The 1006649-nt window shown below is 36.1% G+C and overlaps 2 protein-coding genes and 1 long non-coding RNA gene across 8 annotated transcripts; 1 reads left to right on the forward strand and 2 right to left on the reverse strand.

Moving 5' to 3' along the window:
- Positions 1 to 231317: 231317 nt before the first annotated feature.
- NBEA (neurobeachin) lies at positions 231318 to 928037 on the forward strand. 6 transcript variants are annotated; one of them, XM_058547999.1, is made up of 58 exons: positions 231318 to 231954; positions 298179 to 298410; positions 301797 to 301897; positions 302139 to 302234; positions 309866 to 309987; positions 312070 to 312196; positions 320014 to 320133; positions 323002 to 323148; positions 355842 to 356039; positions 356700 to 356833; positions 395750 to 395858; positions 406472 to 406624; positions 407722 to 407890; positions 414313 to 414392; positions 415100 to 415162; positions 415263 to 415360; positions 419595 to 419687; positions 440342 to 440450; positions 448475 to 448556; positions 448789 to 448912; positions 450076 to 450268; positions 452068 to 453084; positions 454772 to 454989; positions 457286 to 457439; positions 465769 to 465949; positions 468308 to 468438; positions 472042 to 472149; positions 476358 to 476526; positions 477950 to 478045; positions 497855 to 498293; positions 509706 to 509860; positions 512124 to 512250; positions 531504 to 531631; positions 578678 to 578739; positions 601295 to 601359; positions 634245 to 634353; positions 637800 to 637966; positions 698470 to 698594; positions 715522 to 715665; positions 734587 to 734723; positions 808352 to 808469; positions 808771 to 808873; positions 815576 to 815691; positions 826747 to 826859; positions 846032 to 846172; positions 855685 to 855804; positions 868353 to 868505; positions 884491 to 884658; positions 902888 to 902950; positions 903274 to 903363; positions 905828 to 906020; positions 907954 to 908025; positions 909922 to 910077; positions 910597 to 910767; positions 921187 to 921288; positions 923193 to 923389; positions 924182 to 924333; positions 926215 to 928037. In XM_058547999.1, exons 1-58 carry the CDS (start codon positions 231661 to 231663, stop codon positions 926303 to 926305), a joined length of 8895 nt encoding a protein of 2964 aa, XP_058403982.1. In that variant the 5' UTR covers positions 231318 to 231660; the 3' UTR covers positions 926306 to 928037. The 6 variants fall into 6 exon arrangements, with proteins under 6 accessions (XP_058403982.1, XP_058403983.1, XP_058403984.1 ...); XM_058548000.1 differs by having other exon boundaries at positions 509706 to 509842; XM_058548003.1 differs by lacking the exon at positions 231318 to 231954 and adding an exon at positions 263714 to 264052.
- MAB21L1 (mab-21 like 1) lies at positions 737330 to 738449 on the reverse strand. Its single transcript, XM_058548005.1, has one exon. The coding sequence runs from the start codon at positions 738423 to 738425 to the stop codon at positions 737346 to 737348; it is 1080 nt and encodes a 359-aa protein (XP_058403988.1). The 5' UTR covers positions 738426 to 738449; the 3' UTR covers positions 737330 to 737345.
- Positions 928038 to 953186: 25149 nt separating the features above from the next.
- On the reverse strand, positions 953187 to 953974 carry LOC131409931 (uncharacterized). The gene is made up of 2 exons (XR_009221082.1): positions 953925 to 953974; positions 953187 to 953480 (listed from the first exon to the last, which is right to left on the reverse strand). It is a non-coding gene; the product is annotated as an uncharacterized LOC131409931 (long non-coding RNA).
- Between the last annotated feature and the right edge of the window lie 52675 nt (positions 953975 to 1006649).

Raw genomic sequence — 1006649 nt, forward strand, 5'->3', positions numbered from 1 at the left:
CTTCAAATTATTCCCCTTAACAGCTTTTCATAAGCACTTCAGATCAATAGTTACATGGCTTTGTTTTCCAGATGTCATTTCCTGTGTCTGAATAACTCTACCAGACTTTTATGATTACATCAATTCAGGATAGTGAAGAACAAACACAAAATTTAACTTGGAACAATTTTTAAAAACTCTATATTTGCTTTTCCTCTTAGCTTTTACTATTTACGATTTGGTACAGTAAGTGCAGTGGTGGAGGCTCCATTATAAAGGCAGGAATTTGAAAGACTGGGATGCTCTCTGGGACTGAGTTTGAGAAATACAAACCAAATGGCCCAACCTGAGAGGTGGATTGTAATGATTAGAGAAACAGGATGTATCCACAATCCAATCAGGAATACCAGAATATGGCTGAAATCCAATCAAATTGACTAGAGTAGAGTCTCAGGAAGGCATAAAAATGATTGTGGTCAAAGGAAATCACATCTAATCAATTGTACTATAATTTGTAGGAGGAGAACGTGTCAACAGAACTGGGATGGTCTTCACGAGTCTGGAAAAAGGAAAGCAAAGATTCAGGGATGCAGGTGAGTATTCTAGGCAGTTTCTAGCAACAAATACCTCCAGACATAAGCTAGAGAACGGTCCCATTCCATAAATAAAATGGTCCCCTTCTCTTGGATTAGCAATCCTCAAACATTTTGGTTCTCAGGACCCCTTCACACCTTTAAAAATTATTGAGGACTCCAAAGAGCTTTTCTTAAATGAGTTATACCTATTAATATTTACCATAAGAGAAATTAAAACTGAGAAAAATTTAAAACTGCAGAACACATCATTGCACATTCCATTAGCTGTCAGAATGATGACATCATCAGACATCATATAGACTCTGGAAAATTCCAATGTACACTCATGATTGAGAGTGAAAAAGGCAAATAACGTTTTAACGTTATTATAAAAATCTTTTTGACTTCACAGACCCTTAACAGGGTCTCACAGACTTGGAGCACACCCTGTAGAGCCCTGTCCTGGATGATCACCAGTTAAACAACTGTCTAAGGTGTGTTGACTTGCCATGAGAACTTCCTATAGAAGAGAAAGGAATTTACCTTCTCAGCAGTCTGCTCGTCAGCCATCTTTCTTGCTAGCATTCTGATTTATGTGCCAGACTGGGGTGAGTCTGCTTTGAGAAAGGGATTTTTCTCTCAGTATCCTCAATTCTAGCAAAACCATATCTTGGTTTCTCAAAGTTGATGCATCAGAACATTTTCTCTTGTAAAGTTCAAATTCAATCTCACTCTCAAACCTCTGGTCAGGACTCTAAGAAATACATTAAGCCATATGTTCATAGTAAAGGAGCCACTGAAGAAGCTAGAGGCATGGAGTATATACACTTACTGAGCACTTACATATGCCAAGTTGTAAGTTCTACGTTTGGTACTTTTCATAATAAGCCAACAATTCCCATTACAACCCTGTGAGATAGGCCTTATAATCCTCATTTTAGAAATGGATAAACTGAAGGGTTAAGACATTACACAAGATCATATTGGTATGTGATAAAGCTGGAATTTGAACCTTTTAATCATAATAATTACAATAATAAACAACAATTGATTATAAGTGTCAAGACATTGCTCTAAACACCTATGTGTATTATTTATTTCTCACAGCAATTCTATAAGGTAAATACTATAATTAATTTCCCATTTATATTTGAGGCAGCTGACACACAAATAGATTAAGTGAAATAGGCAGGATCACACAGCACATAATTGGTGGAGTTTGAACTTGATTGAACCCTGGCTGACTGCCTCCAGAATCCATGCTCTTAACCCCTGCCTTCTACTCCTTTTTCTACCAGTTTCGCTTATTCGCAAGCCTATGCTCTTACCCTCCATGTATCGCCTCTCTGGAAGTCTTCAAAGGACAGACTCACGGGAGGCGCTGTCTCCTGGCTGCAGAGTATGTACCAAGGCTGGTCAGTTACAATAAGATCATCTTCCTAATACAAGTATATATGAAAAGTGCAGCAGTAAATGTTTAGGAGTAAGTATACTAAATATCTATATGTTCTAAAGAACAAAACTAATAGAAAAACCACTGGTTAATTTTATAAGTATTAAAGAATAAAAAATAATTATAAAATGAGAGAATCCCAGAACCTTAGAATTATAAAGGATCATAGTTAAAATATAAGCAGAAAGGGTAGTTAGACTATGCACAGAGAGAATGTTCGAACCGATATTGAGCTTCGGTCTCCCTCCACCTTACTAAGCATGAATAATCCAAGGACTCTAGCCCGATAGGAATCATTTCAGGGCACTTTCACACCACCTGTCCCAGAAGTACAGGTGAGGCCATTAGCCAGTTTCTAAATATCCATTTGTTTCCTTGTGTGCTCTATCTACTTCTTATTTTTTAAAAAAGCACACCACTATTAACACAGAATTATGAACTGCTTCTTTAGTAATGAGTTTATGGATGCCAAATTTTTTTGAGTATGACAAATTATTTCTTAAAGATAATACTTAACGTATTACACTTTGTTTTCATCTATATGGGTGTTTATTTACCTGATTGCCAACTCTGAGGATGACTTAGCACTCTGAACTCTTGCTGAATAAACTCCATTTTCATTGATAATAGTTTCACTTAAGTTCTTTTAAAGACATTTGTATATAAAGATGAACTGAGAAGTAATTCCTTTGATATTCTTTGATAATTTCAAAAAGAACAAAATTTGGAATCTGAGTACTTTTCAACTGAAAAAAAAGCGCCAGTCAGAGAACTGGTTAAACCCTTCCTGACCTTCTATGACATTTAAATACTTGCCTTCCAACCTAATTCACTTTGTCCTAACCAGATAGAGACTTGACTTCAAAGCTGACAAAGGGAGTTCATGCTCCACTGTACTGACTGTCGTACTATTCACATGCAGTCATAAGAACAATCTCTCTCTCTCCGTGTCTCTCTCTCTCTCTCTCTCTCTCTCTCTCTCTCTCTCTCTCTCTCTCTCTCTCTCTCTCGATCCTGCCTTCCCTCTCTCTCTCCCTCCCTTGATCTTCTGGATAGTTCAGGTCTTCTGTTCTACTGATCAATTTGCTTACTGGTTATAAAAATATCCTATTGCTATTTAGAGAGAGAAGATAGGAGTAGAATGCTATCTTGGATTCAACTAAGCCTAATTGATCCACGAATTTTCTTATTATAAGCCATGTTATCAAAAATTATTTAATAATGATTTAAACAACTTACACTAATACATTTAAAAACAGTGCATGATAATTCAGGCCACATTTTTTTTTATTGATTCTGTTTTAGGCTGAAACAGATATGGCCAGGGGTGTGGGGAAGGTTTACAAAAAAAAGAAAGACTACAACAAAAGAAAAACTAACATGAACTTCTAAAAACTAATTGACGCATTATGTGTTTGTGTGTGCGTGTGTGTGTGTGTGTGTGTGTGTGTGTGTGTGTCTCAGGCAATAAGTAGCATATAAAACATTCAACAGCATGCACAAGAGAATTCAATATGCAGATCATATAGGGAATGTACATTTCAAAATTTCAAACTGAGTTTGGTTGTATAATTAATTATCCAAATGGCAACAGCTGATAGACCCAGAATAGAAAAGAGTTCAAAAGAACTAGGATAAACATGTAGAGTTTATAAATAACACCCATCTGTTATTAGTTATATCTCATAGATGCAGCAAATCAACACATGCTCCTCATATCAGTTACTGTTTGTCCCAAAATATCTCTCTTGCCACAGCACCTTGGTGCACAGCGATTGAAGATAAAGAGACAGAGAGAGTAGTCTTCAATTTTTAGTTTGCAACATTTCTATATGTTGGTGAGTTTTCTTTTCTTCCTCCCTTTAGGTTTGTTATTTATCTTTATCTGAAACCATAGTGCCCATAACAAAAACTGAAATGGTGGATGTAATGAGTCAGAGTCAAGCATTTTTCAGTCTGTGGCATGCTGCTGCTGAGGGTAACAGGGCTGCAGAGCCTGGAGCACTAGAACTCTGCAGGGCAGGTAAAGGATAGCAGTGCCTGCAATGGCACCAGGGGATTCCGCAGCAGAAGAGGCCATCATCGGACTTCCAGGGAGCTCATGGAATGAAAAGATTTGAAAAACATTGACTTAGTGGATTCTATTCTAAATCAGGGCCTTGCCATCAGCTTCTCCTAAGTTTTAGGCCCATAGTCAAATTATTTTCTTCAATTTGTCCCATTCATATTGAAAGAGAATTAGTAGTGCCAGTTTTTTGCTACCTACCTCACAGAACACTGTTCAGAATAGTTAGTAACTATGAAAAAGTTTAAGCAGGTAGATAAAAATATTTTTCCATCTATTGTTCCATCTTGAATTCAACAGATATGTGTGAGCAGCATCAGGAAGCTAGGAATCTTTCTTCAAGGAGTTTATAGTCTAGCTGGAGAGACCAAGTATGGTATCAGCTATCTAACGCTACATAACAAGTTACCCCAGACTTAGCAGCTTGACATTTATTATTTCACAGTTGCTGTAGGCCAGGGAGCTGAGAGCAGTTTGGCTGGGTGAATCTGGCTCAAGCATCTGAGAAGGTTGCAGTGAAGCTGTCCACTGGGGCTGCAGGCTTATTCACTAAGGGAGGCACTGCTTCACGTAGTTGTTGTCAGGCCTCAGTTTTACCCTGGTTGTTCACTAGAGATGTTTTGGTTCTTTAGCACGTGGCCCTCTCCATAGGTTGTCTGAGTGGTCTCATGACATGGTAGTCAGCTTCCCTCAGGGAGAATGATCTGAGAGAGAGAGTGAGCATGCACCCAAGACAGAAGCCACAGTCTTTTTATAACCTAATATCAGAAGTGACATACTATCACTACTGCCATACACTATTGGTCACACAGATCAACTCTGATAAAATGTGGAAGGAGACTACACAAGTGTGTGAAAACCAGAAAGCGGGGATCATTGGGCGCCATCTTGGAAGCTGGCTACCACAGATACAGCCTCACACAAAGCAGATGTGCAAACTCAGTGAATGATAATTCTGAATGAGTGATTCAGAAAATACATGCCATACAAGAACATCACAGGAGGGCTGGGCTAATGAGGAAGGGGTCATGGTGCTGACAGGGCTGCCAACAAGTCTTGAAGTGTGGTTAGAATTTAAACAGGCAAACAGAAGCGGGAAAACATTCCAGTCAAGTGAAGTAGCAGGACCAAGGAGGAATGACAATTATCTACAATACATGCTGGAGAAGCTAAGAAGGCCGGCTAAGTATTGCTCTGACAGCCTTCCACTTTGGGGGCCGAATAAATTTTTCAAGAGAGTATAATTGAGTTTTCCTGCCTCGACTTCTGATTTGTCATTCTTTGACACCAGAAACTGTGATTCACTGAATCTCATGAAAAATCACAGTACAGACAGATGTGCAGAAGGCACCCCAAGATCATGAGAATCAACATGTAGAGTACCTGTAACACTAAACAGGAAAAACTCTACTTAATGTGTTGAATGCCCCCAAGGCTTTTTATGCAGCATAGCAATATATTAGCAGATGCTAAAAGAGACCATTATTTTTCAAATCAAAAAAATCTTGCTGAAAAATGGGATTAATAAAACATTAATGAATTTTGATGAGCTGTTTTCATGGTGTCTATTATCTAATGATTAATACTCTATCAATGAAATATTTCTCATCTCATTTAGCCTCCTAATTTATTTAGATATGAAATAAACAAAGGACAATGATATATCTATGTTGGAGTTTTTTCCTCTTTGAGATCGATGTTCATTGGTGAAATGAGCTCTCAGAAGCCTCTGCATTGATCCTTCACATTTAAGGCAAGGGAAGTACTTTTGTAATTGGCACCTGGATACAACAGAAGACGTGAAGTAACACCCACCTACAATCTCATTGCATAGACTTTGCTGACTTGTCCTGACTCCAGAGTGATCACCATATTTCAAATTTGATTAGTTCTGACCTTCACTATTTTTTGTGTGGAGGGACTAAAATATACAAAACATAAAATTTACCATTTCAACCATTTTTAAGTGTACATTTCGGTGGCATTAAGTACATTCACATTGTTGTGCAACCGTGACCACAATCCAATTCCAGAACTTTTTCATCATCCCAAAGTGAAACCCTATACCTATTAAACAATAACTCTCCATTTCCCCCTCTCCCAAGACCCTGGAACCACTATTCTACTTTCTGTCTGTGTGAATTTGACTATTGCAGGTATTTCATATAGTGGAATCATACTATAGTTATCTTTGTTGTCTGGCTTATTTCACATAGCATAATGTCTTCAAGGTTCATCCATTGCCCTTTACTGTCTTAAATATACTTTGTCCATGAAGTGGAATTTATTTATATCTATATGTGAGAATATATGTAGTTTCACCTCCTGTCAATATGTAGCATACAAGGATGTCATAGGAGGGATAAGGGCTATATACTTTTACCCCTAAAGTAGGAACAGAGAAAGGGAGCTGGTCAGTTGACATTGCCTCTAAGGATGTGGGCAAGAACTTACTGATGGAATCCAGAAGTAGTAAGCAGGAGCTGGTGGTGAGGGGGGAGAGGCGGACATTTCCCCTGACCCATCTGGCTTGTACCTTCTTTATATGCCCCTGAATGAAGAACAAAATCTAGGCTCCATTTTCTGCTGGAGTATCTCTATTATTACAACCATATAGCATGAACCTTCTATAGTCTTATGCATTTTCTTCCATTGATATGCAATGAGATAAAAGATTTACAAAGTGTTTAACATTCAATATGCTTCATTGCTTGTGAAGATCTATGAATATTTTTGCTATTAATTGGAACCAGAAGTTGTTTTAAATATGTGTCCTAGGCAGCAGTGTTAACTGAATCATTTCATGACCTGAGTATGATATATTTCACAATGTCAAAGTTATACATATATATCACATCACACCAAGATCATTAAACAATTTATATATGTCTGTGTGTGGGTGGATATGTGCCCACATATACAAACAGTGACATAAAACAAGGAAAATGGGGTTTCTAGATGAATATAAAGGACAGTGAGGCTAGTAAATGTCTAAGTAAACGTCTGATGAGTTATGATGGGCAAACTGACCAATCTGGTACTATCCCCTACCTCTGACATGGAAAAGGCAGTCAGAGAGGTATAATCCATACAATGGATATCACCTCATAGTCCGCTGCTGTGAAATATATAAGAATTTAGGAGGAGAGGAAACAAGCTTTTGAGAACTGTGTGAAGAGCTAATCTGGAATCTCTTTAATGATCTTCAAGAGATTCAGATAAAATATAAAAATTCCTTTTGAAATTATTTCAGCTGTTGGACTATATTTTGAATGTGATTCCAAACAGAGATAAGACCATGTGCAGCCCTATCTTTTATTAGGGTTACAAATTATACTTTCACTTTTTGTGTCCATCATTATTAAAAGCATCACCATATGGCCTTAACTGAGCACATTCTCAATTGACCATTGTTTTGTTATTTCGAGTAACTGATACTAGCTTCTACAATAAACAATCTCAAAACCTTAGTGACAACATAAATAAATATTTCTCATGTACATCAATTTCTACGTGGACTTGCCAGACTCTCCATTTAGTGATCCAGGGAGCTAGAGTCCTTCATCTGTGGCACTTCCCTCAAGTCATGTCTTCCAAGGTTGGCATGACAGGGGAAGAGAGGGATGGAGGAGGCACACATCTCTTAACTGCCTTGGCCAGGAAGTGATTTTCATCATTTCTGCTCACAGTCCATTGCCCCAAACTAAATGCAAAGGAGGCTGGGAAATGCAGAAAAGTACATGGATATTAACTGAGTACCAAATATCTCTGCCACAACCATGACACTATCCTTGGAGTTATACAAAAGGAAAAGAGAATGTACTTTCCTTTTGGTACTTATGATCCATACATATAATGAATGTTCTTGTGTCTGAATATACACAGGATAACAGCAAATCCTTGGAAAATACAAAATACTGTAAACGTCTCCACTCTTCATCTGTAATTTCAAACTCCAAAATGCTCTGGAAACCAAAGATTTTCCAATAACTAGTTTGATGGAAAAAAATGACCTGAACTGAAATGAGGACACCTGGATCTAAAGTTTTCATTTAAGGGATTGTAAACCTGGATAAAATGTATACTAATTAGGAGTAAGAATAGGAACTAAATTGAAGTAGCAAAAAAAAAAAAAAAAAAAACCAAGATTGGACACAGTGAAGAGGGAAAGAGGAAGAGTTTCACTTCACCTGTGTCACCCATCCCCAAAGGCGGCACAGCTCAGCTCCTAGAGAGACCTTCTCTGCCTATGCTTTCTACCAAGAGGGAAAGAACGTGTGTGAGGGAGCACATGGCTTCCCTAGCTGTTCAGGATGCCACCAAACATGCCCGTTTCTTTCTCGCCCCATGCAGAATACTGAGTTGTGAACTGCAGACTGGGGGCAATAAGCAGCTGGGACAAGAGCAAACAGGGGTCAGAATGGAATATATCAAGGGGATGTGGATCCTACTAAATGCTTTATGGACTCCATCAGGAAGCCCGCCTATGAGTCACTAGGGATGCCTTACCTGTGGATCCCTCCAACTGGCTCACGGGCAACCCCAATGCTCCAAGCACCCATACACACCCCTACCCCATGGCCAGCTCCCTGTGTGTATTCCTGAGGGCAAGGGTGGAGAGAGTGAGTCTCTGCAGACAGTTAGTGAGCATGTGCAGAAAGTTGACTCAAATCCACAGTATTGGTAGAAAGCACACACACTTGAGCAGTCAGCATCACCCTAAAGAAAGCAAACAAGAAGCTGCCAGAACCCAGCCTGGCTTTGCGAGCTTGGGAGAAGGCATACAATCTTAAGAATTCCCCTCCAAGAGGAAATAAGAAGTATAGAGCATGTATATCTATTGAAAAAGTCTGAGAAAGCCTCAGAATCCCTAACGGGGCTGATGGAAGGTATTTCTCTCCTGCAGCCTGTTGGTAAAGATGGGAGGAGGCGACAGCTTCTACAAATGCAAAGACAGCAACACAAGGCTACAAGGAGCGTGGCAAATCAAGGAAACATGACACCACCAAAGAACAAACAATTTTCTAGTAACCGAACCCAAACAAATGGAAATCTACAATTTGCTTGATAAAGAATTCAAAATAGTTGGTTTAAGGAAGCTCAGGATAAATTCCTAGAAACATACAACCTACCAAAACTGAATCATGAAGAAATAGAAAATCTGAACAGACCAATTACTAGTAAGGAGATTGAATCCGTAATCAAAAACCTCCCAACAAAGAAAAGTCCAGGACCAGATGGCTTCACTGGTAAATTCCACCAAACATTTAAAGAACTATTACCAGTCTTTCTCAAACTCTTACAAAAAAACAGAAGAGGAGGGAATACTTCCAAACTCACTTTCCAAGGCCAGCTATACCCTGATACCAAAGCCAGACAAGGAGACTACAAGAAAAGAAAATTGCAGGTCAATTCCCTGATGAACATCGATGCAAAAATCTTCAACAAAATGCTAGCAAACTGAATTCAACAATATATAAAAAGGTCATACATCATGATCAAGTGGGATTTATTCTAGGGATGCAAGAATGGTTCAACATCCACAAAACAATCAATGTGATACACCACATTAACAAAATTAACATATGATGGTCTCAATAGATACAAAAACAGCATTTGACAAAATACAACATCCTTTCATGATAAGAATTCTCAAGAAACTGGGTATAGAGAGAATGTATCTAAACACAATAAAGGTCATATATGACAAGCCCACATGTAATGTCATACTCAACAGTGAAACAATGAAAGCCTTTCCTGTAAGATCAGGAACAAGACAAGGATGCCCATGCGCACCACTCTTATTCAAGGTAGTACTAGAAGTACTACCCAGAGTAATTGCAAGAAAATGAAATAAAAGGCATCCAAATTGGAAAGGAAGAAATAAAAATTTCTCTGTTTTCAGATAACATGATTTTATATAGAAAACCTTAAAGACTCCACCAAAAAAACTGTTAAAACTAATAAATGAATTCAATAAAGTTGCAAGATACAAAATCAACTTACAAATATCAGTTGTATTTCTATACACTAACAATGAACTATCCAAAAAAGAATTTAAGAAAACAATCCTACTCACAATGGCATCAAAACAACAAAATACTTAGGAATAAATTTAATCAAGGAGGCGAAAAATCTGTAAACTATAAAACATTGATGAAAGGAATTGCAGAAGACACAAATAAATGGAAAGGTATTCCACGTTTATGAACAAGAAAAATTAATATTGTTAAAATGTTCATACTACCCACAGTGATCTACAGATTCAATGCAATTCTTATCAAAATTTCAATGGCATTTTGCAAAGAAATAGAAAAACAATCCTAAAATTCAGTATGGAACCACAAAAGACCTCAAATAGCTAAAACAATCTTGAGCAAGTAGAGCAAAGCTGGAGGCATCAAACTTTCTGATTTCAAAATATATTACAAAGCTATAGTAATCAAAACTGTATGGTATTGGCATAAAAACAGACACATAGACCAAGGGGAACAGAATAGAGAGTCCAGAAATAAACTCATGCTGTATAGTAGACTAATTTTTGACAAGGCATGAAAAATGCTCAATGGGGAAAGGATAGTCTCATCAATAAATGGTATTAGGAAAACTCAGTATCCATATGCAAAAGGATGAAATTGGATCCCTAACTTACAAGATATACAAAAATCAACTTAAAATGGATTAAAGAGTTAAATAAAAGACCTGAAACCATAAAACTCTTGAAAGAAAACAGAGGGGGTAAGCTCCTTGTCATTGGTCTTGGTAGTGATTATTTGGATTTGACACCAAAAGCAAAGGCAGCAAAAGCAAAAATAAGCAAGTGGGTCTATATCACACTAGAAAACTTGTGCAGAGCAAAGGAAACCAACAACAAAATGAAAAGAGTACCTATGGAATGGGAGAAAATATTTGCAAATCATATATCTGACAAGAAGTTAATATCTAAAATATATAAGAAACTCTTACAACTCAATACCAAAAAACAAAAATCTGATTTAAAAAATGGGCAAAGGATCTGAATAGACATTTTTCCTAAGAAGGAATACAAATGGCCAACAGGTGTATGAAAAGACGCTCAATATCACTAATCTTCAGGGAAATTCGAACAAAAACCACAGTGAGATATCATCTTACATCTGTTAGGATGGCTATTATCAAAAAGACAAGAGATCACAAACATTGGCGAGAATGTGAGAAAAGGTAACCCTTATACACTGTTGGTAGGAATGTAAACGGTACAGCCACTATGGAAAACACTATTGAGGTTCCTCAAAAAATTAAAAATAGAATTAGTATATGATCTAGCAATGCTACTTCTTGGGATATATCCAAAGGAAATGAAATCATTATGTCAAAGAGATATATATCTGCACTCCCATGTTCATTGCAGCATTATTCACAATAGGCAAGATATGGAAACAACCTAAGCGTCCATCAACGGATTAAAGGCTAAAGAAATTGTGGTATAAATATATACAATAAAACATTATTCACCCTTAAAAAACAGAAGGAAATCTTTCCATTTGTGAACATGAGTTGACCTTGAGGGCATTGTGCTAAGTGAAATAAGTCAGACAGAAAAAGACCAATACTATAAGGTATCACTTACATCTGGAATATATATATAGAGAGAGAGTAGAATGGTGTTTGCCAGGGGCTGAGGGGTGGGGAAAATTGGGAGAGGTGGTCAGAAGGTACAGACTTTCAGTTATAAGGTGAATAAGTTCTGAGGATCTAATAGATAGCATGACGGCTGTAATTAATAATATTGTATTTGATACTTGAAATTTGCTAAGAAAGTAGATCTTAAGCTTTCTCACCAAACAAAAAATAGGTAACTATGTGAGGTGACGGATGTGTTAGTTGACTTGATTGTGCGAATCATTTCACAACGTTTACATATATCAAATCATCACATTGCATACTTTAAATATATTACAATTTTATTTGTCAATTATACCTCAATAAAGCTGGGGGTTAAAACAAGACTTTCCTGGCTCCCCATGGTACCCTGCACTTCCGCCATCATAACACTTACCTCATAGGTAGTCACCATTTAACAAATGTCTCCTGAGCACAAATTATACATCAGTCACTATTGAAAGTATGGGGATAGGCATTAAACAAAACAGACTAAATTGTTAGGATTGCCTAATACTTGTTTGTGATTTTCCACAGGACTTGAAGTTCCAGGATGGCAGAAATGTAATCTTTCCTATTAGCATCTCAATCTCCAACGTCCGGCATTGGATTTAACACATAGGCTCTTAATAAGTATTTGTTCAATGAATATTGTTGAATGACAAAAACATATCACTTTAGCATATGACAAAAAACTCCCACCTTCAACTGAAAATGTTTTTCTTTAGTTTAAGTCTGCTATTGTCATAAATAAACCAGTGACCACCGAAAACACCTAAATTTTCCTTTATAAGAAAAATCCAAACACCTTTGGTATCTTATGGGTTTGGGTGCTACATCAAAGGAAAAAAGGTATGAGGAATATAGTCAGAGAAAATGCACTTTGTATCTTCCATTCTTCCCCACTTCTGAGAAATAAGCCTTGTAGCAGCCCTCACACAGTTAGATAAGGATACTAAAAACAACAACAACAAAATAACTTTTCTTTGCATATGAATTGCATGGCAATACTTTTCTATATCCAAGTCCACATGACACCAAAGACAGATGTCAACATAGAAAATATGCTTTGGGCCTTGGATGATTCATCCTTCAGGTGGATTTTAGTTGCCAATCTTCCCGTGGTTGTTCCTCCCAGGGATGAAGATGGAAGCTCCCCAGAAGTCACCCAGCAAGAGCCCTGCAATGCAGAGAGCCAGAGGGCACCCTTTTCTGGTAACCAGCATTCTACTTAACCCTCACCAGGTAAGGTCCTTCCCTCTGGGAGCCTATTTCCAAATGCCTTGTAACAAAGATAGCACAGAGAACATGTTACATACATGTCAGCTGGGCACATACAGAGGCTTACTTACCCACACTTTCCTCAGTTTTCACTTTAAATCCAGCTTTCACTTTCTATTTTTCCCTATTTCTCTTCTACCATCCTTGTTTAACGGACCCCCTGTGACCTAGTCATGGAAATTCTTAAAACTAGGAGGAAAATTGATTACTAAGATTTATGAGGTTGTGATGATTCATTCACCTCTCAAGGAAAGAGACAATCCATCACATTTTGAAAGGCTGGACAAGCAAGTTCTGCCTGTATTTATATGATATCATAAAGTTGTTTTCTTGAAGAACGACTAAGCCACCAACTTAAAGATGAGGCTGACTCTTTCTAGGCAGACATTTTGAACAAGAATATTTTAGAAGACAGTGTATTGGTTTGCCACTGAGGACATTTGTATGGGAAAAGAAACCCACAGTGTAATTACTTTGACTCAATGTTACATAACTTCTTAATAAATTTATTTGGGCCAGCATCCTCCCCCAGACTCTACCCTGGGCCAGCCTGGGCCTCACTGAGGAATGAGGAAGGTGGGCAAGGCTGCTGTCACCAGGAGTATTGTCTTTTCTCAGGGTCCTTCCCCCTTCCAACCACACCTTGCTTTGCAGATGGCCCTGAAGACCTCTCAAATCAAGGTGAGAGGCCAGAGGCCAGCCCACCTTTCTTTCTGTTTGCAAAGCCTGAAGTCCTTTTTCTCAGAGCCCCCCTGCCTCTCCTGGCCCTTGTAGCTAGGTTTTTCTGGGCCAGATCCCCAGATTAGAAGGTGGTAGGTGGTGTGGCTGCTGCCAGAGAAACAGAAAGAAGGAATAGTTCCTTCACCTCTTATTCTTAAGTTTGAAGCCAGGGGTGAGGCCCACCTATCCGAGGCATGGGGGCCTACTCAGGAAGAGCCCCTGCTGGCCTCAGGTCCTCTGTCCACTATCCACTTCCCTTGCAACGACAGCTGCCAGCCTTGCCCAAGGTGCAGAGCTTGTGGGAAGAGGGGTAGCCAGGCCCTGCTCCCTACTCAGCTTCTGGTCAGGAAGGCCAAGCTGGACTGAGACGTTTAGCAGAGGAATAAAGTCCTGTTTGTTCACACACACGCACACACACACATGCACACCCCCCCACACAGTTTTTCTTTATTCTATGTTTAGCAGTCTTTCAGGTTACAGACTTACTTGTTATTTATATTTAACTCTTCTTATCAAGTTTGCCTGTTTCCCAAGCTACTTGCTTATTTACTATCTATATTTAAAATATCCTATGAATTTGGCCTCTATCTTACAAGCTACCAGTTTACTATTTATCTATAAATTTCATCCATCCTGTTTGTTTTTCTTGACTTTACAGCAGAATTGAATATTTTCAAAATACATATTACATAAAATACATACAGATACAGAAAATACATATTATACATGGTATATGCCAACAAAAAATACGTAGAATAAAACTGTCTGTGAATACATGGATGATGACTGAATTCTTATCATAGATCTTATCCTATTTCAGATCTACAATTCACAGCATCTAGCAGACATCTAGTTAGTATAGCTTTACTGGACTGCCCAATATTTGCTTCTCAATGATCTGGGTTACTTGAGTTGAATTCTGGGCAGAGTCAACAGCATGATATTCAGCTTTTAATTTTTTTACAAGTTCATCAAACAATTCCTTGTGTTTGCCTTCAGCCAAGATTTGGTCATTTGGTTTAAGAGAATACTTACCAAGGAAATCCTTATCCACTATAGCAGGGATGTCAAGAAGAGGATTTCCAGTCCAAAGAGAATATTTTCACTGAGAGACATAATGGCTTCAACTTCCTGCCCCACACAACAGCACACACATGTGATGCTCTGTGTCCAGACAGGCAGCAGCAGGTACCTCAGCAACTGCTCCTCTGCTCAGGCACTTAGCAGCAGGGAGCATGTCCCCCCACACTCTTCCTTACTCAACGTCCACTACAGGCTCAGTGCTATGCTAGCTATAACATGTTCCCTACCAACCAGAAGCTCACAGAAGCGCACAGTATAGTAGGGAAACAGATAAGTAAATAAATAATTATAACAAAGTGTTATTTACGTACTAAAAGCAAAGTTGAACTCTGCCCAAACCGGGAAGTTCAAAATCTGGCTACGTGAAACCAAAAACATGAGTCATGTCCACTTCTGACTATTGGCCTTAAAGAATTTTCAGTCTTTTCCAGAAAAAAAAGGGGTGGTGTAAGAAAGCCCAAATATGAATAAAAGATCTATTTCAGTACATAAAAGGAAACAGGAAGGTAAGGATAAGACAAAATGTGGGACTGCTGGTCAAGCTTTTCCCTATGCTTTTTTCAAAACTTTCCAGTTGTGTGTACTATTCCATCTCAGCCAACTCTTACAACGGAAAACAATTTGATAAGTGAATCTCTACTGAGATGCTAATGACTTGAAGTCTAAGACATCATCATACTGGAGGATTTGCACACTAATAGGCCATTCTTAGAAATAAAAACCTTAACTCACTGCTATGAATCACTAATTTTAGAATATCAAGCATTTATATGAGTTTTATCTCTAAATCTGAATGTTCTGCCCTGATTTATTCACATCAAATTACTTAGGCATTCATCACCTCTATCCAGATGAAACACTGGTCCAAGCCACATGAATTCAGAAACAAATCATTTAGTAGACTACAGTTTTTAATCTAAACATTTGTGATACAGAAGTCACAATAACGAAAACAGAATGATCACTTTACGTGAAACTACTATTATCAGAAATTATGGTAATCATGGGAAAATGACTCTAGTTATATTTTTTAATGGCCTGGACCATACTTATGTTTGCTGTTTTTCCTTTCCATGAGAAAACTCAGGACTCTGATAAGGAAACTTTTAAAGAAATACCTTAATACAGCCACATCCTTAATGAAGTATAACCCTTGCATGTGGTAAGATTTCAACCTTTAAACAGCAAAATCCCAGACCAGCAGCAAGAAGACAGTCTGTAATTCATGCAGCTGCTGCTAAGAAAAAATTTAATAAATAAATTCAAGAAGAAACTAATGGAGTAAAAAATGTATTTGATTTATAGAGCAGAGTCGTCCAAGTACCACTCAGATTAGAATTTGCACTAGCAGGGGTTTTACTACCAAGGCCAAGGGTTATCTGGAAACCCTCTTCTAGTATAAAGCAGAGAGATGCTGTCTAATTTTACTGCTGGAATAGCCAAAGCCTGGCAATCATACCTGGGCTGGGATTCTGGGAGCTGGGCCCAAGGGTGAGGTGGGTGGGTCAGAGTCCTCAAAACAGGAACTCAGAGAAGACTGCAGATGACTCCCTACCAAAGTCAGAATTTTAAAAGTCTAAATCAAGCATTAGACCAGAGGTTTGGTCACAGAGGTGATGGCCCTCTAAGCACCAAGACGGGACCTGGGAAGATGTGTTGGAGGAAAAATTGAACCTCCCTGACTTGCCTCTTCACAGAGTCCATAACTTCACTGTATGGGGCAAAGAAAGCAAAGACAGAGCAGACTGAAACAGGGGAAGCCCTTCTGAGCAGAAGTTGTACAGCATGCACTTTAAGAAAAAATGTTCCCAAATTAAGATATGGGATAGGGACCAGTGTTCGAAGGTTAGGAAGCCTGAAGAAATAGAATGAATGTTAAATTCCTCTCAACTTTGTTCAGCAGATTTCATTTCCCAAGTGCCAAATTATTTTGGTTTTGCTAAACTTAATCCCAAACACAAAGCTTCAGTTCATTAAAATAGCAACACCTAACACTCTCTGAGGCTAATTCAGAGGGTTTCAAACCTTCAGCAAAACACTTTTAATAGTTTCAATCAAATTACACATCAAAACTGCTATTGGGGCTGCCTAGCAACAAAGCTAATTGCATAACATAAACTCACTGCAAATCCTTAGTAAAGCAGATCTTTATTCAAATATAAAAGTTTCTATGAAAAAAATATTTTTAAAAAATGTGTGATGTGGAAATACCATACAAAATATCTTATTGCAACTATCTTGTCTTGTTTAACACACTTACATATGTGAAAAGTCAGTTTACCACTGGAAACTGCATATTCATCAAAACTAATGCTTTAATATATCTCTTTGTTTACTTTCTCCCATCCCCTGCATGTCACAACATGTTTTCTGATTTGTAAACTGGAGTTGATTTCTTTTGAAACCATGAAGATCACTTTATGACATCATCCATGTGAGCACCTGCCCTGCTGGTTAGCACCATCATCCTATTCATAGCACTGAGTTTAATGAAGGAAGCTTTAAATTAGCCAAGTCAGAATGCATTCTGATGTCTGACCTGTTCTTACAAGGATGAAGACCATAGTCTTATTTATTCTGGAAAAGAATTTGCTTGCATGCTAACAAATCTACAATAAAAATTAAGAGGAATATTCATAGCTAATGAATATTACATGATGAATGTAATAATGAATAACAGAACTATTTTTTAGACAAGAATTAGACAAATCCTAAACTCTCATTAATTTCATTATCACTAATATTAATAGATCATCCTACGGTAGTAACTATGCCCTCACAAAAATCAAACACATTTTAATGGCATGCTCTGCACCATGAAAACAACACTAAAGTAAAAAACAAAAGTTTATTATAGCTTTATATTTTGGATATTTCGACTGTGACTAGCTCTTATGTGGCAACTTTGAGGATTATACGTTTTTCCGTCCAATCTACAAGTTTTTGAGATTTGATAATAAATGATTAATGCCCTTTTTTAGTTACTGTGCTGAGCATTCATTAGTATTAAATAAATACTAATTGATAATAGTTTTTTTCCTCCTCAGTGTATATTAGCATCTAATATTTTTCATTTATTCTTTATCATTCACTTGAAAAAAGAATGATTATAAATAAGTTTATTTTATTCTTTACAGTTTCAAATACATACAAACCATTTTAGTGGAAAACCTACTGCTTTCTTTTTTTTAAAAAAAAAATGTAAGCTTTAGAATTGAATGTATTGGTTTTTATGCAACCTACATGTTGGCCTATGGGATTGTTCACTCTGCCTACAATCATTTAATTATTTGTTTAAACCAGTATGGAAGCTTTATACTATGGTGTTTTAATTTATTGCCTCAATCTGCACTAAAGATTTATAAGACAACCTCATTCTTCCCATTCTGTCGTGACTGATAAAAGCTTTAAATAATCTATTAGGGAAAGGTAATGCTATGCACCTGAGTAATGCTCCACATTTTAGAGCCAATTTTGATATGCAGAATTCAGAAAACAAGCTGTTAATCATCTCTAGACGTTTCAGAAATCCCCAGTAAGTTACAACATTTTCTACTCTGTAAACTGAACAAGACACTTATGAGGCAATTACCAAAAAATTGGCTAGACCGTGAAGGGCCAATCTGACCAAGAATAGACAGACCATCTCTGGTGAAACTCTAGGGAACAGTTTTCAACCGTAACAGTAGGCAAAATAACTGAGCTTAGTGAGAAAGTTAGAATCGGCATATTTCAGAGCCATCCCATTCAGTAGTGCTGATGTGAACACAGTCATAGCATTAAAAGGCAATAGAATTTAAAATTGAAAAGCCAATATAATTATCTCTACCATTCTCTAAGGTTGTGACTAAAGAAAGTGAGAAATACTCTTAAAGTCAGAATAAATATAAGCCTGTTTCCACTTTCAGAATTGTGGTACCATTCACTGGGAATCATCTCAACCTGGCACTTTCTGACACATGCTAAGAGTGGACCACCTTAGGGCTTCCTGTAGCTACTATTGTCCTATCTTATAAGCTTCAAGATCAGCTATGAATTCCAAAATGTCCATAGCTATTCTACAGAGTGCAAGTCCTTTATGAAAATCACTTCTTTCAATCCATTACAAGAAACAAAGTGTGTAATATTGGAAGAAAATTGTGCAATGGTTGTGAAGATTCGCAGCATAACCTGAACAAGCAACTGACTTTGTTAATCCCTTGAAAAATAGTGAGAAAGAGGATTTTTTAAATCAAGAAAGAGTTATTTTGCTTTTCTTTTCAGTCACTGTTGTGTTTCTTCCTGCAATATCCCTGGATGCACGTGATTCAAGGATTGTGAAGTCAGTAGAAGCAGGGTATTATAATATTTAACAGAGAGGGCTCTCGAATCAGATGGTTTAAATTTAAATCCTGCTTTCACCATTTCTTTCTGTAAGATTTTGAGAAAGTGTAGGCTCAAGATCCTCTTCCGTAGAATGGAGATAAATAATAGCACTAATTCATAAGTATGTCATGAAAATTGAGAGAGATCACCTAAAGTTCTTGGCACAGTGGCTGGCACATAGTGTTCCAAAAAATGGTAGCTATGATTACTAATAGCACTTCACACATGTAAATGCCCAATAGATGCTGATTGGATGGTTAAATGGATGCATTGTTGAAATAAAGGGAAACAGTTGGTGCCTACTGGCAAATAGTTCAACTGGTGTAGACATAAGTCTCCTGTTCAACCTGTTCACTATCATTTATCTGTCTAAAAAGACTATGAATACCAGAAATATTGAACTAGAAAAACACCAGCCCAGCAGGCCAATGCAAGAGAATTGGCGTAATCAGGCAGGTCAATTTTTTTCAGTTCTGGGTCTAATTTCCTAAAATTTTCAACTCATATAATGTTTTAAAAAGTTATTTCATAGAAATCCCTCCACTCCTAGGAGTTTCCTCTTAGCCTCTTAGTGTTGGAGATTTAAAACGACCTAAAAATCTAGCAGGCTGATAATAATGATGCGTGTTTCACTTTTACCACGGAGCACTGGCAACTAGTCTCTACTTTATAGATTAAAAACTGAGAGTCCAAAAGTTGTGATAACTTGTCCCAATCATATACCTCGCAAGTAGGAGAGCCAGAACTCAAATTCAGGTCTTATTGCACTTTTGGTGTGATTTGACCATTACTTCAACAAAAAAATGTGTTCAATACCTGCTATGTGTCAGGCCCTGCTTAGGTACTCTGGGTACAAATGTAAATAATATGCTACAACTCCCCTCAAAATGTTTATGGTTCAATATAAAAGACAGAGAAGTATACTCAAAATCCCTCTCCCATGTTCTGAGTAGCTTATGAAAAATGTGGGTCCTACCTCAGAGCTCTAAGTCAGTAAGTCTGGGTTATAGCCCAGAAATTTGCACATTTAGCAAGTCTTTCTGGGGTAATTCTCTTAGATCATACCTGGAGAAAGGTTATAATAGAGGTAGGTCTAGGAACAGAAAGGAAGACTTCCTGCAAAGATGTACCCTAAACTGGGGTTTGAAGGACCAGTGGGAGATCCCTAAGGAGAAAGAGAGGAATAAGAAGAGAACCATTTAGATAGAAAAACAGAATTGACTAAATTTTTGAGAGATGAAACTCATTTGGAAAAAAATGGCAGTTAAATGTAACTAATTAAAAGGGGATAGAGGGGAAACGATTTAGAGGCAATAACTCTAGAGATAGACAGGGCCCAGATCCCTAGAGGCCATGTGAGCGAGGAGGCCCAGAGTTAGAGAACATCCAGAAGGCCAGGGCAGTACCAGGTGGACTTGAAGCAAAAGAGCAAGTGGCATGACCATGGGTTGCTTCCCTCCGACTCCTCAGAATCCCACCTTGTGCTATATAGAGAATTGTGGAAGTTTATTCTTGAATAATTAGATTTCCCTTCAATGGCCTCTTTCAGTTAAAATGTATCTCTAAGGAGGATTTGAGCCAAGCCAGTAGCAGGCTTCAACAAATAAAACATATTTTAAGATGAAATGGTAAATCTTCAAATTACATTTAAGTCAATACAAGTTACAAAGCTAATGAAAGTGCAGCAAAGGCGAGACCCAATTAGTAGCTCTTAATCTTCTGTGCTTTGCCTTACCAAATCTGAAGTTCTTTCCCCCAGGTATGCTGAGCAAGTGTAAAATCATTATTCCAAAGACTTTGTCTGGCTTAGAGCCCTCCTTAATCTAAACCGCTGTCGATGTTCCCCAGGCTCCAAGTATTAAGAGCTGGCCTCTCATACACCTGTCCTCTCCAATTCAGTCACGGGGAACGACATCTGAGCTCCATCAGAAGCTTCTTCAGAAGTTTGAAGAAAGTGGATGTAATGGAATGAACATGTCTAGATGGATAGGAAAAATGACACAAAAACGTGAACTTGTGATGTGGCATAGTTATTGATCATTAGAGAAAGACTGCAGGCTGACCTTGCAAGGCAACGAGTTGGAGTGGCTCAGTTCAAGCAATCTGTGAAGCAAAGAAGCTGCAGGGTGCATCTGCAGCCAAGGTTAGACTGTTCTGTAAGCCAGCCAGGGAGATTCCCTCACATCCCCACCCCCACCAGGAAAGGCTAGGAAAGGAGACTCCAGGCAGAAGAAACCACCTCATGGCTGGCTGCTCCTGTGTCGCATAGCATTTCTCAGGACACTACTGACTTTTATTTTTTTCTGGACAATTCTTCCTTTTGCAAGGCTTTCCCATTTATTCTAAGATGTTTGTCATCACTGACTATTGCACACTAAATGCCTAAAGCAACCTCCAGTCATTATGACAACACAAAGATACCTCCCTCCTGTCTAAACTCTCTCTAATAGGGATGGTATACCCCTTGTGGAGAACCACTAAGTAGAACTTTATATCCCTGGAGAGAACCTTCAAGGCCACGGAGGTTCCACATCGTTACTTTGTAGACAGAAAAAGTGAAATCCGTTCCAGACTTTATAAAGTAGGAATAGGCCCAGAACCCAATTTCGTGACTTTTAGGCAAACACTTATCCCTAAATCTTCACACTGCCAAATTCTAAAAAGAGTCTCCACCCTTCCACTGACATCTCTCATTTATACCTCTAAATAAATGGTATACAATTTATACCCTCTCTTGACCACAAGGCAAATGCAAATCTCTGGCAACTTCTCCCTTTGGCAATGTATGTTGGCCTACTTTTTTCTCAAACTTAAAGTACTGGCTGGTACTGAAGCCAATTGGCAAAAACTAGGCTTCCAGCTAAGGGAAAAATTCGGGCATCCTCAGATGGCAAGTGTGGGCAAGATTAACAGAAAAATAAATAAATACACATCTACACTTATCCTCATGAAATTTCAGAATAGCAAGGATAAAATGAGAACTTAAAAGCTTTCAGAAAGGTGAAAAAAACAAATTTCTTCAAAGGAATAACAATCAGATTGACACCATAATTCTCATAACTCTGATAATTCTCATCAGAAACACTGGATTCTAGAACCAAAAGTACCAGTAAACACTACTACCTAGTAGGTAAAGAAACAAAATATTCAACATTCTGGGAGAAAAAAAATTTTGAAACTAGAATTCTGTATCACTCAAATGAGAAGGTAAAAATGAAACGATTTTTTTTATATATTCGTGCAATTAAAAAGTTTACCTGCAATACAAAAAAATTTACTCCAAGATGTGTTCCACCAAACAAAAATTAAAAATCCATGAAAGATCTTGGTTTGAGATTGTAATGCAACTAACCCAAGAGTTCAATAAAAAGAAATCCAAATCCTGGCATGCCAGCCGTGATGCGCACCTAGGAATCCACTGGCCATGGTACATCAAGGATGTTAGAGAGCTCAGTGCAGGGAAGCCACTCCTGGGGGAGCAGGGAGGGTGGCCCTCTGGCTTTGGCCTCTCATTCACAAAGGGTCCCCTATTCCACCTATAAAGTAGGTTATGAACACGGTCACGGAGTTGCACTGATGAGATTGAACTCTTGAAATTTTTGTTTGAGCTTCCTTCACAGAAAACTTAAGTAACTTTGGCTTAAATAACATAGGGGTTTATTTTTTTCTCATGAAATAAAAAATCCTGAAGTTGGCAACCCCTACAGTTGGCCAGTGCAGCAAGCAGCTTAAGGGGATGTAGGCTGAGAACTCTACGAATATCTAGTTCTCCTCACGGTCATACTTTAGCTCTTCATGCAACATTTCAGGCAAAAAGCAGGGGAAGGAGAGAAGGGTCAAAGGGCAGATGCCAGCTGGGCTTGCCCTCCCTTTAAGGCACTGTGCCCAAATTCCCTCCAAATGACTTCCACTTAAATCTCATTGAGTAGGCCTCTATTTCAAGTCCACCTCATCTGCAACAGAAGCTAGAAAGTGTAGTTTTTTAACTGGGTGTAGCGTCATGCCAACAGAATTATAGTTCTACTAGTAAGTAAAATATGGTGTAAGTAATCCATTTTGGGTAGTTATTCATCTTTTTATAATAGACTTAATTTTTTAGAGCAGTTTTAGGTTCACAGAATAATTGAGCAGAAAGTACAAAGTTCCAAATACCCTTTCCCCGTAACACACACTTACTGTTTCCCCCATTAACATCTTACATTACTGTGGTACACTTGTTACAATTGATGAACTAATACTGATACACTGTTATTAACTAAAGTCCAAAGTTACATTGAGGTTCTCTCTTTGCATTCTATGGTTCTATTGGTTTTGACAAATGCATAATGTGTATCTGCCACATTTTTTGTAAATATATCAGAGCTCTCACAAAAAACAGAAGAGGCCCAGGATTTTCTTGACCTTAATTAGATGCTGCTTAGAAGACCATCTTCAAAAATGAAGTGCTTTTATTTCAACAAGCAATATGATAAGTAAGTTGGACAACCTTTGTGTCATGATGAAAGAAAAATCACAAATAAAATTTTCAGGAAAAATATGTCTCCTAGGCCTTGTAGACTCCTTGCCCCTTCGTGAGGAACAGCTCAGGAGAAGGGCCAGAAGAGCAAGGTCAAGGTATGGGGCCTCTTGCCCCGGACTATGGGGGTACTATCTGCAAAAATGGTCTGGCACCTTTCTTTGGAAGATGGAAATATCCACCACCAAAAGCCCTCAGCTTTGGGTACTCCATCCAACCGAAACAACATGAACGTCTCAGTGATGTTTTAGCCAGATCACTCTGGTTGCTGGGTGGAGAATGGACAGGCAAGAAGAAAGCATGGACGCAGAAAGACCAACCGGGAGGCTACCTTGGTAGTTCAGATAAGACAGGTTAATATTGTAAACAATGTTTATGATTTTCAATGCTTAGGTCAAGGGTTGGCAAACATTTTCAGACAGCAAATATTTTAGGTTTAGCGAGCCTATGTCTCTGTTGCAACTACTCAACTCTGCCATTGTAGCACAAAAGCAGCCATAGACAATACATAAGGGAATGAGTGTGGTTGTATTTCAATAAAACTTTATTTATGGACACTGCAAGTGGATTTTTGTAAGTTTTTAATGTGTCATAAAATATTATTTTTTTGATTGGTTCAATCATCTAAAAACGTAAAAACCATTCTTAGCTCACAGGCTGTACAAAAACAGGCAGTAAGCCAAATTTGGGGCTATAGTTTGCTGACCCCTGACTTAGAAGAAAGTTAAAGACAAAGCATGAAAAATTTAATCATGATTGCAGAATCAAAAGTAAGCTTTATAAACCTTTATGTAAAACTAGTCTAATCATAGTACTCATAGAAATCAAAAAGTTAAGAAGAGGTGGGAGTGAGGGTGGGCAAGAAACTTTTTCTTATGACTTCATAATTACGCAGCATTTGAAATTTCTTCTAGTCTAAGAATAATTATAGTTAGTACTTATTGAGTGTTTTTTAATCCACAGAACATAGAGCTATAAAATCATTGAAGAGTGAATGACCTCAGCATCATGTGATTTGCTGAACTGAGTATGATCAGGTATTACAGAACGCTTGTCAGGAACTTGGGAGATCTTGGCTAACTAAAATGACCAGGAAGACCTTCAGAAGGAGTTAGTATGGGTCAGGAAGGATCCCAAGACATAGACAGCAGATAGCAATAAGAAGAGCATTCCAATGCTGCAATGAGCATGGGAGTGCAGATATCTCTTCAAGATCTTGATTTCATTTCCTTTAGAAAGACACCCAGTAGTGGGATTGCTGGATCACATGGTAGTTCTATTTTTTTAATTTTTTGAGGAACCTCCATACTGTTTTCCATAGTGGCTGCACCAATTTACACTCCCACCAACAGTGCAAAAGGGATCTCTTTTCTCCACATCCTGGCTAATACTTGTTATCTCCTGTCTTTTTGATGACAGTCATTCTAAACAGTGTGAGGGGATATCTCATTGTGGTTTTGAATGGATAAAGAAGATGTGGTGTATATATATGTATGAATATTATGCAGCCATGAGAAAGAAGGAAATCCTGCCATTTGGGGATGGATATGGATGGATCTTAGAGGCATTATACTAAGTGAAATAAGTCAGACAAAGGAAGACAAATACTATATGACCTCAGTTATATTTGGAATCTAAAAAAAGCCAAACTCATAGAAGCAGGGACTAATGGTGGTTGCCAGGGGCTGAGAGTGGGGGAAAAGGGGAGAGGTTGGTCAAAGGGTACAGACTTCCAGTTAGAAGATGAATAAGATTTGGGGATCTAATGTACAGCATGGTGATTACAGTCAACAATACTGTTTTATATACTTGAAAGTTGTTAAGAGATTAGATCTTAGATGTTCCCACTACAAAAAAGAAATGGTCATTATGTCATGTGATTGAGGTATTAACTAATGCTACTGTGGTAATCATTTCACAATATATGTATATCAAATGAACACATTGTACACTTTAAACTGACACAATGTTATATGTCAATTATATCTCAATAAATCAGTTAAGGGGCGGGAGGGACAACATTCCAAGCCAAAGGAATGACATAAGCAGCAGGGGATAGGTAATCAGCCTTAATAAGGGAAGAGTAAAAGTTAGAATAGCAGTTCTCAGCCTGTGGGCTGGGGGCCTGGGGCTAAACTACTATTGAAAGAGGTTTGTTAATCTAGATAAGTATCAGGCTCCTGGCAGATTAAATAGTACCCCTACACATAAATAATACTACTATTTTTCAAATGTATTGAGTTCTATTGCAATTAAGTAAATTCGTATCTATTTAAAAGTACTATTAAATTCATTTACAGTGTCTTATTTTGTATTTGCTCAATTATTAAGTATTAAAATATAACTCTTCCATATCGAGAATTGCAGTTTTTTTAATTGTTAAAATGAGATTCTCATACTTGAAAAGTTAGGAACTACTGTGTTAATAAGTATTGGAGGCGCAGTTCTCTGACCACAGAGTGTTAAATAAAAAGATGAGGGAGGCAGGGTGCATGGAGCAGCCCAGACACACCACAGAAAGTTAAAAACATTCTTCTAAGTAATATTTAGGTTAAAGATAAAATCAAATACAACATTTTGTAAAAATGCACAAGAAAGTTACATATTAAAACTTCTAAACTTACAGAATAATTTAAAGCTTCTTCCAAGAAATACAAACCAAAGTTAATTTAAAAAGAAATAGAAAAACTGAATGGCCTTTAAACATAGACAACACTAAAAAAGTTGATAAGTAGTCACATTTCAAGGGGCTGTCCCTTCAAACAACAGGTAATTTTTTGTCATATTTAAACTGTTCCAGAGAATTGAAAAAGATAGACAGTCTTCTGTCTAATTTTTCAAGACTAGCATAATCCAGATACCCAAACTGGACAGGAACAAATAAAGAAAGAAAATCATAGACCAATATGACTTATGTATACAAGGCAAATATACAATACTTTAAGCATTAAGAAATTAAATTCAATCTTTAATTAAATATTAATACACAATGACTAAATAGAGCTTACTCCAGGATGTTTTAGTATTAGAAAAATGTACATGAAGAGATTAAAGGAGAAAAACCCATAGATCATTTTGAAAGATGACAAAAAAATATTTAATAAATTTCACCTCACTTTCATAAAGGAGGAATTACATATTAATGCTAATTGATTGAGAAAATACAGGATAAGACACTATAAATGAATTCAATAACACTTTTAAATGAATTTGACGTTCCTTAATCATAACAGCTAATTTGATAATAGGTGACAGGCAGAAACCTTCAGCAAACTGCATAGTGAAACATCGAAGGGTTGCTGTTAATTTCAAGAGGAAAAGAAGAAGTTCAGTGGATCCCAGCTTGTGCTGGAGTGAAAGAAATACCCCAAAATCTCAGTTCCTTACAGCAACATAAGTTTATTGCTCACACTTCAGGACCATCACTTATCAAATCTGGCTTTGTCCCATATCATATTTTTGACCCAACAACTCCACTTTCTTGTTCTTTGTTGTACAAATATCCCACACATGTGCAAAGATATTTTTATGAAGATGTTCATTGAACCACTGTTTATAATGACAAACTTCCAGGAACAGCTTAAAATCTATCACTAGGAAAATAGTTTTTAAAATTATGGTAAATCCCTTGAGTATGGCTCAAGGAAGTTTATCTTTATGAATTGAAGAGATCTATGAATGCACAAGAAAAAGTTCTGGAAGGATACATAGGAAACAGAAGTCATCTCTGGGTAGGTTGTAGAAGTGGGAGAGTGTGATGGAGATGTTCTCTTTTCTTACTTTATACTTAAGTATTGTTAAAACTTATTGTACAATAAGCATATATTATATTTTTATTTGAAATAAAAAGTAAAAATTTAAAATATTCTATATCCTTGTATTTTCTTGTCTCTTAATTTGAGATATACACTTCTGTATACTCACTCTGATTGCTATATCAAGTTCTCATGTTTCTAGGATATTTTATTTTGTGTGTTTTTATGCTACATTGTTACATAAAAGTTTAAAATAATAACATCTTTATAGATTATATCCTTTATCATTATATTATAACCCTCTATATCCCACCTAATTCTTTGAGATTTGAATTCCACTTTTTAGAAATTTGTAGTGTCATTCCTGCTTTCATTTTGTTTGCATTTATTGAGTGTGCTTTGCCTCTCACTTCATTTGTACCCTTTTCTGGTTACTTTTGTGTACCAGTTGTACCAAAGTACACCAGTTACTTTGGTGTACCATTTGTACCCTTTTCTGGTTACTTTGGTTTCTCCTGGATGTTATAGAGCCTTGATTTAAAAAGTATAACTGAAACCAGAAACTTTACAGATTTAATGAAATCTTGAAACAATGAAATATTGTTCAAATAGGTTCTTTGAGAAGGTAGTTGGCTTAGCTAACCATTATACCTTATTGGGCAGATAAGGAAAAGTTTAGTGAAATTTTACATAACCTGTTAACCTAAAATTTAAAATAAACATATACATGTTCTTTAACTTGTTACTATAAAGTTAAATTTCTGTGTCAGCCTGTTTGCTCACAAGGGAAAAGAGCTTTCCTAATACTTAAGGGTTTGTTTTAATAGCTCCAAGAACTGTTGATTTGTAACCTTGACACAAGGCAGTGTTCTACAGGAAACTACCTATTTAACCTGTTCATGGTAGAAAATTGTGTGTGTTCTATCACGTGGTAAACCACAGTTGTCATAAGAGGTTAATTTTAACTATCAATTTATATCTCACTATGATCTCACCAAACTAGTGCTCATTAACTCTGCTTCTTTAAGGGACTGTGCAGGTTTTCTGAAAATAAAACATAGTTAAAAATATTTCCATCTTATATAAATTACTTTAAAATAAAACATAAGTGATTCTAACAAATTAAAACACTAAGCAGAACCTCGATTTGCCATGTCAGTAAGACTGGTATGATGAAAGCAATAATTTAGTGAGAATACCTTATGGGTTATTTTAAGAGAAACTGCAAAGGATGAAGGATGGAAATCAGAAAAAAAATCCACAGATAGATCTAGACCTCTTTCACATTGAGACTCACGTCTGCTGCCAGGATAGCTGAGCTGGAAGAAGTTCAAGAACTATCTACCACACTCTACCAAAAATCTTTTCCCCCGAGCCCCCACCAAGTGGAGGCCTTGTTACCATGTCTGAGCCTGTCTGTAAAAGCAAGATAAAATGGGGAGCTAATTCTCCCTCACAGAACAGGTACTGTGAAAGACACTGGAATACGGTGGTGACACATGCGTCAACCCTGCCCTCCTGAGCCTACAGTGTAATGTACTTGCCTATTATTAAGCTCTGCCCTGTCCAATATGGTACCATTAGCCACATGTAACTATTTAAATTTAACAAAATTTACAATTCAGTTTATCGGTGGTGCTAGCCATTTTTAAAGTGCTAAGTAGTCAAATGTGGCTAGTGGCTACCTTATTGGACAGTGCAGATGGAGAACATTTCCATCGCTGCAGAAAGTTCTATTGGGCAGCTCTGCTCTAGATGTCTGGTACTTATGACTTGGACTGGGTTTTGAAAAGGACAGGTCATTATATATGGTGACAAAAGCAGTTACATGATGAAAGGACCTGGTTCCTGAATGAACTGAATGGCCCATAAACCTGGACATTCACCTTGGATTCTTATGTGAAAGAGAAATAAACCTCTCTATTCCTTGAGCCGCTGTATTTTGGGGTCTCTTTGTTGCAACAAGTTTATCTCAGTTCTCATCAGCCCTCTTATTCATATGACCTTTCATTCCTCTTACCTTAAGTGAGGCATCTATGCCCTCATATCTGCCCATCCAGCCATCCCAGAGAACAGTCTTCTGTGAAAGTAATTGACACTATCATGTTAATGACTGAAGTCCAATGACTGGCATGTACTGTGTTAACCTCTCTCAGAATAATTTGATTATAAAAGAGATCCCAGAAAGAAGGGTGGGAAGGAATCTCTGATGGAGAAATTTTAAGCATTAGCAACAAATCAGTGAGAGAGACATGTTGGGGTCTGAAGCTTTCTTATCATTTCTCCGTACACTCATGGATGACTCCTCTACATATAAGGGCAGCATCCAAATTTAGGATTTAGAATAAACATTTTTCCAAAAAAGATATACAAATGGCCAATAGGTACATGAAAATGTGCTCAACATCACTAAGCATAAGAGAAATGCAAATCAAAACCACATCGCGATATCACCTCATAGTTGTCAAAACAGCTGCCGTCAAAAAGACAAGGGATAACAAATGCTGGCAAGGATGCAGAGAAAAAGGAACGAGAAAAGGGAATCCCAAAGTGGGATTGTAAATTGGTGCAACCACTATAGAAAACAATATGGAGGTTCCTCAGAAAATTAAAAATACAACTACCATATGATCCAGCAATTCCACTTCTGGGAATATATCCAAAGGAAATGAAATCACTATCCCAAAGAGTTAACTGCATCCCCATGTTCATAGCGGCATTATTTATGATAGTTGTAAATAATGTTGTTTCCATCAACATTGTCCACCAATGGATAAAGAAGTTGTGGTATATATATACAATAGAATATTATTCAACCATAAAAAAAAAGAAATTCTGCCATTTGCAACAACATGGATGGACAATGAAGCCATTATGCTAAGTGAAATAAGCCAGACAGAGATAGAAATACTGTATGATCTCACTGATATGTAGAATCTAAAAAACAAAACTCATAGAAAAACAGATCAGATTAGTGGTCACCAGAGACAGAGGGTGGGGGGGAACTGGATGAAGGTGGTCAAAAGGTACAAACTTTCAATTGTTAAGATAAATAAATACTAGGGATGTAATGTACAATGTGATGACTACAGTTAACAGTGATGTAAAGTATATTTGGAAGTTGTTAAGAGAGTAGATCCTAAGAGTTCTCATTGCAGGGGAAAAAAATTTTTTTCTTTTCCTTTTTTTTTGTATCTATATTAGATGATGAATGTTAACTAAACTTACTGTGAAAATCATTTCACAATATATGTAAGTCAAATCATTATGCTGTACACCTTAAACTTACACAGTGCTGTAAACTCACACTGTAAACTCACAGAGTGCTCAATAAAACTGGGAAAAAAACAAATTCAGGATTTAATCGCAAAATCTATTTCTGAGGAAAAAGGAAAGATAGAGAAAAATCTATTTCTGTGCTGTCTCTTTGCAAATTCTCAGAGATTTAATACTGAAAGGGGTAATCCACGCTTCTCGAACATCAGCATTCCATGGCTAGAGAGGAAGCCACATCACATTTATACCCTTGTTAGATCCATGCAGGAATTTGGCTCATGCAGGAATTTGAATATTCTAAAAAGCACAATACCTTGCATACAAGAATCACTCAACAAATATTTGTTTGGACAGTCTTCAAGTGGGGCCTTACATCCTTGAGTTAATCCAAGCTGCCAGTAATCTTTTTTGTCTTGAGTCAAGATGGTCTCACTAACCAGCACTTTTCTCTGCAAGCATCTGCCCACCCAAGGCCACAGCTTCGCTCCGTCTTTATTACCACACTTGCTCATACAAAATGAGAAGAAGCCTCCTCTCCTCTGTGTTATACTCAGGTAAGGTGGAGGGGTCCACATAACAGGATTGTTGGGTCCTCTCCACTGACCCATACATCTTGTTACTGATTCAGTCTGGTTATAACAGCCAGACCTTATGGGACAGCTCTCCTACAGGGACTTGGCCATCCCTTCCTGCAACATGACTTCTACTGCTCAGCTCCCATCTTCATCTCCCAGCTCCTATCCTTGGACCCATCCAGTTTGTCTATCACGGATGTGGATTAAGTTTTATTTTTCCCCAGGAGGTTCCTCAGCCCCAATGTAAGTCTCACATTGATTATGTCTTATAATAGCTGTTGGCTAGTCGTGATGTAGCAATGCCTACACAAACTTGGTCAGAGCTGTTCATGTTGTTGTCACCTCGGGCAGAGCTGTTCATGTTGTTGTCACCTCAATTAAGTGATGTGTCCTGTTATATAAACCTACTGAATTGAATTGCCACTTAAAATGTCTTCAGGAAGATTATACTATGATTCAGCATTGATATGAAAAGCTACCGTGTACAAAAAAAGAAATGGAAGCAACAATGGGACATAAATTTTACCTTAGGAAAGCAAAAACTTGTCATTGGAAGAATGACTACAATTCCATATTTTCTTGCAAAAGTAATAACCAAATGTTTGGTAGGAAATCAGAAAGAAAGACACCCACAAATAAAGGAATCTATGTTACATTTTATTACTGAGATACATGGAAAAGAATTGACCATCACACCTAAGCAATGCATATGAAGACAGGAAAAATTGCCAAAACCATCAGAATGGATGAAGGAAATCTCAAAGCAAGGAGAGGCTGATGTGAGTGATTTGTGCATCCAGTGGGACTAGCATTAAGGCATCGAACACTATTTTGTCAACACTCCCTTCTGATTTTGAATAGGAACTACTTAACTTCCAATACAAGTTATTTAATTGAGAAAAACATGAATTGGATTTAGTCAAATCAAAAACCCTAGCATTCTTTGACATGCTTTGAAATTATATTATCAATGCCATGAATTTAGGCAATCAAAATCATGAGTTTTCAGTAACAAAAAGTGGCTTATCCTTGGGATCCTACACAAAATTGCCAATAGCCAAAAGTTTGGCTCTAATTATAAATCACAAAAATCTAAGAATAAGACATCTCCCCCAAAAATATATTACTTTACCTCAAAAAAGATGCATGACAGCTGAGCAGATGGAGGACTGGAAGCTACATTCCATCAGAGAGGACCAGAAGCACTAGGTAACCCATCAAATGTGTTAGTTCCTGACGCTTTTGAGACATGTGTCTAAACAATTCTATCAAGAACAATAAAATGCTAGCGTCTTGTTCCCAGACAAAATAGTGGAGCATTCTTTTAAGAAATACTGTATCATCAAGGCTCTCGATGACATGGGGAATGATACTGTAAAGAAAAACACAGGCATTGAAGGATCTGAGTCAAAAGTCATTTAGAAGAGTCAGATCATGAATGGGAAGCTTTAGGAATATTTTAATCAATCCATTTCATTTATATTTTCCTTCTTAAAGGAAAGAGTGATACATGATTTTAAAAAAAAAACTATGTTAAATAAGTCTAAAAGAGCTCTTCAATATCTTTGAGTATCAGACAAATTTTTGTAAATCAGACAGCAGCATTGTGCCATGGTTTAATCTGAAGTGTTTTATCTTTCTTAGTAGTATATAAGATAATGACGCATCGTACAATCAGTGGCACCTTCAATTTGATGAAATTTAATGTACTTTTTGGCTCATTGCTTTTCTAGTTAGCTGTAACAATTTAGACAGCTATAAGTATGTATAATAAGGGTAGTCATTTTCAGTGGTGAAAATCAAACTCCAAATTCTCAATCCTAACTTTCCTAAAACCATCCAGTTTCTCCAGGAATTGTGGGTGCACACTCTGAAAGGCAGTCATTCTCCTTCAGCACCATACCATGAGCTCTCTATGGGGTTCTCCTTAAGGAATCGGGAAGAATAGGAATATTTGCTGAAAAAATAATGAAATAGCTCTTTACATTTGCCACAAATACACCCAAATAATTGACATTTTTCTGACATTCAACAAGCATTTCAGAGGGTATTTACTACATTCTAGATACTACACTAGCCAGATCTCATTTGAAGGAAACTTACTTTTGGTACGGTCTTACTAATTTTGCCCTTAATTGACCATTACTCAAAATATTAAACCTCAACATGTTTAACTAGAGAGGTATGTTTTCATAGTTTCATAATCTGTGTAAGAAATATAAGCACGTGAAGGCATAGTAAAAGGTTCTTTCACTGAATGCCATGGTACTCACAGAAGCAGCCTGCTGACAAGCGTGATAAGGCTATTTTTAGCACATTACCTTTTTAGAACATTTGCGATTGTTAATTATGACCATTTGGAGCTCACAGATGGTATATGAAATTTTGGTGTTCTGTTTTAGATAATGAGGGTGGTGATATAACAAATAAATCAGTGTGAAATCAAAGGACAAAGTTGGTGCACAGCACGGAGCATTGGTTATTTATTACACACAGTACCTTGGTTGTTAATAGTGCTGTATACTTGATTTCTAGCCACTGTTCCATCTGTCACTCTGGTCTCCCTTTTACACGGCTTCTATCACATTACCTCTATACTTATACCCTCCGGTGTCTCTTTTTTGCTGTCCCATCACTCCTGAGTTCCTCAGCTTTGATTCCAAGGGTCCATGATCAGACACAGCCCTGCCAATTGAAATTATTTTCCACAGTCCCCACCCAATAGGCAATTTTCCTCTGGTTAGTGCATTCTTCACCCTGGTTCACTATGCCTTCTGCTCATTGCCAGTCATGTTCCTGCTGACGACCTCCCCACACATAATGCCTATTTTCTTTCCTTCTGCCTATCAAAACTCTACCATTCCTTCCAGATACAGCTTAGATCCAAGGATCTCCACAAAGCATGTGTTGGCTTCACTAATTGTCATCATCTTCTCTCCCGAATTCCAAGCGCCAACATAATAAGTGCCACATAGTTTTACAGTAATTGTTCCCTAATTATGTCATTGTGTAGGTCTTAGTTCAACAAGATTGAAAGGTTGCAAGCCACAGAAAGCCTGGCATGCTCTTTTGTGGCTTCCCCCACCACACCAAATGAAGATGCAGGTGAGAGGAGGAAGAGTGGGTGGTTAATAAATAACTGATTAATAAAAAAATAATTTCCAACAGAATATACAAAAGATAATGCTTGTAGTTCATTCTCTTAAAGTAGAGGAAGCTGAATCTAGCAACTGATGTAGAATGTTGACTCTGATCATGTGATCAATAATCTCCTAGAAATTTACCATTTTAGAAACTGTCAAGGACTTCTCCAAGCTGCATGTCATGGGAACCTGAGGTTCCACGGCTCGAATCACCAATTTAATAATTGGGGCTTTACAAGGCTGAAGAAGACTGCACAACCAAAGGAAGGTATCTATTTTTTAGGAACCATTAGCTCCTTGTTAAAATATTCAGTGCCCAATTTTATGTTGATTCACATATTTGGCACAGTGTTTCAGTTATTTTTTATTCACTTAACACTTTGGTATTTCTACTACTGAGATGAATAAAAATCACATTCATATAATGAGATATAAAAGTTACTTGGAAGAAAATTATTTGGAAATTTGATCAGCTATAAAATGATTTACATTTGAAACACTTAAATTTAAAAAACAAAAGTTTGCTATGAACTAATATAAATGACAAAAAAAAAAAAGAGAGAAGATAAAGAATCCAAGCTAAAGCAAATTTAGGAAACCCTATCAGTGAGATGGAAGGTCACTTATAAATTAAACACAGCATCATTTGTCACTTTGTGTCTTGATAGGTTATCTGTCTCAATGGCCCTAATTTTGTTGGTGTAGAAAAAACTTGTAGCTCCACAGTCTTTTTTGAGTGTCTGTGCATTCTTAATGTGATGAAGCTGATATTCCTTTTGTGACAGTCTCTTGTTTTGAACCTGAAATAAAAATGTGTACAAAATACTATGATGATAAAAGAGATGAAACCTCACTGGACAGTTTAAATTTGATAGCTGAATTGGAAAGTAAAGTCAGCATAACTTCTGATCGCACAACTCTATTGTCCTAATGATTTTTTTTTTTTTGCCAATCTTCCTGTTTTTTTGCTGAGGAAGATTCGCCCTGAGCTAACAACTGTCACCAATCTTCCTCTATTTTATATGTGAGCCACCGTCACAGCATGGCTGCTGATAGACAAGTGGTGCAGGTCCATGCCCGGAAACCAAACCCAGGCTGCCAAAGTGGAGCACAGCAAACTTAAACAGTAGACCACCAGGGCTGGCTCCTAATGATATTTAACACCTCAAACTAGATTAGTATTGCCAGGGACCTGACTTTCCAGGAAAGCCTTTGGTAAGAGAAGGTAGGGCTATCCAGATGTGCACCCTTCTCCACTGTATATGCGCTTTCCCTTCTCTTGTTTTCTACTTTTACCTGTATTGCTCCTGTTTTCCAAATAGGGTGGGCATCTCAGAATGGAACTATGTTTTCTTTTCTGTGGATACATCCTACATGTCAGCACAGTGCTGAGCAAATCAGAAATATAAAACGCATACTTGGTGCTTGATTGCTTGCTTGAGAGAACTTAATACACTATGTATACGAGAAAAAGAAGAGACAATAATCTGACTATGGGAAATCTAACTACTTATAAACATTCCCAACCCAGAATTCACCCTAAGATACCAATTTATTTGAGAACTTTGAGATTTTCCACCTCAGACACTTCAGATCATGATGGAGATAACATTCAATTTTAGGGAAGGTAGAACTTATTTTATTTTATTTCATTAATCCTCTGCCTCTTCTTTTTTACTCATATTGATTCTCTTTGTAATGATTCATACAAGTTTTGGTTGACTCTTTTCAACAGTCTTACTTTTATCCAGCCTTCAGGAGACACTCGATGAGAACATAAGTTCTAGGCACTGTGCTTGGCACTGAGGATACAAACTGATAAGGCACAAGGTTTCTTGATATACGAAGCAGCATGTGAGAGAGTTCTTGTGCAGTTGATTGAAGTTAGAATTGTTGGTACAGGAAACTGACTCTGTGCAGAAGCATTTGACGAGAACTCAGGACTAGCTAATGTGCTACTATTTCCCATTGTTTCCTGTTTGAACATATACATTTTTCATTTGACGAGAACTCAGGACTAGCTAATGTGCTACTATCTCCCATTGTTTCCTGTTTGAACATATACATTTTTTTCTGTCACTCCGATCATTCTTTAGAAGATAAAGGATTCTATAAATGGAATAACAGGTGTGTGAGCACCATGGGTAATTATGTCCTAATAGAAGTTTCCTTTTCTATAAAATTTCTGATGATTGAGTGCTTGGTGTGTGGTTTGTTTTATAATTACAATCAATCATTTCCTCCTTGAAGTCATTCTGGTAACACATCTCTGCCACTATTTTTAGATCTATGACAAATCAAATATTCTGTCCTAACTCAGAAATATTTTTCATTGAATAGCTCTCATCAAATACTGCTTTAAAGAAGATACAAATAGTTGTGTGATCCCAGGAGTTGGCTCCACTTCAAACAGAAGGGAAATTAATCCTATTAGACCGATTACCCATCAATGAGTGCTGTAGAGAGGGCTAATCCTAGTCCCTGTAAAAAAGTAGTTTGCTGTTATTGGGAATGGACCTACATCCTCACAATGTCTTCCTCATATGATCATTTATTCTCGAATTTCCTTCAACAAAAGATGGTCTTTTATTTCAAAACTGCTGTTAAAATGCAAGTAGTTCTGGGAGAGGTAATACACAGATCTAAATTCACACCAAAGTAAGAATAACTAATATCAACTAATAGCAACTCTTTCCTGAGAAACGTTGTTCTGTGATACAGCTGACTCCAAGAACCTGGAAGAATTCATCATGAAAGGAGGAAAGGGCACAAACATTCAGGAGGTGTTGAGGACAAATTTCTCTTTATTTGCGCATATCAAGGATTGATGCTGACTAGAAGGCCGGCAGAATTTTTCCCCAAAGTTTTCAGTCTTAAACTCCATCCTTCTATCTATCAATTACTTGAGTTCCAGCGAGAAAAGATGGCAACTGATGTCCAAACTACACATATAATCAAGTCTTTATAGAAACTATAGTTTGCTATATTTATACTTATGTTTAAATTAAGTGTTCATGTGAAGTTTCTAAAGTTCAACCCATGATGTAAACTCAATTGTTCTCAATTCAGTTATCTTTTTGATGTGCTGGGAGAGAAGAAATCAAGCCCACCATTTCAGATAGTCTTGGATTCCACTAACACAATCTGGGCTCTCCAAACTATGGAGGCACTGGAATATCTATTGAATGAATGAATGAATGAATAAGTGAAAGAACAAAGAAACCAAAGAACATAAAAAAGAGCAGAAGCAACCTAGTAAGCAAACAATCCAATTATAGTAAAATCATTCTCCATAAGTGACTGCTCAACAGCCATAGGCTTTAAATATAACTAAAAGTTCTTCCTTTGTGTCAGCCCCCTTCACTTGGTAAGACATACCACAAAGTCAGGAATGCCTAGCAGGAGTGATGACAGTTGCATTAAAAAACGGTACTTCTCAAGGCTGGCCCAGTGGCGTAGTAGTTAAATTCACACACTCCACTTGGGCAGCCCGGGGTTCACAGGTTCGGATTGCGGGCGTGGACCTACACACCGTTCATCAAGCTATGCTGTGGCAGCATCCCACATACAAAATAGTGGAAGATTGGCACAGATGTTAGCTCAGAGATAATCTTCCTCAAGCAAAAAGAGGAAGATTGGGAACAAATGCTAGCTCAGGGCCAATCTTCCTCACAAAAAGAAAAATAGTGGTACTTCTCAGCCTCTCTCCACTAATGGTGCAAGTGCACCCATAGCATGACCGCCTGGAATTTCTCAGCCTTCTTGTTCATAGCATTGAGAAGATCTGCCACTGATGGGAATGATTATGTGGTGGTATAAGACATTGCGTGGAAAGCACTTGTGCTTCATTGTGTTTGCTTTTACCTGCTTGTGGAAAGTGAAAGAACTGCCATTATGTGGTACTTGATGGTAAAACCTCTCATTTCACAGAATATACGTGTGAGGGTTTCAATCAGAGGAGTTCCTGCTGTGCAAGTGGTAACTGCTCCATATGACTTGCCCTTGGATTTATCACATGAGGAATCAAGGTCACACTCTCCATATAAAACAAAGCCATTTTTGCCAGCTAGAGTTTATTCTACACAGGAAGAATAAGAGTAAATTTGATAGAATCATAGCCAGAATATTTAAGCAAAACAATTACTCTTGTCTGAATTATTCAGGATAAGGGTTTTCTGTCCTTAAATAATGGCGTTACCAGGGCTATTTAAATAGCCCTATCAGTATTTCTAAGTGAGACCTTATTTTAAGAATAAAGATAAAAGATTTAAAGAAAGAGAGTCAATTTCAAAATTACTGAGGAAATACATAGTTAACTAAAAATAATGAAATAAGATGTTGAAACTCACTTATACAGCAGAAGAAATACTAACTGAAGATATAGATCTTTCAGTACCAAGCAACACAGAATTCTTTTTGATCCTAATTTACCTGAAGAATCTTTTTGCTATGACTTAAAAGACTTTCATGTAGTCAAAATCAATCTCTCACACTCCCTAGCACCATTTTGTTGATTTTTGACATCCCACATATGCAAAATCATTTACTCAAAGTGACTAGAGAAGTGGAAAAATTAGAGTTTCAGGGTTTACGAATTGGAATTTATACAGATTTTATAGCTTGCTTTTAAAGAAAGGAAAACGTTTTCTGCAGTTAAGAAATCACTCCAACAGATGGGCCTATCTCCTCTATTTTTATTTCTAGTTGGCTTACGGGTGAATTATCCTGGACATAGTTATAAATTTGAAATTATAGGAACTGCTGAGGGGTGATATTTTTTTTCTGGCTATAAAATACAATGAGGACACAGCTGCGGCATCTAGAAAGTGAGGGAAGCTAAAACCATAAAAATAATACTGTTTCCTCTTCCTTGTTCTGGATGCAAGCTATGAAACAAGAGTAAGGTTATCTGGTTTCCCATTATTTATAATGATTAATCTAAGGCCACATTCCCAGAAGAGAAATTAGCCAGTCAGTTACTTGAGTAACTTCAGTGTGAATCCAGCATTTCTGATTAAGTGTAACTTTACAATTAGAAGTAGCCAAACCTCCAATCAAGCATAGTATAGGGTATCTCTTTATATTGGTAGGGGAGAGGCAGAAATATGACAGGAATAACTGGTTGATCTAACTCCATTGAAAAGAGATCTTGGGATGATTGTGAATCATATATTGAATATGAGTCAACACTGAAAGTCTATCTACTTATCTTTCCACACATGTGTTGGTTAGGTTTTTATGTGCGTTTTGTCTACTACATGCTCAGCCTGTAACTATCTACTTTGTACATTATCTTTAGCAAGTTTTCCATTGTAAGCTGACTCTTCTGACATTTCACATATTTTAGGGCCACCCCGCCTTCCTCACTGTCTCCCAATCACCTTCCATATACTGTTGTCAGGAGTAGGGCTCTGAATAGCCAATTTCAAAAAAATATTAATCCTCTGCTAAAATCCTTTAAGAACAAGTTCCCCAGAAGCCACAATATCAAGCTGAAGCTCTTTTGCATATTGCACACGAGGCTCTTCTTGGTCTGGATTTTGCCCATCCTTCTAGTGTAATCTCCCTTGCTCCCTTTTTATGCTTTATGTCCCTGCAATACTAAGAGGAATGATAGTAGTAGAAATAGTTGTAGTAATAATAGTGATTATTTATTGAGCATCAATTATGTGAGAGATAAAATATTAAATACTTTATCACATTTAATCCTCAGAATAACACCACAAGGCAGGTATTATAATTCCCATTTTACAGCTAGAAGAAGTGGGGCTCTTAGATATTAAGTAACTTGTTCAAGCACACACAGTGAATAAGTAGCAGACCTGAGGTTCTCTTAATCTCTTTATTATACCTTGAATATGCCACATTATTTCATGCCCTTAGGGTTTTCCCATTTTCTTACATCTTCCTACAGTAACATTCACTGCCTTGTTCACCTTGAAACTCCTGTTCATTCTTTAAGATCTTCTCCATGAAGTCTTCTCTGACCTGCCTCCCAGGCAAAGATAATCGGTCTCCTTCCAGTCTTCCACAGTTCTACCCCAGATGCTTACACATACACCCATTTCTCTACTCATCATGGTGCCTTATAAGAATTTTTCTGTGTATGTAAATATCCATCTCTTTACTAAGCTGTGAAAACCCTGCATTAATCTTGAAACAACAAAAAACTATCAATAAATGTTCACTGAATAAATAGATAAATGAACATATTTCAGAGCAGTAGAGGCACAGCCTTGGTGGTGGGGCCATGGGCCATCAAAAGAGCATCTGCAAAGCAGATGAGCGCTCACATAGCTTTGGCAGGCACGCTCACACGTGATTTCTGGTGTCCCCTGACTTCTTTCTTTATCCATTCCTACCAAGTTGGATCATAGATTTTTTTCTCAGCCCTTGGGTCTTGCTATGATCTCATGCCTTTATCTACAACTCCTTTCTGACACCAGATACCTGGAAAAAATTCACCTGATGGCTCTTCTCCCATTTTACCTGCACCTGGCTCAGGTGATCTCTCTACAACCATTCCAAGCATCTGACCTTAGTTTCAGTCAGCAAAAAGCATTGGGACTGGCCCAGTGGCATGATGGTTAAGTTCACACACTCTGCTTCACAGCCCAGGGTTTGCTGGTTTGGATCCTGGACGCAGACCTATGCACTACTCATCAAGCCGTGTTATTATGGCGTCCCATCTACAAAATAGAGGAGGATGGGCACAGATGTTAGCTCAGGGCCAATCTTCCTCAGCATAAAAGGGAAGATTGGCAATAAGATGTTAGCTCAGGGCCAATCTTCCTCATCAAAAAAAAAATATATATATATATATATTTATTATTTGCATAATATCTGCTAGGGATTGCTGGGATGAAAAAAACAGACAAGGCCTGTGCTTTTATGAAACACAAATTGAAAGTGTTTTTTGAACTTAATGAAAAGGAAAATACATGATATCAAAATTTGTGGGTTGCTACAAAAAAGAAAAACGCATAGCACTAAAACTGTATATTAAAAATGTGGAAAGAGCTCAAATCAATGACCTCAAATTCTACCTTAAGAAACTAGAGGAATAGAAGGGAAAATGAAGCCCAAAGTAAACAGAAGAATGGAAATAATATAAATCAGAGTGAAAATCAATGAAATAGAAAAAACCAAAATCTGTTTTTCGAAATCTATAAAATTAATAAATCTCTAGCAGACCGATTACGAGAAAAAGTGAGAAGACACAATTACCATTGTCAAGGAGAGGTGACATCAATACTGATTTCACAGATGTTAAAGGAAATATTATTAATTGAACAACTTAGATAAAATGGACATCTTTGGAAGACACAGAATACCAAAGCTCACTCAAGAAGAAATAATCTGAATATTCCTGTCTCTATTTTTTTTCAATTTTTTATTGTGGTAAAATACATATAACATAAAATTTACCATCTTAACCTTTTTTCTTTTCTTTTTTTTTTTTTGGTGAGGAAGATCGGCCCTGAGCTAACATCTGCCAATCCTCCTCTTTTTTGCTGAGGAAGACTGGCCCTGGGCTAACATCCATGCCCATCTTCCTCCACTTTAATATGGGATGCCACCACAGCATGGCTTGCCAAGCAGTGCGTCAGTGTGCACCAGGGATCCGAACCGGTGAACCCTGGGCCACCGCAGCAGAGCACGCACACTTAACCACTTGTGCCACCGGGCCGGCCCCTTAACCATTTTTAATTGTACAGTTCAGTGGTATTAAATAGATTCAAAATGCTGTGCAACCATCACCACCATCCATCTTCAGAACTCTCTTCATCTTGCAAAACCAGAACTCTGTACCCATTGAATAATAACTCCCCATTTCTCCTTCCCTCTGGCCCCTGGCAACCACCATTCTTTACTTTCCATCTCTATGATTTTGACTACTTTAAGTATCGCATATCAGTGGAATCACACAGGATTTGTCTTTTTGTGACCAGCTTATTTCATTTAGCATAATGTCCTTAAGTTTTATCCATGTTGCAGCATATGTCAGAAGGTCCATCCTTTTTAAGGCTACATAATGTTCCATTATATGTGTACACTACAGTTTGCTTATCCATTCATCCATCGATGGACACTTGGGTTGCTTACACATTTTACCTATTGTGAATAAGGCTTCTACGAACATGGGTGTACACATAACTCTTCGAGATCCTGCTTCCAATTCTTTTGGGTACACGCCCAAAGTGAAATTACTGGATCACGTGGTAATTCTATTTTTAATGTTTTGAAGAACCAACATACTGTTTTCAACAGCTACTGTATCATTTTCAATTCCCATCAACAATCTCAGTACTGTTAAGAAGTTAATTCTCCCCAAAATGATCTGAAGACTTAATATAATCCCAATCAAAGTCTAGGCAGAATTTTTTGTTGAAATTAACGAGATCATTCTAAAATTCATATGGAAATGCATAGGACATAAAACAACCAAAATAACTTTGAAAAAGAACCAAGTTGAAAGACTAACACTATCTGATTTTAAGACTTATTATAAAGCTAAGGTAATTAAGATAGTATGGTTTTGGTAGAAAGAGAGACAATAGATCAATGAATAGAATAGAGAGTTCATAGACCCATGCATAGAAATGGAAAACCGCTCTCTTTTGACAGAGGAACAAAGGTAATTCAGTGGAGAAAGGATAGTCTTCAAAAAGTGGTGCTGTAACAACTGAAAATCCATATGCAAAAATATGAGCTTCAATCCAAACCGCACATCATATATACCATATACAGAAATTAACTCAAAATGGATCACAGACCTAAAAGTACAACATAAAACTATAAACTTGTGGGAAAAAAAAAACCACAAAAGAAAATCTTTTTTATTTTAGATTAGGCAAAGATTTCTTAAATACAGCACCATAACCATAATTCATGAAATAAAAAATGATAAATTGGACTTTATGAAAATTAAAAATGTATGCTCTTCAAAAGACACTGCTAAGAGAATAAAAAGACAAGCCACCATCTTGGAAAAACTATTTACAAATTCATACATCTGATAAAGGACTTGAATTCAGAATATATATTTAAGACTCTCAAAACTCAATAATGTCAACAAAAGCCCAATTAAAAAATAGCCTGAAGAGTTATACACTTCTCCAAAGAAAATATATGGATAGCAAATATGTTCATTTAAGATGTTCAACACCATTAGTCTTTAGGAATATGTAAATTAAGACCACAATGAGATACAATTATGATAAAATTTAAAGTTTAGGCAATGATGTTGAGGAACTAGAATTCTCATATATTGCTGGTGAGATGTAAAATGGTAAAATCACTGTGGAAAACAATTTGGCAGTTTCTTAAAAAGTTAAACATATACCTAACATATGATCCAGTCATTTCATACCTACGTATTTACTGAAGAAAAATGAAAGCATAAATCTATATAAATGCTTGTATACAAATATCCATAACAGCTTTATCTGCAATAGCCAAAAACTGGAAATAATCCAAATGTCTATCAACAAGTGAATGAATAAACAAATTCTGATACAATGGAATACTTACTACTTGGGAATAAAAAGGAAAAGATATATGCACCCCTATATTCATTACAGCATTATTCACAATAGCCAAGACTTGGAAACAACCTAAGTGACCATCAACAAATGAATGGATAAAGAAGATGTAGTATATATATGTTCAATAGACTACTACTCAGCCATGACAAAGATGAAATCTTGCCATTTGTGACAACATGGATGGACCTTGAGGGTATTATGCTAGGCAAAATAAGTCAGATGGAGAAAGACAAATACCGTATGATTTCACTCATATATGGAAGATAAACAAACAAACACATAGATGCAGAGAACAGATTGGTGGTTACCAGAGGGGAAGGGAGGTGGGGGGCAAGAGGGGTAGAGGGGCACATTTGTACAGTGACAGATGGAAACTAGACTTTTGGTGGTGAACACAATGTAGTCTATACAGAAAGCAAAATATAATGATGTACAATTGAAATTTATGTAATGTTATAAAGAACGTGACCTCAATAAAAATAAATAAATAAAAAGTAATGAACTGCATATGCATGAGACAACATAAACGAATCTCAAAATAATCATGCTGTGTGAAAGAAGCCACATAAAAAGGAGTACATACTGTATGATTCCATTTATATAAAATCCTAGAAAATTCAAACTTATAGCCACATTAAACAGAGGAGTGGTTGATTGACGGAGAAGGACAGAGAGGAAGAAGAGGGAGGAATTACAAAAGAGTGCAAGGAAACTTTTGGGGGAGATAAATATGAATATTACCTTGACCATGGTTATGGTTTCACAGGTGTGTGTATATATATATATATATATATATATATATATATATACACACACACACACACACACACATATATGTCAAAGCTTATTAAATTGCACAATTTAAATATGTGCAGTTTATTGTCAATTATACCTCATCAAAACTGTAAAAAATTAAAGAACTAATTTTAAGAGATAAGCAAGTTACTAAGGATAGTATCTTAATAGTTATTTTTAAATATTTACAATATACATAAAGGTAATCTTTTACTTTGTTTTTTTCAACAGATGACACACTGACACACATTAAGTTACTTTAAATTTACTATATGAGATAAACATGATTTATTAACAAATTTAAGGTAATATATCATGTTCAGGAGATAAATGAAACCCTAAAATGTAGATTGAAGAATACTTAGTTACAGCTCAAAAAATATCAAAACATGTTTTGGTTAAGATATTGGGGATCTTTATATTTGGAAAAGAAAGCAATCACCTGGATTATTTTTACACATACTATGTACTATTTCTAAACACAAATACAAGGGTGACTGAGTGACTGAGTCGTGATCGCTACCATCAGAACATATCCAGAACCTGACAGCTTCTCCCCACCTCCATGGCGCCCACTCTAGTCAAACCACCATCATCTGTCCCCTGGACTATTACCATGTCTTCCACCTGTTCTCCCTCCTTCTCCCCGTGTCCCTTCTACAGCCCATTCTTAACACAGGCCCCCCAGCACCTCATGGCATTCCTTTGCTCGAGACTCTCCCACGCTTCCCCTTAGAGGCCCAAGTTCTTCCTACAATGGCCTTCGAGGCATTACCAGTCCACACTCCAATCACACTGGCCTTCTTCCTCCTACTCGAACAGGCCAGCCACCTTTCTACTTCAGGTCTTTTGACTTGCTCCGCTTGGAACATTTATGCCCCAGACACCCTACAGCTTGCATTTATTTCTTTTTCAGAGATTTACCCAAATGTCATGCACTTCGACTCCTTACCCCATTCTCTGCCTTGTGTTTCCACATAACATTCAACAATATCTGACATACCCTGTATTGTACTTATGTAGTGTGTTGCATTGATTGTACCAGTGACTCTAATTATTGGTCTTCGTGTATTGACACATTTTGCAAAGTGACTTAGCAGCTCCTTCCATCAAGGGGAGGAATCTATCTCCCCACCCCTTGAACCTGTGCTGGCCTTGTCATTTGCTTTGGCCAACAGAAGGCAAAGGAAACGTCAGAGAGTCAGTTTCAAGTCTTCAAGAGGCATTATGCACTTCTCTCTCTCTTGCGCTTCTCTCCTCTGCCTTTGCCATTACACAAGCTTGGCCCTGATCAGATCCAGACACATGAGCGAGCCCAGGTGAAATCAGCAAAGCCCAACCCCACCAACCCTTAGACATATGAGACATAATAGTAAATAGTGGTGGTTTTAAGCTATTGGCTTTGGGATGATTTGTTGTGTAGCATTATTGTAGCAACAGACAGCATGTGTTTTTCTATTGTCTTTCTCTCCCAACTAGAATATAAACTCCATGGGGGCAAGAATTTATCTCTGTTTTGTTCCCTGCTGTATCCTCAGGATCTAGAAGAGTGCCTGGCTCAGAACACTGCTTAATAAATATTCATTGAATGAATGAATGAATTCAATATAACTCAATAGTCAAAGCTACTGCAGGTGCTGAGATGAGGATAAACCAACTGAAGGATGGATTTGTGAGCTTTGCTTCTCTGTTCTTTCCCAACTGCTGGGCCTAATATGCACTATATTAGTTACCTATTGCTGCGTAATGAATTACTTCAAAATTTAGCAGCTAACAACAATAAACATTTATTATCACTTGGTGTCTGTGAGTCAGGAATCTGGGAATGACTTAAGTGGGTGGTTCTGACTCAGGTTCTCTCAAGAGGCTGCAATCAAGGTGTTGACCAAAGATGCTGCCATCTCAAGGCTCAACAGGGGCATGACCCACTCCCAAACTCACTCACATGGGCCTTTTCACAGGGCTGCCTCATGACATGGTAGCCATCTGGCTTCCTCCAGAGTGAGAGATACAAGAAAGAGCTAGAGAGAACACCCAAGATATAAGACACTGTCTTTTTATAAACTAATCTCAGAAGTGTCATCCCATCACACTGTATTCTATTCATTAGAAGTGAATCCATAGAGAGGCGGAGTCAAGATGGCGGCGTAAGCAGACTCTGAACTCACCTCCTCCCGTGGACACAGCCAATTTACAACTACTCGTGGAAAAATTACCCCTGAGACAGAACTGAAAACTGGATGAGAGGAACTCCTGCAACAACGGACAATCCTGACTGAGGTGGAAGAGGCAGAAACTCCCTTCTGGAGAGGAAAAACGCCGCCTTCACAAGCTGCCAGCTTCACGGCCGCCGGGAGCAGCTCACAGGTACGCAGCCCTTCCTGGAGGCGTGGGGTCCTGAGCCGGGGAGTGACCCCGCTGTGGGCATTTTGTGGACCCAGCAAAATCGAGACCAGCGGCAGAATATCTGACTTTGCCTGCTACTAAAGCATTGGGGAGTACCCCCAGAAAACCCGGTTCACAAAGAAACTAAAACCGGCTCTTAAAGGGCCCGCACACAAACTCACCCGTTTCAGAAAGCATCCTAAAATCACCAGAAAGAGAGGTGCACAGTGCTTTGGTGACAAGAGACTCACATAATAGGCCCTGAGTGCATCTCGGTGAGGGGTGAGACCTCTCCAGGGACTGGGACATTGGCGGCGGCCATTGTTGTGGCCTGGTGTGAGCATGCTGACACAGACGCCATTGGAGTGCTCCCTGAGGCCTGCTGGCCCAGGGTCTGCCCCACCCGCTAGAGCACCGATTTAATCCAGCTCAGCCAGGGCAGGTAGCCCACCCTAGAGACTGGCCCCACCCAACAACAAGCCCTCAGGCAACTTGGGGCCTGCATAGATTGGTGACTGGATTCTCTGCAGCCTGGCAACTGAACCGACTTGAGCGGGGCAGGGTGTGCACAAGGAGCAGGTGGAGAGTGTGGGGCGGTGGCGGAGTGTGTGGGGCTCCCGCTGTGGAGAGACTGGGTCCGCTTGGGGAGGTCAGGGCGCTCACACGGGGCAGGACTGTGTTGACTGTGTGTGGACCTGTGGGTGGCAGGGCTTGTCAGCTGCAGAAGACTTGTGCTTCTCAAAGACCCACATAGCAGGTTTGTCCCACCTTCCAAAGCCTGAAACAATTGGGTGCTCCTGTGCCTGAGGCCAGCCCCACCCAGCTACAATCCTCAGAGAGCTGACAAGAGACCTAATAGGCTAGAGGCTTACAGCAATTGTAAGGCCCTGAGCCTAACAACCTGCCACACTGGGGGCCTACTCACTTAAAAGAAATACTGCAACACAAATGTGGTATTAGAACTTGCAGCCAACTGTGCTCGGGTTCCCCACACCTGATAAAGAGACTGAAGGGCCCACAACAACTACAAGCAGCTGAGCATTACAACAGCTGGCCAGGAGCATAACTCAGCCTCCCTGGGCGCCTACAGGGAGAGCAAACAGGCCACAACAGAAGGACACACGTAGCCCACATAGGGGTCAACCCTGGAACATTGAGAACTGAGGGAAGCACACTGGAAGCCTCCTAAGGCATCACTTACATAAGGTCACCTATCCAAGAGCAGGGGACGTAGCTGACCTATCGAATACGTAGACACAAGCACAGGGAAAGAGGCAAAATGAGGAGGCAAAAGAATACATTCCAAGTAAGGGAACAGGACAAAACCCCAGAAAAGGAACTAAGTGAAACAGAAATGAGCAACCTATCTGACAGAGAGTTCAAACTAAGAGTGTTAAGGATGCTCACTGATCTGGGGAGAAGAATAGATGAACTCAGCGAGAATGTCAACAAAGAAATGGAATATATAAAAAAGAACCAATCAGAAATGAAGAATACAATACTGGAAATGAAAAATTCACTAGAGGGACTCAAAAGCAGAGTAGAGGATACAGAAGAACAGATCTGTGAGCTGGACGAAAGACTAGAAGAAATTACCCAAGGTGAACAGGTAAAAGAGAAAAGAATTAAAAAGAGTGAGGACAGTTTAAGGGACCTCTGGGACAACATCAAGCGTACTAACATCCGTGTTATAGGTGTCCCGGAAGGAGAAGAGTGAGACAAGGGGGCAGAGAATCTATTTCAAGAAATAATAGATGAAAACTTCCCTAACCTAAGGAAGGAAACAGACATCCAGGTACAGGAAGCACAGAGAGCCCCAAACAAGATAAACCCAGAGAGGCCCACACCAAGACACATCATAATCAAAATGTCCAGAATTAAAGATAAAGAGAGAATCCTAAAAGCCGCAAGAGAATGTCAAGTTACATACAAAGGAAACCCCATAAGGCTATCAGCTGACTTCTCAGCAGAAACCTTACAGGCTAGAAGAGAATGGCACGATATATTTAAAGTGCTAAAAGGAAAAAACTTACAGCCAAGAATACTCTACCCAGCAAGGTTATCATTCAAAATGGAAGGAGACATCAAAATTTTCCCAGATAAGCAAAAATTAAAGGAGTTTGTCACCAAGAAACCAGTGCTACAAGAAATGTTAAAGGGACTGATTTAAGGGGAAAAGAGAAGACCACAAATAGGAAAAATTATCTATTTCCATGATTAGAACGTAATGGATACAAATGCACAAAAAAGAGGTTAGATATGATATCAAAAACATAAAAGGAGGGAGGAGGGGAGTTAAAGAGTACAGCTTTCAGACAGAGGTCAAACTTAACTGACCATCAATTCTGTATAGAAGAAGAAAGGAACAGAGAAGGACTACTAAAACACTGAGAAAAAAAAAAAAAGTTAAAAAATGGCAGTAAGTACATACTTATCAATAGCTACTTTAAACGTCAATGGACTAAATGCTCCAATTAAAAGGCATAGGGTGGCTGACTGGATAAAAAAACAAGACCCATATATATGCTGCATACAAGAGACACACTTCAGACCTAAAGACACTCACAAACTGAAAGTGAAGGGATGGAAAAAGATACTCCACGCAAATGGCAATGAAAAGAAAGCTGGGGTAGCAATACTCATATCAGACAAAATAGACTTTAAAACAAAAACTGTAAAAAGAGACAAAGAAGGGCATTACATAATGATCAAGGGAACAATCCAACAAGAGGATATAACACTTGTAAATATCTACGCACCCAATGTAGGTGCACCTAAATATATAAAGCAATTATTAACAGACATAAAAACAGAAATAGACAGTAACACAATAATAGTAGGGGACTTTAACACTCCACTTACACCAACGGATAGATCATCCAAACAGAAGATCAATAAGGAAACATTGGCCTTAAACGACACACTAGAACAGATGGACCTAGTAGATATATACAGAGCATTCCATCCAAAAACCGAAGAATACACGTTCTTTTCAAATGCACATGGAACATTCTCCAGGATTGATCACATATTAGGCCACAAAACAAGTCTCCATAAATTTAAGAAGATTGAAATAATACCAAGCATCTTTTCTGACCACAACGGTATGAAACTAGAAATCAACTATAGGAAGAAAATCAGAAAAGCCACAAATACGTGGAGATTAAACAAAATGCTTTTGAACAATGACTGGGTTAACGAAGAAATGAAAAAATACCTGGAGACAAATGAAAATGAAAATACGACATGCCAGAATTTATGGGATACAGCAAAAGCAGTTCTAAGAGGGAAGTTTATAGCGATACAGGCCTATCTCAACAAACAAGAAAAATCTCAAATAAACAATCTAACAATGCACCTAAAGGAACTGGAAAAAGAAGAACAAACAAAGCCCAAAATCAGTAGAAGAAGAGAAATAATAAAAATCAGAGCAGAAATAAATGAAATAGAGACCAAAAAAATAATAGAAAAAATTAATAAAACCAAGACCTGGTTCTTTGAAAAGAACAACAAAATTGACAAACCTTTAGCTAGACTCACCAAGAAAAAAAGAGAGAAGGCACAAATAAGTAAAATCAGAAATGAAAGAGGACAGGTTATAACAGACACGTCAGAAATACAAAAGATTATAAGAGAATACTATGAAAAGCTATATGCCAACCAATTCGACAATCTGGAAGAAATGGATAAATTCTTAGAATAATACAACCTTCCAAAACTGGATCAAGAAGAAGTAGAGAATTTGAATAGACCAAGCACCAGTAAGGAGATCAAAACAGTAATCACAAACCTCCCCAAAAATAAAAGTCCAGGACCAGACGGCTTCCCTGGTGAATTCTACCAAACATTCAAAGAAGACTTAATACCTATCCTTCTGAAACTCTTCCAAAAAATTGAGGAGGGGGGAAGCTCCCTAACTCATTCTACGAAGCCGACATTACCCTGATACCAAAACCAGACAAGGACAACACAAAAAAAAGAAAATTACAGGCCAATATCACTGATGAACATCGATGCAAAAATCCTCAACAAAATACTAGCAAATCGCATACAACAATACGTTAAAAAGATTATACACCATGATCAAGTGGGATTTATTCCAGGGATGCAGGGATGGTTTAACATTCGCAAATCAATCAACGTGATACACCACATTAATAAAATGAAGAATAAAAATCACATGATCATCTCAATAGATGCAGAGAAAGCATTTGACAAGATACAGCATCCATTTATGATAAAAACTCTGAATAAAATGGGTATAGAAGGAAAGTACCTCAACATAATAAAGACCATATATGAGAAACCCACAGCTAATATCATCCTCCATGGTGAAAAACTGAAAGCTATCCCTCTAAGAACAGGAACCAGACAAGGATGCCCACTCTCACCACTCCTATTTAACATAGTACTGGAAGTCCTAGCCAGAGCAATCAGGCAAGAGAAAGAAATAAAAGGGATCCAAATTGGAAAGGAAGAAGTGAAACTGTCACTATTTGCAGATGACATGATTTTATATATAGAAAACCCTAAAGAATCCACCAGAAAACTTTTAGAAGTAATAAACGAATATGGTAAAGTTGCAGGATAGAAAATCAACATACAAAAATCAGTTGCATTTCTGTACACTAACAACGAAGTAGCAGAAAGAGAAATTAAGAATACCATCCCATTTACAATTGCAACAAAAAGAATAAAATACCTAGGACTAAACTTAACCAAAGAGGTGAAAGATCTGTACACCAAAAACTATAAAACATTTCTGAAAGAAATCGAAGAAGACACAAAGAAATGGAAAGATATTCCGTGCTCTTGGATTGGAAGAATTAACATAGTTAAGATGTCCATACTTCCTAAAGCCATCTATAGATTCAATGCAATCCCTATCAAAGTTCCAACAACATTTTTCACAGAAATAGACAAAGAATCCTAAAATTTATATGGAACAACAAAAGACCCCGAATAGCTAAAGGAATCCTGAGAAAAAAGAACAAAGCTGGAGGTATCACACTCCCGGATTTCAAAATATACTACAAAGCTATAGTAACCAAAACAGCATGGTACTGGCACAAAAACAGACACACAGATCAATGGCGTAGAATCGAAAGCCCAGAAATAAACCCACACATCTATGGACAGCTAATCTTTGACAAAGGAGCCAAGAACATACAATGGGGAAAAGAAAGTCTCTTCAACAAATGGTGTTTGGAAAACTGGATAGCCATATGCAAAAAAATGAAAGTAGACCCTTACCTTACACCATACACAAAAATTAACTCCAAATAGATTAAAGACTTGAATGTAAGACCTGAAACTGTGAAACTTCTAGAAGAAAACATAGGCAGTATGCTCTTCGACATTGGTCTTAGCAACATCTTTTCAAACACCACCTCTGACAGGGCAAGAGAAACAATAGAAAAAATAAACAAATGGGACTACATCAAACTAAAAAGCTTCTGCACAGCAAAGGAAACCATCATCAAAACGAAAAGACAACCTAACAATTGGGAGAAGATATTTGCAAAACATTCTTCTGATAAGGGCTTAATCTCCAAAATATATAAAGAACGCATGCATCTCAACAACAAAAAAACTACCAACCCAATTAAAAAATGGGCAAAAGACCTGAACAGACATTTCTCCAAAGAAGATATACAGTTGGCCAACAGACACATGAAAAGATGTTCAAAATCACTATCTATCAGGGAAATGCAAATCAAAACTACAATGAGATATCACCTCACGCCCATCAGAATGGCTATAATTAACAAGACAGGAAACAACAAGCGTTGGAGAGGATGTGGAGAGAAGGGAACTCTCATACACTGCTGGTGGGAGTGCAAACTGGTGCAGCCACCATGGAAAACAGTATGGAGATTCCTCAAAAAATTAAGGATAGAACTACCATATGATCCAGCTATTTCACTGTTGGGTATTTATCCAAAGAACTTGAAAACACCAATTTGTAAAGATACTTGCACCCCTGTGTTCATTGCAGCGTTATTCACAATAGACAAGACTTGGAAGCAACCTAAGTGCCCATCAGGATGAATGGATAAAGAAGCTGTGGTATATATACACAATGGAATACTACTCAGCCATAAGAAACGATGAAATCCAGCCATTTGTGACAACGTGGATGGACATTGAGGGTATAATGCAAAGTGAAATAAGTCAGAGGGAGAAGATCAAATACTGTATGATTTCCTTCATTAAGTAGTAGATAATAACAACAATAAACAAACACATAGGGACAGAGATTGGATTGGTGGTTACCAGAGAGGAAGCGGGGAGGGAGGAGGGTGAAAGGGATAATTCGGTACATGTGTGTGGTGATGGGTTGTAATTAGTATTTTGGTGGTGAACGTGATGTAATCTATGCAGAAATAGAAGTACAATGATGTACACCTGAAATTTTTACAATGTAATAAACCAATGTTACTGCAATAAACAGAAAATTAAAAAAAAAAAAAAAAAAAAGAAGTGAATCCATAAGTCCATCCCATATTCAAGCAGAAATGACTACCCAAGCTCATGAATTCTAGAAGGTGAGAATTTTGGGAGACTATCTTAGAGGCTTCAAATTCCATTTTTAAAAGGACAAGATTTAAATAATTTCTCTGCTTGATTTTTTTAAAAATTAAAGTTGCATCAGATGTTATTATTGCATTTAATAATGTGTCTTCAAAATAATTTTTCAAACTTTAGGGAATTAGAAAACTCTGAACAAAGATTTCCTTCCATGCTCAAGATTTTAGAACAAGTATTTAATTCAGGGGCCATCAGAGCAATGTGATTTAACAATATCGAGTAGAATCTCTTGACAAAATTTTTTATCTGTTATGGTAACTAAACTTTTACCATTAGACATTCATTTCATTTGGTCCAGAAGCTTTGTTTTCAAGAGTCATCTATTTCATCAATTAATAATCCTTAAGTATCTATTAGTCGCTATGTTTAAAGCATTATGAGAGTTAAAAATATGATATCATTCCTGCCCTCAAAAACTTAGAATTTAGTTGTAATAAAATATAAGTAACCCCACGAGGGAGGTGAGACCCCTAAATGATCTTCAGCAAAGCAATCTTTTTTTTGCTTAAGAAAACAGATGAATAGAACAGTTACTAAATATATGTATCTTAAATAATTGAAAAATAAGTCTTCCATATCTCCACTCTTCCTAGACTCACACTTAATTGGATCATGAAAAGACAAGACATTCCTCCAAAATAACATTCCCATTTCCATCGATGCTTTCGGCAGGAGCAGCAGGCTGCCCAACACCACCAGGTTCATGAGCTCACATGAGCCAGCTCACGACTGTTCTACTGTTGCAACCTTCAGTTACACAGAATGCCAAGAGAGTCAGCAACGTCACTAGGATAAACAAGCAAAAAAAATAGAAAAAAGAAAAAGAGAAATGTCTAAATTTCTTTAGATATTTAAAAAATATCTAAAGCCATATTGTCTAAATTAATGCCTGTTAGTGAAAAACAAAAGATGCACATTGCATTTCTTACTGGATAAATGTGAGTCCATTCGTGCATTGTCATATGAATGTATTGTTCTGATCAAATAAGCTGTTTATGATGGAAACATTATGTGCATGTTGGTCAATGCCTTCTAAAAATCATAGAGTATACTGTGGCCACAAGAAAAAAGTCTGCAGTAACCAAGATTTATGATCCCTAACTGTGAGTTCCACTTGAATGGGATGTAGAGTCTTGGCCTGAAAAGGCAGGAACACGAGAGAGTGAGGCAAGAGAGAAGGAAGTTACTATCACTAAAAATGACTTGTTTTACACCCACACGCATACAATATCTTTCTGAAAATCAGAAAAAGGAGAGAAGAATAATCATCTATGTTCTCTGGACATAAAAGGCTTTATTTCTCTTAAGATGGTAAATTCCTTTCAAAGGACTACTCTATTTAAGTTGTATAGAATCATTAAAATCCTGATTGATACAACAAATATTGAGAGCTATGCTCGCTTCCTTCCGTACAACTCTGTAATACACATAAGATTGACATAAGCCCGCTGAAGCACTTATTCTATGATACAATCACACAAGTACCCCCTCTTTAATTGAACCCTAGTATTCTCACCTCAACTGAGTAGTATCTGTGAGATTTTCTCCTTACATTTTTAAAAAATTTATCTTACACTCCAGACAGAATGAATACATTTCTTTTTTTTTTTTTCGTGAGGGAGATCAGCCCTGAGCTAACATCTGATGCCAATCCTCCTCTTTCTTTCTTTCTTTTTTTTTTTTTTGCTGAGGAAGATTGGCCCTGAGCTAACATCCATGCCCATCTTCCTCTACTTTATATGGGACACCACCACAGCATGGCTTGACAAACAGTGAGTTGGTGCGCGCCCGGGATCCGAACCTGCGATCCCCGGGCCGCTGCAGCGGAGCGCGTGCACTTAACTGCTTGTACCACCAGGCTGGCCCCTGAATCCATTTCTTGAGAGTGAGTAAAATAGAGAAGTAAACTCATTATCTGTGTAATTGAAGCAAAATTAAAACAACTTTACATCAATTATCTGACCAGCATAATAACCTTCATTCTCTAGTTGACTTCACACATGTAGTGCATCTGTTTTCCAAGATGTAAAATTTAAAAAATAATAAAGTATTAAAAATGTCTACTTCATAGGAGTTTATAAAAATTAATGGAATTTAAGTTAGAGAGAATATAATTAACTTGCCTTTAATTTGGCTAGTCCAGCTAAATTAACACCACAGCTTTTTCAAAAATGTGCCACGAGGCCCATAATCCTGGGAGCACAATAGCTACTGACAACCTCAAGTACAAATCACCTCAAGAAAAGGTCCTCTCAAGTCAGATGCAATTCCTTGTCTAACACACATGTCCAGTCACCAGTTATAGGCCAGTGGACAGGATGGTCTTCGCCTCATTTACCAAAAATTCCTTCTGCAATAAGTCAGCAAAAATGTACTGAGTGCCTCGTGTGAAGAAAGCCTGACCAAGTGTGCTGGAGGGTCTGCTCACAAGAGGTTTAACATAAACTGTGTTACTGTGAGTAAAAACTCTGACTTGAACTACACGTGCAGAAACTCTTAATATTTAGATCAATCGGAATTCCTAAAAACCTCTGCTCCCTCCAACAGTTTTGTCCTACAAATTAGCACTTTTTATTAACCTACATACTGCAGCATGAGAACTAGCACATTTTTTTTGTAATTATCCCTAGCTGGATTAGTAGAAACATTCCTAAGACTCTCTGAATGTTGTCTTCGGACCTCAAGCTTGGAAATCTTTTCATGCTCCTATAAGTTTAAGGCTGAATTGAGGACTGGCCTCAATTCACCATTTGAAAAGCCTATCGTTGACTCTATAACCAGAGGTTTTTACCCTGGGGTTTTCTAGATATCCATTAACCCTTGACATTTTAAGCAAAACTTGGGAGGTTTTCTGTGAAGAGGGTTGCTGTACAATAAAGAATTCGTCTGGTCTTTGTACTGGGTTCCTGGAATGGAGATTCTAAAACTCAGGATTTCCAAAGTGAGAGCAGTGTCTTTGTTATTCATGAGTCTCTTAGATCAAACCTGCGTTTATACTACCAAGATGACTCAGGATGGGGGGCTGGTCACCAGAAAAAACAGCCACATGATTGGAAGATTGGGGCTTTGAGCCAGCCTGACCCCTGGGGAGAAGAGGAGGGCTAGAGATTGAGTTCAACCATGTGGCCAATGATTTAATCAATCATGCCCATGTAATGAAACACAAATAAAAACTCTGGACACCAAGACTTGTGAGTTTCCTAGTTATGGAACACATTGATACATCAATGTGCAGAGGGTGATGCATTATGACTCCGTGGGGAGAGGATAACGAAAACTCTGTGTCTGAAACCCTCTTAGATCTTGCCCTATCAGTCTCTTCAATTGGCTGCTCCTCATTCGTATCCTTTATAATAAAACTATAGTTGTAAGTATAGCACTTTCCTGAATTCTGTGAGTTATTCTAGTGAATTATCAAAATCCCCAAATCTGTAGCCAGTTAGTCAGAAGTGCAAGTGGCCTAGGGACCCCGAACTTACAATGGTCATCTGATGTGAGGGCAGCCTTATGGGAGATGATGCCCTTAAACCTGTGGAGTCGGACACTAACTCTGGGTGGTTAACATCAGAATTGCACTGCAGTACACTAAGAGTCCATAGATCTTGTCATATTTACAAAGGGCTCTTTGACCCAAACACTAACATTAAGAACCACTTCTCTACAGAGTCCAAAGCAAAGAGTTTCCCAAATGAAAGAAAAGTTCCTAAACTGAGAACTAAGAAAGCCACATTAGCTATGAAGAACAGTCAGGTGGCTTCCACAAACTTACAAAAGACAGCTACTTAAATTATCAGAAATACTTCAGATGCTTAAAAGCCAGAACAAGTCTTAAATTCTCTCCTACTCCGAACATAAAAAACCAAAAAAATAAAAAGTAAAAGCAGAGCACAAAGTTTCCCAAGACAGAAAGTTCAACACCTAACTCCTAATCTTCTTTACCCAACACATCCCTCCCATCCCCGTTCCCCCGATGCCACCCCACCACCTGCTCCCTTCCCAGTCTTCCCGATTTCAGGAAACGGTAACAGCAGTTGTTCAGGCCATCAACCTTGGAGTTATCCTTGCCTACTCTATTTTTCTTATACCCCATATCTCAGACATTGTCGAATCTTTTAAAACACATTCAATAGTAGACAATATCTCATCTTCTACTGCAGTGGTTTTCAAATTGTGGTCCATGAACTCCAAGGAGTCCCCAAGGACTTACAGGGTGTCCACAAGGTGTTCACTAAAAGGACAGTTCAACAAAGTGAGCCTTGTCACTTCAATGAAAAAATTTCATAATACTCAAGTATTATTTGACTTTTTCACCACATTGACACCTGCAGTGATGGTGCAAAAGCAATGGTGGATAAAACTGTTAGTGTCTGAGCACAAATCAAAGCAATGGCACCAAATTGTACTAGTGGTCTTGTATTCCTCACTGCCACACACTCACAGGGGAAGGGAAATTAAGGGAGAGTCAGCTTCACTTAAGAATGTCCTTAATGAAACAGTACCAATTTTTAATTTTAATTTTATTAAATATCAACCTTTAGGTACATGCTTTTATAATACTCTAGGTGATAAAATGGACAATATACATAAAGCACTTCATCACATGCTGAATTACACTTGTGCAATTGTTTGCATTGCGAGCTCAGCTAACTACTTTTTTCATGGAACATCATTTTTACTTAAAAGAACAACTGACAGACAAATTATCATCATTCACATTGGTTACTTGCAGATATTTTCTTGAAAAATGAACAAAGTGAGCCTGTCACTTCAAGGGCAAGAAATCACACAAATTGGTGCCAATGATAAAACTGAAGATTTCATGGGAAAATTAGAATTTTTGAAAACTCATATGCACCACTGTGGGCATGAGAGTTGCCCAATACTTAAAAACTTTTTTGGAGAGATTGGTGGTGATATTAGTGAATGTGTTTTTTTATATTGTACAATAAAATGCATCAACGTTTGGAAAATATACGTAACTCAATATTGAATATTTTCCAAATGACCACTTCACAATGGCATCAAATTAGGCATGGGTAAAGATGTATTCACAGCATGACACAGACCAATGGGTTTTAGTGTAACATAGTACAAAAAGTTCATTGATACAGTTTCAATGAAACTATATCACATATTGCAACTAACCTTGGAGAAGTATTATAAATTTTGGTAGAATACCAAAGAAGAATATCCACTATTATCTGAAAACCCTTCCCTTTTCCAAGAACATATCTCTGTACGAATAGATTTTCTTCAGAGACTTCAACAAAGACAACATATCACAACAAACTGAATGTAGTAGCAAATATAAGAATTCCGACGTCTTCTGTGAAGCCAGACACTAAAGAGATTTGCAAAACTCTAAAGCAATGCCAATTGTCTCACTAAATTTTTTTTTCTTTTGGAGAATATGTTTATTTTTCATAATAATATGTTAATATATTATAGATTTATTATTGCCATTTTTAGGTGAATCAATAAATGTATTTTTAAAGGCCTCAGGTTTGGTTTCTAATATGGTAAATATTGATAGATATAATCCACATAAACAAAAACTTCTTGAGGTCCTCAATAATTCTTAGGAGTATAAACAGGTTCTAAGACAAATGTTTGAGAAATACTTCTTTATTGTTGCCGCTCTGTTCCAAGCCATTATCACCACTCTGAATTTTTGCACTAACCTGTAATAGATCTCGCTGCTCTCATCTTGTTTCTTTGCATAATATTCCCAAACCACATCCAGAGTGATTCTTTCTAAATGTAAATCAGGTCATGTCACTCCTCTAACCAAAATCCTCCAAAGGCTTCCTTCCAAAATCATTTGTAGAAAAAGGTGACGTTCTTATTGGCCTACTAACATGAGGCACACTGTTCACTGTATCCCGCCATCATTCCCTCCTCACTCTGCTCCAGCCACACAGCCTCTTGCTGTTCCCTGCATAAGCTAAGTCTGCTCCCACCCGGCTCTTCCCTCAGCTTAGAGGTCATTTCCCTCAAGTCTCTACACAGATTCTTTGCCTGGTTTAGGTCTTTGTCCGCATTTCACTTCATTAAGGTCTTCCAAGACCACGTGCCTTCTACGTCTGTTTAAAATCACAACTCTCCCAGCCCCTTGTCCTGTTTTATTTTTCTCCATAACATTTATTACCATCTGATATATTATATATTTTACCAGTTTTTTTTTTTTTTCAATTTATTATCTGTTTCCTTCCACTAAAGGATAAGCTCTTTGAAGGCAGGAATTTTGCTTGTTTTCTGCTGTATCCCCTGGCACATACTGTCACCAACTAGGTGCCCCCAGAAACTCAAGGGTGGGTTTGGAAGCATTTAACTGTTTCTCCAAGTTGTTTTCTTCCCTTTTGTTATGTTAAGGTGACACAACCAGGAACCACCCTGAAACTGACCAAGCCTCACCACGCACTATGCCATGACCTTTGTCTTATTTTTAATGCTAAGATCTCTCTAGGAGGAGCTTAGGCCTCATTACTGTAATCCGCAGTGTATGTGGAAGCATGGTTTCCAACTGAGCCTGCACAGGTGAATACCCACCTCTCCTTTTTGAATATTCATTCCCCATCTGAAATAAAGGTCCCTGCTTCCCTTTGTTCAAGGATACCATGACCTTGGAAATGATTCCTCATGGTCTCCTATTTGCTGCTAATACACTTTACTTTGTGAGACAACTTCCACTGGTGTCGAGTCTTATTTAACTCACCCCAGTTGGTTCAGTAACAATACTAAGCACTCAATGTATATTTGTTGAATGAATGAACAGATAAATGAATGAATGAATGGATGAAAAAATGAATGAGATAGCACAAATATAGGGAAAGAAAAACGCCTCCAAAACTTCTGAAGAATTGTAGTCTAATCAAAGAGATTCTTTGATAAAAGAGTAATCTAATCTTTTTCAGTCTCACCCTGAAGCAGGACTAGATAAAATTAGGAAGTGGGCAGTCAGAGGCCTCTCTGAGTCACATATTTGTGCCTTTTAATCTGATAACAGGCCTATCCTCAAGATGCCTTCCCTGCATTCAATTTCCATGAGTTTTGCTCACAGCTTTGTCAATGAATTTTCCAAGCAATGATATGCCACATGTCCATCCCAGCTTTGGCCTGCAGATACACAGTCCTATCCCAGGCTAGACATCAAATGTGGCTTCAGAATCACAAGGTTGGAGATGACAATGAGAGCCATATGTTTTCACCACGCTAGGTCAGTCTCCTAGGTTTCTGATTGCTGGACCTGGCAAGTCTCCAAACCCTGGTGAACAGATTGCTACACCTACAGGTTGTTTATTATTATCCCAATAAACACCTGGACCACCTGGAGGACCTCTTACTCTGTCTTTGCTTGTATAAATACCAGGTCCTTAGCCTTTGTTGGATTAACTAACTTGTATCTCACCCGTCCTTTCCTTTTGGGGCATCTCTTGATTCACACTATTCTATGCTCTATGACTCCTTACGTCAGTCCCTAGAGCAGTGCTGTCCATTAGAACTTTCTGCAGTGATAGACCTGGTCATCTCTGCACTGTCCAATATGATATCTACTAGCCAAATATGTCTATTGAGCACTGGAAATGTGGTGACTACAATGGAATTTTTTATTTAATCTTAATTAATTTAAATCTGAATAGTCACATCTGGCTAGTGGCTACTACACATTGTATCCCTTGAATTATAGACCAGCCTCACTCTTCAGATCCTTCAGAATTTCTAGTCCAGAACCACTCAGGTCTTCCTCTATACGCCTAACTCACCTAAAGCACTAACTCAAAAGGCTTTACAATGCAAACGCCATCTGCATTTAAACAGTGGTCTCTTAAACAAATGCCTTAACTGATTCAGGCACAAAGAGAATAGGAACTTTACAATGAACAAAGCAATAAAATGGACTGTTTCCAAACACACGTGAAGCTAGAATTGTCAGGAAACTAAAACTTTTCACTTCCTCTGTGACTTCCTTTCTCTCTGAATTTGTATTTGCATCAGCTTATTGATCACTATCTACACCAGAAAAAGTCTTTGATTTATTACTTCTAAATTACTCTGCCTTTTTTTGAAGCAGCTGACCCTTTCTCTCTAACATTGATGTTTTAATGGATGAATTATTACCACTTTTCCAAACTTAAAATTGATCCAAACATTTTTAATGTAAAAATCTATGCGTACAACCATTGGACCAGAGAGATGAAATGTCTACACAAATGAAACAATTAAAAATGAATTTATCAGAGGTCATCTAAAACCTTATTTGGCTATTCAGAGTAAATCCAAGGACAAATCTTAAAGAATTTATGTCACATTCTAAAAAGTTGTGGTTTATCTTTAAGATGGGTATATACATATATAATTAAATGGATGAATCTAAATAAAGAATATAAAAATCCTTGATTCTGAATGGTATAAATATAAATAAAAATCATGAGATGAGGAGGCCTGGATATGTTAAAACAAAGAAATCCACATACAATCTGAAGCTGTTACATTAACAGACATAGTGATGACATAGTAAGATAGCATACTATCTTTACCCATTGATTATTGAACTGATCAGTAGTTCAGACATTCCAAAATAATGGGTGATCTGTTATCCAGTCATACTCTGTCCCACTGCTGCCTGGGAGGTTCACTGCTGCTGGAGCTACTACCACCACTCCTCCCACTGGGAGCTCTCTGCTGACCCCAAAAGTCTGTTCCTCTCATCGCCCCTGAAACCACAACTTTGGAGTCAACTTATTAGTCTGCGTGTTCTCTGGAAGCAATAGTCCAGGACAGGGGAGCATATTAGGAAGGAATATAAGGCCAGGGAGCATTTTCAGTTGAGCTGAGACCCGGTAGGATGTTGCTGGCTCTTAGGGGACTTTCCCTGAAGGAGGAATCTTTGAATGTCTCTGCAGCCACACAGCCCTTGTGCATAGCAACCAGATGTGTGTTTACATTTCTCTGTCATTCAGCCACCAGCTTCACTACTTTTTATTGAGCACTTTTACGAAAAAAGAGCTTTACTTACCTAATGTCTTTTGATCCTCACAACTACCTAAAGGAGGTCATAATGGTTGTCCCCATTTTACAGGAAGATATGGAGTCTAAGAAACATGCCTAAAGCCCTGAAGCTAGTAGATGTTGGAGTCAGTTCACAGAGCAAGTCGAGTGACCTGGAAACTTCTTTCCTCCTCTATGCAGATTATCTCACCACACAGATAACATGCATAAGGGTCATTAGGGGTCATCTAAATATCTTGCTTCATTTCCTCCTGTCTCATAGTCTGCCTGAGTGAGGAGAGGGAACAGCTGGGTTAATTCCTAGGCAGCAACACCCAGGAGAGCTTTCAACAGAAGTCTAATTTTATACGAAAATGCTACAAGATCGCTTACAGCAGAGACAGCCCCCAAATGAATCCATCTTAAAGTGAGCACATCAGCAAATTACATTCATATTTGAGGAAAGAGGTCTTGTAAAGACACACCCTAAAATATGCCATTGCATTTCTTTGGAATATGTTCAGGAGGTGAAAATAACTTAAGAAATTGGCCAGCTTTTCTTATCACACAATATTCCTAACCATCTGCTGCATGTGCTTATGAAGATGGTGCTCGGTGCTTAAAATTCTCATCAAAGAAAATGTGAATAACCAGTTTACAACCTGTGAGAAAAAGGGAAAAGGATGCATCCTTTCCCTTGCCACAAGTTCAGATTTACAGTTAACACGTGTGGTTGTGGGTGGCTGTGCTTGTTTCTTAAAAGAAGATAATTGCACACACCACCAAATAACAAAACAAAAGGGGAAAATGTGTGTGGGAGGTAGGAGTGAGATGTTAGAATAATTTAATTACTGTCAGGTGGTTTTCAAGCTGCACTAGGGGAAAACAAACCTCAAACAAGATCTAATACCCAGAAAACAATTTGAGCTTCCATCTTTGCTCATTTTTATCAAATGATCCCAAAAGTTTTCAAGAACTTTAAGTTGATATATGAGTCAGTAGCTATTTGCTCCAAGCACAAAGCTACTGAGGTTAAAGCCTCAACTTCAATTATGGCCTTCAAGGTGAAGAACTTTCACTCTACTCGATGACTGTCTATGACTACTAACTGCATCTTACACACTGGAGAACACTGGGACCACTATTTATAAAACAACTCTCCAGTCTCCTATGAACAGTATGGTGGCCCAGAGTTCAGGCAGAGATTTTGGAAATTAATCACCTATTTGTGTGAGGCCCCATGCTTTTGGAAGAAGGGCAACTCATCTTACATAGGGTAGGAAGGAAAGTGTAAATGGCCACTACCACAGGAAAGAGAGGGTTTTAAAAAAGAGAGAGAGAAAAGACAGTCTCTTTGTAGCCTAGCTAGGAGGTATGGCCTATGCCCTACTTTAGTGGCCTTGGGCTTTGAGGATGGGACTGAAATGTACCGTGGGTAAAGCATGTGGCAGGCTTGGTCTCTGCCCTGCACTGAAGAGGTACAACAGGAAACATGGTACCTGGGGTACCTCGTGAGGCCCACCAAGCTGTGCGAGTTCAGAGGCCAGAAGAGTAGGAACAGTGAGAGGAGAGGTCCCAGTATGTGTAAACACACACAGCTATGAGCCCTGTAACAATAGCATTCCATGTTCTGGCAGTGGCTTGGAGCTGGCATCAGTGTGGACACAGCAGTTCCATGACAGTGATGAAGTTGCAGCAGCAACAATGCTCTGGAGAGCTCAGGAACTGACAGCCCTGGAATAGCAAAGACCTGTCATGGAGAGAGGTGACTGGGTCAGGCCTCAGCTAAGAAAGCATGGTAAGTTGATTCAAATCATCTTTGGAAGGACAGCCATGCAGGCCAGGTGAAACGGTCCTGAATCTGGGAGTACTGTCTTGATGGACTACTCATCTCTCCCCTCACTCCCTCCATTGCCACCTCCAAATCCCACACTCCAGCTTTGCCTCTGAACTTGAAACCAGTTGAAGATTAAATACATACATACTTTGTGAAATGTAATAAATACACCTATCACTGTTAGCTGTCAACATGTTCACAAATGTTGACGTTAACCATCAAAGCATTGAAAGGATATCACAGAACTAGTTAGAATACTGAGGTCTGTGAGTATCTCCAAATCAACAGAAAATTACAACTGTCATCTTGACAAACTACAGGGTTAATTATACACTAATAAAAGTCAACAACTGTTATACTATTACACTTACTGAAATCCAAATGGCGTTTGTTTTTGAATCATTGGATTAAAGATATTAGGGCCAGTGAATTAATCTTTGCATTCCTTCTCTTAGACACAGCACAGCACAGTGCTTGTTTACTTGGCGTGCTCCCTCTTAGCCAGAGGGAAGTGCTTGGGCTGAGCCGAGTACCTTGGTTACAAGTACGTCATCAGCCACACTTAAACCAGGAAATACAGGACTCTCAGGAAGTACACTTGATAATGAAGCACAGTGAGCCAAAATTAGCCAATAATCAGCATTACTCCTCATCCTGAAATGATGCAATCATATTTTACAAGGTAATCAAGTGGTGGAGATTAGCCGGGTGGCCATATGAGATCCCTTTCCCAGCTTTGTCACAAGCCCTTGTGATTTTAAACAACCAGGTCTTAATGGCTTCCCCAGGTTTCAGCTTCTCTTTTTCAAAATCTCAAATGTAGCGACCAGTGGTAGGATTTATACGTTCAGAGGGGTGGCAAATTTACTGTACTGTAAGCTCTTTAATGCTAGAGACAATGTTTTATTCTTCTTTATATCTACTGGGCACAATACTTGGTGTAATAGGTGCTCAATTAATGTCTGCTAAATTATTAACAATAAGAAAACTAAATGATGAATGAGCCCTCTTATTCAGTAGGTGACTGGGCAGGTTTCTTGTTGCCCACGGGCTCTATGAAGCACAGGGATGGGAGTGACTAGCCCAAAATCGCTTACAGAATTACACGGAAAAGCCTGGGGAGCATTCTAGCCCATGGAGCCATGAGCCTGCCTCAAAGGTATATCTCAGTGACACACACTCTCTTCCTACCAACAAAAAGAGAAAAACAGCTTTGTTAGATTTCCAGGATTCTAGGGCCCTCTTATTTCTGGTTACTTGCTTTTGGTAGGCACTGCATAAATACCAAACACTGCTGAAATTGAAGAGATTTTTCATTTCATTCCTAAAAAATTCACAGGAATTATTATGTCTTGCGGTGGATGAGTACAGCTGCAACTCTCTTTGTTCTGGAGAGCATAGAGCAAAAGCACTGAGGCACCATTCCCAGAGAACTGTAGACTCCTGCTTCTATAGTCTAGTGATTTACAATCTAACACCTGAGTGACTCTTTAAAGAAAAAACACGCTTAGCATTAAGAAACTGTTCATGAGCATGTAGGGGTGCATAGGCTCTGGAGTGAAAAGAACTAGGTTTGAGATCTGTCACTCACTAGCTGTGTGACTTGGGCAAATCACTTAACCTCTCCCAGCCTCGGTTATTCTAACTCTTCCCATCTCTCAGCCTTCCTGCAAGACCCAGATGAGACCAGGTATATTCCGAGAGGCTCTGTAAACCACAACACAAATTATACATGTTATTCATTATTGTTTTATAGATTCTTCCTTCTGTATATCTAGAAGATAGAGATCTAAACTACAGGAAAATGCCCAACTTAAAAGTAGTCATTCAGAGAGAAATGACTGCAAATTGGGAGTGAATTTCAGTGTGACAGAGTGACTGGCAATCAAATCCTGGACTTAGCCAGGTGTACAGAGATATCAGTGCACACCAGGAAGGTAGTCAAGTCTTTCTGCACAAGTCTGTTTAGAAAACTAAAGAATCGGCTCTCAGTTCTGGTGCCTCTAATATCAGAGGGATTTTTGACACACAGAAATTATAAGAATCGGCATTTGTTCAATGTTGATCACATTTATTTAATTTTTTTCTTTAAAGATTAACACTATTATCTATCATATAGGCAAGTTGAGCTTTTTATTCAGGCCTAAAAATCTAATGATAAAACTTTCTAAATGTGCTTGTGTGAAAAATATTAATGTTGGTAGAAACAAATAAAAAGGTTGGAATGTCCAAAGTGGGAGACGCTGCACAATCCCAGGCTTTCATCGAGTTTATGCTTGTCTATAAACCTGTGTGTCTTCTCTGTAAAATAAGCAATTTTTCTGACACTTTTTTTAACGGCCCAGTTCCTCTAGTCATTAAGAGACAAAATTTTTATGGATTTTAGAACTTTTCTGTTCGGATTAATTGCATATTTTATGGAGGAATACATACACAGTTACCATATATTTCTCTGGTTTCTAGTTAACAGCCTTTCCCCTGCACAGTTGGACTGCTGGTGTAAGTTTGTTAGAGAACCCTTAATTTTCATGTCTTTCTTATCTTCTGTCCCTCTCTCTCCTTCCCATTTGGGTCCTCCCAACAATTGTGGCTCTCCTGACACTGAAGCAAGGGAAACAGATGACTCCCCAGCTCTCCTCTCAGGGTTTTATCGAGCTGCATCTGCAGAACCACACGGAGGGAGCAATTTTGGTCCCAAACACATTTATGCTCCTCTAAAGATAAGGTAACTTCGCCTCCTTTCTGTACTGCGATCAAAGAGAAGCTGAGTCCACAAGAGTCCAGTGAGGTTCGCGGCTGGATACTGTGCACGGCTCCTCCTTCTGAGCAGTCTGTCTCCATGGAGACAGACGCACAACAGAAGAATCACGATGGGGCCAGGTGGGGACCAGGAACAGCAGTGGAGATGCCAAGAGTCAACAGATGGGGAAAAACAAGAAACACTAAATGGGAGACTCAATTGTTTGCGTGGGAGAATTTACCTTCTAGCTGATTTTTAAAATATTTTATCTCAAAAAAATAGAGAGAAGATAGTCCTTTGATGAATAAAACTAAAGCTTTAGCTGTTAATTGAATTACATATAATTTCCTCAGGGTCAGAATGTTCTGTAATCATTTCAATGTTTATCATTGTAGATCTGTTCGATTTTCATTAAGCAGCAGTGGTGAGAAAGTAGTTGATCATGAAAACCATTGCCTTTACTTGGCAAATAATCGCATCCCCATTTAAAGCCCTCATCAAATTGCACACATGATGTGATCTATTAAGCTCTTGGCTTTCTCTAGCATGTCATTAATTTCAGAGAGTGATTTCTAATGATCACATTTCAGAAACTGTCAGAAACGTTTTTCTCCTTTTGTTGCTTGTCACCAAGCGAGAACAATCCTGTAATGATACCACACGTTTCAACACGCCTTTTCGTAATGAGTCTTTAGGGGGAAATTCAACTTATGAGAATTAAGAAAACAGTCTGCTACTTCCCATAACATCAAAACCATAGGAACATGGTTTTGCATACATAATACCACACGACCATAATGCCTGCGATGGGGCTGGTTATATTCCACATAGTTTATGAGCCATCGCTGCTAGTCAATACAAGTGTAGTGTTACTTGCACTGGCCAATATACACACTTTAAAATCATTGATAACATATAATTTGTTACCATTTCTAATAACTAAGGAATAAAAGGGAAATGTAAAAGATCAAAACACAAAGTCTCAGCTTTGCCTCTGAACAAGTCTATTATATGCCACACATCACAAAAAGCTAATGTGCTCAATAGTACAACTTGAAAAAGCCGGAATACGTTCATTTTGTTACTTTCCACCACCACTCAGGATTAGCCTTAGTCATTAGTATTATTTTCAAAATAAAACAACGAATCAATGCAGGAAAAATAGGCTCGTAAATGAGGCACGTTTATCTAAAACCCTCTGTCCTTAGAGACCAAGAATGACTTACCACTTGGGACTTGAAGAGCAGATGTGACGGCCAATGTCACAGGAGCCAGAAGTGAAGTGAGAGAGATCATCTCAACCACATTCCCAAAGGAATGCTTTTTAAAGAAATACTCTGAGTTGGTGCCAGTGACACAACACCTTTTTTGTGACATTACAGTGTTGTTCTGTAACATGGTCAAGAATCCTCGGATACAGCACAAAACTGTGAAATTTCAAAGAGCCAAATAATTCACTTTACTTATGAAGTACTCTAACAACCAGGACACAAAAATAATCTAATTTTCTGTCCTCAATGTAGAGTTTAGTTCAATTCATGATGATCAAAGTCAGTCCTTCTGTATGATTTAAGTGAACAGATCTGCATGCCCCAAATATGACTCTTCTGCCCACCTGCAGTCCTATTAGAGCCAATCGTAGATTCTGACACTATTTCTAGAAGAACTCTGTTAAAGTGCTTTCATCAAGAATTAATTAAATTATACTAGTAAGACATGCTTAGATGAATGAATGTCTTTGAGGAAATATGACCAGAACAGACAAAATAGGTAGAAATTCAGAGATTGAGATTAAGGGAAAGAGAAGGAGCGAGTTTGGCATTTATTGAATACATACTATGTGCCCCAAGTTGAGCATTTTCAATGCATTATATTTTTTAAACCCTCACAGCAAATTATTATTGCTCTCATATTACATGGTAGGTCACACGGCCAATGAGGAGTAGATCCTGAATTCTAGCTACACTGATGGGAGAATAGGGGTGGTGGGTTGGTGTGGAGAACAGTCTGGAAAAGGTCCACTGCATGAGGACATCCTGGAGCAACCAGGACAGCAGTAGGCTAGGTGTCAGAGGAAGAAGCTCCAAAGGGGAATTCCACTGAAGGGATGGCTCAAATGGACATAAGAGAATCCTAACTTCAGCTCTAAATTACTTCATGATCATGTTTCAAATATTTGAACAGGGAGGATAGTGATTCATGGTGAGGAAACTACCAGTGCCCATCAGTTTTCAGATACTTCGAAAGCAGTAGTAAAATGCTGTTGGGAAGTTATTGTAAAACTTAAGTGGGTAGTGCTGCAAAGGTGAATGTGCGTATAAAAGTGTGACATGTGTGAGTATGTGTATGCATGCATATGGGAATGTAGTATGCATGTGAATGAGTGTGATGTGGCTGTGTGTGTGTGTGTGTGTGGTAAAGCACATTTAACACATTAGTGCTTTATGATCCTCTATTCACTCACCTGCACAAGCAACTAACTCCACTTCAACTATCCACCTACTCTGTGCCTTCCCCTGAGAAAATGAACATAGCTGTGCTAACTGGGCTCTTTTTAAATTTAAAATGGGTACCAAAAAATGCCCAATAAGTCTAATATATTCCCTAGAAGCAAATTTTCCCCTTTCTCCAAGAGGTCCATTTAACACCTTCTCATCTGTTTTCTGACCTCCAGTATTCCCTCTAACCCACTCCAACTTTTAACTATTGACTCCACCTCATATTTCCCTGAGAAGTTAGATATAATCATACAGGAATTCTCTTATCTTCCCAGCATCACCTCTATTTGTATCTTTACCTCTATGCTCTGTCTTTCTTCCTTTCACAATGGAAGAAGTGTTTATTTTCCCATTAAAGGCGAACACATTTGTGCTCAGGATCCCATCTTCTCTCTCCTTCTCAAGGATTTCTGCAACTCTCTCCTGAATTATTAGTGTCTTTCTCTCTCATCTGCATCAGCATACAAACGTGCTGTAGGATCCTCCGTCTTTAACAGGTCTTCCTGTGATCCTGCATCCCTTCCCAAGGGCTTCTCCCATTTTGCTGCTCCACATAACAGCAAACTTATGAGAGTAGTCGTCTAATATTCCTTACCTTTATGTTTTCACTCCAGATAGCTCTCTGACCACTTCAGTAGGGCTTCTGTCTCCCCCTCCAACCCAACAGAACTGCTCATAACCAACATCAATGAATTCCATAATACCAAAGAACATCTTCACCTCTCTGACTTCATTTTACTCTCTCAACAACATTCTATGGAGTTAGCAGTCTCCTTCTTGAAAATTTTTTTTGTGTGTGAGGAAGATCAGCCCTGAGCTAACATCCATGCCAATCCTCCTCTTTTTGCTGAGGAAGACTGGCCCTGGGCTAACATCTGTGCCTATCTTCCTCCACTTTATGTGGGACACCACCACAGCATGGCCCAACAAGCAGTGCGTGCCGGGGATCTGAACCCAGCCCGCCAGCAGCAGAGCGTGCGCACTTAACCACTATGCCATGGGGCCGGCCGCCTCCTTGAAATATTTTTATCTCTTGGTTTCCGTGAAACCAATCCTTTAGGTTTCCTGCTGCCTCATTGCCCATTCTTTCTCATTTCCTTTACTGGCCACACATTGATATGAATAAAAATAAAAACACAATATACCAAAATTTACAGGATGCTGAGAAAACAGTGCCCAGAGAGAAATTTATAGCCACAAACACCTATATTAAAAAAAGAAGAAAGATCTCAAATCAATACCCTAAATTACAGAAATAAAAAGATTACAAAAGTATACTGTGAAAAGTTTTATGTCAACAGTTAGATAACTTAGATGAAATGGACAAATTGCTAGAAAGACATGAACAATGAAAACTTACTCAAGAAGAAAGTGAAAATTTGAACAGACTTATAACAAATAAAGAGACAGAAATAATAATATTAAAACTTACCACAAAGAATGCCTAGCCTAGGTAGCTTCATTGATGAATTCTACCAAACGTTTAAAGATGAATTAATGCCAATCCTTCAAAACTCTCCCAAAAAATACAAGAGAGAACACTGCCCAATTCATTCTCTATGACCAGTATTATATTTTCACCAAAACCAGAAAAAGACATCAAAATACAAGAAAATTACATCCCAATATCTTTTATGAATATGGATGCAAAAATCTCCAACAAAATATTAGCAAACTAAATTCAGCAACATATAAAAGGATTATACACCATAACCAAGTAGGATTTATCCCAGTAACACAAAGTTGGTTCAAAACAGGAAAATCAATCAATGTCATACACTATTTTAATAAAATAAAGGATAAAAATATGATCATTTCAAAAGATGCGGAAAAAGCATTTCACAAAATCCAACACCCTTTCACAATAAAAACACTCAACAAACTGGGAATAGAAGTGAACCTTCTCAAGCTGATAAAGGACATCAATGAAAACCCACAGCTAAAGTCATACTTAATGGTGAAAGACTGGAAATGTTTCTCTCTAAAATCAGAACCATGACAAGGATGTCTGCTTTTGCCTCTTTTATTCCGTGTTGTACTGCAGGTTCTTTCCAGGGCAGTTAGGCAATAAAAATAAATAAAAGGCATCCAGATTAGAAAGGAAGAAATAAAACCACCTCTATTTGCAGATAATATAGTCTTATATAGAGAAAATCCTAACAAATCCTCTAAAGTACTATTAGAACTAGTAAATGACTACAGTAAAGTTGCAGGATACCTGATCAGTATACAAACGTCAATTATTTATATATATGAACAGTGAACAATTTGGAAATGAAATTAAACAATTCCACTTATAATATTATGAAAAAGAATAAAATCCTTAGCACTAAATTGAACAAAAGAAATTCAAGACTTCTACACTGAAAACTACAAAACATTACTGAAATAAATTAGAGAAGACCTAAATAAATGGAAAGACATTCCATATTCATGGACTGTAAGACTCAATATTATTAAAATGTCAGTAATCCAAAATTGGTCTTCAGATTCATTGCAATCCTTAAAATCCCAACTGTCTTTTCTGCAGACATTGTCAAGCTGATCTTAAAATTCACGTGGAAATCCAAGGGACCCAGAATGTCCAATCTTAAAAAAGAAGAACAAAGACAGAAGACTCATACTTCTAAATTTTATAACTTACCACAGAGCTACAGTAATCAAAACAATGTTGCATGGCATAAGAATAGATATACAGAGCAATAGAATAGAATTGAGAGTCCAGAAATAAACTCACATTTTCATGGCCAATTGTATTTCAACCAAGCTGCCAAGATAATTCAAAGGGGGAAGGAATAGTCTTTCAATGGTGCTAGGACGGTTGGATATCCACATGCAAAATAATGAAGCTGGACTGTTTCATATACACAAGTTAACTCAAAATGGATCAAAAATCTAAATGTAAGAGCTAAAACTATAAAACTCTTAGAAGAAAACATAGGAGTAAACCTTCATGTCCTTGGATTAGACAATGATTTCTTAAATACGACAACGAAAATACATGTGAAAGAAAGAAAAAACAGATAAGTCGAACTACTTCAAAGTTAAACCCTTTGTATGCAAGTGATATTATAAAGAAAAGTGAGGGAGAAAATGTTTGTAAATCGTGTATCTAATAAGATGCTTATATCCAGAATATATAAAGAACTCTTACAACTCTTACAATTTTTGAAGTTGTAAAAATATAAATAACAATTTATATATATTTATACACAAAAATATAATAATTTTTAAATAGGCAAAGGATTTGAATAGACATTTTTCCAGTGAAAATATAAAAATGGCCAATAAGCATATAAAAAAATGCTCAAGATCATTGGTCATCAGGGAAATGCAAGTCAAAACCATAATGAGATACCACTTTACACTCACTAGGATGGCTGTAATAATAATAATATTAAAAGAAACAGATGATATCAAGTGTTGGTGAGGATATGGAGAAATTGAAACCCTTATTCTTTGGTGGTAGAAATGTAAAACAGTGCAGTTACTTTGGGAAACAATTTGGCATTCTTCAATTTGTTACAAAGGAATACTACTTGACAATTAAAAGCAATGATATACTGATGCAAGGTACACACCATAGATGAACCTTCAGAACATGATACTAAGTGAAAGAAGCCAGTCAAAAAAAAACACATATATTATGGTTCCATTTATATTTTAAATGTCTAGAATAGGCAACTCTATAGAAACAGAAAGACAAAAAGCTACTGTTTGCCTAGGGCTGGGGAAGTAGTGACTGCTAATGTGTACCAGACCATTTTGGGGAGTGACAAAATATTCTCAAATTATATTTTGGTGATGACTGCACAACTCTGTGAATATATTGAAAACGATTGCATTGTATATTTTGTGTGTGTGTGTGAGATTAGCCCTGAGCTAACACCCGATGCCAATCCTCCTCCTTTTGCTGAGGAAGATTGGCCCCGGGCTAACATCCGTGCCCATCTTCCTCTACTTTATATGGGACGCTGCCACAGCACGGCTTGACGAGCTGTGCATTGGTGCGCGCCCAGGATCCAAACCTGCGAACCCCGGGTCACCAAAGCAGAGCGCGTGCACTTAACCGCTATACCACCAGGCTGGCCCCTGAATTGTATATTTTAAATGAGTAGATTTGGGCTGGCCCCGTGGCTTAGTGGTTAAGTGCTCGTGCTCCGCTACTGGCGGCCCGCGTTCGATCCCGGGCGCACACGGACGCACCGCTTCTCTGGCCATGCTGAGGCCGCATCCCACATACGGCAACTAGAAGGATGTGCAACTATGACATACAGCTGTCTACTGGGGCTTTGGGGGAAAAAATAAATAAAGAGTAGATTTTATGGTATGTGAATTATATTTTAATAAAGACATTAAAAAATAATCTGAGAGCCATATTTGAAGAGGTGAAAGATACAAGGTTTCCAGGATAAGATGCAAAGAGAGAAACATATATCACTTAAAAATATTTCATCTGTTGGCAGCAAGAACTGTTAAGAATATATTAATCTTAATTTGAAATACACTGGTAATTCTCACATAGAAAGTAATTCATATGCTATGTGAGAGAGCTATGTATTCAGTGACCCCCCTTCTTAAAGTATTTGTAGGTAGAATGAAAATAAATTCAAGTTATGGCGGCACTGAAACCTTTCTCCTCAGGCTATGCATTGTGTCCTCAAGAGACATAAACATAACTTCATAATAATGATGATTGTAACAGTCTGAGGGAAGGTCTGGTTGAGAATTACATCTGACTAGGTTTCCTCAAAACAGTGCTTCCAGCTTCCTGCTAAAATATCTATGAGGATATAGTACTACTCCAGGCAAAAGATAGATTTCCTAGTAAGACTTTTTTTTACTTACAAGGAATTTTGTTTGTTTTATCTTTTTGATAGATTTTAGTTTTTAGAGTAGTTTTAGGTTTACAACAAAACTGAACAGAGATACAGAGATTTCCCATATACCCCCTGCCCCTGCACATACGCGCAGCCTTCCCCACCATCAACACCGCACCACAGTGGTACCTCTGTTACAATCAAAGAAACTATATTGGCACATCATTATTACCAAAAGTCCATAGTTTACTCTTGGTGTTGTATATTCTCTGGGTTTGGACAAATGTATAACAACATGTATGCACCATTATAGTATCATAAAGAATAGTTTCACTGCCCTAAAAATCCTTTATGTTCTGCCTATTCATCCCTTCCTCCTCCCTAATCCCCGGCAACCACTGATCTTTTACTGTGTCCACAGCTTTCCCCATAGCATGTAGCCTTTTCAGATTGGTTTCTTCTTTCCCCTAGTAATATGCCTTTAAGTTTCCTTCCTGTCTTTTCATGGCTTGATAACTCATTTCTTTCTAACTGTGAATAATAATCCATTGTCTGGATGTACCACAGTTTATGTATCCATTCACCTACTGAAAGTCATCTTGGCTGCTTCCAAGTTTGGGCAATTATGAATAAAGTAGCTATAAGCATTCGTGCACAGGTTTTTGTACGGACATAAGTTTTCAACTCATTTAGGTAAATACCAAGGAATATGATTGCCAGATCGTATGTTAAAGGTATGTTCTGTTTTTCAGGAAACTGCTGGAATTGTTATATATATATATACATAAAAAAAATTGTAAGATTCCAACAGAAAAATAAGGCTGCCTAAAAAGGAAACATAAGGAAGGCCTAATATACCAACTCTAAATCACACTACCAAATGACAAGGACTCAAATTCTAGAGAGTTTTAAGAGAAGGGCAGTTGTAACTTAAGAGTTTTCCACACGAGTGTGGTTGGTCATTTATGAGAGCGGAAGACAAATATTCTCGGAGATGCAAGGGCTCCGACAATCTGTTACCCAGGTAACGTTCTTTCAAAACTTACTTGAAATGAACTCCAAGTTGGATAAAGCAAATTAAAAGTTCAAGCAAGGAGAAATTATTGTGTAAGAAGACTGGTGGTAAATACTTTTTCCCTGCCCTCCTAATTAGAACATAATCTTGCATTATAAATTCTCTAGGACTGTGTACCTCCGGGACGTCACCTGTCACGTTGCTGGTGTATACATGTTGCCATAATTACTTAATCAGTGTCTGTTGCCCCCAGTACACTGTGTGGCCCTCAAGAGCTGGCGGTGTGTGCTATTGCTCACCTTTTTGGGTATCCCTCCCGACAGCACGATGCCTGGCATCAGAGCAGGCTCTCCCTTCTTTGTGAATGAATGAGCATGAGCAAAAGAACCTGACGCTTCTTCTATTGTTGCACATACCACATCCTCATCTGAATATAATTTATCGGTAACACGTGTCTCCTTTGTTAATTCCTCAAGGACCAGAACTAAGCTGCATTTATCTCTGCACCTTCAGCGTCCCTGCGCAGTTCCCAGGCTAAACAGAGTCACTCAATTAACATTTGCTAAATTATTGAATGCAATCCCCTGCCACACCCTACCCCACTCCTTACACCCCTGCCACACTAAACGACCAAAAGGCCATTCAGGCTTTCACACCTCCACTCCTTTTTACATGCTGTTTTAGCCTCTGATTCTTTGCCCCACCTTCTCTACCTCATGAACTTCCACAGCCTTCCAGCCAGCTCCAGCACCTTCTGCTCTGTCAACACCCAGGCAGAACTCGCTGCTTCCAAAGCAATTGACCACATTATACCGAAATTATTTGCTCATTTGTTTGTATTGCACGTTAAATGGTGGGCTTCTGAGGACTATGCTTTAAAGTATATTTTTCCAATTTTAGGTACCATGTTATCTAACTCATAGTAAATGCTCATTAAATATTTGCCAAATAAATGAACCTACTAAAGGAGCTATATGGGTGTATGAGTAGTTGCTCATCTATTCACAAGGGTTTTGTTCAGAAGGTCAACTTTGAAGTAGCAAAATAAAAGTGAATACCAGGCATCCAAGGAGTGTGTACAAATGATGGCCAGGCATTCTAGAATTTACTGGAGCTGGGTTTCAGCATGGGGGAGGATCCTCCCCCATCTCTGTGTCTCAGCGGATCCAATGCTCTCATCGTTTGATAAAAGAGGCTAAGATCAAGATTTAGCTCATCATAACTGAAATTATTTTCAGATTTGGTTACAGCCATGAAGTTTCACTGCTTTCAAGCTCTTCCCTCAACATTGGAAGATGGAAGGAGGGAAATTCTTCAGTGTCTCTTAAACTTTTAAATCTAATTAATAGTTAAGTCAAGAAACATCCCTTATCAAAATTTCCTTTGGCCTATTGTATTAGACTAATTTTCTCTGTCAAGTAAAAGTGCCATAATTTTTGGTACTTAGAGAACTCAAAATTTTAATGGGAAGATTTAGTTAATGTTTTAAAATCTGGGATTTTTTTGAAGTATACTTTCTTAGGTGTGGATCCTATAGTTAGATTTGCTTGCTCCATAATTGGTCTTTCTTTCTTGAACTTGTTTTTGCTGAGGTTTTCTTTTTCTTTCTCTTGAAAGACTAAGATAATCTGACTGCACCTGCCTATTGATGAGAGTTTTCAAGTGCAGTAGTTGTAAGTAGCACACCAGCTGAGAAATTGTTTGCACATGAGGAGAACTGAAGTGTACAGCCTTGCCTAAGTGAGTATAAGCAATTTTGCATGGACAAAGGGATCTGAATATAATGAGAAGCAACATAACCTGATAGACTCATGGGTCAAAATATACTAAAAAGTATACAAAATTGCTATGATAAATTAATCTGGAAAATATTCTACCAAAGTCAGTACTTGAATCTCATGTAAAGGAATCGTATTGGAATAGGAAATGCCAAGGTATTACAATAACAGCTGCACCATTCTTTATAGCCTAACCAAAATGAGGATGTCCTAGAGAGCAGTCTTCAAACCCTATTTTTCACAATGTCAAATCCATTTTATAAAATTTGAAAAGTTCCAGAAGCAGCCAAACATTGGAGCAAAGATTGTTCAGGATACCATTTCTTTTACATAAGAAAAGGTGCAATATGTTGGTTCTTCCCTACAAATGCAAGAAATAGAAACTTGAGAAATCAAAGTTCTGTTATGAACCAACTTCACTCAATTATTGTCATAATTATTACTAATTTTTAATTAATGTTGTCACTTATTGATTTGACCTTGGCAAAGTGAAAGTATTAGAATAGGAATGGGGGTTCAGGAGTCTGGTTTCAATGCTGTTACTGTCTAGCTGTGTGCCCATAGGGAAGTCCTTTCATCTTTTGGGGCCTCAGCTTCTCTATTTATAAGATTAAGAGGTTGAGGAGCCAGCCCCGTGGCCTAGTGGTTAGGTTCAGTGCACTCTGCTTCCGCAGCCCTGGTTCAGTTTCCAGGCACGGACCTACACCACTCGTCAGCAGCCATGCTGTGGTGGAGACCCACATACAAAATAGAGGAAGATTGGCACAGCTGTTAGCTCAGAGCGAATCTTCCTCAGAAAAAAAACAAAAATTAAGAAGTTAAATAAAATTATTACAATTTTGGGTTTGTGACTAAAGTTAGTTATAAAAATGAGATACAAATTGTGATCTGGAAATAAGAACAAGATAAAAACTTGACAAAAGTTAAGAGAGGAAATTTGACTTAAAAGACAAAAAACAGGGGCCGGCCCGGTGGTGCAAGCAGTTAAGTGCGCGCACTCTGCTGCGGTGGCCCGGGGTTCGCCAGTTCGGATCCCGGGCACACACCGATGCACCACTTGGCAAGCCATGCTATGGCGGCATCCCATATAAAGTGGAGGAAGATGGGCATGGATGTTAGCCCACAGCCAGTATTCCTCAGCAAAAGGAGGAGGATTGGCAGATGTTAGCTCAGGGCCGATCTTCCTCACAAAAAAAAAAAAAGACAAAAAACATTCAATTCATATATTGCCATGTCACCATCTATAGATAAGATTGGTGTCAAAGATACAAAAAGAAGAAAGGTAAAACTTTAAGCCAAGAAAGGCAAATAAATTGCTGATGGCATGCCAGCTCTACCTGATTGGTAGAGGCTGTCTAGAGCAGGATGTAGAGGGTTCTAAGCCCATCTGAGTTCAGTGGGAAAGAATGCTGTGATTTATTAGTAATGTCTACTGTGGGCTCAGAAAGGAAGAGTAGTAGCATATGCAAGATATTTGCCACATAAGTTCTAAAACAATATTCTCACCATGTATAGTACATCCCTGTTATTTGTGTCTAAAAATATGTCTGAAGACTTTGGGACAGCCTTTATTCTCAAATAACACAAGAGCATATAATCTGTCACATGAAATACAGTAAAACATAGCTTTAAAATGTCAGTAACTCCTTTCAGTCCCTTAACTGTTCTAGAAATACAATATTAAAGCAGAAAAGCTAGTTGCAGCTACATGGCCGCCATTTTCGTTCATCTTTTCTGTAGTAGTAGAAGCTCTGGAAATTTATTTGGGCACATGGCTGCCCAGAATATTTCTCTATTTCTCAGCCTCTCTTGCAGATAGATGATGTTATTTGACCAAGTGCTGACCAATGAGATATGAGCAGAAGTGATGTGAGTGATGGAGTTCAGGTCCAGCTGCCCCAAAATACACCTGTTTGGCATATTGATTACTTTGAATTAAAGTTACATAAGAAACAGTCAGTGCAAGAAGGACACTGACCCTCCTTTGTCCCCCCGAAAGCAGGAAATAAATTCCCCATGTGGAAGCTGGCTCCCTGAACCAGGAGGTACAGAGACATCCTTATAGCCAGAGATAGGAAATTTAGGGCAAGAAATCTGTATAAACAAACCTTGTTACTTCTTTACTAATTTACTACCCCAAGCCCAAACTCCTTTATCTTGTCAATTCTTCACAAATTTATTGTTTCTTTGTTTAAAAGGTATAAAAGCTGCCTGCTTTGGTCACTTCTCTGGGTCTCACATTATTATGAGGCTCCATACATATGTAATTAAATTTGCTTTTCTCCTGTTAATCTGTCTTGTGTCAATTTAATTCTTAGAACAGCCAGAAGAACCTAGAAAGGTAGAGGAAAAATTTCTCTTCCCCAACATGAGCAACTTTCAGGCTGTGCTCGTTTCCTCTTCCTGTTGGTTCCAAGGCAGACTGGGTGACAGTGAGCCATGAAGAAGATGAAGAGGAGGTAAAACCTAGAGTTACTATATCAGTCTATACTGCTTATGCACAGAAGGTTATGTGTGACAGAAATAATCCTCCACCTTGCTTAAGCCACTATAATTTCAGGTCTCTGAGCAAACAAATCCATTCCTTATCTAATAAAATGGTTACTTTGGGGTATAGGAATATGCACAAGAAACACATGCATCCTTGTGGGAAATGTGATGTGATTCAGGAGAAGGTTGTTCCCATTGTGTAGATAGTTCCAAGAAATAACAAGAAGTGAAGGTATTGGTGTAGCTACCAAACAGAACTTTCATAAAGGTTTATTTCTTTTATTGGGGTTACATGGGTCAAATCCAGCCAATCACCTGTTTGTAAATAAAGTTTTATTGGAACACAGCCATTTTCATTTGCATATTACCTACGGCTACTTTCTGTGCTACAATAGCAGAGTTGACTAGTTCTGACAAAGACCATACGGTACACAAAGCTTAAAATATTTACCACCTGGACCTTTACAGAAAAAGTTTGTTGGCCCCTGTCTTAAAAGATGGCAGCCTTTGCACTCACAGGAACTCTAACTAACTGAACTGATTTTAGATATTGCTTTTTCTTATTTCCACATGGCAGTTTGTCACATCTATGTATTAATATTCAACATCCTACTTTCAGTTTATCCAAATACAGTATTTTCTGTCAAAGAACTATTTCAAACTTTATAATTTCTCCTCACTTCTCTACCTACTAATTGCATCTGAGTGCCACTTAACCCCAGGGCCATTTTTCACAAAAAGATGTTATCTCAACCCAAGAATTAGAGCCTTACAAAGGCGAGTAGGGAAAACCAGTGGAGTAAGGCACAATCTCCTGGCTGTTGGTGCCACTCACTCACGAGTTCAGTGACTGATTCCCACATCCTGGTCTTACAACCAGTGAAGTCCAAGTTCATTCCCTGATTTCCAATGTCACTTAGAAACAGCGACATTCTGTCACTGTTAAAGAAATTTATCTAAAATATTTAGAGAAAACAAGACTGTTTATGTAAAATCTAAGAATGCTATGGGTCTATTTTAGCACAAGTTTTAGACAATGAGCCGGTGTGAGTCCTCAAAGGTGAATTTGACTTGAACAGAATTTTAAATGAAGGAAAAAGTAAGACCAATGAAGAATATGCTGCATTTATCTCAATAGCAGTCAAATAATCAAACGGAAAAGCAAATGATTGAGTTTCTAAATGTAAATTAAAAATCATACCTGTCAGAAATGAGTAGCTAACTAACAGGGAAAAGTTTATAATGTTGACTCTAAAATTGCTGGGCTCTTGAATTCATTCTTTCAATATATTTTTAAGAAGAAAAATTGAGAAAAGAATCTTAGGCCATTAAGAAGTGATGAAGACTTTGCAAAAAATAGCTATAAATCAAAATTAAGAAAAGACAGAGAAACTCAATTATTATATGTGCATATACCCTAACACGGAAAAGAAGCTGTACTTGTATTTTTTAAATGTATTTTTAAATTAAATTCATTTCATATACCCATCATCCATAACATGCCTGTGTTAGTACCTGTGAAATTTCAGAATCTAATTAAAAACAAAATATTTATGTTCAGAAAACCCAACATTGTTGGAAGTATGAAACGTTTTAAAATTATATACAGTGGTGTGTATATTTAGAATGTGTACTAATTTTATTACACTTACTATCTCTTAGAGCTGTGCCATCTAATACGGTAGCTGCTAACCACATGTGGTTTCAAGTGTTATTGAGCATATGAGATGTGGCTAGTCCAAATTTAGATAGCATAAAATACCCACTGAATATTGAAGACTTGTACGATAAAAAAGAATGTAAATTATCTCCATTTTTTACATTTTGGTTACATATTGAAATGACAATATTTTAGGTACATTGGATTAAATGAAACATACTATTAAAATCAAAGTAGCATTTTTTAGCTTTTTAAATGTAACTACTAGAAGATTTTAAATTACTCTGAGGCTTGCATTGGACATGGCTGCTGGACAGTGCAAGTCTTGAGTATCTCTGACTACTTTCTTCCTCAGAGACAAATACCAGCTTTGGGTTCCGAGAAACCTACCACCACAACACTGGTAATCAATCAATGTAAATTGTGTACTGGATATTTTTATGGGATTAAAAAATCATTCTGTCCTACCTCAAAATATATATTTTACTTTAAATAATCTAATAAGAAATACAGAAATAAAATGTCCAAATTCTATTGTTCGCCTTACTTTTTCATTTTAATTTCATTGATTCCAAAGAGAAGCTTTGGTACTTGTGCAGAGCAAGATGTGGTGTTTGTTGTAAGTTGGGAGGGAAACAGATGACCAAAAATAGCAGAATTAGCAAGAGAATGATGCCCACATGAGATATAACAACCTACTTGGGATGAAATTTGACCAAAACCTCTCTTAAAGAACAAAAATTTAGCAGTTTACATTATTTCTTTAGATGAAAACTTTTTCTAGTGTTGCACTTTCACAATCAGTCTAGGGTAATAGCTTGGTATAGAAATAGATGGAGAAAAGGCTTCTATAGAAAAATACTTATCACTTCCTAAGGTTCTTCATTGATATGCTTTCCACAGATAATCAAGATAATATTGTTTAGGATATGAATTCTAAAACATCATATTACAAAGTACTTTTATTTACTGTAACAGTTCTCAAAAGCTGACAATTTCCTGACCATATAATTTTACCTTAATGAACTATTTTATTCAATGAATCACTATTCTTGTAAACTCTTCTGCATAACGGAACAGAATGTGACAGCTAACAGCTTGTACCGGCTGACAGTGCCAACTCGCCTCCAGCCCTGTTGCTCTGAATGATGTACTCAGGATGGAGAGATTTGACCCTGCAGAACGGCAGGCCTTTGGACTTCCTCCTAAGGCCCACTTGAAAGTTATCTCCCACTGCTCTCTCAATGTCAAGCCTTGCCAAGAAAAAAGAATAAAAGTGCTGTGTCACTCACTCCGTTGGTTCTTTGTCCCTAAGCAGATGAAAAGTCTTTGTTTTCACTTCCAAGATGTCAGGGAACAAAAAGAGAGAAAAGTAATATCGGTGCCCAGAAGTAGAGATGCCCGTGTGATCATTTCCAAACAACACCAGTTGCTACTGAGCTACTGAGGTCAACAGGAGGACAAGAAGTCTGATTCATCTGTTTCTAATTCACAGGTGAGGAAATACTTCACTTCTCAAAGAAAAAAAAAACATACTTTGCTTTTTTTTTTTAATTTAATGAGAGACCAAAGGCAGAAGAAGCTGGGTTAAATGTTCAGAGCACGGTTTTGTCCATTAATAAGGATAATGATCAGCAGAATAACAACCTTACCTCCTGCCTCCAACTTAACCAACCTGCAGCAGGATCTCCCAACTATGTCTAAGGTACAATTGCATGGGGGCTTTTAATATTTGGACTAATGGAGGTGAGAAGTAATATTCATGGGGCTTTTAGTACTTGGACTGATGGAGGTGAGAAGAGTTTGTGCAAGAGACTTGGGGAAAAAGAAAATTGGAAAAGACAAATAAAAGAGAGAGAGAGAGGACAAGATGGCGTCTGTTCCCAGCCTGCCTCTGGGACTAGGTCGAACCTTCCTCAGACAGGGATGGGAATGCCATTTTGACGAGGAAACTTATGAGACTCTGGATACAAGCTTGAGAGTCTAAGGGACAAAATGTGGCTCCACCAGAGTCCAGAGGCATGACCAGGTGCTAAGATGTGGTGAAGCCAGTCAGGGGCAAGCTGGTGTGGTGGTGCTGGGTCCTTCACCTGAGGAAGTGAGCCTACATATGAGAAGCACCACATTTACCTATGTCCTCTATCTCTATGATGGTCCCGCCTTTAATTTCTTCCTCATTTTTCTGCTATCCCAGAAGGCATCAACATGATGCCTTTTAAAGCTGTTCATAGAAACACTTTTGGAGAATGTGATGGATGGGAATCACTGTTTCTGTCACAACGTCTGTGCGGCAATGGCGAACTACAGGATAAGGATGGACACCAGCAAGGAAGTGCTGTGCCCACTGCCCTGGCACAACAAAATTCTCACAATGGGTGCCAGCTGCAAGCACTGTGGCCAGGTGCCTCCCTCAGGTAGATTGCTGGGGTGGCCAGAGAGGAAGAAGATTAGAGGTCTTGATCAAAGGCACAGTGAGACAAAGCTTAGGAGACTTTGAGGAGGGGCTGAGGTCAGCCAACGTGTTCATGTGGCCTCCTCATTCACACTCAGAGCCTGGAGATACCAACATGCATTCAGATCACATGCAACTTTTCTACCAGAAAATGAAGCAGGAGTAAACAGACTATGAAGTCAGAATCCTCAGTCCCAGGAGTGATGTTATTACTTCATATTTGGAATAGGGACAGAGAATAAAACTGGTTCTGTATTTTAGATTGGAATTTTTCATTTGAATATTTGTTTCAATATTTATCTCATATTACTCAGTAGATGTGTTCATGGACATAACAGTAAAATTTTTTGAAAATTGAACTATATTTTAAATTGTTTAGGAAAGATCATATTGAATCTGTAATAACACTCCTCATTAAAACATCACCCTCTAAATGCATCTAATTTGTACGACTGGATTTTTACATCCTATTTTCTTGAAATGAAGTATAATTTATATTAATTTCACCGTATTTTTATCAGATACTTAATGTATGCCATGCTTTGAGCTAGGTCCTAGGGGTTCAATGACGAATAAAACACAGTCCTTGTCCTCAAAAAGGTCAAGGATTGTCAGAGAGGATAGATATGATACCATGTGGAAAAAATCAGCATTAAGGAGGAAGTGACTAATTCAGCACTGGAGGAGAAAAGTCTATAAAGCTGTATGACTTTGGAGCTGGGTATTAAAGGATGGTTAAGAATATGCCAGGTAATTAAGGGAGGAAGGGATACTCCCAACATAAGAAGAACATGTACCTGGAGGAAACTGGATAAAGGATACACAAGACCTCTCTATGTGATTTATGCAACTTCCTGTGAATCTATAATTATTTCAAAATTAAAAAAAAATTAATATGCTAATGCTCCTGTGAATAAATATGCATGGTATTTAGGAAAAATGGCAAGTAATCCTGAATGAGGGATTGGGATGGGAGGATGCTGGACAGGAAATCAGGAATCAGCTTGTATTGCAGAAAAAGAAAGCTGGCAGAAAGTGGAAGAGCGCTGGAACAGTAGAAATGGAGAGAAGAAAAAGGCTTAAGAGGTATTTTTGAGGTAAAAGCAAAAGTCTTTGGCGATTCTGGTAAAGAGAGGGAAGAGGTAAAGAGAATTTTAAGACTGAGGTGGAAATTCATTCCATTAATCATTACAGAATAACCAAGGAAGTTTTTATAGGGAAAGATGATGAGCTCAATTTGCAGCTATTGAAATTGAGTGTCAACACCCATGTGCAACATAGATTTGGAATTCAAGAACAAGGTCTTATAATGTGCATTTCCTATACTGTTTGAGAATATTCAGTTCCGCTATAGAAAACAAGAAAACAAACAGGATGTACTGAACTCACAAGAAATGTTAAGCATAGTAAGTATAAATTATAAGAAATAGGCAAAACTCTTAGGATATGTTGTATCCATAACGAGTAAGCAAATAATTTCTAAGACATAGGTAGAATTCATGTGATATGTTAAATATAGACAGCAAGCTAGTAATCTGTAAGACATGTCAACAATCAATCAATAGAATAAAAAAAAGCATGATGGAACAAACAAGAGCGTCGTTTAGAGATAGAAAGGAAGGAAATGACCAAATCATGCCACCTCTGGGATGATAACTATGTCACCCTCAAATTCAGTCACCCGTTGGTGACATTTAGTACGGTCTCATTCTAGCCTCATGTATACTCTACCCGAGAAATGCACATAAGATCCATGGCTATTTAGCCGGCTAATTGACAAGCTACAGCTGTGTCCAAAAGTTCTTGGGCCAGAGTGTCTCCAGTAGAACAAGTGTGTATCGTTGGCTCAGGACACTTTCTGTCTGTGAACCCTTACCTCAAACCTCACCTATGGTCCTCATAACCACATCATTAGCGGAGAGTACTAAAGTGGCAGAGAGGGACAGAGAGAAAGAGAAAAAGGATATATGAGACTTGTGAATCCCAGGTCTCAGGAGTTGTGGTCCTTCCATCTGCATGTCCTCCAATCCAAGAATGTTAACTCACCCCATCTCTTTACCTTTGCTTGTTGTTGCATGTTTTAAATTGATTTAATAAACCATGTGATTCGAGCATTGTAATTTGGTCTGTGAGCCTTTCTGCTCTGTGACTTCTGAGATAGCGTGTCTCACAGTGGACTTGAGGTAGTCCCCAAGTACTCACGGTAGTTCCCCATATGACAGGTCTGAGCTAAAGGATTATAATCATTGAAATGGTTGAGATAATCCAACTAGACCCCAGTTACCTTGGTTTAACACAGTTTTTTGGTATGTAAGCTTTCAACAAACGTAAAACCCCGCAAGACAAAATCAAGTCTCTGCCCTTGAAAAAGCAGAAGTTACCTCTTTTTATATCTGTTTCTGAAACCTTAATGCAAGCCCTTTGAGGGTAAAAACCATGCCCTATTTCTCTTTGCATCTCCACACCTAGCCTACTGCCAGTAATAGTTCAGATACTTAATGTGTTTTTGCTGACCCGAAGAATAAGCTACAGTGCATTTTCATAACTCAGATATTTACATACTGGTATTTATGTGTTGACTCTGACAAAGCTCATCAGCAGAACCAATAAGCAATTTTGTTAAAAATTGTGTGGATTAGATCATTTATACAGACAGTGACTGTCATGGGAAAATACTGAATTCCTCCAGGGCAGAACCGACAGAATGAAAATGACACAGGGGATCAAGACTCCTGGACCAGTGAACCTCAACTTGATTTTCAACAGATTATGACAAAGATCCCAAATCCTCTATTCGTTGTCAAAGTACATTGGCAAACAGAATTGAAGATTGTGGGAACGTGGATAAGTAAACATATACCATATAGATTGTTTGCTGAGGCACAGGCGAGCAGAGAGTGATGCAAGTGTCAAGACAGCCAAACCCCAACCCATGAAAGGAAAAGGAAGAGAGGGAAAAAATGAAAGTTTTTTCGTTTATTTATCTGGGGTGATTGTTAAATTGAAGACATGTTAGATAAATTATGGTCATTCATACAACAGAATATTTTGCAGCTGTTTAAAAGGAGATGAAAAACCATTTATGAACTGATATAGAACAATCTACCAGATATATTGTTAAGCAAAAAAATCAAGTTGAGGAGCAGTTTGTACAGCATGCTAGTATTTTTCATTTTAAAAAAAATGTAGACAATACTTGTATATGCACAACATTTTATGGAAGGATACATAACACATTGATTATAGTGGTTGACTCTGGGAAGGAGGACTGGGAATTGTGAGATGTAGTAGAAAGCAGGCTTGTTTTTTGTTTTTGTTTTTGAGTGTTTTAAATTTTTGGAATTTTACATGCATTACATTTTCAAAAAATAAAGATGGAGTAAAACGATTAGAAATAAAAAGTTTTAAATTTAATGTCAGATTTTTTCTAAAATGTTCATTCATCAAAGTCAATACAGTAAACAAATATATTTCGACTCATTTTTATATCTACAGTATATAGTGCTCCACTGTGCAGAGGAAGATTTTTCATTTAAGATTTGCTACAACTCCCAAAATAGGATTAAAGACTATGGTTTCTAATTACATTATACATAAAGTTACATATTTAGAGCACTTTTCTTTCAAGTTAATGTCACAAGAAACCATTTAACTCACTAAGCCCTGTTCAACTAAAAGATCCCGTTTAGTTGATTACACAAATTTTACAAATTAAAGAAAACCTTTCTTCACAACAGGAGGTAACACTCAATAGATGGCTCCATTAAGTCCCAAATTGTGAATTAGAGTCTTCAGAAACAAGACCGAGAAGAAAACAAAAGATATGCACCTTGGTTTTCTCATCTATAAAATGGGAACAATAAGAGTAACTAGCCTAATAATACATATAGAACCCACAATAAATAGCTGTAACTAACATAGTTTAAAGGTCAAATGAAGATACACTTTTGATGTTAGTATAGTCCAGTCGATTCAGACTCCCAGTAACCCTGTGTACAGCAGAGTGGAATCCTGCCTTGTCTTTTTGCACCATCCTCTCACCTTCTGGGGCTACATCAGACAATGCTCCATTGCTCTTCATAGGGGTTTCCTGGCCAGTTTTTCCGGCAGTAGTCTATCTAGTCTGGGAGCTCTGCTGAAACCTGTCCACTATGGGTGACCCTGCTGCTATTTGAAATCCCGGTGGCATAGCTTTTAGCATCACTGCAACACACAGCTGCCACAGTATGACTACCAACAAATGATGGTGTGGTTCCCTGACTGGGAAACCAACCCGGGCCCAGGCAGTGAGAGCACCAAATCTTAACTACCAGACTACCAGAAGATATACTGGTTCTGAATAAATATTTATGTCCAGAAAATGTAAGTTTATTATCTTATTTAAGTAAAACTGTAAATGCCTAATGATGCTTGGTGATGGCTATTATCCTCCTATCACAGCTTGGCAAACATCTCTTCCAGATATCTATGGTTACCCATTTGAATTGGAAATGGCTCATCTCCCAGTGTATTCACAATTAGCTGTTTCCAAAGGCTTTGGTAAACACAATAACCAAAATATTGTTCAAATTTCTCACACAGTTGTAAAATTCAATTCAAAATGGCTTTTTAAAATGTAGGCTTGTTAAAAAAAGAAAAAGATGTATACTGTGTATTTACCTTTGAGTGATGAAGAACTTGAATTAAGATCATAAAGACAATAAGAATCCACACTGGGAGGGGGAGAATTAAATCTATCTTCCTAAGGACTGACACAAAGACTAATTTTCAAACAATTCATCCTGATTAGGTTAAATTAACCAGGTTAATTGCCTGTAGCTCATTTTTTACGGCCTTTGTAAACACAGGTGGGACATCATTTATTTTGAGCTTTAGCGAAGAATCATGCTGGTGTCTTAAACATTCTAAAGAGGTTTATATTTAAATGACTAGTCCTTGAGAATAAAGATAAACCAAACTAAATCACCTTTGGGTATACATGCTGTCAACCAGCAATTATCTGATCGATTTTTTAGTTTTACCTGTAACACAAACTAATTACTTTGAAAATGAACAGCCATGGTTGTTTTATGAACATTCAGATCTATTATCCTACCAGGTAGGGAAAACAAATGGATCTAAGAAAGGGTTGAAGATGGACAATTGGACAAGAAGGTAAAATGCAGCCCCAAACACAGCACAGTTAGTCATCAGAGAGCTGCCCTGCAAACCCAAACCTCTTCCAGCCCCTCACTGCTGTTTATCTTTAACCAGGCTCACCACCACGAAGGGAGGGAACTAGCTGTTGCTTCGAGAGGCTGTTCTCTGCCTATCCATGACGTGCCCAGAAGTAAAGTGTGTGTGCGCGTGTATGTATGTGAGACAGAGCAGAGGCAGAACACCTGTGCATGTCTCTGTGCGTCTGTTACATAAAAGGGGTAGGGAAGAGAGGGGAGGATCAAAGAGACACCCCGGAGCCTTGGTGAAGGACCACGTTTGGCAAAAGACCTTTACTCCATGACTCAGATAGGGGAAGAATCAGGATGATTTTCAAATACAATTATTTCTGAGACCCAGCTTATTTCAATCTACTGAATTCCACAGCTGGAGCAAACAAACAGTGCAATCTGTTCAGGTTAACAATGAAATACAGTCATGCACCACATAACCACGTTTCAGTCAATGAGGAACCACATATAGGACAGTGGGCCCATAAGAGTAGTACCTCATGTACTAATAAGCACCTTAGTATCTTATAGCCTAGGTGTGTAGTAGGCTATACCATCCAAGTTTGTGTAAGTACACTCTATGACATGCACACAACGACGAAATCGCCTAACGACGCATTTCTCAGAATGTGCCCCCATCATCAAACAACGCATGACTGTAGTATCACAAACACGTGCTTTAATAAAAAAGAAACAAAAACAAACCCAGAAATCGTGTCAAGGCCCCTGGAGCCTGAAAAGGAATAAGAGAACACGTATGTCTGGAATGAGGAAAATCATACACAACCATTCTTATTTCATCTAACACCCTCCCAAAAAGGGTTATGTTTTATTCCATGTATTCACTTAATCACTCATTTAGTTAATGTTTATCATAGAAGGTGTATATTTAACATGATAAAAGCATTGTTCTATACTGGGGATAGAATAATAAACAAGCAGCTAGGGAACTACGTTCCTTTCTGGATGAAGAGGCTTACCAAAGGCTGCAACAGCAGGGAGCGAGAGTGAAGACACCTGCCTACAAAGTGCAGGGACCTTCGCTCCATCCCACCAAGCAGGCTGGTCACTCTTCCTTCCTGCGAGGAGAGAGTCAGAGCTCAAGATTAAGCTACTTCCCTAATAACATCCCTGAGAAGGTAGAATTGTTGGTAGAAGTCCCTATTTCACAAAAGGAACGTGAAGAGAGGAAGAGCCCTCATGAGCCCTAATTCTAATCAATATGGATCCTTCGTCATCCACATCAATCTCTCACAAACCTGAATCCCTCCCTACAACACACCAGGCACTTTCACACCTTGAGGTTTTCATTCATGCTGTTCCCTTTCCCTGAATTCATTTTCCCCATTCCCACCTGTCTTGTTTTCCTCAATTGTTGAAATCCTATTCATCTTTGAGGTCATCTAGAATATTCTTTCCTTTTAGAATCTCTCCCCAACTCTCCATCCCCACAGGCAAAATCAATTCCTCACACTATCATTTGCTTTGTGACTTTGAACAGTTGAGTCTCACCTTTCCTCATCTATGAAGCAGGAATAACAATACTTAACTCCTCAGGGCAGGTGTAAGGATTAAAGCACACAGTAATACCTGGTTGGTAACTGATGTTTAATGAATGTTAGTTTCCTTTCTCTACTCTGAGACTAAAACTAAATTAATTTCTTGTCTCTTTGTTAAATAATCCCAGGACCAAATATATTTTCCTGTGCCTGTGTTAAAAAATACCAAGGCAAGCAAAAATAACTTAGCTATTTGCTCCAGGAAATATTTGTTCCTGGAAGATACAACTGTGGGCCAAATAAAATAGTTTACACACCAAGACAAAGTTTGCTCATCAAGACTCATTTCGATACCCTTGCCTCACTGTGCTTAACAATCCAAGACTATTACGTCAAACTCTGCACACTGGTAATTTGATTCCATCTAATAAACTTAGCTTTGCTTAATCAACAGATCTTTTTTGGAGAATTGACGGTTGTCATCTCTTTGCCTTAATTGTGATTCAACAGCACTTTGCTTAAACTTCTATTATAGCACTATGCTATAACTATGTTATTGGTAATTGCCTGATTATCTGCCTTCCTTTATAAAATAGCAACCTTTAAAAAAGCAAGATCACATCTTTTCATCTTTGAAATCTCAGTGCTCATCATCACAGTTTGCAATTGGCTGAGCCAGGAAAAAAAAAAAAACAGTTTTCCTTGAATGAATGAATGAATGAACGAATGAATGGTCATCCTTGAGGTCACAATCCCAGTAACCTAGTGGTTTCACTCAGGGGCAATTTGCTCCCCATGGGACACTTGGCAATGTCTGGAAATACTTTTCATTGTCATGACTTTAGGGGGCAGGGAAGCCCTACTGGCCTCTGGTGGGTAGAGGGGATGCTGCTAAACCTCCTATAATGCACAGAACAGCCCCACAACAAAGAATTAGCCAGCCTAAAATGTCAATAGTGCCAAGGGCGAAAAATCCTGCCCTAGACTACTATACAGGAGCTATTGCAGCACCTTCTCCACCCGCTCTGAGTCTCAGGAGGCTCATCTGGAAAGTATCACATCAGCCGAGTCTCTGCCCCCCAGCTTCTGGTCGATTCAGCCAATGGGAAGCACCAGCAAGGGATCAGAGCGCCCTAGGAGAACAGGAACCAGGTATTTGCTTCCCCAGCTCCCTGCCTGCCAGGCTACAGTTGGCAGAGGCTGTTCTATCTTGAGTTCCTCTACTGAAGCCACAGTTCCTCCCCACTACAGCTATAACTCTTTTCAGGTTCTAATAATCGCTCCCTTCACTGTAAGTGCTCCTGCTATTGATAACCTTCCACCATCCTTCATTGGTTTCCCTAATCTTGCTTACACTCTGGTAATTAGCCCCTTCATTAAATGTTCTTCAACAAACTCTATTTGAGTAGGCCATGTGTTTCATGAGGAATCCTGACTGATACACCTACTAGGGATAGACGCCACGTAAAAAGATTGCTGTACACATCTACATGGATGGGGCTGGTACAGTCTCAACACATGAAGAGTGTTAACTCGAACTCCACAACAGAGAGTCAGCACTCCTCAGAAGGGAGGTCCGTGCCTCCGAAAAAACAGTTTTCATTTATGTCTGCTGGGAGCTAACTTGGCCTCTAACCACTGAAACCAAAGGGTGCATTTTAAAGTTGTTTCTGAGGAAAAAAAAAAAAGCTTCACTTCTGAGCCTCAGTAAAGTGGTTTTAGGGCAGTGAAGGCCATTATACTTGAGCAAAAACAACCACATCAAACCATAACACTTGTACTGAGTGGTGAAAACCATTCTAGTCACCTCTGTAGCATATCGGAATTATGAAGAGAAAAATCTGAGAAATAACCTGTTTTACCTCTTTACCTCAATTCAGAAATCACTGAAATCTGTGGCCACATTAGGAGAAAATCAACAGAATAAGTGAATTTTTCTCACTGGCAGAAAGAGCCTGAGATTTACTCTGGTTTTTAATTTAATTTAATATGTATTGCTATACTTATTGAGGCCCTTCTGTATAACTAACATTCAGAAAAAAAGAAGGTATTTGAAAGAATGGCCTAACATTTTTACTGGTATATGGAACTACAAGTCCAGGTATAAATCTTTTCAGTGCTGTCCAGCCTGGAATGGGGAGGATTATATAACGGAATATGCAAGACGAGGGCTGGAGGTCCTTATGCAGATGCAAGTTGATTAAAATTAGCACTTCATGAAATTGCTTTCTTTTTTTTTTAGATGAAAAGTGATTCTAAGTGGGACACAGCTATAAAAGTAAAAAGTCCTCATTTTTCAATCTACGCTAAAGGCTTTTTCCACGTGTGACCTTATTTAGTGCTTTAACCTAAGATTATAACACGCAAAGAACTTTTAAAATTGTTTTTCCTTTTACTTGCTTTGGCTCTTAGGAAAAACTGCCAAGATTATCTGAGGGCAGAGTAACTAGCATGGTAGAAAGAGAATTCAAACCCCAAGCTTAGGACTTACAAGAGCCACACAGTTTTGGACAAACTACTTAACTTTCTGAACCATGGATTTATCCTTAAGATTCAGTCCTAAAGTTGCTGAGAGGATTAGGTAAGAGCACACTTCCAGAGCGCCTCCCACAGTGTCTGGCACCATGCACATGGCACTCACTAGCAGGTACTATTACAATCTGTGTCCAGGAGTAGCATTAAGTTTAGTGGCAGTGCTGTTACTCAATTCAGCAAACTTTGGTTGCACACCTATGATGTGCGGAGTGCCAGGTCCCTGCAACGAATTTCTAATCGTGTCAGTACACAAATAACTTGAGTCAACTTGATTTGAAAAGAGACAGAAGGAGCTAAGGTCAAGCAGGAATTTTAATTAAAGTTGAAATTCCCCTTGGATTGCTGATTCAGGTCCACTACAACAATAACACCACAACTTGGTGCTTCTGAAAACATCATGCTGAAAGATGTAAAGGGTCTGTTTTATGGCTACTTTGTTCCATTAGTATTTCTAAGATAATAGACTCCTCTGAGATATCTTCTTCATATCATCAAGCTAATTGGTGCACTACCCTACCAGCTTTGCCAATTACTCCGAGGATCTTCTGTCATGTGCTCAGGCTGTTGCTATGTAAGGCCTCTCTGTTCTGCTGACTCACCATCACCAGAAGCACATGCCGTCTGTCTCTGACATTTCTCAGAGATGCACAAATTGGACTGAAGCACTGGCAATTAATATTTCCACTCTTCTCTGCACGACATATACAATATTATAAGTGGTACTTTACTTGTGCAGAAATGAAATTAAATTATGGAAAAAGATGGAATTTTTTGAGACCAAAATCAATACAGGTGTACTTTCCTTCCAGACAGGCTTAAAAGGAGAGGAAAAGAATAAGGCATAGTATAGTTTAAGGTACATTTTTTAAAATCACTCCTTTTTTCTCCTAAAATTGCTTAAGGCAGGAGATGGAATACCATCCATGCTATTAAAACATTTTAAAAAATCTCTAAAATAATATAATGATTATTTTATCATTTAAATGTTTTATCATTTGAAGTTAACCAAATACAATTTGTGATTCAAAAATCACATTATTAATGTAATCACAAATCTACCAGTCACAATAAAGCCCAAACCTTATCAAACCTCTTTAACCATATAATGGTTATTATGTATGGCTATCACATTGTATGTAACCACACTATGATTACAATTAATGTAGTAAGTCCAAAGTTCTCAAACGGCATCCGAGCCCATATCTGGCTGTGAACCATGTTCCTCTCCATACCCTTCTCTCCTAAGATTCCAGAACTTAACAGGGGTCTGGAGCGCGAGACAGACTCCTTCCTCTCCCCCTTTCCCACCTTGGCGTCCTCTCTCCTTACCTCCTTCAGACCTTTATTCAAGTGTCAGTCACTTCCATGAGTGGTTTCTTGGTCGCCTTTCCTAAGAATGCTAACACTCCCCAGTCCCCATTCCCACTCGATTCTTCTTAGCTCCTTCCATCATTTAACACACTATAACATGCCTTCAAAAGCCCTTATCTTCATCCAAAATGTAAATACATCTTGCTTATAATCTACTTCCCCTACTAGAATGTAAGGACCATGGGAGATTTTTGTACGTTTTGTCCATTGCTGTACCCCCATGGCCTAGTGCAGTGCCTGGTACATAAGAAGTGTCAACTATTTTTGTTGAGTGAATGAAAGAGACCTTCGCCTCCTGAATTTGGATATCTAGATTTCCTTGCAGTTTCCCTGGGGCCAACTACAAGAGCATCTTGTGTTAAGAAAATTAACAAAAACTTGGATATAAGGGAAAAGGATGGCTGCTTGTCCTGATTCAATGTCATATTGAATCATTGTCTGATAGACCCATGCAGGCATTATTTATTTCTCCAGGGGAATGTATCTTTATTTGTCACACTATTTACTATTGATTAGGGTCCAGACTCTGTGAAGTTACATGGTAACTATCAGATTTTTGTCTGATAGAGATTAAATGATTTCTGTGCAGAATAAAAAATAACCTCAACAGTTATACTTTTATTGCACATAAACTAGTTTTTTATCTAACACAGCAATCTTTTTTTCTTCATTATCTTTAAATACTCTATACCTAAAATGCCTTTCGAACCAGCTTTACCACTCTGCTGATTCCCTCATCAATGAGTTAAATAAATCTTTAATGTAGGCTTGTTCTATCTTAGTATGAGAGTCATGTTTTAACACTTTAAAGATAATATTTTGACAATTTTGGGGGCCATACCACCAAGATGCCCAAATGGATGATGGAGATCAGGTAAGAAGCAGAAAATCAGATTTGTTAGTATTTTTGTTCGTTTCTCAGATTCTCTGTGAGCTCAAGTCAATTTCAAAATGTGCCCACTGGAAAGGGGAACAACTCTTTGAGATCTGGGCCACTTATTTTTTGTGTTTCTGAGTTCACTTTTGACCTATGGCTGATGTTGCAGAACTGAAGCATCAAGCTGTCCAGGTGTTTGTAATTGAGAAAATCCTTTTCCTCTTGTTAAGTGAGTTTAAAATATTTAACTACACCTGAAATGTATTAATAAAATAGATTATAAAGCTTAATAAAGGACCTCTGTTCTGATTGTGTTATAGATAATAAGCCCTTACATAAACCTAATATTACCAGAATTCCTGGAAAATAAACTAAGTTTCTAATAATTTAAATGTGCTATAATCCACCCTCCAGTCCACAAACAAACCACTAACTAGCTCAGAAACTGCTAGCTCAGAAGTATTTTTATATAAAAACCCAAGTTCATGTAATCAAAGTGAATCCTTGGACATATTTGACTTGTTTGCTCACTTTGGTTTAAAAGCAGCTATTTGTCTTCTCCCTGACTTTATGTAAGTAGGGTATAATACAAGAAAACATGTCATAATAGATCTCGATTTGTTTTCTCACGAATAGGCTATCTAACCTGAATTCCCCAAAACTCTGATACTGGCTTACTGATCATACAAGCCAACACATTTCCACATAAAGTTTTGGGTTACAAAAAATATAAAATTATATTTCAATTAAGCTGAGTTATAATTCTGATGAAATTGTTATATCAACAGTTATTGTGTTCTAGGGTGCATCAGCTTACACATAATTTTCAAGATCTTTAGTTAACATTAAGAATTTAAGACATTAAGTTGAGTTAATTAATGAATAATCTTTGGATATTGAGATAATTTCTAATAAGATAGAATACTGTAACATTGGTCAGCAAACATAGTTATATATATATATATAAATATGTATATATAATCTTTTCTCCTTATTATAATACATTGCAACGTGGCTATGCCCTGAGGTCATGTTAAGCAGGGTTTCTCAACAGAGGTACTACTGGCATTTTGGACCAGATAATACTTTGTTACGGAGGGCTGTCCTGTACACTGTAGAATATTTAGCAGCATCCCTGGCCTCTATCCACTAGATGCCATTAGCACTGCCCCTCCCCTCCAAGTCATGACAATCAAAAATGTCTCCCAACATTAACAAATATCCCCTGGAGGAAAAATTGAGAACTACTGTGTTAATGAAGGTTTTCATTTTTGCCATTTTAACAATATGATAAAATTATGCATGTGACTATTGGGAATCATATTAGGTTTACTCTACCAACTTTCTAAAATGCTCAAATTTGACAGACCTACTCCCCATCCCCCACTCTGTTCTCTCTAAAGTAGAAGTTAGTTACTTCAGTTAAAAGCTAAAATGAATATGGGTGATTAAGACTCCAGTAGGAACAAGAGTGGCAGGGAAATATTACTGTGTATAAAAGGTAATGGAGTGTTTATTAAGAAAAAAGGAGAAGATTTTGTCCTAAAATAAAGTACCTTCTTCCAGAATGTGAATGAAAATAGTGTAGTTTCAAACTTGAATCGATATATAAAATTGCAGAAGGAATGAAGAATGTGATTTTGTTGCCTTGGTTTACAATAAACACAAATAATGAACCTAAAAATAAGCAATGACATGTTTTTAAAATTTGGCTCAGTTTTGATGAAATAATCCATGTTTTAAAAAAAAAGAAAGATTCTGTTAATCCTTTACAGCTAAATATCATGTTAATACAAAATTAGAACTTGATCTTCTTTCTGTTAAAATTGATCTTGGAGTGTTTGGTCTTCTCTTAATAGAAGTAGGAAAGGTAATTATTTATCATCCATGTAATCTGCTCAGATAGCAGGGATTCCATATCTCACTAGAATACTTTTCTGTGCTTTGGCTGGGTTAGTAATGTCCTTGGTTATTTTTTTAAAATCCTCACTGAAATAGCTAAAGTCATAATAGCTTCTTCTGCATTTATTTTAATATATTCTGTTGTCACTTTGATTAATAAGTACTGTCCAGCTAAAACTATTCATTTACTCAGGCATCTATGATTCTGTCTTAATAAATGACCAAATTTTCTCTAATTCTTTTGATTTTTGTCTTTTCAAGATCAGATTCTAAAATTGAGAAAAAAACATTTCAAGGTGTCTTTTCTACCTAAACTATCTTTGGGATTTTCCAGAGGGCTCCTGGGAAATCACAAAGATTTGTGGTTTTTTCAACTTATGTATTAATTTCCTATTGTCACTGTAACAAATCACCACCAACTTAGTGGCTTAAAGCAACACAAATGTGTTTCCTTACAATTCTGGAGGTCAGAAATCTAAAATGAGTTTCAGTAGGCTAAAATCACAATGTTGGCAGAGATGTTTCCTTCTGGAGGCTCTGAAGGGAGAATCCATTTCCTTACCTTTTTCATCTTCTAGTGGCCACCTACATTCCTTGGCTTGTGGCCCCTTCCTCCATCTCCAAAGCATCACTCCAATCTCTGCTTCCTTCATCCCATCACATTCTCTTCTTTTATATCTTATAACCCTTATGATTATATTGGGCCCACTTGGATAATCCCGAATAATCTCCCATCTCAAGATCCTTAATTTAATCATGTCTACAAAGTCCTTTTTTTCATATAAGGTAACATATTCATACATTCCAGGGATCATGACATGAAGATCTTAGGTGGGCCCATTATTCAGCCTACCACACCTTATAAAAAAGGGAGTACCAGAAATAATTAGGTTTGCTGGTAAAGTTCACATTTCTTAAGCAGCTCCACATCATTGTAAAAGCTGCAGGGTAAAGTTGTTAAATAAAAGAAGCTCAGCCTTCTTTACGTTAATTTTGTACAATTAAAATATTGTTAATATAAATATATTTCATAGATTGTATACTTTTACAAGGCAGATTGAAAGACTTTGCAGATGTGTCAATGCCCTTGCTATCCATATGTTCTTATGCCCAGAGGAAACACTGGTCAAATCTTTATGAAAAAATTATGGATTATACCCCAACAGAGGATTTTACTCTCCTTCCTTCTGTTCATTGGTTACCGAAATAAATTAGCCACACTAATTCAGTCTTATCATCAACATGTGGTTTCTGCTCTTCCTCTTCTTTGTTTAAAGACTTAAGGAGAGACTCAAGATAGATATTAAGTCTGACAAAAACAGTCTCAGAGCCTTGTGGAAAGAACTAAACCAGGTACTTTTTACTATTGATATTTCAAGACATATCAATGATTACACTCATGGTTACAGTCTTTGGAGCTTAACTCAACGTAACTTAGTCAACCATGAAACTGTACCAGAGAACTGAATCAGGATATCCAGGATGTTTTTCAGTTCGGAAGCAGATGACTTGCATAAAAATCATTCTGCAGATCCAAGATTCAGTAGAACGAGACTTAAATGAAAGTAGGATGTGCTGAACTAATGAGGGAATTTCATGTGGCATTTTGGGGGGAATATCCTTGGAAGTATTCTTAATGCTCTATTTTCTGATACATACATAAGAAAGCCCTTTATCTTTTTAAAATCTATCTCTAATTCTTAAATTATGTTTTGTAAACCGAAATTTAAGATTCTTTAAGTGGAGTCTGGTTCTCAAGATTCTAGATTTTATAATTCTGGTCTTCAGAATTCAGGAACAAATATTTTAATTGAATCTCTTTCCTTTTCATAGCAATGTAGTTATTTGCATAAAGTCAATACAAATCTATCCTCCTTTGTACAAAGAAAAACTTTAACAAATTTTTACAATCAGGCCATACCTAGAGTGTCGCATTTGAGAATAAATCATGTTTAATGAGCTTTGATAAGCCCACCATTAAGGGATGATGGAATAAATGAAAAGCAATAAAACTAATAAGGAAAGTTAATATATGGAGGTATATAAGGAAGCCATTTTGGTTTAAAACTGATTTAACCTTAACTTGTTTTTCCAGAATGGCCTGATATGGTCTATCAAGCTTGCATTGTACATCTGCTTTAAACATTAAAACAGTATCCCAAAGCAAAGAATGCTGCCTTTAAAGATAGGGATGAACGCCTCCCTCCCATATCCGTATTTCTTTAAAGATAGGCATTCCTTAACAATACATAAGTAGACAAGAAGGATGCTGAAGTAGTTACAAATAGATGCAAATTGGCTTCTTTAGGGGAAGGTGGAGGGGAAAAGAATTATCTCCCCACTAGATGGAATTCATTTGCATATTTATAGATAGAGTCATTTGCACTGCTAGTTACCTACAACTAACAGAGTTGTAAATAGCTCAAAGTCAATGAAAAGTAGAGATAACCCTGAAGGGTGGACTAAACAGGATAGTTACTCACCATTTATTTATTTATGTAGTCCATTTCTAAGTCTTTCACAATTTTTTCTGACACTTAACGACGTCCCACTTCCCCCCTCCCCTCTCTCTTTTGGAGAAGGCTTCTAAGCTCATCTCATGAAGTGTGGCTTTATCCTCCCTCTCCCCTAAAAAGACTACTTAAAGCACATCAGTTCTAAGAAATCCCAATATGACTGCTCCTTTCCCACTAATTTCTTCACAGCTGAGTATGCTTTCCCCAGGGATTGCTTCTGCAGCCTCACATACCCTTCCTCTGAGGTTTCAGTTTGCTGGCTCCTTGAAGACTCTGAGCCTCAAAAGGAAATACTGACATGAAGTAACAAGCCCCTTAATCAGGCTTGAAAAGCAGCTCATGTCTCCATTGGTGGAAAAGAATGAAACTCAGTGTTACTTTAATAACTTGATCCCGTCCAAGGAGCTATCCAGTTGAACAAGCACCCTAAGGATTGGGCCCCTCAAAAGTGTCTGGTTTGCAGGCTGTGCAGGGTGGAAGGCCCTGATGCCCAGGAACATGGCCTTTTCTCCAGGCTCTCCCCAGAAAGAGAACCCTTGCTCCTCTGCCATAACTCTTCCCTAAGGCACATCTTTCTGTTCTCCGTGAGCTATTCTAAAAGGTATCTTCTATTTCAGTGATAATAGCCTCTGAAGGCAAGGTTTACAGTCAGCTGAAGTCATTTAGTTGATTCCTTAAAGGCATCACATAGACATATGCAAATATATGCAAATGAGCTACACAGTGGAGTAATTAAAATCAAATCTAGTAGCCTTAAATAGACAACAAATAATTGTCCTAGGAGAGGCAATTAATTCTATTGTTTACAACCACTCCCTTTGTTAGCTGATTTTTTTCCCAAATGAAGAGGCAAATCATTTTCTTTGCTTCTCTGATAGATAAAAAATATTGCATTTATTAACTGCTTCATTGTTGTCTTGAATAGCATAGCCAAACAACATCTATTAACAAGAGGAAAAATAATTCAGAAATGGGGCCACAGCTTGGAAGACTTTCAGAGTCTGGCCACTGCTTACCGCTTCAGCCCCCAAGCCCCTCCCTCAACTCTCAGCTCCTTCTGTACTGAATTTCTGGCAGTCCCACAATCCTACCAGCTCGTAGTCCCCGCCAGGGGTTACATGTGCTGTTCCTTCTGCCAGAAGAAGGAACACAGTCCCTGCCTTCAGGAGTACACAACCCAGTCAGAGAAAGAGACAAATAAACAGGTAATTACATAATCCAGGATGATGAGTGCAATGATGGAAATGTGAACAGGGTATGGTGGGGGCGTGAACAGGAGTACCTATGGGAGGAGGGTAGGGTGGTCAGAGAAGAGCCTGAAAGATGTTGCCCTTGAGCTGAGGACTAAAGGAAGTATAGTCCTAAGGGAAGTATCGTCCATTCTGGTAGAATGGAGACCTAAAATATATGATTTGATAATCTGCATTTGGAAGAACTGCTAGGAGTTATGGGCGTGAAACATGCAGTGTAAGGCCAGAAGGGACGAGAGAACGCGGCTCAAGAGGCAGAGTGGCCAGAGCCTGGAGGACTGGGTTTGTTGTTGTTAAAAGATGAACTGAGGCATATTAAAATTTTAAGAGTTTATCTGAGCAAAAATCAATTCCAAATGGGCAGTGCCAAACCGGAAGTGGTAAGGAGCGCTCCACCAAGAGCTCAGGCAGAGATTTTTCTAGAGAAAAGGCAGAAGAGAAGTAAGGAAATTTTTGACTGGCTCTAGCTTAAAGCCTAGTTGGCTGTTTGTGATTGTGTGTCCTTAGGTTTCGATTTTGTAACCTTGAGGCATTTACAGGCTTAGATTTTGGTTCACTTACATAGGCTGCCAGGGCATTAGAGCCTCCCCAGTCTAGTGGCCTCCTTGTTTAATTAATTTAACACTACGCTAAGGAGCTTGCACTTCATCCGTTGGGGAAAAGGGAGCCACTGAAGAGCTTTTAGTAGGTGAGTGATGGGATAAATCTTTCTTTTTGGGTTGACACTGTCAACACAAGTAACCAATAATTAATCTATAGATTAAAAATGGGGTGAGTTTATTATATGAGCCAGTCTGAGGACTATAGCCCAGGGGAGCAATCTCCACCAGGGAAGAAAGCACTCTGGAGAAGCGAAGTATATAGCATGGTTATATACTACTTTGTAACATACATCAAACATAACAGCAATGCTTCTTTTTCTCTTTTGCTACAGTCACAAGATGTTTTGCTGCATACACAGCAGGTCAATCTGACCCTGGTTTCTGGGAAGGAATGCTTATCTTTAAAGAAATGCTGATATGGGAGAAAGGCATTCATCCCTATCTTTAAAGGCAGCATTCTCTGCTTTGGGATACTGTTTTAATGTTTAAAGCAGATGTACAATGTATGCTTGACAGGCCGTAAGTCAGGCCATTCTGGAAAAAACAAGTTCAGGCCGAATCAGTTTTAAACCAAACTGGCTTCCTCGTATATCTCCATATATTAACTTTCCTTATCAGTTTTGTTGCTTTTCATTTATTCCATCAAGCCCACCTGTCTGCATCTTCACAGAAGGGAAAAGAGGGCAAAGACTAAAGGAAGAGATTCCCAGTTGAGAGGCTGTGATGGTAATACCTGGGAAAGACTACGGTGGCTTTAATTAAGGCAGTTGCGGCATACAAGAATGGGGGACACATTTTAAAGACATTAAGGATGGAGAGAATTAACTGGACTGATCATTGATTAGAATGGAAAAAGGCCTGGGATGAGAAAGTAGGAGTCAAAGTCAACTCCCAGTTTTTGTGCTTGGCAGCTCTGTAGATACTGGTGTTCTGCACTAAGATAGTGGCACAGGAACAGGATTTGGGGTTGGGGGAGGTATTGAGTTACTACTCAGTATATTAAATGTATTGAGAAATAAGTGCTTGATGTCCAGGAGGCAGATGGATATATAGGTTCTGGCACTTGGATGGCCATATGGAGTATGAGTTGAAGGGGACATAGTAGTAGGTGTAAGGAGACCCCATACAAGGCTAGTCGACAGTGCAGGAAAAAAATAGTAATGGCTGAAGTAGGGCAGTGACAGCAGGAATTTAAAAGTGACAGGTTCAAGACATATTTAGGAAGTAAATTGTTTTTTCCCCTTCATTCTCTAACTATTCAAACATTATTCACATGCCTAAGACTATGTTAATTGCTTTTACGGAATGAGTAATCCAAACAAGCTAGAAAATTTTGGCTGGTGAAGACTTCAGCTTGTGGTGGTAATGTTTTTTTCCATTCTGATATCTATAACCTTTCTAAAGTTCATGCAAGAAATATGTCAAAGGAGTACTCCAGCTCTCTCATTTTCTGGAACTAATAGGGTGATTTACCCAAGAGGCATGGCTACTTGGTAGCAGAGCTGGAACTAGAATCCCTTCTGGTTTCTAATACTGTACTCTTTCTACCACTCCATGCTAGTGCTGCTCTCTCAACTTGGCAGTTAATGTAGATATTTAAAACAGCCTTCTAAAGATCCACAGAACATCAGAGAAGCCGCACTTTAAGCAATCCATCCTAATCCCCAAAGGTACATTAGAGCTAAAATCATGAAATTAATAGTTACTTACTTACCCAGAATCAATATATTCCCTGGCTAAGATGAGTGATTGTTTTCGGACAACATGAGAGAAATCCGGAGGAGTGAGTGCAGCTGAGTGTTGCTAACAGATGGAAAAGTAAAGCTGGGGAGGGTGGCGAGCCTGCAGTGGAACACAAGGGACAGAAGCCAGCTTCAGCCAGGCCAATTCTTACAACCTGTGTCATGACTTGTCCCAAGGCAGGGTGGAGATACGAAATTAGTAGCAGAGCCCTTGAGATTAAGAACGTCAAGTTTGGAAACCTTTAGGAAAACCAATTTTCTGGCCTGGGTCCCACATTCTAGGTGTCCTCTGACTTTGGGTCAACATCTTCATCAAACATTTTTTAATTGATTCATCTTATGTCCCAAGCTGGGAGTAGAAATTCACCCAAAAACCTGATATTCTAAAGAAAAATCTATAATCAAAATGGTAATATGGCCCTAGTTTAGGAGTAAAACTACATATTGTATACAGGTTATAAAAATCCCCAAAACAGGTCAGAATTTATTCAAATTATTTTATGATGAAATGAGAAAATCAAACAGCCATACTAATATAACGAATCGAAACTGAAGTGCCATATTCTTTATGAGCCATTTCTACTTTCAAACTATGTCAAGAACAAGTGTTCACTAAATGCACTCGTTTTAGAAGCTGTCTTAATGTGGAGGTGAAATACCATACACTCACTATTTCCATGGTAACTATTTTCTAACTAAATAGAATGAGCATAATCAACATTTAAGACTTTCTATTTCCTGAAATGTTCATCTTATGTAAATGTGGTTTATACAGAAGTTACATGTAGTGTCTTCCCCTTTTATTTTCTTCTTTTAATTAACTAATTTTGTTAAATTTGGTGGCTATGTATAGGAAAAAATGATGTGGTGTATTTGTTGCTCTACTGTTTATAAGATATATTCCTTTAATATTTGAATATTTCTATGTAAAAATTGACATACCTCTTTTCTCATAGTGGTGAGAATTCACACCTTTTAAAAAGATAATTCAGTTAATATATAATATATATCCTACACGTGTTTGGTAAACACTACAAGAAGTGCTTTGTCTGTGTTAAAAGATAATTTTCAGAAAAAGGTAAAATCATGTCTTTTGTACAGATATGAAAATGAAGATGTGTTTAAAAATTTTATTTTACTCATTATGAGAGAACTAGATGACAAAGACTCTCTCTGTGACCCCTGAGCCTTACTCTCAACTAGGCCTCAACCTTGGGCCCCAGGGCTTGATGGGCCTGCTGAGCTCAGTTTTAGTGAGAATCCTGCTAAGACGTTTAAAGAGAGTTCCCTCAGCCTTGATATCTGCCCACACTGGCCTGCCTTCCGCAAGAATTCTGTGAAGTTGGTTTAGCAAGAGTCTCCCTACCCTTCATGTCTCCTCTTAGTAATTTTTCATCCGCTGACCCCCTCACTCGGCTGGTTGGCTATAAATCTCCAGCTATCTTTGCTGTATTTGGAATTGAGCTCCATATTTCTCCCCTATAGCAATAGTCTTGACACCTATCACAATAGTCTTGAATAAAGTCTTCCTTACCATTTTTACAAGTGTCAGAATAATATTTTTCTTTAACATGGGCAGATGTTATAACCAGTTCAAAGGAAAAATCAAAAAGCGCAAATTTATAGAGAGCAAAGGAATTGAATTGTAAATGGGGGCAAAACTGGTTTTTCCACAGGGGACAAGGAAGTCTACTGAACAAGACAGACCTTGCATAACTATCAATTACCTTCAGTTTACAAACTCTTGAAAAATAGCTCAAAGACAACAAACTAGAGTTTGTTGTATGGCTAGAGGAAGACGGCCTAGAAGATGAAGAATACATAGTTTTCCACTGAAGTATAATTTTTGCTTCTAGAATGGTAACCATGGTAACCATACGGAGCATGTCACACTATAAATCCCTTTGATCGTCAGCTTTGCAACCATACCCTCCCAGAACCCAAAGCATGACTTCTTGTAATTCAGGCTCAGAAACAGTTAACTGTGACAAAGTAGGAAAAAAGTTGATATTCAACTCTTGCAGGTCCTCTATACAGTGCAACCTACACACCTTTGAGAAGAACAGTCTAGTCCATGGATAGTCCTTACTTATAAGGCTGATTTAGTAAAGGCCATAAACGATCACCCAATATGGCCAATAAAGATATAAAATAGATTAAAATTCTCATTAGCAAAGAAAATATGTTTTTTGAATTTTAAGAAAAACAGTTTAGAAAGAAAATGGAATCTAGTTAAATTAAAAAAAAAAAACGTGCTAGGGAGATTAACCTAAGTGGTTCTTAATATTACTTCAATGAAATAATTATATAGCTTTTATTGCACTTATTTCATACCGTCTCATATGCATTTTTTTAAAACATATTTTGGACCTACTCCATTCAGCACAGAGACTGTGTCTATATCTCCATGGTCTCTTCCACTGAGCCTAGTACTTTGCACATAGTATATGGTCACTGAGTGATTGAAGATTGAAGGAAACTCAACAGAGGCTTCTCTGTGCAAGTTGAAGTGTTGCTTTCTATTGCCCTATTTTAATTTGAAAAGCTGTTTTTATATAACACTACTATAATTCATTGAACACTGATCATGTGTCACTTAACCTCTATAACATTTAACATCTATAACAACCCTATGAGGTTATTATCCTCATTTTACCAGAGATATAATGGGAGTGTTTTACCATTCTACTGACCTACCCAATTATATACATGTATTTTGTCTTCTGCACCATCACCATCTTTCTAGGTTTAAAACTAGTCCTCCCAACCCCATTTCTAACCCCTATATCTTGAGCCATTAAAGAGAGGGATGTCCATTTACTGACACCTTCCATGTGCCAGACACCACAATAAAGATCACTTATCCTACTTGAGTCTCACAACAATCTCCAGATATGAATTATTACTATCTCTGTTTCATACGTGTGACGATTTAAACTTCTAGCAGTAAGGAAATTGGCTCAAGGTCACACACCTTGTGATCAGAAGATTAGTAATTCACACCCTGTTCTGTCAGACTCCAAAGCCCCTGTTCTTTCTACCGTGTCACACTGTGTCTTAGGCGATGGGTTTGGGACTAATGTGATAAAGCCTAGCCACCCTCTATCCTTGGTTCTAACGAGGGAAAGGGAAAAGAAGTGATTTAGGAAATTGCTCACTGTGTTACATATTCAAGACCGGGTAGTAAAGGGTGAGAACGGACATGGGGGGCCCAGCTAAAATAGCTGAATTGAATAGCGGCAGCAGTGATGGGAAGGATAAATATAAAAGTTATTTGACAAACAAGGCTTAGGGACAGGTTAGACGTAACGGATGAAGGAGGGGGGAGCAATTCAAATTAATCATAATATTTTGGGGGCTGACAGAGTAGAAAAAAAGTGATACCGCCTTGGGAAGAAAAGACAGTTCTGGGAAATAGACTCATGTGGGTGAGGGGAAGAAGATGACAAGCTCAGTTTGGGACACGTTGATTTGGAAATGATAGCTGGAGACATAAAGGGAAATATGCTGAAGGCATCTGAAAATACGAGTCTAGCCAAAGATCAGGCTAAAATATAAAATTGGAAGCCTTCTGCACTGAATAAAGTCATGAGTCCATCAATGGAGGAAGTGTAGAACCAATCCTTGAATCATGCCCACGGTAGGAGACAGAAAGACAAAGAGAATCAAGGAAAGCTGCTACATAGGGAGTAGTTGGAGAAGTAAAAAGAGGACAGAGATGACAGATGATTAGATAGTATATAGATAGATAGACAGATAGATAGACAGATATAGAGAACTTCATTAAGAAGAGACAGTGGGCAGCTGATCAGAAAAACAACTAGCTCCCAATACTGTGAAATGACATAAAGTGTATTAGTTAGGATACTGGCTGAGATTCTGTAACTGAGAAATCAAAAGGGCAGCATTAAATGGTTCAGGGCTGGTATGGTGATTCCACAACCATCAGAGTCCCAGTCTCCTACATTATTGCTCTGCCTCCTTAACACTGTGTACAGTGGACTGTGTGTGTCCCCACCAATTTTTTTTTTTTTTTTTGCTGAGGAAGACTCGCTCTGAGCTAACATCTGTTGCCAATCCTCCTCTTTTTTTTCCTTGAGGAAGATTAGCCCTGAGCTAACATCTGTGCCAATCTTCCTCTATTTTGTAGGTGGGTCACTGTCACAGCGTGGGTGATGAGTGGAGTAAGTCCATGCCTGGGATCCAAACCGACGAACCCAAGCCTCAGAAGCAGAGCATGCAGAACTTTAACCACTACTCCACAGGGCTGGCCCCAGTCACCCCCCGCACCCGCCAAATTTATATGTTGAAATCCTAACCTGCAGTGTGATGGTATTAGGAGGTAGAGACTGTGGGAGGTGATTAGGTAATAGGTAATTAGGGATTGGTGTCCTTATAAAAGGAACCCCAAATAGCTCTCTCATCCTCTTTCCACCATATAAAGATACAACGAGAAGATGGCAGTCTGCAGCCCAGAAGAGGGCTCTCACCAGAACCTGATCATGCTGGCACTGTGATCTCAGACTTAACCTCCACAGCTGTGAGAAATAAATTTCTGTTGTTTATAAAAAACTTCTTTAAAAAGAGGGTGTCCACACTAGCCAGTTTGAATGGGACTCCAAAAAGTCTTGGGATATACTTTCTGCTGTATGTTCCACAGGCAATTATAGGCAACTGTGGAAGGAGAGAGCCTCATGTTCAAGTAAGGGGAAGGACAGCTCACCTGACCCCTCAGCTCAGACAATGTGAAGTGGCCATTCCTACCGCAAGTGGCCTGCAAGCACTGGCCTGTCTTCATGAGAGTAGATGTGTTCCACGTGGTCAGCCAGGTCCTCATCCTTTTAGGCCCACTGATCTCCTCTAAGGACAGGCCACACCCCCACCCTAGCATAACCCAGCATTCTTCTGATTTCCCTGAGGCAAGGCAGGATGAGTCTCTATCTCTGCCTTTTCTAATAAATTGTTACGGCACCAACTTCTCTCCTGATTTGTTGAGTTTTTCTTTTTTGTTCGTTTTTTTTTTCACCCTCAAACAAATTAAGCTCTTAAGAATGAAAAGCCTTTATTTTCAACCCTACTCTTTCTGATATGGGCTTCAGGGATTGTTTTAGAATTCTAAACTGAACACCCTTCTTTCTGTGCATTCGTAAGAGAAGAATTCAAATTCTCCTGATACCATCTGGGGGCCTCTGAGTGAGTTGCAGGGGTGGGCAAACATTTTCTGTAAAGGGCCAAATAATAAATAGTTCAGAGTTTAGGGCCACAGACAGTCTGCATCACATAGTCACCTTTTTTTTAATAACCTTTTAAAAATATAAAAATAATCCTTAGCTCCAGTGCTTTTGTCAGGCCATGGGCTTCGCTTCACTAATCTGAATTAGAAAAAGAAATGAGCTTAAGACATTTCTTTGTCTATTTGTCTGTTTGGAGCTCAAATCAATTATGAGTTTTGTATTTCAGTATTTATATTTGACTCATGGCTGAAATTTCAAAATTCAAGCTATATAAGCTCTTTTTCAAACATAAATATATTTATATGTCTTTTCTATATGTTTATATGTCTATAATTCAGAAAGACTTTTAAGTCTTATGTGACTGTGCAATATTAATAAATTAGATTATAAAATCTCTTCAATTAAAAGAGATCTATTCTGATTGGCTTATAGAGATAAATAAGTACTTGAATACATAAATTCAACATAAATTGAACATTCCTAAAATTTCCAGAAATTAAGAAAATTGAACTTCTAATAATTTCCATGTACTAAAAAAAGATATTTTTAATGCAGCTAACTCAGACGTTTTAGAAATTCAAGTTCATATAATTTAAGTAAATCTTTGCAAATGAGATTAATTTAATATTGTTAGTTTAATAAAAACAGCTATGTCTTCTATAGGTTATCAGCATTAAGTATCATACAAGAGTACATTTTTATTTCACTTGAATATGTTCTTCCTAAACTTACACAATTTTATTTATGGAATAAGCTCACATTACTTCCAATAAATGTTTAAGATTATGAAAAATGAAAACTTGTGTTTAAACAAATTAAATTGTTATTCTAACAACTTTATTTCAACATTAATTTTATTTTTTAATATGTCAGTTTGATGATAGTTTCCAAGATTTTTAGGAAATTTAAAATCTTGGACTGATACTAAATTGAGTAAATTAATGGATATTCATTAAATACCTAAATCATTTCTAAGTAAGATGGAATACTGAAACATTCATTACTAAGCATAATTTTAAGTTTATATGCTTTTATCTCTTATTTTTTAGGGTACAGAGAAGCTACATATGTGGGGTGTTTTAAGGACTGTATTCAATTTTGCTACTTTGAAAACCTGTACTATAAAGAATAGGTAGGATATAGAAAGTTGTAGAGGACTCAAGACAAGGGAATTTTATTTGTCTTGGTCAGAGCTGGCTATGGTTTGATGGTTTTATTTATAAGGTTAGGAAAAAAGAGCTTTATTTATCAAATATTATAGTGACACAAAACTACAATTTAGTTTTCTCTCTCTTAAAATGACAAGATTTTTCTCAGATTATTGGTCAGGTCTTGGTAAGCAGTTAGTTATAAAAGTTTATTCTTTACCTCCTGTGCAACGTGCCTATATAACAAAGATTCTGTGTCTTACAGAATAATTATCACAATTTATGTTTAATTTATTATTTCCTTGATTATTTAAGAAAACAAAGGTTTCTCACTTAGGAAAAGTTTAAGGTTCTTTCCAATCATGTAACTTCCTACGTTTACTTTTAAAATCTTTTATTGTTACTTTGGTAGTTAGGTATCCCATGCTCCTACCTTGATCAAACATCCAAATCTGCTCAATTTTTGATATTTTGCCTTCCCAAAATTAAAACCTAAATGATATTTTTGCACCTTTAAACTATCTTTGAGATTTCCCAGAGGGCCCTGGAAAATCACAAAGGATTTGTTCCTTCATCTTGCAAAAAAGAGGGGTACTAGAAATAATTAGGCTTATTTGAACGTTACTATTGATGAGTTGCATGGGAAGAGCTGTCGAATTAGAAGAGATGCTTAGCCTTCCCTAGGTTAGATTCGTATGGGTAAAAGGTTATGGATACAACTATTTCAGCAATTGTATGCTGTACGGGAAGTTCCTAAAGAATTGTCAATGCCCTTGCTATCTATGATATGTTTCTGTTTATTAGAGTCCTGGTGCTGCTTTCCCTATTATTATACAACAACAATACAGTGTGATTAGTCATAGTTTCAGTTATTTTTAAAATGTTAACTTTGTCACAACTTTACTTCTTTAATTTGAATCTAGCATCTTCTAAGCCAGTAGTTTTCAATTGGCGATTTGCATCTCTTATCCATGGTGTTATATTAACATACATGTGTTTACGACGACCTACTCCAGATTTACTAAAACTCTTACTTGATATTCTTGATATATTCTTGGTGCATTCTTACTATATTCTTAGTATATTCATGGTATATTATGTCAGGATTATTATATATGACAAGATTTTTCTCTGAAGTGATTATGTTCATCCATTTTTATAAAACATTACATTAGATGTTATAAAATGTCATAAAATGTTATAAAAATGTTATAAAAAACATTGCATTAGATGTAATGTTCACTGTATTCTTTGAAAATAAGTCTAATCATTGTGTTTATAGATATTTTGTCTAAAACTTTTTTGGGTTAAATTTATGATCTTGTTTTGCATGCCACAGAGACAAACAAATTTCCTTGTCAGTTGCATTATTCTTATAATGAACTCTCATCAGAACTTTCACTTTTGAAGCTCATCAGTAATAAATTAACCACAGGAATTTTTGTCTCCTGTCATCTACAAATAGTTTTCTGTTTTACTGTTATGCTTCCCTGAAAGCACCCGCATCAGCTGTAGACCAGAGTGCTTCATCTTCAACAAAGAAGGATCATCTGTGAAAAAGATTATACCAGGTACTTCAGGGAACAGGCTTCTGATGGCATCACTCACACAACTTTGAGAACATACCATGAGATGAGTTAGGATTTCTAGAACTGTAGTCCAGAAGCAGATGGATTCAGGAGACTGCTAACCCAAGATCAAGCAGAATGAGAATTAATGACATAAGACTGAAGGAATTGATGAGGGATAACTGTGGGTTTTGTCCAGAATATTGATGCTGTTTTAATTTTTTATTTTCTGGATAAAGAAGTCCTTTTGCTTTCCTCTTAAGCAATTTATAACTCATAACAATTGAGTAGACTCTGCTTTTATAAACTGAAATGAAACATTTGTAAATGATATCTTACTGTCTCTGACTAACTCCTCCAGAATTTGGACTCTCTTACTGAGCATTCTTATTTTTATGGTGACATAGTTATTTCCATAGAATTTGTCCTTTTTTATATCAACTTCATTAAGAATCTGTCTTCACGTAATTGGAAACATTGGTTAAGCAACCAAAGCCTTATTTGAGAAGGTCATATTTGAGAATGATGCTCATTTGATCAAATATGAGCAAACATTTTTAAGGAACTAAGGTTGACATTATGAAGCCAATGCTTGCAAAGCTCTCTTAGGGCTGGCCTGATATCTGGTTCACAGTGTTTTGTCTTTACAGGCAAGTAAAGTAAGTCTTCTTGGCAGACCCAGGAACCCTAGGATATTTTGTGGACCTCCAGAAGAGAGAATTTATAGGTACCATAGGTGAAATTTGACAGCAAGTTCTTGGCTTGGTTTCCTATCCTCAAGAGGCTTTTAAAAGTCTAATCTGAAATTCCTTATGAAAACTTCAAGCAAAGAAACTTATGAAGGCCTATATAGTTAATTACCATTTTTTTGCAATTTTAAAAATAATAAAGCCAAATTTTTATGATCTTATTTTATAATCTCTCTTTGAGATTATCTTTGATCAAAAAGTATGGGACTGGAGGAGTGACTTTTGTGAGACAGAGAAATCTTGTGTTTCTGGAAATCGATGCATTGTCTATAGCGCATCTTTCTGGGTTATCAGATTCTAGACTTTTTCATTGTCTTTGGGCCATGTTGCACCTACTCACACAATTTGTAAATTTGGGGTAACTGATGGATATGTAAACTGTATTGTCTAATGTTTATTTAATTGACTTCTTGCTCTCTGTGGGAAAACTAGTTTTAATATCTACCTGCAAATTGTACGGAACATGTTACTTGCTCAAATTGCCAATCCTCACCAAATTTTCTTCTTTTTTTTAGTTTTTTTCAATATCTGACTCCAACCCTCCAAACTAACTTTTCAATTTTTCTCCCTGCTGCCTGACTTTAGCATCACCGAGAACTAAACCCTGACTGCTCAGATCACTATCAGGACTCCAGGTTGCCTTGCGGCTGGCCCTTGTCCTCTAGGATCTGAAGAAGATAATATTAACTTCAAAGGATTCACCATCGCAGCAGATCATGCATGCTCCAGATTTCTCTTTGGACAAGCTCCTGTCTGAGCCACTAAGGAAATCCTTTGAAAGGCTTGAGTCATTCAAGCTTCCTATACAAGGGGTAACCAAGACTATGGACAAATTTACCAAGAGCACAACATTGTAGCTAGAGAGCTTCAAGAAACTCAACAAGTAGTGCTGCATAATAGAAGGATTTTCCTCCAGTGGTCTTGAAATCCACTGGACTGGTTACTCTCAGGGTTCAACTCTTGGCTCTTTATTTTAATATAACCTTTTATGTTAATTATTTTTTTTACTTTAGGCATCTCTCTTTTTAGGGCCTAATCTCCAAGACCTTAAAACCACTGACCTTTGCCACCACCTCTCAACAGATGGTTCATCTAGTTTTATAGGAACAATGCCAACAAGAATCCTCAAGAGACAGCATTTCTTAGACCCTGCTTTGCCCCATTCAGAAAGTTTATAATCAGCTGTAAGTTTTTCATTGAGGGAAGATATTTATCCTGTTGAACAAAAGGGGAGACAGACAATTTCAAAATTTATCTGAGCCTTGTGCTCCAGAAAGCAAAGAAGATTGAGAAGATTGAGAAATCTCCCCACCCTTTTATATTCCAAGAAACTGCTAACCAGCAAAGGATCACCCTGCTGTCCCATTTTCTGAGATAAGATTCACCTCCACCTTTTCTCAGTGACACAGTGAATACCCATCTCCATCCTACCTCATGATTCCCGTAAGATTCTCTGATGACTCCTTTGTTTAACTGCTTCTATAAAACTCAAGGGCCCTTTCCTTTTATTTGAGAAGTTATTCATTGATAAATAATCTCCCTATTGCAATAGCCTGAATAAAATCATCTTCTAATTGTTCGGGGCATTTTGTCTTTCACATTGAAAACAGATGCGCCATTTCAAACCAAACAGTAGTCCCATGATAGAGAATGGAAGCACTACTCACTGTAAGTCAGATAATATCCTATGATTATGTGTCCGTCTCTAAATATATCCTTTTCTTTTCCATGGAGTTAGTTTTTATTTCTTTCTCTTACTTGGCTATCTTTAAATCTCTCTCTTGGTGTGACTACAGTCTCCAACAACTCTTTAAAATATTTTTCTAGCTAAATTTCCATGTTATTCTTTTCTTAGAGACTTCTCTCCTAAAGCTCTCCATCTTCCAGCTCCAGTCTATGCTGGTTGCCCTCTTGGTGTGCTGTAAAGCTGTCACTGTGGGACTTCCATCTGCCATCTTTATAGGAATTATTTACACCTCTTTTCAAAACTGGAATCTCATTTCCTTTTTTCTTGCTTTATTCCTTTGTTTTCTTAGAGTGCATCCCATAGAATCTTCCTGAGATAGGGTACATGGGAGATACATTTTTTGAGACCATGCACATCTGATAACGTCTGTATTCAACTCTCACACTTGGTTAATGTGAGACAATACAAAATCTATACTGATCTCTGCCCCCAGATCCTGCCACAGAGCTCCTAAAACCCTTGTAATTTTCTAGGTGATAAGAACACTAGAAGCATCGCTTGTTCTAATATTCAGTCTTTGACCTCATGTCTGACACAGGGCTCTTAAGATGCTTATAAATTCCTAAGTAATAAGAGCACTAGGAGCATCTTTTGTTCTATTGAGGTGACTCTGGGGGGCTTCTGGATAGTTCCTGGATGGGGGCTGGTCACCAGAAAGACCAAGCCATGATTAGAAGCTTGGAATTTTCACTCCCACCCGCAACTTCTGTAGAAAGGGGAGAAGGGCTGGAAATGGAGTTAATAATTGATCACACCTACATGATGAAGCCTCAATAAAAATCCCAAAAGTACAGTGTTCAGAGTTTCCAGGTTAGTGAACAGGTGGAGGTGTGGGGAGAGTGCTGCTTCCAGAGAGGGCATGGAAGATCTGTGCCCCTTCCCACATACTTTGCCCTATGCATCTCTTCCATCTGGATGTTCATCTGAATCTTTTACCATATCCTTGCATCTGGATGTTCATCTGTATCCTACCATATCCTTTTATAATAAACTGGTAAACAGTAAGCAAACAGTTTTCCTGAGTTCCGTGAGCCACTCTGGCAAATTACTTGAACCTGAAGAGGGGGTCGTAGGAACCTCAGATTTATAGCCAATGAATCAGAAGCACAGGTGAAAACCTAGACTTGTGATTGGCATCTGAAGAGGGGAGAAGCAGTCTTGTGGGACTGAGCCCTTAACCTGTGGGATCTGATGCTATTTCCAGATAGATAGTGTCAGACTTGAGTTAAATTATGGGACACCCAGCTGGTGTTGTGGAGACTTGCTTGTTGGTGTGGGGAGAAGCCCCCCTACACACATCAGAGTTGGTACCAGGACACTTAGCTGACAATTTGATGGGGTATAAATCTGGGTTAGTGATCATTTTCTTTCATAATTTGGAAGGCTCTCCTCCAATGTCTTCTAGTTCCCAGTGTTGCAGTGGAGCCAATTGTTCCTTCTTGTTTTCTTTGTCTCTTGCAGTCAATTAGGCATCAGCTTTCTCTGCTCTGCAAAGTCAGTTCACTCCTGTTCATCTGCTTTCTGACTCCCAAAATTGGGCTGACATCTTCAGTCAGCAGTCATCCTTCCACTTTCCTGTTCTTTTTGTCCTTGCAGGCTCATTTCTTTATATTCCTTTATTAGCATTCAATGGTGCTTTGAGAAGAAACATAGATAAACGTCTGTATTCAATTCACCATGTTCAAATAGCTTCTTGTTGATTGGTTGGTACTCTTTATATATTTAAGCCTTAATTTTTTTCCTGTCCCACATTTTGCAAATTTAGCCTCAGTTTGATATTTACCTTCTAATATTGAGTGTAGTGTCTCTTGAGGTACAGAACTTTTTTTTTTAATGTAGCAAGACCTATCAATCTTCTTCATAGTAATACTTCAAAAAGACTTCTCTACACCAAAATCAGATAAACATTTACCTAGAGTGATTTCCGGTTTGCTTAAAAGTTGATTGGTTTGTTTTTAACTTCACTAGTGCTATGTTTTGGGTGAGTTATTTCAGGATGATTATTTATTTTTTTGAATTTGCAATGTACTGCAATTTTAAGTTGTTTGATATGACATTTTTATATTTAAAAATCACTTTCAACTTGGATAACACAACCCCCCAAATATGGAACACTTTCCAGGAATGATAGACTGAAGAAACCATGATGCTCACACCCTGTTCTACCCTCACTCTCGTATTCCAAAGAAAATGCCAAACTTTTGCTAAGTATAAAAAATTACAATAAGGTTCTAATTTTTCTTATGATGAATACATTAATGTTTTTCTTTAACATCCGAAGTTGCCAACTAAAGAGTCTTTATGGCCTCAAAGATTACTTTCAGTTCAAAGAGGGAAGAACTGAGTCCCAGATCTAAAATATTTCATAAGCCATTACCAGTGGAGTGGGCAGTTCACAGTTGCCAAAAACAATCTGTCCCCCAATTTTTTAGAAAGGAGTGCCAAAAGAATATGTAGAGTACGTGATGAAATTTTTGTTAGATGATGGTATCCTCCCAATAGCTGATAGGATATAAAGGAAAATTTCTGTTTTCTCTACTCCCAACACTTCTGACACCAAATGTGTGGGTTTTTCTCTCACTTTAAGCAATTCCCCAACTCTCTGGACAGCACCCTGGTGTCCTACAATCCAACTCTGACACTAACTTCCTGGAGTTAATGCAGACCCCACAGGTTAAGGGCTCAGTCCCAAATCATCGGCCATTGGTGATTAAGTCAATCTCCAGCCCCTCTCCCCTTCCTGGAGGTTGGAAGGTGGGACTGAAAGTTCCAACCCTCTAATTACATAGTTGATTCCTCTGGCAACCAGCCCCCATCCTCCCATTGTCACCTCACTAGCATAAACTCAGATATGGTTGGAAGGGGCTTATTTTGAATAAGAAAAGGTGCTCTTCTCACCCTTATCTATCAGGAAATTACAAATGTTTTAGGAACTCTATGCCAGGAACCAGGGACAAGACCAAATATATATCTTTTATCATATCACAATATCACGGGATGTGAAACAAACATTTAGTTGAAACAATTGCAAAAGGTACAATGAAAACATATGCCAGAGACCACTTCAAATAAGGACAGTTGATATTCTTAATAACTCATACATGAATGAAACAAGCCATTCATATCTTTCCTAGAAGAATAATGAGTATAAATAAAAAATAATACTAAGAGCAGGAACAATCTTCAATTAGTCCCTCATTTTTAATGATGTAATTGGGAGCTCTTCAATCATTGAAGATACAGCAAGAAGCATGGTTCACATCTATTTGAAATACCCCAGAGCTACGCATGCACTTTGAAAATTTGATGGACAGTAAAATAAAGGAGAGGAAACACTAGAACAATTTTCTCAAGACAACTGAAAGGGTTGGTGCTTATCAGGAAGTATACCTATAATGGAGTAAAGGAGACAAGTTACCAAAAGGTAGAGAGGAGACACCAATGCTATGATAATGTTCTCCAAAGTCACCTATTTACTCCTTGAACTAAAACCTAGCAATCAAGAAAACTACTAACAGTGAGCAGAAGACCACAGGGATTGACATGCAAATAAGCACTCCAGGCAACCCAGCTGAATTCTGCACCAGGGAGGAATGTTTGTGGTGCTCATTTGAATGCTGGTTACCAGAAAGTTCTTTCAGTTCACAGCCATTTTAAAGCACTCCTTGTCAGAGCCTGGGAACAAACTGAAGTGTCTGAACAAAGGTGACCGGCAATGAGTTTTCTTCTGTAACTCATAGGAAGACAATACGCCTTCTGTTGGCAACACAAATATTCTTTTTAGAGTTTATCATGCAAACAGAGTGGAGCCTACCAACTAGTGTGAATATCTCTTGTTAAAGAAAAGATCTCTGACCATGTTGACCGTTTTCTGCCTTAATCTCTAGATTCTGATGTCATGGAGCTTCCAACTGAGCTCCTCTTCTCAGAAAGAGCAATATCTCACCCTTCTGTTACTGCTTCTGCTTCCTATTTATAAAGAGTGCACTTTGAGAAAAGAAATGTTCTCTATTTAATCCACAGCAATATTTATTGCTTCAGTCTTGTCCAGTCTTGTCCTTTGGCAAGCTCGCAGCTTGCAATTTAAATAGGTAAAGCAAATGCATTTTCTCTCCTTCGTATGAAAAAAGCTGTGTTTAACAGGACTTTGTCGCTGATAAGCATAGCCATTTTAATTATTTTAAAACAAATAAAAAATTAACCATAAAAAGATAAACTTGGCCAGGAATCCACTCTAGAAATTTCTTTCCCACAGATCTTTGTAATCAGCACAATTCAGCTTCCATCATCATTGTTCTTCAAGTGCCTACTATGGGTGAGCTGTTCCAGCTGTGGTTCAGAGTCCCCACTTCTGCCCTCTAGCCACCAGCACTTACCAGAAAAAAAATACTAAGTGGGTCCATACAATAACGTATATTAAATACTTTCTGAATCTCATATAAACAGTATTCTCCTTAAGTACAGAGTACCAGAAGGACTATAGATTGTGTGATGGCAAATGGAGAGGTAATCCAGAATGATGTGCTTAGAAATAGGATGGAACAGGGGCAAGATAACATGTTTTTTCTTTGGACTAGAAAGGGAATGCTTTATAATGATGACCAGATTTTTGCAATGAATATAAATGAACAAGGAAAGCCTCCAACTCTTTCCGTCTCTTTGGTATTGTGGGAGATCAAGATTTGGCCACGCTGAAATATATCTCTTTACCTTGATTGTTTTCTCTGATGGACATTTGACCTCCTCCACTAACTGCCTAAAGAATTTGACATAGAAGATCTGTTCCAGGAACGAGTTATTATCTGATGGCTGTAATATAATGTAAAATAGATGTTACAATAGGAAAGGCACCAACAAGCCCATCTTATCAAAAATTCTGTCTCTCTGGCCACATTCTCTAGATGGCCCTGCAAGGAGTTGCCAGACAAACATTTACATTTATAAGGGAAATCTCCATTTGTAAAGGTATCTCTGTCTCTGTATTGGGAAGAGGGGGGATGACCTCATTTCTAGAAACTTATCAATGTGGAAGATGAGGCCTTAAATCTGCATAATAACCTTACTCCTGTTTACTGTGCTTTAGTGGTAATCTCCTGTAACTGACTCCCCCCACTCCCAACATCCTCCTTTGTCTTTAGCTGAAGATGGTATTTAAGACGAGAATTTCTGCTATTGTGTTGAGAAATGCAGTGTCCCTGGTTTCTGCCACGTATACATGTTATTAAACTTGGTATTATTTTCTCCTGCTAACCTGTCTTGTTAATTATTTGGCCAGCCATAAGAACCTTAAGGGAAAAGGCAGAGGGGCATTCTCCTTCTTCCCCTACAGTTTGTACAAGGCTAGTTCTTCAGATATGTGTTCTTAAGAGTGGGATAGTTATTTTAGACATGCTGGTGTAACGGACTTCCTCGGTCTCAGTGATAAAGCTCATTTCAACATGGATCTATTACCAACTAAACTCAGAGGATCCTCTGGAGTTAAGTTCCAGGCACTTTTACTAGTGACACTCAAAAGGAAACCATGGCCTGATTTCTCAACCTCACAGTCAAGGACTATGCAGAGAAAAATGCATAAAAGTGCTCAATAGGTCACATAATGATTGTTTATGCACAATAAACTGCAAGTAGCTACCTCCTTAGAGAATGCCTAGCTGTGTATCTATTGCTTTTAATCCCACCTAACTCCTTTTGGTATATCGGTTCTGCTTCACATGGGAAGAATAAAACATTTTTTTTTAGCATGCAAACAATAGTAAATCATATCTGTTACCACACAAAAAAGGGGTTCTCACACACATTTATGTGCCCAATGCACATAAAAAGCCAGTTGTTACAACACCAGCTTTTGAGAAAAGAAAAGGCTTTATTGTGAGGTCAACCTGCAAGGCAACAGGAGGCAAGGCTCTCAAATCTGTCTCTCTGATCTAGGGTTTGGGGTGAAATTTAAAGAGGTCAGGGAGAACAGGCTGGTATGCGGAAGCACTAGTGGGGCAGGCTTTGATTGGAGGGCTCTAAACATTTATGGTGAGGTGTGGAAGGGGCTTTAACACCAAATCTTCCTAAACAATGGACCCCTTGCTTCTGATAAGAGTCCAGCTTTCAAGTTCTGGTCGTGCCCAGTCCTTTGGTTCCATAGGGGGAGAATCTTTGGTTCTAGGTGTTATTTAGATCAAGATTTTCTCCTCTGCATCTGCTCTGGCTATATGACTTGAACTTTTTTGGCTCACTGCCCCTGAAAAACAACTCTCAACACTCTGTTGATAAGATGGGGTCAGTTTAAACTGGTCCCATGGTTACATATCTTCCCCTACTTTTACAACTCAATGAAATATTTAACATTTATTTCCTGTTTCTTATTATCAAAGCACCTTCCATCATGTGAGGGAAATAGATTTTAGTTTTACCCACTATATAGAAGAATAAATAGAGATACAAAGAGAAAAATAGCTTTGACTACACATAAGATCTATGACACGGCTGAAATCTGAATTCAAAATTTGTAAGGTACATTCTTCTCACGAACATAAGTGTAGCACATAGAACTCTTGGCCAATGAAAGCCATAGAATGAGTACTGCCTACTTAGTGGAAAGTGTGTACCTTGTAAATGTCTTATCAGTATCTTCCCAGAAATCATTTGTTCCTATATTCTTCACCAAATGGCCTTAACAGAATAATTAATGGCATAATTACTTAAGATCTTTGAAATAGTTGAAGAGAATCTGATGAATGGATTAAGAACTCTGTCCTTTTTATGAATATCATTACTGTAATTTGGCTATATGTAGAGTTTTTATTGAGCACTATTAATTATTCTTAAATGCTAAGAGAGAAAATTTAGATTTTTTTTTAAGTTATCTCTTAATGTTTGCCAGGCCACAAGAGCTACTAAAATATCAGATTTTTAAAATATTGACAGTACTTAGAATAAGTATATATTTGTTCAAAAGAACCAATATTTCCATAAAGCTAATATTTATAATTACTTTAGTAAATATCAATATACTGAGTTATTTGAATCATATTTCTTGGAGGCTAGTTGTTTATCGAGGAGAAAATCCTATTCTAAGACACTGACCATTTAATTTTGGTATGAAATCTCCTCCTTTCTTAAGGCAAAGTCCTGTCCAAAGCCACTGTGATTTCAAATTCTAGAGAAAAATCAATCCCAATTGAAAACAGCACTGCTCTGCACTATCTTATTTTGTAGGGAATACATCTTAAGTTTTATAGGTTAAGCTGAAAACGATGTGTTTACAAAAGACCTGGGATAAATACTAGAAGCAAAAAGAAACAAAAAGATGGGGTTTACTAACCTATATTGAATAAGAGGTGGGCTTTGACTGCCTTGTTTTTTTCTAATTCAAAAATTTAAACACTTTTCAGCTCAACTTTGACTAAAATAACATAATCATTTTTCTCTGCTTTTGTTTTGGTTTTCTATCATTGCCAATATTTCTAGGTGTGACAAGAAACAGGACTTTAGACACAAATTACAAGGCAACAGAAGAAATAAGATGGTTGTGAATCCCAGAGAAAGGATCAGAGTTGAGTAGCATGAAGAGATTGGGTTGGGAGAGAAACAAGATGAACTAAACAAAGGGAAATGTCTTAATCAGAGCACATTTAGAAATGTAATTTACTCAAGGTAGTTTAAATAGAGAGGAATCTCACAGTTCCGGGGAATGAAATCAAAGTACAGCACAGTTCAGGCAGGACCTGGAGTTAGAATGGAAGATGGGCACCAAGATTGCTCTCCATCTCTCAAAGCCACACGGCTTCCCTCGATTCTGCTTCTCTGCTCTGGCCTCTAGTTGTCTAACTTTCCCTTCAAAACCATTGTTTCTTCTTTCTTGAATCATTGACAGGTAGGTGGTTCTGGTTCCCCATGGTACAGATTCCCACCCTAGCTCTGTAAGACTAATTATTTCAATACTCAATGTTGCCTCCATTCTGACTGGCCCAGCACCAAGCCTCCACTCCTTTTCAGTCAGCTCTGGTCAGGGGAAAGAATCATATGGTAATAAGGTTGCCCCTTCTGGACTATGTGTGAGGCAAAATTTCTAAAATGGAGTAGGAAGGCATGAAACAGCCAGCATCTATATACTATGGAATAGAATAAAGCCTGGGAATTTATATAGAAACAGCCACTTGTTTATCAGGCTTAATTGTTATCTTGGAAGGCTGAATTTGAGACCAGACAGTGAAGAATGAAAATAATGAGACTGATGTTACAAAGTAATGATATAAATTTCTGTAAGAAATCAGAAGCAGGAGAGTTTGGAGAATGGCCATAGTGATATAGAACATGTTAACCATAGCTTTGCCTTTTACATATGGTAGAAATGGAAAAGAATGCCAATAGTTATGCCTTCCAAACCGTAATCCCAATATGATATGTTAAAGACATTACTATTTACAAAATACCATAAATAAAATAAATAATAGTATTTCTATTTATAAGTGATTAAATATGGGTCAGAAAGAAGGCATTCATAATGAATATTCATAGATCACAAACCAAACTGTTGTCAGATATAAAAACAGAACTCAAAGTCTGAACCTCTAATCTCTTCTGAGTTACTATATTTAATGTACTTATGAAAATGAGTCAATCCCTCTCACATATTTGATATAGAATCCTTAAATGTAAAAAGAAGTAGAACTCTTTCTAAATAACAAAATTAGCAAATCTTGAGAATTTAAAGCACCTTTATTTAGTATACTAAATATATATTTACCAAACCAAGAGTAACTTTACTTTCTTGTGTTACCCAGCATTCATTCAGAGCCAAAATTTGTTAAATAGTTCTCCATCCCAATAGTTTTGATGGTCTCCAATGTGCTTTAAGCAATAAGAAGAAATTAATTTGGGATAGGTATTTTAATGGAAGATCTGACTGAAGGGGGCTGCTTCTAGAACTCTTTTTCCAGATCTATGGCTTTGGAACTTCTTTGACATTTTACATATTGACCTAGTACATACATAACAAATAAGTTTATACATATATACATATTACATACATATATACAATATTACATATGTATAATATATGCATATACATGAAATGAAAGTTTTACAAAAAATTACTTACTCTTTCTATACAAAATATTCTCTGCTATTTTCACGACTTTTCCTATTCTATTTCCTCTTTTAAAAATGCTGAACACAACCCACAAAATTGATTTCACAAGACACTAATGAGCTGCAATCTATAGTTTGAAAAACACTGTTCTAGACCAATTAAATATGGTACTTTACTTCAAGTTTCTTCAATTAATCTGATACACCTAGAGACAGACTGTGTCATTTATGAAGTGATAGCCAAGACCAATGTATGACTTACATTGGTCTACCAACCTATAAATGTTCTTCCTGGTAACCCATGCAGCCCTTCTCAATAAATTAGTATGGTTGGTGTCACTGTAAATCTGACGGGCATTTCCTTTATCTGCAGAAAGTATCTATTTTCAAATAGAGAAAAGAATCCCCACTGAAAAACAAACTCAATTGTGTAGTAAATCTAACAGAAAGTGATTAATGGGATTGGCTGTCAGCATAGTCCAGCTTCCTTCCCCTAAGACGTGTGAATAGGACCTCAAATTCATCTTCATTAATATGTTACCACTTAGTGTGGTGTTCTAGAGATACATTTGCTAGTTAATAATTAATCAGAAGAGTCTCTACTGATAGTGGCAGAAGGGAGAATGAATGGGTAGACTTGCCCTGCATAGAAAAAGAATTCCAACAATGGCACCCTAGGATAATGCCTTAAAGGCCTTTATGAAATCTGGATAGCATGATAGATTTTTGAAAATACAATCCTCTGTGGAAAAACAAGTTTTAGTCTCCCTACACCAATAATGCTCTCTATGCTACAGAGCCTCCCCCTCTGGCTCATGTATCCCTAAACCTTCCCTATTATGTAATATTCTGGGCTTACCCTTCAGAGTGCTCATCCTGAATGTAATTAATCACTCTATCATTATTTGCTTTATGTTTGCTTTTATGTAACTATGGAATCCACAATGCTTAGCCCAGTAGGTACCACATCAATAGTACTCAATAAATACTTGTTAAATAAATGAGTGAATGGATGGACAAAAGTGAATGGATATATTAGAATACATATTCTTACATTTTTTCTGATTTCAAATAAAGGTAGAGACTAACAGCGCCACTGGCACACTCTCTGAGCGTTTATTAAAAAGCGTGCTTGGTTTCCTCTATTCACCCAAGCCAAGCACTCTTCAGTTATGTTCAACTTTCCCCCGTGGTATCCCATTCAGTTAATGTTTGTTGGGTTCCTGCCACAGGCCAGCAACTACAATATCTCTCTAGTCCATCTGTTCCTCTCCATTTCTTGGGCCACTGCCTCAACATTTCTCCCTTAGATTATTGCAGTAGCCTCTTAAATCTTCCCTGCATCCTGCCTCCAGTAGTGCTCCTCCATCTACTCTACACATGGCTGCCCAAGGAATCTTCCTGAAACATATGCTATTCCCCTGCTCAAAATCTTCAAAGTCAAACTTTTAAGTCTGGCATACAAGGCACATCTGTATTCCAAGATTCACCTCCCTGACATCAATTTATTCCCCCCTTATATAGCAAAACCCTTACACTTTGCTGAATGCCCCACGCTGTTTCATCATGCTATAACTTTGAACATTCTGTTCCCTCTTCTTGAAATATCCTTCCCACTTCCTTCACCTGAGATACTTGTATTCATTCTTAAAGATGCAATGCAAGTCATACCGTTTCTGTGAATCCTTCTGTGGTCCAATGACTCTTCTTGGCCAATTACCCTTCTACACCATTGTTCATTTTTTGTGCTCCTATTTCACTCTGTATTACAAGTCTCTAACAGCATTATTAAATTGTACTGTTATTGTTTATTTACATGCTTATTGTTGTCCCCCTCCACAAGATTGCAAAGCCCTTCAGGATGAACATTACTGAGACTGAGTGAAGAGGTGGGCATAAATCTATTTTTCTGTCTACAGTACCTATCACAGATGCTGTCTGTCAGATTCCATAGTTTCTGGAAACATAATTCAATTCAGCTAGTTTATGCAAAAAGGGAATTATTACGAGGTGTAAGGCAGCTAACAAAACTTCTAGGAGAGGCAGGTTGTGTAGCTTGGATGTTACTCAACCAACAACTCTCAGTCAGTAGAACACTCAGTCCCTTTAAGGGACTGCTCTAGCTGAAACCTCACTCCCACCACCCCAGGCCAATGATATGACCACTAGTTCCTTTATCAAAACTTCCCCAGAAGAACCAAACTTTCACCACCATTCTTTCCAGAAGATTCTCTCTCCCTACATACTTACACCAACCACTCATTACTCACTTCTTCCTTCCAAGTCTTCCTTACAAAAGAGCGATACTCTGCACAACTCCAGAGGGTGCCATCACATCACGCAGAGCCTATAAGCCATACGTTGGGGCAGTCTTCACACAGATTATATATACTTGAGGAAACATAGGTCATGTGTGGAATCCTAGCTGCAAGGGAGTCTGGGAGATGTAGTTTTAACCTTCCTGCCTCAATAGTTCAGGAAGCCATGCTAAAAGGGGTCTGGAGTGGGTGCTAAGTGAGCCACTTTGCAGTTCCTCTCACATAAACGCCTAGTAAGTGTTGAGGAGGGAATGAAGAGATAGAAGAACGAAATACAAAGGTCATAATTACCATCTTAACTCCTCCATATTCTGTTGTTTAAGTAATTTAAATTTAGCTTTTAATTAACAAAATATACCATTATTCCTTCAATAATATTATTTGTATTCTTTTTTTCAGGCAGTTATGCCCTTTGCTCTGTCTTTAGTACATCATCTGCTTCTAAATTTTTCTGATGCTCATACTATTACGTGTTTCTTCCAGTCTAGCTTGTGACTTGAAATATAGTGCATTCCTTTTCATTTGTATAGGAACATGAACCCTCTGATTATAAGACACATTGCCTCTGATTGACAAACAGTAAGAACAAAAGATTTTTTCAGATATGAAACCATAATTCTAAGTTATTTCTGTCAGAACAGATAAACTGAACACCATTTTGATTTCTCCTTCTTACTTGGTACCTTTATAGCACATTAATGACAACAATTAAGCTATTTTAGGTATATTAGGTACAGAACTCTTTTGTAAAAATCCATAAGCCCAAATAAACTCATTTTTTACCTGTGTTTTAGTTTTTGTCTCCCAAAGATCAAGCCCCAAATTAGCAATCTTCTAATATATTTCCAACTCATGGCTTTAATGTACCCAGACTGAGTTTCTAAAGATAAAATTATGCTTAATGATTCAGCCACTGACTTACTGAGAGTTATAGTGAGCTACGGAAGATATAGGACCTGGTTTAAGTACAGCAAATGAATGATAGGAAGTGTTAGTGGTTAGGAGGATAAAACTCTGGGAGACTAGAGCCAAGTGAAGATTTTATAACAATAATAATGTGAATTCCTTTTTATATAATACCTTATAATAGTTTAAAAATTGTTTCTCTTATTAAATGATGTAACAACATTTCTGGGAAGCAATCTGGTATCATCTCCATTTTGAAAACGAGGAAACTGAGTTCAAATCAATAAAACAAAAAGTATTTATTGAGCACCTGCTTCATGCCGGGTACGGTGTTAGGTGCTGTAGTTACCAGTCTAGCGGTAGAGATAGTGAAATTCAAGTGTAATAAGTGCCATGATAGGAAAGCGTGGAGTAGAATAGAGGCACTAAGGTAGAAAAGATGCCCCAAAACAGCTCTTGGCCCAGACTTCCAGAGAAAGTGAGAGTGACATCTAAACCAATGGTTCCCAACCAGGGGCAATTTTTCCCCCACCTCCCACCTTTGGGACATGTCTCAGCGTCTGAAGATATTTTTGATTGTCACAAGTCGGGGGTGGGGGGGTGGTTCACGCAAATGGCCTCTAGTGGGTAGAAGCCAGGGATGCTGCTAAACCTCTTTCTAATCTCACTCACAGGATAGCCCTCTGTAACAAAGAATTATTCAGTCCAGAATCCTAACAGTGCTGCAGTTGAGAAACCTTGATCTAAGCTGAGAGTGGATATATGACTAGGAATCAGGTAAGTGGAGGGATAAGGGGAGGGTATGGCAGGTGTGGAGGAATGACAGAGGATAGTGTTCCAGGGAAAGAGAACCACTTATGTGAAGAATCCCTACACTGATTGATTCACCATTTTTTTTTTGTCATAAAATACACATAATGTAAAATTTACCATTTTAACCACGTTTAAGTGTACAGTTCAGTGGCATTAAGTACTTTAACATTGTTGTGCAATAATCACCACCATCCATCTCTAGAACTTTTTCATCTTCCCAAGCTATAACTCTATATCCATTAAATAACAACTCCCCATACCTCCTTCCCCCTGCCCCTGGCAACCACCATGCTACTTTCTGTTTCTATGAATTTGACTGTTCTAGGAACCTCACATAAGTGGAATCATGCAGTATTTGTTCTTCTGTCTGGCTTATTTCACTTAGCATAAAGTCCTCAAGATTCATCCATGTTGTAGCGTGTGTCAGATTTTCCTTCCTTTTAAGGGTTGAATAATATTCCATTGTATGTATATACCATATTTTGTTTATCTATTCATCCATCAAGGGACACTTGGTTGCTTTCACTTTTTGGCTATTGTGAATAATGTCACTATGAAAATGGGTGTATAAGTATCTGTTTGAGTCCCTGCATTCAGTTCTTTTGGGTATATACCCAGAAGTCATTCACCAGTTATTTCTATGCACCAATTACTTTTCTGGCATTGTTCTAGTACTTGGTATATGGCAAGAACAATACATAAGATCCCTCCTGTCATGAAACACATTCTGGTGAAGGAAAACAAGTACATGAACAAGATCATTTCAGAGAGTCTTATAAAGAAAATAAAGGAGGTGATGTGGAGTTGAAGATGACTGGAACTTAGAGTGCTGGGAAGGGAGTGGTAAGCAGGGGAGGCAGTGGAAGTCTTATAAAGCAGGTAATCCAGATAAGGACTCTATATTTCATTTTATGGGCAATGAAAAGCTCAGAGAAGTTAAACGAATTGCCCAAGGTCACACAGCTAATCCATTCTACAGGCCAGGCTAGAACCCATTAATTGCTGCCTATACTTAGTATTCGGATTGTCTTCAGAGCTGCAAATTTGGATAAGGGTACATATTTATCAAACACAGCAACTTGCACCCTACCTCTCAGACATCTGATCTTTCCCATCTGCTTTCATGATTCTCTCCAGAAGCAACTCTGTGAATGGTAAGTGGACATTTTAATGTTCTACCTACCCTCGTTCATTCTATACACAGCTTTGCTGCTGGTATGCCTCTTTGCTTATCGAAAGAGATTTCCTACAAGTACAAGATAAAATAGTATTGATTCTAAAAAGAGATGTCATATTTTCCCAAAGCCTAGCTTTAAAATAAACAATTTATATTCTGTTGAGGAAAAAATCGCATATGACATAAGTAAGTAATATTTGACAAAATAGAGAAGCGTTCTGTTGAACAATAAGAACTCTGTTTCTTCTAACCTTGCTTTCATTCAAGGTCATGTGCAGCTTACATAAATATTACATGAAACCTGTTTTGCAAGAAATCACTGTCTATGATGATTTATAGAGACAGAAGTCTACTGGCAAAGTCTACCTTTTCAAATATTACAAGCTTTTATTTTCTAGCAAGAGGAAGAAAATGACCCTTTCTCATTAATCAGAGATATTCTTTCATGTAGGATTAAGACCTTAATGCAGTTAATGTGTGCAGCTAAGATTTATCAAAGGTTCTTTATGAAAGAACGTGTCAGGTGACAAGATGTGCTGTAACTCAATTCAAAAATCCAAACCTCACTGGTTGGAAGAGCAAGAATAAGTTATGACGCAAAGTTTATACCAGGAAAAAATATAAGATATTTTTCTTTTTTATTCCCATTTAATGTTTTGCTGTAACGTGAGCTATTGTAGAATTAAATAGTGAGTAGATATTCTTAGCCTTAATAGAGTTTTATAAAAAGAGCCAATTTTGCTGAATATATTGGCTCCATCAACAAATAGTTGCTGAACAACTATTATGTGTAAAGCACTTTAATAGGTGCTATTAAAATTGTTATATGTCATTGTGAAGAGAAGCATTTTCCTACATATATTAGCTGATTGGTCTGGTATAATAAAAAATCCCCTGTGTGAAAAGATTTAACATGTTTTAGAGAAGTTTTACATTATTATTAAAAATCCTGTAATTACTGCCAGGGGATCTCTTATTTTTATCATTTAGAATTGACCTGAGATACAGTACTTTGTAAACACATTACTTAATGTGTTTACTACAAGAAGTAAAAGGACTTTCCATTGCCTTGCTTTTCACAGAATCTCCTTCTACCTCTCTTATATCTCCTCAGCCTCTTTTTTGCTTATTCAACATACAACACATTTTTATTAAGTGTCATGCACTGTGCTTGTCATTGAGAATACAAAGGTGAACAAAGAAGGACAAGATTGCTGTTTTGCAAAGTCAACGGTCTTGTTAGGGACACGCACAAATAACTTGAGGTTTACAGGCACCATGATTGGGAAAGCAGAGGTTACCACTGGGGCTCATAGTAGGAGCACCAAAATCAGCATTGCAAGGGGAGGGATAGAAAGGGGAAACAGCAGAGAAAACAGTCCAGAGGAAGACACACTTATCTCACCCCTCATGAATTTCAAGTCTCATCATCACCAGAGGAAGAACCCAGATTTTGAACCTAGGTGTTGAACCAGTTCTATGTGAATCCTCTAAATCATACTGCTAGGCACCCCATTTTCCCCAACTAGATCATTCTTGAGTTGGTTTCTTCCTTAAATCCGTGACTTGATGAGCCTGAGAAGGGCCCAGAGATTGTGTCTCCCAGGCTGTAATATTATCTCCACCACTCTCAATTTTTTGTTGCCTTGGTTTTAAGAGTAAATTCCAATTTCTAGTGAGACTGGAGCACTCTTCTGAACCCCAACTGATTTGTCCAGGACCTTGATTCTCTGTCTAGCTCTTGTCAAATTCTCCCACTCTCATTCCCACTCTTCCCAGGTCTCAAAATGTCCAGTGCCAGGTAACTTCCATTACAGGATGGGTCCAGAAAACCTATCCAACTGGACCCCCAAAAAACAAACACCATTTAATGAGGAAGGTAGCCACATCCCCATAAACATTGTAATATAGCAGGCACTGTTAGTTTTCCCCTCACTTGGGGTGGGGAAGCCACCCCACAGGTAGCCAACTCACAGGCCATCCCACTTCTCCCCCACCACCCCCACGCCCGCCCTGCAGCCAGCCCCACCACAGAGAGGCCAGTTCCTGGTCACCTCCATGCTGTCCTTTCCAGACCTGACACCAGTGCAGGGGAAATGGTTCAGACAACCGTCTACATGTCCCTCTCCATGAGAATTGTCTTCTGCCCCTCTCAAATCCCAAAACCCCAACCCCAACATCCTCAGAATCTCTGCCATTGTGTTGAGAGACTCTCTTTCCCGAGTTTCTGCCGTGTACACATGTTCTTAAGCTTGGTATTATTTTCTCCAGCTAACCTGTCTTGTTAAGGATTTGGCCTGCCATAAGAACTTTAAGGGAAGGGGTGGAGGGGTTTCTCTCTCTGCCCCTGACAGCCCTGAGCTGGGTCGTTCCCTCAGACCTGGCCAGGGGCAGCCCATCCCCAGGCGCCCTTTCCTGGGGAATCCCAGGAAAGGTTCACCGCCAGCCCCACCGGACTCGCCACTGCTAAGACCATCATCCTCCCTTGGGGACAGGGGCAGGACAGGGAACTGGGTGTGGGAGGCCGCCAGATCTCAGGTCTGGCACACCAGTTGCCAGGCTGCTTCCTCCTCCGATGGGGGCCAGCACACGCCCCAGGTAATATAGCAGGCACTGTTAGTTTTCCCCTCTGTATATCAGTAAGTGTTATTTGGTTGCAAGAAATATAAATCATTTTGAGCTTCTTTAATGGAAGAAAAAAATGGGAAAAAATAAATAAAAATACATTAGGAAGAAGTTGAGTAGCTCACAAAGCTAAATGAAAATCTAAAAACTGAAGTTCAGAAAGACCAGAAACCAGAGCCATTCTGGGCATTGAGGCAGCAGGAATAAAGGACAGTCTCTTCAGGAGGCCACTACTGAGATGACTCTACTTTGAACACATTCCCCAAGACTTCAGTTCTAGGGAGAAAGCATCAAGTTGGCTAAGCTTAGGCCATGTGCTCACCCATTGGCCAGAGGAAGACAAGCACCACTACTGACTAGATCCAACAGAAGAGGAGCGATTCTCCAAAGCACAACTGGGATGTTGTTATCACAAGAAGGGAGAATAGACACTGAGCTGCAAAAATAAAAAAGGCCCCTATAGGACTGAGTTTTGCTGCTTCGTGTGTTCTCAGGGTCCCAGTCTTATGGGCTCCTAGTCAATACCCTTCTCTGCGCTTGCTGGTATAAACTTTCAGCATGCCTTCTAACCGGTTACTCATGGGTTTTAAAGCTCTCAAAATAGGAACACCAGGAGTCTTTGAAGAGATAACTCTCAAATAAGAATTAAGTATAAATCTTGTAAGAGAAACTATCTTTCTCCAGAATGGTAGATTTTTTTATAACTAGCCATGTAAATAACACTGAAAACCCACTAATAAATCCCCCTCTTATCTAAAACAAATTCTGTATGTTCTTATCATTTAGAGCAACTCCTTGAAGAGAACAGTCATGCCCTATGCCTATCCCAGCACTCAATAGTTAATCAAAATATTAACTAATAAACCCTCTTCCTATTGAGCTAAGAATTTTTTTATTGAGGTATAATTGACATACATTATGTTAGTTTCAGGTGTACAACATAATGATTTGATATTTGTATATATTGTGAAATAATTACCACAATAAGTCTAATTAACATTCATCACCATACATAGTTATAGAATTTTTTTTCTTATGATGAGAACTTTTAAGATCTACTCTCTTAGCAACCCTCAAATGCAATACAGTATTATTAACTATAGTCGTCTTGCTGTACATTGTCAAGAATTTTTTGAGCTATTTTCCTACTTGCATCTTTAAGATTCCTCCAAATAAATTGTCATGAGGGAAACACTTAAAATTACATCTTTTCTGTTGAGCTCTCCCCATTAACCACCATGCGAGCATAGACATCTTGAGGTGTCAGTTCATTCTGTCTTCCTATGTATTTCCTGAAAGAATATTCACATAAAGGCAGAAAATACTAAGAGCTTTATCCTTGAGTACCTAAATGTTCATGCTGATGATGATCTTCGGAGTGAATTTTTTCAAGACTCGAATATGGAAGGCCTGATACTTTTCACTATGACAAAGCTCAGTATTGATGATCCTGAAGAAGATGATGAGAAGGCTAATAACAATACTAATAGCCAACATGTATTGAGCCCTTTCTGGGCACAGGCTCTGCCCTAAGCACTTCGCATGCATTATGCTTTCATACTGGTGGGTATGATCTAGGCGAGAGGGATGATTACATGAGAGGGAAGCAGGAGAGAGAAGGGATAATTACTGGAGCCAAGTCCCTGAGTAGATGGAAAGGGATGGGAGAATGGGATCCAGAGCTCAAGTGGAGAAGTTGGCCTTGAATAGGAACAAGGGGACTCCATCCATTACAACATTGCTAAGAGACTGGTTGATTTGGTTTTGAAAAGATGAAGGAGTTCTCTTAGGATGGCTTATCGTTTCTCAGAGAAGTAAGAAGAAAGGAGAAAAGAGTGGATAGTTGTTGGAAGTATGAGGAAAATGGCAGGCAACAGAGCCACTGCTACTAACTTTAACGGAAATAGAAGACTCTGTCACTGTAATCTGGAGAAGAGGGGAAAAGCTGTAAATTCTGTATGGAATAGATGCAAGGCACCCCTGAGGTCGTGCAGAACTCTAAGGGGATAACTGAGTTCTCACAAAGCAGACTGGGGCAGGACAAAGAGAAACAATCTTTTGTGAATATTTTGGCCCTACTTCTAAACTGCACCCCAGTAGATAGACCTTGAGGGAAAGGGGCTCTATAATATTTTTTTCTTCAATCCTACCCAATTCAATAGCTGAGAAAGCAACACTACACACTTCTTAAGATAAGGTGTATCTATCTTGTTCACTGCTGTATCTTCAGTGGTAGGTACAATGCCTGGAATGGAGGAAACACTTGATAAATATTTTATGAAGGAATTGATGAATAGATAGATGGGAGGATGAATAAGGAATTTTTGAAATTTTATATATAATCCACATTCCTGGCTTTTCCTCATAAAACTCTGTGTTGCACGTGTATGGTAGTGTCATACTTGCCTTTTCACCAAGTTCCTACTCAGAAACCAAAGGAAATCTCAGAAGGATGTTTTTACTAGGACAAAAATGAAATAAATATAATATATTTATCTATAAATATTTATAACCATCTAATGTTCCCCATTGTGCTTTAAAAAGTGTCCTTCTTTATCACCTTCTGGCTTAGTATGAGAAATATTTTAACACTAAATTCTTCCTTGAGTCAGAAGTCAGCTGAGTGGTCACTCCAGGACATGTTCTACTCTCCTTGCTCCAAGACGTTACCCCAGTTGAGGTATGAATTCAAGTCACAAGACTACTCATGTTGTTCTCTGTTTACCTGACTCAACATCTTCTACCAAGAGTGTTCTCTTTTGGACCATGAGAGTACCTACTATACCCCTTGGATTGGTCAAACGGGCCCAGATTTCTCTTTTAATTTATCAAAAATCCTATCTGTACAACTAGAGGCCACAGCTGTCCCTATAAGATTTCAGATCAGTGATGTCCTCTACTCATGCCCTAGCTTCTCCCTTTCCAGATAATCTTTGCACACACAGAAACTCATCCTCAGAGGAGAAGCTTGTGTCTTATTTGACATCCTCAGCACTTAGCATGGTGTCTGTTGAAGGAATGGACACGTGATTGACTAATGAATAAATATTGAATTATTCTAACAAAGTGACCACCTTAGTCATTGGAATTCAATCTCTGCTCCATGCTGTCGGAGAGGCAACAACACTGATTCTTTATCTCAATGTCTGCCCTACCTTTTAAATACAGAGATAAGCATTCTTTTCTCCCAAGAATTAACAATACATCACAATTGTCCTTCAAGCCCAATTTACTCCCACTGAGCAGAAAAAAATCAAACCACTTAAGGAATCTCAGTGTCTAGCATTGACCGATTGTTCCCAACTAAGAGAGGGCAAAACACATTCACTGCTTCTCCCATTACTCTACAGTATGTAGAAGGCAGCCACTTTCAATTGTTTTTGGAGCTTTCCCTTAGTAATAACTTAATGGCACCTCCTGTACACGATTCCTCTTTCCAACATTTTCTTCTGTAGCCTACATTAAGATTGAAATGCTTTCCTCTAAGTGCCTGGAGAAGTGGGTGGGTACAAGCCCTGGGAATTGTGTCAAGCACAACTTCCTTGTGATAGTTACAGATTTGTTAAATATCAAAATCAAAATAAACATTACCAAGCCTTAAACTGTAAAATAATTTTAATGATCTACTTTTCTGTTTAGTTCCAACATGGGTCAAATTCAATATTCTCCCTATAGAAGCAAAATACACCAGATTATAAATCAGTGAAGACAGATTCGGTTCTAATACTCAAGTTGCCTTGATTTTGGGAAAAGCACACAACTTATCTCTCTGTTTTTTCCATATTGAAAATAAGGCATTTTCTTCCTAACCAATGAAAAATTGTGGTGATTGGTGAGATGATGGTCATAAGCCCTTGTGGAACTTAATAACATTATCAGTTTACTTAACCGGTAATAGCTTCTTGGCATCTCCTGCACACAATTTCTCTTTCAAACATTTTCTTCTATAGAACCTACATTAAGGCTTTTAACTAAGTGCACAAGGAAGAGAGGCAGCCTTTAAATAATTTACAGAAAGGAATTAATAACAAACATTTTTAAAACATCCATAATTAAAACAATTCATGCTCTAGGAAAAAAAATAACATTCCAATACTCTCCTGGGAGAGAGAGAGGCAATGAGCCAGTTCTGAGCCAATTTCTATGAGCCAGGCCTTCTCCTCAGCTCTGTCCACTGCTCTTTTCATTTGAATTCTCACAACAGCCCTTTGATGTAGTTTTATTAGCCCCACTTTGTATAGAGTAGAGGCTAAATCTTCAAGACACCTAGCATGGTATTTTAATAAAATGCAATTAAATATTCTTAATACCATCATTTTCATATGTAACACAGGTAATATTTCTGGATCTCCTATAGTCAGAAATCTGGCTTCTCTTTCTGAATTCTATCTAATATTGTGGCGCAAAGGCAGGTGGCAGGGTAAGTTCACCTTAAGAAAGAAGAGGCTATGATAGAGGGAAAGTCATTGTTAGAAAGGAAGAGGAGAGGAAGCCCAAGTGGAGTGTGGAAAGGGGAAGAAAGAGATGGAGATGGAGGAAAACAGTCATATATGTGTCAGGGGTTCCCCCCCAACTTTCCACTTGCTTCTCCCTTCCCCCCAGCCTGAGTCAACAACCCAGTGAGATCCTGAGGGGAAAGCCAAAAGCACAGAGATTATTTTCTCAATGCTACATTTGTAGCTTTAGAAAAGAGGCTACATCTCCAGATGCCCTCCCTATCTACCTTCTGGAGGCAGCCCCAGGAGATTGTCATGATCTTGCACCAAAGTTAGGCTGAAAGTATGAGTTAATGCCCCTGAGCTGTGCTTGGCTTCACTGCAGTGTGGAAAAGCCTCAGAAGTCCCTGCATACCTCTAGGTTGTTGAGCAAAGAGGTTGAGAATCAGACCTGGAAACTTTCTAGAGGGAGTTTCTATGCCAAGAACAAAGTCACCAGAGAGGCCAATGAGGCTGTGAGGCTCAGATGGGGCCCTTCAGCAAGGAGGGGCCGCTGAGCCCAGGGAAGATACACACCAGCAGCAGATGCCCCAGGTGGTAGCAGTGGCCAGGGAAACCAGGGACACCATCATGGCACAGGTAAGCAGGGACCCAGAGGGTAACACAACGACCTACACACAGAGCCACCATAAAGATGTTTATCCAGAGGGAAGAAGTCTGAATATTTATCTATAAGATAGTTATAGCCTTTTCAACCATTTATAGAAAGGAATTAATAACAAATGTTTTAAAAATCCATAATTAAAATAACTCATGCTCCACACACAGAGCCACCACCCTATACACAATATTGTGTTAAACCTAAAGACACTGAGAAATCATTCACGGCAAGTTTAAGACTTTCTCTGCAACACAGTAGGGCTCATGATGAAGATTAGATCTGTTTTAGGAAGTAAAGAGTTTAGGAACCACATTACATTTTCTTCGCATATTTCAGTCATAGTGTGAGTAAATATGCAGGACGACTATACATGATTACAAAGACAGCCAATGTTCAGGGCATGACTGTCCATAAAACGAAGAGACCACCTGGAGATTTTCTTCTATCCCCCAAGATTGTTGGCCTCAGACAACTAAGTCAAAGCCAAAAATGAATACATCCTCACTGCTTTCCTGCAGCGTAGCTTTGCGTTATAAAACATTCATTCTCAGTTCTGTGGTCTTAACATTCTTAGAAATGAGACTTTACCATAGAGAATATTTTCTCCAAGATCACATTCTAGACAGCCAACCCTTCACTTGTGTGCCACCAAATTTGTCCATTGTGTAAACTTTATTTTTTTTCTAGTCAAAGTGCTTTATATAAAATAAAATTTGAGTTAGAGGGATTGTGATGCAACAGATGGAACTTCAAAGGTAAAAGTTGCTGTGAACAAAAAGATAATAGTTATCATCCAATCCAAGTAAAGGAAGATTGTGTGTTGACTAGAACAGGCGAGAATTTTTCTGTGAATATATACAGGACAGATAATTGTTCTACTCAAATTGTGACATAGAACTGAAAGGTAAACAGGTCCAAAGACAGAAAACTGTAGAGATGTTTATAAGTCCTAAGAGATGTTGCTCATTCATTTATTCATTCAATAAACATTTATTGAGTCCCTCCAATGTTCCAGGTACTTCCAAAAGCAGTAGCAATGCAGCAGTTTAGATATAGAAAACACCTTCCCTCAAGGAATTTATATTCTAGTTGAGGAGACAAATGATATATAACTAAATAAAATATAGGTCATAGACTGATAAGTACTATGAAGGAAAATCAAAATAAAGCAAAGTAAGAGGAAATAGGGAAGGGGGCAGGAATTTTACATAGAGTGGTCAGAGAAGTCCTCTCTGGTAAGTTAATATTTGAGTAGAGATCTAAATTAAGTGAAGAAGAGATTCTTGTGAAGATCCAGAGGAAAAAGAATGTTCCATGCAGAGGAAATAGTAAGTACAAAGGCTCTGAAGTAGATACGACTTTGGCATGTTCAAAGAAAGCTAATGGGCCAGCATGGTTTGAATGGAATAAATGAAGGGTTGGTAGAAGATGAAGTCAGAAAGTGGCCAAGGATCAGTCCACGAGAGACATAGTAGGCCAAAAAAACACATAGGATTATATTCAAAGTATGATAGGAAGTCATCAGAAAGTTTCGAGCAAGGAAATGACTAGATTTTACTTCTGTTTTTTAAAAAATCACTTTGATTGCTGTGTGGAAAATGGATTATAGGGGGACAAGGTAGAAATAGGGAGACCAGCTAGATGACTATAGCAGTAGTTCAAGAAAAAAAGGATAGTCACTGAGACCAAGGTAGTGGCAAAGGAGGTGACGAGAAGTGGTCAGATCTGTAATATACTGTGAAGATTGAGCCAACAGGACTTGCAAACAGATTTAATGTTGGAAGTGAGAGAAAAAGGAATCCAAACTGACTCCTAGGTTTTGGCCTCAGCAACAGATAAATGATGGTGATATTTACTAAAATGGAGAATACTTGGGAAGGGCCTTATTGTGGGGATAGAGGGAAAAGTGTGTGTTTTGGATTTGTGTAGCTTGAGATATCTATTAGATTCCAAGTAAAGATGTTGAGTTGACTATTGGATAAAAGAGTGTAGAGTTCCAGAGAGATTGGTGCTGGAGCTACAAATGTCAGTTTTCAGTATATGGTGAGGTCACCTGGAGAGTGAGTTCAACTAGAAAGGGAAGATGTTAAAGGACCAAGTACTGGGCCATTCCAAATTGACAGATTAGGGAATGAGAAGGAAGCAGCAAATAAGACTGAGAACAGGCAGCCGGGGATGGAGGAGGAAACTAGGAGAAGATGTTGTTCCAGAAGATAAGTGAAGAAAGTCTTTCAAAAAAAGGGCATGATCATAGTTATCTAATGATTCTGAGAGGTTGAGTAAGCTGAAGATTGAGATTTAACCATTGGATTTGGCAACATGAAGGCATGACTCTGATAAAAACAGTTTCAGTGGGGGCCGGCCCAGTGGCGTAATGGTTGGGTTAGCGCGCTCCACTTCAGCAGCCCGAGGTTTGCGGGTTCGCATCCCGGGCACAGACCTACACACCGCTCATCAAGCCATGCTGTGGTGGAGGCCCATATACAGGGTAGAGGAAGATTGGCACAGCTGTTAGCTCAGGGACCATCTTCCTCAAGCAAAAAAGAGGAAGATTGGCAACAGATATTAGCTCAGCACCAATCTTCCTCACCAAAAAAACAAACAAACAAAAAAAACCAGTTTCAGTAGATAGATGAAACTAAAAGCCTGATTAAATTGAGATTGATACTAGAGGTGTTCATTTTAGCATAAGGATTAGAGAGAGATATAAACCTGTCTTTATTCACAAATGATATAATTGTTTACATAGAAAAACCAAAAGAATATAAGCAAAATATTATAGCAATAAGAGAGATTAGCAATACTGCTCGATATAGGATCAATATACAAAAATCAGTAGAACTACTATACACAAAAACAAACAGAAAGTGAAATTTTTTTAAAAGGCCATTTGCAATAGCAACAAAAATATAATGCATTTAGGAATAAAATTGTAAAACTTTACTGAAAGAAATTAAAGACCTATTTAACTAAAGAGATAAACCATGTACATGTATAGAAAGGATCAGTTTTGTAAAGATGCCCATTTTTCCCATATTTATTGGATACTTTAATGCAATTCCAATCAAATTCTCAACAGGGTTTCTCATGGAACATGACAAGCTGATTTCAGACTTATACGGATATGCAAAAATCAAGAACAGCCAAGACAGTTTTGAAGAAGAAAAACAGATGGCAAGACTCATAAAACTATAATAATTTTTAAAAGTTGTCATGATAGTGCTAGAATGGACAAATAGATCAATAAAACAGAATAAAGAGCTCATAAACAGATCCAAATATGTATGGATACTTGATATATGGCATTACTGATCAACAAGGAAACAACAGACTACTCAACACACGATGCTGGGTCAATTAGTTATTCAAATTGGAAAAAAATGAATTGGATTGTTACCTAATTGTACACAAAAATCAAATCTAGATGCACGGAAATGCTAAATGTGAAAGATGAATTTTAAATCCTCTAGAATAAACTGTGAGAATATATTTATAATCCCAAGATAGAGTAGAATTCCTGAAACTAGGCACATCAAAAGAAAGAAGAGAGAGATTGAGAGAGAAAGAACCATAAAAGAAAAGACTGAAATATTCGACTACATTAAAATTTTAAACTTCTGTGATTCAAAAGATGCAATAAACAAAGTGAAAACACATATCACCACTTGGAATAATATATTTGCAATGAATATAATTGACAAAACATTTATATCCAGAATATATAAAGAATTCCAATGTCAATAAGAAAAACAATCTAGTAAAAAAAAATGAGCAAATGCTTTAAATAGATAGTTCAAAGAAGACTATAGCCAAAGGGTCAATAAGCATATAATAAGGTTCTCTATCCCACCAGCAATCAGGGAAATGCACATTAAAACCATACTAAGATACTTTTTGCCCATCATATTAGCAAAAAACAAAAAAAATCTGACATTATCAAGAGATGACAAGAATATAGAGAAGCAAGAACATCTCCCTCTTTGCTAGCAGGAGTGAAAATTGAAGAAACCACTTTGGAGAGCAATTTGACAACATCTTGTCAAGTCAAAGATGTGAAACACTATGACTCAGCATTTTACTCCTATATATCCCAGAGAAACTCTTGCAGGAGTGTACAATGGAGACAGCTAAAAGAGTGTTGATTGCAACCTTACAGTAGCAAAAAGTTGGAACAACATAGACGTGCATTAACAGAAGAATGAATGAATAAATTATAGTCTAGTAATATAATGTATTAAAATGGCAGGAAAAGTGAATTATGAGCTACATATTTCAACATAGATAAATCTTAAACAAATATCATTGTGCAAAAAGAGTAAGTTACAGGGGCCGGCCCAGTGGCATAGCAGTTAAATTCGCGCTCTGCTTCGCCAGCCGGGGGTTTGCAGGTTCAGATCCCGGGCATGGACCCACTCACCACTTGTCAAGCCATGCTGTGGCAGCGTCCCACATAAAGTAGAGGAAGATGGGAACAGATGTTAGCCCAGGGCCAGTCTTCCTCAGCGAACAGAGGAGGATTGGCAACGGATGTTAGCTCAGGGCTAATCTTCCTCACACACACACAAGAAAAGTAAGTTACAAAAGGCTATGTACAAAGTTTAATAACATAAAACAATTATATATGAATATATAAAAGACAGACAGAAAGGCATGAAAATAATAATCGCCAAAATCAGGATAGTATCTGTGTTACTTTGGTTCTCCAAGAAGCAGACTCCAAGTTGGGATTAGATGGCAAGAAACTTTTTGGGGAACACGGCTGTGAAGGATAAAGGGGAAGAAGCAGGAGTAGGCAGGAAAACTTCACATCACAACACACAGTTGACACCTGTGAAAGGAGACAGGGAAAGGAGAAGGATTGAGTGAGAAGAGAATCAGATCGCAGCAACGTTCTGAGAAAGTTGTGGCCGGGCCGACGTGGAGTCCTTAAGCTGAAGTCTATCAGAGAAGTCCTGCATCAGACAGAAATAATCCTGAACCTGTATCCCCACCATGCTCAGTCACTGCTGGGATCAGCCTGGGGGAAGCAAGTACAGTGGCAAATTCAGAGGAGAATCATCTGGGACAATCATCAACTATGCTTCCTGCAGCAGGGGATCTGAGTGGCCCAGTGCCACTAGCTATCTCTGGGGTAGGGCATAAGGGAGAGGGATGTGATCCAGGAAAGATATAAAAGAGCTCTAAATGTGTTTGCAATATTCGACTTCTGAAGCTGCATAGTGGGGACAGACGTTCACTATATTATTCTCTCAATTTTGGGGGTGGGGGGTTAGGGAGGAAAAATAGAAGCTTAAGAAGTTGACACATTGAATTTAGACAAGGCTTTCCTGGAATTTTGCTATAATGTGGAGCACAGCAACAGGAATAAGGGATAAGAGATATTAAAGCCTTCTTGATGCTGATCCAATTTATGGGGAAATTTGACACATGAAAAAGAGGGAAAGTTCCAGGAACAAAGTCCTTGAGGGCTGAGAGAGGATAAGTGCCGGTACATGAAAGGAAGGCGTTGGCCCTAGATAGGAACAAGGTAAGTTTATCCACCCTTGAAAACAGAAGGCTGAATTTATGGAAAAGATGAAAGCAGAAGAATAGATTTTGTGGTGGGAAGACAAGGAAGTTTTCTAATGACTGTTTTTATTTTCTCATTAAAATGAAAAGCGAGCTGATCAGCTGAGAGTGAATAAGAGGAAAGTGGTTTTGGAGAGTTGAGGCAGTAGAACTGCCAAGGAGTCCCAAGGGCTCACTTGAGGTTTGTGGTCAGAGATTCAGAATGATACCAGTCAGCATGGTTGTGTGCTTTCTCCCAGCCATGAGCAGCTGCTCAGATGTAGGCATGTAGCTGGTGCAGAGGATGGAGAATTGGGTGGACCAAAAGCGGGGTTTTGCCAGCGAAGTACAACGAAGAGAGATAAGGTTGAGGGATTTGAGGGTGCAGGAAAGGCAGTATTATAGTGATAAACTATGGGAAGAGAGGATACAGTATCATTTAACTCCTTTTCCTTTTTCCTGTATTTTCTGTAAGCTGGAAGTTAGAGCTAAAAGTTTGATTAGTTTCAGTTAAGTATTTTTGGCAAGAGGACTTCGTAGGTGATGCTGTGAATTTCATATTGCATCACATCAGGAGGCACATAATGTCTGGTTGTCCCACTAATTTTGAGGTTAAGATTGATCTCCATGAGAATAATAAATAACCGGGGTAATACCTTGCAAATATCCCATTTTGAATATGTAAATCTCTTAACTGTGTCCCCAAAAAAGTCCAGTAGTTGAAAGTAAGATGCAAACACAAAAGGTTGGAGACCTGCTGTTCAGAAGGTTATAGAATTTTTGACATTGAAGGACTCACAAGCCAGAGGGAGTTTTATAGTCATTGTTACAAGTGCAGGACCTCAGTGGGGGAAAACTGTGGAAAATAGGAGGAAGTTATGCACTATTCTATCCCCTTCCATTCTTACTCTAAGTCTGAAACTACATGATGGCTAAAATATAGATCTTTCCAAAAAAAACCCATGGACAAGGCTAAGTAGAGTTTTGTAATACTACTGCATGCTGGCAAACCAACTGGTTCTTGGATTGCATCTTAAAAGTAGCATCGAACGTTGTAGAGGCTCCTGCTGCTTTTTGTAAAAAGCCTGGGAGGGCAAAGGCCAAAGTAAGAAACATAATTAAAATGCACTTTATATAGCATGTCAAGGAGCTCACTGAGAAGTAGCAGTGGTTCCTTAAATACAGAAAGTGATGTCAGCATTCACTTGGCTAGCATAGATGGCAAAAATTAACTTGTATCATGTATTTCCTGTCCCTAGATTTTTGTCATTGGGCAAGCCAAAATTAATTTAATCAACATGGTATAGAGGTGTTCTACCTGCTAATAGTGATTATGTGCTATATTTTGAGCATCTACTTTTAGGAAGCAGAAGTAGGCTTTCTAACCCTAAGAGCTGCCTGATCCTGCCAGCATTGGCACAATTGTCAACTGTCAGGCCAGAGAGACACCCAGAGTCCCTTGCCAGGCTGATGCATGAGAAATGTCTACTGTGTATGCCTAAACCCAAGGGCATATTCTCGGATTGTCAAAATTGTTCATATATAGTTCAGGCTGCTGCTGTTTCTGTTCTATGCTCACTGTATCCTACAATACTATCACAGGCTTTATCTGGGCCAGGAGGAATTACTTCTAAATCCAATGGCGTCTCTGAATCACCAGGGAGTTTATGAAAATTACAAATTCCAAGACCTCATATGAATGTGATTATATTGAAAAATCTAGAAGGTGAAGCCCAGGGCAGAGCCTTCTTTGTTAGTGAAACTTACTAATAGAGAAGATCCCCACAAAAATGGGATAGTTTAACTCTCCTTTGCTTTTCTCACCTCTAGGAACTCTGGTTAATTATCAGTTTGGTTCCTGTACCTTCTGATCAGATTAAGTGCTCAGAATTCCCAAAGATGATTTGGTACCCAGGACTCCTCTCCAAATGGAAATCATGACTGGGGTGTCTTGAAGAGCCATGGGAATTCTGTTAAGCACAAATGGGCAGTCTCTGGTGCACTAAAAGGGCAAGAAGTATTGCACCTTTTTTAAAATATCAGATTTTACATTTGACCCTTCTTTGTCACTTTGATTTAGGTGGGATCTTTAAAAACAACATATAGCTGGATTTACTGTTTATTGCTGTCCATCTTTAGGTAGGTAAATTCAGGTTGTTCATAATTACCTTGAAAAATAATATAGTTCATTTTACTTTCCATCTTCTTTATGTTTTTACTTGTAATTTTTGTGGTTTCCTTTCGTTCACTTTGTTACTTTTGCTGTCTGGGTCAATTTTTTTTTTTATCCCTCCCCTCTTTCTGACAACATTAATTTGGAAATTCTCCTGTGCTTTTCAATTGGCTGATGACATACAAAATGTAATAACTATTACCTCTATCAAGATTTTATTTGCCAACATTCCCCTCAACTCTGGAAATGAAACTCGAGATTGCTTTTACTTCCCAACTGGAGCCCCCTTTCCTTAGTCCTGCCCTCAACTTCTTCCTGGATTTTGCCGAGATTAGAATTTCAGGTCTAGGCTGTCATTTAGTTTTTGCTCATATGTCTCTTCTGTTTTAAGGTTTATTTAGCACTTGCGTTATCATTTTCTAGTAATATTATCATTATCCATTGAGGTAGGTAGGTAGATAGACAGATGATGTGTAGATAGATAGATAGATAGTCAATTGACCTTCTTTTATTCTTGTTGAGAGAAGAAATATTTACCTTCTTCACCATATCGCTAATATCTTCCAGTTTTTCTTAATCACACAGTCTATTGAATGGAATCCATTCCATTTTTCTTTTTGGTAAGTTTCTTTCTCAAGAATTTTCTTCAGATAGTCAATGAGTGATATATCCTCTATTCTCCCTGTTAGATGAGCAATATCTTATCTATGTATCTAAAGCCTAGATCCCAGTCTATCTTTCTCAAAAAAACTGCCTTTCAGCTCTCATTGTCACAAGTGGAAATCTGATCCTCATCGTCCTTCCTTTGTTAGTAACTTTCCTTGAATCTATTAATGTAAAAGATTTTCTGATGATTCTTGGAATTCAGAAATTTCATCGGGATATGTCTAGGTGTGTGAGTTTTTTTTACTCTGCCAGAGCCTTGTAAATCTTTTCAATATACGGTATCAAGTCCTTTTTTCACTGTTGTGTTTTTTTTTTTAAGGCTCAGGGAAATTATCTTCTAGAACTTATTTAATTTTTGCTTCCCTCTCCCACCTATATATTTTCCACCATTTGGAAGTCCTGTTATTCACTAGTTAGGCTCCCTAAACCTATCTTCCAAGTCTGTGTATTTCCCTCCTAATTTCTCTCTCTTTGTGTTTTTTCTCTAGATAGTAAAATATTTCTTTCAATTATCTTCCAGAACTCTCAACAATGGATAGTCTGTCTTTTAGTTCATCTAGTGATTTTTTAATTATGGGGGGGTTTATATCCAGAAAGCGTTTTTCTATGATTTTATTGCATTTCCTTGAGGGTTCTCATTATTTTTTTGGTAAAGTTTTTTTCAGTCTTCTATTAGCTCCTGTCACCTAGTTACTGAGCTTGGACTTCCTCTGTCAGGTCACTGTAGCCTCCTAAGAAGGGTATCATTTTTCTTTGCCTTCCCTACCTCTAAAATATACTCTAAGTACAACCACTTCTCACCATCCCCACTGCTAACACCCTGGTCCAATTTATCATCATGTCTGGCGTGGATTTCAGCCATAGCCTCTGAACGGGTCTCTGGCATCTACATTTGTCCTGCCTCTCCCCATAGCAGTCAGAATGATCCTTTTAAATTTGAAGTCGGATCATGTTACTCCTCTGCTCTTTTTCCTGCAAGGGCTTCCCATTTCTCTCAGAGTAAAAGCCAAAGCCCGTACAGTGGCCTACAAAGCCTTACAAGATCTGGCCTGGGTTATCTCCCCCTCTCCTGTTGCTCTGCCTCGGTCCTTACTGCAACCAGAAGAGATACATCCTTGCTTATCTGAAAGATACTGGCATGCTCTTATGTGAGGGTCTTTGCACCGGTTGTTCCATCTTCCTGGAAAGCTTTTTCATCTTGGTTAACTCCCTCACTGCCGTTAATTCTTTGCGCAAATGGCATCTTCTCAATAATGCCTGCTTGACTATTCTATTTATAACTCCACTTCCATCTTTACCATCCTACATAAATTTCCTATTCACTATGTTTATCATTTATGTATTGTCTGTCTCTCCTGCTAGAATGTAAACTCCATGAAGCAGAGATCATATCTTATTCACTGATGTGTTCCAAGTGCCTACAACAGTGTCTGGAACACATTGTATATTTAATAAACATTTGTTGAATGAATATTGAATAAATGATTTTTTAAATTATTCTTGGTCCCAGATTTGTCTGTCTCCTTCTAGGCCGCTTGACTTTGCTGCTTTTCCTTTGTGCTGTTTGTTTCCTCCAATATCTGGCAGCTGTGAGACATCCCTTCACATTTATGAATGAAGGCAGCTGAGATGATGGCATAATCTCTGCACGTACAAAGGCCTGTTTCCCGTAATGGGAGTGCTCGCTGCAAGCAAGCTCTCGTGGAGGTGGCTGTAGATGGAGCAGACATTTACACTTAGACCATACCCAACACCCACCCCAAACTGCACAGCCTCTCTCATCAGGCTAAAATGATAAGGACTACATCCTGTGTGCCTACACCAATCCTACACCTCAATAGAACAATTAATTTCTTTTAAAAAGTGCAGTTCTCTGAGTTTAGCCTGAGGATATACACATGAGGCCAGGAACTCTGTGTATCGGTGATGGAGGGAAGTAGGTAGGAAAGATAGAGGAAGCAAGACAAGCACATCTGTTCTAAAGATGTCCTTTCGACTAATCATTTCAGTGGATCCCTTCTTACAACATTTTTTCTGTCTGTATACTGTCTCCAAGTCTCTGAGGGAGGAATTGTTCTTCCCCATAAGGAATAATTCTCTACTTCAGACTTTGGTGCATATTTGGGATGAAGGACCCTCCAGTCTAGTTTATTCCTCAGTGCAATCCCATTTACTTTCAATCTTCCAGAAATTCTCTACAAAATTGCCTGGTTTGTTGATGCTCCAGCCTACAATACCTTCTTCTCTGCCTATAATAACTCCATTCTCTTTTATATGCTTTAACTAGCATCTTCATAGAATTTAGTGAGAAATATGAATAAAGAAATGTTTAGTCCTTTATCTTGAACCAGAGCTAGAAAAATCTCTGAGGAAACAGTAGCACTTGTTAGGAAAACGAGAAAACATTTATCTGAAAATTCTTAAGTTTCACTTCAATTTCTTTTTCTTTTTTTAAATTCAAGTAAAATTATACTTAATACATTGAATTTTAATTTAATGCTTTTAAACATCCAAGAAGAAACTTCCTACGTGCATACTGGAGAATGTAGTCACTATGATTCCTAAGCCATTCTAGCACAACAGATCACGGTCATCATCCATACCATTTCAAAATGGTGGATGGAAAGATATGAGAGGTGATTAAAGACATTAGAATAGTTCGACCATTCATCCACAAAACCCCATAGTCACATATCTGTTGAGCATGTCATACAAATTCACATACCTGGTTTATCCCAGAATTCTTTATAAAGATTATATAAATCCTTTACTTTAATATGGTCTTTGTATTTGCAATACCCAAAAGACAATGGCAAAACTTATTTTTATAATAAACTCTGCCAGTTAAAAATACAATATATTTTATCCTTGGTGATACCACAAAATGATAAATTCACAGTTTTTAAATGTATGTCGAATTTCTCTTGTGATCACCAAATTAAAAAATATTTCTAAATGCATTCCCTAGTGATAACTGGCAGTGACTTTGGTATTCTCAAATCTTTGATTCAAATATGTTAGAAATTTAAAGAAATGCACTTCAAAATAAATTTCTTGAAGATGAAAATTTTCTTTTACATTTAATTCACTCTCATAGTTCAACTGCTCCTTGTTTCCCCAAGTTAATTGTAAAATAGAATAAACATGAACGGGATTACATTACGACAAAAGTGATCCAGGAGCCTATGTTGTTATACATGAACAGTTACTGCAGGCATAGTCTCTCTAGAAAAAGCACAGGTTGTTACAATGAAGATAGGAGCTGCTCTTGAAAGAGAATGTAAAGCTCTCCAAGTGATAATTTACAACGTTTCTTCGAGGCATTGGTCTAAATTATACTTACCTTAAAACCAATGAAACAGCAATGTTCATTAACAAAGTAGGTGGCTGCCTACGTGGCTTAATTTGAAGGTTGCCGCAAGCTCTCTCTTTTATTGGAGTGCCGTGGTGCTTGGAATCCACAAAATCTGACCCATTCTTTGAGCCTTTTGGGAGGATCCTAGTAAATATTGAGAAGTTCTTGGGAGAAAAAATGGAGCTTAGAGCTGAGAGAGGTCTTAAAGGTCATGTATGCCTGAGTTTTGCCCCTAATTATTAGCTATATAATCTCCAGCAATAAACTCTCTCTTCCATTTAAGGCTCTTATAAATCAAAAATCACTCAAACTCTCTTAAAAAAGAAAAATAATTTGTTTTAAAGTCAGTAAAGTATCATAGGAAACCAAGAAAAAACACCCAGGCCAAAGCATGGGTAGAATCCAAGATATCCTTGGGGAGCGGTCACTTTCTCATCTCCATTTCTCTCACCACTTCTGTGCACCTTAGAATATTTCTGTCATTTTCCTTTCTGTTGTTCACTTTTTTTATACTTAACTGTCTTAAACATGACCATAAATGGCAGCTCTTCATTAGGGCTATAGATCCTTGAGTTATGACTTACTATTTGATTTTTGGGTTCCATATCCAGAGAGGAAAAAATCAGATTGTGATAGCTCATTTTTTCAGGCCAGACCATCTACTCGAGTCCTGGGTCACTGGCAAGCAATGAGTGGACCAATCCTGAGCCAGGTGTTCACCTGGGCCTGATACCCGTAGCCAGAAGAAGTGTGGTCACATGGCAGGACACAGGTCCTTCGAAGGGTCCAGGCAGCAGTGAGGCAGCCAGAAATGAAAGTTTCTAGTACACCTTCTTCATCTCACTTTCTCATTTGCAAAATACAGACAAGCAATCTGTTTCACAAATTTTCCTTGGGATTGAGGTCCTTTATTGACTTTCTTACTTAAATAAACTTAGAATGGCAAATTGCCCTTCAGTGCTTTTCGCCAAATGCTACCGACTTAATTCATTTAATATGGTTGACATCACTGATGGTGACTGTCTTCATATTTGATTTCATTGCAACCTTAGCATACATAAGAGTTGGCTCCAGAGTACGTCGATATTGTCTGAACTCCTGGAACACCTTATTGAGAATGGAGACCGGTTTATTTAACGGCTTATATTTGTGGAATATTTTTTAGTTTACAGATTGCTCTAGCATTGACACAATCATTTTATGTAACAGTCTTGTTGTGGCCATGTACACTGCACAGGCTTCCCTTCCAAGGCCTCATGTTCCTACTTCTTCTACATCTCCGTTGCCTTGAGGAGGAGCTCTGCTCACCTGCTGGCGCTGCTTCTTGAGGGCAGAAGGCTACCGGACACGTGATATGATTCAATTCTGATTTTTAAAATGATAAAAATAACTCCATAGGTGATCCCGGTGTTTACTTGAAGAAAACAATCAGGACAGGGGCGCTCTAGGAAGTGGGGGGCCTGGAGTAGTAGTGGCCCAATCCTAAAATAAAGGAGAAAACTGAAGAGATCAATATAGGTCAGAAACTGTCTTACAGTTTCGTGCTTACCCAAAGATCAAGAGGTTACCTCTTACGCTTCCTTGTTTCATACATTCTGATACCTTCCACTATTAGTAAAAATCTTGGATAATTATTACCATGTTCGCATCACCTCAGAGATTAAAAAAAAGGTAACCTGCGGTCTCCTTACAACCATCTTAAAGAAGCAGATGTCCTGCACAAAGTGACTGCTCTGAAGACTCGTCCACAGATGATTGCTATCCTCCTCTGTGGGTTCTTCCTATTTAGAAAAGAAACATCACATGTAATTGGACCAGTGAATTGTATCCAGGATTCCCCTTTAAGTCTGAATTTTAGGGAAACAGCATAAAAGCAATCTAATAGCAACTCGTGTTGGATGTGTTTCTTATCAGCTTCTCAGTTTCCAAGCTCATCAAATATTGAAGTTCTTGGAGCAAAAACCAGCCCTCCAGAACCTGAAACATTTATTTGGAACTGCACTCAGAGTATAAAGAGCTAGGACAGGAAAGAAAACAAGTCAATACAACCACAATGTTGTTTCTCCCAGAATGTTGTTCCGAAAGAGAAATAGTGAGAGACAGTCAAATGGAGTCCTGCCTAGTAGTGTCTTTTGTTCTCCGGTTCCTCAGACTGCCCTGCCCTGTGCAAACGGTAGCAAGTGTTAAATTACCACCCACTACAGGGAAAAACCCTCTGTGGAATTAGGACTACAGAGAGAGCCAGATCCAGAACTGCCTCTGCCCCTAAATAATTGTGTGACTTGTGCCTGTCATTTAACCTCTTGATCTACTTACCTTAAAATGGGATCACGTAGTAATAGCTGATCTGCTTACTTCAATAGGCTGTTTAAGGTATAAAATAGGATTGCATACGTGAAACTATTTTGAAAGGCTAAAACTGCTATGTGAAATCATCAGGTAGGATATTTTTGCTCAGAACCCAAAGAGTAATATTGTTTCTGCTCTTAGCCACTGAAGACAAGCCTCAGTCTAATTTTCTTTTCTTGGATATACACAATTTAGGAAAGAATGTTCTTCCTGTGATGTAATCTCTCACCACCATCCCACCCAGCCCCTTGGACTTCTGCTGATATCTTTCCTCAACATGCTTGAGAATTTTACTGACATTTTCCTCAAGGCCTTTTCAGCTTCTCACTGCAGCCCATCCCAAAGCCAATGCCACATGTTTTAGGGTTTTGTTACAGTAGCATCCCATTTCTAGGTACCAAAACCTGTTCCGATTATCCATCACAGCCTTAGTAAACCAGTCCAAAACTTAGTAGCTTAAAACAACAGGAAACATTAATTTTGCTCACAAATTATCAGTTGGGGCAGGAAGTAGAAGAGATAGCTCATTTTTACTTCACAGCATCATTCAGGTTGCTTGACTGGAACCTAGAGGACCCACTTTTAAGATGGCAAGTTGGTGCTGGCCATCAGCCGAGGGCTCATCTGGGGCTGTGGGCCTGTCCATGCAGGCCTCCCTGCAGTTTCCTACTTATCCAGGATGAAGAGTTTACCTCATACCTTTCCTTATTTCAAACTTGTCAATATCTTCTACTACGGGGGAAAATCTTGGATAATTATTACCATATTTGCATCACTTCAGAGGTGAAAAAAATAGCCTGCAGCCTTCCTACAACTATCTTTAAGAAGCAGGTGGTGGGCTTCTGCTTCCTCAAGGCATAGCAGCCGGGTGTCAAGAGTGAACACCCAAGAGATAGGAAAAGGAAGTTGCTAATTAAAGCTTGGGCCTGGAAACTACCATAGCACCCTTTCCACCATATTCTGTCTTTCCCTTGTCTTATTGCATTGGTAGAACCACCCAGAACAATGATGTATAATAATGATGATTGTGAAGATTCTCAGTTTATTCCTGACTTTAACAAGAATGTTTCTGTGTTCCCAATTAAGCATAATGATGGAGTTAGCACTGACATATATTTTATGATGTTAAAGAAGTATCCATCTATTTCTATTTTACTAAGACACTTTATCAAAAATAAAGAGGGGCCAGCCCAGTGGCATAGTGGTTAAGTTCACACGCTCCGCTTTGGCGGCCCTGGGTTTGCAGGTTCGGATCCCAGGCACAGACCCACGCACTGATTATCAAGCCACACTGTGTCGGCATCCCATATAAAGTAGAGGAAGATAGGCACAGATGTTACCCCAGGGCCAGTCTTCCTCAGCAAAAAGAGGAGGATTGGCAACGGATGTTAGCTCAGGGCTAATCTTCTTCACAAAATAAAATAAAATAAAATAAACAAATAAATAAATGTTGAATTTTTATCAAATGCCTTTTCAGCATCAGTGAAGAAGATCATATGATTTTTCTCTTCTGATCTATTAGTCTGGTGAATTACATTAAGAAATTTTCAATTACTGAATCCTCCCTGCATTCCTGGAATAAACTGGCTTGGTAATGCTGACTTATTTCTTAACATTGTGTTATATTTATTTATATTATATTTCATTTTATGTGTCTGTCTTTCCATGTCAAATTAAAAGTTCCTTGAGATCAGAAGACTTTTACTATTTATTACTATTTTCCCCAAGTCAAGTACAGTGACTGGTAGCCAACAGGTACTGAGAAATATTTATTGAATTAATTAAATTAAATATTGAATTAAATAAATTTAATAAATATTTATTGAGTTAAATAAATTACAGGAGTTCAAAAACAATTTACTGAAGTTTTCTCAATCTCATTTCCTGGAAAAACATTGTAACCGTGATTAGCATAGTCTTGATCTATCATTTCCTTCTCTCTGTTGTGTGCATTGCTTGGTCAAGATTAATGTATCTGCAACCACAATGCTGCAAATGGGCAAATAGCCATTTCCTATGGGATCTATTTTTAGAGAATCAAATCATAATATTTGCAATCCATTCCCTACACACACACACACACACATACACACACACACACACACACACACACACACACACACACACCCCTGAACTGGCAAAGGATTATAGTAGCACTTCTTTTCAGATAGCTTATGGGGCCACTTATGGAGATGGTCAGTAGCCCCTAATTATTACTGCTGAACAAGTGATCTTAAATGTTTTCGTTCCTACTGGCTACCTTTCTGATACTAAAGGTTCTGAATCGTGACTCTGTTCTTCATGCCTCAGTAGCCCAGCAGCAAGGAACCAAATTCAAATTTTAAATATATCTACCAGATTTTAGTGCGCTTCTATGGCTAAAGGTATGCTGATAGGCCAAAAAAAGTGGTTTTAATCACAATCACCTTAACTGTTTGGGAAAGACACTACCACAGTTTATATTTTGAAAATTAATATATCTTTCAATATAAATATGGCAAATGAAAGTCAGATAACCAAATTCACGCCCTGATTCCAGGTCTTTATTCATAGACTGACACATAAGTGTTCATTACCACTGTAACTTCCATTGTGAAAAGATTATTTTTAAATGATTAATAAAATTTCAAACACAGAGACTAAGAACCAGAAGTTCAGGAATTGCTAATACAAGTTTGTATAAAAAAGTCTATCTGTTGGGGCCGCCCTGTGGCTTAGTGGTTAAGTGCGCACACTCCGCTACTGGTGGCCTGGGTTCAGATCCTGGGCACGCACAGACGCACCACTTCTCTGGCCATGCTGAGGCCACGTCCCACATACAGCAACTAGAAGGATGTGCAACTATGACATACAACTATCTACTGGGGCTTTGGGGAAAAAAAAAAAAAAAAAAAAAGGAGGAGGATTGGCAATAGATGTTAGCTCAGAGCTAGTCTTCCTCAGCAAAAAGAGGAGGATTAGCACAGATGTTAGCTCAGGGCTGATCTTCCTCACAGAAAAAAAAAAAAAAAGTCTATCTGTAAATCTTAATAGAATTCTTCAAAGAGGTCATTTAAATTATAAGATTTAGAGCGGCTATCCTAACTCTTAAGCAGAATAATCACTAAAGCCTAACTAACTTCAACATCTGGAGAAGTTAGAGCCCCTACAAACATGTGTCTTCTTGATGGCAGACACAATAAACAATCCTAAAATTGGAACGGAATTGGAAGATCCCTTAGGAGTACTAAATGAGATAACTAGGTGAAATGTATGTACAGGAGCCTAACACAGAACCTGGCATGTTGTAGGCCCTAAATAAATATTTGAATTGAATCTATTTCAGTTGTCACTGACTGAAAATAAATATTTTAGATTAAATCTCTGCAACAAGAAGCATTTTCCCCATAATTCAGAGAATACCGATAAGCAAGCACGTACATTAAACATACACTAGTAGCATTGTATAAGTAGATAGAAAGCAGCAGAGGATTTAGAGTCAGAAAAACTAAATTCAAGTCCCAGTTCCACCACTTACCAGCTGTCTGATGTTGGAAACTTCACTCAACTTGTTCAAATACCCCTTTTCTTACTAGTAATAAGGGGAATAATAGCATCTCATCACACATTATGTAGGGTTATTATGAGCACAAAATCAAGTGAGATAATTCATTGGAAAGAACAATATAAATCTAAGACATCACTGTCGTTGCTGTTATTGTTCCAGTATAGTTTTACCCTCGGAACACTCTGGAGAATGGGCTTGGCAAATGACAGATAAATTCATCCATAATATTATAGGAAATTTCAACAGAGATGTGAAATTCCTCATGCTTGTAAAGTAGTTTCCCAAAAGTATAGTGCATTATAAGAATAATAAATCACTACAAATCAGATACGAGAGATAAATTTTTGCACTTAATACAGTGAATATTTCAGAGCCCAAGCAGTTTTCATCAAAGTAGTTCACTTAGGGCATATAACCAAACAGCCCCACAGTAGCAAGTAGAATGGAATATAACAGTGACCTTACAACCACCCAGTGACTAACTAAAGAAGTTCCTCAATTTTGGAACAGTTCTGCAAATATTTTTAAAATAACAGATAAATTGGCTAAGACGTAAAATATAAATCAGCTTTGGGAGGCCGATATAAATAATTTTGAAAAGAAATTAAGTATGTGTCACCTAATCCATCATAAAATAACGTTAAGAAAGACATGCAGAGGTTTTAAACATAAAAGGCTAAATCGCACATCAAGATACCTTTGCAATAATTGGACATTTTCTTTTACACAGTAAAATGCTCAGCTATGAAGCATGGTTTCCTAGTAACAACGGTAATACTAGGTAAATAAAATAGAATTCAGCTTACAGCAATCAGCAGCCATTCAGCTTCCAACGAGAGGTTGAAATCACTTGGTGCTTGCTTTTTCATTTCCATTATCATAAAAATGAAAAAACAAAAGATCTTGCCATTCTAAATGTAGAATTATTTTTTTCAAAATTTGGAGGAGACACTGAAGGGGTGCCCCAATGTTCTCTGGACAATCTGGGCTCTCTCACCAGTGTGTAATTATCCTCAGCAAGGTCATCCTTACCCAGTGAGTGAAGGAGGAGGATTCCAACACGGCATAAATTTTGGAGGGCTGTCATCAACCTCATCTCTATCACTTTTGTCTGAAATTCTACCCTTAGAAGAAGTCTTTGTTTTTCTTTGTTTGGCCTTCTTTGTTTTGCTTGGTTCTTGCCTTTTATAAAAGGTTTTCTGGTCCCAAATTTTAAAAATACAAGTGTTCTAATATGCACCTTTGTGTCCCAAGTATAAACCCTTCAACCAAATTAAATGCTGGACATGTATAAGAATTGTGCTAAGAAAAAGAAATAGAAATGGATAGACAAGAGATAACATGTGTAAATTAATGACTTGGTAACTACTGCTACTAAAAGGCACTGGGCCAGTACTGCTCCATAATACCAGTGGAATTTAACACCAAAATCAGAAAAAATAAAGTTCATAGATATAATTTTTCTACAATACTTAAAAAAAATCTTTGCTAGCCATAGCCAGTCATTTACCACTAATCACTAGCAGAAAACAAAATGCTAAATAATGAAATAATAGTGGAAAAACTCAGAAATATGATCTCAAAAATTTTATATTCATTGCTTTTGACATGTAAAGACAGGCAGAAATATTATATTTTCTACTAGAAAAATTATTGTTCCTGGGAAGTAATGATGTAACATATGTTGTTGTGCAAAACACATCATGTTATATAGGAGGCTCACCATTTGTTCATGTTTGAGAACATGCTATGCCACAAGCATAGCAAGCCCTAGTAGTTATCTACCAAAAGTCCATTCCTCCCCAAACTTCTTCCTTCCTGGAAGATCCCTGTTTTGTTTCATTTCACTTGTCTACCCCACTTCCTGTGGTCAAGCTCTTAGGAAGGATATTCTAATTTCTAGCTGAGGAGTAAATGCTGATTAGTCTATGCCAATAATGGTAACCCCTTGCCAATGGCTAGCTTAGAAATGGGCATATGGTACAATTCTGATCAATGAAACATAAAGTCCACTGCAGAGCCTTCTTCACTGATTTAGAAAGCTAAAAGTCACAGAAAAAGACACCCTCTTATACTAGACAGTGTTTTTTCAGAGTGCAATGCCTGGGACTACAGCAGCTATATTGTGACCAAGAGGAACACTATCTTAAAGATGCTAAGGATGGCAGAGCATGAAAATGGAAAGAATCCAGATCCTTGATGTCATCGGGCTGCTGAATCAACCAAGCCCTGGAGCTGCTTTACCTTTGGACTTATTATTACATAAGATAATACATATTTTTCTGTTTAAGCCAATTGAGTTGGGATTTTCTATTATTTGCAGCCAAAGGCATTCTAACTACTACAGAACTTATGTTTACTGTAGCAAAACATTTGAGAGGTCGCTTGGAATATCACTGTGGATTTGATGGAGAAATGTGGATTGAAGGGTAATTGAATTTGGTAGGTTAAAAGATGGTTAAATCATGGAGGGAAGTCTTTGGTAGTATGTCTTAGAGTTCATTTTGCCTTTAGTTTTTCCCATTGACTATTTTTTTTATCAACAATGGATAAATACATAGAAGACATAAACATGTAGATAACTTAGCAGAGAGGGATAACTAATATGCTAGACGACAGAATCAAAACTCAAAATATTTTTTCCCAAGGAATAATATGAATACCCAATACTTCTATCCTACCTCAACGTTCTCTTCAAGTCTTATCCAACTCAGGAGTCTTGTTGGTGAAGCTTTTCCTTATCCCCCATTCATAGGCACAGTTTAACATACATATCCAATCCCAGTCTTGGCCCTTGTCTTTACAACTATCATAGCTCTCACTACACGTTAACATATATTTGTTTACCTACCTGTATATGTGAGCTCCTGGAAAACAGAAACCATGCCTTATTCATCTTTGTGCCTTCAGCCTCTCATTTGGAGCTGTTGGTAGAATAAATGCAAGTGTGAATAAATGAGTGAATAAATGAACAACTAAATGGATTGATTTAAAGAAAGAGCTTTACTTATTTGAAGCTGAAGGAGAAGAATAAAAGAAACAAAATTGAAAAGTTAATAGAAACTACTGACGACCAGGAAAAATCCGAGTTCAGACCCAACACAACAAATTATTGAGAAACATTTCAGAAGGCTGTTTGCCCTCCTGATTGAGCCTCCCTCTCCTTCATTTTAACTTATTCACATGTGTGTGTGCACATGCACAAACACACAACATAACATTATAAATGGCCATAATTTTTCACACTCCTCGAGACTTTCTTTGCAAATGCACTAAATGGCTTGAGTTATGTTTTAAACAACAATCACTGTGCATTTGCAGTTACTGTAGAAATCACTAGCAGCCTGGACAGAGTAACTTTGTACTTCAGCCCCTCTGAAAAGTCCTGTGTCATGGTGGTGGCAATGTAGAATTAAAATCTAATCCCTATATAATTTCCTCTTCCTTCGACAGACTGTTGAAGATATTTTACTTTCCAATGCCTTCTCCAATGCCACTCCATGTTCCCTTTCACTACTCATGCACATAAACATGTAAACCTGAGATGTAAGATTTACGCTAATTATTAACCCTAACAACCAAATATCTATTACAGTCATGTGTTGCTTAATGATGGGGATACGTTCTAAGAAATGCATCTTAAGGTGATTTTGTCGTTGTGCAAACATCATAGAGTGTACTTACACAAGCCTGGATGGTACAGCCTACTACATCCCTAGGCTCTATGGTACTAATCTTATGGGACCACTGTTGTATAGGTGGCCCATCATTGACTGAAATGTCATCATGTGGCGCATGACTATATATGTTTTCTAGAAAATTTAATTCAAAAGAAAGTGTATCTGCTAAGAATTAAAGAGATATCTCCAGTTAACTTGAGGGGGAAATAGAGACGCATTGTTTTCAGAGAACAGAAAGGAAGCCAAAGGAATGACCCATCAATGCTTTGTTTGAACTCAAAGGCCCATTCACTAAAAATCAAAAACAGGCTAACAAAACCATTGACTAAACAATAAAAACCATAATACTAGAGTTTTATTTCATTATCAAAACAAGTCTCCAGGTTAACTTCTGCACATGGAATGAGCTCATTTAGATTGTGTTGTAAAATTAAACAGAACTGGCACAAAACCAAACGCCTTTAGAGAAAACAAATTTCTTACTTAGAATTTAGGAAATGTGACTATAAAGCACTCGAGTAGTTATTTTTGTCTAACTAGTATAATCCAGTCCACCGGTCACCAGCCTCTATCATCTCAGACTATGGTAACCACTGCCTTCTTCAGCTCTAAGTAAAAAATTATTTATAAGAAATATAGTGTTCAGAGATATCCAGGATAACAGCTTCTCTGTGTCATGTCTTCTATGATTCACAGGAGATGTGTGCTTTGTTATGGTGTGTTAAATACAGACAAGGGGAGAAGGAGTATTATACTAAACTACACGTATGTGTGTGAAAGGATAGAGGGAAAGGTTCAAATATTAAATTTTAAAACTCTATTCAACAATAACTCACTGAGCTCACACTCTATGCGGTGTTATATATTTTATGCTAGTATTGGTTTTTTAAAAGTCACATTTATCAGAGTCCTGCACTCAAAAAAATCTTATCATATCCTCTTAAGGGGAGTATAATTGACTGGTTAAGGGAAGTAGTTCTAAGAGAAGTGGTCTATTTTCAACCACAAAATATTCAACATGAACTAGTCACATCACGTTCCTTTGCGCCTTGGGCCTGAAACTGATGCCAAAGGCAATAAGACTTTTGGGGAGCTTAGAAGTGGATGAGGATATTTTTCATATCGCAGTTGGGCTAAAGGATGGAGGGTAAAATCTGGAGGTTTTAAAATATTGGCTCCAAATTTTTTGACACGTCTCATGTCAAGAAGTGAGGTCTTCATCCCCACCCCATGAATCTGGGCAGGCTTGTGACTGCTTCAATCAACAGGATAGAGTGAAAGTGACACTGAATGACTTCTGAGGCTATGTCAGAAAAGGCCACGCCATTTCCACATGATTCTATTTTGAATTCTTGCTCTTCAGATGTGTCCTTTCAGGAAACTTTAGGACCCCAGGTGCCATGTTGTGAGAAGCCCAAGCCCACGGAGAGACAACACATAGGTTGGTTGAGGGCGCCCAACCAACTCTTCCTTTAGAGTGATCCTAGCTGAGATGGATATATGTGAGAAAAGAAGCCTCTAGATCAGTGGTTCTCAAATTTTATCTTGCATCAGAGTCACCTAAGGGCTTGTTAAAACATAGATTACTGAGTCCCACAGCTCAAGTTTCTGATTCAGCACATCTGGGGTGGGATCAGATAATTGCATTTCTAGGATTCTGGGTGATCTGGAGACCACACTTTGAGAACCACCGCTGCAGACCATTTGAACCACCAACCGTTGGTGAGACCCCAACATCTTGGAGCAGAGACAGGCCATGCCTACTGTGTCCTGTCTGAATTCCCAGCCCACAGAATCTATGAACAGAATTACTCCAACTTTTCCCATTCAAGAAGGTACATTAGAATGAAAATGAGTAAAATGACTTTATAGAACACTTAATTCATTCTAATTGATTTAAAAGTATAGCATTCACAGACTTTCATGCTTTAATGATTAGCTTTAATTACTAATATGATGCAACACAGTTCACAAGTGATTGGAAAACATCACTGCTTACTCGCCACATCTGGGAGCCACCTCTGTTTAAGAGCATGAGCTTTGGGATCAGCTGAGCTGCCTTTGAATCTCACCTCTGCTACTTACGTGTTAACACAGCGGCTGACGGAGGAGGGGGGAAGCAGATGGATTTTGTGTGCCTGGGCTTAAATCCCAGTTCTGCCACATTTTACTGCGTGTGATCTGAAGCAAGATACTTAACCTTTGCAAGCCTCTGTTCCTCCATTCCTAGAATGGCCTGAGAAGATTGCTCAGAATATTAAATGAGACAGTGCTCTTAAAACAGTGCCTGGCACTGAGAAGTAACTTGGTAAATGTCTTATGGAATTCTATGTGTCCTTACATAGGCTTTTTACCACTCTGAGAATTAGAACTTCATCTACAAAACCAGGAAAACAATATCAACAAGGTGATTGTTAGGATTAAACAATAGATAAACAATAAATGCTCAATAAATGGCAGCTATTTATTATTGTTATTATTATTACTGCTATGAAACAGGATACTACCAGGGACAGAAAGCACAAGTGAGCAAGTTTCACTTCAATAAAACAGAGCTTGTGTGTAGGTGTGGGGTGACAGCAGGACACAGTGTCCTGGTCTGGCACTGATCAAACAGTAAAGGAGGTTGTGTTATTAAAAGTTCCATGATAGAATCAAAGGGAATCCTGGAAGTCTGTTCACATATGCTCTGAAGCTGGAGTAAGAACCGCACTAAATCATCATAGATTCTGGCCACTGTCCTGTTAGTGTCAGATCCCGGCCACTGTCCTGTTAGTGTCAGATCCCAGCAGTTGCGAATCAAGCAACATATACCTTTGTTGTTTCCCAACTTTAGCATCTACTCCTCCTTCTCCCCTTGGTACCCAAAGTACAGGTTCCAGGTACATTCCCACTAGACCCTGAGTGAATGGATTATTAGACAGGCAGCATTAATATTTGGCATTAATATTTGGAATATTAATCAGTAATGAATATGTTAGCTAATAACTCTAAGATGATGCCTTCCAGCAGTGAAGAAGGATTTTAAAAAACAAAGAACCTTCAGGGCCCCACAGAATAAACATATAGTCATGTAATGACAGCCAGCCCCGGTGGTCTAGTGGTTAAGATTCGGCGCTCTCACCACCACGGCCAGGGTTCATTTCCCTATCAGAGAACCACACCACCCATCTGTCAGTTGTCATACCGTGGTGGCTGTGTGTTGCTGTGGTGCTGAAAGCTACGCCACCGCTATTTCAAATACCAGCAAGGTCACCCGTGGTGGACAAGTTTCAGTGGAGCTTCCAGACTAGACAGACTAGGAAGAAGGACCTGACCAGCAACTTCTGAAAAAATAGACCATGAAAACCTATGAATAGCAGCGGAGCATTGTCTGATACAGCGCTGGAAAGATAGAGGAGGGCGCAGAAAGACCGGGCAGGGTTCTCCTCTGCTGTACACAGGGTCACTAGGAGTCAGAATCCACTCGATGGCACTAGCAACAAAATGTAATGATGGGTGAGGAAACAGTCATTTTGATCAAGATTTTCTCAGTTCAGTTAAATCACAGCATGTAGAAGGCTACTTTCTCTCAAGGCTGGTCTATTGATTACAAATTTTAAGAGACGTAGACTCAGCTTTCTTTAAAAATTGTCTCATTCATGATGTGTTTCATTCTTCATATAACTAGAAGAACGCTGGATGAAAATTTAGGTAAATATCGTCCTTCTCTCTGGATAGGGAAGAATTTTCTAAACATAAAGAAAACAATCACAAAGTAAAAGATATACAGATTTGAATATATAAAAATCGACACCTTCCATATATTAAAAAACACCATAAGCTAAATTAAAACTGAGAAATAACATCATCCACACAGCATTTATATCCATAATACATAAATAATTCATAAAACTCTACATCTCAATAGAAATATAATCTAAAAATATAAACAGATAATTTACCTTATTAGTAGAAAAAGAATTGCAAATCTAAACTATATCACTTTTTTTCCCTTAGCAAATTAGCAAAGATTTTGAACTATGTTAATATTTTATGTTGGTGAAGGTTCATTAGGATCAAGATTCTTATACCCTCTCATGACAGTGGTCCAATTTTTCTGGAAAGCAATTTGGCTAAATAAATGAGAAATCACAAAAATGTTTTCAACCCTCGATCCAGTGAACCCACTTCTAAAGAAACTTGGAAATTTTCCCTAGGAAATAATCAATGTTTCAGTCAAAATTTGAAGTATAAAGATATCTACCATGGCTTTATTTATAACAGCAAAATTTGTAGAAAAACATGTACAGTAGTTCCTTATTATTCGTGGGGGATACATTCCAAGACCCCCCGGTGGATGCCTGAAACTGCAGTAACAAACCCTATGTATATTATGTTTTTTCTAGACAGTACAGGGTAGATACACTGGACAAAGGGACGATTCACAACCCAAGCGAAACAGAGCGGGCCAGCGGGACATTTCATCACACTATTCAGAATGGCCTACAATTTAAAACTAACGAATTGTTTATTTCTGGAATTTTCCATTTAATATTTTCAGACCGCAGTTGACTGCGGGTAACTGAAACTGTGGAAAGTGAAACTGCAGATAAGGGAGGACTACCGTACTCAACATTATGGATTAAATAGAGTTCTGTGCTTTTTTAGGAATATCATGCAGTCATAAAAATTTCAAATAGTTTTTAACAATTTGAGATAATTCATACCAAAAAATTAGTGGAAAAAAATCAAGATACAAAACAGGATTCACCAGGGATATCTTTTGAAATGTTTTGATACTAGCTGTCTGGAGTGCTGCATTGAAGGATACTGTGAAATAGCATCCGGGCTCAGCAGGAAAGAAGGCTGTGATCAGGAATATGTGCCATGGATATGAAAGCAGCACACACGCACTCTCTCTGCGTCCCTGGTAGTATAAGCAATATGGTCCCAACCATTTATTGGCATGTACGCACGCTCTGTGTGTGTGTGTGTGTAAAATCACTTCATTGTAACCACAATTATCTTTGGATTGTGTTATTAGGGTGATTTGTTTTTTCTAAAAAATATTTTGGTATTTTTCAAATTGTCTACGTTGAGCACATATTGGTTTTGTATTAATTTTTTTTTTAGATCTTCAAACTATTCAAGTGATTTTTTAACAGGATATTACCTTCATTCTGAGGAAGGTGGAGGAGGTGAAGAGATAAAAACATACATTTTAGAGAGATTTTGTAGGTGCTTTCGTTTCTTCTTCCAGGAGGTAAACATATTATGAGAGTTAGGAATATCTTTCCCAGTACAGGTTAGCCCTAAATCTCTTCAAATTTGGTTATGAATAAGAATGTGACCTTTTGTCTCCTACGAAATCCAAGCACTCGAAAGAAGATTTCTGTGAATGAGCAAAAACAAGAATCAATTTTTGTCAGTATGAATAGCCAAAGGGCCTGGAACTAAGAAGACCACATTTGAAAGTTCCAGTCTTATTGTGAGCTTTTAAAATTTCAAAACAATTAATGACATCTCTATTTTTTTACTAGTTTGTATACTGCTGAGTCATCCCCACTCTGGAAGCTGATTTTGATGTTTTCAAAGCTCCGATTTCTTTGCAGAGAGTCATTAGCAGGTGAAGAAGCAAGCAGGTGTGGTTTTGTGGTGAATTTCTCCCACCTTGTGGGGCTGAGTCTCAGAGTTGGAAACCACAACCTTTGGGGAGTCAGAGACAAAGCGTCCCGATGCAGCTCTTTCTTTAATTAGCTCTGTGACATGAGACAAGTCATTTTTTCTGTTCCCTTTCAGAAATTGCCACATTGGCAATATGAAAATACACTGTTACTGTCCTCCAGGGCATGATACGTGAGGATAAATTGAGTAAAAGATGCAAAATGTATAAGCCGACGGGAGGCCATCCTTCCTACTGGGTGTCTCTCCCAGACGACAGTGTACAAATCTCTCCTAAGGTGTTAATTGATAATGAGGATGTTAACCAGCAGCCAAGGAGTCAGTGATATTTCAGTTTCTAAAAGTAAATTAACTGAGATTGTCCCAAATTTCGGAAGTGGACAGTGTCAGCAAGATGTCCAGCACTGACCCCAGGGGATTTTGGGCGAGGATGTGTGGCAGCTTCACCCAGTTCTCTCAAAACTAAAATCCATTAAGACAATCTTACATTGCCTTTCAGTAATTCATATTCGACCGCAGCTGAGTGAATTTGTCACCTTGCTCACAGCTGATGTCTGCATTCCTCTGTTCCTTCAATATGCATTTATGTTCCTGGGAACACCAAGATAAGTGTTAAGGTAAAATTAACCACCAGGGCTAAGAGTAGGAACAGTCTTTGAGAACTAGTTATTGGATAGGGTCTATGTAACTAGTGTCTTCTTGGGGAAAACCTAAATCTGCCAAAGATACCCCCCAATCTAAATCAGGACTCCCATGATATCACCACATGGCCCCCATTATCTTTGCTTCCTTCCTGGTATCTCTATCCCCAGCAGCTTTCACAAATGCTGACTCTGTGCGGGCACTGTGCTACACCTATGTGTTCACAGATGGACCAGAGAGCCACATGACAAGAGTTTTCATGGGCTGCATTGCAGCACTTTTGGAAGTATTTATATTTACAATTGTGACCTTTAGAAAAAAATTATCTAAGCTCAAATACCCCAAAGCATGAAGAGCCTTGCTTTGCACTTATTTAAATTTTTGATGAAATGTATACGCTAGATAATTTTGCTTTATATGTGATATTTTATGTAAAATTAAAGATATTGCTGAAACCTGATTCTATGTCCCAAGGGTATCTATTTCTTTGTGACTAAAGTTTAATAATGTCATTGTGGAACAGTGAAAAGAAAAGCTTACCCAAAGTAAAGAAACTTTTAAAAATATTTAAATGTTAAAAAATGTTGTCTGTGTATGTATGTCTAAAAAGAAAATACTTATTTCCACTAAAATTGATTTAGTAATATTTATATTTTGCTTGACAGAAGTGATATTTTTCCAGTTGTGCAGTCTTCTAACCAGTGGACACCATTCTCCATACAAGGAATAGTAAAACCTGAATTTCCCCTATTCCTTTATTTTTCTCTTAGCTTCTAGGTATTACTATAATTTCCTGGGGGGTGGTGGGGAAACACAAATCTTAAATCATCTTCTTAAGACCAAGTCACAAGTGAGTCTGAAAGTGTTTGATTTACATTGATCACACTGTATTCATCTCTGTGATATGATTCTACAATTGCAGTGGAGTAGATAATCCTGCGTACAGCCAACCAAGCAAGAGGTTAAACCCCTAGTCCGGGTTGCCATGAAACTGCTACCAACAAGGCGCCAATCAAGCTCAATGGAACAGTCGGAAAATGAGCATAATTGGGAGCAGGCTTCTGAGTCTCCAGAAGGTGCAAGGGTACCAACCAGCATCATGGACACAAATGGGATAAGCAGAAGTGGGGCAAGAAGGTGCAGACAGGTGTGAGGCTGAATCTGGGCTTCGGTACATGGATTCCATATGTGAATGGCTTGATCTGGTGGAAGCTTTTGTCCCACCTTGGACTGGCAGCTTCTCAGTTGAAGTGGGATAGTGTGCAAGACCTTGGTATATTGCATAAAGCCACAGCGATAGGCTTTCTTTTCCTACATGGCCAAATGGCCACTTTTTATAACAGGCCTCATTTGTAGTAGACTTGGGCACCAAAAGGCAGATTGAGAGAATTCTCCCCTCCCTCTCCCTCCTCTCTCTGCCCCATTTCCTCCTGTGATCAGACCCAACCTTTCTGGGTGAATATAAACACAGACTTAGGCATCGTTATAAATACTGGGCTAAATTTTAGTTTGACAAATTTGGAGAACATAGTCAATGATTTAGGAAATAGGCTTAATATGAGTCTTTTAGGACAGTGTGGAGAAAAGTCACACATTATTCCTTCATTTGTCATATCTATATATCTATATCTTTATATCTTTTAAAACAAGCATTTATTGAGCATCTACCATGTACCAGGCCCTATCCAAGGCTCAAAGGGCATTTGATTCAGTAGAAGACATAGACATGTTAACAAGACTGTACTTCCACAGTGTGTGATGAGTGCAACATTAGAGGTAATAACAAGATACAAGCAAACACACAAGAAAGGTGTGATCAGATCTAACCAGGAGGTTTGGGAAGGCTCCTCAGAGCGATCTCTGAGTTGAGTCTTTAAGTTGAACAGAGTTTGCTTTGAAGATGAGGGTGGAAGGGAATTCTAGGCAGAGAAAAAGGCATGTTCAAAGGCGCAGATGAATGGACAATAATGATGTGCACAGGGACTCCAAATAGTTCAACATGAAGGTTAGAGAGCAGTGCTGGTAGAAGAGGTGGTGTAGGGTTTTGTTGACCAATCTAAGCCTTTGGACTTCTTTCTGTAAGCAAAGGATAGCTGTTGAAGTATTAAACAAGGACCAAATCTGCAGATTAAAATGAGTATTCTGGAGGCAAAGAGGGGGGATAGATTGGATGAGATGTAGACTGGGAGGCTAGTTGAGCAGGCAATTGTTATAGCTGCTATGGGGGGTGTTGGTGGCCTGAGATGACTTTATGCTATAAAAAGGTAATTTCAAAAAGAAAAGCATTAGATCTTTAGGTTCCAAAATGTGTTGTACTAAAGCTGAGTGCTATATGGGATTCAGAGAAAGAGAGTAATGGACTAGAGGGGGTGGGATGCAGCCTTCATAGGGAGAAAAGAGAAGAGAGAGGTGAGGGTGGGATACATATGCAAAGGCATTTATTGCATTGCATCCAATTGGAAATGATGCCATTTATCTGGAACTAAAACCTATTACCATGGCTTGAACTGGAAAAAATCTGTAGAAATAAATTCCGATGTTGCAGAAAGAGAAACAGAAAGAAAAGAGAAAAACATTTTATATAGGCTAATCTTCTATCACTGGGGCTCAGATCCTCAGATTTAGCAGGATTAAATCTATCTGTTCCCAGATCCTTAGCTGCAAAGGCTCACACTTGGCCAGTCTCAGAGGCAAGGAGGATTCAAACCACCTGTTCAGCTTTCCTATAATTCCTCCAGGGACCAGAATGAGCATCAGATCCTTTTAGAAACATTCTCACGGTCTACCACACCCTTGCCTTCAGGAATCTCAAGTCACTGTGTTCTGATCTTCCCCATTTTGGTTCCAGCCTTATATGGCCAGATAGAAAGAAGTCCTGTGTTAACTCTCTCCATCTGGACCTGAAAGAACCAACTAGGCCTCCACCTGCTTGCTGCACCCCTCTACATCTGTAGTTTAGGAAACTCATTCTGGATACTGAATGGACAATGAATTCAAGAAACAAGAGCAGTAAGCAGGCAATGGTTGCTGAACTAGATGGTGGCTACAGAAATGAAGAGAAAAATATAAATTTGAGAGCTATTTATCAGAATTTCGGGGGCTGATTGAATCAAAGTGGGTGACGGAGAGGGAAGAGTCCAGGAAAACTTCTAGGCTTTTGATCTAAGCAATTGGGTAGGTGGCGGTTCCATTTATTGAGCTAGAGGACATAGGACACAGAAAGTTCAATTGTAGACCTTGTCAAGTTGCACCCATGAGGCTTTTAAGTGGAGCTGTCCAATAGTTTGGACATTCATGTTTGGAGGTCAGGAGAAAAATCTGGACTGGAGAAAATGATTCTGGTATCATCAGCATATAGAGAGCAATGCTAGGATCTCCCTGGGAGAATGAATTGAGCACAGATAACCAGAACCCAGAAAAAGACATGTATTTTAAAAGATTAGAGAAGAAAAGGAGCCTTTGGAGAAGACTAGGAAATTCTATTGGAGAGGGAGGAGACAAATCAGGAGAGTCAAATTCATAGAAATGTACAAGAAGGAGAGTGTTGTTAATACTATGAAATACTGCTGAGAAAAGTAAAATAAGATAACTACTGAAAAGTGTTCATTAGTTTTAGGAACATGGAGATTACTCGGGACCTTAGAGTGAGCAGTTTCTATGAAGCAGGAAAAGCAGAAAACAAATTACAGTGTCTCGTGGAGAAAGAGGGAAAAGAAAAAAGGAGAGACCAAGTATAGAAATTTGTTCCCTGGGTTTGCCTGTGAAGGAGAGGAGGAAGAAAGAGTAGGTGCAGAAGGACATGGAGCCACGATAGGGTGTAAATGAGAAGATGAGATGTAACAAAAATAATCAGAGAGCAATTCTAAGGCAGCTATGCAAACAAGCGTGAACAAATGTAGAACAGACCACCAACCGTGGGGCCCAGAGGACATCAGAGTAAGGGGGCAACTGTTGTGGGCTTGGGGGACGCAAAACAAGTTCCAACATGTCGTGGAAGTCAGGAAAGTTGAGTTCAAATTCTTCTCTGGCACTAATGTTTCCTCATCTGTAAAATGGGGATGATCCTTACTTTTTTGAGATAATCTGTATGTAAGTGTACTTGCCATCTAGTAAAAACTTATCCCACATTAGTTTCTTTTTTTTCTCCTTTTCTAGGCTAAAACAAAGGAACAAGAAGACTTTAATAATATAACATAGATATGTAAAATATAGAAACCTCCCATAAGAAAGAATTTTTGTATTTTCGTACTTAAAATGCACTAAGCTAATGTTCTATGATAATGTCAGCACCTTATATTTTATACCACTTTAAAATTTGTTCTGTTATCTCCTTTTAGTCTCACAACAACTTTGAGGGAAGTAGGACAAGTATTCTTCTAAACCCTTGTTAAAGATAAGAAACTGGGGCATGCTGAGGTTTAGGGAACAGCCCATCCTAGGTTGTGAGCTGTTGAGGCTGGACTAGAACATGTCCCTGGAGATCAGTGCTTTGTTTAGAAGCCCGTAAAAAGCTCACTGCAGTATCGGTGGCACATCTAGAATAATGTTCAGTGGGAAATTATTTGATACTTACTCTTGAGTTTTCAGAAATGAATACATTAGTTCAAGTTTCATTCCACTGAATTTCATGTCATCCGTACAATTAATTCCCTGGCATTGAATCCTCCTTGCCTCTGAGACTAACCAAGTGTTTTCCTTTAAAGCTAAGAAGACCTAGGAGCTGAGAAGGTTAATCCTGGTACCCCACGAGCAGGACCTGAGCCCCAGTAAGTGGGCAAAGAAACCAACATTACCCATCCAAGGGTGACACAGCAACCAGGGAGAGGAAGCTTGGTTAAAACATCCAGAAGAGAGGGTTTCTATCAAAATGAAACTGCAAAAGAAGATACACATCAACCCAAACCAAAATACTACTACTATTAATTCTACTGCCATTTCGATCTATATCTAGTAGTACTACTATCAACAACAATAACAACAGTAATAGTAGGACAAGGGAGCATTCAATTTCACCACATTTCACCCCCCACCCCAATAAAACATTTGGGAACAAAAATCTATGATTTTCAAACTTGAAAAAATGAGACCCAAATGAGTAACCTGGAAGAACAAGTGGAAAAAAATTACAGACTAGAAATTATAAGGAAAAACATGAAAGTCGGTAGACAGATCTAGAAAACATAACAAGAATGACAGAAATTCCAGAAAACAAGATACAGATTGAGGAGAGGCGGTAATTATGCACATAGAAGAAAAACAATGTCCTTGAGTTGATGGAAGAAAATAGATTTGAAGGGCTCTCTGAGTTCTAAGCAGGACACACATTTAGCATCCAAGTAAAATTACTGAACTTAAGAAAAAATTCAAAAACTCTAACAGGAAAGAAAGAACAAGTTAAAAACAAAACATCAGGAAGGCTTGGCTTCTCATCTACACACAACAGAGGAAGCCAGAAAATGACAGAATACTATCAACTGATCTAGAGAGAAAAGGACAGCAACCCAAGAATCCTAAAGCCCTCCAAGATACCACTTAGCAGCCAGGTGAAAGGAAAGATATCTGCAAAAAGCAGGAATTCATGTCACTCCCCTTGAAACAAGTACTCGAGATATACCTACAACCAGGCAGCAAGTCAATAAGAAGAAAGACCTCAAGAAAAAGACAGATGAAGATGAAAGGAAACAGCAGCAAAGGTTTAACCTTGCAACATGCATGTTTAAATTTAAATGGGTAGGGGCCAGCCCTGGTGGCCTAGTGGTTAAGTTTGGTGTGCTCCACCTTGGCAGCCCAGGGTTCAGTTCCCAGGCGCGGACCTACATCACTCGTCTGTCAGTGGCCATGCTGTGGCAGCGGCTCACATGCAAAAAGAGGAAGGTTGGCAATAGATGTTAGCTCAGGTGAATTTTCTTCACCAAAAAAAAAAAAAAAAATCTAAATGGATAATAACTGAGAATGTGTAAAATATATCCTAAATAAAGATTCTTGGAATAAAACAGTTATGCTACAAGTGAAAACCTAATAGTTTGGAAAGTAAAAAAATATCTCAACCAAACCTAGGAAGTGGGGTGCTGGTGAAGGAAAGGGTCAGATAGAAGTTTTCCGGAAGCCCATTTATCGGGGGGAGACTGGAATGAGGAAAGTAAAAATATTCTACGAATGCCTCTTGATGGGTTGGGGTAAAAGTCTTGGGGTAATTGGGGGAAATAGTTTCTCATTGTCATACAATAACATATAAATAGGCAATTAGGAGTGCTGGGAAAAGGATAACTACTAGTTGAATGGAAAAATGCAGGAGGACTTCTATATTAATGCAAGGGGCAGGGCTGAGAACAGAACTAATAGTAACATTATCAAATCACGAAAAATAAGGAAAAGGAAAAAAGAAACCTCAGAATGAAATTAATAGTTACCACAGTAAGATGAAAGAATAAAATATAATGGTATGGCATAAAAAACATGCAGAAAAATATCAAACATTAATTGATATGCAAAAATTCATACTCAAATATTAACAAATCAACTTCAGCATTGCATCAAAAGAAAATAATTCTCTAGGATCAAGTAGCTTATTGTGGGATTTCAAGAATTGTTCAAAATCAGGATATCTGTTAGCATACCTTGCAACATAAATATTTAAATTTAAATGGAGAATAATTGGGAATGTGTAAAATATGCCATAAATAGGGATTCCTAGAATGAAACAGTTAGGCTACAAGTGAAAGACTAACTTCCCTGTGGTATCTTTACACTAACAAAGGAGAAAAAACAGACGATTTTATCAACAGGTGCTGAAAAGCCTCTGATAAATTCAGCAGCTATTCTTAATAAAAACTCTAAGTAAAATAGCAATAAAAGGAAACTACTTGAATATGATAAAAAGTACTTACAAAACTAATTGCAAAATATCATTTCAAAATTATGAAATGATAAAGTCTTTTTCATTAAATTCAGATAGAGATGCTTGATACCACCATTATTTATTCAACACTGTTTTAAGGTCCTAGAAAATGCAAGAAAATTAAAGACAAGAAAATTGAATAATTAGTATAAATTGGAAAAGAAGAGATTAAAAACTTGGCTTATATTTGCTGATGACATTATTGTATACCTAGGGAATCCAAGAGATCCTAGTAAAACATTACTAGAATTTAGTAAGAAATTTAGTAACCAAAGGCAATTGTTTTTTTCCTCTGTTCGCAGTAACTACTAGAAATATTCCATTCACCATGATGATGAAAACTAATAAATAAAACATTTAGAAATAAATTTAACAAGAACATAAGACCTACATGAATAAAACTATAAAATGTTACTGAATGACACAGTTCTAAGTGATTTTATATCCTTGGACAGGACTCACTTATGGAATCTCTTCAAATTAATATATACAGGAAATTTTAAAGGGATGAAGAGTTTGGATAACATAATATTAAAGTCAATATGGATGAATTCATGTCCAAGAATAGAGAAGAAAATTATTTATAAGGGTAATGAAGAGGAGGATTTGCCTAACTGGAAATTAAAATGTATCATAAAGCCACTGTAATTAAGCAGCATAGTATTGACACAGAAATGGACAAATAGATAGTGGAACAGACGAAAAACCCTGAAATATATAGCAATATATAGAAGAATTTAATCTGTTATAAAGATAGCATTTCAAATCTGTGGAAAAGTGTAGTTTAAACAATTAGTAATAAAGAAAGACCCAACCATTTGAGAATAGTTGAACAAATTGCAGTACATCTACAACATGGAATAGTATGCAATTATTAAAAGAATGAATTAGATCTTTACTAGTTGATTTAGAGAGATTTCTAATATGTATAATTAAATGAGAAAAGCATGATGAAACTATGTATAATAGGATATCATGTTCTTAAAATGAAAGTGACTCTCCTAAAACCCTGGTTACTGTATACTTAGTGTGTGTGTGTGTGTGTGTGTGTGTGTGTGTGTGTGTGTGTGTGCGTGTGTGTGTATTTCTTACAGTTCCTCTAGGACTTTGCACATGATGTTCTCTACTTGGAATACTCTTCCCTCCAATTCTCTCCTTTTACCAAGTCCTAATCCTCTTCACATGCCCACCTTCAGGCCACTTTCTTAGGAAGTCTTCCCTAGTCCCCTAGCTGGGGTTAGGTTCCCTTCTTATTTGCTTCCTTATGTCTTCTCCCTCTATCACAGCTCTCCTGACATGTTATAATAATTATTTTAATTGTTTATCTTTCCCACTATTAGACCCAAATGTGTCTAATTTTATTTTCTTTCTTAAATTTGAAATTGGGAAACTGAGAAACTCTGGAGCCAAGAGAACATACAAAATCAGGGCAGGGCAAAGCCAACGACAAGCATACCTCGAGAGAACAGAGGGACCCATGCGTAACAGAGAGAAGCAGACAAATGGAGAGAGCATGCAGGGATGACAGATTATCTAGTACCATGAGAGAGGAAGAGAGAGACAAAGCATCACAAATGTTATGCTGGGGAAAGTTCTGGATGCTATGGGAACATAAAACTGGAGAACTCAACCTGATCTAGCCTTTGGGCAGACTTTCCAGTTCCAACCCCTTTGTGGCCCAGTTTTATCTCATTTCCTGTCCTTTGATACCTGTGAGATTCCTCTTTATTCCTTCATGAATAAGTTCTTTTTTCACTTGAACCAGAGTGCTAGATATCTGATATATTTTGTCTGCTCAGCACCCTTTTGGGTGCTGTTGTTTTAGAAACTATCCCTTTTCTTCCTGGTGGGGGGTTCCACACAACCCACTCTGGGTGACTCAGAATCCTTTTGTGGGGACTAATAGAATTGAGAGTCTTTGCCTTCTGAGATCTCAAGCACAAAGGGCCTTATAAGGTCAGAGCTGTTGAGACCATTCTTGCCACCATTTGGAGAGGGCTTGCCTAGCATGAAGACACCACAGAGGAGGGTAGAGCCAGAGGTTCTGAAAAAGATGAAGATTCCTGATGACATCGTTTTAAGCATCTCTAAGGCTTTCTAGTTACATGAGCCAGTAAATTCATTTTTTTTCTTAAATTAAATGAGTTGCCCTCAGTTACAGCTAAAAGTATCCTCGTTAATACAGCTATCTTAAATAAATTTCTGTTCCATGCACAAGATTAGTGGGGTGGGGGAGTGGGAAGGACAAAATAGACTTGCCCTGTCTTTCCCTTACTCTTGCCCAGGTTATAATAACTCATTTGTAGAATACTTGATGTGACAGTTCCTCACAGTTTCCTACAGCCCTCCTGCCATTTCTGTGAAGTCGGTATTATAACCCCCGTTTTTGCAGTGGTATACCAAGGTTGATTAGCTATGAAGTGACTGATTTGGTACTTGGAATGTCGTTCTGGCACCGATCCACATCTCTGATTCCTGCTTCCCTTGAATCCAGTCCTCCTGTGCCAGCGCCACTATACTCAGCCCCCAGCTCCACCCCTAGTCCCTTGGCGTGCCAACTGGAAAATGCCCTCTGGAAAACTATGAATCTATTTAATTATCTTTTTTGGGGAATTAAAATCATAACAAATTTTATTACCCAGCTACAGTTTAATTTTAATATGCAATTTTTTGATGTTAATAGTATAATCAGATTTTTCAAGAACTATAAATCATGCCAAGTTTTTTTTTTAATGCAGTGAATAAGTTCATATTTTTTTGAAACTTGGCAAAAATATCTAGAAGTAGTTACAGCAATAATCACACATAGATACCCACCAGGTGATAGATAGAGAGATCGTTTTTATCCAGATTCCTTCTTCTCTTAAATATACAGGAGTCTTGAGGTAAAAATAAAACACAGAAAACTCCAACTATTTCTTGCTTATTGAAAAATTGCCTGTACTGCTATGAGATTGGTCCCTAAAGCAGTAGGATTTGGGGGACAGAAATAATTTTTTGGTCCATTACCCTAAAACATTCTGAAGAAATATTAAATTTGGATTGGAACATTTAAAATACTATTTATTTTAAAATTTCACTGATGATTAAATTTATGTTAAAATAAATCACTGCACTTTATTTTTAGTTCCTTAGAATTCCATTTGGATACTATCTTGTTATTTTTGCGTCAGTCTTTGAAGAATGACACCAACAATTATACATTTGCAAGCCCTCCGCTAAGTCACTTGCCAAAATAAGCCAGAGGCCTTACCACTCAATACTTTGATGAGCGACTAATTAAAGCTTTATTTTAAAATATAAATATTGCCATTTGTTACACATAATATAGGCTGAGATCATTTATTAACTCTTCATATTTGTCTCTGTGAACCACAATTTCTTCATTAAAATCATAACCTATTTAGTATATGAAGCAAAAGAAAAAAAATCTAAAACTTCTTTTCCAAGCCCATTCTGGAAACTCTTTTTTGGTTATCATAAGAAAAATCTATTCAAGAATTTTTTTGAACTTATTTCCATCTCGCCTACACAAAGATTAAGCATGCAATCACATAGAGACACAGTAGACTCAATTCTGTGTGCAGTCTAAGTGACGCTGTGTATGCAATATGATTTTGAAGATTTCCAATCTCTCAAAATTGAAATTACTTAATACTGTCTGAGAACAGGGACCTTTGTATCTCCTTGCAGTGTCATTGTCAACCGCTAACACCTTGCCATAGATGAACAAATCAGATTTCCTATTAGAGTGAAAGACTAAAAGAACAGAACAGAGAATCAATGCATTTTGGTAGAAGAGAGGCAGGAAGAAAGCTCCAGATGACTACTTGGAGCTTTGAGCAGCCAGAGAGCATCAGAAATGCCCTGGGCCACAAGACTCCTGTGGGTAGGGAAGGGACTAAAAAAAAGGAAAGTAATGTTAAAGGACCTACAGAGACACCCATGAGAAATGTCACCGACTTCACATTTTAGATAGCACTGATTCTATTTAGTAACATTTTCAAAATGTAATATCGGGATCGTGACATTGAAAACAGACCTTGGAACTAAGGAGGAGAAAAATTGTTACCTCAATTAAGCTCACAGAGATAGTTGGCTGACTTTGGCAATGAAACTTAATTTATTCTTTTTTCCATTCTCTCATATGCACACTCTGCTACACCTTACTGAACAAGCTGGAAATTCAATAAATAAATGCATTCATTAATGATTTGGTATAACCCAAAGGAAAGGAAAGCTGCCAGAGCCACTCCACAGGTCTGCCACTTTGCCAAAAAACGATTACCGTGGTGCAGGCCTGCTGGTGTGAACCCGACAGTGGGGGGCCCGCGATGCTGCTGCGGCTGCTGCTTTTGCAGCTGCTGCTCTTACAACAATACTGAAGTAGCTGCCTCTCTGGCCTCAGAATTTGCACACCCACAGTGACTAAGAAAAGAGAAATGTAAAATATATTCATATTCAGGGTTCTTCCTTCTTCCCCTTAATTATGCACCAAGAGGCACTCTAGTAAAATTCAAGACATCAGCTTAGAATATGTTAATGCTCATAAATTAAATTACTCACAGAAGGTGATCAATTTTTAATGTTTACACTCAAGATGTTCTTTTTAATTAACACTTAGCTACATTTGTACTCTATGTTCACTGCAGAAAATGTCTGAACTTGCAGAGAACTGCGATAAGTTGTAAGACATCAAACTGCAGTAATTTTCAAAGTTGCACCCTTCAGCTAAAGAAAAAGAGCTTAGCTTCAGAGGGTTGACATCATAAAGAGAGCTAAGTTACTTTTAAGAAGTAGTGGGAAGCTACTCTATGCGTGTAGACGTTTTTGGAAAGTTCTTATATTCCTCATATGGAGGTGGAAATTACCCATCCGTAGATGCCTATGATGTATTCTGAGACATACATGGAAAACTAAAAGTGATTTCTAAATTTAATGAGCAAAAGTTCACTAATTTAGAATCCTCTGATTTATAATTAATGTTAATTGATCACTTGTTAGCTATCTAGAACTATAAAAAACAGATTGTTTATTAGCTATGAGACCTTGAGAAAATCACCTACTCCTTTCTCAGTAAAAATGGAAATAATACCCATCCAGTTTCCTACATGGTGGTTTCTTATGACAATTAAACAACATATGCGAAGTGTTTCTCAGTGCCTTGCATGTATTAGATACAAAATAAATATTAGTTTCTTTCATGTGTATATTACTATACTTATTTGTATTATGCTTCTTAAAACTAAAAATGGGATAAGAGTATGTCAGAAAATATATACCTATCTCACTGTGAAGAATGCTCGTTCTGGTACAGTCTGGGGTCCTGCTCCAAGGTAGGGACAGTACAGGGAAGCAGATCCAGGACTTTGAAGTATTCTGCAAAGGAAAAAGCATTATGCACCATTTAAACAAAAACTAGTCTCAGTAGAAAACAGATATTCATGGACCACAATGAGCAGAATGGCTTTCATGGTGGCATTGCCAATTCTATAGAAAATAACAGCAGAAGACTATGAACAGAATATAAAAGAATGATTTTTAAAAATATAATGGATTCTTCTCATCCTAATAGTCTTATAGTCTCTCTATCTGAACTGCATTTTTGTAAGAATCTATAAGAGAATCTCTAACAAAGAGATTCCAAGATTTCCTAGTGTGATGGGAGAGGAAATTTCAGGCTTAGAGAAGATAGTAATGCAGGAAAAGAACTGACACCAAGAAGGCAGGGTGGGGCCAAGACAGATTTTGCAGACTGATGAAAGTGTGATTTTGGCAAAATGGATAGAAATTTTCATCTCTGCATATGCTCAAACTAGCTGTCAGGCTGGTAGAATATTAAATTATAAATGTATGACTTTCACTAGTGGTGCACTAACCTGCCTAGGACGTTCTCAAGATTTAGGATAAGCAACCTAAATTGTGAGTTTCTCCATCTATAAATAACTTCTGCCTATGTGTAATTCCAATAATTCACATAAATCCTACTTTCAGATGTTCATGGAAAATTTTGGCATATGACTTATTAAAGTTATTATTTAAATCCATAAAAAGTCTGTGGTGCACTCAACGGGACAATCCTTGTGATACTTAAAACCAGAGCTCCGAAAGAGCTTCCTGGTCCATGATATCTGGATTATCCATTATAATTTGCCACATGTTGAACTAGAAAAAATGATTTGTCTTCAGCTACCCCAAATTTAATTTTCTTGTATTTTACCCAATTTCCTGAATACTAAGTATTGCAATGTAAACAAAATTTCTAACAGCAGAACAGAATATAGCTATATGTGGTTTTATTTTCTGAAGTAAATGATTCCAGGGTGTTAAAAAAGTAAGGCATAAAACAAGTAAATTTAAGTGGCTTTTTTGTTAGCCTGACAATTGTTTTAAATCTGGAGATCTGTAGAGGAAATGATGATACTTTACCATCAAGAAACTTGGACCAGCAAGAATTCTATTGGTGTGGGACTTTAAGAGCATTCACCCAGTCTGAATTAACACCCAATGTTCCTTGAAATTTTTTATTTTTCATTTTGTTAAGCTATTTCAGATTTACTTTCTATCATATTTAAATCACTATAAGTCAAATTGGATAGTTATATCATCTACCTTCTAGAAGAGCAAATAGCTGAAGTATAAAATAATAACCCTGGGGGCCAGCCCCATGGCGGAGCGGTTAAGTGCGCACACTCTGCTGCTGGCGGCCCGGATTAGGATCACGGCGCGCACTGAGGGACCGCTTGTCAAGCCATGCTGTGGCTGTGTCCCATATAAAGTAGAGGAAGACAGGCACGGATGTTAGCCCAGGGCCAGTCTTCCTCAGCAAAAAAGAGGAGGATTGGCATGGATGTTAGCTCAGGGCTTATCTTCCTCACAAAAAATAAATAAATAAAAAATAATAACCCTGATTAATGCTTCCTAACCTTGCTGCACATGAGGTTCAGCTGAGTAGATTTCAAAAACATACAATACCCACGTCCCACACAAATCATATCCCAGTATTAGTAATTTTAACAACTCTATCCAGTTGATTTTAATGTGCAGACAGGATTAAAAACCACTGCTTCTGATAAATTCTCTTTTTAAATAGGAAAGAGCCCTTTGAAGGGCTAAGTCCATCGCTGTTCCCTGAACATGGAGAGCAGTCAATAAGTGTTAGATCCTTAACCATTTCAATCCATCAGGGGTTGGCAAACATTTTCTGCACTAGGTCAGATAGTAAATATCTCAGGCTTTGCAGGCCATAAGGTCTCTGTCACAACTACTCAACTCTGCTGGTCTCCATCACAACTGCTCAGTCCTGTCATTGTAGTGCAAAGCAGCCAGAGACAACGTGAAACATATGGGCCTGGCTGTGTTCCAACAAAACTTTATTTATGGAAACAGGTGACAGGTTGGATTTGGCACGCTGGTCACTGGCCATACTTTGCCAACCCCTGAGGTATATCACCTCTCAATTCTATTTTATAATTTAAGAATATTATTCATTGCAAAAATATTGCCATGGATTAAATAACCAAGTAGCTATTATACATGATTATTAAAGAAATTGCATAAGTGAATATGACCAAAATAATAACCTCTGCACTTTTGATGAGATTACCATCTCTAATGATGTTGATAATTAGTGAATTTCATTAAACTTTATCTAGGCTAGCTAATATAACTTTATAAACTAGGCTTACTAGGTGTGAAATGATGAAATAGAAATTCCCTAGTGCTACTACTACTAGAAGAGAGAAGCCGTTTAATTGTTTTCATAGAAAGTACCATAGTCAATGGTAGGAAATACTTGAAACATATGCCCCACCCCACCCTTTCCTCTCCAGGAAAGACTGCCAATCAGTTTTAACTGAGCCTAGATGTGGCCTCACACTATTTCTTAATATTGTTCCAGGCAGTCACGACAAATCAGATGTTTTTCCAGCTCACACAACAAGCAGGAAATTATTCTTCTCTCCAAGGGTATAGATGCCCTTCCCATCACCACACTGAAGAGTGTGCAGATCTTCCAGAGGGAATATAGAACCACACATTCATGTTAAAGATGCAGAGAACTGCAGCAAGCCAAAGATTATCCAAAACCGGTAGTCAGCATCTCACAGAGCCTATTTGGAGGAAAGCAAAGATTCTCACAGAAATCAATTGGTAAAAATTCTCTAATTAAAGACTGTAACTTGAGCTTATAAAAAAGGAAATAGTAGGGGCCGGCCCAGTGGCATAGTGATTAGGTTCACACGCTCCACTTCGGTGGCCCGGGGTTCGTGGATTTGGATCCCAGGTGCAGACTTACGCATCACTTATCAAGCCACTCTGTGGCAGGCATCCCACACACAAAGTGGAGGAAGATGGGTATGGATGTTGGCCCAGGGCCAATCTTCCTCAGCAAAATGACGAGGATTAGCAACAGATGTTAGCTCCGGGCTAATCTTTCTCACCAAAGAAAAAACAAAAGGAAATAGAAAATTTGTTTTTACAATTTATGTAAAATAAAGTCTGAAGCAGAGATTTTTGGGTAGCTGGACTGGGACTACAGAAATGTGGGGCACACAAAAGGTGATTCAGATTGGACCTGAAGTTTTTCCTCTGCCACACTCTCATGACTGGTAGTTGGTGCCGGCTGTCACCTGGGCAACCTTGGTTCTCCTCCACATGGCCTCTCATGCTCTAGTATATTAGACTGGTTTCCTTACATGGTGGTCTTGGAAACATTCCAAGAGAGCAAAGACCAATGCTGCAAGGCCTTTGAGGCCTAAGGTCTAGAACTTACACAACATCACTTCATCCACACTTTACAGGTCAAAGCAAGATTCAAAGGGTAGGAAAAGAGACTCTACCTCCTGGTGAGAGGCTCTACAAAATATTGAGGCCATGCTTTTCAATCTGCCACTCCTGCTGGGGTTGTAGTTTTATTTAACATATTCTTTTGTTTCTTCATAAATCCTGAGTTATTCCAATTATTATGTATAGATAGCAGGAACAGACGGCCTCTCTGACACCATCTTAAGATGCTGGTGGCCAGAGTGGCCAAAATGGATAAGAGCTTGGTCTAATAAAATTCTGTCACAATGAAGCTTATTTCTGTCTAAGAATGCTACACCTTACATATTCACCCTCCTTTCATATTTGATTTTGTAGAATCCTAATATTAAAAAGAAGAACCCTAAACATCATTTAATTTCATGGTAAGCAGGATTGCCAATTTAGAAGAAAAATAATAACTTTTATTTCATTAAAATAATAGATTGAGGCCTATGTGGAAAAATTATATTTTCTGCAACTATGCTACCTTCTTTTTTGAATAGTGCAATGCAGTACTTTTTAGTCACTACAGGTTTACTATCTGGCTGTAATTAAGGAGAATCAAAGCTAGGCAGGCAACATGACCAATTCCCTGATTTCCTAGATGAGAAACAGAGACAGGGAAGCTAAAAGTCTTGCTCAAGGTCACAGAGCTAACTAAGGAGTAAACTGATACCATAAGACAAAACTCCCCCCTTCCAAGACAGTGTTCGTCCATTGCTCTACTAGGACAATTCAGAATTTTACGTAGATTCAGGAAAAATATAGTAGTCTTTATCTATAGGCCCTGCTGCTCTGGCAAGATCAGGGATCAGCAAACTTTAAAAAAATTAAAGGACCAGATAATAATTATTTTAGATTTTTCAGGCCATACAGCCTGTTGTCACAACAACTCAGCTCTGCCGCTGTAGCACAAAAACAGACAGAGACAATACATTAAAAAATAAACATGGCTGTGTTCCAATAAAACTTTACTTATAAAAACAGGCAGCAGGCCAGGTTTGGTCCATGGGGCGTAGTTTGCCAACCCCTGGGCTTGATTTAAAGTTTGAACTATTAAGACCCCCATTCTTCACCCTTTCCTGCATCCATACTCTTGTCATGTCTTCATTTTGGGTACAATTTATAACCCTTCTACTTCGAGCTTGAATGTGGATTATGAATTGTTGCCCCCCCCGCCCCCCGCCAACCATAAGTTGAAGTCCTAACCCCCAGTACTTCAGAATGTGACTTTATTTGGAGATAGGGTCTTTACAGAGGTAATAGAGTTAAAATGAGGTCATTAGGGTGGGCCCTAATCCAATATGGTTGATATCCTTATAAAAAGGGGAAATCTGAAGACAGACCTGTGTTTGGGGAGAACGCTATGTGAAAGATGGCCTTCTACAAGCCAAGGAGAGAGGCCTGGAACAGACTCTTCCCTCAGTCTTCAGAAAGAATCAACCCTGCCAATACCTTGATTTTGATTTTGGACTTCTATCCTCCAGAACTGCAGTACTTTGTTACAGCAGCCCTAGCAAACTGATATACATGGGACTTGCTTTGCCCAATCAGTGATGCGTGGCTGGATGCAGCTGTGTGCCAGTCCCCGGCTAAGGCCTTAAGAAACTTCACACTTTGACTTGCCCTCTTATACCTCTTCCTTATACCTCTCACACCTCCTTAATACGAGAAGAATATGCCCTAAAGCCACCCTGCTGGTCTAAGGAGCATGAAAGACACTTGAAGCAGAGTCACTCCAGCCAAGCCCAACCTCCAGCTGACCTGCAGCTACAAGCAACAATAAGTTATTTTTGTAAGTCACTGAGTTGGGATAGATTGTTATATATATACCTTTGAATCAATTACAATAGCTAATTGATTCAAAGGTTAAATTTAACATTAGATAAATTCCTAAAATAGGGCTACTAACATCCAGTACAGGACTATGATTTTTTTTCCTGCCTGTGCTTTGCCAATTCTACTGAAAATTTAAGTCAACTACTAAAAACATTGTTTACCATCTCCACCCCCAAATGTTTCTTTTTTTCCCCAGTGAAAATAGTAATGAATGAGCACTTGAATGGATTAAGAATCTACTTGCCTGTTTTCTTTTAACTCAGGCCAACAAAATTGCTATGTAACTCACTCTTTACATGCAGTTGCAAAAATTTGGACTGCTTTCAGCAGCCTAACTTTATCAGCCAGGCTATTTCTTTTCTTTTTTTTTTTCCAGCTTTGTTGATGTATAGTTGACAAATAAAAATTATATGTATTTAATGTGTACAACGTGATGATTTGATGAAGGCTATTTCTTAAGAGATATCTATAGAGATCTTGTTGTTGTTAACTAAATAATGCAATCCACTTAAAACATAGAATTATAAAATTCTTTTTGAACAGATATACAGTAGATTCTTAATGTCTTTGGTACTCTCAGTCTTCAGAAAGTTGCCTAACCTTTTGGTCTTATTTTTTAATCAGTAAAATATTACACTAATCGGTGTATTAGTTTTCCAGGGCTGTCATAACATAGTATCACAAAATGGGTGGCTTAAAACACCAAAAATTGACTGTCTCATAGTACAGAAGCTTAGAAGTCCAAAATCAAGGTGTCACTAGGACCATGCTCCCTCTGAAACTTGTAGAGGAGATTCCTTCCTTCCTTGCTTCTTCAAGCTTCCGGCATTTGCCAGTATTCCTTGGTGTTCATTGGTTTGCAGCTGCTTCAGTCTCTGCCTCTGTCTTCACATGGCTGTCTTCTCCCTGTGTATCTCTCTCCTCTTCTTATAAGGACACCAGTCATGTTGGATTAAGGACCCACTACACAGTGCCCACTGCAGTATGACCTCGCCCTGACTTTAATTATAGCCACAACAACCCTATTTCCAAATAAGATCTTCAATATAAGGACTTCAATATAATGTTTTTGAGAGGCACAATTAAACACATAACAATTGATTCTCAGTTTTGTTTTGTTTTTTTAAATCCAAGTAACCTCTTCTTTAGATGAGCTTTTACCCAGAAGTGTAAATTAGGAAAATAGTTTAAAACAGAGCTTCTCTGGTTGAAGGAATAGTAGGCAATCCAGAAACCTGCCTAATCACCTTCGTTTACTATGGTTTATTCCCCTTTCCAAACTTACACCTCCAATGGTACCTCGGAAACCTTGAATCAAAGTCTTCAAAACCACTGGTCTATGTGAACTCTGCTTTTGAATGATTTTTCTTACAAATATTCTGAAAGATTATATTTTCTCTCACTTAGTGTGTTGAGTGAAACTTTCCTATTAGAAAATCAAATTTTATGCCCCTCAAAATGGTTACTATGTAAGTAATTAAATTTCTCTAGGAAGCTACATTATCTTAGGTTGCTACTTTTATTTCATCTAGTTTTTACATATACCTGTTAGATTTATTTTAACTGAGCAGTAAAGAGTTAACTTAGCAGGCTTGGGATGTTCAAACCCTGTACCCTCCAAAGAAATGACTGGCCCTTGACCAGCTCCTGGGAGATAACCTCTAAACCCTTGAAATATCCTGCCTGATAAGAACGTCTATATACCTGGGGCCTTGGGACTTGCCAGATAGTTGATCTAACAATGTGATTTATGGCGGGGACCTTGGGCCATTCTGAACCAGTATGACCTCTGGAGAGGCTGGAGATTGAATAACTAAGGTCAGTCACATGGGCGCTCCACGCCTGTGTGAACAACCCCCAGTAAAAACCCTGGACACCAAGGCTTCAGTGAGCCTCCCCGGTTGGCAATACTCTGTGTGTGGTGTCACACATCATTGCACTGTTCATATGACTCCACTGAGAAAGGACAACCGGTTTATTCCTGGTCTTTTCTGGATTCTACTCTAGGAGGCTTTTGACTTTGCTGATATTAATCTGTATCCTTTGGCTGCAATAAACCATAACTGTGAGTATAACAGCTTTTCTGAGTTCCATGAGCCCTTCTAGCAAATCATCAAACCTGAGAGTGGTCTTGGGAAACCCTGAACACATAATTATTTGTGTAAATATACCTGAATGGGATATGTAAGATTGTGATTAATAACCTCTCCATTGAGTATATATGTAATCATTGTACCCTGGTCTGCTGTACAGTACCTTCATTTAGGTGTGATACGTATGTACAAGTCACCCAAACCCAGGTGTAAGTGGGTGAGCCATTAAAACTGGTGAGAGACTGAGTTAGCCCCCGACCGCCCCCTGTCCCCCATTTTAATAAGAGGATATCAGCATTACCATTGGCTCATCCAGTCTTGACAGGGCATGGATCTGTTCTTAATCAGTCACACAGACAACTAGCCCTCCAGACTCTTGCAAGACCAGGGTTCACAATTCCAGCTGAACCATTTGCTAGCTATGAGACTCTGAGCAAATTCCATAAACACTCTGACCCTTAGTTTCTTGCTTGTAAACGGGAAAACAATATCACACAGAATTATTGTGAAGTTTAACAAAGATAACATATGTAGCACTGAATAAAAGTTAACAACAGAGGATGGCTCTTAGCCACTAATCTCCTTGCTAAAGAACATCTTGTTTTTCTATCTCATCTTCTTCCCCTTCTTTGCCTTCCAAGGAGAATTCTGCCTTTGCCAGGTTCATTATTTGGAATTTGATAGTGCAGAATCAGAAAAGAAGAAAGGATAGAAGGAGAAGAAGTACATAGACTAAGGCTGGGGAAGAAGTTTTTCAGGAAGACTTAGATAAGTCTGGCAGCCCCTGCAATAAGGCAGGAAGTAGATGGGAGGTAAAGGGGAGAATTTTAAGAAGTTTTGTATCCTCTTCATAATATTTGGGAATCACAAGTATAGACTTGAGTGACCTCAAACAGTTTGCTGCCTGATTTATACCAAAACCCTAGTTGACAGAAATGACACAGAAGATTGCTTGAAGAATAGTCTTTCTACTTCTCTGGAGATTAGGCCATATCAGATCACAGAAAACTTCAAAGGCTCATACTTGTCTTGCTTCCCAGAAATTCTTTTACTGATTTTCAGTTGAGCTCTATGTCCTTAACTTATACTGAGAGAATAATAGACTCAACAATGTTTTGAACTTGGGGACATTTTTTCAGTGTGATGTCACTCTCAAGAAATTTCACTCAGAACTTAATGCCAGAAAAATTTGTTTCCCTAAAGATCTAATCTTTCTTCCTTCTGTACACTGATACGCATATAATTTTTTCTACCATTAAGATCAAAGTCAAATTTCTAGTTTAACTTTTGTCATGATCTAAATCCTATGTTCCATCCATTTGCATTTCAATTGCCTTCTTCATCCTTTCATGATGACCAAATCTGGCCACTGGGAGTGGAGGAGGAGAAGACGGCCAGAACAGGAAGATCTTGAAGTTGCTTGGGGAAGACAAGGAAGCTAACAGATTTCCTTTACGTGTGTGTGGGAGAGGATGTCAGTGGGAGTAGTCCTGAGGCAAGCAAAAATAAATCAACACAAATTTAGGATCTACAGTAAGCCAACCAGAATAGAGCCGTTTGATGGAGCTTCAAGAGTCAAGACTAACTGAAAGGAGCTTCTTATGAAACTTGACCCAGCTTAGATCTAAGTGATGAAAACAAGCATAGTGTTTTGATTTTAGGATCTATGCAAAGAATTCAGTTATGATCAAGAGGCTGCAAAGCGTACAGTTCTGATTTTTTAAATAGTGGGGGAGTGAACAGAAAAGACTAAATGTGCTTAAGGATTTAGAGATGTTTGACCAGCTGGGTGTGAAAGTTTGCAACTGAAAAATCTACACAGTTATGTTAAGTACTGTGCCATGCAGAGTACTTATAATTTATCTCTGTGATTATAATATCAACTCTAGCCCTTGATTTAAAAGAAGAAAATGCCTGAACTGTTATTGACTCCAGAAGGCAATACAAGGTTTCTTTTTGAGGGTCTTTTTATTGGTTTCATGAACAAAGTCCAGCATGTCTATGTCAGTTCTCCTTAAATAAACTTAAATAAAAATGACCATTTTTATTTGTTTGGTCAAATAAACTAAAGCAAGACACAGAGAATCACACCCAAGAAGAATCTTAGATATCATCTAGCCATACTCCTTCATTTTATAGGTTTAAAACCAAAATTCACAAAGGCCAGAATCGTATGGCTCAGCTAATGACAAACAGCTGAGGCCTTCAAATTTCAGCACAAACTCCCGTTCTGTGAGAAGAGCACCAGTTACTCTGCCCAAAACACTACCAATGAAAGCTATGAAAAGGGATTTGAAACCATTTCTGGCACAAAAACAAAGACTCACAGCTCTGTCATTCCTCATACCATACCACAGATCACAATTGCTTTCTTTCATATGAATTATTTCAACTTCTTTAACTTTCTTAGTTTTCAAATTCCAGTACAATTTGCATATTCCATGAAATTCCCAAGCGACTTGATTAAGCATATGTGTTGACAGTATAGGCAAATTTCTTCCTATGACTTGTTACTACCTGTCTTTTCTCATAAATCTTCTCTGTGTTTTTTTTATGACTCAAGATTTTCTTTTAAATCTCTCTGGACCAATATTTCTATATTTTCACTAAGGTTTGGTTAGCTCTTTTAAATTCAAAAATGTAATCTGCAACTATAAATCTTTTCCCCAGCAGGATAAGCATACTTTGTAGTTCTTTGGCAACTTACTTTTTCCCTTCCGCTTCTTCCATCCCAAGATATTTGCAGAACGTCTTATCAGTCCTTATTTTCATTCCACAATTATCTCTTTTACCTATGGAGCATCCTCAGTCCAAGTTAAGGAAAGATATAGAACAGAATCAAAGGTGTGTAAAAGTATAGCAGATACATTTTTAGGATCATTATTAATCCTTGTTTTGTTTAGAAATTTTGTGCATTTTATTTTTTTAATAACACCATATCTATCATCATTTTAAGAACACATTTTCTGTTTCCTATTGTAATATGACCTATTATTTCTTCTTATTTCTAAAAAATAGAACTTTTGCTGCATCTTATGTAACTGACAGAAATAAATTCACAAAAGATTATAAATATTTTTTGCAATGAAGAGTTCTTCAAAACAGGTAGCTAATTTTCTCAGTCAAACTCTAAAATTATGGGAGACCTTTTGCAAGGATTAAATTCACAATGTCTTAGATGACCTCAAACCTGGAAACTTTCAGCAGATACAGTCAAAGCAGTGAGTAGGCATTCCTCCAAATGGATCTTATCTCTTCCATTTATTAGGTCCTTTCTATGAGATTTAGTATGATAAATGAAGTTAATAGATTCCATTTTGTTTTTCAATTCCCCTCTCTCCAAATTGGTCACCATTTAAGAATTCACCAAAAGCTGAAATTTGGATTATTGCTTTATCACGAAAAAGTTTTAAAATCTGCTGCCACCTATAAAATCCCTTCACAAGCCTGTTCTCCTGGAAAAGATCAAATTTATCATTAGGGTGAATTTCAAGGGTATGATTTTAAGCCATCTCAAGAGATCTTCCTGGAGCATTTCAGGGACATTTGCCTCAGGGCAACGTATTCTGAAGTCCAGCCAGCGTGGCCACAGCCAAAAGAGTCCTGGAGTTATTTTCATGCTCTATGATATTTTCATCCCTCTTCTTTGTCCTCTTTTTTGTAGTATCACTTTCAGGATTATACCTGATACATAAAGAAAGGAATAGAAAACTGCCAAGGAAAAATAAACATTACTAGAGTAGAAATAAAAATGTTGTTAAAGGGTTGTTGTTTACTTATTTTTCTAATCAGAAACTCTCTTTCTATGTCTGTATATAAATATACTTACACATATATGAATATATATAGACATATATGAACTAAAAACCTCTATGAAATTAAACTACATCTTCATGTTGCTGTACGCTTCTGATTATCATTAATCTACACACACATATGCCTTTAAAATAATGAACCTTATTTAATTTGTTTTGCCAATTTAATTATATCTTAAAACTATTACTTTGCATATTAATAGTTAGTGAAGTGTGTACTTTTTTTTTTTGTGAGGAGGACCAGCCCTGAGCTAACATCCAATGTCAATCCTCCTCTTTTTTGCTGAGGAAGACTGGCCCTGGGCTAACATCCGTGCCCATCTTCCTCTACTTTATATGGGACGCCGCCACAGCATGGCCTGACAAGCAGTGCGTTGGTGCGTGCCCGGGATCCAAACCGGCGAACCCCTGGCCGCCCCAGCGGAGCGCGCGCACTTAACCGCTTGCGCCACTGGGCCGGCCCCTGAAGTATGTACTTTTAATGCTCATTTATTGCTTATTTTTTGTGTGTGTCAAAACCAGATGTTCTTCATTCTTTTTTTTTTTTTTGGCTGCACACCATTCACAAACATAGCCCATTTCCTTCAAAATTTTCTCTCACTGCACACAGTGATTTTCAAACTGCAGGAAAGGATGCTTTGCGAATATTTTGAAAAATCTTCTGCGCTAACCTTTCCTTCTCCTCCCATTTTGGGTTTCTGTGTCTTCCCACACACAAAAAGGGAGCATGCCATTACTTTTTGGGAAATTAAGATTCTCAAATTTCTTTCCCTCTTGGCAATTTCTCATTTTTTAATATTTTCTCATTTTAAAATATTTTTTAAGTAATAAGCTTTTATCAGTTATATGAACCACATTTTAAGTTTCTTTTAGTCTTCATTTAATATTTACCTTATTATATTTCAGTAAACATTGCCAAATACCTTTGTATGGTCTTTGATGGTATTTCCAAGAGATCCAGGTACTCTTTTGATGCGATGCTTTTCCAGTTCAAGAAAAAAAGTCCAGTATTCCTTAAGTGAGACTTTTTACATCCTTGAAATTTTGAATTTCCTTGGCTACCTATAACATCTGTAGACTAAATTTCCTTACTTTCTAGGCCTGCCATTTTCTCTTGTGTTGTAATTAGTTGATATGTTTTACCATAATAGGACATATTCTGGTTAGCCTATCTTGGTGGCTTTATTATTGCTCTTCACAGCCTCCAGAAATATGTTTAGTTCCTCCTTAGTGTTAACTGGTTTAGAACTTGTCTTTCATTGTCCTAGCTAATTATTTCTCTGCAATCCTTATTTTCTCTTTTATTACTTCTGAAGAATAATGAATATCAGCTCATTTACACATACAGGTCGGTCTTCAGGAATTATCTCAGGCATCACAGGTTTCTTCTCCAGATTGTTGACTCGCTTTTCCCCTTTGATGTTGCAATACTTGTTCACTGGGCATAGAGTTTTGAACATGCCTAATTGTTTTTAGAACTTAAATTACGGAATTCTCTTATTTTCCCTTTTTAGCTGACCCTTTTTTAAATTGTATATGGAAATAAGGGATAACCTAAGGCTGTGATGTAATTTCCTCCACTGTACTACCTTTCCAGAATGTCATAGGCTTGTACCACCAAATACAGTAATTTCTTTTTATAGTCATGCTTGATTTTTTTTCTTGTTAACCTCTTATGATGATCACTGCACAGTGTATTAAAATAGATGGATAAGTCATTTTAAAAGTATTTTTCAGTCCTCCAACAGGCTCTGCCTAGTGCTTAAGGTTTGGACACTAAATGATAATGACCTGTAATATAAAATAATTCATGTTCATAGACCTCTCCAAGTAAGATCTCCAAGTAAATTAGAGGCAATCATTTTCAACCTAGCAACTTTTCTTAGCTGGAGCGCAGTACAGCTGCCACCTCCTGCCTTGATGCTGGGAGCTGCAGTTACTGAAGTTAGATATATTCCTGAACAAGTTAGAGTTCAGCCCTTATCCTTACCAACGGTGCAGCTTCAATCCCAGCTACCGGTCATGTAAGCGGGAAGGTTAAAATGTCTTTTCTCACTGACTGGCTTTCCTCTCCATTAAAACTACAGAGAACAGTTGGAGTGACTATAAAATATAGACCCTATTCCTGGGTTAAAATGCGCCACTCCCATGTTTTGATTTGTTTTATAATGTTTATTTTGTCTTTCACAAAAGAACCTCTTGCCTCTTTCTCCTTTAAGCAGAGAAAGTGGCAACTCCGCCTTGGACCTTTATGCCTCTCACATTCTCCTCCCCGAAGCAATTTAAGCTCCTTTGACCCACATTTCTATTTCAAGAGGTCTTTTCTTTACATTTGCATGATTTATAGGTGTCTATCTCCATAATAAAGAAACAGTTTGCCTGGAGGCCATATTGGAGTTTCCATCTCCCACCAAATAAAGGCTTCTTGCAGTTTTTAAATAATCAAATTTGAGAGAATGGGGAGATTACACTCTGTCATCCCTGCCCCAGTTGTTTTCAAAATTTATGTGGTCTAGGAAACCTGATACAACTTCTTGTAGTCTGTGAGACCTGGTGCTATGCATTAATGCATCCAAGTAATTTTCACCTCATTCAACAAATATTTGTTGAGTGTTTACTATGTATCTGGCTGTGTCTGGGATACATCAGTGAACAGTGAAGACAAAAACTTCTCATCTAGCTTGTCAAAAGAACACCCACCCTAAACAAAATGAGGAAGCGAAGTACATATATCAGGTAACTACAAGCACTAGCAAGTACAACGAAGGAGGAAAAAGATAGGGAGGTCGGGTGGTGTGGCTCTGAAGCATCATGCAAAGCCCCCAAGGAAGAAGGAGAGTTGTAGGCAAAGGCCTCGAGGCTGAGCATGTTCAGTGTGTGAGAAGAACGAACGGCCAGGGGGCCAAAGATAAGAACCCAGAAACTACAGCACTTAGTTCTCCCATGACTAATATTTTCCTCAAATCAAGAAAAATATAATATAAGATTAAAAGATAAGAGTTCTCATTTTCTTAAGCTTTCTTGACCCTTATTGCATCTGAGAACGCTGAGATGACTTAAGAACTCCACAGCACACAGAGGGCTTTAAAAGCTTCCTTCAATTTTCCTGCAGTTTAGGCCAGCTTATTCTAAGAGCAACCATTTCATATCTGTTTTTTATAAATGTATAGACTATAATAAAACACTTTTTGGATCTATTTTGGTTTTTCTTACCCACCCGCCCCCTGCTGTGTCCCTAATTGCTTAGAGGTGACATCTCATTGACAGCTGCAAGGCTGCAGACCCCATGCCACTCTCACTAAAATGAAATCATTCAGCACCTGAGGGGATCTCTGCCTTCTGGACTCTTCAATTCTGGCTGAGAAATCCATGGCCTACTTTGACAGCTTGAACCATAGAGAAAGAAGATAACTTACAAGAGTTCCTATTGTTCGCATTCCTCACCTCTGAAGCTGCCTTAGCATCACAAAGGGGGCCTACAGATCCTGCCCCCTGTACTTCTGAGCCTGAAAATTCCTTGATATCAAACAGATGAATGGCCCAGGACTAGAGTGACAGTAGAATGGGAGGGGGTGTACATTCAAAGTCCATCATGTCAACGAGCCAAGTTGGACGAGAGGGATCCACAGCAGACTTGTGAGCTTGATATCTTTATGGGATAGCCACTTCCCAGATTCAGCCAGTCATTGCAATGTGGCAATAAAAGTCCAGTGTTGCCAAATCTTTTTAAAGAAAAGACAGATATCCTCGTGTTTGTATGAAGTTTCCTGCTGTTTTAAGGTTGACAACTAGTCATTCAAAAAAATTAACAAAATCACTATTGAATTAGGCCAAACAAAATCTGTCTACAGCCTGGGTTCTGCCTGAGGGCTCCCATTCTGTGATTTCTGGAAGAACAATCTTTGATCCCGTCAGTCATTGCCTATTTCGTGGTGTTCATGGGAGACTGAAATTCAAAAACAAGAGATGGAGCAAGGACGGCAAATAATTTCTCAATTGCACGTCAGCTCTGATTTATTAGTCGTGGCTGCCCTGACCATTGTGTTTAGGATTCTCAGGCTATTTCTGGGTCAGCAGAAAAAGTACTGTGTTGAATTATCAGTGTTGAACAATGGTATGAAGGATATGTATTTGCCGTTTGTCAGCCAGACTATCCCCATGGTGGTTAGTGTGGATGGTGGTAGAATAAATTTTTTCAGTTGCCACTACTTCCTTAACTCTTCAATTTAGGTGTGTTTCTCTCAAGTTCCCCAGAGTCTGGGACAATGGAGTGCTGACTGTCAATGAACATTTATGATGCACAAACCAAGCTAACATATTCAGCACCAAAGGACGAGGGTAATCAATTTGATCCATCAGTCAGACACCTAAGATATAATTTATTCAGAATCTTCGTGACATAAAAATATCAGAACAAATTTCACTACTCTAGATCAATCAGGTGTCAGATCATTAAATATTTTAATCTGTGTTGATATTCTAGCTGATTTTAATTTACCAAAATGAGTTGCACTTTAGAATTAGAATGCTCTTTAATACAAAGTCCAGCTATTTTATTTTAAGGAGAAACAATAAAAACCAACACTGGAAAGCAACCTAAAAGATAATTATTTTTAGTGTTTTAATTCCTGATCGGGAGACCGAAACCAAGAAAGTAATTGAAAAATATTATCCTCCACAAGGATATCTTAGATATAAGGGCATTTGAGTGTTTAGAAATACATTTTTTAACTAACATCCATTTATGTTGAACTCCAGAAGAAATTTCTTTATAGAAAAACAGCAACAAACCTATCAGATATATTCTTATTTGTTAACTCACTGTTTTCCATCTAATAAATCCTTTACCAAAACTACTCAAAGTAGAGTAAGGTCCACAGACTCCCAGTTTCCAATGATTGCTAACTCAGTACTAAAATAAATTCCTTGAGTCAATGAAGTCGGTGGTACATGGCCTGTGTGTGATTTTATACCCTATATAATGAAGGAGCTTGATATGAGAAAACTTCTTCCCACAACCCCCAAATCTCTTTCCCAGCAACATGATGTTATGCCTAAAATTCAGCAGATTCCTTCTGAATATATTTTAACAATTCATTATTAAAATATTATTTAATTTGGAGTATTAAAATTTCAGTTTCTTTGAGACTGTAAGGAAAAATTTGTGTTTCGATAGAAAACTATGCATTGTCCATAGCATGTTCTTCCACTTATTTGATTCTGATTCTATGGGAGATTTTTTTTCCAATTCTGTAAGTTGTAGGGAGCTGACAGCACTGGAAAGTAATTCTTATCTGTAGACATGCAAGTGAACTCTGATGGACTGACCAACCCTCTCACTTACGGAAAAAATAGTTTTGTCTCCATTTGTTCATTCATGTCAATAGTCCTGATCTAGAAATGTATGTGTTATTTTGGATTCTTCTTTGAATTGCTTATAACATCTGCCTAGTTCTCTCACTAATCAATGAGTTAAATAAGATCTTTAACAAGTTTGTTTTACATCTGTATGAGAGTCACGATTTTCTCTTTTTTGAAAATTACCTTTTAACAGTACTTACCTCTTAGATCAATGTAAATGCAATTCTTGATAAGTAATATCAATATTTACCCACATTTACAAAAAAAAATTAAACCTTCGACCCTGCTTAATATTTTTTGGTGATTTTTTTATCCTATCAAAACTTTCATTGAGAAATTTGTTTCCAAAGAGTATATTTAACAACTGAGCAGATTCCCATTCTGTTTTATACTTAAAATCTTATCTCACTTCATGGTTTAGAAAAAGTAACATAGAATAGAAATAATTTGTGAAAAAAATTATTTAACAAATAATTATTGAGCACCAGCTCTGTCTAGTCTTGCTCATTGTTATAGGTTGAATTGTGTCCCCATCACCCGTTCATATATTGAAGTCCCAACATCCAGTACCTCAGAATGTGACCATATTTGGAGTTAAGATCTTTAAAGAGGGATTCAGTTAAATGAGGCCATTACAATGGGGCCCTAATCTGATATGACTGGTGTCATAAGAAGAGCAAAAAACACCAGAGTGCACATGCACAGAGGGATGACCATGTAAAGACGCAGAAAGACAGCATCCATCTGCAAGCCAAGGAGAGAGACCTAGAACAGATCCTTTACTTATGGCCCTCAGAGGAAACCAACCCTGATGGCACCTTGATCCTGGACCTCCAGCCTCCAGAACTGTAGGAAATAAATTTCTATTTTTTATGCCACTGAGTCTGTGGTATTTTGTTATGGGAGCCCCAGCAAACTAACACATTCATATATCAGACCAAGGGCTCCAGTATGTATCTCACTTTTGAAGAGCCCTTTTAAAGGCCATCCAAGAACAAATTCACCTCTCCAGCATCCACCACCCCAGCAAAGAGGCAGTCAAAGCAGATGTTCCAAGTCCCCAAAGGGTTTCTCGAATGTAACATCAACGTTAACAGGGTGAGTGGGCCCATGCCCCAGGCTGCCATGCCTGATGCTTCCTTTGGCAAACTTATCTTCCGATTCAGCTCAACCTTTGGCCCCTTCAACCTCAGCCCTGCTACTAGGACAGCCCCTCACTCAGCTCAGTCCTGCCTTCCAGTGGGAAGAACAATTCCAGATGATGGGGAAGTCCATGGCATAGTAAAAGAGATGAGTTGAAGTGATGTGGGACCGAAATTGGAGATGAAGACTTTCCATTGATTAGCCACAGAGCAATTGAAGTTCCCCGGGATAAAGCAGGACTAGAGGTGGAGCAGAACACCTAGAGTCAGAGGCTAGAATATTCCCATGACTGTGGGAGAGTAACTTGAAGGTTGATATAGGAAATGGAAGAGAGGCTTTTGCATGAGAGTGGAATAGTCTGGAATCAGCAATGGAAGGTGGCATTACTCTCCTGCCCTAAAGGTGTTACAATCACAAGAGGGAGACATATCAGAAAACAGAGAATTAAAATACACTCTGATCTGTACATGATCAGGCCATGCTAAGGGAGCCCATAAGAGGTCTATGGATCCCAGTCTGAGTCGGTGCAGAGCATCAAGAAGGGAAGGGTTAAGGGAGAACTAGGCAGTGTTTATTCAGTATGATCCAGAGAGAAACACCAAATGTGGCCAAGATGAACTTTCCAGTCACTGGAAAAGCATGTCTGTAAGTGGCATAGAGATGATTGATCAGGTCTTGCCACAGACTAATGAAATCTTTCGCCATACTGACTAACAACACTCTGATTATTAGTTTATCTCCCTGAGTACCCTAATTCCAGCAAAGAATACCCCAGCTGGAGAATATAAGCATTCCAGCAACTAGAATTGAATACCTTGCACTGTAAATTTCTTAGCTGTCTTGTGAGAAGATTGCCATGAATCGTCTTTCTTGAGGCTTTTCAGATCTGAGAAATTGACAGGGCTGAGGGCCAGACTGGGGGCCTTGCTAAATTCACCAAAGGTAATGTCACCTGTGAAGCTTCTTGACAGTCTTTTAGCATTCTCCTGGAAGCACCCTAACCTTCTCTATAGCCCCTTTAAAACTTCTAACAATGGGCATGGTGAGTATGAATTGGATGTCACCCATCAGCTCTGTGGAAACATAAAACTCATTTTATTTTTGTGACTACGCATACTTTTCTTTGACAAGCCTAAAAGTCTTTGACAAGACTTTTCTTTTACTGCTCAGTAGCAGAAACACTAAATTTGGTCCAATCAGAAAACTTAGTCCACACCAGTAAATTTTCCAGTTGCTTCTGACTTAAAATGGAGCATCTCTCAGGTAAATATTCAAGAAAATGCAGGTATAGTTATTAACTGTCATTGCCCAGTTCAGTGCTCTCTCTCTGCCTACAATCCTCCCCATCTATAATGGACTGTTTGTGTCCCCCAAAATTCATATGTTGAAATGCTAACCCCCAACGTGATGTTATTAGAAGGGGGAGCCTTTGGAAGGTGATCAGGTCATGAGGGCAGAGCCCTTGAATGGAATTAGTGACCTTATAAAAGAGACCACATAGAGCTCCCTCCCCACTTCAACCATGTGAGGACACAGTGAGAAGATGGCCATCTATGAGCCAGAAAGCAGGTTCTCACCAGACACCAAATCTGCCAGCACCTTGATGTTGGACTTCCCAGCCTCCAGAACTCTAAGAAATAAATTTCTGTTGTTTATAAGCCACCCAATCTGTGGTATTTTGTTATAGCACCCTGAACAGACCAAGATATCCCTTATCTATCTAACTCTCATGAAGCCTCTGAGAGGCCTCTGGCCCTTACATCACCCATGTGGTGTAAGACCCTAAAATTAAGACCATTAATATTACATGCTGCTTTGATATCTGGTACAATTGAGAGGGCCTCAAATAGCCTAATCCCAAATTCTCCTCCCTACTCTGCTTCTTGTATAGCCAAACAACCCTCCTCATCAACGGGACCAGGCACAGTCACTGCTTATCCCTGAGCAGTGGATTTCAGTTGTCTGCCCACCCACAGAATTATTGAAACAAGCCTCCCACATTCAATCGCATCCTCCCACAGGAACCAGGGGTCACCTCACCCTCTTGATACTACAAGGGCTGCCTCTCACCACCCCTGGTTGTTTACTCTGTTCCCATATGCAACCCCGTGTGGCCTTGCATGGTGCACTGTGTCCTCCTCCCCTGAGTTGTGAGTATATGTAACTAATAAGCTGCTGTCATCTCATCTGCCCAGTGTTCAGTGTTCTGTGTTCGGCCATCCCTATAACTCTAAAGCAGGAATCCATTTCTCACCAACAGGGTAAATAAGAGGCTATTAAAACACCCAGCAGCAGCAGAAGGGGAGGCATGGAGATTTCCATTACATGACTGGCTGCATGCTGGGTGTGGGGAGGTTTCTTCAGCTAGATCTGGCTGCTAGAGTCCTTAGTCTGGTCACTGACAATGGTGTTTTATCACTGTTGATTCTTTGGAGTGGTCCTTTAGATGGTCTACAGCAGCCTAGAAAGGCCCTGAGGCAGCTTCCTGGTTGGGGAATCCTATAAGGTGAACCCTTAGCAAGTGGGCTACCCCGTAGGCTTAGTATATGAGGCCTTGTCCCCACTGGGAAGCCTCTTGCTGCAGAGTGGCTGGCAAGCCAGCCAAGTCCTCAGCTACCTTCCCTAGTTGACAAGCCTACAGGAAAAGCCTAAGAATTTTCCCAAGCCGAGGTTGGCTCCACAGGCAGCTGAAGGAGATCTTTGCCTTCTCCCATACATATTGCCATCTCACCGGGGTCCATTGCACTCCAAAGGCAACAGAGGCCTCTGCAGATTCTGTCACTCAGCAAACTCTAGAAATGGTATAACAGCTTCTTACTTATTTGCCTATAACTGCAAAACTAAAAATGATGGTTTAGAATATGGTTCCCCCGTGTAGACATGTGGTCAGAATAAATCTGCACACTCAAATGCCCTCTTTTTCTCCTTTTCATCCCCGCTCCCCGACTTTCCTTCCCTTCCCAGGCACTCTTCACAATGAGTGGTTCTATGCTTACTTTCTTTACTTCCTCTCCTCACATTCACTCTTCATTGCAATCTGACTCCAGTCCCTGAAACTCCTCTCTATAAAGTCATCATTTATCTTCAGATTATCAAATTCAACAACAGTTTATATCCTGGTCTTATTTGACCTGACTGTGGCATTTGACACTGCTGTCCACTCCTTCCTTAAAACTCACCTCAGCATTAGTGACACCACTCTTGCCTAGCCATCCACCTCTTTCTCTGTTCATTTTTCAGTCTCTTGCATGCAGACTTTCCCAATGACCCCTCAATGATGCATCACCACTGCACAGGGCCTGATTCTTTGTCCTGTGCTCCTCTGTCCACATATGTTCTCATTGGTGACCATGTTTAAATCTCTGCTTTCCTTCAATGACCACTAATGACCCAGTGCCTCCAACTCTTTATCTCCAGTTCAGACATCACTTCTGGCTCTGGACCCCCAGAGTCTGCTCTTTCTTTGACATTTCTGCCTGAGAGTCACCTTCCTACTCAACACAAATTAAAATCCTTTATTCCCTCTCTAGTCCCCTAGTTGAAAGCATAATCATTCACCCAATGACCTAGTATTCCAGTCATTCTGGACTCTGCTCCTTCTATCCCCATCTTCTAAGAGTCTGATTTTATTTCCTAAATATATGTTAGGGACCCTTTCTTCTTTTGTCTCACACTGCCATGATCTGAAGCCCTCATTGCTTTTTGCCTGGATTATTGTTCTCTTGGCTTCTAGACTGCAAAACTCTTTCTCCTACCCAATCTTTAGAGCGATTTTTTAAAACTGTAAATCTGCTCTTGTCGGGTCACTTTCCTGCTTAAAACTCTTCAGGCTCCCATCACTTTCAGGATAAAGGTCAAATTCCTCAGCCTAGCACACAAGGATCATTGTGATCCAATGGCAGTGAGGCTAATATTCTGGCATCCTACTTCACTTACTAGCGGTGGGAATGTACACAAGTTACATAACCTTTCTATGCCTTGGTTTCTTCTGTCTGAAAATAGAGATATGAATAGCACTTATCTGATAAGATTGTTGTGAGGATTGAATGAGAGAAAAGATGGAAAGTACTTACTGTAATGTCTAGCACATAGTAAGCAACTCATTTTTGATAGCAGCTATCATTATTGCCATCCTTCTAATCCTTCTCTTCCCTTCCCTTTGGCCATACTAGTCTACTTGACATTTCTAAAAATAGCATGTGGTTTCATTCTTTTGGGCTTTCCTACCATACTGCTCCCATTCTTTAACTAGAACATAACTTATTTTAAAAAATTCTTCTCATGTCACTTCTTCCAGTAAGCCTTCCTTGACCTTTCCAATTCCATCTGATTTAGCTTTCCTCTGCTTTCATAGATCTTTATAGGTACATTTACCCCAGCACTCAATACCCTGTATTAGACTTGATTGTGTCTGTCTCCTATGCAAGACTGTGGGTTTCTTAAAGACCGGATACAATTGTGTCCTCAGTTCCAAGAACAAGGCTTGACACTGCTGAACTAGGGGTTCAATAAATGATTGTTTGGTGAATTAAAAAAAACTAATCATTTCTTTTCATTAGGTTCTCAGAGATTCCAGGCCACCTTTTCTTCAGAAAATCACCTTACTCCAAAATTATCTCATTTCTTCCTCTATTAAAAATCCCAATTTCTAAGCAGCACGATTAGCTTACTCTCAGCAATGAAACTGAGCTAATCAACTGATAATTAATTACAGTTCAAAATACTTCTAAAGGATATGTGTATTTTCAAACAAAGCAATTGTTAAAGATAATGGAATTAATTTTTAGTGATTGAATTTAAACAAGAATATCAGGAGAAGGGGGAGTAGTATGATAAGGTGGCGAAGACAAATTTTACAGGGGAGTTTCTTAGCATTCTCCAAATAACAGTAAGTGGGTGTTCAGCTTCCACAGGGAAGTAAGGCGGGGGGCTACTATAAGGGGATTTGACTGGGGAAGCATCAAAAAACTTTTGATAATTAAGTTGGTTCCTGAGATATTTGAGTAATATCAGCAATAAAAATGCAATACAACCATATCAAGGAATAAAATCCTAACAGATGCTACAACATGCTTAGTGAAAGAAGCCAGATACAAAAACCTGTATATTATATAGCTCTATTTATATGAAATGTCCAGAATAGGCAAATCCATAGAGACGAAAAATAGATTAGTGGTTGCCAGAGACTAGAGGAGTAGGGAGTGACTTCTAATGACTATAGGTTTTTTTTGGGCTGATAAGAATGTTCTGGAATTAGATAATGGTGACAGGTGCACAACCTTTTGAATATACTAAAAGCCACTGAATTGTGTGTTTTGACAGGTCAATTTTATGGTATGTGACTTATATTGCAATAAAAACACATAAGAAAAAAGTGATATACCAAAAAAAATTAGCAATAGAAAAAACAGCATGAGTTACTTGTCTTTGCTGTTAGAGCACAAATAAAATCACATTTTCTAAATATGAAGGAGTATATAGCCAGCCATTTTAACAGCTTATATAAAGCATTTTCACATTTCTTTTCCTCCAGTTTCCCAGAAGTCTTCTGCTGTACTGTAAGCACTCATTCATAGATTCTAAGAACTATAATTGTCAGTTAGTTGGTGTTTCTATTTCTGTTTTAAACTTCAATTTTCTTTAAATAATTTTTATTAATTTATAATGCTCAATTTAGCTCATTCAATAAAAATAAAAACCTATTTTAAGTTAAATTCAAATGTTCCTTTTGACTATTAGTTCCACTTTTAAGATGGACATCTTTGACTATTCACTTTGATGCCACATAGATATGCTGTAATTAATAACATTTTATATTTCTTTGTATTTTTCAGAGTGACATAACTTCTTATTATTGTTCACTATAAATGTCAGTTGTACTGAGGCATAAATTGAAATATTCTTTAGATAACAGAAAAAATATACTGATGATTTCTTTGTAATCTCAAACCTCTTTCTCAAAACTTCTTAGATAATGGCAAGTTGAGAGGTCATTGAATAAATGTTTATTTTTGAATGTCTACTCTCAACTTTCTTGTGTTTGAGAGGGTACATTGAAAACTAGCTATACTGAGCAGCAAATTTGAAGAGCTTAAATGTACCACACAAGTTAGCAATAATTATACTGCAATCCCAGAATATAATGTCTCATAGTGTCTATAAAGGTATACAGTCCTTATCACCTCATACTTGTTAGAAAGGCAGTCATCAAAAAGACAAGAGATAACAACTGTGATGAGGATGTGGAGAAAAGGGAACCCTTGTGCATTCTTAGTGGGAATGTAAATTGGTGCAGCTACTATGGAAAATAATATGGAGGTTTCTCAGAAAATTAAAAATAGAATTAACATATGACCTAGCAATTCCTCTGCTGGGTGTACATCTGAAAGAAACAAAATATCTATCAATGGATAAAGAAGATGTGGTATATGGATACAATGGAATATTATTCAGCCATAAAAAAGAAGGAAATTCTGCCATTTGTGACAACATAGATGGACCTTGAGGCATTATGCTAAGTGAAATAAGTCAGACAGAGAAAGACAAATAGTATATGATCTCATTTATATGTGAAATCAAAAAAAATCAAACTCATAAAAAAATACAGAGAACAGATTGGTGGTTGCACGGTGGGGTGGGAAAAATGGGCGAAGGTGACCACAAGATGTAAACTTCTTGTTATAAGATAAATAAGTCCTAGGGGTATAATGTACAGCATGGTGACCATAGTTAACAATACTGTATTGTATATTTGAAAGTTGTTAACAGAGTAGATCTTAAAAGTTCTCATCACAAGAAAAAAAATTTGTAACTATGTGAGGTGATGAATATTGACTAAACTTATTGTGGTAATCATTTCACAGTATATACATATATCAAGTCATTATGTTGTACACCTAAAACTAATACAATGTTATATGTCAATAAAACTGGGAAAAAAAGTACACAGTCGTCATAGTGTTCAAAAAGACTTTTAATGTCCATATTTCTACCAACATTCTGTTCATGGCAATCTAGGCTTTTTCTAGCATGCACCTCAAAACTCTTCCAGCCTCTACCCACTACCCAGTTCCAAACCTGCTTCCACATTTCTAGGTATTTGTTACACCAGCACCATACTTCTCAGTACCACAATCTGCATACGTCAGGGCTCTTCAGAGAAACAGAACCAACAAGAGTATTGTATCATACATATAATTTGTTATGAGGCATTGGCACACATGATTATGGAAGCTTAGAAGTCCCAAAATCTGTAGTCAGCAAGCCGAAGAGCCAGGAGAGCCGATGGTGTAAGTCCCAATCTGAAAGCCAGCAGGCTCAAGACCCAAGAAGAGCAGACATTTCAGTTGGAGTCCAAAAGCAGGAAAAGACCAATGTCCCAGCTCAAGGCACTCAGGCAGGAAGAGTTCCCTCCTACTCACAGGAAGGCTAGCCTTTTGCTCTGTTCAAGTCTCCATCTGATTTGATAAGGACCACCGACAAGGCAGAGCAATCTGCTTTATTCAGTCTACTGATTCAAATGCTAATTTCATCTAAAAACACCCTCACAGACACATCCAGAATAATGTTTGACCAAATATAGGCACCCAGTCAATTTGACATATAAAATTAACCACCACAGTTTCTCAAATAAAGGAAAGTTAATACAAGCAATTGGTCACAAAAATGTTAGCAGAGCTAAAGGAGCCAAAACGGAAAGATATGTTTAGCCAGGGATGGAAGAATAAAAGGAGACATAGCATTACATAGACTCCATCCACACCCCTATGGTGCTGAGGCTGCTGTGGCCACTGCTGTTGTTGCACCTGTGCTGCTCCTGCCCTGCGGAAAGCCATGCTTCTGCGTTCCCACTGCCACAAGAGGAGCAAGGAGGCTGGGAGATGCCCGTTACTGTTGCCGCTGCTGCTGAAGCCAGAGCCCACAAGTGCTATGCTGCTAACTCTGCTGCTGAAACCACTGCCTGGGCAGGAACCCAGGAGCCTACATTTGCCTGCTTTCTGCTGCTCCTGTCCAGAAGTGCTGCCACAAGTAGGAAAAAATGGCTTCTTCCCTTTTCCATCCTTCCTCTAATCTCCCACCCAATGCCTCCCATGGGCCATGGGCAGGACTTAAGTGCAAGCCCTCAGGCAAAAGAATCCGGGAAATATTGTTTGCAGCCTTTCAACCCCCTGTGGTTCAGAGGAGCTAGGAATGGGGCAGGAGCCAACAGCCACATAACCAGAACAACTCCTAGGATTAGTATCCTTTCTTCATATAATTTGTCCCACATGTGGGATCAGCTCTGCTTTTTTTGTTCTCCAAGCCCTACTAAAAGAAAGGTGTTGCATGTAGCAAACTTTTTGAAGGTTTTATACAATTGAAGATATAATAATGTAGGGGAAAAAATCTGAAAATTAGCTACTAATTATGATTATTCTCACAAACCAAGGAAAAAAATAAACATAAACATTTTGATCAGGGTTCTCTCCCGGTCACATTCTAGGTTCCAGCCTTGCTTGCTTCCCTTGCTCAGGGTCCATTCCCCTCTCCCAGTCCCCTGCAGCCTCATATCTTCTCTTCTCCAAGTTACATCTCACACTCCCCACCCTGGTCCCACAATTCACTTCCCCTGCCTCCTAGAAGATTGCAAATCAGTCTGTTGAAAGAGTAGTCCAATTTTCTCTGTTCTCACTCTTACCCATTAAGGTACTTTTTAAAAGAAAATATCCATCTGCCCCAGAAATGAATTTCATCACTGCTCTACATGGCAAAAACTGTTGCAATCAATTTTTGTCTTAAATGATCGTTTCTTCTTTCAGTTAGTCTTATGTTCTTTCTTTGATGAAATTTTGATAACGTCAAGCTTCCTTCTTATTTGCAGCAAAATTATACCTTGCCCTATACTGTATGGTACCATCCACTCAACTCTGTGTGGCATCTGCAGACATTGCAGTAACAATACTCACCCTTAGTTGTATAGTAAAATAAATTTTACACATTGTTGAAAAGTTGGTGGTATACCTGTGAAGGTTTTCGCACACCGACTGAGAACCTCTGAAGTAGCAGATAATTGCGAGTGTGACAGCAAATACAATGAATAAGACATTAGTCCTTACTTTCAAAGAGTTTCCAATCCATGTCAGGAAAATAAGACTTATACACAAAAACTATAAAATAAAGCAAAATGCTTCAAGGTACATAGGAAACAAAAAAAAGAAGACCACAGGAGTTTGTAAAGGGCTTTTGTAGGAAGTGGTTGCCGGGCTGAACCTTGGAGAATGACTTTGGACAGACAGCGAGAGGGAGGGAAAGAAAAGTGAGGGTGGACGGATGCTGGAGGAGGGGCTATGGCTACAGAAGAGTACAGCCACCTTCAGGAAACTGTGAGTAGTTAATATGAGTGTCTTGAAAGTCTAAATGACCTGAATGATGTTTCCATTCCTACTTTTACATAATTTCTACATAGGGCTAACAATCCCTGCTGGTGATGAGCCACAAATCTAGATGCATTGCTTTATTCTCATCTACCTCCTTCAGATACAGGAGGTGGAGGATAAAAATACAAGCTCATAGGGGAGAGAAACTATTTGCAAATACCTAGGAACCCCCTGGGGGGAAACTAGGGTGCTAAAGCAAATAGAGTTCACCTGTGAATGTGGGTCAGGTTGAAGAGGAAAAGCCCTGGGATACGTAAGATGCTTCACTGCTCTTTTGTGTTAGTAATTAGTTCATCTTATGTTACTCTGTTTGGGTCTATGGATCTTCTCTACCTCCTCTTCACTGACCTCTGATCTTCCTAAAATTGGTTCATTTGACTCTGCTTTCCTCTGTGTTCCTGGCTTGTTTTTCTATTTGAGAATTTGTTTGATTTCAGATCCTGATATCCATTTTTTATCTAAAACACTGTTTCCAAATGTAGCCTAGAAATCTAAAGTAGATTCACGATTGCTTCCCTCCTTTTAGTAGTTCTCAACCCTGGGCTGGTACTACCCCATTGAAGGCATCTGGAAATTGGAAGGAGTAGTGGTTTTTGTTGTCACAATGATTGTGGGGTACCACTAGCATTTAGCAGGAGAGAGGGGGACAAGAATGCTAAATGTTCTACAATTCTTGAAATATTCTGACATAAGAACAACTTTCTTACCTAAAATGCTAATAGCCCTCTTCATTGAGAAATATTGCTTCTTTTGATATCTTTATTTGTAGGCTTATTAACCCAGGCCCAAGCACTTCAGCAGAATGGACTAAAATTATTTCCCCTAACAACCTGGCATCATGCTTTGTATATATATGTGTGTGTATATATATGTGTGTGTGTGTGTGTGTGTGTGTGTGTGTGTATATATACATATATATATTTTAGTGAGAAGTTGAGAGGAACCTGTTGATAAAATAATGGATTTATTGCTGTGGTCCAGGAAGGCAGAAATCCAGACCTAGACCTTTAGATTAACCCCTGCCTGCTCAGCATGCTGTTTTCCTCCACAAGGGCTTCAAAGGCATTTTGCAAATTGCCTTGATCCACCGTCACGTCACCCTGATCCCTCCCTGCCCCCCACCACAAGGTTGTAGAAAGAGTTCTACACAGAAAGAACCATAGCAAAATGAGGACAAAAATGTCACATCGTTAACGGTTGATACATGAAGGAGAGCCTTTATAAAAAGTTTAGATTGGAGACTAAGGTTTACGTGAGGTGGCCTATGCTGAGCTCTCTACTCCTACTCAGCCTACACCTCTGCCTTCATACACACAGAAGCAACTTTCCAAGTGGCCGAATTGAGAAAGAAAGTTAGAAGGGAAGATAGTGGCTACATAGCTAGGATGAGCCTTAATTAAATTTATCACCTTAGTCTAATTTCTCAGCCATAAACAAGTGTAGAAGGAATCAGAAATGGAAACAGAAAGAAATCTGACTGTGCTTGCCTAAAGATGCAGGTATTATCTACTCTACATCCTAGAGAGAGATGCAAGAGACAGAATATACAAGAGGATAAACAAAGCTGAGCTTCTGAGTAAGTAAGCTTCCAAAGGCTGTAGCGATCCTGCTCAGTAGAAAACCGTGATCTAAACAATGACTTTGTCTCTGACACTTCATTTCCTTTCTACCTTCAGAGAGATGGAGAACCAAGAAGAGGGTTGGCAGAAACAGGCCTTGGAAGATGAGTGGAAGAACTCTCATGCCCTACGTCTTAAGCTCTTGTGTGCTTTTTGATCAAAAGTGACCATAAATAGTGCTGTAAGGCTTCTTGAACTGAAATTTGGCTTGGAGGTGTGAGATGCATCCCAGAAAGAAAGATGAATCCGTATGAAAAATTATGAGGGATAGGCATAGGGAAGAAGAGAAAGGTTGACTAGCTGTCTAGGGGTAGAATGGTAATATTTGGTTAAGAAGTGGATGTGGAAACTGGGGAGAGGAGGGAGTCAAGTTGATTACCAGTTTTCAGAGTGAGCCTGTCCACTAAAATGCAGAATATAGGACGAGGAACATGTTCGGGGCAAGAAAATTTCTTTTTGGTACCATGTTAAATCTAGATGAGATAGGATATTCAGATGAAGATGTCCAGGAGGCCATTGCTACATGGGTTAGGTACAAAGTGAAGAAGTCTAGACCATTTATTTCCTTGTCTGACATTAAACTCCTACTTATTCTTCAAGGCTCAACTCAAATGCTTGCTTTTACTCACTCTTACAGGTCAGAATTCCATGTAATTGTTCCCAGCACAATTTATACCACTTCTGATAAAGCATTTATCATATTTTGTTGTTCCTAATTATTTTCATATTACATGAAGTCCTGGATCATGACTAATTCATTTTTACATCCCCAGTACTTTGCACAACCTAAATAATGCTCACTGAAATAAGATCAATAAACATTTTGTTAATGGTTGTTGGCTGTTCTGAGAAATTTGGTAACATGTATGATACTTAAGGCAATTGATAGGTTAGCAACTAGTCAGTACTCTCCAGTAATTGGTCTTCTTTTTGTTCCTTGAAAAAGCCAAACTAACTCCAATTCAAATCTTGGCACTAACTGTTCCCTCTGCCTGGAATGTTGTTACAACAGTTCTTCCTATTGTTATTCCATATTTTCACATGAGCTCCTTAGAGAGACAGTCCAATCTAAAGCGATGCCATCCCATCCAGAACCCTCTATCTCATCAATTTGTTTTGTTGTCCTCATCGCACGTATCACCACCTGATATATTTATGTTTCTTGTCTGTCTGTTCTCACAGAAGGTTAGGTCCACGAGAGTAGAGAACTCGTCTGTTTGATGCATTGCTACAGCCCTAGTGCCTAGAACAAGTGGGCTCTCAATAAACATTTGTTGACTGAAGAAATGAAGCAGGTCATTGCCAACGGACAGAGAAGATGTTACAATGAACATTTGCACAAACCTTTGAATTGACTCTAATTTGGATTTGCACATTGAGAAATATAGAGTAATGTGGTGAATTACCATGTCTTCATGTTTTTTCTCTCTATTTGCAGTTCTCTCACTTTAGTGAATCCCAAGGCAAAGACTCAAGAATCCTGCTGTCCCTTATTTTCACAGCTGAGTTGCTCTGATTACAACTTCAGTGATGATAGACTGGATTCTTTCTAGGATCTCTTTGTTAGAGATTTTATCTTATTTAGTGCTTCTCATGAATATAAACAAAACATAGGTAGGCCATTATCACAGGTTCAAGAATCACTTCTATAATAACAGGAAAATGGATAGAACATCTGAAAGAACCATATGCAGTACAATTGTTGCTGCCTCCAGAAAGATGTGACCAAGACTCTGTAACACCCTGACTGCACAGTTTGTAAATTGCCTAGTTAAGTCTGGACTCAAACTGTGTTTCCCATTTTTAAACTGTGTTAAATTTCTTAATACTCTATCATTGCTAGGGTGAGCCCATTTACTGTGACAAAAGGATTACCTCTAAGATGGTCTTTTACTTTAAGTAAGTAATATTTCTTCTTTAATGATTCTAACAAAAGAGGGCTATGGTTTATTACCTATGGATAAGAAAAAGAGGACGCTGAGGCAGATGGGATTCTAAGCGGACACACCATGGGTTCATGTGCATTGCATCGCATAGCCGATATTGGGAGGCTGCATAAAGAAATCATTAGGATGATGGGGCCTAGAAACGCCAATCTTGGCTCATGAATATATATTTACGAGTAGATTTGAACATTTAATAAAATTAAATTTCAAAATTTGAAAATATTTTCTCCTAATTTACATGTTTAAATATTTACCTTTCTTTAATAATAATAATAATAATTGAAATTATTATTCATCAAATGGTTTGGCAATGATGGCAGTAGCTATTAAAGATTGATTTTTTAAAAATACCAAAAGGATCCTTCTTTTCAAATTGCCTTCATTTATTCATTTACATACTTTGAAAGGTCCTTTAACATTTTTTCTTATTCTTTTTGGCACTAGAGTGTTAACACATATTCTCTTCTGTCTTTTTTTTTTCCTTTTTGTAATATTCCATTCCCACCTTCTTCTGGAAGTTCAGGTCTATGCCAGCTGCAGTTCTCTAAATTTGTCTCCATCTTTCACATTTCATTCTTCAAAGATCTCTTGAGATTTTTGGCATCTATGCTCCACTTAAATTTTGCTTTAGAATCTTTAACTAGTGGTCCAGTCCCAAAAGGCCCATCAAACTTCACTTGTCTTTACTGACAAACAGACATTGGATTCCTTATTGATTTTACTGATCTCTTGGGAGGTGTGCTCCCTGAAGGCAGCACTTTATTTTCACTGAAAAGGGCACAGTTAAGTGATACGGGAAAGACATTTCTGAATTGTAAGACTAGTCCTAAAATTGACATTGGGTCTACTCTTTGTAGAAAAGATTCTACTTTATTTACAAAATGAAATTGTTTTAATTTTTATAAAACATCAGAGACAGGTTTGCTGTTATTTACATTCAGTCTCCTGTCCTAAGCCAAAGAATTAATTCTTGCAGGAGGTGATCTTGGAAATGAACTCATTCTGTACCCTATGGACAGAGACTAGGATTTCTTGAGACTAGGATTTCTTTGGAGACCCTATAATTACTTCTTGGGAGGCCCTTTAGTTATATCTCCCTAAGAACTGCCAGGGAAGACAATAGGCAACTGACTTCAAAATAATTCTGTTCTGTTTTTTGGAAAATTCCAGTCACTTATCCTCTGTATCTCTCATCTAGATACTTCTCTGTGCCTTACTCCTGAATCAAACTTCCTTTCCTCTCAAACCTTTCCATTGTGACTTCTGGAAACCTCATTGTAGGACATTCACTCCATTTCTTTGCTTTAATTAAAATTCAGCTTTCTCTATGTGGACATTGCTTTCATTGAAAAGCACTCAAGTGGAGGCTGGTCATTTTCCCAAATTTAGGATTTAGAAATGGGTTTGCATGCTTTTGGCTCCACATTGCCTATTTCAAATCATTGCTCCTCTACCCTAGTATAAGGAACTTTCCATCCAGCTATATCATCTTCTAACAGCCACCACATTAATTTCCAGAACTTCTTCTCCACTCAAATCCCATCATTGTCTTATTTGGCTTTCCTTCCATGCATAAGTGGTTAACCTATCTATCATCTTAACCTCATAGGTTCTTAATTTCCTCAGCTTTGAGAATCTGTACTTCTCTTGAATTCACCCTCACACCACTTATATCCTAGATGCTTTTTATGGCCTTAACTATTCCATATCAAAAATCATAAGCGTCAGTATCCTTATTCTCTGACTCTTATTTCGATCCTTCAAAATATCTTATCCCTACTTCTATTTTACTTGTTTTCTGACCTCAGAGTGATCTAAACCTCTATCTACTTTCCAAATTTATCACTTGTTCCTGCTTAACTTTCTTATTTGATTAAATCACACGATATATGATACAATACAACATATGATACAACTACATTCAAGTTAATATCTTTAACTTTCTTTAGCATGTGACGTTAGGACTCAGAAAGTCCTAATCCTGCATCAATACTATTGTTGACTTGTCTATTCCTACACTCAAGCTGCTGAATACTGCTGGAGAAAACCTAGCAACCAAGAAGTTGGTGCTACTACAAACGTACAGTCTCTAATTTCAGCAGTAAACTCAGGAATGACAATAATCCTTTCATGTGATACTATTCTGCTTCCTCTCCCATCCCCTATTCACACTTTTAACACTACTCAGGGTTCCTGCTCCCCTACATATTCCTTTATTCTCAGCAGACCACCTCATCTTCCACCTTAGGGTAAAAGTAGAAGATCTCAGAAAAACATGCATACAAACACACAAAACAAAACTTTTAGCTTCTTGCTACCACCCTACAACACATTATCTTCTTCAGCTATTTCTTACTTCTCACATACCTCAGTAGAACTCTAGCCAACCTCCTGTCTGGGGCCAGTCCTTCTCCTGTGCTTTGGATACCATTTCTGCCTGCCACATTTTTTGGTTGCTTCTCCTTTTCTGATACTTTAACCTTATTCTTTCCTCTGGATCCTTCCTTTTAGCATACATAAACGGGCTCAAGTCTCTCTCATTTTAAAAAAAAGTTAATCCACATGTTTACCTCTAACTTTTATCCATTCATTCTTCTTCCTTTCAGTCAAGCTACTGTTAAGCTGCTTGCTCTTTCCATTGATTGTTACCCACTCACTTGTGAATCATTTCTGGCTTTCACACCTTTCACTCTATGGAAGAGATTCCAGCTCCTTTGCTCATTCCAATGCCTTTTTAATGTCATTTATCTGCAGCAGAACAATGTTGGCCATTTCTTAAAACTGTATTCTTTCTTGACTTTGGCAACACCAGTCTCTATTGCATTTTCCTTTCTGAGTCTCTTCCCAAGCTCTTCTTACTCTCTTCACCCAGTGAATGTTGCTTTTCCACAGGATTCCATCCTTAACCCTTTTCTTTCTGTACACTTCCATCGGGATCTCAACTACTCTCTTGGCTTCAATCACTACTAATACTCTGACAACTCCTAGCCTAGTTACTTCTGTTGAGCTCCAGATCTGATGTAGATAATTGCCTACCTACAGTTCCTCTTGGATATTACATAGTCACTTCCAACTTAGCAAATGTAAACATTACCTAACCCCTCAATATAAACCAAATAACCCTCCTAGATTCAATTTCTGGATTTGTTATTGCTTTGAAAGATACTATTAGTCCAAGAAAGAATCTTGGGTGTCATCCTTAACTCCTCCCTCTCCCTGATTTCTTCAATACCTCACCCATCCCCCATATTTAGTGTCATCGTCTTGCTAATTCTATCTCTATCTATGTACATTTGCATTTAAATCTCCATATCAAGTGCTCGCACATGCATTCTACTCTTCCTAATCTCTCATTAGACCTGTTTATAGTCTCTTAAATTATCTGCCTACCTTCAGGCTTGCAACTCCCAATCCAGCTCCTCCCTGCTGTCAGACTGATTTTTCTAAAATGCATATCTGAGAATGCTAATTTCCTGCAAAAACAATTCAATGGTTCTCCATAGTAATCAGGGCAAAATTCATACTCTACCACAAGATATACAGGCTCTTCATAGCCTGATTTCTTCATCCTTCTGCAGCTTCATCTCTCAAGTATCTCCCCTGGCACTCTGTTCTCACACTGCTCTACCTACTTGTAGGTCATCAAACATGCCATGTCCTCTCAAGACAGTGTCTTCACCCAAGTCCTTTCATTACATGGATAATATCTATTCATTCTTCAAGACGTAGTTTACTTATCTTTTCCTTTAAGAAGACTTCCTACCATTCTCCATCTGGGTCTGACTAGGTCTCTTTATTTATGTTCCCATAAGTCTATGCTTACTTCCATCATACTATATCATACTGCTTCTTATCATACACAGGCTTGTAATTATTTATATTCTGTCTCCTCCATAAGACTGTGAATTCCTGATGCTAGGAGCTAGGTTATTCACCTTTGAATCTCCAATCCCTAGCACAGTGTCCTGTATACTTTAAGAGCTCAATGAATATAAAAGAATCAACTAGGAAAAACATCCATGGCCACTGCTTAGAAACCAGTGTTATCATGTAAGGAGTTTAGATAAATCATGATAAAATTTTAAGAAAGCCAGAAATTGTTCAAAACATTATGATCTTTCTCAATTTTCCCTCAAAGGGGAGAACCCTCATTCCTATAAATCTTGGGTCACTCCCAGAAAAAGAATACAAAAATACCCTATGACATGAAAAGGCTATTCCTACATTCTGATTTCTTTATTCCTCAACTTACATGAGATTAAGACTAGGATATTGTCTCTATTTTATCAAACTCAGTAAATGTAAATGTGTATGTATACACATACTTCTGTACAAATAGATATTCCTTTGAAAGAAGTCATTTTTTTAATAGATGAGCTTGTAAACTGGGAGGTAAATGATCATGTGTTCTCAATTTCCTAGTTTTATCCTAAGTCCAGAATAATACGTCCTCCCAAAAAACAATGGGAAGTTTAGTATGAGAGGTCTCTGCTTTGTGATAGCCTTTCCAGTGTCTTCTGTCACTTTTAATAGAATGTTCAATTAAGCCAGTCATATTAGGTAAGATATAACTTTGACTGACATGTTAAATGTCTAAATTAACAGTAAGTTCTCAACATGAAAGTCTGTTTCTTTTTCAGTTTAGTCCAAGGTAGTATTGCGGTTCTGTTCTATAAAGTCATCAGAGGATCAGGCTTCTTATTGTTCCTCTGTGACTAGCATGTTGCCCTCATCTGCATGGCCTGTGATGGCTTGCTACCATACCAGCTAACCAGCGGGACAGGGAAAAGGGGCATACCTTTAAGGCATGTTTTAGAAGTTGAATACCTCACTTCTGGTCACATTTAATTGTCTAGCAGTCTCTTGGCATAGTAATTGTAAGGAGGCCAGGAAGTGCAATCTTTACTCTGAATGGTCAGGAACCCACCTAAAAATTGGGGTTCTATTACTATAAAGAAAAGGGAGAACAGATATTGTCAGACACCTAGCTGTCTGTCGTATCACATCTTTAGCCAGACAGCCATACCTACCCTGCTTCCTAAACAGGATACATTTATGCCCTTCACAGTGATATATAGTCATTGTATAAAGTCCAGAGGTGGCTTTTTATAAATTAAAGGAAAAGGTATCAGCTTTCCCCAATATTGAACTATATATAACAATCATACAGTATGAATAGAATAGCTATAATAACTCCCTTTTGGGAAGGAAAAACTAGGAAACACACACACACTTCTGGCTTTTAATAACTATAAAATCCTCCAACTTCTTGCCCTGGAAATGTAGTAGAGTTCTTTGTTCAGGCTCTGGATCTGTTCTCTGGAGGAACTTGCTTATCTGGTGTCCTCCATGGTCCCTGGTTTTACTTTCAGAGTAAACCAATTACAACGGACTTTCAGAGTCCATTTTCCATTATGGCTATATCTGAATGAGCATAGGCCATAGATCCTTGGGTGAAGGGGGTTGGCTGAGGGGTAAGTGCACAGCTTCTGCAGCTGTCTCCTGATAGTGCAAGTTTGGGGTCCAGGGTTTGCTTTAGGGATCTATCAATATAACTTCAGAAGGCAGGTTTGTCATTTTTTTGGCAATATAATTCTCTCAAAATTGTAGTCGACTCCCAATATATTTGCCTTTGATCAGTTTGTAAGCAAATTGACCCAACCAAAGGTCTTATTTAGGTAAGATTTTTAAGCCTGAGAACTCCCTGACTTTTATTTACTCAGTTTTGGGCTCTGTCCGCCTCCTGCTCCACCTCCCCATTTAATAGCAGCAGCTTGAGGTTAGGTGAAACAATTGTCCTGGGTGTGAAGGCAACTCCCTTAATCTAATTTTTTACCCCTGACTTGGATCTCACTGTTTAGCTGCCATGGCTTGGGGCTAGAATTTTATCTTCTGCTAAGGCTACCTCTTAAGAGCCACCTTTAATAGCTGCTTCAGTGTACAGAAGTGTTAACTGGGTGACTGTGAGGCTCCTCCCAGACTTTCAGTGAACGTAGATGGCAGGCCACGGGCAGAGAGCCATCTTAATGTAATTGTAATCCTTTCCTGCTTGGTTTCAGGTTGGCTAGCTGTGTCCAGAGTTCCTTTCTCTTTCAGAGGCTTTGCTGAAAGTGGCAAGAAGCAGCCAACTTACACCAAAGATCTGAAATGTTTCTATCCACTTTCTTTGGCATTATAGACTCAGATGGCATGTGGTCTGCCTTCTACGATATCACACTGAATAGTTTTACCAAATATTTTTCTATGACCTAGCAAGACTCACCAGTTGTATCATTGTCACCTGCTGGGGAACTCTAAGCTAATGCCATACATTTCAGACTCTGTTCTGTTCATCCCTCTTTCAAGTATCAAGTTTTGTATTAGTTGTGATACAGGTTTGGCAGCTGTGATAAAGGTTCAAAATAAGAGTGATTTAAATGAGAAAAAAAAGACTATTTCCCTGTCATATAATACAAGCAGCTGGTAACATCACAAACTTTATATGGTTGTCCGTACTCGGGCTCCTTCTATTTTGTTTTTATCCCATCACTAGAGTATGACTCCTGTGGTCCAAAAGGGCTCACCACCACATCTGCATGCTAGTCAGAGAACAGAGAAGAAGGACCCACTTCACTGACATTCACACCCCAGTCACCAAACCTGGTCACATGACTACTGAGAAGCTGCAAGGGAGGCTGGGAACACACAATGCATTCTGGGTAGCCATAATTCAGGGGTGGAAAGTAACTACCAGTTAGCCACACTCATCTACTCTGATGTTGAGAATTATACACGATAGCTCTTAATTTTCATTTTAAACATATAATTATGTGTTGGAACATTAAAGAAAAAAATACACAAATAAAGTTACCAAATGTTCTCCATTCCATTCATGTGATCCTAATCTTTGATGGAGTTTCAGCCTGACAGAAATGAGAGGCAGACGTCAGCAGGATAGAAATATCTGGATTTGACTTGATTTCCAAAATACTTTCCTAATAACTGAATAAAAAAAAAAGTTATTTAGTTCTTCCTTTTGTCTCTGAGCAGGCCTGCATTTAAGATATCATGGATAATTGTCATTTAAACACCTTCACGAAAAGCTATTTCACAAATTCCCTCTATTGAATTTAATGCCTCTCAGTTTTCCAGCCAAAACTAATCCCCCAAGCTGTACATTTCCCTTACATAAGATTCGGCAGTCATGATAAGCAAATTATATATGGGACTGACATAATTCTAGAACATAAACTCTTTAAGAACTGAGGTTGTGCATTTTTGTGTTAGATACTTTGTGATTCTTCTTTTAACTTAATGACCTTTTATACTCTTAAAGAGTTACTTGGGTGCATACCTTCTCATCTTCTATTTTTGTCAGTGCATGTGTCTGAGAAAGGATAATGGGACTCTATCAGTAGAAGGGAGCTCAGATTATCAAGTTCAACACTTCACAGCCTGCCTTGGCCCTGCACCCAAATGTTATAAAACTAAAGATGGGATTTTCTGGCCATTTTTAACCTCCTAGGACTGGAGAACAGAGAGAAAAAAATAGAAGAGGATTTCTTTTAACTTAGCACAAGGTTTATAATGGGACTGTAATGGATAGTTTCAGAAAACAGAATAGAAGAATCTTATTAAAGAAACCATGACAGGCAGCTTCATAAGAATTTTACTCCTGAACCCATGCTCTTACTATATACTTACGTGTCGGGCTATTCTGAGGACTTGCTATTCATTTTTCAAATAATTCATAGTTTAGTGTATTTACATAGGTAATTTACATAAAACTATTTTTAGAAATCATGATCAATTTCAACCTGTCACATGATTATCTAGGGTTTAATTCCTGTGAAAAGCAATTAAGTCTGTCTGGGCTCTAGCTATGATGATCTCTAATTTTGTAGACCTCTAAATTGTTCACACATTTAGAATGACCTTCTGTGTCTTTTCACCCATGGCATCTTCTAGTGTTAGATGGTTTGGGTTCAAAGGCCCACCAATACATGGTGCTTGAAATGTATATTAAACAAGTATGAAAAAGGGAGGGTATAAGTTGATACAAGAAGCACTAATACACAGTGTTCTCAAACACTCCACCTAGGTTGCCTTCTTTCACTTCTCCTTTCATATCTCATAATTCAAAATCCTGGGGAGCTGTCCCTGGAGCGTTTCCATTCCTAATCATAAATACTTAGACCCAATGCATCAGGTAATACCATGTATTTTAAAAAATGACACAACAAATAGCCTCAGAAAAGCAGCAGCTTCAACTTATTTGAAGATACATATATATATATTTTTTTCATTCTGACTATAAGACTATAAACGATTTCTTTTAATTACATAATCTTTTAATGTTATACTGGTCTGTGATCACTTGTTTTATTTATATAAAATTTAATCCATACTCAAAGAGATCATTTAGTTACAATTTTTTAATCAGAAGGAAAAAGTTTCAGATAATATGTGAGAAAATGACAAAGTACACCTGGAGTTTCTTGTTTTTTTCTCTTCTCTTTCTTTGTTATTTTTTAATTATACTCATTAGCAGGCCATAAAGTGAACAAAAGGATTCATTTAACAGTGTCCTCAGGTATTAAACATTCAGTTGTTCATTCATTCATTTCACACATTTCACTAGTGCCTACCAGGCACTGCAGAGACAGAGGAAAGAGGCGGCAGCTCTGCAGGCAAGTGAGGAGATGAACAATTACCATTCAGTTCTGAGGGCTTCAGTGGAGGGAGGGTGGTGAGGGAACAAATGAACTCCTGTTATGTACTAGTCATTGTGGTAGAGGTGTCTCACAAAATTAACTCATTTAATCCTTATAAGAACTCCCTGAAAAAGATATTATTAATCCCCAAATAAACTAAAATTCAGAGAGATTAAGTGACTTTCCACAAGTCAGAAAACCAATATGTAACACAGCCATAAATCCAAGTCAGGCCCGTCTCACATCACAATCGCAGTCTATCCACTGCACCCAGTGGCCCCCTTGAGACTTGCAAGGTGCCACAGGCGACAAGACTTTCAGTCCGCCTAAGGAGAGAGAGACATTTTCATGAAAATGGGACAGCTGGAGTCAAGTCATATGGGATAAGCATGAGTCCTACAGGTAGAAATGGTAGTGAAAGGTTTTCCAGACAATGGAGAGAACATATGAAAGACATAGAGGCATGTGAGAAACATCAAGTTTAGGGAACTGTGAGTGCTTTAGCACAGAAAAGCCACTGTAGACTCTAGAGGCAGGCGATGCAGATTCAAATCCCAAGTGCTGTACTTCTCAGATGTGTAATTTGGCAAATCTTTAACCTTTCTTTTCTTACCTATAAAATATAGATAATAATAGGCCCTACCTAGTAAAGTGGTTGAGGATTAAATGACATAATATATGTAAAGTACTTTACACAGTGGCTGGAACCCAGGAAGAGTGCCACGAATATTTATATTATTATTCTGAAATAGCTGGACTATAACGTGCAAGAGGAATAGTGACAGGAGACAAGTTTGGGTTGAAAGGTCAAGGCCAGATCATGAAGTGCCTTCTATTTTATATAATTGGGAACACTACTGAAGGATGTGTATTTATGTGCATATGTGTTTTTTATAAAATTAGTTTCAGTTCATTTAAAAATATCTTTGCGATGCCAGTGTGAAGAAAAGATTAGAAATGAGACCTGAGTCAAGGAGACCGACTCTCTGATTACTGGGATAAATCCAGGAGAGGTATCATAAGGATCTGAACTTGAACTGAGTCAGTGGTGATAGAGAGGAAGGACAGGCTGGAAAATACTTAGGAAGCAGTGTCAGTAGGATCTATTAACATTTAGAGAGCAGAGGTAGGCTAGAGGGGTTGTTGGTCCCAATCACAGAGATAGAGAATATAGGAGGAGAAGCAGGCTTTGAAAAAAGTGCTTATATAGTAGTCATGTCTTGTTAAGTAAAAGAAATTAATTTATTTAGCCACAAAATACAGGTACTATTCTACTTGAAAGAGTTACCCAGAGAATCTTGATTGAAGTTTAAAAATAAAGAAATTTCTTGTTATCAAGTAATTTAATCATAGAAAAACACTTATATTAACATTTTATTGGATAAAACTAATAACTGGTTTAATATCATTCACATTCAACTTTTATATATTACACACAATACTTTTAGGTAAGGCATAAATTCAGAAAAAGAGAACACACACACCAAGGTTAAATTACATTCATGATTTTATTAGTCAACAATGCAAAATTGGGTGGCCACATCAAGCAGGAGCAGATGCTGCACATCCCAGCATAGAGTCCCTTTGTTCCCAAAGTCCCCAAGTGGGCACATAAATGCAGATGACACTGTCAGAACAAGATAGGGTCTCACTAAATCTACGATATTCTATTCTTGCTGTGCCAATGATTGGTATTTACTCTTGCCTTACCTATCTAAGGAGAACTTACACCAACACTTTATATACTTCTGTTTATGGGAATATATAAAAGTATAGCTATCTCCTGGTTTGTGACTCCTGCTGGAGATCAACAAAGCAGCTCTCTTGGAGAAAGCCTATTTCACCATAATTCTAAGTCATTATAAGCATTGAATAAGTACTAACTATCTATAACCAAGTGAGTTATAATACAGTTAGGGAATTCGATTGCAGGTATTTATTTTTAAAACAAATCCTTTAATTATGACACATTAAATCAAATCCTAGTTAACATTAACAGAGTCAGTATTTTGGTGAGTAGTAATATGTTTTGATATCCGGAACATTTATAGACTTCCCAATGTCCTGGGTACTAAAGTTTTTTTGAACTGTTAATTATCCTCTAGAAAAAAATTCCAACAATAAAATAAAGACAGTAAGACTAAGCCAAATATTAAATATTGATTTCATAATCATTAATTAAGATGTTACATATGTGAAGTTTAATATTTCCTTTAAGGTATGAACATTTATCCAAGTCATAAATTCAATGAAAGGGTAAGAGAAACTGTTTCATTCTTCAACCACAAGGACTACACAGAGCAGTTTCAGCACCAGGGATAGTAATCTCCCTGTAATAGTGAATGCCATAAAACAGACGAATAAATGCTGTCTAACTTCAAATTAGTTGCTAGGTTTATATGAGTGAGTATAACATGATAGTTAAGAGCACAGCCACAAGGGAAACATTCAATAAATGTCTTTCTGTCATTGTTCTTGCTACTATTCTAGTTCGTGAAGATGGTACAATACAAAGATAGTTATATTTCTCTACAGTCACAGACACCCATAAAATGTGGAAAATTAATGACCCTAATTAAATATTTCTTGTTTTATTATTATTTGTTTAATATATTATTTTAAAATATACCACAACAATGGACCATCATTTCTGAATATGAGCAAAATACAAGACAGAAAAACATAAAAATCATGAATTAAAGTTCTTTGATCAAACTAAAGTTCATTACCAAATTAAAAAAAAAAGTACAAAAGTTTAAAGGAAAATGATCTTTCCAAACATAGCCATAGGAGTCCTGTGTATTATAATTTTTCATTGAAATTTTCACTGGTGAATTTTTCTTACATGCTTTGAAGAATAAAACAATTAGTGAACTGTTGACCAACTGTAATATATTATTTAATATTATGTGTATTTCTAAATGAGTGTGAAAAAAAGAACACTAAAAGCTCTAGGAAGTTAAACTATATTTAGTAATTTACAGAAATTACCAAAAAGTGTTAATATCCACCCCATGACTGCAAATCCACGCATTAGAATTTCTTTACAGCTCAATTTTTAAAGTATAATTGTTCTGAAAAAGTTGGCCAATTTGGAAAAAAAGCCATTAATATGTAAATAGATATGTAATAATATGTAATTATTACAAATATGTAATATATAAAAGTAATATGTAATACGTAAGTAGATAAATTTGAATTAATACCTATTCTTCATTAGAAACTAGGTAATCTGGGTTCTGCACAATTTTGCATATGACCATTTGTTTATATAACAACAACAAATATAAAAATTTTTTGATGCCACCAATACTCAACATTTTTAATGGGTGGATTCATCTCTATGTTTACGTATCACGGTTATTATACCAATTTGTAGTTAACAGGTATCTAAATGTGATACCGGACCTGGGAAATTAGTACTAAAAAACCTAATTACTAGGAATGCATGGTGGAATGGCCAGAATTCAGGAAATATACAGGTGTTTAAACCAATGGTTTATTAACCCAACAGCCTATAACTGTTTCCATGAACTGAGGAGCACAAAGTTGTTGGGAGAAGAGGTACACAATACCTGCAGGAACAACAATTTGATATTAAGGCCTGACCCCTTAGTGGCATCCACTCCTCCATCCTGGAGAGAATCAATCCTGAGTGAGCCTGGCCTGAGGTTCACCGGTGATCACTACAAATGTCTAGCTAGTGGCACCGGTTGGTCACTATTGAATGTAGAGAGAGAAAGCAGTTACCTGATGTCAGTCATTTGTCCCCATCCACAAGGTTGAGAGTTTTGCCTAGCATTCACACGCACATTGCTATAGTATAATTTATCTATCAACTAACTTTAGCCAGTAAGTTAGTAAACTCAGGACATAGGAAACAAAAGTGGAGTCAGCAATTTCAATCCCAACTGAAACCATACATATTGAGCATCTAATAATGATCACATAAATCACTAATTTACAGGGTTTTTTTCCCTCAAAATGTTTTGTAGTATCGTGAAAACATGATGTAAATCCCAAGAGAAATTTGTCCAGAGAGTTGACAAAGCTTCACCTTGCTGTCCAATTAGAAAATGGACTATAGGAAAGAGTCTTCTAAAAACTGGTGAAGGTATTTATCACCAGAATCTTGTTGAGAGAACTGTTTGGCTCCACCTATATTCCCTTACCTCAACCATGTACTCCTGAGCATCTGTCCCTCAGGCACCGATGCTTTCCTCCAAAGGACCCAAATAAATGCCCTGAAACTCAGGCACAAAAGTTGCCTTAGAGCCTTTTGAGCATCTCAAATTTGGCCTCATGTTTCTCTTTCTTTTTGTTCCCTCACGTTTCCTGGTTCTTGACTGTTTGCTCAACCTTTGATTGCCTTCTTGCTCTGTTCTTAAGGATCTGTGGTTGCCTCGATTCTCCTTTTCAAGTTTGCCCCAACTATGGCTTGTCTCACCAGTTTTGATTCCTTACCGTTTGATTCCCGACTACTAGCTCTGGGCATTGAACCTCCCTATCCTTTTAACAACCCTCCACAGCTTGTCACACATTTTATCAAAACGAGTTTTCTGCCATGAGTCTACAGTCATGACTCACTACCACCTGCATTCCCAGAACTGAGAGAGCAGCACTCAATCTAGATCGTTGCCAGAATTAATGCTATTGTTTTCCCTGGATTACTCAGTACTTTTCAAAGCAATTTATCTTATCTGTGCTTACAACACCCTCATTATATAACAAGAGTTGTTCATTCCCATTTTATTGGTAAGAAAACTGAGCATCAAAGAGGCCAAATAGCTCACTTAATAATGAACAGTGAAGTTTCAATAATTTGCATGCTAGTTTTGAGGAATTCAACCTCCTCAAAATTCATATTTTAAAGAATTTAACAGTCCTTTAGAGGAATGACTATTCTGATTTAAAAAGGTCTTTGTTCTTCTTTCTTTAATAGTTGGGACAAGTAAATGTTGTACCAAATTGTTGAATTTACTGAACTGTTAAAATCTCTGCCTTTTAATTTTTTTCCTCCTTTCCTTCATCCAAACATTTATTGAGTACTTACCATGTATCAGTCAATGATTATAGTACATTGCTGAAGATTTTATTCGTAAGTAGGACATAGTCCCTGCCTTCAAGTAGTTGCCAATCTAGTGAGAAAATAACACACAACAAATGACTACACCACCATATATTTTTTTGTGTGTGTGAGGAAGATCAGCCCTCAGCTAACATCCATGCTAATCCTCCTCTTTTTACTGAGGAAGACCAGCTCTGAGCTAATATCTATTGCCAATCCTCCTCCTTTTTTTTTCCTCAAAGCCCCAGTAGATAGTTGTATGTCATAGCTGCACATCCTTCTAGTTGCTGTATGTGGGACGCTGCCTCAGCATGGCCAGACAAGTGGTGCGTTGGTGTGCACCCGGGATCTGAACCCAGGCCGCCAGCAGCAGAGCACGCACTTAACCGCTAAGCCATGGGGCCGGCCCCCATTTTTTTTTCCATAAAAAAAATACCATATAAAAATATCACCTTCTGAAATCATATTATTTACATAAATTTCACTAATTTATTGTCTGTGTCCTTTATTAGAATGTAAGTGCCACGAGGATAGGGACTCTGTCTTATTTAGTGCTACGTTTCCATGCCTTGGAACTACCCATGGCTTGCAGAATACACTCAACAGATATATGTAGGAAGGAAGATGTTCATTTTCTTTTAGGCTTTTTTAAAAAAGTTAATCATATTATGTATCTAGTGAATGAAGACTACTTACTAGATACATGAATTCAATGTATTTCTCTTAAAGCTCTGGTTCTTTTAAGTTGAACTTCTTTCTTAAGTTTTCTACCCTTATCAAACAAGTCATTTGTGTTATATTATTTAATAGACATACAATATTTTAAATGTAGAATTCCTTTCATTTACTTAAGAACAAATATGTATTGTTAGAAATATATAATGTCTCTTTAAAGTTGTCCTAGTTCATGGTTTCATTATTTAGTATGCTTTCTGATGAATCTATAATGAGCATCAGAGTTGCTACTTGTTTATGGAATAACATTAGAGGAATAAGTTCTTATTATTAGTCTATATGAAATTTCATTTTAGGTTAATGTTTATTGAGTAGACAGTCACAAAGCTCAAAGGATTAATTATATTGACTATTTTATGTTGATAGTTGCTGTGTTCCAAGTTCCATTGCATCTCTGCTCTTACTCTGTTCTGTGTTGTATGTGACTATATTTCCTTTGGCATTTTCCTTACTTAAACATCAAATAGATTACATTTTACAATTCTAGAGTACTGAGACCATGTCTATCTAGTTAGCTTTCAAAATAATTAACAGTATTATTTACATGTGAAAAGTTAACATATGTTTTACTATGATTCAATATAAGACATTTTCAGTTCAAGCATTAGTAGAGGTATTGAGACAATAAAGACATTGTGAATTTTATAAATATTCCAGGTTAGGACAATTCCCAAGAACTAAGAGATAGGAGAAGAAAGTAGAGATACAAAAATATCTGTTGTCAGTTCACATTTTAATAAAAGGAAGCTATACGGATAACCTTAGCAAAGGCTAGGAAGTTTATAGCATACGAATGATGCTATTAGTGCTGTGTTCCTGCTAGTCAATGTCAAAATTAAACACACATACCTAAGAAATAATTTGGAAAAGTTAATCCTATGGAGTCCCACTGTCCCTTTAAAAAATAAAATCGGGGGAAAATTTCTATCTTGGTATGAACTTAGAGTATTGAACTTTATTTACAAAGAAAGCAATAACAAAAAATTTAATGAAAATGAAAAGTAGAGAGAGAGTCAGATATTGAAACAATAGGACAAAAGTCTGGTTTAAACCCTCGATACATTTTGGTAGACTGTTTACTTCTGGGGGCTAGTAAATTATAAAGGATTATTTTGTTATTATTATTTGTTCATTCTTTTGGCTTTTTTATTTTTATAAAATCTCAGAGAAAAATTCCTAGTTAATAATATACCTTCTCTCCCTAAGACTAGTAAAAAACAAACAAAAGATATACTGCTAATTTTGTTTATGTACTTAGAGATAAAACATTTAAGTTTGAGATAGGAAAGGAAATTAAGATTCTTGTAAAATAAACAAATATAGAATATATATTACATAGAATATATAGAGAGAGCTATTTATTTTTTAAAAAAACTAAAGAAGTCAATACTGTTCTATTTGCTCTTTGAAGAAGGGAAAGTCAGATCAATGAATGAAGAGAAAATAAATGGATATTAGTGTACTTAATTATATGATTTGAAAACTCCCAAAATTCTACTAAGTCTTATTTTTGTGTTAATGTATAATCACAGCTTCTGTCTTCTATTGAGTACTTATTACAGGCATTGTTCTAAATGTTTTACATGTTTTATCTCTTTAAATCTTCCAAGCAATACATATGAGGTAGTTGTATTTTACAGGTACAGAAATAGGTTCAAGGGCAATGTGTCTGGATTTGAACCCAATCTATGTGATTTCAAAACCATTCTTTTTGCCACTATCCTATACTTAAAAGGATTATTTGGGATTAGGATGGGAATGGTTACAACAAAAAACAATGCAATGTTTGGGAGAAATGTTTCATTTTATAATGTAACCATGTGGGCTTTCTGTTGTGCTTATGAAAGAAAACATTATGGTATGAATTATGAGGGCAAATCATGTGGCCACCATATTAATAAGTTTCACTGAATGCAAATAGCCCTGAAACATGCTATAGCTTCTTAACACCGCTAAAGAAATCAGGCTGAGCTTGTTTTTAATATGAACAAAGAAACTAGTGATAAAGCTGTGGCCGACACATGACATTCCATCTACTTCTCACGAGCTTAGACTAGCCAAACAGAAATAGTTTTCTATACAACATTCACGTATATTTAACAGATACTCAAACATTAAATGTGATTAAGCATCTTGATCCCTTAAAGGTATCCTTTAACCTTATGATTAGCTGTGCTATTTAAGATTCACTTTCACATTAACAACAAAGAGGCTATATATATAATGTCTACCTCAAAATGTATAGGATTAAATTCTCAGCAGCAGGTGCAGTCCAGATACTCTGTCTACTTTCCCTTTACCTCTCTTTTCTGATCCTGACCCTTCTGCCTGTTAAGTGAAAAGAGATGTACTACAGCCCCAGGAAATCAAAGCATAACCCTCAGATTGTCTCCAGGTACTACCTGCTAATTGATCATCGAGGTAGTTATTTCAAGCCATTCTTCCACAGTTTAATCCATGGCTGCTGGCACCATTAGAGAAAGGATCTCTCTAATCCAAAGCTTTATGCACCAGTACTAAGCTCGGATTGATTGTACGCACTGTTTCTTAGTTGGGTTAAAGTTTGGTAAAGATGCTGTCTCTTACTTTGAAGAGATTCTATTAAGGAGATATCTATTCCAAAGGACCCTTGGACATTTCCTCTAGCATCCTTTTCCTCTTTTACCCAGAGTATGTGCTTTTTATTATAATTATGCAGACATATCATGATAATAGTTTCAACAGGGACTAGGAGATCAATGGTTACACAGACACATAACAAAATCTTTGCCAGAAAAGCATAATAAGGAGCAATATATTAATGGGATTATGAAATTAAATTTTGGTTAATCTTAACGAATATAATTAAAAACAATTTATTTATTCCAAGTAATTTTTGTCTAGAATTAAAATGATTCCCAGGAAACAAAAAGGCTAATGGAGTTTTCTGAACCTTTATAGGCATAGAGATATAAAACAAGATTGACTCTAGAGATCATCTCTTGGTGGGCAGCTTTCACCAAAACATGCAAAAACATGATGACTTTGCTCTTTTTAAATTACCTTTCCCAGTCTCATTATCTTTCATCTGGTAAATTTGGTAGAAATGAAATAATAGCCTCAGTCTAGGTCCCAATTTAGGCCATATGGGATAGTGAATAAACCTGAGGTCTTGGCCAGCCATAACTGAGATCAAATTCTAATTTTGTCATTTACTAAAATACGATCTTGCACAATTGACAACCTCTCTTCATATAGTTTCCTCATTTGAAAAATAGGGACAATAATATCTTACCTGAAGGACTGTAAAAAGGGTTAGAAATAATACGTGTTAAAGTGCATGGAAGATAGGAGATGAACAGTATATTACTGCTATCATGCTTGACAATAATCAACCATAAACTCCATGCGTTAACATACTTTTCTTTCTTTAAAACATGTATACCAAACACATTGGCAACTACAGTGCAATGGATATCATTGTGCAAAACTTACTGGTCTACGTTTGTTAGTATGAAAACAACTATATATATTCTTTTTTTAAAAAATTTTAGTGAAGGAGGTGTAGGTGACCACATATATTGTCATGTAAATTTACTACTCTTGGCAAATGAAGCAGAGAAGATGGGAACTACTAACTTATTCAAGTGAAAATTTGTCAACCTATGCTACCTTAAAAAAAAAAAAAAAAGCCGGAATCATTTTTTTAAATGCTGGAAATCTGTACAAAGTTTCGGATCACTTTCAACTAGGTGGGATCCTGAATGTATTCATGATGGTGGCATTTAAGTTGGCAGGAATTTTAGTACAGGAGATGAGGAAGACAGTGCTATAGAAAGAAGGAAGAACATGAGTAAAGGCACCAAAGTAGAAAAGCACAATGTATTAATCGAGAATAGAGTAATTCAGGCTGGCTAAAGCACAATGTCTTAATTGAGAACAGAGTAAATTCAGGCTGGCTAAAGCATTGTTTCCCAACCTGGGGACCTGAGAATTTTTGAAAGTGACCCAAAAATATTTACATACATCAGGCATTGTTTGTGGACAGAATAAATATCACATTTATGTTGCATGTATTTACATTAATTTCCTAGAGCTGCAGTAACAAAGTACCATAAACTTGGTGGATTAAAACTTTCAGAAATTTATTCTCTCATAGTTCTGGAGTCTGGAAGTCCAAAATCAAGGTATCAACAGGGCCATGCTTTTTCTGAACGCTCTGGAGAAGAATCCTTCCTTGCCTCTTCCTAGCTTCTGTTTGTTGCCAGCAATCCTCAGCTTTCCTAGGCTCACAGCTGCATAACTTCGATCTCTGCCCCTGTCTTCACATGGCCTTTCCCCCTGTGCATCTGTCGTCACGTCATCTTCCCTCTGTGTGCGTGTTTGTCTCTGTATCTCTTTTCCTCTTCTTATAAGAACACCCGTCATGTTCGATTAAGGACCCACCTAATCTGAATAACCTCATCTGCACTTTTACATCTACAAAGACCCTTACTTCCAAACAAGGTCACATTACCAGGAACTAGGGGTATGATGTGAACATATCTCTTTGGGGACACAATTCAACCCACAACAATGTGTGTGTGTGTGTGTGCATGTATGCGTGTGTTTCAAATATATGTAGATGTTGTGATTTTTTAAAAAAGTAACAATTATTTAAATAGCATTATTGAATTGAAAATAGCTTTTCATTACTGTATTTTTCTCAATCAATGGATATTAAAAGAATAAATCTCTCAGGTAGGTGTCTAAGAGTCTGCAATTTTTTTTAATGATAAAAAGAGTTGTACACACTCAAAAAGGTTGGGAGCCATTATTGTAGGGTTCCTGTCAGGAATAGAATGAGGTGAAACTAGAAAGTAAGCTAAAGAAAGTATGAAGGACCTTTGGTACCAAGATAAGGACTCCGGGCTTACTTTGTTAGGCACAGAGAATTACTGGTGATTTTTTGAGCAGATGACATGTATGCATATAGAAGCTACTACGATTAATAAACTAAAAATTCTGAACCACACCAATCTGTCTGTCCATCAAGGTGGAGCTATAGGAAAATTACCCATGTACAGGATGGACTGGAGAAGAGTGAGTGGGGAGACAAGGACACCAGGTATGAAGTGAGCTGGATCTCACTGGAGGATGACAGTGAGAATGAAAAGGATGAGATACATGCTAGACACATTGCCAAGGAAGAATGGGCAGAGCTATGACTAATCTGATGGCGAGTATGTATGTGTGTGTGGTGCATTTGTACATATATTTATGTGGATGTTTGAGGGTATATGTGTACCTTAGGGTGTTTGTATGATGTCTAGTTCTTTTGCAATTCAGGAGTACTTATTATTTCTGTATTATTCACTTGATATTTTTAATGTATTGACCTGCTAATTAACTTTCCATGGGTAAACACAGTATTTTCTAAATGAAAAATTTGAAATCATCCATTTTGACTTGTGTACTTTCTTGCACACAGTAGGCACTCAAAAATTTTTTGGTTAGTAAGCATCAACATTTTAGCCATTCCAAAACTAAGTCAAATTTGTTAACAAATATTGAATTTCTATTTCGTCTCTGTGTTTTCTGTTTAGGAGAAAAAGTAGTGGAGTGAAAAAGGTAGAACCAATAGTAGTTGTAGGAAAATGAAATTTAAATTTGGTGAAGAATTTGTAAACAGGCACCTAGTTAGTCCAAATGATTTCAAGTCCTCAAGGCAGGACAAATTATATCCATTGATCCTGAAAGAATCTGAAAACTGGATCACTGAACAACTCCCAATGGTCTTTGAGGAGTCAGAGAGAAGTAGAAGTGCCAGAGGATTAACGTGCCAAAGGGAAAAGGAGGAGATAAATTCTTGAAAACCCACAGCAAGTAGCTTAATATTACCTCTAGGTGAGATTATAGAACGGTTCATTCACTAGAAAAGGAAGCAGTATGTCATGTCATCAGATTAAACACATTTTCTCGTTTGTGATACAGTTATTGGAAAAATGATAAAAATTCACATCTATATATATTTTTACTTTAAGTTTGCACAGATAGAGAGACAGAGTGTATCCAGACTTCAACTAGCCAGTTGTCAAGGTCCCTTATGATATCTTTTTGGACAAGTTAGAGAAATACGGGCTAGTTGTTAGCACAGATGGTAGCTATTTAATAGTTACAGGATTATATCAACCAGGTGCTTATAAGCAAATTAAATCAGTGGTTTTCAAACTTTTTCACTATGACTTGCAGTAAAAAATACATTTTACATCATTACCTAGTAAGCATATATGTACATATATATGTATACATGTATGTGTGTGTATAATTAAAATAATGGGTGCAGTTTGATATTTTCCATTCTATGTTTTTCTGTTCTATTTCATTTAAGAAACTGCTGGCTGCAACCTATTAAATCTATTTCAGGATTCACTAATGGGTTGAGTGAGACCCACAGTTTGAAAAATGTGAACTGATTTCAATCAAAATGTTTCTAGTGACTATAGAGCCATTTTTATCCTGTTCAATCAAATATTTGGATGAAGATATAGAAGGAATGTTCTGACATTTACAGATAAGAAGAAGAAGAAGACAAATTTTTTGCATTTTATAATCAGGATTAAGAAATTCCTAGATTAAATTTATATAGAAAATTTGAATTAAATAAAGATAAAATTAAATTTAAATAGACATATACAATTCTGCACTTTATATCTTAAAATCTACATGTAAAGCTACACATTGGATATCTGCTGCTGCTTAGCAGCAGCAAGCGTAGAAACAAAACAAAACAGTAACAACAAAACAAAAACCTTGGTGTTTCAGTTGATGATAACTTTACATGAGAGGGGAATGGAACCAAATTTATTTGAGAACCTATTATTTGCCAAACATGAATTATTAGTGCATTACATGAATTATTAGTGTCATGTTGCTGGGAAACCCAAAACCACACCAAACCAACCAAAATTAATTTGATTTAGTGTTACATTAACAGGAGTTATATTTCTAAAGGTTGAGGTTCAGGTAAGAGTTTCCCTCTGTTTTATATCGGTTGGAACCTATCTAGAATTTGAAGTACTCTGTTCAGGTAAAGTTTAGAGGAAAGAACAGGTGAAGGGAATGGGAATATTCAGCCTGGAGAACTGCTGTTTTCATGCATTCATTTTTGAACACATTTATTAAATGTAAATTACAAGACAGGCATGTTAGGTGCTGAAAACACAAAAATAACTACAACATTGTCTTTTCCCACAGCCAGTGAAGGGAAATATTATTCATTGACACGTGCTACTACACTAAGTACCCTAAATGTATTAGCTCCTTTCATCCTTTGATCCTGTGAATCTCTACTTTGCGTTGGGTAAAACAAAGCTTTGAAGAGAAGTCATTTGCCCAAGATCAGTGGGTGGTGGAAATGGAATCCAAACCCAGGTCCCACTGAGTCTGGAGCATGTGTTCTCAACCACTGTGCAATATTGTCTCTTGAAACTCAGGTTCATGGGCTTCTTATCTTGGAAGGATTGTCCTTTGGAAGTAGGGGTATGCACCTATTAAAGTAAAAATGTATACAAAACTAGTATCCACCACATAAAATATTGTTTATATCTGGAGATTTAAACAATGAACATTTTAGGCAGCTTCTATTACTATATAGGTATCCTTTATTTCAAAATATTGTTAATGCAAATGACAATTTATTTGCACATTTGCAGGGAAATAGGCTTCACAGGCTAAAAGGAAACAGACCTGCTGTCTTTTCTAAACTTGATGCTTTTGGTGATAGTATTGAAAACATAAAACTGTGCAATTATAAAGACTTGTATGTGGTTATAATTGTTGTTACATGTGTTTATAGGTCATTCAACACATTGTGCTGTATACTAAGGGTACAAGGACACTTTTGCTATATGCTGGCTGCTGAGTTGAAATTATTTCATTGAGTTCTCACTTCCCTACGGGGTAGGTATTCTCATCCCTCTTAGTGAATGCGGGGACTGAGCTCAATAACTTGAGTAAACTGCACAGGTTGTTACATTGTGAGTGTAATTCAAAAGCCTGTGCATTTTCTACAGTACCACACTGCCTGCGAGGAGCTGACAGTGTACTGGAGAATGCTTTTTAATTGGTAAGCTCTTATAACTATTTCTGATATTAAATTAAGTATATAACAGAAGTGGGATTTTCCTACTTTGAAATAGTGATATTCTCTTTACCCACTCCCTATCTGCACTAAAGGAAAATGAACAAGAAAAACAAAATCAAAATGCACATAATACCGCTTAAGAAACAAAACAGAGAAAATTAAAGTGAAACTATTAAAATGAGGTTAAGCTATTCATTCAGAAAGGAAACAGAAAGTTCAGGTTGTCATTGTCTCTCAAAGCACTCATGCAAGAAGTCTAAAAATAGCAAGAGGTAGAACCTGCTGCCATATATATGCACAATGGGGTGAAAAAAAGCTAGTGTGATAACATTTCAGTCTGGATTTACATATTTAAGATAGATACATCATTTTAAATTTGCAAATGAAAATAGTGCTCAAAAAAAGTGGATGATACTCGCTTGGGACAGATAAAATGTTATATAGGTGGATATTATATGTCACAGGATTTTTCAATTATTGCATATCTAAGTCACACTACTGAGACTTATCAGTTTTGTAAATTTCTCGTACAGTTTCAATCATTCTAGCCCTCTATAATTCAATTACTATTTAATTTAAATGGACTGACCAATTACTTCTTTCAGAAATTTTTGCTTAACTTTTAATAATTCAGTTACTTCAGTGCAAGTTTAAACAAACACACACAGCCAAGAACTAATCCTAAACATTGGTTTTGAGGAAATCTGTTTTACATGACCTATAGTACTTTAGAATTTTACCATGTTCCAATATCTGGGAATTAACTTGACTAGCTGGGCCAATTAAATATGAGCAATAACAAACTGGATAATAATAGATTTGTATATTGACTGTTTTCATTTTAGATGACAATTAAAATGATATGAATATACCTCAAGATACCTTATATTTCTGGTGGCTTGTAATATATCTTTATTGAAAAGGGCATACCTCATGAAATATTAAAGAATATTACATCCTTCATTTCGGGGAAGAAAACAGGAGTCATGCTTGTATAGTTTTAATTCAATACTAGCAGCAAGATTATTGTGTACATTTTAACTTTTTTAAACTAAAAGTATTTTTTTGTTCTATATTTGTGCAGACAGAAATTTACTTTTATCACAGAACAAGGCTAGCAGTGAGAATTACCTATATTTTTAGATAATTTCAAAATCCTCTGAGCTGTACGTGTCTAAGAAAAAGAGAGGCATCATTAATTGGCATCATACCTGAGCATCGTTAGGGATTTTTAAAGCGTGGGATTTGCAGCTCCCACCGAACTACCCCACAGTGTCGCAGAGCGCAGCCTTTTTAGGCTGGGAGGTGAGTTCACCAGCCGTTTGTTGTTCAGAGCTCCATCCAGAGCGGATCGCTGTTTGACAAGTTCTATTTTAAGTCGTGACTGTGTGTGCAGGTGTCAGCCTCTTTCATGGCTGTAGAAAAAGACCCATTACGCTCTATCTGTATCCTTCCCCCGACAATGCAAGATCGTTCCCCACGGTGCGTTTGTTTCCGTTTTGCCAGCCACTTTTTCTTTGGGAAATTCCAGGAGGGGCCAGGCGGGCAGGACTGCGAGGAAGGGCGAAGAGGGGCAGAAACAGGTCGTCTGCCACTCCCCTACCTTACGAGGCACGTGGCACTGCCAGTAGCTGCTGGATGCAACGACGAAGATGATGAACCTCCTCCTAGCAAGAGGCTATTGAGGGAAGGAGGAGGTGGCAGCGAAGGCAAGGCACACGCTCTGTGTCCTTCCCCACAGGGAGAATCCACCCTCAAGGGAAAAACGACGAGGAAGCCACCACCCGCCCCGCCTCTGCCAGCTTGCCCGTGTCTGGCAGCGGTCCCCATGCACCTGCTCACCTGTCTATCCGTTCAGGGTGGTTGGGGGAGGGATGAGGGGTGTCTGGGTGGGTGACTGGAAAAAGAAGGAGGGCAGGGCAAAAGAGGGGGTGCTCTGAGGGCTCCGCCCCCCCGGAGGCTTTGCGCAGGCGCAGTGGCTGCTACCGCAGGCAGGGGGCGGCAACATGGCGGAGTGAGCGGCGGCGTCGGGGCTTCAGAACAACAGTGGCGCCCGTAGCAGCGGCAGCGGTAGCGTCTGGAGCGTCGGCCACAGCCTGAGCTTCAGCACCGGCCAGCGCCGTGGTCAGCTGCTTGCGGCCCAGGGCTTTTGGGAGCGGCGGCAGCATCTCCGCGGGGGGCGGGCCGGGCCGGACGGACCGGGAGGGGGAGAGAGAGGAGGCAGCGGCGGCGGCAGCGGCACAGCTGCTGGGCGGCCACTGCCGCTCGCCGGGCAGCGGTTAGCGGCGCCGCCACCACCGGGAATAAGCCTGAGAATAACCCACCGCCTCTGCCGGGGAGGGCGCCGGAGCGGGCCGGGCTGAGGCGCAGGCGGGGAGCGGGCCCGGCGCCGCGGCGCTGGTGGATGCTGGGGCTCCGAGGCGACGGCCGGGGGGCGGGGGCCGAGGCAGGTATAACGGTACCGGCGGAGGCAGCGCCGCTGCTCTTCCCTTCTCCCCAGGAAGGGAGCAAATGGCGAGCGAGAAGCCGGGCCCGGGCCCGGGGCTCGAGCCTCAGCCCGTGGGGCTCATCGCCGTCGGGGCCGGAGGCGGAGGCGGCGGGGGCAGCGGCGGTGGCGGCAGCGGGGGCAGCGGGATGGGGGAGCTGAGGGGGGCGTCCGGCTCCGGCTCGGTGGTGCTGCCCGCAGGGATGATTAACCCTTCGGTGCCGATCCGCAACATCCGGATGAAATTCGCAGTGTTGATTGGACTCATACAGGTCGGAGAGGTCAGCAACAGGGACATCGTGGAGACGGTGCTCAATCTGGTAAGGGAAAAGGCGTGTTCCCCATCTGCCTCCCAGCCCCCATTGCCTCCCTCCCCGGACGCTCGCTCCCACTCTTCCATCCCCAGGGTCACACGCGCAGCGCGTCCCTGCGAGTACAGAATGTCCAGCCGGTCTTGCCCAGCAGGTGACCTGCCTGCGCGCTGCCGAAGCCACGCCACCTCCCTGCTCTCCTCTGGTCCTCTCCTGCCACCTGAGCGCAGTGCCCAACTTAACACCGCTTATTATCACTTCTGATGACTATGAGTAGTAGTCCTTCCTTGCCGTGCAGGTTTTGGGTCGGCTTGAGAGTTTAGTTAAGGGGAGAGGAGCCCTCCTTTTCTCTGGGGTTCTTTCTCCCACACTCTTAATTGTCCGTGATGTCGCTCTCCGAGGATGAAAGCCTTGCCCCTAGAGCCTCATTTCCCCCGTGCTACTGAAATGTGAGAAGCGTATTAGCTCTAACTTGAGCAGCTGGGGTGTGCTGTTTTCGAATGAGGAGGAAAATGATGCAGTTTTGCATTTGCCTTTAAATGTATTCCGAGGCTATGATGGAGAATGTTGTGGCTGTATCCCCCCCCACCCCCGCCACATTTCTTTTTAGGCAGCCTTCCTTTCTTTGTAATATTGCCCTGAATATGCTGACCTCTCAGTCATTTTTTGTGCACACAAGGTGTTAAAATATGAGGGCATCAAATCATACAGGTTGGTTTCTATGGTTGCCTTCCGAGAGCGTGGCAAATGGATAAAGACTAAAGGAAAGGTGTTAAATGCAGCCCTAGGTTTTGGTTTCTTTCATGATAGGAAAGAGTTACTGCAGAACTGTGTATGACTTAATGTTTTGCGCTATCTTCCGAGAGGCTAAGAAACGTTCAAGATGTCAGGGGAAGAAATGGGAAGAAATAAGAAGAGGAAAATCATAAATTGCGGATAATTAAAACCAGTTCATTTTTAATGCCTTGTAAATGCAGTTTTTGCTGCAGCAAAGCTTTTTAAACAGTTTCCTTTGCAATATCTAGTCTTTGACATGCTGTAAGGTTGGGTTTTAGAAGGCAAGGCTTAAATCAGAAGTAATCAGGTAACTATTGTATTTGGTGTGAAGTCACAGGAATATAAAAATATGCTTGCAAGGAGATTTTATAAGACCCATGCAGTCTGAATTTTCGGCTAAGCAATTATTTTTATTTGGTCTATTGGAAAACTGAAAGAAAGCTGCAGTTACAGCAGTGGTGCCCTGAGACATGGATTAGATAATGTCTACGGTTTATGGACCTCTTAAATTCACAGAAAAGTTAAAGCTGTTTTGTTTTTCTTTTTGCTAGAGTGTCAAGTCAAAGATAGGAGCATATCTGTCTTTGCCTTGTTATGTTTATTACTGTTTAAATTCAAAACACCTCTTTCTACTTCTCTGTACCCTTCAAGTAAATCACTACAAAAGTCAATGTAAGTTTGGGGAAATGTCACCACGTTGATTTAACCAACTTCTTTTTGAAACACTAATAGAAATATTGTTTTCCTGGGATTTTAATTTTAACCAGTTGCAAATAGGAGATCAGTACTTGCCTTTTTTTTTTTTTTTTTTTTTTTAAAGAAAACAGATGAAATCTCAAAATATTTTAGTATGGTAGCAGGTAACTGTATTTCTGTCAATTAAAAGAACACATTTAAAGTTTTTTCCAGTTTTTGCCTAACCAATATCATTTTTACTTTAGATGATGTGATATTAGATTATTTTAATAAGTATTTGTGTGCTTATTTAATACATTCTGATGTGCTAAGAGGCAGTAGAGCTCTCACAAGGAAGCTGATTTGAATGTGTAACCAGTTTGGACTCTGCAGCAGTAGTGATGTATGCTGGATCAGTCCTTAACAGATGGGGTTCTATAGATACACAGTATGTTAAGAAAGGAAGTGAAATATTTCTTTTGAGGTAGAAAAGAAATTTAACTCTCTTTAGTGCAGTGAAAATCTGGCATAAAGTCTCAGTATGCAAACATTATTTTAGAGATTAACTTTACTGTTAAGCTTAATTAGAGTAATCAGAAATAAGGTAATGCTGAAATGGTATGTCCCCAAATCCACTTAAGACCTTGTAACTGCATTGATTTTTGGAATCACAGAAGTTAGATTTAAAATTTCTTTATATGTATTTAAAGAATGCAATAGATCTTTGAATGGAAACTTTTGGGGAAAAGAATAAATGACAAAAGGAGCTATTTACTATTAAGTTGTTAATTATATTGATTGTGGAATAAGAATTGGTCATTTGAAGTATAGTGTTTCTTGAATTGTAGGTTTAGGGCCCTGTCTTTCTAGTATACTCATGATGAAAATGTCATGTGAAAATTTAAGCTGATTCTGAAAATATTTGGAAATCATAGGCATTTAAAAAATAATTATCAAAACTTAATTCTATTTACTTAATAAGTAATTCTGTAAAAATCCATTTAGGGCACTCAATGACTTGTTAGAGATTGGAAGCCTCTAATCTCTCTAAAATGAGTTTTTTCAATTTTCAATCTGGATTGAAAACAATAAATAAAGTAGGTGGGAAGAATGAAATATCTATCACAATGCCCTTTATGACAGAAAAGAAATGAGAGGAACTAATGAAACTTCAAAACAATTTCTATCTTGAACAATACCCTTGTCTCAGCCACCTCTGTCAAAATATTTTTCTATTTTTCTTGTTCTCGTATTCTTTCTCTATAATACGAGAATACTAATACTTGGTTTTTAGGTGCTGTTTCTCACATGCTGTGCCCAAAGAATTAAAAGTTTTGCAGAGTAAAGTTTAAGCATGCAGTGAAATATAGGACTTCTTCAATACAGCAGTGGCCGTAATTTTTATGCTTTTGCTTGCCAAAGATAGAGATCTGTTTCCATTACTCAGGTGAATTGTGGGAGTTTGTTGAAGAATTACCAATGTAATGAGAAATAAAATGAATAATTTCCATTGTAGATGTATGTATTTTGTATAATAATATTACGGTTGACTTAAAACATTCAAATATGGGGTGGTAGCATCAGGAAGATGAGTAAGTTTGTGAATAATGTTACAATGAGAGTGTGGGAAAAAGTCAAGGATTTTGCGTTGTAGCTTTATCAGTGAAAGAAACTGATTTTGGCTTTGGGAAGAATTGTTTAATGTGGCAGTATAAGAGCATTTAACTATAGAAAATGAATTTTGGTGGTTGTTTCAGTTATAAAATAGGTGTACTACTTAATCCATTGCTTCCTTTGTAAACACACTTAACATATGTTTATATAAGGCTTTTCCTTCCTTGAAGTAAATGCTACATAAATGTCATGTGTTCTTTGTTTATGACATGAACATTTCTTTTTATTAAAGATTTTAGTATAAACATGTTTTTAGAAAAGATAAAATAAAAGATTAATATTTACTTAATGAAAGTATTCACAATAGGGTTTTTTTGAATAGCTGTCTTAGGTAGTATAATTCTGTAGCATTTAATTTGTAATGGTGGTTTTTTTTTTTCACGAATTACTGTGCGATATATCAGTGTATCTTTAGTTGTAGAAAATATTTCCTCTGATTTTATTTTTTATACATTTAAGTGGCATGTTATATACCGTATTGAAAGCATAACAAGATACTTTGAGGGGATTTTGTGGGCTAAGTTCTTCTCCTTTCTTGGCATATGGATCATAGTATTTTTGTTAAAGGAAATTTTTAAGTTATTCTTCTGTATTTGAATGTAACAGTAACCTTTCTTAGAGTTTTTTCGTTTGTAGCTTGATAATCAGAATAATTTTCATTTTAAAGATATTTAGAATTTCACAAACAAAGGCTGTTCTGCATTTGAACTGAAGTTATTTTAAAAATATGCAGTTGTATCTTAGAATCATGGGAGTCCTTAATATTAATAAAACCAGATTTATTTATATTAAAAGAAAATTTCCTGCATTTTATGTTGACATGAAAGTTTTCATATTAATTTGAATTATATTTTATTCTTGCTATCGGGTATTGAAAATTAAATTAAGAATGCATATGTAAATATTGGAAGTTTCAATATCTTGAGTTCTGAAGTTTTCCACAGAAATATTAATTTAGTCATATAATGACACTAAAGCAGCAAATATTATGTAGCCAGTCTATGATCAAGTGATATTAATTTTAAATAATTGCTAGTCAGGTTTTGGCAAATACTATGCTGTTAATTAAATATGTCTCAAGGTTCTTTCTTCTTTGGCTGTAGTTTCTCCAAACACAATATGGAGAAATTCCTTGGTTCTAGCAGACTCAGCGCCCACTTTGGATTATTGATGTAGATGTATTACAAAATTCAATTATCCACATTTTGGACTGTTTACTTTAAATATTGTTTTGCATCAGTTTCATAGGTTTTTTCTGTGCTTGCCTGTACTTCTCATATTTTATGCATTGTCAGCATATGTCCTTATACAAAGGTACACCTATAACTCAGTAGTATTGTTGTTATTTATAGGTTTTTTCCCCTTCTATGCTGTGAACTCCATAGGAGCAGGACCGATCTTATGTATATTTATTTTTTCTATTTCTGGTTCTTGGATAAGTTAAGTGTGTTTTGAGTATGTGGGATACCATTATAGGCAGTAGAAGACCAGTTTCTGAAATTCTGTTCAATAGTAGGGTCTAGACCCAAGATCCTGAAATAAATTAGATTCATGTAAAGTTAGTGTATTGTCTGTTCCTATAACTAGAAATGTGTGTTGAATATGCAAGATGTTATCTTTGTAGGCATTACTATGTAAGTAAATGTTATTTTTTAAACTGGCATCTTGGAATAAATAAAAATGTGATAACTTTTCTTTTCAATAAACCTATGTGTATGTCTAATATATAAACACATAACAAAGATCATGTTATTAACAAAGAATATATATAATGCATTGAATAGAAATTAAAAAATTTTGTGAGCATTTGTCGTATTACTAGGAATAGTGGGCATCTCTTGTTTTTGTCTAGCATAGATTTCCTCTTTTGGTAGTGGTACTTCAGTTTCCATTGATGAACTGCTCGTCCCCCATTCTTAGTTCAGCTGGTTTAGGTGGGCTTAGGTGGGCTGGATGTGTAACCCAGGTGTGGCCAGAATCACTGTGATTGGTTCAGAGATGAACATTTAACGCAAGGGGAGCCACAGGGTCAGTCACAGGACTTATGCTGGAACTCGTTTTGTTGAGGATGCTGAACTGGTAGGCTCAGCCTATAGCCGTGGGTGCCTGTATTAGAATTTGACCAAGTGTAAAGTCAAGAGAGAGAAATATATTCTTGATTCTGCTTGAGCACCTGGAGTTCTCTGTGACTGTGGTGATTATCTTCTAACCATTAAATTCTCTTTTAAAATTTTAAAATTTATTATTAAAATTTCTTATTTAAATTTTAAAATTTATTTATTATTATTTTAAAATTTATTATTGTTGTTATTAGCATCAAGTCAGTTTAAATTGGGTTTTTGTCACTTGTAAATGGAAAGAATCCTTACTATCATAGACATTAGTAACTGGAAATGAGACATTGTAAGGAATAGACTTTAACTGTTGAAATAGAGTGCAAGACAGTGAGGACCTTGATTTCCCCTGGCAACTCCTTTTAAGGAACTACAGAGCAGCTGTTGTAAATTGTCACCTGTGTTATCTTTGCCCATGGAACTACTGAGGCTAGAACTTTAGTGATAGTGGAGTGTTTTGGCCACTTCTTGGGGCCTTTGATAATGTCTTATAAGAGAGGAATTAGCTTGGGTCCAAACTGGCATGCTTGAAAGCAGAGAGGGAAGAAAATATTATCTTTCCAAGTAAGAGAGGCCCTTTCTGCCTGTAGCTACCATCCAAGATAGCAGAGAATCAGAATATCAAGACCCTTGAAGGTTGAAACGCCCAATTTTTATTACCCCATGTTAAAGTTGTTAAGAGTTAAAATAGGAGTTTAAATTAGAACCAGATAAAGTTCTGTTTTATAAGCTTCTCCCAAGCACCACATGCGTTATACTCCCAGCGTCCTGACCAAAGTTAACAATCCAGTTACTGAAGAGCTTTAAAAGTGAATGCAGCCAGGGAACAAGTGATAAAATAGCTGTGCCTTCTCACCCAGCTTATTGTTTCACATGGCTTCTAGGAAAATCATTAAGCTGAGGGTTATTTATAAGGGATGAGTACTGTGAAGGCCTATTGCTATGAAACTGAATATTGCTGTGAAACTGAAGAGGTAGAAATCTAGATTGGTATACTGTATCTTGACAAGATCTCTAGCTTTGGTTTCTAATTCATCCAGTTAACTGAAGTAAATTGACCAAAAGCTTACAAAGGTTTTAGGGAAACTACTTCCAAGGTAACCTCAAGCCTGGTAAACAAAGACCTGTGTTCTTTTACTTCTAAGGCAGTTCTAAGCTTCAGTAAGAGGAAGTAGGCTGCTAAAGCAGTACAGCTGCTAGAAGGAAAATCTAAGGCCATGGATAATGGACAAGTGAGGTCTTCTGAGATAGTACTCATAAGTACATCCAAATTGGCTGACCAAGGAACTCCATTGCCAGGATGAGAAATTCTTGCTACTCTGACCAATAGTACATGGTCTGTGCTTTGAATTAGTGACCATGGTTTGTTTTACCTTCTCCACTCTTCTAAGTGCAAGTTTTATTTATTTTCTTTTACCAGTGTATATTAATTATAAGGGGGATAGTTAAATTTATTGTGTAGCTATATAGTATCAGATTATGAGGTTGCACCAAAAAGAATGCACATTTGGACTTAAGAATAATGTTCATAGCACAAAATTTTAGACTTGTAGCTGGTTGCAGTAACTTGACATTGTCTTTGTCTCCCTTCCCCTAATGGTGAGGTGTTAAGTGCATTTTCTGTTGTTGCTAAGATAGTAACATTGTTAAACATGGGTATTTAAAAAGTTATATATATGGAAAAAAGTGAGTATATAAGGTGGACTGGCAGCCAAGGGCTAAAATGTTATATATTTCCTTTGGCTTGGGCTCCATAGCATCCATTCTTTTTGCTACTAACAGTTCTAGATTTTTTGATACTCCTTTGGGGAGTTATCCCTTCTTGATTCTTAGTTTATATGGTTTGAGGTTTCCCTGGACTCCTTTCTGCTTTCCTGGACCAGCAATAGGAACTGGACCTGGCCCATCAATAACAGATAATGCTTAAAAATCTAGCTGTACATCTGAGACAGCTTGATAACTTCTTTTATTCTGCTGGAGGAAGAAAAAGATACTCATCACTGGAGTTGCTGTAGAATGTTAAGTCTAGATTTGACTGGCTATCTGCCATCATGAAGGCAGAGTGTGCTTGAGACTGGAGCTACCACAGAGGCACCTAAAACCAAGAGAGATTACCGATGGTGTCTTTGGAGCCTTTCAAGTCCGTTTTATCCCCAGACTTTTCAATGCATTAAGCTTATACATTTCCTGTTTTGTTTAAGCCAGTTTTGAGTCAGGGTTCTATCTGTTGCACTCCAACGAATCCTAACTAATATTCTAAACTAAATTTTTAAAAAACCTTAGGTATTAAGTATTATAGGACAAATCATAAGAAGAATATTAACTTGGCAAAGGACTTGATATATTTCCAAAAAAAAGGAAATATATATCACTAATTAATAAAAATATTCATCTTCAGTAAATAAGAACATAAGGTAATAGATACCATGAAAAAGAAGTGATTAAAAAGAAATTGCCATTATTTCCTAGGCATGCTAAAATAATCTTAAATAATGTTGTTGAGCATGTAAAATGTTACTGTTGTTCTGAATGACATTTTAACAATATGTATCAAGAAATTTAAAGAGATTCTGTCATTAATCCTTAGTTCTTTAGGCTAAGGAAAAGTTACCCGTGGACAAATATGAGGGTTAAATGTAGTTTTATGATATAAAAAAATTAACAGCAACCTAAATGTTCAACAATAGGAAAAGGGTTAAATAAATTATTTTACATCCATGTTATGGAATATCATCCAGCCATTAAAACTTTATGTGCCTCAGTTTCCTTGTGTGTGAAAGGGGACTTTTACCTCAAGGTTGTGCCGATTAAATGAATTAATATATGTAAAGTACTTGGTACAAAGCTAACTTTATTTAGTACTTACTATTGTTATTTTTATTCTTGAGCCTGAGGATCATCTGATCATAGGAAAAAAATATTGATCTAACTAAAACTGAGGTGTTCGATTTTAGCTTGGAGTACCTGAGCCTGGTGAACCTGTCGGAGAAAGGATCTCAGGTACCCACGGGTCGTAATCTCCCCATGAAACACGGGAGGTCTGTTCTGAATCTTGCGTGGTCTTTAACAGTGCCTGGGGTAGTTTTCCCTAATTTCCTATTTTGAATGAGGTGGGTGGAAAACTGGGGAAAGAACAGGCAGGGGTGACACAAGTTCCTTTGCCTAGAATCCCTTCCATCTCTTCCTTCCCTCACATGGCTGAATTTCACATGTAGATATAGTAGGACATGAATGGTGATCCTAGGGAAATAATACCTCCCTCTGGGATTATTAGCTTAAATATTTAGAAGACTACTTGAGTAACAAGCTTAAGGGGCAGGTTAGAGGATTAAAAACTAATATTGCCCATAGAGGACTCAGGACAAGCTGTTCACAGGAAATAAAAATGAGCGCAGGACAATTTGATGGATTTGCACAGAAAAGTGATTTAGCAGGAACTGTATTGTGAACTATTAATTTTTGAGTTTTGGGAAATAATTGGTTATACAGTATTATAAATGGTAACTAGCTTTGAATTGTATACCTTTTCACTAGGCAAAATGTGGGTACTTTAGATATTACTCTGAACCAGAATACTAGTATGCATTACTTTATTTATTTTATGTAGAAAAAGTAGATTTGTTATATGTTAGCATTAGTTATATGAACCACCACATATACCATATTTGCTTGGATAAAAAAATGAATTATTGAAGGAATTATACTAGAGTCTAGGTAATATAATTTCCAATAATTGTGATTCCTCTCTCAGTTCATGAAAGTAGAGCAAACATTGATTAATAGGAAATTTTATGGAAGTGTAAATGCCTGGGTATATTTCTCTTTAACATCTACTTTCATTTTCTGAGAGAAATAAACTGCATCTGATTTAAAGATGGTATATAAGTATTTCTACTGTTATTTTAAAATTTTTCACGTGTGGGGAGGGAATTGGCATTTATAGATTGGGTTTGGTTTCATAACTTACGTTTTTAATATCCTCTCCTGACCCCTTTGAAGGGGTTTATTTTAATATAATAAGTAAACTATGGCTGACGTTCAGAGGCTTGTGCAAGGTGGCAAAGCAGTTTAGTTGCAGAAGTGAGACTCAAAGCTAGGTGTTCCATTTCCAAGTTTGTTGCTTTTTTGTAATAATGATGATGATGGCAGTGATAGCAGCTTACACTTATTGAATCCTTACATACCAAGCACTATGTTAAGCATATGATATGCGTTGTCTTATTTTATCATCTTGACCTGGAATATAAAAGCTTCAATGAAATAAAAATAGTCATTGTCTTTCTAAGTTAAACTAAGTTTGGTATCTTAAAAGAGAAGTGTTTTCAGCTCTAACTATCTAAGCAATATTTTGTTATAAATGCATAGAATTATTTTACTTGATTTTACTAAATCTCTATAACTTGATTACCCTTTCAAAGTCCTTGAATTTAAATTATTTAAATCTTATTTTTTATTAAATCTTATAAGATTTTTTAAATCTTATGAGATATGAGTCATCAGTAGAAGAATGTTTCTTTTATTATGCTGTATTGACTGTTACTTGCTAAATAATTATTGTATTTCTCAAGTTGTTATTTTCTTCCGTCTTTTGTCTAAAGACCTGCTGCTCATGTTTCAAGAATTGCCTCTTGTCTTCTAGTTGAGTGGTGCCTTCCCAGATCTCCCCCTAAAAACTCTTTCTCCCATCCTGTGCTCTTGCATGGCATTTTGTATATACCTCAGGTTTAGCACCTGCACATTCTATTTTAATTATTTGTTTACTTGTCAGACTACCCTAGAGACTTTGAATCCCTTGAGATCAGAACATTGTCTTATTCACCTTGGTATCATGAATACTTAACATAGAATCTGGAATTTTGTGCTGCTTAGTGAACGTTTTTTTGAAGGAGGATTTTTTTCACATTTAGTATAGTTTGCTTGTTTTGGTCACTTCTGGCTTGAGTACAAATCTTGTATTCCCAGGCTATTCTGGATCTTTTAATTTCTGTGTTTGCCTCTTGCTTTAACATTTCAGGTTTTTTTTTTTTTTTTTTTTTTTTGATGGGGGAAAGATAGAGATATTTAGGTGCGTATTTGTATGGTTTATGTTCAAAAGAAAGTTTCCAGGGGCTGGCTCCATGGCTTAGCCATTAAGTGCGCACGCTCTGCTACTGGCGGCCCAGGTTCAGATCCCGGGCGCGCACTGACGCTCCGCTTCTCCGGCCATGCTGAGGCTGCGTCCCACATACAGCAACTAGAAGGGTGTGCAGCTATGACATACAGCTATCTACTGGGGCTTTGGGGAGAAAAAGGGGAAAAAAAAGGAAGAGGATTGGCAATAGATGTTAGCTCAGGGCCGGTCTTCCTCAGCAAAAAAAGAGGAGGATTGGCATGGATGTTAGCTCAGGGCTGATCTTCCTCACACGCAAAAAAAGAAGGTTTCTGGATATTTGAAATGGGTAGGGAGTCATAGTGTCTTTAGATCTGGTGAATAGCCTGGCTCTATCACTTGCATAGGTGAGGAAAGAACCAGTTACCTTAAGATCCTCAGTCTTTCACAGACTACGAATTATCACCTAGATTTCTTGACTCTTAGTCCAGTGCTTTTTTTCATTTTATCTTGGTGCCTACTTTTGTTTTTCTGCTCAGGCAAGCTCAGAACACTTAAAGTGATGGTTAAATAAATTACTGATTAATCCTAACTTCGTGTTCTGTTGCCAGAGTCAGGATACTCATTCGGCATATAAAAAAGATTTGCATAGTCTCCACCTTCAATAACCGGAGCTTCAGCACAGAAAACAGAAGAATAAGCAGATAAATTACAGTGGTGAAAAGTGGTATTACAAAGATTAAAACAAAATGCTGGGCCGGCCCCATGGCTTAGCGGTTAAGTGCGTGCGCTCCGCTGCTGGCGGCCCGGGTTTGGATCCCGGGTGCGCACTGACGCACCGCTTCTCCGGCCATGCTGAGGCCGCGTCCCACGTACAGCAACTAGAAGGATGTGCAACTATGACAAACAACTATCTACTGGGGCTTTGGGGGAAAAAAAAAAGGAGGAGGATTAGCAATAGATGTTAGCTCAGAGCTGGTCTTCCTCAGCAAAAAAAAAAAGAGGAGGATTAGCACAGATGTTAGCTCAGGGCTGATCTTCCTCACCAAAAAAAACCCCACGAAAACAAACAAACAAACAAACAAAAAAACACAAAATGCTATGGAGACATTAATGGATCCATTAACTTTGCCTGGGGGAGTCTGGGCACATATTATTCGGTAGGTGACTTTAGAACTGGGTCTTGCAGGACAAGTAACTGTTTCCCAGGATAAAAAGGGCAGGAGTGGAAAACCTTTCCACAAAGAGGATAGCTTGCAAAAGGATCCAGGCCACGAGGGAGTCTTTTAATGGTTGTATTCCCTAGTAACTGCAAACTACAATTAGATCAACTTTATTTCTTCTTGTAGAAATCCCCCTTTTTTTATTCCGTGGCTTAAATATATATATATATTTTTTAGCCCTCTCAAGCTTGCTCAGGGGAGGTGGTAAAATTTATTAGGGTCCAATTCAGTGAATTATTTCAGGAGCTCTATTTGTGTAGATATCTCATTTGCATTTACCCAGACTTCTGACATACTGGCTCTTGGATATAAGGGGGTATGTGTTTTCCCGTTTCCCTTTGTTTTGATTGTTGAAAGATATATTGTTATACTATTGCAGAATAATTATGTACACATATTAGGCATTCAATAAATATTAGATGGACAAAGTATAAAAATAAAGGAATGACTCATACTGGCAAAGGATAAAGGAGACTTATTTTGAATGTATCATAACTTAGAAGAGAAAGTTAAGATGAATAGATAAAAATTAACTGATGGCATTTACTTTTAATTTTTGGTACTCTGAAATGAGTGGTTATTGTCTTTTTAAAAGTATTGATGTTTTGCTCCTACTAAAAATTATTTGGATATGAATTTCATATATAATATGTGCATTTGAATAATGTTTGTTATTCTTAATGCTTAGCTTGGCAGGTGTGTCTGTGAATGGTAAGGTACTTGGGCTTTATGAGCAGCTAAGGAGAGTTACACACAAAAAGTAGTTAGTTTTCAGGACCGGCCCGGTGGCACAGTGGTTAAGTACGTGCGCTCCGCTTCAGTGGCCTGGGGTTTGCAGGTTCGGCTCCTGGACGTGGACCTCTGCACCACTTATCAAGCCATGCTGTGGCAGGCATCCCACATATAAAGTAGAGCAAGATTGGTACAGATGTTAGCCCAGGGACAATCTTCCTCAGCAAAAAGAGGAGGATTGGCAATGGATGTTAGCTCAGGGCTAATCTTCCTCACCAAAAAAAAAAAAAAAAAAAGTAGTTTTCAAAATTTCCATTGAGCTCTTGCTAGAAGAAATTGACTTCTCCCTTTAATGCCTTGTATCCATGTGTGTGAGACTAGGATAATAGAGTGGACATAGGATGTGGTGTTCCCAGGTATTTTCTAAAACCCGTTGTTCATGTTGTTTCTGAATTGCTCTGTACCCCTACTCTCCTGATCTCTGAAACAACATAGATAATTTTCAGCAGGCAATACACCATGTAATTTAGTGCAGTTTCTGATGAAGCTGTAACATTTTAAAACGTTATTCTTTACTGTATCCTACCAAGAATGGATTTAAGTGCTATCATTGGGAAGTGAATATCTCCAAATGCATCATTTGATTACTAACATTTAAAAGACTATTATCTATATGCTCTGTTAATTTAGCTACTACATTACCATGTCAGTTGTTTAAAATAATGTCGTATATCCAGCACACTTATTTTCAACAAGTAGGCATGAGTATTTTAATAAAGAATATGTACTTTTAATGTTGATGGTAAATGTGGCTTTAGAAGTCAGTCAGAGTTTTTTTTTCAAATGTCATTACTGCCAGGTTTATTTCCAAGCTAGTCTACTTGTTCAAAGTCTTTGTGTGTTTTTTTGTTGTTGTTGTGGTAAAATGTACATAGCATAAAATTTACCACTTTAACCATTTTTAAATGTACAGTTTAGTGGCACTAAGTACATGCACATTGTTGTGCAACCATCACCACCATCCATTGCCAGAAGTTTTTCATCTTCCCAAACTGGAACTCTGTACACATTAAACAATAACTCCCCATTCTCCCCTCCTCCAGCTCCTGGCAACCACCATTCTACTTTCAATCTCTATGAATTTGAGTACTTTAGGTACCTCAAATACAAACAGTATTTGTCCTTTTGTGTCTGGCTTATTTAACTTGGCATATGTCTTCAAAGAGTAAGAGATTTTGATTCAGACCAGTCTCCATTGGCCACACAGATGAGATGCTCCATGATTGTGTTTGTATGTTACATTTATTAATTCGTGATCCACATGAACCAATCTCTGTGTTGATGGAACCAGAAGAAAACAGTCTCCAATAAGCAAAAGTAATTTCTATATGACTCAGATTCTTTATTCTTATTTCTTGACTATTATGTGGAATAGGGCTATATAGACCATAATAATATTTCTTTAAAAATTTACATTTTTTTCCTCTTATTTGCTTTCTTCCCACAGAGTACCTGCTCTTGATTCTGTTATCCTGGAACTTGACTGAAAAACTCAGTACTCAGCCCTACCCTGTGAATTCCTAGTATTCCTCTTTCCTCTCTCTATATTACAAAGCCTCAAATAATTTCTATTCAGACTGGCAAGACAGTCTCAGAGAATGGAAAAGTAAGGAGACTCAGCAGGCCAAGCCAGAATTCTCTTGGGTAGGCATGGGGAAAGAAAGACCAGGAACAATCACACATGAGTACATTTTGTCTTGTCACCTAAAAGAATTAATTATTTATGGAAGACAGCAGCTAATTTGTTACAGTGATGTCAATTTCTTATGGAATACTCGTAGTGATTTTACCTCACCGCCTCCATTTAAAAAAAAAAAGCTGTAATTCATTTTTACTTAAGAGGTTGTTAATGTGCTTGCATTAAACAATCTGTGTTTTAAAATAACCCCTTTATCTAAATTTTATCTTTCATCTTACCTATCTAGTTATAAGCTTCTAGAGAGCATGCCCACATCTGTTTGAACTCATTTTACATAGTATACAGCTTCTGAAGGTGATAGCTTTACTTTTAACTCCTTATTTTTATATTTTTTAAGATATATAATTATTATCTTTTATACCATTGTAGTTTAGTCTTAGCTTATCTTAACTTATTAAAGATTTATCAATCATGGCTATGTTTATGGCCCTTTTAAGTCTACTGAAAGCTTTACTTGTCTCATTATTGGTTTGTCTTTTTATGTATTTACTATTTATTCTAAAGTTCCACTTCTTTTTATTTGTTTGTAGCTATACTATCCAGTGTAGAAACCACTGCATTTTGCAGCTATTGAACACTTCTTGTAATGTGGCTAGTAAGAATTGAGATGTGCTTTAAGTATAAAATACACACCAAATTTCAAAGACTTAGTTTGAAAAAAAGAATATAAAATATCTCATTAATAATTTTTATATTGGTTACATGTTGGAATGATAATATCTTGGTTATATTGCCTCTTGGGTTATTTTATTATAAATAAAATATATATATTAAAATTAACTTCACCTGTTTCTTTTTACTTCTTTTAATATGGCTGTTAGAAAATTTTAAATTATATATGTGGCTCACATAATATTTCGTTTATTTCTGGCCTACAGCTAACTTAGTTACATATTAGGTCTTGTATTGAAAACTTTGGGAAGCCACTCATATTTTGCATGATTTTATAAACTATCGTGTAGTCACTCCTTATCTTTGGAGAAAGAAAGATTCACTCTTACACTGAAATTAGAGGATGTTCATCAGTAAGAAGAGGATGACATATTCAAACTTTGAAGTTGTGATTGGGGGAAGGAACAATGGAAAGAGATCCCTGATGTCTGGTGGTGGGCCTGAACATAGTAAATACTCAATAGTAATTTTTTAAAAAAGTGTACTTTGAGATTTGAAAAGGTAGTGATGATGGGGTATATGACACCTGTCTTTTATTGAGTAGAGTTGTAGTTGAAGTGCAGGTGTGTACGTTTGGGCTCAGAGGAGAGAAGTGGTGAGTTTGGCTTTCAGTGCCTATCCTCTTACTGCCTGTGAGGATGAGGAGCTAGATCTCTGTGGGCATTTGTGGTTCATGGATAAGAGAAAAGGCGGAGGAAGAAATGAAAGGAAGAGAGCTGAGGGTGTTGGAAATTATTTCTAATTTTGTCAATGTCATAAAATCAGAATGCTAAAAATTGTAACATTTTATCAAAATAGAGTTAATGGTTTTCTAAAATCTAGAAGAAAATTCAAGCTGGTTTGATATAGTTCAGTGTCAGGATCACTATGAATAAGCTTTTTTCCTTCACTGGTCTAGTAATAGTGCTGTTTTGTCCAACTTCTTCCTCTGTAAGGAAGTCCTGTCCCCTCCCATCCCCTAAAGGATACTGGTTTTTCCTTTCTGCAAATCCAATTATAGTTTTTCATTTACCAGCATTAAAAAATTGAAAGAATGTTTCGGAATAAAAATGTTAGAAGCTGGGTCAAATATTATATGTAATAATGCAGCAACTTTTTATAAAGTAGTATATTTACTTTTCATGATTTTTAAAAGTCGGGATTCGATGATTCATCTTTATCGAAGTGTGACTTTTCACATTGTAGGTTTTTTTGGAGTATCTGTTCCGTATGAATAAAATATGCTAAGCCGTGAATTTTGTGTTTTTTTTCCCCTAGGTGTTAATCTGTTCACATGCTTGTTTCCTTGCTATTGTTGTTGAAGTCATCCACCTGGCAGACAGCAGGCCCTAATTGGGTGGGATTGTAGGTGCAGTCTTTTAACCATCGACTATACTAAGGTTAGATTCAGATGGAAAGGGAACCCATTCCTTAGTCGCATTAGTACCACGCAGGGACTGACTGAACTAATTGCTCACAGTTCAGCAAGATTGCCTAAATGGTCATGGGATTGTTTTGAACCATTAACGTTTTCTCATCTGGGCTTTAGGATCAAAAGCATTCATTTTTAGGATGACTGTCTGACTTATTTTAGGGGTGAGTGGAGTAGCTGTGAAAAAGCATTTTTTTCTCTGTGAAAATACTCATTTATAGTGTTTTATAGGAAGCCTGTTGAGCAAATAGATTTCAGTCAGATTTGCTGATTTTTTTTCATTAATCGTATCGGGTTTTTTTTAAATTCTAGAAATAATGTTTAACCTGATTAGTGATCTGCACTCTGAAAGATAAACTAATGTGTTTTAGTTACTGCATGACAAACTGTCATTCAGAATGACAGGTTAACCCAATTACACTGAAAAATTATGCTGCCAAACTCTTGAAATAAATTGAAGATGACCTGTGTAGGAAATATGGGATATAGATATTTACAACAGAGATTTCAGTTCCAGTGAAAGAGTGGTTGGGGTTTTGGATCGATATGATAAAGCATTCTGTATCTTAGAGCCTTAATTTATTATCTTTGTATGTAAAAGGAGTAAAGGTACATTAATGGGGAAATAGTTTATGAGAATAAAATTTAATAATCAGATGTATCACATTTGTGGCGTATATCACATTTGTGACGTATATTATTCGTTGTTAAAGAGGGACTCTATATTTAATGTAGTCAATTCCTGAAGAAAAACCAGAGATCTTAAAAAGTTTTGCTTTATATTATGATAGTCAGATATTAATGTTTAATATGTTATTGAATCATATTATTCTATAGTTAATTATTTTCTAATTGATCTAATTATTTAAGATTGCTATATTTAATTTACAGGTTTTCTAATTCTTTTGTTCATGGCTCCTTCTCCTTTGCCCCCCCCCCCCAAATAAATACCAATCTATTGGGTCTGAATATATATACTCATTTTCAGCCTAACACCATATGTGGCCACATATCCATTTTATTCAACAAATATTTATTGAATACTTACACCATATGTGATCCTAGGCACTGAGAATACAATGATCAAGACAAGGTCCCTGCCTTGGAGTTTATGTAGAGAGTGATACATACAGGCAAAGAAATGTGTAAATTCTATGATAGAAATAAATTAGGGTATAGTTGGCTGCACTGAACGGAGAAATATGCCAAGGGAGTCAAAGAAGGCTTCATAAATGTGCTAATGCTTGAGTTGAGCTTTGAAGGATGGCTAGATCTGTCTAGAGCTCTGCAGTCATATGGTAGCCACTAGCCACATGTGCCTAGTGAGTACTTGAAATGTTCTATAAGCATAAAATGTACACTTGGTTTTGAAGACTTGGTATAAAAAAATGTAAAATATCTCATTAATAGTTTTAAAATATTTATTTCATGTTGAAATTATATTTTAGATATATTGGGTTAAATAAAATATTAATGTCACTTGTTTCCTTTTACATTTTTCTTTTATTGTTGCTAATAGAAAATTTAAAACTACATCTGTGGCTTGGATTATATTTTTATTGGACAGCACTAGTTTAGAGGGGACGTCTCAAAAGTAGGCAAACTACTGGAAATATAGAAAGAAATTAATAGATATTCTAGCATGCTCTCTTTATTCATATGTTATGCATATGTGTGTGCATATATATGTGTGTATATATACATATACAGTATATGCTTATACATACAGACACATATATAATATTTATATTGTTTGAGCTGCTGATATTTTGGGTTTTCCTCTTATATATACAGACACACATATATCTTTATATTGTTTGAGCCACTCATATTTTGGGTTTTCCTCTTATGTGTCAGTAAACCTCATCCTAGCTAATGCATTGACTTAATAGCAACAATTTAAAAACCACATATCATTGGGGAAAAACTTGTTCTCCCTGCTCTGGTAAAAACTGCCTAAATAATTCATGGAAATCAATATGGCAACAAATTAAAATGTATTTTATTGTCAGCAAATACTTTGCAAGGCAAATTGTAGACATCACTACAGAGTCGAAGAAACAATTAGAATAAAATGTAGGAGTTTGTTTTGTGGGAGTTGGATGAAAGTACCGTTATTTCTAATATGTCTTGCTTATATTATTTACTAGAGTGTTCTTAATGAAATAAGCAACTGCTTTTTGTGAGTTACTGTTAAAAAATATATGTGAATATACACTTTCTGGAAATCTGTGTATGCTCTATTTACCAAAACCAGAAATTAAGTAACCTTAACTTTTCCTGGAAAGCAGGATATGTACTTTGTGAAGGTTTACTTTATTTATCAGAATGAGTCCCCTATTGTATTTATATTGCTCATTTTAGTATTAATTATCAGGAGTACCGTATTTTACACAAGACTCTGAATTGAATACTCGAGTTTTGGAATGCTAGTGCTTGATAAGATTTCAAAGATTGTCTGGTTTTCAGATATGGAAACCTAGGCACAGAAAAGTTAGTGATTTAATCTGGGCTACTCAGGTTTTAAGTTGCCATACTGTAGGACTAGATTTCAGGTCTCTGAATTTCTAGTCTAGCAATTATCCCATCTATTATATTAACCTGAGTTTCTTGGGTTTGGCTGGTGTATTAGTTTGCTAGGGCTGCTGTAACAAGTACAACAGACTGAATGGTTTAAACAACAGAAGTTTATTTTCTCACAGTTCTGGTGGCTAGAAGTCCAAGATCAAGGTGTCGGCAGAGTTGGTTTCTTTTTAACGTCTCTCCTTGGCTTTGCAGATGGCCATCAGAAGATGGCTTCATATGGTCTTTCATCTGTGTGTCTGTGTTCTGATTTCCTCTTCTTATAAGGACATGAGTCATATTAGATTAGGGCCACCACATATGACCTCATTTTACCTTAGTTACCTAAAGGTCCTCCGAATACAGTTACGTTCTGAGGTTCTGACGGTTAGGATTTCAACAAAGGAGTTTTGGAGGTACACGATTCAGCCCATAACAATTAGTCTTAAGTGAAAATAAGGATAAAATGAGTGATGGTGATAAAAATATAAGATCTTCTATTTGTAATGTTTTACTTAAATTCCCTTTAAAAATTACACTATTTTCCATTATGCCAGCCCCTTACTTTCTTTCTTTGAATTATTTTTTTCCTTTCCTTTCTTCTACTTTTTCCTTTTTTTCTCCCTCATGTTTTTATTCTCAGATGCCTTCGTCTATACATCCAAAGGCATTACTTATTTACTGGTGTCACTTTAAGCCTAAAAAGTTTTGACTCTTTTCTTCAGCAAATTACACATATAATTTTATATCTGGTGCGTTGTTTGTAGAAAATTGAGGTCTTCACTCTCTTTTAATAATAGCAATAATAATAATAATAATGATAATAACAACAAACCCCTGTTGAGCTTATGTTAAGTACCAGGCGGGCGTTGTGCTAAGTGCTTTACATGTGTTAAATCTCACAACAGCCCTGTGAGGTTAGGTAGTGTTTTACCGATGAGGAAACTAAGGCTTAAAGATAATGTTTCCAAGATTTTATAGGTAATAACTGTTGTTAGGCTTTAAAGAGAGGGAGTACTTGCTATGCTTACTGCCTCTTTTATAGAGTTCTTAAGAATTTAATTTGCTGCTATCTCAAATCCTAACTGTAGACTCATTGAAATTAAGACATGGAAATAGCATCATGTGTTCATAGCTTTTGTGGTAACTATAGCAAGCATTCAGCACACTTAGCTTTAGATGTTTAAATATATTGAAGTTTTGATTCTTAAGCCCTGAAAAATCTGTTTGCATATCCAGGCAAGTCATTCAGTGTCTCCTGTTCACTTAGCACATAAGCACCAGGTTCAGTAGCACTGTATATGTGGCATGTCATGATCTGTCCCTGCCTTTCTTTCTGGGGACGTTTTGTTATTTCTCCATAGGCTCTACACACTATAGTCATAATAAACTACTACTGTTATTTTCTGCAATTTAATATATTCTTATGGCTCCATGGTGTTGCACATATTCTTTGGTTCTGTTCAGGAACTATTTTTTGATCACTTATTGAGGTACTATCCAAGGTATATTTGTTTTTGTCTCTGCGCTATTGAGAGTCATCCTGGGCCCCAAAAGATAAAGCTTAAGGACCAAAAAGGAGATATTCACAAGCAGACGTGGGCTGCCTTGAAGACAATCTATAAATACCTATTTATATTTAGCTAACTGCACTTTAAAGGATGGGAGACAAGAGGACAGAGGCAGGGTTATGAAGGAAGAGCAGGGGAAGAACATTATATAGGTTACAAGATGATTAGTAGGCAGACACTTCATCTCACCTGGGTCAAGTTAGTACTGGAACGGAATTGGGACCAAGAAGTCCTAGAAACAGTGGATTGGGGAAAGGAATGTTTTGCGAAGCTTCTGGGTGCTCCACAGCTGTACCCAGAATAGAGGACCCATCACAGCAGTGTTTTAGGGAATGACTTGCCTAAAAAGCTAGCACTGTACATTTGGATAATTGTCTAGTTTTTGAGAGTTGGTGGTATGTTTTGTGGTCTTCCATTAAAACTTTAGACTATACTTCAGCAACATACTTGGATGATCTTAAACCCTGAAAGATTTCTAAATACCTGGTGGGGAGATGAAGGAGATTAATTTAAACATACTTTTACTTGGTGGTTGGGAGCTGAAGTGCCCATATCTAGGGATAGTATGCTCAGACCTGGGACAGAGTGGGATTGGAAAGATGATTTTTCTTTAAGGACTTCAGTTCTAATAAGAGAGACTGATGTGTAAATTAGAGAATACTAAGTAATGTGATCAGGCCTCTGTGGTTTGACTAATCTGAATGCAGATCCTCTCTCTGCCTTTTCTTTCTCTTGTGATCTTGAGTAAAAATATGTATTAGAATACAATGTCACAGAGGAGAAAGTGATGAATTATTTACAGGAGTCAGGAAAGATTTTAAGGTGGAGGATTCTCTTGAGATTGGCTTTGAAGGGTGAGCAGGAGTTTGCTGAGTGGAGTGAGGGCATTCCAGATCTGGAACTTTGAATCTGCACATTTTATTTAAAGTGGTACCTTCTTTCTATGAGTGTTTTGCTCTACCAGCAAATTCCTGCCAATCCTTTAGGACTTAGCTTAAGCTTCTATCTCCACTGGGGTCCTTCTCTAACTCAAAGAGAGTTTTGAGGCCATTAAGCATTTCCTTTTTCCTGAGGAAGATTCGCCCTGAGCTCACATCTGTTGCCCATCTTTGTCTTTATTTGTTTGAGGAAGATTAGTCCTGAGCTAACATCTGTGCCACTCTTCCTCTATTTTGTACATGGGTCACTGCCACAGCATGGCTGACGAGTGGTGTAGGTCTGCACCCAGGATCCAAATCCATGAACTGGGGCTGCTGAAGCAGAGCACGCCAAACTTGAACCACTTGGCCACAGGGCCAGCCCAAGGCATTTCCATTTTTGCATTCCGTTAGCACCTTGTAAATACAGGAGTCTCTCAACAACCTCAGGAGTCATATTGAAATGTAATGTGGTTGGCAAAACTGCAGTTGGCAAAATCAGGGTCTCTAGACAGCAAGGGGTAGGGAGAGGAGGAGAAAAAAATAATGCATTAAACATGTATATATTTATATATAAGTGCTAAAGAAACATTCTAGGAGGAGCTGTTTCCAAAACAAACCAGAATCATCTATTGCTTGTTTGCACCAAATATAATAAAATAGTAATAGAAGTTACAAGTTTGTGTTAGGTATGCTGTAAGGCTGTTAACTGGTACTGATTTAATAACAGCTCTTGGTGAGGAGGGAAGAAACACTACTATATTAAATGTCAACATCAATTATGAGTTATATGTTGATTTCAGAACTGTTAAAATGTGAAAAATATTTCTTAGAATAAAGGAAATATAGTATTCTCAATTAATACATAACTCCATGACATAGGCATTTCTATTTCCATTTTACACATGAGAAAAGTGAAGCTGGGTGAATTTGAAGCTAAGGACTTTGGGCAATGTGGAACAAGAAGTTTTGGCAAGACAGTGACATGAGCAAAGCAATACATTCATTCCATATAAGTTGATCTGGTTAGATAGACTAGTGTTCTCTTACTCTTTCACTATTTCTTATGTTTCTCTCCCGAAACAACAGGATTGGTCAGAGAGGACAGCCTGTTCAGTGGTGAGGTATATGTAATTAGTGGGTGCTTCTTTCAGCTCCATCTTGTACCTGCTCCTTTTAGGCCTTTTATAACTATGACTGATGTACTTGACTCTCTATATTTAGATTTATGAACTAATGTGTAAATGCTTTATTTGAGTCAAATCTGTTTTTGTATCCTGGTTTTCTATAAAGAGCGTGGCCTTTGTGGTCTGACTAATCCAAATTCAGATCCTGGCTTTGCCTTTTCTTTGCTTTGTGACCTTGAGCCAAGTATTACATCTCTCTGAGCCTCTGTTTCTCTCTCTCTTCATATCTATATATATATATACATATATATGAAAATGAAATAAATGATGTTCTTTTCCTTTTATTCCTCTCAAGTGGGATCTGTGTATATGAAGTGAATTATATATATGACAGATTATTATATTATTAATAGTTTCTGCTACCATACTGAATGTTCATTTAGCACATTGCTATTCAAAATGTGGCCCACAAATCAGGTTTGCATATTTGTGAAATGTTTGTTGGTCTAAGAGGAGATAAGGAGCTTGTGCCAGAATGTAAATCAACTTTGTCAATAAGCACACTGTTTATTTCAAATAATTGTTTTTTTTCCTGTAACAAGACTTTCTTGATGAAGGAAGCAGTATGTTGATTCATGTTCTGATTTGGTCTCCTTCTCGTTGGCTGGGTACTCTGAGTAGCATGAATGGAGAGTACTTTTGGGGTACATTTTCAACAAAGGTTAGTTTTATTAATGGTATTTTTCTTTTCTTTTGTAGTGTTAGAAAGGTTTGCTATTGTTAATCAAAAGAATATTGATTTTGGACTTGGATTCTAATCTTGTCTTTGTTACTAATTAGTTGGGCAAGTCATTTAAGTGTTATAGACATATTTTGCCTGACTGAAACATAAAGATTGGGTTAGATGCTATCAGGCTTTAACATGCTAATAATCTAGGATTTTTAAATAGTATTTTTTCATTTTTTTTAGAACCAGAACATAGGTCTGATATTAAAACAGTAGATAAGATACACTGGGATAGAAACATACTTTAAGAATCTTTTTTGTGTAGTAGATATTTTTATTAAACTTCTGTCAATCGTATGCCAAGAAGTTGGTCCTAAAGATATAATGATTAATGAAACTTTTTTGTTCGTAAGTAGTCATCTCCTAGGGGAGATAGACAAGTAAATATAATGTATATACATGTAAATATATAGATATAATAGGTGTTGTGTTAGTGATATGCACCAAAAATGTTGAAATGAGTCTGTGAGAGACTAATTCTCTAGAATAGGAGTAGGAAAACTTCTTCCACAAAGATCCAGGTATTTTAGACTTTGTGGGCCATATGGTATCCTTGGCAGCTACTCAGCTCTGCAGTTGTAGTGGAAAGGCAACCTCAACCAGTATTTAAATGAAAATACATCATTTTCCAACACTAATTCTCTGGCACCAATTGGCTGTCCTAGAATTCAGTTCAATTCTGACCCTAACTACTGGAGTTAGCACAGTTCCCACAAGTTAAGGGCTCAGTCTTACAAGATGGCCTCTACTTCAGATGCCAGCTGCAAATGGGGCTACCTGTATTCCTGCCTGGCTGACTACAGCCCCACCCTCAGGTTCCATAATTGGCTAGAATGACTCACAGAACTCAGGAAAGCACCATACTTACAATTAGTTTTATTACAAAGGATACAACCCAGCCACAGCCAAATGGAAGAAATGTATAGGGCAAGGTATTGGAGTGGGCACACAGAGCTTCCATGCCCTTTCGGGGCACAGCAGCACATTGATGCGTTCACCAACCCAGAAGCTCCCTGAATCTCGTTGTTCAAGAGTTTTTATGGATCTTCATTATGTAGGCACAATTGATTTAATCATTTGCCACATAATTGAACTCAGTCTCCAGTCTTATAGTCACATGCTTGGTCTTTCATTGGCCAGCCCCTCTCTTGAAACTAAAGACTGACCATGAGTCACCTTGTTAGCATAACCTTAGGTATGATCAAAAGGGGCTAACTGTGAATAACAAAAGACATTCCTGTCACTCATGAAATTCCAAGGATATTTGAAGCTCTGTGCCAGAAACTGGGAGCAAAGACCAAATACATATTTTTAGTTATACCAAAGGCAGCCTTAACCAATATGTTGTAAATGAATGGGCATGGCTGTGTTCCAATAAAACCTTATTTACCATAAGGCAGCAAGCTAGAATTGATCTGCAGGCAGTATAGACCCTTGCTCTAGAAAAATGGGAAAAGCTTCTCTAAGAAGATGACATTTGAACTGTATTTTCTATTTCTTTAAAATTTTTTGTTGATGTTACCCTATTTTATGGAATTTAAAAAATGTTACAATCTTAGTGGTGTAATTTTAGGGGAAATTCCTATAGTTCAGTGGCACTACCCATAGAGAGGTTTTTCCACGCATGTGCCCTGATTACTAATGTGTTTTTAATATCAGTTAAGAAAGACTTAGTTCTTCTCAGACATTAATTCCTCTTAGCTCCTATGATTAAGAGGGCTTGAATATTACCTATCAGATGACAACTTGGTAGGTGTCATTCTGCTGAGTGACCATGATTTTTAGTATGTTCCTTGATTAGTGTATTTTGTCTAATCTATTGCCATTAGAATGCTGTTTTCCTTCTGTCATTTTTATTTTGAGTCCCATTCTTTTGTTTTTTAGTAAAAGGAATTAGAGTCTTGAGTTTGAGTTTTATCCGTTTGACTAAGGGAGCCTGTGCAGGTTCCAGAGCTGTCCAGTGAGAGAATAGAAATTTGGCACTTATTGCTGTGTAATGGAGATAAAGACATGAACATTAAAAAACTTTTGATTTCTGCCTTTTATTTTTTTGCCAGAGTATAAATTGTCTCCTGTTCTTGCCTGGAGGTTTCACAATGGAATGAATAATCATGCTGATAACAATTTATCAATTTGTTAATTTTAGGGCTTAACATATATGAAGTTTCAAGTGTTCATAAAGATGAACATTTGAAAGGCCTCTAAACAAGGAAAATTGGGAATGGGCCAGAACTGTTTATTTTAACAGGGATGGGGAGGGTTTGGGTTCACTATTATCCATGTGCTTAGGTGATGTGATTGCAAGGGAGTGAAGAGAATTGCCCTTACGAGTATATGTAGAAATGATGATGAAAATGAGGATAATGGAAAAATAATCTAATATTTTAGGGATAAATAAAAGCAACATTCAGAAGAACCAAAGTGGAGGTCATTCATTTTTGTCAGTAACCACAAATGAGTTAGTAGTATCATCTTTAAACATAAAGAGCAGTTTCTTAAATATGTTTATATGTGTGGGCCATAGGAATTTTCTGTCAATCAACAACACATGAATACCTTATTCACGTGCTCTTTCAATTGAAGTATTTTTTAAATTGAATACCTATTAAATGTTGTTGGTACCGAGTTAGGCTCATATGGAGATAATAATAGAATAATAATAATAGTAATTTTTACCCAGTAGTTCATGCAGGAGGCTAAGCCTAATAATCTTCACAATAACCTGTGAGATAAAGTCCTGTTATCCACAGTTTACATATGAGGAAAGAAGATTAAGTAACTTATCTTAGGTCATGCAGGTAGAGTTGATCGCCTGATGCCCAGGCCTTTTAGTCGTTTTCTTCCTAGTAGACACACATTTTGTAAATTTTGCAAGAGAAATACAAAGAATTATGGACTTTCTGAGGAGAGGTAGATAACAGCTTGTTTGGGGAGTGGAGCCTCAGGGAAAGCTTCATAAGGGAGAGACAAGTAGGATGAAGTGAAAATACGTGAGGCTTAAGCATGGAGGGCTTTGAATATTAGGTCTTAATAAGGAAGACTTATGTGAGCTAGAAAGCTGATCCGTTTATTGATTGTGGCCTATTCCAAACTATTCCATGCTGCTTTTTTCTCTAGAAAAAATCTTCAGATTTTTGAAGCTTTCTAGTTGTGATATTTTGCTTCTAGACGACTTCTCTAGTACTCTGCTACTCTTCTTGTTTGCATGCGTATGCCTATGTATTTAAGTGTAAATGTAAATGGATGTAGATTGTGCATAATTATCTTAAACAAAATAGATGCTAACGTTAATCAGTACTTTAAAGAAATCTAATCCATCTTGAAAATTGGAGTCATTTTCCTTTCCAGATGCAAGTTCACAAGGTTCAGAATTTTGTTTTCACATTTCTTGTGCCTGTCATACACTATGCGTTCAATCACTGTGGAAGGAGGGAGGGAAGTATAGAAGGATACACGCTTAATTTAAAGTTGTTCTTTAATCAATCTTCTAACCTTTGTAAGCTCTGCTGATCAAAAAGTGAGTAAAAATGAGGTTAGGAAATACTTGGAAAGACTGAATTGGTCATATTTGTTAATGATAAGATTTAGTGATGGCTCACAGGCCTCTGATAATCAATACCTATAGATAGAATTGAAAAAGTTTTACAGTGAACACACACATACTCCCTGCCTAGATTCTTCAGTTTGCATTTTACTAAACTTGCTTTAGCACCTATGTTGTTTTTTTGGATATATTTCAAATGAGGTACTATCCATGCATATTTATTAACTCAAATTCAATATTTGGTTATGGTCTCTCCCTACCTCCCTCCATTTAAAATTACATATGAGGAAAACATCAATCTTAAATATAATATTCAGTGAGGTTTGACAAATACGTGTACCTGTGTAACCCAAACCCCTATCAAGATAGTCACCTCAGAAAATTCCCTCATACCCTTTCCCAGTTAATCCCTACATCATATATCCAGAGGCAACCACTCTTAAGGTTTTTCTCCACTGTATATTAGTATTGGCTATTGTAGAATTTTGCTTAAATGGAATCTGACAATATAAATGAACTCTTGAGTAAAGCTTCTTTCATTTACCGTGGTGCTTTTGCAGATTGTTCATGTTGTGTTTATCAAGTTTGTTACTTTTTATTGCTAAGTAGTAGACTGTCATATCAATATACAGTCATGCGTCGGTTAATAACAGGGATCCATTCTGAGAAATGTGTTGTTAGGCAGTTTCGTCCTTGTGGGAACATCATAGAGTGTACTTACACAAACCTAGATGGTATATAGCCTACTACACTTCTAGGCTATATGGTACTAACCTCATGGGACCACCAGAGTATATTCAGTCATTGACTGAAATGTCCTTATGCTGTGCATGACTGTACCATAGTTTATCCATTCTCCTGTTGATGGAACTCTAGACTGTTTTCAGTCTTTGGCCATTTTGAATAAAGCGTCCTTGAACATTCTTATACAGATCATTTTGGGATATATTTTTCATTTCTTTTGGGTAAATACCTAACAGTGTAATTGCTGGGTCAGAGAGATTGTGTATGTTTGGTTTAATGAGAACCTGCTGGACCTTTTACCAAATGGTTGAATATTTTGCATTTCCAGCAATGTGTGAGAGATCCTGCTCTCACCAGCATTTTATGTGGTCAGTCCTTTTAGCCATTCTGGTGGTTGTATAATATCTTATTGTGGTTTTCATTTGAACTTCTGTGATGGCTAATGATGCGTAGCGCTTTTTCATATCCTTATATGCTGTTTGTAAGTCTCTTGTGAAATACCTGTTCAAATCTTTTGCCAATTAAAATTAAATTATTTAGGAGTTCCTTGTGTGTCCTAGATACCCTTCCTTTGTCAGATATATGTTTTTTGCAAAATTTTTCGGTCTTTAAATTTTCTATTTACCTAAAGCTATCTTTTCATGAGCAAATACTTTTTAATTTTGATTAAATCTAATTTATCAATTTTTTTCTTTTATAGTTATTGCTTTCTGTGTTCTTAAGAAAACGTCTTCACTACAGATTGTTCAGATATTCTTCTGTGTTTTCTTCTAGAAGCTTCATAGTTTCAGTTCTTATGTTTAATCTATAATCTATATAAAATTAATTCTTATGTGTGATTTGAGATAGGGGTTCAGGTTTTATTTTTTCCCCCATATAGATATCCATTTGTTTCATCTTCATTTGTGGAAAAGACTTTCCTTTCTCTCTTGGATTGCTGTGGAACTTTTGTAGAAAATCTAATGTTGCATAAGTGTTCCATGGAACACTTGTTCAATGGAACAATCCTGTTCCACTGATCTATTTGTCATTCTTTTTTTTTTTTGAGAGTCCAAGGAAGCCCTTTAATAGTTACTATGGAACAACATGCCGAAACGGGACCATTCTGGGCAAATTGGTATATACAGTCCCCCGACATGGATCTTGGGTCAATCACTTAACCTTTTTGAGCCTCGGTTTCATCAATTTTTTTTTTTTTTTAATTTTTGGTTTATTGCAGTAACATTGGTTTATAACATTGTATATGTTTCAGGTGTACATCATTATACTTCTATTTCTGCATAGATTACATCCTGTTCACCACCGAAATACTAACTACAACCCATCACCACACACTTGTGCCGAATTATCCCTTTCGCCCTCCTCCCTCCCCGCTTCCCCTCTGGTAACCACCAATCCAATCTCTGGCTCTATGTGTTTGTTGGTTGTTGTTATTATCTACTACTTAATGAGGAAAATCATACGGTATTTGACCTTCTCCCTCTGACTTATTTCACTTTGCATGATACCCTCAGTGTCCATCCATGTTGTCACAAATGGCTGATTTCATCGTTTCTTATGGCTGAGTAGTATTCCATTGTGTATATATACCACATCTTCGTTATCCATTCGTCCCTTGATGGGCACTTAGGTTGCTTCCAAGTCTTGGCTATTGTGAATAACGCTGCAATGAACACAGGGGTGCATGTATCTTTACGCATTGCTGTTTTCAAGTTCTTTGGATAAATACCCAGCAGTGGAATAGCTGGATCATATGGTAGTTCTATCCTTAATTTTTTGAGGAATCTCCATACTGTTTTCCATAGTGCCTGCACCAGTTTGCACTCCCACCAGCAGTGTATGAGAGTTCCCTTCTCTCCACATCCTCTCCAACACATGTTGTTTCCTGTCTTGTTAATTACAGCCATTCTGATGGGCTTGAGGTGATATCTCATTGTAGTTTTGATTTGCATTTCCCTGATGGTTAATGATTTTGAACATCTTTTCATGTGTCTGTTGGCCATCTGTATATCTTGTTTGGAGAAATGTCTGTTCAGGTCTTTTGCCCATTTTTTTAATTGGGTTGTTAGTTTTTTTTTTGTTGAGATGCATGAGTTCTTTATATATTTTGGAGATTAACCCCTTATCTGATGTATGGTTTGCAAATATCTTCTCCCAATTGTTAGGTTGTCTTTTCATTTTATTGATGGTTTCCTTTGCTGTGCAGAAGCTTTTTAGTTTGATGTAGTCCCATTTGTTTATTTTTTCTATTGTTTCTCTTGCCCTGTCAGACATAGTGCTTGAAAATATGTTGCTAAGACCGATGTCAAAGAGTTTTTGTTTTAAAATCTATTTTGTCTGATATTAGTATTGCTACCCCAGCTTTCTTTTCATTGCCATTTGCGTGGAGTATCTTTTTCCATCCCTTCACTTTCAGTTTGTGAGTGTCTTTAGGCCTGAAGTGTGTCTCTTGTATGCAGCATATATATGGGTCTTATTGTTTTATCCAATCAGCCACCCTATGCCTTTTAATTGGAGCATTTAGTCCATTGACGTTTAAAGTAGCTATTGATAAGTATGTACTTAAGGCGATTTTTTAACTTTTTTTTTTTCTCTGTGTTTTAGTAGTCCTTCTCTGTTCCTTTGTCCTTCTATACAGAATTGATGGTGTCTTTAGTTTGACCTCTGTCTGAAAGCTGTACTCTTTAACTCCCCTCCTCCCTCCTTTTATGTTTTTGGTATCATATCTAACCTCTTTTTTGTGCATTTGTATCCATTACCCTCTTATGATGGAAATAGATAACTTTTCCTATTTGCGGTCTTCTTTTTTCCCCTTAAATCAGTCCCTTTAATATTTCTTGTAGCACTGGTTTCTTGTTGATAAACTCCTTTAATTTTTGCTTGTCTGGGAAATTTTTGATCTCTCCTTCCATTTGGAATGATAACCTTGCTGGGTAGAGTATTCTTGGCTGTAAGTTTTTTCCTTTTAGCACTTTAAATATATCGTGCCACTGTCTTCCAGCCTGTAAGGTTTCTGCTGAGAAGTCAGCTGATAGCCTTATGAGGTTTCCTTTGTATGTAACTTGACATTCTCTTGCGGCTTTTAGGATTCTCTCTTTAATTCTGGGCATTTTGATTATGATGTTTCTTGATGTGGGCTTCTTTGGGTTTATCTTGTTTGGGGCTCTCTGTGCTTCCTGTACTTGGATGACTGTTTCCTTCCTTAGATTAGGGAAGTTTTCTTTTATTATTTCTTGAAATAGGTTCTCTGCCCCTTTGTCTTGCTCTTCTCCTTCCGGGACACCTATAGCACGGATGTTATTGCGCTTGATGTTGTCCCAGAGATCCCTTAGACTGTCCTCACTCTTTTTAATTCTTTTCTCTTTTACCTGTTCAGCTTGGGTAATTTCTTCTAGTCTTTCGTCCAGCTCGCAGATCCATTCTTCTGTATCCTCTACTCTGCTTTTGAGTCCCTCTAGGGAATTTTTCATTTCCAGTATTGTATTCTTCATTTCTGATTGGTTCTTTTTTATATCTTCCATTTCTTTGTTGACATTCTCACTGAGTTCATCTATTCTTCTCCCCAGATCAGTGAGCATCCTTAATACTCTTTGTTTGAACTGTCTGTTGGGTAGGTTGCTCATTTCTGTTTCACTTAGTTCCTTTTCTGGGGTTTTCTCCTGTTCCCTTACTTGGAATGTATTCCTTTGCCTCCTCATTTTGCCTCTTTCCCTGTGCTTGTGTCTACGTATTAGGTAGGTCAGCTACGTTTCCTGCTCTTGGATAGGTGACTTTTATATAAGTGATGCCTTAGGAGGCCTACAGTGTCCTTCCCTCAGTTCTCAGTGTTCCAGGGGTGACCCCTATGTTGGCTACGTGTGTCCTTCTGTTGTGGCCTGCTTGCTCTCCCTGTAGGTGCCCAGGGAGGCCGAGTTATGCTCCTGGCCAGCTGTTGTAATGCTCAGCTGCTTGTAGTTGTTGTGGGCCCTTCAGTCTTTTTATCAGGTGTGGGGAGCCCCAGCACAGTTGGCTGCAAGTTCTAATATCACGTTTGTGTTGCAGTATTTCTTTTAAGTGAGTAGGCCCCCAGCATGGCAGGTTGTTAGGCCCAGGGGCTTACAATTGCTATAAGCCTCCAACCTTTAGGTCTCTTGTCAGCTCTTTGAGGATTGCAGCTGTGTGGGGCTGGCCTCAGGCATGGGAGCACCCAGTTGTTTCAGGCTTTGGAAGGTGGGGAAAACCCCCTAATTTGGTCTTTGAGAAGCACAAGTCTTCTGCAGCTGACAAGCCTTGCCACCCCAGGTCCACACACACAGTCAACACAGTCAGTCCTGCCCCCTGTGTGCGCCCCAACCTCCTGAAGTGGACCCAGTCTCTCCACGGCAGGATCCCCACACACTCCACCACCACCCCACATTCTCCACCCACTCCTTGTGCATGCCCTGCCCTACTGAAGTGGGCTGTTGCCAGGCTGCAGAGAATCCAGTCACCAATCTATGCAGGCCCACAAGTTGCCTGAGAGCTTGTTGTTGGGTGGGGCCAGTCTCTAGGGTGGGCTGCCTGCCCTGGCTGAGCTGGATTAAATCTGTGCTCTAGTGGGTGGGGCAGACCTGGGCTAGCAGGCCCCAGGGAGAACTCCAATGGCGTCTGTGTCAGCACGCCCACACCAGGCCACAACAATGGCTGCCGCCAATGTCCCAGTCCCTGGAGAGGTCTCACCTCTCACTGCAATGCACTCAGAGCCTATCAGGTGAGTCTCTTTTCACCAAAGCACTGTGCACCTTTCTTTCTGGGGATTTTTGGTTGCTCACTGAAACGGGTGAGTTTGTGCGTGGGCCCTGTAAGAGTTGGTTTTAATTTCTTTGTGAACCAGCTTTTCTGGGGGTACTCCCCAATGTTTTAGTAGCAGGCAAAGTCAGATGTTATGCCACTTGTCTCGATTGTGCTGGGTCCACAAAATGCCCCCAGTGGGGGCGCTCCCTGGCTCAGGGCCCCGCTCCTCCAGGGAGGGCTGCGTACCTGTGGGCTGCTCCCGGGAGGCCATGAAGCTGGCACCTTGTGAAGGCGGTGTTTTAGGGAGTTTCTGCCTCTTCCACCTCGATTAGGATTGTCCTTTGTTGCAGGAGTTCCTCTTATCCAGTTTTCAGTTCTGTCTCAGGGGTAATTTTTCCACGAGTAGTTGTAAATTGGCTGTGTCTGCAGGAGGAGGCGAGTTCAGAGTCTGCTTACGCCGCCATCTTGACTTCTCTCTCTCTGTCACTCTTTATGTCAGTACTAGGGTATCTTGATTACTGAAGCTTTATGATGAATTTTGAAATAGGGTAATTTGTACTGCCTCCAATTTTTTTCCCCCAAATGGTTTTGAATATTTTAGTTGTTGTTTCTTTTCTTGCAATTGCATAAATATTTTAGAATCCCTTGTCAGTTTCTATGAAGAGGCTTGGTGGGATTATAGATAGATTTGCATGAATGTATAGTTTAGTGGTGGGGAGTTGACTTACAAATACTGAGTCTTCTAATTCATGAACATGATATATCTCTTATTTATGTAAGTCTTTAAAAAGTTTCTCCCGGCATGCTTTATAGTTTATAGTTTATAGGCATAGCATATTTTTGGTTACATCTATTTCTGAGTGTTTTTTTTTGATACTCTTGTAAATGGAATTTTTAAATTTAATTTTCTACTTGTTTGATTCTCATTTTTAAAAATAAAATTGATTTTTATATATTGATCTTGTATTCTCTGACTTCTAAAATCACATATTCATTAAATAATTGTTTTGTAGGTCACTTAATTGTAAACAGTCATGTCTCTACATGTCCCTGTAAATAGACAGTTTTATTTTTCTGACCATTATCCCTTTTTTTTTTGCCTTATTACGTAATCTAGGACCTTCAATACAGTGTTGAACGTAAGTGGTGAGAGTGAGCATCCTTGATTTTTTCAGGATATTAGGAGGAAGGTGTTCATTATTTGACCATTAAGTAGATGTACCATTAATATGTTAGCTGTAGGTTTTTGTAAATACCATTTGTCTGGCTAAGGAAGTTTCTTTTCTTCCTAGCTTGCTAAAGAGTTTTTATCAGGAATGGATGAATTTTGTCAAATGATTTTTCTACGTTGATTGAAATGCTTATGTGGTTTTTCTCATTTGTTATATTAATATGGTGATAAATATTTTTTTAACAGCTTTATTGAGGTATAACTTACATACATGAAATTCATCTGTTTTTAGCATATAAGTCAATGAGTTTTAGTATTTTTCCATAGTCATTCAACTATCATCATAATGTACTTCTAGAAAATTTTCATCATCTCCCAAAGAAAGCTCATGTCCACTTACAGTCGCCCCCTGTTCCCACCTCCAGCTTCAGGCAATCACTAATTTTCTCTCTCTATATTTGCCTTGTCTGGATATTTCATATAAATGGAGTCACACAACATATGGTCTTTTATATCTGACTTCCATCATTTAGCATGTGAACCTCATTTATGTTCCTTTTTGTTGACAAATAGTATTCCATTGTGTGGATATACCACATTTTGATTATCCATTTACCAGTTTATGGACAGTTGAATTGTTTTCAATTTTTATGAATAATGCTGTTATGAACATTTGTGTACAAGTCTGTGTGTACATGTATTTTCATAGATACCTAGGAGTGGAATTGCTGGGTTATCAGGTTAAGTGTGTTTAACTTTTTAAGAAACTGTCAAACTGTTTTCCAGATTGATTGTACCACATTACATTCCCACTGGCAATATTTCATTGATTTTTGAGTTTTAAAATAAACTTGCATTCTTAGGATTACTCTATGGTGTATTTTCTATCTGATATATTGCTGGATTTGGTGTGCTTACAATTTTTAAGTATTTCTGTATCTGTGTTCATGAGAGATTTTGGTCTGTAATTTTATATTCTTGCAATGCCCTTGTTAGGTTTTGATATCAGAGTTATCATAAGTGGATTGGGAAGTGTTCCTTCCTCCTCTGTTTTGTGAATGAGTTTTATAGAATTCACCAATAAAAACATCTGGGCCTGTACTTTTCTTTGTTGGAGGGTTTTTTTGATAATGGATTTAACTTTTTAATAAATATAGGCTATTTGGATTTTCATTCATCTTGTGTCAGTTTGGAAAGTTGTGTTGTGCAAGGGATTTGTACGTTTTATCTGAAGTAATCAAATTTGTGGGCATAATGTTGTTCGTAAACATTTCTGTAATGTCTTTTTATGTCTGTAGGATTTGTAGTGATAATCCATTACAGATATTGATAATGTGTATTTTTTCTTTTTTTCTCTCTCATTCAATTGAACTAGTCATTTATTAATTTTATCAGTTATTTCAAAGAAACAAATTTGGCTTTGTTAATTTTTTCTATTGTTTGTTTTTTATTTCATTGATTACTGTTCTTTATTTCCTCTCTTCTACTTGCTTTATTCTACTTTGTTTAGCTTTGTAAAATTAAACTGTAGGTCAGTGAGAGCGGTTTTGTTTTATAATGCTATGTAATTCTCTCTAAGCACCGCTTTAGCTCATCTCGTAGAATTTGGTAGCAGGTTGGTGTTGTTTTTGGAGGTATTTCTGAAGTTTTTATTGTTATTGATTTCTATTTTAATTCCATTGTGGTCAGAGAACTGAGTGTAATTTCGATACTTTTTTATTCATTAAGACTAGTCTTTTGCCCCATCATATGGTGTGTTTTGGTGACAGTACCATGGACACTTGAAAAGAATGGTATTCTGCAGTTGTTGGTTGTAATGTTTTTCACCTATCAATTGGGTCAAATTAGGGATAGTGTTGTTCAGATATTTTATGGTTTTACTGATTTTTTTTTGTCTAGTTTTATCAGTTATTGAGAGGGGTGTTAAAATCTCAATTATGATTATGGAATTTTCTGTTGCTCTCTTTAATTCTTTCAATTTTGCTTTATGTATTTTGAAACTTTTATCAGTTGTATATACATTTAACATTATTATGTGTTCCTGATGGATTGACCCTTTTATTGTTATGAAATGTTCTTCTTTGTTTTTTTTTAAAAAAATGTGTACCTCAACCATTTGTTATTTAGTTTTTTTTTTTTTTTTAATGTGTGCAGTCTTTTTTTTTTTTAATTTTTTTTTTTTGGTGAGGGAGATCAGCCCTGAGCTAACATCCGTGCTAATCCTCCTCTTTTTTGCTGAGGAAGACTGGCTCTAAGCTAACATCTATTGCCAATCCTCCTCCTTTTTTTCTTCCCCAAAGCCCCAGTAGATAGTTGTATGTCATAGTTGCACATCCTTCTAGTTGCTGTATGTGGGACTTGGTTTCAGCATGGCCGGAAAAGCAGTACATCGGTGCACGCCTGCGATCTGAACCCGGGCCGCCAGTAGTGGAGCACGTACCACTTAACCGCTAAGCCACAGGGCTGGCCCTGTTATTTAGTTATGATTTAAAAAAAATAAGGTTTATAAAAATGAAAGCCTATATGTGAATTTTGCTGTTTTTTTTTTCCTTTTTGGATTGAACATCATGGGTTTGAATTCATTCAACTATTGTCTTTAAACCTCACAACAACACTATGAAATAGACACTATTATTATCCACACTTTACACATGTGGAAGCTGAACACAGATATATGTTTAAATAACTCGCCTAAGGTTATACATCCATGAGCTGTCAGTGTCTAGATTTTAACCCAGGCAGCTATCTCAAAGTCAGACTCTTAACCATTATTTAGTGCTCATATTCACTAGTAATCAGGGCAGTGCAACTTAAACTGTGATGCCTGCCATCCATGGATATGTCTGTATCTATCTTCTTTTTGACCCTCTCTATATATTTACATCTATTTAAAATACCAACACATTATCTGCAGAGGCCTGAGATTCAGATGGATAGCACATTTCTTATCAGCAACATCGGATTCCATAAGACAGTGCACCCATAAAAGGGCTAGGGGAAAATAACTTTGAATCTAGAAATGTCCTATCCAGACAAATTAACATTTTAGAATAAGATAGAAATAAAGACAATTTCAGGCATACAAGGACTCAGAAACTATCCTGTCCATTGATCCTTCCTGAAAGAATTATTATTATTTTTGTGAGGAAGATTAGCCCTGAGCTAACAGTGCCAATCCTCCTCTTTTTGCTGAGGAATATTGGCCCTGGGCTAATATCCTTGCCCATGTTACTCTACTTTATATGGGACACCGCTGCAGCATGGCTTGACAAGTGGTGCGTCAGTCCGCGCTTGGGACCCAAACCAGCGAACCCTGGGCCGCCGAAGCGGAGCGTGCGAACTTGACTGCTGTGCCACTGGGCTGGCCCCTGAAAGAATTATTAATGATGTCCTCTAGCAAGAAGAGCAGTGAACCTAGATAAAGTAGTGGGATACAGGATGTAATGATGAGCAAAGAAAGCAGTAAAACATGTTGTTAAATCTAAATATATTGAAAAAATTACATGGGAGTTAGGAGGGGAAGAAGTGTAGAGGAGAACGAAATAATAAGCTGTGGTTCTGTCCTGTTTGGGAGAAAGATAGATATGCTTGCTAACATTAGATTTGGCTAAGAAAAAATAACTGCTAATAATAATACTATCTGCAATTTACTAAGCATTCAGTATATATTAGATACTTTGTAAACATTTTACATGGATTATAAGATATATCTATATATCTGTATCTCTTGAGTATGAACACACACTTGAGAAGGTATATAAGCCAGCCTTCGTTCGTTTATTTCCTTCAGTTTTAGACAACCAGTTTTTTAATTGTGCATTCAATTCTATATCAAACTGTTACTCTGAGGAGCATATCTCGCTGCCCATTGTTGGACAGTAGGGCTGTAAAGTGTATTTCTTGATCTGAAGAAATGACCATCAGCTGTCCAAATTGGTGCAGTATTGTCTGTTCTAGTTTTTTTATAGCACTCTTAGCATTTGCATCTACCACTGGGAAAGCAAAGCCCAGTCCAGAGTCAGTGTCTGTTCCTGTCAAGACCTGTTTGTAGCCCCCAGGGCTTCTGATTTGCCAGCTGTGAGGAAGGCCTTCCCTCTAGGGAATTTGTCACGTAGCCATCTGCAGTCTCTTCCTCTCTTGGCCAAGAGAACAGTTCTTATCGGCATTTTGTGCCTCAGAGCTTGCAAGAGGAATGTGTCTAGATTCAGCCCATCTCTTCTGCATTGCTGCAATGTCCCCATGTCTACTCATTTCATGGGCCCAAGTGGCCAACTTAAGTGAGCCCATGGGGATATCTGCGTCTTGATTCCGGTCACCTTCTAAATCTGGCAGAGAGTTCTTCTGATGGGCATCAACATATCCTACTCTAAAGCACCCCTCAAATTCCCATAGTGATTTCCATAGGGCCATGCCTCATTTGGGCATCCCTTTAACAGGACAGGTTTCCATTGCCTGACCATAGGGCCAGGCCATTGGCCACTGTCCATGAGTCAGTAAAAACTCAAACATAAGGGCTTACTGTTCAGTTCTTCCATCACTGCTGGTAAAACGGTATGCAGTTCAGCGCATAAGGCTGATCTGTTTTTACCTTCTTCGATCAGAGTGCTGATCTTCCAAACAAGATATTGTCTATTCACCTTGGAACTGCCATTCACAGACCGAGCAGCTCTTTGTCAGTCAGTCAAGAACTGTTTATAGGGCATTGTCCAAGTGACAGTAGAATCCAGCAGCTCTTCACACAGTTCCAGAGTCAGTCCTAGGAGAAAAGAGGTTCCCTACTCCTGAGAATTTCCTCCTTGCATTCCCCAGGCAGCATGATCCTGTATGTAAACTATATCCATTTTATTATGTTGTTCTTCTGGGCACTGCCGTCTCCATTAGAGTGTGTCTCTGACATCATCCTAGATATTATGTCTATTTCAGGTTTCGTGATCATTTTATGTCCTTCAGTCATAGGGCTAGATTCAGTTAATAATGTCTAACAGCAAGGTAGTAAATGCCCCTCAAATGGGAATTCTCTAGTCCAAAGCCCCTGTAGTCATTGCTGGGAGGCACTCAGGCTCTTGCCGTAAGCCCCAGTCTATACTCCACATAGGGCTGTCCCACAGAGCATTTGTCCCTACCAGCACTCCAGCTTGTTCCACCCTGTGTGGGTTCAGGCAGTCTTACTGGTCCCCATTTAGCATGTCTAGTTAATATTGCTTGAAGGGCAGTTTCACATGCCTTCCGTTTTATAATACTAGGTAGGGGAAGTGTTTCCCAGTCAGACACAACAGCCATCCCCATAATACAATCAGATAAAAGAGACACAACCACTTCACATAAAGCCTGTTCAGACATACCGATTGGCCTACAGACCTTTACCCTAATTCTATCAAGTTTACATTCCTAACTGTAGCTTCTATTAGCGCTTCATCCACAGGTTTTGGTTTTATAATACTAGGTTGGGGGAAGTGTTCCCCAGCTCAGACATAATATCCATTTCCGTAGAACATTTGGGTAAAGTTGATACGACTTATTTACATAGTACCTGCTTAAACATTCCAACTTTCATATAGTATTATATCATGCCATCCATTACATTTTTGTATTCTGTCAGTCAAATTTTAGCTCAAGTCAGGGCTTCACCAATGGATTTTGGTATCACAGTTCATGGGACTTCTGTATAAAGGAGTCCTGGAAACTTCTCTTTTCCACTCCCTTAATCATTTACCCACACTTGGGCAAAAGGCTTTTGAGTCCCCAGCGAGGGATTGAGCTAAAGGACCCTGCCCTTTTGTCAACCTTTATTTTGATTAATCTACCTAACCATTATCTCAAGGCATTGTAGGTCAGGTTTGTCGTTGTTATCTTCTATTCTGATTTAAAACACTTCTCCAAACTGAGATAGGGTGTATTTGTTTGGGACCCTTTAATGTTGGGGGACCAGCAAGGGGATCTCTTTGGCCCACCAAACCTTAGGCAGTGCTGTATTAAAACCTCTGTTTTGGGGGCCGGCCCAGTGGCGCAAGCGGTTGAGTGTGCGCACTCCGCTGCGGTGGCCCGCGCACCGACGCACCGCTTGTCAAGCCACGCTGTGGAGGCGTCCCATATAAAGTGGAGGAAGATGGGTATGGATGTTAGCCCAGGGCCAGTCTCCCTCAGCAAAAAAGAGGAGGATTGGCAGATGTTAGCTCAGGGCTGGTCTTCCTCACAAAAAACAAACAAACAAACAAAAAAAACTCCCTCTCTTTTAACCCCATCAGTGTCTGTTTTATTCATTCCGTTTCTTAATAACCATCAAAAGATTTCCATCCTGCTGGGACAAGTCCCCTGACTCTCCCCTTCATGTTTCTTCTTTGTTTCACGCCTATCAATATCTGCTGTATTAACCTTATTTCTTAATAAGCGTTTGAAAATTTCCACCTTGTTGGAAAGAGTCTTTTTTGTTTGTTTATTGCAGTAACATTGGTTTATAACATTGTATAAATTTCAGGTGTACATCATTATACTTCTATTTCTGCATAGATTACATCATGTTCACCACCCAAATACTAATTACAACCCATCACCACACACATGTGCCTAATTATCCCTTTCATCCTCCTCACTACCCCCTTCCCCTCTGGTAACCACCAATCCAATCTCTGTCTGGAAAGAGTCTGACTCTCCCCTCAGCCTCTTCCCATTCTCTAATTAACCAGTGTTTTTATTAGCATCTGTAATACCCATGAGGGGAAGCGGAGTCAGCAAATTCAATAAAACTTGCAGCACTGATTTTCAGTTTTGCAGCAATAAAGTTATATGGGGTGCCTATGTGAAAGGGGCCCCCTTGACCACAGCATTTATCATGACCTGGGTAATGGGCATATTCATCAGGTGAATACCCTGGTCATCATAAAGCTAGTCCAACATGGCTGGCATGGGAAGCATATCAGCTGCTTCATCTGGGGTATTCCACTTGGCATTTGTAGGGCATGATGGCCAGTCCCTATTTTCAGGGTAAACAGATCTTACAGTGGCTTTTATCCAGTGTACCACACTGGCTGTTCCCTCAGGAATAACCTTCTGTGTGTCTGGATTGCAGATGGCCGCCTGTGATTGTTCCATAGTGAGCTGTGGGTCCTGTAGACACGCTCTTCCACGCTGCATCATTCAAAACCAAAGACACTCCTAAATTAGTCCCTCTCATAATCCATTTTAGTAAAGGTTCTTCAGGAAGCTGATGATACTGATTCACAAAATGAAACAACTCCTTCACACTATACCCCTTAGTTTCAATACTTTTCTGGTTTTGTCCTCCCTCCATGTTGACTACCTTCTTAGTGACTAGAGGTCTTAGAGGTACTTTCTGTTGTCTCTGCATAATTTTTCCCTTGGGAAGGGGATTTGAGGCTAGTGGCTTAAGCCTAGACTCACTGAAATCTGAGTTTGATCTATCATCAGGGTCCGACTCAGCAGTCTTAATTTTATTTTAGCTATTACAGATAACACTAACCAAGAGATTGTATATTTTGCGTATATTTTGCCTTTTTCTTATTAGTTTGCATTTCCTGATATATGCAGTTAGCCAGCTCCCAGGAAGTTGGATCCATCTCTAAATTTCTTTGGTAACTTTTACCTTTAGTAACTGATTGCAGTGCGGTGGCTGCTCCATTCCATGGGTGACCATGTGGCCACTCAGGAATCAGAGGTTCTTCATCCTCCCACCCTTTCATCCTTTTTCTTCCCAAACCACATGTTTCTGTGAGCCAGGGCCATTGTAGTAAATCCTGCTTCTCTGTCACCAACTACAATTCTGACACCAGTTTGGATTCTGATGTCAAGTCTGATGTGTGTTTTTTTTCCCCATACCACCAAGCAGTTAACAATTCTGACACTACCTGTCTGGAGATAGTGTCAGATCTCACAGATTAAGGGCTCAGTCCTACAAGCACTGCCCCCCCCCCACCCCAGATGCCAATTGCAAGTCCAGGTTGTCACTTCTGCTATAGATTGGAGGTTCCAACAACCCCCTCTTTGGGTTTGATTAACTTTATAAAGTGGCTCACAGAACTCAGAGAAACATTTTACTTACTAAATTGCCGGTTTATTCTAACAGGATATAACTCAGGAATGGCCAGATGGAAGAGATGCATAGGGCAGGGTATGGGGAAAGGGATGTGGAGCTTCCATGCTCTCTGAGTACATCTCTCCGAATCTCCAGGTGTTCACCAACCCAGAGGTTCTTCGAACCCCTCCCTTTTTGGGTTTTTATGGAGGTTTTGTTGCTGAACATGGTTCGTTTTCTCCCGTTACCCAGAAACCAATGACCAAAATGACGAGACTGCAACAGAGAGAGGGTTTTAGTCGTATGGCAGCCAAGTGAGGAAGCGAGAGAACGAGTCTCAAATCCACCTCCTCTAAAATGGGGACTCAGGGATATTTGTAGGGAAGGGTGGCAAGGTGGTCTTTAGTGAGGAGATAGATGATTGGAGGTGAGGTACTTGATGATCTGCACAAGTGTAGTCAAATTTCATGCATCTTCATAGGACGCATGTTCACAAACTGGTGGCATTAGCATGATCTGAAGGTGGAGTTTTTAGCCTCTTGATGTCAAAAGGTCATTTATCAGCCACCTGCACAGGCCTAGTTGATGAATTGGTGGTCTCAACCGGCCTGAACTGGACAAGGGGTCCTAATGCTTGAAAAACAGCGCAAACATCTGTTACCATGGTGACCCAGGCGCCAGGGAGATGTTATTTTTAGGAACGTAGTGGGAGTTGGATAGTGTATTGCCTAAGCAGCACAGTTAACAATGGGTGGGTGAACAACTAGAAGCTATAATTAGTAATTGCAAAAAAAACTTTAGTTACTGGCTACCTAGTCATCAATGGCTGTTTACTGGTTTCAGCTTTATTACATAAGCATGATTGATGAAATCTCTGGCCATTGGTGATTGAACTCAATCTCCAGCCCCTCTCACCTCCTTGGAGGTGGGGTGAAATGGGGAGGGGAGGGCTGGACTGAAAGTTATAACCCTCTAATCACATGGTTGATTCCCCTGGCAACCAGCCCCCCATGCTTAGGTTACCTAGAGGCTTCCCCAAAGTGACCTTATTAACATGACAAAAGATACGTTATTTTGCTCTCTTTACTTAGGAAATTCCAAAGGTATTAGGAGCTCTGTGCCAGGATTGGGGACAAAGACCAAATATATATTTCGTATCGTAAATCGAAATATCACATCAGGTCAGCTCTTAAAAAGCATAAACTAGTACATTCAAGGAGAAAGAGACACATTAATAATTTGAGACTTGAACATTTTCCTCTCCATCCAAGACAGATCATATTCATGAAAAATTAGCAAGAAATATAGGATACCTTAAAGCATGATCAAGAGTGGATCTTATTTATATCAAACTCTATACCCTGATATAGGGGGACTGTCTTCTTTTTAAGTGCAGGGGGACTATATCTTCTTTTTAAGTGCACAAGGAACGTTAATGAACATCAAACATATCAGAGGTCAACAAAAAAAATCTCAGTGAATTCCGAAGGATAGAAATAATAAAAACAGCATTCTCTGATCACAATGCAATGTATTAAGAATGAACAAACTCAATCCAGAAACAGCAAGAAAGGAGAAAAATGATTAACAGAAAACATTGGATAAATAGTGTCAAATTACGAAACTGAAACAATTTATTAATGAATTTGATGTCCTTTATTCAAGGTTAAACAGTCCATGGAATGTGGGCCTACAGTGCCTTACAAGCAGTGGAGCACTGTTCCCCAGGGATTTTGGGCAAGAGGGATTTTTATAGAGCATTAGTAGTGACAATATGGAAACAGGGCATGATTGGCTGGGGCTGCCTGTCAGACCTTATTTAGAAAGATTAAGAAACAAGGAATTAAGTATAGAGTCCAGAGTAGGCTTGGCATTTGGAGATTGGCCAACTGGATATACTGTTTCTTGCCAAGGGGAGCATATATAGGAACATGAAAGTTCAGTTTGCTGATGTGACACCCCAGGCAGAAGTGGCTCCATCTCAGGCTTAGAAATTTATTTCAACAATAGGAAACACAAAGATGATAGAAGAAATTGATATATTAGTGATCAAAATAAGTGGTAGTGGATTGCACGTAAAAGTACATGACTGAGATTGTGATGTGGGGAAGAAAATAAAATTCAGGTATATGCTATTTACAAGAGATGTGTAAGTAGTAAAAGGATATAAAATGAGTCAGGTAATCAGCAGTCCTCCTCATTCCCCACCCCCAAAAAAAGCTAGGTAACTTAATTAAAAGTACAGTCATGTGCTGTCAACGATGGACTGCATATATGAGGGTGGTCCCAGAAGATTTTAAAGGAGCTGAAACATTCGTATCACCTAGTGATGTGGTAGCTGTTGTAACACTGTATATCACTCACTTGTTTGTAGTGATGCTGGTGTAAACAAGCCTACTGTGCTGTCAGTTGTATAAAAGTATAGCAGGTACAATTATGTACAGTACATAATACTTGATAATAAGTGACAATGTTATTAGTTTATGTATTTACTATTTATTGTTATTTTAGAGTGTACTCTTTCTACTTATTAGAAAAATGTTTGCTGTAAAACAGTATGCTGTGTTACGGCAGCAGCAGCTGCCTCATACATCTCCTGTTTACTGTCTCTTAATTGCATTATTTTCTCTTGTGCTTGATTTAATCTCGCGTTGTTTTGTTCATCATGGCCCCTAAGCTTACAAAAGCCGCTGCTAATGTTGCCAGTAAGAGGCCACCTTGAGTGATTGACCTGGAAACGAAATTAAAAGTGATTAAGGATTACGAAGGTGGAAAATCAGTGATGGTTTTTGCTTCTCAGTCAGGCATGTCCCATTTCACCATAGCTATCATCCTGAAGAACGAGAACGAAGGGATGGAAGCTGTTAAATGATCTGTTTCACCGAAGGCAGTGAGACTAACAAAAATTCTAGAAGGACCTATATGAGACATGAGGAAACTTCTTATGTAGACCAGCCATAGAAGCGTTTTCCTCTCAGCACCGTGATGATCACAGCCAAAGCAAAAAATTTGTTTGCGATGGTGAAAGAAAAGGCTAGACCCAACTATGATGTTGAATATACTGCTAGCTCTGGGTTATTTAGATGATTCAAGAATCGTTATTTGTTACATAACGTGAAAGTGAGTGGTGAGTCTGTGTGTGCTGATGTGAAGGCAGCTGAAGCATTTTTGGAAACTCCAGATAAACTGATTGTGGAGGAAAATTACTTGCCAGAGCAAATATTCAACATGGATGAAATTTCCCTATTCTGGAAATGGATGCCTGAAAGGACTTTCATCCACGAGGAGACGAAGTCAATGCCTGGTTTCAAAGCTTTAAGGGTAGGATAAAAGTTTTGCTTGGAGGCAATGTTGCAGGCTACAAATTGAAACCCTTTGTGATCTGGCACAGTGAGAGCCCCAGGGCCTTCAAGCATATCAGTAGGCACACGCTGCCAGTGTACCACAGGAGCAATAAGAAGTCACGGATGACCCAGCTCCTCTTCCAAGATGCCCTCCTGAATTGCTATGCCAGCAAAATGGAGAAGAACTGTTTGGAGAATAATGTATCTTTTAAGATTTTGCTTTTTGTTGATAATGCTCCCAGATATCCTCCTTTTATTGGTTATCTTCCTCCTAATATCAAAGTGGTGGTTCTTCCTCTAAACACCACTTGTTTGCTCCAACCATTGGAACGTGGAGTGATAGTAGCTTTTAAGGCCTATTACCTGAGGAGGATCTTTGCCCAGGTTATTGCTGCAACTGAGAAGACACTGATGCAATTCTGGAAGGATTACAACATCTATGACTGCATCAAGAACCTTGCTTGGGCTTGGGAGGGTGTCACCAAGGAATGTTTGAATGGTGTCTGGAAGAAGACACTCAAGAGGTTTGTCCGTGACTTCAAAGGACTTGCCAAGGATGAGGAGGTTGCAGAAATCAACAAGGCTGTGGTTGAGATAAGCAACTTGAACCTGGGTGTGGATGAGGATGATGTTGAGGAGCTCCTAGAAGAGGTTCCTGAGGAATTGATTAATGAAGATTTGTTGGAACTGGAACAGGAATGCATAGCTGAAGAAGAGGCAAGAGAAAAAGAAACTGCGAGAGAAGAAATAGAAGAAGAACCTCCAAGAAAAATCAGAGTGAAGGGTTTAGCAGAAGCTTTTGCAGACCTCAGTAAGTTTCTTAAAAAGTTTGAAAACATGAACCCCAACACTGAAAGGTTTTCATTAATAGAGAAGAATGATCATGGTGCATTATCTATTTACAAGCAAATCTATGGTGAAAAACAAAGAAACCAAGCAAACTACCATGGACATATTGCTGAAAGGAGTGACACCTCCTCAAGAAGAGCCTTAGGCAGATCTTTCAGGAGATTCCAGACGAAGGCATTTTTATCATAGGAATTGACAGCTCACGTGTGTTAATGTCCCTGAAGACCTTCCAATGAGACAAGATATGGAGACAGTGATATTGATGATCCTCACCTTGTGTAGGCCTAGGCTAACGTGTGTTTGTGTCTTAGTTTTTAAAGAAAAAGTTTAAAAAGTAAAAAAAAGAAAAAAATTTAAAAGCAGTAAAAAGCATATAGAATAAGGATATAAAGAAAGCAAATATTTTTGTACAGCTGTACATTGTGTTCGTGCTTTAAACTAAGTATTATTACAAAAGTAAATAAATTAAAAAATTAAGAACTTTATAAAGTAAAAAAGTTAGTAAGCTAAGGTTAATTTATTATTGAAGAAAGAAAGAATTTTCTTATAAATTTAGTGTAGCCTTAGTGTATAGTTTATAAAGTCTACAGTAGTGTACAGTAATGTCCTAGGCCTTCACATTCACTCACCACTGATTCACTGACTCACCCGGAGCAGCTTCTAGTCCTGCAAGTTCCATTCATGGTGAGTGCCCTGTACAGGTGTACCATTTTTTATCTTTTATACCATATTTTTACTGTGCCTTTTCTGTGTGTAGATTTGTTTAGATACACAAATACTACCATTGTGTTGCAATTGCCTACAGTATTCAGTAGAGTAACATGCTGTACAGGTTTGTAGCCTAGGAGCAATAAGCTATACCATATAGTCTAGGTGTGTAGTAGGCTATTCCGTCTAGATTTGTGTAAGTACACTCTATGATGTTCCAACAATGATGAAATTGCCTAATGACGCTAACGACACATTCTAGTTGTTAAGCCGGGTGTGACTGTATACAAATTTGACTTTAATATAAAATGGGTAGAGTCACTAAATTATTACATTTTAGTTCACTCATGTGGAAAGAATGTAAGTGATTTTAATTCCACCAAGCATATGATTGTTTGTATGTTCCCACATGGTTCAGGAACATTACACCTTGAAATTTCCATCCATGTACATTTTATTCCTTAACTTGAAATTTGGTCTAACTTAGATATAGTAGGATGCTTTATCTTCTGATCTAGATCATAAGGCTGTTTTCAAGTCTTTTGTGAATTGCAGGATGTTTGAAATAGTTTGCTGTGATGAAAATGGAAATTAAAGGGGAAAAAACAATGGACAACTAGACTTGGGTATGCCACTACCCCTGACAAACTCTGTTATTTCCTCTTGAATAGTTTCTTGTTTCATTAATGCCCTTTAAGACCCTAATGTCCCATTTAGAAAGCAGTCCTTGTGGGTTAGGGATATCGCCAGATTTTTGCCTCTGTAGAAAATGTCAGTGTATTTATTTGATTTACACAATAGCTTATTTGTTTCAGCAAGTCTACTATGGTATTCCCAATGGGTTCATGACCTGATAAAGGTGCTAACTGGTTGAAGATCCAAAATAAAGAGTAGTTAGAATAAACAGTGCTTGCCTAGACATTGGAAATTACTCATCTGAAAAGAGAGTAATGGGATAAACAATGTGAATTTGCAGAAGTTGATGTAATGCAATTATGCATGATAGAAAGAAAATAGAGTTGTCTTCATTTTTAAAAAGCTGAAGAGAATTAAAAAATGAATTAATGTATTATTATGACACTTATTGTCTTTCCAAATTTTTCATTACTTTATTTATTAGATATCTATCATGGATACAGCTAATATTGATTACCATCTTTGTGTCAGGCACTGTGCTGAGTGTTACAGGTAAAATGGTGAACTGTATTTTGGGAGATAATTATTCTTTTTTTTTGGCATATTTTGTATCAGTGTTTGTTGTAGAGTATCTTTTCAAGGATTATGGTATAATAAATAGCCTTTAAAGAGATATTTAGGCATAGGGTAGATTTGTCTCCTAACCATGGTAATAAAGATATCTTTCTCTAAGGCAAAGATTGGTCAGGCTTGCTAGCAGCCCCTTTAAAAGATTGGAGTTTTCTGTGTGTGCATCATCCACTTGGGTTTGCCTCTGCATCAGCCTTGTGGCACTTTGAGGGACAGGGAACCAATGCAAACATAAAGCTCATACAGCCTGCTGTGCTTAAGTAATGAAATCCTTTGACTCTGACCCAGGAGCCTCCTGTCTTTGCCAGCATTTATGAAACTGGCAGGCTAATTTGTTAGCTTGTAAATAGGGGAAAATCTCAGATCCTTCATGGTTCTTGACCCAATAGAGACTGGGTTTTTGATCTTAAAGGATTTGTATTCTGGTGGAGGAGAAACTCCTCCTCCACTAGACTGTTTCACTGTGAAAGAGTTAATTACTGTACACAGAAACAGTTAATTACTGTACATTGTGATAATTGTTATTGTGAAGTACAGTTATTTTGGAAGCACCTAGCAGGAGCACTTAACCCAGTTAACCTAGTTAAGGAGAGTCAAGGAATGTTTTCTGGATGAAGTGACATGATAAGAACTAGAGGATGAGAATAAGTTAGCCAGGCAAAAGACATGGGTAGGAAAGAGGTTATACTTTTTAAGATGTATGTACATAATTGCCTTTGGCTTTTCTTTGTTTTGTGTTTATGAATTACCTTACTATTCACATTTTAAACTCCTGGAAGACAGATACCATTTCATATCCCCCACAGTTCATTCTGTACTGTTTCCTCATGGTTAAGGTATATTTCTTCATTTCTTGTAAGCTGCATATAGTTGAGTTTTTGTTCTTAAAAAAAGTATATCCAGTTTGACAATCTTTGTCCTTAAATTGGAGTTTTTAGTCTCTTTACATGTAATGTAACTATTGGTGGATTTGGCATTGAAGGTACCATATTACCATTAGCTTTCTATTTGTCTTGTCTGTTCATTATGTTTTCCTCACCTTTCTTGACTTCTTTTGGATTTAAATATCTTTCATTATTATTCAATACCACTCTCTATTAACTTTTAGAAATATATTCTTTTGCTGTTCTTTTAGTGGTTACCCTCAATATTATCATGTACATCTTTGATTAATTAAAGGGCGAAATAAATCCATTCTTTTTATCCCTCTTTCAATTTCAGAGCTGTTTTCATTTATTTTAATCTTTTGTGTCTTTTAAACCCTCTTGGCATTGTTGTTATTGATGCATATAGTAAATATTTATTTAGATTTACCCATATATTTACCCTTTTCCTAATTTTTATTTCTTCCTGCTTCTCTAAGCTTCCATCTGGGATTATTACTTTTTACCTGAAAAGTACATTTTAGTATTTTCTTTATTGAAAATCTCTTGGTTACAATCTCTCTCTCTCTCTTTCTGTGTATATGTGTGTGTGTGTGTGTGTGAAAGTGTTTTATTTGCCCTTCATTTTTCAAGGATATATTCCTGGATATAGAATAAAAGTTAGTAGTTTTTTCCTTTCTTCACTTGGAAGATAAAATGACTTCTATTGTTATTTTCTGACTTCTATTATTTCAGTTTTAAAACAATGTTTTGCTCTCTCTTTGAAGGTAATGTGTTTTCTCCACTTTGCTACTTTTGAAGATACTTCTTTGTCTCTATTTTTTTTTAGCACTTTTCCTCTGATGTGCAAAGATATGATTTTTTTTTGTATTAGTGAACTGAATGATAGATCAGAAGTGATTCTTGAATCTATAGCTTAATTTCTTTAAATAGCTTTGAAAATTTCTTTGCCATTATGTGTTCAAATAGGGCCTCTGCTTCAATTTTTCATCTTATCCTTCTGGAGGTCTAATTATACATATGATAGATCTGTTCATTGTATTCCACATCCCTTTTTTCCCTCTATTTTCATCCTTACTTTACTCTGTGCGTATGTCTGAATATTTTCTTTTGATGTGTGTTCTAGTTTACTAATTCTCTCTTCAACTGTGTGTAATCTACTGTTGAACCCATCTTTGAGTTATTAAATTAAGTTGTTTTATTTTTCAGTTCTAGAAAGTACATTTTATACTCTTCAAATTTCCTGTTAGCTGTTGAAATCCTCAATCTTGTTTTTTAATTCTTTGAACATATTAGTTATGATTAGTTTAAATTCTGTGTCTGATAACTCCATGATCTAGTCATCTGTGTTGCTTTAGTATCTAGTTGCCTCTATGTTGTTGTTTTCCTTGACTTTCATTCCTTTGTTTTCTTTTAGTATGACTGGCTATTTTTGATTGAGGCCTGAACAAAGTACATGAAAAGTTGTAGAGGCTTTGGATGCTGTTACCTTCCTCCAGAGAAGATTACTTTTGGTTCAGGCTGGCACCTAGGCTTAAGATCCTAGCAATCTCAGATTGTCATAATCCAAGCAGAAATTGAGATGACTTGAATTTATGCTTGGTCTCTGCAAGGGCTTGTCTCTTTCTTTCTTTTTTAATTGATATAAAATTTACATTACATATAATTTACCATCATAACCATTTTAAAGGGTACAATTCAGTGGTTTTTATTATATTTATAATTTTGTACAACCATTACCACTGTCTAATTACAGAATATTTCTGTCACCTCAAAAAGAAAGTCTGTACTTCCCAGCCCGCATCCCTCCATCCCCTGGCAACCACTAATCTATTTGTCCTTGTGGATTTGCCTATCCTCAACGGAATCATACATTGTGGTCTTTTGTGACTGGCGCCTTTCACTTAGCATGTTTGGGCTATTTTTTTTCCACCTTTACTCCTGGGGAGTAGCTCTTCAGGGTAGCAGGCAAAAAGCCTGGGGTGTTTACAGGAATCTTTGCTTTGTAAGTTTCTGAACCATAGTTTTTGTCTCACTATTCCCATGGATAGGTTAAAATTTATGTTCAGATTCTCAACCTTTCGACTGTTGCTTTTGCAGTGGGCCTTTGCCTTGAGGGGAAAAATAACTCTAATACTGGCTTTACTTCCCTGAGCTTTCTTCCTCTCTCGATCAGGCTTTACAGTTCCTCATTGTCTTGGTAGCTCTCTGATGTCTTCAAATATTGCTTTGTCATATTTTGATCATTTTTTCTAATTCCTGGTGGGAGCACAGTGGGATTGGGCTGCGTAAATTTTGCTGAAGGACTAAATTCATTTATCCAACTAGTATTTATTGAATGGCAAATAAGTGCCAGGTGCTGGAAGTAAAGCAGTGTACAAAGCAAACAAAATTCTCTGCTCGCATGGAGGTGACATTCTAGGGACAGGTGGTATGAAATAAACACCCAGCTAAAATACATAGTGTATTAGAAGGTGAAACTTTCTATGGAGAAAATAATGTGGGAAAGAAGGATAGAGGGGGTCCTGGGGTATTGAGAGCTGTTTAAATAGTTTAGGGAAGGCCTGTCAAAAGGCAGCATCTGAAGAGAGACCTGAAGACTGAGTCATGTCGATGTCAGGGGAAGACCATGGCAGGCAGAGGGAGCAGCAGCAAGTAGGCACAAATGAGTGGACAGTGTCAAAACAACAGTATGGCTGGAGCAGAAGTGAGGCTAATAGATTAGATCTGAGAGGTAGAGGATGGGGCAGATCATGTAGAATGCTGTACGAGTTAGGATTTTATTAGAACTGAGCCGGGAAGCCATTGGAGTGTTTTGAGCAGGAGAGAGACTTGATCTGCTTAACACTCACTTGGATTCTGTTAAAACTGGTGTTGAGAAGAAACTCTAGGTGGTGAGGGTAGATGCAGAGAAACCACTGAGGTTCTTTCAGTAACCCAGACAAAAGATAGATATTGTTTCAGATCACGGTGGTAGCAGTAGAACTAGTAAGAATTGGTCAGATTCTAGATATATTTTGAAGGCACAGCTGATTGGATTTGCTAGCCATTTGGGTGTGGGCATGTGAGAAAGAGAGGAGTCAAGGATGGCTCTGAAACTTTTGGCCAGACTAACTGGAGGGTTGGAGAATTGCCATTGACTGAGACTGGGAAATTTGCTAGAGGATATAATATGTGGGTGGGATGCAGAGAAGATCAGGAGTTTGTTCTTGACCCTGTTAAATTTTAGATGTCTTACCCATATAAGAGGAGATGACAAGAAATCAATTGGATATGTGAGGTTGGAAATGATCTGAGCTGAAGATATACATTTGTGAATTAATGGTATCTAGTTGATATTAAAGGCCATGAGATTTAATTTAATGAAGTCATCTAGGAGTGGATATGGACAGAGAAGAGATGCAAGTAGTGGGACCCAGGGAAATTCTAATTTATAAGTCCTGGGGATGAGGAGGATTCAGTAAAGAGGAGTAGAGAAATAGGCTGTTGACTGAAGGGTGAGGTGGAGTCAATGATTTTTTTTAAGATGAGGTAGATTTTAGTGTGTTTGTATGCTGATGGGAATGATCCAGTAGAGGGAATGAGTCAGCCCCTGATGATGCAGGGACACAGATGTTGGGAACAATTCTTGGAGCTATTTTCTTGAAGGAGGGAAAGGGTATGAAATACGGAAGGCGAAGATGGAAGAGTTGGCTTTATATAGGAGCCTAGATGGTTCATCCATGAGAAGAGAAGGGAAGGCAGATTATATGGGTACACTTGCAGGGTTAATGTGATAGAAGATGACAAAGTTGTTTTCTGATCGCTTCTATTTTGTTAGTGCAAAAGGCAGCTAGCCATTACTAGAGTAAGGGTGGGGCAGGGGATCTTGGAAGTTTAAGCTGAGAAAAGAAGCTGTAAAATAGTCATAACAGAAAGTAAATAGACTAGGGAAATGTAGGGTGGTAGAGGAGTGCTGAGTTAACTTCACTTTCTCTTATATAAATTGAAAGAATTTAATTAGATCCATCTCTAAACTTTTTATTATCTTGTGATATTGTTGGAGAGAAAAACTTTTCCTCTGCCCTCTTAGGTTTAGTGACCTAGACCTAAAGAGAGGTTTTAACAGGAGAGATTAACAGGAGAAGAGGAATACAAATTTATTAGTGTTTTTACATGCATTGTACACGGAAAAGAAGTGAAACTCAAAGAACTTATATGCCCTTCTTAACAAAGGAAACAGAGATTGGGCTCCAAGGGATGATACATGGTGGGGAAGTGACTAGGAAATCCACGAGAGGACTAATGGAAGATAAGGGTTATTTTAGTAGTTTGTTAATGCAGACTCATCTTGTTGCCGGCTCTCCATCTTCAGTGATAAGGGTTGCTCTTCTCATCCTAGCACAGGAGAGATGGGATATTTTGCCACTTTTCACAAGGTAAATATGTCCTGCTTTTAGGCAGATAAAGGGAGGGCAGAGAACTCTTCCTGTATCTGTTGATTCTTAATTGCTTTCAGTTAAAAATAATCCTTATGCCAAAGTGGCATATTTTGGGGTGGCATATCCTGATCCTCTTCAGTATGAATAAGTAATTGACTCCCACACTCTGAATACTATATAGATTATTGCTGTTATTTGTTGCGACTTAGTTTTCAAACAGTAAAAACAACTCTTTGATCTAGATATAATATTAAACTGAATTCTCTGTGAATTATATAGTACATTAGTTGATGTAAATGTGACATAAAAATACAAACTTTATTTCTAATAAAAATTGTTTTGATATTGATTTCTGTTATAGTTTAAGCTATAGATCAAGGAAAACTGAAGTAATTGCCCATAGTTGAGAACTCCTGTATGAACTATGTACTGATCTTAATACTTCTAAGAATTTCTAAGAAATATTTATAGAAGCTGAGTTTAGGTATGTATCTTCATTTCAGGGATTATTCATTTTAGGCTAGATGATGTTTTACTTAGATTTAATCATTAACAGTTATGGTATTGTATTTATAAGAGATTACTAATTTTTATGCCTTGTATATAATGGGTATTTATATTTTCTGAAAAGCAAAACACTTTCTTTGTGATTTTTTTACTATCTGTAAGTTTTTGGTAATTTTGTTTTTTTAAAATAATGTTATTCTGATATTTAGTAATATTAATCACTTGTCATTTAGATCTGTTGATCGGCACATAGCGCTAATGAAGTTCAAGTCATGGATGTTATTTCCATGTGAACCAGTAAGTTTTCCTCCTTATTTTCTTCTGGCTGCCATCTCATACTGGAAAAATAGGGGAAATTAATGTTTATTGAGTACCTACTCTAAGCTGGTCACTGTTAGACATTTTACATGAAGTAGCTTCTTTAATTATCCAACTTCCCTGTGAGATAGGTGGTGTTATATTGCCAAGTCATGAATTTATTAAGTGGCAGAGTTGGGATTTGGTCTCAAGTTGGCCTGACTCCAGAGATTTGTGCTGTGATCAATTGTGGGTCAGTAAAAACCATTTTTTACATAGCATTTAAGAATAAAACAGTGGTTTTTAGCCTTGTGCTAGTGAATTGTTCCTTTTCTTCTTGGTAAGTGTCATCCTTAATCAATATCTTCCTGGATTCTATCACCTTGCTTTAATTAGCTTCTGTTTTATTTTCTGATTAGGAACTTGATAAATTTCCATGTTATGGAAAGAAGAGAAATTGTATAAGGAAAGGACTGCTTAGGATATTATGGAGTGGAACTAGAGGTGGGAAGTTGAATGGCATTAGGTTTGCTTCTGATTCTGTGCCTAAGCGATAGGTTATTTTTGTGGAAGGATTGTCAGGAATTCTTTTATCAAATAGGCTAGAATGGATGATAGTCCCTTTCCAAGAAGTTGAAGTTTTGAGAGGTGTGTTCCGTGTTATATATACGCATTCTGTACTGCTAAAAGACAATTCTTAGGTCATTTAAAACTTTTTTTGTTCTTGCATTTTTTTCTTTTAATTTTTCATCCATAATACAGACTGTTATTCCATGGGAAGGAAATTGTAAAGAAAAGCCTGGGAGAGGTGAGGCCTGTGAAACCTTGAGTAGTTCAAGAAAGTTGTTATATTAGGGGGATTTTAGGTAGTAGCTCACTACCCATAACCCGTGACTTGGATTAACACACTTTAATAACTGTTTAGTTTTGTAAAATGAGCCCAGTAGTACATGTAATTAGTGAATTTTTTACTTCTGAGTTCCAGAATTCCAAGATTATTTAATCATGAAAGACATGAATAACAAAGTGATAATGAAACATAAAATAAAAATAACTACTTCCTACTTCTTTTTATTTAGATGTTTTTGTTTTCCTTCCCAAACTAAAGCTTTATTGCACTTATCTCATATGTGCACAAAATTTACTTTAAAAAGGCAGTTTATTTCTGTGGCATGATTCCAGCTGTTCATGATATATGTTGGTTTCTGTATTTGATCTAAGGAATTCTTTTTTTTTTTTGTGAGGAAGATCAGCCCTGAGCTAATATCTGATGCCAGTCCTCCTCTTTTTGCCGAGGAAGATTGGCCCTGGCTAACATCCGTGCCTACCTTCCTCTACTTTATATGGGATGCCGCCACAGTGTGGCTTGACAAGCGGTGGGTCAGTGCGCACCCGGGATCCAAACCTGTGAACCCTGGGCTGCCAAAGCAGAGTGTGCCACCTAACTGCTGCGCCACCGGGCCAGGCCCTGATCTAAGAAATTCTTAAAAAATAAATACCAAAAGCCAACAAATAATGTATATAACTACTTTTCACTCTTTTGCAATATTAGTTTTCCTTTATGTGAACTAAAGCATTATATTACTCTACATAACTAATGTCATGTTAAATGATAAAACAATGAATGTGGTTTAATTCAAGTCATGTGGCTGGAAAAAACAAAAATTATGAGAAAATAAGCCTTAAGAATGACATTATGAAGATTAAGAATACTTATAATTGCAAAAATATTTTAGAATTTAAATTCTGCATTTTAAAACTTTTCCATATATATGAGTAAGACCCATATTATAAAAATTCTTCTGTGTGCTCTATTAGAGAACTTACATAATAGCCTTTATTTGACTAAGAATATGTATAACAGTGATTTATGTGTGCAGAGTTTATTTATGTGCAGGTATATTTATGACTTAATTTTGAGATTCAGATAAAAGAATGGAATCTAGATTTTAGTTTTTCTTATATAATTGTTGAGTATCTTTTATCATCTATTTAAAAGTCATCATTCATTACCCAGTTACATTTAAATTGAGGCAAATAACTAGAATAAATTTATATTTTTATATCAAAGCAGTCAACTCTTAAAAACCTCAGATATTCAATTATTATTTACAATTAGAATTTAAAAGGTTAGAAATGAAATGCATTGTGCTTTCATATAACTTTTGTGAGTTAGACTTTGATGTGAATGATTCCATATAATTTCTTTGTAAATAGACACTGCTGTATGTGTGTATGTGTATGTGTGTGTATATATATGTATATACACAAACTAAAATATATAATGAAGATTATTTGTGAAGGGATTTTTAAGTTTTATGGTGAAAAATGGAGTTGATTACTTTTTGTTAGAATCTAAGTATTAATATATCTAACTGCAAAATATACTTTGTAGTAATTGATTCGTTAGCTACTTGAATTCCTTGGACCTCTCACATGAAAGTTACAACATTATGTATCAGGCACTGAAGTAGGCACTAGGATCTATAATGGAGAGCAATACTAGGACACTGCCTTCTAGGAGCTTATATTTTTTTTATGGGAGACAAATAATATACACATAAATCAAGTATAGAGTGTAGTTAGTGTTATGAATGAAATAATGTGTTTTGATATAGAACAATGGAGACATACTTTAGGTAGAGTAGCCAGTGAATGTCTCTTTGAAGAAATGGCAACTCTGAGACCTGAAATAGGAGAAAGACCTCGCCATGCAAAGAGCCAGTGAAAGAGCACTGCAGACAAAGGGAACAGTGAGCCAAAGGCCTGGGAGTTGGGGGACACAAGACCTATTGAGGAACTGGTCAAAATCTGAGTGATTGGAGCCTGTAATGAGCAAAGGGGAGAGCAAAGTGAGATGAAATTGATGAGGCAGACATGAAGAGGTATTTAAGTTTTACAGACTATGAGAAAGAGCTTGGATTCTGTTAGAGGAGCAGTGGGAGGTTGTTGAAAGGCTTTCAGCTAGAGGAGTGACATTTATGTTTTAAAAAGATCATCTGGGTGCAGTGGAAAGGGGCAGGGGCAAAAGGAAGTGAAAATCTGGTGTAGTGGTTTGTTCACAGTAGCTACGCAGCTATTTTTTTTTTTTTTTTTTGTGAGGAGATCAGCCCTGAGCTAACATATGATACCAATCCTCCTCTTTTTGTGCTGAGGAAGACTGGCCCTGCGCCAACATCCGTGCCCATCTTCCTCCACTTTATATGGGATGCCACCACAGCATGGCTCAACAAGCGGTGCATTGGTGCGTGCCTGGGATCCGAACCGGGAAGCCCCAGGCCGCCGCAGCAGAGCATGCGCACTTAACTGCTTGCGCCTCTGCGCCGGCCCCTTGCCAGTGTGTCTCTTTCCATCCTTTTGCTTTTAACCAGTTTCTTTATACTTTAATTTGGGATTGGCAAACTATTACCCATATACTAGCAGCCTGATTTTATAAATAGTTTTATTGGAATACAGCCGTACCTTTTCATTTATGTATTGTTTGTGGCTGCTTTCAAGTTACAAATGTAGAGTTGAATAGTTATGATGGAGACCATATGGCCTGGAAGTCTAAAATCTTTACTATATGGCCCTTTAAGAAAAAGTTTGCTGACTTCTACAATTTTTTTTTTATGTATAGACTATAGTTGGATTTTGTTATATATTATACATTCTTATAATCTCTGCCTTTTAAGTGGTGGTTTTAGATTATTTACATTTACTGTAATTATTAATATGGCCACATTTCAGTCTGCTATCTTTGCTATCTTCTATTCATCAAATCTCATTTTTTGTTTTCCTTTTTCATATCTGGTTTTGGATTAGTTGAATATTTGTTGTGATTCCATTTTATGGCTGCTATTGATTTATTAACTATACCTATTTGTTTCTTTAAAATAATTTTTTTAATTAAAACTTTAACTTTTTAAAGTAGTTTTAGGTTCACAGCAAAATTGAGAGAAAGGTACAGAGATTTCCCATATACCTCCTGCTCCCACACTGCATAGCCTCCCCCATTATTAACATCCCCCAACAGTGTGGTGCATTCATTACAACTGATAAACCTACATGGATACATCATAATCACCCAAAGTCCATAGTTTACGTTACGGTTTGCTCTTCGAATCGTACATTTCTATGCATCTGACAAAGTATAATGATATGTATCTGCCATTATAGAATCATACAGGGTATTTTCACTGCCCTAAAAATCCTCTATGCTCTATTTATGCCTCCGTTCACCAACCCCTGGCAACCACTGATCTTATCATCTCTATAGTTTTGCCTTTTGCAGAATGTCGTCTACCTGAAATCACACAGTATATAGCCTTTTCAGATTGGCTTCTTTTCACTTAGTAATATGCAATTAAGGTTCCTCTTTGTCTTTTCATGGCTGCTGGCTCATTTCTTTTTGGGACTGAATAATATTCCGTTGTCTAGATTTATCATAGTTTATACATTCACCTACTGAAGGATGTCTTGGTTAATTCCAAGTTTTGGCAATTATGTATAAAGCTGCTATAAACATCCATATGCAGATTTTTGTGTCGGCATAAGTTTTTAGCTCCTTTGAATAAATACCAAGAAGTGCAATTGCTGGATCGTATGGTAAGAGTATGTTTAGTTTTGTAAGAAACCACCAAACTGTGTTCCAAAATGGCTATACCATTTTGCGTTTCTACCAGCAATGAATGCAAGTTCCTGTTTCTCCACATCCTTGCCAGCATTTGTTGTTGTCAATGTTCTGGATATTCGCCTTACTAATAAGTGTGTAGTGGTGTCTCATTATTGTTTTAATTTGCATTTCTCTGATGACATATGATGCGGAGCATCTTCTCATATGCTTATTTGCTACGCTTATATGCTTATTATATGGTTATTATGTTTGCTTTAGATAGTTATCTTTTAAAGAGTTTTCAAAATGAGAAAAAAAATCCGTATTTAAAAATAGACTTAATTCTGGCACTCTTCAATTTTTTATGTCATTTTAGATTTCCATCTGGTATCATTTTCCTTCTGCTGGAAAAACTTTAACATTTCTTATAGTAAAAAATCTGCGGTCAGTGAATTCTCTCAGCTTTTATTTGTCTGAAAAAATTCTTTGTTTTGCCTTTGTTTATGAAATAGATTAGGGTTTTCAGTGTTTGGCCAGGAGTTAGAATTTAAACGCATATAGTAGTTTGACTATTAACACTTTAATTTTCACTTCGTTTTACTCCTCAGTTGGCTGCCAGCAGCCAGATATACTTATCATATCTGTTTGTTATAGTCATATAAAGCAATTATAAAAGTGGTTATACTGCTTTTGATAAACTGCACGTTTAAAATATATTTTAAAGAAGGCACTTATTGTATGATAGTCATTCCCTTTGTTTTCTCCTTCCTTCCCTAGAGTTTTTATGGTCTGTATTTGTAGCAGCATTTGTTATACTCTTGGGTATAGTTATTTCTATACCATAGAAAGATTGCCAATATGAACTGCTTGCAGAGAGGACTGGTGTGAAAGAAATAGGAAAGAAACAAGTAATTTTCTGTTTTTCTTGCCTTAGTTTGTCAGCTGGCTTTAGGATCATTAACTTTTATTATGTTTATGTCCAAATTATAAAGTATTTTCTTGTTATTTACCAAACACTTATATAAAAATCATTTATTATGCATGCTGATGTTTAACAGCAGATCTTGAAGGTTAGATGACTGGTGGAGGTATATATTTATGTCTTAGGGGTGGTCTGTCTGATATTGATATACTTCTTAATTCTTTATGATATTGACAAGACAAGACAAATTCTGATACTGAGACAAGTTTTGAGACCTTGGGCAGGTTACTTAACTTATGCTAACCTCAATTTTCTTGTTTGAGATACTCATCTCACAGAGTTATGAGAATTAATTGAGGCCATATACATAAATTCTTGAATTAATAATTCAAGAGCTTTATAATTTAGATTATCTTCTTGTAAAAGTAATTTGACTGGCTTATAGTAAAAGACATCTGTATATTAAGAGAAAGAAAAAACATAAGCAGGAAAACAGAATAAAGGAAGGAGATAATCAAGACAAATGTAGTTACCAAGTTTTGAACAGTAATTTTTTCTCATAGATGGGCCATACTTGTTTCTTTGCGTGTCTGATAATTTTTTTTTTTGAAAACTGGACATTTTGAATATTGTAATGTGGAAACTCTGGAAATCAGATTCTTTCCCCACCATCCTTGTGTTGTTGCTGTTGTGGGTGGTGGTGGTTGTTTGCTTAGGGACTTTTCTAAACTGTATTCCTAAGGTCTGTACTCTCTGTGGCATGTAGTCATTGAAGTCTGTGTCCTCTTAGTTTAGTGGTCAGCTGATGTTTTGACAGAGTTACCTTGAATGCCTGGAGCCAAGGAAAGGAAAAAGGAAGAAAAAAATACTCTCCCCATCTTTGCAGATATGATCTACGTTGGGCCACTTCTTCAATGCTTAGTCAGGCTGTTTACAACTCTACCTCAGCTTTTACTTCCAACTTCTGTAGAGCTTCAAGGCCAGCTACAAGTGAAGCTTAGGGTCTTTTCAGGCCTTTTCTGAACACGCAACCTGCCCTGGGCATGCATGTGGCTTTCTTGCTTCCCCACTGGACATGAGAGCTTTTAAAAGACCTTATAGTCACACATACCTCCTTTCCCCACATCTTCCTTCCCAAGCTTCCATGTCTGTCTATTGCTTGTTCCAAGTGTTGTGTCTTGCTCCAGGCTGCTGCAGCTAAGACCTGTGCCCTTAGATGCTTTCAGCAAAAGTATCCCAGCCCCAGGGATGTTCTGATTTTGGTGAAACAAAGACAATTCTTTGTGCCTGTCCTTGAGGGATTTGCCAGACAGGCTGAGACCCACAACCACAATTCTTTGAGAATAAGGTCCTTACTGCTTCCTCTGGAACTAGCAACTGTCACCACGAATGCAGGCTACCATCCTCATGACTGTTGCCAATCTGGGATGGGGGGGATTCTAGTGGGACAATGTTTTTACCACAAAACTGTAGCTGCTTCTTCACTAAGTCTTCCACTCCTTGTCTTATATTTTTGTCTTTGTTCCAGAATTCTTCAGAAGTTGATTCTGACAGTTTTTGCCAGCTCATTAGTGTTTTAGGGAGGTGATAGCCCTGGAGTTGCCCACTCTGCCATTTTTGATGACGTCGCTCTCAACATTCTTTTTCAAAGGAAGATGTTCTAAACTGATTTCACTTAAATAATTAGAAACTGGAAGTGGACATATAGTTAAGCCTGATTTTAATAGCTAAAAATTGTGTGTAGTGTACTTAGTGTCTTACTGAGTCAAGAATATAAGCCTCCTAAATTTTACCTGTGAAACCTTACGTATTTTCCATGTTGAAGTAGAAGAAAAAGTAAGGCAACGGAGGAGTATAAACAGGAATGAGAAAACATCATCTTTGGCTTTGTGTTCATCTCTGGAGCATTAAAAAAGTTATATGGTAACAAGAACAATTCATTGCTTAAGGAGAAAAGTAGAGTACAGTAGAAAGTCAGGCTTACAACTTGATGACTGACCATGAATTAGTGAAGCCTGCCTGCCAGCCTTCTTCCCTCCTTCCTGTCCTCCCATCTTCCCATTTCATGTTAAATAGTGAATTATTGTCATGGGCTTAGCACTGTGCTAGTGGTATAGATATAGTGGATAATTAGATAGAAATGATCCTTACCCTTGCAAAGAATAAAATTACAATAAAGTAATGTGGAGGATAGAAATCTGTAAACATCTTGATATCATGCAGTGATTGCTACGGTGTGCATGGGTTGTAATGGGAGTTCAGAGAAAGGCCATCTTTGTGGGTACTGGGAAGGCTTTCTGGATTAGGTGGTCTCTGAACTTGTATTTGGAGGTTTAATGAAAGTTAACAAATTTAATGGTTGGGAGAAAAGCCGATGTCATGCATAGGGAGTAACATATATGAAAAGTTTTAGGTGAAGTGAGAGATGGCATTGCAGAAACATTCCTTATAACAGTAATTAGAAAATGGCAAGTAGAGGAAGCTGAAGCTGGAGTGTTAAATTGTGGCGTTATAAGCAGTGTTATCTAGTTTAGAGTTTATCCAGAAGAATAAGTTGCAAAGACATCCAGACGGTTAATAATTGTCCACTTGGATCTGATTAATGAAAACTGAATTATCCCATATGATCCTAACTAATATTCTAAGATTTCAAAATAAAGATGTTTAAAAACTATATACTTAAAAAAGAAACAAAAGATACTGAAATTGCTAGTAATTATAAACCTTAGTACTTCCAGAAGACAATATTTTCCCAAGTCAGCATTTTATATTACAGCTTTTTATATAGTAAATTTTGTTTACTTTATGTAAATAAAAGCTATTACATTAAAAAAGCTCAGCTATGATATTTATTTTATATACATTCACTTATGGCCGATTCTTGAGTAGGGAACACATTGTGGATGGACCACTTTTCTTGCAGCAGCAACACTTTTTAGAATTTGAAGGAGAAGGCCTGGAGGAAATGAGCACCCTTAACTGTGCAAATAGGGTGTCACAATGACACATTCAGATTTACAGGAAGTCTCAATTGATTTATAAATCTCTTTTATACTGTGGTAACAGTGATTTTAGCTTTTTTATTGAGCTTTTTTAACTTCGTTGTGTTGCTTTCATTGCTTTTTAAACTGTTTTCCTGTGAGTGTTCTTTTTTAGTATTTATTGCTAATTTTCCTGTAATTGAGCCTTCAATATCATCATCTTTCTTGCTGAAATAACTTTAAATAAATTGGTTGTTTTTCTTTATTGTGATTTACTACCTCTGGATGTTTCATTTTTTACCCACAGAAATCGTTTTGTCTTTCCTCCTTTTACCCTCTACACTGTTCATAAAACACTGATTTCTACATAAAGCTACTATGACACATCCCATCTCTGTTTTCTAAGTCTATACCTCTGACTTCATAGCAGGGTGTTTAGGTGCATTTTCTAGTGTACATTAGAATCTTGGATCTGCCACTTGCGTTGTGTGTGACCTTGGTCATGTTGCTTAATCTCCTTTGTCTTCAGTTTCCATCTGTGAGGAGGACAGTTACACCTTTTCCTCATAGGATTGTTAGAGAATTGTTTAAATAATAAAGGCCGATTGTTTCTGCTTTTTCTTACATAATTTAGTTGATAAATTTGAAGCACTCATTTACAAGTGAGGAATAAATATTTCCTAATCTTGGAATGATAGTTTCATAAGTAATTAGCCTCATTAACACTAATGTATTAAAAGTTATAATAAAGATTAGAAAGACCATCAGAAAACACAGACTCGCTCTACAACATCTACAATAAATGTTTTTATGGCTTCTGGCAAAGAAATCAGAAAGCCGTAACTGTACTTTTTTATAATTGAATGATATATTAAAAGGGGCATTGTTTTTTTAACTGTGATAGATGGAACCTTAGGCTTCACATAACAGAGCCTGATTGTTAGAATTACAGACATTAATTGTTAATTCCTTTAAAAGCAGAGTGTTTTTTCTTCCCACTGTTATTTACACATTTCATAATGGTTGTTGGTTTCACCAGACTCTACTAAAATACTTACAACTCATTTAGGAGATTAGTCTAAAAAATTCTTCATAGTGCTCCCATTTCAGTGTATAATAATTCTTACACAAATTTATTTCAGAGGCTCATAGGCTTAAACCTCGGTATCTACTTCTGTTAGTTCGGTTGGTAAGTGTTCAGATCATTGATTTTCAACCTTGTTTATTTCTCTATGTAGTTCATTTCTAGAGAGCATCTTAGTTACTGATCACTGGTCTTCAAGTTCATTGTAGTGACAGAAGTCAATTGGACGTATAATAATGAATAAGTAAGCAGTTCTTTGGTAAGACCCTGGCATGGTGAAAATGATGTTTGAGTTAGTTTTGATAGATCTGTAAGTAATATCTAAGATAGTACATGATCCACAATAATTTAACGTTTGCTAGAAACATAAGGCTTAAGCTGGCTGTTTCATGGTACTTTAGATGTATGTGATCAAGTGACTATATTTTTTAGCTCAAAGCTGGGGTTGTAAGAGAACCTGATAATAGCTAACTGAATGCTAGCTATATGCCTGACTGTTCCCAAGTGCATATAACCCAATTACTTTATTTAATCCTCACAACAACCCTATTAGGTAGGAACTTTTATTCCCCTATTTAGATGAGGTAACTGAGGCGTAGAGAAGTAGCCTCGTTAAGGTCCCACAGCACGTGAGTGGTACAGCTAAAATCTGAATCCAGGAAGTCTGAATTCAGAGCCTCTCTCTTAACCACACTTGTAGCTATTTTTTAAATAAACCAGAAGTAGTAGGAGGAATTGAAGTTGTTTCATACACAGAAGTAAAACCAGCCTTTAACCAGAGAGAATATCTAGGTCAGTAAAAGGTCACTAGGTAGCATAAGATCTATTTCTTATAAAGTTGAATTTTGGAGCTGTTACAGCAAAAATATATAGAGTATAATATTTTAAAATCTGAGAATATTTTGGTTTTAAATTCTTAAATTTTAGAAGACTTTAAAAATATTCTTAAATGAGATTTTATTGCTTGTATGGACTTGTATGAAGACAAACTTATTAGGTTTCAGTTCTGGGTCCTCTACCTACTAGTTTTATGATCTTTTGCAAGTTACTTAAACTTTCTGTGCCTGTTATTCTGTACCTGTAAAATGAAGATAGTAATAGCTTCTTTCTCATAAGGTGTTGTGAGAGTTAAATTATTTAATATATGTAAAGCACTTAGAATAGTACTAAATGGCATGTAAGGTTAGGTGGTGGTGTTATTATTATTTATCCTATTTATCCCATATCATATGGTCATCCATCCTTATTAATGAACATCTTTCATTGATGGAAAATTAATTCTACTTTTCAAATCTAATTTTTAGTCCTTATCTGTCTGTAATCTTATTTTTCCTTTGCTTCCCCTTTCTCAACTACTCACAATTTATGTCTTCTTTTATGCTTTATGTAACCCTTTTTTGGATTAAGGGAGAGTATATAGATGTGTATACATATTCCTGGAATTTAGCACCTAATTAGTGCATGGGCTTTTTCTTGTCCATGGATCTATCCCTAGTTCCTAGAATAGTAAGTTCTAGTTTTTAATAAATAAAATATTTGTTGAATGAGTGAATGAATAAATGACTTCAAATTTGTCAAGCATTTTGTATATGGCTATTATTTTTTTCCTAAATTTTCCGTTCTCTAGACCAAGAAGATATCCAGTTTGTCAATGTTCTTCTTTAAGAATGGTACTCATAACTGAATATAATAAGTAATATGTGATTTGATCAATAGAGAATAAGAGTATCATTATACTATATCTTTTATTCTATATGTATTTTGCTATCACTATACCTAAAGTAGCATTTTGGAGAGACAGTAGTGCCTTTGACTCATTTGGCATAATGCCACAAGTCAAATATGTTGCCATTAAATCAACTTGCTTTATCAATTTTCGTATTTTTTTTTAAAGTATTACAAGATATTAGATATTTCTTTTCTAAACTTTTTTTTAACATTGATTCTGTCATTTCAGCATTCACTGTAAGTTTACCAAATCAGTTTCATATTTCTTTTTTGTGTGTGTGAGGAAGATCAGCCCTGAGCTAACATCCATGCCAATCCTCCTCTTTTTTTGCTGAAGAAGAGCGGCCCTGAGCTACTGCCAATCCTCCTTTTTTTTCCCCCTTTTTCTCCCCAAAGTCCCAGTAGATAGTTGTATGTCATGGTTGCACATCCTTCTAGTTGCTGTATGTGGGAGGCCGCCTCAGCATGGCCGGACAACGGTGCGTCGATGCGCGCCCGGGATCCGAACCCGGGCTGCCAGTAGCGGAGTGCACGCACTTAACTGCTAAGCCACGAGGCCGGCCCCAGTTCCATATTTCTGTATCTTCTACATGGAGATTAGGCCCAGCTATTCTTTTTCTGTTACATCTCTTTTATTTGTGAGTTTGGTAATATCATAGAAGAAAGTGTATTTCATGTCTTAAAACTTATCCTTAGTGAACTCTGCATCTTCTAGTGATTATCACTTTTAAGAGCCAAACCCTTTTTTACAGGAATTTGTCCTGAATCCCCCCTAGTCGTCATATGCTCTATTTTGCTCCATTCTTCTAGATTTGAAATTGCCTTTTTCATTTTTAAAAAGATTAGATTTCTCTTTGCTAGTTTTTTTTTTTTTTTTTTTTTTGCTGAGGTAGATTAGCCCTGAGCTAACATCTGTTGCCAATCTTCCTCATTTTTTGCTTGAGGAAGATTAGCCATGAGCTAACATCTGTGCCAATCTTCCTCTTCTTTATATGTGAGTCACTGCGACAGCATGGTTGACAAGTGGTGTAGGTCTACACCTGGGATCTGAACCCACGAACCTGGGCCACCGAGGCAGAACACGCCGAACTTAACCACTATGCCATGGGGCCGGCCCCTTTCTTTGGTGGTTTTGATTCTTACAGCACCTTTCACTTATCTGGAGCTTTCAAGTTTTTATCAAAATTAGTTTTAGACTAGAAGACTTGAAATTTTTTGGTGTAGCTGTGCTTTCTTGCTAGTTGAATTTTTGGTATTATTTTATTGTTATAAATAACCTCCAACTTTATCATTAGTTATTGTTTCTGTTTATTTTCAGCTGGTTGGTGGAGAATTTGACTTGGAGATGAACTTTATTATCCAAGATGCTGAGAGTATAACATGCATGACAGAGCTTTTGGAGCACTGTGATGTAACATGTCAAGCAGAAATATGGAGCATGTTTACAGCCATTCTACGAAAAAGTGTTCGGAATTTACAGACTAGCACAGAAGTTGGGCTAATTGAACAAGTATTGCTGAAAATGAGTGCTGTAGATGACATGATAGCAGGTATGAGGTTATCTGACAGGAAAGTATAACTTAAGTGTTTATAAAGATTCATGTTCTTACGTTTATATTCTATAAGTAATATAGATTTGTTGAAACTACCTTGATTTAAAATAGATAAATAGAAATGTATGAAAAATTTGCCTTATATTAAGGGAAAACCTGAAGAATGGAAAGATAACTTCTGTATTAGACAAATGTAATTACTAATTTTGCTTTTCCAGGCTTTAGAAAGTCTCATTAATGTGGAATAAGTACTATGAAATCTATCAGAAAAATAAACAATACTTTTCTATGTAGTATTTATTTAAACCTTTACATAATTAAAATATTAAAATACATATTATAGTTCTGTATAATGAGCACTTTACCAAATTCTCCGAGCTCCATGCTCTTCAATCTGGCATATATGGAACTATGACAGGAGGTACTAAAAGCCTTAGAATGAGCATGTTGTAGTTTTTGGAAGTGTCCATTGATTTTTTTTTGAGAAACTTTGTTTTAAAATAGAGCATAAAATTTATATGAATTTCAAGATAATATTAATATTTGTGCTTATTGTGTTATTTTAAATAACTTTGAAATCTATGATTCATCACTGCAAATCCTTTACCTCCCTGCAAGTTCAGGAGAAATGTTTTGAAAGGTGGTCCCAGAGCAACAGTTATTCCCAGAAAATTAGTTTAGAGTTTGAAATGTCAATTTTCTTAAGCCATGAATCTTCAGCATAAGTTTCTTCTGACATAAAACGGTTTTCATAATTTTAAAAGTGCTAACGTGACTCCTCACAATATCGTATCTGATCCTTAAAAGTAGTTCAGATTCCAGAGAATCCTGTGTAATATTTTGATTTATGCATTTAATTAATTTTAATACTAGTAGAACAAAATATTAAACGAGAAAGAATGGAATGAGTAGGTTAAAGATGAATGGCTTTTAAATTTAAATACAATACTTTGAAAATTGTGTTTTTCTTATAGAGTATATTAAAATATATAGAGGTAGATGTCATCTATCTCTATTTAGAATGTTTTAGCATTCTCTGTATTAGTTACTAAGGGTTGACTTGATGAAAAATGAGATTCAAACTTAAAACATCTCTTTAACGAAGATGGTACTAATTCTGTAAATTCTAGCATTGTTTAACAAGAATCTATTTGTATAAACTTATATGTGCACATGTTATACAGAACGTCACGTGGTCTTTGAATCCTTACATCTGGATTTAAGCCCTTAAATTTTTTTTTTTTTTTGGTAAATAAAGTAGCTACCAGTTTAGGGAGTGCACCTTAGAAAATGAGCCACGATTACATACATGGTAGTTTACTGGCACATAGTTCATGAGCACTGAGATGTAACGTGATAGTAAGCGTGATAGTACCACAGAAGTTCCTATCTTCACATTTTCCATTATATAAAGTTAGTTAATTATTTTTTCTTCTCAATAATAATAATACTGACAACACAAAACTTTCAATTTTTATTTTAAGCATTGAATGTCAGAAAAATATCTCTACTTTGCTTTTTAGTAGAGAAATTAAAATTTACATGAAATACTAGTGAAGCACCAGTAGCCACCAAAAAACACTGCTAAGCTTTCACTCTGAATGTTTTATAGCTTGTTATGTTCAAAGAGGTACTTTTCATTTAATAATGTGAAGATGTTACTAGAAGGTGGTTAAACATTTATAGTAAATTGATAAGAGAATTTCATAATCTTAGTATTTTTTCTCCTCTAAAAATCTTGTATAGAAAAGAAGACCTGTTGTAATAAAAATTAAACTGAGCTTCTTGGTTATAGGTACAATAAATAAAAATTATAATAATTATGTAATTAAATAAAAATTTTATAGATCACTTTTTGTGACATACATAAGAAATGAGGTAAAAGTTTGGAAATGGAAGTTCAATTTTTTAAAGAAGTGTTTGTAGGTAAACCTTTAAGAAATCTTCTATGAAGGTTGCCATTGCAGCTAATTGCTTAAAGCTGCTTCGTATTAACTTAGGGTTTTAAGGTGCTTGATTTTTGTCTAGACTTCTTTCTTAGAAACAGATCTTCTGACTAATATGTGGTAACTATGAACATTTTTGTTACTTGAATGATGAAACATTTTATTTCATTAAAAGATCTCTCTCAAAAATGGCATATCCATGGTCACAATTTTATCATAGGATTGCTTACTTGTTGTGGCATTAAGTAAGAATTAGTCAATTATTTATTAATGAAAATAACCATATTAAATTTCTATTTTTAAATACATACATAATAAATATTTTTAAAGTCTCAAATTCCAGCTATTAATCTGTGATATTGGATAATATATATCAATAACTAATAATTTCAATTTATCCTAACCTAACCTTTTTATTAATTGATGATAAATTGTTTAGAATGTGTATTGTGTCTTGATTGTAATAACTTGTGTAGTATCTTTAATTCTTAGGAAATGCTTTAGAAACTGAGAAAATGAAGTATAAATATTTAGATGCTTAATTTCTTGCTAAGAATGGTTGATAGAGGTAATACAATGCCTACAGATGAGAAAGTAATCAGGGACAAGAGAATAAATGTTCGATTTTTCTTATCATTTTGTGAGCTGATGTGTCTCTTATATGCACATAAACACATTAATGTAATGGATTTCACTCGTAATGTGTTTAAATGATACTTCCATTTAGAGACTATTGGGTAAGAGTGAGGGCTCTGGAGCTGTACTGCCTAGGTTTGAATCCTGATCTACCTCCTACTAGAGTGTGTTCTTGGGCGATGTGATTAAGGTTTCTATGCTTCACTTTCCTCATCTTTAGAAAGGGAATAATAGTACTTACCTCATAGGCTTGTTATGAAGATTTGTGAAGTTAATGCATGTAAACCACCTGGAATAATGCCAGGCAAGGAGTAAGTGCTCAAAATTGTTGGTAATGGGCCAAGGAATATTTCAAGAATATATTTTATTAAGAATAGATAATTCTAAAAGAAAATATGGTCAACTATCACTTTTTCATTTGAAAATAACTAATTAACAATGTTAAATCATTGTACCTTTGCATATTTTTGCCTACCTTTCCCTGCATACAGCAGATTTGTGTGTGTGGGGGTGTGTATTCTGGGAACTCATAAAATCTGTTTTATGTGTTTGCTAAGAAAACTTAATTGGAATGGTAAATCTGATAGGGAAAAAATCTTAAAATTCAAATATTTTTTTGGTTATGTGATGAATTAAAAATTGTTAATTAAAATGGCTTTTCATGAGGACGTTTAGCTATATTAGATATAAATATATATGTAGAAATGACAATTGATAACTTTTGCTCTTTCAAAAAGCATATTACCTTGACAGATGGCAGCTCATGACTAGAGTTCAGAATAACTTTATTTTCCTTTGAAGATCTTCTAGTTGATATGTTGGGGGTTCTTGCCAGCTACAGCATCACTGTCAAGGAGTTGAAGCTTTTGTTCAGCATGCTTCGAGGAGAAAGTGGAATCTGGGTAAGCTGTGGTCAGAGGGAAAAGTATTCAATATCAGTGCATTAATACTTAATGTTCAACAATTTGTCTCTAGAGAGCTATAAACTTGAATTCGTAATGGAAATTGTTCCTCTTAAAGAGTTTAGTAAATGATTTAAAATTAATTTTCTCTCTAGTTAGAAAACAGTCCAGTGGCTAACGTGATATATTAGATATTTTTACTAAATTTGTACAATGACGTTTCTTTTTCTTGTTTCCTCAGCCAAGACATGCAGTAAAATTATTATCAGTTCTTAATCAGATGCCACAAAGACATGGTCCTGATACTTTTTTCAATTTCCCTGGTTGTAGTGCTGCGGTAAGTTTTAAATACATGTGTTTATTTTTAAGTCAGCTCTATTAAGATATAATTTATATACTATGAAATTTACCAATTTAAAACATACAATTTGATGAGTTCTGAATAGTTCTGTAACCACCACCACAATCATGATTTAGAACAAATCCGTCATTACCAAAAAGTGCCTTGTTTCTGTTTGAAGCCAATCCCCTCTACCCAGCCCCTGTTGCTTACAACCTCTGATTTATTTTGTGTTTGTGTAATTTTGCCTTTTCTAGAATTTCATATAAATAAAATCATACAGTGTATAATCTTTTCTGTCAGGCTTCTTTCACTTACCATAATGCTTTTGAGATTATCCATGTGTAGCTTATCAGTAGCTTATTTGATTCCTTTTTATTCTGAGCAGTATTACATTTTGTGGATATACCACAGTTTATTTATCCATTCCCTAGTTGCCGGATGTTTGGGTTTTCAGTTTTTGGCTATTGTGAATAAAACTGCTGTGAACATTTGAACATAAGTCTTCTGCAGGCATGTTTTCTTATCTCTTGAGTAAATACATAAGAGTGAGGTTGCTGGGTTTTATGGTAAATCTGTATTTCATTTCATGAGAAACAGGCAAATTGCTTTCCATAGTGGAAAATTTTGAATTCCCATCAATAATGTATGAGAATCCCAGTTGATTTGCTTGTTGGACATTGTCCGTCTTTTTAATTTGTGGCATTTAAATGATTATATAGTGGTACCTCATTATAGTTTTAATTTTCTATCTACCTTCATGACTGATGATGTTGAGCATTTTTTCATGTACATTTTCTTTTGTGGTGTTTGTGTTCAAATCTTCTGTTCATTTAAAAAAATTTGGTTGTTTGTCTTAAGATCCTAAGAGTTCGTTATATATTTGGGATATAAGTTAATTTGTCAGATATGTATTTGGCAAATATTCTTTCCCAACCTGTGGCTTGTCTTTTTATTTTCTTAACAGTATTTCTTCAAGTACAAAAGATTTTAATTTTGATGAAGTCCAATTAAAATTTTCTTTCTTTTAGGCATATTCTTTCGTAATCTAAGAAATCAGTATAAACCAAGGTCACAACATTTTTTGTCTTACACTTTCTATTAAAAGTTCTGTTGTTTTAGCTCTTCCATTTAGGACTGTGATCCTTCCTTTGTGAATTTTTAAAATATGATGTGAGGGAAGGTTGGAGGTTAAGTTTTATTTGTTTGTTTTGCCTGTGAATATCGAATTTTTTCATAACCATTTGATGAAGTGACAGTCCTTTCACACTGGATTACCTTGGCACCTTTCTTGAAAGCTATCTGGCCGTGTTTGTGGGAATCTATTTCCAACTCTCTATTTGGTTCCTTTGTCCTATATTTCTATTCTCATGCCAATATCACTTTGTCTTGATTATTGTAGCTGTTTAGTAGTTCTTGAAATCAGGTAGAGTATAAGTACTCCAACTTTATTCTTCCTTTAAAAAATAATTTTGGCTATTCTAGATTGTTTGCATTTCCATATATATTCTGAATAAACTCATTAAGTTTTATAAAAAGCCTGCTATGATTTTAATTGTATTATGTTAAATCTATAGAAAAATTTGGAGAGAGTAGATATCTTAACATTATTGAATCTTTGTTCATGAACACAGTATATCTTTCCCATTATTTAGTTTTCTTTGATATTTTCAGTGTTTTGTAGTTTTTAGCATACAAGTCTTAAACATCTTTTGTTAAAATTATGCATAAATATTCCATATTGTATTTGCTAGTATATAGAAATGCAATTGATTTTTTTGTATATTGACCTTATATCCTGAGACCTTGCTAAACTCACTTATTGGTCCTAGCAGTTTTTTAATAGATGCCTTAGAATTATTTACAAAGATGATAATTTTACCTGTAAATAAAGCCAGTCTTATTTATTACTTTACAATTAGTGTGCCTTTTTATTTCATTTTATTGCCTTATTGCACTGGCTAGGACCTCCGGTGCAATATTGATTAACAGTAACATTCTTGATTTATTTTCAATCTTAGGGAAAGCATTAAGTATTTCACCATTAAGTATGCTATTAGCATTAGGTTTTAAGACACCCTTTAACAGGTTGAGGAAATTCTTTTCTATTCCTATTTAATGGGAGTTTTTTAAATCATTAATATGTTGATATCAGTACTGAATTTTTTCAAATGCTTTTTCTGATTTTATTAAAATGATCATATGATGTTTCTTCTTAATCTTTATTAATGTAGTGAATTACAATGATTGGTATTTCAGTGTTAAAGCAACCTTTGTATTCCTGGGATAAAAACTACTTGATCACTGTGTATTAACCTTTTCATCTACAGCTGGATTTGATTTGCCAACATATTGCTAATAAATTTTGCAGTTATTTTTATGAGTGATTTGGGGGTATATTTTTCTTGTAGTATCTTTTTCTGGTTTTGGTCTTAGGATAATTCCTCATAAAATGAATTGAGAAGTATTCATTTCTCTCAATTGAGGAGTTTGTGTAGAAATGATATTACTTATTCTTAATTGTGTGCTAGAATTCACTATTAAAGCCATCTAGGCCTGGAGTTTTGCTTGTGAGAAGGTTTTAAACTATGAACTTAATTTCTATAATAGATATAGAGAAGTTTTCTATTTCATTTTGAGTGAGCTTTGATAGATTATATCTTTCAGTAATTTGTCCAGTTAATCTAATTTGTCAAATATACTGGCATAAAGTTGTTCATCATATCCCCTTATTATCCTTTTAATGTCTGTAGGATATGTAGTGATGTCTCCCCTTTCATTCTGGATACTGGATTTTTTTTTTCCTGATCAATCTAACTGGAAGTTTATCCATTTTGTTGTTCTTTTCAAAGAACTAGTTTTCTCAATCTGCTTGATTTCATCATTTTTGTCTACATGATAGAATTGTAGAAAGTACGTATAATTTTTGGCTAGAAGAACTGGTTTTGATTTCTGGATCCTCTAGTTCATTATTGTGGAGGACTAGTCCCTTAATGTTTCTTGGGTTACTTTCATGTAAAATATTAGTACTTTATCATGGAATAGGGTTATTGTGAGCCTGTAATGAAATAATATACAATTAAGCATTATATAGGTTGTAAAACATCATGTAAATATTTGTGACTCTCTGGTTATTATTAGTACTTAAATGTCCTTGCAATCTGCCGTTTCATCAACCATTCCCCTAATTTTATGTTTTTTCCCTTAATGTTTTTTTTTACTAACTTTTTTTTTTAAGTTCCAGTTTCCCCCAATTGTGAAATGATAATACGAAAGTTAAAAATTACTTTCCAGATGGAAGTTAATCATTTTATATATCAGATTGTTAGGGTAGAACACATATAAAATGTACATTGTGGTACTTAGCAGAGAAAAACTGTCACTGTCCCTAAGACAGAAGGGGTTCCTTTAGATGTAATAATTCTATTTACATACATACATATGTATGTATATTTTAATATATTTTACAAAACTGCCATTGATCTGACATCTGCTAGATAGTCTAATGGATGGGAAAGAAGAGCAAAGTGTTTTGACAGAAATATAAGCAAGATGCTGTCTTATTTATGAATTAACAAAATTTAGCTAAAACAGAGTGAATAACTGTTTTAATAAATTGTCTGGATTGCCTCAGTAAGGTTGTGACTCATCCTGTTTTTGGCCGTTTGACCATCAATTACGTGAAACCTGCAAATATTTTCTATCAATAGGTAACATATTTTACACAAATACACACAATTTTATTTATATGTTGTTAGTAGTTATGTTTGAATTACTTTTGTTCAGGGGATTTTGATGGACTTATACATACTATTTACTTTCCCTTTTCTGGTTTTCCCTAAATCACTCATTTTCATGAAGGGTAGTTTGGATCAAGAATATGTATATTCTGTATAGAGGAAGAAGCAGGGAAGGAACTAGAACTTTTACAACTATTATTTTATTTGAGTCATACGAGCTATATAATATAAATGTTATTATCATTGTTACATCAGTTGAAGAAACTGAGCCTCAACAATGTAACATTTTTCAGGGTCGTAGAGCAGAGTCACAACCTGAAGCTAAATTTGCCTGAACTTAAGTCCAATGTTTTATTTAACAACAGATTGGCTTATTTCCAGGCATGTTACTCCTGCTATTGAACTGCTGAAAAATTGGGATAGAAACTGATTTTTAAAATCCTTACTATTATAGTGTTTTTGATAATCTGCTTCTGGATGAGCATAAACAATGGCATCTTAGTAACTAGAGGGTACGTACTGTTTGGACCACCACTAATAGCAGTGCCTTTGGATGACTAAAATTGTGACACTGCTTACTTTCCCTCCAAAACAACAATATATACTAGGCCTTCTGAATTGTATTTTATATTCTGTAGATGCCTCTCCGTGAGCTATGCTGCCTCCATATGACCAGTTGGTAACATTTACTCATTCAGAGAGTTAGTTGAATTCCATACAGTGATTCATGTAAAGAATGACAAATGTAAGATGGCATTTTATATGCTCTGTGATTATGGATATACTGTTTAGATTTGCCTTTCATGATTATTTTCTATTTCATGAATCTGCTTAATTTATCAAATGGTGCACTTTTCTATTCACTGAAATAGTTTACTGAAAGCACTCTATCTGAACATCAGCATCATTTCTTTTGCAAATTACAATAGATAAGAACATAGATTTTGGAATCAGCTAGACCAGGAGATAGTGAAGGATATGGATGTTGGAGAACTCATTGGATGCAATGAGGGACATTCAATTGTGGGTACCAAAATATTGTAGAAGGCAATATGAAGGAAATGTGAAGGCAGCTTAAATTCAAAATCACAAAAGTAGTCCAAAGGACATGGCATTAAAACCATGGGATTAGAAGGAAATATAAGGAATCTAGGGAATGGATGATGAGATGAGGCACAAATGATTTGGGACTAAACGGACTTGGGTCCAAATCAGGCAGTACTACGTGAAGTTAGCTTTTGTGCATTAAGGGAGGATGTACGCATTAGTTAAAAAGAGTTGAGGGCCGGCCCCGTGGCTTAGCGGTTAAGTGCGTGCGCTCCGCTGCTGGCGGCCGGGGTTTGGATCCCGGGCGCGCACCGACGCACCGCTTTTCCGGCCATGCTGAGGCCGCGTCCCACATACAGCAACTAGAAGGATGTGCAGCTATGACATACAACTATCTACTGGGTCTTTGGAGGGAAAAAATAAATAAATAAAATCTTTAAAAAAAAAAAAGAGTTGAAAAAGGCTAGAGATGCAAGGTACGCTTTATAGAAGGCTTTGGTTGGTACATAAGTAGGAACAGAAGGTTGAGTACCCTCTAGAAATGAGAGATTTCAGGTCCCTACATGATTTATTCTATCTGTTGTACATTAAATTTAAAAGAATGTTCTTGAGTAACGGTAACTATCTTTTTGAAGAGATTGGCCATAGTAAAGATCCTCATTTATCCATGGAATTATTGGAAGTCCACAATGAAACAGAGGAAAATCCTATTTTAGAGCTTTTCAGGTGTTTGGTTCCAGTTGTAGCAAGAACAAAGACTATTATTTCATTATCACTCAAGCTTAGATTTTTCTTTTCTAAGATTTTTCTTTTTTCTTCTATTTTGGTTCACTAGTGTTTGCAACTGTGTGTGATTTAGGGCTTTCTCAGTCCTACCGTGGGCATAATAACAAATGAATCTCTTGGACTACATGTCTTTTTCTTGGTGGAAGAGTAGGTCTGGAAAACTTGAAGGGCAGCTTGTCTGAAATTCTTTCCTGTATCTCTTAGTTTAATGCAGTGTTTAAGTTCTAATTTAGGGCCCAGTAGACTGGATGATGAAACTGATGATACTGAAAGTGCTAGGCCATTGGTTTGGGGTGAGAGATTGCATGGGTCTATGGAGTAATGGGGGAAAAGGGAAAAAAGTAAGCTCTCCTGGATGCTTTTTAACACTCCAATGATAGTGCTGTAATGAGCCCCTGTTGCTGATGTGAAAGTGCACTTGAGTATGCTGGTCTTGGCAAAAGGTTGAAAACCATGAATATAACCCTATGCCAATTGTGTTCCACAGGCGTTAAGAACAAATTAACATATTTATTAAGTAATTTATATAATTCCATAGATTTATTTTACTATTCAATGTCCTCAATAAATATTTCTCCTGTTTACCTTGGTACTGTGAAGCAGCTATAGTAAGTGAAGTCTGAGTTAGTGAAATTTTTAGAGTTATTAATCAGCAATAAACTTGGCAAAAATTGCCTTTTACTAACAAACAGCATCAAAAAAATAAGTAAAATACAATATTTCCTTTTAAAAAGTTAACAAAAGTTATATTCACAATTAAACTGCTTGAACTAATTGCTTAAGCATTCAAATCTGAAAGGACATCGTATGGGAAATTTTTCTTTATTTTTAGGGTTTGATGCTTCATTTGAAAGTGTGTGTGTGTGTGTGTGTGTGTTTGTGTATTTCTGTACACACAGCTTCCGTAGATTTAGGTGCTAAGTTCTATAGAAAAACAGTGAAAAGAGATGGGGTGAAGTCCAGGAAAGCTTCACAGAAGAGGGACATACTAGCCTGGTTTGAGGAATAATTGGGATTTTGCTGGAAGAAGTGTTTTGGACAGAAGCAAAATCACGTACGAAAAAGGGAGCTTTAACAGAACAAATGGAACAGCTTGTATATTTAGGAATGTGGGGTAAGGTAGTAGAATAGAAGATTGAAAGGGTTTGTTGGATCATAGTGTGTGTGAAGAGTCTTGTATAACCTGAAGAAATTGAAACTTTATATGCAGAGGATTTTTAATATGGGAGCTATATGTTATATTTGAGAAAGGTCATTATCAGCAAGATGAAGGCTCTGGGGGAACAGATCAGTTATAAAACATAATGGATAATTATCTTTTATGTGAAGGAATTTAAATATCTCATAGGAAAACAAATATAAATCCACTCAGATATTTCTTGACATCACGTAATCAACCACTTTCTCATTTTTTCCTTCAAATGGCTGAATTTTTTTTGATTACTATTATCAACTGATTTCTGTATTATTCCTTTCCTACTTATGAGTGGATCTGAATCCTTTTTGGTCATAAATTTCAGTGGTTAAGTTTCTGAATAACAAATCTCATGCTTTTCCATTCTTTGTTTCAGTATTATGAGCATTATGAACATCATTTCTTAATGCTTATATTTCTTTAATATTGATTCCATTAACATTCTCTAACACAGTTGTTTTTGGATTTAAAGATTCAAGCTCTTTTAATCAAATGAAATATTACTAAAAACCTAACATAAGCCACAGAAAACTGAAAATTCTGAGGCATGTGTATTAGGGACTGTATATTGGTCAAACTGGAGGAGGACTTCTTGGAATACAGTCTGAAACCTATTGTGTAACTTAGAGATGAAACTTTATTAACTGAGTGGTATTTGAAAACGTAATGCTTCTATAATCAACAAATAATATTTATAGATTATTTTAATACGATAATAGTTTCTATTTTTTATATTTGTCCATGATTTTCTGATATTTATACCTTCACTGTTTCTTAATCTGTAAAAGGCATATTTGACTTTGGTTACTATCACATTTTCTTTAACTGATACTTTTGTATCTTTTTTCATTGCCTTGTAGGCAATTGCATTGCCTCCTATTGCAAAGTGGCCTTATCAGAATGGCTTCACTCTAAACACTTGGTTTCGTATGGATCCATTAAATAACATTAATGTTGATAAGGATAAACCATATCTTTATTGGTAAGTAATAAAATTAACTTTAGTACTTTTGTCTTAAGTATTCCAATTTTGTAAATATGTAGTCATATTTAGCATCAAGGCAACATATTAAATAGAATATATATATGTTAAAACTATGAAGACACAGTAAGTCAATTTATTTCATTTATTTTTTGCTGTTGATTCTAGGCCACTTGGCTCACTATTTTCTTTTTTTTCTAATTATAGTTTAAGAGTCAAGGGTTATAGGCGTTCTGTGTTTAATCTGCCTCAATATAGATCAATTGTGGGGTTCTTAGTGAAGATGCTGCTCCCTGATCAAGGAGAGAATAAATGAAAACTCGCACCAGAGTTCATTCTCTTTGCCTTTTTGCTTAGTTTGTTCTGTGAGCATAATTAAGATATGCTTTAAAAATATTAATAATAATAACCATGTAAGAAATTGTAATCAGGTAGGATTAATTATTTGGTCGATAACTAACAGAATGGGTTGATCAACCCAAAAATAGATTGGCCTATTATAAGGACTGAGAGCTTGATAATTTTAGTTTACCAATAATGCACAGTAATAAGAACATCAAACTTTCATTGATTGCCGTACTATATACGAGGCATTATAAGTGCTTACATGTATAAACTCATTTAATAGTTGCAGTGCTTTGAAATAAGACTGCCTGAGTTTAAGTACTGTCTTCACCACTTACTATTTATTCTGTGCTTTGGTGTCTTCAGCTGTAGAATGAGAATAATAATAGTACCTATCACATAGGATTTAATGGGGGAATAATATTTAAAGTGCTTTTTGTACAATGGCTAAGAAATGTGAGTGCAGAAAATGTGAGCTATTATTAGCTTGTAAGCTCTGTTACAAAAGATTATATATGGATAGTAATGAGAGAGAGTTTTAAACAAACATCGGAACTTCGGGACGTAAATGGGGTTGAACTTTAGATTGGTCATTTTGGGAGATCATACATTTATTTCAATAATACCATCATTTTTCAAAGCATTTATTATTTTTTTATATTGTGATTTAATTCACAGCTAGGAGCAGTGCCCCTCTAGAAGAAATTTTGTATTTTGTAGTTACATCTTTTTTATTTTTGACTAAAAATTTACTGCTTTGCTGGATTACCTACATTACTTACCAAACTTAGCTCTTTTTGTTTTGTAATTTGTAAGCTTTTTCAACGGTATTAGAGAGCAAGTTGTTTTTGAAAACATTAACTGTGTAAGTGATTTCTGTATTTGCTAATTCCAAGTGGTCCTTAAAGGTAAATGAAATATACTTAGTAGGCTTTTGTTGGCCATTAATTTGTTTTTATGTATTTGTGATATTTAAATTGAAATTTTTAAAGGTTCTATAGTCTTCTATTTTCCCAAGTGTAGCTCCTTCTTTTAGTTATTCTAAACCTTTTATGTTTTAGTCTTTATTTGGTACATGTAATAACCCTTCTCCTCTATAGGGGAATAAGTTTTATTTTTTAGTTTTTTTTGTGTGTGTGAGGAAGATCGGCCCTGAGATAACATCTGCCAATCCTCCTCTTTTTGCTAAGGAAGACTGGCTCTGGGCTAACATCCATGCCCATCTTCCTCCACTTTACATGGGACGCCGCCACAGCGTGGCCTGACAAGCGATGCATCGGTACGCGCCCGGGATCCGAACCGGTGAACCCTGGGTTGCTGCAGTGGAGCGCACGCACTTAACCGCTTGTGCCATTGGACCGGCCCCTAGTTTTATTTTTATAATATATATATATATATATATTTTTTTTTTTTGTGAGGAAGATCGGCCCTGAGCTAATATCTGCCAATCTTCCTCTTTTTGCTGAGGAAGACTGGCCCTAGGCTAACATCCATGCCCATCTTCCTCTACTTTATATGGGATGCTGCCACAGCATGGCTTGACAAGTGGTGCATTGGTGTGCGCCTGGGATCCGAACTGGCGAGCCCTGGGCCCCCGCAGCGGAGTGCGCACACTTAACTGCTTGTGCCACTGGGCCGGCCCTTTATAATAATGTTTTATGTTATTTATATAATAATATTTAGATGTAAAGTTCTTTGTATCAGAGGATATTACGCTATTCTCAGTTTTCTTTACAGTTTTCGCACTAGCAAAGGAGTTGGTTACTCTGCTCATTTCGTTGGCAACTGTCTAATAGTCACGTCACTGAAGTCCAAAGGAAAAGGTTTCCAGCACTGTGTAAAATACGATTTTCAACCCCGCAAGGTAGGTCTGAGTAAATTATTTCTATTGAGAATGACACAATTCACTATTCCCACTGTCTTAAAACTCACCTATTAGGACTTCTGTAGTATTCTCTTTTATTGGTTTTCTTATAACTCCTAATGCTTTTCTCTTATCCTTCTCTGCATTTTCTTTCTACTTTTATGTCTAACTTTTGACATAAGATCAGGCTCTTGACCTCTTGCAGTGTCTGTCTCTCTCACTCTCTCATTCTCTCTCTCTCGCTGTGATCTGTTCTGTGGCATTCTTTCAGTAAATACGTCTTGAGTATTCACTGAGTACCAGACAATGTTGTAGGCACTGGAGATATGACAGTAACAAAACAGACAACATCCCTGCTTTTATGGAGCTTTTATTTTTTCGGGAATTTTTATTCAGTTTCATGATCGCTTTCCGCTCTTATTCTTATCTCCAGAGCTCTATTCTTATATTCTTATCTACCTGCGAGGTATTGCCATGTGGATATCTTTCTGGCCCCTCAACCTCAGAACATGTAACCATCTCCAGGCCCAAATCCGCTCATGTTCTTAGGGCCCCTGTTTTCATTAAGAGGCCTACTGTCTTCATAGTAGTGGGGACTTGACTCCACCTTGTTCTTCATTCCCTTTTTGATCTTTATATCCCTTTAGTTTTCAAGTCCTCTACTTTGTATCTCTGTAATATATCTGTCTCCTTTTTAAAAATCTTTAAGTGCTGCTTAAATTCTTCATATTGTTCTCTCTTTTATCTTGGATCCTTTGTTTCTTCCTCTTCCAAACTATTTTACACACTAATATCTGATGTGTATTCCTGATCACATTATTCTACTACTCAAACCAGTTGTTTGCTTCTCACTGACCATGGAACAAATTAAAATTTTTAGCCTAGTCCTTCATGGTTTGGATTTTATTTTCAGCTTTTTACTTATACCCTTTATTTTGGCAAAACTGAGCTAATATACTGTTTTACTTTATCTTTTCCTTTTCAAATGTTCAATCTCTGGCATGAACTACATTTACTTGTCCCCTCGCTCACAGCTCTAGATGTTTAAATCCTATCCCATTATTATGTTCCATTTCATATAACACCATTTCTGTAGATTCTTGCCCAGATTTGCCTTGCTCCCCAGATATAATCTCTCTCATAGCATATTATTTCAGTATTTCTTATGGTAATTATTTCTTTTAAACCTTTATCATTCATTTATATGTGCATTGTTTAGTAACTATTGAGACTAAGATATGCATTGGATTCATCTTTGTATTTCCTTATATGCCTGCCCCATGGTATTGAACTTGGTAGACTGTCAATAATATATATTGGATAAATGAATAAAATATGACTTTAACAACCAAAAATCCCTTTTGTTTCCTAAAGGAGTAAGTTACATTTATCTGGAAAGCTAATTTATACTGAGCAATTTATTTCCCAGTAGTATGAAATAAATGAGGTATTACTATTGAGAAGGTGAGAAAGAAGGCATGGGCTGTGTCGTGGTCAGTGCTTCTTTGTAGATAAGTACGCCAAGAACCGTTTCCATGTGGCAGGAAGAAGAAAGGTAGTCGTGGCAGTAAAGACAAATAATTAGGTTGTTGCTATGTAGTAAGCATTTAAATTCTAAAGCTTACTAGCCTTTTCGGTTGTTGTTGGTCCAGCACAATAATGTATACTGCAAAACTAACTTGATTTTTGGAATTGTAGCGAATTAGGGCATTATCCATGAGCATTAAGAGAGATTTTATCGTTTTTGAGAGAGTGTTTTGCACAGGTTTGATGGAAAACAGGGTGTTACTTAGAATGCCAACAACTGACACATTCAAATATCTTCATTCTGATCTTAAAATTTTTGTATATATTATATATAATTTATTTATAGTATACCATATATGATAATTTATGTATAATATGTAAATTTACTATATATTATATAGAAATTATGTAGTGTCTTTAATCTTCTGCATATCTATGAAAGTAATATTCAAGTATTTTCACAATTATATTGTTAATTCAAAGATTATTCAAAGACAAATGTTTATCTGAACTTTATGTTACTTCAGTTGTAGGTCTGAGGAATTATATTTGAAGAACGTTTGCAGAAATGTTACTTTAATTACAATTCTTTTTCTCTCCGTTTTGTTCCTTTTCCTCCTCCTTCATCTTTCTCTCCTCAGTCCTTTACCTCCTCCTTCTTCTCTATTGTTCATCCTTTTCATCTTTCCCTTCCTTGCCCCTTCTCCTTCTCCTCTTCTCTTTCTTCCTCCTTTCTTGTGCTTTTTCCCCCTTCTTCCTCTAACCTCATTTGGTTTAGATAATAGACCAGTTTTTAGACTGGAGATTCAGACTTCAAAATAGTTTGTGTAGCTGTGTGTATGTCGTGCACTATGGATTTATAGATAATTAACTCTTTTTATAAGTCAAATATTAAACTTCCAGATTTGGTAATCTCTTGAGGGAGATTTAGCTAATCCTAGTAGTCCTGACTGTTGTTTCCTGAGATTGAACTTTTCACTAATTTCTGCTTCGTCACTAATGCTGGCTTCAATTAGAGGGATGTTGTCTCTTGTTAATGTTTTGGCCCATGGAGTATACCTATGCTTAATATCCACTAGAATATGGATATTCAGAGACTAGGTTGAAACATTTTTAAAGTCTGCTTTAGGGGCTGGCCTGGTGGCATAGGGGTTAAGTTCGCACGCTCCACTTCAGTGCCGCGGGGTTCATGGGTTCGGATCACAGGTGCAGACCTACACACTGCTCATCAAGCCATGCTATGGAAGTGTCCCACATACGAAATGGAGGAAGATTGGCACAGATGTTAGCCCAGGGACAATCTTCCTCGAGCAAAAAGAGGAAGATTGGCAGCAGATGTTAGCTCAGGGCCGCTCTCCCTCACCAAAAAAAAAAAATAAATAAATAAATAAAGTCTGCTCTAAAGATGAAGAAAAAGAAGAGAAAATGCAGAAGAATGTGCAGCTATGTAATTAGATTATAAGATGTGATTCACTCATCATCATCTGGAGTTTTCTAGAGAGATGTTCCTGCCTATTTACTGAACTCCATTTTGTGTCAGAGTAACTAACCATTTGAAAGTCCAGAGTCTATAAAAACAAGGGACAGAGTATAGGAGTTCCCATTTACCTATATTTAAGCCTGGTCCCCCATCCAGCTTCAAGGGTCTTTCTTGAAGATATGTGGAACAGTCCACCTTCTTCAGGGCACACTCTACCTCTATTCTACAGGAATGTTTATCCACAGGAACAGCCGTAAGAGATATGATGAGCCTGCATATGGTGGAGGGAATGTCTTCATTCTTTTTTGTTTTCTTGTTTGCTTGTGATCCCATGTGTGTTTTGCCACATACTGAAGAAAATACTATTTTGGATGGGGTTTTCAAATATATATATTTTTATTTTACATGAGTCTAATAAAAAATCTTTGCTTTATGTTTAAGTATTATGTTTATGTTACATTTAAACAATTTATAGTAATAATTGTTTCTATTAAAAATATCAATTTAACAGTCATTCATTAATATATGCTTGGAAAATAGCTTAGAACGCAATGATTCTAAATAAATTCAGACATTAGAGTGAGGGTTCACTTTTTTCTTGGTAAAAATCCCAGTTATTTTCATGTAAATTCCATTGCCTCTCCTCTGAAAATTCTGATGTATTAGATTTGGGATGAGACTCAGGTAGAGTTTGCCAAAAATATGCCAAATTATTTTGAATCTCAGTGGGAACTTCTAAGAAATATCGATTCTTAGACTTATACTTTTCATGTTAGAAATATTTGTTTTTAACAAATGTTGGAGGTGATTTTTTCGCATCAGACAAGTTTAGAAAATAGAGATTTAAAGAGTGTAAATAAGAAAAATTTGAGTGAGGTTAAGAACCAAATAAAATTGTCATTAACCAATAAAAAGCAATTTAACCCATTTGCTCTCTCTCTCTCTTTTTTTGTCTTTACGCTTTCGTTATAAGAAATACATTCCCATTTATAACAGTTCTATATACAGTGATTCTAAGGGGTCTTTGTAGGAGCAGGGCCAGGGAGTGATGTGGATTTTAAAAAGCCATCTATAAAGATTCTCATAAATCTTGAAAATCATTATTATTTGATTTTACTGTTTCATTATTCAAGATAAATTCATTCTCCATTTTTTTTTTCTTTCTTTAGTTTTCCAGGACATGCCCTAGCTAAGTTATTATCCTTCCTAATAAGGAGTTTAACTAGCCTTTCTAAAAGAAATCTTCATATTTTTAGGAAACTTTGCTTTCCTAGCTGTAGTGCCTGATGTTTGCTTTGTGAAAATGGATGTAAACCATTAGCATATTACCTAATATGTAGTAAATGCCCAATACATGTAAGCTACTATTGATATTTGTATAATATCATGTTATATTTTTCTTATGAATTCTTTATACGGGTTTTTTTTTTTTTCTTGTTCTTGTTGATGTCCTTCTTTTATAGATCTGTTTTTGGGTTTAAACTAAATGCAGACCTTAGTATACATGTACAGTATCATATGCATACATAGTCTTCAGGTTTACTTCCATTTCCTTGAGTCAAAAGAAATCAAGTCAAATCAAGGGCTGTTTTGATTGAAAAAGCCACTTGTGTATTATCTGTGATGTACCAAGGAAAGAGAATAGAAAAGTTAGTTTTCCTATTAGTACTCTGACCTTCACTAACATCAGTTCATTCATTCAACTATGCATTCATTTATTCATTCAGTTTCATTCATATATTAGTATTATGACCAAAAGCAAACTCTTTGTAACTCCAAACCTGGTTATGTTGCTAATTAACTGGCTAACTGTATTAATTTTCTTTAGTTAATTGTACCACTACCCATTTAAGTGAAAAATAGGGAACCATCTTAGGCTCCCCTTTTCTATATCAGCACTTCAGTCAGTTCTGTTAATTATCTCCATCCCCTTTTATTTTAATTACCAATGTCTTTGTCTTAGTTTAGACTCTTACGGTTTTCTCATCTGAACCTTTGCAGTAGTTTTCAAGTTTATCTTTATCTACATTTGCCTAACTATCCCGCTTCCTCACTGCTGCCAGTTATTTTCCCAAACGCTGGAGATGATCACTTCACTTTCCTGCTCAGAATTCTTTAGTGATACCACGTTATGTGGTATCACTTACGGTTTTCTTATCTGAACCTTTGCAGTAGTTTTCAAGTTTATCTTTATCTACATTTGCCTAACTATCCCGCTTCCTCACTGCTGCCAGTTATTTTCCCAAATGCTGGAGATGATCAGTTCACTTTCCTGCTCAGAATTCTTTAGTGATACCACGTTATGTGAAAAACAAAAGGCTGATCACTAAAGGTGTCCTATAGATCTCTTTACAATCGGGTCTTTGTTTCTCTTGCTAAACCTAAACACTGAGAAAAGTTTGGTCAAGCCTCGGTGCTGTATGTACCATATTAAGATTTCTCTGCCTGGAATGTTTCTTTCCCCCTGTTTACTTAACAATTCCTATTCATCCTTCAAGCTTAGTCTTAAATTTCATTTTACTCCTTTAGTGAATTCTTCTCTGTTAGCCTTCCTTCTCCATTTGTCTTTCCTTTCCCCTCTATGCTCAGTTAGTCATTACTTCTTTTGCTCCCAGATCTGTATTCTAGATATTCTTCATTGTTTTACAATTGTTTTCATGTTTGTTTCTCTAGTGAAACCTCCTTGAGGCTGTATATATTGTCTTTCTTTATATGCCCAGAATCTAGGGGGTACTTGGCATGAAATAGGCTCTCAGTAAATTTTTTGAATGATTGAATGACTCTGAGGAGTAAATAATCTCAGTTGTAGCAGGAAAAAAACTCATCATGAGGAAATAGTAGATAAAAAAATAAATAGTAATTTAATTAATGATATCTTATTTATGAGTGCCACATATGTATTAGGAACTGTTCTTCGTAGTTTTTATACATTGTCTATTATCTATAATATTCACAATCACTCCACTAAGTAGGCATTATTACTTCTCTTTTTTTAGAGATGGAAATAGGTTCAGAGAGGCTAAGTAATTTGCCAGAAGTCATAGAGCTATTAACCTGGGAACTCAGTTTATGTCTATATGAATTTAAAGTTCATCCTGCCTAGTACACTAAATTATCTGGCACATAGTAGTAAGAACTCAATAAATATTTGTTGAATGAGTGCTTTTCTATATTAGGTATGTAAACAACTATAATAATACATCTAATATTATTTATCTTAAAATTGTCTTTGGGCAGTAGAAAATCCTTTTCTATTTATATCTATTCTACTTAGAAATTTAAAATTTCAAAAAATTTTACTCCAAAATATAAAGATTGTATCTCCTTTGTTACCTAGATGGCATTCTGGTTGAAAATTGTCAAACTGAGTGAGGGTAATATGGGTAAATTTTCATTCTTATACATGTAAAATTCTATAAAATTTTTCTTAAATTTATTTGAAGCTCGGTTTTTATGACTTCTTGATAATTTTATAATATTTAGAAACATGAGCTGTTAAATGACTAACTTTAAAGATTTTCTCTTCTGATTTTAATCAAGACTAGCATATATGTTGCTTTCTGATCAAAGAATAAGTTTGTAATAAAATAGAGTTAAGATTACCTAGAATGAAACAACTTAAAAAAAAGACGTGTGATTTAGGGGTTAAATGGTTTGACCTGACATTTTTTTTTCATTAAGGAACAATGTTGTTTTGTATTACTGTCTCCTATGAGTTGTTCAGTGCGCTATTTTTATTTTCTAAATTGAAACGAATGAAATTGAATTTTGTTTAAAGTATTTCAGACACCTTGAAATAACTAATATTTTAGTGGTTGAGAATTACTATTATAGTTTTATATTTTTCAAAATGTATATGAAATAATTGAATGGTGCTTTTAAGTAATCCAGACAACAAAGTTTATGCTTTATATTTTTATGTTTTCTGGGGAAACTAGTCTAATTTCCTCTCTTTAATCACTGAAGGCATACTTGTTTAAATATTCATAAATCATTTGTATTTTTCTATATTTTAGAAAAAATATTTGTATAATCTCTGCTTTAGTCTATCAACTTTGAAGAGACTAAGGGTTAGATCTACAAATTTTTACAGAACTTAAACCATCCCATATCAAAATAGACACTTTTTGTTGACCCCAGTAATTATAGAAAATGAGAACTCAATATAAACTCATTCCTTGATTCTTAGTGAATATTCATACATTATTAAGTTAAAAATATATAATTATTTCTGGATTTAATAAATCTAAATTTTGGAATTGAAACCACCTAAATCTTATTATAATATTGTTATAAAAATGTTCCTTTGACAGGTCTTTCCTAACCATGCAATCCAAAGTATTCCTTCTCAGTTACACTGTTCCTTTTTCCCCACAGTAATCATCATGATTTGAAATTCTATATTTGTTTCCTTGTCTAATGTATGTCTCCTTCACTACACCATAAATTTCAGTAGACCTACACCTCTGGTCTGTCTTTGCAATGCCTGGTACAATGTAAATGTTATTAAATGAATGAACACAAATATATTTGTATTTCTACAATTTTTGGATCTTGGTATAGTGGAAGGAGTATTATTCTAGAGTTCAAGGGTTTCTACCTCTGTCTCCATCACAAGTTTATTTTTATGAGTCACTTCTTTCATCTGCAAAATGAGAAATGGGAGGGGGAACTTGAGAAAATGGGAGTGGATGATCATTAATATTATTTAAAGCATTTTTTATGGTATGTTATGAATGTTATGATTGCTTTTTAGACAATGATAACTAAACATTGCATATGGATGTCTTTAAATTTTTTTTCATTTAAGTGGTACATGATCAGCATTGTCCACATTTACAATCGATGGAGGAACAGTGAAATTCGGTGTTATGTTAATGGACAGCTGGTATCCTATGGTGATATGGCTTGGCATGTTAACACAAATGATGTAAGTGTTTTTTATTCTGTGTTTTTAATGGATTTGAGTGTATGATATCCCTGTTTAACATACATTGAATAATAAAATAGTTTGGTAGAAACTTAATAGTTTTACTTTAAAAGCTTTTTTCTATTAAGTGAATTTTTAAGTCTTAAATTTAGTATAATTGCTAAATGACATGATTCATGATACAAAAAAGGAAAATTGCTTGGCTAAATTATTAAGTATTAGGTCAAAAACTTCAGTGCAATGTTCTGTTCTTTCCAGAATCTCAAGCATTAAAAAATGTGTCTTACACCTTACTTGGATGTGAAAGGAAGACCTTAAACAGAATGAATAAATAACATGTAGTCACTATTATTTATTAGATAAATGGTGATAAATGCTATGGTGAAAAATTAAGTGGTAACAGGTATAGAAAGCATAAGGTAGGGAAGGGAGAAGCCACATAGTGCAGAGATGATCTTAGTGAGAAGAGTTGAGAGAGCAAGCCATGTAGATATTTGGGGGAAATATCCCATTCAGGGAAAAGAGTCAGTGTAAAGGCTTTGAGGCAGAACTACAAAGTTCATCAAGCAACAAAGCAGCCAGTTTGTCTGGAGCAGAGGGAGGAAGGGACAGAATAATGTTCAGAGAAGAGGTTAGGCAGATAGTAGAGGGTCAAAAAAGAAGGGTCTCGTGCAAACATAAGGCTTGGGCTTTCCCATCTTACCTGGCATAAAAATCTTTGGAAGGTTTTGAGCAGACAAGTGACGTGATGCTGGCTCGTATTTTAAAACCATCAATCAGAGACAGTATTGAGAATATTCTGAAGGGAAACAACGACAGAAGCAGGGAGATGGGTTAAATGACTTGTTGCAATAATAACAAAGAGATAAGAATAGTTGCGACAGCATGTTAGCAGTGGAGGAGTCACACAGTTGGATTCTGGATAGAGGATGTCTAGAGTTAAAACCTCAAGAGCTCTTATTTCTCTATTTTGGACCTTCCCTTGTCTCCATCCTGGCTTGTTAAAGGAAAAGTAAAAGATGTGTTCTAATGCCCAAAGTACCTCCAAACCCAATAATATACAACTATTCCAGCATACCTGGTTTTATAAAAACTTGCCTCTTGTTAACAAAGTTCACTTCTCAGTATTGTCTGCATCTCTCCAGACTTTAATCTCCTCGAGGACAGGAATTGGCTCCTGTTCTGTCTTGTATTCTCTGAAATAGCCCTGTGTGCATAGTCCATGGTTTATTCCGGCGTGAGGGGTTAGAAGACTATATACCCTGTGGGCCAAAGCTCACCCTTGACCTGTTTTTTGTATAACCTAGGAGCTAATAAGAATCTTGGTTTTTACATTTTTAAAGTTGTTTTTTTAAAGACCCAAACAAACAAAAACAAACAAAGCTCAAAGAAGATTATGTGCAAGAAACTGCATTTGGCTTGCAAAGCTTAAAATATTTATCTGTTCCTTTACAAGAAAAATTTGCTTTATCTGCTCTAGAAACTCATAGTTGGGCCAGTCAGTAAATATTTATGAGTATGATTTTGTCAGAATTGGAATACACAGATGAAGTTCTGCTTCATATCTGCCCTCTAGAGGGGACAGTCTTTTTATTCTAGAGTGGGAGAAAACCCAGAGACCTTGTTCACTGTCATTAACTCTACAGTTATATTAAAAAAAAAAAAAAGGAAAGAAAGAACTTAGATTTTTTAATTATTTGCAGTAGTTCTCCAAGAAATGGAGAGGCCTGGACAATAACACATGTACACACATGCATTATGTAGTCAGTTCTTAAGTTCTTATACTTTTAATTAAAGATTGAGTATTTAATGAGGAGTTTCTGTCTTTGTACCTCATTCACAAATTTTTTGTTATTTTGTTGAGGCATCAAAGGGATTTCTTACATATATAATGTCTTGCTTATCAGTGCTAGGGTATGGAATAACCTGTGAGGAGGGGGGAAGGAACCTGGGCAGTGACTGCGCTCACTGGTCTGGATGGGTGGGGCCAAGTGTTAGGTGAGATCTAAGAAGTAGAGTTATGTGTGGCTTCTTTGGTGCTGAACTCTCCAGATGGAGAGCACTGTACCATCTGCTTTAGGCAGCTGACTTTGGTGAGCATTGTTCATTTGATTCTGCATGATGCCTAACACATGTAAGAAAGAAAGTGATTTTCTTTGTGTCCTTGACTTAGTGTGGAGAAATAAAGGGATATATCCATCCTGGATAAATTAGGTAGAATTTTAAAAAGTAGAGTTATGTGTGGCTTCTTTGGTGCTGAACTCTCCAGATGGAGAGCACTGTACCATCTGCTTTAGGCAGCTGACTTTGGTGAGTATTGTTCATTTGATTCTGGATGATGCCTAACACATGTAAGAAAGGAAGTGATTTTCTTTGTGTCCTTGACTTAGTGTGGAGAAATAAAGGGATATATCCATCCTGGATAAATTAGGTAGAATTTTAAAAATTAGACCCTATGTGTTTATGGTTAAAATTTGGAATAGTTATTCTCTGATTCAGATGAATCTCTCTATATATGGACAATTATAAATCATTAGAGTTTTAAAATTAGTTTTACTTTTGTAAATAAATAATTGTAAGCCCTCCTACCTTTAACTATAAAATTTGGAAAGTGATCAAGTGATTATTGAGTAGATGATTCTTGTTTGTTTTGCTTGCCCATAAATATAAAACATTTAACTGATTTATTTTTCCTAAAAATCTTTAGCTGGCTTTTATTATTTAAATACTTCATAAAGTCTTAATTGATGCTTTCTTCTGTTGTAATTGTTATGCATTAAGGTATTCATGACAATGAAGGCAGGTATCCTTATGTATTTTGTCATTACAAAATAATGCATTTGATTTTTTTATGACTTTTAAAAATAGAGCTATGACAAGTGCTTTCTCGGATCTTCAGAAACTGCTGATGCAAACCGAGTATTCTGTGGTCAACTTGGTGCCGTGTATGTATTCAGTGAAGCACTCAACCCTGCACAGATATTTGCAATTCATCAGTTAGGCCCTGGATATAAGGTAGTAATAGCTATCTTATTGTAAATTCTGTGGGAAGTTCTATATGCATTCTGTGCGCAGTGTGATACAATTCTACGTGATAAATTCTGTGTGAAATGTGGTATAATATATAGTGATAGTGTTTCTTCAATGTGGTTTAAAAGTCATCTCTATATTTTGAAACTCAGTTGTTATTATGTGTTTCACTTTGTTTCAAAGGTGCTTTTTCATTTTTTATCTATTTTCCCTTCATGAACTTTTTTTATTCTTTGGAATGTTTTATAATGTTTAAACCATGGCTTTTGTTGACATAATTCTGAAATAATAAATTTTATAAAACTATATTGCTCAATGTAGTATTTGAAATATCAGATTTTGAAGTATATAAATTATATAATGGGGGCCGGCCCGGTGGCGCAAGCGGTTAAGTGCGCGCGCTCCGCTGCGGCGGCCCGGGGTTTGCTGGTTCGGATCCCGGGCGCGCACCGACGCACTGCTTGGTAAGCCATGCTGTGGCGGCGTCCCATATAAAGTGGAGGAAGATAGGCACCGATGTTAGCCTAGGGCCGTCTTCCTCAGCAAAAAAGGAAGAGGATTGGCGGATGTTAGCTCAGGGCTGATCTCCTCACAAAAAAAAAAAAAAAAAAAAAATTATATAATGAACAAATGAAATGACTCTTCCTGTTCAAATTAGAGATGACTTGGAAAGAATAAAGATTTGGAAGGAAAATGGTATAAAATATTACATGTGGCTGAAATTATTCAATTTTAGCTTCTACTTTTGCTTGTCCTTTGCAATAGGTGAGGAAGTGGGTACAACAGTAAGTATCCTAATTTTGCAAAACCAATGATTTAATATGATCTATCATATTCTTCCTGGTTTTTAACTTTCAGAACAAAGGCATATTTAGGCAAGATATTGTATGTACATAAGAATTTGTTTTTAATGTGCAGTATACCTGGCTAGGGAAATATATGTGAGTTTTATTTAAATCACACTGGGAACTGTGACATCCCAAACTGTTGGGAGCTGAGCTAGAATTATACAGTGTAAGTCAAAGTATTTGTAATTGTGCAAGAGTACATGTCTGTTTTTTTTAAACTTAGTGTTTAATCAGTGCGAAGATTATGTTATGGAAAACGGGTACTAAACATTAAAAATATTTCTTCTTTTGCCTTTTTTAAATTAATATTTCTGGTTTTATTTTTATGTTCTATATTGGACATATAAGTGACAATTTGAACTTACTCATATTAAAAGATATTTCTGTTCTTAGTGATTTTAATAATCATAATAATATTGAATGACAATAATGCTGTCATTTTTATTTCGAGGTGACAATACTTGCTACCATCTTTTGTCCCTATCGTATTATTTGTTTTACTGTCCCTAGAAATGAATTTGTGCTTGCACAGCCACTTTTCTTTCATGGGTTTCTTTTGTTGGGTTTGCATCCTAGTTCTGCCACCTGTTGGCTTTGCATGGGAATGTTTTCTGTAATTCAGATTTTTGGATTAATATGCGGCCTGCCTTCCTTTCCATCTTCTTTATCTTATTCTGTAAAATATTTGAAGTGGCTTTCTTCAAGCACTAACAGAATGATATTAAGTAGAGTGGCAATCACACCAATGAAATATAAATAAAGGTAGAAAGTCAAGAAATACAGATATGCAAATTATAAATCCAATATGATTGCTGTAGTGAAATTTCAGAATTGATGGGAGCTTCCTGGCAGCAAAAAGGAAAAAGGGCTAATTATAAACAGTTATGAAATTCTCCCATTCAGAAAGGAGCAAGCCTTGTCCTGAACAACTTTGCAAACTTAGTAATTTCTCATATGGCTCTTTTATTTTGTGAGGAAGATTGGTCCTGAGCTAACACCTGTTGCCAGTCCTCCTCTTTTTGCTTGAGGAAGATTGGCCCTGAGCTAACATCTCTGCCAGTCTTCCTCTATTTTGTATATGGGAGGCAACCATAGCATGGCTTGACAAGTGGTGTGTAGGTCTGTGCCCGGGATCCCAACCCATGAACCCCAGGCCACCGAAGCAGAGCATGCGAACCTAACCACTACAACACCAGGCCAGCCCCCATATGGCTCTTTCTTATCACATTCTTCTATACTGACAGTGAAAATGAGTAGTAACCCTGTGTTACCGTGTTCTAACACAAGCAGTGATGTGATACAGAATGTAATCCTAGCATCCTAAGATGGACGATAGAGTACCCATATCAAAGTCAGAACTTTTAAAAGAAAAGACCTCTAAATTTTGGGTTTACGTGAAAAAGTATTTTATTAAGTTTTGAAAGTTCCCAGGCTATGAGCATAGCCTACTGGGCCCCTTATTTTTAATGGAGGTTGACTGTAAATCCACGGGTGCATGTGTATTTTCTCAATTTGTAAATACTAAAAACAATTACTATTAGGACCAGCATCTGCAAAAATTTTGACATTAAAAAGTTTTTCCTAGAAATTCAGAGACTGAAAGGAAGGAGAAAAGGATGCAAATGAAGATCAGATTGTGTTATGACAGGGAAAAAAGCTGAGGTGGTTTGCACATTATAGTCTCAATTTTCTTGGTAGAGTAGGAGGCAAAGTCATTTCCTGTGAGTGAAGGGGTAGAGGGTTGCAGTGGAATTTTCAAGGTATATAGGGTATAATAATTATTTGGTATTTGGTTTACATCACAAATGAAGCTTAAATTATTAATTATTTTGTAATAACACAGTATTTATATTTGCTGTCTCAAGTTATATGGAGCTTTCTGTAATTGTAATGGGTCAGTCTTCTCTACGATTCTGAGCTTAATATGGATAGTATGTCAACATCTGTGCCTTGAAATAAATAAAATAAATTAATTCCCCCCCTAAATAAGGTTACCAAACTATATATACTATGGAGTCTATCCCAAGTGGTTTTGACCTATTGGTCATCAGAGAGTGCTAGATAATTTTCTTTCTGTGGAATGCCTGGTTTTGAGCAGTGTAGCTTGTCAGTGAATATTCTGTGCTTGGTTATGTTCGGTAAACAGTAAATAAGGGAGGGTATCATTAATCAAATAAATCATTAAGTTTGGAAGTAATTTGTTAAATACAGAATTTCTCACTGAAACTTGGTCAAGTATAGTAAAATTTACTGTGAGTTAAGTTTAGTGTAGAATGTATAACCCCATTTGATTGGGGTTATTGAATGTCTACAAGATTATGAAGTCTTATATATAAAATGGCCTTTTGACATAAGCTTGCAAACAGATTTTAACACAGTTTTGATATTTTATAATTGTTATTGGACATTTCCTAATTGTCATATAACCTCATGTGTCAAGCAGTTTGTCTCTGTTGCTAGATATTTCAATATTTAGCTTTGTGTTCTGTCCTCTGTTTAAGAAAATGATAGCATAATGATTTTTATCAGTTTATTTTATTGTGATAAAGGCCTAGTTGATAAGAGAAGATGTATAAAACAACCTCCAAAATGCAAAATCACTTTCAAGGACTTTTAGTACTTTTTGGAAGGATGAGCTCCTCACCAAGTGATGTTCCCACAAATCACCACTTAAAATCTCTGGACATAATATGAAAAATGTCTACCTGAGGGCTCAGGAGACTGGATATAAGCAGGCAAGTTTCAGAGGGGTGTCAAAACATGGTACAAGTGGTCTGCATGGGCTGAGTTCCCTATTTTTTACTGTGATAGAAAACTTTCTGCTTAGAAAAATTAGGGTAAAAAGCACTGAGGCAACCAGCACTACATGGAGATTAATGGGCAACCCCAGAAAACAGCCAGCCAAAAAAGGGTCTGAATTCTGTGTTTAAAAAAACTCAGCCCACGTCTCTTGCTGACCCCTGAAACCATGTATGATTATGACAAACTGATAATAGATTGTCAATAAGGCTTCAAGAACTGAACTGAGATCTGAAACACCACCCGTACGAGGCATGACACTCTATATTTGTGTTTAAGAAAGTGACCCCCCCCAAACAGAAACATCAGTACTTTTCAGAACAATACAGTCTCCACAGAATAATATTCGCAATGTTTAGCATATAACCTGAAATTACTCATCCTATGAAGAGCCAGGAAAATGTGACTTATTCTTAAAGAAAGAGAAAATTGGCACACTCCACTTCTCAGATAACCCAGAATCATGGAATTATCACACAGGGACTTTTAGGGAGCTATTATAACTAGTGAGGTAAAAAAAAAATTTGCTTGTAATGAATTAAAAGATGGGAATTATCAGCCACAAAATAAAAAAAATCAAATGGAAATTTTAGAACTGAAAAATATATCGAAAGTAAAAAAAAAAATCCACTCTATGGGCTTATTAGCAAATGGACATGCTAGAGAAATAAATGAACTTGAGTATAGCTTGCTAGAAACATTAGAAGAGAGAGAGAAGATTAGGGAGAAAAGAACAAAACCACAGAGATGTATGGGGCAATTTTGAAATCTAATATGCAAAGTATAAGAGAAAGGGCCAGAAAAAATATTTGAAGAAATAATGATAGAAAACTTCCCAAATTTTGTAAATAACTTACATTTATGGATTGAAGGAACTCAGTAAACTCCAAGCAAAATAAATTCAAAGAGAACTCCAGTAGACATATTATAGTAAAACTACAGACAACCAACGAAAGAGAAAATCTTGAAAGCAGGCAGAGAAAAACTAGACATAAATAGGGGAAAGAATTATTTGAATAGCTGCACACTTTTCATCAGAAATCAGAAAAGCCATAGAGCTGGAGCAAAACTTATCAAGCCAGAGTTCTTCTTCCAGTGAAAATATTCTTTTAAGTCTTATAAAGGCAGTTTGTTGGCACCAGATGTACTCTGCAGGCTAAAGAAAGAAACTTGGGTCATTAGGAATGAATAAAGAACGTTAGGAATGATAAACATGGGTAAAATAAAATATCCTTTCTCATATTTTCTTTAAAATATATACAACTGATTAAAGCAAAAATTATTACACTGACTTTTTTTGGTTTATAATGTATATAAATGTAATATATATAGCAACTCTAATAGAAGGTTCTGGGAAGGGGATATAAATGTAAATGGAGAGCAAGTGTAAAGGCCGTTAGCAGGCTCTTACTTCTTAGATTAAAGACCACTGTGATTGTGTTGCACTGTGGCTGGGATTAAGGGAGTGAGGGAGAGGGTGAGATGAATTCAGAGGCTTGCAGGTGATTGTTATGACTTTGGTTTTTACTCTTGAAGGAGAGGGAAAGCCTTTGGAGAATCTTGAGTGGCTTGGTCTGAGATCAGTTTTAAAACGATCACTTAGCTGCTATGTTAAATAGGGGACCAAGGTGAAAACAGGGAGACTAGTTAGGAGGCTATTGCAATTATTCAGGTGAAAGATGATGGTAGTTTAGACAAGGCTGATAGCAGTGGAAAGCAATGGAACTTGGTTGGATTTTTGATAAAGCATACCTAAAATAAAACTCTAAGAGGTTAGCTTTTGGATATATTTTGGAGGTAAAGCTAGTACAATTTTTCTGTCACGGTGGATATGGGGTAAAGGAGCAAGAGAGGATTTAAGGCTGACCCAATGTGTTTTAGCCTGAAAAACTGAATTAATGGACTTGTCATTTGCTGAAATGGGGAAGACTTGGAAGGACTAAGTTTTGGGGAGGAAGGTCAAGAGTTTGCTATGTGATGCCAATTAGACATCTAAATGGAGAAGTGAGGTAAGTCTGGAGTTTAGGGGAGAAGTCTAGATTGGAGATAGACATTTAGCATTGGCAAGGTAGAGACAGGATTCAAAGCCATGAGACTGGATTTAGGTACCAGTGAAGTGAGTTCAGAGATAAAAGATGACTGAGTAATGAGTCCTTGGGAAAGCCAATGTTTGGAGGTTGTGGAGATGAGGAGGACCCAGCAAAGGAACATTAGAAGGAGAGCAAGGGAGTAAGGGGGTAAAACAGGAGAGTACGGTGACCTGGAAGTGTTTAAAAGAAGAGGAAATGATTGATTGTCAAATGCTGCTGACACTTTGAGTAAATTGAGGACTGAGAAATGGCTGTTGGATTTAGCAGCATAGCGGTCATGGGTGATTTTGATTATCACACCTTACAATTAGTTTAAATGGGGGGAAAAATCTGTTATTTAATGAAGATGGTAGTGTCCTTTTAGAATTCAAAGAGAAACACTAAATTATAATTGAAAGTATACTTGTTTAGTTTTGCTTTTATCATTCTAGTACATTTCATACCAAGACATTATCTCTTGCTTTGTAATATTTCTCCACTCCATTTCCATAATTTTTTCTTTTTGAGAAACTGTGTATACATAGTTGGTTTTTTCTGGTCTCCTGATTACTTGCTTTTACTGTGTTATACATTTATGTCTAATGTATTTGTAAATAAAAATTTTATAGAAACAAAAACCTCTGGGTACTGTGTACTTATGTACATATGAAATATGGTTATGTAAACTTGCTCTGCAAAATAAAAATAGTTTATTTTTAAACTATCATACTTTAATGATTTTTCATTTTAGCCCGTATCTTTTGGAAGATATATACATATTCAAAATATGCTAACATTTTTCAAGTTAGTTGCAGTTCTTTTGGAATTGCTTGAAAGGGCAGTTTTTAAGTGACACAAGGAAACAGTTCTTGTTACTTTAGAGCTATGCTATATACATTTTTGTGTGTGTGTGAGGAAGATCAGCCCTGTGCTAACATCTGCCAATCCTCCTCTTTTTTTTTTGTTTTTTGCTGAGGAAGACTGGCCCTGGGCTAACATCCGTGCCCATCTTCCTCCACTTTATATGGGACGCCGCCACAGCATGGCTGCCAAGCGGTGCGTCGGTGCACGCCCGGGATCCGAACCGGCGAACCCCGGGCTGCCGCAGCGGAGTGCACACACTTAACTGCTTGCACCACGGGGCTGGCCCCCTATACTATATTTTTTATGAAAGGTGGTTTTATGACACTTATTAATTTGTCAAGCATGGCCTCACATCATCTTTTTTTAAAAAAAAATTAAATGCATCCCTTGAGGATGACTTCAAAAGTATAATTTAAAATGCTGTACAATTCAATTGGTAGTGGGAGTAGATAGCAGATTCCCGAGAGCCCCAGTCACCATCACTACAACCATGAGCAGCGAGGCTGAGACCTAACTCGGCACCACAGGCAGCAGTGCCCCAGCCGGCCTCCCATCTGCAGTGCCTGAGGGGGACAAGAATGTCATCACAAGGAAGATTTTAGGAACAGTAAAATGGTCCAATGTAAGAAATGGATATGGTTTCATCAACAGAAATGACACCTAGGATGATTTAGTTGTATACCAGACTGCCGTAAAGAATAACCTGAGGAAGTACCTTTGCGGTGCAGAAGATGGAGAGACTGTGGAGTTTGATGTTGAAAAGAGAAAAGAGTGCAGAGGCAGCAAATGGTACAGGCCCTGGTGGAATTCTAGTTTGAGTTGGTAGATATGGCTCAGAGGTAACCATTATAGACGCTGTCCACATCTCAAGGGGTCCTCTACACAATGACCTGCACACTTACCTGAACAGTGAGAATGGGAAAAGGAATGAGGGATCGGAGAGTGCTTCCAAAGGCCAGGCGCAACTGCCCCGGCCCCAGTGCAGGCCACAGTGCCCACCTTAACACATGCAGAGACCCCATGGGCATTGACTGCGGTATTCCAACCCTTTTTATGCAGGGAGAAGTGATGGAGGGTACTGACAACCAAGGTGCAGAAGAGCGAGGTGGACCAGTGAGACAGAACATGTGTTGGGGTTATAGACCACCGCTCTGCAGGAGCCCTCCTCTCCCAAGACGGCCTAGAGGATGGCCTTGAAAAAGATAAGGAAAATCAAGATGAGATCCAGGATCAGCAACCGTCTCAACATCAGTACTGCTGCAAACTTCAAATACCAATGCAATTGCCCAGAAAACCCTAAGCCACAAGATGGCAAAGAGACAAAGCAGCCAATCTACCAGCTGAGAATTTGTCGTCTACTGAGGCTGAGCAGGGCGAGACTGAGTAAATGCTGGCTTACCATCTCTGCCATCATCCGGTTTAGTCACGCAACAAGAAATGACGCTCCAGCAGTAAGAAATGAACAAAAGACTAGAGCTGAAGATCTCAAATGCTTGCTTTTTGGCCCTTGACCAGATAACTAGAACTATCCGCATTTTCTATGCAGCCTGGGGTTTTAATTATCTTTAACTAAAGATGTCTCTTTTTGATAATGACAAACTTTGTTTAAAAAAAGCCTGATTTTTCTCAATACATCTTTAAAGGTTTTTAAATTTTTAGTTTCGTGTTTGGTCAAGTTGATTAAGAACCTCATTTTTAATTTGTAATAAAAATTTATAACTTAATTTTTTCAAAAAAGTCACCAAACTGCAACCATCTGTTAATAAAGGTCTTTAAAAAATGCTGTGGATTCCGAAAATAGTTTTAAAAAATCTTAAATATAAGGAATGTTTTGAGTAATAGGATATACGTGTCAGTAGTTCTGAGGTGACTCTTGCAAAATACACCACTCATTTGATCATATTTATATAGCTATATTTACTTATTAACTTTAAAATATCAGGCTTATTGCTTTATAGCTATACTATACTTTGGATACCAGAATTGTACATTTTTTATGTACTCACGACTTTTTCCTCCACCAGCTCAGACTAATAATTCTACCTAATAGCCATTTAGGGAAAGTAGTATAATGCCATTTCCTCATTATTCAAAGGTTTCCAATTACTATTTTTAAAGTATCCTTATAAACTCATGGATTTAAATATATTTGAGGTGTTTCAATCTGTAGCAGTTATTGTCTTTTTTTTTTAATTTTTTGTTTATTGTAGTAACATTGGTTTATAACATTGTAAAAATTTCAGGTGTACATCATTGAGGGTATAATGCAAAGTGAAATAAGTCAGAGGGAGAAGGTCAAATACCACATGATTTCCTTCATTAAGTAGTAGATAATAACAACAATAAACAAACACATAGGGACAGAGATTGGATTGGTGGTTACCAGAGGAGAAGGGGGGAGGGAGGAGGGTGAAAGGGATAATTCGGTACATGTGTGTGGTGATGGGTTGTAATTAGTATTTTGGTGGTGAACACGATGTAATCTATTGTCCTTTTTAAAGTTCAAATTGTCCTGCTTTTGGGCAATGTCTTCTAATTGGTCCCATAGTCCTTTTGACATGACCCTGTAGCCTTTGATAGCTTCCTTGCTGTTTCCCATGACAGTGTTTCAGACTCATCCTGAACATTTTTTTATCAGAATAAACCTTGAGTTATTTATTCTATATTTTTTCCTTAAGACATATGGTGTACTTTTTTCTTTTTTTTGAGGAAGATTAACCCTGAGCTAACATCCGATGCCAATCCTCCTCTTTTTGCTGAGGAAGATTAGCCCTGGGCTAACATCCGTGCCCATCTTCCTCTACTTTATATGGGGCGCCACCACAGCATGGCTTAACAAGCGGCGCGTCGGTGCGCGCCCGGAATCCAAACCTGCGAACCCCAGACCACCGAAGCTGAATGCGCGCACTTAACTGCTATGCCACCGGACCGGTGCCGATATTGTGTACTTTTATTCCGTAGATACAGATCTTATGTTTCAGCAAGTTTTTTACATATTACATCTCTCTTCTTCAGAGATACCAGTTGTTTGTATGTTAACATCTTCCTTTCTGCCTTATTGGTCATTTTCTCTCTAAACATTTTGAAGTTGTTTATTTTTAAATTTTTAAAAAAATTTTCTCAAACATCTTCCATGATTGTTTTAAATAGCGTTTATACTCCTTTATTGTTTTGTTCATGTGACTAACAATTCTCATATCATTTTCTTTCCTGGGCTCAGCCAGATTGCTTCCCATCACCTGATATAATTTTGTTCGGTTTTTTTAAATTGAAGTATAGTTGACATACAATATTGTATTGGTTTCAGGTGTACAACAAAGTGATTTGACGTTTATTTACGTTACAAAATGATCACCCTGATAAGACTAGTAACCATCTGTCATCATACAAAGTTATTACAATAATGTTGACTATATTCCCTGTGCTGTACATTATATCCCCACGATTGACTTATTTTATGGCTGGAAGTTTGTACCTCTTATCCCCTTCATGGATTTCACCCTCCAGCCCCAGCCCTAGCAACCACCAATTTGTTCTCTGCATCTGTGAGTCTGTTTCTGTTTTGGTTTGTTTGTTCATTTATTTTGTTTTTTAAGATTCCACAGATAAGGGAAATCATATGGTATTCTTCTTTCTTTATCTGGCTTATTTCACTTAGCGTAATGCCAGTTAGATCTATCCATGTTGTCGCAAATGGAAGGATTTCATTTTTTTATGGCTGAGTAATATTCCTATATATATATATATACACACACCACATCTTCTTTATCCATTCATCTACCAATGGACACTTAGGTTGCTTCCATATCTTGGCTAGTGTAAACAGTGCTACAGTGAACATAGGGGTACATATGTCTCTCTGAATTTGTGTCTTTGTTTTCTTTGGATAAATACCCAGAAGTGGTATTTATTGCTGGATCATATGGTAGTTCTATTTTTAATTTTTTGAGGAACCTCCGTACTTTTTTCCGTAGTGGTTACACCTGTTGACATTCCCACCAACAGTGCACAAGGGTTACCTTTTCTCCACGTCCTCACCAACACTTGTTATTTCTTGTCTTTTTGGTAATAGCCATTCTGACTGGTGTGAGGTGATAGCTCACTGTGATTTTGATTTGCATTTCCCTAATGATTAGTGATGCTGAGCACCTTTTCCTGTGCTTCTTGGCTATCTGTATGTCTTCTTTGGAAAAATGTCTATTCAGGTCCTGTTGTCCATTTTTTAATCAGATTGTTTGTTTTTTTTGATATTGAGTTGTATGAATTCTTTATATATTTTGGTATTAACCTCTTATTGGATATATCATTTGCAAATATATTCTCTCATTCAGTAGGCTGCCGTGTTGTTTTGTTGATGGTTTCCTTCACTATGCAAAAGCTATTTCGTTTGATGCAGTCCTTTTATTTTTGCTTTTATTGCCCTTGCCTGAGGAGACATATCCAAAAAAATATTGCTAAGGCCGATGTCAAAGAGTTTACTAATTATATTTCCTTCTAGGAGTTTTATGGTTTTAGGTCTTACATTTAAGTCTTTAATTCATTTTGAGTTTATTTTTGTATATGGTGTACAAAAGTGGTTCGGTTTCATTCTTTTGCATACCTCTTTCCAGTTTTCCCAGTAGCATTTATTGAAGAGACAGTCTTTTCCCCATTACATATTTTTGCCTCCTTTGTCATAGATTAATTGACCATGTAGGCATGGGTTTATTTCTGGGCTGTCTATTCTGTACTGTTGATCTATGTGTCTGTTTTTGTATTAGTACCATACTGTTTTGATTACTGTAGCTTTGCAGTATAGTTTGAAATCAGGGAGTGTGATACCTCCAGCTTTGTTCTTCTTTTTCAAAATTGCTTTGGCTATTCGGGATCTTTTGTGGTTCTGTACAAATTTTAGGATTATTTGTTCTAGTTCTATGAAACATGCCATTGGTATTTATTAGAGATTGCATTGAATCTGTAGATTGCTTTGAGTAGTATGGATAGTTTAACAAGTCTTCCAATCCATGAGCACGGAATATCTTTCCATTTATTTGTATCATCTTCAGATTTCTGTCATCAGTGTCTTATAGTTTTTGGTGTACAGATCTTTCACCTCCTTGGTTAAATTTATTCCTAGATATTTTATTCTTTTTGATGTCATTGTATATGGGATTGTTTTCTTAATTTCTCTTTCTAGTAGTTCATTGTTAGTGTATAGTAACACAACTGTTTACTGTGTATTTATTTTCTTCCTGCACTTTTACTGAATTCACTTATTCTAATATTTTTTTGGTGGAGTCTCTATGGTTTTCTATATATGGTATCATGTCATCTGCAAATAGTGACAGTTTTACTTCTTCCTTTCCAATTTGGATGCCTGTTATTTATATTTCTTGCCTGATTGCTATAACTAGGACTTCTAACACTATGTTAAATAAGAGTGGCCAGAGTGGGCATCCTTGTCTTGTTCCTGATCTTAGAGGAAAAGCTTTCAGCTTTTCACGATTGAGTATGATATCATCTGTGGGTTTGTCATATATGGCCTTTATTATGTTGAGGTATGTTTCCTCTATACCCACTTTATTGAGAGTTTTTGTCATAAATGGATGATGAATTTTGCCAAATGCTTTTTCTGCATCTTTTCAGATGATCATAGTATTTTTATCCTTTGTCTTGTTAATGTGTGTATAACCAATGATTGATTTGCAGACAGTGAACTATCGTTGCATCTCCTGAATAAATCCTATTTGATCATGATTTATGATCCTTTTGATGTGTTGTTGAATTTGGTTTGCTAATATTTTGTTGAGGATTTTTGCATCTAGGGTCATTAGGGATATTGGCATGTAATTTTCATTTTTTGTGATATCTTTGTCTGGTTTTGGTATCAGGGTAATGCTGGCCTTGTAGAATGAGTTTGGGAATGATTCTTCCTATTCAATTTTTTGGAATAGTTTGAGAAGAATAGGTATTAACTCTTCTTTAAATATTTGGTAGAATTCATCTGTGAGGCTGCCTGGTCCTGAACTTCCGTTTGTTGAGAGTTTTTTGATTAGTGATTCAACGTTATTGCTAGTAATTGGTCTGTTCAGATTTTCTATTTCTTCCTGATTCAGTCTTAGAAGATTATATTATTCTAGGAATTTATACATTTCTTCTAGGTTCTTCAGCTTGTTGGCATATAATTGTTTGTGATAGTCTCTTATGATCCTTTGTATTTCTGTGGTGTTGGTAGTAACTTTTGATTTTATTTATTTGAGCCTTCTCTTTTTTTCTTGATGAGTCTGGCTAATTCCTTATCAGTTTTGTTTATCATTTCAAAGAAGCAACTCTTAGTTTCATTGATCCTTTCTATTGATTTTTAGTCTCTATTTCATTTATTTTTGTTCTGGTCTTTATTTTTTCCTTTCTTCTGCTAACTTTGGGCTTTGTTTGTTCTTCTTTTATTGAGTTCCTTTGGGTGTAAAGTTAGATTGTTTATTTGAGATTTTTCTTGTTTTTTTGAGATAGGCCTGTATTGCTATAAACTTTCCTCTTAGAACTGCTTTTGCTGCATTCCCTAGACTTTGGACCATTGTGTTTCTGCTTTCATTTGTCTCAAGGTTTTTTTTAATTTCCTCTTTGATTTCTTTGTTGACCCATTGGTTGGTTAATAGCATGTTGTTTAGCCTCCATGTGTTTGTGTTTTTTTCAGTTTTCTTGTAGATGATTTTCTAGTTTTGTACTGTTATGGGTGGGAAAGATGCTTGATATGATTTCAGTCTTCTTAAATTTATTGAGACTTATTTTGTGGCCTAAGGTGATCTATCCTGCAAGATGTTCCATTTGCATTCAAAAAGAATGTGTATTCTGTAGTTTTTTGATAGAATGTTCTATGTATATCTATTAAATCTATCTAATGTGTCATTTAAAGCCAATGTTTCCTTATATATTTTCTTTCTGAATGATCTATCCATTGATGTAAGTGGGATATTAAAGTCTGCTGCTATTGTTATATTACTGTCTATTTCTCCCTTTATATCCGTTAAAATTTGCTTTATATATTTAGATTCTCCTATGTTGAGCCCATAGATATTTACAAGTGTTATATCCTTTTACTGGATTGTTCCCTTTATCATTATGTAGTGCCCTTCTTTGTCTCTTATTACAGTTTTTGTTTTAACGTCTACTTTGTCTGATGTGAATATTGCTACCCCAACTTTCTTTTTGTTTCCATTTTGTGTGGAATATCTTTTTCCATCTCTTCACTTTCAATCTGTGAATTTCTTTAGATCTGATGTATGTCTCTTGTAGCCAGCATATATATCTTGTTATTCTATCCATTCAGCTACCCTATGTCTTTTGAATGGAGCATTTAGTTCATTTACATTTAAAGTAATTATTAATGAGTATGTACTGATTGCCATTTTATTACTTGTTTTCTGGATGTTTTTGTAGTTCTTCTCTGTTCCTGTGTTCTTCTCTTGCTCTTTTTCCTTGTACTTTGGTGACTTTCTTTAGTAATATGTTTGGATTTCTTTCTCTTTATTTTTGTGTATTTATTATAGGTTTTAGGTTTCTGGTTACCATGAGGTTCATGTATAACAACCTATGTATATAGCAGTTTATATTAAGTTGATAGTCTCTTAAGTTCAAATGCATTCTAAAAGCCCTATATTTTTACTCCTGGTCCTTTTTCATGTTTTATGTTTTTGACATCATATTTTACCTCTTTTAATTTTGTGTATCCCTTAACCTCTTATTGTAGATATAGATGATTTTAGTAGTTTTGTCTTTTAACCTTCATACTAGCTTTATAAGTGGTTGATGTACTACCTTTACTATATATTTGCCTTTACCAATGATAATTTTTTCTTTGATAAATTTCTTATTTCTGTGTGTGGCCTTTTCTTTTCCACTTAAAGAAGTCCCTTTAACATTTCTTGCAAGGCCAGTTTAGTTTTAATGAACTCCTTTAGTTTTTACTTCTCTGGAAAAATTTTTATCTCGCCTTCCATTCTGAATGATAACGTTGCTGGGTAGAATATTCTTGGTTATAGGTTTTTTCCTTTCAGCACTTTGAATACATCATACTGCCTGCTTCTAGCCTGTAAAGTTTCTGCTGTAAAGTCAAATGATAGTCTTATGGGAGTTCCCTTGTATGAAAATGGTTCTTTTTTTTTTTTCTTGCTACTTTTAAGGTTCTCGCTTTATCTTGATTTCTTGAGTTCAAGTTCTTACTGTTTTCATCTGTTCTTTTCTCTAGGTTGGTGAGCATCCTTTTGACCATTATTTTGTACTCTTTATCAGATAGATTGCTTATCTCTGTTTTGTTTAGTTCTTTTTCTGAGAATTTGTCTTGTTCTTTCTTTGGAACATATTTGTCTCCTCTTTTGCCTAATTCTCTGTATCTATTTCTATATATTAGGTACATCAGCTATGCCTCTCAATCTTGGAAAAGCAGCCTTATATAGGAGATGTCATGTGGGGCCCAGCTGCTTGCTCCCCTCTGTTCACTAGAGCCAGATGCACCAGGGGTGTCCCCTGTGTGTGCTGCATGTGCCTTTTTGTGTGGCAGGGCTCTGATTGCTACAGGCACACTGGTAGGCAGGGCTGGCCTTGGGTGGATTGACTGTGAGTCCCAACCATGTGTGGTTGCTGTGGGTATGTTATTGGGTGAGGCTGGGCTCCAGGGTGGTGTCTTTGAGATCTGGTGATGCACGATCATAGTGGACACACTGGTGGACAGGGCAGTCCCTCTGGTGGCCGCAACTGATGCAGGCATGCTGGTGGACAGAGCAGGTGCCTGGTTTGGCTGGTTGTGAGTCTTGGCCACACGCTACTGCCAGTGGCTTGCTGGTTGGTGGGGTAGGCCCCCAGTGCAGGCTGGCTATGTGGCCCAGCGATGCTGGACTGCCTAGGGCACGCTGATGGGTGGGGTTGGCCCCTGGTGCAGGCTGGCTGTGCAGTCCAGCAGTGCACGCTGCCTTCCATGCACTAGTAGGCAGGACAGGACCCTGGTGTAGCTGATTGTGAGGCCTGGTGGTAGTGGTCCCAGTCTGGTGGCACTGGTCCCCGGCATGGGCTGGCTGTGTGGCTTGGCAGTACACGACTGCCCTGGTTACACTAGTGGGTGGGGCAGGTCCCTGCCAGGCTTCAGGGTGGATTCCAAACATCCAGCGCCAGCGCCTGCATCAGTTGTGGCCACCAGAGGTCTGCCAGCGCCAGTATCAGCACAGCTGAATGAGATAATAAAAATGGTTGCCGACAGTGTCTCAATCACTGGGAGGGCCCCAGCTGTCTTCTTCCTCTTTGGGAGGTGCTTCAAGTTTAGTAAGTGGGTCTCTTTTACCTATAGACTATGCATTTTTCTGTTCTGTGTTTTTGCGCTGGTTTCTGGGTTGAGTGATATGTATAAGCCCTTTAAGAGTGAGTTTTCCATTCCCTGTTGTTTTCCTGGGCATGTTCCCCGTTGATTTTCAATGCCAGTATTTTGGGGTCTTATCTTTCCTGTGCTGGATTTAAGGGCTGAAGTGCCTACTGTGGAGCTCGAATTCCTCACTCCTCTGGGATCAGCTCCTGACCATGAAACGCTGCAGCTGGGGTGTGGTTGTTTTCTCACAGGACTGTATCTCTGCCTCTTCCACGCCCTGTGTGTTGTTCCTTGTTGTGGAGGCTCTTTTCATCCAGTTTCCAACTCTCTCAGAGGAAATTATTCCACATGTAGTTGTAGATTTGCTGTATTCATGGGAGGAAGTGAGCTCAGGATCCTCCTATATGCCTCAACTCCTGAACGTTTTGTTGTTTCAGTTCTGGAATCAGTTCTAGTTTCTATTATTGGGAAATTCAGGACTTGCTGTGTTTTAACTTGACCTCCTCTAAGTTAGATCTGTATCTTCCACATTGAGAATACTAGTTGTCAAGTACACGGAGGATGATAGAATTAGAAAAGCCCATAATTACATATGCAACAGTCTCAGAACAACAATACCAATACTACCCTATGGATATAATTACTAAAAACAGTTAATTTGTTTTGTATATGTTCTCTGCATTCTCCTTGCCATTTTTTATAGTTAAGGTATATTATGGACTGAATTGTGTTCCCCCAAAATCCATATGTTGAAGTCCTAACTCCCAGTAGCTCAGAATGTGACTATATTTGGAGATGGAGTCTTTAAAGAAGTAATTAAAGTTAAGTCAGGTCATTAGTGTGGGTTCTAATCTAATAAGAATGGTGTCGTTAGAGGAAGAGGAAATTAGGACCCGGACATGGACAGAGGGAAGACCACGTGAAGATATGGGGAAGAGAATTTGGTCATCTGCATGCAAAGGAGAGAGGCTTCAGAAGGAACTAACCCTGCCGACACCTTGATCTTGGACTTCTAGCCTCCAGAATTGTGAGAAAATAAATTTCTGTTGTTTAAGCCACCCAGACTTTGGTACTTTGTTATGGCAGCCCTAGCAAACCAATACAAGATTATTGTCTACATTGTGAATGCACATAGTTATTGCATACTATTTGTTCTCTATGCTTTTAACTCATGTAGTAGTAGTTCTGTTAGTACCTATATATTTAAGGTTCATCACATTCCTTATATTGATGTATTTTGCCTATCTGAAGCTCATTCTGTAGTATATTCTTCAGGAAGGCTCATGAGAATAGAATTTCTTGAGAACTGCATTTCAATATTAGTTTATCAGGGCCTTTACACTTGAAAGTCTTTTGCTTGGCTATAAAAATCCTTGTCTAACCTTTCTTTGAACATCTTAAATACGTTACTAATTTTCTTCTGACTTAAAGTATTTTTGTTGAGAGTCTGATGACAATCTAAATATCCTTTCTATTTTTTTTCCTTCCTTTTTCTTGGTGAGGAAGAGTGGCCCTGAGCTAACATCTATTGCCAATCTTTCTCTTTTTGCTTGAGGAAGATTGTTCCTGAGCTAATATCTGTGCCGATCTTCCTCTTAATATCCTTTCTATTTTAAGGCACTGGTTCTTTTTGCCTGCATGTTCAAAGGATATTTTAATTTTTTCTTTAAATTCAGTAATTTTGTTAGATATATCTTGGTTGCTGTGAGTTGATATCTCAGGTAAGTGGTGTGTGCTCTCAGTATGTAGTTTTACATCTTTTTATATTTCAAGAAACTTTTTCATACTATTTAGTATTTTTCTATTTCCTTGCTTTGGTTTTCTTCAGAGACTTGACCATACATGTTTGATTTAGTTTGCTTATTTTTAATATTTGTTACTTTCTCTTGAATCTTTGTCTCCTTTATTTCTGTCTCATTTTTTTATTCAAAAAAAATTAAACTTACAGAAAAGTTACAAGCACAGTAGTAAGCAGTTTTTTTCCCTGAACTATTTGAGTGTAAATGCTGACATGATGTCCCATCATCCCTGAATGTTGTGTTCCTACGAACAAGAACGTTCTTTTACATAGTTATTAACACCAATGTATTACTACTGTCTAATGTTTAGACCACATTAAAATTTTGCTAATTGTCACATAATGTCCTTTATAGGAAAAAGGTCCAGTTCATTGCATTTACTTTATAATGTATCTGTAGCCTGTTCAGTGGAACAGTTTCTCAGTCTTTCCTTCATTTTCGTATGGATGCCTTCACCTGAGGCTGGCTTTGGCATCTTTTGCTAGCCGCCTCCCATCCCCTCATGGATGTCCTCTTAGCTCTTCCTCTACTTCAACTCCCCACACTGGGCCAGGCTATCAGGAAGATCCTCCCTGCCCCATCGTTCTTGAGGGCCAGTCTTCTTCACTTGTTGCTGGGCAGTCCACTTGTTTAGATTCCACGCCCCCTCCCTGGAACTCTGTGACACCCCATGTCAGGTAGCCCTTCAGGCAGATGTACTCCCCTTCCTGCCTGTGTTCTGCCAGCCCTTGCCTGGCTGCCTTCCTGTGTCATTGTAGTCCTCACCTTCCTCAGGCTGCAACAACCTATGAACAGTCAGCCTTCCTATGAGTATGCCCTCTTCATCCTGCTCAGGCTCCAGCATGCCGAGCCACACCCTAAATGAATGCTTTCCAAACCCCAATCTACATCCCGCTCCCTACACTGAGCTGCCTTCTTGGGCAGATGCCCTTTTCATCCTGCTCGGGCTCTGACTCCTCACATAGGGAAGCTCTCCTTTGTGAACACTCTCCTTACCTTGCACACACTCAGAAACTTTCCACCGGGCTACAACCACTCCCCCTATCCTTGTCCTTTCAGGTGGGTGCCTTGTCATTTTCTTAGAATTGTGGCATCCTGAACTGGGTAGCTCTCCTAGGGATACATTCCTATCCTGCTGATGCTCTGACATCCTGCTGCAAGTAGCCCCTTCCCTACCGCTTCACCCCCATTCCAGTGTGATTGCTCCTGCCATTCTGCTCATCTCTGACATCTCAGGCTAAGGAGCACTCCTATGTGGATACTTTCTGCTAGGGCTCTATCTTCCCTTTGCAAGGATGCCCTGCCTAACTTGCTTATTCTCTGTCTCCTGTGGCTGGCTAGCCCTGTTGGGTGGACACCCTTCTCACCTCTCTAGGGCTTTGACACCATGTTGCTTCCCTATATGGATATGCTCCCCCCTCCCTTCAGAGCTCTGCCACCCTACTGGCCACTGCAACTCCTTCCCTCTGCCCCTAGTACAGGCTCCTACCTTGCTTAGCCCTACCTGGTAGCTTTATGAACTTTCAGGAAAGGAGGAAGGATAGGAAGAGGAAAAGAGCTTCATTTCTTTGTTTTTTGTTTGTTTAACAGCTTTTTGAGATATATCAATTCATCCATTTAAAGTACACAATCCATTAGTTTTAGTATTTTCACAGATATATACAACTATCAACATAGTGAATTTTAGAATTTTTCATCACCTCAAAAAAGAAACCCTGTGCTCTTTAGCTATTGCCTTTCTGTTCACCTACTCCCTACCCAGGTCCCAAGCAATCACTAGTCTACTTTCTGTCTCTATCGATTTCATGACATTTCATATAAATTTTGAAATTAGGAAACGTGTGTCTTTCAAATTTGTTCTTCTTTTTCAAAAAAATTTTTTTGTGTATGTTGGGTTCCTTTAATTTCCATATGAATTTAAGGATCACCTTGTCAATTTCTGCAAAAAAAAAAACCCAACAACAAAAACCAAGCTGGAATTTTGATAGAGATTATGTTGAATCTATAAGTCAATTTGGGGACTGTTGCCATCTTAACAATATCAAGTTTTCGAATCGATGATCATGGAATGTCTTCACGTTTATTTGGGTCATCATAATTTCTTTCAAAGATGTTTTGTACTTTTTGCCATAAGTCAAATGCCAGAAGTTTTGGACTTCTTTTGTTAAATTTATTTTCCAGTGTTTATTATTTTTGATGCTGTTGTAAATAGAATTGTTTTTCAATTTCATGTTCAGATTTTTTTTTCTAGTGTGTAGAAAATTGTACAGTTGACTTTTGTGTATTGATTCTGTATCCTGAAATCTTGCTGAACTTATTTTCACTAATAGTTTTATGTGGATTCATTAGGATTTTCTATATACAAGATTATGTCATCTGCAGATAGAGATAATTTTACTTCTTACTTTCCAATCTGAATGCTTTTTATTTCTTTTTCTTGCCTAATTGCCTTAGCTAGAACCTCCAGTATAAGATTGAACAGAAGTGAATAGTGCAGGTATCCTTGTCTTTTGCTGATCTGAAATGGAAAGATTTCAGTCTTTTAGCATTAAGTATGCTTTTAGCTGTGGGTTTTTCATGGATGCCTTTTATAAGATTGAGGAAATTCCATTCTGTTCCTACTTTGCTGAATGCTTTTTGTCATAAAAGGGTGTTGGATTTTGTCAAATGCCTTTTCTGTATTTATTAAGTTGATGATCTCTTGAGATGATAATATTAATCTGTTAATCAGTCTAGGTACAGGTTTGTCAATTTTGTTGACCTTTTCAAAGAACCAGCTTTTGGTTTCATTGTGTTTTTTCTGTTGTTTTTCTTATTCTCTATTTCATTAATTTCTCTTATAAGCCTTACTATTTTCTTCCTTCTGATTTTTTTATGTTTCACTGTTTCTTTTGTTATTCAGTGTCATAAGGTGGAAGATTTCATTGTTGATTTGAGGTCATCTTTTTTTAATATAAATATTTACAGTGATAAATTTCCCTCTAAGTGCTGCTTTACCTATTTATGTTTTGGTATTTGTGCCTTTATTTTGATTCAGCTCAAAATATTTTGTAATATTCCTTTTGATTTTTTCTTTGATGTGCTGGTTATTTAGCAATATATCGTTTATTTCTGAAATTATTTTTGAAAATTTTTTCTATTATTGATTTATAATTTCATTCTATTTTGATCAGAGAATATACTTTATATTATATCTATCCTTGTAAATTTATTCAGATTTCTTTTATGGCCTATATCCAGGAGACTGTTTCATTCATGTACTTAAGAATTATGTGTATTCTATTGTTGGGTGGAGTGTTCTAGAGATATCTCTTAGGTTTGATCAGTTTATAGTGTTCAAGATTTCTGTTTCTTTGTTGACTTCTGCCTAGTTGTTCTATCCATTACTGAAAGTTGGATATTGACGTCTCCAACTATTGTTGTTAACTTGTCTATTTCTCCCTTCATTTCTGTCAGGTTCTTGTTCATGTATTTTGGTGCTCTGTTATTAGGGGCACATATGTTTATGATTGTTTTATCTTCCTAATGGATTGACCCTTTTATTATTATAAAATGTCACTCTTTATCTCTAGTAACATATTTTGTTTTAAAGTTTATTTTGTCTGATAGTAGTATAGCTACTCCAGCTTTCTTGTGGATTCTTGATATTTTCCCCCTTCCTTTTACTTTAAGTCTAATTTTGACTTTGAATTGTTTGATCTTGTTTTATTATCTGATCTGATAATCTCTGCCTCTTGTGTGGCTTGTTGATTCCATTCACCTTTAATGTTATTGGAATAGTTGGGTTTACATCTGTGATTTTACATTTAGTTACTATATTTTTCATGTCATATTTATTCCTTCTTTACTGCTTTCTTTTGAGTTAGGTGAATATTTTCTAATGTAACATTGTCATTTCTTTAGTGCTTTTTCACTCTTTTTTTGACTTATTTACTTAATGGCTGCTCTAGGGCTTACCATTTACGTTTTAACTTATCATAATTAACTTCAAATTTAATTAACTTAATTCCAGTGAGATATAGAAATGTTACTCCTATATAGTTCTATTATGTTTTCTTTGCTTTTGTGGTATTGTTATACATATTACATCTATAAATGTTACAAACCCAACATTACATTATTATGATTATTACTGTGTATAATTGTATGTCTTTTTGTTTGTTCAGTTACTACCTGGAGTCATTTTCTTAGCTAAATATAGCTTGCCCACCCACCTCCTTTGTGTTGTTATTAGTAAATACAGTAGGCAAAACTGTACGGTATGTACATTTTACACAATTGCTTTGAAATCAGTTAACAGAGAAAAAAAAGAATGAATATGCATTCATACCATTTTTTATAATCACATAACTACCTTAACTGGTGCTCTTTGTTTTTTGTGTGGATTCAGTTTACTGTTTGGATCCCTCACTTATAGCTTGAAGGACTTCCTTTGTTATTTCTTATAAGGCCGGTCAGCTAGCAACAAATTATCTCAGTTTTTATTTATTTAGAAATGTATTTTATTTTGCTTTCACTTTTGAAAAATAGCTTTGCTGGATATAAATTTTCGGTTGCAAGTTTTTTCTTTGAGCATTTTGAATGTTTTATTCCTCTGGGTTATGGCCTCCATTTTTTCAGATGAGAAGTTGGCTGTTGATCTTATTGGAGTTCCCTTTTAAGTGAAGAATCATTTTTCTCATGCTGCTTTTAAGATTTTCTCCTTGTCTTTGGCTTCCAACATTTTTATTATGGGTTTTCTGTTTGTAGATTTCTTTGCTTTTATCTTTGTTGGAGTTCATGGGCTTCCTGAATGTGTAATGTTTTTCAATAAATTGGGAAGTTATCAGCCATTAAATTTTTGAGTACTTTTTCCCTCTTCTGTCTTTCTTCTCTACTTTTGTTATTTCCATTCTGCATATGTTGGTACACTTAATTGTTTCCTAAATTGCTCTGGGGTTCTGATTATTTTTCTTCACTCTTTTCTGTCTGGTTTTTGGATTGCTTAATCTCTATCAATTTATCTTCATGTTTGCTAATTCTTTCTTCTGCATATTCAAATCTGATGTTGAGTCCCTCTAGAGAATTTTTCAATTCAATTATACTTTTCAACTCCAGAATTTCCATTTGGATTGTTTTTATAGTATCTATCTCTTTATTGATGTTCTCTATTTAATGTGACATTGTCATCATACGTGCACTTCTCTAATTGTGGTTTCCTTTAGTTTTTGATCATATTTTTAATGGCTTCTTTGTAGTCTTTCTCTTTTAAATCTGACATCTGTTTGCTCTCACTGGCAGTTTCTGTTGCCTGCTTTTCCTGCTGTGTATGGGTCGTCTTTTCCTTTTTCTTTTCATGTCTCTCAACATTTGGTTGGAAAGTGGACAGTTTAGGTAATATATTGTCTAATATCTGGATACTACTACTTCCCCTTCCCTCTAGGGCTTATTATTTGTTTTTTGACTGGATGAGATATTTTAGTGTTCTTTTAAAAAATTCTTACTTTTTTCTTCAATATTTGCAAGAACTCACCATTGAAGCTGCAGTCTAGAGTTCTCTGTATGAAAAATTTACATTATAAATACAAATTTTTAAATAGATGTCAAAGAGTTCACATTTTATATTTCTTTCTTTTTTTTTTTTTGAGGAAGACTGGCCCTATTCTAACATCTTTGCCAGTCTTCCTCTTTTTCTTTTTTCTCCCCAAAGCCCCATTACATAGTTGTATATCATAGTTATAGAGTTGTAGCTCTTCTGTTTGGGACACCACCTCAGCGTGGCTTGATGAGTGGTGAGTAGGTCCGCGCCCAGGATCCGAACCAGTGAACTCCCGGCCACTGAAGTGGAACACGCAAACTTAACCGCTACGCCACCGGGCCGGCCCCTATATTTCTCTTTGAATATTTTTTTAAATTTTATTTTTTAAGGAATATATCCATGTCATTTATATGATTTTAATTGTTGGAAATTACACGAATCTTGTCTTATGAACGCAAATATTTGTCTTCTTTGCTAGTTGTTCCATGTGTTCTTGAAGAGAAGGTATATTGTGCACTTGTTACATGTAATGTTCCATATTGAAATGTTATACATTGAGAAGTCTGCCATAAACTACTCCTTTGAGTGTAATTACTACAGAATATGTCTATACCCTCTTCTTTCTATTAAAAAAATTATAGCATCTTTATTGAAGTATAATTTACACATCATCCAATTCACTCATTTTAAGTGTACAAGTAAATTATTCTAAGTACACTTACAGAGTTGTGCAAATATCACCACAGTCCAATTTTAGAACATTTCTATCACCCCAGAAAGATCCCACTTACCTATTGGCAATCACTTCTCATTCTTAGCCCCACCTTACTCATACCATTTTATATAATAATTCTCCTTCTGAAAATCCTTCTTAAAGGAATAATCCAATAAATAAATACTGATATTTATGTACAAATATGCTTATTATGCCTTAATATATAACTTTGAAGACTTGGAAGTAATCTAAATACCACAATTGTGTAAAGATAAGAAAATTATATTTATGTAATGGATTATATATTGGCAGTCATTTAAATGGCATCAGAATTTTTTTTAAATCTGAAAGTGTTAGGTTTAATTAATTATGATGCACATTTTTTTTGCTCCCGGAAAACAAAGGAGAGAATTATGGACTTTGTATCATGGACTGAAAAAATTAAAACCAATGTTTTGCCAAATAAGAATAGATTTTATTAGACATCTTACATTATATTTCCCCAAAAAGATTTTATAACTTCCAAAAGAACTTATTGGAAGTTGTTGAATCTACTGTAAGTGGTATGAACAAAATGAAAGTAAAGATTTTGTTCCAGACAACAGGATGTATATACATTTCAGCAGTGTTAAAATGTGGAGATGGAGGGGCCGGCCCAGTTGTGTAGTGCTTGAGTTTGCACGCTCCGCTTCAGCAGCCAGGGGTTCGTGGGTTTGGATCCCAGGCATGGACTACACACCGCTTATTGAGCCATGCTGTGGCAGGTGTCCCACATGTAAAAGTAGAGGAGGATGGGCATGGATGTTAGCCCAGGGCCAATCTTCCTCAGCAAAAAGAGGAGGATTGGCATCCGATGTTAGCTCAGGGCTAATCTTCCTCACCAGAAAAAAAAAAATTGCAGATATGGAGAAGCTAATTAGTGTTTTACAATACATTTTTCAGTATTTTATTCAATCATTATTTTCAGAAAGCAGATATTCGGAGTTCTTAAGCATCATAGTTATAATACCCCCCATCCAGAAAAAAAAAGGATCAAAAAGAATAGAAGAATCAGTAAACTTATTTAGACTAACTGTTTTTAAAGGCTAGTAACCATAAGCCAAAGAGAGTACTATCTTTTATGTTTTGCAGGACTTTTTTCTTAAATTCGTTGATGATTATAAAAATAAATTAGTAAATATTAGTATAAGACTTTTAGCTCAAAAAAATTTTATTGCTTAGAATTTCAGTCTAGGGCAAAGAATATCAGTGATTTTATATTCATATTTAACAGTTGCTGTGTTTCTCAAAACAACCAACTCTCTTATATATGCAATAAATAAATGAAAAGGGCACAGCCCCTCTGAAAAAAGCCAAAGAACAATATTTAAATAAACAAAAACTGAAAAACAATGGATTTTAGCAGTAGTAGAAAATGAGATTTATGATTGAATTGAATCCAGAAGGAAGACCAAAATCAAGGAAGATGAAATAGTGTGGTATATTTTTAATCTTAAGAGTTAGGAATGGATAACTTTATTCTAAATTTCTGAATTTTCTTTGAATAAGGAAAAGTCATTTAAATGTAGTTTTAAAGTGACTAGAAGAACAACTAAAATCATTCCATTAGGATGAATTTCCTCATACAACTTTACAATTCAGAGAACATTTATTGAAGCATTTCTACGCACAGAGTGCTATTATAGGTATTATGGGAGATGCAAAACTGTATATTACCTTTAAAGAGCTTATAACCAAATAAGGGAGGAAGACAGAAAAAGCTAAAAAGGAAAGTTTATTGAACTTAGGATCGTGATGTAATCTGTGGACACTATGTCCTGTGTGATCATGGAGAAGGATTCTCATTGCAGCAACTGGGAAATGCTTTATAGAAGCTTTAAAACCAATTCAGTCAGGCTCATGAAACTTCTAAGATTAGTTTGAAATTCTTAAAGATTAAGTGATTTTTGTTTCTTTTGGTGGGGAAAAATCGGCTTCCCTCAATTACGTCTTATGGATTCATTGAACTGAAAATGTTATGGTATTTTGTTTTCTTGGGTTTCTTTTTTTTGATCCGTTGGTACTCTTTCACTAGTGTGTTTTTCCTATGAGGATGAAAATTAGAATTTGCCGAAAATCTTTTAAAACGTGTTTTCCAAAACTTTCTTGCTTAATTAATAAATTTTAAAAGCATTCAACCTGATTTCTGATTTTGTCCATGATAGAGTAACTAGTACTGAATGTGCCCTGCCACTGTAAATAACTACAAAAATGGACAAAATATACAAAAACATCTATTTTTAGACATTTGTCAATATACATAGCACAGCCTCAGATCCTTGAGAGTAGGAAAACATTTAAGAGGAGCTTGATATTCACCCCAGCTCTCTGCCTGGGGTCAGTATTTTTGTTGAGGCGCAAGAAGGTGGAGGCCTAGCATAGCAGGGTTGTCCTCCTAAGCTGAGGAGATCAGAATTCAGAACTGCTGAAACAGCTGGAACTTGTGGGATAGGATTCTGAAAAGGAGAAAGCTGTTGGGGTATGGACAGAAGTCTTTGGGAGGGTTCATTGTGGGTCTTTTGCCGAGGGCAGAGCTGCGCATTTATAGTGTGAGACTCCATGAGCCTTAGCAGAAAGCAGGTGTTACCAGTAGCAGAAGAGAGGTTCCAGAGGTCACACAGTTATTTGATACTTTGAAACTTTGTTGGTTCAGTGATCGTGGGTTTATGCCCACATCCTCAGGTGTTCAGTAATTATTGTACAAATAAATGACAGTAGTGGTATAGAAATTGCAGTGTTTTCCTCTACTAGGTTATAATTATTCACACATTTTTCCAGTCAAATCATTTCTATAAAGTATATCTTTTATCATTGTCTCTTTGATATTGGTTTGTATCAGTGATGTGTTTCTCTTGTTTAGTATTTAGAATATTGCAGTGATTATAGTGCTAGTACTTGGCACTTCTACTAATTAGATATATGCCATTGTGGCAACTTTTTAAGATTTGATTTATTTAATCATTTTCCACTACGTTGAAGTACCAACTTCACTTCATGCATTGAAATTTTCTGTGCTAATCCATTTGCCATTTATTGGCATGCATGTGACCATAATCTTTTCTTTCTTCTACACTCTTATTTTTCAGGGGACGGTAATAATGATTGTAGGGCATGCCATTGAATAAAATTCAGCAATATATCAAACATTTATTATATTCAAGGAAGTGTTCTAAACTTTGGGGATTAAAAATGGTTAAGCTTATACTCTGTTTATAAGAATAATTATATACTTAAATGTTTATAATTCAAAGTTGGTATGTGTATCATATAGGGAATATAATGCAAATACTATTAAAGTTTTATGGAAGGGTCATTAATTCCAGCTACAGAGGATTTAGGAACTCTTTGTAGAGAAGGAAGTTTTTTAGGGTTCTTGAAAAATCAGTTTCAGAGGATGAGCAGGACATGATGATGAGAATGTGAGACAGAGGGCAAGGGAGTATAGGATGTGTTTATGGGTTGATCCATAGTCAGGCATGGCTTTATGGTAGAATACACAGTAGGTGGAGTGATTTATGGTGGAATGTGAGGATGATTATAGTGAGTTGAAACCAGGTTATTAAAGGCTTTGAATATCAAAATAGTGAATTTGAGTTTCCAGTCATGTGGAATTCTCAAAAAATTTGCAACAGGAGAATGGATTGATCCTCTTTATGTATTTTCCTAGAGAAGCTTGGAAATGTAGATATTAGAGTATGAATGTTAATTTTTTAAATGAATTCAGGTGGATTATTCATTTTGAAGGGATAATTGTACAGTGTACAGGTGGCAACATTCTCTTAATTATACATCAGGAAATATGATTCATTGAATATTGCAATGTCATTAACATGTTAATATCAACAACACTTGTCACATAGTGATTCTGAGAAGAGCAATAGGTATTGTCATATATGTGTTAGTCTACATAAATTCAGTGGAAAATGGCTATATTCTGGACATTGGTGAAGTTTTCAGAGATTAGTATTAGAAAATAACGTGCCTCTGCTCTTGTAGCAATTAGATGAACTTAGTTTTGTTGAGTGTAGCAGTGCTCTGGCACATTTTCTCATATTTATGTTAAGTAATTTCAGTTTGGGCGATTAGCGTTCTGCTCAATGAGGCTTTGCCTCATTAGCTACTTACCATGTCATAGATATCTGGATGTCTACTGTCATAGGTGCAATATGCCATTCCATAAATTTTATGGTAAATGTTATGAATACTGATTATGAAAAAATTTTAACAGAGAAAAATGTTTGTATAATATTATATAGAAAAGGAGGTAGTAATAATAGCAGCTACCGTTGTGAGTTGCTTTTGAAGAACCAGGTATTGTTCAAAGTACTCTATTTATTTTATGTGTTAGGTGTGTAACAGATGAGAGGTAAATAACTTGTGGATGGATACACATCTACTAGGTGATAGAGTTGAGATTCAAACTCAAGTCTAACTGGTTTTATTTTTTATTTTTATTTTTTCTGGGAAAGATTCTCCCTCAGCTAACATCTTTTGCCAATCTTCTTTTTTTTTTTCTTTCCCAAAGCCCCAGTATATAGTTGTATATTCTAGTTGTATGTCCTTCTATGTGAGCTGCCACCACAGCATGGCTCCTGACAGATGAGTGCTGCTGAAGTGGAGCACACCAAACTTTAACCACTAGGCCATCAGGGCTGGCTGAAAGCTAATGCTTTTAACTACAGATCTTCCTCTACTTGTGATGGGGTTACTTCCTGATAAACCCATTGTAAGTTGAAAATATTGTTAAGTCGAAAATGCATTTAATACACCTACCCTACCAAACCGTATCATGGCTTAGCCTAGCCTACCTTAAAAATGCTCAGAACACTAACATTAAACTACAGTTGGGAAAAGTCATCTAACACAAAGCTTATTTTATAATAAAGTGTTGAAAACCTCATGTTTGAATACTGTACTGCAAGCGAAAAACAGAATGGTTGTATGGGTACAAAATGGTTGTAAGTGAATCAGTTGTTTACTTTCATTATCACGTGGCTGACTGGGAGCTGCCGCTTGCTGCCGCTGCCCAGCATCACAAGAGAGTATTATACTGCATATTTCTAGACCAGGGAAAGATCAAAATTCAGAATTTGAAGTACAGTTTCTACTGAATGTGTGTAGCTTTCACACCATCATAAAGTCGAAAAATCCTAAGTTGAACCATTGTTACGTTGGGGATTGTCTGTATTGTCCTGTACAGAACTGACAATACAATATTTTTTAAAAAAAATTTTAAAGCTTTTTTTCCAGTTTTATTGAGGTATAATTGACACATAACATTGTATTAGTTTAAGGTGTACAACATAAAGGTTTGATATTTTTATATATTGTGAAATGATCACCACAAGAAGTCTAGTTCACATCTAACACCATCTATAGTTACAAAATTTTTTTTCCTGTGATGAGAAATTTTAACATCGACTCTTCTAGCACCTTTCAAATATACAATACAGTATTATTACCTATAGTCACCATGCTGTATATTACATCCCCATGACTTATTTATAACTGGAAGTTTGTACCTTTTGACCCCCTTTACCCATTTTGCTTTCCTCTACCCCCTGCCTCTGGCAACCACCTATCTATTCTCTATATGTGTGAGTTCAGTTTTTTTTTTAGATTTTACATATAACAGAGATCATATGATATTTCTCTTTCTCTTTCTTACTTATTTCACTTAGCATAATGTACTCAAGATCCATGTTGTTGCAAATGACAAGATTTCCTTCTTTTTTATGACTAAGAACATTCCTGTGTGTGTGTGTGTGTGTGTGTACCACCTTTTCTTTATCCATTCATCTGTCTATGGAAACTTAGGTTTCTTCCATATTTTGGGTATTATAATAATGCTGCAGTGAACAAGGGAGTGCAGATATATTTTTGAGTTAGTGTTTTCTTTTTCTTTGAATAAATGTCCAGAAGTTAAATTGCTGAATCGTATGGTAGTTCTATTTTTAATTTTTTGAGGAACCTCCATACTGTTTTCTATAGTGGCTGCACCAATTTACTTTCCCACCAATAGTGCACAAGAATTCCCTCCACATTCTCTCCGGCACTTATCTCTTGTCTTTTTGATAAGAGCCGTTCTAACAAGTATGAGGTGATATTTCATTGTGGTTTTGGTTTGCATTTCCCTGATGACTAGTGATGTTGAGCATCTTTTCATGTACCTGTTGGCCATCTGTATGTCTTCTTCAGAAAAATTTCTATTCAGATCCTCTGCCCATTTTTTAAATCAGATAGTTTTTTTGCTGTTGAGTTTTATGAGTTTTTTATATATTTTGGATATTAATCCCTTATCAGATATATGATCTGCAAATATTTTCTCCTATTCAGTAGGTTGCCTTTTTATTTTGTTGATGGTTTTCTTTGCTGTGCAGAAGCTTTTTAGATTGATGTAGTCCCACTTGTTTATTTTTGCTTTTGTTGCTTTTGCTTTTAGTTTCAAACCCAAAAAATCCTTAATTTAAGGTAGCTCGACTAGCTAGAGCATAATGTTGTGCTTCCTCCAGTTGCTATTCCCATCATTTACACATTGCTTTTCCTAGTATAATATCATCAACATAAGGAGGCAGCACAACTCAACTTGGTTAAACTCCAACTCTACCCTTCGCTCATCCATCTCTTGTAGTCTCTCCTCTTCTGTTTTTGATCTGCTTCTCCAGTGTCTAAATGTCCTGTATACTCTTCCCCAAATTCTCTCAGTTAAATAATTTTACTTCTACTAATTAACTATGCTTTACTCCTCCAAAATAATTAATTCTGCTTTTGATCAGTGTTCCTCAATGTAAGTCAAAATCTAACATGTTTGTGCAATTTTACTTTAAAATGATTGGGTTAGAAACACAAATATTAAACATTTTGAGCATTTATGATCTTACTGAAATACATATTAAAACGTTTCTTTTGCAGTACCAAGGCAACCAGTGAAGAAGGCAGTTAGATGGGTTTCATATTGCCAATATTACTATCTAATATAGTTAACTCATAATTTTATTCAAATATTGATTTTTTTTTAAAAACTCTTTTGTTTCAATTTTCTGTTGTAATTGTCACCTATTCTTTAGTACATTAGGGATAGAAATTGAATCTTTATTTAAACAAGGACATATTTTAAATCTAACTGTTACCTCTGGTTTGAGAAGTGTCTTATCTATGAGTTATAAAAGAGATTAAATTTTGAAACTTTGAGGTGAGAGATAATGATCTGCGTTCTGTTTAATTAAGAAGAGAACAAAGGTCTGATCCAAAATAGTGTGATTTTGTTAACTTATTTCTAATATCAGTAAATATACTTAGGTTTAAAAAATAAAAAGTACCATCCATAGCCGCATATACAAAAACTTTTAATTATCCATGCTGCTCTTGTCTTGGCACATGCCTAATAATTAACGGTTTGCATTCAGGTTCAAGTTAGAAAGGCTGTTTAAATACTAGTCCAGAGTTAGAAAACTGGCTAAATTTGGCCTGACATGTTTGGTCTGCACAATGTTTTAAAATGTTTGGATTAAATTAAAAATTAGGTGATTTTATATGAAAATCCAGATTTCATGTTTCTCTTGAAAAGTATGGAAGAATTGGCAACATGGTACAATGATCACTTGAACTGTGCAGTAGGGACCACTTATAGACAGGACACGCACTCTCTAGTTTTAAGAAGTCCCTACTTGGCCCTTCATGTATACACATATGTATTTGCCTTCTATAAGAACTTGAGTTTGGAACATTTGGTTTAATCTTACTATAACATTAGAGTGAGGAAATTGGAGTCACATTAGTTAAATGATTTTTTTGACTCTAAGTAAGGGTCAAGAGATAATTAATGGCAGAACCTGGATTATAATCCACATCACTTCACTATTAATCCATTAATGTTACCTGTGAGTCAGAAGACTTGGCATTTTGTCATAGCACCATCCCTTCTAGATCTTAATTTCTCTAACATTTGGTTTTCATAGTTGTAAATTAAAAATAATAATAATACTGATATCATGTGATTGTTGGAAAGGTTAAATATTATTGTCATTGTCAGGTTCACATCTGCAGAGAAATTTTAACCGTTCCTATCAATACCTTTCTTATTACAGCTGGTACATCTTTATTTCTTTTCCTTCAGACAAAGTGGTAACATGTTTTAATGAACTTCTCTTCTGGGTTTAGCATGGCTATTGTGATAATTTTATGCAGTAGCATTGACATTTAATATGTTGACATCATTTTTATAGTAAAGACATAGAGATTTGTCTTATTTGTTTATGCATATAAACATTTTTTTATAGTCTCAAATGATAGTCATTTTTCGATATAAGTAATTCATGTGCTAGGCACTATTTACTTATACTTTTGAAAGTGTTAACAAGAAAAATTTATGTTATGAAGTATTAAAGCAAAATCCTATTTACACTTAATATCATCTGGCTTTATATTTTTTCTAATAAAATTATTTTGTAAATAATCAAAAACTTAATAAAGATGAGAATATGAAGATATGAGTGTGTTTATTAACATAATAAAACTTAACTCTCATAGATCAGAAATGATAATAACAAAATAATGTAATACCACTGACAAATGCCTGACACGTGGAAAGGTCACAACAAATTGTTTATTATCTTAAATGTTTCTTTAATTTAAAACTTTAGAGTTTTATTATGTTACATTTAAAAAGAGTGTTTAATTTAGTTTTGTTTTTTCAGAGCACCTTCAAGTTTAAATCTGAGAGTGATATTCATTTGGCAGAACATCATAAACAGGTTCTGTATGATGGGAAACTTGCAAGTAGTATTGCATTTACGTATAACGCTAAGGCAACTGATGCTCAGCTATGCCTGGAATCATCACCAAAGGAAAATGCATCAATTTTTGTGCATTCGCCACATGCTCTAATGCTCCAGGTGGGTGAATAGTAGCTTAGTTTTCATTAGCATTAACAAATATCTGTATTTTACATATTAAACATTGCTCATCTGTAAATCTGCAATTGGTGTTTGTTTTTCTTTTTGGGTTTTCTAGTTTTTTGAATATTTTTGCTTTCTACCTTTGTTTTGGCAATGTATTTTACCTTGGACTTGTCTCCTTAGTAGGAAATTGTCATTTCTATTATCTTGCATGTTCCATATTCTTTGAAATAAAATCAATTGATTAGCTTGACAGATAGTTGTTAGATATAAAAATATACTTTGCTTCAAGAATGTATTAGTATAATTGTCTAACACAAAAATTACCTGTCTTTAAATTTGTTAATAGTATTTCTTATTCTAAAATAGCTTTTGATTTATAGCTTCTTACTTTCAGTGTAAAAATCTCAAGAATTTCAAATTTAAAAGTGATTAGCAAAGTTATTTTAATTTTTATTTTATATGTGTATCAGAAATTATATAATTGAGGGCTTTTAAAATGTCTATGTGTTTTGTTTTATGTGTGTATCAGAAATTATATAATGGAGGGCTTTTAAAATGTCTGTCATTTAACTAATACAAAGTTATTTGGAACAAGGAAATAGTGATAACATTATGCTTTAGAAATTTAATAAGCATTTTTGTTTTTGAACATAGGATGTGAAGGCTATAGTAACACATTCAATTCATAGTGCAATTCATTCAATTGGAGGGATTCAAGTGCTTTTCCCACTGTTTGCCCAATTGGACAATCGGCAGCTGAATGACAGTCAAGTGGAAACAACTGTCTGGTAAGTTTTCTTTGAATGTATAATTTCTGATATTTTTTACACACTTAGATTATGCATGGAATACTCAGTGCTGTGTAAATGTATTATGATATTTGGTTTTTATCCTTCAAGTGCTAATAAGATTTTCTTTAGGACTAAGGCAGTTATATATTCACACAGTATTAAAAAACTTGACTCTTAGATTTTTCGTTACCATAAAGGAGTGACATTGATAGTAAATAAAAAATTATTACCAGATATAGCATAGTGATTATAATATGCAGTTGAGAAAAAATGTTAGTTCTGACCTTATGCTTTGCAAATACTCATGGTTTGGATTGTCCTGTCAGGTTAAAGAAAATTACTAGGGTAAAGTTTATTTGCAAGAATAGTATTTAATAACAGTTATGTAATTTATATCTTAAATACTGGTGTTATTTTGTAATGCTATTATCATAGGAGTAGCACAAGATTAATTAATATTAGCTTTTTTATATTTATAGTTTATATTTGAGAACCCAAATCTAACAAGTGGCATATCCGTGTTTACATGAAAATTAAATACCTTCAAATGAGGTTGATTTCATGTTAAATTTTGTAGCTTCCCTCCTTTTTATTAAAAAATACCTCATACAGCAAACTCTGATTTAATGTTATATCTTAGAATCACATACGTAAGAAGTTAATTGTGAATTTTAACAGCTATTTGATTGTGTACTTTGCTATGTTTGGAGAATTTAAAGGGAAAGTTATATAGGTAAACATTAATTTTTACTCCAAAAGTAATATAGGAATGCTTCATTAGTATATACACATATACATGAGATTCTCCATGTACATGAAATTCTCCATGGGTCATCCAATTTTAAAGTGATAGAAAAACTGGTGAATGAAGCTAAGATGGGCAAAATTTAAAGTCCATTGAAATGTAACATATGATTTTTTCATATTTATTATCTAAATTAGCTATTAAAATTATCTTTTAGAATTTCTAATAGCAATGTCCCTGTATTGAGACCATCTTTATGTCAAGTATAAATGTAAATATAAATGTGACCTGTACGTTTACAATATTCAGTTTCCATGTATGGGTCATGCTTTCTTTTATATCAATGTAGTATAAAAAAGGTTGGAGTTCTGAAGTGAAAAACTTTGAAGCGAGAAGGAATCCAGAGGTCATGCCCTGCTGTGATACAACTTGCTATGAGATCTTACATAATTTCATTGGGAGGCAGATCAGTCTATTGGAAAACTGAAACTTTAAATCCCAGTCCTGGATTTAAATTCAAAATGTTTTGCTCTTTATCATCTAAGTGAATCAGTACACATTAAGATCAATAATTTAAAACCTAATAAGTACTATGAAAAGAAGTTAGAGATAAAAGTAGCCAGTAGAAAACTCCATGTGTAATTTAAATATTCTTTATGAATTAATATTAAATCCATATTTATTTTAACGTGAAATGGAATTTGTTGCTTTGTGAAGAAAAATTAGAAATATTATACACTTTGAAATGCTATAACAAAAATTATCACAATAATTCATATCATTGTGAATAGCTATTATAAAATCTTAGAGCTAAAACCATATTTAACAGGTTATCTGGTCCATTCATCCAAGGCATATGGTTATTTTTCATTGCCTGTCTTCAAAACTCATTTTAGTGTTTATATTATATTTTGGTATTTAAATTGTATTTGTTTCATCATGTAAATAAAAGGCAGTTTGAGGGGTCAGAATTCTGATTTTCATTTTGATTTGTTTTTAGTTCTTTTATATCATTCATCTTAATTTTTCCCTGTAATAAATAACTTCAACTTTTTCAGCAATACATATGTTCTTAGTTTACAGCCAATAGAAAACATAATAAGAAAGATATGACTGTCCTCTTTAAAAATAATGATATATACCCAATTGCAGGCTACCCTGTGATTCAGTTATGTGCTATTTTGATTCTTGTCTAATTCTTTTTCGTTGATTGTTTCAAAGCCCTTGATGTCTGAGGTTGGCTCTTTTGTGGACAATTGTGTATATTAGTAATACAGTCTTCTGTCATTTAAAGTTTTGAAGGGTACCATTATAGACAAATGTGTGCATCAGTGATACAGTCTTTCGGTTTTTAAAATGTTAAAGACACATTGTTAAATGGATTTCTCCCTTTGTTTGGAGAACAAACTATAGCACAAGGGTGCAAGGGTTGGTAGAGTTTTTTTGTTTTACAGCTATATCGTAAATTCGTAGAGACAAATGAGACCTTGTAATAGGATATGTCATCTTATTTTCAGGCAGTATTAAATTGTTCTAGATGATCGAGAATCTATATGAAGTTTTTAAATCTTCCAGAGAAAATTCGATATGCACTTTTTTCTTTTGGTGGGGAAGATTGACCCTGAGCTAATATCTGTTGCTAATCTTCCTCTTTTTGCTTGAGGAAGATCGTCCCTGAGCTAACATCTGTGCTAGTCTTCCTCTAGTTTGGACGCTGCCACAGCATGACTTGATGAGCTGTGTATAGGTCCGCGCCTGGGATCTGAACCCGCGAACCCCAGGCTGCTGAAGTGGAGGGTGCAAACTTAGCCACTACGCCACCCAGGCTGGCCCTCAATATGCACTTTTTTGAAAATTTGTTTGCATAATAAATACATGCCAAAAATTGCAGTGCAGATGGTCCCTGACTTACAATGGTTTGACTTATGATTTTTTGACTTTGCAGTGATGCGAAAGCAATACACATTCACTAGAAACCCTACTTTGAATTTTGATCTTTTCCTGGGCTAGTGATATGCCGTACAATATTCTCTGCCCAAAGAGTGATGCTGGGCAGTTCCCAGTTAGCCATGCATTATGAAGGTAAATAGCCAATACACTTGGAACCGTTCTGTTTTTCACTTTCAGTACAGTATTCAATAAACTGCATGAGATATTCAACACTTTATTATAAAATAGGCTTTGTGTTAGATAATTTTGCCCAACTGCAGTTTAAGTGTTTTGAATACATTTAAGGTAGGCTAGGCTAAGCTATGGTATTTGGTAGATTAGGTATTTTAAATGCGTTTCGACTTAACGATATTTTCAAGTTACAATGGGTTTATTGGGACAGAACCCCATCATAAGTCGAGGAAGATCTGTATTATCTAATTCTTAATTACTTTTTGGAGAGATTGAGCGAAGCTCTAAAATAAGTCATTTCTCTGCCTTCTGTGTTGTAAGCTGAAGCATTTTAGTTTCCATGTACTTTCCTCCACTCAGTAGTCCCTTTTTATGAAACTTTTTACTGTTTCTATAAGCCTTACCTCTGTTGGCACTAATATACCATTGTTATAAACCCTGATGAGTTTTACTCTATATAAGGGGCTTAGTATTGAAATAATTTATTGAGGGAATAATCTTATTTTCTGGAGCCTTTAAAAAAATAGGCTTTATTTGTGCAGGAGAATTTTTGTGGCTTTGTTTGATCATGACGTCTGTGTATTATAGTTGTTATATGTGTGGACTTAAACTTGGGTTCCAATCCCGAGTTTACTATTTATTTTTAGTGCACCTGTGAGTGTTCGTTAACTTTTTTGTGCTTTAGTTTCCACTCTTATAAAACTGGAATAATAATAACTTGTTGGGTTATTTAGATTAAATGCAATAAAATATATAGATCAACGTATTAAACACTCAGTACGTGCTGTTTTTTGTTATGATGATGACAGTGGGCTGGGTGATCAACAAGATTTTCTCTTAATACTATAGTTTTATATTAAAAAATATTGTATATCATCAATCTTAGAGAAATTGTTTGTTATAATAGGGGCCGTATTATTTTCTATTTGAACTTCTTTCTACCAATGATGTTATTTACAATAGAAAATTACTTAAGTAATTAAGTAGGACTTATATTTTGAATTTCAGTTGTAGTGATGAAAATTGGTTTTCAACTATCACCTCATTTTCTAGATACAGTGGATTAAAATTGAGGAATGTGTTAACTCAAGTTTTGAAGCTAACACCAAGTCATAGAAAGCCTAGAAAGGTTTAAGATGATTTTTCTTCAGCTGGGTTTTGGATTTTGTATAGCTACCCCCTTAATATTTAAATCTCCAGGAGTAACACTTTTTATTGCCTTTTCTTTTAATGTGTAGTTAGCTTTTATCATGGCACAAAGAAATTAATCAACAAAAGGAGTAGATCAATATTATTCAACTGAGTTAAGTAGTTTGTGGCAACACATACAGTATTTTTGATGTGATCTGTTTTTGAATAAGTAAATTAGGCCAACTTGTAGTTACTGGTGTGATTTCATCCTATTCATAATTATTTTCAAGCACTATGATCACCTTGAGTAATTCTGCCAAGTGATCAAAGCTATTTGGATGTTTTATCATTTTTCGGGGACTAAAACTATCTTACTATTTTATATTGGACTAGTGGATCCCGCTCAGTCTAGTGAATACTGAGAGCAATAACTAAAGAAATTGCCTTTTACTAGACATTAAATAAATAGTTTATCTAATGACTAGAAGAATGAACAAATGATTAATAAATTATCTTAAGAAGTGTAATTCCAATCTTGAAGTAATCATATCTTTTGTATTTTGTGTCTAAGAGTGACTCAATAAACTAGAAATTTCATTTTTCTTTGATTTGGATGATCATGTAGGTTGACTGCAAATGATGTAGCCTTCTCAAATTTGGCCCACTCCCCTTTTTTTTAAGAACATGTGATAATAAATTCTATATGTGACACAAAACAAAACAAAAATCTTCCTCACTGTGTGACTTAGGAAGAATTTGCTGTGAAAAGATATGTTTTCTGGCACAAGATAAAATAACCTTTTGTATAATCAAACAACTAAAACTGCACTAAGTAGTTCTCCTTAGAGACCGTGATGCAAAGGGCAGGTGTTCTTATGGTGTCAGACAGATTAAGGCTCAAACCGGGGTTCTATTATGTACTATCTGCTCTTAGGTGATGGGGATGTCCATGGGTATGTAGGTAGCACACAGCGTTTACTGAGTACTTACTATGTGCCAGTCACTGTTTGTAATTGTTTTATCTTGTCTAATCCTGTTCTGCTGATGAGGGAGAGAAAAATTGAATAAGTTGCTCAAGGTCACAGAGACTTAAGTGGCGGAACCAGGATTCTATTCCTGGAAAACCTGACTCCAGAGCCCTCACTCTGAACCACTGTGGACAACTCTGAGAATCACTTTTGCCATCTGTGGAGTGATTTTAATGATGCCAGCTTTGCTTGATTGTAACATTAATTAAAATAGGATAGTATATGTAAAGTATTGTAGTGTCTGGTACATAATAGGCATTTAATGATTTTCTCTCTTTCCTCAGTTAATATTAGTCTATTAATGTGATATAATTTTGTGTTACCAAAATTTATTTTTAATGCTATTTTAATTGATAAATTTTATAAACTAAAATCAATTTCAAGTGATAATTAAATGAATTTTTGTAAGTATGTAAATATTTTTCTCATAAAAGTGGGTCTTTTTGTTTTTAATTATTATAAATACAGGTTGTTAGACTGCTTGATGGAATATAAGGTATAAAAAATTTAGGGAATCTCATAAAGCATTTATTTCAATGATCCTGTTATTAAGAATCCTCTTGTAATGTGGATATTTATGACTCGTTAATTTGTTTAGTGAACTTAAATCAAGATTTTTTTCTTAAAAACTAACTTGCTAACCAAAGTTATTCCAGTAATTATACTGAATTTTATTACTCCCTTAATAATTAAGCTGTCATCTTAATAATTAAAAATATCATTGTAAAGTCCTGATTAACACTATTTTCCTATGTAAACCAACAAAATTATCTGGAAATTTCAGTATTTCTGTGTTTAACTACCTAAACCAGATTTCCCTTTACACTTTGAAGTGACATAAAAATCCTTTGTCTGACCATGTTTCCTGATTTTTAGTTCAAGGAAGAGTGCCTATTATATGAATATATTGTTAAAATTTTATTACATACTTTTAAGCCAACTAACATAAAAAATGAAATGTGATTGCTTTCAGTAGGCAAAAGAAGTAAAATCAGTATTTGTTTATAATGATTGTCTCTCTTATGGAAGTTGTTCTTATGTGTAGAATATAGTTATTAATTTGGCTTCCAAAAGTATTTAAATATTTTAAAATATGTATCTATAAAATTATGTTCTCTTTATTTTCTTTATATTTTTCAGAAAGAATGTATGTCTGTCACTTCTTAATATATATGTTTGCTAGTTTGCCTTTTTCTTTTAAGTTTACTAAATTAGTAATGAAAACATTCTTTGTGAAGTAAAACACACACAAAAAGTGTATTTGACGTAGGTATACTGCTACGACAGAAGAAAAACCAAATAATTTGTTTAGTGAGATTTAACTAGAGTAAAATGGAATTTATGTTGAATTCCATTAAATTCAGTACAAATTAATTTGTAAGGAGTAAAAAATAAAATATATTAAATATTCTATCTGAAACATAGGGAAAGTATAATGTAATGTTCAAATAGCCTTGTTTTCTTTGTCAGGTAACTCCTTTTTACTCCATGGAGCTTTTTCAGAGAATATCTAATAAATTTTATAGTAAATCTAGGAATTTAATGAGTATGTCAGCTGTCAACAAGAAAGGACATTTTGCTTTCTTCCAGACTTATGACTTATGATTCATTGAATTTTTAAATGCGCTGTTGTCCTATAGTCCATTTAAAAATGTTTTTCATAATAAGCGATTGCTTTTCTACAATAATTCTTCCATAAAGTTTCCTTTAATTTTAGTGAAATCTATTTTTAATACTATATTACTTGGTGCCGTTTCAGTTTTCAATACATAGTTTCCCCCCGTAAATTTCACTGCCTTAAAGCAAGGCTTCTGCTTTATCTTTGACAAAAAAAAAAAAAAAGACGCCATTTTGGCAAAGGTGAAACGACGAATTATTCCTTACAGAAATTTTGGCAACCATGGACACATCTTGACTGAATTTGTTGCCTTAACTTTCCTCTAGTTTGCGTGTCCACATCCTCTATCCTTCAATATTTCAATCATATCTTGTAACAGAAGGTATTGTTATTTTACTCATGGAATAGCATTCTTTTTTTTAACTCTTCTATGTCTTTACATTCTTTTTAAAAATAAATAAGGTAAATTGCTTCTTCCATTTTGGTTTCATGATAATCACACAGTATAAAACTAGAATAAATATTATTTGCTTTTACAAGAAATATTGCCATATGCTTGAATATTCACAATTCATCCTCGGAAGCCTAGACTATTTCTAATGGAAAGTGGATATAATACTTAGAGTCTCCGGAGGGTTTAGTCTCTCTTCCCTTTCTTCCCCTGGATGTGATGATCATTATGTGCAGTGAGTAGAATCTTTAAGAGAAGAATTAATAAGGTATCGTCAGGAGATTCTAGTTACTTTAGTATTGTAATTTTATTGGTATTGTTTTATTTTGTTTCTAGGTCCATGATCTTATTTACTAGGCTGACAACTGCCAAAACTTTTTCTCTAGCTGCCTTCCAATTAGGCTCATATACCCAAACCATGTGGAAAGTATCTCCACCTCAGCATGCCCCAAATAAAAACTCATCACCCTCTCCTCTGCACAACTTCTATTGCTTTTGACATTATTTTTATTTTCAAAATTTTTAAATTATTTATTTTTGTTAAAGATTTTATATTTTTTAGAGAAATTTTAGATTTACAATAAAATCAAGAAGAAGATACAGAGATTTTCCATATACTCCATTTCTCCACATGTACATACCCTCTCCTATTATCGATATCATTTACCAGAATTGTACATTTTTTACCAAGGATGAACCTAGATTGATACATCATAATCGCACAAAGTCCATGATTTATCTTAGAGTTAACTCTTGTTGTTGTGCATTCTATGGGTTTGGATAAAAGTATAATGACATTAATCATTATAATATCATAAAAAGTATTTTCACTGCCCTAAAAATCCTTTATACTATGCCTGTTCATCTCTCACCCCTTCACCCTTCCTCCCCACTCCAGCAAACACTGATCTTTTTATTGTCTCCATAGTTTTGCCTTTTCTGGAATATCATATAGTTGAAATCATGCAGTATGCAGCCTTTTCAGATTGTCTTCTTTCACTTAGTAATATGCAGTTAAGGTTCCTGCCTGTCTTTTCATGGCTTGATAGCTCGTTTCTTTTTAGCACTGAATAATATATATTCCATTGTGTGGAAGTACTACAGTTTATCTGTTCACCTGCTGAAGGACACCTTGGTTGCTTCCAGGTTTTGGCAATTATATATTAAGGTGCTATAAACATCTGTATGCAGATTTTGTGTGGATATAAGTTCATAACTCTTTTGAGTAGATACCAAGGAGTGTGGTTGCGGGATCATATGGTAAAAATATGTTTAGTTTTGTAAGAAACCTCCAAACTATCTTCCAAAGTGGCTGTACAGTTTTGCATTCCCACCAGCAATGAATGAGAGTTCGAGTTGCTCCACATCCTTACCAGCATTTGGTTTTGTCAGTGTTCTGGATTTTGGCCATTCTAGTAGGCATGTAGTGGTATCTCATTGTTTTAATTTGCATTTCCCTGATGGCATATGGTATGGAGTATCTTTTCATGTGCTTATTTGTCATCTGTATATCTTCTTTGGTGAGGTGTCTGTAAAAGTCTGTTGACCCATTTTTAAATTCAGTGTTTGTTTTCTTATTGTTTAGTTTTAAGAGTTCTTTGTATATTTTGAATAACAATCCTTGATCAGATGTGTGCTTTGCAAATATTTTCTCCCAGTCTTTGGCTTGTCTTTTAATTCTCTTGAGATTGTCTTTCTCAGAGGAGAAGCTTTTAATTTTTTTTCCAGTTTTATTGAGAATAATTGACATACATCATTGAGTTTAAGGCATACAGCATGATGGTTTGATTTACATATATTGTGATATGATTGTCGAAATAGGTTCAGCTAACATCCTTCATCTCATGTAGATACAACAGAAAGAAAAGAGGAAAAGAAAAAAAACAAAAAAATTTTCACCTTGTGATGAGAACTCTTAGGATTTACTCTCTTAACTTTTCTATATATCATACAGCAGTGTTAACTATAGTCATCATGTTGTACATTATATCCTAGTACTTATTTATCTTACAACTGAAAATTTGTACCTTTTGACTACCTTCCTCCATTTCCTCTTCCCCCAGCCTCTGCCTCTGGTTACCACACGTCTGATCTCTTTTTCTATGAGTTTTATTTTTTTTTTTACATTCCACATGTAAGTGAGATCATACATCTTTCTCTGTCTGACTTATTTCACTTAGCATAATGCCTTCAAGCTCCATCCATGTTGTCGCAAATTATATGATTTCCTCATTTTTTATGGTTGAATAATAAATACACCATAACTATATATATATATATATATATATACACCATAACTTCTTTATCCATTCATCTGTCAGTGGACATGTAGTTTTTTTCCATGTTTTGGCTATTGTAAATAATGCTGCTATGAATGTGGGCATACATATATCTTTTCAAGTTATCATTTTTGTTTCTTTTGGATATATTCCCTGAAGTGGAATTGTTGGATCATATTTTTGAGTATCTGCCATACTATTTTCCATAATGGTTATACCAATTTGCAATCCTACAAACAATGCACAAGGGTTCCCTTTTCTCCACATCCACACCAGCATTTGTTACCTTTTGTTTGTTTGATGATGGCCATTCTAATAAGTGTGAAGTGATATCTCATTATGGTTTTAATTTGCATTTCCCTAATGACTAGTGATGTTGAGCATCTTTTCATGTACGTATTGGCCTTTTGTGTATGTTCTTTGGAAAAAAATGTCTATTCCGGTCCTTTGCCCTCTTTTTAATTGGGTTATTTATTTTTTTGCTATTGAGTTGTGTGAGTTCTTGATATATTTTGGATATTAACCCCTTATCAGATATGTGGTTTGCAAACATTTTTTCCCATTCTGTAGGTTGTTTTTCACTTTGTTGATGGTTTCTTTTGCTGTACAAAGCTTTTTAGTTTAATTAGTTCTACTTGCTTATTTTTCATTTTGTTGCTTGTGCTTTAGGTGTCATATCCAAAAAATCATTTCCAAGGCCCATGTCAAGGAGCTTTATTCCTGTGTTTCCTTGTAGGAAGTTCATGGTTTCCAGTCTTACATTTAAGTCTTTAATCCATTTCAAGTTAGTTTTTGTGAGTGGTGTAAGATAGGGGTACAGTTTCATTCTTTTATATTTGAATATCCAATTATCTCAGCACGATTTATTGACGAGACTAACGTTTCTCCATTGAATATTCCTGGCTCGCTTATCAAATATTACTTCATGGTATATGCTTGAGTTTATTTCTGGGCTCTCTATTCTGTTCCATTGGTCTAATTGTCTGTTTTTATTCCAGTACCATACTGTTTTAATTACTATAGCTTTATAGTATAGCTTGAAATCAGGAAGTGTGATGCCTCCTGGTTTGTTCTTCTTTCTCAGGATTTCTTTGGCTATTCAGAGTCTTTTGTGGTTCCATATAAATATAGGAGAGTTTTTTCTACTGTAAAAAATGCTGTTGGAATCCTAATAGGGATTGCATAGAATCTATAGATGGCTTTGGGTAGTATTAACATTTTAACAATATTATTTTTCCAGTCCATGAACATGGTATAGTTTTTCTTTTATTTATGTCTTCTTTGATTTTTTTCTTCTTTTTTTTCCCAGTAACTTTATTGAGATCATAATGGTTTATAACATTGTGTAATTTCGGGTGTACATTATTGTTTATCAATTTCTGAATAGACTTAATTGTGGTCACCCAAAGTAGTCTAATTATCATCTGTCACCATACATATGTGTCCCTTACCCTTTGACCCACCTCCCCCCATCCTCTCTGGTAACCACTAATCTGTTCTCTTTATCCAAGTATTTGTGATATTCCTCCTATGACTGAAATCTAGTGGCAATGAACTCCCTGAGCTTTTGTTTATCTGGGAAAGCTTTTGTTTCTCCATCGTATCTGAAGGGAAGTTTTGTCGAATAGAGTACTCTTGGCTGTAAGTTTTTGTCTTTCAGTATTTTGAATATATCATTCCATTCTCTCCTAGCTTGTAGAATTTCTGCCAAGAAATCTGCTTAAAGCTTGATAGGGGTTCCTTTGTATGTTATTTTCTTTTGTCTAGCTGCCCTTAACATTCTTTCTTTGTCATTGACTTTTGCCAGTTTTACTCTTATATGCCTTGGGGAAGGTCTTTTAGTCTTAATGTAATTAGGCATTCTGTTAGCGTTGTGTATTTGTAAATCCACTTCCTTCCCCAGCTTTCGGAACTTCTCAGCTATTATTTCTTTGCACAAACTCTCTGCTCCTCTCTCTCTCCTCTCCCTCTGGAATACCTATGATCCTTATGTTGCTTTTCCTAATTGAGTCAGATATTTCTCACAGAATTCCTTCATTTTTTTAAAATCTTATTTCTGTCTCCTCCTCCACCTGTAGCATTTCTATATTTTTATCCTCTAAATCACTAATTCTTTCCTCCATAACACTGGCTCTGTTCTTTACGGATTCTATATTATTTTTTATTTCATTGATTATATTTTTCATACCCATAATTTCTGCTTGATTTTTTTTTTGTAGTTTCAATCTCTTGGGTGAAGAGGTTCATTTTATTCCTGACCTCACTGAACTGTTTTTCTGTTTTCTCTTATAACTCATTGACTTTCTTTATAACAGCCATTTTGAATTCCCTGTCATTTGGATTGTGAATTTCTGTGCCTTCAGGGTTGGTTTCTAGAGAATTGTCATTTTCTTTCTGGTCTGAACTGTTGCTGCAGTTTCTTGTGGTGTTTGATGAACTAATCTTTTGTGGGAGCATTTGTGGCAGTATTAGGTTGTAGATTCCATCTGCTACCACAAAGGGGAGCAGGAGCACAGTTTCTGGTCCCACCCTGTCTGCTGGAAGTTGTGAGGGTACTGGGGGCGCTTGCACTGGCCTAGAGAGCATTCAGCCACTTGTGTGGACTGTGCTTGATGGGTATGGCTTCCTCTCGGGGACCCAGCTAGGGCCAGTCCTTGGGGTCGCAGAGGCATGGTGAGCTTCCCCCACCCCTGCTCTGGCGCAGCACTCATGAGTGGGTTGAGGGAGGCTGCGGCCTCTTCTTGTAGTCACCCCAGGGCACACTTCCTCTTTCAGGGCTCAGCAGTACTATGGACGCTCACACAGGCCTGGAGTATGCTTGCTCTGGCACATGTAGTAGTTCTGCTACAGATTCTGCTTGCAGATCTGTAGGTGGGGCTTCTTGTGGGGACCCAGCAAGGGCCACTCCTTGGGGCTGCAGGGGCACAGTTGACACCCCCAGGAGAGCGGTCATGAGTGCGTTAAGAGTGGCAGCCACCTCTTCCTACAGTCACCCCAAGGCATGCTCCCTCTTTCAGGGCTCAGTGGTGCTGTGTGCAGGCCTGGATTGTGCTTGCCCCACTGCACTTATTTCTGGCACAGACTCTGCTTGCAGACCTACAGGCTGCTGTGCTTTTCGGCAGGACTTCTCCTGTGAACCCAGCCAAGGCCACTTCTTGGGGCTGCAGGGACACGGTGGGCTCCCCCCCTTGCCAGGAAAGCGATCACAAGTGGGTAAAGGGTGGCCACCACCTCTTCCTGCAGTTGCCCTGGGTCGCACTCCCTCTTTCAAGGCTCAGCTGTACTATGGGCGCTCATGCAGGCCTGAAGTTTGCTTGCCCCGGCATGCATAGTTCTGCCACAGACTCTGCTTGCAGTCCAGTGGGCTGCTCTACTTGGTGGGCGGGGCTTCTCATGTAGACCCAGCCAGGGCCACTCCTTGGGGCTGCAGGAGCGTGGTGGGCTCCTCCCCTGCCGCAGGGAAAGCTATCACCAGCGGCCTAAGGGCTGCTGCTGCCTCTTCCTACAGTCACCTCAGGGCACGTTCCCACTTTCTGGGTGTTCATGCCAGGCTAGAAAGCAATCCTTTGTGTGCACAGGGCTGTCGGAGGAGGGTAGGGAGTGCTCACCTATTTCCGCCACTTCCCGGAGGGTCAGTCAATCCACCTTCAGATGTATAGCTGTGTGTCTGTCAGGTGTCTTGTGCTGCATAGGCTTCTTCTGTTGGTCAATGAATGTCCATTTGGTTGTTCAAAAGGGAGAGAGACAAAGGGAACAGCTCACTCTGCTGTGTTGTTAACATCACTACCCCTTCTTTGATTTTTTTCATCAATATCTTGTAGTTTTCAAAGTAGAGATCTTTCACTTCCTTGGTTTAATTTATTCCTAAGTAATTCATTTTTGATGCTATTGTAAATGGGATCAATTTCTTTTTCAGAAAATTTATTATTAGTGTATAGAAATGCTATTGATTTTTGTATCTTAATTTTGTATCCTGCAACGTTACTGAATTTGTTGATTAGATCTAACAATTTTCTGGTCAAGTCTTTAGGATTTTCTATATGTAAAATCATGTTATCCTCAAATAGAGACAATTTTACTCCTTTCTTTCTGATTCTGATACCTTTTGTTGCTTTTTCTTGCCTGATTGCTTTAGCTAGGTCTTTCAGTATTATATTGAATAGGGGTGGTGAGAGTGGGCACCCTTGTCTTGCTCCTGATCTAGAAGAAAAGCTTTCAAATTTTCACCATTAAGTATGATGTTAGCTGTGGGCTTGTCATATATGGCCTTTATTGTGTTAATATATGTTCCTTCTGTGCCTAATTTGTTAAGAGTTTTTATCACCAATGGATGTTGAATTTTCTCAACTGCTTTTTCTGCATCTATTGAGATGATTGATTCTTTTCTTTCATCCCATTAATGTGAGATATAACGTGTATTGATTTGCATATGTTGAACTATCATTTTATCCCAGGGATAAATCCCAGTTGATCATGGCGAATGATCCTTTTAATGTGCTGCTCAATTTAGTTTGTTAGTATTTTTGTTGAGAACTTTTGTGTCTATATTCATCAGGGATATTGGCCTGTAGTTTTCTTTTATAGTTTTCTTTTATAGTATTCTCCTTTTCTGGTTTTGGTATCAGGATAATGCTGGTCTCATAAAAAGAGTTTTGGAGTGTTCCCTTCTCTTTGATTTTTTGGAAGAGTTTGAGAAGGATTGGTGTTAATTCTTCTTTAAATGTTTAGTAAAATTCACCAGTGAAGCCATCCAGTTCTGGGCTTTTCTTTGTTGGGAGGTTTTTTGATTACTGAGTCAATCTTCTTCTTAGTAATTGGTCTATTCACATTTTCTATTTCTTTCTGGTTTAGTCTTGGTAAGTTGTATGTTTCTAAGAATTTTTTCATTTTCTCTACGTTTTCCGGTTTGTTGGCGTGTAGTTGTTCCTAGTTGCCTCTGATGATCCTTTGTATTTCTGTGTTGTCACTTGTAGTGTCTCCATTTTCATTTATTATTTTGTTGATCTGGGTCCTTTCCTTTTTCCCTTGGTTAGTCTAGCTAAGAGTTTGTCAATTTTGTTGATCTTTTCAAAGAAGTAACTCTTAGTTTTGTTAATATTTCCTATCATTTTTCTATTCTCTATTTCGTTTATCTTTGCTCTAATCTTAGTGTTTCCTTTCTTCTGCCAACTTTGGTCTTGGTTTGTTCTTCTTTTTCTAGTTCCTTAGGTGTACAGTTAAGTTTTTATTTGGGATCTTTTTTGCTTATTAATGTAGGCATTTATTGCTGTGAAGTTTTCTCTTAGAACTGCTTTTGCTGCATCCCATTAGTGCTGCTATGTTATGTTTCTATTTTCATTTGTCTAAAGAAACTTTTTTTATTTTCCCTTTGATTTATTCTTTGATTCGTTGTTTGTTCAGGAGAGTGTTGTTTAATTTCTATGTGTTTGTGAATTTCCCAGTTTTCTTCTTGTTATTGATTTCTAGTTTCATGTCGTTGTGGTTGCAGAAGATACTTGGTGTGATTTCTGTTTTCTTGAATTTGCTAAGGCTTGGTTTGTGGCCTAATAATGGTCTATCTTAGAAAATATTCCATGTGTGCTTGAGAACAATGTGTATTCTGCTATTGGATAGAATGTTCTGTGTATGTCTGTAGGTCCATTTGGTCTATAGTGTTGTTCAAGTCTTCTGTTTCCTTATTGATTCTCTGTCTGGATGATCTATCCATTGTTGAGTGTGGGGTATCAAACTCCCTAACTATTATTGTGTTACTGTTTATTTCTCATGTTAGCTCTGGTAGTTTTTGCTGTATATATTTAGGTGCTCCAATCTTAGATGAATAAATATTTACAATTGTTATAAATTCTTGATGGATTGACCCCTTTATCATTATATAATAACTTTCTTTGTCTCTTTTTATCATTTTTAGTTTAAAGTCTTTTTTGTCTGATATAAGTATAGCTACCCTTGCTTTTTTTTTTGGTTACCATTTGCTAGAAATGACTTTTTGCATCTATTCACTCTCTGTCTATATGTGTCTTTAAGGCTAAAGTGAGTCTCTTTTAGGCAGCTTATCACTGGATCTTGTTTTTTTATCCATTCAGCCATTCTCTGTCTTTTGATTGCAGAATTTAATCTATTTACATTTAAAGTAATTACTGATAGGTAAGGAGTTACTATTACCATTTTGTTAATTGTTCTCTGGTTGTTTTGTAGATCTGTTGTTTCTTGTTTCTTATCATGCAGTCTTTTTTCATGTTTTGTTGTCTTTTGGTATCAGTATGTTTTGACTTCTTTATCATGCTCCTTTGTGTAGTTGCTACAGATCTTTTCCCTGTGGTTACCACAAAATATCTTAAAGTTATAACCCCTTATTTTAAGCTGATAACTTAAATTAGGTAAAATTACAAAACTTTATACTTTTACTTCTCCTTTCCCTCAGGTCATTGGTGTTAAAATTTACGTATTTTTTATATTGTGTAATTATTAACAGATTATGGTAGTTATGGTTATTTTTACTACATTCATTTTTTTAACCTTTAAACTAGAGTTGTAAGTGATTTGTGCAGCATCGTTACCAAATTACAGAATCTTACTTTGACTATGTGTTTACCATTACTAGTGAGTATTACACTAGCTTTTAAAGTTTTTATGATGTTAGTTAGTGTCCTTTTACTCCCTTTAGCATTTCTTGTAAGGCAGATCTACTGGTAATGATCTCCTTCAGCTTTTATTTGCTCAAGAAAGTCTTTATCTCTTTTTTATTTCTGAAGGACAGCTTCACTGGGTATAGTATTCTTGGTTGACAATTTTTTTTCTTTCAATATTTTGAGTATGTTGTCCCATTCTCTCCTGGTCTAAAATGTTTCTGTTGAGAAATCTGCCTATAGTCTTATGGGGATTCCCTTGGGGTTCCTCAAGCTATTTTCTGGTCAGGCTTACTAGATGATTGGGATTGGGTAATATATTCAGTTGTAGATGAGGCTGTGAATTAGCTTCCCTGCTCTGGCAAGGCAGCAGGATGTGACCCGGAGCCTATACGGCTTGTTGTTTGGCGACCAAAATCAGGCAAGAGAGTACACTAAATTCCCTGGTCAGATGAGACCACTGGTTTTGCTCTGCAGATTGAGAAAGCCATGGGCTAAGCTCTCTGTTCAAGTGCCACAGTAAACAGGGCTTTTGGATGGGCTATGCAGTTTCCCTTGTGCTCTAGTTAGCTTCCCTGGTTGGGCAGGTAGTGTTTCTGGAGGTTGTATTTGGTAATGAGCAGGGCTGTGAATTAGTTTCCTTGCCCAGATACAGTAGCGGATGTAGCTCTAAGGCTGGTAAAGCTCTTTGTTCTCTTAACTCAAGCCGACCCATGCCCCATGTTCCCTGGCCAAACAGGTCCACTAGCTTTGCTCTGTAAACTATGGGCTCTGCTTGCCCTTCTTCTGGCTCAAGTGCTGCTGGACTGCATTTTCCAGGTGTTCTTGCCAGCCCTTCTGATCACATGGGGCTGGGAGCCATAGCAGGTGGTTACAGCTGTGTCTCAGCTTTCTTGTCTGGGTGAGAAGGGGAGGAGCTGCTACAGACACCTCTTAATTTCCCAGTTAGACTCTCTGGTTGAGAGGGGCCAGGAGCTACACTGTGAATTACTCCCTCTACTTGTGCATAGCACAAGAACCCTCCATCTAGAATGGCTTTGCTCTGGGAATGATCAGCTCTGTACACCTGCCTCTCTCGGCTCAAGTGTTGCTGGGCTACGCAGCTTCCAGGTGTTCCCAGCAGCCCTCTGGTGAGATATGGCTGGGAGACCCTCTCCATGGCAGGTGGGGCTGTGACTCAGCTCCTTACCTGGGCGTGGGCAAACCAAGCTCTTGGGCGGGCAAAACTCCTCATTTGAGGATCCAAATCAAGCAGATTGGCACCCCACTGAGTTCCCTGGTCAGAGTGTGCCATGATTTGGTTCTGAGCACAGGTGAGCAAAGCCACTGTTTGTGATGATTACTTGGGTGCTGCAAGTATGAACTTGGTCTGCCAAGTTCTGTGTGCTGGTTCTTTCAAGCCCCTTCTCCCTTCTCTGTCACAGATTCCCAGTGGCTGAGCCCTGGAGATTCCCTTGCAATCCCTGTGATACAAGGTCAAAGTAGTGGCTCCCACAGAGTGACCCACAGTGCTGAAGGGGTGCTGTTTGTTTCCCCTGGGTTCTTTCTCCCACTGGAGGAACTGGAGCGTCAGCAGAGACCTTTCCACATGTTGCTGCACAGGCTTGGGAGGGGCAATGGGGTCAATGTGTAGCTGCTTCTCTTACCCTTCTGATGCAGTCTGTCTTGATCTATGTGGTGCAAGTGGTTGCTTCAGCTTCACCCCTGTGGTCTAGGATTCTCTCAGTGATGTCTTATTCTTGAATAGTTGTTAGTTATTCTTCCTGTGAGGGATAGGGAAGTCAGGAACAACCTATGTTGCCATCTTGGTGACATCACTCCCCAAAGCTTTTAATTTTAATGAAGTCCAGCTTATCAATTATTTGTTTCATGGATTGTGTCTTTGCTGTTGTATCTAAAAAGTCATTGCCATATTCAGGGTCATCTAGGTTTTCTCCTATGTTATCTTCTAGGAATTTTATAGTTTTGTGTTTTACATTTATATTTGTGATCCATTTTGAATAAATCTCTGTGAAGGGTGTGACGTCTGTTTCTAGATTCACTTTTTTATATGTTTGTCCTGTTTCTCCAACACTGCTTGTTGAAGATACTACCTTTGCTCTATTGTAGTACCTTTGCTCCTTTGTCAAAGATCAGGTGACTGTATTTATGGGTGTCTATTTCTGGGCTGTCTGTTCTGTTCCATTGATCTATTTGTTTATTCTTTCACCAGTACCACACTGTCTTGATTACTATAGCTTTATAGTCCTTCTTAATGTTGGTAGCATCAGTCATCCAACTTTGTTTTCTCCTTCAATATTGTGTTGGCTGTTCTGTCTCTTTTGCCTCTCTATATAAACTTTAGAATAAGTTTGTCAGTATCTGTAAAATAACTTACTGGGATTTTGGTTGGTATTGCACTGAATTTATAGATCAAGTTGGGAAGAACTGACATATTGACAATAATGAATCTTTCTATCTATGAACATGAAATATCTCTCCATTTATTTCATTCTTCTTTGATTTTATTCATGAGAGTTTTGTGGTTTTCCTCATATAGATGTTGTATATATTTTGTTAGATTTATACCTAAGTATTTCATTTTTTTAGGTGCTAATGCAAATGATATTGTATTTTTAGTTTCAAATTCCATTTATTCATTGTTGATATATAGGAAACCAGTTGACTTTTTATATTAACCTTGTATCCTCCAACCTTGCTATAATCTCTTATTAGTTCCAGGAAGTTTTTATTGATTCTTTCATATTTTCTACATAGAGAATCATGCCATCTGTGAACAAAGACAGTTCTGTGTCTTCCTTCCCAATCTGTAGAATGTTTATTTTCTTTTCTTGTCTTATTGCATTAGCAAGGACTTCAGTACAATGTTGAAAAGGAGTGGTGAGAGGGGCATCCTAGCCTTGTATCTGATCTTAGTGGGAAAACTTTGAGTTTTTCATCATTTAGTATGATCTTAGCTTAGATTTTTTATAGATACCTTTTAATCAAGTTGGGAAAGTTCCCCAGTATTCCTAGTTTACTGAGTGTTTTTGTCATGAATGTTTTTGGATTGTGTCAAATGCTTTTTCTACATCTATTTATATGAGCATGTGATTTTTGTTTTTTAGCCTGTTCATGTGATGGATTACATTAATTGATTTTCAGATGTTGAACCAGCCTTGCATACCTTGAATAAATCCCATTTGGTTGTGGTGTATGATTCTTTTATACTTTTTTATATTCAATTTGCTAATATTTTGTTGAGAATTGTTACATCTATGTTCATCGGAGATATTGATCTGTAGTTTTCTTTTCTGATTTTGGTTTTAGAGTCATGCTGACCTTGTAGAATGAGTTAGGAAGTAGTTCTTCTGCTTATATCCTCTGAAAGAGATTGTAGAGAATTGGTGTGATTTCTTCTTTTAGTATTTGGTAGAATTCACCAGTGAACTGATCTGGGCCTTGTGCTTTCTCTTTTGGAATACTATCAATTATTGATTTAATCTCTTTAGTAGAAATAAGTCTATTCCAAATGTCTATTTCTTCTTGTGTGTATTTTGGCAGATTATGTCTTTCAAGGAATTGGTCCTTTTCTTCTGCATTATCAATTTTATGGACGTAGAACTGTTCATAGTATTCCTTTATTATTCTTTTAATTTCCACGGAATCTGGAGTTGTTGGTTTGCAACCTTGGGAGTTCCCCAGGTGAAATTTGAAATTGGCTTCTGTACATGTTGAGAAAAGAGAGGCCAAAGAAAGAGGCAGACAAGTCCAGATTGGTAGGTTCCAGTTTTAATAAGCAAGGGAACTTACATATGAGGCTTGTCTTGGGCTGCGACAAGATGAGTAAGTGTCCGCAACCGCCTGCCAGAATCTTAAGAGTTTATATAGAGGCCTTAATGGGATTCAGTCATGTATACAGTCCAGGTCGTCTCAATACCACATTACTCTCTGAAAGCTGTGTCTTTGAAGTAGGTCCTAATGTAAGAATGGTGGGCAGAATGTACATCCCAAAGATAGGGGAAGAGGTAAGGAGCCTCTGATTGTCCAGGTCCAGCTCATGGGTCAACTGGAGGTCACATCCTCTCTGTGACCTCCTCTAACAGTATTTATGTCCCTTCTTTCGTTTCTGATATTAGTATTTTGTGTCCTCTCTTTTTTTCTTAGTTAGCCTGACTGGAGACTTATCAATTAGATTGATCTTTTCAAAGAACCAGCTTTTGGTTCCATTGGTTTGCTCTGATTTCCTCTTTTCAGTTTCTTTGAATTATACTCTAATTTCTTATTGTTTCTTTTTTCTGCTTATTTTGGATTCAATTTAGTCTTCTTTTTCTAGTTTCCTAAGGTGGAAACTTTGATTATTGATATTAGATCTTTGTTCTTTTCTTATATATGCATTACAGCGTTCTGAGACCCCAATTCCAGTGTGAAGGAGGTAGTTTCCCTTTAATACCACCAAGCAATTCTCTGGGACACCAGCTGAGTGTTCCACAGTTATGACACTATCTGGAGATAGCATCAGATCCCACAGGTTAAGGGCTCAGTTCCACAAGACTGCCCCCCTGCCCCCTTCAGATGCCAGTCACAAGCCCAGGTTATCACCTGTGCTTCTGACTGACAGGGTGTAGGTGGGGATTCAAACACCCTCCTCCTTGGACTTCAAATGCCAGTCACAAATCTGGGTTGTTACCTGTACTTCTGGCTATAAATCAGAGGTTCCCATGAACACCTCCTTGGGTTTGATTAATTTGCCAGAGTGGTTCACAGAGCTCAGGGAAGCTTTTTACTTCTTACTTTTTACTTACTTGTTAAATTTTCCTTACTTCGGTGTATTATAAAATGATATGATAAAGGATATAGATGGACGGCCGGCCCGGTGGCTTAGTGGTTAAGTGCGTGTGCTCCGCTACTGGCGGCCCGGGTTCAGATCCCGGGCGCGCACCGACGCACTGCTTCTCCGGCCATACTGAGGCTGCATCCCACATACAGCAACTAGACGGATGTGCATCTATGACATACAACTATCTACTGGGGCTTTGGGGAAAAAAAAAGAAGGAGGATTGGCAATAGATGTTAGCTCAGAGCCAGTCTTCCTCAGCAAAAAGAGGAGGATTAGCACGGATGTTAGCTCAGGGCTGATCTTCCTCACAAAAAAAAAAAAAAAGGATATAGATGGACATCCAGATGGAAGAGATGCATAGGGCAAGGTATGGGGAAAGGGTGCGGAGCTTCTACACCCTGTCCAGGTATACCACTTTCCCACCACCTCTGCGTGTTCACCAACCTGTAAGCTCTACAAACCCTGTCCTTTTGGGTTTTTATGGAGGCTTCATTACATAGGCATGTTTGATTAAATCAGTGGCCATTGGCAATTGAACTCAATCTCCTGCCCGTCTTCCCTCTCTGGAGATTGGAGGTGGGGTGGGACTGAAAGTTCCAACCTTCTAATCACGTGACTGGCTCCACTATTAACTACCTTCATCCTTAGGTGGGTTCCAAAAGTCACCTCGTGAACATATAAAATGACTCTTTTATCGCTCTTATCACTTGGGAAATTCCAAGTGTTTTAGGAGCTCCGTGCCCCAAATGGGGATGGGGGTGAAAACCAAATATATATTTCTTATTGTAAATCTCAATATCACAGCATTCAATGCCATAAATTTCCCTGTAAGTATTGCCTTCACTTCATTCCACAAATTTTGGTAAGTTGTGTTTTCATTTAGTTTAAAATATTTATAATATCTCTTGAGATTTCTTGTTGGACCCATGTATTATTTAGAAGTGTGCTGTTTAATCTCCATGCATTATTGGACTTTTCCACTTATCTTTTTGTTATTGATTTCTTATTAAATCCATTGTGATATGAAAGCAGACTTTGTATAATTTCTATTCTTTTCAATTTTTAAGATATAGTTTATGGCCCAGAATGTGGTCTATTTTAGTGAATGTTCCATGTGAGCTTGAGAGAAATGTGTATTCTGCTGTTGTTAGATGAAGTAGTGTAGAGATGTCAGCTATCTCCAGTTGTTTGTTGGTGTTGTTGAGTTCAACTGTGTCCTAACTGATTTTCTGCCTGGTATATTTTTCCATTTCTGAGACATGGGTGTTGAAGTCTCCAGCTGCGATAGTGGATTCATCTATTAGTCCTTGCAGTTATAGCCATTTTTGCCTCATGTTGTTTGATGCTCTGTTGTTAGGCACATATCCTTTAAGAATTATGTCTTCTTGGAGAATTGACCCCTTTATCATTATGTAATGCCTTTCTTAATCTCTGATAACTTTCTTTGCTTTGAAGTCTACTTGGTTTGAAATTAATATAGCTACTCCTACTTTCTTTTGATTAGTATTAGCATGATATATTTTTCTCCATTTACTTTTCATATATATGTGTGTTTATATTTAAAGTGGGTTTCTTGTAGACAACATATAGTTGTATCTTGTTTTTTGATTCACTCTGACAATCTCTGACTTTTAGTTGGTGCGTTTAGACATTGACATTCAAAGTGATTATTGATATAGCTGGATTAATATCTACCATATTTGTTACTGTTTTCTATTTGTTGCCTTGTTCTTTGTTCCTGTTTTTGTCTTCTACTGTTTTTCTGCCTTTTGTGAATTTAATTGAGCACTTTATATAATTTCATTTTCTCTTCTTTCTTAGCATTTCAGTTATACTTTTTTTTTTTTGGAAGTTTTTATTTTTTTATTGATATTTTAATGGTTTCTAACATTGTGAAATTTTGGGTTGTACATTTTTGTTTGTCCATCACCCCATATATGACTCCCTTCACCCCTTGTGCCCACCCCCCACCCCCACTTCCCAGGTAACCACAGTCCAGTTTTCTCTGTCCATGTGTTGGTTTATATTCCACATATGAGTGAGATAATACAGTGTTTGTCTTTCTCTTTCTGGCTTATTTCACTTAACATAATACGCTCCAGGCCCCTCCATGTTGTTGCAAATGGGACGATTTTGTCTTTTTTTATGGCTGAGTAGTATTCCATTGTATATATATACCACATTTTCTTAATCCAATCGTCAGTCGAGGGACACTTAGGTTGCTTCCACTTCTTGGCTATGGTGAATAATGCTGCAATGAACATAGGGGTGCATAAGCCTCTTTGGATTGTTGATTTCAGGTGCGTTGGATAGATTCCCAGTAGTGGGATGGCTGGATCATAGGGCATCTCTATTTTTAATTCTTTGAGGAATCTCCATACCGTTTTCCATAGAGGCTGCACCAATTTGCATTCCCACCAGCTGTGTATGAGGGTTCCTGTTTCTCCACATCCTCTCCAACATTTGTTGTTTTTTGTCTTGGTGATTATAGCCATTCTAACGGGCGTGAGGTGGTATCTTAGTGTTGTTTTGATTTGCATTTCCCTGATGATTAGTGATGTTGAGCATCTTTTCATGTGCCTATTGGCCATCTGTATATCTTCCTTGGAGAAGTGTCTGTTCATTTCCTCTGCCCATTTTTTGATCAGGTTGTTTGTTTTTTTGTTGTTCAATTGTGTGAGTTCTTTATATATTATGGAGATCAACCCCTTGTCAGATGTATGTTTTGCAAATATTCTCTCCCAGCTGGTTGGTTGGTTGTTCATCTTGATTCTGGTTTCATTTGTCTTATAAAAGCTCTTTAGTCTGATAACGTCCCACTTGTTTATTTTTTCTTTAGTTTCCCTAGTCTGGGTAGGCATGTCATCCGAAAAGATTCCTTTAAACCCAATGTCAAATAGTGTGTTGCCTATATTTTCTTCTATGAGTTTTATAGTTTCAGGTCTCACCTTCAGGTCTTTGATCCATTTTGAGTTAATTTTTGTGAATGGCGATAGCACATGGTCCACTTTCATTCTTTTGCATGTGGCTGTCCAGTTTTCCCAACACCATTTATTGAAGAGACTTTCCTTTCTCCATTGCATGTCCTTAGCACCTTTGTCGAAAATTAGCTGTCCGTATATGTGTGGTTTTATTTCTGGGCTTTCAATTCTGTTCCATTGATCTGTGTGTCTGTTTTTGTACCAGTACCATGCTGTTTTGATTACTATTGCTTTGTAGTATGTTTTGAAGTCAGGAATTGTGATGCCTCCTGCTTTGTTCTTTTTCTTTAGGATTTCTTTAGCTATTCGGGGTCTTTTGTTGCCCCATATAAATTTTAGTATTCTTTTTTCTATTTCTGTGAAGAATGTCATTGGGATTCTGATTGGGATTGCATTGAATCTGTAGATTGCTTTAGGTAATATAGACATTTTAACTATGTTTATTCTTCCAATCCACGTGCATGGGATATCTTTCCATTTCTTTATGTCATCGTAGATTTCCCTCAATAATGTCTTGTAGTTCTCATTGTATAGGTCCTTCACCTCCTTGGTAAGATTTATTCCTAGGTATTTTATTCTTTTTGATGCAATTGTAAATGGTATTATCTTTTTGAGCTCTCTTTCTGTTAGTTCATTATTAGCATATAGAAATGCAACTGATTTTTGTAGATTGATTTTGTACCCTGCAACTTTGCTGTAGTTGTTGATTGTTTCTAACAGTTTTCCAACAGATTCTTTAGGGTTTTCTATATATACAATCATGTCATCTGCAAATAGTGAGAGTTTCACTTCTTCGTTACCTATTTGGATTCCTTTTATTCCTTTTTCTTGCCTAATTGCTCTGGCCAAAACCTCCAGTACTATGTTGAACAGGAGTGGTGAGAGTGGGCAGCCCTGCCTCGTTCCTGTTCTCAGAGGAATGGCTTTCAGTCTTTCCCCGTTGAGTATGATGTTAGCTGTGGGTTTGTCATATATGGCCTTTATTATGTTGAGGTACTTTCCTTCTATTCCCATTTTATTGAGAGTTTTTATCATAAATGGATGTTGTATCTTGTCAAATGCCTTCTCTGCGTCTATTGAGACGATCATGTGGTTTTTATTCTTTGTTTTGTTGATGTGATGTATCACGTTGATTGATTTGCGGATGTTGAACCATCCCTGCGTCTCTGGTATAAATCCCACTTGATCATGGTGTATGATCTTTTTAATATATTGTTGTATTCGGTTTGCCAATATTTTGTTGAGGATTTTTGCATCAATGTTCATCAGCGATATTGGCCTGTAATTTTCTTTCTTTGTATTGTCTTTGTCTGATTTTGGTATCAGGGTGATGTTGGCCTCATAGAATGATTCAGGAAGTGTTCCATCTTCCTCTATTTTTTGGAATAGTTTGAGGAGGATGGGTATTAAATCTTCTTTGAATGTTTGGTAAAATTCACTGGAGAAGCCATCTGGTCCTGGACTTTTATTTTTTGGGAGGTTTTTGATTACTATTTCAATCTCTTTACTTGTGATTGGTCTATTCAGATTCTCCATTTCTTCTTGGTTCAATTTTGGGAGGTTGTATAAGTCTAAGAATGTATCCATTTCTTCTAGATTGTCCAATTTGTTGGCATATAATTTCTCATAGTATTCTCTTATAATCCTCTGTATTTCCGTGGTATCCATTGTAATTTCTCCTCTTTCATTTCTAATTTTATTTACTTGAGCCTTTTCTCTTTTTTTCTTAGTTAGCCTGGCTAAGGGTTTGTCTATTTTGTTTATCTTCTCGAAGAACCAACTCTTTGTTTCATTAATCCTTTCTACTGTTTTTTTGGTCTCAATATCATTTATTTCTGCTCTGATTTTTATTATTTCTCTCCTTCTGCTGGCTTTGGGCTTTGTTTGTTCTTCTTTTTCTAGTTCTGTTAGGTGTAATTTAAGGTTGCCTATTAGGGCTTTTTCTTGTTTGTTAAGGTGGGCTTGTATCGCTATGAGTTTCCCTCTCAGGACCGCTTTTGCTGCGTCCCATATGGTTTGATATGGCATGTTATCATTTTCGTTTGTTTCCAGATAGTTTTTGATTTCTCCTTTAATTTCATCAATGATCCATTGGTTGTTCAGTAGCATGTTGTTTAATCTCCACATTTTTGTCACTTTCCCAGTTTTTTTTTCCTGGTTCATTTCCAGTTTCATAGCCTTATGGTCTGAAAAGATGCTTGTTATGATTTCAATCTTCTTAAATTTATTGAGGCTTGCTTTGTTTCCCAACATATGGTCTATCCTAGAGAATGTTCCATGCGCGCTTGAGAAGAATGTGTAGTCAGCTGTTTTTGGGTGGAGTGCTCTGTATATGTCTACTAGGTCCATCTCGTCCAGTTTTTCATTTAAGTCTAATATTTCTTTATTAACTTTTTGTCTGGATGATCTATCCATTGCTGTAAGTGGGGTGTTAAGATCCCCTACTATTATTGTGTTGTTGTTGATTTCTCCTTTTAGGTTTGTTAATAGTTGTTTTATGTACATTGGTGCTCCTATGTTGGGTGCATATATATTTATAAGTGATATGTCTTCTTGATGGAGTGTCCCTTTTATCATTATATATTTCCCTTCTTTGTCTTTCTTAACCTGTTTTATCTTGAAGTCTACTTTGTCTGATATGAGTATGGCAACACCTGCTTTCTTTTGTTTGCCATTAGCTTGGAGTATTGTCTTCCATCCTTTCACTCTGAGCCTGTGCTTGTCTTTAGTGCTAAGATGTGTTTCCTGAAGGCAGCATATTGTTGGGTCTTGCTTTTTAATCCATCCTGCCACTCTGTATCTTTTGATTGGAGAGTTCAATCCATTTACATTTAGGGTAATTATTGAAATATGAGGGTTGAATGTTGCTGTTTTGTCACTTATTTTCTGGTTCTTTTGCATTTCCTTTGTTTCTTGTCCCATTTGTTTTGGACTGCCAATTCAGTTTGGTTGTTCTGTCTTATGATTCTTCTAGTTTTCTCTTTGTTTATCATATGTGGTTTTAATTTGATTATTTGTTTAGTGGTTACCTTGAGGTTTGGGCGAAAAATCTTCTGTATGAGATAGTCCATTATCTGATAGCCTCCTATTTCCTTATACTAAGTCAATTCAGTCACTTTCCTCTTCCCCTTCTAAGTTGCTCTTGTTATACCTTATTCTATCTTGTGTTGTGGCTGTGTGTTTACAGTGATGAGGTTAAATTTATTTTTGGTGAATTTCTTCCTTTGATCTTTGAGTTTAGTATTTAAGTGGTTGCTAACCTATTCCGGTAAAGATCTACTATTTCTCTGATTTTGTCTACCTACTTTTCTCCTTACTCCAAGCTTTGTGTTCCCTTTCTCTTCTTGTTTTCAGGCCTGAGGGCCTTCTTGAGTATTTCTTGTAGTGGCGGTCTCGTGGCCATGAAATCCCTTAGCTTTTGTTTATCTGGGAGAGTTACTATTTCTCCATCATATTTGAAGGATATTTTTGCTGGATAGAGTATTCTTGGCTGAAAGTTTTTGTCTTTTAGTATTTTGAATATATCATTCCAGTCTCTTCTAGCCTGAAAAGTTTCTGTTGAGAAATCCGCTGAGAGCCTGATGGGAGTTCCTTTGTACGTTATTTTTTGTTTTTGTCTAGCTGCCCTTAATATTGTTTCTTTGTCGTTGACTCTGGCTAGCCTTACCACTAGGTGTCGTGGTGAAGGCCTTTGTCTGTTAATATATATAGGCGTCCTGTTGGCTTCGCTTACTGGTATTTCCTGCTCCTTCCCCAGATTTGGGAAATTTTCAGCTATTATTTCCTTGAATAGGCTCTCTGTTCCTCTTTCCGTCTCCTCTCCCTCAGGAATACCTATAATTCTTATGTTACATTTTCTAATAGAGTCCGATATTTCTCGGAGTCTTTCTTCATTTCTTTTTAGTCTTAGTTCTCTCTCTTCTTCCATCTGGAGTATATCTGTATTCCTATCCTCTAAAGTACTAATTCTTTCCTCCATATTGTCAGCTCTGTTCTTTAAAGATTCCAGATTCTCCTTTATCTCCTCCATTGTGTTCTTCATCTCCATCAGCACTGATAGGTTTTTCTTTATGATTTCAATCTCTTTTGTGAAGAAACTCCTAATCTCATTTAATTGTTTGTCTGTGTTGTCTCGTATTTCGTTGAGTGTTTTTATGATAGCTATTTTGAAATCTCTGTCATTTAGTTTATGGATTTCTGTGTCTTCGGGGTTGATTTCTGGGTGCTTGTCATTTTGTTTCTGGTCTGGTGATTTCATATATTTTTGCATTGTGGTTCCTGTGTTGGTTTTGATTTTCCTCATCCTGGAAGTCTCTGGTTGCAATTTCCACCTGCCGCCACTGTCTGGTGGTAAAGGGCTGTGTAGTCTAAGCCCCCTGCGCTCTGCCCCAGTTTTTCTGCTGCGATCCGCAGTTTTGTTTTGTTTTGTTTTGTTTTTTTTCCCCACTGCGATCCACGGGTCCAGTCCAGTTTATTCAGGTCTGCCTCGGACTGCTAGATCTGGTCGAGCTGCAGACTCTGGGTTGCGGGGAGGGGGGAGCTCTCTCTTTTGCCCTCTGGGTCCCTGACGTGGGAGGCTTCTCGTTTGCCCCTCTTTATCCGCTCTCTGGGTTGCTCAGATGTTGATGGTAGCCCTGTGGCTCCTCTGAGCCCTCTGAGCCCTCTGTGCGGGAATTTCCCACTGGCTGAGAGAGCCCGAAGAGCTACAGTTTCCCGCCGAGGGCCGCCCCTCCCCCCTCTCTGGGAGCCGCGCGGACCGGATCGCTGATCTGATGGGGAGGGAGCGGAGTTCTCCTTACCTCTCCCCACTTCCTCCGGGGGCCCAGCACGTTCCGCTCTCAGATGTGCGGCAGTGTGGATCCCTCCGCTCTAGCTTTTCACTGTCTGGGAATCCGTTTTTGGTCTGTGGCTGTTACTTTTGTTGTATCTTGTGGGGGAAGAATTCACGGGAAAGCTCACTCCGCCATGATGCTGACGTCACTCTCTATACTTTTTTTTTTTTTTTTTTTTTTTTTTTTACTGTTTTTAGTGGTTTCCATAGAGTTTGCAACTAATTCAAGTCCTACTATCAAATAACACTCTACCACTTCATGGGTATTGTGAGTACTTTATAATAAAATAATCTTAATTCTTTCCTCTTGTCCTTGGTATTATTGCTGTCATTTATTTCACTTATATGTAAGCATATAAACCCACACATAAGCCTACATAATGAAATACAGTGTTGCTATTATGTTGAACAAACTGTTATCTATTAGATCAATTTAGAATAAAAAAATAAAAGTTTTTATTTTACCTTCACTATTCCTTCTTCAGTGATCTTCTTTTCTTTATGTAGATCCAAGTTCCTGACCTATATTATTTTGCTTCTCTCTAAAGAACTTCTTTTAATATTTTTTGCATGGCAGGTCTACTGGCAACAAACTCCCTTAATTTTTGTTTGTCTCAGAAAATCTTTATTTCTCCTTCACTTTTTTAAAAAAATTTTTTGTGAGGAAGATTAGCCCTGAGCTAACATCCATTGTCAATCCTCCTATTTTTTGCTGAGGAAGATCAGCCCTGGGCTAACATCCATGTCCATCTTCCTCTACTTTATGTGGATCGCTACCACAGCATGGCTTGACAAGCAGTGCGTCGGTCCACACCCAGGATCCGAACCTGTAAACCCTGGGCCGCCGAAGCGGAGCATGCAAACTTAATTGCTTCGCCACCGGAACGGCCTCTCCTTCACTTTTGAATTTTGCCGAGTACAGAATTTGAGGTTGGTGAGTTTTCTTTCACCCAGTACTTTAAATATTTTATTACGTTCTCTTCTTGCTTATATGGTTTCTGAGGAGAGGTTGGATGTAATTCTTATCTTATTTTTGTTTTATGTATGGTGTTTTTTCTCTCTGGCTTCTTTTAGGAATTTTTCTTTATCTTTGATTTTCTGTAAGGTAAAAATGATATGCCTAGGTACAGGGGGTTTTTTTTGACATTTATCCTGCTTGGTGTTCTCGGAGCTTCCTGGATCTGTAGTTTGGTGTCTGACGTTAATTTGGGGGAAATTCTCAGTCATTACTATTTCAAATATTTCTTCTGTTCCTTTCTATCTTTCTTCTCCTTCTCCTTTCTTCTCCTGGTATTCTCATTAACCATGTGTTACACCTTTTGTAGTTTTGCCATAGTCCTTGGTATTCTGTTCTCTAAAGATTCTATTCTCTTTTTTTATCAGTCTTTGTTTTCTTTGGTTTTAGGTTTTTGAGGATTCTATTAATATAGCCTCTAGCTTAGAGAGTCTTTCCTCAACCATGTCCAGTCTACTAATAAGCCCATCAAAGGCATTCTTCATTTCTGTTACAGTTCTTTTTTTTTAGTTCTATCGTTTCTTTTTGGTTCTTTCTTAAGATTTCCATCTTTCTGCTTATATTGCCCATTTGTCCTTTCATGCTGTCTGTTATTTATTAGAGTCCTAAGCATATTAATCATAGTTGTTTTAAATTTCTGGTCTGATAATTCCAACATCCCAGCCATTTCTGGTTCTTATGCTTGCTTTGTCTTTTCAGATTGTGATTTTTGCCTTTTGATATGCCTTGTAATTTTTTTTTTTTTTTTGATAGTTAGACATGCTGTACCAGATAAAAGGAACTGCTGTGAATAGGCCTTTAGGAATGTGGTGGTGAGATGTGGGGAGAGAGGAAGCATTCTATAGTTCTCTGATTAGGTCTCAGTCTTTTAGTGAACCTTTCCTTCTGGACTGTGAACTTCACACATGTTTCTGTTTTGTTCTCCCTGTTTAGGTAGGCAAGGATGACTAGAGCTGGCTGTAGTTGGATATTTCTCTTCCTCAGGTTAGGTTCTGATAATACCTCAGCAGGTTAGGCTTAGTTAACTAGTTTCTCCTGAGGGCAGGCCTTTTTAAGAACAGAGTCCTCTGGTGTATTTCAGAATGATTCATTTTCCTTTCCCCTACCAGATGCCTGAGGGATTTTTCCTCTGATATTTACTATGGGGACCTGGTTGAGCTCCTGAAGATAAATCTCACAATAAATGTGGGGGCCTCTCTATGACTGGGGGAGTTGTAAGCACTGAGCCTCCAGCAATTCATCAATTACAGTTTAGGTTTTCTTACCTGGGCACTGGTTCCCACGCTAGTTTCCTTGTGCATCTCTGCTTTGGTAACCCAGAACTCCCTGTAGTTACTTGGCTGCGTTTCCAATCTTGGAGGCAGTGGTTTGCCTTGTGTCCTCCCCTCTTTCATTGTATCCTAGAAGATTTGTCAGTTTTTCAGTCTGTTCAGCTTCTTACTTGATAGGATGGAGTGGTGGCTTCCAAACTCCTTACATTCAGAATCAGAAATGTTTCCCTTACTTTGTTTTGTCTCTCTCTCTCTTACTGTTGGTTTTCCCGGGATGTGGGCAGAGTTATAGAAGTGTACAGCAGAGTGAGGAAAATGAAGCCCTAGCTTTTTGACAGCAGAACTGAAAAGAAGAGTTCTAGCATTGGAAATTATCAGGGAGATCACAGAAAGGGAAGAACTTGAGAAAATAACTCTATAAAGTTATGTCTGTGCTCAGCCCTGAGCTTTACATGTGGATCTGATCCAAATCAGAGAGGTACTAGCCATTGCAATAAGGCAAGATGAAGAAAAGTCATACAGGTTGGAAAGGAAAAAATAGAATTATCCCTTTTCACAGATGACATGATTGTCTACATAAAAATTCTTAAGGAATTGACACGCACATGAAATTCTAGCACTAATAAGCAGGTTTGGAAAGTTTTCAAAATACAAATTTCTCACACAAAAATAAGTTATATTTTTCTGTATTAACAATGTAGCTGGCCCTGCTCGTCTAGTGGTTAAAATTCACTGCTCTCACCGCTATGGCCCAGGTTCATTTCCTGGTCAAGGAAGCATACCACCCATCTGTCAGTTGTCATACTGTGGTGGCTGCATGTTGCTGTGGTGCTGAAAGCTATGCTACTGGTATTTCAAATACCAGCAGGGTCACCCATGGTGGACAGGTTTCAGTGGAGCTTCCAGACTAAGACAAACTAAGAAGAATGACCTGGTGACCTACTTCCAATAAAATTGTCCATGAAAACTCTATGAATAGTAGTGGAGCCTTGACTGATATAGCACCAGAAGATGAGAGGATGGTGTAAAAAGACTGGGCAGGGTTTTGCTCTGCTGTACACCGGGTCACTAGGAGTTGGAAATTGACTCGATGGCACTAAAAACAACAAATTAAAAATGTGTAATAGGAAACCCAATTAAAAATACATTTAATAATAGTTTCAAAAATTTAAGTATTTTAAGTATAAATGTCTAAAACATGTGAGGATATATGTGCTGAAATCTACAAATTGCTCATGAAAGAAATCAAAGTCCTAAATAAGTGATGAGATATATCATGTTCATGTATAGGAAGATTCAACATAGTAAAGATGTCATTAAATTATCTACAGATTTAACACAATACCAATTAAAATCTTGGCTGGATTTCTGCGTTGATGTAGACAAGATGATTTTAAAATTTGTATGAAAGACAAAGTAAGTAGGATAGCTAAAATGATATTGAAAAAGAATGAATTTGAAGGAATCATACCTACCTGACTTTAGGACTTACTATAAAGCTATAATAATGAAGACAGTGTGGTATTAGCAGAGTGATAGACACATATATCAGTGGAAGAGCATAGAGTACAGAAATAACCTCAGGTAAATATAGACAATTGATTTTTGACAAAGATGCAAAAGCAATCTCAGCCAGAAAGGATAGTTTTATGCCCAAAAATGAGCCTCAACCTAAACCTCACACCTTATATGAAAATTAACTAAAAAATTAGCTCTAAATGTAAAACATAAAAGTGTAGAACTTTTAGAAGAAAACATAGGAGAAAATCTTTGTGATCTAGACTAGGCAAAGTCCTTTTAGATATGACACTGAAAGCATGATGCATAAAAGAAAAAAATTGATAAATTTGACTGTGACTTCATCAAAGTTCAAACCTTGTACTCTGCAAAAGATGCAATAAAAAAACATGCTACAAACTGGATGAAGATGACATAAAATCACTTATTTGACCAAAGATTTATGGCAAGAATATATAAAAAATTTCTAAACCTCAATACTAAGAAAACATAAAATCCAATTTAAAAAAATATGCAAAAGACTTGAACCAAATAGTATATAAGGATGTCAAAATAGCAAATGAGAAGATGTTCAACATCATTAACTGATAGAGAAATGTTAATTAAAACCACTATGAGATACCACTACACACCTAGTAGAATGGCCAAAATAAAAAGTACTCATGATGCCAAGTGTTGGCAAGGATGAGGAGCAACTGGAACCTATTACTGGTGGGATTGCCAAGTGGTTCTGCCACTCTGGCAGTTTAGCAGTTTATTATAAAGTTAAACGTACACTTGCCATGTAATTCAGCTTTTCTATACCTGGGTTTGTATTTATGAGAAGTGAATGAAAACTGTGTTTACACAAAAACCTTAACGTGAATGTTTATAGTAGTCTTATTCATAATTGTGATAAACTAGATACAACTCAAATGTACACAAACTGTGGTAATCCATTCATGCAATGGAATACTATTCAGTAATTAAATGGAATAAACTCTTGATGTATGCAACTACTTGGATAAATCTCAAAGGCAATATGTTGAGGTCAAGAAGGACATACTCAGAAGATTACATACTATATGATTGCATTTATATGACATTCTTGAAAATTCGAAGCTAAGTGATATGTAAGAGATAAGTAGTTATCCAAGGTTATGGGTTTTGGGAGGGTGTGACTGTAAAGGTGTAAAGGGATAGGATAAATGAGTTTGTTTGGTGTGATGGATGGAATTGGTTTGTATCTTGATTGTAGTAGACTTATACAATCTATATATCTGTTAAAGTTCTCAGAATTGTATACACACAAAAGAAAAGAAGAAATAAAGAAGTCAGTTTTGCAGCATGATCATTTAAAAAATAAAATTATAAAAAGAATAGAAAGTTCTGGGATATATGTAAAGCCTAAGTATCAATTATTTTAGCTTTCTGTGTCGTCAGCTGTTTTAATATTTATTTTCTTCAATTACTAATTTCAGCACTTGTAGGGTATATTTTTAATCCTGCTTCTGTTAAATAGAGTGGGGCCTGGATGAAAGTAGAGTTAACACCAGGATGAAGGGATTGGTTATTTGGCCTCCCTGCTGTGGCATGTTTTGATCTGGAAGGGCATTAGAGTGTGCATATATAGTTAAGATCACCCATGTATCATTATAACCTGTCTCTAGTTTTTCTTTGAAATTGCGAACTTCTTAGGTGTTAGGAAGTTACATCATTAAATTTCTAAAGTATTCCTGTATCCCTGGATTGTGCATACATGATTGCTCTAATGGTACTGCTACATGTAATGTGTACAGGAAGTTTTCATAAAGGGATTAGGACATTTAGAGCACTATAAGTGGTCATTTGTTGGTTGAAGTTAAATTGCAAGGTATTAGGCTTTGAGTTATTTCCTTTCCATTGGAACCGTTTTAGTAAATACCTATTGGCTATTTATGGAGTTATTAATGGAGCTGATCAAAAACCTATTTTGTTCTCAAACTATGTAAGTACTGGTAGGTACTGTATACATATACTAGTATATATAACTATGTCATAGGAGATTTAGAATCAATTCCTTTACATATCCAAATTTTTAAATTTTGTTTCCATCATAAGACAAATTTTGATGCATTTCAATCACAATTTTATAAATTTTGATTTTTTTTGGCTATAATGTATTTTGTTAGAAATAAAATATGCTGATGAAGCATAAAATCAGAATCTGTTACTAGACAAAGGAAGGTATAAATGTGTAGTAGCCTGACTAACTTTTAATAGGGCCTCTGAAGAATTCTCTTAAATAGCCACAGCAATGGTAGCAATTCAGATTGTAAGACTGCGTGTATCCTTATCAGGCTGAAAGAAAAGATAGAAATTACTGAGGAGAGATTTGATGGCTAAGGGCAGGCTTAGTGGTTTCGTGTGCTACCCAGTGTATTCCATCTGTCCTTACATTTTGCTGTGCTGCATTTCACTGTTTTTCTTATTTGACTGCAGATAAACGTATTTTACTTATTTCAGCATGTATCTCCACTTGATGTCTGAGCTGATGAATGTGACAGTTTGTGTATCAGAATTCATTGCATATGTAGGCAGGTAGGCAGTGGTCTTTTGAGATAGCATCTTCAAGAATACATTATCTAGAAGTGACTGCTAAATGTACCTGGAGTTAGAGACTTCTGGTTTAGACCTTTCTAATTTTGAACTGTGAAGGAATTTAACTCTTCTAACTTATTGTGAGATTTTTTTTTGTACCTAGAAGTTAATAGTGTTGAGTGTGAAATTTCTTGAGTTGTACCTGAGTTGATTTCTTTTACAGTTTTATTCCTGCTATGATCACTCTCATCTTGGGAGAGTTTTGTGGTGAAAGAGATAGCATAGAAAATATGGGATTAGTTACTTTATACAATTTTAATCATCTTTTGCAAGATTTCAATGTATCTCAACAGTAAATTAGGCTACCTAACAGATGAAACCTTATGAAAAAGTCAAAAGATTTTCTCCCCTTATTGGTACTTTAAATCTTATTGGAACTTAATCTACTTCCGTATTTTCTCTGACAATTACTTTGCCTGTAGAGTTTATTAGGAGATTAAAAACATCCTTTGAAAAGGGGAGGAAGTGTTGAATCTCAGAAGGAATCTTTAATTTTTACATCATTAATTCCCTTCCTCTTAATATATTTAAACAGCCCATGTAGCTGAGGTGCTTTGCTTGTTTCAGTACAAAGCAAATTGAAAAGCCAGTTTCTATATTCTAAGAATTACCTTTGAACTGAACGTAGGTTATATATTCAGTCTTAGTCATTTCAGTTATAAATCAGGTTTATCTTTATGATATATTGCATCTTTAAATAATAAAATACCTCAAAGGTAATAAAACTTTTGGGATCATTTTATATGAGTTATCTACATTAGTTATTTTTAAAAAATAAAGGATGGAGAAATTGAAATTGATCAAGTTATATTAAAATCAAGTCAAATCTATATTTATATAAATTTTAATGGAACCTCAATGTGTTACATATTTTTCATTAGAAACAAAAATTAGTCATATTCATACATAGTTATTAAATATTCTCAGGTATTTGTGGGCCAAGACTGTTGTGATATTCTTTAATAATATGGACAATAAAACTCTGGAGAGATAATAAATTTGCTACATCAGTAGAGGTATTATTATACTATTTCCTGTATTTTTCTGAAGGTCTAGCCCTTTATAAGTATGATACGTGAAATAAATATTATTTCCTAATTTAATTGAAGCTTATTAAGAATTGAAAGATGGTAATTATTTTTAAGAAATAACCCTATAGATTATTACTGTCATTTTCCTTAAAAGGAGACAGGATTAAGAACCCTTAACCATTCCTGTAGTAGAATTGCTACCTACAGAACATATGTTATGTTATAGTACTGTCTATTGAAAAGTTTAGCAATTTTACTTTATGAGATAAAAATCGGTACCCTTTTTGTCTATCAAGTAAAATATTCCTCTGAAAATCTGTCTCTAGGTATTGCTATACTTTTCAAGAGAATGTTCTATGTTGTGTATACTAGTTTTGGCTGACACACATACTTGCTTTTTGGTTTATCCTATATGTTTAGATCCTCTACAGATGAACTGATGTGTCTAGACAGGAAGTGGTATGTAGGAGATATAGGAATGGGCTGAAGTATCCTTTATATTTGCCTTTGTATCTAGGGGAGTTGGAAATAGGCAAGAATGGAGAGAAATTTTGTATGGCAGTACACAGAATTTTGCAAGTTTATTGTGACCCCTGCAGCAATCCGATGCATTTTAGTTACTGGTAAGTTTGTTAAATTATGTTTGAAAATGTACCTCTTCGAAGATGGCCCTCTATTTACTATTACGTCCAACATGTCAAATATACCTATTTTAAAGATTTTTTGAAAAGATGTGGTATTGCTATTGTATTGGGTTTTAGGTATAAATTAAAAATACTTTTCTTAGTGAATGCATTTGACTTTTCAATTGTTGTCATAGTTAAAATTGAAGTGAAATTAACATTATATGGATAGCATAGTCATGTATTAAGATTTTGGAATAATAAAATGAATATTTCTGACTTTGTAGTGGAACTCCACTGTGTTTAGAAGTCTGAGTTAATTCGTTAGATGTTTGAGAAAGAGTAGTCCTTCTGACATAAAAGAATAAGAAAATCCATGGCATTCTTTATATGGTTCCACATAGGAGGGTGATGTATTGTAAGAAATACTTTTTTGCGTTTTTTCATGGACCATAGGCACCGTAGTGAGGCATTTCTGGTCTTGCTTTTTGGCAGTGCTAATGTTTAGCAATCCTAGTCATCTTTCCCTCTACATCACAAACTCAGGTGTAGCTAAGAATTCCATCAGCAGATTAGGAAATTGTGTAATCTCTGTGCAGTAGTTTTCTTTATTCTTTTCACACATTTAAGACAGAAGTACTATGTGTAACAGTGCTTAAGCAATTATCTGTGAAGTGGCTTTGACTATTGATATAATTTAAAATGGACTGGATTGCTTAATAGCTGTTCTTCTTTACAGAAACATTAAAAAAATCCCAAGGGATTTTTTGGTAGTTGTGTTTTTCTTATAAATATTTATCTTTGACTTTAGGACAAAGTGAAAGAACATCATTGATTTGTAATACTAGTTTACTTTTTTTGTGTGGTTTAAAGATGTGGGACCAGTTAATGTAATTGAATTTTAATTTCCTGTAATGAAGTACTTACTTTATTTCCAGATATACTATATTTTTTCTAGCTGATATCATGTAATCCATTAAAGTATCAATTTTTATAATAATAATCTTGCTTAATTCTTTTCATGAGAATATTTCTGATTTGAACAAGAATAGCCACATTATCAGAGAAACAAGTTGTCAATCCTATTGTAACCGGAAAAGCTAGAATAACTTTAGAGAATAGAATGACTTTAGATTCTTTGGCCTTACTAATTTTCAAGTTTTCCTCATTACCAAATTTTCTTAATTTCTTGTAAGAATGAGTACTTGTACATTTAAAATATATTAAGAAATTTGTGGTTTTACTCTTTCTTGTGAATATAGTCAATTTAGTGTGCCTTATAAAACAATGTAAATAGATATTATTTTAACTGCTGATAAATCTGGCTTAAAGTCATTTATTAAACTACAGTAGGCCTATACAATGAAGGAATATATATTTTTTTAATCAGGAATGCTATCGTGTATCAATGCTCTTGGTTGAAAATTGTTCTACATAACTGTGTGAAGTAATATGTTATCAAAGCTCAATTCAGTGCAATCCTTTATTTTTCTTTTGTTTCTTTTTTCATTCAACAGACATATCCAGTGCTTTATCTTTGTCTGGCACATATCTTTGCGTGCTTTTATGTGTTTGTGTATACATTGTGTAATTAATTACCACTTTTCATTTCAATATCACGTAAATCATTTATTTTCTCTGCTTTCATGAACTTTCCTGAGGGCATATCTGGACATAAGTAACATGTTGCATATTTCTCTGGATATTTTAAAAAATACATAAGTTGTTTTTGAAAAATAGATCTAAATGAAAAGTTTATTTAAAAAATAGATGTATTCTTCGAAAGCAATATTGTGTACATATTTCAAATTCTATAAGGTAGCGTGTTCTTCAAAAGAATGTTATGATAAACTATTATGGTGAAGTGAAGTATTTTTGGGTGTGTTTCTTATGTTAGATTTATTTGAGGCAGGGAATATATATGTGCATAGATAAACTTCGATCTTTTGCCTTGGAATGTAAAAAAACTACACAGTTATATTTTGATATGATATTTCAGTTTAAAGAGATAAAACTAGTTATCTTATGCTTGTGAGAAAATATATTCTTGCTTAATATAAGGTATAACAGTCATTATCAGCAAAGCAGAGATTAAATTTGAAAATGGTAGTTATCTTTTGGCATAATAAAGTACTGAAATGAAACACTGTGTTTGTAATCAACATTTGATGATTACATAATGAAATTATCTGTCCTTTACATGCAGTGCTACTCTTTTGGCATTCCTGGTTGAACTACTTAAAAGTTCAGTAGCCATGCAAGAGCAGATGCTGGGTGGAAAAGGCTTCTTAGTCATTGGCTACTTACTTGAAAAGGTAAGTGATGTGTATTGATGGTTTTATTGTGTAGCCTTCACAGATGGACACCTGACAATCACTAATTATATTTTTTGTATAGTTTCCCTTTCCAGTGACTGTGCAGCAACTATGTTGTTGGCTAATTCACAAACATTTTTATATTGTGTACTTAGACATGTGTAGACAATGAACTAAATTGGGTGTTAGAAATCTACGTACTTAAGAAATTTTTGAGTGAATGTGGAAACTAAAGAAAAATTCTTTCATCTACTTTTATTCAAAGTTACAAGTATTTTCTCTTAATTCTTTTTTCTTTTGTTATCTTTACATTCAAACTAAGTTTCTTAGCAATTTTATCAATTTTAGTTTAAATGGATTTACTTTTTTGTTTTTGCTTTGTGTTTCAATTATAAGGTAAAAAAATCTCTATTTTCTAGCAGCAGAAACATTATTTTGTGCTTTGCCCCTGCTTTTAATATATTTGAATATTTAAAATATTTTTTTCTGATCAAAACATGGTATAAACAATACAAATTAGATGGTTTTAATTTTCCCCGTTTGTGTCATTTATGTCCTGGTTTTGTTTCAGTCACAGCTGTACTATTATGATAATGAGTGCTGAATTTCTGATTATGGTCTCACAAGAGTTTGGTTGTATCATGTGATTTCCTTTAAAAATTAAAGTGGGATTTCGTGAATAAAGGTATTTTTTTCCCGTAAAGAAATATCTATAGCCCTCAGTACCTCTCTCAAATCTCTTCTTATCAGTTAACTCTTTAACATTCAGCTGCTCTAAAAATGGAACTATTTGAGAAATAATATAGGTGAGACCTCAACTAGGAGGAATAAACTTATTTTTCCCCTGGGAAATATAATTGAGAACACTTTTGGAGATCGTTTTTTCAGCTCAGATTCTTCTACATATGAAATCCTTATAACCTGTCTTTTCTTTGAAGCACTCTTTCTTGAAGGATTGGTGATCAAGGAGTGGTAAATTATTAAGTAGATCTATCATTGGCAGCATTTCTTTATTGAGATAATTTTTTCAATAACATTATTAAGGTTTTCATTAAGGATGTTTATTTTATTTATTTCATTTTTAATTTTTTGGTGAGGAAGATTAACCCTGAGCTAACATCTGTGCCCATCTTCCTCTATTTTGTATGTGGCGTGCCACCACAGCATGGCTTGATGAGTGGTGCATATAGGTCCATGCCCGGGGTTCCAAACCTGCGAACCCCAGGCCACTGAAGCGGAGCATGCGAACTTAACCACTATGCCACTGGGCTGCCCCTGGTTTATTTTTTTAATCATGGAGAACTATATTTCCATATGGTAGGGTATTAAGAATTGTTCAGAAGATTTATGTTAAATTAAATTTTACATGAATTAGATATTGTGAAATGCCTTTGTAACATTACTGTGCATGACAAGATCACTATCAGGAACTACCCTTTGAATATACTTTTCATCTATTTACTGAGATTTTATCATCATAGTTCTAAAGTGAATATTCTTTTACAATTAAAACTTAGCTTAAAATTAGAAATATTGTGAAAAGTGGGCCGGCCTGGTGGTGCAAGTGGTTGGGTGTGTGCGCTCCGCTGCGGCAGCCCCGGGTTCGCTGGTTCGGATCCCGGGCATACACCAACACACTGCTTGTCAGGCCATGCTGTGGCGGCATCCGATATAAAGTGGAAGAGGATGGACACAGATGTTGGCCGAGGGCCAGTCTTCCTCAGCAAAAAAAAAAAAAAAAAAAGGATTGGCAGATGTTAGCACAGGGCTGATCTTCCTCAAAAAAAAAAAAAAGGTTGTGAAAGGACTTCAAATCAAATAAAGAGACATAATCAGTTCTTCCTATTTCTCGGAATTAATATCCTTGAAAGTGTTTGTCAGTTTAGTGGGTATAAAATATTATCTCATTATGGTTTTAATTTGCATTTTTTTAAGATTTTTGAACAAGGTTGGACATATTTTCATATACATTTATTGGACGTTGATTTTTTTCTCTTCTGTGAAGTGCTTGTTCATGTCCTTTGCCAATTTTCCCTGTTTCCCACCAAGACCCCTACTCCTAGGTAACCTGTAATCTACTTTTGTCCCTATGATTTTGTGTATTCTATACATTTCATTTAAGTGAAATCATGTAATATTTGTCCTTTTTTATCTGGCTTATTTCATTTAGCATAACGTTAAGAAGATTCGTCCCTGTTGTAGCATCTGTCAGAACTTCATTCCTTTTTATGGGTGAATAATATTCCATTGTATGCATACACCGCATTTTGTTTATTTATTCATCTGTCAATAGACGTTTGTGTTGTTTCCATCTTTTGGCTATTATGAATAATGCTGCTATGGGTGTTCATGTACAAGTTTTTGTGTGGACAAAGGGTAGGGTATCTACCCTTTGTATCTTGGGTAGATACCTATGACTTGGTTTGCTGGGTCCTATTTTAACTCTATGTTTAACCATTTGAGAACCTGCGAGACTGTTTTCCAAAGTGGCTCCACCATTTTATATCCCCATCAGCAGTGTAGGAGGTTTCCAATCTTTTCCCATCCTTGCCAACACTTGTTATTGTCTGCCTTTTTTATTCCAGCCATCCTAAGTGGATGTGAAATGGCATATTGTTTTTTATTTGCATTTCTTTGATGTCTAATGACGTTGAGCATCTTTTCATGTGCTTATTGGCTATTTGTATATTTTCTTTGGAGAAATGTCTATTCAGAACTTAATGGGTAAATTTGTCATTTTATTATGGAGAAAATTTAACCTATATTAAAGTTTTAAAATTATTACAACTGTATGAGTTTTTTATTCTATATACTAATCTTTATTAGCTATATGATGTGCAAAGATTCTGTATATATCCTGGATATAAGTCCTCTCTTGGATATGTGTCACAAGTATTTCTTCCTTTGTGGCTTGCCGTTTCATTCTCTTAATGGTGTTTTTTGATGAATGGAAGTCCTTAATTTTAATATGGGTTAAATTAAGTTTCTTTTATAATTGGCCCATTTTGGATCTTATGTATCCCAAAGCAATGAGACTATTCTGTTTTCTTCTCAAAATTTTTTTTACTTTTCACATTTAGATTTATAACCAATCTAGAATTTAATTTTGTATATGGTGTGAGATATAAGGTTATATATAAGAAATAAGGTTTTTTTTTTTTTTCCTGTGTATGTGTCTAAGCTGGCCCAGTACCATTCATTAAAAAGATGATTTTCCACTTCATTGCAATCTTTGCCATAAATCAGGTGACCGTATACAAACGGGATCATTTCTAGAGTCTTATCTATTGTGAGTTTTTTAAATACCTTTGAGACAGTACAACACTATCTTAATTTGTATACCTTTTTAGTACATCTTGATATATCATAGTGTGTCTTCTAGCTTTATTGTTCTTCAAGATTGCCTTGGCTATTCTTGGGTCATTGGTATTAACATATACATCAGCATGTCAATTTCCACCAAAAAATACTAGGATTTTCATTTTATTATTTTGACATCTTTACATCTTTATATTGAACTTTCCAATTCATACATTTAGTACATCCTTCTATTTATTTAGGTCTCTTTGGTAGTTTTCTGTGTAGGGAACTTTCTGTCTTTTTGCTGGCTTTATTCCTAGATAATTGAGGTTTTTAAAATTTTAATTTTTTTATTTGTCACTGGTACATAGAAATATAATTGGTGTTTATATTGACGTTTTGTATACCAATCTTGCTATTCCTCTATTAATTCTAGTAGTTTGTAGATTTTTCAAAAACTTTTCTTCATAGAAAATCATTCTTTCTGAGAATGACAATTTTATTATTTTATTTCTAATATTTATTTAAAAATTGTTTTTCTTTGTCTTATTGCACTGTTGAAGACTTCCAGTATAGTGTCAAGCAGAAGTTGTGATAGTGGCCATCCCTATTTTATTCCAGATCTCATGGGCAAAGCTTTCAATAGTTAGCCACTAAGTATGATATATGTTGTAGATTACTTTTTGTAGACATTTTAGTCAAATCAAGAAACTGTCTATTTCAAGTTTGCTAAGAGTTTTCTTTATCATAAACAGGTGCTGAATTTTATCAAATGCTTTTTCTGCGTTATTTGAGATAATTATGGTGTTTCTACACGTTTTCTTAGTGAATTATATTAATTGATTTTCTATAAGAATGTTAAACCATTCTTATAGTCCTGAAATCCTATGTAGTTTTAGATCCATTCCCATTCCAATCAGGCTTTTCATCCTTATGCTTCCTTTAAAATGGCTTATCTCAGTGTCACCAATAGCCTTTGTATTCTTAAATCTTGTGGTTCTCAGTCTTCATTTTATTTGACCTGTTAACAACATTTCAGTTTAACATTCTTTCCTTCTTGAAGTGCTTTCTTCAATTGTATTTTGTGACAGCTTTCATTCTTTATTTTCTCCCTACTTCCTTGGCCTCCTTTTATTCTCTCCTAGTAGTTCTTCCTCTTCTTTCTAAATTCTAAAGACTGATGTCCTAATAATGCTTAATTCTGGAAACCTTTTCACTTTTCTGTTTACACTTTAATTGAGCTCACCATTCCCTTAGCTTTCATTATCCTGTAAATACTAATTATTCTCAAATGCGTATCTCTAACCACAAACTCTCCTTTCAACTTTAGTCTCCCATATTCAGCTCCGCTTGGATGTCTAATGAGCTTCACAAATCTAAATTATCCAAATTGTTACTTTTGATTTTTTTCTCAGATCTTTTCAGCCCTCAGTCTTCTCTATCTTAGTTAATAGCATTACCATTCAACAAGTAATTCAGATCAAAAATGTTAATACTTTTTGACTGCTTTTTCACACACTAAATCCATAGTCTCAGCAAATTATGTTGTCTTAGTATCAAAATATATTCAGAATCACTGACTACTTCCTACTTTACTCCTTTCTGTGTCCACTGATATCATCTTAGTTCAAACCATCCTCATCTTTCACCGCTGGTTACCCATAGTCCGTTTTTCACTTTAAGTCAGACTAGTCCTCCTAAAATGTACGAGATCTTACTACCCCATCCTTCTCAGAGTAAATTCATAAGTCTCTTACCTCTGACATCATCTCTTACCCTTCTCCTTCTTGCTTTCTCTCTTGTAGCCACACTGGCCATACAAAGGCCTTTTTACCTTTCCTTTAAAAACTAAAATGGTAAGCATGAACTCATCTCAGAACTTTTGCATTTTCTTTTCCCATTGCTTTGATTATTCTTTCTGTAGATATCCACATGGCATGATTCTACACTTTATTCAGAGTTTTGCTTATGACACCTTATAAGAGAAGTCGTTTCTGGTCACTCTACATAGAATAGTAGCGCTTCCATAACTATCATTGACTATCTCCCTACTCTGCTAATTTTTTACAGCACCATTCTGACATTTTTTTGCTGGTTTATTTTCTGCCTCCTTTCACTAGAATGTAGGCTTCAGTTTCATGAAAGCAGGGGCAATATCTTCTTTTTTCTCATCTTACTGCTGTATCTTCAAGATGTGTCTGCACCTAAAAGAATGTCTGTCTCAATAAATATTTGTTGAATTGAATTGAATAACAGAAAAGCACTTGCATGCTTGTCTGATTACCTAAAAGGAATACTTGTTTCAGCTTTCTCAGATGAATGCTCACACTGTTTTATTTTTAAACAATCAGCTGCCAGGTGAGTAGTATAAATGATAAAGGTTCTATTTCAATTTTATCATCAACTATTAACAAGGTAATGATTAACTGTCTCTTAGCTTTTTCTCCTTATCTTAGAAGGTATAAGTTAGTTATCAAGGAAGGTGGTCTAATGAGAGGCCTTCTTATTCATCACACTGAGACTGTTTCATGAAAAACTTTTAAGGTATTTTTGTTTTGTTTTATTTTGCCAAAATATGAGTTTGAGGAGAACTTAGAGGTTATCTGATGTATTCAATATTTTTGGATATGGTTAATAAAAAATTTGATTCGAAGCAGCTTACACAGTAAGGAAATATGCTTGCTAATGTAACTGGAAGTCTAGTGGTAGGTGGCTTATCAGTCATATTCCTGGCAGGAAACAGGTGCCACACTCAGACTCAGTTACTGAGAAGAGTTTAATGCGAGGATCTTTAAAAAGTTGTGTACATTGTTAAGGGAAATCAGCAAGGTTTGGTGAGATGAAACGAGTGAGCGTTTAGCATAACTCAAAGAGTAAGTTATTGCAGTATAGGAGAATTGTACCTGACTAGTTTGTGGTCTTCAATAAAGAAATGTGGTATATTGACTTGAAGGGGTGAAGCCAGGGAAATAAATACCCCAACTTAATTTTCTTCCTGTCCTTTAATTTCCTGCTGGTTTTTCCAACTAGTCAAACCCAACTGGAAGCCACTAGGCAGGGGAACCTCTCAAGGGAGCATAGAAATAGGATGGGGAATATTGGAGAGTGGATCAGTACAGCTTGCAAAACATATCCAGTAAGTTGGACTTCAGAATTTGGTTATCTGAGTAACAATTATGTCATCAAAGACCCAGGTTTTTCCTGTATCTTTGCTCTACCACCTACAGTGATGATTTTAAGCTATAGCTGCTTTCCTTTGTGGTCATAAGAAGGTTGCCAGGTAGACTTGGTGCTATAGACCCTTACATCTAGGTGGAGAGAGAGAGAGCTCCTTTCTCCTAATTACTGAACAAGATCCTTCCCTCCAATTTGATTGATCAGCTTAGGTCCTGTTTTCTTTGAACCAACTGTTGCCATGAAAATGTTGATGCAGGGTCTCTGAACTAACCATTGTCTGTCCCTGCCCCTCCGCCCCACCAAAACAACAACAACACACAGGTGATTCATATTGGATTAGACTATTTGGAGCTTAATCTTGGTGTCTTGAGAGGAGTGAAATGGATATTGAGGATCAACTACTTTATGATGTACCTATACTAATTAAAATAATTTTCCACAATTTACTTACTATGTAATGCATTTCTGTATATACAGAATGCTTTCTGCAATAAAAATGAACATTTCTGGCAATCCATTCCATTTTGGGCTACTTTAAATGTGGGAAAGACTTCTTTTTACTGAGTAGCAATTTCTCCTTATAACATCCATTGCTCCTGTTTGGTTTAGATACTTCTGGAGTAGATGTTATAATATAATTGTTTTTTCTAGCTTCTCGGATTCTACTTCCAAATACATTTAGTCACATCTCACGTAGTACTTCTTACAAATTATGTATTCAGTCACCACGTAAAAGTAAAAGTAATGTCATATAGTTTAAATTCCAGAGCTTGTATTTTATAGATTTATAACTATGAATTATCCAAGTATAAATCTCTTTGTAAAATGGCTTTACTTGAGAAAATGAAAGCAAATATCAAAATAAAAAAATATTTAAAGCAATCAAAGTAAACACAATAAAACAGAGTTGGATATCTTCTTTCATCCTCTGCTAATCAGTGTTTTGTCTGATCTGTTCTATTCTTATTCTGTTCTTGAATTTGACATGAATTCAGTTAAAAATTTACAGAGGAATTATGGCAGGCACCGGACAGATAAGAGATGAATGACAGTATCCTTTTTTATATCAGGAAAGAAAGATACATGAATAATAACAGTAATACATGGCAGAAGGAATAAGTACTACTTATAGGTAAAGGTAACATATCATTGAAGAGAGCATTCATTTTATGCTTAGTAGAATTTTGAGTGGGCCAATTAAAAAACACAGTTTCAGAAAAATATTTCCTAATGATCAACTTTAGAATTAAAAACTACTACCCAGCAGCATTAACTGCTATGAAAAAACAACTGACACATTTTTTTAGTACTGTGGAAGGCTTCATTTGGTGCTTCTAGCATATCTTTTAATAACGTGGAGCAAGTCAAAAACTTGTTTCCAAATTGTGAATTACTTTCTTAATTGAATATATTCATAATGGTCGATTTGATTTTATATCACTTTAGTGTTCTTTATAAGCAAACGACAATTTTTATAGGATAAAATCTGATCTCTGAGAATGTTTATTTAGGAACAGGATCTGACTGTTCTATTTCAGAGTTTTAGGCATAAGAATAGAATGTATCAGATAATGTTCTTGAAATCAGTATTACTGAATAAAAATAGAATGTATAAGATAAGGTATGTAAAATTATATCTAGTGAAGGAGCTGGCTGAAGCTTTAAATAACCATGATCTCATATTTTAATTATATTCACCTATCCATGAATAAAATATTTTAGAATTTAAGAGTATTGTATTCTTTTTATTAAAGTTTCTTTAAAATGAGTGCCCAATCTTTGCTTTTTTTAAACTCAAATATTTATTTGTTTTTGTCCCCTTCCCTCCACTTTAATAACTCAGGTATTTGTTAGGACCATTTCCTTCATCTTCTTGTAAAATTTTCATGTAAAGTTATGCTCTAAGGCTTGGTTTGAATTTTGCAGGACTGTTGCTTATCTATAGTCAAACCATTGGTGTTTTGTCAAACACCCAAGCCTACTAATACAAATTCATTGCTTTCTTTTCATGCGTCAAACTAATTAAATGCCGTCTTCTTAGTAAAACCTTCTCTTGACCACCCTTCTTAAATTTTTCTATCCACTCCATATTTTTTTCATGCACTTATTAGCATTTAACATATGACATATTTTACCATTTTAATTTTATTTGTTGTATGCCTCTGTCTTCTCTTCCTCCCTTAGAATGTAAATTCTATGAGGGTGGTTTTGTTTTCAGTTTTCTTAACTGCTCTTTCCACAGTGCCAAGGAGAGTGCCTGGCAAATAGTAAGTACTCAGCATGTGTATTTTCTGAATGACTAAATGAAAAGTGTTGAGCTCTACCTTTAAAGTAAAGGAAATGGATGCAAGGGTTTTATAAGTTGAGAGAGTATGATAGAGAAAGCAGGTGAAGCAAGTGATGTGGAGGCGAAATTAGCCCAAAGAAATGTTTTGTTTGGTTCAGTGAAAAGTTTTTTAGTTTGAATTTTATTTCCTTTAGGTACCTTGAGCAGTCTTCACTACTGTATTGTTTCCTACCCTAATTCATACATCGCTGTTAACTACTTGCATATTGTAATCATTTGAGTTTGTGACCCCTTATGTAGAAGTATGAAAATGTGTGGCATGCTTAGGTCAAATTTATTGAGTGGGCCTTGTTATGAACATGATGAATCTAGGTGAATCATATGGGAAGTAAAATTGGTAGGACAATTTAGTCCCTTTTATTCCTTAATTATCCTATACTGATATTTTGGACTTCAATGAGTGGATACTGGAGATTAAGGTGCTATATGACCTGTGATTTAGGGTTGAGTGGTAGGTGATTCTTTACCCCAGGGAGGATGCTGATACTCCAAAAAGAATCACTAGATGAGAAAGAAAAGATTTGTGTAGGAAGATATATTTTCTGACATTTGAGTTTGAATTATTACCTTTTATGAACATTTCATCTATAATACTTTCATCTGAAATTATACTCTAGGGTAGCATTGTCTAATTAAAATACAATGCAAGCCTCATATGCTGTTTAAAATTTTCTAGTAAAAAAGAGTAGGTGAAATTAATTTTAATAATATTTTTTATTTAAACTAGTATATTAAACCAAAATATTATCACTTCAACATATACTCAATTAAAAAAAAAGAATAGATATTTTGCATTATTTTTTCATTCTAAACCTTGAAAATCCAGTGTGTACATACTTACAGCACATATCCCTTAGGACTAGCCACATTTCAAGGGCTCAGTAGCCACATATAGCTAGTGGCCCTGTACTGGACAGTGCAGCTTTAAGGTTTGGTTTGAATTTTGGAAGGTCTGTCCTTTACCATGGTAATAGGTTGTGTATTGGTAGTGGCAGTTGAAAATTCTTTATGAGAGTACTCAGAATAGAAATAATGTTATATGAAGCTGCAGAAGCGTAAAATATCATCCAGGGAGAGTGTATTTATGAAGAGAAGGCCAAAGAAATAATCTTCAGCTATTCTCATTCTTTTAAGCAAAGGACACTGAGGAGTAATCTGAGGGTCATGAAAGCCAAAGGAGGATAGTATTTCCAGGAAAGTGACATCTTCTTTTTCAAATACTGTAGATAGGTCAGAAACGTTTATGCTAAGCAAGATACGTTGCATTTGTCAATGTGCAACTCATTTTTACCTTTTTGAAGAAAAGATTCAGTGGAATGGTGGAGTCAATCTGTTTTCTCTTTGGTTTGAAGCTAGTGAAAGCACTTCTTTTTCCGAATGTGTTGTGTGTGTACATTATCATGATAGTAATTTTACTCCGTTTTAATTTTGTTTGTCTAAGATTTCTTCTTGTTAGTCAATTTCTACAAATATAGAATGAAACCATTCTTATTTATTTTATTTCTTTTGCTTGAGTGTAGTATTATTTAGTCTGAGTTATTTATCTGCAGTTGTCCTGGAAAAGACATTAGGTAACAAACTATCATTTAGAGAATGATCTTAACATTTCTGTGTTTCTAAATATAATAAAATTTTGACTAGCAAGGGAAATAATTAAAATACTATATTTTATATTTAAGGTATTAGGGATGGCATATGGAAAATTCATATGTAGTTATTCTAAGTCAGCAATTTTACAATTTGACAATCTGGATATTTTTAGCTTGAATTTCTGTTTTTTTTTCTTTAGTCATCAAGAGTTCATATAACTAGAGCTGTCCTGGAGCAATTTTTATCCTTTGCAAAATACCTTGATGGTTTATCTCATGGAGCACCTTTGCTGAAGCAGCTTTGTGATCACATTTTATTCAACCCAGCCATCTGGATACATACACCTGCAAAGGTATAAATTTTATTCTCATTTATTTTATTTTAATGTAAATAAAATTTACATTACTCGTTTAATGAATCTAAACTATCCAGAAAACATTTGGATTTTTCAGCTTATTTTATAGTCAATCCGAAGTAGTTGTATTAGGCAGTATCAGAAATCAAAATATTAAATATGTAAATATTAAAATAAATGAAACTATAGTTAAAAACTAAGCTTCCTTATGGGATGATGAGAAAGTTCTGGAACCAGACAATGGTAATGATTGTGGGGAAAAAAAGAGTGTTGAAGCCCTACTTCTTACCCTATACAAAGATGAACCACATTTAGATTTGACTTAAATTTGAAAGGTGAAACTATAAAAGTAACAGGAGAAATTGTTGAAAGATACCTTCACAGTTTGGGGATAGCTAAAGACTTCTTAAATAAGACCTTCAAAACCTCTCTTCTTAAGGAGAAAAATTAATGTGTTTGATGGTGTCAAAATTAAAGATTTTGTTAAAAGGTCTTCACAGATAATGTCAATAAATAGATGATAGATTAAGGTGCTTTTTACAATGTCAAAAATTATTAGGACAAGTGAGAAATGTTGAATATGAACCCTAAGTTAGACATTAGTGTTATATAAATGTTAAATTTATTGAGTGGCAGAATTGTATTATCATCTGTGTAAGAGAATGTCTTCGTTCTTAGGGGATTTACACTGAAATATTTAGTGGGGAAGTGTCTGAATGTCAGCAGCTTACTTTCAAACATTTCACCTAAATTATAAATCTATATCTGTAATATCATATAATATCTTCCACATAACTTCGTTTAAATAATGTTTGTTATAATTTTTATTATGATTTATCATGTTATTGTGCTAAACTCAAATCTGAAGTTTGTTCAGTCTTTAACAAGGTGTTGAAACTTGTCATCTCTTACTTACATGGTTAGATTCTGATACTGTGGCAATAGGTTAAAAAAATTTGAAATTATGTGAACTTTGAGGATATATGACAGCAATATATTTTTTTCCCAAATATGATATGGCTGACTGATGTTAATTCTGTTCCTTTGAGCTGCTGAAGTGTACTTTTTAATTCTCTGTTAATATTTTGTGTTAGGTTCAGCTTTCCCTGTATACTTACTTGTCTGCTGAATTTATTGGAACTGCTACCATTTACACCACCATACGCAGAGTAGGAACAGTATTACAGCTAATGCACACATTAAAATATTACTACTGGGTCGTTAATCCTGCTGACAGTAGTGGCATTACACCTAAAGGATTAGGTAAGTACAACACTACCACTGTGTTACACTGTACTATGATTGTTCAATATCTTGAGTACTATTATGGTGAACAGATGTACATGGCTATGAAATTATCACTGAACTATTATCTTTCTTATTTAGTAGACTGGTATGTTGAGAATTTTTTGTGACAAGGAAGAAGTTTATACCTTTGCAGTTTTAAATTATTTTTGGAATAAAGGCAGGTAAAAATAAATCATATTGTACCTTTTAACCTATATGCTTCTTGTGATTCAGGAATATATATTCATAATTAAAAATACATGAATGATAATTGGTCATGGCTAGTGTGTTCTAATATGGTTGTTTTGAGATTGTTGCTTTTCTTTATATTTTTTCCCCACACTTCACCCTCTGTTCCAAAAGTAGTAGAAACTAATTCTTCACTGCGTTGTGTTGTTTTAAAAATATAGCCAATTTTCCTAATTACATGAAAATACAATCTCATAAAATAAATAATATAGAAGAAAAAAGTTATTCACAACCCAAATGCCATGAATAATTCCTGTTACAAGTGTGGTGTGTGTTCTTCCATCATTTCTCATTGCATACACATGTGAAATATATAACTCTTTTACAGAATTGAGATTTTCTTGATTTTTTTCTTTTGTTTTTTTCTTGGCTCTACATACTAATCTAAGAGGATATATCATTTCCATGTTTCTAAAGTTTTGATCCTATAAATAATGCAGTGATCTATTCCTTTATATATAATCCTTCACCTCCATCTTTGTTTTGTTTAGAATTACTGAGAAGGGGTCTCATGATAAATATTGTCAATTTTTTCAGAAATATTTTACTAGTTTACAATTTCACTGGTAGTATGTTAGGGTGCTTTTTTCCGCATACTCACAGTAGCTTTGAAAATTATCATTTTATGCAAATCTTTTTGATACGGAAAATAACATTTCACTATTTTAATATTGATTTATTAGCTTACTTTTATGTCTTTTATTTTATTGGTGGGACTTTAAAAATTGTGTTGTTTTGCACTCAGATCTATTTTTCTGTCATTTATGGCTTTTTCCATTGCTTTTAAACCTACGATTCCTAAAATTTAATGAATGCTCATCATGAATTGGAATCTGTGCTACACACTCTACATGTTAATTTTGTTTAATCATTTATATGTAATGTAGTTATATAGGCATAGACATATTTACACATATACATAGGACTATATCCATATATAATGTTGTTAATATCACTCCCGTATCATATTAGGAAACTTAAAGTTGGTACAAAGTGACAGAACTAAAATTTGAATCATGTCTATCTGACTAAGAGCCCTTGTTTTTAAACACTACAGTCTGATACCGTTTCCTCTAGACAAATCATACATTTACACATATTAATTTCTGCTTCAAAAAATTAATTTCTAATTTACAGAAAAATTGCAAGAATTGTACAAAGAATTCTCATATACCCCCACCATATTTACCAATATTTTGCATTTTACCACATAGACTTTACCATTCTATTTTTATGTAAATATAAACACACGTACATATACATGTGCATATTTTTCTGAATCAGTTCAGAATAAATTGTAGGTGTGATGCTCTATTACTCCTAGATACTTTTCCTAAAATGTAAGGGTGCTCTCTTAGGTAACCAAGGGAAGCCATTAAAGTAAGGTAATTAACATTAATACAACGCTATCATGAATCCAAAGATCCCATTCAGATTTCACCAATTATCCCAATAGTATCTTTTCTAGGAAAATAAAAAAATCTTTCTTTTTTCTCTGGATCCCAGTTGAGGATCATATATTGCATTTAGTTGCCTTGTTACTTTAATATTCTTCAGTGTAGACTAGTTCTTTTAATATTTCCATGTCTTCCATAGCCTTGGCATTTTTGAAGAATACAGGCAATTTCTTTTTAGAATGTCCCTTAATTTGGATTTGTTTGATATTTACTCATGATGATTCAGGTTTTTCATTTTTGGAAAGCATCATATGAAAGTCATACCAATTTTGTCTCATTGTTTTCATGTTGGGAGGCACACGATGTCTTAGTAGTAGTGATGTTAACTTTAATTATTTGATTAAGGTGGTGTCTGCCAGGTTCTTTATTGTAAAATTTCTACTTTCTTCTTTGTAATAATAAGTATTTGGTGGTGCAATACATTGAGATTACGTAAATATCCTGTTCTTCAATGAACTTTCACCTACTGGTTTTAGTTCATTGATGACTCTTGTCAGAATTGCTCTTTACTTGTAATGGCTGCCACATGGTGATATTTTCTAAGACATTTGTTAGTTTGAATTCTACTTTAAGGAAGAACTTGTTTTTCTCCTCCATCTATTTGTGCATTTTTTTTTATCAGTATAAATTTCTTGTATTTCTTTCTAGTTCAGTGTGTTACATCATCAGTTGGCACAGAGAGTAAATATTTTAGGCTTAGGGAACCATAAGGTCTCTGTTGCAAGTAGTCAGTTCTGCTGTTGTATTGCAAAGGCAGCCATAGACAGTACATAAATGAATGGGTATGATTTGTTCCAGTGAAACTTGAAAAAACAGGTGGCTTGATGGATTTAGCCCACAGGCTATCCCAAGTTTTTATTATTATTTATTTTGATGTTCAAGTTGTCTCAGATTTGGCCACTAGGAGCCCCTTCTCATGAGTTCTTGGGTCTTTATGACAAATGTCCATAATTTTTTGGTACTTCCTTGCTTTCTGGCACAAGATGTTCTTGGTTTATCTTATACTTTCCTTATCCCAGTCCTGGAATCAGCCACTTTTCCAAGGAGCCCTGGTTTGTTTTGGTGGATATGGTTTATAGAAACCAAGATCTGGGTGTTAGATGTTCATCTTGTGTTTATTGCTCGTTGAGTGTCGTTGCTTCTAGGCATCCTTTTTTTTTTTTTTTTAATTTTTTGTTTATTGCAGTAACATTGGTTTATAACGTTGTATAAATTTCAGGTGTACATCATTATACTTCTATTTCTGCATAGATTACATCATGTTCACCACCCAAATACTAATTACAACCCATCACCACACACATGTGCCAAATTATCCCTTTTGCCCTCCTCCCTCCCCCCTTCCCCTCTGGTAACCACCAATCCAATCTCTGTCTCTGTGTGTTTGTTTATTGTTGTTATTATCTACTACTTAATGAAGGAAATCATACGGAATTTGACCTTCTCCCTCTGACTTATTTCACTTTGCATAATACCCTCAATGTCCATCCATGTTGTCACAAATGGCTGGATTTCATCGTTTCTTATGGTCTAGGCATTCTTGTTGGACAGATCTAGGAACTGTAAGTTTATATTTAGATACATATATATGTATATACATACATGTAAACTGATCTATATGCAATCAAGAATAGTGACAGCAGAGTGGAAGACCATTTCTTTTTCTTTTTTTTTCATTGAAACGTACACTTTATTCAAAAAAATTTTTAAACTGTTTCTTTCATTGAGATATAATTGACATATAACATTATCTTAGTTTCATGTATATAACATAATGATTTGATATTTGTATACATTGTGAAATGATCACCATAAGTCTAGTTACCATCCGTCACCATACATAGTTACAAAAATTTTTTTTTCTTGTGACGAGGACTTTTAAGATTTACTCTCTTAGGAACTTTCAAATATGCCATACAGTATTATTAACTATAGTTACCATGCTGTACATTGCATCCCCATGACTTATCATTTCTTTTTTCTATGGTTTAATTTATTCTTTTTAATCTATATTTTTATTAATTTCTTCTTTTTTAACTCATCTTTTTAATCGATCTGAAATTAACTTTGTAATTTAATGGAATGTGAGGTTCTGAAACATAGTTTTCTAGATAGCGATTTTTTTTTGATACCATTTTGAACTCAAATGCTTTCTTTTAAGGACACTCTAAAGATAATTTGTACTACACTAGCTTTTCAAAGAAGTATTATTCATGTATAGGCACTCACCTTGAGAAGTAGTATCTTTTTGCTTTGACTCTGAGTTAACACTTTTGCCTCAATTATTTCAGATGGTTCACTGTAAAAACATTTATTTATATTAAAAATATAGTAATATATGACCTTAGTAGCAAGTGAGATAGTACAAAGGTTTATGAATAAAAAGTTAATACTCTCCCAAAGAGCCAGAATTAAGTCTTATATATTCTTCAAACTCTTTTTCTCTGCTCATACAAAACACAAACTTACACATGCATACACGTAAGTGCTTCAAATTATAGGTATCTCAAAGATTTATTTTGAATACATCACAAACATAAAGTGGTGTTATATATGTAAATATATAATAAACCTTATATAAATGTCACCAAGCTTAAGAAATAGAACATTGCCATAAGCTTGTATGTACCTATGTTTGGTCACATCTTTCTCCCACTCCCATCTGTAGAGATAACCCCATCCACAATTTTATGTTTATTATGCCTTTTCTTTACTTGAGGGCTTATTATTTTTTACCATGCTTTACTACTTTGCTATTTATGTATGTATTCCTAAATAATTGATTGTTTAGCTTCTGTGTTTTACATAATGATATCATTTGTGGTTTGTTTTGTCACTCAATTTTATATTCGTAAGATAAATATATTTGTATTTTATTTTGTAAGATATGGATCCATATCATACACATACAAAACTCACACATATGTATAAATTTCTTTGCAACATGCTCTTTACATTGTGTAGTATACGACAATAGTAATTACAGCTGACATTTACTGAGTGCTTACAATTAAAATGGACCAGGCGCTATTCTAATTCCTTTGCATATGTTAATCCATTTAATCCTCACAAAATATCCTATGACATAAGCACCATTATTATCCTCAGCCTAATAATAAAACAAAAAATCTGCTGCACAAAGATAGTATAAAACTTGTCTAATTTCATTAAGTGGTAGCAAAGTTATAAATAAAAGTAAAGAAATTATTACTAGAATAATGGCCATCTCTACTGGGATGGAGTGGGGGATGTGATCAGGAAGGGGAATGTGGCTCAGAGATGAGGACTGGGTAGGGTGAGAGTGTTAGTATGCTGGAGCAGGCTGGTACCACAGCCAATTATTAAATATTCAGAAATTTTACAAGCTGATTGTTAAACCTTTGGTAGCTTGAACTTGAAATCATTCATGGTGGCAGAATTTACACAACAAATCAGAAATCTGCAAATGATGTAAATCAGGACCTCACACCTCCACTCTGTGCAGTTCCTTTACCTGCACACCAGTGGTTGATGTCAATGTTCAGCTGCTGTCAATGTTCAGCTTTTTGACCTAAAAAGTGGTTATACAGGTGTTTATTTTATAATAATTCATTAAGTTGTACATTTTATCTTCTGTATGTGTACTATATTTCACAATAAAAAAGATTTAAAAAAAAGTAATACCAAGTGTTGGTAAGGAGGGAAAGAGTACTTTGTACACTTGGCAGGAGTGAGGCAAAAAATGTGGAGGGCAGAGTCTGGGAAATGAGAAACAGGTTTCTTTCTCAAGAGTAGATGAAATGGATTGTTTGAGTGATAATTTGCTTTGAGATGTAATAATCTGCATGTAAATATCTGTTGAGTGATGAAGCGGATGTTATAAATTATACATAAAGGGATTGTAGCTTTAAAATTTATAAAGAAGCTATACAAATCCTGGTTGCTTCAAGAAAGTCTTGATGTTTAAAGACTTTCAGGTTCTAGCTACATTTTTAAAGGTGTAATTTCAGTATTGTGTATTACATATATCATTGCATATTCTCATTGTTATTGGTAATTAAATATTTGCAATTAATTACTGTGAAATTTAGATGTTGTGATGGATTTGATATGTATAGACTTTAACTGTTCATTTATTGACTCAGAAGCATTTATTGAGAGTTCACTATAATACGTGTTTGGTATGTACAGGTGACATGGAAGAAAAAAGCTGCAAAACAATTAAAATAGAGTGTCACTTTTCTGTGCTTTGTTATATATAATGTGTGAGGTGGAAATGGAGATGGTCTTTAAATGAAGAAGGGTTTAATATGAGGATGGAAGAAATATTGGGAAAACAGATTTGCGGGGGAAAAGGGAACTATCAAGTTAATAAAAAGGGAAAAGTATCCATGTTAACACTTGATGATTAGACATTTATCAATGGATAGTAACATATTATAGTTTTTAAAAAAGTAATTCTTTCTCCCAAATTTGACATTTACTAAATAATTTGAAATTGCCAAAAATGTGAAAATTAATGTTTAGATTCTTTGAATTATTGCATTAATACTAGCGTTAATACTAGCATTGCATATAACATTAATACTAATAAATATTATAATTAATATGACTTAAAGAATTCCATAGTATCCCAACATAATTGCATTAAACTTATTTAATATCATGAGGCTTTTTCCTATTTTTTTCCTTTTGTTTTCTGTTTTATTCTAGATGGTCCCCGGCCATCACAAAAAGAAATTATATCACTACGGGCATTTATGCTGCTTTTTCTGAAACAGCTCATACTAAAGGTAAGAGACTTAGATAATTCAACATTGCAATATGTTAGGTGAAAAGAAATTTTTGGCGTAGTTTAAAATCATTATTGTAAAATTAGTAGTAACTACCTTTAATTCATGAATTGCTTTCAAAATTCTGTAGATGTTAGTATTAACTTTTGTTGAACTTCACTGTTTATTAAATACTCTTTGAGATCCTCGATACTAAGGGATATAGCAGAAATGGACAAGGAACGTACGCATAAGAATTGAGCATAAAGATTTTATTCTAGAAAATATTCTGTGTTCCTATTTGAGAAGGCTTTACATTACATATTTTATCACAGTAGGATTTTTAAAAGATTAGGATAAAGACAAACGGAAAATGAAGGTAAAATACACAGCAATTGATATTGTAGTTTTGCAGTGTTTTGCATTATTTTAAGAAAAGAATAAATGGTTAGAAAATAGTAATATGAATACATTTAGATGATCAATATATACTAACTTTTGATAGTAAAGATCAATCATATATTAGCAACTGGAACAGAATTTTCTAAATATTTACTTATTTAACTTGAAATAATGTAGTCTATGAATTATGAAGTATCAGATATTTTAATTAAAATGTTACTACTGTTAAGTTGTTCTTATTTTCTTTTAAAATGATCATTTTGATGCCTGTCTTTAATTAAAGCTTTAATTTTAGATTTAAATTAAGTAATTATTTTTAAAATTAGGATCGAGGGGTCAAGGAAGATGAACTTCAGAGTATATTAAATTATCTACTTACAATGCATGAGGTAGGACATGGGTCTGGGGGTCTTCTAATTTTAATTCTTTTATTCAAAGCATTGGAATAAAATCTTAACTAAATAAATATTGGTGATCCTTATTATGCAGGATGAAAATATTCATGATGTGTTACAGTTACTAGTGGCTTTAATGTCAGAACACCCAGCCTCAATGATACCAGCATTTGATCAAAGAAATGGAATAAGGTATGATTATAATATTAGTATTATTAATAGGCTATAATCGAGTACCGTTGTGCTTCCTAGAATAACCCCTATTTTATGAACTTTTGAACATATATATAGCAAAATCTTACACATCAGAAGGGAGTAAATGGAAAAAGCTGCTATTAATCCTCTAATACTCAAGGAAACTAGTATAGTGTATAAAAAATGGGTCTTGGATCTCAAGAAGAGTAATTAAATTGTTGCTATAGTAAAGACATTTCAAGTAGTGGGAAGAGCAAATTTTTTTGCAAGAAGGTGAGAGAGTATGGTATATTTCAGCAAAAGAGAGCACAAGAAAATTATATGAGTTTAGGCTCAAGAGCTAGATAGTGGCCAGATTTGGAAGGTTCATATAATGGTAAGAAGTTTAGATTTTATTCTGTTAGTGATGAAAATTAAAGAATTTTGAATGGGGAACTGATTTGCTCAGATTTCCATTTTATTAGATTTACAGTCAGCAGTGTGGAAAACAAGTTGGAGGGGGACAGTACTGATGCAGTTAGATCAGTAGAGAGATTATTTTATTCATCAGTATTAGGGATGATGAGCTGGGGCATTGGCAGTACAATGGGGATAATAGAAAGATGTTTGGAACAAGAGGCCAAACCAAAGGAATTTGAAAACTAACTTTAGTTATGGTGATTGTAAAGTAATTATGTAGATAAGTGAAACATAGTTTCTTGATTAGTATTCTTATGAACTTAAAACTATAACCTAACCCCTTAGGGATTCTCCCTTTTTATTTTTCTGGAGTCTGAGTTATTGAAATGAACAAGAAATCTAGGTTATGCCATGTGCAACTCAGTGAACTTCCACAGGTTATAAAAAGAGTTTTGAAATAGTATATTAATAACTGTCAAGGGATTTTGTTAGTGTTTCTTTTACTTGGCCATTTATATCAGCAAATAACAACTTTCTAGACTTGAAGGACTCCTTTTCAAATCAGAGAAGCAATCATTTAATTTCTGTATGGATGGGTTGTAATTAGTATTTGGGTGGTGAACATGATGTAATCTATGCAGAGATAGAAGTATAATGATGTACACCTGAAATTTGTACAATGTTATAAACCAATGTTACTGCAATAAACAAAAATAAATAAATAAATAAATAAAAATAAACCAATCAGAAAGTTCCAGAAAAAAAAAATAATTTCTATATGGATATCCTACTTGTGATATCACTATTACATTTGAGTTTACAATCCATGGAGTTGCTCATCTTTTTGAAGAAGAGGATTATGCATTTAGTTATTAACAACTACAAATATTTTTTTACAATGAGATTGAACTGTATGAAACTGCTGATGCTTAACTGATTTTACCAAAAATGACAATTTCATATTGTTCAACCTAATAATATAATACAATTACACTTATTATTCTTAAGTCATGTTTAGATTGAACACTTAGTATGCTTGACCTTAGATCCTAGTACCTGCTTTATTTATTATATTAACTGATTAAGTGAATCAATTGAAAATATCCTTATCACCCTTATGAATGATACCAACCTTAGATTGGTTAATACGATTGAATGCAGAAATAGAATTCTGTGTTATTTTGACACACTGGAAATATGATCTTAGAATGGAGAGTGCTATTTGGTAAGATCTTTAGGGGACTGAAATAGTATTTTAAATGTATAATATGAAAGGATTGATTAGGCACAATGAATACAAAGGCCTGGTTGGTCATGGTTGACAACAGCTGTACATGTCACATTGTTACCAGTATTTTCAAAACAATCACAAAGATGAAAAATATGCTACTTCAATTTTTCCACTTCAAAAAAAAGTGGAGAATGTAGGCTCTCCTTTAAAAAATGGAAAAAATGGGGTTATTAGATAACACTTAAAAGTCTGTATCCTAGAAAATAGGTACTGAAGGGTAACAGATGTATATGAAATGTTTTCCTGGGAAAATTTTGATTAATTATAATTCATACATACTAAGCAATAAACGAATGAACTTAATTTAATTCTCATAATATTTTTTTTTTTTTTTTTTTTTTTTTGTGAGGAGATCAGCCCTGTGCTAACATCCGCCAATCCTCCTCTTTTTTTGCCGAGGAAGACGGCCCTGGGCTAACATCCGTGCCCATCTTCCTCCACTTTATATGGGACGCCGCCACAACATGGCTTGCCAAAGCAGTGTGTCGGTGTGCGCCCGGGATCCGAACCAGCGAACCCCGGGCCGCCGCAGCGGAGCGCACGCACACAACCGCTTGCGCCACCGGGCCGGCCCCCTCATAATATTTTAACTAGACTTAAGAAAGACCTTGTGATAATACAACACTGAACTGAGCAGCTTAAAAATGTGGTATTTTTATATCTGAAAGTCTTTGAAGAAAAGAATAGACCACTACTTGTCTCGCATATTTTCTGGCTCAATATAGTAAGCTTGAGCAGATGAAATAGGATTCACCTAACTGTCTTATTATATTACAAGTAAACATTCATTCACTGATTTGTCAGTAAATTTCCTATTCATACTGTATTGCAATCCTGTGTTTGTATCTTGTTTTATTAGAAACACTTGTCTAATTGTGAGGAAGATCCTATGTAGCATAGAAGTGTGATGGCCCTAGGTGTTTTCATGTTTCAGATGTTGACCATAATTTCTCTTGATCCAGGGTGGATTTTATACCTTTTTTCCCCTCCAACTCAAAGTTATTTCTAGAGAATAGGAATTCTGTGGGAGTTTCTAGTTCCATTTCTGAGTACAGTCACATTTTTAGGCTGTGAGCTTTTACTTTGGTTCTCAAGATTATTTTTGCTGTTGAATGTTCTTTCTTATGATTTCCTGAATATTTATTTTTTGACATGTATAACTTTCCTATTCTTATACTTTCCTATTTCTATACTTGTCTTTTTTCATTACTGATCGTGGTCCTTAAAAGTTCTAAAAATAGATTTCAGTGTAAATAGATATTCATTTAGGAACTTGAGCCTTTTGAAAAAATTCATCTTCCAAGGGAAATAATCACTCTACAGTTTACCTCTTCTCATAGTCTGTTCTTCAGTAGAGTAATGCAAAAAAAGAAGCAATGTCAGCAATTTATTGTTTTCTTTTGCTACTATTAAACATAAAATAGATGTCATTAACTTTATTTGTTCCCCTTTGTTAATGATTTGATATGATATGATCTGATAATTTCATATCACTGAAATGATATGAAAATTATACTGCGTCTTCTGTTATCAGCTTTTTTGTTTAGCCTAGATTACTTCACCTTCAAAATATAAAATGAAATTTTATTAAAAAAGATATTTAATATAATAAAGCACATCTTAATTTTATATTGTCACCACTGCCACCCTTCAAGAACCTTCTTAAATTCTAGAATTAGTTGGCAAAGAATATAGTTATTATTGTCCTCTTCTACCTTATAGAAAAAATATTTGCTTTTTGCAGAAAAAAAAAAGAGGATAAAATTTCCAGAGTTTCTATAGATATTATAATGATTATAACCCTGCTCTTATATATAGTATTTCAAGTGACTGTGTAGGTTAGGTTTGGTTGGGTATTAGAAGAGACTTTTTTGCTACAAGTAGCAGAAAACTTCTCAAACTAATTTAAGTAAAAACAGAATAATGTGTTTGTTATAGAAATCTCTTTCGGGTAGGAACCAGGAATTGGAAAGCTATCAGGAAACAAGTTTGCTTTCTCTACTACATCCTGTATGGCATCTTTATTCTTCCTTCTGTATATAAACTCACCTCTGTGAACAAAACAAGGCTGTCTTATAGTTTCTATTTTGATTAATTTCCTAATTCAAGAGCCCAGTAAAGACTAGATATTGTTTCACAGGCCTCATTCCAAATTCTCAGAAAAGAGAAATAGTTGGGCAGGTATCTACGCATGGTTCAATTAGCCATAATAAAGAATAAAAGGTCATCGAGTACAAATGTTGGAGGCAATTCTAATAGAAGAGGAAATATGGCTTAAGGAAGCATGTATCTTAAAATTGAAAATTTTTGTTCACTGTGCTGGGGAGCAGTACTTATAAACAACCAATCACAGTGCCCTTTTGAGTATATATTTGAAGGCCAAATTTAAAGAAAAATTAATGTGCTAATTTTTAATTATTCCAAAGAATTTAAAATCCTGAGAGGCATTTATATATTTATAATTTATTAGTAAAGTATACAGTGCTTCTATTTTTAATATTTATAAGTGCTTAAAATATCATTTATTTCTATATTTTTTAGAGTAATCTACAAATTATTGGCTTCTAAAAGTGAAAGTATTTGGGTTCAAGCCCTGAAGGTTCTGGGATACTTTCTGAAGCATTTAGGTCACAAGTAAGTTGATGTTTTTCATAATGAATTGTAGAAATATCTACTAAAATTGTATTTTTACTAGTTTTGTATCTAATCTAATGTAACATATGAATAGGAATATAACTGGAATAATCTTACAGTGGGAAATAATAGCTTCCTGTGATAAAAGTTGTAAAAATATTTTATGGAAGAATGTTTTGTTAATAGTAGATTATAAAACAAAATCACATTTAAGTAATATAGTTTATTTCTATTTGCTTGCTGAAAAGAATATTGTTCATTTTAAGAATGTAATAAAATATTTCATCAAATAAAATAAAGCCAGTATGAATATGATTTCAATAAAACTTTCTTGACACAGGGAACACCGTGTATATTGAGGTGTCCCTGAGAGCTGCTCTTTAGCTTACATGCTAAGTCAGTATTTTATTATTTGTTTGTATTCTTTCCTAACATTGAGGCTTATTGATTACTTTTGTGATTTGAAGATCCTAGAATATCTCTTTTTTCCTTAAAGGCGAAAATTTAGATACTTTTTGAAATCACCTGCTGATATATTGGATGTTTTTCATACTGTGTTCTCCACTGCATGAATATTCTTGTTTAAATCCATTTTCTGTACAAATGAGCCCAAGAAAGTAGTACTGTCATGTAGTATTGTTAAGTGGGGTTCCTCTCAGGACCTTACTGTGGCCAGTTCTTTTTGTTGTTTCAGTTTACTAAAAGTTTATTGATAACACTGATGAAAACTGCACAAAATCCAGATAGAACGTCTCTACCATGGTAAATAGTTTAGAAGAATAGATATTATTTTCATTTTAGTACCAAATCATTAATCAAGTAATGGAGAATAGAGATACTATGGATACTGGGAATAGTTCCACAAAGCCAGGATTGTAGAAATGAGTTATGCATATATGAGGAACTGTCTGTGTCCTAGGTGATAGAATACTGGGAAAGAGAAGCATATGTACTTTTAATATCAAGAGATAAGGATCTCTCATGTGACTTTGGTTAAGTAAAATAAATTGTCTAGGAAAAATAATAAAGGATTCGAGCCCTAGATGCAACCTCTTAAAGCTTGTCAAGAAAACACATTTAAAAATATAGAAACATGGAAAAGATAAGCAAAACCAACCAATAGATGAAGAACACTCACTGGAAGAGTATTGCTATGGAGTGCATAATAATTGTGATTAAAAATTTTACCATAAGTTAAAAAAGTAAAAAATAAATGAATTGCTTCTAAGAAAGGACAACTACTAAGCAGAATTTCAGGAAGTTGAAAGAAATGGTAGGATAACACTGAAGTATTGAATCATGAGCCGACAAAACTTTTGAAAAAAATTGGAGGAAAAAAAACTATCACACAAAATAAAAATGAAATTGGTAGAAGCTCAAAGGAAGATAAAAACTCTGTGGATAGTATAGTAAGATACACAGAAGATAAAAATGAAAACAAAGCAAATAATATGTATGGATGAAAATATGAGTTAAGGAGGATTTAAGAGAAAATGATTGATACAGAAGGCACAGAAGTTCCAACAATGGCATAAATGGAGTTTCCAAATAAGAAAAGCAAAACGATTTAACTAAACAAATATTTAAAGCTATAATTCAGTGAGGTCCTAATATAAGATTTTGCCATCCATCTTAAAGGGACATATTGTGTACCAGCGAAAATTTTCCTGATATGGTCAGCATGAAAGTATACTATTGGATTTAAATATCAGTAAAAAATCCATTGCTTAGCAGTGCACAAATCAGGGGGAAAATTGAGTCTGGCCTTAGACTTCTCTACAGCAGCCTTCAGTAGAAAAACTGCAGAGCAACAACCATAAGATATTCAAGTGAAGAAAATGGGAGCCAAAGTATCCTTTAAGTAAAAAGGGTGCTGCCAATTTTTAACCATTCAAGGAACTGCTTTTCTGAATAATTCTTGTGAAAATTGCTGGGGGATGAAGTTTAGCCAATCAGGATTGCCTGGACAAACTACAGCTAAGGACTACTGGTGAACGCTGAATTAATTTAACAGTAAGGGTAAGACTAAAACAAATGTTTGGATTAGAGTAACAGATCAGAATTTACTTTTTATGTGCCCTAATACAGTAGAAACACTACAATTATAATCAGTTGGGAAAGGAATAAGGAAAGAAAGCAGACTAAGTCCAAAGAGTCAAAGGAAATCCATCTAAGCTGACAAATGAAATAGTAGAAATATAGGCCTATTGACGAAAATTTGATGGTATAGGAGAGAGGAAAAATTAAGAGTAAATGTGCTGATTTTATTATTGCTCATAATAAGGAAATACCCTTCTAAACACATAGAAGACACCTTAATCCTTTATAGTTACAAAGATAAGCAGTTCAACAAAATTATGATGCTTGTAAGATAAAGAACTGTGCAATTAAAACTAAGAACAATACATATAATGGAAGTTTTTAAAAAATCTATGAAAATCAGGAAGCATAACATAAAGTATGACATATCTAACACCAAACATATCTGCCATAAAAATAAATGTAAAAGTTTTTGTAAATCACCTATTAAAAGAAAACATCACAATTGATCACAGTAGTAAAATATGCAGTTCTATATGCAACAAACATACTAAAAAACAAAATGATTTAGAAAGGCTGAAAATAAAATGATGAGTCAAGGAATACCACATAAATACAAATGAAAAAAAGCAAGAATCATGATCTTAATATTGAATAAATTAGAATTCAAGCCAAAAAGCAATAAACAATGTAAGAAAGGATACTTTATAATATTAAAGGGTAAAACTGTCATGAAATACAGCTAAAGAATTGCTTAAGGGAATATCCAAAGCTGTAGATCAATAAAAAAGAAATACAGAAAAGGAGAATTAAAATGTAAAAGTTAGAAAAAGAATAACCAAATAAATGGAATTAATTAATAAATAGAAAGTTAGGAGTTAATGATTTAAAAGACAAAAAATGACTTAAAAAGCTGATTTTTAAAAATCATGACAAACTGTATATCATTAAGCAACTCAAGAAAAGGCAAAAATATGAATGTACAAAATAAATGATAATTTCCATAATTAATAGAGAAACTGAGGAAATTAGAGGAATCTTACATGGTAACTTTGTACAACTTTCCCTAGAAATTGAAAAGATAACCCAATAGAAAAATAGGCAAAGGATATGATTGGTCAGCTTATAGAGGAAAATACATGTGGCACATAAACATTTGAAAAGATCTGAATTCTGCTTGTAATAAGGTAAATATAATCTAAAACTAAAGTAAGACACCATTTTTCACATATTAGATTGACAGAATTCTCAAAATTCAATATCCATCTCTGTCAGCAGAGTTGTGGGGACGGGGGGAGCAAGCACTCTCACACATTGCTTCTTGGACTATAAATTGATATAACCTCATGTGGAGTGCCACTTATTAATTTTGATCAATGTCTTTCAAAATTACAAGTACATATACTTTTCAACCCAGCAGTTCATCACTTGTACACATGTGAGATGATGGCTATTTAGAATTATTCATAGTAGTGTTGTTTATAATGGTAAAATTTAGGAGAAATCTTAAATTTCTGTTAATAGGGAATTTGTTAAATAAATTACGGTTCATTCATGAAATAGAATTCTATGCAGTTATACAACAAACTGATGAGATAACTCTCTATATACAGGTATCATAACTATATTGTTAAATGATTAAAACAGTATAGATGGGTATGTATTGGATGTTGTTTTTGTATAAAAAAGAAAATATAAGAGTATACTAATTTATATATTTGCAGTGAGAAAAATCTAGTAGAGTTCATAAGAAATAAGAAATCAAGAACAATGGCTTCTAATGGAGAGTTGGCAGAAATGAAGGTGGATGTGGGTCATTTAAATATTTTAACCCTGTGAATGTTACCTATTGAAATAATTTTTCAACAAAAACATTGTTAAAAAAGCTGCAAATGTTAAAAATAACAAGTAACGTAAAATCTTGAAAGAATTTTCACTAATTGTTATTATTAATGGAGTTGGATTGAATAAAATCAGTGACTGATTAGTTAAAATGAAGAGTTCTCGATTGGAACAATGATTGAGCAGAAGGACTGAGGCTAACACTGACATTAAGAGTTTACTTAACTACACAAAGAATTAAGTCCAAATGATTCCTATCAATGTGATTATGAACGTAAATCTAATATTCAAAAATAACTCTTAAAAGAAAGTGTATATAGCTTGATGGTTATAGAGATAATTGGTTAATAAAATACGTGTAGTTCTTTGCTCTCAAGTTGGACTGCCTGGATTTGGATCCTGACTTAGCCACATATTTTCTAAGTGATGCTGGAAACATCTTTGCGCCTCAGTTTTTACCTTATAAATGAGTATAACCATACTGCTTCCCTGATTAAGTTTTAAGGATAAATGATATAGTAGATGTAAAGTGGTCACGGTATATTGCCATGTGATAATTTGCATAGTTAGCAAAAAGGTAAGAAGTGCAATTTAATATGTAGTTCTGGCAAAATCAGAACATACCTTCAGCATATATGGTTAAATAGCTGTCACCAAATATAAATAGGAAACACTAACAACATTCAGATCAGCCATGAGATAAGTGTTTATACTATAATCTAATCATTACTGGTATTATTCAAGATTTGGAACAGAAATAAAACATACAATTATTAGGAGGAAATAGGTATCATTATTTATAGATGGTTTGATTATGTACCTAAAAACCTAAAAGAATCATCTTTAAAATGTAAAAAAAAAAATAAGATATCACCCTAACTCAACATCTCATTTGTGTATAGAGAAATTGTTGTCTGGTAGTGAATCTGACTTGGGTCCAGGGATGAAGCTAAACTGATGTCTGCGTGGGGTGATCCCTTCCAATACCTAGTTTATAATTTCTTTTAAGTACCTGGAGTATAGGTTGCAAGATAATCCATACACTTTAATTGTCAACTGAACTAGAGATAGGTTTGACACCTATCATCTATCATTAAAATTGAGAAGTCTGTTCCAAATACTATATGAAGCTCCTCCCACCTCCTGAAAATGGAACTTAAATCTCCCCTCTTTGAGTGTGAGATGGACTTACTGGCTTGCTTCCAACGTATAGTGAAACCTGGCAATGTTTTTCACTATTAATTAAGGTTAATATCACCAGTCATATGTCACGTTGATAATATGTACTCCTTGAGATGCGATGAGAAGGGTGCTGTGGTATTCTAAAAAAACAACCTCAGTCTAATTATGAGAAAGCATTGTGCATCCCTAGATTGAGGGACATTCTACAAAATACTTGACCAATACTCTTCAAAACTGTCGAAGGGCATGAAAAACAGGGAATGGGAAACTGCCACAGACCAGAGCAGACTAAGGAGATATGCTGACTAAATGAAATGTGGTGTTCTGGATTGGATTCTAAACAGAAAAAGGACGTTAGGGAAAACTGGTGAAATCTAAAGTCTGTAGTTTAGTTAGTAATATTGTATCTATGTTGATTTCTTAGTTTTGATACATGTGCCATGGTTAGGTAAGATGTTAACATATGGGGAAACTGGGTGAATAGTATGTGGGAACTCACTGTAATATCTTTTCAACTTTTCTGTAAATCTTAAAATTTTCCAAAATAAAAAGATATATAAAATTGAGAAACCTAACTTGCTTGAATAGAAAGCCAAACTGTTCCTTCATGGAAGTGGCCTGGTTACAGTTATCCTCAGAACAGAATTCTAACAAGTGATTCAAACAGATGATGCAAATGCTCTAGTACTATACCGTAATACAGCTATGATAACTTAGCTTATAAAAATTTTAAAGCACTTGTTATTAAATGTTCACTGTGGGAATAAAAATTCTCAACCAAGTATGTTTGTCTGATGTCTTAACTTAAAACAGTGTAAATTCTGGGTGAATTTTCCAAGATAATCACACTATAAAATGTACTTTTGGTAGTTAAATGAATCGACTTGCTGTATATTGTTGTTAGTTGTAGGCCTGGTATATGTTGAGTGTTGTTTAACCTAATGGCTTCTTTGTTTTTTGGACTAGTTGAAATTAGTCCAGTTTTTCTGGCAGAGCTAATTGTCTAGTAACAAAATGTAGTGATGTGGATTCAGGGAGTATGGCAGTTGGAAAGAAGCTTCCTTTCCATCTACTCTCAATTCCAAGCTTTTTGGCTCTCTTTAGCCAAATGTTAGTTGTTATGTGTACCTGGCTACAAATGAGTCTTGGTGTTCTGTTGGGGTACCAGCAGAGAAAACAAGACAACTGATGAGGAGATTTCTCCACCATAGGAATAACAAACAGCTGAAGAACTATGTTAGAGGCCTAAGGTAAAGAATAAAAAGCAGAGCCAGCCCCAGTGGCTTAGTGGTTAAGTTCAGCACACTCTGCTTCAGCAGCTGGGTTCAGTTCCCAGGCATGGACATATACCACTTGTCTGTCAGTGGCCATGCTGCGGAGGCGGCTCACATACGAAAAGAGGAAGATTGGCAACAGATGTTAGCTCAGGCGAATCTTCCTCAGCAAAAAAAAGAAAAAGCAGCAAATCTTGAGAGGTGTTTTTACTCAGAGATCTCTGCCTCCCATTGTCTCTCCTCTCCTCTGCCCTCCCCACTCCGGGGCAATAGTAACATTGGCTTCTATGTAAGTTACCATCCGAAGGCCAAGAGGTACCTGAAATGGTGGGATGAATCTTCCCTGTCCTTGAACTTGTGTGAGTATAGGATATTGGACTGCTGCGATGCTGGCTCCAGGACTTACAGCATGCTGTTTTATACTCCAAGTCAGTGTGCTTAGAGGGACCTTTGCCTTACAAAACCTGCAGGAATCCCATCATGTAAAATTGACAGTAGTGAGATCTGACCACAACTGTGTGAAAATGAAAAATAATGACTCATTGAAGGGGCCTAGCAGCCAGAGACAGAAGATAAGAGAGAATCATTAAACTATGTATTCAGTGTAATAGAACCAGTGGTGGAGGCCGTGGTGGAACTTTTGAATTTTATTTTTAAAAAGAGCATTTGAGGGGCTGGTACCATGGTGTAGTGGTTAAGTTCTGCATGCTCTGCTTTGGCGGCCTGGGGCTTGTGGGTTCGGATCCCAGGCATGGACCTGTGCCACTCATCAGCCATGCTGAGGCAGCAACCCACATACAAAAAAAGAAACAGAGTAAGACTGGCACAGATGTTAGCTCAGGGCGAGTCTTCCTCACCAAAAATAATAAGTAAATAAAAATAAAAAGAGCCTTTGAGATTCAAGTAGCACCAAAGGTGATATTCTGCTACATTAGCTCATGATTTTTTTCCTTATTCACCCAAATTTCTGGACCAGAAGATTTCAAAGCATGGACCCAAAATATAAACTGAGAGAAAAGATAAAGGCATAGAAAATAGGAGACTTAACATGTGACTAATAAGAATTCTTGGAGGAGAAAAATAATGGGTAGAACAAGATGCCCTGAATCACTTTGTACTACTAAAATCTTAGAAATGTTGGATAAAATATAACAGAAATCCTTTCAGTTATACAGCTGGGTACGCAAAAGTAAGGGAAATGCTCATATACCAAAAATAAAAATCAAGCATAATAGAAGACATCATTCTTAAGAAATAAGATAGTATTAAAACAAACCATTCAGCTTAAAAAAAAATAATCAAAAGTAGCTTCTGGAAATGAAAAGGTAGTAACTAAAATTAACAACTCCATAGACATGTTAAACAGATTAGATACAACATAAGAAAGAATTGGTGAACTGGAAGATAGAAATGAAGTCATTACCTAGAATGCAGCACCAAGAGACAAAGATGGCAAAAGAGGTTAAGGATATGGTGAAAGAATGAAAGATTTCATAGAATAAAATACTTAGGAATAAACTCAACCAAGGAGGTGAAAGATCTGTACACTGAAAACTATAGGACATTGATGAAAAAAATTGAAGACGATGCAAATAAATGGAAAGATATTCTGTGCTCATGGATTAGAAGAATTGATACTGTTAAAGTGTCCATACTACCCAAAGCAATCTACAGATTCAGTGCAATCCCTATCAAGGTTCTAAAGGCATTTTTCACAGAAATAGAATAAACAATCCTAAAATTTATATGGAACCACAAAAGATCCTGAATAGCCAAAACAATCTTGAGAAGAACAAAGCTGGAGGCATCATACATCCTGATTTCAAACTATATTATAAAGCTATAGTAATCAAAATAGAATGATATTTGTGTAAAAACAGACTTAGATCAGTGGAACAGAATAGAAAGCCCAGAAATAAACCCACCCATATATGGTCAATAATTTATGAAAAAGGAGCCAAGAATATACAATGAGGAAAGAATAGTCTCTTCAATAAATGGTGTTGGGAAAACTGGACAACCACATGCATAAGAATGAAGCTGAACCTCTGTCTTATACCATGCAAAAAAATTAACTCAAAATGGATTAAAGATTTGAACTAAGACCTGAAAACATAGAGGATAAGCTCCGTGACATCAGTCTTGGCAATAATTTTTTGGATTTGACAGCCAAAGCAAAGGCATCGAAAGCAAAAATAAATAATTGAGACTACATCAAACTAAAAATTTGCTGCACAGCAAAGGAAACTGTCAACAAAATGAAAAAATAACCTACCAAAATGGGAGAAAATATTTGCAAATTATATCTCTGATAAGTATAAATATCTAAAATATATAAAGAATTCATATAATGCATTAGCAAAGCAAAAACAATCCAATTAAAAAATGAATAGAGGATCTGAATAGACGTTTTTCCAAAGAAGACATACAAATGACCAACAAGTACATGAAAAGATGCTCCACATCAGGGAAATGCAAGTGAAAAATACAATGAGATATCACTTCACACCTGTTAGAATGGCTGTTATCAAAAAGACAAGAAATGGTAAGTGTTGGTAAAGATTAGGAGGAAAGGGAATCCTTGTGCACTGTTGGTGTGAATGTAAATTGGTACAACCACTATGGGAAAGAGTATGAAACTTCCTCAGAAAATTAAAAATAAAACTACTACATGATCCAGCCATTCCACTTCTGGGTATATATTTGAAGGAAATGAAATCACTGTATTGAAGAGATGTCTGCACCCCCATGTTCGTTACACCATTATTTACAAATAGCCAAGACGTGGAAACAACCTATGTGTCCGTTGATGAATAAATGGATAAATATAATGTGGACATTTAGGTTATTCCCATGTCTTGGCTATTTGTAAATAATGCTGCAGTAAACATGAGGGTGCAGATCACTCTCTCTGTATGTACTGGAATATTATTCAGCCATAAAAAATAAGGAAATCCTACCATTTGCCACAACATGGATGGACCTTTAGGGCTTTATGCTAAGTGAAATAAGACAGAGAAGGACAAATACTCTATGATCTCACTTATATATATGGAATCTAAGAAAACTGAACTCATAGAAACAGAGAGCAGATTGGTGGTTGCATTAGGCTGGGGGTAGAGGATGGGGGAAATGAGTGAATGTGGTAAAAAGGTACAAGCTTCCAGTTATAAGATAAATAAGTTCTGGGGATGTAATGTACAGCATGGTGACTGTAGTAAACAATACTGTATTGTATATTTGAAAGTTGCTGAGAGTAGATCTTAAAAGTTCTCATCACAAGAAAAAAAATTTTGTGATTATGCGAGGTGATGGATGTTAACTAAACTTATCATGGTAATCATTTTTCAATATATACATATGTCAAATTACTATGTTGTACACCTTAAACTAATGCAATGTTATATGTCAATTATATCTCAATAAAACTGAGGGGGAAAAAACCTGATAGGCAATTGTAACAAATGTACCACTTTGGAGGGGGATGCTGATAGTAGGGGAAGGCTGTGTGTACATAGGACCAGGGCATATGTGAGAACTCTTTGTACTTTTTGCCCAGTTTTGCTGTGTATCTAAAACTGCTCTAAAAAATAAAGTCTGTTTAAAAGTGTTGGGGGCGCAGGGAGCTGATAGGCAAATAAGAAACCGAGAAAAATTTTTACCGGTATTGGTGAGGGGGCTATGAATGAGGGGGAGGGGACGTGAGTTGGGTGTGAAACCTCTCTGTATCTTTTTATGTCATCATTATTTTTTACCCAGGTAAAAGTACTACTTATTTTAGAAACTAAATGATAAAAGCTGGTAGACCAATATTTAAATAAACAAAAATCAACTTTAAGGCAAAAAAGTTAATGAGATTAAAGAGGTGCACCATGTAAGGAAAAAGGTACAATTCACTAGGAAGATAGAACAATTTCAAATTCATATACACTTAACAGCATAGATGAGATATGGAAAGCAAAATTGACTAAATTTGAAAGAGAAATCCAATAATTTAGAGATTTTTAATGTATTCTTCTTTTTAAAAGAGCAATCACAAATGAACAGTATAAATTTGAACAAAAAATCCATTGGCTTGATTAGCATATACATTCTTCCCAAGCACACACAACTGTAAAAATTGTTAAATAAGGCCATAAGATTGGCTCAATAAATTTAAATATTGTCATACAGATGACTTCTCACGTACAGTGCAATTAAACAAGAAATCAGTGATAAAAATCAAACTAAGAAAATGGAAATACACGTATTTTAAATAGTTCATTATAAGCAATCATTGCACAAATTATAAAATACTTAGAATCGAAAGATATGAAAAATTTGTATATTCATACTTATGAGAGTTGGCCTAAGTGGTATTGGAGGCAATTTATAGCCGTATTTATATTAAAAGAAGAAAGATGTTTTGCCTTTTTCCCTCTAGGTTCTCAATATTATGCTGAATATAAGAGTAGTTTAACATCAGGATATCTTTTATACGATCTACTTATTAACAAATTAAAGAATAGCTAAATAATTATAATAATGAATACAAAACTTTTGATAAAATTCAGTACCCATTTATCATAAAAATTCTTAGGAAACCACAAATAAAAAACTGTTTCTTTAATCTGATAACATATATGTACCCAAAACTTACCACAGTCCTATTTAGTAGTGAAATGTTGGAAGCATTCCCTTTCAATAACTAACAATTAACAAAAGCCTGTTTCTACCAGCTGTTCAACATCATATTGAATAATATGTTGACTTTATAGAACATTGCACCTAAAGACAGAAGAATTGTTTTCAAGTGCATTTGTAACATTCTTCAGAATATATTATGGGTTGGGCTGTAAAACATAAAACAAGTCTCAATAAATCTAAAGGAATTGAGATGAAACAAAATATGTTCTTTGACCACAACAGAATTAAATTATAAATCAACAACAGAAAGAGACTTGGGAAATTGTTAGATATTTGCAAAGTAAATAACACACTGCTGAGTAACCCCTGGGTCAAAAAAGAAATCACAAAGAAAAATAGAAAATAAGTTGATTTGAATAAAAGCAAAACCACAACATATAACAATTTATTGAATCCTCATGCATTGGTGATGGGAATGTAAAATGTTCCAACCATCTTCCAAAAGGATTTTCTAATTTCATAAAAAAATGTACCAATTTACCATACAATCTGGCATTTCCACTCATAGGCTTCTGCCCAAGAAAAATGATACCATGTGTTCATACCTAGACTTGTGCATGAATGTTCTTAATACCATTATTCATAATAGCCAAAAAAGGGAGACTATCCAAAATTTCATCAAGTTAGTGAATGAATAAACAAAATATTGTATGGCCATACAGTGGAATACTATTGCACAATTAAAAGGAAACAAACTACTGATGCATGCTATAATATTAATGAGCCCTAAAAACACTATGCTAAGTGAAAGAAGCCAGATGCAAAGGACTATGTATTGTATGATTTTATTTATATGAAGTGTCCAGAATGCATGTTAGTGGTTACATGGAATTAGCGATGGGAGTGGAGATTGACTATAAATGGGCACAAGGAACCTTTTTACGGTGATGAAAATATTCTATAACTGGATAGTGGTGATGAATGCATAACTCTGTAAGGTTTTTAAGAAATCACTGAATTGTACACTTACAAAGTGTGAATGGTATGGTATGTTGTTATATCTCAATAAAGCTTTAAAAGTTTGAAAAGTAAAATTTAATGCTTAGAAAATGTAGGATAATGATGTTATCACCTTGGATTAAGGAGGATTTCTAAAACAATAAATGAACAAGCATAAATCATCCAGGAAAAGTTGATAAATTTCATCATTAAGATAAAAAGTGCTTTAAAAGATACCATAAAAAACGGAAATGACAAGCCACAAAGTGAAAGATGGTATTTATAGTTTATCTGGAATATAATGGATTTGTATCCTTAAAAATCCTGCAAACTAATAAGGAAAAGAAAAACCATTAGGAACATGAAGAATATAAGCAATCAATTCACTGAAGAAGAAACCTGAATTGGCAATAAACATATGGAAAGATACTCAAGTTCAGTAGCAATCAAGAAAATAGAAATAAAAAAAATTACGTTTACTGTCCATTAGGATGATAAGCTTTAAAATTTTTGACAATATCAAGTGTTGGGAAGGATGTGCGTAAGAGAAACTTTGAAATCACTGGTGGATTTATATAATTGATGCAATCACATTGAAGAACAATTTGACAATTTTCAAAAAGATGAAGATGTTGATAACTCTATGACTAAGTAATTCTCGCCTTGAGAGAAGCTCTCATGTATGTGCACAAATATTCAATGCAGCATTGTTGGTAATAAAGAAGAGTTGGAAACAAAAGAACATCAATAGGATAACAGATAAATGAATTGAGATGTATTCATACAATTGAATATATTCACCTTTGAAAATGAATTATCAAGAGTTAACTTTCATAAACCTAATACGAAGCAATAAAGCAAGTTGCAGAAGCATACATAGTAATAGGTATGATTATTTTATTTAAATGATACCATTTATTTAAGTTTTAAAAATATGAGAAAACAAAATTACAAATAGTTTAGGAATAGGTACATACCTAATAAAAGTATAAATACATGTGGTAATGAGAAACATGAAATTCCTGGTATTGTTTACCCCAAAATATAGTGAAAAGGATGGGATCATGGACAGGTATCCAGAAGTGCTTATTTTAATACCTTATTTCTTAAGTTATTTGGTGGCTACGTGAGTATTTATTTAATAGTTTCCTCTCTTTTTTAAAAAATCAGGTTTTAAAAAAATAAATGGATGAGGAAAGGGTTAACAAAAAGAAAGCAGAACTTTGTTAGCATTATAAAAATCAGATGGGATCTGAAAGCACAAAACAGAATTAGTTGAAGTTAAAAATTCAAAACAGAATATAGAAAGACGTTATGTACTGATGAAAGGCACAGTTTAAGGAGATAATGGTCATAATCCTGAAAGCATCAAATATGGCAGTCAAACGTGTAAAGTGCACAACCCATTAGAGATGCTATAAGAACTTGATAAAATACAATTATAGTATAGACAAAATTTTTCCTTCAAAATGGGGCCAATTGAATAGATAATATATAAAGATATAGAGAAATTGAATATATAGTCATAAAACTTAATGGATATATGTTCAATCTTACGTCCTTTGAGAATATACTTTATGACTATAGGACAGTGACTAAAAATAAGTAAATAAATAAATAAATAATTCATGTCTGTGGCCATAAAATAAACAATGTAGCCAAAGTAGAGACTTTACTGGCCACCATTTTCTGACCATAATATAATAAAATTAGAAATCAAAAAAAGAAGCTGAGCAAGAAAATCTCAACTACTTAGAAATTAAGAAACATTCCCAAATATCCCTTAGTGAAGAAAAGGAAAATCAGAAATTACCTATGAAAATCAGAAATTATCTATGCAGGCATATAGCAAAAACTTACTCAGAAGTAAATACATACATTATTGAAGAATAAAGATTAAAATTAGAGGCATGTGTACTCATTACAAAATTAATTAAAGAACAGCAAAGTAAGCTAAGAAGTACAAATTAATAAAGATGAAGGCTAGCATCAAGAAAGTAGAAAATAAAACAAAAACTGCTGAAAGGATCACTAACTTCAAAGGTGATTTTCTTGAAGGAACCAATAAAATGTATAAAACTTTTTCATACCTCATTGAGATAAAATGGAGAGATTTGGAATGAAGAAGGTCTTTAGAATTATAGGATAGGTGATTATAATTATAAGAAAATATGTTACTTTATGGCACTATACAAGAGGTTCACTTCTAGTTCTTGGTAATAACATTATTTTGCTCCAAATAATTTTAAATACTTATTTTTTGAGTTCTCCATACATATTCATACTACTTCATCAAATAAAAGGTGGGAAGAGTAATATCAAGTCATTAATGAACAAGGTAAAAGTATAGGAAGACAGAACATATCCTGTTTTGCTTCACTAGTAATTGTTATCTGATATTTCAGAAGAACCATCCTATGATCCCTTAATTCATAGCTGTGTTTTGATACAGTTTCCCTGTAAACACTGATAGGTGCATGTATTACTAAGTTCCTATAGCTTATTCATTCTTAGCCTCAAAGTAAAAGGCTGAGGAAATGTAGATTAAAACCTCAAATAATCTTATAATTCTCCTGATAGACTGAAGGAGATTGAAAAGTATAATAGTGTCCACTAGTTGAATAACTAATGATTCTTAACTATAGAATAATGTGTAAGAGAGTAGCCTAAAATGTTCTTACTTTCAATTTATTAGAAAGGAAATTGAAATTGTAAATATATTTCCTGAAAACTGTGAAAAAATTTTAATAACTGCAGTAAATCAAGAGCTATTGCATGTACCTTAGTGGAAAAACTCAATTATATAAATGTAGAATCATAATAAGTCAATTAATAAAGAATGCAGTTTTGGTAAAAATTCCAAGGTTTATTTAAAAATTTTCAAAAACTTTTGTAAAGCTAACTGAGATGAACAAATGAGTAAAAATGTCAATGAAAGATTAAAAAATAAGAATAATGAGTGTGTATTGTGATGTCTAATAGACTTTATACAAAGGAGTGAGCTAAAAAAAAAAAAAGTAAATAGAAACCTTAGGAACACGTGCTAATGTATGTATGCTTAGATATTAGGAACATTATTAAAATGTGAGTTATATAATAATCAGCAATGGAAAATTGTTTAATTTCTGAATTGGAGTGAGAGAAGGAGAGAAGAGTCTTAGTCCAAACCATGTCTTCCCTCTCCCTCTTCACCCTTTATCCCAAAAAGCAAGACAAAAATAATATCAGAGAATAAACATTTGCAATTGTGAACTTCCAGGTCAAGTTGATAAAGAGAGATGAAAGAATTTCCTTTATCCAAACCTAATGAAATAAATATTAAATAGTAAAATAGAGACCTTTTCCCTCTAAAATAGAAAAAATTAGATGCAACCAAATAAAGAAAGCATCTCGTAAAGCAACACTCTCAAAATATTGACAGCTAAAGAAACAACCAGAAGATTCTGGAGTGACTTCATGTATGTCATTAACCCCGTCCTGTTCTAGATTTCTCCCACATTGGAATGACAAGAACTTATTCAGTATCTCTATTTTCTTTCTCTTCTGACTTTGGGTAGGTAGATATAATTGCTGGGAGAGGATGGAGAATCAAGAACTAAGGCTGGCATTCTGTGATGAAAGTGAAAGTTCTAGGTCTTGTTGTATTAAATTGGGGGATCAATCCAAAGCCTGAGACAATTTCTCTATGAGAATGAGATATATTCCCTTAAGTAGACTGAACTATAGTAGAGAATATTTTTAAAAATTGTTTCCGAAGATAGAACAGTACTTACTGGTCATCTAATAAAGTGTGTACATAGCCTCAACTGTCCTCTTTCTGTCCCAATTAAAGCCTTTAGGCCTCAGAGAAAAATGGATAGAACATGAAATGCTCAGCCCTGAAAATGTATCTCAGATGACAAAGTAGGCAAATTTCAATGTGAGTAAAGACAGGTGAGCAGGTACCAAAATTTTATGAGAACGAAGAATAAATATAACAAAATACATAAACATAGGCAAGATGAAAAACGATGGCAAAGAAATCACGCTAATGTGATAATGCCAAAGGAGAGAGAAAAGAATTGAGTAAAGGACAGAAGAATTTAGTCCAGAAGAATACATATATTGAGGAAAAGAAGGTAATTTTCTATAATGTTTTGAGTTATACAATTAATTGCAAGAATGTAAATTCAATAAGCTCTGAAGACAAGATAAAGAACAGAATGAGACGAAAAGGAACTTGAAGAGTTAAGGAAACAGATTGATGACCCAAATTATGTAATGATTTTAGGAAATGTGATTAATATAGAGAAAATGAGATACAGAGGACAAAGTATCTTACCTAAAAAAAACTGGTGTCTCTAGACAGGAAAACCAAACAAATGAAACAGAAAGTGCTTCCATGAAACAAAGAAAGAGCTAATCTGTGTCTAGAAAAAGCACACGTTCTAGGACAGTTTGACATGGAATGATCAATACTGAGACATACATTATGGCAATTGAAGTTTAGTGATAAAAAGAATTCCTAAACTAATCTAGGCAAAAAAGAAAGTTACCTTCAACTGGTTAAACATTTGGCTAGCCTCAGACTTCTCCACAGTTAAATTCAATGTGAAAAGAAATAAAGCAAAGCCTGCAAGTTCTGAGAGAAGATGTGACCCGAGAATGTTATACTCTGCCAGATTGTTAAGTATATAGGCATCAAATCAAAATTAAGAAGACAGATTTCTTGATCTCCTCTTGAATGGCATCCATTCCATTGAGAGAAAAGTCAAAAGAAAGAAACCAGAAATGGTGAAAACAAGGTCAAGGGACTGAATTCATTTAAAATAGATCAAGACCTAATAACTAATACATAACAACAGTGTTAAGATGAACATAATCTAAGTGTTTGAAACCTTGATGATATTAAGATAGCAATGTAGATCACAAAAGTTGAGAGGTGATGTGAAGTATGAGTGTGCTAATTATCTGCCTTTAATGTAAAGGAATGAATTAATGCTTTCCAAAACTGAAATGTTTACTTAGAATATATATTGCTTCAGTCTTTTATTCATAATTTCTTTTTTAAATTTCATAGAGACTTTTTCAAAAAGAAATAATATCTCTTGGGGTGAAGAAAGTCACCTGAATCTCATAAGACTTTTTGTTTTTGTTTCATGTCCATTTCTTTCCTTTCTGTTAAATGAGTAAAATTATATATGATACTTTTTATTTAAAATAGCATTTAGTATAATCTCATTTGTATGAGTTTCTCCTATCCTTCCTTCCTCATTTTCTTTCCCTTGCCTTCCCCTTTCTCTCCTTCTCTTCTTTTCCATGAAAAGATTTTTAATATTTATTATTGTTTATTACGTTACTTCTGAGTGGTAGAATTTTAAAACTTTCTACTTTGTATTTTCCTACCCTCCTTGCATTTCTATGCAAGGAGTATCATTTAACAAAAACAAATTAAATAATTGTTAAATGGGTATCATTTAACAAAGCAAATTAAATAATTGTTATTAAAAGTGAGTTAGAATAAAAATTATTTAAATTGTTATAGGAGAAAGAATAAGGAATATTAGCCAATCACTAGATGAAGATGATCTTTCCAACATTAACCCCAAGTGAAGAAATGACAAGGTTAAAGATTGATAGATTTTATTCAAGAAAATTAAAAACCTATTCTGTGTCTCAAAAACCCCCGAAATTCAAAAAGTGGAAAATATTTGTCAATTACTTGATAAAGGGATAATTTTCTTAATATTATTAGAGTTCTTATAGTCAGTAAGAAAAATATGACCACACAGAGAATAAATGGTCAGAGGATGGTATCAGGCAGTTCTCGGTGAATATAAATGGTCAAAGACTTAGGAAAATTTATCAGCATTTCTTGCAAATGAAAATAAGGTCTAATTTTTGCATATCAAATTGACTATTTTTATGATTATTATAATACATAGGATTGGTGAAAACTGCTGGTAAAATGCATTTATACCTTAAAGGTGGAAGTATGAGTGTACATATTTTTGGAGGTCATAAACTGCAAAATCTCATAAAATGAAATTAAATATAAAAGCTTTTAACCCCATAATTTCAGTTACAAGAATTTATTCTAAGGAAATAATCGTGGATATGCCCAAAGATTTATCGAAAAGGATAAAGTTTTTTTATCATAAAAAAATTGGAAATAACATAAATGGCCAACAGTAGTGAATGAATAAATTATGCTACATTCTTATTATCATTTATATTTAATGACAGTGAAAATTCAAAATACAATATATTGTTTATTTATAGGAAACAAGATACAAATTACCTTATATAGAATTATTTCCATTGTATTGATAGCATCTATAGCTATCATATGTATTTACGCACGTTGTAATTAATCTGGAAGAACATAAGTGATATGATTATCTCTGGGTTATGAAATTATTGGTTTTCTTTTTTCTTTTTCTTATTTCAACATATTCTCTGAATTTGTTAGAAAAAGCATTTCTTTGACCATCTTCCCAAAAAGACTTGTCTGTTTTGTGAAGAAGGAAATTGGAGTGTGTTTTCAATGGAATGTTTAGTAAACTAATAAATGTGTAATTTGTATGAGATTAAAAGGTTACTCTTTTTAAAAAATAGATTGCACTCTTAATCCAAGTGGGCAGAAATCCTGTAAAATTCGAAAGGTAAAGCAAACAAGCACTAAAGCCTGAAATCAATTTAGGTCTTAAAGTTAAGCAGCTTCAAGATATTAGTTTCCCCAATGTATGCCCTATGAACTGAACTGAATGCATAGAACTGGGTCTTTCATTAGAGGTCCTGTGGGAAACAAAATGCTGTCATGTACAGGGTCAGCACACCCACTCTGCCTGAGATGGTGGATGACATTTTTGGCTATCTCTTGACTGCTATGCAGCAAAATTTATTGGTAAGCGTTGTTTTAAATCAAACTGCAGGAGAAAGCTGACTCATCTCTTCCCTGGTATATGCACAATATTCTTCAAGCCCCCTGCAAAAGCTAGAATTAAGCTGCTCTATAAACATTTATATTGGAGGAGATATTCAGGAGGGCATGCATTTCTTTAGTAGCTGAAATTGTAGTGGCACAGTTAAGAGATTACTCTAAATTCCAGAGAGCCTAATATAGATAACTTTTACTAGCTCCGTGTATCAGAGAGAGATATCAAGGGATATGCGTTGGCATTTGTTCTTTCCTGATTGGGACAAATGAAAGCTTCAGTCTTCCTTTCTTTGGGTGCGGTTTGAGTTGGAAGAGACTAAAGCCTTCTCCTCCATAATGCCATCATATCCATTAGTTGTGTGTTCTTTTTTTTTTTTTTTTTAATGACCATTTGACCTTTTCCAATTTTATTTAAGAGTCTTGCAAACACAGGCACAAGACAAATGCCTTAGCTTCCTCTTGGATTTAGGTAATTTTGCTGTTTCCCTCCCTGGACTGAGGAGGATTGGGTGAGGGAAAACAGTTGTCCTGTGTCTTTTGTTGTGCAGTGTGTTGGAGGCTGATGTTAGAAGAGAGGATTTCCAGGTGAGTGGTACCCAGATAAATGGTTCATTATTTGATTTCTGTATTAATTAAGGTAACAATAGCTGCTATAACAGACCAACAATAAAATTTTAGTTACTTATCAAACTAGTAGTTTCTTGCTTATTCACTTAAAATCCAATAGGTGTTCCTCAGTAGGCAATTTTCTTGCAAGCTGTGATTTAGAGACCCATGCTACTTCTTCCACCTTGTGCTTCCCCGTCTTCATGGTTGGACTCCTGTGTTGCTGCCTTGGGGAAGGAGCATGGAAGATGTGCATGGGTGCTTTTCCTATGGGCCAGACCTGAAAATGGTCCACAACTTTTGTGCTCACATTGCGTTGGCTAGAGCTCAGCTAAATGGCCACACCTAGCTGTAAGAGAGGCTGCAATTATAGTATAGCTGTGGGCTCAGGAAGAAAGGAACAAGAGTTTGGTGATTACCTGGTCAGCTTATGTCATAGTTGCCAAATCCAAACAGGGTAAATCAATAGAAAATCCAATCCAAACAATAGAAAATCAAGGTAAGAAATGAAATACTAAGAGTTGGGAGCCAAGAAGATCCAGACATTGAATTCTAAGAAAGTGACATGAATGAGAGGCATGTAGTAATTCCCTGAAATAGAGCTAAGTGTTCCAGGAGGCCTTTAATAGAGTCTTCTATCCTAATTATGGATTTGGTCGGGGAACAGTTAAATGAGCCACAAATACAAGCAATAATGAGTCCCCTTTACTTCTGTTGAATTATTTTGCTGTGTAATCCCAATATCAAGCTAGAGTATTCACTTTTAACCATAATTTTAAATTCTTGATAGTGAAATTTTTCATAGACTATTTTATAGACTTTGAATTTGGACAGAAAAGATTTAAAAATTCTATAGTCTCTTAAATAGTTATTAGAAATTTGAAAATAATAGCTGTCAACATTTATACAATATTTTATAATTGGTGTATTTCACATCTTAGTTTGCACAAATATTTTATTTGAGAAGTGTTTAAATAGTAGTGTTGGTACTTTAGAAGATAGCTGTGCTATAAATTGTCTCTTTTTGTAGATGAAAGTTAGTAAAAATAATTACTTATATGATACTGTATCTGCTTATAGATTGTACTTTCTTATCCCAAAGTCATGTGATTAGAAAATCCAATGTGTTTCATAGTATTTTGCTTTTTTTCCCCCTTTTCCTCCAGGAGAAAAGTTGAAATTATGCATACCCACAGTCTTTTCACTCTTCTTGGAGAAAGGCTGATGTTACATACAAACACTGTGACTGTCACCACATACAACACACTTTATGAGGTAAAAATTAAAAAATATGTGATGACAATTTTAAATGTATGCAGTGGAATCCCTCTGTGTGATTGAGATAGTAGTGGTCATTTAATCTAAAAAGCCAATAATCATTAAAAAAAAAAAACACATACTTATATTTTAAAATTTTATTTTAAAACATATCCGTGTACATTTATTTGCCAGTCTTTTTATGTTCAGGGGCTTTTCTGTGAGTATGGATTGGCTGATTGGTTTTGCACAGAGTTTTTCTCACATAAACTACACCCATTACGTATTATATATGAGTTCTCTCCCTCTCCCTTCCTCTGTCTCTCTTTCTGTCTTTAATATGTAGCAACTACCAACATTAACCTAGAGTTGACATTGGGATAAAATATAGGTAAGAATTATTTGTAAAAATGATATCTGGAAAAGCTTTAGGTCTCATCATTTCAATTCAGAAATCCCTTTCTCATCATTTCTAACAGATGGCCATATAGCTTGGATTCAGTATTTTCTGTGAAATGTATGCACTACCTCCCAAAGTAGCTGTTTTTGCTTTTAAATACCAGTAAAATTTTAGTGGTATTCCCTTGTGTTGACCTTAATTCTACTTTCCTACAACTGATCTTCAGTGGTCCTACTTCTTTTCTCTAGTGCAAGGATTAGCAAACTACTGATACCCGTTTTTATATGGCCACGAGCTAAGGATAGTTTTTATATTTTCAATGGTTGAAAATAATTAAAAGAAAAATAATGTATGATGTGTAAAAATTATATGAAATTCAAATTTCAGTGTCCAGAAATAGTTTTGTTGGAACACAGCCACACTCATTCCTTTACATACTGCCTATGGCTGCTTTTGTGATATAGCAGCAGAGTCAAGTAGTGGCAACAGAATATGTTTGTCATGCTCTCATCACTTTGCACTGCTGTTCAGTGCGCACTGCAGATCACAGCAGTGCAATAACTCGACAGTGTTTCACATACCACATATATTGCCGAACCTAACATTTTTTTTAATACCAGTGCGTATTCATCTTGTCAAAACAAGAAGAGAATAGTGGATTTCACATCTCACATTTTAACATACAGCAGAATGTGGATTATTTTTTTATAGATTTAGATAGCAAAGCATTGTGTCTGTTATACAAGAACACTATAGTTGTGCTAAAATAATATATATTGGCATTACTAGATTAAACACTCATAATAATACTCATAACTCAGAAAAACAATGGTTAGAGAATATAAAACAGAATATCTCATCACTGCAGATTTCTTCACAAAAATTAAAAAATGAAGTGAGAGACATTGAGGAGAGCAGATGCTGAGATTCTGAATGGAATTGTATTACAATTTGAAATCAATATGGGACAAATTCAAACTCCTCTAATACAACATTTTTTTCATCTAAGCCACAGGCGAGATATAGCTCAATTCTAGTTTTTGCATGGTCTGCAAGCAGAGGATAGTTTTTATGTTTTTAAATGATGGAAGAAAAAAAAGAATAATATTTTGTGACATACGAAATTTTATGAAATTCAAATTTCAGTGTCTGTAAACAAAGTTTTATTGAAACATAGCCATACTTATTAATTTAAGTATAGTCTATGAGTGACTTTATATTCCAGTGACGGAGTGGTTGTGAGAGAGAGACCATATGACCCACAAATCCTAAAATAATATTTACTATTTATCCTTTGTGTAAAAACTTTGTTACCAAGTTAAAATTCTCTCTCTACTGTGGCACAGAGAGATGTACATGCCCTCTTGTTTTTATTAAAAATTACATTTTAATCTGATATCAGAATTAATATATATTCATTATTGATTTGGAAAATATAGAAAAGCACCAAAATAAGATTTACCTACTGTCTTCATTAATACTTAAGTTAAAAGTATATATAAAATCTTTTCTCAACTCACAAGTGCACACAGACACACATAAACACACACCTCTTATGAAATATCATCTTACACATAGTTTTGTGTCCTGCTTTTTCCACATAGTAATATACTTTTTAAAATTAGTTTTGTAATATTTTTATTATAAAGTGTTCATCTTAGTTGGAAAGGCCAAACTTTTCTGGTAAAGAGCCAGATAATAAATATTTTAGGCTTTGTGGGTATCTTAATCCATTGGGGATACTGTAATAGAATACCATAGACTGGGTGGCTTATAAACAGAAATTTATATCTCACAGTTCTGGAGGCTGGAGAGTTGAAGATCATGGCATTGACAGATTTGGTACCTGGTGGGAACTTGCTTTGTGATTCATAAACCGTCTTTTTCCTGTGTTCTCACATGACAGAAAGGGCAAGGGAGCTCTCTGGGGTGTCTTTTATAAGGGCAATAGTCCCGTTCATGAGGGCTCTGCAGCCCTAATCATTTCCCAAAGGCCCCATCTCTCAATACCATCACATGAGGGTATCAAAATATGAATTTTGGAGGGGACACAAACATTTAGTCTATAGCAGCAGGCCATACCGTATCTGTTGCTACTACTCAACTCTGCAGTTGTAACTCAGAAGCAGCCATAGGCCATATGAACCAAATGGGTGTGGCTACCCAATAAAACTATTTACACAAACAGATGGTAGGCTGGATTTGGCTTACAGGGCACAATTTTTTAACCTGCAGTCTGTAACATTACTTTTAGCTGTAACCTTTCATCTTTTTTTTTTTGTTTTATATTATTAGTAAATTTAAGAGTTGCTGCCCTTTAGAGAAATGAAGAAAACTCTTTTGGCTACATTGTTTTTTTTTTTCATTTCTAAGCTTAATATTCCAACTTTGTGTCAGTCATTCCTCAAACTACATGATTTGTAAACTCTATCCTCCAGAGCACTGCTTTTTTGAATTATAGTAGTTTTTTAGTGTTGCTTCAATATTTTGCCTACAGAACTGGATAAGCACTAGTAGAAAGACGTACCCTATGCAGAGCATCTTGATTCTGATATTATATTTCCCTATAAGAGTAACTACCTTTTTTGGGTACTTCTGTGGCAGTTACCTTGGTAAGTACACTACATATATTATCCCAGATCCTTAATAACATCTCTATGAAACTGGTATTTTTATTGCCTTTTGAAACAGGCAAACTGAGGTTAACACAGGTTAAATTAACACAGGTTAAATAATTTGCTCTATGTCATACCGCTAATAAATGGTCATGAAGTAGGCAGATTCCGTAGTATATGTGCATAAGGCAAAAAATGTCAGACTCTTCCTTCAGTTCGCAGCATTCAAGTCCTCCTATGAATCAAAACCTTTGCTACAATATCAGATTAGGATTCTGAATGCCAGTGTCTAATATTGATTAGCTTGTGTTTGTTTCTTGGTTTTCTTACCCACTAATTAGTCTGGTCAATGATGCCCATGTAGGTTTTTTAATCATTTTCTTGCCTACATGAATTTCTGACCCTCTGCTTGTTTTGACCTGTTGGTGTCAATAGAGTAGAAAGTCTTTGTAGTCAAGGAAACCTTAATATAAGTATAGCATAACAATATAATATGTTGAATTTGAAAAATCATTGTGTGCTCCTAACCTTAAAGTAAGATGTCCTCTGTATGTATACACACATATGTATTTCTATTAGTCTGCCTGAAAAATGGCATAGCAGCATTTTTACCTACCATCTCTCTTCATAGGCACTCTCTTAGTATGTAGATCTTGGTCTCTGATTCCATGTCTTAGATGGAGAAAGTCAGGATAAATTTGGATCTTCTGATGTTGGATGTTGGATGTTGCAGAAGTTCTGAAATGATGAGGGAACTAAGTTACAGGGTTTCTGTCTGACCAATTTTCCAATAATATATGCATTTAAAGTAGAATGATAATCAAGGTTAATTGGAATGAAGGGCTCTGAGTTAATTATGATACTCTAAAAAGAAAATTTAATATAAGTGTACAAAAAGTCAAAAGAGAAAGATGGTAATGATATGATTGGTTAGAAATGTGGATCCCACAAAAAAGTAGAAAGGATCTTCAACATAAGCTTTAATGCTACTAACAAACCCAATTGTAGTACCAGACTGACAGGATGGTGGATGACTAATCCTGGATTACCAAAGTTTAAAGATTACATCATTTTTGAGAGTGGCATCTGGTTGCAAAAAATTAAAACTCATATGATAGGTTTGAACTTGAGTTCTCGTTGATATAGTAAGTGATTTCTAACTAAAAAGAGAAAACTCAGCCTCAAAACCTGCAGCTTGGGTTTGATTCACCTTGTGAACATCACCTGCCTGTACCACTTGCAAGAATCGTTTGCTTAATAATCTATGGTTTGAAGGCTCCTTTTATCTTCCTTTTCTTGTTTGGTTTGGAGAAACTACCTTTACTCCAAGCAATGCATCAAAATAAATATGACTACAACTGTAGGAAGATATAAAATCAAGTACAGAAATAATAGAGAACAGTGTCAAACCTATGGTGTTGATAATGATATTTTAGAATACGTGGTTTTTGCAAAGTGTGTGGAAGTCCAGTTAGGATAAGGGCTATGTCACTGGGATCATTAAAATTCTAAATCTGATAAGATGCCTATAATAGAATAAATAATAAATATTAAAGGACAAAGTAAGTTAGACTTTCGCAGGATATGTCAGACAACATTGTGTAAGTTATGAAGAGGTAGAAATCTATCTTAATTATTCTGAAAACTAAAAACTTATTAAGAAAAAGTCCCTGTCTTTTAGTTTTCTGAGTTGAATTTGTTCTTGTAGCTTATATACTAGAGGTGAGTTGGCTTTAATGGACTCCTCTTTGAAATGACTCAACGCTATTTTTTTATACAAATATTTTTTGAGAATTGCAAATTAGCAAAATTTGAATCTTACATTTCATTTACTTTACTTTTGTTTTGTTACTCCATCTCTAAATTATGGATGGTTATATTTTCTTTTCTTAATGATTTGTGGTACTCTCTAATACACTTAAGAATTATTTGTTAGATTTTAGAATGTGTCTTCTAAAGACAAAACAAATGGATTTTTCTGTTTAATGTATTTGTAGATCTTATCAACACTGTCTGATTAATTACTTTATTAAATATTGTTATATTTCATTTTATAGGTTTGGGTTTACTATGTCTCTTTACTATTCCTATAATTCAGTTAAACACTTAGTATAGACAGACGCAGCCAGATGTGGGATCTTGTCATCTGAAGAGCTCAGTTTCTTATAGAAATAATAAACTGATTTTTTTTTAAATTATTTTTTTAGTTACTTTATCTTTTTCTATAAGGTTATAACAGTTTCTGAGCACAAATTTTTTCAAGGTGGTAGTCAACTTTAAAACTTTTAAGTACCTCATAATAAAACCCTTTTCTCAAAATTATAGAGTGTCAGAGGTGGACAGTATGTTAAATATCATCTTATTCAAACATTCTTTTACAGATAAAGAAACTGAGTCAAAAAAGTAATATAGCTTGACCAAACTGTAAAGATATAAAAATTCTCTGACTCTCAGATACCTACAGTGGCAGTGAAATGTAACAGTGGGGTCAATAGTTTGCCATTTTAAGAAGTGAACTAGGACTCCTACTGTCTCGAAAGTTGAGTCTACTAATTCAAAATGATTTATACGTGATGAGATCAGGGAGTAAGTAGGTCAGAGAAGAAGCTCCAGTAGCTCCTCCTTAAGCCTAAAGTCCTTTTGTGACCCATGAATTGAGAAATAATTCCATTTCTAAAATAAAATTTAAATGTATAATGCTGGGCTCAGATCTATGTCTATAAATAGCATATTTATCAAGTTATCTCCAAATTCATTGTTGTTTCCCAGCCCTGTCCAATATGATAGCCACTAGTCACATATGGCTATTGAACACTTAAAATGTGGCTAGTGCTATGTGTTAAATACACATGGGATTTGTTTGTCTATATCTGGCTCTGAAACCTTTGTACTATTTTGTTTTGATGGATGCAGGGGTTCCTATGCATATCTCTAACCAAGTCCAGTCAAACCTTCATGGCCCATCTTGAGTCCTATCTTTCATTAAAATGTTTATATCTACATTCATCTCACCTTATTTATATCTCATTATTTCCATCCCCCCTTTTAAAACTCACATAGGTTCTTTAATGGCAATCTACCATGTTTTATTACTTAACAAGGGCATAGATTTATGCCTGTCTCCAGAATATTAAGTAATTGATTCTAGAAATATAGTTCCATCTAGTAACTGTGTTTCTCATTCCAAACGTGTAGTGGAGTGTGGGTACAAAACTGGTTCTTAATAAATACGTGCAGAATCGAGTTGCTAAATATATATTTTTGTAATTTAAAAAGACTCTTGTATTTGGATATGTTGTAGTGTCAAAGCACTTTCACATGTAGGTCCTTATTTGATCTTCCTAGGAGCTTTATTAGATAGGCAAGGCAATTATTACCCTCATTGTTAGATGATCAGATAGAGCCTTAAAATGGACAACAATACAAACCTGGAGAGTCTTTGAGATGAATTTTGTTTTCTGTGCAATGAGATTTCTTCTTTTTGAGGCAAAAGTTTTGACTATTCCCTAACATGGAAGAGTATGGCCCAGTCTTTTCCAAGCTTGTCTGCAGTTAGTTTGAATCTCTTCACTTGTAACCAGAATGCTTGGTTGGGGTCTTGTCCACTGGGCTGTAGGCCCACACCAGGGCGTTTTGGGCGGATGGGTGTGAAAACTCCTTGAACAACCGCTGGTTGTTTTTTGGTATATAGTTTTTGCAGAAATTTTTATCCCATAGTTAGCTCCATCTGATTAGGAGTACATTGTCTGGAGTGCATTGTCTGTTCAGAAAATTCTGAGTCACTGTTTAGTCTTAACAACAAAGTGTTTGGTTTTAACAAAAGCATGGGAGTGAAGAGAAGAGGGGTACTAATGCCCTATATTTATCATTTTGTAGGTTAGTTTTTATTTCAAGTCAATACCTTTTGATATACATTCCTAATATACCTAAGTAAATTTCCTGTCTTTTTCTTCTTTTTTAAAAAAAAAAATCTGAGTAGAAAGGTAAGAAAATGCCACTGCTGGCGGTCATGGTCTTTTTCTAATCACAAGGGACCATCCCTGTCTGTTGATTAATTTACTTTCTCCATCCCCAACTTTTATAGTATAGCTCTGTACAACTAGGTGCTCAACTAATCAACTAATGTTTATAGTTTCCCCACAGTTTTTGTACCTTACTTTAGGTTGAACTGTTTTAAAAGGTTCATTCAGAACTTAGCTTGTTAAGCTAAACAGTAAATTAAATCACTAATATATTAAGTCTAGTCTAATTAGATTTTTCGTATGTGCAAGAATAGAGTTAAACTAAACTAGGCTAAAGCCTAAAATACAGTGAACAGTCACATATCCATTATTTGTATATAATTCAGTTATCCATTCATAAATTTAACAAATATTGAGTACTAGTAGTATACTCAGACACTGTACTAATCGCTAGGAATGTAACAGTGAAAGGATGTATAAGAATCCTGCACTCGTAGAGATTGTGTTTTAGTGGAAAAATTAGTACATGTTTTAGAATTCTCTTTCCCTTATTTGGTCAACTTTTGTCATTTTTTGTTACTTGAAAGAAGTTTTTAAAAAAGTCATTAGTAAATGACAATGAACTACATTTTTTATAAAGGTTTTTTCCTTATCACATTTTATTTTGAAGTTGGAACCCAGGCTCAGACATTGTTTTCTTATTTATTTTCTGTTTTTTTTTAATTAATGATGACATAAAAAGTCAATTGTTTACAATTCACAACATAAGTATATTAAGAATGTACAGCGAAAAGGTATTTCAAACAGAATAAATTCTTGGGTTTCCTAATTAATCTTTCCTTCTGCAGATATTGGTCCTGGTTTTGTCTTTATCCATAATAAACAAAATTTGAAAACTACAGAGTTAAAAAAGTTTAAAGTATGTGGAATTCACTAGAAGACCCTTTAGAAGAGATGTTTCTTTTGATTTGAACAGAATTGACATTTTTTGAAGATTTTTTGTATATCTGTATTTTACAGTTATGATTTATTTTCTAAATGAAATTCAAATTCTTCATCTTTCAGATCTTGACAGAGCAAGTATGTACTCAGGTTGTACACAAACCACATCCAGAGCCAGATTCTACAGTGAAAATTCAGAATCCAAGTGAGCAAACATCAATTCTTTATTGTAATGTGGTAGTAACATGGTAACATGTGGGACTAAATCAAAACTTTTCCTAACCACCTAAGTCACTATGGTGTTTGCATAGTTCATGACACTTATAACTTATCTCCTGTAGTGTTAATAACATTTAGTTGAAAATCAGTAAATACTTTTTGAGTGGAAGTTATGGTGCAGTTATAAATGTTTACTATATCTTTTTGTTTGTTTATAGTGATTCTTAAGGTGGTGGCAACTTTGTTAAAAAACTCTACACCAAGTGCAGAACTGATGGAAGTTCGTCGTCTATTTTTATCTGACATGATAAAACTTTTCAGTAACAGCCGTGAAAATAGAAGGTAAGCGATTTGAATACTATAACAAAACTTTATGCCATAATTAATCTTATTTTCTCTCCTTTATTTTCAATCTCTTTTGAAGAAAAAATTTTCAGATCTTTCCCTTATTGCTAAATACTTTTAATCTTTAGAAAAGGCGTTTTATGGGTCTTTGATATAATCTGCATTCGTTATACTTCTCTTTATTTTTACTTAATTATATAGATATTGTATTTTACTTGTATATATGAATATACACATTCACAAACCCTTATTTAAAATGCACTGTTCCTGGGCCGGCCCGGTGGCTTAGCGGTTAAGTGCGCGCGCTCCACTACTGGCGGCCTAGGTTCGGATCCCGGGCGTGCTCGGACACACCGCTTCTCCGGCCATGCTGAGGCCACGTCCCACATACAGCAACTAGAAGGATGTGCAACTATGACATATAACTATCTACTGGGGCTTTGGGGGGGAAAAAAATGGAGGAGGATTGGCAATAGATGTTAGCTCAGAGCTGGTCTTCCTCAGCAAAAAGAGGAGGATTAGCATGGATGTTAACTCAGGGCTGATCTTCCTCACAAAAATAAATAAATAAAATGCACTGTTCCTTTTGGTGATACCTATCTATCACCAACAGTACTTTAAATTGCAGTTGTGTTGGATTTTCTCATATTTGTCTATGCTTTACCCAAGTTTGTCTGATAACTGATTGTTGTCATGCATTTTTAAGCTGGTTAGTTAGGACATGGGGTACAGTCTGAGGCCACGGTTGCTGCCTGAGTCTTTAATTTAACAAATATTGATTGGTGTGTATAAAACATTGTGCTGCACAGGTTGTCTTAATATACAGTCTTAGTACAATTTAGTGGGAATGATAATAATAAAGCAGTGACTAATTTGTAATGTGTTGAGTGCATTGTCAGTGCTACATGTGATGAAGGAGTAGAGAAACAATAACGAAATCTGACTGGGAGAGTTAGGAAAGCAATTTTTAAATGATAATTTGGATTTTTCCTGTTAGAAAAATGGGGGAAAAGTCATTGCAGGTGTAGAATATAGAATATGCAGAATGACTGTGCACCTTGCTTTCCCTAGGTCAGATCATATTTTCACTATTTACCAAATTCAAAATAGTAAATTCTAATATAATGTAGGTATTTTTAATGAGTTTTTTTCCCCACTAGATGCTTACTGCAGTGTTCAGTGTGGCAGGATTGGATGTTTTCTCTTGGCTATATCAATCCTAAAAATTCTGAGGAACAGAAGATTACTGAGATGGTCTACAATATCTTCCGGATTCTTTTGTATCATGCAATAAAATATGAATGGGGAGGCTGGAGAGTCTGGGTGGATACACTCTCAATAGCCCATTCCAAGGTAACAAGGGATTTAACATTTCTATCATCAGGATTTCAGCAGTGGATTAAATGGCTGTAAACACTCATCTGGTGCCATCTTGTGGGCATCTTACATTATGGCCGATTCCTTTATCTCCGTTTTCTTTCTTTTCTGTTATTTTTTCTGTCTGTTCATACACTGTTACAGTTTGCAGTATTTTGTAGATAATTTAATTGAAACTCCAAGTTTATAAATTAGGAATTTTAGACGCCAAAGGTGACTCCACATGTGTTTTGTAGCAGATCTTAGAACTTGAGTCTGAGCCAGTTGCTCTCTTAACTAAAACATAGCTACTGGTTCTTATAAGACTATTTCATGAAATAGACTCTGAAATATACTTTTTAAGACTTTTAAAAAGTAGTCGGAAATTGTTTTACTTCCAAGTGAATCATAAATACATTTAAAGTGTTTAAATTTAGTGGTATTTTAATTGCATTATCTTTATTTTTAATCCCAGGAATCTTTATGTCTATATTTTACATATTATTTGATCTTTGATAAAAGGAAGTAGTGAATTAATATTTACGGTTATGTACACATCAGATTCTGGAAAATCAGAGTTAAGATTTCTCATCAGGTAGTGTCATAGAAAAAGTATGGGTGTCAGAAGTTTGGCTTTTAATCTAGTCTATGCCACAATTTAGTTTTGTGGCTTTAGGAAATCCATTTAATCCTTTTGGGCAGGGGTTAGAAAAATGTTTTTAAAGATACAGACAGTAAATATTTTAGGCTCATTGGCTACACAGCCTCTGAAGCAACTGTTCAACTCTGCCATGTAGTGTGAAAATAGCCATGGACAATATGTAAAGAATGAACGTTGCTGTGTTTTAATAAAACTTTATTTACTAAAACAGGTGATAAGGAGATTTGGCCCATGGCCAACCCCTGCTTTTGGGACTTGATATCCTCTTCTGTAAAATGAAAGGGTTTTTGTATCAAGATAATGTCCAAAGGAAGGTCCCGCTCAACCTAAAATTCTGTCATCCTATCATTTAAGTAGAAATTAATACCATATGTGCCTGTAAGGAAAGATTTTGAACTTTGTTTTTATTTAATTTTAGAAGAGCTTTTATTTCTCTTAAAAACTTACATTTTATAATATATTGGTACTTCGCTTTTATCATTGTATTAACAAATTTGAAAATAGTATTTTATTAAAATTATTAATTAAATTTATTAAAAGACATTGCATTTTTTATGCAAGAAATATATTCCTCATTATTGCTAAACAAGCTTATGTAAAGTAACAAATTAAAGTAGCCTATATAAAGATAAAATTGTGAGGTTTTAACAGTTTATAAATGTATATATTTATACATATGTGTGATTTTTTTAACCTCAGTTTTCGAAATAGGCACACATATGGATGGTGAAAAGTGATAGAGTAATAGTACTTTGGATATTGTATATTATTAGCCAAGTCTCTGTTTTAGCTCAAATAACTCAAATATGTAGGAGTTCAACTGGCATATTTAGTTAAAGTAACATTGAAATACTTAACCTAAAAGAAAAGATCACTTTATTTAAAACTTTAATATTGCTAGTTTACCTGTGTGTCTTAGGACAAGTCACATGATATGTTGTATGTAGCATTTTTGATGACTATTTCCAATTACTTGATGAAACTAAGCACTTGTCTTAGGATTAATATGTGCTATGTTTGAAATCTTAAAATTCTTGGCACCATTTTTGCTATTACTACCATAATTTTCTTTGTATCTTTTTTTTCTTCTTGATATATATAAAATGCCTTAATATTTTCTTTACCTGTTCCTAAGGTCACTTATGAAGCACATAAGGAATACCTAGCCAAAATGTATGAAGAATATCAGAGACAAGAGGAGGAAAACATTAAAAAGGGAAAGAAAGGGAATGTGAGCACCATCTCTGGTCTTTCATCACAGGCAACAGGAGCAAAAGGTGGAATGGAAATTCGAGAGATAGAAGATCTTTCACAAAGCCAGAGCCCAGAAAGTGAGACAGATTACCCTGTCAGCACAGATACCAGAGACTTGCTCATGTCAACAAAAGTGCCAGATGATATTCTTGGAAATTCAGATAGACCAGGAAGTGGTGTACATGTGGAAGTGCATGATCTTTTAGTTGATATAAAAGCAGAGAAAGTGGAAGCAACAGAAGTAAAGCTTGATGATATGGATTTATCACCAGAGACTTTAGTAGGTGGAGAGAATGGTTCCCTTGTGGAGGTTGAATCTTTGTTGGATAATGTTTATAGTGCTGCTGTTGAGAAACTCCAGAATAATGTACATGGAAGTGTTGGTATCATTAAAAAAAATGAAGAAAAGGATAACGGTCCATTGATAACATTAGCAGATGAGAAAGATGAACTTCCCAATAGTAGTACATCATTTCTCTTTGATAAAATACCCAAACAGGAGGAGAAACTCCTTCCTGAACTTTCTAGTAATCACATTATTCCAAATATTCAGGACACACAAGTACATCTTGGTGTTAGTGATGATCTTGGATTGCTTGCGCACATGACTGGTAGTGTAGACTTAACTTGTACATCAAGTATAATAGAAGAAAAAGAGTTCAAAATCCATACAACTTCAGATGGAATGAGCAGTATTTCTGAAAGAGAATTAGCATCATCATCGAAAGGGTTAGAGTATGCTGAAATGACTGCTACAACTCTGGAAACTGAGTCTTCTGGTAGCAAAATTGTACCAAATATTGACGCAGGAAGTATAATTTCAGATACTGAGAGATCTGACGATGGCAAAGAACCAGGAAAGGAAATCCGAAAAATCCAGACCACTACTACAACACAAGTAAGTTATCCTTCAGGAGTTCTAAAAATGCATTGCATATTGACGTGTTAGCACCAAAGTAGAGTAATTTCTTACCAATGACACCACATCTATATTTAATTATGGTATAATAGTAATTTATGGAATTGGGTAGAGTGGTACTATATATGGAAGAAATTTAAACTATCTGAATTATATTTCCAGCTCTGCCACATTCTGTCTATGTAACTTTGCTCAGCTTCTCTGGGCCTGAATTTCCTTACATAGTACAAGAGGTTGTACTACATTAAAATAGGACCTTTAATAAGGGCTCTACGATTCTAACATTTTATGATTCTTTGACTACAGTTACACATTTGGTACTCAAGAACTTCCTTCTGGATACTTGATTAATTTTAACCTTTTAAGCTTCAGGCCCACCCCTGTTCTGTGGATTATACAAAAGAGGACTTGGAGCCCAGATTTAACTGATAAATGAAATGAAGGGGAAGGGAACAGGGAACTGTTATTTATCAGGTGCCTACTATGTTCCAGGTACTGTGCTATATGTTTTCAGATTTAATCCTCACAACAACCCTGTGAGGTAGGTGATATGGCTGAGAAACTTTGGAATTATTAGCAATGGCAATTTTCTTTACAACCACATGGACAGGAATTCGTTATGAGAATATGAAAGGCTGTTAGGCCTGGTAGTGAGGAAGTGTCAGTGCTGCGGTTTGGGACTCCCCTGAATAAGGCTAGACACAGGTGATGTTTTCTGATGTGGATTTCAGGTGTTGAGCTTTGAGTTTTAAGACTACTCTCTTATTTTCTAGGCTAAATAATACCTTATTAAGACTTGAAGAAAACTTTTACCCTTAATGATTTGTTTTTCTGTTGTTCTCATTCTCCTTTTAGTATCATCGAAGAGAAATTTAACATGTTTCTGTTAGGGTTATGTTGTAAAGAGTAAACCACACCTTACCGGTATCTTTATACTCTAATAAGGATCCTTAATGTATTCTGTGTGGGAAAGGTATTTTTATTTTTTCTCTGTTAACTGCCAGTTTCCATTTTTGTTGCACTTGTACTATAGTGATAATTGGCAGGAGATGGGAATATTGAATTAGGTACAGATTTAAAATAAAGGAAAACATGGTGCATTGTTTATTGAATGTAATAATCTCTAGGCTTGCCTGGTTTTCACTCGGAGTTCATAGGCATTTTTCTGTTTTTGTAACTTATCGAATGCATTTGTTTTTCTAAATTGAACTATTGTGAGTGAAATAGACTTTGAAGTTAACTTGAATCTGTTCAAGTAATATTTCTTTTAATCTTGTGTTTCTAATTACAATTAATTGATGACATATATCCAGTATACTTGACTTTGAGTATATGCTCACTTTCATAAGGAAGAAATGTGATCTAATATAAAGACTCCATAAACAGGGGCAAAGAGGATCTGGTTTTCAGTGTGAACTTTGATGTTAAACTTAGGTATTTGATTACCTTGCCTAGTTTCTGAAAAAGCAAAATAAAAATAATAATAGTAGCCTTTTTAGGTCAAAAAGCTTCCTGTGTAGGGAATCACCAGGTGAATAATATATGTAAAATATATGAACCTACTAAAGCCATGTGCAAAAGCTTTACTCACTCACTTTACTGTTTTCATTTTGATTATCAGGTATTTCTTTTGCACTCTATGAAAGTTTGCCTTTTCTTTCTCTAGGCTGTTCAGGGTCGGTCTATCACTCAGCAGGACAGAGATCTCCGAGTTGATTTAGGATTTCGAGGAATGCCAATGACTGAGGAACAGCGGCGCCAGTTCAGCCCAGGTCCACGCACTACAATGTTTCGTATTCCTGAGTTTAAATGGTCTCCAATGCACCAGCGACTTCTCACCGATTTGCTGTTTGCATTAGAAACAGATGTACATGTTTGGAGAAGGTAGAAAGATATCTTTTCTATAAATAAGACTACTTTCACTTAAGAAAATGAATATTTTAAATTACTGGCATCAACTGATTCATAAGTGAATTATATCATTTAATAAATCTCACAAGTAAAATTCGTTAAAAATAATCAAACATTGAAATTTTTTATAGAAACATAAATATTTTCATAAAATTTATAAGGCCTGGGGCTCAAATCAAAAGGTATCCAAGAACTTAGGCTTAAGACAATTAAAAAGCAAAATTTTGCAATCTGGAATTGCCTGTTCTATATAAAAAAGAGATTTAACAAAAAAAAAGTTGTTTTGGTTCAAAGACATTTCCACACTTTTATCTTTTCCTGTTAAAATTATTACCATATACTGAATTTATTCTTGGTAATAAGATTCTAACATATAGTGTTAAAATAAAATTTAAAATCACCTTATGACATCTATTTTTAGAGCCTATACCATTTAAGTAGTTAGTGGGTATCAGTTCAAATATAATCACTTAAAGAAAACAAATTCTACATAAGTTAAATCATTATTTTGCTTCACTTTCAGTTTAGTTTTCTGGTAGCAAATATACAATGAATTAATCTATTATGAGACTGTGTCATTTATATGTGCATGCATATAAATTAGGAAGTGGTGGCCGTGTATAACAGAGTGCCTCACCATCAACGACTTAGATAGTCAGTGGCAAGATATTCTCAGGACTCAAGAGGGCTTCTCTGCTTCTCCTCATTTTCCTTCTAAGACCCAAGGTGGCTGCTTCAGCTTCCTGCATCCGTTCAACATAGGAAACTTGCCCAAACTAGAAGGCAGGGCTCTTCTTCCTCCTTCATCCCCTTTTTCCTTTTCTTCTTTCTTTTTCTTCTCTCCTCCTCCTCCTCTCTCTCCTCTTTCTTCTTCTCCTTTTCTCTTGTTTTTTTTTTTTAAAGAAGCCCCTCAGGAAGTTTCCGCCTAATGTCTCATGTGCCAGCAGGATCATATGCTTTTCTCTAAATCAATCATCAGCAAAAGGGAATGGGATTATAATGACTGGCCTGTATAAAGCAATACTGGTTAATAACCTAATAGCTGGGGTGAAGCCAACCTTTCCTATACCCGATGTCACTCGATAATAGAACAAGGTCTAGACTCTGTTAGCCGGGAAGAAGGAATAACTGTCATGGAAGCAGTCAATGTCTGCCATAGAAAATTTTTACTTCTGATTTTATTTGATCAGTTTGTCCTTAGTCTGCTCATGTGATAGAAACAACAGTCTTTCTGTTGCTAGTGTTGTTATATGCTACATTCTCTAGAGATGGTAAATAAGGAAACTGGAATACCATGAAGTGCATTACTCTTAACATGAATATCAATGTATGGAGATACATAGTGTAATTTACTAGTTATAAATATTAGTACCCCACGAGTGAGTGATACTCAACTTTCCCTCCTTTAACATACTGTGTATTTCTGTTTTCTTTCATGGGTTCTCATAAAATTCCCCAAACAGAATTTTATGTAATTTAAATTTTTTAAAAGATAAGACATTATTTAGGACAGGAGGAAAACATCTTGAGAGCTAAGATATAATAGGTGATATTTTCAATTCTAAAAAGGTGAGAATCATTGACTTAAATTTGATCATAGAGTAATCTCTTTTTTTCCCTGTTAGAAAATAGTTCATATTCTCTAATGACATCATACTAAAGCAATGTATTTCTCTGGGTATCTATATGGCACGTTTTGTATGGGAAAGCTGCACTGTTGAACTTTGAGGTCTTTTTCCTTTTTTTATTCAATAATTCCTTGAATTTTTACTGATTCATTTATACTCCTATCTGTGACTAGCAGTATATATTTTCTGTATGGCTGGTCAGAGGTGGGGCTGAAGCCTAGTGATGCAACAAACTGAAACTGCCCATAAGGTGTAAAACTCTCAGCTCACTGTCCAGTTGTTCTGCCTTTCAACACAAAACCACCAGCTTTGGCAAAAATTAATTTTTTTAGCCAAATTCATTGACCTGGTCATATGTCTTTGAATCTAGTTAATACACTGTATTTTTTAAGCAGAAACAAAATAATGAGTGAATGAATACACTTAGGACACAAAAAAACCCTGCAGAGATGAATGCTAATTTTTTTGGTAATATGATATCTTAATTGTAAATTAATTTCTTTTCCGTTAACTCGATTTTAAATTTACCTAGCTCTTCATTATTTTTCACTTTAAAAATGTTATTATAAATAAAATGCCTAAACTTCTTATTCTTAAGCCAAGGAAATGTTCATTTGTGTTTTATTTTTCTGCGATTTTAGCCATTCCACAAAGTCTGTAATGGATTTTGTCAATAGCAATGAAAATATTATTTTTGTGCATAACACAATTCACCTCATTTCCCAAATGGTAGACAACATCATCATTGCTTGTGGAGGAATCTTACCTTTGCTCTCTGCTGCTACATCACCAACTGTAAGTACTTTGCCTCCATCTAGTGGTTCTGTTTTACAATTACATGACTAGAGCGTGTCAGTGGTGTTCTATACTATATACAAATGGATTTTAACAAGACATGTTCACCTAAGGAAACTTTTTAACCATATAAATTTATATTTATTTATAAATATATATTTATATTCCTGCCTTTTTTATTTGTCAGTGTTGGGTTCCAGCTATGTGTGTTTTTGAAAATTTTTCTCTGGTAATTCTAATGAATACTTCTTACGAAGAGCTATAACTATCAATGATTTAACTTTATTTTCTGTATATTGTTTGTCTCTTCAGATCTATATTATAATAAACTGTTAAAATTCTTGTTCTGTAAATCTTGAAGTTCTAAATACAATTACTTGATTACTGTGTAATAATTAGAGTCACAAATCTAAGTTTAGAAAAAGTCGTCATTAGATATACGGGCTCATGGACTGCTTGAAATATTATTTCTAACCTTAATATTGCCTTAAAATATATATAGGAGTTTTACATTCTTGTTCTTTGGGATTTAATCTAGAAGCCAGTAATTTGCTTCAAAAAGGGAACCAAATTAATGAATTCTTAGAATATTTCTTATTTAAAACTTAGACACCTCAGATAGAAAACGTATAAGTAATATAACATTTTTTATGCTATCTGAAAAAATTCATAATCCTTAAAAAGACCTTAAAAAACTTTATGTTAGTCATATGGCCTCTAAGAGTATTTTCATCTGACTTGGTTTACTGGTTTAACATTTATTTTTAAAAATAAAGCCTTGTCTGTCTTTCTGAATAAAACATTGAAATGTGTTAATATAAGTTTGAAAGGCATTTAATGTTATTTATATATAGAATTTAAAATATAGATAAAAAATTACTTTATATTTTAGTTGTCATTTTAAAAATATCTCTGATTCATATCAAAGAAAAGACTCCATAGCTACTTGCTCAGATGGGAAAGAATATAGAACTGTGCTACCCGTATTACCTGTGTTCTTACTACCATATTGGAAAGTTATCTGTAAGGCCAAAAAGTATACTTTTTCCAGAGAGAAACCTGCTGTTTTGTTAAGATGTCTTTTTCTTGGTGAGGCAGTGTTTCCAAGTTGGTCTCTGGCTTTATTTCGTCATTAACAAGCTTTTCCTACATGACTCTTTCTCACTCTCCTTTTGGCAATGCCACCACCCCCACAGCAGTGCTGAAACTTAAATATTAGCAGCAAAAGATTGTCTCCTCAACACCCCTCCCCCGTTACAGCTTCATCCATGGATTTATTCAAGAAGCCTACAGAGGCCAGAGGCTGGTTCAGGAGGGAGTGCAGCAGAGCAGGTCATCATTAGGGCCTTAATGGAGTTAGCAGCCACCAAGGAAATGGAACCCAGAAGAAAATTAGTTGATAGTGTGTGAGGGGTGCAGGTATCCTGTGAGATTAATGTACTATCTCTTCTCTTTAATCTCGGATTTCCTCTGTGATTTATACCAAATTCTGATAAACTGAGAGTTGTGGATGATTTAAAAAATGCATTCTAATATTGAGGCAGGGAGAGGGTTTTTTTTCTCTTCCATAAATTTACAACTGAATAAATCAGTGTTTTCCTCCTGGCATTTTTCTTCATCATATAAATTTTGTTTTATGTCTTATAAATTATCATTTGTTGTCAAGAAATTTTGAAAAGTTATATTGAAATTCACTATAAAATATAATACTGTTTTAAAATTTTCTGCAGAACAAAAAAATAATCTTTATATAAAATTAGGAGTATTACAATTTGTATAGGTTTGAAATATTCATATTACTAAATAGTCTTCTAAATTTTATAGCTAAAAGATCTCGATCAAGATAGAGAAAATATTAATGAACTAAAGTGTCAATAAACATTATGATTTATATACATTTTCACTACCCAAATTTGCTTATTTTTTATTTTATAATGAATAAAAATAAGGATACTGACATTTTGAGGTTTGACTTCCAAAATTATTACCTGTGAAGTTTTGACCACTGTAGTTTGGAATTTGAAACTACTGATTGCCTAGACTGTTCTCAACAGACTTGGGAATTCATTCAATTGTAGAAACTTTTCTTCAGCTTCTCTATGTATTTCTGTTATTTTGATCCATTAACTGATTGTACCTATACCTCGTTGTACAACATAGCTGATTTTATGATCTTTTAATAAATTGCTTCCTTAAAAGAAACAGTGAGAACCTTTTCTCCCACTTCATGCTGGTAGAATCATGATTCGTGCTGACTGCTGAGTAATGTTTTCTGTTACTTGATTGTATAATATTCTTGCTAAAAACTGTAATGTCGGAGAAGGGAAAAGTTAGGAAGGAGGAGGTTGAATAAAGAAAGAAACTAGAACTGAGGATCTGGAGTTTTTTGACATACATTTAAAATATAAAAAGTCAAAAGAGAATTTTGGATTTAATAATTGAAAAAGGAAACATTGGCAATATACAGATTACCAAAGGTAAACATTGTCATGTAGATGCCATTAGAATTGCAATCCTAGATATATGAAGAGAGATAGAAACATTTGAAACCAATATTTGAATGATCTGATAATTTTGTTTAGACTTGTGGAGTTTTTCAAAATATTTTATACATTATATGTAGATATGCATTTAATGAATAAGTATGAGTAATGATGGGATTGCAGTGGTTGGCAAAGTTTTTCGGTATGGGTCAGACAGTAAATATTTTTGGGTTTGTGGGCTATCCAAACTACTCAACTCTGCTGCTGTTGTGCAGCCATAGACAGTTACATAAAGGAATAGATGTGGATGTGTTTCAATAAAACTTTATTTATAAAAACAGGCAGTGGGGCAGATTTGACTTCTGAGTCCTAGCTTGCTGACCACTGACTTAGAGCATATTCTTCACATAAAATACAAATGTCATAGTATAATGTTTTAGTGTGAAAACTTGAATACTGACCATTGAAAATTCAATGAAGCTTAAGATAAATTCATTCTTTCCTATTACACAAGAACTTGGATTTGACTTACTGAACATTTATTAAAGTTTAATTTTTTTAAACAATTTCACTGAACATTGTGGTCATTATGATCTGTTAGAAGATATGTAACTTTTCACACTCAGCCATACTAATTTTTTTAGCATTTGACATGTCTAATGTTGAAATTGTCTTTCATTTTGAGAGGGTAAGTAGAATGCTAAATATTCTTTACAGTTCCCCACTTTAAAAAACATGACACAAAGCTCAACCCAGGAATATGTCTTCCCCATTTGTCAGTGTAATGTGGATATCAGATAATTGACTCCTTTTCATCAAAAACAAACTAGTTTCCCAATATCAGTGAGACTCAGATACAACCTTTTTGAAGTTATCATTTAATGGAAGGTATATGGATTTTAGCATAAGATAAATCTGTATTTTAACCTGGGTTCTAACACTTACTATCAATCTCAATTTCTTCATTTATTAAAAGGTGTTGATTATACTTATTCCACAAGGATTTTGTGAAAATTGAGTTAAATAATATATGTAAATTACACTAACTGGAGAAGGCTCTTAACGAATGTTTCTTTCCTTTAGTTCCTTTTGGAACTTTTAATTCAGAATTGTATCGTGATAGAATAATCTTCGCATTTATAAAGTAAGCCTGTCGTATTCAGAATTCTGAAATTTAAAATAGGATATTTGAGACAAATTTAGTTATTATGGGTGATCCATTTTGATAGCAAAAGACTAAAATACTGTAATCTTTTTGTCTGCTGTCTCCATGGGATTGGCGTAGTAGTGGTCCGTTTTCTACCCTGGGACCTGATAGGAATACAGTAATCCGTACAAGGATAACATTTGTGTATTGCTGTTGCAGTATTGTTATGTGAGAGAATTTGAGCTGTTTAATCTTATTTGTAAGGCAATATTTTAATGTAAACTTTAAGGAAAAAAAAGAGTATAGTTATATAATATTTATATTATAGTGAACACCTTGAACTTAACATTCATTGAAGAAGCAGGACTTTATCAGTGTTTCAGTTTTGCCTAGATTATTTAAAATCATACGTAGCATAGAAAACAAATTACAAAAATAGTTTCAAGTCTCTAAATTATCCCAATAGTTTTAATTTTAGTAGTCAGGGAAAAATATTTAGACTCTTAGTTTGTAGTGTGACCAGTCTTTGGTTTGGGGAGGAGCATTATTTGTGTTGTTGTTGTTGATTTTTTGGAGTTAACGTTTCCATGACTAGTCAGTTGAATCTTCCATTTATTCCATTGTTTGAGTTGGTCATGAATGAAATCAAGGAATTAGAGGAAATAAATGAAGAAGCAGGTAAATCAACTACAAACTGCATAATCACTTTGTGATTGTAAGTCGACCGTTTTGGTCAACCATCCCAAACACTGCATGTGTAGCATTTAATTCAGTGTCACGTATGGCTTTATTTTCTCTGCTGCAGAAAAATAATAGAGACTATTTATGGCTTTCCTAATAGTTTCTTAATCATAAGAAAGAAGAGTGACTTTTTCCTTCAAAAAATTATGACAAGGTCTTAATTTTAGTTTATATTTTCTTATCATTATCAGAATATGTAGTTAATAGATTTGGAAAAGTTACTAATTTTTTGTTTTATTTATCACATAACACTGATCATACTTTCATATTCTTAGGATGCTTTAAATGTTTTCCTGTACAATGTACCATAAAAATAGTGTATTTTGAAATTTATGCTCACATATATTTGTTGTCAAAATCAGAGAATAGGAACATTTGATTACTTTTTTTTTTTTTTGGTGAGGAAGATTAGCCCTGAACTAACATCTGTCGCCAGTCCTCCTCCTTTTTTTTTTATTTGCTGAGGAAGACTGGCCCTGGGCTAACATCTGTGCCCATCTTCCTCCACTTTATATGGGATGCCGCCACAGCATGGGTTAACAAGGAATGCATCAGTGTGTGCCCTGGATCCGAACCCCGGGTTGCCGCATTGGAGTGCATACACTTAACTGCTACACCACCGGGCAAGCCCCAACATTTGATTATTTTTATTGATCAAATGAAACTTGTATAGAAACTTACTTCTATACAAATTTTTGAATATATTGAATATGATTGTTAATAAGACTCTGAAACTTAGTATAATATTTATGTAATTATCTTAGTTCACATGCAGACCTCATTTAGTCTACCAGTAAGTTCTTTTTTATCAAGGGAAGTGATTTTTAAGTTATAATCACGCAAATATTTTATTCTTTTATTAACTCCTGGAGATTTTGATATATAGGAAGGGCTCCAAATATTTTAGGAACAAATTATAACATGATTCCTCAATGAAAATTCTAGGAGCTTAGTATAAATAGTTAGTAAAATAGTCATTTCTACCTAAACCAGTACTGAGTTAGAGCTTTAACAGAGATATTATATTAGTTTACTTATTAAAATGATTCCTTTAGTCAACTGCTAGGAAAAGATACTTATTTTGTAAAAAAGAGTATGCATAGTTTCTAATATATGAACTATATTTACATATATATCATTTGGACAGAGTTACTTTAATGAAAAAAATAAATAGAAGTCTAAATATTTGATATTAAATCTTAATAATATGTAATTTAGAAAATGACTATCTCTTCTGAGAATTTTTGCTTTTAATAAAATAATCAGATATAATTTTAAATATATTATTTTGTGTTTCAATTTTACATTGTATTTTCATTTAATTTTAATAATTTCCTTTTCTTGTACTTTTTTTGGTCTGTTTTCTGTTTTGTCTAATGCATGTCCAGGGTTCTAAGGTTAGTATTACTTAATTTTCAGGTTTTCAGTTTTAAATTTTATTTTTGCTTATTTATGAAATTTTTGACTTGGTTATATTTTGAGTTTCCATACCATCTTTAACATTAAGCATGTGTTTGGTATATTTAAAAGATCATTAGAAGAATTGTTTTCTCAATGCATTGATGAGTCATTACTATTTTATTATTTATAATAATCTTTAGACTAAACTGCCCTAATGTAATGAAAACAATAATATGTCAGTCGTATGTATAATCAGTTGTTAACTGATTCCAATGCAAGTAAATTAGATGGAATAGATGTTATTTTAAGATTTAATAATAATCACGTGAGTGATCTTTATTTTTAAACATCATTATGATGTCTATATAACATTTCATCAAAATTATAAATTACTGGGGCCGGCTTGGTGGGGCAAGCGGTTAAGTGTGCGTGTTCCGCTGCAGTGGCCTGTGGTTCACCGGTTCGGATCCTGGGCACGCACCGCTTGTCAAGCCATGCTGTGGCGGCATCCCATATAAAGTAGAGGAAGATGAGCAAAAAAAAAAAAAAGTGGAGGATTGCCAGATGTTAGCTGAGGGCCGATCTCCCTCACCAAAAAAAAAAAAATTATAAATTACTTTTATATAGAATATACTAAGAATTCCAATTTAGGTTATTGTTTGCATTAAGAATGCTTTTTATTTTAAAATTTATTTTGTTTAGTAAAAAATAATAGCTTGGCAAATTACATGGACAATTAATAATTGTTTATAATTTCTGTATATAATTCTCTCATTTAAAAATGAAAGCATATTTTTAAGGTGAGCCCTTGTAGACCCCACCAAGACTCAAAAATAAGACCATTAACTAAAAAGTGAGTTAGATTTCAGAATTTTAGTAGTTCAAAATGATGAAGAATTTCTTTGAGAATGCATCTATAGATATCCTAAAATTCTAATATTTTGAAAAATTATTTAGAATATTTGATAGATCTAAGCAATGACCAGATCTTCCATTCTGTTATAACACAATTATATTGATAACTAAGATTTAAAAGAGGTTTTATATAAAGTGAATTTTTTGCTTTTATTATAAACTATTGTGTTGTCACAGATTTTTGATTCATGCTATGGAATGATGCTGTATGTCAGTTAAGTGCTAGGAAATAAGGAATCTGCATTTAAAAAAATCCAAGTAATGAATTAATCATTTCTTTGGACCGTGGATACTGAATTGGCATAATGTTGTAAATCAACAATTGGAAACAAATTTTTGTCTATTTGCAAGCTCATTTTAGATATTTTAACACTATTTTGCTGTTAAATGTAAAGGAGAAAGCTTCTTACATTTTATACTCCACTTAAAAGCGAGTTTAGTTCTATAGTGTTTGCCGTAGTCACCTATCATTTTTATTACCCACCTTGTACACAAGAAGTGTTTGAGTTTTGTTTTTGTTTTTGTTTTTCCAATCAGTGTTTCCTGCTGACATTTCCATGTTAATGTGAGCAGAAATGCATTTAGGTAGAGTGATGGGTGTAAACAATGTCAAAATGGAACATTCAATAGGAGCAGATACCTATAATGTATACCTACCTTGTAGTCGAATTGATCATTTGATGAAGAAGTAAGATTAATCGATATGGCTGGTGTGCCCATTTTTATAAAATTTAGAGAGTAGTATTTTTTATTTGTAAAGCATTCCTTACTTTTCTTTGCTCCTTGAGGCACTGAGAAAATGAGGCCCAGTCATAAGGAACCCAGGTAATTAACATGTTATATAATACACAGTGAAAAATAAAGTACGACGACATGTTGCTATTGCTTATAAGATACAAAGTCACACATCTTAAGAAACAGAATGCTTTGTAACATTCCCTTTGAAAGCAGGAAATTATATTTTATCATAGACAATATTTTAGTGAAACTGCAACTTCAATCTAGAATGCTGCAGATTCTTCCTTCTGCTAGTGTCATAGGTCACAAGTTAATATCTGTAGAGGAATTAATGATCTTGATTATTTTTGCCCTAGATTTTTATTGTATATAGGAGATACCTAGTGGTTTCAGTTTATTCTGAAATGGATAAGTAATTGTTATACGTTCTAATTTGACAGTCATCTCATTTTGATGTCAAAGTGCCATATGTCTTTCCTATTACTCATCATATATTTATAAGAAAGAAATATTGATGCATTTCTTTTTATAAATAAGAGTGAGAAATTTAGGAAAGAAATATCAATTTTATATGTTTGTTAAATAATTTAAAAAAACTAGTTTAAATATATATGTGCAATTATTTCTAAATATCTTTGTGAAGTGATTAACTTTGAAATGTAGTTTTTACAAGTAATAACATTTAAATTCAACAGTGATTTTAAAAATAGACTTTTCGAGGATAATTAATAGGTAAACTAATTAAATTTGATGAGCAGCTCTTGTGATATATTTAATTAGTTTATAACTTATAATTTATTTTGTTTATAAAATATACTAAAACTACTGTCCACCTGCAGTATGTATGTATATGTATTATATTTCCAAATTTTAAACAAGACTTAAATCTTCTACTTTTTTAAAGACGGAATTGGAAAATATTGAAGTGACACAAGGCATGTCAGCTGAGACAGCAGTAACTTTCCTCAGCCGATTGATGGCTATGGTCGATGTGCTTGTCTTTGCCAGCTCTCTAAATTTTAGTGAGATTGAAGCTGAAAAAAACATGTCTTCTGGAGGTTTAATGCGACAGTGCCTAAGGCTAGGTAAGTCTGTTAAGAATAACGGTGCACTTTAAATAATTACCTGCAGATTAGTTTTTTGACACTGTATGGTACCTAAAATATTGATGATATAAATTGATGATTATGTAATGCAGAGATTACTTTGTATGTCTTCAGAATTACTAAATTTAAAAAATTATAGTACTTCACATTGGAGATTTCATAGACTTGATCGTCTTTAATGGATTATAATTTGAAATAAAGTCAAATGTATTTTGAATTGTTTCAAAATCGATAGGACTATAACATTATTCATTTAAGTGATTTTATTGTAAATCCATTTATGAATCCTTTTTTGTAAACTAATACAGAAAGTAGTTGTCCTGGGCCCACAAACATGTAAAGGAACTAAAGACATAGTTTTATATGCATAATGCTCAAGGATAAAATTGGCTATGTCGATCTCACTATTTCTCAGAGTGAACAGTTAACACTAGTAAACATTACTATACCCATGCTGTTCACTCACTATCTTGTGTTGCAAAGAAAATTTAGCACTGGAAACTCTTAAATTTAGACCAGCTCTTTAGGCAGGAACATTCTTACATCTGTTACCTTTCTTAAAGGGAAAATTTATTTTTACTATTTAGCCTTTACAAGGGACCAGAAAGCTACTGTTTTCATACTTGTCTTAGAGCGTGAGCAGGACGTAAGAAAATAAGACATTAGATAGGGAGGAGATTTCTGATGTGTACTCTTTTTACCCATAATTTAAAAAAATATATAAAAATCTAGACATATATAAGTTTCAAGGGAGAAGTTGTTTCTGATCCAAGGAAGTAAAAAGAACTTGCTTTAAGAATGATGGAATGAAACCTACTATTTTTGTTGTTTTGTATTTTTTAAAGATGGGCAGGCTGAGGAGAATCATTTCATATTCATTATAAGGGAGAGAGTGACCACATGGAGATCCCTCTGACAACCAAGAGTTGTGGGATAACTTACTGTGGGCTGCCATGAGCGTATCCATTGGTATTTAATGAGAGCTGGTGGAGTGAACTTTGTGAGAAAGAGAAATGTGTTTTTAAAATGCCTCAATATCATGAAACCAGCATTTATGTAGTTATTCAGAGCTTTTATTTCTGAATATATTGCAAGACTTTACTGCTGATTTCATTTTTATCCTAATAATTTCTAACAGATTTGTTTTTTATCACCTACAGAAAGTTTTATAAGTGAATAATAGTGTCGCAAACAATTAAATATCAATATGTGTTGTTTACTCTTCTAAGTACTTTGCATATATTAATTCAATTAATCCTCACAACCGTCCTCTAAGGGTTAGGATGTTTATACTCATTTTACATATGAGGAAACTGAGGAGCAGATGGTTTAAGCAGCTGGCCCAAGATCACACAGCTCGTATGTGGCAGAGCCAGGATTCAAACTCAGGTGGTCTGATTCCAAAATGTGTACCATTTATTACTATACTTCACTGCTTCTTAAGATACGTAAATAAATAAAAAGGTTGTACTTATTGAATGCTTATTGATAAAGGCCATAGAATGTCTCACCATGAAGAAAGGTGGATGTTGGGACTTGGGAGACCTGACTGTACTGATATATTCTGTTATTGCCTGAAGTAGGGAGTTCTGCTCACTATGATCACCAAGATAGTGAAATTATGAGAAGAAGTCTTATTATTAAAAACAATGTATTAAATATGAATATTAAGTTTTTTTGTGTGTGTGAGGAAGATCAGCCCTGAGCTAACATCTGTGCTAATCCTCCTCTTTTTGCTGAGGAAGACCAGCTCTGAGCTAACATCTGTTGCCAATCCTCCTCTTTTTTTTTTTTCCCCCCTAAGGCCCCAGTGGATAGTTGTATGTCATAGTTGCACATCCTTCTAGTTGCTGTATGTGGGATGTGGCCTCAGCATGGCCGGAGAAGCGGTGCGTTGGTGCACGCCCAGGATCCGAACCCGGGCCACCAGTAGCGGAGCGCACGCACTTAACCGCTAAGCCATGGGGCCGGCCCTGAATATTAAGTTTTTAAAAATTTGTATTGATCCATAAAATTCAGAATTTTGAAGGATAGAAGGGGACAGAATAACGCAGGATATATTTGGAGCTTCAGAGGCCTTAGTAATATTCTATTTCTTCATCTGATTGGTAGTATATGGGTATTTTGTTTTTATTTTTTAAATACAGGTATGTTTTATGTGTACTTTTCATTACTGTATTTCCTAATTTTTAAAAACATTTATTGATCTAATTGATTTTAAGAAGAATAATGTGATGGAGGAAGGAGAAAGAAAGAAAAAAAGAACTTAGCAACTTTTTTCAACATGTCCAAGTCAACAATTTATGTTAATAATATGCTTTTGGTTTTTTTAAATAGTTTGTTGTGTTGCTGTGAGAAACTGTTTAGAATGTCGGCAGAGACAGAGAGACAGGGGGAACAAATCTTCTCATGGAAGCAGTAAACCTCAAGAAGCTCCCCAAAGTATGACTGCCACAGTGGGTTCAAAGGTAATTAAACATTTTCTATGTTAAATATAATTTATCTTAAAAATTTTTTTAAGTTTACAAGAACAAAGTGATGTGGTATTGCTTAATGAAGAGCAAGGGTTTGGTAATCAGACAGCTGTAAGCTCCGGTGCTGGGTTCTCCTCTTCGTAATTGTGTTACCAAGATTATTTAACCTCCCTGAGACTTGCAGTTTTTGGCTATTAAATGAAGATACTAATAATTTCTACTTCATAGGGTTCTTGTAAGGATTATATCAGTACATAGCTCTGCAAAGTTCTTAGTTATTACTATTTTTAATAGTTACATATTTTTTTCACAGAGTTCAATATATGAATAATGCCCTTTTTAAATGGATATATTTGTGGTGATAGACATTCCCATAATATTCAACAAAAATCTATTGAATGCTCAAGAAATGAATGACTAATGTAGAGTATTTTGGAATATATCAATAATTCTCATTCTAAATTAGCTCTCTTTATCATATTTTTAACTGGCCCTTTGCATCACATCCAAAGTTTCATTAACATGACTTTTAAGATCCTGCATGACTTTATATGTTCCCTTTACTTGAAGTGTCCATCCGTGTTTTTCATTCAGTTAAAATCTGTTCTCCTCTTGGCTTTAGCTTAAGTGCTACTCTCTAAGGCAAGTGTTTTCAGATACCCTCACTGCCACCCCGGTCTAGGGTAGCTTCCTCTGTTTGATATTTTCATAAAACCTTGTATGTCTCTTGTTACTACACTTGTAATTAGATGTTTGATATTGACACATGATTTTTTTGCTCAATAAGTGAAAGCGTGAAGTACAAGTTTAACTCATTTAAAAAGTTCTATGGCTTCGGGCCGGCCCCGTGGCTTAGCGGTTAAGTGCGTGCGCTCCGCTGCTGGTGGCCCGGGTTCGGATCCCGGGCGCGCACCGACGCACCGCTTCCCCGGCCATGCTGAGGCCGCGTCCCACATACAGCAACTAGAAGGCTGTGCAACTATGACATACAACTATCTACTGGGGCTTTGGGGGGAAAAAAAAAATTTAAGAAGTTCTATGGCTTCAAAGTTCTGCAGTTTTCAAGCAGAACAACCACATATTTAGTGTATCTTTTTGCAATCTCTTTCTTTTTCACTACAGTCAGAAAAACATTCCTAAAATAATTAAACTATATATTATTTTACTGCTCACATGTCTCCACAGGGCTCTCCATTGCTTAGAAAATTAAATATAAACACATCAGCAATAATGCCTCGTGTTATTAGTGTAGGCATCGTAGACTGTAAGTCACTTGAGGGCATGTCCATGACTTGTACGTCTTTGTAATTCCAGAGCGTATACAGCACTGTGAGTACTTTGTCAAAAGAGCACCAACTCTAGAATCAGACAGTTCTGAGTTTGTGTCTTGACTCTACCACTTAGTGGTTTTGTGACCTAAGACAAATTCCTTAGTCTCCCGTGCCTTAGTTTTCCAGTCTTTAAAATGGGTATAAATCTTAATTTACAGGGTGTTTGTATGAATTAAATAAAAAGCAATAATGTATTGAAGTACTTAGTAATTTCTGATACTCCATGAATATTCAGTTAATACTAATTCCCTTCCTCTCTCTAGCAGTTAGCCACTCAATAGATATACTCATGAAGTGGATAAATAAATTAGTATTTTTCAGAGTTTTGATCTAAAGGTATCTATGCTTAATTCAGTAGATAGTAGGAAGCTTTTCAAGACTGTCAAGACTGTCTATTACTCTGATTATAGAATATGAATAGAAAAGCCCAATGAGAAGGAAATTTGTAGTAATTTTAGTTGAGCTAGTCAGTGTCTCTCTAGCAAGAACCTTAGCAATGAAAAATGAATAATAAGTGAGGGATATAGAAATATTAGGGGAAAAGTTATCTTGGTAAGGAAAACACATTTCAGGCAGAGAAGGAATGGACCTGGTTGGTGAGGGCTGTTTTGTTTTCTCCCTTGTGTTTATGCGTTTATGCGTTTTTAGTAAGTAAACCATAGTTAATTTTGGTGTGGTACTAACCTGTGTGGAATTGCATGAATCATGCATCTTCATTGGGCCTCGTTTTTTATACTTTGTAAAAGCAAGCGATAATACAAGCTTTTCCTATAAAAATGTCTTTAGAAGGATCAAATTAGATTATGGATATAGAAACACTTTGTAAAATGTAAATGGTATATAAGTTAAAATATTTATAAATTTTTTCCTTTATGTTGTAAATTATGTACTTTTCATCTGTGCTGTAAATAATGTATTATTTTCTTCAATAAATATTATTAGCCTATTATTTAGATGGTATAGCTGAGGGTCAGAGAGGTTAAGTATCTCACCTAAGGTCATACGGCTGGTAAGTTTTGGAATTATAGTGGAAACCAAGTAACAACCAACCTTCAAATAGTATACTCTTTTCACTAATACTGTGCTGCAAAGGAATCAAACACCTTAATTTAGGAGTGAAATATCATAATTGAGGTCTATAGAGAATTAGAAGGAGGCCATTTATTTTTAATTAGTTAGAGTAACAACAAGTATTCTATTTGCAAGAATTGTATTTAGTATTTTACATATATTATCTAATTTAATCCACACAATTCTTAACATATTATGTAAGTGAAAAAGTACTAGATTGAGGAAACTTGGCTTTCTCACTAGTTTGCTATGTTAACTTAAATTTTGTGGATTTTTGTGTTTTCAACTATAAAAAGGATTTTTAATGTCTTTCAGCTTTAATATTAAGGCTATGACTGAATTTTTTTTTTCTTCTTTCTTTTGTGAGGAAGATCAGCCCTGAGCTGACATCCATGCCAATCCTCCTCTTTTTGCTGAGGAAGACCGGCCCTAAACTAACATCTATTGCTAATCCTCCTCCTTTTTTTTCCCTTTTTCTCCCCAAAACCCCAGTAGATAGTTGTATGTCATAGTTGCACATCCTAGTTGCTGTATGTGGGACGCCGCCTCAGCATGGCCGGACAAGTGGCGCGTTGGTGTGCGCCCGGGATCTGGACCTGGGCCACCAGTAGCGGAGCATGCACACTTAACCTCTAAGGCATGGGGCCGGCCCCAGACTGAACTTTTTTTTAATTTACCTTTTCTAACTTTTTGTAGATCATGGAATGCTCACACATATGAAATCTCAAATAATAATGTAATATAATAATCTGTAATGTAAAATAATAATTTAATATATTATTAAAGCGTGGTGGATAAATGAATTTAGTGACTCAGAGATTTATTAACCGGAGGTAGAGAAAGTGAGGCTCAGAGAATTTTAGTAAGAAGCCCAAGATCGCACAGCAGAGATTTGAGTCCAAATCTTCTGAAGTCTGAGATCAGTCTTTTTGGTACCACAGTCTTACCCACTTTTCTGAGTCTGAAGTGGTAGGTATGCTGATGAAGAACAAGAACACTGGTAAGTGAGAGTGTGACGAGTAGAAGAGAACAGAAAAAGTGTCTTGTAATAGAGTATTATTGTCAATAAATGTTATTCAATAATGAAAAAGTAAAGAACGTGGCCAGTTTAATGCCTAAGTTAAAGATGTTAGAAATTATGTTACTATATGTTTCGTATTATACTATTTTTTCACAATTCTCTTTCTTTTTTAAGACTCCACTAGAAAATGTACCAGGGAACCTTTCTCCTATTAAGGATCCTGATAGACTTCTTCAGGATGTTGATATCAATCGCCTCCGCGCCGTTGTCTTCCGGGATGTGGTAAGTTATGCCTGCGTGATTTCCCAGAAAAAAACTTTCCACTGTCATTTGCATAAAATAATTTAAAATTTTTAAGAGAGCTGCATATTAAAACTAATTATCGTAATGTCAGGAATTGTAGGTTTAAACGTACTTCTGATTGTAAAATGGTTGAGCCTTACCTTTCTCAGAAAGCTTATTGATATATTTTTTTAATGATGTGAAATTTTGACGATTTGTATGTATACTAAGAATAGGGATAACCTTGAAAAGTTATAATTCACTTTATCTTGAATAACCTACTCCTCTCTTTTAGTATTTCTTGCTCCATCACTAGGAACTGAATATTTTGTTATTATCATTGTTCCTTGTATTATGGATAAAAAGGATTAATTCATTAAGGTGTTACTGGCAATCACTTTTTTGGGGGGATAATTACTTTTGAAAGAAGAATCTGCATTTTAAAAATATAGATATCTATGAGAATTTGAGTTAGAAAGGTAGCCTAATAAATCTTAAGGGAAAGATAGCTTAAGGAGACAGTTTCATGGAACCCTCCAGTTATATAATCACTTACTCAAGGTAAGTAAAAATAGGACTGGCCTTTCCACAGATTGTGTAAAAACATATATAGTATTTCAGAGCAGATTCAATGTTGACAGAACTCCTTAATATAGTTATTATTTATAAGCCACTTTGGATTCTGTTTTTCTTAATTTTAATTGATGATTTATGAAACAGAAGAAATAGTTTATGTTTTAAATTTACATGTAAGAATAAATTGGATGGAGTACTCTGTACTCTAGAAAGTGGTTAAAATGTATTTAAATCATATGGCACAATACTGCATGGTAGGAATATATGATAGGAAAATTGTCACTCTTTAATATATATCAGTTCTTATAAATAACTAGGAAAATTACAAACATGCCAAGAGAAAAATAGACAGTGGACATAAAATATGAAAGATAATTTAAACATATGATAAAAAGTCAGTATTACCAGTAGTCAAGAGAATGAAAATTAAAACAGCAATGAAATATTTTTGCTATTAAATAAACTAAAATGTTAAAATAATAATAGCTAGCATTGCAAAGGTGCGTTGAAATATATTCTGTCATATACCACTGGTAGGAGTATAAATTGGATAAACTTTTTGAATATCTCTTTACTAATATGTGTTAAGACTCTTACAAATGTTGATACCCCATGATCCAGTGGTTCTACTCAAAGTTATTTAATCTCATATGCTCATCATAGATGTCAACAGGGAAATTGGCAACCTTATAAATGTCCAACAGTAGATTTTCAGCTTAATAAATCATAATATGTTCATTCAGTGGGAAACTATGCAGCCATTAAAGTTATATTTTTGAGGGAAATTTAGTGATGTGGGAAAAATACTCATGATAAATTTTAAGGGAAAGCAGCGGTATACAAAAGTCTTGTATTATACAAATATTACATTTGTGTGCCGAGTGTATGTACATGCCATGCACATGTGCATCTTTATTAAAAAAAAGAATAGAAAAATGCTACCAATGATTATCTCTAGGTAAACAGTTTTTATTTTGTGCTTTATCCTTTTATACTTTCTTGTATTTTTCAAGTTTTCTGTAATGAACCTGTATTGTTTTTGTAATTAAATAATAAAAGAATTTTCAAAAAATGGGAGATAAAATACATGATAGTGTAAAAACTCTGATGTAAGAATCTCACCATAATCTGGACTCTAATCTAGACTTCAAAAAAAAAATGACTTACTCAGAATTTAGCCATTTAGAAATGGGAATTACTCATCCTGAAAAAATGTGTTGTGGAAAGAATGTTTAAATGAAGCATGATTAAAACATGGAGCATATCTTCATCTCCAAGAGGCGCATTCAAAAATAACATAGAAGGGGTTTATGTTAAGTGTGACATTGTGTTTAAATTGTTAGTAAATTCTGCAGTAGGTTACTATGGTAGGTTATGATAATTTTTCTAAGATTCGTAGATATTTTGTAAAGATGTTGGATAACCCAGCAGTGGTGCCTAGCTTTCTTCCTGAACGAAGGGAATTAAGTGTACCCTGGTGTACTTTCCAACCATCATCAAGGTCACGTAACTTGTGTTGACTGGGTTTATACTGTGTATCAGACACGTAAAATGTATTATCCTAAGCTTCCAGTTACGGATTAAGAGAAAAAGTTAAGAGTCAGAAACATTAAGATCACAAAGCTAGTATGAGGTACAGTCAGAATTCCAAGGTAGATCTTTCCAAAGCATTCTTTTTTTCATCACTATGTTTCATAGATTCTAAGACAGTTTTTTTTTATTTTTAAATAATCTCTGAAATTTGGAAGTGTTGTACAATTGATATATTTTAGATTTTAGATTCAATTGTAAACATTTAACATGATTTTAGATTCAATTGTAAACATTTAACATGATTTTTGAAATTTTTATGAACCAATAGTCATTTTTAGTTGCCTGAATTTCAAAAACAAATGGGATCAAAAATTTGGTTTTTAAGGAAAGGTATATGTACATTATATATATAATGTGTAATATATATATCTGTGTGTGTATAATATATATGTATTTATATTATATACATATTATAATATATACATACACACACAGATATATCTACCGATTAAATAACTGATAGAATGTAACCTGGGGGTGGAAATCTGTTTCTTTTTCCTCCAGTCTTTCTCAGCTGTGTTACTTTTTAAGTATATAATTTTCTTAGTAAGACTACACACGTACACATGCACACAGACTCTCTGAAATTTAGACATTAATTGTAATGCAAGGAGTATGCATTTCAAATACTTCATAAGAAACTATATCTCTAGAAAAGCTGTCTGTCATTCACAGAGTATGAAATACTAAATTCATAGTATTTCAGAACAAATTTAATTTATTTTGGTCATGTTCTACATTAGCTGTACTAATTCTGTTTCACAATATTAAATCATCAGTAAATATTTCTCATTTGCTTTCTTTTCTGACAAATGCACAAAAATTCTGAATCTTGTTCACATTGTGCCTAAATGAAGTAATGCATATAAAGTGCCCGCTAATGGAGTTTTTAGACTTCAATGCATATTCATTTTCCTTATTTCTATCATACTGTTTTTACCTGTTATCTATGGGCCGCGGTAATTACTTGCAGTTTCGATTTGAAGTATCACCTTTACCTAGCTTTTAGAAAAAAGGCTTTATAACCATTTACATTTGATTCCTTAGACATAGTTTAATTTAGAAGTGGTATTGGAGGTCGTATAAATTTGCCTTATTAACAGTTTTTTCCTGTAAGATGTTTATGTAGGCTTTTTGGATAGAGCTCTCAAGGTTGTATGCAACCCTTTATATTTTTATAAAGCATACATATTATAAAGTTATCTTCTTTACTAGACTGCATTCTCCTTTTTTAAAACTATTATCTCTGTATCCTAATTTGGCCGATCTTTATCAGACCTTTTACCACTTTGCTGCTCTCCTCTGGAAAAACTCAATTTTGTCATTGAGCTTTTGAAATTAGGAGCCTCAAATATTGGCAGTCTTTTAGAAGTCAATTTTCAGTGGAGGATAGTGGGACTGTTACTTCTTTTTATCTCTTTATGCAGTGAAATATTGCATTAACTTTTTCTTGAGCTACCATATCACACTTCTAGTTCATATTGAGCTTGTATAAAATTTATGTATTATGCTCCCCATTGTTTATATCTCCTCTAATTTGTACTCATATAGTTTCCTGCTTAAGTAGTATGTTAGAATTGTGTGTGTATTCCAATTGTAATACATATTTTATTTTATTAACTTTTTTCAGTTGTAACATTTGAAACTCTTGAATTTTTTAATCCAGACATTAAATTGTTCTTTTCAACTTTGTGCCTTCTGCATATTTTATAAATATACATATTCTGTTTTTATGGAAGTAATGGATAATAATGGTGAAAAAGAAAATAAAATTTTGTGGCATATTCAGCAAAATTTTAGCACCTCGTTTTTTTTAAATTTCATTTCAACCTATAACTCAGATGATATATTCCTGGAGTTCTGTATTTATACTTAAATGATACTTAGTAAATAACAATACATACTTAGCAAGTTTTAGTAAAAGTTAAATGTCATATTTTGCCTCCATAAAGAAAATGAAATAGGAATAGTTTCTTGTACTCTAAGAACTTAGACATTAAAAATTTTAACTATCAAAACTGCCTTTTTATTTTATACAGGATGATAGCAAGCAGGCACAGTTCTTAGCTCTAGCTGTTGTTTACTTCATTTCGGTTCTGATGGTTTCCAAGTATCGTGACATATTAGAACCCCAGCGAGAGACTGCAAGAACTGGAAGCCAACCAGGTAGAAACATCAGACAAGAAATAAATTCGCCAACAAGTACAGGTACTTAATATTTTTAAAATTATTTGAATTTCATCATTTATCTCCTTTTTACTTCCCTTTTACGTTAAGATTTAAACTGGTCCTATTCATAATCACCTCAAATAATTATAAATAGGTGGTATATAAATGCTAATTTAATATTCTTTAATTCCACAAAAATGTGTGAATGATATTTCCATGGTAATTGCTATATTCTCATTTTATCAGTGCAGTTTGGTTTTAATGTTTTTCATTTATTAATACAAATCATTTATACTACTATTTAATATGCAAGTAACTCATATATTTCAAATGTATTACTTTTAACCTTTATAAACATGAAAGTAGGAGATCCTTGTAAAGTAGTTCAAGACCAAGAATAAGCCAAAATATAAATATTTATAGCCAAGTCCATAGTATTCCTCTCTCTCTCTCTCTTTCTTTCTTTTGCTGTGTACAGTTGTTTTGGCATCTAAATATTCTATCAGAGATTCATAGTAAGCAAACATACATTTTAAACCTTATACCAAAGTTGCTTCAACTGAAATCAAAGACTTATGGAGAATGAACCATCTTGAGTCATATTGTCTTTCTTATCTAGAGAACATTCTCATGTTGTAGGAGTTCTTGCATTATCAGCTTTGTCTACTCTGCTTGAAAATGATAAGCTCATTTTCTGGCAACTAATATTTTAATATCATGAGGCACTTCTATCAATTGCATTTACTTCCAAGTGTTTATATCAAGGTTGTTTCTCTGTTAGTTGCAATGTAACCTTGGTAACCCAGTGGTTATTTTGTTTACTACTGGATTAATTTGTAGTTGAAATTGTCTCTCCTAAGTGAATGCATATGATATATAAATAAAATGGATATTTTAAAAAGTGAATAGAAATTAGTGGTCAAATCTCTGCATCTTGTCTTCCATGAGCATATTGTATCTCATTTACCTTTCATTGCTGTTGTGGAAACATGGATTGTGTGTTAGCTATAATACTTTGCTGTTGCATGCTGTGTTTACTTTGAACACATAAACATGATATTTCATTATAGTATACTTTTACTTTTAACTTTATTCTTCAAATTAAACATTATCCTACCATTCCAGTTTATGTCTTTTGACCATTTAAAACAGTGACTGTATTTTCATTTTTAATGCATTCATATCAGTCATATATGTATAAAATGAGCAATATTTTATCAAACCTTCCAGCTTTGATTTTCTTGTGTGTTTGTCTCTATGTATGTTGCTAAAATTACTCTACTTAAGTATATTATTTCCTTTCTCTTAATACATAACCTCTTTCCTTCCCCCAGAGATGCAGTCTTTATTGCTAGTACTGTTTGCATGTTGCAGTAATATAGAATTGTCATGGATCTTCAGTGGACCGTGTTGCAGGTTGTTACATGCTGGCTCAAATTTGATTCCATGATTTTCTCCACAGTTGTGGTCATACCATCTATCCCTCATCCAAGTTTGAACCATGGATTCCTTGCCAAGTTAATTCCTGAGCAGAGCTTTGCCCACTCATTTTACAAAGGTAATATTGACCTCATCTCCTGCCCTGTTTGGGTATTCTTATTTCATCAATTGTTATACAATAAATATCCATAATGTAATTATTCATAAACAAGTATACACCTCAGGTTTCATGGGGATATGATATGTTGTATTTATACCTGGATACTGAGAGCAAAATATAAGTTTTGTATTTATATTCCATTACATTTCTTCAAGTATCGTATGCAAATTAAGGGTACCAAATTATATGTGTAATAATATGCGCAGTGGTGGCATCCACTAGAGATTGCAAGAGAGCCACACCTTAGTAGTGGGACTAAATTAGCCCTAAAATGAAGGCTACTCTAGACTCACAAGAAAAAAGCTTAAAAATAAGCCTTGAAAGCGTCAGACTGACCTGTAAGTTACTTAACTTTCTGTCAGAACAAAGTTCCAGCTCTCTTTAAAGGAAAACAAAAAATTCTTCACCAAACGATGTAAAATCAATCCAATGTTAAGCATCCAATAAAAAATTACTAAACATGCAAAGAAGCAGGAAAACGTGATGCATAAGCAAGAGAAAAAATCAGTCAGTAGAAACAGATTCGGAAAGGACGAGGATGATGGAATTATCAGATAAGGACATTCAAACAGCTGTTGTAAGTAGATGTTTTTCAATTTAAAAGAAAAAATGAACATAATGAGGAGAAAAATGGAAGATTTTTTTGAAAGGAACCAATTAGAAGTTTTAGAGATGAAACATAAAGTAGCCGAAATGATGTCTCTGGGTAAGATTAAAATGAGATGAATCGCTGCAGAACAAAGGATTGTGCTAGGCCGAATTCTGCACACACCCCCAAGATTCTTCCGTGTACACACCTTGCATAATTCCTGTGACAGTGAATATGATAGATTTTACTCCTGTGACTAGGTTATGTTATAGCACAATTGCTTTTAAGAAAAGGTGATTATCCAGGTGGCCCTGAGCTACTCACATGAGCCCTGTAAAGGCATAGAGTTTTCTCTTGCTGGTTGCAGAACACGAAGTCAGAGAAACTTGAAGTGTGAGAAGGGTTTGACATGAAGGAAGTTCTGCATCGCTGAAATGGAAGTGACCATAAGACAAAGAGCTGAGATCACCTTGTAGGAGCTGAGAGCACTACCCAGCTGGCAGTCAGCAAGAAAGTGGGGGCCTTTAGCTTACCACAACAAGGAACTGAATTCTGCCGAAAACTGGATGAATTTGGAGAGGACCCTGAGTTTCACATGATGCCATAGTTCAGTGTACTCCATACGCTGGCTAGTGATATGGAAGACCAACTTACAGAACAAATAAAGCAGCAAAGTATTTTTTGTTACAACTTGAATGCACAGATAATTTTAATAAATGTGCAACATTTGACTATCATGATGAAATGAAGGAGAAATTCTTTTCAGCTTTATTGCTTACAAACACATCTAGCTCTAAACTGTATGAACTAAGGATTATTTTAGCTTAGATTAAATGTCATCTAGAGTTTTTTTTTGTGTAGAAGTATGTTCCAAAGGCTTAGCTGTAGTGTCTGGAAAATAGTCTGGAGATTAAGGAGCCTGCATCAGAATATCAATGCACTGCTTTCTTTATCAAGACAGGTTTGTTATGAAAATAATTTTAGCTGAACTGCACAGTTGTTTTAGAGGTATAATAAAATTTTGAATTACTTTAAAGCTGATGTGGTAAATTTGCTATTATTCTCTTTATTATGTGATAAATATGGAAGCTAATCGTAAGTAACTGTCATTGCATGCTGTGATGCAGTGGTTATTGAGAGGAAGAGTTCTGTTGATGATGTCAGAACTACACAGTCAACTCTTAGTGTTTTTACAGGATAGGAAACCAGTTTGATTCCACTCCTTAAAGACAGCTAGGACTGGCTTCTTTGTCAGACATGTAAAATATTTTTAATGAACTCAGTACTTCCAAAAAGGGAAGGATTGCAACATGTTTTTTGAGTGGCAGAAAAGATCAAAGGACAAAAATAAAAGAATCTTTGAAGCACACAGTTTCTATGATATGTTTCATAGTTTAATAATAATTATCACAGAAGTATCTTGATCTTTAAGAATGATCTTAATTTTGTTCATCCTTATAAAGTTATCTCCTGTCATCTTATGTATTTGGTAGAGCGTTTTGTGTTTTATTTTCATTAAAAGAAATTCATGGGGGCTGGCCTGGTGACGTAGTGGTTAAGTTCACGCACTCTGCTTTGGCAGCCCGGGGTCCGTGGTTTCGGATCCCGGGTGTAGACCTACACACCACTTGTTAACCCATGCTGTGGAGGCATCCCACATACAAAAATAAAGGAAGATGGGCACGAATGTTAGCTCAGAGCCAATCTTCCTCGCCTCCCTCCCCCAAAAAGAAATTCATGGAATTGGAATCCATTTCTTTCATTGAAATATAATTTATATTTGATTATAACCATACAGGATAAATTACTGGAACTGGTAATTTGAACATTGAGGGTATATTTTGAAGATAGAGCATTTCTATTTGCATTTTAGATAAAAGTTTAAAATGAATATTCTGAGCCTTCTGAGTTTTCATTCCATCAGCATACCGCTGTGACACTGCTTTCTCCATTCTGCCTGTTATTAAAATAAAACAAAAACAGGTTAGCTATATGTTATTCCTGTGAGTAGCATTATTATCAGTTCAACTTAGATTAGATAAGTTAACAAGCAAAAAGCTTTGTCACAATATAAACCTTAAATGTTTATATTCCCAATGTTTGTTCAAAATGTTTATATAGGCATTTCTTTGGGGAAATCACTCTTTGCTTAAAACTTTTTGTTTGGTTATAATGTGTAGTGAAAAAAAGTCACATGTATAACAGCATTTGTCTATATTGATCACCTATACGCACACTTCAGTAAACATGGACAGTTTTTGTAATTATTTTATTTTTCCCAATGTTATCTTTGTTCTGATTTTATTTATTGAAATTTAATTATATGTCTATGGAGTCAAATAATAAAAATATTTATGCTTATATTTTGTGTACTATTAAAAATTTTTTTCTCAATAACTTATTTTTAATTCATTTTCCAAAGATGTCATTCGATGATGGATTAAAAAGAAAGGGTAAATTTTCACACACAGTTTGAGGAGCGCTGCTCTGGACTGCTCTTCAATTTCTTCACACTTTATTTTCTTCTTTTAGCTCATTATCGAGCCTTTTTAAAAATTCTCGACTAGTACTCTGACCTCTCTCTTCTGTTTTATCTTTGATAGTCCCTTCAATTCAAAGTCTTATCCCTTCTTAGAGTTTCTTCATTGGACTTCTTGTCTCTATTCATTTAGTCTATTTCTGAAGAGAATTTTTAAAATAACATTAATATATAATATAATAGAGTAATATAATGAAATATAATTTACATTTAATATAATACATTCATATAATATTTTATAATATATAACAAATGTAATTTTTCCTTCTAAAAATTTATAAAGGCTTCGTGTAATTTTGGGGACAAAGTTAAAATGTCTTAACTTCCAGTGGCAAGATGACTCTAGTTCTGATTTTCCTGGGTTACTACAGTTGCCTCCAGAGTGATTTCCTCACCTCTTCTCTTACTGACCTTTATTTATTTTTCACAGTTTTGCTGCAGTTTGTTTTAAAAATATGAATGAGTTTATGTCCCTTTTTGACTTAAAATTTTCTAATAGCATTTAGAGTAAAATATCACACGGGCCTGGATAATCTGACTGCTGACCCCCTTTCCAAATTTATCTCATGTTATTCTTCCATTTGCTCACTATGCTACAATCAAACTACCTTTTAGTAGCCAAGTGCTTTTCTGAGTCATAGTCTTTGTGTTTTGTTCCTGGTGTTTGGTTCTCTCTTCTTGCTATTTTTTGCATGACTGGTGCATACTCATCCTTCAGGTGTCTGCTTAAAGGTCATCTCCTCACAGAGGCATTCCTGACTAGTGTAGCTGAGTAGCTTCCTCACCACAACCACCCTATTCTCTATCATAGCATGCTCTTTATTTTCATTCTTGCACTTATACAATTTATTTATTTGTTGTTTATTAGAATGTGTACTTCAAGAGGGTAGTCCCTGACACCTAGTGTGGCACCTGGAAGTAAATACAGTAAATATTTGTTAGGTAAATGAGTAAGCCAGTGAGAAAGCTAAACAGTTTTTTAGAAAGCCAAGTATTGATGGTTGCCATAAAATGTATTTCGTTAATAAACGTGCTAAAGATAGAGACAAGAAACTTTTATTAATAACTTGTCCTAGAAGCTGTAGAAGCTCTATGTTAATTATTTCACTTTAGGTTTAATAAGAAGAAAGTTAATATTTAGGTAAACTTATAAATAAATATGATATATTAGTTTTCTTCAAACAATTTATTATCAGGGAGAAGAATTAACACAAAATAAAATAATTAAGATAATGTAGTACTGGTTCAAGAATAGATATATGGCATAAACAATCTATAAATAGATGAATTTGTATGATCATTTCATATATTATAAATATCACTTTTCTAATCAAATGGAAGAGGAAGTATCATTTTGCAAATGGTATTGGGATTACCAAATGGAATATCCATTTGAGAAAAATTAATTTATATCCTTATATATTATGCCACATAAATTCCACATGTATTAAAATTTAAAGGTGAAAATGAACATAATTCAAGAACATTAAGATTACTATTTTATAACATAAGAAAAGATGTTTTAAATCATAACATCAAAGGCTGAAGTTGTAAAGAAAACGATATGACTAAATTAAAGTTTTATATATCTACATGTCTAAATATATTAACAAAATTAAAAGACAAATGCTAACAGGAAAAAATTTACACTTATATGATAAAAGTTAATAGCCTTAATGAATAAAGAGCTCTTACAGGTCAATTAAAAGAATATACTACAGTAATGGAAAAATTTGGAAAATACCAAACAGATAGCTAAGAAAAGAAAATGTACAGTACAAATAAGGACAATTTACTTAAATCTAGTAATCAAATTTATATTGAAAGAAAGATGTACCATAATTTGGAAATGGGGCAAAATTTTGAAGGATGAGAATGTAAATATGTGCACTTTACATAATAAAGTGTGTAAACTTTTAAGTATGGATAGCATGAAAATATCCATAGCCCTTGATCTAGTAATTTTACTTTTAGAATTGGATCTTAAGGAAACAATTAAGGACATGCCAATAATTTATATACAAATACTTTTACCACTCAGTTTTTATTTATAGCATACTTAGAAATAAAATTAATACTTATTAAATAAGTTTTATCTTCATATAATCAACACTAAGGTTTTCAATATTGCAAATTTGTTATTTTCTCTTGCTTTTGCAATTATTTTTAATGGATCCATAGTAATCCATGATGTGGATGCATTATAATTTATTTTACAAGTACACTGTCATTAATATAATATTTGTAGAATTCTTATTGGCTACTGATGTTGAATATATTATCTATTTCAGTTATTTACAGGTGAAAATCATACCCAGTTATTCCTAACAAACATTTTTTAAAAATTTCAACCCTTTAAAGTAAATGTCTGTTTTCAATGTTCGTAAAGGTACCAACAAAAACCCCCCTCCCTTCTTTTTTTCTTTCTTTCATCTTCTAATTTAACCTTTCTTTCAATTTAGTCTATGATTTCTTCATTATATATTTGCTGAATAAATGAATGGTTTCCTATTACATCCTAAGTACTAGGGATATATAATAGTAAGCAAAAAGTCCCTATCCTTATGCAGCTAACATTTTAGTGAGGAAGATACAGTTTTAGAAACCACACACTTAAATATATAATTGCAAGTTATGTTGCAGTCTAAGAAATAAAATTACAGATTATTATGAGAAATTACAAAAGAAGAAACCTAATTTAATTTGGAGGTTGGCAAAGACCTCTCATCGAAGTGACATTTATGCTGGGAACCAAAGGATGAATTCAGTTAATTTGGGAAAAAGTATGGGGACAGTGGAATCACATTCCTGAAAAGGTAGCCACATGTTCAGAAAAATTATTTGGATTATTTTGGGAACCTATGTAGGTGAAACATAAGAATCAAGAGAAAGAGAATCATTATATGAGTTTAGATATGTAGGCAAGAACCAAATCATGTAGAGCCTGTAAACTATATTAAGGGTAGGGGTTTTAAACTAAGCAGAGGAGTATTGTATTAGTTTTCTACTGCTGCCATAACAAATTACCACAGACTTATTGTCTTAAAACAACACAAATTTATTATCTGACAGTTCTGTAATCAGAAGTCTAGCATGGATTTCACCAGGCTAAAATCAAGGCATCATCAAGGCTGCATTCCTTTCTGGAGGCTCTTCAGGAGAAGTCCTTTTCCTCGCCTTTTCCAGCTTCTAGAGGCCACCCATGTTCCTTGGCTCCTGGCCTTCCTCCTTCTTCCTCCTTCTTTAAAACCAGGAACAGTGCATCTCTCAGATTGTTCTTCTGCAGTCACATCTTCCTCTGAACGCAGCTCAGAAGGGTTTTCTGCTTCTAAGGACTCCTAAGTCAGATTGAGCCCACCTGGATAATCCAGGATAATCTCTTCTCAAAGCCCTTACATTTAATGTTCTTTTTGCCATGTAAGGTAACATTCACAGGTTATGGGAATTAGTATGTGGACATCTTTGGGGGGGCATTCTGCCTACTATAAGTATCATAGTATGGTTTACAATTTTAAAAGACTATTCTGGGTACAGTGAGGGAATAGATTAGAGGGGCATCAAGGGCAACTGGATGAACCAATTGGAGGCTGCTGCTTTCTGGGTAAGAGATGCTATTGCATAGGACTAAGCTGTGGTGGCAGTGGAGATCGAAGAGGAAGATAAATTACAGGCATACTTTGGAGGTAAAATTGACAGGATATGGTAATTGATTGGATGTGGGGCATGAGGGTATGCAAAGTTTTCAAAGATAATACCTGGCTGTCTGGTCTGAGATGATAAAATGGCCATTGATCAAAAACAGGAATGGAGGTAGATAAAGTCAAAGAGAATGATAAAGACTTCCATCTTAGATGTGTTAATTTATTTTTTCTTTTTACCTTTTGACCCTCATCACCCATTTCTTCCACCCTCTAGCCCGTTCCTCTGGCAGTCTGTTCTCTGTATCTACAAGCTTGCTTTCTGTTTTTATTTTATTTTAGATTCCATATATAAGAGAGATCATATAGTACCTGTATTTTCTGTCTGACTTATTTCACTTAGCATAATGTCCTCAAGGACATTATGTCCTTATTGTTACAAATCCATATTGTCACAAATGGCAACATTTCATTCTTTTTTATGGCTGAAGTACATTCCATTGTATATATGTATACACCACCATTTCTTTATCTGTTCATCCATCAGTGGACACTTAAGTTGTTTCCATATCTTTGAATTAGTGTTTTCTTCAGATAAATACCCAGAAGTGGAATTGCTAGATCATATGGTAGTTCTATTTTGAGGAACCTCCATACTGTTTTCCAAAGTGGCAGCACCAATTTACAGTCCTACAAACAGTGCACAAGGGTTCCCTTTTCTTCACATCCTCTCCAACACTTGTTATTTCTTGTCTTTTTGATAATAGCCATTTTAACAGGTGTGAGGTGATATCTCATTGTGGTTTTCATTTACATTTCCCTGATGATTAATGATATTGAGCATCTTTTCATGTACCTGTTGGCCATCTGTATGTCTTCTTTGGAAAAATGTCTACTCAGATCTTATGCTCATTTTTTTTTTTAATTTTTTGTTTATTGCAGTAACATTGGTTTATAACATTGTAAAAATTTCAGGTGTACACCATTATACTTCTATTTCTGCATAGATTACATCATGTTCACCACCAAAATACTAATTACAACCCATCACCACACACGTACCGAATTTTTTAATTGGATTATTTTTTTGCTATTGAGTTGCATGAGTTCTTTATATGTCTTGAATATTAGCCCTTTATCAGATATATGATTTGCAAATATTTTTTCCCACTTACTAGGTTGCCTTCTTATTTTGTTGATGGTTTCCTTAGCTATGGAGAAGCTTTTTACTTTGATGTAGTCCCACTTGTTTATTTTTACTTTCGTTGCTTTTGTTTTTGGTGTCAAATTCAAAGAATCATTACTGGGGCCGGCCCCGTGGCATAGCAGTTAAGTGTACACGCTCTGCTGCTGGCGGCCCGGGTTCAGATCCCGGGCGCGCACCGACGCACTGCTTGTCAGGCAATGCTGTGGCGGCGTCCCACATAAAGCGGAGGAAGATTGGCACAGATATTAGCTCAGGGCCAGTCTTCCGCAGCAAAAAAGAGGAGGATTGGCATGGATGTTAGATCAGAGCTGATCTTCCTCCACACACGCACACACAAATCATTGCCAAGACCTATGTCAAGGAGCTCACTGCTTATATTTTCTTCTAGGAGTTTTATGGTCTCAGGTCTTATGTTCAAGTCTTGAATCCATTTTGAGTTAATTTTTGTTTATGGTACAAGATAGTAGTCAAATTTTATTCTTTTCCATGTGGCTGTCCACTTTTCCCAACAGCATTTATTTAAGATACTGTCCTTTCCCCATTGTATATTCTTGGCTCCTTTGTCATAAATTAATAAACCATATATGTGTGTGTTTATTTCTGGGCTCTCTATGCTGTTCCATTGATCTATGTGTCTGTTTTTATGCCAATACCATACTGTTTTAATTACTATAGCTTTGTAACATGGTTTGAAATCAGGGAGTATGATGCCTCCAGCTTTGTTTTTCTTTCTCAAGTTTACTTTGGCTATTCGGGGTCTTTTGTGGTTTCATATACATTTTAGGATTATTTGTTCTATTTTTGTGAAAAATGCCATTGGAATTTTGATAGAGATTGCATTGAATTTGTAGATTGCTTTAAATAGTATGACGTTTTAACAATATTGATTCTTCCAATCCATGAGCACAGAATATCTTTCCATTTATTTGTGTCTTCAGTTTCTTTCATTAATGTCTTTGAGTTTTCAATCTACAGGTCTTTCACCTCCTTAGTTATATTTGTTGCTAGGTATTTTATTCTTTTTGATGCAATTGTAAGTGAGATTGTTTTCATAATTTCTCTTTCTGACAGTTCCTTATTAATGTATAGAAATGCAACAGATTTTGGTCTATTGATTTTGTATCCTGCGAGTTTACTGAATTTGTTTATTAGTTCTAACCATTTTGATGGAGTCTTTAGGGTTTTTTATATGTAATATCATGTCATCTGCCACGAATGGCAGTTTTACTTCTTCCTTTCCAATTTAGATGCCTTTAATTTTTTTTCTTGCCTAATTGCTCTAGCTAGGACTTCCAATACTATGTTGAATAAAAGGTGCAAGAGTGGGCATCCTTGTCTTGTTCCTGATCTTAGAGGAAAAGCATTCATATTTTCACCATTGAATATGATGTTAGCTGTAGGCTTGTCATATATAGCCTTTGTTATGTTGAAGTACACTGCCTGTGTACCATCTCTGTTGAGAATTTTTATAATAAATGGATGTTGAATTTTTTCACATGCTTTTTCTGCATCTATTGAGATGATCATATGATTTTTTTCCTTCATTTTGTTAATGTGGTGTATCACATTGACTACTTTGCAAATGTTGAACCGTTCTTGCATCCCTAGAGTAAATCCCACTTGATCCTGGTGTATGATCCTTTTAATGTATTGCTGAATTTGATTTGCTAATATTTTGTTGAGGATTTTTGCATCTATCTTCATCAGGGATATTGGCTTGTAATTTTCTTTTCTTGTGATGTCCTTGTCTAGTTTTGGTATGAGGGTAATGCTGGCCTTATTAATTGAGTTTGGAAGAGTTCCCTCCAATTCTGTTTTTCAGAAGAGTTTGAGAAGGATTGGTGTTAATTCTTCTTTGAATGTTTGGTAGAATTCACTAGTGAAGCCATCTGGTCCTGGACTCTTGTTTGTTGGGAGGTTTTTTATTACTGATTTAATCTCCTTACCAGTAATTGATATATTCGGATTTTCTATTTCATCATGATTCAGTCTTGGTAGATTATATGTTTCTAGGAATTTATCCATTTCTTCCAGATCATCCAATTTGTTGGCATGTAATTGTTCATAGTAATCTCTTATTATCATTTGTATTTCTGTGATATCAGTTGTAACATTTCCTCTTTCATTTCTTATTTTATATTTGACTCCTCACTCTTTTTTTCTTGGTGAGTCTAGCTAAAGTCTTGTCAATTTTGTTTATTTTTTCAAAGAACCAGTTCCTAGTTTCATTCATCTTCTCTATTATCTTTTAATCTCTATTTCATTTATTTCTGCTCTGATCTTTGCTCTTTCTTTCCTTCTACTAACTTTGGGCTTTGTTTGTTCTTCTTTTTCTAGTTCCTTGAGGTGTAAAATTAGGTTCTTTATTGGAGACTTTTCTAGTTTCTTAAGGGAGGCATTTATTTATCCCTTATTTCTTAAAGGAGGCTATGAACTTCCCTCTTAGAACTGCTTTTGCTGCATCCCACAAACTTGGTATGTTATATTTCCATTTTCATTTGTTTCAAGATGTTTTTTATTTCTCTTTTGATTTCTCCTTTGACTCATTTGTTGTTCAATAGCATATTGTTTAATTGACACATATTTGTGAATTTTCCACTTTTCTTCATGTAATTAATTTCTAGTTTCATACCATTGTGGTCAGAAAAGACACATGCTATGATTTCAACCCTCTGAAATTTATTAAGACTTGTTTTGTGTCCTAACATATGATCTATCCTGGAAAATGTTCCATATGCACTTGAGAAGAATATGGATTCTGTTGCTTTTGGATGAAGTAGTCTGTATATATCAAGTCCATATGGTCTAGTGTGTCATTTAAGGCTGATGTTTCCATATTGATATATCAAGTCCATCTGGTCTAATATGTTGTTTAAGGCTGATGTTTCCATATTGATTGTCTATATGGATGATCTATCCATTGATGTAAGTTGGGTATTAAAGTCCCCTACTATTATTGTATTGCTATCTATTTCTCCCTTTAGGTCTGTTAGTATTTCCTTTATATATTTAGTGTTCATATGTTTGGTGCATAAATATTTATAAATGCTATATCCTCTTTTTCGATTGACCCCTTTATCATTATGTAATGCCCATCTTTGTCACTTACTACAGTCTTTGTTTTAAAGTCTATTTTGTCTAATATAAGTATAGCTACTCCAGCTTTCTTTTGGTTTCCATTTGCATGGAATATCTTTTTCCATCCCTTCATTTTCAGTCAGTGTGTATCCTCACATCTAAAGTGAGTCTCTTGTAGGTAGCATATAGATGGGTCTTGTTTTTTTATTCATTCAGCCACTCGATATCTTTTGATTGGAGAATTTAGTCCACACACATCTGGTTTCCTGATTTTTGCAGCTGGCACCAGGGGATGCTTCTTCACTGCCTGCCTTTGGTGGCCAGTGGGGCTTATGTTCATGGGTCCCACAGGATTGTAACCAACAGAGAAGGAGTTCTTAAACACAGGGCACAGAAAGAGTCAACAGACACGGGAGTTCTATCTTTCTGTGCAATAGGCCTATTAGGTAATCATCATGGCTGCAGCCTGAGGAGCAGTCTTCTAATTAAACAAGTGTCTGGGGCTGACTGTAATCATTTCTAGAGACCTTAGAGGGTGAGTTCTGTCTTTACGCTCTCTCTGTCATGCTCCAGAGTGCTAGCATCTCCTGGAAGGGAGCTTTATGTGTATCTGGTGCCCTGGTATTTACATCTGCTGCCCTGGTTTTTGCGGTTGCCACCCAAAGGATGCCTCTTGATTGCCCGGCTCTGGGGGCCAGGGGGGCTTGCATACCTGGGTCCCATGGGACTGTGGCAATTGGAGAGATGGTTTTTGGCAGGCTACCATCCCAAGAGCACTGCTCAGACAGCCGATTGAGGCACACCCTCTAGTCTTTCTGTGAAGGAGGCCTCCTTGCTTTACCTGGAGTTTCAGCCTGAGAGGCAGGCTTCAGATTTGGTACACATCTAGTGGCCTATGGTGCTGCTTTCAAGGAATGTAGGCTGTGGGTGCCGTCTTGGCGCTCTCTCACTGACTTGCTCCAGCTCGGTGGTATCTCCCTCAAAAGAGCTTATACACTCATATGGAGGCTCAAATTTGTGACTGCCACCCAAGGGACACCGCCAGATCATCTGCCTCTGGTGGCCAGGGGGTCTTATGCTAGTGGTCCCACAGAACTGTATATATTTGCATACTTTTGAAAGCTGCTGTCTGAGGGTATGGCTTTCAATTAGCCTGAATCTAGGTGGTGAGATCCTTCCCTTAGGGACACTGACAGGTCTTGGCACATCCTTAACTACTTGGAGCTATTAAAACTATAATAGGCTGCTTGGACAAGCACAAAGGTTTGAGACAACAAAGAGCTAGGGCAGGGTTGACCAACAAGGTTCATCTTCTACGTGAGGCCACTCCTTCAAGACTGGGAGAGGTGGTTGTTTCATCTACTGTATGTAAACCAACACAGAGAGTCAAGCAAATTGAAGAAATGAAGGAATATGTTCCAAGTGAAAGAAGAAGCTAAAACCTCAGGAAAAAACCTTAATGAACAGAGATAAGTAATTTATCTGATAAAGAGTCTAAAATAATGGTCATAAAGTTGCTCATTGAACTGGGGAGAAGAATGGATAAACACAGTGAGAACTTCAACAAAGAGATGAAAAATATAAGAAAGTACCAACTAGAAGTCACAGAGCTAAAGAATACAATAACTGAACTGAAAAATACACTGGAGGGGGCCAACAGCAGACTAAATGAAGCAGAAGAAAGGATCAGTCAACTGGAAGACAGGGCAATGGAAATCATCCAATCAGAGCAGCAAAAAGAAAAAAGAATGAAAAAAAGTGAAGATAGCTTAAAGGACAACATCAAACGGACTAACATTCGCATTATAGGGCTCCCAGAAGGAGAAGAGAAAGAGAAAGGGGCAGAAATCTTATTTGAAGAAATAATGATTGAAAACTTCCTTAACCTGGGGGAGGAAACAGGTATCTAAATATATTAATTTTGAGATTCTGTGATCTTCTAAGTCTTTGGAAAGCTCAATCGAGGAAGAACATTACAGGTGGTAGCCTGAGAGGTTTGTTAATCCTCACAACATACTTAAGATCTACATTTGTAAAGTGCAGTTCTTGCAACTTGAAAGCATAACTAATTTGTCCAAGGTAATGTGGAAAACTAGTAAGTTATGAAGCCAGAATTGGAACTTTGATCAATTTGATTACATTCCCATGACCTTTTCATTATGACATATTCCCTTTAGAAAGGAAGGAGAGCTACCCAAAGTAGCTTAAGTTTTAGAGATACAAGGGGAGGTGTGGGTGAGAGGTTGTTCTTTAGGAGTTATTGGTCTACAGAAAAAGGGACCAGAGCTAAGAAGAGAGACAGAAATTGAAGATGAGGAGAGAGAATAACTGATAGAGTGGTTGGGCTGAGTATTTTCTAATAGAATATGATGATGATGATGATGGTGATTATGGTAACAGTACAATTGATAATGACACCAGCAGGTACAAAACTTTATGGTGCTAGGCACTATTCGTGAATTATGTTCTTTCATCATCACAACAGTTCTATAATGTATGTACTATTATTATTACAGATAAGAGGATGAGGCTGAGAAAAGTTAAATGACTCATCCTACATCACAGAGCTAATAAGTGGTAAATAAGTCTTGATTGAAAGTCAAACAGTCTTAATTTCAAAGGCTGAACTCTTAACCATATGTAATGTGCAAATTGTGGCTTATCTAATTGATATTAACAAAGTTATACCATATTTGGTTGTTTTTGTTTTTCTGCAATGTAAGAAGAGTTTTAGGCATATATGTTGGCATTTTATTATTAGTGTTAATGATTTCCTCCATTACATTACAGAAATGCATGATGTATTTCAATAGGAAGAGTGTTTTTTTTCCTTTGAGAAGAAAAAGAGTACAAACGCAAGCTAGGTCAAGAGAAAAGCAAAATATGTATATATGAATATTTTATATTTTATAATTTTATAATTTATAATTGATATTTTATTTAAAATGTACAAATTGGAACTATACTAGAATTTGCATTTTAAACATCACTTAAGAGGGCGGACCTTTGGAAGAATAGAGTAAGGACCTCCAAAAAACTGCTTCTCCAAAAAAGCAATGGAAACACTGACAAAACTTATTGAAATCAAATTTTTCAGTTTTCTGGAAAGTAATCAAAGGCTTGCAACAATCCAAAGAGTGTTAATTCAAGAAAAACTGCAGAATCTTCATGAGAACAGCAAGCTTTGTGGTGATTTAAGTTTCCCTATTGCCATCTACCTCTCCCCAGCTCTGTAGCCTTGAAAACCAGCAGCCAGGCAACTGTGGTAGCTGTGAAAAACAGCAGCCTCGCAGCCACTGGAAGGAGGCCGACTAGCCTTGGAGTTTTTAGAAAGTCCCATCCTAGACCATTGTCGCTGTTTGATCTGTCTGGCAGCTCCCTGGTAAAGCTTCATTCACAGGGCTTGTCATAATTTAACTTGATCAGAGCTTACTTGGTTAGAAAAGCCCTATTTCCAAGATGTTTGTCAAAATAATCAGTAGCATTTTTTTTTAACATTGCAATGGCCTGAGGTGGCAATACTAGTTAGCGCAAACAAGAGCCTTACCAAAAATCTTAAAAGGGAGATCAGAGAGGGAGATATCCATATTCCTGGGACTGTACAGTCCCAGGAAAGACCTGAGAAGTCCCTAATCACTTACCTCTGGCTGACCTTGAAGCCCTGTACAAGCAGAAAAGGAAGGCTAAGGGAGAGTTGTAAATAGCAGGAGGGTTGAAAGCATGCCCCAACATGCACACAGAGGCTCTGGCAAAGAGTGGAAGACTTACTGGTTCCAGACATTTAAGGCAATCTCTGTCCAGTTATTGGCTGACCGCTAGGCTAACTGAGCAGAGACTTCAGTGGCTGCAGGTGATAGGGAATATAGATTTTATAGAACTAGTTCAGGAAAGTCAATAAACAAACAAGCAGAACAACAATGAACCCCATGGGAGGGGTCTGATTTCCAGGATTGCCACATTATATTATTTAAAATGTCTAGTTTTCAACAGAAAAGAAGTATGAAACATGCAAAGAAACAGGAAAGTATGACCAATACATGGGGGAAAAAAGCAGTCAATAAACCTACCCCTGAGGAAGCACTGATGTTGGATTTACTACACAAATGCTTAAACCAGCTATTATACATATGCTCAAATAATTAAAGGAAGTCTTTTATAAAGAATTAAAAGTATAGGGGCCGGCCCCGTGGCTTAGCGGTTAAGTGCGCGTGCCCTGCTACTGGCGGCCGGGGTTCGTATCCTGAGCGCGCACCGTCGCACCGCTTGTCACCCAGCCATATGGACGCTGAGGCAGCGTCCTACATATAGCAACTAGCAGGACGTGCAACTTTGACATATAACTATCTACTGGGGCTTTGGGGAGAAAAAGGGAAGAAAAGGAGGAAGATTGGCAATAGATGTTAGCTCAGGGCTGGTCTTCCTCACACAAAAAAAATAATAATAATAATTAAAAGTATGAGGGGGATGTTTCACCAAAGAGAATATCAGTAAAGAAATATTATAAAAAATAACCACGTAGAAATTCTGGAGTTCAGAATTATAATAACTAAAATGAAAAATTCATTAGAGGGGGTCAACAGAAGATTTAAGCTGACAGAAGAAAGAATCAGCATACCTGAAGATGTCAATTGCGATTATCCTACTCTGAAGAACCGAGTGAATAAAAGAATGAACAAAAGTAAGAGAGCCTCAGAGACCTGTTGAGATACCAACAAGTGAACCAACATACATATGATAGAAGTCCCAGAGGAGAGTTGAGAGAAAGGGGCAGAAAGAATATTTGAAGAAATATTGGCCTGAAAACTTCCCACATTTGATGAAAATCATTAGTATGCACATCCTAAGAGCTCAATGCATATCTAGTTGGATAAACTCAAATAGATATACATATCATAGTCAAAATATGAATTGGAAGTACATTCTTGGTTCTTGTTTCTTCTCAATTTTAATTTTGTATATTATGGGCATATTCTTTGATAATAGTGAATTCCTGAAGTTATATTCTTTTCATACATTTAGTGTAGCAAACAAGAAAATTGAATCATATATAAATAATTGCAAATAATTACTCAATGCATTGCAGTCTTTTGTTGTGTAAAATAAGCTTTACTAATGATTTTAAATCTTTTTATGTATGACATTTTTCCTCTTTGGAGTTCACGTTAATTTTTATGTAACTTAATTTGGCACTTTGGGATTTAATATAAACAATATATGCAAGTTAGTTATATACACGTTTTTATGTTTTAAATTAATGTGGTTTAGTTTGCTTAATATTACCATTTGAAGAGCAGATAATTAATACAATTTTTAGTGCTGTACTAACAAGGAGCTGTATGTTCCATTCATGTTATTCCTTATTTAGATAGTTTGGAAAATGCAATTTGAATAATTTAATAGGTAAGACATATTGAAACACTTTATAAATCACTGTAAAACAAGATTTTTGGAGGAAGGAATGTGACAAATGAGGTCACCATGTAGAAATCATGTCATTCGCTGAACTTAACCCCATATTTTTTGCAAAATGTATTAGATGAACTCATTAGGTTCAATGAAAAACAGTAAGAAAAAGAGGCATCTGGCATCCAACTGCATGTTTCTGACAAGGTTAAGATCACTCAGGCTGGTAATGTTTCTGCTTTGTGTACGGACATGGCCTATTGCTACAGAAACTGATGAGAACTACTGAAAAGTTACAAGACTACTGTCATTGATATAACCTGCACAGATGCAATCATTTATACTTTCTCTGCTGTTCATGCTTAACTTCCTATCAAAGTCACTTGGGTTAAACCCTCAAAGTACTTTAGTGTCAAAAGAAGCATTTTGGAAATATATAAGTTATCTAAGCTGAAGTTTATGTTGTCAACTGAGAGCATGTTCTATAAAAGATGTTAATGCATGATGGGAAATTAAGGTAGGTTTTTTGACTAGTGATCTGTTTTTTATTTATAATTACTACTATAAAATTTTTCATTGGTATTTATTTTCATTTCTATGTAACATGATCACAAAGTATGCTTTACAAAACTTATATTTTGAATAGAATTCTTATTGAAATATCAAAATTACTGCTTCATTTTCTAAATCTTTCTTTTATCAGTCACAGTAAAAATAAAATTATAATTTTATTACTGTGTAAATAGCTTGATGAGTCATTTGAAAATACTCTATTTAATTTTAATAAACTTTTAATTGTTTTATAATTGAGAGGTCAACATTAATATTGGAGTTCCAAGTGTCTAGTTAGTGAGTTATAGATTTTTGTTGTCCATTGACAGTGATTTGAACAGAAAAGCAAAAAATTTTATAGTTAGTAGAAAAACTCTTTTTATGATACCTTGTAGACACTAAATCAAAGATTTTATTTTCCTAGATATTTTGTGTGCTTATATTTCAGACTACTGTAACTTGAAAAGTTTACATTTTTCGTGTAGCTCTTAATGTAAAACACACCACAAGTAAGGATACTGAGACATCATATTAGGGTAAAGCCAAAAATCTAGGCCAAATCTGTAAATCAGCTAAATTCAAACTAAGTACGAGACTTGATTATATGCCTTTTGATAATTAAAGTCTGTAAGAAAAGTTAGCCCATGCTGGTAACCATGCCACGTTGATTTTCTGTTGATGTTAGAGTTCTCATTTTGTTTCTGTGTTTACATTCTCTGTCCTCTTGTCATAGAAATGTCACTACTGCTATTTAATTCTCTCCTGATTTTTCTGCCACAGTTAGTTTCGCCCCCAAAATATGTAATCTATAGATGCGAACATGCATTAAATAAATTCAGTAGTATCTCTAACAGTGGAAATAACTGCCTTAGCCATCTTATCTTCTCATTCTATATCCCTAGGTTATTTCATTAACTTCCAAAGTTTCAATTATCATCTCGGTTTGAATGGTCCCCCAAAATATATGGCTATACTTCTCTTGACCTACAGATAAAAATATCCCAGAGATTCTGCAGATTCAATTGATTCAAAATTTAATTCACTGTTTTCCTGGAAAAACATGCTCCTCTTTCGCTTCCTTCCTCAGTTAGTAGCATATCACCATTCTTTTGTTCCTTAAGCTAGGTATTCCAGAAGCATCTTGATTCTTCCCCTTCATTCTTATTCCTAAAGCTATTATTCTAATTTAAGTCTTAACGTTCCCTCACAAGGTTTTATAAAAAATGCCAAACTGTTATCTTTACTTCTTATATTTTTCCTTCTCTAGTGCTTTGACAGTAGTAGTATTGACATTGTCTGTCTTCTCAAAACTTTCATGTAGTTATTTTAATTTTTATTCTTGGGAACAACAAAGAATAGGTCTATCTACTTTTCATGTTGGTCATCCAGTGTTTGAATCTTATCATCATGTTCTACTAATTAATCTTTTCTTCTTTTACTTCTAACATCCTTGATGAAACAAACAAGCAAAACTAAAACCTATTTAATAAATATGAGGAAAACTGCAATATAATACTGCATTGTGAGAGATATATATTTTAGTTAATTTAAATGAATATTGTATATTAGGAAGATTGAATAATATGAAGGTGTATTTATTTCTAAATTAAGGTGTAGATTTAATATAGTTTGAAACAAAAGAAAAGGAGAATATAGAAAATACCTTTTCTTTCTTTTGAAAACTTGACAAAATTATTCTGAAATTAATTTGGAAAAATTAGAAATTCACATCCTCAGTAAATTTGAATGTTATAAAGTTAATCTAAGTTCAAGAAATTAGCAAAACTGTCTAATAAAGTCTAAGAATTAGCCCTGTGTTACTAAAGAAATTCCTTCACATTATCTTTAATCCTTTAGCATATGTGTATAAAACTTTGAACAAGTTATGATCCCACCCAAGAGTAGTTTCATCAAAACAACATTCTCTGTATTTTCACTAAAGACTACACCAAAGGTTTTGTGAGATGTCTTGCTGAAATCAAGATAGCCTGTCCCCCTGTTGAGCAGTCTCCTGATTTTCTGTCCTAATAGCTTTTCAAAACAAAGAAACAACAACAACAAAACCTAAGGGCAGATTTATAGAACTTACAGATGTTAATTTTGAAGAGATCTTAGAAATAATTTAGTCTGCCCTTCTGGTTTTACAAAAGATAAACTTAAATATGTTAAAGTAATACAAAGCTAACATTTACTAAGTATCTACTTTATGCAGGAACTGCAAATAATTTATATATAATATCTTATTTTCTTCTTCAACATGACTTTAGGGTATTATTATTCCCAGTATACTTACCTTGGATAAATTTTTCAAGGTCATGGTTTAGAAATTGGTAACATTTTTAAAATGTTATACCAAAAAAATATAAACATGGCTTCATATTTTTAAGGACAATATTAGAGATGTATAAGAATTTCTCTTGTATGATTGGTAGCTAACAATGAAAGGATAAAAATGGAGCTTCCTGTAATAATTATTTTTAAGGTGCTATAAGAAATTGTTGTAAGAACTATTTCTCCATGCTTTTAAATGCCAGATGATTTATAAAAGTAACAGAGTTCTATTGATGCTTACTAAACAAAATGACAGACATATATGGATGATATGTTTTAACCCAGTTGTGTCGTTATGCACATCCACTTAGCACATTTTTTGTTTCTTACAGGTTTTATTTTCTTTATTCTAATAAGTGAGAATATTTTTAAATAATACTGGGTTTTCACTTGTGAAGCTTTTTGTTTAAACCAGTTTCTTTCATTACAGAAACACCTGCTGCATTTCCAGACACTATAAAGGAAAAAGAAACACCAACTCCTGGTGAAGATATTCAGCTAGAAAGTTCCATTCCTCATACAGATTCAGGAATTGGAGAGGAGCAAGTGGCTAGCATCCTGAATGGGGCAGAATTAGAGCCCAGCACAGGCCCTGATGCCATGAGTGAACTGTTATCCACTTTGTCATCTGAAGTGAAAAAATCACAGGAAAGCTTAACTGAGAACCCCAGTGAAATGTTGAAGCCTGCACCATCCATATCTAGCATTAGTCAAACCAAAGGCATCAATGTCAAGGAAATATTGAAAAGCCTTGTGGCTGCCCCAGTTGAAATTGCAGAATGTGGCCCTGAACCCATCCCATACCCAGATCCAGCACTGAAGAGAGAAGCACAGGCTATTCTTCCTATGCAGTTCCATTCCTTTGACAGGTAGGTACTGAGCTTCTTATTCACAGTGCTCTATGCACAGAAGGAAAAGACTTGTTAACCTAAAAATATTGAGGGTCTCAAAAACATTATATTTATTAATGTAGATTCTTATGACAAAGAATATCAAAGTGACAGGCCAACCTGATTGATCTCATAGTAAAACATTTTAATAATACATCTCAAAAAAGGGGTTTCAGTATGATATGGAGGATAGCACATTGAATTGGAAATAGGGAAACCCAGATTCTGATTATAATCCATCATCCAGTGACTACACTACATTGGGGAAGTCATTTTATCTTTTCGAACTTAACTGTTTCATGAATAAAATGAGGGAGGGGATAGGCCAAATCTCTCCAAGGTCTAGTCTGGCTCTGAAATTCCATTATAATATTAATGAAAACTGTAATAATTGTTGGAGATTAAATAGTTTGCTTTAAGTAATAAAATTCAAGTTTAAGTTTTAAATGCAAGTATATGGAAAAAATTTAAAAATATACATGGTCATTTTCCTTATGAAATTTCCAGTATCATGTAAAAGTAATATTTTGAGACAAATTATTTGAAAGTAAACATAGCTGAAAGGCATTTTAGGTTTCTGAACTATTTATAAGTGGCCCATATATCTACAAATGTTAAATCATACAAGGAATTTTTAGTTGAGAACAACTAATTCTTTTTTCTGTTCTAATATACATATCATAAAAATGATGGTTCACAGAAGCAGAATAAAATATTTTAGAAGCAAAGAACTTGTGCATGTAGTATATCCTACAATTTAAAAACATGTGCAGCATTAGAAAAATATTTTAGGATAATTACTAATTACTGACAATAGTACTTAACTTTGACACTGGGATTGCCGCATATTCCAAATTATGTTTACGTGTTAATGTATAAACTAAAGAATATGTTTGTTTATTGTCTGAATTAAACCATTATTAATGTTTAAAACACTTTTTTCTACAAAAATATTTATGTATGTGTGTGTGAACAAGCTATTGTTTTTCGTTTTAGAAGGAAAAGATCAAGTTAGGAAATCAATTGTTTCTTAAACTGGAATGTCAAAATAAATATATAGTCAAAATGTAAAATCTATTCCATATTGCTTTCTCTAAAAGAGCCAAATTGCTTTGTTCAAATCAGAGAAATAATTTTTTAGTGTTTAGGGATAGAGATGTGACAGTAAAGCCATTTTCAGTAAGGATGAATGAATCTTTTTCATAAATAAATATAATTTAATCTTTGCCTATAAACATTTTAACCAGTGTCCTACAGATATTTCTTGAAAATCTATTGTGAAAATGTAAATGGCATTAGTCATCATGTTGGATATAAAGATGGATAAAGTTAGTTTTGTCTTCTATGAACTTACAGAGTAGGAAAAGGAGATAAAATGTTTCAAATAATTGTCATATAAGATAAAATGTGTGTCAAAAGTTTTTAAAAACTAAGAAAAAGGAGAGGCTATAAAATATAGGAAAATGTTTCTTTTTTTTAACAGTTTGTGTTAATATTATATCTGGATGATCATTCATATAGTTCCTTGGATGTTCCTTATGCCATTTTATAGCCATGTCCTCTATTTCATCTATTTGGCTTATGTTCCCAGGATATATTTATGTGTGTGTTTATGAGTGTGTATAAACATATGCATGTATCTGTAATTATATATATATATATATAAATCTATATCTATAAATAAATGTTATAATAATTTAATTTAGGGTCATAAAAGTTTTGTGTTCCATTTAATTTTAAATTATATATTAAAATTTTGTTAAAATACAAGACAATAAATACAGAGAATTATTGTGATTTGCATAAGAGAATCCAAGGAAATAAAGATTAAGTAAAAGATTTTTGTTCTAATTTGGATTAGTTAGGACAATTTTTTTTTATTAAAACTTAACAAAGCAATCACCTGAGTGCCCATATTCTTAGCTACTTAAAATTTGTTGTACTTATGAAAATATTGCTTTAAAAAAAATAGAACTTTCCATTTGTTCCGTAGCATTTGTGCAAAATGCAACGGGAGTGGAATCATTATTCTAAATTGCATAAGTAGAAATGAAATCGAGGCGCACAAAGCATATTTCAATTCTTTTTAGGAAAGGGGTCTCTAGTGTAGTTAATATATGCAGTAGCTCAAGTACTATCAAATGTAAATGATGAGGTGATATTGATGAAAGGAGGGGATTGAGGTCTCAGGGGGCGCTGATGACGGATTGAACAGAAGCGGCCTTGCACTGCACGTATCTCAAGTCTGTCGTCTTCACTGCTCAAAGCCATAATGGAAGGTGGCAGTCTGAAATGAGTTGCCACGGCAAAGAGTATTATTTTTGAAATGCTTTCACACAAATCACTAGGCCCTGCATACAACTTAGTTTCATGCTTTAATGTCATCAGGAGGCACAAATTGGTGTGTCTAATTGTTTGCCACCTGCCAGCAAAATGAGCTGCCAGCCAGCCAGACGGGTTTGATTGTCTGTCAGCCATTCAGTAGATTGAGAGTGACAACATCAAAAATTTGACTTCAAACTCTGGAGCTTTGAGCAGCTTTTCAGAGACATCATCCCCACAAGTGCTTCTGGACAACTGCATTTTTCAATTATATTTCCAATATATTGCTACCATTTCCCTTATCTGTCTTAAGGTAGCTATAATTACATTATGAAGTCTATAAACATATTTCTGAAGCACTAAAGTCTGAAATCCAAGTTATGACATGTCTTTTAACATCAGATTGAATTCCTTGAAAATAGGATCCAAGATGACAGCCTTTAGAAGCAAAATCCTGAGTACTACCCAGTTTCAAACAGAATTATCGTGGGTCTTACTCTACCAATAATGTATATTTCATTTTTATCTTTAGTTGAAAAATAGCTATAAACTCAGTTGCTCATTTCTTTGTAACTAAATCATACTTCCTAATAATGTTGTACAAATTTCCACTGTAAATGCCCGTGGAAATCACCTAGGATTTTACTTTTGTTAGCCAATGGTTTATGGTTCTATTGCAAACATGCTAACAATGTATTCTTTATACTTATTCTAGATTGGAAGTTTGGAAATAACTTCCTAAAACAACTGATGTAATTTGAGTTATGTTAACTTATGTTCTACATTGGATGTTTCTCCCTACTTAGGATGGAGCATTGATCAATTTAAGTGTTTTGAAGTTTATAATGTTATTTTCATGAGGTTAATTGCACCATCAAATTTTAGAAACATTTAGACTTAATTAAAATAAACCTTTTTTAGTATTAAATCTTTCATCAGATTTTATTATGAAATATTATATAAATATTCTTATCTACATATACGGAAAGTGCTGATTCTTTTTCTTTCGTTTTCTCCAGTCATCATCTGTGCAGATTTAAGTATATGTCTTTGATTGCAACGAGCGGCCCTGACAAATGTATATTTATGAATTGTAAAGCACTGAAAATGCTAGAGATCCTCTAGTACTGTTCTGTTTGTATAGAGGGAATACAATTGTGAAACTAGGACAGCTTTTCTAACGTTCTGTTACTGTGAAACAAAGAGAAATATTTATCAAGGTTTTATTACTAAAAGAAGTGCTTAATAGTCTCATCATAGAACTCATAAATCAAGTTGCAAAGTTCTCCAACTATACTATCTCTTTGCATAGATTTCTGTGTAGATCTATGGTTTATAAAATATTCTAGCTGAGCTCTATTTTTTATGTATTAACAACTATGTAACTTTGAGGTTGGGGTAATGCTTCTCTCTAAAACCACCAATTAAGCTTTACCCTATCTTTTAAACTAAAATTTTAATCCTATATATCCACATGCTTTTAATCTTTTGAGAATTTGGTGTATATCTGTGATTTAGCTCAGTCTTAATTCCCCAAGGGTTCCTGATATCCCCTTTAGTTTGGAGGAAAGACAAAAAAAAAGCAGAGGATAATATGCTTCTCCACATATTTTAATTGTTAGTATGTTTTAGAAAATTGTTTAAGTCTGGGATATCACAAAAAGCTTATAGTTGTGTTGCTTCTCTGGCTAACAAATGTCGATCTTACATGATTTATACTTCATCTTTTTTGATTTTACAAACCTGCTTATGTTCGAATTACTGGTTTGATATGTTCAAGCAAACTAGTCTGTATTTTTTTCCCCGCAGACTTTTAATATCCTTGCTTCTAAGCATTTCATTCTCTGAAACAGAAAATCTCTAAAATTAAAAAAATATTTTGTAAATATTATGAGACTAAGAAAAGCAATATAGATAGCATTCATATTATTAGCCCTAAGGTATAAGCTTAGGCTAGGTACTTTCTCTTTAGTTTTTTAACATTAGTGCTAAAGATGACTATTTAGGGTAAGTAATGAAGAAATGTTTAAATGATGGAATCCTCCTACAATGATTTTTTTTAAACTTAGAATTAAGTAAGACTATGAAAAATTGTAATTACTGCTCAGAACTTCAATTTCTATTCTTATAGTTTTCAATTTTTTAAAAAAAGTATTTTTGATTATATCACTTAAAGGATAAACAAGTAAATCTAGGCCAAATTGATAAAAAATCTGCCAACCTTTACATTTCCAAGTTTCTGTGATATCTAGCCACTGAAATACCAGCTTTTATTATGCTCCAGTTGTCCTGGGTATAGTATTTTAAGGCCAATTGCCAGAAGATGCAATTTTGACCGAGCATGGTTGTATCCTAATTTGCCCAATGTTGTTGCCTTTGTCTCTTCTGGCATTTACAGAGACAGTTTAGTGAGCTGAAAAAAGTCTCTGTCTTTAAAGGGCAGATTAATGAAATACTCAATTATTTCTTCTACGTGTTTTTTTCTATTGGTATTCTAAATATTTTGCAAAATAGAGACTCAAATGTTAAAACATCATAAGTAACATGATTTCTGATAAGCTGCAATAAATTGTAATGTCACCCTAAAATCAGTAATAAATATTTTTTCTCTGAAGTTTCCGTTTTTTCTTTCAAGATAAATGTTTAACATCTATAAGCCTTGTTAGGGAAAGAGTAACAATCTGGAAATTAGGAGAACTTGCTATTAGTCATGGGTCTCTTTGTAATTAGTGTGTGACCTTTATCTGTTTGCTTTGGCTCTCTGGGACTCAGTTTCCCAACATATAGGATAATGCATTATTTCTAAAAAGTCCCATAAAGTTCCAAAATCCTATGATAAATGAAATGGCCTTGTAATTAGTCTCAAAAAAGTAGCAGATGGCTATTTTTGAACTTGGTTAAAAGACCTGAATCCCAGAAAAGATACAACATGTCAATTCCCAAAGCTATCGCCTCACTTTAGGCCCTTGGTATCTCAAGTGGTTTTCTTCTGTTACCTCCCACTGGCCTCACTATTTCCAGGTGTACCAATGTATCTTCCACATTTATGCCAGAGACATTTTTCTTAAATACAAAACTGGTGCAGATCCTGAAATAATTTCTTGTTATTACACAATGAAGTATGAACTTCTTAGTTTGGAATACAAAGTCCTCACTTTTCACCAGTCGTAAGGATCTGTGCACTTTTCACCAGTCGTAAGTCTTTAATCTACTATGTTTTTTCATATCTCTGTGCCTCACTGAGTGTTTACTATTGAACTTTTCTCCTCTTGGCTAATTCCTATTGATCCTTTTAGACTCAGCTCACTCTTTGCTGATAATGCACATCCTTTGTGTTCCTGAAATGGCCTGTGCATAACTCTGATAAGAGCAATTATTGAAATGTATTGCACAGTTGATTTGTTTGTCTCTTATGTTTTCTTAAGTATCTCTAAGGCGTGGGCTATGTCTTACTTGTCTTGTACTCCCTAAATTTGTCAGTGTGGTTGTATTCCTTTAACCTGTCACAGAAGTGTTACAGAAAAGGGGGGGGGCAGAAAGAACAACGGGATTCTTATAGGGTGTCATGAATAATTATAAAACCCACTTGCCTTAATGAGTCAGTATTTAAAAGCCCTTTCTTATCTTCAGTGTCTTACTTTATGCTTAGGACAAATCTTGAGGTATACAGATAAAGTAGTATCCTTTTTACAAAATTCACAGAGCTGGTTTATGGAGGGCCCCAAGACTGCCCTTGGACCACTTCTGCTATCCATTTGCACTCACTTCTTTGGTGATTTCATCCACTTTCCTGACATTAAGTAGCATATAGACTGATGACTCCCAAATTTATGTCTCAGGCCAAATCTCGCTCCTAAACTAGAGACTCATCTATCCCATTGCTTATTCAGTATTGCTACTTGGATGATTAATAACTTAACAGGTATAAACCTGCTCTAACCATTGTCCTCCCTATCTTAGTTAATGGCAGTTCTGACCTTCCAGTTACTTAGGGCAAAACCTTTGCATCATCTTTGACTTTTCTTTCACACCCACGTTCAGCCTTCTGCAAATCCTGTTTGCTCTGCCTTCGCAATGTAGTCAAAATCTGACCCACTTTTCACCAGTTTCACTTCGCCATTCTGATCCAAACTACCATCATTTCTTGCTTGGATTATTGTAGTATTCCCCTAACCAGTCTCCCCAGAGTTGCCTTTTCCACCTTAAGTCTATCCTTAACATGGCGGTCAGAGTGATCTTGCTATAACCTAAGATCATATTCCTCCCCTGTTCATAAGGTTTTAATAGCTTCTGGTCCCACTCTAAGAAAAAGCCAATGTCTTTACAATGGACTAGAAGCACCTATGTTCTTACTGTATTACTTTTCCCATCACATCTCTTATAATTCTTGATGTCACTCAATCTTCTGGAGGCTCACTAGCCTTCTTCCTTTTCTCTCTGCTTCCCTGACAGTCTTCTCTAGATAGCCTCATGGCTTGTTCCTTCAGATCCTTTAGTGTTTCCTCAAATACCACCTTTTGTGAGTCTTCTCTTGGCCACCCCTCCAGTACTACTTATCCTTGTCCCTGCTGTATTTTTCTCATAGCACTTACCGCCTGATATCCTTACTATATTTGCTCATGTATGTATGTTATTCTATTTTCTGTCTTTCCCTATTGAAATGTAAGTTCTGTGAGGGCAGAGATTTTGTCTGTTCTATATATTGCTATATCTCAGAACTTAAAACAATCCTTCACACATCATAGTACTCAATAAATATTTGTTGAATGAATGAATCTTAGATCACATTGCAAATCTCTGGCTTTGAGATAGGATAAATTCAATGATGAAAGAATTTGCGCTTTTCTGTATTAGGTATCACTCAGTGTATTACAAAACGTATAATCAATCACTCAATGAAACATTTTGTTAAAGCATATTAGATTGAATAATTTCCTGGCTTGTGCTGTTTTGATGATAACCTTTACAACGTTGGAGTGTGTGTAGATTATATGTAGTATAAAGGAATTATCCACTTCTTTATAGTTTTCAGTCTTAAAGGTGTGGGATGGAAGTGTGAAATTGGGAAAACATGGAAAGAATATTCTTAAGATGGAAAAATGCAATTGGTAAAGTGTGTGTAGTGTAAAGGATCTTAAGTATCCATTAGTATGAATGGCAGATCTATAAGAAGAGCAGTATATGTTAATAGTTTAGATTTATGGCTATATTTTTGAAATCCAGATAAAAATTATATGCTAACTCTAGAAAAAATGTATGTACTACAAAAATTTGTGTATATTTTAGGATATTTATGCCCCCTAAATGGGTACCCACAATGGGTACATAGACTCTTAGAGAAGCCTTTTGGTATAGGTGGAATAGGTAACCGAGTGGGAAATGTTGAGTAACATTACTCAACAAATGTTGAGTAATGATAGAAGATTTTGTAAGAGTTAAAAATTTTTACTTTATATAAAAGTAGTTGTAAATACATAATAATATTACAAAAGATAACTAATGTGTTATCAACACATATGCTAAGTGTAAACTTTCAAGATATTTGTAAAATAGATTGCTTAGGACAGAGATGGTTTAAGATGTTAAGGAATGGATAGTTTGAAGAAGTAATATTAAGGACAAGAATGTACAGTCCTCTGATTCTACATAAGCAATTTGGCCATATTAATCAAAAAGGAAATAGTGGTTACAAATGCATAATGTAGTAGATTCAGAAAGAATCTGAGAAATAAGTCAAATCCAGCTTCCCATTTCTCTGTGCAACCCTTGTGACATGGTTGTTCTAGCTGTTTGAACAACATCAGTGGTTGGAAATTGGAGCTCATTAAAAGTTGCTAGAGGGTTCACCCTCCTGTTGGTCCTAATTTGGTATTTGGAGATAGATGGAAGTTTCATCTTGTTTCCTTATCATATACCATCAGATTTTTAAAAATTGGTATAATTTTTCTCACTTTTTTACCATAATTTTCTAGGCTTTCATCCTTGCCTCACACAACTTGTTTTCCAGATCCACTGTCATTGTAGCTCTTATGGACATGATGCTGTTTGTCATTATTCTTGAAATATGGTACCTACAAATACATGCAGGATTTTGTTTATGAGGTCTGACAATTCCTAAGTATATCAAGATTATTGCTTCTTTCAGTCTGGGTACTGTTGCTGATGTAGACTCAGACCACATCAGCACTTTTGGGAGCCATAGCAATACTAGTAATAGCTAAAAGGTATTGACCACTTAAAATATTCCAGGTAACAGAGTGCTAAGCACTTTATATGCATTATATCTTTTTATCTTTAGAATAATCATATGAGGTACAAACTATCATGAATCTCATTTTAATGGTGAGGAGAATAGAGCTTACAGAGATTTGTTTGCCTAATACCACATAGCTAGTAATTGTTGGAGGTAGAATTCTAACTCAGGTCTGTCTGACATTAAAAGCTGGGCTTTGGGCCACTGTACTACTATATTTATATACCGTGTACCATCAGACTACTGAGTTTGCTTCAGTGAAGTGTCTGTAGGCTTTCACATCAATTGCTATTGAATTAGATGCTTTTAGTGTTTGTTTTAGTAGGCATTTAATGTTTTTTGCATGTATTTACAACACTTCATTACAAGTTGTTGAGATTTAAAATATTTTTCTCTCATCCGTATAACTAATTTTCATAATATAACTTATTTGCCCTTGATAAGATGTCTGTACCAGTCTGTTACAGAGTTTTTGCCCAAAGTTGGTAATGATCTGTTAATCAGGAATCTTTGGTATTAGTTTTTCTACCATCTACAAACCCATCTCATAGCACTGTCAATCAACCTGTTTCTTTATTTTATTCATAAGGATTTTAATGAGAAATGTAGGGGGAAAAGTGTTATAGTTTCACTACTGACTTCTTTTCAAATTAAGAATTGATAATTTTTTATTGCTAGATAGCCAGTGAAATAATGCATCTCAACATTAGTTGAGAAATTTAGAGAAGAGTTTTTTTTGTGTGTGTGTGAGGAAGATCAGCCCAGAGCTAACATCCATGCTAATCCTCCTCTTTTTTTTTTGCTGAGGAAGACCGGCTCTGAGCTAACATCTATTGCCAATCCTCCTCCTTTTTTCCCCCAAAGCCCCAGTAGATAGTTATATGTCATAGTTGCATATCCTTCTAGTTGCTGTATGTGGGACGCGGCCTCAGCATGGCCAGAGAAGCGGTGCGTCAGTGTGCGCCCAGGATCCAAACCCAGGCCACCAGTAGCGGAGCACGTGCACTTAACCGCTAAGCCACGGGGCCGGCCCCCAGAGAGAAGAGTTTTGATGGTAAACCAAAATATTAGTTTGTTCTTTTTTTTCTATTGATCTTTATGTAGATCATTATAGCTAGATACCTTATATCTAGCAGAGAATTATTTCACTTTAGACAGTGGTAACAATTATTAACATTTATAAGACATCTCATATTTGACAGTGTCCTTTTAAATACAGTCTCATTTAATCTCTCCATTTATATGCATAGTAAGTGGCATTTCTCTTGCCATTTCTACAGTGAGAAACTGAAATTTAAGATCACCCAGCTTGAGAATGATTTAGTTCTCAAGCCTTAGTCATCTAACTCCATATCTTTTATTCTTTCCATAATGTCACATTGTCTCTCAATGAAATAAATGAAGGCATTAGGTGAGGAATGGCCACTGAAGGGATTGAAAGCATAATGTGAGTTTTTGATAATTTAATGAGATAGTCGAGAGTTCAAGGTTGAATCCAATGAATTTGACTCCATCCCTGAAGAGAAAAGAAGTATCCAGAAAGAAATAATGAAGAAACATTTTTTTGGCACAAAGAAGATTATTTAAGATTATATTACCTTTAGTCACAAAAAAAGTTTTAAGTACTTCAAAAGTTAAGAATAATAATTCTTACAAATTTAGATTTTTGACATTGAAAGTCATTGAATACATTAACAAAAGATTTCTTTGAAAAAATGTTGGTATTAAGGAAGCTTAAGTCATAGACCTGTTTGAAAATGAGCTATTGATATAGTTTCCTTTAAGTAGAGCTTTTTAATGGGAAAATTATAAAATATAGATACATTTAAAAGACCTAGTTTAGATTGGATATTTTTGTACTGTCAGTCACTAGTTTTCAGGTATTACATTTGACCTTAAAATATCTCATACATCTACTTTCTAGATAAATAGGTTCAATGATGGTTGAGTAACACTTGGAAGTATTTGTTAAATGAAGTTGCAGTGCTGTAAACTTTGAGAAGAATGAGGTTTCACTGCAAGGAAATAAAGATATTTATTATGTTAGAAAAATAGTTTCTTTATCTCTTACATTGACTGATATTCACATCCATTTATTACTTAAGGTTAACACAATGTCATTTTCAGAATTTCTTTTTATGAAATTCATTTAAATATGCTAAAGAAAATGGGAAAATATTCAACTCCTGTATTCAAAAAGTAAAGGCTTAAAAGCTAAATAGATGTTTAACCAAATGTCTAGTGTATCATCTCAGTTCTTTTTCGTTATAATAACATTCCTATTATGGAAAAAAAAACACCAATATTGTTCAGATAAATAAAGTATAACCTTATTATGTCATGGGATGTTATTCAGTATTCCTTGGCTTAATTTTCGGCTTTACTGTGAAGAAGCTTGAAAATTTGGCTTTCAAATGTTCTTATGACTATTTTACGTATGGAGAATATAATATAGATAAGATGGACATTTTTTGTATATTTTGCAAAAACCCATATGTGCATATGCAAACTATTCTAACTTGAGCACGTATTTTTCCAGTTTCCCCAGATTCCTGATTATAGCCCACATGCTATCTTAAGCAAGGTTTGCGAACTCCAGATTCTACATAAATGTGTTATTGTAGTCAACATACTTTACAATGTATCATTCATGTCCATATCCTTTTCACAGATGCAGTTGGGCACAGGAGTTTTAAAAAAAAAGGGAAAAAGAAAGAAAAGAAAATTTGATATTGACTATATATGTCTGCCATAGCAGGATTAGAGTTCATCTTAAAGCTTGTATTTGTTATTTTCCGTCATTTCTTTCTTTGCAGGAGTGTCGTGGTGCCTGTTAAGAAGCCACCTCCAGGTAGTTTAGCTGTAACCACTGTGGGAGCCACTGCTGCTGGAAGTGGGCTGCCAACAGGCAGTACCTCTAATATATTTGCTGCTACTGGAGCTACACCAAAAAGTATGATTAATACAACAGGTATTGTCCTTATATATTTTTGTGATACCTCATCTTTTTCTTTCTGTTTTCTATATCTTCATTTTTCTGCTTATTTGATCTTAAAAATTAAAATACCCTGATCCTTTAAGATTATCATAATCCTTAAGAAGGTTCTCCTTTATGTTACTATGTTTCAGAATTTGTCTGTAGTTCTAGGGTGTATTTTTTAGTGTTCATTTTAGAGGACACGATTGGTTTTTGTTTTGAGTCTTCTCAAAACACAGTTCATTTCTCAGAGTGAAATCAAATTGCTGAAAGGTTTTTGGGGAGCAAAACAAAAAGATAATTTGAATACTGATGTTTGATATGTAAATTGTATCAAGAATATCAAGGTGTACTAAATATGTTAGTGACAGAAAATAGATTTCGTGACATTTACTGGTTGAATTCTAATGTATATTTTTTGCTAAATCCTCTAAGAGAAGGCAGAGCTCCCCTAAGAACCTTGACGATGTGCAAGAGCCTCAACTTGATTAGAAAAAAGTGCATGTGAATAAGAACCATTGTTTGACATTGAATTAATTTGTATACTTAGATTACAATTGTATCCAATTCATTGCCCAACATTTTCCTAATGATCTAGGAACAGAAAATTCCAAATCACTACAAATTCTAAAAGCCTGCCTAAAATAACCTTTTCTTTTTTTTTGTAAATTTCCAGAAATGTTCCTGTTGATTATTAGCTAAATAAATCCTTACCCAAATCTTTGTGATTCCATTTTAGGTATTTATACAACGCAAGATGATCCCTGACTTTTCTTCCCTGACTATAGTAGCCTTCTCTTCTCCAAACTGTATAGCCTTGAACTTTTCCATCTATTATCGTTACTTAGATTCTTCCCATTTTTATTAATTTCATAGCTCTTCTTTGTGCTTTCTGTATCTATCTTGTTTATCATACCACCTGAGTCTGACATATCATGAACAACACATTTATGGGGTTGTAGTAAGTAGAACATACTCTATCAAGCATATTTATATTAGCAAATAAGCGTCATTAATAACACTTGTGTTAAAGAACATAACATCTTTGATTTATCTATATTATAAATAAATATTTATATCTTGCTCTACTGAAGACTTTATATAAAGGTTTTCTATCCAGTTTACAATCTTACTCTTTATACCCATTCTGTTTTCTAAAAATAAGAGTAAAAATGTTTTTCTTTTACCAAAATATATACCAAAAAAAGTATTAAGGTTTTTAAAATATACCAATGTAGTAAAAAAAAAAATCTACATTAGGTTTTTATTGAATAAGTGCTTATTTTTCAGGTATAGGTCAATGAAAATTTAATCACCTTTTTTAAATATTTGTATGAAACAAATTATGATACATTCTTCAAATTTCTGTTTTATGAATTAATAATAGATATAGGAAGTGATGATAATAAGAAGTCTAGTGATAGTGTAAAGTATATAATATTACAATGAAAAATAAAATGTAAGTAATAAATATCCTCCTTAGAAATATATATGTACACACATACACACACACACGCATTTTATGGGGGTCAACATCTAAACTGGGCCCATTGTCTAGTTTAGATATTGGCACACAGATGCTGTATAAGTGTTGTAAAAAGAAATCCCAGTAAGCAATTCAGTTTTATGGGAATTAGTGTAAGATAAGATAATATTTAGAAACACTAGGTGTCCCTCAAGTCCACAGCTATTTAATATACTTGCACGTTATATTATAGAAAAATCTGTTCTAAAATGGCGTCTTCATATCGTTGAGGAGAACTCATTATTTTAAAATCAGTTATACTCATTATAGCCCTTCTTAGGCAATCATTTTATCAAAATAAGCATTTGATGCTGCAGTGCCACAAATTTATGCTCAGACAATTCATTGTAAATTATATCTTAGATGATGAAAACTAAAAATATTATAACATGGGAATAAAAACAGATAAAATTTTCACATCTAAATTTGCATTGTTTTATCAGCCTCATTTTATCCAAAATTATTTTCATTTGTTGATGTCTTTTATTTATACCCCATTTGTAATAATGTAGTTTTGATAGATTAATATAAGTAAATCAACTGGATTTTAATGCAACAGTATTATTTATAATTATAAAGAGTTATTAGTGTACTAATGGCCAGATGATTGTTGGTTTCTGTTTTGAAATTCAGATGAGTAATTTTTTCAAAATCAGATAGTAATGATGTAATGAAAATTATTTTTTTAAGTAAATTTATGTTTAAGGCTAAAAATTATTATTTTGGAAACAGGTGCCGTGGATTCAGGATCCTCCTCCTCTTCCTCCTCTTCTAGTTTTGTGAATGGTGCTACCAGCAAAAACCTTCCAGCTGTACAAACTGTTGCTCCAATGCCAGAAGATTCGGCTGAAAACATGAGGTATACATAACTATTTGGTTTTTACTCATTTTACTCTCTAACCCCCGTCAAACATAGTGAAACAGTAGACGATAAATACAGAGGTGTAGTTAAGCATTCTTGAGAATGGTTGGTTACGTATTTTGTGGTTACTTTTTATAATTGCATCATTTTGATATTTCTAGCTAGTTATTCATTATATAAAAATCAATTATATTTGAGTCTAAATTGAGAAATCTTGAATGATTTTCAAGAATTGACTCTGCTGAATTTGTAATCCATTGTCATATAGCACGTTACATTTCCCATAAAATAAAAATATGCACAAATGGTAATGTGATAAAATTGAGTATCTTTGGGGTGGTGATGAAAAGTTTAAAATGTAGACTTTCAAAATAAATCTGCCAAGTTATATATAACGTGTATAATTGGAACTTGAATAATCAAACGTTGTCTTTTCTGTTGTAATTAATAGGTAAAAATGATTTGTAGTGGCATATCAAAGAGTGTTCCTAGAAGAGACTGGCCCCTGGCCCACATTCTTGGAGTTACGTTGCACACACACACACCCCACATGCACACACGTGCTTACATGTATGTATTCACATTTCTAATTGAAGTATCACAGAAATAAAGAGTGTAAAAGCTCAGTGAAAGAATGAAAACACTCGTTACCATCAGCCAAGTCAAAAAATAGAATGATACAAGAACCCGAGGAGCCCCCACCTTGTGCTCTTTTTCCTATCACTATTCTTGCTCCTCTTCAGATTCACTGCCCTGATTTTTAGTACTAAATTAGTTTTGGATTTTTTTAAAATTTCATATAAATGTATTTGCACAGTGTGTATTCTTTTGTCTCTGGCTTCTTTTGTTCAACATAATGTTTATGAGATTCATCCATGTTGCATGTAGCAATAGTTTATTTTTATTTCATTTTTATTCCTTTGTGAGTGTTTACTATAATTAACTAATTTATTTTACTGATGATGGGCATTTGGAATTTTCCAATTTGGGGCTATTACAAATAATGCTGCTTTTTACGTAATAATGCTGCTTGTACATTACTCTTGGGTGTACTACACATTTGTATGCATGTCTGTTGGGTAAGTAACTTGGAGTGGAATTGCTGCTTCATAGTGTCTGTGCATGTTCAATTTCACTTGATAAAGCCAAATGGTTTTCTAAAGTGATTATGCAAGTTTACTAACTCACCAGTCACTTATGAGAGTTCCTATTTCTTCATATCTTTAACAATACTTAGTATTGTCACTCTTACATGTTAGCCGTTTTGGTGGAAGTAGAGTGGTATTCCATTGTATTTTTATTTTGCATTTTCCTGATGACTAATGTGGTTGAGCACCTTCTCATATCTTTATTGGTATTTTGGTTTTTCCTCTTTTGTGATTTGCCTGTTGAAAATTCTTGCCCATATTAAAAAATTGAGTTGTCTGTCTTCTACTTATTAATTTGTGAAGGTTCTTTATGCATTTTGAAAATGAACCTTTTGATGATTATATGTCATATATATCTCCATTCTGTGGCTTTTTTCATCATTATCTGTTTAATCAACAGAAGTTGTAAATTTTAATGAAACTCAATTTATCAAGTTTTTGTTTGTTAGTGCTTTTTGTGTTGTAGTTGCAATCTTTGCCTACATTTTTCCTTATTGTCTGCATTTTCCTACCTTATCTTCTGGCTGCTTTAGTCTTTGCTTTTTATGTTTAGTTGTATAGTCCATCTGGAATTGAGTTTTGGAGTAAAGTGGATGTCAAGATGATCCAGCACCATTTATTTGAAAAACTCTTCTTTCCCCCATGCTCTGCCACTTTTGCCACAAATCAAGTGTCCCTATACACTGGATTCTGGTTTGGCACTCAGTTCTGCCTTATTAGTCTGTTTGTCTATCCTTGTGCCACACTATCATAATTAGCTTTAGGTTTAATAAAGATCAGTATCTGGTTGAGTGCGGTCTTCCCACCTTGTCCTTTTTTTCAAGAAAGTCTGAGCTATTCTTGATGCTTTGTGTTTCCATTGAAATTTTAGAATCAGTTTGTCAATATCCTTGTTAAAAACAACTTGCTGGAGTTTTGGCAAGGAATGGAATTTATAGATCTTTCAATATTGTGACTTCCAAACTATGAACATTGTATATTCCTTCCATTTCTTTAGTTTTTCTTAAATTTTTCCCAGTAATGATATTTAGTTTTCTATGTAGAAGTCTTACATATTTCTTATTTGTTTTATTCTTAGGATTTTGATATTTTGTTTTGTATCTTTTTTCCCTCTAGTTAGTTTTCAAATCAACTTTATTGAGAACATTTGTTTATGTTGTTTGAACTTAATAAAAAATACTCATTTTGTGTGTACATTTGAAGGAATTTTGATCAGTTTATATACCCATATATAGTAGTATCTATGGGTAGTAGTATATATACCCATATAACTACTACCACGGTCAAGATGTAGAATAGGTCCATCACCCCAGATAGTTCTCTTGTGCCTCATTTATTATTCACCCCATCCCTGCCTCAGGCAAACACTTACATGCTTTTTAATATTGTAACTTAGTTTGTCTTTTCTAAGGTTTCATGTAAATGGAATCATACAGAATATACTTTTTTGTGTCTTCCTTCTTTCACTTAACTTTTTAGATTTTGAGATTCATCCTTTTTGTCTATGAGTAGTCCATTCCTTTTTATTCTTGAGTATTATTCCATTATATGGCTATCCCACAATTTATTTATCTATTCATTTATTGATAGACTTCTGGATTTTTCTTCCAGTTTGAGGCTGTTATAAATAAAAATTCTATGGACATTTGAGTACAAGTTTTGTTGTGGACATATGTTCTTGGGTAAATAACTAAGAGTAAAATTGTTGGTTGAATAGTATGTATATGCTTATCTTTATAAGAAACTGCTGAGCTGTTTTGCAAAGTGATTGTATCATTTTATATTTCTGTCAGTAATGTGTAAAGCTTCTGTTTGTTCCACATTGTTATTAACACTTGGTGTGGTCAATCTTTTTAATTCAAGACTTTGCTGGGTAATCATGTCTCATTTGGTTTTATTTTCCATTTTCCTAGTGATTAATGATGACAGGTTTTGTTTTTTTTTCCATTTGTTTATGGACCGTTGAAATCTTTTGCTATTTTTAAAAAATTGAACTGTTAGCATTCCTTATATATTCTGAATATATGTCTTTTGCCAAATAGATTCATTGCAAAATTTGTTTGTTCCATTCTGTGGCTTGTACTTTCATTTTGTTAAAAGTGTTAAGAACAGGAAGTTTCTAACTTTGATAGAGTCCATTGTTTCAAAAAGTCTTTTCTTTTGTGGTTTGCGCCTTTGTGTCCTAAGAAATCTTTACCTATGCCAAAGTCATGAAGACATTCTCCTATATTTTCTTCTAAAAGTTTTGTAGTTTTAGCTTTTATGATTAAGTCTTTGATCCATATTCACTTAATTTTTGTGTGTATGGTGAGGTAAAGGTTGGGGTTTGTTTTTATCCATATGTATATCAACATTTTAGCACCATTGAATTACCTGGGCACATTGGTTTAAAATCAGTTGACACTCTGTATGTGGATCTTTTCTGGACTCCATACTGTTCCATATCTATATGGCTATCCTTATGTCAATACCTCACTGTCTTCATTACTGTAACTTGGTAGTAAGTCTTGAAATCAGGGAGTATAAGTCCTCTAACTCTGTTCTTTTTTACAATTGCTTTGACTTTTCTAGGTTATTTGCATTTTTCTATAAATTTTAGAATTGGCTTGCCAATTTCTGTGGAAAAAAATCCTGCTGAAATTTTAATTAGCATTGAGTTGAACTTTAATTAAATTTAGGGAGAAGCTATCTTAATAATATCGAGTTTTCTAATCTATGAACATTGTCTATATTTTAATATTGAGATCTTTAATTTCTCTCAGCAACTTATTATAGTTTTCATTATAAAAGTCTTGTACCTATTTATGTCTTTTTTATTATTTTTTCTTGTCTTTTATGATATTCTAAATTAAATTTTTTACTTTAAATTTCCAGTTTTGAGTTAGCAGATAAACAAAAAAGAATAAATATGTTTCCATCTATATAAAATTATATAAAATGCAAATTTATCTTGACAGAGAGCAAATTAGTGATTGCTTGTGTCAACTATATATCAATAGAGCTGAAAAAAAGATTTTAATTGTGTTCCTTAGTGTATAGAAAGACGGTTTTTGTATATTGACTTTATATCCTACAACTTTGCTTAATCCACTTAATTTTGGTAGTTTGTTTGGACTTTTCTCAATTCACTTAATAGTTCTAATACCATCTATAGTTTTCTTATTATTTTCTAAGTGTATAAAATAATGTCATTTGTAGCTTTAGTGTTATTTATCCTTAAAGGCTTTGAGAATTCACCAGTCGGGCCTGGAATTTTCTTTCTGGGAAAGTCTTAAATTAGAAATTCAATTTCTTTAATGGATAAGTGACTACTCATGTTTTCTCTTTTCGTTTTGCATCAATTTTGGTCATTTGTGATTTGCAGGAATTTAGCCATTTTATCTAAGTTGTTTCACTTATTGCCATGTAGTTTTTCATAATTTTTTTATTCTATTATTTTAAAATATTTATAGGATCTCTAATGATGTTTCCTCTTGCATTCCTGATTTTGTTCATTTATGTCTTTTCTCATTTTATCATTATTAGAATAGCTATTGATTTTTCAATATTATGATATTTTTTCCCCAGATATTAGCTTTAGATTCATTAGTTTTTATTCTGTTTTCTATTAGATTGAATTCTGCGATTATTATCTCCTTTATTTATTTCAACTTTACTTGCTTTTCTCTTTCTAGATTCTTTGGGTGGAAATTTAGATCAGGAGTCTATAAACTATGGCCCATGGGCCAAATCTGCCATTACCAGTTTTTATAAATAAACTTTTATTGGAATGTAGTCACATCATTTGTTTATATATTGCCTATGACTGCTTTCACATCACAGTGGCAGAGTTAAGTAGTTGCAACAGAGATAGTATGGCCTAAAAGCTTAAAATATTTACTGTCTTACCCTTTACAGAAAATGTTTGCTGACCCCTTGCTTAGATCTTTGATTTTAGGTCTTTCTTCTTTTCCAATATGAGCATTTAAAGCCATAACTTTTCCTCTAAGCACTGTTTTAGCTGTATTTTACAAATTTAGTTATGTTCTTTTAATATTCATTCAATATTTTTTCTGTTTCCCTATGATTTCTTCTTTGACTCATGAGTGTTTCAGAGGTGCATTTGAGATTGACCTTTTCTCACTCACCATAATGCTGCGAGGTCTGTCCAAGTTGTTGCGTGTATTAATATGATATTTGTTTTGTATTTCTGAGTAGTATTTCATGGTATGGATGTATGACAGTTTGTTTAACCATTCACCCACGAAAGGACGTTTAGATTTTTTTTGGTTTTGGGGTATTACGAAAAAAGCTGTATTTATGTGAACATGAGTTTTCATTTCTTAGGGATAAGTACCCAAGAGTGAGATTACTGGGTTTATGTAGAAAATACCCAATTAGTTTTATAAAAAAAAACTCCCACCATCAATATTTGATTACTCTAGTTTCTCCTTATTTTTACCAGCATTTGGTGTTGTCTTTTTTTTTTTTAAGCCATTCTGAAAGGTATGTGATATCTCATTGGTGGTCTTAATTTGATTTTTCCTAATGGATGATTCTGAACATCTTTCCGTGTGCTTATTTACCATCAGTATGTTCTCTTTAGTGAAATGTCTGTTCATGTCTTTTGCCCATTTTATAATTCGATTGATTTTTTACTTTTGAGCTTTGAGAGCTCTTTATACATTCTAGGTACAAATCCTTTTTCAGAAATGTGGTTTGCAGGTATCTTCTCCCAGACTGTAGCTTGTTGTTACATCCTTTTAATAGGGTCTTTGGTGGAGGAAAACTTAGCATTTTCGTTTTAGTCTCACTTTTCATGGTGTCATGTCTAAGAACTCTTCACCTAGCCCTAGGTCCTGAAAATTTTCTCCTATGTTTTCCATAAAGTTTTGTGGTTTCATAAATAGTTTTAGTTTTAAGTCGGTGATCCATTTTGAGTTAATTTTTGTATAAGGTGTGAGGCTTATGTTGAGGTTCATATTTTTGCATATGAATGTCCAGTTGCTCTAGGACAATTTGTTCAAAAGGGTATGACTCCTCATGAGGCATGTTTTTAAGATCTTCTAAGGCAAGTCTAGGATGGCCTTCTTATCCAATATAAGAAGATTCTTGTGTTTATAGTTAACCAAGAGTTGCTAGCATTATGTGTGTTGAATTTTATCTTATGATTTTTTTTTTTTTTGACCTACACTGAGATAACCATGTGGTTTTTCTGTTTTTTCTGCTAACATGGTCTATTATATTTACTTATTTTTTAAATGCTAACCAAACCTTGAATTCCTGGAAGAAATCCAATTTCTTTGTGATATAAAATCTGTTTTATCTCTTGAAGAGTTTATATAAGATGCGTGTTTTTTTGTTTGTTTTTGTTTTTTCTTGAATATTTAGTAGACTTCACAAGCAAAGATATCAATCCTGGATCTCTTCTCTTGGGAAGTTTTTAAACTAAAATTTCAATTTGATAGTTACAGTCTCCCCAGATTTTCTATTTTATCTTGTGTCAGTTTTGGTAGGTTCTATTGGCATAAAGTAGTTTATAACATTCTCTTATTATTCTTTTAACATTCATATAATCTGTTAGAAGTCCTTCCTTTTTATTCCTGATATTCATTATTTGAGTCTGCTTTCTTTCTGCCTGCTGCCTTCCTTCCAAGTTTTGGCAGTGATTAATCAATTTTATTAATATTGCCAAAGAAACCAAAATTCACCAGAGAGAAGTAACAAGAAACTCTTAAGTTGAAGCTTATACATTATTATTTTTTCCTTAGTACATTGATGTTTGAGAACATCAGCGTGCAACAGAGTCACATGGAAGGCTTGTTAAAATACAGATTGCTGGGTTTCACCCCTAGAGTTCTGATTCAGTGGATCTTCAGAGTCTGAGAAGTTCCAAGATCTGCTGTTGGCAAACTAGAGAAAACCGATGTGTAGTTCCAGTGCAAGTCTAAAGGCCTGAGAACCAGGAAAGGATGGTGTAAGTTCTAGTCTGAAAATTGGCAGCCTCAAGACCCAGGAAGAGCCCACGTGTCATTTTGAGTCCAAAGGCAAGAAAAGACCACTGTCACAGCTCCAATTGTCAGGCAGGAGGTTCCTCTTACTCAGCCTTTTTGTTCTATTCACATATTCAAGTGAATGCATGAGACCCATCCCATTCAAATGTTAATCTCATCCAGAAACATCCTAACAGGCGCACGCAGAATAATATTTGACCAAATGTCTGGGTACCCTGTGGTCCAGTCAAGTTAACACATAAAATTAGCCATTACCTCAGTGAACTTGATGCTGCTGGTCCTGAGAACATACTTTGAGAAACAGTGTTTTAAGTGATCATCCTCCAGATTGCAACATTAATTTTTGATTTATCTAAGTCCTCTTCCCAGGAAATGCATGGATCTTACTACAGTTTAACTTCATTTACCCCAAATTTTGCAAACATTCTTGTATATATGTATACATGTATATGTGTGTATGTGCATGTAATTTTTAAACCCCACAATAGAGTATAGTTACCATTTTATTGGTCAACATCTGTTTAGATTTACTCAAAGGTTTATCATTTTTTGTTGTTCATCATTCCTTTCTGAATGTCTGACTTCCATCTGGTATCATTTTCCTTCTTCTTGAAGAACACCCCTTAGTGTTTCATTTAGTGCAGGCCTGCCACTCATGAATTCTCAGTTCTTATTTGACTAAAAATCGTTGAAATTCACCTCTAGTTTTTTGAAGGATTTTTGAGCCAATGTAGATTCTAGGTTGGCAGTTATTTTCTTTTAGTGCTTTGAAGATATTATTCAATTGTCTTTTGGCTTTTGTTTCTTTCTGTGCTTTCTTTCCTTTATGGCCTTTTTCTTTTAAAAAAGGTAACTTCCAGTCTTGGTCTTATTGCTGTTTCTGTGCTCTTCCTTCACCCCCTCCCCATCCTTACGCCTGCTGCCTGCTTTTATGATTTTCTCTATCTTTGGTGTTTAGCGGTTTTACTATGATGCACTCATGTTCTGTGGTTCTTCTTCGTATTTATCCAGCTTGGGACTTGTAGAGCTTCTCAGATATGAAATTTGATTACTTTCATCAGTGGCTGGAAAATTCTTTGCCATTACCTCTTCAAATATATTGCTTCTGACTCATTCTGTTCTTTTTCTGAAACTTAAATTACACATATATTAGCCATTTTCTTTATTTCTCAGCTATCTATGTTCTCTCTTTCTCTCTCTCCATTCTTCTGAGCATTTTCTTTTAACCTTAGTCCACTTTTGTAATTCTCTCTTAAGCTGTTTCTAATCTTCTGGGTTCTTAATTTCAATTTTTTCTAAGTACTAGAATTTCCATTTGACATTTATAGTTTAATATTCTCTTTCAATTGTGTGTCTTGTCTTTAATTTTCATGAATACTTGAGATATAGATACTTTAAAGTTTTTGTTTCATTATTTGGCTTCTCCTGGACCTATCTCTATGATTTTGTGTTTCTCTTGGTATTCAATAATCTCTTCTTGTCTACTTTAATGTCTTTGTTTTTATTATATTGTGAAGAACCTAGTATATGAAAGATTGTAAAGGTAATGCAAAGGTACAAAATGGTGCTTTTTCTAGAAAAAAATTAAATTTACTTCTAATAGGTACTGGCAAACCTAGATAACATAATGCTGCCAAGGTTAAAGGGCTAGTCTTTTCCTGGTTCACCACTACTCTAGGGTGTAATTCTACAGAGTCCCAACTTGAATCAGAAGGGTTTTTCTAAGCTCTTCCCCCTTTTTGTTGGGCATTGAACCTCAGTTTTTCTCTGTAAGTTTGTAAAAATTTTGTTCAACTGCTCAGTCATTGAACTGCTTCTTCCAAAACATGTCCATATCGGAAAAGTGGTCCAAATGCCAAAATCACCTCTTTTGGGTTTCTTCTTCCTCAAGATCATGGTCAAATAATGAGTCACTGTCCCAACTCTCCATTGCCCTCAAAGAGGTGTTCTTCTTTTGTTTTGGTTTTTGTCCAGCTTTCTTAGTTATTCTCAGCAGGAAGATCAGCCATTACTAAAGGTGAAAATCTGAATCATTTTTATATAGCTAGTTTGTTTATCATCCTATATTAGATTGAGTATAAACATTGAAATGGCTTAGTTTTTTTTAGTCACTGCTTTTAACTGGATTATGTCAGATCCATTCATTCTGTTCCTTAATTACATCAGAGACAAATTTAATTTTCTTGTAATTTTCAAGTTATAAAAAAATTAGTCAAGTATAATATAAATTCTGATATCTCATCCAACTTAAACCTCTTCAACTCCTTACTCTGGCTTTCCTTATATTAGGTTTTAATGATAATTCTTTTTCCTTCTTTTCTTTTAAACTTGTCTTTTTATTTTTAAAGCTGGGTTTTCTTAGACAGTGTATCAATGGGCCCTGCTTTTTTTTAAATCAGTGTGACAATCTGTGTTTTAATTGATGTTTGTACATAATTTACATTTAATATAATTACTGATATGGTTAGATTAATATCTATCAACTTGGTACTTATTTTCTAAAAACTGTTGTTTTCCATTTGTCTTTTACTTTTTCCCCCTGTTTCAATGCCTTCTGTTGGGTTAATGGAGTATTTTTTTATTATTTCATTTTCTATCCAATATTGATTGGCTTATTGTTTATTTATTTCTTAAACAATTTTAGGGGTTGCCTAAGGGTTTACAATATAAATCTTGAAATTATCACAATGTCTTTAATAGTAGTGTACTATTTCATGTGTAATATTAAGATTCTAATAAGATTTACTCTGTCTCATCCTTTGTGTTAATATTGTCATACATTTTACTTATACATGTCTTATTAAGAAACAGTACATCACTACTATTTTTGCTCTGGACAGTCCTTTATCTTTAGCACAATTAAAGATAAATGAATTTTATATTTACTTTCATTTATCGTTTCCAACACTCTTAGTTTGTTTGTATAAATATAAGTTTATGTCAGGTACCATATTCCTTATAGTTGAGAACTTCCTTTAAAAGTTCTTGTAGTAAAAGTCAACCATATGAATTCTCTCAGTTTTTATTTGTCTGAAAAAGTTATTTTACCTTCATTTTCGAAAGTTTTTTTGGCTAGAAATAGAATTGTGGGCTAAAATTTTTTTTAAATGGATTTAAAATGGATTTCATTCCTTTGTCTTCTGGCCTGCATAGTTTCTAATGAGAATGTCATTCTTACCTTTGTTGTTGTATATGTAATGTGTCTTTATTCCCTGACAGTCTTCTTCAAATTTTTTCTTTGTACTTGGGTTTCAAACAGTTTATTATGACAAATCTGGGTTATTAATTAATTAATTAATTTTTATTCTGCTTGTTGTTTTCTGGGCTTCTTGAATCCATGGTTTGAGGACATTTATCATTTTTAGAAAATTCTTATTCATTATCTCCCCACATATATCTTCTGCCCTGTCTTCTCTCTCCTTGTATTAGTTTTCTATTGCTACTATAATAAATTGCTGCAAATTTAGCAGCTTAGAATAGTAGCTACTTATTATGTCATAGCTCTGTAGGTTAAAAATCCAATACAGGTAACACTGGGCTAAAATCTCAGTGTTGACAGGGGCTGCATTCCTTATTGGAGGCTTTGGAAGTAAACCAGGTTCATTCGAGTTGTTGGCAGAATTCGCTTGCACACAGCTCCTCAACTGATGGCGCTGCTTCTTTGGCTTTCAGTCCAGCGCTGCCCTTGCTCCTAGAGTCCTTTTTCCAGTCCTTGCATGTGGCTCCCTACATTCAGAACCAGTGACAGTGTATCATATTCTTCTCACACTTGGGATCTCTCTGACTTTCCCTTCTGACATATCTTTTTTGCCTTCTTCTTCTGCCACACCTCTCTGACTCTACCCAGAGTTTTCTGCTTTTTGGGCTCATATGATTAGATTGGGCCGATCTACATAATCCAAGATAACCTCCCTATCTTAATGTATATAACCTGAATTTCATTTGCAGAATCCTTTTGCCCCGTAACATAACCTAGTCACAAGTTCCTCTGATTATGGTTTGCTCATCTTTGGGCAGCCATCATTCAGTATACTTCATTTCTCCCTCTGGGATTCTTATCACATTTATATAAGGCTATTTGATACTGGTCCATAGCTCTTGAATGTGCTTGCACTCGCTCTCATTATGTATATATTCTTTTTTTCTCTTTTTGTTTCAACATGTCTTTTTTTACTGGCCTATCTTCAAATTCACTGATTCTTTCCTTGGTTTTATTGAGTCTATTGATAAGCCCTTTGAAGGCATTATTGTCTATTTTACTGTATTTCTCATTACTAGCACTGTTTCGTTTTTACAGTTTCTTACTTTGTGCGGAAATTCCCCATCTGTTTGTGCATGTTGACTATATTTTCAGCTACTACTTAACTCTTAACATATTGATCATACTTACTTTAAATTCTTTGGTAGTTCCAACATCTGGTTTATCTGTTATTCTGATTCTGTTGGTTTGCGATTCTGACTATGTTATTTTTCTTCTTTGTATGTCTTACACTTTTTGGTTGAAAACTGGACATTGTATATAGGACGTTAGTGACTGACATGCATAGTATTTATGCTGCAAATGGGCCTGCCTCTTCTTAGGCTAGGCCTTTAATGTTGGGGGTTAAGTCATTCTACCCAGGACTCAAGCTAGGTTTGTGTTTTCTTGTTGTTTTAGTTACTTTCAGTATATCACATGTTTTAAATTTCTCTGCCTTTACCTTGTATTTATCTAGGGGCTGGTTTGTCAGAATGTTTTACTCAGTGTTCTTATTCTACCCTCATCTTTAGGCTTTCCTTTAATCCTGCACTTTAAAGAGGTTCTCTATACCATGACCCCTTCTGCTATTATTTCTTATTGAGTGCTTGCAAGCCTAGTGTTTGGGGTTGTTTTCTGTTGTTCTGGTTCAGACTTGGTTGTAGGCAGGTGCTGCCCTGGGTCTTGGAAGTAGGGGTTTTCCACTGATCCTGCCCATTCTCAAGTAGTTGGAGAATCGCTAAATATCTGGACTCAGGATGTTTTCCTGCCCCTCCCTCAGAGTAAAGAATTTTTTCTGTTCCCTTTCTCCAGCTGCAGTAGGCCCTCTCCTGTACCCTGGAAGTAGCAGAGTTTGCTGTCCTTTTCTAAGATACATAAGGCTTTTGTTCCATAGAGGATGTAGGGAAGAAGGATCCAGGCAGGGCTTTGTGCCTTTACTGCAGCAATTACTGCTTCCCTCCCTTAGCCTGCAGCAGTGAAGGAAGTTTCTCAAAAGTCTTCCATGCTGCTCTAAGTCTTTCTCATGAGTAATGGTGAGGTTTGTGGAGAAGATCCTTCAAATTACTGCAAACTCTCCTTGTGTCTGTAGCTCTGAAGGTTTTATTCTCTCACTTTAGCTCACACTTGGTTTTCAGCAATTTTAGAAGTTTTAGCTGACTTCTTGCCAGCTTATATGGTACCTAATGTTTCTTCCTGTGCTCCACCCCAAGGAAGCAAGTTCCTGCATCCCTCCCCTGTCTCGTTGGAGGTTCCTGTCTTTCTTCAGACTTCAAGGCTAATTGGTTGCCTTGCAACCTCAGCTGTCTGATGTGTCCCACCAGTGTTGTAATTCTGTCGATTACCTGGCTTTTTCTTGTGCTTAGTGTGGGAGTGACCCTTTCCAGCTTTCACATCCTAAATAGAAATTCTCTATTTCTTTTTAAAAGTTCAGATTCCTAATTGATGGTTTTTCAATTTGTATTTTCAAAAAATATTATGTGAACCAAGTAACGTACTAAAAAACACTCATTAACTGACTGCTACCACAGGAAACAAATTCTAAGATAGAGCATTTTTTAAATGCTCTGAAAACTGGAATGCTCAGAAACTGGAATGGCCCTGGGAGAAGTCCTCAACTGAGTGAAGGGAACTAGGACTTTGACCTCCTCAGTGACTAGTGTTTGAGTGCAGATTGTTCCTGCTGGGGAAACTTAACTTTGGGTAAGACAGGTCCCTTCTGAGGACGGATTCAACTGTAAGCCATCACCCAGTATTTTTCCTTAGAACTTTCTAGGAAATGAGGGTCTCTATCCTAAAGGGGGATCTTGGTGATCCACCACAGTACCTATTACATTAAAATTTCTTTTATAATATATTAAATTTGTTATTTAGTAGGAAAAGTTTTATTATTTCAATTTTTATATCACCCATTTAAAACACAATTAGCCTTACTGTTTTTATCACTGGGTTTATTGTTTTGTCTCAGTTAAATGACATATATTCTGGACTTTATATTTCTATTTCAGTGTAATTTATGTGTCATTTTACTTGACTAGTTGACTAGAAAGGAGGAATTTTTCCATTTCAGTTTCTTTCATTTTCTTTTTGTATATGAAACATGCAGTTAACAATTACCAAAAATGCACTCCAAAAAAACTTTTATAATTATCTGAAGACATCCCAGCATTACGTTTCTTGAAACTTGAAAAATGTGTATTTGGAGTTTAGTTTATCGTATAAAAGTTACACTTCTTCCATGCAAAAGAATTTATTTAGGCTCAGTTTCTTAGTCTTCTGTAATTTCATCATATACTTGAAAATGTATATGTTTCTGTTAAGGAAGAATGAAGAAGAATTGTCAGTTTTTAATTTAAAAGATCATGAGGAAATAAAATAAGCAGGAATTTTTTCAGCTTCATGTTTTGCTTAGTGGCTGTGACCCTAAAAAGTTATAGTTTAAAAAAACTGTTTATCAGTAGGTCACAATGTCACAGATTCTGAGATTTAGGATACATTTACTGATCAGCTATCTAGTATGTTAAATTATATTTCATATTAGAAGTTTAGTGAAAACTAGACAAAATATTTAAAGTCAATATTTGTCAATTACTAATTATAATATCACGCTGATTAAGAATTTGACTTTACAATATATGGTTTGGTAACATTAATACTGTACTAATCTTTTCTTTTCATCTAAGTTTACTTAAGCAAATCGGTTCATTTACTTATGCCTACATTTCTTAATTTACATTGGAGCATTTGATTAATAAAATCTACTGTGAAATTCATTAATACAGTAATTTCTTTTATATCTGAGCTGTATCTTTTAGATACATTGCTTAGGGACATGTAATTATTTATTTTCATTCTAAATTTTATTATGCATACCCATTTTTTATGTGATTTAAGAAATGAATGAAGCACTTTAAGAACTTTAATGTACCAAATTAAATTATTTAGTATTTATTATATTTATGACATTATGCTGAGGACCTAGGAGATTATAAAAATTAAAATCAAAAGTAAATAAAAATTGTAATTTTATGAAGTGGCACAAACAAAAGGGAGTTTGTTAAAATAGAACTCACAATGTAAGCAGTGTCCTAAATAAAAATAGAATTATGTTTATCTAGAATTCTAAACATGTTACATTTGAAAATAATCAACATTTTGTTGTGAAACATGTTTATAAAGAGATTTATTTAGAAAACAGGAGACAAAAATCTTACCTGCTGATTCATGTATTTATAATCACCTTGGCCTTGGATATGTCTTGAGGTCAGTTGCATTTGGTAAGATTTGATAATCAGTTGCAGCCGTGGGTTTTTATATGTTTTTTCTCCAATGGATTAATTATATTTTTATTCATATGAATTTCTTAAAATCTCTAAATCTCTGTAAAAGAGATTTTCTTAATACAAGTAAAAGCCAATATATAATTGTGTTATTTAAACCATAATGATAAACTCTTGTGTTTTAAGTCATATTGTTTTAATCTCGGGATTGAAGTTATAGAATTTCATCCAAAACATTATTATTTCCTTTGAATGCTTTGTTTTCCTATAGTTGGTAATTTTTTTAGAGTGGTCAGTAAATTTTCCAAGTTATAACAGTAATTTCTTCATAGAAATCTGTAATTCTCTTTCTTAAAAGAATTTGCACTTACTATCAAGAGATATAGCCAAAGTCAAAATAGCATCATAGGCATCATTAGTGTAACTGAAGGGAAGGAAAAGGGTAGAGTCGAGAAAGAGGAGTGAGCAGCTTGAGAGGATGCATTTCGGCCTGGAGTTGACAAATTCTATATTTAGGGCCCAAGAATTTTCCCAAATATTGAGAAGTACTAGTGTTAAGACTATAAACCTCACTTGAGACTGTATTGGGCAAATTTCCCATCTGGTGCACCTTTGTATTATTTCTGTACACAAAATGTATTAGACTAAATGAATGGTTTTGGAATAAATGAAAATAAACTTTCAAATAAAACTGAAAAATTACTGCTTAGTATTTCCCTAAATTAAGTAAAATATGCCAATTTTTCTTACAAAATAATTTGCCAAAGAACCTTGTTTTCTTCTGGTAATTATATGTTCTTTTAATTTTTAAAATAAAAATTATATTCAAAATGAAGAGAATATTTCATTTATTTTTATAGGACATAAGGCCAAGGGGTTCTCCCTTGTTAAAAGAAATTTTTTTGAATTTCTTTTTAACATGGTAACAAATAGATTTTTCATATATGCCTTGGAATTGAGAAAAAGGAGTTTTACATTGTGTATTTCTCTCAGATGAGAATTGAAATAACAACATAGGCACAATATGTCTTTTTTTTTTGTAATTGGTGGTTATTTGCCAGGTGATAGAGGAGGGTATTAAGCTGAGATTTCTGTTTGTACCATTTCCTTTGAGAATTTAAATTATGTAAGGATGAAGATCACATAGTTTATACAATGTTTACTTTCCTTTAAAATGCATTGTGAGAAATCTGTAATATTAACAATAACAAAAAACTGTCCATTTCTTCACTGTAAAAAAGCGATGATGAAATTTTTCTGCTTAGAATATTTTGTTGTTGTTTGGAGAAATCCGGCACTATCATTTGATAATGATTTTCTGTACTTAAAACTTTTGATCTCTTGCTGAGTAAAATGGTACGTTTGTCCCCTATTAGAAAATTAAAATTATGGTTGCACAATGATATGTAAGAGCATCATTTAATATTTGTATTAAATTTTATAAGAAAATAGTTTCAAAATTATTATATGGATTCACTCACTGAAAAATGTCTGCTTTTATCCATTACTCCTAAGGCAAAGTAATTAATAAATATTTACATATACATCTGTGCTTAGTTGCTTAGATTAACTTCAGTTATGAAGTTTCTATTTGATATTTAACTAAATCATAAAGAACAGTATTTTTGCAATTTGAAGGCTCTAAATCATACAGAAAACTGTAAAATATGGAAAAAAGTCTTTTTTTTTTTAACCATTTTATTTATTTATTTTTTTGTGAGGAAGATCAGCCCTGAGCTAACATCCATGCTAATCCTCCTCCTTTTGCTGAGGAAGACTGGCTCTGAACTTGCCAATCCTCCTCCTTTTTTTTTTTTCCTCCAAAGCCCCAGTAGATAGTTGTATGTCATAGTTGCACATCCTTCTAGTTGCTGTATGTGGGACGCGGCCTCAGCATGGCCAGAGAAGTGGTGTGTCGTTGCGCACCCGGGATCCAAACCTGGGCCGCCGGTAGCGGAGCGCGTGCTCTTAACCGCTAAGCCATGGGGCCTGCCCGGAAAAAAGTCTTAAACTAAGGAAAAAAATTGTCCTGGCTTTAATTAGATAATAGTATATGTGTTACAAGGCAGCCCTGACAGTCTAGTGCTTAAGATTTGGTGCTCTCACCACCATGGCCGAAGTTTGTTTCCTGGTCAGGGAACCACACCACCCGTCTGTCAGTTGTCATACTGTGGTGGCTGCATGTTGCTGTGATGCTGAAAGTGACGCCACCAGTATTTCAGATACCGGGAGGGTCACTCATAGTGGACAGGTTTTAGTGGAGCTTCCGGACTAGGAAGGACCTGGCCACCTACTTCCGGAAAAATTGGCCATGAAAACCCTGTGAATAGCAGCGGAGGATTGTCTGATATAGCACCAGAAGGTGAGAGGATGGTGCAAAAAAGACCAGGCAGCGTTCAGCTCTGCTGTACACAGGGTCCCTAGGACTCAGAATAGACTCGATGGCACTATCAACAATACATATTACAATCCAATAGTATAGTTCTGATGTGAACCAGTATAAATCTAGATTTTTTTCTAAAATAATTTCACTCTCATTAATCTTAAATAAAAATAAATAGTCATGCTTCACTGAGGATTCAGGTGCAGAACCAAACAATAATAATTATGTCTGGATTTTTCTCGTCATCTTAGGTTCGCTCTTACTGTTCTTACTTCCCTTTCCTTAGTAGAGGGGATTACTTACCTGGGAAGAGTCGTAGGACATGATCCTGGAGGTTAGAAGGAATGAATCAAATAGTAGATCCAAAAAAGAAGTTCTCTCTATAGTCACTAAAGTCAGAGATAACTTATTATTGTTATGATTATTCTGTGACTTGAGGTAGCCTTTCCTTTGCTAGCTGTTTTATGACAAATTACCAGTAGTAGATACTCTTATTAAAACAGTTATTCTCAAAGTATGCTTCAGCAGTATCAGACCACCTGAGAATCTATTAGAAGTGAAAATTCGCTCAGTGCACCCAGAAGTGCTGAATCAGAGTGTCTGGGGGTGGGGTTCTAGCAGCCTGTGTTTAAACAAGCCTTGCACGTGATTCTGATCTACACTGAAGTTTGAGATCCTTTTCTTAAAATAGGTGCTTGCTTTCGGAATAACAGAGTAGGGGAGAATACTGAAAACTCTTCATCTTCAGCAAGAATGCGAAGCCCCACCGAAGTCCCTTTTTCTTGCCTAAAGTTGTTCCTCCAGAATATTCTTTTTAAGTGTTTGTGGAAGTCCTAAACCTGAGTTTCCTCTCTGAGTTCTCCTTTCTGTAAAGGTGTTGACCCAGATCAGAGGAGACGAAGTTAAATAGATGTGGTAATGGTGAGGCTTTGTGTACACAGAGGATTTGGATCATGTTTCCAAGTTAGGAAAGAAGGCAACCTAGATTATTCCCTAATCCCTATTTAATCACTTAAAAAAAAAGATGCAATAGTTTAGTTTTAAATATTAGTAACATATTGCAAATTATTCTATGATTATTTACTTTTTGTCATTTATGTTTTCCTCATGTGTAACAAAAATATTACTTAGCATTGTGGCTACTTTGAAGCATTGTTTAATTCCTTGCTGTACATGTCTTCATGTAGAAGAATGTGTGCTCATCTAATGTTACGTTATTATATTGATTTTGTTTTTTTAAATATATCAGAGTCACGTTTTGTAAGAGTAAATATAGGTGTGTTTTATTCAAAGCAGCAGTTATAAGAGCTACCATTATTGATCTTTCACTGTGTGCCAGGTACTTTTCTATGCACTTTACATGCCTTAGATCATTTAATCCTCACTGGATAGATACTGTGATCACCTTCATTTTTCAGGCTTAGGAAATCTAATATCCCAAGGTCATCTAGATAGTGTATGATAGAACAGCATTCCAGTCTAAGCAATCTTATTCCAAAGCACTTACTTCTATGAGAGAGAGTTAAATATTACCAAATTATTTATTTGCCTGAGCAGAGTTATTTTCTTTACCGGTGTTTTTTCTTTTACATTTACTTCTTGAGGTATTTTCAGGAATGCCAAACAGTGCTTATGTAAGGCCATATAACTTAAAATTTAATAGTCAACAATATAAAGAATAATGCAGGGATTGGTGAAGAAAAGTAAGTGGCTCATGAAATGGAAGATGCCTACTTTGGCAAAGCAATGCAACTTTATTACAGTGAATTCCAGTTATTTTCTTATTTGTTTAGCTTTTCAGGGAATTTTCAGGGAACTCTTGAGAACGAGAGTTAATTTTTTGTAACTGGCACCGTGATTCATGCAGTAGATGTTCAAAACAGTTTTCTTTGATAGACGGACAAAGAAGACAAACAAGAACTTCTTTTCTTGAAGCTCTTAGAGCTACACACAGAGAGTCTGTGGCCCTTGCAGTTTACGGAATCCCAGTTCCTTTTCACAGTGTAGTCATTCTAATTTAGCTGTAGTCTTTTGAGTAGCCTTATGACTGATATGAAACTGTACAGGTGTTCCTTCTACATGAAGCTGTTATTACTCAGTGGTTTAGAATTGTACTTTTATGATTTTTAAAGATTTTAATTTAGAAGTAAAGTTTATTTGACTTTTTATATTGAGTTATATTTACTAGTCTTTATGTCTTAATTTCAACAGCATCACTGCAAAACTTGAAAGAGCTTTAGAAAAAGTTGCTCCTCTTCTTCGTGAAATTTTTGTAGACTTTGCCCCATTCCTGTCTCGTACACTTCTTGGCAGTCATGGACAAGAGCTATTGATAGAAGGTATGATTTCTCTCTCTATTCTAATTATTTAGTTTCCTATAATGTATCTATTAATCGTGGCATAATTTGTGCTTCTAGAGGAATATTTATTGCCAAAGAATATAAAAACATTGCTTCCACAAATTCTAATAAGATATTCATATAGGCTTTCTCCTTATTCATTTTTTAAAAACAATATGTTTGTACAGTCAATGCTAATAACAGATTGAAGAATTTTGACAAAATATTGAATGACAGGCTCTGGCTCTTAAAATCCCAGTCTGTCAAGGCTGCTGTGTATCCTTAAGATAGAGTGTTTACCAAGCAGTGATTTCTAAAATTTCCTTCTAACTCTAAGAGCCATGCTTCTTCAAGTGACTTTTCTTATTCACATAACATTTGTAATATGAGAATCCTTAACTGAGAAAATGTAAAGAAATACTTAACTGGGAACTGAGGAAGCTGTTGTCTTTTACTCGACAGCAGCTTAAATGGAGTGAGGAGGCAAAGAAAATATACTGTTGTGGAGATTTAATTTATGCACCTGTATTAGGAGAGTAGCTTTGAAAAATATGGCTATCTGAAGCCTTTTTTTAAAAAGAAGTTTGTTTTATAAATATTCGTGAGCTTCAGAAGGGGTGATCAATATCCAGAACGTCCTATGAGTGAATAATGTCTTTACGTGCCGTTCCTTGGATTTAGCAGCCTTATATATTTTTTGCTTTTCGCTTCCTGTTTGCTGTAGAAGTTTTCCTGCCTGTTCTATTATTGTCTCAACTGCTTTTACACAATCTGTTAGGGGAGATAGTGATAGTTAATAAGCTAACTGAGTTTAAATCCTTGTTCTACTATTTTCTTAGCTCTATGACCTTTGTGAGTTAGTCAGCCATTTTGTAGCTTAGTTCCTTTCTGTAAGATGTAGTCAATGACAACACCTCCCTCCCAGGGTTCTTGTGAGGATTAAATTACATAATGCATATAAAGCTCTTAGCACAGTGGCACAAGGTGGGCTATTCATTATTTTTAAAATATGGAGTTCTTGCTCTAGGCTAAGCACTATCTTAGGTACTTTGAATATATTAGTAAATAACAGGCAAAGATCCCTGCCGTGTGGAGCTTATAGTCTAGCGAGGAGAGACCACAAATAAGCATTAAATGTAATAAATAATTAAATTATATAAAATGTGAGAAGATGAGAAATGCTATGTGAAAGGATAAGTACAACACAAGGGATTGGGATTCTAAAAATGGCAGGGTTAGGTTGCAGTTTTAAAGAGGGTGATTAATTTTAAATAGGCCAATGGTAAAAGCTACATTTGAGCAAAGACTTTAAGGAGGGGAGCCATATGGCTTACTAGAAGAGTGTTCTAGGCAGAGGGAATAGTCAGTGCAGTGACCCTATATAGCACGAGTTACTTTCATAATATGAAAAAAATTCAATAAACATTATTGAAAAAATTAATCTTAAATGTTTCCTCGTTCCCTAAAAAACTCTTTTATTTTTTTCTGCATTTATGTATATCTTTCCCTAAACTGATTTGACAAATTTACAGAACAAATTCATAAAGAGTGATCAAAGACATGCCAAAATAAACACAATAAATTTAGAAATGTAGTAATGTTAGCAATGGGTCCTGTACTGTTGTTAAAACTGGGATACGAATTCAGCACTAAGTTTTCCAGCAACCAAAGCAAAGAAATAATTATTTTAAGTTATAAGACTCACATTACTGGTTCCTAAGTGACAGTCTGTGACAATTATAAGTTCTAAAGAATTACTATCAGGTAACTTTTAACTACTGTATGTTGGTCAGTCAGGACCCCACATATGTAGCCCCATTTTCAGAATTTTCTATGGCTCGAAATCTGGACTGTTTCTTACTTCTTCCCAGCACTGCAGAGAGAAGGTAGGAGAAATAACTGAGTAATTAAGAGCTATTTTACTTGGGCTTCCCTAAGTTTGCCTTAAATATTCTGAATTGAGTTGAAAGATCATTAAGAATATGCCTCTTGGATTTTTTAAAAAATGACTGTGGTAAAAATGAAACATTGGAACAAGTTATATACTAAAAGTTCACTTTGTGTTCGTCTGACAGCATACAATTTTATTTTGTAACTTTTCTGCATCCAAAGAATTTTAATATATCCATATTTTTAAAACTATGTGGATGTACTATTCATATCCTTTTTTGTGGTAAGATGATTTTTCTTAATAAAATGATGAGATAGCAAATGGTAGATTTTTAAGTTTTGAGGGTTTTTTTTGTGTGTGTGTGAGGAAGATCAGCCCTGAGCTAACATCCGTGCCCATCTTCCTCCACTTTGTATGGGACGCTGCCACAGCATGGTTTGATAAATGGTGCATCGGTGCATGCCTGGGATTGGAGCCCGGGCCTCCAGCAGCGGAGCGCACACACTTAACGGCTACGCCATGGGGCCAGCCCCTGAGATTTGTTTTTTAAATGCCATTACTTGGCAAAATAGAAAATTGACAGACTTTTAAGATATGGTCCTCCAATTTTCTGCCAGTGCATACCATCCAAAAATCTAGAAAACTCTGCTGTGTAACTTCACAGTTTGGTAGCCCTCACGATTTCATAACCTTCCTTGTCAGACTCCACTAGTCTCCATCCTCTTGCTATAGAAGACATTCCTTAAACATACAAACAAGTTACTTATTATCATATTTCCTTGTTTTTGTACAACTCTTCTTTCTGCACCAGATCTTTTTCCTTTTTTCTTTCCCCAAAACTATTCTCGTCCTTTGAGTTCTGCTTTGGGTTCTTAAGCCAAATTAATGCCTTCTCTTCTGTGCTCCTGTGCCATTTTATTTATGCTATATTATACTATATTATACTATATTAACATAAGTACTTTTTACTTCTTGTAAATAGGAAATATCTTACTGTTTATATTAACATTGCGTAACTTAGATTCTGGAATATAATATTCAGTGTTTTTTCCATGTACTTGAATAGAACATTATTTTTGTTACTGATAATTTTTGGTAGAGGTAAGTTTTAAGAATAAGGGAAGATAGGTAAAATTTTGTGTTCCATGGTGAGAATTCCCAGTAGTGGTCTGTCATCCACACCCATGAGTTGGCCACTATGCTCATCCAAGGTCCATTCTTGCTCTCCACCCCAGTCTTTGGAAATCCATATCCTTTCATGTTCTCATTCCTGAGCATGTATTCTTGATCATTCTTTCTTTTTTCCTCTCCTTCATTTCCCTTATTTCTCTAATTCGATACACTATTTCTCTTCTCTGAAAAACTGTCAAACTGTTGTGAAGATTTCAGGAAATTTACATGATAAAAATATCTTTACCCTAGCTATTGAATATTTCTGTTTAAAAATAGTGCTTATGATGAATAAATCTCATTGCTTTTGACTTCGTCATCTGTGTGTGTATGGTAGGAACAAAGCTGGATTAGGTAACAGAAGATATTTTAATGTCTTATGAAAAAAGAAGGCAATTACTCTTAATTTCAAGTAATCATAAAAGTATATTTGAATTGCATCTTTATTCGTTTTATATTCATATTTTCTTAATGCACACATATATTCATTTAAGTTTTTTCTCATAAAATAATTAATCATTGGTAGTTTATATTGTCCGTGTCCTTTAAAATACAAGCTAAAATAATGTCCCTTCATTTTCTTAATTTGTCTATCACTTTTGTTAGTCAACCTGTGTTAAATTTATTATTATATGATTCTAGAGTAATCAATATAGTTGACATCTTTTAAGGTCATTCATTAACAGAAGCTATTTTTACATAGATTTTGGTGTTTGTGTGTTTCTGTTGAACACAATGGTTATTTGGTGCTTAGTAAACTTTCTTTTAGAAAATTCCAGCTTTTCAGTTTGTAAACTAATGCATAAAAACTAGAGTAGGCATGTAAGCAAGTATCAAAACCCACCAGCCCAAGAACACAAAACAACATTTGATCCAAAATTGTTATATTTATTTGGCTTCCTGCTGCAGTGGAGAATGCACTCCAGAGAAACCCTGAGGTTTCTCTTACAGAAGGAATTGAGAGGATCTTATTTTAGAGTTTGGATTTAAGGAAGTAGGGCCAGTTGTAGATTGGATAATGACTGTCAGGAGCAAGTTAGATTTTGATAATTTTTATTCAGAAGGCCTAAGAACTACAGTGGGCCTAGAGTTATCATTAGTAATAAACAGCAGTAGTTACTTAAGTTAATTAGAAGACATTTAGGTGTCTTAGCCTAGTGTCCTTACTTCTGTCTTGTTCCCCCACAGCGCGGAGTGGCCCTGAGAAATCACTGTTTGTGTTCTGTGAGCATTATTTATGTTTGGTTGAGAATTCACAAGAATATTAAATTTAATAATGATGAGAATACAGCAGAAAGTCTCATAAGCATCCAAGGACAGGAAATGAAGTACAGTTAGACTTGAAGCAGCCTAGAAATGGGAGAGGAGAGTCAGTAACTAAGGCCACTCCTTTTGACTCTCAAGGCAACTTCATAGCCTCCTATCTTTGCCTCTTTGTGTGTGTCAACTCAATTTTTTTACTTCTCTTCCAGATGAGGTTCACTTTCTTAGTCATCAGAACATGGTCCAGCATTGCATCCCATTTTTGACTCCAAATATGCTTTTAATGTAAAGATCTTTCATCATCTGACTATAGTCACTACCTATCAAGAGAGACCCTGAATGGCTCAGCCTTGGGTTAGATGTCCACCGCTGTTATAATCAGTTAAGACTGAGGTGGGTGGGAGGGGCGAAGTTGGATGTAATACACAGGCTGCCCCTTTTAGAAGCTATATATAAGTTGAAACATCTTAGAAAGGGATGGTAGCAGCGCAGGAAACGTCACTGAAGTGTCTGTTATACTTTTAGTGACATTAATAAGTATTTTCTTAAAATCATATAATACTCAAGAATATTTATAGTTTCCAAGACTAGCATTTTTTTAAAGTATGTAACTATACCATGAAATTTCTATCTTCACCAAAAGGGAGAATCACTAAAATGTTATTATAAAAGGATTGAGCCTAGTCAAGAAGCCCATATCACCCTTGGATCATTCATAGTAACAGTATGGCCACATAATTAGAAAAACTTGTATGAGTTTACTTTGATTCAAAAGTTATAGATTAAAATGTAATTTTAGAAGTTATCATTTTAAAATTGCAATAATACAAAAAAAAGAACAACAGATTTAGGATAGATGGCAATGGGAACATAATTTAAATATTCCTGAATTCCTCCATGAAAAACAGACAGAACAATAGATGGTGAAACAATAATTACAACAACAACAAATGGACATTTACAACAAAACTAGGTGACAAGGTATCCCATTGAGCCCCAAAATATGACTGAGTGGGGACAATCCAGCTATAGCTACAAGATATACCTGATATCAATGGACACCTGGGAAAAAGTGGTGGGAAACAAGAGAGCATCTGAGGAATCTGGTCTACAGATACTCACTGGAAAACCCAGAGGGCTAGTTGGAGAACAGCAGCTAAAAGAGGGAGGGCTTTTATACACTATAATAGCAGATGAGTCCACAGGCTCCGTGGTAAAGTTGGAAGGGACTAGAGCCATTTAGGCCCCAAAAGAAATTAACCAACTAGAGTTCTCTTCCAGGACAAAGTCCTACGTTGAGGAGAAACTACTATGAATAGAATCCGAATTGAGCAAGAGAAGGAAGGGCAAGAGAGACAAAGAGAAAGTCCATGTAAAACTGGGGATGACAAACAGAGCTAGTAGATCTCAGAAAGTAGGCTGTCATATTTTTGAAAACTACATGAAAACAAACAGAAGAGAGATCTCTGGAACCTGAAGAAAGAGGAAAAAAAAGCTATCTAAAAGTTCAGGCAAACTAGGGCCAGTCCCATGGCGTATTGGTTAAGTTCAGTGCACTCCGCTTAGGCAACCTGGGTTCAGTTCCCAGGTGCTGACCTGCACCACTCATCAGCAACCATGCTGTGGCAGCGACCCACATACAAAATAAAGGAAGACTGGCACAGATGTTAGCTCAGGGTGAATCTTCCTCAGCAAAAAAATAAAAAATAAATAAAAGTTCAGGCAAACTAATTTCACATAAAATAACCAAAAAAAAAAAGGATTATAATCCTATATATTACAATAAGAAAAATGAGAATGAGTAGAAAAACCCTTCTCAGACCATGAACTGTGCCAGAAAAAAAGGTGAAAAGTTTTTAAATGAGCTAAAAGACATTAGAAAATGATACAGGATATGAAAGAACAATTTAAATCAGAATTTAGAGAATCTCACAAATGTGACAGAACTTAGGAAAGAATTGGAAAAAATGGAAAAAATAATTTTAGAAATGAAGACTAAATTAGAAGAAATAACGAATTAAATAAATTTCACAAATAAGATTGTAAGAGAAATATAAGGTAAAAAGAGGAGAAATTATAAATATAAAAAAAAAAATGACTGAAGGGACTAGGAAAGATGAGAGTGAAAGGGACAAATTTAGAATATCCAGCATACATATGAGTTTCCAAATAAGAAAACCAGAAGAAAGAACAGATAAATAATAAGATTGATAATTCAAGGAAACTCCTAGAATTAAAAAAAGAGAGAGGGGCCGGCCCGGTGGCGCAAGCGGTTAAGTGCGTGCGCTCCGCTGCGGCGGCCCGGGGTTCGCTGGTTCGGATCCCGGGCGCGCACCGACGCACTGCTTGGTAAGCCATGCTGTGGCGGCGTCCCATATAAAGTGGAGGAAGATGGGCACCGATGTTAGCCCAGGGCCGTCTTCCTCAGCAAAAAAAAAGAGGAGGATTGGCGGATGTTAGCTCAGGGCTGATCTCCTCACAAAAAAAAAAAAACAAAATTAAAAAAAAAAAAAAAAAAGAGAGAGATTTTTAAAAATATTAAAGGCACACTGCATATCTGAGAAAATACCCAGACAACCAACATTAAGATATATTCTAGTAAAATTAATGGACTTTAAAGAAAAAGAAAAAGAAAAAAAACATTTCAGGCATCTAGATAAAAATACAAATTAACTTATAAGTGAAAGAGAATCAGATTGTCATCATACTTTTTTTTTTTTTTTTAAAGATTTTATTTATTCATTTTTTTCCCCCCAAAGCCCCAGTAGATAGTTGTATGTCACAGGTTCACATCCTTCTAGTTGCTGTACGTGGGACTCGGCCTCGGGTTGGTCGGAGAAGTGGTGCCTTGGGGCGTGCCTGGGATCCGAACCCGGGCCGCCAGCATCAGAGCGCGCGCACTTAACCGCTAAGCCACGGAGCCGGCCCTGTCATCATACTTTTTGACAGGCATATTTTCTACCAGAAGAAAATGGAGTAAGATGTTTAAGATACTCAAGGAATGAAAATATCAGCCAAACTGATTTCCATGTATAGAGACTGCCAATAAATTGTTAACATGCAAGAATTCAGGGAATATTATTTCTACAAACCTTTCCTGAGGAATCTGCTGCAAAACAAGTATCAGGCAACCAAACTGAGTAGAGAGATGTCAACAAAAGGACTCATGATGACCATCAAATATAGATGTATTTGGAGAACTAACTAAATGGTAGTTATATGGGAGAGTGTATAGAATATAATGGCTATATGCTTTGAAAACTGAAAAAAGTAGGGGGACAGTAATTATATTTACAGTGGCATTATTGCTTTTTTTATGAAACTGTTGCATAATGTTGGATAAAACCAATTAGTAATTATTAATATTTTAATTATTTTATCCCATGTGCTTGAAAATCAGGTTTCTTGTTGAAGAAAGGAGATCCAGATATAAAATTGAAGAGTTTAAGAGAAAGCATTTAGTTCTGAATTTGAATTGGACATTATAAATGTGAAATTATTATGCACACACACGCACACATTCACATATATACTTTGGCCCTGTCTACTGTTTTGCGTACACAGTGACCAAGTCAGTAGCAGTGAGCAAATCCAGAGTCCAGATTGTAGTCTTGAAATAACATTTGCAACTGAAAGAAACCAGAGCTTCTTGGAGAAAGAGATGATTTCAAGGCTAAGGCAGGAAATGTTTATGATTTGCCTGCAACATTTGGTGATACCAAAAACCAAGGAAGATATCAAAGACTGTCAAGAAGACCTGGCAGCTAACTTTAAGACACTCTTATTGACCAAAAATGAGGCATTTTGAGCATTAGTAAGTATAATAATAGCAATTCATTAAAACACATGAATATGTTTAAATCCATAAGTCATAAGAATGATTTTTAGAGTGATTTGCTCGAATTTAGAGAATAATAGGGAACCAACTCATTATTTTGAAAACTGATAAATAAAGGGAAAGAGTTATCCTATCATTCCTTTGTAAATTATATCATTAGTGTTATCAAATTATTAATAAGGGAAGTTTTCTCTGATAGAAACATAAATATATCTGATAAGTGATGGAGGGGTTTTTGAGTTAGATGACTACCATTTAGCATCCCCTCAGGAATTAATAATCATAGCATCAATTGCTGCTAACATCACAGAAAGAGAGACAACTAGACAACCAGATGGGGAAAACACCATCACCCATCAAGAGTGACTGACTGACCAAATGAATGAATGAATTAATTAAAATAAAGCTGAATCTGATTAAGCATATGTATCTAACATGTTCAACTTTTCCATGTGAAGTCCATCATCAAAATTAACACTCGTGGAAATTTTGCAGTACAAATGACTTGGTTTCTTCAAAATAAATTATATGGGGATAAAAGAGATAGAAGGAGAAACTGTAGCTTAAAAGAGCTTTAAAAAATCTCAAATAGAACAGTAAAATTAAGTTGTTTATAGATATAAATGTATCATTTAGATGATAAATTTTAAAGAAAAGAAAAGTGATTATCATAAAAGTCAGGATAATGGTTTTTCACAAGTAAGAAGAAGGTTGTGGTTTAGGACAGAACACATGGAGGCCTCCTGGGTTACTTTCTTCAGCTATATAGTGGTTATAAGGCTGTTCGCTCTAAAATAATTTATTAACATATGTTGTATGCATTTTACTTATCCGTGTTATATTTTACAGGAGTCTTTTTAATGTCCACAATGGAGAAAGTTATAAAAATTTTAATGATGTTAAAGACATAAGTAATGATGAACTATATCATATTCATGGTAGGAAGACAATATCACAAGTCATTTCAATCTATGATAATCTATCAATTTCAATAAAGATTTGATTGCAAAAAATCTCAAATTATTTTCATGAAATTTGGCAAACTAGCTCTTAAATTTCTATAGTTGAATGAAGTGTTGAAAATAACTGAGATAATTTTGAAAGTGAACAAGCCTTTGTAATTAAAACAGTGTGTTGGTGGCCAAAAGATAGATAACTATGGTGGAATAAATATCCAGAACCAGATCCCACACATATATAGTAACATTATATGACAGATCTGCCATTGCAGAAAGATGAACAATGCAATAAAAGCAGTTAGATCCATTGGATATTCTTTTGTTAATTAAAAAAAAAGAAGTTTAATCCGTTTTTTACTAAATACATAAAAGTCACTACTAAGATGGTTGAAAAAGCAGAACTTCAAATGTTATAGAAGAAGAAAATATAGGAAAATATCTGTATTCCCAAAGACAGGAAATATTTCTTTAACTAGACACAAAAGCATAAAATGTAGAGATTGATAAGTTTGATGATATTAAAATTAGTTTTGGAGTGACATCAGCCTCATGGCGGAGTGAGCTGTTCCCCTACATACAAGGAAAAGGACATTCATCAACCAACAGAGGGCACCCACAAAACACAATAGACATCTGAGAGATCCACACAGCCATACATCTGAACGTGGGGGTACTGGATCCCCCAGGAAGCAGTGGAAGGAGGTAGGCGAATCTCCTCTTCCTACCCAGCAGCGATCTAGGACACGGGACCTCATGCAGCAGCTGGTCCATGTCTCTGAGAGGCTACAGGGGAAGAGGCAGCCCTCCACAGGAATGCTTTTGCTCTCAAAGTTGCTTCCCAGCCTGTGGGAACACTCCACACCTAGGCGGCTCAGTCACCGTGAGGGTGCCACCACCAAGCTGAGCAGCCCAGGTGGGCTACCAGTGAATACAGAGAATGTGCCCTCTCTCCTCCATCCTGCCTGGTGCACCAGCTTTACCAGTTGGCCAGGGCAGGGGATCCATGCCAGAGCACCTGCACCTACATGTGTGAAGCAACAGTGGCCAGCAGGCAAATGTAGATGGTCCCTGTTGGCACAGCTTACAATGGTTGGGCAAAACTGCCAGCAGATGCGGCATGCTCAGAAAACATAGCTCCTGCCCCCACTCACTGGTGACAGGTGGAATCGATGACCAGATAAGACTGCTGTGCACCACCAAACGTCCACTGCATCAAAGCTCTTGAAGAAATTCATTAACACTCCAGACCAGAAGGAAAATAACAAGTGTCCAGAAACCAATCCTGAAGTCATAGAAATTTACAATCTAAATCACAGAGAATTCAAGATAGGTGTCGTAAAGAAACTCAACAAGTTACAAGAAAACTCGGAAAGACAGATCAGTGAACTCAGGAATAAAATTAATGAGCAGAGGGAATTCTTCACAAAAGAAATTGAAACTCTAAAAAAAACCATACAGAAATGCTGGAGATGAAGAACACAATGAATAATATAAAAAACAATCTAGAATCCTTAAAAAACAGAGCTGACATTATGGAGGACAGAATTAGTAATTTAGAGGACAGAAATATAGAAATGTTTCAGGTGGAGGAGGAGAGAGAACTAAGACTAAAAAGAAATGAAGAAATTCTCCAAGAAATATGCGACTCAATTAGGAATGCAACATAAGGGTTATATGTGTTGCAGAGAGAGAAGTGAGGGAGAAAGAAGCAGAGAGCTTGTTCAAAGATATAATACCTGAGAACTTCCCCAAGCCTGGGGAAGAAGCTGGAATTACATGTAAATGAAGCCAATAGAACTCCTAATTATGTCAATTTAAAAAGACCTTCTCCAAGGCATATATTAATAAAACTGGCAAAAGTCAATGACAAAGAAAAAATATTAAGGGCAGCAAGGCAGAAGAAAATAACCTACAAAGGAACACCTATCAGGCTTTCAGTGGATTTCTCAGCAGAAACTTTAAAGGCTAGGAGAGAGTGGAATGATATATTCAAAATACTGAAAGAAAGAAACTTTCAGCCAAGAATACTCTATCCAGTGAAACTATCCTTCAGATGCAATGGAGAAATAAAAACTTTTCCAGATACACAAAAGCCGAGGGAGTTCATTGCCATAAGACCCTCCCTACAAGAAATGATCAAGAAGGCCCTCATACCTGAAAAAAACAAAGGTTTACAAAACCTTGAGCAAGGAGATAAATAGACAGACAGAATCAGGAAATTGCAGCTCTCTATCAGACTAGATTAGCAAACACTTAATTATAACATTAAATATAAAGGGAAGGAAAGCATCAAAAATAACTTCATTTTAATCACAAACTCACAACACAAAAGAGAATAAATCGTGACAACAGTAACTTAGATGGGGAAGAGGAAAGTGATGGAACTTCCTTAGGCTAAGGAGATAAGAGACTATCAGAAAATGGCCTATCTCAACTATGAGATCTCTTATCTTGTAGGTAGCCACTAAACAAAAAGTCAGAACAGAGACACAAATAATAAATAAAGAGAAACTATCATAGAAAATCACCAAACTGAATTGGCAGTCAGAAATACACAGGAAGAGAAACAAGGGAAATACAGAACAACCGGAAAACAAGAGATAAAATGGCAGTATTAAAGCCTCATATATCAATAATAACTCTAAATCTAAATGGATTGAATTGTCCGATAAAAATACAGAGTGGCTGGATGGATTAAAAAAGAAAACCCAACAATATGCTGCCTCCAGGAAAGACATCTCAGCTCTAAAGGTAAACACAGGCTCAGAGTAAGGGGATGGAAGACGATATTCCAAGCAAGTGACACACAAAAGAAAGCAGATGTTGCCACACTTATATCAGACAAAGTAGACTTAAAGATAAAAAAGGCAATGAGAGATAAAGAGGAACAGTATATAATAATAAAAGGGACATTCCACCAAGAGGACATAACACTTATGAATATATATGCACCTAATACAGGAGCCACAAATTACTTAAAGCAACTATTGGTAGACCTAAAGGGAGAAATTAACAGCAACACAATAGTAGTAGGGGACTTAAACACCCCACTTACATCAATGGATAAATCATCCAGACAGAAAGTCAACAAGGAAGTAATAGAATTAAACAAAAAACTCCACCAGATGGACTTAGTAGATATATATAGAACACTCCATCCAAAAACAGCAGAATTCTTCTCAAGTGCACATGGAACATTATCAAAGATAGACCATATGTTGGGAAACAAGGCAAGCCTCAATAAATGTAAGAAGATTGAAATCATATCAAGCATCTATTCCAACTATAACACTAAGAAACTAGAAAGCAACTACAAGAAAAAAGCTGGGAAAATTACAAATATGTGAAGACTAAATAACATGCTACTAAGCAGCCAATGGATCGATGAAGAAATTGAAAGAGAAATAAAAAAATATCTGGAGACAAATGAAAATAAATCATACCAATTCGTTGGGGATGCAGCAAAGGCTGTCCTAAGAGAGAAATTCATAGCAATACAGGCCCGCGTTAACAAACAAGAAAAATCTCAAATAAGTAATCTTAAACACACCTAAGAGAACTGGAAAAAGAGGAACAAACAAAGCCCAATGTCAGCAGAAGGAGGGATATAATAAAAATTAGAGCGGAAATTAATGAAATAGAAACCAAAAACAACCGTAGAAAGGATTAATGAAATGAAGAGATGGTTCTTTGAGAAGATAAACAAAATTGATAAACCCTTAGCGAGACTCACTAAAAAAAAAAAAAGAGAGAAGGCTCAAATAAATAAAATTAGAAATCAAAGAGGAGAAATTACAATGGATACCACAGAAATACAAAGGATTGTAAAAGAATACTATGAAAAACTATATGCCCACAAATTAGACAATCTAGAATATATGGATAAATTCTTAGACTCATACAGCCTCCCAAAACTGAATCAAGAAGAAATAGAGAATCTGAACAAACCAATCACTAGGACCAGATGGTGTCTCTGGAGAATTCTACCAAACATTCAAAGAAGATTTAATACCTATACTTCTCAAACTATTCCAAAAAATTGAAGAAGACAGAACACTTCCTAACTCATTCTACGAGGCCAATAGCACCCTGATCCCAAAGCCAGACAAGGACAACACAAAGAAGGAAAATTATAGTCCAATATTGCTGATGAACATTGATGCAAAAATCCTTCACAAAATATTGACAAACCAGACACAGCAATACATTAAAAGGATCGTAAACCATGATCAAGTGGGATTTATACCAGGGACACAGGGATGGTTCAACATCCACAAATCACTCAGTGTGATACACCATATTAACAAAATGAGGAATAAAAGTCACATGATCATCACAATAGATGCAGAGAAAGCATTTGACAAGCTCCAACATTCATTTAAGATAACAACTCTCGATAAAATGAGTATAGAAGGAAAGTACCGCAGCATAATAAACGCCATATATGACAAACCCACAGCCAACATCATACTCAACTGAAAAACTAAAAGCCATCCCTCTGAAACAGGAACAAGACAAGGGTGCCCACTCTCCCCACTCTTATTCAACATAGTACTGGGGGTTTTCACCCAAGCAATTAGGCAAGGAAAGAAAGAAAAGGTATCCAAATTGGTAAGGAAGAAGTGAAACTCTTGCTGTTTGCAGATGACGTGATTGTATATATAGAAAACCCTAAAGAATCCATCAGAAAACTATTAGAAATAATCATGAACTACAGCAAAGTTGCAGGGTACAAAATCAACTTACAAAAATCAGTTGCATTTCTATACACTAAGAATGAACTAAAGAAAGAGAACTCAAGAATACAATCGCATTTACAATGGCAACAAAAAGAATAAAATATCTAGGAATAAATTTAAACAAGGAGGTGAAAGACCAATACACTGAAAACTATAAGACATTATTGGAAGAAATAGATGACATAAAGAAATGGAAAGATATTCCATGCATGTGGATTGGAAGAATAAACATAGGTAAGATATCCATATTACCTAAAGCAATCTACAGATTCAATGCAATCCCAATCAGAATCCCAATGACATTTTTCGCAGAAATAGAACAAAGAATCCTAAAATTCATATGGAACAACAAAAGACCCCGAATAGCTAAAGCAATCCTGAGAAAAAAGAACAAAGCTGGAAGCATCACAATCCCTGACTTCAAAATATACTACAAAGCTATCGTAATCAAAACAGCATGGTACTGGTACAAAAACCAACACAGAGATCAAGGGAACAGAATTGAAAACCCAGAAATAAAACCACACATCTACGTACAGCTAATCTTTGACAGAGGAGCCAAGAAGATACAATGGAGGAAGGAAAGTGTCTTAAATAAATGGTGTTTGAAAACTGGACAGCCACGTGCAAAAGAATGAAAGTAGACCGTTATGTTACACCATACACAAAAATTAACTCAAAATGGATTAAAGATGTTAAGGTAAGATGTGAAAACATAAAACTCCTAAAGGAAAATATAGGCAGTACACTCTTTGACATCAGTCTTAGCAGCATCTTTTCAAATACCATATCTAGTCAGGCAAGGGAAAGAAAAGAAAAAATAAAGAAATGGGACTACGTCAGACTAAAGAGCTTCTGCAAAGCAAAGGAAACCAGGAACAAAATGAAAAGATAACCCACCAACTGGGAGGAGATATTTGCAAATCATATATCTAACACGGGGTTAATCTCCAAAATATGTAAAGAACTCATACAACTCAACAACAAAAAAACCAACCCTATCAAAAAATGGGCAGAGGATATGAACAGACATTTTTCCAAAGAAGATGCACAGATGGCCAAGAGGCGCATGAAAAGATGTTCAACATCACTAATTATTAGGGAAATGCAAATCAAAACTACAAAGAGATATCACTTTACACCTGTTAGAATGGCTATAATTACCAAGGCAAAGAGACACAAATGTTGCAGAGTATGTAGAGAAAAGGGAACCGTCATACACTGCAAACTGGTGCATCCAGTATGGAAAACAGTATGGAGACTTCTCAAAAAATTAAAAAGAGAGATATCATATGACCCAGATATCCCACTAATGGGTATTTGTCCCAAGAACTTGAAATCAACTACTCAAAGAGTCTTATGCACTGCTGTGTTCTTTGCAGCATTATTCACAATAACTAAGACATGTTTGCAGCCCAAGTGCCCACTAGCTGATGAATGGATGAAGAAGATGAGTGGCTACTCAGCCATTAAAAAAGACAAAATCATCCCATTTGCAACAACATGGATGAACCTTCAGGTTATGATGTTTAGTGAAATAATCCAGCCAGATAAAGACAAATACCACCTGATTTCATTCATATGTGGATGATAGAGAAACACATGGACAAAGGGAAAAGATTGGTTACCAGAGGGCAAGGGGGTTGGAGTGTAGGCAAAAGGGATAAAGGGGCTACATATATATGGTGATGGATAAATAATAATGTTCACCTGAAATTTCACAATATTATAAACTAATATGACCTCATAAAGTTAAAAACAATGTTTTAGTTTATCAAAAGACAGCATTAAAAAGTAAAAAGATGAGGAGTGACATCAGCAAGATGGTGAACTTGGAAGCTCCAGGCCTTTGATCTCCCACAGAAACACTGACTAAACAATACATTTACCAAAGTAGCTTTATTAAAACTCTAGGAAACAGGAAACTTCAGCAACTAGGGAGATACTCAAAATGGTTGAAAACTTCATGGCATTTTGTTTGCACATGTCCATCTCCTCCTCACTGCGGTAGCAGCATGCATGGTCAGGAGGACCTCAGTGAATTCCTCGTTCCTCCTTGGAATGGATTGAAAAGAGTAGAACTTCCTAGCAACATTTTAAATTGTCTGTTGGCTCCTCAAGGGACTGATTTGTGTCTTGTCTGTTTCAAAGCACTGAAGAGAGGGGTGGCATAGTTTGGATACTAAGTAAAAGCCACTGAAAGCAGTGGTGGGCACCATGGCATGTTAGAGTATAGCAGGTCTGCAAACCTGTGGGCAATTGGGGGCAAGAGATTATGGGCAGAGTAATATAAAAGAAATGCAAGCTTTCTGAGGAGAAGCAAAATTGAGACTCTAAGGGAAATTAAGGCATTTGAAAGCAGTGGAATATATAGGAAGCAATAATAAAAGCACATGCACAGGCCCAGCTTTCTCCCAGGAAAGCTTTGAGAGGACCCTGACCCTTTAAGCCAGGCTGTTTAGTGAAAGTCTTCCCCTACATGAAGGCAGTCCACAAAGACTGGGAGAGGTGACTTTTTTTCAAATGCCCAAATTTCATAGAAATTTCACAAGTCATATAAAGAGCAGGGAAACATGGCTCATTCAAAAGAACAAAATAAATCTCCAGAAACTGACCATAAAGAAATGCATACCTCTAACTTATTTAACAAATAATTTTTTGGAAACTGTCTTTAATATGCTTAATAAGCTAAAAGAAAACACAGGCTGACAACTGAACAAAATCATAAAAATGTTTTATGAACAAAAGAAGAGTATCAACAGAGATAGAAATGATAAAAAAGAACCAAACAAAACCAAACATTCTGGAGTTGAAAAATACAATAACTGAATAAATACAATAGCAATTGAAAAATTTGCTAGAGGGGTTCAAGAGCAGACTTGATAAGGCAGAAGAATCAGTGACTTTGAAGTCAGGTTGTGTGAAATTATTAAGTTAGAGGAGTGAAAAGAATGCAGAAAAATGACTAGAGCCTAAGGAACGTATGGCACATCATCAGGCAGACCAAATAGGCTTTATGGGCATCCTAGAAGGAGAAGAAAGGGGCAGAGACCATATTTGAAGAAATAATGGACAAAAACTCACAGAATTGACTAAGGAAGAGACATACAATTTCAAGAAGCTAAATCTTCAAATAGTGTAAATCCAGATAGACACACATCAAGATACATCATAATCTAAGTGTGGAAAGACAAAGACAAAGAAGAATCTTGAAAGCAGTAAGGGAAAAGTGACTTGTCACATATAAAGGAGCTTCTATAAGACTGTTAGCAGATTTTTCAGTGGGAACCTCGCATACCAGAAAGCAGTGGGATGATATATTTGAAGAAAAAAACTATCAACCAAAAATACTATATCCAACACAATTGTCCTTTAAAAACGGAGGAGAAATTAAAAATTTCTGAGAAAAACAAAAGCTGAGGGAGTTCATTATCACTAGACCTAATCTAGAAGAAATGGTAAAGAGAGTCCTTCTAGCTAAAATGAAAGGATGCTAGACAGTAGCTTGAAAATAAATGAAAATATAAAGTTCTCCAGTAAAGTTAAATATATGGACAAATTTAAAACCTGTTATTGTAATTTTGGTTCACAACTCCAGTTTCAATTCTGTTATAAGATTTAAAAGACAAAAGCATAAAAATAACTATAAATTTATGCTAAATTTATTACATATAAAGATTCATTTGTGACAACAGTAACGTAAGTCATGAAAGTGGCAGAGATGTCCAGTTTCAATTCTGTTATAGGATTTAAAAGACAAAAGCATAAAAATAACTATAAATTTATGCTAAATTTATTACATATAAAGATTCATTTGTGACAACAGTAACGTAAGTCATGAAAGTGGCAGAGATGTAAATGAGTGGAGTTTTTGTATGTAATTGAAGTTAAGTTGTTTAGTTTAAAATAGATTGTTATAAATTTTAAGATATTTTATGTAATCCTCATGATAACTACAAAGAAAATATCTATAAAATTTACACAAAAGAAAATAAGAAGTGAGTCAAAGTACATCACTTAAAATAATCAGCTAAACACAAAAGAAAGTAGTAAGAGAAGAAGTGAGGGACAAAAAGACTCTAAGACATACAGAAAACAATTCATAAGATGGCTATAGTAAGTTCTTCCCTATCAGTAATTACTTAAAATGTTAATGTATTAAATGCTCCAATAAAAAGACATAGATTGGCTAATGGATTACAGAAAAAAGAATCAGAATCCAACTGTATACTGTTTACAAGAGACTCACTTTAAATCTAAATACACACATAGCTATAAGGTGAAAGGGTGAAAAAAAGATATTCCATGCAAATACTAACCAAAACAAAGCAGGAGTGGCTATACTGATATAAGACAAAATAGACTTTAAGTCAAAAACTGTTATAAGAGACAAGGACAATGTGTAAGGGTAAAACCATCAATTCACTCAGAAAAATAACAGTTGCAAATTTATATGCATCAAACATCAGAGTTCCTAAATAGAGCAGAAATTGACAGACTTGAAATGGGAGATAAATGGATCTATGATAATAACAGGTGACGTCAATACCTCACCTTCAGCAGTGGATAAAACCACAAGACAGAAGGTTAGTAAGAAAATAAATGACTTGAACAACACTATACATGAATTGGACCTAACAAACATATACAGAACCCTCCGCCTAACAACAGAATACATATTTTTCTCAAGTGCACATGGAGCATTTTCCAGGATGGACTAAAGGTTAGAACACAAAACAAGTCTTAATACATTTAAAATGATTGAAATCATGCAAAGTATCTTTTCTGTTGATAATGGAATGAAACTAGAAATCAATAGCAAAAGGAAAATTGGAAAATCCACAAATACATGAAAATTGAAAGCACATTCTAAATAACCATTAGGTTAAAGAAGAAATCACAAGGAAAATTAGAAAGATCCTGAGACAAATGTAAAGTGAAACTCAACGTACCAAAAGTATGGGATCTGGCAAAAGCAGTACTAAGAGGGAAATTTATAGGTGTAACAGTTTACATACTCAAATCAATAACCTAACTTTACACTTTAAGGAACTAGAAAAAGAAGAACAAACTAAACCCAAAGCTGACAGAAGAAAGGAAATGATAAAGATTAGAGCAGAGGTAAACAAAATAGAGAATAGAAAATCAACAAAACCAAGAATTGGTTCTTTGTAAAGATTAGTAAAATTTTATGGCAAACCTTTAGCTAGATTAACCAAGAACAAAAGAGTGATGATTCAAATAACTAAAATCAGAAATAAAAGAGGGGACATTACATTCTATGTTACAGAAATAAAAACGATTATAAGTGAATACTATGAACAATTGTAGTCCAACAAATTGGATAACCTAGATGAAATGGATAAATTCCTAGAAACACACAACTTACCCATACTCAATCATGAAAAATAGAAAATCAGAACAGACCCAAAATGAGTAAGGAGATTGAATCAGTAATCAAAAATCTCCCAGCAAAGCAAAGCTTAGTCACTGGTACAATCTTCCAAAGAAGAATTAACACCAAAGTCTTCTAAAGTCTTCTAAAAAATGGAAGAGAAGTGAGTACTTCCAAACTCCTTATATGAGGCCAGTATTTCCCTGATACCAAACAAAACCAGACCAAGACACTAAAAGAATATACAGACCAAAATCCTTTATGAACATTGATGCAAAAATCCTCAACAATATACCAGCAAACTGAATTCAGCAGCATATTAAAAGGATTATACACATGACCAAGAGGGATTGATTCCTGGAATGCAAGGATGTTTAAACACATGAAAAGTGATCAATGCAAGATACCACATTAATAGCATGAAGAGAAAGAACCACATTATCATCTCAATTGATGCAGAAAAAGCATTTGACAAAGTTCAACACCCTTTTATAATAAAGATACTTAAACTGGAAACAGAAGGAAACTACCTCAAGATAATAAAGCCCATAAATCAAAACTCCACAGCTAACACCATACTCATTGGTGAAAATTTGAACGCTTTTCCTCTAAGATCAGGAATAAGACAAGGATGCCCACTTTTACCACTTCTAGTCAACATAGTACTGGAAGTCCTAGTCAGAGTAATTATGTAAGAAAAAGAAATAAAAGGCATCCAAATTAGAAAGGAAAAAGTAAAATTCTCTCTGTTTGCCTATGACAAAATACCTGTTAGAACTAATAAATGAATTCAGCAATGTTGCAGAATACAAAATCAACACCTATAAAATCAGCTGCATTTCTATACACTAACACTGAAAAATCCAAAAAGGAAATCAAGAAAACATTCCATTTACAATTGCATCAAAAATAATAAAGTATTTAGGAATAAACTTAACCAAGGAGGTAAAAGACTTGTACTCTCAAAACTACAAAACATTTGTGAGAGAAATGAAAGACAACACAAATAATTGGAAAGATATTCCATGTTAATGGTTTGTAAGAGTTAATATTGTTAAGATGTCAATACTACCCAAGCGATCTACAGATTTAGTGCAATCCCTATCAAAATCCCAATGGGGTTTATTGCAAAAATAGCAAAATCCATACTACAATTCATGTACGTCTCAAGGAACCCCAAGTAGCCAAAGCAGTCTTGAGAAAGAAGAACAAAATTGATGGTGTCATACTTTCTGATTTCAAAACTTATTACAAAGCTACAGTAATAAAACACTGTAGGACTGGCATAAGCACAGATAAATAGACCAATGGAATAGAATCTCTAGCCTGGAAATAAACCCTTGCATATATGATCAAATGATTTTTGACATGGCCAAGACCATCCAATGGAGAAAGGACAGTCTTGTCAACGAATCGTGTTGTAAAAACTAGATGTCCACATGCAAAAGAATGAAGTTGAACCTTTAGCCTTACACCATGTACAAACATTGACTCAAAATGGATCAAAGACTTGAATGTAAAACTTAAAACTTGAAAACTCTTTAAAAAGCATGAGGGAAAAGCTCCCTGACTTTGGATTTGACTGATTTCTTGGATGTGATACCAAAAGCATAGGGAACAAAAGTAAAAATAGATAAATTGGACTTCATCAAAATTAAAAACTTTTGTGCATCAAAGGATATGATCAACAGAATGAAAAGGCAGCCTACAGAAAGGGAGAAAATATTTACAAACCGTTATATCTGTTGAGGGATTAGTATTGAGAATACACGAAGAACTCCTACAAATCAACAAGAAAGACACAAATAACTCAATTTAAAAATGGGCATATCAAAGCCATAAGATATCACCTCAAATCATTGGGATGGCTACTATCAGAAAAACAAAAAATGACATCTTGGTGAGGATGTGGAGAAATTGGAAAACGTGTGCACTCTTGGTGGGAACCTAAAATTGTATAGCCAGTATGGAAAACACTATGGCGGTTCCTCAAAAAATTAAAAATAGAATTATCACATGAATCAGCAATTCCACTTCAGGGTATATATCTAAACGAATTGAAAGCAAGATCCAAAAGATGTATTTGTACACTCATGTTCATAGCAGCATTATTCAAAATAGTCAAGGAGTGGAAGCAACCCAAGTGTCCATCTATAGAGGAGTGGATAAACAAAATGTGGTATATTTGTACAATGGTATATTATTCAGTTTTAAAAAGGAAGAAAATTCTGACACATGCTATAACATGGATGTACCCTTGAGGATAGTATGCTAAGTGAAATAAGCAAGTCACAAAAAGGATTCCCCTCATATGAGGTATCTGGAATAGTCAAATTTATGGAAACAGAGAGTAGAATGGTAGTTGCCAGGGGCTGGGATGAGGGAGAAATGGGGAGTTGTTTAATGGGTATAGAATTTTAGTTTTGCCAGATGAAAAAATTCACAATGCTGTGAATATGCTTAACACTTAAAAATGGTTAAAATTGACATTTTTATGTTATTTGTATTTTATCACAATTTTAATAAAAATGAAAAGTTCGCCACAGACTGGAAAGATATATTTCTAACACTGATAATTGACAAAGGTTGATATCCAGGTTACACAAAAAACTACCAATCAATTAAAAAAACTACAATTCCATAGAACAACAGTAAAACATAAAACCATTAATTTGCAGATGAGGAAAATGCAGATGGCCAATAAACATGTAAAAAAAAAAGTTCATCCTCATTTGTTATCAGGTAAAAGGTACAAAATGTATATTTGTATGCAGTTGATACAAAATATATATTTATTAGTACAAAATATATTTTTAAAATCCATGTATTGAGAAGGGTGTAGACTCTTCTAGTGGGAGTATAAATTGATATAAACACTTTAAATACAATTTTGGACTATCTTTAAAGTGGAATTTTTAAAGGTACATTGACTCAGCAATTTCATTCTTACGTATATACCATGAAGTAATTTTTGCATATGTATACAAGCAGATGTACATATAAAATGTTTATAACAGTAATGTTTTTGCCAATGACAAATTGGAAACAACCTAAATGTATATTAACAGAAGAGTGGACAAATAAATGGTATGGTTATACAGTGTAATACTATGGAGTAGTACAGTGCAATTTCACAAAAATAATATTGACCAAAAGAAGCTTAACACCGGGGTGAGGATACTATATCTTTCTTAGAGATTCATTCATATATTATAAAAATTTCAATAGAAATGATTAATTTACGGTAGTTGCTGCTTCTAGGGAAATGGAATCAGAGAGGGTTACACAAGTACTTCAAGTCTATACTTTTTATTTCTTATATTGAGTGTTGATTACCATTACATTATTGTCTATATCAAGGGTCAATGAACTAGCCAAATAGGGCTGCCACCTGTTTTTGTAAATAGTTTTATTGGAACCCTGATACACCCTTCTTTTATGTGTCATCTAAATTGCTTTTGTGCTGGGCCGGCCCCATGGCTTAGCGGTTAAGTGCTCGTGCTTCGCTGCTGGCGGCCCGGGTTCGGAAGCCTGGGCGCGCACCGACGCACCGCTTCTCCGGCCATGCTGAGGCTGCGTCCCACACACAGCAACTAGAAGGATGTGCAACTATGACATACAACTATCTACTGGGGCTTTGGGTGAAAAATAAATAAATAAATAAAATTATTAAAAAAAAAAATTGCTTTTGTGCTGCAATGGCCGAGTTGATTGACTGCAACAGAGACCATATAGCCCGCAAAGCCTAAAATATTTACTGTCTGACTCTTACAGAAAAAAATTGCTGACTCTTGATCTATACCTCTATGCCTTTCTGTACATCAGAAGTATTCTTTAAAAAAAGAAGAAGAAGAAAGGAATGGTATATTAGGATTGTCAGTTGATATGCTTACACTTTTGATGAAGTTATAAAGGCTGTTTGTAGTCCAAGATGAGCAAAAAGTTGATTGATTCATGGTTATTTAGTTTTGGACATGGTTGGAAATTTGTCAGGTCATATACTCTTTTTGTTTCTCCAAATTCAAACCATAATATCATCAATTATGCCCTGTAATTTACTACATCTCTTCTGTAACCAAATCCTTATCTGAATTTCTGATTAGCTAAAACAATGAAGTAACATGACCTTATTTCTCCCATCTTTTTGAGTAAATAATGACAAGAGTATGCATAAGAACTTCACTTGTAGATAAAGCATTTGGTTGACATTTGTTCTAATTCTAGCCAGAATCTTCGGGGTTATATTTTTATTATAAAACTCTAAAACAATTAAAATTATATTGTAAAGCTTTCAAAAATATTTAACCGTGTAGGTTTCTATAATTTTTATTCCTTACTTTTGATAGCAATGTTAATATAAGTAATACTTTAGGTTTTTTTCTATTATTGAAATCAGAACTGACACATCATTTTTCCAAGACAAAAAGTGACAGTTTTATATTATCTCTTTTGCTCATAATTGGTGAAATACTACTTTGAGTTTAAATTCTATTATTTAAATATAAGAATATTCAAAATTGATATAGCAAATATATATTACTCCTGAAAAAAAATGGTGCTGTTCTGTTGTTATATAGAAAATTTCAAATAGATAAGAGTAAATCTATGAACTGGATTCTATAAGTCAAATGCTCATTAAAGATTACTGATGTAAAAATATTATGTTTCTTGACACTAACATTCTGAATTTTCGGTTTTAGTCTTACTAACTCTGCCAGTATCTTGTAATCTATTTAAAATATTGCATCTATGATTAATTTCTGTACCACTTCTAGGAAATGACATGGTACGGTAGTCACCTAATTTTTATCACAGCTTCTATTACAATTACATTATAAGAGTAGCAATGGATGTGAGAACTATGGTTATGTTTAGTGACTATTTAAACCATTTTTAAAAAACACTTCATGTAGTTAAAGTTTCAATTTGTACACAAATTTGACTGAGTTTTTAATGCACAAGAAGATGGTGTGACCTGAAGTAAATGGAAAAGAAGCTTAGGTAAGTCCTACTCTAGACATAGATGAATAATCTAACAACAACAAAAAAACGCTTTGAGAGAAGTTGTACATAAGGGGCTAACCATATTTGAAACTCATTCTTGAGGAATAAAAACATGTAGTTCCTACTTTTTAAAATGTGACAGACTCCAATTTTTTATATTCCATTGAGCTGTTTGACCTGTGAATGCTAAAATGGATAATTGTCAGTTTTCTCTATTTTACGGAGATCTGACCAATAAAGTCTACTATGTAAAAGGAAAACTCTTCAATTTTTTTGTGTTTAAATAAATTATGATTATCTAACATCAGATTGTGAGTTAATAATCTACCAGTTATTTTATGCAAGAAGTTAGATAAGCTCTTTATTCATAAGTTTTATCTCCTACAAGATGGAATTATGAGCAAATTTTACAGATTTTCATATTTAATATTTTTATTTCTGATGAATTTTGCATGCAATTCAGATTTCCCTTTTAAGGAATTCAGTATTTGTCTTTGTTGTCTGGATGTATCTTAAATCCAGAAGTACTCCAGACAAGGATTTGCAAACTTTTTCTTTAAAGGTCTAGATTGTGGACCAACAAACAGTCTCTGTCATATGTTCTTTGTTTTCTGTGTTGTTTTGTTTTTACAACCCTGTAACAATGTAAAATCTGTTGTTAGACTACTAGCTATGCAAAAACAAGCTGCAGGCTGTATTAGGCTATAGTTTGCCAACCCAGGTCTAGAGTAAGAGATAATGGCATCATCAAAAGGAAAATTAAATTTAGATACTATTGATAATGAAATTTATAATTTTTATTTAATTTGCTATGATTATTACGCTATATGATGATATAGCTTGAAACTATATACTCTACTAATACAGTGTCAGTAATTCCTTTCTACACTAAACTCTCACAGGTTTTCCTTAAATGGCTATAGAAAGGTATTTTTCTCTATTTTACTTATTACATGATATCCTGGATACATGTTCTCCTTGAAAACTTTGTTTAAAAAGAGAAGTTTCGTTTCTTTTAGCTGAGAACCAAGCTCAACGGGTATAATTTCCCATCCAACCACAATTTATTGCTGTGTTACTTAAGATTGAACTGCATTGACTGCAGAAAGCATGTCTCTTCCTATGTTTGATTGTTACTTTTGATACATTTTGCTGACGCTTAGGTACCATTGTCCATTCTTTGCATAATTCCACCTAAGCAGCAACGTGTATCCTTAGTTCCTACAGTTGTTACCTAGTGATGTTATTTTAAGAAAATTGTCACTAACATTTTAGGAAAATTTGACAAACATACATCAGTGATGTTTTGTGTAACATTCCATGTTTTTGCAAATGATAGATCCATTTTCACATTAGGGGAAAAATACTTTACATATTGTGCTAAATCTCAGAATATTTAGGAATTTATAATCAACCACTTTTACTCAAGTATTTTATGTATAATTTTTAAAATTTTATCTTTCTAAATTATTCTTTAGAGATACTTATCGGTATGTGAACAGATGCTCACTTGAATTATTACTAATATGATAGTTAAATGACATTTATCAAAGGATCTCGTTACAATATTCAGATAGGTATTGAATATTTTTAGATACCTGAGTTATTTGGGTTGTCAGGATATCAAGAGATCGTAATGTAACATAACTTTAACTATAAAGAAATGATCCTTCAGAAATGGTATCTTCAATAAAGAACGTTTTTTCATATGAATCCCAAGATGGAAAAGAGATGTCTGATTGATTAGCTATATCACTTGACTCAACATTGACAATCAGTGTTTTAACAATTGTGACAGTCAGAGTGCCTAAATATAGATATTATAATCTAATGTGAAGATCAGAATATCTTTGAGTATCTATTACATAGTATGCTATATATGTTTAAGGATTTTACTTTCAATGCATAAGATCTGGTCTTGCCTTCCCTGTGCTTTAAAAAATGAGGAGATCAAATTAAAACCCATGAGATAACAAGGAGATTCTTTAGTGAAGATTAAAGCTTCTTTAAGTAATCTAGGTTGAATATAAGGTCATGGGTAGGATGTTGACCAGAACAGGGAGAAAGGTGCATTGACATAATGTTTTGAAGAAAAATTCTAAAAAACTTAGTGTAATTTCCTCTTTTGTCACGATAGGATAATAGGTAGTGGACTTGGCCTCCAACTGTAACCACTAGGAAATTCAACAAAGTATATAAATCAACTGTTTTTAGACCTTGGACAATAGGCCAATGAAAACTGTAATCCCTGAAAGCATGGAAATAATTGAGTTGGGCTCTATGAGTTTCCTGACATTTTGCCTAGAGCCACATGCTGGATTATTGTGAAAGAAGGGGAATCTCAAGTAAAACACAGCAATCTTTCTGAATTAAGGAGACAATGATTAGAGTTTGGGTAGCTGTGGTGCAGAGTTTCATAGAGACAGGAGCCACACAATAAATAGCTCCAGAAACCTGCGTATGGGCCCTTTGAATCTTTGCTGAATGCTAAACTGCACACGTATAGGAAGAAATTCCATAAGACTTGGCAAAATGTGACCAAGGGCTTTGAGGTGAATAATGTGCATAGCGCACAGAGAAGAAAATGTTTTTCCAGCTTTGCCCAGCCAGAGTGGTGAGTCCTCATTGATTACCTGAGACAATGAGTAGAGAGCCCAAAAGGGTGACACATTAGTATTAGAGTTAAATTATTTCTAGAGTAAAGGATACTCTAGTCTAGTCCACTCTAAAAAAAATCTTAAAAATAGGCCTCAAAAGGATCAAATTGATCCACAAGTAACTTGCTCATGATTCCCAGCATCCAAATAAAATTACTAGACGTGAGATGAAGCAGTAAAATGTAGCACAAAACCAGAAAACAAATCAGTTGATAAAAATGACAGAAATGATGAGTTTAAAAGACAAGGATTATCAGCTTTTTAAAGATGTTTAGGTATTTAAAGGAAAATGTGAACACAATGTGGAGAAAAATGACCACTGTAAAAAATGAAAAAAACAGAACTTGGAGAAATTAAAAATAAAAAGACTAACCTGAAAAATTCACTTGATAGATTTAACAGTTTATTATACACTGATTACGACAATAATAGTGAACCAGAAAATATGGAATAGTATCTTTCCAAACTGAAGCAGAAAAAAAAATACTAAGTAAATAAAAAGGGAACAGAGCCACAGGAGCCTATGAGATAAATCAAGCAGTTTAATATACATGGAATTGGAGTCCAGTAAGAAGGAGATTAAGACAATATTTGTATATTTGAAGAAATAATAGCCAAATAATTTGAAAACTATAAGTCCTAAGATCCAAGAAATTCAACTAACCTCAAGAAAGATCAACACAAAGAAAAAAATACTACGGAACATCATAATGAAACTGTTCAAAGCTAGCATTAAAGGGAAAATTTCAAAAAGCAGTCATCAATGATAAGCAAATCAACAACTCATTTAAAAGTAACTTGAGGGACTGGCCCCGTGGCATTGTGGTTGAGTTTGCGTGCTCCACTTTGGTGGCCCAGGGTTGGCTGATTCAGATCCCAGGCACGGACCTATGCACTGCTCGTCAAGCCATGCTGTGGCAGCGTCCCATATACAAAATAGGGGAAGACTGACACAGATGTTAGCTCAGGGACAATCTTCTTCAAGCGAAAAGAGAAAGATTGACAACAGATGTTAGCTCAGGGCCAATCTTCCCCACCAAAAAAAAAAAGTAACTTGAGTATGGTGATGGATGGTAATTAGTCTTTGGGTGGTGACTATGATATAGTCTGCACAGAAATTGATATATAATGATGTATACCTGAAATTTATATAATGTTATAAATCAATGTTACCTCAATTAAGAAAATAAATAATAATCCAAACGCATGGAATAATAGTAGCAAGCCTATAGCTATCCCATAAAACACACCTAAAAAAAGAGACATTATCCATGAAATACACACACACATACACACACACACGTAACTTCTGTATTCTAAAAATGTAGCAGGTACATTCAAGTTAGAAATATGGCACCAAGTTCCTTGGAGCAAACTAGTCCCCAGAGTAAAATTAGAAAAACAAACTTGAACAAGAAAATCAACATTAAAAGATGTAATTGTATGTGTTCGCTTTAGAAAAGACACTGAAGTAATAATAAAATTAGAGGACTTTAAAACTGGGATAATAAATAACTTGAACAGATACTTCACCAATGATGACATTAGGATATCTAATCAGCACGGAAAAAGATGGTCAACATTGTTAGCCAGTAGGTCAATGCAAATTAAAACCACGATGACTCAGCACTACAAACATACTAGAATGGCTAAAATAAAAAATACTGATAATACAGAGTGCTAGTCAGAATATGGAGCAGCTGGCACTCATCCATGGCTTTGAGAAAGCAAAATGGTGACCACTGAGGAAAATGGTTTGGAAGTTTCTTGTTAAATTAAACATCCACTTACCATATGACTCATTAATCCCATTCCTTGATATTTTCCCTAGAGAAATGAAAACTTAGGTTCACATAAACTTGTACATGAATGTTCCTAGCAGCTTTATTTGTGATAGCCAAAAGCTGGAAAAACTCAGATGTCCTTCAATGAGTAAAAGATTAAAAAAAAAAAACTATAGTGCATTCAAATAATGAAGTATGACTGGGCAGGAAAAAGGAACAAACTATTAATAAACCTTCTACTTGGATGAATCTCATAGACATTATTGTGAGTAAGAAAAGCTCATCTCAAAACTCTTGTTTTTTTTATGTTTCCATTTTTTTTTTTAATTCTCAAAAAGACAAAACTATAGTGATAGAAAACAAATCAGTGGTGGCCAGGGGTTATGAGTAGGGAGAAGGAGTACTGTAAAGGAATAGTACAAGAGATTTCTTGGGGTGATGGAATTATTCTGTGTTCTGATTGTGGCAGCGATACATGAATAAATACATGTGTTAAATCTCAGAAATTTACACACAAAGTAAAAAAGTCAATTTTAATGTATGATAATGTAAATTTAACTTACATTTTTTAAAGAGCTGTGAGGAAAAAATACATTACTTACAAAAATAAAAATTATCACCAACTTTTAGTAAGAAATTATGCAAACCAGAAGATGATGGAACATCTTTAAAGTACTGATAGAAAAGATTTCCCTCTTGGAATTCTTTATCCAATGAAAATATTCTTCAAAAATGAAGGGAGAATAGAGACTTTTTCAGACAAGAAAAGATGACAAAATTTATTGCCAGCACATCTATACTATACAAACTGTCAAAAGAAACTGTTCAAGTTAGATACAAAGAAAAGTGCAAGAATAGTTAATATTTGGATATATATGAAATATTGTTTTCTCATTTTTAATTAATGCAGAAAAAGCATTTGTTAAAATTCAACACCAATTCATTATAAAACCTCTCAGGAAAATAGGTCCCAAAGAGAACAAACTTAACCTAAAATTGGTATCTACGAAAAACCGAGAACTAATGGCACACTTAATAGTGAAAAACCAAATGAGATTGAGAAGAATTTGCCTCTCACTGCTTTAATTCAACATTTTGCTGGAGGACCTAAGTAGTACAGTAAGGCAAGAAATAAAAATAAAAGACATACAGATTGGAGAGGAGGAAGTAAAACTATTTTTAATTGCAGATGAAATTATGATGTATATGGAAAATCCTGAGGATCTCATACATTGTTGATTCTGAATGTAAAATGGTACAACTTTGAAAAACAGTTTGGCAGTGTTTTTAGTTAGACAGTCACTTAAAATTTGACCCAGCACTTCAACTATAGTTATTATTCAAGGGAGATGCAAACATATGTCCACATAAAGACATATATAAAATTTCATAGCAACATTCATAATAACCACAAACTTCAAACAATTACTATATTCATCAAAAAAATGAATAGATAAACTAATGCTTGTATATCCATATGATAGATTACTACTCAGCAATAAAAATAAAAGAACTACTGATACTCATAGCAAAATGCATGAATATCAGAAATGTGCAAGAAAAGCCTGACTCAAACGAGTTCATATTGTGTGATTTTATTTTGTATGCAACACTAGAACAGAACAAATCTTTTTTATAGTGTAGAATGCGGGGCAGCGGTTGCCTGGGGTTAGCGGTGTAGAGAGGATTGACTGGAAATAGGGCAAGGGAACTTTTGGGGGAGCAGATGGTACTGGTGGCTACATGGATGTATAAATTTGTCCTAACTCAAAGAAGTATACGTTCAAAATGGTCACATTGTATTTTGTGGAAACTATCCTTCAAACAAGTTGAATTAAAATGGAAAAGTAACTTAGCTGTTGAATATGAGATGCACATTTACATGGAAGCGGTAAATGTATAGAAGTCAAGAGGTGGAGGAATAAAACCAGACCACTTGATTTCATGATAAGTAACCTTTGGTTATCTTGGAGACATTTCAGAAGAGTAGTGGAAACAGATACAGAATTGTAAGATGCGAAAGTATTTGGAAAAGAAACTGACAAAACATAGACATGATGTTATCTCATTGGCGACAACAACGAAGACACTCATTGAAAAAATATGACAATGAAACAAAAGAGGAAAAATGGTAGAGGTTCAAGTGACTATTGACAATTTTATTCATGGAAGGGAAATCTATGCCTGTTAGGAGAAAGGGGAAAAAAACCATTGGAGATGTAAAAATGAAGATGCTTGATAAAAATAAGAGAAATAACGCAGAAAGAACGTCGTGAATCAAGAAGGGCTCAGACCCAGCAGAGAAGTTCGCTTTGGAAGGGAGCAGGGATGCTTCTGAATTTAGAAGGATAATTTATAGGATAGGAATAGACGTGGGTTGAGGGAAATGTAAATGGAATTTTCTGCATCCATTAAATTTACTCAATTTACCCTCAAGGATATTCTAATTCAGTTTTAGTTGATTCTGTGTTCAAAGGAATAACTCTTCTTGAATTGACCTAATATGCTGAGCATCTTGTCCAAATTACTTTTTTCCTTACAAATAAGTAAGGAAAAAAATTGTCCAAAAAATAAAACAAATGTTTCCCAGATGTAGATGTTAACAAAGATTTTTCCATCATAGATAATTTCTAACATGAAAACGATACCCTCTAAGAGGAGAAATTGTAGTCTTTCATCATAAATAGAACATATTAAACTGCACAGTTTAGTATTTCAATGTGGAAATCTTTTAGCCAATAAATATGATTAATACAAAGAAGACATGATTTGTCAACAATGGTTTTACTAATGCCCTCAAACCAGTATTTTTTCATTCATTAAAATTATTATGACTCTTAGTTCATATACTAATTGACTAGCTGAGCTGGAACTGTATTCCAGCAATCTTAACGTAAAATCAAGTATTGATGAGAAGTCAGAGAAACTGTATTTACCAGAAGAGTTTACTTAAGAAATATAGTCAGAGGTAACACATCATCTCCTAGTCTCCTAGGAGAGAAATTAGAAGTAAAGCATACAGGAATGCATCTTCTTCACAGAGAGAGGAAATATGGATAACAACATATAAATCCAGAGTAGACTATGAGTGACCATCTACAAGTCGTGGATGGCACATCTGAATAATCTGCTACAGGAATAACTGAAAGCGAAGAATTTGTCATCAGTAGCACATAAATTTACCCCTTGCTGAGAAGTGTGTCATCTACTTTGATGTGGTGATTGGAAAATATTTTTGTTTCACAAAATAATAGAGTGTAGTACCTATATCATATATTCCATGATAACATAATTTCTTAAAGGAATAGTTTTCTCTTTTGTCCTAATAAAGCTTAAGTATTCATATAATTTTTCATGTAAACCAGGGCAATTCCAAAAGAGAAAGGGCTCATATTTAGAATTAACACCCCGGCAACTGGTATGAGCTTGGATTGGATTGTCTTGGCAAATCAGGACATATGGATGCTCTAAATACGTACAGTTAATAACGTGAAGAAAAGATTATATATTCCATGAAATGTATAACATTGAATAACAAGTCGGTTTTTGGAGGGTACGCATGTAGTATATATTGAGACAGAGAAGTATTTTTACATTGTGAAAAAGTTGCCTGAATACTGATTTGAATACACCTATGGTAAACTACATGGGATCTTCCAGAAACTTAAGCTTGAAATCAGTATAGACTTTTATTATTTTACCCCCTGAGATAGTTAGGCACATTAGAGAAATATGTAAACAATTGGGAAAGAAAAACTAAATTGGAAAATTTAAAAGAGGAAATATATTGCTGAGCAGTTCTATCATATTGTAGTCGTTATATTTTCCAGCCACTTTATGTTCTTGTTATGGACACAGTATTGCTATAGATTACAGTGTTTATCCTGAGTTTATTTAGTAGCTGATGGCTCTCTGTGTCCCTCTTTAGGTTGCTCTAAGGAAAATCCAGAATTTTTTTTATTGAATTCTAATTGTTTTAGAGTATAAAATGTTATAAATTTGTTTTAATTTTATAATATTAAATTTCATGCTTTAAAAACATTTGACAATATTTACATTTTTCTTCTGTTTTAATAGATTCATGGAAAGCATGTACTCCCAATGGTTACAGTGGAACCAAGGCTTCTGTGGCCCCAGGTGGCAGGGATATATGAGGATGGTGGGAGATGCCTATATGTAAAATTCAGGCAGTTATGGACAAGATTCCTACATGAGAATACTTTCCTATTGTTGTAAATTATGGAACAGGAGCATCTGGGCATGGGACTAGAAGGGCAGGGGCAGTGCTTGCCACATATAAATATTCTCTGTGCCGGCTGGTAGAGTGATTGATCCAGGCAATGAAACAGAAGCCAATTTATGGATTATTTATGCAATCCTTTAATTTCAGGTAATTGTAGAACCAACAAATATAAAGCCTTATATGCATTTAAGTGATGCTTTGTATATATAGCAGATAAATTAGAATTTTCCCCTGGTGATTTATATGCTTACACATGATAGCTACAGAATTCAATGAAATCAATGTATTTCTAGTCATTGAAGAATATGAGGGATTCAAAAAAGTCTTTCTATAATTGAACTTTTTTTAATGATCAGGAAATGCTTTCCATTTACCTACATTTGCCTGGCTGGCTCCTTTAGATCTTTGCATCATGAACTTCCTCTGAGAAAACTTACCTGATGTCCTAGACTAAGTTAGGTTCCCTTGTAACCTTTCATAGCACAGTGCACTTTTTCTTCAGAGCATCTATCAAAATTGTAGTTGGCATCTCATATTTGTGTAATTACTTGGTAATGCCTCTATCACCTACAAGCTTTTAAGCTCCGCAAGGGCTCCGGGACCTGCCGGAGTACCTGCCATAAAACATGTACCCCAAAAACACTTGTGAATGGATAAGTGGATGGTAGAACAAATGAAACTGTTATTTATAATAAAGTAGATTTCAGTTATTGGTCTTACTAATAGATGAGAAAGGTATAATTTACTTAAATTGAAATAATGGACAAAGTAAAAATATCTTGATTACCTTATTCCTACATTGTCTGAGGATTTTGTGAGTGATGATGATAGTAACCAATTTTAATATTGCCTAGGAAATAATATACTTCAATACAATACAAACAAAAAAACTTTAGTTTATATTCTAAAAAGCTGACATCCTGCTATTGCTTTATTCCCTACTATATTCCTAAAACAAAAATTTGTAAAATAACAGTACAACACACAAAAACACAATATGGATGACATATTGGTCAGGTTTAAACCTGGCAGAGAAACCAGGTATATAAGGGAAGTGAAGGCACCAGAGACAGAAAATTGCATATTTGTTCATGACTACTGTTGCAAATTGTGGAAAGTCAGTGACAGTGAGTTTGCCAAATACCCATATTCTAGAGGAAGAAAACTAGATCCTAGTCATCCATGGAAGAATTTTGAACAGGGAATGACAAAAACAAAGTATGATTAAGAAACAATCTGTCAGTTATATACAGGGAGGTTTAAGTTGGAGAGTCTGGAAGCAGAAAGAACAAATAAGATTTTATTGAAAAAATCTAATGTTTATTTAAAGGTCTAATGTGAACAAGGACAGATTGAAAAAGGACAGCTAGAAGATAATTCCAACTCAGATAAAGTATATAAAGGTGAAGAAAAGCCACTGGCTTCATTTTCTCTACCCATTGCCTGTTTTATCTTTGTGAATTTGACGTGTCTGTGCCAATACAATGCAACACGAGTGGCCATTTTATGTTCAAAAGTAATCCCTGCTAAAACAGTTACCAGCCTTTCCTAGGCTCATCATAAAACTGAAACACTTAAGGGTTGCGAGTTAAAGTGCTATGAATTCCCAGAGACAGATTCTGTGAAGGACTTTAATCTTTATACTACCACCAAATACTGCCTGTCAGTTGACCCACTTTTCATTCTTATTTTCCAATACAGAATGAAGTAGAAATCTGATGTCCAAATAACTGACCAGAAGCCTGTACTTTTCCATAGAATTTCCTTTCCACTGTGATGCAGCTACTGTTTAGTCTCAGTTTAGCCCAGTAAGATATGAAGGAAGGGTTAGAACTGTGGATATTCAAGTCAGAAGGAACTATAGGTGTCCTTTAGTGCAGGAGCCAGCAACCTTTTCCTATAAAGGGCCACAAAATAAATACTTTATGATTTACCGCCATACAGTCTATGTCATAACTTCTCAACTTTGCCATCGTAGTGAGGAAGTAGCCATAGACAAGACGTAAAGGAATGAGTTTGGCCATGTTCCAATAAAGCTTTATTTATGAACGCTGAAATTTGAATATTATATTTAATAAATTTAAAATGTCATAAAATATTTATATTTTCCCCAGCCATTTCAAAATATAAAAATTATTCGTAGCTTGCAAGCCATATAAAAACAGGAGGTGGGCCAGCTCTAGTGATATTCAGATTACAGATGGTGACACATTAATGGTGTGGTGTAGTCATGGCATGCCATGACATAGCACAGATCAGGGTATTTTGCACACAGTGAGAGGAAGTACTGTTTTATGAGACATTTGTTTCAGTTATATCTACCTATCATGGTGTAAAATGTATTGCTTTAGGTTGTAATAAAAAGTTTCAAAATCATTAATCTGTTTACCAGCAAAGATTTTTTAGTATCAAGAAATGTAAATGTTTTAGCTCAAGATTACACATCCGGTTAGTTTGTACTAAAACCAGATCTTCAAATATTCACTCCAGAGCTTCTTCAACTTAATTAAAAACTAGATCCAGATTAAAGAATTCTATAATGCTAATAAAATTGTCTAGTTCTGAGGCCTCAGGATAAACTCAAATGTTAAAATATTTAGAAAGAAGTGCAAGAACTAACTAGTTTGTTACTAACATTCAGATTATTAGTAACATCCTCCCACTTGTGTTTTAAACACCAATACAACTAAAGGGAATATATTCAGGCACATGTTTTTCTGGTCCGTGATCTCTGCTGTCAAGATATGTTGTTCCCTGTCTCTAGTTTCAGAGATTGAGGTCAGGCCCAGGGCATGTCACCCTTGACCATCAGTCTCCAGTCTGTCTTTCTCAGGTATCAAAACAGTTTTCCACATTACAGATGCCCCTTGATTAGGCAGAGTAGCCACAATTTAGTTGGACCTGGATCACAAGAGAAATAAGACCTTTCTGCAGTAACTCTTTCCCCAGAAACCTTCCCATTTGCAAACTTTGGTCCTTTGTAACTATTTCCTAGACCTCGCCTCATACCATTCTGATATTTTTCCTATAGGTGGACTCCATTTCATTATGTCCCTGAGAAATTGTAGTACTTTATAAACTGACTATTTCTCATCCCATTATTGCAAAGAACAGTAGGATAATGATTTTGTCTTTAGTTCTACTGTACAATAATGTAGACCAAGATTGTATAAGTTTTTTCATACACGGTGAGATTTTGATCAACTAATATTATTTTTCTACTTCATCTATTCTTAAGATAGTAGGTGTATAGAGCTGTTATCTCTGTGGACTTTTCCCAGAGGACTAAGCTTTTCTCCGATGTCTTCTTTCAAGTTATTTTCCTGTGTAGCGTCTTTGTTCTCACTGCATTCCTTTGTATATACATTACCCTCCATGTAGAATCAGTGTTTTTAATCTATTTTTGCTTGGTAGTCAGCTAACAGAATTGACTGTATTGTATATAAAATAAATATAAACTATTGTGCATAATAGAATCCATGAGAGCTACAATTTAGACCTGTGATACCAGTTTTAACTTCTAGAGGATTATTTTCTCCTCCATATGGAAATATGACCTGTGACACATGATGTACATGTTATTATCCATGCCCAAAATGTTATTCTCTCTGTACTCAGTAAGGTTTTTCTAATGACACCTTTGAAACTAGTTACTCAAAAAGATTATACAAGTAATTTCAACAGCTGTACTTTGCAACATTTAAACTAGAAAATAATCTTAAATATGTTTTCTATTTACGTATTTGTTTTGATATAGAGAGAAATCTTGGGGCTAGATATACCATCAGGAGTAGAGAAAAGTTGTTTGTATCAAAATAAACAAATTCTGTTTTACAAATTGAATAATATCATTTGTGATTGCTGATCTTGGAGTAATCTCTAAGTCATTTTTTCCAAGAAATTAATAACTATACATTATTTCAAGTTAAATATTTCCTGTTGTTATTTCTCAATTTCACCATTTTCTTGTAATCACAATAGGAATTACTTTAATGACATCATTTATCTTTCTTACCAAGTCAACATCCTATAATGGTTCTGAGACAATGCTTGGTCTCCTTACATTAAACTGATCAGTTTATCTGCCTGTCTCCTCCATTAGAATACAGTCTTATCTAACTCAAGGAATGTATCTGTCTCATATTTGTGCCCTGGCTTATAGTCGGTATGCAGTACTGTTGTTCTTTAGAACTGAATCATTGAATGTCTTTAGTTCTTGGAAATGACTAGCCACCCCCCCACCCTTTGACAGACATTTTTTATGGTCATTTATTGGATTCCATTTTTTAGATTTCCCAGTTCATACTATTTCAAAAGATAACTGTTATTTGTAATAGATCTATTATTGCAAGAAGGATTAGAGGAAATAAAAGCACCATTTACTTTTAATTTATGAGTAGGTCTAATATTTTATGCTTGAAGTGTTATTTTTTTTAATTGCAAAGCAATTCACTTACTGACTTCTTTACTGTATCATTATTGCATTAGATTCTGGTATATAACCAAATAGTTTGATTCCAAGACTCTGTATTGAGGATAGGTGTGAGTTAGATGTAGGATTTTCTGGTATAGGCAAAATAATCTTGTTAATTTAGTGATCTGTATTTTTCTATTTATATGACCCGTGGCATATAATCCCACTAAATTATTGCTTGGGCAGAATCATGTACTTATAATAATTTCTATGACTTTTGAGAATATCTTCAATGTTGTAAAATTTAAAGAACTTCCAAGTTCTTCCAGGTTCCAAGAACTTCCTATTTCATTGCTAAGAATGAATAAAACTGGGCTGATTACTCATCTCTACTTAACATTTTGCTCTAAATGGAGGATTCAGTAAAGAAAATTTAGCTTGGGTCATATTGGAGAATTTATTGCTTTAAGCACAGATAAGAAGCTTTGTGAAGGTCTAGTTTGTTTTCTCAAAGTACTTCGACAAGTAAGCCTATAATTATTAAAGTTAAGGCACTCTTGAAAATAAGTGAGGTTTATTTGACTGACCTCTACTTAAGCCTACCTTACCCTGAAACAATTTTTTTTTTTTTTGCTGTATGCCTTTCTTGCAATAATTATCACATAATTTTGTTTTACCAGTTATGTTGCTTAGTTTTTTATCTTTGACATCATGAATGCATTAAGAAAAGTAATACATAGTATTTTTATTTGCATTATATTTAAGTATTTGAAAGAAAAAGAGCCAGGGTTTTTCTGAATCCAAAATTAAAGAATTTAAAGGTATATATGAATAAAAGCAACTTTAAATTTAAATTTATTTGAATTTGAGAACTTTAAATTATTAAATGTATGTATTTGAGAATGTAAATAAGTCAGAATCTGAGTAGTTTGGAACTGTAACTATACATATCACATGTTTATACATTGCATATTTAAAAGGAAAACCCCATATTTATAGAATATAAATTATTGTTTTATTTTAATGTGAAGGCATTAATATAGCCATTTTTATTCAGCTGTAACTATTTACTTGATTTCATTGTATGACTATTTAACTCAGTATATTGTCTCCTTTTTTGGTTATTAATATTTCTTGAAATACACGTTAAAACACATATAGCATTCTTATTATTTGGGACCAGAGTTTTTCTTGGGTAATGTCAAAATTTAAACCAGACAGAGTTTAGTAATTTTAGAATTAAATTGATGCTTTTTGGAATTTGAAGGAACACAGGGAGAAGAAAAGAAAGTTGATGTAGGGGAGTGCTATAGGAATAACAATTGGTTCTGTAATTAAATTTAACCCAAAGAGAATTGAGGGATCCAGATGATTTATGATAGTGAAAATGTTTCTTATTTCCCTTATTTCATCCTTATTCATTGCTGTTGTGATTAAATCAGGAAGTCAAGAAAAGGGCAAGACTCAGGTCAGTCACTTCTGTAGTGGAAGCTTGAGTCTAATACTATGAATAAAAGTGTTTAATGAAAATCTCAAAAGTAATTGTTTTATTTTGAGGCATGGTGCTTTAATGTAAGTTTTTTAGTATAATTCTCTCTAAGACTCCTTCATAAATATATTATCTTTGTAACTGGGTTGTTAGCTCCTTGAGGTCAAAGACTGTGTTATCTCTGTGCATACAGCAGTGGCTTACTTATAGTTCCTTAAATAAATTATTTAAATGAAAATGTCTCAAGAGACAAGCCAACTCAAAACTTAATTAATTCCATGACTTGGAAATTGTAATCTATTTTTTAGTATGTGTAAATGAAAAATGATATTTTAATGGAATGTTTAAACGGAAGTTAAAGTCACATAGTGACAAGAAAAGAGTGACACTAGACATCAAGAATTTGCCAGAATATTTACTCTGATATGACGTTTTTTGATGGGCTGGCACAGACATGGTTTCTAAAGCATAAGTAACAAAAGGGTAAATTTGCAGCAGTGTTTCACATTTAATAGGTGTTAATAATAATGCCGTGAGAATATCCTCTTCAGCTCAGCTCATATTACGATCAGATCACTGGTAAATATCTATGTAGGAACTATCACTATAACTCATTTTTTATTGTAGTCTATCATTCTGTGGAAGAATTATCTATGAAAGTCTTAGGAACTTCAGCTCTACCAGTATCCAAAAATTCCTAGCAGAAGCAAAAGTATAAAAAGGAAAAAATATCCACAGCCAACAAGATTCCTAGGCTGTGTCAACACAATGACCAAAAAACAAAACAAAACAGTTTAGAGAGTTTATTTCAATAAATCAGTCAAATGACTATTTGGATATTGTGTAACTATGATTACAGCTAATTTTGTTTCTGAGCAACTTAAACATTCTAGATTTACAATTTAAAAGCACTTAGCCAACCATTCCCATACAGAAATAAATTTTTAGTTCTTCTGAATAAATGAAATTTCCATGGGGAAAGATGCAGTATCAAATTACTTGAAATTGCAATTAATATTAATTTCTTTATGAATCTTTCAAATATTTAATGTGAGAGAGTACCACTAATTTCTGACTTTTAAAAAGCTGAGTCACATTTCTTTTACTTTAATAAATGCCTGAAATCCCTTATTCAATACCTTAGAGCCAGATGTGTTTTGTAATTCAGATATTTTGGGATTTAAGAAAGGTAATAGGTGACTATATGTATATTTCATAGCATCTTCAGGGGAGTCTGGGATAGCTCATTAATCAAACACATTAATAAAGTCTGCAGTAATACATAGGGATAGTCACAGTAAGTGGAATAAAGATTGTAAATAGCATCACATTAACTAGGTGAAATTTTGTTGATAATGGAGTTTGCAACAATCTTACAAGAAAGCTTTTTCAGAGCTTTTTGGATTTTGGAATTATAAAATATCATAGACATACATCTAAAATAATTTCCACTGCACTTTTAAAAATCTGTAGATGTCTATGTGAGTATATGTGCTCTACACACACATGCACATGTATGCACACACCTTGGGATGAGTGAATAGTTTTATTGGAAGACAGCCAAGCTCACATGTTGAGATATTTTTTATGGTGGCTTTTGCACTACAATTCAGAGTTGAGTAGTTGTGACAGAAACTTATGTCCGTCCTCAAAGCCTAAAATATTTTATCTGCACCTTTACAGAAAAAGTTTGCTGACTCCATATATGATAGATCCAGAAACTTCAGTTTTGTTCCTAAAGACAGTAAGACTGCCGTTAAGTTTGTGATAACTTAGTTTTTAGTGCACTAAAGTAAATCAATGAATGAATGAACTCTCACTGTCTCTACAGTATTTTGAGGGTTTTTTGTTTCAGTTAAAATTTGTAACCTAAATATAAAAATAAGCTGTAATAGTTTAAATACATTTTAAAAAGCTTTTTCTTAGTAAATGAACTTAACGTTACTTTAGTTCCTTTAAGATAACATTATAATTGTTTCCATTTGTAATGCAGTTTTAAATTAAAATCTCTGAAAGAACATGTAGGCAAATCTTCAAATGTCAAGTCAAAATAGTAAGTATTAGTACTTGTACATATATTAATATCAGTTGTAGCAATAAAAATTCAAGCCATTATTGTTATTTTAAAGGATGGTTAATATTGATTTTTTTTGTTTGGTGTTGGTTTTTTGATTTTAACTTAGAAAGTCACACTAATTGCTCAGCTTGCTAATTTTAAAGTTTTTGACCTTAATAAGTTCAGATGATTTAAAAGGTAACACTGAAAGTAATTTTTTACAAAGAACGTGTCACAGTGATGAAATAGGGAAATAAACTGTATGTTTCAGATAAAAAAGTGAAAGAATGGTAAAAAAACCAAACAGGAAATTGCTATTATGCTGATAGAAATGTGTAACATTGCAAAAATCATAAAAGATGTATCCTTTATAGTTATACACTGTATCTTATAGTGCTTCATAACACAATGTGAAAACTACAGAGAACAGAGAATTTTAAAGACCTTACCAGCTGTACATCACTGAAACTAAAACAGATGAAGCATCGTGAGCACGCAAGAGTCCTTTCAAAGCCTATAGTCTTATTCAGCATTTATTATGGAAATGAAACTATTTCAACTATTTCAGTGTGATTAATCTCTACTAATTTTGGAGTTTAAAAAAGTTAAAATCATTAGAAAGTGATTTAGAAACTAGTCTTGGAGCCGGCCCGGTGGCGCAAACGGTTAAGTGTGCGTGCTCCGCCGCGGCGGCCCGGGGTTCGCCGGTTCCGATCCCAGGCATGAACCGACGCACTGTGTGTCGAGCCATGCTGTGGCGGTGTTCCATATAAAGTGGAGGAAGATGGGCACGGATGTTAGCCCAGGGCCAGTCTTCCTCAGCAAAAAGAAGAGCATTGGCATTGGATGTTAGCACAGGCCTGATCTTCCTCAAACAAAAAAACAAAAAAAACTAAATAGTCTTGAGCAGACTGGATTTTTAAAATTCATATTATTGGAATAGTCATATCTATTTGATGGAAATTAAATTAGTATATTTTATTATGAGGATAAATATAAAAACTAGATCTTAAAACTAGATTGGTAAGATTAGTTCGAGTAGTCTACTAGTGGGACTCTTATAAAAACTCCACGACTATATTTTCTTCCACATCATGTTATCTGTGTGACTTATATCTGGTTTGTCAGAGTTATAGCATCTATACCAAAAAAAACAAACAATCCTAAAGCTCAAAATTAATTTTTTTGCCTATATTTCTAATTTTGTCCAGAATGAAACAGCATTTTCTGCAAACCTGTGCCTTCATTTGTTTTCTCTCTCTCAGTTAAAAGCACCATCATTCATACTCTGTTTGCTCCTTTAGCCTTTAACTTCATATTCAGTTGTCTAAAATACCTTATTGTCTCATTCCAGAATGTCTTTTAAATCTGTCTCTACTTGCATAGTCACTGCCCTCAGTTTAGGCTTTCATGATCTTGACTAGACTTTACAGTTGCAGGTTTCTTCCTATTACCACTGACAGAAAGTGATCTTTCCAAAATAGATGGGATTCTGTCTGTCCCCTGCTTAAAATCCTTCAGTGGTTCCTGTTGCCAACAGGAATCGTATGCCATGTATGGCCTACCTCCTGTCTACCTCTCTATCTTCATTTCCACCCACTTCCTTCCATCCTCCGCGCTCCCTAGCATAACATTCCAACTTCGTTTTACCAGCTATTTCATGTTTCTTTATACCTCTAACATTTCTGTCACCTTCAATGACTTTTCCTTCTTCCCTTTTTTTTAATCTAGATAAGTTCAGCATCATCCAACTCAAATATCACATTCCCTATAAATTCTCCTCAGCAGAGTTGCTCACTATCCTTTCTGTGCTTCTAACACTTTAAGATTGTATATCATGATTATTTGTTTATGTAATCTGTCCCACTTTCCTCACTTCTTTTTAAACTTAGTATCTGGCATGGTGTCTGGCACATTAAACATGATGCTCAACAAATGATTTTTGAGTGAATTGGGCTCTCGTTCTAAAAAATATTCTTATTTTTCCTCAAAATCTTACTTATTTTTTTCTCTGTCAACTACAGTAGTTACTCAGTGAATGATGGTTTCTAGATTTGTTCATTTAATGGATATTTATTGAGAATGTACTCAGAGCACTGCCCTAGTCATAGAAGTCTATTGATCTCCTCTCTTGGAGGAGGCCCCTTGCTGAAAGAACACTCTGATGTTACTTAAAAGATGAGTGCTACCTGTGAGTGTGATTCCTGGCTGGTCACTGTAAAGCTTCGTACCCTTCACCTCCCACTGTGAGGAACATCCTGCCAGAGATGGATTTTCTCCACACTATTTTAAAGTTTAAGGGCTCTTTTAACTTGGTCTTCTAATTCTACAGATACGTAGTCAGACCCACAGGTGGACTCAAAAGAGTTCTGATAGCTCTGTGTTACAACAGCATCACTGTACCTTTCACTGTTCTTGTATTAAGGAAAGGTAGGTTTATCCCACAAGTCAAACTTTTAACTTCACACTCATTTTGCAATTTGGTGTGTTTTGGTAGGGGCTTTTGGTTGATTTTTGTATTTATGGCAAGGGGAGTATATTTTTGAAAGTAGAAACTGATGTCTTACCCCTAGTGTGAACCCAAAAGAACTGCCAGTGTTCTAGCTGATGGCAGCTAGACCCATTCTTTGTTTGCTGCCTGAATCTGGACCACCTCAAATTTGTTCACCTAATTAATCATCTCAAGCACTTGTATCTTAACTGCTCAGCAGAACTTATCTTTCAATAGTGTACTTCATAGTATATTGAAAGGCTCTTACAGGCAGTTTTCCCCACCTTTGGAGTACCTCCCACATATACAAGCCTCCTTCCCTCATACATTTATTGTCTACACTCCGGGTGTTCACTTTATAACTTTATAGCTGGTTCACCAGCTATAAAGCTGGTAAGCTAGTGTGGTATGCAGTATAGGATTAGTATTTCTAGTCAGAATATTTATCCTGCTGAATATGTACTTGCTGGTGAAAATGTTCTGTTAGTTGGTCAACACTTCTAACTGGATTTTTGTTGGAGAGCCTCATCTGTACAGCTCCTTTGGGGTCTATTTCTTAATTGACAAGGCAGGAAAAGTCATCATGGACTAGAAATGCCATAACTGGGTCTTAGTATCATTTCCCCCATTTTATAACTTGCTCTAACTTCTTCCTTTTAACTTTCAAAAAAATTTATAATTTTATTTCTTTCAATCTTTATCTATCTTTGAATTTTACCCTAGCCATACATTCCCACTTTCAAACACCCCCTGTACCCTAGCTATCCATCCCCTAAACTATAGGGGTCTTTTCAGATTTTTTGTTGTTCCCTGCTTTCTCTATACTTTTTGCTTAAGCTAGTGCTTTTTGTCCCCGTCTGAACTTCTCCAAGAAAACTGATAAAATCATCCATGTTAGAATTAACCATTATGACCTTTCTCTAGTCACATATTGGCATCCTGTTAATATTGAATTATTTATGTAGCTCTGCAGCAAAGATGAAATTTGCTTTCTAGTTAGATGACTTGAATTCAGGTCCCAGTTTCACCACCTACTGAGTGAAACACCTTGGGCTAGTCACTGAATCTCTTCATTTTTTATCTATCACATGAGGTAACAATAACTAATTCAGAGAGTTGTTAAGAGAATCAAATGAGACAGCATATATAAAAGTGATTTGTAAATGATAAAGCTCTGTGTAAATGTTAGGTGATCTTAGATTTGAATTAAAATATGGAGCACTTGGGAAGGTATAGGTAATATCTCGTTCATTACCATAAACTCCCAAGTGCTAATGCTATACTTTGCTTATACAAGGAGATATCAAATGAGTTGATATGATTCTGAATTTCTTGCTAGATACAAAAAGGAAAAACTCAACCTGTTTGAGACATGCATTTGTAAAATATTTGCCTTATGCAGAGAGCCTGAGTTATTTATTTATAGCATCACTAGATCAATTTGGCTTTCTTGAGTTATACAAAACCATGTTTATTACTTACATTTTAAATATGGGTGATATTAAATTGTCAAATATAGATGCTCTTTTATTTAGAAAATGTGCAAGGATAGAGTATCATCAGACACTGCTTATATTTTCAATATCTCTAGTAAAAAACATGGAGTTTACCTATTTGTTTTAGGAATACTTTTGTTAACACTTAGAAATAGTTCCAAGCAAACTGATTATATAATTTTTGAGGGTTGATAAGTCTTCCAAAATTGCCTCTGCTTGTGTTTTCATTGTCAAGGTTAGGGTTTTGTTGTTGTTGTTGTTATTCTGAGGAGAATCCATTAGTTCATTCTGTTTGAAACTAATTAGACAAGACACATTAGTAAAGGTGCCAGGGTCTGTGGAGTTGAAATCACAATGGCCTTTTTCAAAGCACTGAGAGTACTGTTTGCAAATTGCAACTTTACTATCCTGTCAATTTGTTGTTATTTCTTTTGAACAAAGCATTGATGGAGTATTTGTTTATATATTTCTTATGATGGAATGATAGAATTTATAAAAATTATGCATGCTCTTGTTACATGGGTGTTTTTTAGAAGTTCATTTTAAAATATTAGTCTGTGAGAAATGAATATAATTGCCTATTTTTCCTAATTTTTACTTCAAGTTATGTATTAAAAAACTCTAGTACACAGAATATATGCTGAATAATTCTTTATATAGCCTTACTGTCTAAAATCTAAATTGATACAGAGTACATATGCGTAGTCCTTTGGCATTTTACTTAGTTTTTCTTTGTCAGAATTTCAAATAGTTGAGTAGCCAACAGGTGATAAATGTTCCATTAATCTTTCTGACTCTCCAGCTCCTGAGAATGAGAATTGCTGATCAATTACAGCAATTGTCTCTTAAATGAGCATTTCACATCTGCCTCTTATTTCATTAGTTAACTGTCTGCCCAAAGATCTGATAAGATGGAATACTAGTGCCTTTTTACAGCTTGTTCTGTCTGTCTGTACAATAAGGATAGGGTCGTTAGAAGAGTGGACACACAAGGGTATTTATCCACTACCTACAATAAATATACATGCTAGTGTCTAGAAGGCATTTGAGACTGTTTATTGAAATCACCTTAAGAAGAAAAAAATAAATGGTTTTGCTTCAACTTTCCGTTTAGCAACAACTAATGTAAGACCATGGCATTTCTTACTATACAATGCTTTTACTGATTACATTTGTCCTCAAATAAAAAGAAAAGCAAGTCTATTAAGTTATTTTAATTTTTAAAAACACTGGAAAACCTCTAAAAATATTTTTTTAATTAGCTAACATCATTAACATAATTTCGTCCAGGGATTGTGATTAATCCGTGGTGACATCTTCCTCTATGTTGGCACTTCAAAAAACTACCAATCATGATCTGCTTTCTTATTATATAAAATGTTATACAGCAGCCATCCTTTTAATTGGAAAAAGTCTTGATGAATAATTAATGTTTAAACTGTTTATAGGAAGAATATTTTCTGGCCTGTAGAATGGGAATAATAATGGTATGTCACAGAGTATGAATGAGAATTAAATGAGACCATGTACATAAGGCATTTACACAGTGCCCAGCACATAGTAAGTGATCACTGAGGAATAACCATTAGTACGTAGTATTATTAGTACATTTATTCCTCTGAGGTCTATTCAGAGACATGGAAGCAGAACAATGGAAAATTTTAGAAACATTGCTTAATATGTTAATTGTGTGTGAAATTCATTTTATTATCTTAAAAACAATGGACAACCTATCGGGAATTACCTATTTAGAAATTATTTTAATTTTGTCTTTTGGAAGAAAATTTAGGCAAATTTTCAATGATTATTGTAATTCACTGCAGGAGACAATCACATAGCAAAGGTCATTGGAATAAAAGCAGCTCTAAAAATTTTGATCACCATCTCCCACCTTGTTTAAATATAAGAAATTCCTTAACTAAATAAATAACCCAAGCACGAAGTCAATTTTTTAGTATTTTAAATATATTTTTGAATATCTGAATATTTTTAAATTAATGCTATAAATATATGTGTTGGTGAATGTTTCCATTCATTTTATTTTAGGAGTTGTATTGTAAAGAAAGTTTTTATAAATTAGAACTATATAATGAATTAACGGGGAATGATGATTTCTACCACTGTGATTCATTCTGTTCTGACCTTTCTTTCCTGTAGGCCTCGTTTGTATGAAGTCCAGCACGTCTGTGGTTGAGCTGGTTATGCTGCTTTGTTCTCAGGTAGGAAATCGCTTTCGCTTGATTACAGTAAACTACAGGAGGATGCTTTCATGTCACTAACAATAGAATGTATGTGCATATACATGTATGTTTGTATATTTTTAACATTTCCATCTATTTATAGAAAAATAATTTATATTGAGAAGTATTATGTAGATGGTCTTAGCATGTAAAAATTGATTTAGTTTCCCTCTCCCTTCTTCTCTGTTTAGCTGTCTTATTCGTTCCCACCCTTCCGTATCCTTGTATGGTTCTCTCTCTTTATCTCTGCATATATATATATATTTATTTATTTAGATCTTTTGATATCCTTCTTTACATCCCACCTTTTAAAAATGATACAGTATAATTTATAATTTTGATGTTTATTGCTAATTACATGGTTTCTCCTTCTCTATTAGATTAGAGATAATGAAAACTAAGTTTTTTTCACTTAATAGCGAAACAAAGTACTTAATACAGCTCATTAGTGAGTGGGCTTTGATATGATACTTTGCTGCTTTCCTTTCTTTAAAATGTAATTTGTATATGTCAGTGTAAATTCTAAAAATCTACTTAGGCTATTTATCTTTAATAATCACAATGAAAAATAGAATTGTAATTGTTGGGTATTGTTTCTTTTTAGCAATTATAAGAAACTAAACATTTATATATTACATTTTTATGATAACTAAAATACACATCTAATGATCTTTCTTCTCACCTGCTCTGTCCAGTCTCCTAGTGCTCTTAATTTTCATATAAGTATTAAATATTTTGTAATATGAGAATGAAAAAAGAGCTTATGTATATTTGTAATAAGTAGTTATTACATTTATTCCTAGTTTCCCCAATAGAAAGAAAAATACATCTAAACTGTTTCTAGTTACTGACCTGATGTCTGCCTAAAACCACAGCTAACTCCCACATAAACAACAATATGACTTCAATTGATCCTTTAAAACATCAGCAAAAACAAGACAACCAAAAACTTACCTAGTGATTTCCAGTCTTCAGGTTTACTGTCTTAGAGATTGTATTCACAGGAAAATCTTTAGGTGCATTTCCTCCTTTTCAGCCAGGGAAAATACTAATAAGGAAGAAGTTGAAGAAAACAGCATTCCTGGCACGAGTTCATCTGCAGGGCAGTTGAAAATTGTGACCTAATGCCAGGGTCCTGTGTTCGAGAGACATTCTGAGAGATCTGTCTGGACCATTTAGGTTCTTAACGATGAACATTTTTTAAAAATGCTTTTATGGAAAAAAATAGCTTAAAATTCCTTCTTCCTTAGCTCTGGGTTTCACTGCAGTTGAGAGAAATAAAGAGGAATGTAGCATTAGGGTCTAGTGTCTTTGATGGCCTCATCATCTAATCATAGGTTTAACATTACTCATTTGCTGGCTCCAGGAATTCCTGCCATTAAGGGCCCTAGAGATGCAACTTTGCCTCAGATATTGATTGAAAGGAAGAGTGAGAAATTTAAGCTCTCTATGCAGTGCACTTTCTTTCAGTGTTTCAGCAAAGGAATATTATAAACATATCTCTGTTTGATTTTTGAGTTGAATTTTTTTAAATAATTCAGAGTGTATTTAAATATTTCAAGCAGTTGATTGATTAAATATACCTCATTTAAGTAACTTAAAGATGTATGTTTGTAAAAAAAAAAAAGGCTCCAATTGTTTTGTTATTTTCTGTTAAACTGAAATGCTGCTTTCCACAAAATATTTTTAAAGAAACAAATGAGTAATCTTCCTTCAAGACAATTCAGGTGGGAGGATTTTACTCTTCTACTGTGAAATTAGCTTACAAAATCATCTTTGTAGATTGTTAGTTGTTCCATGGAAGTATAAATCCTTGCTTTTAAGGACACAGAAAAAAAATGGACATCTTCAAAATTTCTTAAAATTATTTGCCATTTTTCTCTACTACTCAAATTCAAGATGATTTATATCTTATTTTCACCCATTAGCAGAGCAACCATGGCAGTAGCAGACTTCTGATGAAGAGAAATAAATACAGTTAATGGTGCTATGGAGATTGCTTGGCACAGCACTCTCCGAAGCAGGGTTTTCTTCTGCAGGCCTTAATGCATCTCTCCGACAATGGGGCTGATCCCTGTAGAATCAGCATGGTTCTGTAGGCTGTCCTTCTGCCAAGGCAGAAGGCAATCTTGAGGAATCTTTAAAGCTGCAGAGTTCTGAGTTATCTTTTTGTTTTATTTTATAGCACTTCACAAGTATTGATAGCTTCGTGTTATTATGATGAACAGTTATTAGTACTAATAAAACAATTGAGAATCTGAATGAGTAGCTATCTTGATGTACTATATATATATTTTTTTTTTCCACAGTGAGAAATACAACTAAGATATTATCCACACTGTGATTTAATTCTTGGTTAAAATAAGTTTTCAATGCAAATGGAATTTTCCAGTTTATTTATTTGCTTAAAGTGTGCTTTTCTTTTTCCAAATTTAAATAAACCATTGAAGGATAAAATTTTGTTTGGAGGGAAGAGGTAGCTAAGGGTTGAAAAAGGAGAAGAAAATACAGCATTTCCTGCAGCGTTTGTTTTCTTTCATTTGCTACAACACAGTAGATGCTTTTATTTTTATGCTTTTCATTTCAGAAATTGCATGTAAACTACATATTATTAAGAATATCAGCTTTTCTTTTCTTCTTATCTGAGCTCCTGAATAAACTTATTATTTCAGTGGTTTGTGTGCAAAATATGGTCTAAATTTAAATGAGATCATATTACAACTGTCTGAAGGTACTTGTCAAGGATAATTTGGTTCATATGGACAGCCTTTTAAACTCCCAGGGACATGCCATCCAGTCTATACCCCAGTGGAATGTTAGGTCTCTGCAGAAACCATATTTTAAGTTTTAAGAAGATATTAGCATTATCATTATATTGCATTTAGTGTTCCACATATACCCAAAACATTTTTTTGCTGTATTTTGAATACTTTTCTTTTCCATCTTATGACACAAAAGTAAATTTTAAGAAGTAACTGTTTATTCTTCTTACCTTTCAATTTATGTTAAAGTTACACTCAGTTGCATCTTTTTAAAAAAATTTGTTTCCTGTCATTTGGAAGTAAAATGTACTGAAGTATAATAATTAACATGTATTATTTTGACAAAATCAGTGCTTAATCGGTTAAGTACAAGTTTCCTACAGAATTCTTTAGTATATCACAAGTCTGATACTGTCTTCTGTCAACTTTTTAAGTCTTACGATCAGATATGGTTGAGGTGCTTTACATTATTCTATATGTGTACCTTATTTTTCCATTACATTATTCTGAGTGTATTGTGTTCTTTGATGAATAGCAGATTTAGTTTTCAAGTAAACTTTTTTAGGTACTATTATATTTTCTAATTATTTCCAGATTTTTTTTTTAGAAAGTCTCCATCAGAGGTATTGCAGAAAAAATTGAGTGATGTTATCCCGTAGGATTTCTTTAAGTTTTCATAAGTAAAGCTTAGCAGATGTCACTTGCGTTTTTCTGTGCCTGATCTGTCAATAGAAAATGTTTTATAAATTGAGAAACTTTTATGTAAAAAACGTCTCTCGGTACGTAAGTACTTTCTGACTTGAAACACTGGTTAAGCAAATATATACTTAATAAATCATTTTTATTCTCATTAAAAACCAAAAAATGTATAAGTAACATAAAGTAGAAGTCAGCCTTGTAAGTCGCTGAGATCTGTGTATGAAGTTACTAACATGAATTATTTTGTGGTTTTGTTTGCCTTTATTCTTTTCTAAATACTTCATATACTTAAATAAAAAGGATTTTAGTGACTTCTTTAGATCACACGATGTGATCAGGGCCATAACCCAGGACTTCTAAACACAGCACTTACAAAAGAACCACAACTGAAGAACGATTTTTCTTTTTCAAATGATATGGACTTTGAAATTTAAAGTTTTCATTTTTTTCCAGTCTGATGCAGTTTAGTCAGATGGTGCAAAGGAGAAAGACATACTTTTCTTCTGACTATAATAAATATAAGATTGAGGCATGAAGACATAGACGAGATGAATATGGAGGCTTACTAAAAAATACGCATTCTTGAGTACTCAGTACTGAAAGAATTTTTGATGTGTATAATAAGAAGATTATAAATGTAAGAAAACTAGGAGTGGACTAGTTTTTTTCAAGCCGCTTTTGAAATATGAAATCCTCATTATGAAATTATGTCACATTTAATTATTTAATTATTTAGTGACTACTTTTTTTTTTAGCATTGTGATGGTTACTAAAGATTTATTGATATATTCTTCCACTTCTTAAGGAATCTAGTGTTATCTATGAAACTTGCCCATTATGTAGTTGAATTTGAAATCAGTAAAGAAAAAAACTGTGGCACGATGTTTTAAATTGAATATAATCAGGGCCGGCCCAGTGGCGCAAGCGGTTAAGTGCGCGTGCTCCACTGCGGTGGCCCGGAGTTCGCCAGTTTGGATCCTGGGCGCGCACCGTCGCACTGCTTGGCAAGCCATGCTGTGGCGGCATCCCATATAAAGTGGAGGAGGATGGGCACGGATGTTAGCCCAGGGCCAGTCTTCCTCCGAAAAAAAAAGAGGAGGATTGGCAGATGTTAGCACAGGGCTGATCTCCTCACAAAATAAATAGATAGATAGATAAGATAGATAGATAGATAGATAGATAGATAGATAGATAGATAGATAGATAGATAGATAGATAGAAAGAATATAATCAAATAATAGCTATGTATGGTTCATAAAATTGATCCTATGAACCAACGGTAAGATTTTCATGGGAGGCTTTATTGAGATGGACTAAAGATGGACCCTTAAAACTAATAGCTTTCTACACAGCATAAGCAGGGAAGGAGATTCAGGCCGAGGAAACAGTCTGAGCAAAAGTCCCGAGAGAAATGCATGTGTTCCATGCTCTCACTAGTGACCAGCCTCATTAGGAGCACATCAGAAAATAAGTAGCCAGACTATATTTATTTGGGTTTATTTGGTTATGTAGGGGAATTGCCCATTTCCAGGCAATACATGAAACAACACTTTCCTCAAGGGTATTTTTTAATATCAAGTATTATAGTATGTTAATAGAACAGAATTGAGGTTGATAAGAAATTTCTAACTTGTGAATAGTATTGGGTAGTTCATGATCTTTGCCTTTACAAGTTCTGCCTCTATTCTTAGAAGGAATAAAGCCACTGTTTCGTTCCTGAGTATCTCACAAATCCCTGCCTTTTTCTCTAGACATACCTGACCCTGCTCTTCTCTGTAGTATGACATCATCTCAGAGTTAAAGGGGCAAATTGGGCATTTAAAGTTTTTTGGAGTTGGTACGATTATATCATCTTTCTTGTCATAAAGTTTGCAATATCTCCTAAGAATAAATAAAAAGTTAAGCAGGAGATTGAAAAATATGGTGATACATAAAGATTATTGTCAACTTGGGTCGAAATAAAGATTTTAAATTATTATATAATATGGAAAAATATATAGTAAAAATGTAGACATTTTTAAGGAAAAATAAAGAATATATAAATATGAAATAATCACAAAATTTCTATTTAATTTATCTTAGGAAGAATGTCACTGAACAGGTACATAAGGAGGGCAGACTCAACTATTTGTTATCGACCCAATTATTGATAGCATCCCTCTAGGAAAATGTAATCAAAGATTAAAAGCATATAATTCAAATTACTTTTGATCATTTCCATGAGGTCTCTTATTATTGATTTCTGTTATTTCAATTTGTGGAGAAGTTAGCAGGTATAATAAATTTTGAGTTTACTTTATAAAATATTTTATGTTATAAAATATTTTTTCCTAAGCTACCTGTAATATATATGATACTGGTACATGATAGAACACTTTCATCCTTGTATATTTAGTTCATATACAACCCAAATTATAAACAGATGGATGAACAAAAGTTCAGAACTCATCTGTGTGAAAATGGTAAAATATAAAAGAGAGATGACAGTCCTTTCTCGTGCCTGAGTTTTCATAATTCTACTAAAATTGGGACAAAAAGAAGTCAGTGAGCCTTGGTCACCTACAGGATAATCCTTAAGAGTGCTATAATTTCTGTGGCAGAAGAGAAGGAATGTAGCATATTCTGAGGTAAACAGATTTCCCTGGGTCACTGACAGCTCACCCCCCTGACCTAAAACCCCTTTCCATACTTTGCCACAATATCGACCCCTTTCCTTTCTTATTTTAGTTTGTTTGTTTCTCCCTGTTTTTGTTTTTCTATGTTTACATTATAGTAACTTCTTCAGTCACATTACAACAACCTTGAAAAATAGCAAAAACAATGTTTATATATTTCACAGTCCTACTACTATTATACATTCTCTTGCTTTTTTGGTGGATTTTTTTCCTTCTGTCGTATGTATATTTCAACATACTTTCTTTTTATTAGCTATCATGTATTAAGAGAGCATGTATTAAGTAATTTTCTGTTTCCTCTTTTTCTTCCACTGCACATTCGCTCATGGTCATTTTTTCTGTAGTTTTGTTGTTGTTGTTTAAATAATTGTAGACTCACCAGATGTTGCAAAAATAGTATATAGAGCCCCATATACCCTTCCTCCAACTTCCTCCAATAATGCCATCTTATATAAATGTAATACAGTATCAAAACCAGGAAATTGATATTGGTACAATACTGTTCACTAGACTACACATATTCAGCTTTCAGCATTTTTTACATGCATTTTGTTTGTGTCTATATATAGATCAATGCAATTTCATTTCTTATATTGATGTAACCACCACCACTAAAAAATTACAGAATTATTACTATTACCACATACTTTCCCAGTTATTTTAAACTCTTTCCTTTTATGAAGCTTTTCTGGTTTATTATTATATGGCTCTAATCACTCTATAATTCCCCTTAGCATTTGAAGTACATATATCTAAATAGTAAATAAAGGTACCTGTTTACATGCTTTAATTGGATGCTCTTATAGGTGATAAAGGCATGATTTCCTTTATCTGTTGCGTTGGAATGTCCTTTAGAATAAGCATTATGTCCAGTATTTCCTCCCTTTTTGAAGCATTCCATTCAGCCAATGGAGAAAATAAGTATTGTATAGTCTCATCAGTATATTTATTTAGCATTTATTGAGAGCATTTTAAATTATAGAATGTTTATTTAAAACTATCCAAAAAGAAAGACTTAAGGATGACATAAAGCCTTAGAGTCTTCCCAGGTCACTTTATGGATATTATTCATTTCAATTACACTACAAATTTACACCATAACAAAGTTCATTTTGTTTTTGTGTTGCCCGTGGTGTCTTCTGTTTTGCTCCCTACTGTGTCATCCACACCTAACACAGTGTCCAGCACATACTATAGATATTTATTAATTTCTTATTGCATTAATTCATGATTAAAAGTAAAACTCAGTCCCCCAGACGATGTGGTTCATTTATTTTTACTCTGGTAAAATATATATAACATAAAATTTGCCATTTTAACTGTACAATTCAGTGGCATTAATTACATTCACAATGTTGCATAATCATCACCATTATTTATTTCCAAAAATTTTCCACATCCCAAAAAATAACTCTGTACCCACTAAGCAGTAATACCCTATATCTCCCTGCCACAGACTCTGATATCTCTAATCTACTTTTTGTCTCTATGATTTGCCTATTCTCAATATTTCATATAAGTGGAATTATACAATATTTGTCCTTTTATGTCTGGTTTATTTCACTTAATGTAGTGTTTTCAAAGTCAGTCCATGTTGTAACATGTATCAGAACTTCATTACTTTTTGTGATTGAATGGTATTCCATTCTATATATAGTACCACATTTTGTTTATTCCTTAATCTATTGATGAACATTGAGTTGTTTTCGCCTTCTGATTATTGTGAATAATGCTGTTAACATTGGCCTGCAAATATCATTTTGAGTTTCTACTTTCAGTTCTGTTAGGCATATACCTAGGGGTGAAATTGCTGAGTCATGTGGTAATTCTATGTTTAACTTTTGAAGGAACTGCCAAACAGTTTTCTACAATGGCTGCACCATTTTACATTTCCGTGAAGAATGAACAAGTGTTCCAATTTCTCCATAGCCTCTCCAACGCTGGTTATTTTCTCTGTCTTTTTTTTTTAATTCGTTGTTGTTTTTTTAATTATAGCCATCCCAGTGAGTGAGAGGTAGTATCTCTTGGTTTTGATTTGCATTTCCCTAATGATTAATGATTAATGATGTTGAGCATCTTTTCATGCACCTATTGGCCATTTGTGTATCCTCTTTGGAGAAATGTCTATTCACATCCTTTCCCATTTTTTTAATTGGGTTTTTTGTTGTTGAGTTGTAGGTATTCTTTATTATTCTGGATACTAAACTGTTATCGAGTATATGATTTGCAAAGGTTTTATCCCATTCGGTGGGTTAATTTTATTGTCTTGATAGTGTCCTTTGATGCACAAAAGTTTTTAATTTTAATGATGTCCAGTTTATCTATAGTTGTTGTTATTATTGCTTATGCTTTTGGTATCCTATTTATGAACCCATGGCCCAATCCAATCTCATAAAGATTTTCTCCTGTTTTCTTTTAAAAGTTTTATAGTTTTAGTTCTTAAATTTAGGTAGTTGATCCATTTTGAGTTAATTTTTATATATGGTGTGAACTTCATTCTTTTGCATGTGGATATTCACTTTTCCTAGCACCATTTGTTGAAGAGACTATTGTTTTCCCATTGAATGAATAGTCTTGGTACCCTTGTTGAAATCAATTGAGCATAGATTTCCAAAATAATTTCTAATGCAAAAGTAGTTCCTATATATTAAAAGGAAAACAATTTTAGCATATTATAAGGTTAAATAAAGTTCCCTTTACCTTGTATTTTCACTACCTAGGAGTAATAACAGTGGATCACTTAATATGTATCCTTTCAAACTATGTTTCTACACATAAATGCTTATTAGTATAAGCAAAAATTGCTGTTATGCCAGCAATAGTTTAAAAATTGCTTTTCCCAGTTCATACTCTAGAGTAGTGCTGTCCAATAAAAATATAATGTGAGTCACATACAATTTTAAATTTTCTAATAACCACCTTTAAGAAGGTAATAAAAGGTGAGATTAATTTTAATAATATATTTTACTTAACCTAAATATAATTTCAACATGTAATCAATATAAAAAAATAATTGAGATATTTTGCATTCTTTTTTTTGTACTAAGTCTTTCAAATCAAGTGTATATTGTCACCTCAGTAAAAAATTCTTTAAAAAATCGTGTATATTTTATACTTAGAACACATGTCAGTTTATACTAGCCACATTTGAAGTGCTTGTAATAGCCACATGTTACCTAATAGATGCTACATTGGTCACCACAGCTCTTCCCTCCATATATGAATATCTATGCTTCTTTTTTCTTAAAGTTAATGTAGTCCAAAAGTAGAATAAGCTGTTCCAGATGCCCAGAATATTGTAGGTCTTCAAGCAAAGATCAGCTAATTGTGTGTCAAAGATTCTTGCCGTGGATCAAAAAGGATGATATCTAAGTTTCTCTACAACACTAACATTCTTTTACTGGCTTATACACCTATTGCTGCATGATTATTCATGAATAAATATGAAATATTTAATATAACTGCACATGATTCTGCTTCATGCTAATGAACCACAACAGCGTCTTAACATTCAAGATTTAATACTGGAAATTCCTTTTATTCTTAAGTGGTAACACAAATAAGTAGCATAGAGTGATTTATTATTTTGCCAAGGCATGAATTGAGATCATGTGTGCTACCAGTTTGGTATGTGGGAGTGACTAAGACAAGCAAATAAGAAAGCATCAACAGCTCAATGCAGCATGGTTGTTCCCTATTTATTCTTGAAAATAAGGCAGTTTTCATAATGTTCTTTTGCTGTGGGATATAGAATAAGCCTAGGTGGTAGTAACAAAATATGAGTATGTACAAAGGTCTCGGAATGTACGTCTTAAGAAATATTAAATGTCTATTGTATCTTTAGGTTATTTATGAACATTTTTTGAGAAGCTAAACTTGCATAGTAACTTAAAAATACTCAGCATTTTTGTGATATAGTTGAATACAGGCTAGAGCTCTTGATGCTAATGGTATAATTTCCTTTATATTTTTATTTTACTGTATCTTTTTTTAAGTTATAAGGTTTTGAGGATCACTCTATTGATAGACCTAGTCTTAGCTCTAGAATAATATAACATTCAAAGACCATCATCAAAAGAGTGATAGCAACAGTGCTATATAACATAAGACAAAGTGGTAGTACATCAGTCATGACTGAGATATGTAGTAAGCCCTTAAGAAATGTTTTCTGTTAAACAAATGTAAATGATCTTTTTCTTGATAAATCATAGAATTCAGAGAAAGACAGTTGTTGTTGTTTCATTGATTACAGACCAGTACAGGATTTTGTTCTAGTGTTTATAAGTTACAACATTTCTTGTTCTATCAAACTTTAATTTCAAGAACTGAAGTTCTTGAAAACCATATTATTATTAAACTTTAAACTGCATATTGGAATGTAGCAAACACTAACTTTTTAAAATGTTGCATATTTGTTTTTACTGAATTTAAATTTTTAATTTAAAAAGGCACACGTCTTGAAAGTTTATTTTAACAACCCTATTCTAGCTTTTACTGTTTTCCTACCTAAGATCTTAAAATATGAAACACTTTCTCTATTTTTTTATTGAATAAAATTATCATTTCCTTGTTTTCTTCTGATCATTTCTAGTAGCAGATGTTTTCTCAACAAGTATCCTCAACAACTCAACTTAGCATATAAGTCTGGTTGTATGTTATATATATTCACATTTATAGAAAATATTATGTATATTCACATTTATGGAAAATGCTCTGTTGAAAAAATATTATCTTGTGAAACTATTCAGATTATTTCTCATTGTAAATACAAACACAAGTGTATGTCTAGGTGTATGTCTATATATTCATAAGACTATTTATAATAAGAAGTTTTGTTGAATTTATTTACATAACTTAGTGATCTACTAAGATCCTGGGAACCTCCTTATGTTTATCTTTATATGATACACCAACTTTTCTTTTAGTAACTGATTAGATATATTTCCATATTGCCTAATGGTTTTTCTGTGGTTCACCTTCATATCAAGAATCTCTTTGAACTGACCATTGATTATTCATTTCTTACATTCAATTTTTCCTATAATGCTTTTAGTAAGATGTTCATAAAAATAAGCAATGAAAATGAAAAAAATAACTTTGAATACTTGCATATATATTTTCATTAGTTTATATTTTACATATATTGAAAACATTTTTCATCTCTGTTTTTCTCTCTACACAGTATTTTTTTTACTTCAGTCCTTGTACTTAATAACTTCTCTAACATATTGCACAAAATTTATAAGCAGCCCAATTATAATGAATACTCATTATGAACATTTTTGGAGAACATACCTACTTCTTTAGTGGCAGTTAATGATAAGTAGACATTAAGGGTATAGGAAGTAGAAAATCAATTCTGGAGTTCCAGAAGACTTAAAATATTAATTTAACCTCCTCTTTTTACCTTGAAATATTTTCCATATTTTCAAAGATTTTAAGATGGATTGCATCCCTAAGGACATTAAATTGGTTTACTTAATTGTATACAAAGCAAAAGGGAATGAGAAATGTGCATTGAGCTGACATAGAGGAGGAAAAGCTGGTGGGGGAAAAAGTTATTTCCTGGGTGTGAGATTTCTACTAGGTCATCTAACTACCATAAAGTGATTGTGAAGAGAACATAGGGATTTCATTGTCATCCTTCTGGAACCTATTTGTCTTCAAAGTGTTTAGTTTCAAAGCGTCCTTAACTTGATATCCACTTCTCTGAAAAAGTCCTTCATCTTGAGGAAATTTTATGCATCCATGTAGAAGAGTTAAAAAATTGTGACAAAACTGTCTAAAGACTTGGCAGCTCTCTGCAGGCATTCAAACACAGTTTAGTATGTTTCCCCATGAAGATAAAAATTTGATGCCTATGTTTAATTTACACCTTTTCTCATGGCTGTTCATTTTCTTCAGTGGTGGAGTAGGTGAGTGTATGTGTGTTTTCTCAAATGGTAAAGACTTTCTGGAATGATTTGTGGATAAGATTTTAAAATATACTTTTTTATGTCATTGCCAAGAGATTGTCTTTGTGGAAATGACAATAAATTATTATCCCGTTGTATACATTTTCATGTATCCATTTTCCTTGTTTTAAGTAATTTCTCTAATTCTACATGTCAGAATTGTTAGAGAGCTAGGACAGCAATTAAAGTGTCCCTTCTCTGTCCAACTATATCCCACTTGTTAACTCTCAGTGTGGTTTATACCTCAGCAACCACAACAAACAAAGACTCAGTTCTTCCTCTACGCCATATACTTTTCTTGTCACAAAGTTTTGTGTATCTCCCCTTTCAATATTTTACCTAATTATTCTTTTGAAACTCCTAGAATAGTAATTTGCATTTAAGAAGTACTTTTGTAATGCAGAAACAAATGTGTGTCCATGTAAAAGAATATAATCATTGCCTAACCTAATTTGTTACTCACATTTTTTTTTTACACATTCATTATAAGTTAACACTTCTAGTCGTACAAAAATACCATTTAGGGGAATGAAATGTCACTTTAGTGCTGAAAAGGACCTTAGGAATGGCCTTATTTTAGAGATGTGGAGACTTCAATCATTATTTTGTAAATTATGATATAATTATGATGCACTAGTATACTATTTTGCAAATGAATAGAACGAAGTTTAAATAATTGAATAATTTGAAGAAACCTATACACATCACTTCATAACAACTAAATTACTTCATGCTGGCAAGTTAGATAGTTTGAGGTTTGTTTGCATGCAGTGTTGTTGAGAGGTAGAAATGACTGAAGTCAGTGGTTCTCAACACTGGCTTCACATCAGAATCGTTTGGGAACCTTTAAAATAATACCAATGCCTGGTCCCCATCCTTAGAAATTATTCTGATATAATTGGTACTTTTTAACAACTCCTCTGTTGATTCTTTTGTTCAGCCAGATTTAAGAACCACAGATTTAAGCGATACCATAGATTTGGGAGGATTAAATTTAGTTCTACAACAAAAACACATTGAGTATGTACAGTATGTCAGACACTTCCAGCTTACTAGGTATGCATAATTAGATTAAACAAGATCCTTCTTTTCGTTAAGGAGTTTATGATCTAGTGGGGAGACATATGTGTAAGCAGATCTCTACAAAATATAAATAATTGTATTTCAGAGGGAATATTCTATGATTAATAAAAGTAATAATTATTAAGTGTTGGGAAAATAATGATCTAGGCTTGATCCCATTTCCCGTTAAGTTTTTAAGTTATTATTTCTTTTACATACTTTAAGATTTATTACTTTGCCAGCATAAACTCTTATTAGAGTATTGCCCTTTTCCATAGGAGTAAGGTCTAAAAATCCATCTATAGCTTGGGATAACCAGAGGAGAATATGCCGTTTGTTATACTTTTCCTATAAGGTAGATTTTCCTTGACATTTCATTTTTTTCCTTACACTTATGCATTTTTGTTTACTACTCAATACTGTGTACCATATTTTACTGAGAATGTAGGGAGATTAGACTTTTTGACTAAAGATGCCCCCAAAGTGATTATTTGTGCTACTTTTACAACTGTCATTCAGAAGTCATTAAACAAGCTTGAAATACCACATTCAATCAAGATATTTTCTGAGAGGGAAAGTATACTTTATCTTGTGAGGAATATTTATTGTACCTTTTTCTCTCTCTTGTTTAGTATTTTTTTAAGTAGTTGAAAGAAATAAACTTGTTTTTTCCTCATTGTCTTATGAGATCTATTTGTTTAAAATTCACCAAAACATGAGAGACTAAAATAAGTCTCATGCTAAATCCCAGAAAACAGCTGATGAAAACTTATCTTTAAAATTTCTAGTTTTAGTGCTACTTGTGTGGCTCAAGCCATTACTTCTCCATCTCTTCTGTTGAAGCAGCCCCCTGGGATGCAGTGGATAGTAGGGAAGGGTTGAAGGGGTGACAGACTGTAGCCCATACACCCACCATAAAGCACGAACATTCTGTGCCCTTATGTTTTAAAATTCATATTTTACCATATTATATTAGTCATAATTTTGAATTAAGTTATTTGACTTTTCTTTTTTGTCTCTGATGCCAAGGAGATGAATATGTATATCCTGGGACTTAGTATGTCTCCTGCCTGGGACTTTTGTATCTCATACAGAATTTGAAAAATAAAAACTTTAAACCCTCTTTCTTTCTTTCTTTCTTTCTTTCTTTCTTTCTTTCTTTTTTTTTTTGGTGAGGAAGATCAGCCCTGAGCTCACATCCATGCCAATCCTCCTCTTTTTGCTGAGGAAGACTGGCCCTGAGCTAACATCTGGGCCAATCTTCCTCCACTTTATACGGGACACCGCCACAGCATAGCCTGACAAGCAGTGCGTCGGTGCGCTCCCGGGATCCGAACCCAGGCCGCCAGCAGCGGAGCGTGCACACTTAACCACTAAGCCACAGGGCCGGCCCCTAAACACTCTTTCTTAAGGAAAGACAATGGGTAACACTTTTGTGACCTTACAAGTTGTTAATATTAATTAATGTAGTTAACAGAAATTGTACTTGATAAATTGAAATTATACAAATAGGTTATTATTGTTGATGAGCAATTTTGAAAACCTTCAAACACTAGATTATACTCTTTTGACATTAGGTGAAATCTGCTTTGGCCCTTACTCAGGTCAAGACCTGCAAAACTACTCTTGTACTCCCAGCCATATCACGTTATTGCCCAAGCCGGTAGGCTTCTATGGTAGAGAAGAAAATATTCGTGTTTGGCAAGCAAATAACTAATAGAACCTAGAAAAAAAGATGCCGGGGAATATGATATTTCTTAGATTTTATACATAAGGATTTTTTTCTTTGTTTTCCATCTAATATCACTAAACTTTTAGAATTGAACTCTTATTGCCTTAATGCTGTAGTATAGTCACTTTGAAAATTGCATCATCTATTTCCTTTGGCCCTACAATGACCACAGATCAATAAAATATGGCTCTTCCTTCAAAGATACAGTAGCTAAAATCTAATCAGTTAGTGTGCACATAAAACATATAAAGAGTAATCTGAGGTTGTAGAGACGTGGAAAATACTATCAAGATAGCTAGTGTTAAAACCCTTATGTTGGAAAATTGATATTTCACCTTATGTTGTTTTAAAATCCTATATCACGTAAGTGTTTGATAGCTGCCTATGTCTGAGCAGCGAAGAGCAGGAGACTTAGAGGTGGCAGAAGAGCAAGATAGAGCCTCTTAAATTTCTTGTCAGGGCTCAGAGGAGAATGGAAAATATCTTCCCCACAGATAGATCCTTTCTTCTTTTTGTAATCAGCAATGCTCTTTCATGTCTTCACAGAAGAATAACCCAGTTAGATTGTGCTTCTATAGGAGTAGAGAAACACTAAGTTCAGTTAGTTATGAGCATCCTTAATAGAAACATTTTAAGAAGTTTTATTACCTGTCATATGGCCTCACATCGCTGACAGTAAAAAGAGGTGAGTTGCATGTGAATTGCAGCTTACCCAATAAATCACTAATAATAATATTTGTATAATATTACTTATATGGCTTGTGCTGTAGCAGGTGCTAAAAATTAAAATTATATTAGGATTTAAAACCACATTTCTCTTCACTTCAAAAAGATCAAGACAAATAAGACCAAGGAGTTTACACTCTTCTGGAAAAGAATTACAGTAAAGTTTACAATTGTATTGCCTAAGTCACAGTCCCTTCATGAGTACTAATGTGGACTATTTTATATGTAAACAAGTAAAGAAAAATTGCATCTACACTTATTTTTCTGAAGAAAGAACTGTCCTTATTCCTTTCTAAGAAACCCTATACTGCCTTCTTCAAGCCTTGTCGCCATTTCTCTCTTGTTATCAGTGTTTCTCTGTCTCTCTCTCATTCTCTATGGTCTATAACCAGATTTAAGTCTCTTCATCCTAAAAACTATGAACCTATCTTTCTGTCAGCCTCCTGTCCTATTTTTTCTTAGCTTTCACCACAAAATTTTTTGACAGCATCTAATCCAGTTACCACCCTCTCTTCCTCAGTTCCCTTTCATTCATCAACCCAGGGCAATCAGACTTTCATCCACTGCATTCTAATCACCAAATCCGAGGAACTCTCCTGTGCCCTCATCAAACATGACCTTTCTGACATGTAGGGAAATTGACAACGTAGTGATATACAAACAGAGTGATAGGTTTCTAATGCTTATATTTTTTAAAAAATCTGAAAAACTTGGAGAATAAAATGAGAAAGTGACACAATCCCACCATCACAGAAAGGTCCAAGAAAATTCTCTTGGGAAAGAAGACTTCAGGCCTCCTCTCTTATGTGAGCTCTTCTTTAGGTAAGAAACTGAGAAAAGAGCAAGTCCATAACTTCAGGCCTTCTGAGGAAGGAGTTGAAGTCAAATACGAAGTCTGTCAACAGCATTATGTTGTCATCCAAAAAATTCAAAAATTACATTGCCTACTTATTGATAAAAACAATTCTAGAGGAAAAAATATATACATTGCAATGATAAATTTTCATTCAGAGTTTAATACCTCTTCCATATTCAAAAGCTCTCTGTATGTGATAAAATTATTTCCTTCTTGACAGTCTATATTAGTCTGCATGCTGTACGTCTCTTCTGATTGTTCACAGGAACTCTGTGTTAGCTTTACAATAGTCTGTAAATCTAACACTGTTCTAAAAGAAAAAAATTTATTTTTAAAGAAATTTAAAAATGTGTGTACATAGCTTAAAAACATATAACAACAACGAAAAATCATACCCCCGGTTCACCTCTGACACCCACTTAGTTGAGGCAGCCACTTTGCACTCTTTTAGCTGTTTCCTGTGTTATTAACCAATGTTTTCTAGATAACATTGTTGTACCAGTGTTCATGGTTTTTCAATTTATATATTTTTACTTTATTATAGCATTTCACTCTTATATCACTGACACAATCCCCTACTAAAAAATAGGGGAGTGGACCTGAAGCCCAGCTCTGAGTTTTTCTGTCCTGACCATAAAGCTTTGACTGCCTCATTGGAAAAGAATTTCCAACTAAGCTTTCTGATCCAATTAAAGAGAACAAGCAACAAAAAGAAAAGGGTAGGGGAAATCCCTATTTTTCTTAGCATTTGCCCACTATTAATATATTACAATTTTGAGTGTATCAATATCCCTTGTAAATATCATTCGTATCTGTACTATCCACCATGTATCTTCCTTAAACAACTCTTTTTTTTCCTGGAGTTAATGGCCTCCTTGCTCTTTGTTTGTTAGCTAAGTTTTCTATATGCCTATCACTAAATTTTCCCCAAACTTTCCAAGTGAAATAAAAACCTGCTGTAAATATAGTGCATATCAGATATTCTCTCAGCCCCTGCTTAACAAGACAACAGTCTTGGTACTTCCATTCACCATCATTTGGAGAATTCCCATTGCCTCTCTCCTGTGTCAGATTCATTGGTTCTTAGATTTTTGTCTACCTCTTTCTGATTTCTTCCCTTCTAGTAATGTTTAGGTTTGTTTACATATATTTGGTTCTTTCCCACCTCTTGAGCACTTGGTAGGTTTGTACTCCCTTGCTCCAGTGAGCTGAGGCTTGGTTATGTGGCTTTATTTGACCAGGGAAATATGAAAAGTGACATGTATTACTTCTAGGCAGAAGCTACCAGGGACAGTGATGCTTAAACTCATTCTCTTTTCCTTTCATCCGGGTTGCTGACAATGTTCCGTACAATGCCTACATTGTTGGTCTGGCTCCTGGAGTGAGGATGATCATGATGCAGAGCAGAACTCAGGCAGAGGACATGGAACTGGAGCAAGAAATAACCCTTTGTTTCTTAAGCCCCTGAGATTTGGGGACTGTCAAAAGATAATCTGGTATCTCCTTTTTGATATACTCCCTCATTTGGGCAGAGCACACCATCAGTAGATTCTTGAAAGAAAATGGATGAAAAATAAATGCTTATGCATGTCTGAAAATGTAACTCTTCTGTCCTCATATTTTATTGATAGTTTGGCTGGGTATTGTGTGCTGAGTATTTTGTTCCTCATACTTTTGAAGATGTTGTTTTCTTTTCTCCTGTCTTTCAGTTTCACTGTTTAGAAGTCTAGTGTCATTCTGATTCTGGGTTCCTGATATAAGCTTTTTTTTTTTTTCCTGTTAACCTTTTCCTTAACTCTGGTGTTCTAAAATTTTATAATGTACCTTGCTGGGGGTGTTATATCATGTATTCAATTCCTGGTAAAATTTTTTAATTTCTTTGCTATTTTCCTCTTTTCCATGTTCCCTACTCACTCTACAATTCCTGACTCGATGGATATTGGCCTTTCAACAGAAGATCCTTTAATTTCCTTATTTCTTTCTCTCTTTTGTTTTTGTTGCCTGTCTTTATCTTTTTGTTGCATCTCATCTTTTTTTTCTCTTTTGTGGGAGATATTTTCATCGTTTTTTAAGCCTTCTTTTTTTTACGTTTGCAGTAGCTTCCCATATCTCAACTATATTATTATAGGTTTTTTTTTTTTTCTGTTCCTTCACTGTCTCTTTCTCATTTTCCAGGTTTCTTTTTTTTGTTGTATTTTGTTGTTGTTGTTCCTGGCATCCCTTTTCTACTCTTGTCTTGGTCTATGTCTTTCAAGTAAGGTTGCCAACAGGAATCTAGATAATATCTTCAAAAGTGATATCAGTAGCTCAGGCACCAGCTCTTACTGCAGCACTAGCACCAGCTCCAGCATGTGTAGAGCTAGGGCCAGCTCTTGCACAAGCTCTAGAGCTTCATAAAACTCTGGGACAGCTCCAGCTGCAGAGCCAAAGCCAGTGCCAGCTCTAGGACTAGAAGTAGCTCCAGAACTACAGCCAGCTCCAGAGATAGAGGCAGTTCCATCATTTAGTATAACACCAGATCCAGCAGCAGCTCCAGAGCTAAGGCCAATTCCAGAACCAGTGGTAGCAGCAGCTCTGGAGCTAAAGCCAGCTTCTGCACTAGCTCCAGAGGTAGAGCTAGGGCCAGCTGCAGAGCTACAGCCAACTCCAGCATGAACTCTTGTATCAGCTCCAGACTTCATGCCAGCTCCAGCTCCAGCTCCATAGCCGGTATCAGCTCCAGATCTAGAGTCATCTCCATCACTAATTCTAAGACCAAATCTGGCACCAGTGCCAGAGTTAGAGTCAGCCCCAGAAGTACAGCTAATTCAAGAATGAGTTTCAGCAGTATATCTGAGCTGCAGCCAGCTTTGGTACCAGCTCTAGAGAGAGAGCTAGGGCCAGCTACAACCTAGTGCCAACTCCAGCACCATATCCAGCACCAGAGATGGAGTCAGCTCCAGAGCTAGAGCCAGCCTCGGCACCAACTCCAGTCCAGTTCCACACTAGAGCCAAAACCAGCTCTAGCACCACCTCCTGAGCTAGAGCAGCGCCGGCTCCAGCACCAGAGCTTTCCATCCTTTCCCTTGGAATGACATCTTTTTTATTTTTGTAGTTTTGGTTTTATGTTTCATATACTTTGTGATTTACTACATTTTATATTTTACAGTTCACATACAATAAAATTTAAATTCTTAATCGTTAAAAAAAAGAAAATGATATTAGTGGTTAAAGGGTCTTATATCTTTTTGGTTTCCTAGCCAATGTATATAAGTGGATTATTTTCTTTTGCATGGTGCTGTAATATTTTGCTACTGTTCTTAAATTTTGGTAGATCTTTTCTTGTCCATGTTAACTCCTTCTTTTTCTAATCTTAAAAATGTGAATGCTTCCCAAGAGTCAGCCTAGGTCTTTCTTTTTTTTGTTTTGTTTTTGGTGAGGAAGATTGACCCTGAGCTAACATCTGTTGCCAGTCTTCCTCTTTTTGCTTGAGGAAGATTGTCACTGAGCTAACATCTGTGCCAATCTTCCTCTATTTTGTATGTGGGACGCCACCACAGCATGGCTTGATGAGTGGTGTGTAGGTCCACGCTGGGATCCAAACCTGTGAACCCCGGGCCACCAAAGCAGAGCATGCGAACTTAACCACTACATCACCGGGCTAGGCCCTCAGCCCAGGTCTTTTGATCTTCTCTCTGCTTATTCTTCTTTGGAGACTTTTACCTAATGCTGTGCCTTAATCAATATTTCTATGTAAATAATTCCAAATTCTGCATTCCTTTTTGGTATGCCAATGTCACTCTAAATCCAACAAATATAAACTGAGGAAAACCTTATGATTTTCCCCAAATGTCTACCCTTCGTCAGTATTTTTATAATAATATTACCATTCTCTCTATCATACATGTTAAAAACTTCATAACTTTATTTGACTCCAGTCTTCTACTTTAGCCCTTAAATCCAATTTCTCATCCAGTCCTGGCATCTCTTCTTTATAATGTCTCTTAATTTCCAATTCCCTATTTGAAATACTAGTGTAGACACCTATTGCCTCTCTTCTGGAAAGACATATAAAACAATCTTGTACTATTTCCTCTTGTTCAAAAATGACAAGCTCCTCTTCTAAAACACTAAATTCTTGAATGAAATCTTGTGGTCATACACTTTCATTGGCTTTTTCATGCTTTAAACTCTAATATCCTTAGCTTATTTCTACTGTTCCTTTATCAATGATTGCAAATGAGCATCTCATGGGCTGAAGGCGGCTTACAGGTATTTTTGGTTTGATTTGAGCAGAACTTTTAAAGCATTTTACTCTGTGATCTTTTAGACATAGTATAATTTGGAATGTGTATATAATACCTGAGTATGTACTTTGTGAAATACCTTCTTGAAAATCCTATCCATATTACCATATTAGAAGTTTATACTGATAAAAGAGCCTTGGTATACAAACAGTATGATAAAGAAAATCATATTTAAGAAGTTTTCTGTAAGAATAAGTTATTCTTCAGAGTGGCATGCTTCATGTTACAAAAGAATTAGTTTTCTCTTTAAGTTGATATCACAATAAACGTCAAGTATTCTTGAGAAATTTGCACATTTTGTGGGATCATGTTTTGCAATAAATATAAGATATATAATGGGAATGTGTAAATTATCTAAGAGAATGGTAGTAAGTCATTTTGTTAAAATGTAGGAAAAAGAGTTCCCTGTAATTGATTTCAACAGAAATGATTTGAAAGTTTGAGTTAGCTCTGTAAAATGCAATAGCAATCTTGTCATTTGGATAAATTTTAGTTAAAGGTTATGGTAGCTAGAACACAATGGCTTTGCTAAAAACAGAATCATTTAGGCCTTTATAAGATTGTTACTGTCCCCAGGCTACCACATCTCTTTTCCCAAGTTGTTGACTCTGTCTCCTGGGATATATAGAGTCATGATTTGTTCTTAGATAAGTCTTCACAGATTTACTTACAGCAGAGAATATTTACACACCAAGTACCTACTTTTGGGGACCACATTTATTCCCAGCATGTGTGCAATGCTTTAAAAGGGAATGTGATCAGGAGTAGAGTGAAGGGTTGACATGGAGACTATTTGTGAAACTGAATTCATGGGCAGGCAGCTGAGCACCTCTGTGCATCCTGCACTTTATTAGTGGAAATATCATGGAGGAAAAATCTATATGAGTGACATGAGAGATCACTAAAGATTTTTTATAAAAATGAATTAGGGAAGTATTTATTTATAAAACTGTTGAAAGGAATATAATTTTCAATTCAAAAAATTACAATTTACCACCTATATAAAAAAACCAAAAAATTGAAATCACTAGAATGAACTAATAACCAAAAAAAAATTGTGTAAAGCATATTCTAAATATGCCATAGGAAGAGTATAAAATAAGCAATATACCTTCCTAATCCAAACGCTATGTAGTAGTCACTTATATTCATAATGATGAAAGTGTGCAAGTGCCAGATTCACAAATATGTTCTAATCTAAATCAGGAAAGAGAGATTATATTTGACTATAGTTTTAATATTTTTCCCTTTTTTTTTTTTACAAATTTCAAAAGAATTTATTTGTAGCTTTTTTTCTATGTAGTTTCAGTCATTTGGACTGAGCATGTAACTAGAACAGTTCGTTTCTAATTCCATCTAAATACGTTGTTTATATTTCTGATTTTCATTTTACAATCTCAATGACAAATGTCTATATTAGGGACTAAATTTTTCTATCCCAAATATTCCTAGTCTGTGTCACTGCGTTACTACTCATTTGGTCCCTTTTGGAAGGAAGGGTTGTGCGAGAGCCCTCTGTACCTGTGACCTCACTTTTCATCTCAGTCTACATCACGCCTGAAACTTACTGAGAATACAAAAGCACCTTCTAAACTAAGTAATTCAGGGCTACTTCTTACCATTTGATTTCTTACAAAATAACATTTGTTAAAAATCTTGTAGAAAGATTTTGAAATAATATCATGTGGAAATTATTAACATCATCAACATGATCCTTAAACCAGATGTTACTTTCATTTAAATGCTCATTTTTCTTACACTTGGTTTGGTTTCTCCTTTTAGGAATGGCAAAATTCTATTCAGAAGAATGCAGGACTTGCATTTATTGAACTCATCAATGAAGGAAGGTAATTAATTTTACAATTTTTAGACAACTAGTCAGTGTACATTTTATTTCACTGGGCGACTGCTCTTGCCTACCATATGTTCCAAAAATGTGTAAGAAAATATATTTTAGTTAAATAATTTATCATACAAGTACTTTAAATGAACAAAGTTTAAAATGTTAAACATATTTATTTGGGGGAGGAAAAAAACATGTATGAAATAAAAGGACAAACATTGCAAGGTTTTCATGAGATTTGAGCCACATCTTACTGAGTAGTAAAGTTGTTGTACACAGATCAAGTGAACCCAATCTGCACTCCCATCTGCCACTCCATCTGTTTTCAGAGCCGTGCTCAGTGTTTACTCCCTCAGCCTGTCTCAGTTCATGTGAAAGAGTTTTATCTGAACGTGTCATGCTCTCTGGTATCCAACTGAAAATGTGAAGGATGTTAAATATAGGAAGTGTAGCAGTCTAGTTAGAAATTTCTATATACCATTGTTAAAAAGATGCTATAAGTAAAATTATGTTTGAGGCCATTATTGTAATCATCACTTTATAATAAACAATTGATCACTATGATATTTCCAAGACTTTATTGGCAGTGGGTACGTTAAGACAGATGTAACTGTCACCATTTGTATACATTTTGACATGTATAGCTTCTATCAGCCACAGATCTGCATCCTTTACAGCCTGAGTTTCTTGTGTGATATAGTTTTCTTAGGAAAATAATGACTGAATATGTGACATAATCTATTTCTTATTTGAAAGCAGATTTAAGTAAATTGATAAGGAAATAATACTTACTGTATATAAAACATCTTTATCAAGGAAGGTGTGAAAGAATATTTTGTAAGACAGTCTTTGAGAATTAGTTTATATATGATATGGAAACCCACTTTTTAAAAAAAATGAACTTAAACTCAGTTTAGTATTATTGGTTTTTTCCATCAATGTAGTGTATTCTGAGAAATAGCCTCTGTTTTTATAACAATTCATCTTATTGTATATCTCTCATTTAGACATCCCGTGACTAAATTATTTTCAGTCATAATAATACAACTCTAAAAATTAAAATAAATTTTGCATTCACTGCAAAGTGAAACATGCAGGAAAATATCAGTTTTCTTTTATAACATGAATAGTACTTTTACAGAATAATAACGTACTCTAGTTCTTATAAAACTTTATTGTGATAAGAACTGCTAATGATGATTATTTATCTTCAGGTGATTAAAAAGTAGAAAAAAATTTTTGCTCTGGCTACTTGTTGTCATATCAATTCTAGAAATCTCTCAATTTACATACATGCTAATTTTGCTAATTTTTTTCAACTGTGAATTAAAAAACAAAAATTATCTTGTCATCAGTAATTCTCTGAAGAGTTAACAGAACTGAACCTCCCACACTTAAGATTATAGTTATTGTCTTAGAGAAGAACAAGAGTAGAAAATTTGCTAATAGCAGAGGTTTTTCACTTCTGATACTGTTTTATTGTTTAGTGGTAGAGTTTGAGGTTTATTCTGTTTTGTTTTAGGAAAGAAGTTGGAATTATAGAAAGTAGCTATAATTTTTTTTAATTTTTAGTCCATGAAAACCTCCAAAACGCTCACCATAATGTTCGTTGTGCCATTCTAGATTTTTATTTCCATTTTTCATACCAATTGTCCCTCCAATAAAGGTGATTTTGCAGCAAAAATTGAAATATGACTAGCTGTAAATATACCAGAACAGATCATGTATACATTAATACAGAAAATGTCTATACAGCACCTACTACATACCAAACACTATTATGGGAGCTGGGAATAGAGAAGTCAGTGAGACAAACATGGTTCTGAATTTTTTGGGAAAGATAAACACTAGACTAGCACATACAATAATACAAGGGTGCTGTCATAAAGGTGGTATAGGTATTAATGTAAGCATAAGGCAGGGCACTTAACCTAGTTTAGAGGGGTTCATTCTCCAGGTGGTGGGGTTATCAGGGTATTCAAAAAGTGTATCCAATCAAAGCCAATACAATGGAAAAAAGATAGGCTTTTCAACAAATGGTGCTGGAATAACTGGACATCCACAAGCAAAAAAAATGAATCTAGACACAGACCTTGCACCCTTCACAAAAATTAGCTCAAAATGGATCACAGACCTAAATGTAAAACACAAAACTATAAAACTCATGGAAAGTAACATAGGAGAAAATCTAGATGACCTTGGATTCGGTGATGACAAAGGCATGATTCATGAAAGAAACATTTGATAAGCTGGACTTCATTAAAATTAAAAACTTCTCCTTTGTGGAAGTCAATGTCAAGAGAATGAGAAGACAAGTCACAGACTGGGGGAAAATACTTACAAAAGACATAGTTGAAAAAGGACTGTTATCTAAAATGTGCAAAGAACTCTTAAAACTCAACGATAAGAAAATAAACAACCTGATTAAAAAATGGGCCAAGGACCTTAACAGAGACCTCACTAAAGAAGATAAACAGATGGCAAATAAGCAGAGGAAAAGATGCTCCACATCAGATGCCATCAGGGAAATGAAAATTAGAACAACAATGAGATACCACTACATATCTATTAAAATGGTCAAAATCCAGAACAGTGACAATACCAAATGCTGGCAAAGATGTGGAGCCAAAGGAACTCTCATTCATTGCTGATGGGAATGCAGAATGGTAGAGCCACTTTGAGAGACAGGTTGGCAGTTTCTTACAAAACTAAACATACTCTTACCATACATTTCAGAAGTCATGCTCCTTGGTATCTACCCAAAGGAGTTGAAAACTTTATGTCCACATAAAAACCTGCATACAGATGTTTATAGCCACTTTATTCGTAATTGCCAAAACTTGGAAGCAACCAAGATGTCCTTCAGTAGATAAGTAGGTAAATACTCATTTATTTATGTGATACGTCCACACAATGGAATATATGTTAGTCAGTGCTAAAAAGAAATGAGCTATCAAGACATGAAAAGATATAGAGGGACCTTAATTGCATATTACTAAATGAAAGAAGCCAATCTGAAAAGGCTGCATACTTTATGGTTCTAACTATATGACCTTTTGGAAAAGGCAAAACCATGGAGATACTAAAAAGATCAGTGGTTGCCAAGGCTTAGGGGGAAGGGAGAGATGAATAGGTAGAGCACAGAAGATTTTTAGGGCAGTGAATCTACTCTGTATGATACTATAATAGTAGATACATGTCATTATACAGTTGTCCAAATCCATAGAATATACAACACCAAGAATGAACCCTAGTGTAAACTGTGGACTTTGGGTGATAATGCTGTATTAATGTAGTTTCATTATTTGTAAAAAGTGTACCATTCTGGTGGGGGATCGTGATAATGGGAGAGGTCATGTGAGGGGAACCTAAAACTGCTCTAAAAATAGTCTATGAAAAAAAAAGGAAGAGATTCAAAAAAAAAAAAAAAAGTGTATCCAAACAGAATGCCATCTTAGTTGAGAACTGAGAGATGATTAGGACATAGCTAGGTGAAAGATAAACAATTGGGAATAAAATTCTGGGCCTGGGGAATAGCATAGTGCAAAAGCCTGGAGGCAAGCGATAGCAAGACGTGTTGCTAAAGAGCTGTTTTCAGTCAGCCAACAGCTATTTAAGTGCATGTTGTGTATCAGCCACATAGAGGCAAAAGTCATCCCTTTGTGGCAAGGGTCATGCCGTGAAGGGGTTTCTAAGCTGTGCTAAGGGTGTGAGGTGTAACTGAAGAGGTTTAGGCATAATCTCCATTGTGGCAAATGCATCAGGGCCTCAAGCCTGGAACAGAATTACCAATCTGAGGTTTCAGTAATCCTGTTGAAGATGATGATGTCATAACTGACTAATAGTGGCTATGAGGATGAAGAAGTGGACAAATTTGAAGTATCTTTTGGAAATTAAATCTATAGAATTGCTGATATGTTAGATGGTAAGAAGGGAAAGAAGGAATCAAAGATAACTTGATTTCTGGTGGTATGGTATAGTGGTATAGGTGTAGTTTACTTAGAACAATACAGAAGAAGGAATATGGGTTTGATGAGAGATGTTTTCATTTTTAGTTACACTGAATTTGTAGCATCTGTGAAATGTCCAAGTGGAAGTGTTGAATGGGCATCTTGGAATTTGTGTGTCCAGCTCTCCAAAGAGATAGCTGAAATGGAGATATAGATTTAGGAGTCCTTATCTTGTACGTGGTGAATGGCAGAAAAGGATACAGATGTGATGCTCAGGGAGAGTGTGTAGAGTGAGCAGAAAACCTGGGGCCAAGCTTTTACTGCTATTTCTGCTGGGAATCCTCTTTCCCCACATCTTCACATGATTGGTCGTTTCCCATCATTCAGGAATCAACTGACAAGTCACCCTCTCAGAGAGGCTCCCCTGGCGACCTTATTGAGTTATCACACTTCCATCACATGATTCTGTTTTAGCATTTAATAACATCATCTCAAATTATCTTCTTTGTTTACATCTATCTTCCCCACTAAAATGTACTTTCCTTAGAACTCATGTCTTATTCGCCGTCTTATTTGCTGATATATCGCTAGTTTCTGGAATATACCTAGCACGTAGTTCACAATCAGAAATATTTATTGAAGGAATGAGGAAAAGAATGGTGAGTAGAATGTTTGAGAAGGAATGAATAGTCAACAAGAAGATTTTTTAGGTTAGGATTAAAGGGACCACTGATTTAGTGACAAGAGGGTCATGTTGATTTCATCCAAATTTACACTGAGTTGACTGAGTACTTGTGTGCTAAAGATGCTGAGTATAGACCCAGGCCCTGCTCTAATAGAGCTTACAGTCTAGTGGGGACAGTGGTCTTAGATTAAGTGATTACAGATGTGATAAATGTGCCAAAGGGCAAGTGAAGGGTGGTATGGGAGCAGGAGGTAACTTTTGAGAAAGTGGTGCTTTACCTAGAGTACTCCTGGGGACAGGAGCTAGGTTGTTTTGAGTGAGGAGTGAGGGGGAGATGAGTATAGACAACAAGTACACACAACTATAAGAAGTTTGGCCAAGAAGGGGAAAGATAGGATGGTTGGTGGAGGTGGATAGGGTTTTTAATTTTTCTAGGGGTTGGGGTTTTTTTTTAGAAGGAAGGACTCGAGTATTTTTAAATGCTGATGGAAAGAAAACAATATGGTGGGAAGGAAAGAAGTAAAGTTCCTACTCTGTTGAAACAGTAAAGTCTGTGAGAGGTGGGAGACTGAGGTACAGGCATTGGCCTTTTGGGGAAGAGCACTGAGAAAGGATGCAGGTAATTAAATTGGTAGCAGAATTCAGAGGAGTTCTTTTATGATGCTTTCTGTTTTCTCTATGAAGTGGGAGGTAGGTCCATTTACTGAGAATGAAGGAAATTTGGGGAGGTGGGTGTCATATGTGAGAAGATAGGAGAATATTGAAAATAACCACTTTAGAAAAACAGAGGGGAGAAAAGACTAAGGAAACCTAGGAGTCTTGCTAGAATGTTTGGGGGACCCGATTGAGGTTGCTGTCTTTGATATTTTAATGTTTTCCCCAACAGTCCACAGACAAAGAAGATGGGCATTTGCTTTAAGACATTCACTTCTCTTACTTTAGTGAAAATAATCTCTTCACTGAGCGACAACCCCTCCCCATCCCTAATCCGGATTAAGTGCCTATGTTCTCATAGCACCTTCCATTTTCCTTTGGTTTATACTTATCTCCCACAGTGTTAGGGCCTGTTTATTTGTAGTGTATTTTTTATGGCTGTTTCCACAGTGCCTATTATAATATGGAGCATATGTGTATTATTTGTACTGAGTTCAAATACCATTTCTCTTTTTGATAAATTATTAGACTCTAGGCATGTAACCTAATCTCCCTCTGATATTGTTTCACATCTGTAGACTAGTGTAACACCTTTTTTGCACAGTTTCTCTGAAGATTCGAAATAATATATATGACATATATTACAACTGCTGCAATATAGGCACTTAAAAAATGGGAGTTTTTTTTATTGTTATTACATATAATATGTATTCAGAATTTTGCTGACTCTTACCTGTAGTTTGGTTCATTTCTTTGCAGTTTAGGCCTTTCTCTTTCATAAATTTGAACTGGGAGTTCCAGATGAAAAAAATATCATATGTAGATAGTTGAGATGTAGTTACAGTAAAGACACATTACTCTATTTTTCTGGCTTCTATTCATTGATGCCTACTATGTGCTAGACACAAATTAGATTCTTTACACACGCTTTTATCTCATTTGCATGGACATACAGCAGTTTTCTTAACTTTTTCTAATAGTTTAAAATGAAACATATAAAGGACACTTTCTCTTGGTTGATAGAATCTCAGTCTTTAATTTGTCCTGGTGGGAATGAAGATAAAAATCTTTAAGTGGAAATTGTTATAAATGTTTATCCTACTTAACAGCTACACTCATGAATATAATTCATCAATCATAGCTGGAGAAAGCCATTGTGCAGTTGTCTGCAATTAACAGGATGAAAACAGTTGATGAATGTGCAGCTGAATGAAAGTACTCCCTAGGACAGCCTGGGATTATGAACTGGATCATTTAAAGGAATCTAACAAAGGATCTTTGTAATTAAAACAAAGCAAGGTTAATGGGATGTAAAATTGCCTATAATATCTTGGCAATAATAATTTGATTTTAAATTATTAAAATATGAATTGAACTATAAAAGCAAATAAGAAAGACTTTTTTAAATTATGGAATTTGGGTGATCTTTTCAAATAAATTAATCATTTGCCTAAAATAAACCTTTATCACTCTTTTGAAAGCATATGAGATATAATTAATGAATATTCATAAAAAGCCAGGATATATTCATGTTTAGCACTGAATTTAACCTAAGACTCACAAGATTCCTATTTTTTTTTTATTTTGTTCTTTAAAATACAAAAGAATGTATAGCTTGCATTTCTTAAGTTTTGAATAAGAGAAGCATATTGCATCCAAATATAATTCTTTATGATTGTATGTGATTATATGGCCCCAACTTGAATATCTTCTTTAATTTAACAAATGCTATTTAATAATTAAACCAATAAGCTTTGGTTTGCTTGAGTTTGTTTGTTTTGTATCTTTGATTTGGCAAAACCTGTATTAAAAAAACAGTAACTTCCAAAATTGTAAGAGAAGAAACGTTTTTCTTAGAGTTGAAATTCTGGTTTAATTTTGAGCCAAGAATCCCTGAAAGCTCCCGGAAAACAGAAGTTCCCTCTCTCTACTTTTTCATGTAGAACCTAATTGGTACCTTTTTCTTACTACTCTGTTATTCATTTTGCACATGGAATAAGTTACTAAATACTGAGTTTTGTAAATGAATGAGGTAAAAAAAAAAATCTGATCCTTTTACAAAATTAATTTTATAGAGCTTGAACAGTATTGCTGATTTATAGACTTAACTTTAGACATTGATGATAAATATGTTATTTACCTAAAACTAAAATGAACAAATGCCATCTAATAATGGCTAGATTTCAAGAAATAAAGAAATATATTTCAGAGTTTAATGATCATAAATTTTATTTGAATTACTTTTTTTTACTGTTTTTACAATATTTTACATTATTTAAAATATATCTACATGTATATGTATATTGATTTTTTTATTTCTCTTTTGAGAACAGCTTTAAACATTCTTTCCTCTTAGGCAGCGTTATTTTAACTTTGGTGAGAGTTAAGTAATATTTCATAAAACCCTCATAGTTCTTTATATTAAAAAACAAAAAAAGGGAAGGGTGCCTATTTTTGGTATATTCATTTCTGTGCCTTATTTCCCCCCACTTCTTATTTCTTAGAGACATTTTGTTGTTGTTGTTCTTAGCTTACCTATTGCAAGCAAGTACCAGTCAAGATTCAGATGATCCATGTCTTTATTAGAAAACTTTGATTTAGTTTCTGTATCATTCTGCTGTAACTAGGATCAACTTAGCAACAGAGGAGGCTAGAGTTGGCCTTTGCACTTGTGGCTGGTATGTTGTTTAAATAACAGATACAGGTAGAGGTGAACTAACAGGTTGTGGGAGGGCCCATGCTAACATGAAGGTGTAGTGTGTGTGGCCAGTCCAAAGAGACACTAACGGTGAGAGGTGAAGGAATAGAATGAGCGAGCCAGGTGAGACAAGAGTATAGACATGGCCCTGGCCATGGATTTTAGTCTCGGAACTCTTCCCGAGGTGCCAGGGAAATTGAAGCATTGAATTATAAGCTGATTAGTTCCGATGTTGGTAAAGTAAGAACACATTTAATTTATATTCCTCAGTTGCCATTGTACAGACCAACATTTGAAAAACCAGAGTACTTCTTTTGTAACACATCTGTCATAAAGAGTCACAGCGTAATTTGGACAAGGATTAAGAAAAAGTTCTTATTGTTGTTTTCTGTCACAAAGGTAGTATAATACCTGTACAGGTATTCCTGAAGTTATTAACATCGATGCAATTATGATACACATGGAAAAACAAACCTGAATAAATATTTATAATATACTCATTAAGTGGCTAGTTCCAGCAGCAATACAAATACATTTTACATGTGGTCTTCATCTCCCAATAATTCATAATTGAGGAGTTAGGATTTACATGCAGAAAAAATTAAACAGTTCAGAATATCATAGTATATGACTAAGTGCAAATAAATGATATGAAAACTGCAGTGACTTTAGCAGAAGGAACTATTCTTGGGGACATTAATGATTAGAGAAACCTTCTTTTAGGAGACATGACCTAAACAAGTATAGGCACACTGTGTGGGATCAAAAAAGAAAAGAAAAGAAGTTCTGGCTTTTTTGTGAAAATAAAGATTTAGAACAACAGAAAATACCTTTATGTTCTTTATTATCTAATAAAACAAATATGGACATAATTTTATTTCTAAAAATCATAATCTGTCCTTGAGCTTTATATTATTTAAATAGTCAAAGTTTTCCTGACTTTTAAGTGATGACCAGTAATTTACTTAATTATTAATGCTGATAGAGTTTATAACATTTATTTCTATATCATAAAGAGTAGAGAACTTTTACATATTTTTTAAAAAGCCTCATATAACTTATGAATCAGAATTCAAAATGATCCGTTATACCAAAGTCTAGATTTTTTTCATTCCTAACACAATGTAAGAAAAACAATGGACTTAACTTAAGAGCAGAGTTGATGTTAAAAAAATATTTAAATATTTCTACCAAACATTTAAGGAAGAAATAATTCCAATTGTACTGAAAGTGTTCCAGAAACAGAAGAGTAGGTAACACTTTACAGTTCATTTTATGAGACCTAGTCACCCTGATAACAACATGAGAGACATTACAGAAATGAAATTATGGACCAATATCCACCATAAACATGGGTGCAGTATCCTTAATAAAATTTGGCAGAGCAAATCCAGCAATATATGAAAAGGATTACATCATGAGCACGAGGTGTTTATCCCAAGAATGCAAAGTTGGTTTAATATTCAAAAATATCCATCAATGTACACCATATCAACAGACTAAAAGAGAAAAAAAAATATATATGGACATTTTAATAGATGTAGGAAAAGCGTTTGAAAAATTCAACATTTTTTTGTACTAAAACTCTCAGTAAACTAGGAATTAAACTCCGTCTATTTGATAAATGGTATCTTCAAAAAACACATAACAAACATCCTTCTTAGTGGTGAAAGGCTAAATGCTTTCCCCGTAGATCAAAAACAAGGCAAGGATGTTCTCACTCACCACTTGTATTTGACATTGGGCTGAAGGTCTTAGCCAGTTCAGTTAGGCAAGTGGAAAATTCTAAGATGTCTGAAAAAAAGTACTGTAACTAATAAATGAATTTAGCAAAGTCACAGGATATAAGATCAATATTCAAAAATCAATTATAATAACATGTGAAATAATAATGTGAAATATTGGATGTTTAAATTAAAAAATGAAACCATTATGATAGTATTAAAAACATGAAATACTTAAGGATGTACTTAATAAAATATGTGAAAGACCTGTATAATAAAAACTACAAAATATTTCTGGGAAAATTTTAAAAATAAATTTTAAAATGCAGAAATATACTGTGTTCATGGATCTGAAGACCCAACATGATAAAGGTGTTAGTTCTCCCCAAACTGATCTATAGACTTAATCCTAATCAAAATTCCAGCAGGCTTTTTTTTTTTTTGGTAGAAATTAACAAACCTATTTTTTAAATTTCTCTGAAAATACAATGGACCTAGAATAGCCAAAACAAATTGAAAAAGAACAGAGTTGGAGGATTGGTGTAAAGATAGAGAAATAGATCAATGGAAGAGGAGAGAGAAGATTTTACAACTCAATAATAAAACAACAAACTACCCAATACAAATTGGACAAATGATTTGCATAGACAATACACCAAAGAAGATATACAGGTGGCCAATCAGTACATGAAAAGATGTTCAACATTATTTTTTATTGGGAAATTCAATTTTAAACCACAGTGAGATAGCATTACACACCACTAGTTGTACCTTGCTGGTGGGAATGCAAAATGGTACATCCACTTGGAAAACAGTTTGTTAGCATCTTCTAAGGTTAAACATACCCTTATCGTTTGACTCAATAATTCTAAGCCTAGATATTTTTCCAAGAAAAATGAATAAAAAGATCCACATTAAGACCTATATGTGAATGTTCATAGCAGCTTTATTCATAATAGCCAAAGACTGGAAATAACTCAAATGTCCATCAACAGGTAAATGGATAAACTAATTATGGTGTAGCATTATGTGGAATACTGCTCAGCAATAAAAAGGTGTGAGCTATTGATACACACAACATACATGGAACTTAAAAGTATTATGTGAAGCTAAAGAAGCCAGACAGCAAAGACATATTATATGATTCCATTTATATGACATTATGGAAAAGACAAAGTTATAGGGACAGAAAACAATTCACTGGTTGCTGTGGATGGCAGGAAAAAGGCACAAAGAAACATTTTTCGGTGATGGAAATGTTTTTGATTATGGTGGTGGCTACCTAAAACATATGTTTGTCAAAACTCATCGAACTGTGCATTTAAAAAAGAGTTAATTTTAGAGAGCAGCCCTCTGCTCTGGCTGAGTGGTTCAAGTTCCACACGCTTCCCTTCAGTGGCCCAGGTTCTGCAGGTTTGGATCTCAGCGCGGACATACTCCACTCATCAGCCATGCTGTGGAGGCGTCCCACAAACAAAATAGAGGAAGATTGGCACAGATGTTAGCTCAGGGATAATCTTCCTCAAGCAAAAAAAGAGGAAGATTGACAATGGATGTTAGCTCAGGGTGAGTCTTCCTCACCAAAAAATAAAAAAAAAAGAGTTAATTTTATTATATGTAAGTTATACGTCAATAAACCTGACTTAAAAAAAAAAAAACATCTACAGTAGTGGTTAATTACTTATAAAATTCTGTAATGTGACCTGCTAGGCCTTTGCTTATCTGGCCTGCCTTACTACTCCCCCCACCACACTGAACTAGGCACCGTCTATTTCCTCCTAAAGTACCTCTATGTCACCCTTTTATTTCATTGTCATTTACCACCACAAAGGAGACCCTCAATAAATTATTGTTGAGTGAATGAATGCCTAACTCTGTGCCCATTGCCTTTTCTCACTCTGGAATGCACTGTTAGAAGCCATACCAAACTGATGACATTTCCCAAGTAAGTCAAACACAATTGCCTATTTGTGTGACTTTGGGCAAGTCGCTTAATCTCTCTAAGCCTTAGTTTCTTCATATGTAGAATGGGGCTAATTGTGCTTATCTAATAAGATATCAAATGAGTTAAGAATCTAATGAAATGATACCTATAATGCTCTTAGTCTGGTAAGTAATCAATTCTCAATGTTCCTAGCACATAGTAAGGACTCAAGAAATAAGCATATGCTTTTATTATTATTTAAGTGCATTTGAGCTGGGTTTTGAAGGCTATGGACAAAGAAAGTTGAAACTAGAATAGCTTACATGTCCCATTCAGGAGCACTGGTGGGTCTTCTGCATTGTTAACATGATAATGTCACTACTCCTTGATTGTCTATAGCACATTTTATGCAAAACACTAACACACGCACATACAAGTAGTAGGATAGGCTGGTAATAATGACCTACTTAGAGGCTTCTTAGGGTATTATGCTACTTACCAGTTGAAACGGTAAAGATAAAAAGCCATATGTTATTTGCTCTCTCTCTTCTTTTCCAAAAGAAATGTATTTTAGATTGCATCATTTATTCTCTAGTTCTTAGAATTTATAGTGGTAGGTTCAGCAACAAGAAATTATATTTTTAACTAAGGGAAAAGCTCTTATTGGGACCTGTATTCATAGTATTTGCAACACACTTTGGCAGCCCTCTTTCCTTGGAAAAGGAACCATCCCATTGAGAGAGCACGGAAGACCTTGGGATATTAGCCAAAGAGACTGTCCTAGAGTACACATTTCTTCCTGGCGTCATTCTGTTATATTGTGGCTACTTGTGCTGTTATATGCCTCACTTGCTTCCACATTTTTCTCCAAAATTTTCTTTTTACACCATCTATCCGTGTTTTTCCACGCCTGTTATTAGGAGTCAAATAAAATAAAATGGATTGAAGCAAGCCTTCTTCCCAGTAGTAACTGCCATATCTCTGATCTTCATTCAGTTTTTATCAACTCAGAAGACCTAGTCCATCACTTTTCAGACTTTGTTATACCTGTTAGCACTGACAGTTCTTCTCCTGAACGTTACAGCTTTGAGCTGTGTACTTGGAATCCCAAAATTTAAGCCAGGAGCTTGATTATTTGGCCCACGGTGAACCATAGAAGGAAGGAGTCTTCTGACGAATATTTTTGAAACTATCGTCTTGACCATTAATAGGACATGAAATTAATTTAATGGGTTACTATCAGCACTTTCAAAATTATGAAATAGTAAATAATGGACAAAATAATTGGGTACATTTCCTGTTGTTCAAGTAAATATCATTTCCTGAAATGTTTGTTGTGTGGGTGTATAGGGTTATGATATAAAATGTATTTCTCATATTTTACTTTGAGGCACAGTTGAAAGCCACTGTTTTTAGCTGATATCCAGTTTATGTGTCTTAAAACAACCTTAACATGTCCTATTCTGAGAGCAATGTTTTCTAAATCCTTATTAAACTATAGAGTGAGTAAATTACCTAAATCCTCCATAAGGACATTAGCTTATTGAGACTAGTTTTACATAGAAAAAGAGTAAATAGGTGAGCAGCCATGGTCACTGGAGAGATTGGAAAGGGGAAAAGTAGGAGACTTAATATGAATTGACCTTTCTGGCTTATGACCAAGTTGAGAGTAACTCCCTCTGTATGCATCCCATAAAAAAGAGATTAGACTTCCTTACATATAGTGACTGAACTAGTATAAAATACCTGGAGACTCATCTTAAGAGATGACCCTAACCTAACAACGTTGGATAAGTGCGTGCTCTTTATAATGTTTCTAATAATAGTATGTCTGAGCTAGTTAACCTCGGGGGTAGATTTTGTGACTATGCAACTAAATGACGCTAAATGAGAAATCAAATCCAGAATTTACCATCGTTCACACAGCGTTAACTCAGTGGTCCTCAAATTTCGATGTGCATCACTATGACAAGGGATATTTATTAAACGTGTAGATGCTAGAGTCTCATCTCAGACCTATGGAATCAGAATCTCTAGGTGGGACTTGGATGTCACCATTTTTAATATGTTCTACAAGGGATCAAGATCTTTAATGTACATCAAAATTGGAGAACTATTATGCTTAATTCAATCATCTTACCAGCCATGTAAAATTATCACCGTCTTTACCCATAACTGGCAACATAAATATGATTTTAAACTAAGTCATTTTTTCCCATGCTGCTCTAAGAAGTATAATATCTATTTAGGTTCATGATAGATTAATGTAACATTCTGCTTTTATATATTTTTGTATAATAGATTTTCAAATAATCAGTTGACCCAAAGGCATGAATAATGATAGATTTTATCCTCTGGGAAAGATTTAGTGTTTTAAGAGAATAACTTGCTTTCCTATTTAATTTTTTTCCTAACAGCCATGTACATAGAGAGATTTTTAAGTCTCTAGTGTCTGTTTTCCCACCTTTCCTTCTTCTGCACCAATAGAAAGACTCAGAAAAGCCTCCTATATAGACGACCGCTGTGCCCCAGTTTTCTAGTCTTTGTATTTTACGACTCATAAAATTGAGTAAATTGGGTCATGCTTCAAAAAGAGAGTTTGATTAGTAGTACAGTTCAAACTTGTATGCCAAATTACAAATTTAAATTATGAATATGCATAAGTGTATTGAAGCCCCACCACAGCCTGATATGAGCTCCAAAGCTAAATATCAAGATCTGTCATCTCTCGTTCTTCCAATGTATATAAAGATAACCAGTGTATCAATGTGGATCTTTTAGAAAACTGAACTGCTGTTTTTGGGTGCTTAGTATATGTCAAAAACTTTACAAATATTCTCTCACTTGCTCCTTATAACAACCATATGATGTTAGTGTTTTCCCTCCCTAAAGAAAATGTACCTTTTGGGAATGCGGGAAAGTTAGGGTCAGAGAGACACTTCTCAGGGCAACAAGGCATTTATTCAGCTCTTTTTATCGGTGAAGACTTATTGGTATTGAATTGATTCATGAGCTAGTAGAGCCCAACACTTGTAAACATTTTCCAAAATTAAAAAATTAAAAAAATTTAAAAATAGTAATTGTTTTTTTTCCAGATTTTTTAATAGTCTGTTAAAGGACTATAGCACTGGAAGAAATTGAGGTGCTCTGATCCAGCCAGATTCTACCTTGCAGTGTCACCAGAAACTCTATGCCTTCCTTTTTTGAGGTTTTAGGGCCAGAGGAAGTGACACTGAGGTATTACATCTGCTCTTACACTGTGTGGCCATTTTACTTCCCATTGGAGTCTGTCTTCTTAATTAATAAATTAGGATCTTAAAATCTAATCTTACAGTTTGGGTATGCACTCTTTCCTGCAGTTTATAGGGTATCTGAAACAGTGCACCTCCATTTCCTAATCAGGAAACTGAAACTCAGACACAGGGAAAGTTATTTGTCCAAGTTCATAATGGTAATACACGGCAAGACTTAAATGCAAACTAGTTCTGAGTTTTGTCCCCTCATTCATCTATAGATGATGGAAGATTCATGTTTCTAACCTCTACTATTGCCTTTTCTATTGATTTTTTTCTTTTATCATATTACAGAAATTATTTATATTTAATGTTCAGGATCTGAGTCTCAGGTCAAAGGCAAGCAATTTAAATTATAGCAAACTGTATAAAATTGGATACTTCCTAGAATATCAGAACTTGCCTTGTGTTATCTATTCCATTTGGAATAGAATATTTTGTTTCCTAACTTCTTGTTTCCTATATCCATAACAACTTTATCTGTTTTAGAACAGGAATGAATAGGATTGAACAAACTGTTTTCTTTTTCTATTTCCTTTGAAAAATAAACTTACGTTAGAGTATGAAGACCACTTCATTCACTTGTTGTATAGATACTGTGAGGAGGAAAGTGTTCTGTAATAGATATTCGTAAATTATCTGATATTTATTTACCTCACTTTCTGTATGCTACATGTGTCATAGAATTTTATAGTATTAAGAAACTATCTTATCTTAAAATCTATTTCTTCTTTGTCCCTCTTTCCTACATAATATACTCATGTATTCATTCAGAAATTTATCCATTTAGCCATATAATATTTATGAGTCCATACTTCATGACAGGTACCATGCAAATCATGTTGGATACAGAGATGAATAGGCATTGTACCTCATTTAATGAACTTCATAGTCTGAGAGAGAGACTTGTTAAGAAGTAAAGAAAGAAAAAAAATCATAAGAAAATGTGATAAATATTATAATGCCCAGAACTTTTGAAAAATTGGGAGAAGGTCTGTCAGCTCTATTGAGAGGAGGAGGTGGCAGGGGTTACAGGAAGAAGAAATGGCATATATAAATCTTCTGAAATAGCATGACTCATTGAAGGAACTGCAAAGGTTCTTCTAGAACATAGAACAAGTATGTTAAAATGGCTGCAGATAAGGTTGGAGAAGTAGACAGATATCTATATATAATGAATTTGACTATTATCTTGTCTATTATAGTAGCCAGTGAAGAAATTAAGTGTAAATAATACTACTGACAAAGTGAAACATGTATTGGAAGATTTGGAGGAGGCAGAAAAATTAGGGGGCTATTGTAATACACAGATAAGAGATGATGAAGACCTAATTTAAAGCAATGTTAGTGGAATGAATAAACAGAATACAAGTATATTAAGGAGGTAAAGTTGACAAAACTTGGTGATTAATTTGGTATAGGATGATCTTAAAGTCACATTTCAGTGGATTGCAAAGTGAATATTGACTTTTACTAAAGCTGTGTGGGTTACTCAGTGACCTGAAGTTACCTTCTGCTGCAGAACATTCATATCCTACTAGAGTATACTCTTTGAGATCACATGGGTCTTATAAATGGTTTAGGAATTCTCCAGGGCTGCTGCTCCATCCTATAAATTGGTGCCTCAAGGAGTAGGAATGCCCTAGCGGCATATGCTTAAAGCAGCAATGCTGCTGATATTTTAAACCTTTGACCAGAAATTGAGTAAAGGATCTAGCCTGGAACTTTCAGGCTAAGCCAAGGTCCTTAACAGAGGCTGACATGGTTCTAGTGGGCTCTCCTTGATATCAGCAAAAATCAAAGCAAATACTTACCCAAGTTAGGTCTGTTGGACTCCCACTGATTAAGACCAGAAATTAATAATCAAAGATGACTAAGTATATGAGATAGAAAGTCACTATGTATGAGAATCAATAAGGAAAAAACAAAAAATTTAGACCTCCAAGGATTGCCAAGATTAGAAATGTGAAATTGAAATACAGGAAATAAAATGGCACAAAGTTGAATGAATAAAGAGATTCTAAAAATGAACAGACGATTTTAAACATTGAAACTTGTACAATTTAAAAATACAACTTGGAAAATGTCTGTGTATTGATGGTTCATCAGATTAGACAAAGATGGAGGGAATTAGTGATTTGGAACATATATTTTAAAAATTTTACCCAGAATGAAAAGAGAGAGATGAAAAATGAAAGCAATGTGAAGAGATACGGAAGTGGAATAAGAAAGTTTAATTTACAAGTCATCAGAATTGAAAAAGTAAAGAATACAGAGTAGATGAGATGAAATATTTTAAAAGATAATGGTTATGAATTTCTAAGATCTGATTAAAAACATGAATATAGAGATACAGAAATCAAAATGTGCCTCAAGTAGGATAAAAAGAAATCCATACTAGGCGCATGATACTGAAACTGGAGAACACCAAAGATAAAGAGAGAGAACCACCCAGAAAGAAAGACCAGGTCATCTACAAAAAGAGAAAAATTAGCAGCAATGAAAGCTAGAAGAAAGTGGCATAATACTTTCAAAGTGTTGAGAAAAAAATAGTTCTCAATAATTGTATAGGTAGCAAAAAATATTTTCAAAAAATTATGGAAGTTGATGGTGGAGCAACTTACTGACATTTTAACTTACCGCAGTCCCATTCTTTGCTCCCCCATTCAACAGAAGCCATAAAAAAAAAAAAAAAAAAAAGCCCACATTACATGTGCTGTACTAGAGGGAGCAAAATGGACCTCATTAGCAAAGAATTTTAATCAGTTATTTGTTCTGGCCAATTATTTATCTGGTGGCTTCTTGAAAGACTAGCCTAATAGATTTATCTTATTTTGCCTAACTCTAAACTGGCCTAATGTGAATAAGGCTGCTTCCCTGAGGGCATTTCTTAAAAACATATATGGGCTAGTGTCTTAGGTTGCTGCTGCCTGAGGTGATAGATAACAATGGGGGCAAATAATGGACTAAACAAAAAGCTTGAGAGGAACAACTAGGGAATGAGATGTACATAATGGCTTTGAAAATCCCTCACATATTCCTGGAAATCTAAAAGGCCTCACACATGCATAGGACTCTGTGCATGCTCTGGAAAGACCTGAGAAGGCCCTAAGCTCTCACCTCCTGCTGACATTGAGACTCTATGGAAGCAGGAAGTGAAAGCTAAGGTAGAGTTGAAACCTGCCTGGCTGGGTGTTGAAGAGTTGTTCAAATACAGACACAGCTCCTTGGGAAAGTGTTGGAGCTTTTTGGAGATCTAGGCATTTAAGGAAATCTCTATCCAATTATTAGCTGACCACTAAGATAATGGAACAAAGGCATCAGTGACCACACATGAAAAAGAATACAGACTTAACAAAATTAGTTCAGAAAAGTCACTCAACAAACAGACAACAAACAGTAGCAGAAACAAATCCTGGAGACAGGAGAGAATCAGATTTCGAGTTGCTATATTATAATATTCAAAATGTCAAGTTTTCAACAAGAAATTGTAAAGCAAGCAAGAAAATAAGAAAGTATAACCCATACACAGCAAAAAGAAAAAAAATCAAATCAATGGAAACTCTACCTGAGGAAGCAAAGATATTGGACTTTCTAGACAAACACATTAACTATTTAAAAAGTGTTCCATGAGTTAAAGGAAATATATCTAAAGAAATAAACAAATGAAATCAATGTATAACCAAATTGATAATATCAATAAAGAAGTAGAAATTATAAAAAGGAAACAAATAGAAATTTTGGAGTTGAAAGGTATAATAGCCAAAATGAAATTGTTACTCGTGGGGCTCACAGCAGATTTGAACTGACAGAAGAAATAATCAGTGAACTTGAATAAAGGAGATTATCCCCTGTGAAGAACAGAAGAAAAAGGAAGAAAATTGAACAGAGCTTCAGAGACTTGTGGAGCACCATCCAGAATATCAACATATGTATAATTAGAGTTCCAGAAGGAGAAGAAAGAAAGAGACAGAGAGAATACTGAAGAAATAATGGCCAAAATCTTCCCAAATATGAAAAACATTAATCTGCTCATCCCAGAAGCTCAATGAACTCCGAGTATTATAAACTCAAATAGATCCACATCTAGACACATTTTGATCTAACTCCAAAGCTGAGACAAAGAATCTTGAAGGCAGCAAGAGAGAAGTGACTCATCATATACAAGGGATCTTCGATAAGATTAAGAGCTCATCAGAAGCCGTGCGGGACATAAGACAGTGGGATTACATGTTTAAAGTGGTAAAAGAAAAAACCTGTTAGTCAATAATCCTATATTTAGCAAAACTATGAAAGTTCAGGACAAATCAGAACATTCCCAGATAAACAAAAGCTGAGGGAGTTCACCGCTAGTAGATTTTCCTTACAAGAAATGCTGAAAGGAATCCTTCAGGCTGAAAGGAATGGATACTATACAGTGACTTGAAGCCATATGAAGAAATAAGAAACACCAAGAAAGGTAGCTATATGGGTAAAGATAATAGTGTTAATATATTTTTTGTTTGTAACTCTTTTTTCCCATCTATGATTTAAAAGAAAACTGCATTAAGCAATACAGTCATGCATTGCTTGACAATGGGGATATGTTCTGAGAAATGCACCATTAGGTGATTTTGTTGTTGTGTGAATATCATAAAGTGTACTTACACAAACCTAGATGGTATAGCCTACTACACATCTAGGCTATATGGTACTAATCTTATGGAACCACCATCATATATGAGGTCTGTCATTGACTGAAATGTTGTTATATGGCACATGACTATATTACAATTGTTGCTTTATGGGCACACGATGTAAAAAGCTGTAATCTGTGACAGTAACAGCATTAAGGGGTAAGAGAGGATGGAGATATATAGAAGTAAAGTTTGTTAACTATTGAAATTAAGTTGGTATTAATCCAAACTAGAATATTATAAGTTAAGATATTAATTGCAACCCAAAGGGCAACCACTAGGTAAATAACTCAGAAACATAGTAAAGGAAATGACAAGGGAATTAAAATGATACACTAAAACATAATCACTTAATATAAAACAAGTTAAGAAATTGAGGGGAAAAAAATAAAACATATAGAAAACAAATAGCAAAATGGCAGAAGTAAGTTCTTCCTTCCTTATTAAATGTAAGTGGAATAAACTTTCCAGTTAAAACACAGAGATTGATAGGATGAATTTAAACAGACAAACAACAAACAAAATAACCATGATTCAAGTATATGCTGTCTACAAGAGACACACTTCAGATTCAAAGACACAAATAGAGTGAGAAGAAAAGAATATTCCATGCCACATGACTCAAAAGGAAGCTGGAATGCCTATACTAATATCAGACAAAATAGACTTTAAGACCAATAGACTCGGGCTGGCCCGGTGGCACAAGCTGTTAAGTGCTCGCTCTCCGCTGCAGCGGCCCAGGGTTCACTGGTTTGGATCCCGGGGGCACACCGATGCACTGCTTGTCAAGCCATGCTGTGGCAGCGTCCCATATAAAGTAGAGGAAGATGGGCATGAATGTTAGCCCAGGGCCAGTCTTCCTCAGCAAAAAGAGGAGGACTGCCAGATGTTAGCTCAGGGCCGATCTTCCTCACAAAAAAAAAAAAAGACCAATAGACTCTAAGACAAAAATTGTTATTAGAGACAAAGAAGGACATTATATAATAATAACTGAGTAAATTCATCAATAAGATATAACAGTTTTAAATATATATGTACCTAAAAAGAAAGCCCCAAAATATGGAAAGCAAAAGCTGACAGAATTGAAGTGAGAAATAGTATTCAAGTATAATATTCAAGTATTCAAGTATAATATTCAACCACAATGGATTGCAATTAGAAATCAATAACAAAAGGAAATTCAGAAGATTTACAAATATCTGAAAATTAAACAATACTCCTAAATAACCGATGAGTTAAACAAGAAATCACAAGCGAAATTACAAAATACTTTGAAGAGAATGAAAAAAACAAAAACAAAACATGTATAACGTACCAAAACTATGGGATTCAGTGAAAGTAGGTCCTAGAAGGAAATTTATAGCGGTAGATGTCTATCTTTAAAAAGAAGAAATATCTCAAATCAATAACTTAACCTTCAACTTTGAGAAACTAGAAAAAGAAGCTCAAACTAATTCCAGAGCAGCCTGAAGAAAGGAAATAATAAAGATGACACTATAAATAAACAAAGTAGAGAATAGAAAAATAATAGAATAGAAAAATAATAGAGAAGACCAATGAAATGAAAGTTGGATCTTTGAACAAAATTCACAAAACTTTAGCTAGAATTATCAAGAAAAAAAGAAAGACTCAAATTACTAAATCAGGAATGAAAGTGGAACATTATTACCAGCCTTACGGAAAAAAAAATGATTATAAGATTACATTATAAACAATTTATGCCACAAATTAGATAGCCTAGAGGAAATGGAAAAATTCCTAGAAACATAATACTAAAACTGACTCGAAAAGAAGTAGAAATTCTGAGTAGTCCTATAACACTAAGGAGATTGAGTTAGTAATCAAAAAACTTCCAACAAAGAAAAACCCATGATCAAATAGTTTTCCTGGTGATTTCTACCAAACATTTGAAGAATAATTAATAGTCATTCTTATACTTTTCTAAAACATAAAAGAAGAAGAAACACTAACTCATTCTGTGAGACCAGTATTAACCTGCTACCAAAGCCAGATGAAGTCATCTGAAAAGAAAACTACAAAGCAGTATCATTTATGAAATAGATGCAAAAATTCTCAACAGGGGCCCGCCTGGTGGTGAAGTGGTTGGGTTTCTGCACTCCGCTTCGGCGGCCTGGGGTTCATGGGTTCGGATCCCAGGCGAGGACTTATACACCACTTATCAAGCCATGCTGTGGCAGGCGTCCCAGATATAAAGTGGAGGAGGATGGGCACAGATGTTAGCTCAGGGCCAATCTTCCTCAGCAAAAAGAGAAGGATTGGCAACAGATGTTAGCTCAGGGCTAATCTTCCTCACCAAAAAAAAAAAAAATTCTCAACAAAATACTGGCAAACCTAATCCAGCAACATGTAGAAAGGAGTATACACCATGACCAAGTGCAGTTTATTCCAGGAATGCACAGTTGGTTCAGCATATGAAAATCAATCAATGTAATATACTATTTTAATAAAATGGTAGGGGAAAAGCCCACATGAGCATCTCAGTAGATATAGAAAAGCATTTGACAAAATCCAACACTATTTCATGATAAAAATACTCAACATACTAAGAATAGAAGGAAATTTAGTCAGATAAAAGACATCTACAAATAAAAAAAGAACCCATAACTAACATCGTGCTTAATTGTGAAAGACTGAATGTTTCCTCCCTAAAATCAGGAAGAAGACAATGATGTCCACTCTCACCAGTGCTATTCATCATTATACTGGAGGTTCTACCTAGGGCAGTTAGGCACAAAAAGAAATAGGTGTCCAGATTGGAAACAAAGAAGTAACACTATTTCTATTTGCAGAAGATAGGGTCTTATATATAGAAAACCCTAAAGAAGCTACCAAAAAATTAGCTATTAGAGCTAATAAACAAGTTCAGCAAAACTGCAAGATACAAGATCAATATACAAAAATCAGTTGCATTTCTATACACTAGCAATGAACCTTTTGAAAATAAAATTAAAACTTTCCATTTAAAATAGCAACAAAAATAATCAGATATTAATAAGCACATGAAAAGATGCTCAACATCAGTAATCATTATGGAAATTCAAATCAAAACCACAATGAGATACCACCTTACATCCATTAGTATGGGTACTATCAAAAACAAAAAATAAAACAGAAAATAACAAGTGTTCACGGAGACGTGGAGAAATTGGAACTCTTGTGCACTATCGGTAGCAAGCTAAAATGGTACAGCCACTATGGAAAACAGTATGGCAGTGCCTCCAGCAAGTCCATTTCTGGTTATAACATACCCAAAAGAACTAAAAGCAGGGATTCAAAGAGGTGTTTGTACAACCATGTTCATAGCTGCATTATTTGCAAGAGCCAAAAGGTTGAAGCAAACCAAGTGTTCATTCACAGATGAATGGGTAAACATAATGTAGTGTATACATACAATGGAATCTTGGTCTTAAAAAGAAAGGAAATTCTGGCACATGCTACAATGTGGATGAACTTGGAGGACATTATGCTAAATGAAATAAGCTAGTCATAAAAGGACAAATACTGTTAGGATTCCTGTTATATGAGCTACCTAGAATAGTCAAGCTTGAAACAGAAAGTAGAATAGTGGTTGCCTGGAGGTGGAGGGTGGGGAAATGGAAAGTTATTGTTTAATAGGTACAGAATTTCCATTTTTCAAGATGAATGATGGTTGGAGGGATGGGTGGATGGATGGGTGGATGGATGATGATGATGGTAGCAAAACAATGTGAATGTACTTAATGCCACAGAACTGTACACTTAGAAACAATTAAGATGGTAAATTTTATGTTATGTTATTTTACTACAATTACAATAAAAAAAAATAAGATTCTAAGGAATAAATTTAACCAAAGAATTTCAAGACTTATGCACTGAAAACTATAAAATATTTTTTAAAGAAATTAAAGAAGCTATAAATAAATGGAAAGCTCTCCCATAATAATGGATTGGAAAATTTAATGTTAAGATGACAATACTCCCAAATTTATCTCTAGATCCTATGAAATCCCTATCAAAATTTCAGTTGTATTTTTTTCAAAAATGGACAAGCTAATCCTAAACTTCATATGGAATTGCAAAGGCCACAGAATAGCCAAAACAGTCTTGTGAAAGAAGAATAAAGTTGCTAGACTCACACTTTCTCATTTTAAAATTTACTACAAAGCTAGAATCATCTAAACAGTGTGGTACTGAAGTAAGTATAGACGTACAGACCAATTTAATAGAGTTAAGAGTCCAGAAATAAACCATACATTTATGGTCAATTGATTTTTAACCAGAGTGCCAAAGTCGATTCAGTGGGGAAAGGGTAGTCTTTTCAACAAATAGTGCTAGAACAACTGAATATCCACGTGCAAAAGAATGAATCTAGACCCCTACCTCACACTGTATATAAAAATTAATTCAAAATGCATGAAAGACCTACATGTAAGAGCTAAAATTACAAAACTCTTAGAAGGAAGCAGGTAAAAATCTGCATGGCCTTCGGTTAGGCAATGGTTCTTTTAGATATGACACCAAAAGTACAAGCAAAAAGATAAATTGATAGTCGTCAAAATTTGAAATTTTTGTGCATCAAAGGACATTATCAAGAAAGTGAAAAGATGAAATTTGGGAAAATGTTTGCAAATCATGTGTCTGGTAAGGGTCTAGTATCCAGAATATAGAAAGAACTCTTACAACTCAACAATAAAATGACAACCCAATTTACAATTAGGCAGAGGATTTGAATAGACATTTCTCAAAAGAAAATATACAAATGGCCAATGAGCACATGAAAATATACATCATTAGTCGTTAGGGAAATGCAAATCAAAACTACAGTGAGATACCTCTTCACATTCACTAGAAGGGATATAATTTTTAAAATGAACAATAACAAGTTTTGGCATGGATGTGCAGAAGTTGGAACCCTCACACACCATTGGTAGGAATGTAAAATGATACAGCCACTTGGAAAACAGTTTAGCTGTTCCTCAACAAGTTAAACATAAAATTACCATATGACCCAGCAATTCTACTCTTAGGTATATAACTGAAAGAGTTGAAAACATATGTGCACAAACCTACAAAAACTTGTATTCAAAAGTTCATAACAGCATTATTCATAATAGCCAAAAAGTGGAAACAGCCCAAATGTCAATCAGCTGGTGAAATGGATAAACAAAACATGGTATAAACATCCAATGGAATATTATTTTGTCATAAACATGAAGTACTGATACACTCAACAACATGTATGAACCTGGAAAACGTTGTGCTAAATGAAAGAAGCCAGACACAAAAGGCTACGTATTTCATGATTCCATTTATGTAAAATGTCCAGAATAGGCAAACCTATATAGACAGAAAGTAAATTAGTAGTTACCAGGGAATGGGGTGAGGGAGGAAGAGAAAATCGAGACTAACTGCTAATAGGTATGGAGATTTTTGAGGAATGCTGGAAATGTTCTAGAATTAGATTGTGGTAATGATTGTACAACATAGTGAATATACTAAAAGCCACAAAAATATCATTTTAAAATGGATTTTGTTATGTGAAATATGTCTCAATAAAAATGCTATTAAAAAAATTAAGGTGAAAAGAACATTTAGAGAAATCAAAATTCTAAGAGAGTTTACCACTGAGAGAAGAGCAGCTAAGAAACTTACAATGTGTGTATGTCAGAATAAAAGAAAATAATCTCAGAAGGACAGAAAGATACAAGAAAAAAAGTGTAAAAATAAGCTGGTAAACATATATGTACATCTAAATAGAGATTGTCTTTACAAGTGGTATTGATATGTAATGTGTGAGTTTCAACTGGACAATAGCATGTAAGTCAAAAGAGGATCATTAGGTCATACTGTTGTGGAAGAGGGTTATATTATTTAATTTTATATTCAGTTAAGTTAGCTGTACCTGTTAGAATTCCAAGCATAGCAATGAAAAGAATAGAGTGAATACATTTCCAAGTAGTGAAGGGTAAAAAGGAATAAAACAAAACAAAACAAAAGCCTCTGTGCCTTCCTCAAAGAACAAAAAAAAGCTTAGTAAAAACCTGGGACTAATAGAAATAAAGAAGTATTAGGTTAGAAATAAGTACATTGTATATCTATAGGCACAAGAGATGTAAATGGACTATAATTTCCAGTTAAAACAGAATTTGTGAGATTGGATTAAAAATTGTTTTATGTTATATTTAGGCACAAAGCCTAAGGAATTTTGAAAGTAAAAGGATAGAAAAATATATACTGGACAGTAACCAAAAATACTGACATAGAGATGTTAACATTAAAAAAATAGATTTTAAGGCAAAAATCATTATTAGGGATGAACCAGGTCATATAGTTAAGAAAACTTGAATTCACTAGTAAGATACTATCATTCTAAACTTGTATGTTTCAAATAAAATAACTTCAAAATATGAAAATCAAAAATCTCTGGAACATCGGGGAGTAAATGACAAATCTGCCATCTTTATGGAACATTTCAACACTCTAACACTCCTATCTCAATTATCAAAATATCTAGCAGACAAAAAATTCAGTAAAGTTCTGCAAGATTTAAGTAACATAATTTGCAAGCTTGATTTTATGGACATATATAGCATTTGCATCCAACCATAGAGAACACATATTCTTTTCAAATAAACATGGAACATTTATAGAATCTGACCACATAACCAGATCATAACACAAGTCTCCTCAAAGTTTAAAAATTATTGTTACCATGCTATCTGGCCACAGTACATTTACATATGAAGGCAAGGAAAAGAAAAAATTATATTAAAGTATCCTCGTAATTTTGGAAAAATGTTAACTATCCAAGTAGCTTATATTTTAAAGAAAAATCAAGAGAAAAAAGTATTTGGAAATAAACAATAATGGAATGCTAAATACCAAAATTTGTATAATGCAAGGGAAATGGAACTTGAAGATATAGCTTTAAAAGCTTACATTAGAGAAAATGCCTAAAATTAATGAGCTAAATATCCAACTATAGAAAGAATGTCCAAGTTAGGAAATAACAGAATAAGGCTTCACAAAGTAGAAGGAAGCTGATAGTAAAGACCAGAACAGAAATCAATGAGATAAAAGAATTAGATACAATAGAGAGAATTAACAAAGGCAAAATTTATTCTTTTAAAAAAAAGGAATAATATAGCAAACTCTCCCAAGATTGATCAAGAACCAAATGGAAAAACACGAACAATTAACGTAAGGAATAAAAAGGAGACATAATTATAGATAAAACAAAATTATAAAAAATGAGAGTGCTATGAAAATACTTTACATTAAAATTAAAAAGTTAAGTGAAGTGGAAAAAGTCCTAGAAAATATATAACTTCCCAGTACTGAATAAGAAGAAATAAAACCCTAAATAGTCCTTTAAGTATGAAAGAAATTTAATCAGTGAAAATTCTTCCTATAGAAATGGTTACAGGTATCTTCTACCAAATGTTCAAGTAAAGCACCATTCCAACCTTATACCAACTCCTAGAGAAGAGAAACCGAGGGATTGTTCTCCACTCATCCTTTGAGGCCTCTGTAATCTTGACTACAAAAGCAAACAAGATGTGTGGGAGAAAGGAAAATCACAGACCAGTCTCCGTCATGAATGCAGATATGTAAATCCTCGTTAAAATACTAACAGAACCCAATCCAGCCTTTTGTAAAAATATACCGTGGCTGTGGGGTGGGGGTTGCGGGAGGGAGATGAGGGATGGTTATCCCAGGAACTCAAAAGTTGTTCATCATTTAAAAATTCCTAACGATGTCTTTCATTTTTCATATTAAAGGTGAAAATCTTTGTGATCGTCTCAGCAGGTGCAGACATATCAAATAAAATTCAACATTGATGATTTTAAAAATATATTCTTAGCAAACTAGGAATAGAAGAGGATTTTGTAATTTGAAAAGAACACAGGAAACCTGCAGCTTTATTTATGACTCATAAACAAGCAAATCTGAACAACATGTTGTGGCATAGATACATAAAAGAGATAAAACTGTGTTACAGAAGCAAGAGGATGATGGACACAGTGCAGCAGAGTGGTTAATATATATATGGATGTGTGTATATACAGGATATGTATATATGTGTATATGTGTGCGTGTGCATTTATTTTGATGTATATATATATACACCAAATAAATATATATCCAAATAAATATAGATATATACCCAAATAAATATATTATATATTTTTTAAATAAAGAAAAATTTTAAGTGAGTGAGGTTAGGATAGTAAAGACATTTCTGCCGCCTCTTAAAACCTGAGTAAAACAAATCGGCTGTGAAAAAGAAATACAAAGTTCCTCTTCAGTGAAATTTGGCTGTGTGAGTTTCCTCAGCAGTCCAGATGTAGGACTGAAGAGGGAGACCAATGTCATAAGCTAGGGTTACATATTTTCTGAGCAAATGCAGTGGGTAGATTAGGAATTGAGTGAAGGTGCTGGTAAGAAAATGGTTAAAATGTGGAATCCTTAGATCCAAGGTTGATGAGAAAGGAGGTGAAACCAGGTAGTGAAAGAAGGGCTAAGAAAATAGAGGGATTGAAGAAATGGGAGTTAGAGGAAGTCAAGAGCTTATTTTTGCCTGGGGCCAAGGGAGGGATGAGTGAAGTGGGGAGAACAGTAAGGTAGGAGGCTATGACCAGAGAGTAGATTATTGGGGTTTAAAGATTTAAGAAGTGAAGCCAATTATGGCCAGTCAAGTGATTTCTTGAAGTGAGGTAAAATTGAAGATTCTAAAGGAATCTTAGATTTAGGGATTTTAGATCCCAAAAAGGTTGGGGAATTGTGAGCTACTGTGCTGAATGGTTTTTCACATGGATAATGAAGTCACCCAGAATGACAATAAGTCAGATAAGAAGATGCCTTCTCTACATGCAAATAAAACAACATAGATTAGTTGTTATATAACTCTAAGTGTCAGAGCTAGGACAGAACTTCAGATAATTGATAGCATTTCTCTGGTGTTTCTGAGGCAAGAGTCTTCCCCAGTCCAACTCCTTCTCTGGCACCATGCCTCTTTGCTTTGCCAATCCACTGTTTTGCTCCTGGGAATAATACCTATTAACCAGCCAGACCCTGAGTCTCTCCCTTCCCACTGTCTTTTGTTAATCTGTTTAAATTTTGTACTCTGCACTAATTTACACATATTAGATTTCTTCTTTGCTTTCTTCAGTCTTCATGTACCAGACAAAGCCATTGAACTGAATACCAATATCTCACATCTCTTTTCTCTTTTGAAGCCTTAGATATGTAAAATATAGGCCAATAATTTCATCAAAAGTTAATATTTAGAGTTTGTTACAGTCTTTCTTTAACTCCCTTTATTTTGCCAGCTCTCTCAGTGATTAAGACTATCTGTATGACTGTTTGCCTTCCAACATTATTTATAAAGGAGTTTGAGCCTATTTTTCCAAGTTTTATGGTTTCTAACCGATTCCCCTAACCTTTGTGTTCCTTGAATAATTTACGTTGTTGTTAACTTGTGCTGAAAGCTAGACACTATTCCATTGGAATGTGCCTATGTCCCTCTGAAGTGATTGGAGAGAGTACTGCTGCATGTTCCAGTTGATATTTCCACCTATCCTGCTGCTAGGCAAGAGTTTAGTGGTGCCTCTGTCATACTGCCAGGAAGTTCCCACTGGTCCAAGAGTGACAGTTGTTATTTAACCCAAATCTCATCATGGAGTAACCAGATCTATGTCAGCCCAGTCATGGATGTTGGAAAGATTTCTACTGAGAACTATCTTGGATTCAGTACTGCTCAGAATTTACATTACTGCCTTGAAATAAAGAGACCATTCACCTGCCAGTTTTTGTAGAAGATGCCACAGATATTGCAAATAATTTGTTGAAAAGATGTTAAAACTTAGGACAGTAGTCCCCCCTTATCTGTGGGGGATGCAATCCAAGACCCTCAGTGGATGCCTGAAACTGCGGATAGTACTGAGCCCTATTATATATACTATATTTTTTCCTATACGTACATACCTATGATAAAGTGCAGTTTATAACTTAGGCACAATATGAGATTAACAATAACTAAATAATAAAATAGAACAATTATAACAATATAAAAGGCACTGTAAATCTTGGCAACCTCAGCATACAATTTTTTTTCCCTTATTAAGTCAAGAACTTTCACCTTTTCACTTAAAGGAAGCACTTTATGCTTCCTTTAAGTGAGAATGCCCGGCTTCTCTTGGGCATATCTGAGTTGCCAGCATCACTACTCTTGCACTTTGGGGCCATTATTAAGTAAAATACGGGTTACTTGGACACAAGCACTGTGATACTGTGACAGTCGATCTGATAACTGAGACGGCTTCTAAGTGATTACGGGGCAGGGAACATATACAGCATGGATGCGCTGGACAAAGGGATGATTCACATCCTGGGCTGGATGGAGCAGGACAGTGAGAGATTTCATCACGCTAATCAGAACGGCTTGTGATTTAAAACTTATGAATTGTTTATTCCTGGAATTTTCCATTTAATTTCAGACGTAGGTTGACCTTGTGTAACTAAAACCGTGAAAAGTGAAACCCCAGATAAGGGGGGCCTCCGTACTACGTAATTCAACCTTAATACATTAGAAAAAAGAAATAAATTCAATATGGTCAGACTCACTTGGAAGACATATATAGCTTTTAAAAATTGTATTTAAACAATAGTTTAGAAATATCAAGATACATAATAATATTTTTTTCTTTTGCTTATACATATTTATCAGTGAAGAAGACAAATTTGTCATGGGTAGACAAAATGTAGTGAAGAATATAGGAGAAATTACTATGAGTTGATATTTAGTAAATACAAAAGTTAAAATGAAGTTAAATCTATCCTATTCTGATTGAAACTTATATGACAACTTGAGCAAGAAAAGAAATGATAATTCATTTCATTAATGAGCAGTGAAAATGAATGACAATCTTGAAAATAGCACTTGTTAAAAATCTAGGGAGAGAAAAACTGGACAACAAATGAATCTGAGTATTAGAACTGAATTTAGAAAGTACATGGGTAAAAAAACTGGAATTAGTTTATAAGTTTGCCTGTTAAGAAAAACCCAGAAGGGGGCCAGCCTGGTGGCATAGTGGTTAAATTCAGGCTCTGCTTTGGTGGCACAGGGTTTGCAGGTTCGGATCCTGGGCGTGGACCTACGCACCGCTTATCAAGCCATGCTATGGCAGGTATCCCACATATAAAACAGAGGAAGATGGGTGCAGATGTTAGCTCAGGGCCAATCTTCCTCAGCAAAAAGAGGAAGATTGGCAACAGCTGTTAGCTCAGGGCTAATCTTCCTCACCAAAAAAAAAAAAAAAAACCCAGAAGGACTTAAAGTTAACTTCAAATATCCTTTTATTTTTTTTAATACAGTAAGTGCTTACTGCAAAAGAAAATTTTAAGAAGATATGAAAAGGCCTAATCACTGTTTTTAATTGACAAATGAAAAGAATTGTTAGAATGTCCACAAAGGAAGATGGCAGTAGTAAACACAATTAAAAGTTTTTACTTTAAAAAATATTGTTGGTTAATGAAGATGCAACGCAAAATATAAAATTATGAGAGTTATTTTAAAAATTATGATCTGGGGCAAGGAACTTAATTTTTCTGGACCTTAATTTCTTCTGTTTAAAAATGAAAATATTGATATATATCTCTTGGGAATGTTGTCAGAATTAAGTATTATGTGTAAGCTACCTATTTTATTAATTAGCTTTCAATAAATGATTTGGTGATATTTGTTATGATCAATATAATCTTCATCATCATCTTCATCATGTGGCTTAAACCAACAACCATTTTTTTTTTCTCTCTCTCATGATTCTCATTGACTGAACTCAGCTAAGCTATTCTTTTGCTCCATGTGGAGTTGTCTGTGGCTGTGGTTAGTTACCTGGGAGGCTGGCTTTGGGTTGGGAGCTCATCTAGGCCTGGAAGCCTGAGCACTTCTTTTTTCCTCCTCAAAGCTCTCCACCTGATGTGAGCTTCTCTCAGTATTGCAGCAGATTCTAGAAGAGAGCATTCCAAGACAGAAGGGCATAAGATGCAAGATGCAAGGCATCTTATGCCCTTGCCTCAGAAGTCACGTAGCATCATTTCTGCTGTATTCTGTTGGTCACAGGAAGTTACCAGGCAGATCTTAGGGGAGTGGAAAAAGACTCCTCTTTTTTTTTTTTTTTTTTTTTGTGAGGAAGATTGTCCCTGAGCTAACATCTGTGCCATTCTTCCTCTGTTTTGTATATGGGATGCCGCCACAGCATGACTTAATGAGCGGTGTGTAGGTCCGTGCCCAGGATCTGCCAAAGCGGAGTGCACGAACTTAACCACTATACAACCAGGTTGGCCCCAGACTCCTCTTTTTGATGGAGCAATGACAACAGCACACTGCAAAAGAGCATGTGGGATGGGAGATATTGTTGTAGCCATCTTTGGAAATAGCCTCTACCCCATGCTATAAAAGAAGTATAAAGAAGCTTCCTGTGTACAGATATGAAAAGATCTCCAAGATGTATTGCTAAGTGAGAAAAGCTAGCTACAGAAAAGACTGTATAATATATAGTATACTAATATTAGTGTAAGAAAGTGGGGGAAAGGAATATATTTGTATTTTCTTATGTATATTTTAAAAGTCTGAAAATATACACAAGAAACGAATAACAATCGGTGCCTGTTGAAGTTGAAAATTAAGTTGAAAGTGACAGGCTTTTTCATTGTATACCTTATTATACTTTTTAAAAACAATTTGAATATTCAAATAAATAACTTTTATTGTTAAAAAATTTTTCCCCATGGTTGTATTTTTTAAACTTTATTTCACTGTAATTCCATCTTAGAATTTAGAATCTTAGCGTTTAAATGAATTTTAGATGTCATTTAGTCAGATCATCTGTATTAAAGTAAGATCAAGTCTATAGATTTCCTATTATATGGTCATCCAGCTTTTCTGTGAAAATTTACTTCTAAGATAGTGAATTCTGTTATTTTAACCTTTTTAAAACACTTCAAAAATCTTTGATTTTTATTGCATTAACTAACTTTATTGAATTAACTGATTCATTCACAAGATGCACTGTATTTAACAGAGGCATTGCTGTAACAGTTTTATGGAATATTTCTGTATTTCAAATGTCACTGAATTATAATTTAAGCTACCTTAATTTTATAATGTAACTTTAAAATTTATGCATAATTAATATTTGCAGTACTGAAATTTGATTATTGAAAAATATTGGTTAACCAAAGCTATTAAGAATAATAATTCCAAAGGTATTTTTCTTTTTAGATTACTGTGCCACGCTATGAAGGACCATATAGTTCGCGTTGCAAATGAAGCTGAGTTTATTTTGAACAGACAGAGAGCTGAGGATGTACATAAACATGCAGAGTTCGAGGTAAGTTTTGGGAGCAGATTGAATTCTGCTTTTCTGTTATAAGTCAGCGATCACCAATGGTAACCTTACATAAGAAGTTTTTTTTTTAAGAGGAAAATTCCATCGAAAGTGTTTCGGTTCTTGTTTTTAAAAGCTTTAGTAAATGTCAAACACAGAGCACTAGTTTATTTTCACCTCATTTGAAGAGATCCCTCCTGCCCTGAGCCTAACCACTTGGTAGGCTGAAGTTGTTCTAACTTACTCTTAAAGGCAAATAAAATTTTATAATGCAATGACTTCAGTAATTTTTAAGCTAGCAGAGTTTACGCACCATTATATATGGGTATAACAAGTGGTTATGTGAAAAAACTCAGTTTTACCAAACATTCAATGATTTATTATTTATTAATATATCCATCTTTAGAGTGGCCACAGATCATTTTAGTTTGTATTTTATTTTTATAATTGATATTTTATTGACAATTGAAGCATTATTATTACATGATATATATGTAGATCTATATATATGGAAATGTAAGTTTAAAAATTCTCATAAGTACCTTGAGTAAAGAGTAAATTAACTATAGTTTCTATTTTATATGTAAAAACTAAAGGATGTTGAAGTACTGTATATCCATACTAATAGTTTTTTAATTAAAATATTATTTTTATATTCCTGGCATGTCAGTAATTATTTTGCCATTATTTATATTGCCTCAATTCAATAAGTATCCTGATTTCAATGTTTTAAATATAGCGATACTTCAGTTCATTCAATTTACAAAACAAAATTGGTTTCAGAACTATTTAGGTGACTTTGTGTTTAGCTTAGGTTGGACTGTCAGTGGCCTTGAAAATAGTCATAACTTGACCAATTTATTCTCCTAAAGCAACATGCGAACAGTGTGATGTGGCTGGAAATCAGAGCCTAAGATTTCAGTTCTGATGAGGTTTTTATCTCAGTAAACCAGCTCTCTTAGTCATGCAAGTTGATGTACCAGGTCTGGTGATCCCTGACCTAGCTAGCTGACAAGCATGAGACAGAAAAATAGCTGTTGTCACTTTAATACCCATAACCTCTGCTTCATTTTTCAGATGAGACAGCACACACTTGTCATATGGGGTTGCAACAACCTTATTTTGAAAACAATACCAAATATTTTAAACTTTGATGAAAGTACATTGACAATTAAGTATTTGTCAAAGTGAAGTTTCGTATCTCTTCACCAATAAATAACATTGGATATTTATCAGGGTATCATGCTGTAATCTGGATGATGAGAAAAAATTGAGTTATCTGTTCTTTGAAGAATATGTTTAGGTATAAGATATGTCAGAACTCTAAACAAAATAAGAATATTCAATTAACTTTGGATTCTGTTAGTAAGTAAGATTTAGAATACTAACAGAATTCCCTGCAGGATCGGTTTTGAGTCAATCATATTTTGACTAAGAAAATCAAGATATTTTGTGGGGATATAAGCAGGTGAATGTTTGTCATGTGAACATATTTAAAATAGATTTTCAAGCAGCTAGATATTAGTTATCAGCTTTAACACATATTTAACCAGGGCGATTTTAAGCTAAGGGCAGTGTTTCTCAACCTTTTTTTCATTATTGCCCCCCCTAAGGAATCTTTCTAGACAGTTGTTGTCCTATTTGCCCCCCCCAGTGAAATTTTTTTACCCTCAATATGCTGCATATCTGTTTGTGTACTGTATAGGCATCTGTGCTTTATACATAAAAAGAGTAAGATTGTTTCACACACCCCAACACCAATGTTCACCCCCTTGGGGGTGGGATCCCTCCTATGGAAGAAGCATGGCGAAGGGTGATAAGCAGCTGTGAGGAAGACGGGAAGACTCAGTGTTGTTCCGATTGTGTGTCCATAAAATAAAATACTAATGTAAATCTAATTTTCAGAGTATTATGATTGTTACTTAATGAATGGACATTGTTTTTTTAACCCAAATATTTGAATTTGTTCTTTTTAGGTTAGAACTGTATTAGTAAATACATTGATTTGTGTGTTTGTGTGTGTGTGTGTGTCTGTGTGTGCATGTGCACACACGTGGTGTGTGGTTTACCAAATACTTATCACTTTTAAATTGTAAAATATTTTATAAAAGTCATGACATTTCACTAAGACTTTTTGAGGAATTGCTCTATCTCCCCTATAAGCCTGTAATTAAGAGAAAAAGTATATTTAACTTGAGATGGGTACTTCACAGTTGAGATTTTTTAGTTACCCACTGTAATTGTTAAGGAAGAAAAATGAAAATTTAATTTTACTCTCCAATGAGCTAATGAAATATTAACATCATTATGGAGGCAGATCATTGTACTAATTGGTGATTCCCTGTACAAAAAGATAAATTGGAAAATGAATTAATCCTTAGATTACTGCAGGGTTCTTTCTCTGACAGAGCTGACTTGTGGTACAGGTCTATATCAATAGATAGATGGGGGGATATGTTCAAATACCTTCCATGAAACAAATTTTTACATAGTAATGGTGAATGTGAACTAGCTATATGTATTTTTTTAGATGTATGAGACTGTTTTTTTCTTCTTCCTAATTATGTCTCATATTACATACTTGGTAATGTTAAAATTTACAGTCAATCCACCCTATACAAAAATTATTATACAAAAAGTCAAACTTATGGCTGAAGAGATGTTCATCTTCCTGTTCATATTGAACCTTTTTGATGCACAGTGAGATTGATTAGCTATGTTGCTAATACCAATGAAGATGAATACAGATAGCTGATAGGACAACTGATTATTAGAGAAGATAAGAATAAGATGGTAGTTATCATGAGAACCTTTGAATACATTAAATTCTAGAGGTGGGAGAGATTGTAGAGAAAATCTTGTCTTAGCTCCTCATTTTACAAGTATTAAACTGAGTACAATGGGAAAAAAAGAGAATTTATGTGAAGTGTGAAATGAAATCCAGGTCTGAATTCCTAACCCATTGCTTTTTCCTCCACACCACGTTGCTGTTTATGAAACGGAAAACTATAAATTAAATGGCAAGTTTTTGATCTATATATAGTTATCAGGAACATAACTCTTATTTTACATGAGATATATACTATATTGGTTAAAATAATAAGTAAATTTTTATTTTTAATAAACCATTGTTGTTTCTAAAATGATTATTTTTGAAGTATATTAAAATCAGAATTTCAGAATTGGAAGGAAACTTAAAAGTCATTAATTATTTCATATAACATTATCCAAATTATTTTACTTATACTTTATGTAAAAACACATAGAACACATTTTTACTAGTTTGAAAGATGACTGTATGTATTCTTTAGAATAAACTTTCAAAAGATTACATTGTTGGAGTTTTTAAAATTAAATTATTACCCTTTAACTTAAGGTTGGATATCATTCCTCACTTATACACAGAAGTTATACATTAATCCCTATGCGTTGTCTGCATTTCTTTATAGTCCCAGTGTGCCCAATATGCTGCTGATAGAAGAGAGGAGGAAAAGATGTGTGACCATCTTATTAGCGCCGCTAAACATCGAGATCACGTTACAGCAAATCAACTGAAACAGAAGATCCTTAATATTCTCACAAATAAGCATGGTGCTTGGGGAGCAGTTTCTCATAGGTGAGTTAGAACAAATTACAAGTAAATAGTAACTCAGAGGTTAATTATAATAATTAAAAGTAAAAAAGTAGCTACGATTTTTTTAATTATTTGGAAAATTTAAAGTATAAAAATAAATCACCCGAATATTTTCCTGATATCTTTAGTAGTGCTTCTTTAGAATGGTTTAGAAGAAAATCTAAACTTTTCAAAGTAGCTCCAATGGAAGTTATTTCTAATTTATAATAATATGTAACATAATACAAAATTTGTTCAGGCAAGTATTTTAGACTTCTATCATATACGATTTGTGTTATAAAAAGTGGCTCTTTTTTTAATGTTTCAGAGTCAACTCTTCCTACTTATTGAATTTGTATCATTCTTAATTTTTCTTATACTCAAGTAAAAATAATATAAGCATTTACTGTGGAGAGGAAATACATTCTTTTAAAAATGTTTCTGTCGTAGTTTTCTATTCTAGCTTTCTTAGGAAGGGTTTTCATCTCAAATTAGGGCATTTATGATATAGTACAAGAAAAACCAAAACTGGTTGTTTATAAATTATGAATGTTCCTCCGCCTAAACTTTTGTTGGCATAAAATTGTTTTATAGTTTTTCTTCTGCACAATACAGTTTTCTAGAAAAATAGTACTGAAGCAGGTCACTATATTTAGATTGTAATGTTCTTCATTTTATTTGCTCCCATTAAATGTTTTTCTTAAGTCTCAGTCCGGCAGAATTTAGAGTTTGGTTAACTGTGGACAGGACACTACTAAGAAGAATTCTGGTAGAAGTGATTCTGTTACTTAGGAAAGAACATCTAGAATATGACCAGGATAGTGTTTAACCATCTGTCCTGGTATTTCAAGTATAAGAAGATAGATTTAAGAAAACTTTTTATTTTTGCATTTAAGGTAAAATTATAACTTAATGACTTTAAAAATAGTCAACACCAATATTCGTTTCTTATAATAATAGCAATTCTGTGACATCTAAGATTTATTGAATATTTATTGTGTGCCAGGCGTCATACTAAGAACTTTACATGGATTATTTTGCTTAACCTTCAGAACCTCTCTATTAAGGTTGATACTAAAATGTTCTCCATATTATACGTTGAGGAAACTGAAGCTTTCAGAGGTTAAGTAAAACTTACATCATATCACACAGCTTGTACAAACAGAGGCAGAGTGTTTCAGTCAGTGTTCTCCAGAGAAACACACAAACAGAATCGATAAGATATATTCGAGACACAGATATAGATACAGTTTTATTTTAGAGAATTGGCTCATGTAATTGTGGAGACTGGCAAGTCTGAAATCTGTAGGACAGGCTGGCAGGCTGGAAACTAAGGCAGGATTTCTGTTATAATCTTGACACAGAATTCCTTCTCCAGGAAACCTCGTCTTTTCTTTTAAGGCTTTCGGCTGATTGGATGAGGCTCACCCACATTATAGAGGGTAATATCCTTTACTTAAAGTCAACTGATTGTGGGTGTTCATCACATCTGCCAATACCTTCACAGCACTATCTAGTCTAATATTTGACCAAACAACCGAGCACCATAGCCTAGCCAATTTGACTCATCAAATTTAACCATCATACAAAGTAGCAATAATATGAGCATTCTGCTCAGCTATAGATCTTGTCTCTCTTTTTGTGTCATCTGAATTGCATTTATCTACTTAGTTATATACAGTTAGGACTACAACATAATATTGCTAATAATTCAGCTGATATAATTCAGGATATTGCCTTAAATGTGTAAAGCTGTACATGGTTTGAGTTTTAATTATTTCATCATATAATTAGAATATAGCTAACAGATATTGACCTCCGTAGCAGCAGTCATGTGGTAGTGTGTCAGATGCATCCTCTGCTCAGCTTACCCTTTATAATGTCTCGTGAGATTGACAGAAAGACTGGCAGCAGGACCCCTCAGAAGGGCAGGTATCTTCTGTCATTTCCTGCACATTAATGCCCAGTGCTGACTAACTCAAAACATACAGCCTTCTATTATTGACCTTTGCTAACTGGGTCTCTGAACTCTACATCTTTAAGAGTAGGTTTTGTTTTCTATAATATTCTTTAGTTTTTGTTTAATTAATAAGGTGCAGTTGTTAGACCGCTTCTCTTTTTTGTCTTGCTCATTGTCAAGGCAATTTTATCTACTCTCATGGCTTGACAATACTACCAATATGTCAGTAACTCCCAAATTTATTATTTCTAGTCCAGATCTCTCCCTTTTCTCGAAACTTGTGTATCTATCTACCTGCTTGGCATCTTCCACTTGGATATCTGTCATCTCACACTTAAGATGACAAAACTGAGCTCCTGAGATTTTTCTCCCAAACCATCTCCCTCTCAGCCAAGGGCAACTCCATTCTTAAAGTTGCCTAGGCCATAAATGTTGCTCGTATCCTTAACTACTCCTAACACATCCCACATTGAGCTCTTCATCAAATCAGATTGATTCTACCGCAAAATATATCCAGCATTTGACCACTCTCACCGTTACCTTTATCATCACCTTGATCCAGGGCGCCATCATTTCTTACTTGACTTAGCAGCATTTTCAATAGTCTTCCTGCTTCTGACCTTTTCCTCCTAAAGTCCATTCTCAACACCACGCCTGGGTGAGTCATTAAAATGTAGATCCTCTTATTCCTCTGCTCAGAAACCTCCAAAGCTGTACTGTGCAAGATGGTAACCACTAGTCACATATGGATATTCAGATTTAATTAAAAATTCAGTGCCTCAGTTGCACTAGCCACATTTCACGTACTTGGCAGCCACATGTGGCTGGTGGCGACTGTATCAGACAGTATAGAACGTTTCCATCATTGCACACAGTTCTGTTGGACAGTGCTGCTCCAGAGGCTTCCCATGTCACCAAAAGAAGAAACCCTATAATGACCTACAAGGGCAAAGAAGTGTGCTATTTTTGATAGAATGGTCAGAGAAGTACACTTTGATGAGGAATCACTTGAGCAAAGAGCCACCTGAGCATTTCGAGTAGAGGGAACAGCATGCAAAAGAAGGAGGTGCTTGGCTTGTTCACAAAATAGGCAGAGGCCAGTGTGGCTGCAGTGCAGTGAACCATGGGTGATCTGGCCTTTGTTAACTTTTTGACTCTTCTCCTACTGCTCTCCCCTGGTTCATTTTGTTCCAGTCACTGTGGCTTCTTGCTGTTCTGCAAGCTTGCAGGACATGCTTGCTCTACTTAGAATGCTTTCTCCCGAAAAATCCATGTGGCTACCTCTCCCACTCTCTTCAGGCTTTAATTCAAATGGTACTTTCTCAAAAAAAAGACTTCTGTAGCCATTCTATCTAAAATTCTACTTCTTCTCCCAAGTATTTTATATCGCATTTCTGTTTTATTTTTCCCTTTTCAACATTTACTACTATCTAACATATAGTATATTTTACTTATCAGTTTTATTGTTTTGTTTCCCACTAGAATGCAAGCTCCATAATGGGAGGGATTTTTGTCATTTTTGTCCACAATGGTATCTCTAGCACCTAGAATAATGCCTGATGCATAGTAGGTGCTAAATAAATATTTGTTGTGTAAATTAATAAATGAATACTTGGTGTAAACCCATCTTTACAGTAATACTGATGATGGAATGGAAAAATAAATTAATCTATTGTCTGACAATTTTATATTTTAAATGAACTAATTTTATTAAATGACAAAAAGCACTTATTCCTGCACAAAACCAAAACTCAAGCTAATCTGGAAGGCAGGATGAACAATTCCTACTTCATTGGGTTATTTTAATGGTAAAATGAAATATTATATGCAAAATACTTAACACAATCCACAGTAGATGTCTCATATTTGTTAGTCTCTTTTCTTTTTCTGTTAGCTCTTTGCAAAGAGCAATTTTTTTAAAGACTTTACTTTATTAGAGCAGTTTTAGGTTTACAACAAAATTGAGAGGAAAGTACAGAGATTTCCCATGTACCTCCTCCCCCCACACATGCATAGCCTCTCGCATTATCAATGTCACTCACCAAAATGGTACAGTTTCTACCAAGGATGAACCTACATTGACACATCGTAATCACCCAAAGTCCATAGACTACCTTAGGGTTCACTCTTGGTATTGTATATTCTATGGGTTTGGACAAATGAGTAATGGTATATATCCATCATCATGATATCATACAGAGTATTTTCACTGCCCTAAAAATCCTCTGTGCTCCGCCTATTCATCTCTCCCCTCAGCCACCCCCCTGGCAACCACTGATCTTTTTATTGTCTCCATAGTTTTGCCTTTTACAGAATGTCATAGAATTGGAATCATACAGTATGTAGCCTTTTCACATTGGTTTATTTCATTTATTAATATGCAATTAAGTTTCCCCCTTGTCTTTTCATGGATTGATAGCTCATTTCCTTTTAGCACTAAATAATATTCCATTGTCTGGATGTACCACAGTTTATTTGTCCATTTACCTACTGAAGAACATCTTGATTGCTTCCAAGCATTGGCAGTTATAAATAAAGCTGCTCTAAAACATCCATGTGTAGGTTTTTGTGTGGACATAAATTTTTAACTCCTTTGAGTAGATACCGAGGAGCATGACTACTAGATTGTATGGTTAAGACTACATTTAGTTTTATAAGAAACCACCAAACTGTCTTCAAAATGGCTGTACCATTTTGCATTCCCACTAACAATTAATGAGAGTTCTTCTTATTCTACATCCTTGCCAGCATTTGGTAGTGTAATTGTTCCAGATTTGGAGCATTCTAATAGGTGTGTAGTGGTGTCTCATTGTTGATTTAATTTGCATTTCCCTAATGACATACGATGTGGAGCGTCTTTTCATGTGCTTATTTTCCATCTGTATATCTTCTTTGATGAGGTGTCTGTTAAGGTCTTTGGCCCATTTTTTAACCAGGTTGTTTGTTTTGTTACTGTTGAGTTTTAAGAGTTCTTTATATATTTTAGATAACAGTCCTTTATCATATGTGTCCTTTGCAAATATTTCGTCCAAGTCTATGGCTTGTTTTTTCATTCTCTTGACAATGTTTTTCATAGAGCAGAAGTTTTTAATTTTAGTGAAGTCCAGCTTATCTATTATTTCTTTTATGGATAGTATCTTTGGTGTTGTTATCTAAAAAGGCATCACCAAACCCACCATCATCTGGGTTTTTTCCTATTTTTAGGAGTTTTATAGTTTTGCATTTTACGTTTAGGTCTCTGATCCATTTTGAGTTAATTTTTGTGAAGGGTGTAAGGACTGTGTCTAGATTTATTTTTTGGCATGTGGATGTCCAGGTTTGAGCATAATTTACTGAAAAGACTATCTTTGTTCCACTGTATTGCCTTTGCTCCTTTGTCAATGATCAATTGACTATATTTGTGGATGTCTATTTCTGGGCTCTCTAGTCTGTTTCATAGACCTATGTGTCTACTCTTTCACCAATACCATGCTGTTTTGGTTACTGTAGCTTTGTAGTGCTTCAAGTCAAAAAGCGTCAGTCCTCCAACTTTGTTCTTCTCCTTGCCATTTAATCACCCTCTTGAGCTCCTGTTTGTGCTAGCGTAGTGCTGAGTAAAACAGACTGATATTAAGCAAATAATTATAGAAACAAAAGATGTAAATACAAACTTTTGCAAATACTTGGAAAGAAAAGTACAAGGTACTCTGAAGGAGAGAGTATAATAGAGGATCTTCGTTTTAGATTAGATAGTCAGGGAAGACTTTCAAGAAGCTCTGTTTAAGCTAAGTACTGAATGGATGAGCAGGGGATCATCAGCAATGGTTAGGGTGTAAAACACTCAAGAGAGAAATATTACAAAGACTCAGAGCTTAGAAATGATAAAATGAACAGAAAGGAGGCTACTATGTCTAGAACTTAGTGAGCAATGGGGATAGTAGCTTGAGATGAGGCTGGAGAGTAACACGTGAGCCAGGTGATTGAAAGTCTTATAGATCATGTTAAGGGTTTGTGACTTTATCCTAAATGGCATGAAAAGCAGTGAAGGGTTTTGAGCAGAAGTGTAACATGATCTGATTTATGTTTAAAAAGATCAGTCTGGCTGCTTTATTGGCTGCTTTATGAGGACATATACTGGAAGAAATAGGGAAGTATGGTTACCCTATTTATAGCTGAGTTCAAATGTCACCCTTTCTAAATAATTCCCTGACTTTATCTTTCTTAACCCTACCTCTTCATATTTTGTTATTATCTGTATTGCAATTATATATGATATATCACTTAGTGTTTTATAGCTATGTGAATGTGCCTGACTCTTCCAATAGACTTGTAGCTTCCTAAGTGGAGAGATTGAATAGTACTTATATTTATATCCATGTTATCAACTATATGTTAAATCTGAAAGAATTTTTTCCCCATAATGTTCTACTTGCTGTTTTACCAAAAAAAAAAAAAAGTTTAATTGTAACATAAAATTCCTTTTATTTATCTCTTTTGACTCAATAATGCTGCTGGCTCTAACGTTATTTTAGCTCTTGAATCAATATTATTGATCTTTATTTCTGCCATGAGGAAAAACTAGAATTTGAGAGCTCCTTGAAAATGCATATTTAAGCATTAATGCTGTTAAATCGTATTTCATGTGTGCAAACAGTTTTTATTTATTTATTTAATCTTTTTGGGTCATGTTTCCTATTCCTTCAACTACATAAGCAAAATTTAAAAATGGGTAAAGGAACTGAATAGACATTTTTCCAAAGAAGATATGTGAATGGCCAACAGGTACATGGAAAGGTGCTCAACATCACTAATCATCAGGGAAATGCAAATCAAAACCACAGTGAGATACACCTCCTGCCTGTTAAAATGGCAGTCATCAAAAAGACAAGAGATAACAAATGCTAGCGAGGATATGGAGAAAAAGGAACTCTTGTGCACTGTTGGTGGGATTGTAAATTGGTGCAGCCACTATGGAAGGCAGTATGGAGGTTCCTCAAAAATTAAAAATAGAACTACCATATGATCCAGCAATCCTACTTCTGGGACTGTATCCAAAAACACTATAGCAAAGAGATATCTGCACCCTCAAGTTCATGGCAGCATTATTGATAATAGCCAAGACATGGAAACAACCTAAGTGTCCATTGATGGATAAACGGATAAAGAAGTTGTGGTGTATATATATATATATATCTGTGTGTGTGTATGTGTCTGTGTATGTATATATGTGTGTGTGCGCGCGTATATATACACGGAATATTATTTAGCCATAAAAAACGAGGAAATTCTGCCATTTGCAACAACATGGATGGACCTCACGTTATGCTAAGTGAAATAAGTCAGACAGAGAAAGAAAAATACTATATGATCTCACTTATATGTGGAACCAGAAAAAAAAAAAAACTTATAGAAAAAGAGATCAGATTTGTGGTTGCCAGAGTGGGTAGGGGGAGGGGGAATTAGAGGAATGTAGTCAAAAGGTACAAACTTCCAGTTATAAGATAAAAAAGTACTAGGAATGTAATGTACAACATGATGACTGTGGTTAACACTGTTGTATGGTATATATGAAAGTTAAAGAGAGTAGCTCCTAAGAGTTCTCATCACAAGAAAAAGAAAAATTCTTTTTCTTTTTTTTGTATCTATATGAGATGATGGATGTTAACTAAATGTATTGTGATAATCATTTTACAATATATGTAAGTCAGATCATTATGCCATACACCTTAAACTTATGCAGTGCTGTATGTCGACTATATGTCAATAAAATTGGAAAAAAGAAAAAGAAAAAAATTATATAAGCCATAACAACCTAAATTAAAATCAAGAGATTATAATAGGCCCTTGAGTAAAAATACACACACATGTATGGTCCCCATTCTTAGTGTGCATTTTCATATGAGCATTACTATTGAGATTTTGTTTTCTAATGAGATATCAGTAGAAACTCACATTTATTAAGTGGAGCTATGTATTGTCAGTAACTCTGCTGATACTTCACATCTAATATCTTATTTTCACTCTAGCAATCTGTTAGGTAGGTTATTATTTTTCTTATTTGCAGATAAGAAATGCGAGTCTTAGAGAAGTTAAATAGCTTGCCCAGTGTTACATAGCTAAATAGTAGGGACAGGATTTGAATCTAGATCTGTCTAACCCTAGAGCCCATGGTAATTCCAGTGATGAAATTAATTAATAATTACTGTATTAATTATAAAAATTATCAGTTGGAATAAGGAAATAAAAAGCACTTCATAAACAGGAACAAGTATCTGGGGCTTTAGAATATATTTGTAAAGTTTTAGAAGTCAAAGACCTGAACTGAACAGACATTGGAACTACTGCCCACAGAAGGCAAGATAGAACTTGCAGTCTGAACCTACCAGGGTTGATTGACTGCTGAAACAAAAATAAATAAACATACGGTCTCCATAGGAAGTTAACAGGATCCATTGTCCCACAACATAATATTTAAGCTGTCCAGGATATAATCCAAAATTACTTAATATACAAGAACCCAGATGTTGGAACTATCAGATAAAGATTTAAAAGCAGCTATTATACTCATCTTCCATGAAATAAAGGTAAATACTCTTTAAATGAATGGAATGATAGAAGATCTTAATAAAGAAATAGGAAATGTAAAAAAGAACTAAATGTAAATGAAAAATGTATTATCTGAAATTTAAAAATTACTAATGAGCTCAATAGTAGAATGAAGATGACAGAGGAAGGAGTGAAGGAACTTGAAGATAGATCAATGAAAATTATACAATTGAAAAACAAACAGAAAACAGATTGGGAAAAAAATGAAAAGAGCCTCAGCCTCATGTGGTCAATACCAAAAGGTCTAAAATTCATATCACTGAAGCCCCACAAAAAGAGGAGAAAGAAATTGGTACATAAAAATTATTTAAAGGAAAAATGGCTGAAAACTTATCAAATTTGGTTAAAGATGTCAAGTTAGAGACTCAAGAAACTCAGAGACCCAAAACAGGATAAACTCAGTAAAAACTATACCTAGACACATCATAATCAATCTTCTGAAAACTAAAGATAAAGAAAAAAATCTTGACAGAACCAGAGGAAAAAACAATACATTTCATCTAAGGGAAGAAGAATTCAAATAATTATGGCTTTCTCATCAGAAATCATGATGGCCAGCAAAATAATTGTCAGCCTGGAATTCTATATTCAACAAAAATATCCTTCAGAAATGAAAGCAAGATAAAAATATTCTCAAATGAAGGAAAACTAAGAGAATTCCTCACTAGCAGAGTTGTTCTCAAAGAAATGCTGAAGGACATTCTTCAAGCAAAAGGGGGAAAAAAAACAGGGAACTTGGAAATTGGGGATGAAGGAAGAGTTTTTTTGTTTTGCTTCTTTTGTCCCACAAAGGTACAAGGGTAAGTTATTGGAGAAATGATAATCTTTGACACAAATAGTGCTGGAACAATTGAACATTCATATGCAAAACGTGGACCCTGGCCTATGACCGGTACTTTACGCAAAATTTAACTTAAAATGGATCATAGACTTAAATCTATAAAACTATAAAATTTCTGAAAGAAAACATAGGAGAAAATGTTTGTGACCTTGCTTGAGTTAGACAAAGAATTGTTAGATACAACACCAAAAGCCTGATTGATAAAAGAAAAAAATCCTACAATGGACTTTATCTTAATCCATTCAGGCTACTACAACAAAAATACCATAGACAGGGTGGCTTATAAACAACAGAAATTTATTTCTCACAGTTCTGGAGGCTAGAAGTCCAAGATCATGGCACTGGCAGATTCCGTGTCTGGTGAGAGCCCACTTCCTGGTTCATAGACAGCCATCTTCTTGCTGTGTCCTTGCAAGGTGAAAGAGTCAAGGGATCTCTCTGGGGTCTCTTTTAGAAGGGCGCTAATCTCATTCATGAGGGCTCCACCCTCGTGACCTAATCACCTCTCAAAGGCCCCGCCTCCAGATAATGTTGCACTGGAGATTAGGTTTCAACATATGAATTTTGGGAGAACACAAACATTCAGTCTATGGCACTTTTCATCAAATTAAAAACTTTTTTGTGGGTGAAAGAAACTGGTGAAAAAATGCCTCGTTCTCTGCGACTAGGAAAACCAGACTGGGAAAAAGGATTTGTAAATCATGTATCTTACAAAGGACTTACAAGTATAAAGGTATACAGGTGTAAGTATATATATTTATACAAGTATAAAAGTATACAAAGGACTTACAAGTATATATACATATATACCTATATATATATGAATGTATAAAGTACTTTCAAATCCTAACAATTAGAAAACAAACATTGCAATAAAAAGCAAGCAAAACATTTGAACAGACACTTCACCACAGACAATACACAGATGGCAAATAAATATCCTTAGCTAGTAAGGAAATTCAAATTAAAATACTGTCAGATACCACTTCTCATCTATTGAAATGACTAAAATTAAGAAAAAGAACTGACAATACAAGAGCTGGCAAAGATGTGAAATAGGTGGAACTCTCATACATTGCTGATGGAAATTCAAAATGGTACAGCCTCTTTGGAAAGCAGTTTGGCAGTTTCTTAGACAGTTAAACATACACTTACCATAAGACACAGCAATCCTACTCTTAGGTATTTACTCCAAGAGAAATGAAAACTTAACATTCACATAAAAATTTGTACATGAATGTTTATAGCAGCTCTATTAATAATTGCAAAAATTGAAAATAGCCAAGTGTTCTTCAACTGGTGAACCAATAAGAATCTGTGGCACATCTGTACAATGGAATACTACTCAGCAATAAGAGGGAATGGACTATTGATGCATGAACCTGAATACAACAACCTGAATGAATCTCAAATGCGTTCTGCTAAATAAAAGAAGCCAGACTCAAAAGAACACATATTGTACAATTCTATTTATTTGACATTGTGAAAAAAGCAAAACCTTAGGCAAATAAAACAGAATGGTGGTTTCCAGGGGTTGACAGTAGAGGGAGGATTTGACTAGAAAGAGGCAACATGAGTAAAATTCACTCTATATAAACTAGTAAATTTTTTAAAACTTAAAAAAAATCAAAGACCTGGAGAAGTCTTTAGCAGTGATTCTTGAGCTGTGAATACTAATATTTATTAACCTATATTATGTTTTCAATATAGAGAATTACAATCAAATTTTATTTATTTACTATTTTAAAGTTAAATAAATCACAACTCAGATTATCTCAATTATTTCCATGTCAGCTCAGGTATGTTGGTCACATAATCTAAAGAATATAAATTATATTTCCCTACAACTAATAAAATGAATTAATTTTCACTACATGTGTTTAAAAAAATTGTATAGTTTTTAATATTCTAAAATAAATATACTAAATGTACTATTCTTTAATAAACATTATGAAGTATTTGTAGAGGGAAAAAAGAACATTTTTCTGGCAATTTGCAAGTAGTTTGAAGTGTCAAGATTTAAATTAGGAATGTTCTCTACACTCAGTGAAGGCAGTTGTTACAAGCTGTGTTGCCAAGTATATTGATAGTTACTGGGTTACGCTAAATGATCTACTAGTTGTGAGGTAGTAGTTATACCTCACAGTGTTATATTTAACAAGTGAGATCTAAGTTGACAAAAAAAAAAAAAACTGCTTGGAAATTAAATATATTTGCATCATAGCCCATATTCTTTTAATGCCTGTGAAACTTCATAAAATGCTATGCCATAGCTTCATAAGAGCTATGAAAATGAACATAACACGTTCAAATGAGATGACTTGTTTATTGGATTTCAACCTGATATTCTACACTTCTAAAACAAGAGTTCTTTTATACTCACTGTATCAAGAATTTAAACTCAAAATAGTAATTAAAGTAACATAAAATAAGCATTATAAGCACAAAATAATAAAATAAAGTAATATAAAATAAACACTAAAACATAAAGAAAGCAATGAGCAGGTAGTGCTGTGAAGTGAAAATTGTATGCTTTTGAAATAAATTCTGGATTTAGAATATTCTGAAACAAACCTATTAACTTTCACTTCCTGGCTCCACTTCTGTTTCCCTTATCTTAAAACATTCACTATTGCCTTCTATAATGGGTATGAACTGCAACCACTTGGGTATTTATTTAAATCCAAATTAATTTGCTCTGAGACCCCTGCATGGGGCCTTTGGAAAATTCAATCTCATTTGTTAATATTCCCCCCAAACACACTCCAGGATTATGCAGAGATTCAAGTAATCTTACTAATGTACAGCCCTGGGATTCTCATTTCACTCTGGGCTTTAGGGATATGCTTAATTTATGCTTGAAGGTAGGTCTGTTTCTGAGAAAATGAGACATTAGGTTCTATATTCATGCAAGGAGCTGTGGCACCTAGGTTACAGCCATATATGTTCCTGCCATTTCGTTAGGAGTAAATGTACCCCATCACCTTCAGTACCTTCCTCTTATATCATCTTCTTAGTCTTAGAATAAACTACCCAAACCCTGGATACTTTAATTTCCTCACCCCTCAAGCCTCTATGTCCATCATCTCTTCTAGCATAGTTGAGCTACTTTTTGAAAGGAATACCTCTTAAGTCTGCTGAGAAGATATGGGTAGCCTCAAGTCTCCTAGATTCAAAATCCTGCCTGTTTTAGAGGGGTTAGCATAAAGTGGAGTGGGGAATTTTACTTATTTTTCTGATCCATTTGGATTCCCTGGCCCAAACCTTTCTATAGCCATCTTAGGACATCTGTGTGATCCAAAGATTCTGTAACCATGGAAGAAGTTTTTTATTTTTCCTTGGGAATTTGAGTCTTTGATGTTCAACTAATTGTTTTCTAAATAATTGTGGTTACCAATTCTAGCTACTCTAATAGAAAACATAAATCTAAAATTAGGTAGAGTCATTATGACTTGATGATTGAATAGATAGGAAAGAACCAAGGATGTTACCCAAGTTGTTGTCATCATTTACTAGGTGAATGGTGGTGCCATTCTTAGAATTGAAAAACATTGAAAGAGCTGGTGTAGATGGGAAGATGACTGTTGAGTCTTCCTTGCCTGTGGCATGTTCCAGTGGAAATGCCCAACAGGAAGTTGAAAATAAAGCTCCATATGACATTGTCACTGCTTATGCGTGTGATAACCTTCTCAGACATGGCCAAAACATATTTTTCTAATCCCCAGGAAATTTCATCTTTCCTGTTCTTCCAATGATGGTCATCTAAGAAACATCCTTGATTTACTTCTTTCTTTCAGCTCTCCCACTCTCCTTACAACACACGTACACAAATCGTTCCTCAACAGATCCTGTCAGCAATACATCTAGGGTATATGCTTTCATCTTCCAACCACCGAAAATAGTCAGAATATGGATTCTTCCAGGGTTGTATTTTGCTGGGTAGGTTCATCAAGGCAAAGGAACAAAGATATTAAGATACAAGTAAGAAAGTTGTTGAAGTGATAGAGTGTGTACTTAGTCTAAGACAGTTAAGGAAGGGAAGTAAAGAAGAAAGAGTATTGATAGGCAGAATATAATGGAGTCAAGAAAACAAGAGTCAGTGAGCTCAAAGGGTGGGAAATTGTAGAATGTTTGAAGTTAAAATTTCAGAAATACAGCAATACAAGACTGACAAATCCAGAATGTGGTCGTGAAAGTGGTTTAGTGGAGACAAGTTGAAGATCATAGTAATGAGGAGGTCAAGTAACTGAAAGGATGGAATCTTGCATGTGACACTTATGTTGAATTATCCAAGATAATTCCAGTATTTGGGATGGAAGTAAAGATTGTTAGCATTGTCTAAGTCTTCAGTAAATAAAAGGAACAGCCTAGGAGGCTGGTAGAGGACTCCAAATGGGGAGAGGAGTTAGGTGGATTGCCAGATTCAGCAAGAGCCTTAAAGGAGTTTCAAGGTTCATCTTCCCTAAAAAATAAATATAATGCAGGTCCAAATAGATAAGAGTAGAAAATATACCATAGTATGGTAGAGCTTTAAAAGCTGTCAGCTTATTTTCCCTGATAAAATTCTAATGCAGATCACATAGGTAAGGACAATGATTTGAAAGGATGAGGTGATGTAGATCAATAGTGATTGCATGGGTCAGGACCAAAAATGTCTGCTATTTGGATGTGAAGGTGATCAAGCTGCAGCCTCTGTGACCCAATTGATTGCCAGCATCATTTCTGCTACCTTTTCCCTAAAATATATAGATTTTTTTTTGAAATTAGGATGATTATTTTAATGAGTCTCTCAGAAGTAGAATACTTTACAAAATGTTTAATATGTAGAGTTAAAATTACGTAAAACATGCAGATGATGATAATGAAGAAAATCATTAAGCAGATAGAAAGTAATAAATCTCACAAATATTACAAATATTAGACTACGTTCTCAGCCATGGAAGTCATTAGTTTTAAAATAAAAATGAATGTTTGGATCTCCGCATTAATGAAACTTCTCCTTGGCTTACAAATAGCAGAAAGTTTAAAATTTTTGACAATTTGCAATAAGTGTCTGGAGTGCAAGTGAGATTATCACAATCCCTTAGCCCTTTATTTGGCTGCTAATTAAAATATGCATGTACCAAACTGTAGAGTGCATTTTTCAAGCAGTAACATCTGGTATCTTGACAGATGGCATTTTTGTTGGAATCATTGAATATGGTATACTATTAGACTGTTAAGAAAAATATCTCTGGACTCCTTTGATATGATTATTTTTATAAGCTTGCTTTTTGGATTAGGCATTTTTACTTAAGTATCACTATAGTCCTTAAAATAGTATGTTTAATTCAATGACTTTGAAAATCATAAAAGGACATGTTAAAACATTTAGGAATTTGAATTTGAACAGTATTTTTCTCTACAAATATCCTCTTTTTATAATTATATGTTACCTGTATTTTTGTTTTTAAAAATGAAATGAGTAAATTAGTTTACAATGATATTGCTCTATATTATATGCACACTAAAATTTTATGCATTAGATTATGAAGTATTTTTTGATATTTACGTTCACAGTAGTTTAGTGTCTTTTGTCAATAATAAGGGTTGCCTGTTTAGTTAGAAAGTACCATTGCCCTAGCGTGCTGTATTCTGAAGTCATCTGTCATGGATACATTGTAGAGAGAGAAGACTATTTATGTTTATGGCATTTTAAGTAACTGAGTTAAACCTTTTGGAATATAGAGAAACGGCTTGTTTACTGTCATCACTGTTTACTTAATCTTGTGACCCTGACATGATAGCATTCCCGTAAATCTCTCTGTGGGTAGTTCAGTAAAACAGATGAACATCAAATTGTAATGACTGTTTCAGCTTTAGGAATTAACTGTGTGAGGGAATAAATATAGCCCAGATAGTAATATTACAGACACATTTTACCACTCCCTTTTTCTAAATCTGTTTTCAGATAGCATTTGCAGTATCTAATAGTTATGTTATTAAAAGAAAAAGAAAATAAATAGAAATAATATGCTATTATTATTTGACTGTGACTGTTTTTTTAAAAACAGTTTAAATTTTTTGGTATACTTAAAATTACAAAAAAAATAAAGTTGGGTTTTGAAGAATATTTTAATATAGCTTTATTTTATATTGTGCTTGCATTGTATTACATTTCTGTTGTTAATTTTTCCTGTATCCACTCTTCTTAAAATTTGTGATTATATAATTCCTCAAACATAAATTTTTAACTTCAGTCTTTTTTTTTACCTCACCCTTTTTGTAAGCAACTATTGAGGCATTCAGGGAAAAAAAAATTGAGGACATTGAGGCATTCAAGAAAAAAAGTAAAATGCAGCACTAGGGTAAATTCATGGAAGAAACTAAAAGGACTCAACACTCACTTCTCACTATACTGCATTGTAGAGGTCCTGTCCACACACCAGAAGAAAATCCAATTTTGGTTCAACAGCCTTTGAAAAAGTAAATGCTATTAATACTCTCATTGCTTAGGTGATAGATCTATAGGATTAAGTGATCTTAAAGCGAGTTGCATTTGTCTCCCACCAATTTTCATATGTAAAAAACTTTTTGTCAGTTTAGTTTGGTGTGGTGAAACCTCTAATCCTCCTTTCAAATAGGATTTGTACTTTGGCTACTATTAATCCAATTTGCATGATAATGATAAATTCTAAACACCAGAAGTGTGCTGTGTAATGTAAAATCTGTGACAAAAATCATAGAATTTATATTTTATACAAAGATTATCATAGAAATGTATATAACAGATCTGTAAAGACCCTCATAAGCATTTTTAGTAGCAACCCCGGCAGAAAACTAAGAAAATGAAAGCCTCTGACATCTGTCGGAAAGGAAGACCAATTATTAGTAAGACCCAGAAAAATAAAATAAATTTAATTTATCTTATTAAATTAAATCTTAGACCACTAGCATCAAGTTGAAAAAAAATCTTCCATAAAGAAGTGGTTAATATGTATTGTTAAATAAGTGTTCAGTTCCTTTATTTTACATTTAGACAACTAAGCCCTAAGAAGAATACTTCTTTCTATTTTAACAGCCTTTCAAATTGATATAAGCCCTAAAAATTTGATTCATGTGGTTTATCTAGAAGCTACAAATTGTAATATCTCCTTGTGGAGAGTGTTAAGACAGAAACCATTTTCTTTTAAGTGAGGTTCTTTTCTGTTATCATTATTCAGTAAATATTTACCAAATTGTAGTCAAACACTCTATAGATGAAGATACTGTTCAGAGCTAGGGAATGTGGTATTACATACATAGGATTTTTGCCTTTTGAGTCTTAACATAAATTTTAAAAATTAATTACAGCTGGCTTTTGGATGAAGAAGACTTTTGAGGGCTAGGCAATAAAATACGCCAAATATAAACTATTACATAGGTATTTTTAAAGGTTGTAAACTAGATTTATTCAACTGAGTAGGCTGAGTGTTTTTGAGGGCGCTTGAGGATACATTGTTAAAGAGTAAGTTAACAAACATATGACATAGACAACTAGCAAAATACCTTATTAACTTCTTTAGGAGCAGTCATTAAGTGTATGATAATTAAGTGGATAATTAAAATTTTCTTCTTTGAGTATATTTGTTGGTGTCATGGTCAGAGTTCTGTGAGTATTGGTTCTAAGTATTAATAGTTCAAGGGCACTTAAGTGATGAAGACCTTGTAATTGTTCCCTTGAGGAGAATCATATCTATTGATACTTAGTTTAGTTTAAAATAAAATTGATCAATCAATTGAGTTTTATGTAATTCTGCATCACATATGGGTCCTTGTAATCTATATAAAAAATAAGGCTTTCTTCTCTGGTTAGTCCCAACTACTTGTTATTTACCATCTCCTAGATTATTTTACGTTAAACTTCAACTTTGGTCAATCCAGATTTGATCTATAAAATTATAGTCATCTCACAGTGTTCCATATGCTCCTGACCCAGACTTTGTGACTAGGTCTCTGCTTTTCTAATTTTGGTGTATAATCCAGGACCTAGAGGAATAAAATACCCTCAGATTTGTCACTTTGTATGTCTTGAATTTCTTCAATATCTATTCTGTCCCACTTGAAACCATGCCATTAAAATGGTTTTCATTTTGAAAATACAGTCTCATCCATCTTCCTGCAACCCAAAATCACTTGTTTTTATTCTGGCTATTTATTACAAATCCCTTTACCATTATTAACAGTAGTATTGTTTGCTTCATTTTTTGAAACAATCTACACTCCAGATATTTTAAAGTAACTCTCTGATCTATTTTTAACATTTAACATTTGCATTACTATTAATATACAGTACATGCCCCTTAAGTAGGTTGTGAAGATTAAAAACATAGTAAGTACAAATGTTAGTTATTATTGTTTTTGTGATTATGTCACTCCTTGCTACATATTTTCCAAAAAAGGTAACTTCTTAACTTTAAAAAATCCAAAAATATCTAAGTTACATCTAAAATGTATTATATTAACTCAGTTCAGTGTATTTCTGGTTTCAGATGCTGAGGTTAGAAAATATTATTAAGAAGTTTCCATTATTCCGGCCTCTGCCCACAAACAAATACACCCAAACCACCCAAGGTACATATTTGTCATGGATGAGGAACTGTGCCATATATTAGGTCCAAGAATTTTTATGGTAGCCTGCCAGTTTGGTTGAGTACCAGAATACCTTAAATGATTAACTCAGGAAAAAGCCAACACAAGAAAAACAAACAAACAAAAAAGAAAACAAAATTTAAAAAGAAACACTGACCTTTATTAAAATCCCAAGGTGTCAGTTCAGAATTTCCCGCTATCCACTTGACATCTTTAACTAGGTATCCTGTGAGGTCTTAAAGTGAATAAAACTGAACTCACTTATTACCACTTTTGTTTTCTTCTCTCTGCTTCTATAACATTTTCTTACTTAGTTTATATCCTTGCCATATTCTATATTTATTTTTTTACTTTACTTCCAAAACTCCGTGCTCCTCAGGAGTTGAAGTTCTTGGTATGTATCAGAGAGCCGGGCACATAAGAGGTGTTCTATGGATAAATATACTAAGTAAGGAAATGAATGAATGAACAAATAAATGAATGCAGCAGCTCAAAGTACCTATGATGGGTCCCAAAGAATTCTGAAACATTAGCCAATGTACCCCCAAAATAATGATTATTGGATAATAAGAAAATAATAATTATTATTATTATTAGGGTACATTGGCTAACATTTCAGAAATTATAAAGTTTTGGTAAGGAACTGAATAAGAGTACATTTTGCTTCTCCTCTTTCTGCTTTACCCTGAAATATGGAAAGAATGAATAATATTATTGAGGATATTTTTAATTAACTACAATATTTTATGTATTTAGCAGTATTCTAATTTTCAATGTATCATTTGGTAAACTTTGAACATAAGAAAAGTAAAGTAAATTGTTAAAAGTATAAAATTTATTAAAATTAATTTAAAAGTATTAGTTAAGTAATTATATGGATACCATTATGTTGGAGATTTGGACTGAGACAGACATGAATTCAAATTTCATCTCCAAAGCTTCAGATCTGTGTAGCTTTGGCAAATTTCCTAACCTCTCCAAGCTTCAATATTTTTCATTGGTAAAATGTGGCATAATAACTACCTCGAGAATTGTGGAGCATAAGTTAGAAAACAAAATCATGCCGTTTTAGCAAATGTTTCTTAAATAAATGAATATTTCAAATTAGTAATAATTTAAAAGGAAACCTAAGTAATAACATTAGCATTTTTACTGTTTTATTTTTCTAATTTAAATATGTACAGTGTTATATTTGATCATTGGAATATTCATCAGCATATTTCAAGCCCAAAACATTTACAGAGGCTTAAAAGATATCTTTACTGTTCTGATTTCTAATAATTTACCTAATGGTTTTCTTTTATACTTCTCACTATTATCTAAACGAAAACGTTTATTAATTGGCATTATACTTTTACAAATACATAGAAGTACATGGCTGGAGTATTTAGTAGAAATAACCTTCCTAAATAAAACCATGGCAGAGTATTGTTTATTAGTAAATTTTTTTCCAAAAGAAACAACATAACCCACAATGCTATAAAGTCAAAAATTCAGCCTTTAGTTTTAAAACTTTTTGGGAGCTTTTTAAAAATTATTAAAGTTAAAGTGTGTATAGATTTATTTTTTCAATTCTGGGTAATTAACTATTATCAGTCACCTTTGGCATTACTTTCCTGGCCTTTCAACAAACATACACAACTTTTGGATGCTTCTACTAGATTGTGTTTATTTACCAAGTTAAAATCTGATTTAAAACTCATGGTGTACATTCATTTCTTTGGATTTTTGAATGAGAACCTAAAACATCTATTTTGATTCAGGAGTTTTTCGTCATGCCATCTCATCTCCCATATTCATCTGCTCTTTTGCTTGTTCAGCAGGGTTTTGTTAAATTTACCACATGAAACTTAAGACAGCTACAATACTTTTATAGAGTTGTATACAAAAAAGAAAATCTTAGAAAATCCTCTTTTATTTTTTCAAAGAATAAGATTATATCAAGCCTCATCCTCTTTGACTTTGTTTTTTGTTTTCCCTCCCTTCACCTTAAATGAATCGTGGTTAAACATGGCATTTTCATATTTCGTTCTTTACTTCCACTACAAAAAAGACATGTGCAACAATGTTTTATACAGTACAAACAAGGGATACACCTTATAATGTCACTGTTTTGCAAATATCTAGCAAGGTGGCAAGTTAACTTATGTTTCCAGAAACTATACGTGAAATCATAGCGTTTGGGAGGTTGAAATGACAGAACTTTGGCTTTGTAATAACAAATTATCTTGACTATATTAAGTCAGAAAAAATAAGGAATTTGGGAAAAACATTAGGCATGTTTCCCAAATTACTATTTTTATTCATAGTTTCCTGAATTAATATGACTGTTTGTTGTTTCCAGTTACTTAATAGATAAATTGTTGCTTCTTGAATATTTGAAAGATAATGCTTCTGTGTTAAATTATTTTCCATCAGAAGTATTGATGAGGGGAAAATGTCTAACTAGGTTGCAGTTTGTCAGGGACTAGTTGGATAGTGTAAACCGTAAGTCTTTTTGTTGTTGTTGTTGTTATTTTTATTCCTTTTTTTAACTTTTGTTTTTGGTCAAGACTAGGGAAAGAAAATGACCCATTACTTCCGTTATCTAAAGGTTTTACTGCAGCAGCTGAACGGCTGTTTTATTCGCTGCTGCATTAACTTTTCCATTAAGGGTTCTGTGTAAAGTACCAAGCCCTTAAGCATTATGAAGTTGCTGTCTGGTGTTTGTTCATTGATAAAGCTGCTATATTTGAAGGTTGCAATCTCTTCAGAGTGAAAGCCTTCATCACTTTTTAAGAATTTTTTTTCATTTTAAATTTAATTTCACTACTGTGGTTTAAGTGTCTGTAAACATTTTTATAAGCCTGAATTTTTTTCCTTATTTAGAACTTCTGTCACTTAAACTACAATATAATTATAGCATTAGATTTGCAAGTAACAAATCTTATTTTAGGAAAAAGGCAAATCCTTTAGTGTCGTGCATGTCCTTTAGTTCATTTCTCTTCTTTTCCTTCTTTTTCATTCATTCTATAAATTATCCCAATTGTCCAGAATTGCACAAGACCTGAGGACTAGTCTCCAGGAGGCTGGAGTCTCAGAGTGAGACTGATGATGGAAGGAATAGGGCATCCTCCCTTCTGAATTGTTGGATTATTGAAGGAGAATGAGATTTAGAGTTTTAGAGTAGTTAGGAAAAGGGATTGTGAAGTTGTGGGCACGTGCTCTAGCAAAGGGAGACTGCAGAAAAGTTGCTATAAGACTGCTTAGGGTTAATGGTATGGTACCCTACTGAGCAGGCTGGAGAACTCATGTATTGAGGGGCCCTGTCCAGCATTTCTTCCTAGTAAATTTTCAAGCCTATTTCCATCTCTGGTGAAAGGATAAATTCTGTGGTGATGAAAGGCTTTGACAATCAGACACCCGTTGTTTTCCTGTTTCTTTAAAAAGATAAGAAATAGGAAAAGCGCTGATAAGAAACAAGATTGCATCTGAGAGGTTTTGTTTGTCCACAGGCTAGGTTTCTTTGTTTTTTGTTTTGCATTGTCAGCAGAGACTAAGAAATGAGGCAGACTTCCCTGCTAACTGTGGGAATGAGCTACATTGATGGCAGGATTATTGATGTTGATCCAAAGCAGTATCAGACTAATGAACAGCAAGGACCAGCAGCAGAGATGGTGAAACACTAGGTAGAGAATGAAGCTAATTTAGAAGGAGTGATTGTGGAGGGACTCGTATGGCAGAACCCAATCTCCTGCCAATGAAGGACTAAAAAGTCCATATAGGTTGAACTGTTGAGGCTGGCAATGAGAAGGAACTAAGCTTTGTGGATTAGGGTTTGACAGGATATCACTTTCTTGTATAGCAATAATCTCTATTCTCTATAGTTTTGATGGTTAATTTCCCCCAAATAAAAATGCTTCCAGACTTTTACATCTGAACCATATAACTGTCATGAAGCAGCAAAGTCTCTCAGCAAAGCTGTCTCTCACTCCAAACCATGTTAAAATTCACCTCTTCCTGTGAATAAGCCTCTAGCTCAGATGCTAGTGAATCTTACCCTGTCTATCCCAGATGGCTTTCCAGTTGTCTCTAACTGATTTTAAATTGTTTTCTCAGCCCAGCACTTTACCATATCATATCATGGAAGCCATTTGACTCCTGCCTTCATAGTAACTTCACAATGAGTTCTCATAGGGGAAAGTTTTAAATATTTTGCCATAATTGTGATATTTTCCATAGGGTTGTTTGTTTGTTTATTGGTAGATATTATTTATCAGATAAAAGGAAGTTCCCTTCTCATCCTAGTTTGTTAAAGGTTTTTATCCTGAATAGATATATAATTTTATCATATGCTTTTTCTTCATTTATCATAGTGGTCATACGATTTTTCTACTAATGTAGTGATTCGGTTCATTGGTGTTATAATATTAAGCCTTAAAAGGGTGATTATTAAACTAGATAATGACTTTCCAGACTGAAAACTTCTCAAGAGTTTAAGTGCCTAACCTTTAGCAATGTGTTTGGCACATAGATTGTTGCTTTTGTTAGCTAACTGGTAGTTCAATTAATATGTCGTTTGGGGGAATAGACTTTCTTCCATACAAATTAATACATATAAAACAACTATTCCATGATACGACACACAGCAGGCCACTATGCTACACACTGTGTGGAATACAGAGGTGTGTAAGGATCAGTCTCAGCCCCAAGGAGCTATAGTCTAGTTTGTGAGATCATACCAATTCTTAGGTAATTATCATATTAATATAAAGCAATATTTAATAATGTTTGAGTGAAGCATTAACTAGACTGTATGCTTTATAAAGGAATAGGTGAATGTTCAGACTTCCCAGTTCCAAGGAATAGCACAGGGTTGAAACAGCCAGGCTTATTTCATTACATTAAATTATCCAGAATAAAGTATGAGAATGATAGTAGTTAAAGATAAGACTGCAAAATAGAGTTCAAATTCAATCGAAGAAGGTCTTGAATGCCCAGCCAAAGATTAGTCCTGGTTGTGTAGGCAACTCAATTTTGCAGATAAGAAAATAAGTCTTGAGAGGTTATGACCTGCCTGTGGTGATACTAAATCAGAACTGGGAATTCATAAGAAAAAGAATGTAATCTTCTTGATCCTTAGTGAAATTTTCTACACCCTACAAACTAGTTTATCTGATTAATTATTATAATGGTATTACTTTATATTCATAAAAATAGTTTGTCTTGTTTTTGTTCTATTCTTCTTTGTCTAATTATATTTAATACTCGATTGTAAAACTAAATTGATGAGGAGCAGAAAAAAAAACAATTATTCTTTAGCCATGACAGATATAATAGGCGTTCATGTCATATGATACTGAATGTTAAAACGAGGTCACAGGGCACTAGAGAAAAGGAAACAAGCAATAGAGTACCTATGGGTGATGAATGTGAGAGGAAACATCTTATGTAGGGTACTAGCCAGGGTATTTGTCATTTAGGGCTGAAACTCTGATGGCATGATAACAAGGTTTTTCTATAGTAGTCATGATAACAGAATCCCATGGAATCTCTTGATGATGACTTCTTTATCCCTTTAGCTCAGTGCTTTTTAAGCAAGAGGCAGATGGCCACAAGTTTCAGTGGGAGTGGGGAAAATACCATAACCTACACCCTTTGTGATGCTGTCCTTGTTAACTTAATATTCAGAACAAACCATTTAATTGTATTTTATTTAACATATATTTAAGCACCACAAGGGTTAGCCTTTATTATCAGAAGTACAGGAAATATGAAAGGAGACATAAGTACCAAGTGGATTTTTTGTGTGTGTGTGAGGAAGATCAACCCTGAGCTAACATCTGCCAATCCTCCTCCTTTTTTGCTGAGGAAGACTGGCCCTGGGCTAACATCCGTGCCCATCTTCCTCCACTTTATATGGGACGCCGCCACAGCATGGCTTGTCAAGTGGTGCGTCGGTGCGCGCCCGGGATCCGAAACGGCGAACCCTGGGCCGCCGTAGCGGAGTATGTGCACTTAACTGCTTGCACCACCAGGCTGGCCCCTGAAGTGGATTTTGGAGTTAATAATTTTGTTGTTATTTTTATGTAGCATAATGCCTTTCAGGTAGTGAATTATATATTTCATAAAACATTCATGCACATAAAGATGGTCAGTAGATCATTCTAACATGAATGAATTAATGAAGAAAGTAACTGAATTGTTATTATCAGTCCTACATAAGACTAGAAGTAAGTAAGAACTTATTCCTTTCTTATTCATTCTCTTTTTATCTCAACTTTGTAGTTGGTTTACATTTGCAAAAACTGTTATACTATATTTATAATATTATCCACTTTAATAAGAAAATTATCTAAATTTTGTAACATGAACTAAAAAATCATAAGCCAAGTTGAACTGAAAAAGAAAATGCTTAACTTTGGCAACAAAGGAAACTTTAGTTCCATTTAGTCCCTAGTTTAGACTTTTATGGGCTATATTTCAATTTGAACTTTTACTAGAAACAAAAGAGTGATCAGTCTAGATATTAACAATGCCACCTTAGCACGTGATTCCCTCATGCCATCTGCCTTTATATAATCTGTGGACCAGCAGGTACTGATTCATAATATAGTTGCTTTTCCCTCTGTCCTTAAACATATTCATGTCAGTGGGATATACATCTCATTGTACAGTGATTATACATACCAGTACCTTACAGATTTGGGGAAATCTGAATTCCAAGAGAATTCGATGGAAAAGAAATTTAGACATAGCCTTATAGAAGAGATAAGTAAAGCATTCATCAAAATTGCCCACCTAATGGGCCGGCCCCATGGCTTAGCAGTTAAGTGCACGCACTCTGCTGCTGGCGGCCCGGGTTCTGATCCCGGGCGCGCACAGACGCACTGCTTCTCCGGCCATGCTGAGGCCGTGTCCCACATACAGCAACTAGAAGGATGTGCAGCTATGACATACAACTATCTACTGGGGCTTTGGGGGGGGGGGGATTGCCCACCTAAGAAGACTCCCTGAATTAGGTGGCCTTAAAATAAGGGAAGTTAAATGACTGGTAGAATTTTTAAGAGCAATCACAGCTGAGGATAGAAGAAAACATATTGTCTAAAGTCAGAAATTAAAAAATGCCACTCAGGGGCCGGCCCTGTGGCTTAGCGGTTAAGTGCGCACGCTCCGCTGCTGGTGGCCCGGGTTTGGATCCTGGGCGCGCACTGATGCACTGCTTCTCCAGCCATGCTGAGGCCACGTCCCGCATACAGCAACTAGAAGGATGTGCAGCTATGACATACAACTATCTACTGGGGCTTTGGGGGAAAAAATAAATAAATAAAATTATAAAAAAAAATGCCACTCAGGAACAAGTTATGCTTAATTAGTGTATAGACTATAAATAGCATTATTTAGGGGGAATGAGGAAGTAAAATAGAGGCCGTTCCTTAAAGCTCAAATAAGAGTTGAGTCTACTTCAGAATTCCAGGGCTCCGCATGCTCCAGGGAATTGCTGTCAAAGTGTGTGGTTGGAAAGAAGGCCTTTAAGTGAACATTTGGACTGACTGCAAGCAGAGAGAGAAGAGCGCTGAGAGACCCCTGTGGGAGAGCAGGTCAGGGCCTGGCCAGGAGATGTGACTTGTCCTGATGTGGGCATTCTCCTAGCCCAGAGACAACAGTCAGTAAACGGGATATATGTTACATAGGTCAGTTGCTGGGAAAAAGGGAAAGAGATAGTAAATATATAAAAGTTGGGAAAGTGGAAAATGACTAAAATCATTAATAAAATTTGACCTTGATAACAAGAATAATGTTGATAAAATTACTATCAGTATTTTAAAAGATGAATAGGAAAAAGAATTTCGTGGAAAGATACAAATTTGTGTCTGTGTATGTATGTTATTGGAATGGGTATTTTCTTCTATGTTTCGGGTGGTGATGAAGCAGCAGGCAGATGGGTATTGGGCTGTGATGTGATGGTCCGGCCATATGAGAGTCCCCTCTGGAAAGGTAAATCTAGCACAGAGTCCCAGGTGGTTTCTAGAACTAAGATAAAGATTAAAAAGAAAGGAGATTCTAATACCCAGGCCCAGTCGCAAACATACTGATTGGGACAGAATGCAGTGGCTTACTGACTAAGACACCAAAAAGAAGACCAGAAGTTAGAAGGAAGAACCATGAACGTTATAAGTATCAGTTTTAAATGTTAATGTTATATTAGTACTTTCTAATTGAATCATCTGTCATGTTCTAAAGAGTATTTGCTTATATTAAACTTTTGTACCTTAATAGATTCTTTCTACCTTTGGTAAAAATTTCTAAGTGGTAAATTACATCTCTGAGGCATTAAGTAGTTCTCTTGAAATATGTAAGAGTAACACATCTCCAAAAGTGCCTGATATTTAATCAAAAGCATAATAATTTAATCACTCAGCAAGTTATAGCTTATATTTGTCAGTGCTCTCTTACTTACACTTTTTTACAAATCAGAGTATTTTAGAACCTACAATGTAGAGTTGTAAAATGGTTTTTAAAAGTTACTTATTCATTTTCAATCATGTCCATTTTGCAAATGGATTACCTTTTCTAGAGAGATAAGAATATAATGTTGTGCCATTCCCAAAATCAATTATGAGCTGACTTGAGGAGCATGAAACAGAATTTGGTTTGAAGATTTTATCCACTTTTTTATGTTACCTTTCCTTTGAAAAGTATACTCCTGCCACTGCTGGCTCAGATATCCTATGTTTGAAACCCTGCATTTTCTTCTTTTAGCGTTATTTTTGTTCTTCAGGTAAACCTTTGAGTCTTTGTTGTATTAAAGATTTTAGTAAGTTCTGTAGTAGCTCAGCTTTTTTATTTTAGACTTTGGTAAATTAAGGTTGGCATGAGTGTATGTACGTATTTTCTACAGAGTACTTCTTTTTGATTATCTACAATGTAAATTTTAAATATTTTTTATTTTAACTTGACAACTTTTTTTATGGTAACTGATTTTTGGTCTTGCTTTTCTTTCATTTAACCATTTTACTTCTACCTGGTTAAAGAATACAAATCATATGTTTCTGGGTTTACAACTTTAAGAAATTAATGTTTTCTTTTACTTAACGTGTTAGTTGGAAATCTTTTATCTGTGGTATGTACCTTATACAGTAAAATGTCTTTTAATAGTTATTTGTTTCATACTGAATGGGCAGGGACTGAAAGCCAGTTCCCCATTTATCTGGCTTTTTATAAGACTCACCACAATGCCGTGCACATGTGGGAAGGAATTCTTAATAAATAACAGTTAACATGTATGATTTACGTCACTTGCCCATCCTTTCCATTTTCTTATAATGTTTTATGTAATTTTCTATAGAGATCCACAGTAAATGTGATGGTTTTTTCATGTATGCATACATAATTATATTAATGTGACAAGTTTTTGATATAAGTTTATATTTTCTAAATATATAATGTTTCTACATATACAACATAAATATATTTATAAAATGTATGATATAACTTGAACTTGAATGCTGTTATTTTGGAAATTATTCTAAAGGCAGGATTATTATTCCATAATAGCATTTCCTTCTGCTCATTTCCTCTAGATTGTTAATAACACTTATAATAAAATACTAATATAGTGACAACAAATACACTTTGCAAAGAAAATTCACTTTTACTTGTTCTATTTTGAATCTTTCAGAACACAATGGATGACTTTGAGTAAAATTCCTATTTTTTTAGCAGAATTTTCATCCATACAGTTGTGAATTAAGAAATTTTTAAGTATTCTGTGCCCCCAAAATATTTCAACTGCACAGTCTGAAATTCTTTCAAAATGTTTTTTGTCATTTTCTACTGTCACTTTCAGCTATTGATTAACGAATAAAAGTATTTGGTATTTTAAATAACAATTCACTCACTCTGTAGTTTTTCTCTGTTTAATTGTAAATATTTAGAATAACTTAGAATAGAATAACTCTAGGATAATCTGATACTAGAACTAAATAACTGAGAAACCCAGGAGATAATGCTGGACCAACTAAAATTGAGAACAAAGTGAAAAGTAATAGTTATTTCCTAAAATATAAAAAAAAATTAACTCAATTTCTTGATTAACTAGATTAAACAATTTTTGGTAACAATGATTAACCAACAAGGCAAATAAACCTGAATTTCATTTGATGATTTTATTTTCTGAACCTTTGTTTAAAAATATATTGATATTGAGTTTTTTTATGATTGTTGATAAATGTGGCTGCACTAAGCTTATAGCAGAAGATCAATGTTTTAAAAATTGAAACCGTATAGGTTTGTATTGATTAATGTGGCTAAATCAAAACGAGAGGTTTTGTAACGGCTTTCTTAGACAGGCTACTCCCCAGTAATGGCAACCTATCAATTTTAGCTTTCCACTGATAAATCAACTTGAAAATTGGATGTCAAAATTTTTTTTACTGGAGAAGTGATTTTTCCATGCCCTTTAACCTTTTCTGATATATTAGATTGGTTTATAAGACTAAATTCTATCTTACAGAAAGCAGTTGTCAAATTAACATTTGGATAGATTTTCAAATGATTGTAACACCTATTTTTATCCATGTATATAAAATAAACATATGTCTAATCATCTATGATCTAACTGCAAGGATTGTTTATCTTGAGAAAAATTCAATTGCACATTCTAAAATTGTAAATTGTTCTGTTTATGGGTCTCAGAAGTTCAAAGGTCAGAGCCTCAACTGGAAGATTAGGAAACATGCTTCCAGAAGTACTTTATTTTTCCCTGAGTAGGGACATTGATTGTTTTTTCCTCATGAACTGATTTTTTTTTTCTTTTTTTCCTCTTTATTTCCTTGAAAAATACTAATGGGTTAATTAATGGCAACCCTCCTATGTTGTTATGTGGTTAATAGTAACTTGGTATGCTTTCATAACAAAAAAACAAAAACAAAACCTGACAACACTTTATTTCTAAGAAATTATTGAGGACTTGAAATAACACTAGGAAAGATTTGATTAACTGCACAGGAAAACAGGCTTAATTTGGATTTAATGGGGTAGACTTCAGTGACAGCTGACAGTGCCGTACCTTCACGCTCATATAGCCGACTTCAAGTTAGCCTGAGAAGGTATTGATTGTGAAGTTTCTGTTGTATAATTACTTTTTGCTAGGAAAAAGAAAAAAAAAACAAAAACATGGTGTATTGATCTAGACGGGAGCATTTGAGTAGCAGTTTCCCTTGGCTAACAGTGAGTGTCATCTTTCAGCCATGATAAATGGTAACATTCTGGCTCAGCATAATTGCTTTGTGGTAAAATGAACCTCCTATACCCTTCTCCTTTTCTCATCAAGGAGATATAGTAATCATCTTTATCTCAAAGCCATGATTTACTGAACTAATCATCCTCTTAATAGAGGAAAATCTTTTCCCCCAGAGTGTGTCCAGTTTTTCCTAACTGAAACAGAAATGCATTATGAAAGCATGGAATTTTTTAAAATCTTAGAATCTACAAGTATATATTTTTTTAATCAACTATCAGTTTTTCCTGACCTATGCTTTTACCTGTCCCTCCATTCCCAGTCTACTACGTAGCCTTTGATCTCCCATTGAAAGTAAATTGAAAAAGAAAAGATAGAGATGTTCAAATCTTATACACTTATTTTGACAATAGGAGAAATCCTTAAATAAATAAATCTGTTAGTTTTCTGAAATTTACTGCATTTGGCAAATATAAACATTTAGTTTATTTAGTTAAAACATGTTTTAGAAAGCCTTCTCTGTGCATCACACTTTTTTTACAGTTTTAACTATTAAACATTATTTCTATTTTTTAGATTCTTTTTCTATGATGCTTATCTCCATTAAGAGGCAAATAAGATGCCTTCAATGTGAAAAACTTACATTCCCTACCAATTCTGAAAAACTGAGATAATTTTATCTCATTTGTTCACTTTTTGACAAAGATGTTTAATTTGTTATCAATTTTTCATTGTCTCTATTATGTTTTGCTGAAAATAGATTTGTATTTACTTGCCAGTACTTTAATATTGCCCTTGGGTAATGACTTTTAGTTAAGTAATGTTATTTAAAAAATATCTGGCAGTCATTTTAGATCATTTTAAGACTGCTCTGAAGGGTTTGGATAAAGGTCATTTTCGATGATTGTGCTTAGTTAAATAAATGTGAAAGGTTTCACAAAGGGAATCTTGCTTTTCAATGTGCTGTCATAAATTTCCTTTTAGCACATTGGGGAATACCAAGTAAAATGTAGTTGTTTCTGCCTTGAAGGCAGTATATTTTATATTTTCCTTCTCTTTGTTTATTTTCTCCTCATAATTCTGTTTATTCCCAGAACTGAGAATAAAGCTTTCATTTTGTCACAAATTAGATCCACTGCTTTTGACAGTTTGTGGAAACCCCTGTATGTATTTCTCTAGACATTTAGAAAGAGTAGATTTTTTGCTAAGACTTGCTAAAAAGTATTACTTTTTTTTTTTTGAAGCAATCCCCACTCTAGTGTAATCCTGGTGCACAGTTTGCTCCAACTCTGGCCACAGCTGGCCTCTTGCTGTTCACAGCTGAAAAGTGAAATCAAGCTTGGTCTAACAAAATGCAGATGAAAGCCATTCTGATCATACATAGTCATTTCCCGTAACTTTATCGGCCTTCAGTTACTTATGTGATCTCTGGAAATCATTGTTTATTCAAGTAAATACAGTCCCAACCTCAGTGTTGAGATGTGCTGCCTTGTAGGAAAATAATACTTCCTTAAAGCCATAAGCATTGTGAATAACTCATCATTATAGTTTTCTCAAATAACTATTGCTTTTGTTCCCCTGAAGGAAATATTACAAATCTAATCAAATCATTTATCATTTGAATTCTAGAAATTTATGCTCTAAGCAAAGATGTCCCTTTATTCTTAACATTAACACAATTTAAAATTCTGAAACAAAAAATGCTAAAATACTCCAAATTATCATTGATCTAGTATTTTCTTAAATATTTATTTGAACAAGATTGGATGGAAAGCTGTATTGTATCTGAATGCCTCAAAGGTCATAGAACTATGAGTTTGATGGAAAACAGCCTTTCTCCTTCCTATTTTAAATGGTTCCTACTTTGATTACAAGCATTTATTATAATTATCAAGAGATTAGGCTGTTGTTATAGAGTCCTTGTAATGGAACCATTTAGAAGAAATATAATGGCAGTTTATTGGATTCTGCAAAAGAAAAGAGCACAAAGTGGTCCTTTTTTGTAACTGGTTCAACTGCTAGCTAAGTATACTAATTTTATTATTCTGTCTTAGTTCATTTGCTTTAGTTTTTGTGAGTAAGGGTACAATTTATTCTAATAAATAACCTGTCCTCTAGTCTTTTCTATGGTTTATGTCTTTTGTAGCGTTTCTGTATATGTGTGTGTGTTTTCTGAAAGAGGGAAGGTCCACAAATAAGTAGTATTCAAAGACTACTTTCCGTTGTGTAGTCTTTGTTTTAGAATTTACATTTGTACAATATCTTTGCTAAGATGACGTTTTATCATTCACTTACATTTTTATTTTTAAAACTTGTTGGTGTATGGGATGAGTCCATTCATTTATCACTTCTCGTTCCTGTATACTTCTTCTTCCAGTTGCAATAAAACAGCCCCAATGAAGTAAAGACCCAGGAAGTTGGCAGACTTAAGACCTATTCATTCTAATATCTTTTCTATCAAAATCAATACAGCTGGCACGCAGGGTAGTAATATTTTGGATCTTTCCTAATTCCTCAGAGGCAAAGATATAGACCTTAACAATACTCGTTCTTTTGAGACTTGCATCCATTTAGACCCGTACACAAGAATGTGTTTTGAAAGATACTAAATTTAGTCAAGTAGATTTTCCTGTCCTTTCCCAGACTAGCAACTAGTGGAACTGCAATGTTTGCTAAAATACTAGAGTAAACAAACAATTAGGGAATCCATGCCTGCTGAGAAAAGGAACTTAGGCCCTAAATGTTGCAAATGTCAGAAGTGCCAGAGTAAGTAGAAGGCTGAAGTTCAGAAAAACTGGTTCTTGTCAAGTGGGGGACTGGGTTGGGGATGGTGATGCTATTTTCGGGATTATGAACTTTCTGAAAACAAAGATCACCTAGTGAGTACCTTGCACTGAGAGATATCTCGAGCATAATGGGTCTTTAAGAATATTTTTTAGAAAATTGCTTTTTTTTTAAATCAAAGTAGCAAAGGAAGCAGCACTTTTTAAATCTTAGATTTTAGATTTATTTGAAGAATTTCAAATCATATTATCTTTACTTTTTTATATCTCATGTTATCAATGTTTATATCATTATTTTGTTAATATTGTTGCCACACAAAAGTGCCTAGTTGAGTAGGAGCAATGGTTTTATTCCTGAAACTTACCTAAAAAGCCTTAAATTACTTGTCATATACATGAGAAAGCTTTACATGGAGTTGACAGGTTTCCAGAGATGATAACTAGTGTAAGAGTGCACCTAGCCTTCTTTTCTTTATGATTGAGTTTTGTGTATGTTGTACATATGGAGGGATTTGAAATTGCAGTTACATGCTGGTTAACATAGATATAAAAGAAGTGATGTAAAAAGGAGAGACGTAATTTAGAAACACTTTGTGAATAATGGAGACAGTTAAAAATGTATAAAATCATTATACATTCTACAAATTTACCCTGCTTTGTTATTTAGCTTCATATTAACCTAATACTAAGCTTTGCTTAAAAGAATATGATATGTATGCATATGTGTGAGTGTATGCTAATTGTTTACGTAGGCGTGTACTGATAAATAAGAATTGTAGATGCATGGGGTGTGTGTGGATAAATAAAGAAGAATTGTGGAAATGTGGAACATGAAGGGATTTCAAAAGCGAAATTTCTGTTCTCCCCATAATTCTTGTAAGAAATATACTTAAAACATCCAGAAAAGTGAAATCAAGAAATTTACACATATTAGTTGAAGACTTTATCTCTGTCGTTGATTGTCAAACTAGGCCCTCAGGAAGTTATTTCTTAGTTCTTACTAAATCTTCTTCAAATATAATTATATATGTTAGTTTTTAAATTACTTTTCTATGTGAGTGAATTTAGTTTTTCCCCAGATCTCAAATGTATGCATATCACGTATAATACCACTTTCATTCATATGACTCTAGTCATGTTGGTGCTAGAATCTGTATACAGGAGAGACATATGAACCATAGCAGTCAGTTTGGAAGGAGGCATCACAAGCACACTGGTTCCCTTGAATGTTATATAACAAATCGAAAAAAATAATTCCCTTTTCTACAAATGCCATTCTTCATATTTTATATGCGATATTTTTTGTTAATTTTATTTAGAGGAACTTGAGGAGGCTATAAGATTATGACTTCATCATTTATGAAATTGAAAGCACACAAAAAAAGGTTTGTGTTTACTTGCCAGGACTGTAATATGGAACTGAGTAATACTATTGGAAAATAAAATAAAGAAACTTTGCATTCACTTAGCATTTGGACCAAACGGGAATAAGAGTTTCACTTCTAGGATTTGTTTCAGGTCTAATCCTTTTAAAAGCTTGGAAAACCATAGATTTTTTGATATGCTTGGGAAAACATTGGGTGACAAAACTTAATCTAAACCAATATGTGGCTATTTGTTGTCTTTATTTGTCCCTTTTAGTGTAAATATTTATACATTTCTTTGCAGAGATATTAATTTACTTGATTATGGAATACTAACCCACATGCTACCAGGATTGATACATAGTACAATGTAGCTGCACCATAGCTCTTTTCTTTTTATTTTTTTAATTTAATTTAATTTTATTTTGTGAGGAAGATCAGCCCTGAGCTAACATCTGATGCCAATCCTCCTCTTTTTTCTGAGGAAGACTGGCCCTGAGCTAATGTCAGAGCCCATCTTCCTCTACTTTATATGGGACGCCGCCACAGCATGGCTTGACAAGCAGTGCATCGGGGCGCGCCCGGGATCCGAACCCGTGGACCCCGGGCCACCGCAGCGGAGCGCGCGCACTTAACCGCTTGCACCACTGGGCTGGCCCTACCTCTTTTCTAGCATCCAAAAAATTATGTTTTACAAAACATGTTCAATCTCAAGAGTTTTGGAAAAGAGCCGTACTAGCAAGACAAATGGTTGATCAAAGTTGCCACGAGACCTGGAGAGGTCAGAAGGGAAATAAGAAAGGCAGGTATTTGGATAAATGGGGCTTTCTTTTCCCTAGATAATTTCAAATTAAGAATGGTAATCTTGCCCAGAACCAAAGATATTTTTATGCACAAAAGTTGAATACTCAATAGAGTCAGCAGTATTCAAAAAGGAGATCCAAATAGGATACATTGTGATTTTTAATGACTTTCCAGGCCACAGTTGAACATTCCACTGGGAATTATTTCCTGTTATAGTTGTATCGGTTGACTCGCCAGAGCTAGCACTTCTAGCTAGCCAGGACTTCTAGCTGAGTCCAATTCAGTGATTATAATCCACATTCTTTATGAGAAGCTACTTCTTTGCAACCTCACTAGACTGGCCCTACCACTATGACTAATTGGTTTCAAATTGTATTTAATCCATATAATTTTGTCTAGTGATCCTAAAGTTTAAAGATAGTAATTACGGTGGATAGCTGAGGCCTGTACAGTACCTTAAAGTTAACTTGGAGCAGTAGTGAAAACTTCCTCTCCAAACACATTTTTAGCACATAAAAAAAGATTTTGAAAATTCTCCTGGTAGCCTACTAAACTTAAAATTGAAGAGTTCCCAATGGCTTTTACTTTCATCCTAGCTGAAGCGAATTATAAATGTAGTGCTCCAAAAATTAGGATAATTATGTTTCATGGAATAAGTAATAAATGATGAGGTTTCATTATCAAAGTTCTAAATTAATATCCTTTGATATGCTTTTTTTTTTTTTAAGTTTTTGTTTGGTAAAAGTTGGAATCCAAGCATCATTGAAACACGAATTTATTTCAGAAACTGTTCTATCATATTTAGATAGTTTAAATTTCGAGGCCCTTTTTATTTATTGAGTTCCAAGCATTTATGGAAAATTCAGATATCTCTAAAATATCCGTTTCCTTATTTGAATTTTTATATATTAAATACTACCAGTGATATCCTAATTTGTAGCTATGAAGTAACTAAAACACTTACCCAATTGAAATACAATTTTAATTTCTCTTTTTCCAAGTTAAAGGAAATAGTTATGCAAATACCTTGTCTATCCTTGAATTCTGCCTCCCATCCATTTAGATTTGGTTTTGATTAGACAGAGCAAACTTAGGCTAAAGTTATGCACTTTTAGAAGTCTCTGTAATTGGCTTATTTTCCTGGTGGATATTTGTTAAACAGTACAGCTATCACTTTTGCTCCCAGGAGTTTTATCTTAGGGTCCAGGAGCCCCTTGCAGGTATTCTATTATAATATGCAGCATATCAGGGTAACTAAGGCTTATCTTCCTATTTGAACTATTTTATGTCATCATACCTAGAGAGATGTACTAAATGTAGGGATATAGCACATCTTGCCCTTCCAAAAAGGAAGAGATTGTTCATTTAACTTATTTACACCTCTGTCCACAGCCAAGGACTGAAGAATTGAATCCAGACAATGTCTTTACTAATTATTTTCTATCTTGCTCCCCATCACTGATGGATTGATCTATCTCCACCAAACGCTTCAGCAGAACACTATACAGATCTGAAAGCATTGCTTCTAGGAACAGAAACTTATGTATTCCTTTACCTTTGAAGGAAAGGATTGTCTTCTCAGGACACAAGGAGGAATGAATTTCTCTCCTTTCTTCCCTACCTCCCTTTCCCTCTCTCTCCTTCTTTCCCTCTGTATGGTCTTACAGTAGAGCTTAAAATATGTATATGATCACCAATGAAAATTTGTATATCACAGTAAAGCTATAGTATTGTGAAACTTTGAGATTTTCTTTAGTTGTTATTTTAAAGATTTTCCAAATGAAATGGAAAGTGGTTCAATTCCAACTTACCAACAAAATCAAAGAATTAATATAAATGTATTTTTCTTGGTATGCAAGCAGGAGCTCCAATTAACCAAACTTCTTGTAAAAGTGGGCATTTTTCTTTGTTCTGGTGGTTCTAAATCCTGATATCTCCTCCATGTAACAGATGCATAGATATAAACACAGAACACAAACTTAGTTCTTGGGAGATTTCCAAACCCATGCTAGACTTGGGTCTAGCTAGATGAACAGATTCTCTGCCAGATGATAATTTGTGATTTCTGCTCTTACGTTTATTATTGCTTTTTTCTACTTATATTAGGTTTACATTGCTCTTCTTTTTCTAGTTTTTTGAGATGCAAGCTTAGATCACTGGTTTTAGACCTTCTTTTCTAACATAAGCATTTAGAGCTATAAATTTCTTTCTGTGCATGGCATTAGCTGCATCTCACATTTGTTGTACCTTCATTATCATCAAGTTTGAAATATATTCTACTTTTTATTTAATAACCAAATATTATTGGTAAGTGTGTTATTTAATTTACAAATATTTTGGGTGTTCACAGGTATCTTATTATTATTTATTCCATTGTAGCCAAAGAACGTACTCCATATAATTTCAGTTATTTTAAATTTAGGTTGTTTTATGACCCAGTGTATATGGCATATCTTGGTGAGCATACCATGTGCACTTGAAAATAACATGCATTCTTTAGTTATTGAGCTTAGTGTTCTAAATAAATTTAAATTAGGTCAAAGTGGTTCGTAGTATGGTTCAGATGGTCTGTCCTTAGTGATTTTTTGTCTATTTGTTCTATCTATTGAAAGATGGATGTTAAAATCTCCTAATATCATTGCAGGATTATCTATTTGTCCCTTTAATTCTGTCAATTTTGCATCACATATTTTGAGGCTCTTATATTAGCTAAATACACGTGAAGATTATGTCTTCTTGAATAATTGACCCCTTAATCAAGATTAAATATCACTTTTTATTTCAGGTAATATTCCTTGTTTTAAAGTATACTTTGCCTGATAAGAACATGGCCACTCCAGCTTCTTATGCTTATTGTTTATAAATCTTTTTTCTGTCCATTTACTTCCAACCCATCTGTGTCTTTATATTTTTAGTGCATCTCTTGTACACAGTGTATAGTTGGGTATTGCTTTGTAATACATTTTGATCTCTGTTTTCCATTTTGAATATTTAGTCTATTAGTATTTGATGTAATTATTGATATGGTTGGATTTTTGTTGTTGTTAGTGCCATTGAGTCCGTTCTGACTCTGACCCTGTGTACAGCAGAGCGGAACCCTGCAGGTCTTTTTGCACCATTCTCTCTCCTTCCAGCACTATATCAGACAATGCACTATTCGTAGGGTTTTCTTGGCCAGTTTTTTCAGACATGGGTGGTCAGGTCTTTCTTCCTAGTCTGTCTTAGTCCGGAAGATCTGCTGAAACCTGTCTACCATGGATGACCCTGCTGGTATTTTATATACTGGTGGCATAGCTTTCAGCATCACAGCAACATACAGCTGCCACAGTGTGACAAGCTACAGATGGATGGTGTGGTTCTCTGACCAGGAAATGAAACCCAGGCCTCGCAATGAGAGCACCGAATCTTAACCATTAGACCACCAATGGTTGGATTTAACTCTACAATTTTAATATTTGTTTTCTATGTGCTTCTTCTGTTTGTTTTTGGTTGGTTTGTTTCCCTGTTCCTCCTTTCTGTCTTGTTTTGGATTATTTGAATATTTTTTGGAATTTCATTTTAATGTATATATTGGCTTTTTAGCAATACCTCTTTGCTTTATAGTTTTTTAGTGGTTGATCTAGGGATCATTTTATACACCTTAATTTTCAGTCTACATAGAGTTAATAGTGTGCCACTTCATGTAAAATATAAAAACCTTGCAACCATATAGATCCGTTTACCTGTCACATCCGCCACCCAGAATCCTTTGTGCTATATTTCTTGTGTAATATGTATTACGCCTGCATACCTTAGGAATCCCACAAGGGCATATTATAATATTTGCTTTGACATCAAATATGTTAAAGAAATTAAGAGGGAAAATAGTTATTTATATTATCCAGATGTTTACCATTTCTAGTGCTCTTCAGTCATTTTGGAAGATTTGAGAATCTGGTGTTTTCCTTCAGACTGAAAAATTTCCTTTATCATATCTGATAGTACAGATCTATTGTCAGTGAACTGTCATACTTTTCCTTTTGTTGAAAAGGTGATTATTTGTCTCTATTCTTGAAGGATATTTTCACTGGATATGGAATTCTGGGTTGATAGTATATTATTTTTCTTTCAGCACTTAAAGATGTCTTCCCACTGTTTTCTGGGCTTCATGTGTTTCCCGTATATGTAATGTGTCCTTTTTCTCTAGCTACTTTCAAGATTTTCTTTTTTATCTTTGGTTTTCAACACTTTGAGTATGATGTTCCTAGGTGTGATTTTCTTATCTTTATCCTCTAGGGGATCACTCAACTTCTTAAATCTGTAAATTTATATCATTCCAAATGTGGGAAGCTTTTGGCCATTATTTCTTGAAATATTTTTCTGTTGTACTCTTTCTGTTTTGGGGACTCGAGTTGCATGTATGATGGACCTTCTCATGTTGTACTACAGATACCTAAGGCTCTGTTAATTTTCTTCAATCTTTTTTCTCTTTCTTCTTCAGGTTGGATAATTTCTGTTGATGTATCTTCAAGTTCACTGACTTTCTCTGTATTTCCATTCAACTATTTAACCTATCCAGTGAATTATTATTTCAGACATTTTGCCTTTGCATTCTAGAATTTCCTTGTGGTTGTCTTTTACATTTTCAATTTCTGAGATTTCCTATCATTCATTATATTTTCCTTTACTTCATTATAATAGCTACTTTAAAGCCCTTGTCTAATAATTCCAACACCTGAATCATCTTGTGGTTGACATCGATTCTTGAGAATGGGTCATATTTTTCTGGCTCTTTGTTAACTTTTTTATTGTATCGCAGAAATTGTAAGTGTTATGTGAATGGAAACTCTGGATTCTGTTACATTCCTCCAAGGTGTGTTGGTATTATTGTTTTAGCAGGCAGTTAACTAGGTTAGACTCAAACTGTAAACTCTGTCACATCTACAGTGGGCTGTGGCTCAGATCTTAGTTCAGACTGCTTTTGTCTGTGTTGTTCATACATAGTTCAAGAGCCAGCAAAAGACTTCAACAGAGTTTAAACACAGGATTTGGCATTCCCCTTCTCAGACACTCTTTTCCATGCTTCCCACCTCACTCTCCAGCATCCCTGTTTACCTCAAGCTTCTTCCCCTTGTTCCTCTGTCTAGAAGCAGGCTTTCTATCAGAGTTTTGGTCACTTGCACCATTGCTATGACTGCAGCTGCCCTCAAGATAAACCCTCAAAAATGAAGAACTCAGGCCTGGCCCAGTGTTGTAGTGGTTAAGTTTGCGTGCTCCACTTTGGCAGCTGGGGTTCACAGGTTCAGATCCCATGTGCAGACATGCACACCACTTATCCAGCCATGCTGTGGCAGGCGTCCCACATATAAAGTAGTGGAAGATGGGCACAGGTGTTAGCTCAGGGCCAAACTTCCTCAGCAAAAAGAGGAGGATTGGCAATAGCTGTTAGCTCAGGGCTAATCTTCCTCACCAAAAAAAAAAAAAAAGAGAGAGAGAGAGAAGAAGACCTCACTCTGTGTTGATTATTTCCTCAAGTTATAACTCTCCTCCAAAATCACACTGTTTTTGTTTACTCTCTACAGCTTTCAAGTTGTTTTTGTTTCTATTTTGCTCAGATTTTACAGTTGTTATCTGTGGAAGATTCAATTTTTTGGGAGCTTACTCTCCCAAACAAGAAGCAGAACTCCCAACTAGGGGTGATTTTTCATTTGTTTCTTTTCCTCACCGCTCCTCCAATACCCCTCCCTCTGCCTCTTTATTATATCAGCTAGTCCTATTGGCTCTATCTTTAAAATATAACCAAAATCTGAGCTCTTCTCTCCGGTTCCAATGCTATCTACCACCGTTGTCTCCATCTTGACTTCTCCAACTTCCTCCTAGCCTGCTTTTCAGCTTCCACTTTAACCCTGTACCATTTTTAGCTCACACAGCAGCCAGAGTGACACAAAGTATAAATCAGATCTTATTACTACTCCTTTCTTAAAACCTTCCTAAGACTCCTTCAAGGCTCTAAATTATCCTATCCTTCCTAATTTCAGAACACATTTGATCTTATTTTCTAAGCTTAAGCCACACTAACATTCCTTCGGTTACTTACGCATACCAAGCTCATATTCAACGTAATGCCTTTTTAGCTAGCTGTCTCTACTGTCTAGAATGCTTTTACTTTTATCTTTGGGTGGCTGGACCCTTCTCATTACCAAGATATCAGCTCATTTGTTACCTTCTCAGAGAGGTGTTCCCTTAACATACTGTATGTAATATTTCTAGTCATTCACTATCCCATAACTAAGCTTTATTTTCTTCATAACTCTTATCATTACCAACTTTTTTTTACTTTTTTACATACTTATTGTCTGTTTCACTACATGAGAATGTAAACTCCATGAGGGCAGAGACTTTTTCAGTCTTGATCATTACTGTATCCCTAGTTCCTAGAAATAGTGCCTGTTCTAGAATAGGCATTAAATAAGTATGTGTTTATTGAATACTGAACCTGCTGGTTGGGCTTGGTATATGACTTCTTGAGCCTGCCTTTCCTTATCTATGAAATCTGGGGTTAATGCATGTCTCATAGAACAGTTGTAAGGATTAAAGGATATGCTTAAAGAATAGAATATGGTGCCTGACTCATATTTGGTACTCCGGAAACATTAGCTCAATGCGAGTCACCAAAAAGAAAAGAGAGACATGCAGCATGCCCTATTTTTTTCAGAGCAAGAAAAATGATATATTTTTTAAAGGATTGTAACACAACCTTGAGAAAAACAATTAGGGGAAAGAACTTGAAAGTTCAGAATATCAAAAATGATCAGAAAACTTCATACAAGCCTGGAGGCTCTATGTAATCTGGCTCAATCCTTCCTCCTCCTACTACCTCAATCCATAGTAACCTTTCTTTTTCTGATTTTTACCGTTTCCAGTTTGGAATTTATAGTCTGCAGAGTTCCCTGGGGATATTTGAATGGGATTCAAATTATGGGATGATTAAAGCAATTACAAATCTCATTGAACCAAAATTCATTTATCCATTCAACCTTTTATGGAACACACCAATGTTAGGAGAAAAGGAGAAAATCACAAAGAAACCATTATTATTAGAGTTGGAAGTTTTAGGGTTATTTTTTTTTCAGTGTGGCTGTATCATGGGGTCAGTACCTCTCCTTTCCTCTTTCACCTGGTACATCCCCCTTTATCCTTTAAAGGCTATTTTTAGTTCATCTCTCCTTGATCTCTCAAGCAAAATTCATAAGTCCTTCACATGTGCCCTTAAAGCTCTTCATTAAAACATCAATTACACATTGTATTGTAACTGTTTATATCTTTGTCCTCCTCTCCACAGGACTGTAAGCTTCTCAAATAGAAAATACTCTTTACTAATCTTTGTTGGCTTAACTCCTAACACAGTTAATCGAGCATGGTAGTCACTAAAAGCAGGTGCTGTAACAAGCACTCTTTCTAAGCTCTGGAGATACAGCAATGATCAAGATAGGAAAGGTCTCTGCCCTCGTGAGCAAGTGGGAGGTGGCATGAATGAGCTAACATACTGACCAGCCCCTGGCTCATAGTACATAATATTTTTAAATGAAGAATCACCATATCAGTGACAGCATATTCCAAAGTATGATCCAAGGGCTCTCAATAAGTGTTACTTGAGTAAAGTCTTACATGGTCAAATGAGTTTGAGAGGTTGAGTTAAAAAAAATTAAACAATTTTATTTCATGCACATTTCCACTTATGTAGAAAACTCTTCACCAGAGCCCCTAAACATCTGTGAATTGAGTCTTTCTATATGGGACCATATTCTAAAACATTTGTTAGTAGTCTCTATCTCTATGTTGAGACAGTTGTAAGAGAAAAGCTTCTTGGTGTTTTGCACAGGGTTATTGCCATCTTTAAACAGTTCATTAATCAATCATATCTGTCTATTGCTTTAGAAAAAATATGCTTTAAGGAGAAGACAAAGGTCATTTATTATCAGCTAAATTCTACATCATTTTATCCTCATTATTTATATTTAGATTAAAAAAACTTCTGTTGAAGGTCAAATCAATGGATATGGATTGGTGAATTATGAGCTGTGCACTGAGTTTTCTAGTCACGTTTTTATGTCATTGTTTTAAGGACATAAGCTGCCTTTATGTAAAAGATGAAGTATGAAATTGATTAAATATTGAGTAGCAACCATCCATCTGTAGTTATAGGATGCATATGTGTGTATAGCAAATCTTATTTTTTAACATGTCCTAATTATTAAATTTACATGAACTATTTAAATTTTGAAAATTGAGTCAAAATAAACAAAAGTAAAATTTTATGAAGGAAACTTATCTAAATTTGGAAAATAGTTTAAAACCACTCCAAAAATGAGCAAGAAAAAATTCAAATATTACATTTTACTTGAAATTTAATTTAAATATAATTCTAATAACTGAGGCATGATTATTGAGGTGAATGTTTAAATATACTTAAATTATATAAGCACATGTGCTATGCTACCCTTTAGAAAAACATTTCATACCTGAACACTAAAAATGAATTCAAAATTAAATTTTATATTTAAATACTGGTTTTAAAATAATTACAAAATCATTCCTCTATTGTGAATACAGATTTTAAAAATATTTATCTACATTAATGAGAATTAGGGGTAAAAATATAATAAAAGATGCTGTATGGGTACTCAGCTAGTAGGTGCTTTTCTTTCTTGTCTATGATTATTATAGGACTGTTAGTGTGGCAAATATAAATCAGGCAGAGAAAATTACTTTTAAAAATGGTTTTGTATTTTTAAGGACTGATATCGATAGGAAAAGAACCAAAGCAGAGGGGGTGTAGGATTTGGTTGTTTTCTGCATGGACAAAACTAAAAGTGTCAACAAAGTTGTGAGCTTTGTAAATAGAAATTTAATTGTAAAACTAATAAGCATACTTTTTCAATTAGCTTAAAGGTAAAAGTGTTAGGTAACTTTTTTTTGGATAGAAACATTTTTCTTTGGCATGCCTCGTAAACATCAGAAAGAATCAAATACAAATGGACCAGCTTGCGTTTGATTACTGAAATGATTGTATGGATAGCCTAAAGCAGACTTCACAAAGGCAGACTGAATTGTCACCATGTTCTCAATTTACTGTGTTATATTTTCCTGTTTGGGTTAAATATGTTGCTGGCAAATCATTCCCTCCTACAAAGGGATGATAAGCTACTAAAGAAGTAATACTTTTAGTTGCATTGGCAGTGGTTTAATAACTTCTTCCACCTCAGTGTGTATTAGTGGAAAGGCCGAATAGGCCACATATGGTTTTGTTAAAATTCATAAGCATATTTAATAATTAGTAGCTTTGTTCTGCCTTTCAAGACTTGTCTCTGTCGTAATTATATTTTAAATTAAAATTTGTTAAATCTAATTTTATCACATGAAAACACCATGAGAGAACAGTCAAATTAACAAATATTATTGCATACCTATTATTTGCAAACACTGTTCTAAGTACTGTGGGGTTGCAAAGCTGCATAAGACAAACATCCTGACCTCTCATTTACAATCTAGGAAGAGAGTCAGGATGTAAATACAAGAGGTGTTAAATGAGAAGTTGAGCTCCACCAAAGTACAATAAAATATTTAATTGCCAAATTTATAAGCGAGGATATTTTAGAGAGAAGAATGGCATGTGATAGAAACTAAACATGAGAAACATAGCAAAGAATAATATACAATTACTTGCTAGTTGGATAAGCATGAACATTTTACAGAGGAATAGCGTGTAAGTAGGAATGAACGGCACAAGTCTGGGGGACAGTCTGAGGGGAGTTGAGATTCTAAACGTGATAGGGGTGATGAAACTGGAAAGAGGGTCACTGCAAAGCAGGATAAAAGGTTTACTTCTGTATATCTATCACCTCAGTTAAGTGTTGCATTAAAAAATGTTAGCCCTTTAAAAAACACATGTGAATTTCTGGAAAACTTATTGTTTTAGTTTGAATGAAATGCAAAAATTATATGTACTTTAGTTTGTATAACAGCTGATATAATTACTATTTATTGGTGGACCTTTTGCAAGCACTGGGTGAAGAGCATTAATAAGGACTGTTACTCCCACACAGATAAAAAGACTAATGCTCAGACAAGTTCTCATTCACCTAGTGAGTGGCAGGGCTGGGATTTGAACCTGTTTCTAACTATTTTTCCTCCTGCTGCTGTTGCTGCTTACTTACATCTACCAGACACTGGGCTAAATGCTACACGCGTTCCTTACAACGGTTCTATGAAGTAGGTTTTATTTATCCCCATGTTATAAATGAAGGAACTGAGGTTTAGAGAATGTAATAGTGAAAATTATAAACGTAACAATTTTCACTAATACCAGGCTTGTAAATATATAACTAATAAGATACCTTTTATGTGAAATGTTTTATGGGATTTAAAAAACATTTATTTAGCAGTAATAGATATAATTTTAAAGATAATTGAAAATTTTTCAATTTCGCATAAAGTATTCTTCAAAGTTAAGTAAATCCTTTTCTGTGGGGTTTTTTGTGGTGATCAATTTCTGAAGTCTTATGGGGAAGAATTTTTAATTATAATTTCTAAAAATATTTAAGCCTGTTCCCCACAGCGGTAATTATTAGGATGAAAGAATATCTATTTTCTTCAAGTGAGATAATTGCTGAATAGAATTAGACGTTTCACAAGTAATTTTACAATTTTCTTAATTAAGATTAAAGTAATTATTTCTGCCCTAAGCTTGCTTTAAATTGAGAGTCTAGCTCTACTGGAAGAGAAAAAAAGGGGTGTCTCTGAGCTCTAAAATGCTTTGTATGCCATTGCCAAAGAAAAAAGAGTCTGAGTCAGAAGAATAGTTGGTTAAAGATGCAAAGACAGAGTGAAAATTCAATTCAACATTTGCTAATCATGTGGGTAAGAGAGACCTCACCGAATTAAATTCTTTTTGTTTGTTTGTTTTGGGAAACTATTTCACTTCTCTACCTTCCAGCCTTGCCCCCTTGTTTAATTCTTCATAATATTGAAGCCACTTTTTTTTCAAGTGTTAATAGTGAAAAGTATTTTAAATTGTCTCTTAAACTGTGTCACCATTAAAACCTTTCCATTCACTGCAATCAAATCTTTTGTATAGGGTCACACCTGGTGACCTCTTTAAGAAGCTAACGCATTACAGGAAATGAGTTGGCAATGTGCTGGTGGGGTGGCTCTTCTCCTTCAGCTATAGATTAAGGGAAGCTTAAGAAACAACTGTACTGCTCTGTCTGGACACTCAACTTCTAATTTTGTTCCTCTTCTTTTAGTTGAGGTTACGAGTTTACAAACATTGTAAATATTTTGTGAGAATTGAGCCCAGTTTCCTGGACAACACACTTAAAATTGCTGCTCTTGTCTTCCAGTAACGTATAGAACCTGCCCACATGCTGCTGCGCTTATTTTCCTAATCTGTCATTTTCACATTGAAAACTATCCTTTAAAGACCATAGAGCCGCTTTATTGCTTGTGATACCGACAAACCAGGCTTATAGGGAGTAGTGGCGCACCTAAAAGGGAAAAGGAGAGACCCAAATATTTTTTGTTCTCAGAAAACTGCTTTCCCTGAAGAAAACAAAATAAAATAAAAAGCAAATTAAAGAATCAAATAAAACATCCAGTACTCTATGAGGATACTTTACTTTCTACAACAATCAAAAAAAAAGTCTTAAAAGCTCTCTGATGTGATTAATTATTTTCAGGACAGAATGAAGGTTTTTTTCTTGAATGGTTTGCTCTGCCCTCTATCAAATAGGCATGCATCCACCGTCACACTTACAGGACAAATACACACCCCTTTAAAATTACTGAATAACATTAACCTGGTTTTTCAAAGCTCACTGTGAATAAACTAAGAGTTTTCTTGTGTAGTATATTTTATGATGAAAGGTTTTACATTTATGTTATATGACTTAGATTACATTATCATACTTTAACCAAATGATACTACCTTTTCCTCTTTCTGATATAAAAGTAAATTAAGAGCAAAAGTGATATGAAGAAATACAATGGGATTGTCGCTACAATAAACAAAACAAGGGGAAAGGAAGGCAGAGGGTAGCAGAAGCTGCAAATGGTCTTGTAGAGAGAGCAGCAACATAAGCAAAAAGTTAGATCATAACTCAGGTGTAAATAAGAAACCCATATTGGAAACAAAATTTTAGACAAGGAGTTTACTTTCCTACTCACTCTCTTTTTCACGTCTTTAGCTGTTTGATTTGGTTGCTAAGAAAACTTTTCTCATTATTAAGTATAGCTTGTGCACTCTTACCCTACACTTTAATGATATTCACTGTTTTTTCGTGTAAAGCTTCGTCGTAGTTAATGGAGAACCTTGTTCAATACATTCATTAATCACGATCTCCCTCTACTGTGAATCCAAAATGTTTCAGAGAGTTTCTCAAGAATCATCATTCACAGTAACTGCTCCTCACTGATACACATGGGAACAAATGATGTAGCCAATAAGTTTGATTGCATCCGCAGTGGTGTATTTAGAATCTTGGTTATGGAATCCTGTCTTTCCTTCCAGGTTCAGTAATCATGTAGAGAGGGAACAAACTAGCTTGGCTTAAAAAGACTGGGCTGAAACTAGGATTTGGCTTTCTAAACTATGACTTTAAAGTGTCAGAATGTGAGAGACACTTTTCAAAGACAGGAAGGATGCATTTTTTAGGAGCTTCACCAATCAATTTATAATTTAAATTAACAGATAAAATACACAACCTCAGGTTAGAAGAATGGAAATGCGTCAGAGAAAGAAGACTTTGGAAGAAGTGCCCAGTAATGTATAGGAAGAGAATCAGAACAGTATTAATGGCTTAATACATCAAATGTGTATGTGTATATATATATAGTTTGGATAAGATACATAAAAAATATATATATAGATATATATATGCTATATAAGATATATAATGTGTACATGCGCTTATAGCATTGAGATAATACGTATTGCTAGGATTGACTATAAGCACGCAAGACATGTTACATAAAAGGCTGATGATTTTGCTTGTGGAGGAGAACTAAGAATGCCAATAAATACAGAATTCATTTGCCTGACATATTTTGTAATCATGTTTCACCAGCATACTCACACCTGTGTACTTGTACATTCACTTATGCAGTAAGTCAATTCCCCCATTTTTATTACTGTATCTCATTTCTTTCCTTCTTAACACATAAAAAATTTTAATTATGAATTTATTAATTTATTTATATTATGAAATAGACTGAAAGCTGCACAAAGGCAGGAATCATGTCAATGTATTTGTCCATGAATACCTAGTACTTAGCTTATAGCCTGGCTCATAGCAGGTCTTCAGTAAATATTTGTTGACTAAGTGAATGAACATACACAACACACACAGCATTCTAGTATTTCGGAGTTATTATTTTTCATTCAGAATAATTAGTTCTCTGGTTGTAGGGAAGCAGGAAACAGCTGTGCTAGGGCTTTCAGTATAATATCTTCAAGACAGTCCATTTCCTTGGTTGCTTTCTTTACAGTTAGAGGCAGTATAGCATGAGCTAGGAGGTCAGGTGCCCTGAGGACAGATACTCATTCTGCCACCTACTGGTTGCTTAATCTTGGGCACATTACTTAACCTCCATGTGCCCCCATTTCTTCATCTGTAAAACAGGTTAATAACAGTACTTATCTCAAAGGGAATTTATGAAGAGTAAATGAGTTAATAGATATACAGTGCTTAGAAAAGTATCTGCAACACAATAAACTCTCAGTAAATATTGGCCCTTCTATAAGTATTATTATTCTAGGAACTTACAGAATTCTTGGGTTAGATTATACTGCAGTGACATACGACCTTCAAATCTCAGCAGTTCAACGCAAGAAAAGTTTATTTCTCCCTCATACTGCATGTCCTGCATGGGTCTGCAGGGAAGCTCTGCTCACTAAAGCCACTCAGGGGTGCAAAGTGATGGAGACTCCATGTCAGTGCATATTTTCTTGATTACTACAGTGGGAGGAAGGCAACATGGCAAATTGTTTATAGGCTCTCAAAACTTTTGTCTGGAAGTGACTCACTTCTGCTCACATTTTATTGGCTGAGCGAAGTCACTTAGGCATGCCTTATTTCAAAACCGATGGAGTACTATCTACAATCTGTTCCAAGGAGGCGAGGATACCAGTTTTTAACTATTAGTCTGTCAGGTTAATATTTGTGTATTCATTTGATCTTGGTAGAGTTAGAAATCATGCACAAAGGTCCTGACCTCAATGATTACCACCAATTCTTTAGCCAAGTAGAAATTCAAGTTCTCGTTATATTTTGAGTATGTTTTTAGCAAAATATTCCTTTGTTCCTTTCATTCTTTACTCTGTTTCATTGGATAGTTTTTGTTACCAAATACCAGGTAACCAATTAATAGTTCAGTCATGCTTTACCAAGTAAATTCAGTTTTCCCCCCAGCTTATGAAGGTGATCCGTTCCTGGAAGGGGAGGAGGGATCCCTTTTAAGAAAATTGAGTGCATTCTCATAAGTCTAAAATGTAATTATAAAAAAATTTCATGGAGAATAATTATGATTTCCTGAACTCTATTTGTGCTAAAATAACACCAAAATCCATTTAATGAACACCATTACATCAATAGTAACATTAATTATCATAATAGAACCTAACTGGGGATCTTCCCTTCATTAATTACTGGCTGTTTACCTACTCTTTTCCAGCAATTATGCAGTGTACTTATAAAAACCACACTCATGAACAAAACATACGTATGATAGTCAGTGTTTCTGTAATTTAGTCATGAAAGGCAAAAACAAAGCTATAAAGACCAGAATAAATAAATAAATGAAAATAATACATATGATATCATATTCACACTCCTAGTTGACGTCACTAGAGGTATCATGCATGAGATTATAAACTAGCAACTGCAAGCAGAGCTTTGGTGCAGACTGATTACCTGTACAAGTGTGGAGATGATAGCACGGTGGCTCCCTAAGTGTTGACCTGGTTGCTCTCCAAGTGCAGGAAATCTAAATTAGCCCTCCTTTGTGAAAAGAAATGCTTGTCAACCTAACTTAGCGTAGTAAATGAAATTCTCAGAGCACTCAAAATATACTGACATAAATAGGCATAGCACAGAGGAAAATTTTGTGATCCTGCTTACAAATTATTAATAACAGTCACATCTAGAGTTACTCTTAAATAAAACTTATTAGAGGAGTCTCTATTGTTCTTTTCTGGAGTGGCTCACATTACACAAGAATATGACAAAGTATATCTTAGTACGCTGAAATATTAAATAGAGTCATAGAGGGGCAATTTAGTTAAAGAGTCTATGGGCTTGTATGTTGATGAATTTCAATGGGTAAACAGAGTGAAGAACGTGAGTGAGAAAAAAAGAAAAGGAATATATCTTATTATATACCTTATGCTGCTAGAATGTATCTTCAGCACTAAGAACATTGCCTAACACAGGATGAGTGTTCAGTAAATATCTTTTTGAATGGAAACATCGAAGGAAGGAGAGAAGAAAATAGTGAGTAGAAGTTTGAACAGAAAGCAGGGTGATGATTTCCTAGATCGGTAACCTGGCCCAGATGCCAAATATAGTGGTGTTGGAACATAAGCCTTTCGCAGACACATTCTACCCACAGAAGAACGTCTAATGGCTCTTGACTTGCTGGTAAACAGCATTATCCACCAGAAAAATGAGGACACAAAAAGAGAATTATTTATATACTATCTAACAATATTTCTAAACATTTTTGGATAAGAACTATTTTGAGAAAAATTTTATTAAAACTGTGGACCTCTCCCCCAAAATACATATGTACATATCCCACACAATTTTGCATACCATGTCAGGAGCTTTGTGGACCCATAAAACTCATCCATGGGTTAGTGATGAGTAAATTACCCCATTTTTTTTAATAATGGGAATGCTAGATAGAAGTCATACAGGAAAGCAGATTTCAAAAATTTCAGGAAAAAAAGTATAAATCTCACAGCCAGAAATTCAATAAAGAAATCACTTTCAGTAGTTATGAGAAGTTTTAAAAACGTAATTGTGAAGATATAATGGAAACGCCAACAAAAAAGAAACCATTGTGGGTGAAAAACACATATGAAAAAAATGTAAAGAACACAAGTGCAAAGGAATAACACGAAACTGAGACAGATGTTAGGAAGAGCAACCCAGAAGGAGCAGAGGTGTAGTCTACGAAGCTATTAACTACTAACATTAGTTATATTAAACCCCTCCATCAAGTCCCACAATGGCAGGGAAAAGTCAGTCTTTCTCTCTGTTGATCCAGAAGTCCACAGTAGGTGCAAAATATTACTTTAAGTTTTCTGCAAATTAATTAGCCTGTATAATCAACCTCTTCTGAACTTCCTCTAGTCCCATCTGTCCCTGGTCTTTGTCCCTTCTTCTACCCTTTGCTTTCTCCTCCACTCTTCGGGAATATGGCTTCTCCCAGATTATACAAGGCCAGAGCCACAGAAAGGCTTATACGGGCCTCTTGTGGAAGAGTTTTCTTGGATCAATATAATCTCCACATTTCTAGGGACCTCATTTATTAGGGTTTTAAGACTATCAGAATGGAACATCTATAAAACAAACCAGTATTTTTATTGCTAGTATTGACCATCTCTCAGTAAGTAATTACACTTAAAAAAATAAAATAGAAGTCACTGTTTCTGCTGGGGTTGGAGAAAGGAAGGAAAAAAATGACAGAGTGGTGAAGAGGCTAGAAAACTACTTCTTGCCACACTGTAGTGGATTTGGGAGGGGGCAACAGGGAAGGTACTGCTGGCACACTTTGGAAGTTCAGAGGCACCATTCCCATCACAGTCTAGGTGAATGATACCCATGGGATCTGCCTATTGCTTGGGGACTAACAGTTATTTTAGAAGATGATGCAAAGAAATCACAACTCTCAGTACCTATTGTTATTTCATCTATACTCAGTTCCAGTATCTTTAAACTAAACACAAACAAGCATGGTTCAGGAGGAACAGGAGCCTCTTTAAAAGAGTTTATTTCTGTTTAAATATTGAAAACCCCAAATATAATCGAAGACTGACTGTCAATAATCTAAGATAATTTCCACATAGAAAATGGGAAAAATACCAGAAGAAAAAAATCAGAGAACAAATATCCAAAGTTTCCCAAACCATACCCCTGCCCCTCCAAAAAGAAGTGGGGGATGGATTTAGGATTTTAGAAACTGCAGATGAATACTGTTCATTGTTACTTTTACTTAAATTTAATGTTATGAACCAAGAAGTGTATTATTTACTTGTTTAATTTGCATGAGGACTTTTTTCAGTCTGAAAAGGTAAAGGAGAAACATAATTTAAAATAGAACAAAACACTTAGAAAAGAAATTTGAAATGAACAGGATATTGGTGGATTTTGACATTAACAATTGTGATTTTTTTTTAAGTAGGTATGACAGAATACAATTTTTCCAAATCACAATTTAAACTAGTTTGTGATATTAGAGAAAAGAAGGACTTCCATTGAGATGCATCATTTACTCTGTCATTTATTAATTGAACTTGGTTAATAGCTGTTATGTGTCTCTCCAGTATAGGAGGGAATAAGCAGGCAGTCAAAATTGAATGTGTCCAGGGCCAGCCCCATGGCCTGGTGGTTAAGTTCGGCTCACTCTGCTTCAGCAGCTCTGGTTCGGTTCCTGGGCACAGACCTGTACCACTCATCATTAGCCACGCTGTGGTGGTGACTCACATACAAAATAGAGGAAGACTGGCACAGATGTTAGCTCAGGCCAAATCTTCCTCAGGAAAAAAAAAAAAATTGGATGTGTCCTCCTCCCCCACAGGAAACATAGAGAAAAGTGATGCATTCCTTATCATTTTCCCTCCCAATACCATACCTGACATCGGTTGTCTCATAGGCAGTATTCTACCATAAGTGTCCATAAATATTGCTGGTTGACTGAGTATAGGTACTTGATTTGATCCCCAAATTAGGCTAGAAAGTAACCCAAGGAGTAAGGATCCAAGATTACTCTTTATGCAGGTTTTTTAAGGCAATAGAGATAGCAAAGGAAAAGTTTGTTTTTCATCATTAAAAGTAAATAAATATCACGGAAATATAGGATGCTGAATTTGGAAATTAAAAAAAATAATTTGTATAACTTCGTTATATGTGTGAGTATAGAAAATGTTACATATGTATTGAAGTCTTGATATGGTGAAGACATTTTTTAGTTGAACTTTATTTTGAGATAATTGTAGATTCACATGCAATTTAAGAAATAAGACAGAGAGATCCCATGTGTCTTTTACCCAGTTTTTGCCAATGGTAATGTGGTGCAAAACCATAGTACAATATAGCAACCAGGATATTGATACAGTCAAGGTACAGAACATTTCCATTATCACAAGGATCCCTCATGTTGCTCTTTTATAGTGGCACACACCTCCCTGCTGACTTCACCTTTTCCTTAACCCCTGGCAGACATTAATCTGTTATTCATTTCTGTAATTTTGTCATGTCAAGAGTGTTATACAAATGGAATCATACTGTATGTAAGCTTTGTGGACTCTTTTTTCATTCAGCCTAATTCTGTGGAGATTCATTCAGGTTGTTGTGTGTATCAATATTCCATTTCATTTTATTGCCAAGTAGTATTCCATGGTAGGGATGTACCACATTTGTTTAACCATTTACCTATTAAGGACATCTGGGTCATTTCTAATATATGGATATTACAAATAAATCTGCTATAAACATTTTTGTATATGAGTACATAGAGTGACTATACTATTTTGCATTCCCACCAGCAATGAATGAGTGATCCAGTTTCTCCATATCCTCGCCATTGAGTGATGTCATTGTTTTTTATTTCAGCAATTCTGATAAAAGTGGACTGATATCTCACTGTGGTTTTAATTTGCCTATCTCTAATCACTAAGGATGTTGAACATCTTTTTCTGTGTACGTTTGCCCTCTGTATATCTTCTTCAGCGAAATGTCCCACGTCTTTTCTCATATTCTAATTGTGTACTTCGCTTTTTACTGTTGGGTTTGAGAATTCGAGTCCTTTTTCAGATATGTGGTTTGCAATTATTTTCACCACATACTCTTTACATCCTCTTAACATTCTTTTGTAAAGCCAATATTTTTAATTTCTATGAAGTCCTGTTATCAATTTTTCCTTTGATGGCTTATGCTTTTGGTTTCAGTGTCAAGTCTAAGAACTCTCTACCTAGCCCTATCCCAAAGATTTTCTCCTTTTTTTCCCTAAATTTTTTATAGTTTTAGAATTATTTATGTTTCTGATCCATTCTGAGTTAATTTTTTTATAAGATGTGAGATTTAAGTCAGGGTTTACTTTTTTGCCTATGGATGTTCACTTGCTCCAGCATAATTCATTGAAAAGCTATCTTTCCTCTGTTGAATTGGTTTTCCAATTTCCAAAATCAGTTGGGCACAATTTGTGTGTGTCTATTTCTCATTTCTCTATTCTGTTTCATTAATCTGTGTGTCTGTCCCTTGGCCTTGTCACACAGTCTTAATTGCTGTAACTATAAAATGTCTTGAAATCAGGTAGACTGATTCCTCCCACTTTTATCTTTCTATTATATAAACTTTAGAATAATCTTGTTTGTATTTACTAAAACTCTTGCTGGAATTTTGATAGGAATTATATTAAACTTGTTTATGAATTTGGAGAGAATTGGTATCTTTACTGTATTTAGTCTTCCAGCCCATGAACATGGTATGCCTTTCCATTTTATTTAGATATTATTTGATTTCTTTCATCCGTATTGTGTAGTTTTCATTACACAAGTCCTATACATGTTTTGCTAGATTTATACCTAAGTATTTCTCTCTTTTTTAGTGATTTTAAATTTTATTTTTATTGAGTGTCCATGTGTTCATTGCTAGCATATTGAAACACAATTGATATTTGTATGTTTATCTTCTATCCTGTGACCTTGCTAAACTCATTTATTAGATCTAGGAGTTTTTGATAGATTTTTTGTGATTTTCTACATAGACAGTCATGTCTTCTGCAAATAAGGACATTCTTATTTCTCGCTTTGCTGTCTATATTCCTTTTATTTCTCTCTTTTTGCCTTATTGCATTGACTAGAAATTCCAGTACTATACTGAATTAGAGTAATGAGAGCAGACATTTTTGCCTCATTCCCATTTTAAAGGAAAAGCATTTAGTCTTTAACCTTTAATATAATTTTAGCTCTAGGTTTTTAGTAGATGCTTTTATCAAATTGAGGAAGTTGCCCTTTATTCCTGTTTTTCTGAAGAATTTTATAATCATGAATGGCTATTGAATTTTTTCAAATTCCTTTCTATATTGATTAATATGATCACATGGTTTTTCTTCTTTAGCTGTTAATATGGTGGATTTTGATTTTCAAATGTTGAACCAGCCTTCCATCTCTGGAACAAACTCCACTTGGTCATCATGTGTAATTTTTATTATATATTCCTGAATTCTATTTGCTAATAGTTTGTTAAGGATTTTTCTGTCTATGTTTATAAGGGATATTGGTCTGTAGTTTTCTTCTTTTGTATTGTCTTTGGTTTTTGTATTGGTGTGATACTAGCTATAAAATTAATTGAGAAATGTTTCTTCCTCTTCTAATTTTTAGAAGAAAAATTCTTCTATAAATATTTGATAGAATTTTCCAGTGAAATCATCTGGGCCTGGAGATTATTTTTTGGGAGCTTTAAATAATTTATTAAGTTTCCTTAATATTTATAGAGCTGTTCATATTATCTATTTCATATTGAATGAGTTATGGTAGTTGGTATTTTGTGAGGAATTGGTCCATTTTGTTTAAGCTGTCAAATTTATGTGTGTAGGGCCAGCCCCATGGCTTAGCGGTTAAGTGCGCGCCCTCCGCTGCTGGTGGCCTGGGTTCGGATCCTGGGCGCGCACCGACGCACCGCTTCTCCAGCCATGCTGAGGCCGCGTCCCACATACAGCAACTAGCAGGATGTGCAACTATGACATACAACTATCTACCGGGGCTTTGGGGGAAAAAAAGGAAGAGGATTGGCAATAGATGTTAGCTCAGAGCCGGTCTTCCTCAGCAAAAAGAGGAGGATTAGCATGGATGTTAGCTCAGGGCTGATCTTCCTCACAAAAAAAAAAAAAAAATTTATGTGTGTAGAGTCTTTCATAGTATTTCCTTATTATGCCTTTGATGTCTTCCAGGTCTGTAGTGGTATCCCCTGTTTCATTCCTGATACTGGTAATCTGTATCTTCTCTTTTTTTCTTTGTCAGTTTTATTGTACTTTTCAGAGAACCAGCTCTTTGTTTTACTGATTTTCTCTATTTTTTTTCTCTTTTCAGTTTCATTGATTTCTACTTTTATCTTTATTCTTTCCTTCCTTCTGCTTCCTTTACTCTTCTTTTTCTATGTTCTTAAAGTGGGAGTTAAGTTTATTGATTTGAGACATTTCATCTTTTCCGATTAAGGCATTAAGTACTATAAATTTCCATACCAGTACTGTTTTAGATGTGCCCCACAAATTTTGATATTTTTATTGTAATTTTCCTTCAGTTCAATGTATTTTTTGGTTTCTCTTGAGAATCTTTTTTGACTTATGGATTATTTAGAAGTGTGTTGTTTTAGTTTCCAAGTGTTTGGAGATTTTCCTGTTGTGGTTCTATTTTTGATTTATATTTTTATTCGATTTTTGTAGGAGAACACACTTTGTGATTTCAGTTCTTTTAAATTTGTTAGATTTGTGTTATGGCCTCAGATATGGTCTGTCTTGGCATATGTTTCACAGGCACTTGAAAACAATGTGTATTCTGCTGTTGGTTGGAGTGTTTTAAAAATGTTGGTTGATGGTGTTGTTGTATTCTGCTGTATCTTTGCTGATTTTCTGCCTAGGTATTCTATCACTTGTTGAAAAGAGGGTTGTATATATAAACCCTATAGTTGTATATTTGTCTATTTCTCCTTTCAGTTCTGTGAGGTTTTTGCTTGATCTATTTTGCAACTCTGTTGTTTGGTGCATACACATTTGGGACTTGTATCTTCTTGGTCGATTGACCCTTCTATCATTAGATAAGGTTTTTCTTTCTCTCTAGTAATTTTATTTTCTCTGAAGTATATGTTTATCTAAGATTAGTGCAGCTACCCCTGCTTTCCTTTGATTAGTGTTTGAATGATATATCTTTTTTATCCTTTTACTTTCAACCTGCCTATATTGTTATATTTGAAGTGGATTTCTTGTAGACAACATTCTTTTTGAAGCATTATTTTTTCTTTTCCATTTTTTCTCCGTTTTTTTTTTTTTTTTTCTGCTCTGTTTTGTTTTTTCTGCCTTCCTGTGGGTTATGGGAACATTTTTTTTAAATTCCATTTTGATTTAGCCGCTGTGACTTTTTTTTTAGCATTGTACTGTGTTTGAATATTTTATGAGAAAGCAGGAATTAGAATGATATTTTTGTAAACTTTGGTAATTACATTGAAATGCTTATTATTATTTTATTTGCAATTAAGTCTTTTCTGTAGTTTGAAAAAATAAGTTGGACACAGTTTTATATCTAAAATGAATGCATACTACTGATGCAGAATCAAATGGAGATGTCTAAGTTAGTATAATTCCTGGGACAGTTACAAAAAGAAGAGACTGGAAGAAAGTGTATTACAAACTACATAAAAATGGCAAACGCTGTGCTCTGTGACAAAACAAAACAAAACTATTTGTCTGTTGCATAAAACACATTTCAAAAACAATAAAGTGGATAATATCAACAGAAATTTTTAGTAAATGCATAATTTTAATGTTACTTTTCTGCCTTTAGCCATTCTTCTAGACTAGCTCTGATGGCAACAAATACTTTCATATCCTTCATCTGAAAATATCTTCATTTCTCCTTTATTCCTGAAGGATATTTTCACTGGGTGTAGGGTTCTGGGATGACACTTCCTTACTTTCAGCACATAACAAATATTTTGCCACTTCTTCTGGCCACCATAGCTTTTAATATGAAATATGCTGTCACTCTAATTGTTGTACCTCTGTCAGTAAGATGTCATTTTTCTCTGTCTACGTTTTAGGTTTTTCTTTGTCCTTAATTTTCAGAAGTTTAATTATGATGTGTCTCAGCATGAATTTTTTGTGTTTATCATGTTTGGAGTTGAATCTGCTTTTTAAATGTGTACCTTTGTAGGTTTTTGCAAAATTGGGGAAGTATTCAGCTGTTATTTTTTCAGGTACTTATTTCAGCCCCGCTCTCTTTCTCATCTCCTTCCAGAACTCCAATGACCCAAATGTTAGATTTTAGAATCATAAATCCCTGAGGCTCTGTTCAGTTTTTTAAATCTATTTTCTAACTGTTGTTCAGACTGGGGAATTTCTGTTGTTCTGTCTTCTACTTAGGTAATTCTCTTTTCTGTGCCCTGCATTCTCCTGTTGAGCCCATCCACTGAACTTTTTATTTTGGTCATTGTATTTGTCAGTTCTAAAATTTCCATTTGGTACTTTATATCTTCTATTTTTTTTTGCTGAGACTTTTTGTTTCTTTGCTGGGCTTTCTATTTTTTAATTTGTTTCAAGCATGTTTATCAGCACTCATTGAAGCATTCTCTATTTATCGTTGGTTAAAATCCTTGTCAGAAAATTCTAACATCCCTGTCATCTCAGCATTGACATCTGTTGATGGTCTGTTTACATCCTGTTCAAGATCTTCCAGGTTCTTGGTATGACAAGTGATTTCAGAGTGAAACCTGGACATTTTCTTATTATTTTCTGAGGTATTTTTGTCTCATTTAAACCTTGTGTTTTAGTTAACTTTCTCTGACAGAGAAGTAGGGAGCACTGCCTCTTCACTGCCAGGTGGAGGTAGAAACCTAGGTTCCCCACTTCCCCTCCATTGACATTCAAGGAGGGGTGGCTCCTCATCGCTGCCTGGCAGGGGCAGAGTTCCAGCTCCCCATGTGGCATCCACTGGTGGGGGTGGCCTCATTGCTGTTGGTCCCTGGTGAAAGTCCTGACTCTCCACTATGCCTCCTCTGACACCACGCCTGTGAGGAGAGGGAAAAATGCCTCATTACTGTCCAGTGGGGATGCAAACCAGACTCTCCACATGGTCTCCTTTGACTCCTTGAGGGTGGATGGGGCACCTTGTTACCAGCCAGCAGAGATGAAAGTCCTGGCACTCTAGTTGGCCTTCTGTGATACCACCCCAGTGAAGATGTTAGGGCAACGCATCATCCCTTCATGAGGCTTCATATCCAGGCTCCGCACTCCTCCATTGCTTGTGTAGATAGGGTGGGGCTGGTGTAGATAGTGTGGGGCCTGTGTAGATAGGGTAGGGCTGGTGTAGGTAGGTTGGGGCTGGTGTAGATAGGGTGGGGCTGGTGTAGATAGGGTGGGGCTGGTGTAGATAGGGTGGAGCTGCAATTTCTCTCTGGTGATTGACTAGAGTACAGCAATTGTTGTCTATAAGTTTTCTGTCTTCCTAGGCTAACCCTTTCCTGGTCCTTTGGCTAGAAAAAGCAGGCTTTTGTTGCGGGCTTTTTTTTTTGGCCTGCAACCATTGGCCTATCTGGGTTGCTAGCCCCTTTCCCTCAAGTCTAGGATATATGAGACAAAAAGACAACCCAGGGAACTCATCACTACGTTGTTCCTTAGGCCCCTCGGTTCTTAGCCAGTCTGCCTTCTGCTCTCCACCTTTCAGAGACTTGTTATATTTGTTCTTTATGTAGTGTCCAGAGTTTTTCAGTTGTACTTAATGGGAGGAATAGAGAAAAGTATGTCTATGGTTAGAAATTTGAGAAAATATTAGCTCTGTGGTCTCTCCTGGTGAATTCAGTTACTTAATTTTAGCATACTGTTAAGGGAAATCTTTATAGCAAGAATTTAGCATGGTCTAGCTTAAACCACTAGGATTAGTCTGTATTTGTAAGGAAAGAAGCCATGCTATTTTTAATTAATGACGGAGGTATATACTTGTAACAATTATTCATCAGGTAATCATTATTTTGATAGAAAAATAAAGTTATTATAATTATGATTTTTATGAAAACAGATGTATTAAAATATAATTCAAATGCTTATTTTAACATTTTTATATATCACTTACATTATGTTCTTTTATAATTAAGTTTTAGAAAACAAAATTGTATAGCCGTAAAATCTAAAATATTTTTCAAAAGTAAATCATTGATTTCAATGATTTACAAGTGAAACAATTGTTTTAATTAATTCATTGAATATTTATTAAAAATAGAGTATGTGCCAGACATTATGCTAGGTATAATGATGAACAAAACATATACAGTCCCTGCCTTAATCAGACATAGTGTTCTTTTACAATAAAATATTAAAATGAAATCAAAACTTGTATGAAAGCATTTTATAAGTTTTTATGACTAGTGCTGCTCAGGAAAATTAGAATATTATCTTTTGAGTATATTACTCCAAAAACTATATAGAGAAAAACAGACTTCACAAGCAGTGGCATTTATTACCGATGTTTATTGAAGTTAAATTGAAAACAAAAATGATGTCATGAAATGTTCCATTGATATACAATAAACATATTTCAGTAGTTTCTGAAATATGTCGTGGATTTTTAATATTGGTTTAGAGTATAACATGGTTTATACAATGTTACTCAATGATGGCCATGATTGTTCATGGTTTATATTAGCTGAAAGCTATAAAATCATCCAAGGACTCTGTTAGCGTTGGAATAATAATTTACGAAGACGATTACCACATACTGGAATTTTTGCGGCTCTAATTCAGTATTTATTAATAATGGATAAAATTGCACTTTTCTCAGGTTGCTGTGGGCAATAGGGAATTATTTCAATGAATATTTCAGCACATTATTTTAATCATTGTTCCACCAAATCCAAGTGGGCAATATTTTATAGTTCTTAATTCAGTCTACTAAGAAACCGTGGTCATTAAATTGCAAACTATTTGTAGTGAAGTCTATCTTGTGATTTACCAGCCTTGTTAAAAACAGTGTAAAAGAATGCAAACTGTGCCATTAATACTTGTAATTTGATGCTGCATTTATTACTAAATTCCCCATGATTAACATTTTTAGTAGAAGGAAGAAAATTGGAAAGAAAGCAAAGCTGAGTGTTATAGTGCCTAAAATATGAGAATGTTACTATGTTAAGTTTTGTTCATTTGTAGAGGAAACATATGTATACAAACACAATTGTATACAATATAACTATCTCAAAAATTCTTAATTTTCCAATGAGACCAAAGAAATAAAGCTTTAATTTTATGGAAAAAATGTATTTCCAGTTATACATTGTTATTAATGGTGATTATTGTTTCTTTATTTCCCCATTGTTAGCCAATTGCATGATTTCTGGCGTTTGGATTACTGGGAAGATGATCTTCGTCGAAGAAGACGATTTGTTCGTAATGCATTTGGCTCCACTCATGCGGAAGCATTGCTCAAAGCTGCAATAGAGTATGGTTAGTACCAGTGCTTCTTAAACAAAAATCATTCTGGATATGAGGTGACTCTTTGTGGATGATAATTCTTTTTTTTTCACTAGCCTTTAAAATTCTCCATGTCATAAGTCAAAAATATTCTGTTCTGCTTCATCCATTCAAGGATACTTCAGCATCATTTAAGTTACACTCAATCAACCCGTTATTTCCCCCTCTTGATGTATTTTAGACTCTTTAACTGCTTTTTAATAGATTAAAAGACTCTACGTAGTTGGTTATTATCTAACATTCTACTCATACAGCCTTAAACAAGAGTAAAATCAGTTTCTTTTTCAGTGTCTTTCAAACTCTGGTGACCAAGACCCAAGGTGAAAAAAATATATACTGTTGTAATCATGTACTCAGATTTGTATATTTTTATGTATAATGTGTGTGTGTATGTCTATATACACACATGTATACTATGTGAATATACATATATACCTGAAATATATATACATATGTATACTGTTTGTGTATATACATATATACATGCACATACTTCTGTATTTAATAGAAACAAGTGTCTTATTAATAATTTCGTTGCATGACATTCTCTGTTTTAATCTTGTTCCATTCTGTTCTATTCTCTAAAAAAATAAAGTAAAATAAATCCTGCTACAATATGCCCATTTAAATTCCCAACCCTCCAATGAGTTGCAAATACATCTGAAAAAGACCGTTACACATTAAAGATATCAACTATCACGCTATAGTAGAATTGTTCCCTAAATTATACTTTATAAAATGTACACTAAATAGTAAACAGCAAAATATTTTTTGTAATTTAATACAAATGCTGCTATTTTAGATTGCTGTCCACTAAGAAGCATACACAGAACTATTTGCCTACTGACCCATTTTCAAATGCTCTAACAAGTTTAAGTTTGATTGATCATATCAGAATTTTATAAACCATATACACTCGGAAAATATCATTAATGAACACTATTCATATATTTTTGTTATTAACCACTTTTGTTCTTAGTTACTTGTGTTTTTATTATATTTTCATTTATTTGAGAGTAATAAACGAGCCATCTGTTTTAAAATTTACCATAGTTTATAACATATAATACCATTCAGAGAAAATATTTAATCCTAATAAAAAGAAAAATATGCAAAGCTTTTAAAATTTGTTGTGCAAATAGTCTGTGAATTGTTATACAGTCACGCATCACTTAACAATGGGGATGTGTTCTGAGAAATGCATCCTTAGGTGATTTCGTCGTTGTGTGAACATCGCAGAGTGTACTTACACAAACCTAGATGGTATAGCCGACTGCACACCTAGGCTATATGGTACTAATCTTACGGGACTATAGTTGTATATGTGGTCTGTTGTTTACTGAAATGTTGTTATGCGGCACATGACTGTAACTGGAACTTAGTAAGCCTCAAAGAATAATTAAATAAATACATGAGGATTTCATATGAAACTATTATACTTAAGATAAAGTTACAAAGTAACTTTACAGTAAAAGTAACTACAGGAAAGAATATGCTAGGAAAAAAATTATAGTTGGCCTGTATTGTAGGGGATTTCTTTAAACAACTCAGAAGATTACCTAAGGATTTTAGCACCTAAGGATTTAGCACCAACTTAAAATGAAATAGATTTTATCTTTATGATAATTATTATCATATCATGAGATATTATCTTTACGTTCTATAGAAGAGAGTCTTAGAAATACCTACTTAAAGTGGCATGCTTTATAATATAAATTTAAAATTATTAAAACTTCATTTTATATACCCAATAATTTAGACTTTTTCACCAATTCATCTTCAATTCATCTCATTTGAAATTAGAAACATCTAGAGGCAATTCATAACAGGTTAGGCTGGAGTGATGTTATTAGTGACACTGTGTTGCCAAAGCTTTAATGATATAGGAGCCACATTATACTACATCCAGCACTCTACGGGTTGCTCTAAAAAAGGGTCTGTTAGAAAAATAATTCATTTGGTTGTCTATAAAAGTGTATACTTTACTTTGTATGTTTAATTTGTAAAATATCTTGATTATTAAACCAGTGTCAAAGCCTATCAGAAAAAAATTTTAAAATTTTTCACCTTAAAATCTTTTTAAGACTAATAGTCGTGGTTTAGTAACATAGTAACTATCATTAATGAACCTAAACTAAAAAATAATAGTCTAATTTTGAAATAGATAAGAGATGTACATGATTCTAAATATCCTCAGTGTGTGGTATAAGTGTATTTTAAAATATGTAGTGGTTTATGAATTTTAAATACTGGATCATCAGCAGTATTCAGAACCTATTATCCCTCTTGAGTTGGATTCTTGATAAAAGGAAAGAGGGTCATGTTTTTATTTTTATACATATCTAGAACAATGACCACATGTATACCATAAAATATTCAAGAAATCTACATGGTACCCTTACCCGAATTACTCCATGGTTATTCTCAGGGTTAACGTTGTGTAGTGGAAGACAAAAGAGAACTAAAACAATTCTACCTCTAAAAAAATTCTAGAGCACATCTCTTCAACATTCATCACAGTTCACATCTGTGGACTTTGGAAGTGGATAGAGAGTAGGGAGTAAAATAGGGAGGATGTGAAGAGGCTGAGTGGAAAGTACTCCCTAGAGTGATCTGTACATAGAAGTAGAAGGAGGATTACAAACTGCCAAGAGAAAAATGTAGTATTGTCGCTTCTTCCAAACTCTCAATGTGCCTTCTAACCTATGTATAAAGTTTTCTTCAGAAGAAATAGGACGTAAATGTCAGTAATTATTACAAAGCACTTCATCCAATAAAAATAGATGCTGAAAAATTTAATTGAAAACATATTTTGTGTATTTTAAAGAAAGCTTTGTGTTCACATATTGCCAGAACATTCATAAAAGTAAAACGACTCAGCCCACCATCGGGCCACTCAGCCTACCATTAAACGTGTGAATGTGTTTAAGTACCTTAAAGTCTGGCAGTGTGTAGGCCAACATCCAAATGATTGAATGTTTCGGTTTATGTAGACATAGATAAAGGGTATATTTATAGCACAAACCTACAAATTTTGAGAGAGCTTTCATAACAAATTGAAATTCAATTTGTTTCTAACTCTATATTAAATAATTATAGTATTTCAATTTCCTATAAATTCTATCTTGAAAGTTAAGCATTAAATGCACAGAAATTCTGCTGTAATTTTTGGTGAAGAAGATGTTTTATATTTCTCCACATTGTAGCAACAAAACTGTTTTAGGAACAAGAGAATATCTTATGAATGGAACTATCACTATGGCTAGAAGTATTTGAATCAGTGATCAAAGTTTCCACAAGTTGTTTAAACAAGTTGTACAAGCTGAGGGAGTAACCTTAAATTACTTAAATAGGGAATATTTACATGGCCATCAAAGCAATCCCTGGGATATGAATGCTGGTCAGGTCTCTCTGTTCCTGTAGTACATTATGTTTCAAGAATGTGAGCCTATACTAATGTAATAGAAGTGAAACTGAATTAGCAGAATTAATGTTTTAATAAAAATGTTTTGAATCACGTGGTTTTTCCCTAAATTCAGTCAAACATTTTACATTAAATTATAGTTAAACTTTTATGTCGTGGGCAGAAACATTTAACCATAATTTGGATTTCATGACATTCTTTTCAGGCAATTTATTTGGAGCCACCAAAAAAATATATTAACAGTGTTTTCTTAAAAGAGCAAATAATCAGAATTGACTATATTTTCAAGGAGACATAAAGGACAATAATTTTATTTTATATTTACTTTGAAAAGTTTTCCCTTCAATTTCATTATTAAAACTTTTGGTTGACCTTTTTTTGGTTGGGAAAACATCCTTAACACTGATAGAGTTTTTCATGCTTCTTAGTAATACTAATGAATTGAATAATTTATGAGGTTGTCATGTGCAAAAGATTTGGTGTGATTTGATATACTTTCAGCCTCTGGTGTTGGAATATGATTAATAAAAACCTAGAGGCATGTAATTTTTTTTCCTAATGTTTAATCTTCTAATTTTGTATGTATTGAGTGTGTTATTTAGGTGTTTTCTGATAGTAAAATCTCATACAAGTACAAATTTAACTGTTTACAAGGAATTTTACAGACCATAGCAATGGAAAAATATAAGGAAAATATTTTTAAGCTCCTAAATGCATCTTCTGACCTGCAGGATTTTCTTCTTCAGAGCAAATTAACTAATAAGGAAATAATTGAAAAAGGAGGGTTTTGTATATTATTTATATGTTTAAATAAAATCTAGACTAGTCAACTTCTTGTGCATTTCTGGTGCTTAAAAGATTATGCTCTCAAAGAATAGCACAAAATCTTAATAAGTTTGGTTTTCTTTGTTGACTGTCAGTTATCATTTAGACCTCTGTTTCCCTTCCATAAAATTATAGTGGAACAATGTTTCATCAAAGCCTAAGATCTCAAGCCCCCTCATGTCCGTGATCAAAGACATCATCTTAAATAGGTCTGATAAGGCATCGAAGGAGAGGGCAGGCTGCTTCAGCTGGAGGAAAAAAAAAAACATGGAGCAAAGATGACAAAGTTAATCAGTCATTTCTTTGGCAATAAATAATAAGATATGCTGAGAACTGCAAATGAGAACATCCTTAGGTTCCTCAGAGATGTGTCTGCTTAACACCTGATTTATCTAAGCTTGTGAAGCCATCAAGATATGACCTTGATGAATAAAAAGCAGCTCTGCAATGAATCTGGAATTAAATTAGTTCTGATGGTATATGCATAGCTACTGTAATGTGCTACTTGCAGTCATCAAGAAATAAGAAAAGCACTGAGAATAAAAAATAATAATGCAGCTGTACAGTTGTTGAGAAAGAAGCTTCAAATTATGACTTCATTTTTTTCTGACTTCCATTTTATAAGAGTTTATAGTTGTAATATTTGAGAAAGATGATTTGGTTTTTTCCCTAATAACCTATTGTCTGTGTTATGTAGAAACTCTAGCAAATGTCTTATCATTGTTCATTGATAAGTCCATTTTAGTTGGTGTATTATTAATTGGATACCCATATTTAGAATAAAATAGATGATGTGATTATGGTTAAAATAACTTATTGAAAAGTTAATGATGTAAATTTTTTAGAAGAGAGAGAGAGAAAGAGGACATGCAAGGAATCATCTGTCAGCTCTTTTTGGTGCCAGTGTCATATTTAATATCATAGCCTTGTCTTCACCTTGTGGTTTTTATAGTCTCTTAGCGTATTTAAAACAGATTATATAAATGCTACATTATAAAATATGCTTATAAAATGCATTTTAAAGATTTTGTATAGCATTTTCATATCAACAAAGGTTTAGCAACACCTCTGTTTTTATGTTGAAGCTTCAGATTGAAGGCTTTAAACAGATTCAGAGGAATCGAGTAACCTTATTAATTTAAAAGCATTTATTGACTATCTTCTAGATGCCATGCATGTGGTAGATGCTGGATTCAGAAATTGAGACAGTTTCTACCTTCTAACAGAACATAGTTTAGTGTAGTGCTCTCAGCGGGGCTGGAGGTCACTGGCATCTGATGAGAGAAACCAGGACTTTTGCTAACATATCCCACCATGAGCAGGAGAGCTCCCTCAGAACAACAACAATTCAGCCCAAAGTGTCGGTAGTACCAAGGTTGAAAAAACCTGGTCTAGTGGAAAGAAATAAACACTTATCATAGAGGGAGGTAATAGTTCATAAAGGAGCACAGAGGAGAGAGTGACTGACTCTGAGCCTAGTGGGTCAGAGTCAACTTCATAGAAATGATTACTGATGAATTGTCTTGAGAGATTAGGAGTTTACCAGGTGAGCAGGGAAGTGCAGAGTAATAACAGAAATTACCAAGACATGGAGGTATAAAAGGGCCTAACTTACTCTTTTGAATGGCCTTAATATTTTGCACTTGGTAACAGGTCACTTTGTAAAGATTTCAGAAAATAGTTTAATTTTAGATGTTCCATATTCTGAGATAAGAGAAAAACGGTTTGAGGGCAGGAATCATATCTTCTATCTATTCCATTTAGAGCATCCACATTAATACAATTTTATGTACCTAGTTGCTATTTTTTATTTAATTGATGTTGATTAATTTCAAGGTATATACTGTGTATATGACCACATCCATTCATCCTTTTCACTAGCAGCATTAAAGGATGGTATTTCTATGGAATAGGTCTGTAAGTATGGTATTTTCAAATTCCAAAATATGTTTTTTATGTCTGTACTTTATTTCCCTTTACAGCATCAAAAGCTGTTTAGTATAAGGAGCAAACAAAATTCTATTAATGGACTTATTGCTGAGTGACATGGAACTGTTCGTAATCTTGCTATATTCTTTTAGACTAATTTTTCATAAAATGTACACACAATTGAATTTATAAATAATTACAATACAGTATGATAAATATTTTCATTGAAGTGTATTAAAAATTCTATGTGAGCTCAATGAAGGGGGCTGCCTAACTGAAGAAATAAATTTTAGTTGGACTTGAAAGGATGGTTCGAGATCTTTCCCAAGCCAGTAAGTGGGTTGGTAGCACTGTGGATGAACAACACAACGTGATGTGTCCAGGGAATGGAAAATGGTGCTGTATGATGGAACACAGGATAGTGTGGGGAGATGGTATGAAGATGAGGCTGAAAAGGCCGTTTGGGGCCATATTGTGAAGGGATTTGTCAATAGACAGAGCCATTAATGATTTTTATTTGGGAAAATGACAGACCATAGAAATTAAGTGACATGCTAACTAAGAAATGGTAGATAGAGCAAAAACTCAGTCTAAATACCATTCTCTTACTATATAGTGTGTTGCTGTAGATAGATTTGGAATTTTCTTAACCGCAAGAGCATTATTGACCATTTCCCCACTCTAAAGTTTACCTGCTAAGTTTTGGCCTACTCTTATAGCCTCTCATCCATAAAGATATATCAGTACAGATGAACTTAGTGTTATTCACAGAGTATGCATTTCGTGTCATTTATAAAAACATGTTTTTGGTGTTTTTAAAAGAGCTTTAGGGCCGGCCCCGTGGCTTAGCGGTTAAGTGCGCGCGCTCCCCTGCTGGCGGCCCGGGTTCGGATCCCGGGCACGCACTGACGCACCGCTTCTCTGGCCATGCTGAGGCTGCATCCCACATACAGCAACTAGAAGGCTGTGCAACTATGACATACAACTATCTACTGGGGCTTTGGGGGAAAAAATAAATAAATAAATAAATAATGAAAAGAGCTTTAAATAACCTATATCAGCACCATCTGTTAGCTATTCCATTCTTTTTATAATTAAAAAGAAATTTTTGTTAATTACCTCTTCCTTCTGTGTCTCTGAGCTTGCTTACCTATCCAAAGCATCTTGGCCCCCATTTCCCAGAGTTTAAAAGTAAATTTTCCACACTGAATTTTGTGACAGACCTTAAAAAGAAAATCCAAGCGTCATTCCCCAGGTTAGTGGCATCCACTGCCAGAGGAAGTCTTCCCCACCCGCTCAGTCCCCCTTCAAGTTGTCCACTTCATCTTTTCTTTCATTCCAAGAGTTGCCAAAACTTTCTTCCTTCCATTCTGCTACTCATCTGCCATCCACTCCTCTTGACTCATAGTGCAGGGTTTCTTTTCTTTGTTCCTTTTTCCCTTCCTTCCTTCCTTCCTGAAGAGAAACGTGCTCTTTGTAGAAAATATAGAAAATGCCAAAAAAGTTTAAAGAAGGGGGAAAAAAATCACTCATAGACAACCATGTAAAGATAACTGTCTTTACCATGTTGATGTGTTTATTTCATGCTAGTCTTTTTCTAAGCATACTTTAACATTGGTCTCTAAGAGTCACAAAGATGAAGAATGTAGCATCTCTGCTCTTGATGATATTTAGAGGGTTCCAAACTGGCCCAAGTTTTCTATATGTTTTAGCATTTTTTTCCACAAGTAAAGTGTGCGCCATGTGATTTTCAATATAATGAAATCCTATTTAAAAATCACCCTAATTTCATGGCTAATCAAAATCCTATCAAGTAATATCCAGTCTAAACTGCAGAGAGATTCTACATTTATCATCATGTAAATTCTTAAAATATGGCTTATCAAATTTCCTTTAAAAAGCATAGAATGCAGTTTTCTACATTCACTCCATTAAGATTATTAAGTTAACATTGCATGCTTATATAGTGCTGCACTTAAATTCAATAATATTTTCTTGCACCTTTTTAATTGCATTTTTTTTCAGCTTAAGAATGCTGTTTCTGAATATCCCCTTTGTTGGTCTGCTTTAAGAAATATTGCTTACATATGAATATTTTGAATTAGGAATAAAGGAAATTCCATTTTTGCTGTCAGAACCAAATTGTGAAAATGCATTGCATGTCTTTGTAAATCAGTATACTCTATTAGCAGGCCTGTCAATATAAAAAGTGCATTCCATTTCCACCTCTTGCTCTAATAACCTTTTCTGTGTTACTCTGAGGCAGTTCACATAATCAGAGTATATTGTCAGCTTACTGGAGCTGGGGAAGCATGAAATGAAAATCACGTTAATATTGATCCAATTCTTTTACTTGCAAGTGTCCTTGATGTCCTTTTCTGCTGAGCAATAACTGTTGATGTTTGGTAGCCATTTTCTTCTTTTATTCTTATAATATAGGAAATCGTTTATAAGCATAACTAATCTGAATAAGAATTTATCACTTAGAATAATTTCTATGAACACTTCATCTTAATTAATGCCTATATCACTAATTCTACATGTTTCCTATACCACTGAAATATTTTCCTCGAGCTTCTCAGAGACCAGCCTACCTGCAGATACTATGTTTATGTCTAGTTTAAAATAAACAAAAATCTATACATGTTCCTCATTGGTAAAAACACAAAGGATGCTGTACTCTACTTTTATGTGATATAGTGATGTGCTAAAATGGACCATAAGGAACATCAATGATTGATTCAGGTAAGGATTACCTTTTCTGAATCAAGTTCATTATGAATTTGAAGCTGGTATCTTGGATTTTTTTATTTTATGATAGTATAGATCATATCTACTTTGGATTATTCAATATATTCTCTGTCAACAAAAATGAACTGAAGTGGAAACCATGGTTAAATCCAATGCATTCAGGCTGAAATACCCACAACTAAGAAGGGAGGAATTTGATGTCTGAACTGTCCAGATTTTTTATCTGTATTTATTAAATTTGGTCAATAACTACTCAGATTTTTACTTAAAGTGTGTTTCAAACAATAAATAGAAACCATCTATTTGAATAGAAACAGTCTATTTCATTTATGGCAATACTTTCATAAATTGATTTCATATTGATAGAGTGAGGCTGCTGACTCAGCATCAGGTATAAAAGAACAAAAGATACTGGAGATTTCTAGTCATTCTTTCCAATGGTGTTTTTATTCAGTAACTCTAACAGTTTTTACCATTAGGATTTTTCTACTGCAAAGTCTGTTTTCTTAAAAAAAAAATCCTATTCTATACAGAAGATGATTTTTTTACTCCTTAGTCTTCAGTAGGTCTTTACTTTTACGTCATCGTTACTTATGTTTCTTAAGGGAGGAAATACTATGTCTGTGCTATAAAGTCAAACACAAAATTTAATTTTGAATTTAAATTATTTACAAAGAAAGATATTTACTTTTTAGTAAATGATTGTTACAGTAAAGTACATTTTATGTGTGTATCTACTGCTTTTATCTCACATTAAAGTCGGTGTAAAATATTTTTGAGTGATAGGTTTCTTAATATAATAAAAAGCATTCTTTCATCTTTTTTTGAAATGTTCAGAATTGTAAACTTCTCAGTAATAGATTGATTCATACATATTATTGCATGAGATCATGTCACCATATCTAATGTAATTAGTTGAGAGGTATATTTATCTTAAAATATTTTCCTTTTAGTGGAAATTAAATAACATCATTTAGAGTTACTAAAAGCACTGTTCTTTAAAGGTATTTGTTGCTCTGATTTTAGCTTTAATGAAAAAAGAGATCTTTATTTTAAAATTTCCCAAAGTATTCATATGTCATTAATACTTCTAAAAGAAAGTATTTAGGTTTGAAAATGAATTGCAGTATTTTATCTTACTTAGCGATAGATTTTGTCAAAACGCATTTTACAAACTAAAATATTGTGAAATGGTACGTATTGAAAAGAATTTATCTTTCAAAGAAGAATGCCATCTTGTGAAACTGATTTCCAGATGTTTAGAAACATTAGAATTTTCTGATATTACATTTAGATAAAATTAAAATGAGACAATTTCCCTTCTGCCCATCTCTTTCCAGTGATGGAAGAGAAGTATGTATTAAATGCATTATCTATATAATTTTCTAAAGCAAATTCTGATAACTTTGTTGAGAAAGCAGTTATTTTTCTACAAATATCCAAGATATTAAGAATATCTATATTCTTAAGATACCTATATACGAAGTCAAAAACTCATGTCAAATACATTGATGCTTAAATAATTTTATTTAATAATATCTTTAAATGAATAATATGGTTATTGGGGGGAAAACAGTTTTTACTGTAAGCTGTTTATACGCCTTTAAATTTCACAAACACTTCCTGGCACTTGTCTACATGCTATCCTTCCTGTCTTCAGGGAGCATCCAAGCTAGTGGAGGAGTTGAAGGCTCATATTGCATTGTAATGAATATAAACAGTGTTATGACAGCATGGTGGAGGGAAGAAGATTAATCCCAACTGAAGGAAAGGAAACCGTTATTTGTTGCATACCTGTTGTTGGTTAGGCATTGTGCTAAGACCTTAGATGCATCATTATCTTATTTGAATTTTTTAATCCTCACATCAGCCTGCTTTTTTTCTCCTTTACATTAATCTTAGGCAACATTATTATAAGCAATAAAGCATTTGCTGTGTTCTTGTTCAATTTTAAATTATGTACTTAGTAAGCTCTTTTAATACTTTCTTGTTTATTATTTTATCAAAATTATAACAAACATTTTTGAAAACTTATTATATAAATAATCTTCACACATTTCAAGGTATTTGAGCATCCATTATCTCATTTTAACATTGCAATAATCCTGTGAGAGTTTGATTGATGAATACTTATTCCTCTTTCACAGGTTGAGAAACTGAAGTTAAGAGAGTGGTCTAATATCATTCTTAATGGTGAAAAACTGAAAGCTATCCCTCTAAGAACAGGAACCAGACAAGGATGCCCACTTTCACCACTCCTATTTAACATAGTATTGAAAGTCCTAGCCAGAGCAATCAGGCAAGAAAAAGAAATAAAAGGGATCCAAACTGGAAAGGAAGAAGTGAAACTCTCACTATTTGCAGATGACATGATTTTATATATAGAAAACCCTAAAGAATCCACTGAAAGACTTTTAGAAATGATAAATGATTGTGGTTAAGTTGCAGGATACAAAATAAACATACAAAAATCAGTTGCATTTCTATACACTAACAATGAAGTAGCAGAGAGAGAAATTAGGAATACAATCCCATTTACAATTGGATTTTTTAAAATATATTCTTAATGGATGTTTGTGGGAAAAATAAAGTAAGAATTGCAAATCACATAGTCCAGCTTCTTCGTTTATAAGGAAGAAGAGTACAAAAAGAGAAAAGTTACAAAAAGAGAAAGGTAACTTAAGTACATATAAAAATAACTTAAGTGCAAAAAAAAGAAAAGAGTAACAAGTGCATGTAAAATTATTAATATGTGAATTATGTTTATGTTCTTATGTACTCGTCAACATACATTTATTTATTGCCACTTTGACAACTGACACACTGGGAACTAAAGTCTAATAAGAGAACACCTAAATAAAAGAATACAGAAAAAAATATCAAAAAATAATGATAACATATTGTGACTTATTTATAAGATACAAAGTTTATACAGAGAAGGTAGTAATCAACTAAACTGAATCTTGAAAGACAAGGCAGGTGAGAGAATTCTATGTAAAAGAAATTACATATGTCAGACTTAAAGGTTTGAAACAGTGTGGCATGTTTGGGAACAAAAGCTTTCAGCTCTTGGGGAATATAAGATGTGAAGCGATCAGATCGGTAAAATAGTGAGGTTAAATAAGCAGGGGCCAGATCATGAGTTGTAGATCATGTATTTAAATTGTACAGATCAAATAATGTTGAAAATATGTTCTTACATAGTAAATATACGTAAGATAGGTAGGTAGATAGAAATACACACACATACATGTATCATTTTTGATAAATGACTAATTAAAGCCATATTTCTGTACTCAATGCAAAATAAATAATAACATTAGCAGAAAACTGTTAAGAAGCTGATGCTATGCTAAAGTTGGCTTGTTATGAGTTTATATCTTTTCTCTTTGTGAATTAGCCACACATATATGATTTATGGCTTACCTATTGTAAATTATTTCTTTCTTTATTAATACAGATGTTTTAGAATTGACTATAGAATAATTCCTTAAACAGAAATAAACTACTATGTAGTATTTTTCTTCACATTAACTGTTGTTCTAGAGAGGAACATGATGGACAAAAGATAGAATTTCTTTGCCTTGATTGTCCAGACTTTCCAGATAGACATATTCTCTGAATATTATTAAAATAAGTTAATGTCTCCAAATTGTCATTTCTATCTTTCAACTTATATAAAATAACACTAAAACTATTTTAAATGATAGTTAAGAATAATAATGATACAATTATAGTAGTAATAATACTACAGTATAGTGACAGTACTAGAAACATTTTAGTTCTCTTGTTACTTTACTTTTAAAATATCCTTTATTTTACATGGATCATTGTTTAAAAAGAGAAATTTTATGAAAGAGCAGTTTTATTTAGTTTTATGTAATGCAGTATTCTATGTTAGATAAAATTTCCACATACAGAGCTTCAAGTATGTATATTTACTAAGAAATCTAGTGTGTATAGAATGCTTTCCAGTATTTATTTGTAACATGATGTGGAAAATAACATAAGTGTAATTTTGGATTTGGCTTCATTAATCTCTGATTTAGTGGCATTTTTTAAATTCTGAAACCTTTCAAATTTTATGGCATATTAATGTTTTTTTAGAAAATAAGCACTTATGTCTATCCTATCCAGCTTTACACACAATTCACATTTTCAAATCTAAGGCGTTCTAGTGGTTTGTGGTATTTGCTTGTTAATTTCTTGATGAATGATGGCTAAAGAGGCCAAGAAGTGCACTCAGTCCAACATGTCTTCTGAAGATAGATGATCTCAAATAAATTCTCTTCCCAATCAGATTTTGATTTGTTAGGTGTTAAACCAATTCTTTCTAAGGACAGTGTTTATAAGCCTTGTAATGAGACAGCCCTTTGAGACCTTACCTCTTTTTCCCTGTAATTTTGATGAATGAAACTCTAATTCATAAAAGATATTGTGATTGAAAAGCACCTTTGGATCTTGTACACTTTAATTTAGATAAATGTTTGGTGCAGTACCATAAAATCAGGAAGTTTACTGAGCTGCAAACTGATAACACTTCAACAGGGATGATAAGTTCGGTGTGTGTTGGAATGGATTAGTTTACTATATATCTTTTAAAGACATAATGGTTTTACTGCTTTAAAACAGGAGGGGATAAAATTGGAAGCTTAAATATGTTTCACAGCTCACCTTCCTTTGACTACATTTTCTTTATTGCTAGATTTTAATTTTAATAACACGAGAGTAACATAAAGCATTTTTTTAACAACAAAGCAGATTATGCATGGTTGTGATACAAGGAAAAACTTGCTTTATACACTGACTCATACTGAAAGGGCTTTGTTGATTATTTCATGTAAAGAACTTAGTTCCATTTTGTGTAAATGGTTAGATTCTTCAATTTGCCCCAAAACTGAAGGCAAATCACCGAGAATCTCTGAGATATCCTGAGATCTTTAGATTAAGAAATATCCAGAGGTAACTTTTATGTCTCAGTTTATTCATTCATTCAGTATTTATGAGGGCTTGCTCTGTGCCAGGCAGTGTGCTAAGAACTGAGACTATAAAGGCAGAAGCACCTTTCTAGTCATTAAGGAGCTTCCAGGCTATATGGAGATAACAAGCAAATAAACAATTATAATACTACCTATACCTACCATAGTAGCAGGATTCATGAGGTGTGGTGGAAGCATAGGGGAAAGAGCACACAAACCCACCTTAAGCAATTAGAGAAGGGAACCTGGGGTGGGTAAACTTGAACTTCAGTTCAGCAGATGTTTGTGGCATATCTGCTGGGGTGCCAGACACAGAGTCTGCAGAAATGAGGCTAGAGCCTAGTGGAGAAGACAAACACATAGCAGATTAACACCTACACAGGACAGTGACTTCGTGTAAGCTGTGAAAGTACAGAGGGGTTGGTTAGGAAAGGCACCTGAAGGAGATGAGTTTTGAAGATCAAGTAGGAATTAGCCAAATAAAAGAAGAAGAAACATACCATGTAGAAGAAATACAATTAGTACAGGTAAAGAGATATATGAAAGCGTGACATATTTTGGAAGCTATAAATGGTCCAGTATAGCTGATGGAGGAATAAAAAAAGACGACGAAAAACTGGTGATGAGAGGAAAAAAGGTCTTGATCAGCCATGCTAAGGAGTTTAGATTTTATCCTATAGCATAAACCTTAAATTGAGTATTGTTGATTAGGAGGAGTTAATAAACAATATTAAGCAGGAAAATATTCTCAACTTACTTTTGTTTTATAATAATGACTCTGACAAAAGTATGGAGGATGGTGTGACTAAGGAAGCTATTGAAGCCATCTAGACCAAAACGATGATGGCCTGAGCCAGGGCAGTGGCAGTCACCTTACAGTCATTTACTGGATAAATCCTAGGTTTGTGGCTTAAGTAAGTGGGTTGATCAACATAGAAAGAGGTAGAGGAGCAAGAGATGATCTGTTGAGTTAGGGAAATATGGAATTAGGATATCCATTTAAAGATGTCTGGTAGAAATATGGCTATAAAGAGCTCAAGAGAGACTTCTTGGTTATTAATCATTGGATTTGCCTCTTTTGTCAGATGATGCAAGCTCTGAGTTTCTCAAATTAAGTTACTACCCAAGAAGAAAACAAGTTATAAAGATAGCTACCCCCAGAAGATTACTGTTGTGCTGGCTTTACATTATCAAGAAACCAAATAAAATTAAGATAAGGTTGTGGAGCATTCGGTAACCAATACTCAATCTTTTATTCCAGAAATAAGAATCATCTATGGGCCAGTGAAAGAAGAATACACATATAACCCATTTAATTCCCCTCACCTCCCATGTGGCATTGATTCTTAGTAATACTATTTGTCTCTGAAGTATTTATCAAAATATATACTTAACAATCTATCACTTTATACCGTTAAGCTATATTTAACCATGCTCTCTAAATGCTATTATCCAGTAAGAGGTAGGATGACAGACTGTACCTCTCAGCCAATGACACTCTACACTGCCATTGTGACGTGATTCTGTTCCTCACCATGTGTTTTTTACTCCTCTATGAGCTACCTTTTGCCAATTTGTTAATGTTTTAGCAAACAGAATTGGCTCTGAGTCACTGACAAAGAACTGCAAGCTGCAAAGAAAGAGGCTAACACTGTTTTACGGTGCAAGTTTTACGGTAGCTAGATGCACTTCCAAGGAAATGGTTGAGCAAATATCAACAGACAGTAGTGGTCTGTTGAAAGCCCTATATTGAGCTTAGGAGAATTGACCAAAAGTATTATTATTTGTTAACTAGAGAGCATTTTGGCCAAAGGCATGACAAGATTTGGAGAGTAATTGCATGTGTACGCAATACCATAACATCCCCTAGAACTGTGATACAACACCACCATATAGGAGTGATTTCTTAGGCTCCCATTTTCAGGAATATATCCACTACACCAAAAGAGATGTGAAAGTATTTTCCTAGTTAATGCTGCTCCTTGAAGCCTATATCCTAATACAACAGCTAGAACACAATAAATTACAACATTTTCTCCCAGGTTGAATTCCAACTTTAAGTGATATGAAATAAAGATATTTCTTAGCTGTATTTCATATATATAATATGTTTCATATTATATATATAATTTTCTTTCAGTTCAGATAATTTTAGATTCATTGTCACCTGTCAAAGTAGGTGTTTGAATGTAAATATTTAAATATTTGTTAAGCAGTCAATTTCATGAGGGATTCAAATGCATTGTAATTTCTAAGCTTTACATTGACTGACATGTTAATGCTAGGTTAGCTTTTGCTATATTTCAATTTTTCTGACTTTTTTTTTTGTGTTTGCATTTTAGCCTTTTGTACTATTTTATGTAACAAAATAAGGATGTCACTTTAGAAAGCTATTATTTATTTCATTAATTGCTAAGGAAATACCTATTGTGAAGTATATTATATGTCTACATCGTTCCTAAGTCCACCTTTCTGTAGCTTCTCCATTACAACCGTTTCTGCCTTCAGATATGAATGCTTTCTTGTTTTCATCATACTTATCTCTTCTTTCAAAAACAATCTGATCAATTAATTATCTAATTCACACAAAAGTATAATTGTGTAAAATTGTATAATTTTATAGATCAGAAAACCAAGATTTTTGGTGAAGTGCAGATTTGTTGTAGAAAGTGCAGGATCTCAGAGTCCCAAGATGTGAATTGTAGAGTCCTTTCTCTATCACCAGCCAACTCCTAGGCCCCTCAACAAGACATGTAGCTTTCTCAACCTATTTCTTCATCCGTGAAATAAGGGTAGGTGATTAGAGTCCCTGCCTTTCTCTCGGAGTTATTTAGAATACCAAACAAGATAAAGAAGGTAAAAATGTTCTCTAATTGTAAAGTAGTAGGTAAATGCAGCATATAATGGTAGGAAACTACTAGATTATTTCTAATACTCACTGAAAGCAAAACAATCACAATCACCTAAATTATTATGTTTTGGTTGTGATTAGGCACTGAAGAAGATGTAGTGAAGTCAAAGAAAACATTCCGAAGTCAAGCCATAGTGAATCAGAATGCAGAGGCGGAACTTATGCTAGAAGGAGATGACGATGCAGTCAGTCTGCTACAGGAGAAAGAAATCGACAATCTTGCAGGTAAATTTTTAAATATTTTTCTTCTATTTGTTGTAAGTAACAAATGCACATATAGTGACTAAATTTAAAATCTGTCTCCTGGTGAATAGTGTGTCCCAGTGGTTGGAAAGATGCTCAATCATGTAAACATTAATAATTTACTTTATCTCATTTCTAGTATTGAAGAGAGGATATACATTTCTAGTAATGGAGAGGAAAATACATATCAAACAAATATATATTTTACTAACAATAAATGAATAGCATCTACTTTCTATGAATAAAGAGTAACTTTTCAATATAGGAGACATAATGTATAGCATAAATTGTTTCCATCTAACTGCATAAATAATTGGGAGGGGGGAACAGAATGATAGACTCATTGATTTACATATGACTCTGACATGCTAAGAGCTATGAAGAATAGCCACTTCAGCCAGGTGACCATCAAATTTGCCATTTCCTCCCTGCTATCACTCTTTGGAATGTCCCTCCTCATTCCTGGTTTTTTCTCAGTCCCCAGACTGCTAATCCCTACCACTAGCAGACATTTTTTCACCCACCCACCCTCAGTTTTCACCTTGTCCTGGTGCTGGTCTAAGGTCAATTCAGAGCAGCGTCTGTGATGACCAGATGAAAAATGGATATCTTAGAGTGTTGGCCCATAACCATTTTGGGGTTTTAAACCACTTTTGAGAATCTGATGAAAGCAGATTGCTTCGTGAAGGTGCACATACAATTTTGTACACAATTTCAGAGGATTCAGTAACCCCTGGAAACCGGTCCATGGAATCATATCCTAGATCTCAGGTTAAAAATTCCTGCTGTAGGGTCTCAAAAAGCGGCTGAGTCTTACATCAATTCTGTATTTTCAGCCAGTACAACATTGGGGTGGCAGATGGCAACAGAGAAGTGGCCTTAAATTCATCTTTCTCTTTACAAAATAGCACTCCTGTTTCCAGAAGTGTGCTGAAAATTATCTGGCATGCTTTGTGAAAGCCTCCAACGATATTTCTACCAGTTAGCGATTTCTCTTTTTACCAAAGAGAAGATGTTATTGTTAATTGTAAACTGGAGATGGCACATTATTCTCCCTCTTCTAGAAGATGTTTAGTAAGGTTATGCTACCATCAATTCTTGGATATGCCTATGTTGTTAACATTTCTGTATCATGAAAACTATTTTTCCTATTTAAAACTAATCTCAAGTCTATGAACAAATGTTTGCCTCTAATTCCTGAGTAAATGTTCAAGATTTGGTTTTGTTGTTTTTGTGTTTTGTTTTAATAGTTCAGAGATCTTATCTGAGGTCATTTGGAAAGTTAAGCAAACTTTAAGTTTGCTTAAGCAAACTTAAAAAAAGTTAGGCAAAGAAATAATGAAGTCCATTATTTCTTTTTGCCCACAGATTTGTTTTCTCTTTTCCTGGTCTTATTCTTAATCCTAAAGAACTAGAGAAAATTCAAAAGCATGATTCCTGACCTTTTTAGATAATATGTTGTCTTTTCTTATTCACATATGCTAACAGATATGTTCAGTAATTATACAGTTTAGTTTAGAGTCTCTGGTCCTTAGAACCCACTAAAGGTAATTAATTAGTTGATATAAATTTGGCTAGTACCTTGAAGTTTATATAATAAGACCTGCCCACTGATATCAGAGGCAAGATCCAATAAAGACTAATAAACGCTTTATATTTCTCTCCTTTAATGGTAGCTAGAGTAGTGTTAATACTAATTTATACTTATAAATAAAATTCCCAAAATAATAGTAAGTTAAAATACCTAAGGAACAATGAAAGTATGCTTGAAATAAATTATTTGAAAGTCGAATTGTGTGGCTCTTGACCAATTCAGTCTATCAAGACTCCTTTAACTTCTTTTAAACAGAATTTTCTTTGAGCAGATCTGTTCCCATCTATATCCACCTGGTCCTAACTCATACTCTTTTTGCAGAATCCTTGTGTCTGAAACGTTTTATAGACTGTCTTAAAATATGGTGTCTACTTAGTCTATAGTGTTCATTTTTAAAACAGCAGCTCACAAATGTGACCTTGAACTTTGAATGCAGTAGAGAAGAAGTAGGGGTGGATGTTCTGTGAAGGGAGAAGTAGTGGTCACAGGGGAAGGCTGCGTAACATATAGGTATGCATAGATCCATTTGTAAATGCTGATGCCATTTTATTAATCTAGACTAGCATGATAGTGACAATATCACATAAAAATCATTTTTAAAAGTTAATTACACACCAGTATTCTTAGGTTTTAAAAAATCAGCTGTTAATAAAGTTTCAGACTACATAAATAAATAACTCCTTTGTTGTGCTAATAAATTCTTATCCAGATAATTATCTGTCTCAGAAATTAAAATTTGTTAAATAAAAATGTCTATCTTATTATAACTTATTATTCTAAATAGCCAGATAGTGCTAAACTGCCTAAAGAAAACTTCACTACCACAGATCTAAGTCCAAATTAAAATCAAGGAGATCCTAAAATCTGTGTACAAAATTAATATAGTCTGATGTTTGGTGTCTGGAAATATTATGTAGAATAACAAATGCTTATTTTCCATCTCTGAGATGAAAATTACAGGTTTATTCCCTCATGATTGAACTTAGTGATATGGCTTTCATATTATTAATATAAGAAATATACCTTCAAAAATATAAAAGTATTACAGTTCTTAGATTTTAGGTTTTATATGAATGAATACATTTTTATAATAATAATGGTAAACCTAAACCTGCCAATTAGCATAATTCATTTTCCTGTTCTTACAAAACCCTGTTTTGCTAACATGCACACAGATGAGAAGATCATGCATTATAATTTGTCAGTATGCAGTATTACTTAATAGGTTAAATTCAAGAGAGAAAAATAGGCTAATTCGAATAGAAAACTAAGGGAAAGTACTAATGTAGTTAAGATTGATTCTGTTTTTTTGTTTAAAAGGTAGGGTCAGTTTCTGTTTATAAAAAGAAAAAAAAGAGGAAGAAGAATAGCCAGCATGTCTTACTAGGAGCCAGGCGGTGTTCAAAGGGCTTTCTGTGCAATAACCTATTTAATATTCACAACAACCCTGTGAAGTGGATACTATTATTACTCTGATTTTGCAAATGAGGATATAGAGGCCAAGAGAGATTAAGTAGCTTCTGTAAGGTTAAGAAGTACATAAAATAATATATTTTCTTAAAAATACATAGTATATGGTTTGAACTAAAATACACCAAATAGTGTATTTAAATATATATGCGTATATACTTAAAGACTCTTCTAAAATGATGTAAAAACAAGGTCCTCAGTTTATCACTCATTTTTTACACTAGCTCCATTATACTATACTTAGAAGTCTATATATATGGATAATAATTAATTTTAGTTATATATATGTGTTCCCCAAAATCATTCTGGTAAATTTAAAAAAACTGATAGAGTATTTTTAGCGCAATTTTGTTTAAATATTGACTCTTTCTCATGTTTTCTCCATTTTCTTTGGAGTTTTCTGGTTTTAATAAAAATAAAATGTTCCACAAAGTTCTACAGCTTTAAATGTCACACAGTTTTCTGTTTCACTTTTAGTTCCCTTTCTTCCCAAGCTGTTCATCTCAAGAGGCAAGTTAAATGTGTGTGATTATTAATTACTCAATTTATTATGTATTGTAGCAAATGGCTTATATGATTATAATATGGAAGTATGCCAATTAAGTAATCATTATATTAATAACACCTAACTTAATTTATTTTAATTGTTTTTAAAAGTTTGTAGTGATTCACCAAAGTGAATTAGCATCTAAGATTCCATACGTAACTAAAAATTTCAATTTACTAATTATACTGTTACTTAAAACATTGAAATTAATGGGTATAATTCAACTGATTTTAATCGAAAATCTCAATCATTTATTTTAATTTGAAACTTAGCTTGGCAAGTTATTTCTTCAAATAATTATTACATAACTAAAATTTAAAATTCACTCAAATTTATGTGAATTGGGAAGTGAATGATTTAATTCAACTGATAGAATTGTATCCCACTAATGAAATGTATTTCATTTCTTTTAGAGTAGTAGTTCTGTCACATATGCTGAGTGACAATAGAAATATTTTGTATAATAGAATTGGAATTCATGCAGATTCCTTTATTGTTACTTCCAAATATTAGTAATTTTGCTAATTTAGGGAATTCTGAGTTAATAATGATGGTGATGGTCCTAAAGCTTTATCAGTTCTGTAAATTGTAATAACAAAATTTGCTTTGTTTATATATATGTAAGCTGTTATTACCAACAATCCACACATCTGTTTAACGTCAAATAACTTTAAAGATTTTCCACAGGCCTACACCAATGTCCAAAGTTCTTTCTTTACCTGAAATATCCTTCCTTTCCACATCTCTATTCTATGTCTTCCCTTATCTCTTATCAAAATCTCTACCCATTTTTTAGACCTATTTAAATCACTCACTGGTCAATCGTGTCACTCCCATAACATTTTTTTTGGTAACAACTTTATTCACGTATAATTCACATACCATACAATTGACTCCTTTAAAGTGCACAATTGAATGATTTTTAGTATATTCAGAGTTATGAAACTGTCACCACAACTTTGGAACATTTCATCACTCCAAAAAGAAACCTCATACTCTTTGGCTGTTCCTCCCAATTTTCCCATCCTCCTTCCCCAGCCGTAGAGGACCACTAATCTACTTTCTGTCTCCATAGGTTTCTTATTCCAGACATTTCATATAAATGGAATTACATAATATGTAGTCTGTTGTGACCAGCTTCTTTTACTTATCATAATGTTTTCAAGGTTCATCCATGTTGTAGCATATACGTCCTTTTTATGAAGAATAATACTCCATTGCATGGATATACCACATTTCATTTATCCGTTCATTAGTTGATGGACATTTGGTTTGTTTCCATCTTTTGGCTATTACGATTATGCTGCTATGAACATTAACATACAATATTTTATGTGAACATATGTTTTTATTTCTCTTGTGTGGAATTGCTGGGTTAAATAATAACTCTATGTTTAACTTTTTGAGGAACTGCTAGACTCTTTTTCAAAGTGGCTGCATCATTTTACATTCCCATCCAGTGTGTGAGGGTTCTATTTCTCCACATCCTTCCGAACGCTAGTTATTATCTGTCTTTATTATTATAGCCACTCCATAAAATTTTGATTATATCATTCTTAAGACACTTATAACATAAAGCCTTGTATTGTAGATGTTTTTCTGTATGTTTTCTCTCTCCTTTTAAACTGTAAATTCCTGAAGGTTAGAGATGCTCTCCCATGCACCTTTGAACCATGAAGAAATCCTCTAACACAAATACTTGCCTTTAAAATGTTCCCATTGAAAAAATTCATGTAGGTAAAGTAAACTAGAGAGCTGAGATAATTATCTAGTTAATTTATACACAAAACAAAACTTATTTTGAGCTATTTAAATTAAGTATTTGGGGGCCTGAATTATCAGATCATCTGCTCATAGTAATTGAATCATTCAAATAATTACTCAACTCATCATTTGACTTCTCCAGGGTAAGAACACCTAAAGTAAAGCTAATCTTTGTTCCATCCCAACTTCTGCTAATTATGTCATTTTAACTAAATGTCTCTTAATGTTCCCATTTTTAAAGTCAAGATACCACTGTGACTCTTAATCAAAAACATATTTTCTCTATCACACAGAAAAGATGTTCTATAACCAATGGATTATAATGTTATTTTGAATGTTTTAAAAAGAGTAATTAGTATAGGGAACTAGCAACATGGAAAAGACGTATTAGAATGTAAGAGTTGGATTTTTTTATGTGGGCTTTTCAAAGTAGTAGATTTATAATCCTTTGCGCGCGCACACACACACACACCCTTACCAAAGTCAAGAATCTGAAACTCAGAAAAAATGCATTATGTGAATTTAAGAATGAGAAAAATATAGAAATAAGGAGCAGGTCTACTTAAGAAACAGAATGTAGTCAATAGGAGGTTCTCCTAAGTGACAGTCACCTTCCTTGCATGACTCACCTTTAATGCCCCAGGTGTACTTTCACTGATGTTTAGAGAGCAATACCTTTTCAGACTGTTTTCCTTATTGTTAACTGGTCACATTGTTTCCATTCCCTATCGTCTTTGTTCTACTAATTCAAAGTGAAAGCAGATATCAAATGATGGGAGAGGTGGGGAGTTATTGCTTAGAGATGTTTTTAAGGTTGACCATTCCTACCTTCTTAAATATCTATTTGACTGCATTCACACACTCATTTGCTTACTTATTAACATCTATTGAATGCTTAGTATATACAACTCTGGGACTCAGAGACTGATAGAAAAAAAAAGTCATCCAGAGAATTAGCCCTGCTACCACTCCCTCTCAGTAACTCAGATAACTGGGAAGATACGGCATAGACTATGTCTGCCCTAATATATGAAAGTAGACAAATACGATGATCAAATAGATAATTTAGGTCTTCAAATGTTCTAACTTGGAATGTCCAGATACCGGAGGCAAAGTTGTATATATATGTAAATTGAATGTTACCTAAAAGCTGAGTTAAGAAGGGAGGATAAAGCAAAATACAGAGTATATAAGAAGAAGGAAGAACTCAAGATTCTAGAAAAATATAATAAAACTAAAGGAACAACAGAATTCTAAAAGCTCAGAGATTTTCAAAAAAATATATTATTTAAAAAAGAAAAAAAGAGTATGGGCCAAAAGCACAGAAAAATGTTATTATAGTTGTTTAATGGAATAAGAGAATAAGCACTATAGGAGAAAACAAGTCAGTGTTACATAGATACAGATAAACTCTGACTCAGACCATGTCTGCTTAAGTGTAACTACCCTATGCAATACAATTCTGATACGGTTAATGAACATTCTTTCCCTGACAAAACTAGTATTTTTTTAAAAGATTTTTTCATATTTATTTTTATGTAGTTTTAGTTACAGAGTCTAACTAGAATTGAATCGATTTGATATTTGTATTTAGGGAAAAAATGTCTTTAAACCTTCTGGATTCTCTAAAATGCGTTTTGCTCAGGATTTTCCCCTTAATTTTTAAACCCATGTGTATTTCAAGGGAAATTTAATCCATATGTCCCTGACTCACTCACACTTAACTCATCAAAATGTTGTTTAGTAAAAGCCATTTGATGTTGAAAAAGCCTTATGAGTCTTTATAAGTCTTTTTTCTCTCTCTTTGAATTAGGAAGTTGCTTTGCAAGTCATAAATAGTATACCCAAAGGGTTCACATTCAGCTTCAAACACAGAATTCACAAAGCTCTTAGAGACAACATTACCACATGCCCATTTCTTACAGAAGCTAAAATATTTAAATTTCCTACTTAACTTTTTGATTTGGCTAAAAAGTTGTAAAAATACCTAAAAGCTTCACCTTGAATGTCTAGCCTTCTTAGCCTCTCTTCATTATTTTTACAATGTCTAAAAGGCCTTTTTAGAGTCTGCAAATATCTTACTATATCCATATTTCTGTATTTCCAAAAATGTATGTCCCCTTCAACCGTGGATTCTGTAGTCTATAAAAACACTTTTATGGTATTCTTAATTGTAACAATATTCGTGCAAACCAAACTTTGTAAATTTAAAATATAATAAAAGGCCATAATTCAACTATATTTATTAGACATCAACCACGATTCAAATCATATATAACTTTCTTACATCTTTTTTTATTTTAAGAATAAGCCATCCTTTGTTATGCTGCAAGTGTTTCACAAACCACAATCATGAGGTCTGTTCTTTCTAATACAGTGTTCTAGTTGAAACGCATTTTTATTTTTTACTTTTTTCTCTATACAGAGAATTTCCCATGAAGTAATTCCTCCACAGATTATAGTTATACTTACCACCAACCTGAAAAATACAGGTGATAAACAACTCAACTAACTTATCAATAGACCATATTTCTCCTGTATGTAGGGACTAAACTTTCATATGCCGTTTTTTACAAAGTGTATGAATGAGGATATTAATCATCTACTAGAAATATATGGGTCATCTTGTTTATCACACATGCAGAAAAAAAAAAGTGTGAGATAACAAAACTGGTTTCCTATGCCAAACTGTGGATGTTAGCAACTTGGAGAAGAGGAAGAGACGAGGTATCCATCACTGTATCACTGCCACACCGACAGGTGCTCCGGTGCTCTCTCTGAAAGACTGGGGCACTAATACAAACGTGAATTTGTTTCACGTAATTTTTATGTGAAAAACTGATTTTGCCACTACATTTAGAGCAGTGCTATACAAAAGGACAGTTAAGTCTTTCGGTGTACTGAAAATATTTTATTTATTTAATTATTTTATTCCCATGGCTTGGTGCTACAGAGCCAGAGCCTGCAGAAGGTACTAAAACATAAACAGCACTAAGGACAAGTATTTACATGGCAATCAATTTATAAGTAGTTATTGCAGTAGAATCTGCTCCATCAGGTCAAATCATCAATCCAATAAATAGAAGTCTAGAACTTTTTATCAGCAAAAAGAAGAGAAAGTCAGGCTGAGTTTGCTATCTAAATATTGTTAAATATGTTTTTCCAGATAAAATGTTTAGGCAGTTTTTTTGATCAGAAGATGACTGATTGCAATGTTTTATGTTTTTTTAATTCAAAAGTTCTGCTGAATTTTTCCTTCATTTTAAGTCACTAACAGATAAACAGCTGAGTATAGTTGCAGTGCTATTCCTGTTCAGTTTGTGTATAAAACAGGAATGTTAAGAATCAGGTATCACAGAAAACTTTCTGAAAAAATAAATCTTAGATCTAAGATTGGGCTGTGAGGATGAGTCTCCATTCACCAGCCAGTTTTCTAGGGGAAAAAAATGAGCTAGATAAGTAGTAAAGAAGTACGTGTGGATGGGCAAATGAAGCTGGGAGATATACTTTACATTTGTTGAAAGAAAATAATACTACAGGCTAATAGCTTTACAACTTTATGAACTGGGTATTAGTCATCATTTTAAGATGTGGAAACTAAGGTTCAGACATTAGAGTATTTCTTCATGATCGCCTAACAAGCAAAGAGATGAGCCAAGATTTCAACCCACTTTTCTTTGTCTCTGTGAAAGCCTTTGTTCATTTCACTACATCAGTGTTTTTCTAAATTCCAAGTTGCAACCCATTGGTGGGTTAGCAAATGAATTACATGGGTTATTACCAGCATTATTTTAAAAGAAATAAAAGAAAAAAGAATAGATTTCAATAGAAATTGTCAAAATTCATCACACATAGTAAAGATAAGAGCTGAAAGGACCAGTTGGGTCCTTATGTGGTGTCTAAGCAAAATAAATATATATATGTTGAATACCTACTATATGCAAGACATTATGATGAGTGCTTGGAGTAAAAAGAAACATATGATTAAATTTCCAGCTTTCAAGGAGGTTATAGTCTAGAGGGAGAACAGATTGGAAAAAAAAAAAAAAAAAAGAGGGCCAGCTGTGGTGGCCTAGTGGTTAAGTTCAGCGTGCTCCACTTCAGCAGTCCAGGTTCGGCTCCCAGGCACCACTCATCTATCAGTGGCCATGCTGTGGTGGTGGCTCACATACAAAAAGAGGAAGATTGGTGGCACATGTTAGCTCAGGGTGAAACTTCCTCAGCAAAAAAAAAAGGAAAGAAAGAAAGGAAAAACCCACATGTACAAAAGAAACCATGATAACACAAAATAGGACCTTTGACCCCCATGTGGATTCTGGAAAGCCTTCCTAGAATAGATGTTTCCTATCTTGAGTCTGGAAGCGTAAGTAAAAGATTTAGAAAGATTTAAAGAGTTGTTACAGACAGTGGAAAATATCATATGCTCAAACATCACCTTCATTGTGAAACCACAGTAGTTCTAAATTATTCAGGTAAAAATTAAGGGGCAAGGAGTCTCTGAAGTTGAGACTGACAAGCTCACTGGGGAAGCCATATGTGCCATGAGGAACCTGGATTTTATCCTGAAGGCTACAGTGAGACAAAAAAGGATTTTAAGCATGACAATGATGAGATCTGATTTATATTTTTTCAAAAAGTCAGTGAGGCCACTATGTAGATTATGATTTTAGGATGCTCAGATTTGAGGTGAGAGGCTATTGTTGTCCAAACCAGAGGTGATGAGAGCCTAAATAAACTGGTGGTGGCAGGAGAGAGAAGGGGACAGCTTCAAAAAAGAAGCTTAGAAGTTAATATGTGAGGGACTGTGATAACTGACTTGTTGTGAGGAGTAAGAATGAGGAACCTCTGACCCGGAAAAAGAAGTGATATAGAAAATAGTAAATGTGGTTGGGAATGTGAAGATGGAGGGTTTTAGAGGAGAGAGGAATAAGGATGATTGGTTTAGCTTAGTTTTTGCATATCCAAAATTTTCAAATGGTTATAAAGGTTTGAAATTTTATAGCCAAGTTGGGCATGGAATTCAAAATTAAAACCACTAGAATCACCCAAGGAAAGTGAGACTATATCAGGGAGAAGGCAGTTGGCCAAAGTCAGATCCCCTGTGGAACAACAAGGTTTAAATGGCAGCCGATGAAGAAGAGCTCATCAAGGATACTAAGAAGGAAGTCAAGCAGTAAAAGAACAAGAGAGTGTAGTATGCTCTAGAAGTCAAGGAACCCTAGTTCAGCATTTTTCAAACTGATATTCCTTGGAACACAGGCATTTTGAAATATGTTAATGAAGAAAAAAAAAGGATAATTAAATGTGTTTGGAAAATTCTGGGTTTAAAAGATAAAATGTTACACAGGTTTTTTTTTCAGTTGATAATAGTCTTCTCCAAGCCTTTAACACATTAATTAATATGTACTTCCCTAACACCTTGGCCTAAGTAGAGGATGAGGGTGAAGCCAAAAGGAGTGAATAGGAGTGAAGAACTAAGAGGTAGAAACTCATGGCTGGAAGGTTAACAAAGGAGGGGAGAGACAAAGATAAGGGAGCAGTTAGAGTGGGCAGGGGAGGGTAGGAACAAATCCCAGGTAGAGAGAGTAGCTGGCTTGAACAGGATGAAAGATATATTTTCTGAAACTAGAGAAAAAGAGATAACAGTAAGTGCAGAGGCAGAAAAATCTTTAGATAGAGGAAGATATCAAGATAAATGACAAAATTCTTCTCCAAAATATGAATACTTCATTTATTATACAATGAGGATGAACAAATGTTCTTGTGTGAATTTTTCTAGGAAGAGGCCATATATTTAACCATCTACTCAAAGAGACGTGTGACCCCAAAGAAGGATAAACACCACTGCTCTCCACTGTAATACCTGAGCTTTAATCTTTGATTCCTTAACCTAAAAGGTCTGACATTCAAGGCTATGTGTATTTTTTCAGTTTCATCTGACACTGCTCCACTTGACACATCCTAATCACTGGCCAGCCTTATTTACTCCTATTCATCTACAGCGTCGGTGTATTTGTTCAGTCTTTTCCCCTGCTTACAGTGCTCTTCTACCTCGTATCCACTTGTCCAAATCCTACCTATCCATTACAGCTCATTTCAAATGCCACTGCCTCATCCTGTCCCAGCTACACGCCCCCACTCAGAAAAAGGCTGGAAATCATCGCAGTTCTGTGAATGTCTATAGAATTTATTTTCTTTCCCTCTCTTGTTGGGAGGCAGTATACTTAACAGTTAAATGCTCAGACTTTCAAGTCAGATAACCAGGTTTGAATCCTGTCTTCACCATTTACTAGTTGTATGACCTTCCTTAAATTATTTCCCGCTCAGTCTCATTTTCTCATCTGTAAAATGGAGATAATAGTTGTACCTATCATATAAGTTTGTTATGAGGAATAAATGAGATTAATTCATGTAAAGTGCTTTAACAATGCTCAGCTAAACCGCTTCTCCCTTATGTCGTTATTCCTGTATATTTTTTACGTTTACTATGTAGTATAAGCTCTCTGTGGGTAAAATCCATGTCTTATACCTTACCAAATTCTCTCTTAGTGCCCCAAACAGTGAATAATATTTGTTGACCACATGAATGAATGAATGCTGAATTAAATGTCTCTCTAAACATTTAATTTACAAAGAGGGAACAATTTACACACTTGGAAAAATATGGCAGTTATAAAATTATGCCGTAAATGAAAAAATAATAGTATGCATGTGATATAGCTAGAATGACCAATTACATAACTGTCATTGGATTTCAGCATATTTTAAAATGTTTTCTCTAAACTGCAGTATCTTTCATGTTTTTAAAGAAAAATTTGAAATCAATTCCAGAAAAATATAAAAGATGTAACCTGTTATTTAAAGTGGTCTTTTTACTATGACATATAAATGCAACAACGGCATATATCGTTTTCTATATTCAATTCCATAAACACAGATCACATACTGTGTGACAGGTACTGTGTTAGATGAAGAAGATAATGCCCCTGACTTCAAGTAGCTTATGCTGAATGGGAAAACAGACTTCTAAACACACATATTCAATATCCTCTAAGTGCTGCAGTAAAGATATGCACAGGAGACTATGGGAACATAAAGGCAAGGCATGTAGTCCCCCCAAGGGATGCAAAGACGTGGTCCTCCTCGTCCAGTAGATTTAAATCATCTCCTCTGGTGTATTCCGTCATCTAGTCTAGTAGAGATTTACTCTTCTCCAACATTAAATGATATCCCAGTGCCATAAAAGAGTCAATACCCTTCCAGAAAGTGAAAAATGTATTCCATATGTTGAACTAAATGTAATATAACTGGAAACACAAATCTCAGCTGGCTCACCTATTGAATCAAAAGGCAGAGCAAATTATCACAATGAACATTAAAATGATCACTGGTTTTTAGTATATTTTTATGCTAGAAAATAACAGTGATATTCTACTTAGTATATATGCTTTTTAAGTTTTTTCTTCTATAAGATCATTCATTGCGTTTGTGGAAAATGCACTAGTTTTTGTTGGTTTCTTTTTAACATAAAGAATTATCTGTTCTACAAATAAATTGAAAAACATAACTGGTAGGTTAAAGGTAGAGCCTATCAGATTGTCTCTCAGTAGTTTTTAAAATTATTTATTATAAACACATAAAATAAGATAAATCTAAATTTTAGATAATATTAGTGCAAAAATAGATGTTCTACCATGATGAACAGATATTTTGTTAAAATTCAGTCTTCAATAGCTCTTCTATAGAGGGTTCCATTCATTCTCTTTCTCTCAGAGTATGTTGAGTTTTACCAGAGATAGGTTTACTCAGATCTGAGAAGATTAATGTGCATTCTTAAGCACCTGTCTCATTTTGTACAGCAATAATCTAAGGAAACCAGTGCACTGTGGGGATGAATGGTTATTGTTAACTGCAATCTAAGGATAGATTATGTTCAAGAAGTCATCAGAGAGTATAAAGAGGCCACTTCTTGGGCACAGTGAGCTTTGTGTAAAGTTTGGGTTTACCGAGTGTTTATAAAGGATAGTTCAGTGTGTGTGTGTGTGTGTGTGTGTGTGTGTGTACGCATGGTGGGGACGGAGGGAGTAATGCTGAAAGTTAAATTCGTAACTCTTGAGGTATGTATTCTATTAGTTGTACAAGTTATATTTCTCTGATTTAAGCAAAAATATTCTGTAACTATTTTCACGTAACAGAAGTTTTTGAAAATTTCACAGGATCATTATTCTGATAATCTCTTTGGACCACTATCAGTATTCTCTGTATATAAAAAAAAAGAGTCACTGTCTAGAGATTTTGTTACTATACTTTCTTTTTCCTTGAGGCATTTCAAATGCCTGAAACCCAGGGAACTATCCTGGATAATAGGAATCTAAGATCTTCTGCAGCATTTTCCCCTAACTTTCCTCTCTCCCAGGCACATACCCAAATATCTCCATCATCTTAATACCTCAAGTTTTCCTAGGATTGCAAAACAAAGTTCCAACTTTCTCATATTCTTCAGTAGTTTATTTTAAGTTGTTTTGAGATTAAAGCATTTTATTATTTTAATTCTAAGGGGGAAACATTTTCTTTAAATTGATAGTGCCATACTTAAAAATAATATGAGTCCAAAGCAGTGATAGATATTTTAGATATATTCAATCACTCATTCTGTGAGTTATGTTCCTACAAATTTTATCACATTATAGAAATAATTGTAAAAATTTATTTCTTTATATTTCTGTCTTAAATTGCTTTTTGGAATGATATCCTTTTGCACTAAACATAAAGGATTCCACATTAGTTTTATTTCTTCTAATAATGTCAGGATTTTAAGTTTAATAATTTTAAAAATATTAGTCAATATTTATTATCCCAAAATAATGATCTTTTAATGATCCAAAAGCAAACTGAAGATGTAGTTTCAAGTAACTGAGGTTGGAGAAAATCTATATAGCTAATAAAACTTTTATTATATTAAACTAAGTTTAGAAAATATTCAAGTGATTCTAAAATATGTTGTAATTTCACATACACTAAATATAGTTTTTGCTAATTTAAAGTCATCAAATAATTGTAACAATGCCAACTTTAATTAAACTTCAGGTGTTTTTCCCTATTATATATATTCTTTGTTGTGCTTTATATTGAAATTTGTAAAGAATCTTAGCATTGTTTGAAAATTTAATTGCCATATTTGCCTTTTAATATCTAGAATGCTATTGACCCCCCCTAAAAAATAATTAATTCCTGTATCTGAGAAAAAGAAAAGCAGCCCCTGACCTCTGGAAACTGGCCTGGACCCTTACAAGGAGGCCTCGGCATTGTTGGGAGCTGGTCTGGAGCTCACAGCTAACCAGTGGGCTTCTCCTGTCCCACGTAAATAACCTCCCGGGACACCAACATCAGGCAAGGTCACAGGATGATGATGTGAGCCAAAAAACAGCTTTATAATTTTGTCTAAGCACAGACAAAAACAAGGTCACTCTGCATACCACCTAAATACCAAACATCTCCCTCTCCTGGCTATTAAGGGTGACTGCTACTTCTTTGCCAGTTACAGCTTTAGCCTAGATCTAGTCTGCCCTCTCTCTAGATGAGATTTATTAAGACACCCACTCACAGAATTATCCCTGCTTCCTGACAGGGCCCAATCCAGAGCAAAGCCTTGCTTCCTTGAATCCTTCTCAAAGTCACTTACCCAAAGCTCAGATCCTAACATAAGCTCTTTTCGACACCCTCTTACTAAGTCGCCCCGTGGTTCCCATGTCTCCCTCATTGCAATAAGCAATTAACTTTTTCACTACAGATGTGTTCCTAGTGGTCTTTGGCAAGAGGGTATTGACACATCTATGGTGCAAAAATTGTGAATATTGAACTAGTGGTCAGGTAAGAATGTAAAAAAACTTTGCAAACTGTAAAGTTCTATTAAAAAGTTGATGTATTATTATCAAAATTTCTAGGCTTGGAATTTTGTTTTCAGTACAATCATCCAAACCCACAAGTATTTTTTAACATTCTACTTTTAATATATTTGATGAATAGTCCCCTTTTCAAATATAAAACATATGTATTTTCTACTCTAGGTTTACCATCTCAATTGATTAAAGATTCTATAGCTTTAAAGAGAAGTTCATTCTTGTTTTTTTTTTTTTTTGTGAGGAGATCAGCCCTGTGCTAACATCCGCCAATCCTCCTCTTTTTTTGCTGAGAAAGACGGCCCTGGGCTAACATCCGTGCCCATCTTCCTCCACTTTATATGGGACACCGCCACAGCATGGCTTGCCAAGCAGTGCGTCGGTGCGCGCCCGGGATCCGAACCAGCGAACCCCGGGCCGCCGCAGCGGAGCGCGCGCACTTAACCGCTTGCGCCACCGGGCCGGCCCTTAGAAGTTCATTCTTTTAAAGATTCTTTCCATTATGTTGGGTGATCTTTGTTCTAGTTCATATTTTAAATTAGCATTTAAATTACTGGCAAGTAATACCCCATCCTTTTCTCAAAAATAGTAATGGATCAATATTTCTCAAACAGTATATTGACAATTCTCAAAAGTAACATTTATTTTTCCTTTAGTTAACACTTTAGATGGTGGAATTTGAGACTACTGTATGCATTAATACAAGGTGAGGAGGTTTTGTCCCATCCATTTGTTTAACTATCCTTCAGTCTCTATCACTATACTTCTATGTGTGCTGAGGACATTATTATAATTTATCCTTTTATTGCTATAGTAGTGATTGGAATGAATATATCTACATTCAGTCCCCAACTCACTACACTAAGCAAAGTTAAGAGGTTAAATTTGTATCTCGTTATCTTCTAGAACAGAATCTGCTAGATCACCATCTCTCTGGCATCCAGAGATACTGCCCTTTTTAATCTATTTTTATTTGGAAAGGAATCTAGGTTTTCAAATAACCAGATCTTCCAAATGGAGGATCTGCTGGTTTGTGATTATGCCTCGTGTAAACATTTTAATATGGGATCCCTAAAATCCAGAGGCTCCCCTAAAGGGGATTAAAACATAATCCCCTCCCTCTATTGCTGTAGTGGATTAACTCTATATTCTCTCTGCGGCCAGTTTGCTCCCGGAAGGCGGCAACAAAAAGACTCAGTGCTCCTCAAACATTCTATGGAATTGAAAGTTGTAATTGGAGATTTCCAAAGGACAAGGGTAAAAATGACACAGTATTAAGCCTGAATATTTCATGATGTGTCTTTCCTAAAGAAGGACCAGTTTGAAGTCCTTTCATAACCCTCTAGAAAATCTCAATTCAATAGAACAAGTTTGGAGTAAAATCAAAAGGAAGTGCAGTCTCCTTTCAGACACGCAGAGAAACAAGTAGAGAAAATGTGTTCCAGAATTTGGTACTTAAAATACATAATATATTTAAGTAAATCAGTGTGTATGGTTTTGATAGTGTCTTTCGTGATTTTTTTCAATTTTCTCGATTTCATTGTTTGGATATGTTAAATTACTTTTTAAGAGATAGAAGCGGTTCGCCATTTTTAGTGTTTTTGACAATTCTTCGTCTCCAAATGCCAGAAACCTTTATTAAGCCAGAAATCACTAGCTTTCTGTGTTTAAAATGACGACTTTTCTGAGGTTTTAGCAAGGCCCAAGGATATATAAGATACTTTTTCCGATGTGAATCATGTCACCTTCTTTCTGACCTCGCCCCAATCAAGAGTAAATCTGGATTTCTCCGGAACGGAAATATGAAAAGTGGCGTCCAAAGGAGCGTCCTGGTGGCTTAAGGGTTAAGGGAGCGGTTCGAACCGGCCCGAGCGCTGGGGGACTCTGAGCGGGCGCGGGAGGCAGGAGGCGCCGCCGAGCGCGCACAGACCCTCCAATAAACACAAAGGAGGGCCTGGGGAATAGAAACCCAAATCCACTTGTAATCGTACAAGAGATTCGGGCATAATTACTTGAGCAACCTAGATTAAGATTGATGAGCCTTTAAAGTGGTGCTTCAGATCGACCGCCTCGCCCTTTGGAAAGAAAAACCTTGTGGAGCCGAGATGGACCCGGACTCCGCTCGGCTCCGCGGCGGAAACTGCCCGCCGAGACCCCGGCCGGGAGTCCGCGCGCCCCGGGGCCGGGCCCCCCGCTGCGGGCTCCTCGGGGGCTGGAAAGCAGTAAAATAAAAGAGAGGGCTTTGCGTTAGTCTGACCCGGGCGGTCGCGATCGGGGTGAAGGCTGACACTGACACAGTTTGCTTCATACCCACCCCCTTAAAGAGCGACAGCAGCCGGCCGATTCCCCTCTGTTCCTCCAGCAGCAGAAAGGGCCCGGCTGTGTGCAGGACGGTCGCGAATTCGGTGTGTGCCGCTCCGTGGACACGCGAACTTCTCTCCAGTCCCCCGCACGCACGCCCGGCCTGCTCGCAGTGGCCGTGGCCGTGGCCGTGGCGGCGCGAGCTGGTCTCTTCGAGGAGCCGCCGCCGAGGGGCCGGGGCCCGAGCGGCCGCGGGGCACCTACCTTTTTACTGCCTTTCTCCTCCCGATACCGTGACTTGACTATATGCACTTGAGGAGGGTGGGGGAATGGAAGGGAATGTAATGCGCCCTTGCTACAGAAAAATGAAGACGTTATTTCTCTATTTCTCATTTCCTTGTCTGCATCTTAAGTCCGGGATAGCGAAGAATGCCTCCCCTTTGGAGGATCTTAAAGGGGCAGTTTTGTAATCCCCCTTTGAGTTGATGTTCTAATACGTGAAATTCGTAATTTTCAACATTAACTGAGATTGAGAGAATTCGAAGTAAGCACTTTAGTAGGTACATTTTCTAAAAATCTCTTTTACTGAAGCTTACTTAGTTCCTCTAGTTTCAAAAGTTGAGAAGTAGCACTTTTCGGACGCTTTTCTGAGTATCGTTTTGTTCTAGCGACTTGCAGTTTCATCACTTTTGACTGATTCTCGGTTAGAGAACCACTGCTAAGATTTTCGTTCTTTTCTACATAAGAAGTGTATGTAATGCCCTTGTATGCATATGTGTGTCTGTGGCGCGCCTTAGGACGCCGATAATAATCTTCTGCAAGATGCAAACCCGTTACCTGGTGGAATTTATACATTTAGATCCTATACCCCTTCACGTCCTCCCGCCCATCCTTGGGGAATGCTGCTGCCGAGTGGACCGGCTTTACACGATGGCTGGTCTTTGGGGGCAGTGCTGACTGCCTGGGGTCTCTCAGAGAGCTGGAGAATGGGGCGTTAGCGAGTCAGTTCTGCACTTCTAAGTTGGTTATTGGCAGCGTCTCATCAACCATGTAGGATTTCTAGGCGGAGGTTGCAAACTCGCTTGCTAAGGGTCACTTACTCGGTATCCTGACCTCTTGGGTTTTTAAAGAATTATTTATCTCTAGTCTCGTTATAAGGTAATGTGTAAACGCTAAGCAGACCGTATCTCGCATGAAAGGAGCTTGCCGCGTAATATAGGAACCATTTTTTAGTGCATCTTTAAAAATAAAACCCTGGCGTACCCTTCTGGGAGGGAGCGGGAGAGGGTCACAGGGACTCAGCCTGACTCGGTGCCCTTGTCTTTCAGGCCCAGTGGTTCTCAGCACTCCTGCCCAGCTTATCGCTCCTGTGGTGGTGGCCAAGGGGACTCTCTCCATCACTACGACAGAAATCTACTTCGAGGTAGATGAGGATGATCCTGCCTTCAAGAAGATCGACACGAAAGTGAGTTAAAATGATTCCGTGTACAGTACTGGTGGCTTTGTGGCAGGAAGTGGTTTTCAATTTTGCTTGGTTTTAAATGACAGTGGGGGAGGGGAGCACATTCCCATCTTTCTCATAGAAAATAAAATGAATGAAATAACACAAGCTCTGTTTTATGGGATTGAAGAATATATTAACGATTTTAAATCCTGTGTTACCAGAGCATGCACATTTTAACAGTCTCTCTAGGAGTGCCTTTGTGTGCACTGGGGCTGATTTGGTAGTTAAGCCAATTGCTCCCAAGTCCCTGGGGTACAGCATCTCAGGCTCTCTGGGAAGACTAGGAAGGGTCTTATGAAATTTCTTATTAAGATCACTTCTAATTTCCAGAAGGGTAGATTGCCATGTGAATTATTATTCATGGAAAGGTTATAAGGAAACTGGGTGGGAAACCATTTAGATATAAATTCATCTCCATTATTACATCCATTTTTCATCTCCAGAAATAAGAATGGGTTTTACATGTGAATTTAAGAGAAAGAGAAACTGATTCTTTGAAAAACTTTGATTTAAAATGTGTCTACATAGTATTTACTAGAGCTCAGATGTTTCAAGTTTGTATTCTGTGAATGTAATGCCAGAAAATACGTATGTGGACGATTTGAAATGCATAAATATTTATTTGTTTATTATATCTTATTGTGTAGATTTTAAAACCTGAGTATTAGGGAAGCTCTACTACACCTCTGCAATTTTCTTCTGAAATCAATTTTATTGTTAACTTTTATGTTACTGTGCGATTTGTAAACTTTTTTCTGAGGTTGAGAATTCAGGAGCATAAGTGTCAAGAGCATAATGACTCAAGCATCATTTTACAAAGATCTTCCTTTAGTGTATTTTTCAGAAGCAATTATTCTAAAATGGTCAAAGACAAATTCTCCCATAGATCCAGAACTTTATTATTTCTATTTAATTTTTATATATAAATAAAGCATTATAAAACACTATTTGTAGAGTAGCAATTGAAATTCTAAAATTTAGCCCCACCTGAATTAACTAACCACCTTAAGGCCCAGAGGTGATTAGCCCTTTCAGCACTTGTTGACAATTAAAATACTCCGAAGGATAGTCACAAGACTTCTGTGACTTCTAGCTCCAAAAGAATTGAATTTTAAAAATGAGTTTGAATGTAGTGTATTTGATTTTAAAAAATTTAAAGTTTGTCTTTATGCTTTTATCATTAGCTTGCCCTGTGAAGTAAAAAGGAATTTTGGATTTCTAATTAATTTATTTAGCTAATGGAACCTGTACTGCATAAAACCAAGTTTGACATAAAATGGTCAAAATGATCTTCATTGTATTAGCATAGTTAGTTTTCATATACAAATTTCAAAAGTTTCATTATGACTTTATTAAGTTCATTTTCTCTAAGTCTGCTTTTTAACTCAGCAATCTTTATTGTCATAATATATTTTTTCCTTATGTTATCAAAAATGCGACAGAAATACTAACCCAGAAGAGCAAGCTTTCAAGGGTAGATTTAAATTGTGTCTGTTGTAGAAAGGAATAGTCTTCCAAATAAGTGAGAAACTGAGAGTAGACCATTATCTTCTCTAGCTGTACAAAAAGAGCTTTTCTCCAATATTTTAAGGTTTTATTTTTAATGATTTCATTAGCGTATTTCTCAGAATGTTTAAAATATTCAAGCGGGTTCAATTTTCAAAACGAAGCGTTACATCTTTTGATAGAAAACCAATTTAAACTGAGACACAACTTTTATTTTACTTCATTTATTAGCTTCTAATTAAATAAAAACCAGCAACAGAAATTAAAATCTAAATCACGAAAGTAATTATCCAGTGTATTTCAAGTGCATTTTTCAAATATATAATTCAGATATTCAAGCGTTATTATATAAGCTGAATTCAAATTTCTTTGAATATATTTAAATAACATTTCAAGTATATTTATGGAATGTTAGAAATAGAACAAGCAATATATTTGAAACAAAATGTAAACTTTTTAAAGTTCAGACACTTTCAAAGACAGATAAAAATACCAGGAAGAAATCTACCTTTAAATGGTATCTTTGTTAGTGGAAAATGTCTGGAAGTTGTCCAAAATGGCAATTTAACTTCTGTTCACCAAATCACAAAACACAACAGCCACACTTTCAAAGACAATGTGAGATCACAATATTTGTTACAAATTAAAATATACATTACACTTTCCTTCAGATGGCATATCCAAGTTGTGTTTACTCACAGACAGAGGCACCTACATCACCAGGATTGTTATAATCCTTTTATAGTTAGTTGGAGCCTTCACTATGGTCTTGCGTTACAGCCAGGTTGTTTTCCGGGTGTTACTGTGTACTTTTCAAGGGAGATAGGAAATCCTTTGTAAAGAAGTCTTCTAATACTTGTGGGTTTGGGTTTTTCTCCATGCGCTTCCCCTACTTCTTTTGCTCCCCTTGGAGGGGTGGGTGAGATGAAGCCTAAACATTGTATTATTATTCCTTTTTAAGGAAGAGATTGTTTGCACTATCAAGCGGAATATCAGATAGCAATCGAACAGGAAGTTTACACTTAATTAGGACTTTGAGAAGAATAATCACGTATGGGCTCTTGATTAAATTGCCCTCTAAAGTTTTTCCAAACTTTTCGGGTTGGTTAGAATCTCTCTTGCCAGTCGCCACGTTTGTTTGGCAGCGTTCTCCAGAGCCGAGTGAGGTTTGCCTTGAAACAGATCTAAGTTCGGTAGGAAGTAGTGAGGACACCGCCGGCACTGCAGGCAGGAGATAAGTTGCAGCAAAATCCCGTTAAGCCGATCACCCAGGCAAGACTCGTCCCAGTCCGACTCCCGGGGATGCTTTTCACACTCATAGGAAACCAAAGTCTTCATGTGGTAATTGTTCAGAGGCTGGCCCGGCAGTTCAAGGTGACGATCCCGTAAGGTTTTGAGGATGGAGAGGCATTTCTTCCTGCAGCCCCCCATCTGCAGTCTGTTCTCCGCTTCCGCGAACTGCAGCACCCAGGCGTCGCTCTCCGCCGAGCTCTGCTTGCCGGCCAGGGAGTGGCACTCCTTGGATAAGAGATTGAACCCTTCCGCTTTGACCTCCGCCACCCGGTTGGGTCCTGGCCAGGGGATGTGGGGAAGTGGCCAGTGGGCAGCACTCCTCGGCCAGATCCCGGTGCATTTAAAAGCCGGGGTGATCTGCACCACGTACCTATCTCGAATTCTCAGTTTCACTTCGCTGGTGTCTGCCACCATCTTTACCACATCCCTGTAGCTACATTTGTCTACCGCTTGAGCCACCAGCGTCTGAAATCTGGACCGGATTTTGCGCGCCGAGAGGTAGCCGGAGGCGGTAATGAATTCCACCCAGAGGGACATGCTCCTCTTGCGCCCGTCGCTCAACTTCAGCACCGCGCAGCCGGGCAGCGAGCCGTCGTCCACAAAGTTGAACACCCCCATTTGGTTAAGGTAAAGCACCACCTCGAATTCAGTGGGGGAGATGACCTCGAGGCCCTCGTAGCGATTGTCCATCTCGTTGAGAGAGCTGATGAAGCGAGGCTCCTGCACTTCCACTTCTTTCAGTACGTCGGAAACTACTTTGCAGACTTCCCGGATAGTTTTGGCAATGGCAGCTTTCCTGGCTTGGCATTTTTCATTGTAGTATTTATTCAGATGGTAGACCAGCTTGGCCTGGGCCGCGATCATGTTGGGGCAGAGATCCGGATTGTACACCGGAGTCTCGCAGTAAGCTGTGGGATCCAATGCGGCTGCTAGAGCTGGAGCCAACTTCGGTGGAGAAACGGGCCGCTGCGCTCAGAAATGTATCAAAAACGTCTTTCCGATGTGCTGCAGCTGTGGATTCCTAGCTACCGCTTTCCCTTCCTTTTATCTTTGAGCCCAGCCGGTCTTAAAGTGAAAGATTGTTCTCCCCTTAAAGAATCCTTGTGTGAGAGAAATGCATGGAGAGATCACCTTCTCGGTAATAAAAACAAAAGTTGCGCTGAGACCCAGCCAAGCTCTTCCAGTAGTCAAAATAATCAACCCTTTCCGTATTTATTTACGCTTTCCCGTAATCATTGTGTGTGCAAGACTGTTAATCAAATGGAGGAAAAGTGTGCTGAGTGTGTGTCGGGGGTGAGTGTGCGTGTGTATATGTCAGAAGAAGCTGCTGTTGGTTTGTCTAAGAGCCCAGATGCACTCGTGTGGAAATTATAAAGGCAGGGCCAGGCAGGCTGGCGGCCAATCGCCACTGGGCTCGTCACGACAGCCTCCTTCAGCTCCAACCCGGCTAATTAATCTCCCCTCATGGATATAGGCACACAAACTAAAGGTAGGAGGCTGCTGCCGGCAGAAAACTACCCAGGCCACCTAGACAGTTTTGGAAATCAAGAGGAATCTCTCTGTTTCGGTATTACTTGAAGCATATTGACATTCTGAAAAGACTTGGCAAAGTGGTTCTCTTCTGTGCTGAAAACCCTGCTTGTCTTTTTACCGCGGAAATGCAAATACAGGTGTATTAATGGTCATCCATCAATGAGTGAACTAGATGGGGTTTTCTAAAACAAAAGTCACTAACTCGCCTTTAGAGTAAGATAATTAATGTGTGTTAATCCTCGAGGTCTTTTTAAATGCAGGTTGAAAGTTTGCTCTTTCATGTATATGCAAGTTGGCTTTAAAGGGAATAATACCTGTGTAATTTTCTGGAGGTTCCTATATGTTAGAATGATTTTTTTTTTTTTTTACATTTTGCAGTGTTTTATCTCTGTTTTTTCCTCATTTGCAGTTGTTGAAAAGAATCTGAAAATTATTGCTGTGTGTTAGATGTTGTCTACCCCCAGTTTAAGCTAGAATGTTTAAAAAATGTTGACTGCATCCCTCCACCCATCTGCAGTCCTCTTTGTACTTTGGTAGACTTGCCCAACATCACAAGTAGGACACTAAGTTTAGTATGCAGTGGTAGAAGTATTTGAAAAATAAATTATCTCTGTGATGGGGAGATTATTTTAATGTGCATTCATACTGAGCTTGTATTTTAATATGTGAAATTCAGGAGAGATCACAGAAGTGAGACCTACTGGCAGATAACTATCCTAAAAATTTGCAGGTTTGGGGTTTCTGGCTTGTTTACAGAGGAATAATTAGGGATATATCTCCTCTGTTAACTGTCCTTAGTATTGACCTGACAGTAGACTTCTAAATTGATACAATTTCATGTGATTTGATTAAGGGAAAATGGTTAATATTTTAAAAGAAAATTAATTTGCAGTCATCTAAGATTTTTTAAAAATGTCAATGTCATTTTGGAAAAATTTGAAAGAAATCAACATTTCTAAATTTTGGAACCTTGAAACAGGAGGGGGAAATGGATTTATGCAGAACATCTTTTTTTCTGGTGGTACCAATTGTGTCCCTAATGTACAGGCAAGGAAAAAAATACTACTTGGGGGTTATATAGTGGTTTTAAAATCTAGGCAGATTTTTAATTGCCTACCTTTCATTTAGAGGCAGTCTCTTTCAAATTAATAATACTTCCAGAAAAAATCTTATAACTCCTAGTAACAGGTCTGCAGGCACTTTTTCAGAGCCACTTTTAACAAGATCTTGTTCAGGGTTGCCACGTTTCACTCAGGCTTTTTGACTTTTTTTTTTGCACAGGTACAGCCTCACAAAGCCACCTATTATTTACTTTCTCGTTATCCAAGAGTGATAGAGTCCTATTTAGCTTAAAATAGTACATTAGATTTGGGGCTCATGGCATCCATCGACTCTATTCCCCGAGAACTTTCCATTCCCTTAGGAGCAGGGATGGGGACGCCGAACAGCCCCTCCCCACTTTGCAGGCGTTGCGGGTGAACGCACTGCTACCTTTTGGCAGTTGGAAGAGAAAGAAGAGACAAATCAGAGCCGGGGAACCTGCGACCGCGAAGGCGAAGATATGCCCTGGTCTCTGGGGAAAAGCGACCTCTGTCCCTCACCGAGCGCAGGTCCCCGTGTGCTTCCCGCTGGTCCCCTCTCTCCCGCTACTCCGCACTCCCGGGCCATCCTGCTTTCCTCCCTCCGCTCAGTGTCCCATAGGCTTTCTTTATGCGTGCCGGTTATTTTAAAACCTTCCTTGGTGTCCCCGGTTTTTCCACGTGTGCTCCAGGCCACGGTCTCTACCCACGCACCCCTCAGCCCTGGCCGCCGCCCGGGCCCACATGTGGCCGCAGCGGAGCCCGGAGCTTTCCGGTCTCCGGACACGGGCCCCTGCGCCCAGCGCGCTCTCCCTTGGGTTCAGGCCAGAGTTTCTCGGCCAAGACCTCGCCCCTCGATTTATTGGGCCACCTGCAAATATGCCAGGTTGTCGAGGCCCTGAGACAGCCTGGGACGCAGAGGCCCCGGGGCCGTTCGAGAGGACCGTGGCGCGGCGGTCCGGGTGGGTCTTCCTCGAAGGACGCGAGGGGCGCCGAGCCGGCCTCGCTGGAGCCAGGCGCGCAGGTGGCGCGTCTTCGGGGCTCACTGGGCGGCTTAATTGGGATAAAGCGAAGCTCAACACCGAGGCACTTTGTGCAAACTAATTGGTGTAGCCGGGACCTTTTCACTAACGATTTGCACTTTGAAGAAGAAAAATGGATAGTGAGAAAAGGACTAAGAAACTCGGTTCTCGAGTGTTCCAGGGAAGTGAAGTCATTCAGTTCCAAGGACACAGGACTCTGTTTTCTGAGCTGCTGCCTTCAGCACCCTTCACACAGGGAGCTGACAGTGATTTACATAACATGGGACTCACTCACCCGCTGTTATCACTGTGGGTGAACTGGGCGCCCTAGAATAATACTCCAGTGCAAGTACTGCTTGTTGCTGTACAGTGAATTTCTATTAGACTGAACACGTGAAATGAACTGCCTCCTATAGCTAAATCTTTTCAGTGATCTTAGCCACTCTCATTGTTGAAAGGATAAACTATTCTGAGGAGTGTGCTTTCTATACCTTATTTTTGTTGTTGTTGAAATGACCTATGGAGAGGAATTTAAAATTTTTAGTATATTTTTGTGTAGTTCAGCTGATTTTAATCTAGTCTTTGGAGATAGGTTAGTTTTGTGGGCATAACACTTAACTATTGTATAGTAAATTTATTTTGAAATATTATTTGACCTATTGAGCTAGTTTTTTCAAATGATTGCATAATACATGGATATAGCTTGAAATCAATTTAGTTACTTATATGAAAAGTTATAAAACAACTTTAATGACACCAGTCATATTATTTTTTTTTACTATAAATATAATCTTAATAGTTAATACTAGAGTAAAAGCTTGTGTGTCCCATACTCTAGGATATAAATGCTTAATTGTTTTCAGAGGCATGCTGTGCAGACATCTTTGACATGAGCTAATAATAGAATGATAATTGAAGAAAACTGACCTAATTGAAGGGGAAAAACCCAAGAATCTCTTGGTATAATGATAGTTTGAGATGCTTACATTTGAATGGTATTTGGGATTTTAAAGTCTAACCGAGTTGACTTTTTCATTTTATTTATTTAGTTTACTAGGGAGCCTTGATTTAAAAGGTACCATTTAGAAAAAATATCCAAAAAAGTCGTAAACACACCGTTATCGTAAATTTTAGTACTATTAATGCATATAAAATCATTAAATATTGTGATCCTTAACACTTTGAAGCATTCAAAATAACAATGGCAAAATAATTTTTCCTGAAGTGCTGTTTCCTAGGTGACTTATCCCCCTTCTGTAAACCTACTTAACTTATATAGGATACACAAAGTAATGCGTAAATAGTTACCTTATTAGATTTAAGGAAAAACTCTATTATGTTGAGAAATGTAGGAATGCAAGGTTTCTGTGTTTTAAAAAACCTAATTTAAATTTGAATTACATGTTCATAAATTTAAGCAATTGTGACCTTTCATCTGGAAAAATGTAACTGTTAGAAGATATGCATACACATGTTAAATGCTCACATAGATATTGTTTTGTGTTTTTTCATTATCTGCTGGCTGCTATTCTAATCACAAGTATTCATGAATTTAAAGTTTTATTTTTTTAATATGTGCTTATTACACTGGGGAGATAAAAAGAATATGAAGTTGAGTTTATTAAATTATTTATCCCTACTGCTGGAGTGGCTTTGAAGGCTCATTGTACACATCTGATTTCTAACCCCCTCTTCTTTTTTTAGATGCACCCAGGCTATTTCATCTGTTTCGTTCTGCCAGACACAATATATTTCTTTTTTTACACTAGAGAAATTAAAGACAGATATTTGTGCAGGGTTTTCTTTATGTGTCACATTAAATAAAGTAAAATAAAGGGAGTTTTTCTGGTAATGTAATTTGATGGCATCTATACCTTTCTTTCTGTTGTAACTCCTGGTATAAGAACACTTGAGACAAACTTGCTTGAGAGCTTCAAAGGTTTTAATGATTTCTTAAAACAATTAGTTCATATTTTAATACCAGGTTTATGACAAAGTAAAGCAGAAAATTGAGGTCACTGCACAATTTAGACCTATTTTATTTCTTCAACCAGAGCATTGTGATAATTGTGGTTAGTTTTTCTATTAATTATTTTATTGAGGTCATATTGGCTTATAACATTGTGTACGTTTCAGGTGTACATTATTATATTTCAGTTTCTGTGTAGACTGCATCATGTTCATAACTGTGGTTAATTTTTAAAAGTTATTTCCTTAATTCTTCACTTGAATGATCAAGGCTGTTGCCCTGGTTTCCAGCATCCCCTCCCTGCCCCACACACACGCACAATCATATGGTCACATTTGTAGTGGGAAGTACTTTTTTTTCTACGATGCTGCTTAGTCAACTTGTTATTGGTGCTAATAAATGTTGAAAAGAAAGTAACTTTGAGATTAAAGATGGAAGTTGGAGGTGTACCTTCCAAGAATTATCACCACTGCTAGATTTGCAGATTTGAGGTGATTCTGGATAACTCTGGCTAAAACCTTTCTTTTGGTAGAAAAAGAAATTTCAAGCCTGGGTTATTTAGATAATTGTCTCAAGTTTCCTCACTTCCTTCGAATATGTGCATGGAGGTGCAGGATATTTTAAGTCGTATCCGTAAACTAGAAAATTTAGGGGGGAGGTTATCAACCAAAAGATTTTCTTATTGCTCAAAATAAATGTGATCTCTGACCCTTTTCAAACATTCAAGGATATTGGGGTTAGTCATTCATTTATTGAGTATTTTGTAGGAAGCGCTGATTCCAATATTCCAGTTTCTCGTAGACCCTTCAAAAAGTTATCTTTATAATCTATAAAATTTAAATTCATTTTGTTAGATTTCAGCTTCTATTTTTCATTTGGATATTGTGGACATATTCTGACAGAATAAATGGGCTCATGTGATTCTTTTCTGTATGAATATGTGAAAACTAGGTTTTCCTTAACCCATAACTACTGTGGATTTACAGACATTTGCATGTATGGCTACATCTTTGGTGCTCTTAGTACACTAGAGTTTTATTGCATTTAGAAAAAACAATGGAATCAGATGCGATTAGTGTCTGTTAATCTGTACATCTGCTTTGGGTCGTCCAGGACTGCATAGCTCTCATTACTGTACCGTACTGTATGTGATTAAGCGACTGAAAATATTCAACATGACCTTGAGACTAGAGTATGGTATGTAGATAATCAACTTCCACTGATTGAACATCTAAAATAACCTTTCCTGTTTCTAATTTACAGTTTAGAAGCTTATTTTTTAATGAACAAAGCAGTTCCTCTAAACCAGGATTTATTTTTTTAATGATCAGTAACTGGAGTAATAATTTAAAAGGAAAATTACATTAAGTAAAAAACTTACCTTTTATAATGTATGTTATATCCAATAAAATGAATGCTTTTAGAAAAAGAAGGAAATTAGTTTATAAATAGGAATTTCCTTTATAGCTTTATATATAGATATAGAGATTATAACATTATCTGAGAATAGACCACCTAAATATCTCATTTCCATTTATATATGCTTGTTTTCACTATTCTGATAATATACTTTTAGTATACCAATGTGTACTATTTCTTGAAAGCACAATTTTTCCATAGAATGATTTGTCAAAAATATCAAATCAAAAGTACTAGTAAATAGTTAATACTTTTTAATCTACGTATGTTTATTCATTTTATGAAAGCACCTAGATCAAAACAAAAGTATGAAGACCATAAAGAGTTTGTAAGACATAGTGTTTCTAGTAAAAAATTGTGAACCTAGTGATATAAAAAGTATAGCTTTATTTTATTTTTATATGAAATCTATTTTTTTTATTATTTTACGTCAGGTTTATTGATGTATAATTTACATACAGTACCGTTCTATTCTATGATTTTTCATATGAATGTGCCATTCTATGAATTCTGACAAATATATACAGTCTCGTAACATCTAGCACGGACATAGAACATTTCTGTTGCCACAGAAAAGTTTCCTCACGCCCCTATTTTATTTTTTAATTTCTAAATTTTATGATTCATTTATAAATGTCTGGGTGTTTTAGTTTTATGTCAAAAAATCTTTAGACTGTAAACATTTTTGTTTATCCCCCTAAAATTTATTATTTTATCATGCTTCTAATTTAAGACCAGTTTTAATGAGAGAGCACTGAAGTAGAGGCAGCATATAAAATATTTCAGATATATAAGTAATAGGTTTACAATTTTTGTTTTACATAAAAGTTGTTTAATTTTAATATGTGACATTAACGCTTGATAAAAGATTCATTTTTCAAAGGAACTGCTAGTTTTTGTAATGCTAGCATGAATGTATGAATTAGACTTCTGAATATATTTTACAGTTTGCACATCAAAAGCTTTCTCATTTAAGTTAGCAACATTTGAGGTGTATTTGTAATGTTACTAGCTTTATGTCACTAGAGAAATAAATCTCGTCTCAATATTTAAATTACATTTTACTTTACATTTTCAGTAAATTAATCCTCCCTTTGAGTGGTAGGGGACAAGGCCAAGGAGTTTATTAGAGGTAGTATTAATTAATATATACACATTCTTGGAAGATATGCTTCTAATCCTAATTTTGTATAAATATACATTATCATGTAAATTCAGATGGTTATAACCACTCCAAACAAAGAATTCTTAAATTGTCAGAGTGCAAACATTTTAATTGATAATGATGCTCTTTCAAGTATTTTGCCTTTTTACAACTTGGAATAGTACAGCTAGTCTTCTGTTTCTTCCTCCAAGATATAAAATTATTTAAATGCTTTCTGATTTATATTTTTATTTGGCAATTATAGTAGAAATTTTAATGTTATGCATGCTTACAAGCCTATTAAGAAAGAAGTTATTGCTTTCTTAATATTCTTAAACCATTTTTAGGAAGTATAATCTTTTTATGGTTTGCAAAATAGCCTGTGCATGCAGGCTGTATGTAGACACACACACAGACAACCCCAGTGTTTCAGAGTGTAAAAGACTGAATTGGCCTCTATAGGTTTTTTATGTAAACCTGTTAAAAGGAAACAACTACAAAATATAGGATTCTTGTTGCCGCCAGTATGTGATATCACCTCTGCAAGATTGTTCCATAATAATCCTTACAGTTTTCAATAACACCTTAAGAGATTGCAGCTAAATGGATTTTAGAAATAATAATAACTAGAAATTCCAACAGTATTTATTCAGTCACATACACTATGGCAGTTTTGAATGTCATAAGCTTTTAATTGTGAAATTGAGAAGTTTAAACATGGCTAGCCATTCTATCCATATAAATAAAAATATATTGCTCAATTGTTCACATGCATAGTATGCATGTGTATACATAAAAACACCTTCACTTATTTAAAATTATTTTCTACTTTTCTGCAACAGACCAAGGTTAAATATTTTGCAAACTGAACCTGTATTTGATAAGCAAATTGCATAATTCACTGGGGGGAAAGAAGTGGGGTGTTTTGGTTTTTGTGTTTTGTTGTGGTTTTTTTTTTTTCTCTTTTACTAGCAAATTCAGTTCTTCATTTGTTTTGCTCTCCACGCTGCATTAGCACAGTTTTCCCCTGTGTGCATCTGCCAGTGTACAATTTAGCCACGGGCATCTGTAGACCTTGTGGTGATCAGTATTGCAGGCAAAAGCCATATGTGTTTAAATAAAAAAAAAATCTCTTTATTTCATTTGCTGTTTTAACTGGATGGATAACTTTTGTGCCTCAAGACAGAAGAAGAAAAAATACAGAAATAATTAATTGCCTCTATTCTTGAGGCAGTTTCATTTCCCCCTCCAATATGGAATGCTTGTCAGCTTTCCTGATAAATGACTGCATGTATTTGCATAGATTTTACATTAACACAAAAATTAGTTTTATTTGTGGAAAACTAGTTTACATAATAATATAAAACCTAGTGTTATCGATTATGTTTCCAAACATTGATGATTTTTTAAAGGGATTGTAGCATTCTTATTTTTCAAAGGATCTGATCAGCCTATTTCTTAATTTAAACTTTCTTTTGTTTTATGTAGTCTTGCATTAACAGGACAAACATATTTATGAAATTTTGAACTTTTAAAAATTCTTTTAGATATACTAACCACAACTCTTTCAGACCCATAATTAGTAGCACTCACTTGGTAAAAAAAATTCTGATTTTAAACTTTTGCTGAGGAATATTTTTAAATAGTATCAGTTACATACACCTCAGACAGGTGGAGGATTGCCTCTGTGTCAGTGATTTTAATTTTCATATTTTTGTTATCAAAAGGATGGGTACTAGGTGTGTTCAGTTGAGCTCATTCCTGAGACGTTATGCATTGTTTACAATCACATTTAAAATATATCTGAGAACTATTCTGTCTGTCTTCAGTCTGTTTCCTTGAATATACTTAATCAATTGATCACCCTAATCCAGCCTTGAAAAAAACACTCTGCTGGAGCTCTTAGGGTGCTGAAAACAACTCCCCCTCTCTAAGCAGCAGGCAGTAGATGTTTATTCATACTGTAATCTGGCATCTTGTTGTCTAGAGGCAACCTGCTAATTATGTGCTATCATTGTATTATCCATGTTATGGAAAATTTAAATATGTTCACTGCTGTTAGTTACATCACAAAGCTTTTCATAAAATATACTTGATCCTCAAGAAACCTACTACACTTAATGGCAACCTAAACCAAGAGTGGAGTGTCTCTGCCACTTCTTGATTCTGGGACACCCTGGGTGCCAGCTGTCACAGCTCAGCTAATGATGACAAATGCCCCTCTCTATGCAGATTGCAGAGCTTACTGGCTGCTGTGAAAGGCAGCCAGATTACCTTTCTTCAGATAGTAACTTAACCTTTAAACTCGTCAGAATGAAATTATCAGCTGTGATAGTTTCAATATCTGTATCTTTAAAAACAAAAATTAGAACAATATCAAATAACAATGACTCACTTTTTAAAATTTTCCAATTTTTGTATCATGTACATTGCTTTACCCTTGAATGCTGTAATATTCTTAAATGAGAAACTCTAGGTTAGATGTACTTCACAACCGCACTTGAGTGTGTATTTGAACTCTGCATATAACTCGGGTAGTGTGAATTATTGAGAAAATTATCCAGATTGTCTAGGCCAGAAAATAGGCTGGTGAAATGTTGAGGAAAAATATTCTTTCTTTCTCTTCACCTGAGTGGTGAAGGCTGTATTCTTCCACTGTGTGTATAGGCTCAGCCTGTTCCAAATAAATGGTTATTTCTTTAAAACTCTGTGGATTATTCCAAAAGGATTTTGAGAATAATTGCTGCTAACGGTTGTTGTCTCTATTTTCAAACTTGAGCTTTTGTTTTAAGTTGTTGATTTGTTCTATAGAAATTTGTTACTGTATTATGATACATTTACCTACATGGATTCTTCAAAACATAATGAACACTGTTAACCATAATGTAATGTAGGGGGGATAAATTGCCTACTAAATGAGATAGTGCTCTACAATTGCAACATTCTTTTCAATTTACAAAAGACTTTAATATGCACTAAGTCATTTGATATTTAAAATAATTCTAAGTAATAATTTTAAGAGTTGAGAGAAATTGGTGATAAGGAATGGGGACCAATACTTAATGAGTATTTAATCTTCACAGCAAATATTAGTTCCCATTTACAAGTGAAGAGACTGAGATTTAGAAAGGTTAAGTGTCTTACCAAGGGTCACAAAAGTAATTGCAAAACTAGGTCAGTCTGACAATGGCTCTCTCAGCACTACAATATCTAGACTATACGGTGCGGAGATATACATGTATGAATGTATGTGTCCTCTCTGTACCCAGAAATAATTTTAGCAGCTGCTACTAGAACATAAGTAAATGTTATTCTGAAAAGAAACTACAGGCTTACATTTACGTTGAGAAAGTGATGAGTTTTAAAGATTAAGCTCTTTGTGAGGCTTTTAATTAAGTAAATATTGAGACAATTTTTGTGTTGTGAATTTTTATGTTATGTTAATAACGTATCAATCTATCACATAGGGAGAAACGATTTAGGAAATATGTATATTATTTAATGAACATCAAATTGGACTAATTCACCTAAAGAACCACTTCATTGTAAAACCTGTTAAGATTAATGGGATATATCTTTATAAAAATGATCCAGAGAAATAATTACTTCAGCAATTACTTGAGTAAAGTATCTATATACTTTTCTTTTATCCATATCGTTTTAATCTATGACATCAATAAGTTATACAAGCAACAGTAATGTACATCTTTCAATTCAAGACACATTAAAAACTCCTTTTATCATGAGTTTAACTATAATCATTTCCAAGAAAGCTATGTGAATGCCAGTTGTTTTTATTCCTTACTAAACTTTTCTTTGATACAGATACTACAATATAAGGATTTTTTTTTAATGATACATCTCATTATGTTGTTAAGTTCTATCTTTATGTATTTTAATTATAGAATTCTGCTTATAATTACTAATCAGTACTAATGCTTAATAAGTTGTAAGTATTCCACATAAAAATTATATAGAATTTATAGTGAATATTTTATTAAAATGTATCACACAATTAGTGCTGGGAGGAACTAATTCTGCCTCATAAGTCAGACCTTTTATATCAGGGCAGGAGAGGACTTTAGAGGAGTATATAATACAGCCCTCCCCATTAACTGTCTGAGTCACCTCTACAGCATTGCTAAGGAATGGTCATCCAACTCTACTTTTACCTCCATTGATGAGAAATTCATTATTTCCTCAGATAGCTACTTGCGCTTACAGACAGTTCTAATTGTTAGAAAACTCTTCCTAATATTGAACCAAAATCTTTGTCCTTGAAACTTTCACCTTTTAGTGTCTGGTTTTCCTTCTGTGTTTTCTTATGGCTTTGACAGAAATAAATTCTTTAAATTCAGTATTTAAGATATCAAATTGAATATGCTCTGGCCTTTCAGCCATCACACCTATAGCATATTTAAGTCACCTCACCATTCAGGACCCATTCTCATACATCATTTTCTTCATGTAGGGTAGTGCCTAGAATTCATTACTCGCAGAGTGGATTGGTGAACGTAGAGTAGAGAGAGTCCTCTCTTCAGTGAAACATGACTGTATTAACTTTTGGGGGGTACCTCCATAATCCTGTCAAGAAATGCTGAGCTGTGTGTCAACAAATATTGTATTTGTTTAAGTATGTGTTGCCAGCCTACTAAGTACATGACTTTTTTCTTTATTCAATTCATTTTATCTTGCTATTTTTAGCTATCTTTTTCGTGGTTTGACTTATGATAACAAGTTATGTATTATTGTTTTGAATAAGGATTAACAGCCATAACAGTTCTTTCTTAAAATTTGTCATAGGCTGCATATAGAACATCCATAGCAAAACAGAACTTAACTATAATGAATTTTCTGGTTTTGCTCAGCCTAGATACATAGAGACTACTACACTTAATAAGATCTGTGGATAGATTAAATTTACTAAATATTCCACAGCCTTCGTATAGTTTTTTGTTTACCGAACACTTAAAATCCTAATACTAGTTTTTTGTGGCTTTATCAAAATATATAACTAATAAGCCCCATTTGGTATAAAGTACATACTTTATATATTTTGACGTATTTGTCAATTTTGCTTCATCAAATCTTTTGTCTACAAATGAAGTCCACAAGTTTCCCAATGCTTGAATAATGCACAGGAAAACTAATAAAACTAATAAAAAATTAATGTAAATAAGTGTGCTCATAGAGTCTTAAAATATTATTGGAATAATTTTCATATTGATCCATTAATATTTTAACCTTCTGATGATAACAATAGTGTCTAAATAATTTAGCATGAGTGGATGTAAATACTTTTTAAAAATGATGTATTTAATAAGCTGAAGTCAATGTGAAAACTTTTTATTAAGCTTAAAGTGGTCTCACCAGTCAAGACCCATTCCACTCTGTTATTTTCTTCAAAAGCAATGCCTAACACTGAATATACAGTAACTCAGAGTGAATTGGTGAATGTAGAGTAGAGAAGCCTCCATTAAGTAATGAATACATTGCTGGAAAAACATATTCAGAAGATTAAATAGTAAAAGGTAACCAATATTAAGTAAGTAATCGATAATATACAAAATATATTTCTAGTATTTATTTCACTATGAGTTGTAAAGAAAACCATATCTATTAACCTTTTTATGAATGTCATTTATTTTACTGCCTTAAATTTCTGTAAGTTTAGGCACATGTTTTTATACACCAAGTTTTTTTCCCTAAATGAAGATGTTTCATTAATACTTTATTTACTATTGCTGTGACATCTAGGCAATAACACACAAAGACAGACTGTCTCAGATCTGGCTTTCTTGCACTTTATGTCTTGAATGGAGAATAAGGAAGTCCAGTGCGTTTACAAAAGAACATTCTCAAGTGAAGAGCTGCCCCATCTGTCTCATCTGGTGGCTTATGCAATAAGAGGTCTTATCACATGAATCTAAATGCGCAAGCGGTTGTTTTATGAACTCTTTCTGTGCTTTGAGGAGTTTATAAGTTGCTTACTCTATTGTGTGTCAGTCCCAGCTGACCCAAATGTGTTCTGCTGAGCATATTTGGGGGATAATTAGAACTAATGAAGCCTGGAACACAGCTAATTCTCTAAATGATTTATTCTTATGCTCTTGTCTGATTCCTAAGAATTCTCCAAATCATAATCTGTGCCACTTATTTTTTCCTAGCATTGTGTTGAGACAGCTACTCTGTTTTTAGGTGTGTTTGATGGACATTAAAACTAAATTAGGTATTTGAAATGCTGAGAAACATGTTTCCAAACAGAAGTTTATATTATGTGTTGGTCCCCAGGGTTGAGGGGAATGCCAGTACTTCACCATGTTTTGTTTTTGTTTATTTCTCAGAATGCTTTTGGGACCTGTAAGTAGATATGGGATAGAAAACATCAAGTGAAAAGAGCCTTTTAAAATAATGTACCACTGGGAAACAAAACCTAAAAGTAAAATAATTGAAAATCATTAATGGAAAATTCCTATTTCTGAATTAGGTTTCCCAAGGAAATCAGAAGATTTTTAAAAATCCTTTTGAATAGCCTTCATGTTTCAAAGCTGTTTCATTCATGTGGCTTCACTGTACTGGCAGTGTTGAGAATGACATTTCTCTGCATGCCCTCACCAAGTAGTCAGTGATTCAGTGGCCTGTAACACTTTAAATCCCATCAACTTGCTTTCCTTTCCTGTTGTAACTGTTTCAATGAGTGGCACTGTTGTTGTGCAGGTTAAGATCTGGTAGCTTACTGAGGGCATACTAGAATGAGGACAGACACAATTGCCAACACAAGAAGGCTATAACTTTATTAAAGCCTTACACTCAGTAAATAAGATACTGAAGTCTCTTCAGGTAGGTAGTGTTAGTAGCCTATATGCTATTTGGCCTCCTGTTGCCTAGAAACTATAGCAGAATTCGTTGTTAAGAATTATTTCTTTTATCTATTGATCCCAGTATTTAATATTCATCATACTCTAGAGCCCAGATAATAAATACCTGAAGGGCAAGTACCACTTTATTAGATGCATTGGAATACCTAAAATAGTGTATATCACCAACTTTACTGCCTCAGTATTGACGTAGGAACCAGTTGGAGATTCCCTGGTTCTCATTACAAGATATTTATCTGCCCCGGATAAATTCTAGTCGTAACTGTATGCCTTGACCTAAGGCGTTACTCTTCCTCATCTTTAACTTTCTGCCTGAAAGTCAGCTAAACACTCAAATAACATGTCTTAGAACCTTGAAGGAAAAAGTTGCAGGTCATTGTTATTGCTTGGCCTTCAAGAACACCTTTTTTATCTTTAAATTTTTACATCTTTAAAAGAGACAAAGAATGAGCTAATAAAATTAGTTAATATTGAGTTCTTGTTATATCTAGGTACTGTGCTAGGTACCTGATCTATATTATTGTACATTCATCCTCTCAATCACACTATGAAGTGGATACTGCTGCTATCATTTCATTGTTAAGAAACAGAGACACAGAAGTCAAGAAACTCCTCCAAATTTACCAAGCTAGGAGTTTGCAGAGTTGAGATTTTTCAGCCAGCCCTTCTGAATCCAGACTCTACAGCCCAATTTCTTAGTCATCACACTAAACTTATCCTAGGTTTATTTTCTCATCTGTAAAATGGGGATAATATTATCCGCATCATAGGGTTGTTGCACACATTAAATAAATTAATATACGTAAAAAGCTTAGAATATTTTTTTAACTTATATTACCCAAGTCCATACAGTAACTGCAGAACTGGGATTCAAACCCAGCTTTTTCTGCCTCTAGACCCCTAAGCTAACCCAGCATAGAGCTAGGTGAGTATTTGTTGAATGAATAATTAAATGAGTGTTATCTGTCCTGTACTTCTCAATGGAAGCATTTGTTAATTTTGCTGGTGATTTTGGTGACATACAGCAGATACTCAGTGATGATTGAATGAGTGAATGGTTATTCATCCTATATTCCCTCGTAAAATATATTGATGACTCCCAAATTTATAGCTCCAGCCAAGACCTCCCTTCAACTCCAAACTCATTTATCCAGCTATCTACCCCACATCTTCTCACATTTGTAAGATGCGTATCAAACAGAACATATCCAAACCAAGCACCTGCTCTTCAACCTCAGCCTGCTCCTCCTGCAGTCATCCGTGCCTCAGTAAAGGGCAGCTCCTTTTTTCCAGTTTCTTAGGCCAACAGCGTAGCTGCCATCCTTGACTCCTCTCTTGCTTTCATATCCCACATCAGCGCATCAGCAAATCTTCCAGAATCTGACTACCTCTCACCAGCTATGCAGCGTCAATCCTGGTCAAGTCACCATCATCTCTTATATGTGCTGTTAGTTATCTGAGAAGTAGCCTGGCATCCTTCCTTATCCCACTCCTGTTATACCCCTTACATTCTTCTCTCGACATAGCATCCAGAAAGATCTGTTAAAATGAAAGAAAGTTAGATCCTGCCACTCTGAAGTTCAGAATTCCCTAATGGCTTCCCATCTCAGAGTAAAAGTCTAAATCCTTAAAATAACCTATTAGCCCCATAATCAGCACCTTTCCACCCTATTTCTCCCCTCCTACCCTTCTGATATCATTGCCTACTACTGTCACCATTTCTGTGTCTTTCCCGAGCACACTGGCACCTACTCACGTTAGGGCCTATGCATTTGCTGGTTCCTCTGTGTGGAACTCTCTTCTCTCAGTATCTGCATGAGTTTTTCCCTCACGGCATTCAGGTATTTACCCTATGTAAAATGGCAAACCTGGACTCTCTCTATCCCCCTTCTCTGCCTTCTTTTTCCTCTACCACTTATCACTATCTAACATATATTTTTACTTATTTATCATGATTAATATCTCTCTCCCTTGATTTAAATCTAGGCTGTTAATGAGGGCAAGGATTTCGTCTCTTAATTGCTGTGTACTCAGAATCTAAAACAGTGCCTGGCTTATAATGAATGCTCAGTAAATACCTGTTTAAAGGAAAGAAGGAAGAAAGGAAGGAACGAATGAACAAGCGAATGAAGGAGGAGAGGAACAGAGGGAGGGAGGGACGGAAAAAGGGAAAAGATAGGAAAGAAAAAAGAAATGAAAGGAGATAATCAGTTAATTCTGCCAAATATTATCTTTATAACAAAGCTGTGGAAACTGTATTTAAAAGTTATCATAACATCTTAATTCACAAATCGTAATGGCCTCTTGACATCATTGACCTCCTCTTTTTTGAAATTTTCTTCTCTTGACTAAAGGAATAATATTAGATGTTGAACACTTATTCTATGTAAGACCCTATGTTAAAAAAACTTTATGTATGCAGCAGGTGGTTGAGTGGGAATTTTCCAGAGCTGAAAACAAAGACGCATTCAATATCTCATCTTCTAAAGGGCTGAAAACAATTGAGGCTAGACAACGGGGCTCACATCCTAGTGGGGAGACACTAAATTAACAAATATATAAGCAAGTAAACAAATAGGTAACATGTCACGTGGTGATAAGTGCTCTGAGGGGTAGGTATTACTATCTCATTTTGGGATATAAGAAAAGTGAAGTTTAGAAAAGTTATTTAAATAGGTCCTATAGCTGGGGCTGGGACTTGAATCCATTCTTTATTACTTCAGCATCCATGTACTTAACTATTATACTCTACTCTCTACCTCTATTCATTATCCTATTTTGTCTCTCACCCCACTAACTGATGTTTCACCATTAAGTTGACTCCCTTTTCTTTTTCTTCTCTAACCCCCTAAATATAAGTATACTGTTTAGCTTCTTCTCATCTTAAGGTTGTAAAGCTTGAATTATCATCTCTCTGTAGATGTGTCACAAATCTATACCTCCAATCCTGACCTCTCTGTTAATTCATCATGGTCATTTTCTACTTCCTGGTAGACATTTTCCAAATTGATGCCCCTGTCCTCTTCATGTTGTTGTACCTCCTTCCTTTCAAGTGGAAGTCAAAAGCTTTTCTTGAGGACTGCTGTCTCTCATTTCTCCCTTTGTTTCTGTCATTGACTTGAGTCATTGTTATAATTTCAAAGATTTGACATCCTAGTCATTATTGACTCCTCCCTCACCCTTTGCTCCTAGTCTACCACCCCTATGCTCTATTAATCACCAAGTCTTGTGGATTCTCATTCTTTCCTAGTATCTTTCAAAATGTATTCTTGTCATACCCACCACTGTCACCCTCATTCAGGTCTTCATCACTTTGTTACTGGACTGTGGCTCCCTGTTTCTGTCTCCCTTCTCTGGTCCATCATAAAGAATGCTGCTGGATTGACTTTCTCACAGACCACTTCTGTCATGTTACTCCCCTGTTCGGAAACCTTAGATTGACTCTCAATTCTTATGAGAGGAAGGGAGGGAGAAAGTGAGGGAGGAAGGGAAGAAAAGCCTCTTCTGGTGTTCAAAACACTTCACTATCTGGCCACAGCAATGTTCTAATATTAAATTCTTGATATCCATCCTTGCATTCTCTACTATAGATTGATTATTTTCAAAACACAATTCTTACATTTCTTTCTCTACCTTCTTACCTCTTACTCTTCACCTATCAGAATTGCATTCCTTCCTTAAAATCAAATGTATCCTCCCTCGCTATGATTTTCCTAATTAAAAATTGTCTTTCCTTCTCAATAATCTTATGTCACTTGACTTTTCTACTGTTGGTATGGTGTAGATGAGTGTTATAAAAAAGTTATTAAATTTTTAAATGTTTTTTGTCCCCAAAATGGATTCAGAATTCCTGGATGATAAGCAAAATTTTACCCTTCTTTTTACCTTTACCCCAAAATGCTTAGCATAGGACTATATGCATGGTAGATGATCAATACATAATTGTTGAGTGATAAAACTTATCTCAATCTTTAGGTATCAAAAATGTAGGAGAGGGGCTGGCCCCATGGCATAGCGGTTAAGTGTGCACAGTCGGCTGCTGGCGGCCCAGGTTTGGATCCCGGGCGTGCACTGACGCACCGCTTGTCAGGCCATGCTGTGGCGGCATCCCATATAAAGTGGAGGAAGATGGGCACAGATGTTAGCCCAGAGCTAGTCTTCCTCAGCAAAAAGAGGAGGACTGGCATGGATGTTACCTCAGGGCTGATCTTGCTCACCAAAAAAAAAAAAAAAAAAAAAATGTAGGAAGAAGATTAGGGCAGGTTTAATGATTTACAAGAAAAAACAGTGAGTGATTATAGTAGCCATTTCATCTGTAGACTGATTACAAATAAATTGGACAAGCTAACTTTAATACATTATATTTCATTTGAGAGTACTATAATAATGTGTTGAGAGTACTATAATAATATAACATTTGTCCATTGGACAAACTGGCTGGCTTCTATCTTCTTTCCTGATAATTATTAAAAACCAAAATTTGGTAAGTAGGCTGAGATTCTACACAGCCATCTCAAGCTGCCACTGTTATTGGTGTCTTTAGAAAGAAAGACTATATAGTCTATACAAAGTCTTTCTATAAGAAAGACTATAAAGTCTATACCAAGACTATACAAAGAAGCAATTCCTGCATCTTTTTCCTGCCTTATATGGCCACAAGTGGCAGTTCTGAACCTTTGTTTATCATTAGATAGAGTCTTCCCTAAAGACACTAACTCGTCAACATAATTCAAATAAGTGTCTTCATTCAGGAGAATTTAGAGAGATTTGAAGTAAATATTTTCAGTGCTTTCATTTTCATGAATCGTGAAATCTCCAATATTAAATATGTGAATAAACAATACTTTAAAATTATAACATTGTAATCATCTAGATGCTGATGGCAAATGAATATCTTACCTTGGCATGAGCAATGAACTGCACAGGCTTACACTGTTTCTAGTTGTGTCTGTATAGAATGCAATGAAAAAAAAATGCAGTTGTAATGCTTCCTAAACATTAGTCAGGAAGGTGGGAAAATGTTCCTTTAAAATTCTTTGCAGAGTGCTCAGGCAAAGAATCTTGAGTCACTCAATTATCAGATATTTATTGAGTATCTCCTGTGCTCTCCACTATGCCCTGATGTTACCATCCCTGCCTTCATAGAGCTTTCGGGCTAGTAGAAGATTACAAACAACTGAGTACACAATTACAGCTCAATGGGCTAAATTCTAAGGGATTAGAAAAGGAGAAATTACTAGGGATTATAAAGGAGGGAGATGTAAACACAATCCAAGAAAGCTTTCTGAATGAAAAGCCTGAAGGATGAATATATTGGTACTATCAGCAAACATTTATCGAGCATATTTTTTTCTCTTTCTATCCTTCTGTTCTCAAGCATTGTGCTAATCCAGTAGATATATAGCTCACAGCCCCCACTGTGAAAGGCAACTATATGAGAAAGGTAGAGAAATCATAAAAGAGTATTTGAGTACACTTAAGATGATTCTCAAGTTTCTGCCTTGAGTGACTGGGGTACAGAAGTTCTACCAATTAAGATACAGAAATATTGGAGCAAGAACAGGTTTTCTGGGAAGATGAGTTCAGTTTTAACCACTGAACTGTGGGTTATCCAGGTGGAAAATCAAGAAGGCAGCTAACTATATCTCTGAAGCTTAGGAGAAAGATCTAAGATGCATGATAGTATTTTCTGTAGTTAAAAGCATGAGAGTGCTTGAAAGATGCCAGGAGACAATATAGAATGGGAAAAGGTACAAGGACATTATTAAAGAACACTAACAGAGGAAGATGATCCAGGAGAGATGAATGAGAAGTGATGCTCAAAGAAGTAAGGAGAAAAACCAAAAGATAGGACTGTCCAAAAATCCAAAAGCAAGAGAGTTTTAATAAAAAGGTAGTGGACAACAGCTCAGCTACCACATAGAGTTCAAGTAAGATGAAAAGTTCTTTCTCTCTCCACATCAGTTTCAGCAGAATCATAGACCAAAGGCAGATTACAGTGGGGTTGAGGAGTAAATGAGAGTAAGTGAAGTGTAAGATATACTTTCAAGAAAACTAGATATAAAGGAAATGTAAGAAGTATTGTGGCAATTATGGAGTGATACAGGATAAGTGTTAAGAGAGATTTGCACATATTTAAGGCATAGAGAGAGGAACAATAGAAGAGAGATTAAAATTGAAAAAGAGAGGGCTGATTCATGGAGGCCTATCTCCAAGACTAACAGAAGGAAATATTATTCTCTTGAGGCTACAATTGAGAGTCAGCTCAGTTTTCCTTGAAGGAAACTCTACACGGGTGCAGTATTACATTTTATTTACTGTATTCCATGTGTAGTAATAATAATGGAGGGTGAGGGTGTTGGTTTAGGATAGATAGGTCTAGAAATATACCAGGAAGAAGCTGTTGCATTGTGGAAGGTAACTGTGGATAGAAATAAGTTTATAGATGGTGGTTTAAACAGTTGATGGAGTATATAACTAGGCCTCAATTTTCTCTTGGCAGTAGAAAGCACTAGGACTTAGGGAAGGGTTAAGGAGGGACTTGGATGTTTAAATCATCATTAAAAGGAATAGGAGATAATATACTGATCAAAACAAGTAAAGATTGAGGAGGAACGGTAAAGACCCACCATGATGGAAATCATGAATTTGTAATGGTGACAATTTACATAAAGTCAAATTATCTGTATCACTCAGTCATTCAGATGTGGAAAAAGGGAAAAACTAAATTACAGAATATATCTGGGGATGAGGATTTGTGGAGAGCTTATGGCTGAAGGACATGAATGTGAAAGAATTGAAGGTCCTTATGTGATTAGACTGATAACTATGGATTCTACACTGGAGAGAAGAAGGGTAGTCAGATTGATAAACTGGGAGAAAATGGAATGATGAAGAAACTGGAAGTCTTGTAGGGTTTATCATGTAGAAATGCAGGACTTCCAATTAGCATATGAAAAGGTTCTTCTTTCTATCTGCATCCAAAATCTTATCATATGAAAATATAGGGTTTCCAGTTAAATTTGAATTTCAGATAAACATTTCATTGTTTGAACAAACATCTTATACTTTATCTGGTAACCCTAAATGAGAGTGAGGAGTAGATGAAGTAAAATTCCTAAGTAGATGAGTTAATGAGATATTTTAAAGATAGGAGGCAGAGTAGATCATGAAGCAGAATATGGCCATAGGCAGACATAGACTATTGGAATTCAAAGGAGTCAAGGAATTTTAAGATTAAACTGGAATAAGTTGAATATTGAATATATATTGAACATTGAAAATATGAATATTGAATTCTTTAAAAGTTATGATATGATTTTGGATGGAGAGGGAAAGAAGAATGTTTGGGAAAGAAAAACCAAAAAGGATCGAATGAGTAAAAAGAGAGGAAAACAGGCCGAGTCACCAGAATCTGCACAAAAGGAAACAAATGAGCCTAAAAGAAGTTGCTGGAATATTGGAAGCCAAAGACAACTTCACAGAATCATTTCTAGTTTAATGCTTTGAATACTTTTGAGATAGTTAATAAAACAGTTTTATCATCAATAGCTGATGATAGTAGAGTTTATTTAAATTTATTTCTGTGGCCAGGGCAATCATAGGCTCTTTTAAAAGACCCTGATATATAAGAAAGTCTACTTAGGGGTCAACTCATGTCCTAATCTACTAGGCATGTCTGTTTCCAATACTACCCAAGTGTCTCTCGGTATATTTTGATGGGAGTCAATCATATCTGTTTCTTTTGAGGCGTGTAAAACTGCCGAAAATGCTTTTCCTCTAAGTCTTTGGTTATCACATAACTTTCTTTAGTTTCACAGCAGCGTGAGAAAAGCCCTTGACTAAGAATCAGAACCCTTGGGTTCTAGGGCTTGCTCTTTTTCAAATGAACTATATGACCTTTATTAATGGGTTCAGGTAACCTCTCTGTCCAGTTTCCTGCCCTGTATGATGAGAGCATTGGAATAGATGATTTCTAAAGCCTCTTCTACCTGTCCCCTTCTAAAATCATTCAGTGCCCTGTATTTTATTTGACTTTGAGGTCAGCACAAAATATCAGCAGTTTTACCTTTGAAGGTGTACTTCATCATATGCAGCATATATATTCCCGAAAAGTTAGCAGTAAATTATATTTTTATGATTTGAATTATATTTAAATATATTTGAGTTTATTTTTCCAAGGACCTTTATAATGAATCTTTTATAAAAATTATTTTTATACTTTTAATGATTTCTTTACATCATTTTTAAATTAAACTTTTAGTTATTAAATATTTTTTAAAAGACGAGTCTATATATTTGTCTTTATATAGCTTTTGGAAGGATATAATGAATATAATTAAGAGTAAAATAAAACTGATGATAAGAAAATAGAAAGTAATTAATCACTTTAAATAAATTCATGACTTCAGGGTTCTAAAAGAACTTGTAGGTTGATTGAAGAACCAGTCATTGTTGAGGAATTACAGAGAAGGTGAGATGTGTCAGAAGACCAGATAAAGTCAAAATATTAGGAAATTTTGTACTTGGCACCTTCTTGTTCAACATTGTTAACAAAGATGTGATGAAGGCGGGGGAAAAACTCAATAGTGCCTCAAATCCTTTTGGTAAGCAAATATGATATAAGTTTTTAAAAAATAAATTTGTATTCTGATGAGTTAAGATGTATATTGTAAGCCCTGGGGCAACTTCTGAGAAAATAACTAAAATATGTATAGTTTAAAAAATCATTAAAGGAATTACAATGTTGCACTAGAAAATATTTACTTAATGCAAAAGAAGACAGTAAAGGAGGAACAGGTGAAGAAAACAGATGAGACATATAGAAAACAAAAAGAAAAATGGCAGGGGCCAGCCTGGTGGCACAGTGGTTAAGTGCGCATGCTCTGCTGTGGCAGCCTGGGGTTCACAGGTTCGGATCCCGGGTGCGCACCGACACATCGCTTGTCAAGCCATGCTGTGGCGGCGTCCCATGTAAAGTAGAGGAGGATGGGCATGGATGTTAGCCCAGGGCCCGTCTTTCTCAAGAAAAAAGGGGAGGATTGGCAGATGTTAGTTCAGGGCTAGTCCTCCTCACAACAACAACAAAAAAAAGTAAAACGGCAGACACCAATCCAGCCATATTAACAATAACATTAAATGTGAATGGATTAAACAATCCAATCAGAAAGCAGACTGTCAGATTGAATTTTTTAAAAAGCAACAAGATCCAACTCTGTACTCTCTACATAGAACGTTATGCTGTCAACTATATGATTTGACCCAGTTTAGATTTAAAGATACAGATAGGTTGAAAATAAAGAGATATACCATGCAAACAGCAACCATAAAAGAGCTGGAGTGGCTAGACTGATATCAGAAAAAATAGACAAACTAGAAAAATCTTACTAGAGATAAAGAGACATTTTATAATAACAGAAAGGGTTAATGCATTGGGAAGATGTAACAATTATAAATGTATATGTGCCTAACACAAAGCCCAAAATACATGAAACAAGAACTGACAGAATTGAAGGGAGAAATAGACAATTTTCCAATAATAGTTGGAGACTTCGATACCCCACTTTCAGTAATGGACAGACTAACCAGACAGTAGATTAACAAGTATATATATAAGACTTGAACAACACTATAACCCAACCAGACCTAATAGATAGCTATAGAACATGCCACCCAACAACAGAATTCTTCTCCAGTGCATATGTGACATTCTCCAGGCCAAATCATATGTTAGGCCATAAAAAAAGCCTACGGAAATTTAAAAGCATTTAAATAAGACAAAAAATTTTCTCTGAAACAATGGAATTAAATTAAAAATCAATCTACAGGGTACACAAACCTGAGTTAGTGAATACTTGGAGTGACATCAAGATTCATAAATGATATGGAAACCATGTCATGTGACTTGAAGGAACTGAGGCTAGTTTAGCCTACTGAAGAGACTAATTTGAGTGATGAAGATAGGAATGGGGTAGGACATAATAGTTTCCTCTAAAAAGCCTGTCATTCATAATAAGGAGTATATTTATATTTGATCTTCCAGAAGATGTAAGACCAGTGGATGGATGATATAGCACAAAATAAGGAAGAATATTCTAATAGTACTTTCCAATAATATGTAGACAGTCTTTTTGTACTTTCATATACATGTCCTTTAAAATGTGTTTTAAAAATCCTACATTGGAAAGTCAAGGGATAACTTTTTTTTTTTAATTTTATTTATTTTTTCCCCCAAAGCCCCAGTAGATAGTTGCATGTCATAGCTGCACTTCCTTCTAGTTGCTGTATGTGGGACGCGGCCTCAGCATGGCCAGACAAGCAGTGCCTCGGTGCGTGCCCGGGATCCGGGCCCGGGCCGCCAGCAGCGGAGCGCGAGCACTTAACCGCTAAGCCACGGGGCCGGCCCTCAAGCAGTAATTTATAAGTGCTTTAAAAAGGGTCTCATTCCCAGAAACGTGAAATAATTGTATGATTCCTGTAAAATGTCTTTTCTCAAAAAGCCTTAGTTGCAGCACCAGCGTGGTGTCCAGGCAGCCTCTGCGCCTCCCAGGGTTGGATCTAGAGCTTAGAACCTGAGTCAGCCCACTTCACTGCTTTCTCAGAATAATGCCCACCCCCCCCCCAACAAATTTAACAAATTTCTAAATAAATTCTTATGTAACTTCCTTATGTTTTGGAACTTTTCCTTAACTTTGTCAAGCCAATCCTTAATTGCCTGAATTCTAGAGAACCATACGAGCAACTCTTTCTCCTAAATCTATGTTCCAATCATACAAACTGTGAATTATTTAAATAGCAATTCAGATGTTTAGGTGTGTTAATATAGAATCTTCAAAAATGCAGATTTTACAAAAATTAATAATGTGAAAGACCAAGATCACTTCCAATAGATTATCTCAAAATAATGAACATTATCACTCAAAGTTATTCAGTCAGAATCCTAAAGAACCTTCTATGGGAGAAATTGAGGAAGTGATCATATTGTGTGTGATTTTGTGTACACACACACACAAATGGACTGAAAAATGTAAATGTATTTTGCCAGACATTATTAACTTCTATATTTCCCTTCATTAAGACAATGTCTTTATTGCTAGAGATTAAAATTTTCAAAAAGATTTTTATAAGAGAAATTTTTTTAATTTACTGCATTCTCCTGGAGTATAAATTACACTGTGAGAGTAAGTTAGGCATACTCTTCTATAACCTGGAGTTCCTTTAGCATATTTATCTTCCAGTGCACTAACTGATGTCCTTAGAATGCTGAAGAAGTTAGCATCCAAATTGTCTGGTTGACTTATAAAAGATTAATCTACATATCAGGAAGATCTCTATAAATCTGGATACAGCATCTTTCAGTCACTTCTCTGTTTTTTAAATATTGGTCCATCAATTTAGATAGCACCCTGAACTTCAGAAATGAGGACGATGCGGTGTATTATCTCTTTTAATGATGGGCAATGAGATTTCTCTTTAGAGAAATGTAAAGGCTTAGACATATCTGGGAGACTTCAGATTATTTATTTATAATGTTTTATAACTAAATATGTTTGTGCTTTTCCATTAATTTTCTACTAAATGTTTGAAGAGAGGTCTATTTAAAATAAAATCCACTTGAAATGAATATTTATATTTATGGCTTACTAAACTTGCTTTGTAAGATTGGCCTATTTTTTACTTTGAATTTGTTGTTTTATTTATTTGTACTCTTTTTCCTGAACACGATTGTTATTTTAGAAGCAAAATTATTTAATGATAGATTTCTAATGTTGTAGATCTTAGCATATTTTGATTTGTACGAAAGCTCTATTCGTTAAAAGTCATACAAATCAAATTTCATGAAGGAAATGCATCTGAGATGCTTAGTAGACATTTTTCCAGGCATTAAGAATTACGTGCTTATAAGGATATTTTACTGTTTATGTATGAATTAGATACTTAACTTGTAACACCCAGTCCTCCCTGGGTTGAAAACTTTTCATTGCTAATCTTGTCTTTTATGTGTCCAGTAACAATTACCAAAATATCTTCCATGAGGTGTGGCAAATTATTGCTAATTACTATTCAGTTTCTTCCTCCCCCAGGCAAGTTGGTTCCTATCTGGTACCCAGAGCAAGGGAGCCAGGGCAGGAGTCCTTTGGCGTTGATGCCTGGTAGAATGAGTGATACGACACTTCACTACTCCACCGCATGAAGACATCACGAGATATTTATTTTAGAGAAGGTTGGAGCAGTATTAGATGATAAAACACTTTTCTTAAAGCACTAGGAGAGCAGGGATTGCACTTAGCATTTTTTACAAACCTCCTTCAGGATAATTTGAAGAACAGAAGTTCAAAAAGAAAGTGTTCTAATCTCTTTAATAAATTGTCCTTTCTCCTTGACTAAGTTATCCAAATGCACCCTGAAAAGATTTTTGCTTTAAATCTGAATCTCCATAAGAAAATTTTATTTAAAAATACTAAAATTATATTTGTCAATTAGCTAAATTAAATGTTTAGTTTGTGTTATTGTTTAATTAAATTATATCTGTCTTCACTAATGGAAATGTAGTGTGCCAAATGCTCCATTAATTTTTTTTTCCCTAATACCTTGTGGTCAGCCATGCCTGGCACAGGCGACGTATAGACATATACTTTTCTGATATTATTAATGAGTTGTTCATGACCTTTTGGTTGAGATTTGTGCGTTGTTTTGTTGTTTAAAGAAAGAGTACTTAGTGGGATTTATGTGAGCACACCAGGCAATTTAAGAGTAGGTATTATTCCTGGCTTGGATCTGTAACCCAAGTTAATCATAATCACTTGTGGAAAAAAATAGTCTTACCATAAGCGAGCAGTTTTGTTTTGTTTTTTCCAAATGAGAGAAAATTGATGTAATGCTCTTTACAGTGCTTTTCACAGAAAAGCATAGGATCTGTTTACCTGGTTGAAATTCAAATTGTTTTATTATGGTGTCAATTCTTTGGTTTTGGCAGCACTTCTGAAGTGTCTATTCACGAAAAGACTACCATAGTGAATGAATGCTAGTGTTGACACCACCTAACAAGCAGGGATTATGTGTTTACAGAAGAAGTAATATGATAGGTCAAGTATAAGAGGCCCTTCTCAAGAGCTCTTCAGCACATAATGAGTGACTGACTAGAAAGTGCGGAGCTGCCACTCTTTGGCTTCGAATCCGTGTTGATGCCTGCCTCTCTTCTCCAAAGCTCTCTTGATCACGTTCAGCTGCTCTGTTCTCATGTGGGGAATAATAGTAGAGTAAAGCTGCTTTTCTGTCTCATTTTTCTTGCTAATTTACACATTCAAGCCATTTTTTGTTTGCTACCCTTATTTGCTATTCTCTTTTGTCAAGGCACTGTTCTCTTCTTTGCCTCAGGCCTAAGAACTAATTTGAGCTTCTATAATTACTTCATGTTTTACACCTGTCTGCATATCATGCCCCCCCCCACCTTGTCTCTGTACTTAAGCTGTATATTTCCTTGCAGAAAAGCTAGTTTTTCATATACAAGGAACCCTAAGTTTCTCTCCTCAGACTTCCTACAGAAGAAACACAATTAAACTGTTGAGATATCCTCAGCAATGCAGCTGACCTCTGGAGTTCATGAAGGACAAATGAACGCTGTCTGCTCAGACAGTTTGTGTTAAGACATTGTTGAGCAGAGAGCCTGAGCTTTGTTCCTCGTGAATGAAGCAATGGTTGTAGTCATTTTAAAATCATTAAGACTCTGAATGCACAACATCATTCTACAGTGTTAGCTCTACAGCTGCTCTTCTGCTTTAATAGCAGCTTATTAAATTTGGGTCAAGCGGACTCTGAAGAGTATCACAATGAAGAAACTGTTCTAAAAGTTACCTGTTTAAAAAAGGCAATTGATTAGATTTTTAACTTAAGTGACAGCTGCAGTTCACTGCCTATTCTTTGCGATGTCCTGCAGCCAGAGCAGCCTTTTGTAATTTGGGCTTCATTTTGTAAGAGCTTTCCTGAATAATCCAGGGTTGCTTTCCACTCAAAGCCTGCTTCAATCCAATTAGGAGTTTAACAAGGGTCAAATTAAGGAGACTTTACACTTCATGTTTGCATCATTAGCCATAAGACTGTTATGTGAGTGCATGACTGTGTGTCAGGGAAGAGGGGAAGGCTGCAAGATGGGACAGACACAAAGCTGTCATCCACCATGTGGTGTGCCCCCTTCGCTGATGGAGCCTCAGCAGGCTAGCAACAACATTTCCAGTTGTCTTTGGGGGTTGTTGCCTTGTCAGATCAGCTAGTATATAATTGTTTGGAGGTTACAGGTGCTAGCTGGGGCTGATGAAGAAGAGTGTCTTTCGCCTACTCTTTTCTCTTTGGGCAGCCTATTGTGATTGGACCAATGACTGGGAAGACATGAAGTTGAAACCTCTTGAGCATTCATTATTTTTGATGAGATGACAACTATCTAGGTTCATGTTCTCACTCCTCGTGCTGTTTCCTCTTTTTTTTTTTTTGAAAATGTAATTGTTCATTCTGTAAAATATTATCATAGGAAGTAGAAACTCATTTTTTTAAGGGACTAGTTTGTTAGAGGCCTTGCAAAGATCAGTTACCTGCTATTCAAGAAAACAAAGTGCTCACGATAGTCTTTTCAGAATTGCAATACTTAGAAAAACTTTTTGTTTCATTTTGTCCATACCATCGAGTTATATTTGTTAATGTCCTCTAACTATATTATGTCGCTGTAAAGAAAATGACCTATTTCCAAAAAGAAAAGACAACAAAATTCTGCTAATCAGCACTTCTCTGCGTGGGATATTGCTAGTGAACTGTTGCTGTGCCCTTCAGCAAAGCTTTGTACTGCTACACACAAAGTAAAGATTTATCTAAAAATAACACTTTCATTGTTCCTTTCTTACCTCCTCAACCCATTAATAGGTACTTTAGTATCATGAGAGTTTTCATAGTTTAATCCCCTTTCAAAAGCTTTTCAGAATAAAAGCTCTAAATGGTCCTCAGTATTAATTTGATGTGACTTCTGTACAATATGGTTTAAAACTCTCAGAAACACATTTTTACCGCTCACCCTTTTTCATTGGAGCAATGTGTGGAAAATACCAGCTGAATGTTTAGTGGCTTGTCTAATGTGAACCATTTTTGTTGCTGTCTAATAATATAGTTTTCCAATTTAAAAAAATTATTGTCATGGTGATATAATTCTTAATTCTCAAGAATATTATTTTGGGTTCTCCTTTTTTTTAATTGTAAATGCCTTCTTTTTTTTTTTTTGTGAGGAAGGATTGGCCCTGAGCTAACATCTGCCAATCCTCCTCTTTTTTGCTGAGGAAGACTGGCCCTGGTCTAACATCCATGCCCATCTTCCTCCACTTTATATGGGATGCCGCAGCATGGTTTGACAAGCGGTGCGTCAGTGCGCGCCCGGGATCCGAACCAGCGAACCCCGGGCCACCGCAGCAGAGCGTGCGCACTTAACCACTTGCGCCACCGGGCCGGCCCCTAAATGTCTTCTTAATGTTGATATTTTTCCAAGCTGTAGTTTCAGTCTCTGATTTGCTAAGAATTAAGAGCCAATAATAAAGTCGGCCTGGTTGGTAGCAATCAGGCTAGATTAGATGCAGTCGGTTACATCTTTGTTTCTGTTTGGGCCACAGTAGCCTCAAACTCAAGAACTTCCAGTGCTAATACCCCACTTCACCATTTTTGTGTGTTTCGTTGCATTTGACTACACGTCTGTCTTTCTAAAAAAGTAGTATATGGTAAATGTAATTCTTGCTGCCTACAAATCATTTCATACTGGACTCATGCATTCCATGCCAACTTCCATGTCCTCAACTTTTCATACATCTACAAAGCCTCCAATATGAGAAAAAAAAAACTATTAATTTTTTTAAATTCCAAATTCCTTCACTGAATTTTAATGTTCACACTTTATAACGGCTATGTATGTCTGTGTGTGTGTTTATGCACATGCATATGTGTATATACGTGTAAACATCTTTCCACAGTGAAAAAGTTATTCATTTTAAAAAATGTTTTCGAGTCACCTGCTAGTGCAGAGACTGTGCTGGTGAAACAGTAGAGAGAGCTAAAACAATACCACCCTGCCCTTTGAAACTTTGTTGTGGGGAGACAGGAAGAAATCAAATAAGCACACAAATACATGTAAATTTACGATGGTGAATGTCCTCTTATTGGGGAGTGTGATCTGGTCAGCAAGTTCAGGGAAGATTTTCTTGAGAAAGTGACTTTGAATTGACCTGTTGAAGACACTTTGCTATCAAAAATTTGTGTTTCTTTTTCCTTCCAAAGAACTGAAAACATTTGCACATACACTTCTGATTCAACATTTACAAACGTAACGAAACTTTCTACTGATAATATATTAAGGGAACATGTAGAAAAAGGCATCTGAAAAGAGAGATAAATAATTATAATTTCAAAGGAAAGTTTTAGGCTAGTTTTAGACTATGTTTCTGGACAGGAAGCAAGCAATTGACTTACCTAGAACTGGTTTTTTTCTGGCTTACTTTTTCTCTGTCGTTTTTTTCCTTCCATCTGAGGTTTATTACATGATTTATCTGCTTACCATGTAGAAACAGATTGGGATCCTCCAGTGTGGAACCAGTGGTGGGCTGGAGCCAGCACCTACAGACGGTGAGAGCCACATGTGCTCATTTCTTCCCAGCTCCACGTTCAATGCCTTCACCTTGGTAGCTTACAATCCGCCATGGTGCGAGTATTTATACAACAAGAATTGGCAAACCGTACAGCTAAGCCTGCCACCCCAGCTGGTTTATCAGCACACTCTTGGTTATATCTGATACATAGTACATGGGATCTGGACCTACAGATAGATTTGGAAAGACAGTCCATAAATTCTCACAGCTCCCTCCATTCCTTTATAGGAGCTGGGAATGGAAATTAGAAAATACAAAATCAAGTTTTGGTTTATTATTTTAGTTATTTTAAGTTTTCTAAGCATATAAAACTTAGTTAACAAAATTCAGTTCCTCAGTTTATAAAAATTTAGCTAATGTTATTGTTTACCTTTTGAGGTAACAGTCAATAACATCTCTTCCCCATGGATTAAATGATGATTCCCTTTTTAAAATAATTGTCTTTGTCATGTAAATGTTTGCTACTTTCTAGTGTAATTGCAAACAACATAAATTTAAAGGTATATTGTTAGCCTACAGATTAATGACCTTTATCAGTCTTTTTTTTCCCCTATAATAAAACAAATTTTTGTTTTGTTTCAAAACTAATACATTTATTGTTTTTACTGCGTATAAATGTAATACTTAGTAAATGTTAAAATGTAGGCAATTTAAAATAGCATAAAAAATAAAATTAAAATTACCCATAATCCAACAGCCCAGAGATAAAAATTGTTAATATTTATATTACCATACTTTTCAATGTATGTATCTACCTATAGATAGATATATTTTTATAGATGATAGTATGCAGATTATTTTGTAACTTGCTTTTTTCACACAACAATATAATATGGACATATTTCTGTATCAATAAGTAGAGACCTATGTCATTCTTTTTTAGCAGCTATATAATATTTCATTGTATAAATACAATATAGTAACCAATCACCTGTAATAAACATTTTAATTTTTCTCTATTTTAAACAATGGATAATTTTGTAAATACCCCTTTGTCCATTTGTTCACTTATTTCCTTAGGATGTGTTCCTAGAAGTAGAGGTGCTGGTATCGAGAATTTGTGTTTTGTTTTGTTTTTGAGGCTTTCATACATACTGCTTTCAAAACTTTGCTCCAGAAAGTTTATACCAATATATAAAGTAACACATACAACTCTACATGTCATTGCTCCCTTGTCGACATGGGATATTATCATTCTTACTAATTTCTGTTAACCTGATTGATCATCAAAATGGTTTTAATGATATCTTTAAAAATCTTTATTTCTCCTTACTATAGATTGTAAGCTTGAAATTGTCCAGTAAAATGTTAATGAATTGTCCACTTATAATTACTCTCTCAGAGAAAGGAAGAAGAACTTGTTTGAAATGTACAAATTTTAAGTAAAGGAATAGGACTACAGTTTTAGGTTAAAGAGCTGGAAAGATGTATATAATAATTATACTACCTAGGATGAAGACAACAAATATGAATATTCATTTACAATTGGATATTTGGCTATTTCACGTTCTTTATATACAATCCTGAATGAGTACTCATTTTAGAGGAAATATTTTGGATTACCAAATCAGAATGTGGAACATCCCAACTGTAGAATGTTGCCAGCTAATTGAAGTTAAAAACAAAAAAACAACCAAAGGCACTGTGCAAGCCGAGCAAAACATATCTGTAGCAAAATTTGGCCAAAAGGCTGGCAGTTTACAAACTCTGCCAAAGGGTTTGTGGCTTTCTTCCCATGTGAAATACTATACATCTTACCAGTTCTTAACTAAAACTGTTTTCCCATTCTTTTCCCTGAAACTTTATAAAGCTTCAGATACACACACAGGCTTTTTCCTCTAAATATAACTACTAAATAAAGAGTGTCTCTAATGATGCTGGAGCCCAACAGCACTACCTCCTGTCGACTGAGCACGCCCAGCTTGGAGGTTGCCACAGCTCAGACCCCTGCTTGTTGTCTCACACCCATCCCACCTCACTCCTTGACTTTACTTGCAACCTCTATTTTTGAGTATGTAAAGATAAAACATAAAAGTCCTTTTATTGGTATATATTTTTACTTTTAAATGAAATTTGCTTATTTTTCAGTTCTAAATACAAATATTAGTATTCAGAACATCATTTCTATCTCAGTAAATTACTGGCTTGTGTTAATTGACTTTTATAAGTAAATATATAAAAATATATATATTATTCTAAAGAATATAAATGGGCAAAAATCAGAATTCAAAATAACATTTCTGAAAGTTACTTTCATAATGAGATGGTATGCCATTAACCATACATACTGAGATATGCTTCTAAATAAAATATACATATTCTTATTTGGAACCATGCTATATCCATATGAATCCAAATGTTTAGGTGAAAACTGACTTTTTAAAAATTTAGTTCATTATAGACACATAGGATTTGAGTTTAGACTTAGAAATAGCTAACTATTATTTCAATGGTAGATATTTAGCCTTTAACCTTTATTGCTTTAAGACTAACTCACTATGCTCTGTGCCTAATCTAAAATTTTAGTCACACCAAAACAATGTGTTCTGGAGTTTGAGGATTGGAAGTGAAAAATGAAAGTAAGAAATCTGAACTGGAAGTATAATCACTTAGTTTTCATTGTTTAAATACTTCATATTTTCTTATTAACCCTTCAACCCCTCATTTTTCTATGTAGTGTGCATAAAAACGAACTTCTTAACTGTTTTCTTATATCGGGAATATGTCTGGGCCTAAACTGGAGTTAAAGCTATATTTTGAATTTGTAATTGCATCTTAGAAGGGATAGCCAGAGTACAATTTTGAAGAAAAAGGTTAAAAATGCATGGCTGTCAGTTTCCTTTGTCTCTTGGGGTAATTTCCTTAATAACTACAGTTTCTTCATTAAAAAGGTTAATGTAATAAAGTAAATAATCTCAGAGGTATTAGTGAATTTCAGTATCTAGGAAATCTTTTGTGTATGAATGGACTTTTATTTGTGTTTTAATCAATATTCAATTAGTTAATTGATTTTAAATAATTTAGTTTTAAAAGTAGAAAACTTTTTCTTTAAGTCTTTGTTTGCCTTACAGATTTTTATTTTATTTATAAATGTTTTAATTTGTGTATAAAAGTAACATTTACTTTAAATTGATATTAATTTAAATTTAAGTAACTGATAAGTTGACAAATCAAATTTCTGTAATCATTTAGCACCGCATCCATATTAATTTATCAGAGTCTCTGAGATATTTCCAATTTTATCTATTAAATTTATGTCTGATTTATTATTATTTATGTCAGTCGTTCAATGATTAGAAATAGTTTTGTTAGATTTATAAGTCTGCCTTATTAGGTTTTAGAAGTGTTTGAGAAATCATATATATTAATTTAGCAATAGTCATTTGAAATTCTTACACACAACTGTCACATCAAGATGTTATAGTTAAAACAGCCCAGGCTGCACAGTTAGCCAAACTTGGATATAAAGCCACTTGAATTTTCAGATCTCTAGAGTCTTCATCCAAAAATTGAGACTATTAAGACCTACCTCATAGGATCTTTGAAAGATTTAAATAGTAGTTAAGGACAAAAAAATGCCTGGCACCCAGAAAGCATTAATGTTCTGCTACTCCATCACTCATTCCCTGCAACGTAGTCAAAAGGTAAATCCTAAGTAAATTACTCCTTAAATTTTTTAGAGTTAGAATTTGTGAAAAATTATTGCATTTTAATTCTTCAGTACAAATGAGGCCCTAAAATGACTTGTTGTAGGAGATTTGACAAGTTAGAAGAACTAGAGCAGCCCACTCTTGATTCCCAGCTCAGGGTTCTTATCTCAAAACCATTTCTCAAATTATAAAACCATTATTATAGAGTTAGAAAGGACTTCGTAAGTCATCTGGTCTAATTTCATGTTGCACGACTCCTTTTTAATATCCACCCAGCCATTTTGGATATGTATAGCAATAAAGATCTCCTGTTCCTTTTTCTCCTTCTAGCTACTATGTATACACTTTACCCCCCGCCCAAAGCTGTCTCCAATGACTTCTTCCTTTCTCTCTTAAATTTACTCAAATTAGGCTTTTGCTTTCACTACTTCACTGAAAATGCTTTTGTCAAGGTCATCAATTTTGCTAAATCTGGAGACCTAACTCAGTTCTGAACTCCTATTTTCCTTTTCACCTACCCCTGATCTGAAGAAATTGCTCTACCCGCAGTCTTTCTTATCAAAGTTCCTTGCAATTCCATCAGTCCAGTTGTTCAAGCCAAAACCTTGGAGTTATCCTTGACTCCCCTTTCTCTCTCTCCTACTTCACATATATAGTCTCTTAGCAAATCATGTTGTCTCTACCTAAAATATATCCAGAAGTTTACCGCTTCTCACCACCTCCATAGCTACCAGATGGGCCAGCCTCTTCTGGGTATTCTTTAATTGTAAGTGTCCCTCTTATAATATAATGCTCAGAAATGGCATGATTGCACACGTTACACTTATATCCTTTTTCCATCATAATAATTCATCCTAGGATTGCAAGGACCATTTTAGTAGTTATATTACAGTGTTGACTAGAGTCAGCCAAAACTCTGTGATGTTTTTTCATATTAATTGGTGTCTGCATCTAAAGTAATTAGAGTGACTGTCATTTGTTGAGCACCTACATACACATCACCAGAACCCCTTAAAGATAAGATATTATTATCCCAATTGGTAGATGAGGAAATAGAGGCTAAGAAAAGTTAAGTAATTTGCTCAAGATCACAGAGCTAAAAATTAGTAGCACTGGCAATGGAATTTAGATTAGTCTAACTTCAGTGCCCATCCTTGGACCACTACATGTGAAGACCTGGAGACAAGAGAGAACATGATACATTCAAGGATTTGAAAGAAGTTCTATATATTGGGAAGGGTGTAAGGGATAGGATGCTAGCAAGGATCAGACTAGAGAGGATAGTGCCAAATTTTGAGGGAGGTTATAAACCATGTTGAGGAGTTTACACTTGTCAAGCACTGGGAAGGGAAAGCTGTTAAAATATTTTAAGCAGATTTCCTTTTCTAAATAATAATTACTCTGGCTTTAGTATGAAGAATGAATTAGAAGGCAACAACGATGGAAGAATTTTTGATGACCTACCCTGGAGTAGTGGCAATGAAAAGGAGCTATCTAAAGGGTAGTGTTTGCAAACAGTTACTCTAGTAGGATGGCTAGAATGCAGTATTGTTTGAAATTGCACCAAATGTGGATACCTTTACTGAAACTTATTTTAATGCCCAATGTAGACATTTTGATATTTTTGTCTGCCTCTAATTTGTTTTAAACAACAACAACAACAAAATTATGACTATTAGCTATAGAGTGAAAGTTTGAAGATGAGATTTTCTATCAGTCTGTGCACTAGAGGGGACTCAGACTTATTTTCCCAAATGAATCTTAGCCCTGCTCCTGGTTATTCATAGCAGAAATGGAATGGTCTTTCTATTCAAGCAGACATTAAAAAACCCTGGTTTCCAAAAGAGGTTGCCAGACTCACCCCTGTCTTGAACTCTCAGTGAAAGCATATGTTTTGCTTTTAATTTTCTAAAACACTTTAGTTGCACTATAGGTACATGACAGGAAGCAAAATCTTCACATACTTCCCAATATAAATTAAAATTTTGGCTGAGTGAAACAGGATTTGTAGAAGATTACCTCGATGTTAAGGAGTCCATTCATTCCTAAATATTCTGTACTCCTGGATTAAACCTGATAAGCAGAAACTGTGAACCTGGACCATCACGTTGGCCTCTTTTCTAGTTAAATTCTTTGGTTGCATTCTTTGGTTCATTCAAGTTACCTCCAGAAATAGAGGCTTTATTGTAAAGGTATATGTATATATGCTGTGGAATTTTAAAACTAAAGAGCTAAGTCAGCTCTAGGGACTGTCTCTCTGTCCTTCATTCATGAACCACCTGGCCGGTTAATTTCTAAGCGTTTTTTTCTTCTCCCTCGACAGATCAGCTTCCTGAACTTATTCCTAGCTTTGGTTCACTTGAACTTTCAGCTTGCCCCTATCCCATCTTGGCTCCCCTGGCCTCTCACTACGTCGTGACATTTCAGCTTCAGTTCCTACTGCCAATTACACAGTTCTTTTTGCGTTTCCTATTTCCGGTCTCTACAGGAATCTGATTCACTGAGCTCACATTCCTGAGCCAGGCCAAACCACAGAGTATTGGCAAACCTGTGGATTAGCTGCCCTTGATTCTGCCTAGTGGTCCTCATAGGTCAGCCCTTTCTCCAGAAACTGTGGATGAGCCCATTTCTCTCAGAAGGCAAGTGTGGGCTCTCTCATACTGCCTCTCCGTAGGATTCATTTTTCTAAGCTGTGCTTTAGGAAATAGTATAATCCTGGAAATTTGGTGTAAGGATATTATTGAGACATTATGTATTACACTATATAGTACCCTTTTTGTGAAAACTCTTGGCATAAATATATTTCTAGCATTAGCATTAGAAATAATTGTGCAATTATTCCTGAACTGGTTTGTTTTTTATCTTAACTTTATGGTGAATTTATTGCTTCTTTTTCTACATTGGCTTTTGGGAGTTCACAAATCTGTGGCCCAAACAAAAGAAATTTAAATGACTCTATGGTATACATTTTTATTTTTTTAATCAATCTTACATCTAGATTCATTTTCTGTCTTTGACCTGGTTTTTTCATGTATTTCTAATTCAAATCATATTTCATATATCCCTGTTAAGTCACCTTACATTTTTTCAGAAGCAAGGTATATATGTGTATATATATATATAAATTATATAAATTTTAATATATTCAGGGACATGTTAAAGTTTCTAGCTAGTTTTTAGTTAAATATGATGTAATTTTAAAGAAATAGACAAATAATTTGAAAATACTAATATATTACTTTTTTATATTTATGTAATTTTAAATCATCCAGCTGCTTTTTTAAAACATAAAAACCCCTTTGGGCTTAGAAATATCTTTTAAATAAAGTTTGAGATAGAAAAGATTTTTTTGCACATTAATTGTTTTTGGCATTCATAACTATTAGTAACATGTTCTTGTTGTGGAGAAGGTAGGTGTGTAATAAAATTAATATACGTTTTAAATTGTTTTCAGTTAAACCTTGTTTCAAAACAGCAACATCTACCCCTCCAACAATAACATACTCCTAAAATTATTTCTTTTTTCTCCCAGACTTTACTTCTTGGCTAGTCCTTTTTAAAAAAAGTAACTGACATCAATTTTATATAAAAGAAGCCCTTGAGGTGGAAAGTTAGGGAAGGCTGCACGAGTTTATAGCAGACAAAATGTCGCTTGCATTTTGCTGCTCAGTAGTTTGATATACTCATTTGCTGATATGAAATGACGAGGGCTTACAAAACAGGGTTTTGTTTTTTAGCTGCCTTAGACCTAGTGGGGCCTAACAGAACCCAGTCAGCAGGTCATTAACTCTGGAGAAAACAGCTTGCATTAATATGCTCTAATCCGGTATAATTAGTCAAATTACTGCACGCCGACCAGCTTGTCATGTGTTGTCAGACTTGGCATGCACGCTGGATTGCCTGGGTCCCTCTGGAATGCCACCCTCAATCAGGGAAAACTGCTCATTTGTAGTGGTCTTGAACTCTTGATAGAAAAGCTAACTAAACAGCAGTCATAGAGGAACCTTTATTAATTCTTGAGTTAAAATATTTTTCCATCAAAAATAATTTAGTATTTTGGTGATTGAAATGGAATCTTTTCTACTATTTTCTGTAGCATGTCTATATAATATTCCAAGTGGAATTAACATCAGTATTAAAAAAGATTTAAAATAAATAATTACCAGTTGATCAGCTATCGTTCCAGTATATGGGAGTGTGAGTGTGTGTTTGTGTATGTGTTAGTCTTTTTCCAGTAGGGTAAGAGGTTATTAAACTCTAAAAGGGCCATATTAGCATAAATTTACAAGAGCTCTTGTTCTGGAGGCAGGATAAAAACCTGTGTTACCTTTGCATTAACACTGAATTGCTTGTTGTGCTTTTGGCAATGACAGATAAGTCAGTGCAATTCCCCATTGCAACGGAAATGATGCTCCAGATTCCAAACGCATCCTGAAGATGTCACTGACAATAATCTTCAAAGAACGGCCAGTGAAAGTGGGCTGTATGTTTGTAGGATGATATACTGCAAATGACAGGAAGAATTATGTGAGTGAAGACGAATCTGTAACATATTATTAAGCAATTTCACGAGAATAACAGGGATAAAAGGATAATGGATGAGGGTGTCATTATTACCTTCATGTAGAGGGAAAGCAAAAGCAAAGGTAGAGAGACAAGATTAATTGAGGAAGGGTGAAGCATTCATTGCTCATCAGCTCTTTTGTACTCTTAGCTCCTGAAATTCCAGACTGGGAGGAAAAATGTGCTCAGAGCTGCATTTTAATGCAGCTGGCAACGAGTAGAAAACTGACAAGGCACTTTTTAGTCACCACCCTTCTTATCAAAAAATACGTAATCACTATTACCTTTTGAATATTCTGAAGCCACAACAAAAATCCAGCAGAATATTTATTCTTTTTTTTTTGTAGCAGCTTTCATTATTAATTATACCTTTAAAAAACAAAAATTATAAAATTCCAAAATGCATTTTTCCATGCTTTGCCAAAAAAAAAAAAATTGCTCTTTTAAATTCAGAGATGTACTTCCAGTGATGAAACATTTCAAAATCCATTAGATTATTATTTGATCATCCTGAGATCATTAGGTTAAGGAAACTATACATTTTATAATCAATTTCAACTGTTCCTTCCATTTTCTAAGCACATTTCCCTTTCATGTAATATCTGGGTTTTTTTAGATAATAGTAAATATATTTCTTTTTATTAAATGAAGATGTAATTAAAATTTTAAAATACCAAAGTCTTCATTTATGTTTTTCTCTATTCCCTGTTTCTTATAACTTCTCATTTGACCAGTTATTCCAAAGTGCATATTATATCATGCACAGTAAGATGCATTTGTAATATAGCAACCACTGTCCTTCTGGTTGCAAAATATAACACAGGTGTTTTGCTGGAATCTAAGAAACCTTTTGGGACATGAATTCCCTTCAGATTGTAATTTACTCCTGATACTCAGTTAACCTTAAATGTTGCAGGAACTTTAAAAATATATATTTCTGGGTACTGAGCTAGTAGGAAAGTCAGATGATCAAGTTACAAGCTTAAATATGTACCCAGTGGAGATACTCAGAGTTGAAGATTAATTTGGGAACAAGAAGCATAAATTTCATCTTTGTCTACGTAGTGGGTTCATATATTCAGGAAAGGTAACAAAGAGTTGTGATTCAGGTGTCAGTGAGAGTTGAGAATAATTAAAGGTTAATATCCAGCTAGCAAACAGTACTTTAATGTGTATGTACATATCCAGACATGCATAACAATAATGTTATCAAATGCTAGATGTATATACCACCCAGTAATACTATATTTTTATTGTATAATAATTTGCAAACTGTCTTCCTATACACTGTATCATATTTGATCCTTAAAATAGTCATTTTTTATGAGCAGAACTAGAATTCCTGTTTCAGTTCTATAAATGGGAAAACTGAGGAACAGAAAATTAAATGAGTTTATCCAAGTAATTCCATAGTAAATGATGCTGCTAGGAATAAAACCAGCATCTTCAGACACCATTCACTGTTTGATTTTTAAATTTATTTTTCATGCCACACTCTGATTTTTGATATTTTACTACTTTTCATGTATGTCTTTCTGATCATCTTAAACGTTTCTTCACTAAAGGAGCATCCTCTGCCTTATGTTTTCCACAGAGTAAGGGAAAAGCAACTAACATTTGTCAAGCATGTAATATGTACCAGATACTACACTAGGCACTTTGCGTGCATTATATAATTTAATATTCACAACAACTAGGTGAGTTAGTCATTGTTATCACCGCTTTACAAAAGAAGAGATTAAAATTCAGAGATGTCGGTCATTTGTCGAAGCTCACAACCAGGCAGTGTCAAGGATTCAAACCCAAGTTTTCCTGGCTCCAAAGCTCATGTTCTTTTAAACACTATAAAGCCCTTTACTCTTTTCTATACTATATCTTACACATGCAGTCAAATTATACTGTCTTTTTACATCCATCTCATATTTTAGATCTCTGAATGTTTAAATTTAGTGGCTTTTGTCTGTCCTGGAATTCCTTGATTTCTGCATAGCATTTGACACTGAGCTTCCAGATCCTCACTAGTGCTCCTTCACTAACTCACTGGCCCTCAAGTCTTTTTTTCACTGGCTGCTCTTCCTTCTGCTGTGCCCTCAATGTGGATTCTCCCATCCCCAAAAGTGTGTCTTTTCATCTCCTTGATTCTCTACCACAGAGATCTAATCCCTTTCCATGCCTTAAACTTTCTCTCTGTACAGATAATGCCAAAGATCTCCTTCTAGGTCTGTCTTCTCACTGGCATATTCTTAGCTGCCTGCTCTGCTGAACAGTCTTCTCAGGGTGCTATACGTGCCTCAAGCCAAACTCATCATTTTCTTTTTCTTCCTAACTTTTCTCTTAACTTCCTGATTTTAAAAGAAACCATTATTCTTCTAATCACCCGGGCCTTCTTGCCAATTTGAATGAGTTAGAAGTTTTTTAACCTGACATTAAAAGCCTCTCCTGCCTTTTTAGGCTGCTAAAGTCCATCACCAATCCCTTCTCCATCTTTTACAGATCAGCCATCCTTCAAGGCCCACATCAAGTATCATCTTTAATAGGAAGTTTATCCCAAACCCATCAAATGTGTGTATTTCTCTCTTCTTGGAATCTCCAAACATTTAATTTGTACCCAAGTTTTCCTGACTCCAAAGCTCATGAAACCTAACAAGAAACTCAATAAATATTTGTTGAATTGAATTAAGTCAAATTCTCTGACAATCTCAGTCAGATATTTTTAATTTACATCATTTTTCCTTAGACATGAATGAGCTATGACTTTCCCATGTCAAAATTTAATATTAATCTTTTAATTATTTATTTAACACTTTGGATTATTTTTTTCTTGCTGATTTTACATTTATTTGTACATACCAATTTATTATCAAACAGTTACCATTTGTTGAACATGCATTTACTGTGTGCCTTTCAGGGGCCAGGCTCTTTGTTCGATACTTGGTGTACAGACGTGAACAAGTCCCTGCCTTCACGAAGTTTCCTGCTTAGTTGGGAAGATAGTGTTCTTTTCATACCATATTTGAATCAAATTTATGAAACATGCCAACCTTCTCCTATAGTTATACTTATGATATATGGAGATAATGGAGAGAAATATAGAGCACTTTATTATGTTCTATTTAGAAAAATTTAAATCTTTGTTTACTCCTTATAACAACCCTAAAATGTAGGCATTATTTATCCTCATTTTACAAATGTAGAAACAGACTCTGAGAGTCCAAATTACTTGCTCCAAATCACAAAAGCAGTAAAGTGACAGAGTCAGAAGTGGAACTGAAGTTTGTTTAATGCCAAAATCCATGCGTTTCCACTGTGCCACAGGGCTCTACATGTCTTTGTCCTAGCGAAAGGGAAGTTAGATGACAGGAGTTCTTAGCTTTGACTCACATCTTTATCCAGTTCCCTCAACTTAGAGAAGGCAGGAAGCATTAGTCATAATGATGCCAATGATGTGTAGAAGGGTATTACTTATTAAACTTGTCAAAAGCACACCCCCACAGTTTTATGAGAGGAATGAAAACAACTTACTACTACTTTTGTGCACAAATGCCCAATCAGGGTGAGTAGGTGTGGTTGCCCTGTTTGCTGGCACTAGTCACATGATTTCAATTATTGATATTATTTGGGTCAGGGAGAATGTATTCCGCATCCTACTGTGCATTTTGGGGAGGAATGTTGTGGGATACCTCATAGAGGCTGACAGTTTCTACTGCACATGCTGCTGCTCAGGTGATTGTAAGAGAGCAATTCATAAGTAACTATAAGCGCAAGTCGAGCATAGAAGACAACGAAAGAAGACAAATTTGCTCCCCTCTCACCTTTGCATCTAGCAAATTTTGATACTTCGTTGTAGAGATGAGAAGTAAACATCAATGGATTGACCAATAGGATTCTACCTAGCCTTTCAAACAGCCTTTCAAACTGCTTGTTAGCTTGTTATGCCTAGATTCCTTTTTCTTTCTTTCTTTTTAAACTCAAACTTCCCTCAACTATCAAGGCTTCTTTTGTCTTCCCTTTTTATAAGCTGTTTTGGGATCCAATTTTTGGGTGGGGGGAAATGTAGAAATTTTCTCATGGTCTCACACTACCTAAATTTCACAATTCTAGTCTACTTACTAGTGTACAAAATGACACTACCTAGTATCAGATAAGTTGGGATTTTAGTTTTATTCAACTGCTTGCATCTATTAGGTTATTCTAATTTTATATTTCAACTTGGAAACTTTTAAAGGTGGGATCCTTCAAGTCTCTTTAATTGGCTTTATATAGTGCCCCATCACATTGAAATTCCCAAATATTTATATAGAAATGCTTTTGATGATAATATTCAGATTTCCTAAGCATCAATGAATGAAATATTAGTTTCATTTATTTTTTTAAATAATTCAGCCTTTTAAATAGCATTCAGTATAATGTAGACATGAATCAGTATGCTTTATGGAAGAAATGAAGAGCCTAACTTAATCTGATGATTTGGTTAGGTAGAAGTCAAGCCTAAGGTACCTAATATTGATACAATCACCATGTATAACAGTGTTTCAGTGATAAAAATGCATCAGGCAACCATGTCTCTCCCTATACCAGAGACATTGGAACATTTCTTCCCCTTAGCTCCAGTGGCACTGAGGACAGAGGGTTTTTGATAGAATAAGGCCTGAAGAGAGATAGGAAGGGAAGATGTGCCAGTGATGACACTGGTGAGGAGCAGGTAAGAGTATCGGGGTTATTAAGGGCACAGTTCCCATGAATCTAGGACATCCTGTCAGTGAGACTCTCAGGAACACCAACCAAATGACCAGTTGCCTCTTTTTTTCCCAACAGCTCCAGGAATTGATTCCCTATCTCCCTTTTCCAATGCTATTGTGTGTTACTTTCACCTTGATTTTCTTTTCTTCTTGACCCCTCAGGGGAAAAGAATAGTCTTCTAGCTTCTTACAACTCTCCTCTCCCTTAAACCAGAGTAAAGTCCATGGGAAGTTTCTAAGTGTTTTTATTGCTTCAGTTTGAGAGATTGCTCTTGAAACTCATAATTTATTTATGACATGCCATAAACCCAACTTTTTTTTTCTGACAAATTTTTACTGATGAGGGGACTTCTGTTGAGGAGAGATCCTTTTGTTTATTTCTTCACATCTCTGCTTTGTCCATTGAGAAGAAACTTATGCTCGAGCTTTTGTTGTTCTTCTCATGGGAAAGGAATTTCTACTCTGATTTCCCAGAGCCTGAAGTATTCATTGGGCCATAAAAAATCACTATTGGTAGGGTCAGTATAATGTTAAATCATCAGTGTTCCCATGAGGTAAACACATCTGGACAGCACTGATCCCTCAAGGTAGGCTAGCCAACCTATTTTCTTCCATTTTGTTCTGTAGAATCATCAAATTGAATTAGGTCCCTCTTGAAGCCCAGCCAAATTTTTCCCCACAGGGATATCCAGGTATGTATACTCCAAGATCTCTTTTCATGCTGGTGGTGGAAGCCTTGCTTTGGCTTCAAATCCACACCAGATTTTTCAGTCCAACTCTTGCCAGAATAGACTTGTAAAGAGAGAGGATAATATCAGCTATTAACTTTTTTTAAAAAAAGTTTTTAGTTTTGCATCTGGCTATTATTCCCTGTTGTGTATTTTCTTAGTCAAGAACCCTACAGGAGAAAGCAGAATATGATAGAACTTAAGCAGCAAAATGCCACCCCCAAGTTCTTACCCTGATTCCATTATTATCACAAGTATGAACTTCCAGGAATGATTTGGTTGCAAAAAATAGAACTCAGGCTACCTTAATATAAAAGGTCATTTATTTAAAGCAATTAGAAGTAGCTTATAGAATCCAATGACAGGTACAGCTGGAATTTGATGAGAAACTGGAACTGAGAATTGGAAAACCTAAATTTCTAGAATTGAAGTCTTGATTTCTCCCTTTCTTGGCCATGTGGTCTCTTGTCTCTGCTTCTGCTTCATTGTTGTTTCTCTCCACAGATTAGATTTCCCTGAATCTCCCTGCTCAAAACCCAAAAGTAGCCACTACAGCTCCCTACAATTCACTGCTGCTCCAATACCAACTAAAATTCCATTTTCAAATTCCAAGGAGAGGGCATCTGATTGGCTATTGCCTGCAACAGGTGTTCACCCTGATCTAAATTCCCTATGGTTAGGGAGAAGTAGGGTCACACATAAACATAATTTGCAGGATACACCCCTGCGAGTATGGAGGAACTTCTCAGAGAAAAGGGAGATGGTTGAGACATACACTCAAAAAAGTCTCTCTTTTATCTATTTGGTGCTTCCTTCCCTTAGTATGCTATGCTGGAAAGAAAGAAGGGACACCCAACCCAGTTTGGAGGATGACAGGGGGATTCTCAAATATGAACCAGGCAACAGTAAGTCAGACAGAGAAGAGTGAGACATTCCATACAGATAGAAGGAACAGGGATGCAAAAGCACAGAGGAACGGCACACACAGGGGGTTCTGAGAAGAGCAGAGCTTCAGCAGAGTGTGTGAAGCAAGGCATGAGGGGAACCTGGAGATGGAAGCTGGCACCCAGCAGCAGCGCAGCTATCAGATGCTAGGGGTGGGGGTCAGGAGAGGCTAAAGGCTGTGGCATTGCTAAGGCTAGATTAGAAAAGATTAGAATCCGGTTAAGAGACTTGCAGTAGGACAAGTGAGGGCTTTAGCAGTGGAAATGAAGAGGAAAGGGCAGATTTGAGAAGCTAGATTTGAAGCTAGAATCAACAAGATTTAGCCACTAGTTAGATATAGGGAGTGAAATAACAAGAATGCTTACAGAGATGTCCCAGATTTTTAGCTTTGATTACTTTACGAATAGTGGTACCATTCACGGAGATAACAACAGGAACTTTCCACTATTATGGTTACCACGTTTTCTGAGTACTTGTGTTATACAAAAGCGCTGTGCCAGAGACCTTTCCAGTCATTATTTTGTAATCATTGTAATGTCTCCATGAATTTTACTTATTTTCGCTATTTTATACATAAGAAATACAAAGCCTTCAAGAATTTAGGTACTTTGCATGTTCTCAGATAACTCATAAAGTACAAAGTTAGTTTTCACACCCATTTCTGCCTGACTTGGGAATGATCAAGCACTTAAGTTTACTTTTCTTAAGAACAAGCACGTTTTAAGGAAAACCTAAGTTTCGTTTTGGATGTATTGCATTGAGTTTCCTGTGAGACATTCAGCTGAAGAGGTCTGCAGCTTATGACGAGTCTGGGCTGGACCCTCAGATTTGAGAGACAGTAGCTTCAAGTGGGAACTATGAGGGTGGAAGAAATGCTCCCAATTAGTTTCTATGTAAAGCAGACGCTTCCCTCTCCTGGGAGTTGCTTAACACTGTAAAATAGAAGGTATTTTAAAATACATACAATTTTTCAGAGGATTCATTTTTAATTTTAAGCGTCTTTCTATATCAGTTGTTACAGCTCTACTTTTTAATTTTGTATTCTTTTTTCTCTTTTTAAAAGGTATTTACCAGGGATTTGTCTTTTTTCTTGTCTTTTCAGAAAACCAATTTTTAAACTTCTAAAATTTTCACTTTTTAATTTTCTAATGATTTTATTTTTAACTGTATTTCCTTCCTTCTGCTTTTTTCTTTGCTGTTTTTTGTTCTTTTTTTAAAATTTAAGTTGAATGCTAAATTCATGTATTTCTTTTTTCTTTTTTGATAGTTAAAAACATTTAAAACTAGGAACTTATGTTGACATTCTATTTTCATCACATTCCATGGTAATGCTTTAATATTTATTGTTTCCTAAATGCTCTGTTGCTGTGTTCTTTCCTGAAGAGGGACGATAACCCAAGTGAACCTAGACGGTAGGGTGTCTTTGGTAACAAGCTCTTTCTTTGGCGCAGGGGAAGGAAGAAGATGCAGAGCCTCACTTGCTCCCTCTAGGTTCTGACCCACACGGTGCCCAGCAAACTCAGAATCCACAAGGAAGAACTGTGCTATAGATTAAAAAAAGAGAAAGAAGATCCTTCTCTTTTTGAATATATTCCAAAGGAACAACTCAAATCCTTGGATATATTCCAGACAACTAGTGAGCAATGAACAGTGTCATCTGAGTGAGGAAAGGAGTTCAGGGAATGCCCCAGAGCCCGCCCACTCCCTTTCCCATCTCCTTTCTCCCACTCCCCAAGTGCCTACTAGTGTTTCCTGTAAACTCCCTTTAATTGGACTGTTCTCAACATATTAACTCCATAGATTATTTATTCCAGTTAGAGTAGTTTCTGTATCAAGTCCTATGTCACTGAACAATATTATCATTTTTAAATTCCTTTATTTCACCCTGGTGTATTATACTGCGTTTGTCAGTGAGCAAACCCAATAAAGCTACATATCTTCCAAGGAAAACACAAATACTGTAATACATCACTTGGATTTTATTTTATATTATTAAAATTAACATTACTATATGTAAATATGAATTTTATAATTAAATTTACTGATTTATATATCATAGAAAAGTATAAAACAACTCTCTTCCAAATAAAGGTTTGTTTGCACCATGTTAAAGAGAACTGCAGGTACTTCTCTGGATGTTCCTAATCAGCGCTCGAGGTATGTTGAGACTCGCAGACTACCTGGATGGATGGTTAGGAGGTGTTTGTCTAGACAGCATTATAAGATAGGGCATGATGTTTTCTGATCCTTGATGTGGACCCATTTTTTTTACATAGAGAACTAAAATTGATGACATTTATTTAGGATTATGCTGAATCACAAAATTTATTAATTACTCTTTATTTTTTTTGTGTCCTACCATGTTTTGGAAAATATTTAAAGCAAATTAATGCTTATCAGAAATGAGTTACTATCAAAGCTTATTAAATGTTATTGCTTAATATATTTACTTACTTTGCTTTAGTGCCTTGTAGATCAAATCATCGAATGTTTACCAAGACATGCATTAAATGATTATACAGATGGTTGGTAAATATAATTGTATTAATGAAATAAATTTGAGAAAACTTGCCCATATTTATGGGAAAGTATACTCTATATGGGAACTCTGGGGCAGGGTGCTTGGGTTCTAGTCTCAGCTGTGCCAGCATTCAGATTTTTTGTGACCTTGATGGAAATAGGTTAACATCACTAAGTCTTTTCTTCCTCACTGGTAAAATAGGAATAAAAATTCCATCCCTACCGATCTCACAGTGATTTTTTGATGATTAAATAAAGTTAAATATTTGAAAATTTCTGGTAAACTTATATAGATACAGATAGATATAAAAGTATATATTCAGTACTTTTAATTTTGTTTTTATTTAATTTTGTTTGTTATTTAAACTATAAATTTAAATTTTTATTTAAATTTCCTCACCATTTTATAGATGAGGAAACAGGCTCTGAGAGGTTACATAAGTTGACCAAATATTATGAAATAGTCAAATCAATAGGAAAAGATCAAAGAGTAACATAACCACTGTCATGTACCCAACACCCAACTTTAACATATTGTAAAATTCTGCCATATTTGCTTCCAATCATTTTTATGAAATAAAACGTTACAGATACAAGTTGTATTCCACCATGATTCCATTCTCTTCCCTCTTTCCCTAGAAATTCCACATTATTTTATGGATGCATTATAGTAATTTGATCATGTTCAATTTAGTCGTTCTACTCAGTTTTCACAGTTTTTCATATATCCAACAATTTTACTCCAAGAATGAGTACATCCATTGTGATGGCTTTTAACAGAAAGGCAGGCCAATTACATAGATTTCTAGAAATCTATGTATCTAGTCATCGTCAAGAAAACCTATAATCAGACTCTATTTACCTTGTTTTGTTCTCTTACTAGATGTTAGCTGATGACAAACAAAAATAAAGAAGACATTCTTTTAAGTGCATTTTTACAGTAACAAGATAGTTCATTGAAAAATATTTATTTTTCATCTTTTCTTTGGGATAGATAAACTAAGAACAGAAGCAATTTCATAACTTGATTAAACTTGCAATTGTAAGCAAATCTGGATGACAAATATGAATATATACTGTAATGGGAATAAGGTTAATATTTTAAAACAAGGTTGACAGGAGAAAAATTGTCTTAGTTTGCAAAAAGGAAATTTGTTTCTTTAAGTGAAAATTGAGGTCAGTAGGCCTTAGCTCTCCTTGCTCCTGCATGACTGAAATGAATTACATAATGCAGCAATAAAGCAGGACTGAGCAAACTAATGACAAAATTATACATGAAAGCCTGCGTAAAATCATTATATGTTATAAACATGTATCTTGTATAACAAAATGTGAAATTTGAAATGCATGTCCACTTCACCTCGGTTATCTTAGGATAGAAAAGCTAAGTCCTATCCTCTTGTATTCATTAAGGATCTCATGGTCTTTTTTCAAGGAGCAAGGATGGTCACCATCATTTGGACATATTCCAGTCTTGGTTGCTGCATTCTGTTTACTTACTGTGATGTCAATGTGATTGGGTTATTATGAAAGACTTGTTCTTAATACAATAGAAGCAATATCCAGCCCCCTGTGCTCTCCAGAGGGAGTGTTATTTTGTAGAGGGTAAACCTAATCTTGAATTGTTTGCTCTTCTCTGGATTCTCTTAAGTGAAATAATGGTAGTAACTTTGTAATCATGTACGATGTTCTAGGCATTGTGCTAGATGTCCTATGCTGGCTATCCAATCCACAGCAACCCTTTGAGGCAGACATAGTTGTCACCATTTTATAGCTGAGGAAACAGGCTCAGAGAGGTTACATAAGTTGGCCAGATTGGCCAGGCCTAGTGAGTAGCAGTTACTATATGCCAACTCTGTATTTTCAGTACTGACATTTTCAGTAATATATTTCAAATATGTTAATATTTAATGTAATGTTGCTACTATTTATATTGAATCTTGTGACTTAGGACTTTAAAAATAATTGTGAGTCGGAGTCTACTTTTGGTAACCAGAATGAATAGCACCTTCAGCCTGTTCTAGGCATTTATATACACTCAAACACACATAGAGCGTTGTATTTGGCTTTTTTGGTTTCAGCGCCAATGCTAACAGTTACCCTATGGAAAATGAGTGAAAAACACTAATGAGTATAAGGTCTATTTTATGATGTAATCATTTATTTATATGTGGGCATATAGTGAAACAGGTGTTGATCTACACATATCACATGTAACTGTGCTTTGAATAGTTAGTGTAAAGTGAACATATATATATGAGATCTACGTGATGCTGAAACAACCATCTGATCCACAGAAATTATTTAATCAGGGTGTGATTTTTATTACAACTCTTCAGTCTTTAATCCCTTGTGTCAGTTATATAATATAAACATGATCCAGGTTGTAATGTCCTCAGTGTGTTATATTTATTCATAATGGCACTTTTTCCCAGCATCACAAAAGGCAGAAAGTATGTTACAGCCGTGTGAAAATACTAGTTTTATCCTATTATTCTCTTCCTATAAATTGGTTCTCAGAACATAGGAAATGAAATCAACACTACCGCTACCTGGTGATCTTTCCAAGAAACTTCTTTGAAGATAAGGGATTATGATATCAATAAACTGAATTGAAAACAATGTAAAATTTCCGATATGAGATAGCTTATATATGGAAAAAGATAGAGGTGGTTGTGTGTTGCTTTTCTCTGTGTCCGTATTATCAAAGTAACCTTTATGTCTGTTTCTCTCTAATAGTGACATTTATACTTTGTTGCATTAATGTGAAGTAACATGGATTGTGTGTTAGTAGATTCCTTTTAATTACTGTGTAAAAATGATATGTAATTGAAACAAAAAGCATTGTTTCCAATCCTAATTTTTTTCCTCAAGTCCATCCTGTCAAGCTGAAAGCGTGCAAGTTATTTTCTGGCGGTGTGATTAGATTGGGGCTGAACTCTCCAGCTGGCAGGCCTGTCTATGACTGGCGGCGGCCTGTCCCCAGTGCTTGTCATTTCCTGACATGCCTGACAGGATGGGGACAGCCGCCCCAGACAGGTTCATTAGATGGTGTTTTCTACAGCTGGGCTAAAAATAAATAAATAAATAAATAAAAAGTCTGTGCTTTGTCACGGCCCAAGCTGTAGGGGCCCTTCTTGTTGGTTTAAACCAGGGCCTTGTTTTGACAAATTTTGATCTGTGCTGTTTTTAGATTTTCTGACACATTTTTGTTTCCTTCCCCTTTGGCCTGCACTTTGTGTACTTTGCCTTGTTGTTCCTTCAAAATCCTAACATGGTCTTCCCAAGAGAAAAAGAACCACAGGTATTGAGATCCTGAAAGAAAAAAACAGTGCAATACTCTATACAATAGCAATAGTTAATTTATTTCCATGGTGATCTGAGCAATGGTAGGAAAAACAACCTTGAAACTTATGATATGCCAATTACAAGAAAGGTTAAGAGTTTTCTATTGCCAGAAACGTGTCATCTGCGAGAGAATGTGGTATCATTACTAGCAATCTACACGGTCAAATACACTGGTCTTTAGAACTGCCAGAAGTTTAGGCTGTCTTCATTCTTGGGCTTTTAGGAAGCTGACAGAGTTTTCCGCCTATGTTGATAGGCTTTGATGTCAGGAGGAGAAATTATAGAAGATTATAGAATGCGTGCTAATTACAACCAGAAATAAATTTCAAAATCAAGCTTAGAAATATGTTTCTTTGTCAATGATAGGGCCCCTTTTGAGGTTAACTGGATTTGCCAAAAATCGGTGTGCATTTAACATGTACATGCATGGAGTCATGATTTATCATTTTTAACTCCAAGTTTAAACTTTTAAAACTACAGTGTTGGAAAGGAAAAAAATCTTTAAAGAGTAGATATTGACACCTTAACTTTATAGACTTACTAGCCATAGTCTCTTTACGATCAGTTTCTGATAGCTGCTTTCCATTAGGAGAAACATTTGATCTTAATTTTTAATAAGTAGAACATGCCTAAATAGAAAACATTTGATGGTATATGTTGACATAATTTTAGTGCTACTGGTAGCTATCTTTCCATTCACATGCAAAGATACAAAATGCAACGCTGTTTGTGTCTCTTGTACTTTGTCATTGGTGTAATAGACAGTGCTGTTGAAAAAAGCAAGCTCCTCATTCACAGAAATCTTAGCCCTTACCTTTCCTTTGTGTTGTTAGTTTCTGCTGCTTTAGTTCCCCGTCTCTATGACAACTGTTTAAATTGGGATGGGCAACTGTCATCTGGAGTATTACTGAGAGAAAAGTGTTAGTGAGCGCACAGTTCCCATAGATAGAGCATTTCAATATAATCCAATTTTAATTGAGCTCCAGAGACTTTGATGTGCTGCAGAAGGTTGGGAGAGAGCTATTCCAGGGAGAAATTAAAGCAGCCCTGCAAGGCTTCACTACTCCAGACTGTCACCATTTTAAGTAAGCATTAGCATCAGACTTAACCTGCCCCTATGGAACATCTCACTTCTTTTTTCAGCTTTGCACTGATTTATTTTGCCATATGTAAAAGCAAAGCACTTTCATCTTTTTATATATGTTTTTACACCCGTTTGATTAGGCTGAAAAGCTTGTGCTGGACCTCAGATTCATCTTACGCTATCTGTTGGACTTTGCTTCAGCGGTTCATAAAAGAAAAAGAAAGTCGAGTAAGGATTAGTTTGAAATTGTCAGCTATCTTATATTAAACTTTCTTTTTAATATTACTTTGTAAAACTTAATCTTGAAGCTAAAAAAATTGAAGGTAGTATAATTTTTATTTAGCTTTGATTTATCATTCAATTTCATTTTAATGCTTAGATGCTTAGGCATTTATTAGAGGCTAGGATTTTTATTTCAAAATGCATTAAAATATCTTTTCCTCATCACATGAAAAATATCTTTCAGGCAGAGCTTGTTTAGAGCAGCTGAACACAGGCACATCAGTCCTTTTTTTCTTTTTTAATGGGGAGGAACATGGGTATTTTTCCATGTATGTTCAAAGACCTTTTAAATACTTTGAAATATAATGTTGAACATACATTAGGTATTTTATTAATAATAAAATGACATAAAACCACAGTACTAATTAAAATGATTAAATGAACACTAAATATAATGTTTGTGCTGTGAAAAGGCTTTGTCATAGGTATGGTAAACCTAAGGAAGTTATTACCTATTTATGACATACCTGAGATTTCTGAGCTATATTGGCACATTTAAAAAAATAAATTAAAAATGTATGTTGACACAATAAGAAAAATTATGACAATAATTATAAATTAGTTTGACTGTATGCATCATCATAGATACATCTAGATTTACTCTAATGAAGCTTCAACATCAGGGCCCCTTACTCCATAGGGCCTTGTGAGAGATGAGAGTTGTCAAGAACTCTATAGTGGTCTTAGTTTATTCAGTTGACTTAAGAGACTTCATAAGAAATCCATAATTTCTTAGGTTCCAGTATTTGTTGTGATTTTTTTTCTCATTCTTAATAAGTATTCACTGACATAGCTAATTTTTTATTCATAACTTTTTATTGTTTTTCTGTAAAAAGGTATCCTAAATAATGTAAGCTTATTCCGTACTTTAATAACTTTATTGAATTAGCCCCCCCAGCCGTTGATGGATTCCTTCCATTCTGTTGTTATTATAAGCAACACTGCAATGAATAATCTGTACATATTTCATCTTGCTTTTGTGGGAGTATATCCATAGAATAAATCCCTAGAAATGAAATTGCTGGGTCAAAGGGTATATGTATTTGAAATTTTGATACGTAATGCCAAAATTTCCTCAGTATAAGTTATACCATTTTGCACTCCTGCCAGCAGTATAGTGAGTTCCTGTTTTCCTCACAGCAAGCTCAGGATTATTAAACTTTTAGATTTTTGCCAATTTATAGATAAAAATAGTGTCTCCATATAGTTAGAATTCCACTATGGGTGAGGTTAATCATGTTTTCAGTCAAGAAAGAGACATTTGTACTATGCTTTCTGTCATTTATCTGTTTGACTTTTTTTTAAAGCAAAATTTTACTGTATCACAATGTCTATAAGAGAAGATTGTTGATAAATAGTGTAGTTTGTCTAATGTATGTATTTTTGTGTATTATATATCATATAGACTTATATAGTGAAAATTTTATGCATGTATGTATATCCTTTTCTCCCTACTTCCCATCTAGATTAATTTGTTATTCATCTATGGAATGTCCTCCCAAATGTTAGTGGCATTAGTTGTGAGGATAAGAATCTTTTTAATTTACCTACCTACCCAATAAGAATCTTTCTTCTCTGGCATAAAAAAAATGTTAATTGTATGACATTATTTAAAATACAATATAATTAGCTAAATATATTAACACTTTATAGTGTATTTACTGTATAGAATTCTGTACCACAAGGGCTACCTTCTTTATAAATTAGTTTGCTATGTGCCTGTCTGTAGTATACAATTTTATTTATTTACTAAAATGTGAATATTGGAAAAACAAACAGTAGAGCTCTATGGTGCTGCACACACTCCCTGTGTGCCACACTATGCAGAGCACCAGGGAGGGCATTCAGTCTCAATATGAGGTTAAGACTGAGACCCATAAATAGTCTTCACATCTAGAGGAAGTGTTACTAGGTTTATTTATATTATTAGTGGAGAGCAAAACTTTAATAACAATTTAGATATTTTAATTTATTTGTATTTTATTCACTGGTTATCATTCCTTTAAAGTAGTCAAGTGTAGATAGGTTAATTATTTTTGTTGGTAACACATTTTCTTTGCACAAGTTCGTGTTTATACAGGTGATAACAAGCAGTGATTGCCATATCTGAAGTCTGGACTGAACCTCTTATCTTTTTTACAACACTCATCATCTTCCAGTAATCCTAAACCTAGAGTATGATGGAGAGCACCGTTCACATAGTCACTGGAGCCAGAAACTTACAACAGCTTTAATTCCTTTTTCTTTACATCAGCATAAAACGAAACAAAAACATTGAAGTCCTGTTAATTCTGTATCATATATATGTCTACTATCTTTCCCTTCCTCTTCCTACCTGTGGCGACTGTCTTAGAGTAGACTTCCTCCACTTCCTACTGGCATAATTCAGATTTCCAGTTTAGCATCTTTCCAAGTCCTTCTCCTCACTGCCTCCAGAGTTGTCTTTCTAAAATGCAGATTTAATCTTGTAACTGTGCTCCTTTCAATAGTCTCAGTGGCATCACAGTCATCATTAGAGCTACCATTCATTGAGAGCTAGGTTTAAAATCAATGGCTCAGATAATCCTTCCTGCGGTGAATGCTTTGGACAGCCTCTCGCCTGTAGAAAGTACCTCTCGTACTTATAGTGGAGACAACTGTTAAATACAGTAACCTATTTAATTTTTTTCAACAACCTAGTAAAACAGAGTTATTCTATCAGTCAATTATACAGGCATGAGGAGAAAGTATGAGCTCCATAAAAGAAGAGACCATCTTTGTCTTGTTCACCAGTGTATTCCCTTCACCCAGCACAGTATCTGGAACCTAGTAGGTGCTGACTAAATTTTTGTTTGATGAACAAATGATATGTGATGCCACCAGCCTTTGCCTTGGGACAGAGTACTTGCTCACGATGCTCAAATGAAACACATAAATGGCAAGTTCTCAGCGAAGTAGTATTTTGCTGCAAAGAAAGAGCTTTACAACGAAGCAATATAAAGTAAACAGAAGAAACGAAAATAGTCTTGGGGCATTACAGTAATGCAGAAGAGATTTTTGGGGGATACCTAACCCTGGAAATACTATTTTCTTTGCCTATAAAAGTTGGGAGGGCTCTAAAACCTCTTTTTACCCCAGTTACAGATATTTGTGAAAGATATTTATATACAAGCAAGAGATGTTTATGGAGCATTTACATTTAAACTGAGTTGCATTTCTTGGAGAGTTGTTAATTATCCTCCAATATAGAAAATTGAAAATAGAAGTAAAAATACTGCAGGAAATTCAGTAGCTAAATTGTCTCTAGCTGAAGCTGTAAGAATTTTTTTTTAAAGATTAAACTTCAAACACAGCAGACAGAACACTCAAAGCCATCTAGTAAGTGGTATATGAGAACAAATTCTTGGAAATAACCAGACTTAGATGAACCAATGTGGGATGCAGAAGCAGAATTTGGATCAGAGAATAATACACACTGGAAAGGATCTGGGTCGAGACCACAGCTGGTGCTGTTCTCTTCACTCCTGACTGAGGGTTTCACTGAGGTCCTGGTGGGGAAGAATTGTGAGTTTATTTGTTCAGCACATTAATGTAGCGATACCTTTGTGCCAACCTCTCCACTGGACACTTTATATGTAACTTCATTTAATACAACAACCCTGTAAAGTGGATACAATCATTCTCATTTTATGTAAGTCGAAAACCATGTCGCAGTTATGTAGGAAACCTTCCCAAAGTTGCAGAGCTCGGAAGTGGTTGAGTCAGACTTCAGTCTGTCTGTCATCCTCTACAGTCCAAGTTCTTTCTACTCCAGTATGGCATACAGATATAGAAAGAATTATCATGGTCCACCAAACTATGTGCTAATAAAGTGCATGGTTGTTGGTACATACTGGTAATATGAGGAAGTTTGTGGAAAGTGACATTCATACTGTGGCGGGCAGCTATATATTAAAGACCCAATCTGGAGGACTTTCTGAATGCAAATTCCCTGCATGAAGGTTGGGTTTTATTCTATAGCTGCAATATGAGAGACAGTGATTCTAGAAGAGCTCTAGCTTTAAGAGAAAGAAAAACAAATTCTCCTGAACCCCAAGGATGCACCTGTGAGTGCCCAGGAGTACACAGGTTTTCAAGTGAAAACACTTTGAAAACTCTGAATTGGTATAAAATAGCTTTCGATTGCTAATTGTAACTGAAAAGAAACGTCTTTAAAACTTGAAAAATAGTTTACATTCATGTTGTCTTCCTGGTCCCTGATGAGCCTGGTACCCACCTGGCAGATACTTGATAAATAGTAAATATCTTTTGAGGAAATGCCTTTTTGAGCAGTAAGCTTTTAATACATAGTAGGATTTTATCAAACAGCCAAGAGGGGGAAGCTATTCTAGAACATATACAAAGGATGGAAAGGTTTAATGTCTGCATTTTTTTTAATGTTAATAGACTTTATTTTTTAGAACATTTTAGGTTTACAGAAACTTGAGCAGAGAGTTCCTATTTTTTGGTGTGTGTGTGTGTTCAGGCTTTTTCTTTTTTCAAATAACAGAGACATGAAGGTTACATCAGGTAGTAAGAGTTTGTATCAGAAAACTTTCAGCTGCAAGTAATAGATACCCAACTCAAATGGCTTTATATATATGTATGTATTCATGTGTGTATATTATAAAATAGGAAGTCCTGAATTCTATTTGTCTCCAGAGTTGATTGATTCAGCTGCTTCTGGATGTTTTCAAGAACCCCGGTTCATTCCCCATCCCCACTCCATCACCCTTGGTTTGTCCTCATTCTCACACTGGTGGAAATGTGGCTTCAACACTCCCCAAAAGCAACATAAGCTCAGGAATGTCTGGAGGAAGAAGAGACTGGCGATGGGGTTAGCGTGTCCTGACTCAGAAGTGCACGGAAGTCAATAACTGAACACAATCAAGGTTCTTTTAATCAGGAAGGTGGAGAGTGGGGGAAGCAGGAGCAGGTCTTGAGTGGGTAAGCAGTAGTGTCTATTGCAGAGTTTATTGCAGGAAGCAGAGTAAAGTGAGAACGGGAAATTCTCATCGGGCCTTCTGAAAAAACTGGAATTTCATCCAAGTTCCAGCGACCCAGTTTTTTTAATGTGCCTTCAACCACAGACATCTGTGAACATTATAGTGCCAGTTACTCTCTATCTTTGTTTATTTTTTTGCTGCTACAGATTGACTCTAAATATACCTTTAATTTAGTCATTCAACAAATTATTTATTGAGTTTCTACAATGTAACAGGCACTGTGCCAAGCAATGGAGGTACAGTAATGAGCAGAAACAAATGGTCAAAGAGTGGGGGAGATTACATTAATAAAATACATAGTAAATTTGCAAAATTACGTTTGTGGTAAGTGCTATGAAGAGAACTTCTCCCATATATGGTGCAATGAGAGTGTGTGACAGGGATATTTTACCCAGCAAGACATATCAGTTGAGAAAATAGAAAGTAAAGAGAGCTCAAGGATGAGGAGAAATGAAGCAGGCAAATAGAGGAGGAAAGATATTTCCAGAGGGGGAAGAGTATTGCATTGGCTCTGTGGCAGGAAACAACATGGTATGGACAAGGGACTGAAAGAAGACCAGTGGTGCTGGAGCCAGGAGAGCAAAGTGGTACCAGATGTGTCTGAGGCAGGAGATAGTTACATCTACCACTAGACCCATCTCTTTATGTCTAGGCTTGTGCTTTCTCAGAATTCCTGCTGCCTTATAAGTTCTCGTGACTGCCTTCTCTGTCTTTTGGCTTCTTCCCACCCTCCTGTTAGAGTAGTCTCCAAATATCTCACATTCGGATCATTAAGAGATTATCTGATGGAGTCAGCCAGCCAGCATTCATGGTAGCCTGGCTCTAATGAACAAGGTTCTCACAGCCACTAGTCGTGGCTATCCTACTTAGATAACTACTTTTATATTAGGTTCAGTCCACCGTGGCCAGAGTGGTGAGGTTATAGATAATCAACATGATGCAAAGGAACTTTTCAGGACGGGCCACCTGCCGTGTCCTGTCCAGTACATAATGAGTTGGGCATGAATTCTGGACTGTCTTAATATGACTACTTTTAATTAATATAGACCATATAAATTAATAATGTCTGCACATGTGTATTACTAAATATAGACCAACAAAGGCATTATAATTACTTACTACTGTTAAATTACTGCTATGTGCTGGGCTCTGTGCTAAGTATGAAGAATGCTGAGATGCATTAAGAATTCCTGCCCTCACTGAGTTCACAGGTTAGCAAGAGACGCCAACAGGTAAACCAACAATTATAATAATGGTTTGGTAAGTAGCATAGGTTGGTACAGGGTTCTCAGAAGGAGCAGCAGGCTCTTCTAGCTTTGTCATTAATAGAAGTTAATCAGAAGAACAAAATAGGGAGGGATCTGCCAGGTAGAAGAAACACCATGTGCCAGGGCACAGAAGCGTGACAGAACATGGCACATTTGGGAGCTGAAAAGTGTTCAGGATGGTTAGAATTCAAGAGCTAGGCATAATGCACATTGTGGCTACATATGGGATTTTATATTACTATTAATAATAGTAGTTACCCCTTCTTAAATACCTACTGTGTACCCCCATAAGTATATGTGCTTTATATACATAAACTCTGTATGATTTTCATGATCCAAAATTTTTAAAAATGTTTGAAGCTATAATGGATATGAATTGAAAAGTGCACTAGTATTTGTATTACTGCAATTTTTTCTGGATTAGTATAAATAAATGTTAACTTGAGAAAAAATAATTTCACCCTTACGTTTAAAAAAAGTTGTTCTCTCTCTTCATTATATATTTCTCGCTACTTTTGTACGTGTTTTAAAATTTTTTTCAAAAAAATTCTTAAATACAATTTAAAAAGAAAAAGTTGTTTAATGTTTTAAAAGATTTCTTTTATAACGTAATTAGATCTCCAGTCAAAAGCAGTTCTCCTTTATCTGTGCTATATAAGTTAAGGCTGCTTGCACTATTGCAACAATAATTACTACAACTCCCCCATCTAACCTTGTATCATATTTGACTGTACCTAGAACTTTAATATGAAATATTTCCAAAAAAGAGAAAACAATTTGTGCTGACAATTCACAGTGTCTACAAAATCAGACCCTATTACCACATTGGTTCAAAGAAAAATCTCTAACCCAGAAACCCAAATGATCTGATATAGAAGAAAATAAATCTGAAAACAGGAGATATATAAATATAACTAGTTTAAAAATTGTCTCTATGTGGAATAGTACAAGGGAAAATAACATACTCAGTATGGAAATGAAAGTAAATACTAGAAACTAGAAGTTAGTTTCCTTCCAACAGTGTAGAGTTCTCCCTCCCTCCCCCATCCCTTCTCTTTGTAAAATAACAGCAGAGGGACAAATACAAGATTTTAGAGTTTGCCAAATTTGAGAAAATGAGGAAACACAGCCAAATATATAATATTTACACATGGAGATATTCATGAGTAGGACAAAAATGAAACATCCTTGCCAATATCATTTTTGTAATTTTGGGCATTTTACCATAATTTTGAGAGTATGCAGTTGAAGAGGAAGTAGGCACAGAGGACTCCAACTGCAACTCAAAGTTTGTTTGTAAATTAAATTTTAAATATTTTATTCAACAGAAATTGATTGAGTTTCCTCCGTGTGCAGGTTCTGTAAGGAATACAAAATAGAATACAACCAAGTCTCTACCCGCTTGCACTCGACAGTTGTTTAGGGGATGTACGTAATAAAATAGGTGAGTTTACAAGTACTTGCCACAATGTGAGAGATACTATTGGAGAGGTACAAATAATACTCTTTTGAAAGAGTTCGTGGTTTTCTACTAATGAGCATAAAATAATATTTGCATGGGTTATTGGAGCAGCATCTCCCTTCTCCAGGCAAAACAACCTCTACACTATAGTCACAACAATGATTTCTAAGGTGCAAATTTAATCATCTCTCATCTTTGTTTAACACAGTGGCTCTCCATCGTTCTCAGACCAAAGTCCAAACTCTTTAGCATGAATTACCTGATCTAGCCCCACATCCTGGCTCCCCACCCACCTTTTATTATATATTCTAACTTTACTTTTCACCTCTCTCCTCTTTACTATGTATGTTCCACACAGCAGCCTGGACCCGTTCCCCAAGGCACCATATTTACATCCATGTTCTTCCTTCTGCTTGGACCCTCTTCTTTCCCTGCTTTCCCCCCTTTCCTCCCTGTTGGTGATTCTCCACCAAACTGTGAAGTCCTGAGGTCGGGGACTCTGCCTCTCTTGTTCGCCATCGGCTCGTGGCAGTCAATTGATAAATATTTGTTAAATGAAAGTCACTGAAAAACAATATAAAATTGATAACTCATGAGGACAAGCTTGGTAGAAAAAAGTTGGCCTAATTATAGGCTGTTGATAAGATAGGAGAAGGCTTCTTAGAGTTATCACTACTAACAGTGAGAGTGGTGGCTGATGTCCCAGATGTCCCAGCTAGTTGAGCTTTCTGGTTAGAGGTTAGTACTGTGATTTCGGATAATTTCTAGAATACAAACTGCCTCTGAGCAAGCAGTAGCTGTAGCTGTTAATATAGTAAAAGGTTATATGCTGTGGTCCAGGTTTTCTACTCTCTTGCTGGCAGTGTCGTGTGTGTGTGTGTGTGTGTGTCTGTGTGTGTGTGTCTGTGTCTGTACATGTGAACACAAGAATGTTGGCAATAACGTCTAGTAGCAAGCTAACATTTCTTTAGCACTTTCTGTGTGCCAGACACCGTACTAAGCATTTTTTTGTGTGTATGTGAGGAAGATCAGCCCTGAGCTAACATCTGATGCCAATCCTCCTCTTTTTTCTGAGGAAGCTTGGCCCTGAGCTAACATCCATGCCCATCTTCCTCTGCTTTATATGGGATGCCACCACAGCATGGCTTGACAAGCAGTGCGTCGGTGCGCGCCTGGGATCCGAACTGGCGAACCCCAGGCCGCCACAGCGGAGCGTGCGCACTTAACCGCTTGTGCCAACCGGGCCGGCCCTTGTACTAAGCATTTTTAAAAAGAGGTATTTCATTCAATCCTCACAACCACACTATGAGGTTAGGTACTGTTATTTCTCCCATCTTAAGATGAGGAAACTGAAGAATTGAAAATTAACTAAGTTGCCTGAGGTCTCACAGCTAGTAAATAAGAGAGGCAGGGCCCTCGGGAGGCTTTAAGTCTAGGATAGGTAGGTACATAAACTGATGAATTAGAGCAAAAAGCAAGGTTGTTAAATAAAAAGCTCTCAATGGATGGACTGGCTGAATTTCCCCCAATTACTTGATGTTTTGACCCTACAATTTTAACTCATATACTGATACTGGCTGTGTTTATCAGTATTTAAACTCAGAAGTACAGCAATATAGTATATATTGTTAAATTTTCACTGAGAATATACTTTCTGGAAGCCTTCATATTGCCAGCTTAATTTCTTGATCGTTTTTGTTTATTTCACAGTTAAGCCATTCCCAGTTTTTCCCATTTTCAATTTTATCTTACTGAATTATTTATTTTCATCAGGATTAATTATTTTCCATGTAAATTTTACAAAAAGATTTGACTCTGATCAATTTTTTTGTCCACATTAGATTTTACTGATTATAGTGCCTGCCCTTGACAGTTTTATTTTGATGATTGTATTTATTATTAATTGGATAAAAGGCTAAAGTGAGACTTTTCCTTCACATATGTGAGGATTTCTTTATTGTGCAGGGCTGGTCTACTGAAGTTGTCCTCTAACTTTTTGTTTTCAACCACCCTGTAAAAGAATTTTATAAAACTATATCCCACCTCATGCATGTTTGTTAACATCTGAAATTTTTCATAAGTTCAAACATTTTTAAAAAATGTAACATCCAGCTTGTTCTAAATATTGATATTTTAAAATAAAATTGTTATATTACTTTTCAGATATATTCATAGAATCAGATAGATCCAATAGAATTGTGACTTGATTACTATCATCACCCATTTTAAAATACACAATTTCTTTTTTCAAATGGACATTTTATATAATTCCTCTTTCTCTTTGAACTCATATTTCCATTTGATTCCCTCCCCAAAATCTGTCTAATCTAAAATATTTTATACTTAAAAGTCTTTTATTGATTCGCTATGTTACACTAATCTGCAATAAGTATATATATTGAATTAAAATTTTGATTTTTAAATTCCTAAGACCATAAAATTCTAAGTATTTAACATTTTTATTTGGAATAAATTATTATTACAAATAGTATCAGCTTGCACTCATACAAGAACGTAAATATATTGTAAACTTTGAAAAATAATTGTTAAACACAAAAAGTAAAATCCTGTTGGAAATTCATCTCTTAATGAAATGAATGGTTAATATATCCACATATGAATATTGCTAGCACAATACAGGGGTCAATATTAGAGCTACTCCTAACTTTTTTTTGGTAGATATGTTGAAAAGTCTTGTTCACATAAATAAATAGGATGTTGACGTTTTATTATAGCAATGTAATTATTACTTTTTCTACCACTTCTAAGTTGTATGCTAAAAATCACCTAGTGATCTACCATCAAAAATTATTTTTAATTATCTCTCAACTGACAACCCAATTAGATCTAACTTCAACTCTTTGAAAGTAAAGAATTGAGAAACCATCTAACGTGCAAAAGGATTTTTTAAAAAATATAGTCATTGTGGGCCGGCCCCGTGGCTTGGCGGTTGGGTGCGCGCACTCCACTGCTGGCGGCCCGGATTCGGATCCCGGGCGCGCACCAATGCACCGCTTCTCCGGCCGCGCTGGGGCCGCGTCCCATATGCAACGACTGGAGGGATGTGCAACTGTGACATACGACAATCTGCTGGGGCTTTGGGGGGAAAAAATAAATAAATAAAATCTTTAAAAATATATATATATATAGTCATTGAGGACATACACTTTCCAAGACTCTGTATTTTCAATTGTCCCTTATTTGAGGCTCCTACCCCCACAGTAGATCTTATACCCCAGGCAATACACCATAGAGAGCCCCCTCCATTTTTTTTTAAATAGGGGAAGGGTTAATGGGAAAAGGGACGTGGGAAGGAGAACCTGTACGTCTCTCACAGATTCTTCTCAGGCAGATAGATTTTAAGAAGTTGAGGATCTGGAAATTTATTCTGTTACCTTATGCATACCTAACTTATCTCTTGGAAAGTTATTGCATTGCCTGTTTAGAAGAGGCTAGTCCATTGTGTTGCTATTTCAGGTTTTCCATGCACTTCTAAGTATTTCTTATATCTTATACTTCCCCATGCCTTTGGTGAGGAAATAGTGTCACCAAGACATGTGGTGAGAACTGGGAGGAGGCAGTTCCAAACATCTTGCTGTCTTTGCCACTCCCTACATCCTCACCCCTCCCTACATCCTGGTCCCATGTACCACGACAGCAGTTGTTAGTCAGAGATGATCTTCCACATGGTCATTTAGAACACAAGCTTCTCCCATCTTGTGGTTCGGCTTTCTTTCTAGGCCTTAGAATCCTCTCCATTCAGCTAGCAGATAGCAAAAGAGCATGGTCGATCATGTGTGATCGTAAACCTGAAATTACTTTTGAACTATTCCCTCTTGAATATATTTGTTATATCCCTAATCATTGATAAGTTATACAGAATTATAAAAGTGATGGGGACTTGTAACTTTACATTGTACTAAAAGCCCTTTAATTAAACTGTTCAAGCTGCAAGTGTCTGTTAGATATGACGACCTCATGAACACTGAGCAGAGCATGTCTCTCCAGCCTTCCACAGCATTTTCATCAATTCTTAACAGAAAACATAACCTGAAGCAAAATTTAGATTTTTTGTATTTAAAGAAAAAAGTATTTGTAATACTTGTTCTAATATATGTGTTAGATGATTTGAGGTCCACAAAACTATCACCAAACAAGTACTTTTTAGGTTGCACAACATTAGCTGCCTTAAAAGGAAAAAAAGATGAAACTGATTTGACAACCATATACATGTTTCTGACAACACGTACATGTCTGATGCACATGAGTGCACAGCAACCCTACTTTTCTTCTACAGGATTATCAAATAATATGTTTTAAGCACACATTTGGGCGAGGTGGTTTACAAGGGGTCTCTATTACATTTGTTTTATATTGTTCCCTGTGTGCTTCAGTTCATACGTGAGTGGGGCAGACCTCAGAGTATAAGGCTAGCATGAACCTTCACTTCTTTTGGATACTAAGCAATTAGCTCAAAATAGTTCAGTGGTCACTTAAGAAAATCACAAAGTTCCATAAGATTTGGGATCAAGATGCTTTAATATTCCTGTTTATGACCTATATGATGTAATAAAAATTATATTTATTCAATTTTCAGAAAATGAAACTGAATGGGGTAGTTAGCATTTGTTGATTAGATTTCATAGTGTATTAAATAATTTGGAGAAGCAAGCAGGCACAAACCAGATGATATGGGAAGGTTGACTTAAGAAAGAAAACAGAAACCACAAACCTCAAGTATAGATGAAAATACTTACATGGTTTAGAAAAATATCTTGGTCTATAATGAAAAACAAACTTAACGAGTTATTATAGAAGGTCCTGAAACTTATGGAACATTATGTAGCTAATAAAGGTATAAATAAAATACAGGCAATTTTAAAGTATCAGGTCATATTTCAGACCTGGGGTTGATGCTCAGATTTTTATAGAAACATGTCATAAACCCAGTATTTAATCAACTGTAAATGATATTCTTTTACATTTCTGAAATATATACAAATTGATGAGACTCCTCATCGCTTGCCTGAAGTAGTATCCTAACTGGTCACTCTGCCTCCAGTCTCACAACCTTCTGCTTTATCCTCCATGTGCTGCCTGACAGAGTCAGTAAAATCTCACTCAGTTACCCTCTGCTCAGTTTCAGGGCTTTCTCGTTGCCCGTGAGCAAAGGAGAGTAAAGGAGACTTGGGTAGGGTCCAAGGAATCCCATGGCAATCACAAAACTTACCTGCATGCTAGTGTTTTATCTCAACAATTCATTTTTTACATCTTATTATCCATACCATTTGTATTAATTATACCACAAAAATTTTAAATTACTTACCAGAAATAAAACTGATGCTTAAGAGGGGTGCCAAATGATATTCTCTGATGTGCCTCAGTATACATTTTCTTAAGTGAGAGGCATAAGTCTATAAAATAGTCAAGACGCCTTAGCCTAAAGACCTTCCATAACCCCTCTTGAGAGAATGAATCCTTTTGTGGGGGACAGGGTCTTTCAAGTTGGGGTGTAACCTAGTGTAGAGTTCCTCGAGGGTGCAAACTACTACTAGAGAAGAGAAACCAGTTCTGTTTAGATTGCTTTTTTAGGTCTTGATTAGATCTAAAGTCAGGAGAGATGTCTGGTGGGCTCCACCATTAAGATATGAAACAAGAGAAGTCTGAAGGCCAAACTGGAAGGCTTTTCCCAATTTAGCAAAGGAGTCAGAAATGCATGCCCTTTGTAAGATTTCTTTGTAACCTTCCCTATCTATTTCTCTAAGTGATTTATTCAGCAAGTGAATGTGTGTGGAGCACAGGTGTGCCAGGCTCTGTCATAGGCACTGGGTACTGGGCAGTAAATAAGATAGATGAGGGTCCTTTTCTCATGGAATTTTCATGTCACAGGGAGGGGGCAGACAAAAAGAAACAAATGAGAAAATAAATAGTGTCATGCACAGAATTAAAACAAAGTGATGTAATAGAAGAGAGAGTGGAGGTTACTACATGGTAACTCTACAGTGGATGCCAGGAAAGGCAGCTCATAGGAAGGGATATAAAGAACTTTTGAATAAAAAAATTTTAGGAAAGTTTCATGCCATAATCACTCTTGAAGGAAACAAGAAGATGGGAAAGCAGGAGGTGGCTTGCTATTAAAAAAACATAAGGACTCTAGGCTGTATTGGGTTTGCTGGCTGGGAATTGTGACCAGCTCAGAGCATTGTCTTTTATCACCTCTTTTTAAAATTTCAAAAGCTTAAACATAACATGGTGACAGTAAAATAATTAGGCAGATGTTTTATAAAGTATATAAGAAGTTATAAATAGTTCCCCTTCCCATGGCCCCTTTGATAAGGGCTATACGCTTATTCAGATGATGCTGCCCTTGTTCAAAATAGCTTTGGACCTTTGGATCTATCTTTTGGAATTTGCTTCCTGAGCTGTTTACCAGCTACTAGCAAAACCATTTTCTTTTAATTTTATTCTCTCTCCTTTTACTCCTTGCACCCAGGCTTTACTCAGTTCTGATTGTCTCAGTTTCCTTTTCTCTTGCTCCTGAGGGTCCCTGAGGACTCTTGTGATCCCAGCCTGGAGCTAAGAGAGTGGTGGTAGGAGAGCTGATTGGGTTTGTGTATCCGTCTGGATCCAATCAGGAGAGAGAAACCACATAGCAATTTAAACAGGGCAAGTATAGTATAAATAATTACAATATAAATTGTAACAGGAGATTGGAGTGACAAGGGAATGGTTAGTAAGAAATAACAAAACCTCTAAAGAATATAGGAACAGCATATGTAAGGAGTAGCCGCTATCCTTATAGCCAACACTAAACCCGAGGAAGAGGCCCTCCAGGCCCCTCTGGGGAGGGCATGGCTTTAGCTCACTGAATAGCGGAGAAGTCACTCTGATGCCCTGCTTGGGGAGCTTACTGGAGCTTTGTCCTCTGGAACTTTCCAGAAATCCACCTTCCAGGGAGTTGGTGAAGCTGTTCATGGGAGGGGTCTCACTAGAGTCACTCTGCTACAAAACTGCCTGGCCGGAGGCAGTACTGGAGAAGCCTGCTAGTCACTGGGTGCTGTTGGCCATCATATACTGTAGGAGCCAGGCCCTGGAGAAGCCCCACCTTCTGCAGGAACCTGCGAATGAGCACACCAGAACCAAGAAAACCTCTTCTTCCTGCCGTCTCTTCAGTGTCCCTTCCTGACAAAGCTCAACATCATGCCAGCTAGCAAAGGAAAAATAAAGGGCACAGATTCAGTTTCACAGAATAAGCAATTCAGGGTAAATTTGGAGCTGGAAAGCAATAAACTGATAAGTGGCACAGTTGATAAGGCAGTTTTACGTGGAGTACCTGAGGAGTGAAACTAACTTCTGTGTGTTTGTGAGCTGTTTTACTGAGAGCTGCCTGCTAAGGAAAATAAACGGATACCATGCTTAATGGAAAGGAATATTTGATCAAATTTTCATTACAACATGGTTCCCAAAGAGAAAAATAAGTAAAAATATGAGTCTGTGTGTGTGTGTGTGTGTGTGTGTGTGTGTGTACACACATCAGTTTTAGTATAAGAATGCCAACACAGTTTTCAAGGGAAGGTCTTTCCTTTTTTCTGAGATTTTACTCATTTTACTGTTTGTTTTCAAATGGCCTTAATATTTTTATTTTTTAGTGAAATAATGGTCATAGTGGAAGGTAGTTTTTGTTGTTGTGACTGTTTCATTTGTCTTAAAACTTTTCCTACCTGACAAAAAGAAAAAGTTATCAACTCTTTCCATTTTTAAAAAATTATACTGATCTGTGAAATTCAAATCTGGAAACCATTACACCTTACTAAGAATTTAATATAAATTGTGGCAAGTCACTATAACCTTCTTGTGAAATGTATAAAAAGTTTTGCATTTAGAAACTGAAAAATAGTTGTTACTTTATGTACGACAACAAGGACATATAAACTTATAAACAGAACTTGAGTAATAGCTAAGGCCATGGACTTTACATTTATTTTCTCCACTTAAACTAACCAGTAATAGATATTATTATGTTTTTCAGATGACAAAAATCAGGTGGAGTTAAATAACTTTTCTGTAGTCCTGTAGCTAGTAAATAGCAGAGCCAAGATTTAAATAGGAGTCTGACTGGCTCCAAAACGTTTCAGGATTTAAATAGATGTCTGATTGTCTCCAAAACCCTTCCAGTGTCAAAGAAAAGACCAAAACTGAATTAAGGAGTTAGTAAATGGAATTTCCAAAGATCATATATTGTATATATATTATTCCTAGAGAAAAGAAATGTAAAAAGGGACTTCATGATTTGTTTTCAAAGCTTGAGGAATATCATGTATGTAAAATTCAATAACTAGTTTCCATTTTCACCAAAACAAATATAAGAGAACACTAGTGCAAGTAGAAACTGTGTTTATGTGTTGTTAATATACATTGATGTCTCAGGAAGGAATGTGTTTGTTGCTGATTTGACTACAGTGGCTTAATCAAATATGGATTTATCTGTATCATGTAACCAGAAGTCCAGAATGGGTGGTTGCTGAGATTGTCAGTAGCTCAATATTAGGGCCAACCTTGCTGTGATTCCCTTGACCTTCCTCTCATGATTACACAATTGCTGCTACAGATTTTGCCATCACATCTCCATTCAAGCAAGAAAGAGAAAGGAGTGTGCTAGCTACATATATATGACTCATTTTATCAGCTTTTCTGAAACATCGCCAATCGACTTGCTTTCATTCTCACTAGCCAGTGCTGGATCAAATGTCCTTACTCCTAGTTGCAAGGAAATTTGGGAAAGCAAGGAATAACTTTCTCATCATTGGTTTAGACCATGGGTCAGCCAAACTCTGGCCCCAAGACCAAGTTCAGGCCACTCATGTTGTAAATAAAGTTTTGTTGGAACACAGCCACGCCCATTCATTTACGCGTTGTCTATGACTGCTTTCACACTACGATGGCAATGTTGAGTAGTTGTGATAGGGACCATATGGCCTGCAAGACCTAAAAATATTTACTATTTGGCCTTTTACCAAAAATGTTTGCTGGCCTCTGGCTTAGACCATTCATAATCCATCACCTAGGGTTGGCCACATGGACACTTTGGGGCTAACTGGGCTTCCATTAAGCAAGGAAGAAGAAGGAAAAGGGATATTGGAAAAGAACCAACAGTATATGTCGGTCCAACTAATTATATATGAGACCAAAAAGTTATAATACATTTTCTAAGTCACAGGATCACCTTGAACATATAACTTTTCTGCTCTTTCATTTCCTCATAAGCCAACTAAGAAAATATAAAAAGGTGGAAATTTTGCAAATATAAGAATCAAATGATTTACAGTGTTGTGATATATCATGAATTCAGGAAGATAATCCTTAATTTACTGACTTTTATACAGTACTGTCTAAGATAGTGTCAGACTAAGTCTTAGACACACATTTTACTGATTGACACCTCCCTTTAAACTATTTATTTTAGGTTCTTGCATACACTGAGGGACTTCATGGGAAATGGATGTTCAGCGAGATACGAGCTGTATTTTCAAGACGTTATCTCCTACAAAACACTGCTTTGGAAGTATTTATGGCAAACCGAAGTAAGTCCCCTTAAATATTTTGAAAGAAAATGTTCTCATATTGGTGTGATACTGTCTTGATCTTTCTCTGCTATATTTCTCTCTTTGATATGCCCTCACTAAAATAAAAATAAAAAAGAATTAATTTGTTTGAAAATGTTAATCCTAGATTTCTCATGGATAAAGTTATATGGAAAGCTGATTTCCATGAAGATTCATTACCTTTACAAATAAATAGTGATAGGCACTTGAAAATGATTTCTGAAATTGACGGTTAGCTCTCCTGTGGTTTTCTAAATCATGTTTTTTCTTCTTACCACAGCCTCGGTTATGTTTAATTTCCCTGATCAAGCAACAGTAAAAAAAGTTGTCTATAGCTTGCCTCGGGTTGGAGTAGGGACCAGCTATGGTTTGCCACAAGCCAGGTAATTATATCATATTACACATTGTCTATGGTTTGTTAACATATTTCAATCTCAATATGACAGAAATATAAATAGAGTTATACCAGTATAATTATTTTGAGGACTGAGGAATTATTTTTCTCTGCAGATCATCTGTAGGGAAAGAGGTTATGGAAACAGCTATTTTAAGAATCACAGAATAGGACATAATTTTATTTAACACATATATAAATGAGGAAGTAAAAAAATTGATTGCACATCATAGCTAGCACATAATTAAGACATTTTGCTTGAGATCCTATAAGAAACATACCAAAAACCTCATGATGTTTGTGATTAATTGTTGTGTAATAACATATAAATGGTTTTTATAAATGCTATGTATAAATGCTTCTTTATTAAAGTAGTAAAACTCTTAGAGTTTATTGAGATTAATACACATTAATTATGGCATGGTTTTAACCATTTTCTAAATCTTTCATCTTGGAATTTTAAAAGCATCATTTTGAAATAATATTTTATTGAAAGATACTAGTCTAAGTAGAAAACATAGTCAATAATTATGTGTATCACTAATGTCAATTAGCTAATTTTTGGCTCCAAGTAACTGAATACATAACTAAAAGTGGCTTAAATAAGAGGATGTTTTGCTTTTTGGGTTTTGTTTTATAAAATATCTGGAGTTAAGGAGTTGCCAGTATTGGCTCGGAGGTTCAGTGATGTCAGGACTCTCAGTTGGCCTCCTCATGTTCACAAAATAACTGCTACTGCTCCTGACACCACATCTTCACACAACTGAATTAAAATAGGAAAAAGACACAAAGGATTTCTCCTTGAGCTTATATGTTTTAGGAAGGAATTTTTCTCAGAAGCCTCTAGAAATCTTTATCTCAGGCCCCTTTGGCTAGAATGGGGTCACCTTCCCACCCCTAAAACAATCACTGCCAAAGGGGAGTGAGTTTTCTGCTTAGCCCAATCATCCCCTAGAGTTAAGGGAAAAATATACCTCTGAACTCCTTGCCACCTCCTACCTGAACAAAATAGGTTTTCTTTTGACAAGGAAGAAAGAGATATTGGCTTTGAGTAGACAAGTAACAGTGTCTTCCACATAGATTGTATGTCCCTAGGAATTATTACAGAGCACTGCAGGGATGGAAAGGAAAACTAATCTTTGTCTATCTTCCCTTAAATAGGCTACAGACATTTAAAAGACAGGGACTGTGTCTTATTTATCTTTTGATCTACAGACCTAGCACAGTGCCTAATTGCAGAGGTGCTTTCTAAGTGCTACTCAACTGGAGTTACCTTGCATTGCAGCATATCTATTCTCGTGTTAAGGTTACACTGTAAGACCCGTGCACTGACATGTATGCACATGCTCAGGATATTTTCTAGTAGAATGACAAGATTAAATTAAGACATAAGTAGATAATGAAGTACTTATATAAAATACAGGTCAAAGGGAAAATGCATTTAATCTATCAAAAAAAGAAAATGAAGTTAGTTTTGCAAGACTTGTTCTTATTGAATCTAAGCTGACTCATAGTAATCACTACTTCCTTTCCCAAGTGCTTACAAACAGTTTGTTTAATCATCAGTACAAGAATTTTTCCAGGAATTGACATTAAGAAATCACAAATAGGTCTAACTTTTTCCTTTTTAAAAATAATCTCCTGCCTCCTGGCATCTTTCTCAATGACTGTGCTTCTTCCAAGATTACCAATTGGAGTTTCTCAATGACATGTGTAATTTCCTTCAGTGCTCTTGGTCTTGTCTGGACCTGAATTCATTTAAAACAACCAGAAGCTCTTTTACTATCTTCCTTACCTATTATGAGTATTATTTCCCTTTTAATCACATTTGGTCTCTCTGACTTTTGGAAGGTCATTCTTCTTGATAGAAAAACTTGAAACAAAATAGATGTTTAGTAGTTTGGGTTTTACAGTTATTTCATTGAGCCATTCTGTCTTAAAACACTCTTTCGTTGTCCTTGGTTCCCCCCACAGGCTCAACTCACTCTTAGTTTCCTAATATTCTCAGAAGTTCAGGTTTGTATATTTCCTGTGATATATAGCCTTAGAAGTAGCAGATGAGGGTAGGAGAAACAGTGAATCTAGGCTTAGACCTGCCACTAACAGGCTAGGTAACATAATAGAGCCTGGAGCTTTGTAGGAACTCAGTACATATTAGTTTAAAGAATGAATAACACTAGGCAAGAGGAATGACACTCTCGTGTACTATAAAATGAGGACAGCATCTTTGCCAAGAGATGTTTTACAGATGTCTTGAGATCATAAAGTGAAGGCATTTTGTAAACTGTAAACACACATATAGACTATGCACATATGCACACATACACACACAGATATAGATAAGTAGGTAGGTAGGTGGGTGGGTAGGTAAATAGATGTTGACACATACATCCATAAATATATGTGTGTGTGATACGTAAGATCTTGTTACATTTAGAGAATTGTCAAAGGGAAGGGATGATGTCTGGCTCCTATAAGTAGAAGCCTTCCAGCTGAGAGTATCTTAGTGAAATCACCAAGGGATCTAATCTTTCTTTTCTTGACATTGGGTTTTGTCAGTTTAAGCTGAGTTTATCAAACTCTTGGGAATTTACTGTAAGCTAAACCCATAAGACACTGATTTATATACAAAGAAAAAAATTATCAAATACAAAGGCAGGTGTACTGCCAGAATAATTGACTTCAGGTATCATTTAGGTCATTTCTTGGGCAAGCCCACTAAAGAGATCATGTTACAAATCAGATTGTTGCTTAATGAGCAAAGATGTAGAACAAAAGGAACATTTCCATTAAGTTAGCATAGCCTAACAAATGCCCCTTTAGTTAATTAATATCCATAGCTTTCGTTTACTGAATACTTCCCATGTGCCAAGGACTATACTTTGTGTTTAGTTTATAAGTATTATTTCCCTTAATTCTTTTTTTTTTTTTGGGGGGCATATAAACAACATTTATTTCTCAAAATTCTGGAGGCTGGGAAGTCCAAGATCAAGGGGCCAACAGATTTGCTGTCTGATGAGAGCTCATTTCCTGGTTCGTAGATGGCTATCTTCTCGCTGTGTCCTCACATGGCAAAAGTGAGCTCTCTGCCCTTAATTCTTAAAACAACCACATTCTTAAAACAGTAGGATTCTTATCCCATTTTACAGATAGGCAAATTTTGATTTAGATAAGTTACTTTTCTTGCCCAAGATCATAGCCCACTCTTAATTTCTATTCTGTGTCATCTATCAAGGTGACCTACACCGGTCTGAAGAACAGTACCTTCATCCCTGCATAATGATGGAAAAATACCGCGTAATGATGGGAAAATACCGGCAAAAGCTTGCCCATTTTCTAGACTCCCTACTGATTACCATCGTTTGGTTAATGTGTATTCTATTCAGGCAGTCAGTACAGTCAATTAATTTGACATTTAATTAGATTCTTCACTTACTAAGGATACACCTGGTTGTATTCATAGGGTTGATGTTTTAAATGGTCACCATTTAAAATGGTACTTAATACTTTTTATTTCAGAGGGCAATTTTGTCTTCATCTTATCCCCCAATTCTAAAAGCATCCTACTATAGCCCAAATATGTACCAACTATCCTCATTCTAATATCTAAATTTGTTATAGAATATTTTGAGTAGCCCTATTGATGTTACTGTTTCCCCATTTTTCTTTTTCATGTGATTGAATTGTTTAATTTATTTAGCATCATGTCTCTCTTCAGCCATTTTTTTTAGGGTACATGACCAATAATTCAAGTCATTCAGTATGTACTTATTAAGACCCCACTAAATGCAAGCATTGCTAAATGCTAAAGATATAATGGTAAATAAAATACAGTTCCTGCTCTCAGTGAGTTTATAGTGGGAAAGACAGAGCAGTAAACAGGAAAGACTGATCCTTTCCCTGAACTTGCTAATAATCTGCTTTTCTAAATTCATTTCCAATGCCCACATTATTCTTCACTATTACATACTCTAAGAATGACATGGTAACTTTCTCTCATGGTTCCCATTATTTAGACTTATCAGGAATTGTTTGGTTTTTGGTTTTTGAGTGTTTTTGGTGGTCAGAATTATTTCCAGATCAGCAATTTTCTTCTTAAATTGTCTAGGATCAAAATGTCAAGAAAGGAATTCAAAACTTTGTTATATACATTGCTTATAGCAGACTGAACATACTGCACGTAAAAATTTTAGTCAGATTAGCAACAATGTGATTATAATAGTAATAGAATTGGACTAAGCATATGATTATAATAGTGGCACAATGAAAATTGGGCTAAACAGAGTTTGTTAATTCTTTGATAATTCAGAAAATATTTTAGCATGTTGCCATGACAAAGTCAGAATCAGGGCTAAAGTTTATAACGTAAAATAATTGCGTAAGTGGAAGTGTACCTAGGAAAATTTTAAATATTGGTGCCAGTGTGGATCAAAATCTGGAAGCTCATTAGGTAACCCTAAGAAAGTCATATTACAAATTAATTGAAAAATGCACTGAATTATAGAATTGAAGTACAGAATATATATATCATTTACCATTGCAATTAAGTGAATCATTAGACTCATATGGCTCTTTTGGAGTAAATAGGGTCTATTATCTCAAATATATGTAACTAGGAGAGTTCTTCAAAAATGTTAATATGTGATCAGGCTGCTACAATTTATTAAGTTAATATTTTAGACAGTGAGTTACACATAATTATTCTTAAAATTCTTAATTCAGATTTGAATTTGATTGAGACAACTAGTTCTTTCCCATCCTGTGCCCTTCCCGCTTTTCCTCAGTTAACATATATTTTAGCTCCTGCTATGAACAAGACGGTGCCTATTAAGATTCCATGTGATAGAAATATATGATAATAAACATGAATGACAAAGGTTGTATTCAGTCCACAGTTCCCAAACTGAACACCAAGGAGCCCTAGAATATCACAGTGAACTCACAGGGGTGCTGCAGGGCATTGTGTATATATGTGTGTGTGTGTGTGTGTGTGTGTGTGTGTGTATGTAATTATGATTATTATTTTTTTTTGCTGAGGAAGATTCACCCTGAGCTAACGTCTGTGCCAGTCTTCCTCTATTTTGTATGTGGGTTGCCACCACAGCATGGCCGACAACGAGTGGTGTAGGTCCCCACCCAGGAACCAAACCCGGGCAGCCGAAGTGGAGCATGCCAAACTTAACTACTAGGCCACAGATCCAGCCCCAGCATTTTATTTTATTTATTTTTTTTTTTTTGTGAGATCAGCCCTGAGCTAACATCCGCCAATCCTCCTCCTTTTTTTTTTTTGCTGAGGAAGACGGCCCTGGGCTAACATCGGTGCCTATCTTCCTCCACTTTATATGGAACGCCGCCACAGCATGGCTTACCAAGCAGTGCGTCGGTGCGCGCCCGGGATCCGAACCAGCGAACCCCGGGCCGCCGCAGCGGAGCGCGCGCACTTAACCGCTTGCGCCACCGGGCCGGCCCCAGCATTTTATATTTTTTAGGGAAACACAGCAACATCTGTCAGATACTGCACAAACTCTTAGCTCAAGTTAGTTCTAAGCTTCAACATTAGATAGCACTGCATTCTTTTCAATGACATCTTAGTTTTGTGAAACTAGTTTTTAGGGGTTACTGTGGTGAAAAACAAGTGGTCCCTGAAAATCAGTGTGGAACAGGAAATGAAGGTGCTGGTGTCAGATATGATTCCAAGGTTTAAGAAGCTGTGCAGTGTCCAGCAGGTGCACACATCCCATTAGTAAGTAATTGTAGTTATTTAATAATGAAATAAAATATTATTTTTATTTCAATTTATGAGTATCACATTTTCAAACAGCTACTAAGTTGTTAAGACTTAAGTATTTATTAAGTTATTTAGACCTAACTACTTAATAAACAGAACTGTTAGATATTTCTCTTGGGCTGGGGGCACCACGCAAAAATTCCTGAGACACTGAGGAGCATGAATTGAAACAATTGGGAACCTTTGTCTAAGTGGTGATCATTTTAGAAACTCAGTAACCTTATCAGGTTTTTACAAATACAGCCAGCTTTCATTATTTTTAAGATAAACACATTGAACCCAAAAAGTTTCATAATTTACACACATTATCCTGATTTACTCCATTAAGCTTATTCCTGTGTCCCTTCTTCTGAATTCATACATTTTCAAAGTTCCCGGTTGTTGGTTTTTTATGTTATAAAAGGGATGTGTACTGTGTGGTTAGAGGCTGTGGAGGTGTGCACTCTCTATGTGTGGAGGCAGGTGTAAAGAGTTCAGTGGCAGCTATTATTATATAAGGCTTAAGTCAAAAGCTTATAAGCTGGTACCTGACTACCTACCTACCTAGCTTCTTAGCATGAAGTAGATTTGCTGTATTATTTAAAAGCTACTTTTACTTATTTTGAGTATAGGTTCACCATTTTGTTCTTGTTGACTTGTAAAATACCCACTTGCAGCCATATTATATGAACAGGTGCATTCATATTGGTTTATCCTGAGTAACTGAATATATCTTCTCTATAGTAGAATTTTTAAATATTGCTAATATCTGTAATTAAAATGTATTTTATAATTTATCTAAGAAGGTAAACCATAAATTATTTTAAAGTGAATGACATCAAGCCAATGTATTAGTTAATATTGAATTTTTGGAAGTCATAAATTAAAAGAGACTATGTTTGTTATGGTTTGCTTAATTGCTAGGAGGATATCACTGGCCACTCCTCGACAGCTTTATAAATCTTCCAACATGACTCAGCGTTGGCAAAGAAGGGAAATTTCAAACTTCGAATATTTGATGTTTCTTAATACTATAGCAGGTAAGACATCTCATTCTTTAATCTCATAATAAGTTTATGTTCATCAAAATTATGTGACTTGATGGAATACATTTTCTCCTTGGAATTCAAATACAGCATTAGAAAAAATATTGAAGCACTCACATTAACTGTTATCAGAAACCATACAAGCTAGTACCGAGGTTTTAGATGCATTTATTGTTGAAGAGGCTTTTCCTTGCTCTCCTTCTGCCATTTCCTTCGCTGACAGCTTTGTCTGAAGGTTTATTAGAGTCAACAAACCATTGCCAGAGAGTGTCTGGAAATAATAATGGGAAAATGTAATTTCACTACTTTGTCATTCTCAGCGATAGCAGCCAGACAAGAGAATAACAACAGGATTCTGCCTAGTACAGATGTCACCTGGCTTATGGCATGATTGGGTTACAGCATCTTTTCTTCTTAAAAATCTTCAAATAAAAATTTAAAATCAGATTATATTTCTAAATGATGAGTAACTGCCGTCAGCCTCGGCAGTACCGTGCTTGTAAATTAAAAGAAGGTAGTGCCTTTGTTTTTCTGCTAAATCAGTGGTTGTCAGTGGTTAAACATGTCTATGAGATTTAAAATTTTTTTCCTATGTTAAGCTCCAAAAGCCCTTTTCATGCTGAATTACTAAGAGTTTACTTCTATAAATCAGGTGCTGCAAAAACTTTTTGCAATGAGTGAATTTAGATACCTACATAAATACATATGCTTACCTAGGATTAGTGTTCTATTATGAGTGAATGCACAAAACCATGAATTCAGAGCCTTGTTCTCTGAATCATTGCTTAAAAGAATAACTGCGTAATATTACTCTTTTTTAATCTATCATATATGTGTGAATATGGATGGTATAGGTATATATTAAATGTGGATGATATAGATATGTATTAAATAGATAGGCAAGAGAACTCAATTTATCAACAAAAAAGGATAAAAAAGTTGTTTGAAATGTTTTTGCACTTTAATCATTTAATGTATATTGTAATATCAATGCCTTTACTAATAGGTTACTAGATGTACAACCAAAGAACTGTTTTGTTATATATATTAAAATTTGTTATATATTATACACATATCTCCATTATATAAATATATCTTCATGATATCTGCATGACATATTTCATATCTATTCATATATCAGTATACACAACATGCATATCTTAAAGAAACCTATTTATTTCCTCAAAGATAAAAGAAATGTTATACTATTTAATTAGCACATATTATTTGCATATCTAGATAGAATAAACTTAAATATATGAAATGTAAAGAACTTTATTTCGTTAGCATATTTAGGTAAACAGCCTGATGAAGCAGAAAGAGCATAAGTTTCAATGCCAAAGATAAGAGAGAGAATCCCAAATCTGCCAACTTTGTGTCCTCGAGCACAGGTGGAATTTCAAGTTTTAACTCTGTCTTGGACTTTTCATCTTTCAGTAGCCATGTTTAATATATTTACATCTGTTGAAATAACTGATATGTTTGGTCTTATATCATCTTATTTTATACTATTTTTAATGTTTTCTTGCTTTTTGTATTATTTTGTTTTTCTTTGGCCATATAAATAAATTTTTGTGCGCTTTTTTAGTGATTCGGAATATAGGCATCTTGTTATTAATCGTCCTAGAGACGTGTTTAAAGTTTTAAATGCTCTTTAAAATATATTTCTATTATTTTTGAACTCATAAATGAATCAGCATTTTTAATCACTCCTATGTAAAATATGAACTTTAACTCAATTTACTTCTCATTCATTGCTTAGCTTTGTCCGTATAATTTACTACCCAGAATCCATATGATTATTAATCTCCTGTTTTTGAGAGTCCATATATTTTTGCATATTGAGAAGGAATTTCAAACTCTCTATTAAAAATTTTTTCTTGTTAATACAGTATATTATTTTCAGCTACATGGATCTTTACCTGATTTTTCAGAATAATGTTCTCTTTACGTTCTTCTGCAGTATTTTTTCATATTCCCTAAGTTAGGTTTTTCTATTATCTATTCTTGAGAGATCTATCAAGACTCTTTGTCTACCATGTGTCACAGATGGACCTATGAGTTTTCCTTGGCTCTGCTAGCTGTTTGGGTGATATACCGGAGTCCTAGCTCAGTTTCCAGTTTCGCTGGCATTAGTGTTAAATGGTTCTGCTATTCTAAGGTGGAATTCTCTCTATCCCTCTGGATGGAATGTTATCAAGTTTCTTGTTTTAAAGGACTCTTCTAGTCTCTGTCCTTTCCCACTGGATTTTACTTATGTCGTATATATTTCTCACAGTATGGGAAATACTGCGTATAACCAGCACCCACTTCATCCCTGTTGCTTTCTGGGAGTCTCTTACTTTGTCTAGCTCTAGAAAGATTGTAATCTGGATAGAGATAACATTGTGATCCCTTCTAAAAGCTGCAGTATAGACACCACTTTTTTTTTGGTTGGGACAGTTTTTGGGTTTCTGAGCCAGAGCATGAAGATCAAAAGAGGAATTTAAGTGTCTTCCTACTGTCTTTTGAATCATTGGGGTGTGTTTTTTTTGATGACATGATGAATGTATAGGCCACTAGTGTTTTTAAAGAATGTATTGTGTATTTCCTTTACAATAATTATAATTAAACATTAAAGTCTGTCTATTGTAGACAGCAGGATAAAAAGAAGTATAAAATAGGGACTGGGAACTCAGAGCACTTGCATCTATGGCTAAATGAATTATGCATAAATAAGAGAGCATTTTTAAGACAGCTGATATTAAGTGCTGAATAAGTGCTATCAGTAGTGAATGCTGTAAGAGCTAAGCACAGTGAAGCAATTTTTAAAATGTGTTTGGGGAGGAAAAAAGAGCAGAGCTTTACAAATTTCTGCCAGTTGGATATATGTGATGTGTTCAACAGACGTAAGTATCATATCTTGGCTGGAGCAGAGAGTAATAGGAAATAATATTGGAGCTATAGGTAAGAGCCAGATTGTAAAGAGCCTGAACATAGACTTATCGGAGTCAGTACAGTTTTGTAGTAGAAGGAAATGTAATACAGAGTTTTAGGCAAATTAAACTAATAACTATGTATGGCATAAATCAGAAACGAGACACCTTCAAGTTAGGAAGAGCTGTTAGGAGCGTATTATAGGACTCTAGAAATGAAGTCAATTTGTTCATCCTTTTAGTAAATAGCTACTAACACTTACTGTGTGCCATACACTGTATCTGGCACTGACACTACAGAGAGAAGTAAAGTGTGGTTTTTGCCTTTGAAGAGATCATAGTATAGTCAGAAAAACAGACATATACACCAGCAATTCCAGTAAAAAGTCATAATTATTGTGATGGGAGAATACACAAAGCCATTTGGAGTCATAGATCTAGAAGGCATTACTTATAACTAAGAGATCAGGAAAAGCTTCTCATAGACGAGACACTTAAATTGGAAATTGAAATATGAGTAAGAATTCACTAGAAAGTAAGCAGAGGGCATTCCAAGAAAAAAGAAAATGTGGGGTGAAGAGTTGGATTAGAGTAGTGGCAGCAGGTATGACAGAAAAAGAGAAGTAAGTAACACTACGTACGATGTCATCATACGAAAATTAGAAGTGACTGCAATATGCTCTGGTTCAATGGTTGGTAAAGTGTGGTCCCCTGACAGGCAGTATGAGTATCACCTGGGGACTTGTTAGAGATGCAAATTCTCAGACTCCTCTTCAAACCTACTGAATCAGAAGCTGTGGGAGTGAAGCCCAGCAATCTGCATTTTAGCAAGCCTTCAAGATGGTTCTAATGCATCACGTTTGAGCATCATTGCTCTAGCTGTTTAAGATCTAATTATCAGAACAAGATTTGCATATGAAAACATTTAGAACATACAAGAAAGCATGCAATTAAGTGCCATTAACTGTAATAAAAGTTTAGAGAAGTGAGAGATTAGTATGAGATAGTCTAGTCAAGGGAAGCCTCATAGAAAAGATGGGCTTCAAATTCACTCTTAAAGGATTTCATCACACATAGATGATTATCCAGGCAAAAACCTTTATACAGAAGTAGAATGACAATTGGAAAAAGTTGGGACTATAAACATCCTGAGGTGCTCTCCCTGCATAGATCGTGCTAGTTCTTCCCGCACCATTGTCCTCAAGTTTTAAATAGGAGTGCCAGTTATCCTGAGCCCCAGCATTGAAGAGCTGGGTGATGGTTTTATAGAGAAGCTTCACGAAAGCCAAAATCGAATACTTGTTAGGGAAGTCATTAGGATTGCCTAGTTTCCTGATTTGTGGAGAATACTGTGTATCCATTCATCTCTTCTTAATGGAACACTTTTCAGAGTTCTCTAAGGCTCCTGGAAAAAAGGGCACTATAAAGATGTTAAATTCTACCAATATCACTTTTACTAACATGGGTTCTACTAAATAATCATGTTATTTGATAGCACAGTTTTAGGGATGCATTTATAGTTCAATAAATACTTATTTAAGTCAATTGATTGAAATTTAAGATTTATCATTTCTTGAGGGGGTCTTAGTATTCTTATTGAAATGTTGTATTTAATTTCCTGGATAATCCAAAGCCAAGAAATGATTGGCTTATATTTTGTCATAGACTTTTTTGAACACTTCTTTAAATTATTCTTAATATCAAGATTCATAAAAAAAATATTATTTTTATTATTCTTTGTTTAGTTTTATTGTTTCTTTTTGAAACGTTTCTTTAATACTAATATCAACATTCAGAAAAAAATAGTAAATAATAGTTAACATTTATTGAGCAATTTATAATGTTGCAGCCATGGTTCTAAGTGCTTTATGTGTATTTATCCATTTAATCCTAGCAATAACCCAAGTTAGTTCTATTCTTGTCCCCATTTCACAAATGAGGAAATGAGGAACAGAGAAGTGAATAACTTCCCAAGTCCTAGAGCTAATATGTGAAGAATTCAGGATGCTCATAGGTAGGTAGTGCTTCACTCAACCGCTAGACTATACTGCTTCAGGATATTCATGGCACCATTCATTTTCCCCTCCAGTTATCAGCCTTGTTCTGTTAACTGCTTTTAAACCCAAGCAATTAATGATTTTAAATAATTTCCTCATTTTCTTTTACATTTCATCAAAAGAACCTTTTAAAGTTTATTTACTGTCATGACTTTTGTAGATAGGGATATTCTGGCACTAGATCTGGGCCTGGAGTTACCCCTCTAATGTAGAACCTGGTACTGTTTTCAGCTAGGTCTCAGATGCAAAGAAAGAGACACTGAGACAGAGATTTGCTGGTAGGAAGTCTATTGGAGAGTGCCCTTGGGATCAACATCTCGGGGAGGAGTGAAGAAAGTAGAACTGGGCAGAAGGAGAAATTGAACCCCAAGGTGGTTGCAGCAAAGGCCTCAGCACATCCCACATGGAACCAGGAGCTGGGATAACCTTTCAGAGTTGTCTTGCTTTGAGGCAAGAGAGCCAGGCCTTTGTTACCTCCACTCTGCAGTCATTGGATGCAGGCTCCTGGAAAGGAGACAGGACGCTGGGTGAGAGCTATTTCTTCTGCTGATAGTGACTCCTGGAGAGGAACTTGGCTGAGCACCACCAGCCACAGCACTAGCAACACAGCCACCAACCCAGCATCTAGGATGCTAGAAGTTCTCAGAATCACCCAGAGGACTTTCTAAAACATAGATCATTGGGCCCCACCCCCAGATGTTCTGATTCAGTAGGTTTGCGGTGGGGCTCAAGAATTTGCATTTCATCACAAGTCACCATGTGATGCTGATGCCACTGGTCCAAGGTCCACACTTTGAGAACCACTGCACTACACCTATTTTCTTTAAAAGACATACATACAGATAAATTGTATTAATCTCCTATAGTACTCACATCTTCGATAGCACTGTCTCTGTTACACATTTTGGCACTTATGGTAGTGTGTCCTTAGCGTTCTATGTCTATATCTCTTCTTTTAAAATGAGATTATGAGGTCACTAAGGAAAAAAAAAGTTTTGCTCAGTAATTACCCATCAAATTGAACTAATTTAATATTTATGCTTTGTATTTGCATGGTTTTGTGACCTATTATGTGAATTCACTAGAATTGCTGGATGAGGGATTCTTTAAATTTCCTGGATTAAAGAGAAGAGTTACAGAATAGGTATCTGATTGAGAAGATGAAACAATCTTTTCTGGCTTCACATTTTAAAAATATAGGTCAATGTGACTTAATAAATTCACATTGTCTATAAAAATATTTTGGTTACTCTTTTACATTTTCAGATTTATCTTTTTTTTCTTCAAAATGTTATTTTCACATGAAATGCAAAGTACATTTTATGACCTATTTCTTGCTCTCTATTTCTTGAGGTCTCTCATACTTGGCCAATCTTCCTTTTCTTTATAGATGTTTTAAAAGTAAGACTCTCTATAAAGCATACAGCAGCAGTGTCCTAGTAATAATGCATTATGTAGATTTTTTTAGACCCTCATGTGACATATATATACACACATAATTGCATATAAACAAACACACTTTTTACTTCATGTATGAAAGTTTTGTAAAGATACTTTACATAGTGAAGGAAGCTTGTCAAATATTCAGAAAACATATTGTTTTTAAAAGACACCTAAAAGTACATAAATGTTTTCATGGCCTTTATTTTGTTCTATTTATAAATTTAATTAATACTCATCATAGAAAATTGGAAACATAGAAAAGTGTAATTTAAAAATTTAAATCACTCATAAACCTAGCCATAAATATCATAGTTAACTTTTTGGTGATTTTTCTGTTTTTCTTTTGCTGTGTGTGGTATATCATTGGGAACCTGCTGCACATACAGTTTCTCATTCTACTTTTTCCATTTCGTTAATTGTTCTTTGAAGGCATGATTTTTAAAACTGCATGAAAGTCTAACTTAGGACTGAGGCATAATTTATTTAACTATTTTGAAACACTTGGGTTTTCTTTTTTAATTTTTAAAGAACATTAGGTTTTAGTAGATTATGTGGAAGAATTTTAATAATGCTTGGAGTTTGACTAAAAATGTAGTTTCAAGCTCTAGTTCCTGGAGTTGACCTGATTTCTGTTCATTGTGTTCTGAAAGATACAACCTATGCATCATTTTAAACCTTATTAGATAAAACTATGAACAAGATGTTAAAATCTGCCATTCTTGCATTTAAAAAAATTGCAAAGTGATTGCTAACATAGCTCCTTTTAAATGATCCCGTTAGGTTTGAGAATTTTTTTAAAGGTTTTTGAGTTGTTTTTCATATGATCAGCTAATGAATTCAGCACAACTTCCCCAACCCCAACCTTTTTCTCCTGGTTAGCATTTTCCACTTTTTTACTCTGTGATGTACAAGCCCTCCCTGGTTAATTATGTATATATTTAGCTACTGCATGTGTTGAGCTTATTATTGTCATCTAATTAGATGTAACTTGAACTGCTTGCTTCTAGAAAAATCATTAAAAATTCTTTCCTAATGACCTAGAGATGACAAAATGTCTGTAAAGTGTGAAGAAGCAGACAAGCACAGGAACATCGCTCTTAAAGAGTGTTAATCCAGATGCTGCAATCATCTAATTAAACAATATTTTGCTGTCATTAACATTTTCACCAAGGAATTGCAGTTATAATTTCTTTGTCAGCTGTCTCTAGATCACTTTACTTTCAGAACTAAAGTGCCATATAAAAACATTAAGTTGGATGGTTTAATTAAAAAGTTTTTTTTAAATGAAGAAACATATCTGGTGTTTCTGAGATCTCATTTACTGTGCTTCACTTTTATTGTTTGAGTAGATTAGTGTCATATGCTTGCAATATTTAATATTCATCTTCTAAGATAAATCCTTATGAGCATAGTTAGTAAAAAAAAAAAAATTCTGTAGTTACCACTGCTGGAAAAGGAAAGAACCCTACCAATTACAGCACAAGATTATTTACTAAATTTCAATTATCCTAAAGAAAAAAAAAAAACAATTGATAAATAAGTACCTAACAGGTATTACTTTAGAAATATTTCACTGTTTTGGTTAATTTAGTAAACATTAATTTTTTTTCATTTCACAAAGGTGTGCAGTAAAATAATTAAATTAATAATGCTAATTCATGGCTAAAACGTATAAATGCAAAATCTCAACTACCACTTTATTATTCTTTTTCATCCATGTAACTTTTAAATGCATTGTGCGTGTTAAATTCAAATCAGAAATATATATTGAGTGTCCATTTGCAAGGCTTTTAGGTGAAAATTTTTATTTAAAAAAAGTTTTCATGTAAGTGTCGCAGTACATTTATTTAGTTAGTTTATTGTATTTATTAGAATTAAAATGGTGTTATAAAGCTTTGGTAATTTAAAAATTACTAAATTTTCCTTAGTGTTTACTTTCAAAGAACCTTCCAAAGATTATTAAAACTGAATTATAAAAAATACAAGACAGGTTAAGTGCCATGAGCTCTGATTATTGGCATCAATCAATTTGTGTGTGTATTTTAAAGATGATGCACTTTTTTGTATTTTTTCTAAAAATACCATTGTATCTTTTCTTTTATTAGAAAATTATTCTATTAAAAGTCTACTGTCTTCAAATATGGTTTCTATTTTTATGCTGTTTGTATTTATATGATACATTTAAGTACTGAGTTAACTGTAAATTGACTTTTTATTTATTTTGACAGTTATTTCCTTCATATATAAGTTATAAACTTCATCAGAAATTTTAAAAACAATTATGGTATCTAATTTTCAGCTGTTAATTGATTTATATAGGTAATATAAATATGTTATATAAATAACATCAGCATTATTCTATAGAAATACACTTATATACTGAAAGACCTATTTTTCCTTAAAGTCTATAGATGTTTTAAGTAGAATGGTAACACAGAAAATGACAGGGCACTAAATGTGTCCTGGGCCTAGTTAGAATTCCAGAAATATCTCTCCCTAGATTCTCTGTCTATATACATGTATAGAAGTATAGAAAACAAACTGAGAATAATCAGGTGTCCTAGGTTAACATATACATGAGCTATCTGTAATAAACTTTAAATTTTAGAATTTTACACTTTGTATTTTACAATGATAGTGCTGTAGCAGAACATTTTCATATACAAAAGACTTTAATAAAGGTTCCAAATTCTTGTCTATTCTCCTCAGTGTTAGTCTTCACAATAGACTTATAAACATAAAGCAGATGCGTTCATTGGCTGGGCTCTCCAGCTGCAGACATTTCCTCTGGTTTAACGTGCACGTTCACAATGCCCTTCTCTCCCGTATATACATATGTGCCTTTGCATGGTCCTCATCCTCCAAAGAGACCGTCCTGTCATTTTACTTCTTTACTTGGCTCATGTTTGTTCATCTTTTAAAACTTGGCTCCTTTTATCTCGTTTTTATCACATATGTATTCATTCTTTCAACAAACATTTATTGGACAAACAGTATGTGCCAACACACAGAAATTTAAAAAAAAAACCCGGAGCCTGCATTCATGAGTTTACATACTAGTGAGGAGGCAGACAAGTACACGGTGCCGCGTATTAGCTGTAACGCACGTCTGCATAGTCCTGTGGTGGCAGAACAAAGGGGAAACCCTAACCTTACTCTCACCTCATTCCAGAAAATGCAAAGTGAAAGCACCATTCTACTTTTTATCAATTACCTACATATATAATATAGACCTACGTCAATTTACACATTTAAAACAATATGTAGTTTTGTTGTAAAATGCAGAGATTCATATAATAAACAGATAAAATAGTCACCCAATAAAATGTTTACTAAATGAATGAATTAATTTGATTTGATGCTTATAATAGCAGATTTAGTTCTTCCTCAGATTATGGTTGTTTTTTCTGATTTCACAGTCACATTTACCAGTTCCTACAAGAGTAGGTATATTTAATGTCAGTTGTTGATGATGAACAAGATAATGTATGCATATCTGTGCCACTGTTATGCTACATGTGATGTGTGCAACAAGGTGTGCTAGATGAAATCCATATCACTAAATATCAGGGAAATAGTTATTTTGTATGAATTTGAATGGAAATTTAGAAAGTTATCTATGATCAGATCATAACACATTTTTATAAAAAATAGTCTCGTCCAACAAGTTTTCTATGGACTCTATTTCTTCAATAGTAATTCTCTTAATTCCATTTGATCATATGTTATTTCAGCACCAGTTTATGAGGGTGAGCCAGAGCTGCGCTCTCCATAAGTTTTCCACATTCCCACTGTACTTCAGTATTCTACCTAAAATACTTAGGTTGTTCTATCAAAAAAAAAAAAACCCCAGCAAATTCAACCTAAGATCCAGTAGCTCTCCACTAAAGTGAAATAACATAATACAAAAAGAAAGTTCATGAACTTAAAAGAATAAAGAATGTATGTGTGACATCTTCCTCTGTACTTTTTCATACTGGCTTCAGAGTACTTCTCTTAACTTGCAAATTCTCTACCCTGATTCTTGATATAAGTTCATTATAGTATTCTATATAGTGACAATATTATTTCTAGATATATATTCATTATGTAGAAAACCATCACATAATCTGTAAGTGTGCAGGTCAGCAGAGTGACCTTCTTCATGATCGCTTTCAGGGACCCTTGCCTACAAGGCTCTGCTTCCAACATGGCAATATTATTTTCACCATAGTCAGCGGAAGAGAGAAAGACGGAGCATGGAGGGACCCATGCGGCAAGTTGCAGTGGGCCACGCCTAGAAGTGGAACATATCACCTCTGCTCATGTTCTGTAGATTAGAACCAAGTCCCATGGCCATAGCTACTTGTAAGGGAGCTGAGAAATTCAGTCTAGCCCAAGAAGAAGAGATATCAATTATGACAAACAGCTAACAGTCTCTACCACAAGCTTATATTATAAAAAGTAATTCTAGTTACTCATTACTTAATTATTATTGAGTAAATTCACTTGAAACACATTGTTGTAAGAGTGCTTTTGATTAAACAATAACATAGTTCAATAAACAGAAGAGTTACTTTTCTTCCAAAATTCAATGGTATATAGAGTGTACAGTGTATACAGGGATTTTCATTTCTCTTTTTCTCTTTTTCTAGGACGGACATATAATGATCTGAACCAATACCCTGTGTTTCCATGGGTATTAACAAACTATGAATCAGAAGAATTGGATTTGACTCTTCCAGGAAACTTTAGGGATCTATCAAAGGTGACTTTTAAATGTATAGAAGTCAGTTTTCTTCATAAGGCTATATTCCGAAAGCATTTCTACCAGAGTATATATATTCAATTAATGTTTGTAAGAAAGTAAACCTTGTTGTCTTCTCCTTTTGTAGTCAGCATCTAAATCTCATCAATTCTTAGCATAGGAATTATGCTACAAGAAGATAAATTAGTGCTAGTATAGGCAAATGCAAGCAATATTTGACAAAGAGCAGATTTAGGGAGAGGTTCCTCAGATATCCTAGGTTTAAAGGTCATAGTAAGAAACCTGAGATTAGTACAAAATATGACGGGGAATCATTTCTTAGGTGATTTCTTAGGGGATATATTTCTTAGGTGATAAGATATGTTATCTATTTTTTTTTTAAACTTTTATTTTATTTATTTTTTATTTATTTTATTTTTTTCCCCCAAAGCTCCAGTAGATGGTTGCGTGTCATAGTTGCACATCCTTCTAGTTGCTGTATGTGGATCGCGGCCTCAGTATGGCCAGACAAGTGGTGCGTCGGTGCGCGCCCGGGATCCGAACCCTGGGCCGCCAGCAGCGGAGTGCGCACACTTAACCGCTAAGCCACGGGGCCGGCCCAGACATGTTATCTGAATCATAATACACACTCACACACACGCACTGTAGGGGAGCTTATATTGAAAAGAAAGTAGGGCACAATAATTTATCAAGGGGCTGTTAAGATACATCAGAGAAGATTTGGCCCAAAAAATGGCAAGAAAAAAATACATAATGGGGTATACGAATAAAAATCAAATTTCTGGTTAGTTCACCTCATTTGTCTAGAGGAAACTTAAGTAGGATACTAACTCCTTGAAATGCAGAGAAGAACTAGGAACTAGGCTCAAAAGCCTTCTTTATAGGCTAAGCTAATCTCAGAGCCAGGCCCTAAAGTTTATATTCTTTAGCCATATTATGCCTCAGCCCATTCACTCTGCATTTCTCTCTTTTCTATGATTTTGGTGGTCTGGTTTCATACTGCAGCAGGTTAAAAGGCATATGTGTGTATGTTGGTTTTGGTGAGGGGAGGGTTGAGGAGCTCACGGACAAAGGTTAGCTTAAGCCTTGCGAGCCAGGAAAACATGCATTGTGGCCAATTTAAAATGAATCCCACAGATGGTCTTTAACTCAGTGCACCTTCTCTTGCCTCTTGCCTTTGAAAACTAGCCCTACCGGAGTTGAAGTTCTGTATTCCACCACTTACTGGCTATGTGACCTGAAACTACTTTCTCTTAGCCTCGGTTCCCCCATTTGTAATATGAGAATAATAATATTATCCTACCTTGTACAGTTGTAAAGATCAAATGACTTGTGCATTTAAAGTAAGTAACATGGTATTTGGCACATAGAAGCACTTCATGAATATTAGCTATTATTGTTACACGTGGAATATTTCTTAGCCTCTTTTTGAAGCTTGCATACTAATTTTTGCATATTCTTATTCATCATTCACTCTCTAGTTCTTTTATTTTATGTGACTTCCTTGTCAAATCTTAGTTGCTCACTCATTGCTAATTTTAGTTATGATATTATAGGTACTAAAGGGACCTAAGAAATCAATTAACCAACATCTTACTGAGAGTCACACAGCATGTTAAAAAAAAACGCTAACAATTGAATTCCAAGATGGTTGCAAATATAGTCATTTTTCCAAAGCAATTGAACTGAACAAAAGTATTTAACTATTTACCATGTGCAAGTAATTATTCAGGCCCAGGTAGATAGAAGCATTGTAATTCACAGGGCTTGCCCTCTGGGAGCAAATCTAGTTGTAGATTATCTGAATAATAAAATCATTCCCTACAAAATTAAATAATAAGGTGCTATGTTATATAAAGAGAACTGCATGAGAGGCAATAAATAGTGGTTAGGAACAAGAATTCGGGAGCTCGACTGCCTGGATTCAAATCCTAATCTGCCATTTACTGTCTTTGGGCCTTAGCCAGGGTTATTTAATTTCTCTTTCCCTCAGTTTCTTCACCTGGATAATGGGGACAAAAATAGAAGGGTTATTGTGAGGATTTGATGAGTTAGTAAGTGTAAAGAACTTAGAATAGTGACTGGCATATCAGCATATGTATAAAGATAACGTAGTAAATCATTGATACAGGCCATATACTTTGAATTGTCTTTCAAATAATGATGATAAATATATGCTGTTACCTCCATATTGGAATTAGAATGTTTGAATGGTATACATTTTGACATGACTTGCCAAGAGTGAGTGAGGTTAATCTTTGGGTGTAAAACAAAACCGAATTAACTCATCAATGTGAGGATGAAAACTGTCAAACTAGTTCTTTAACAAAATCTTGTTTGCATGTGTTTTATTTAACATTAACTGAATGACCATTATAAAATATACATACAATAAAAATTTATAGTGTAGATTCTCAGGAACATGATACGTGGTATTAAAATCTCGTAAGCTGACTACTACAATAGCTATTTTAGATTATTTTTAAAACAGGGATGGAGGCCCTTTTTCTTTGAAATCAACTGGGATATTGTGGTGAAAGGAAGCTTATAAACCAGGGTTCCTTTCTTTCCTCCATTTATTTATTCATTCTTTCAGTCAGTCAGTCAACAAATATTTATCACACACACTATATGTCAAGCACTGTACTGGGTGGAAGGGTGTACAGGAGTTAATAAAACAGAACTAGTTACAGCCCTCTGGGAAAGAGTCTGGTCCAGACCTGAGATGAAAACTCAGAGAGTTACCCGAAATGTGTGCAGCGAGCATGTATGACGATAGGTGTCATGGGGACTGCACCAGATTGGAGAGTGCATGCTCAACTACTCTAAGACCTTGGACTCAAATGTTCTTGAAACACTATCCCAACCAAAGAGAATATGGCCTTCATTATGATTAATGTGGATTAGAGAAGGCATATGGTAAAATATTTGCTAGTAATTACAGATTTTGAGTCTGTGCATGTAGAAAAGATGAGATAAATGAGGAAGTCACCGTTTCTAAAGTAAGGAGAATATATAAACATTCTTCAGGTTTTTAAAGCTGATCTGGTTAATCTGTATTCCTTTTGGCAGAACATTCCCCTTTGTGGCCCACATGTGCTCTCCTAATTTTATATAGTGTTAAATAAGTAGACGAGGTAAACAGACTGAGCCTCAATAAGTTAGGCAATGTAAATACCAACTATATTTTTGCAAGCATGAAGTCCTTCATGTGGTGAACATTTGAACCCATGAGCTCTTAAAAGATAGATAGCTTTTTCTTCCAATTCTATGTTCCATGCTTTAGCAATTTGTTCTTTATATTTTGTCAGGCTAACATGATAGGAAAAATGTTAGCAAATTAAAGCCTCTTGATGTGTTAATAAATTACTCTTGCGTTGTTCCCATGCTTCATTGAATTTCTTAATAGGAACTTCTTACAAATGGGCTAGAAATCCAAGACTATCCTGTATAAAAATCATTAATAAACAAGATTTTAATATATGAAAATATATTATATGCTAATGGGAAAATGACATTTGAAGTATAATAATATAATTGGAAGGAAAAACTAATAATAATGCAATATTATTGTAGTGAAGAGATGACCACTAAGAAGCACATGAAATTCTTGTAGTTCCAAATAGTATTACAAATGAAATTTTTAATGGAGAGTTCGTTAGTCTTCAAAAGCTCAAGGAACAATTGGAATATTTGAATGATACTATTAACCAGGAACATTCTAAAAGATCTCTAACAACAAAAGAAGTTGTTCCTAATCAAAGATTGAAGTCCAAGTAATAATTTCTAGCAGTCAATGATTCTAGAATTTGTTTCAGTAAACAATATTTGGAGCCCAAATAATTTTTATATTCTTTACTATATAAAAAAATTAAGAAGCTGTGAAATGCACTATCTTAAAAAAATTAAAAATTTCTTTTCTTTCTTTATATCACCATATTACTCTGGCTTCATGAAATTCTATTGTATCAGTTAGGACTTTTGAAAGAACATGTCAGACAAGCCAGCTCAAATTGCCTTGAATAATAAATCAATATTATTTGTGTGTGTGTGTGAGGAGATCAGCCCTGTGCTAACATCTGCTAGTCCTCCTCTTTTCTTGCTGAGAAAGACTGGCCCTGGGCTAACATGCGTGCCCATCTTCCTCCACTTTATATGGGACGCCGCCACAGCATGGCCTGCCAAGCAGCGTATCACTGCGCACCCAGGATCCGAACCGGTGAACCCCGGGCCGCCGCAGCAGAGTGCACGCACTTAACCGCTTGTGCCACCGGGCCGGCCCCATATTATTGGTTCTTATAACTGAAAAATTCAGAGGAAGGTTTGGTTTTCAGCAAGATTTTTTCCAGTGATACAGATAATGCCACCAAGGACCTGCTTCTTTCCACTGTTCTATTCTGCCTTTCCCTCTGTGGGCTTCATACTCACCCTCCACTGGGTTGCCTCCAGTAGCTCCAAGCACTCCCCTTTTAGTAGCAAAATGGCTGCAACAGTTCCAGACCTCACATTGTACTATCCAAAAGAAGAGAGAGCATCTCGCCAAGAAACTCTCATGGAAGACAGAAGAAACTTTTCTGTCCCAGAAATCCCAGAAAATATTTTCTCATGTGTCATTGATGCTGCTTAAGAGCGATGGAATATGTTCTCTGGAGATGAGATAAGCCAATCATTTCCCGTGGTTGGAGCTAGAAGTAGAGTCAGGATCACACAAGACAGCTGTTTAAGAATGCTGGGGTAAGAGGTGACCAGAGGAAATTTGGATTCCTGTCCTGTTCCCTAAAGAGCAGGGGCTTAAGTGGTAGTCAGCAAACAACACTCTATTATATATTATAAAGGTTCATACAATGTATCTGAGAGTTTCTTCTGTGTGATTTCTATAATCTAGAGAATAACAAATAAGTTACAGGTCTGTATACACATAGCTACTACAGAAATGGAGCTTTGCAAGATCCTAAGAGGACTTTAAAGTATAGTCCTGACCCTCAAGGAATGTTCATTGGTTAGGAGGGGAAAAAAACAATAGGCAGTATGTTGGTTATTACGTACTTACAGTTATAATATATGGACATTAACTGGAGTCAGAGACACGTTTACCATAAAGCTAATGAAGCTTAAACTTCAAAGCCCCTCAAGTTTCAGGGACTTCTTATACTTTGCCCCTAATTTTATGTTCATAAGTTCATAGTTTTATGTTCATTTTCTTAAAGAGCCCCTTTCCTACAAATTGCTTAAGTTTTAAGTCTCACAAAACCTGGATCCACCCTCAGTGTAAAGGAAGGAGCTATCTCTTGAGTAAACCTGGATGGCTTCGTGGAAGAGGCAAATGAAAGGGGTACATAAGGATTTCAGACATCTAAGTACACCTGGATATGTTTCTTCCCATATCTGATCTAGGTCCATAATTCAACTTTTACATGCGTTTCTTGCATACTTCCTCAAAATGTTGTGACAATATTGACAAAACAATGGTTTTGTATTTCATTTTTAAGCAGCATCTAATATTTAACAAAAAAGCATGTTGGAAAAAATTAATAACAATATTTTTATAGGATTGTGCAGACAAGAACCAAAAATGAGAAACAAAGTAAATAAAAATAATGCCTCTGCACCTGTCATGCTTTCCCTGGAGCCTTGATGACGTGGATAGGATGACAATATGAGCTGGCGATGGCTTTCTTGTTCTTGCCAAAGTCCATACTACAGCAAGTTCTACAGCTCCCAGTTCTCATTTACAGAGGAAGTTGAATCCTTGAGGTTTCTGTTCTCTTTGCTGAGTGCAGGGAAAGGTTAATCCTGGAATTATCAAACCTTTTCAGTTTTCCTTTCTTTGTATCAGGATTAAAATTGAGACTTAGAAAAAAGATTGAGAGGTAGTAGATGGAACATGGAAAGAATTTAAACTTTGTTTAATTGTTGCTCTGGCACATACTGTACAATCTTAGGCATGCTTCCTAAGCTCTCTGAACTCTGTTTCCTCTTCTTTAAAATGAACACAGTGGTATTTACATAATAGAGTTGTTGAAAGAATTAAATATAGTAATGTAAGGAAGACACCTAGTGTAATGCCCAGCACACAAGTGGCATTCAATGACTGGTAGCTGCAAAGCAAATTTCCATAATTGTCAGCTGAGGGTTCATTGTCTTTGATATGATCGAAAAAGTCTAGTGAAAGATAATTTGATTTAATTTTGTTCTAATAAAATAAAAAGCAGTACCTTTTAATGAAATATAAAGTATTTTTCATGTAATAAATAATTGCTTTTTTATCTCTTTGAATTACCAAATTTTCAAAACTTTAAACATCAAAATACTAAAGTTAAATATTTATTGAAACTTGAGATACACATTTAGACTGAAATGTTTTATTATATTTATAATATTCTTACTCTTTCATTAACCCACTTATCAGAACAGTTGAAGAACACAGGGGCAATGAAAGTTCCTTATCAATAAAATTTTTTAGACCCCTCATTTGATTAGACATCCCAGATTCAAGTTTTGTTTATTATATGTACTGGTTAGAGGTTATGTTTATTGTTTGACATGTTGGAAAGCAAATGAAACAATCTATTATTGATTTATCTTTTCAATACTCAACCAACGGTGGGTGTACAGATTTTTTTCCCCCAAATTATACAGATTTTCCTTATGGAGATGTGACCTTGTGATGAAATCTATCTTAAAACGTGATATATGCTAGTGCTTCTGTTATTTACATATATTCATATGAACTTTACTCCTAAATTACAGTGGTTGCATGACTTTGACATGAAGCACAGCCTCTGCTCATTAAAGTGTAAATGGAATTTTCTTTTTTCCCAGTCATGCCCTCTGATAAAGGAAATAGTTTCATCACAAAGCCAAGTCCTGCTAATATTGACGTGAGAGTAAGACATCACACATACCCCCATTCATTGAGTGGAAAAAATATATTTTGTTAACACAGGAGTTGTTTGACTGACAGATGATGATAAGCATAACCATTTTCCCAAATTATTATGCCACTTACAAAAAGGAAGTGATAATGCCTTCAGGCTTTGAAATGTGATAATGCAAATGGATGCACTGAAGTGTGAATACTCTTACACCATCCTGCCAAATGTCTATATACCACGTAGGAAGGGGTTTACATTGTTAAGGTGGGGAGTGCTCAACTCGGCAATACGGTGCAAGTTTCTGCAGTTATTTTATCTTTCTTTTTCATCTTAACAATATCTAAAATGAAATTAGTTTTACCTACTTTAGTATATACCCTACCTAATGCTTAAGTTTTAACAACAAAACATGAAGAATGGGCAAAATTATGAAGTGTATTAGTAGCTGACTATGATGATATAAAACTTACTAGAAGATAAAAATATGAATGTGTAAATTTAATTATATATCATCTGCCAAAAAACCTATTGCCAAATTTGAAATGTTATTCTAACTATATGTTGAATGTCATCTTAACATATAACCCAATTGGGAAATTGTTTTTGTTAGACATACTTATATTGCAATGGTGAAGGAAAAGTACTGTTTTAAGACAAGGTATTGATTGGCAGTATTTGGATACTGTTTTAAACACATTGAACAATCCAAGCTGAGGGCATAACTTGCAAGGGAGAAAGGCAAAAAGGTACCAATTTCAAAATTGGATTTATTTAAATTAATAATTTTATTCATTTCCTCTTTCATTACACAAGCGTTTATTGCATACCTACTCTGTGCCAGGCAGTGGAGATAAAAAGACAGTAAGAACTGGTCCACACCCTTAGGAGTTTATAGTCATGTTTAGTTTACCCAGCAGCATATAATGCTCTTTTCCTTCTAATTGAAAGGAAGGAAGAACCAAGAAAAGTGCAGACAAAGAAAAAAGTTGATTCACAGACACTGTGGTAACCAGAAATAGTGAAGTGTTTTTCTGTTTGCTTTTATCTCCACCGTTCTTTGTTGGAGATGTATAATAGGGTGATGGGGAGCTTTAAGGATTTACACGGAACTCCCAAACCAGTCCTACACTCTGTCTGCTTATGCTAAATGCCTTTTTAGCCTCTTTTCTTGTTCCTTCCCATTTAGCCAATTGTCCTACCCTTTACAGAGAGAGAAAGGGGAAAAAAAATACGGGAGCCTGTCTTGCTTTGAAAAATGTCAGCTGTTAAAGAGGGAACTGGAACAACAGGAGTACTTTCTGGTGATGCTCCAGAGAAAGGAATGCTCCAGAGAATACTACCTAGAGAAAGGAGAAGAGAGCCCATGCTCTGCACTTGTATTTCACCAGCCACGTGTCACACATAACGTATAGCATTATGGTGGCAAAACTAGGCCAACATCAGTCTCCTTTAACCTTGCTTTCCAGCTAAAACAGAACATTAAGTAGAGATGATCTTGAAACTAATTTATAGGCTCATCATTATCCTGCTTCTTTTTTTTCTTTTTTATTTAATTGTAATTATTTTTCTTTTCTTTTCTTTCTTTTTTTTTTTTTTTTTGCTGAGGAAGATTAGCCCTGAGCTAACATCCATGCCAGTCTTCCTCTATTTTATATGTGGGTCACCACCACAGCATGGCTGACAAGTGGTGTAGGTCTGCGCCCAGGATCCAAACCCATGAACCCAGGCCACTGAAGCAGAGCACGCCAAACTTAACCATGAGGCCACGGGGCCGGCTCCTGTCCTACTTCTTAATACTTAGAAAACTTTTAGAACTGACACATGAAGATTTAAGATGCTTTATTTATTCTTCCATTGTTCTTATGTAAAAATGGTTACTTTTCACTAAAATACTTAAAACTATTTTTTTTAGGAATTATTCGGGAATAACGATAACAATAACAGCCAATATTTGACATGCACTTTTTATATGCCATGTGTTGTGCTACGTGTCTTACATAGATTTTTCTCATTTTATCCTCACAACTCTATGATGAATTGCACCACTTATATAGGTTGCATTTCCTTTTATTTGTTACCTATTATTTCTCTATAATAGGTAAGTAGAAAAACTAAAAAAAAAAAAGCCTAGTGATTAATTTACCTTCTAGGTGCCCTCCACCTTTCCTAAATGCCTTACACTATGGGCAATCATGTCAGATATGAATAGAGGAGAAAAAAGAAATGCATTGAGTGAGCCATTCTACAGCTCCAGAGACTTCAGTCCTAAGAATGTGCTAATGAATTTTGCTAATCAAAAATGCAACATTCTTCATGTTATAATTAATCGTGCTTATTCACCCTATAAAAAAGTATAAAAAGAAATACACAGAGTTACAGCCAGAAGAATATAAATCTTAACACTTCCTTTTATGAATGCTTCATTACTTCAGGTTCCATTTCTTAAGAATTTATGTGGAAATTGTGTAGTGATTAGCTGAAGTTCACCTGAAAATGAAAGGCCATATTAAGCAAATTAATAGTGTACATAAAATGGCAAAGGAGAGATTTAATCTATTTAAGAGAACATAATTTTCACACATTTTAGAAACACAGATTTTCAAATTAAAAGCATTCTTATCTGTAAGAACAACCCAAAACATAGGCACCATAGAAAGGACTTAATGTGAATTTGAAAGATTTTGCTTGGTTTTTACACTCCATTTTTATTTTATTTTGACTTTTTATTATAAAAATTTTCAAACATGAAGAATAGTACAAACAATAATTAATACCTACTTACCAAACGCCTAAATGTTATAATTAATATTTTAGCTTTTTTTTTTTTGCTAAAGTATTTTAAGGTAAATTAAAGATATCGTACTTTAACCATGAATACTTTGGTATGAAAAAAACATTTTCCTACATAACCAGAAATCATCATCACACCTAACAAAACTTACAGTAATTCACTAATATGATCTAACACTGTGCCTATAAACAAGTGTTCCCAATTATCTCCTATATGTCTTTAAAAGTTGGTTTGTTCAAGCCAGGATTCAGTCAGGGACTACACATTACATTTGATTCTTATGTCTCTTAAGTGCCTTTTAGGCTAGAATAGCTCCCAACCACCACTACCTCACTTTTTTTCATGATGTTGGTTTGTAGAAGAGACCATACCAGTTATCCTATAGAATATCTCACCTTCTGGATTTGTCTTTTTTCCCTTGTGTTGTCACTTAACTTGTTTTCACTAGTAAAGTTTTGAAATATGGTGATTCAAATATCAGTGAATATTGATAACAGGAATTTTATATTTGGAAATATACGGTCTCTATTGTTTGCTGGCTAAAATATAAAGTTAGTATAATTGATTAAAATTTATAAAAGTTAAAATGTTCACATTTGAAAGATATTTCTGGGTCATATAATTGAAAAAGCCATCTAAAATTCTATACATGGGATAAACCAAATTTTTATTAAATAAAAAGGGGTTAGGAAAGACTAAAAATCTCCATTATTCTCACTCCCCAGAGACAACTATTCTTATAGTTTTATGTATATTCTTCAAAAGTTTTTCTCTGAATATTTAAGCAAAACTCTATTGCATATATCCTATAGGATTTTTAGAGAAACATTGATAATGCTATCTGATGCTGTTTTTGCAAATGGCTTTTTTCAATCCTAGTACTAGTAATGGTAATTTAATATTACCTGTAATCCATTCTCCACAAAACCATTGGAGTTACCTTTTTAAAGCCTAACTCAGATCTTGTTTCTCTCCTGCATAAAACCACTCAGTGACTTTCCACTGCACTTAACCACAGAATGTTTCATCACCCTGGTCTACAAAGCCATATGGTATGCCTCTACCTATTTTCTCTCCTCATCTCCTAACCGCTTCCTCTCGTCAACTAGGCTTTAGTCACACTATCTTTCTTTCTGTTCCTTAAATGCGTGTATCAGGCCCCCTTAGAGCCTTATGTGTTTGTGTGTGTGTGTTTCCAGTTATTTTATTGAGGTCATAATGGTTTATAATATTGTGTAATTTCAGGTGTACATTGTTATTTATCAGTTTCTGTATGGGCTGCGTCGTGCTCATCACCACTAGTCTAATTTTTATCCGTCACCATACATATGTGACCCTTTACCCCTTTTTCCCAGCACCCCACCCCCTTTCCCTCTGGTAACCACTAATCTGTTCTCTGTATCCACATGTTTGTTTATCTTCCACATATGAGTGAAATCATGTGGTGTTTGCCTTTCTCTGTCAGGCTTATTTCACTTAACATCATACCCTCAAGGTCTATCCATGTTGTTGCAAATGGGACGGTTTTGTCTTTTTTATGGCTGAGTAGTATTCCATTGTATATATATACCACATCTTCTTTATCCATTCATCAGTTGATGGACACTTGGGTTGCTTCCACTTCTTGGCTATTGTGAATATTGCTGCAATGAACATAGGGGTACATAAATCTCTTTGAATTGTTGATTTCAAGTTCTTTGGGTAACTACCCAGTAGTGGGATAGCTGGATCGTATGGTATTTCTATTTTTAATTTTTTGAGACATCTCCATACTGTTTTCCATAGTGGCTGTACCAGTTTGCATTCCCATCAGCAGTGTATGAGGGTTGCCTTTTCTCCACATCCTTTCCAATATTTGTTATATTTTTGTCTTGGTAATTGTAGCCATTCTGACAGGTAATATCTCAGTGTAGTTTTGATTTGCATTTCCCTAATAATTAGTGATGTTGACATCTTTTCATGTGTCTGTTGGCCATCTGTACATCTTCTTTGGAGAAATGTCTGTTCATATCCTCTGCACATTTTTTGATTGGGTTGTTTGTTTTCTTGTGGTTGAGTTGTATGAGTTCTTTATATATTTTGGAAATTAACCCTTTGTCAGATAGATGATTTGCAAATATTTTCTCCCAGTTGGTGAGTTGTCTTTTCATTTTGTTCATAGTTTCCTTTGCCTTGCAGAAGCTTTTTAGTCTGATGTAGTCCCATTTGTTTATTTTTTCTTTTGTTTCCCTTGCCTGAGTAGACATAGTGTTTGAAAAGATGCTGCTAAGACCGATGTCAAAGAGTGTACTGTCTATATTTTCTTTTAGAAGTATGGTTTCAGGTCTTACATTCAAGTCTTTAATCCATTTGGAGTTAATTTTTGTGTATGGTGTGAGGTAAGGGTCTACTTTCATTCTTTTGCATGTGGCTGTCCAGCTTTCTCAGCACCATTTATTGAAGAGACTTTCCTTTGTCCATTGTGTGTTCTTGGCTCCTTTGTCAAAGATTAACTGTCTGTAGATGTGTGGTTTTACTTCCGGTCTTTCAATTCTATTCCGTTGATCTGTGTGTCTGTTTTTGTGCCAGTACCATGCTGTTTTGCTTACTATAGCTTTGTAGTATATTTTGAAGTCAGGGATTGTGATACCTCCAGCTTTGTTCTTTTTTATTAGGATTGCTTTGGCTATTCATGGTCTTTTGTTGTTCCATATAAATTTTAGGATTCTTTGTTCTGTTTCTGTGAAGAATGCCCCTTAGAGCCTTTGTACTAGCTCTTGCTCTGTCTTAAAGTCTCTTATTCCTGCGTTTCATATGACTGGCTCCTTCAGTCATTCACATCTCTGCTCAGAGGTTCTTTGTGAGAGCTGCCTTCCCTATCACCCAGTCAGTGCTATCCTCTTACTCTGTTTCAATTGTCAGTAGAGCACTTATCTCTGGTATCTTCTTGTTTACCTAATCGTTTATTTAGATTTCATCTGTCTCTGCTTCTACAGATACACACAGACACACACATACACACACATTTGAATGCAAACTTCATGAGAACAGCAACCTTGCTTACCTTATTCTAGGGTCTAGAATAATTTCTTACACATAGTAGGCACTCAATACTTATTGAATGAATTTATCTTGGAACTTTTTCAGATCAGTCTTTTTGATTAGATGCTTAAAATACAGCAGTGTGGGTATATCATCATTTATTTACCTAGTTCCTTATTGGATATTTAGACTACTTTTAGGTTTTTTTTTTGGTGGGGGTGGGGGGAGATGCACTTTCAAGCAATGCTGTGAGCAATATTCTTGTATTCCATATTATAAGTTCCTCAAAGTAGAACTACTGGATCAATATTTTTAAAAATATTACCAGTTTGCCCCACAAGAAATTTATACCAATTTATATTCCTACCAACAGCATTATGACATATCATGTTTTACTACAATCTGGCCAATGCTGAGTGTTGTGAAACTTAATAATTTTTGACAATCTAATGAATAAAGGTAGTTTTTGTTTGACATTTTAAGAATTGCCAATGTACTTCTGACTTTTGGTTATAAGTAACAGAAAATCAACTTAAACCAACTTTAATTTAAAATATGAAGTTTTTGTTGGCCCATGTACTGAGAAATCCAGGAATGAGTCAGTTCAGGAACACTGGATCTAAGGGCTCACCAGTGTCACAGGTTGCTACACCTCTGGCATTTGGCCTCATTGGCTTCATTCTCAGACAGGCTTCCCTATGTTATAGCAGTGATGCCTTTGTAACCCCACCAGAAAGAGAGAATGCCTCTTTCTGAGATAGTTTCAGCAAAGTTTCATTGGAGTAAGTTGAATCATGTGCCCATTTCTTTACCAATCTTAGTAGCCATATGGATAGAATGTGCTGATTGACAGGTCTCAATCACATGCCCACACAGGGGTGAGGTAATGGAGTCAGCCCACCTGAACCAGGTAGTCCAAGAGTGAGGAAGAAGTGGTTCTTAAGGAAGAAGGAGTAATGGATGCTGTACAGAAAAAGAATAGATACCTATTACATTGTATGAGCTGGTGCTATTTTTCCTACATATGTTGGAAATTTGCATCTGTGAATTGCCTGTTCATCTCATTTGCTCATTTATTTAATTAGACTGTTGATTAGTTTCTTATTGATTTATAAGAGCTCATTTCTTAAGGAAATTAGTCCTTTATCATAGGTACTATAAATATTTTTCACTTTGTTGTCTTCTGATTTTGCCTAAAAACTTTGTTTAAAATTTCCATATGGAAATTTAAAGTATTATATAATGAGATCAATCAGTCTTCATTCACTCAGCATTTATTATGCACCTAAAAAGAGCCAGGTACTGTATTAGGTACTGAGACTACAGAGATGAATAAAACAGAGGATATTCCTTTGGAGGGCTAGTCTACTGGGTAAAAAAAATTATAAACTTGCCTAACTATTACCAGATGATGTCATGTAGGCCTTCATAGATGAAATTTGAGCTGCTTCCTGAAGAATGAGTTGAAAATTCCTGGTCAGATAAGAAGAAAGGCAGGGAATTTACTTGAGTGTAGAAGAGTCTGTAGGTATGATTTCTATATTGTCATAACTGAGAATTTTAAGAATGATGATATGTAGCTCATGACTGAAAAAACAAAAAAAAATAAAGAATTCCTGAAGCCTCTTCTAAGGATTCCCAAACCCTTGGCTATTATAATGAAAGATAACAAGAAAACTTAGATATGTTAGAAGTTCAGAAGTGTTAAAAGTATTGAGACAACTAAAAGCAATACTTACAAGCCAAACAAATCAATCAACTGTACCCAGCTTCCAGCTGTATCTAGCACAAAGCTCTAGCTGGTTCTGTAAAATGTATAGCCACCAGCTAGCAACGTCATCTTGATTTGACTTTTTTCTCCATTGTCCTCATCTATAATATAAAAGAGTTGGACTAGTGGGCATGTAAGCTTCCTTCCATTTCTGAGAATCTGTGATGGATGGGAAATTAAGTAGATAGTTATAGAAGGAAAAAATGACATCAAAATCAGAATTTCGTATTTAGCAATGAAAAAGCAATGCAGTACCGTATGATTTCCTTCATTAAGTAGTAGATAACAACAACAATAAACAAACACATAGAGACAGAGATTGGATTGGTGGTTACCAGAGGGGAAAGGGGGAGGGAGGAGGACAAAAGGGATAATTCAGCACATGTGTGTGGTGATGGATTGTAATTAGTATATGGGTGGTGAACATGATGTAATCTATGCAGAAATAGAAGTATAATGATGTACACCTGAAATTTATACAATGTTATAAACCAATGTTACTGCAATAAAATAAATAAATTAATTAAAAAAAGCAATGCAGTGTTGTGGAAAGAGTAGAGACCTTGACTTGTTTCCTCATCATGAAGTTGGGTTCATAGTGAATGCCTTGCCCACCTCAGAGACTTATGAAAATTAATCTGGAAGATGGATGTGAAGACAATATTTTATACAAATATACAGCATCATTAGCAGTTGCAGCAGCAATAATGAACTCTCAAACATTTTATATATATACAGGTAGAATCCTTATATCATGACTATCATGAGCATTTGCAAGGTTTTTTGATACGTTAGAATTCAGTGTTATTAATATTACTTTAACTGGACCTCTGATTCTCCTTGAAAATTATTTTTATTCTTACAATTTTTAATCTATTTTAAAGGCATTGACCATGCATTAAATCAATCCACATTTATTTTTTATTTATTTATTCAAATTAATTCAGCTCTACCCTCAGACTTTTATATTCTCTAAAGTCCCTTTAATGTCTCATATAGTACCATTTATCCAATAAGTATTTTTTATTTAAATAATTTTTGTTGCTCATTTTTGCCTATTTTATTTAATTTATAGACTTGTCCCGTAAAAAGGACTTGATAAAACTTGTACTGTTTGTTTTATAAAATAGAAAAATATTGATAGATCAAGGCTAAAAGAACAGAAAGGGAAAGAAAATAGGAAAATAAAACCAAAGAAAAAGTTGACACTCAGAAATATATACCATAAGGATTCAAACCAAAATTTTTCAAAGTATATTCCAAAGAACACTAGTTCTATTGCATGTTAACAGTTATTATGAAAACAAAAAGAAAGATGAAGTTCTAGTAAAAATAAATAGGAACCACTGGAGTGAACAAAATTAAACAATTCTATTTCGAATAATATTTCTCAGAGCCTATAATAATGTAAATCTCCATGGGCATCTATCAGAATTTTTGTTCCATATAATAAAATCACAGTTTTTTCAGGAAAACAAAGCTTTTTGTGGTACTTAAAGGCTAAGACAAATTTCTCTTTTTGATATTCAAAAAGGGAAAATTGAGTGATAGAGAAAATCCTCAGCGTCGTTTCTTCAGTGAATTCAGTAGTGTTTCATGTAGACGCGGTAATGTTACACAATAATTTTTCATCAATTTTATATTGAAAATAGTGCTTTTTGCAAGCTATTAGGCTTTGTAGCAGTTTTAGAAATTGAATTATAATAATGAAGTGTTTAGAGGTAGAAATTTTTTTTTTTTTTTTTTTTGAGGAATATCGGCCCTGAGCTAACATCCATGCCAATCCTCCTCTTTTTGCTGAGGAAGACCGGCTCTGAGCTAACATCTATTGCCAATCCTCCTCCTTTTTTTCCCCCCAAAGCCCCAGTAGATAGTTGTATGTCGTAGCTGCACATCCTTCTAGTTGCTGTATGTGGGACGTGGCCTCAGCATGGCCAGAGAAGCGGTGTGTCGGTGCGCGCCCGGGATCCAAACCCGGGCCGCCGGTAGCGGAGCACGTGCACTTAACAGCTAAGCCACGGGGCCGGCCCAGAGGTAGAAGTAGAAATTTTATTTTTAATTTTTGCATTGTTATCTGCATCATTTTCTGTTATTTGTCACAGTGTCAACTTGTAGCATATAAACTCACAAGGACAAAATAATAATAAATCTAATAGCAAGTTCTAAACTTCCCGTTAAACCTTTTCATATAGAAACAGCTAAAAAGCATAGAGGTGGCTGTGTCTAAATGCCTACTGTTTGAGAGAAAAGGAAGCTGGTTATTGCTGCAGTAATTATAGTAAAAATTGAAGTAGATTGCAAAATACATTTATAACTTTGAAGTGTAGTTTTACTTTTTCACCAAAATTCTTACCTTATTCATTTGCTAAATCCAAATGGTTTTGACATTGCATTATTTCCTCAAATTTTAAAAGGATAACAAACTTACAACCTTATCAATTTTTACGTAGGTAAGTAGGGAGGTATAGGTAGGTAGATGATTGATTGATTGATAGATAGATAGATAGATAGATAGATAGATAGATAGATAGATAGATGATTATATCTATTTGGATCCTATAAGAAAATATGTCATCTGTGATGAAATTCTCATTTCCTAAACAGCCATTTAGAAGCATTTTTCCTTTGAATGATTTACTGCTGCTTGATTATTAGAAGCAAAATAATAGAAAAATAATAAGTGCAAACCAAATCACTTATATTTTTTTAATAAAATTTATTTCTAAATGCATTAGATAAAAATTAAAAACATATTTTAAAAAGTTACTAATGTGCAGCTGTTTCCTACAAAGTATTGTTCTGTAAAACACTCCAATAAAATGACTTTGATGAAACTTGAGTAAAGTTAAAAGTGTAAATATTTATTTTATCCCTTTTCCAGTAGTTGAAGAGAAGGCTGGAAAAGATTAGAGGAAGGGCCATGTTCCTTTTACAAGAATGTTTTGTGAGCTCTTGCAAAACAAACAATATCAGATAAGGTCAATGCTTAGGGATTGTGCAGACATTGTATGCATGTGAAAGATCTATTAGCATATTCAAGACAGAACAAAATATTAAACATTTTAAATACTTTGAAAGAAATACTTATAACATTGAGTTAGAAAAACTGATATCTGTACATCTAGAATAGTATAAAATATATAGGCCATTTTTAATTAAAAACTTGCTATTTCAGTTCAGTAACAGAACTCACATTTATTCCACTCTTAGTAATTACTCTTTTACCAAAAAAGTAATTATTATATTTGTTTTAAATATTATTATTTTATGTGACATTTAATGACATTACATTGCCTGTTTACATCTATGTAAAAAAGATTTGAGAGATAACCAGTGAAATTTAACACAGAATAAAGTTTAAGCCCTAGAACATTTAAAAAATATATTTAAACTAAAGTTTTTAAAAATTAAATTGTTTAGTCATTAAGTCATAATTAAGTTAAAGAAAAAATGAACATAATTTACAAATAATTCTAATATTCAGGATAAGAACCCTTGCAAATAAGAGCTTATTATGGAAATTCTAACAGACTTTTAACTGCTGACAACATTGTGTTGTTTGAATTAGTCCCCTGGGACCGAAAGAAAAAGCTTACAAGCAATTAATAAATGAATCTTTGTCTCTTGTGTAACATTATTTGCCCCATCGAAACACTAATTTTCTACTACTTCTCTTGTTAAAATTAAGCCTTGGGGGGAACTTCATACTTAACTAGTAATATTAAATTTTGAAATAAAGGAGTTATATATTATACTTAGTATTCATCTTTTGTTTTCTCTATAAGCATTTATTTTTGTAGTATGCAACCTAAAACAAAATAATGTAGCTATTAGGTATCATAAGAGTGGACCCTATATCCCGTTGAACCAAAATCAGATAAAAACTTAGGCTAAGGCAGTTTGCTATTTGAAATCATGAGGACTATATACTAGAAATTCTTAATGGTTAGGTGTGCTACGAAGTTGGAGACAATGATTCAATTAATACATGCTTTGTTGAAAAAAATATACATATTGTATCCTGAGCATTTTACTGTGTGCTCCACTATAGGGATTAACATCATAATAGGTAGTGTGGTAGTACTGATGGGAATGGTCTTAGCGGCCTTAACAAAATACTTTTCAGGAAATCTGAATTGTCTGGATTATTTCTATCAGCCTTAGGTTTGTAGTTTAACTAAATAAACAGGATACATGCTCCATTTGTATAATAACAGAATGGAACTAACATTCCAACGGGGTTTCCATATGGGTGATTGTTGTCTTTGAAACTCTGGGTGACAGGCTATTAAGACAAAGTTTTCTCTAATATGGCTGTGACGTGGTCAGCTGCTTCACTTTCTCCTCATTGGATTTCCTGTGATCAAACTAAATATTCATTATGGTTGTTCTTAAGTGGGCAGGAAAATAACATAAAAATATTGGTTTCACCTTAACAGTTTAAACTGGATCATCTCAGGCAATCCAGTTTACTGAAACTGTTAGTAAAATCTAGAAACATTACATACATAAATTCACCTTCTTGGGTGATTTTGAGCAAGTGTAGTGATTTGTAATTAATATCAAAATCAAATTTGGTAAAAATATAATACAAAATAATATATGCTCTGTGCTTAAAATGAATTAACAGTAAATACTCTCAGGATCAAGAGATATAATATAGAATGTCTAATGTGACTGTATTAACCAAAATGCTTTTTTTCTCTTTTTATAGCCAATTGGTGCTTTGAACCCAAAGAGAGCTGTGTTTTATGCAGAACGCTATGAGACGTGGGAGGATGATCAAAGCCCACCCTACCATTATAATACACATTATTCAACAGCAACCTCTGCCTTATCCTGGCTTGTTCGAATTGTGAGTATCTTCGTTAAGTTACAGTTAGCCTTTAATACCTTCAAGTTTTTAACATAAGTAAATTAAATAAAAATCAAATATACTTATTTGTTTTAAGCAAAGATTAGAGACGAGTGAAGTAGAAATGAGATTCCAAACTAGCAAAACTTGAATCCTTTTTTTTTAATGGATTGTCTCATTTGCAAAATTGGGTTAGGAAGATAGATTATTATGAGCTTCTTAAGCCTAAATCAGTTATAAAAGGAACCAGACTCTTGGAGTGCACTTTGATATCCACTGTTTCCTTTCTCACTGACTATCGCAAGCTGGCACTCTCCCTTGGCCCTCTCAATCTTGCTTCTTCGGCAGTCTATTTTAAAAACAGTTTCTAAATGTTTTGAAGACTTCTTTCTGTTATTTTCTCTTTCTCCTAAGACATAAATATACTTAAGTCTTCCAATCTTTAAAATAAATGCATACATACATACATACATACATAGAAGCTTCCTTCCAGCCCCCGCCCACTCTGCAGTTACTCCCGTTTTCTCCCTTCATAGTCAAAAGTACTAAAAGCACATCCTCTACTGAACTGCACAGCATTGTGCTTATCTCTAGCTTATCACCTCCCATCAGTCTTTAGCCAGGTTGATGTAGGTTTCATACCCATCACTTTACTGAATTGTTCTTGTGGAGGTCGCAGGTTATGTGGCTAGAGCTTCCCATTTCTTACCATGATGTATCTGAAGCATTTGATACCATTGCTCACTTTCTCCATCTTGAAATTCTTCCCTCTCATGGCTCTTCTGACATCATCTCCTGGTTTCCCTCTTATCATCCTAACTGTCTTGCCCAGTCTCATGCTCAGATTTCTTTTTCTCAGTGTTTCTATTCCCCAGGATTTTTGTGTATACTTTATCTGGGCTTTGTCATTGAATTATAAGCTAATGACTTCCACCTTCTGTCTTCATTGCAGACATTACTCTTGGGCTCCTGACCTACATTTCCAAGTGCCTACTGGATATTTCTACCTGAACATCACATAATAGCCATAAACACCATTTCCAGAAATGAACCCCTCATCTCCCTCACAAACCTGCTGTGATTCCTCCTGTATTTTCTATCTAAATAAATGGCATGATCACTCACCCAGTTCCCCAGTATAGATATTTTCTCTATTTTACTAGCCCCTTACATCCAATCAGATGTCACATCAGATGGGTTCTACCAACTAATATCTCTACAATCTCTCTCCTTTTCTTTATTAACTCTGGCATTTCCTTAGTTATTGTCCTATTATTTCTAGTCTAGAATATTATGAAAGCTCTTTACAAATTTCTTTGCCTTGAGTCTTGCCTCCTCCAATCTAGTCTAGTTAAGAGCAATTACTGGGGTCAGATCGTCTGATTTTTTTTTTTTTTTTTTTTTACTGTAAGTGACTGAGGAGTATTATAGAATGCTAAATCAAATCTGTAAATCAGTACAATCAGTAATATTTTCTCTCCTTACCAAAATATGCTTCATACCACTGTGTTGCATGAGGCTGATTTGCCTTATAAACACATTGGTAAAGCAGCAGACATAAAAATGTGCACACATGGGAATGCGTCTCCTATTTTGAAAGTTTTTTTTTTTCCTCTGCCTAAATGACAGCTAGTTTGGAGGTCTTCCTTGAACATTCTTTCCGTTATGGGGAGAAATTGAACTTACAACAAATATGTAGTATGAGTATGTTTTAAGTAACTTGTAAATCACTGATAAGTGACATACCACAAACGATTACTTTTATTAAAAAAAGTTTGTCAGAATTATGATTCAGTTTAATTGAACACAAATTATATATTTTTCATAATCCTAAACCAGCATAAGAAGTTAAAGAAGTTTAGATTAACTAGTCTGTGAGAAAATAAACTCAAACTTTATTTTAAAAAATAAACTCTGTAATTATAAACTAAAAGAAAAGACGTAAAGCTTTCATTTTTAGACCAAAGTTGTTTGTCTAATTTGTCCAAAGAGTCACCTTAATTATGTGAACTTGGGTTCTTTTGTAAAAATGCTTCTGAGCTAGCAGTTTCTTAAGAAATATTTTTTTAACTCTAGCGCTTTTAATGTATAAGAAGTTCTATTTCTTTATTTTCTGTTAATTTTTTAGAAATATTGGATTTATAAAGTACCTGTTTACTACTATAAACCAATCAAAACAGAGCACCTTTAGTTTATGGGTTGTAATAGTTTATTAATACTCTCCAGATGTAGGAAAATACTTCACACTCACACAAGAGGTAAAGGCTTTTCTGAATTACAGACGCAGAGATATATAGAGAACTAATCACTGCTGTTCTGCAGTTTCAGCCACGAGTCAAAACTAAACACAGAAACACAAAAATTTACCCGTCAAGATCTCAAAGAACTGGTGTCCTTTACAATGGACATAAAATATGTTCTTATTTGATTTGGGCTCACACATAGGCAGACAAAAAAATAAAAAGATTAATAAATTAGGTTCTCTGATCACCAAATGGTGAAACCATAAAACCAAATTCTAAATCTTTACTGCCATCAGTGGGAAATGACTGATTAGCTGTGCATGTTATAAATGTTGTAACAAAAAAATTAGCAAAGAGGGTAAAAAAAAAACAAAAAACCTAGAGAAAAAGTGTGTCAGTAAAGTTAAAGTTCTGTTTCCTGCTTAGAATTCCCTCTGGAAGGTAAGAGAAGACACACCTGGGTTTAAGCAGCCCGTGAGATGTGCTTCTTAAGCAGCACAAGTTCTTGGGCTTCATTGAGTTAGTCCATGTGGAGCTCTCAGAGGCACTTACAAAACTGTTAGAAAAGGAAATTTTTAGAAAACCTTTAAACCAGAAATATTCAGCCTGGGAGGCCTTTTCTTATCACCTCAGGTTCCATCAAAGACAGTCATTGCTGTAGTGAGCCACTGCCATGGGGAGAGGAAGACGCCTCTCTTGGGTATTTTGGGAATTAAAAAAAAAAAGAGTCAGGAACCGTTTCTGAAAAAACATTATCAACTGGGTTGTTTTGAGAATTCAGTGAAAGTATAGATATGATAGTATTTTGAAATATATAAAATGGTATTCTATGGTTTTTGTGTAATCAGTCTGAAGTCAGATTTATAAGACTTTTTTGTGAGTTTATAAAAATACTTGTTATCAACAGCTTAAGTTAACACTCTTCTATCCCTGATAAGCTAACAACTTCCTCAAATCGTAAATCATAATTCATCCTTAAGTTGATTTATTATCTCAGTGAAATGGAGTAAAAATTTGAATCTATTCAAGGATATGGCAGAAATTCTATGCATATTTATCCTACACATGCCCTTTTAGTATTGTCTATAGCAGTGCTGCACAATTATAATGCAAGACATTTATGTAATTTAAAATTTCTAGTAGCCACATTTAAGAGTAAAAAGAAATAGGTGAAATGAATTTTAATAAATATACTTGTTAACCCAATATATCTAAAATGTTACAATTTCAACATGTAACCAATATAAAAATTATTAAGGAGATATTTTACTTTTTTTTGGTACTAATTCTTTGAAATCCAGAATGTATTTTATATTTATAACACATTCAGTTTGAAATAGCCATATTTCAAGTACTCAATAGTCACATGTGGCTGGTGGCTACTGTTTTGGACAGACCAGATCCATAGGATTGCTTGTATGGGAATTCATTTAGCCAACACATCTTATGTCATGCTGTTATAAATAGAAGTATCGTGCTCTAATAGCTTACTAAGTGTTTAACCTAATGGCCCAGGGAAAGGTGATTTCCTCACTCCCATCCCAAGGAGTTTATGAAGTAGAAAATGCATTAAAGTTTGTGTCAATAAGAATTTGTTCATAAAAACAAAATACAGATTAAGTATCTTCCCTTTACTTTTCAAGGCTTTTAGACCTAAAGTCATTAAACTCATTATTAGTTTCAGTAGGTGTATTTAGTATGGCAATGATAATAATTGCTTTAAAATGCTAATTAACTACGTACCTCATTACCTTAAATTAAAAATATTATTTTAGACAAACTACCAGTGAAATCACTTGTCTAAATTACAAGACTCTGAAAAGACTGTTTTCTTGATAGCTGCTGTTGGCCAAATGATGAATAAACTTTTATAGTGGAGTTTCTTCAGATATTAACTAGTATAAAAGGACACATTTTACATGGAATGTTTTTACTTTCAATCTTACCCTGAATATATAACATCTAACATACACACAGAAGTAATTAAATCTTACTCTCTGACCTTTACATCCCTCAATAACTTATTCACCTTCCAAATTCAGTATATTCAACCTACCTATTCAAAACTCATTTGTCAAATATTTAATCATAATTCTTAGGAAGTTAAATAGGTTGTGCAACAAAAGTTGGTTTATAAATCAGTTGTTTAGAATTTGGGACTTTTTAAATAAATTATGGGTTGCTTTGAAAGCTTACCCAAGAGCGTGTTTAAACCATAATATGTCTTTAAAAGTATATATTTGTAGTGAAAAAAAATAGTCGAAACACTTTTGCAAGACTTTTAATTAAACCCAAAGGATAATGCTACTGAATAAAATCCTATTGTCATGTTTACCTTGAATACTGATGCTTAAGGACAATGCAGATTTACTTAGAGGAAGATGAGGAATTCGTAACCAAGAGCCTAGTATATATAATAGGTACATGGATTAATTAATAGAGACTTTTTAGAGATTCTAAAAGATACTTCTGGGTGGTTTCAAAAGCAATGGGAGAAAATAAACTTCTGAAGTTAGACAAAGCACAGTAGAAATAATGTTTCCTTCGTTTCCTAGAATGTGACCTTGAATTTTCTCAGATGTAAGATGAGAATAATTTTACCTAGTCTGAAGGATAATAGGATTGAGGTAACTGAAATAATATAGTGCTGAACACAGAAAGGTGCTCAGTAACCCTCAGTTCCCTTCCCTTTGATCTTTATTATGCTTCATATCATTTCAAATATACATCTTTTCTTTGATATAGTTATGTCTCAGACATTACCTATTACCCATAGATGGGGTTTGTTTCAAATGAAATGAGGAGAAGGAAAAGAAGAAAATTACAAGGGGAGAGGGACTTCAGAAAAGATTCTTAAGGGGCCGGCCTTGTGGCTTAGCGGTTAAGTGCGCACGCTCCGCTCCTGGTGGCCCGGGTTCAGATCCCGGGCGCACACCGACTCACTGCTTGTCGGGCCATGCTGAGGCGGCGTCCCACATACAGCAACTAGAAGGATGTGCAGCTGTGACATACAACTATCTACTGGGGCTTTGAGAAAAAGAGAAAAAAAGGAGGAGGATTGACAATAGATGTTAGCTCAGGGCTGGTCTTCCTTAGGAAAAAAAGAGGAGGATTGGCATGGATGTTTGCTCAGGGCTGATCTTCCTCACAAAAAAGTAAAGAAAAGATTCTTAAGAGATAACTGAGCAAAAATCCCGTAAGGCTGAAGAATAAAGGAGTTGGCTAAAAAGAATAGGGGTTAGAGGACCTGGGTTAGATGGCCCAGGATGGAATTAATTGGTCTGTAATCATTGAAAGGCAGGAAAAGTTGTTAGTGTCCTTGCAGGGGACTAAAGGTTAAGATAGAATTCAGTGGGACAGGTACTTCCAGTGTAGAATAATTTTAGTTTGGTTTTCTAGCACTAAAAAACAGTTGGAAGATATGAAGTGACCTTAGGGTAGATGTAATTAGAAGGAAGTTGGCCATCAGCCACTTAGAATGCAGGACCTAACCCAAAGTTTTTAAAGCCCAAGTGCCAATATTTTAATTTCTGAAGTTTCTGTTTAATATTTATTCATTTGTACATCTTGTCTTCCAAGCCAAAAGCTTTTCTAGTATAATAATAAAATATCTAATATGGTGATATACACATAGAAAATGGTTCACTCAACATGTGTTAGGTGAAGAAATATAAAAGTTCCTTAAGCTTAATATAGCACTTGATCCTCCATGTTAGTCAGGCATGAGTCAAATGAAAAAGAAAAGCCCTGCACTATGCCTTGAAGGTAATAGGGAAACACATGGAAAAAGGTAATCTCCATGGTAATCAGAGCTTGAAAGATCAATACCCACTTATAAACAAATAGGTTATCAATTTCTATTAGTACTCTACCACTGTAGCAGCTGGAGGCCTTCAGGAATAATGAGAATATATGTCAGTAATGTAGTATTTGACCCTAAAACAGTTGTTAATCAGATCTTTTTAAAAGCTACTTAAGGGCCGGCCCCATGGCTTAGCGGTTAAGTGCGCGCGCTCCGCTGCTGGCGGCCCGGGTTCGGATCCCGGGCGTGCACCGATGCACCGCTTCTCCGGCCATGCTGAGGCCGCGTCCCACATACAGCAACTAGAAGGACGTGCAGCTATGACATACAACTGTCTACTGGGGCTTTGGGGGGAAAACAAATAAATAAATAAAATTATAAAAAAAAAAATGCTACTTAAAACCGTGAAATGTGGAATTCTTCAATAGTTCTCTGCTTTTGGGTGCTACCAGCTTCATAAACTTCATGACAAGAAATAAATATAATTCTTCAATGTCAGATTTTTTTTTTCACTATTCCCATCTGTGCTATTCTTGGCAGGTCTTTGTTAAGGGTTGAAAACCAGGAAGGATTTTATAATTTAGGTTGGGGTAGAAATCAGCTTTTAGCGGCTGATGATTAGAAGTAAGGCTTTGCATGTATAAATGGGTCTTCACTCACATCTATTTAATAAGTTAAAAATCACAGAGACAAGTCTGATTCCTCTAAATTAATCTCTGCCTACTACCTACAAAGAAAAAATAAACGCCTTACATCAGCATCCTAGAATAATGAAGAAGTAGATTCTGAAGATACAAGTTTTTGGTCAAACTAATGGTTAAGAACTGACAAGCAAAACTATATCTTACTCTTACCCAACCATACTTCATTTCCCAATAGTACCTTATATGTTTAGTCAACAAACATTTATTAAACACTAAATATGAGCTAAGCGCTGTGCTTCGTGCTAAGGATACAGAGGAGAATAAGACTTAAGGAACTAAGAGTCTGGTCGGGTTGTCTAGGGGACTGGCAGTCTGATGCAGAGCCCAGCGGTGAAAACTTGACACAGAGCATAAAGCTGGTAGTCATTTTCATAACTCTTTGTCAGGTAAGGTCCTTCAAGCTTTCTAAGTATTATGTAACCTTATTTATTGCCATAATTATCCCCAAGGTATTGTCATTCCCAGTTAACTCAGGTGAAGGAGCTGTGATACAGCTCCTTAACACAGCTACTCAACGTTAGGTAACTTGCCTGACAGAGGCAAATTGTTCTACCAAGATTCAAACTTAGAACTGTCGTGTTTCATTTGATTTACCATTGCTACTTCTAGAATTGTTACATCCCCACTGTAATTAGTTGAATTTAGTGGTAAGATATATTGTATTAACTACCTTATGTTTAATAATGAGTTAAAAATCTACAAAGCAAATTAATTAGTGAAGGATATCTCTTAAAATTTTTCTTCATAACTTCAGTGACATCTATTTGTCTCTCATATCACTTGAAATCTTAAACAGCAATATGGACTTCCTGGGTGCATATTTGATTTTCAGTGAATCAATAATATCCTGTTACCAATATATTATTATATCATTCTTCATCTTATCTCTTTCATCATACTTTTCTGTCGTTCAATACTGAACATGAAGTATTGGCAATACTTACAAATTCATAAAATTGATGACATCTAGCCACACTAAATTTCAGAAAGATACTGAGGACGATGAATATTCGTAGCTGTTGCCCAACAGCCAGGCTTTATGACTAGTGACAAAAAGAAGAGTTTAAAGGGACAAAGTAGTATTTTATAGATATGAAAGAATGAACAGAGATTATATATTAAAGGAAAAAAACCTAAATATTTAGGAAAATGCCATTATCAATTTGTTAGCATTATTGTACCTAGAGATTACGTGTCATTCATCCTAGACTTAAGAGAGAAGAATTGAACTGTGGAAAAGGAAATATGTATTTATCTTTGTTATACTTGTAGCTAACTAAGAAATACTTAGTAAGAATGAATGTTATTAATAATCCTTTTGAATTTGGAAGCAAATTTAATAAGATCAGAAATAATGCCTCCCTCCCAACATAAAAACTATGGAAGAAAGCATTAATATTGAATGCATTAGCACCTTGTGATAAGGTAATTCCCAGATTTCCTGCTATGGGAGCATGTATAGAGTGACAGACACTATGTTATCATGAGGTAATAGTCACGGAATAGTAAAAGGACTAGAGTTTATCTGGTCTTACTTGCACTTAATTTATTTCATTCATTCCTTCAACAGATTATACATCGAGCAACTTCTGTTTACCAGGAGTTATCCTAAGTGTTGGAGATAAAACTGTGAATAAGATAGATGTGGAACCTATTCATATAGTGGGGAAGATAGACAAGTTAAAAATCAGTTGCAAAACAGTGTGACAAATGCTTCAGTCATGTGTTTGAGGAAATATAAGTTTCTATTTGAGCATACTGGAAAGCTTGGCAAATCAAGGAAAGTCTTTTAGGAGAAAATGACATCTTGGCTGAGACTTAAAGGTAAAAAGAACTTAGCCAAGTAAGGATGGTGAGTAGAGGGATAAGTTTGTACCAGAAAGAGGGAACATCACGTGCAAGGGACAAGAAATGAGAGCTGCCTGGCAAGACCTTAGAATGTGAAGAAGGGGATGGCGAGATGGGAGTTAAGCAGGTTCCAGATCATTCTGGCTCTTTTCAGACAAATTAAGTAGTTTAGACTTTCTCCTAAGAGCTCTGAAGAACTAGTGAGGGATTTTAAGCAGGGATTTACTTTTTTTTTTTTTGGTGAGATAGATTGGCCATGAGCTAACATCTGTACCCATCTTCCTCCACTCTACATATGGGATGCCTGCCACAGCATGGCTTGATGAGTGGTGGTATGTCCGTGCCTGGGATCCGAACCTGCGAACCCCAGGCCGCCAAAGAGGAGCCCGCGAACTTAATCACTATGCCACCAGGCCGGCCCCACTGGGTTTGCATTTTAAAAAGATGGTCAGACCATAATGTGGTTCAAGTACTTTAGTAGACTTGCACAGGTTATCTAAGGTGGACATTCCCTACCCAATTCCACACAGAGGAGTAAACAGCATTGGAATGATTTTCTTATTACAGTGTTACTATGTATGGCCTTAGTTATGAGAAAGAAAATGTTATAAATTGACAATAATGCAAAATCATTTGTCGTAAAATCATAGAGCACTAGAACTCCATCATTTTATAGATCAGAAGACTAAAGCCCAAGAAGCAAAATGGCCTGCCATGGCTGCAGAGGGACAGGTGCCTCAGCGGCCCCCTCAGGCCCAGACCGGCACCTCTAGACTCCTTGGTGTAGGCATCTTTCCAGGACCCTGCACTATTTTTACCTCAAGAGGGTTTCAAAGACAGTCATATTTTACAAAGGAGTGAGGGCAGCTGTGTTCAGAAGGGTCAAATTCCTGATTTTTTTTTTTTTTGGCTTAGGAACCTTTCACAACCTTCTTCCTCAATGCAAATGACGGAAAATTTGACCATCCAGATCGAACCTTCTCATCGGTTGCGAGGTCTTGGAGAACTAGTCAGAGAGATACTTCTGACGTAAAGGTAGGCTCTTTTATTTGTTGATATTAATTTAATTTCAAAATATGTTGAAATTTTGATTTTTTTATTTAATTGGGTAAATAAGACATTTTATACTACAGCTTTGTTCCATCATATTTTAAAATTATGTAGTACATCTAACGTAAAAGGAAACCGAAGGAAATAATTTTGAGCATCACAGAAAATGATTCATAATTCTTTTATATTATTCAGTTAAGGTGTTTTCGTTATTTCAAAAAATTCCTATCTGATTTAGATCGAATAATCAGGAGATCGAAAGAAAAGCCCATAAATTGGCTTCCCTGCTGTTAACACAGTATTTGGCCTATTCCATAATACACAGCAGGAATTGGATTTGACCTTAATGTGTCATATTGTTATAGCTTCCCCAGCTTTGGGTTTATGTAGCCTGGGGCAATTAATAAAGCATTAATGACAAGACCCATTTAAAATGTAGGCTTTTTTGGTACAGCCTTAGCTTTTACTTGACTGTGCCTGGGGATACTATGCAACGATACACATTAGGTTAAACCAACACGCACACAATATCCAGGAACAGCCGGAGAGCAGAGTAATTTTACAGTTGGTACTACTACTATTGTTAAATACAAACATTTGTTATTCATTTCTATGGGCTTTTGTTAAAAAAAAAGAAAAGGTTGTATTCAAAACAATAAAATACATTTGTTCTCTCATATTTTTCATTTTTTTCCTGATAATATTATCTGATCAGGTTATTGCATAGGTATATGTGTTTCTTATTTTAAGCCCTTTTTCTTCAAGGCAAATTTTTTCCGGTCACTGCCACTTATACTGTTGAATATAAAAATGTTATAGTGTCATTTCATTTAGAGTCTTAATCCAACAAAAGGCAATGAATTAAAGTCAAAATTATCATTTACATATTTATGCTTATCTGTTGCAAAGGTTTTTAAAAGGCAATTATAGTGTTACTGAACTGTAAGCAAATTGAGTGAATACAACTTTTATTCAGTTCTTTTCCAAAGCAGAAAACAAAGGAAATGGATCCAAGTAGTATGTAGCATATCTGTGTGTTTTATTTGTTGCCATCAAAGTTTGCATAAATGCATATTAATTTATGCACGCAACATACCCACATTTGGAAATAAGATAGTTTAATATGCATCCTTACTATATTAAACTCTTTAAGGCCCACATTTTTCTCCTAACAGACATAACCTCACTGAGGAATTAAACTCTAAAATATCCATAAACCATCATTTAAACTGATCTACTACCCATGAAATCAGGGAGTGAGTCCGTTTCTTATTTAGTAACACTTTGAGGATTAACAGAAAATGAGGAGTCCTAGAATTAGCACAGTATTCATAAAAAAACATTCAATAAACATTTCATATGTGAATTAAATATTCTTATCTATATTTTAAGGCTTCCTATCATATGTAAGATTATTTATATCTTAATTCAGAGCTGCATCCGTATTATATCAAACTTTTTCAAGTGGAAATGCCTGCTCACTCTTGTTTGACATCATCACAAAAAAGAAACTTGAGTTTTCAACTTAATTCAAAGATTCACCCTCACAAGCCCACACACCCATCAGAGTCAGTCGTTCTGATTTATGTACATAGATAGAGTTTTAGGCTTTACTTTGTATCCTGAGAACTTTATGGATGCTTTTCATCACGAAATATCTCACCAAGTTACATGTCAGTCTCTGATAACCAATGCCCATATGAGTCTTTTCCTTCTAAATCTGCTGGATTCTCCTTTTCAGAAACATTTACATTTTGTTACTACTTGTATTCTTTTGGCTCCTGGGATCACATCATCAAGGACAAAGACCAATGTGGCTATCACTAATTTGGGAGTTTTTTTATATTTTATCTTCAAGCAGCCATACTGAATACAAACAGATACCATCTCCCCATCCCCCCAACTTAATTAGTTCATGAGAAGCTCATTTCCCCAACTTGACATTGCACGGATTGCTCTCCTACCACCACCCCCGAAGCTTTCATATTTTATGGTAATATATCTTGAATATCTTTCCATGTAGACTCTTCCATAAATATACAATGATTTACTTACACAATTTCCTATTGATGAGTAGTTTATCTTTCCCCCTGATTGTTACTGTACAACACAAGGCTGCAGTCAACGTCCTTGCACAGACAGCTTGATGAACTTTGTGTATATGTGTAAAGAATAGTTTCTGTTAATGGTATTGGTGGCTCAAAGGCTTTATACATTTTTAATTTTGAAAGATATTGCCAACCATCATTCCCAAATATAATTCACTCCTTACAGCAATGTGTAAGGATGCCTCCTTCCCCATGCACCCATCATCACTATTATGATAAATAGTGTAACTTTTGCTAATCTGGTGAGTGAAAAATGGAGTCATCTTTGTTTTGGCTTGCATTTCGTTAATTATGAGTGAAGTTGAGCATTTTTCGTATGTTTATTGACTTGTAAACTTACTCGTATCTTTTGCCCATTTTTCAGTTGGGTCATATTTCTATTTCCTATTGATTTGAAAAAGATCTTTGAAATTGCAGACAGTTGCATTGCAATATGATTTCTCAGTTTTTCAGCTTTACTATGTTTCCGTTATGTTTTTGTGTTTGTGCGTGTCCAAATGTATCAATCTTTCCCTTTAAGCATCAGAATTTTGGGGTCCTCATTAAGGGCATGTTAGAGAGAAGTTTTTTTGGTAATACTTGTGGTAACTTGAGATTTTCTAAATTTGTGTTTAAATAGATTGATTAAAGTGTACAGTATTTTTTTCCCTCTAAAAGAATACCTGATTTAGCAGGGAAGAATATGTTACCAAGAGTAAGAACAGTTTTGCTAACCGTGTATTAAACCCTAAGCTTTTGATTTCTTATCCCTAAAGCTGTTAAAATAAAGCATTTGATATAATTTTAAAGAAATGTTTTTCCATTTCTGAAGAAAAATATCTCTGTAATATCTACTAACTTAGTCAGATAATCATGTGAGAGAGAACCAGAACAGAGTTGTGGGTTTATTCTGTCTCTCTTGATTAATGTCAGTCTCTTCCTGTGGTAATGAGTACAAGCTGGGCAGAGAGGGAGTGTTGGTGAAGTGACCTTTCAGGAGCGAGGTCTCCTGAGTTAAGTCGGGCCAGTTAGTTTTTACTTTATTTTTTTTTCATTTCTCACCTCTAGCATAGTCTTGGTAACAATGACATTCAACTTACTGAAGTTCTAATACTAATTTTCCTTAATGCCTTCAAAAGTTGTTATATTACTTTTGAATAGCTATGTAGATGTCAGAAAAGGTAGCTGTGACAAAATGTCATTAAGGTGACATAGTGTAAATTAATACAGTTAATGGAGGTGCTCACCACTGACTCATTGACCCATTATGAGCTCTCGTGGAATTAACGAATGCCAGGGCATCAATCTTTTGGAAAAAAGGAATAAAAGAGATGGCAGCTTTAAAACCTTGCAGTGAATTATATTAGAAAAGTGAAAATGTCTGGGTTGGATTTGATTTCACTGGGAAGCCATAAACTTGTATGCTCTCTCACTGAAATATATTAAACTGAAATGTCAGGTTTGATGCAATAGGTATACAATTATGATAGTGTTAATAGTGGTCTTCTATCATTCTAAGACATACTTTCAAGTCCAATTTCTCAGCAGCTTGAACTTGTCATAAGCTTGTAAATTAGAAATTGTATTTGAGGATATTTTCTTATTATTGACAGAACGCATATAATGCTATTAACTGTACCAGGGTGCTTTAGTATAGCTGTTAAAATAACCTAGAAATCACAGTTATAGACACAAAATGCCTGTTCTAATATTAATCTTGCCATTTCTTTAATAATATTTGGTGTCTTTCTGAACTGTTTTTCATTTAGGAAATTTTAAACTATTTGCACTCTTTCCTTAAAGAGAAGCTGATTAACAGAAATCTATCAATGGGAGGAGAGTAAGCAGAAGAGCTGTTAGTTTAAGTAGGCAGGCGAGTACCTAAACTACCTCTCTAGGTGCACACTTACAGGTTATGATAGTAGAACTCGTTCCTTCTCAATAATTCTCCTTAGTTTTCAAACATGCTTTTTTGTTGGTGGTTTGATACAGTCCTCAAACAGTCCTTTGAGAGAGCCATCATCCCTATGTCGTAAAGGAGGTTCACAGATATTAAGTGACCTGCCTAAGATCACACAGTAGGTAAGGAGGAAGCCAGAACTAGCACTGAGGTCTATTCAGTTATTTCCAGTGCTCTATTCATTGGATGGTATGCTGCTTTAATTCTTCTGCATGATCATGTAATCATATCCAGTCATTGGATTAGTTTGGAATAACTGATTAATCAACTTATACTTTAGTTATGTATACTTATGTGACAATCACCCCAAACCTTAGTGGCTTTAAAAAAAAAACACAGAACCATTTATTTCCTCAGAGTTCTGCAATCAGAATAGGGTTCGTCAGGTACAGCTTGTCTCTGATCCACGTGGGATCAACTAGGGTGGCCCATCTGGGTCTGGAGTATTCAAGATGACTTCATTCACATGTCTGGTGCTTTGGCAAAGATGCCTGGAACAGCTGGGGGCTGGCTGGTCCTCTCCCTTTTTATATAGTCTTTCCAAGAAGATCACCACACTTTTTTTCATGGTGACTGGCTACCAAGAGGATAAAAAAATGCTAACCGCAAGGCTGCTTAATGCCTAGGCTTGGAAGTCACAACTGTTACCTCCACAGCACTCTTTTGATCAAGGCAAGTCACAGGGCCAGCCCAAATTAAGGGAGAAGAGAAATGGACTCCACTTCCTGATGAAATGAGCAGCAAAGTCGCATTCAAAAGGGCGTGGAGGTTGGAGGGATTGTTACGGCCATCTTTGGAAACAATCTACTAAAGTCCTCTCTCCAGTCACAATTCATGTTCCTCCTACATGCAAAATATACTCAGCTTGTTCCCCACAAGTCTCATCCCATTGTTGTGTCAGGCTCAAAACCTAATATCTCATTATCTATATCAGGTCCAGATACAGATAAGGTGCAGAAATTCCTAATTTGGAGACCCAAAAACTAAAAAGACAAGTCATGTGTCCTGTGTACATTCAGCACAAAGTGGTAAGACAAATAGGTAACCACACCAGACACTCTGTACAAAAAGAGGGGGATATGGAAGGTACACAGCAGTCCCTGAGAAGCTTTCTCCACAAGCCTCCTGACTAGAAAGTTGGGGTCAAGGCCTCCTTTGCCCAAGTTGGTACAGCAACTTTAAAAATTTGTGGAATTTCTGTGTATCAAATTATAGTTCACTATTAGAAAGGACTTGCGCTCACAAATCCTTTTGAGACAGGATATTCTCTACCTCAGGCTGTGAGTTAGGATGCTGTTTATAATGCTCTTAAGATTCTTAGAATCCGTTTGTGTAGCTGAGTAGGTCTACAAACCACTACCTTGAATTTTGCTGAGCATTGGTAAAGGGGTTTACAGGCACACCCTTTACTCTATGGCCGCACTTGACTTGCAGGGCCTTAGATCTTTGTCCTGAACTCATTCTTATTTTGAGAATCTGATGAGATTGTCCTAGGCCCTTATATTCCTCTAAATACTGCTTCAAAACTGAACAGTTTCTTCCTTAGCTCATAATACCTTATCCATATACCATTAAAAGAAACCCATGGTCGCTTTCAGCATTCTGCCTGGAACTCTCCTTAACCAGAAGCACAAGTTCATTGAATACTTTTTCTATCTTTGAAATTTTGCAGGGACCAGTCTTATTAATTTTTCTACCACTATATAACATGAGTTGCTTTTCTCCTGCTTCCAATAGCAACTTCCTTACTGATCTCCCAGACTCCAACAATAGGCTTCTCACTGTCCTTCCAGCCTCTGCCTACCGCCCAGTCCCAAAGCCAATGCCATGTGTTTGAAGTTTTTATTACTTCATCACTCCACTCCCAGACATTAATTTCTGTTTCAGTTATCTATTACGGTGTAACAGATCACCCAAAACTTCATCTTAAAACAACAGCAATTATTTATTTGTTGACAATCATGTAATTGGAGTGAAGACTCAGCAGGGACCACTCATCTCTGTGCTACACAGTGACAGCTGGAGTGGCTTGGCTGGACCAGGGAAGCCAAGATGGCTTCACTCACCTGTTTTGTGCCTCATCTGAGCTTGCTGGAACAGCTAGGGGCTGTCCAGGCGTGCCAGTCTCTCTACATGATCCTTCCAGCAAGGTGATAGTTGGCTTCCAAGGAGGCAAAGACAGAAGCTGCAAGGCCTCTTAAGTTTTAGGCATCTCTGGAAGCCTTGCAGTGCCACTTTGTCACATTCTGTGTGTTGAAATAAGCCATCCCATATTCAAAGAGAGGGGAAATAGACTCCACTTCTTTATGGTAGGAGTGGTAAAGTGCAAATGCCAAAGGAAGAGAGGGATTGTTACAAGGATCTTTGAAAAAACTCTACAAGTTACTACTTTAAAAAAATTGTAAGTTCTAGTTTGGTTTATGCCATTCAGTTCAATCTGATTGTGTATTTAGACAAAACCAAATCTGAAGTGCAAATAACTTATAAAAATATATCTGATTAGCCTAGGTAACATGTAAGTTAGTCCATATATTTGGTAAAAGCACTTTAATCATCTGAAATGTCTACAGAGATATTTATTCAAACACAAATATCCAGAGTGACAGAGCTTTTTTACTGATTATGGGATGTACTTTGGTGCTGGGTAAACTCAGCTGTAATATTTTTGATCTGCCTCTTAAAGAAACAAAAAAATATTGATAGAGTGAATAGGTTCTAAAATGTTTTTTGCATAAAACTATGAAATGCATTGTTTTACACAATTACCCCCATGTAATCCTCACATCTACCCCGTGAATTAGTTGCTATCATCATCACAATTTTGCATATGAAGAAACTGATTCTTTTCCAAAAGGTTAAGAAATTTGCCCAAGCTGGCACAAAATCCGATTTAAACTCGGGTCAATTTGATTCCAACACACAGAAAGTAACACTTCCCTGGTAGAGGGAGGGACAAACCAAAAACTCTCTGCCCGCGCCGTCTCTCCCTTATCTTCAACTCACTGGTAACTCGGAACACCTCTGATTTAACTAACTAACTTTGAAAGCCATGGCCTTCAATAATTTTTTATCAGTATTTCATGCCTAACATTCATGATTTGATACACACATAGCAATGATTGATTCATTTTTTATTTCACAAATTTATATTGAGTATCTATTATGTCAGGCACCGTTCTTAGCAGGTGAGTGGTGTGAGCAAGTGAGCAAGATGGACAGGATCCCTACTCTCACGGGGTTTCCATTACATTGGGACACAGAAGCATAAATAAATTTAAAAAAATAATAGTTGCTATGCAGAAAATCAAAACAGAATGAAATCATATAGAATGACGGGGCTGCTGCTTTAGAAGGCGAAATAGAGAATTGAAGAGCAGGGACCCTGGATGTCGAGTGTTTGGGTTTGATTGCTGGCTTCAGCCCCTGTTTGCAGTGTTGTCTTTAGCAAATTCCTTACCCTTTCTTTCCTCCATGTTCATGTCTACAAAGTGGGAAGAATGAGAAAACCCACCTCATGAGGTTTTTGTAAAAATTAAGAAAATGTATGTAAAGCACTTAGAACAGTGCCAAGACACAGTGAGATATAAGTAAATCATACCTGCTGTTCTAAGATCGAATGACCAGAGGTCACATTTTAGCTGATCCCTTGTCTTGGAGCCCGGATACAGTCATCTTCTTGAACATAACAGTTGACTCAAAGGATGAAACTCTCTTATTCATTATGTTTATTTTTTTAAATAAGCAAATCTTTTAAATAATATAAATGTGAATGTAAATTATATACTGACATCCTGCATTTACATACTTTAAATAAACAATGCTACTTGAAATAAGACTTAAAAACAATAAAACTGAGGCATGAAAATGTGCACCCACTCTGCTGCTTGAGCAACTTCTCCTAAGACTTTTTGTGATTTTTCTTCCCCTTCAGGGAAAAGAAATAAATTTCCCACTGGGGACTTCAGGGTTAGACAGCTTTAGTCACTTATAGCTCTGGTCTTCTGAAACTTCTAGGGTCCTTGCAAATAAGCTGTGCTTCAGGAATTTCTTCATATTTGCTTTAAAAATGTGTCTGTTTTACGACTGTTCCCACTGTGGGAAATCGGAGAGAGTTTCTCCATCCCTTCAAACATCAAGCCTCTAACTGCTTACTCCAACATCGTAGTTAACACCCTAATTTATGACCATGTTCTGGCCGGCCAGATGAGGACTGCAGTGGGGAAACACATCTCACTTAAGGGGTCGTCCTGAAGGCCCCGGTAATGCTGCTTTTTCATGACTGGCCCTGATTAAAGCCTTCCGGAATGTTCCTGCTGAAATACTCTTCCTCCTGCCATTCTAAATAACCATCAGGGCAGGGCTTTCTTGGCCTCGCTTTGTTCTTCTTGGTTGCCACCAGCTTTTAGCCCCTACTTTCCAGAGTGCTTAAATTAAAATGAAGTAGATCTTATTTCTTCCACTTATGCAGTATGGGTACAATTTTGCTGGCAACTTTAAAACCAACTTTTTCTAAATTGAAATTGAACTCTTTTACACTTTTGAACTTTTTACCATAACTAGAATAAGCAAGATAATATTTTTTTAGGCTGCACAAGTTTCACCTCAAAAGGTATAAGTTTTATTTCTGGGTTCATTATTTTTCTTTTATTTAATAAAGTACTCCATTGGCTCTTTTCCTGTCTTGAAGCATTCTTCCAACCATCTGCATGTTCCCCAGAAGATTGTTAGTGATCTTAAAATAACGTTATCTAATATCTTCAATAGTTTAATATTTAATGAACACCTGCTTCATACAAAGTATAGCACTGAGAGCTATGAGGGATTCAACAAAATATAACCCTCACAAAATCAGGCTCAAAAATCTGCTTTTGCCCAAATTGTTATTAATATAAAATCCTAGGCTTCTTATGCCTTTGTGAATCTAATTTAATGACATTCAGTGAAATAGTATTATGGTGGTAAGTAGGTTAATAATAACCATGTATTTTATATGACCCTATTCCACAGGAAAGAATGGGAAATAATATATATGAAAAACAGTAGAGTGCCAAGACAGTTGAAGATAAATTGAGACTCTTTGGGCTGTGTAAATAAAACATAAATCTTTGTTGCTATGTCTGTGTGGATATATATCCCTCTCTGTCCTCAAGGAAGCTTATATAGTCTAGTTCTAGAGAAAGGACATGAACACAAATAACTGATGAAAGGCAGTAAGGGAAATCCCTTACTTATGTGAGCCTATTACATATAAATCACCCTCCACGCAGAGCAACTGCAGGAGCTCACATTCCTTTCCCCCTCTTATACCATTCAGGTTGCTATTGCTATTCAGTGTCATATATAAAATGGGTAATGTGCAAATAGCAATGTTCTTTATCTTCTCTACATCTTTTACTAATTTCCCATGTTTTCCCAAACAGTGAGAGCAAGATGAAAAGAAAATTGTGTTTTATCTTAATGCATTGAAATAAGTTAATAATTATTGTGTTGGTCAACTGGGGCTGCTATATTTTACCATAAACCAGGTAGCGTATAAACAACAGAAATTTATGTCTCGCTGTTCTGGAGGCTGGAAATCTGAGATCAAGATGCCGACAGAGTCAGGTTTTGTGTCTGGTGAGAGCCTGCTCCCTGGTTCGTAGAGGGCTGTATTCCTGCTGTGTCCTTACATAGCGGAGAGAGGAAGCGAGCTCTCTCAAGACTTACAAGGATGCTAACCCCATTCTTGGGGGCTCCACCTTCGTGACCTCATCTGACCCTAATTACCTTCCAAAGACCCCTGCTCCTAATATCATCACATTAGGGGATAGGGTTTCAACATTGGAATTTTAGGGAAATAGAAACATTCAATCTTAACAATTATGCATTTCTGCTTGAGTACAAATATATGAGAATAGCAGTGATACTTTACTTCTGTCTGCTAATCAGTGAGCACACACCTTTAGCAGATTGCTTCTTCAGTGCCATATGATATACACTGTCATGCTTACCCGGCCTCGAAATGGAGCTCATTGTAATCATCGCTGATAGAATATTGCTGAAGCGCCTCTTAGCCCCTGTCTTATCTTCCAACTAAGCTGTATCATTATTTGTAAATAAAGATATTTGTTTACCTATCAGTTTTTCCTTCAGCCTCTTCTCAATTTCCCCTTTCACATTCAAGTCACTGAAAATTTGCGTTAATTTATATAAATTTCACTGTAATTCTCCTTTCCCACAATTCATTGTGGCCTTGATGTCTTACATAGTTTATATAGTTTATTGTTAATGTGCATTTGCCTCTCAGTGTGAGCCATCTAATGCCCTCTCTTTTTTTTCGTGCCCAGATCCACAACTTTATTTACTCATCCTCACCTCTGTTGCAGATTACCCCTCCTTGATAAGGTTCCATAACATGTCCCCTTCCTCGCCACAGCTAGCAGTGCCCTCCCATTTCCCTCCTGTTCTCCTTGCTGCTGCTGGTTCGCCTTCTCCCTGCCCACACATATATCCCTAATCTCTCCCCTCTCCAATCTGTCCTTTACGTTATCATCCAGTGTCTTGCTTTAAAACAAATTTGATCATGTGAATAGCTCTTCTTTAAAATTATTACCAATAAGACAAAATCCAGACAGCCCACCTTGGCGTAAAACTTCCTTCATCATCTGGCTCTGTATACCTCCCACCATCTCATCCCCTATCTTGATATATCCCCAAATACATCCTATACTCCACCCCTACTCAGTTCTTATCACTCCTTGATAATACTCCCTGATGGTTCCCTGCCCCTTTCCCCTGTCTTTATCTTAGCCATGGTCAACTCGAGTGTCCCATCTCTGGTGAAGTCTTTTCTGACTTGCCCAGAGTTCCCTGCTCTCTCCTCTATGCTCCCTTGCATGTTGTTTATACTTCTTTCATAGCTGTTATGTCGTGTATTATAACCATCTGTTTATACACCTGCCCCATAGACCAGACCATGAATTACTTGAAGATAAGGCCATGTCTTGTTCGTTTTTTGTTTTCTTAGTACCCATTACAGTGCCTGGTACTCAAACTTTAATAAATATAATAAATAAATAAATAAATACAAATAAATAAATAAATATCAGGAAATTATGTAATGGATTTTAGAAAAATTTCTATTTTAATGGTTTAAATAGAAGAATAACTATGATTCTTAAAAGGCTAAGCTCCATTTTTCCAGAAAATTCATTTATATGAATCTGTTCATGCTCCCATAATGCTGGAGAAAATAAAAATTGTATTTTTCTTATGGTTCACATTTATCATCATAAGAATGGATAATGATCAAATTCTCACAGATCATTACTAAGATAAACACCCACTTATGCTATAATAGATAAATGTTAGTTTTAGTGGGAGCACACATAAAGAGAAAGCTTTTGTGTATGCTTTTCTTGGGCTGAAGAATCCAATTTATTTGAAGAACTCAGTGTCTGCTGTTTTTTTTTTTTCAATTTTTCTATGTATTCCTAGAGAAGACCACAGTGAGATTCAAATTTCAAGTACTATGCCATCAGTGTTGATCATGTTACACAAATAAATGTCCTTGCTGCATTTTATAATGTAAAGTTAATTTAACCCGCATCTTGATGTTTGAAGATTGGTATTTTTTCATGGTATGGATGGTATATGTAAAAACTAGAGTGTTTTTTTCTTTTCATTTTCTCTAGTTTCTTTTTTAAAAATAAAGAACAACAGTAAAAACTGTTAAGGTCATAAAATCAGTTCATTTCTGTATCAGATTTATTCTAAAGTAGCATAAACCACCTATTAGACATTGTACATCAAACACAAGTTTGCCTTGGACCCAGTTGTTAATACTGTACTTACATACCCGTAACACAAGTTGTCTTTGTATCCAGTTTATTAAGAACTTACTATTCAGATGGCATGCATTAAATATTTAAAACTTATTATCAAGTTGCATATCATCTCTTCATTATGTTTAGTGGTAAGTATAAAAATAATGTATTTTGCAAAATTACAAAATAAAACTATGAATCTCTTTATAAAAATCATGTATTGTAATTGCCAGTATAGTCAAAAAGAAAAGTAGAAGATATTACATGATTTTTAACCAATGCTTGCAGCAATCTTTTTTTCTGAGTTTGGATATTTCATTAATAATATTCAGAAAAGTTTGTTGAACAGCATACATGTAGATATAGCTTTATACGTTTGTTTACTAATGCTATTGTGAACTACCATTGATTCTATAACCCATTTCTCTTAACTAACTTGTGGCGAGATAGACTGAAAATCTTCTAAATATAAATTGTCGAGCAAATTGTTCAAGAAAAATGTTGTCTTCTCTTCTTAGACTCTTCTCTAAAACAAATTAAATGAAGAATAGAATTAAGTAACAAAATATTGGATTTAAGTAAAGAAGTTGTTTAATTTAGTTTATAGTTAAGTTATAAATTAATAGTTTTATTCAACTGATTTTAAAGTGGTTTAATATGCTACATTTTTATTCCTGGCAGGAACTAATTCCAGAGTTCTATTACCTACCAGAGATGTTTGTCAACAGTAATGGATATCATCTTGGAGTCAGAGAAGATGAAGTGGTGGTAAATGATGTTGATCTTCCCCCGTGGGCAAAAAAACCTGAAGACTTTGTACGAATCAACAGGATGGTAAGAGAGATTTTGTTTTTGCTTGAGCAGTCACCAGGAAGTAAAAATATTCTGTAGGGTTTTTTTTTTTGTTTCTAATTATTAATAAATTGTCATTTAACATTTATAAATACAAGGTTAAAAATTTAAGGAAAAAAATAGAAAGCATTTTAAGTGTTGTCTTTTGACAGCGTTCTTATTGTAATGTGGGTTTTTCTTTCATGAGGACTAACAAAGGAATGGTAATTCAGTTATATTTGCTCCCTTAGGAGAAGACAATCAGATGAGCATCTGTTGACTAATATAACCTATTCTAAAATGCTTAAAATGAATGCCCATTCCTTATTTTTGTCTACTAACTAAATCTGTCCTCTTTTTCACTCATAAATTATTTAAAACAGAATAATTTACATTTAGAACATATTTGTATATAGGAAATTGTAAGCTGTGAACCATACCTTAAAATGTCACATGTTTGACTTTAAGAGAACACCTATCTAGTAATCATTCTTAGATAGAAAATGTCATTACTTTTTAAATCTGTATAACAGATGTCTGGGTGTGCGAATAAAAAAATGTTTGCATGTGGGAATTTTATACATTTTAGTATATTTTTATCCACATTTAAGGAGATTTTAATCTCAAGGTGGTTATGGTGTACAGAAATGAACCACTTTAGCAAACAACCTTTCTAGTGTACTGTTGTTCTTAGTCAATTGAGGCATTATTTCAATAAAATCAATGACCCAAAATATATTTTTTAACCCTGTTTCACTCACTCCCAGTTTTTTTCCAATGATCTCATAAATATGTTTTATTTTGTTTTTATAGCTTATTTATTTGAATCAGCATCCAAATAAGGTCCGCATATTGCAATGGAGTTCACATATCCCTTAGTCCCTTTTTTTTTTTCCCCTTCAGAAGAGTTATATAATTCACATATATCACACAAATGTAATTCACATACCATACAATTCACCCATTTAAAGTAAAAAAAAAATCAGTGGGTTTTAATCTATTCACAGAGTTGTGCAACCATCACCACAATCAATTATGGACATGTTTTATCACCCCATAAAGAAACCCATTACCCTTTATCATCTCCCCAGTCTCCCTATTTCCCCCAGCCAACCCTAAGCAACCATGAATCTACTTTCTGTCTCTATAGATTTGCCTATTCTGGATATTTCACAACAACAGGGTCATACAATATATGGTTCCTCCCTCGACCCCCTGATTTTGTGTCTCTTTTTTTTTGGACTTCACTGTCAGTCACGTACTTTCTGCTATTTTGGACCTGTGTTTCCTGTCTCTAAGAAATATTTTACTTTTAATATACTTTATTTTAGAAAGCTGTTGCTGTTGTAATAGACCTATGTTTGAAAGCACTGTATAGATAATCTGCAATCTAGTCTCCACTTTTGGAATATAATGTATTGCATGAATTTTGTATATCATTTCTCTCACTTCTCAATCTGTAAACTGGCTGTTTCAGATATATGGAGATTTCATACTGTCTCCTTGAACAACAGATTATTTCTTCAATTTATATTTTTAATTTGAAGGATTTATAGTTCAGTAATACATACTTCTAAAAATCTATACTTATTTTTAGAATTTGTAGTCTGCTACCACACTACCCTTACATACTTGAATTCTGACTATACCTTCAGTGCAAGGACACCCAGATCTACAAATTCAACCCTAGAAACCTGCTACATATCGTATCTCTCAGTCACATCATTCCATTGTGTATTTCTAGAGCCCAGAACTGTGCCTGTCACAGAGTGGTTGGTCAGTAAATATTTGCTGAATGAATGAATCATGTAGGGGTAATAATCTCAATGATTTCAGCATGTCATCTAATTAGGTTCATATCATTTATTAGTAATGATAATAAATGAATCCTTCATTTTGCAAGCAAAGTAGCCAAAAATTGTTGTACCAGATTTTCTCCTGCTTATGCTGTCAAACTCAACTGATTGAACAGAAGGTTTCATGTGGGTGGTAATAATGAGTAAATGCCAGTTCATATATTGGAAAGAGGATAACTTGGAGTTTAAAAATTTCCTGCTTTTAAATCTGGGCCTGCCATTTACTAGCTTCATTGCCCTGGGTAAATTATGGAACATCTCTGGCCCTCACATTTCCCATCTATAAAATGGGGATACCTTATGAATGTTTTAAAAAATCATTATTTATCATAAAATTCATTTGCTTTCAGTGTATGATTTAATGATTTTTACTAAATTTACAGAATTGTGTGACCATCACCACAATCTAATTTTAGAACATTTCTATCACTCCAGAAATATCCCATGCCCATTTGCAGTCACTCCCTGTGCCCACCTCTGGCCCCTGACAATCATTAGTCTACTTTCTATCTCCAGAGCTTTGCCTTTTCTGGACATTTTATATAAATAGAATCATATAATATATATTCTTTTGTGTTTGACTTCTTTCACTTAGCATAGTTTTTGAGGTTCATCCATGTTGTAGCATATAATAGTACTTCATTTCTGTTTTTACATAATGGTATTCCACTGTATGGATGTACTACATTTTGTTTATCTGTTTATCATTGGATGAACATTTGGGTTGTTTCCACTTTTTGGCTATTCTGAATAATGCTGCTATGAGCATTCACATACAAGTCTCTATGTGGACATACATTTTCATTGCTTTGGGTTATGTACCCAGAGGTAGAATTTCTGAGTCATATAGTAAATTTATGTTTAACTTTTTAAGAAGCTGCCTAACTGTTTTTGCAAAGTGACTGTACCCTCTTAATTCCTACTAGCAATGTATGACAGTTCCAGTTCCTCCATATCTTCACCAACCCTTGTTATTGCCTGATTTTTTTTATTGTAGCCATTCTAGTGGATGTAAAGTAATATCTCATTATAGTTTTAATGAACATTTCTCTAGTGACTAATGATATTGAGTATCTCTTTATGGGCTTGTTGGATGCTAAAACATTTTTAGATATATTTTAATAAAATGTTAAGCAGTGATTCATTGTAGACACAACCTTTGTGTTTGTTCATTAGTGAAAGAAGTGCATATGCCCCCAGAATTTGTAATTTTATTAATGATATGCCTAATTGAAAAAGAAAAGACAGGTGTGCTGCTAAAAGCAAATCCCCAAGGCAGCATCATACACAGAATTTTTTTAATGTAGGAAAGATAATTATTATGGATAAGAAACTATCAGATAATGACTACTGATATAAACTAAACAAGCAAGACCATATACCCTTGACTAAATCTGCAGAAAAATCACAATGCTTTATTCATCACGTATGATGGGTAGTAATACAGTCCAACTACATAAACTTTCCAGATAAAGGAAGTTTCTAGATTTTTATAGCCAAGTGAGAACTTGTATGAAGCATTGTTAGGTTATTTTTCTAAATTTATTACTACTTGGTTCCCTACCCTCTTATACAAAGGATGAAACAACTTCTCTTTATTATCATGAGTACCCATTATTATTCTATGAAGTGATATAATTATATATCTATTCTTTTTTTCTGTTTTCTTCCTTAGATTGTCAGCTATTGCCACTCTTCCCTTTAATAGCCATACTGATTAGAATTTGTTGCTTGTAAACTCTAGTCTACAAAACCAGATAATGAAATTTTTCAAGGCCTTATGATAAATGAGTTATTCAAAAAAAATTTTTTTACAGAAACTGAACAAAAAGGCTGCTTTTTGCATAGATTCATTAAAGAAAAGAGAGAAAGAGAGTCAGTCAAGTGCTAATTGAGGCCCTTGAGGAAATGTAAACTTTGCAGCTTGGGTAGAGAGTGACTTTATCTTCCACCTCAGATTTTATTGGCCAATGTCTGATCAATTCCAGATTTGGGAGTTATGTACTGAAACATGAAATGACAAGATCCTGCCCTCAGTGAGTGGAATGTTGCTATAGACAGTACCCAGTTTATACCTCTCCTTACATACAAACAGATATATGACAGGCCTGGGACACTCTTCTTACTTCCTTGGTGTAGTTGCTTACATTTTATTCTCTGCTTTCCTCATTCCAAGACTTACTGCTGGCAACTGCTGCAAATCAAGATGGAAACCCTACTCTTAGTCACCTTCCCCCAGACCCCTGTGATGGTCCTGAGTCATCCCAAGATGAAGGTTGACCAAGAGAAAATAATGGAAACAATAGTGCTTATAGCCTATGCCATTTATTCAGTTGTATTCTTTGTTAGATACTCTGCTAGAGCTTCAGGTGCATTATTCTTTTAATCCTCAAAAAATCTTATGAGATATGAATTTTCCTGAAACCTAGTATGGTAAATTACCTTGCCAGATATTACCTGTTTATCACGGTGGCAATGTTCTTATCCACAGTCTCCAGGGTAGAGTAGGTGGTGGCTTGAGGAGCAGTGGAGAGAAAGAAAGAAAGAAAAGGAGAAGGGAAGGAAACAAGTCTTCTAACCAAAAGCCAGTACCAGGAAAAGAAAGAGATGAGTGGATATTGACCCCAAACCAGCAGTATGTTCCAGCGCCAACAGCTATTCAGACCTGACCTTCCGTGATCCTATTTCTACCTCTTTTCCCAGCCGGTAAAACTTCCGCTTAGAGCTGAGGAAGTCCCAGCTCCCACTGCCCAGCAGGTGTGAGAGGAAGGCTATTCTTCAACTCTACAAATGGAGAGAATGGCATCAGTTTACATTCTAAACTTTAGAGTCACACACGGGATTTTAGACCTGGAACAGATCTTTGTTTGAATAAGGAGACAGAGACCCAGAAAAGCAAAATGGCTTACCCAAGGGCTTAACCCAGGTGTATTTTCTTACTTACCAGGCCTTACATCACAGGTTGGAATTTTCAATGAAATGTCCCCCAGACGCACTTATAGTCTTTAAAACCTCACCTATGATTTTAATGAAATATGCCTTTATAGATTGACTTGAGAACCAATACAATAATACTGTTTCTACTCACTATATGTTCCAAACACCAAATTATAAAATAACTTTGGAATATTACCTGTTTGTTATTTGCAGACTATCTATATCTATGTATGGATGACCTCCAAACACCCAATTTTGACTCAGATTTATAACTCAGTTTTTATCAGCAGCCCTCTGGCCTATCTCATTATTCATATGATTACCACATAAGTTTTTTTTAAAACCTTTTTCCTTAGAAATACCTGATTCTCACCAAATGGTTTCATATTATTCAGATTTTAAGAGAATTAGCAGATTATTCATTGAAAGATATAGCCTGAGAAATGATTATAATACTGTAAAGACAGTTTAAACTCTGAAATAGATTTTCCCTATTACTTTAAAAGAGAATAAAATACATGAATGCAAATTTTGAGTAATAAATTATTTTTTTATTTATAATTGCTCTGAGTACTTCTATTGCACATAAATAAAAGAAATCATTTACTCCTGATACTAACATTACCAGTTCAAGAACTGACTTCTGTTATATGCTTCTTACCTCTTATATCTCGTCTTTCTATCTGCTGCAGCACCGTGAGCAAACGGTAACTAAGGCAAAAGACAGTGCTCCTTTGACACAAATCTCACTATTTAGTATCACTGTAAATACATATTCATCAAGTCAGGTGTGTACGAGGTACCAGGAACTGTAAGAATTGCATATAATATGGTGAAGTAACTGTCCCTCAAAGATTTGTTCTCACATATTTGAAAGAATTAAGTTTTATAACTGACTAAAATATGAGAGGTAAATATCATAAAACATTTTCAGAAATGAATAGTACACTTTTATTATAAGTAGTAAGTTCCAACTTGTGTTCGTGAAGAAATGAAAGAAACAAGGCCCTGGGGTTTTTCTCTATTCTAAACCAAATTCCTGTTATCTTCTAGGCATTAAGGAATCTGGTAAGACTTGTGAACTAAACCTTTACTCCATGGAGTGAAAGACTTTACACAAAATTCTGCATGTTTGGGAAAATCAAGCCACCCCAGTCTTGGTTCTCTGCAGCACCGGGATGCAGTGCTAGGTTAAACAGGTCCTGTGTAGGAAGTGCCTAGCTAGCACTTAATAGGTGGCTTAATAGGTGGGAGAAGCGTTTCTTCTTTCTGTCTTCTTCCCCTGGGGGCTCACAGAATAGAACGGGAAAGCTACCGTGTCTATCAACAAAGGTCTACATCCATAGCTGCCATTCTTGGCTGCATCAGAATTAGAACTAAAGGACAGACAGAAACTCCTGCCTCTGGGAACAGTCTTAAGCATCAAAAGACACCCTATAAACGGAGCTATGTGTGTCTACAGCTGCTCTCCTCTCAGTGTCTCCTGTACTGCTTTTCCTCAGCTTGAAATTTCCCTTCACAGCACTCTGTTCGTAGTTTCCTTTATTCGAACTTCTCGTCAGTTTTCCTATCATACTGATGGGAAATGATCATAGTGATATCATGAGAGATAATGTCAAGCGTCTGTGTTAAAACTAGAAAATTTAACCAATCATCTAAGTCTCCTTTATTTCCTGAAGGAATATTTGATGAATATTTCTCTAATAGACAAAGCCTGGGTAGTAATAGAAAATATAGAAGTGTTTAAATTTTCCATGAGTTCCATGAATACAACCTCTATTTTTTATATTGTTTTGTAGCATTAAAAGTTTCTAACTTTATACTGGCTGGATAACTCACATAGCATTTAGTTCTTACGAAATAGGTTTAGAGAAAATGTGCTCTAGTATATTTATAATTTGGACTGGGATTATCTTCAGTTATTTGAAGGAGTTCTTTGTAATGAGCCTAAAGTATAAAATGAAAATGTCATATATCCCAAAGAAATGACGTTCACAGTGGTAAAAGCCTTCATCTCTTTGTATGGATTAGTATTCTGTACCCATGAGCATTTCCTCCTTTTTCTTTCAAGCTGTCATTAAGAAGTTCAAGGCAAAGAAGACAAAAATAGTATTATAAAAAGGGATGATATCATTGATTATAAGTGGTCAGTTTTGTTATCCCATGCTAGCAATTGAAAAGGTATTTGGTACACTTGTAGAAGCCTTTACTTGTCTACAACGTAAATTCCTTTTCTTATTTTTAAAAATGAAACATGTTTGGTTTTTAGTGATGTATTTCTTTTAGTCCATTATTGCTTTTTTACTTATGGGCAATAATATCTATAATTGATTAGAGTTGTTTATGTTTTGTAGATACAGTGAGAAGGATTGTGTATCACTGAAGAACTGTGAAATTCAAACTTTGGTCTCATTGGAAAGCCTGGAAAAGTGATATAGACACTTTTAGTAGCCATTTCAAGAAATTCTAAATGCATTGAGTTCATACATTGAGAATTGGTTTAATTTATCCACACCAAGCCAGGCTGATTATGACCGACTTACTCATGAAACATTAATAAAGCACTGTGTTCATTTCTAACATGATTATAATCTGACCTCGTCACGAAGGACAGAAATAGAAAGTATCTCTGATAACATTAGCCTAATGCTGGGTTCATCAATCATAATCAGCCCTGTTTTTAAATTTGTTTTAGAAAAAGGCCTTTCGCGATATGCACTGATAATCTCATCCAGCCCTCAACCCAGCAGATTCCTGGTGCTGGTGGGCCAAATGCAGAACATTCTCAGTCTGCAGAGCAGAGCACAGGGCATTGAGGCAGAGAAAGCAGAGTTCAATGTAATTTTGCTTTTATCGTATTACATCCTTTATAAGATTTTCATATTTTAAAGAAAAGTCTCTTTTTGTTAGGTAAAATTTGCATTGGGAGTATGTTATACTAAAAAACACCTTGCTCAAAAAAGAATTTTAAGCAAATAGCATAACATAAGAATTTTGGGAAGTCTTATGCAGCAACTCAAAATACTGGGATAGGTATCTTGTGTTTGAGTGCCTGCTCTGCCACGCGTTAGCCACGACTCCTGGAACACATAAGGCACCCTTATCTCTTGGAGCTTCAGTGTCTTCCTTATCTCTGAAACTGGGGATTCGTTCATTCCTTGAATCTTGATTGAGAGCCAGCTCTGAGCAAGGAATTATGGAAACACAATGATTGGACATGGATCCTACTCGAAAGAAAACTAAAGTAGAGACATTCCTTCATTTACCCCAGTCATTAAGGGTCTTTTATACACTTCATGCTGCTCTGGGCTCTGGAAGCACAAGCATGGGCAACACGGTGAGTGGCCTTGAGGAGCACACACTCTAGTTAGAAACACAGACAAGTAAACATACAGTCACAGTAAATGCTGGCAGCTTCTAGAATCCATTCATTCATTTAACACACAATTACTGAGTGTTCCAGGCACTGTTTCATGTGTTTGGAGTATCCCAGTGAACAAACAAACAAAGATCCCTCATGAACCTTACTTTTCATCAAAGAGAGACAGACAATAAACAGTAAATAAATAAGTAAAATATCTAGTATGTTAGAAGGTGATCCATACTGTGGAAAAAAAAGTAGTGCGAGGTAAGGAGATCAGGAATACAGGGGAGGGTGGTCAGGTACAGGGGAGGGTGGTCAGGATCCCCCCATCATGAAGGTGAGACTTGAACTAAGACCTAAAGGACGTGAGAGAGTGAACCAAGTGACTCTCTTGGAGAAAAGGCATTGAAGGCAGAGGGAACATGTACAGCAAAGGTCCTGTGGCAGGGATGTGCTTGGCAAGGAAGCTAGTGGGCTACAGAAGAATGAGCACAGGGCACACAGTAGGAGAAGAGGGCTGAGCGGTAATGGGGCCAGCTTATGCATGGCCTTGAAGGCCCTTGTAAGCACTTTGCGGTTTTACTCTGTGAAGTGGAGAATCATCTCAGTGCTTTGAGCAGAAGAGTGCCATGATCTTGCTGACATTTTGTAGGGATCACTCTGGCTGCAGTGTTGGGAATGAACCATGGAGACACAAGGGTGGAATCAGGCATATCTCTCACAATATCAGGAGATATTGTGAGAGATGGTGGTGGCTGGGACCAGGGTGGTAGCAGTGACGGTCATAAGAAATTAATTGATTCTGGATGTATTTTAAAGTTAGAGCCAACAGTCTCCCTTGGCAGCTTCCTAACAGTGACCATTTTCCCTCAGATTTGTCTAGTCTTACGGAGCCAGATAAAGGGGCGGGGGTGGGGGTGGGGCTGGGAGGATGCAGAATGGTGATGGCCAGAGCAGCAGAGATAGATCCACTACATTTTAGCAATTTCTGCTAGGAATGGAATGGGGGTGGGGGTAGTGCCTATTGTCAGCTTAGAGTTTTAGTAGAAATTTAAGCAGCAGGAAAAGTTCAAGTCAGCGTGTTTATCTTCCACTAGATTGTGATCTTTTTGAGGACATGGAATGCTTATTCATCTGTGTGTCCTCCGTGGCTAGTGTCTGACACATGGTCAGTAATTTGGAGTTGGAGAGAGATTGGATAGACTATGTTTACCTTGTTGATTTGCATTTCAGTGGGATGTGCTCCTGGAGATCAGAGATTTTCTCTTGTTTATCACCTTATCCCTGGGGCCTAGAACACTGCCTGGCACATAATAGGTGCTCCATATTGAATGAATGAATGAATGAATGAATGTTCCCTGTTTGAAATCCTATTCCCCTAGATGTCCTTACAGTTCACTTCCTCATTGTAGTCCTCAACTGTCACAAACTCCAGGAAGCCTTCTCTGACCACCTTCTCTAAATTGTCATCTCTTCCCCATCCATACATACTCCTTAACTTTCTTCCCTGCCTTTCTCTTTTCCTTAGCGCTTATCACCCTCTGACATACTCTGTATCTTACTAATTATTGTGGATTTTGTTGGTCTCCCTCCACTACAAAGTAAACTTTCTGGCAGGGATTTTGGTTTCTTTTATTCATTGCTGTAATCCTAGGATCTAGAATAGTGTCTGGCACATAGCAGATGGTCAATCAATATTTGTTGAATGAATAAATGAGCTTTTTTCCCCACTCCCACATTTCTTTTCTTCCTTTCTCTTGTGACCAACACATCCTTCCCATTGCTTAATTAATCAACCAATAAATATTTCTTTAACATTTATTATTTAATGCCAGGTTAGGAGCTGTGGGAAATACAAAAGAAACATTAGATATGGTCCCTATCTTCAAAATGCTTATATTCTAATTGAGGATACAGTATTGCAAGTTTGAAACAATTAAGTGCTAATTGGTAATAACCCCATTCCTTTGTATAGCACTTTACAATTTATATGTAAATTGATTTTCACAAAAGTAAATTTGTATATATTATCTTACTTTAAACAGGAGGGTACTGATGATAAGTGTCATAGAAATTCATAGAATTCATATAGTGTGAGCTGGAGAACTCAGGAAACAAACATTGGGCTTGAGTAAGAAGGATGGATATGACTTGAAAAAGAAGACAAAAAAGTTCTCCTTAAAGAGAAGGGAGCAAGAAAGGCTCAACGGTGGAACTAGCTGCTGTGTGCCTGGGGCTGTGAATTGTCTGTGCTTGTGGAGCCAAGGATATGTATGAAGTCTGAAGAAATAGTGTGGGAGGGTGGGGTCAAGGTTTGAAAGGCTTTAGGGGTCAGGTAAAGTTTACACTGAATGTGTTATGCTAGGAGGAACCTTGAAAGATTTGAAATAGAGGATGACAATATGAGCGTGATGGTTTCAGAAGTCTGCTCCACCAGAAGGGTGCAAGATGGGTTGGATTAGAGAAAGAGGTCCAAGTCTGTTGCACTAGCCCATGCAGAGAGCAGAGAGCTGAGACTGGGATGGTGCTAATGGGAATGGAAAATATTATTATAGATTATACAGCCAATAAGCAATCAAGTAATAGAATAATTTAAGGCCCCCCAAAATAAACATTTTAAAAAACTATGTTGTTTTTATTTAAAATAATTGAATCTGCCACTGGATAATACCTATCACTTCAATTTAATCATAAAGAGAAGCTAGCATAAACACTACAAAAGAAGTAGCAATAAGATTTTCTGATTGTCCACTGGAACACATGCAACTCTATTTGGAGAATTCTTTCAATAGCAGGAACAGATTTTTGAAGCAATAAGAGAAAGGGCTGGGAAATATTCTTGCTCTAGTGTAGAAGAGGAAATAGAAATTCAGTGTTCTTAAATAAAAGAATTCAGGGAAAATAAACCTTCTCTCCTCACAGTTAATTCCAGTAGCCTCGTTTCCTTTTCTGTAAGTTTCAGAGATGCTTTATCCTAAACCTGCTAGAGAATGAATTTTCTACCATCTAATACCCATGGGACAGTATGGAAATTAGAATTAGGTAACTATTATCCATCTAAGAGATATCCTCTCTGGTTTAAATCTCACTCTTTATTGCCTTCCTCCCAGATCCCCAGGGTCTTGAGTTATGGATTTGGAATTGGTTTATCTTGGCTTAAAGCAATTGCTTCTGCTTTAGATATGCAAGTAAAGGGTAAAGCAAGCTATTAAGACCATTATAACCCTAATAGCTTAGTAATCAAGTATTTCTTCATATTTTTCAATTGTAAGTATTTGCAATGAAATCTTGTTTCAAAGTCCAAAATGGGTTTGTGCATGAAAACTTAGTTCTGAAAAGAACAAATAAGCAGATAACGTGTCTTTAGTAACAGATTAATACTACTGTTTCAGGCTTCTGCTTTAGATAGCTCTTTATGCTTTAATTATGTGATATCTAAAATTTGAATCTTAGATATGCATTTGATTTAGAACCAGATTTAGCTTTTAAATATTCTAATTGTACTGTCTTTCCTTTCTGCACAGTAACTAGCAAAATAGACGATCTATAAGACTTTATCTGTTTAATATACTACCTTATTGTTTCTTTGTCATTTAACTTTATAACCCCCCCAAAAAAACCTGAGGCAAAATTATTTAAGGACAATTAATTGTTTATTGATTCACTCTTCTGCCTCTCTAACCTATAGAATAGAATAGGGTAACTATAGACAGGGAGATTTTTTAATTTAATTAAAGATTATTATAAGCAACTATGAACTAATAAGTTTTAACACTGAGATGAAATGGATAAATACTGAGGAAAATATAAAATGTCAAAATTGGCAGTAGGAGAAATAGAGACTTATAAACCTTAAAGAAATTTAAATGGTAAAATCTTCCCATCCCCCAAAATATCCAAGGCCATATTATTTTACAGGTGAGTTTCACCAAATTTTCAAGAGATGATGAATTCATTTCTTATGCAAATTGTTCCAGAAAACATGGAAAGCCATCCAGCTCATTTCGTGAGGCTAGTGTGATCTTGATTCCAAAAGTAGTTAAAGGAAGGAAAAAGAAAAAAGCAATAGGCCATTTCAGGTATGGATATAAATATAAAAATTCTAAATAAAATATGATCTAACAACCCAACAGTGTATTAAATATATTAAAGATGACTGTGTGTGTGTGTGTGTGTGTGTGTGTGTATTGCATCAAGACTAACCCTTTATAATTAGGAAAAAGACAAGGATGCTCCATATCACCACTCTTGTTTTACGTAGTTCTCAAGGTTGAGAACAATTCTATAAAAAAAATAAAGTTATACACCTGACTAGTAAGGGTTGCCAGAAACAACATCAGCTTACAGAAATCAATAGCATTTTTCTACATCATCTATAACCAAGTATAAAATCTAATTTTTAAAATGTTACAATTGCATCAAAACTTATGAACTATCTGGAAATTAACTTAACCAAGAATATTCTTGTCCTTTATGGAGAAAATTTTAGTTTTTAATGCTAATAAAGTACATAGAAAATGATCTGTATAAATAAAAGAGACATTCTGGGACCTTGGATGGGAAAACCTAATATCAGTTTTCCCAAATTAATCTGTAAATTTATTGGAATCCCAACCAAAATTATTTTGATGCATCTATATACTTATTGTAAATGTTATAGGGAAGACTAAAGGTCCACAAATAGTTGAGTTAACGCTAAACAAAAAGAATAAATTCTACCAGATATTAAGATATATAAGAATTAAAGATAATTAAGATAAATTAAGATAACAATAGAAATAAAAAGAGTACAAAGAGCTGGAGACGTACACATATCTAGATAAACAGATGATAGATTACGTAGGGAGGTAGATAGATAGATAGGTAGAGAGAGAGAGAGAAAAGAAAAAGAAGAAAAGAAAGAAAGAGAAAGGAAGGAAGAAGGAAGGAAGGGAGGGAGGGAAGGAGGGAAGGTAAGAAAGAGGGACTTTGCAACCCCTTCATTGGTTCTAATACTTTTGGCTGTTGTTTGTATTGCTTTTTCTGGGTAGATTATCATATTATCTGTAAACAATAGCAGTTTTATATCTTCCTTTCAAATATATATTCACACACTAAAGATGACAGCACACATCACTGAGGAATGGTGTGTTTTTTTTTTACAGGTGGTATTGGTAAAACTGACTTATTATATAAACAAAAATAATACTGGTTCCCTGTCTAATACCACAGATGAGTGAAAGTAGACTCTAAATGGATTAAAGACCAATATATGAAAAGTAAAATTAGAAATGTAAAGCTAATTGATCAAAATATAGAATGTTATCTTTGTAAATTCAAAACAAAATCCCAAGAGCATAAACATAAAGAAAAAAGTTATTCGATTATCTCAAAATTAAAAGTTTCTATTCAACCAAGAACAAGGTGGACAAAGTTAATAGATGTAACATTTGGGAGAATGCATTTTCAGTGTTTAAAACCAACAGGGAACTATTATCTAAAATAGAAAAAGAACTTTTTGCAAAGTAACAACATAAAGACAGGAACTTCCATAAAAAAATGGGCAAAGGGTATAAACCAGAAATTTACAGAAGAGGAAACCCAAAAGGCCAAGTGTATTAAGATTAAAAAGATGTCAAGCTTGTTAGTAATTAGAGGAATACAAATTAAAACAACAATGAGGTATTATTTTATATCTATTCCAGATGTGTCTAGTGGTATCTATAAGATTTATTCAAAATGGTTGCCGCTTAACTAATTAAGTGATTATGTGGTAAAATCTTCCTTTAAAAAATATATCTGATTTCACTACTATTTTGAATTCCTGTGAATAGATTTGGGCAGTAACTATTCTATAATGAACCACCATTTTTTTCATTCTTTGATCTATTGCACAAGACACTGAAAATATTACTGAATAATTAAACCAACTTTTTTAATTAACTAGTTATACTGAATTGACAATCATTTATACAAATTGACCAAACTAATATTATAGACATAACCAATATAGAATTTTAACCAGCATCTCTTTTTTATTTTAGTCTCTTTTCCTGTGTTCTAGTTTGAACTGTTATATCACAACCAATGAGATATACAGTATAGGAATTCTGCTTAGTTTTAGTATTGTAAGGGAGGAAGAAAATTCCTCTACCCATTCTTGGTCCTTCTGGCTGGGCTACAAATTAAATTGACATGAGACAGAATAACAGGAGGAAATCAAACAAAGCTTTACAACTTGTATACACGGGAGAGACCCAGGAAAAACTGGGTAACTCGCCAAAATGGTGGAGGCTCTCATCTTAAATACCATCTTCAGCTAAAGACAAAGGAGGATGTTGGGGGTGGGGGGAGTCAGTTATGGGAGATTATAAGAAAAGCACAGTAAACAAGAGTAAGATTATTATGCAGATTTAAGTCCTTGCCTTCCACATTGATAAGAGTTTCTAGAGATAAGGTCATCCCTCCTTCCTGGTACAGAGAGGGAGATACCTTTACAGATGGAGATTTCACTTACAAATGTAAATGTCTCTTACAAAGGTTAAATTCTACTTTTCAGAGCTTCTCCCATGTCTGCAGTTTTTAAAAGTAACCAGCCGAAAATAATCCTCATGCCAAAGAGACACATTTTGGGATGGCCAATTCTGATCCCCTACAGTGTAGAAATTATCCTTTCATAAAATCTAATGGCTTATAAATCTGAATGAGAAACATCCATGATAATTGATGTCAATGAAATACCAAAAATTTTGAAAGAAATAAATCAAGAAAGAGGTTGAAGATAATAAATTACTAATTGAATGTGATCACAGGAAAGGTTGAAAAGTATCATTCAGATATTTTATAGATTAAAAAAATGAAATGTGTGTAATTATCAGAGGGATAATTTAAGAAATCATTAATTAAGTGAATTCCAAATTGGTTTCACCACCTTAGAAATCAGGGACATGCAGCCAGAGAATGACTTCATGCACATATTTAGTTACAGCTGTAATTTAGAAAATTGATTTATATGGCTACGCATAGTGGAAATTGAAGAAGCCAGCTCTATAGCTTTTTGTTCATGTTGCTGAAAGCGGTGTGCTATTAAAATCAATAAGAAATGATGATAAATGAGTGCAGCGAGCGAGAGGCATAGGAGGCAGTGATCCTCACTGCTCAGAAACGACTGTGCACAGAACTCCGTGCTGTCTGTTGAGGCACCTCTAGGAAGCTTCTGATGGCTTCCTAGGAAATGAAAAGGCCTTCTTTTTTTCTGACTCTTTATGGAAGCTTAGTATGGTCATTGACTCTCAGTAATTCATTTCCCACTAGCTAGCAAACATCTAAAATTGCCCAGTGATTCCAAAACTGTATAATATCAGAGTTAATTTGTAGCAGAAGGGAGAAATCCCTTTTATTAGTGTAAGAGGTAAATTTGAAGACTCTAGGCAGGAAAATAAGTGTATAGCAAAGTTTCTAATAAAATTGTTTAGTTTCAAACTAATGTTTAAAAATTAGGAATGAAATTATTGTAAAATGGCATTAAAACAGGCACTTAAAATTATTTTTCTTCTAAACATGAATGTGTTTTTCTAAGAAATCTATTTAATATTAAAATTCATATTGTATACCTAATGGAGCCAAGAGAAAGTTAAGAATTTCAGAAAGGGAAAATTTTTATTTAGGTCTCTGTTTATTAGAGATTGTATTTTGCCATTTCTAGGAACAGGAGATCTAATACATACAGATAAAATAAAGGAATGTAAAGAGCATATTCGAGTTATTTATAAAGAATATCTCAAGGTAAGAAAAAGATAGGAAGCTTTGCTAAGTTTGTACTGCCTCTCATTTTTTTCTTGACTCATTTCAGGCCCTGGAAAGTGAATTTGTTTCTTGCCAGCTCCATCAATGGATTGACCTTATATTTGGCTACAAACAGCGAGGACCAGAAGCAGTCCGTGCTCTGAATGTCTTTCACTACTTCACCTATGAAGGCTCTGTGAACCTGGACAGCATCACGGACCCTGTGCTCAGAGAGGTAGGTGCTAAATCCCATACTATTCCAAAACTTTTTCATCCCTAAACACAAATTTGACTTTCCATCTCTTTTTGTATAAATTTCCTTTCTACGTAAACTTTTACAAAATATAGATTTCAGCTTCTTTACAAATGTGGAAAAATGAATGTTATATGCCAAAAACAAGTAATGAGACCAGCATGTTGTTCCTTTTTGAATTGCAGACATTTAGAATGCCATTCAGCATCCCTATTTTATTTGTTTTACTTCAGCATCTTCATTAAAATGCTTAATGCCTTATGTGTGTTATTAATTAGTGAAACCTAGTTGAATATTTAAATATGAATAGTTCACATTGAAATAATCTGCCAGTATGTTTTTTAATAAAAGCAAAATTACAAACTTCTAGACAGAATACTCAAAAAACGCATCAATCAAATATATGAAGTTATAGTATTTTATTCCCATATGTTCTCACCCTGAAATTTTATAGCTAACAGTTGAGAATTATATGCTATACTATGTATATAAGTATTTTTAGTGAAAATATTCATATGAGATATTATTTAAGTCACTTCCATGTTACACAAAATGATTTCAGATAGGTGAAAAGAGAGAAGATACAACAGCTGCTAGTTAAGTGTTGCTGCAAGGAAGCTGTATCCCAGTCTCCATTCTACCAGATATCTGCCATCTGCTGCATGCAAAACAAGTAATCATTTCTACATTTCCAGACAGTGGAATGCTATTTTGTTTTTAATTTTAGAGGTGGAGAACTTGTAGATTTGGGAAATAAAGCACTACAAGAAAAATTTGCAGCCATAAAGTTATTTCTTACATACCTCTATAAAAACCAAATGACTTCATTTGGATAGCTTCAGGCAGAGAAGAGGAAAGGGAAGGGAAGAGCTTCCTCGTCAATGATCGTTGGACCCTTAGGGCTAAATATTCAGAGCACACATTGCAAGCTTGTTATTAGGTGCACTATTATACCATATTGCATGCACAAGGAAATGGAATTATTGCCTGAAGCTGGGATAAAGAGATAGTGACCGAGAATGAATGAATGAGAGAGAAGCCAGATATTATGAAATTAGTTGGTGAAATAAGGGATTTTCTCTGCAAACCATTACACTCACCTAATTTAGTATCTCCCGTTGTATACAAACTGTAATCAGATTATTTTATAGGAAATAATTCTGAGCTTAATTATTCTCTTAACAATATGCCTTTGCTTAACACATACCCAGTTCTGTACAAACTATATTCTTCTTTTAGAACTAATGCCTTTAGAAGCATAAAAAAAGAAAATAATTGAAATAGCTTATCCTTTTATTCCAAGACCAAATCCGAATAGTTTTTTGACTTTCAAATGTCATAGACATTTTTGCGCCTGAATATTTTATTATACATTTTTTATCCATTATAAAATTCTGTCTTTATAAAGAAAGTTGCAAGTTAATCCTTATGCATACAGTAATCGTGCATACAATTTCCTTGTGCATACAATATGGTATAATATTTCACCTAATAACATGTTTGCAATGTGTTCTCTGAATATTTAGTCCTAAGGGCCCAAGGGTCCAATGATCAATGATCATGAGGCTCTTCACTTCCCTTTCCTCTTCTCTGCATGAAGCCATACAAATAAAGTCATTTGGCTTTTATAGAGGTATATAAGGATCCAATACGCTTAAAACATTTTTCTGGACAAAATAAAAATATGCTAAGTGTATTGTACATAATGCAAGGGGAAGGCAGCATTAAAACTGACAGAAAAATAGATTTTTCGTATTTAAATGAGAGTAAAGAGATAAATGAGAGAATAAAAAGAAAATAGAATTAAAATTGAGACTTTCTTTACATGGATATAGTGTTTTTTATTTGAATCCTATAAAAATACCTGCTTTTACAAAATATCGTACCGTTGCTTTGGACAGTGAAAAAAAAAACTATGTATAGGCCTTAATTGTCAAACTGTAGGACTTCCTAATGAAACATTACATGAAAGTGTATAATTTTTAAATTTTTTTGTTGGGTAAAAGTTCTTCAACCACAGTGTTTGCTTATTATGTAGACTAGCTGAACAATGTATGACTGCTCCTGATTACGCCGTGGTGATGCAGACTGTCACGTGCTAAGGTGCTGTGGTTCCAGATGTTCTCCTCCAGCATTCTCATTTAGAGCACATAATTGCTGCATACTGAGGTTTTGTTAGAGCAACTCCGAGAATCATTGCCTGATATGTCTGTCCTCCCTCCCCAAGCCCCCCGCCTGCCTACCTGACCTAATGTCAGTTCTCAGAATACGAGGTGAGGGAGCACATGCCTGGAACACTATGACCTTCCTTCCTCAGCCAGCATAGGTCCAAGCACACACAGCAGAGACTTTTGCCCTGACTCTATGGACCTGTGTCAACTCAAGCTTGCCTGGGAAGATACTTTATCTCCTTAAGACCAGTAGGGAACCACTTAGTACGTTGTAGACTTAACAGATTCAGTGATCTCAAGGGATATGAGTTAAGTGCCCCACTCCCCACTCCCCACTCCCCACCCTTACCTCCTCTACCCCATGAACCTGTACAACAAAAGTTCTGCACTAACATTTAAGAACCTGCAACAGATGAGAACCCACGTGAATCCTGTGAGCTGTCTAATGAGGCCCAGTCATTTAATCTGCCTCTACCTCAATTGCTCTCTCTTTAAAGGAGGCATAATACAGAACGTATGTTTGCCAACGTAAAAGCACTTAGCATCTACTGTCACAAGAAAGAACTCTGTAGAAAAGTGGAATGAAATATAGCATATTCGTTATTTGGTAGTCATTATGCCTCCTTACATATCCATTCCTGCTGTGAGGAGGCCCTCTGTGGGGGCACAACACCTTCTATCAAAACATCAGTGTTGATTTCCTGAGGACTGCACTGTGGTGCTGTGACTTGAGAGAGTTGATACCTACCTAGATGGTTGGACACTGGGAAAAAGTAGTGTTTAAAATATTAACCCCTTTCTTAAACTCAATGCATTCTTTTTATTTGATAATATTTACCTTAGTATTTTTAAAATACTAAGATTATTACATTTCAAAAGAAGGCTGCCATTACACTAAACCCCAACTAGCCTAAGGGAGATGATTTTTTTAATGCTTAAATTAAACAATGATTTAAATACGAAATAAATATATGAATACCTACGTATGTCCCTTTTGTAAAAATAATATGCATAGCCCACAATCTGCCTATAACTTTGAGCTTTGAAGTTAGTGCTAAAATTTGAGAAATGGCTTAAGGTTATTGATTCATTCCTCCTTGACAGGTGAAATCATGAAGCAGTACTAACCACAGCAATTATGGCATTAAAATGTCAAGAAATTAGAGGTCAGAATAACAGATAATTTTCTTCTCTATGTCAGATTTAAAACTGACGTTCTTTGACAGCTTAGGATCTCTGGCTGAGCAAAATATGACAGCTTAACTTATTTTATACTTGTAAAGCAGTAATTGATAATAAACTTTATCATGACAGCGTCTGGGCAGAAACATGACAGAAGGGTTCTGGTACAAAGCTCTTCTTAATATGTAAACACTAAATATCTTGGATATTAGATATTATTTAAATTGTCTTAAGTCTTGGCTCACATCATAATCTTCTAGACACTTTTTCTCTTAGATGAGCTCATCTGACTGTTTGAGCAATGTTTTTTAAGCATGATAATGAAGAGCTTTTTTATCCATTTTTACATACTAATAAAAATTATGTAATTTGCTTTATATTTTTACTTACAAAATGATGACTGAGAAACTCCATCCTATGACCTGCTTAGGAAATAGGAAATTCTGGTTAATAAATGTCTAGTCCCACGGTGTTCTAACTCCTTGCTGCTCAAGTGTGGTCCAGAGACCAACAGTATCAGCATCACCTGGGAATTTGTTAGAACTTCTGACTCTCAGACCTACCGCCCTACTAAATCAGAGTGTGCATTTAAGGAGATCCTCAGGTGACTTGCTTGAGACATTCAAGTTTAAGAAGCACTGCTCTTCAAGGTGTGTTAGAATGATCTGGAAAGCTTTTTTTCCCCTCCAAAAGTAGAGAGAATGGTATAATGAACCCCTGTGTACCTATCATGCAATGTCAAAATTATCCCCACCCCCACCCCCTCTACTGTTTTCAAATATACTTGCCATTTCTGTCTAACCCCATCTAACTCCCCATCCATTGTCCTCTCCTCATCCCTTGGGCATCTCAGAATATCCAGAGAGAAGGTTCAGGCAGCTTTATTTTGAAAAAAACCTCTCCAGGCATTTCATATACGTTCCCAGCTAAAAAAACATTAATCTAGCCTAACATTCTTATTAAATAATTTTTCCAAGAATACCCAGCTATGTAGCATCACAGCCAGACTTAGGTGAGGTCCCCTGATTCTCAAGTCAAGGTTTCTTTAGTCCCATTATTTTCTAGGAATTTAAAAATAACAAAATATTTACTAATGCTTATTGGTTTTCGGGATGGTATTCTTCTTACTTCCAAAATGATTCTTAAAAATTTAAAGAACATTTAATGTATATTTCCATTTCACTAATTTAAACTGTAAAGTTTTTCTTTCTATTTCGTTTATGCTTTTGAATTTGTTAAAACTTCCGACTCAGTAAAACTTCCAGTAATTACAGGGGAAAATTTGAGATGGCTTTAAGAAATCTTTACCAGCCATTTTTTTGGTCATTTGTTCTGATCACTTCCCAGAAAAATATAAGTTTTATCAGTCTCTGAGAGTTCCAAAGGCACTAGGGGATCATGCCATAGTTAATAGTTGGTTAGTAGAGATTATGAATTAAATACCACAAAAATTTTTTTACTATACTCTTACAATGAGTTAAAAATATTTCATTCTAAAATTGTTTTTAAAAATCATCACTCTTATGCTCATGGTTATGTTACTCAAGCCTGCCTGCCTCAGAGTGTGATTACATGGTGCATAGTAGGCAACAGAAGATGATAGAAAAGTGGAGATGAGAGAATAGGTTATATCACAGTCCCGTCATTATCACTGAGTGACACTGAGTCACTTTACTTTTATGTACCTTTGTTTTACCCCCTAAAAAATGATAACAGAAATGATACCTAACTCATAGGACTATATTTGAGGATCATCTGAGAAAAGATATGTGAAAATACTTTGTAAACTATAAAGCACTGTGCGGACATTGATTATTATTACCTAAAAGCATAATTAAATGAAGTATCTTTAAGAACTTTTGTTTTAATAATTTATTTCTCTATCATCATATCTACAGTCGACACTGCCAAACTGAAAAATGATTTAAATGACTTTTTGACGGTGAGAGGTATACACATAAGCCTGTCATAAAAGGCTGTTTTGCTGGCAGACTGTTGGAACATGTGGGCCATGCAATATTTTTTTATTTATACATCTATACAAACTTAGCTATTTATGCTGGAAATATTAAAATATTAAATACATTATATTATTACCAGTAGTCATAAAAATGTGTCTACTTTTTAGTCTACTTTTCTGTTACTAATATTTCTTGGTCTTCTTAGATATTTTCTTCATTTATCTCTTTCTTTGATCTGACAGGCATAACAAAGCATTCCTTTGGATCTGCCATAGTGAATATATGCCCACAGGAAGTAGCAAGGACTACTTCAGTTTTCACTTTATTTTCTTGCTGAAACATTCCTTGCTACTACAGAGAACTGACATGATAAGGCTGTCAGGAACCTACAAGACAGATATGTCTTTAACCAAAATAGCTGCAATGCTGGCTTTTCTAGAAGATAAACTCATAAAATTTATAAGGAAAAAAAATTAACCTACTTTTCATCCTGACGATGTAAATGAAGGTATTGGTAGTGACAACATTGACGGCCTCTACAATCATTGCTTATTCTTTCTGTGCATTTGTCATCCCTTGTCTTTTCCTTCCCCATTTGTGACTTCTTTCTTTGATCTGACAAGGGATATCAGCACCCCCTTCTGGCTTGCTCGAGTGGGTTGTAGCACAGTGTTGTCCATTTACAACTGCCACGATGGCTAATTGTCTTCATATGGGGAAGTTCGGGGTTCTACTCCTGGGCAATTTTTCTGAGACGTGATTGCAACAAATGATCAACAAAATGGCGGATAAGTATTTCTTAAAACTGTCTTAATTTTGCCCCATAATTATTAGAAGTTTTACTGAGCTGAAAATGTTAACAAATTCAAAAGCCAAATTAAAATAGAAAGAAAACCCCTGCACTTTAAATTATTGTAGTGGAAATACACATTTAAAGAATCATTTTGAGAACAAGAAGAATATTATGATCCCTAAAACTAGTAATAGTATAGTTTCAAATGTATCTGTTTATGTGTTTCTCATCTGCAGCAATAAGGTTTACATTGTGAAAATTCAATGAATTAAATTTCTATTAGGAATTAGTATTGAGGAAATTAATGACACATTTAATTTTGATTAGTGAATAAATCTTTAATTTAGATTTATCTTTTTTCCTTATAATTACTGCAATTCTTACCTAGTCCATGGTCATCAATGGTCCACTAGGAAAGCATAAATAATGCAGTTAGTCAAAGTGGGATGTGTGTCATTTTTATGAGATGTGCTTTTTTTCCTCTTTCTGTTATTTTTATTGTGTGGCATTGAGAAATGCTAATTGTTGATTTTCAGAAATTAACAGCAAATGCTTTCACAAGCATCTAAAGTCATATTTTACACAAGGAAGAAAGGTGAATATTGCAACCTGCTGTTTATAGTAGAAATAGCCAGAAGGGATTTCCTTATCTTCTATTAACATAGATTTCAGTTATATTATTCGGTTGTTGCCTTAGCATAAATTAACAGTTATTCAAACCATATTGCATGCTTCCGATTTGTTGAAGTAGATATTAGTCAATCTAAGTACCTAAGCATTTCAGTTAGATGTTTAGGACTCATTTTTAAAGGTTTTAAACATATTGGTAATGAGCCTATTTAAAGCCATTTGAAATCTCAATGTAGTATATATCTAAATTATTGTTTCCCATTTATGTCAAAAGCAAAGAAGAACATTTTGTTCTGCCAAATACATGCAATACTATTTTTAAGTTGAATTTAGTTTATAAAAGCATGTGATTTCATTTTATAATGTTTATACCACCACCTGGTGAAGCTTTGTCTTGATGTCATTCCACATACCAAGCAAATCTACTTCAGCTTTTATTATTTTCATTATTATCTTCTTTTTTTCCAGTTATTTTATTGAAATCATAAATGTGTATAACATTATATAATTTTGGTTGTACATTGTTATTTATCAGTTTCTGTATAGACTGCCTCGTGCTCACCACTAATAGTCTAATTTTTATCCATCACCATACATACAATTTTTATCCACCACCCCCACCCCCTTCACCTACCCTTCAACCCCCTTCTTCTCTGGTAACCACTAATCTGTTGTCTTTATCCATGTGTTTGTTTATATTCCACATATGCGTGAAATCAGGCAGTATTTGTCTTTCTCTGTCTGGCTTATTTCACTTAACATCATACCCTCAAGGTCCATCCATGTTGTTGCAAATGGGACGATTTTGTCTTTATTTTATGGCTGAGTAGTATTCCACTGTATGTATATATATATATATATATATATATATATATACATACACACACCACATCTTCTTTATCCATTCATCTGTAGCAGGGCACTTGGGTTGCTTCCACGTCTTGGCTATTGCGAATAATGCTGCAGTGAACATAGGGCTGCATAAATCTCTTTGGATTGTTGATTTCAAGATCTTTGGATAAGTACCCAGTAGTGGGATAGCTGGATCATATGGTATGTCTATTTTTAATTTTTTGAGACATCTCCATACTGTTTTCCATAGTGGCTGTACCAGTTTGCATTCCCATCAGCAGTGTATGAGGGTTCCCTTTTCTCCACATCCTCTCCAACATTTGTTATTTTTTGTCTTGGTAATTATACCCATTCTGACAGCTGTAAAAGGTGATATCTCATTGTAGTTTTGATTTGCATTTCACTAATAATTAGTGATTTGGAACATCTTTTCATATGTCTGTTGGCCTTCTATATGTCTTCTTTGGAGAAATGTTTTTTCATATCCTCTGCCCATTTTTTGATCAGGTTGTTTGTTTTTTTGTTGTTGAGTTGTATGAGTTCTTTATGTATTTTGGAAATTAACCCCTCATGATTTGCAAATATTTTCTCCCAGTTGGTGGGTTGTCTCCTCATTTTGTTCATGGTTTCTTTGTTCAATGCAATCCCAATCAGAATCCCAATGACATTCTTCACGCAAATAGAACAAAGAATCTTAAAATATATATGGAACAACAAAAGACCTCATATAGCCAAAGCAATCCTGAGAAAAAAGAGCAAAGCTGGTGGCATCACAATCCCTAACTTCAAAATATACTACAAAACTATAGTAATCAAAACAGCGTGGTACTGGCACAAAAACAGACACACGGGTCAATGGAGCAGAATTGAAAGCCCAGAAATAAAACCACACATCTGAGGTCAGTTAATCTTCACCAAAGGAGCCAAGAACATGCAATGGAGAAAGGAAAGTCTCATGATGATTTTCCCTTCATGACCAGACACTCCAACTGAGCTTACTTTGTGTGGTGAAGAAAGGTCACCACCTGTGCTACTGCTTCTCTGCCATTCCTTCTCCTCCTCCTCCACCACCTTCCCCCCAACTCCCTCCCCTCCTCCGCCTCCGTTTCCTCAGTCAGCCAGCATAGAGTTTGCTTTATATAAATTTATTCAACCTGGGAGAATTTGGCAGAGATGTTGTACTGATTCCTCTCACATATCATTAAGCATTTCTGGGTTGAATCCTCTACTTATGTACTATTTAAAGATCAACTCAAAAGTGAGCAAAGAATGAAAAACCTGGAAGAATCCTTAGGAGATCATCTGCTAAAAACCTTGCTTCCAGGTAGGTTAATCTCTAAATCATCCAGGACAGAGTGTTTTAGTTCTCTTCTTGAGGATTAACAAGTTTAGATTGCAAAGAGACTATGGCCTCACCCAAGAGGCTTATAATAGTGTTTATCCTCAGAATATTCTGAACCCTCAGTGAAAATGTCTCTTGCTTAGGTATAATCATATTTTGGTCAGTCCTACCCAGAAATGAAGCAAAAGCTAACCAGCATTTCTCTTATATATTATACCTGAATACCAATCCTATTTGTATCAGTCAGGATCTCAGCACATTACCATCTCAAAGGAATAATGAAGACTCCGAAAAAGATATACAAATGGCCAACAAGCACATGGAATGCTTCTCAACATCACTAATCATTAGGGAAATACAAATCAAAACCACAATGAGATACCATCTCACACCCATTAGGTTGGCTACTAATCAAACAAACAAACAAACAGAAAGTAGCAAGTGTTGGTAAGGATATGGAGAAATTGGAAACTTTATGCACTATTGTGGGAATGTAAAATGGTGCAACCTCTCTGGAAAACAGTATGGAGCTTCCTGAAAAATTTAAAAATAGAGCTACCATATGATCTAGCAATTCTACATCTGGGTATATATCCAAAAGAATTGAAAGCAAGATTTTGAAGACATATTTGTACACTCACGTTCATAGCAGCGTTATTCACAATAATCAAAGGGTAAAAGCAACCCAAGGGTCCATCAGTGGATGATGGATAAACAAAATCTGGTATATACATATGATGGAATATTATTCAGCCTTAAAAAGGAAGGAAATTCTGACACATGCTAAAACAGGGATGAACCTTAAGGATATTAATGCTAAGTGAAATGAGTCAGTCACAACAAGACAAATACTACATGATTCCACTTATATCAGGTACCTAGAATAATCAAAATCATAGAGAGGGAAAGTAGAGGGTGGTTTCCAGGGGCTTAGGGAAAGGGTAAATGGGGAGTTATTTAAAGGGTACAGAGTTTAAATTTTGCAAGGTAAAAAGGATTCTAGAGATTGGTTGCACGATATGAATGTACTTAAGACTACTGAACTGTACACTAAAAAGTGGTTAAGATGGTAAATATGTTATGTATATTTTACCACAATTTAAAAAATTTTTAAAGGGATAATGAAGAGAGTTTAATAATGGTCCTATTTACAAAGATATGGGCAGGATAAAGTAGATGAACAAGGGAAGGTGAAGCATCCAAGGATTAACCTGGCTACCACCCTTAGGCCTGAGGGTACAAGGAGAGGAAGCCATTACCAGAACCTGGCAGGAGAAGGAGCCCTGAGAAAGTGGTCGCCCAGCAGGAGCTGTGGCCTTAGGTGGAAGAATGCAACCCAGCCACTGCCAACCTGGGACCTGGCAAGGAGGGACCATACAATAAACACTTCACCTCCCTATCTCCTTTCCTGAGCTCTCATTGGCTGAACTCATTGGGAAGCCAGGGAGCAAGAGAGTACCAGTGATGCAGTCCTCGGAGGCCAGTGTCCCAGGGACAAGAAAGACAATCCAACTCACTTTTCTGTCCCCCTGAGTCAGTCACTGCTCTAGGATAAGCACACTTATTTAAGGCACCCCAGGTAGGACAGCCACTAACTGCTACAGTAAAATACGTGTAATTTTCCTACCTGAGTTGACTTATACTTATTTTTAAGTAGAAAAATTAAGTGCTTTTGCCACGGATGGCGCTGACCTAATTTGAAGAAAAAGTGTCCCAGACAGAGAATTTGCTATCCAGAGGATGTGCTGCTTGTTTTTTCACATTCATTTGTTAAGTCAATTATGTGATATCCTTATAATCCATCATTCCAAGAGGAAATAGACATCAGTAGGAGAATCACTCTCCTCTTCATTTTTTTTAGACTTATAGTAAAAGAATAAAACCAAGCACTGAGGCAGGTAAATGAACAAATCAGAATCCCCTCCCTCAAATATTGTACAACGTTGTCTGATAGTTAAAGGAAATGTCGTTCTTTTTTACTTGAGTTACCAAATATTTGCTTAGAATATTAGAAAATATTCTAATAATTTTGCTGGTGTAGCCTTAGCATTAATGCAGTTGACTGTTAAAAGAAAACATGTTTGTTCTTCTGTTTGTAATTTCTATGAAAAACTAGAAGCAGTTGAATATAAAATAGCATTTTAATTTTTTATATAGTTTAATGTTTATAAAGCAAGAAATAATAAAGAGCAGATAAATTATTTGCTTGATTTATTTTGCTCCTATTTTTCTAGCATTAAAAAGTAATGCTTTACATGATCTTGTTTTATTACAACAATAAACCAGAAGCAAAAGCTTATCAGTTAAAATACAGTCTGCTGCTGAGTCATCTGTCCTTTTATCAGTTCAGACTTCTCAAAATTCCTTTTTTTTTTTTCCTATTTGGTATAGAATTGGTAGAATTGGATGTGGAACAGAAGGATGATATAAATCACATATATTTTTAATTGTATGTGAAAGTTGTATTTTCTAGTAAAAAAAAGAATACTTACTTTCCAGCATTAAAATAAAATCATTCTAAGTAAGAGCTGTATAGTGAGATAAACACAATAGTAAAGAAATTTGTTGAAAATGTTTTTCTGTGTTCTCCAGCACTTTTACTATTTTTTTTTTAATTTTCTGAAAATTGTCAATAATTGACTAGTAATTTGGACATATTCTGATATTTCTCATCATGGGTAGCATAACCTGTAGTACTTTATAAAATGTTGACTTTTCTGGGAAACGATTTGAAAGATGGTACAGACCAAGGGAAATGGATGAAATAGGTCATTTGAAGCTACCTTATTAGCTCCCTCATACTGTCTGCCTCGTGGTACTTAGACCTGATGGCATTTCATCCAAAAGATAGTACTAAATTGCATTTACAAAAAAGACTAGAAGTTGTAAAGATTCTACGGGAGAAAAATGTATCTGGGTTAAATTTACCTACATTGTGTAAAAGACAAGATTAACAGAAATTTTTATCTGCTGCCTCCCAGAGAAGATGCCCAGTAGGTAACTAGTGAACACAAAGGGAAGAAGGCACACTTGTTCATCAAAATAGTAATTTCTTTCTTGTAGAATATTATGAGTTTATCATTAATTTGAATATCGTCCTGAACTCTGACTTACCTGTGGCCGCGTGTACCTTTACCGGTCTGTGAAGTCTCTCCCATCAGCAGGCATGCATGTAACACACATACACCACAGCGTGTTGACTTCCTCTTCTAGGATTTAATCCCAGCCATGTTCTTTATTCATAGAGGAGATAGAACTTTCTTGGGAGGGAAGACAAGAAGGGGAAAAAAAGCAATTAAGCAAGAAGAGTATCAGGTCAAAGGAATATGGCATATGTCACAACCATAGCTAACGCCTATGGCCCCTTTGTGAGAATTAAAAAAGGCACTCTCTTGGGGGCTGGCCCCGTGGTGTAGCAGTTGAGTGCACACGCTCCGCTGCTGGCGGCCAGGGTTCAGATCCCGGGCGCGCACTGACGCACCGCTTGTCAGGCCATGCTGTGGTGGCGTCCCATGTAAAGTGCAGGCAGATGGGCACGGATGTTAGCTCGGGGGCAGTCTTCCTCAGCAGAAAGAGGAGGATTGGCATGGATGTTAGCTCAGGGCTGATCTTCCGCACAAAAAAATAAAATAAAATTAATTAATTAATAAATAATAAAAAAAAAGGCACTCTCTTTAGGAGGATGAGTTACAAAAGGTGCTCCTTCCTCTGGCAACTGAGGTAGAGTCTATCCTTCATTGGCCCCCGAACTGGGCACCACTGTACAGGGCATAGATGACACAGCCCAGCCGTACACAATGGTCTGACCTATGAAGAAGATGAAAGACTAGAGAGCATGTTGAAAATAAGTGAAAAGAAAGGAGAGCTGGATGAACATGTGGGTAATTTTGTAACTTGAGAGGTGGGTCCTAGAGGATTTTACAAAGAGAGCCTAACAAGACTAAGGAATGAAACGATCAGGAAGTAGGGAGGGAACAAAAGGGAAACTGTCCCTAATAGGAACTTGCCCAACTGGGAGCTTTATATTACATATAAGCAGGTAAAACCAAGTTATGTGTCATGTATGTATATGAAATCTGAAAATCACATATACTGTTCAGATTTTCTTATTTTGTTCCCTTATGCATAACTTAGTTCACATTTTCCTTTACTTCTCTGCCTATCCCTGAAGAATTTCATATTTTAGAACTCCTTTCAAAGTGTTTAAAAAAAATGACTTTTTTTACTAATTATATGACATACCTATTTCTTGACAGAACTTAAGTGGGGAGAAAAATAAATGCTAAGAACATGGTAACTGCTCATTATTCAACAAAATAATTTTTATAAGAATAAGTAAGAATCCATATAGTAATTAAAACATAAAACTCTTAAGAAACTAACTTCATTGTCATTCCTATCTGAACAATTCCTGATGAAGAAATAAAGTGGTATCCCTTATATAATTATTTTATGAGACACAATTGAGTTTGACATGTAAGAGTTTCAGCATATCAGTCCCTTAAAAGACCACACAGTCTAAATCATTACTTTATTTGCAGCTTTGACCATTGCATTCTGCGTTCACAAATACTTACACAAAATAAATACACAAAATCAGTACAACCACTTTGGACAACACTTTGGCCATAAAACTAAACATTCCTACCCTATGACTCAGCAGCCCTGTACCTACTGATACACCCAACAGAATTGGCTGCTTACCTTCATCAAAAGACATGTGGAAGAATTTTCTAAGCAACTTTATTTATAATAATCTGGAACTGTTAACAGCCCAAATATCCATCAATAGGAGAATTGATATATTTTGTGATAGATTAATACAATAGAATACTACATAGCACAAAAAAGAGAACTATTGATATACACAAAAACAAGGATGAATCTCACAGACATTATGTTGATCAAAAAAAGGCAGACACAAAAATTGGTACTGTGTGATTCTGTTTAGCAGAAGTTCAAAAACAAAAAATAATCAATGATGAAGAGTATCAACGTGATTAGCTTGGCAGAGGGCGAGGAGTGGGAAAAATTGGCTGGGGAGGGGCAAGAGGGAACCTTCACATAGTATGCTCCTGTGTAACCACCACCCAGATGAAGATGTGGAACCTTCCAGTTCCATTCCAAAACCTCTGTCTTGATCTGGGTGGTGGTTAAAGGGGGGAAGATACATAAACACACACACACATAACATTCAAAAAAGTATACATCTATGATTAGTGTTCATGATGTACTTTATCTTTCTAACTTCAAAATAAAAAGAAATATAAACAAACGAACAAATAAATAAATAATGGGTGCACATAAGAAGCTTAAGTCCAAGATACCAAAGTCAAGTGATTACAAAGCCCTAAGAAAGAATGTTATTATTTAAGAATAAGCAGATCCATATTTTCTTATTATCCCACCAAAAGATTGTCCACCAGTGAATACATGGTCTTTTATATTAGTAAAATACCAAAGGTTTTGTCAGTCATGTTTGTTTTGAAAAATCTAGGGTTTTAAGCCTATTACATAGGCTAGATTTGTATGAAATATGTGAGACTCATGATATCACTGTTTATTATATGTGAAAAGTTACTATAACTTATTTATTCTAGGATGCACATCATTGTCATATTTCCACACTCCAAATCACAATGTGTCTTGCAATCAATAGTGTATCATAGTTTAATTGGCAACATTTTTTACTTCTTAATATTATATAAAATAATGATGCTTCTCATAATGGATAACATCTTAGATTCGATGAAGTAAGTTAGACTGACAGACTTATTTCCCAAGTTTTAGTCTTTTACCATACACATGACACGTACTTGTGAGTTCCCAATACAACATTAGTTTATTCTTCACTGTAGAGATGTGTAAAGCAATAGATTTCTTGTAATCCAACTTAAAGTTTTGGTATTAGGTTTTAAAAGGATTCACAAATGCCAAAGTCTGCAGGAATCAGACAGGGGATGAACTAGTGAAGCAGCCCAAGGGGCAGTACGTATGTGGGTCACATGAGTGGTGGACACAAAAGTGTCCCTGTGCCTTGGCACCAGAGGAGGGTTGCCATGCAGGAATGCTGATGGGGTATTGCCAGATCTTCTGATTTTCTTGAGAGAAGCCGAAAAACAAAATTTATTTTATAAAATTTCCTGACCTATAAATGTTGTCTCAAATAGAAACCACATCTGTGAGCTGAGTCTAGCTCATGGGATGCTGGTGTGTGATGTCTGGCTGAACATAGGCTCCTATGGCGTCCTGGCTAGAATATAGCCTCTAACGAGAGCAGGAATCTTTGTTTTGTTTGATGAGTCTCACAGATATCGAGAGTGGTGCGCGGTACGTAGTAGGTGCTCAATAAATATATATTTTATGAATAAATAAAGCTAACATTAAGTCTCTCTGACCCATGCAGAACAATATAGAGAGAAATATGTGAAAGTTTTTAAAATGCCATTTCTGATACTATAGAAAGACTCCACCTTATAATTAGCTGTAAGTGGTTGTTTGGTTTTTTTTTTTTTTTTAACTTGGTATATTCAGAAATTATTAATGGAAAAATTCTATATGGCAAAAAAAATCTTTTCATGCTGTTGACTAGCTAATTCCTTCTTAACCTTCAAACCTCAGCTCATGTCTTTTTTCTGGAAGTCCTTTCCTAACAGCCTTATTCTCCCTCCCCTCCTCCACCCTGCGTCTGATAGAGACATCACTTCCCTGGGCTCCCTGCACTCTGGGCTGGCCTCCGCCATGGTCCTTCTTCCTCCCGTGGCCCTGATGTGCTCCACTTATGTCCTTATGGGCTGGAAACTTCCTGAGGGCAGTCTGGGATCTGATTTTGTATCTCTTGGCATAGAGTAAGCATTCAACAAATGTTTGTTAATTGTTTTTGTGGTATTGAATTGTGAAAGTAAAGAGCTCTGAAGTTTTCTCTACACTGTGCTTTTCTTTTTCTAGTTTTGCACAAAAGCCCCACCACTGCCCTACTTTTATATTCAGCAAACATTTTTGGACTCTGTAGGACTAAATCACAGTCCTGACCTGCAGAGATTCAGTCTGAGCAAACAGACATACGTGAAGAATTGTGTGTTGAATTCCATGATAAAAGAAAAAAGGAAATGTGCTGTGAGAATATGGAGGACATTCATTATGAATTAGGGAGTCTGGGAAGGATTTAGAACCTGCCCAAGGTTAGCACGAAGGGATGCATGTTCTCCTACATCAGGGAGTAGTTCTCAGAACAACTACTCAATTGCTATGCTTCATAGGTTACAGAATGGGCTGTGTATATCCCGGGGCGCCCTCCCGTACAAAGTACCTCTCTTCTGGACAAGAAGGAAGACGTTGATGACTTCCTAAAAGAGGGGGAGGACAGAAAAGGTGACAGGGAGCAGGTGAAGAAAATCAGTAGGTGCTCACTTCCCATTCGAACATTTTGGTAATGACAAGAAATAGAATTTAAAGGAGACACATGCCTTTTCAAGATCAGAAAGAAGTGTACATTTTTAAATCAGAGGGTAAGGAATTATTGGAAGGCAGGATTACAAGATAGCTAAAAGATAAGTATTGGAATAAGAACTTTTAGGTCATGAAGGCATGTGATGTAGATCACAAGGAAGAAGGATTCAGTTTAGTCTTAAAAAAATAAATGTTAAATGTGGGGAATAGACTGTCTTAACTAAAGGGTGAGATTGATCACAGCTTAATATTTATCCCGTTGCCATTTGAGAGTCATTTAAAGTATATATGTGTGTGTACTCTGCCTCAGTCCAAAAAGGATCAGAGGTGGGACCCACTGGAAAGAACTGTACAGAAGGTTTCTGGAAATTAAGTCAGTTTCATAACATTTTCTAGTATGTTTTTAATACTTCCCTTTCAGAAACAAGAGTAAAGTCAAGCAAAGCATATTTGTTGATTTAGTCCTTCTATGAACATTTAAAGGCTACCTACTAAGTGTAAGGCACTGATCTAGAGATTAAAATGTGCTTACCCGTCTCCCCACCCCCACCCTGTCCTCTTTCTGGAGGAGTAAAAACACAAGCAACAGTATCTGTTGTTAGACTTTAGCCGTTCATGATACATTAAGCTAGGTATTGGACATTATCTAACCAGGGCAGCTTTAACAATAAAATTACTGCTTTTTTTCCCCAAATAATTCTGAAGAGTTTATTGTTAATAGTGTGTGAACACAGCCAGAAATGGTCTCTTCTCCCTTTTATGATCATAAATCTTGCATTGGGGAGATAAAGTATGATGGTATCTGTGTGAGTACAATTTAGTAAAATAGTCACACTTTGCATATGACTGGACACCATGCAAATAAATATGTACATTAAAATTGGACAGCACTTAAAGAGATTTAATAATTTATCCTGTTGCCTCTGCAAGTAAAAGAACCAAAACCCCATTTATGCAACTGCTAAAATATGGCAGATAGTGATGCATTCCTATTTAATATTGCTAATAAATTTGAAAATTCATGTTTTTATTGATAAACATTTTCTTGAAATGCAGTCTAGGAGGACAGATTGTTAAATTTAAGTACTTTATAAATGGGAATTGTAGATAGTGATGCGATTGTGGCAGTGCTGTGTTGAGAGCCATCTGCCACTTACCTGCACTCCAGAGCACTCAGCAATGAGTTTCATATTTCACTTTTATGTGCAACCAAATTGCACACAATTTTAGGGGAAAAATTAGCATGATAACAGAGTAATGATCATAGTAAATATTATGCTTCTCCTTGTTGACTTAAATTACATACAATATTTCAGGAAATATTTCTGTTAGTCTAGTTTAATATATTGAAATTTTTGCCTGTAGAATTTACGCATAGAAGAAATTCTTAAATTTCTTGTAAAGATTCACTCTTTGACACACACACAAAGGTATTATACAGTGAAGTTTGAGGTCTAAAATCGTTCTTACTTATTGGAAGCCATAAAATCTCATTAATATTTCCATCTGTTTAGGCTTTAATGAAATATTGCATAGCTCAGGATGCCAAAAGAATTATTTCCTCTTCGAGTAAATTCTTTCTAAAATTTCAGAAAAATTTTGAGAGAAATGATTTCATACCTTATAAATAATATTTCGGGATTCATCTAAAAATATCATAGCCTGCTAAATATATTTTTCGTGGTGAAAGTTTGACTATATTTAATTATCAGACAAAAGTCTTAGTGTTCTTTCTACTGATTACCCTCTGAATTGATTGGAACATATGATTTTCTGAATTTTATTTTGTGTCATTGGTGGACTTTATGTCTCATTCTTTTTTCCCATTAAGATTCCAGAAGCTTATTTCATTAGAGATCCCCATACGTTCCTTCTTACAAAGGACTTTATTAAGGTATATGTGTTGTATGTAGTCTAAAAGTGTTCTTTGGGCTTTAGCTGCATGCATGTACTCACAGGTTAACATTTCCACATTTAACCCCAGCTTCTAAATAAGAATAGTGACTTGGTTAACGGAAGCATGTTTGGAAGGAGAAGCAAAGCTTGTCTACAAAATACTAACACTTGGATGATTCTGCACCCTGAGAGAAGAGCACCCGGTGAATTTTCTGGACTCTTTTCATGGCTGACTTGGGAAACACTTGCATTGTCAGAGAGTGTGTTGACCTCTCTCGTTGATGCATATTGATTATGACAGTCACTCTCCTTCCCCTGCAGGCCATGGAGGCGCAGATCCAGAACTTTGGACAGACGCCATCTCAGTTGCTTATTGAGCCACATCCGCCTCGGAGCTCTGCCATGCACCTGGTAAGACATATCAGCTTGTTGCAATTTTTTTCTTTCTTTGTACCTGGGTATAGATGAAATAAAATAGTGATTTTAGCAGCATTTTTAAAGGCTCCTCGATTTCTTGGCTAACTCTTCAGCCTAAGTATATACTGATACTAGAAGAGAAACAGAGAAGTGAGTGCCGTTCTTACCTTTGAGTCCTGCTTAAGCTAGCCAAATTTTGGATTCACAAAAATAGCCACCTTATATATACCTCTACATAAACTCATTCACACACATCAGGCTTACAGATACTCACTGGCACCAAAATTAGATTTATTAATTGGAATGAAAAATACATAAACACAATATATTGCCTAATTTAATCTTTTTGGGGCAAGGTGGGGTAGGAGGAGTAGTTCATTTTGAGAATAGGAAAGAAGTATAAAAGAATTTCTTCATAAAGAAATATAAATTTATGGTCACTGCAGAGAGGCAGTGGAGCAGGGGGTTGAGAACAAGGGCCCCAGAGCCAGACTTGGGTCCAGTGCCATCTCTGCCACTAAGTAGTGAATGACTTGGGCACAGTATCTAACCTTTCTATGTAGGTTTCAGCATCTGTAACATGGGGGTAAAAATAATACCGACCCTGAAAATGCAATGACTCAATACTATTAGGCTAGCACCTGGTATACAATGAGCTCTCGGTAAATGTTAGCTGGTGTCATCATCATCAACTACCTATATTAACACTTTTATTCCCATTTTTCAAGGGAAAAAGTAATATTCTTTATATTTTAATCTGAATGTTAAAAATCCATTTTCATACAACAACAGTCCTTTTCCAATTTATTAGCAAATAGTAGACATTTCCCTCTTTATCTAATTTGAGGTAAAAATTTTTCTGAGAAACTATTTTAGAATTTATTTTTTAAACTGTGATTTTTCAGTAATTTTTTACTCAAGTAAAAAATGCTTTAAGGTAAAAATGTGTTTGCAAAATGAGTTACAGTTCATTAGTTTTTCTAGACAGTTATCAAGGCAGCAAATACCCTAGTATTGGAGTAAAGAGCTGTGGAATATGGTCTATCATATATGTGTAAACAAATTTATAAGCCGTAATTTTGTAATGGAAGTATTGTTCACATCTTTCATTTATTCTGTCAGTCACTTAACAGATTTCTATTGAGCACCTTCTGTGTGTGAGGCCTGATGCTAAGGGTTGGCAACACAGAAACGAATACATCCTCTATACCTTCAAGGAATCAATAGTCAAACTCCTAGTGAAACACATAAATAAATGTATTTGCTTGAAAACATTTTTTTTCTCTCTACAGTAGCTCCACCAAACAGTTTGAGCCCCCTTGATTAGTCACAGTGAACTCCTCTGACTGAAATGGGTCCTTGCGTGTGACAAAGCAGAAAGGTTTGCCCCAAGCACGCTGTTCCCATACAGGCACCCAGTCACAGTGTAGAAGCGGAGATGTGGCCTCGGAGCCTCCAGCCTTGAGATGAAGCGTTTTTAATAAACTGTCCAAGAGAATCTCTCTAACACTTTATTTTGTGAAATGCTTTGGCAGAAGAGTTTCATTCCCACATTAGTTTTCTCTGTTTAATAATAATAATAAAAATACTTATCCTGGAGAAATGCCCAGTCAGAATTCATCACTTTCCTAGGGGAAATTGTTAAGAGACTAAATTGGCATGAAACTGTTTATACAGAAAATCTAAGCTTTCTAAGTTCGTGTAGCAGAGAATTCATATGTATAGCAAACAATTACAAAACACGTATGAAAGCTATATAATGGTTATTTCCAGCATCCCAATTTTATGTTTTTTATATAGTCATATTTATAGTGTTTTATAATACTTAGTAGTGAATACTTATAGTATCTGCTTTCTATCAAGTCATATGCTGGATGTTTGAGAAACAAAGATTAAAAAAAGAAGAGAAGGGTTAGCCCTCAGGAAGCTCACAGTCTAGAAAGGGGAAGGAGGGATAAGCCATAAACAGTCAGCAGTGCCACAGCAGAAATGTGTGCAAAGCTCGGACAAGGGGGCTGGTATATTTGAATTATTTAGACTATAGCCATGACCCCAGATCAATCAAGTAAAAAATGAAAGTATTGGTCAGTTCACTTTATATTTCATGTAAACAATGTCACTGACTGACTTGACTAATTTTTCCACCAAACGATGTTTTAACTGCACCAAATAGGTAGGCTACACCATATGGGCATATCTGTAAGCTAACTTCTCACACTGCAGTCTGGCAATACTTAAATTGAGGCTGGTCATTAACAATTCAGTGTCCTCTATCAGTGACCACACAGAGTCCACGCTTTTTGCTCTGTGCCACGCTCACAGGGTGAAAGTTCAGATTGCTTTGTGCTCTGTATGCTCAGGCTAGCCTCGTCTGTTTTAACTTCATTCTCCCCAGAGCTCTCACTAACTGTTGTATTCCTTTTGTTTTCTTCTGCTCTCTTCCCTTTCTATTCAACAGTGTTTCCTTCCACAGAGTCCACTCATGTTTAAAGATCAGATGCAACAGGATGTGATCATGGTGCTGAAGTTTCCATCAAATTCTCCAGTAACCCACGTGGCAGCCAACACACTGCCCCACCTGACCATCCCTGCAGTGGTGACCGTGACCTGCAGCAGGCTGTTTGCAGTGAATCGATGGCACAACACAGTAGGTACGTGTGCCTAAGCAAGTCACTTACTAAAGAGTTCTTAGAAGCCGGAGTTAAGCTAAGGTAAGTGTGCTGGAGGCTAGCTAGGATGCAAACTAGCGACAAAAAGCAGCAAACTAAATAATTGCCAAACCTAACTAAATGACCCTTGACTGTCTTATTCACTGCTGCTGTATTTTAGTGCCTTGCAGAATGCTTGGCTAATGGTTAAGTACTAAATAAATAGTTGGTAAATTAAAGCAGTTCTATACTAATTCAGGTCCTCCCACTCCACCACTGCCCCCCAGGAAAAAAAAAAGTTTTATCCCATATTAAACAAAAGTGAGTGTGAATCTGGATTTTCTGGTTGATGGTCTCCAATCCTCTTTCCTCCACTTCATTAATTTATTTAGCAAATATTTGAGGGGCCACTATGTGTCAAATAGTCCTGACCACTGGGAGGACAGCAATGAACAGGACAAACACCATCTCTCTTCTTGTGGAGCTTAGAGACTTTGAGAAAAGACAAAATCTAAATTGTTCAGTGACTTCACATGTGTTTTCTCCAAACTCATTCCTGAAAGTTCCAGCCAGTACATCTTGAAGTGATATAATTCCGGGGGCCGGCCCTGTGGCTTATCCCTTGAGTGCACGCACTCTGCTGCTGGCGGCCCCAGTTCGGAACCCCGGGCGTGCACCGACGCACCGCTTCTCCAGCCGTGCTGAGGCGGCGTCCCACATACAGCAACTAGAAGGATGTGCAACTATGACATACAACTATCTACTGGGGCTTTGGGGGAAAAAAAGAGGAGGATTGGCAATAGATGTTATAGAGCCAGTCTTCCTCAGCAAAAAGAGGAGGCTTGGGATGGATGTTAGCTCAGGGCTGATCTTCCTCACAAAAAAAAAGAGAAAAAGAAGTGATATAATTCAGTTGTAAGAATTAGACATACTGATACATATTTAGCCAGAACAGAGTGGATATGACCAAAGGATTTAGTTGGCCCAGTTCACTGCTTAAAATCTCTTTGGAAGCCGTTAGGACTCCTACTGTCTCCAGGACTGAATGGATGAGCCATGGTGAATTAACCTGAATCTTTCTTTCTATTCTACTTCTGCATTGCTTTGAAAAATAGAGTGATTTATACCATAGCTTAATCTCCTAAGAGTTTCTGAATGCACCTATTTTAGGGTTTTTGGTGATATTATCAACATGAGGTAGAACTACTTACATTCAATCAGAAATATGCAGCAAATATCTTAAAAAATATACAACTTTATTATTCACAGGAGTCTTAGCCTCTAGAACTATTTTGCGTTGAGAGAAAACTATGGAGGCTGAAACTTCTCTTTAGAATTGTTCAAAAGTATTATATATGTTATATAACCACATGTAAAAAATTATGAGTAATGAATTCAATCAAGCCCTAAACATTAATCCTCTGAAAGTAGCTTTTACTGAGGTTAAGATTTTAGGTGTGGCTCAATTTTATAGCTTCAATTGACTTGTCATATACTGAAAGAAGGCCCCCTTGGATGGGAGCCCCGTCTTCCCCTCTGCCCCAGCCCGGGTGAGACCTGCTCACTCCCCTCCCTGCTTGCAGACCCTGCCTTTTCTTAGATTCCAGGCTCATTGGTTGCCCAGAATCCTTAGCTCTCTGATGGGTTCAGAAAATGTTATAATCGTCTGTTTTATGGAGCTGTTGCTTTTTGTTAGGATAACAACACTCTTTCCAGCTCTCTACATCTTAAGTGGAAACCAGCAGTCCCTGTTGTGGTTTTTTTGTAAGACTATCTACAAAGACATGTAGTGTGATTGAATCATTCTTAGAATAATTTACCAAATAATTTTTAAGCAAATATATATTTTGTACAATCATCCTAGAACACTGCTTATTAGGAAATTCCTCCTTTCTGAGAATTGTATAGTAGTTTTCTCTTTTTATTTACCCTTTAGGCCTCAGAGGAGCTCCAGGGTACTCCTTGGATCAAGCCCATCATTTGCCCATTGAAATGGATCCACTAATTGGTATGTTAACAACAAAAATACGTTTTCATGGATACTGACTGTCCAGATTCCTACGTGTTGTTTATCACAAATTATAGTTGAATAATATTTTTTATGCCACAAAATTAATGTGTATATAACATCAAATTACCATCAAGGAGCTGTGCAAATCATAATGGGCCATCTAAGAACTTTTTGGTATTAAAGCAATTATTTGTGGCATTTTCTTGATATTTTAGGAGGTCTTTAGTTGGTTCTAAACAAGGCAAATAATACCAAACTGTTTTTCTTTTAGCCTAAACTATTCTTTAACAACTTTATATTATTTAAAATATATAAAGACTCAAAGAGATTATTAAAGAAAACTAATACTGAGGAACATCTTTTCTAGAAATCTCCATTCAACAGGGCTAAAACATTTTTTTAAATTAAACATTTCATATGAATTTCAAACTCATGAACTGTAACTCTTTGCAGCAGATATTAAAAATATTTTTAAATAATCACATACACATTTATTAGCCATATGATCCAGAACAAGCCCCAAATCTTTCTAGGCCTCAGTTTCATAACTGCGAGATGGTTTATAATAATGCTCGTTCTGCCTATCTCATGGGATCATCTAGAGAACTAAATTAGAAAAAAAATTGAAAATGGTATGAAAAATTATTAAGCCATATACAAGTTGTGGGTTTTCTTTTTTATATTAATTCACTCTTCATCTTTGAACCCAGAAATAAGATGAGAGGCAGCCATTTCAGTTAGTTACTCATCCCTCTACGCAAAATGACATTTTCGTGTCGTTGGGAGGAGATGAAGGTTAGGACCAGGAATGTTTTTAGTCTAGTCTACCTATCCCTCTGCCCAACAGACATCGACAATGGCATGCACTGATAGGGTATAACCATGGAAAAATTAATAGCTATATTCTAATTAATCAAGGACCAATTAGATAGTTTTTAAGGGACTCAGGACGTTTGATTTTCTTCTCCTTTGCTACCTTTTATTATATAATTTTTTTATTGTTTACCTTCTCTAGTAATTATTTCTATAGTGTTAGTAGACATCCACAAAGAGCAGCACTTAGATTTAATTGGTTGGAGAGTGATGGTGATCCTGTACATCTGCATTTTCTGTTTAAGAATTCAGCCCAGGGATTTAGCCTCAAACGACGGCATCGAATAGGGCCAGGCTGGCCTGCAGACAGGCACTGGGGAAATCAGACGGTGGCTCTGAGTCCTAACTTTATTCAGATGCAATCCCAGTGCTGTCTACTGATTCTTTGCCTGTCTCTTTCCTCCCCATTCCTCTCTCCTCTTTTTTATTCCTCTCCTCCCTTGCCAGCACATTCTGGAAAGGCCTTCTGTTTGTTGACAATCCAGGTCTTTAAAGCTGCTGACCTACAGCTCCCTGTGGGGCTGCCGACATAACAACATCCCTTGCTCAAATCTCTACCCTCGTCTCTTCACATGAATTGTAAATACCATCAGAAAATGACAGACTGGGGCAAATATTAAGACATTTTTTCCTTATATAACATACTCCATATGATATTTATTCCTATTATTGAACTTGTTGGACACTGATGAACCTGTCCATAGTGAACATCTATAAAATCAAATGCATTTAAATATTTTTATTGTGTTTTAAATTCATTATGCTGAATTTCTCATATTGTGTTTATTGGTGGAGGAAGAATGTAAATTTCTGACAAATTTTAATGTAATATGGTTCGTAAATAATCACTGCTACTAACAAAGTTAATAATCCTCATGGGGAAATGTTAAAATCATAATAATCTTATAGCCTTAAAAACCCATTTCTAGATAGAAGAAGCATAAAAATATTCCTCTTGTCAGTGCTTGGTGAAACTCTTGTGGAATCTTTCTTTAAATTCTTTTTTCTATTTGTGTTTAGCCAATAACTCTGGTGTGAACAAACGGCAGATTACAGACCTTGTGGACCAGAGTATACAAATCAATGCACATTGTTTTGTGGTCACAGCAGATAATCGCTATATTCTTATCTGTGGATTCTGGGATAAGAGTTTCAGAGTTTATTCTACAGAAACAGGTAATTTTAACTATGAAATACCTTATTCTCTTCAAAATGCCTACTGTTACACCTAAAGCTTAATATGAAATCATACTTAATAACATAGGCATTTTCATCTTTTGAGTGCCAAGATTCAAATTAAATGTTCACTTTGTAAGTAAATAACTAATTATAATTCCATCCATTCTGAACTGTAGCATGAGCCCTGAGTTCATAGGACAAATGGGACTATTATCTCCTTCTGTCAAATCAAATCCAGTAAAAGACCTTAAACCTCTCCCTAGTCTGGCCCAAACCGTGAACAAAAAAATCATGATTGTGTTATTTTGTAAGTCCTTTCCTTAAAAATCCCAAGTGATTCTTGTATCATTTTTCAGAAGCAATTCAAGAAAATAAATCTGTAGCTAGATTTGAAGTACCTTATAAATTTGAGGGTCTATAGATTCATTTTTCACAAATCTAGTAAAATACAGTTAAGCTTATTACCATTTGAAGAAAAATAGCAAATGAATTAAACCTGCTGTTTCTGTGTTTCAGGGAAATTAACTCAGATTGTATTTGGCCACTGGGATGTGGTCACGTGCTTGGCCAGGTCTGAGTCATACATAGGTGGGGACTGCTACATCGTGTCTGGGTCTCGAGATGCTACCCTGCTTCTCTGGTACTGGAGTGGGCGACACCACATCATAGGAGACAATCCGAATAGCAGTAAGTGTTTGTCTAGAATTGTCCTATCAGACTAAAAATTCATTTAAATATATTTTGCCTTTTTTATTTTCCTAATAGTTTTTCCTGGGGTTGTAAGGATTTTAAAATATGAAAGCTTAAGTGGCAAAAATCTTTGTTGGAATGTAGCTATGTTCAAAGTATGAAAAAGAGCACCTACTATAACCTTCAGCCTGAGGAAACTCCCAGGTCCCCTCACACTGACGCTTTGCTCAGCTGTCCTTCCCCGATTTCCAAATGGCCCCATCCTTCAGAAATTCCCTTCAGTGTCACCTGGTCCATTAAACCTCATATGATTTCTCTTGGCTAAATATATTCTCTCCCTTCTCAACAGTGTTCCCTAAGATGTCCTGTAGGAAAAAAATGAGGAGACTCCACAGAGTAGAATAATTTTAGAAAACACTGCGTATACTCTTACTCTGCATGCAAGCTCTTACACAGATAAATCTGTTGACATTTGTTTAACCCACAGTTTCTCAAACATATTTTTCCACGGAGCCTTTTGTTCATGGACCAGCAGTTATTGTTCCTTGGAACTGTTGTTCTGAGGAAACTCTGAAGTGGGTCATGAGTCTCTCCCTTTCCACCTTCAGTCTCTGGGTCCTGGCATAGTGACACACATAATAGGTTTTCAGTAAATGTTGTTAAATGACAGAAGAACTAGATAAGAGATTCCCAGAAATAATTACTGTTTTTAATTACCAAGTTTTCACCAGTTCAGATGCATGTATTTCCTGTAAAATAGAGAATGGTTACTGTAAAGTGTTGATAAGGACAAGTACCTAAACCAAGGTTATTGTAATTGTAGTTCACACATTGGTCACGGCTTAAACAGGGCTCCAAAATAAACTGAAACGTGAGCTTGGGAAATATTTATGCTAAAACAGAGGTAAGAATTTCCCAGGAATGCTGTGTATCGGCCGCTGAAATATTGTAAGGGTAGATGAGAAATGTACAAGATGGCGTGTTACAACTGCATGGGTGGGGGCTACCTTCCCTGGTCCATTCCAGCCTGTGAGATAGCTAGGGATGGAAGCCAACCATACATCTGCCCTTCAAGTCCCACCCCCTCAACAACTCTTATGTGTTTTGATAGGAATACTGCAAAAATAAGAAATGATTTTCAATGGATGGGAGCAAAGACCCCGTTACTGTAGAGAAGAGAATATAGAAATATATATACATATTTAAGAAGATAGATAATAGAAGATTGAACTAGATGACCAAATGTTATGTGAGGTTTCATTCTTATTGCCCACAGTTGGAGTTGAAGAATAGTGGATGAAGAAACTAAAAGTGTATTGCGAAGTAATGTCTCTTAGCATAAATGCCAAATAAGAGAAAATGTGTGTATTACGCATTTCAGCCTCTGCTCTAAGTTGTGAAGAAGATGTGATATTGATTTGAGGAAAAAAAAAATTCAGTGTTGCTGGATTTCCAACCAATTCAAATAATTAGCTACTGATTCTACATCACTAACAAACATCATACTCTAAATAGTAATGTTAACCTTGTTATTTACTCTTTTTTTAAACCATATCCTTAAAAAAAGAAACTCCATTTTTAGCAGAATTCTAGTGTATATGTGTGTGTGGGTGTTGGTGTGTATAAGACATTTGATCTACCAGTGATGGCTTTATTATTCTCAAGCATGGTACGTTATCACATATATTTTATCTAAATGTGTTTTTACATATTTCAAAATTTTCTTTATTTCCATAGTAGTGTAGCATTCTTTAGAAAAGTTGAATTAAACAGCAAGTCTGTGTGGTATCTTCCATATATATTGACAAAAATTAGAAAGTGTTAGAAAAAAATTAAAAAAGAAACAGAATAGTGCTTTAAATCCAATTAATTAACATCTTCAATATGAAGCTCAGAAATGATGAAAATGATATTTCCAAAAAGGGAATTCATTTACTAAAAACTGCCATCTGGTAGCAGAGATATTTTATATTATATACTGCTATGAGGTAAGGAATTTTAAAGAAAACTGTTAAATTATAGTAATTATCTATGTTAGCTACTTTATTTTCTAATGATCTTTTAAACCAAAAGATGGTTAACAATTGATTATAGCTTTGGTCCATCAGTTATCAAGAAGATTTAAATGTAGTAATATTGAGAGTGTTTAAAGTTCTTATAACAGGAGCTATGTAAATAGAAATGTTTATATTAACCCTTAAGAACAAAATTGTGAATGTTGTATTTGTTAAAATGCAGCATTTCATTTAACCTTTGAATAAAGACAAGATTATCCTTAAGAAATTGTTACAGAATATTATCAAAACATATTTTTCAATATTGCCTCCATTTATAAGAATTTAATTTTTGGTCAAAAACTGTTGTCATCATTATGAACCTAAACCACTTCCCATAAAACCCACGGTGTCAAGACTACTGGACATTTGATGTGGACATATTTAGTATGGCTTCAGTTCATCCATTATCCTTAATATAAAGGAAAAAAATCCTCTTCCAGAATAAACAAGATGAGCACCTAAAGTGTTGGTCAAGCAACGAGCATGTATTGAACACCTACTGTGTGCTGGTACTATCTTAGCAGCTGGGAATGCTGGAGTCTCAGTCTCTGACCTTCTGGAGTCTATAAGAGTCTATACTATACTGATCACAGAATGCTTTTCCTGCTTCGATGCATTGAGTCTACTGAGTATTTATTACATGAATCATGAATTGCTATCAGATGATATTTGGTATCATAAGTACTTTGAGCATCTACAAAATGCTTAGCCTTATATCTTGGGTATAAATTATGATTTGTGACTTGGGATGATTATGTAAAAACTGGTTGCAGCTTTTTGCTTATGGATAATCATGATAGTAAAAAATTAATAATAATTAGTCATTGTATTTGATTGACTAGACTGATTTATGGCTCAGTCTGTTAAAATGGCCAACCTAGTAGCACATATATGCATGACTAGAGAGACCATATATGTTGGTCAATTCACTGTTTGTAAAGGCAGTCACAGCACACACTGAGCTGACTGTCACAGCAGGGATCAGCCGTGGGTGTTGACATGGACATAGTCCTTGCCATCAGAAAACTCACAATATGAAAGAAAAGGTTTTTTTTCTGTTCCAGTGTAATCTATTCTAGCTACCAATTCACAGGTCAGAGCATCAGGCTATGTGTGTTATCTCTCTCATAATGCATTGCTACTCAAGACCAAAATGCTAGTTATGTCTAAATTCATATTAAAGTGTGTGACACAATGCCCTTAGGTTTAAAGGGTTGTATATAGTAACCTAGACTTGGAGGGGGAAGTCCTAGCATGAAACATAATATCCCAGTAGCTGTTAGAATTCAGGGATTGGTTTTGGTGTGGACATTGAATTGCTTTGTATGTCAGAGGCCAAATCATATTTGTTCAGCACAACATCATAAAATGATAGGATTCATTTACTCTCCTTATGTGCACGTCTCTGAAACATTCTCAAGATAAATTCAAGTGACTTTAATATATTTATGCTTCTTTTGCATTGTCATTAATTCTTTTTTAATGGGTAGCTCTATTACTGCCACAGAGAAAAAATAAGTAATATTTGTGGATTTTTTTAGGTAGGTATAGAAAGAGTTTATGGTTTCATTGTGTCAAATATGTTATTGGGAATAATTTAGACATCTCAGAAATAATAGTTTTTTTCTAATTATTTTAATAGTTTTAATGAATTTGCAACAAAGACAATGAAAATTTGTAAACAGATTATTACAAAGAGAGTCTCAGACCATAAAAGAAACAAGCAAGGCCACCTAGCATAGGTTATAGTTGAATTATAGTTGTTTTATTAATATATTTTAGTGTATTAATATTCATTGTTACTCTTTCAAACTTGTGACTTTGAACATAGAAAATTTTCTTGGAGATTTAAATAGGTTCCTGACTAGATAACAGAATTGCAGAGATGTGAGGGACAGATGCTTTCATCTGAAACAGACTTTTACACAAATTCAGACACTAATTTGGAAGTGATAAAAATTAATTTGCACACTTTAATTGGAGGCAGTCTACTGCATGAAAGAAAGGAGAGCAGAGCAGGCAATTTGTGCTACAAGCTGATTGCGTTTTTTGTCAGGCAGGTATCTTGGACTTGGCCGCTTGTCCTCCTGAGCCCCTCTTTGCAATATGTTACAGCCCATCTCTGACTGGTGTTCTTTGAAAGGATCAATGCTATTCCTGCGGAATCCCTAGAGCCCCAAATTTCATTGATCTTGGGACTTGACATTTCTCATTACATGCCATAGCTTCCAACAAGATAGTCACAAGAGGGGCAAGTCAACATTGTTGTCTCTTCAACAGACACTTCAAATACATTGGGACCTCAGCTCAGAATCCAATCTGCTTTGAAAGGTGTGGTTTTCATGTTTATAGCAGATAATAAGGTACTTTATAGAGAGCTTGTTGATGCAGACATATGAAATTGTAAAAATCAGAGCAATAGGAAACTTTGAAAGAGAATTTACTGTTCATCTTTTCAAATCAAGTCTACAGATATTCATTGAGTAATATGTATAAGACCGTGTTATTGGGCTTCTATTTTACTTTTTAAAAACAAATCTTTTAGCTCATGTATAAGCATTATGCAAACTATGAAACAAGAAGCCCATTGAAAAGGAGACTCCAGCTGTGCCCACATCCCTTCCCTGGGCTCCCATTGTGTGAGCTTCAGCTCTGGACACTGACCCTCCTGCCAGCCCGAACCTGTCACCAAACATCTGCCAAATCACATCCCTACTCTTTGTTTGCGTTCAGCCTCCTTTTAAAATGACTGTCCTGGTGCCCAGCTCCACAACCACCACTAAGCGATGGTATTATAAGAGATGAAAGCCTGGACAAAGAATAGCCCAGAGATTTATATATATATATATATATATTTGTCTTGCTTCTCAGAGCAAGAAATCTTATCTAGGGTTACTTACTGTTAAACCACCTTTTCGCTAAGTATCAGAGGGAGCATAGTTACATGTGTAACAGTTCTTACCCCATAGAACTTTCTGAGGGCCAAAAGATGATGTCTGTAATGTACCATCCCTAGCACAGGGCCATTCAGGGATAGACCTCTCAGCCATCCATCCCCTCAGCCTAACATTAGGAGTCTTTGTAGGGTTCATGACTAAGGAGGGGGCTGCTTGCCACTCGGTCTCTGCCTTTCCTTTCCCTTTATGGAACTGAGGCTGCAAGGGTCATAAACAATATTTAAAACATGGAAGAATGACTGATACATTCTCGTGATCAGAGAGCTTCAGATCACAGACCAGGGTGGGGGGGGGGGTCTCTGGGCATTGTGCAGAACTCTACTTCCTTGGGAAAGGTAAGTAGATTATACTATTGATTGTTTTGAGAAGGTGATGGTAGGAGAGTAATGTACTGTGCCTAGATCCAGGTTCAGTACTGCAAGGGAAGAGATTTGCCTTGTGACGGCAGTGCTCAGGGGACAGTGTGGTCAGTGTCATCTCTGAAGAAGAAACAGAAAAACTCAAGAGTGAATGAATCAATAGGTTTATATATATATAATAGAAGATATTTATATATATTCAATTTTTCATTGAGTACTCTATTAGTATGTAATAAAATGAAACCACATCATGGGACATTTTTCCACCCTTGGAGTATTTTTATGTGGGTTACCTAGTGACCTGTGGAAAATGTGGTCCCAGGCACGTTTGGTACCTGGGCCAGACCTCCGCTCCAGGCCTGGAGGTGGCTGAGGACACAGTATCTTGATCGGGGACTCCTCACTGACACAGTTCTTCTGAGCTATCCCAGCAAATGTCTTAATATAATTTTTTAAAATAAATCTAGAACTCACCATAGTGATGAAACTTCTGCACCCTTTGATTAAATCTCTTATTTTGGAATTTCAAGTCAAAAATCCATCATATTTTATGTAGGCATAAGCATGAATGAAAATACCTCCTGCAGTGATTCTGCAATGACTTCACAAAGGTCACAGATAAAATCTGACTGTCATATATCAGCAAGAGGTTCATCTTCTGACTCCAACAGAACTGCACTGGGGGTCGTAGATCTTAGAAACTGCTGTTTTTGTTTAGCTCTCATTCAGAAGAACCAAAGCTTCCCCTGCATATTAGTAGTCCCACAAGTGAGGTTTAAAATAATAAGAACCATGGGTAATCTTTACTTTTATCATTTCTCTAAAAGCCGTGGACTAATCTCACTGAAAAAGCTCTCCTTGTCAGTTCTGTGTGAATGGCAGCATCTAATATCTTTGTACTTTTTTCATCATCAGTTTTGAAAATATTGAAATTACTTTTGTTAAAAATGAGATGGAATCTGTTTATTATAAGGCTTTTGTATTTGGAGTTTCCAAATGCTTGTCTATAAGGAATCTGAAAATCTTCATCCTTCATAGTAATTCCGTCACACAGAGAGCTCTTCTGTTGAAGAAATGACTGGGGAACAAGGGCGGTGTGCTGTGGTCCTTAGAGGGGAGGTCTCACCGGCACCGCCCTCTGCACTGGGCCCTTTAACCCTCAGCTACATTCATCAACTGTGATGTGACAGTGACAGAATATTCTCAGGATTTTGAATGATTGTTGGGGTGTGTGACATCTGTCCCTGGCAACAAAATGAAATATAGGAAATATCCTTCCCCCCTGCTACAGGTTTTCCAACTCAAAACCCCCTGAATAACATTTATTTACTTTTCTGTAGTTTAAAGAAGGAAACAATGTTTTCAGGGGCCCTAAACAATATCCCCTAGTAGTTAAGTTCCACAATTTATTAAAATGATATGGGGAAACTGTAATGAAAAATAAAACATTTTAAACATTCTAAATCAAAGGCAAGCCTTTGGAAAACTTATTTCCTAATAGAAAATATATTACCTACATAAGAAATATTTTTAAGATTTTTATACTTTGTTTTCAATTCCCTGCAATAGAACTAGATTGCTTTTTACTTTTTCTGTAACCTATAAGGGAAAGGTATAGAAAACTCTTTACTTTATATAAAATGTATTAAACATCTAATTTCAGGGTTTTTAATTCACCAGTCTCTCCACAATGAAGTAATCACTTAGAAAAATTAGAGATGATATTCTTATCGTAAAATCTTATCAATACTTACTCTCATTTTACCAGGGAACTCAGAGCATCTTTGAAGCATAACTTTATAAATTATATAAATATGTTTCAGACAAATCCAAGACTGCTGACAAATATAAATGAATACTCTGCCAATATTCAAATGCATTATAGCAATATGCATAAATTTAGAATAAGATGAGTAATGTGGGCTGCCAGCCCCCCTTCCACACTCCATCTAAGTAAGAGATGCCTCAAAAGCGAAATGGAAGTTGATGGATCTGAGGAAATTCACATAAAACTGTGAGCAATTCCTGGGGATACAGAAGATGGGTAGGTCTGAAGGAGGAGATATTGGCAGACCAGAGGGAAGGAGTGTTGGGCGCCTTGGTGGGTAAGGCGTTTCAGTTATATGCTTTCCTCCCAGAATTTTCCCTGACCTATTGTTGTCTGCCCCCCTGCCACTGTGGGGCAGAGAACTGGAGCACCAGTCCAGCTGCGCAGTGCTGTGAGGTCACATCAGTGCCCAGGGAGGGGCCATCCAGGAGGCAGACACAGTTGCCAGCCCTTGAATATTCACTCCCCCACCGCCTCCACTGGGGACCAAGGGATTGAAATCCTGGAGGCAGCTCTGCAGGAGAGCGGTGTCCAGACCAAAGCACAGGGCGTTCTCTGAGAGACAAGGTGGGAGAGGGGTCACCCCCATCGAGAACATGAGCTCACAGAGAAAAGCAGGCCAACACTGGAGGAACTCAAGCACTGTGAAAGAAAGATCACAAACTCAACAACCAGGTGAAGTCGCATGAACAGAAGAGAAACATAGAGAACTTTTTTAAAAAGGCATAGTATTCTCTCAGATATAAGAAAGGGGGCATTAAAGTTACTGGTAATGTTCTATATTTCTTAAGCTAGGGGGTGAGTACAAGGGCATTCATTTTATTCTCTTAATCTTATACATATGTGATAAATATTTAATATGTAGTTAATTTTTAAAAATTATTTAATTCTAAAAACAAAGGGAAATCAAGTAGCTGTGTGGAGCTGCCAGCTTGAATTTGTGAACGTGGATAAAAAATAAATTAGTCTAAATAATGTTCCTCAAACTTGACTAATACACTGACCCCTTTTAAAGAGAACAAAATTGTCATTAACACCAAAAACAAAAATCCCTGACTGAGGAATGTGTTCTCAGACCCCCCGAACCTAGTTTGAGAAATGCTGACTTAATTAGCTCATCTGAATTTTAAAGCGTATTTCAATTTTAAATTGCCGCAGCATAGATCTGACAGCAAAGAGAGATTTCATCTTTGTAACTGGTTTAAAAATTTTCCAATATCATCAAAGTTCAAATCTTAAATTTAAAATTTTTCATAGAACTTTTTACCCCTAAGAAAATATCCATGGATCCCAGGGTACCTAGACCCTAGTTTGAGAACGACCAAGAATTCTGAGAGAGTTGCAGATTCAAGACCAAGTTACAACATGCCTTTTCAAGCAGAAAGAGGAATGGTTAGTTATACTGGCAACTTAAAATGAAATAATGATGTTTTTATATATGCACAAGGCATATTTACACATAATACTTGCTCTTTGCTAAGATAATATTGTAGAATCAACTAAACAATACATCCAGGATAAACCAGTGTCATACAATATGAGTCTGCTAGAACTGTTCAAAATTTAAAAGAGAAAGAGAGAAATAGGCGACAGAAGACATTAATAAGTATGATATTGTTAATGGAAAATGGAAATAGTCAAGTATTGCAAGGCATTGATAAATATTTGTTGAATCTGACTGAGTGGCCCAGGCCCAAACTGTATTGTTAATAAGTGTTTCATGTCCTTCTTCCTGATTGCCCTGCCTTCAACAGAATTTCATGTCAGCGAGTATTTCAGGTCTTCCTATACTGCCCAGTATGGTCAACACTGGCTTTCTTTTCCCCTTCTACCAAAGGAACCACTCAAAACTCTACGCAGGTTGGCACCATACCCCATTCACCTTCCAAAATTACTCTCTAAGTTTCTATTGTTTTCTTTTCCTCCATACTTCTACACTCCAAGACTGTAGAGACCCCTCATTTCCATCCCAACTGGTTTCTCCAAACAGCTTTCTCGGTACTACAGTGTCGGTCATGATGCCGTCTCCACTCTGCTGGTCCTTCTCGTGCTGTCTTACCTTCATGCAGTTTATTCACCAAATATTCTGATTTTCTCTTCATTCATATGTGCATATTTTGATTCCTGCTATACTCCATGCACATACATTTGTTCTTCACACTTGTTGTTGTTGAGTGCCTTAAGTGAAGAGCCTGTGGAAGGCCATGGTTGTTTGATATGTTCTAAACAGTTCCAGGTTATGCCTTATACTTTTTTGTACTCCCAACTCCTAGCCCCCTCAGAAGAATGCCTGTCGCTTACAAGGCATCCATTCAATACCAAGGGACAAGCACTTAGAACTTCGAAGTGAGAATGCTCACAGCATGTAATTCAGCTGGACTTTTTTTTTTTTTTTTGCTGAGGAAGATTTGCCCTGAGGTAACATCTGTTGCCAATCTTCCTCTTTTTGTATGTGAGCTGCCGCCATAGCGTGGCCCCTGACAGACAAGTGGTGTAGGTCCATGCCTGGGAACCGAACCCGGGCCACTGAAGCGGAGCACGCCAAACTTAAACACTACGCCACCGGGGCTGGCCCTTAGCTGGACTTTTTTAGCTAGGTTTGCACCAATAAAGTCAAGTGGGAAATTAAGCTGATCATCTTTTCTTTCCTTCACTCCTTCCCCCCCCCCCAAATCAAAGCATCTCAGCCTGTTCTGTTGGAGATTTTTAAGGAACATTTTTAAAGTGTTTTAAAATTAGGTAGCACTGGGTTCAGTTCCAACACTTGCTAGCTATATGAACTTGTGCAAGTTGAAAAACCTTGCAAAGCCTTGAGTTTCTAGGCTATAAAATAGGGATAATAATAGTACCAACCTCATATGAATGTTGTCATAATTAAATAACACATGCAAATGCCTTGGCAGGCTTAGTGTCTGTTTCATACAATAATCATCAGGAAAAAAAGAATAGCTATCACCACTGTCATAATGTTCTAAGCACTTAACATTTGTTAACTTATCCAGTCATCTAAACGACCTGTGTAATGGGTATGTAATTATCCCTGTTTTGCAGATGAGGAAACAGCAGAGAGGTTAAGTAACTGGCTCATGGTCACATAGCTAGTAAATGTCCCCGACAAACATTAATGACTGTTGTTTTAAATGTCTGATTTAATGGTGTAGCTCTTCATTTATGCCCTTGGTCTCTAGTGACTCCCTGCTGCTGTTTCCTTGCAGGTGACTATCCTGCACCAAGAGCTGTCCTCACAGGCCACGATCATGAAGTCGTCTGTGTTTCTGTCTGTGCAGAACTTGGACTTGTTATCAGTGGTGCTAAAGGTCAGAAGACATTTCTTTTATTTTTAGGTCTTTAAAAACTGTACCGTTTTCTCAAGTTAACCATGATTTATAATTTGTTTCCTTTAGGAGACTCTCCATAGACAAATGTAATCCCTAAGTTCTTTGCAGCTGTTTAGTTTTATTATTAATATTTATTAGTACTAATGTAAAAGATATATAAAATTTTATGTAGTATTTTGTGGTCACCAGCCTTCTAGCCAGAACACTGGTAGATTAAATTGCAGTACATCTATATGATGCAGCCAGTAAAAATAACATTTAAAAGACAAGGGGAAAATATCTATGATGCATGGGGGACTGGGGGGCTGTCCTGGGGGGATCGGGTTGGTCATCAGACATAGCCTTGGATCCCCCTCCCTCCACAAGTCCTTTTCTTCACAAGGCTGGGGGCTTTGTAGAGGTAGGACAGAAACATGATTAGTTGGTTCTTTTGACTTTTTTGTGGAAGAAGAGTTGTTTCAGGAAGAGTCAGGAAACGGGTTCTCGTTCTGGCTCAGACACGCATTCTCCATGGGAAGGCTCTGGGCCTGGAAGGAGCCTAAGGCTTAGGAGAAACTGAAAGAAAACCAAAGGGGCTGAGTGTAGTGAGGACCAATAGAGTTAAGGAGAGAGAAGGCTGAGGAGGTGGGAGGGGCCGGTGGCATTTATTTTAAGTATAGTGGGAAACCATTGAAGTTTTTTAAGCAAGGTGATGAAATGATCAGATTTGTTTTCTGGGAACTTATTTTGGCTGCTTTATGGGTAATGGACATAATGTCTGAAGGCAGGAACAGTGTTTTTTTCATTTTTGTATCTGAGAGTAAGTAACCCAGAGATGGACACACAGGATATTTTTAATAAATTTCTTTTTAATTAAAAAAATAGTAATAATATGTGTAATGTTATTCTATCCTGTAAAGTAAGAAAAAAAATAGGAAAATAAAAGACACATAGTAGGCATAAGGAAAAAATGTTAATTTTCTATAGGTGATGGGTGATATTGGAGGTGATTGCTATTTCTTTTCTCTACTTTTCTATATTTTCTATAAAGCACATCTGTTACTTTAGTAATCGGGAAAAAATTTACGTACAGCTTTATAATGTCGTTTGTTTTGTAAAATATCTATCTACTTCAGTCAATTGATAGAAAAATAGAAATGTAATTCATCCACAGTTTTGGTGGCGGTTTTTTGGGGGTCGAGGGGGCAGGTAATACCAAACTATATTAATCAATCATTTTTATGAACTCGACTAGTGAATTTTTTTATCTTATCAACACAATTTCTACCAGGGGGAAAAAGCAATTGGAGCAAAATAAGTCCTTCTCCCTACTGCTTTTATACTCTTGCCTCACTATTCGTTTATTTAAAAGACAAAAAGTGATGCTATAGTCTGAATTGGTTGATTAATTTTCTCAATTTTGCCTTTTACATTTTATGTATACACTATAGGAAGGTAACACTTATTTGATAGTAATGTATTCATGTGGTACTACATTAGAATTTTGATGATACTAAAGAAAATTACCAATTGTTTTGATAGTTCTTAACTTTCAAGAAAAATTTCTAAAACTATATTAAGATAAAACTTCTGAGACATACAGTCTTTTATTCTCACATACTCTATGAACTATATCCTTTTTTTATGAATATTATCTCATGAAGGAAAAGACCGAGTATTTACCTAAGTTTGGCAGATACATGTGTGTTATTTAACAGTTCTCTGTATTTGTTCTCATTAAATGTTAACATCAGTTCTTGGCTCTTGCCAGCATACTTCTTTTCTTTTCTACCTTCTTTCAACAAATCTGAGAATATAGCCAGGTACGGTTTGCAGATTTGTGAGAGCCAATATGTGACTTGTCATCAGCAATGACTCTGGCCATTGATTCCCCCACTCTGCAGAGGGCCCTTGCCTTGTCCACACGATCACTGGAGATTTGCTGAGAGCCCTCGAAGGACCAGAAAACTGCTTGTTCCCACGCTTGATTTCTGTCTCCAGTGAAGGCCACTGTATCATATACTATGAACGAGGGCGATTCAGCAATTTCAGCATTAATGGGAAACTTTTGGCCCAAATGGAGATCAATGATTCAACACGGGTAAATCTGCATGTTCCATGCTCAATAGAGACTGAAGCCAAGAGATTAAAGACTGGCTATTTATTTCACGTTAAGTGATTCATAATACATTTGCTCTGGTATCCAGATAAATGTGTGCTTGTTTTAAAAGCATATAAATTCATGTAGATTGATGCTTTGAGCAAACCCAAAGTTCATTTAATCCCAAGTAATTAAGTCAGTGAATTAGACTTCGGCGATGATAGCTGTTGTTTGATTAGAGGTCAGACCATTAAGGAGATTTTTCTTAAGCTGCTTTTACAAACAGCTGTTCCGGCGCTGTACCCCCTGACATTAAAAGTGAGTTTATTGTCAAAAATCTTATCTTTGGAACCCTAGATCAAAATTACAAGTACCAAATTGCCCTTCACTCACAAATGAATTGTAATTGCTGGCTTATCATTATTAAAAGCTGTTTTGAAATATGCTCTGCCATTTGCTCTAAAAGTCTTGACATTGTTAATATTCAGGACTTAACAAAACATCATGTTACTTAATTCTGAAGTTCTTCCTGGATTAGATTGATAATATTCTCTTTGAGAATATTATCTGTTATTTTGTAACTTAAATTGCTTTTAGTAAGATCCTTTGTTTATGTAAGAAATTCGATGAATTCTACATTGGAAATTTATGGGCCGAACTTTAGAAAACTTGGTCAAATGGCTAAAAGTAGAAAATAATTACAAGGGAACCATACTGAGTGCTTTTCAGTAGTTACCATGGACCATGTGGGAAACACTGAGAGAAATGTTTGCTTTTCTGCCTTTTCTGAAGGCCATTCTCCTGAGTAGTGATGGCCAGAACCTGGTGACTGGAGGGGACAATGGTGTGGTAGAGGTCTGGCAGGCCTGTGACTTCAAGCAGCTGTACATTTACCCTGGATGTGACGCTGGCATTAGAGCAATGGACTTATCCCATGACCAGAGGTGAGCCACAAGGAGAAATGTAATCATTTGAGAACTATCACTGAAAGTTCTTTACATTCTACCAAGGGTGAAATGTGCTATGAATAAGATTCCAGCAGCCAGATGGAAGAAAGACTAGCGCAGAAAAGGGTAAATTGAGAAGAGTAAGTACTGTAAGAAAGGATTCTAGTAAGAAGGAAACAGAGGAAGAGAAGAAAACAAAAAGAAAGAAAGGGGTCTGAAGAACAGGCACATCCAGACACTGCCCAAAGCATAGAATTCTCCCCACCTAGAATTATTCTCTGTTGTCAGACCCTCACCTAGTCTCACACAGGCCTCCCTGGCTTACATTATGTGCAGGAGACACATTTTTCAGCAGAAGTGAATTTCAGCTTGAGGCACACTTCTAGCTAACTAATTTGCAGCAAAATGCATAGTGGAGACTGCAGCTGGCCTCTGTTTTAAAAGATACGAGACACTCATTACTTGAAACAATCCCCACCCCCCATTTTCTTATTCAAATATTTCTCTTTTACGTTATTTTGTTGTATTTTATTTATTTCCCTATGGCACTACAGTCTTTTCTTGCAAAAAATTGATAGGAATGTTAATTAAGTAATATGATTTTCCAGTGTTCCCCAGTTTACAACAAACAGGATTTAGTTATTTCCTAAAATTCACCTTTGGGTTTATTATAAAGTGAAAAGGATATTTGGAATATAAAGTCTAAAATTTCTAAATTTTAAAAATAAATTAAAACTCTATAATCTTAATATGGTACATAATTTCTCAGTTTTTGTTATATATTTAACAAAAAGTTTATTAACTAACTTTTTTCAATTATATGTATATTCTTTATAAGAATATTGGTTTTACAATATTATAAATATTAAGGCTTATATGATAATTTAACAAAGCATAAAAATAAAAAAATTAAAAATGTATATATAATAAAATGGTACTAATGTCATCAAAAAAAAAACAATGGAATTTAAACTAGTTTGGCGAGAGGATACTTGATATGTAGCCTAACCTGTTTTTAGAGAAAATTTAAGCAGATTATTATTAGAGTGTTCCAAAATGCTGTAGTCCATATTCATGAATAAATGAGAATGGTTTACTGTGTAATTATTTGTATATACATGGGTTTTTCTACAGTATTTGAAATAATGTGTTCTTAAGTAGTTTAAATATTCACCCTGATGTTCGGATTCATTCATGTATTCATGTTGCAGACATTTGCTGCCTCCATCATAGATAGAGCTCTATGCAAAGTACTAAGGATACATAACATTACAGACTCCAAAGAGCTCAAATAGTCATAATAATTGTATATGAGGGAAGCAGGAACAGAGTAACAGAGGAAAGAAGTGATTAACTCTTCTGGAGGGGTAGGAAGGGCAGGAAAGGCCTTGTTAGATCTTTATCCATTCACTAGGCGTGGGGAGAGAGGGTGGATGGGAGAGCATATGCCAAGTCCCATTGGTGTTAGGGATCTCCCAAGAGGAGCAGGGAAAGATACTGATCAAGTTTCTATTTCTATTTTAATCTCATTCTTAATTTCAATTATTTTGTTGTTTTATAATGTCCCTGGTATGTTAGAACAGTAGCATATGCACATAAGTTATAAATTGATAGGTAAACATATATAGAGGATGCATACTCAAAAAGTGTTTATCTGATGAGTTGTCTGATCAAAAGTTAAGCAACACCTGGTCTGGTGTCCAGCTGTGTGTGGGGTTGATTCGGCTTACCTCAGGAGGACCAAGAATGCATTTTCATCCTGTTTCCATGAACACAAAACTAAGACTTGGTGAACTTGGAGATCATGATAGTGACTAGTATAAAGCAGCACCCACAGCAATGATGTGCCACTCTTAACTGCAGTCTCTGCTTTTCCAGGACTCTGATCACTGGCATGGCTTCTGGTAGCATTGTAGCCTTTAATATAGATTTTAATCGGTGGCATTATGAGCATCAGAACAGATACTGAAGACAAATGAAGAACCAAATGCCAAGTTGAAGCTGAGAGCACAAGTGCTGCATGGAAAGGCAATATCTCTGGTGGAAAACACCTCGTCTCCATCGACCTCCGTTTGTACATTCCATCACACCCAGCAATAGCTGTACATTGTAGTCAGCAGCCATTTTACTTTATGTGTTTTTTCACGACCGAACACCAGCTGCTACCAAGCAAGCTTATATCATGTAAATTATATGAATTAGGAGATGTTTTGGTAATTATTTCATATATTGTTGTTTATCGAGAAAAGGTAGTAGGACGCGTCACAAGAGACTTTTGACAATTCTGAGGAACCTTGTGTCCAGTTGTTACCAAGTTTAAGCTTTGAACCTAACCTGCATCCCATTTCCAGCCTCTTTTCAAGCTGAGAAAAAAAAACACGTTTGATACTTTGTACATCAGATGCATCTTATTTAAAGGGATACTTTTGTAAAAGTAAAACCTTGTATAAAGAACAAAATGTTTCTTAATTTTATTGTGGAGTTACAACTTGCATGTTCTTTAATCCTGATGTCTTGATGGAACAGGTGCATTCACACTATGAAACAGAAAGATCTGTCCAAGGACACAGCTTGTATGAAAGGGTTGAATTTGGGCTCAATGAGTAATTTTTGACATTTTCACCAAAATATGGTTTGCACTTTTGAATCTAAATTCTTCTTCCCTACTAAGTAAAATTTGCTCATAAAGCATTTGGATACTAAGCCATTATTTGCCATTTTTGGTACTTTATACAAAGAAGAAAATTCAGCCCTACCCTTCATAATTTGAAGACACAGCAGAAAGGGGGCTTAGGGATGAGGTCCTGGTTTTCACTGTATAAATAGGAGTCATGATCGTTATTTCCATAGTAATGACTTCCCAACTCCTGGACATCTCTTCCAGAGTCATCCTGCTGGCTTAGTGTGTGTACATTAGGGGAGGAGAATCTGATGCTAACTTTTTTTGTTTTTTGTTTTTTCCTTTGGTTCTTCAATAGCTTAGTTTCTTTAATAAGTTGGACTTTATTATAACAATAACTGAAGTTATTCTTTTAGGTTCTTGTGAAATTCTCACCTAAAGCCACATTCTTAGCCTAAGGCACTTCATCTTTTATGATATAAAATAATGGCTATCAAATGATTTTCCATACATTGTACTGATCAAGTTATACACCCAGGGGTATATACACTTTATTCATGTTTCTTCTTTGTATATTTGGTGACTGTATCGTCATAGATGTACATATTGTGTCGGTAGGGCTATGAGGCATGTTACAGGAATGTAATTTTCTCAGAATTTACACTCACTTGCAGTCATTTATTTAAAAAGATAAAACAAGATAATGGGTTCTTTGTATTGGCACTTTGCATCAGAAACATATCATTATTTATTGATGTGATTACTTATTTGTTATCCACCTTGTACTAGTAAGTTTTAGCACTGAATTCCTTCTTCATTGTTGTTTGTATTTATGAGATTCTGAAATTCTGGGGAATCAGCATAATGATTAAGTTATTCATCACCAGGCTGTAAGCAATATCTTGAGTTTGTAGCTTAGAATTGGGAGGATCCTGAACATCTGTAAGGCAAGTTCATTTCATCTTGAGATCATGGTGAAATATTTTGGATATATAAATTCCTTAAGCTATTGTAACCATGTTTTATTGCAAAGATGTAAAATATGCCAGATGTGTGTGAGTTGGAAATCAAAAAAAAAGAACAATAAAATATGCAAAGAATTCACTGTTTCACATTTCATTAGACACTTCACTTATGTGCCTTCGTTATGTTGTCATACAAGTTTCAGAAATCAACATCACCTCGTATAAAGATCTACAGCATCTAAAAACATGAAATGGAGTCCTAATGAGGTCCCGTAATTTGCTGAAACATGAGCCACTCTGCTTGACCATCTGGCAGGGATTTGGGGTAACGGTGACCAGAGGGAACCAGCCCTTGTTGTTTCTTCCGCATCATCCACTTTTTAGGTTATTTTTATTTTATTTAAAAGGAACTAAATGCAGGTGATGGTGAAGGGTATAACTGCTCATTATATGCATGTTATCAAATAATGCTCTTTTCATTTGAACCATGCTTTCTGGAATTTATCATCGACCAGGCATGACAGAGGCAGGGACTGAGAGACCTGGAGGAGCGAAGCAGCTGCCGACCAAGGCAGGGCAGGTGGCTGGAATGGTGCTGAGGAGGCTTCGGTCACTCAAATTGGCGTGGGCGTTGGGGGCGGCAGCCCAGACAGGCCCAGGGAGTGACAGAACTGCAAGTAAGCTTCCATCTGCATTCTCAGGGCGAAAAGGACAGAACCAGCTGTAGCCTGAGCAAGGCTTGCTACTGTCACTCTCCATCCTAGCCCCAAACCAGGCATCTGTCAGTCATCATAAGCCTGGCTGGGTCTCTCAACCCAGCCCTTCTTGCAGCCCATCAGTCACTCAGTCACACTGGCTACTGCCTAAAGGGTCTTTTTAAACCAACTCCCCTCCTTCCATCATCTGGACAGTCACCGAAACCTCCTGAGGGGTATCTAGACCTCTCGTCAGACTTCTCCTACATACTCCACCCACCCTGCTGCCAGAGGGCCTGGCTACACCACCAACCCAGTCATCCTACTGCTGAGCACCCTGCCGTGGCTTCCCCATATTTTTAAACTCCGGTAGGTGAAAAATTGCAAGAAGAGCTTATTTTTAAGAGCAGAATCTAGGGCCCCATCACCCCTGGGTGATTCTGATGTGGGTCGTCCTTGGGCACAATTTCAACAACACTGATTTGAGGGATAAAGTCCAAACTCAGTAGAGCACAGAAGTCCTTCAGGAGGGACACATTCTCACCTGTCCCTCCGCCTGGTTCCCTGCACCTCAGGCAAACCCACCTATTGACCAGTTGCTGAGAACTCCCCTGTGCCTTGGTCCCTACTGCCCTCCCTGACTGGAGAGCTCCTCTTTGTCCGCGCCGTCCCACTGATCTCCTTGTTGCAAATTGCCCTAAACCAATCTGCTCATGCACGGTCTTTTTGGCGGGTAAAGTGGTCCCCAAACCCCACATCCTCACTATGTTATGATGAAAACAATTTTTAGGACCAGTTTCTGTCACACATAGAGAGAAATTCTCATCAGACACGCTTTAGCGAGCAAGCACAAGACCATTCATAGAACTCTTCTGTGAGCGTCTGGAAGTCCAGCGCCTTGTTAGGTGATCTGCTGACCATTTTACACGAAGGAACACTGAAAGCAGATACGCCAATATTCTCGAAGCAGGATCCCGTTAGCTTTGTAATGCCATCAGCAAGCAGAATCCTCCAACCCAATCATTTAGGTATCAAGCCTTGGACACCACCCAAGAGTATAGGCTAAAAGCCTCAGTAGGTTCTTATACCTGGTTATGGAGAGGTAGGAAAGGTCTCTAGAGTACTGTAGCCAGTGTATGTTGAATTCACACATATTAAATACCACTAATTTCATCAATGACAGACCTTTTATATCATCCATTATGCTAATTAGGAAGCCAGTAATTTCCCCGCTGAAAAGCCATTCTCAGCATTCACTATCCTAATAAAGTTTCTGGTTTCCTGTGGGATAAGGAAGCTGGAGTTCTGCTCCTTGACTTTACATTGAGACTTTACTGAGTAAATGATCTGGAGTGTAAATTTTGATCAGGGCAACTGACTGACCTCTAGAATGCAGTGTGCGTTAACACATACTATCACATTGTATATACTGGATATTTTAAAGTCAATTACAACATCATAACACTTCTACTTATTGTTGTAGACTCAGCTCAGGTGTGCCCTCCTCTGCGAGGCTTTCCTCACATCTGGCATGTCCCTGTCCCGGCACTAAGTAGTGTATTGTCGGAGCTGACTTGCTCCTGCTCCCTCAGGACTGTGAGCTTCTTGGCAATGGGACTGTTTTATCTTGTATCCTTAGCCCAGTGTTGGATTCAGAGTAGATTGTCAATAAAGGTAGATTTGCTAAATGTGTGGATAAACAGATGAGTACCAGATCCCTGGGCAAAATGACAAAGTTGGCAAGGATGCTCAGGAGCCCACCAACTTCCCTCTTCCCACTGCCCGGACATCCCAAAGCCTCAGGTTGCCCTCTCCCGCCCTGCACTGTGGTCCTTCCAGAGAGCACCACGCTCCAATTACCATCACAGCCAGGGCCTTTTCCATCAAGGTTCAAAGAATCACTGATTACAGCAATGCCCATGGCTATAAAAGAAGGAATATTTAAATTTTTAAATGACTGGCTCTTTACCCACAGTCATCTAATTGGAAGAAGAGGGAGCTGACAGATGATTTAGGGTAAGAGCTTTTCCTGATGCTCTGGCCAATTCAAGTCGCTGAAGGGCAGGGTCCAATACCTGGGCTCCTTACTCTGGAAGTAACTTTTAGTTCCCTTATCATTTAAAATTGGGATAATAGAGGACTGGCCCGGTGGCACAGCGGTTAAAAGTGCCTCCGGGTTCACAGGTTCGGATCCTGGGCACACGCTGATGCACCGCTTGTCAAGCCATGCTGTGGCAGCATCCCATATAAAGTAGAGGAAGATGGGTGTGGATGTTAGCCCAGGGCTAATCTTCCTCAGCAGAAAAAGGAGGATTGGCATCGGATATTAGCTCAGGGCTAGTCTTCCTCACAAAAAAATAAATAAAATAAAATAAAATGGGGATAAGAATATCTACATTGTGCTGTTTTGAGGATCAAAATTCATAGCACATGTCAAGCACCTGAGCGCCTGGCTCTCAGTAGATTTCAGCAGGTGGTCATTGCCTCCACAGTCTAGTGGACATGTTTCATTTTCATCTGCTTGGCATCCCTTTCCCTATTTATCTGCTGTGTATCTTTGGGGATAACTTTTTTCCCCTCCCTGTCATGTCATTTTTTACTGGGACCTGATCTCTGGGATCTCCTGGACTTAGGCCTGTCCAACCATGTCAGCTCCATCCTCGTGACCTCAGTGATTGGTCAGGGGTAGATCTGCCAGAGCCCTTCCCTGAAATGTTACATTCTGAAGTGAGGGAGAGAAGTCTTGTCTTTCTCCTAGTGTCACTGACCTCTCACCAAGAAACTAGGGACTGCTAGCAACCATGTTCTCCACTATGTAGACAAAGCCGATTTGCAATAGGTGAGAATAAAGCCATGAGAAATGACAGAATGTGTGCACTTGTCTGCCAGCCACAAGTCACTAGGGACCTAAATTGCCTGCATTCTTACAGGTGTCTCAATTCTGGACCCCTGCTTTAGTTAATAGCCAATAAATACTTTTCCCCCTCCTTAAGTTGATCAAAGCTGTATTTTTAGGTGCTTGACATCAAATCAAAGCATTCTTCATTAATACAATTCCCTGACCCTAGTTCCCTAGCTCTGCTTAGAGAAATGTGACAAATCCAAATTTGGTGGTAAAAGCTAAGCATATTCTTAGCCTACGTTTGACCTAGCAATCCCATGTTTAGGCAAAGAGCCAAAAGAAATGCCTACTTCCTTCCATCAACAAGACTTGGAAAAGAATCGTCTTAGCAACTTTGTTCCTAATAACCAGACATAGATGTTGAGTAAAAAAATCCCAACACAAAAGAGTACATACTCCGTTTTATACAAAGTACAAAAACAGGTGAAACTGATATGTGCTGTTAGAAATCAGAATAGTGGTTACTTTTGGTCGGAGACAGTGACTGGTAAGGAACATGACAGGTCTCCTGGGGCCCTAGAGTTCTGTTCTGGGGTGTTGGGTTCTCTCTCACAAGCTGGGTGTGTTACCCAGGTGCATTCACTTTGTGAACATTCACTGAGCTGTATAGTGAGGATCTGTGTACTTTTCTGTGTATACGTTGCACTTCAATAAACAAGTGTTACTTCCAACCAGCCCTGGTGGCCTAGTGCTTAAATTTGGCGTGCTCCACTTCAGCGGCCCAGGTTTGGTTCCTGGGCGCGCACCTACACCACTCGTCTGTCAGTGGCCATGCTGTGATGGCAGCTGACATACAAAAAGAGGAAGATTGGCAACAGACGTTAGCTCAGGGTGAATCTTCCTCAGCCAAAAAAAAAATGTTACTTTAAAAAAGTTAAAAATATGCCCTGTTTCACTCTGGCTCCTGCAACCACTCTGAATTTGTCGGCCCTGGGCCAGTCCTGTACTCAGAGCCAGTGACCACAGCCCCCACAAGCCCCTTTCTCCTGTGGTTTTTAGGTTAGCTGTCTTGGCTACCCTGTCCTGGTGAGCACTTTAACTCTTCTAATGATAGCCTTGGATACAGTGCCTCCTCCTCCAGGAAGCCCCCTGTGCCTCACAGTTGGTGCCCATCTCTGTGTGCCAAGGTGGCTTGCACACCCCTCTCCTTGTGCTCTCATCTCCCTGTATTCTCACTGCTCATTGACACGTATCTCCCTCCCACTACATGACAACTCAACTGCCAGGACTTTTCCTTTTGGTGTCCCAGGCATTTAGCACAAAACTGTGTTGTCATTGTCATGTATGTGTCTGTCTTTCCCACTAGACTGTGAACCTACATGCTAAGCCCTTGAAAATGTTGATTGAATGAATGAATAAACCACTGAAGAAGTAAATGCATGGGTCATGTGGGAAGAACAGTTAACTTGGGACTTGGAGACCTGGGTCTGAGTCCCAGCTCCCTGCTGACCAGCTCTGTGACTTGGGCAGGTGATCAAAACTTTCTGAGGCTCAATTTTTCAGGTGTACAACAGATAGACCTCTTGTGCAGGTTGCATGCTTTGCAAATCATAAAGCGCCATGTAACTATGAGGTATTACCACTGAGCAAGGGAGCCCTCCAGCACCATGTCGAGTGATTTTATGACATGGCCAAAACTCACAGGAGGGGCTGGCGATCTTTTTTGATAGAATCTAAGCTCTCAGTGGGAGAGGCTGAGCCAGCAGCTTCCCGCCACCACATGTAGACATACATTTGGATTTCAGCTCTGCTTAGCACCTAGTAATAAACAAAGATTTTGTTTGGTTTAGTTCCGTTCTTTTTTAATGCCCCTTCCCAGTCAATACAGAAACAAAAACAGGAAGGTACTCAACGCCATTGGGAGAGCCAACTTCTTAGCTAGGCTTTCTCTGAGTGATCGTTCTTTTGGATGATGAAATATTTTCCCTGTTTGCATCTAGAGCCAAAACTCTAGTAGGGAAGTCTGTGGTTAGAAGCTTGGATTGCCTCCGTACAGACTTTCCTCCCCTCTGGCGGCAAGAGAGTCCCACGGGAACCATTCTGAAGGCAGGAGGGCTTCTGTGGCTGCAGGCTGGGCCAGGGGCCCAGCGCTCGACAGGTCTGAGCCAGCACCTCTCAGATGGAAGGTGGCCGCAGGAAGGATCAAGCTCTCCAAGTCAGGGGAGGGCTGGGGGCAACAGGACTTGGACCTAAGGAGAGAACCCCCCAGCCCAATGTTGCTGGGGGGCTGCAGAGGTTATTGGTTGACTCATCTCCTTTGCCTTACTAGGAAGCTGATGGCCAGAGAGGTCACAACCCCTGCCTCAGTCAGCCACAGGCAGTAAGTGGCAGGGCTCGCATCCTGCTCCCCTGCCCTCCATCCAACACCCACAACAGCCAGACAAGGGATAACGCTGGAGAGAGGCTGCGAGCCTTCGATGGGGTGGGGGTGGGGTGGAGAGTTTGGGATGAGGTCGGCCCTGGGCACGCATTTCCAGTGTCACCAGCTGCAGGCGACCATGATTAGTCGTCCCAATGGGGCAGGAAAAGAGGTGGGCCCCATGTCCTCTGTGTAATTACACCAGCGCTTCCCAAGCCTGACCTGCAGGCCCAGGATGAAGATGCCATTGGTCTAAAGTGAAATCAGACGATAAAGACCAGCGAGTGAGCTTGTCCTAAAGCTAAAATGGCTCAATTATTCTTATTCTGAGAGTATGCCTTTTGTGCGTGCCAAACATTTTCTTTCAAATGAAATTAGGGAAACTGTAGACAATCATTTTTCATATCTTTCTTCATCAAATGAAGTCGGTGCCCAAAATGTTTTTGAAATGCCATTTCCTGAAACACTGAAATCACTCTCTGATTTAGACCTGGCGTCACCCTCAAGAGCGAAGCAGACCCGAAGGTCCCAGAGGAGGCGGGCCCAGAGCCCAGAGGCCAGAGGCATGGTGGGTGCAAGCCAGGGGTGCCGGTTTCTGTGCAGGATGAAACCAAACCAAACTAAACTAAACTAAACTAAACCAAACCAAACTAACCCTTCCTCTCTGACTAGGTGGTTAAACAGTACAAAGATCCAAATTTATGTCTACCAGGGACAGCAGAAAGCCACTGGTGCAACCTCGCCCACAGAGAACATCGGTTCCATCAGAAATCTCCCACTGCTCCCGTGAGAGCCCCCTGTCCCACCACCCCCATCCAGTCCTGAGAGGCGGGGATAGGGCTTGTGGAGCCAGGGGAGGGGGTACAAGCACCCCAAATCCTGGCTCCACGGGAAAATCCTGCCCTCACTTCACTCCCAGGATCACCTGAAGGAGAGGGAGCCCCCAAGGGTCTTGGAGAAAAGGTCTCCCCTCCATTAGTCAGGCTTCTCACTTACAAGCAAAGAAAACCAGTTCTGGGGGACTGAAACAGAAAAGTGATGTATTGGAGAGGTATTGGAACGCTTCTTCCGTCTCAGGCTGTATGGTGGCACAGACGCCCTGAACGCCCCTCCCAAACGGAACAACTAGAGTGTTGGATCCACTACAAAAACCATAGCTTAAATGCATGGCTGAACTGGCACCAAAAAAAAAGACTCCCCAGAGGCCAAGCACAAAGTGAAAGTGGGAAGAAGCCTGGGTTGCCTCAAGGGTTGTTCTGGGGAGGAAAGAGGATCATGCAGCAGGGCCCACGGCCCAGTGGGCGGCACAGGGCTCGTGGCAAGTGTTAGTCGTCACCGTGGGCATGCTTATTGCAGGGTTTGGTATATGTGCTGGTTTGTTATTTTTGCTTTGTTTTGTTTTGTGTGAGAAAATGGGAGACCACTGGCTTCCTCACAGAGATGGAGTAGTTAAAATAACAGGGCCTGAGGATGATAACATTCACAAAACTCATGCCCATACCGCAGGGATTTAAAAATGGAGAACAATAGGAACTAGAGGAACAGCAGGTGTGCTAACCAGAGGATGGGTGGGCTGCTGTGATGCAACCTCCAGTTCGTTCTGAGCTTGCTGGCAGGGCCAGCCAAAAACAAAAGCAGAGAAGCATACTGGTAACTCCAGTGAGCTATTACTAGTAGTCTTATTGAGAACCTACTGGGGGCCCGGTGCTGTCATGTGACCTACATGCACTATTTCCTATCCTCACAACAACAGCCACGTGAGGTAGACATCATCCTTCCTACTGTTCAATAACAGAACCGAGGCCCAGAGAGGTTAACCTTCTTGTCTAAGGATACACACAAATGTTTCCTCGCAAGAAATTCTGAAATTAATTTCTTATATATGGGGCACTCAGAAATCAAATGACCAATGTTTTTATAGCACATGCAAACGCAGTTTTTATTTGACTTTTTCTGTAATAGCAGTGGATAAATTCTAAGGATGTAATGTGAAAGAAGCTCGAGGAAGGTAATCCTTGGAAACAGTAAGTTAGCAGGACTGAGGTGTGTGGCCTTCTGGAAATCTCACTCGACAGGTTGTCTCTCATTGGCACATTGCAGAGTACTGGAGGGCAGTGGACCTCCTCCAACAAGGTCTTAAGGGGAACTCCCCCATACTGGGGGTGAGAGCAAATCTGGATGTTTTGGAACTCATGAATATAAGAAACGGGGACTATGATCTCTCACGAAGGTCGAGAAAGCTTGGCTGGTATCTTTGCTGGGAGTGAAGGTTGCCCCATTACTTAATTTATTCACTCTTCTGATTAATACTTTTAAGCCTCTGCCATTTGCCAAGTTCTGTGTGAGGCTCTGGGTTCAGAGCTGAGAGCCAAACCCTCAGGGGTGACAGTTCAGTGGGGAGAATAACAAGCCACTCATCATGTCAGCAGCAAGTGTCACTGTGTGATGAGTGATGGCAAAACAGGAAAATGACAACACAGGTCTCTTATCCTGTGGTGTTATATCATGGAATACCAAGACAGCTGCACAATGCTGATATTTTATTTTTAAATAAGCTAAATTAAAACTGTTGCACCTATAGCTAAATAACTCTATTCCAAATTAGTCCCCAGTCTCTGTTCTTGCTAAGAGAGGTCTAGGGCCCAGCCTGAGGTTCCTCTGTGCTTTCAGCTGCTTTCTTCAGGTAGGATGATGGGGGAAGAAGGTCCAGGCTAAAATAAATTATCCTAGGCAGGAGACAGCAGGCCCTCGGGGCAGGCTTCAGTTCAGAGAGAAAGGAGAGCAGTGAGGATCAGAGGGGACTGGAGGGAAGAAACTCACCTCTGGGAGATGGGCTGTATCTGCCTCTAGGTGAAGGGCAGGGAATTGGGTCTGGAAACTTCCTCCGCTTCCCTCTCATCTCCCTTCCTTTTCCTCCCCCCTCCACCATCCTCCCTCTCCTAATCCCCTCACCACACCCCCCCACCTGTTGGCTTTACTGTGTCACCCCATCCTAATTCTAAATGATTCTCCAGCCTATTGAAGTGGATTGAAACCTGAAATTGCTTTGAGGAGACATGAAAAAACTAACAAGCAGAAGGAAAGATGGGAATTAAAGGGAGATCTTTTGAGAAGGGTTTGAAAGTGAGAAGGGATGTGATCAGAGCACTTTCTAAACACGTACACCTTTGTTGAAGCATAAAGACAATATGTCTTTATTTTACATAATTGCATATCAAAGTGTGAATGATTACTTCAGATTGAAATTCTGAAAAATCAATATTGCACCAACAAAAGTACCAGTAACCCCGTTCTTATATATCATACGATAAACCAGAATCCTGGAAGCCAGTAGATATTGCAATCACTACTTTTCTACAGTTGTGGGCAGAGCGCGGGGAGCAGAGAGGGGGACCCCATCCCAGGACTGGGACTGGGGCTGGGGCAGGCTTCCTGAGAAAGGTGGTGACTGGAAGCTGAGACCTGAAAGGGGGGGACTGTAGCTGATAAAATGATGTGAAGGAAAAGAGGGAGAGGTGACCTCCCACCCTTGGGAAAGTACTACCCCTTTGGTGTCACAGTTTCTCACAGGGAGTGCTGCAAGCAAAGCCAGCTTATTCCTCAGGGAGCAGCTCTGGACCCACCTAGCTCTTAAAAGGCTGCACATACAGCCTAGAAGAGGTGGTTCCAATCTGGATGATTCTGAAAGCAGATATTACGTATTGCCCACCTGGGCCCTGGGAACTTGAGGAGCATCCCACAGCACATCTGACTCAGGGCGGCAGAGACTCTGCTGTGTACCCCAAATCTGAGTGTGTGGGTTCACTTTAGGGACTCAGACACGAATGTTAGAGAATGCAGCTGCCCATGTTGGGGTGGGGAGTTGTTTGCTTCCTAACTCTTAAATTTCACTTACATGTTGTAATAAAGATGGAAACAAGCGATGTCTTTCTGGTTATGAAAGTATGTTTTCCTCCTGGTCACTGGCATGGAGTTTATGGGCTTCCCAACAGGAACTTCTATCTGGTATTGTAAAAGACGGGGAGCTCAGAGCTTTCTGAGGGACCTGGCCCCTTGGATGGACAGACCTGAAATGTTTTGCTCTTCTTGTATTAAAAAATCTACCTCATTGAAACCTCCAACCATACCCCTAGCTCTGCCCTTGGAAGCTGAACAAACGAGTCTTGGGAAAATAAACAATTCTGCTGGGAGCAGGAGCCCCAATTTTCCTTGGAGAGCATCTGTTGCTTATGGGAGGGACCACCACAACAGAAACCTCACAATTCATTAGTTTATAGAAGAATATCCATCTTCCTACTTAATTTGACAAGGGGACCTACAATCAGTTCATCTAAAAGTGAGACCAGGCCATTTATTTATAAATTGAAAATGAGCGGAGTAAAAAAAAAAACAAAAAAACCCCCCCTGTTTTACAGAACTTCAAATGCCTATCTACAAACTTAGAGGACCACGAGCATCTACACTGATTTTTGTAAGTAGAATGCAGATTTTTGTATGGCTACTGATGTTTGGTACATAGACAGGCCAAAGAAAAATGCAAATAGTTGTTGCATTATCCTCGGCAGATTTCTACATAAAGTAAAAGGAAGTATGGAAGTGGGCAATGTTGGAAATGAAATCCAGTTGTTCCTTACATATTATAATGAGAAATCCAGACCTGAAGTTCTAAGGAGAAAACTGGCACAAGTTTAGAGGAAAAAAACTATTGAGGTAAATGAAAAAGCATGTGAGATATTGGCATAGAGATGTTGGAAAAACCCTATGAGAAAATTGGATAGACTAGCCTTCGAGTTTATAAAGAAAGGAATATAATTGAAGGAGTAAACGGAAGGAAAAATTTTGGCAAAAATCAGAGAAAACCATTTAGATTCTATTTTGACAATATGGAGGTTTAACTAGTCAAAAACCATCCCACTACAAAACATCTAAAAATGCTGGAGTTGACAAAAACTTAACAGAGGTCACCAGAGGCCAAAAACAAAACGGAGTCATGAATCCAGAGAGGTAAATTCTATGAAGAGAACTACCACTCTAAGGTCGTTTGTAAACTCCAGTTTCCAAGGCCCTATGGGGAAAGAAAGGCTTGGACCTATCAAAATGAAGAGTTGGAACAGAACCACGGCCCACCTCCAGAATTTCTGGCACAAGGCCAGAATTTCTATTCTTAAAGTGAAAGATGATTCTTAAAGTAACCAGAAAAAACAAAGAAAAGTAATTTATCTTTTTGCTTTGGCTCAGTATAGAAAAGGAAAACAAAGTCTCTACTGACAATTCATAATCACAGCCCAGCCCATTAACTGCGTGACACTGAAAGCCCCAAGCCAAGGTTTCAATTCAAAGAGGTCCTAGTTTGGTTTTATCCTTGGGCACCTGAAAAAAATAAATGCAAATTGTCCCTGGAGAAATAGACTCTTAGTCTTCAGCAATGTCCCATGGTTAAATTTGCATGGAATACGAACACACACACACACACACACACACAGAGAAGGAAACATGTCACCAGGAGCAAGAATCAATCACCAGCTGAATTAGGCTCCTAAATATTACAAATATTGGAACTGTCAAAATCAAAATGTGTTAAAGTTGTTTAATGTGTTGTATATTTGTAATACGTATTTTTATATCCTGAAGTTCTATTGGTTATTTTTAAGGAAACCAAAAGGAGAAAGGAGAATAAATATGAAAAAAAGTTAACACATTATACAAAAGACCAGGCTGATTTCAAAAATAACCAAATCAAACTTCAAGGAAATAAAAAATAGAATTAGTAAAACATAAAGCTTAATGGACAGATTATACTGCAGATTAGTCTCAGCTGAAGAAGGTAAATTAGTGAACTGAAATTTAGATCTGAGGAAATTACCTAGAATGCAGGACAGAAAGCAAAGAGATGAAAAATATGAGGACATGGAGAATTGAATGAAAAGTTTTACATATGACTAATTGAAATTCCAAGAATGAGAGGAAAGCAATATTCAAACTGATAATGGTTGAGATTTTTCCAAAATTGATGAAAGTCATGAATCTGCAGAGGCAGGAAACACAATGAATCCCAAACAAGATAAATAACATAAACAAACATCTAGACACATTGCAGTGACAATGCAGACAGCCAAAACAAAGAGAAGATTCCAAGAGAGAAAAGGCAGATCATCCTACAAGACAATAGCAATCAGCCAGAAAGTGGACTTCTCAACAAGAAAAACAATGAAACCAGAAGACAAAGGAATAACATTTTCAAAGTACTAAGAGGAAAATAACAACTAATGAAATATTATATACATAGCAAAACTACCGTTCAAGAATGAGTATGAAATAAAGACATTTTCAGGTAAACAAAAACTCAGAGCATAACCATAACAGACCTTCACAAAGGGACTTAATATTCTTCAATCAGAAGGAACAGGATCAAAGAGAGATGCAAGAAGGAATCCTGTGCAAGAATATGGTAAATACATGAGTAAATCTAAACAAGCACCAATTGAATAAACAACAATAATAATAATGTCTAATATGGGGGGTTAACATAAGGGTGGAAACCCAGAACTTGACAATGGTGTCCTGTTAAGTGGGGAGGGTGGTAGGGGGTGATTTACTAGGGCTGCCATAGCAAAGTACCACACGCTGTGTGGCTTAAACAACAGACATTTATTTTCTCATGGTTCTGGAGGCTACAAATCTGAGATCAAGGTGTCTGTAGGGTTGGTTTCCTCTGAGGCCTCTCTCTTTGGCTCAGAGATAGCTGTCTTCTCCCAATGTCTTCACATGGTCTTCCCTCTGTGCATGTCTGTGACCTAATCTCTTCTGAAATGACACCAGTGATGTTGGATTAGGGCCCACCCTAATGACTTCATTTAACCTTAATTATTTCTTTAAAGCCCCTAATTCCAAATACGGTCACATTCTGAGGGACTGGGGTTAGGACTTCAACATATGAATTTTAAGGGGGGAGACACAATTCAGCCCGTAACAGCGACAAAGCACTCCAGGGCCCTTGTGTTGTCTTCTGAGAGGCTAATAAGGGAGACTCAGTTCCTTGGGGACCCACAGGTGGCCAGTACCAGGCACCTCTCCCTGCCTCATTAGCAGGGAAAGCAGGAGCTTTTCCCTGCCTGGAGGCATGAGAAGTCCTAATCCCTTACATTCCCTTGGGCTATGGAGCCACCATCTCTCCAATGCATAGAACATAGCAAGAATGACATTAAAGCTTGCTTTTGTTTCATTCTTTAAAAAAAATAAGAAGAAAGAAAGCCAATAGACAGTTTAAATACCAAATTTCTTTTCTCAGGACTTTGTTCAGTTTAAGGTGGCTGATCAGATGAGGAAAGGCAAGCAGCTTCCAGACTGGACAGCTGTCCTGGATCAATAAGCCTGCAGGACTGTCAGTGGGGAATCTCTCCTTCCGCAATCTCCATTACGAAAACTATACCACAGCCCACGATATCCCTAATTCCACCTTGTTTACTAGTTGAAAAAAATTGAAGTCCAGGCTTCCCTTTGCCATCCATTGTCTATTATAAGTCTTTCTTAGGCAAAAAATAAATAAATATAATAAACTCACAGGAAGCTTCTTGGGTGTTATACTTGACGTGTTACCTCCAACCTGCTCAGGCTTGTTTTTGTTTCTGGTTGTTACCAAACCAAAAACTAGAAGACTGAGACCCATGTACACAAAGGGAAGGCCTTGCAGGACCAGCGAAAGGAAAGCGCTCAGTGACTAAGCTTTAGTAGCCTTGGCTTACGTTTTCCACAGCTGTTTGGAACACAGTCAGGATTAATAATGAATAGCTATCTTTCTGGACTTTGTCAGGTGGTAGCCCACATACGAATGCGCACATAGTGGCTTAAAAAAAAAAAAAAAGGTCCCTGAATGCCTGCAGTAGAAGGGATATGAAACGACATCCCACAGGGAGGGCTTTGGCTCAAATGGGGGGGGGGGTCTGTTTTCTGGTGGACCCTAATCAGGAAGTGCTCTTGTGCTGAAGAGCAGGTAAGGTAAAGCAGAATATCAACTGGCCAAGAAGAGAAAGTTGTCAGGCTGAGAAGGAAATAATGAAGAGCCAATTTCAAATGTTTAGCAGAAAACATAACAAGGAGGAAATCTCCTTAGAAATAATGTTAATAAGATGACATTCTGAAAATGAACCCTAACAATTACACACCTAAAGACTGAATTCTTCCCCAAGAAAAACCATCCTGATGTACAAACCTGTCACTGCAATACGGGCGGGACTGGGATAAGAACAGGGGACCATACAAGACAGTGAATATGAGCAGAACTTAAGTCTTATCAGAGTAACACCCTAAGTCACACCTGCTGAAGGATTTCACCAATTTTTAAATCAAGCAAGAAACAGAAGTTAATTTATAATTTCACTGTGTTTTAGTAGTAGTGTTTTTTTATATTATGCGATTGAGGTTATGATTATGGTCTTCATTTCCAAACGTGGGTCCAGTCATTTACTGTTTCATTTCCTGTATAAAGTCCCAAGTTCAAGGACTTCTCCAGGTTCTGTCACAGAGGCCTCTGCACAGAGAGAAATTTACAGCACTATTAAGAGCAGGAGTCTTCCCTAGATGGGATAAAACTGGGGAAGTAGCCCCCAGCCGAGATTCTCCAATAGAGCTGTATTAATCAGCTCAGGCTGCCATAACAGAATACCACAGACTGGGAGGCTTAAACAACAGAAATGTATTTTTTCACTGTTCTGGAAGTTAGAAGTCTAATCAAGGTGCCATCAGGGTTGTTTTCTGGTAAGGACTGTCTTCCTGGCTGTAGATAGCTGCCTTCTTGCTGTGTCCTCCCACGGCCTTTTCTCTCTGTGTGCTGGAGGGGAGATCTCTGGTGCCTCTTCCTCTTCCTATGAGGACACCAGTCCTGTTGGATCAAGGCCCCACCCTTAGGACCTCATTTAACCTTAAATACCTCCTTAAAGGCCCCATCTCCAAATACAGTCATGCTGGGGGTTAGGGCTTCCACATATGAATTTGGGGGGGATATAATTCAGTCCAAAACAAGAATATTGCTTCATGGAGGGTCATTTGTGACATTTGAGAATATGACAAAACCCCAGACTTGTGTGTACCTCCAAGGTGAGAGGAAAAGCATTGCCTTTGCCTTCACAAGACACGATTTTGAATCTTCTACCATTTATCTGCTAAAGTGATCTTGGGCAAGTTCCTTAACAGGGTTTTTGCAAGGGTCTCATAAGACACTGCATGAAAATGTGTAGTCCTGAACCCTACGAATGGAAGAAAACTAATACATTATAGTTGAATATGACTCTTTTTGATCATTCTATATGTTCCAGAAATGTACAGTCAAAACGGTGCAATTGGGTGGGATCCAATAAAAAACTTGTAAGACTATAATATTGGTCATTTTAGGTCAAAACAACTTGAATCTATTTCCAGGCTTTTTCTGGATTAGTTCATTTTCTCATTTTGGTTCCCTTGGACCAAAATATGAACAGCTGGACTGCCAGAAATTATGTCCTTTGCCCTATTTTCCAAAGCTGGCTTCCTTTTCCTTCCAAAAGTGAAAAAGGATTAGGATTAACAGTTAGACAAACTAGTGTAGTGTGTCTTTTATGGAGAGAAAGCAGAATTCACTTACTGAGTTAGTCATTTTTCTAACAATCAAACACTCTGTCCTGAAGCCATTTAAACTGATATTGTGTTGAATGATGTCACTAATGTTAATTGACAGTTTGCTGGAAACCATCTCTTAAAAACTCTCATTTTTCTGTTCGAGACCTGTTTATTTTGTTACAGAATTAGAAATCAAGGAGGAACTTCTAGAAAGAAAAAGTATGTATGTATGTGTACATGCATATGTTCTGGCTTTTATACTAGGAAGGTCATTTGCAAGAGAGAGAGAAAAAAATGAAACAAGTAGAAGTGAAATTAGACCTGTGTTTATACAGTTCTCCACATTGGCCCAGGACTTATTTTTGAAAGTTTGTAAACTAGCCTTCCAGTTTAAATTGAATAAGTAGGTGCAGCTGAGTAAATGAAGAGACCTGGGTTTGCAGCCATGTGTTTTCACTTTAAAATTACATTGAAGAGGAACAGAGGGGGTTAGAAACAAAAATAAGAAAAAGAGATATACGACAGGCTATGTTTAAAGGGAAAATGTGAGAAAACCAAGAGTCAAAACAGAAGTCCTCTTTCCTCAGCCCTAGAGGCCCACAGCCACTCCACCCTGACAGGAGAGAGAAAGAGCCTTCTCAGAGCCACTTCTACAGACCTGGGATAGATGGGAGATCCTTCGAGGAAGGGAATTCCACACACCCAAAGGCAAGGTCCTGGGACACGACTTTAAAAGGTCGGGAGACATTCTGGAATGGCCTGGATTTAAGACATGTCCATATAGGAGTCTCCCCATGGCTTCCCCAGGGGAAAGCCATTCATCTGCTCATCTTAAACACCAACCTAAAACGACTGACCTGTTCCTCAGTAAGTCAGGACAATGATTTCCTCTAGAGCTACTTGTTATAGGTTGAATTGTGTCCTCCGATTTATATGTTGAAGTCCCAACCCCCAATATCTGAGAACGTAACCACATTTGGAGATAAGGTCTTTAAAGAAGAGACTGAGTTAAAAGGAGGCTGTTAGGGTGAGCCCTAATCCAATATGAGTGGTGTCCTTAGAAGAAGAAGAGAACCAGGGGTATGTGCACACGGTTAAAAGGCCATGTGAGGACACAGAGACAAGGCAGCCACCTGCAAACCAGAGAGAGGCCTCAGGAGAAACCAGCCCTGCTGGCTTGATTTAGGACTTCCAGCCTCCAGAGCTGTGAGAAAATAAATTTCTGTTGTTTAAGCCACCTAGCTTGTGGTAGTTCGTTAGGGCATCTCTAGCAAACTAGTTCACTAATGAAGAAAACCACTCCCATAGCACCAGTTAGAGGTGGGTTGTTTTCTTGACAGTATCACCACAGAAAGAGTAAGGTGGCTTCTCTCTAACACCAATAGAACTGCTTAGTTTTTGCCTCCTTAACTGCACAGGGCAAGTTGTAAAAACCATCTGAAGATTGTAATTACTCATAACCTTCTGGGTGATTCTAAAAGACTTCCCTCAACTTACCCTTATAATCTCCAATGGCCTTGTTAAGGGTTGAATTGTGTTCTCCCCACCCAAAAAAACAAATGTTGGAGTCCTACTTCCCGGAACCTCAGCAAGTGACTTTATTTGGAAATAGGGTCTTTACAGAGGTAATCAAGTTAAGATGAGGTCATGAGGGTGGGCCTTAATGCAGTATGACTGGTGTTCTTATAAAAAGGGAAAATTTGGACACAAACACAGGTAGAATCTATGTGAAGATAAAGGCAGAGATCAGGGTGATGTTTCTGCAAGCCAAGGAACACCAAAGATTGCTGGCAAATGACCGGAAGCTAGGAGAGAGGCATGGAGCAGATCCTTCCCTATGGCCTCAAGAAAGAACCAACCCTGCTGATGCCTTGATCTCAGACTTGTGGGTTCCAGAACTGTGAGACAATAAATTTCCATTGTTTAAGCCATGCAGTGTGTGGTACTATGACATGGCGGCCCAAGGAAATGAATACAGTCCCTCTTCAAAGTGTTTCTCTTCTCATTTCCTGGAAATGTGATGAGAATCACCTCCTTGTGGTTCCAGTTTGGCATCTGTTGTTCCAGGCAGGTGTGGGGCTTGATGATTTGGCATATTTGTTCTACAAGGGTCTGGCTTCCCCCTTGCCTCTTCAGACTCATCTCTCTCCTACCCTCCACCCCCCATACACACCTAATAGCTCTGAATTGCTCTCTCCCCCACCGCCTTATTCTGGTTCCTCTCTCCAGAATGCCCTTCATGCCCACATCCCTTCCCTGCTGCCTATTTGAGGCTCCATTTCAGTTTCTTTTTAAGAAAGTCTTCCTTCGCCCTTTCTCGCCCCTACCCAAGCGGGCCCCTGCAAGCCCTCCAGAAATTCTGCCTTCTTTGGATCCCCTAACTCAAAGCCTGGCGTACGTTAGGTATTCAGTTAACGTTTACTGAAAGAATAAATGAAGAATAACATGGAACGATGTCATGTAAAGACAGATGTCTTAATCTATTGCTATGTAATAAAGTACCCCAAATGTCACAGTTTATTCTTGCACGGTTTCTGTGGGCTAGGAACTGGGAGTGGCTCCGCTGGGTTTCAGGTAAGCTGTTGGCTGGCGCTGGCTAAATCCAAATATGAAGGATCTGCTTCCAAGCTCACTCAGGCGGTTGCTGCAGGCTTCCCTTCCTTTCTGACCATGAGTGTCTCCTCTGTTCCTCACTGCCGCAGGGGCCTATCATGGGCTGCCTGAGTACCCTCAGGACGTGGTGGCTGGCTTCCCCCAGAGTGAGCGACTGAGACAGAGCCAAGGTGAAAGCCACAGATGCTGTTTTTGAGCTTTATTGAGGTGTAATTGACAAATTAAAATTGTAGATATTTAAGGTATACAACTTGATGTTATATGTATACATTGTGAAATGATCGCTACAATCAAGCTAATTAACATCACCTCACATAGTTACCTTGTTTGTGTGTGTGTGTGTGTGTGTGTGTGTGTGTGTGTGTGTGTGGTGAGAACACTTAAGATCTATCCCTTAGCAAATTTCAAGTATACAATGTGGTATTGTTACTATAGTCACCAAGCTGTACATTAGATCTCCAGAACTTACTCACCTTGTATAACTGAAACTTTGAACCCTTTGATGAACTTCCCCATTTCTCCAATCCCCAGCCCCTGGCAACCACCACTCTACTCTGAGCCACAGACTCTGATAACCTAATCTTGGAAGTGACATACCGTCACTTCTGCTGTATCTATGGATACAATGTGGGAGAGGATTACATAGGGTGTCAATACCAAGAGTTGGAAATCATTGAGGCCGTCTTGGAAGCTGCTACCACAATAGATATAGGGTTCAAATCCTAGTCCTTCCACTGACTGACTCCGGGCAAGGCTGTTACCTTTATTAATCTTCCTTAGTTGATTTTTATCTGCATAACGACCATTAATAATTGTAAGGTAACTATTCAGGTGGTTGCACATGTTGTCTAATTTAACCCATACATGAACCCCCAGAGGCAGGGATTACTATCTCCATCTTCATAGGTGGAGAACCTCTGGAGGCACTGGGATAGTAAGGCAACCAAGGCTGTGGACTTCATCTCAGGTCTGCCTCTTTCTGAGCAGTAGTCAACATTGAGAGTGAAGACTCCTGAGCCCCTTGCAGCCCTCCTGGCCCCAGGAAGCTTTGGGCTGTGAGGAAAGGGATTTCAACCTAATGCTAGGGCCCCCACGTTCAGCTGCACCCTGTTCTTCCTGCCGCTGGGACCAGCTCCACGTCCCTGGGCCCATGGTGTCTTCAGGTGATGCACATGCTGTTGTCCTTCAGAAAGATTCTGCTTCTATGAGTAAGACTGCAGCAGTAACCCCTGACCCGACCACACAGCCCCCGGGTGCTGCCTGGGCTAACTGGCTGTGATGTGCACCTAAGCCAGATCATGAGCTGCCACTCGTTTCACCTTTCTTTCCAAACATTTATTTCTGCTATTTTGAGGGAAGGTTCTAGACCAAACAAGCCTGTGATTTGAGGCCATTCGTTATAGGCCAAGGATGCCTTCTGACTACAGTGGGTCTGTCAACAGAGGTCACCTTCCTCTGCACTGGCTGAGCAGGTGGGACAGGGAATTGCATTTGTGACAAGAGCCCTCAGCCTGGGCTCCCACACCAGGAAGGACCACAGGCCCTGAGCCTCCAAACTGAGGGTCTCACTTCCCCCGTCCTTTGGTGACCACATTTCAGGACTCTCTTGATTTCTTTTCAAAATCTGCCCCATCCATTCCTCAGATCACTCCTCCAGAGCTGGCCCCTTGGCAGAGGCTGGAGCTGGCCTGCAGGCGGGTGTTTGCTCCCCCGATGAGGTCTCCTGGCCTGCTCCCCCTCACTCTTACCAACAGAAAAGCCTATGCTATGGCAACCACGGAACCGTGTCTACGCCCCTTCAGAGGCAGAGTTTGGATAATTTTACTTGACATGACCGCTGCCTGCCCTCCCCTCCACTGTCTCCACCTGTCTTTCTCTGTATCAGGAGAAAACAATAGGTCCACATTTAAACTTCAAAGAAAAGTAAGCGACTCATGTTTCAAAAAACTGCAGAGGCCCCTGGTTCCAGATACTCTATCACTCTCTCTTCCCACAGCTACGGGGCACCTGCGCACAGAGCACCTCTCTCTCCACCCAGGGCTCAAGGCCAAGGCGAAGCCCAACCTGTGACCCCCCTGAGGAATTCTGGAATGTCATGGCAGCCAACAAGAATTTCATGTGTCTCTAGCTCTAAGGGGGAAGCTGAGAGAAAGGCTTTTGGAGGACATGGGACTGAGTTCCTTGTAGAAGGCTACTGCACCCAAGGGAAGGGAGGGATAGGGAAGTTGAACAGCTTCAGGGCCCAAGGCTTTTCACACCTCGGATGTGTTCTAAGTTGGCAAAGCAATTGATCTTCAGCAAGGGTAAAGAGTTCAAGTCCAGCCAAGCCAGCCAGACAACGGGGTTCCCCTGAGCTAATCGCCAGTGGGCAATGAATCACTATCCTCCCCATCTGATATAGGGTGAATTGGGGAGCCCTCAGGACTGGCCCTGTTCTGCCTTTCCCCACAGTTACTGAAAGACACAGTTCCTATTCTTCAAATGAGTCCTAATGTGCTGTTTTCACGCCTGCCTTTGAGTACATTCACTCAGTCTGTTGATTGCCCTTGTTTACTAGGGTTTACGCTGTGGAGGGAGATCGTTGCGGCTTTTATCCTGTGATGTAAATGGACCTTCAAACCTCCAGCTCCCGTATCAGGGACACCTGTGGGGAAGGTTGTACAGAGAGCTTGATTCTGATGGTGGAGAGGCCCCGCTCCATTACTAGCTGTGGCATTTTGAACAAGCCCCACATGATATTTGAAACTTTTTGCTTACCTCTAAAATGAGGACAATAATATCTACTCTGCAGGTTTATTGTGGGGGAAAAAGTCCTGTGAAATACCTAGCATGTAGTAAATGTTCAATTTAACAGTTTTCCTTTTCCTCTTTCCCCTCAAACCAATTCCTCCAGGTGGGGTGAGGAAGGATGGTGGCCAAGAGGTCACGTGAGAGAGTGTAGACATCCCTGCAACTTCTGTTCTCATGTTCCTGCTGTTTTCAAATTCCACAGTCACAGCCTGCACCCTGGGAGGCTCAGGACACCCCAGAGGGAGGGTCTCTGAAAAATAAAGTTGCCACTCGATTGCTACCCCAGGTTGCATTTGATCACCACATCATGAAATGATTTTCCTTCCTTCTTTTATTTCCTCTCTTTCTTTCCTTCTGAGACAAATGGAAAAATAATTTGATCCCCTTGAATCTTTTCACCCTTGGTATTTTCCCCCTTCACACCAGAGCGCCGCCCCTTGATAAATGAGAACACATGTGCTGAAAGCTGGGCCTTCCCCCTCCTGACTCAGGGTCCTCCCCCTCTCGGGACACGGGTTTCCTTTCAAACCTCCAGAATAAATTCATCACAGCAGGAAGAACATTGTTTTTCTTCAAACCTTGAAAAAAAAATCAAATCCCATATCACAATTATTTCCATTTCAGAGGGAAAATATTGCCCTTTAATCTCCAAGTTTCTTCTCTCCCACTCTGAAGGCTGTGGCCAAGGTAACGCACAGACTCAGTGTGGCTGCTTTTGCAAAGTCGGCACGGATTCCTTACCTCAGGGAGCCAAAGGGTGACACATACAACATATTTTGACTATTACCCTGTGCAGAGAGCTGCATCATGGCTTGACTTGGGGAGCCTCTGCTTCTTGATATCTTCACACGCGGACACTTTCAATGGGGTTTATACTTAAAAAAATAATCCCCAATACAATTCTTTCACTTGAAGGTTGAATTTTCTGAAAAATATGCTGGGAAACTTAGTATGTTATTCTACTGCAGTTCCTCCACCATCCCAGCCCCTTAGAAAACAAACCCCTTTCTCTTTAACAAAAACACACAATGACAAATGCCCAGTGCCGTAGAAATTAAGCTCTTTGGTTTGACCATCTTCTGTAGCAGACATCAGAGAAGCAGGATGTCTTCTTGAACCAAAACATCCGCTCAAGAATTCCTATAAACTTCCTTACACTTCATTTTAAGAAAAACTCCTTGACGCTGACCATACTTCTCCCTCGCTGCCAGGCATCTTTCTGTTTATGTAGCCTTTGTTTACACATGCCCCCTGTTAAAAATCTATATTTAACAGATGTACTCAAGCACCTTGGAAACTAATTTTCTTTCAGACTCAAGCACTTTCTGGGAAGGAATAAAAGGAGCAGAAAGTTGGGTTGGCAGCCCTCCATGGCGTGACCACTCATTGTCATGGAATGTAGCAGAAGACGCCTCCCGCTATTTTCTTTTGATTTCAGTGTGTAAATCTGCTCTCACCTAAAGCTTGACCACATGACGATGCAGACACACATTAAACTGATTATTTCTGTCTGAGCTGTGTGTAGAATGTGCACTCTAAATTGCACATAAAAATGTTCCCCAAAATAGTACCACCTGCCTGCAAAAGTATCATTTTCTTTCACAAAGGCAGACCCAAATGTGTTTCTGGGATTCTGCAGACTCCGGGCTGAGGAGGATCGTCGCCCTGTCTGTGTTGGGTGTGAGCCTGGAGCTTCCCTCCCAATGGAGTCAGGGACTCTGGGGGCCTCCTGGGGGTGTCTTGGGCTCTCATTCAGTAGACTGTCTAAGGTATCCAGGGAGCAGCTTCTCCCCATCAAAAGGAGGAATAATAGAGGACACTGAGGGGCTGGGAGTGGGAGGGGCTGGAATGAAGAGCGGAGAACAAGGAAGCAGAAGAAGGTGAAAGTACAATACAAACCCTCAGGACCCACGAAAGAGCTCTCCAAGCCCAGGAGAGAGGAACAAACCTAGGAAGGAAGAAAGAGCAAGGATGTAAAATTCAAAAACAAGAGTTGTGTCAGTTTTTAAAAGTCACAATGAAAACTAAACCCAGGAAGGAAGATCAATGACTAAGATTTCTCCTGATTAGTGAAAGAAGTTGCATATCCTATTATCCTTCAAACGTGCCCTACTCTTGCCAATTGAAAGAAGGAAACAATGTTCAGAAGGAGAAAGAAAGGTGTTCTGCCCATATAGGGGCACACCGTGAGCTTTTAGTCTCAAAATAGCTCTTCCTGACTCACTAAATTTGCCCAGAGAAAAGGGAGTCATCTCATTCCACGGTTGGGAGCCATGCTTGCGAATTCTCCTAGTTTCCTAATATCTGGGGCTGTGCAGAGGAATCATACAAAGACCTGAAAAGGCTCAGAATTTTCTTGGTCATTTTATGCTCTGGATACACGGCCTTAAGAATCCAAGTGTGGAAGATAGTAGAATATCTTCGCAGTCAGGGTGGAATAATTCAGGACCATAACTTGTCCGCCAGTATCTTTGTTAGCTTACAGGGCTGAAGGCTGGGCTGTTTTCTCATAGGCTTTGGTTTTGTCTCCACTCCTAACAGTCTGGGGTCCTTCATCCTTATCCACAGACTATGCCTTTTGCTCCTATTTTCCATTTTAGCCCAACTCCTTAAAAAAAATCTGAGTCCCTCTCTCCACATCCTCAGCTCATGTTCTTCCATATCAGACCTCTGTAAACCAGCTTCCCTACCCCACACCCTGCTATTCCCCCTCATGACCCCTAACTGCCAAAGGGAGAGGGTATTTTTCAGTCCATCTCTTGTCCTCTCCGTGGTGCCTGATGATGTTGACTTCTCCCTCCTAGAATCTCCCTCCTCTCTTGAGTTTCCTGACTCTCTCCTATTCTCCTCTGCCTTTTGTGACTGCTAATTCTTCCTCTCCCTTGCAGATTCCTGTTCTTTAGTCTACCCTTAGGTTTTGGTGTCTCCCGCTCCTGCATCTCCCCGCAGTCTCAAATGAGTCATTCGGCCCAGGTCTCAGCCACATGTCAGCCCTCTGAATTCTGTGCTACCCCCCCAGCTGTGGGGAAATTGTTCTCGCCAAGGTCTTTCTGGTAGACTGAGTAATGGCCCCCAAAGATAGCCACACCCTAGTCCCTGGAATCTGTGGATATTACCTTACATGGCAAAAGGGACTTTGCAGATGTGATTAAGTTAAGGATCTTGTAATGGGGAGATTATTCTGGATTATCTAGGTCAACCCTAAATGTAATCAGAAGTGTCCTTATAAGAGTGAGGCAGAGGGAGATTTGATGCAGAAAAGGCAACGTGACGATGCAAGCCGAGATTGGAGTGACCGATCTCGCACTAGCCAAGGAACACCAGCAGTCTCTAGAACTTGGAGGAGGCAAGGAACAGATTCCCCACCAGAGGATCTAGAGGACCAGCCCTGCTGACACCTTGACTTTACCCCAGTGAGACTGATTTCAGACATCTGGCCACCAAAACGATAAGAAAATAAATGTGTGTTGTTTTAAGGCACCAAGTTTGTGGCAATTTGTTGTAGCAGCCACAGGAAACCAATATGGTCTCCAAGAACTCCTTATTGAGAGATCTGTTGGCCATTGTTCTGTCTCCATGTCTCCTGGCAGAAGTTTTTGGTACTATTGATCATTCTCTCTGGAACATCCTTTTCCTTTGGCTCTCATTTGCCTGTCGGGGGAAGAGGGCTAATCTCCCTCTGCCCTTTCCCTTAAGGTTCTTCTGGCTGGCCAAATAATCAACAAGACAGGTTAGCAGGAGAAAATAATACCAAGTTTAATAACATGTATACATGGGAGAAGCTCAGAAATGAGCAACTCGTCCCTCTAAGCTGCTTGCTTAAGTATTGCAGCTAAAGGCGAGGAGCGTGTTGGGGGTGGGTAGTGGCCTGGGACTTCAGAGGGCAGGAGGACAATTCTTTTCGGGGTCATCTATAGATAATGTGGTCAGGGAGAGACAGAGTTTTTTTTGATAAAAGAGGCTTGGTGCCCCTCCCATTGTAACATCTATTTTACATTATCTTTATAGCCATCATGATAGAAGATCTGTTCCAGGAAGGAGCCACCATGTCAAATTCTTTAGGCAGTTAGTGGGGGAGGTCAAATGTCCTTCAGAGAAAACAATCAAGGTAAAGAGATATATTTCAGAGTGGCCAAATCTTGATCTCCCACAGTCCCGCCTTTGAAACTAAAAGTTTCACAGTCCTTTTGAAACTTAAAGAAGTTTCATAGTCCAGATGCTGAGTTGGTAGATTGTTTCATCTCACTGAACACATTTCTTAGTCCTGATAATAGATCAGTTCAATTAAGTTCCTTTTGGAAGGTGGTGATGCAGGTGGGCTCTCAAGGTTACGCCTATATTATGGAAGCAAGCAATCAAGTATTTAATAGAAGCATTTCTATGTAAACAAAAGAAAAACAAGGTTAATGGTTGGAGCAAGTTGTAAAGCAGTTTTTGAGTTCAGAGGACAGCCAGTGAAGAAGAATTTTAGATGTCAGCGTCAAAGCATCTTTTGCAGTTTAAAATGTCTCTGATGATGTCATCAAGTAATCTCTTAAGTTTGTATCAAGTCCATCAGCTTTAGTTTGTAAGGCTTCAGGAAAAAGGGCAGGTTCAGTTTTTAGTGATTCTAAATGAAAATGATGGAAAAATCAAAAACGTTAGTTTGGACGTCTGTAGCCAGATATTTCAGGAGACTAGAAGAAATCAGGATCCAGTCCAGTAAATAGATACAAAAGAAAAACCTCAAAAGACAATTAACAAAACTAGGATCTAATATCCGCAAATGTATACTATGGTTTTTACTGAAATATAATTTTTCTCTCTAAAATCACCCTCATTTTTATTAAGATAGCCAAATTAAAACTAACTAGTTTGCAAAATAAGTCTAGTTCCAGTAGAGTTGGCACAATTACTTACATAAGTACAGCAAGAATAGCAATTAATCATATAAGCTCTTTTAAATCTGCTTTGCTGAAACTTTTTATAAGGAATCTCAGATTGAACTTCAAAGGCCTCTTGAGGCCAGGAAAGCCAAGCCAAGGATTTTGTCATCAGACTTTGCCTGCAATACCTACAGATTTGGGTGAATTCCTCTCTTCTGTGGTTCCCCCAAAATATTTCGCGGTTCCTTGTACCTGCCAGATAAGTGACATTCTTTACTTATCCTGGTAAGTGCTGCTTGGAACATAAGGTACCAGGCCAATATTTCCACGTGGCTTTATTCCATAAAGTCAAATCTTCATTCCTCAAAAGCTGTAGGGTTATATCGCAAATATGATGTTCCAGTTACAACCTTGGTAACATAACCAGTGTTTCCAATTGTGTCCTGTTATAAGGAGAACAGATTCTTATTGAACTTATGCAAATAACTATATTGCCATGAAAACAACAATATTTACTTACTAAGAGTTTCTAAATTCGAGGGATCAGGTAGAGAGAAAAAGATAAATATTTCAATTTTACTTATAAAAGTATCATTTACCAAATTGCTATAAGTCATAGCGAGCTCAGGAGAAAAGAGAAAAAGTTTTTCTTAAATCTGAAAAAATATTAAAAATTTAGCAATACTTCAAACGAAAAATCATAAAAATTATAATCATCCTTATCAGTTGGTTCAGTCCTGTGTAATCTATTCTTGATCCCAATCTTTTTGTTAGCAGCTTTATGAAGTTATCAGTCTCTCCATCAGATTTTTATAATTTTTTTTACCCAGTTCAGTTTTATGATCAGAAAGTTTGTCAGAAACCTGTACAGTTCCAGTGTAAATGTCAGAGTCCTTTCTATGAATTTTTCTGAAGTTGAAACATTTTGCAAAAGCTTTAGAGCAAAGAAATAAGTCTGTAAACAACAAGACCTCAAAATGGCAATTGACAAGGAAATTTGGTTAATTTTGTGACATATAACACTTTAAAATAATAATAACCAGAATTATGACTGATAACCAGGACAGATCAGAATTTCAGTAATGTTATACAATTTTAAAACACCTATGTCAATAACATTTGCCCACATAGTAGCACCTAAGCAGGCTTATCATCACTGGTCTGACAATGCTTTCCATATAATTGAACATATTGAATAAGCCTAATAAGTTTAGTATCTTTCCCCTTATAGGAAGAGAGCAAATTTCTTTGAGAAGTTCCAGGGCCCTTTGAAAATTCTCAAAGAAAAAAAAGTAAAAATAAAGACTTTATTTAAGATACGAATTTTGGGGAGCTTGTCAAAAATATAAAAAGTCAAAGCAAACAGAGCATTAATAGTCCAAAAAGCCTTAATAGAGAGACTTCAGTCTTTTGAACGTAGGAAATTATTTTAACATTTTTTTTTTCTGTCTTTTAGGTAGACTTACTCAAAGGTAAAGAAAAATCTTTTGTAACCTCTTTATCAAGTTTAAGCAAATTATCCTTTTAAGAGACAGAAGACCAAATTTTAATTTTGCACCAGCTTATTTCTGCTATTAAAACTCATTTACTTAATTAAATTCATTTCAATCTTAGCCAACTTGACCATGCATAAAACTCCTTTTCCAGAATTCCTCTTCCACAAACCTTCTATAACTTTCCTCTTACATTCAGAATTTGTCCCATGTCTTTCTTTTCCCTCCTAGTACTTGAGGACAAATTTATCTTTCTTAATCAATCAAACAAAATATTTCCTTTTTTTTTCCTTCTTTATACATCTTACTTTCCTTGTACACAGACATATTTTTCTTAATTTTTAGTAGCCTCAATCACATATATTAATTAGAAATTTTAACCCTTAGAAACCTTAATTTGTAAGTAAAAACTAAACAATTATAAACTTTTTTTTACATTAGTATCTTGTGGCTTGGAAAATTTATAAACACTTCATAATTTCTAGAAATATGTTAATTTATAGTACAATTTTTTAATAAAACACATGTTTACCAATAGACCCAAAACACCTTTTAGTTTTCCTGTAATGAAAAGCCAAAAGTAGACAAATGTACATTTAGCAATTTATGTCTAATATCTTATGTTATTTGGAAATGATGATACTCAGAGAATTTTTATCATAAAACTTAGCAAAACTCTCAAGTTTTAAGTCACCAAAAAGAGTTTGGAAGCTGTAACCACCGTAACACATAATTATTGTTTAAAGTTCATCCAACATTCATCTTTTTCACAACTATTTAGTTACTTATTCCCAATAATTATTTAGATTGCCTACAAGACTTCATAAGACATTAGATAAAATTAGCCATCATTTAAATTACTATTTTTGTTAACCAGTTCTGTAATAGAAATAACATCAGTTTTTTTCTACAAAATTTCATGCAATTTTTATCACTTCTTATACCTTTAAACATGGTTATCATTAAGATTTTTATCAATAGGTCTTGGTCTTCTAATTTTGGACAAGGGAAGCATTCCCAGTCAGACATTTTAAAACATACTCAGGCAAAGTTGATGTAACCGCTTTATATAAAATTAGCTCAAACATTCCAACCTTTATAATCTTATCAACACTTACACTTTTACATGTTCTCAATTCAATTGTAACCTGAGTCAAGATCTTAAGACTAGTCAAATTTTTTCCTTCTTTTTTTTTGGCCTTAATTTTTAGGTACCAATTAAGCAATTATGTGAGAGCTCTCAAAACATTTTTTTTCCCCCAATTTAGAAGTTTTTCCAATTCAAAGGATCCGTCGTCTGGCCATTGACAGTAGGATCTTCACTTGTATATTTATTCCAATAGTGACTCGAACCAATAAGCCTTTTTAAGGAAAGACCCGGAGGTAACTTTCCACGCTTAGAATAAATCTACCATGGATGCAAGAGGCATCCCTGGTGAGGGCGCAGATGATGTAGCCCCCTGGATCCAGAGAATTCACTCCCAAAGATATTCAGAGAAAGTAAAGACCTTCGTTGCACAGGCGGTAAGGATGGTGTAGTGAAAACAGTGTCTCCGGTCTCCCACAACAGTGTGGGACGCCTCCAGTCACAGACCCGCTAATCTGTGACACCGGGCAGGCGATACTGGAATGGGATTTTTCCAGCACTAACAAGCAACGAAGGTAAAGACGACAAAAGCCCTTATGGACTGGGCCTTTTATGACAAACTCCCCTGAGAGCTTGGCACAGCCGGACAAAGAGACAGTTCGGAACCCCAGTCTACTCGACTGGCCACCAAGGTGCACTCCGGTAAATGCTCCTTCCGTATGGTGGAGACCAAGGAGAAGATTCTCACTGGTCACAAAGCCAAGTTCTCAGGACACAGAACAAGACAGAGACTACTCTGGGAGGAAAAGGGATCAAGATCAAAACCAAGAGTACTCTACCAAATTTAAACCAAGAGTCACTAAAAGCCCAAGAAACTAGTTTCCCAAATATTTTCTCCTGCCAATCTAAATTTAGAAAGAGAAAAAATTCTCACCACTTCCTTCCGCCGGACTCCGCAGATAGAGATTCCGGGAGGCTGACGTGGTAAGAAGTCTTACCTTTTGCCGGCTTTCGTCAGGCGTTCCCGTATCTCATCATCTGCAGTAGTCCAGGGAGAAGGCAGCTCTTCCAGCCAGAGAAGGCAACTTGCCAGCCAGCGTGGCTCCTGGCGACTACGCCAAAACTGTCGGGGGAAGAGGGCTAATCTCCCTCTGCCCTTTCCCTTAAGGTTCTTCTGGCTGGCCAAATAATCAACAAGACAGGTTAGCAGGAGAAAATAATACCAAGTTTAATAACATATATACATGGGAGAAGCTCAGAAATGAGCAACTCGTCCCTCTAAGCTGCTTGCTTAAGTATTGCAGCTAAAGGCGAGGAGCGTGTTAGGGGTGGGTAGTGGCCTGGGACTTCAGAGGGCAGGAGGACAATTCTTTTCGGGGTCATCTATAGATAATGTGGTCAGGGAGAGACAGAGTTTTTTTGATAAAAGAGGCTTGGTGCCCCTCCCATTGTAACATCTATTTTACATTATCTTTATAGCCATCATGATAGAAGATCTGTTCCAGGAAGGAGCCACCATGTCAAATTCTTTAGGCAGTTAGTGGGGGAGGTCAAATGTCCTTCAGAGAAAACAATCAAGGTAAAGAGATATATTTCAGAGTGGCCAAATCTTGATCTCCCACATGCCCAAATCTCAACAGCCAATCAAGAGCCCAGGGATTCCATCCACCTAGCAGATCCAGCCTCGGTTCAGGCTCTCACCATCTCTTGCCTGCATCCCTCTGTCTCCTACCTAGACTATTTCCAGTTCCATGTTAATATCCACTTTATCCCACAACTCACTGCCCCAATCCATCTTTACAAAGCATTATCTGATTATGTCACTCCCTGGTTTACAACCTCCTATTGTATCCTTCCTTGTCCTCTCTATCCCCAGAACCCCCTCCCTATCAACACCCCATCTTGTGCCCTGGCCAAAGCCACCGTAGTAGCCAATCACACAGGAAAACTCCAGTCCTAAGGTACACTTAGCATGACCAGCATAGAAGCACAGGTGCCAACCCATTGATGTTTTACTTAAAAAAAATCCAACCAGCTCTATTAAGCTATAACTTATATACTATACAATTGGTCTATTTAAAATGTAAAATTCAATGGCTTTTAGTATCTTTACAAAGTTGTACAACCATCACCACAATCACCCCAAAATGTTTTCATCACCCTGGAAAGAAACCCTGTACTCATTAGCAGTCATTCCCCATTCCTGCCCACCATCCCTAGCCCTAGGCAAGCACTAATGTAATTTTTCTGTATATAGATTTGCCTATTCTGGACATTTCATATAAATGGAATCACACAATATGTAGTCTTTTGGGTCTGGCTTCTTTCAGTTGGCATAATATTTTCAAGTTTCATTCATGTTGTAGCACGAAGCACTACGTCATTGTTTTTTATGGCTTAATAATATTCCATTGCATAGATATACCTCATTTTATTTATCCATTCATTTGTTGATGGACATTTGGGTTATTTCTACTTTTTAGCTCTTATGGATAATGCTGCCGTGAACACTCATGTACAAGTTTTCCTGGGTATATATCTAGGAGTAGAATTACTGGGTCCTATGGTAGTTCTCCAATCATTTCAGATCTGCCAAACTGTTTTCCAAAGTTGCTGTGCCATTTTACAATCCCACCAGCAGTGTTTGAGGATTCCAATTTCCCCACATCCTTGCCAACACTTATTATTATCTGTGCTTTTGATTATAGCCATCCTAGTGGAATCTCATTGTGGTTTTGATGATGCTTTACTTTTGTTATTGTTATTGTTTTTCCACACTGTATTATGTATTTTTTTAATTATGGTAAGATATACATAAAATTTACCATCTTAACCATTTTTAAGTGTACAGTTCAGTAGTGTTAAGTATATTTAGAAGGTCATGCAACCATCACCACCATCTGTCTTCAAAACTCTTTTCATTTTGGAAATGGGGACTCCATAGAGATTGGCCATCATCATTTTCTGTCTGCACAGGGTGATTCCAGTAGGAAGAACTGGGATAAGTATGGTGGACCCACAGTATCTTGTAATTGTCCAGGATGATTGAGGCTCATGCACTAGAGCTTTGGAGTCAGGGGAACACACTTCCCATCCCAGCTCCACCCCTTACTGGCTGTGTGACCCTGGGAGAGCTATCAAATGTCTCGGGTCTTCCTTTCCTCATTTGTAATAAAATCATCCTCAAGAGAAGTCACAAGGATTAAGTGAGTCAGTGTTTGTGATGTCCACGGCCCTAGTAGACACTGGATTGTGGCAGGCTGGCATTAATAAGGGTTTAGGAAGCGCCATACACTGGGTTATGTATTTTAGGGATATTATCTCATTTAATCTTCATTTCATCCTCTGAGATAGCTATATCCAAATTCCAGATGTAAAAATTGAGGCTTACAGAAATTAAATTACTTGCTCAAGGCCCCTACAGCTATTAAGCAGCTAGGCTGAGCAGCATAATCCAGGGCCTGATCGCTGTGCTGTGCTGCGCCCCCACTGGTGGGAGATGGGATCGATGGTCTGACTGAACTACACGGACAGAGAGGCCCCTCTGGTGCAGGAGGCTCCTTGGGATGCTCTGTATTTCCTGGAGGTTTGGGGCTGGGATAATTTCCAAGTGAAAGCCTTCATCCTTGACCACTCTATTTTGCTTTTGTGTTTTAAGTAAGTGAAGGAGAAAGTAACAGAAGAAAAGTAAAATAGAATGAGTAATAAAAGTACAATATATATATTTTTACTATAATGAGAAGGGATTTGAGGACATGCTGTTTAGGCCAAACCCAACATTAGGAAGATTCTCAAATTTAGACTTTTGACTTTATCTCCAATGAGGTTTTATATTAGCTCCCCATGACCCTTGAGCTATCCTCACTTCTATTGGTCCCATCCCCTCCCCACACTGTATTCCAGGAACACTGAGCCTTTTGCAGCTGCCAGAAAGACTGGAATCCAGACCCTGGTTTTCATGCTTCCCTGGCTCTAAAACACATTCTTTCCCTCACTGAGCCAAGGGCACCTCATACATATATACTTTAATTTTTTTTTATAATCTTTATTTTGTAATAATTTCAGACATGAAAAAGTTGGGAAAGTAGTACAAAGAATTTCCCAAATGGTAACATATTACATACAACAGTACAATTGTCAAAATCAGGAAAATAACATTGATTTGATGCTATTATCTAATCTATAGACCTACTTCAAATTTCAATAATTGTCCCACAATGTCATTTTTGTGTTCCAGTTTCCAGTCTAGGATTACGCATTGCATTTAGTTGTTATGTCAATTTAGTCTTCTTTACTGTGGATCATTTTTTTCTGCCTTGCTTTATCTGTCATGGACTTCACACTTTTGAAGAGCACTGGCCAGTTGTTTTGTAGAGTCATTCTCAATTTAGGTATGTCTGATGTTTCCTCATGATTGAATTCATTTTTGGCAAGAATACCACAGAATTACCCTGAGACCAAAACCAACCAAAGATATCACAAGTCAAAAAAAAAACAACTCAGACCAATATCCCTTATGAATAGAGATGCAGAAATCCTAACAAAGTACTACTAAATCAAATCCAGCAACATATACATAGAATTATATACCATGAGCAAGTGGGATTTATTCTAGGAATGCAAGGTTGGTTCAACATATAAAAATCAATCTATGTAATAAACCATGTTAGTAGAATAAAGGACAGAAACCATATTATCATTTCAATAGACAGACAAAACATTTGACAAAATTCAACACTTTCATCATAAAAATACTCAATGTACAAACATCAGTTGCATCTCTATACATTAGCAATGAACAACATGAAAATGAAATTAAGAAAATAATTTTATTTACAATAGTATACTTAGGTATAAATTTAATAATAGGTATAAAATTAACAAAATAGTACAATATATGTACACTTAAAACTGCACCATTGTCAAAAAAATTGAAGATCCAAATAAATGGAAAGACATCTTCATGGATTGAAAGGCTTGATATTATTAAGATGCCCCCTAATTGATTTACAGTTTCAAAGCAAATCCTACCAAATGCCTTGTGGCTTCTTCTTTTTTTTTAAAAAAACTATTTTTTTAGAGCAGTTTCATGTTCACAGCAAAATCAAGGGGGAGGTACAGAGATTTCCCATATACCCCCTGCCCCCACCCCCCACATGCATAGCCTCCCCCGTTATCAACATCCCTCACTAGAGTGGTACATTTGTTACAACTGATAAACCTGTATTTACACATCATAATCACTCAAAACCCATAGTTTACATTATAGTGCAGTCTTAGTGTTCTACATTCTCTACATTTGGACATATAATAATATGTATGTATTATTACACATGTATAAGGTATTAGTATGTATCCACCATTATAGCATCATACAGAATATTTTCACTGCTCTAAAAGTCATCTGTTCTCTGCCTATTTATGCCTTCCCAACCCAACTCCCTAACCCCTGGCACTCACTGATCTTTTTACTATCTCCATAGTTTTGCCTTTTCTAGAATGTCATATAGTTGGAATCATACAGTATGTAGCCTTTTCAGGTTGGCTTCTTTCACTTACCAATATGCATTTAAGTTTCCTTCAAGTCTTTCCATGGCTTAACAGCTCATTTCCTTTTAGCACTGAATAGTACTGCATTGTCTGAATGTACCAAGTTTATTTATCCATTCACCTACTGAAGGACATTTTGGTTGCTTCCAGGTTTTGGCAATTATTAATAAAGCTGCTATAAACATTCATGTGCAGGTTTTTGTGTAGCTATAAGTTTTTAATTCCTTTGGGAAAATACCAAGGAGTGCAACTGCTAGTTAGTGTGGTAGGAGTATGTTTAGTTTTGTAAGAAACTGCCAAACAGTCTTCCAAAGCGGTTGTACCATTAGCATTCACACCAGCAACGAATGAATTCACACCTGTTGCTCCACATTCTTGTCAGCATTTAGTGTTGTCAGTGTTCCAAATTATGGCCATTCTAATAGGTGTGTAGTGGTATCTCACTGTTGTTTTAATTTGCATTTCCCTGGTGACATAGGAAGTGGAACATCTTTTCCTGTGCTTATTTGTCATCTGTATATCTTCTTTGGTGAGGTGTCTGTTAAGGTCTTTGGTTCACTTTTTAATTGGGTTATTTGGTTTTTTTCTTGTTGAGTTTTAAGAGTTCTTCATATATTTTGGATAACAGTCTTTTATCAGATGTGTCTTTTGCAAATATTTTTTCTCAGTTTGTGCTTGTTTTCTCATTCTTTTGACATTGTTTTTTGCAAAGCAGAAGTTTTTAATATTAATGAAGTCCAGCTTATCAATTATTTATTTCATGGTCATGCCTTTGGTGTTGTATCTAGAAAGTCATTACCTTACCCAAGGTCATGTAGATTATCTCCTACATTATCTTCTAGGACCTCCTGGCTTGTTTGCAGAAAGTGACAAGCTGATCCTAAAATCCATATGAAAATTCAAGCTACCCAGAATAGCCAAAACAACCTTGAAAAATAAAAAAAAAGTTGTAGGACTCATGCTTCCCAATTTAAAAACTTGCTACAAAGATAGAGTAATCAAGATTAAGAGTAATCAAGACTGTGTGGTATTGGCATAATGATGGATACTTGGGTCAGTGGAATATAATTGATAGTCCAGAAATAAACATACACTTATAGTCAATTGATTTTCAACAAGGGTGCTGAGACAATTCAATGGGGGAAAGAATAAAGTGGGACCCCTACCTCACACAATAAACAAAATCATAGACCTAAATATAAAAGCAACTAAAACTATAAAACACATAAAAGAAAACATAGGAGTAAATCTTCATGACCTTGGATTAGGCAATGGTTTCTTAGATATGACATCAAAAGCACAAATGACAAAAGTAAATAAATAACTTGAACTACATCAAAACTCAAAAGTTTTGTGCTGCAAATGATACCATCAAGAAAGTGAAAAGACAGCCCACATAACGGGAGAAGGTATTTGTAAATCATATATCTGATAAGAATATATAAATAACTCTTAAAACTCAAAAATAAAAAGGTAAGTAAGCTAATTAAAAAATTGAGAAAAGAATTTTAATAGACTTTTCCTCAAAGAAAATATAAAAGTGGCTGATAAACTCATGAAAAGGTGCTTAACATCACTAGTCATTGGAGAAATGCCACTAGGATGGCTAAAATATAAAAGATAGACAATAACAAGTGTTGACAAGGGTATGGAGAAATCACAACCCTCGTTCATTCCTGGTGGAATGTAAAATGGTACAGCTGCTCTGGAAAAATGTTAAACATAGAGTTATCATATGACCCAGCAATTCCACTCCTAGGTGTACGTGATATATCTATATCTATATCTAGGATATGTATGTATATATATGTGTGTGTGTATACATATATTTCCAAGATAAATTAAAACATATGGCTAGACAAAAACTGGTTTGTGAATGTTCATAGAAGAATTATTCATAATATCCAAAAAGAGCCAAACAAATCAAATGTCCATCAGTTGTTAAATGGATACACAAAATGTGGTAGATCCATAAAATGGACTATTATTCAACAATAAAAAGAAACGAAGTACAGTTACATGCTACACCATGAATACACTTTGAATTATGCTGAGTTAAAGAAGCTAGTCACAAAAGGTCATATGTGTATGATTCCATTTATATGAAATATACAGAATTAGAAAATCTGTAGAGATGGAAACTAAATTAGTGGTTGCCTAGGGCTGGGGTGGGGTGGGGGATGGGGAGTGACTGCTAATGGGTACAGAGTTTCTTTTGGGGGTGATGAAAATATTCTAAAATTAGATTGTAGTAATGCTTGCACAAACCTATACATTTACTAACATTGAATTGTACCTTTAAATGGGTCAATTGTGTGGTAGGTGAATTATACTCCAATAAAGCTGTTAAAAAATTTAAAAATTAAAAATAATGCCACAGAAGTGACATGCTTTCTGAGGGCATCACATCCCCAGGAGATACACAGCAGCAATATGTCCCATCATTGGTAATGTTAATGTTGATCACTTGGATAAAGTGATGTCTGCCAGGTTTCTTCACCATAAAGTTACTGTTTTCCCATTTGTAATTAATAAGTACCTTGTGAGGAAATACACTGAGAATACATAAATATCCTGATTCTCATCAATTTTCATCCATTAATTTTAACATTCATTGCTGATTCTTGCCTGAAACAATTATTACTGTGGGGTTTTCCTGAATGATGATTTCCTATTTCCCTCATTCCTTCTATCTTTAGTAGTTGGAGTTTTACTGTAAGGAAGAGCTGTCCTTTCCCCTCATTTATTTATTTATCTGATTATTTCTTTATATCAGCATGAACTCATGTATTCTTGTTTTATTCTATGGATTACAATGCACACACACATACGCACACACACTTTTTTTTTTACCTCACTGACTCATCAAATATTTAAAGAGAACCACAAGCCAGACACTCTTCCATACTCTTCGACCTCAGTGTTGAACAAGAGTCCTGGTCAGGAGACTTTCCACTCTCCTTTGAGAAGTGCCCTTATTCACTGAGCCTATAAAAGCATTATTCTTGGGTGTTCTCCATTGTCTGAGTCCATTGAGTGCCTTTGCACACACCTACACATGCAGTTATCTTCAGTTATCTTGTTTGGCTCTCTGCCCTTGGCCCAGAGGACCCTGAGGGCAGTAGCCTGTGCTGAGCACAGTACCGGCCCCTGGAAGACGCTCAGCTCTGGTTTGTGGCTGGATGAAGAAGTGAGGGAAAGAATGAAGGAATGAACAAACTCTGCTAATGAGTGCTCAGATGCAAGTCATAATATAGGAATATTGCTTAAGAAACTCAAAGTTTAATCTTGTTTGCCCTCAGATGGTTGCCAGCTCTCTCGTATACTCGTTTTCTGTCCAGACTGGATATAGGAGGAGAAAGAGAAAAGAATCAAATACACTTCTGAGGTTTCCAGTTATTAGCCCATTTGTAGAGAAGGTGGTGCCCACACTTAGCTTGGGGACCTGCACAGAGAGGATCTGCGGGTTTAGCCAGGCTGAGCTGAGGAAGCGCCCTCCACTTGGGGCACTCAGCTCGGGGGTCATGGAGGCAGCTGAAGATCTGGGCTGGAACTCCCAGGAGAGGGCTGGCTCGTGGGGGACAATGCTTTGGGAGTCATGGGCCTGCCTGGAAAGGATTAAGCCATGGAGAGGACAAGCATGAGCAGAGAGAGGAGGGAAGACAGAAAAGAAAACCCTTGACGACACCAAGGTGTTGGATGCCCACGGAGGAATCTGAGGAAGAACAGCCTGAGAAGAGTTTCAAGGGGAGAAACAGCCAACAGCGCCCAGAACCACAGCGAGGTCCCAGAAGACAGAGCCTGCAACAGGCCAGGATTTAGGCATTGCAGGGAAGCCGTGGGGGCAGGAGGTGTGTTTCAGACACTTCAATTATATATGGATCATGTGGAAGTGGAAACTTTAAGTGTAGCTTATTCTCTTAGGTAATTTGAACGCCACCAGGACAAGAGACATGGTGATACTTCTTGGAAGTTCAGGGTCAACTGACAATTTCTTTTAAAGCCATGGATGGTCTTGTGTATGTTCATACCTCAGAAAAGACAGGGTCAGCAGAAAGGAAGGGATTTGGTAAGAGAGGAAATCATTATTCACAGGAGACTAAAGATGTGGGAGGAGAGAGAATTTGGAGTCCAGATGGAAGGCAGAACCTTGGACGGGGAGGGCCCCAACTTCCTCTGAGATCAGAGGGAAGAGGCAAGGATGGACAAGGCGTGGGTGAGCTTGAGGGGGCGCAGGGGGAGGCTGAGGTGGTCTCCTACGAGGGCCTCCATGTTTCCTCTGAGGCAGCAGGTGAGGTCACAGCTGGGAGGTGGGGGAGAGGTTGGCAGGAGGAATTGGAAGGGTTCTTGGAGGAGTGAGGGGCTGCTGCTCCGGAGGAAGGGGGCTGCTGAGCGCCTTTGAGAGAGCGGCCAACCACAGGGGCAATGCGATTCTTGTGGGCATTTCTCCAGCAGCCCCCAGCAGCCCCCAGGTGGCAGGGGAAGAGGCAGATGAGTGGGATGCCCCAGGTGGGTGGGATGGAAAGAAAAAGGGTACAGAATTTGAGGTGAGAGAGTGGTTGAAGTGACAAGTTGTGATCTAGGGAGGGGCCCAGGGCAGCAGGCCGTGCTGAGAGAACAGGCCCTGGGGAGCCAGGGAGGCAGAGAACTGGAAAAATAGAGTTTGTGGCCAGCGAGTGGGATGATGGAGTGTGGGGTGTCTGTGAGGAGCAGCTCGGTGATGACAAGGCCCGGGTGTGGCTGTGGCGTGAGTGGCTGAATTTGCCGAGCCAGCAGGGGTGTAGGAAGTGAAACGGGGCATTCCAGGACACCAGAGCGGGAGGCTCCACCTCAGAGACCTTAGCCAAATCAGCCAAAATAGCGTCCAGTGTGTTAGAAGACAGATCCTGCCCGTGGGCGTGGAAGCAAGCAAGAGGGAAGGAGAGTGGGCGGGCAGGGCTGACACAGGAGGGAGGAGCCAAAGGGCAGGGAGGCGGAGGGGGTGGGCGCAGGACACAGATGACAAACCAGTGCTGCTTCGGTGGGGGCGGATTGCTGCGCAGCCCACTGTGGTTTAGAGCCTTGTTTCTGGAACGTGAGCTCTGCACACCCTTCCGTTAGAAGGAAAGGATTCTGCTGGAGCGCTGGTGCTCAATGTGAAGAGGTTAAAACTCCGCACAAACACTCTAGGCTTACAGTTTTTTAACAACCATAAAACCAAAGTCCTTGTGCACATTTTTTCCCCATGATGTGATTGATAAGGATGTTCTGCTGAGACAAAATCATTGTTTCCATCAGGAATATAGTCCAGTGTGCTGTGATCCAGGTTCTTCTTACTCTGGCCTCTTGCCCTTTGCCCTCATGACAATTCAAATTCTCCTGCCACTGGTGCTGTTTGATCTATGGGAAACCTTTGTGTGATGAGTTCCAGTGGCACCTGGTTTCTCCCTGATGGAGGTGTAATTTACACGCTGGAAGTGCTGGCGGCTTACAGCTCTTGGCTGAGCACCTGCTGAAGAGCACGGCCTTGCCCAAGATCACACCTCCCTCCACAGTCAGCCCACATCCAGTGACTGGTCACTTTGGGGGTATAAAGCTCCAGCCATGTCCCCTCAATATGGGGCAATTCTAAAGGATCATCCCAGCTTCAGAGATCCCTGGAGGGTGGGCTGAAGTCTTGTCATGACTGCATTGCAATTCAGCTTTTTTCTCTGCCCAGTGCTTCTGGCTTCCCTCCCTGCCACGTGTGGATCCTGGGAACACTCTCCAGTAAACTTCCTGCATGCAAATCCTCATCTCCAAGTTTGTGTCTTAGTGCAGCTTACAGATATAGCAAATATAACTACAGGATACCCAGGTAAATTTGAATTTCAGAAAAACAACAAATAATTTTTTAGTATAAGTATGTCCTGTGCAATATTTGGGACATACTTATATCTAAAAATTATTTGTTGTTTATCTGAAATTCAAATTTACCTGGGCATCCTTTATTTATCTGGCAACACTACTAAGGGAGCCCAACTTAGGTTATGAAATGAATGTTCACGGCTCTCATAGGTTGTGGAAGAGGAGCCCAGTGGTCTCTATGGCTATGAAGGAGCACAGTGGTTATTGAATGTACAAGAGCCAGGGGCATTTCAAGGTCACTGGGACACTCATCTGGCAAATGGGTGGGGGCAGGTATTGCTGGTGGGGCTGAATGATTCTCAGGGGTAGAGGTGAAACTGAACAGAAGAACCCCCACACTGCCTATGTGGAGGTAACCAACTCAGGTGAGGCTGCCTGCAGAGCAGACAGAACCAGACTGAGCCATAGGACAGCAGGGGCATGTCCCACAATGACAGCCACCAGGGGAGACTCTGTCTCCTTCCTGCCTGGGCAGTGGGTGAGCCAGCTCTTACTGGAGGGAAGGAGTTTCAGAGCCAGATCACACTCCCTCCTCCACTCAAAGCAGTGAGAGCCCCAGTTCAAGAATGGATATATTTTAATGATAAAGACTGAGTTTCAAATGCCAAAGTTAAACTATTTTGATAACCAAATATGATGGAAACTTATGGAATCTGGTCAAAATTGTGTGTTGAAGGGACCTGGCACTTAGTGAGAAAGGAGAGTTCAACATGGACCTTATCAAGGGGAAGTTATTGGAAGGAACAAAACCATTTCATGCTTATATCCAATGAGCTATACCGCCAATAAATTAGTTAGAATTATTATCACACCAAACGGCTTTTAAGCCCAAGAAACTAAGCCATCTAATATCTTGAGCAAAGATGTTATTAACTCTTACCGGAGAAAGTAGAGAAAGGTTGTAGCTTGGGAAAGGACCATGGACCCTACTCCTCATCCAGCCCACCCCGTCCTCCTGGGATCTTGGCCTCCTCCCTCTGCACTCACTCTGAGGAGGCCCTTTGTACTCAGAAATACATTCAGGTTTTCCAGAAGAGCTTGCCTCAATCCTGCTACTTCTTCAAGCTCTTCTTCTCATCCCCCCCAACTCTTGGTATGGTGGTATGGTGCAGCCAGGGGGGCTCTCTTGAGGGACATTGATGATCTGGTTTGTTCATGTTTGTTTGCTGGTCTGGATCCTCCTTGACCTCTTGGCAGCACCTGAAGGAGCTGCCAGTGGACTTCTCCTCCAGAGTCCCTCCTCTCCTGGAGTATAAGGGATCTCCTATCTCTCACTACTCCCTATCACTGTTGATAACCCTACTTCCTCCTTCTGCCTTGGGGAAGGTATTCATTTCCCAGAAGTTCCATTCTCAATGTCTCAACATCCTTGTCAACACGTGTTATTGTCTGTCTTTTTCATTTTAGCCATCTTAGTGGATGTGAAGTAGTATCTCATTGTGGTTTTGATTTACATTTTCTAATGACTAATGATATTGACCATCTTTTTACGTGCTTATTGGTATTTGTATATCTTCTTTGGAGAAATGTCTATTCAAATTCTTTGCCCACTTTTTCTTTAGGTTACATATCTTTATTTTTGAGTTGTAAGAGCTATATTGATATTCTGGATACAAATTTCTTATCAGATATATAATTTGCAAATATGTGGCCTTTTGTGACTGGTTTCTTTCACTTAGCTTTTGAATGCTTTTGAGATTCATCCATGTTGTTTTGTGAATAGAAGTTGTTCTTTTTGATTGCTGAGTAATACTCTATTATATGGATGCACCTGATTTGTTTATCCCTTTACTATCTGATGGACAATTGGGTTGTTTCTAGCTCTTAGCTATTATGAAAAAAGCTGCTACAAATATTAGTTTACAACTCTTTCTTTGGCTATATGTTCTTATTTCGCTTGGGTCAATACTAAATCTTCTGAATTTTGAACTTCTAGGTGGCCATAAGCCTAGCTAAAAATCAGGAGTTCTACTATAGTGAGAGAAAAGAACAGATGCATGGGAATAAATGCATGGGAGAGCTAACAAACTCTGCTATGATAACCCAGACACAAAACTGTGTCTCTGTACCAGTCATAATCAATAGGGTCAATAGGATACACACACACCCCTGGAGATTTATCATGAGGAATTGGCTAGCTAAGCCCATCAGAAATTCACAGGGCAGGACTTTAGGAGGGGAAAATCAGAAAAAGGCTAGACCCACAGACATGGGTGAAAGCTGTTGCTCAGGGAAGGCCTAAGCCTTCTTTTAAGGCCTCCCAATTGATTAAGTTAGGCCAACCTACGATAATCTCCCTAACCTGGAGTCAACTGATCAGGGACTTTAATTACATCTGCAAAATCCCTTCACAGCAGCACCCATATTAGTGTTTGATTGACTAAATGGGAGAGGGTGTGGGTGCGCTACAAAATGGCTACTGCTTCCCTTTTGTCCTCCAAGTTTCCTAAGAGAATATCTCTTATAGCCTACCCTGTGTGAAAACATGCTGTAAAGGGAATTCTAGGAAATGTAGTTCAGTCCAGTAGTTCACCACAAAGCCATCACACCTGTGGTTGCAAATTGAAAAGTCCCAGTAAAATCTCTAACTGGCCCGGCCCAGATTACATGACCACCCCAAGACCAATCTCTGCATCCAGGGGAAGGGGTGGAATGATCGGGCCTAAATGTCATGACCACCTCTTCACTAGGAGAGTAGGAAACTGTGATGGATAGCCCCACAGCATCCTGTGATTGGGCCAGGGAAGGAACAGGGCCCAAAGAAATTAGGGGTGCTGAAAACCTGATACAACCACTATCTACATCCTGGATACTCTGTAGGACTGAGCGTCATGATGCCTAGCACTTAGGAAGCTCTCAATAGGTGCAGCTGAAAACCTAAGTGAGGATGAAAGTGGGACACACAGGTTACATTATCTCTACTGCTTGTCCAGTTGCTGCCTTTGGCTGGGCCTGGCTGAGCCCCAAGAGAACAGCTATTCTGTCAGTCCCTGCAACCGCCACACAGGTCCTGGTTCCTGCACATCAGGATTGGCCTCTCCACATGTTAGCGCCTTTCCAATTTTCTGAAACAGTTGTTATTTTCCAAGACATATTACATATCTCCACAGTAGCACGGCTGCTGTTCACACTCAGTTTCCTCTGGAAGTCTCTGGCAAACACCATCTGGCTTCAGGGAGGGGACTGATCATGGGTCTTGTGCTGTTCCACTGCCTCTGCACCGAGGGGAGCTTTAACCTCTCCATGTGGTCCGTAAGGAGAAGGCCCCCCACATCTGTTGGTCCCATTCAGCCAAAGCAGCAAGTTTGTGCCATCAGTCCCTGTGGCATCCTCCCGTTGCTAAATCTAGGCCAGCGGAAATGGTGCTTAGCCGCCTCTCTCACGGACTCATCAAAGTTTCATGATCCTTTTCATCAGAGCAGTTCCAGCAGGAAGAGGAGCTGTCAGTATTTTTTATTTTCATCCTGGCTTCATCCCCTACAAAGCTGTAAACTCCCTGGCAGGAGAAGTAATGTCTTATTCTCATGTGCATGTGTCCTCGGTGCCTAGCACAGTCGCCTGATTGTAAAGGCATCGGGCAAATGTTGGTTAATGAATAATGAATGAAGGAGGGAATGAATGAAGGAGATCAGGAGGGGCTGGTCTTCGCTTCCTCTTAAGCAGAGTCGATAACTGAGCTGAAGTTGGAAACTGTAAAGGGCTGTGTCATGTGGGGCAGGGCTGGTAGTGCTAGCTGTATGACTTTCCCTGTTGTACATGCTCCTAGCAAGCCCCCTCTCCCTTTCTTTTGTTGCCCTCATTAGAGTTTGTAACTACATATAACACATACCTTCATTCTGCTGCCTCTCCTACTGGACTGAAAGCTCCCACAGGAGTGGGGACTGGGCCTGCTTGCCTCACCTGGCACTCAATAAGCATGTGTTGAATGAATGAATGTATTCTTCACGTCATCTGGTGAGCATATTTGATTCAAAATATCAGAGCTTTTAGGGAAGACAAATGATCTCAGCTATAATCTCTTTCAGTTTGAATTCTAGTTCTGTTTTCCCTCCAGACTTCAAATAAGCCGTGTTTATTGAGTACTTGCTCTGTGCCAGGCATTGTTCTACACTCTTATTTGTACACTTTTTAAATCCTCACAGCCTCTCTGTGAGATGGGCACTATGATAATGCTCATTTCACAGCAGAGGAAACAAAAGCACAGTGAGCTTAAGTACTTGGCCGATGTCATGCCATTGATAAGTGGTGGAGCCACCTGATAATGAAAGGTGTCTGCCTCATCCTTTGTGTCTAGACCAACAAAGCAGTAAATTGACTAACTGCAAGCCCTTGGAAGGCGGGACAGAGCTCAGAGCTGAGCTGATTCTTTTTTTTTTTTTTTTTAATTTTTTTTTTTGTTGTTTATTTTTCCCCCAAAGCCCCAGTAGATAGTTGTATGTCATAGCTGCACATCCTTCTAGTTGCTGTATGTGGGACGCGGCCTCAGCATGGCCGGAGAAGCAGTGCATCGGTGCACGCCCGGGATCCGAACCCAGGCAGCCAGTAGCGGAGTGTGCACACCCACCGCCAAGCCACGGGGCTGACCCAGCCGATTCTTCTTAAAATTCATCACCTTGATATTTTACTTCCCTATAAACTACCCAGCAACATTCTTACACTCCCTCTTCTTCAAAAATTTCTCTGTGTATACTTACCAAATGGCCCAACAATCCCACTCTTAGGTATTTACCCAAAATAAATGAAAACATACATTTTCACAAAGACCTATAAACAAATGTTCACAGCAGCTTTATTCCTAATAGCTAAAAAGTGGAAACAACCTAAATATTCGTGTACTGGTTAATGGATACACAAATTACAGTGTGTCCATATAAGGGAATAGTATTCAGTAGTAAAAAGAGTGAACTGCTGGTTCATGCAACAACATGGATGAATCTTAAAGGCGTTGGATTAGATGAAATAAACCAAACACACAAGACTATATAAAGTGTATGATTCCGTTTACAAGACATCCTAGAAAAGGTAAACTATAAGGACCAAAAACGAATCAGTGGTTGTGGGCAGCTGGGGGTGTAGGGAGAAAGTTTACTACAAGGGGACACAGCAAACTTTTTGGGGGGAAGAAGTGCAAACTTGATTGTGGTGATTACACAACTGTATGTATTTGTCATCAAACCGTTCACTAAAGAGGGTGAAATTTATCATAGGTAAATTATACCTCAGTAAACCTGATTTTTTTAAAAAAGTAATATTTTCTCTTTTATTCCAATGTAATAACTGTTTTTTTCTATCCCTTTCCTTTTAAAATCAAGCAATGGCTTCATTCTTAAATTATCCATAATTTAAAAATACCAATAGGAAAATGGACTTGAATCATGGGTACTAAATGCATCCTACCGGGCAAGCTGAGCAAACAGCTCCATCTTCCACAACAGCTAGAACAGCTCCTGCTGTCCAGGGAGCAGTGCTGGCTTGGGAAAGCATTTAATCCAGGGGTGTGTTTCTGAGGTTTTGTGTTCATTAGATTCCATATGACTGCATCGACCTTTGTTCTTCTTCTGCTGGAATCTCGAACATTCAGGAGAAAACGTACTTACTTTTAGTGAGTGTTGCAGGGTACAAGCTAAACTGTATTCACCCCAGGATCCAGAGGTGCCTGAGAAAAACAGACAGAAGGATGTAGGATTGATGCAGGGACGGCGAGTCGGTGTCAGGAGCTAAGAGACTGGACAGAGAGTGCGCTGTCCCCACTGAGCCCCACCCCCCAAACCCCAGCTTCCCCTCTTGGGGACTGGTGCCTTGGCCCCAGGCAACGGAGGCAGCAACACAAATAAATAGAAGAGCTGTTTCATTAAAATCTCCGTAAGACCTGGCGCGCTCTGGGCACAGTCTTCTGTGACCTCTGGAACAGAGGAGGCCACGTGTTAAAGATTGCCCCTGAGGCCAGTCTCTGGAATGGGACAGGGACAGGGCGGCTGAGGGTCAGCCAGGGCAGCCTCCAGCTGGAGGGTGATGTCAGGCCTCAGCGGCATCAACAGCTTTGCGGATTCGGAGACTGAAGCTGCAATGGGAGAACTGGGGCAGCAGGAAGCTGGTGCACACTCACCATGAGGTAGCCAGTCTCCCTGAGCCCCCGGGGCCTGATGCTTGGCTGGGCAGATACTGAGGTGCGCTGGCGTTCCTGCAAAGCCTGTAGGTCCAGAGTTAAGGAAAAATTGCTTTCTTACTATTTTCACTACTCCATATCCCTCCCTGTGTCCTCCAGCTGGCCTGCGGCTGGGGATAGCACAGGCAAGGACACGACTTTTAAGTGACTGGATAACATATTGCGCAACTACGTTCCTCCTCTCGTCTTCTAAAATTCCCACCTGTATTATATATAAATCTCCTTAAAGGTTCTGCCTCTGCACGCATTTCCCGGGAGCTCTGGTGCATAGCAACTAAATTAGCATCCAGCCCTGCTTAATTAATAAAATGAGCCTGCGCACATCTGCAATCCTTCCCAGCAATTACAGCATTGCTCCCATCCTCCACGGGAATCAGCCTGTTAGCACAAAAAGACCACAGCACACCAAATGATTATTTTGCCTTAAAAAAAAATTCTTTAAAACTTGTTTTGACTGAGACCTTTCAGTCATTTCTTTTTCTGAATCATGCTTGCTCCGCTTGGTATCTGAGAAGCCCTGGGCTTAGCACAAAACTGAGGTCTAATACTTGTGAATGAATTGTGACCTCGGGTCTGTTGATAATCTCTCCCTGAGCCTTAATTTTGCCATTTTTAAGTGAAGATAGTAATACCACTCCCGTAGTATTGAGGTGAGGATTAGAGACAATATGTGTAAAATATGCAATTCATCATAGCCATAAAGAATATTTAGCATTTTATACATCACACAAATGCTGGGAAGAAATAGACACCTGTCTTTTAATCCTAGATCTGCCACTAAATAGTTGGCTGACCTGCGGAAAATCCTTTAATCTCTCTATCTTTTTGCAGAAAAAAAGGTGCCCACACGATTTTTTTAAACATTAAATGAGAAAGTATAGATATAAGCACGTTAAAAAGTAGGAATTGTTACTCAATTTCTATAGCTTTGGGATCATTGTGCTTCTTTCAGAGTTAACCCAACTTTTCTTGCCCGGGGAACTAACCCCTCCACAGCTACCCAATCCATACGTGTTTTTATAAGGGCTCACCTTGCACAGCTCGTGTGTACGTTCATCTCAGCTCAGCCTGAGTTCAGCGGGAGCGTTCCCAAGCCCAGTTGGGGTCTCATAGCACTTCTGAGAAAAAGAAACATGCCCACGTCCATAAATAAACACTGTCGTCCTCCGCTTTTTCCTAGGAATTGTTGCACCAGTTCCCTTTTCTGCACCTCCATCTATAGGGAACGGTGCCGTATTTACTTATTTATTTTGCTCATCCACGCTCATTGGAGGCAATTTTCCCTCGCCTCATCTTTTGGAGCTGTCACCCTTTGTAGATCATTCTTATTAAACGTTAACTTGGTGAATGGATGAGCGTCCCTTGGGACCAGCTCGGGAATATTGCAAAACATAAAGCAGTCAGTGCAAACATCTGCAGAACTTGGCAATCTACAGTGGTTTCAATGAGCTCGGGGCCAAGTCCTTGACAGGCCTTGAGGTCCTCAGAGAACGCTGCGCACGGAAGATTTATTTGGGGAAAGGGCGAGAAATGTCACTTGCACGTCAGGTCCGAGGTAGATTCGGTCAGCATTTGCAAGCATGAGTCATTGTCTAATCTTAGCCTCCGCAGGTGTTGTCTAAACCGCCCTCACTCGGATCCCAAGTCCTTGTGGTGGCTTTGAGAGAAGCTTAAAACCCAGGGCCACCCTTTGAGGGGCTTAGGGTGCAGGTAGACCTCTGGGCTGGCCCCTGGATCTCCAGGTTCTGCTGACTGCCCTGTCCTCCCCACCACCTCTCCTACCAGTGACCTGGCAGGGCTTGCATCGCACTCTCCCCAGTCACCTCCCTCTGAGGCCACCCAAAGCTCTGGGTTCCAGCTTTGGCGCCTCCTCTGAGGTCATCCAGCCTGCTCAGGGAGGCCCTGACTGGCAACACGAGCCTGTCTCCCCAGCCAGCAGCCATCGTGGCCTTGAGGGCACGCCCTTGTACCCCCCGACAGCAGTAAGATTTAAGCAGGTGAGATGGTGCAGCCCCACTTCTCGAGTCTCTAGCAGCATGCATGGATCACTTTCTTGTTTCCAGAATGTGACTTTTTCTCTTGAGGCTTTATGTCCTCATTTAGGGCAGGGAGAGATCGGGCTCCTTTCTGAGCAGCCGATTCTTACTAATTCCAGAGTTGGGACCCAAAGTGACACTGTTTGGGGTCCATGAAGGGGATGCTGGTATTTGGATCTTTTTTCTTTCCCCGGTCTCATAAAGGCAAAACTCATGGTTCTAAGATCGTTTTCCTCTCAACTTTGGACCTTGAGATGTTGGACCCCCTTGTAATCATTGATAAAACGTTACCTCAGGTTTCCAAGTATTTACTTCAGAGCTGAGGAGAGTTTTATGAACCTTATAAAATCCAGTGTGCATTGAAGGGCTAGTATTTGGTCATCATGGCAGAGCCCCAATATGACTTTTGTGAGCCCTAAGCATTTTACCTCCATGGGCTCCTACCTCCATAAAAATAAATAAATAAATTTTTATGACTGTGTTGGCATAAGACAAGTACAATCCAGGCCGGGTTCATCATTATTATATTCATTGTTTTTCTGCTGATTTTTTATTTTTTATTTTTTTGTGAGGAAGACTGGCCCTGAGCTAACATCTGATGCCAGTCCTCCTCTTTTCGCTGAGGAAGATTGCCCCTGGGCTGACATCTGTGCCCATCTTCCTCTACTTTATATGAGACGCTGCCACAGCATGGCTTGACAAGTGGTGCGTCGGTGCGCACCCGGGATCTGAACCTGCAAACCCCAGGCCATGGAAGCAGAGCTCGAGCACTTAACTGCTACGCCACTGGGCTGGCCCCCTCTGCTGATTGTTTTAAAAAAATAGACCAGCTCACAGCTCCCATTGCTCAGGACACTGAATGGGTTGGAACAACCACTGAGTGGCCTTAAGGTCTTCTTCCACAGACTCTTAAACAGAAAATGGAAATAAGGTTGATGGAAAATAAACAGTTTCTAGAAGAAATGTAGCAGACAGAAGGGAGAGCTGCCTCCTACCTTGATTTCCCAAAACGTAAATCCATTAAAGGTATTGTCTCATGCCTCCAAAGCAAACCTGAAGGCACAGGGAATTCCTCTAAGGGAAAACCTCAAGGATGGAAAATGATTTCCATCTGGCATCTGAAAAAATGCTCCCCGGGACTGGGAGTGGAGTCCCAGGGTGGCTGCCTGACAAGGGGCCCTGATGGTTTTCCTGGACAGAGTCCTAGGAAGGCAAGACCCCAGAGAGGGTCTGGGGGGGGGGGGGGACACGGAGCCTCTTGGGAGCAGCAGAAAGAACTCACTTCTATGTCTCTGTGCAGGGTGAAGAGAGCCTGGCACCCGAGGGGCTATGTACACAGGCTCAGCAGACACCTCAGACGGGACCTTTGTGGACAGAAGACTCAAGGACCACATCCCCTCCAACCTCCCTGCTTCAACACTAATCGTATTCATGGAGCTTCAACTCCACCCTGGGAAAAATGAGAGGAAACCCAGAATAAATGGAAAAGATGTTTCCAACCACCAGGTGGAACAGGAACTTGAAATAGAAATAAAGTTATAGAAAAAATTTAAAAATTCCTATTTCCTATACCACTGAGTTTGTGGGAAACTCATTCTGGCTACAGTAGAAGGGACCTATGTCAAAGAGCCCAATCCCAGCAGAGACAACCCCAGGATGGCCAATGGCCTGACCCAGGAGGAAAACAGGAGAGCTGGGCAGCTGCAGGAGGAAAAGTCTCTCTGTGGGAGACAGAAGAGTCATTTGATCACCTTGGCCGGGGCTCCTTGGTGAGGAGGAATGAGAACTTGGAAAAGCTCCTGTACTGCGTGACGTACACTTACTTCTCAGCCCAAAGTGTGGGTCAGTTATTTCAAACATACCCTCTTGGCAGCTTAATAAAGACCTGAGTTAATCAAAGAAGGCCTCCAAGGATGCTTTGTCTCTCACAGCCAGGACCGAGTGGATTCCGCTTGACTAGTGGTGTGGGCACCACCAGGCGAGTAGCCTCCTTATGTGGTGAAGAATGCTGCCCCACCCTGGCTGATTGTGGACTCATTTTGTTGCCTGCCACACAGTAGGTGCGTGATAAATGTTGAATGAATGAATGTATGTCTACGCCTCTCTGGAGCCTGCCTGTCCCTGGTTGCTCCGGGGGAATAGAATTGCTCCTCTGCAGCCAGGATCTCAGGCCCCAGAGCTGCCGTCGCTGGTTCTGGCCCAGGGCTGCTCAGATGCCACAGAGGACTGGCTGGGTGACTCATCCTCCAGGACTGAGTCAGACAGCACCTTATTTTGGAAGCCCTGCACCCCTAGCCCTCGCCCCAGCACCCTGTTTTATAATGGCCTGTTGACTTGACTTGCTTCCCTCACTGGTCTATAAATTACTAGAGCACTGACAGGCGAATCCCCAGCACAATGACTGGCAAATGTTTGCAGAATTAAATGATAATGTGCTAAAATCACGCCAGATGAGCCTGGCCAATCAAGGCCATGCGATGGCTGCATGGACCCAGCTCAGCATCGTCAAGCGGGGGTAAATTGATAATCTCTGACCTGCACTACTTTTCACAAGGTGCTTACGTTGTTAATAACCTCTCTTTCTGAAGTCTTTGAATTTCCAGGAGGAAACATCTATGTCAAGCAAGCCAACCTGGCCAGTGTTCCCAGATGCTCAAGCCAGAGCAGAAGGCTTTACCCAGGGGCCAGACAATCCCTCTGCTCTACCCTGCACTGATGTGCGCAAAGTGGGATGGAAAAGAGAGGGAAGGAAAGGAGTCTCTAATGATCCTCAAGGGATGCCTGAAGCTAAGAGAAGAATCATGGAGCTCAGCAAACAAAATGCAGCCAAGCGGATGCTGCAGACCTAGTTAGCTGACTCTTCTTCACTGGGGGGGCTGCGAGAGGGATCTTGCCGGTCTGCTGGTCCATTCCCTGGGGAATGGGATGATGCACAGGTGCCCCCTGGTGGTCTTTCTACAAACTGCAAGGCTCTGAAAGCCGGGTGGTCTCCAGCAGCGAGTGGCATGTCCACCCAGAGGAGCAGCATCACCTGTTAGGAAAAGAAAAGAATCAATCCGGGGCAGGGGAGCCAGAGTGCCTTAATTAAGTGCCTGACATTGCGGGATGTCTTCTTAGTGAGTCTATGCCCAGTTAGTCTATGTGGATTGATTTTGTGATTACATCTTGAAGTCCGGCCGCCAAGAGCCTTGATAAAATCTTTACATCTACATTAATCAGGGAATCCAGGTAAGCACCATGGACCACTTGCCAGATGTGTCCAGCCGATGAAGGCCTCCACTGAGGAGATCAGTGCTCTCAGGGTCAACATTAATTGTCAGGTTCGGTAGCCAAAAAGAGCTGAGCAGCAAGAATGAGGGCAGGGAATCAGCTGGGGCTGGTGCGGACATGCCTGGAGAACTTGCTGAGAAACCATCAAAGCCAGGTGCTGGGGAAGAGCCACAGGCCGCCATTCCTGAGCTCTCAGCAACAGGAAGACCGCCTACCGCAAGAGTGGGGAGATGGGGCCCAGACCCAGGCCACTGCCATTTGGCTCTGAAAGAGCATCAGGACTTTCCCAAAGAAGTAGGAATTATTTTACAGATTAGGATTTATCCTAAGGGGGAAACCCAAGCTTCTTTTCATCCCAATACACAGATGAATCATCCCATTAAGTAACAAATCTTTTTACAATTTATGTACGAGGTAGTCATGTGTTAACTTAATGTGATGTTTAACCAAAGAGATTTTAGAAAGCGAGGCATTGCAAGGTTCATAGGTGAATGAGACGTGGACAGATGATTTTTCTTACCATATAACAAATGGATTAAAAATAATAATGATTTCATAATTGACTCCTGTTCAAGAATCTGGAGGAACAAACTCTTAACCCAGAGCCCAGACTATCATGCAGTTTGAACTGTTTCATCACAAAATTACAGCATGTACGCCCACGGTTCTTTCGAGTTTGCCTCTATAAGTTACCAAAGCAGTTGTTTACATATTGTGACTAAAAGTTACTTTTTGGAAAAGCACACGCCAAATCAACAGCACACCAAATCAAAGTTTTTAAAACATGAGCTAAATGTGCTCTGCTTATCATAATAGTTGCATGCCCATTTAATGGATGACCACATTGAGGCTTTTAGGATTTTGCTATACGTTTCACGATAACTGAAATGGGGAAAGAACAAAGGGAACCTGGCTTTCCTCCATCTGTTCATGTCGAGGATGCACATCTCCCCATGTGTGTGCCTTACCCAGTGCCCCTTGAATTCACGGCTACAGCACACATACTTTCTTCTGGCTTCTTGGAAAAGACAGGCCTCAAGAAGTGATTTCTGAGAAAAGCAATACCCCTCAATGAAAAACTGGTCATAAAACATAAAAGAGAAACTCCTCTCCTCTCACCAACAGTAATGCATCTTCTACTGTATCCTGCCTTCCAAAGGCTTCAAACAGTGAAACAACCGAATTTGAAACATTTGCCGCATTAAGGCAAAATCGAGCTTAGCCAGGACCTTTATGGGTCTTATAAATATTTATACTTAATAACATCTGGGCCGAGCCTAGTTTCGAAGTTTGTGTTTTCTGAACAAGTCTCATTTTGTTTTTTCTTTTTTTTAATGAGAAATGAGTTTGGGGAGGACACCTTTAGTTTGGTATTTTACAGCTTTCATATTCGTTTCTCTTAGCATATCTCACAAGAGCCAAGCCAGGGTCTGTTTGATTTATTCATTTTATTACTAATCAAGAGGGATGAAATGAAGCAGGATGGGAGAAAAGGGGAGAATCGAAGGTGGGAGCTCTCTTAGGACCAGCTCACACAGCTGAGGGTTGCACAATTATCTGCAAATGTCAGGGCCCCAAATCCATTTTTGCCTGAATTATATGATTGGCTGTCCCAAAGGTCCCGAATTTTCTCTAAATAATTGCATAATGTTCTTACTTTGTTTTAGCTGAGGAGACTTAGTCATGAGAGTCAAACAAATGTTGTTGATCTCTTCAGGTTGTCCAAAAGCTTTTCAAGGAGTGAGTTATTATTTTTGGACAGGTCAAAATCAGCCACGTTTGCATAGCCAGAGAGCAATTATATCTTTTGAATTCAAAGGACAAAAATGTCTGAATGCAAATGAAGTCAACCCTCAATTTTCTGCACTGGGAGAAGAGAAGGTTATTTAAAACTCACTAGTATTTGGGTTGGAAATGGGTTTGTGCTTTTAATCAAATCCAAAGCTTTAAAATTTTGTGGACATTCACTTCCAGCAAAGCAATGAATCTTGCTTTGAAGACTGACTTAGGAGGAGCTAGAAGAGATTTCCTTTCCCATTTCTCCCCTTGTTTATAACTCAATAAAACCTGGGGGGAAGACAGGGCTTTCTTGCCGGCTCTGAAAGGGTTCAGGAAAAGCCGCACTGCCCTTTCAAACATCCCCAGAGCAAAAATGGCAGTGTAATTTATGCTGCAAGGGGCTCCCCATCAGGGATAAATGCTGCAGAAAAAGCAGGTGAAAAGTAGAAGAGATCTACATGTCAGTAAAGTAAGGAATTAAAATGTTAGTGTTTCTTGTAGAAAGAGGAAGCTGTCAACTCGGAAAACAATTAAAAGCTAAGTGCTGTCAATGAATTGGAAAGATTTGCCTCAGGTAGATCACAACGCAGATAACTGATACAAACACACACACAGCAGATACACACAGAAAGAGACAACGAAGGATATTTCGACACAGAGAAGTGAAGTGACTTGCTCAAGGTCACTTAGGAACTCAGTTCAGTTGTACCCCATGGTCTCTGTAACTGCTGTCTTCTGACCACTACACTTCAGATTGCATTGCCTTAAATTAGCGCCACAAGCATTTTTCTTCTTTTCTGCTCATAAATGAGTGCAAGCACTGAAGTTGAACAATTTCATTCTTTTTTTTTTTTTTTTTGGTGAGGAAGATTGGCCCTGAGCGAACATCTGTTGCCAGTCCTCCTCTTTTTGCTTGAGGAAGATTGTCCCTGAGCTAACATCTGTGCCCATCTTCCTCTATTTTTTGTATTTGGGACGCCACCACAGCATGGCTTGATGAGCGGTGTGTAGCTCCGTGCCTGGGATCCGAACCCGGGAACACCGGGCCACCAAAGCAGAGTGCATGAACTTAACCACTATGTCGCTGGCTGGCCCCAAACAATCCTGCTCTTGATGTTGGCCTTTTCTAACACAGAGCTCCCTCTGGGTGTCACATCTTCTCCTTTGAAAGAAGAGATAATCCTCCACTCTATTATTAGAAGCAAATGGTTTGAGAAAGAGGTTTTCTCCCACCCTCAGCTTGTCATCCAAAATGGGGTGGAAAAGTGAGAATGAAACAGAAGATAAATGTCCTACTCCTTGACTTGGAAGTTGGTTTTTGTCCAAAGGTAGAAGAAGCCTTCGGAATGAGATAGCAGGTAGAATTACACCTCATTTTCCTAACGATACAGGCACTATAATAACCTTGGAAAAGTAATCCTCAACATGATACCCATAGGAATATTTCTAATAAGCAATTTGAAATCATACAACATTCCTGCTGTGGTGCAGCACAAGGGAACCGTGGGGAGATTGGATTTATTTTCTCATGTTTTTCTAAATGAGGCCGAGAGGCAGGAAGAGGGACATCGCCTACTTAACGCTAATACTCTGACATTGTGTGACTATGTTCTTAGGCCCACATCCAAATGGTCCTCAGGCTGAGAGAAACCAAAGCTGAAAGCTGAGAACCATCAATCTCTGACGCAGCTTTTTCAGATGCTTTCTGAAAATCGAATATGCACACGATGACCAGTGCATCCTGTGATGTCTAAAGGCTGGGGACTCTGGGAATGCGCCGACGAAAAGAAACTCCAGGGGGAATTGACAAAATCTAGCCTTTGAAACAGATTCAAATTTCAGAAATAAAACAAAGGATTTTACTCGGAACAGTAAGAGGAAAACAAATGCTACTTTAATTTTTGAGTTCCATAAAAATTCTTTATGCAAGAAAGAGAAATGGATATAAAAGGCTTCCCGTCAAGAATTTTAAATGCAACCAAAAATTAAATTAGTAAAATATTAGTACGCAGCATCTGGTTGAGGAAAAAGTTACCTTAATATTTTCGCTAAATGTAATAGGAACTCTTTTAAATCTTGACTATTCTGTTGGACACGCTCTCTTAGAATGACAGCCACCATTTATTGGGCAATTACTAAATAACAGGCACTAAATTAGGTACTTTATAAGCATTATCTTGATTAATCCACATGAGGTAGATAGGGAAGTTGAGATTCAGAGAGGTCTGGCCCCAAGATCAGACACTTGGTATGTAGAGTAGCCAGGATTCAAATCCAGGCCTGTGATCCTATAAATATGCTGCCCTGCCCCCTACAGTGCATCAGTCTAATGGTTCAAGGCCCCTCCTCCACCAAAAAAACAGGTTAATTGTCAAATCAGCAGCTAACTCAGGCCCAGGGAAGAGCTTGGGCCCTCTGGAGAAATCTAAGATGACCAGCCACCAGGGAGCCCAGTTCTGACAATATAGACTAACGAAGAACAGGACTCAATAGGTTTACCAAGACAGGTATTTCCAGAGCATTGTCAGAATTTGATAAGAAGATGACGAGGCATGCAGTCATTCTGAATAACGCCCTGAATATGAACCAGAAAGGCCGAGGAAAAGAGGTCCACATCAGATTGAACTCAGGCTGAAAAATCAACAGAAGAGAGGCCTGTAATTAGGAGCCACTGCAGCAGTTCATTCAGGGAATGAAGGGGACCATTTCTGACATGCTCGGTGCCAAGACCAATATTATCTTATATTAAAAAATAATTGAGGCTGATACAAGGCTTTTGCAGATCCCAATTCACTACGACCAGGGGAAGACCAGGGGGTGGGGCAAGCAGTTGTGGAGAGCAACCAATTTTCAGTAGCCTGGGGAAGGAGGAGAGAAGAAGCAAATGAAATTCAATATCCCAGAAGTTAAAGCTCTGTGCTTGTAGAGCACAAAAGAAAACACGCCTAATGGAGTAGAATAATAAAGAGAATGCTCTGCATTCATAGGGTATTGGGTCCGTCAAAGATCTTTGCAAATAGTACGGGGGAATCCATTGCCATACACCTGTGAGGCATTATTATTTGCAGGGTACTCTCTGCAGCAACCCTGGGTGCTGACAATGGTAAGAAAGCGCCAACATGATGATTGCATTCCCAGCCTTGAAGGGATTAGGCTCTGGAGCCACCTGGGAAGAGAACAACGCCACAGGCTGAGGCCCCACAGCCTGGGCGCTCTTTTTGCCAGTGGGTGGGGAATCTTCCGTGTGGTCTCATGAAAGATGAGGTCACTCCACTCCTATCTCTCTCCACACTCACTTCTTACAGAATAGCTAAGGGCAGGGTGGGTAAGCTTAACAGACAATCGGATATTCTTTATGGATGGCCAGTTTTCAGAGAACGAGAATATATTAAAGCAGTGATCTACAAACTTTTTGGCTTACATACCCTCTAAAATAATTTTGAAAAACTTTATACCCCCCAGCCACATTTTTCAGTTGACCTCCGAGTTTTTTCATCCTAAGTTTATGTAATTGCAAAGGATGTAACTTCTGGCATAGTGTCAAATTTGACAGTTCAAAATATAACTATTAATTCTTTTAAATGTGTCCAATTGAATGATTTAATACCCACCAATATCCATTTTTAAAATACAAGTTCAAACGCTTCTCTTTGACATTTTATTTCCATTCTAGTTCTCGTTAAGATCCATCTGATTGTATTATACTTTTATGAGTGTCTTTTACAATCACTTTCACATGATTCTGGGATAGATATGTATTTACGTGTATATCGATCTATGTATAATTTTAAGTTTATAGGTTTAAAATTTTTCTTCTGGATTGAGGTATTATTATAATTATTAATAAACTATTGACCATAACAATACAAAGATTTTACAAATTTTGAAAAATAATTATAAGCATAAAATTAAAATTTTTTACTGGACTTATATCTGAATGAGATGGAAGGGAGTTTATGGCGCCTTGAATTCTTCCTTTGTTCCAGTGTCCTGGAGGTTTTTACACCTGGGACAATGCAGCACAGTAAGCTTTTGTTGTTTGTTTTTGGGTTTTGGTTTTTTTATAAAACAGAAGGAGGCAGATTGTGGCAGGGGAGATGGCAGAAAATCAAAGACTTATTCTCAGGCCAATCAATTTTTAGGAGAGAGAATTCATTGAAGTTGAGGAGCTGGAAATTGATTTCCTTGAAATTATCCACCTGTAGGTACCAGATGGAAAGACTTGGCACAGGGAGTTGAATGGACACCTGTACTGCCGTTTGGAGACAACTGTCCTAAATTGCAGTGTGTGGACCATCATTTCCCCTTTCTCTGGGGAGTCAGAAGCCATCCCGAATCTTATAGCACAAGGTGAGAATGGAGATGTCGGACAAGCTCTAGCTTTGCAGCTTGCTAACTGTGTGACTTGGGCAAGTAATAAACCTCTCTGATCCTCAGCTGCCTCTTCTTTAAAATAGTACACTAAAGCTGCTTCTCCCACAGGGCTACTGAAAGGATTAAATGACTAATATATATAAGAGCAGATGTTGAAAGTGGATGCTCAGTGCATATCAGTTACCTTTCCTACTATAGAAGTATTGATTATTTGAATTTAGTGACACAGACCTTTATTATATTCTCTATAACTCTTAGAAACAAAGGACTTCGAAACTGTCCTCTGCCTTTATTACTCAGAGTCAGTACCACCTGAAAGACAATAGTCACTTGGTCCTCATCCCTCTGTCTTACTGCATTAGACACCTTCGGGGAGCCAGCCCAGCCCTCAGTTCCTTCTCTCTGGGATTTGCCTTCTTTTCCTCCCCCTTCCTTCTTTGTTCTTATGAACAACCTACCCGTGGCTGCAGAGGGTGGAGTGTGTCCAGGACACCGAGGCATGGTAACATCAAACTTGAAGTACCATCTTCATGGCAACCCAACTATTTGGGTCTCTGGTTCAGCTGGAATAACCTCACATTTAAAGTAATTCTTTCAGATAAATTCTAGAGGGGAATTGGTAGAACAATGCTTAAACATAAGAACTATCTGTCGTTTTTTTTTTTAATTTTCATGTAACTAGTAAGCAAATCAAGTGGGCAAATCACTTTGCCCTCAGTTTTTATCAACTGAGGTGGAAGCAGGCCCTGCAGAGTTTATGAGGTGACACCAGCATGTCTGCTCTGCTCCCAGGCACCCAGCCGGCCAGCAGGAGACAGGAAGGAGATCTGGGTCAGTTACTGACATCCTGTCTGGGTTTGGTCATAGGACTGTTAATGGGGAATGGACCCTTTAATGAGGTGAGGGTCCCTACTGAGGAGTATCCCTGGGGCTTCCTGAGGTTGGGGATTTGGGAGCTCAAGGCAGCAAGTGTTCAGACAATGTCCCACAGTCGAGGCTCTGTCAGGTGCATCACATACCCCGGGGGGGGTATCTTCCCTGACCGCTCGCCACTGTCCTGCCCCAGAGCAAAGTGCTGGAATGTGAGAGGGGCAGGAACTTTGTTCATCACTGTATTCCCAGTGCCTAGAAGAGCGCTGTCCAAGAGAAATATAACTTAAGTCGTATGTGTAATTTAAAATATTCTAGTATGTACATTTAAAAAGTGAAAAGAAACAAGTGAAATTAATTTTAATTTATATAAACAAATATATCCAAACTTTCATTGTTTAACCCAATATATCCAAAATATTATTATTTCAACATGTAATCAATATAAAAACTATTAATGAGCTATTTTACTTTGCTTTGTACAGAGTCTTTGAAATCCAGTGTGTATTTCACTCTTAGAGCACGTCTCAGTTCACACCAGCCACATTTCAAGTGCTCAACAGCCACATGTGGCTAGTGGCTAGGGTATTGTAGCCATCACAGACCTAGAACAATTGTTGGCACGTGGCAAGCACCTATGCATGTTTAGTGACTACAATTAAATCAGAGTCTCTGGGTTTCCTAGGGCTGCTGTAACAAATTACCAGGAACTTGATGGTTTAAACAACAGAAATATATTCTCTCACAGTTCTGGAGGCTAGAAGTCTGAGATTAAGGTGTCGGCAGAATTGGTTCCTTTTGGAGGTTCCCAGGGACAATCCCTTCGACGTCATCTCCTGGCTTCTGTGGCTGCAGGCGATTCTGGGCATTTCTTGGCTTGTGGACACATCACTCCAATCTCTGCCTCCATCTTCCTGTGGTCTTTCTTCCTGTGTTTCTCTCTGTCTTCTTTTCTGTCTCTTGTAAAGACATTCTCATTAGATTTGGGGTCTACCATAATCCGGGATGATCTCATCTTGATTATATCTATAAAGACCCCTTTTCTAAATAAGGTCACATTCTGAGTTTCCACATAGACATAAATTTTGGGGGGACATTATTCAACCCACTACGGGAACCTAGGCACTTATATTTTTAACAGCTCCCAGCTCACTGCTCTATGCAGTGTGGGCTAAGGAAACAATCACATTACCTTATTGAGTTCTCAACAGCCTTGCAAGATGGAGTTATTATCACACTTTTACTGAAGAGGAATCTGAAGTTGGGAACTTAAGTGATTTGCCCAAGTTCTCGCAGCTGGTAAGTAGCAGAACTTGGACTTGAACCCAGGTCTATACGACTATAAAGTCCATACCGTCATAGCTTGTGTTCAACCCTATCTTGTGTCTTCAGGGTCTGTGGTTCTTATGAACTACCATACATAAAAGTCCTTTGTAAAAATGTTTCCTGTTTAGTATCTCTAGTCTTTGAGCCAGTGTCTTGATGTCATTGTGCATTTTTCATATATCATCAGAATGATTTATTCCATACGATAACCATCTTTACCACTGAGTAAAGATGTTACCATAATTGTAAAAGAATAGGATTCTAAGACAAGGATTTTTCATTTTAAAGCTGAGGACACTGTGAGGGAAGGAGAGACTAAATTCAGTAATGCATTTGGCATTCCACTGTTCAAAAATCATCAGATCTAGGAGCAAAATTCAGAGTGTGTGTCCAGAGGTGGAAACAGCTCCTGGGAAGGGGCTGGTGAAGAAACGTATCCAGTATTCTGAGGAAGGAGCTCAGGATTACTCCACTGAAAGGAGCCATTTGTTGATATAAAGGAGTGATCCTTCCCTCCAAAGTGTGTGTTTAATACTTAATAGGTAGAGACTCATAGGACAACTAGGAAGATGATTCCAGATAGTTCTGGTTGTAGGAGGGTAACCTGGCAAAAAGCACTCAGCTGGGAGATGGGAATACTCTGTTTATTTTTTCACAAACATGTGAGAGTAAGCACACCCTCTTCATCTTTTCCTGTTATTTCTTACCAGATTATTATTTGCCAAAATAAGTAGAACCACCTAAGCTTTCTGTATGGGCACTGGGAGTCCCCACCGCAATGGAGAGGGCTAGATGGACAGGACCAAATTCAGGTCTGGATTGTCTTCTGGTGAACTGGAGCCTGCCACCAGCTCTCTAACTAATGGTTTTAGCTGAGTGTGGTGGCATTTTGGTGGTGTTGTCTCCGGCCCATCCTGGGGATCACCAGTGGGGCCCAGATGTCACTGTCCTGGAGAAACATTTACCAGCTGTGCAGAAGTGCCCTCACTCCAGTCAGCAGCTTCACTTGGCAGGACTAGGAAGATCTGTCTCACTGTGACATTTCTAGGCCTGGGCTTGCTATCTAAAGGCTTGTGGCATATGGCCTCAAATTTGGTGGAAGGGGCCTTAAGAAGATATTGATTGCATGCCTCTGTCATACCAGGACAAAAGGCCACAGGCCCACCTAACACATGTGTGCTGTGGTAAAAATAAAAAATGAAAGCAAAAAACCCAAACCCAAACCCAAATGCAAATAAAACCCAGCTCCTTGAGCTACTCCCTGGGTAAACCGAAACTATACAACTGTGGCTGCACTGGGAAATATTCATTTTGTGGGTGGTCTAAAATGTGAATTTTTGTTTTGTTTTTCAAAAGAGCATCTGTTCTGAGCCACATGAGCTCCACATGCTCTGTGTCATGGACTGATTGTGTCCCCCCAAATTCATTTACTGAAACCCTGACCGCCAGTGTGGCTGAGTTTGGAGAAGGGGCCTCTAAGGAAGTAATTAGGTTACATGAGGTCATAAGGTGGGGCCCTGACCCAATAGGATTAGTGTCCTTATAAGAAGAGACACCAGACAGCTCTCTCTCTCCCCATGCACGTGCACTGAGCAAAGGCCATATGAGCACACAGTGAGAAGGTGGCCATCTACAGCCCAAGAGGAGAGCCCTCACCAGACATCAACCCTGCTGACAACTTGATCTTGGACTTCCCAGAGAGTCCAAGAAAATAAATTTCTTAAAAATAAATGTACTTATTTTTACTTTAAGGAAATAATTTTCTCTTGTTAAGCTACCCAGTCTGTGGTACTGCTATAACAGCCTGAGCAGATAAATCCACTCTGAGAAACGCAGACAGGCAGGAGGGCTGTGTGCAGAGCAGCCTCGGACTCTTGCCTACTCCTGCATCCCGGACCTGTCCTGGCCTCGGTTTCCTTATAGGTGAAATAGCATTTGCAGGGTTGCTAATTATAACCCCCCAAACAAGTGACACTGTCACAGGTGGGGACATTTTGGATAAGGCTTTCCTGCCCAGGGGCTGCCCTCAGCAACCTCGATCCCTCTTACTCTTACTCCCTGCTCAGTGGGGCGGGGACGTGGATTTTGATTTTCCAGGGGAGCTCTGCAAATGTGGGCAGATGCCTTCTCTGCTCCAGGTTGCATGATTTCACTTCTCTCTAGACTCAGGTGTAAATTAAGGGTATAAAATATTCTCTCAGGTCCTTTCTAGATCTAAAACCACTTTTTCTCAGTCAGTATTTCTTCTTTTTACTCATGTTTGTAAGAGACATCATTTTTTAGGGGAAAAAAAGAAAAACCAAAAAACAAAACCAACCACATGAGAGCAGAGCTTTTCTGAAATATTGAGGAAATACAGTACATAAGGGTGTGTGGCTGCGAATTTACCTAACAGGATGAACATCCTGTGCTAGGTATTGGGAATACAAGGACAAATAACATGGTCCTTACTTACAGGGGTTTAGAATATAATAGAAAACATTCAAATAATCAATCTTCTTTTTATTTTAAGCTTAAAAAGAAAAGAAATGAAATATAGCAGTGGCTTGTTCTACTGTTCCCTACCTCATTTCTAGAGCATGCCTCACATTTTAAACCTCTGTGAAATAATAGCAACAAATGCCAAGTGTGTGTTAACAGACTAAGCACAGTGTCTGACTCACACTCTAAGTGCAGGCTTTGTGCATTTGTGTGAAGTTAACACACATTAATATATGAACTCGTGCATGTAGTGAGGGCTCACGATAGCAAATAGCTAATACAGCTACTAAACTCAGCAAAAGCTAATTGGCATTGTGGAACTAGATAGGGGTGGTGATTGTATAATGTTGTGAATGTCCTAAATGCCACCGAATTGCACATTTGAAAGTGGTTAATTTTGTGTCATGGGAATGTGACTTCAATTAAAAAAAACCCAACACAGCTAATTGCCACTTGGGTCAGACGCTGGGCTAAGATGCACTTACATACCCACAAGTCAAGGCTGAGAGTTACTACTGGAATGGAGGAAGGGAATCACAGGTTAAGGCCTGAAGACAGCTGTGTGTCAGGGTGGTAGGGCCTCATGTCCAGTGAGATCTGAGGCAGGAGGAGCATACCTTCACACCAGTCTGCAGACTTCGGGGAAGCACAGTACAGAGGTGAAAATCCCGGGGCCTGAGGGAACTGTTAGAACAAGGGCCCGTTCTCATCCAACCCAGACTGACCCCGAGGTGCAGCTCCCAAGGTGTCTGACGTGGGGACGTGGATTTCATAGCTTTCTTGACTATGGCTATCTACCTCTCTCAGAGTTACTCTTTATTTAACTTTCACCGTAGAATAGCATATTTCACTCTTGCCCCATCACCCCGTTATTCCCCCAATTTTTAACGTTTTCAAGGTCTGAAATGCTCGGCAATGTGCAACGCAATATTGCTCTTATCACATTGTTGTTACCATTTGCCCTTTGCAGGCCTTCTGAAAATGCCTTTACTTTAATGTATTGCTTTATTGTCACACATTCGGACACACCTCCATCTTCGTCTTGGATTCCCCCCAGCTGGGGGATCAAGCCCTGGAATTTAATCACCCAGCCTCATTGGCCTCGTTTCTACGGTCTTGGTTACATCATAGTTTCCTTTCACTTCATAGTGTATATTTTCTGGTCAACTGTTTTGTCTCTTCTCTTCTCTACAATTGTGGGAAGACAACGGAACTAACACGCCTTTAAGGCGTATTTCTTTTCTTTGAAGGAATGTTCAAGCTGTCTTCTTAGCTCCCTGAACCGCTAATTTCTTTCTGGTTCAACAACACTTACTTGTCAGTGCTCACAAAACAAGACTTTCTCTGCGTCTTGATCCTCTCCTTATTCACACTCTGACGTTTCTCGTCTTGGTTTGTCTGTCCCCTGTCCCATCCCAGGAGTAATGGGGCTGTTGTTGAATTTTTGTGTGTTTCTTTCCTTTTTTTTTTTTTTGTGAGGAAGATCAGCCTTGAGCTAACATCCGTGCCAATCCTCCTCTTTTTGCTGAGGAAGACCGGCCCTGAGCTAACATCTATTGCCAATCCTCATCCTTTTACTCCCCAAAGCCCCAGTAAATAGTTGTATGTCGTAGTTGCACATCCTTCTAGTTGCTGTATGTGGGATGCCACCTCAGCGTGGCACCGGAGAAGCGGTGCGTTGGTGCGCGCCCGGGATCCGAACCCCGGCAGCCAGTACTGGAGTGCGCGCACTTAACTGCGAAGCCACGGGGCCAGCCTCGTGTTTATTTGTTTAATCTTAGTTTTTGTCAGCTTTTGTCCCCAAAGAGTGTTCTATGACTCTCAGTGGATCCAAATGCATTTAGGTCTGTGGCTGCCCTTCAGTACACAAACCACTGGGTCTGTGTGTGATTCACATCCTGATGTTGTCACTTTCTGGGCTCATTTCTGAGTCCTGTCACTTCTGAGGTTATTTCTTAATAGCCGTTTGGCACAGTTGTGAGAATTCAATAAGATTATGCCTGTGAAAGCATAGAGCATATGTCTGGTGGATAATATGTGTTCAATAAATGTCTGTTGGATTTAGAGTAAAATTATTTTCATCTCAAGAAATATTTTTTCTAATCTGAATCTCTGACTATGAAAATGCACTTAAACAAGTGTGCAAGAAAACAGTCGTTGTTGTGGGAGCATAAATTGGTACAACTTTTCTGGAGAGCAATGTTACACATGTGTCAAACATTAAAAATATGTAAACTCTCTGTCCCGCCAATTTCATTTGAGGAATTCATACTAAGGAAATAGTTGATCTTCACAAAGATTTTGCTATGAGGATATTCACTGAAGCCTTGTCTGTATTAAAAAAAATATTGGAAACACTGAAGTGTTTATCAGTGGGGAATGATTAAAAAGATGATGGCACATCCATAAAATGAACAGTATACAGCTGTTTTAAAAGGTGTTGTAGAAGAATACGGAATGACAAGCATGAGGTGCATGACATTTTAATTGAGAAAAGAAGGTTAAAACACACTTGGATATTTAATAGACAAAAATTAGTCTTGTCTATTTGAAAAATATGAAGTCCTGATCACCATCCACTCACCAAATATGCTCTACCCATAGCCACTACCACAGCAAACGGCAACTCCATCCTTCTAATTGCTCAAGACAAAACTTGGGTGTCATCCTTGATTGTCACAGCCCACATCCAACCTAGCAGGAAATCCTTTGACTCCTACCTTCAAAGTATATCCAGAATCTCAGCCTCCCCAGAGTCATTGCTATTGTCCTAGTGCAAGCCACCATCATCTCTCAGCTGGATGAGTACATAGTCTTCTCGATGGTCTTCTTGCTAGTATGCCTCACAAGTCATTCTCAACATGGTAGCAGAGTGACCCTTTGAGGCATTAAAACTCATCACGGAGCTCCTCTGCTCACAGCTTCCTCTCTCACTCAGAGTCAGAGACACATAAAATGGCCTTCAAAGTCCTCCATATTTTGCCTCTCCCATTACCTCTTGGATTGCATCTCTTACTGCTTTCCCTCTTGCTCCCTCCACCAGAACACACTTATTTCTTGAACAACCAGGCAAACTCATATTTCAGGGCTTTCCTACTGGCTGTTCGCAGATACCTGCAGAATTCCAGTCTTTGCTCAAACCTTCTCAGTGATGGCTGCCTTGACTGCCTTATTTAAAATTGTACCTTACCTCCCTAGCACCAGCTTTCCCGATCATCTTTCCCAGTTTTATATTTTTCCCATAGACTTATGACTTTCTAACTAGCATTTTTCGGTGATTTATGATGCATATTTCTTCTACAGTTAAACATTTCTGATATTGAGATGCAACTGACAGTCGCTTTTGTCTTCAAATTAATTGGCAGCTTTTTTCTTTTATAGTGGTGCATAGAATGATGGTGCAGCTTACAGTCGATGGTGTGATGGGTTGCTTGCAAAAATGACTGTGATTATTCCCTTCTTTGTATCCACTCCTCTTTCATTTTGTAGCGCATCTATTTCCCTGCTTGCCTGGTATTGTAGCTTGCTTTGATCGATATATTGTGGCAGGAGTGAGAGGCCAGTTCTGAGCCTGATCCTCACGATGCCTTGTGCACTTATGTCTCTCTCCTGGAAAGCTGCCTCTGCCATATGAACAACCCAAGCTGGCCTGCTGGATGATGAGAGAAAAATGGCCCAGTTGCCTCTATTGCCCCAGTTGACAGCCAGAAAACCCTGAGAAGCAGAGCGGCCTAGCTCATAAGCAGCTGACCATGGATACATGAGTAATCTCAGAGGAGACCGGAAGAACCTCCCAGCTGAGCCCAGAGAAAATTATTGCCCCGTAGATTAGTGACCTAAATAATGGTTTTCACTTTGATGTGTTTTATTATGCAATAATAGATGACTGATAGTGATGATGTCTGAAATTCAATGAAATACAATGAATAATTTTCTTATTATGTTTATAATATATTTCCCTCCAAGTAAAATATAAGCTTCATGAGGAAGGGATTTTTTGCGTCTTTTGTTTTACTGATATGTGCATCTCCTCCACCTAGAGAGCTCAATAAATATTAAGTGAATGTCTTGGATGGATATAAGTAAGAGATAATCCTATTTTTCTTAAAGACTTGAAGGACATCTGCTGAAGTCTTCATAGTAGTTATCTCTTGGTGGTGGAATTACAGGTGATATATTTTTCTTCTTTTTTTGCCCATAATGTCTGATTTTCAACAATAAATATGCATTCCTTTTATTAAAAAATCATTTTTGATGTACTTAAACTTTGCAACAATAAAATTGTTACTCACCTGACCACTACCATTAGGGGGTGATACCTCCTCACTTGCAGGGTGTGGTCTTAAGTTATTTTTATGTTCCTGGCATCTGGAACTTCCAGGGTTAAGGATACAACAATTTTAACTGCCAAGAGAAAAATATCAACTCTGAACAACTTCCTAATTTAGAGCTTGGGTCTACTGAAATTGTTGTTACCCAAAATGTTTTCCTAGTCTGCTATTTCTGTTCCACATATACTAAAATTTATTTAACATCTCTCCTTAGCGTTAACTGATCACTAAGGTCTTATTTGCAGCTATTAGCACATCAAAATGGTGTCTATTTGTTGGAGAATCAAGAAACTGCCTGTGTTTACTTTTTTTGGACTCAGGGTTAGCATTTATTTGTTAAATATTCTTTCTACACAACTGTTAAAAGCCAGATTTATACTAAGCAAGTAAACAACCCCTTAGGGTGAAGAGGGTGGTGGGGCTAACACACCCACAATCTACTTGTTCACTATTGATGGATGTTCATCATTGGCAAACTTTAGCCAATGTGTAGGCACAATTGTTATCTTCTAAGTATTTTAATGTAAAGACTAGAGCACTTTATAACATTTGAAAGCTTTCTCTTCTTCCTTGACAATCCAACCATAATAAGTTTAAGGCATTCTTCCTCCTCCATCTCTCCATCCTTTTGCCCCAAAACATTTGTTAAGCACCTCTTCTTTTTTAGATGTAGTGCCAAGTGCTAAAGAGAAAAATGTGGGTGAGAGAAGATCAGGTCTCTCCAGAAGCTCTGATGTGGTAAGACAGGCATGCAAACACATAATCGCCCTATAGCAAGATGAGTTTTAATGGTAAATAGTACTAAATAGTACAGTGGTGCACACAGCACAAATGACCAAGTTTTCTCGCTGGGGGTGGAGGTGGGAGTGGTTACAAAAGCCTCACCAAGACAGAGAAGTGGAGATGCGCTAGTGGAGTCTTGCAGGATGAGTAAAACTGGACTGGGCGGAGAAGGAGGTGTTGGGGAAGAGGAGGGGCCCAGGTAGCAGATGAGGCAGGAAAGAGAGAACAGGGACACAAAATATCTCAATTTTTAGAAAATAACAGCTTTTCTAGGATATAGTGGTTTTAACTGAGTGCAGTGGCATTTCAGTGTCCGTTGTCTCCAGCCCCTCCTGGGGCCGACCAGTGGAGTCCAGGTGTCACTGAGCTAGAGGAACAGTTACCAGCTGTACAGAAGTCCCCTCACTCAAATCAGTGGCTGCACTTGGCAGGACTAAGATCTGTCTCACTTCATGTACCATAGAATTCGCCCTTTTAAAGTGCACAATTCAGGAGTTTTTAGTATATTCACAGAATTGTGCAACTATTACCACTATATCATTTTAGAACATATTCATCATTTCTAAAACAAACCCTGTACCTGTTAGCAGTCACTCCCCACTACCAGCTCTCCCTAGCCCTTGACAACCACTAATCTACTTTCCATCTCTATGGATTTGCCTCTTCTGGACATTTCATATAAGTGGAATCAAACAATATGTGGCCTTTGGTAACTTGCTTCTTTCACTCAGTGTAACATTTTCAAGGTTCATCTGTGTTGTAGCAAGAATCAGTACTTCATCTCCTATTAGGGTAGAATACTACTTGATTGTATGGATAATGTACCACATTTTATTTATCTATTAATCAGTCGATGGACATTTGGATTGTTTCTGCTTTTTGGCTATTATGAATAATGCTGTTACAAGCATTTGTGTACAGGTTTTTGTGTGGACATGTGTTTTCAATTCTCTTGAGCATATACCTATTAGTGGAATTGCCAGGTCATATAGTAACTCTTTGTTTAACATTTTGAGGAATCCCAAACTATCTTTCAAAGTGGTTGCACCATTTTAAAATCCCATAAGTAATATATGAGGGTTCTAATCTCTCCATATCCTCTCCAACACTTGTTATTGTCTGCCTTTTTTAGTGGGTGTGAAGTAGCATCTCATTGAGGTTTTGATTTGCATTGCCTAATGAGTAATGACTTGAGTCTTCATGGGCTTTTATATTCATTCCTCTCTCTCAATGTATCTCTCTGCTTAGCTTTCTAATACATAAATGCTTCTTTGGATTTTAAAAGAGATAACAATTAACTCATTCCCTTCCAACCACAGTCTTGTCTCCGGCCTTCCATTCTCAGCCAAAGTTCTCTAAAGAGTCAGCTATATTTGTCTAGCTTTATTTCCTTGCCCTACACTCATCCCTCCACAGACCACCATGTTGCACAGCTCCAGGTGGCACCATTCATTTAGAATACAATGAGATTGGTGCCCCCTAGAGTAGTGCAATAGTAGCTGCCCTGCTCCTTACTCCCCACTCCTCTTGCAATCTCGCTTCTAGGCTCCATCACTTTTTGGAATCTGCACCTTCTCTTTAAGGCAGAGCTCCCAACTGCTCTCTGGTGTGCTGAGAATAGGCTAGAGGTGGGCCAAGCTAATGATCCCTTAGTCTTCAATGCAGTCAGACGAGTCCTGGCAAGATAGAGCTTCTGGGCTGATTGCATCTCGCCCTGGGCAGACTTGCCTGGTTACCTCTTGGTATTATACAAATATCATTTTCTACTCTGCCATGACAAAGTGTTGAGAAGTATTGTTAAGGTAACTAATAACTTCCATATTGATACTGGCTCAGCACAAGGTTGATATAAGGGAAGCCATACTGCAGAAAAGAAACCATATTGTAACTTTGAATGACCTCTGATTAACCCAGCTGGATGTGCACCCTCCGGGTGATATACATGCTCCGTAGATTTTATGGCCCCTCCCAGCTGTGATAACTTTGTTCTTTTGAGTTCCTTAGGAATGTGATGACCCCCGGGGCAGAGAGTCTATGCTGATAGCCATCATCAATGATAACTTAAAGATCTGGATATAAGGCGATGCTCCAGTTTCTGATGTATATCCAGCAAAACAAAAGATTATCAGGAACTAAGACCAGATGCCTCCCCCACCCGGATACCAGCTCCCTATATAACCGGCCTGTAGTCTTTGTTCTGTAAGATGGTTCTTTCCGACCTTAGTCAGCCATCTTCCCCCTTGCTAGCAAACTGTAATAAAACTCTTTCTCTCCTACCACCTTGCCTCTTGACTATTGGCATGTCTTGCAGCGGGCAGACGACCCTCCTGGGGCAGTAACAATATTGCTAAATCCAACAGACATTTATTTTTAGTCTTCAGTGTACTCTCTATTCTTAGCTTTCACAATACAGTCCTCTCCTGTGTCCTTCCTACTTCTGCAGCTGCTGCTTTGTCTCATCTCTTGTGCATTTCCTCCCCTACCCAATCACTACAGGTTGAGGTTCTTCAAGGCTCAGTCCTAGACCCTCCTCTCTTATTCTATACTCATCTCAGGCATTCTCATCTATCAGTTAGTTCTTATATGTAGAAGACTTACAGATTCATGTCTCCTCTGGGCTCCAGACTAGTATATCCTACTGCATGCAGAGCCTCTTGGACGTGTCAAAGTCACCTCAAAAAAAATATGTCTAAAATTCAGTTCAGCATCCACTTCCACACCTTCAACTGGCTTTCTTCCAAAGTCCCCTAACTCAGGGAATGGGAGGGACCATTACCCCCTTCTGTAAGCAGGAAACCAAAAATCATCCCTGACAACTCTTGAAAGGGGGTTCCTCATGTGCAAATCACATTGGGAATAGCTCCTAAATATCCATATTCCCCATCTCCACTATCACTACCTGAGTTTATGTACTCTCATCTCTTACCTGTACTGCTTTCCCCCTGTATCTTCTCAGCCCCAGCCACTTCACTCTCTGTACTATAGTCAGAGTGATCTTATTGAAATGAAAGTCTGATCACATCACCATCCCTACCACCTGCTTAAAACCCATCAATTACTCTGGGGATAAAGATAAATCACTGTTCTGCCTATAATACCCATCTAGCTTACCTATCCTTCAGATGTCTCCCATCTTCCTACCTCCACACTGGCCAGATTTCAGTCCCTTGGGCTAGCCACACTCCCTTCCACCTCTGAAGCTTTGCACAAGTTGCTCCCCAAAATGCTCTTTTCTCTCTTCTTTGCCTAGTTAACTCCTACTCATCCTTCTAATTTCAGCTCAAGAAGCCTTCCTTGGCCTCCCTATCTCCACCGAATTCCCGTATTAGGTTTTCTCATAGTACCCTGTGTCTCTCCTTTACAACACTCATCACAGGTGAAACATTATTTGTGCAATTGTTTGATTAATGTTTACCCGCCACTAGACTACAAACTTCAGGAACCAGAGGGTTGGTTTATTTGGTTCTCTGTCTTATACTTAGTATGCAACTGGTGCCTGTTGCATTATAGGTGCTTAGTAACTATTTGTGGAATGAATGAATGAATGAATAAATACTAAGAAGTTCGCAATTTATCTTGTGGGTTTCATTGAAAGAATGTAAACAGAAAAATAAGATTATTTGAATTTTAAAGAGAAAACTCAGGGAGCAGTTTTGAGACAGGGTACACAGGGGTTGAAAGGACCAGTTTGAAATTGTCACACATAGTGCAGTTGAGAAAGGATGAGAACCAAAGCAAGGCAGTACCAGTGCAGCGGAGGAGCAGCCGGTGGGCGGGGCGACGTTTAGAAGGTGGAGTCAATAGAACTTAGTGACATGTTGAGGTGGCTGCCTCGTTGGGGAGGAGTGCACCAACTAATCCAGGGTACATAGGACGCTGGACTTGCGTGTCACAAGAGAGAGTAGGCTGGGATTTGGACTTGAGGAATTCGAGGTCCACAGGAGACATGCAGGGGGAGATGTCTAACAGGCAGTCTTAAATTTTCAGCTCTTTTCACGGCAGCTTCTTCTCAGTCTATCAACAAGGTCCAGGCTCATTCTTCTAAAAACAAAACACTCCTTGGAGCCTTATCACCCTGTATGTACTCCTCCTCTTAACAAAATGTCTTTGAAAGGGGAGGGGACACATGCTTTGTCTAAATGTGCTTACCTCCTGTTCACCTCTCTGCTCTCTTGGCATCTCTGAAACTGCTTTCAATAAGACTTCCAGATACCAAAGCTAGTGCACCCTGAGAGATCGAATATACAAATGAATGATGCCAGACAATATACAAAAATAGAACTTTGACCCACAACCTTCAGCAACCAGCCCAAGAAACCAGCCCCCTCATATACAATGAACAACCCAGGAAGCCAGCCTGCTATAAGTCAGACTTGGATGAGGTCAGATTGCTATCCCTAATGACAATTCAGGAACTAAACATTAACTTAGGTAATAATTGGCCCCAAATGGCCAGGATTTTGTTAATAACTGACAGCTTCCCTATTTTTGTCCCTGCTTCCAATTTAGGACCAACCAGAGAAGCCAAATACACATCCTAACCAACCACAGAGGATGCCTCACTTCCAGTTAGCCTTCCTACAGCTCCCCCAGGCCAACAGCCTCCAGTCAGGGCACACCTGGAGCCTCCCCTTTCCCACTGTAAATCTTCCCCACTCCTCTGCCTGCCTCTGTGTCTCTGCCTAAATGCAAGTGATGGTAGCTGACTCCCTTGCTACAGCAAACTCAGAATAAATAGCCTTTGCCAGTTCTCATTTCATTGGTCTTTATTTCCACAACCCTTCACTTTTTATCTTAGGAAGTCACTTAGCTGCATTTAACACTACTCATCACTCCCTCCTTGAAATCACCTCTTCCCTCACCTCCTGAGGCCCGAACTTCTGATTCACAGTCCCTGGCATCTATGACAGCTTTGCTTCCTCTAGGATCTCCTCTGCTACGGGCCTCCAGGGTTGCTTCCTCAGCCCTCTTCTCAACTCACATTTGTAGCTCTCCTTGGCTGATGGCATTCACTCTTTAAGGTTTCAACTACCTTATGCTCTACTCCCAAATCACTGTGTCCAGCCCCAACTTCTTCCCGCTGGTTGTCTCCTCCCAGACACTCCACAATCACTGAAATTCAATGTATTCAAAACCAAACTTGTCCCCTCCCCCTACCAAGGATGCTTCCCCTCTCCTCTTCTCTCCTCTTCTAGTCATACCACACTCACCAAATCACCAAGTGAAATAAATGGATTCTGCTGATTGATTTGGCCTCCTAAATATTTTATCAGTACATTTCGCCGTCTTCATTCCCATTGCCACTGCCCACTTCAGACTCCACTTTCCCTGCCTAAAATATTACAGGTCCCTAACTGGTTTCCCAGTTGCCAGTTTTGTCCTCTTTCAAACAATCCTCCACTCTGCTGACAGAGTCATCTTTTAAAAGCATAAATCTCAACATGTCATGCCTACCTAAAACCCTTTTGTGCCTCTTCATTACTTAATATGACATACAAGGCCCCCATGATACCTGCCTCAGCCACGTTTCCTGCCATGCAAGACTTTGAACTTGATGTTCTAAGCAGATACATCACCCTGTTTAGACCCCTGAGCCTGTGCAGATGTGAGTGTGTTCTCAGGTGGTGTCACAGCTCCAGTGATGCTCTCACTTGTGTCCTCGTAGGTGACCTATGGTCCTAGCTTAGAGTCCTGACAGAACGTTTATGGCGAGCTGTTTGATGCCTATGAAGAGATCTCTGCTCAGGTAGCTACTGGCAGGAGGACCATGTTGGACTGAATTAGCTGTGATTCATGAACTTTGGAATTCTCTTTCTTGAGATCCTATTTTATACTTGGCTTTTAGGTGTGGCTGAAACCAAATGGAGGAAAATATATGCTTTCCCAGGAGGAGGGGAGTTTCACACTCTTGCTCTCAGAAGTTTTCATCTACAGCACAAAATGAGTCCCTGCTTATACTTACAAATGTGGCTCTTTCCCTCTTGTGACCCCGTCACCAGATAAGGGGCACTGCAGGCTCCCTCCTCTCTCCAGAGACACGGTGAGCATTCCCAGCAGGCATTCTACTGTCAGCCAAACCAACAGGAAGAAAGAAAGTCAATATCAGAGGGCAACTGGCTGATTGTTAAAGCTGGGCCTCGTGTGGAGGAAAGATAACGGCTGGTGATTTCACACGTAAACATTTTTAAGATGCCAATAGCCAGCAGGCAGCCCTTCACATCCGATATCTGTGAAGAGTATCAGCATTTGGGGAAAGGCAGGGAGACAAGAAACTCTCACCTTGGAAGGAAAATATAGTAACTTGGATTGAAGAAAGGAGCACCTCATTTTCCAAGTGCCAGATCGCACCTTCCTGATTTACGGCAAGACTTTTGAGGCTGACTACTCAAATCTAAAGTTACTGCAGCTGCCTCGCGTGCTTGTGGCAAACGATGAAGGGGAAGACGGTGTAGGAGAGTAAATAGAGCTCTAGGAGGCTGGCTCTGGCCAGGAACGAGGTCCCATGTCACAGCCAACTATGAAGACTGACACTGTGGAAGAGGGGATAGTCTTCACGGAGGAGAACAAGATGCAAACACTTAGAAACAGTGAGGTTGCCTGCAGCAGGAAGCTGGCCGCGCTGTATGATGCAGGGCTTACATTTGTTAATCACCACGCCACACACACACACCCCACACACACATAAACACATACACACAAATGTACATATACGCATACACACAGCACACACACGAACATACCACACACAGCATACACACACATGCATGAAAAACACATACATGTACATACACACATTCACATCCCCCCACATACCCCACATATGCATATATATGAGAAGCCACACACATACACATACCCCATATACATACATATATACACACATAGCACACATCACACAAACCACCTACACATGCATGTACACACTTGTGCACACCCACACCACACATATATATATACACCCACACATATATATACACATAGCACATAGCACACACACATATATGTACATACACATACGCACACACAACACAAACATACACAGCACGCACCACACTCACATATATACACCACACACACACGCACACATATGCACACCGATACGCATATACACAGCACACACATGCACACACTACACACACAAACACATACATACATGTGCACACACACATACACACTTCTAGGATAACTAGATAGTAATGCCACTGAGAATGCTGGTAATGGCACCCGGGCCCTGATGCCATATACTGGGGAAACGAGCTTGCTAACTCACAACAGCACAGAAGCAGCGATGGTGCCGCGTCTGAGCTCTTAAAGCTAAATATATCTCTATGTCACAGGTTCCCTGGCTGGCGTGGGGTTCATGATGAGTTACTGCGTTTGGGACACTTCTCAGGACGTATTCATGACCCCGCCGGGCGGGAAACAGCAAACAGCCTCCCCATCAACTCTGCTTCTGACTTCCTCGAAATGCTATCCATTCCTCTAATAGGGCACATGGCCTCTCTTGTGAAAACTAACCTTCTTGGAAACGATTCTCAAATCTCCTTACTTTAAGACTCACGGTGGAGACCAATGCCAGAGTTTGCCCGAGGCCAGGCTGGATTTAGGGCCACGTTAAGGAAAAGCGAAAGCTTGGGCATTTACGGTGGAGAAGCCGCATGGTTTTCAGGCAGCAGATGAGCCTCTGGGGAGAGATCAGGTGAAAGCCTGGGACTGCACACGGTCATGCCAGGGCTTATGTGGCTGTTGTTGCTAAAACACCGACGAGCAGAGCCAGGCACTGGGACAAGGCAAGAGCCTGTGGTAAGAGGCCTGACTTAGCCCCACAAAACCCTGGCCTCTCTCTCACCTAGAAAGTTCCTGTCCATTAGCAGGAGCCCTGTTGACAGATTGGGGACAGAGCTGAGTTGGATAATTTTGAGTGTGACTAATTGGAGTGCTCCTTTAGGCCCAACGGTGTCCTCTCCTACCGTAAGCACTGGTCTACGGGGTCTACGGGGTCTACGGGGCCTATAAGCCTATGGGGCTCTGGCTAAAAGGGGGTCACAGAGGCTCTTGACCAGCTGCCACTAAAGAGAACTGAGGCTCAGCAGTGAACAGACGTCATCCTGGCAGCCTGGTCACCTGGGCTGTGGGGCTTTGCTCTCTTTTATGAATGCCCCTCTGGGCATTCCGGAGACTCGGTTACCTAGGTAATATCTGCTTCCCTCCTTTTCTCCACCGTGGCTGCCCTCAGTGTGTTTTCATCTGACAGTTTTGGTGCAAACATGTTGAGAGAGGAAGGCCCTGGCGTGAGGGAGCCCTGAGAGGCAGAGGGGTTAAGGCACACATACCCCTTAATGACACGTTTGCAGAAAAGCCCACCAAGGTGCAGGCAATTCAAGAGAACCCACAAAACCATTAGGCAGGACAAGTACCTTGAGCAAATCAGTGGATGCAAGTGTTGGAATGAGGCCTCCTCCCATCCTGAGCAGGAAATTTTCAGTTTTCCAATCGAAGAAACCAATGTAAACTGTTGCCCTCGTCTGCAGAGTAAATAGAAACAATACAAGCTATTGATGAAGCAAAAATGGTTTACTCAGCAGGAGAGCAGAGCACCTAGAATACGTAGTTAAAAAATGGAACATCCACAACGGAGAAAACAGAGGGGACCATGTTGAGAGAGGAAATTGAAAATGTCTAGGTTGGTTTGGGCCTGGACTTACCTACTGAAAATGAAAGGATATTTCACATTCCGAACAATGTGCCTGCGAGGACAAGTTCACCACTTAATCAGAAAATCCAGCAAATTAATAAGTGATTCCGATGGAATAACGAAACATCTCTCAGGTGGAACCTTAATTATCTCCTGCTATGGGGAAAGGCGACAATGTAGATTTGTCCAGGAAGAGGGAAGGAGAGAGCTATTTTCAGGGTCAGCGGATTTCTCTTTTCTTTTTTTCAGAAGTGAAGCAATATAGGAGAGAAGAATGTGATTTTTCCCTGTGAGCCGTGAGCTGATCAGCTTCGTGAGCAGGAGATTCTACTCCTTACAGGAAAAGATTAATATATGCTGGCTCCTTTGTTTGCACAAGGAGGTTGCCCTCAGCTATCACTGTGAGGGAGCCATTAGGATCCATGTTATTTCAGGAAGTGTCTCTAATGCCTCCTCAACAGCCATCCACCCTGCCCCACCACCTCCTTAGCCAGGTAAGTTTACCTACCACATTCTGAGCACACACAGCGAGGAGATGGGCCAGTCCCCATGCCTGTTCTCCGGCATGACACCTGAGGGTCCATGAGGCCCAGCGCCACGGGCTGTACCCTGGCCTCATGGGGCTGACTCTAAGCCTCCATCTTACCAATTCTCCATGAGGTTCTCCATGTTCTCTAAGTATGTTCCCATGGCTTGGAATACCTTCCTCCTTCTCCTCTTGGCTGGTTCCTACTTATCCTTCAGGATCTCACTCAGGGACACCTTCTCTAGGACTCCTCCTCTGAACGGCTCCATCACAGTTAGATAAACTTTCAAAGGGCTCCCAAAGTGTCTCCTGCTTTTCTCTGTCACAGCCCTGATCATGCTGGACGATACCCCTCTATTTACTTGTTTGCCACACAGGACCTTGGGCACCGAGGAGGCAGTGGTTAGGTCTTTTATCATGTGACCTAGGATCCAGCAGAAGGCCTGGCACCTGACAGGAACTTGCTGGAGATGGAAGTAGATGACTTTCCTCAGATGGTAGATGGGGGAGAGGGTCCCCAGGACTGAAAGTCCCTTCAGTAGTGCAGGTTCAGGGTATGCCCTGCTGGCTGGTGGGGAACGGATCCTCCGAGGGGATCTTGAAAGTCAAGGAGAGAATGGATATTAAAGTGTGGGAATTCGAACATTCTTGGGGGATGTCCCACCTCCTTCTTAAAGAAATGCACTGATGGTACCACTGATGGGATCTTATTATTACTCACTCCATCACAGGGGGACTGCTCACCTGCTCGAAGAATGTGGAAGAGACCAAAAGACGTGTTAAATCCACTAAAGTATATGTCCTATGATTCCCACAGAGCAGCTCCTGGGACCGGTCTTGAGGAGCACGCTGTGAAACATTAATATTTTTTCTTCCTTTTAAACTCTCCAGATGATACACCAGGTCTTAAGACCACAGCAACTTTGGTCTCAGTGGCTTTTATTTCCTTCCTCCTTCCCTCCCTTTCTCCTCTTTTCTTCCTTTCTTTTATTCCTTCTAGGGGTTTTCTACGGGTGACAGGTGAACTATTATAATAGAATGGGCCACACATGTGTTTGCCTGTGACTGATGCTTGGCTTGCAGACAGCCCACACAGTCTCCACATGCTGAGAGGGCCCGTCTCTGGCTGGTAAGGGTGCTGCGCCCCCGACAAACTGGTGTTTGGCCATCTGTGAGTGATAAATCAGGCACCTTGGCCCACAGACATCCAGAATAGAAGATTTCTCACCAAATCCGAGATTCTTAAGAACAAGAATTGTGTCTTGTTCATCTTAGCCTCCAAAGAGTATCCCTGGATAATGCTCATTGAATATATGGACATAGTTCAGTATTAGTCTCTGATAGAGTCTAAAATTGCATGCTAATTAGACAGCAGAGAGGACTCTGGGAGGCCTTCTACCTCAGAGGCCAGGAGCCAAGCCAAGAGTACCACAGGGTATGTGCACCACTGAACAGGCAGATGGTAACCACACATCCTCAAGTGCGAGAATCCAAGTTGCCATAAACACAAGATCTCACTGGATGTGGGTGTCTATGTCATCTGAACTCTGGATCAGGAGTCTCAGAATAAATGGCAAACCTTTCTAACTAGAGATATAGTTTCTTGTCTTTAAAGTCTTCTGATCCATAGAAAAGAACTTTATTCCAAAAACAGACAATAGAGTTTCCCTTTTCCTTTCTAAGCCAAAATGAAGTGCCTTCCATGTGGTTGGCACTTACTCAAGACACATTTGAATGAATGATTTGGATGTGCAGGCAAGCTGGCAGGGACATCTGTCACAGTGCTGATGGCCAGCGTAGATTTGGCTGGTCCAGCTGGCTGGGCGGGGTTCCTCGTTTCCCTCGGTGCTCCTCCCAGAGCCAGGGAAACGGGCTACCTTCTAAGATGGAATGAAGCCTTTCTTCTGTTTCAGGAGATGTTTTAAGAAATTTCCCAGGATGCTTCCTTACCTGTTTCTTGCTACCCACTTACCTTCATTTGCATAACTTCCTTATCTGTGCACAGAAGTCCCACCTTTCCAACTACCAAACATTCGGAGTCGTGAAAGGCCTTTCTTTCCTAATTTCCTTATGCGGCAGTTTTATCACCTTCAGCCCCAGAGTTGCCAGTGTTTGAGGTTTCTGTGTCAGGGCCCATTTTTCTGATGGCAGGTTTTTGGCGGAGCTGCCAGCCTCATAAAACAGGGTAATGGTTCTTAGGAAGCAATCACTTAGCTATTGTTTCACGGCAGTTGCCCTGAGAGCCTAGAAAGGAACCCAT

This window comes from Diceros bicornis, chromosome 9 (genome assembly GCF_020826845.1).
Source record: "Diceros bicornis minor isolate mBicDic1 chromosome 9, mDicBic1.mat.cur, whole genome shotgun sequence".
In the NCBI taxonomy this organism is placed as follows: domain Eukaryota; kingdom Metazoa; phylum Chordata; class Mammalia; order Perissodactyla; family Rhinocerotidae; genus Diceros; species Diceros bicornis.

What these genes read in the sequence shown, in the direction of transcription:
- NBEA (XM_058547999.1), top strand. Translation starts at nt 231,661, where the DNA reads ATGGCGAGCGAGAAGCCGGGCCCGGGCCCGGGGCTCGAGCCTCAGCCC. An exon ending in TTGGCTACTTACTTGAAAAG is followed by an intron (nt 395,859 to 406,471) that starts GTAAGTGATGTG and finishes TTTTTTCTTTAG; the next exon opens with TCATCAAGAGTTCATATAAC. An exon ending in CAAAGCTGCAATAGAGTATG is followed by an intron (nt 698,595 to 715,521) that starts GTTAGTACCAGT and finishes GGTTGTGATTAG; the next exon opens with GCACTGAAGAAGATGTAGTG.
- MAB21L1 (XM_058548005.1), bottom strand. Translation starts at nt 738,425, where the DNA reads ATGATCGCGGCCCAGGCCAAGCTGGTCTACCATCTGAATAAATACTAC.